Raw genomic sequence first — 1,153,433 nt, 5'->3', positions numbered from 1 at the left:
CAACAATTGGCAAGTGGTGCCGACTACTGGCAAAAAAGCATTGTTTTAATTAAACTACAAATTTATGAAATTTAATAAAAAGTTATTAAAACTTTATTTATTATTGCAAAATCTATACAAAATTTCGAATCTGAATAAATAAACTTTGTAATAATTGAAAAGTTGCACTTAGAATGGCGAGTGATTAAAAATGCGAAAATCCTAAAAGTGCCGACTACTGGTACACTTACCCTATCAATCTACTTTTTAAAATAGTCGCATAGTAAGGATAACTCCGATTTATTTATTTTTTTTAAGTTTTTGCCATGTTTTCCATTTAATTTCGTCATATGTTGACCTTTAGAGTTCTTACTAGTTAGAAACATTATTTATAAAAAATATCGATATTAGTTGGTCAATTATCCCCATTGGTTATTGTGGGAACCATGTCATATTTTCCAATTGAATTGTCTTCAAATTTGTTTATTTGTAGGGCATTTTTTAATTACCAGATTAGTTTAGTCCTATGGCTGAGGATATAAATATTAAAATGTCCACATCAGATACCTTTTTCGAGAGAGTAATATATCTGACGTACATGCCTTAATCGCCTCTACATGAAATGGATTTTATCCACGTAGACATGAGTTATAAGCGCCTTTTTTCGATAAAACTCATTTTTACCTTATCTAACTTTATATCAACGTTACCCCTCGTGCATAACAATCTACAACTTATTTTATATTTTAAAATTCCCCTAACTTGTTCGCCCATTTTAACTCGACTCGCTTATTTCAATATTTACCAGTTGTCTGCGCGGGCAGATTATTTCGTCTACCATTTCATTTTTGTGTCAATGATGATTGATAAATCAGTTTTGTGCGTATAATTTATTTACATTCAATTGCACCAGATGGACTATCATTATTTAAGTTCAAATTTCATTATGCATTCTTTGGCACACCGATGGACTAACGAATTTATATTTGATAAATAAAACAGAAAAGGTCAAAAGTGAATAAGAGGTAGCTATGACTGCAAGAAAGTGGGTGAAAACGAAATTCTCGAAAAAATGTACATTGTAGAGGTAATCAAGGATTGAGTGTACAGGCGCTTTAGTGAAAAAAATTGGTATGTAGGTTGTAGGTTTGAGGTAAGAAAGATTATTAAAAAGTAATAGATTCTGGATTTTTTTCTTTAGATGCTTAACCGATTTTCACTAAATTTGACACACTTGATGCTAAGGTAGAAAATCCAGACAGATTTTATCAGAAGGATGTTTTCGGCTGTTAATTTTGTCGCATATGCAAAAATTTATCAATTTTGACCATAAGTTGCGGATTTGATGAAAAAATATTTATTTATGTGGAAGCTATATGTACACAGGGTGAGATAAAACAACTGCAACAAAGTCAAACGCCACAATTTTTGCATTTTTATACCGTCCACCATAGTATGGATGATATATTAATTTTGTCATTCCGTTTGTAACACCTAGAAATATACATTTTAGATCCCACAAAGTATATATATTCTTGATCAGCATAAAATTCTAAATTCGATTTAGCGATGTCCGTCCGACTGCCCGTCTATCCGTCTGTGGAAATCACTCCAGATTCCGAACGAAATTAAGTAGGGTGATAAAATTTTTCTCAAATATGTATTATGTCTGCTGGACTTTTGATATTGAAAATGCTATTATAGGTCCCATATAAAAATGCCTCCTTTTTTCGGCATTTCAAATTTAGTACATTGTCTGTGCAGGTCCATGTCTTCGTATAGCCCCCATATAACGGTACCTCCCGAGATTCGGTATTTTGATGATATTATCAACATAACTTACCGGAATTCTTTCAAATTTGGCATTCAAAGTTCGTAATGGATACTACAGCCTATGACAGAAAATTGTCTGCCCATTCGGTATTTTGATGATTTTAGCGACATTATTCACCGGAATTGTTTCAAATTTGGTGTTTGAAGTTCGTAATGTATACCACAGCCTATGGCAGAAAAATTGTCTGTGAAGGTCTACGTTTTCGTATTGCCTCAGTATAACGGTACCTCCCTATATTCGGAATTTTGATGATTTTAGCTACATTATTCAACGAATTTTTATACCCTACACCACAAAGTGGTCAGGGTATTATGTCTTTGTGCATTTGTTTGTAACAGGCAGAAGGAAACGAGATAGACCCATAGTTCCTTTTGATGATCTGCATAGAATCACATTCTGAGTCGATTTATGCATGTCCGTCCGTCCGTCTGTCCGTCCGTCCGTCTGTCCGTCTGTCCATGTATTTTTGTAAACAAAGTACAGGTCGCATTTATTGCCCGATCCAGATGAAATTTTGCAAAGATCTTTTGTTTGGCCCAAGGACGAACCCTATTGAAATTGGAGATAATCGGTCAAAATTTAGATATAGCTCCCATATATATCTTCGTCCGATTTACCTTTTATTGTGCACCAAACGTGTAATATCAGCCTGAATAGTATGGAATTTTGCATATACACCCAAATTGGGCCTGAAAATATGTATGCCAAATTTGATCGAAATCGGTTCAGATATAGCTATAGCTCCCATATATATTGTTCATCCGATTTGTTATTTTTGTCCACCGCCGCCGTAATATGCACTCTGCAACAACTATATTTGGGGAAATATATCAAATACAGCTCAGAAATATATTTGCTAAATTTTATCGAGATCGGTTCAGATTTGGATATAGCTCCCATATATATCTTTATCCGATTTCAAATTAATTGTGCACCAAATGGGCAATACAATTCCGAATTTAAAAGATACAAATGCTTCGGCATATTTAGCCCTTTGAACTTTAAATTATAATTATAATCATAGCGTGTATGATTCAATTCTCCCATAAAAATTGTCATTGTTATGTGGAGCTCTACTTAATTAGCAAAATGGTGTAGGGTATCATAAAGTCGGCCCCGCCCGACTTTAAGACTTTCTTTACTGGTTTAATTCAAGTTTTGTATTTGAATATTGTAATGGTTTATGACAAAAGTTGTCTATGCAGGTCCACGTCGTCATAAAGACCCTAATATAACGGCTACATTTTAACATTTTTAAGATTTTAACAGAATTTTTAACGGATTTTATTTTTTTGAAAATTGCTAAAATTGTTCCAAATGGTGGAGGGTATTCACAGATCGGCCCGGCCGAACTTACAGCTTTTTAACTTTTTTTAATTTTATTTAATGAAAAAAAAATCCGAAATATCATTCAATTTTAGAATAAATTTAGATATGTTCGAATTGGTCACCTTTGGAACGAATTATGGCCTTCAAACCAATGAACCCGTCACTCTACGGTATTTTAGCCCATTTCTGGCGAAGCGCTTGCTGGAGGTGATTAACACTTTTGTATTTTTTTAATGCCAACTATGCTTTCCAAAATACTCGAGACACAATAGTCCAACGGATTGGTACCCGGGGATTTTGGTGGCCATTGCGCGTTGGAAATGAAGCGAGGAACCTCATTCTGTAACCATTCTTGGGTGGCGCGTGCTTAGTGCGTTGGTGTTGAGTCCTGTTGAAATGTCCAAGATCAGCGGCCAAAATGTTTGCGTGCCCATGTCTTTAATACAGAATATTTTCGCTATAATATTCGGCATTTATTCTGATGCCACGGTCGATTAATACAAGCGGAGAGCGACCATCAGCTGATATGGCGGTCCACACCATCACCATAGCCAGAAATTTTCGAAAAAACACGATCATTTTTTTGTTTATAAACTGCTGGACAACGAATGTTTTCTCATCGGAGAAAACAAAATTCGGTAGTTCACCACTTTCGACAAAGCGAAGCATCTCTTAAGCTTTTTTGAGTCTATTTTTTTTCTGTTGTGGTATAAGTTTTTGTACTTTTTTAATTTCAATGGCTTTACACGGAGCTCATTTTTTAATTTTTGCCGAATGGAATATTGCGATATGTTCAGCTTACAAGCCATTTGTCGGCCACTGCGATGCGGGTTTCGATCAAGTTGCTTCTTCATTTTTGATACCATTTCTGCTGATGTTGCTGTTTTTTTCCGTCCACTTCCTTGACCTCGGGCTATGCTACCAGTATCACGGTAACGAGCGATAGTACGAGACACAAAAGATTTATTCACATTGAAGTGCTCTAACTAAAGCCAATTGTGGTTTCCAGCCAAACATAAAGAAATCACACTATCACGCTTGAATTCAATCACAAATAACTTTGTTTCTGGAAAATTCTCACCAAAATGATTTTGTACGCTTGTAAACAATATAATGAGCTTTCACTTGAATAATTTTACCAGCTATCGGACGAGTGCCTTAGAAATGACAGCAGTCTGAATTTGGTTGCAGTTTTTTTATGTATACGTATAGCTGACAATGTCCAGGTGATAATGACAAAGTTTTCAAGAGCTCCTTCGGTGAATCAACAAGAAAACTCTTTCGTCAGGAACGAAGGAAATCTTACAAAATTGTGGTAAGGATAGTGCTTTAAGATCTTCAATATATAGAATATATTTTATTAGAATAAGACCTTTGAAATGATTTCTAACCATGGGGATTTCTTCAAGAAATAAAATATTTTTTTTTAAGATTGCTATATAAAATATTGTTTATTTTCCGGTATTCAACTTCTAGTAATATTTTAACTGCCGAGGTCCTTTTTCCTTCATTGGTAACATTTGCCCTCCACTGTAATGACATCTCACTTAAACTCGCACACACACACCCCATGAAACCATTACCGTATTCCGTCCGACACCACTAACACAAACAAATAAATAAATACCTTGGCGTATTGCATTTCTGGTCGCTTATGAGTTGAGCTGATGGCGCGCAAGAGGATATCTGTGATTTAGTATTCCTTGCAGTTGAGCATTTTGTCGATGTTGTACATTTCCATTAAGCAAATTCGATGGGTAAATTGTTGGATATTTGATGCCCGAATCGTATATTTGAGTATTTTCCTGTTATTAATGTTGAAAAACAGCGGAGGGCATTGCAGAGGGCTGGCCGGGTAACGAGTGTGGGTGTTTGTTGCCACCGCCACATAGATTTATTGATGATGATTTCTGATTGTTTATCCCAAACGAGGCGACCGGACGTGTTGTTCAAAACAGTTTTTGCTAGTGTTGTTGCCGTTGTAGGCAATAGTCCGTCATCCAGTCATTTGGCGTTTCAAAAATCATATCAAATATGCCAAATATGAGAGTGTGGAAGGGGCTTAGGGGCTGATTGTTCAATTTAAATGTCAGATTGTGAAAATATAGCGCTGTCGTTCGTACTCTCGCTACCATGGTCACTGCGATGAGTTTGTTTGTGCATATGCATCTGTATCTGTATCTGTCCGTCCGCCTGTCAGGGTTTCTGTATCCTATTTAAATTGGATATATTTGTTGATTTTTGATTGACCATTCATTAGCAGGAAGCGGATGTGTGATGATTTCGCAAATCAATTGTGGTTCATTTCGAATTTCATCGATATTTGAATACTTACTTGGAAACGAGTGTGGTCATTGGATTACACATGGATTGAGAGTCAAGTGTTCCGATTGTTGTTATCAATTGATGGTGTTTTGTTTTTTTTTTTTGTTTTTTATTTTCCATCTGTACAAAATACTTTGTACATACTTTTGAGTGCGGTTGAGGCGCTGGGAAAAACTAGCAATAAACAATAAATATTCAAAAATTACATATTTCCCAGCCGCCATAAAATACCACATGTGAACAATTCGGTGATCTTGTGCGCTGACGATAATGTGTCAGATAATAAAGGTTATGACCCACACGCACAGATATCGATGCGCTCAGTAGATGCACAAGATCACTTGAATGAAATTTGAAGCAGCCCTGCAATGTTCTCCATTCAATATTAGAATAGATAAGAACAATTGTGTGGCTGCGACTAGGTTTAGTTAGATTAGTTTCAGTAGTACGTAAGGAACAAATATTTTAAATAAAAACAGAATTGAATCAACAGCCAAACCGTTCGGTTGGTTTTCTCTTCTCATTCACCATCGAAATTCATCTATTCAAGCATGGAGTTGATTTGGTTTTTTTTTTTGTTGGGAACATATCTCAAAATATTTTGGAATTTTAATTAGGGTACATCAATGAAGTATGGAGATTAGTGTGAGAGGGGAAATACATTGATAACGTCTAGCACTATGAGAATACATTGGGATTTATTAAAGGCTTTCCCAAAATAAAGTGAGAAGTCTTTATTTGCATTCGGAGGTTTCGAATTTTTTATACCCTACACAACATTGGGGTAAGGGTATTATGTCTTTATGCATTTGTTTGTAACTTAAAGAATATAGCGAGACAGACACATAGTTACTACATAGTTATAGAAACACATTCTAATTCGATTTATGCATGTCAGTTCGCCGGACCGTCCCGTCCCACTGTCCATGCATTTTTGCATGGACAGTGGGACGGGATTGAGATGAAATTTTCCAATTGAGGTGAAATTTTCCAAACATTATTTGTTTGGTCCAAGGATGAACCTTACTGTAATTGGTGAGAATCGCTTCAAATTTAGATATAGCTCCCATGTATAACTTCAAGCGATTTCGAGTTAATTGTGCACCAAATGGACAATAACAGTCCAAATGAACTGAATTTGGCACATCCCACCGAATTCAGTCTAGAAGCAAGTAAATCAAATTTGGAGAAAATCGATTCTGATATAGCTTTAGCTCCCATATATATCTTTATCCAATATCAGGTTTATTGTGCACCAAATGTCTAATATCAGCCAAAATAAACTGAAATTTGTCAATCCCGACTAAATTAATCAAATCTGGTGAAAACCGGTTCAGATATAGCTGTAGCTCCCACATATACAAGGTGAGTTAAAAAATGCTGCAACAAAGTCAAGCACCATAATTTTAAATTTTCTTTTTTAAATTTTATTGAATGAAAGCAAAACCAGTAAGGAAAGCTCAAAAATCGGGCGGGGCCGACTATATGATACCCTACACCATGGGAGCTATAGCTACATCTGAACCGATTTTTACTAAAGGTGGTTTACTTGCTTCTAAGCTGGTTTCGGTCAGTTTTGCCAAAATTGGTGCTATTACGGCCATTTGGTGGTCAATCACCCGAAATCGGATGAAGATATATATGGGAGCTATATCCAAATCTGAACCGATTTCGATAAAATTTAAAACAGCTATTCCTGTGCTCCATCTAATACCTGGTACCAAATATCACGGTTGTGGAGTGAATATTACGAATGTAAGGGACTAAAACACTAAATCGGATGAAACATATATATGGTTGCTATATCTATATCTGAACCGATTTTCACTAAATTTGATATACTTGCTTCTAGGCTGAATTTGGTCCGATGTACTAAAATTCAGTCCATTTGGACTTATATCGGCCATTTGGTGCACAATTAACCCGAAATCGGATGAAGATATATATGGGAGCTATATCCAAATCTGAACCGATTTTTATAAAATTACAAACAGCTATTTCTGGGCTGTATCTTATATCTGGTACCAAATATCATTCTTGTGGAGTGCATATTACGAATGTGAGAGGCTTAAACACCAAATCGGATAAAACATATATATGGGAGCTATAGCTGTTTTTGAACCGATTTTCTCCAAATTTGTTGTAGTTGCTTAAAGGCTAATCTCGGTCACATGTGCCAAAATTCGGGCCATTTGGGCTGATATTGGCTATTTGGTGGTCAATTAACCCGAAATCGGATGAAGATATATATAGGAGCTATATCCAAATCTGAACCGATTTCGATAAAATTTAAAACAGCTATTTCTGTGCGCCATCTAATACCTGGTACCAAATATCACGGCTGTGGAGTGCATAGTAGGAATGTAAGGGACTTAAAGATCAAATCGGATGAAAGATATATATGGGAGCTAGTTCTATATCTGAACCGATTTTCTCCAAATTTGATATACTTGCTTCTAAGCCGAAATCGGTTGGTTGTGCCAAAATTCAGGTAATTTGGTCTGATAGTGGACATTTGGTGCACATTTAACCCGAAATCGGATGAAGATATATATGGGAGCTATATCTAAATTTGATCCGATTCTCACCAATTTCAATAGGGTTCGTCCTTGGGCCAAAAAAATATTGTTTGTCATCTCCATCGGATAATAAATGCGACCTGCATTTTGTTCACAAGAATACATGGACAGACGGACGGACGGACGGACAGACGGACTCTAAAGGTTCTCAAAAGTAACTATGGGTCTATCTCGTTTCCTTCTCCATGTTACAGACAAATGCACAAAGACATAATACCCTTACCACTATGTGGTGTAGGGTATAATTACCACTATGTGGTGTAGGGTATAAAAATGTGGGAAATAGCATCAAATTTTAGAATAAGTTTAGATTTGTTCGAATTGGTCACCTTTGGCACGAAATAAGGCCTTCAAACGGCCAATGAAACCGGCACATGCTGACGTAGTGTTGCTCTGCGGTATTTTGGCCCGTTCCAGGTATTTTTAGTGCCAAACTTGCTTTTTAAAATACTCCAGACACAATAGTCCAACGGATTGGTATCCGGAGATTTTGGTGGCCATTGCGCGCTTGAAATGAAGCGAGGAACCTCATTTGGTTCCCATACATTCTTGGGTGGCGCGTTCTGAGTGCGATGGTGCTGAGTCCTGTTCCTCCAGAATATTTTCGCGTTAATATTTGACATTTTTTTCAGATGCCACGGTCGATTAATACGAGCGGAGAGCGACCATCGACTGTTATGGGGGCCCACACCATCACCATGGCCGGCGCTTGAGTTCTGGTGGCCAAACGAAGATGCACATTTTCACCTGATCTCTTTGGCAAGTAAACACGATCATTTGGTTTGTTTACAAACTGCTGGACATCGAATTTTTTCCCATCGGAGAAAACCAAAATTCGGCAGTTCACCACTTTCGGCCAAGCGAAGCAATTCTTTAGCTCTTTTGAGTCTATTTCCTTTCAGTTGCGGTATAAGCTCTTGCAATTTTTCGAATTTCAATGGCTTTACCCCGATCTCACTTTTCAATATTTGCGGAATCGAATATTGCGATATGTTCAGCTAACGAGCCATTTTCGGCCACTGCGACGCGGGTTTCGATCAAGTCGCTTCTTTACTTTTCGAACCATTTCTTCTGATGTTGCTGTTTTCCTCCGTCCACTTCCTTGACGCCTGGCTACGCTACTAGTATCACGGTAACGAGCGATGATACGAGACACAAAATATTTAATCACATTTAAATGCTGAACTGCCCTAACGATAGCAGCTTGCGGTTTTCCAGCCAAATATAAAGAAATCACACTATCTCGCTTGAATTTCATCATGAATAACTTTTTTATACCCTCCACCATAGTATGGAGGGTATATTAAGTTTATATATATCTTGATCAGCATAAAATTCTATGTTGAATTAGCGATGTCTGTCCGTCTGTGGAAATCACTCTAGCTTCAAATGTATATTATATACGAAGGACTTTTGGTATTGAAAATTGGCCATGTAGGCCCACATTTTCGTATAGCCTCAATATAACGGTACCTCCTGATATTCGGTATTTTGATGATTTTTTGCGACAATATTTATCGGAATTGTTTCAAATTTGGTATTTGAAGTTCGTAATTGATACTTACGCCTAAGACAGAAGATTGTCTCTGCAGGTCCACGTCTTCGTATAGCCCCCATATAACGTTACCCCCCGATATTCGGTATTTTGATGATTTTAGCGACATTATTTACCGGAGTTGTTTCAAATTTGGTATTTGAAGTTCGTAATGGATACTTACGCCTAATACAGAAGATTGTCTGTGCAGGTCCACGTCTTCGTATAGCCCCCATATAACGTTACCCCCCCGATATTCGGTATTTTGATTATTTTAGCGACATTTTCACCGGAATTGTTTCAAATTTGATATTTAAAGTTCGTAATGGATGTCAAAGCCTAAGACAGAAAATTGTCTGTGCAGGTCCACGTCTTCGTATAGCCTCCAGATATTCGGTATTTCGATACCTCCAGATATTCGGTATTTCGATAATTTTATCTACATTAATCACCGAATTTTTAAGTTTCGCACTTGAATATTGTAATGGATTATGAAAAAATTTACCTATGCCGGTCCATGTCGTCGTATAGACCCTAATATAAAAGCTACATTCGTTATTTTAAAGATTTTAACAGGATTTTGAACTGATTTTATTGTTTTTGAGAATTGCCAAATTCGTTCGGCCCGGCCAAACTTACAGCTTTTTTACTTGTTTTTTTTTTTTTTTTTTTTTAAATTCTCACCAAAATGCTTTTGTATGCTTATAAACAATATAAAGAGCTGTGACTGGAATAATTTTAACAGATATCGGACGAGTGGCTTTGAAATGGCAGCAGTCTGAAGTTGGTTGCAGTTGTTTATCTCACCCTGTATATGTGATCCTCCTAAGCTTCTGCTATTTCTCCCATAAACTCCCAAGCTTCTTTAAGACCATTTTCAATTTGTTTAACTTAAGCGGTGATGATGTTTTTTACTTTCGAGACAATAGAGCTATTATTATGCCGAGGGTCGCTTCTTAAGGAGAAATATTTATAAATCTCACAATATTGTTCTAACTATGATATTCTATTTCAAAGAATTGATATACTTTCTCTCTATCAACATTTTCCGCCTGAAGAACACAGGTTTTAAAAATAACTCCTAATAAACCCATTCTATACTCTTTATCCTCCTAATGATGACTATAAAAATAGTTTCAACTTTTTCACCAACACATGTTCCTAAAACCACTGCACTTCTCCCATCCTCTCTTAAAAACCAAGAGTTGTTCTAACTTTTCCACAGATTATTTTTTTTTTTTCGTTGCCTTATGAAAAATATTTTATTATTCTGGTTAATTGCAACTTGCCATTTGCCATAGTTTATAAGTTCAACCTCTTAGCGCTCATTTTAAAGTGAACATATCCGTAGAACGGCAACAACAACGACTAATCACAAACAGGTCGTACTTAGCAGCAGCATCAGCAACAACAGCAGTGAAAACGAGAATAACACAGACACATAATTAGCAAAGTTATATAAACTCAGGTAGAAAAAGACTTTTAATGAGCTTATGTTAAAAGCAACACGAGAACTCACCCACACATACACCGACATTCTGACATATGGATACGTGCAGCAATCAACAAATGACAGGATATTTAGGTAATAGGGTGTTTCAACAAAAGGGTTGTGAGGATGTTCTTTTGCAGAAAATACAATTTTTGTGGGAGAAGTGAAGTTGATATTGCTCAGGGAGTCTTTAAGGACTTGTCGGAGTTTAGCGAGTCTTTATAGACGAACGGTAGATTACAGGGTCGTAATAGATAAACTGGTGATCAGGAAGTTTTTATAGACAATGTGGATACCAGGGCGGCAGCATAGACGAGCTGGAGGTTAGGGAGGCTTCATTAACGAGCTGGTGCTCACGGAGTCTTTATAGACGAGTTGGAGCTCAGGGAGTCTTTATAGACGAGCGGAAACTCAGGGAATCTTTATAGACGAGCGGAAGCTCAGGAAGTCATTATAGACTACCTGAAGCTCAGGGAGTCTTTATAGACGAGTTGGAGCTCAGGGAGTCTTTATAGACGACCTGAAGCTCATAGAGTCTTTATAGACAACCTGAAGATCAGAGAGTCTTTATCGACGATCTGAAGCTCAGGGAGTCTTTATAGACGAGCTGGAACTCAGGAAGTCTTCATAGACGAGCTGGAGCTTAGGGAGTCATTATAGACGAACTGGAGTTCAGGGAGTCGTTATAGACGACCTGAAGCTCAGGGAGTCTTATAGACGTGCTGGAGCTCAAGGAGTCTTTACAGACGAGATGAAGCTCATTTAGTCCTTATAGACAAGCTGGAGCTGAGGGAGTCTTGATAGACGAGCTGGAGCTCTCGGAGCTTTTATAGCTGAGGTGAAGCTTTTATAGCTGAGCTGACGAATCTCAGTTGGTCGTCAGAGACCAGCTGAAGATCAGTTGGTCGTCAGAGACCAGCTGAAGCTCAGTTGGACGTCAGAGACCAGCTGAAGCTCAGTTGGACGTCAGAGACCAGCTGAAGTTCGGTTGGTCGTCATAGATCAGCTGAAGCTCACTTGGTGGTCATAGAGCAGCTGAAGCTCAATTGGTCGTCATAGACCAGCTGTAGCTCAGTTGGTCGTCATAGACCAGCTGTAGCTCAGTTGGTCGTCATAGACCAGCTGTAGCTCAGTTGGTCGTCATAGACCAGTTGTAGCTCAGTTGGTCGTCATAGACCAGCTGTAGCTCAGTTGGTCGTCAGAGACCAGCTGAAGCTCAGTTGGTCGTCAGAGACCAGCTGAAGCTCAGTTGGTCGTCAGAGAACAGCTGAAGCTCAGTTGGTCGTCAGAGACCAGCTGAAGCTCAGTTGGTCATCAGAGACCAGCTGAAGCTCAGTTGATCGTCAGAGACCAGCTGTAGCTCAGGTGGACGTTATATACCACCTGACACTCAGCTGGACGTTATAGACCAGCTGACGCTCAGCTGATGGTTATAGACCAGCTGATACTCACCTAATGGTTATAGACCAGCTGACACTCAGCTAATGGTTATAGAGCAGCTGATACTCACCTAATGGTTATAGACCAGCTGACACTCAGCTAATGGTTATAGAGCAGCTGACACTCAGCTTGTCGTTATAGACCAGTTGATACTCAGCTGATGGTTATAGACCAGCTGATACTCAGCTGATGGTTATAGACCAGCTGATACTCAGCTAATGGTTATAGACCAGCTGACACTCAGCTGATGATTATAGACCAGCTGACACTCAGCTGATGGTTATAGACCAGCTGACATTCAGCTGATGGTTATAGACAAGCTGATGCTCAGTTTTAATAGAAGAGCAAAGTCGTCATAGTCGAGTTGAAGCTCCCAAAGTCATTATAGACGGACTAAAGCTCTCAAAGTCGTCATAGATGGACTTAAGCTAATCAAGGCTTTATAGACGAACTGAGGCTCTCAAAGTCATCATAGACGGACTGGAGCTCTCAAAGTCTCCAAGAGAGCTAAAGCTCCCAGAGTTTTCATAAATTGCGTTCAATCTCAGGAAGTTTTAAATTCAAGAAATCTATGTTGAAGAGCTTGTGATTTTAAGGGGTCCATATCGAAGAGCTATAGGCGTCTATATGGTCGAACTTAAGGTCCGGCATTCTACAAGGTCGTTACAGAAGCGACTGCAACAAGATTTGTGATTTACGGAAAAATCTTCAAATATCGAATCATGTATGGGGGCCACCATGTACGCCCAGATCTCTTTCATGGTATTATCTCTTCCCCATTATGTAACCCCCTCCACATCACTTCATTTACTTTGACACTGCACATGATTGAGTTGTGCAGTGAAACGAAGAAAAATCCTAATGAGTTGAGAAATTTTATGTAGACAAATATTCGTTCAAGTTGGTTGGTTTATTTACTTCAATTTCTTGATGTTGCAAGTGTTGCATTGGTTTATGATTTTTCTCCGTGAGTGTTGGAGAGGAAAATCAAAAGAAATTCTGAATTAAAAAAAAGAAAAAACGAAAAAATTATGATGTACATATTTGCACAGTAAAATAAAATATAATTTTTAATTAAAGTTTTACAGCAAACTTTTGATGAGAATTTATTTAATATAACACTCTTGATTAGTGAACAGCATCTTTTATTTCATATTTATATTTTCTAAGAAGTGTTGAGCTTATAAGGAGCAGATAACAAGTGACATACACAGATGTGAACACATAGTGTATTCGAATATTTCTACTTGTGTTAGAAGTGGAGGTTATCTTTAATTCAAACGAGAAAAAAATGTCTTCACTTAGAAATATATTGATTAGTGGATATGCCGCAGGCATTTTTGTTTCTTTTCAAAATCCTATTATATAACAATGTTTATTTATATACACTTAGAAATTTCTTGATTGTTTTGGAAAAAATTCAGGAAAATCGGATTGTCGTTTTGGAGTTTATAAGAAACATACAAACAAGTTCGAAAGTATCGGTCGGTTTTGCCGACATATGTTTACCCCCAGTTCGCTTATTTGCATATATTTTGACTTCTGTTATGATTATTCAAATTGTTGGCCCTCTATGGAGTAGGTTCCGAAGAAATGAACAGATAATGTCCATTTCGTATCGTTCCTAAATAAATATGATATAAATATTGCGACGTGCCAGGTTTGGACTATATCGAATGCTTTCTTCACTTTATTTGAGATTTGCGACAATTTTTAGAAAATATTAAAATGTGCGTGAGGTATTAGACCGAAGCACTCCATTTCCAGACTTCATCTAATACAGATGAAAATAGTAGTATGGGCAAAATTACAAGAAAATCTAACATTTATATACAATTTATGGAAAATCATAACCATATTCATCTCAGGTTTCAGGCAAAGAGAGATATATTTAGATATAGCAAGTTGTAAAAAAATTGCTGACTTGTTTCACAAGTTATGACAGATACAAGTATTGAAAATTGTGAGCCTTTGTGAGTGAGGTACCAGAAGGGGTTCTCAGATATATGTCATCTTCACAACAGCTGCTGTGTTAGCAAAAATGTTTCTCTGTGTGAAGTTTGAAGAGAGGTGGATACTTAATTCGCTTTCTTTGACGGTTTGGTTTTTCTAAACCAAATGTAGTCGAGGTACCAGGAGATATCTTGTATTGATGAAAGTATTGAAATATAACAAGTTAAAAAGCAGTAAGTTCGGCCGAACTTTAAATACCCTCCGCCATTTGGAACGAATTTGGAAATTTAAAAAAAAAAAAATAAAATAAAATCCTTAAAAAATTCTGGTAAATTTTAAAAATACGTGGACCTACATAGTTATTGTTTGCCATTAGCCATTACCATATTCAAATTCGAAACCTGAAACAAACGGTGAATAATGTAGCTAAAATCATCCAAATATCGCATTTAGGGAGGTACCATTATATCGGAGCTGTGCGAAGACCTGGACCAGCATAGACAATTTTCTGTCACAGGCTATAGCATCCATTAATAACGATAAATACTATATCTCAAACAATTTCGGTGGGTATTGTACCTAAACTCGCCAAAATACCAAATATAGGGTGGTACTGATATATGGGGCCTATACGAAGACCTGGACCTGCATAAACATTTTTCTGTCACAGACTGAACTCTAAATACGTAATTTGAAACAATTCCGGTGAATAATGTCGCTAAAATCATCAAAATACCAAATTTTGGGAGGTACCGTTATGTGGGGGCTATATGAAAACGTGGACCTACATGGCCCATTTACGAACTTAACCTGCCTACTGGAAAAATAAACACCTGCCTTCTATCTCAATTTGTTCGAAAGATAGCGTGATTACAACAGACAGACAGACAGACGGACATGGCTAAATCGACTTAGAATTTTACGCTGATTTAGAATATATATACTTTGTTAGGTCTGACATGAGTATTTCGAGGAGTTACAAACGGAATGACAAAGTTAATATACCCTCCATAGTATGGTGGAGGGTATAAAAAGTCTGAATGGTACCGAATGTTAATTTCGCCAGGAATGAGCTTCATGGATATTCAAAATTTGTGGTGGAGTGGTGGACCATTATATCCCATCTTCACATCAGATCTAGTGTTAGCGGAAATCGGTATTGGAATTTCGCGTTTTATGAGTTTCATGGCTTTTAAAAATTTGGAAACTTTGTGGGGGAAGTACCAGAAGAAGTGAATGGATGCATTCCATCTTCACAGCAGATCTTTAATTAGTACAATTAATGGGGTGTATGAAATATGAAGAGAACTGGATGCATATGTCGGATTTTATAATCGTTTTGGTTATTCAAAACTTTGAACCTTTTTGGGGGGAGCTACCAAAAGGATTGGACCGATATATTCCGTCTTCACACCAGAATATTGTGATTTGTGTAATGGGAGGAAATCGGACTCTTACATCACAGTTTATAAGAGTTATAATTAAAATGTTGACCCTTGATGGAGGAGGTACCAGAAACAATGGTCAAATCTCTAATATCTTCGTAACAGATCTGGTGTTGATAGGAATAATGAGATGTGCCAAGTCTGAATTTAATCAGATGCTAATTTCGCGGTTTTACGAGCTTCATGAATATTCCATTTTTGACTCCTTTTTTTAGGAGGTACCAGAAGGAGTGTGCCGATAATTCTCATCTCTAAACCCGATCTAAGTTTGATAATAATATTACGATATACCAAGTTTGAACCAAATCGGATACTTCCTTTAAGAGTTATCGTTCGCAACAACTAGCCAGACAAATAGACGGACATCGCTAGATCGTCTCCAAACGAAACCGGTTTGGTACAAACCATTATGGGGTACAAACCATTATGGGGTCTAAAACCATTATTTCGACTAGGCACAGTTTGGTCGTATCAAATAATATATATGCGCTCTGTAGACATATGGCTGAGAGCCGACTTTATGATACCCTACACCACTTTGCTAATTTAGTAGAGCTCCACATAACAATTAAAAGTTTTTATGGGAGAATTTAATCATACACGCTATGATAACAATTATACTTTAAAGTTCAAAAGACTAAATATGCCGAAGCATTTGTATCTTTTAAATTCGGACTTGTATTGTCCATTTGACATATATGGGAGCTAAATCCAAATCTGAACCGATCTTGATAAAATTTGGCAAAGATATTTTTGAGCAGTATTTCATATATTTCCCTGAATATCGTTGTTACGGAGTGCATACTACGGTTGTGGGTAACAAATCGGATGAACAATATATATGGGAGCTTTAGTTATATCTGAACCGATCTTCACCAAATTTGATATACTAGCTTCTAAACTCAATTTGGTCGTAAGTGCCAAATTTCATCCCATTTAGGAAAATATTAGACGTTTGGTGCACAATACAACGTAAATCGGACGAAGTTATATATGGGAGTTATACTAATTCGAATCCAAATCCTAATCCGAACGGATCTCGATAAATTGTACCAAAGGTATTTCTGAGCTGTATTTAATATATTTCCCCAAATATTGTTGATACAGAGTGCATATTACGGCTGTGGAGGACTAAAATAAAAAATCGGATTAACAATATATATTGGAACTATAGCTATATCTGAACCGATTTCGATCAAATTTGGCATACTTATTTTCAGGCCTAATTTGGTTGTTGTAACGCCCAAAAGTCATGCTTTCGTTTTTGGGGTACATTATTATTGTTCCCTAGTAGAAAGAAGTATACTTAAAATACAACATTGGAACCCCTGGTGGCAAATGGCGGAACTACGCAAAACTGTCAGATTGGGATCAGCTGCTGTCATGAGAAAACAACAATCGTTGTCCAGCCAAAAAGGTATAAAAGGAGACGCATTTCACCCAATCGGGATCAGTCTTCTGTTGATGGCTGGTAAGTCAAGTGTGATTGGGAGGAAGAAAAGGCGCGCAACCTCGGTTGAATTGAGTCTTAGTAAGCCAAACAATAAGCCTTGACTATTTGTGGCGACTGGACTGGACTGAACGCAGGGTCAAGTGAGGGTTGTAGCAATACTCCCTATTCTTCGGGCTGCGTTGACGGCGACTGAACGCAGGGTCAAGTGAGGGTTGTAGCAATACTCCCTATTCTTCGGGCTGCGTTGACGGCGACTGAACGCAGGGTCAAGTGAGGGTTGTAGCAATACTCCCTATTCTTCGGGCTGCGTTGACGGCGACTGAACGCAGGGTCAAGTGAGGGTTGTAGCAATACTCCCTATTCTTCGGGCTGCGTTGACGGCGACTGAACGCAGGGTCAAGTGAGGGTTGTAGCAATACTCCCTATTCTTCGGGCTGCGTTGACGGCGACTGAACGCAGGGTCAAGTGAGGGTTGTAGCAATACTCCCTATTCTTCGGGCTGCGTTGACGGCGACTGAACGCAGGGTCAAGTGAGGGTTGTAGCAATACTCCCTATTCTTCGGGCTGCGTTGACGGCGACTGAACGCAGGGTCAAGTGAGGGTTGTAGCAATACTCCCTATTCTTCGGGCTGCGTTGACGGCGACTGAACGCAGGGTCGAGTGAGGGCTGTAGCAATACTCCCTATTCTTCGGGCTGCGTTGACGGCGACTGACGTACTCATCGGGCTGCTGCTGTGCCAAAGCTGCCGCCACCCGATTCGTCGTGCGCGTATTCATCGGGCCGCCGCTGTGCCAAGCTGCCGCCACTACTACTCGCCGCTGACGTATTCATCGGGCCGCCGCTGTGCCAAAGCCGCCGCCACCCTATTCGCCGCTCGCCTATTCATCGGGCCGCCGCTGTGCCAAAGCCGCCGCCACCCTATTCGTCGCTCGCCTATTCATCGGGCCGCCGCTGTGCCAAGCTGCCGCCACTACTACTCGCCGCTGACGTATTCATCGGGCCGCCGCTGTGCCAAAGCCGCCGCCACCCTATTCGTCGCTCGCCTATTCATCGGGCCGCCGCTGTGCCAAGCTGCCGCCACTACTACTCGCCGCTGACGTATTCATCGGGCCGCCGCTGTGCCAAAGCCGCCGCCACCCTATTCGTCGCTCGCCTATTCATCGGGCCGCCGCTGTGCCAAGCTGCCGCCACTCTATTCGTCGCTCGCCTATTCATCGGGCCGTCGCTGTGCCAAGCTGCCACCACTGCTACCCGTTTATTAACATTTCGACTGAACTTTGTGATTTAGTGTTCTTCGTAAAAAGTTCTGAACGGGATTTTATTGTGTTTAGTGTAGTGTTTAGTGTTATTTAAGGAAATAAATTTATAACGTTTTAAGAAAATATTTTTGCTTCGCTCTCTCTCTCTTTATGTCCTAACAAATAAATTTTTGTGACGACTCTGGCCCCCGCTGAACCTACCCCAGCTTCAAAGTGAAAACACGTCGTCACAATGGCGCCCGAGCAGGGACCATAAAAGAGAGAAAGAATAAATAAATGAGTGAACAATAATTAGACAAATACAGATGAAAACCCAGTGAAAAAAAAACAGTTAAGAAAAAAAAAAAAAAAAATGTCAAACGAAAAGACAATGTTGAAGGTCTCCTGGGCCTATATGCTAAAGCAAGAAGACTTGGTAACATATCTTACTGAATTCAATCTTGATCCAGTTGGAAAAGTGGACGATCTCCGAAAAAGATGGGCTAAATTTCTCCACAACGACCATGAAGCCGATGTATACAGACGGCTTATAGAGTTGCAGAACAAACATGAAAGTACCAGTCCGACCAAATCGCCGACATTGCGAGCCGTCACAAAACAACCCCTTATAACCGTAACACCGTGTGGAGCAGAAGCAATAGTATTATCCCCAATAAAAACAGAGTACGCCCTTCCCCACATTTCCGCGGAAAGGTCACATGGAGAGTCAAGCACAGGGGTAACAAACGATCAAAAAGTACAGAAGATGTCGCCAACAAACCCCGAATATGGATTTCAAAAAGATTCTCCGCCCAAGCCATCCAATAATTCGTCGTTACTCGTAATTCTCGACCAAATCCGAAAATGGAATATTACTTTTGAAAATGGAATGGACCCTATTGGATTCGTAGAACGTGTAGAAGAAATGGCTGAAATGTACATCGTGGAATTGAATCAAATAATTAAAGTAATGCCAGAGTTGTTACGAGGTAAAGCTTTAATCTGGCTAAGGAACAACAACCGACACTGGACTACCTGGAACGAATTTAAGAGTGATTTTCTGAAATTCTTTTTGCCACCGAGATACTTTGAGAAATTGGAGGATGAAATTAGGAGAAGGATACAGCGTAATAAGGAGCCGTTTAAGGAATATGTACTCTCTATACAGCATCTTATGCAGCACACCAATATGACCGAAGAACAAAAATTGGAACGAATTTTTAGAAACGCGCATTCGGATTATCAATGGTACATTCGCCGTAAAGACTTTACCACACTTTCGGAATTGATCTCCTTGGCAGACGAACTCGAAAGCATACCAAATAATTCTCGGTCAGAACAGCCTCGAAATCAACAAAACTATAATCGACGTGCGGACAACTCTAGAAATAACCTGTATTGCACCAATCAAGGTGACCAAGTGCTAAACGAAAGCTCATCCAATCCAGAAACGCAGCAGGATGAACCCCCGGCAAAGAAGAGTAACCAGAATATTACATCATTGCAATGTGAAGAATATCGCCTTACTGCAACTGTCTTAATAGAGGGGAAAGCTATTAAAGCAACTGTCGACACTGGTGCCACTAGCTGTTTTATAAAAAGAAAATTTGCGGAAAAAATCAAGAAAAGGTTTACTTATTCACGGCATGAGGCAAATGTTATCCTCGCAGACGGCACCACGGTGAACATCACAAGATCAACAGTGTTACCTGTTACATTTGGAAACCAAAGCTCAGATGTTACATTTCTCATCATGCCGCAATTCAAGGAAAACATCATATTGGGATTGGAATTTCTAAAACAGTTCCACACGACCATTCACTGCGCCGGTATAAGTGTCAAATTAAGTAAGCCAACCACATCAACGGAGCATTGTACCGTGGCTATAGGAGAGGAAACCCCATCAAAAGAGGTAATAGATACAATGACAGCTACGAATAATGTATCCCCCAGACCTAAATTCTTAAACGATGAATTGAGTAAAACGCAATGTGAGATCGTTGAAAATTTTCTGGCACAGGAACTCCCTAAGTTCCAACAATTAAATGGCCTATCGTCAATAGCTGAACATAAGATTGTAATGACCGACGATCGACCCATTAAATTAAGATATGCTCCGCGAAATCCTGCAATGCAAGCCGTGATTAATGCCGAAGTGAGAAAGCTCGAAGAACGAGGATGTATAGAGCCGTCTACAAGCCCATACTGTTTCCCCATCACATTAGTCAGAAAGAAAAATGGGAATTGGAGAACTTGTATGGATTTTCGCCAATTGAATAAACGTTCTGTTCCAGATGCCTACCCTTTACCCCGCATCGACACAATACTGAATCGACTACGGGATGCCAAATACGTGAGTAGCCTGGACCTTAAAGACGGATATTGGCAAATACCGATGGCGAAGGAGAGCAGAAAATACACGGCCTTTGCGGTAGCTGGTAAAGGTCTATATCAGTGGAAAGTGATGCCTTTCGGTTTGCATTCAGCACCGGCAACCTTCCAACGGGCATTAGATAGTGTGATTGGGCCTGAAATGGACCCCCACGCTTTTGCATACCTTGACGATATCATCGTCATTGGAAAAACGTTTGAGGAACACTTGCGGAACTTGAGAGAAGTGTTCAGAAGATTGCGATCAGCTAACCTGAGAATAAACATTGAGAAATGCGAATTTTTCAGAAAAGAAACGAAGTATTTAGGCCATGTTGTGAGTAGCGAGGGAATAAAGACGGATCCAGATAAAGTTGCCGCAATAGTGGAAATGAAACCTCCAACATCGGTAAAGGAGGTACGAAGATTTCTTGGAGTAGCATCTTGGTACCGAAGATTTGTCCCACAGTTTGCAACAATTTCACAACCATTGACTAGTCTTCTTAAAAAGGGAAAACATTGGAAATGGGGTCCCGAACAACAAGAAGCATTCTCAGACCTAAAAGCAAAGTTAACTGAAGCCCCCGTTCTGGCTTGTCCGGATTTCACAAAGACGTTCATATTGCAAACTGATGCCAGCAACTATGGCCTTGGAGCAGTTCTAACACAGGAGTTAGATAACGTGGAACGTGTCATAGCCTACGCCAGCAGACATTTAAAACAGGCTGAAAAGAACTACTCAGCGACTGAAAAGGAATGTCTAGCCATACTGTGGGGCATCAGACACATGAGACCCTATTTAGAGGGTTACCAGTTTATAGTTATTACCGATCATTTGGCCCTAAAATGGTTAAATTCTATTGAAAGCCCTACAGGTCGACTCGCACGTTGGGCTCTCGAGCTACAGCAATATAATTTTTTGATCAGATACCGTAGAGGAAAACAGAACGTTGTGGCGGATGCGCTTTCGAGAACACCTTTGGAAACGTTAGACCTAGCCACAGTAAAATATGACACCAGTCCGTGCCCATGGCTAGAAAAGTTGAAGGAAACCATAACCAAGAATCCGAAGAAGTATCCAGACTATACAATCATTGAGGGAAATGTTTATCGACATTTTCCCAAGCAAATAAACGATGAAGATTGCACACCATGGAAGCTGTGTGTGCCCACCGGATCAAGGATTCAGGTCCTTAGAGAAAATCATGACAGTGTCACCGGAGGTCATTTGGGAGTGCGAAAGACTAGCAACAAGGTGGCGAACCGATATTTTTGGCCTGGTATGTTCCAGGACATCAAACGTTATGTCCAGCAGTGCGAATGTTGCCAAAAATATAAAGTCAGCCAACAGAAACCAGCAGGGGAAATGTTGATAAGAATCCCGGAGGAACCATGGGCCACTATTTGTGCGGACTTCGTAGGACCCCTACCGCGATCTAAGCACGGTAACTCAATGCTACTCGTTATTATGGATAGATTCTCAAAATGGACGGAGTTGGTTCCATTGCGGAAGGCTACGACAGAGGGATTAATAAAGGCATGCAGAGAAAGAATTATTTCTAGATATGGGGTTCCAAAAATATTGATAACCGATAACGGAACCCAATTCACTAGCAACCAATTCGAAAAATTCCTAGCAGAAATGGGTATAAAGCATCAACTTACGGCTCCTTACACCCCGCAAGAGAACCCTACTGAAAGGACAAATCGGACAGTGAAAACAATGATAGCACAAGTTTCGAAACAACATAATACATGGGACGATATGCTGCCCGAAATAATGTTAGCCATAAACACTAGTGCATCAGAATCCACTGGATATTCGCCGGCATACCTGACACAAGGAAGAGAACCGCGACTGCCCCAGGCATTATATGATCAGCTCACAACAGGAACTGGTGCTAGAATAGTCTTACCAGAAGACCGGGCCCAGGAGTTGAAAGAAATATTTAAGATAGTGCGTCGAAACTTGGCAAAAGCATCTCAAAACCAGCGGAGACAGTACAACCTTAGACGACGAGTTTGGAAACCAAAGATTGGGGAGCAAGTTCTAGTTCGTCTACATCCTCAGTCGAAGGCCGTCGAAAATTTCGCCGCCAAACTAGCGCCCAAATACGGAGGGCCGTTTGTCGTACAAAAATTCCAATCTCCAGTAATCGTTGTAGTCCGAGGAAAAGACAACATCACCCGCGTCGCGCACTTAAGTGAAATTAAGCCTTTTTATGAAGAACAAAATTAAATTGTAGACATAGAAGTAGAATGTTGATTGTAGTTCCACTTACGTTTATGTGATGCCATTTCATTATAATTTCTTACTTTATTTTTAGACATTAAATTGACAATACCCAAACTAATCAGTGTCCTAATATAAGCCCATACTTCAAAGACCATCGCAATTCTCAAAATTTCAACATCACGATGGAGCAAGATAGCCCCAACACGAAAAAAATTCAAACGGGCGAAGGAGAATAATAGCACACCAAGTACAATCAAATTGCCAGTCACTGAAATCCCAACTGAGTCAACGCCATCGTCCTCGACAGACAATCCCGTGAACAATAACACATTTCTCGAACTGCCAAATTATCCCGAAAACCTACAAAGCCGTATCGAGAAGTTTAAAAACAATTGGAAAAAGGGACACAAACTGAAGCGAATTGTTAAACAAGATGGCAAGCAGTACCGCATAATAATATCAGCAGACGGGGTAGTGAAGGTATCTCTCCGAACTTCTGCAATTGGTCTCTAACATACCTTCCTATTCGACCGAGATATAGTCGAACCAAAGTGCCCATGTCGGAGAAATAAAAGGTTACATAACACCCTAGGGCTTCCTGGCTATTGAAACCCAATAGCAATAGAGAAAGCAAATCAAGGAATCAAAAATCAGAGGGAGGAAGAGATGCCATGTAACGCCCAAAAGTCATGCTTTCGTTTTTGGGGTACATTATTATTGTTCCCTAGTAGAAAGAAGTATACTTAAAATACAACATTGGAACCCCTGGTGGCAAATGGCGGAACTACGCAAAACTGTCAGATTGGGATCAGCTGCTGTCATGAGAAAACAACAATCGTTGTCCAGCCAAAAAGGTATAAAAGGAGACGCATTTCACCCAATCGGGATCAGTCTTCTGTTGATGGCTGGTAAGTCAAGTGTGATTGGGAGGAAGAAAAGGCGCGCAACCTCGGTTGAATTGAGTCTTAGTAAGCCAAACAATAAGCCTTGACTATTTGTGGCGACTGGACTGGACTGAACGCAGGGTCAAGTGAGGGTTGTAGCAATACTCCCTATTCTTCGGGCTGCGTTGACGGCGACTGAACGCAGGGTCAAGTGAGGGTTGTAGCAATACTCCCTATTCTTCGGGCTGCGTTGACGGCGACTGAACGCAGGGTCAAGTGAGGGTTGTAGCAATACTCCCTATTCTTCGGGCTGCGTTGACGGCGACTGAACGCAGGGTCAAGTGAGGGTTGTAGCAATACTCCCTATTCTTCGGGCTGCGTTGACGGCGACTGAACGCAGGGTCAAGTGAGGGTTGTAGCAATACTCCCTATTCTTCGGGCTGCGTTGACGGCGACTGAACGCAGGGTCAAGTGAGGGTTGTAGCAATACTCCCTATTCTTCGGGCTGCGTTGACGGCGACTGAACGCAGGGTCAAGTGAGGGTTGTAGCAATACTCCCTATTCTTCGGGCTGCGTTGACGGCGACTGAACGCAGGGTCAAGTGAGGGTTGTAGCAATACTCCCTATTCTTCGGGCTGCGTTGACGGCGACTGAACGCAGGGTCGAGTGAGGGCTGTAGCAATACTCCCTATTCTTCGGGCTGCGTTGACGGCGACTGACGTACTCATCGGGCTGCTGCTGTGCCAAAGCTGCCGCCACCCGATTCGTCGTGCGCGTATTCATCGGGCCGCCGCTGTGCCAAGCTGCCGCCACTACTACTCGCCGCTGACGTATTCATCGGGCCGCCGCTGTGCCAAAGCCGCCGCCACCCTATTCGCCGCTCGCCTATTCATCGGGCCGCCGCTGTGCCAAAGCCGCCGCCACCCTATTCGTCGCTCGCCTATTCATCGGGCCGCCGCTGTGCCAAGCTGCCGCCACTACTACTCGCCGCTGACGTATTCATCGGGCCGCCGCTGTGCCAAAGCCGCCGCCACCCTATTCGTCGCTCGCCTATTCATCGGGCCGCCGCTGTGCCAAGCTGCCGCCACTACTACTCGCCGCTGACGTATTCATCGGGCCGCCGCTGTGCCAAAGCCGCCGCCACCCTATTCGTCGCTCGCCTATTCATCGGGCCGCCGCTGTGCCAAGCTGCCGCCACTCTATTCGTCGCTCGCCTATTCATCGGGCCGTCGCTGTGCCAAGCTGCCACCACTGCTACCCGTTTATTAACATTTCGACTGAACTTTGTGATTTAGTGTTCTTCGTAAAAAGTTCTGAACGGGATTTTATTGTGTTTAGTGTAGTGTTTAGTGTTATTTAAGGAAATAAATTTATAACGTTTTAAGAAAATATTTTTGCTTCGCTCTCTCTCTCTTTATGTCCTAACAAATAAATTTTTGTGACGACTCTGGCCCCCGCTGAACCTACCCCAGCTTCAAAGTGAAAACACGTCGTCACATTGTATGTATAAAAGTCCATACTATTGCGGCTGATATTACATGTTTGGTGCGCAATAAAAGGCAAATCGAACAAAGATATATATGGAAGCTATATCTAAATTTTTACCGATTATCTCCAATTTCAATAGGGTTCGTCCTTAGGCCAAACAAATGATTTGTGCAAAATTTCATCTGGATCGGGTAATAAATGCGAACTGTTCTTTGTTAACAAAAATACATGGACAGACGGGCGAACATGCATAAATCGACTCAGAATGTGATTCTATGCAGATCATCAAAAGGAACTATGGGTCTATCTCATTTCCTTTTGCCTGTTACAAACAAATGCACAAAGACATAATACCCTGGCCACCTTGTGGTGTAGGGTATAAATACGATAATTTTTTAGCTATAGATTTCTTCCACTAGAAATATGAAATTCCTTATAGGGTATTGCAGCACTACTCAATTTAAACCAGGCCTTCAAAAATAAAACCCTATAATAGGAAAAACATTGACAATTAATTTCGCCCCACCCATCCCACAGAGGATGGCCTAGATAATAGACTGACAGCTGCCTGTAGAAAATTAACATATATTTTACAAATTATTGCAATGATGCAACCCAAATCAAAGTGTCATTTGCAGAGTGAAATTTTTTTAACACCATACGAAATAACCCTTTAGGATGCCAGAGCCACCACTGCGGACGCCGCCAGGGATATGTTGGCAAATGCTGATTGTGACAGGGATATCCAAATTCATTTCGAAATATGGAACACCACAATGCCATTTCCAAAAAGTGTCCATCATTTATTTTTTCTATTCTTCTCCTTCTTCTACGTTTGGTGGCAATGATGGCGCCAATGGTCATTGATATTTTGTGAATGATGTGTTAGAGATTATGTGTGGATATATGTGGCCAGTGCCAGGAGGTGGGTTCGCTGCTATGTGGAAACGAACACCAACACATCGAAGCAATCAACCAACCAACCAACCGTTGTATATTTCATGTCTTCGAGTGATTTATTGAAAATATTTGCAAATGACAATTGGTTGTATTTCCAGTTAAAACTCAAGGGAACATCTATAATCTACTCAAACTAATCAAAGCAAATGGATTTGATATGTATCTCTTGCTGGATGGGGCAACATTGTGGAGAGGAGGATTTGTGAGATAAGCTGAGATTTCTGCTCCTTTTCGAACATTGAAATAACAAACAATGATTGACCTCTGATTGACAGCTAGAAAATAAATTATTTTCATTTTCGTTGTGATTGATACATACAACCAAAGTCGGAGAAAACCTGAGCGGACCAAAAAAAAAAAAAAAAAAACAAAAAAAAAAGAGATTGTGATTAATGGAAATTAAATACTTTAAAAGGTTTCAAATATGTGTACTACTAATGTGTGGATGACCTATTCCAATACATTTCTATTTATGTCGGACATTTTTTTCACGAGGAACAATGATTCCTTTGTGTAGCAAATACAATGACATTGTTCTTTTGTGGAATTGTTATATATATCATGAGGGTCTCAGGAGTAAAGCTTATTATTTTTTGTCACCAAATAACTAAAGCAGTAGTAATCGGAGAAAATATTAAACAAGTAAGCAAAGGCTACAGTCGAGCGGGCCCGACCGTTGAATACCCTACAACACTATAATAAACGATACAGTTTATATAGACGAGATACTCGAAAGAATTCCACAAGATATTGTGACAAATAATAAAAGAAAACCATCAGGTTTCGTTCTCTAATTTTCGAATAATAGCAACATTAACTAATTTGCTCATTTCCAATTTATTGGTAGATGTTGCACGTAAATGGTCTTCCTAGATCTGGAACCAATATTTCCCAAACACCTATAATCTCTCAGAAGTGGCAAAAGATTAACATTTATTATTGGTTTTTGACTGAAACGCATCCATATGGGATACAGACATATGACTATATTCTTAAACGAAATCAGCGTTAACGACATAGTCAGAAGTGCGTCTTTCCTATATTTGTGAATTCCCCAAAAAGTCACTGGAATGGACATTTTCGTATTTTGTCTACAAAAGTTGGCAAACTCCTTCACACATTGAATATTTCTGGATGGCCATCCAAAACTGCTTGGCTTTTGCTATGTCCGGTAACCCCCACTCAAATATGGGTGAGGACCGGGCGATAATTACGACCTGCTGACAATTTTGCAGTTTTTGGTCCATTTCAACCCCTAAATATATGGCGATCATCTCCAAAAAGAGTAGGCTTCTTTTCTGACCCTCATCTTATCCCCATGCAAAATTTCGTAAGGATCGGGCCATAAATGCGATCTGTATATGATATCCTGATATCCTAACTACTTAGTTTTGTTAGCTGTAGAAATATTACCAAATGTTAAATTCAAAATGAAAATATGCCAAAAATATGACAAAATTGAAAAAATATGAGAAAATTTTACAAAATCAATGTTTTCCTCTTTAGAGAGATATTTTTATGCGATTTTTTAGACGTTTTTTCTTTCCTGCCAAGAGGCCATTCTGAATTAATGAGAACTGTCGAAATCAGTTCAGCCGTTCTCGACATATAAGAGATCTTTCAAGCATATCTTCTTTGATAAACATATATATCGCACATATTTTGCTATATATCCGATTTGATGGATGTTAACATCAATGTAAAGATCAGAAGTAACTTAGTCATGGCTTTGTGATTTCGTCGGGATTTAAAATATTCGCGGTTTAATGAAAAATTTTGAATTTTTTCAACACAAAAGATATGGTCTATTTTACCCGCTAAATATTATCCGATGACCACCCAAATTGGTAGGCTTCTTCCCCTCCCTAAACTCTAGCCACATGCGAAGTTCCGCGTCGATTGGTCTATAATTGCGACCTGTAAAGCTACTGCAAAATCCGACATTTTTTCAGTTTTTGGTCCATTTCGACCCCTAAATATTATGCGATCATCTCCAAAAGAAATAGGGTTCTATTCTGACCCTAGCCCCACCTCCATTCTAAATTTCGTGGAGACCGGGCCATAATTGCGACCTGTAGAGTGATTACAAATTAACATGGACAGACGGACAGACGGACGGACGGACATACATAGCTAGATCGACTCAACTCGGCGAGCTAGGAAGATCCATATATACTTTCCTATGTGGGAAATCAATATTTCGAGGTGTTACATAATTTTTGGCCCAATCAAACTTATAATACCCCCGACACATAGTGTTGGGTATAAAAATTAGTTCAAAATATACAAAAATACTTGCAATTATTGGAAAAGAGACCCTGAAACAGTTTTTTTTATAAAAAAATGAAGTCGATCTTGATTAGAAAAATATAGAAACATTTCGGGGTTTTTAGCTATAATTTGTGATCAGTTTTTTAAAGAGGATAAATAACAAACTTTAAAATGGCCATAACTCCTTAAATATTGGCATTTCGGGGCTTTTAGCTATAATTTGTTATCAGTTTTTAAAGAGGGAAAATATCATAGTTTGAAAAGGATATAACGCCTTAAATATTGACATTTCGGGGTTTTCAGCTATAATTTGTGATCAGTTTTTTAAAGTGGAAAATAATCATGCTTTAAAATTGTTATAAATGGTACCATTTTGTATTATGTGAACGAATACAGCTAAAAACTAAAAATTAGGTGTGAACATCATAAGTGGGAAAGAAGTTTGAGTGATATAGGAAATGCGTACTAAGTGTGCGAATTGTACTGAATGGTACTAAATTCGGAACAGTTTGGCTTAGGCTAAACAGATGGTTCTGAAATATGAGATTTGGCATTAGGGTTGCTGTTTATATGTAGCCTGGACATATGAAGTTGATTTCGAAATGTACTGAATGGTACTATATTTGATATTGTGTTGAGAGATAAAATTCTGATTACAAATGGTATTATTCGGATTTTCATTGATTAGATGATGTCTGGGTTTGATATTTGGGTGGTGAATTGGAAACTTATAGTATATTTGCACGAAAAGTACTAAATGATACTAAATTTGGTATTAGGTAAGGGGGTAAGGGCAGGAATCCTCTAATTTGATATTGACGTCTCTGCTTGAATTGAGATATGGATGCGGATGATGTACTATTATTGTACGAAAAGTACTAAATGGTACAAATTTTGGTTTTGATTGAAGAAATAGAGCTCAAAACCCGATATTTAATACAGATGTTACTATTGGTCTCTCGGGTTAAGATATGGAGGTGGTCTTGGAAATGTGTACCATAATTGTATGAAAATACTTCTAAATAGTACACTACGAATAATACTAAATGGTTTTGGGTTAATAAATATATATTAAATCCCGAACTTTGATATAAGTGACACTGTTGGTGTTTGTAGTTAAGATGTGGAAGGTGGGGTTGGAAATGAGTACTATAATTGTTTGAAAAGTTCTAAGTGGTACTAAACTGGGTACTAAATGGGTACTACGAAAGGTGCAAAATGTCGCAAGATGTGTCGTTGAGTGTTGGGATAGAGTTCGATTGCTGAAATTTGCTATCGTGGTCACTGTTGGCGTCTGTTGGATAAGGGTTAGGTTTTAGAAATGCGTACTATAATTGTTCGAAAAGTACTGAGTGTTACTAAATTTGAGTCAATGGAAAGAGCTTGAATAGTGAAATTCGATATTGAGGTCTCTGTGTGTATTTTGTGTCGAGATCTGGTGGTAGTTTTGCAAATGCGTGCTATAACTGTTCGAAAAGTGCTAAATGGTACTAATTGTGGATCACTGTTGGTGTCTAGGGTGAAGAGAAGGAGGTGGGTTCTGAAATGCGTACTATGGTAGTTTGCAAGTTATTAAATTGAAATAAATTTGATATTGGGTGAAGGAAAAGAGCTGTGAAATTTTATAAAACGATAACGGGTGTATGGTACTGAGATTTGGAACGTTTTTTTCAAATGAGTTCTAACATTGTCGAACATTACTAAATTATCTTAATTTTGGACCACTTTTTACTAAATTTTCCCAAATTTGGCATTGTGTGAAGGGATTGAGCTGGAATCCCGAAATTTGATATTGAAATCGTAAAATTTAATTGGATGTCACTGGGATGGGATGTTCGTACTATAATTGTGCTAAATTGTACTTCATTTGGTAATGGGGAAATTAAAGAGCTGAAATCCTGTCTTTTGACATTATGGCCACTGCTGGTATCTGAGTTTGAGATACGGAGAAAGTGCAAAGTGATACAAAATGTTCCGTTGGGTGTTAGGATAGAAATGAAATTCCCAAATTTATATCGAGGTCATTATTTTTGTATAGGGTGGAGAGAAGTTTATATATATATTTATATTTAGTTCAAATTTATATCGAGGTCATTATTTTTGATGAGGTGATTTTGGATATGCGAAGTATAAGTGTAAGACAGGCATGGTAATAAATTGGGGATTGGGTCTTAAGATTTGAATTTTGATATTTGAAATGAATACCACTGTTCTGAGTAAAGGAGATGAATTTAGAAATGCGTACAATGATTGGTTGAAAAGTACTAAATGGTTCTAAATTTGCCGTTGAGTGAATTGATAGAGTTTGAAACCTGAAATTCGATATTGAGGTTACTGTTAGTCTCTGGGATTAATATATGGTGGTAGCCAATTTTTGTTATGAAAAGATGTTGAAAAAGTTTTGGCCAGATGTAGACCTTGTGCAAAACAAAAGATTTTGAAGCCTATTGGGTGCAAAGATTTATAATTTTTCGATTATCTTTTTCGATGAAGGAAAAACATGAATATGAATATAGAGTTATTGAACTGTTGTAGGTTTTGTTTGAAATATAATCCAAATATATCCAAAATTTTGAGGTGTTTGTAACAGGCAAAAAGAAACTAGATAGATGATCTGCATAGAATTCGATGATCTGCATAGAATCACATTCTGAGTCGATTTATGCATGTCTATCCGTCCGTCTGTCTGTCCATGTATTTTTGTAAACAAAGTACAGTTCGCATTTATTGTCCTATCCAGATGAAATTTTGCACAAATCATTTATTTGGCCCAAGGACGAACCCTATTGAAATTTGAGATAATATTCTGCACCAAAAATGTAATATCAGCCCGAATAATATGGAATTTTGCACATACAACTAAATTAGGCCTGAAAATAAGTATGCCAAATTTGATCGAAATCGGTTCAGATATAGCTATAGCTACCATATATATTGTTCATTCGATTTGTTATTTTTGTTATTCTGTAACAACAATATTTGGTGAAATATATCAAGCCTAGAAATATATTTGCTAAATTTTATCGAGATCGGTTCAGATTTGGATATAACTCCCATATATAACTTCGTCCGATTTACATTTGATTGTGCACCAAACGTCTAATATTTGTCCAAATGGGATGGAATTTGGCACTTACAACCGGATTGAGTCTAGAAGCCAGTATGACAAATTTGATGAAGATCGGTTCAGATATAGTTATAGCTCCCATATATATTGTTCATCCGATATATTGTATTTGCCGTACAGCCGTAATATGCATTCCGTAACAACGATATTCAGGGAAATATATCAAATACAGCTCAGAAATAGTTTTGCCAAATTTTATCGAGATCGGTTTAGATTTGGATATAGTTCCCATATATATTTTTATCCGATTTCAAATTAATTACGCACCAAATGTGCAATACAAGTCCGAATTTAAAAGATACAAATGCTTCGGCATATTTAGTCCTTTGAATTTTAAATTATAATTATAATTATAATTATAGGATGTATGATTGAATTCTCCCATAAAAACTTTTAATTGTTATGTAGAGCTCTACTGAATTAACAAAGTGGTGTAGGGTATCATAAAGACGGCCCTGCCCGACTTTACGATTTTTTTTACTGGTTTTTTATTTGCAGAGTTGATTACTTCCTTAAAAAAATATATAAACCAAATTTAGCAATGAATTTTTTTATATGAGTAGTAAGTTCTTTGTTTAATTTCATTTGAAAATTTAATTTTATTTTTTTTTTAATAAAAATGCTAATTCTGTTATTTATTTCCGTTTGATTTAATTTAATCAAAAATGATTTATAATCACCTGCCTACCATATGTTCATGTCTCATTAGTCATACACAAGTTATCAATTAAACATACATGCATTTTAATAATTTACACTTCGAAGTGGGGTGGATGAAAAATTTTGGTAAAATTGGGAATCACGTTTCATAATTGAAAAAGTCTAACTATACGCAATGTCATGTAAAGAGTTGACGTGGCGAAATCTAACTAAGGCAAGATGTAAAGATATATGAATGTCTTGGGAAAAAAGATCATTTCAAAAAATTATATTTTTGGCAAAAGGAAAAATAGCAATTTTTCGTATACATTTATTTCCCTCTAGGTGCCAAAGATTTCCTTCCATGTGTAAAAACTCTAACTCCTTTAAATTTGTCGGTAGAATATTCCATGCCCGCAGCTTCTTAATATTTCTACCCTACACAACACTGTGGTCAGGGTATTATGTCTTTGTACATTTGTTTGTAATATAGAGAAGGAAGCGAGATAGCCCCATAGTTCGATCGCAATGAAATTTTGCACAAAACATTTGTTTGGTCTAATTCCATTAAAATTGGAGATAATCGGTCAAAATTTAGATATAGCTCCCGTATATATCTTCGGCTGATTTACTTTTTATTGTGCACAAAGAGGATGGAATTAATCGTAGAAATAAGTGTGTCAAATTTGGAAATCGGTTCACATAGCTCTCATATATATTTTTATCCGATTTGTTATTTTTGTCCTCAAATCCGTAATATGAATTCCGTAATAAAGACGTTCGGGGAAACATATCAAATACAACTCAGAAACGTCTTTAAGGTCGATTCAGATTGGGATATGGCTCTCATATCACATTTACCCGATTTCAAGCTTATTGAGCACCAAATGGTTAATTTAAGCCCGAATTGAATAGATTTTGGCACATACGCCTGGAAGAAAGTGTATTGAATTTGGTGAAAATCGGTTAAGATACAGGTATAAGTCCCATATATATATATATATATATATATATATATATATATATATATTTCATCCGATTTTATAAAGCAAGTAAATACCTCTGCTAAATTATATAGAGATACCTCTGCTAAATACCTCTGCTAAATTATATACAGATCGCTTCAGATTTTGATATAGCTCCCTTATATATCTACATCCGATTTCTCGTTTATTGGACCTAAAAAGTATAATATAAGTTCAAATAGGATGGATTTTGAGGAATGTCGGTTTAGACATAAATGCCTCCCCAAATTTAGTAGAAATCAATTCCGACATTAATTCCTCTATTCTTAATAAACTCTCCATAAAAACGTTTATTTGTTATGGGCAGCTCTACTAAATATACAAAGTGGTGTAGGGTATCATAAAGTAGGTCCCGCCCGACTTTAAGCCTTTCCTTACTGGTTTTACCATACCGATTACAAACAATAATACAACTTTGTAATTTGTAATGTTCCCTACCATACAATTGTTCCACAGCTGTGTGGGCATCGGGCAACAAAGTACACATACAAGTATTTTACAATATTTATGTTTTTTAAATATTAAATGTAATATTTTATTATCTCGGCAATAATTGTATCAGGCAAATAGCCTTAAATCACAACATATGTTAAGTTAATCATAAATTTTGTTATTTTTTATGGAGATGTTAAACATTTGCATTTATATTCAATTGTTTATCACAATTGAATGTAATAAAATATTTATTAAAACTGCCTTGTTATTTATTACTTTTAATATTCTACACACATACACAGCCACGAACATTAGTTATGATTTTTTTTTATTGGCAGACACTATGCAATAGAGGCAAGGTGTACCTTAAAGTAATTACATTTTGAATAAAGTGGATTTTTCAAGCAATTTAGTAGATTAAATCAAATGTAACAGAGAAATTATTGTATTTGAAATAGATAAGAATTTGCGATTGATGAGACAAAATCCAGACAATGTTCTACAATTTTGCTGATCTAAATTACAGACTGAGCAAGAATCCATCATAATACATTTTGTATATTACTCATATAAATATATACACAAGAAAATCGTGTTAGTTACACTATTGATAACGTAAGAATGGCTTACCGATATAGCTTAAAATTGGTGCAAGGTGATCTTAGAACCAGAAGACGGACATAGTATACGAGGGCGATTCGGAATCTTCTTTGCCTATCAATAAAAGATAATAGTTAGTTTTTATACCCTACAACACTATGTGTTGGGGGTATTATAAGTTTGATTGGGCCAAAAATTATGTAACACCTCGAAATATTGGTTTCCCACATAGGAAAGTATATATGGATCTTCCTATCTCGCCGAGCTGAGTCGATCTAGCTATGTATGTCCGTCCGTCTGTCCATGTTAATTTGTAATCACTCTACAGATCGCAATTATAGCCCGATCTTCACGAAATTTAGAATGGAGGTTGGGCTAGAGCCAGAAAAGAACCCTATTTCTTTTGGAGATGATCGCATAATATGGACCAAAAACTGAACAAAATCCTGATTTTGCAGTTGCTCTACAGGTCACAATTATAGACCAATCGAAGCAGAAGTTAGCATGGGGCTAGAGCTTCAGGCTGGGCAGAAGCCTTCCAAATTTGGGTGAAATAGACCATAACATTTCTGTTAAATAAACTTCAAATTTTGCATTAAACCGCGAATATTTTTAATCCCGGAGAAATCACAAATAGACGTACAGGTCAATCCTGACCGTTACGTAGATGCCGATGGTAAATATATCGGATATATATAAAATACATATAAACAAAGGAAGGGGATGTTAGCTAGAACGCTTATATCTCAAGAATGGCTGGACCGACTTTGACAGATTTTGTCAATTCAGAATTCCCTATTGGCAGAAGTGAATAAAATCTAAAAATTGACATTTTTTTATTTTTTCACAAATTTTATCGCATGCGATTTTTTTATTTTGACTTATAATATTGAAGTGTATATTTTGTAATATTTGTTCACCTTACAACACAGGTTTTGGTTATTATATACAGTCTGCAATTATCGTCTGATCCTCACGAATATTTTCACAAGGGTATTTCCAAAGATGTCTATCATTTCAAAAGATGTTTAGGGGTTAAAATGGACCAAAAATAGAAAAAATTTCCTAATCACACAATTGAAGCCAATCGACACGCCTGAGAAGACAGTTGTGAACAGGGAATAATTCTAGCATTTTGATTGACCATTGGATTACATTTAGCTTTAAAATGGACCACAACAAATAAAAGCACGACGGAGTGCGTAAATATTGGACGAATGTCTCTGTTCAAAATGCTGAGGGTAATATCTGGGCAGTGCTCCGTGACATAATTTCAAAAGAGAAATATTCCAAAATCGATTTGGACATAAGGGGGCTTCCAACATTGTAGTGTTGTAAGGTATCACATGGTCGGCCCCGCACGACTATAGCCTTTTCTTACTTGTTTAAAAATATTTTTATTTTTCAATATAATCTCCTGAAACTTTAATACACTAAGTCCAACGCTTTTCTTGCAATTCTATCCCTTGATTAAAATAGTTTTCATCAAGATCTACAAAATAAATGTATTGTTTTTCTCTTTTGCAGACAGTCAATCAATAAAATACCTTTGAAGTCCCAAAAAATCGCTGCCATAAACTTACCAGGCGATTGAATTGTTTTTACCTTCTTTTGGGCACTTCTTCCAGCTTTAGTTCATTGTTTGGATTATTTCTTTTGTCTCTGGAGTATAGCGGTGAAGCGGTCCAAGGAAGCTTGAGAAATGTTCATTCTTATGCGTTTTTGATCGACTGATAAAAAAATGCGGCATCCATTTTGAAACCCAATTTTTATACCCTACACCGAAAAGTGGTAAGCGTATTTTGTGCATTTGTTTGATCTGCATAAAATCATTCTGAGTCGATTTATGCATGTCCTTCCGTCTGTCTAGAAACCGGTATGTCAAGTTTGGTGAAAATCGGTTAAGATATAGCTATAGCTCCCATACATATTGTTTATCCGATTTGTCGAATTTGCCCTGCATAGCGGTAATATTGACTCCGTAGTAACGATATTTGAAGATATATATCAAATTTAGATCAAAATACCTTTGCCAAATTTTATCGAGATTAGATTTGGATATATACATCTTTATCCGATTTCTAACACATTCACCATATCATTATGAATTTCTTGTCCCGATAAACTTTTTAATGTAAATATTTAATGACAGCACGCATTTCTAATTTTTTTCCATTGTAAAATAATTACGGATGCGTCTTTTTTGAACACAAGTTTCTATAAATTTAACGTCTGTTCTTAACAGGGATGGAAGTTTCCAAAACACTTAACATTTTTTCTGTTTATACAGCGTTTTCTGTGCTAGGCTAAGTATTGTTATTGGTCAATTGATCTATTGTTGGAAAGAGATGAATTATGAAATTTGGGATGAAGGACACTGATAGCGTTTAAGATAGATTCACTTAATGTTTTTTTTTTGTGAACTTCGAACTAAAAAGTTTAAAAGTATCAGTCGGTTTTACGACAGATGTACACCTTCTGTAAATGTTCGATTATTTAAATTTATTTTGACATCTGTAATGATTATTATTAAAATATTTGACCTTCTATGAAGTAAGTTCGAAGGAATTGACTAATATTGTGCATTTCGTATCGGACCTAAATAAACATGATATTCATATTGCGATGTTCTAGATTTGGACTATATTGGTTACTTCCTTTACATTATATGAGATATGTGCAATTTTTTGAAAATGTGGAAATATGCGTGAGGTACCAGATATAGTCGACCGAAGTACACAGATAAAAATATTTGTATTGAGAAAATTAAAAGAAAATCGAACATTTATATCCAATTTTATGCGAAATATAAAAAAAAATTGTAAATAAAAATATTGAAAATTGTGACACTTTGTGGGTGAGGTCCCAGAAGGGGTTCGCAGATAAATATCATCTTCACAACAACAGGTTTGTATGTCTAAAATTTGAAGAGAGTTGGATGTTTATTTTGTTTTCTTTGAGTGTTTTGTTCTTCAAAATTTTGAGCCCTATGTGGGGGAGATATTAGAAGAAATGGTCCGATCTCTATCATCTTTATAACAAGTCTCTATTCAAGATACAAACAGAGACCAAAACGTGGATTTGAAGACTTTCAGCTTTATCCCTTCACCCAATACCATTTAGAACTTTTCATACAAATATAGAACAAATTTTCAAAACAGTCTCCATATCACAACCTCAAATACCAACATTAAAATCTATCCCCAAATTTTAGTAACATTTAACATGTCTGTAGGATATACATTATCTCTTCATCCTAGACACCAATAGTGATCCAAAATTAATACTATTTAGTACTTTTCGAACGTTTATAGAACGGGATTACAGCTAAAGTACCACTTAGTACTTCTCGAACAATTATAGAACAAAATCAGCTCCATATATCAATTCCAGTTATCAACAGAGACATTATTGCCCTATCATTTCACATAAAGCCAAATTTAGTACTTTTTAGTACGTATTTCCAAAACCACCTCCAAATACGAAATTTAGTGCTTTTAGTACTTTTAGTACACTTCTAGTCTCAATTTATAGAAACTCAGACTTTTTGTTTAAGCCTACCCACCAATATTGGACCACACGCTAATTTAATTTCAACCGAATACCTTCAGATACAGGTTTCAAGAAAATGTACTTCCTTGTTCGAGTCCTTCGTGTATTTTTGACTGTTTTGAAAACAGATGGTAGTGTAATAAGGCGTGAAGAAGCCTTATTTTAAACAAGTAAGCAAGGGCTATAGCCGTGCGGGGCCGACCATGTGATACCCTACAACACTACAATTTGTTCGAAGTCCCCTTATGTCTAACTCTATTCTGGAAGATTTCGATTTTGAAATTATATCAAAAATAATGCCAATGTACCTAACTCTCTTCTGATACGAAATTCGGTGTCAGCGAATACAAAATTAAAAACATTTTATTTTGTAGTCCATTTGAACCCCTTAAATTTTAAGAACAATAGGCTTTAATTCTGACCCTAACCCTACCACCCTGCAAAATTTCGTGAGGATCGAACGATAATTGCGACATGCATATAATACCCTCAAAACGTACTGTTGCAGGGTGTAAAAATTTTAAAAAAATACAATTCAAAATTGTAAGTCAAATTGAAAAAATCGCATGCGATAAAAAATATGACAAAAATTGGAAAAATATAACAACAGATATTCACTTTTTTATTTTCATATTTGTCCGCGATTTTCTTAGATTTTATCCTTTTTGGGCAAGAGACCATTCCGAATTGATGGGAATTGTGAAAATCGGCCCAGCGATTCTTGATTTATAAGCTGAATAAATAAGATAAATTCTCTTATATGTATATTGTACCTATTTTGCTATATATCCGATTTCTTGGCTATCAGCATCACTTTAACGGTCGGAAGTGACCTTTTAATGTATTTGTGATTTGACGGAAATTAAAAATATTCGCGGTTTAGTGGAATATTTCTTATTTCCTTTAACTCCACTTAAATTTCCCCGTCGATTGGTTCATAATTGTGGCTTATAGAGCAATTGCAAAATCTGGAAATTTTTCTATTTCCTAAATTTTTCTATTTCCCATATAACGGTACGCCCCATATTCGGTATTTTGATTTTAGCCACATTTTTCAATGGAATTGCCTCTAATTCCACACAAGGAGATCAATGTTAGTACTTTACCCCCTGAAAGAGAATGGTCTATATAGGCCCACAATATTGTATATCCCCCATATAACGTTACCTCCCGATATTCGGTATTTTGATGATTTAAGCCACATTTTCCAATTTAATTGTCTGAAATTCTACACAAGGAGTTCTTTGTAAATACTTTACCTCAAGACATAGATTTGTCTATATAGGTCCACAATATCGTATATCCCCCATATATCGGCACCCATATTTCAACCCTTAAATATTGAGCAATAATCTCCAAAAACAATAGGGTTCTATTCTGGCCCGAACCCCACCTCCATTTTCAATTTCGTGAGGATCGGGCCATAATTGCGACCTGTAGAGTGATTACAAATTAACATGGACAGACGGACAGACGGACAGACGGACGGACGGACATACATAGCTAAATCGACTCAGCTCGGCGAGCTAGGAAGATCCATATATACTTTCCTATGTGGGAAACCAATATTTCGAGGAGTTACATAATTTTTGGCCCAATCTAACTTATAATACCCCCAACACATAGTGTTGTAGGGTATAATAATATAACATTTGGTGCATTGAGAGCTCAATTCGAATATAACCATGTAGAGTTTAACATGGTCGGCTCCGATTGACATTTTTTATTCAATCCACTCCTATTTACATAAAACCCACTAAAAAATGTAACAGAATTTTATACCGGCAAAAATCCGTTCCATTAGTTTTCAATTTAAATTTACTATTTAAACTCATTTGATATTAGCAACCACTACATTGTATAGATATTTACAATACATTTGATTTGGGACCACAATTTGTGATGCGGGGGTGGGGGCTGGGCTTTTGCTTTCGGTGCTTTCAAGTAATGTCTATTAATCGAAAATGCAACAATAACTTCAACAAATCTATTGTTTCCAGCATTTCAGTTGGTATAGAATCATCAATCATGTAGATGACAACAAACAATAAAATTTCCAAACAAAAGCGTAAATAAGGATAATGTATGAGCTGTAGCAGGAACGTACCCCAAAGGGGGAGGAGGGGGGATATAACACTCTAAATCATGTGGAAATTTTTTGTTTGCCATTGCCAAAAGTGATGCCATTTTACAAAATTGTAGGGGAGGTACTAACCTGGCTACATCTATAATGTGCTGAATGATATAGGGAGAGGAGGAAAAGAGTGAGAGAGAGAGTGCGGAGAAGTAGTCAACTAAAACATTCAGTTCGTCAAGTAAACGCATTGATAATAATAAATATACGGACCAACAATATTTCCAAACCGACAACAACAATGGAACCACAAAACTTAATTCGTAAACAATGCCATCAGAGCATTGAAAACACACATATGCACACATACATGAGCACTTATACCGAGTTTAATATCGCTTAGATGTGTGTGTGTGTGTGTGTGTGCAATCGTTTATAATGTTCAGCTCAAGTAAAGTAAGCAAACACAATTGCATGTCATAAGCAGATACATTATAAGTATACATTAGAGTAAATTAGGAGTGGTTCTATTTATTTTAGTTCTATTAAAGAGTAAATATATGTGAAATATTGATATGTTGTGTGTGGTGGTGTGAGTGAGCAAGTGAGTGGTATTAAATCGATATGTATATATAATTATCGAACATTGTCATTGATATGGAATAATGTGCATATTACTATTCATTTTGTTGCAATAATTGCTGTGGGAAAGGGAACATTTGTAGCAGATAGTTAAAAATTGCTTTAATAGTCCCCATCATAATACAGGGTGAGATAAAAAAATTGCAACAAAGTCAAATGCCATAATTTTTACACTTTTTATACCATACAACACTTTGTGTTGGGGGTATTATAAGTTTGATTGGGCCAAAAATTATGTAAGGAAAGTATATGTAATTATGTAAGGAAAGTATATATGGATCTTCCTATCTCGCCGAGATGAGTCGATCTAGCTGTGTATGTTCGTCCGTCCGTCTGTCCGTCTGTCCATGTTAATTTGTAATCACAATTATGGCCCGATAATATAAAATATAGGTGGGGTTACGGTCAGAATAGAACCCTATTTCTTTTGAAGATGATCTCATAATATTGAAAAATTTCCTGATTTGCAGTTGCTCTACAGGTCGCAATTATATACCCAACAAAACGGAAGTTAGTATGGGTCTAGAGCTTAGGGTTGGGTAGAAGTCTTCCAATTTTGATGGTCATGGGATAATATTTAGGCGGTGAAATAGACCATAACATTTGTGTTCAATAAAAGTCAAATTTACCATTAAACCGCGAATATTTTTAAACCCGGCGAAATCACAAATAGACGAAAAGGTCAATTCTGACCGGCACCGATGCTTATAGTAAATATATCGGATATATATAGCGAAACATATACAATGTGTATATACAAAGGAAGGGGATTTTAGTTAGAATGCTTATATCTTATCTATTTTAAACCCGGCGAAATCACAAATAGACGAAAAGGTCAATTCTGACCGGCACCGATGCTTATAGTAAATATATCGGATATATATAGCGAAACATATACAATGTGTATATACAAAGGAAGGGGATTTTAGTTAGAATGCTTATATCTCAAGAATAGCTGGACCGATTTTGACAAATGATACCCTCTTGACATAAAAGTATCAAATCTAAAAAAAATTATTTTTTCATATTTTTTATCGCATGCGATTTTTTCAATTTGACTTATAATATTTTTTAATATTTTTTTTTACCTTACAACACAGGTTGGATTTCAAAAGGGTAGGGTTGGGCTCAGAAGGGCTAGGCCTATTGTTTTCAAAGATGTCCGCAATATATTAGGGGTTGAAATGAACCAACAACTAAAAATTTTTTAGGACAGCGGGTACAATGGACCTCTAATTTTGTGTGAAAAAATACTAGCATTACTTACAGGCGATATTCGAAATACACAAAAGGCTGGCTTTTTTCTGACTTTTTTATGCTGATTTCGTTGACGAATATAGCCAAATATCGTAGACAAGCAAATAAGTCTAAATTTGGAGATACAGAGCGGCTTCTTGCTTTTAGAGATGATTGCAAAATATTTAGGGGTTCAAATTAACCAATTGGCTTCACACAATTGAAGCCAATCGACACGCCTGTGAACAGAGTTAAGGACTGGGAAGAAGTCTGGCATTTTGGATGACCATTGGATTATATTTATCTGTGAAATGGACTACAATAACTAACAGTCCGACTGAGTGCATAAATGTTTGGGCAAATGTCCCTAGTCAAAATCCCAATTTCAAAAGCGTAATCTTCCAATATGGATTTGGACATAAAGGGGCTTCTAACATATTGTAGTGTTGTAGTTTATAACATAGTCGACCCCGCACGACTATGGCCTTTTCTTACTTGTTAAAAATTGCTTTAATAGTCCCCATCATATCACAGGGTGAGATAAAAAAATTGCAACAAAAGTCAAACGCCATAATTTTGACTTTTTTTTTTTGTAAACTTTATTGAATGAAAGCAAAAAATGTCGGCAATAGCATCAAATTTTAGAATAAGTTTAGATTTGTTCGAATTGGTCGCCTTTGGCACGAGTTTTGGCCTTCAAACAACCAATGAAACCATCACACGCTGCCCGAATGTTGTTCTGCGGTGATCGACACTTTAATATTTTTTAGTGCCGACCTTGGTTTCCAAAATACTCCAGACACAATAGTCCAACGGATTGGTATCCGGAGATTTTGGTGGTCATTGTGCGCTGGAAGTGAAGGGAGGAACCTCATTTTCTACCCATTATCTGTTGTGAACATTGAATATATCGGACGCCTATTTGTGGAACCTCCACCACATAGGGTCAACATTTGAAAAACCAAAACGATCATAACATGCGAATTGATCATCTTTTTTCTTCAAATTTCTCACATCCCAATATTTCTATTTAAGCATGATGTGTTGTGAAGACCACTGCTTCTGGTACTTCCCACTCAACAGTTAAACATTTTGAATAGATATGCCTCTATTAATATATTAAATAACCATCCGATTCTTTTTAAATTTAACACATCCTAATACCTGACTTAAAAAAGTTAGATATCGGACCACTCCTTCTGGCTCCTCCCCCACAAAGGTCAAGATTTTGAATAATTCTAATTCTTATAAAATCAAATTTCGCAAATTTTAATATTCAACGAGATCTGGTATTCTTCATATAACGGAATACTTCTTCTAGTACCTCCACTACAACGGTTCAAAATTTGGAATAACCATTCAGCTAGCAAAACTCGAAAAAAGCATTCGTTTACTTTAAAATTTCGCACATCTCAATATTTCTACCAACACAAGATCTGGTGAAAAGAAGAGATGTAACGGACGATTCCTTCTGGAACCTCCTCCATAAACAGGTCAACATTTTGAATAACAAAACGTTAATAAAACGCGAAATAAGCATCCGACGTTCTTCAAATTTCACACATTTGAGAATTTCTTCCAAGACAAGATCTGGTGTGAAAATAATAAATATCGGCCCACTCCTTCAGATACCTCCCCCACATAGGGGTTAAAATTTAGAATAACACAACGCTTATAAAATGCGAAATAATCATTCGATCTTATGTAAACTTCACACATATCAATATTTCTTCCAACACAAGATCTGTTGTGAAGCTTGTGGATATCAGTTTACCCCTTTAGGTATCTCGCCCACAATGGATAACAATTTTCTATACCTATAGCTCTCACAACTAGCCCAAAAATTATTCGCATAAAATTGGAAAAATATGTTTCCACAAATTGTTGGCATTAGATTAGGTAGGTTACTTCGGCCCACTATACAGAGTGAGATGAAAAAAGTGCAACCAACTTCAGACTGCTGTCATTTCTAATTCACTCGTCCGACAGCTGTTAACATTTTTCCAGTGATAGCTCATTATATTGTTTACAAGCGTACAAAAGCATTTTGGTGAAGATTTTCCAGAAAAATAGTTATTCATGATGGAATTCAGGCGTGATAGTGTGAAGTGGGCGGAAGAACACAGCAACATCAGCAAAAATGGTTCGAAAAGTAAAGAAGCGACTTGATTGAAACCCGCGTCGCAGTGGCCGAAAAATGGCTTGTTAGGTGAACATATCGTCCAGCAGAACTCAAGCGCCGGACATGGTGATGGTATGGGCCGCCATAACAGACCATGGTCGCTCTCCGCTCGTATTTATCGACCGTGACATCAGAATAAATGCCGAATATTATCGCGAAAATATTCAAGAGGGCATGCAAACATTTTGCCTGCAGACCTTGGACATTTCAACAGGACTCAGCACTACCGCATTCAGCACGCGCCATCCAAGAATGGTTACAAAATGAGGTTCCTCGCTTCATTTCCAGCGCACAATGGCCGCCAAAATCTCCGGTTACCAATCCGTTGAACTATTGTGTCTGGAGTATTTTGGAAAGCACGGTTGCCAATAAAAAATACCAAACTGTCGATCACCTCAAGCAAGAGCTTCGCCGGGAATGGGCCAAAATACCGCAGAACAACATTCGGCCAGCGTGTAACTGTTTCATTGGCCGTTTGAAGGCCATAATTAGTGTCAAAGGTGACCAATTCGAACAAATCTAAACTTATTCTAAAATTTGATGCTATTTCCGACATTTTTTGCTTCAATAAAATTAAAAAAAAAAAAAATGTAAAAATTATGGAGTTGCAGGTTTTTATTTCGCATTCGCATAAAATGTGTTGTTGTGTAATGACTTTACCACAAAACAAATCTCCAAAATACCTGAAGAACGTATTGATATAAGATATAAAAACGTGACCTTCATGGCCAATTACGAACTTGTCTTTCCCACTACACATTCATGCAATATTTTAGCTTCCTAACTGAATTTATTAGAAGATTACTATATAAAGACGATATCTGTCATCACTAAATCGACTTCAAAGTTAAAATATCCTCAATAGTATTGTGGAGGGTATGGTAATACAGTTTTATTATTTCGAAATTTTATATTCCTCTACCCCTACATAACCTACACTACCTTTCCTCTTTCAACAGTTATCAAATTATTTTCATCGAATACCCTAACTTTCTGCAAAGTCCTTCAGATACTGCAAATATTCTAAAACTAAATTAATTATTAATAACAAATATAGTAAACATTCAATGTTCATGAATTGACATCAAGTTATGTTCAAAGTTATATTTCATTTGACATATTCATTAGACCGGACACTTTTGAAAATTTTCTATCGATATTTTGTTTGTACAAGCAATAGACTATTAATAAATTCAATCGACAGCATATTTTCGAAAACTTGCATCACAAACGAAGTGTTCGAAAGTTGTTCTGGCCCCAAGAGATTGCAATAATCCTTTGATGTTTATCGAAGACAACATTAACAAAATCAAAACGAAACGAAATAATGTAAATATTTTTACAGTTTATTAGCAGAGTGTAATTCGAGTAGAATAATGTGACTTGATGAAGTGTTTCAAAGCAAGAGTAGGGAGTGGGTGACATTTGGTGTAAAGGAGATGAATAAAACCCTGAAATCTTAAATTTGATATAAATTATGAAATTGAGCCTAGATGAGGTTAATAAATTCTTTATAGGCTACTCAAAAATTTTATTACTCTTCGAAATTCCTGACAATAATTTAAACAAATAAGAAGTAAAAAAACACCTTGGGGTAAACCAATTATGACCCACAAATACCAATCTTTGCACATATTCGTGGGAAAATGTGGCAAAACTCATCAAAATACCGATTATCGGGAGGTACCTATATATATGGCTATACAAAAACGTGGACCTATACATACTATGTTTCGCCAACGGAGCTAGGACCTATTTAACCAACAAATTCCAATTTTTAGGTAAATCCGTAAAAAAAAATGTGACAATAACCATCAAAATCGGTAGATACCGTTATATGGACCGATATATCTCATTTTCAATACCAACCATCCTAGACACAATACAAATTATTCTGCTAAATTTTGACGCTCTACGTCAAATAATTTGACCTGTATCGTGATTTCAACAGACTTAGAATTGTATGCAGCCAAGTTCAGCCAGACCGATTTTTTTTTAATTTTTCAAATTAAAAAAAATCCGTCGAAAAATACCGCTCAAATGAAAATTATACGAAGACGTTGGGCTGCGTATGTAATTTTTTGTCATAGGCCATAGTAACGATTCAGAAATTCAAATACGAAATTTGAAACAATTCCGGTGAATAATGTCGCTAATATCCGTACCGTTGTATGAGGGCCATATAAAGACGTGGATCTGCATAGAAAATTTTCCGTAATAGATTGTAGTAACCATTACGAACTTCATATACGAAATTTGAAAAAATTCCGGGAATAATGTCGCTAAAATCATGGAAATGCAGAATATCTGGGGGTAACGTTATATAGGTGCTCTACGAAGATGTGGACCTGCATACAACATTTTTTGTCATAGCCTGTAGTAAACATTACGAACTTCAAACACGAAAATCCGGGATCAATGTCGCTATAATCATGAAAATATCGAATATCTGGGGGTACCGTTATATGTGTGCTATACTAAAACGTGGACCTATACAAACAATTCTCTTCCAGGGGGTGAGGTACTCAGAGGGAACTGCATGTATGCATTTTCAGAGAATTCCATTAAACATTTAGGTTAAAATTACGAAAATACCGAGCATTGGGAGAACCGTTACATAAGGGATATACGATATCTTCGACCTATTCTTTTCCAGGGGTAAAGCACTCGGAAGGAACACCTTTTGTCAATTCTCAGACAATTCCATTGAAGAATTTGGCTACAATTATCAAAAAAAAAAGAAAAACCGAATATGGGGGTTCCGTTATATGAGGGCAATATGATATCGTGGACCGATATAGACTATCTTCGAACTTGACCTGCCTGCAAACAGGAGACAGATCGGTGCAAAATTTTTTGCTTTCTATCTTTATTCGTTTTGTCTACAGCGTGATTACAACAGACGGACAGACGGGGCTGAATCGTCTTAGAATTTTACGCTGATCAAGAATATATACAGGGTGAGATGAAAAAACTGCAACCAACTTCAGACTGCTGTCATTTCTAAGCCACTCGTCCGACAGCTGCTAAAATTTTTCCAGTTATTGTTTACAAACCAAAATGCTTTTGAACGCATTTTGGTGAGAATCTTCCAGAAAAAAGTTGTTCGTGACGGAATTCAAGCGTGATAGTGTGATTTCTTTATATTTGCCTGAAAAACAACAAGTGGCTATCGTTAGAGCACTCCAGCATTTAAATGTAAATAAATCTTTTGTGTCTCGTACTATCGCTCGTTACCGTAATACTGGTAGCGTAGTCTGACGTCAAGGAAGTGGACGAAAGAAAACAGCAACATTAGGAGAAATGGTTCGGAAAGTAAAGAAGCGACTTGATCGAAACCCGCATCGCAGTGGCCGAAAAATGGGTAGTGAGCTGAACATATCCCAATATTCCAATCGGCAAATATTGAAAAATCAGCTCGGCGTAAAGCCATTGAAATTCCAAAAAGTGCAATAACTTACACCCCAAAAACATGAAAATAGCTCAAAAGAGCTAAAGAGTTGAACTACTGAATTTGGGTTTCTCCGATGAGAAAACATTCGTTGTCCAGCAGTTTGTAACCAAACAAAATGATCGTGTTTACTTGCCAAGGAGGTCACCTGAAAATCTGCACCTTCGGTTGGCCACCAGACCATTGTGATGGTCTATTAACGCGAAAATATTCTGGAGGGTGTATTAAAGCCTTGGGCACGCAAATATTTTGGCCACAGACCTTGGACATTCCAACAGGACTCAGCACGCCGCACCCACCACCCAAAAATGGTTACAAAATGAGGTTCCTCGCTTCATTTCCATTGGCACAATGGTCACCAAAATTTCCAAATGACCAAAGTGTCGATCACCTCTAGCAAGCGCTTCGCCGGAAATGGGCCAAAATATCGCAGAGCAACATTCGGACCAATTCGAGCAAATCTAAACTTATTTTAAAATTTGATGCTATTTCCGACATTTATTTCTATCATTCAATAAATTTAAAAAAAAAGTGTAAAATTATGGCGTTTGACTTTGTTGCAGTCTTTTTATCTCACCCTGTATATACTTTGTTGCGTCTAAATTTATGTCGATGTCGATAATATACCCTTCACAGTATGTATGATGGAGGGTATAAACTTAATATCTAGTTTGCTGACATACATCAATTCTGCTCAGAAATCTGCTGATATATTGAGATTGCTGAATGCTAGGCGGCAGGATATAAAATTACCTTAATTAAAATTTAAAACAAATTTTAAGCTATATACAAATCTGAAGAAAAAATTAAGAAAAAACTGTTAACTCATTTGAACTGCATTCAAAACCAACCAAGAAAAACAAACTCTCCAGCATCATGTATTTGGATAAATACAAAAAAAAAAAAAATTAATCCGCACGATAAAGAAGAAGCTGAACTTTTACCATAAACTACATCATAGCTTTGCAGCAAAAGCGGTTTATGGTTTTTATTAAGAAAATGCCATAAAAATAGTTTCGAACACAAAAAACAAGCTATCTACGCAGTGGAAAGATAGGAAGAAGACGAAGAAGAAATCGGAGACCATGAAAGGCAAAAATTAACTTAAGTATTAAGTTTTTGTTTTTAATTAACGCTAAAACATTCATACACTAACAACAGTAACAAGAACCCGAAACCGAAAAGTGCATTGTTTGTATTGGCAATGAAAGCAAAAAAAAAGAAAGTAATTCCAGTTAGTGAAAGAGAAAATGCAGAAAATATGCTGTGCATAAGAAAAACACAATTTATGTTGTTTCCCCTAATTAGCCGCAACTTATATTGTTAAAGTTTTTTTCTCGTTTCATTACTGCAGTCAAATAGATAAATTATCTGAAAAAATAAATATATAAATAAATTTAATTGAAATAAAGCTTATAATGCAACTGATGTCACCATAATTCTGGAGAATTTAGGTCGTAGTTAATTTGTTTAATGAGCCAATGTCTCTTTTTCCTTGGCCCACTGTCTTTAAATCTTGATTTGACTTCCGACTTCAGTTTTTTAAGGATTTATAACCCTTAGCAATGTGCCACTTTTATAAGTATTTATAAAATAGTCTTTCCATCTGAAAAGACGATTCTTTTATATCCCTTTTTACTAATTTATGTTATTGTAAACTGCAATTTGACTCTTCTGGTTCTTATTATGTAAACATTCAACTAGCACAAAATGTTCGAGAACAGTTCTATTCGTTGTAACTTCTTTGTGAATATCTTTATTTTCATATTGGATATAAGCTTAATATAGGGTCCGTCGTATACTTAAAGTTTTCTATTTCAACTAGTGATTATTTCGTGAAGGGCAATTAGTAATTAGTTAAATCCTCCAGCTGAACGAATATGGTTATGCATAGGCTTGATACGTGCGATATTACTTTGAAAATTATAAAAATTGTGTAGAGATTTTGGCAGAAGAGAAGCACCGCCGATTTAAGTTACAATACAGCAGCTAAAATACAGCTGCTTTAAACCGGGCCAATCGTGGGTACTGCCAGCTAAGGTAACCATTTGAATATTTTTTTCCATTTTTGATAGGAAGGATTGCACTTTCATATTAAACAAGAAATTTGAAAAAAATATTCAGAAGTATTTTTTTTATTTTTAGGGTCCGAGCCACAATTTTCTTCACAAACTAAAACTCTTCTGTCTAGAATGGACGAGTGTTCATGGATACTGGGATACGTAATTCTACTACTTAAAATCATTCCTTTTACCAAGGTTTTTCTCAACTATTCGAAGAAAGCTACGTAAGTTACTATGACTTTAACTCAAGAACTAGATCGGAATGTTCTCCTGACAGAAAAGAATTTAAAGTAAAAAAATATCTGTGTTACATATATGTTTTTAATTTTTCGCATTCTTATACCCTACACCACAAGATCGTCAGGGTATTATGTCTTTGTGCATTGTTTGTAACAGGCAAAGGGAAACGAGATTGACCCATAGTTATTGTGATGATCTGCATAGAATCACATTCTGAGTCGATTTATGCATGTCCGTCCGTATGTATTTTTGTAAACAAAGTACAGTTCGCAGTTATTGCCCTATCCAGATGGAATTTTGCACAAATAATTTGTTTGGTCCAAGAACGAATCCTTTTGAAATTGGAGATAATCGGTCAAAATTTAGATATTGCTCCCATATATATCTTCGTCTGATTTGCTTTTTATTGTGCACCAAACGTGTAATATCAGCCCGAATAGTATGAAATTTTGCACATACAACCAAATTACGCCTGAAAATAAGTATGCCAAATTTTCGGTTCAGATTTGGATATAGCTAAAATAAAAAACTTCGACCGATTTACGTTTTATTGTGCACCAAACGTCTAGTATTTGTTTAAATTGGATGGAATTTGGCACTTACCGAATTGAGGCTAGAAGCTAGTTTGTCAAATTTGGTGAAGATCGGTTCAGATATAGCTATAGCTCCCATATATACTGTTCATCCGATTTGTTATATTTGTTACCCACAGCGGTAGTATGCACTCCGTAACAACGATATTCAGGGAAAAATATCAAATACAGCTCAGAAATAACTTTGCCAATTCTTATTGAAATCGGTTCCGATATGGATATAGCTCCTATATATATCTTTATCCGATTTCAAATGCACCAAATGTGCAATACAAGTCCGAATTTAAAAGATACAAATGCTTCGGCATATCGAGTCCTTTGAGCATTAAATTATAATTATAATAATTATAATTATATTATAATTATTATAATTATAATAAAACAAGTAAGCAAAGGCTATAGTCGTGCGGGACCGACCATGTTATACCCTACAACACTACAATATGTTTGAAGCCCCATTATGCCCAAATCCATTTTGGAAGATTTCGCTATTGAAATTATGTCACGGGGCACTGCCCAGATATTACTAGCATTTTGACCAGGGACATTTAACCAATATTTACGAACTTCGTCGTGCTGTTAGTTGTAGTGGTCCATTTTACAGCTAAATATAATCCAATGGCAATACATAATGACTAGACTTATTCCCTGTCCCTAACTTTCTTCTCAGGCGTGTCGATTGGCTTCAGATGTGTGATCAGGAAATTTTCTCTGTTTCTGAAAGCAAGAGGTCCCTCTGTACTTCTAAATTTAGACTCATCTGTATGATTTGCTTGACTAGGATACTTGGCTATATTCAACGAAATCAGCAAAAAAAAGGCTGAAATTCGCATTTTGTATATTTCGACTATCGCCTGTGAGTAATGTTGGTATTTTTCAGGCAAAAGCAGTAGTTCATTCTACCCGCTGTGCTAAACTCTAACTTCATGCGGGATTTCGTGACCCTTAGTTTCTTTTTGTGACTTTATAACGGGTGCAAAATCAGGAACATTTTAGTTGTTGGTCCATTTTAACCCCTAAATATATTGCGGGCATCTTTGAAAACAATAGGCCTAGCCCTTCTGAGCCTAACCCTACCCTTTTTCTGAGGATCGGACGATAATTGCAATCTGTATATAATATCCCAAACCTGTGTTGTAAGGTGGAAAAATATTACAAAATGTATACCTTAATATTATAAGTCAAATTGAAAAACTTGCTTGCGATAAAAAATATGAAAAAAATTAAAAAATGTCACAAAATACTACAAAATCTATATTAACATCATTTTTGACTTATTTTTATGCGATTTAATGGAAATTTGACTTTTATTTAACACAAATGTATAGTCTTTTTCACCCACTAAATATTACCCGATGACCATCAAAATTGCTTAAGCTCTAGCCACATGCTAATTTCCACGTCGATTGGTCCATTATTGCGACCTGTAGAGCAACTGCAAAATCAGGATTTTTCAGTTGTTGGTCCATTTCGACCCCTAAATATTATGCGATCATCTCCAAGAGAAATAGGGTTCTATTCTGACCTTAACCCCACCTCGATACAAAATTTCGTGAAGATCGGGCCATAACTGCGACCTGTAGTGATTACAAATTAACATGGACAGACGGACAGACGGACGGACAGACGGGCGGACAGACGGACGGACATAGCTAGATCGACTCAGCTCGGCGACATAGGAAGATCCATATATACTTTTCTATGTGGGAAACCAATATTTCGAGGTGTTACATAATTTTTGGCCCAATCAAACTTATAATACCCCCAACACATAGTGTTGTAGGGCATAAAAAGACACTTTGATAATAGTTTTTGGAAATATATTTTTAAAAATCTAGCTGTTCCTGGCGATTTTATTTGTTTTCCAGTTTCTATCACTTTTCTAAAAATATCGACGTCATTTAATACAATTTTTGGTCCCTTCAAATTCTTAAAATGCAAATCCGAACTCCCAAACTCTTGTCGGCGTTACCTTAAATCGAACAATTTAATACCAAATAATACTGTGTATTTGAATTACTAATGTTAACATTTTATGTCATCCATGAATTCAAAATGAGGCCAATTGAAGTGTATTATCATCAGTTGAAGCAGCAGAGGCATCATTGACATCGTCACACTTATTGTCGTCACTCGTCGTCAACAGCGTGCTGCTTAAATGCTCGGTCGAGCCCTTGAGTGCAACATTACAGCAGCAGCAGCAACAACAACCAAAATCACTGACTGACTGAGACCCTTAGTAAAACGAAAACGCTGATACGACTTCAGACTGCTGTTTAGTGTTGTGGTAAAACCAAAAAAAAAAAAAAACGTAAAGGGCAACAGGAGCGATATGGAGAGGATAGAGAGCATAGAAATATAAGCTTCGACGGCAAAGGCGGGTCAAGAATTACAATTAAAAAATTCCCTTTAGTAAAATAAGGCAAACACTTGACATGGACCAAAGAGGCGACAACAGCGGTCATAGCAGGCGGGTAGGCTGCAGTAGTAGTAGTAGCAGCTGAACCAGAATCAAAAACGAGCACAAGTGCAAGAAATCATAGCCCAGGAAAGGACGAAGACGAAAATAACAAACACACAAAAAAACGCACTAAACGAAGAAGGAGAAAAAAAATGATGGCAATTCTATAGTCATTATAGCATGAAATAAAAACGCCTCAAGCATTGTGCAATGAGCGGCAACTAAGCAATGCTACATTGTGTGGCACAAATTTAACCCTTAAATGGCAGGACTAGAATTTTCCCAGCAACTATTGATGTATATTTGATAAAATGTATTTCTGTAATTTATTTTTTAATTTTGCAAAGGATATGGATTTTCATTGTTTTCATGTCCGCCTGCAAAGGGTTCTTGCCATTTAAGGGTTAAATCGTACATCAACAGTAACAGCCAGTTAGTGCAACTATAAATGCCAGTCAACAATTTAAACATCGGCTTACCAAGGTGATATTATGTCAAATACAGTTGCCGGAATGTGACCAACAACAATTACAACAAATACCTGCTAATGGCGAAGTAAATTTGTCCACATTATGTCAGTGGAATAGTTGACTGTTGTAATTTTGCTCTTTGTTTCCGTAGAAATAAATTGTATACTCTAAGTTTAATTATCAAGGATTAAGGTAGATTGCCTTACAGAGATGTCAACGTTCATAGGAACTAATTAGAGAAAAAGTGAGCGTTAAAATATAATTAGGTATGTAAGAAGGATAAGAAGGAAACCTCTTTCAAAATTCACAAATTTTATGTGAACTTTTTTGTTCGGAATGAAGGATTAAGGTCAAAATTCATAATATTTCTGTGAACTTCTTTGTTTGGAAGGAAAGATCTAGTGAAGGGTGGTATAACGATATATGAAAGAGCCAAAAAATTTAAAAAGGATAACAGACAGGTCTGAGTATTGTTTATACCCATGAATATCGTCATAATAGTCCACCTCCATCCATTGGAACTGATTGCCTCCAGAAACCAATTTGGAAATACCATTTAGTGCATTTTGATATCTTCAGCAATATGGCAACAGAGGGTATGGATCATTTCATACGGCCAAAATGTAGCGCATCGAAATAACGTTTTAAGACTCTAGGTTTCTTTTTGGACCAAATCCATTTCAGGATATTTGGAGGAGTATCCGTCCGTCCATCTGCCTATCTGTCTGGTGTGCACGATAACTCTCGAAGGGAGTAATCGATTTGTTCCAAACTTGGAACATAATAATATTATTATCAAACTTAGAATGAGTTCGGAGATGGGCAATATCGGACCACTCTTTCTCGTACCTCCCCCGCAAAAGTAATAAAGGATCTGGAGGTGTCCCACCGTCTGTCTGTCTATCTGACTGGCTGTCTGATGCACACGATAACTCTGGAAGGGAGTATCCGATTTGGTCCAAACATGGCACATAGCAACACTTTTATCATACTTAGATCGAGCTCAAAAGGTCAACATTTTCATAAAAAATTATTTACCCCGTAAAACAATAGAGGGTCATACAATTTTATGCAAACTTTGCAAATCCTAATATTTAAATCAGTGTTATATCAAGTGCGAAAATGGATATCATAGGCCCACACCAGAGAGGTATATTACTCTCCCACAAAGGGCCAACATTGTCAATAATTATAACTCTTATAAAATGTGATATAAGAGTTGGAATGTCTTCAAATTTTACACATCTCATACACCAAGATCTGATGTGAAGATGGAGTATATCGGTCCACTCCTTGTGGTACCTCTTCCACGACGGTTCAACATTTTGAAAATTCATATATGTCATATAACGCGAAATGAGGAACTAAATATTTTCATATATCGGCCCACTCCATGAAGTACCTCTCCCACAAGGGGTCAAAATTTTGAATAATTATAACTATCATAAAATGCGAAATAAGAGTCCGATTCTCACCAAGTTTCACACATCCTTTTACCTCTTCTAATACAAGTATGGTGTTAAAATGGTAAATATTGATTCACTCCTTCTGGTCCCTCACCCACAAAGGGGTCAAAATTTTGAATAGCCATGGAGCTCATAAAACTCTATACGAGCAAGTGAATATTTTGAAATTCAGCAAATCTCAAGATTTTTACCAACACAAGATCTGGTGTTAATTTAGGATATATTGATCCACTCCTTCTCGTCCCTCCCTCACAAAAGGGCTAAAATTTTGAATAACTATGAAGCTCATAAACTGATATACAAGCACCCGTATATATTGAAATTTGGCACATTTAAATATTCCTACTAACACAAGATCTGATGTGAAGATACAATATATCACCCCACTCTTTGAAGTACCTCCCCCACAAAAGTTCAAAATTTTCAATAATTATAACTCTCATAAAATGCGAAATAAGGGTCCGATTCTCTTCAAGTTTCACACTTCATATTATCGGTAGTAATACAAGATATGGTGTGAAAATGGTAGATATTGATCCACTCAGTTTGGTACCCTCACCACAACGGGGTCAAAAATTTGAATAACAATGAAGTTCATAAAACGCGATACTAGCATCCGAATATTTTTAAACTCGGCACACCTCAATATTCCTATCAATACAAGATTAGGTGTGAATATGTAGGACCACTCCTTCTAGTACCTCCACCACAAAGGGTCAACATTTTGAATATTTATATCTATCATAAAATGCGAAATAAGTGTGTGATTGTCTTAAAATTTCACATCTCTCAATATATTAAGTAACCTAAGATCTGGTGTGAAGATGGTAGATGTGGGCCCACTGTTTCTGGTACCTTCCCCACAAAGGAGTGAGAATTTTGAATAACCACAGCGCTTACAAAAACTTCCAGCACTAACTCTTCACTCAAAGCCAAATTGTACGAAACATAGTACTATTTAGTACTTTTCGCCGACTTGTAGTATACATTTCAAAACTAAAACCAGGTTCATAAACCAAACTGTTATTATGAACCTACTACCAAAAGGGACCCCAATACCAAATTAAAAAATTGCAGCTTCATTCGTTCACACTTAACTAAACAGTTCCAAATTTAGTACCGCTTATTACACATTTCCAAAACCACCTTTATACATCAAACTTACTTTCCAACCTTAGTTCTCATATAAAAATTCAAAATTTAGCTTATTTCGTTAACATAACACCACATGGTACCATTTGAGAAGTTAACATTTCCTAAATTTAAAGTTTGAATTTTGAATAACCCTTTGGTACATCTATTCTGCGCTTCATCGGTGATTCTCATTCTAAATTTTAGAATTCCAGTTCCATTGGTTCATCACAATTCCAATTTCTACCAAATTTAGTACACATAAGTACGAATTTCCAAAGATTGCTACATACCCTAATCCTAAGCTCCTACAGTAATCTTAGTTCCAAAGTATACGATTGCACCCATGTTGGTTCACCCAAATACAAACTGAAGTTTATTTCGTACATTTTAGTACATATAAATTTCGAAATCTACCTATAAATCCCAATCGTACACTCCGAAAAGTAATCTCATTTCCAATTTTCAGAATACCAGCTCTATTGGTTCAATCAAATCCGAATTGTACCAAATTTAATACCGTATGGTACATTAAAGTACAAATTTCCATAACAACCTACATTAACAGTCCATTAAAAATCTTATATTCAAATTTCAGGATTCAAAATCTTCCGGTTTACCCAAAATTTAAGTGGGACCAAATTTAGTAGCATTTAGCACACATAAATACGGATATTCCATACTAGTAACTACAATGCAAAGTAATGTTACTTCCAGATTTCAGGATTCCAATTCTCCCCCAAAAAGTACGACTTCCCAAAATTACCCACATTCTTCAGTCCTTAAATGCAAAGTAATATTTTCTCCTAATTTCAGAATACCAGCTCTATCGGTACCCAAATCGAAATTTTACCAAATTTAGTACCATTTAAAACTTTTCGTGCAATTAAGTACATATGTCGAAAACTTCCTGCATATCCCAATCCTACACCCAGCCACTAATGTTAATTTCAAATTTATAGAATTCCAGCGCCATCATTTCCTCCAAATTCAAATTGTACTTAATTTAGTACCGTTTAGTACTTTTCTAATACACGAGTACACACTACCTCCATACATCGACTCTACTCATCAACCTTGATTCGCATTCCATATTCAAAGTTTTTAGCACTCCAACCGTTCATATGATACGAAATGGTACCGAATGAGTTAAATGTTGGTACTTTTCGTACATTTATGGTGCAGATTTCCAAAAACCCATCAGTACTTCTATCATATCCTCCATTAGTGACCCTTATTCCAAATTTAAGAGTTATATTTCCTCAAATACAAAGGGTACCATATTAAGTACATTTTAATACCTTTCGATTTCCCCAAATCCCAGCATTTTCTGACCCTTTCGGAGCACGTATGATCCTTACCCAATATTTAACCGTTTCGTCTGGACGTTTGACGAATCGTTAAGTCAATTACATTACTCTTTTGTTTATATAGATATTTCTTTCAACCAGAGATCTGATGTGAATATAGAATTCATCGACACGATCCTTCTCGTACCTCCTCCACAAAAAAAAATATGGTCAACAATTTGATTAATAATTATTCCTATAAAATTCCGTTCCAAAAAGTCCGATTTTTTAATTTTGCATATCCCAATATTTTAATCAGTATAAGATGTAGAAGAACACTGTGATCCACTACATCGAGTACCTCAGGCATATTTCAAAATTTTCCAAATAATAATCACATATTTCATAAAAAGAGAAGGAAATATTCGATATAGTCCACATCGGGCACGTTGTAAAATTTAGATCAGAAAGGAAGTGAATCATAAATAGACATTGGCTGAGGGTATACATCTGTCGGAAAAACCGATTGGTACTTTTTAACTTGTTAAGGAATTCAGAGGAGCCAATGACATGTTGGAGTACTCTCAGTGTTGGTGCCCCCCCAATACAATACAGGTTTACCTTGGCCTGACTGCATATCACTGAAGAAACGTTTTAAATTTTCAATACTGTCAAAATACTCTAACCAATTAAATATCCTTCCAAAGAAAATTACCAAATCTCCCACACAATCGTCTATCAAATATCACCATCAATTCATCAAAAACGCTCCATCGTCCTTTGCAACCTAAAGAAAATCTTAAATTATTTCCACAAAAAACAAATGACACATAAAATCTTTCACATTTGCCATAATTCAAATCATTTAGGAAATATAAAATAAAATTATGTTTATATTCACGTAGGTAAAATGAAAACCTACATTTAGGTACCAGAGGATGGGAGTTTAATGTTCGAATGAATGAATGAAGCAAGCGAACGAGGGAATGTATGCAGATCTAATAAAAATCTCAAATATGCATTCAGGATGCTATTCCCATTTTGTATAGTCACAAAGTTGATGCTTATTGTTATTCATATTTACTGGATCTCTCGCCAGCATCGCAGTATCTGGACGGGAGGAATTCTACTCGGGCACAACACCCCTACCCCGACAGAGATATTTTGTTATGCTTTATTATGAGAATCGCTTGCATAAGCTGTTAAAATTTCACAAACACTCGCACACACACGAATACATCAATCTACTGCACACACATTCACACCCGCATGTGTATGTAAATGGTAGGCTATATATCTGAAATATATATTGCTTAACATATGAATGCCAACGGTATCTTTTGTTTTATCTGCAGGCGTTATAATCCAGAATATATGAAAATTTTCAGTGAAATTTGGCATGATGGAATTTTTAATTTGATAATTAAATTGTGTGGCTTGTTTTTAACTTTAAACTTTAATTGGGCCACAAGGTTTGTAAAATTTCTAATTATTGATCCAAGATCCACAATACTATATAGTGGGTATATGATCAACATTTCTTCCTAGTTCCTAATTCGAGCTGAGTCAATTTAGTAATTTGTGTTCGTCCGTCTGTCCATGTTAATGTGTAATCACTTTACAGTTCCCACGTTTTTGGTGAAGTGTCAAAAAACGAGATAACCCTTGTGTATGTCTATGTGACATAATTTCAAGAATGAAAAGGGCCACAAACTGATATATGAATGATATATTTATTTTACTCAGAAAGAAGGTTTTGAATTCGATTTTTTCTATCTTTCAGCTCCAATTGCGACTCAGGAATATACTTTTTTTTTGTAAATTTTTCATATTTGGTGTGTTGGAATTGCAATTTTCGAATTTGGAAAAAAGGAATTAAGCTAGGTTTGTGCTCGATTTCTGCGAAATTTTTATTTTCATAATTCGAAAAACTGCCCGACATACTCGAAATAAAGTTTTATTTCAAAAAAATGTTGAGAAAATCGCAACTTTTGAATTATGAAAAAAATAAATTACGCTGAATTGTACTCGGTTTGTTCTTATTTGTGGCGTTAATTTTTTTTTTTCGATATCTCTTACCATATCATATAAAAATCGGGTTGAAATGACCAAAAACAGAAAAATATCCTGATTTTGCTGCTGTTCTACAGGCCACAATCGACCGATGGAGTTAAAGTGTAGGGCTGGGCAGAAGCGTCAAAAAATACGACAATTTCCATTAAACTGCTAACATTTTGAATCCCGGTCCCGATCCTCACGAAATTTTGCATGGGGTATGGTTAGGGTCAGAATTAAAGTCTATGGTTTTTAAAGATGCAGATTTGGGGGTTCAATTATACCTAAAAGTTTCCTGATCTTGCATCGCTCTAGAGGTTACAATTTAAAACCATTGGATTATATTTAGCTGTAAAATAGACCACAAATTTCGTATGAAATACCGAACAACAATACTGAGTGCGTAAATATTGGACAAATGCCCCCGGTCAAAAAGCTAAGGTTAACATCTGTGCCCTATGACATAATTTCAAAAACGAAATCTTCCAAAATGGATTTGGATACCCCTTATATCCAACTTCCAACATATTGTAGTGTTGTAGGGTATCACATGGTCGGCCTTGAACAACTATAGCTTTTGCTAAATCTCTAACCATTTTGGAGACATGCCAAATGCAAATATGACGGGAAATTTATGCTAGGCAAACACAATTCTGCACAACTTGCAAATTTCAAAAATTCCTACAAAAGTTATAAATTTCTTCATCTGAACCGATTTTGACCTTATTCGGTATAATTGCTTCAATGATATTTTCGAAGGTACGTGTCAAAATCCATCCAATTCGAAGGAATATTACACATTTATTGCACAAAAAATGTTGAATCGGTTGAAGATATATTTGTGAGATATATCTCAACCGATCTCGACAAATTTTGGAAAAAAAAACTTCTTGTCTGGTTTTGGACATTTTGAACTGAAAATCGTAGTTATGAAGGGCATATTATGGCTGTGGGGGACTTAAATAGCAGATCGGTTGGAACATATATATGGGAGCTAACCTATAACAAATTTCAAGCAAATTCGATGCATGTCCAGGCTACACATGAACAGAAATTCTATCAAATACCAAATATATTTAATACTTGCGGGGACTTGCAGTAAATATTTTCAAAACTACCGTCATGTCTTAATCCCAGATGCCAACAGAAATATCAATAACAAAATTCAGGATTCCAGCTCACTTCATCACATAGTATTCCTCGTACAATTGTAGTAATCTTTTTCAAAAATCATTTCCATCTTTTAACCACAGACGCCAACAGTGATTTCAAATTTCAGTCCGATTTTTTCACTGAATACCATATTTAGTACTATTTAGTTCTTTTCTTACAATTATAATACACATTTCCAAAACCCAATTAATATCTCCATTCCAATTACCCATAGAGACCTCAATATCAAATTTGAGGACTCTAGCTCTTACCTTTTACTCAATACCCAATTTAGTACCACTTAGTACTTTTCGAACAACTATAGTTCATATTTCAAAAACAACCTACAACACAAGAACCACCATACACCTACAATATCATCTATTTTAAATTTTTGGATTTCAGCTCTATTCCTTCACCCAACAACAAATTTAGTACTATTTAGTATTTTTAGAAAATTTATGGTACACATTTCCAAAACCACCTCCATATCTTAATTACAGAAACCACCAGAGACCTCAATATCTAATTTCAGGATTCCATCTCTATTCTCTCGCTCAGTAGCAAATTTAGTACCATTTAGTATTATTTGTACTAATATAGGACGTATTTCCAAACCTCCTCCAAATCTCAAACACGGACACCATTAGTGATCTAAATATAAAAATTCTGTATTTTATCTCTATCCATTAACAAAATACCAAATATAGTACCATTTCGTACAATTATAGCACATACTTCCGAAACCACCTCCAAATGTTTAGGTTAAAAATAAACGGCGACTCTTATATCAATTTTCAGATTTCAAGCACTTTGCACCCGCAATTGCACCAAACATATTACTATTTAGTACGTTTCGTGCACTGGAAGTACACATTTCCAAAACAAACGTCTACCTCCTACAAACAGAAACTTCAGCTTCATCCGTTGATCCTAAACCAAACTGTTCCAAATTTAGCACCTGCATATATTAAACTTACTTTCCAACCTTGATTCTCAAGGATTTCAAATCGTTCCATATTATAAGTTTGCTCTAGACCCTCTTGAAATTTTTAAGATTCTAGATTCAGCCGTTTCGTCTGGACGTAGGGCAGTCAGTCAGTTATTTCACTAATCTTTTTTGTACCCTCCACATACGAAGTATGGAGTATATTAACTTGTCATTCCATTTTTAACGCATCATAACTATAATTTATATATTCGATATTCAGAATTTTGACGGAATCATTTTAAATTTAAAATTTAGAGTTTGTAATGGGTTCAACCTCTTGTGGCACAATGTTGCCTGTATGGACCTATAGCTCCTACAAAAAGGTACCTCTCGATATTCGAAATGCGTTTTTCTATAGCCGCCATATGAAGGTGCTTCCCTATATTCGTTGTTTTGACGATTTTTGCCACATTTTGAGTATTTGGATTCCGTAATGGGATCTTCAGCTTATATAGTCATATATAAGTCAATATATAGCCCCTTCATTTTAAATTCAGACAGGGGGTGGATTTTTTATTACACCCTGCAGCTGATTCTTTTTATACCCTCCACCTTAGTATGGAGGGTATATTAAATTTATCATTCCGTTTGTAACACCTCGAAATATACATTTAAGACCCCACAAAGTATATATATTCTTGATCAGCATAAAATTCTATGTCGATTTAGCGATGTCCGTCCGTCTATCCGTCTGTGGAAATCACTCTAGCTTCCAAAGGAATTGAAGTAGATCGATAAAATGTTACTCAAATGTATATTATATCTGCAGGACTTTTGGTATTGAAAATGGGCTAAAACGTGGACCTAGTTTTAGTATAGCCCCATATAACGGTACCTCCCGATATTCAGTATTTTGATGGTTTTAGCGACATTATTCACCGGAATTCTTTCAAATTTGTTATTTTATGTCCATAATGGATGCTACAACCTAAGACAGAAAATTGTCTGTGCAGGTCCACGTCTTCGTATAGCCCCCATATAACGGTACCTCCCGATAGTCCGTACTTTGTTGATTTTAGCAACATTATTCACTAGAATTTTTTCAGATTTGGTATTTGATGTTCGTAATGGATTCTACGACAGGATATTGTTTGTGCATGTCTACGACTTCGTATAGCCCCATATAACGGTACCTCCCGATACTCGGTATTTTTATGATGTGAGCTACATTATTCACCGATTTTTATACCCTCCACCAAAAAAGGTATGGAGGGTATATTAAGTTCGTCATTCCGTTTGTAACTCATCGAAATAATCATTTTAGACCCAACAAATATATATATTCTTTATCAGCGTAAAATTCTAAGACGATTTAGCCCTGTCCGTCCGTCTGTCCGTCTGTTGTAATCACGCTACAGTCTAAACGAATTAAGATAGGAAGCTAAAATTTTGCACAGATCTCTCTTTTGTCTGCAGGCAGGACAAGTTCGAAGATGGGCTATATCGGTCCACGATATCGTATAGCCTCCATATAACGGTACCCCCCGGTATTCGGCATTTTGATGATTTTAGCCACATTTGTCAATGGAATTGTCTGAAATCCACACAAGGAATTCCTTGTGGGTACTTTATACCTCGGCAGAGAATTATCTATATATTGCTGATTTAATCACAGACCCTCAACATTACAATCCGTGCACATATTTTTCTACAGTTATAAAACTCTGCGAAACAAAACTGGTTGCAAAATATCGAAACTTATCGGACCCGATTTCTTTCCTACGACCACTTAATAAGAAATAAGAAATGCTGTTGGAGTCATCATGACCGACTGTTGTTGAAGATCTAAGACATATTGATTTCAATTTACCAATGTCGTTTACTATAACCATGTAGTATGCAGGATTAAAAGGCAAAAATCCTTGAACATTCACTATATTATGAAACACTAGATGCAGACTTCTCAGGGCCGTGGCCTAGGAACTATATACAAACCGTTTCCGGGGCATATTTATATTTCGTTTTACTAAATACGCCAATTTTCACGACCCTATGATGTGATTATATCTATGGCAAATACATGTATGTGTGTCGGTTGGAGTACTCGTCATATGGATTACACACACTCATATGAAACATACATATGTACATACACACGTTGATTCAGATGAACGTTCTTAAATTCTCATGTAAATATGTATGTGCATATTAAAGTACATACGTACATATGAATGAATGTTTGTATATACAAATATAGGTAGATATGTGTTTGCATGTGAATGTGTGTGTGTGTGTGTTTCATAAATCTGAAACATAATGAAATGTTTTTTTTTCTCATGCCGGTTTTGTTTGCTGAAATGAAATATGAAAACGAAATGTTAAAAAATATTGCCATAAGCGGAATTTTTTATTGCTTCAACACACAGGCACACACACACACACATCTACACACTCCCTCACTCACACAATTCCATTGTTTTAAATAAAATCTTTATGTCTGATTGTATGAATGTCGTTATCGTTTGGTACATGAGTTCTTCGTTCGGTCGGTCGGCCCGTCTGTCCGTCCGTCTTTCTTTTATGGGGGTTCCTAGATTTTTCCCACATTTTTTGTGTTGTTTTTGCTTTCTTTGTTCTCCGTTCCCACTCACATTCATGCGAATATAATTTCTTGTGATTGCTGGGACGTTTCTGTATCCTGCCGTCATTGGTGTTTTTTTTTGTGAGTTCTTGCTGTTGTTGTTGAAATTGCCGCGCTTTGCCAGTGTTCATGCTGTTGCGTTCGGGGCTTTGGTTCTCGTGTTGTTGTTGCTGTTGTTTTTTGCAACTGACTTTAGCTGTTGACATATTTTTATTATTGTGACACTCCACGGCTATAAAGCGTTGCGTTGCAAGCAAGAAGGATTAAGGAAAAAACAATCGCAAAAACCCCGTTCTGATGCAAAAACAAAGGCTGGCGTAACACAAGAAATCTGAACGATTTCTGTTTAGAATGTTAAAATGCAGATTTCATCCATCGCTTCTTCCATAAACGAACGTTTTAAGTGGGGAAAAATGTCAGTGGAGTAGGTCAGATAAAGAACATGCACAAATGTTAATGCTGATTTATTAAAAAGCAAAAAAGAAAAAACTGCGGCCAAAGACAATGAAGAGGAAATAAAGAAAGAAAAAAAATCAATGAGATGAGTTAAATTAATTAATTTTTGTGGAACGTTTAGTGAATATTTTTAAGGGACTTACAAAATTTATAGTATTTAAATATCGAAAAATATTTTGAAAACTTCATAGGACAATCAGATATATAAGCGCGAGAGTCGTAATCTTATGAGGGACAACCAGAAATATAAAGGAATTATTTGTAAATGTTTTGAGGAAGCTCTTCGACTTTAAGGCATGAAATTTACAGACATTTTGGGAGTGGCATTATAAGACAAAATATACTTATACGCGTGACAGATTAAGAATATTCTCTTAAAAAAAAAAACTTAAAAAATATCCACATTACAAAGTGTTGTGGGGTGCAAAATAAAACTTTACAAATTGTACAAATGTGTATGTCAAATTGAAGAAATCGCAAGCGGAAATAATATGACAAAAAATAAACAAAAACAAGTAAGTAAAGGCTATAGTCGTGCGGGTCCGACCATGTGATGCCCAACAACACTACAATATGTTAGAAGCCCTCTTATGTCCAAATCCATTTTGGAAGACTCCGCTTTTGAACTGATGTCATAGAGCACTGCCCAGATATTGACCTTAGTTTTTGACAAGGGACATTTTTCCAATATTTACGCCAATATTTATGCTTTTAGTTGTTGTGGTCTATTTTACAGCTAAATATTATCCAATGGTCATGCAAAATGCTATACTACTTCGCAGAGGTCCATATAACCCGCTGTCCTAAATTTTAACTTCACCCAATAAATATAACCGATAACCATTCAAATTGGAAGACTTCTGACCAGCTCTATGCTCCAGCCCCATGCTAACTTCCGTGTCGATTGGTCTATAATTGCAACCTGTAGAGCAACTGCAAAATCAGGATTTATGCGATCATCAAAAGCAATAGGCTTCTATGTTGACCATAACCCCACATCCATTTTGAATTTCGTGAGGATCGGGCTATAATTGCCACTTGTTGCTTGATTATAAATTAATATGGATCGACGGACGGACGGACGAACATACATAGTTAGATCGACTCAGCTCGGCGAGATAGAAAGATCAATCGATATATACTATCGTATGTGGGAAACCAATATTTCGAGGTGTTACATAATTTTTGGCCCAATCAAACTTTGGGGGTATTATAAGTTTGATTGTAATGAATCATGAATTATGAATTATGTAACACATTGTGTTGTAGTGTATAAATATTTATTGGATCAATAGATAACCGGACCGAGAATCACCAAATCGAAAAATTCGGTTGAATATCCAAGTTGGGTTGATATTACAATAACAAAAAATTGGGTGAAGATGTATATCGAAGGTATATAGAAATCTTAACCGATCTAAATACTTTCGAGATGTGTCTGATGTCCGGTATCAAATATCATTGTTGTGGAGAGCATATTATGCATGTGTGGGACTTAACACCAAATCGGATGAAGCATATACGTAGTAGCTACAGGTATATCGGAACCAATTTTCAAAAATATTTGAAGTATTTGTTTTATGGCTGAATTCCGTTGGGAGTGCAAAAACTCAGTCCATTTGGGCCGATTTTAGCCATTTGCTGCACAATAAACCTGATATCGGATAAATATATATATGGGAGCTATATCCAAATCTGACCGATCTTTAGGCACTTATTTCTGAGCTGTATCTGATATATGGTACCAAAGATTATTGTTCTGCAATGTATATTTACCAGCGAATCGTATAAAATATATGATGGGAGCTATAGTTATGTCTTGACCAATTTTCACCAAATTTGATGTACTTGCTTCCGGAGTGTGCCAAAATTCAGGTCATTTGGACTGACATTGGCCATTTGGTGTGCAATTAAACCCTAAATCGGTTGGAGATATATATGGGAGCTATATCTAAATTAGAACCGATTCTCACCAATTTCAAAAGGGTTCGTCCTTGTGCCAAACAAATATTGTTGGAAAAACTTCATCTCAATCGGATAAAAAATGCGACCTGCATTTTGTTCACAAAAAAAGACTCACGAGTGGACGAACGGACAGATAGACTGACATTAATAAATCGACTCAGGAAGTGATTCTATGAAGATCCTCAAAATTAACTATGGGTCTATCTCACTTCCTTCTCCATGTTAGAAATAAATGTACAATGACATAATACCCTTACCACCATGTGATGTAGGTAATAATGATGAGGACTGGTGTATTGGAAGTTGTTTGGTAATGAGAATTTCTGTTCGGAATGTTTTCATCTATATATATAAAAGAAAGTTGTGTTAGTTACTACGCTTATAACTCAAGAATCGCCGATCTGATTTGAACGATTCATACAAATTCGGAATTGTCTTTTTTCCGAAAAGGATAGTATTTAAAAAAATCGCGTAAAAATGTGATATATTAAAATTTTCATTTTGACTTTTGAAATGTACAATAGTAATGTTTTATTTTGCATGATTTTTTTCCATTTTGACTTACATTTTTCTAATGTATATTTGTAGTGTTTTTTATATTTTATTTTTGAATTCGAATATTAATACCAATTTATTTAATTGACTCGATTTCTTGAGAACTGAAATTGAAGCCGGGTTACTTTGAAGTGTAGTAGCGAATTATGTGGTAGCGAAATGAAATATATGTTATCGAAATAATTTAAACGTGGTCACACCAAAGTTAAGTCAAAATCGCTAAAAAATCATGAAAAAAGTGATACATTGCAAAAATTCTCAAATCGGGAAAAAATCGAAAAAAAAATTCAATGAAAATAAAATAATTGTACGTGGACTTACTTCTTTCATATGACAATAATCCGTCCAATGAGAAATCAAAATGCAATTCATTGGAACTGCAATCAGTGAAATACCGAATATAAAGGGTGCAAAATGATAGAAAGGATTGGACATTTAGGAAAAAAGAAAGAAATTCTTCCTAAACTTTCAAAATACCTTAAATCGCTTTTGCAGGTCATGATATATGACCCCCGGATAAGGGTACAACTCTATTTCAAGTATAGTTTACATTCTACCATATTTTACTCATACTCATTTTAGCAAAAGTTGGTAATTTGAGAAGAAACCATCCTCGCAAAAAACGATCACGTTTTGGTATAACCATCATATAATTTAAGCTATGTTCGGGATCTTCGACATTTTTTTTTTCATTTTTTAGGCCTTTATTTGGCATCTTTGTTTCTAAAGGCATTTATTTGAGTATAGTTCCCAGAATAGTGTACACACAAATCAATGTTTGGGCAAAAAAGAAAATTTGATATACTATTGAATTGGAAACTCCCAAAAGAATATTGGTTGTGAACGTAGATGTGGGATGTACGTCTACATGCCATAAACTCCAAAACATCAAATTGTGTCAGAAACATCAAAAAATCACGAATATTAATTTTTTTGATCGTTATTGAATAATACTATGATGAAAAATATGGACTTTATGGGTTCTCCAACGCACAATTAAAATGACAAAAGTAAATTAATTCCTATCTTACGGTGATGGGTGTAAAAGAGCCATTATCTTTTACTATTTTGAAATCATTCCGCCCTCAATTATGAAGTGGACAAAACTAAATACCACGCAGAACGGTATTCTTAACATTGGAAATACAAATTCCAAATTACAGTTAATTTGAATGGAAAATGTTGGTAAGCTCCTTACAATACCAATAATGAAGCTGATTTTTGACATGGGGCTATTATAGAAGTTCTATACCATATGGTTTTTAATATTCAATAATAGCCCAAGGCTGAAAAATAAGATCAGGCAATATCTAAAACAGACGGTAGGTGATTATCTATTATAATTTTTGCCATGAATGTTTATTTCTATTTAGAAATTACAATGGAGTTATTTAACTTAAAATAAAAATTGTGACGCTTACATCATACAGATCTGTGTTGTATAATGCTTTAAAAGGTATGCATTAAAGACTAAAAGTAGGGGCCGGCAACGCGGACCGGGCCAGCTAGTCTATATATATAAATGAAAGTTGTGTTAGTTACTACGCTTATAACTTAAGAACCGCTGGACTGATTTTAACGATCCATACAAATTCGGAATTGTCTCCTCTCCGAAAAGGATAATATCCAAAAAAAATCGCGTAAAAATGTGATATATTAACATTTTCATTTTGACTTTTGAAATGTACAATAGTAATGTTTTATTTTGCATGATTTTTTTCCATTTTGACTTACTTTTTTCTAATGTACATTTGTAGTGTTTTTTATATTTTATTTTTGAATTCGAATATTAATACCAATTTATTTAATTGACTTGATTTCTTCAGAACTGAAATTGATGGCGGGTTACATGGAAGTGTAGTACCGAATTATGTGGTGGCGAAACGGAATAGATGATATCGAAATAATTTAACGTGGTCACGCCAAAGTTAAAAGATAATTACTTTTTCATAATTGCTAAAAAATCACGAAAAAGAGATCTCATTGCAAAAATTCTCAAATCGGGAAAATATCAAAAAAATTCAATGGAATTGAATTTTAAAATAAAAGTACATTCTATTGACAAACTTTGTAAGGATCTTTAAACAGTTGCTGTAAAAAATCAGCGAACAAGTTGAAGATTTTTTCAATTTGTTTTTCTCTTTTTGTAAATTTTTTCAATTTATAATATCATATTGAATTCAGTGGATTTTTTGTGAACAAAATAAAGAATAATAAAGAATAAGAAATAAGTGGGAAATACGATGTTGACTGACATCTACCTTTCAACTCCAGGGCCGACATCGTGGTTCAGCATCTTCAGGAAGATGCGAACACATTTGAACAAACAAAAATTACGCAATAAGCTTAATGGGGCTCATTTCAAAGCGTGGAACTACTTCTTTCCTGTCACAATAATCCGTCCAATGTACAATCAGAAATATACCAAATATAAAGGGTGGAAAATAGTAGAGCGAATGGGACTCTTAGTAAGAAAAGGATTTCTATCCTTCCAGAAATTCTACCCAAACATTCAAGATACCTTAAATCGCTTTTGCAGGTCATGTTATCGATCATAACTGACGGATAAGGGTACAACCCGATTTCATATTTATATAACCATTGTATTTATGCTACCCTGGGGTAGGGAACCATCATACAGATAATTACCACAAAGGAATTTATTTAAGTAAAGTCCCCACATTGGAGTATCCCCAAGTCCACTTTCACATCTAATTGGTGGTCAGAAAAGAAAATTTTGTTTTCTATTGAATTTGTAACCCCCAAGAGAATATTGGTTGGGCCACGTTTTTGTATAACCCTTATATAAATGTATCCCTGACCGTGGTCTTGGTCACGTTTTTCAAATGAGTTGGCCATTATTTGCTATATTTAGGCTACTTTGTGAGTAGAGAACCATCTTACAGAAAAATGTCAACATACGTAAATATTTTGGTACAGTCCCCATATAGTCCCCAGGCCCGCCGATCTATAGTGATGTTTACCGATTGATGGACAACAACGCGGGTATTGTTTAATCGTCATTGAATTTTTCTATGAACAAGAACATAGACTTTTTGGGGACTCTAATGCGCAATTTGAGGTGCTATGGTAATGGGTGTAAAAGCGTAATTAACTTTGACTATTCAGAAATTATTTTGCCCTCCTTCCATAGTAATTTATTTCTATTTAGTCGAATCAATATTTATATTAAAATTTGTTCACCTTTATGAGCTAGATTTGTGAAATATTATGCTATGCAAAATTAAAGACTAAAATTACGGGCCGGCAACGCGGACTGGGCCAGCTAGTTTAAATATATATTAAAAATTTGCAATCAACTTTGTCGCTGTGGTGGTCTTAACTGAAGACCATTCTGCATTGCGGAAGGTATTTCGACTTTAATTCTTACTCCAGCTATATTTTTATATTTTGAAAGGCTTGTAAAGTAACAGAGGCCCAACTTCTGCGAACGACGACGAATTGTTATTGGATACTGTTGGTCATTAACATTGACCAATATAGCTGCGATATTTTCTTAAGTTCACACTCTACTTAAGTGTGATGTTGATTTACTGTCCAATTTGGTCATAATTGCCCGAATGTCGGCTTCAAAGGGGCACGCACCTTGATAAAAATATAAAATAATACACAAGGTTTGTTTTTTACATTTAAACGAGCCGTCGAAGGTATTTTCTATATTCTCTAAGTTTTATTTATATTTTACCTTTATATTTTACCTTAACCAAATAAAAATATCCCTTATAAAAGCAGCGGTTTTCCCCTGACCTTATACGAATTCCATTTAACTTGATTTCAATTTTGATTTGTTGTTTTTCGTTTTTTTTTTTGCTGCTATTCAATCGACATACTGGCAATTCCACAGCCATATCCTCATACATAATCAATAAATATATGACGAGCAGCGGGGCGTTTTTTTTTTTTTTTTTTTTTTGTTATTTGCACTCTATAAACCTTGTAACAGTTTGTATTTTCACCCTTTGTACGGGTGGGTGGTTTTATAGGCTCCCGGCTAGGTTGATCGGTCTGAAGCGCCAGCTTTGAAGGAGGAACGCACCAGTAAGTGCATTATGAACATAAGTGATTTTTTCCATCCGTTATTCGTCCTCGTTCTGTCGATGGGTTGGTTCGTTGCTGGGTTCTGGTTGTTGCTTGTTCAGCTCAATAAAAACCTCATTTATGCATATGCACTTGTGCTAAATTTAGTTTGATTTTTTTCGTGTTTTTTTTTTCTTCTCCTCACGAGTAGATTTCAATGTATTTGAGAGAATTCTGTTACGATTTTTTTTGTGGAATATTTATTCGAAAAATAATATTGTAGGGATGTGGAAATGAGATATAAACGTGTTGTCATTATGGTTAGGGAGTGGAAATATTTATTTGATTCAAAGTTCGGTTTTATCATCAACGCATTTATGAACTATCAAATATTTCAAGGGTAGGCCTACCTTGCTCCTAGAACATATATTCCTTGTTGTGGAAATAAGAACGAGAGCTAGGAACATCAAATTGCATTTGGTTCCCTTAGAGATTTAGGCAAAAACCTCCAAAATACCGAAGATCATAAGGAACCCTTATATTGCAGCTCTGCTTAATAGAGTTCCTGAATCGAACATATTTGTAAGCAGAAGGAATATATGATGTGAAGGTGTGGGAGAAATCTCTGAAAGAAATGCTGGACGCCTTTGCGAGGAATTTCACATTGAAAAATGTAAATCAGAACAGAGTTCGACCAAACGGAAACGTACGTCCCGAAATTCACTCCATTTGTGCTGATATTAGCCATTATTTGCCCAACAAACCTGAAATCGGATTTAAGATATACAGGGTGAGATGAAAAAACTGTAACCAACTTCAAATTGCTGCCATTTCCAAGCCACCCGTCCGACAGCTATTAAAATTATTCCAGTGACAGCTTATCATATTGTTTGCAAGCTTACAAAGGCATTTTGGTGAGAATTTTCCAGGAAAAAAGTTATTCGTTATTTAATTCAAACGTGATAGTGTGATTTTTTTATATTTGGATGGGAAACCACAAGTGACTAGCGTTGGAGCACTCCAGCATTTAAATGTGAATAAAGCTTTTGCGTCTCATACCATCGCTCGTTACCGTAATAGCCCGACGTCAAGGAAGTGGACGAAGCTCGACGTCAAAGAAGTGGACGGAAGATAACAGCAACATCAGCAGAAGTGGTTCGAAAAGTAAAAAGCATCTTGATCGAAACCCGCGTCGCAGGGGCTGAAAATGGCTCGTGAGCTGAACATATCGAATGGAAGTTCGGCAAACATTGAAAACTGAGCTCGGGGTAAAGCCATTGAAATTCCAAAAAGTGGAAAACCATACACCGCAACAAAAAGGAAATAGACTCGAAAGAGCTTTTGCTTGGCCGAATGTGGTGAACTGCCGAATTTGGTTTTCTACGATGAGAAAACATTCGTTGTCCAGCAGTTTGTAAAAAAATAAAATGATCGTGTTTACTTGCCAAAGAGAACAGCTGATATGTGCACCTTCGATTGGTCATCAGAACTCTGGAGCTGACCATGGCGATGGTGTGGGCCGCCACAACAGCCTATTAATGGACCATGGCATCAGAATAAATGCCGAATATTATCGCGAAAATATTCTGGAGGTTGTATTAAAGCCTTGGACACGCAAACATTTTGGCAGCAGACCTTGAATATACCAACAGGACTCAGCACCATAGCACTTAGCACCCGCCACCCCAGAATGGTTACAAAATGAGGTTCCTCGCTTCATTTCCAGCGCACAATGGCCACCAAAATCTGCGGATACCAATCAGTCGGACTATTGTATCTGGAGTATTTTGGCACTAAAAAATGCTAAAGTGTCGATCAACCGAGAAATGGTCGAAAATACCACAGAGCAACATTCGAGCAGCGTGTGAGGGTTTCATTGGTCGCTGGAAGGCCATTATTCGTGCCAAACAAACATTCGAACAAATCTATAATTATTCTAAAATTTGATGCTATTTCCGACATTTTTTGCTTTCTATCAATAAAATGTAAAAAATGTTTGAATTATAGCATTTGACTTGGGTCGAAATTGGGTCGAAAGAGCCACAATTCACTCTATTTGGGATGATATTAGCCATTTGGTGCTCAATAAACGTAAAATCGGAAAGAGGTATATATGGGAGATCTATCCAAATCTGAACCGATCTTTATAAAATTTTACAGAGATATTTCTGGACTGTATCTGACATCAATTATCATTTTTGTGGAGTGCATATTACGAATGTGAGGACTTAAAACTCCGAATCAGATAAAACATATGTATGGGAGCTATAGTTATATCAAAACCGCTTTTCTCCAAATTTTATGTATTTGCTTTAAGACTGAGTTCGGTCGTGCCAAAATGAAGGTCATTTGGACTGATATTGGTAATATGATGCACAATCAACCCGAAATCTGTTGAAGATATATATGGGAGCTATATCCAAATATTAACCAATCTTGACACACTTATTACAGAGCTGTATCTGATAGCTGGACCAAATATCATTGTTGTGAGCGACTTAAAAACCAAATCATATGAAACATATATATGGGAGCTATAGCTATATCTGAACCGATTTTCACCAAATTTGAAGTACTGGTTTATAGAATGAATTCAGTCATAAGTGCCAAAATACAGGGCATAATTTATTCGAAATCGGTTGAAGGTATACCAAATTTTAATAGGCTTCGTTCATTCATATCAATCGGATCTACATAAATTGACTCAGAAAGTGATTCTTTGAAGATCCTCCAAATTAAATATGGGTCTATCTCGCTTCCTTCTCCATGTTGCAAACAAATGCACAAAGACATAATACCCTTACCACTATGTGGTGTAGGGTATAAAAATACGAAAAATCGAGGTTTACCCTTACATGCCAAATATAAAAAAGAAGTACCTTCGCCCCCTAATTTCTCAAAAATTTGGCATCCCTAAAATACATATTTTTGCTTACTTCCTTGCCGTTAATGCTTGTTTGCGCACACAGACGCACACATTTTATTTGCAGATTTAACCAACCTCCTTTGCTTTTGACTTGGTCTTCATATTTTGCAATAATGTTTATAAACCGATTTTCTACAAATATTCACGCACACACATATACACTTGCGAAGAGTTACATATATTTTTGTTATGGATTCAATAGTTTGTTGCATGTTGATTTGATTATGCTGTATTCGTTTTTTTCACATTCAACAATTTATTAAATTTCGAAAATAAAATCAGTTTTATGTGTACTCTGTAATGCGTTTTCCGTTTACATCCCCGAGGGGGCTTACAACAAATGATGTATTGTGCTAATACATACCAGTATTTTATAAATTGCCAATAAAAGCCTTAAGTTATTTATTGTTACTAAGTAAAAGATTACAGAGTTTTTTTCGATACATTTAGAAGGTGGTGCAAATTCTCAAGGTGCTTAAGCAAAACATTTTTTAAAGTTATATCAGTAATCGGTATTTTATTTTATTTTGCAAATACAATATAACAAGTGTGTTTAATAAGCTAAAAAGAAAATTTCTAGATACTCATTGTTATTTTCAGTTTATTTGACGTTGGTGAAGAAGGTAACCGAAACAATCGAAATACAGGCTAAAACTAATTCCTGATATATTGTATTTTGATAATGTTGAAGAGTTCAGCGGTCGTTTATTATATTTGCGGGTAAGATGCCACATTTGATAAATATCATCTCCTGGCAACTCGAAACTATTAAAAGTACCCGGATATTTAACCCGAAAGTCCGGGTCCAAGACCCGGATTAGAATCGAATCTACTAAACTGATATATACATTATACAATACCTATCCCACACAACGGACCGGGGGATATATCAAAATTATTAATTTTTTTTAGAACCGGATTTATAAAAAAAAACCCTTAGAGTTCGAAAAAAAAACTATATTTAACACTATATCCTTTCCAAAATGCAACTTTTTTCTGCGATCCAGAGATATGGGTCATCCAAACCAGACGAGACGATTATGTTCAGTACTTTGAAATTGTGTTTTCACTATAAAAACAGGTAAGCAAAGGTTAAAGCCGTGCGGGGTCGACCATGTGATACCCTATAAAATTACAATATGTTGGAAGCCCCCTTATGTCAAAATCCACAAAGCCCTACCCAGATGTTACCCTCATTTACGCACTCCGCCATGTTGTTATGTATTCGAAATAAATTCAACGAAATTTGTGGTCCATTTTAAGGCTGAATATAATCCAATGCTCATCCAAAATTGTAGACTTCTTTCCGCTCATTAACTCTCTCCTCATGCAAAATTCTGCAACTGCAAAATCAGGAAAATATTATTTTTTTAGTCCATTTGAGCCCCTAAATATACATTCCCAATTTAATTCTGACCCTAACCCTACCCCAAGCAAAATTTCGTGAGGATCGGACAATAATTGCGGCATGTATATAATAACCTCAACAAATAGTGTTGCAAAACCTTATAAAATTTACAATTAAAATTGTAAGTCGAATTGAAATAATCACATGTGATAAAAAATATGACAAAAATGTAAAAAAAGTAACAAAAAATATTCACTTCTTTTTAGGCAGATTTTTAAGCGATGTTCTTAGGTTTTACCCTTTTCTGGCAAGGGTCCATTGCAAATTAATGAAAATCCGCCCAGCCGTTCTTGACTTATAAGCGGAATAACTAACATTAATTTCATTTACATACAGATTGTACCTACCTCGCTACATATCCGATATCTTGGCTTTCAGCATCACTGTAATGGTCAGAAGTGATCTTTTAAGGTATTTGCGATTTCGTCGGGATTAAAAATATTCGCGGTTTAACGGAAATTTTCGTATTTTTGTAATAAAAGTTGTGGTCTATTTTATCCGCTAAATATTATGACCGTCCAAATTGGTAGGCTCCATGCAAAATTCCTTGTCAATTGGTCTATAATTGTGGCCTGTAGAGCAACAGCAAAATAAAGATTTTTTTAATATTTTGCGATCATCTACAAAAACAATAGGCTTCTATTCTGACCTCCATTTTCAATTTCGTGACGATTGGGCCATAATTGCGACCAGTAGCTTGATTACAAATTAACATGGACAGACGGGCGGACGGACATACATAGCTAGATCGACACAGCTCGGCGAGATAGGATGTTCCATATATACTTTCCTATGTGGGAAACCAAGATTTCGAGGTGTTACATAATTTTTGGCCCAATCAAATATACAATACCCCTAACACAGTGTTGTAGGGTATAAAATCTTTACTTCGCCCAGCCGGTCCGGACATACTCAGAGGATCACATCTCAAGCCTCGCTCTTTAATTTTAGCGATTGAATATAGAAAAGTTAGTGCGAAAAATTAGATAAGGAGGAGTTTTTCGAATTTGGTACTGGACTAGTAAAGTGTAGTCTTTTATAGTTTTATATAAGGATCACTCATTGAACGAATAAAATATTTGTCGGAGAGCCCCTAAAGTATTTTTAAGCGATTTCAACTAATCGAATTTCAACTGCTCAGACCACGATGCGACAATTGTCGCATAGTGTTATTTACATCAAACTAGAAGGAAATATATATGGGAGATATATTCAAATCTGAATCGGTCTTGACAAAAATTTGCAAAGGTATTTTTAGAACGTACATAATATCTCATACCAAAAATCCTTCTTATGGATCGTACCAGTTTTCACATATATATTGGAGCTATAGCTAAATTTTAAACGATTTGCATCAAATACGACATACTTGATTTTAGGCTAAATTTATAGTCTCTGGCAAAATTCATGCCATTTGGGCTAATATTTTACATTTGCGAACAAAGTACTTGAAATCGAACAAAAATTCTCAAGCGTTTTTCTTGGTTGGAGGACTTTAATATGAAATCGGATTCTAGAACTCCAGCTCTATCCAATTTGTACACATTTTAGTACAATTTAGTACACACAAGTACACATTTCCATAACAACATGCATCCTTTAATCCAATAGTAATTATGTTACCCAAATCGAAATTATTCCAAATTTAGTAGTATTTAGTACACATAAGTTCAAATTTACAAAACTTCCTATCCAATCCTATACTCCCACAGTAATACACAGTTTTCAAAGTTCAGCATTCCATCCTTATCGGCTCGCCTAAATACAAAATGTACTAAATTTAGTACCATATAGTACAGATAAGTACAAAATTTCAAAACTCCTTACACAATACAATCATATACTCCATCAGTAATCTTAATTCCAAATTTCAGAATTCCAGCTCCATTTGTTCACTCAAATACAAGTTTTCGACATATAAGTACAAATTTCCAAAACTACCTATATAAGCCAATCCTACACTCCAATTCCAATTTTACGAATTCCAGCTCTATCCTTTCACCCAAATCCAAATTGATTTATATTTAGTAGTATTGAGTACATATACGTACAAATTTTCATAAAAATCTACCTCATATAGTGCTATAGAAATCTTTTTTTCAAATTTCAGAAATCCGACTCTTCCGGTTTACACAAAATTTAAATTGTATCAAATTTAATACAATTTAGTGCAAATAAGTATGAATTACTACATACATTCCTCAGTCCTACAATGCAATAGTAATCTTATTTCCAAATTTCACGATATTGGTTCTCTCAAAATTTAAGTTGTACCAAATTTAGTACCACTTAGTACAAATAAGTACGAATTTCCAAAACTACCTACATTCCTCAATACTGGAAAGCAATGGTAATCTTATCTTAAAATTAGAGAACTTCAGCTCTATCGGTACATCTTAATCGCAATTGTACCATACTAAGTACCATTTAGTACTTTTCGTCCACATAAGTACAAATTTCGAAAACTTCCTGTATATCCCAATCCTACACTCTGACAGTAATGTTATTTGAAATTTTCAGGATTCCAGCTTAACCCTTTCTTCATAATTCAATTTGTACTATATTTAGAACCGTTTAGTACAATTCGTATACATGAGTACATACTTCCAAAACTACCTCTTTACCTCAATTCTACTCCTTAACCTCCATTTTCATTTCAAAATTCAAGTTTTTAGCTCTAACCTTTCACATGGTACGAAATGCTACCAAATGTAGTACATTTCAATACTTTTCGTACACTTATAGTGCGAATTCCCAAGAACCCTTTGGTACATCTATCTATTTAAACTGTGAATTTACTGAAAACTCAGATTAAAATTGTGACTAATAATTTTCACTACTTACTTTTATTCTTTCAGAAACTATAGTGATTCCCATAGACCGTCAGATAGGCTGATGAAAAAAAAAATATTTTTGGGGTCTGAAATGTTTAGTTTCAGCTCCAGTCGTTTCATTACCCTCACTAATGTCTTACATAAATTGAATTCTATATAAATTTTGAATTTAGGGAAAATAATATTTTCGGCTCCTGGCTATGTATATAATCCAAAAGAATAGCATCATATCTTATGATAAGTTTTGCATACCCCCCTCCTCGTCCCATATTCCATTTCCATCAATTTAACTATGACTTTCCTCTAATGAAATCAAATAAATATTCTTCGGAAAATCCACACAGCTTCAGTGCAAAATCAAATATCTCATTGGGATTAAATTTAAAGAACTTATTAGAAACTTTTAATTTGCTATCACTTAAAATCTTTTCAAATAAACCCAACCATTGCTGCAAATAGACAAATTCCCAATCTACTTTCTCTGCAATTGCCTGGACGTCCTTGAGTTCACAATGTAAAAATTCAAAAGTTCAAACCACAAATCGAATTGCTTTCTCTCTTTTTAAAAGTATCCTGAAGTTTAGCAAGACCACTTCTTCGTCTGCTTCTTCTTCTCCTACCGCATTCTATACACTTTGGAATGGTCGGAATGTAGTGCAACAACAGGGCAACAACAACAACAATGACATCCCAACTGCATTTTCGAATGATAAGAAAACGAGAAGACCCCAAACTACGGAATTGAGAAAATCAATGCATCCCTTGGATGGGTTTGATGAATAATGTGCAGTTGCAAAGGGAAAATGGGAAATGAATACAAAATGCTGGACAAATAGATGATAGCACGATGGCCAACCATAGCTAGGGAGGGGCAGGGTAGGGTAGGTTATGGTAGGATTGAGCTGGTCATACCTGGTGCACGAGAGGTTTCTCCGCACAGATAATGTTGTTGATGAATTCGAAATTCTCCGAGGAGAACACTTGAATTATTTTGAATAGTTTTAATTAATTCAAGGATTTTATACAAATAGTACAAATCAACTGGCAGTCCAATAGACCAAATCACAAATGAAGTTGTTTGGAGATGAAAGTGGGCGACAGACAAACGAACCAACCCACCGACCGACAGACCGACAAAAGTGGTCAAGTTGGCAAATAAAGTTAAGAGTTGATTAAAGACAAATTTAAACAATGGCAGCAACATTGTCCTTGGGCAAAGTGAATTTAAATTTATAGTTTATGAATGTTCGGTCCTATACGCCGAACTGCAAATAATACTTTCAAATGCCAAGAAGACGTAGACGAAGCAGCGGAACAAGAAGGAGAAGCCTGTAATCTGTATTTCTGCTGAATATAATAATTTTTTATTTAGTTGCATTTTCATTGTCGTTTTATTCTTCCTTTCTTCAGTAACCAGGAATTCTATCATAAATTATTGCCACATTATTAAACAGACATTATTTGCACACCGAACATCATATGCTTTTGCTTCTGCTACTGCAAACACCAAGCAGAAGAAGGAGAAACATAAATCCTTTGTCAAGAACAGTGTTTTGATTGCATTCATGGCATATTAGAGAAATGGTATTTCAAGGAGTACAAATAACCCTTTATTTAGCTGGGCCAAATTTCCGTAACCCGGACATGAGGAGTTTCTTTCCAAAAAGGACCATCAATAAATCGACAATTCCAGCTTGAGACAGAGCTTAATAAGGAAATGTGTCACCTGAGGTACTCCACAAGGGGAATCATTTGCATCTTCATTGAGTTTTGGTGGTTGGTTGAATGCTCGAAGATTAAAGCGAAATTTCTGTAAAGTGCATCTGCAAAAATTTAATGTTAGTTGCATCTCAATGCATTGGGAGTAAACACAGTTGATGTTATTCTCCAGAAAAAAAAGAAACTACCTTAGTATTGGTAAAAAAAGGCCCCGCGCGGGCCGGCCATGTGATATCCTACTTATCTACAATATGGTAGAATCTCCTTATGTCCAAATTATGCTTTTGAAATTATATTATGGAGCACTGCCCAGATATTACCCTTAGTTTTTTGACCAGGGACATTTGCACAATATTTACGCACTCCAAAATGCTAGACTTCTTCCCTCTCCTTAACTCTCTTCTCATGCAAAATTCCGTGTCGATTGGTTTCAAATTTGTGATCAAGAAAATTTATTCTGTTTTTGGTCCATTCGATCATCTCCAAAAGCAAGAGGCGCCTCTGTACCTCCAAATTTAGACTCATCTATATAATTGGCTTATCTACGATATTTGGATATATTCGTCAACGAAATCAGCATAAAACAAGTAAGCAAAGGCTATAGTCGTGAGGGGCCGACCATGTGAAACCCAACAACACTACAACATGTTAGAAGCCCTCTTATGTCCCAATCCATTTTGGAAGATTTCGCTTTTGAAACTATATCACGCAGATATTACCCTTAGCATTTTGAACAGGGACATTTGCCCAATATTTACGAACTATGTCGTGTTGTTAGTTGTTGTGCAAAAATGCTAGAATTCTTCCCTGTCCCTATCGCTCTTCCCAGGCATGTCGAATGGTTTCAATTGTGTATCAGGATTTTTTTTGTTTTTGGTTTATTTGAACCATCTCCAAAAGCAAGAGGCCCCTCTGAATCTCCAAATTTAGACTAATCTATATGATTTTCTTATCTACGATATTTGGCTATCGTCAGATATCGCCTGTAAGTAATGCTGGTATTTTTTACACAAAGTTGTGATCCATTCTACCCAGAGTCCTTAACTCTAACTTCATGCGAGATTTTGTATCGTTTGGTTTCTATTTGTATTATAACGGCTGCAAAATCAGGAACATGTTTTGTTGGTCAATTTCAACCCCTAAATATACTGCGGACAGGCCTAGCCATTCTGAGCCTAACCCTACCCTTTTCGTGAGGATCTGACGATAATTGCAATATATATATACAATATCCCCAACCTGTGTTGTAAAGTGAAAAAAATATTACAAAATATACTCTTTAATATTATAAGTCAAATTGAAAAAATCGCATGCTATAAAAAAATATGAAAAAATAAAAAAATGTCACAAAATACTAAAAAATCTATATTAACATCATTATAGGCGTCTTTTTAGGCCTTTTTTTAGATTTTTCCTTTTATGCCATGAGGGCATTCTGGATTGACAAACTTTGTCAAAATCGGTCCAGCCATTCTTGAGATATAAGCATTTTAGCTAACATCCCCTTCCCTTGTTTATACACATTGCATATATTTCGCTATATGTATCCGAAATATTTACTATCGGCATCTACGTAACGGTCAGGACTGACCTGTTCGTCTATTTGTGATTTCGCCGGGATTACAAATATTCGCGGTTTAATGGAAATTTTGATTTTATTTAACTCAAATGTCATAGCCTTTTTCACCCGATGACCATCAAAATTGGAAGGCTTCTGCCCAGCGCTAATCTCTAGCCTTATGCTAACTTTCGCGTCGATTGTTCTATAATTGCGACCTGTAGAGGAATTTTTTTCAGTTTTTGGTCCATTTCAAATTAATATTATGCGATAATCTCCAAAAGAAATAGGGTTCTATTCTGACCCTATCCCCACCTTAATTCTGAATTTCGTGAAGATCGGACCATAATTGCGACCTGTAGAGTGATTACAAATTAACATTGACAGACGGACAAACGGACGGAAGGACATACATAGCTAGATCGACTCAGCTCGGCGAGATAGGAAGATCCATATATACTTTCCTATGTGGGAATCAATATTTCGAGGTGTTACATAATTTTTGGCCAAATCAAACTTATAATACCCCAAACACATAGTGTTGTAGGGTATAAAAACAGAAGTTCGCCTTTTGTGTATTTCGGATAACACCTGTAAGTAATGCCAGCAGTTTTTCACAAAAACAAGAAGTGGTCCATTTTACCCGCTACCCTAGACTCTAACTTTATGCGAAATTTCGTGCCCTTTGGTTTCTATTTGTGACCCTTATAACATTTTTTTGTTGGTCCATATCAACCACTAAATACATTGCGGACATTTTTGAAAACATTAGGACTATCCCTTCTGAGCCTAACCCACCCTTGTGAAAATTTGCGTGCGGATCGGACGATAATTGCTATATGAATATAACGACCTCAAACTGTGTTGTAAGGTGAAGAAATATTACAAAATATACACTTCAATATTACAGACAGACGGACGGACATAAATAGGTAAATCGGCTCAGCTCGGCGAGATAGGAAGATCCATTTATACTTTCCTATGTATCAAACCAATATTTCGAGGTGTTACATAATTTTTGGCCCAATCAGATTTATAATACCCTCAACAAATAGTGTCGTAGGGTATAAAAACCAGAAGTTTGCTATTTGGGTATTTTGGATTTCGCCTGTAAATTATTTTCAGCGTTTTGTTAGGATGGATATGTTGGTATTTTTTCATACAAAAGTGGTGGTACATTCTACTCCATATCCTAAGCTCTTCATGTGAGATTTCGTGTCCTTTGGTTTCTATTTGTGACCGTTATAACATCTGCAAAATTAGGGACATTTTTAGTTGTTGGTCCATTTTAACCCATAAATATATTGTGGCGTCTTGGAAAACAATAGGTCAAGCCCTTCTGAGCCTAACCCTACCCCAGTAAAAATTTTCGTGAGGATCGGACGATAATTTCAATCTGTAAATTATAACTCCAACCTATACTGTAAGGGGAAAACATATTACATAATATACACTTCAATATTATATATCAAATTGAAAAATTGGATCCGATAAAAAAATATGAAAAAACTAATAAAAAAGCTGTAAGTAAGCCGGGTCGAACTTTGAATACCCTCCACCATTTGGTACAAATTCGGCAATTAAAAAAAACAAATAAAATCCATTAAAAATTCTGTTAAAATCTTAAAAATATGGCATGTAGTCGTCTAATAGGATCTATACGACGACGTGCACCTACATATGCAACTTTTGTCATAAGCCTGCACAGACAATTTTCTGGTATAGCATGTAGTATCCATTACGAACTGCAAATACAAAATTTGAAATAATTCCGGTAAATAATGTCGCTAAAATTATCAAAATACCGTATATCGGGGGTACCAAAATATGGGAGTTATACGAAGACGTGGAACTGCACAGACAATTTTCTATCATAGGTTGTAGTATTAATTGCGAACTTGAAACACCAAATTTTAAAGAATTCCGTTTAGCAATGTCGCTACAATCAAAAAAGTACCGAATATTGGGAGGTACAGTCATATGGGAGCTATACGAAGAAGTGAACCTGCACAGACAATTTTCTGTCATAGGCTGTAGTATCCATTACGAACTTCAAATACTAAATATAAAACAAATTCCGGTGAATAATATCGCAAAAATCATCAAAATACATACATGGCCAATTTCAACTACCAAAAATCGTGTAGACATAATACACATTTGAGTAAATTTTTATCAACTTACATCATTTCGTTCGGAAGCTAGAGGGATTTCCACAGACGGACAGATGGGTATTGGGACGGGCATTGTTAAATTGACATAGAATATATATAATTTGCGTGCTCTAAAATGTATATTTCGAGGTGTTACAAACGGAATGACAAACTTAGTATACCCTACATACTATGGTGGAGGGTATAAAAATCTAAAAATTATGGCGTTTGGCTTTGTTGCAGTTTTGTTTTATCTCATTTACAAAAATTATCACATAGTTCATATAATATGGCAAGATATTGGCCGATATAGGCAAAATCTGGCATGTTGTAATGTATATTATACTTATGTCAGATACAAAATGGAACACTTCTTCGGAATTCCTCCATAAAGTGTTGACAATTAGAATAATCATAGCGGAAGGCTAAGGGTATACATCTATCGGCCAGAAGTACAGATTCCATTTAATTTGCTGAATTTATGCATTTCAAATTGTTGGCCATCAAGATATTCTGGAGGAAGATTAGTGCGAGATTTTGCCCTATTTCTTAGAATTTTTAATGATTCCTATTTTTTGGACACTTATATGAAAAGACCTTTTTCAGCGAACCCATTAAAAATTCATTTAAAAATCAATTTTTTCTCCTAAGAATAACTAAATTATTTTTTGAAATCACAGAGAGTAAATATTTCGGTTTATAGATTTATGTTTATATCACAATTATATTATATCACAATTTCAATATTCTTAATATCTATTCACTTTCAAGCAATTACATGATATTATTACAGAACCTGCGATGCATTTCCAAGAAAACCATAATCCTACCTCCCCCGCCCACATACAATTGCAATATTTTAACCAACATCTGCTTCAAAACACGGTGTCCCACTTCATTCATCTTTTGGTTGCCTTATTTGACTGCAAGGGCTTTGCAAAACGTTGCTATATTTGCGAATAAGTACGTCTGTGCCAGATGACTCTACAATATTCCTGAAGATTTTCAAATTGCATTTGAGACACAAGCCACAAAAAGTTAAATAATGTTTAAAATGTACGTGCGTATGTATATATCCACAGGGAAACCTCAAGAATATATATGTACATACACACGCACACATTTGCCGAGCAACAAAGTCTGTTTGTGTACAATACTCTCGAAAATGGCAACAAATACAGCAAAGCTAACGACATCGCTTATGCCGAAATTCAAATATTCGAATGTGGAATTCTTTTTTTGTTTTTTTCTGATATGTCATAGCATTTTATGTGTTCCTTGTACAGCATCTGGGTCATGTATCGGTATCACAACCAACCGACTAACCATTATCAATAACTGTTGTGTGCAATAACAGCATCGTCAGCGTGGTTACCGAGAAACACATATTGTTGGGGTTTTGTAAATCATTTATAAACTTTTGTGTTGCGAATATTGGAATGGCATGACAGACGTGCACAGGGAACATTTTGGATGTTGGACGAAAAGAGCAATGTGAATTTTAGAATTATGGTTGTAGTTAAAGAAGCTGAGTTCAAAGACAATTTCACTAATTTATTAAATAATATAAAAACTCGTAAGAACTAGAAGAAAACGGGTCGGTGGCGACTATATGATATTCTACAACACAGTGCAGCCATATGGCTGAGGTTATAATTAAAATTGCAATTGAAAACCAATCGACTGGCAATGTTGCATGAGAGAGAAAAATACAAGTAAAAAACATTAAGTTCGGCCGGGCCGAGGGTAAAGGACACATTAGGACCCATTATGACCCGCAAATACCAAATTTTGACATATTCGTGGGAAAATGTGACAAAAATCTTCAAAATATAGAATATCGGGAGGTAATGTTATATGGGAGTTATAGAAAAACGTGGACCTATATACACAATCGCCACCGCCGCCAGAACCCAAAATATCGAATATCGGTATTCGCGAAGAAGTGAGGCAAAAATCATCAAAATGCCGAATATCTGGAGGTACCGTTATATGGGAGCTAATCAAAACCAATACCTATACATACAATGTTTTGCCACCGCCAGAACCCATTTTGACCAACAAATACCAATTTTCAGACTAATCAATAAAAAATAGTGCAAAGATTATAAAAACAAGTAAGCAAAGGCTACAGTCGAGCGGGGCCGACCGTTATATACAGCACTATAATAAACCATACAGTTTATATAGGCGAGATACTCGAAAGAATTCCACAATATATTGTGACAAATAATAAAAGAAAACCATCAGGTTTCGTTCTCTAATTTTCGAATAATAGCAGCTTAAACTAATTGGCTCATTTCCAATTTATTGGTAATTAAATGGTCTTCCTAGATCTGGAACCAATATTTCCCAAAGACCTATAATCTCTCAGAAATGGCAAAAGATTGGCTGAAACGCATCTATATGAGATACAGACATTTGACTATATTCTTCAACGAAATCAGCGTTAACGAAATAGTCAGAAGTGCGTCTTTCCTATATTTGTGAATTCTCCAAAAAGTCACTGGAATGGACATTTTCGTATTTAGTCTACAAAAGTTGGCAGACTATTTCACACATTGAAAATTTTGGGATGGCCATCCGAAACTGCTTGGCTTTTGCAATGTGCGGTAACCCCCATTCAAATGTGCGTGAGGATCGGCCGATAATTACGACCTGCTGACAGTTTTGCAGTTTTTTGGTCCATTTCAACCCCTAAATATATGGCGATCATCCCCAAGAAGAGTAGGCTTCTATTCTGACCCTCATCTTATCCCCATGCAAAATTTCGTAAGGATCGGGCCATAAATGCGATCTGTATATGATATCCTGATATCTCAACTACTTAGTTTTGTTAGCTGTAGAAATATTACCAAATGAAATTCATAATGAAAATATGCCAAAAATATGACAAAATTGAAAAAATATGAGAAAATGTTACAAAATCAAAATTTTCATCTTTAGAGAGATATTTTTATGCGATTTTTTAGACGTATTTTCTGAATTAATGAGAATTGTCGAAATCAGTTCAGCCGTTCTCGACATATAAGAGATCTTTCAAGCATATCTTCTTTGATAGACATATATATCGCACATATTTTGCTATATATCCGATTTGTTGGATATTAACATCAATGTAAAAATCAGAATTAACCTTGTAATGGCTTTGTGATTTCGCCGGGATTTATAATATTCGCGGTTTAATGAAAAATTTTGAATTTTTTCAACAAAAAAGATATGGTATATTTTACCCGCTAAATATTATCGGATGACCACCCAAATTGGAAGGCTTCTTCCCCGCTCTAAACTCTAGCTACATGCGAAATTCCGCGTCGATTAGTCTATAATTGCGACCTGTATAGCTACTGCAAAATCCGACATTTTTTCAGTATTTGGTCCATTTCAACCCCTAAACATTTGGCGATCATCTCCAAAAGATATAGGCTTCTATTCTGACCCTAACCCCACCTTCGTGCAAAATTTCGTAAGGATCGGGCCATAATTGCGACCTGTAGCGTGATTACAAATTAGCGTGATTAATTAACATGGACAGACGGACGGACGGACATACATAGCTAGATCGACTCAGCTCGGCGAGCTAGGAAGATCCATATATACTTTCCTATGTGGGAAACCAATATTTCGAGGTGTTACATAAATTCTGGCCCAATCAAACTTATAATATCCCCAACACATAGTGTTGTAGGGTATAAAAACCGAATATCGGGAGGTACAATTATATGGGGACTATACCAAACGTGGGAAGAGGTAAATAATTTTAGAACTCCACGGGAAAAGGAAAAAGTTTTACAGTTTCGGTAGGTATATCCTTTTTATACCCTCCACCAACCTATGGGTGGGGAGGGCGTTTTAATTCCTTTTGTAATTCCTCGAAATACTCATGTCAGACTCAACAATGTATATATATTCTTGATCGGCGTAAAATTCTTAGTCGATTTAGCAATGCCCGTCTGTCTATCTTTTTGTCCGTCTGTCTGTCTGTATGTCTGTTGTAAACACGCTATATTTCGAAAAAAAAAATTAGATAGAAGGATACAATATTTTCCACCTGTGTATTTTACCAGAATCAGTGGTCCGATATATTCCATCTCCATCAGATCTTGCGTTGATAGAATATTGCGATGTGCTCAGTTTAAATGAAATCGGGTGTTTATTTTGCGTTGAATGAGCTTCATGGTTATTCAAAATTATGACCCGTTGCGGGGGAGGTACCAAAAAATTACTGATCCGTTATATCGGTTCTTTAAACCATATATTGTTTTAGTGGAAATATTAAGATGTGTGAAATCATCGGATCATATTTCACATTTTGTAAATGTTATAATTGTCCCCTTTTGTGGAGACAGATCTTGTGTTAGAAAAATTATCAGATTTGTGAAATTTGAAGAGAATTATATGGTTATTTCGTGTCTCATAAGAGATACAAGTATTCAAAATTTTGACTCGTTGTGGGGGAGTTACCAGAAGGAGTTGTCCGACCTTTTCCATCCACATGCCAGACCTAGACTTGTTAGAAATATTGGGATATGTGAAATTTTAAAACAATTGGACTCTTATTTCACATTTTGTGTTGACCCTTTGTGAGGCAGGTACTAAAAGGAACCGGTCTGTATTGTCCATTTTCGCACCTAACCTAGCATATATTTGGATATGCAAACTTTGAACAAAATCGGATGATCTTTCCTTGTTCTGTTAGCTAAATTATTTTCTGTTAAAAATTTGAAAATCTGTGGGGGAGGTTCCAGAAGGAGTTGACCGATATTGCTCGGAACTCGATTTAAGTTTCATAATAATATTACGATGTACCAAATTTGGACCTCCCTTCGAGAGTTATCATGCGCACCAGCCAGCCAGACAGACGGAAGAAAGGTGTCCTGAAAGGGACTTGGTTCAGAAAGACCTAGGGTCCAAAATCGTTAATTCAATTAGACACGTTTTGGCCGAATTAAATAACATATACTCTTTAAGCCATATGGCTAAGGATATAAAAGATTGATTTCAGATACCCTTTTCTATTCAGGGACTCTAAATTCGATTTCTGGACATTACAGTTAAAATAGCTATTTATGGTTTTAATAAAAATAACTGTAATAGCCAAACATTTAGTTCAAAATATATATGTGTATATATATTATATATTTCCGATTTGGTATTAAAGTCCCCACATTCGTAATGTGCACTTCACAATAATACTTTTGGTACCAGATATCACATACAGCTCATAAATACCTCTTTTCAGAATTGGATATAACTGAAAGTATATATATGTTCGTTCGATTTGTATTACATTGATTGTGAAATATGTAATATTTCCCCAAATATCAGTGACTACTAAAATTAAGCCTAGGATCAAGCCTGTTAAATGTCGGTTCCGATTAACTATTGATCCTGTAAAAATGTTAAATCCTATTTTCTATTTAAGTCACCATAATCCGTATTATTAACTCAATAACAAGCATTTCCGGAACCAGATCCAATATGTACCTTTTTCAAGTTTTGTCGAGATCGGTTCAGTTTAGATAAATCTCCCATATACAGGGTGATATAAAAAAAAACTGCAGCCAACCTCAGACTGCTGTCATTTCTAAGCAACTAGTTCGACAGCTGTTAAAATTATTCCAGTGATAGCTCATTACACTGTTTATGAGCGTACAAAAGTATTTTGGTGAGAATTTTTCAGAAAAAATTTTATTCGTGATGGAATTCAAGAGGGATAGTGTGATTTCTTTATATTTGGCTGGAAAACAAAAAGTGGCTTTCGTTAGAGCACTTCATCATTTTAATGTGAATAAATCTTTTGTGTCTCGTACCATCGCTCGTTACCGTGACACTAGTAGCGTAGTCTGACGACAATAAAGTGAAAGACGGAAGAAAACAGCAACATCAGCAGAAATGGTTCGAAAAGTAATGAAGCGACTTGATCGAAACCCGCGTCGCTGTGGCCGAAATATAACTCGTGAGCTGAACATATCACAATATTCCATTCGGGAAATATTTAAAATTGAGCTCGGGGTAAAGCCATTGAAATTCCAAAAAGTGGAAGAACTTACACGGCAACGGAAAGAAAATAGACTGAAAAGAGCTAAAGAGTTCCTCCGCTTGGCCGAAAGTGGTGAACTGCCGAATTTGGTTTTCTCCGATGAGAAAAAACATTCGTTGTCCAGCAGTTTGTAAACGAGCAAAATTGCCAAAGAGGTCAGCAGAAAATGTGCACCTTCGGTTGGCCACCAGAACTCAAGCGCTGGCCATGGTGATGCCGTGGACCGCCATAACAGCCGATGGTCGATCTCCGCTCGTATTACTCGACCGTGGCTCAGAATAAATCTGGAGGGTGTATTAAAGCCTTGGGAGCACAAACATTTTGGCCGTAGGCCTTGGACATTCCAACAGGACTCAGCACCATCGCACTCAGCACGCGCCACCCAAGAATGGTTACAAAATGAAGTTACTAGCTTCATTTCCAGCGCATAATGGCCACCAAAATCTCCAGATACCAATCCGTTAGACTATTGTGTCTGTAATATTTTGGAAAGCATGGTTGGCACTAAATAATACCAAAGTGTCGATCATCTCAAGCAAGCGCTTCGCCGGAGATGGGTCAAAAATACCACATAGCAATATTGGGGCAGGGTGTAACGGTTTCATTGGTCGTTTGATGGCCATAATTCGTGCCAAAGGTGACCAATTCGAATAAATCTAGACTTATTCTAAAATTTCCGACATTTTTTGCTTTTATTCAATAAAATTTAAAACAAATGTAAAAATTATGGCGTTTGACTTCCTTGCTTTTATTTAATTTCACCTTATATATTCACCAAATAAGAAATATCGGAAAGTATTAATAAGAGCCATTCGAAAACATATAACTTTTTTAGACAATTCAAAGTCCCTTTGAATTACACAGTTTTTGAAATGATTTATCTTAACTTTAATTACTAAATAATAGTTGCGTTACTTGTTCAAAACAAAGAAGTAAAACCCGATTATGATTACGTTTTCAAAGTATCCACAATAAACAGTAATACCTTTCTTACAAAGGATACATCATACTATTGATATGATATAACCAAAATCATAAGAAGATTATTAACTAATGGCAACATTTGCCCAATACGAAAATTACAATCCATATAAAACCTAGAATATTATTCAAAAATCCATTTCCAACAACTCATTTAGAAATTCCAAAATCTACAATGCTTAACCATTTTGCTTGTCTAGAAATTCTAATTGCAGGAATGAACTTAATTACCAATATATTTTCGAAAAAAAGAAAATAACTTCCAATTCACATGCACACCAGCCCGTCGGTTAGTCAGCCAGCCTATTTGCTGTTAATGTTTGAAGTATGGTTTCCAATCCCTTACCATCCCCCTATCCCTACAACTCATCAAATAGTTATTCTGTTTACATGCCTTTGTCAAGAATCTATATTTCATTTTTGAACTCTTATATTTAGTTGGCTTTCATATCCGTTTCCTGTTATTTCCGTTTCATATTGCTGTTGCTGGTTCTGCTGCTTTGTTGAATGACTCTTGCAGGCATGCATGCATCCATGGATCCGAACTATTGAATGTAACAGCAAATAAGGGTGAGTGTGTGTGCGTGTGCGTGTGTGTTTTGAGTATTTGCAATACAACATCAGCAACTAAACTTGAATTTGATGCCCTTTAAACATATGTTAATGTTACATGATTTATATCACAATGTAGTTTTTCGGCAGTCGGCAGTGCCTCTAATGGTCTTGTCAGTTCATCAACATTACAGAGATGTGATACGTAAAATACTGGGTGCCAATATCGGTTTTATGTAAAAACAGCCTTCAACTGAAGAAAACGTGTATTTTTGTACCCTCAGCCATATGGCTGCAGAGGGTATATAACATTTGATACGGCCAAACCGTACCTCATCGAAATAACAGTTATAGGATCTAGGTCTCTTTGGACAAAAATCCGTTTCGAGACATTTGAATTCTGTCTGTCTTGCTGGCTGGTGCGCACGATTACTCTTGAAGGGACTATCAGATTTGATCCAAACTTGGTACATCGTAACATTATTATCAAACTTAGATCGACTTCGGAGATGGGAAATATTGGTCCACTTCTTCTGATACCTTCCCTACAAAAAATCGAAATTTTCCAAAAAAAAAAAAAAAAAAAAAAAAAATGCGCGCAATGAGAAAGGATTATTCGATTTTAACTTTAACTTTGCAAATCCAAATACTCAGTGCCTAACTACCAAAATTTCCAAAAATTTTGAATAAATTTAACTCTTATAAACTATGGTATAACAGTCCGATTGTCATAAAATTGCAGACATCATCATCATAAAAAAATTGCAGACTTGGGTTAGTAAACCCAAGGTCGGTGTGAATATGAAATATATGGGTTCACTTCTTCTGGTACCGCCCCCACAAAAGAGTCAACATTTTCAATATCCATGAATCGCATGAAACGCAAAATTATCATCCGATTCCATTCAGACTTGGTACATCTCAATATTACTATCAGCAAAAATAGCAAAATATTCTTTCTGGTTTCTCCCTCACGAAGGATCACAGTTTTGAATAACCAGCATGATTATAAAATCCGAAATATGCGTCCGGTTTGATTCATATTTCACACATACCCTTTTTTATACTAACACAAAATTTCATGTGAAGTTGAGATTTATCGGTCCGTTTCATCTGGTACTTTACCAAGAAAGGGTCAATATTTTGAATATTCCTAAAGCTTATAAAACGCAAAATTAACATCCGATTCCATTCATACTCGGTATATCTCACTATTTCAATTCACACAAAATCTGTTATAAAGATGGTAGACATCGGGCCATTTCTTCTGATACCTCCCCCACAAAGGGCTTACGATTTTGAAAAACAAAACGCTCTCAGAAAGCAAAATAAGCATGCAACCCTCTTCAAATTTCACAGACACAAATATATTTGCCAACACAAGATCTGTTTTGAAGATGATATATATCTGTCAGCACAATATCTGTTATAAAGGTGGTAGGGATTCAACCATTCCTAATGGTTCCTTCCCCACAAAGGTTTAACCTTTTCAATAACCAAAACGATTATAAAATCCCAAGTAAGCATCTGCTTCTCTTCGTATTTCACTCATCCCTTTATTTCTACTAACACAAGATATTCTATAAAGATGGCAGATATCGATCCACTCCTTCTGGTAACTCCCCCTCATTGGGTCAAAATTTTAAATACCCATGCAGCTCATAAAACGCGAAATTAACATCCGATTCCTTTAAGACTTGGTGCATTATAATATCTCCACCAACACAATATGTGTTATAAAGATGGTAGAGATTGGACCATCACTTCTTGTACCTCCCGCATATAGTGTTCAAGATTTTGAAAAACCAAACCATCAAGGTAAGCGAAATAAGCATCCAACTCTCTTCAAATTTCAAACATAGAATCATTTTTGCCAACACAAGATCTATTGTGAAGATAACATAGATCTGCGAATTCCTTCGGCAACCTCATTCACAAAGGATCACAATTTTCAATATTGTTTTTGTCATAATTTGCGAAACAAATCTGCGATCCTTTAAAACTTGATATATCTAAATATTTCTCTCAACAAGAAATTTTATGATTTCGCATAAAATCTAATATAAATGTTAAATATTCTTGTCATTTTCCCATACCAAAATGTATACCCTACAACATTATGGGTTGGTTGTATTATAAGTTTGATTGGGTCAATTATTATGTAACACCCCGAAATATTAGTTTCCCACATAGGAAAGTGTGTATAGATCTTCCTATCTTGCCGAGCTGAGTCGATCTAGCTATGTATGTCCGTCCGCCCGTATGTCCGTCTATCCATGTTAATTTGATCTTCACGAGATTTAGAATGGAGGTGGAGCTAGGGCCAGAATATAAGCCTATTGCTTTTGGTGATGCTCGTATAATATTAAGGGGTTGACATGGCTGAAAAGCTGAAAAATTTCCTGATTTTGCAGTTGCTCTACAGGTCGCAACTATAGACCAATCGACGCGGAAGTTGGCATGGGGCTACAGCTTAGGACTGAGCAGAAGTCTTCCAGTTTTGACGGACATTGGGTAATACTAAGTGGGTTAAATAGACCATATAATTTTTTGTTAAATAAAAGTCAAATTTTCCATTAATCCGCGAATAATTTTAATCCCGGCGAAATCACAAACGGACGAAAAGGTCAATTCTGACCATTACGTAGATGCTAATAGTAAATATATCGGATATATATGGCGAATGTTATACAATGCATATATAAAAAGGAAGGAATTGTTAGCTAGAATACTTACATCTCAAGAACGGCTGGACCGATTCTGACAAATTTTGTCAATTCAGAATGACCCCTTCGCATAAAAGTATAACATATATGAAAATTGCATAAAAAGATGCAAATAATGATGTTAATATAGATTTTGCAGTATTTTTTTACATTTTTATATGTTCTATCGCATGCGATTTTTTCAATTTGGCATATAATATTGAGGTGTATATTTTGTAATATTTTTTTCACTTTACAACACGGGTTGGGTTAAAAATATACATATTGCAATTATCATCCCATCCTCACGAAAATTTTCACAAAGGAGGGTTAGGCTCAGAAGGGCTAGGCCTATTATTTTTAAAGATGTCCGCAATATTTTTAGGGGTTGAAATGGACCAAAAACTAAAAATGTTTCTGATTTTGCAGCCGTTATAAAGGTCAAAAATATAAACCAAAAGACACGAAGTTAGAATTTAAGACAGCGGGTAGAATGGACCACTACTTTTGTGTGAAAAAATACCAACATTACTTACATGTAATATCCGAAATACACAATAGGCGAACTTCTAGCTTTTTTATGCTGATTTCGTTGATGAATATAGCCAAATTGCTTTTGGAGATGATCGCAAAATATTTAGGGGTTCAAATGAACTAAAAACATAAAAAAATCCTGATCACAAAGTTTAGCACAGTGAAGAATTCTATCATTTTGGATGACCATTGGATTATATTTAGCCGTAAAATGGACCACAAAAACTAACAGAACGACGGAATGCATAAATATTAGGCAAATGTCCCTGGTCTAAATGCTAAAGGTAATATCTGGCAGTGCTCCGTGACATAATTTCAAAACCGAAATCCTCCAAAATGGATTTGGGAATGGGGGGCTTCTCACATATTGTAGTGTTGTAGGGTATCACATGGTCAGTCCCGTACGACAATAGCCTTTGCTTACTTGTTATTTTTATTATTCCTAGGTCTGGTGTGAAGATGGTATATATCGGTCCACTCCTTTTGGTACATCCCCAAATAGCATCAATTTTTTTGAATATCCGTGAAGCTCGCAATGCGCGAAATGTTACCATCAACACAAGATCTGTTATAAAGATGGTAGGAATCGGACCATTCCTCCTGATCCTTTCCCCACAAAGGGTCAAAATTATGAATAATAAAAACGACTATAAAATCTGAAAAGAGCTTGGGCTCTCTTCATATTTCATACACCCCATTTCTTCTACCAATGCAAGATCTGCTGTGAAGATGGAATATATCGGTCCACTCCTCCACACAGAGTCAAATTTTTGAATATCCGCGAAGCTCACAAAGCGCGAAATTAACATTCAATTCCATCTGTTATAAAGATGGTAGAGATTGGACCATTCCTTCTGGTACCTTCCCTGCAAAGGGTCAAAATTATGAATAACAAAAACATTTTTGCCAACACAAGATCTGTTATGAAGAGGATATATATCTGCGAATCCTTTCTGGTGCCTCACCCACAAAGGGCCAAAATTTTCAATTCATTTATCAGTCATCGAAACAAGTCAGCGATTCTATATCAATATTTTCATCTGTATTATATGAAGTATAAAAATGGAATACTTCGGTCGACTATATCTGGTACCTCATGCAAATGGTAACAGTTTCTAATAATTATCTATACAAAGTGAAGGAAGAAGGTCAATATAGTCCTGGCAAGGTTCGATACGACATGTACAATATTGGTCCATTCCTTTGGAACCTACTTCATAGAGGTTCAAACATTTGAATAATCATAACAGAATTCAAAATATATTTAAATAATCGAATATTGGCTGAGGGTATACATCTGTTGGCAAAACCGATTGATACCTTTTAACTAGTTTGTATTAAAAATAGCAGAAGTCGATCCATCTAACCGTGGACCCACCCATTGCGGTCCCTCATCATTTTCAGAGTTTTGAAAGGTTTTGTGGCCATTACAAACGAAGAGAGATTCAATGTTAAAGTACAGGTTCTCAGTGGAAGGGTTACATCCTATCAAAAAAAAAAAAAAAAAAAAAAAAAAGTAAAAAAGCTGAAAGTTCAGCCGGGCCGAACTTAGCATTCCCTCCACCATTTGGTACAGATTTGGCAATTTTCAAAAAAAAAAAAAAAAAAAAAAAAATCCGTTAAAAATTCTGTTAAAATCTTAAAAATATCGAATGTAGCCGTGTATTACGTACGATGACGTGGGCCTGCATAGGTAACTTTTGTCATAAGCTATTACAATATTCAAGTGTGAAACTTAAAAAAAATCTGTTCATAATGTAGCTTAAATCATCAAAATACCGAATATAGGGTGGGGTTATAAAACGTGGACCTGCACAGACAATTTTCTGCCATAGGCTGTAGTATCCATTACGAACTTCAAATACAAAATTTGTAACATTTCCTGTAAATTATGTCGCTAAAATCGTCAAAATACCGAATATCGGAAGGTATCGTTATATGGGGGCTATACGAAGACGTGACCTACATGGCCCAGTACCAAAAGTCCTGCAGATATAATACACATTTGAGTAAATTTTTATCAACTTACTTCGTTTCGTTCGAAAGCTATAGTAATTTTCACAGACGGGCGGAAATTGCTAAATCGACATAGAATGTTATGCTGATCAAGAATATATATATATACTTTGTGGGTTCTAAAATTTGTATTTCGGAATGACAATCTTAATATACCCTCCATACTATGGTGGAGGGTATAAAAAAACATTGAATAAAGGTCTACTACAATGAGGAAGCAACACTTTTCCATTTCGTGTTCTCAGTAGAGTTGTGCAAATTCTAAGTTCGAAAACTCCGCGTATGAGTTATACGAAATGTATCACATATATGAAATCGCTCATACTTTCAGGGCCTGGTGTACTGAACTATGAACTTGATTTGCACAACTCCAGTTCTCAGCTTCTAATACCGTTGAGTACTTGTTTTATTTAGTGCATTTTTTCATTCCCTATTTGAAGGTTTGACTTCCCCGTTTGCCAAAATATTGTATATTATCCTTTAGTAGTAGTCGTCGAAAAAAGTAACACACATCCAACATACTCACATGTACATGTGCATGTGTGTTTGTATGCAATTCGGTATAGACGTTGACTGTTAAAGGCATTTACCACAAAGGCATTACTAAATTTTTCCATTCAACATTATTGCAACATCACACACAAAAAGTTTGTTAAACGTCATCGCCAGTTTACTGCACATCCTCACACATGCATCTATACACATACACACACACGCTAACACTAACGCCCACAAAAACATTTGCTATTGAAATAGCAAAAGGAGAAACGGCTGCCACATTCACTCATCTCAGTTCATCGCACATACATTTTCAACATTCACCATCAGCATCAACAACATCATGATCATCATCATCGCCATCGTCTTCATCACTATCGTCATTATTTACGGCAGACCATCAAATATTTTTCAGGCAGTCATTTTTTGGATAAAACAACAACCAGAACAATAACAATAAGAGAGAAGAAAAAAAAACATGATGAATATCTTGCAGAAAGGAAACGTATGAGAAACTGTGGTTGACTTATTTCAGTTGCTTTTCAGAAAAGTGTTTATCTGAAAAAGTCGTTTCAATAAAACAAAGAAATGATTCTGATATAATCCCGTCATTACGTATTCGAGGAGCATTATTTTCTTAAGTTTTGGTTATGACTTAACTAAAAAAAGCCCCTAGAGCTTTTATTTTTGCTTGTGCTGACGTGTACCAGCTAAACAATATATACTCTCGATAGGTTGGAATTAAAGAGTCAAACACATGAAATTGTGCATAAAGTTCGGCACCTCATGAACGACCTGAATTGAGGTTGTCAAAATCGTATAAAATTGTTGCATGGTACTGAAGAAAAATTTAACTGTTAAGGACATGTGTGTGGTACTGGTATATCTTTCGCAACGAGGAGGGCATATCGTTAATAAAACTAATTGACAGATTTACTGACTGACGGGTTTATCAATGGCCAGATGAAACGGTCTGGGATTTTGGTTTATTAAGTAAGAACGTTAAAAAATTAACTAATTACACTGTGCGACAGCATATATACACACTTGCTCTAATGTTTCAATTCTTGTTTGTGGGAGCCCACAGACGACGAATGTGCCTTTGGTTTTTCTGGGTACCTTGAAAATTGATTTTATAAGGGAAAATATGGAGAACATCCGAGTTCTTTTTGGATTATCAACTTTGAACGTGCCTAACTTCTATTTTCAACTACGGATTTCTATTATTTTTTTAACTTAGTAAAAGAAAAAAAAGTTAAAATACAAAAAATATCACTCGTATCTTTTTTTACCATTAAGCTTAAAAAAGCGTTCAAAATTCTCTTAAAAATAAATAGAACATGAAGAATGTCGTTTTCCTCTTTTTAATGTGTCTTTCAAACTTAGACCACTATAACTTTGCTATTTGTTAACCGATTTCAAAAATTTTGTTTGAAAGGTAACACTCCACCCTTTCAAGGATAAAAAATAATAGACATCCGTTGTAAAAAATATAAGTTATGACGTTTACAGTTGAAAATGCAGAAAACTCTGAATATCTTTATGCAGGGAGAGATGGAAAAACTGCAACCAACTTCAGACTGCTGTCATTTCTAAGCCACTCGTCCGACAGCTATTAAAATTATTCCAGTGACTGGTCATTATATTGTTTACAAGCGTACAAAAGCATTTTGATGAGAATTTTCCAGAAAAAAAGTTATTCGTGATGGAATTCAAGCGTGATTTATTTAAATGTGAATAAATATTCTGTGTCTCGTACCATCGCTCGTTACCGTGATACTGGTAGCATAGCCCGAAGTCAAGGAAGTGAACGGAAGGATACAGCAACATGAGAAAAAATGATTCGAAAAGTAAAGAAGCGACTTGATCGAAACCCTCGTCGCAGTAGCCGAAAAAAGGCTCGTGAGTTAAATATATCGCACTATTCCTTTCGGCAAATATTGAGAAATGAGCTCAGGGCAAAGCCATTTAAATTCCAAAAAGTGCTAGAACTTACACCGCAACAGAAAGAATATAGACTCAAAAGAGCTAAAGATTTGCTTCGCTTGGCCGAAAGTGGTAAACCACCGTATTTGGTTTTCTCGAAGGGAGTAGCTGATGTGGTCCAAACTTGGTACATCTTAATATTATTGTCAAGCTTAAGTCGCGTTCATAGATGGACAATATCGGTCCACTCCTTCTGCAACCACCCCCACAAAAAGTACGAAAAGTTTTCGTAAAAAATAATATACCTCATCGAACAAGAAAATATCCTTCAATTTTGTTCAAACTTTGCAAATCCGAATTTTCGTATAAGTTCTAGGCCAGATGCGAAAATAGACAATATAGGCATACTCCACCAAGTATTTCCCCCACAAATAGTCGAAGTTTTTATAATCATATAAAATGTTAAATAATGTTCGCAAATCCTAACTTATTTGTTTATTCAAGGTGCGATGTGAAGACGGGATATATTCAACTACTCCTCCTACAACGAGTCAACGTTGCGATTAACCAAAACGATCATAGTATGCGAATTAAGAAACTAACCCTCTTAAAAATGTAACACATCTCAATTAATAGAATAAAAGAAAATAACAAAAGATCTTGTGTGTACATTGGGATATATCGGTCCACTCCTTCCAATTCCTACCCCAGAAATATTGAATAACCAGGAAGCCCAAAAACGCGAAATTATGATCCAATTAAAGAGTGATTTGTTAAGAGCTTGATAACTTTAAAAAAAAAAAACGCATAAAATTTGCAAAATCTCATCGGTTCTTTATTTGAAACGTTAGATTGGTCCATGACATTTACTTTTTGAAGATAATTTCATTTAAATGTTGACCGCAGCTGCGTCTTAGGTGGTCCATTTGGAAAGTCCAATTTTGGGCAACTTTTTCGAGCATTTCGGCCGGAATAGCCTGAATTTCTTCGGAAATGTTGTCTTCCAAAGCTGGAATAGTTGCTGGCTTATTTCTGTAGACTTTAGACTTGACCTAGCCCCACAAAAAATAGTCTAAAGGCGTCAAATCGCATGATCTTGGTGGCCAACTTACCGGTCCATTTCTTGAGATGAATTGTTCTCCGAAGTTTTCCCTCAAAATGGCCATAGAATCGCGAGCTGTGTGGCATGTAGCGCCATCTTGTTGAAACCACATGTCAACCAAGTTCAGTTCTTCCATTTTTGGCAACAAAAAGTTTGTTAGCATCGAACGATAGCGATCGCCATTCACCGTAACGTTGCGTCCAACAGCATCTTTGAAAAAATACGGTCCAATGATTCCACCAGCGTACAAACCACACCAAACCAAACATGGGCAGTTCTTGAACGGCTTCTGGTTGCTCTTCACTCCAAATGCGGCAATTTTGCTTATTTACGTAGCCATTCAACCAGAAATGAGCCTCATTGCTGAACAAAATTTGTCGATAAAAAAGCGGATTTTCTGCCAACTTTTCTAGGGCCCATTCACTGAAAATTCGACGTTGTGGCAGATCGTTCGGCTTCAGTTCTTGCACGAGCTGTATTTTATGCGGTTTTACACCAAGATCTTTGCGTAAAATCTTCCATGTGGTCGAATAACACAAACCCAATTGCTGCGAACGGCGACGAATCGACATTTCACGGTCTTCAGCAATACTCTCAGAAACAGACGCAATATTCTCTTCTGTACGCACTGTACGCATTCGTGTGGTTGGTTTAATGTCCAATAAAGTAAACTGAGTGCGAAACTTGGTCACAATCGTATTAATTGTTTGCTCACTTGGTCGATTATGTAGACCATAAATCGGACGTAAAGCGCGAAACACATTTCGAACCGAACACTGATTTTGGTAATAAAATTCAATGATTTGCAAGCGTTGCTCGTTAGTAAGTCTATTCATGATGAAATGCCAAAGCATACTGAGCATCTTTCTCTTTGACACCATGTCTGAAATCCCACGTGATCTGTCAAATACTAATGCATGAAAATCCTAACCTCAAAAAAATCACCCTTTACTTTCAAACTCGACACAAAATCTAATATGTGTGAAAAATGAACAAAATTGGCCTACTCCTTTAGGACCTTAGGATCAATATTCTTAATAATCATTAGACAGGTTAAAATATATTACAGGGTGAGATAAAAAAATGCAACAAAGTCAATCTCCATAATTTTGACATTTTGTTCAAATTTTATTAAATGAAAGCACAAAATGTCGGAGATAACATCAAATTTTAGAATAAGTTTAGATTTGTTCGAATTGGTCACCCTTGGCACGAATTATGGCCTTCAGACAGCCAATGAAACCATCATACCCTGCCCGAATGTTGCTCTGCTGTATTTTGGCCCATTCCCGGCGAAGCGCTTGCTTGAGGTGATTGACACTTTGGTATTTTTTAGTGCCAACCTTGCTTTCCAAAATACTTCAGACACAATAGTCCAACGGATTGGTATCCGGAGTATCCGCTGGAAATGAAGCGATTAACCTCACTTTGTAACCATTTTTGGGTGGCGCATGCTGAGTGCGAATGTGCTGAGTCCTGTTGAAATATCGAAATGTTTGCGTGCCCAAGGCTTTAATACACCCTCCAGAATATTTTTGCGATAATTTTCGGCAAGTAAACACGATCATTTTATTTGTTTACAAACTGCTGGACAACGAATGTTTTCCCATCGGAGAAAATCAAACTCGGCAGTTCAACTCTTTAGCTCTTTTCAGTATATTTTCTTTCTGTTGCGGTGTAAGTTCTTGCTCGTTTTGGAATTTCAATGGCGAATGGAATATTGCGATATGTTCAGCTCACGAGCCATTTCTCTGGCACTGCGACGCGGGTTTCGATCAAGTCGCTTCTTTACTTTTAGAACCATTTCTGCTGATTTTATTGTTTTCTTCCGTCCACTTCCTTGACATTGGGTTACGCTACCAGTATCACGTTAACGAGCGATGGTACAAGACTCAAAAATTTATTCACATTTAAATGCTGGAGTGCTCTAGCGATAGGCACTTGTGGTTTTCCAGCCAAATATAAAGAAATCACACTAAATTCCATCACGAATAATGTTTTTCTGGAAAATTCCCGCCAAAATGCTTTTGTACTCTTGAAAATAATATAATGAGCTGTCACTGGATTTATTTTAACAGCTGTCAAACGAGTGGCTTAGAAATGACAGCAGCCTGAATTTGGTTGCAGTTTTTTCATCTCACCCTGTATTTGGACGAATAATATACATTTGGGACACAATAAAATTGAAATCGGACGACTATATATGTGGGAGCTATATTTAAGTTTCGTTCGATTATATTCAATTTCATTAGGGTTTATCTTTGGGTCAAACAAGTGATTTATAGAAAATGTCATCCCGATCGGGCAATAGACGCGATCTGCATTTTGTTCTCAAATATACATTGAGAGACAGGCGGACTGACCCAGAAAGTAAAAGTAACTATAGGTTTACCTCGTTTCCTTCTCCATGTTACAAGTAAATGCATAAACAGATAATACCTTGACCTCAATGTGGTGTTAGGGTATAACAATAGTAAAAGTGTAGCTATGCGAAAACTTGTTTTATAGCCAAATCAGTTGTCCCTTCAAATGTGCCTATATTTACAACTTTTGGAAGATGGTAAATTGGTAAACCGTATCAAATTACAGTTTGTGTGAAATCGGTGCCAAAACTTTCAAAATAACGAAAATCGGAGATACCGAAATATGGGGACTATTTCTAGGTTGCATTACCTAACATCTTAAGAGTAATACTGCAAAACGTTCATATATTTTCAAGCTTATGATGTAGTTTATAAACATATAAGTGGTTTTTGATTTTGATATAGCTACCAAATTTACTTATTTTTCAAACCACTTTTATTTCGACTTGTCAGGACCCTATCATCATTATATTGTACTACTAGATATTCCGTATTTTATAAATTCATTGACATTCCATCTTGTTTGCATTTATAAAACGTTTTGAGAACAAAATTGAAATGTATTCATTTTTTGCAATTCTATTTGAATGAGAAGAGAAAACCAACCGAATGGTTTGGCTGTTGATTCAATTCTGTTTTTATTTAAAATATTTATTCCTTACGTACTACTGAAACTAATCTAACTTAACCTAGTCGCAGCCACACAATTGTTCTTATCTATTCAAATATTGAATGGAGAACATTGCAGGGCTGCTTTACATTTCATTCAAGTGATCTTGTGCATCTACTGAGCGCATCGATATCTGTGCGTGTGGGTCATAACCTTTATTATCTGACACATTATCGTATGCGTCAGCGCACAAGATCACCGAATTGTTCACATGTGGTATTTTATGGCGGCTGGGAAATATGTAATTTTTGAATATTTATTGTTTATTGCTAGTTTTTCCCAGCGCCTCAACCGCACTCAAAAGTATGTACAAATTATTTTGTACATTCTCCCGGGCGGCTTAAATGTGCATGTTTATAGTGGACTGTATTTTTTATAAGGTTAACAAATGGATAATCTGGAATATTTAAATATAAAGATATGAAAGATTTGAAAAGAAAATTTATGCGTAACTATCTATATATGTTGAAATAATATCAGGTAACCGCTTCCAGGAAACGACTCCAACGTTTAATCCAGCCTCTCTTGCCGATACCACCACCTTTATCTGCCGGCTTCATTTTCCATACCGCATTCATAGTCCATCGATGCAGACCGCCGTCATTCACGTCGGAAAGGATTACCATTGGCTCCATGGTACGCTCTGCTTTGTCGTGTTCTGTTTTTACGGCCATCGATGATTTGCTATTGGTTTCTCTAAGGCAATACCGTTCAAGAACCGGAACCAGAGAACTTTGCTCGGCTTTACCCATTTCTTCGTTATATTCTTTTTCATATTCGTTGGAATACTCTTCAGGAATCGGAACCAGATAATTTTGTTTGTCTTTTCCCGTTTCTTCGATTAATTCCTTCCCATATTCGTTGGAAATGATGTGACCTTCTGTGCTTATCGCCTTCATTTCTTTTTCCTTTTCTCCAATATCATTATGTTTTTCGGGTTCTTCATTGGTCAGGGCGGAATTTTCTTCTTCTTCTTTCCGTTCCTCAAAATGAGGACTTGCCGGCGGGAAAAAATTCCCAGAATTACCTTCCAAGACTGGAATCTGTTTTCGTTCAACAGAATTATGTCCCTCTCTTGCACTTGCTAGTTGTGTGGACAGGTCATCTTTCCCAGCTTCGACGACTTGCCTTTCCTTTTGTTCCTTGTCCCCTTTTTGATTGTTGCTGAATTGCTGCGATAGGAACATCTGCTCAAATTCTTCCATAATCGCCTTCATTTGCTCCTGGTGCTGCTGGATAATCACATTCTGGAACGCCCGAAACTCTCGTACCATTTTTTCCATATCGAACTCGGATATATTCAATGCGTCGCCTGACGCTGTTGTATTTTCTCGCTCCTCTTCTTGGAACTTTTGATTTTGAAACTCCTTTTCCATTTTTTGCTTTTATGTATATATATATTTTTTTTTGTATATTTTGCTTCTTCGTTTTTTTTTTTTACTGCTTTTCTTTCATTTATTTATTATTATATTTTTTTTTAATTTACTTCTTTTTTAATTGGGACTTTTGATGTCCTCTTTTCAAAATTGCATGTTTTTTTTTTCTTTTTGGGACTTTATTGTCCTCCTTTAGTTATTTTTTTTTTAAATTTGCCCCGTGGGTCTTTTTTGTTTTGTTTTTTTTTTTTTGGGACTTTGTTGTCCTCTTATCTATTTTTTTTTTTTTTAATTTGCCCCGTGGGTCTTTTTTGTTTGGTTTTGCCCCTATGGCGTATTTTATATTTTTTTTGGTAGAAGTTCTTCTCCTTTTTGAAGAACAACTACTTCTTTTTTGGCTTTTCTGAGTTTCTTACCACTGGTGGGGGATAACTCAAACCAATTTTATTTAAGGTCGTCGATTCTTTATTTTTCGAAGGACCAATGAATGAGAAGAGAAAACCAACCGAATGGTTTGGCTGTTGATTCAATTCTGTTTTTATTTAAAATATTTATTCCTTACGTACTACTGAAACTAATCTAACTTAACCTAGTCGCAGCCACACAATTGTTCTTATCTATTCAAATATTGAATGGAGAACATTGCAGGGCTGCTTTACATTTCATTCAAGTGATCTTGTGCATCTACTGAGCGCATCGATATCTGTGCGTGTGGGTCATAACCTTTATTATCTGACACATTATCGTATGCGTCAGCGCACAAGATCACCGAATTGTTCACATGTGGTATTTTATGGCGGCTGGGAAATATGTAATTTTTGAATATTTATTGTTTATTGCTAGTTTTTCCCAGCGCCTCAACCGCACTCAAAAGTATGTACAAATTATTTTGTACACTATTATTTCTCAAAAGTTCGGCATAGCCGGTTGATTTCATCTGCTCCTACAATGAGGTGTTCAACTCCGCTTAAAAAATTATTAATAAAGCACTATATACCCTCATATGGCCATGTTCTGACCACTTACAGCGACGTTTTACCACAGTGCTTCGATATTTTTGACTTTTCACAAGAAGAACTTGTGTGCGGGTGAGGGTGCAGCGTGTGTTTGTGTTAGTCCATGCTTCGTTGTATGCAAGTGTGGTAATATTGTGCTCTTTGCTCAAAGTACTCGGCACCGCCATATTGTTTTGGCATTTTGAGTAAGCAAGCGTTTTAAATTCAGTTTCAAGCATTTCAGCAACACAACCAACAACAATTCCAATTGTGTGTTGATGTTTGTGTGTGTGTTTTGTGTCTGTGTGTACATGTGCATGGCAGGGCTTCCCACAAATATTCAGACATTTATTTTTCATTTGGTTTGTTTTGTTCCGTTTGTTTATCCAGCACTTTGTTTATTCGACAACGACTAGGAGAACGGGCGAATATCCCGACGATGACGATGATGATGTTGGTGCTGCTATGCGGCTGATGCGAATCATGACGTTGATGCAGCAACTGAGACTGAAACTGACGATGGAGGACGTTGACGACCGTTGCATATCCGTTTCCTCTTTTTATGTGGCGGGATACTGCGGACTATGACTAATGTTTGTGCTGCTGTTCCGGCTGCATTTGTTGTTATCGTCATCGTCATAGAGGCTTAGCTGGAAATTCCTAATGGTGTTGCTGCTGCTGCTACTTCTGCATTTCAGTTTTGTGCCTTGTGGTGGTTTTCGGCTATATTTTGTTGTAGTTGTTTTTCAAACAATGTATTTTATTCATGCGATAATGGTTTTTTAAATTTTCGTCTGCCAATAAATGGATTTAAAGGGGATTTTTTTGGAGCTGAGAGAAGATTTCAAAGTTATTTTGTTTTTAGTTTAGATTTTTAAAGGGCTAAAGTAATATTTTATAGAGGTGATTTAGAAAATTCCATTAAAAGAAAAAAATATAATGAACTTAGCAAAAGCAAGACAAACTTAAATTTTAGAAAGAATGAAAGAAATGAATGAAGAGAACAACATTTGTTTGGCCCAAGGATGAACCCTATTAAAATTGGACAGAATCGGTTCAAATTTAGATAAAGCTTGAAACGACGAGTTTCCTCCGGTCGCTGGGATATGCTCGCGGGGGTAGGGTTCGTCACAGAAAATTTATATTGAAGTGACTGAGAGTGACAAAGGTAGTTTTTCGTTTACAAATTCGGTATGTATCGCTTTATTAGCAACAATTTAAAGGCTACAAATTTCGATACTTATATTAATGTCGGTTGTCCGGTGATACGGCTTCCTGCTCCTGTGGTCGTTTCATGCCGAGTTGTATTAAAGCTGCTTCACTGCTGGTACTTGACGAGTGTGGTCTGGTGATTCGGCTTAGGTAAGATTATTCTTCGGAGAATTCAGGTGGAGAAAATGCAATTCTTTGTTCCTTGCCTAAATTTCGGGTTTATCACTTATCACTATCCAAGGCCCACGACGTCACTTGGATTTTCACTTAAATTCCGATTTATTTTCTTTAATATCCAAGGCCCACGACGGCACTTGAATTCTCACTTAAATTGCGATTTATTCGATCTAACATTCCAAGGCCCGCGACGGCACTTGAATTTTTACTTAAAATCCGATTTATATAGCCTTTTAATATCCAAGGCCCACGACGGCACTTGAATTTCCACTCAAATTCCGATTTAGTCGATTTAATATTCCAAGGCCCACGACGGCACTTAAATTTTCACTTAAATCCCGATTTATTCGCTTCAATATTCCAAGGCCCGCGACGGCACTTGATTTTTCACTTAAATCCCGATTTATTCGATTTAATATTCCAAGGCCCGCGACGGCACTTGATATTTCACTTAAAATCCGATTGATTTTCTTAATATCCAAGGCCCACGACGGCACTTGGATTTTCACTTGAATTCCGATTTATTTTCTTAATATCCAAGGCCCACGACGGCACTTGAACTACCACGGGTTTAGTTGTTGAACACTTTCCGTGACCCACGACGGTACACTCGCCTTTCTCTACTCACACTCACCTGGTAATATATATATTTTTGTTTAATTCTCCGTTGTCTTTCACGTTCCACTTCTTTTGCCGGTTCACCACAGACTGATCTCAAGCTAGGCCTCGTCTGTCCTATATGTTCTCGACAGACAATTCTAGGCTAGTTCCAATGGCCTTCCCGACGTCGGCCCTCTGTTGCTGAGTCGACCACGTGGCTTGTGCAATAACGGGATCTTGTTTGTGTCATTGGCGTCAGGACTAACGGGACCTTATTTATGTCTTCATATAAAATATTCTAATACTACATTCTTATCTCTTCAAAACATAGCCGCATAATCAAAAAAAACTTTAGTAATTACTATTAACTTAAACTAACATAATTCATTATTAAAATTTATTATTTAAAATAACAAAAAAAAAAAAAAAAAAAAAAATACAAAAAATGGAAACATAAGAAAATTCATTGCAATTAAAAAAAATAATATTCTGTTGCGGCAAAATTGAGGCACGATTTTTGCCGTCACAAGCTTTATCCAATTTCAGGTTTTTTACATCAAATGGCGAATATCAGCCCAAATGAACTTAAACTTGGCAATTTCAACTGAATTCACTCTACAGTACTTCAAATTTGGTGCAAATCGTGAAAAAAATATTTTTAATCTGATGAAGTTTTAAGTCCCCCCATTCGTAATATGCACTCCAATACAATGATCTTTGGTACCGGATATCATATACAGCTCAAAAATATGTGATTTAATTATTTGAAGATCGGTTGAGATTTCCCTTATATTCTTCATCCGATTTCAGGTTTTTTGTGCACCAAATGGCTAATATCAGGCCAGGACTGAATTTTGGCATTTAAGACGGAATTCAGCCTAAAATCAAGTGCTTCAAATTTTTGGTGAAAATCGGTCTTGATATAGCTAAACTGCCATATATATATTTTATCGAATATGGTGTTAAAGTCCCTCATATGCACTCCACAACAATGATATTAGATACCTGGTATCAGATACCGCTCGAAAGTACCTCTGCCAAAATTTCGATATACATCTTCACCCGAATTTACGGTTATTTTTATACCCTACACCACATAGTGGTAAGGGTATTATGTATTTGTGCATTTGTTTGTAACATGGAGAAGGAAGCGAGATAGACCCATAGTTACTTTTGAGGATCTTCATAGAATCACTTTCTGAGTTGATTTATGCATGTCAGTCCGTCTGTCGGTACGTCCGTCCGTCCGTCCGTCCGCCCGTCCGTCCGCCTGTCCATGTATTCTTGTGAACAAAGTGCAGGTCGCATTGATTATCCGATTGAGATGAAATTTTCCAAACAACCTTTTTTGGCCCAAGGACGAACTCTATTGAAATTGGAGATAATCGGTAAAAATTTAGATATACCTCCCATATATATCTTCGTCCGATTTGCATTTTATTGTGCACTATTCAGCCCGAATAGTGCGGAATTTTGCACATACGACCAGGCCTGAAAATAAGTATGCCAAATTTGATCGAAATCGGTTCAGATATAGCTATAGCTCCCATATATATTGTTCATCCGATTTGTTATTTTTGTCCTCCGCAGCCGTAATATGCACACTGTAACAACAGTATTTGGGGAAATATATCAAATACAGCCCAGAAATACATGTGCCAAATTTTATCGAGATCGGTTCAGATTTGGATATAGCTCTCATATATAACTTCGTCCGATTTATATTTTATTGTGCACCAAACGTCTAATATTTGTCCAAATGGGATGAAATTTGGCACATACGACCGAATTGAGTCTAGAAGGTAGTATGCCAAATTTGGTGAAGATCGGTTCAGATATAGCTATAGCTCCCATATATATTGTTCATCCGATTTGTTGTATTTGTTACCCACAGCCGTAATACGCACTCCTTAACAACGATATTCAGGGAAATAATCAAATATAGCTCAGAAATATCTTTGCCAAATTATTTCAAATTATTTTTGCACCAAATGGGCAATACAAGTCCAATTTAAAAGATACAAATGCTTCGGCATATTTAGTTCTTTGAACTTTATGAACTTATATGAATCAGATATGTGAAGAGGATGTTTCCATTATTAGGTTAGAGCTAAAAACTTGAAATTTGCAATGGGAAGGAAGGTTGAGGAGTAAGGTCGATGTAACGATGTAGTTTTGAAAGATTGTGTACTCATTAATACGAAAAGTACTAAACGGTACTTAATTTGGTACAATTTGAATTTGGAGGAACGGATGGAGCTGGATTGGAAATTAACAATACTGGCAGAGTGCAGGATTGGGTTATGACATAATTTTCAAAACTTGTACTTCTGTACAGGAACGGTACCAAGTGGTACCAAATTTGGTACAATTTGGATTTGGGTGAACAGATAGAGCTGAAATCCTTAAATTTTGAAATAAGATTACTTTGCATTGTAGGAATGGCGTATGTATGTAGTTTTGGAAATTCGTATTTATGTGTACGAAATGGTACCAAACTTGGCACAATTTATGTTTTGGGAGAACCAATATAGTCGGAATTCTGAAACTTGGAAATAAGATTTCTTTTGCATTCTAGGACTGAGAAATGAAGGTAGTTTTGAAAATTCGTACTTATGTGTACTAAATGGTACTAAATAGCGTACAATTTAAATTTTGGGAGAACCAATAGAGTTGGAATCCTCAAAATAGGAACTAAGATTGCTTTTGCACTGTAGGGCTGTGGTATGTAGGTGGTTTTGGAAACTTGTGCTTATGTGTACTAAATGGTATTAAATTTGGTACAATTTAAATTTTGGGTAATTCGGTAGAGTTGGAAGCCTGAAATATAAAAATAAGTACTACAAGAGCATTGAAGGTAAAAAGGGTACACAATTTAGTCTTGATCGTAGGAATATATAGATTTCTGAGTTTTTGTGTTTGGGTCAGAATTGGTGTGTAGCATTGAGATACGCAGGAGATAATGGAAATATTTAATGCCACTAAATTGTTAATTTAATTGTTTTGAACATCGAGTTCGTTTGTAGGTTTAAGATATGAAGTGGCTGTGGAATTACGTACTAAAAAGTAATAAATGGTACTAAATTTGGTATTTGGGTGTGGAATTGAGTTGGAAGTCTAAAATTTGGAATCAGGATCACCTTTTGTGCGAATTGGTTGATATATGGCGGGGAACTTGGAAATACCTACTAAAAAGTACGGAAATTACTAAACAGTATTAACTTCGGTACTTGGAGAAGATATAGAGCCAGAAATCTGGAGTGAGAATCCATGATGTTGTTTATGATAAACCAACTATAGCTATATCTGAACCGATCTTCACCAAATTTGCTTCTAGACTCAATTCGGTCGTAAGTGCTAAATTCAATCCCAAATGGACAAATATTAGACGCTTGTTGCACAATAAAAGGTAAATCGGACGAAGTTATATATGACAGCTATATCCATATCTGAACCGATCTCGATAAAATTTGGCAAATGTATTTCTGAGCTGTATTTGATAAATTTTCCCAAATATTGTTGTTACAGAGTGCATATTACGGCTGCGGAGGACAAAAATAACAAATCGGATGAACAATATATATGGGAGCTATAGCTATATCTGAACCGATTTCGATAAAATTTGGCATACTTATTTTCAGGCCTAATTTGGTTGTATGTGCAAAATTCCATACTATTCGGGCTGATATTACACGTTTGGTGCACAATAAAAGGCAAATCGGACGAAGATATATATGGGAGCTATATCTAAATTTTTACCGATTATCTCCAATTTCAATAGGGTTCGTCCTTGGGCCAAACAAATGTTGTTTGCAAAATTTCATCTCAATCGGATAATAAATGCGACTTGCATTTTGTTCACAAGAATACATGGACATGGACGGACGGACGGACAGACAGACGGACTGACATGCATAAATCAACTCAGAAAGTGATTCTATGCAGATCATCAAAAGGAACTACGGGTCTATCTCGTTTCCTTTTGCCTGTTACAAACAAATGCACAAGGACATAATACCCTGACCACCTTGTGGTGTAGGGTATAAATAGTTAAAAAATTCATTAAAAAATTATTTAAGTAACTTCAACATTCCCTTTTCAATGCTTCTGGAGATTTCATAATTTCCAAATCCTAAGAATTTGCTAAACTTAGAAATAGGACAAGTATCGGTAATAGTCGATGGTAAGATTTAGGTGATCGCATTTTAATTCGTAGAGCTGATGTTGACTGGCCACCTCGGAAGTGGGATTACGGCCAGTTTTCCGGTATCAGCTTTTAATGCGAAAAATCAAGGCAGACCCTATTATTTTAGAATTCTAAGTTATTATAAAAATATCTCAACAGAATAAAATTCTGGACCTTTTATGTATATGTGATTACGACTATAAGGATTAAAAATATTCGCTGTTGAATTGTATTTTTTCGTGGATTTCAACCTAATTTTTTCCATTCGGCTCCGATACATTTTTTAATATAATATTTCTCGAAGTGATATCATACACTCTATAGCATGAGAAGATATGAGGTATGGGAAGTAATCATATTTTAATTTTGTTACGGGAGCTCTGCCAAGTATGTATAGTGGTGTAGGGTATCATATAGTCGGTAGCGCCCGACTTTTTACTTTCCTTTACTGGTTAAAAGTTATATAGGAGTTACGGTCTATTTTTCCTGCTAAATATTATTCGATGACCATCCAAATTGGTAGGCTTTCAACCATCATTACATTTTTGCCCAATGCTACATTCTGAGGTGATCAGTCTATAACTCTGAACTCTTAAGCATTTTGAATAGCTTACCCACATTTAATTTTATACGTTATTGGCATTTCCATTTCTGTCGAAATTGAAAAGTTTTAAAATGCCATATTCATTGTCACATTCTGTGCCAGTTATCTAAAAAAAGCCCTTCAATTATTGATTTAAAAGTTTTTATTTTAATTTCTCGATTTGTATCATTTACATATATTAATTTCATATGTAGATATGTGAGTGTAACATTAAATGCAGCGCATGCATTTAATATTACAATGTTTTGACGTCTAGTAATTGCCAAAATACAGCGACAATTTTACCAATATTTGCGATAACAAAAAATTCGTAAACAGTTAAACTTTAATGGGTTCTGCGTTGTAACAACTGAGCAAAAAAAAGTAAACAAATTTCAATGTAACAAAAAACTAAGGGAATGTTGTTACATCACCCCTTGCCAAACGAGGGTCTGATGGATATTTCAGGAATGAACATAATTTTTGTATTAGTATATAAAATGGTCAAAACAGTCGCAATAAGTGGTAAGTAGGGCTTTCTTTATATAAGGGCTGGGCCAAAATGAAGACCTATATTGGTAACTTTTTCCAAGTATAATTACAGAAGAGAGTTAAGGACAGGGAAATGTCAAGCATTTTGGATAACCATTGGATTATATTTAGCTGTAAAATGGACCACAACAACTAACAGCATGACGGAGTGCATAAATATTGGGCAAAAATCCATTGTCAAAATCCTAAGCCTCAGCCATATGAATAGAGAGGTTATATATCATTTGATAAGACCAAAACATAGTTCATCGATATAACGGTTTAGGACCTAGGTCTCTTTCGTGCAAATCCATTTCACGACATTTGGATTCAATCTAGCGATGTCCGTCCGTCTGTATGACTGATGGTGCGCACGATAACTTTCGAAGGGAGTATCCGATTTGATCAAAACTTGGTACATTATAATATTGTTATTAAACATAGATTGAGTTCGGAGATGGACAATATCGGTTCACTTCTTCTAGTACCTCCACACAAAATTTCGGAAATATTTGATTGCACAGAAAGAGAATGGATCATACATTTTTCACCAACTTTGCAAATCCTAATATTTGCATCAGTGATAGGTATGAAGATGTATGCTATTGGTTCACGCTATTAAGTAACTGTCACGCAAAGTGTCAATATTTTGAATAATTACAAAAAAATTTACATTGACAAGTCCAATTGTCTTCAAATTTCGAACATAGCAATATTTTTATTAACCCAAGGTCTCGTTTGAAGATGGAATATACTGGTCACCTCCTTCTGGTATCTACCCCAGAAAGGGTCAAACTTTTCAATATCCATGAAGCTCATAAAACGAAAAATTAACATTCGATTTCACATAGACTTAGCACATATTAATATTTCAATTAATACAATTCAGATATAAGGATGGTAGAAATCAGCCCACTGCTGCTGGTACCTCCCACCCCCAAACGGTCAATATTTTGAATAACCCAAACCATGATATAACTATTATTTTTATAACCCCGCCACACATAGTATGGAGGGTATATAATGTCCGTCATTCCGTTCTGTTGTAATCACGCTACAGTCAAAACGAATTAATGTAGAAAGCTAAAATTTTGCACAGATCTCTCTTTTTTCTGTAGGCAGGTCAAGCTCGAAGATGGGCTATATCGGTCTACGACATCGCATAGCCCCCGGTACCTGTACCCCCAGATATCCGGTATTTTGATCATTTTAGCCACATTTTTCAATGGAATTGTATGAAAATCCACACGAGGAGTTCTTTGTGAGCACTTAATCCCCTGAATGAGAAATGTCTATATAGGTCCACGATATCGTACCGTTCTATGGGGGATATATAACGGTACCTCCCGATATTCGGTATATTGATGATTTTAGCCACATTTTTTTTCAACGGAATTGTCTGAAATTTTAACAAGGAGTTCTTTGTGATCACTTTACCCCCTGAAAAGGAATTGTTTATATAGGTACACAATATCGTATAAACCCCAAATAACGGTAACCCCGGATATTCGGTATTTTGATGATTTTAGCCACATTTTCCAATGGAATGATCTGAATATTCGCACAACGAAGTCTTTATGATTAGTTTATTCATTGAAAGAGAATTATCTATATATGTCCACGATATCGTATATCCTCCATATTACGGTAAACAGCTTTTTTACTTGTCATATATAATTATTATTATTTTTGCTAACGCAAGAGCTGAAGATGACAGGTATCTGCGAACCCCTTCTGGTACCTCACCCACAAAGAGTCACAATTTTCAATACGTATATCTGTAATAACTAGTCGATGATTCTATATAACTTGCAATAGTTAAATATTTCTCTTAACTGAAATTGCATATTCATCAATTTATCGGAATTTATGATTTTGTATAGAATTGTATATAAATATTCGATATTTTTTTCTCTAATTGATGAAGTGGGATATTTCAGTCCGCTATATCCGTTACCTAACGCATATTTCCACATTTTCCAAAAATTTGCACATATCTGATATGGAGTGAAGAAAATAGGATATAGTTCAAATATGGCACGTTGTAATATTTATATCAGACTTAGGTCAGATACGAATTGGACAATATTTGCCAATTGCTTCGGAAACTCCCACAAAAGTTACAATAATCGTAACTCCAGGCTGGGGGTATACCTCTATCAATAATACCGACTGATGCTATTGAACTTGTTATATCCTACCCTATGTGTTGGGGGTATTATAAGTTTAATTGGGCCACCGAATCGCTGAAAATAACTTGCAGGCGAAATCCAAAATACACAAATGACGAACTTCTGGCTTTTCTATGCTGATTTCGTTGACGAATAAAGCCAAATATAGTAGACAAGCAAATCATATAGATGAGTCTAAATTTGAGGATACAGAGGGGCTCTTGCATTTGGATATGATCGCAAAATATTTAGGGGTTCAAATGAATCAAAAACAGAAAAAATTTCCTGATCACACTATTGAAACCAATCGACACGGAATTTCGCATGAGAAGAGAGTTAAGGACAGGGAAAGGTCAAGCATTTTGGATAACCATTGAATTATATTTAGCTGTAAAATGGACCACAACAACTAACAGCATGACGGAGTGCATAAATATTGCGCAAAAATCCCTTGTCAAAATCCTAAGCGTAATTTCAAAAGCAAAATCTTAATTTCAAAAGCAAAATCTTCCAAAATGGATTTGGACAGAAGGGGGCTTCTACCAAATTTTAGTGTTATAGGGTATCAGGGTATCGGGCACGCACTGCTAGAGCCTTTGCTTACTTGATTTTTACTTGTTATACCCTACAACATTATGTGTTAGGGGTATTGTTTGAATGTATCAAAAAGTTCGTAAAATTGGTCCGAGATCCGAGATGTAGTATATCAATCATCCTATCTCGCCGAGCTGAGTTGATGTAGCATCCGTCCAAGTTAATTAAGCTCATATATTTTTATGAAATTTTGCGCGAAGGAAGGGATAGGTTTAGAACTGAAGCCTATTGTTTTTAAAAATGTTCGATACATATTTTGTAAATCCTGGGAATATAGTTAGATGATTTTTCAAAGAATCGTCCTTTTTCTTCAAAGATACATACAATTATCTAATGTATCGTACCAATAGTGACATATTTGAAGATTTATACCCCAACATTGTAGAGATTAAGTTCATTTAATATCTTTTAGTACGTTCCAAATTTCTAGATTCTTGTCTAGGGATAGCCATTCTTCTGGATATTTATAAGGCAGAATATCGCTCACCTTTATGACTGTATGCCAAAAATTTGTAGTAGTACCAAAATGCATCTCAGTCCGTAAACCCTACTCTTTATAAAAAATACAATAACGATATTGATAAGATTTTTAAAAAATCGACACCCATATGACCCCTAGACTTTAGAGCGGACAGCGTATCCTTTATATTCCCCGTAAAATTTCCATATTCACACGTAGCAAGACCACCGTTTTCGTTGTTGCGAACAACGCATTAATATTCACATGGTGAGCTCACGTGACCCAAATGCTAGTAAGTGTGTGAAAAAATATAAAATTTTCGTAAAAAAACGCCACGCCAAAAAAAAATCCACAACGCGACTGGAACACATTTACACACACACACACGATTCCACATGTGTGTATTATTGCCGCTCATAGATGCCTGAAGTGCTATAAATCTATGTATGTTCGTGCTTTTGTAACATTTAAATGTGTATGCAAGTGTGTATGTGTGTGTGACTGTGTGCAAAAACAAAAGTGTGGGTGAATTTATAAGGGGACAAAATAAAAACGATACAACTGTAATTGTATGAGGTCATATGCATGTAGGGGATATGGTATGGGTGCGGGAGAATTTGTCCGTGTGTTCTCTTGGTTACGATTACATGAAATCATATGGAAGAGTAACTCTTGGTGGGCAGGTGTTTCTCTGTCTGTGCCGTTGAGTTCTTGGGCATTGTGAAAAGCAATTGCATGCAAGAATACTTATTTCGGTCATTATCAGGCCTCAGGTGCATTGGCAAAGTTTATGCCAAAAACATGGAAGAAGTGTCTGTATATGTGTGTGTGTGTGCACGGATGTGTGTGGCTGTGTGGTAAGGGCACAACATTTAAAGCTCTGTTAAAATTGTAATGGTCCCCGGTATTCGTTGTAGTAATTTACAGCTACAAGAGCAACAACAACACAAACACGAGCTGCACCTGCATCACGACAAAACTGCTATCTAACAAAGAAAATTAGCCGAGAATACACGAGGACAATGGAAAAAAATTAACTCTGCCAAGTCTCTCATACGTCGCAGCCATATGTGTGGCCAACAACATAAACATTTTTTTTTCATAATAGGTCACAGTGTCATGGTGTAATCAGTACACTTTTTTAAACAAAATATTGAAATATATTTAAAGTTCATTTCATAAGCTATTGTTATTGGAGATGGAGGGGTTGAAATGAATCAAACACCAAAAGATTTTCTGATTTTGCAGTTGCTTTACAGTTCAGAATTATAAATCAATCGAAGAATTTCGTATGGGGTAAAATGTACCAAAAACCTAAAAATGTTCTAAATTATGAGTTTCGATCCGAATGAGTTTTTATACCCTACACCACATTGTGAAGAAAGCGAGATAGACAAATAGTTCCATAGATTTGCATAGGATCACATTCTCAGTTAGGTTATGCATATCCGTCCGTCCGTCTGTCCGTCTGTTTTTGTAAACAAAGTACACGTCGCATTTATTGTCGGAACGAGATGAATTTTTATACAAATAATTTGTTTTCCACAACGACAAACTCTATTGAAATTGGAATTAATTGGTCAATATTTGTATATAGTTTCCACATATATCATCGCCCGATTTGCTTTTTTTGGGCACCAAAATAGGAATTTGGCACATAAAACCAAATTGAGCCTAGAAAAGGGTACGTCAAATTTGGTGAAAATGGGTTAAGATATAGCTATAGCTCCCATATATATTGTTCATACGATTTGTTGAATTTGTCCTCCACAACCGTACTATGCACTCTGTAGTAATGATATTCGGGGAAATATATAAAAAACAGCTAAAAAACAACTATAGCAAATTCTATCGAGATCGGTTCAGATTTGAATGTGCCTCCCACTTATATCTTTAACCGATTTTATGTTTTTTGTGCCCTAAATGGTTAATAAAAGAAATTATGCAATAGATTTTGACACATTCGGCTGAATTAATTCTAGAAATAAGCGCTTCAATTTTAGTGAATATCGGCTCAGATATAGCTATAGCTCCCATATATATGTTTCATCCGATTTGGTGTTAAAGTCCCTCACATGCGTAATATGCACTCCACAACAATGATAATTAATACCGGGTATCAGATACAGCTCGCTAATACATTTACCAAAATTTATGGAGATCTGTTTAGATTTTATTTAGCTTCGATATATCTCCGATTTTATGGTTATTGTTCACTATATATGTAATATCAGCCCAAATTGGAAGACATTTTCATATTCAACCGAATTTTTCAATATGACGAGACTCAGTCCGGTCCAATTAATATTTTTATACCCTACAACACATAGTGGTAAGGGTATTATGCCTTTTTGTATTTGTTTGTTACATGGAGAAAAAAGCGAGGTAGACCCATAATTACGTTTGATGATCTTCATAGAATCACTTTCGGAGACGATATATATATATATGTCACTCCGTCCATATGAGAATCGGTTCAAATTTATATATTGCTCACATATATATCTTTAACCGATTTCGGGTTAACTATGCACCAAATGACCAATATCAATCCATATGACCTAAATTTTGGCACGTCCGACCGATTTCGAAGCAATTATATCAAATTTGAGGAAAATCGGTTTAGATATAGTTATAGCTCCCATATATATGTTTCATTCGATTTGGTGTTTAAGTCCCTCAAATTCGTAATGTGCACTCCAGAAGAATGATAGTTGGTACCAAATTCCTTATAGAGCTCGGAAATACATTTGTAATATTAACTCGAAATCGGATCAGATTTGGATGTAGTTATTGTCAGCCTAAATGGAGTGAATTTCGGGACGTAAGTTTCCATTTGGGAGAACTCGGCTCCGGTACATATTAATTATTATTTAAAATAATCCTTCTGAAAGTGATATTATGCACTCTACAGCAATGTTATTTGGTATTGAAGACAAAAATGTCTACGTCAAATTTAGTGAAAATTTATTCAGTATTGGATATATCTGCCATATATTAGTTCCCTCTGACACAAAATTTTAACTTCTCTAAAGCAATGGTTGATAGGTGGTGTGATCTACTTCAAATAAATTTTTTTGTTATGGGACCGCCCTACGTTTGCATTTTCCTTACTAGTTTAAGATGATTCTTTTCGAAGTCATATCATGCACTATACAGCAATGTTATTTGGTACTAGAGGATAAAAGCCAATAGACCAATACGGCCTATTTTTAATTCCAAAATGTTTACGGACCCAAAATATATCTTAATAATGTTTTATCAACCTACTTCATTTCGTTCGGAAGCTAGAGTGATTTCCACAGGTGAACGTGACAAAATCGTCATAAAATTTTATGCTGTTCAAGATTGCACTATAATAGATGTTTGAGGTGTCACAAACGGATTGAATAAGTTAATATACCCTCCATACTGTCCACCATAACCTCCGCAGCGAGGTAAAAATAAAAGTATCGCAATTCAATATTCAAGCTCCTTTACAAACCAAGGGAATCGGTTCTTTAAATTTAGTGCAGAGTATGGGAATAGCGTTAAATTTGGTTTATAGAATGACTGGTTTTTGTCTTTGAAAGAGGCTACCTAATAGAGCTTAGTGGTAGATATTAGAAATTTTTGTGAAATAGATCATACCAACTATGAAGCTTTTTTGAATGCGTATTGCGGCTTTAAAGCAGTTGGAATTAAAAATCGAACAAGTAAAGAAGAAGCTAATGCCGGCCAATAGAAAATGTATATTGGGGATATATCTAAATTTAGACCAATTCTTACCAACTTTAACAGGGTTCGTCCTTGGGACAAAACAATTATTTGTTCACAAAAATGCATGGACAGACGGACGGACGAATATGCATAAATCGACCAAAAATTTGATTGTATGATAATTATCATGTAGACATGAACATTAAGTGCTATTTCTAACTCTTCGTATGTCGAGTTTCCAAAAAGCGTGCTTATATTCGTGAGATTTCTGGTCTAGGGGTTGAGTTTGCAAGAAGTGAACCAACCGGACGTACCATTTGAATGGCAGTCGCTGTCAACATTTTCGTCTTAACTCATCTTCAAATATTAAGCAAGTAAGCAAAGGCTGTAGACGTGCGGGCCGACCACAACACTACAATATTTACGAACTCCGTAGTGTTGTTAAGTACTCAAAACAATTTCACAGGAAAGTTGGGGTTTATTTTACTCAACTAAATATAATCCATTGGTCATCCCAAATGCTGAACTTCTTCCCTGTCCTTAATTCTCTTCTGATGCGAAATTCCGTGTCGATAAGTTTTCAATTGTGGCCTACAACACTATGTGTTGGGGGTATTATAAGTTTGATTGGGCCAAAAATTATGTAACACCTCGAAATATTGATTTTCCCACATAGGAAAGTATATATGGATCTTCCTATCTCGCCGAGCTGAGTCGATCTAGCTATGTATGTCCGGCCGTCCGTCTGTCCATGTTAATTTGTAATCACTCTACAGGTCGCAATTATGGCCAGATCTTCACGAAATTTAGAATGGAGGTGGGGTTAAGGTCAGAATAGAACCCTATTTCTTTTGGAGATGGTCGCATAATATTTAGGAGTCGTAATGGACCAAAAAAAGAAAAATTTCTTGATATTGCAGTTGCTCTGCAAAGACAGAAGCCTTCCAATTTTCATGGTCATCGGATAATATTTAGTGGGTGAAATAGGCCACAACATTTCTGTTAAATAAAAGTCAAATTTTTTTTTAAACCGCGAATATTTTTATTTCCGGCGAAATCACAAATAGACGAACAGGTCATTTCTGACCGTTACGTAGATGCCGATAGTAAATATATCGGTTATATATAGCGAAATATATACAATGTGTATATACAAATGAAGGGGATGTCAGTTAGAATGCTAATATCTCAAGAATGGCTGAACCGATTTTGACAAATTTTGCCAATTCAGAACGCTCTCTTGATATAAAAGTAAAAAATCTAATCTTAAGTCTAAAAAGTAGCATAAAAATAAGTCAAAAATGATGTTAATATAGATTTTGTAGTATTTTGTGACATTTTTTTTAATTTTTTCATATTTTTTATCGCATGCGATTTTTTCAATTTGACTTATAATATTAAGGTGTACATTTTGTAATATTTTTCCACCTTACAACACAGGTTTGGGATATTATATACAGATTGCAATTATCGTCCGGTCCTCACGAAAAGGGTAGGGTTAGGCTCAGAAGGGCTAGGCCTATTGTTTTCAAAGATGTCCGCAATATATTTAGGGGTTGAAATGGACCAACAACTAAAAATGTTCCTGATTTTGCAGCCGTTATAAAGGTCATAGAGAGTGTTTAGGATAGCGTGTAGAATGAACCACTATTTTTGTCTGAAAAATACCAACATTACTTACAGGCGATAGCCGAAATACACAAAATGCGAACTTCTGCTTTTTTTTTTGCTGATTTCTTTGACGAATATAGCCAAATATCGTGGACAAGCAAATCATATAGATGAGTCTAAATTTAGAAATACAGAGGGACATCTTGCTTTTGGAGATGATCGCACAATATTCAAAAACAGGGAAAATTTCCTGATCACAAAATTGAAGCCAATCGACACGCCTGAGAAGAAAGTTAGGGACAGGGAAGAAGTCTAGCATTATATATGGCCATTGGACTATATTTAGCTGTAAAATGGACCACTACAACTAACAGCCCGACGAAGTTCGTAAATATTGGTTAAATGTCCTTGGTCAAAATGCTAGTAACATCTGCGCAGTGCTCCGTGACATAATTTCAAAAGCGAAAATTTTCGAAATGGATTTGGGCATAAGGGGGCTTCTAACATATTGTAGTGTTGTAGGGTATCACATGGTCTGTCCCGCACGAATATAGCCTTTGCTTATTTGTTTTAAATTGTTTTTGTTTTAAAAATAAAATTGAATTCCCTCGTTTCCAAATTTTTTTCCTAACCACAGTAACCTAGTATCACCAGCTAATATCATTTTTTCATTCTACAAAAAACGTATTTATTTTGTTTAGAGAGGTTTCTGTGTCATTGGAGCTGGTGTCTTTTGGGCTCGTCCGCCAACATCATATCGCATCAGTCGCAAAGGATAACAACGACAACAACAGCCCCGATGAAAACGAAGTAGCAATGCACCAACGAACGAACGTAGCAACCAACCAACCAACTATCCAACCAACCATTGTTAGATTGTTTTGTTGCAGTGGAAAACTAAGTGAAATAGGGCCAACAACAGCTGCAGCAAACATAAATTTGTAGATTTTGTAGTTGCCAGCCAAATGCGTATAACTTTAAGGGGTTACAGCCTTAACCCAAAAAGGCAGCAGAGGCTGGCCAAAGCGACAGCGATGATGATACCAAAGGCTAGGCATACTTTTGCGTATCTCTTTGGCAAGGAGTTACGTTCATGAACATCCGCAGTTAAAAGTGGTTCCAGTAAGTAAAAGTCTCAAAGCGCAAATGTTGTTGTCGTTATTGTTGTTGCTGGCGACGATATTGTTTGTGTCATATTGTAGCTAGTCAGCCTGCCTGAATGCCTGCCATTGGGATGATTTCGCCTTTTTCGTTTATGTTTTTTTTTTTTTTTTGGCTCTGCGAAATAAAAATAAAAAGAGTTTTTTGTCCATTATTTCTCCAGGACAACAATAAACAGCGAGTAGGGTAAGTATTTCCATTTAACCTGTGTGATAATGTCCTTGTTAGTTTTGTGTGTGTGCGTGTGTTGTTTTTTACGATGATGCCTTTTTGGAATAGTTGTTTAGTTAGCAGCCTGTCGGCCGTTTATAATGGTTGTCTTTGTTGCTGTAGTGGTATTTTACACGTCTTTTTCTCCATCACCCAACAATGCAGCAGATGTGCCAAGTCACATGTTGTGTGCCCCACTTTATGTTTGGTGTGTATGTGTGTGTGTGCACTAGTGTTGTTTTTCACAATTTCGCATTTATCTGCTGGCATTTGTATTTTTATTGTTATTTTTACACATTTCATTATGAAACGGGTGCTTAGTATCTGTTGACTGCTTTTGTACGAGTTTTGTCAAGAGAAATTTAATTTTATGGGTATGTGTGTGTGTGGTATTGATTTGGATTTTAGGAAATTTTAAGTATTTTTCAATTTGGAATACCTTTTGAAATATTTTGGCAATATTAGACAAAACTATATTTTATGTTAGAAAACACACTTAAATTTTAGAATATTTAGAATTCGTACATCTTGATTGGGCCGAAAAGTCTGTAACACCTCGAAAAATTTGTCTAAGACCCACCATGTGTATCTCACCGAATTTAGTCGATCCAGCTATGTTTGTCCATCAGTCAATTGTAATATCTCGTTGGATTGAAATTATGGTTTGATCCTCACGAAATTTTACGTGCGATCAGGTATATGGTCAGAATAGAAGCCAATTACTTTTGGATATGATCTTGATATGAAGTGTATTGATAGAAGAGTATTACAAATGGCTTTTTATACCCTACACCACACAGTAGTGTCTTTGTGCATTTGTTTTTAACATTGAGAAGGAAGCGAGATAGATCAATACTCATTTTGAGAACCTTCATAGAATCACATTCTGAATCGATTTATTCATGTCAGTCTGCCCGTCTGTCCATGTATTTTTGTGACCAAAATGCAGGTCGCATTTATAATTTATTTGGGCCAAGGACGAACCCTATTGAAATTAGTGAGAATCGGTTCAGATATAGCTATAGCTCTCATATATGTGTTTCATCGAATTTCATCCCTCACACACACAATAGGCACTTCACAAGCATAATGTTTGGTACATATCATATACAGCCAAGCAATACCTGTTTCAATTTTTTTCTTTTCTTTCTGCACTACATGCCTAATATCAGCCCAAATGGACTGCATTCTGACACTTCCGAAGGAATTCACCTGAAAGCTACTAGTCCTATATATATGTTTCATCCGACTTGGTGCTAAAGTCCCTCACATGCGTAATATGCACTCGACAACAATGATATTTGACACCGGGCACCAGGTACTGCTCGAAATTACTAAATGTTTGTGTGGCTTCGAAATACATATTCATTCGATTTTGCGGTTATTGCTCACCATATATGTAATATCAGCCCAAATTGAATAGATATGTACATATTTAACAGAATTTTACCATTTGGCGGAACTCGGTCCGGTGTACCAATTGCCCCAATAAATATTTTCTATACTCTCAGCCATATGGCTATAGAGGGTATATATACAGGGTCAGATAAAAAACTGCTACAAATTCAAACGCCATATTTTTTATTTATTGTTTTTAAATTTTATTAAAAGAAAGCATTGTCGGAAATAGCATCAAATTTTAGAATAAGTTTAGATTTGTTCGAATTGGTCACCTTTCGCACGAGTTATGGCCTTCAAACGGCCAATGAAACCGTCACACGATGCCTGAATATTGCTCTGCGGTATTTTGGCCCATTCCCGGCGAAGCGCTTGCTTGAGGTGATCGAGACTTTGGTATTTTTTAGTGCCAACCTTTCTTTCCAAAATACTCCAGGCATAATAGTCCAATCGGCCATTGTGCACTGGAAATGAAGCGAGGAACCTCATATTCTAAACATTCTTGGTTGGCGCGTGTTGAGTACGATGGTGCCGAGTCCTGTCGGAATGTCGAAGGTCTATGACCAAAATGTTTGCGTGCCGAAGGCTTTAAAACCCCTTACAGAATATTTCGCGATTGTAGTCGGCATTTATTCTGATACCACGGTCGATTAATACAAGCGGAGAGCGGCTGTTATGGCGGCCCACACCATCACAATGGTGCTCATTTTCAGCTGACCTCTTTGGCAAGTAAACACGATCATTTTGTTTGTTTACAAAATGCTGGACAACGAATGTTTTCTCATCGGAGAAAACCAAATCCGGCAGTTCACCACTTTCGGCCAAGCGAAGCAACTCTCTAGCTCTTCTGAGTCTATTTTCTTTCTGTTGGGGTGTAAGCTCTTGCACTTTTTGAAATTTCAATGGCTTTACGACGAGCTAACTTTTCAATATTTGCAGAATGGAATATTGCGATATGTTCAGCTCACGAGCCATTTTTCGGCCACTGCCACGCGGGTTTCGATCAAGTCGCTTCTTTACTTTTCGAGCTATTTCTGCTGATGTTGCTGTTTTCTTCCGTCCACTTCCCTGACGTCAGACTACGCTACCAGTATCACGGTAACGAGCGATGGTACGAGACACGAAAGACTTATTCACGTTTAAATGCTGGAGTGCTCTAACGATAGCCACTTGTGGTTTTCCAGCCAAATATAAATAAATCACACGGTCACGCTTAAATTCCATCACGAATAACTCTTTTTTGGAAAATTCTGAACAAAATGCTTTTGTAAGCTTGTAAACAATATAATGAGCTGTCACTGGAATAATTATACCCTCAGCCCTCAAATCCGTTTCAGGACATTTGGAGTCGACTCCTTCAGGTACATCCCCCACAAAAGGCCGAAATTTAAAAAAAAAAAAGAAAAAAAAAAATATATATATATATATATATATATATATATATATATATCTATATATATATATATATATATATATATATATATATATATATATATATATATATATATATATATATATATATATATATATATATATATATATATATATATATATGTATATATATATATATATATATATATATATATATATATATATATATATATATATATATATATATATATATATACGTACAGGTCGATTTAAAGTGTTTTAAAATACCTGTACCCATTTTTAACCAGTGGGCTTCATTATTTAAACCGTGGGCTTCAACTGTGTGGATGTGCTATACAAATCTATTAAAAAGTATATATCAATCTTATCGCCATATAAGGGATCAAATTAATTTTTAATATGGTAAAAATCGTAGCAAAATCTTCCAGTCAAATGAGCAGTAATTTGGAATTTGCTGTATTTTGTATACTACATAATTGAGAGCTGAATGATTTAAGAATAGCCAAAGTTAATTACTTTTTTAAACCCATTAGCAACTTAGATTGTGCATTAGAGTCCTCATAAGTCCCCCTAACCATGTCAGTCTGTTTGTCCGCCAAAAGGTGGACTTGAGAGGGTATTATAACATGGATAAAAATTCTAAAATTTGTAGATATGTTGACATTTTAGTGTAAGATTTTCACCCCCCTAATACGCATTATTAGCCAAATTCTTTGAAATGTGGTTAAATTAGGAGGTACCTTCTTTATATGGGCACTACTCCGAAACATCGACCTACATTGAAAACTTTCTTCTACCCCTTATAATCCAAGATGACAAATAGAGGCCAAATCAAAAATATAGCAGAACAATATAGCATGTCATAGCATTTCGCGTGATTTAAATAAGTAAAAATAGTTTTATCCACCTCATAATTGAGGGCAGAATGATAAGATGGGAATTATTTTTATTTGCCATTTAAATTGTAAGTTTGAGACCCCTTAAATTCCATATTTTAAATTAAACAAATATCGGTCCCGTGCTACTTTCTTATATTTGTAATTTGTTCATGTTTCCACAATTTATTTCATATGGATGCACATCCCAAATCTACGTTCCCAACCAATATTCTCTTGGGGGTTAAAAATTCAATAGAATACAAAATTTTCTTTTCTGACCACACATTAGATGTGAAAGTGGACTTGGGGATACTCCAATGTGGGGACTTTACTTCAAATTTTATGCGAAGAGGTTATCTACCCCCTTAGAAACAAAAATGTCAAATAAGGGCCAAAAAATGAAAAAAGTGGCCGGCCAAGACCCCAAAAATAACTTAAATCATAGATGGTTATATAAATATGAAATCGGGTTGTTCCCTTATCCATGTGTTATGATCGATATAAAGACCTGCAAAAGTGATTTTAGGTATTTTGAATGTTTGGGAAGAATTTCTGGAAGGATATAAAACCTTTTCTTACTAAAAGTCCCATTCGCTCTACTATTTTTCACCTTTTATTTCAATATTGGTATATTACTTATTATTCTCCCAAAGAATTTTGCATTTTGAGCTCTCATTGGACGGATCATTGTCACGCTTTGAAATGAGCCCCATTAAGCTTTTTCGGTCATTTTTGTTTGTTTAAACGTGTTCGCATCTTCCAGCTAACCCACGATGTAGGCCCTGGAGTTGAAAGGTAGATGTCAGTTAACATCCTATTTCGCACTTATTCAATTTTTTTAGTGAAAAATTATTCTTTATTTTGTTCACAAAAAAAATTGACAAAAAAAAGAATAACAAATTGAAAAAGTCTTCAACTTTTTCGCTGATTTTTTACAGCAAATGTTTTAAGATCCTTCCTTACAAAGTTTGTCAATAGAATGTACTATTACTTTAAAATTCGATTCCATTGAAAATGTTTTTTTGATTTTTGCAATGAGATCTCTTTTTCATGATTTTTCAGCGATTTAGAAAAAGTAATTATCTTTTAACTTTGGTGTGACCGCGTTAAATTATTTCGATATCATCTATTCCGTTTCGCCACCACATAATTCGCTACTACACTTCCATGTAACCCGCCATCAATTTCAGTTCTCAATAAATCAAGTCAATTAAAGAAATTGGTATAAATATGGGTACAGGTATTTTAAAACACTTTAAATCGACCTGTACGTGAACACTTATATCAGTCATATCTGTGAATAATTATGCTTGGGAATATATGCATAATAGGCAAAAACTACGGGCCGGCAACGCGGACCGGGCCAGCTAGTAACTAACACAACTTACATTTATATATATATATATATATATATATATATATATATATATATATATATATATATATATATATATATATATATATATATATATATATATATATATATATATATATATATATATATATATATATATATATATATATATATATATATATATATATATATATATATATATATATATATGATCCGATTCTTTGCAAAACCTAATAGTTGCAACAGCGCAAGGTCAGGTGCAAAAATGGCCAAAGGTCGAAATTCGCAAAAAATATATTTGCTGCACAGAAAGAGAAAGGATGATCCGATTTTGCTCGAACTTTGTGAATCCTAATATTTTTCTAAGTGCTAGGTCAAGTGCGAAAATGGACAATACCGGTCCACTCCATCAAGTACCTCCACCAAAAGGGTTAAAATTTTCAATAAATAACTCTTATAAAATGTGATGTAAGGATCCAAACTTCTTAAAATTTCACACATCCCAAAATTTCTATAAACCCAAGATCTGGTGTTAAGATGGAATATATCGGTCCATTCCTTCTGGTACCTCCTCCACAAAACGTCGAAACTTTGAATGCCCATGTGGCTCATAAAACGTCAAATTAACATCCGATTCCATTTAGACTTGGCACATCTGAATATTTCTATCAACACAAGATCTGTTATAAAGATGGTATAGATCGAACCATTTCTTCTGGTACCTTCCCCATACATACGTGTCAAGATTTTCAAAAACAAAACGCTCAAATAAAGCGAAATAAGCATCCAACTCTCTGCAAATTTCAAACATACAAAAATGTTTGCTAACGCAAGATTTGTCGTGAAGTTTATATATATCTTCGAACCCCTTCAGGCATTTCACCCACATAGTGTCACAATTTTCAATAATTTTATCTGTCATAACTTTCGAAACAATTTAGCAATTCTTTACTAATTGCTATGTCCAAACATTTCTCTCAATAAGAAGCCTGATATGAATATGACATTTATCGGAATTTATGATTTCGCATAAAATTGGATATAAATATCCTTTCTTGTAATTTTGCCCAATATAAAAATGGAATATTTCGGTAGACTTTATCTGGCACATCACGCACATTTTAACAATTTCTACAATCATTATATTTTTTATATAAGGTGAAGGTGTAAGTCGATATAATCCATACCAGGAACGTCGCAATATTTATATCATATTGTTGGGTCCGATACGAAATGGACAATATTGACCCATTCCTTCGGAACCTGCTGCATAGAGGGTCAAATCTTTGAATAATCGTATCACTAGTCAAAATATATTTAAATAATCTAACGTAGGCTGAGGATATATATCTGTCGCACCAAATTTAGACTGCTGTCTTTTCTAAGCCAGTCGTCCGACAGCTATTAAAACAAGTTAAAAAGGATCAGTCGGTATGATACTTTTTAAATTGTTTTAATAGCTGTCGGACGAGTGGCTTAGAAATGACAGCAGCCTAAAGTTGGCTGCAGTTTTTTAATCTTACCCTGTATGTGTTATCAGGCCAAATTGAATAGATGTTTTCATGTTCAATAGATTCTTACCGAAATTTACCGGTATATCTATTGCTCTAATATATTTTGTTAATATAATCCTTATCGAAATCATATCATGCACCATATTTCACCAATGTTAGTTGGTCCATAGTTGATATGATCTATTTCACATAAATTTTCCAATATAAACTTTTTTGTTATGGGAGCTCTACCATATACACATCAAGTAGTCGGTCCCACCCGACTTTTGAACTTTCTTTGTTTTATTTTCGGCAAATGTGTATGTACTTTTTTAATCTAATTTTTTAATCTAATCTCTGAAAACGTTCTTATATAAGCTCTGGGTTTTGAAAAATTCCAATTGGATTTGATAGTACTCGGCTTGATGATCAAAGCACCTAAAAGAGAATCCCTAACAAAGGAAAACCAGTAAGGAAAGCTCAAAAGTCGGGCGGGGCCGACTATATGATACCCTACACCACTATGCATATTTAGTAGAGCTCTCGTAAAAAGGTTTATACAGGGCATTTCAGAGCTCTATGAGATATTTGGTACAAAATCAAAATCTATCTACTTCTATCGTGCATTTTACGAACTATAGCTATGTCTGAACTGGGTTTCTCCAAATTTTACGTATTAGCTTCTAGACTGGTGATTTGGGCTGATATTGACCATTTAGTGCACATTTAACCCGAAATCGGATGAAGATATATATGAGAGCTATATCCAAATCTGAACCGATTTCGATAAAATTTAAAACAGCTATTTCTGTGCTCCATCTAATACCTGGTACCAAATATCACGGTTGTGGAATGAATATTACGAATGTATGGGACTAAAACTCTAAATCGGATGAAACATATATAAGGTTGCTTTATCTATATTTGAACCGATTTTCACTAAATTTGATATACTTGCTTCCAGGCTGAATTTGGACCGATGTACTAAAATTCAGTCCATTTGGACTTATATCGGCCATTTGGTGCACAATTAACCCGAAATCGGATGAAAATATATATGGGAGCTATATCCAAATCTGAACCGATTTCGATAAAATTACAAACAGCTATTTCTGGGCTGTATCTTATATCTGGTACCAAATATCATTCTTGTGGAGTGCATATTACGAATGTGAGAGGCTTAAACACCAAATCGGATGAAAGATATATATGGGAGCTATAGCTATATCTGAACCGATTTTCTCCAAATTTGATACACTTGCTTCTAGGCCGAACTCGGTTGGGTGTGCCAAAATTCAGGTAATTTGGACTGATAGTGGACATTTGGTGGACATTTAACCCGAAATCGGATTAAGATATATATGGGAGCTATAGCTGTTTCTGAACCGATTTTCTCCAAATTTGTTGCATTAGCTTTAAGACTAATCTCGGTCACATGTGCCAAAATTCGGGCCATTTGGGCTGATATTGGCCATTTGGTGGTCAATTAACCCGAAATCGGATGAAGATATATATGGGAGCTATATCCAAATCTGAACCGATTTCGATAAAATTTAAAACAGCTATTTATGTGCTCCATCTAATACCTGGTACTAAATATCACGGTTGTGGAGTGCATAGTAGGAATGTGAGGGACTTAAAGATCAAATCGGATGAAAGATATATATGGGAGCTATAGCTATACCTGAACCGATTTTCTCCAAATTTGATATACTTGCTTCTAGGCCGAACTCGGTTGGGTGTGCCAAAATTCAGATAATTTGGACTGATAGTGGATATTTGGTGCACATTTAACCCGAAATCGGATGAAGATATATATGGGAGCTATATCTAAATTTGATCCGATTCTCACCAATTTCAATAGGGTTCGTCCTTGGGCCAAAAAAATATTGTTTGGAAAATTTCATCTCAATCGGATAATAAATGCGACCTGCATTTTGTTCACAAGAATACATGGACAGACGGATGGACGGACGGACAGACGGACTGACATGCATAAATCGACTCAGAAAGTGATTCTATGAAGGTTCTCAAAAGTAACTATGGGTCTATCTCGTTTCCTTCTCCATGTTACAAACAAATGCACAAAGACATAATACCCTTACCACTATGTGGTGTAGAGTATAATTTGGCACCGCGCCTTGGATGATTTTTTAATTTTGTATCCCAATATCTTGCGGGATTCTTTCTATCAAGTCAAAAGGGTTTCAGATCTACAGTCATCTGTAGGACTTTTGGACATCATATGATCGGGCCGATTTCAATTTTAATGTCATCTTAAAATATATTTTAAATATAAATTGCACCCCTTTCCACTTCAGATCGATTATTTTCTTTGCGAACGTTATGCCGACAAAACATATTCCATCTACCCTCTCTAATTATGTGTGTTGTAAACAGTTTCCTCTACTGCCTTTTAAAATTCCACATCAATTGTTTGGAGTAAAAAGCATATTATTGTAATCCTCTTAAAACTAATTCAATATCCCCTCTTTTTAAAAATACCGCAAAAAAGAATTATTAAGCTTGTCCCAAATTTATTCCCTCATTTAGTTGGGCAATTCGGCTTTTGTTTGTTTGCGTTTTTTTTCGTTTTTCGTCAGTAATAAAAGCGGAGTGCATTTCCCGCCTTTGACGCCAAACTGGCAAGGGCTCAATTTATCATTAGGGGAAATATTCGTGACAGTTCTTTTGTACATAAAACAAAACATTCCATTGAAATTCTGCAATTCCATGAAGCGGCGAATGAAACTTTCTGTTCAGCTCTGTTCGCTTTTTTCCTTTTTTTGTTAAACAGCAAAATGGCCATAGGCTTCTAAAGTTTAGGTTTCATTATTAGCCTTATCTCTGTCATTTGGATAGCCAGAGTAACTGTTGAAAATAAAATGAATTAAAATAAACATTTTTTCGATGATGTTGTTGTTGTTTTTGTTGTCGTCCGCGTCATTGTTGGCCATACAATGGCCCAAAAACTAACTAACATTTCCTGCAGGGAAATGTAACCACGCTCTCGATCGTTCTGTGCTGTGTACAAATCCTTTGTTTTAGCGGCATACTTTTTGTCCTTGCCGTCCACTTTTTTCGGTTAGTGCCACAGCATTTTCAGAGGAACTCAGAAGAGTTACGTGTATTAAATTATTTTGTTGCAAATTAGTGGCATGTTTCTATTTGTTATAGTTTTTATATATTTTTTTGGGTTGTTTGCTTGCTCGCTTGCAGTTACTGCCGCTGGCGCTGTAAATAGTTTTTCGTAATCCTCCTCCCACTTTTTGCGATACGGCCGAAATGTTGGGTAACAAATTATATTTGTTGCTCAAAGACATACCAAAATAGTTTTTGTTTTGTAACCAAAAAGTATCAAATATTAAATTTAACAGTGGGCTGTAGTTCGAGAGTATAGAGTGAGAGACTCGCTGAAGGCATCGATTTTATACTGATGCCTGATTACAAAAATCTAAGGGGAACTGATTTGATCCGGTTGGTAAATCAAAACTCTAGAAAAAATGTGGATTCTTGGATCAGAAAAATTTTAGGCCCTTAATACTCCGTCGGCGAAAAGTAAACCTTAAAATTTTAGATTCCACCCGTTCATTTTAGTACTCAAAATTCACAATTTGTTCATCTTTTCTTGCCCAAAATTTTCCAAAACTAGTTCCTTCTCGTAACCATCAACAGTGATATCCAAGTCAAATTCAGGGGTTAAGCCCTATTCCTTCACCCAATACCAAATTTAGTACTATTTAGTACTTATCGTACAATTATAGTACACATTTCCAAAACTACCTCCATATCTCAAATACGAATACCATCAGTAATCTTAGCATCCAATTTCAGGATTTCAGATTTCTTTGTATCCCAATATCAAATATAGTACAAAACAGTACTTTTCGTACAAATATTGGACATATTTCAAAATTACCGCCAAATCATAACCACAGACACCAACAGTGATATCATTATCAAATTTCAGGATTCCACAACTGTCCTTAACCAAATATGAAACTTAGTTTAATTTAGTACATTTCGGAAAACAATAGTACGCTTTTTCATACCTACCATACAGTACTTTTCGTACAAATATTGGACATATTTCCAAATCACCGCTAAATCATAACCACAGACACCAACAGTAACATCAGCTCTGTAATTTCCCCCATTACCCAATTTAGTACCATGTAGTACAATTCGTACAATTATAATGCGACCTTCCAAAACCACAGCGACCCTAATACAACATTTCAAACTACAAACACTATCTGTTCACCCAATACCAAATATAATACTATTTAGTACTTTTCGTGCACTTATAGGACAATTTTTAAACCACTTCTTATAACAACCTACCACACCCAGTACATATAAGTACGAATTTCCAATAATGCCTCCACATCCCAATCTCATAATCCGACAGTAATCTTACTTCCAAATTTCAGGAAAGCAACTCTATTGGGCCACCCATATTAAAATTGTACCACATTTAGTACACATAAGTATAAATATCCATAATAACCTGCATCATACAATCATAAAAATCTTATTTCCCAATTTGAGGATTTGATCTCAATCAGTTCTCCCAATTCCAAATTGTACCAAATTTAGTATCATTTATTATTAATAAGTACGGATTTCCAAAGCTTCGTATATACCCCAATATTATATTTTCACATTAACCCCAATTATAAATTGTAGGATTCCCTGCCTATCGGTTCGGTACGAATTGTACCAAATTTGGTAATGTTGTATTACCATATAGTACAGATAAGTACAAATTTTCAAAGCTTTCTATACACCCCAATCCTACAATAATCCCAATCCCAAAGATCAGTATTACATCCTTAACGGTTCGCCTAAGCATAATTTGTACAGAATTTAGTACCATATGGTGCAAATAAGTACGAATTTTCGAAATTGCCCACATAACCCAATTCTACACTTCCAAAGGAATCTTAATTCCAAATTTTTGGATACCAGCTCCATTGGTCCGTCCAAATCCAAATCGTACCAAGTTGGGAACCATTTAGTATAAATAATTAAGAATTTCCAGAGCTTCGTACATACCCCAATATAACAGTCTCAAAATAACCCCAATTCTAAAATTCAGGATTCCAAATAGTACAGGTAAGTACGAATAATTCCAATTCCATAGTTAAGCATTACGTCCTTAACGGTTCGCGTAAGTACAAATCGTACCAAATGTAGTACAAACATATAGTGCATATAATTACGAAATTCCAAAACTCCTCACTTGATACAATTCTACTCTTTGACAGTAATCTTAATTCCAAATTTCAGGATACCAACTCTATTAGTCCAACCAAATCCAAATTGTACCAAATTTAGTACCAATTGGTACCCTTAAGTACAAACATCATAAATTCCAAAGGACATCTTATTTTTAAATGTCAGGATTCCAACTCTACAGGTTCACCCAAAATTAAAAGTTGTACCAAATATAGTACCAGTTAGTACACATAATTGGAATTTCCAAAATTTCCTCAGTTTTTTACTTGTTATCCTTGGAATATAGATATGTAATTCCAAGGATAACAAGTAAAAAACCTGTATGTTCGGCCAGGCCGAACTTTGGCTATCCTCCACCATTTGGAACAAATTTGGCAATTCTCAAAAAAATAAAATCCGTTAAAAAATCTGTTAAAATCTTAAAAATACCGAATGTAGCCATTATTTTAGGGTTTATACGACGACGTGGAATTGCATAGGCAACTTTTGTCATAAGCCATTACAATATTCAACTGCGAAACTTAAAAAAATCGGTAAATAATGTAGCTCATATAGGGAGCTAGATTATAGGGAGGAACCATTATATGGGGGCTATACCAAAACGTGGACCTGCACAGAAAATTTTCTGTCATAGGCTGTAGTATCAATTACGAACTTCAAATACCAAATTTGAAACAATTCTGATGAATAATGTCGCTAAAATCATCAAAATACCGAATATCAGGAGGTACCGTTATATGAGGGTTATACAAAGGCGTTGACCTGCACAGACAATTTTCTGTCATAGGCTGTAGTATCCATTGCGAACTTCGAATACCAAATTTGAAGCATTTCCGGAGAATAATGTCGCTTAAATCACCAATATACCGAAAATAGGGAGGTACCATTATGTGGGGGCTTTACCAAAATGTGAACCTTCATGGCCCATTTTCAATACCAAAAGTCCTGCAGACATAATATACATATGACTAAAATTTTATCAACCTCATTCATTTCGTTCGGAGGCCTGAGTGATTTCACAGACGGATGGACTTCGCAAAATCAAAATAGAATTTTATACTGATCAAGAATATATATACTTTAAGGGGTCTAAAATGTATATTTCAGGTGTTACAAACGGAATAACAAACTTAATACTACTACTATGGTGGAGGGTATAAAAAGTTCAATTTGATATTCATAGAGTAATTCTACAATAATACACATATCTTAAATAGCCATTTAATTTCATTAAAAACTTCGTAAGGCTATACTTTCCAATAAAAAGGTCCCACTGTAAGCGCTGCAGTAATATTTTCAAAACACGCCACCTCCCTCCTTTTTGCAACCTTTCAGATAGCCACTGCATTTGGGAGGGTAGATGCACTCGTATGTTTGGTCTTGTGCCCAACATCAGAACTAGAAACGATAGCAACACTAACTCAACGGTAGCGGCAGCGTCAACGACAACTACAACACCAACAACAACAACAACAACAACAAATTGCGTTTGTTTACTTATTTCGCTATATTGTTTTCTTTTCTGGAAACAATCTCTGGAGTAAGTCAACAGAAATCCTTTGGTAATTATTTCTACAGCCCGTTTTGCTTGTGTGCTGCTCGCTCGGCAACGACGACAATGTGTGTCACGTGATGCTAGCAGAAAAAAGCTTAAGAGGTGGGTATGGTGGTTTATGGAAAATTGCTGAAATGAAATCTGTTCAAAACTTACTTATAAGATAACAACCGAAAGTATACTACCCTTCACCATGAGTTGAAAAACCAAAAAAAAAGTTATGAGAATTTGCGCTTAAAGTCTTACAAATATTTTAAAGTAGCGGTACCACTAAAAAAGAGCTAAAGAAAAACTTGAACTTACTCACACCATTTTCTGCTAAAGGGCTTGCTATTTAGGGTGATTTTCAAATACCAAAATTTGAAAAGATTCCGTAAAAATACAAGACTAAAATAATTAAATACCAAATATGGGAAGGTACAGTTATATGTGGGCTATTGGAAAACGGGATCGTTACAATGGTTAAAATCTATTTTGATTTTTACATCAAATGTAAATTTGTAAACGGGTTCCATGATACTGTAATTATTAAATACAAAATATCGGGAAGTATCGTTATACCAGAGCTATAGGAGATTATGGACCTAAATTAAATATTTTTTTTGTATATGTGTATATTTTCTTGTGGTACAAACCTCAAATGCCATATTTGAAACAATTACCTTGGAAAATGTGAATAAAATGATAAAAATATCGAGTATCGGGATACACCATTCACCAAATGTAGCCAAACAAAATGTGCCCGCTACTTCGTTAGCGAAAAGTCCACTCTAAAATTATAGATTCGCTTCAATAGTTCTGGTTAGACATTTTATAACCCCACCATACAATGGAGGGTATTCAAATTTGTCAATCCATTTGCAACACCTCGGAATATTCGTCGGAGACCCCAAAATTGTAAATAATCCTGATCAGAATAAAATTAGAAGGTGAATTAGCAACGTCCGTCCGTCTATTGAAATGAAAATGGGCTATATTGTTCCACTTATAGGTATTGCCCTCATACCTTCAGATTTTCGTTTTCTTACGGTTTCCGCCAAAATTTCAAACCGAATAAGTTGACACTTTACATTTGGGGTTTTCGGTAGGTCTGTTCTATCCTTGTAGAAATGTTCAATTCAGCTCCACTTATTTATATAGCCAACATATAATGGTGGCACCCATTTTCTTAAAATTTGTAAACTTTTACTGTGTTCTACAGCCGATGTCACCGGTTGTTGCAGTACTTTCCGAACAATAACAGTACGCATTGGTGAACCTACCTCCATAACTTCATTTCAGATACCAATTGAGACCTCAATATTAAATTTGACGATTTCAGCCCTATCCATTGGCATTGGCTGAAGAATGCCAAATTTCGTAGAATTTAGTGCTTTTCGTATAAATATTATACGGATTTCCAAACCATTGCCAAATCTAAAGGAAAGATACAATCAGTAATATAAATATCAAATTTTACAATTTTATCTCTACCCCTTCACCCAATACCAAATATTGCGCCATTCAGTAATTTTCGTATAATTATAGTACTCGATCGCGAAACACACTCCATATGTCCAGGCTATATATGTACAGCGATCCTAATACCAAATACTAGATTTCTAGCCATAATACCCCATTGCAGATTTAGTACCTTTCAGGCACATTCAGTACACATTTTCAAAACAACCACTTTATCAAAAACCTTCCACAAAGAGCCCAAATACAACATTTTAAAATTCCAGCTTCGCAGGTTCACCCGAAGCCCAACAGTTCTAAATTTTGGTACAATTTAGTACTATTCGCACACTTAGTACATATTTCCAAAACCACATTCTTTTATCAAATGGACTTTCCAACTTTAATTCTCATACTAAGTTTTAAGCACTATCCTTTTACATAATACCAAATGGTAACCTTTGAAACGTTTAGTACCATTTTAGAATTTTTCGAAACCTTAAGTTCAAATCAGTGAATCTCCTCTCAAAGTATTCTTTAGAATTTTTTTGTACGCTTTTAGTACGAATTTCCAAAAACTCAGCCTTATCACACGCCTATGCACCAAAAATGACCCTCGCGAAAAATTACAAGATTTTAGCATCAGCCGTTTCGTCTGATTATTGATTCGCGGGCAGTTAGGTTATACATTGCTATATAAGTTTTAAGTTATAAATTGTTTTATAGTTTGCTATGTTATATCTTGCATATCAGCGTCAACGTTCAGAAGTGACCTTTTCGTGTATGTGTTATTTTGCTGGGATTACAAATATTCGCAGTTTAGTGGTTTTTTTTTGTCCGATGATCATGCAAATTGGTAAGCCGAACCCTTAATCTTATCCCCATGCAATATATCGCGTGGGTCTATAATTGCAGCCTATAAAGCAACTGCAAAATCAAAGAAATGTTTCTGTTTTTGGTCCATTTCAACCCTTAAATATTTTGCGATCATCTCCAAAAACAATAGGCTTCTATTCAAACCCCACCTCCTTACTCAACTTCGTGGGAATCGGACCATATTTGCGACCTGTACAAGTTAACATGGACAGGACATGCATAGCAAGATCGACTCAGCTAGGCGAGACAGGAAGATCTAGGTGTTACATAATTTTTGGCCCAATCAAACTTACAATACCCCCGACAAATTGTGTTGTAGGCTATGAAAATAAGACAAATATTTACATTTTTATTGGCAGCTTTTTTGAGATTTTTCCAGATTTTAGTTTTTTTTCTGCGAAAAGGCCATTATGAATAAGTGAGAATAGTCGAATTTGTCGGTAGTAACTTACTTCCTCCATTTGGATTAATTTTGAGTTTAAACTTTCAATCCGCTGATACACGTGTCTTCAGCTAGTTGTTTCCTCTTTATATTTGTTTTGTAGCACATTTGTTGCAAATTTAGTATCTTTTTATACCCTACAACACTTTATGTTGGGGGTACTATAAGTTTGATTGGTCCAACAATTATTTAACACCACGAAATATTGATTTCCCACATAGGAAAGTATATATGGATCTTCCTATCTCGCCGAGCTGAGTCGATCTAGCTATGTATGTTCGTCCGTCCATCTGTCCGTCTGTCCATGTTATTCAATTATGGCCCGATCCTTACGAAATTTAAAATGTAGGTGCGGTTACGGTCAGAATATAACCCCATTTCTTTTGAAGATGATCGCATAATAAAAATTCTGATTTTACAGTTTCTCTACATGTCACAATTATAGACCAATCGAAGCGAAAGTTAGCATGGGGTTAGAGCTTTAGGCTGGGCAGAAGCCTTCCAATTTTGATGGTCATCGGGTAATATTTAGTGGGTGAAATAGGCCACAACATTTGGGTTAAATAAAAATGAAATTTTCCATTAAACCGCGAATGTTTTTAATCCCGGCGAAATCGCAAATAGACAAACGGGTCAATTCTGACCGTTACGTGGATGCAGACAGTAAATATATCAGTTGTATTTAGCGAAATATATACAATGTGTAAATACAAAGGAAAGGGATGTTAGCAAGAATGCTTATATCTTAACAATGGCTGGATCGATTTTGACAAATTTTGTCAATTCAGAATGCCCTTTTGGCATAAAAGTATAAAAACTAAAAATATAGCATAAAAAAATGCCAATAACGATGTTAATATTGACTTTGTAGTATTTTGTGACATTTTTTTATTTTTTCATATTTTTTGTCGCATGCGATTTTTTCAATTTGACTTATAATATTGAAGTGTATTTTTTGTAATATTTTTTCACCTTACAACACAGGTTGGCGTTATTATATACAGATTGCAATTATCGTCCGATCCTGACGAAAATTTTCACAAGGGTAGGATTAGGCTCAGAAGGGCTAGGTCTATCGTTTTCAAAGATGTCCGCAATATATTTAGAGGTTGAAATGGACCAACAATTAAAAATATTCTTGGTTTTGCAGCCGTTATAAAGGTCAAAAATAGAAACCAAAAGACACGAAATCTCGCATGAAGTTAGAGTTAGGACAGAGGATAAAATGGACCACTACTTTTGTGTGAAAAAAACCAAAATTACTTACAGGCAATATTCGAAATAAAACAAATAAAAAAGCCAGAAGTTTTTATGCTGATTTCGTGGACGAATATAGCCAACTATCGTAGACAAGAAAATCATATAGATTAGTCTAGATTTGGAGTTACAGAGGGGTCTCTTGTATTAATTTAGGGGTTTAAACGAACAAAAAACAGAAAATTGTTCCTGATCACACAATTGAAGCCAATCGACACGCCTGAGAAGAGAGTTAAGAACGGGAAAAAAGTCTAACATTTTGGATGACCATTGGATTATTTCAGCAGCTAACAGCATAATTTCAAAAACGAAATCTCCCAAAATGGATTTGGACATAAGGGGGCTTCTATCATATTGTGTTGTTGTAGGGTATCACATAGTCGGCCCCGCACGACTATATCCTTTGCTTACTTGTTTGTATTTATAAAAAAATTTAAAAGCATAATTACTACACCACCCTCGTCGCTTTCGAATTGTTGCATTATTTTTTAATTTACTCAGCAAAAGTTCATTTGTAAATAAGACAAAAAAAAAAAAGAACCTAACCGAAACATGCACTCGAAAATAATATCCCTAACTATTGTGTTGAGTTAGCTGGTACCTTATCGTATGGCTACACATCCGGACAAATATTAATACAGATGTTTATCACATTGTAGACTGGTAGTTTGGTTGAATCAACCTACAGAGCCCAACAATGGGAGTTGACTGTTCATCGCAGGGGAAAAGTGTGCATTATTATATTGTTTTATGTCGTTTTTTTGTTTTGTTTTTTGGTGCTGACTGGCTATTTGTAATGCATGTTATGATATGCCCTACAATTCGAATTAGGGTTCTTCTCATTAGCATCTCAACGATGAAATGTTAAAAAATAAATTTAAGAGCTTCTATTTTTAAAATAAGCGTTCGCTGTCGTTTATTTTTTTTATTAAATAAAGTTGATTGATGTTTTTATACCCTCCACCATAATATGGAGGGTATATTAAGCTTGTCATTTAGTTTGTAACACATCACAATATACATTTTACACCTTTCTTTATCAGCATAAAATTCTAGCGATGTCCGTTCGTCTGTGGAAATCACTCTAGCTTCCGAACGAAATAAATAAGGTTGATACAACTTTTCTCAAATATGTATTATATCTGCAGGACTTTTGGTTTTGAAAATGGGTCATGTAGGTCCACGTTTTGGTATAGCCCCCATATAATGGTACCTCCCTTTTTTCGGTATTTTGGTGATTAAAGCCACATTATTCAACGGAATTGTTTCAAATTTGGTATTTGACGTTCGTAATGGACAGAGAATTGTCTGTGCAGGCCATCGTCTTTGTATAGCTCCCATATAACGGTACCTCCCGATATTCGGTACTTTGATGATTTTAGCGACATTATTCAGCGGAATTGTTTCAAATTTTGTATTGGAAGATCTTAATGGGTACTACAAACTATGGTAAAAAATTTCGTATGCAGGTCCACGTCTTCGTGCAGCCCCCATATAACGGTAACTCCCTATATTCGGTATTTTGATGATTTTAGCCACATTATTCACCGGAATTGTTTCAAATTTGGTAGTTGAAGTTCGTACTGACAGAAAATTGTTTGTGCAGGTCCAATACTTCGTATACCCCTAATATAACGGAACCTCTCTATATTGTGTATTTTGATGATTTAACTACATTATTCACCGATTTTTTATACCCTCAGCCATATGGCTACAGAGGGTATATATCATTTGATACGGTCAAAACGTGCCTAGTCGAAATAACGGTCTTAGACCCTAGGTCTCTTTGGACCAAATCCGTTTCAGAACATTTGGAGTCGATCTAGCGATGTCCGTCCGTCCGTCTGTCTGTCTGGCTGGTGCGCACGATAACTCTCGAAGGCAGTATCCGATTTGGTCCAAACTTGGTTCATCGTTATAATTTGTCAAACTTAGATCGAGTTCGGAGATGGACAATATCGGTCCACTCCTTCTGGTACCACCCCACAAAAGGTCGAAATTTTCAAAAAAAATTTTTTTTTTGCACAGAAAGAAAAACGATAATCCGATTTTGCTGTAACTTTGCAAATCTTAATATTTGCCTCAGTGCTAGGTCAAGTGTGAAAATGGACAATATCGGTCCACTCCATCAAGTACCTCCCCCCACAAATGGTCAAAATTTCGAATAATTACAACTCTTATAAAATTTGATATAAGAGTCTGATTGTCTTCAACTTTCACACATCCCAATATTTATGTTAATCAAAGGTCTGATGTTAAGATGGAATATATCGGTCCATTCTTTCTGGTACATCCCCAAAATATATATATTTATTTTCGCAGAAAGAGAAATTATAATCCGATTTTTGTCAGGTTAGGTGCAAAAATGGATAATATCGGTCCACTCCATCAAGTACCTCCCACACAAAAGGTCGAAATTTTTAATATCCATTAAGCTCTTAAAACACTAAATTAACATCCAATTCCATTCAGACTTGGCATATCTCAGTATTTTCATAAACGCAAGATGTTTTTTAAATATTGTAGAGATCGGACCATTCGTTCTGGTACCTCCCACACAAAGGACCTAAGTTTTGAATAATTAAAACGAGCAAAGAATCCGAAATAAACATCCGATTCTCTTCATATACATATACATCTGCCAACTTATAACTGTCATAACTTACGAAACAAGTCGGCTAGTCTTTACAAATATCTAAATATTTCTCTAAACCAGTATTCTGATATGAATATGTAATTTGTCGGAATTTAAGATTTCACATAAAATCGAATACGAATGTTCGATTTCCTTCAAATTTTGCACATACCAATATATTTTATCTGTATAAGATGAAGTATGAAAATTGAATACTTCGGTCCACTATATCTGTTACCTGACGTATATTTCCATTTTCCGAAAATGTGCACATATCTCATATAAAGTACAAGAAATAGTCGATATAGTCCAAATCTGTCACGTTCATAACTCATGGCTGGGGGTATACATCTATCGGCAAAACCGACTGATATTATTTTGCTTGTTTTTTTCTAGGTTCGTATTTGAAAACTGTAATGGATAACAGGTTCACGTCATCGTATAGACCTTAAAATAACGGTACATTCGGTATTTTTAAGATTTTAACATTATTTTTAACGGATTTTATTTTTTGAAAATTGCCAAATTTCTTCCAAATAGTGGAGGGCATTCGAAGATCGGCCCGGCTGTACTTTCATCTTTTTTACATGCTTTTCTCGTTGATAAGAATATTGGATCTTATACTGGAGTATCACGTTCTTCATTTTTAAACTTTGGGCATTGCTGTAACAAAATTGAAAGCGTTTCTTCATTATTTCATTCATTAAATCCAAAATCACATTTATGATTTAGTGTTAAGTTTTTTATACCGATTTACGACTACTAAATCCCCTCGATTTCAAATGTCAATTCCATAGCGTATACGTCACGAATGGATTTCGTAAATCTTTTAGGTATTGTCAATTCGGAGTAGAAAAGTACCGAAAAGTAGCCATCTAAAAACCATAATTCACCTTCATACTTCCAATTAATTTATGCTCGAATAATTTTATAGTATTCCGCAAATATATTATATGTTAATTAAAAAAAAACTTATTTTTGTTTTTGAAGACTTGTAGCCCTTCACTGCATTCGACCACTACTCAAAATCATTACATTTTCAAATGTTCTCTATTTTCATTTGGTGTAGGTGAAGTGTTCACATTTACTGTTCCTGTTGATGTTAGTTGGCTTTTGTTTAACTTATGTCTGCTGATAATAACCGAAAACGAAACGAAACAAAATTGTAATGTAATGCATTTTTCAAGTACGTGACTTGGTTGCATTTATGAAGCTGCTTTAATTATTAGAGAAGCTAGAAGACAGAAAAACCCACAACTGTCTAAAATAATTTATATCGCTTTGAATTTAATTTAATTGTAATAATTGATTTCTTTTGTATTGGGAGTTGAAAACATTTCTTTAAAAAAATTTAAAAAAAAACTTAAAAATACAGAGGGGGCAGCCAGAAAAAAATGTAGAGTTGTCCATAGATCAGTACAGAAGTTCTAAACGTATGAGTGATTACATACATTTCCCATACTTCATATCACTCATACGCAGAGTTGTCATACAAACGACCGAAGCTTACACAACTAGTTACACTTGAATTAGATTGCTTTCCAGACCCTACGAATCTTTTGAAAATAAGTTTCTACGAGTCCACAGTGAAGTGATACGTTGGCGAGTTTCGCAAGCCATCAACGATTTTGTGTCGAAAGTGGGAGGATAACGTTAGCAGTTGGCATTAGCCCACAAAGGCGTCACAGCCAAAGAGCTTCCGACGAGGCGTGTACAGAAGAGCCCATGACCATACCATATATCCGGACAATCTTCCATCTCTGCAGACAGATTTAAATATATCCGAACTTTGTACAATAACCCCGCTTAGAGCTCTAGTTGCCCCCAGAGAGAAATACATGTTAGAACCGTACTAGTTTTCCAAGTACAGAGTAGTATGGAACAATAATCAGAATGTCTGCAAGAGAACCGTTTCCATCAGCAATAAACGATCCCCAGTGGTGGATGTGCTTCTCTTCCTAATTGATTGTTAATCAAGTACCGAAACACCCAATACTCTAAAAAAATAAAATACATTTTTGAAATAGTCCATGGTCGCCGTTGCCCTACCAAACGGAGGACTTAGTGTCGCTACAGTTGGTGTCTTTCTTGAATAGCCAACCAACGGTCGAAGTCCTGATATTTTCTTACACGAAATATTTTCAAAACCGCTCACAAGAATATATTTTTATACGCTCCACCATTCTATGCAGGGTATATTAACTATGTCATTAAGATTTGTAACTCCTCGAAATACTCATGATAGACCCTACAAAGTATATATATTCTATATCAGAGTAAAATTCTCAGTCACATATAACGGTTCCAGCCGACATTCATTTTTAGCGATGTTATTCTCTTTTTTAAATTTTTCAAATTTAACATTATTCGGTATTTTGATGATATTAGCGACATTATTCAACGAAATTGTTTTAAATTTCGTATTTGCAGGTCCTAATGTGTACTACAGCCTATAATGAAAAAGTAAAAAAAACACCTTAGTTCAGCCGGACTTAACTTTTTATACCCTCTACCATTTGGAAGAAACTTGAAAATGTAAAAAAAATCCGTCGAAAAATACCGCTCAAATAAAAACCGTTATATGGGGGCTATACGAAGACGTGGTCCTGCATAAGCAATTTTTTTGTAGTAACAGTTCCGTTGGGAATACCGTTATATAGACGTATTCAAAAAAATGGGCCAATGTAAAAAATTCTCTTCTAGGGGGTAAAGTACTCATAAGAAACCCCTTATGTGGATTTTAAGACAATTCCTTTGAAATATCGCACATTGGGAGGGACCGTTATATGGGGGCTATACGATATAGTGAACCTATATAAACAATTCTCTTCTAGAGAATAAAGTACTGAAGGTGCTCCTTGAGTGGATTTTCAGGCAATTCCATTGAAAAATGTGGCTAAAATCATCTAAATATCAAATATCGGAGGGTACCGTTATATGGGGACTATACGATATCGTGGATCGTTATAGCCCATCTTTGAACTTGACCTGCCTGCAGACAAAAGACAGATCTGTGCAAAATTGTAGCTTCCTCTCTCTATTCGTTTTGACTTTAGCGTGATTACAACAGATGTACAGACGGACGGACATGGCTAAATCGTCGTCGCTGGTCAAAGAATGGGCCAATTTTGTCCGTTTCGTATCGGATCTAAATCAATATCATATATAAATATTGCGACGTGCCAGGTTTGGACTATATTGGTTACTTCCTTCACTTTATATGCGATATATTTAGAAATAGCAAGTTGTAAAGAATCGCTGACTTGTTTCGCAAGTTATGACAGATAAAACTATTGAGAATTGTGACCCTTTTTAGGGGGAGACACCAGAAGGGGCTCGCAGATATATATCATCTTCTCCTGTTGTTGATCCTGTGTTAGCAAAAATGTTTTTATGCGTAAAATTTGAAGAGAGTTGTTTGCTTATTTCACTTTCTTTTTCAAAATCTTTAAGCCTATGTGGAGGAGGTTCCAGAAGAAATGGTTAGATCTCCACCATCTTTATAAAAGATATTTCTTTGATGGCAATAGTGAGATGTACGTTTTATGAGCTTCATAGTTATTCAAAATTTTGACCCGTTGTGAGGGGGGTGCCAGAAAGAATGGTTTGATATATTTCATCTTTACACCAAATTATGAGTTGATAGAAATACTTCGATGTGTGAAAATTGAAGAGAATCGGATGTTCATTTTGCATGTTATTCCTAACATTGACCCTTTGTGGTGGAGGTACATGTTGCAGTGGACCGATATAGTCCCATCTCTCACCTGACGTAGAACTGTTATAAACATTTCGAATTGCAAAGTTTGCACAAAATTGGATGATCCGTTCGTGACCTATGCGGTAAATTATTTTTTGTAAAAGTGTTGACATTTTCTGGTGGAGGTACCAGAAGGAGTGGACCGATTTTGCCCATCTCCGAAATCGATTTGAGTTTGACAATGACATTGCAATGTACAAAAAGTTATCGTGCGCACCAGCCAGCCACATAGACAGATGGACGGACATCTCTAGATCAACTCCAAATCTTCTGAAACGGATTTCGTCCAAAGAGACTTGGGGTCTAAATTCGTTATTTCGATGGGGCAGGTTTTGGGCGTATCAAAAAATATAAACACTCTGTGGATATACGGCTGAGGGTATAATGAAGATAGCGCGAGATTTAAAAAAAAAAACAAGTAAAAAAGATGTAAGCCGGGACGAACTTTTAATACCCTCCACCATTTGAAACGAATTTGGCAATTCCCAAAAACAATAAAATCGGTTCAAAATTCTGTTAAAACCCTAAAAATACCGAATGTAGCTGTTATATTAAGATCTATTCGACGACATGGACCTGCATAGGTAACTTTTGTCATAAGGCATTACAATATTCATATGCGAAACTTAAAAAAAAAAAAAAAAAAACAAGTAAAAAAGCTGTAAGTTCGGCCGTCCCGAACTTTGAATACCCCCCATCATTTGGTACAAATTTTGGCAATTTTTAAAAAATTTCAATCCTTTAAAAATTATGTTAAAATCTTAAAAATACATAATGTAGCCGTATATTAGGGTCAATACGACTATGTGGACCTGCATACGCAATTTTTGTCATAAGCCTGCACAAACAATTTTCTGGCATAGGCTGTAGTATCCATTACGAACTTCACATAAAAAATTTGAAATAGTTCCTGTAAATAATGTCGCTAAAATCATCAAAATACCGAATATCAGGGGTTACCGCTATATGGGGGCTATACGAAGAAAAGGACCAGCACAGACAATTTTCTGTCATAGGCTGTAGCATCCATTACGAACTTTAAATACTAAATTTGAAATAGTTCCGGTAAATATTGTCGATAAAATCATCAAAATACCGCATATCGGTTCTGTTATATAGGGGGCTATACTAAAACGTGGACCTACATGTTCCAGTTTCAATACCAAATGTCTAGAAGACATAATATACATTTGAGTAAAATTTTATCAATCTACTTTATTTGGTTCGGAAGCTAGAGTTATATCCACAGACGGACGGACTTTGTTAAATCGACATAGAATTTTATGCAGATCAGGAATATATATACTTTGTGGGGTCTAAAATGTATATTTCGAGGTGTTACAAACGGAATGACAAACTTAATATACCCTCCATACTATGGTGGAGGGTATAAATGTCAATTATAGCTTTGATTATTGTAGTCTGATTGAGTTCTTCTTTCGGCCTCTTGCAATCGAATCCTTGAATATCGTCGTAGTCTGCTTGAGTGTTTATTTAGGTCTCACGCAACCGTAGCTTTAATTATCCCTGTAGTGTGCTTGAGTAATTTTTGAAGTCTCCTGCAACCATAGAAATTTTGAAAATAGTTTCCTGTCGAAAAAACAGATATATGAAAATTGCACATCTGTAATGATTAGATGCTGATTTGGATTCATGTAAATAGTCAAATTTCGAAGATGTAAAAATATATACAGGAATCTTAAACTTTCAAATATTATTTTATTGGTGTTATTTTGTTTTGGATGTTCTGTATTAATTTTAAGGTTTATTTAAGAATATAGCATTTGCGTGCTTGTTAAAATTTTTATTTGAATTAAAGCAAATGATTTATAATTGTTTTCAGTAGGTAAGATTAATATTTGTTTTGGTTACATTTATAAAACCAGTAAGGAAAGCTCAAAAGTCGGGCGGGGCCGACTATATGATACCCTACACCACTATGCATATTTAGTAGAGCTCTCGCAAAAAGGTTTATACAGGGCATTTCAGAGCTCTATGAGATATTTGGTACAAAATCAAAATCTATCTAATTCTATCGTGCATTTTACGAACTATAGCTATCTCTGAACCGGGTTTCTCCAAATTTTACGTATTAGCTTCTAGACTGGTGATTTGGGCTGATATTGACCATTTAGTGCACATTTAACCCGAAATCGGATGAAGATATATATGAGAGCTATAACCAAATCTGAACCGATTTCGATAACATTTAAAACAGCTATTTCTGTGCTCCATCTAATACCTGGTACCAAATATCACGGTTGTGGAGTGAATATTACGAATGTAAGGGACTAAAACACTAAATCGGATGAAACATATATATGGGAGCTATATCCAAATCTGAACCGATTTCGATAAAATTTAAAACAGCTATTTCTGTGCTCCATCTAATACCTGGTACCAAATATCACGGTTGTGGAGTGCATAGTAGGAATGTGAGGGACTTAAAGATCAAATCGGATGAAAGATATATATGGGAGCTATAGCTATATCTGAACCGATTTTCACTAAATTTGATATACTTGCTTCTAGGCCGAACTCGGTCACATGTGCCAAAATTCAGGTAATTTGGACTGATAGTGGACATTTGGTGCACATTTAACCCGAAATCGGATGAAGATATATATGGGAGCTATAGCTGTTTCTGAACCGATTTTCTCCAAATTTGTTGTATTTGCTTTTAGGCTGATCTCGGTCACATGTGCCAAAATTCGGGCCATTTGGGCTGATATTGGCCATTTGGTGGTCAATTAACCCGAAATCGGATGAAGATATATATGGGAGCTATATCCAAATCTGAACCGATTTCGATAAAATTTAAAACAGCTATTTCTGTGCTCCATCTAATACCTGGTACCAAATATCACGGTTGTGGAGTGCATAGTAGGAATGTGAGGGACTTAAAGATCAAATCGGATGAAAGATATATATGGGAGCTATAGCTATATCTGAACCGATTTTCTCCAAATTTGATATACTTTCTTTTGTATTTGCTTTAAGGCTAATCTCGGTCACATGTGCCAAAATTCGGGCCATTTGGGCTGATATTGGCCATTTGGTGGTCAATTAACCGGAAATCGGATGAAGATATATATGGGAGCTATATCCAAATCTGAACCGATTTCGATAACATTTAAAACAGCTATTTCTGTGCTCCATCTAATACCTGGTACCAAATATCACGGTTGTGGAGTGAATATTACGAATGTAAGGGACTAAAACACTAAATCGGATGAAACATATATATGGGAGCTATATCCAAATCTGAACCGATTTCGATAAAATTTAAAACAGCTATTTCTGTGCTCCATCTAATACCTGGTACCAAATATCACGGTTGTGGAGTGCATATTACGAATGTGAGAAGCTTAAACACCAAATCGGATGAAAGATATATATGGGAGCTATAGCTATATCTGAACCGATTTTCTCCAAATTTGATATACTTGCTTCTAGGCCGAACTCGGTTGGGTGTGCCAAAATTCAGGTAATTTGGACTGATAGTGGACATTTGGTGCACATTTAACCCGAAATCGGATGAAGATATATATGGGAGCTATATCTAAATTTGATCCGATTCTCACCAATTTCAATAGGGTTCGTCCTTGGGCCAAAAAAATATTGTTTGCAAAATTTCATCTCAATCGGATAATAAATGCGACCTGCATTTTGTTCACAAGAATACATGGACAGACGGACGGACGGACGGACGGACGGACGGACGGACGGACAGACGGACTGACATGCGTAAATCGACTCAGAAAGTGATTCTATGAAGGTTCTCAAAAGTAACTATGGGTCTATCTCGTTTCCTTCTCCATGTTACAAACAAATGCACAAAGACATAATACCCTTACCACTATGTGGTGTAGGGTATAATCATTCCATTTGGATATTTCAATGAGGTGCTAAATATATAAAACCAGAAATTTAATTCTGGAAACGTACATGGAAATGCTAATAGAAACCCAATTTAATGTTTATACCTTACTTTTCTAGACTGTTTTCGATTACATTGCCTTGTTTTTCGTTCGGATTTTATCACGCCGCTTTCATTGTTGTTATACCCTACACCACATAGTGGTAAGGGTATTATGTCTTTGTGCATTTGTTTGTAACATGGAGAAGGAAACGAGATAGACCCATAGTTACTTTTGAGAACCTTCATAGAATCACTTTCTGAGTCGATTTATGCATGTCAGTCCGTCTGTCCGTCCGTCCGTCCGTCCGTCCGTCTGTCCATGTATTCTTGTGAACAAAATGCAGGTCGCATTTATTATCCGATTGAGATGAAATTTTCCAAACAATATTTTTTTGGCCCAAGGACGAACCCTATTGAAATTGGTGAGAATCGGATCAAATTTAGATATAGCTCCCATATATATCTTCATCCGATTTCGGGTTAAATGTGCACCAAATGTCCACTATCAGTCCAAATTACCTGAATTTTGGCACACCCAACCGAGTTCGGCCTAGAAGCAAGTATATCAAATTTGGAGAAAATCGGTTCAGATATAGCTATAGCTCCCATATATATCTTTCATCCGATTTGGTGTTTAAGCCTTTCACATTCGTATTATGCACTCCACAAGAATGATATTTGGTACCAGATATAAGATACAGCCCAGAAATAGCTGTTTGTAATTTTATCGAAATCGGTTCAGATTTGGATATAGCTCCCACATATATCTTCATCCGATTTCGGGTTAATTGTGCACCAAATGGCCAATATAAGTCCAAATGGACTGAATTTTAGTACATCGGACCAAATTCAGCCTAGAAGCAAGTATATCAAATTTAGTGAAAATCGGTTCAGATATAGATATAGCAACCATATATATGTTTCATCCGATTTAGTTTTTTAGTCCCATACATTCGTAATATTCACTCCACAACCGTGATATTTGGTACCAGTTATTAAATGGAGCACAGGAATAGCTGTTTTTAATTTTATCGAAATCGGTTCAGATTTGGATATAGCTTCCATATATATCTTCATCCGATTTCGGGTTAAATGTACACTAAATGGTCAATATCAGCCCAAATCACCTGAATTTTCGTACATAAGACCGAATTCAGTCTAGAAGCTAATACCTCAAATTTGGAGAAACCCGGTTCAGAGATAGCTATAGTTCGTAAAATGCACGATAGAATTAGATAGAATTTGATTTTGTACCAAATATCTCATAGAGCTCTGAAATGCCCTGTATAAACCTTTTTACGAGAGCTCTACTAAATATGCATAGTGGTGTAGGGTATCATATAGTCGGCCCCGCCCGACTTTTGAGCTTTCCTTACTGGTTTTTTCTGATGCAATTTCAAAGTTTTGAATTGTATTCCTGTCTTTCTATCTTTTCATCGAATGTTTTACTTCCCGAGCTGTGATTTATCATTTTAGAACTTTTCTACTTTTTCTTCTGCCACTTGTGCTGATTTCGCTTCGGATTTGTTCGTCTTTTCAGCAGTTTTTTATTAGTCATCTTTCCTACTTTTGGTTTTCATGTCGATTGTGTTGAGAGATACTTTGGTAAACTCTAAGTTCTTAAGTCGAATAAGACAAACTTCAATGCTGTTCTTTTTTATCTATGATACGCTTTGTTTTTTTTTTTTTGCGGATGCCGCAGCCAATAAATTGTCTTACGTTGTCTCGGCTGCTCGGCGATTATTGACAATAGTCGGTTGGTATTACTTTGTTGTGGTATTGTTGTGACCGTATTCAATTCATTCTTGAATCGTTGATTTGAAAGTTTGCAAGGAAATTGACAGACAAGCGGTTGTGCAATTTGTTTTTGGTTTTGTTTCGGTTAGTTGTAAATGCATAAGTCTCTAGTCTGTTCCGTTCCTTATTGTGGTTAAATGAAATACTTTTACCTTTTATTTTATATTTGCCATTTTCACAGAATTATTTAACATAAAACGTATGGCGTGGAAACGACCAAAAAACGACAACCAAATGGTGTTAGCGAGATTTTATTAATTTTAATGTACATAGATGCAAATAAACCTTAATTTGAAACCTAGAACCCATGTATAGAAATGGTTAGTGAGTACATACCCGTGAACTGGGTACAAAATACTAGAAATATTGATCCTGCACATAGGATATTATATAAGGATCTTCCTATCTCACAGCGTTGGAACGATTTACCTACGTATATCTATGTTAATTTGTAATAACGCTACAGTTCGTAACCATTGCCTGATCCTCACGAAATTGGAAATTGGATTGGATTGGAAATTGGGGGAATTATAAGATTGATGGGGCCAAAACTATGTAGCACCTCGAAATATTGATCCCCGACATAGGATCTTCCTATCTAGCCGAGCTGAGTCAATCTAGCTATGTATATCCGCCCGTCCGTCTGTCCATTTTAATTTGTAATAAAGTTACTGGTCGCAGTTATAGCCCAATCCCCACGAAATTGAAAACTGAAATGGGGTTTCGGTCAGGATAGAAACCTATTGTTTTTGGAGATGATCGCAAAATATTAAGAGGTTGAAATGGTTTCCTGATTTTGATTTTGCTCTACAGACCACAATTAAAGACCAACCGAAGTTTTTTGAGTTATCGTTTAGGGTCCACCATCGTTTAGGATGACCTACCAATTTGGAGGTCATCAGGATAGAAACCTATTGTTTTTGGAGATGATCGCAAAATATTAAGAGGTTGAAATGGTTTCCTGATTTTGATTTTGCTCTACAGACCACAATTAAAGACCAACCGAAGTTTTTTGAGTTATCGTTTAGGGTCCACCATCGTTTAGGATGACCTACCAATTTGGAGGTCATCAGACAATATTTTGCAGGTAAAATAAACCCTAACTTTTATGTAAAAAAAAATAAGAAAATTTTAACTAAATCGCGAATAGTTTTAATCTCGCCGAAATCACAAAATCCATTAAAAGGTCACGTCTGGTATAGTCAGAAGTGATATAGGATATATAGAAAAATAGTTAAAATCTATATTTTAGAGAAATTGATGTTAGTTATAAAGCTTATAAGTCGAGAACAGCTGAACTGATTATAACAATTCTCACTAATTCGAAATGGTCTCTTGCTAGAAAAGGGTAAATCTAGGAAAATCGTGCAAAAATAAAAACACCCTACAATACTATATGTTGAGGGTATAGTATACAGAGTGACATAAAAATATGAAAAAAAGTGAACCGGAATAATTTTTATATTTATTAAATATTAATTAAAAGAAAGCAGAAATGTCGAAAATAGCATCAAATTTTAGAATAAGTTCAGATTTGTTCGAATTGGTCACCTCTGGCACGAATTATGGCCTTCAAACGGCCAATGAAACCGTCTCATGCTGCCTGAATGTTGCTCTGCTGTATTTTGGCCCTTTCCCGACGAAGCGCTTGCTTGAGGCTATCGAAACTTTAGTTTTTTTAGTGCCAACCTTGCTTTAAAAAAAAAAAAAACTACAGACACAATAGTCCAACTGATTAATATCCGGAGATTTTGGGGGCTTGGTGGATGATCTTCATTTTGTAACCATGAGTGCGATGGTGCTGAGTCCTGTTTGCGTGCCTAATGTATTAATACACCCCCCAGAATAATTTCACGATAATATTCGGTATTTATTCTGATTATTATCGATTAATATGAGCGGAGTGCGACCATCAGCTGTTAACGCGACTCACACCATCACCATGGCCGGCGCTTTAGTTGTGGTGGCCAACCGAAAGTGCACATTTTCAGCTGACCTCTTTGGCAAGTAAACACGAGCATTTTGTTTATTTACAAATTGCTGGACAACGAATGTTTTCTCATCGGAGAAAAAACAAATTCGGCAGTTCACCACTTTCGGCCAAGCGAAGCAACTCTTTAGCTCTTTTGAGTCTATTTTCTCCCTGTCGCGGAATTTCAATGTCTTTACCCCGAGCTTGTTTTTTTTTTCAATTCAATATCGTGTAAAAATATGTCAATAAAAAAGTGACGCGGAATTTCGCATGAGGTCAGAGTTTAGAATAGAGTGGCAGTCTTTAATTTTGGATGACCATTGGATTATATTTAGCGGGTAAAATAGACAACAACTTTTGTGTTAAATTGTTTTGAATACTGTTTAGCACGCGAGAGGGCAAATACCCCCGGTCAAAACCAAAAAGTAACATTTGTGCGGGGCTGTAAGCCATTATTTGAAAGCAGCTTTCATAATATGGAGTTGTGGGGTATCATATGGTCGCGGGGTATCTGTAATATTATTTTTACATCTTAAAACGCTTTGTGTTGGAGGTATTATATACAAATCGCAATCATCGTCCGATCCTCACGGAATTTGTCATGAGGAATCCTATTGTTCTTGAAGGTGATTCCAAAATATTTAAGGGTTGAAATTTACCAGTAACTGAACATAATCCTGATTTTGCAGCCGATCTACAGGTCACAATTAAACACAAATCGACACAGAATTTCGCATAAGGTTAGAGTTTAGATCAGGGCAGAATCCTAGAAATTTGGATGGACATTGGAGAATATTTAGCTGATAAAATGGACCCCAACTTTAGTGATAAATTGTTTTGAATAAATTTGGCATTTTTCCAAAAAAAGACCAAAGGTATTTCAACAGAAAACCAGAACGTCTTTTCAAAAGAAGACCACAACTTCTTCTCAAAAAACGATCATAAAAAACCAGAAGGTCGTCCCAATAGAAGACTAGAAGGAGATCTTCTCGGCAAAAGACCAGAAGATCAGGCTTGTTAAGGTCTTCGCCATAGAAGACCAGAAGGTCTTCGTCATAGAAGACCAGAAGGTCTTCGTCATAGAAGACCAGAAGGTCTTTGTCATAGAAGACCAGAAGGTCTTCGTCATGGAAGACCAGAAGGTCTTCGTCATGGAAGACCAGAAGGCCTTCGACATAGAAGACCTTTGACTTAGAAGACCAGAAGACCTTCAGGTATATTTTATGGTCTTCTATAGCGACCTTCCCGTTGGTCTTTTTACCGGAAGGTCGTTCTTCTCATAGAAGACCGGATAGTCGGTTTTCTCATAGAAAACCAGAAGGTCGGTCTTCTATTAGAAGACCGGAAGATCAGTCTTGTCATGGGCTGTATGACATAATTTCAACAACGAAATTGATCAAAATGGATGGGACATAAGGGGGCTTTCCAATATATTATTGTGGTATAGAGTGCCATGGTCGGCCCCTCACGATTATAGTCTTTGCTTACTTGTTTTCTACGTATTTCCAAAAACCACATTCATTAACGATAAAAAATACAGCGAAAATCATAAAAATACCCAATGCAGGGAGTTACCGTTATATGTGGCCTATACCTAAAGTTTAACCTATATAGCCCGTTTTCAATACCAAAAGTCCTGCGGACCTAACACACATCTGAGTTCAATTTTATAAATCCACTTCATTTCATACGAATGCTAGAATGCATCTTGCAGGCGGACGGACATCGTTAAATCAACATAACATTTTTATGCAGATCATACATTGTGGCCCTTTCTGTTTATCCTCAATGTAAATGAGGATGAATAGCATTTCTTGCTCTTAGACAAAATCTGCTCATTTTCAATACAATTCATGTTTAAAATTTCATACAACTTTAAATTGTATTATTTCAAGCTTTGGAAAAAAATAAATCGAACCCAAACACAAACACGACCACAAACAGCATCATTTGACGTTTTCAAGGCGACAAATATATTAAATGTTGCAAACTACATGAACAATAGCCACAAAATACAACGAAAACATCCAATAGTATCCAAAACAAGAGTGAAAGTGTAAAATTTGTAAATTAGATTTACAAACAGGCAGCCATAATGGCAAAGGTTGTCCGAAGTGGAGGAGTGGTTGGGAAGTCTGAAAGGTATGACAAAAAAATAATTGTTTCAATTCAATTGTAAAATTTCTTGATAATTTCAAAATCAACCCAAAAGATGTGTTTTTTTATAAAATTATATTATAAACAAAATATAGCATATTGTTACTATAAGACTGACAATAAGCTAATCAGAATATGATCGCAAAACTTTTTGAGAGCAATGTCCGAAAAATGCCAAATTCCTCAGAGAATTGTTGCAGAGTTTCTAAAAAACAGAACACCCCTTTAAAAATATCACAATAAATTAAAATGCCTTTCAAAATACTTCAAATCCACCCCTCGTATATAGACACCAACAACGTATGCTCTTTTTTCCCTTATACCAGTCGTAAACTACACAAATACCCGATTACAAGGAAACACACTGAACCAGAAACACACACTCGCCGAGAATAAGAGAGAACGAAAAACTAAAACAACATCGAAAAATGGCAGTAAATGTCAGTTGGTTCAAAATATATGGTCAGTTCGTACAAAGAATTCTAAATTGTACCAGTGCCAAGTCTGTGTTTTGTTGCCTTTTTGTCCTCCGCAAAACATTCGCTTGCCATCATTCAGTTTAGTTCGACTTTATAATAAAATCTGAAGGACGAATGGTTGAGGACGAAAAACAAAACCACCCAAAATAGAAGAACGAAAAAAACAACACGATGGCATAAAATAAACGTTTGGTGTAAAATAAACGTATCCAGGCCATGGTTAGCATAATAATAAAAGCTTTCAAATATATTTTTAAAGATATCGAAGATATACATCAATAGAGTTGGGAATAACATTTTGGGAGATTTCGAAAGATTTTTGACAGCACATGCTTTGCAAATTAAGAACACAGGAAATTTACAAAGAAAATTAAGCAGAAGACACATAGGCCTTCTTCAGAGAAGACCCGAAATTTTTCTCCTCAGAAGATCGGAAGGTCTTCTCATAGAAGACCAAAGGGTCTCTTCATAAAAGACCAATAGGTCCTCTTATAAAAGACCCAAAGGTGCTCTCATAGAAGACAAAGACGAATTCTCATAGAAGACCAAGAGGTCTTCTCATAGAAGACAAAAGAGGTCTTTTCATAGAAGAGCAAAAGGTCTTCTCATAGAAGACCAATCCATGGAAATCTAGAAGGTTCTCTTCATAGAAATCCAGCAAGTTTTCCAGATAGAAGACCAGAAAATCTTCTCTTTAGAAAACCAAAAGATCTTTTCAAATGAAGGTTTTCTCCAGAGAAGACCAGAAGTTCTTCTCCACAGGAAAGCAGAAGCTCGTCTCATAGAAGACCAGAATATATGTTCATAGAAGAACAGAAGGACTTCTCAATATAAAACAAGACGAGTCAATAGGAGACAAGAAAGAAAGTATGATGCCAGAAGGTCTTATCAATAGAAGACTCCAAGGTCTTCTAAATAGAAGAGCAGAAAATTTTTTTCAATAGCAGATCAACAGTTCAACGAGCAAATCTTCTATTCGATGACAAGAAGTCATTCTCAATAGAAGACCAGCAGTTTTTCTGTTAGAAGACCAGAAGATCTTCTCCATAAAAGGCCAAAAGTCCTTCTCAATTGAAGCCCAGAATGTCCTCTTAATAGAACAGACTCAGTAGACCAGAATACCTTTTCAATTGAAAACCAGACGGTTTTCTCATAGCCGAAGTCGGTCTTCTCATAGAAAACCTGAATGTCGGTCGGTCATAGGAGACTTGAAGGTGGGCCTTCTTATAGAAGACCACAAAGCCTTCTCATAGAAGACCACAAGGTCTTCTCATAGAAGACCACAAGGACTTCTCATGGAAGACCACAAGGTATTCTTATGGAAGACCACAAGGTATTCTTATAGAAGAACACAAGGTATACCACAAGGTCTTCTAACAGAAGACCACAATGTCTTATAATAGAAGACCGAAAGTTCTTCTCTTGGAAGGCCAGAAGGGGAAGACACTCTGAATACCAGAAGGTCTAGTCTCATGGAAGACCAGAAGGTCTAGTCTCGTAGAAGACTAGAAGGCCCAGTCTCATGGAAGACCAGAAGGTTTAGTCTCATGGAAGACCAGAAGGTCAAGTCTCATGGAAGACGAGAAGGCCTAGTCTCATGGAAGACCAGAAGGTCCAGTCTCATGAAAGACAATAAGGTCTAGTGTCATGGAAGATCAGAAGGTTTAGTCTCATGGAAGACCAGAAGGTCTAGTCTCATGGAAGACCAGAAGGTCTTCTCCATAGATAACCAAAATGTCTTTTCCAATAAAGGTTTCTCCAGAGAAGACCAGAAGTTCTTCTCCACAGAAGCTCCTCACATAGAAGGCCACAATATCTTTTCATAGATGACCTGAAGGTCTTCTTAATAGAGAACCAGGCGGCCTTCTCTATAGATGACAAGAAAGTATTCTCAAGAGGAGCCAGAAGATCATAATCTCTTCTCAATAGAGGACTAGAAGGTCATGGGAATAGAAGATCAGAACCTCTTCTCAATGGGAGACCAATAGATGTTTTTGAAGCTCTTTTCATAGAGCACCAGCAAGTGTTCTATTAGAAGACAAGAAGGCATTCTCAATAGAAGATCAGCAGTTCTTCTACTACAAAACAAGAAAATGTTCTCTATAGAAGACCAGAAGATCTTCACAATAAAATACCAGTAGGTGTTCTTTAAAGGAGACCAGAAGGTCTTCTTAATAGAAGACCACAAGACTTTAACAATAGACACCAGAATGCTTTTTCCAAAATTTATTCTCAATAGAAGACAAGAAGTTCCTCTCAATAGACAATAGGATGCCTTTTCAATTGAATACCAGAAGGTTTTCTCATAGAAACCCAGAAAGTCGGCCCTCTAATAGAAGCCAGCAGGGCCTTCCCATAGAAAAGAAAAAGAGGATTTTTCATAGAAGAGCGGAAGTTCTTCTCTTTCAAGATAAGAAGTTCTCCTCTCAGAATACCAGAAGGTCTGCGCATGGAAGTCCTTCTCAGGACAAATCTTGAAGGCCTCCCATAGCCTTTTTCAACATTTGACCATTTTGATAATTTTCTTTAATATTGGTTCTTCCCTCTAATCCAAAGAAATCACTGTAGATTGTCCTTCTATGTCCTTTTTCCTTACTCATTTTCAATTAGCTTTTAAGTTTATTAAAAACATACATTTAGTTGCAAAAGGAAAACAAATTCCGCCAAAAAAATGGAACACCACTTTCAAGGCACTTTAAAAGAATGCCAGCAAAAAAAAAAAAAAAAAACGAAACCTAAAGAAAAATAACTTGGTAAACGTTTTTGAATAAAGTTAACTGTGCAACTGACAGATTAATGAGTCTACCATAAATTGTGTGCGTGTTCTTTTTTCGGACTGCCATTTTCACAGAAAAAAGCCAACGAAAAGAAAAAACCAGTAAGGAAAGCTCAAAAGTCGGGCGGGGCCGACTATATGATACCCTACACCACTATGCATATTTAGTAGAGCTCTCGTAAAAAGGTTTATACAGGGCATTTCAGAGCTCTATGAGATATTTGGTACAAAATCAAAATCTATCTAATTCTATCGTGCATTTTACGAACTATAGCTTTCTCTGAACCGTGTTTCTCCAAATTTTACGTATTAGCTTCCAGACTGAATTCGGTCTTATGTACGAAAATTCAGGTGATTTGGGCTGATATTGACCATTTAGTGCACATTTAACCCGAAATCGGATGAAGATATATATGGGAGCTATATCCTGTGCTCCATCTAATACCTGGTACCAAATATCACGGTTATGGAGTGAATATTACGAATGTATGGGACTAAAACACTAAATCGGATGAAACATATATATGGTTGCTATATCTATATCTGAACCGATTTTCACTAAATTTGATATATTTGCTTCTAGGCTGAATTTGGTCCGATGTACTAAAATTCAGTCCATTTGGACTTATATCGGCCATTTTGTGCACAATTAACCCGAAATTGGATGAAGATATATATGGGAGCTATATCCAAATCTGAACCGATTTCGATAAAATTACAAACAGCTATTTCTGGGCTGTATCTTATATCTGGTGCCAAATATCATTCTTGTGGAGTGCATATTACGAATGTGAGAGGCTTAAACACCAAATCGGATGAAAGATATATATGAGAGCTATAGCTATATCTGAACCGATTTTCTCCAAATTTGATATACTTGCTTCTAGGCCGAACTCGGTCACATGTGCCAAAATTCAGGTAATTTGGACTGATAGTGGACATTTGGTGCACATTTAACCCGAAATCGGATGAAGATATATATGGGAGCTATAGCTGTTTCTGAACCGATTTTCTCCAAATTTGTTGTATTTGCTTTAAGGCTAATCTCGGTCACATGTGCCAAAATTCGGGCCATTTGGGCTGATATTGGCCATTTGGTGGTCAATTAACCCGAAATCGGATGAAGATATATATGGGAGCTATATCCAAATCTGAACCGATTTCGATAAAATTTAAAACAGCTATTTCTGTGCTCCATCTAATACCTGGTACCAAATATCACGGTTGTGGAGTGCATAGTAGGAATGTGAGGGACTTAAAGATCAAATCGGATGAAAGATATATATGCTAGCTATAGCTATATCTGAACCGATTTTCTCCAAATTTAATATACTTGCTTCTAGGCCGAACTCGGTTGGGTGTGCCAAAATTCAGGTAATTTGGACTGATAGTGGACATTTGGTGCACATTTAACCCGAAATCGGATGAAGATATATATGGGAGCTATATCTAAATTTGATCCGATTCTCACCAATTTCAATAGGGTTCGTCCTTGGGCCAAAAAAATATTGTTTGGAAAATTTTATCTCAATCGGATAATAAATGCGACCTGCATTTTGTTCACAAGAATACATGGACAGACGGACGGACGGACGGACAGACGGACGGACATGCATAAATCGACTCAGAAAGTGATTCTATGAAGGTTCTCAAAAGTAACTATGGGTCTATCTCGTTTCCTTCTCCATGTTACAAACAAATGCATAAAGACATAATACCCTTACCACTATGTGGTGTAGGGTATAAAAATGGAAAACGCTTTACAATTCTACTCTTCAGTTAGTTTCCTCTCATCCTTAGCGGTGAGGGCCATTGGCGTCATTTGTTTTCCTTGGAAGCGCAAGAAGGCAATGCGGAGAAAATGGAAGTAATACAGCAAAGATTTACTGCATCCAAAATATATAGTAAATATGGTCGGAACTTTATTTGGCGATGAAGGGAGTTTAGCGATGAAACATTTTCTTCTCTCTTGACAAATTGAATTAGTTGTTGTATAGAAAAGCAGGGTCGAGGATGCAAGGAGAGGATGAAGACGATTCGATGTTTGGAAATGCAACGCATGCATTATGGAATACAAAAAATCTTGTTTTTTTGTCTCTGCAGTACATTTATTTTATTTTTCTGGGATGCACATGAGGTGTTGCTGGAGTTTTGAATTAAGGCAAAAAAAAAAAAAAAATAAAAAAAGTAGGAATTCAACAGTTCGGCCATCTGCATTTGCACATTTTTTTTTATTTCTTCAAGATTTGTTTTTATTAAGGCCGGTTCCGGTCTAAATGTTTATATTTAACCATGTCCTGTTTGAAGCACATACAGCGGTATTTTTGTTCAATTATTTTACAAACGAGTTTTTTTTTTGTTTTGTAAAATCAACCCCTCGCATATATATATTTGAAATACAGAATATTCTATTTTTTTCTTAAAACTACTTCAACTAAAGACATAACATACGGTTTGCCCTGTTGCAGTGCATTTTCGTAACCGAGAATTTTGAAAACTTAATAATAAAGTATTGTTGAACTATAAGGCTCTTTGAAATAAAATGTAATTTAGAGTAAATTCAATTTTCCTTTCACACTTCATGTTTCTTTGTGAGAATAGAAATCTGAGCATGAAAGCGTATATGATATTTGTGGACATCATTTGTTTCCACTTGAGTGTGCGTTTCATCCAAAATGGATGGCCACACTTTTACAAATTGATATTCGGTTTGGTTCGTTGGCTTTCTTGTTCTAATATTTTAAATTTTGTATTATATTATTAAACACATTAAATTATATCAAAAGGAGCAAGTCTATAATTATGTTTGAATACAATACTAAAAACTAAAATCATAAAATACAATGTGTAAAACTAATTATATATAAGCTCCACCTGATTTATTCTTAGGGGCACAAAAACATACCCTTCGTTAAGTGCAGGCTTAAATTATTGCCAAAAAGTTTATCTTCAAAATACCTACCAAAATGTTGCAATAGCTTTACAGGTCGATGTATTAAATACTGCATACTTTTAGTGTATATTTTCTAAATACTTTGAATAGACTCTACCATTTGGAACAAATTTGAAAATTTTCAAAAAAAAAATCCATTAAAAATTATCTTAAAAATACCGAATATAGCCGTTATATTGAGGTCTATACGATGACGTGGACCTGCAAAGGCAACTTTTGCCATTACAATATTCAAATACGAAACTTGAAAAAAATCCTGTGAATGATGTAGCTAAAATCATCATATACGAAGGCTGTAGTGCCTATTGGGAAATACAAATACGAAATTTCAAACAAGTTCGGTGAGTATTGTACCTAAAATCGTCAAAATGCCGAATATGAGGAGACCTGGACCTGCATTTACAATTTACTGTCATAAGCTGTAGTATCCGTTACGAACTTCAAATACCAAACTTGAAACAATTCCGTTGAATAATGTCGCTAAAGTCATCAAAATAATATTGGGAGGTACCGTTATATACAGGGTTGCCCATATTCGACGGACCCATCTGGCAACGCCATAACTTTTGACAGAGATGTCACATCGCTTAATGACATACCGCGTTTGAAGCGTCAGTCCAAGCAGATTTTTACCATGAACCAATACACGCCACGCGAGCGCTCTGAAATAGTTGAAATTTACATTCAACAGAAGAAGTCAATTGTGAAAACTCAACGTGCTTTTAAAACATTAAAAAATGTGAGAAGTGCGCCTTCTAAGAACACCATTAAGCGTTTATACGAAAAATTTTCGACTGGTAAGGCTCTTTCTAATCCGAAGAGGCCATATAAAAGTCGACCAAGGCGATCGGCCGAGAATATCGCTGCCGTACGAGCCAGTGTTAAGAGGTCCCCAAGAACATCCCAAAAACGTCGTTCTCAGCAGTTGGGCATGGCTTGGCCCACTTTACAACGGATTATTCGCATTGATTTGCATTTGTTCCCTGCGGACAAGCCTCGTCGATTGGAATGGGCCAAAGAGTCATCGAAGTGGCCGAAAAAAAAAAACGTGGGTCCGTCGAATATGGGCAACCCTGTAGAGACCATACGAAGACAAGGGCTTGCATACGCTATTTTTGTCAATGGTTGTAGTACCCGTTCGAATTCTAACTACAAAATTAAAAACAACTACGGTGAATAATATCCCTAAAACCGTAAAAATATCGGTTTGTACCGTTGTATATGGCCTATAGGATATCGTGGACCTCTCTTCAAGGATGTAATGTGCTTAGAAAGAACTTCTAGTATGTAATTTTAGACAATTCCTTTAAAACATGTAGCTAAAATCATCAAAATACCGAAAATAGGGAGGTACCGTTGTATGGCGATATACGATATCGAGGACTTATAAAGCCAATATTCTTCCAGGAGTTAAAGTACTTGAAACTCCTTTTGTGGATTTTCAGACAATGTCATTGGAAAATTGGCTACAATAATCGAAATACCTAAATCGGGGGGTATAGGGGCCATTAAAATATAGCTAAAACCATCAAAATACCAATAATTGGGAGATACCGTTGTATGGGGGATATACGATGTCGCGGGCCTATATAGACAATACTCTTCCAGGGGTCAAAGTACACTGAAGGAACACCTTTTGTGGATTTTCACAATTTCATTGAAAAAAATTGGCTACAATAATCGAAATACTGAAATCGGGAGGTACCGTTACGTACGATATTGTGAACCGTCTTCGAACTTGACATACCTACAGACAAAAACTGTTCGGTGCCAAATTTTTCTATTCTATTTTTTATTCGTTTCGACTCAAGCGTGATTACAACAGACGGACAGGGCTAAATAGTCTTACAATTTTACGCTGATTAAGCAGGGTGAGATAAAAGACTGCAACAAAGTCCAACACCATAATTTTTACATTTTTTTAATTTTATTGAATGAAAGCTAAAAATGTCGGAAATAGCATCAAATTTTAGAATAACTTTAGAATAGGTCAGTTTTGGCACGAATTATGCCCTTCAAGCGGTCAATGAAACCGTCACACGCTGCCCGAATGTAGCTCTGCGGTATTTTGATCCAATCCCGTCGAAGCGCTTGCTTAAGGTGATTTAGACTTTGGTATTTTTTAGTGCAAACCTTGCTTTCCGGATGGTTATCCGGAGACTTTGGTGGCCATTGTGTCCTGGAAATGAAGCCAGGAACCTCATTTTGTAACCATTCTTGGGTGGCGTGGCTAAGTGCGATTGTGCTGAGACCTATTAGAATGTCCAAGGTCTGCAACCAAAATGTTTGCGTGTCCAAGGCTTTAATGCACCCTCCACAATATTTTCTTATATTCGGCATATATTCGGATGTCACGGTCGATTAATACGAGCGGAGAGCGACCATCGGCTGTTAGGCGCTTTATTGCGATTTTTTCAGCTCGCCATTTTTTGGCCACTATGATGCTGGATTTGATTAAGTCGCCTCCTTACGTTTCGAACCATTTCTGCTGACGTCGCTGTTTTCTTCCATCCACTTCCTTGACGTTGGGCTTCGCTACCAGTATCACGGTAAAGAGCGATGGTACGAGACACAAAAGATTTATTCACATTTAAATACTGTAATGCTCTAACGATAGCCACTTGTGGTTTTCCAGCCAAATATGAAGAAATTACACTATCACGCTTGAATTCCATCACGAACAACTTTATTTCTGGAAAATTCTCACCAAAATGCTTTTGTACGCTTGTAAACAATATATACAATAAATATACTGTCACTGGAATAATTTTAACAGCTGTCGGACGAGTGGCTTCGAAATGACAGCAGTTTAACGATGGTTGCAGTTTTTTTCTCACCCTGTATAGATCGTCTTCACTCTGTCTCTGGTTTGTAATCACGCTACAGGTAGCAATTATGACCCGATGCTCAAGAAATTGAAAATGGTGGTAGGGTTATGGTCAAGATAGAAACCATTTTTTTTTTTTTTTTTTTTTTTTGGAGCTGAGCCAACTGATTTCCAGTTGCTTTACAGGCCACAATTATAGACCAATCGCATTTAGCATGAAGGTTAGGGCTGGTCTCTCGGCGGAACCAGAAACATTTGAAGAGGTCACTTCTGACCATTATATTGATGCGATTTTTCCAATTTGCTGTACAAATTTAATTGAGCATTTTGTAAAGTTTTTTTTTTACACTGTACAACACCATGTGTTGAGGGTATTATGTACAATTATCGTCTGATCCTCACGCAATTTTGCATTTGGGTAGGGTTAGGGTTGTAACTGAAGCCTATTTTTTAAAGATGTACGTTTAAAGATACGAATAGATAGAAAAATTAATATTTTAATCTTGCCGTCTCTTACAATAAAAACCAATCGACTCGGAATTTTGCATGAGGAGAGAGGCAAGAAGTCTAACATTTCGTTTTAAATGTTTAAAATTGTTTTAAATCTTTAAAATTGTTTTAAATGTCTACCAGCACCACAGACAGCTCATATATAGGGCAAGTGCCCCGGTCAAAAAACAAACGTAACTTTTGTGCGAGGCTGAATGACATCGTTTCAAAAACGAAATCTGAGAAAATGGATGTAGACCAAAGGTGGCTCACAACATATTATAGCCCATAGACTTCGCTTACTTGTTTACGTAAATTTCAAACCACCTGTAATGACGGAAGTAGTATTTATATTACCTATTAATGGTTTTAGGCTCATGCAGCTCTCAAGCTCCTAACCCTATTTTCAATTTATTTAATAATTCCGTTTGTGAATTATCGAAATAGTTATCACGAACCTACAAAGTGTATAAATGTTTAATCAACGTAAAATTCTAAGCCGATGCATTGATGAGTGTTTCTCCGTTGTAATCCTGTCTTTCGAACGAATTGAGAATTGCTTCAAATTTATTTTAAAAGTTCAAAATTGAACCAATCAATATATAGGTCAATCTTTGCCACAATTTTCAACAGAATCTGGAATCTCACAATATACCACAACCACTTTAGCACAGAATTGTCTATGTGGTTTCACATATTGGTATGACTCCCATCCAAGAGTTTAACCTTACCAAACTAAAATGTTTTGGTTTGGAGGTAACAGAAATAGTGGGCCAATTCTGAACATTATCTTTCACAGTATCTCAAAATATTGAATGAACTTTTTTCATGATCCGCCTAAAACGATGTAACCAATTAGACTTATTGCAATCCTTTCTAACAACTGGCATTTGAAACCATATTCGGATTTAAAAATATGTTCCGAAACCCAAGGGAGGATAAACGTATTTTGATTTTTATGTGACCCCAAGAGATCGATACAAATCTTTCCAAAACTCATGAGGATCTAATCTCTTGCCATTTTAAATTTTCATTTAATTAAAAAAATCTTTTCATATCAATTCTTTACTCGCTCCTTTCAAATAGGTTCAATAGAATGCAATTTCCATTTTCTTGTTACAAATTAATTTTTTTTATCGCCGATATGAAGCATGTGTACGCTGAACATTGACGCACGTAGTCCTCTGTATAGCGATTATATTGGAATTCGTAATTTTAATATATGTATGCAAAAAAGAAAAGATGAAGAGAAAAAAACTGAATGAATGAATGAAATTTCCACTGGGACATATTCTGTGTAGACTTTGTGTTATCCTTGCTCTCGTGGCACCAAATCGAATTAATCCATGCACCAGATGCTTACAGAATTCCCGAAACATATTTCATATTGTCTTTCTTTGGCAGGCGGTTGGCTGGCTGGCTGGTTGGTTGCCCCATTTGCTTGGAATGGGTGGCATGGTGGATGTGTGGATGGATTTGAATGTGATGAGGTGAGATAAAGACGGAAAGGCAGAAAAAACTGTAATAAGAAATGCTCTTCATGTACACACACACACATAGACACAAAAAATATATTCTTATATGGTGATGACAAAAACAAAATCGGTGACATGAATTGTTGACATTAATCTTTCAATAAATCAATCGAAATCTTTTGTATTTATGTAAAATGCTCACACTCAGCCACACACACATACACAGAGGTACAATGGATGAGCTGATAATATGATGAACGATGAGCGAGAATAAAAAAATTGGGATAAGTTCATTCGAAACGAATATTGGATACCCTTCGCCAAAGAAGAAACACCCATCTACACATATCTCTAAGCTAAATCGTCTTGATTATGAAAATGATATACTAGCATGTATATCATAGACAGCCATAACATGCCGGAATTTTTCAAATATGTAGCACAATAAACAATTCCAACATCTTACATACCTCAAGATGTAGGGTATGAAAAAAAACAGCCACAAAAAGTTCAAATAATGACTGATTACAGAAAATAAATGACAAAATGAAAGAAAAAAGACAATCGAAAAGAAAATTGACTTGTACGAGAAATATTGAAAAACAGAAAATATCTTCACCCACACGCTTGTCTATGCCTCCACCCTCCCATGATTGTGGTGTAACCTCTTTTGGTAAACAAAAAAAGATTTAAACGATTCATCTTTGTCAGTTTTGTGAAATAAAAGGATATTCCACGCGAGATTTCCGTCTATAGCGTTGAGTCTTTACGTACGTATGTGCTGCGCTGTTAGAGGGTGTTGGCGGGTGTTTGAGAGTCATGGTATTTATGATTGTTTCAGTTATGCGTTACCAAAATAAAACAATCTCACGTAGACACCTGCATTCGTGTATGCATTCGTTCGAATGAACGAGCGAACTAACACAATTTAACAGATTGAATGCATGCTTTTTGCGAAAGAAAAGTTTCGAATGCTTTGAACAATAGCATAGTTTACAGTGGAAGAATTTTGGCTAGAACACATGCAGAATTCTGCACGACGGGTGGTGCCGTTGAGGAAAACTCAAATAAGTTTGGGATTCTCGGAAGATATTGTATATGGATGAATATAAAAGATTGTTTGCAACACAAAAATTTAGAATAGAACCCTATTGTTTTTGGAGATGATTGCAAAATATTTAGGGCTTGAAATGGATCAAGATCAAGATAAATTTCCTGATTTTGCTATTGCAGGCCACAATTATAAAACAATCGACGCGAAATTTTGTATGAAGTTCGATCTTAGGGGAGGGCAGAACGTATCTGTGCAGCCGTCGGCAATATTTAGCGGCAAAAAATTAACCATAAATTTAATGTCAAAAAATACAAAAATTTCCACTTAACCGCGAACCTTTTTAATCCCTCCCAAATTACACACACAATAAAGTTCAGTTTTGACCATTACAGTGATGCTGATAGCCAATATATCGGATATATAGCAAAATATGTACATTATACAGGGTGAGATAAAAAAAGCGTACAAAAGCATTTTGATGAGAATTTTCCAGAAAAAAAGTTATTCGTGATGGAATTCAAGCGTGTACTGTGATTTCTTTATATTTGGCTGGAAAACCACAAGTCGCTATCGTTAGACCACTCCAGCATTTAAATGTGAATAAATATTTTGTGTGTCATACCATCGCCGTGATACGACGTCAAGGAAGTGGACGGAAGAAAACAGCAACATCAGCAGGAATGGTTCGAAAAGTTAAGAAGCGGCTTGATCTCAGGGGCCGAAAAACGGCTCATGAGCAGAACATATTGCAATATTCCATTCGGCAAATATTGAAAAATGAGCTCGGGGTAAAGCCATTGAAATTCCAAAAAATGCAAAAGTAGCTAAAAAGTTGTTTCGCGTGGCCGAAAGTAGTGGACTGCCGAATTTTGTTTTCTCCGATGAAAAAACATTTGTTGTCCAGCAGTTTGTAAACAAACAAAATGATCGTGTTTACTTGCCATAGATGTCAGCTGAAAATGTGCACCTTCGGTTGTCCACCAGAACTCAAGCGCCGGCCATGGTGATGGTGTGGGCCACCATAACGGCCGATGGTCGCTCACCGCTCGTATTAATGGACCGTTATCGCGAAAATATTTAGGAGGGTGTATTAAAGCCTTGGGCACACAAACATTTTGGCTGCAGACCTTGGACATTCCAACAGGACTCAGCACCATTGCGCGCCACCCAATAATGGTTACAAAATGAGGTTCCTCGCTTCATTTCCAGCTCATAATGGCCCCCAAAATCTCTGGATACCAATCCATTGGACTATTGTGTCTGGAGTATTTTGGAAAGCAAGGTTGGAACTACTAAAGTGTCAATCACGTCTAGCAAGCACTTTGCCGGAATACCGCAGAGCCACATTCGAGCAGAGTGTGACGGTTTCATTGGCCGTTTCATTTGTGCCAAAGGTGACCAATTCGAACAAATCTAAACTTCTCCTTGATGCTATTTCCGATATTTTTGCTTTCATTCAATAAAATTTAAAACAAAAATGTTAACATTTTGACATTTGACTTTGTTGCAGTTTTTTTTATCTCACCCCGTATATGAAAATATTGATGTCCTGTTTATTAAATCGAAAATTACAATACTTTTTTAAAAAGTCTAATAATATATTCTATATGTTAAAGTATTTTAGGGTCGGGGTCGGCCCCGCACGGCTACAGCCTTCTCTTACTCGTTTTACTTACACAGATTTGATGCAGATTTTGTGTCTTCGTCGCTATCCTTCCAAAAAAAATGTTTTGTAGGAGAAAAATATTTTAAGAAATGGACGATTTTGCTATAAGGACGATTTTTGGGAAAGGAACCCTTCGGATTTTTTTAGTCGATATGATTAGAGCCAATAATACTTTAGGAATAAATATTTATTTTCTTAATTTAAGACAAAAATACCCATAAAACAAATTGTTGAAATATTTAAGAGTTTGACACAGAAAAAGTTTAAGAAATACTTGATAAAAAAAAAAAATGAAAAAACATGACTTTCGGTTCAGAAATCTTAGTAATAATTCAAATAAATCCACGATATTCAGTTCGGACAAAATCTTTGGCAAAATTTTTTCCAAAAATTCAGTATTTGTATGCCTTGAATAAATCTATATTGTTTGTAACAAATACTCTTCAACTACTACCGCAAAATCGTGAAAGATATTAACAACCCGATTTTTGATGAAGAAGCAAGTATAAATTCAAGGATTTTGGTCTTGGTAGTCTATTAAAAATATTCTTAATAAGAACTGTAGTGAACTGTCCATATATGACCAAGATTTGAAATAGCATTCAATTCTCCACCACCTTCTCTGGCTTCTCTCAAAGGTTCACTCGGGACGATTTATTTTCTTGCTAATAACTATGTTTTACGAATTTGTACCTTTAGGTACTTTTTCTCCCTTCGCAGTGCAATGTTTAAAACAATTCTGATTTACTTCTCCCTGCACAAAGCCCGAACGATCTTCTTTCAAAATTCTTCTTTCTAACTCTAAAAATCCAAAAAAAAAAAAAAAAATAATAATAATAAAAATCCTTTAATTGTCATATATAAGGCAACTCTTAGATTAGGATTATCTAGATTTGTGAAATATGACGGTACTAGTTTTATTCAACGATGTAAACCAATGTTGCATTTTTGAAACATACAATATATCACAACGATATTAGATTTTGGCATTTTTTCGTTTGTGTCAATTTCCCGTTTACACGGTAAGTCTATGCAATGACAAATGATATTGGTTTAAAAAAATCTTTGTGATATCATTGTTTTTACTTAAACAAAAAAAAGGAACAAAGAAGTAATTGAATGGTGTGTCTATTTTCCAAAATTCACTGAACTGAAAATCTCAAAACAAATTAAAACACAGATGGAAAAAGTGTAGATTGCTTACTATTTAGGTATTTAATATTCTGAAAGCGTAGCATTTTTTATTATACAATATTGTTATAAATTTCCAATATAATTATCGATTTAGGACTTAAACAAATAAAGACCAAAAATTGGCAAATTGAATGTGTGACTTAAAGAATTGAAATTGATACGACGTCTATTGTCTTGATTTTAAAAGCTTAGACCCTAAAGCCATTGATGACCTCCATATGCAATAAACACAATTCAAAATTCAGTTTCGTTTTTAGAAATTTTCATATTTTCATAGCGAGTAGAGCTTTATTGGTACCATTTACATTTTCACTTCTACGTTTTATAGATTAAGTTGTTATACTAACGTGTGTGTGTGTTTGTTTGCCTGCTCTGTTGTCTGTATGAAAACGGCGAAGGCTATGACAACGACCGACGACATGACAATAATAACAATGACAAAAAAAAAATAAAATGGTATAGCTTCATCACTAACAATTGCTGGGGGACACAAGTGGCACAATGGGATGACGTTTTTGCTTGACTTTGATAATGTCATGATGGAGCGTTGATTTGGCTTCAAAAATAAGTTGGACCAATATTTGACGACATTTGATGCCCTCCCATTTGCATTGTCAATGCACTGTGTAGATATGAGACTAAATATATACTTGTAAGCAAGGCCCCGGCTTCTGTCAGTTTTGTTGGATCTGGCCAGGAAAAATTTGGCCAACTATTTTCCATGTGTAACATTTTAATTGTGCATTTTTTCTCAGGAATAAGATTATAAATAAGCATGGACCAAGAGACCAATATTCGTGGACTTTTTTAGGATTTTGTTGAACCGCGTTCAACAACGTAGTATTAAGTATAATGAACTCCAAGCAAATCGTTTAAATATCTTGAATTATAATTGCATTTAAAATAGCTTAAGTATAAATCACATTGAATTCAAATCTAAACGTAAGATAACCGTCAAAATATGGCAACCTTAAAACCCTTTAAGTTTTCACTCAATGGTTCAGGCTACCATTTCTTGTATTCAATACCTTTTGTTACATATTTATAAAATGTCTGATGCACAATCTGCACAGCCATTTTTCTTACTTGGATTAAAGCAGTCAAACCGTTCAGAACAAGAATAAAATTCTATTTGCTCCACCGCTTAAAAAATCAATTGCCTTTTCTTTTCTAAATATCAATTACAATCACAAGAGTTACCACCGCAAATATTTACACCGCTACAGTCCATTCTCCACGGCCAACTCCCGCGAATGTACATGGTCCTCACGAGCCTCTAAGGAATTGGAAAGTTTTTTAAATTATCCGGATTACGTCCACCGCTTTACTCGAAGATTTCCTGGAGAAGAAGTTCATTAAGACATGGATAAAGGGTATGTAAATTGTTATTAATTTGTGAGCACATAGGGTTTTGTTTCTTGTTGATGTTTGAATTCACACAAAAAAGTGAGTTTGAACTATTGTTACAATTTATAACCACAAATGTCCAAGTCGCTGAAGTCAACTTTCTTTTTGTAAAGATACAAGTTGGCCCGCAAAAAAAATACATCCGCAAATACAATTGAAAGAGCAAACCAAATAATTTCAGTTTGCTTATCCGCTTAAATTACGCAACATATATTGCATCCACTTGTATATAACAAAATACTCTTCATAATTTTATTGCTGCCCAGTGGATCATTTCACAACAGGAGTTGTTCTTGTAGTCTTTTTTTCATTTATTCATCTACGGCTTTTCGCTATTACTGTCTCTTTATCGAGCTCTGAAAACAGACTCAATAGCAGCAGCATCTAATTCCTCTAATTTGCTTTAAAATATTCGCTTCGTCATTACATTACGGATAACAGCACCTTTGCACATAAAAAGAAAAAAGTGAAAGACAATAAACAACAGCCAACAACATATTGGGTTGTTGGAGGAATTGAAACGCATTAATCTTTAATTAGGCAACTGCTCTATCTGTAGGTAAAAAAAACTCATACTCTTAATCATCAAAAATAAAAATTGGTACGGCGACTGTTAGAAGTACCAAACGACATACTCTCTTCCTTTAAGAGCAGCAAACACAAACAGAGTCGCTGAGAACTTAACAGTGTTAAGTACGCCAGACTCATTTTTGGTTGCCATTAACATCAAACGGCGCAGTCGCTGTTAAAGGAGACCGCATACATACATTTCTCTTCTGTCGACTAAACACCATACCCAACAGCGCTGTCGCTAAGTAAGCCTCAGTCATTGCTCTCCATACATTCATCAGATTGGATATCACATTGTTGTTATTCCTTAGCAGAGGAATAAAACTAAACGCATTGATCTCATATCAGTGAGCGCACATGTTATCCCATCAGCTGCAGTAACCACATGCGTACTCATTTTTTACAACAACAATTTCATATTTGTAGTATCATTAAGCTCTTGTAAAGCCAGCAGAATTTCTTCTTGAACCACATGGTCAGTGTGGGTTGCAAAAGAGGTTGAACAATAATTAAAATATTATTTGACAAGTGATAGTCGTTTAGTGTCGGCAAGAAAGAATTTATTTTATTAAATTAGAATTAATAAAGAATGCTGGTACGTCAAACAAAATTTATAAAGCTAATATGGACATAAAGAAGGAACAAATCATTATATTGGAATACACAATAATGCCGTCAAAAAAAATCTATGGAAAGAAGTGAAACCTAAGCAAAATCCCAAATACAATAATTAAAAAGGAGATTGTTGCAATCACAGAGGTGAATAAAACCAAACGGAAACAAATCTAAAGTGGAAACATTAACACTGCAACACATTGACACAAAAAGTAAGGTAATTTTGTTTTATTTTACAAAATAAAATATTAAAACACCTCAAAACAAAAGACATATCTATTTCTTCACCCAAAAAAAAAAAAAAAAAAAAAAAAAAAAAAAAACAAATATCATTTAGAACACGAATCAAGCATAAAATAAGCACAACAACAACTCAAAATTTACAACAACCAACCAGATTCCCTATTGCGAAAGAAACGGTGCAAAGTATAGCAAAAAGAAAAGAGGAAAGAGATGACAGTTGGTTAATTTGATGTTTACATTCTCATGCACTATTTATGAAGTATAACAGGTAAGGTAGGAGCATTTGAAGTTACCTTTCATTTACGTTTGACATTAACTTACAGTAACAACGACGTTACTACGTTTATTTATATGCAAACAAATATTATTACCAGTTGTCTGTTAGTAACAACGCAATACCAACATTAAAGCTCTCTGACATACTTTGCCTTTACCTTTTGAAAACGAATAAAGATTTGGTGCATTATATCTCCACACTAGTTCTAAATATTGATCGATTTGTTACATAGCTGGGTTTGTTTACCTATATAAAAAACCTTAATTTGTAAATCAAGTAAAAACGTCATCCGTATTGCAATATATTGCAAAGCTTCAACAGACAGAATCTCATAAAGTCAACATATTTCTGACTTATAGCGTTGCTCAAGGAATCTAAACAGAAATATTATAACTTAACTTCTTAAAATAGAGGTCAAAAAAAGTAAACAACAATCATAATAATTAGCACACTAGCATTGCAAGATACCAAAATATATCACTTAACCCTTCATTCTTGCCATTTTGAAAAATTTGTTTGGGTTAACGTCAATTGAATAAATATTGGAACAGTTTTGGAAAAGCTTTTTTTGATTTAGTTCGAGCGTTGTGCTAGAGTAAGTTCGATAAATCAAAGTTGTCTGCATACAAAAAAAAAAAAAAAAAAAAAAAAAAACACATCGCTTCAAACAAGCTTTCAATCCCTTCATTAAATCATTAAACCAGGAGTTATGCAAGAAAAATTATCTAAAATACAATTTGGCTTAAACATTGTTGATTGATTTAAAACGCTTTCCATTTTCAAACAATTAAAAATTTAGGCGAGAATTTATGTGTCTAAACTTATATTGAAATCATACTCGTTCCGGTTTCAAACGAAGAGCGATCACGAAGGAAGAACATATCTAAAAGAAAAATTCTTCTTGTGTGGCTGTATTACTGTTGACCACAAGAATTACTATTTTTCCAACGCATGCGCAGTTTGACCATTCTCTGAAATTGAACGATTGGGAAATAAAATTAGAAAGATATACGAATATAAACAAGGTAAACTGAAAAATAAGTTTATTTTCCATTCAGAATATTACCAATCATTTTAAATTATCGAGAATTTGTATCTCTATTTACAACTTGATACACAAATTCAGAGCAAAGTCTACATTTGTCCATAAGCAAACTTCTGGGTGCAACTAATATAGTTCGATGTTTCTCTGTAATTTTCTAGAGTTTTCTGAATCGGTGATTTTCTAATAGCAAGGATTGTTACAAGCGAACCATTATTCATTTTTCTCATTGCGTTAAACTTCGACAAAATTTTCACGATATTTGCTTAGACTGTAACTACGGCAAACATCAGTTGACGATTACGAGGTTTAAATCCCTCATTTATTTTCTCAAGCTTAACGTTGCAGATTGTTCAGTTTTAAATATTCAACAAAGAATATTTTTATATCGTTGAAAAATCTTCAATTTATTGAGTAAAATCCTTTTGAGAATTATAGTTGCCAGATTTTTTTGTTTCGAAAATCATTATGACCTCTCCCAATATGGGTAATGCGGGTGGCCTCGCTCCTCAGAAATTTATATTTTTCTCAGACCAAGTGGTCACATTCTGTGCTGATTTTGCTCAAATACCCGTTCAGGACCACACTGCCTCTAGCCTTCAGGTTGAACTTGATGACTTAGAAAGACGGTGGCGTCAACTTGTTCAGATATATGAAAATGAAATGACTTCTTCCGATCCCACCGTAACTAAAGATGCTAGAGGGGAAATACATGGTAAATTTACCGAGTGCTGCCGATCTTACAAAGAATGTAAATCCTCAATTCTAGACTTAATTCAAATCGAGAACCAAAAATTCCTGAATTCCGAACCGATATCAAAAGAAGAAAATGTTTCCCACACTGATAGAGTTTTTTCATTGAAACTACCGCCTTGTGACACTGAATTCTTCAGTGGTGGCTACGATAAGTGGCCAAGTTTCAGGGATATGTTTTCCGCCGTTTATATAAACCATACCAAATTGTCACCTGCGCAAAAATTGTTTCACTTGCGGGCAAAAACAAAAGGGGAAGCAAGTATGATTGTAAAAAGATTTTCCTTAACGGATAACAATTTCGAACTGGCATGGAATGCTTTGCGTCAACGCTTTGAAAATAAGCGTATTCTGATCAATCATCAATTGCGAAAAATATTTCAAATTGAACATGTGTCGGTAGAGAAAGAGAAATCCCTAAGAAATCTTCAGTATACAATTAATAATTGTTTATCTGTGCTGCGTACTTATAATATATCCGTGATATCTTGGGATCCAATCTTAATATATTGGGTCTCATCCAAATTACCTGAAGATACCTTAACCGCATGGGAAAGTTCTCTGTCAAACAATAAAGAAATGCCTTCATGGGACCAATTAGATGAGTTTATCACCAAACGTTTAAATATGATTGAATCGGTTTCTGATATACGAAAACCGCATTCATCCACGTCTCAGAAAGTTTCCGCATACAATACTTCTACGGAAGGTTCTCCGAAAGCATGTAAAGTATGCAAACAAAACCACCCTTTAAGAAATTGTTCAAAATTCCGATCATGGCCTCTTTCAGACAAAAGGAAATTTGTGTTCGATAATAAAATTTGTGAAAATTGTCTTTCCTATGGTCATATTGCCAAAAAATGCAAAAGTGAACATCGCTGTCAATCATGTCGGCAATCTCACCACACCTTATTACACCCTGATGAAAGCAACAAGAAGATAATTGTTTCAAATGTCTCCAATCAAAATTGGCAAAAGCCAAAATCAGCCTCCGCTTACCTTGTTGAAACATTTGAAGATGAAAAACCGACCACTTCTGAAGCTGCCTCCTCCGCTTATAATGAAATGTCCTATGTTGAATCCCATTTCTCACAATCTGGAGAAAGAACCGTTTTGCCAACTGCATTAATTGATCTAGAACACCAAGGCTTTTTGTTTACAATTCGGACATTTATTGATCAAGGGTCACAAGAAACATTCATTTCTAGTCGAATAATAAATCGGTTTGACATTCCGACTAAGAAATCATTCACAAAGATTTCAGGTCTTGGCGGAACTCTTCTTGAAAATTCGTCAAAAAGTTGTCAAGTAACTCTAAAGTCCAGAAAGTCAGACTTTAAGATAGCTACTTCCGCAATTGTTGTTTCGAATCTAAATCATTTAATGCCAGCCTCCCCTACCGTAATATCCGACTTCACAACTTTAAAGAGATTAGAGTTGGCTGATCCCAAATTTTTCAAACCAGCTCCCATCGACATGCTTATTGGTAGTGACATATTGCCGAGCATTATAAAACCAGGATTAAAGAAAAATATTTCTGGAAATCTGTTGGCACAATGTACCGAATTCGGATGGATAGTCAGTGGGAAACCAAATTGCCAGCTTATTGCTTCATTTGCCTCCTGGACGGCCACATATGATCCACTGAGTGAGGAGCTAAGAAAATTCTGGGAAATAGAAAATATTTCCAACGAAAAAACTTTGTCAGCATCTGATATCTGGTGCGAGGAATTTTATAAAAGAACTGTTCAACGAAGATCAGATGGTAGATATGTGGTAAGGTTACCATTCAAACAGGACTTACCATCGGACAAATATCTCGGTTCTTCTAGATCTGCCGCTATGGGTCAATACCTAAGGATAGAGAAGACGCTAGAAAAGAATCCAGATCTAGCAGGAGAATACAATAAAGTACTTTCTGAATATGTTACTTTGGGTCATATGGAGTTAACCACAAAATTTGAGATTTCTGAAAATCTCCATTTTCGTTCATACTACTTGCCACATCATGCTGTCGTAAAGCCCGATAGAACTTCAACGAAAGTAAGAGTCGTATTTAACGCATCTAAAAGAACAGACAACGGTGTTTCACTAAATGACATACTTTATACTGGTCCCACACTACAAAATGAACTCACTAACGTTGTTTTACGCTGGAGATTCTTCAAATATGTTTTCAATGGCGACATACAAGAAATGTACCGCCAAATATTTGTGCATGAGAAAGATCAACAATTTCAACGAATTCTGTTTCGGTCTTCTCCGTTAGAAAAAGTTGAAGACTACTGTTTAAAAACTGTTACTTTTGGGGTAAATTGTGCACCATACCTGGCGATACGAACTTTGCTCCAACTTAGCGATGACAATAAACACTCACATCCAACGGCATCGAACATTCTCAAGAGTCAGATTTACGTGGATGACATACTATCGGGAGCACATTCGTTAACTGAAGCAAAGTCCTATCTGCATGAGGTAATTGACTTGTTAAAATCCGCTGGATTTCCTTTGAAGAAAATTACGTCAAACCATCCTCAAATACTCCTGAATCTTCCCCCGGAGGATCTTCTTAGCGAAGATTTCTTACGATTAGAAGATGTCAGTGAAACAAAAACTTTGGGTATTCAATGGAATGCCAAATATGATTATTTCTTCTATAAGGTGACACATTTCGATTTACCCACTGTTGCCATAACAAAACGTAAAGTTTTGTCAATCGTTGCAAAATTGTTCGATCCTGCTGGTTGGTTAACACCCATAATTGTAGTCGCGAAAGTTTTAATGCAACAACTTTGGATTGATGGGACTAATTGGGATGAAGAAGTAACAACACATTCCTTCGAAAAGTGGAATGCCTTTATTTCCAAATTTGCGGACATCGAGAATATTAAAATTCCTCGTTGGGTACATTTTTCATCCGAGACTGAAATTCAAATTCACGGTTTTTGTGATGCCTCAGAGAAGGCATATTGTGCATGTTTGTATATACGTGTTAAATCCTCAAAAAATATTACTTATACCAATCTTCTTGTTTCCAAGAGCAAAGTAGCTCCATTAAAAACTGTGAGCCTACCGAGGTTAGAATTATGTGGAGCAGCGATGTTATCCAAACTTTTAAAATCTGTTTGTCAAAATTTGGAGCTTTCCTCTCCCGAAATATTCTTGTGGACTGACTCAACAATCACCCTATCGTGGATTAGCAAACCGCCTTTTTACTGGAAGACCTTTGTGGCCAATAAAGTGTCTGAAATTCTCGATAATGTGGGAAATGCAAACTGGAGACATGTTGCATCCGCTGATAATCCTGCGGATCTTGGCACTCGAGGCTGTACAGCTGAAGAACTTCAAGCATGTAGTCTTTGGTGGAATGGACCACATTGGTTAGCAAAGGAACCACAACACTGGCCAAAACCCGCCTCTCTCAAAGAACCAGAACTTGAAAAGAAGGTATTTGCCATGCACGCCCAAGTTGTTGAAGATGATCTCCTAGAAGATTTCTCATCACTCAACCGAGTCCTACGAGTCTTTGCTTATGCATTTCGCTTCATAAATGGGTGTCGCCGAAATAACCCATCTGGATTGCGGAAAAACATTTTACTTGCACATGAAATATCCTTCGTCAAATACTACCTCATACGATTGGCACAAAGGATACATTACCCATGGGAATATCAGGCACTCGTCTCAAACCAACCAATACCAACTAAGAGCAGACTATTAACCTTGAATCCTACTCTAGATGAAAATATGTTACTGAGAGTAAATGGTCGCTTGGCCAATTCTGATGCACGGTACAATGAACGACATCCGATTATCCTCCCGGAAAAGTCAAGATTTTGCAAGTTGCTGATTGAATTCACACACACTTTGCTACTTCATGCTGAACATCAGCTAATGATACGGGCAATTCGACAAGAGTTTTATATAATCCGATTGAAAAGTGCCGTTCGTTCATGCATTCATAATTGTCGAACATGTACCATCTACAAACATCACATTCAAAACCAAATTATGGCCGCCTTACCCCTTGAGCGTTGTACTTTTTCCCTCCCCTTTACCAATACAGGTCTTGATTTTGCCGGTCCTTTCGACCTCAAAACCTCACGCCTTCGAAATGCAAGACTGCACAAAGGCTATGCCGCAATTTTTGTCTGCCTGTCGACACGAGCAATTCATTTAGAAGTCTGCTCCGATTTGTCTGCTGAAGCCTTTTTGGCAACATTCAGTCGATTTGTTGGCCGACGAGGCCTTCCTAAACAAATATTTTCAGACAATGGAACCAACTTTGTTGGTGCCAGTCGTTCGTTAGCTAAAGACTATAAGACTTTTCTACGCTCCGCTGAAGAACATTTAGTCTCAAAATACAACATCCATGGTTTCACTTGGCACTTTATACCGCCTCACGCCCCACATATGGGTGGCTTATGGGAAGCTGCCGTTAAAAGTATGAAAGCCCATTTAAAGAAGGTAGCGGGAAAACTGAAATATACATATGAAGAGTTTTCCACATTACTAATCAGAATTGAGAGTATTCTAAATTCTCGACCATTGTCACCGTTGAATGAAGAGCCTAGCGAGTTAGTACCGCTGACTCCTGGCCACCTACTTAGAGGAGCTCCTCTTATTGCGACTCCTGAACCATCCTCTGATAATTTATCTCTGATGAATCGATGGCAACGATTAAAAACTCTCCAATCACACTTTGCCAAACGCTGGAAGAACGAGTATATAACAAATCTTCAACGTAGATACAAATGGAAACGAACGCAACGAGATCTTGCCCCAGATAATTTCGTCGTCATCAAAGAAGATAATCTTCCCCCGACGGAATGGCGACTTGGACGCGTGGTTAGAGTGTTTGCCGGAAAAGATTCAAGGGTTCGTGTAGCAGAAATTCGCACGCAAAACGGGATCATAGTACGCCCACTTGTAAAATTATGCATTCTCCCCAATTGTTAACTTTTCCCCCTTGCTCACAAATTTAATAACCTTTTACATTTCAGTAACGTTTCTAGCTTGCCCAAATGCCGTATCTGCCACGAGAGGCACTTTATAAAATCATGCCTTACTTTCCAAAATATGAGCGTTACAAAACGTCGACATGAGGCACGTCAAAAAGGTTTTTGCTTCAATTGTCTGTGTACGGCTCATACCCGCGAATGGTGCCCAAGCCGTAAAACTTGCATGGTATGTCATAAGGGTCATCATACCTTGCTACACATCGATGCTAAACCCAACAATCATTCCTCCTCCAAATCGACCCCAAAAAACCGCTCATCATCACGAAGTTGCAGCCTTGAACCTCCAACCGCCAAAAACCAACAAAGTCGTCCAGCGAAACAACAAAACCGTCCATCAGCCCACACATCAAAACGATCTACTTCAACATCAACGCAACGCCGTCACTCCAACGTTAGTGACAGACTAAGTTCTCGAACCAAATCGCATGTGTTTTTACCCACAGCTCTTGCAAAGGTGATTACTGTAGAAGGTTGCGACAAAGTCCGATTGCTGATGAACTCAGGATCAACGCAAACTGCAATTTCAACCAAATTGGTGGAGCGACTTCAGTTACCACTTACACAGAGGGCTGGAAAGACTTTTACTGCCATAAACTTGCAATCTTTCCATGACGAGTCCGTTAAAATACACATCACTGGCGAAGTCCAAAATCCATTGCACATTAGCACCCCGGAATCGACGAAAGATAAAAAGCACCTATCAATATACAACCACCTAACGGATCTGGCAGATCCACATTTCTTTAACCCTATCAATATAGAAATCATGATAGCAAACGATCAAATTCCAAAAATTCTAAGAGCCGGCCTAATTCAAACCACAACCAACATGCCAATTGCCCAAAGTTCAGCCTTCGGTTGGATCATATCCGGAAGCTGCCAAGTTTGAAGTTGCAGTCCAGCAAAAGGGGGCGGTATGTTGAACCGCGTTCAACAACGTAGTATTAAGTATAATGAACTCCAAGCAAATCGTTTAAATATCTTGAATTATAATTGCATTTAAAATAGCTTAAGTATAAATCACATTGAATTCAAATCTAAACGTAAGATAACCGTCAAAATATGGCAACCTTAAAACCCTTTAAGTTTTCACTCAATGGTTCAGGCTACCATTTCTTGTATTCAATACCTTTTGTTACATATTTATAAAATGTCTGATGCACAATCTGCACAGCCATTTTTCTTACTTGGATTAAAGCAGTCAAACCGTTCAGAACAAGAATAAAATTCTATTTGCTCCACCGCTTAAAAAATCAATTGCCTTTTCTTTTCTAAATATCAATTACAATCACAAGAGTTACCACCGCAAATATTTACACCGCTACAGTCCATTCTCCACGGCCAACTCCCGCGAATGTACAGATTTTTTAATTTTTTTCCCAACAGACCAATAATCTTGATTTTTTTAGGATTCTTTTTTTTAATGACCAACAGATTGTAAAAATATTTTTCACGGACAAAGTGACCAATAATCGTGGATATTTAAATAATATTTAATAAACACCATACCAATAATCGTAGACAAATACACACAGAAATCGCAATTTTTTCAAGAATATTTTTAAAGGACCAAAGGTCCAATTGTCGCGTTTTTTAATATTTAATGAAGGATAAACTTATTAAAAATGGTTAATTTTTTAAGAATAATTTGGCAAGAATCTTGAAAATTCAGTAGACTATGAAAGCAGAGATAAAAATAGAATTCGCGTGTTTTAGCGTTTTGAAAGTTTACGTAAACTAATTGGACGGGGCAAGTTAAGCTTAAAATTAATTGGAAACTGTTAATTTTAAGTATATAGTGTCCTGGCCAATATTGCAGATAAAAATAAAGTAAGTGCAGGTAAAAGTAATAAGTAAAAATATTTTACAAAATTATTTGTCATAATATTCTACCATAGTTCCAAGAAGACATCAAGAGTCTAGATCTTACCTAATAGTCAGAAATTAATATATATTAATATCTTATTTTAAACATAAAGAAATATTTTTTGTGATTATGTGCAAAAATTTCCAATGAAGCGATCATTTTAGAAGAATGACAGCAAACACAAAATTATCGCCTAGAAAGGAAATCTATATGGCCACTGCATGTCAAAAAATATTTGAATCAATTTTCCCAAAAAAATAAAATAAAATAAAATAAAAAATATATATCGAAAATATTTCGAAATGTTTACATACTACACCACCACATAGTGGTAAGGGTTTTATGATTTATGCATGCCAGCCCGTCTCACCGTCGGTCAATGTATTTTTGTAAACAAAATGCAGGTCGCATTTATTATCCGATTGATATTAAATTTTTCAAACTATATTTATATGGCCCCAGGACAAACCAAAATGGCAAGTATTAGTCCAAATGATCAACATATATATAAGAAATAAAAAACTAGAACAAAATCAAACGTCATAACTTTAACAAAATGTTTGCTTGCCCAAGGCTTTAATACAACCTCCAGAATATTTTCGCGACAATATTCGGCATTTATTCTGATACCACGGTCGATTAATACGAGCGGAGAGCGACCTTCGGCTGTTATGGCGGCCCACACCATCACCATGGCCGACGCTTGAGTTCTGGTAGCCAACTGAAGGTGTACATTTTCAGGTGACCTCTTTGGCAAGTTAACACGATCACTTTGTTTGTTTACAAAATGCTGGACAACAAATGTTTTCTCATCGGAGGGGAAAAAACCAAATTTTGAGTCTATTTTCTTTCTGTTGCGGTGTAAGTTCGTGCACTTTTTGGAATTTCAATGGCTTTACCCTGAGCTCATTTTTCAGTATTTGCCGAAAGGGGTATTCGGAAAGGGATATTGTGAAATGTTCAGCTCACGAGCCATTTTTCAGCCACTTCGACGCGAGTTTTCATCTAATCGATTCTCTACCTATCGAACCATTTCTGCTGATGTTACTGTTTTCTTCCGTCCACTTCTCTGATGTCGGGCTACGCTACCAGTATCACGATAACGAGTGATAGTATGAGACACAAAAGATAAATTCACATTTAAATGCGGGATATCCACTTGCGGTTTTCAGCCAAATATATAGAGAAATCACAATATCACGCTTGAATTCCATCACCAACAACATTATTTCTGGAAAATTCTCAACAAAATGCTTTTGTACGCTTGTAAGCAATATAATGAGCTTTCACTGGAATAATTTTAACAGCTGTCGGACGAGTGACTTAAAAAATGACAGCAGTCTGATAGTTGGATAAAGTTTCTTCAACTCACCCTGTATAGATATACCAATAGTTATACAATATTAATATTTATATGTATGTATATTATTATGTACTTCAATTTAATAAAAAAAAAAAAAAAAATTAATATATGAAAATGTTTATAAGTGCGGTTGTAAGATTTAGAAGATTTTTAGTTTTATTTAATCGGACTGAATTTTGATAATTACGATCGTATTAAGTCTGGAAGAAAAATCGGTTCAGATATAGCAACAGCTCCAATAAATATGTTTTATCCGATTTGGTGTTTAAAGTTCCTCACACGCGAAATATGCACTCCATAAAAGTGGTATTTGGTACTATATAACTAATGGATACCGAAAATACCTTTGTCTAATTTTTTCGAGATCAAATCCGATTTGGATGTAGCTCCCAAATATATGTTTATCCGATATGAGGTTTACTGTACACCAAATGGCTGATATCAGCCCAAATGAACTGAATCATTGCCATTCCGACTGAATTCATCCTAAAAACAAGTACTTCAAATTTGTTTAAAATCGGGTTTTTTACAGGAGCTTTACTAAATACATAGTGGTGTAGTGTATCATATGATCTTTCCTTGCTTGTTTTGATTAATTTTTTCTCGGACTTACTTCGAGTTGACACAAGGAAGATACACAAAATTTCGTTTTCGGCAGGACAAAATATTCTACACAGAATAGAAATTACATTCGAAATATGGATTCTTGAAAATATTATTTCACAATAGTTCAACAACGAGGCGTTTCCAAAAATAAAATTTCAAAAACCTATTCTCCAAATATCGTGAACGTTAAAATTTTTTTAAGAAAACAACGGATTGGAAAGCCAAAAAATGTGGCCAGGCTTAAACTACTTTCCTTTAAAATTGAGTTCTACATCGTACTTCCACATTTTTATCTTAAAAGTGATTTCCCAAAATTTGCGTCTTCTTGTCTGTGAGATAACAAAAGTTCAGACATGGATTAATAAATGTTATTGATATTTGAATTATTATAATTTTGAATATTTGCATTGCATTCATTCATGCCTTTATTGCCTTTCAAAATTCTACCCATCAAAACCATTGTGCAAATTTTCGCCCAATAGCTATAGAGGAACAGAAATAGTAGTAACATCACAATATCGGATGAAATATAAATCGTTTATTTCGCATAAAGGACATTAAAATTTATGCACGTGTAAAGTGTACACTAAACTTGATTTATAAGGATTTATCTTCGGCTACGTTTTTTTGTTTTGTATTCAAGCTCGCCCACCCTCACAATCAATGTGAGTCTGTGACTGGTGTGCCTCTACTTTGTATACAAACTATTTGTGTACGTAGGTGTTTGTGTATGTGTGTGTTCGTTCTGTTCAGTCGTTTGGGGGTGTGATGTTGCCTCTGAGTCTGTTTACAGTTGTACGACTTGCTTGTGGGCGTTACATTGGGGCCATAAAGAGTTATTAAGGTTATTCACACCGATACAGAGCGATAACATTGGAGCGCTCGAGGTGTCTTTCACAATGGCCAAGGTTATGTTGGGCAATGTGTTGTTTGGTGTGTGAAGGTGTTGGAGGGTGGGGTGGAGAGAGAGCACGCTTCTGTGAGATTGGTTAAAGATTTATTATGACATTTGGTTTCTGCAAAATGTAACAACAAAAAATAGTTTTTTGATGGTTTTCATTTCGCATCCATCGCATTTCAAAACGTTTTACCCAATTCAGATTTTGTTGGTCGTCATGTGGAATGTGTTGGGGGAGGGGGGGGATGGTCGAGACGTATGAGTAACGCTGACATTAATAAACGTGATACGTGCATGACCCCCGAGAGAATGGCAGATACGAAAGCATGTATGTTGTACATTTGTATGTATTGGTGTCAATGTATAGATGGAATTCATGGAATGTAAAATGTATTGAAAATAAAAATCGTAGAGTATTATAGATTTTGTAAAAGTTTTAGAGTTTTGTATATGGAAAATGGGAGATTTGTCAAAATCATTTTTGAGTGAGTATATATAATTTTTGGAAAATACTAAATTGAGGTACATCAATATTAATATTTTATAACCTTTGGTATATCTATACAGGTTAAGATAAAAAACTGCAAACAACTTCAGACTTCTGTCATTTCTAAGCCACTTGTCCGACGGCTGTTAAACTTATTTCATTGACAGCTCATTATATTGTTACAAGCGTACAAATGCGTTTTAGTGAGAATTTTCCAAAAAAAAAAATCCGTGGTGGAATTCAAGAGTGATAGGGTGATTTCTTTATATTTTACTGGAAAACCACAAGTGGCTGTCGTTAGAGCGCTCCAGCATTTAGCCCGTCCGTTCGTTCGTCCGTCCGTTCATATATTTTTGTGAAGAAGATGCAGGTCGCATTTATTATCAGATGAAATTTTTCAACATTCGTAATATGCACTCCACAAGAATTATATTTCGTACTAGATATCAGATAAAGTCCCTCAGTCAAATTTGATCAAGATTAGATCTGATTTGTATATAGCTCTCATGTATATCTTTATCCGATATCAGGTTTATTGTGCACCAAATGGCTAAATTCACATATAACCCCAATATAAACTTCTTTCTTATGGGTACTCTGCAAAATACGCATAATGCTGTAGGGTATCATATAGTTGCCCCTCCCAATTTTTGACCTTTCCTTATTGGTCTAAAGTATGGCTTAAATATCCATTTTTCCAAAAAGTTGATCGATATGACCCATTTTCCTTACAAATGATTTGGGTGTAATCCGAAGACAAATTTCAAAGTTCTGTCCCAAATATTGCGAAATATACAGGATGAAATGAAAATACTGCAACCATCTTCAGACTGCTGTTATTTCTAAGCCACTCGTCCGACAGCTGTTAAAATTATTCCAGTGACGGCTCATTATATTGTTTAAAAGCGTACAAAAGCATTTTGTTAAGAATTCTCCAGAAAAAAGTTATTCGTGATGGAATTCAAGGGTGATAGTGAGATTTCTATATATTTTGCTGGAAACCACAATTGGCTATCGTATAAGCACTTCAGCATTAAAATGTGAATAAATTATTTGTGACTCGTACCATCGCTTGTTACCGTGATACTGGTAGCGTAGCCCGACGTCAAGGAAATGAACGGACGACAACATCAACATCAGCAGAAATTGTTGGAAAGGTAAGAAGCGAATTGATCGAAACCCGTGTCGCAGTGGCTGAAAAATGGCTCGAGAGCTGAAGGTATCGCAATATTCTATTCGGCAAATATTGAAAAATGAGCTGGGGGTGAATCCACTGAAATTCCAAAAAGTGCAAGAACTTAGACAGCAACAGATAGAAAATAGAATCAAAAGAGCTAAAGTGGTGAACTGCCAAATTTGGTTTTCTCCACTCCGCTTTCGCTGTCCAGCAGTTTGTAAACAAACAAAATGATCGTGTTTACTTGCCAAAGAGGTCAGCTGAAAATGTGCATCTTCGGTTGGCCACCAGAACTCAAGCGCCGGCCATGGCGATGGTGTGGGCCATGATAAAAGCCGATGGTCGTTCTGCGCTAGTATTATTCGACCGTGACATCAGAATAAATGCCGAATATTATAGCGGAAATGTTCTGTAAGGTGTATTTAGGCCTTGGGCACACAAATACTTTGGCCGCAGACCTTGGACATTCCAAAAGGAATCAGCACCATCGGACTCAGCACGCGTCACTCAAGAATGGTTACAAAATGAGGATCCTCGCTTCATTTCCAGCGCACAATGGCCACCAAAATCTACGGATACCAATCCGTTGGACTATTGTGGTTGCAGTATTTTGTAAAAAAAAGCAAGGTTGGCACTACAAAATGCCAAAGTGTCGATCGCCTCAAGCAAGCGCTTCGCCGGGAATGGTCCAAAATACCGCAGAGCAACATTCGGAGAGCGTGTGACGGTTTCATTGGCCGTTTGGAAGTCATAATTCGTGCCAAAGGTGACTAACTCGAACAAATCTAAACTTATTCTAAAATTTGATTCTATTTTCTACATTTTTTGCTTTCATTCAATAAAATTAAAAAAAAAAAAAAAACATTGGGGCCGACTTTATTATACCCTACACCACCTTGCTAATTTAGTAGAGCTCCTCATAACAATTAAAAGTTTTTATGGAGAATTCAAGCATACACGCTTATAATTATATTTTAAAGTCCAAAAGACTAAATATGCCGAAGCATTTGTATCTTTCAAATTCGGACTTGTATTGCCCATTTGGTGCACAATTATTGTGAAATCAGATAAAAATATATATCGGAACCGATCTTGATAAAATTTGGTAAAGATATTTCTGAGCTGTATTTGATATATTTCCCTGAATATCGTTTGTTACGGAGTGCATATTACGGCTGTGGGTAACAAATATAACAAATCGGATGGACAGTATATATGGGAGCTATAGCTATATCTGAACCGATCTTCACCAAATTTGACATACTAGCTTCTAGACTCAATTCGGTCGTAAGTGCCAAATTTCATCCCATTTGGGCAAATATTAGACGTTTGGTGCACACTCAAAGGTAAATCGGACGAAGTTACATATGGGAGATATATGCAAATCCAAACCGTTCTCGATAAAATTTGGCAAAGGTGTTTCTGAATTGTATTTGATATATTTCCCCCAAATATTGTAGTTACAGAGTGCATATTACGGCTGCGGAGGACTAAAATAATAAATCGGATGAAGAATATATATTGGAGCTATACCTATATCAGGACCGATTTCGATCAAATTTGGCATACTAATTTTCAGGCTTACTTTGGTCGTATGTGCAAAATTCCATACTACTCGGGCTGTTATTGCACGTTTGGTGCACAATAAAAAGCAAATCGAACGAAGATATATATGGGAGCTATATCTAAATTTTGACCGAGTATCTCCAATTTCAAGAGGGTTCGTCTTTGGGCCAAACAAATGTATTGTGTAAAATTTCATCTGGATTGGGTAATAAATGCGAACTGCACTTTGTTCACAAAAAATACAAGGACAGATGGATTTACGGACGGACATGCATAAAACGACTCAGAATGTGATTCTATGCAGATCATCAAAAGGAACTATGGGTCTATCTCGTTTCGTTTTGCCTGTTACAAAAAAAAAAAAAAAAAACATGCACAAATACATAATATTCTGACCACATTGTGGTGTAGGGTATAAAAATGTAAAAAATATGCCATTGGTCTTTGTTTCAGTTTTTTATATCACCCTGTATGTTGAATTTTAATTCTCATTTATTAGAACTTTAGAAATAATCTAAAACTTTTTAACAATAATACATTAAAAAAAATATTTAAAAAGAATATTTTTTAAGCTAGAAAGCCAAAGTCGGTGTTAAATACTGCAAACACTCCCTTATCCTCCCAACAGTGTTCATACTATTATCAATACTATTTAATGCATTATGGCAACAGTAATTCTAAGAAGGATGCACCCATCAACTACGTTTATGCTGAAAACAACATTATTTTCCCAACAAAACTTGTTTGTGGCAATAAACACTGGATAAATAATAAACTACTTTGGAATCTGAGCTATTCTAGTAGCTATGGAAACCATATTTTCCTAGAAGGCAAGAGTTGTACAACGTTAAGAAATAAGTTTAAAAATATATAAAACACCAAAGGAAACTGTAAAAGTTTCAGCATCGAAAAGAACAATAAACTTATCGAAGGTAAAAAAAAATTGTTAACCAAAGAAACATTTTAAGCGGAATTAAAGTTTGTGAAATTTTGTAACAACTTTTTTTTCGCTTGTACAACACTCAAGTTGAGGAAGATGAGCAAATGAGAGAAGAACTGAATTTAACGTCATTATTATCATCACAAGAATTAAAGGGAGCAAACGCGTTGTCAATAAATTTGAAATATATTGTAGGAACACAAAGCTACTTCTGTGGTGATTTCAGGCAATTTGAATGGGAACTTGATAAGACAGATTTGAAAATTATACGCAGCTATTTCAATGAAACATGTTGACAAAATTTTGAAATTTAACAAGTAAGCAAAAGCCATATTACCCTTATCATTTTGACCAGAGACATTTGTCCAATATATACGCACTCCGTCGTGCTGTTAGTTGTTGTGGTCCATTTTACAGTTAAATATAATTCAATGGTCATCCAAAATGCTAGAATCCTTCAGGCGTGTCGATTGGCTTCAATTGTGTGATCAGGAATTCTTTTCTGTTTTTGGTTCATTTAAACTCCAAATATTTTTCGATCATCTCCAAAGTCAAGAAGCCGCTGTATCTCCAAATTTAGACTCATGTATACGGTTAGCTTGTTTACGATTTTTGGCTATATTCGTAATGAAATCAGCATAAAAATCCAGAAGTTCGAGTTTTGTGTATTTTGGATAGCGCCGGCGTAGTTATCCATTCTACCCGCTATCCTAAACTCTAACTTCATGCGAGATTCAGTGTCCTTTGGTTTCTATTTGTGACTTTATAACGGCTGTAATATCAGGAACATTTGTCGGTCCATTTCAACCCCTAAATATAATAGGGACATCTCTAAAAACGATACGCATAGCCTTTCTGAGCCTAACAATATCCTTTCGTAAGGCTCGGACGATAATTGCAATTTGCACATAACCATCCCAACCTGGGTTGTAAGGTGAAAAAATACTACAAAATGTACACTTCAATATTATAAGTCAAATTGAAAAAATCGCATGCAATAAAAAAATGTGAAAAAAATATTTTTCATAAAATACTACAAAATCGATTTTAACATCATTATTGCAATCCTCTCATTCAATCTTTTTAGATTTTATTCTTTTATTCTTTTATGAATTGAAAAAAATTGTCAAAATCAGTCAAGCCATTCTTGAGATATAAGCATTCTAGCTAACATACCTTTTCTATGTTTATACACATTAAATATATATCGCTATACAACATAATTTTTACATTATTTGTTTTAATTTTATTGAATAAAAACAAATAATGTCGGGAATAGCATCAAATTTTAGAATAAGTTTAGATTTGTTCGAATTGGTCACCTTTAGCACGAAGGTAACACACACACGCTGCCCGAATGTTTCTCTGCGGTATTTTGGCCCATTCCCGACGAAGCGCTTGCTTGAGGTGATCGACACTTTGATATTTTTAAGTGCCAACCTTGCTTTCCAAAATACTCAAGACACAATAGTCCAACGGATTGACATCCGGAGATTTTGGTGGCCATTGTGCGCTGGAAACGAAGCGAGGAACTTCATTTTGTAACAATTCTTGGGTGGCATATGCTGAGTGCGATGGTGCTGAGTCCTGTTGGAACGTCTAAGGTCTGAGTGCCCAAGGCTTTATTACACGCTCCAGAATATTTTCGCGAGAATATTCGGAATTTATTCTGATGCCACGGCCGATTAATATGAGAAGAGAGCGACCATCGGCTGTTATGTCGGCGACACCCATCAACATGGCCGGCGATTGCGTTCCGAAGGTATACATTTTCAGCTGACCTCTTTGGCAAGTAAACACGATCATTTCGTTTTTTTACAAACTGCTGGACAACGAATATTTTCTCGTCGGAGAAAACCAAATTCGGCAGTTCACCACTTTCAACCAAGCGAAGCAATTCTTTAGCTCTTTTGGGTCTAATTTCTATCTATTGCTGTGTAAGTTCGTCCACTTTTAAACCCTCCACAATAGTATGGAGGGTATATTAGGGTTGTCATTCCGTTTGTAACACCTCGAACTACACATTTTAAACCCCACAAAGTATATATATTCTTGATCTGATAAAATGTGTATTGTGTCTGCAGGGCTTTTGGCATTGAAAATGGGTCGTTTTGGTATAGCCCCCACATAATGGTATCTCCCTTCTTTCTGTATTTTGGTGACTTAAGCGACATTATTGACCGGAAATGTTTCAAATTTGGTATTTGAAGTTCGCAATGAATACTACAGCTTAAGACAGAAAATTTTCAGGTCCACGTCTTCGTATAGCCCCCATATAACGATACCTCCCTTTTTTCGGTATTTTGATAATTTTGGCAACATTATTTACCGAAATCGTTTAAAATTTGGTATTTGAAGTTCGTAATGGATGCTACAGCCTAAGACAGAAAATTATCTGTGCAGGTCCACCTCTTCGTATAGCCCCCATATTACGTCCCTCCCGATATTCGGTATTTTGATAATTTTGTCATCATTATTTACCGGCATTGTTTAAAATTTGGTATTTGAAGTTCGTGATGGATACTAAAGCCTATGGCTAACACTTCGTATGCAGGTCCACGTTTTGGTATATCCCTCATATATAGAACCTCTCGATATTCTGTATTTTGATGATTTCATCAACATTATTATTACCGGTAATATTACAAATAACGTATTATTTTTTTGAAAATTGCCAAATTCGTTTCAAATTGTGGAGGATATTCAAAGTTCGGTCCGGCCGAACTTATAGCTTTTTTACTCGCTTTATTTAGAAATAAAACCTTAAATAAGTCCTGAAATAGGATTACTGTAAGTTTATTTGAATCTCCCGTGTAAATTTAGAAAATCATATTATGAGATATATCCTCAAGTGTTTGGTGTACTGCAAATAGGTATTCTACTTATTTCCATACACAGCAGGCATCGAGAGCAGCTTGTAAGGAGACCAAAAAGTTTGTAGACGAAAAAAAAATAGCAGAAGCGTGAAATTTAAACTTAGTAAACAATAGGCACTCATAATTAAGTAAGAAATATATTATTTCGTTGTTTTACATTTATGTTGAGAATATAAAGACTTTCAAGATTCGGAGTACTTAAAGGGAATATTTATATAAATACAATTTTTGTATTTTTATAATTACACCAAATATTCCTCATCCCTTCAATTGTCTTTGGCTACAGCCCAATATATCTTTTTTTCTTCCATCTTAAAACTTGCCAATTGCGTCTTACAACGAAACATTGAAGGATGACATCGCACCATTTGTCTCAGTGCTCAAATAGGCAATGCGGAAAAAATTACAAAGATCGAGTAGAAGTTGTAGGAACTTTTGTAAAAAATAAAAAAAAAAAGATATATTGTAACTTGGGCGAAATTGAATTTTGCATGACGAAAAAGTTTTACTTTCGTCGTATTTTATATTCGCAAAAAAAAAAAAAAACGAAAACTTGCTAAGATGCTGAAAGTTATGTTCTAAGAGTGAAGAAGAAGATTTTGCGCAAATTGTAGGTTTCGTCGAGTCTTGTGGAAAAGTAATAAGTTCAAATGAGATTAGATTAAAAACAACGTTTGTGGCTTTTATTAGAGATTTTGAAAATAACATTAAAGCAATTGCATTAAGCTGTTGTCATTAGGCGGGCATCGCAATAAATTGATACACCAATTTAAGTGTCATGCAACCCATTAAGAAGTAGAAGAGTTTATGTCTGTGTGTCAAAGGATTTTCACAAGAATTGCGGTCTTTTTAAAATATCCTCCGATTTTAGTAATTCAAAGAAGAAATGAATCTGCTCTATAAATCCGAATTTATAAAGCCAGGCTAAATATTTAAATTAGTGCTTTAATAGATTATAAACCCGTTAAGCTTGTGTGAATTTTATAGGATTTCTTTGGCCTACTGCTAGTGTCCCTCGCTTAAGTAGATTAACGGGGTGAGAGAGACAGAGTGAAGTGAAAAGAAAATTGCCATTCATTATAAATAAAATGGCAATTCTGGAAAAAAGTCATCATATCTCAGACAAATATACTTAACGATAGCAGACAGCCAAATGGGTGGAGGTGGTGCCCGAGAGATACTTTACTCTCAGGACATTTTAATCCACCCAGCACACATGCTGTTTCATTGGAATCACATTTTAACTTTATAAATTTCAAATGAATATATGTATCAGGGTGGAGCCACAGGGAGAGGGAAGGGAGAATAAAATCAATTGATTTTAATCCGCTTAACTTTAATGATTGACACTGATGTCCTTGACTGGTTGACGATGACATGGAATGTTTTTTTTTATTATTTATATTATAGAAAAAATGTGTGAGAGCTGTATACAATTTCTAGCATGATTTTATTTATTTATATAATGACTACCAAGTGACAGATTATTTACGTGATTGTGCTTGTTCATCTACTGTAATGCACTCGACATTCATCCATTCAATATTGTGATGATGACGATGCGATTTTCAATGAACGGATATCCGTTTTTATTAATCATGTCATATTGAATGTTTATTCTAATGCTGTGTGATTGTTGAAAATTGTGTTATGTGCATTGAATTTTTTATGTAATATATTAGTATTGTCTGGTAGAAGGGGCGAGCGGAAGATTATGGTTGTAATATTATACAAACTTATACAAGTCAGAATGTATATTAATAAAGGATGGAAAACTATTGTTGATATAGATTTATTCTATCAGAAAGGAATCCAATCTTCGGAATGAAGGCCCGTCTGAAAATACCCATGGGACCTAAACGAAAATTTATAACAAATTTTAATTTTTATTTGAGGAGAGGAAAAGAAATACTTCTGGTATTTTTCTATGAAAAAGCTTTTCGGTCCTTTTCTATGAGAAGACTTTCTGGTCTTCCGATATGAAAAGACCTCTTGGTACTCTTCTGGTCTTCTTTTATGAGAAGAACTTCTTCTGGTCTTCTTCTATAAGTCGACCTTCTTCTGGTCTTCCATGAGAAAACCTTTTTATGGTTTTCTATTTAAAGAGCTCTTGGTCTTCTATGCGAAAACCTCTTGGTCTTCTATACGAATATCTTCTATGGTCTTCTTTGAGCAGAACCTTTTTGGTCTTCTGTGAGAAGACATCTTAGATCTGTAAGAAGACCTCTCGGTTTTCTTCTATGGGAAGACCTGTTGGTCTACTTCTATGGAAAGACCTCTAGGCCTCCTTTTATGAGAAGACCACCAGGTCTTCTGTGAGAAGACCACCAGGTCTTCTGTGAGAAGGCCTCCAGATCTTCTTAAGAAGACCTCCAGATCTTCTATGAGAAGACCTCCAGGTCTTCCATGAGAAGAGCTCCAGGTCTTCTATGAGAAGAGCTCCAGGTCTTCTATGAGAGAAGCTATGTGTCGTCTATGAGTCGACCTCAAGGTATTATATAAGAAGACCTCCAGGTCTTCTTATGGGAAGACCTCCAAGTCTTCTATGAGAAGGCCTCCAAGTCTTCTATGAGAAGGCCTCCAAGTCTTCTATGAGAAGGCCTCCAAGTCTTCTATGAGAAGGACTAAATATCTTCTATATGAAGACCTCCAGGTCTTCTAATAAGAAGACCTCAAGATTTTCTATAAGAAGACTTCTAGGTCTTCTATAAGGGGACTTCTAGGTCTTTTATAAGAAGACTTCTAGGTCTTTTATAAGAAGACTTCTAGGTCTTCTATAAGAAGTCTTTCAGGTCTTCTATGAGAAGACCTCCAGGTCTTCTATAAGAAGTCTTCCAGGTCTTCTATGAGAAGACCTCCAGGTCTTCTATGAGAAGAACTCCAGGTCTTCTGTGAGAAGACCTCCAGGTCTTCTATGAGAAGACCTCCAGGTCTTCTATGAGAAGACCTCCAGGTCTTCTATGAGAAGACCTCCAGGTCTTCTACCAGGAGACCTCCAGGTCTTCTATGAGAAAAACTTCTTGTCTTCTGTGAGAAGACTTTCTCGTCTTCTATGGCAAGACTTTCTAGTCTCATATGAGAAGGGCTTCTGGTCTCCCAAGAGAAGACCGTCTGGTATTCTGTGAAAAGACCCTTTTGTCTGCTATGAAAAGATTTCTCGGTATTCTATGAGAAGACCTCTCGGTCCTCTGTGAGAAGATCTTCTGGTCTTCTTCTATGAGAAGACCTTCCGGTCTTTTATGAGAAGACCGTCTGGTCTTCTGTGACAAGACATTCTGGTCTTCTGTGACATGACTTTCTAGTCTTCTATGAGAAGTCCTACTGGTCTTCTATGAGAAGGCTTTCTGGTCTTTTTTGAAATGTTCTTCTGCTCTTTTAGATGGAGACTTTCTGGTCTTTTATAAGAATGCCTTTTGGTCTTCTATAAGAAAACTTTCGGTTTTTTTATTACAAGACTTACTGCTATTCTATGAGAGGACCATCTGTTATTCTCTGAGAAGACCTTGTGGTTTTCCATTAGAAGACCTTTAAGAATACCTTCTTGTCTTCTAGAAGAACAAATTTTGGTCTTCCATGAGGAGACCTTCTGGTCTGTTATAACAAGACTTTCTTGTCATCTATGAGAAGACCTCCGTGTCTTCTTTGAGAAGACCTCCGTATCTTCTTTGAGAAGACCTTCGTATCTTCTGTGAGAAGACCTTTCGATCTTCTATGAGAAGACCTATCGGTCTACTATAATTAAACATTCCGGTCTTCTATAAGAAGGCATTTCGGTCTTCTGTGAAAAGAGCTTCCGGCCTTCTATAAGAAGACCTTCACTCTTCGTGGAGAAGACCTTCTGGTATTCTATGGGAAGACCATCTGGGTCCCTTGTTTTTTTACAGGAAGAGATCTTGGTCTTCGGTAAGATAACTTCTTTGAATTGTATAGAATAAAAAAAATTCTTCTTTGGATCCTCTTTGTATTCCATTGGATTGCGTTTTCCCCTTCTGCAAGAAGAATTCTTGGTCTTCTTTAAATACATATCTTAATCGTTCACTTGGATTTTCAGCTTCCATCCCATCAATATTTTAGAAATCGTTTATCTTAATATTGCCCTAACACTGTAATTATTTGCGTTGCTTTATGCACATCCATACACACAAACCACCGTCGACGGCATCCATTCGAAGTAATATTTTTCACCGGAATCCACTGAATTTTAAATGCAACGTTAATTGACTGAAAACTTTGTTAGACCCAATTAGTTGCATACCATAATTTATTCCTAAAATATCACTCATACGCCACATTTGGGGTTTACCACAAGCTCAGAGTTTACCCCCATTTGGTATTTGCACACACACGCACACACATACATAGATATGTGGGTTCCAGCTAAAATGGCGCTGCCAAATAGCAGCCTGGAAGTTTCACGCATCGAACGATATGATTTACAGCAACTACACCACCACCGCCAACAACAACAGATAATTACATATTACATAAATTATTCAATAAGCGACAGAACAAAACCAAAATGCTACAACAAAAACACCAAAGCCTGCCTCCCCGCTTCTCTGTAGCTATAAACAATTATAATTTTGTAAATTCACAGACACTCTACCGCAAAGATGGTGATGATGATGGTGATGGTGGTGATGATGACGCTGGCGATAATCACAGGAATATTAACTGACATGCAAAGCTTGTCTAATGTTGCCGGGTGGCAACAATGGTGATGATGTTGGTGTTCGTGTTTCGATGACTGCCTGTCTGCGTGATTTTGTAGGAGCATAGGAAGGGAGTAGGAGGTGGAGCAGCGGCAGCAACAGCCGCAACGTTGATTATGTGCAAGTTGCACGCTCATCGCACTTAATTGTCAATCTAAATGTGTAATAAAGTAACCCATAATTAATAATTAATTTATAATTTTCATACCCTAGCGAAAAAAACGAAAATGAAATTATACAATAAGTGATTATAAAATGTATACACGCCTACACATTTATTTTCTTCGAATTTTTATACCCTACAACACTATGTGTTGGGGGTATTATAAGTATGATTGGGCCAAAAATTATGTAACACCACGAAATATTGGTTTCCCACATAGGAAAGTATATATGGATCATCCTAGCTCGCCGAGCTGAGTCGATCTAGCTATGTATGTCCGTCCGTCCGTCCGTCCGTCTGTCCGTCTGTCAATGTTAATTTGTAATCACGCTACAGGTAGCAATTATGGCCCGATCCTTACGAAATTTTGCACGAAGGTGGGGTTAAGGTCAGAATAGAACCCTATTTCTTTTGGAGATGATCGCCAAATGTTTAGGGGTTGAAATGGACCAAATACTGAAAAAATGTCGGATTTTGCAGTAGCTATACAGGTCGCAATTATAGACCGATCGACGCGGAATTTCGCATGTAGCTAGAGTTTAGGGCGGGGAAGAAGCCTACCACTTTGGGTGGTCATCGGATAATATTTAGCGGGTAAAATAGACCATATCTTTTGTGTGGAAAAAATTCAAAATTTTTCATTAAACCGCGAATATTTTAAATCTCGGCGAAATCACAAAGCCATGACAAAGTTACTTCTGATCTTTACATTGATGTTAACATCCAACAAATCGGATATATAGCAAAATATGTTCGATATATATGTCTATCAAAGAAGATAGGCTTGAAAATCTCTTATATGTCGAGAACGGCTGAACTGATTTCGACAGTTCTCATTAATTCAGAATGGCCTCTTGGCAGGAAAGAAAAAACGTCTGAAAAAATCGCATAAAAATATCTCTCTAAAGATGAAAATATTGATTTTGTAAAATTTTCTCATATTTTTTCCATTTTGTCATATTTTTGGCATATTTTCATTTTGAATTAAACATTTGGTAATATTTCTACAGCTAACTAAACTAAGTAGTTAGGATATCAGGATTTCATATACAGATCGCATTTATGGCCCGATCCTTATGAAATTTTGCACCGGGATAAAATGAAGGTCAGAATAGGAGCCTACTCTTTTTGGAGATAATCGCCATATATTTAGGGGTTGAAATGGACCAAAAAACTGTAAAATTGTCAGGAGGTCGTAATTATCGACCGATCCTCACGCACATTTGAATGGGGGTTACCGCACATTGCAAAGGGCAAGCAGTTTCGGATGGCCATCCAAAAATATTCAATGTGTGCAATAGTTTGCCAACTTTTGTAGACTAAATACGAAAATGTCCATTCCAGTGACTTTTTGGAGAATTCACAAATACAGGAAAGACGCACATCTGACTATTTCGTTAACGTTGATTATGTTGAAGAATGTAGTCAAATGTCTGTATCTCATATAGATGCGTTTCAGTCAAAAACCAATAAATAATAAACCAATAATAAACATCTTCATAATTTTGAAATGAGCAAATTAGTTAAAGTTGCTACTATTCGAAAATTAGAGAACGAATCCTGATGGTTTTCTTTTATTATTTGTCACAATATCTTTTGAAATTCTTTCGAGTATCTCGCCTATATAAACTGTATCGTTTATTATAGTGTTGTAGGGTAATCAACGGTCGGCCCCGCTCGACTGTAGCCTTTGCTTACTTGTTTTTTTTTTTTTTTGGTAGACACTAGAAGTTTGTTGTATATTTATTTAACAACATATATTATATAAATTACTTACAATAAAAATATTTAGTCTTTAGAGTGAGATTCGAACAGTGATCGTTATACACGTGAGTAGGAGTGAGCAAAATTCGTTTGAAGTCTTTCAGATTCTACTTTTACCGAGCATTCTTTTAGATTAGGTCATACCGTTGTTGTATTTCAATGCATGTACATTCTTTCTATGCTGGATCACACCCTCTTCCATATTAACCTTTCTATTTTTCCCCTTCACTCGATACCATTCCGAAGCAAATATAGTACTATTTAGACTAGTCTTTACAACAGTTAAAAATATCAAAAACCACTTCTTCATATTAAACCTAGTTCAGAGTTTGGCTTGCTTGTTTGGGATACCATAGTATTTTGTTGTTGCAAAATCGTCAGGCGAAATCCCATTATTGTTGTTTTTATAAAAACAACGTTTGTTTATGAGTGGAGAACGATGGTAATGTTTACCAGGGGGTAAGGCAGGGAATACCTAGGTTTCGGAAAGAGCCACCAATCCTCATCAGTTCCCTTGTTTCTTGTCTGGGATATTCTCCCCAGAAGTTATTTAAAAAAAAAAAAATAACTTCTATGACAAAAAACATTTTTTTTTACCCAAGTGACGAGATCGTAAGCTCAATAGAAGAGGAACAAAAGAATTACATAAAACTAAAATTCTTTTGGAAAATCTTCTAAATCTTACAACCGCACTTATAAACATTTACATCTTTCTCCACTTTGTTATGCTTTCGTTCAACCTGAACGAAGTAACATAACCATGTAAGTTTGTTTTGTCTGTTACAACAAAAACCCCTTCGTCGACCGTGCATGTGTCTATTAATAGAACAGAGTTTGGCTTGCTTGTTTGGGATACCATAGTATTTTGTTGTTGCAAAATCGTCAGGCGAAATCCCATTATTGTTGTTTTTATAAAAACAACGTTTGTTTATGAGTGGAGAACGATGGTAATGTTTACCAGGGGGTAAGGCAGGGAATACCTAGGTTTCGGAAAGAGCCACCAATCCTTTTTTTTTAAATAACTTCTGGGGAGAATATCCCAGACAAGAAACAAGGGAACTGATGAGGATTGGTGGCTCTTTCCGAAACCTAGGTATTCCCTGCCTTACCCCCTGGTAAACATTACCATCGTTCTCCACTCATAAACAAACGTTGTTTTTATAAAAACAACAATAATGGGATTTCGCCTGACGATTTTGCAACAACATTAAACCTAGTTCTTAAAATCGATTCTCAAGCCAAAATTAATGCATTGTACATATTTGGTACACTTAATGATCGAATTAAAAAAAAAAAAAACAGCTTAGTTCGTCTATCCTTGGCAACATCAAAAACACTCATTCCATACTTTAGATTTCTAGGTCTATTCCTTCTCTATTCTATTCCTTCTTCCTTAGAACTTTTAGGTGCATATTCGCAAAGACATCACCATATCTCAACACTACCTCACAAAAAGTGGCCCTAATCATACCTTCTTATGTACTAAATATTGTATTGCCAAGTTACCGGCACCCTGTACACCTCCATTCTTATACCCTCCAGCATTCTATGGAGGGTATATTTACATTGTCATTCCGTTTGTAACTCCTCGAAATACTAATTTTAGACCCTACAAGGTATATAAAAAAACTGTAACAAAGTCAAACGCATAATTTTTATTATACCCTCCACCATACTATGGAGGGTATATTAACTTTGTCTTTCCGTTTGTAACTCCTCAAAATACCCATATCAGACCCAACAAAGTATATATATTCTTGATTAGCGTAAAATTTTAAGTCGATTTAGCGATGTCCGTCTGTCTGTCCGTCTGTCTGTCTGTCTGTTGTAATCACGCTATCTTTCGAATGAATTGAGATAGATGGCTAAAATTTTACACACATGTTTATTTTTGCAGTAAGCAGGTTAAGTTCGTAAATGGGCCATGTAGGTCCACGTTTTCATATAGCCCCCATGTAACGGTACCTCCCTATATTCGGTATTTTGATGATTTTAGCGACATTATTCACGGGAATTGTTTCAAATTTGGCGTTTGAAGTTCAAAATGGATACTACACCCTAAGACGGAAAAATGTCTGTGCAGGTCCACGTCTTCGTATAGCCCCCATGTAACGGTACCTCCCGATATTCGGTATTTTGATAATTTTAGCGTTATTATTCACGGGAATTGTTTTTGAAATTTGGTATTTGAAGTTCAAAATGGATACTACACCCTAAGACAGAAAATGGGCCATGAAGGTCCACGTCTTCATATAGCCCCCATATAACGGTATTTTGATGATTTTAGCAACATTATTCACCGGAATTGTTTCACAATTGGTATTTGAAGTTCGTTATGGGAACTACAGTCTGTGACAGAAAATTGTCTGTGCGGGTCCAGGTCTTCGTATAGGCCCCATATATCAGTACCTCCCTATATTCGGTATTTTGACGATTTTAGGTACAATGCCCACCGAAATTGTTTGAGATGTGGTATTTGAAGTTCGTAATGGATGCTACAGCCTGCGTAACGTCGGGTCTTCGCACAGCTCCGATATAACGGCACCTCCTTTTATACGATATTTTGTTTATTTCAAGTTTCGAATTTGAATATGGTAATGGCTTATGACAAACAATGCCTATGTATGTCCACGTCGTATAGACCCCAATATAACGGCTATATTCGGTATTTTTAAAATTTCGATCAAGTCGCTTCTTTACTTTTCGAGCCATTTCTGCTGATGTTGCTGTTTTCTTCCGTCCACCTTCTTAACGTCGGGCTACGCACTAGTATCACGGTAACGAGCGATGGCACGAGACACAAAAGATTTATTCACATTTAAATGCTGGAGTTCTCTAACGATAGCCAGTTGCGGTTTTCCAGCCAAATATAAAGAAATCACACTATCACGCTTGAATTCCATAAGCTGTCACTGGAATAATTTATCAGCTGTCGGTTGCAGTTTTTTCATCTCATATTTATATTCGGTATTTTGAATTGTTTGGAATTTCGTATTTGAAGTTTCTAATAGGTACTACAGCCTGTGACAGAAAATTGTCTATGCAGGTCCAGATCTGCTTATAGCCTCGATATAATGGTACCTCCCTATTTTTGGTACTTTGATAATTTTAGCCACATTTTTCACCGGATATTTTTTCAAGTTTCAGGTTTGAATATTGTAATGGCTTATGAAAAAAGTTGCCTTTGCAGGGCCACGTCTTCGTATAGATCCCTGTCTACGGGTTAAAGTACTCATGAAGAACTCTTTGTGTAAAATTTCAGATAATTCCATTGACAAATGTGGCTAAAAGCATCAAAATACCGAATATCGGGGGATACCGTTATATGGGGGAATTACGATATTGTGAACCGATGTATTTTCGGAATCATCTTTGAAATTTACCCTGATCAAGGATATATATGTTTTGTTATTATTTCGATGAGTTACAAACGAAATGACGAACTTAATATACCCTCCATACTATGTATGGGCGGAGGGTATAAAAAATCAAAAGCTAGTTCAAATTATTGACATTTTTCTTCGAGTGTAACCTCAGAAACGTTTTCTGGGAATTATTTAAAATTTATTGTAACAGATTAATACGTTTAATTTAATTTGTTTCATGAGAAACTATAAATTAAAAATGAGTTTACTAAAATGAAATTCATAAAATAAAACTAAATTTGTTAAAAATTCTCTGCTATGCCACCACATATATGAGGCAATGCACATTAATCTAAACAAGATATGCCTAAATACTTAATACTTGTGATTGACTCTATTTCATGGTTCATTGCACCAGTTCCGAAACGTATGAGTGATTTCATATCACTCATACGCTGAGTTTCCATACAAACACCCTTAGTTCACGGAATTAAGTAAGGAACTATTTCGTTCGATCGAAATAGATATGCATAACTCTATGCTATAGTCACCGCGAATGGATTTATTTTTACATCAATTTATACCAACACATATTTAATTTTTCCAAGTATTGTATTTTCCAAGGATTATATACAAATATCAAATTTTATATCTTATCATAGTTCCTGTCTTTTCATATTTTAGAGAAATGATTAAAAAAAAAACAGACTTGCTCTTCGTCTAAAATGTGCAGATATGCAATGTCTCTCATAAATATTTTTCACTGACAATCTAAAAATATCCCAAAAGCACTGGCTTGCATTATCCATAATATATTTAACTATCAAAAAGTTAATATATTATTAAAACACAGCATCATACAATTTTTGCTGCAATGTATATATAAAAAAAATTATAATTTATATTTAGTTATATTTCATGTGATATTTATGCCATTGGGACTAACACTGATATTAATTTAATATGATAATTTATTAGTTTTTTATATCTAAAAGTAGAAATACAATATTAACACGACCACACCTGACCAATGGTTAATTATTAAAGCTGGTGGTCAAATGAACGAAATATGTGACCAATAAATAATAAATATTATTAGGTTGAAATTAAAATTGAGTTGTTTCTAAGCAAAAATATGGAACATTTATTTGTTTATGTCTATAATGGAAAAATGCTTTTTTGTTAAGCAAAAAAGAAAAAAACGGATTTTCCAAAAAATAAAATCCAGTACATAATCGAAACTATCTCGAAAGCCGCTAGAGCTATGGATTTGAACATTTAAATTGTGCTAACATTTAAAGAAATGTGCTAACATTTTAAGATTATGATCCTAAACCTTGACCAAGTAAATTTTTAAAACAAGTAAACAGAGCCATGGTTAGAAGGTAAAAGTGTTTTAAAATACCTGTACCTATTTTTAAAGCCGTGGGCTTCAATATTTAAACCGTGGGTTTCAACTGCGTGGATGTGCTATAGAAATCTATTAAAAAGTATATATCAATCTTATCGACATGTAAGGGATCAAATTAATTTTTAATATGGTAAAAATCGTACCGAAATCTTCCAGTCAAATGTGCAGTAATTTGGAATTTACTGTAATTTGTATACTATATAATTGAGGGCTGAATGATTTAAGAATAGCCAAAGTTAATTACTTTTTTAAACCCATTAGCACCTTAGATAGTGCATTAGAGTCCTCATAAGTCTCCCTAACCATGTCGGTCTGTTTGTCCGCCAAAAGGTGGACTTGAGAGGGTATTATTACATGGAGAAAATTCTAAAAATTGTAGATATGTTGAAATTTTTGTGTACGATTTTCACCAATTTGGGGGTTACAATTTCAATAGAATACAACATTTTCTTTTCTGACCACACATTAGATGTGAAAGTGGACTTGGGGATACTCCAATGTGGGGACTTTATTTAAATAAAATCCTATGTGGCAATTATCTGTATGGTGGTTCCCTACCCCAGGGTGGCATAAAATTTTTAGCCAAATCAATTGGTGAATGTGGTCAAGACCAATATGGGCCCTACTTTGAAAATTTCAAATTTTATGCGAAGAGGTTCTCAACCCCCTTAGAAACAAAAATGCCAAATAAGGGCCAAAAAATGAAAAAAGTGACCAAGACCCCAAAAATAGCTTAAATCATACGATGGTTATATAAATAGGAAATCGGGTTGCACAATAATCCGTGAGTTATGACCGATATCACGACCTGCAAAAGCGATTTAAGGTATCTTGAATGTTTGGGAAGAAGGATAGAAATCCTTTTCTTACTAATAGTCCCATTCGCTCTACTATTTTGCACCTCTTAAATTTGGTATTTTACTGATTGTACTCTCAAAGAATTTTGCATTTTGAGCTCTCATTGGATTTTTCGGTAAATCACAAAAAATTCACTGAATTCAATATGATAATACAAATTGAAAAAAATTGACAAAGAAGAATAACATATTGAAAAAATCTTCAACTTGTTCGCTGATTTTTTACAGCAAATGTTTAAAGATCCTTACAAAGTTTATCAATAGAATGTGTTATTATTTTAAAATTCAATTCCATTAAATTTTTTTTCGATTTTTTTCCGATTTGACAATTTCTGCAATTAAATCTCTTTTTTCGTGATTTTTTAGCGATTTTGAAAAAGTAATTATCTTTTAACTTTGGTGTGACCGCGTTAAATTAAAATTCGATATCATCTATTCCGTTTCGCCACCACATAATTCGGTACTACACTTCCATGTAACCCGCCATCAATTTCAGTTCTCAAGAAATCAAGTCAATTAAATAAATTGGTATTAATATTCGAATTCAAAAATAAATTATAAACAAGTAAAAAAGCAGTAAGTTCGGCCGGGCCGAACTTTGAATACCCTCCACTATTTGGAACGAATTAGAAAATTTTCAAAAAAAATAAAATCCAATAAAAATTCGATATATGGGGGGAAATACGATATTGTGGACCTATAAAGACAAATCTATGTCTGCGTGTAAAGTACTCACAAGGAACTTCGTGTGTGGATTTTCAGACAATACGATTGGAAAATATGGCTAAAATCATCAAAATACCGAATATCGCGGGGTACCGTTATATGGGAGCTATACGTTATCGTTAACCTATATATAGAATTCTCTGTCGGTGGGTAAAGTGCTCACAAAGAATCCCTTGTGACCATTCCGTTGAAACATATGGCTAAAAACATCAAAATACCGAATATCGGGGGTACCGTTATATGAGGGCTATACAATATCGTGGATCTATATAGATAATTCTCTGCCGAGGTATAAAGTACCCACAAGGAACTCCTTGTGTGGATTTTCAGACAATTCCGATGAAAAATGTGGGTCAAATCATAAAATACCGAATATCGGGAGGTACCGTTATATGGGGGATATACGATATCGTGAACCTGTATAGACAATTCTCTGCCGAGGTATAAAGTACCCACAAGGAACTCTTTGTGTGGATTTTCAGACAATTCCGTTGAAAAATGTGGGTAAAATCATCAAAATACCGAATATCGGGGGGTACCGTTATATGGGGGCTATACGATATTGTGGACCTATATAGACTATTCTCTGCCGAGGTATAAAGTACCCACAAGGAACTCCTTGTGTGGATTTTCAGATAATTCCGTTGAAAAATGTGGGTAAAATCATCAAAATACCGAATATCGGGGGGTACCGTTACATGGGGGCTATACGATATCGTGGACCTATATAGATAATTTTATGCCGAGGTATAAAGTACCCACAAGGAACTCCTTGTGTGGATTTTCAGACAATTCCGTTGAAAAATGTGGCTACAATCATCAAAATACCGAATATCGGGGGGTACCGTTATATGGGGGCTATACGATATTGTGAACCTATATAAATAATTCTCTGCCGAGGTATAAAGTACCCACATGGAACTCCTTGTGTGGATTTTCAGACAATTCCGTTGAAAAATGTGGCTAAAATCATCAAAATACCGAATATCGGGGGGTACCGTTATATGGGGGCTATACGATATTGTGGACCTATATAGATAATTCTCTGCTGAGGTATAAAGTACCCACAAGGAACTCCTTGTGTGGATTTTCAGACAATTCCGTTCAAAAATGTGGGTAAAATCATCAAAATACCGAATATCGGGGGGTACCGTTATATGGGGGCTATACGATATCGTGGACCGATATAGCCTATCTTCGAACTTGACCTGCCTGCAGACAAAAGAGAGATCTGTGCAAAATTTTGGCTTCCTATCTTAATTCGTTTAGACTGTAGCGTGATTACAACAGACGGACAGACGGACGGACAGGGCTAAATCGTCTTAGAATTTTACGCTGATCAAGAATATATATACTTTGTTGGGTCTAAAATGATTATTTCGATGAGTTACAAACGGAATGACAAAGTTAATATACCCTCCATACCTTTTTTGGTGGAGGGTATAAAAACACTACAAATGTACATTAGAAAAAATTAAGTCAAAATGGAAAAAAATCATGCAAAATAAAACATTACTATTGTACATTTGGAAAGTCAAAATGAAAATGTTAATGTATTACATTTTTACGCGATTTTTTTGGGTATTATCCTTTTCGGAGAGGAGATAATTCCGAATTTGTGTGAATCGTTAAAATCAGTCCAGCGGTTCTTAAGTTATAAGCGTAGTAACTAACACAACTTACATATATATATATATATATATATATATATATATATATATATATATATATATATATATATATATATATATATATATATATATATATATATATATATATATATATATATATATATATATAGAGATTTGGTTGCAAAATAAATGCAAAATTTCGACGTAAATGGGTAACAAATTGTACAATTTTGTGATAAAACTGTATTGTCCTACTATTTTAGAATCCATCTCGTGGAACAACCCCGAACTTCCATTCTTGTTTCGCGGGTTTTCCAATATAATAATTCTGTTAAAAAAAAATAAAAATAAACAAAGCCTACTATTTAAAAGTCTATTTGATACTATAAGACTCCAACACAGAGTTGCATTTTTTAGTTTCTTTGAAGTTGAGAAAACTTTCTTATTTACCCATCTGTATTACCATATACCACTATAACACTGTGCACCACAAAAAAATATAAACGGGGGAAAAACAACAGATTATTAAAGTAGAGCTACATGGAGGAAGACACGTGTATCGGCGTTTTGAAGTTTTACATCACAAAGTAACCTTAACAAGGGGGACAAGTTGAACCGGTCAAATGTTGATAAGGCTCTTGTGTATGATATCCCTATATTTTCACATATATTTCGCAGATTCATTGGTACAAAAAATAGGTCACATCGATCCACTTTATGGAATAGTCGCTTGTAAGTTTTTGCGTTCTCGCCATTTTTGTACCATCCGTTATATATTCCGTTTGTAACTCATCGAAACAATAATTGTAGACCGAGCAAAATTAATCTTGATCAGTATAAAATTCTTAGACAATTAAGCCATGCCCGTCCTTACATCGGTCCGTCTCTCCGTCTGTTGTATTTATGCTACAGTCAAAACAAAATAAAGTAGGAAGCTAAAACCTTGCACAGATCTCTCATTTTTTTACAGGCAGGTCAAGTTCGAAGAGCTCGTATTGGGTATCAGGGAAAATTTTCTATGCAAGTTCAAATCTTCTTATAGCCCACATATAACGGACCTCCATTTATTCGGTATTTTGATAATTCTTAAAATTCGTAATTATTACTACAGCCTATGACAAAAAGTTACTTATACAGGACCAAATAATGGGTTTCCCTTCAGCGTCATTTGTGACGGATATTTTGTCTTCCCTCCCTACCTATTTTCGGTATTTTGTTGATTTAAACGACACTATTCGCCGGGAATGTTTCAAATTTGGTATTTGAAGTTCGTAATGGATACTATAGACTATGACAGAAAATTGTCTGTGCACGTTCACGTTTTGGCATAGACCAATATACTTCCCTATATACGGTATTTTAATGATTTTAGCTACATTATTAAGTGAATTTTTGTTTCAAGTTTCGTATTTGAATATGACAATGTCTTATGACAAAAGTTGTCCATGCAGGTCTACGTCGTCTTATAGACCTTAATATAAGGGCTACATTCGGTATTTTTAAGATTTTAACAGAATTTTTAACGGATTTTATTTTTTTGAAAATTGCCAAATTCATTCCTCCATATCCAAGTTCGACCTGACCGAACTTACAACTTTTTTTATTTTATTTTATTTATTTATTTTTTTTTTGAAAATTTTCTAGTTTCATCAAAATTGTGCGGGGTATTAGAAGTTCGGACCGGCCGAACCCAGCTAATTTTTTAAGTGTCTCAACTATGTTTTATCAAATTTTGGCATTTTGAGTTGTTAGTATGCAGAGTCGTACAAAAAATTATCAATGGGGGGGACCTATCTTGATATAGTAGTTATATAATGAGTTATCGTGGGGGTCAAGCCATATTGATTGTTGGCTTAGGCCCCATATGTAAGGTGAAAGCCCACATTAAAAACCCAGTAAAGAAAGTCTTAAAGTCGGGCGGGGCCCACTTTATCATACCCTACACCATTTTGCTAATTTAGTAGAGCTGCGCACAACAATTAAAAGTTTTTTTGCCGAAGCATGTGTATCTTTTAAATTCGGACTTGTATTGCCCATTTGGTGCAAACTTAATTTGAAATCAGATAAAGATATATATGGGAGCTATATCCAAATCTGAACCGATCTCGATAAAATTTGGCAAAGATACTTCTGAGCTGTATTTGATATATTTCCCTGAATATCGTTGTTACGGAATGCATATTACGGCTGTGGGTAACAAATATGACAAATCGGATGAACAATATATATGGGAGCTATAGCTATATCAGAACCGATCTTCAGCAAATTTGACATACTAGCTTCTATACTCAATTCGGTCGTAAGTGCCAAATTTCATACAATTTGGGCAAATATTAGACGTTTGGTGCACAATAAAGGTAAATCGGACGAAGTTATATATGGGAGCTATATCTAAATCTGAACCGATCTCGATAAAATTTAGCAAATGTATTTCTGAGCTGTATTTGGTAGATTTCCACAACTATTGTTGTTACAGAGTGCATATTACGGCTGCGGAGGACAAAAATAACAAATCGGATGAACAATATATATGGGAGCTATATCCAAATCTGAATTCGATCAAATTTGGCGTACCTATTTTCAGGTCCAATCTGATCGTACGTGCAAAATTCCATACTATTCGGACTGATATTACAAGTTTGGTGCACAATTATCTCCAATTTCAATAGGGTTCGTCCTTGGGCCAAACAAATGATCTGTGCAAAATTTCATCTGGATCGGGAAATAAATGCGACCTGTACTTTGTTTACAAAAATACATGGACAGACGAACGGACGGACGGACAGGCGGACGGACATGCATGCATGCATGCATGCATCGATCGATTCTATGCAGATCATCAAAACGAACTATGGGTCTATCTCGTTTCCTTTTGCCTGTTACAAACAAATGCACAAAGACATAATACCCTGACCACCTTGTGGTGTAGGGTATAAAAAATTAATTTAATGACCACTGCATACATATGCAATTAACTAGTTATTCATACAACATTTGGAATTTACATTTCACAGAGTTCGAGGAGGTATCTCTCTTTGAAATGTAATTTTCAATTTTAATATAACGTCCATATACCCAAAAGCCTCCATTTCCGTTCGCCACTATCAACGAAATTGAAATGAAATCTTAACAGCCTTTTTTATTTATTATTACTATCTGATAAAGGAACTAAAGTTCTAATAATAAAACAAGCGTATCCGCAAACTTAGCTTTCCGGTAAATATTTAACAAATAATCTCCAACTATTTCCAAGGACGATTTTCCGTTTCACAAATATTTGTAATCTCTGTGTGAGTGGAGAGGAAAAGGAAAGATTTCTTATTTTGTCGTCGTCGCAATCGTCGTCTTTGGGCAACAATTTTTAATTAATTTCTTTCGTTGGGCTTAGTTTCCTGCATTGCCTGTTAGCTTGGGTATATAGTGGAGCGTGGAGGGGCAGACCACATTTAAAGTTTATTGATTTAATTTGATAATATCTCGGTAGCAGATAGTTGGAAAATCTGAACAACAACAAAATGTTAATGCTTCTTTAAAATACCAGAGGATGGGAAAATGACTTGGAGAATTTGTATGTGTGTGTTACACATTTTATTTGTGGGTCCAAAGAATCCGCAATCCCAAATTTTGCTGCTATATTTAGTTTATAGTTTCAAAAGTAATTTTCACCAAAAATTTGCTGATAATTGGTTTTCAAAAATAAAAACAGCAGTGCCAACGCCAAGAGCCCTATCAGCGATAAGCTAAGCATCATCTAATGCCACAAACACCTACAGCACTACAGTATTCACTTAATTTTGGTTGAAAGTTTATGAATTTGTTTGTTGATTTGGTTTTTATATTTTTTAATTTGATTGCTGCGATTACTTTTTGTTCCACGTTTCAAAATAATTTTTAATTTGAAAAACTGCCACAAATACGACAGCATTTCGACGGTCATACAAATAGTTAATATTTATTGAATGTGTAATGGGTCATATTCTACGTAGATCACCAAGAGTATACCTGTTTTCATTGGCGTCCAAATCCATTTTATGGGGGTTATCCCTGACCGGGTTCAGATGTCAGACTTGTTTTGGTAATGAACTATACATGATTAAAATAATATCCACCTATCTCGCACTGCGATATAAAATCATTATATACTATGTGTTGGGGGTATTATAAGTTAGTTTGAGCCAAAAATTATGTAACACCTCGAAATGTTGGTACCCCACGCAGGAACTTCTATATGGATCTTCCTATCTCGCCGAGCTGAGTCGATTTAGCCATGTATGTCTGTCCGTCTGCCCATGTTAATTTGTAATCAAGCTACACTCGCATCACGAAATTGAAAATGGAATTGTGGGGTGTGTGCCAGACTAGAACCCTATGGTTTTTGGAGATGATTGCAAAATATTTAGGGGTTGATATGGACCAAAAAACAGAAGATTTTCCCGATTGTTGCAGTTGCTCTATAGGCCACAATTACGAACCAATCGAAGCGGAAATTTACATGTTACCTAAGGGTAACATCTGGGCAGTATTCTTTGACTTTATTTCAAAAACGAAATCTTCCAAAATGGATTTGGACATAAGAGAACTATGGTCGGCCCCGCACGACTATAGCCTTTGCTCACATGTTTCTCTTTATCAAAATTCTGAAACTTTTAACCTTTCAAAGACAATCTCATAACTGTTTATACCCTCAGACATAAAGCTATCTTAGAGCATTGTTTACGGCCATCGAAAAAACGGGAAAGAGACCCAAGGTCTCTTTTTGGACCAAATCCGTTTCAGAATATTTGGAGTCGATATAACGATGTCCGTCCGTCTGCCTGTCCGTGTGGCTGGTACGCACGATAACTCTCGAAGGGAGTATCTGATTTGGTCCAAACATGGTACATCGTCATATTATTATCAAATTTAGATAGAGTTCGGAGATGAGCAACATCGGTCCACTCCTTCTAGTACCTCCCACACAAAAGGTCAGAATTAAAAAAAAATGTTTTACTGCACAGAAAGAGAAAGGATAACCCGATTTTGCTCCAACTTTGCAAATTCTAAAATTTTCATCAATCTTATTTCAGGTTCGGAAATGGACAATATCGGTCCACTCCATTATCACTCCATCCACTCCAGTACCTCCCCCACAAAGGCTCAAAATTTTGAATATCCATGAAGCTGATAAAACGCGAAATTAACATCCGTTTCCATTTAGACTTGGCACATCTCAATATTTCCATCAAACCACGATCTATTATAAAGATGGTAGAAATCGGACACGTCGTAATATTTATATCATATTTATTAACGTCTGATACGAAATGGACAATAATGGTCCATTCCTTTGGAACCTACCCCATGGAGGATCAACAATTTTAATAATCATAACAAAAGAACATTGGCTGAGGGTATACATCTGTCGGTAAAACCGACTAGGACGTTTTGATTTGTTTGAATAAAAACTGAAGTAGTGAAAATTAAAGATTTTAACGACAACATTTTGTTTTTTATTTGGGCTATAATGAGGCCTTTTGACTGTCTGGAATGGATGAAATTTTGAGCTTGTATTTAAAATCGAAACATGTATATAACAGGTAATAGAGATGGGCTAAAACATGTACCTATATTGAAAATTTTAGACTGGGGCAAGACAATTCCATTAAAAATTGGCTAAAATCATGAAAAAAACCAGTAAGGAAAGCTCAAAAGCCGGGCGGGGCCGACTATATGATACCCTACACCACTATGCATATTTAGTAGAGTTCTCGTAAAAAGGTTTATACAGGGCATTTCAGAGCTCTATGAGATATTTGGTACAAAATCAAAATCTATCTAATTCTATCGTGCATTTTACGAACTATAGCTATCTCTGAACCGTGTTTCTTAAAATTTTACGTACTAGCTACTAGACTGGTGATTTGGGCTGATATTGACCATTTAGTGCACATTTAACCCGAAATCGGATGAAGATATATATGAGAGCTATATCCAAATCTGAACCGATTTCGATAAAATTTAAAACAGCTATTCCTGCGCTCCATCTAATACCTGGTACCAAATATCACGGTTGTGGAGTGAATATTACGAATGTATGGGACTAAAACACTAAATCGGATGAAACATATATGTGGTTGCTATATCTATATCTGAACCGATTTTCACTAAATTTGATATACTTGCTTTTAGGCTGAATTTGGTCCGATGTACTAAAATTCAGTCCATTTGGACTTATATCGGCGATTTGGTGCCCAATTAACCCGAAATCGGATGAAGATATATATGGGAGCTATATCCAAATCTGAACCGATTTCGATAAAATTACAAACAGCTATTTCTGGGCTGTATCTTATATCTGGTACCAAATATCATTCTTGTGGAGTGCATATTACGAATGTGAGAGGCTTAAACACCAAATCGGATAAAACATATATATGGGAGCTATAGCTGTTCCTGAACCGATTTTCTTCAAATTTGTTGTATTTGCTTTAAGGCTAATCTCGGTCACATGTGCCAAAATTCGGGCCATTTGGGCTGATATTGGCCATTTGGTGGTCAATTAACCCGAAATCGGATGAAGATATATATGGGAGCTATATCCAAATCTGAACCGATTTCGATAAAATTTAAAACAGCTATTTCTGTGCTCCATCTAATACCTGGTACCAAATATCACGGTTGTGGAGTGCATAGTAGGAATGTTAGGGACTTGAAGATCAAATCGGATGAAAGATATATATGGGAGCTATAGCTATATCTGAACCGATTTTCTCCAAATTTGATATACTTGCTTCTAGGCCGAACTCGGTTGGGTGTGCCAAAATTCAGGTAATTTGGACTGATAGTGGACATTTGGTGCACATTATATATATCTAAATTTGATCCGATTCTCACCAATTTCAATAGGGTTCGTCCTTGGGCCAAAAAAATATTGTTTGGAAAATTTCATCTCAATCGGATAATAAATGCGACCTGCATTTTGTTCACAAGAATACATGGACAGACGGACGGACGGACGGACGGACTGACAGACGGACAGACGGACGGACATGCATAAATCGACTCAGAAAGTGATTCTATGAAGGTTCTCAAAAGTAACTATGGGTCTAACTCTTTTCCTTCTCCATGTTACAAACAAATGCACAAAGACATAATACCCTTACCACTATGTGGTGTAGGGTATAATTAGGGGTAATTTTATATGGGGCCTATAGGAAAGAGTGGACCTATTTACACCATTGTTTTGTCAGAGTCATTTTGTCAGAGTACCTACTGAGAACGTCACACATTGAATTTTAAACAAATCCATGGAAAAATGTGGCTAAAATCAGCAAAATACCGAATTTCGAGAGGTATCGTTATATGGGAGTTGTACGATACCTAAATTTACTATATGTCCAAAACTTCAGACAATTCCATTCAAACATATAGCGTAAATCACTATAATACCAAAAGTCTGTGTCTACTGTTATATGGGGGCTTTAGGCAATAGTAGACCTATTTACATATTTTTTTTCTTTTTTTCAGATTTATAGATGCCAATTAAGAACTTCACACATCGGATTCCGGGCAAATCCATTGAAAAATATTACTAAAATCATTAAAATACCGAATATCGGGAGTCACCGTAATATAGGGACTATGCGATATCGTGAACGGATATAGCCCATCTTCGATTTTGATATGCCTGCATTCAAAAAACTGAACTGATCTGTGCAAAATTTTAGCTCACTATCTGAATTTTTTTCGGCTCTAGCGTGATTGCAACAAATTGACGAACATGGTTAAATCGTCTCAGAATTTTACGCTGATCAAGAATTTGTAGGAATGTGTCAAATCATTATTTCGATGGGTTACCAACGGAATGACAAACTTAATATACCCTCCATACCATGCATGGCGGGGGGTATAAAAACAGGTTAGCGAAGTCTGTAGTTGAAGTCACGTTTCTGCAAATCTTAGAACCCTTTGACAAGAATGAACCAACGACCCATCATACATACAGAAGTACAGCTACATAAAATTTGCAATCGATACGATCTTCTGTCCAAAAAACATACGTATCCATGTAAATTCGTATTTTTCACATATCCACTCAATTAAAGGCACATATTTGATTTGATTAGTTTTGTGGTCCATTTGAGGTTTCACCATCCCGCACAGTTATTGTGTTAACTTTGGGTTTCATTTAAATTCGTTAAATCGAATTGTAAAGTCACGAATAATTTAATAAAATATAAATATAGATTTTCTATTGATTGTCAATTTATATCCTCAACCATAGTATAGAGGGTATATAAAGTTTGTTATTACGTTTGTAACACCGCAAAATATACACTTTAGACTATCAATGTAGGCTTATTTTTTAATATAATCCCCATATAACTGTGTTTTGATGATTTGCCATATTTTTCCCACCATATAATGGTACCCTATATTCGGTAATTTAATGTGAGACAAACAGACAAAGACTCCTGCAGAGAAACAAGTGGAAGCCCCTGTGTAAGCGAATTATCTACCACTCAACAGAAGTATTTCCAGTTAGCGATTCTGTTAATCGGAGGGAAGAAAATGATTGAGAAAATCACTAATTACCATTAGGGAAGTCCGCCGCAATAAAGCGCTAGTCAAATACTACCAAGACAAAAGCATTGATTATGTAAGTTTCATAGACATGAAAATCGAGAGACTAACTCTCATTCTGTCGGTAAGAATGAGTGTGCTAAATCTTTGTGAAATTGAAAATCTTGAAATCATGAAGCTACAGAACTCCGAACAGCTTCTGACTGTCTGTAAAAGAAATTTGTTGTAAGCCAACAAGCGAGCAGATTTAGTACTGAGTTTACTGATCTATGGTGAGTTTTATACACAAAACTATGATTGTGTGGGGTGTGGTGAATTGTCCATGGGTGTTTTGTTGACGAGTGCTGCACTGTAGGAAAAGACAATAATCTAGCGCTAAAATAGTTCAAATTGGTCAATTTTCGTTTTCTAATGTCCTATCTAGATTCGCTTAGGTATAAAATTCGCGGTTTAATGAAAAATTTGAGTTTCATTTAACACATATTTTATGGTATATTTCACCCACTTAATATCACACGATGACCATCAAAATGGGAAGGCTCCCGCTCTAGCCTCATGCTAACTTCCGCTTCAATTGGTGTATAATTTCGATCTGTACAGCAACTGCAAAATCAGTTAAGTCAGTTTTTCAGTTAAATACATAGCTAGATCGACTCAACTCGGCGAGATAGAAAGATCCATATATACTTTCGTATGTGGGAAACCAATATTTCAAGGTGTTACATAATTTTTGGTCCAACCAAGCTACGGTTGTGCTGATATAACATACAGGGTTGAGTTTTCACAATTGACTTCAATTGAATATTTCAGAGCGCTCGCGTGGCGTGTATTGGTTCATGGTAAAAATCTGCTTGGACTGACGCTTCAAACGCGGTATGTCATTAAGCGATGTGACATCTCTGTCAAAAGTTATGGCGTTGCCAGATGGGTCCGTCGAATATGGGCAACCCTGTATATGGTGGACAATAACCGTGAAATCGGATGAAGATGTCTTTTGAAGGTATATAAAAATTTGAACCGATTTCGAGAAACTTTGTCAGAGGTATTTTCGAACTGTGTCTGATGTCCGGTATCAAATAACATTGTTGTGTGGTGCACATTATGAATGTGAAGGACTTATACACCAAATCTTATGAATCATATATGGGAGCTATAGCTATATCTGAACCGATTTTCATCATTTGCTTCTAGACTCAATTCAATCGGATACGGCCAAATTCGGCCCCTTTAGACTGATATTGCCTAATTGGAGCTCTATCCAAATCTGAACCGATCTTGACAAAATTAGATACACTTATTGTAGAGGTGTATCTGATGCAAAAGATCATTGTTGTGGAATGCTTGTGAGGATAAAACATACATATGAGAGCTATAGCTTTATCTGAACCTATTTACACCGAATTTGAAGCACTGGTTTCTTCGATGAATTCGGTCGGATATGCCATAATTTAGTTAATTTTGGTAGACATTAGCAATTTGGTGCACAAAATACCTGATATCGGATAAAGATATACATGGGACCCATATCATAATCTGAGCCGATCTCTATAAAATTTTATAGAGGTATTTTCGAGCAGTATCTGATGTCCAGTACCAAATATGATTCTTGTGAAGGGCAAAATTAACGTACTTGCTTCTAGACTGAATTTGGACGGATGTGCCAAAATGCAGGTCATTTGGACTGATATTGACAGTTAGTGCACTATTAACCCTAAATCGGTTGAAGGTATATGTGGGAGCTATATCTACATTTGAACCGATTCTCACCAAATTCAATAGAGTTCGTCCTTTGACCAAACAAATGTTGTTTGGAAAATTTCAGATCAATCGGATAATATACGCGACCTGCATTTTGTTCACAAGAATACATGGTCAGACGGACTTATATGCATAATGGACTCAGAAGAAAAATAATTTTCTGCGGAAATATTGACCTCTTGTGAGCGAGGTGCCAGAAGGAGCAGCTCAATGGGGTGGGTGGGGGTCATATTTTTTATACCCTACACCACAAGGTGGTCAGGGTATTATGTCTTTGTGCATTTGTTTGTAACAGGCAAAAGGAAACGAGATAGACCCATAGTTCCTTTTGATGATCTGCATAGATTCACATTCTGAGTCGATTAATGCATGTCCGTCCGTCCGTCTGTCCGCCCGTCCGTCTGTCCATGTATTTTTGTAAACAAAGTACAGGTCGCATTAATTGTCCGATACAAATAAAATTTTACACAAATCATTTGTTTGGCCCAAGGACGAACCCTATTGAAATTGGAGATAATCGGTCAAAATTTGGATATAGCTCCCATATATATCTTCGTCCGATTTGCTTTTTATTGTGCACCAAACGTGTAATATCAGCCCGAATTGCATGGAATTTTGCACATACAACTAAATTAGGACTGAAAATAAGTATGCCAAGCTTTATCGAAATCGGTTCAGATAAAGCTATAGCTCCCATATATATTGTTCATCCGATTTGTTATTTTTGTCCACCGCCGCCGTAATATGCACTCTGCAACAACAATATTTGGGGAAATATATCAAATACAGCTCAGAAATACATTTGATAAATTTTATCGAGATCGGTTCAGATTTGGATATAGCTCCCATATATAACTTGGTCCGATTTACCTTTTATTGTGGCCCAAACGTCTAACATTTGCCCAAATGGGATGAAATTAGGCACTTACGACCGAATTGAGTCTAGAAGCTACTATGTCAAATTTGGTGAATATCGGTTCAGATATAGCTATAGCTGCCATATATATTGTTCATCCGATTTGTTATATTTGTTACCCACAGCCGTAATATGCACTTCGTAACCACGATATTCAGGGAAATATATGAAATACAGCTCAGAAATATCTTTGCCATATTTTATCAAGATCGGTTCAGATTTGGATATAGCTCCTACATAAAATCTTTTAATTGTTATGTGGAGCTCTACAAAATTAGCAAAGTGGTGTAAGGTATCATAAAGTTGGCCCCGCCCGACTTTAGGACTTTCTTTACTGGTTTAAATATTGATGACAATTTATAATTTTCCTCCATTGCAAATTTACAGTTAATCTCTAGAAGAATTTTGTATCCAAAAAAATCCGACATACTTTAACAGCAATTTTATATATTTGAATTTGTGGTTTTAAAATGTGAATAAAAGTAACTAATACAGTGATATTCAAATAATTATCCAGTCACACGGATACACATATAACTAAAATGTACATATGTTTATCTTTTTCTCACAGTTACTTTGCTTCCTTCCAAATATTGAAAAACAGAGCAAAACCATCGAAGCCGAAACAAACAAAAGCAGAATTTCGTTTTAAGCTCAAAATAAAGCTTATTATGACTTCCCAGGTTTCCAAAAATAAAAAAAGACGACAACAAATTCTGCGAATGGACATTTGTACTTAGGCATTCATATCCTCTGGATTCCCACACGCGCGCGCTCTCTCTCTCTCTCTCTCTCACACACACTTTTCGAATACAATACAGTACAGCAGAGATACAGAACAATACCTATTCTAGTGAGGTTTCATTTTGAGGTTTTTTGTTACTACTATCCGAGTTTTCAGAGTCATGGGGGATTGTTTTAGAAGGATTTTACATTTAATGGTTATATGTGCGCCATTGTATTTTTAAATACCTCGGCAACAATAGCGGAAACATTAACAACAACAGCAGCACAATGATGGACCAACGAAAAATAGCTGCTGCCCACAAAATTGTCCGCTGGTATACTGAAACCTAATTAAAATCTCATTATATATTCTCATATAATTTCATATGCGCATTTGGTTCGGGCACTGGTAGCGCCAGTGGTCGCCGGCCAGTGGTTCGTGTTGTTGGTGGCCAGTTGTGTAGCAGACAATAACTTGGAATGGAAAGAGACCGAGAGAGAGGGGACTATGGGGGGAAACGAAAAATGAAACCTACAGTCAAATACATATCCTGTTACCGGCAACAATTAAACGAGTCAGCAGAAAATTTCCATTTTTATCCAGGTTACTTTCAGCTGCGTCCCCATGGTCCGTGGATTGTAAAGGTTATGCATTGTGTATGTGGATTTTGCGCGCGTGTGTGTGTGTGCGAGTGAGTGTGTGCAAACGACACACACAAGTAAGTCCATTTCGGTGGAAACGGCATTCGCTGCATGAACAGTTCACTTGGGGTCGATATCAATAATTAATTCCCTTTTTAATTTTAATCATGATTTTATTTGTGTTTGCCTTTTATTTTTGGAACAAGACCGTTTACTGTTTTATTTTAAAATTAGGTTAATTAGCTCCAAAAGCTGATGGACAGCGCACTGATTGAGCGTGCAGATATAATTGTAAAAAAGCGGAATTGTATAGGAAAATTTTGCTGACACCAATGTTAATTTTTATACAATCCACCATAGTAGTGAGGGTATATTAAGTTTGTCATTCCGTTTGTAACTCCTCGAAATATACATTTTAGATATATATTCTTGATCAGCATAAAATTCATTGTCGATTTAGCGATGTCCGTCCGTCTGTGGGAATCTCTCTAGCTTCTGAACGAAAACACTAGGTTGATAAAAATTATACTCAGATTTGGAACTTTTTGTATTAAAGGCAGGCTATATAAGTCCATGTTTCGGCACAGCCACCATAGGTGCAGGCCTCAATATATTCGGCATTTTGATGATTTGTGACACACTTTTCACCGGAAATATTTCAAATTTAAAATTTTAAGTTCCTTATGGGTGCTATAGCTTATAACAGAAAATTCCATCTGTAGGTCCAGGTCTTCATGATTTTAGCAACATATTCCACCGAAATCGAAAATTTCGTATTTAAAATTCGTAATGGGTACTACAGCCTGCCACAGAAATTTGTCCACGTCTTCGTATAAGTCCCAATATGACGAAAAATATTCGATATTTATATGGTTTTATTATTTAGTATTTTCGACGGCTTTTTATACCCACCATACTATGGAGGGTATAATTACTTTGTCATTCCGTGTGTAACTCATGTCAGACCCAACAAAGTATATATATTCTTGATAAGAGTAAGAGTCTAAGTCGTTTAGCGATGTCACACATCATGTTTATTTTTCCAGTAGGCAGGTTAAGTTCGTAAGTAGACCATATAAGTCCTCGTTTTCATATAGGCCCCATATAACGGTACCTCCCGATATTCGGAATTTTGATGATTTTAACGACATTATTTACCGGAATTGTTTCAAAATTGATATTAAGAGCTCGTAATGGATACTACAGCCTAAAACAGAAAATGAGCCATGTAGATCCACGTCTTCGTATAGCCCCCATATAACGGTACCCCCCGATATTCGGCGGTATATCCCAATATTCGATATTTTAGCGACATTATTTACCGGAATTGCTCAAAATTCGCTTTGAAGTTCGTAATGGATACTACAGCCTACGACAGAAAATTGTCAATGCAGGTCCAGGTCTTCGTATAGGCCCTATATATCAGTACCTCCCTATATTCGGTATTTTGACGATTTTAGGTACAATACTCACCGAAATTGTTTGAAATGTCCTATTTGAAGTTCGTAATGGAAGCTACAGCCTGTGACAGAAAATTGTCTATGCACTTCTTCGTATATATCCGATATAACCGTTCCTCCCTATATACGGTATTTTGATGATTTTAGCACATTAATCACCGTTTATGTTTCGAATTTGAATATGGTAATGGCTTATGACAAACAAAGCCTATGTAGGTCCACTTCGTATAGACGCCAATATAACGGTTGTATTCGATATTTTTAAGATTTAACAGCATAAAGTGCGGCCCGGACGAACTTACTGCTTTTTAACTTGTTTTAATTTCAGATCCCTTCCAAGTGGTGGAGGATATTAAAATGTGTGCTCGGCCGAACTTACAGCTTGTTCTAGTTTTCCTTGCAGATATTATTCTATTAAGAATATAAACTGTATAATAACCGATAAAAGGAATTTTTCTTTCGGTAACAGCAAGATCACAATAACAGGCTTCGGTTGCAATGAGAACAGATCAATTAGCTACAGTGTTCGTTGGCAGCGTAACTGACAATCCAGCTTTTGACCATGTATGGTTTACCATTGACTTGAAAATGCCGTTCACATATAGTGTTCGGTTTGGGTTACGATGAGACACGCTGGCTACTGCAGGGGGTTTGCCACAAGGTAGTAAGTGATTTTCTGAATAATTGTCAATCCGACTCTGTTGTTAGCTGATAACATTTTTTGAACTGGCTTAAGTTTACATTACACACCGGATTATGCTCGTTGATAGCAAAGAGGATAGCATTAATCAACCACCCCAGTATCGGGTGGCCACGTATCTGACAATTCCGCTTTCCACAACATGTCATTTACCGCATAAGGCAAATAATTCTCATGGTGTTGGAAATGTCGGTCAAATGTGGTGTCCAGTTTATGTTACAATAAGGCAGGCTGAATATCTGAGTCATTTTCAATCCTCCGACTGACAGAATCCTTTTGAAGGGCTTTAATTATGTTGAGTGGTCGGTAATTCATTTACAAAGGGGCTTCTGACTCGTTGCCCCACAGAAGCTTCGGCTCGTCGTACAGTATTGTAGCTCAAACTTTGGAAGTGAACTAGAGGTATTTATAAACCGTAATGCTAGCTAGAATAATATACTAGCTATTGTAGACGACAAAAACAGCTATATCCAAACAATTCCACAGTTAGCTGCCGAACCGGAACGAATTCTGATCCATATGAGCAGGCCTGGATATCTTCTCCCGAATGAATTCTGATACATCTTCATTGATACGAATGAATTCTGATACATCTTCATTGATATGAAGATGTATCAGAATTCATTCGGGAGAAGATATCCAGGTCTGCTCATATGTAGGTGGGATTAATGTCAGAATAGAACCCTATTTATTTTGGAGATGATCGCCAAACGTTTAGGGGTTGAAATGGAGCAAATACTGAAAAAATGTCGGATTTTGCAGTAGCTATACAGGTCGCAATTATAGACCAATCGCATGTAGCTAGAGTTTAGGGCGGGGAAGAAGCCTACCAATTTGGGTGGTCATCTGATAATATTTAGCGGGTAAAATAGACCATATCTTTTTTGTTGAAAAAAATTCAAAATTTTTCATTAGACCGCGAATATTTTAAATCCCGGCGAAATCACAAAGCCATGACGAGGTTACTTCTGACCTTTACATTGATGTTAAGATCCAACAAATCGAATATATAGCAAAATATGTGCGATATATATGTCTATCAAAGAAGATATGCTTGAAAGATCTCTTATATGTCGAGAACGGCTGAACTGATTTCGACAGTTCTCATTAATTCAGAATGGCCTCTTGGCAGGAAAGAAAAAACGTCTAAAAAAATCGCATAAAAATATCTCTCTAAAGATGAAAATATTGATTTTCTAAAATTTACTCATATTTTTTCAATTTTGTCATATTTTTGGCATATTTTCATTTTGAATTAAACATTTGTTAATATTTCTACAGCTAACAAAACTAAGTAGTTAGGATATCAGGATATCATACACAGATCGCATTTATGGTCCGATCCTTACGAAATTTTGCATGGGGATAAGATGAGGGTCAGAATAGAAGCCTACTCTTTTTGGAGATGATCGCCAATGGACCAAGAAACTGCAAAATTGTCGGCTGGTCGTAATTATAGCCCGATCCTCACGCACATTTGAATGGGGGTTACCGGGCATTGCAAAAGCCAAGCAGTTTTGGATGGCCATCCAAAAATATTCAATGTTTGCCAGCTTTTGTAGACAAAATACGAAAATGTCCATTCCAGTGACTTTTTGGAGAATTCACAAATACAGGAAAGACGCACTTCCGAATATTTCGTTAACGCTGATTTCGTTGAAGAATATAGTCAAATGTCTGTATCTCATATAGATGCGTTTCAGTCAAAAACCAATAATAAATGTTATTCTTTTGCCACTTCTGAGAGATTATAGGTCTTTGGGAAATATTGGTTCCAGATCTAGGAAGACCATTTAAGTGCAACATCTACAAATAAATTGGAAATGAGCCAATTAGTTTAAGTTGCTATTATTCGAAAATTAAGGACGAAACCTGATGGTTTTCTTTTATTATTTGTCACAATATCTTGTGGAATTCTTTCGAGTATCTCGCCTATATAAACTGTATCGTTTATTGTAGTGTTGTAGGGTATTCAACGGTCGGCCCCACTCGACTGTAGCCTTTGCTTACTTGTTTCATTTTGACTTATAATATTGAAGTGTATATTTTGTAATATATTTTCACCTTTCAACACAGGTTTTGGTTATTATGTACAGTCTGCAATTATCGTCTGATCCTCACGAATATTTTCACAAGGGTAGGGTTAGGTTCAGAAGAGCTAAGCCTATTATTTCCAAAGATGTCCGCAATATGTTAGGGGCTAAAATGGACCAAAAATAGAAAAAATTTCCTGATCACACAATTGAAGCCAATCGACACGTCTGAGAAGAGAATTATGGATAGGGAATAATTCTAGCATTTTGGTTGACCATTGGATTACATTTAGCTTTAAAATGGACCACAACAAATAAGAGCACGACGGAGTGCGTAAATATTTGGCGAATGTCTCTGTTCAAAATGCTGAGGGTAATATCTGGGCAGGGCTCCGTGACATAATTTCAAAAGCGAAATCTTCCAAAATGGATTTGGACATGAGGGGCTTCTAACATTGTAGTGTTGTAGGGTATCACATGGTCGGCCCCGCACGGCTATAGCCTTTGCTTACTTGTTTTTATTTGTATTAGATGAAGTATAAAAATGGAATATTTCGGTAGCCTCTATCTGGTACAGGGTTGCCGATATTCGACGGACCCATCTGGCAACGCCATAACTTTTGACAGAGATGTCACATCGCTTAATGACATACCGCGTTTGAAGCGTTAGTCCAAGCAGATTTTTACCATGAACCAATACACGCCACGCGAGCGCTCTGAGATAGTTGAAATTTACATTCAGAGGCCATATAAAAGTCGACCAAGGGGATCGGCCGAGAATATCGCTGCCGTACGAGCCAGTGTTGAGAGGTCCCCACGAACATCCCAAAAACGCCGTTTTAAGCAGTTGGGCATTGCTCGTTCCACTTTTCAACGGATTATTCGCATTTGTTCCCGTACAAAATTCAATTGACGCAAAGAATGTTGCCTGCGGACAAGCCTCGTCGATTGGAATGGGTCCAAAAAAAACATGTGTCCGTCGAATATGGGCAACCCTGTACATCACGCACATTTTAACAATTTCTAAAATTATTAATACGATATAATCCATACCAGGAACGTCGCAATATTTATATCATATTTTTGGTTCTGATACGAAATGGATAATATTGGCCACTCACAATCACAATCAAATCCATCCTTCATGGGTTCGAGTCTCATCGAGACTCTACCATCGAACCGATAAACTCAACTCGATTATCATCATCTTTATGGCATAACAAAACCGTAGGACGATATTACCCATATTCGCATTTCCCCTAGATCTGATATTACAATGTGTCATATTTCGTTACAGGAAAATTTATGTGTAAAGAAATTCCAACTTTTTCAAAAATTCCCACTCTTCGAGGATTTATTTGCATAGTCTCGTTTAACAATATTATAAAATTCTCAGTAACTTCATTCATTCCTTCCCTCCAGCTGCCACAACGCTTTTCAAATTTAATATAAATAATAGATATATATTAAAAGTACTCACGAAAATACACGTCCTCTTACATGTTATTCTGTTCCGTTGCGTTATTTTTTTTTTTGTTCGTTTGTTCTTTCTTCATTTTTGCCTCGAGCAGGAAATGATGCGGTTCACAGTTTCTAAGTTTTCCTTCTGTTTTTTTTTTTCTGCTCTGCTGATAATTTGGGGGCGTTCTCCACAAAAATTGTAAATAATAATAACTAATGCTGTTTTTGACATGGCATAATGAGGTTCTAAAGTGTTTTGAGGCATATTACTCTATTTGTCTACCGCACGCTGTTGCTATTATGGAGCTAATATTACGAGCAAAGTATTTAGAAAACAATTTGTTGGGTTTTTGTTGCTGCTACTGTTGGTGGTGGTGTTTTTATACCCTACACCACATAGTGGTAAGGGTATTATGTCTTTGTGCATTTGTTTGTAACATGGTGAAGGAAACGAGATAGACCCATAGTTACTTTTGAGAACCTTCATAGAATCACTTTCTGAGTCGATTTATGCATGTCAGTCCGTCTGTCCGTCCGTCCGTCCGTCTGTCCATGTATTCCCTGTGAACAAAATGCAGGTCGCATTTATTATCCGATTGAGATGAAATTTTCCAAACAATATTTTTTTGGCCCAAGGACGAACCCTATTGAAATTGGTGAGAATCGGATCAAATTTAGATATAGCTCCCATATATATCTTCATCCGATTTCGGGTTAAATGTGCACCAAATATCCACTATCAGTCCAAATTACCTGAATTTTGGCACACCCAACCGAGTTCGGCCTAGAAGCAAGTATATCAAATTTGGAGAAAATCGGTTCAGATATAGCTATAGCTCCCATATATATCTTTCATCCGATTTGATCTTTAAGTCCCTCACATTCCTACTATGCACTCCACAACCGTGATATTTGGTACCAGGTATTAGATGGAGCACAGAAATAGCTGTTTTAAATTTTATCGAAATCGGTTCAGATTTGGATATAGCTCCCATATATATCTTCATCCGATTTCGGGTTAATTGACCACCAAATGGCCAATATCAGACCAAATGGCCCGAATTTTGGCACATGTAGCTGAGATTAGCCTTAAAGCAAACACAACAAATTTGGAGAAAATCGGTTCAGAAACAGCTATAGCTCCCATATATATCTTCATCCGATTTCGGGTTAAATGTGCACCAAATGTCCACTATCAGTCCAAATTACCTGAATTTTGGCACACCCAACCGAGTTCGACCTAGATTCAAGTATATAAAATTTGGAGAAAATCGGTTCAGATATAGCTATAGCTCCCATATATATCTTTCATCCGATTTGGTGTTTAAGCCTCTCACATTCGTAATATGCACTCCACAAGAATGATATTTGGTACCAGATATAAGATACAGCCCAGAAATAGCTGTTTGTAATTTTATCGAAATCGGTTCAGATTTGGATATAGCTCCCATATATATCTTCATCCGATTTCGGGTTAATTGTGCACCAAATGGCCGATATAAGTCCAAATGGACTGAATTTTAGTACATCGGACCAAATTCAGCCTAGAAGCAAGTATATCAAATTTAGTGAAAATCGATTCAGATATAGATATAGCAACCATATATATGTTTCATCCGATTTAGAGTTTTAGTCCCATACATTCGTAATATTCACTTCACAACCGTGATATTTGGTACCAGGTATTAGATGGAGCACAGGAATAGCTGTTTTAAATTTTATCGAAATCGGTTCAGATTTGGATATAGCTCTCATATATATCTTCATCCGATTTCGGGATGCACTAAATGGTCAATATCAGCCCAAATCACCAGTCTAGAAGCTAATATGTAAAATTTGGAGAAACCCGGTTCAGAGATAGCTATAGTTCGTAAAACGCACGATAGAATTAGATAGATTTTGATTTTGTACCAAATATATCATAGAGCTCTGAAATGCCATGTATAAACCTTTTTACGAGAGTTCTACTAAATATGCATAGTGGTGTAGGGTATCATATAGTCGGCCCCGCCCGACTTTTGAGCTTTCCTTACTGGTTTTGAGTGGAAAAGATTTGGGTATGAATTTGAATTGTGTTGTTCTTTTCAACAGCACACTTCAAATTCGGTTTTGTACCAAAATACGAAGTGAAGTTTTGTGGTAATACGAAAAAAAAAAACACACGCATACATATTCATTACTTGCCATCAATTATATGAATGTATTTAGATTTGATATCCATAATTTATAATCGTTAATAATGAATTAGTACCAAATTTGACGGAGGTTTCTGTCGTTTGAATTTTTTGTATTACTAATGCCCTATTAAAATATTAAGTTTTTATAAAGTTTGCACTCATATCAACATAATCCTAATCGTATCGATTTTACACCTTACACCACCCTGTGGTCCAGGTATTATGTATTTGTGCATTTCTTTGTAATATGGAGAAGGAAGCGAGATAGAACCATAGTTCTGATGATTTACATATGATCACATTCTGAGTCGATTTATGCATTTCTGCAGGTCCGTCCGTCTGTCCATATATTTTTGTAAATAAAGTACAGGTCGCATTTATTGTCCGATCGAGATGAAATTTTGTACAAATAATTTATTTAGCTCAAGGACGAAACCTGTTAAGGATATTAGAGATAATCGGTCGAAATTTAGAAATATAGATCCCATATACTTCTCCACCCGATTTCATGCTAATTGTGCACCAAATGGCCAGTATCTGTTCAAATGGCCTGCATTTTTGGCACATCCGAACGAATACAGCCTAGAAGCAAGTATATTAAGTTTGATGAAAATGGGCTCAGATATAGTTATAACTCCCATATACATATATTTAATTCGATTTGGGGTTTTAAGTCCATCACATTCATAATATGCATTACACTAGAATGATATGTGGTACCACATCACTTATGGAACCCAACAATGTCTCTGTCAAATTTTATCGAGATAGGATCAGATTTGGATATAGCTCCCTATCCGGTATATGGTTTATTGTGCACCAAATGGCTAATATGGGCTGTTGTGTCTGGACTATTTTAGAATCAGTTTAGATTTATTCGAATTGGCCACCTTTGGCACGAATTATGGCCTTCAAACGGTCAATAAAATCGTAACACGCTGCCCGAATGTTGCTCTGCGGTATTTTGGCCCATTCCCAGCGGAGCGCTTGCTTGAGGTGATCGACACCTGGCTATTTTTTAGTGCCAACCTTGCTTTCCAAAATACTCCAGACACAATAGTCCAACGGATTTGTGTCCCGAGATTTTGCTGGCCATTGTGCGCTGGAAATGAAGCGAGGAACCTCATTTTGTAACCATTCTTGAGTGGCGCATGCTGAGTACGAATATGCTGAGTCCTGTTGGAATGTCCAAGGTCTGCGACCAAAATTTTTGCATGCCCATGGCTTTCATACACCCTCCAGAATATTTTCGAGATTATTTTCAGTATTTATTCTGATGCCCCGATCGATTAATACAAGCGGAGAGCGACCATCGGCTGTTATGGCGGCCCACACCATCACCAAGGCCGGCGCTTGAGTTCTGGTGGCCATCCGACGAACACGATCATTTTATTTGTTTACAAACTGCTGGACAACGAATGTTTTTTCATCGGAGAAAACCAAATTCTCTTTAGCTCTTTTGAGTCTATTTTCTTTCTGTTGAGGTGTAAGTCCTTACACTCTTTGGAAATTCAATGCCTTTACCCCGAGCTCATTTTTCAATATTTGCCGAATAGAATATTGCGATATGCTCAGCTCACGAGTCATTTTTCGGCCACTGCGATGCGGGTTTCGATCAAGTTGCCTCCTTACTTTTCGAAACATTTCTGCTGATGTTGCTGTTTTCTTCCGTCCACTTCCTTGACGTCGGGCTACGCTACTAACGCTTGAATTCCATCACGAATATTTTTTTCTGGAAAATTGTTACCAAAATGCTTTTTCACACTTGTAAACCATATAATGAGCTGTCACTGGAATAATTTTTACAGCAGTCGGACGAGCGGCCTAGAAATGACAAGTGTATGAAGTTGGTTGCAGTTTTTTCATCTCACCCTGTGTGTTTCATTCGATTTTGTGTTTAAGTCCCTCACATTCGTAATATGCAATCCGCAAGAATGATATTTTTTACCAGATTTCAGATACGGCCCTGAATAACTCTGTGAAATTTTATCGAGATCGGATCAGATTTGGATATGGCTCCCATATATATTTTTATCCGGTATATGGTATATGAATTTTGGCACTTAAAACGGAATTCAGCATGTACTTCAAATATTGGTGAAAATCGGTTTAGATATACTTATAGCTCCCATATCATCCCATTTGGGATTTAAAATCCCTCACATGCGTAATATGCATCCCACAACAATGATGTTTGGTACCAGATATCAGATGCAACTTGGAAATACCTCTGCCAAATTTTATGTAGACATGGTTTCAAAATTGTGACTACTCTAAAGCCATGATACACATTCAAATAAGGTTGGTAAGGTTGGCATAGTTGGAATGATCTACTTCACATAATATCCCAAAATAATCATTTTTTGGTAACGGGAGTTGTACCAAATACGCATAGTGGTGTATTATATCATATAGTAGGTACCGCCCGGCTTATGACCTTTTCTTACAGGTTAGGAATAATTTTTATTTTTGCCTTAAAATAATAAAATTTATGATTTCTTATGCCATATAGTGGATTTTTATACCCTACACCACAAAGTGATCAGGGTATAATGTCTTTGTGCATTTGTTTGTAACAGGCAAAAGAAAACGAGATAGACCTATAGTTCCTTTTGATGATCTGCATAGGATCACATTTTGAGTCGATTTATGCATGTCGTCCGTCCGTCTGTCCATGTATTTTTGTAAATAAAGTACAGTTCCCATTTATTGCCCGATTCGGATGAAGTTTTGCACAAATCATTTGTTTGGCCCAAGGACGAACCCTATTGAAATTGGAGATAATCGATCAAAATTTAGATATAGTTCCCATATATATCTTCGACCGATTTGGCTTTTATTGTGCACCAAATAATAATATCGGCCCGAATAGTAGTATAAGTATGCCAAATTTGATCGAAATCGGTTCAGATATAGCTAAAGCTCCCATACATATTGTTCATCCGATTTGTTATTTTTGTCCTCCGCAGCCGTAATATATCTGTATCCGACTTCAAATTAATTTTGCACCAAATGGGCAATACAATCCGAATTTAAAAGATACAAATGCATCGGTATATTTAGTCCTTTAAACTTTAAATTATAATTATAATCATAGCGTATATAATTGAATTCTCCCATAGAAAGTTTTAACTTTTATGTGGAGCTCTACTAAATTTGCAAAGTGGTGTAGGGTATCATAAAGTCGAAGAACTAAGGATACGAGTTATAAGTTATGCTTGAGAGAGCTAAAAGACTGCATTAGTTGTCCTTCTCAGAACTAAAGTGTGAATTTTTAAAGGCAATTTTTTATTCTGCAGAGAGCAAAATCCTCCTTCAAGAAACTAAAATGACGAGAAAGACCTATTATAAAGACTTTAAGGGACAATTTAACTTATACTTCACAGGGAAAACCGACGTAATTTTTATAGGATTAAAATGAAGATTGTTAAGACGTTGTAGATTATATTCAAATATTTCAGCAATTTGAATGTATACATATTCAACCATATTGCTACAGGGTGGACTCACATGTGCCACATAAAAAAAAAAAATATGTTTTTTTTTTTTTTGTAATTTATAGACTTAAAAACCACCAAACAGATTTTAACTGCGAATTTCCAAATATACAAAAACCATACTTACATCTCACATACAACATGTCTAATCCGATTTTGTCCAAGCTTGACATGTAGTAATATTCTAATCAGACTTAGGTCAGGAGGAAATATGGGAAAGGTTGTCCTGTTCCTGTTATTTAAAAATTTCACGGAAATAATCATTTCCTAGGGAGCTCGGGAACTTTGTTATAGCATAACTTTAAAGAATTCAATCTTTAGAAATGAAAATATTGAACCACTGTGGCAAATTTGATTTATACCCATTCACATTCCACGAAAGCAACCGCAAAGATAAGTAACCATAAATAATGCCCTTGAGAATAATAAATGAAGACACAACCCAAAAAATATATGTGTATGTTCGGTTATATATTGACAGCATTGACCACAAGCAATCATCAATAGTTTCACAGGACATAACTATGGCAACCACAATAACACGGCCAAGAAATAAAACAACAACACCAACGGAGACCTCACAAGTTTTGTGAATACAAACAAAAAACTATTAAAAGCAACCCAAATGGAGAAGACGACGATGAAGAAAAAACAACAAAATAAGGACTTTCACAGCAATGTGTGTGTGTTCTTGTGTGATGTTTTACATATGTGTGTGTGTGCACTCACACATACATACTTTCGTTTATGTTATTCTCAAGTGTCAATTCAATTGTCAATAAGAAGTTTTTTCTTCCTTCTTTTTCTTCTACGGAATTTTTGAGAAACGTTCGTCTACTATTCATATCAGCGAACGAAAAAAAAAAAACGTGAGCCACTATCCTGGTCTATGGGAGTGTGTGAACGTATATTGAATAAACATTCCTGCGTTATTGAGGTATTGATGTGGATTAATTTAATTTGATCAGAGTAGTTTATTTATGAAAGTTGAGAATAGAAATAATATACATTCTTTTATGGTATATCTATGTATGTATACGCATGAACATAGATTATTTATGAAAGGGGTTTGATTGGAGTAGCTTGGGAAATCCTTAAATTGGAAGGTCTATTGTAGTTATTTAGATTTATTGTCAGAGATGGAAATTAAATACTTATTTTGAGATATTACACACTATTTAAGGATTCGACAATATAAAATTTAATATTTTTTATTACATTTTTTTTTTTTTCAATTTTTGTCACATTTTTTATCGCATGCGATTTTTATACCCTACAACACTATGTGTTGGGGGTATTATAAGTTTGATTGGGCCAAAAATTATGTAACACCTCGAAATATTGGCTTCCCACATAGGAAAGTATATATGGATCTTCCTATCTCGTCGAGCTGAGTCGTCTGTCCATGTTAATTTGTAAACACTCTACAGGTCGCAATTATGGCCCGATCTTCACGAAATTTAGAATGGAGGTGGGGCTGGAACCAAAATAGAGATGATTGCATAATATTTAGGGGTTGTAATGGACCAAAAACTGAAATTTGCAGTTGCTCTACAGGTCGCAATTATAGACCAATCAAAGCGGAAGTTAGCATGGGACTAGAGCTTAGGGCTGGGCAGAAGCTTTCCAATTTTGATGGTCATCGGGTAATTTTTAGTGGGTGAAATAGGTCACAAAATATGTATTAAATAAAAGTCATATTTTCCATTAAACCGCAAATATTTTTAATCCCGGCGAAATCACAAATAGACGAACAGGTCAATTCTGACCGTTACGTAGAAACCGATAGTAAATATATCGGTTATATATAGCGAAATATATACAATGTGTATATACAAAGGAAGGGGATGTTAGAATGCTTATATCTCAAGAATGGCTGGACCGATTTTGACCAGTTTTGTCAATTCAGAATGCCCTCTTGGCATAAAGGAATAAAATCTAAAAAAATCGCATAAAAAGGTATCAATAAAGATGTTAATATAGATTTTGTAATATTTTGTTACACTTTTTTAATTTTTCATATAGTTTATCGCATGCGATTTTTTCAATTTGACTTATAATATTTTGTAATACTTTTTCATCTTACAACACAGGTTGGGGATATTATATAAGTATTGCAAATATCGTCCGATCCTCACGAAAATTTTCACAAGGGTAGGGTTGAGCTCAGAAGGGCTAGGCCTATTGTTTTCAAAGATATCCGCAATATATTAGGGGTTGAACTAAAAATGTTCCTGATTTTGCAGCCGTTATAAAGGTCACAATGGAAACCAAAGGACACGAAATCTCGCATAAAGTTAGAGTTTAGGACAGCGGGTACAATGGACCACTAATTTCGTGTGAAAAAAATACCAGCATTACTTACAGGCGATATCCGAAATACACGAAAGGCGAACTTCTGGCTTTTTTATGCTGATTTGGTTGATGAATATAGGCAAATATCGTAGACAAGCAAATTTTATAGATGAGTCTAAATTTGGAGGTACGGAGGAGCTTCTTGCATTTGGAGATGATTGCAAAATAGTTACGGGTTCGAATTAACCAAAAACAGAAATGTTTCTCCGATCACACAATTGAAGCCAATCGACACGCCTGTGAAGAGAGTTGAGGACAGGGAAGAATTCTAGCATTTTGGATGACCATTGGATTATATTTAGCTGTAAAATGGACTACAACAACTAACTGCCCGACGGAATCCATAAATATTGGGGAAATGTCCCTAGTCAAAATCCTAATTTCAAAAGCGGAATCTTCCAATATGGATTGGGACATAAGGGGGCTTCTAACATATTGTAGGAAGTAGGATTAGGGTAAGAATTGAAGACTATTATTTTTTATGATGTACATTCAGGGGTTCAAAATTTAAATTTCCTTGATTTTGCAGTCACCCTACAGGTCATAATTGAAAACCAATTGACACGGAATTTTGTATGAGGAGAATATTAAGGAGAGAGAAGCATTTTGGATGACCATTGGATTATACTTTGTAGTAAAATAGACCACAACTTTCGTGTGAATTTTTTTCAATACCTATCAACACGATGGATTGTGTAAATATTCTGGAAGTACCCCCAGTCAAAAAGCTAAGGGTAGCCCTCTATGACATCATATCAAAAGACATCTTCCAAAATGGATTTGGACATAAGGGACCCGTCAACATATTGTAGTGTTGTAGGGAATCACATGGTCGGACCGCACGAACAGATCCTTGTTTTAGATATAAGGTTATCCTGATATATTGTCCAGAACATATTTTTCTTTTAACACTTATTGTCTACAATGAAATTTTATGTTACTTTCATCAACTCAATAAAAATCTAAATATATATTTAAACAAGTAAGCAAAGCTTGAAATCGTGCGGGGCCGACCACGTGATACCCTACACCACTACAATATATTAGAAGCCCCTTTATGTCCAAATCCATTTTGGAAGATTTCGCTTTTGAAATTATGTCACGGAGCACTGCTCAGATATAACCCTTATCATTTTGACCAGGGACATTTAGCCGATACTTACGCACTCCATCGCACTTTTAGTTGTTGTGGTCCATTTTACAGCTAAATATAATCCAATTGTTATCTTAAATGCTAGACTTCTTCGCTGTCCGTAACTCTCTTCTCATGCGTGTCGATTGACTACAATTGTGTGATCCGGAAATGTTTTTTGTTTTAGGTTTATTTGAACCCCTAAATATTTTGCAATCATCCTCAAATGCAAAAGGCCACTCTGTATCTCCAAATTTAGATTCGTCTATAAGATATGTTTGTCTATGTTCGTCAACGAAATCAGAATGAAAAACCAGAAATTCGCCTTTTATGTATTTCAATTATCGCCTGTAAATTTTTAACATATATATATATATATATATATATATATATATATATATATATATATATATATATATATATATATATATATATATATATATATATATATATATATATATATATATATATATATATATATATATATATATATATATATATATATATATATATATATATGTTAAAAATACAAACATTATTGTTCCACACTGACGTAACTCCAAACATTATAATATCTTTGCTTATTTGCTTTATAATGTAATCGTCGTTTTTATCATAATTACCTTTTTACCAAATGATTCAATATCTTAATGGTGAGGTGTATAACAAATAGCACCAACGGCAAATGTGCATTTCCAATTAATATTTTAATTTGCTAACACCGAACGGAAACAATCAATTTACAATAATAAATAAGAAAATGCTGAGAACCTTATTCAAATTTGAAAAAAGCATAACAAGCATACAGACTAACACCTAAAAATGCCTTGCAATCAATACAATATTAAATCCATAAAGAAAAAAAAACGAATCGAACCATTTGTATACCTACGTATGTATGTACGTAGACACATACATACTACACAACAATACAATTGAATGCTAACCACCCAATCAGCGGAGTAAAATTCCAATATTGATATGAGTTGGATAAATTTTATTACTCTCACTACCAGACGGCCATTTAGACAAGCATTCGGCAAACCCACCATAAAAAAATGTTTTTGAGAGGGGAGGGCCGAGGATTGCTGCCTCGTCCAAAACGTATACCCCAAAAATTTTTTTAGGAACTAAACATAAATTGAATCGAAATGTATTGGAATAAGTTAAAAACTCCCAAATAGCTGTAATAAAGACAATACTGTAAAGTCAAGTGCAAACAGATACCGAAATACGAACCAATATTTATTCGTAAATATGCTAAGCCATAACATCGTTTCGACAACCCTCGATTGTATGCTATCGTTTGCGTTTTGTTTTTTTTTTCCTTTTTTTTCGAACGTGTACGCATAGAAAACGCCGCTGCCACTGAGCATGTTTGGTTATCATGTTCTCTTTTCCTACTCCATGGAATATTTTGAAGTAGGCATCTAAAGTACAATTTCAAATAACGAAGTAAATTGTAATGTACAAAATATGTGGATATAGAACATTTTTGCACACGCAATGCGGATTTTTAAATGGGCGATGGAGAAGCCTACCAAAAGTTTCGGAATGTATGCGTTTTTATAATATTTTTGAATGATTGATAACCAAAATAGATATTTTAAGACAAATTGACGGGATTTATATTAACAAAACAAAAACTAAGGAAAACTATATAAAAAAGCTTACAGATGACTGAGAGACTGACTAACCGAATCACCAAGACTTAGGCAAAACGGCTGAATGTAGAATCTTGAAAATTGGAATGGTGTGTAGGGCTGGGTTTCTAAATTCGATCTATATGTGTATTAAAAGTACCAAAAGGTAACAAAAATTGAAAAAAAACCATTGGAAACAAGTTAAAAAACAGTAAGTTCGGCCGGACCGAACTTTGAATACCTTCCACCATTTGGAACGAGTTTGGAAATTTTCAAAAAATAAAATCCTTAAAACATTCTGTTCAAATTTTAAAAATACCAAATATAGCCGTTATATTGGAGTCTTCACGACGTGGACCTACATAGGCATTGTTTGTCATAAGCCATTACCATATTCAAATTCGAAACTTGAAATAAACGGCGAATAATGTAGCTAAAATCATCAAAATATCGTATAAAGGGAGGTACCGTTATATCGGAGCTGTGCGAAGACCTGGACCTGCATAGACAATTTTCTGTCACAGTCTGTAGCATCCATTACGAACTTCAAATAACGCATCTCAAAAAATTTCGGTGGGTATTGTACCTAAAATCATAAAAATACCGAATATTGGGAGGTACCGTTATATGGGGGCTATACGAAGACGTGGACCGGCACACACATTTTTCTGTCTTAGGGTGTAGTATCCATTTCGAGCTTCAAATACTAAATTTGAAACAATTCCGGTGAATAATGTCGCTAAAATCATCAAAATACCAAATATAGGGAGGTATCGTTACATGGGGGCTATATGAGAGCGTGGACCTACATGGCCCATTTACGAACTTAATCTGCCCACTGAAAAAATAAATATGTGTGCAAACTTTCATTCGAAAGATAGTGTGATTACAACAGACAGACAGACGGACAGACAGAGAGACAGACAGACGGACATCGCTAAATCGACTTAGAATTGTACGCTGATCAAGAATATATATACTTTGTTGGGTCTGACATGAGTATTTCGAGGACTTACAATGACGGAATGACAAAGTTGATATACCCTCCATAGTATGGTGGAGGGTATAAAAAGGATAGATTTATAATTTGAAATGAACAACCTTGATGCGATGCAGGATATATGTACCAAGAATTAATAAATTTGGTACCACTTGGTTTTTTATGAACATTTAGAACTAAAATCTGGACATGTGTATAAAAATTAATTTATGGAAATGGGGTTGACATAACTAGCTGGTTTTTTAAATATGTACTAAGTACAAGAACTGTAATAAATGGGGTAATGGTTTTGGGTGAATGGATGAAGGCGGAATATTGAAATTTGGCATATGTAGAGGTAGTTCTAGGAATACGAACAATAAGAGTAATGAGTGTAGTGAACTAAATGTTACAATATTTTGTATAATTAATTTTCTGTGACAAGAAATACTTAATTTCACACTATTCTGTCTAAAAATGTGACATCTTGTACCATAGATAGTATGTAGTATCCATTGTGATCTGAAATAAGTCCGTTAAACAATGTCGCTAAAATGTCGTTAAAATACCCAATATATTTTACTTTATAATAGCAAGTGCCCACTACTTCGTCAGCGAAAAGTCCACCTTACAATTCTAGATTTGTTAGGCGTTTTAGAACTCAAAATGAACAATTTTGTCAGTATGACATATTCAAATCTTTCATTTTCGGAAAGAATACTAAGAAAATGTTTAACTTTTATACAAAAAATCTTCAAAATGTTTCATTTTGAAGTTTAGCGTGGAGGATATTAGCAAAACCATTGCATAATGGACCCACATCCCAATTGTCTGTCTAAAATTATTTCAACGTCTCCATACCTAAGCCCTAAAAACCAAGGTGACCTAAATATCAAATGTCAGCTCTATTCCTTTGCCCAATATCTAAAAACTAACATTTAGTACGCATATCCAAAAGAATCTTCATCTCTATATCCTTGACACAAACAGTGATCCACAATTAGTACCATTTAGTACTTTTCGAACTATAATAGCACGCCTTTGCAAAACCACCACCAGATTTCAAAATCAGTTACCAACGGACACCTCAATACTAAATTTCGGGATTTCAGCTTTATACAATCATATAATACGAAATTTAGTAACAGTTTGTATTTTCGTATTCATTTGCAAAACCATTCCATATCCAATCCTAGACACCAACAAACAAAAAATATCAAACTTTAGAATTTTATCTCTATCCCCTAAACCAATACGAATTTAGCAGCATATGTCGTTTCCTACAATTATAGTACCCATTTCCATAACCACATCCATACAGCGTGAGATAAAAAATCTGCAACAAAGTTAAACGCCATAATTTTAATTTTTTTTTAATTTTATTGAATGAAAGCAAAAAATGTGGGAAATAACATCAAATTTTAGAATACGTTTAGATTTATTTGAATTGGTCACCTTTGGCACGAATTATGGCCTTCAAACGGCCAATGAAACCGTCACACGCTGCCTGAACGTTGCTATTCGGTATTTGACTCATTCCCAGCGATGCGCTTACTTGAGGTGATCAACACTTTGGTATTTTTTAGTGCCAACCTTGCTGTCCAAAATACACCAGACACAATAGTCCAAACACAATAGTCGGACCGGTATCCGGAGATTTTGGTGGCCATTTTGAGCTGGAAATGAAGCGAGGAACCTCATTTTGTAACTATTCTTGGGTGCCGTGTGCTGAGTGCGATGGTGCTGAGTATTGATGGAATGTCTAAGGTCTGCGGCCAAAATGTTTGCATGCCCATGGCTTAATTACTCCCTCCAGAATATTTTCGGCATAATATTCGGCGTTTATTGTGACGCCACGGTCGATTAAAACGAGCAGAGCAACCGTCGGTTCTTATGGCAGGCCACACCAACACAATCGCCGGGGCTTGACTTCTAGTGGCCAACCGAAGGTTCACATTTTAAGCTGACCTCTTTGGCAAGTAAATACGATCATTTTGTTTGTTTACAAACTGCTGGACAACGAATGTTTTCTCATCGAAAAAAACCAAATTCAGCAGTTCACCACTTTCGGCCAAGCGATGCAACTCTTTAGCTCTATTGAGTCTATTTATACCCGACACCACAAGGTGGTTAGGGTATTATGTCTTTGTGCATTTGTTTGTAACAGGCAAAAGGAAACGAGATAGACCAATAGTTTCTTTTGATGATCTGCATAGAACCACATGCGTCCGTGTCCGTGTCCATGTATTTTTGTGAAAAAGGTACAGTTCGCATTTATTACCCGATCCAGATGAAATTTTGCACAAATCATTTATTTGGCCCAGGGACGAACCATGTTGAAATAGGAGATAATCGGTAAAAAAAATAGATATAGCTCCCATATATATCTTCGTCCGATTTGATTTTTATTGTACACCAAACGTGCACAGCCCGAATAGTATGGAATTTTGCACATACAATCAAAATAGGCCTGAAAACAAGTATACCAAATTTGATCGAAATCGGTTCAGATATTGCTATAGCTCCCATATATACTGTTAATCCAATTTGTTATATTTGTTACCCACAGCCGAAATATGCACTCCGTAACAACGATATTCAGGGAAATATATCAACTACAGCTCAGAAATATGTTTGCCAAATTTTATCGAGATCGGTTCCGAATTGGATATAGCTCCAATATATATCTTTATCCGATTTTTTTTGTTGTTGCAAAATGGTCAGGCTTTATCCCTTTATTGTTGTTTTTATAAAACAAAGTTTGTTTATTAGTGGAGAACGATGGTAATGTTTACCAGGGGGTAAGACATATCCGATTTCAAATAAATTTTTAAATAGGCAATACAAGTCCGAATTTAAAAGATACAAATGCCTCGGTATATTAAGTCCTTTGAACTTTAAATTATAATTATAAACATAGCGTGTATTATTGAATTCTCCCATAAAAACTTTTAATTGTTATGCGGAGCTCTACTAAATTAGCAAAGTGGTGTACGGTACCATAAAGTCGGCCCCGTCCGATTTCTTTACTGGTTTCTCTCTGTCGCGGTGTGAGCTCTTACACTTTTTGAAATTTCAATGGCTTTACCCTGAGGTCATTTTTCAATATTTGAAGAATGGAATATTGCGATATGTTCAGCTCACGAGCCATTTTTCGGCCACTGCGACGAAGGTTTCGATCAAATCGCTTCTTTACTTTTCGAACAATTTCTGCTGATTTTGCTGTTTTCTTCCGTCCACTTCTCTGACGTCGAGCTACGCTACCAGTATAACGGTAACGAGCGATGTTACGAGACACAAAAGCTTTATTTACATTTAAATGCTGGAGTGCTCTAACGATAGCCACTTGTGGTTTTCCAGCCATATATAAAGAAATAACACTATCACGTTTGAATTCTATCACGAATACCTTTTTTCTGGAAAATGCTCACCAAAATGCTTTTGTACGCTTGTAAACTATATAATGAGCTGTCACACCCTGTAGAGAATACAAACAGCAAAGTTACAGTAAATTCTGTTCAAAAATGTGACTAAGACAGCCAAAGCACCATAAATCCGGTGGTACAGTTATATGGGGGGATAAAATCAAATTGGGAACCTATATAGCCCATTTTAAATACCAAAAACTCTACGGACCTAAAATGCATTTTAACAATTCATTTGGTTCGGAAGATAGAGAGACTTCCTCAGATGTACAGAGAGCAAAAGGACAGAAGGTTAAATTGAAAAACGTTAGATGGGGCAGCCCTTTTATTTATTTGCGAGCTGTGTTGATTTAGTCATTATTTCAGTTTATGTTAAATTTGAATCACTCCACAGGTCACAATTATGGTACAAACCTCATCCTCATATTGATGAAATAAAGGCCATAATATCCATGATTTTCCCAAGGTCCGTGAAGATAGACAAGAAGACAATACAAGTGTTAGTTACTTTAGACACTAACTTTGACCCCGATTCTGATCATCAAAATGCCGATGTTGGCTCAAACTTTGTTTAATATTTCGAGGTTATATTGTGTCGAAGTCTCCTCATCGAAAATATTTTCTTAGATTGTTTGATTAGAGCTTTTATTATACCATCCACCATAGTATGGAGGGTATATTACGTTTGAAACACCTCGAATTACACATTTTAGACCCTTACAAAGTATATACATTCTTGATCAGCATAAAATTCTATGTCGATTTAGCGATGTCCGTCCATTTATCCGTCTGTGGAAATCACTCTAGCTTCCGAACGAATTGAAGTAGATTGATGCAATTTTGCTCAAATGTATGTTATGTCTGCAGGACTTTTGGCATTGAAAATGGGCCAATACCAAAATCGTATAGACCCTAATATAATAGCTATATTCGGTATTTTTAAGATTTTAATAAAAGTTTCAACGGATTTTATTGTTTCTGAGAATTGCCAAATTCGTTCCGAATGGTGGGGGGTATTCAAGTAAAAAAGGTCTTCTTCTTCGGCCGGGCCGAACTTACAGCTTTTTTACTTGTTTTATCAACCGAACTGGTCGTATCTCTATATTCTTTATTGGATGAGACCCTTCTTCAAAAAATCCTTCATTGAAGACCCATGGTATACAGAGGTTACATATATTTTAGGTGTTATAAAGAATACTTAAGAGGTTAACCTTAACATAAATGGTACCAATCGATTTAAATGTTTAAAAACTTGTTTTCGATTAAAAATAAGGTTTCTCAAAAAGTGGTTTTCTGCAGGAAAAATTCAAATCCAAAAGCCTGTGTCATATTGTCGGCAGCGAACTTTTAAAATTGTTTGTTTTTGTTCCAAAACAAAACCCAAAGTTTCTTCGTCGCCTCTGTGAAATGTCATAACAAAGTTACAACTTTGTTTCAAAATAACCTCTGTTACAAACCCCACGCTTTGCCTTGCGTTGCATGTCAACGAAACAAGGTCAATATAACCATAATATCGACAACAGAAAGTAGTACAACAGGAAATTTGTATATTTGTTTGGTTGGCTGGTTGGTTCGTTGTTCGCCAGTCGTTCGTTCGTCTGTCTGACTGCCTTTATTTCGCTGTGTGTGTGTGTGGATTTCCATAATAAAGTTATTGATTTCAATAAATTTGCATAAAAAAGTAATACTTCGATACGGAGGCAATACCAGGACGAAGGATTCACATACAACCACCAAGAGGGTGTAGCCAAAGACACACACACACACACGGAATAAAAAACGAAAATAAAGAAACACACAGCCAAGCATTGCTTAAAAAAGTGAAAACACCAAAATATCTTCAAGGATAATAATAAAATATTCTGTTGTCAAATACTGCTTTCGCAACGTAAATTCTGCACCAAAGCAGCTATAGAAGATAAGTGTCATCTTTAAGGCAATCGATTCAAGGATATTTGACTTTGGACTCCTCTTTATTTTTATTTCACTGTACTTCTCTCGTCTTCATCGCTTTGTTTTTTCAAAAGCATGAAACGATTTTCATTTTATTTCATTTCTAATACGACATTTGAACATTTAGATTATGTTGAGAAAATCGGATCGCATCGCATCACATCAGCGATGCTATGGCATTTTTTATGACATTTTTTTGGGTATCCCGGAATGTTCGTGTGTGTGTCTGTGTCGGTGTGTTTGTTTTATTTTAGCTTAATTTAAGACAAGCAGACGAGAACAGTCAAGTGCCATCATTAGAATTTTGATAAGATAAAAAAGCGGGCAATACCAATGGCATTGACGCAGGAAAGACTTAATGTCAAATTTTCAACATCATAAGGTAAATATAAAAATTTGTGAATATTCCAAGAAAATTCGTTACTGTTAGATTTGATAGGCGAGGTGGAAAGGGGTTGTAGAAGAGCCTAATAGAGTTGGGGTTTTAATGATCTCAAGAGTGAAAGGTATGAGAATTGTCTTAATTATAACCTCAGTCAGATGGCTACAGAAGGTATATATCATGTGACCCTACTCCTCTTTTGACCAAATCAATTCAGGACATTTGGAGTCGATCTAGGGGTGTCCCACCGTCTGTCTGGCTGGTGTGCACGAAAATTCTCGAAAAATGTAACTGATTTGATTCAAACTTGATACATCGTATTATTATTATCAAACTTAGATCGGGTTTGGAGATGAGCAATATCGGTCCACTCCTTCTCCCCACAAAAGGTCACATTTTCACATAAATAATTTACCTCAAAGAACAGGAAAGATCATCCAGTTTTGTTCTAACTTTGCAAATCTTAATATTTTTATCAGTGCTAGGTATGGCGCGAAAATGGACAATATCGGCTTAATCTATCAAGTACCTCCCACCATTCTCAAATTTTTAAATAATTACATCTCTAATAAAATGCGGAATAAGCATCCGATTCATTTAAAGCTTCACACATTCCAATATTTCTTTTAACACAAGGTCTGATGTGAAGATGGTAGGTATCGGCCCACTTCTCATGGTTCCCCCTCCCACAATTAGGAAAAATTTTGAATAACCAAAAAGCTCATAAAACAGGATAGAATTTCGATTCAATTCAAACTCGGCACATTCCAATATTTCTATCAACACAAGGTCTGAAGTAAATATGGAATATATTTGATCACTCCTTCAGGTACTTTTCCAAAAAAGGGAATACTTTTTTATTGTATCCCCTTGTTTTATGTGTGGAGGCATTTTGGTATTGAAATGGGATGTATAGGTCCACGCTTTGTTATAGGCTCCATAAAACAGTACCGACAGATTAAAGGTTTTTTGGGTGATTTATTCGATTAGCGTTCCCAGTATGTAGGAGAGAACTTTGCATAAAACTGTCTATATAAGTCCAAGTTTTAGTACAGGGAGAGATAAAAAAAAACAGCAACAAAGTCAAACGCAATAATTTTTACGTTGTTTTTTTAAATTTTATTGAATGAAAGCAAAAAATGTTGGAAATAGCATCAAATTTTGGAATAAGTTACCAAATGGTGAGAAGTGATTGGAAGCAAACATAATATAAATAAGCTTTGCTGCAAATCCCTGTGACAAATAGCGGTATTGACTTAGTTTTTGAGCACGGCTCGAGAGAATATCAAAACCAAGCTGTTTACGGTCGAGGTGGTCTGAAATAGACGGTGATTAATACACCTATTTCAAAATATATTAACATTATTTCAAACACGAAATCTTCCAAAATGGATTTGAACATAGGGGGGATTCCAACATATTCTAGTGTTGTGGAGTATCACATAGTCGTCGCCGCACGCACTTTGAAAATTTCTAATTTCCTATGACAAGCCTATATTAAAATGAGGGATTTGGATATTATTTTGTAAGTAGTCTCATGTGCCAATATGTACTAATTGAACACATTATTTGGTAAAGCGATTTAAGGAGTTAAATATTCTCAAAAATCAATGAATCTTCCAAAAATATTTTTGTATATGATCGGACCGTAATTTTTTTTTATGATCGGACCGTAATTGAGACACCAGTTGTGGTGTTCGTTGGAATTTCAATTTACTAATTTCGAAAAAAAGTTGTGCTACATTGTGCTAGGTTTGTGATCAATTGTGCCGATATTTTTCGAAATTCGAAAAAAATTCGGAGATATTCGAAAAAATTGTTGTGATTTTCTGCAATTTTTCGTTACAAATATATTTTTTCAATTTGAACTAGTAACGAGTGGAAATACAAATTTTCAATGTATGGACGAAAAATTGTTAGCCTAGCAAAAAACAGCACAACTTGCATATTTCAAAAATTCCACATATTACAAAACTTATAAATTTTTTTAAATTCAAAATTCGAAAATGACAATTCTGACATATTTTCGACTCAGCTCAATTTTAAAAATTTCGAAAAATTCCAAACTGCAATTCTCTCTGAGTTTTTCGAAAAAAAATTATTTTTTCGAATATTTCAGAAATTTTTTCGAATTTCGACACAAACCTAGCACAATTCAGCACAATTCCAACGGACTCCACATGAATACCAGCCTTCCGATATATGAAGAACGATATCCAGAATCATGGGTCTAGAAACCATATTTGGTAGTGGTACAATGCCCTGCAGCCAAAGTTTTGCAAATCTAGTTCGATCAAACAAACTACTTCCTTGTGTAGTTCTTTGGACTCCGATCGATTGTATTAAAACTCTGCGTATTTGTGATGAGAAATATATGCATTTTCTGAAATCACTCATACGAACCGGGGTACTGAACTATGAACTAGATCAGTGCTAGCCAACCACTACTGACTTGATTGGCGAGCGCTGAACTGGATTGACTTAAGTTTACCCTAAAAGCCTCAGAGCCAAGATTTAGAGGAAACTATAGTGGCTACAAAGGGAATATATCATTTGATTCGGCCAATACGTGCCTCATCGAAATAAAGGTTGTAGACCCCGATGTGGTCCAAACTTTGTACATCGTAATATTTTTGTCAAGCTTAGGTCGAGTTCAGATGGACAATATCGGTCCACTCCTTCTGCAACCTCCCCCACAAAAAGTCAACATTTTTGTAGAAAATTTATACCCTAGTAGTATGGAGGGTATATTAAGTTTGACATTCCGTTTGTAACACCTCAAAATATTCTTTTTATACCTCATAAAACAAGAAAGTATCCTCCAATTTTGTTCAAACTTTGCAAATCCGTATATTCGTATAAGTGCTAGGTCAGATGCGAAAATAGACAATATCGGCATACTCCATCACGTTTTTTCCCCACAAAGGGTCAAAGTTTGGAATAAATATAACTCATATAAAATGTGAAATAAGGGTCCGTTTCAATTCAAATTCCAAAAATCCCAATTTTTTATTAACTCAAGGTGTGATGTGAAAATGTCATATATTCGACAACTCCTTCATATGCCTCCCCCACAACGAGTCAAAATTGTGAATAACCAAAACGATCATAATATGCGAATTGAGAACCTAACTCTCTTAAAATATCACACATCTCAATATTTCTATTAATATAAGATCTTGTATATACATTGGGTATATTGGCCCACTCCTTCTGGTACCTCCCACACAAATGGCCAAAATCCTAACATCTAAATATGAGTGCAAAATAAAAAAAATGACCTACTCCTTTAGTACCATAGGGTCAATATTCTGAATAATCATTAGACTGGTCAAAATATATTACAGGGTGAGATAAAAAAACTGCAACAAAGTCAAACGCCATAATTTTTACATTTTTATACCCTAGTAGTATGGAGGATATATTAAGTTTGACATTCCGTTTGTAACACCTCAAAATATACATTTTGTACCCCACAAAGTATATATATTCTTGATCAGCATAAAATTCAATGTCGATTTAGCGATGTCCATCTGTCTGTCCGTCTGCGTAAATCACTCTAGCTTCCAAACGAAATTAAGTAGATTGATAAAATTTTACACAAATGTATATTATGTCTGCAGGACTTTTGGTATTGAAAATGGGCCATGTAGGTCCACGTTTTGGTATAGCCCCCATATATCGGTACCTCCCGATATTCGATATTTTGATGATTTTAGCGACATTATTCACCGGAATTGTTTAAAATTTGGTATTTAAAGTTCGTAATGGATACTACAGCCTAAGACAAAAAATTTTCTGTGCAGGTCCACGTCTTCGTATAGCTCCCATATAACGGTTGCTGTCCATATTCGGTATTTTGATGATTTTAGCGACATTATTCACCGACTTTTTTAAGTTTCGCATTTGAGTATTGTAAATATTGTAAAGTTACCTATGCAGCTCCATGTAGTCGTTAAATTCCACTTGGAACTGGAGATACAGCATCAAAATCGGAGGTACCTCCCAAAAATTATTTTGCGATTATCTATTGATCGACTAGGGATACAGTCTCTAAATTTGAAAAAATTGCCAAATTATATTAGAATCGGTTAAGATTTGAATGTAGCTCCCATATATATTTTCGGCCGATTTCATGTATTTGATGCATTAGGCATGCTGTGTACGTCACAGTTCAATGAAATTTGGAATGCGTAACGGGATTTGATCAGAAAATAAATTTGTCAACCTATATTGAAATCGGTACAGATTTTGGATGTAGCTCCCATATACATCTTCGACCGATTTCAAATATTTGAAGCACCAAACCCGATACGTATGTCTGATTCCAATGAATTTCTGCAAATTTGGTACAAAAATAGATTTGCCGAATTATATTGAAATCGGTTCAGATTTGGATATAGCTCCCAAATGTATTTTCGGCAGATTTCAAATATCTTATGCACATGTCCGATTAAAATGAAATTCGGACAGTCAAACGAAATTTGGTACCAAAAAAACTTGCCAAATTGTATTGAAATTGGTTGATATAATTGTTTATTTACGCATTAAAGTATTACAATAATTACGTTTTTTATATTTTTGAATTTGCTTATTTTTTATTATTTTATTACATTTAATAATTGATACAGACCAAATCTTTCGGTCGCATTAGGTTAGTATAAATTTAGTTATATAACTGTCCAATAGCTAAGAATATACATCTATCGACAAACTAATAAATTCATTCTAGTTCATTCAGCAAAATATCTTTAATATTAAAGACCTTCCAATATCTCCATGTTCGTGCCAACATTCGTGTGGATGTGGACGATGATGATGATGGTGATGGTTATTATGACCTTTCTTCGATTTTGTGCTGCTTATGTGAATGGCAATGGTGTCGATGCGAATAATAGCGAAGTGAAGTGATGTGAAGTAAACATGGATGAGAAAGTCGACCAGATGTTTGTTATGGTGTGAGTGGCGGCTATGCCTAACAATGTGTAAACATTGCAAAATATAAAAGCCGTTTGATTCTCGGTGATATCTATGCCTTCTACGTCTTTATGTTGGCCAGATCAAGTGCGTGTGTGCAAATATATACAACATGCAAGCGTATGTACACGCACATATATTCCTATTCAATACCACACACACACACATACACCAACACAGCAACTCAGCCATACGGCAATAGTAAACAATAACTAATTTCCAATTGGATTTTATGGACTTGGCTATGAAACGCAATTGTTCTCAATTTTTAGCCGTTAGGGGAGGAGTATAGCCTTGGGTTGCGGGACATAAATGGATACTCTGTCAAATGTGAATGCATGCTTGTATGTATGCGGCGATACATATTTCGAATTTCCATTTAAACGGACGGAACATAAGCGTATTCATATTGGGTCGAACAAGATTATAACGAACACTGGTTATTACGATCTTCTGATTAGAATGAAAGATATTTGCCATGAATATTTGTGGATTAAAGGTTGTTGGAAGATTTTCGAACAATGATGTGGGTAATGAGAATTCTCATTAGAAAATAATGGCATTTTTGAAAAATTGACCTCTGAAAATGTCTGTAAAAATATAAAATTTTGTACAATCTCAGCTGGCATTTAGAGTATAAGTCGTTTGATTTTGAATAACAAATATATTCATAATTCATAGTTATTCATTCAAAACGGTATATATTTAAAATGGCAAACTAAGAACTATTGTTAAACATAAAAATGGCTTTCGGGCATTTCCCCAACACGCCAGACTGTGCACACTGTGCATTGAGTGACTCTCTGTGTATCCGCTGTGTACGGCACGAGTGCCATCATTTGAGCAAATCTATTTGATAATACTTGACTGGACAATAAAGAATAGAACCAATGGAAACGTTGTGCGGAACCATTCATTTCGCAAGTCGTCGTGTATTTGTTATTTAATTGTCCATTTAAAATGGCAACGGACAGCAATGGAACCAACACACACACACACACATTCACAATGATAAATATTAAATTTTATTTTTTTGGTCCTATAAAAATGTCGTAGTGACATGGAAATTTCAATTTAAATAAAAAATAATGGGAAAAAAATCTAACAGATTATGAAACTAAAATAAAAATTAGAAGACACGTTTATTGACGTTGTAAACCGAGATGGCAAGTTCAACCACAATTTTTGAAAATTTCCCATAAATATTTCTATATATTTTAGGAATATTGTGACTTTGGTACTATTACTGACTAGCAATTTACCGGTACATCGCGAAAAGTCCACCTTAAAGTTTTAGATTCGTTCAAACACTTCCTGTTAGGTCCTTTTAATACTCAAAATGCACAATTTTTTGGTTTGACAAAATGTTTAAATCAAAACCTCATACATCCTACTAAATTTTCCGACCATCAAGGTTTCATATATTATTATTATTTTTTTTTTTTTCTTTTGCGGATAGAATATTAGGAAAAAGTTAACCCAGGAGAATATTCGTAAAACCATTGCGCAATGGACCCACATGCAATTTTTGTCAATTGACAATTTGTCATATTCGACCCAATTTTATCATTTGGTGAAACTCGGTCCGGTATATTTATTGCTCCAATATATATTTTTAATATAATCCTTATCGGAGTCATATCATTTATTTTGTTCATAGTTGGTATTATCTAGTTCACATGAATTCCCAATATAAAGGTTTTTGTTACGGAAGCTGTACTAAATACGCATGGTGGTTAAGTCGACCCAGCCCGACTTTTGACCTTTTCTTACTTGTTTTTGTTTAGTAATTGACTTTTAAGATTCGCTCGTAGAAACTTCGAACGAGTTAGAAAGTTGTTTACTTAAATTCTAGCCACTTTTTTAGATGCTGGATTTTATTTGAATTTTATATATTTAAAAAACAAGTAAGCCAAGGCTATGGTCGTGCGACACTACAATACGTTGAAAGGCCTCTTATGTCCAAATCCATTTTGAAATATTTCGTATATCTCTACCGTCGTTATAGCATATCCTGCGTTGATAGAAATATTCAGATGTACCTAGTCTAAATGGAATCGGATTTTAATTTCGCGTTTTATGAGCTTCAGGGTTATTCAAAATGTTTACCCTTTGTGGGGAAGGTACCAGAAGGAGTGGACCGATATATTCCATTTTAACACCAGACCTTGGGTTTATAAAAATATTGGGACGTGTGAAATTTCAATACAATCGGACTGTTATATCACATTTTATAAGAGTTGTAATTATTCAAAATTTTTACCATTTGTTGGGGAGGTACTTTATGGAGTGGACTGATATAGTCCATTTTCGCACCTGACCTAGAACTGACGGAAATTTTAGGATTTGCAAAGTTGAAGCAAAATCGGATAATCTTACCACTTTCTGTGCAAAAAAAAAAAAATATTTTTTTTTGAAAATTTCGACCCTATGTGGGGGAGTGGACCGATATTGCTCATCTCCGAACTCGATCTAAGTTTGACAAAAATATGACGATGTACTTTGTTTTTTACCAAATCGGATAGTCCCTTTGAGAGACTTTGACTTTGATCAAAAATAGTCGCGGCTTAGTAGAAAATTTCGGTTTTTTTGATTTAAAATATATATGGTTTATTTTATATGCTAGATATTGTCTGCTTCTGTCCAGCCCTGAACTCTAATTCCGTGAAAATTTCCTCGGCGATTGGTACATAATTTTGCCTTATAGAGCAACTGAAAAATCAGAAAAAAAATATTTTTGGTTCATTTCAGTCTCTAAATATTGTGCGATCATCTCCAAAAAATCGGGTTCTATTCTGACCCTAACTCCACCTAAATATTTAATTTCGTGAGGATCGGGCCACAATTGTGACCTGTACTGTGATTACAAATTAACATGGAGAGATGGACAGACGAACGGACGGACGGACATACAAAGCTAGATCGACTCACTTCGGCGAGATATGAAGATTCATATAGTTTCCTATGTTAGAAACCATTATTTCGAGGTGTTACATAATTTTTGGCCCATCAAACCCATAATATCCCCAAAATATAGCCTTTAAAAATGGATATTTTCTTGTGTACCACGATATTGGATATATTTTCGCAGTTGGTGGTACGTCAACCAGAATCTGAAAAAAAATCATAAAAGACATTTGACCTTTGTTAGGAAGCATATTCGATAATTAAAGATTTGTTATCAAATTTTAATTAGTTTCAGAATCAAATGAGTCGCTCCAGGATGAAACAAATACCCCTTTTCTTCTTTTTTAAATTTGAATTTCAAAAAACCTTTTTAAAATCTTAAATTGAAGAATAACTTTTATTTGGTGGTGTATTGATTTAATAGTCTAGAAATTTGCTGAGGGTGGTACTTTTCAACATGTTTATATGCATTTCATATGTGATTAACATTTTCCTTAATTTATGTCTTCAAAATCGAATAAATTTAGTTTAACGGTAGTCCACTGCATTTTTTTTTTTTTTTTTTTTTTTTTTTTTGTTTGTCATGTCATCTACTGTCCTGCATAGAATATTGAATAGCCTTCAAGTTGCTTGTTAAGTTATTTTTAGAATACGATTAAATTTTGCCAAGAAAGTTGTTTTTTTTAGTGTCGTTTCTTCGTCTTCAACTTGAGATTTTCGTTAGCACACATTGAACACTGATTGAAGAGGACATCTTGGTTTTGCTCTATTTTTGGCCGAATGACTAACTGAGTGAATAAAGGAATAAAGGAATGAATGAATGAACGAATGAATTGGCAAAACTGAAGTACGATTAACATAAATCAATGCAAATGAACTGAAGAAGAACTACTTCTATAAGCAGAGTACGAGAGACAGAGAGGGAGATAGTGAGAGAGATCGGGAGGGATGGAGAGAGAAAGTTCTCAAGACGACAGGACTAGGTTCCAGCACAAGATGATGACAAGTGTTTGGATACTTAATTGAATATTTAATAAAGAATAAATATTCCTTCAGAAATATTAGAATCATGAATATGAATAAGAAGGATGGAGGATGAAGGGGAAGACAATGAACGAACGAACTAAGGAAAAAATGGCATCTTGGTGAAGAACATAATAGATTTCCAAACAAGAAACATTCTATGAGTAAAATAGAAAAAAATGACACATATAAAAATATTGAATTTATGAATGAATATAATATAGACGAACTTTTTGCTTATTTTTGTGTCTACAAGGAATTCCATAATATTTCCATATATCCTTATTTCAGGTCATATGTGTTTAAAACCCATGTTGTTTTTATAAATTCAAAAAGGATTTCCACTGTATATATATGAAAGGTCATTCTACAATACTTCATCTGTTATATTTCACCAAAGAAAGTCTATTGTCCAAACAGAGTGAGATAAAAACAAGTAAAAAACATTAAGTTCGGCCGGGCCAAACAAACCTTCGGGTAAAGTAAACATTAGAAGAAATGTGGCAAAAACCATTTAAATGCCGAATATCGGCAGGTACCGTTATATTGCGGCTATACCAAATCGTGGACCTACATATACAATGTTTCGCCAAAGGAGCTAGAACCCATTATGACCTACAAAAACAAATTTTCAGACAAATCCGTGAAAAAATGTGGCAAAAGTCATCAAATTACCGAATATCGGGAGGTACCGTTATATGAGGGCTATACCAAAACGTGGACCTATAATTACAATGACTCGCCACACGAACTAGGACCCATTATGATCTACAACTACCCATTTTCAGAGAAATTCTTGAAAAAATGTGTCAAAAATCATCAAAATACCGAATGTTGGGAGTTACCGTTATATGGAGACTATTTCAAAACGTGGACCTATACATACAATGTTTCGTCACACGAACTAGGACCCATTATGACCCACAAATACCAGTTTTTAGACAAATCAGTGAAAAGATGTGGCAAAAACCATCAAAATACCGAATATGGGGAGGTACCGTTATATGGGGGGTATACCAAATCATGGACCCATACATGCAATGTTTTACCACCGGAGCTAGAACCCATTATGACCTACGAATACCAATTTATAGACAAATCCGTGAAAAAATGTGGCACAAAAAAATTAACATACCGAATATCGGGAGGTACCTTTATATGGGGGCTATACCAAAACGTGAACCCATACATACAATGTTTTGCCACACGCACAGGGACCCGTTATGACCCACAAATACCAGTTTTTAGACAAATCCGTGAAAAAATGTGGCAAAAAAAAATAACATACCGAATATCGGGAGGTACCTTTATATGTAAGCTATACCAAAACGTGAACCCATACATACAATGTTTTACCACCGGAGCTAGAACCCATTATGACCTACGAATACCAATTTATAGACAAATCCGTGAAAAAATGTGGCAAAAAAAAATTAACATACCGAATATCGGGAGGTACCGTTATATGGGGACTATACCAAAACGTGGGCCGATATATCTTATTTTCAATAAAAACCCTAATAAAAATTTCTCTGCTAAATTTTGGCGCTCTACGTCAAATAATGTGGGCTGTATCGTGATTTCAACAGACAGACAGACGGGCATCGTTAAATCGACTTAGAATTTTACGCTGATTATGAATATATATACTTTATGGGGTCTACGTCGAATATTTAAGGATGTTACAAACGGAATGACAAACTTAATATACCCTCCTTTCCAAGGTGGAGGGTATTTAAAACTGCAAAAAAGTCAAACGAAATCATTTTCATATTTATTTTTTTTTAAATTTTATCGAATGAAAGCAAAGAATGTCGGAAATATCACCAAATTCTGGAATAAGTTCAGATTTGTTCGAATTGGTCAACTTTTGCACCAATTATGGCCTTCAAACGACTTATGAAACGCTGCCCGAATGTTGCTCTGCGGTATTTTGGCCCATTACCGCCGAGGCGCTTGCTTGAGGTGATCGACACTTTGGTGTTTTTTAGCGCCAGCTTTGCTTTCCAAAATACTCCAGAAAGAATTTTGTTTTGTCATAATTCACACTTTTCTAAATTGATATTAATATTAACAAGTAAAAAAGCAGTAAGTTCAGCCGGGTCGAACTTTGAATGAACTCCACCAGCACCATTTGAAAGGAAAGAGGAAATTTTCAAAAAAATAAAATCCATTATAAATTTTTTTAATATCTTAAAAATAATGAATATCGGAAGGTGACGATTTTGTGGACCTATATAGACATTTCTATTTCTTGGAGTAGAGTACTCACAAAAAACTTCTTGTGTAGAATTTCAGGCAATTCCGTTGAAAAATGTGACTGAAATCATCAAAATACCGAATATCGGGGGGTTCCGTTATATGGGGGATATACAATATCGTGGACCTATTAGACAGTTCTCCTTCAGGGGGTAAAGTACCGTTATATGTGGGCAGAACGATATCGCGGACCAATATAGCCCATCGTCGTACTTGACCTGCCTGCAGACAAAAGACAGATCTGTGCAAAATTTTAGCTTCCTATCTTAATTCGTTTTGTCTGTAGCGTGATTACAACAGACGGGCGGACAGGGCTAAATCGTCTTAGAATTTTACGTTGATCAAGAATGTGTATACCTTGTTGGGTCCAATATTATTATTTCGATGAGTTACAAACGGAATGACCAATTTTATATACCCTCCAGACTATGTATGGTGGAGGGTATACAAAAATCTTCCTCCTTTATAAGCCGGGAATTTCTTGAAAAAATGTTTGGATATATCAACGATCAGGCTCAGCCATATGTCTACGGAGGCTATATATAATTTAATACGGCCAAAAAGTGCCTCATCGAAATAAAGGTTTTAGACCCCAGATCTCTTTGGACCAAATCCGTTTCAGTACATTGGGGTCGATTTAGAGGTGTCCATCCGTCCATCAGTTTGTCTGTCAGGCTGTTGCGCACGATAACTCTCGAACGGAGCTCGAGTTCGGAAATCCACGATCCACTTCTTCCATAAATAGTCAACATTTCCACAGAACATAATTTACCGTATAGAACAAGAAAGATTCATCCAATTTGGTGCAAATTTTGTTCGAAATTTTGACACTTTACAAAGTAATTATTAGATTCTCTTAAAATTGCATACATCTAAACGTTTTTATAAACTAACGGCAAACTTACTCAAAAAAGGTCAAAAGCATTCGATTTTTTTCGAATTTCACACGCTCCGAATTATTTTTCAACACAAGATCTGGTGTAAAGATGGGATATATGTGCCCACTTCTTCTATCACTACCCCAACAAAGGGGTCTAAATTAAATGGGAAAAAAACCGGTTCTCTTAAAATTCCGCACATTCCATTATTTTTAGTAACGCAAGCTCTGGTGTGAAGATGATAGATATCGGTCCACTCCTGGTGGTACCTCACTAACAAAGTGTCACAATTTTCATTACTATATCCCTCATAACTTGCGAAACAAGACATCGATTGAGTCGATCTAGCTATGTATGTCCGTCCGTTGAAATGGAATGGGGTTGAAATGAACCAAAGACTGAAAAATTTCCTGATTATGCAGTTGCTCTACAGGTAGCTATTATTGATCAATCGACGCGAATGTTGGCATGGGGCTAGAGCTTAGGGCTGGGCAGAAGCCTTCCAATTTTGATTATCATAGGCCATAACATTTGTGTTAAATAAAAGTCAAATTTCCCATTAAACAGCGAATATTTGTATAAACCCGGCGAAATCACAAATAGACTAACAGGTAAATTCTCACCGTTACATAGATGCCCATAGTAAATATATCGGACATATATAGCGAAATAAATACCATGTGTATATACAACGGAAGGGGATGTTAGCTAGATTGCTTATATCTCAAGAATGGCTGCACCGATTTTGACAAATTTAGTCAATTCAGAATGCCCTCTTGGCATAAAATATAAAACCTAAAAAAATCGCAAAAAAAAGATGTCAATAATGATGTTAATATAGATTTTGTAGTATTTTGCGACATTTTTTTATTTCTTCATATTTTTTATCGCATGCGATTTTTTCAATTTGACTTATGATATTGAAGTGTACTTTTTGTAATGTTTCTTTACCTTACAACACAAGTTAGGGCTATTATATACAGATTGCAAAAAAAAATTTACAAGGGTTGATTTAGGCTCACAAGGGCTAGACCTATTGTTTTCAAAAATGCCCGCAATATATTTAGGGGTTGAAATGGACCAACTAAAAATTTTCCTGATTTTGCATCCGTTATAAAGGTCACAAATAGAAACCAAAGGACACGAAATCTCGCATGAAGTTAGAGTTTAGGACGACGGGTGGAATAGACAAATATTTTTATTTATTTATTTTTTCTTTTGGGAATAGCTGTTTACTCACGATCATGGAATATAAAATTCAACTTTACTATAGGACAAATCGAAGTCTTATGCTAAGGTCAAGGAATATGTATTTAACATTTTTAATAGAAAACGTAGACAAGTATAGCCAATTATTTTATGAGAAGGCGGTGACTATTTCGAACTCCAAATATCAATTTAAATATAATTTCGAAAAAATGTGGCAAAAATCGGTAAAATACTGAATATTGATATTTACCATTATGTGGTGGATGTTCTAGGACCCGTTTAGTTAATATCAAAATATTCGAAGCCACAACTACTTGAATTATAAAGAAAATTTATGTCTGCGTGTAAAGTACTCACAAGAAACTCCTTGTGTGGATTTTCAAAATACCGAATATCCCGGGGTATCGTTATATGGGAGCTATACGTTATCGTTAACCTATATAGAGAATTCTCTGTCGGGGTGTAAAGTGCTCACAAAGAACCCCTTGTGTACAAAGAAGCCCTTGTGACCATTACGTTGAAAAATATGGCTAAAAACATCAAAATACCGAATATCGGGGGTACCGTTATATGAGGGCTATACGATATCGTGGACCTATATAGCTAATTCTCTGTCGAGGTATAAAGTACCCACAAGGAACTTCTTGTGTGGATTTTCAGACAATTCCGATGAAAAATGTGGGTAAAATCATAAAAATGCTTAATATCGGGGGGTACCGTTATATGGGGTATATACGATATCGTGGACCTGTATAGACAGTTCTCTCTCAGGGGGTGAAGTACTCACAAGGAACTACTTGTGGGGATTTAAAGACAATTCCATTGAAAAGTGTGGCTAACATCATCAAACAACCGAATATCGGGGGGGTGCAGTTGTATGGGGGATATACGATATCGTGGACATATATAGACAATTCTTTTTGAGGGGGTAAAATGCCCACAAGGGACTCCTTTTGTGGAATTTCAAACAATTCCACTGAAAAATGTGGATAAAATCACCAAAATACCAAATATCGGGGGTACCGTTATATGGGCGCTATACGATATGGTGGACCTATATAGATAATTCTCTGCCGAGGTATAAAGTACCCACAAGGAATTTCTTGTGTGGATTTTCAGACAATTCCGATGAAAAATGTGGGTAAAATCATCAAAACAGCGAATATCGGGGGTACCGTTATATGGGGGATATACGATATCGTGAACCTGTATAGACAATTCTCTCTGAGGGGGTAAATTATTCACAAGGAACTACTTGTGTGGATTTTAGGACAATTCCATTGAAAAATGTGGCTAACATCACCAAAATACCGAATATAGGGGGGTACAGTTATATGGGGGATATACGATATCCTGGACCTATATAGACAATTCTTTTTGAGGGGGTAAAATGTCCACAAGGGACTCCTTTTGTGGAATTTCAGACAATTCCATTGAAAAATGTGGCTAAAATCATCAAAATACCGAATACCGTGGGCGTACCGTTATATGGAGGCTATACGATATTGTGAACCTATATAGATAATTCTCTGCCGAGGTATAAAGTACCCATAAGGAACTACTTGTGTGAATTTTCAGACAATTCCATTGAAAAATGTGACTAATATCATCAAAATACCGAATATCGGGGGTACCGTTATATGGGGGCTATACGATATCGTGGACCGATATAGTCCATCTTCGAACTTGAGCTGCCTGCAGACAAAAGAGAGATCTGTGCAAAATTTTAGCTTTCTATTTTAATTCGTTTAGACTGTAGCGTGATTACAACAGACGGACGGACAGGGCTAAAAGTCTTAGAATTTTACGCTGATCAAGAATATATATACTTTGTTGGGTCTAAAGTGATTATTTCGATGAGTTACAAACGGAATGACGAACTTAATATACCCTCCATACCTTTTTTGGTGGAGGGTATAAAAATTTATGAGTTTTTAAAGTCTTTTATCTTTCAATAGACAAAATAGAAGAATTCTCCAAAATGTGTTAAATATTGGACATTCCAGATTTATTTGATTTATTTTTGGGTTTTTGCATTAAATGTATTAAATTGTATCTATCGTGTTTCATTTTGCCATTTCTTCTCATCCACAATCGCCTTTCATTCGAAATCACTTTGCATTTTACTGACAGTTCTTCTAAAACAAACAACAAAAACAATGGCCATAACATAGATGAGATGTTCTACGAACAATAACAACGATAGCAGCAGCAGCAGCAAAGAGAACGACAACAATGGTTTCTTTGAGGAAAAACAAAAACGAAATAAAAACACAACAAAAAGCCAAAAACATCCAAAGTGATTTCCAAAAAGGAGAAGGGCAACTCGAATAAATGAATAATAGTTTACTTTGATGTTAAACAGTCACGAAGACAAATTATTTCGATTCTAGATGTTTATCCTTTGGCTGTCATTCCCAAACGTCTGTAAGCGCTTACATGCGAAGGGAGCAGAGACACACTAATACCAACACACAGACATACACACATACTTATATACAATCACTTAAAAAGCCAAGCAAGCATAACCATCGTGACGTTGGGATTCAAATAATTTTTGGTATGTACGTAAACATTAGTGTTGGGAGAAGTGTATATTAGGATGTGTCTGGGGGCGAAAAGATATTTAGAGTTAGCTAATGACCATGATGTGTTTGAGAGCATCTTTGGGTATCCGATTTGCTATAGATGCACAATTTGGTGCCATTATAAAAATAAACTTTATTTCCAGAATTCGTTTTGAACTTACACTGGCCTTTGATTTTGAATTGGATTTATATTAAACACTAGCAAATACAAGCTACTTCCTAAGCGAAAAGTCCACTTTAAAATTTCAGATCCGTACCACAAATCCACAAGTTCTAAGATTAGTACTCAAAATGCAAAATTATTATCTCTTGGACAACATTCCCAAACAAACCTTCATACACCTTACTAACTTTCCAGCTGCACCAGCTCGATATAACTTTATTCACATTCATGTCTTTCATGTATCGAAAAGAATGATAAAATAATGACTTTTTAGACCAAAAAAAAAAAAAAAAAAAAAAAAAAAAAAAAAAAACGTTGCTGTGGAAAAAGATCTGCCAATAGAATTTGAGTCGAACCTGGAGAATTTCTAGTGCAATAAGTTCGAAATATATACTACTTTCCAGAGAACGGCCCTTGTAAGCCATCATCCACATCAAATATGCCTGATGAGCCGCTTAACCAACGGCGAAACGCGTCGCATAGTGGTGAGTGTGTGATAGTGTCTATCTGGCTTTCCTTTTCACTGCAAATTTCAGATCATTAAGCTCGTCTCGAAAGAGAAAACAAACACTTAAATCAAAAAAAATTTTTTTTCTGGCCAAAACTATTTCAACATCTTTTCCTAGTAGAAATTGGCCACAACTTATCTAAATCCTAGAAACCAATAGTGACCTCAATATAAAATGTCAATCAAGCTCTATTCATTCACTGAACGGAAAATTTAGTATAATTTAGGACTTTTCGAACAATCATAGTACTCATTCCCAAATCCAGCTCCTTATCTCAAAACTATATACCAACAGTGGCCTCCATACGAAATTTCGGAATTCCAGCTCTATCCTAAGATCAATTATCAATTTATTGTCATTCTTATCGTACAGTTTTACTACACATACTGCAAAACCACCTATTTCTTTCCACCCCAGGCACAAACCACAATATTTCAGAGTCCCACCTCCATACCAACACTCGGCGGCATATTTTTTTGAATACAACACTTTTTTAAGTTCATAGTAAGCATTTCCAAACCCTCTTTCTTCTTCCAACTACAGACACCAATAGTGACATCCATTTCATATTTCCGGATTTCAGCTCCCTTCCTTCACTCAATAGGAAATTTAGAAGCATTTACTTCTTTTCGTACACTTAAAGTGCACATTTTTAAAACAATTTCAATATCTCACTCTGATATACCAACAGTGGCCTTAACCTTTCGCCTAATACTAACTATAGTAAAATTCAGTATTTTTCGTACAATTAAGTACACATTTCCCAAAACCTCCACCATATCCCAATCCCAGAGGACTCAATATCAAATTTCGAACAATTATAGTAAACATTTCCTAAGCCACCACCATATTTTAATTCCAGACATTAACAGAGACCACAATATCAAATTAGAGGATTCCAACCCTATGCCTTCGCCCAATACCAAATTTAGTACTATTTAGAACTTTTCGAATAATTTTGAATAGTATCCAAAACCACACCAATATCTCAATCCCACATGCCAACAGAGACCTCAATATCAAATTTCGGGATTCCAGCTCTATCCTTGTATCCAGTACCCAATTTAGTACCACTTAGTACTATTCGAACCATTACAGTACACATTTCCAAAACCACTTCCATATCAACAGAGACCTAAATATCAAATATGAAGATTTCAACCCACTCCCTTAACTCAGTACCAAATTTAGTACCATATAGTACTTTTCGTATAGGACGCATTTCCAAACCACCGCCAAATCTAAAGCTCAGATACTATCAGTAATATAATTTCTAGTAATATCAGAATTCAATCACTATCCCTTTATATAGTGCCACTCAGTACTTTTCGTACAATTATAGTACACATTGCCGAAACTGCCTCCAAATCTTAACCACAGACTCCAACAGTCTATCATCTATCTATGATATACTGTTGGTGTCTGCCTGTTTCAAATTTACAAATTTCAGCTCTATTATTTCACCCAATACTAAATTTAGTACGATTAAGTACGATTTTAGTACGTATATCCAAAACCAGCGTCTTTTCTCAATTCCAGATACCAAATTTCGGAATTCCACCTCTATCCTTTCACCCAATAAACAATTTAGTACCACTTAGTACTATTTGAACAATTACAGTACACATTTCCAAAACCACTTCCATATCTCAATAACAGATACCAACAGAGACCTAAATATCAAATTTGAGGATTTCAGCCCTCTCCCTTAACTTAGTACCAAATTTAGTACCCTTTAGTACTTTTCGTATAGGACGCATTTCCAAACCACCTCCAATTCTAAAGCACAGATACTATAAGTAATCTAAATATCAAATTTCAGAATTAAATCACCACTCAGAACTTTCCGTACAATTATAGTACACATTTCCAAAAACAACCTCCACATCTTAACCACAGACACTAACAGTGACATCTATTTTAAGATTTCAGCTCAATTCTTTCACCCAATACCAAATCTAGTACTATACTACGTATATTCAAAATCAACATCTTCTCTCAATTCCAGATACCAAGAAAGACCTCAGTATCAAATTTCGGAATTCCACCTCATCCTCCAGAACTCCAGTAAGAATTTTCAAAATTTCAACTTCATCTGTACGCCCTAAACCAAACTTTCCAAATTTTATACCGCACACTTAGTAAACATATACAAAACCACCTTCGTATATCAAACGTACTTTCTGACCTTGATTCTCATACCAAATTTCAAGTTTTCAGCTCTATCCGTTCACATACTACCATACTCTATCCGTTCACTATTACTATCATTTTGCAAGATAAGTACCATTTTAGAACTTTTCATAACCTTATAGTTCGAATTTCCTAAAACGATTTGGTATATCCATCCTGGAGTCCATCAGCGACTCTCATTCCGAAGTTTAGATTTCTAACTAATTCCATTTAGTTATTTTCTCACCCTTTTAGTACGAATTTCCCGAAACCCAGCCTTATCACAGGTCTAAGCACCAAGGCTAAGCACCAATTGCAAGATTCTAGCTTGAACCGTTTCGTATACTTGAACCGTTTCGTTTGCGTATACACTACGTTTTGTATACAGGGTGAGATAAAAAAAAACTGCAACCAATTTCACACAGCTGTCATTTCTAACCCACTCGTCCAACAGCTAGTAAAGTTATTTCAGCGATAGCTCATTATACTGTTTGCGAGCGTACAAAAGAATTTTGGTGAGAATTTTCCAGAAAAAAAGTTATGGAATTCAAGCGCGATAGTGTGATTTCTTCATATTTCGCTGGAAAACCACAAGTAGAATTAAAATGTGAATAAATCTTTTGTGTCTCGTAGCATCGCTCGTTACTGTGAAACTGGTAGCGTAGCCCGACGTCAAGGAAGTAGACGAAAGAAAACAGCAACGTCAGCAAAAAAACAAAGAAGGGACTTGATCAAACCCCACGTCGCAGTGGCCGAAAAATGAATAGTGAGCTGAATATATCGCAATATTCCATTCGAAAAATATTGAAAAAGTGACCTCGGGGTAAAGCCATTGATATTCCAAAATGTGTAAGAACTTATACCGCAACAGAAAGAAAATACACTCAAAAGGAGCTAAAGAGTGTAGTTCCGAAAGTGGTTTAATTGCCAAAGAGGTCAGCTGAAAATGTGCACCTTTGGTTGGCCACCTGAACTCAAGCGCCGGCCATGGTGATGGTGTGGGCCACCATATTATTCTAAAATTTTATGCTATTTCCGACATTTTTTGCTTTCATTCAATAAAATAAAAAAAATGTCAAAATTATGGCGTTTGACTTTGTTGCAGTTTTTCTATCTCACCCTGTAGATTAGCTGTAAATGAGCTTTAGTGCTTAAAAGGATAACAATACTCTTTCAGCACCAACCTAATATACTAAATTTAGGAAATTTTCAAAAGCAGAGGAAAGTTCCGAGCAACTTTTGGTGATTGGTAACATTGTTGCTTTTAATAAATATTAGCTGAGTGAAAAGTTAAAACGGACCAGTGCTTAATCAAAGATTTCAAAACGTGGTCAAGATGGTGGTAATTTTGGTAAACACAGGAGTATGGGGATTGGTTGCGATAACCGTTGGCGGTCATGGTTGACTGATTCTAATGCCAATGATTTCTTTGTAACTTGGAAACATTTCTGCCCGGTTGCCTGCCGGCCGGCCGTCCTGCCACCATGCCTGTCTGCCTTATTGTCCGAAACAACAACAACAACAAAGCCAATAAAACTTGAAGTGTGAAGGAATATGAAAATATATTTGGAATTATTTGATGAATTCAATGAGAATCCTTTAATTTTCTCTCATTCATTGGCCATCCGCAATGGGATATTCCATATATCCCAGATCATTGTTGTTGTTGCTGTTGTTGTTTTCATTATTTTGAGAAGCTATCCATCGAGTGTTAAAGGGTAAGTTGAAAGTTATTTTTATTAGCAAAACTTTTGATTTCACTGATTCATGCTGATGGATTTCCGTTTCCGGTTTATTTAATCAGCAACAAAGAAATCGAGATTTTTCACAACCTAAAAGAATTCCCGAAAAAGAGGAGTAGAAAATGGAAATCGTGCCGATGGCAACGAAATATGTTTTTGACTATTAATGAAAGAAAACAAAATTAAAAGTATGGAGCAGGAACGAACGCAATGGGTTTCGATGAATTTTCAGTGAAAAGTGATTGGTCAAAAAACGAACACTGACTTTAAATAAGAGTTGTGCAATAATACTGTTCTTACCTAGAGATCGGCAGTACTATTACACCAAATAGAAGGCCAAATTTATCGACACTCACAATCGTCCATCGGCTTTTAAGCCGGAATATTCTAGAGAAGAGGACTCGAAACTAACTACGCGAATAGCTTTGAAATGTTACACCTCTAAATAATCTAAAAATGGGCGGTAATTTTCCACTTCTTCCAAATTTTTTGAAATTTTCGATTTTTTGTTCCTAGATTTCTATGTGCTTGAAGTATATAATATCCTCGTCTATTTATACCCTACAAAGCCATGTGTATTATGTAACACCTTAAAATATCGGTTCCCGACATAGGAAATTACATATGGACCTTCCTATCTCGCCGAGTTGAGTCGATCTACCTACGTATGTCCGTCTGTTCATGTTGATTTGTAATCAAGCTACAGGTCGCAATGGAGGAGGGGTTAAGGTCTGAATAGAAGCCTATGTTTTTTTTTAAGATGATCGCAAAATATTTAGAGATTTAGAAATGGACCAAAAACAGAAAAAGATTTCTGATTTTGCTCTACAGGCCACAATTATAAACCAATCGACAGGGAGGTTAGAGTTTAGAACTGTCCAGAAGCCTTCGAATTTCTAAGGTCATCGGCCAAAATTTAACGAGTGAAATAAACCATAAATGTCATGTCAAATAATACGAACATTTCCGGTAAACTGCGAATATTTTTAATCTCTGCCAAATCATATACAGGGTGAGATTAAAAAACTGCAACCAACCAGCAACTAGTCCGACAGCTGCTAAAATTATTCCAGTGACAGCTCATTATATTGTTTTTAAGTGTACAAAAGTATTTTGGTGAGCATTTTCCAGAAAAAAAGTTATTCGTGATGGAATCAAGCGCGATAGTGTGATTTCTTTATATTTGGCTGGAAAACCACAAGTGGCTATCGTTAGAGCACTCCAGAATTTAAATGTGAATAAATCTTTTGTGTCTCGTAGCCTGACGTCAAGGAAGTGGACGGAAGAAAACAGCAACATCAGCAAAAATGGTTCGGAAAGTAAAAAAGCGACTTGATCGAAAATGGCTCGTGAGCTGAATATATCGCAATTTTCCATTCGGCAAATACTGAAAAAATGAGTTCGGAGCAAAGCCATTGAAATTCTAAAAAGTGCAAGAACTTACACCGCAACAGACAGAAAATGGACTCATAAGAGCTAAAGAGTTCCTTCGCTTGGCTGAAAGGGGTGAACTGCCGAATTTGGTTTTCTCCGATGAGAAAACATTCGTTGTTCAGCAGTTTGTAAACAAACGAAATGATCGTGTTTACTTGACAAAGAGTTCAGCTGAAAATATGCACCTTCGGTTGGCCATTAGAACTCAAGCGATGGCCATGGTGATGGTGTGGGCCGCCATAACAGCCGATGGTCGCTCTCCGCTCGTATTAGTGGACCGTGGCATCAGAATAAATACCGAATATTATCGCGAAAATATTCTGGAGGGTGTAATGAAGCTTTGGGAGGAGAGGGAAGACGTCTAGAATTTTCGATAACCATTGGATTATATTTAAATGTAAAATGGACCACAACTTTTGTGGAATTTGTTTCGAATACATAACAACACGGCTGAAGCCATAAATATTGGACAATCCGATCAAAAAGCTAAGAGTAACATCTGGACTGGGTTCTATGACATCATTTCAAAAGCGAAATCTTCCAAAATGGATTTGGACAAAAGAGGACTTCGCACATATTGTGGTGTTGTAGGGTATCACATGGTCGACCCCGCACCACTATAGCCTTTGTTTACTTGTTTGTTATGTTTTTAAGTCGTGAATTTTTTCTAAGCAATTAATTCAAAATTGGTGAAGATCGGTTCAGATATAGCTATACATCCCATATATATTTGTTCAACCGATTTGGTGTTTAATTCCCTCGTATTCGTAATATGCACCTCACAACAATAATATTTGGGATCAGATAAATACAATTATCTCTGCTAGATTTTCTGCCCTGGGAAATTCTACCCATTGTAAAAAAAATTCTAAATTTGGCGAAAATGTGGCTAAAATCGTGAAAACCTCGAATATTAGAAGGTGTATTAATATGGGATCTATTTAAAGATTTGGACCTCTCAAAGTAATTTTCCGTCGCAGGATTTATCAAAAATTACAAATAAAAACCTTGCAACAATTCCTTGCAAAATGAGGCTAAAATCATAACAATACGGAATATCAGGGGGTACCATTATATGGGCACTTTGGAACAATTTGGAACTACAATGCTTTGCCACCGGTTCTAGACCCCGTTACGAACTTCAAATACCAAGTTTTAAACAAATCTAGAACCAATTACGAAGTAAAAATTCCAATTGTTTGCCAAATCAGTGGAAAATGTGTCTAAGACCATCAAAATACCAAATATCGGGAGGTACTGTTAAATATACGTCAATTTCAATACCAACTATCCTAGACACAATATAAATTATTGTGCCAAATTTAAAGCTCGTGATTTCAACGGACGGATCGTTGAATGACTTAAAAGTGTATGCTGATTATAGATATATACACTTTAGAGGGTCTTTGATCAATATATAAAGGTACTATAAGCGGCATGACAAGTTTTATATACTCTCTAAGGTAAAGGGTATAAAAACGAACTGACAGCCCACAAAGAGAAAGTAATTGCTAATTCGACATAGAATTTTTCCTGAGGTATACCAAATATTGGACTTAAGTAATAACTTCTATTCAGTTACCAAATTATCCCTTTCTGAGGGAAACCATCCACTGGGAATCACCTTTTTCGAACTTCAAATAATTTGACAAAAATGTAAGTTAAATATGAAAATGAGCGGGGTGATGACCGATCCATTTTTGTGATCAGCCAAATCAATAGAACTCTCTATGTTCTAATAGCCTATATTTTTGGTCCCATTTGCTTTAGGAAAAATCCAATCATTCCCAATTTCCCTCTCAAATATTTATTGCATACAAAATGTCGGTTAAATTGAACAATCTCATAAAAAATTTAATCCACAATCCGCAAATACGATAAAGCTTTCAAATTTATCTTAGACCGCATTAACAAAACCATAACATAAAAGAAACGTTAACATTAGTAAAACATTATAATCATTAAAATGTCGAAATGCACTGCACTAAGGGGAAGGTGGACAAACAAAAAGGGTTGGCATCCTTTTTTCTCTCGGTTTTGTTATTCCTCAGGCATATTTGGTGAGGGTGAGGATGTGGCTCTCACACTCTTCTTTTACCGTTTCTCGAATATATTATTTTTTTCTTTTGGTTTTCTTTATGGTATAGAAAAAATAAATATTTGTATATCATTCTTTTCGTTGCTGTTTTGGGTCGGGTTTTTCGTGTTCCATTTTTTTCGGTTCTTTCTTAATCTGAACTCGCAAGTATTTCAATTCTCACACCAAATTCCAATTTACGCTCACACACACTTTGCTGCCTTACAATCATTGCTTCTTCTGCTTATTCTTCTTTGGGTCCTTCTTACCATTGGCAAATATAAACAAACTTTAAATTTCAAGTGTATGTTTTCTATTGCTGGCAGTGTGAATGGTTGACTGACTGTTTGGCTGGTGAAATGAATGCGAATATGGTTGCGTGCGTGTGTGTCTGCTTTTCAATTCTTATGATATTTGTGGTGGTCGTTGTTGTTCTGCCAAGGCATAAGTCACAAGTTAACAAAAAACTTTAAGGTCCTAGCCGAATACACAAGGAGTTATGAAAAAAGAACGAATACAGGGTGAGATAGAAAAAAACTGCAACAAAGTCAAATTCCATAATTTTTACATTTTTTATACCCTCCACCATAGTATGGATGGTATATTAAGTTTGTCATCCCGTTTGTAATAGATCGAAATGTACATTTTAGACCCCACAAAGTGTATATATTCTTGATCAGCATAAAATTCTATGTCGATTTATCAATGTCCGTCCGTCTGTCTGTCCATCCGTCTGTCCGTCTGTGGAAATCGAACTAGTTTCCGAACGAAATGAAGTAGGTTGATAAAATTGTACTCAAATGTGTATTGTATCTGCAGGACTTTTGGTATTGAAAATGGGCCATGTAGGTCCATGTCTTCGTATAGCCCCCATATAACGGTAACTCCCAGTATTTTGATGATTTTAGCGACATTATTTACCGGAATTGTTTCAATTTTCGCATTTGAAGTTCGTAATGGATATTACAGCCTATTACAGAAAAATATTAAAATTAAATATGCAGGTCCACGTCGTCGTATAGATTCTAATATATGGCTATATTCGGTATTTTCAAGATTTCAACAGAATTTTCACGGATTTCTTTTTTTTTTTTTTTTTTTTTTTTTTTTTTGAAGAAAATTGTTAAATTTGTACCAAATGGTGGAGGGTATTCAAAGTGCGGCCCGGACGGACTTGCTGCTTTTTTGCTTGTTAATTTTATTGAATGAAAGCACAAATGTCGGAAATGGCATCAAATTTTAGAATAAGTTTAGACTTGTTCGACTCGGTCAACTTTGGTACGAATTATGACCTTCAAACGGCCAATGTAACCGTCACACGAATCCCGAATGTTGCTCTGCGATATTTTGGCCCATTCCCTGCGATTCGCTTAATTGAGGTGATCGACAATTTGGTATTTTTTAGTACCAACTTTGCTTTCCAAAATACTCCAGATACAATAGTCCAGATTGGTATCCGGAGATTTTAGTGGCCATTGGGCGCTGGAAATGAAGCGAGGAACCTCATTTTGCAACCATTCTAGGTTGGCGCGTGTGAGTGGGATGGTGCCGAGTCCTGTTGGAATATCCGAGGTCTGCGGCCAAAATGTTTGCGTGCCCAAGGCTTTAATATACCCTCCAGAATATTTTCGCGATAATATTCGGCATTTATTCTGATGCACGGTCGATTAATACGAGCAGAGAGCCACCATCGGCTGTTATGGCGGCCCACACCATTACCATGGCCGGCGCTTGAATTCAGGTGACCAACCGAAGGTGCACATTTTTAGCTGACCTCCTTGGCAAGCAAAAACGATCATTTTGTTTGTTTACAAATTGCTGGACAACGAATGTTTTCTCATCGGAGAAACCCGAATTCGGCAGTTTACCACTTTCGGCCAAGCGAAGCAATTCTTTAGCTCTTTTGAGTCTATTTTCTTTCTGTTGCGGTGTAAGTTCTTGCACTGTTTGCAATTTCAATGGCTTTACCCCGAGCTCATTTTTCAATATTTGCCGAATTGAATATAGCGATAAGTTCAGCTTATGAGCCATTTTTCGGCCACTGCGACGCGGGTTTCGATCAAGTCGCTTCTTTACTTTTTGAACAATTTCTGCGTATGTGGCTGTTTTCTTCCATCCACTTCCTTGACGTCGGGTTAGGCTACCAGAATCACGGTAACGAGCGAGCACATTTAAATGCTGGTGGGCTCTAACGATAGCCACTTGCGGTTTTTCGAGACAAATATAAAGAAATCACACTATCACGCTTGAATTCCATCACGAATAACTTTTTTCCTGGAAAATTCTCATCAAAATAATTTTGTATGCTTGTAAACAATATAATGAGCTGTCACTGGAATAATTTTAACTGCTGTCGGACAAGTGGCTTAGAAATGACAGGAGTCTGAAGTTGTTTGCGGTTTTTTTCATCTCACCCTGTACATGTATGTATTTTCGTGGCAAGTTTACACGGTTGTGCTTCTGTCACATATGTTAAAACACACCATGTTCAAGGTAATAGTTAATACTGGTCTAGCAAACCATTCATTCGTTCAAACTCTCTTTTATATATTAAAGTTACGTCAACAGGATCATAAAGTAGAAAGAGAATTTTTTTCTCTTTAACCCCACCTCCTCTCCCCACATTTTCGTTTTTTTTTTGTCTCTTCTCACATTAGACCAACCATCCCAAGAAAAAAACATCTATATGCCTTCTTTGGCAACACATGTCATCCAAAATATATGAACCATTAAATTTACCATGTCCTTTTGTTAAAATATTACAGGACACACACACACTCACACATACATATACACTCTCCAACACCCCATAATCACCCACATACAAGATGTAACCATAACATGAAATAACATCCCCAAATGGGATGAAACCGAAAAGATAACTAAAAATATTTTACCCACAAAATTTATACAAATGGAGTTAACGTGTAGTTGTGTGTCACTGTGTCGAAGGAGTAAACCAACAACTTAAAAAAGGGGACGTAGAGGGTGTTAACAATTATACAAATGTATGATTGTGGTTTTATAGTTAAATTGAAATCATTAACCCTTAAAAAATAAAAAATACATATTCATTAACTTTTTTGCGGTGAGTTAATGGAGGCGGTTTTATTTCGACTTGTTCCTTTCGACTCATTCCTTTTGAAACTGAGGAGATGATATGTGCGAAAGGCATTTTATATATTCCCCTACCTTTCGTATTCTTTAGCATATAATGAAGGGCACATATATTAGTGTTTTGGTTAGTACGAACAATACCTCGACACATTACTAATACTTCATCAGATCAAAATTAAATGTTACCCATAGCCTTCTGTGGAAATCATGATAGAGCCGAACATTTATTAAAGAAATTTTGCACTGACACCGGAAATTTTCATAGATTATTAGGTATTCAAATCGCCATTATTGAACTACGTTTATACATAACGCCCTCCTGAATTTCTGTTGTCGATAATGTTGTCCTTATTCTGCTACGTTGCATTGCGATTTAGAATTCCATTTTCCTGTCGTGCTATCACCAATTTCTAAATTATTGTGTTACTCTATAACAAAGCTAAAGTCAGTTTGAGAAAGTGCAGTCGGGACGAACTTTTAAAAAACTGCACCATTTAAATGAATCTTGCAAAAATGTTAGATATTTCCTATAAAAAATACCACAACTGTAAGTCAATTTTACCATGGCTACATGTTTCTCTCAAGCTCCGGAACCAAACGAATTAGGTCGAAAAAAATTCTCTAATACCATACACCACACTGTCGTACATGCTATTAATTTTTTTTGCATTTATTTGTAACATGGGAAACGAAGCGAGATAGGCCCAAGTTTCCTTTTGTGATCTTCATAGAATTCATACATGTATATCCATCTGTCTGTTCGTCCGTCCATGTATTTTTTGGTCTTATTGTGAACCTTATTTAATCTGTGATTATCGGACCGGATTTAGATATAGCTGCAATACATATCTCCGCCCGATTTCAGGTTTAGTGTGCACATAATGCGCAATATTTGCTAAAATATATGAATGAATTTGGCACCTACTACCAACGAAGGAAATATGTCAAATTTTGGTGAAAATCGTGTCAGATATAGTTAAACCTCCCATGTATACGTTTCATCAGATTTTATAATTAAGTCTACCACAACCGTAATGTGCACTCCATAACCAATATTAAATTTTGATTCGTTACAGGTAGCTGTCCAATACTGTTACGACCATTGAACATTTGCCGTAGACCGATTATTTCCATTATGTACTTCATCTTATACAAAAAACAAGTAGGCAAAGGCTATAGTCGTGCGTTGCCGGGCATGTGCCTACCTACAACATTACAATATGTTAGAAACCCCCTTATGTCCAAATCCATTTTGGAAGGTTTCGCTTTTGAAATCATGTCTCGGAGCACTGCGCTGCGCATTTTGACCAAGAATATTTGCCCAATATTTATGCCCTCCGTCGTGCTGTTAGTTGTTGTGGTTCATTTTACAGCTAAAAATAATCCAATGGTCATCCAAAATGCTAGGATTTTTCCCTGTCTTAACGCTCTTCTCAGGCATGGCGATTGGCTTCCATTGTGTGATCAGCATTTTTTTTGTTCATTTATACCCCTAAATATTTTGCGATCATCTCAAAAACCAAGAGGACCCTCTGTATCCCAAATGTAGACTCATATATATGATTTGCTTGTCTACGATATTTGGTCAACGAAATCAGCATAAAGGACCAGAAGTTCGCCTATTGTGTATTTCGGATATCGCCTGTAAGTAATGTTGGTATTTTTTCACACAAAAGTAGTGGTCCCTTCTACCAGCTATCCTAAACTTTAATTTTATGCAAGATTTCGTGTCTTTTGGTTTCTATTTGTGACTTTTATAACGGCTGCAAAATCAGGAAAATTTTTAGTTGTTGGTCTATTTCAATCCCCTAATATATTGAAAACAATAGGCCTAGCCCTTCTGAGCCCAACCCTACCCTTGTGAAAATTTTCGTGAGGATCGGACGATAATTGCAATCTGTATATAATAACCTATACCTGTGTTGTAAGGTGAAAAAAAATTGCAAAATTTACATTTCAATATTATAAGTCAAATTGAAAAAATCGCATGCAATAAATATTATGAAAAAATAAAAAAAATTCACAAAATACTACAAAACCTATATTAACATCATTATTGGCATATTTTTATGCGATTTATTTAGATTTTATACTTTTGTACCAAGGCGGCATTTTGAATTGACAAAATTTGTCAAAATCGGTCCAGCCATTCTTGAGATATAAGCATTCTAACTAACATCCCCTTCCTTTGTATATAGGTAATGTATATGTTGCGGAGCAGTGTAAAGAAAATAAAAAAGGAAGAAATAAAACACAAGAAATTAATGTTTTTTCAAATTAAAAAATTGGCGGTTTTATTATGTTATTATATTAGTCGAATAACTAATATAATTTTACCTTTGTTTTACAATGGTGTTGCAGCGATGTTTATTGGACGAAGATCCGTGAAACAAGAGAAGTGAAAAAAGCAACGAGAAAGCCAAGATGTCTCAAGAGACGCGCAAATTGACAGATAATACTCGTTAGAATTTGCCATCGCTAACTTTGAACGAAAGTTCAAAGTTGAATAAAATGGTATGACGGCAAATTATTAGAAATAATGACGAGTTGTATTTTAGGCTTAGATTTAATTGTAAATTAAACATTACCGCCGCCCTTGAAACATCTAGGTATGTTTAAACAATAATGCTTAGATCTAAAGATTAAAATACAAATAAATGAAAGGTATAACCGTCAATTTTTTGAGCATTTTCTTTATTCAATTATTTTTTTTTTTCATTTTTTCAAAAAACATGTGATGGTCGATGAACCATCCAGGCAATAGAAGACTGCCTTGCACAAGTTGTAGACCATGGGTCTCGATTTAGGCCGATCATCTCGGGCAACTTCACAGTGGGCAAGGACCGGATACCACCCAACCAAAGATAGTAAGTTGAGCCCAAGGGAACCCTGGGCTCGAATGTGTTTGTGATTTTATCACCTTCGGGTACACATCTGGACCAAGAATTAGTGCGATGTGAGCGGACTTATGAAACTCGGGATCTGCTAGTAGCATCCCAGCATAGTGATCTTTAATGTAGTCTGGAGCTGATTGCGCAGGAGCGACCACATGCCTCAAGGGTGTGCTAAGTGCGGATACACGAAGCAGCTGCGTCTGGTCGTGACAAGACTGTAAAGTCAGTTGGCAGAATAAATCCTGGTCAACGTTTAAGGAGCTGAGCTGGAGTTTACTAGTCAGCGTGGAGCAAATTCGACTATGTCCAGCACAAGGATCCAATAGCGCTCGAACTGGTACTTTTCGGTCCGGAAGAACAATTTGTACCACCATTGTAAGCCCCAGAGTCACAATGGGCTGTATGGACTGAACTATCGGACGGACTGCACCCGAAGGGGCGGACGACATCGGATGAGAGTGGGCAGACGGACGTTTAGCAGAGGTCTTTCTTTTAGCGGACGAAATTGAATTGGACGAGGGCGACGAATTAAATACAGGAGACGTATAGTCTCTACTACCCGAAGGGCGGACATTTCGATTGAGTATTTGGTTGGAATGGAGAAGGGTGTGGTGGTTACTGCCACACTTCTTGCATCGTCGAAGACTGAAGCAATCTCTAAGAATGTGGGAACGGGTCAGACAATTCGAACAAAACTTATTTTGTACCACAAATCGAATTTTCTTCACACAAGGTAGCTTGCGGAACTCGGGACAATCTTTCAAGAAATGCCTCTGCATGCACATTGAGCATTTCGGACCTTGTGGACGATTAGATCCTGCCACTGGTCGATTACCACAAGGAATTGTGGCCGTACTGCTTGGTTGATTTTCAGCAATGGCGTGTGCAAGCTCCCGATGGGGAGACGCCGAAGGAATAGTCCAAGTAGAAGCAGAACACGCCCGTGCAATATCCCGATGAGGAGAAGCGGGTCCTACTTCTTCATTATTGGGCAGAAATACCGGAAGGGTATTAACCGCCATTTGGGACGAAAATCCCGGATTGGACACAACAGTTGCCGTGCAAATCTCCTGATGAGGAGAGACAACCGCTGCGGTGCTGGGGAGAGCCACAGTTGCTGTGCTATTCTCCCGATGAGGAGAAGCAACCATCTTCTTGTCAGCCGATGGGCTGGTTTGGCAGGCTTGAAGACCCGGAGCAGACTCCTGATTAGGAGCTTCTATAATCTCTTTAAAAGCCGAGTCTTGTGATCCTAAAGGAGCCACATTGTTGTCTTCAAACTCTCTCTCTCTTCATCCGACATTGGGATGTTGTCATCCACAATTGGGAGGGAAGCGGCCATCGTGCTCAAGTTTTCCATATCTGCGAAAAAATGGAGATGGCGCAGTGAAGAGAGAACAACTATCTATTCTTGGTCGGTCAGAATGACAAGCTTAACTACGGGTCGTTTTACGATACCGTTTTCCGTTTTCACGTCCGCGACTCTAACATGACCGTCGATTCCCGGATAGACTTTAACGACGCGACCGAGTTTCCACGAAGTGGGAGGTAGTTGTTCATGTCGAAGAACTACTAAATCATCCGTTTGAATATCGCGTTGCGGAAATTTCCACTTATAGCGATGGTGGAGGCTCTTTAAATATTCATCTTTCCACCGAAGGCAGAATTGTTGAGAGAGCGCTTTCAGTTTTCGATACCGGTTCACGATATCCAAAGGAGATTCGTTTATGATAGGCTCTGGGGGAGCAAGGATTGGAGACCCGACAAGAAAATGTCCAGGCGTAAGCGCCACCATATCATCAAGACTATCATTCATAGGACAGAGAGGACGAGAATTTAAACAAGCTTCTATTCTCGTTAGTATTGTCGAAAACTCTTCAAATGTAAATTTAAGATTTTTAGTAATTTTTCTAAAATGAGTTTTGAAGCTTTTGACAGCAGCTTCCCAGAGTCCACCCATATGTGGAGCTCCGGCAGGGTTAAACTTCCAGGAAAGCTCCTGGTATTGAAATTTACAACGAAGTTTATTACGGATGTCATTTAATGCAAGTTTGAATTCTCGTTCTAACTCTCGAGATGCACCAACGAAATTGGTACCATTATCCGAGAAGATAGTCTTGGGACATCCACGGCGTGAAATAAACCTATAAAAGGCTGCTAAAAATGTTTCCGTGGATAAATCAGAAGATGGTTCTAAATGAATTGCTTTCGTAGAAAAGCACACAAAAACGCAAACATAACCTTTTGTAATTTGGCAATATCTACCTGTAAAGGATTTAATATCAAATGGTCCAGCGAAATCGATACCTGTAGTAGAAAAAGGTCTGGACAATATAGTTCTCTCCGAAGGAAGAGATGCCATGATTTGTGTACATGTACGTTTTTTCGCTAAAATGCATATTTTACAATGCCTTATGGTTTTTCTAATCAACGAAGTAGCACGAGGAATCCAATATTCCAGACGAAGAATGCGAAGCATTAATTGGTTTCCTCCGTGCATAGACTCTATGTGAATTTGTTCCAACAAAAGTTCTGCGAATCTACTATGGTATGGTAACAAAATTGGATGACGTTCAGAAGTGGAAAGAGTTGGACACTGTGCAAGGCGTCCATTTAAGCGCATTACCCCTGTTTCATCCAGAAATGGATTTAAGGATAAAATTGAACTCTTCGAATTGAGTGGCTTTTTGTGTAGTAACGCATAGTATTCCTCAGCATAAAATGATTTTTGAGCTAAAGCAGCCATACGGAATTTGACTGCTTGGATTTCACAATTAGTGGGGGTGGAACCTTCAAACTGATATTTGCCACGATGAGCAGAATGGGTATTATAGAAAAACCTCAGAATACATGCAATGGCGCGAAGCGCCGTATCTATGGAAGAGAATCGATTTAAGATATCTTCATAGTTTTGTATAAAAGTTACATGACTTTTAACTGGGCGAAGTTCGACAACAGTATCAAGCGAAACGTTTTGAATATTCCAATTTGAACTATCAAGACCTAGCCATTGTGGCCCATGCCACCAAATTTGTGATGAAGCCAACTCCGAAGGAGAAAGCCCCCGACTGCCTAAGTCTGCAGGATTGTCCTCAGACCGAACGTGGAACCACTTATTTTGCCCAACATTCTCCTGAATACGACAGACCCTATTTGCTACGAAAGTAGACCATGTTGATGGCGTTTTTTGAAGCCAAGAAAGCACAATTGTTGAATCTGTCCAGCAATAAATTTTGTTAAAAGAAATATCAATCTCGTTTAGAATGCCTTTTAGAAGTTCGGATGCCAGCACTGCACCGCATAATTCTAAACGGGGTAAAGAAATAGATTTGAGCGGAGCTACTTTTGTTTTGCATGAGAGCAGATTTGTGAAGATGGTGCCATTTGAATCTATAACACGAATGTAAGCTACCCCCGCGTATGCCTTTTCTGAGGCATCAGAAAAGACATGAAGTTTGACTTGGGAATTCGGAGAATATTGGACCCAACGAGGAATAGAAGTCGAATTGACGTCAAGATAGGATTCAACGAATTTCTGCCATTCACGTTCCGTCGAAGACGGAAGCGAATCATCCCACCCAATGTTGTCGAGCCAAATACGTTGCATGATTATTTTTGCGACCACTATAACTGGTCCTAGCCATCCAACTGGATCAAATAATTTAGCGATAGTTGACAAAACTTCCCGTTTAGTATATTTGGACCGATGTTCCAGCGCGTTTACACTGAAATAAAAATGGTCCAGCTGTGCATTCCAACGAATACCCTGCTAGGTTCTACGAAAGTTAGAAGCTGAGCGTCGTAAAGATGATCTGAAGGAAGTGGTTGTAAAATACTGCGATCATTGGCTGTCCATTTACGTAATTCAAATTTGGCGGAAGATAGAGCACCGATTAGTTGGTCTCTAGATTTGTGCGCTGTCTCCAAATCGTGATAGCCGGTTAAGACGTCATCTACATACATGCACTTCCGAAGGATATGTGCAGCTAATGGAAATTCATTTTCTGTGTCATCGGCCAATTGCAGTAAGGTCCGAATGGCAAGATATGGAGCACAATTTACTCCGAATGTTACGGTTTGAAGTTCAAAATCTTGAACCGGCTTGTTGGGAGAATCCCGAAAAACAATTCTTTGGAGGGGGGTGTGAACAGGATCTATTCTAATTTGTCTATACATTTGTGTTATGTCGCAGTTAAAAACAAATTTGAAAAGTCTCCATCTTAGAATAAGGAGGACTAAATCCAACTGAAGAGTTGGGCCGACATAAAGAATATCATTTAGACTATTTCCATTAGAAGTCTTGTTTGAGGCATTGAAAACCACACGCAATTTAGTTGTTTGTTTATCCGGATTAATAACCGGATGGTGAGGTAGGTAGCAAAACGTAGAGCTTGCTGACGAAGTCGAAACCAGTCTCATGTGGTCTAATTCTAAATATTCCCGGACCACCCCATCGTAAATGGTTTTAATTTGTGGTTTTCTAATGAGGGAAGCCTCATTACGGAAAAATTGACGTAAACAATTGGTCCTGGAATGACCAAGCTGACCTGAGAATTCTGGTATAATGGGAAGTTTGACAATATATCTGCCATCTGAGTCCCGACACGTTGTATTTTTGTAATTTTCCTCACAAAACTTGTCCGAAGGAGACAGAATTGCGCGCTTTGGGGGTTCTTCCAATTCCCAGAATCGAAGAAGTGTCTTGTTAAGATTATCTTCGGAATAATTAATTGTGGTACTTAATACCGTTATGTTGGAAGAGGGAATTGGACCAGTAATGATCCAGCCAAAAACAGTATTTTGAGCCATTAATGACCCTAAAATGTTGGATTGAATTCCTCGAAGAAGAATTCTAGGATATAAATCAGCGCCTAGGAGTAGATCAACTGATCTAGATTCATAGAAATTTCTATCAGCCAAACGAATATTTGGCAAACGGGAAATTAAGTCACCACCAAGTGAAAAAGATGGTAAATTGCCAGAAATAGCGGGAACCACTAATGCTGACAATTCCATGAATATTGATGTATCGATAGGAGAACCTATGCATAACGAACACAATTTGCTTGATGTAGTGGATAAGGTTTGGTTAATGCCAGAAATAGTAGCTTGTGTCGACGTAGTAGAAATACCAAGACGACGTTGTAAGTTTTCAGTAATGAAGGAAGCTTCAGAAGCTGGGTCAATTAAGGCACGAGCAGGGTATGTTATACCTTGATGAATTAAATGAACCATTGCTGTACCTAAAATAACATTTTTGTTGTGCGAAATATGATACACTTGCCTATTGGCAGAGTGCGATACACCTGACGAAGTCGAGGGAAGATTTGGATTCGCATTGCTAGATTGGGAAGAAGGTTGGTTTGAAATCGACCTCGGAGAAGTCGTTGATGGAACGGGAACTGCAGAATTAGACATCGCACGATGTAAAAGAGTGTGATGCCGCTTGTTGCATTTGCCGCAGTTATGTTTACTTACACATTTTTTGACCTCATGACCAATCGTAAGACAATTAATACAACAATTGAACCGTTTGAGTACTGAAAAGCGACCTTCTACTGATAATTTGTTGAATTCTGGACACAAACGCAGAGGATGAACAGATTTCGGACAAAGAACGCACACCCTAACTGAAGGACCACGAGAAGAATTAACAGAAGGAGCTGTCTTCGTAAAATGAGCTCGCACCTTCTTTTCAGATTTTTTAGAGGAATCTATGCCACGAATATCTCGAAGGCACGTAAGGGTTTGAATCCGTTCCGTAAGGAAATGATCCAAATCCTTCCAACATGACAATGCCGATTTGTTTTTGACCGTCTGTTCCCACAATGAGACGGTGTTTTTAGGTAATCTTTGTATGCATAAAAAGACTAATATGGGATCCCAATCGTTCGTAGAAACGTCGTAGATCGCCATAGCCGATATGCATCCATTGATTGCCCGCTGCAGATTTTTAAACCCGTAGATGACTCATTGTCAAGAACCGGAAGATCAAACAGTAATTTAAGTTGATTGTTAACCAATATGCGGACATTGTCATATGCCTCCTTCAATGCTTGCCACGCTAAATCAAAACTTCTATGCGTCAAAGGGAACTTTGAAATAACATCTTTTGCTTCACCACTAGTTTTTTTCAGCAAGTAACATAGTTTTTCAATGTTACTAAGGCGGCTGTTGTTGATATAAACCGCCGAAAAAAGATCCCTGAATGTAGGCCACGAAAGAAAATCACCATTAAAAACATCAATATCGCAAGGCGGAAGATTTAAACTATGCATAACATTGTCATTTGAAGCGAAAACTTCAATTGACCTTCCCGTTTGGTGTGAAACACCGGACAACGAGAGAATATCATCAGGATGGGTGGCATCTCTTCTAGGAGTACTAGAAAAGTTGGAATTCAAATTAGAAGGAGGATTTGTTTGGGATAATGACCAGAGTTTGAACGTAGAGATTGGATTGAAGAAGAATTGGAGGGCTTTTGCGAAGCACGAAGCTGATCCAATTTTCTATTTGTTGATGCGATGACGTTGACATATGCCTTAAATGCAGCATTATATTTACTTTGTGCTGATTCGAGGTCCGTTTCTTGGTCCTCGCCAGCAAGTTTGATAGACGTAAGGCATTTGTCATACGTATCTTTCACTTTATCCCATAGCGACTTAGCTTCAGAAGATTGAACTTCAAGAATGTAAATGTCTAGATCTTCATCTCGAAGAGCATTGAAGCTGCTTTCGAATTGAATGATAGCATCAGTTGATCTGATAAAATAATCAAGAGTAGAAAGCGACATTTTGAATAATCAAAAAAGTTTTACTGGATGAAAATCAAGTAAAATGGATACAAAATGTTTTTCAATTTTATAGAAACTTCAAAATTTCAAGTAAATGATTTTATTTGTTAGCGAATACTAACAATTGCAACACCAAAACAAAGAATATTACTTTTTAAGCGAAACTTTAAAAAGAAAACAATTGATATAAATGAGAAAAAATATAAAATACTCTTTCTCGATGTAGTGAAAATCGTATATATTTTCACTGCGTATCGAATAATACACGTTGTTTGGTTTATATGTATCGAAGAATACTGAAAATTAAGTTATGTGTATCGAATAATACACGAGAAAATTATTTCCGAAAAGAAATAATTTAAAAAACAAGAATAAATTACCCAAAAAATCGCAAAAAATCTGTAAATTTTTAATTTTTTCTTGAATTTATGACCAAATGTAGGGTGCACGGACTGTAAAATGCACGCTACAAACCAAAATCGCAATCAAGAATGAATAAAATATTATTATAAATATTTAAATATTCAAAAAAGTATATAAAAATCGTTTTATAATATATAATAACGAATATTATTATAGCAAAATACAAAACGACCGAATGTAGGGTGAATTCAATAACGAAATAGTTAATTTCCAACAGAGCCGTTAAAACTTTTAAGAAAAATTAAAATTTTTGAAAAAAAATTATTTTACAATTTTGGCCCGAACAGACCTAATAAACACTTTTCACTTTTTGCAATGAACACACCTATTACACGGTGTGGTGGTTACCGACTACCTAACACAAGTCAGTCAACCACAAGCATACAGCACTGATATGTGATCGTATTGTTTTTGTTGTATTTACCACTAGTATGTTGTTATTGTAATTTGAATTCTCTTTTGTGTTGAAAAACACAAAAGCACCAATCACAACAACAATGTAAATCACAGATCACTGCTTATTTATTTGCACCACACTTTTTATTTCGTTTTACGCGTATATCGTAAATACGAGCGAATATGTGCTAATGTATTTTGAGTGTAATATTCTTGAAGAGAATTATTACACACAATGAGAAACCGGCACTGTTGGAAATTATGAAAAAGCGAATTACCGACGGACGGACAAACAAACGAACGACCGTAGTTAAGCACTATATTTGTTTTTGTTTGAATGTAATATTTTTTTGAGAATATTTTTTTTATCAAACACTCGCGTTTATGCTCACTAAAAATGACGGTACGTACCTTTTAGTGATGAATGGATAATTTTATGGAAGTAAATAATGATGATGAGTGTTGAGATGATTGCGAGAGTTGATGTTGTTGACGATGTCAAACCTTTTTGATGAAAAAAAGAAGAACCAGGTTAGTTGTTGTTGCTGGAAAGCCCGTATCTCGGTTCGAAGTGACCAAAATGTTGCGGAGCAGTGTAAAGAAAATAAAAAAGGAAGAAATAAAACACAAGAAATTAATGTTTTTTCAAATTAAAAAATTGGCGGTTTTATTATGTTATTATATTAGTCGAATAACTAATATAATTTTACCTTTGTTTTACAATGGTGTTGCAGCGATGTTTATTGGACGAAGATCCGTGAAACAAGAGAAGTGAAAAAAGCAACGAGAAAGCCAAGATGTCTCAAGAGACGCGCAAATTGACAGATAATACTCGTTAGAATTTGCCATCGCTAACTTTGAACGAAAGTTCAAAGTTGAATAAAATGGTATGACGGCAAATTATTAGAAATAATGACGAGTTGCATTTTAGGCTTAGATTTAATTGTAAATTAAACAGTATATATTTCGCTTTATATATCCGATATATTTACTATCGGCATCTACGTAATAGTCGGATTTGACCTGTTCTTCTATTTGCGATTTCGCCGGGATTAAAAATATTCGCGGTTTAATGGAAAATTTGACTTTTGTTTAACACAAATGTTATGGTCTATTTCACCCACTAAATATTACCCGATGGCCAAATTGGAAGGCTTCGGCCTAGCCCAAAGCTCTAGCCCCATGCTAACTTCTGCGTCGATTGGCCTAAAATTGCGACCTGCAAAATCAGGAAATGTTTCAGTTTTTGGTCCATTTCAACCTTTAAATATTGCGATCATCTCCATAACAAATAAGGTTCTATTCTGACCCTATCCCCACCTCCATTCTAAATTTCGCGAAGATCGGGCCATAATTGCGACCTATAGAGTGATTACAAATTAGCAGACGAACAGATCAACTCAGCTCAGCGAGATAGGAAGGTCCAATCAAACTAATGATACCCTCAACACTTAGTGTTGTAGGGTATAAAAATTGTTCAAAGTCATAGATAATTCTCTAATGTTATTTGGAATTGAAAGCGATTTTTATTCAACAACGTTTATGTATAAAGGATATCGGTTACTGACGATGATGTGCTTATTCTGCTGCATTACAATATCAATTGCATAGAATTCACATTTTCCAACAGAATTGTTTAATTTCGATTCTTAGAGCTCGTAATGGATTCTACCTCCTGTAGCAGATTATCCATATATCAACGCCCTGACGAAACGGCGTAGGCTGCGATAAAGCTGGGATTCGTACTAGAATTAGTACGAAAAGTACTCTAATGTTCAAAAAATTTGACTCTTTGCATTGCACAATCGGAATGAGAAAAATTATGTAACACCTCGAGATATTGGTCCCCGCCAAAAGAAACTATATATGGATATTCCTATCTCGCCGAGCTGGGTCAATCTAACCACATACGTCTGTCCGTCTGTCCATGTTAATTTGTAATCAAGCCCAATCGACGCCGGTTTTGAGTTTAGGGTTCGCAATTATCGTCCGATCTTCAAAAATTTTGCATTAGGATAGGGTTAGGGTCAGAAATAGAGCCCATTGTTATGGAGATGTTAATTTAGGTGTTCAAATGAAAATTTGGAATACCAGTCACTGATGGAGTGCAAGATACTTATATCAAAGGGTTTTAGGAAATTCAAACTTTACGGTAACGAAAAGTTCAAAAATCATACTAAACCTTTAAAATGTTACCATTTGGTATTAAGTGAACGGATGGAACTAAAATTTTACATTTGGTATGAGAACCAAGGTTGTAAAGTAAGTTTGATTTAGGAAGGTTTTGGAAAAGATTACTAAGGGAGCGAAATGTACTAAATGGCACTGCATTTGGATCACTGTTGTTGCGTAGGATGGAGAGATGTAGATTGTTTTGGATATGTGTACTAAATGTTGCTAATTTTGATATTAGGTGAAGAGATTGAGCTAAGATTCTGAAATTTAATGTTTAGATCAGTGTTGGTTGTTATATGAGATAAATATATACAATAAAATGGTAACTCCCTATTTTCGGTTTTTTTGGTGACTTAAGCGATATTATGCACCGGAAATGTTTCAAATTTGGTATTTAAAGTTCGCAATGAATACTACAGCCTACGACAGAAAATTGGCCGCCTCCCTCTAACAGTCCCGATATTCAGTATATTGATGATTTTAGCGACATTATTGACCGGAATTATTTCCAATTTGGTATTTGAAGTTCGTAATGGGTACTATAGCTTATGACTAAAAATTGCCGGTGCAGGTCCACGTCTTCGAATAGCCTACATTTAACGGTAATGGATACTACAGTCTATGTCAGAAAATTGTCTGTGCAGGTCCACGTCTTCGTATAACCCCCATATAACGGTACCCCCTATAGTCGTTATTTTGACGATTTTAGCTATATTATTCACAGTATACTTTTTGAAGATTCGAATTTTAATATGGTAATGGTTTTTGATAAAATTAATATTACGGCCACCTTCGGTATTTTTAAGAGTTTAACGGATTTTATTTTTTTGAAAATAGTCAAAATGGTGGAGGGTATTCAAAGATCGGCCCAGTCGAACATACATCTTTTTTACTTGTTTTTATCATAACTCCTCCCTAACACCTTTATCTTATTTTTTAGAGGTTTCTTAATCTTTGTATTTTAATGTAAAACATTTAATTTTCTTATTTTGGCCATAATTCCTTTATTATTGAGTTTTTTCGCATTTTTAGATTGAGATTGTCTCTATGGATTTCTTTAAAAACAATCTATATAACAAGTAGCTACTAATAAAATCGAATATATACACCATTTTAGCTAATCCTTGTTAAGCTGTATAAATTTATTTTCTGGTCCCTTTTTAAAGTAAACCGCTGGGCCATTCACATTTCCACAGGACATTAACATGAAGTTATGACACCTCAGCTGGTGTTTACAAAAGTGATGACTTTCAGCTGGATACTAAATAATGATGGTAGCAGTAGCATTAACTCTCCTTCGGGTTTTGGATAAGGAGCGCAAATTGGATGTTGCTGTGGTGACCACAGCATGAAGGGTTGTTAGCTGTGTTGTTGTGTTTTTTTTTCCTTGGATATTTTAAGTCCTTGTTGTAACGGTGTAATGACTTGCTAAAAAGGGTATTAATGTTTGTCACAAATTTGTTATATCTTTGAAACGATACGCGGACTTCGGTAAAGCGGGTGGTGCAATATTTATTGATGAATAATTGTTAATATTTGAATTCTTAAGAAAGAGAATATATATTTATACCCTTAACCTGGTCGCCTTCTACCTAACAAAATTGCAAATTAAAATACTTCCTTAATATCGACGACAAGTGCAACATTTCATGACTGCTGGAGAATATCACTGTTTCAAGCCATTGCAGAATATATCTTGTTTCAGATGTTCCATAAAGACTAATCTTATATTTTCTTCATAGAAATATAGGGATTACATTTTTTTATAGATCTAGTTTTTTAAGGTATTGTTTCCGACACGCTGTGCTCACCAAAAAACCACACCATTGATACCTTTTACGAAATGCTTTTTACGAAAACTAATTCCCAATCTAGCCCATACACACACGTCACATTGGGACACGCACACTCATAAATATATATCATTATTATATCATGTCATATCATATACTTTACTTGTTTTCGTGTCTGTCTCTGTATTAGATCTTAGCATTCATTTTCCAACTATCGGTGTAACATGCTTAAACTTTCTGTCGTCCTTACTGTTTAATGAGTGCTAATGTTAGACACGTTAATTAATGTCACACAGTTAGTTCGTTCGTCGTTCGTTCATTTGTTAGTTTACTAGTTAGTTAATGCTAAACATCTTTACGGATACGATGAAGAGTGGCTATGTTCGCAGAGGGTTGCCATTTCAAATTATTAGGTGTTTACCAAATAGAAATGGATCAAAAAAACCAGAAACAAGTAAGAAAAGGCTATAGTCGTGCGGAGCCGACTATGTTATACCCTACAACACTACAATATGTTAGAAGCCCCCTTATTTTCAAATCCATATTGGAAGATTTCGCTTTTGAAATTAGGATGTTGACTAGAGACATTTGCCCAACATTTATGCACTCCTTCGGGCTGTTAGTTGATGAAGTCCATTTTACAGATAAATATAATCCAATGGCCATCCAAAATGCTAGAATTCTTCCCTGCCCTTAACTCTCTTCACAGGCATGTCGATTGGTATAATGACCGAACGGAATTTTATCATTAAGTGAAGAGAAATTCAATACTTGAAAGACCTGTCTTTAGAAGACCTGTAAGACACTTTAAATACCAAGAAGACCGTTAAAAGAACTCTTATTAATTGAAGGTGTGCAAAATAACTATAATCTAAAGAAAGCTTGTGGAATTTTGTTTTCTTTAGAAGATCTGTAAAGATCCTTTAATCAGTGATGATATTTTTCAATGGTAGAGAATACCTGGAAAGTCATCTGTTTTACGTCATCTTTTTATAAGAGAAAATTCTCTCTCTGCACATATCTATAGAAGATATGCACGAACTTTTATATCCATAGAAAAGCTATATAAGTAATTTTCTATGTAGAAAACGGAAAAAAATGTCATATTTATATAAGACCAGTAGTGTGATTATGTAACCCATTTATTGTGTTACCGACAAAATGAGAAATGAAAAATGAGTTAGAGCATCGCACTGCAGGCCTCCTAGACCAGGTAGAGGTCGTCTACTTAAAGAAGACATGTGAAAGTATATTTATCGATAAACGGGTCTGAATGTTCGTAAAATGTTCTTCCTTAATTGATGACCTTCTGCCCGCAGAAGACCTGTGGAAGGTTTTACACCTAGTTAAGACCTACAAAAGGCCTAATATCTACAAAAAAAAGATACGGTTATACTGTCTTTAAATAAGTAAGCAAAGGCTATAGACCGGCGTGCGGACCATTTGATATAGTACAACACTACAATTTGCGATAAAGTTTCTGCAGATTTGAAACACTTTTGACTAGAATAAGAAACAATTTTGAACCTAATTGCTTCTCTTTTCGAATTGTCCTGGAATCAATATTTTTGACTTTTGATCGAAACCACGAGGTAATATAAATCATCGCTACATTTCGTGTGTAAATGGGTATTCAAAACATTATTTAAAAACTTGGATTCCTCTATATGATTTCTTACATCCGATATTTGGCTATATTCGTCAACTAAATCAGCATCAATGCTTTCATTGCGCCTTTGGTGTACTTGTGATTTCGTTATTTTTGTATATTTTCACACAAAATTGTGGTCAATTTCATCAGATAAATATTATCCGATTACCATCCAAAATGCTAGGTTTCAGACCTGTCATAAACTCTGACCTCATAAAAAACGTGGAAGTTTATATCTTGTGAACATCTTCCAAAAAAATAGGCTTGTATATTGATCCTAACCCTATCCCCATGCAAAATTTCTTGAAGATCGAAAGTTATAGAGAAGCCCTTTGTTTGTTGCTCTGTTAAAATGTGCTTATACCTCTCATATAACTGCACTTACCGATATCCGGAACATTAATTTTTATCAGTTGGACTCGTAATGGATTACTTTGCCAAGCTTGAAAAAGTTATCAATAATAATCTATATAGGTCTACGTTGGCATATAGCCTTCATTTAACTGTACTGTGGAAGACCTGCCTGAAGTCTTTTAGCTCCAAAAGGTCTACAAAAGTTCTTCTATCTATTGAAGTCCCCGGGAAGAAGGTTGTATATTTGTGGAAGATCCACCCACCATCAACAGAGGTCCTAAGATTTTTGGGCACAAAAACTGTGAAATCGGATGAAGATATATAAGGGAGCTATATCCAAATCTGAAACGATTCTCACCAATTTCAATAGTCCTTGGGCCAAACAATTATTGTTTAGAAAAAGGTATTTCTGAGCTCTTCTAGATATCTAGTACTAAATACCATTGTTGTAGAGGGCATATTACGAATATGAGAGATTTAAACACCAAATCGGATGAAACCTATATATAGGAGCTATAGCCATATCTGAACCAATGTTCACCAAATTTGATGCACTTGATTCTAAGTTGAATTGGGTCGGAAGTGCCACAATTCACTCCATTTGGGATGATATTAGGCATTTGGTGCACAATAAATGTAAAATCGGAAAAAGGTATATATGGGAGCTCTATCCAAACCTGAATCGATCTTGATAAAATTTGACAGAGGTATTTCTGGGCTGTATCTGATATCTGGCATTAATTATCATTCTTGTGGAATGCATATTACGAATGAGAAACCCCAAATCAGATGAAAAAATCAGGTGGAGCTATCTGAAACGCTTTTCTCCAAATTTGATGTATTTGCTTTGAGACTGAGTTCGGTCGTGCCGAAATGCAGGTCATTTGGACTGATATTGGTAATAAGACGCACAATTAAACCGAAATCGGTTAAAGGTATATATCTAAAATTAAATCGATTCTCACCAATTTCAATGAGGTTCATCCTTGGGCCAAACAAATATTGTTTGGAAAATTTAATTTCAGTCGGATAATGGATACGACTTGCATTTTGTTCATAAGAATGCATGCACAGACAGACGGACTGACATGCATAAATCAACTCAGAAAGTGATTCTATGAAGATCCTCAAAGGTAGGTCTATCTCGCTGCCTACTCCATGTTTTGCAAACAAAGGTACAAAGACATAATATCCTTACCACTATGTGGTGTAGGGTATAATAACTCATTGGTACATCTTTCCTATATAACGTTAAATACACTCACTCTTAATTTTAGATTTCCACTTCTACTACTTTCACAAATACCGAATTTAATACCGTTCAGTACATTTTAGATTTCCAACTCTATCCTTTCCTTATATGCCAAATTTAGTACCATTAAGTCCCTTTAAGTGCGTATTTCCAAAACCAACATTAAATCTCATTTAGCATATCTCAATTCCAGCTTCATCCGTTTACCCAACCCAAAAATTAACCAGTACCATTTAATACAGTTCTAATAATTTGTTCAAATTTTCAAATCATCTATTTCAAATAAATTCCAAGATTTTTGTTCTATCCGTTCGCACAATTCACAAATGATTCAGTACTTTTAGTACAGTCATAGTTTCAGTTTTGAAAAAAATATAGTAATAATAATAATATAATAATAATAATAATAATAATAATAATAATAATAATAATAATAATAATAATATAATAATAATAATAATATAATAATAATAATAATAATAATAATAATAATAATAATAATAATAATATAATAATATAATAATAATAATAATAATAATAATATAATAATAATAATAATAATAATAATAATAATAATAATAATAATAATAATAATAATAATAATAATAATAATAATAATAATAATAATATAATATATAATAATAATAATAATAATAATAATAATAATAATAATAATAATAATAATAATAATAAATAATAATAATAATAATAATAATAATAATAATAATATAATAATATATACTAATAATAATAATAATAATAATAATAATAATAATATAATAATAATAATAATAATAATAATAATAATAATAATAATAATAATAATAATAATAATAATAATAATAATATAATAATAATAATAATAATAATAATAATAATAATAATAATAATAATAATAATATAATAATAATAATAATAATAATAATAATAATAATAATAATATAATAGATAATAATTAATAATAATAATAATAATAATAATAATAATAATAATAATAATAATAATAATAATAATAATAATAATAATAATATAATAATAATAATAATAATAATAATAATAATAATAAGAATAATAATAATAATGGCACATATATTTTATCGGACCATTCTAGATTTCAGAATTCAAGCTTTATCCGTTTGTCCGCTTAAATTTTTAGCACATTTAGTACGCTTTAAGTTCGAATTTCCAAAAACACTGCCTTAACTCAACCCAACACACATCCAAAACTTCAAGACATGCAAAATTTGAAGATTTTAGTTTCAACCATTACGTCTGGGCCTTGATGAATCACAATGGTATTTATTGACAGAAGTTCCCTAGAAGGCCTTCATTTAAAATAAATCTCTAAAGAAGACCTCCTGTGGCCTCTTGAAGCCTTTCAGAGGATAGATCTTAGCTCTAAAGTTATTAGAAGATCTTTCGAATAACTTAAAAAATCCATAAAAGGCATTCCTTAGCTGAAAGTCAATTAGGAGTGATATATAAGACCATTAAAAGATTTATACTGTCTATATAAGTGACTAATACTGAAGGTTCCTCTTTGGTCGGAAGTTGCCAAAATGACAATCAGGAACCTCCATTTGTACCCACACGACATTTCGTGTACAAATGCTATGACAATTATTGCTCTATGAAGACTTTGGCAACTGAAGTTCACATCGCAAAACATATGTATATGTGTCAGTGCTCTTTTTGCCACCTCCACTCCCGTAAGTGGCATGTCTAGCTAAGCAAGGAATAGTCCTGTATTAAAGATATCACTGTAAGGATTTCGAAAGTCTTACTGATTGCCATTTATACCTTCAGTTCATGTAATTTTCTTTGCTGCTGCTGTTCCTGTTGGTGTTGGCGCTTGGTTGCTGTTGTAGTTTTTGTTGTTGTTACACTTGTCCTTGTTATGTCATCGTACAGAGAGAATGAAGAGTTTGTGTAGATCATGACAGCACTCACTCCAATCATAGTGGTGCCACCACCATCACCACCTCCATCACCTTGCGGATACTTGCCCCAACAGTACCATCAATGTCCATGTTACCAACTCTTAATAATGTACATAAATACATACCCACACACACCCTCATATGCACGTGGATGTGTGGAATTGTCTCCATGTTACGTTGCGTGTGTGTGATTTAAAGTTTATCTCATGTCGGTTACCTACCTGGTTTTAATACCTTAGTACGTGCTTTTAATTAACATTTTGTATTAATCAAATAGACACAGGATTTAATACATTTGTTGATTTGTGTTGCTGTTGTCCCCGGTGCTGTTGTTGTCCTTGCTGCTCCTGTTGGCAGGTAGTGCCAGGATCGAGTAAAATTAAGATGCACACGTTCGTATTAATGTCATGTCGTACACTTGTTGAAATTGTTACCAATTTATTGAAAGGATATCTGTGTGTGTGTGTGAGTGTAAGTGGGTGGGGAGAGAGAGGAATGAGTGTGTGTACATGTATATGTCTGCCTTAAGTCATGTTGCAACTAATTTCAGTTTGGATTTTCATATAGAACATTACTATTCCGAGCGTTAGCTGAATTGTCTTGTGGCCAGGAAAGTGCTAACTCGGATAGGGATGGTAATATACGAGGTATATGTGAAAACGAAGAAAAAGTTCCAAATAATGATTTTTTGGTAATTACCTCTAAATGTCACCAATATTGTGGTCCTCTACGAAAATGGGGCCCACACGTTAGGGCTCTTTTATTGGATTTTTTTTTTGAAATATTTATTTGAAAAGGTAATACAGTCCATATAATCTAATGCTTGAAGATTTTTTCATGCAAATGTTGACCGCGACTGGGTCTCAAATGGTCCAACCTTGGCATACTCTTTCCACCTTTTCAGCAGGTGCCTGGTACCGAATGTGAAGTAAATACCTTCCCGTCTTTCCGTCTGTTTTTCTAAGTGAATATCATCTGGTGTTCTATGTGAAAAACTTCTGGTCTTCTATGAAAAGACCTTCTGGTCTTCTATAAGAAGACCTTCTTCTGGCCTTCTATGAGCAAAGCTTCTACTGGACTTTTATCAGAAGACCTTCATCTGGCTTATGAGAAGACGTTCTGGTCTTATATGTGATTCTGGTCTTCTATGCGAAGACCTTCTGGTCTTCTATGCGAAGACCTTCTGGTCTTCTATGCGAAGACCTTCTGGTCTTCTATGCGAAGACCTTCTGGTCTTCTATGCGAAGACCTTCTGGCCTTCTATGCGAAGACCTTCTGGTCTTCTATGCGAAGACCTTCTGGTCTTCTATGCGAAGACCTTCTGGTCTTCTATGCGAAGACCTTCTGGTCTTCTATGCGAAGACCTTCTGGTCTTCTATGCGAAGACCTTCTGGTCTTCTATGCGAAGACCTTCTGGTCTTCTATGCGAAGACCTTCTGGTCTTCTATGCGAAGACCTTCTGGTCTTCTATGCGAAGACCTTCTGGTCTTCTATGCGAAGACCTTCTGGTCTTCTATGCGAAGACCTTCTGGTCTTCTATGCGAAGACCTTCTGGTCTTCTATGAGAAGACCTTCTGGCCTTCTATGAGAACCTACCGGTCTTCTATGATAAGACCTTCTGGCCTTCTATGAGAACCTACCGGTCTTCTATGATAAGACCTTCTGGCCTTCTATGAGAAGACCTTCTGGCCTTCTATGAGCAGACCTTCTGGCCTTCTATGAGCAGACCTTCTGACCTTCGATGAGAAGACCTTCTGGCCTTCTATGAGAAGACCTTCTGGCCTTCTATGAGAAGACCTTCTGGCCTTCTATGAGAAGACCTTCTGGCCTTCTATGAGAAGACCTTCTGGCCTTCTATGAGAAGACATTCTGGCCTTCTATGAAAAGACCTTCTGGCCTTCTACGAGAAGACCTTCTGGCCTTCTACGAGAAGACCTTCTGGCCTTCTACGAGAAGACCTTCTGGTCTTCTATGAGAAGACCTTCTGGTCTTCTATGAGAAGGCCTTCTGGTCTTCTAGGAGAAGGCCTTCTGGTCTTCTAGGAGAAGGCCTTCTGGTCTTCTATGAGAAGACCTTCTGGCCTTCTATGAGAAGTCCCTCTTCTGGTCTTCTATGAGAAGATCTTCCCGTCTTCTATGAAAAGACCTTCCCATCTTCTATGAGAAGACCTTCCCGTCTTCTATGAGAAGACCTTCCCGTCTTCTATGAGAAGACCTTCTGGACTTCTAGGAGAAGACCACCTTCTGGCCTTCTGGGAGAAGATCACCTTCTGGCCTTCTGGGAGAAGACCACCTTCTGGCCTTCTGGGAGAAGACCTTCCCGTCTTCTATGAGAAGACCTACCCGTCTTCTTCTATGAGAAGAATTTCCCGTCTTGTTCTATGAGAAGACCTGGCGGTCTATGGGAAGACCTTCCGGTCTTCAATGGGAAGAACTTGCGGTCGTCTATAACAAGATCTTCCGGTCTTCTATGAGAAGACCTTCTGGTCTTTATGAGAAGAAGCTCTGGTCTTCTATGAGAAAACGTTCAGATAATTTTTTCTTCTGGGAGTAGTTGTCCCATGAGAAGACGTTCCGGCCTTTTTGAGAAGACCTTCTCGTCTTCTATGGGAAGGCCTTTTGGTCTTTATGAGAAAATCTTCTATTCTTCTATGAAAGGATTTTCTGATCTTCTATGAGAAGACTTTCTCGTTTTCTTTGAGAAGACCTTCTCGTCTTCTTTAAGAAGAGCTTTCCTATTTTTATCAGAAGGCCTTCTGAGAATATTTGTCAATCCAAATCGCATACTTATGAAAGACCAGAAAGGCTTCTTGTAGATGACCACAAGGTCTTCTAGAAGATGACCTAAAGTTATCCTGTAAGCGACCAACAAAAAAGTCTTTTTATAGAAGTCCTCTTTACAGCTGCGACAATAGTCCTGTGTTAATGCGCAACATCATCAACAGCTTTAACTGTTTAGCAATGTTTCCTTAGCGACCATTATCGAGGCAATTGGCAAAATTATGCGACTTGTCGATGTTGTCGTTGTCACTATTATTTGGCCTTGAGATTTGATGGACATTATTGTCGCCATTATTCACTTTAGCGAATGTATGGATGGGTGTCTATTGAAGTCCTTTATAATGATGCTTGAATTGTTGTTTTTTATCTGTTCGCCACGAAAAAGGTTATAAATTTAGCACAATTATGCGTATCTCTCTTTTTTCGGAGATCACCGGATCTTCAGAAAATTGCCGTGTAAAATAAACGACCTTGTGTATTAATGTTTCTTTTGACAGTATATGATAGGTGAAGGTGTATACGTGCGTGTGTGTGTGTGTAGCTTTGCTTTTGTGAGCTTTTGTTGGACACATTTATAATGACTCCGCCACCACCACCACACCACCACCACATTCAAGGCTATCCAGGGTTGTTGCTGTTGTTGTGAAATGATTTAGTGATAGTTTGGCTGAGGAATATTTACAGGAATCCATCCATATGTGAGTATGTGTGGGTGTACATGTGCATGTGTCTGAAAGAGTATTTTATGTTCCGTTACTAAACAGCTTGCTAAGGATAATGGACGGTTATATTTATGGCGTCACCTGGTAAGGACATGACATAATTTAATAGCATTATACGAAAGATAATACGAAGATAAAAGAATAATATTAATATGACCAAAGTGTTGGATAATGTTACACTCTGCGGTACGTACATATGTGGCAGAGGTTGTGGCGAATTTTATTATCCAATTTAATATGGGGCAAAATTAAAGAGGCATGGATAGATTTAAAGTAATTTTATTATTAGATTGTTTGACCCTATTAAAAACGATAAAAAAACATATTGAATGAATTCAAGGAAAGATAATTATATCCTCCACAGGAAGACCTCCTGGAATTCTATATGAAGACCTTCTGGCCTTCTATACGAAGACCTTCTGGAATTCTATATGAAGACCTTCTGGTCTTCTATACGAAGACCTTCTGGTCTTCTATACGAAGACCTTCTGGCCTTCTATACGAAGACCTTCTGGCCTTCTATACGAAGACCTTCTGGCCTTCTATACGAAGACCTTCTGGCCTTCTATACGAAGACCTTCTGGCCTTCTATACGAAGACCTTCTGGCCTTCTATACGAAGACCTTCTGGCCTTCTATACGAAGACCTTCTGGCCTTCTATACGAAGACCTTCTGGCCTTCTATACGAAGACCTTCTGGCCTTCTATACGAAGACCTTCTGGCCTTCTATACGAAGACCTTCTGGCCTTCTATACGAAGACCTTACCTTCTGGCCTTCTATACGAAGACCTTCTGGCCTTCTATACGAAGACCTTCTGGCCTTCTATACGAAGACCTTCTGGCCTTCTATACGAAGACCTTCTGGCCTCTATACGAAGACCTTCTGGCCTTCTATACGAAGACCTTCTGGCCTTCTATACGAAGACCTTCTGGCCTTCTATACGAAGACCTTCTGGCCTTCTATACGAAGACCTTCTGGCCTTCTATACGAAGACCTTCTGGCCTTCTATACGAAGACCTTCTGGTCTTCTATACGAAGACCTTCTGGTCTTCTATACGAAGACCTTCTGGCCTTCTATACGAAGACCTTCTGGCCTTCTATACGAAGACCTTCTGGCCTTCTATACGAAGACCTTTTGGCCTTCTATACGAAGACCTTCTGGCCTTCTATACGAAGACCTTCTGGTCTTCTGTACGAAGACCTTCTGGCCTTCTATACGAAGACTTTCTGGCCTTCTATACGAAGACCTTCTGATCTTCTATAGGAAGACCTTCTGGTCTTCTATAGGAAGACCTTCTGGTATTCTATACGAAGACCTTATGGTCTTCTTTACGAAGACCTTCTGGTCTTCTATACGAAGACCTTCTGGTCTTCTATATGAAGACATTCTGGTCTTCTATACGAAGACCTCTGGTCTTTTATACGAAGACCTCTGGTCTTTTATACGAAGACCTCTGGTCTTCTATACGAAGACCTCTGGTCTTCTATACGAAGGCCTCTGGTCTTCTATACGAAGACCTCTGGTTTTCTATACGAAGACCTCTGGTCTTTTATACGAAGACCTCTGGTCTTTTATACGAAGACCTCTGGTCTTCTATACGAAGACCTCTGGTCTTCTATACGAAGGCCTCTGGTCTTCTATACGAAGACCTCTGGTTTTCTATACGAAGACCTCTGGTCTTTTATACGAAGACCTCTGGACTTTTATACGAAGACCTCTGGTCTTTTATACGAAGACCTCTTGTCTTTTATACGAAGACCTTCTGGTCTTCTATACGAAGACCTTCTGGTCTTCTATACGAAGACCTTCTGGTCTTCTATACGAAGACCTTCTGGTCTTCTATACGAAGACCTTCTGGTCTTCTATACGAAGACCTTCTGGTCTTCTATAGGAAGACATTCTGGTCTTCTATAGGAAGACCTTCTGGTCTTCTATAGGGAGACCTTCTGGTCTTCTGTACGAAGACCTTCTGGTCTTCTGTAAGAAGACGTTCTGGTCTTCTAGACGAAGACCTTCTGGTCTTCTATTGGTCTCCCGTACGAAAAACTTCTGGTCTGCTGGTTGTACGAAGACCTTCTGGTCTTCTAGACGAAGACCTTCTGGTCTTCTAGACGAAGACCTTCTGGTCTTCTATACGAAGACCTTCTGGTCTTCTATACGAAGACCTTCTGGTCTTCTAGGCGAAGACCTTCTGGTCTTCTGTACGAAGACCTTCTGGTCTTCTATACGAAGACCTTCTGGCCTTCTATACGAAGACCTTCTGGTCTTCTATAGGAAGACCTTCTGGTCTTCTATACGAAGACCTTTTGGTCTTCTATAGGAAGACCTTCTGGTCTTCTGTACGAAGACCTTCTGGTCTTCTAGGCGAAGACCTTCTGGTCTTCTAGGCGAAGACCTTCTGGTCTTCTGTACGAAGACCTTCTGGTGTTCTGTAGGAAGGCCTCCCTGTTCTTCTTTAGGAAGACCCCCCTTGTCTTCAAAAGGAAGACTTCCTTGTCTCCTATAAGAAAGTCTTCAGGTCTTCTATAGGTAAACCTTCTGGTCTTCTATAGAAAGACCTTCTGGTCTCCTATAGGAAGGCATTCAAATCTCTTATAGGAGGACCTTCTGGTCTTCTTAAGGAACCCTTCTGCTATTCTTTAGGAAGACCTTCTGTTCTTCAAGAGGGAGACCTTCTGGAAGACCAAAAGGAAGACCTTTTTGCCTTAAAGAGGAAGATCTTCTAGTCCACAGGAGGAAGACATTCTGGTCTTCAAGAGGACGACCTTTTACTGTTCAATAGGAAGATTTCCTTGTCCCCTAGAGGAAGATCTTCTAGTCTTCTACAGAAAGACCTTCTGGTCTTCTATAGAAAGACCTTCTGGTCTTTTACAGAAAGAACTTCTGGTCTTCTGTAGAAAGACCTTCTGGCCTTCTATAGTAAGACCTGCAGGCCTTCTTCTATGCGAAGACCTTCTGGTCTTCTAGACGAAGACCTTATTTCTCACTTTTCTGTTTTTTTCAGAGGTTTTGTGGGTTGCTCGAATGAGATCTTCAGAGCGAAGACTTTTTGGTGTTATGACAAGGGTCTTTTGGAGAACCTTCTGGTCCTCTATGGTCTACTGAAGGTTTATAGGCCCTTAGGTGTCCCTTGCCAGCCATATTGAAGCTGTGATGACCCTTTTATTCAAATTTACTGTACTCTCTAATTATTGGTATTGACTTTAGCGACATATCAAGGCTGTTCGGAATAAGTTATTTAAATACCTATCCACAACAATTAAATGATTTTGTCATAATTTACAGGGAATTTGGTTAAACCCCTCATTTATTTCTTTAACGAGCCCACAGGATAAAGTCGACCTAGCCACAACACCATAAAACAAACTTATAAAAAACAGCAACACTTAAAAAAAATACAACAAAACATAACCAGAACTGCAAATAAACTCCAAATAATGGTTCACCAAAATACATGTTCCCAAAAGTATTTCAAATACGCATGGATCAGGTTAAATGGTTATTTTTATTCGTTTCTGGTGATTTATATTTTCACACAAACACACTATCTATCAAACGGGTGCAGGTCCAAATGAAAATGGGGGTGAATCTGTAGAAAATAGGATAAATGCTTTATGGCAACGCAAATGGACAGCCAACGCCCGCCTCCCCACAGAATTGGATGGGAGTCGCCTGACGGAGCAGCATCTGAAAAAGTCGTAACCTACATTTTATCATTAAGTTGTAAATTACTCAAGAGTTTATGTTAAATTGTGGCAGTTCTCATAAAAAAAAGGATAACAACGACACGGACAACAACTACAACGACAACAACAACCATCAAAATGTCCGCCACAAAGATACAAGGATCCATGCCAAAGCAAGCCAAGAGGACACGACATAAAATCATACAAACACTAGACGATGTCCAAATGGCTTAGTCAGCCAGCCAGCCATCCGGTCATCCAGCCAAAGAGCCAGATGTTGAGACCGATGTTTTTGGGACATTAAAATTCGTAATTTTTCATCTTAACTACCAGTCAGCCAGCCAGTCTGGTTGAAGGTAGAGCAGATAATTTAGGAATGAAAAAAATATTCACTGTAATTATGTGCCAGCAAACTTCCTCCTACCAACCGACCAACAACAAAAAAAAGCACATTAAAATATAGGCAAATGGAGATGAGTACGAAAAAACAGTTCAAGGAAAATAACCTCATTTCTCACTAAGCGGGAAGACTTCGGAATAGACAACAATTTTTGCCATTGTAAATATACGAATAGAAGTAGGAAGTTATGAATAATCTTTAATTGCGACTTATTCGCCTTTTGTGGGTAATTAGTTTTACGTTATGTAAGAAATCTTATAAAAATCCTATATTTCAAATGTTGCGTTTAATATTGAATGTTAAAAAATTTGTCACATACAGATCGGTCACAGTGAGTTAATGATGGATATGGAGTGTGGCTACATTTCCGGAATTTTTCCGAACTATGCGGCCTCGGATGTATAATGAAAAAATCTATATTAGGTGGCACAGTCTAATGAACATCCAGAGAACAAAACCAGCAAGGAAAAGTGAAAATTCGTGCGAGGCCGACTATATGATACCCTACACCATTATGTTATTTAGTAGAGCTCCCGTTACAAAGGAATTTATTTGAGGTATATCATATCACCTATCAACATTTGGCTTTAGAGCAGTGATATTTTGGTTTCCACAAAATGGAAACGTACGTCCCGAAATTCATTAAATTTGGGCTAATATTAACCATTATTTGCACAATTAAACTGAAATCGGATTAAGGATATATATGGGAGCTACATTTAAATCTTTGCAGTCCTCGATATAATTTGACAAAGGTGTTTCCGAGCTCTATAAGATATCTGGTACCAAATATCATTCTTGTCGAATGCCTATTACGAATATGAGGGACTTAAACGCCAATTCGGATGAAACATATATATGGGAGATATAGCAAAATCTGAACCGATTTTCACAATTAACCCGAAATCGGTTGAAGATATATAAGATCTAAATATATCCAAATCTGAACCTATCAAAATAAAATTTTATCTATAATATATCCGGTACCAAATATCATTGTTGTCGATTAGTTTCAATTGTGTGATCAGGAACATTTTTGTGTTTTTAGTTCATTTGAAGCTCTAAATATCTTGCGATCATCTCCAAATGCCAGAATCACATCTGTATCTCCACATTTAGACTCATTTTTATGATTTGCTTGTCTATGATATTTGGCTATATTCGTCAACGAAAAAGGCCAGAAGTTTGCCTTTTGTGTATTTTAGATTTCGCCCGTAAGTTATTCAGCATTTTGGTAGAATGGGAATGTTGTAATTTTTTTCACACAAAAGCAGTGTTCCATTCTACCAGCTGTCCTAAACTCTAACTTCAAGCGTGTCCTTTGGTTTCTATTTGTAACCTTTATGACGGCTGCAAAATCAGAAACATTTTTAGTTGTTGGTCCATTTTAACCAATAAATATTTGGCGATAATTTCAATCCGTATATAAATAGTAACCCCAACCTGTGTTGTAAGGTGAAATAATAGTACAAGAACCAGTAGAGAAAGTCCTAAAGTCGGGCGGGGCCGACTTTATGATACCCTACACCACTTTGCTAATTTAGTATAGCTCCACATAACAATTAAACGTTTTTATGGGAGAATTCAACACGCTATGGTTATAATTATAATTTAAAGTTCAAAGGACTAAATATGCCGAAGCATTTGTATCTTTTTAATTCGGAATTGTATTGCTATATCCAAATCTGAACCGATCTCGATAAAATTTGGCAAAGATATTTCTGAGCTGTATTTGATATATTTCCCTGAATATCGTTGTTACGGAGTGCATATTAAGGCTCTGGGTAACAAATATAACAAATCGGATGAACAGTATATATGGGATCTATAGCTATATCTGAACCGATCTTCACCAAATTTGCCATAGACTCAATTCGGTCGTAAGTGCCAAAATTTCATCCAATTTGGGCAAATATTAGACGTTTGGTGCACAATCAAAGGTAAATCGGACGAAGTTATATACGGAAGCTATATCCAAATCTGAACCGACCTCGATAAAATTTAGCAATTGTATTTCTGAGCTGTAGTTGATATATTTCCCCAAATATTGTTGTCACAGAGTGCATATTACGGCGGCGGAGGACAAAAATAACAAATCGGATGAACAATATACAGGGAAGCTGTAACTATATCTAATCCGATTTCGGTCAAATTTGGCATACTTAGTTTCAGGTCCAATCTGATCGTACGTGCAAAATTTCATACCATTCGGACTGATATTACACGTTTGGTGCACAATAAAAAGCAAATCGGACGAAGATATATATGGGAGATATATCTAAATTTTGACCGATTATCTCCAATTTCAATTTCGTCCTTGCGCCAAACAAATAATTTGTGCAAAATTGCATCTGCATATATATCAAAGAGAAACGATAATCCGATTTTACTCCGACTTTACAAATCCTAGTATTTCGGTCCACTCTTTCTGGTACCTCCCCAACAAAGATCAAAAATTTCAAAAAATATATATTTTCTGCACAGAAAGGGAAGCAATAATCTAATTTTGCAAATCCTAATATTTGCGTCAGTTCTTGGTCAGGTGCCAAAATGGATAATATTGGTCCACTCCATCAAGTGCCATCAAAGGGTCAAAATGTTGAATAATTATAACTCTTAAATAAATGATGAAAGAGTCCGATTGTTTTCAGATTTCAGTAAGTTGTAAGGCGGAATATATCGGTCCACTACTTCTCACAAACGCTCAAAATTTTGAATATCCATGAAGTACATAAAAAGCGAAATTAAAATCCGATTCCATTTGAAATTGGCACATCTGAATATTTCCATCAATCCAAGATCTGTTATAAAGATGGTAAAGATCGGACCATTTCTTTTGCTACCTGCTCCACATAGGGTTCAAAATTTGAAGAACATAAAGCTCAAAGAAAGCGAAATTAGTATCCAAATCTCTTCAAATTTCACACACACATTTTTGCTAATACAAGGGATCTTGTGAAGATGATATATATCTGTGAACCCCTTTTGATACCTCACCCACAAAGGGACACAATTTTCAATACTTATATCTGTCATAAATTGCGAAACAACTCAGCGATTCTTTACAACTTGCTATATCTGTTGATGAATATGGAATTTATGATTTCCCATAAATTGGATATAAATGTTAGATTTTCTTATATATTTATAATAATATTTATAGCAAAAATATTTAGGTCCGATACGAAATGGACAATATTGACCATTCTTTCAAAACCCACTGCATAGAGGGTCAAGAGTTTGAAAAATCATAACAGAAGTCAAAATATATTAAAAACAAGTAAGCAAAGGCTATATTCGTGCAGGGCCGACTATGTTACACCCTACAACACTGCAATATGTTAGAAGCCCCCTTATGTCCAAATCAATATTGGAAGATCTCGCTTTTGAAATTAGGATTTTGACTAGGGACATTTGTCCAATATTTACGCACTCCGTTCGGCGGTTAGTTGTTGTGGTCCATTTTATAGCTAAATATAATCCAATGGTCATCCAAAAAGTTAGAATTCTTCCCTGTCCTTCACTGTCTCCTCGGGCGTATCGATTGGCTTCAATTGTGTGATCGGAAAAACATTTCTGTTTTTGGTTAATTTGAACCCCTAAATATTTTACAATCAACTCCAAAAGCAAGAAGCCCCTCCGTATCTCCAAATTTAGACTCATCTATATGATTTGCTTCTATACGATATTTGGCTATATTCGTCAACGAAATCAGCATAAAAAAGCCAAAAGTTCGCCTTTTGTGTATTTCAGCTATCGCCTGTAAGTAATGTTGGTATTTTTCAGACAAAAGTTGTGGCTCATTCTACCCGCTGTCCTAAACTCTAACTTCGTGCGAGATTTCGTGTCCATTAGTTTCTATTTGTGACCTTTATAACGGCTGCAAAATCAGGAACATTTTAGTTGTTGGTCCATTTTAACCCCTAAATATATTGCGGACATCTTTGAAATCAATAGGCCTAGCCCTTCTGAGCCTAACCCTACCCTTTTCGTGAGGATCGGACGATAATTGCAATCTGTATATAATATCCCAAACCTGTGATGTAAGGTGGAAAGATATTATAAAATGTATACCTTAATATTATAAGTCAAATTAAAAAAATCGCATGCGATAAAAAATATGAAAAAATTAAAAAATGTTACAAAATACTAGAAAATCTATATTAACATCATTTTTGACTTGTTTTTATGCGATTTTATTCTTTTATGTCAAGAGCGCGTTCTGAATTGGCAAAATTTGTCAAAATCGGTCCAGCCATTCTTGAGATATAAGCATTCTATCTAACATTCCTTTCCTTTGTATATACTCATTGTATATATTTCGCTATATATATATCTGATATATTTACTATCGTCATCTACGTAACGGTCAGAATTGACTTGTTCGTCTTTTTATGATTTCGCCGGGACTAAAATTATTCGCGGTTTAATGGAAATTTGACTTTTATTTATCACAAATGTTATGGTCTATTTCATCCACTAAATATTACCCGATGACAAAATTGGAAGGCTTCTGCCCAGCCTTAAGCTCTAGCCCCATGCTAATTTCCGCGTCGATTGGTCCATAATTGCGACCTGTAGAGCAACTTCAAAATCAGGAATTTTTTCAGTTTTTGGTCCATTTCGACCCCTAAATATTATGCGATCATCTCCAAAAGAAATAGGGTTCTATTCTGACATCAACCCCACCTCCATTCTAAATTTCATGAAGATCGGGCCAAAATTGCGACCTGTAGAGTGATTACAAATTAACATGGACAGACGGGCAGACGGCCACACGGACGGACGGACATACATAGCTAGATCGTCTCAGCTCGGCGAGCTAGGAAGATCCATATATACTTTCCTATGTGGGAAATCAATATTTCGAGGTGTTACATAATTTTTAGCACAATCAAACTTATAATACCCCCAACACATAGTGTTGTAGGATGTAAACATTGAGTTCGGCCGGGCCGAACTTTTAATACCCTCCACCTTAGGGTAAAGGAAACATTAGAACCCATTATGACCCACAAATAACAATTTTCAGACAAATCCGCGTGGACCTATACATACAATGTTTCGCCACGAACTAGACCCCTTGATGACCAACAAATACCAACTTTCAGACAAATCCGTGAAAAAAATTGTCAAAAATCGCCACACGAACTAGGACCAATTATGACGTACCAATACCAATTTTCAGACAAATCCGTGAAAAAATGTGACAGACAGACGGACATCGATAAATCGACGAATATTTAGGGATGTTACAAACGGAATGACAAAGTTAATATAGCCTCCTTTCCAAGGTGGAGGGCATAAAAACACCAAACGTCCGGAAATATGGCGGCTGCATACCCAATTATTTGCCATGAAGGCGGTGCCTATTGCAAACTGCCAATATCAATTTAAAGTCAATTCCTCTGAAAATGCGGCTATGGCGATGGAGGATAAATAAAGATGCTGACTTCAATAGATACATTTCTGTCAAATAAAGTGGAGTCCAAAGCCCGTTCTCACACAACCTGCAGTCAATACGAAACCCAAATACCAAATTTGTAACAATTTCATGTAAAATAACCCAACAAATACCGAATATAGTCAGAAGTGACATGGAGAGGGAAGCGAGATAGACCCATAGTTACTTTCGAGTATCTTCATTGAATCACTTTCTGAAATCTGTTCAGATAGAGTTATAGCTCCCATATATATACTCATTCGATTTTGGGTTTTAAATCCGTAATATGCACCCCACAAGAATGATATTTGGTACCGGGCATAAGATACTGCTCGAAAATAAGTCCGTCAAATTTTATTGAGATCGGTTATGATTAGGATATAGCTCCCATATATATCTTTATGCGATATCAAATATATATTGTACACCAAATGGCTTATATCAGCCCAAATGGACTGAATATTGTCAATTACGACCGAATTTAGTCTGGAAGCAAATACAACGAATTTGAAGAAAATAGGTTCAGATATATCTCCCATATATATGTTTTATCCGATTTGGGGGTTAAAGCCCCCCACACGCGTAATATGCACTTCACAACAATAATCTTTGGCACCGAAATTGTTTGAGATGTCGTATTTGAAGTTTGTAATGGATGCTTCAGCCTGTGACAGAAAATTGTCTATGCAGGTCCAGGTCTTCGTATAGCTTCGATATAACGGTACCTCCCTATATACGGTATTTTGATGATGCTACATTATTCACCGTTTAAAATATGGTAATGGCTTATATCAATCAATGCCTATGTAAGTCACGTCGTATAGACGTAACGGCTATATGCGGCATTTTTAAGATTTTAACAAAATTTTTAAGGGATTTTATTTTTTGAAAATTTCCAAATTCGTTTCAAATGGTGGAAAGTATTCAAAGTTCGTCCCGGCCGAACTTATGTGAAAATTTGCGGCAAATCGGCATAAAGGTTATTTTTATTAGTTTCCTTTTAATGTGATTTTTTTTTTTTTTTTTTTTGTTTGGCGAAAAGTGTCATCCAACAAATTTGGGGATGAATGATAATTCTGGTGTTTATCACACAAAATTTATCCGAAATTGTTCGTATGTTCTCTCGCATAAACATTAAGGTTTTGCAAAATTCTGCATGATTGGAAAAAAGGATGCAAGTTTTGTTTTTGCTCTTTCTCAATCCACCTACATTTTATAGGATACCCTACTAACTCTAGCACCGAACCCATGCAGTATCGGGGATGTAATCGTAAGTATCGGGATATAATTACAACCTACTGAATGTGAACATGGTTTTAGAGACGGACGAACATACAAAGCCCATCGAGATATGATATACTATGTTATAATTCTGCAGCCAATGTTCTGCGGTATTACACATTTTGGCCCCACAATAAACAATAGTTTTTATTATATTTGTCGGAGGCGTGAACCAATTTTATCTAAATTTTGAAAAAACCTTTTTTTATTTATTACTTTTCAATATAATGGAATGAGGAGAAAATAATAAAACGAAAGACAGGTCATCATAAAAATATTTTTTAATAAATCCAATACTTCTGCTGATAAAATTGAATCAAGTTATGACTTCATTGGTCATCAAAAAAAAATATTGATAGGAAAAAGTTTTTGTTTTTGCTACGGCAAAACGAGGCGTTCATACAAATTCGATAGATGACAGACCATTAATCATTGGCCCACATTGGTTATGTCACAATGGTGAGAACACACTTCCGGTTAATGGGCGGTCTTTAAGGCAGACGATAGCCATCAAACTAATATTTTATCATCATCATCTTCGTTGGCGGCGGTGGCGTCGTCGTCTTTGTTGTCCTCTCTGTGGTTTCGCATTCGTGTATTATAACTTTAAGATGTTTAATTCCACTCTCCCATTCTCTGTTTTGCGTAACTCACACACACACAAACATACTCCCTTACCGAGCGCATCAAACAAAACAGCCAAGTAAACATTCTTCAAATAGTTTGTCGTCGGTGGTGATATATTACATAATGTCCAGCTTGTCATTCTATTGTAATAAATTACACGATTAAATTTTATATCAAATGGTGGACCAACCAACCAGAGCCAACCGGCAGGCCAGCCAACCATTCAGTAAGTCCGCTAGCCAGTCCCAAACCCCCCGCAACGTGGCAAAACCAAAAAAAAAAAAAAAAAGAACACAACTTGTATTAAAATGTTGTAAGCAATAAAATAATAAACATATTTGTCGCTTAAATAACAACGCCTCCCCATCCCTGGGTTGTCCTTGTTTATGTTTCGAAAAACAACGTCACTAATGGCAACAACATCACTGTGTTTTCTGCGTGTTTTTATGTGTGAGCCGGGGGAGGGAGCTTGTAATAATTATATAATGGCACATCAGCTAATAAATTTTGCCCCCCATTAAAAGATTCACAGATACAGAGAATGAATGTAAATTTGGGGATTTTAATGTTAAATGAAGTCATAGAACTGACGGTTTACAAAACTTTGGTGCGAATTTTCTAAGAGGATTTGTTTTATTGCAGTGCTGTACGGGGGTGGGAATTTTGAACTGCTTTTAATGATTTAAATGGGGAAAGGTTTCTATAACAAAAAATAATATTAACGACAAGTTCGAAAGGCAGATACTGAAGTCTCCCTAATAAAATAGACAAAACGTAAATATCGTGAATTCCATATGAGGCGAAAAAGAATCAGTGTTGATGACGACGCCCTCAGCTATAGCCATATCTATCAGGTATCTATCATTTGATACACTTTGTACCAAAGATATTTGGAGTCGTTCTAGGGGGTGTCAGTCTGTCGGTTTGACATATGATCCATTCTTGGTACATCGTAATATTATTATCAACTTAGATTGCTTTGGAAATGGAAATATGAGTTCACTTCGTCTGCTACCTCTCTCACAAAAAGTCAACATTTTCTCAAAATAAGAATAACCATGAAGCTCATAAAACGCAAAATAGGCATACGATTCCTTTCAAATTCGGTACTTTAAAATATTCTTATAAACACAGGTTGAAATTTGAAATATAATATATCGAACCACTCCTTCTGGTAGTTCCCCCACAACGATGCTGACCCGAATATTTACATCAGAATATTTATATCTCTCATAAAACGCGAAATAAGCATCCGATTCTCTTCAAATTTCACACATCCCAATATGTATATGTTAACACAAGATTTTGGTGTGAAGGTAGGATATATCGGTCTACTCCTTTTGGTACCTCCCACAGAAAACGTTCACAATTCTGAATCACAAAACGCTCATAAAATGCTTTAAATTCTTTCAAAATTTCACGAACCACAATATTTCCTAACACACAAGATCTGGTGTCAACATGAAATATATCGGCCAATCCCTTCTGGTACCTCTCCCATAGAGGCCAAATTTTCAACACCTAGTTCTCTCATAATTTGCTAAACAAATCAGCGATTCTTTTCAAACTTTGTATCAACTATCAACCAGAGATCTGATGTGAATAGGGAATATATCGGCCCACTCTTTCTGGTACCTCCCCCGCAAAAGTTTAACATTTAAATTAACAATTATTCGCATGAAATTGGACATAAAGGTTCAAAATGTTCACATTTCAAAACAGGTCAACAAATATATTAAAATAAACAAAAGTTGGTTGAGGGTATACGTCTGCCGGAAAAATCCGATTGCTACTTTCTATACCCTCCACCATAGTATGGAGGGTATATTATATTTGTCATTCCGTTTGTAACACCTCGAAATATACATTGTAGACCCCACAAAGTATATATATTCTTGATCAGCATAAAATTCTATGTCGATTTAGCCATGTCCGTCCGTCTGAGGTAATCCCTCTAGCTTCCGAACAAAATGCAGTAGGTATATACAATTTTACTCAAATGTGTATTATTTCTGCAGGACTCTTGGTATTGAAAATGGGTCACGTAGGTCCACGTTTTGGTAGTTGGTCCACGTTTGGCATTTCCACGTCTTTGTAAAGCCCTTTATAACGGTAAGTCCCAATATTCGGGTACATAAAAAAGGTTTATCGGGGCATGATATGGTGAATGCGTTAGGTAAAGTTCTCCTTCATATGCAACAGTAAAAGATTGGTTGCTGAATTTAAACTTGGTCGTACAATCATTGAAGATGAACCACGTAGTGCACGTCCAAAAACAGCAACAACAACATAAATTGTAGACAAACTGCATGATATGGTATTAAATGATCGACGAATAAAAGTGCGTTGAATTGCTTATATCATGGACATCATAAATGATGGAGTCCATTTAATTTTGCATGAAGAACTATAGATGAAAAAGCTTTCTGCAATATGGGTACCGCATTTGTTAGCTGTCGATCAAAAACGCATAAGAATGAAATTTTTTCAAGCTTGTTTGGATCATTCTTAACGAAATAAAAGGAATTCTAAGCACCGTTTCATAACTGTTGATGAGACATGGATCCACCACTATACTCCAGAGACAAAAGAACAAACCAAACAACAGACTGAAGCTGGAGGAAGTGCCCCAGAGAAGGCACTTCTGGCTGGTAAGATTATGGCAAACGTTTTTTGGGGCTTCAAATGTATTTTATTGATTGACTATCTGCCAAAGGGTAAAACAATAAATTCAGAGTACTATTGCAACCTTTTAGATCAATTAAATGTACAAATTAGTCCTGGCATACAACACAAAAAAATAATTTTTTATCAAGACAACGCACCAGCGTACAAGAGTGTTTTAACAATGGCTAATATCAACGAACTAAAGTACGAGTTGCTAGACCACGCACCTTATTCTCCTGATGTAGCTCCCAGTGACTTTTACATGTTCGCAAATCTAAATAACAAGTAAAAAAGTATCGGTCGGTTTTGCCGACAGATGTATATCCTCAGCCAATGTTCGATTATTTAAAAATATTTTGACTTCTGTTATGATTATTTAAACTCTTGACCTCAATGGAGTGGCTTTTGAAGGAATGAACCAATATTGTCCATTTCGTATGGGACATAAATGAATATGATATAAATATTGCAACGTGCCAGGTGTGGACTATATTGGTAACTTCCTTCACTTTGCATGAGATTTGTGATAATTTTTAGAATATGTTAACACGTGCGTGAGGTACCAGACATAGTCGACCGACGTATTCCATTTCCATACCTCATATAATATAGATAAAAATATTGGTATGGGCAAAATTGCAAGAAAATCGAACATTTTTTTTCCAATATATGGGAAATCATGAATTCCATATTCATCTAAGAATTCTGAGATATAGAATGAAAGAATCGCTGAGTTGTTTCGCAATTTATTACAGATAAAAGTATGGAAAATTGTGACCCTTTGTGGGTGAGATACCAGAAGGGGTTCGCAGATATATAGCATTTTCACAACAGATCTTGTGTTAGCAAAAATGTTTGTATGTCTGAAATTGGACGAGAGTGGGATGACTCTTTTTTCGCTTTCTTTGAGCGTTCTGTTTTTATACCCTACACCACATAGTGGTAAGGGTATTATGTCTTTGTGCATTTGTTTGTAACATGGAGAAGGGAACGAGATAGACCCATAGTTACTTTTGAGAACCTTCATAGAATCACTTTCTGAGTCGATTTATGCATGTCAGTCCGTATGTCCGTCCGTCCGTCCATGTATTCTTGTGAACAAAATGCAGGTCGCATTTATTATCCGATTGAGATGAAATTTTCCAAACAATATTTTTTTGGCCCAAGGACGAACCCTATTAAAATTGGAGATAATCGGTAAAAATTTAGATATAGCTCCCATATATATCTTCATCCGATTTCGGGTTAAATGTGCACTAAATGGTCAATATCAGCCCAAATCACCTGAATTTTCGTACATAAGACCGAATTCAGTCTAGAAGCTAATACGTCAAATTTGGAGAAACCCGGTTCAGAAATAGCTATAGTTCGTAAAATGCGAGATAGAATTAGATAGATTTTCATTGTGTACCAAATATCTCATAGAGCTCTGAAATGGCCTGTATAAACCTTTTTACGAGAGCTCTACTTAATATGCATAGTGGTGTAGGGTATCATATAGTCGGCCCCGCCCGACTTTTGAGCTTTCCTTACTGGTTTAAAATCTTAAACCCTGTGTGGGACAGGTGGCAAAAGAATTGGTCCGATCATTACCTTTATATTTATAACAAATCCTCTTTTGATAGAAATATTGAGATGTGCCAAGTCTAAATGAAATCGGATGTTAATTTCGCGTTTTATGAGCTTAATGGATATTCAAAATTTTGATCTTTTGTGGGAAAGTTACCAAAAGGAGTGGACCGATATATTTCGTCTTACTACCAGATTTTGGGTTCATAAAAATTGTAGGATGGATGGACCTAGCACTGGCGCAAATATTAGGATTTGCAAAGTTGGAGGAAAATCGGATTATCGTTTCACTTTATGTGCAAAAAATATATTTTTGAAAACTTCGACCTTTTGGGGGGAGGTTCCAGTAGAAGTTGATCTATATATTCCATCTTCACTCCAGACCTTGGGTTAATATAAATATTAAGATGTGTGAAATTTGAAGACAATCGGACTCCTTCATCACATTTTATGAGAGTTGTAATTATTCAAAATTTTGAACCTTTGTTAGGGGAAGGTACTAGATGGAGTGGACCGATATTGTCCATTTTCACACCTGACCTAGCACTAACGCAAATATTAGGATTTGCAAATTTGGAGTAAAATCGGATTATCCTTTCTCTATCTCTGCCCATCTCCGAACTCGATCTAAGTTTGACAAAAATATTACAATGTACCAAGTTTGAACCAAATCGGATACTCCCTTCGAGATCGGATACTCCCACCAGCAAGACAGACAGACAGACGGACGGTCGGACATCGCTAGATAGACTAGGCACGTTTTGGCAGTATCAAATGATACATACCCTCTCTAGCCATATGGCTTAGTTTATAAAAATTACCACAAATGAAGATGCAATTATAGTTGTAAGCCGCTATTTTAAAGACCTTGAGGAAAACTATTTTCATCAGGGGATAGAATTGCTAGAAAAGCGTTGGACTAAGTTTATTGAAGTTTCAGGAGATTGTATTGAAAAATAAAAATATTTTTGAAAACTAACTATTCTCTTTCCATGATAGGCTAAGAGGTTTCCGAATCGCCCTAGTACTGTGTATTCGTGATTCCGCAGTAATTAAAAAATATTCGCGGTTTAATAGATGATTTGTTTTACCGGATAAATATTATCCAATGGCCAAACAAAATGGTAAGCTTCGCACAGCCCTAAACTCCGCATGCTAAATTCCACTCCGATTGGCCTTTAATTGTGACCTCCAAGAGCAGCAGGCTTCTATTCCGACCAGAACCCAGAACAGACACACGTAGCTAGATAGACGCAGCTCGATGAAATAGGAAGATCCATATATAACATCCTATGTGAAGGACTAATGTGGACCTCTATAGCCTATTTTCCATTCTACGGCCGATGATGACAATAACCTAAACTGCATCTCAACAAAATTTCATCAACCTACTTTATTTCGTTTGCCGGACATGGCTTAATCGACATAGAATCTTATGCTGATCAAAAATGTATATACTGTGTGGGGTTCAAACAGAATGGTAAACATAATATACCCTCCATACTATGGTGGAGGGTATAAAAATCTATTATAAATAACAAAATTTTAAAAAAATATCACGGTAATGACGTATGTTTCTATATGAGGGCATTTCGGAATTTTGATCTATTCAAAAATGTTAATTCATTCATTTCAACCTTTTAAAGTCCTTTCAAATGTGCACCAATAAACCACTCGAAAGCCAAACAATTGTACATAAGTCATATTCCACCAATTCAATTTTTGCCTTGGATATTTATTTGAAGGAAGGTATGGAAAACAATTCCCGACAAATTTCCATTGTTGCTACACTTGTATCTCGCTTTATCTCGTGTACTACCTGAGCTAAAACCATAAGCCACTTATAATCTTCAAACAGGCAAATATAGAAAACAACAAACGAATACACACCCTTACGCATTGCAAACAAATACACCCCAAAATCCGCAACACCAGCCAGCAGCCAACAATAGCTGCTGCAGTGTTAGAAATGTTCCAAGTTAAACCATAAATCCGCACTAAAGTGTAATTAAAAGTAATTGAGAATGAAAAGAAGAAGAAGAAGAACATTACAAAAATAAGCGAAACCTGTGAAAACCATTTTTGCAAAACACAGAAGGAACAACCAATACTTGGTGATGTCCTTTTGGAAGCTGTAAAGAATTTGGAAGCAACATTTGTAGCAGTCATAACCACAAGCGTAAATGTCAAACTAAGGGTTTTCAAGGTGGAATTTTGTGGGAAGAAAGAAAAAAAAACATGTTTAAAACAATGGAGGGCAGCATATGCAAATCAAGGACATGGGAGGATGAGCATGTAATTCTTTGTTAGGGAGCATACTTTAAAAACGGAATTTTAAAACTCATAGATTCCTTTGGATTTCAAATGCTTCCTTCAAACAGGATTGAGTGTCTGAAACTGAATCTTAAACCTTTAATTTCTTTTCCAAAACTGCCACAATTTCCAGGAGTTTTGTTGCCTTTAAAACGCAACACGAACATGAGGTGAATTTTCATCGTCACAGACACGAAAGGAATCCACCTAAATTTTCAGGGCGAATTTGTAAAACACGACCATAACCGAGGACACCCCAAAAAGAGAGACAGAGCGAGAGAGAGAAAATTTGCTATGCGCACATTGTAGAGTAATCTCCTTGTTTCCCATATTCGCCTTGCTCCTGAATAAAATTTCAAATTAAACTCTCCCTCTCTCGCTCTCATCAGCTGTAGACTTATTTTCTCTTTTTCAAAAACCACAAATTTTCGTTAAGTTGAGAATGTATCCTTTTTGTGTTGTGATTTTTCGGGAGACGATTTTGTAGCACCTGATTTTCATTTGCACTCACTCCTTGTGCTCTGATTTAGAGCCATACAGACAACATTTGGCGCATGTCAGCCATCCCCTGTGCAGACACCTCCGAATGTTTGTATGTATGTATGGCTACGTGTGCGTTTGTTTCGTTCGTCATTTGTCTGACTTTTACACCTCAGGGCGAGTGTGTCACTTCGTTTGAACGTGAACGTACAGCAGTGTGTTAATGTAACACATTTAAAAAAGGATATGTGTTCCAGTGAGATGTGTGTGTTTATGTATGCGTGTGTGTGAGTGTTCTACACTCACTATTCCGTTCTGCATTTGCACACAGAACAAAGACCAGCAATTTTTTTTTTTTTTTTGTTTTTGCTTTACTCGCATAGAATACCCCTACATTTTTGTGAGATTTTCGTTGTTGTTGTTGTCATTCCTGGCTGCTGATGTTCCACTACTGACAAAACAATGGGAATTTTTGGCCACCAGTACCTGTCGTTGTCGACGCAATGGCACATCACATCATATTTCTTTGCTTCACCTTCTTTTGTTGTTGTTGTGTTTTTGTTGTTGTTGTATTTTTTCGTTAACACCACATCATTTTTCATAAAGGATTTTCAGCTCGTCATCGCGTGTATCATTAGCAATTTCCTCTCGTATACTGGCTTTTTCCACTTTAAGTGCTAGAATAACGATGATGACAATAACAACAACAGAGAGCAGCAGCATCACCATCAGTAGCACCAAAAACAACAACAAACATGAATATCATCTACATTATTTTGGCCTCAGCGGAGATGTGTTATTATAATGGTAGTTGTTTTATATACTGGTGGCATGGATTTATATTGGCTATATGGCTGGGAATGGGATGGGGAGTTGAAGTTAGCAGAGCAAAGCAAAGAGATTTATACCACCTTTGGTATTAATAGGAATTTTAAAGATGTGGTTTTTAATTTGAAAATTAATATGCGAATTTTACTGACTGCTTGGGAGGATTCTTAGTCAATATATTTTTCATAGAATTTTTCTTTCCCAAACAGCCAAATGGGAACGGAAATGTAAAATCTTCGATAAACCTGACATGGGATGGGGCACATTTTATTATAATGGAATGAGCACACATAACGTAACCTAATATGGCTGGATATTGTATTGAAAATGGGGTACTTCGGTTAACGTTTTCGTACAACCCCCATTCAACGGTACCTCCCGATATTCAGCTAAGTTCTGGTATAAATATATTTTTAGTGCTGAATCTGGTATTCGAGTGATAAATAAAAAATAACAAGTAAGGAAAAGCTACAGTCTAAAGGGGCCGACCGTTGAATACCCTACAACACTATAACAAACGATTCAGTTTATATAGGCAAGAAACTGGAAAGAATTCCACAAGATATTGTGACAAATAACAAAAGAAAACCATCAGGTTTCAAATAATAGCAATTTAAACTAATTTGCTCATTTCCAATTTATTGCTAGATGTTGCACGTAAATGGTCTTCCTAGATCTGAAACCAATATTTCCCAAAGACTTATAATCTCTCAGAAGTGGCAAAAGATTAACATTTATTATTGGTTTTTGACTGAAACGCATCTATATGAGATAAAGACATTTGACTATATTCTTCAACGAAATAGTCAGAAGTTTGTCTATCCTGTATTTGTGAATTCTCCAAAAACTCACTGAAATGGCCATTTTCGTATTTTGTCTACAAAAGTTGCCAAACTATTTCACACATTGACTATTTTTGGATGGCCATCCAAAACTGCCTGGCTTTTGCAATGTCCGGTAACCCCCATTAAAATGTGCGTGAGGATCGCGCGATAATTACGACCTGCTGACAATTTTGCAGTTTTTTTGGTCCATTTCAACCCCTAAATTATGGCGATCATCTCCAAAAAGAGTAGGCTTCTATTCTGACCCTCATCTTATCCCCATGCAAAATTTCGTAAGGATCGGGCCATAAATGCGATATCCTAATTTCCTAACTACTTAGTTTTGTTAGCTGTAGAAATATTACCAAATGTTTAATTCAAAATGAAAATATGCCAAAAATGTGACAAAATTGAAAAAAATATGAGAAAATTTTACAAAATCAATATTTTCATCTTTAGAGAGATATTTTTATGCGATTTTTTATACGTTTTTTCTTTCCTGCCAAGAGGCCATTCTGAATTAATGAGAACTGTGGCCAGTAAAAAAGCTGCAACAAAGTCAAACCCCATATTTTTTAAATTTTTTTATTTTATTGAATAAAATCAAAAAATGTTGGAAATAGCACCAAGTTTTAGAATAGGTTTAGATTTGTTCGAAGTGGTCACCTTTGTCATGAATTATGGCCTTCAAACGGTCAATGAAACCATCACACACTGCCCGAATGATGATCTGCGATATTTTGACCCATTCCCGGCGAAGCTCTTGCTTGAGGTGATCGACACTTTGGTAATTTTTAGTGCCAACCTTGTTTTTCAAAATACTCCAGACACAATAGTCCAACGGATTGGTATTCCGAGATTTTGGTAGTCATAGTGCGCTGGAAATGACGAGAGGAATTTCATTTTGTAACCATTCTTGGGTGGCGGGTGATGAGTGCGATGGTTCTGAGTCCTGTTGGAATGTCCATGGGTCCAGGGTGAGATGAAAAAACTGCAACCAAATTCAGACTGTTGTCATTTCTAAGCCACTCGTCCGACAGCTGTTAAAATTATTCCGGTGACAGCTCATTACATTGGACAACCACAAGTGACTATCGTTAGAGCACTCCAGCATTTAAATGTGAATAAATGTTTTGTGTCCCGTACCATCGATCTTTACCGTGATACTGGTAGCGAAACCCGACGTCAAGGAAGTGGACGGAAGAAAACAGCAACATCAGCTGAAATTGTTCGAAAATTAAGGAAGCGACTCGAAAGCCGCGTCGCAGTGACCGAAAAATGGCTCGAGAGCTAAACATACCGCAATATTCCAAATATTGAAAATGTGCTCGGGGTAAAGCATTTAAAATTCCAAAAAGTGCAAGAACTTACACCGCAACAGAAAGAAAATAGACTCAAAAGAACTAAAGATTTGCTTCGCTTGGCCGAAAGTGGTGAACTGCCGAATTCGTTTTTCTCCGATGAGAAAACATTCGTAGTCCAGCAGTTTGTAAACAAATAAAATGATCGTGTTTACTCGCCAAAGAGGTCAGCTGAAACAGCCATGGAGATGGTGTGGGCCGCCATAACAGCCGATGGTCGCTCTTCGCTCGTATTAATCGTCAGAATAAATGAAAGGTTGGTACTAAAAAATACCAAAGTTTCGATTGCCTCAAGCAAGCGTTTTGCCAGGAATGGGCCAACATACCGCAGAACAACATTCGGGCACCGTGTGATGGTTTCATTGGCCATTTGAAGTCCCTAATTCGTGCCAAAGGTGACCAATTCGAACAAATCTATACTTATTCTAAAATTTGATGCTACTTCCGACATTTTTGCTTTCATTCAATAAAACTGAAAAATAAATGTAGAAATTACGGCGTTTGACTTTGTTGTTGTTTTTTTATCTCACCCTGTATATTCCGCGATTATAACTTTAAAAACCCGTTTTACATTAGTTAAAAAATCCAGTATTAAAGCTCAAAATAGGCCTTAAAAAATATGTGGAAAAAATTCCCGATTGTAGTTCTAATGGTCCTGTAAAAAATATCTTTAAAAATCTACAACTTTAGCTGTAATAATTTTTAATTTGTTTTTTTACTTTAACTCTGATGGACCTTCAAACATAATACCTAAAATTGTGATATATATCAGACGCTGTTCCAAAAGTAGAAATTTTACCTTTAGTTAAACCTATATATTTTAAAATTCCCAAAAAATATGTGTGTGTAGAACTAAAATATGTACCTTAACAGAATTCATTGTATATTTACCTCACATTAATATTAAATGTAACATTTGTAATTTCTTCTTAATTACTTACATTTGGTGGCTACAAAATTATCCCGTCAGAATTATACCAGATTTTTTGCACGAAGTTACTTCTTTCTCCAGCTAACATCATAATCTGTTTTAATATCTATTTCAACATCCTTTTTCATTTACAATTTTAACTTTGCCTTTGCGTCATCGTTTACAAAATGTTCATTAACACTCTCAACTTACCCTCCCCCCTCCCCGCAACCTCTCTCTGCCTCCTGCCCTGGGCCTCAACATAATTCATACTTGGTGAATTCGTACAGGTACTTAGTCGTACGTGGGAATTTACGATGGTCCCAAATGACAGGGCACTATGGCACTATACAAAGATGACTCCTTTACAATTAGAGCTATGAGCCAAAGAACAGAAAAAAAAAAAAAACAAGAAAAAAATGTTGCTTATAAATTACCATGATCGTGCATGCTGCATAATGCAGTATAGTCATAATTTTTGCCAACACATTCGTCGGAACAACAAAACGCACACATTCCGGCTGTACAGCACCAGTACCCTTACTGCATGGTGGTGGTGCTGGTCACTAGCGAAACATTGCGAATTTTTGCCGCACTATAACGTGGGAATTACCAATTTTCGTTTTTGTTCTGGATTTTCTTTGTTTACTTCTTGGGCTGTTACTGCTGCTGGTGATGTTTTTGGCGTTGTTGTTATTATTGCCGGTCGCCGTTACCGGTAGATGATGGTAAAACAACAGCCTTTTGAGGCGGACCCTTATTTTGTTTGTCAGTACTCCGCCGCACTTGCATTCTTCAACAACAAAAAGCCCTAACAATAGTTTTACTAATTTCTTTTGTTTTATTGGCAAAGAAAAAGAAAATAACAACAACAACTAAAAACGGAAAGCATCATCATTGGAGGTAGGTATGACCAAGAACATAATGCATAATGACACGTTGATACCATAAATTATTTATTTGATTATTATAAAATATTTTTTGAAGAACTCCAAATAATTGCGGAGTTTTACAAATTGTTTGACTTTACATAGCGACTTTTTATACCCTACAGCACTATGTGTTGGGGGTGTTATAAGTTTGATTGAGCCAAAAATTACGTAACACCTGGATATTCGTATCTCGCCGAATTGAGTCGATTTAATGTTAATTTGTAATCAAGCTACAGGTCGAAATTATTGCCCGATCCTCACGAAATTGAAAAAAGAGGTAAGGTTAGGGTTTTTTTTGGGGATGATTGCAAAATATTTAGGATTGAAATGGACAAAAAACAGAAAATTTTCCTTATTTTGCAGTTGCTCTATAGGCAACTACGTGAAGTTAAAGGATATTATCGCAAGCTATTAAAAAATTTGCTCCAGAGGACATAATTATATACCAATCGACTCGGAATTTTACATGAGGCTATACGGCTGGACAGAAGCCAACCACTTTGGATGGTCATCGGATATTATTTAGCGGGTGAAAAAGACCACAGCTTTAATGTAAAAATTACTAAAATATCCACTAAACTGCGAATATTTTTGTCTTAGAGAAAGTGAATATTTTTTGTTATATTTTTTATATTTTCTTTCATTTTTTATATCGCATGAGGCATTTTCAATTTGACTTTCAATATTGAATTGTAATTTTTGCATAATTTTTTGTATACCTGACAACACTATGTTTGTGGTCGCAATTATCGTCGTCACAAAATTTTGCATGGGTCAGGATTGAAGCCTACTGTTTTTGGAGATAATCGCAAAATATTTTGTGGTTGAAATGGATCAAAAATTGTAGAGGTAACAACTAATGAACAAATAACACGGAATTTTGCATGACGTTAGAGATTTGGGCCTGAGAAATGTAATAATGGCAAACTTCTATTCTTTAAATCGTAAATTGATAATTTTTTTGAAAACCCCAATTATAGCATTTTTGGGAATCACATGTTGGGGAACTCAACATAATCGTGGAGTTTAAAAACCATTTTTTCGAGACTTTACATACTTTATTTGTTTATTTTCAAGAACTGATTTTTTAATGATACATTTTTAGTTTTCGGAAAAATTTATTGTACTTTTTTAGATATTTCAAATATCTTTTGAGGGACTTGCATTATTCCTGATTTTTAAAGGTATTTTTGAAAGGATTTTCATAAGTATGGACTTTTTTAATAAATATGTTTTGAAGGACATTTTAAGCAAGTAGAATATTCAATAAAATATTTCGAATAACTCTGATAGTTGTTATTTTCAATATTTTGCGAAGGTTAATCATGGAATTTCAGAAAAAAAGCCAGACCATTTTGCAACAAGAAAAAAAATATTTATAAAACTGTGGAATGCAAAAAATAAATAAAAAATCTATCATTGTATTAAAGTACGGCGAAAAATAGAAGATACGTGTATTGACATTTTAAAACTTAACATCGTAAAGTAACCTAAACAGTAAGGAAAGTTACCAATCTTCCACAATTTTTTTGAAATTTTCATATTACGATTCCTTGAAACTCGTTGATTTTATTAATATAGTGTCTTCTGTCATATTGCCGAAGACACTACATACAAAAATCAACGATTTCCAAGGTATAAAAATACGAGAAATTTTTTTACCCTCAAACAAATCTACAAAACGGTCTTTTAGCACTTTTTTTAAATATGCCTACTTTATCATCAAATTTTTTCTATAAGCCAGAGAAAAGAAACCTCTACTTCCATTGTATATCAAACAAAACCTTCCCGAATTTTTTGAAAAAAAAATCTCTGTCTTTTGTCACATTGAGGCCTGAAAGTGACATAAAAATTCATTTAAGGGGAAAGATATCAAAATAAGATATATTTAACACAAAATTTAACAATTAAACTTAGAACAAACCATATATCTCTCTAAGTACAATATTTTCAAATTAAATTACATTCGAAATTTAGGTACTTTAGGTAGGTGTCTTTTCGTTTTAGTATGTCTTATGTATTATGTCTTTATGAATTTCTTTGTAACATGGAGAAGGAAAAGAGATGGACCCATATTTACTTTGAGGATATTCATAAAATCACTTTCTGAGTAAATTTTTGCATGCCAGTCCGTCTGTGCGTCCGTCCGTCAATGTATTCTTGTGAACAAAATGCAGGTCGCATTTACTATCCGATTGAGATGAAAATTTTCAAACAATATTTGTTTGTCCCAAGGACGAACCCTATTAAAATTGGTGATAATCAGTTCAGATTTAGATATTACTCCCATATATCTTTAATCGATTTCGGGTTAATTCTGTACCAAATGCCCAATATAGGTCCAAATGACCTTTGGTACATCCCACCGCATTCAGGGTAGAAGTCAAATTTGGGGTATTGAGTCTCTCACATGCATAATATTAAAAAAATGATATTTAGTACGGGACATCAGATATTGCTCGAAAATACCTCTGTAAAATCTTATCTGGAGATTAGGATATGGCTTCTATATACAGGGTGAGATGGAAAAACTGTAACCAACTTCAGACTGCTGTCATATCTAAGCCACTCGTCCGACAGCTGTTAAAATTATTCCAGTGACAGCTCCTTACATTGTTTACAAGCGTACAAAAGCATTTTGGTGAGAATTTTCCAGACAAAAACCGTGATGGAATTCAAGCGTGATAATGTGATTTCTTTATATTTGGCTAGAAAACCCCGAGTGGTTATCGTTAGAGCACTCCAGCATTTAAATATGAATAAATAATTTGTGTCTCGTACCATCGCTCGCTGGTAGTGTAGGCCCGACGTCAAGAAAGTGGACGGGAGAAAACAGCAACATCAGCAGATACGGTTTCAAAAGTAAAGAAGCGACCTAATCAAAACCCGCGTCTCAGTGGCCGAAATAGCTCGCTGAACTTATCGCAATATTCCGTTGAGCCATTGAAATTCCAAAAAGAGCAAGAACTTACACCGCAACTGAAACAAAACTAGACTCAAAAGAGCTAAAGAGTTACTTCGCTTGGCCGGAAGTGGTGAACTGCCTTATATGGTTTTCTCTGATGAGAAAACAGTCGTTGTCCTGCTGTTTGTAAACAAACAAAATGATCGTGTTTACTTGAAGTCCGCTGAAAATGTGCACCTACGGTTGGCCACCAGAGCTCAAGCGTCGGCCATGGTGATGGTCTGGGCCCTCATAACAGCCGGTGGTCGCTCTCTGCTCGTATTAATCGACAGTGGCAGCAGAATAAATTTCGAATATTATCGCGAAAATATTCTGGAGGGTGTATTAAAGATTTGGGCAAACATTTTGGTCGCAGAACTTGGACATTCCGCGCTTCACCGGGAATGTGCCAAAATACCGGAGAAAACAAATACATTAGCGCAGCGTGAAAAACGTAAGTCCCCGAGACAGTTATTAAAAAAAAAGATCAAACAAGTTGTTTTGTTCGAAGTCAGTGCCAAATTAAGACTGAGTTATTTCTTTATTGAAAATCATATTATAACTTTACATTGTTAAATAAAGTGCTTTATTAATTTCGTTAATAAATTCCTCGAATTTATCAGGTTGGCAGGTATTTGTATATGTAACTACCCTCCCCTTTCGATTAGAATTCTCCTGAATTCGATTATTCAAATTTAGTGTGATATGACTAATTTTTGCTCGCCAAAAACAGATTATTAATATAATTGTAAATATGACGAAAATATGACATCCATATATGATTTTATTATGAAGTTTCAAGTTCGAAATATTTTGGAGGTTCTCTCTATTTTCATCATATATTTGCTCAAATGATAGCTTGTTTGTAAAATTGTATATTTCATCATATTGCAAGCTCATAATGTTTTCCTCTACTTTTTCAATTAAATTAGAAAAATAATAATCATTAATTTTTACCGAACAATTGTAAAACTGAAGTAAGTTATTTCCATTTAAAATTGTGTGATTTTTATTACATGTATTGTTTACAAATAAATTGAGGGCGTTTTTAACCAATATTTTTTTTTAATTTAATGATATAATTTCCAATTCTTTACTTGTTATTAATTTACAATTCTTTTTTAATATACAATGATTACTGTGTTTTAGTTGTCTAAAATGTTTATTTTCTTCAAATTGTATAGTTCTATTTTTATATGTGAACAATTCTTCTATTGGTGCTTCTATTTCATTTTTTAGTTTATTTGGTAATGGAACTATTTTTCTTATTTTAACTTGTATAAACATTTTTGGAATTTTAATTCCCATTATTAGATAAGTATCATTAAAGGTTGTTATACCTTGTTGTAAATATTTTAGCTTATTGAAATCAATATTATACTTGGTTATTTCATTATTGGTTAGAATATTTGGATGTACTATTCCATGTTTTGCTGAAACTACGTTATCCTGTATTTTTTCTATTTTGTTTTTTAACAACTGGATTTTTATCATTTGTTGTAGGTACATGTGTTGTTGGTGTTCTTGATTTTCAAATTTATTTATTACATTAAGATTTCTTTCAATTTCTTTTCTATCACTTTTTACAATCTTCTTTATTTGTTCTATTTCTAGATTAAAATTATTGTTTATATGTATTTGGTCATTTAGTGTTTCGTCAGTATTTAGTAAATGTTTTTGTATAATCTGTCTATCATAGTCGTCCATGGTCCCAAATGCCCACTTCGATACAGTTCCTACTGCGTTTAGAAGTCCTCTCTTTTGTCTAAGCTTTATTGGAACTAATGTTCTTAATTTATTTTTTGTTTCTAATAATTCAGATTGTAACATTTGTTTGTTACTTGCATTTGTTCGAATAAGATCTTCTGTCATTTCGTAAATAATGTTTTCTATTTCTTTAGTATCCACTATGTGTAAAATAATGTCACTATCCAGAACTATATTTTGTTCTCTCATTTGTAAATCAATAAATCCGTTTTGGTCTTTCAATTTCATTACATTCATTGCAGCTTCACTCTGTGCATATGGATACATCATCGTTAATAATGTCAGTATTAATATCTGTAAATTTTAGAGGTTTTTTAATGTTACTTGGATGAATATTTTGCAGTTTGCTTTTTCTAAACTATGGTTGCTCCTTATGTCTTACAGCTTTATAATTTTTAATAAATCCTTCTGATCTTGTTTCCTCATAATTTTCTCTGTGTTTATTTAACTTTTCAATAGTTTTATGTTTTGTCGCTTCTATGTTGTTTTTTACTACAACAGGATCTGCTTTATTGTCCTGCACTTCGTTGGGAGTAAATCTTATTGTTGAATGGAATCTGTTATTATAGTTTCTAATAGCTTTCTGGATTAATTGTTTGACTGACAATCCCTTTTCTAACTTATACAAAATTCTAAATATTTCTGCTATAGTGTTATGAAATCTTTCAATATCCGAATTACCTGTATGGCTATTAGGTTTAGTTAGATGAAGTTCGACATTTTCATTGTTCAAAAATTCTTTTATTCTAATAGTTTTGAATTCGTTGTCCGCGATTATTTTCTTGGGTATTCCTATTTTAGTAAAATGCTCTTCTAATTGTTCTATAATTGTAATATGGTTTCTGTCGTTTAATGAGTATGCTGTTCCGAATTTTGAAAATTTATCAATAATTGTTAAGAAATGGTGTCCCTTCATGACATACGTATCTATGTGTATAATTTCATTTTTTCTTGTCGGTGTTTCCGAAATATTAAATTTTGGTTTGGTTGGTCTTCTATCATATTTTACTTCCTGACAAATTTCGCACTGATTAATTACCATCTGAATTAATTCCATTAATTTTGGATAGTATATTTTATTTCGTATTTGATTGTAAGTTTCTTGAATTCCTGAATGCATACTTTCTTTGACATGATACAATGAAATTTGCTTAACGGCTTCAACTTCCGTATCTATGTCTTGAGCTCTTATTGTGCATCTAATAAATTCTATCTGCTTGTCATTAGAATACATTTCAATAAGTTTGTTCTGTACTTTATTATAATTGTGATCAGATATTTCCGAATAAATTCCAATATTTCCTTTTTTTATATATTTTCTAAATATGTTTCCCATTTCTTCAAAATCACTTTCAGCAATGAATATAATTCTTTTTCCATGTAATATTTCTAGTTCTTTTATTTTATTATTTGTTAAAATTATCTGGGTTTTATATTTATTAACTATCTCTTCTTTAATTAAAAAATGATCACCTAAGTTTTCTTCTGCTGAATGAACTGTTGCCATTGTTTCGTCTTCTACATTATTGACCAAAAAATTAAAACTTTCAGTATCCTTACCGTCCCTTTTTTCTGAAATAGTGTCCTCACTATTTTCAAGTCTACTTAGGAAATCGGCTACTTTATTCTCTTTGCCTTTCAAGTATTCTATATCAAATTGATATTCCCCTAGTAGTAATAACCATCTCTGGTGTCGCGTTGACATGTCTTTCCCTTTATATTTTGAATGGAGAAATTTAATTGGTTGATGATCAGTTAAAATTTTGAATCTCTTGCCGTAAACATATGGTCTAAAGTAATTAACACTCCACACAATAGCTAAAAATTCTTTGTCTGTTGCTGAATAGTTTTTTTCGTGATTATTTAAGGTTCTTGAAGCGTAACACACAGGGTGTCCTTCTTGAGACAAGACAGCTCCTATCGCATAATTGGATGCGTCTGTTGTAACAGTAAATGGTTTCTCAAAATCTGGGTAACGTAATATTGGATGAGTACTAATTATTATTTTCAATTTTTCGAAAGCTTCTATATAAGTTGGATCCTTTAGATTAATCCTTGCTCCTTTCTTTAAATATTTAATAATCGGCTGTGCTATTTTCGCATAGTCTTTCACGAATTTTCGATAATAACTCGTCAATCCTAAGAAACTTTTTATTTGTTTCTCGGTTTTTGGTAGTTCTAAACTTTCAATAACTTTGATTTTATTTGGATTCGGCTTCATACCGTCTTTTGTTAAGATGTGACCTAAAAATTCTGTTTCTTTCCTCATGAAGTTGCATTTATCTATTTGAATTTTTAAATTTTTTCTTTCTAGCACTTGAAATATATCCTCTATTGCTTTAATATGTTCTTTTAATGTTGTACTAAAAATAAGTATATCGTCCAAATATACTACACACGTTTTATTTATAAAGTCTCTCAGAATTTCATTAATTAGACGTTGGAAAGTTGCGGGTGCATTCTTCAATCCAAACGGCATTCGTATGAATTCATACAGACCATGAGGTGTAACAAATGCTGTTTTTTCCCGATCTTCTTCCTTTACTAAAATTTGGTGGTAACCTTTCGCTAAATCTAAAGTCGTGAAATATTGAGCTCTTCCCAGCTTATCTAGTATTGAATCGATATTCGGTAAGGGATATTTATCATCTATAGTTATTTCGTTTAATTTCCTATAGTCTATTACTATTCTGAATTTTTTTTCTCCTGAATTATCCATCTTTTTCGGTACTACTATTAATGGACTTGAATATCTCGAATAACTTTTTTGTATAATTCCTTGTTCTTCCATTTCTTTAATTTGTCTCCTTACCTCCATTTCGTGTTGAGGCGGATATCGGTACAATTTCGAATTAATCTGTTGTTGAGTTGTGGTTTTTATTTCATGTTGAATTTCTGTAGTGTTTGTTAATTGATCTCCTTCTTTATATAGCAATTTTTTAAATCTTTTTAAAAGTTTTGTTACCTCACAGTATTCTTCCTTATTTAAGTGATCCAGTTTTAATCTGTCTAAATTTAAATCTGATATTTCTAATGTATAAATTTTATTAACATCGTAATTATTTGCAAGTAGTTTACTTTCTTTTTGATTTAGAGTTATTTTCCCTTCGTCTATATTTATTTTTCCGTTTAAAAATTTTAAAATGTCCATACCAATTATAAAATCATATTTTCTTCCTATAAGTGGTGCTGATTTCCATCTCACTCTCGCGTTTTTTGGTAAATTGAATTCATCTGGTGCTTCTGTGCACACTTCATATTTTATTGAATCTTCGGTGGTGATGGTGCTAAATAGTATTGGTTTTTCTAATTTTACATTTGGGAAATCCTTTATTTCGCTGTTAATTAAGCTAAAACTTGCTCCTGTATCTATTAAAGCTTTGTAATTCATACCTTGAATTACTATTTCTATTTTAGGTAACCAGTCCGAGGCGGACTCATAAAAAAAATACAATTGTTGACTTCTTCCCGTCTTTCGTAATTCGTACGAGTGTCCTCTTGGCTTTGCCTATCCGAAATTAAGCGATTTTGGCTGATTTGGGAATTAGGGTGTCCTGCCATTTGGAGGTTGCTCAGACGTGTTTCAAGATTATCGATTTCCATAGGTTCGATCTGACCTTGCCTAAATTGATTCTGGCGAAATTGTCCTGAATTCTGTCTAGGGTTTCCTGTCTGTGATCTTTGAACCGAGTTATTGTTGTAATTATTATTATTATTTCTATTTCTATTATTTCCCGCATAATTGTTATAATTGTTTTCCCTGTAATTATTATATTTTCTATAATGTCCAGAAGTATTATTTTTATCTTCATTTTTATGTTTATGACCATAGTTATTATTCCTGAAATTTTTATTCGGTTTGTCCTGATTTCTACTGTTCCATTTGTTTTCAGTTTTAGATTTTCTGTACTCTGGTCTAATACAGCTATTCTCAAATCTTCTACTACTCATTATTTTCAAAATGTTATTTAAAATTACCTCATTATAAATTTTATCTAAGAGAACTCCTTGCGTCATTTCCTTTATGGTGTTGACTAGTATACCGTCCATATTACTTAGGTCGATGTAGTGATCGTCGTTATAGTATACAGTTAATTCGTCCGTCTTGTATTTAATGTCTTGGACTTCAATCATAAGCTCACTTACCGTATTGACTTTCAGGTTGCCCACTCTTCTATAAAGTTGATGCGGCTCCACGTCTGGTCTGTATCTTAGTTTGAGTGTTTCTTTAATCAATTGCCAGTTGTCCGGCTCTGGAATGTTAATGATCGTGTTCTTCGCCTGACCCTGAATAGTCCTATAAAAGATTGTCCGTACAGCTTCCTTTTTGGTTTCTTCATTGGTAATTGTTGATAAAAGGTATTCTATGCAGCTGAAGAAGGAGTTTATCGATACCTCTCCCGTTCCGGTAAATGTTGGTAAACTGTTTATTGTTCTCCTCAAGGCTTCTCTGTCTGCGTTGTCTGCTTTATTTTTTAATTCTATGTAGGCTTGTCTCATAGCCTCTAGCTGTTGCTCCCGCCTAGCAAGCTCTTGTACCATAGCTTCATTTTGTTGTTGTTGAGCCTGTAACTCGGCCATTCTGCTTCTATCAAAACTCTGTTGTCTTCTTTGTCTCCGAATTTTCGTATATCGTATCAGTTTAGACTCAAGATTAAGTCTGCTTGTGGTGTCTTTTTGTTTTTGTTAAAAATTCACTGCACAAAATTGGTTTTTTAGTTTTATTTTGCGGTGTTTTTTTTTTTATTAAAATTCACTGCACAAAATTTGTTTAGTAATTCTATTTTGCGGTGTTTTTTTTTTTTTCTTGTATAAAAATTCACTGCGCAAAAATTATTTTCTGTTAGGATTTTATTTCGTGGTGTCTTTCTTTTATATGTTTGTACACTTCACTGTTTATTGGTGGTGTAATCAAAGGACATATTTTAAAAATTCACTTCACCAAATTGTCCTATTCACTGAACGATATTTATTTATTTTTTTTTTTCGGTTAACGAGGATCGTATCACTGAATCCTTACTTTTTTGTTTGAGGATCCTACCGACTGCGCCAAAAACGTAAGTCCCCGAGACAGTTATTAAAAAAAAAGATCAAACAAGTTGTTTTGTTCGAAGTCAGTGCCAAATTAAGACTGAGTTATTTCTTTATTGAAAATCATATTATAACTTTACATTGTTAAATAAAGTGCTTACATGGCTAAATTGTAGTTTTACTAAGGTGAGAAAATATTATGAGCTGATTTCCTGGAATAATTTATGGTCTGATTTTAATTTGGAAATGTGCAATGTGAAAATGTTTAATACCGGAAATGGTATTTAGGTTACTGTCTGGCTTTATTAATTTCGTTAATAAATTCCTCGAATTTATCAAGTTGGCAGGTATTTGTATATGTAACTCGTGTGACGGTTTCATTGGCCGTTTGAAGGCCATAATTCGTGCCAAAGGTGACCACTTTGAACATATAAACTTATTCTTAAATTTGATAATATTTCCGACATGTTTTGCTTTCATTCAATAAAATTTAAAAAAAAAAAAATTGTACAAATTATGGCGTTTGACTTGGTTGCAGTTTTTTTTATCTCACCTTGTATATATATATATATATATATATTTTTTTTTTTCTTTGGAACAATGATGCAAATAATTGTTTGATACCTAATGAAAATTGTTATTTCTTTTCTTTGATGAATGAAAGTAGATTCTGATTTAGCATAATTTTGTCTTTGACGTTATGCTTCGGAAATTATGCTCTGATGTAGTCTCTTGCACAAGCTCACATAAAGTACGGCTCTAACCCTAAAAAGTGTACTAATATCCCCAAAATACTAAAATATTTGATAGGGAATCTTAAATCGAAAAATTTCCAAAAGTGTGGAAGGGGCGGAATTTTTACCCTCTATTTAGGTTACTTTGCGATTTGAATTTTCAATAATCCGATACACGTTCTTAAATATTTAGCTAAATGTTAATAATTATTTTTGTAACGTCATACCATAATTGTCATACCAACCTCGCTGCACAACACCTTCCCATTGTTGTTGTTCGTCCCTGCTGTTCGGCGGTATGTGCGCATTTGTATACATAGTAAGTGTGCTTCCTTCAGCATTCATTTGCTGCTATCTCTTGTATTGTCGTTCTGTCATTTAATTGTTTTCGATGCAATCCATCCATCCTTTTGTCTTCACTGATGTTGCTGTTGCTTTTGTTGGCATTATACCGCACCGCGCCGTAGAGCAGAACAGCCAACTAAATGACAATGTTCGTTGTTGGTTCGTTCCCCTCATTATCGAATGGACGAACGGATGGACGGGGCGTCAATGAGGTTCCGTTCACAATGTCCCCCCTGTGTTTTTTCTGTTATTTTAGTTTGCCATCCACCACTGTTATTATTATTATTGTTGTTGTTATTATTTTGCATGTAATTGTATGTCATTGAATTATAAGCATAATTCTTTGAATACTCCGTTCCTTTTGCGTTTTTTGTTTTGTGTCATGCATTCCCCTTTTTGTCAGGTGTTTTTCCTTTTTTTCACTGACTGCATCATCATCATCATCGTCGTCATCGTCACAGTTACCGGTTCATTGTAATTTTCATTATTTACAGCGAAAAAGGGTATCATCATCAGCAACAGTATTTTCTTTTCTATTTATCACACTAACCAGTGAGAGAGGTATAATTGCAGAATTGTTTTTGCTAATCTAAATTTTCGAATTTCCATATGGAAGTTGTGATGGTATTTACACTGTTTCTCATGGAGGTTATTGGAGTAGCTGAATTTTATTTTTGTAGATTTTAAGTGTTTTGAAGTCATATCTTGAGTTTTAATTGTAGATAGTTTTAAAACAATTTTTAAATAAATTTCAGAGCATTGGATTCTGAAGAATCTTACGAACGTAGGCTTCCTGAAATTATTTTTGAGGTACGTTTATAGCTCTAAGCGAGGAATTTTGGAAGTTTATATTAAAATATATTTCTAAGTTTTAAACCTGGCTTTTTGTTAACTATTTTTAAGGCCCTACGAGCATTTTTAAGAATTAATTTTGAAGCACTTTTTGCTTCAATTGAAATTCTTTTTAAATATTATTAAGGCATATTTACAGATTTGTAAACGTGGATTATATTTGAAATTGAATTAAGGATTAGGATATAAATATACCTGTTTTTTATTATATTAAAAGTTAATCTTAAAGGACTCTCATAATCGTGGATTTTTAAAAATATTTTCGTAGGACTTTCATGGAAGTGAGATTTAATTTTTCTTCTAAGGATTCACAGAATTGTTTTTAACTGTCTCTTAGAAAGTGGTCTCTTTTAAAAAAGTATTTGAAGGACCCTCATAATCGCGCATTGTTCTCTTAGTATTCTGAAGGGCCCTCATATTCCTTAATTTAAAAAAATACTGTTCTTTAAATCTCTATTTGAAGTACTGTTATAGCACTCTTCAACAAAATTAAGTTTTTCAACAATAACAAGAAAAAATCCGGCAGATTATGGAAGTACATCTAAAAAGAAAAGAAACGTGTATCGGCTTTTTGAAAGATAAGGGGGACACACACCCCTATTCAGTATTTTTTGCAACTTTCGGATTATAATTTACAGTGTCTTCAGAAATATTACAGATAACCGTACGATTATTTTCATCAGAAATGTTAGCCCTCAGTTAGTCAACAAAGGGGTCTTTTTGATCCATTGTTCAAAATATGGTAAAAATTCAGTCTAAACCGGGTCGTAACCTGCCAAAATTATTTACAAAAAAAATTCTACTGTAGGTCCTAAAAGACGTCAAAAGTGAAAATCTTACCTAAACGCTAGGAATTCATATATATTTAATAGCCGTTTTGGATTAAGACCATGCTTTATATTAATTTCTGCAAAAATCTCCTACAAAGCTGAATTTTTTAAGGATATGTACCAAGACAAAAATATTCCTCATCAAATCTGACTAAAAGTCTCCAAAATAAGGAAATTTATATTTCTATTGCATATCATAAAAATATTTGTGTCAATGTTCTCAAAGAAACTAAAAATATTTCCAAAGTTTTTCGATCAATTTTATTCTTGGACTTTTTTCGATTTGACACCTTAAAGTTACAAAACATTTCGTTTTAGGCCAAAAGTGTCAAAGGAAGAAATAATCAACACAAAATTTTATTATAAATCTCAAAATTCTATATCAAGGTACAGTAGTTATTACGAAAATTACATTCAAAACTTATGTAACACAAGTGGCAAGTATGTCTTTTCTAAATTGCGTTTCTCGAAATGCCAAAATTTGGCGATGTTAAACGAAAAATATGACAAAATGAGCATGGACGAACCATCTTCAATATATTCCTCTATTATATTCCAAAGCTTTATCCTAAATATTGCGAGATATATCTCAAACTATAGCGGTCCCTTTATACAGGGTGAGATAAAAAAAACTGCAACAAAGTCAAATGCCATAATTTTTACTTTTTTTAATTTTATTGAATGAAAGCAAAAAGTGTCGGAAATAGCATCAAATTTTAGAATACGTTTAGATTTGTTCGAATTGGTCACCTTTGGCACGAATTATGGCCTTCAAACGGCCAATGAAACCGTCACACGCTGCCCAAATGTTGCTCTGCGGTATTTTGGTTTATTCCCGACGAATGCTAAGTGCGATGGTGCTGAGTCCTGTTGGAATGTCCAAGGTCTGCGGCCAAAATCTTTGCGTGCCCAAGGCTTTAATACACTCTCCAGAATATTTTCGCGATAATATTCGGCAGTTTACCTCTTTCGGCCAAGCGAAACAACTCCTTGGCGTCTATTTTCTTTCTGTTGTGGTGTAAGTTCTTGAACTTCTTGGAATTTTCAATATTTGCCGAATGGAATATTGCGATATGTTCATCTTACGAGTCACTTTTCGGCCACTTTGATCTTCTTTACTTTTCGAACCATTTCTGCTGATGTTGCTGTTTTCTTCTGTCCACTTCCTTCTTCCTTTTTCATCTCACCCTTAATCTTATTTGAGTTTTATTGTGCAGATGATGGCTACTATCAGCTCAATTGAAGTGAATGAATGAAAGTACGTTCCTATTTTGAGGAACTCGGTTGCGATATATATATATTTTTTTTTTTTAAATAATCCTTCTCGAAGTGGCATCTTGCAATCTATAGCAATGTTATTTGTTATAAAAGATAAAAATGTATCATTCAAATTTAGTGAAAATCCATACAGAATTGGATATTCCTCCAATATATTAGTTCAATCTAAAACCAAACTATATCTAAATATGTATCATATAGTCGACCCCGCCTAACTTTTGACTTTTCCTCACTGGTATTCACTTGTAGTATAACTCCTTTTGACACCTTCCTACCAAAACGAAATTTTGTGATATTTTCAGGCGTCTACTAGAAAAATAGCCCAGAAAACAATTTTCAAAAAATCGGAATTATTTTCGATTTTTTTAGTTTTGATGTACATATTTATTTATACTTATACTTTTTTTGACTTATAGTAAAATTTTATGATATATAATTTTGTTTCTGAAGACATCATTCTAAAATTTTTTTTTGCATAAACTCACAGAAAGTTCTGCTTAAACCCTAGGAATATGTAAGAATCCTAAGCTTTTGGTAAGATTTCGAGTCTTGAAGTCTTCTAGGACTTATAGTAAAATTTTAGGACAAATATTTCTGTAAAATAATTGCACTTGCTACGATCCCGTAAAACGGGTGTTTTTAACCATAATTTCAAAAAAGCCCAAAAAGACCAATTTCTTGGCTTACATGAGGGCTAAGGTTTTCAAGTAAAGTAATCCTCGTGTTTTTATCTGTAATATTTCCGAAGACACATGTACCTAAAATCACCGGATTCCAAAGCGCCGTAATCCGAAATTATCAAAAAATGTTAAATATGGTGAGATTTTCCCAAAAATCGGATTTTTTTTCCTGAAGCTCCAGGCATAAATTCTCAATAAATTATTGAATATAGAAAATTGTCCAAGCTCCATTCGAATAACCTTCAAACTATAATTGTGTCTCTCTCTAAAATCTATTCTTAAGTTTTATAATAAAAACATATTTTTAAAGAATTGTCTTTCATTGTAAATTTATGAAATAAAATTCTTGACGGAAATAGTGTTTCCTCGGGGAAACAAGAAAATTGACGAAGAGCAATAACTCATCATTACATTTAAGCTAATTGTTTACATGAATTTTCTCACCCAAAGAACCGAGGGTGTCATTAGTTTTGTAGTGTAATTTGGAAAGTTCTTGTTAACAGTTTTACTTCACCCTACACCAGGCACTATATTAAATAACAAATTAAAATTCCACATACAATTAATAAATAATTTTTGAATCAGTAACCACTCACGACTTTCTGAAAGATTTTTTTACAAAAAATTAAAATAAAAAAAATCAAATATATAATTTAATTCATTGTAAAGGTCATTCATGATTCGTCTCGGCCATTTTTAACACCCTCCATCTCCTAACTTACTCCATCTCTCAGTTACTTGTGCAAAGCCAGGCGGCGTTTTACCGGCAAAAACTAAAGATACAAAGAAAGGTGTTAATTGCCCTTTTAGACTCTTTTGAGACAAAGAAGAGTTACACAAAAACAGCAACACTACGCTGTGTTTATAATCTTGGAAACTGCACTGGCGCTGGCTGCATTAGCGTTGTAACATCATTAATTGTTGGCGGGAAAATTGTGCATGCATCAATTTGCTGGCATCCCTTCTCATTTTGTTGTCGTAAAAGACAGAGGGAAATTTCGTTTGTTTATCGCTGCTGTGATGAATAATTTAAAAATTGTAGCTATTTAAAATTTGGTTTCAACCGAAATTAGTCAAAGATGGTTGTTAAAGAATCCAGTGAAACATTTTAGAAATAATTTATTCAAGAATGGAAAATTCCATTGGGTGAACCCCAACATGGTTTGTTTTTCTGAGATTCCAGAATTCTAGATATTGATGATTTTGCCTGTCCGTTGGTCAATTATAATAAATGGAGCGAAGGATCAAGACAAATTTTTATATCCTCCACAATACAATGGAAAGGGGTATTATATTTGTCATTCCGGTTGGAGAACCTCGAAATAATCGTCTGATCAGAGTAAAATTATAAAGCGATCTAGCGATCTCTTGAAATCCCAATAGATTCCACATTTTTATACCCAACAACACTATGTGTTGGGGGTATTATAAGTTTGATTGGGCCAAAAATTATGTAACACCTCGAAATATTCGTTTCCCACATAGGAAAGTATACATGTATCATCCTATCTCGCCGAGCTGAGTCGATCTAGCTATGTATGTCTGTCCGTCTGTCCATGTTAATTTGTAATCAAGCTACAGGTCGCAATTATAAACCGATCCTCACGAAATTGAAAATGGAGGTGAGGTTAGGGTAGGAATAGAACCCTATTGCTTTTGGAGATGATCTCATAATATTTAGGGGTTGAAATGGATCAAAAACTGAAAAATTTCCTGATTTTGCAGTTGCTCTACAGATCGCAATTATAGACCAATCGACGCGGAAGTTAGCATGGGGCTAGACCTTAGGGCTGGGCAGAAGCCTTCCAATTTTGATCATCAGGTAATATTTAGTGGGTGAAATAGACCATAACATTTGTGTTAAATAAAAGTCAAATTTTCCATCAAACCGCGAATATTTTTAATCCCGGCGAAATCACAAATTGACGAACAAGACAATTCTGACCGTTACGTAGATGCCAATAGTAAATATATCGGGTATATATTGCGAAATGCGAAAACCATGTATATATAAAAAGGAAGGGGGTGTTAGCTAGAATGCTAATAACTCAAGAATGGCTGGACCGATTTTGACAAATTTTGTCAAGTCAGAATGCCATCTTGGCATAAAAGTATAAAATCGATAAAAATCAAGTACAAATATGCCAATTATGTTAACATAGATTTTGTAGTATTTTGTAACATTTTTTATTTTTTTTTCATATTTTTTATCGCATGCGATTTTTTCAATTTGACTTATAATATTGAAGTGTATATTTTGTAATATTTTTTCACCTTACAACACAGGTTGGGGTTATTATATACAGATTGCGAAAATTTCGCAACGGTACTGTTAGGCTCAGAAGGGCTAGGCCAATTGTTTTCAAAGATGTCCGCAATATATTTAGGGGTTGAAATGGACCAACAACTAAAAATGCTCCTGATTTTGCAGTCACAAGTAGAAACCAATGGACACGAAATCTTGCATGAAGGTAGATTTTAGGACAGCAGGTAGAATGGACCACTACTTTTGGGTTAAAAATAACCAACATTACTTACAGGCGATATCCGAAATACACAAAAGGCAAACTTCTGGCTTTTTTATGCTGATTTCGTTGACGATTAAAGCCAAATATCGTAGACAAGCTTATCATATAGATGAGTCTAAATTTGGAGAAACAGAGGGCCCTCTTGCTTTTGGAAATGATAGCAAAATATTTAGGGGTTCAAATAAACCAAAATCAGAAAAATATTCCTCATCACGCAATTGAAGCCAATCGACACGTCAAGAGAGATAAGAACAGGGAAGAATTCTAGAATTTTGTGTGACCATTGATTATATTTAGCTGTAAAATAGAACACACGACTAAAAGCACGTCGGAGTGCGTAAATATTGTGCATATGTCCTTGGTGACATAATTTCAAAAGCGAAATCTTCAAAATGGATTTGGACATAAGGGGGCTTCTAAAATATTGTAGTGTTGTAGGGTATCACATGGTCGGCCCCGGACGACTATAGCCTTTGCTTACTTGTTTAATCTACAGCTTTAAAATTTGACATAAAGGTTCATATTATATGCAGATTGGTATTGCTATATGGGTCCACGTTTAGGTATAGCCATTATATAAATAAGGTACCGCCACATTTTCTGATCAAATAAACTGAAGCCTTATATTCCGGGTTCTCGGTAGTTCTGTTCTCTCCTTGCAAAAAATCTTGATTCAGGTAGACTATTTGGTATAGCCCCCATTTAATGATACATCTGGATTTTCGGTATTTTGAAGGTTTCTCCCACAATTTCCAACCAAATTAGATGATAATTTTGGTTATTTTTTTATTTTTTATAATACGAATTGATATTCTAGATTAACATATTCTACCCTTTTCATTATTATACCATCAGCCAAATGGCTTCAGAAGGTATATACCATTGACACAGCCAAAATATGCCTCATAAAATTTGGAGTCGATCTAGGGGTGTCCGTCTGTCTGGCTTGTGCGCATGATAACTCTTGAAGGGAGCAACAGATTTTGTCCAAAATTGGTATATCGCAATAGTATTGTAAAATGTAGATCGAGTTCGGAAATGGGTACGGTCGGTCCACTCCTTTTGATACATCCCTCAAAGAAAAGTTGAAATAAAAAAAAAATATTTTACTACTCAGAAAGAGAATGGATAATCCGATTTCGCTTCAACTTTGCAAATCCTAATATTTTCATCAGGGCTTCGTTGGGTAAGAAAATGAATAATATCGGTCCACTCCATCAAGTACCTCCCCACAAATGGTCAACATTTTGAATATATAAATTATATTATGTGATGTAAGAGTTGGATTGTCTTCAAATTGCACATCACAATATTTTTACTAACCCATGATCTGGTGTAGATGGAATATTTCGGTCCACTCCTTCTGGTACCTCCCCCACAAAGGGTTCACTTGTACTGATACCTCCACCATAATGGGTCAGAATTTGGAATAGCCATGAAGCTCGCAAAACGTTGTGGGGAAAGAACAAAAAGGGTGGACCGTTAATGTCCATCTCCGAACTCGATCTATGTTTGGTAATAATATTACGATGTACCATGTTTGGACGAAACTGGATACTCCCTTTTAGAATTCTTGTGGGCACCAGTTAGACAGATGATTGAGTCGCTAGATCGTCTCTGAACGTCCTGAAATGGATTTTGCCCCAATTGACCTAGGAATTAAAAGCGTTATTTGCATAAGGCACATTTTGGTTGTATCAAATGATCAGTCTTTTGTCTGCAGGCAGTTCAATTTCGAATATGGGCTATATCGGTCCACGGTATCGTAAAATCCACGCGTTCCTTCTGAGTACTTTGCCCCTAGAAAAGAATTGTCTATATAAGTTCCCCGTATCCTTCGATATTAGGTATTTGGATGATTTTATTAACATTATTCTTATTTGAAGCTCGTAATGGGTACTACAACCTAGGTCTTTATGTAGCCCACATATAACTGCACCTCCCTTTATACTGTATTTTGACTATATTTTTTTATTATTTTACCGAAATTATTTCAAATATCGTATTTAAGTTCGTAATGGGTACACATGCATTTTTTCAAAAATATATTGAACCAGTAAGGAAAAGTCGGGCGGGGCCGACTATACCACCATGCACATTCAGTAGAGCTCCCGTAAAAAACGAAATCAAATATCACTGTTGTCGAATGCATATTACGCTTCTGAGGTATTTTAAACCCAAAATCGGACGAAGCATGTATGTGGGGGCTATATCTATGCCTGAACCGATTTTCTTTCTTGTATTTGCTTCTAGACTAAATTCGATCGGATGTACCAAAATTCAGAATTTTTGACTATCAACCCGAAATTGTTTAAACAGGCACTTAAACACCAAATAGGATGAAGCATATATATGGGAGATATAGCCATATCTGGACCGATTTTCTCCAAATTTTATGTAATTGCTTTTAGATTAAATTCTTTCGGACATGCGAAAATTCAGGTCATCTGGAGAGATATTGGTCATTTGGTGAACCATTAATATGAAATCGGTTAAAAATATATATGGGAGCTATATCCAAATCTGTACCGATCTCGATAAAATTTGACAGAGTTATTTTCGAGCAGTATCTGATGTCCGGTTCCAAATAAATTTCTTGTGGAGTGCATATTACGCATGTGAGGGACTTAACACCCAAATCGGATGAAACATATATATGGGAGCTATAGCTATATCTGAACCTATTTCCTTGCTTCTGGATTGAGTTCGGTGGGATGTACAAAAATGCAGGTTATTTGGGCTTATATTGGCCATTTGGTGTGCAATTAACCCGAAGTCGGTTAAATATATATGGGAGCTAAATCTAAATCTGATCCGATTATCACAAATATCAGTAGGGTTCCTCCTTGGGCCAAACAAATATTGTTTAGAAAATTTCATCTCAATCGGATAATTAATGCGACCTGCATTTTGTTCACAAGAATACATGGACAGACGGACGGACGGACTGACATACATAAATCGACTCAGAAAGTGATTCTATGAAGATCTTCAAAAGTCACTATAGGTCTATCTCACTTCCTTCTCCCTGTTACAAACAAATGCACAAAGACATAATACCCTTAAAAATTAATATAAAAATATTCAAGACGTTTTATTGTTCTGGAACCAAGATTGACCGTGAAGGACTTACTTTGTTGGAAAGTAGATGTTCCGAAAGTTACAAATGATAGCATCCGGGCGTATGGCGATATGACGTTCAAATATTGTATTATTATAGGTCCGACAAAGTTTGAATGTGTTCTACACTAATTTATGAGATCTGGCGACTAAAAGGTTTGCATTTAATGAGAGTAATAATCATAAAGTCGGATCACGGGAAATTTGTACGTAATATTTCACTATTCAAAACAAAAAGTTTTATATGGCACCTCTATCTATCTATTCGAAAGATGAAAAAATAGTGTAGCATGTAGAATTTCTTTCTTAGTGCGTTTCTGGATCTGTGTCCTTGACATGTAAAGAATTTTAATTTCTCGATCTATCCACGAAATGTTTTTTTTTTTAAGAAAATACTTCTTCTTTTAGGATATACCTTCAATTTATTACTACAGACAGATTTACAAGGACGTCAAAACTGAAGAAAATTTCGCCCGAATAAACCCATTTTAAATTGATAACCTTATTCACTTTTAACCCCATTGCTGCCAGCTGGGCAAAATAAACCCCACTGTGCTTTGACCGAACCCAATTCTAAACAATATTATCGAAAACACTTGGTCCTATCACACATTTATTAACACCAGCATACAAGTATCGAATGATAATGTTTATTACCGTAAAACATGTTGTTTATCCCTGAATGGGTTTGAGTGTGTGTGTGTGTGTGTGTGCACGTGTGTGTGTGTGTTTCTGTGCTTTAAAGACATACCTATAAACAATTCATTATATTAATTGTTTACGATTAAAAAGCGATTAAACAATGTCAGTGCCACCATCGTTGTCATCAATCGCCATAAACTCGAATTGAGGACAAAAGAATGCCCGGCCAAATGTCTTTGTTGAAGTTGAATGAACAAAAAAAACCAAAAAAGTCAACAACAACAACAAATAATGCGGACACATAGTTCGTTTGTTTTTATATTTATATGTATGTCCGTCTGTCTGTTTGTCTGTCCATGTGTCCATTGGTATTGTTTGTTGTCCATTTGAAAATTCACAACTTTACTCAATTCTCTCACGCACAACAGCACAGCCCAGAACACCACACCATTTCACACCACGCCACACCGCACCACTCCCCGCCACTCCACGACTCACTTGCCACAGTCAACAGGAACGACGAAAAACAAAGTGTCCAAACATTTAAACAACAATTAATCATGCAACGGACAGAACGAGAACAATCCATTTCAACGCCGAAGAGCAGCGAGCGAGTGGTGCACACTTTATTTCGGAAATTATGACGATGAATGTTGGATGGAACCGACCTTTTGGGTTTGGGGAAGATCAATACACTGTGGTCTTTAAGACAATGATTGATTTTAAGACCGTACACCCACACGAGAAAACATTGTTCATTAGTAAAAAGAATATTACAACAAACTTCTACGAGGAATGGGTAGGTAGGTCAGGTTTTGAGAATTAAATATTCCTTGACTAATTTAAGGTGTAATGGTTTTTAAAGAAGTCAATAAAAATCGATGGTTAAATTTAGTTCATATACCCAATGAATTTTTATACCCTGCAACACTATGTGTTGGGGGTATTATAAGTTTGATTGGGCCAAAAATTATGTAACACCACGAAATATTGGTTTCCCACATAGGAAAGTATATATGGATCTTCGTATCTCACCGAGCTGAGTCGATCTAGCTATATATGTCCGTCCGTCTGTCAATGTTAATTTGTAATCACTATACAGGTCGCAATTATGGTCTGATCTTCACGAAATTTAGAATGAAGGTGGGGATAGGGTCAGAATAGAACCCTATTTCTTTTGGAGATGATTGCATAATATTTAGGGGTTGAAATGGACCAAAAACTGAAAAAATTCCTGATTTTGCAGTTGCTCTACAGGTCGCAATTATAGACCAATCGACGTGGAAGTTAGCATGGGGCTAGAGCTTAGGGCTGGGCAGAAGCCTTCCAATTTTGATGGTCATCGGGTAATATTTAGTGGATGAAGAAGGCTATGACATTTGAGTTAAATAAAATCAAATTTTCCATTAAACCGCGAATATTTTTAATCCCGGCGAAGTCACAAATAGACGAACAGGTCAATCCTGACCGTTAAGTAGATGCCGGTAGTAAATATTTCGGATATATATAGCGAAATATATACAATGTGTATATACAAAGGAAAGGGATGTTAGATTGCTTATACCTCAAAAATGGCTGGACCTACTTGACAAATTTTGTCAATCCAGAATGCCCTCGTGGCACAAAATATAAAATCTAAAAAAAATCCCATAAAAGATGCCAATAATGATGTTTATATAGATTTTGTAGTATTATGTAACATTTTTTATTTGTCCATATTTTTATCACATGCGATTTTTTCAATTTGACTTATATTATTGAAGTATACGTTTTGTAATATTTTTTCACCTGAAAACACAGGTTGAGGTTATTATATACAGATTGCAATTATCGTCCGATCTTCACGAAAATTTTCTCAAGGGTAGGGTTAGGTCTATTGTTTTTAAAAATGTCCGCAATATATTTAGAGGTTAAAATGGACCAACAACTAAAAATTTTCCTGATTTTACAGCCGGTATAAAGGTCAGAAATAGAAATCTAAGTACACAGTACATGAAATCTCGCATGAAGTTAGAGCTTAGAACAGCGGGTTGAAAAAATACCAACCAAAATACTTTTGAGTGAAAAAATACCAACATTTCCATTCTACCGAAACGCTGAAAATAATTTACAGGCGGAATCCAAAATACACAAAGGCGAACTTCTGGCTTTTTATGCTGAATTCTTTGACGAATATAGCCAAATATCGTAGAGAAGATTAGTCTGAATTTGGCAATATAGTGGAACGACTTGCATTTGGAGATGATAGCAAAATATTTATTTAACAACTGCAACAAATCGCCACGGAATTTTGCCTGAGAACAGTGTTAAGGACAAGGAAGAAGTCTAGCATTGACCATTGGATTATACTCAGCTGTAGAATTGACCACAACAACTAACAACAGATGGAGTTCGTAAATATAGCGCAAATGTCCCTGGACAAAAACTAAGGGTAATATCTGAGCAATGCTCTATGACATAATTTCAAAAGCGGAGTCTTCCAAAATGGATTTGGACACAAGGGTGCTTCTAACATATTGTAGTGTTGTAGGGTATCACATGGTCGGCCCCGCACGACTATAGCCTTTGCTTACTTGTTTTTAATGTCCTGAGTTAACAATACTTTCTAGGATACCCGTAACAAGTGTAATTTATATGTACTTAGCACGATGTGCCCCAAGGTATTTAGGGTTTTAGACCCTAGATTTCTTTGAGCAAAGTCCATCTTATGGAATTGTAAGTCAATGTAGCAATCTCCGAAAGTCCTTTCATCGGTTCTTGGGCACGATAACTCTCGAAGTTTGCAAACGATTTGGTCCATACTTGGTATAATGTAATATTTTTTCCAAACCTAGATAGAGTAACGTGATGGGTAATATTGGCACACTGTTTCTGGTATTCCCCAAAATTGAAGGATTTAATGATCCTCCAAATAACTCTTTTTTTCGAAAATGAATGAATAGAACCTATGTCGAATTAATTTGCATTCAAAACAACATTTGTGAATTTAGTCCCATCATTATGATTTCCTGTATGTCCGATACTCAACTATATTCGTCAACGAAATCAGCATCACTGTAATGGTCAGAAGAGAAGTCTTTCATGTAAAGGGTGTTTTTTTAAGCCAGATAGAACTTTAAGTTGTAAAAAGTAACACAAAAAATTAAATTTTGATTAATTTTTTTTATTTGTTGCAGTATACTCTGAAAAATCATCATGAATAGACTCACGCTTGAACAATGCTACGAAATTTTCCAAATTTACTTTGAAAATCAGGCTCTAGAGCCCTTGGCAAATGACCCGTTGTTTTATCGCAACATTGTGTTCAGCGATGAGGCGCATTTTTGGCTTAACGGGTTTGTTATTGAGCAAAATTGCCGCATATGGAGTGAGACCAATCCACAAGAGATTCTACAGACGTCCATTACTTTCAGAAAAATTCACCGTATGGTGCGGTTTTAACGCTGATGGAATCATCGGACCTTATTTCCTCAAAAATGAGTCCGGAGCTCGCGTTTGGTCAATGGAGAACGTTACCGCACCATGATCAATGATTTTTTGGTTAAAAATATGGATGACATTGATCCGGAAGAGATGTGTTTTTAACAGGATGGCGCTACGTGCCATACGGCGAACGCAACCATCGACTTATTGAAATCAAAATATGGCGATAAGTTGATTTCGAGAAGCGGATCTGTCAATTGGCCTCCAAGGTCGTGGATTATTTCCTGTGGGGCTACGTGAAGTCACTGGTTTATGCTGATAAACCAGCAACAATTGACGCCTTGGAGGCCAGCATTGTTCGTGTTATTCGTAACATATGGTGCTCGAAAAAGTGGCCAAAAAATGGACGTCAAGAACAGCCGTGGTGCCCATATGCCCGAAATCATTTTTAAATGTTAATCTCACGTATTGATCTTTCGAATAAAAAAAAAAATAATTAAAATTTAATTTTTGTGTTAATTTTTGGAATTTCAAGTTCTATCGGGCTTAAAAAAACACCCTTTATTTATGATTTTGTTAATTTTGGTCTTTTGTCACACGAAATTGTTGTCTATATTATCCGATGTCCATCTGAAATGCTAGGCTTCAGCGCAGTCGTTAGTTGGCAGGGTGTCTGACATTTTTAAGTTTTTGGTCTATTTTAACAATTAAATATTTTACGAACATCTTCCAAATTAATGGGCTTCTATTCCGATCCTTACCTAGCCCAGGCAAAATTCCGTCAAAATCGGGCAATATATAGTATTGTAAAATTACAAACTGTAAAATTCAACATAAAAACAAGTAAGCATATCTATAGTGGTGCGGGGCAGACCATGTAACACTCTACAACACTACAATACGTTAGAAGCCCCTTATGTGCAAATTCATTTTGGAAGATTTCGCTTTTGAAATTATGTCATAGAGTACTGCCCAGATATTACCCTTAGACCTTTGACCAGGTATATTTGCCCATTATTTACGCACTTCGCTGTTAGTTGTTGTTGTGCATTTAATATCTAAATATAATCCAATGGCCATTCAAAATGCTAGACCTCTTCGATGTCCTTAACTCTCTTCTCATGGAAAATTCGGTGTCGATTGTCGATCACGAAAATTTTTTTTCTGATATTGGTTCATTCCATCTCCAAATGCAAGAGGCCTCTCTGTATCTCCAAATTTAGACTAATCTATATGATTTGCTTGTATACGATATTTGGCTATATTCGTCAACGAAATCACCATAAAAAGCCAGAAGTTCGTCTGCAAGTTATTTTTAGCGTTTCGGTGGAATGGAAATGTTGGTATTTTGTTTACATAAAAATAGTGGTCCATACCAACCGCTGTCCTAAACTCTAACTTCATTTGAGATTTCGTGTCCTTTGGTTTCTATTTGTGATCTTTATAACGGCTGCAAAATCAGGAACATTTTTAGTTGTTGGTCCATTTGAACCCTTAAGTATATTGCGGACATCTTTAAAAACAATAGGGCTAGCCCTTCTGAGCATAACCTTACCCTTATGAAAATATTCATGAGGATCGGACGATAGTTACAATTTGTATTTTATAACTCCAACCTGTGTTGCAAGGTGAAAAAATATTACACAATATTATAAGTCATATTGAAAAAAGTCGCATGCGATAAAAAATATGAAAAAAAATAAAAATATGTCGCAAAATACTACAAAATCGATATTTACATCATTATTGACATCTTTTAATGCGATTTTTTATGCGATTTCGGTCCAGCCATTCTTGAGATATAAGCATTCTACCTAACATCCCCTTCCTTTGTATATACACATTGTATATATTTCGCTATATATCCGATATATTTACTATCGGCATCTACGTAACGGTCAGAATTGACACGTTCGTCTATTTGTTATTTCGCCGGCATTAAACCAGTTTAATGCGGTTTAATGGAAAATTTGACTTTTATTTGTCACAAATGCTATGGTCTATTTCACCCAAATATTATTAAATATTACCTTATGACCATCAAAATTGGAAGCCTTCTGCCCAGCCCTAAGCTTTAGCCCCACGCTAACTTCGGCGTCGATTGGTCTATGATTGCGACCTGTAGAGCAACTGCAAAATCAAGAAATTTATCAATGTTTTGACCATTTCAACCCCTAAATATTATGCGATCCTTCTATTCTGGCCCTAGCCCCACCTCCATTCCAAATTTCGGACCGACCGACGGACGGACATACATTGCTAGATCGACTCAGCTCGGCGAAATAGGAAGATCCATACATACTTTCCTATGTGGGAAACCAATATTTCGAGGTGTTACATAATTTTTGGCCCAATCAAACTTTTAATACCCCAACACATAGTCTTGTAGGGTATAACAATGAAATTGATAAAACGCAAAATAATCAAGGCTTTAATACACTATCCAGAATATTTTCGATATAATATTCGGCATATATTCTGATGCCATGGTCGATTAATACGTGCGGAGAGCGACCATCGGCTGTTATGGCGGCCCACACCATCAATATGGCCGGCGATTGAGTTCTGGTGGCGAACCGAACATTGCATATTTTCAGCTGACCCCTTTGGCAAAAAAAAAACGATCATTTTGTTTCTTTACAAACTGCTGGGCAACGAATGTTTTCTCGTCGGAGAAACCCAAATGCGGGAGTTCACCACTTTCGGCCAAGGGAAGCAACTCTTTAGCTCTTTTGAGTCTATTTTCCTTCTGTTGCGGTGTAAGTTGTTGCATTTTTTGAAATTTCATTGGCTTTACCCCGAGTTCATTTTTTAATATTTGCTGAATGGAATTTTGGGATATATTTAGCTAACGAGCCATTTTTCGGCCACGGCCACGCGGGTTTCGTATACTGTAGTGCTCAATCACGCTTGAATTCCATCGCGAATAACTTTTTTTCTGAAAAATTTTCAGCAAAATACTTTTGTACGCTTGTAAACAATATAATGAGCTGTCACTGGAATAATTTTAACAGCTGTCGGACGAGTGGCTTGGAAATGACAGCAGTGTGAATTTGTTAGCGGTTTCTTCATCTCACTCTGTTTATGTTATGGGCATTATAAGTATCGGGGTACAGAAAAAAATAAGTAAAAAATCTGCTAAGTTGCTGCTGGCAGGGCCGAACTTTTTATATCCTGTACCATTTGGAAGAAACTTGAAAACGTTCAAAAAAATTCCGTAAAAAAAAATTCCGCTTAAATGAAGTACCAGTTCGGAACTTCAAATACGAAATTTGAAACAATTTCGGTGAATAACGTCGTTAATATCATCAAAATACCGACAGAAGGAATGTACTGTTATAAGAGGTCTATACGATAACAGGGACCGACATGGTCCATTTATGACCTGCCTAGGGATAAAATACCCATGTATGCACAATCTTAGCCTTTTATCTTAATTCGTTCGTAAGATAAGCGTGATTACAACAGGCAAATGGACAGACAGATAATCAAAAGAACCTCGCTATTTTTTCTTAGAATTTTACGCTTATCAAGAATATATGGAAAAACAAGTAAGCAAAGGCTACAGTCGAGCGGGGCCGACAGTTGAATACCCTACAACACTACAATAAACGATACAGGTTATATAATAAAAGAAAACCATCAGGATTGATTCTCTAATTTTCGAATAATAGCAACATAAACAAATTTGCTCAGTTCCAATTTATTGGTAGATGTTGCACGTAAATGGTCTTCCTAGATCTGGAACCAATATTTCCCAAAGACCCATAATCTCTCAGAAGTGGCAAAATATTAACATTTATTATTGGTTTTTGACTGAAACGCATCTATATGAAATACAGACATTTGACTATATTCTTCAACGAAATCAGCGTTAACGAAATAGTCGGAAGTGCGTCTTTCCTGTATTTGTGAATTCTCCAAAAAGTCACTGGAATGGACACTTTCATATTTTGTCTACAAAAGTTGGCAAACTCCTTCACACATTGAATATTTTTGGATGGCCATCCAAAACTGCCATGGCCATCCAAAAATATTCAATGTGTGAAGGAGTTTGCCAACTTTTGTAGACAAAATATGAAAGTGTCCATTCCAGTGACATTTTGGAGAATTCACAAATACAGGAAAGACGCACTTCCGACTATTTCGTTAACGCTGTGCGGTAACCCCCATTGAAATGTGCGTGAGGATCGGACGATAATTACGACCTGCCGACAATTTTGCAGTTTTTGGTTCATTTCAACCCCTAAATGTATGGCGATCATCTCCAAAAAGAGTAGACTTCTATTCTGACCCTCATCTTATCCCCATGCAAATTTTCGTAAGGATCGGGCCATAAATGAGATCTGTATATGATATCCTAATATCCTAACTACTTAGTTTTGTTAGCTGTTGAAATATTACCAAATGTTTAATTCAAAATGAAAATATGCCAAAAATATGACAAAATTGAAAAAAATATGAGAAAATTTTACAAAATCAATATTTTCATCTTTAGAGAGATATTTTTGTGCGATTTTTAGACGTTTTTTCTTTCCTGCCAAGAGGCCATTCTGAATTAATGAAAACTGTCGAAATCAGTTCAGCCGTTCTCGACATATAAGAGATTTTTCAAGCATATCTCCTTTGATAGACATATATCTCGCACATATTTTGCTATATATCCGATTTGTTGAATAATAACATCAATGTAAAGGTCAGAAGTAACCTTTTGATGGCTTTGTGATTTCGCCGGGATTTAAAATATTCACGATTTAATGAAAAATTTTGAATTTTTTCAACACAAAAGATATGGTATATTTTACCCGCTAAATATTATCCGATGACCACCCAAATTAGTACGCTTCTTCCCCGCCCTAAACTCTATCTACATGCGACCTGTATAGCTACTGCAAAATCCGACATTTTTTCAGTATTTGGTCCATTTCAACCCCTAAACATTTGGCGATCATCTCCATAAGAAAAAGGCTTCTATTCTGAGCCTAACCCCACCTTCGTGCAAAATTTCGTAAGGATCGGGCCATAATTGCGACCTGTAGAGTGATTACAAATTAACATGGACAGACGGACAGACGGACGGACGGACATACATAGCTAGATCGACTCAGCTCGGCGAGCTAGGAAGATCCATATATACTTTCCTATGTGGGAAACCAATATTTCGAGGTGTTACATAATTTTTGGCCCAATCAAACTTATAATACCCCCAACACATAGTGTTGTAGGGTATGAATATAAGGAGTTACAAACAGAATGATAAATTCAATATATCCCCTCCAAAAATAGTTGGAGGCTATAAAAACACTAATCGATCTCCTTTTCCATTAATTACTCCACTGTACATCCCACATATATAAATACATATGTATGTATGCACACATATTAATTTTTTTTCACTGACAGCTGTAATGAAAAGTAAAAACTTGTCGATATATGCGATTAAAAAAAAATAAAACGAAAAATGCACAAGAAAAGTTCACACATTTCCACATGACTGGTTGGCTGGCTTGTTGTTCATTCGTTGGTTCGGCTGTATGTTTGAGGGTGATCTTAATAGTAGTAATCAATTGCGATGTTCTTTCCGCCGATGGGCACACACTCTAGCATCCACACGTATACATACATAGATATGTAAGTATGTTGCCAATCATTTAACAAAATTACAATTTCCAGCGAAGTGAAGTGCACACTCCAAAAGAATCAAATGAAATAGTTCTGCCCCCCCCCCCCAATCTTGGTGTTGTTGCCACTGCTGCCGCAACAGTTACTCAATAGATATTAATGTTGTTTTTGTTCTGGCGGGGGCTACATTGTTTTGATTTTTTTTTTTTGTATTTGCTGTAATCTTGGGAAAAGTTGTTGCACAAGATTTGTTGCAAGTATCCACAAACACCAAACGAACAAACAACTCACTTATACGCCAACATCTATCTACATACGTACATAGCTAACTGGTTTCGTAGAATCGACAGTTGTTGTTTTGTTTGGCGTGTGTTAACCCCTTAAGTGCCAACGCTGTTTTAGAGAAAGACAATTCTTAACAAAAAGAAAGAGTTATTTGGAAAATGTTACCATTGTCGTTTATTTATGTGGAAATAGTAAGAACATGTTTTGTTTAACCAGTGAAATATTTTCCGGTTGGAGAAAAAACAATAATATTCTAAGATAATATCTAAGGTAGAATAGTTTAACCAAGGGAATGGGAAAAATTGGTTATAGTCTGCCCAATAACAAAATAACAAGGCTTTTGGAGATAATATGTTTATGTAGATAAATTAGGGTAAAGGAGAATATTCTTTCAAATTCAAATATACCACTTAAAACCAGTAAAGAAGGGACAAAAAATCGGGCGAATTCGACTATATGATATCCTACACTACTCATTTATATTGATTCTCACTAGATTTGAATGAGGTATTTATAAACGGAAGGGTCAATCCTGCTAAATAACGATGTTTTGAAGAGGTTATTAAATCTTTAAGATTTTTTAATATTAAATCGGATGAAATGAACATAAAGGGTGAGATGAAAACAAGTAAAAAAGCTGTATGTTCCGCCGGGCGATTTTTGAATACCCTCCACCATTTGGAAAGAATTTGGAAATATTCAAAAAACAAAATCTTTTAAAAATTCTGTTGAAATCTTAAAAAATACCAAATGTAGCCGTCATAAACGACGACATGGACCATTTCAATATTCAAATGCGAAACTTGATATAACAAAATTTAGGGAGGTACCGTTATATGGGGACTATACGAAGACGTGGAACTGCATACGAAATTTTTTGTCATAGGCTGTAGTGCCCATTACGAACTTCAAAAACCAAATATGAAGCAAAACCGGTGAATAATGTCTCTAAAATCAACAAAATACCAAATATCGGAAGGTGCCGTTATATGGGGGCTATACGAAGACGTAGACTTGCACAGACAATTTTCTTTCTTTGGTTGTAGTATCCATTACGAACTTCAAATAACAAATTTGAAACAATTCCGTTAAATAATGTCGCTAAAATCACCAAAATACCGAATATCGGGAGCTACCGCTATATGGGGGCTATATGAAAACGTGGACCTACACGGCCCATTTACGAACTTAACCTGCCTGCTGGAAAAATAAACATGTGTGCAAAATTCTAGCCTTCTATCTCAATTCGTTAGAAAGATAGCGTTTACTTGCCAAAGAGGTCTGTTGAAAATGTGCACCTTCGGTTGACCACCAGAACCGACATAACAGTCGATGGTCGCTCTCTGCTCGTACAATAAATGCCGAATATTATCGCAAAAATATTCTGGAGGGTGTATTAAAGCATTGGGCACGCAAACATTTTGGCCGCAGATCTTGGACATTCCAGCAGGACTCAGCACATTCGCACTCAGCACGCGCCACCCAAGAACGGTTACAAAGTGAGGTTCCTCGCTTCATTTCCAGCGCACAATGGCCACCAAAATCTCCGGATACCAATCTGGACTGGACTACTGTGTCTGGAGAATTTTGGAAAGCAAGGTTGGCACTAAAAAATACCAAAGTGTCAATCACCTCAAGCAAGCGCTTTGCCGGCAACATTCGGGCAGCGTGTTACGGCTTCATTGGCCATTTGAAGGCCGTAATTCGTGCCCAAGGTGACCAATTCGAACACATCTATCTAATCTATTTCCGACATTTTTTGCTTTCATCCAATAAAATTTAAAACAAAAATGCAAAAATTATACCGTCTGACTTTCTTGCAGTTTTTTTTTATCTCACCCTGTCTCACAATATCTGGAAGACATTTGGATCTTGGAAGACATTGTTCTAGTTGGAAGTTCTAGCCGTATGATGCAAAAATCAACCTAATCAGACATACTTAGCACTGTTGGTGTACCATTTGTACCCAATGAGAGAGAAATGTATAAATTACGATCTATCTAAATCTGAACTAATTATAGCAAAATTTGTCAAAGATATTTCTAGGCAGTATCTCATATTATATACTGACTATCAATATGGGTCATGTGCGTCCGAAATGTGGGTCATGTGCGTCCACTTTTTGGTATAGACCCCATATAAGGGTTCACCCACATTTTAAGTATTTTTTAAATTTTGGTCATTTATTTCATAAAAAATCGGCAAATTTTGGTATTTTTATACCCTCCACCATACTATGGAGGGTATATTAACTTTGTCATTCCATTTATAACTCCTCGAAATACTCATGTCAGACCCAACAAAGTATATCAGCGTAAAATTCTAAGTCGATTTAGCCATGTCCGTCCGTCTGTCCGTCTGTCTGTTGTAATCACTCATCTTTCGTACGAATTGAGATAGAAGGGTAAAATTTTGCACACGTGTTTATTTTTCCAGTAGGCAGGTTAAGTTCGTAAATGGGCCATGTAGGTCCACGTTCATATAGCCCCCATATAACGGTACCTCCCGATATTCGGTATTTTGATGATTTTAGCGACATTATTCACCGGAATTGTTTCAACTTTGGTATTTGAAGTTCGAAATGGATACTACACCCTATGACAGAAAATTATCTGGGCAGGTCCACGTCTTCGTATAGCCCCCATATAACGGTACCTCCCGATATTCGGTATTTTGATGATTTTAGCGACATTATTTAAACAAAATTGTTTCAAATTTATTATTTGAAGTTCGTAATGGATATTACAGCCTGTGACAGAAAATTGTCCGTGCAGGTCCACGACTTCGTATATCCCCCATATAACGGTACACCCAATTTAAGATTTAAGAGAATAATGAATTTTAATTTTTTGAAAATTGCTAAATTTGTGGAGGGTATTCAAAGTTCGGCTCGGTGGAGGGCCGAACTTAAAGCTTTTTTAGTTATTTTAAGTAAATCATACGAAGTATGATGGCTGTTAATTGCGTATTACGACTTTAGAGTTAATTTTTGAAATTGGGTAGAAATTAAATATGGAAGCCATACTTTAATCTGAACCGATTTCCAGATTAGAAGAAGGAATTTTTAACAGTATCTCACATTTTGTGAGCGCACATTAAGATATTTAATAAAATAAACACCCCACCCACCAACATCATTTTCGAGTTTCTAGCTTCGCCTGGGCTTTGATGAATCAGTCATTCCACTCATTTTATACAATTTTATATATATAGATACCTAACACCATATTTCGTACCAAATGTCGTACTATTCGTTCGCGTAAAAACTAATATCCAAAACAACCACATATCTCAACACTACACACTAATTCTGACAGTAATACCAAAATTTTGAAACCTAATTCTATCCGTACAATCAATACAAAATGTTGTCCATTAATTCCCTTTTGTACCATTGTAGTACAAATTTCCAAACATAATTGATAATTTCAGGACCTCAGCTTAAATCCAATTTGTGCAAAATTTAGTACCATTTAGTGCACACTAGTAAAAATTTCCAAAGTTCCCTACGCAAAAATCCTATTTGTACCAAATTTAGTATATATAAGTACAAATTTCCAAAACTACCTAAATATCTGAATCCTAAAGTCCGTCAGTAATCTTATTTCTAATTTTCTGTTCTATTGTTTCACCGAAATCTAATTGGACCAAATTTAGTACCATTTAGTATATCCATCTATGATAATTCTGAACCAATATTTTTGGAAAACATACGATCTCCATAGAAGCATCCATATTTGGCAAAGTAAATGTTCCTGCTAAGTCAAATACCTTATTTGCTTTTTCGGTTAGAACAGAACATTCAAAAATGTTTCCCATGCATATTAAATATTTTATTTTCCTAATGTATGCATTTTATTCTCTATAATGTCATCTTGGCTTGTCACCGAAACCACAAGGTCAAACAAATCTTTATAGCAATTGCCCGATATTTACTCGCTAGCCCCATGCATTTTATGAAAATCGGACAATAATTGCAACCGGAATATAAAACCCACAACACTCAATGTTGTTGGGTGAACGAAAAATATTACATCAATTCAATTTTGAGAGTCAAATTCTAAAATCTCAAAAATATGACAAATAAAATAAAAACAAGTAAAAATGCTGACAGTTTGGCTAGGCCGAACTTCGAATACCCTCCACCACTTGGAACTAATTTGGAAATTAAATACAAATAAATAAAATCGGTTCAAAATGATAAAAAATACAGAATATAGCCGCTATATTGAGGTCTCAACGAAGACACGGACCATTACAATATTCAAATATGAATCTTAAAAAAAAAATCCGGTGGATAATGAAGCTAAAATCATCAAAATATCGAAGGTACGTTTACATCGGGGTTATGTGAATAACTGAACCTTCATCGACAATTTTCTGTCACAGGTTGTAGTACCTATTAGGAACATAAATACGAAATTTCAAATAATTTCGGAGAATATTGTACCTAAAACCGTCAAAATACTGAATATAGGAAGGTACTGATATATGGGTCCTATACAAAGACCTGGACCTGCATAGACAATTTTCTGCCATAGATTGAAATTCCCATTATGAATTCTAAATATGAAATTTGAAACAACTCCGGTGAATAAAGACGCTAAAATCATCAAAATACCGAATAGAGTTATATGGAGGCTCTACGAATACGTTGGACTGCATACGCGATTTTTTTGTCGTAGGCTTTAATACCCATTACGAACTCTAAATACGAAATTTGAAATAACTCCAAAGAATAATGTCCCTAAAATCGTGAAAATATCGAATATCGGGTGTACCATTGTATATGGGCTATACGATATCGTGGAACTATATAGACATATCTCTTAAAGGGTGTAAAGTGCTTAGAAATAACTTCTAGTACGGACACTTCCATTATACTGAAATACCGAATATAGGGAGGAACCGTTATATAGGGGATATACGATATCGTGGACCTATATAGACAATACTCTATCAGTGGGTAAAGTAGAAGGAAGGAACTCATTTTGTGGATTTTCAGACAATTTCATTGAAAAATTTGGCTACAATCATCAAAATACCGAATATCGGGGGTATCGTTATATAGGGGCTTTACGCTACCGTGAACCGATATAGCCCATCTTTGAACTGGACCTGCCTGTAGACAAACATCGGATCTGCAAATGTCTTAATCTTTAATAAGCCGCACTTCAAGAAGCAGTAATTATTGTTATAATTTCTTAACATTCGCATAGGTCAAGCGTGTGCTAAAAACACCCATTTAAAATTTTGACCTTATCCCATACCTCAGCACACCTTAACCGTAACAAGATAAAAGCTGCAATTTTCTATAATTATTTTAGAATTAAGGCGAAATTATTCACAATTATCCTATGAAGGTTAAGACAGTTTTAAGGATCCCTACCCTTAAATATATACACATAACAACAGCAATAACATAAGGGCAAACATTAAAGAAGAAGAGCAAACGCAAAAACAACAACTACAGCACAGATCAGGTAACCAAAAACAAAACCTCAAGAACCACAAGGCGTACAGGAAAAAGATATAAAACCAAACAACAACAACAAACAATGACAACGAAATAATAAATGAATGTGTTATGGAAAAAGGGTTCTTTAAAGGCTTCTTCTTCACGTCCAGAGAATAACAACAAAAATGGGATAGAGGAACACTTAAACCATACAACAAGAAACGCAATAACAACAACAGCTACAAAAGCAACAACACCAATAATGCCCAGCATCTTTAACAGGTTTCTATGGTTATAGTTTAACAGTTATGTTAAATCAAAACAAACAAGCAGATAAATAGACAATTACAAAAATATGGGAAAAGAGAGTGAGAGAGGTATTTTATGCAGGGAAAACAAACTTTGGAAGGGAGAGAGAGAGTCTAATGTTGTGACAAATCTCTGGCCCATTTGGAGTGGATTTGAGTTCGTTCAGTTTGTAGAGTTTTGTCAATGCTTGCCAGAGAGAGAGAGGGACCAACAATTGAGAGCTGCAAACTGGTGTAATTTTATGAGAATCTGTTGTAAGTCTCACACACTCTACCACCACTAAGTGTACGCTGTGTGTGGTGAAAAACTCTGTTAACCGGTTTTGAAAAAGGTTTCGCATAACTTCGTGCCAGCTCAAGCCACCCATGTGAGCGAACATCATTATTATCATCACGATGGTGGCTTTCTCGCCGCTCATTTGGTTGCTGCTGCTGCTTTTGTGGCTGCCACAAATTTGTTTGGCCCATAGCACAGGTTCCTGCCTGGAAACTCAACACTCTGCAATTTAGTTCTTAGTTGTTGTGCTCGCCAAGCGAACGTGTGCGTTTTTCGTTTTCCGACGTCGACGGTCGATTTCAAAATAAAACACTCAAACCCAAACAAAAATATTTATAAAACAAATTTGTAAATGCCTATGTTTTTCTTTTGAATAGCTCCCAACTAAAGTGAAGAAGGGGGAAGAAATAGGAAAAGAAAATTAATGAAAATAGTAAAGAAACGGTTGTAAAACTATTGGCATTTGTTGTGTTTTCTCGGTTTCCTTAATGCTCCCCTTACCAAGTGAAATTGTGGAAGTGAAATAAAATAACCACCCCAGAATCAAATTGGAATAATTGAAAGGTTAATTACATATTCAGGCTCACATTCAGTACACCAGGTCAACAAAAAAAGGAAAATGGAAAGAAAAGCAAAAAAAGAGAATGCAAATGATAAAAATACAAAAATAGGGTGGCCAAAAGTACAAAATCGGAAACAAAATTTTGTGAAAAAAAGAAATGAGTTTTAAAAAAATAATTCTAAAATATTCCATCACTGGATGTGTTGGAGATTTTTTCATTTGTTCTGTGATTTTGTTCTCCTTTCTAATAACATGGACCACACCCGCCGCGCGCCTGTGTAATTTTTTGTATGTTTTGCAATAGCTCCCATAACCAAACATTTATTCATCCAACCATCCATACATCCATCCATCCATCCATCTACACTCTTATAAGAAGCATAAACTCAGCGGGTTTGCTGGGAGGAAATTGTGAGAGAGAGGAAGAGGTGGGTGGGGTGGCAGGCAGGCGTTTAGCAAAAAGCCAAAGAAAATGACAGCCACAGCAGCATAAACAGCCATCATCAGAAGGCAAGACAGGATATAAGCAGCATAAACAGCATCGAACAGAATAAGAGCAGCCAGCCAGGCAGCCAGCAAGCCAAACAACCAGCATAACAGAACCAAACAACTGACTGACGACTACAACACAACATGCATGCACACAGCCTGACATACATACACACATACCTACCAGTGTCTACTATATATTCTTTACGTATATACAAACATTGAAATTCCAGAATTGGCATTTCATATGGTTTGAAATCAAGTTTGGAGGTTCTTTCTCCCGGTTCCAGTGGCCAGGAGTATGTGAAGGAAGAGGAAAACTTGAAAAATCCACAACACCAACACACACACGAACATTGTACACATGATAACAAAAAGGAATTGCCAAAGCATTTTCAGCATACACAGGCTAACATTAAGGAAAATCTACCCCAGCCCACCCCACCTCACCTTACCTTTCCCTGGCCAACCCCCACCATTGCTGCACACGAAACAGCCATATCATACTGCTCAAAGAACGTGTACTTGCAGCTAGCATTATTCTGCTGGTTCCGGCTCTGATGCTGTACTCAATGGACGTATTTAGAACCAGAGTTTACAGCTTGGCCATAACTGCTGGGAGCAGCAGTAAGAAGGCACCAAAGGAGCAGCAGCAGCAGTCGAACCATACAACAAATACAAATTTTTGGCCATTGAGAAAATTACGCACACACATACATACATACGAAGGCAAAACAACCGAAAAAAAAAACAACCTGACATTTTGCCATACAGACAGGCGCCTTATGTGTCAAACATGGGTATTAACTCTATTAAAGTAAGGAGGAACGAGAACAAGCAGCCCACAATAACAGGCAGAAGATGACAAAGGGGTTGAGAGATAGCGAGAGGCCATACCTTTAACAACACAAAGAGTACCCTCATTGACAGAAAATACAAAAAGAGAGAGCAAACGAGCGAGCAGAGCAAGCAAGGCCAACACACATTTGTTGTGATTTTTCCTTGCTTCAATTATCTCCCGCCAGGAATCACCACCACTTTACAGTTTTCCTTGATAATGATTTACCCTCATGGTACTTGAACAAAATTGTTCAAAAATCCAAAAGAGAGCTAGCTGTCAATTGCACAAAGAGCAAAATTATTTGGAAAATGTAACCAGTTTTCCTACTCTCTATTTCGTTAATAAATTCCACACACACACACACTGAGAGTCTGCAAAGGAAGAAGAAGCCACTATTGTATTGGCCCAAAAAACTAAATTAAATGACAGCCAGAAAATATATGTTTTTGTGTGTAGGTATGTGGGGGTAGTGTAGTCGTGTGTGTGTTTCGGTTTTAGTGGCGGCTCTTTGACTTTTGCAGAGATTTTTCCCTGGATTTTCCCTGTGTGTTGTTGTGCATTACATGTTCTAAAAGGCAAACAAACAGCTGATATCAATGACGTTTCGACACAAGGTTGCATGAAAGGGATCGAAAAGGCAAGCAAATGTAAACATGTGGGGAAGTCAAATTCCGAATTTGTATCTAGAGCTGGATATTTCGATCACAAAGTAGCACAACTTCTTTATAGGGATCAATTTCGTTTATGTAGTATTTTATTGTAATCTTCATCTAGGCGGTCATATTACCGAATTTTATAGCATATAACATTAATTATTTAGGATTGGTAAAGAAATTTTCGAACAATAAGACCAAAATTAAAAATATAAAAAACCAAATGTCCTATATACTTTCTACATTATTGATTTGGAAAAACTTTCCGACCCTTAACAATATTTACAAAATAATAAAGGTAGACTAGGTCGACCTCTAACCTCTCTTAGCGCAATAAGAGACCACAGAGTAAGTTAGGGGTGTGGAGTATAAGACACTCTTCTGTAATGGTCCGATCTCTACCATATTTATAAAAGATCTTGTGATATTGACATGTGCCAAGTTTGAATGGAATCGGATGTTAATTTCGCGTTTTATGAGCTTCATGGATTTTCAAAATGTTGACGCTTTGTGGGGAAGGTATCAGAAGGTGTGTACCGATACATTCCATCTTCACAACAGACCTTGGGCTAGTAAAAACATTTTGATGTGTGTTATGTGACAATCGGGCTCTTACAACACATTTTATAAGGGTTATAATTATTTAAAATGTTGACACTTTGATGGAGTGGACCGATATTGTCCATTTTCGCACCTGACCTAGCACTATTGCTAGTATTAGGATTTGCAAAGTTGGAGCAAAATCGGATTATCCTTTCTCTTTCTATGCAGCAAAATATTTGTTTTTAAATTTCGACCTTTTGCGGCGAGGTACCAGAAGGAGTAGACCGATATTGCCCATCTCGGATGAGATCCGAAATCGGATACTCCCTTCGAGAGTTATCGTGCTCATCAGCCAGACAGACTTACGGACATCGCTAAATCGACCCAAATGTCCTGAAACGGATTTGGTCCAAAGAGATCAAGCGTCTAAGACCATTATTTAGATGAAGTACGTTTTGGCCGGGTATAACAAGTAAGCAAGGGATAGCCGCGCATGACCGTCCAAATATACCATACCATAAAAAACTATAATGTGCGCTATAGTTTATCTAGATCTTCAATACTTTGGGCTGGATGAACGAATCACTCAAGAAATTGGGTTACATCGTGGTACTATTAAAAAGTTAATTCTGAGGGATCACAAAAAAATTCAGTAGATTCCTGTTCTAAAGCCTTTGTTGTAGCTATTACAAAACTATGTTCGAATATTGCCGGAGTAAGAAGACAATGCGAAATTTCGTGGCGATTGCCCTCTGTCGGGTTTATAAGAATTCGAAAAAAAAAACATCTAAACATTCAGATGCATGTTCATGCTTTGCTATACCTTATATTTCAGACTATATAAATCTAAGAAATCAGTATCAGTGTAATAGTCAGATGTACCACTTTTCTGTACTTGTGATTCAATTGGGAATGACTTTCATTATTAAAAAAAGATTCGTTGTTAGATGTAAATTTTGGAATTTTCCATAAAAATTATGGTCCATTTCACTTTCGTAATATTATTCGATGACTATACAAAATTGTAGGCTTCTGATTTATACTAACCCCAGTCTAACCCCAGGCTAAAATACACTACAATCGATCTATAAATATAACCCATAGTGCGAGAGCATAATATTTTGTGATTATCTCCTCCAACAATTTCAGAAAGTATGCCTTTTCCAATAGGAGTCGTTTTGGTCGAATAGTATTTTGGAATCGAGTTCAGTTATTTGTCCCAACGATGAACCCTTTTAAAACTGATCGGTTAAGACTTGAATATAGCTGCCAGATATATATTTTTGACCTATCAGCCCAAATACAACAGATTCCGCCACATATGATTGTACTCAGGTGAGAAATAAGCCTATAGACATTTGGGACGAAATCGATTAAGATATAGCTGTAGCTATCATACATAAAATTTTTTAGTATTAAAACCTTCTTAACGTCAGAATATGCTGTTACTTTCATTGATATTTTTTACTAGCGATTTGTCTACAATGATGATATATATTTTATATGATTTACTACAAACAAATTCTCAATACATACCCATTTTTGTTATGTCAAATATACACAGTGGTGTTTTTTAACATACAGTCGATTCCACCCGATGTTCGTCCTACGCTTGCATATATTACTTCTGTAATACGTATCAACAAAGAAATGTAGGTTCAAAAATATTCTGAAATCAAACATTACCCTAAGTCAAACATACAAGTAAAGTTTCTCGGACTTTACACCGAAGTTAGGGACGACTCGCCATCCAAATGCAGATATGGTATTTAATAATTCAATTTCTGCCTTAATCTAGGCATGTTCCGTTCAAAATGATTATAGAGGCTGTGCCTTTGAATCTGCATTGCGGTCAAGCATGATTTTAGATGAACTAACTCTGACAAGACATCCAAGATCTAATGGTATCTCATTGATATATGAGAAAATTGGATATTTATTGCAAAGTTATTGGCACTCGAAATATTCACTTCTTGGGGGTGAGGTGCGGTTTTGGTACGAGAAACAGTGATTCAATATTTTCCTATGAACATTACTACGGACAAAGTTTTTTTTCGGTTATAAATTCGAGATAAATTCTATATTTTTATGAAAAAATTATGTTTTATGGAAAACGTACATCAAAATCGGGAAATCATTTCCCATGGCTGGCTGATATATAGCTGGAATATTTGATATGATATGTTTTCAGAAAACCAAGAAATGAGTGTGATTCTCATTGACTTGAGATACTCAGCGAGCTTGCCTTTCACCTAAGTGATCATATCAGGCAGCTAAAAAAAAAAACAAAGTAATTATTCCGTTAGCCCGGATGAATTCGTGATATTGGTAACGATCGGCAAATATTACAAAGCTGTCTGTTTCGTTTTGAAAAACATCGCACTCTGTATTAGAGAGAAGTTAAGCTAATGGGGGAATACTCCAGACTTAAGCAATCAGTGCTAATATTATTAAGAATTTAGAGAATTTGTGGGCGAGCTATATGAATGAGTGGACTAATATTTCATTGTGCCATTTGATCGACCAAGTTTTTTTTTTTTTCAAAATTGTGACCTTTATTAGGTGGCCGCGGTTCCTATAATATCCATGCATCTTAGAAGATGAAATATTATCATGTATTATTACCTATATTACCATGTTATATTACCTAAATCTTATAGTCGCTTCAAGTGTTATTGTGCGTACAAGCTAGCCAGACCTACGGCAATAAGGATGGGCATGGCTAAATTGACTCTAAATATCCTGAAACGATTTTTGTTCAAAGAGACCTGAGCCACATTTTGGCCATATCAAATAATAAATACCCTTTTCATATAGGGAAACCATAGAGAGTCTTCTATCTGCTGGTGATCGATGGAAAGGCTGTCTTATTTATGATAGAATATCTCTTCTATTGAGGAATTTTTTTTTTTGGGTGCTTTTTTTTTTTTTTTTTAGAAACCCCATGGTTTTTTAACCATATTCATAAGAATGTCCCAAGATATAGAATGTAATGATTATATTTTATTGTGAAGGTATACTACCTTAAAGGGCCTATGGAGACGAAGACTCATTTAATATGGGTCATCTTCTGTATATTGGATACCTTTACAAGATTGTTTTGTCTTCTTCCTTTTACCTACCCAGATATTTTAACAGGAATACAGAGCACAAATTATGTATATTGTTTAAAACTGTAAAATTTGATGGGTTTTAATCATATTCAAAATAAGTCCCTAACATATAGAAAATGAAGATTTGTTGTCTATATATGATCTAGTGAAGGTATTCAACCTTAAAGAGTCAAAGGCGAAGAAACACATTAAATATGGATCATCTTCTGTCTATTGGATACCTTTACAATATTTATTTTCCCACAAGAAGACAGACAGTTTTGGATCCCTACAGTGTCTTCAAACTTCTTCTATCTACCCGGCGATTTCCACAGGAATACAGAGCACAAGTGATGTATATTGACTAAATATTTGGAAATAGAGGAGTATTGGCATGTTTGTCCGTAGTAGTTTGTTGTTGCAAAATATTCAGGATTAATCCCATTATTGTTGTTTTTATAAAAACGTTTATTTATTAGTGAACTTTTTTATCTCTTAGTTTACGACGAAAATATCTGAAAATATCTTGAAAAGATTTTTAGCCTGGCGGAATACATCTGTACTATTCTGAAAAAAAAGTCATTGAATTTTCTTGTCTGAATCAAAATAGAGCTTTCCATGAAACAAGTGATTTTTAAAGGACCATCCTTTAATGTCACATTATAATTTTAATCCTGTCTTGATACTCGAATATATTTACTTGCCTATTCTAGGTGTAACCCTATGCAAAACAGTTGCCTCTGTTTATTTTCCTTCTCAATCTAACCTCACTTAGCGATGACATTTGACAGCAGAACAAGGCAGGCAACCCGCTTTGAAATTGTCAGCATGTCAGCTGCTGCAAAATGTCAAAAGCAAAACATATGATTGTACAATTTGCAGGGCCATGAAACAGAACATAACACAGAAAATAATGATAAAGAGAATTCAGGATATGGGCCTTAGAAGAAGAAAAGACCAAAAAGTAGAGAAAAATTTGCCAAAGAGAACAATAAAGCAAAGCTAAGAGAACTGAGTAAATTGACAGGATATTTGTTACACAGACACAGAGGCACATTCAATGATGGCAATGAGGCAAGTGAATATTGAGGCTCTAGAGACATAAAATTCGCTGCAATTCTTGTTTTCCTCTACGGCGAATTGTGTTGGTTTGCTCGCCTGAAATTGGAGACATTGGAGCACAGAGCAGCAACGATGACTGGCGGTGCCCCCGAAAAGGATATGTTGTGGCAAAAGCATTTAGGCAGAGTGTAGATGACGGTGATGTAAAAACAAATAACATCGAAACGGAATGCAAACGACGACGGATGATAGCGTAAAAGAACTCAGTGTGTGAAATATATTTTCTGGTGTTTCTCAATTTTTTTGGTGGCTGGCAAAATATTTTCATTTTGTGGCAAGAAAAATAAAACAAGTGAATGGAAATTGTTTTTCGCGAATGTGAAGGAAATTTATTGATTTTGTTCAGCAGAATTTTCCCTTTTTGTTTTTTTATTTTATCTTTTTAGTTTGGCATTCTTTGCTTCTTTCAATTTTTCATACACCAAAACATGACCTCCACAGAGAAATTGAGTCACGTGCAAAAAAAAAAAAAATAATAAAAAAACAGCAGCAGCACCGAACAATGCTTAAAAGAATTCTTTGCTCCTCGGAGTATATGTTGGACCGTGAGTGAATGAGTGTGTGCGTGTGTGTATGTCTGTGCAGCAATGTCCTTTTTCTAGTGAATGTGTGTGAGTGTCTGTGTGCCCGTTTTTTGTGCAAAGAGTGTGTTTATGAAATATAACAAAAAAAAGAAGGAAAACGTCCCGAAAAAAGTGAGAATAAATTCAGTGCAAATACAAAGAGTCAAAGGGCGTGGACCATGACATCGAAATGTTCACAAAACACAACCAAATAATAATTTTCGTTTGCAAAAATTAAAATAATTAACAAAAAGCAAGTGTTTTTCTTTTAAAAAAATGTGCGGCTCAATGAAATAACTTTGAGGCCACCCTGTTGTTTATTTTTCGAATTTGCCATCATTTTCCATTGACGTGGGTACCGATAGCTGGTGTTTTATTGCTTTTGGTTTTCCTAATCCTTATCGTCCTCTTATTTTTCTTGTTTCAATTGCAGTGATACAATATCTACGTTCAAATCGAATTCATCAACTCAACCCAAAACAAACGTGAAATAAAAACCTAGAAAACATAGCCATCCCAAGTCGTCATCTTTAATGGCTAAAACAACTAATCCGAAACAGGTCGTAAAAAGTAATTGAAACATTTTAAGAAAACAACGTGGTAAAAACAAATAACAAAATAACAACCCAAAGAAAGCAAATGGAAAGAAGCTAAAGAAAAAAACCTATAAAATTTACAACAACCTCCCACGCAATAGGAAAGCAAAAAAAGAAAAGAAAAAGTAATCTTCCCTTTCCCCCCAGTCAGTGCAACTAAAACAGCAAGGAAGAAGTATGAAAACAACAGCAACAAAGTAATTCATATCCTGTAACGTTGAAAATACAAAGAAGGCGCAACAAATTTTGCTTTAATTACCCAGCCAATAAAACAAGTTGTGATGATGACCTCCTAAGTTCATGAAATTCCAATTCGATGTAAAACAACAAATTTGAAAAAAAAAATAATAATAACAGTGCTATTTGCTTTTTAAATCAAAACAAAAGAAAATTTAAATTTATTTTGAAATTGTATCATCATTAATATTTGAAATCCCAAAAATAAGTGAAAAATTAAAATCAGTGTCTGTGTGTCTGTGACAAGAGGTGTTGAAAGTGCGGAAGTTTTGATAATTGGTTCCTGATTGCTCCCCGACAAATTTTGTTGTGGGGACTTTTAGCAAAAGTTATTGATTTTCGGTCTTCGCCAGCAACACCAAAACATCATTAGTGCATGGTTTCATACATTGGATTATGATTGTTAAAAAAAGGTAAGTCCAAATATGTTCATAAAAATTGGTAGGATTTCAAATATCATCTCGATTTTATGAAATATGAAGCTAATAAATTTAATGCAGAAAAGTCAAGGAATTCAGCAGTTATGTGAAATGAGATTAATGTGGCAATTTCTGTTAAAAATAAATAGGCAAAAATTCAATGAAATGTAGGTCCAAATCATCAGCATAAGGTCTTTATTTTTGTTGTTGCAAAATGGTCAGGCTTTATCCCTTTATTGTTGTTGTTGCAAAATGGTCAGGCTTTATCCCTTTATTGTTGTTTTTATAAAAACAACGTTTGTTTATTAGTGGAGAACGATTGTAATGTTTACCAGGTTTTATTTTTATCAAATTTTTTCAAATCTACCCAAAATTTTTTTCGGGAGAAAAATAAATAATTATTTTCAATTTCAGTTTCTATGGGAATAATATCGGAATATTAAAATTTTGGACTATTAAATTAAATTTCCTAGATTTTATTTAACAAATTTTATTTGGAGTCTATGAGCCTAAAAGTTGCTGAAATTGAGAATATTGCCCCAGTTTTTATGAAAGTTGAAGGTATTTAGATTGATATTTTTGATTCGGAAACCTTAAGGAGTTTACTTGCTATATGAATATATCCTTTTAGGAAATATTCAAATTTTTCGTTAAAATTGTCGTCAGAAAAATAAGTACAATTTTCAATTAATTGAAAAAGCTGTTTCCGATTCAATATTGATAGACAGAGAGAGGTGTATTTTTCCCGTCTCAAATAAAATCATATACTTTACTTCTGGGGATATTATTTGAGGAATCTTACCTTAATTTTTATAGGAACATTTATTTATTTTTTTAAAGCATAACAAGTGGAGAAATATGTAAATGTTTATAAGTGCGGTTGTAAGATTTAGAAGATTTTCCAAAAGAATTTTAGTTTTATTTAATTCTTTGGTTCCTCTTCTATTGAGCTTACGATCTCGTCACTTGGGTAAAAACTGTTTTTTGTCATAAAAGTTATTTTTAAAATAACTTCTGGGGAGAATATCCTAGACAAAAAACAAAGGGAACTGATGGGGATTGGTGGCCCTTTCCGAAACCTAGGTATTCCCTGCCTTACCCCCTGGTAAACATTACCACCGTTCTCCACTAATAAACAAACGTTGTTTTTATAAAAACAACAATAAAGGGTTAAAGCCTGACCATTTTGCAACAACAAAATGCAAATAATATCAAAATTATAATTTTTTTTTTCGTATTGGGTTTACGTAGAAGATCTAGAAAATGTTTTAAGGATTTCAGAATTTTATGACCTTAAAATTAATTGGGTGTTTGTTTTTCCTAATTTTTTCCTTTCAAAAAGCGTTGTTTTTAAAATAAAAAATAATCATAATAATATTAAAACAAGCACAAACCGTAATTTCGGCCGGGCCGAACTTTGAATACTCTCCACTATTTGGAATGAATTTTGCAATTCTCAAAAACAATAAAATCCGTTAAGAAGTTCTGTTAAAATCTTAAAAATACCGAATGTAGCTGTTATATTAAGGTCTATACGACGACGTAGACCTGCATAGGCAACTTTTGCCATAAACCATTACAATATTCACATGCGAAACTTAAAAAAGGTGAATAATGTAGCTAAAATCATCAAAATACCGAATATCTGGAGGTACCGTTATATGGGGGCTATACGAAGACGTGCATCTGCACGGACAACTTTCTCTCTTAGGCTGTAGTATCCATTTCGACTTCAAATAGTATCCATTACGAACTTCAAATAATAAATTTCAAACAATTCCAGTGAATAATGTCGCTAAAATCATCAAAATAGAAAAGGGAGGTAACTATATATGGGGGCTATACCAAAACGTGGACCTACATGGTCCATTTTCAATACCAAAATTCCTGCAGGCATAATTAAATTTGAGTAAAATGTTATCAATCTACTTCATTTCGTTTGGAAGCTAAAGTGATTTCCACAGACGGACGGACATCGCTAAATCGACATAGAATTTAATGCTGATCAAGAATATATATAATTTGTGGGGTCTAAAATGTGTATGTCCAGGTGTTACAAACGGAATGCCAAGCTTAATATGCCATCCATGCTAAAAAAACTTTAAAATATGTCTTAAATATTTCCAAGGCCTTTCTTCCAAGTTGTTGCATTAAATTTACATGAAATGTCCTTGTAGATCGACAATCTTAAAAGAAGAAGTATTTCAAGAAAAATTTCACTATAAATCTCAGAATAAATATATCTTGATATGACAGATTTCAAGAAAGTCAGATTGTGTAAAGTGAAAATTATGTATTTTCGTTTTTACTGTTAATTTAAAACGTTTCCATTTTATGTCAAAACCTAATAAAGGAGAAAATACTTCAGAACAAATTTCAATGTGAATCTCTTAGCAAAAGAAATGTATATATTTAATCTGTATCATAGAAAAATATCATCAATTTCGGTTTATATAAATCTGCTGTTTTTTCTACGAATTTATTACTTTTTCCTACTTAGCTGTAAACAATCTTATAATTTCACTGTACAATAGCCAGTTTGGGCTTTGGAAAATGCCATGCGGATTTGATAGTACCTTTACAAATAAGAAATTTCTTCTAAGGAGGTCTTCTGATAATTGATATAAAATATACAACCTCTCGAACATTATTTTCACCATCAAGAGTTTTTACGAAATATGTCAAATTACATTCGGTAGGCAAATGTCAAATTACATTCGGTAGGCAAATTAAAGCCTTTAAAGGACAGTTTTCCCACACATTTTCTTAAAAATATGCAATATATTTTCTTTAAAAGTGATATTGAAATTTGATTAGAAAAAGTGTCCTGGATCTCTGAAAACTAAATACATTCGGTACTGTCTATTAGAAAAATAGAAATTAATATTTAAATGGATTTTATTTTTTCCGAACCAGGCTATGGTTTTTCCATCATTTACAGAAATTGCTGAAAAAAATATTTCAAATTGTCTCGAAATCTTTAAAAAATTTGGGACTTTAAGTGATGCTTCTGTATGACGATACAAATGTAAATTTGAAAGAAAAACACCATTCCAAATACATTTTTTCATATTCTAATATTGAATTCCAAAACTTGCAAATCTACATCTGGAATGGTGATTTTCGTTCGCCTCCGAAAACAGGCCCTAATTTAGATAAATTTCCAAATTTCGAGACTTTAAATTGTAGCTTAATTTAAGGGATTTTTGTAGATTTTCGTAAAATAGATATATGTATTTTCTATAAAAGTGTTATTGAAATTTGATAGGAAAAGGTGTCCTGGATCTCTGAAACCTAAATAGTCTATGAGGAATATAGAAATTAATATTTAAATGATTTTTGTTTTTTTTTCTGAACTATTTTCTTTTATATATCTGAACAAACATATACAGAAATTGCTGAAAAAAATATATATATTTCCAATTGCCACGAAATCCCCAAGAAAGGTTTGACTTTAAGGGCCTATGTCTGTATGTCGATACAAATGTGAATTCAGAAAAATTCGGAAAACACTATTCCAAATAATTTTTTTCATACTTTAATATTGAAATCCGAAATTTGTAAAGCTACATCTGGAATGGTGTTTTTCATTCGCAATCCGAAAACAAGCCCTTGAATTAGATACACTTGCAGTTCATGTTTCCAAATTTTTGAGACTTTAGCTTCGTTTATGTGCGTGAAGATAAAAACGTTTTTAATTTTCGAACACTTTCAGTTGTATAACAGTGTATAACAGTTCAAAAACGTTTTTGTATATGAACGGAAAATAAAAACGATTTTCTAGGTTATAATAAAAACGTTTTTCAACGTGTTAGACTTTTAATCTTAGTCATTTGTTTGATTTACGAAAAACAATTTTTATTATCTCCTAGTAAATGAAATACTAATACAATACAATATGTATTGATCTAAGCATTTCATTGTAGAAATTTTGAGAAAAAAATTTATCATCGAAAAATACGATTTTAAAGGACAAAATATGTTTTGGCCTATATCTCAGGATCAAAAAAGGATACGCGTGTATGGAAGGTATCGTTAGAAAGGTGATTCCCTCTACTTTCCGAATATGTATTGATGTAAGCATTTCATTGTAGAAATTTTGAGAAAAAAATTTATCATCGAAAAATACGATTTTAAAGGACAAAATATGTTTTGGCCTATATCTCAGGATCAAAAAAGGATACGCGTGTATGGAAGGTATCGTTAGAAAGGTGATTCCCTCTACTTTCCGAATATGTATTGATGTAAGCATTTCATTGTAGAAATTTTGAGAAAAAAATTTATCATCGAAAAATACGATTTTAAAGGACAAAATATGTTTTGGCCTATATCTCAGGATCAAAAAAGGATACGCGTATATGGAAGGTATCGTTAGAAAGGTGATTCCCTCTACTTTCCGAATATGTATTGATCTAAGCATTTCATTGTAGAAATTTGGAGAAAAAAATTTATCATCGAAAAATACGATTTTAAAGGACAAAATATGTTTTGGCCTATATCTCAGGATCAAAAAAGGATACGCGTGTATGGAAGGTATCGTTAGAAAGGTGATTCCCTCTACTTTCCGAATATGTATTGATCTAAGCATTTCATTGTAGAAATTTTGAGAAAAAAATTTATCATCGAAAAATACGATTTTAAAGGACAAAATATGTTTTGGCCTATATCTCAGGATCAAAAAAGGATACGCGTGTATGGAAGGTATCGTTAGAAAGGTGATTCCCTCTACTTTCCGAATATGTATTGATCTAAGCATTTCATTGTAGAAATTTTGAGAAAAAAATTTATCATCGAAAAATACGATTTTAAAGGACAAAATATGTTTTGGCCTATATCTCAGGATCAAAAAAGGATACGCGTGTATGGAAGGTATCGTTAGAAAGGTGATTCCCTCTACTTTCCGAATATGTATTGATCTAAGCATTTCATTGTAGAAATTTTGAGAAAAAAATTTATCATCGAAAAATACGATTTTAAAGGACAAAATATGTTTTGGCCTATATCTCAGGATCAAAAAAGGATACGCGTATATGGAAGGTATCGTTAGAAAGGTGATTCCCTCTACTTTCCGAATATGTATTGATCTAAGCATTTCATTGTAGAAATTTTGAGAAAAAAATTTATCATCGAAAAATAGGATTTTAAAGGACAAAATATGTTTTGGCCTATATCTCAGGATCAAAAAAGGATACGCGTATATGGAAGGTATCGTTAGAAAGGTGATTCCCTCTACTTTCCGAATATGTATTGATCTAAGCATTTCATTGTAGAAATTTTGAGAAAAAAATTTATCATCGAAAAATACGATTTTAAAGGACAAAATATGTTTTGGCCTATATCTCAGGATCAAAAAAGGATACGCGTGTATGGAAGGTATCGTTAGAAAGGTGATTCCCTCTACTTTCCGAATATGTATTGATCTAAGCATTTCATTGTAGAAATTTTGAGAAAAAAATTTATCATCGAAAAATACGATTTTAAAGGACAAAATATGTTTTGGCCTATATCTCAGGATCAAAAAAGGATACGCGTGTATGGAAGGTATCGTTAGAAAGGTGATTCCCTCTACTTTCCGAATATGTATTGATCTAAGCATTTCATTGTAGAAATTTTGAGAAAAAAATTTATCATCGAAAAATACGATTTTAAAGGACAAAATATGTTTTGGCCTATATCTCAGGATCAAAAAAGGATACGCGTGTATGGAAGGTATCGTTAGAAAGGTGATTCCCTCTACTTTCCGAATATGTATTGATCTAAGCATTTCATTGTAGACATTTTGAGAAAAAAATTTATCATCGAAAAATACGATTTTAAAGGACAAAATATGTTTTGGCCTATATCTCAGGATCAAAAAAGGATACGCGTGTATGGAAGGTATCGTTAGAAAGGTGATTCCCTCTACTTTCCGAATATGTATTGATCTAAGCATTTCATTGTAGAAATTTTGAGAAAAAAATTTATCATCGAAAAATACGATTTTAAAGGACAAAATATGTTTTGGCCTATATCTCAGGATCAAAAAAGGATACGCGTATATGGAAGGTATCGTTAGAAAGGTGATTCCCTCTACTTTCCGAACATGTGCTGATCTAAGCATTTCATTGTAGAAATTTTGAGAAAAAAATTTATCATCGAAAAATTCGATTTTAAAGGACGAAATATGTTTTGGCCTATATCTCAGGATCAAAAAAGGATACGCGTATATGGAAGGTATCGTTAGAAAGGTGATTCCCTCTACTTTCCGAATATGTATTGATCTAAGCATTTCATTGTAGAAATTTTGAGAAAAAAATTTATCATCGAAAAATACGATTTTAAAGGACAAAATATCTCAGGATCTAAAAAGGATACGCGTATATGGAAGGTATCGTTAGAAAGGTGATTCCCTCTACTTTCCGAATATGTATTGATCTAAGCATATCATTGTAGAAATTTTGAGAAAAAAATTTATGTTTTGGCCTATGTTTTGGCCTATATCTCAGGATCAAAAAAGGATACGCGTATATGGAAGGTATCGTTAGAAAGGTGATTCCCTCTACTTTCCGAATATGTATTGATCTAAGCATTTCATTGTAGAAATTTTGAGAAAAAAATTTATCATCGAAAAATACGATTTTAAAGGACAAAATATGTTTTGGCCTATATCTCAGGATCAAAAAAGGATACGCGTATATGGAAGGTATCGTTAGAAAGGTGATTCCCTCTACTTTCCGAATATGTATTGATCTAAGCATTTCATTGTAGAAATTTTGAGAAAAAAATTTATCATCGAAAAATACGATTTTAAAGGACAAAATATGTTTTGGCCTATATCTCAGGATCTAAAAAGGATACGCGTATATGGAAGGTATCGTTAGAAAGGTGATTCCCTCTACTTTCCGAATATGTATTGATCTAAGCATTTCATTGTAGAAATTTTGAGAAAAAAATTTATCATCGAAAAATACGATTTTAAAGGACAAAATATGTTTTGGCCTATATCTCAGGATCAAAAAAGGATACGCGTGTATGGAAGGTATCGTTAGAAAGGTGATTCCCTCTACTTTCCGAATATGTATTGATCTAAGCATTTCATTGTAGAAATTTTGAGAAAAAAATTTATCATCGAAAAATAGGATTTTAAAGGACAAAATATGTTTTGGCCTATATCTCAGGATCAAAAAAGGATACGCGTATATGGAAGGTATCGTTAGAAAGGTGATTCCCTCTACTTTCCGAATATGTATTGATCTAAGCATTTCATTGTAGAAATTTTGAGAAAAAAATTTATCATCGAAAAATACGATTTTAAAGGACAAAATATGTTTTGGCCTATATCTCAGGATCAAAAAAGGATACGCGTGTATGGAAGGTATCGTTAGAAAGGTGATTCCCTCTACTTTCCGAATATGTATTGATCTAAGCATTTCATTGTAGAAATTTTGAGAAAAAATTTATCATCGAAAAATACGATTTTAAAGGACAAAATATGTTTTGGCCTATATCTCAGGATCAAAAAAGGATACGCGTGTATGGAAGGTATCGTTAGAAAGGTGATTCCCTCTACTTTCCGAATATGTATTGATCTAAGCATTTCATTGTAGAAATTTTGAGAAAAAAATTTATCATCGAAAAATACGATTTTAAAGGACAAAATATGTTTTGGCCTATATCTCAGGATCAAAAAAGGATACGCGTGTATGGAAGGTATCGTTAGAAAGGTGATTCCCTCTACTTTCCGAATATGTATTGATCTAAGCATTTCATTGTAGAAATTTTGAGAAAAAAATTTATCATCGAAAAATACGATTTTAAAGGACAAAATATGTTTTGGCCTATATCTCAGGATCAAAAAAGGATACGCGTGTATGGAAGGTATCGTTAGAAAGGTGATTCCCTCTACTTTCCGAATATGTATTGATCTAAGCATTTCATTGTAGAAATTTTGAGAAAAAAATTTATCATCGAAAAATACGATTTTAAAGGACAAAATATGTTTTGGCCTATATCTCAGGATCAAAAAAGGATACGCGTGTATGGAAGGTATCGTTAGAAAGGTGATTCCCTCTACTTTCCGAATATGTATTGATCTAAGCATTTCATTGTAGAAATTTTGAGAAAAAAATTTATCATCGAAAAATACGATTCTAAAGGACAAAATATGTTTTGGCCTATATCTCAGGATCAAAAAAGGATACGCGTATATGGAAGGTATCGTTAGAAAGGTGATTCCCTCTACTTTCCGAATATGTATTGATCTAAGCATTTCATTGTAGAAATTTTGAGAAAAAAATTTATCATCGAAAAATACGATTTTAAAGGACAAAATATGTTTTGGCCTATATCTCAGGATCAAAAAAGGATACGCGTATATGGAAGGTATCGTTAGAAAGGTGATTCCCTCTACTTTCCGAATATGTATTGATCTAAGCATTTCATTGTAGAAATTTTGAGAAAAAATTTATCATCGAAAAATACGATTCTAAAGGACAAAATATGTTTTGGCCTATATCTCAGGATCAAAAAAGGATACGCGTATATGGAAGGTATCGTTAGAAAGGTGATTCCCTCTACTTTCCGAACATGTGCTGATCTAAGCATTTCATTGTAGAAATTTTGAGAAAAAAATTTATCATCGAAAAATTCGATTTTAAAGGACGAAATATGTTTTGGCCTATATCTCAGGATCAAAAAAGGATACGCGTATATGGAAGGTATCGTTAGAAAGGTGATTCCTTCTACTTTCCTAAAAAAAATAAAGCTTACTACAATTTTATAACAACGTCCATGTCGGGATTCGAACCCACGACACAGCAAATCTCAACAGAACTACTTAGGCGACTCGACCACAGCTTCGATGTGGACGGGTGGTATACTGTTGTTAATACTTCTGAACGTAGGATAATACGTAGATCTCTTTTTGCTGTTGTCAACTTTGAAAATCGACACAAAATCGGTTACGTTAATCTCATTGATTTAACCCCTTAGACAGTGTGTTACAGGTCAACGTATGTAGGCATGTTTAAGAAACTACATATTCGCAACTATTTTGGTATTTATACTAATAATTGTACTTTTATTTTTAATTTGTATATATTTAAATTCTATAAATTATCCTATAAATTTATTGATTTATGTTAATATTTGTATAATTCCGTATTTATTTATTTTTATTCCGTATTTATGAATTAAATTTTTTGTACTGATAATTATGTTTATATTTCATTTAATTATTATATACAATTTTACTGGTAATTTATTTTATTTTAATATTTTTATTTATTTTTATCATTACAGTTTTACGCTTGCATATCTATATTTTTACGTTAATTTATATTCGTGTTTTTATATTTTTATTTACGGTTTTATGTACAGTTATAATATTTTTTATATTTTTGTACTTATATTTATATTTTCATTTTATTTATTTTTATACTTAAACTAATACCTTTTTACATTTTTATTTATTTTGTTGTTAAATTTAATAATTTTTTTGTATTGTAATACCAACACCACGTTATTTTACACATGCTGGTATCACTTCATATTTTTTATCCATTTGCATTTATGCGGCATGTTCTATCTAAAAAGCAAAAATGCAAAGAATGTGTGAACCGTTACTTTTCGCACGTACCATTGTTGTTGTGTGTGTTTCAAGTTGATCGTTTGACAAACAACCCTTTTTTATGTTTCCACGAAAAAAATGTTTATTTTACTTTTACAATTCTGGTTCACCATCGCTGCGAGCTAGTGATAGCTCAGGTGGTAGAGCGGTTATGTTTTCGTGACCTGTGTCGCGGGTTCGAGCCCCAGTCAAGGTTTAGTTTTTTTAAATATAGTTTTTTTGAATATGTTTTTTATTAAAAAAATATTTTTCAAAGCAAGTACAGAATACAACTACTGTAGTACTCTTATATGTATTTATGTAAGTTCTATTATTGAAGTTTATATGTTGGTTGTATGTACTTATATGTATGACGTTTTAACGGTATGCAAGTTATTTGTAACTGTTACAGTAACCTTATGTTGTATAACTTATTCTGCAAAAAATTTTCGTTAATAAAAAAAAAATAAAAAAAATCCTATTTAAAAAAAGATGAATAAACACATCATGACCGGGGCTCGAACCCACGACACAGGTCACGAAAACATAACCGCTCTACCACCCGGGCTATCACTAGCTCGCAGCGATGGTGAACCAGAATTGTAAAAGTAAAATAAACATTTTTTTCGTGGAAACATAAACAAGGGTTGTTGCCAAACGATCAACTTGAAACACACACAACAACAATGGTGTGTGCGAAAAGTAACGGTTCACACATTCTTTGCATTTTTGCTTTTTAGATAGGGCATGCCGCATAAATGCAAATGGATAAAAAATATGAAGTGATACCAGCATGTGTAAAACAACGTGGTGTTGGTATTACAATACAAAAAAAATTATTAAATTTAACAACAAAATAAATAAAAATGTAAAAAGGTATTAGTTTAAGTATAAAAATAAATAAAATTAACATATAAATAGAAGTACAAAAATATAAAAAATATTATACTTGTACGTAAAACCGTAAATAAAAATATGAAAACACGAATATAAATTAACGTAAAAATATAGATATGCAAGCGTAAAACTGTAATGATAAAAATAAATATATTAAAATAAAATAAAATTACCAGTAAAAATGTATATAATAATTAAATGAAATATAAACATAATTATCAGTACAAAAATTTAATTCATAAATACGAAATAAAAATAAATAAATACGGAATTACACAAATATTAACATAAATCAATAAATTTATAGGATAATTTATAGAATTTAAATATATACAAATTAAAAATAAAAGTACAATTATTAGTATAAATACCAAAATAGTTGCGAATATGTAGTTTCTTAAACATGCCCTACATACGTTGACCTGTAACACACTGTCTAAGGGGTTAAATCAATGAGATTAACGTAACCGATTTTGTGTCGATTTTCAAAGTTGACAACAGCAAAAAGAGATCTACGTATTATCCTACGTTCAGAAGTATTAACAACAGTATACCACCCGTCCACATCGAAGCTGTGGTCGAGTCGCCTAAGTAGTTCTGTTGAGATTTGCTGTGTCGTGGGTTCGAATCCCGACATGGACGTTGTTATAAAATTGTAGTAAGCTTTATTTTTTTTAGGAAAGTAGAAGGAATCACCTTTCTAACGATACCTTCCATATACGCGTATCCTTTTTTGATCCTGAGATATAGGCCAAAACATATTTCGTCCTTTAAAATCGAATTTTTCGATGATAAATTTTTTTCTCAAAATTTCTACAATGAAATGCTTAGATCAGCACATGTTCGGAAAGTAGAGGGAATCACCTTTCTAACGATACCTTCCATATACGCGTATCCTTTTTTGATCCTGAGATATAGGCCAAAACATATTTTGTCCTTTAGAATCGTATTTTTCGATGATAAATTTTTTTCTCAAAATTTCTACAATGAAATGCTTAGATCAATACATATTCGGAAAGTAGAGGGAATCACCTTTCTAACGATACCTTCCATATACGCGTATCCTTTTTTGATCCTGAGATATAGGCCAAAACATATTTTGTCCTTTAAAATCGTATTTTTCGATGATAAATTTTTTTCTCAAAATTTCTACAATGAAATGCTTAGATCAATACATATTCGGAAAGTAGAGGGAATCACCTTTCTAACGATACCTTCCATATACGCGTATCCTTTTTTGATCCTGAGATATAGGCCAAAGCATATTTTGTCCTTTAAAATCGTATTTTTCGATGATAAATTTTTTTCTCAAAATTTCTACAATGAAATGCTTAGATCAATACATATTCGGAAAGTAGAGGGAATCACCTTTCTAACGATACCTTCCATATACGCGTATCCTTTTTAGATCCTGAGATATAGGCCAAAACATATTTTGTCCTTTAAAATCGTATTTTTCGATGATAAATTTTTTTCTCAAAATTTCTACAATGAAATGCTTAGATCAATACATATTCGGAAAGTAGAGGGAATCACCTTTCTAACGATACCTTCCATATACGCGTATCCTTTTTAGATCCTGAGATATAGGCCAAAACATATTTTGTCCTTTAAAATCGTATTTTTCGATGATAAATTTTTTTCTCAAAATTTCTACAATGAAATGCTTAGATCAATACATATTCGGAAAGTAGAGGGAATCACCTTTCTAACGATACCTTCCATATACGCGTATCCTTTTTTGATCCTGAGATATAGGCCAAAACATATTTTGTCCTTTAAAATCGTATTTTTCGATGATAAATTTTTTTCTCAAAATTTCTACAATGAAATGCTTAGATCAATACATATTCGGAAAGTAGAGGGAATCACCTTTCTAACGATACCTTCCATACACGCGTATCCTTTTTTGATCCTGAGATATAGGCCAAAACATATTTTGTCCTTTAAAATCGTATTTTTCGATGATAAATTTTTTTCTCAAAATTTCTACAATGAAATGCTTAGATCAATACATATTCGGAAAGTAGAGGGAATCACCTTTCTAACGATACCTTCCATACACGCGTATCCTTTTTTGATCCTGAGATATAGGCCAAAACATATTTTGTCCTTTAAAATCGTATTTTTCGATGATAAATTTTTTTCTCAAAATTTCTACAATGAAATGCTTAGATCAATACATATTCGGAAAGTAGAGGGAATCACCTTTCTAACGATACCTTCCATATACGCGTATCCTTTTTTGATCCTGAGATATAGGCCAAAACATATTTTGTCCTTTAAAATCGTATTTTTCGATGATAAATTTTTTTCTCAAAATTTCTACAATGAAATGCTTAGATCAATACATATTCGGAAAGTAGAGGGAATCACCTTTCTAACGATACCTTCCATATACGCGTATCCTTTTTAGATCCTGAGATATAGGCCAAAACATATTTTGTCCTTTAAAATCGTATTTTTCGATGATAAATTTTTTTCTCAAAATTTCTACAATGAAATGCTTAGATCAATACATATTCGGAAAGTAGAGGGAATCACCTTTCTAACGATACCTTCCATATACGCGTATCCTTTTTTGATCCTGAGATATAGGCCAAAGCATATTTTGTCCTTTAAAATCGTATTTTTCGATGATAAATTTTTTTCTCAAAATTTCTACAATGAAATGCTTAGATCAATACATATTCGGAAAGTAGAGGGAATCACCTTTCTAACGATACCTTCCATATACGCGTATCCTTTTTTGATCCTGAGATATAGGCCAAAACATATTTTGTCCTTTAAAATCGTATTTTTCGATGATAAATTTTTTTCTCAAAATTTCTACAATGAAATGCTTAGATCAATACATATTCGGAAAGTAGAGGGAATCACCTTTCTAACGATACCTTCCATATACGCGTATCCTTTTTAGATCCTGAGATATAGGCCAAAACATATTTTGTCCTTTAAAATCGTATTTTTCGATGATAAATTTTTTTCTCAAAATTTCTACAATGAAATGCTTAGATCAATACATATTCGGAAAGTAGAGGGAATCACCTTTCTAACGATACCTTCCATATACGCGTATCCTTTTTTGATCCTGAGATATAGGCCAAAACATATTTTGTCCTTTAAAATCGTATTTTTCGATGATAAATTTTTTTCTCAAAATTTCTACAATGAAATGCTTAGATCAATACATATTCGGAAAGTAGAGGGAATCACCTTTCTAACGATACCTTCCATATACGCGTATCCTTTTTTGATCCTGAGATATAGGCCAAAACATATTTCGTCCTTTAAAATCGAATTTTTCGATGATAAATTTTTTTCTCAAAATTTCTACAATGAAATGCTTAGATCAGCACATGTTCGGAAAGTAGAGGGAATCACCTTTCTAACGATACCTTCCATATACGCGTATCCTTTTTTGATCCTGAGATATAGGCCAAAACATATTTTGTCCTTTAAAATCGTATTTTTCGATGATAAATTTTTTTCTCAAAATTTCTACAATGAAATGCTTAGATCAATACATATTCGGAAAGTAGAGGGAATCACCTTTCTAACGATACCTTCCATATACGCGTATCCTTTTTTGATCCTGAGATATGGGCCAAAACATATTTTGTCCTTTAAAATCGTATTTTTCGATGATAAATTTTTTTCTCAAAATTTCTACAATGAAATGCTTAGATCAATACATATTCGGAAAGTAGAGGGAATCACCTTTCTAACGATACCTTCCATATACGCGTATCCTTTTTAGATCCTGAGATATAGGCCAAAACATATTTTGTCCTTTAAAATCGTATTTTTCGATGATAAATTTTTTTCTCAAAATTTCTACAATGAAATGCTTAGATCAATACATATTCGGAAAGTAGAGGGAATCACCTTTCTAACGATACCTTCCATATACGCGTATCCTTTTTTGATCCTGAGATATAGGCCAAAACATATTTTGTCCTTTAGAATCGTATTTTTCGATGATAAATTTTTTTCTCAAAATTTCTACAATGAAATGCTTAGATCAATACATATTCGGAAAGTAGAGGGAATCACCTTTCTAACGATACCTTCCATATACGCGTATCCTTTTTTGATCCTGAGATATAGGCCAAAACATATTTTGTCCTTTAAAATCGTATTTTTCGATGATAATTTTTTTTCTCAAAATTTCTACAATGAAATGCTTAGATCAATACATATTCGGAAAGTAGAGGGAATCACCTTTCTAACGATACCTTCCATATACGCGTATCCTTTTTTGATCCTGAGATATAGGCCAAAACATATTTTGTCCTTTAAAATCGTATTTTTCGATGATAAATTTTTTTCTCAAAATTTCTACAATGAAATGCTTAGATCAATACATATTCGGAAAATAGAGGGAATCACCTTTCTAACGATACCTTCCATATACGCGTATCCTTTTTAGATCCTGAGATATAGGCCAAAACATATTTTGTCCTTTAAAATCGTATTTTTCGATGATAAATTTTTTTCTCAAAATTTCTACAATGAAATGCTTAGATCAATACATATTCGGAAAGTAGAGGGAATCACCTTTCTAACGATACCTTCCATATACGCGTATCCTTTTTTGATCCTGAGATATAGGCCAAAACATATTTTGTCCTTTAAAATCGTATTTTTCGATGATAAATTTTTTTCTCAAAATTTCTACAATGAAATGCTTAGATCAATACATATTCGGAAAGTAGAGGGAATCACCTTTCTAACGATACCTTCCATATACGCGTATCCTTTTTAGATCCTGAGATATAGGCCAAAACATATTTTGTCCTTTAAAATCGTATTTTTCGATGATAAATTTTTTTCTCAAAATTTCTACAATGAAATGCTTAGATCAATACATATTCGGAAAGTAGAGGGAATCACCTTTCTAACGATACCTTCCATATACGCGTATCCTTTTTTGATCCTGAGATATAGGCCAAAACATATTTTGTCCTTTAAAATCGTATTTTTCGATGATAAATTTTTTTCTCAAAATTTCTACAATGAAATGCTTAGATCAATACATATTCGGAAAGTAGAGGGAATCACCTTTCTAACGATACCTTCCATATACGCGTATCCTTTTTAGATCCTGAGATATAGGCCAAAACATATTTTGTCCTTTAAAATCGTATTTTTCGATGATAAATTTTTTTCTCAAAATTTCTACAATGAAATGCTTAGATCAATACATATTCGGAAAGTAGAGGGAATCACCTTTCTAACGATACCTTCCATATACGCGTATCCTTTTTAGATCCTGAGATATAGGCCAAAACATATTTTGTCCTTTAAAATCGTATTTTTCGATGATAAATTTTTTTCTCAAAATTTCTACAATGAAATGCTTAGATCAATACATATTCGGAAAGTAGAGGGAATCACCTTTCTAACGATACCTTCCATATACGCGTATCCTTTTTTGATCCTGAGATATAGGCCAAAACATATTTCGTCCTTTAAAATCGAATTTTTCGATGATAAATTTTTTTCTCAAAATTTCTACAATGAAATGCTTAGATCAGCACATGTTCGGAAAGTAGAGGGAATCACCTTTCTAACGATACCTTCCATATACGCGTATCCTTTTTTGATCCTGAGATATAGGCCAAAACATATTTTGTCCTTTAAAATCGTATTTTTCGATGATAAATTTTTTTCTCAAAATTTCTACAATGAAATGCTTAGATCAATACATATTCGGAAAGTAGAGGGAATCACCTTTCTAACGATACCTTCCATATACGCGTATCCTTTTTTGATCCTGAGATATGGGCCAAAACATATTTTGTCCTTTAAAATCGTATTTTTCGATGATAAATTTTTTTCTCAAAATTTCTACAATGAAATGCTTAGATCAATACATATTCGGAAAGTAGAGGGAATCACCTTTCTAACGATACCTTCCATATACGCGTATCCTTTTTTGATCCTGAGATATAGGCCAAAACATATTTTGTCCTTTAGAATCGTATTTTTCGATGATAAATTTTTTTCTCAAAATTTCTACAATGAAATGCTTAGATCAATACATATTCGGAAAGTAGAGGGAATCACCTTTCTAACGATACCTTCCATATACGCGTATCCTTTTTTGATCCTGAGATATAGGCCAAAACATATTTTGTCCTTTAAAATCGTATTTTTCGATGATAAATTTTTTTCTCAAAATTTCTACAATGAAATGCTTAGATCAATACATATTCGGAAAGTAGAGGGAATCACCTTTCTAACGATACCTTCCATACACGCGTATCCTTTTTTGATCCTGAGATATAGGCCAAAACATATTTTGTCCTTTAAAATCGTATTTTTCGATGATAAATTTTTTTCTCAAAATTTCTACAATGAAATGCTTAGATCAATACATATTCGGAAAGTAGAGGGAATCACCTTTCTAACGATACCTTCCATACACGCGTATCCTTTTTTGATCCTGAGATATAGGCCAAAACATATTTTGTCCTTTAAAATCGTATTTTTCGATGATAAATTTTTTTCTCAAAATTTCTACAATGAAATGCTTACATCAAAACATATTCGGAAAGTAGAGGGAATCACCTTTCTAACGATACCTTCCATACACGCGTATCCTTTTTTGATCCTGAGATATAGGCCAAAACATATTTTGTCCTTTAAAATCGTATTTTTCGATGATAAATTTTTTTCTCAAAATTTCTACAATGAAATGCTTAGATCAATACATATTCGGAAAGTAGAGGGAATCACCTTTCTAACGATACCTTCCATATACGCGTATCCTTTTTTGATCCTGAGATATAGGCCAAAACATATTTTGTCCTTTAAAATCGTATTTTTCGATGATAAATTTTTTTCTCAAAATTTCTACAATGAAATGCTTAGATCAATACATATTCGGAAATTAGAGGGAATCACCTTTCTAACGATACCTTCCATATACGCGTATCCTTTTTTGATCCTGAGATATAGGCCAAAACATATTTTGTCCTTTAAAATCGTATTTTTCGATGATAAATTTTTTTCTCAAAATTTCTACAATGAAATGCTTAGATCAATACATATTCGGAAAGTAGAGGGAATCACCTTTCTAACGATACCTTCCATATACGCGTATCCTTTTTTGATCCTGAGATATAGGCCAAAACATATTTTGTCCTTTAAAATCGTATTTTTCGATGATAAATTTTTTTCTCAAAATTTCTACAATGAAATGCTTAGATCAATACATATTCGGAAAGTAGAGGGAATCACCTTTCTAACGATACCTTCCATACACGCGTATCCTTTTTTGATCCTGAGATATAGGCCAAAACATATTTTGTCCTTTAAAATCGTATTTTTCGATGATAAATTTTTTTCTCAAAATTTCTACAATGAAATGCTTAGATCAATACATATTCGGAAAGTAGAGGGAATCACCTTTCTAACGATACCTTCCATACACGCGTATCCTTTTTTGATCCTGAGATATAGGCCAAAACATATTTTGTCCTTTAAAATCGTATTTTTCGATGATAAATTTTTTTCTCAAAATTTCTACAATGAAATGCTTAGATCAATACATATTCGGAAAGTAGAGGGAATCACCTTTCTAACGATACCTTCCATATACGCGTATCCTTTTTTGATCCTGAGATATAGGCCAAAACATATTTTGTCCTTTAAAATCGTATTTTTCGATGATAAATTTTTTTCTCAAAATTTCTACAATGATATGCTTAGATCAATACATATTCGGAAAGTAGAGGGAATCACCTTTCTAACGATACCTTCCATATACGCGTATCCTTTTTAGATCCTGAGATATAGGCCAAAACATATTTTGTCCTTTAAAATCGTATTTTTCGATGATAAATTTTTTTCTCAAAATTTCTACAATGAAATGCTTAGATCAATACATATTCGGAAAGTAGAGGGAATCACCTTTCTAACGATACCTTCCATATACGCGTATCCTTTTTTGATCCTGAGATATAGGCCAAAACATATTTTGTCCTTTAAAATCGTATTTTTCGATGATAAATTTTTTTCTCAAAATTTCTACAATGAAATGCTTAGATCAATACATATTCGGAAAGTAGAGGGAATCACCTTTCCAACGATACCTTCCATATACGCGTATCCTTTTTAGATCCTGAGATATAGGCCAAAACATATTTTGTCCTTTAAAATCGTATTTTTCGATGATAAATTTTTTTCTCAAAATTTCTACAATGAAATGCTTAGATCAATACATATTCGGAAAGTAGAGGGAATCACCTTTCTAACGATACCTTCCATATACGCGTATCCTTTTTTGATCCTGAGATATAGGCCAAAACATATTTTGTCCTTTAAAATCGTATTTTTCGATGATAAATTTTTTTCTCAAAATTTCTACAATGAAATGCTTACATCAATACATATTCGGAAAGTAGAGGGAATCACCTTTCTAACGATACCTTCCATATACGCGTATCCTTTTTTGATCCTGAGATATAGGCCAAAACATATTTTGTCCTTTAAAATCGTATTTTTCGATGATAAATTTTTTTCTCAAAATTTCTACAATGAAATGCTTACATCAATACATATTCGGAAAGTAGAGGGAATCACCTTTCTAACGATACCTTCCATACACGCGTATCCTTTTTTGATCCTGAGATATAGGCCAAAACATATTTTGTCCTTTAAAATCGTATTTTTCGATGATAAATTTTTTTCTCAAAATTTCTACAATGAAATGCTTAGATCAATACATATTGTATTGTATTAGTATTTCATTTACTAGGAGATAATAAAAATTGTTTTTCGTAAATCAAACAAATGACTAAGATTAAAAGTCTAACACGTTGAAAAACGTTTTTATTATAACCTAGAAAATCGTTTTTATTTTCCGTTCATATACAAAAACGTTTTTGAACTGTTATACACTGTTATACAACTGAAAGTGTTCGAAAATTAAAAACGTTTTTATCTTCACGCACATGCTTCGTTTTAAGTTATCTTTGCAGATTTTCGTAAAATATATATAGTATCTTACAATTTATCCTACAGTATCCCATTCTGACACCCCAATTCTCGGTCGAGCAAAGAAATCAAAAAATATTGCCGGTCAATTTTCTTATTAATTTTCTACAAACAAAACACAAAATATTTATGATGCCCTGTTTTCAACAATTTATGAAAATTTATTTAAAGAATGTTTTTGGTATTCGACATTTCTTTTGTGTGTATGTTTTCGATTTCAAAGTATAAATATAATACGTTGCCATTGTTTTAGAAAATAATAGCAAATTTTTTGTGGCTTCAGTCAAAAGAAAAAAATACTAATAAATTTATAAATATTATCTTTGAATAACAAACACAAAAAAATGTCTCTATTCTCGATTGATGTCGTATTAATTTTCAAACAATAGGCTTGTTTTTTGTCCACTTCCATTACAATGGAGATTAAATAACTAAGAAATTAGAATAATTTATTATGTGGCTGTTGTGTTGAATAACCTAGACTAATGGTGTTATATATTTTCTTATTGAACATTAATTAAGTAGGGGGGCTTTAAACACGCACAGATGCTGTGAATTTTATTTAGATGAATAAATAAGAATTATCTGTCATAGAATAGAATATAAATTATGTGAATTTTCACACTGTGCCTGATCAGATGGTAATTAACATTTTCAATTTCAATAATAGTAGACTGATATATTTCCAAATTTCTTTGGTATTTTTTAGGTGTTTTGAAAAACACTACTCTCTGCAAGAGAAAATAATATGAAGTTTAGTCTATAAGGGAATATCCCAGTCTTAAGCAATGTTTTGAATATTCTCATCATTTCTGTATGCATAAGGAATAAGATAGACAATATTCGGAGAGGTCATAAGCCCATTGACCCGTAAATCTACAACACGGAATTTGTTTCCTAGAAGCCCTATATAGTATAGGAAACATATTTTTTGAAAAGTAGATTTTTGTGGCATTTTTTAATTTTAAAGGCTTTATAGATTCTTTTCCGAATATTTGAAAGTCGCTTCAGAGAGGTTTTGAATCTGAATTTAGTTTATAATTTTCCAAACAAGGAATACTATTTGCAGACATTATTTTTCATGCATCTAATACCTCTTTTCTGCCATTCATTCATTCATAATTCCATAATTTCACTATTATCACAATTTTGTAATCCACAGCACAAGATATTACATAATTTACCTTGAAAAAGACAAAAAAGAAAATAACTGCAAATAATTTAAATTTCAAATAGATTTCCACAAGTCGTGCGCACAAAAAAAACTTGAGCTAATTGAGGTTAAAAGTTTTCCATTATCACCCAATAAAAAAAGACCTCACACACACTCACTCCAGTCATTAAAATGTACAAAATAGCTGGCAAAAAACGCTTACAAAACATAAAAAATCCACACATGTGTACTTCATCTGCAAAGCATGGAAGAGTGGAGTTGCTGTCGGAGTTGCCGTTTTTTGTAGAAAAAAAGCGACTTCAAAAATTATAAAAAGGCCGAAAATTTGAAAGAAAAAAAACTCTGGACTACAAAATTAAATTTCTAATTATTACAGGACAAATCCATTGGATTATAAGAATAGAAGACATGTGTATCGGTGTTTTGAAAGTTTGTATTGCGAAGCTACCGAAATGAGAGGGCATGTTTCCCCCTCTTCCACAATTTTTAGACATTTTTGGATTACGATTCATTGGACACCGATAATTTTAGATATATATTGTGTTCGGAAATATTACAGATAACAATACAAGGATTAATCTGATCGTACTTTTTAACCTTCAACTATTATATACACTATTATATGGGGACTATTTCGAAGGGTATTTATTTAATTTTCAATTAATTTTTTAAAAGTTTTGTATCCTGGTTTCTTGGAAGGTAGAAAACTTTACTACAGACGGTATTTAATATAAGTATATATGAGAGCACACTTAAAGGCTATGTCAATCACTAAAGTCCGGGGTATCCTTATATAAGAGTTGTACTCTTTGCAATTTGCAGCAAATTAGTAAAAGCTGCTAAATTTGTCAAAAATTCGAAGGGTCTTTTAAATACCTAAATTGATAATATTTTCTTATGGTATATATGGATTAAAAAAATTTCTTTTGTTCAGAGTCCTAGATTGAAATTTGATCTGGAATAATTCTTCCTTTGCCACTTTCCCGAAAAATGACGTATAAAGGGAGATTTTGACTTGGATTTCAAAAGAGCTAAGAGTAAATAAATAATGGAAATAAAGCAAAGGAATAATTTTCACTTGTAGTACATGAATTTCGAATGAAATTTTCTTAAAATCTCTTTAAACCAGATATATAGTTTATTCTGAGATTTGAAGTGAAAATTTGTGTAGAATATTTTCTCTTTTGACATTTTCTGCCTAAAACGAAATTTTTTGTAATTTCATTCAAATCTAAAAATATTTTCAGATTGTTTTCATAACATTGGTGCCAATATTTTCTTGATATTTGATGAATATAAAGATTTATTTTCTTTAATGACTTATAGTAAAATTTGGTGAAGAATAATTTTGTCTTTGACGTCACTTTTCTAAAGTGATGCTTTGCAGGAGAATTTTACATAAACTCACATACGAAATATATCTCAAAATTTTGTAAATTGCTAAGAATTAAAATAGTTTGGCCTTAGAACGCGAATTTCTCCTCTTTTCATTTACAAACCCCAAATTGGCTATTGTATAGTGAAATTATAAGGAAATTTCCAGGGAATTTGAAAAAAGTGCCAAATTTGTCGAAAATTACCAAGGTTTTGTAAAGGCTAATATTGATGATATTTCCTTATGGTATATATGAAGTATTCAAATTTTTTTGGTTTAGAGACCTACATTGAAATTTGATCTAGAATAATCCCTCCATCGGCGGTTTCCCCAAAAAATTAAATGTAAAGAAAGATTTTGACTTAGATTGGAAACATGTAAAATTATCAGTAGAAAACCGTTAACACCAAATTTTCAGTTGCAAAATACACTTTTCGAATACAATTTTCTTATAAACTATCATACCCAGATGTATAGTTTATTTTGAGATGTTTATTGAAATTTTGTATAAAATATTTATTCTATTCACATTTTCTGCCTAAAATTGAAATTTCCACACAACAACTCAAAAAAAAGTCGAAAGAGAAATCTAGAAATTAGAAAAGTTTTTCGCGATTGCTTTTCTTTTGTAACTTATAGTGAAATTTTATGAATAATAACTTTGAACTTTGTTTTGATATTTAAACTTTGTGAAAATTTCCACAAAGCAGTCTGACTATTGAATATTTGTAGCGAATTTGGTGTTAAATTTGCCGAAAAATATAAAAGGTCTTTATAGACCAAAATTAATGATATCTTTGTAAGTTACGTATTGATTATACTCATTTCTTATCTTTCCCCAAACATGTAGAATTGAAGGAGATTTTGACTCCTAATGGAACGCCTTCAGTTTTCAGTAAAGAAACGTAAAAACATAATATTCACTTGCAAAATACAAATTTCGATATGAAATGTTATTAATCCTAGAAATATGGTTAATTCGGAGACTCATAGCAAAATTTTGTGCAGAAAATGTTTTCCTTTAACACATTTTGTAAAGAGAAATTTTATATTACTTTCATACATTAAATTGAAGAAATTCCAAGGAAAAATTTATAAAAAATAAGTGAATATTTTATTTTTTTTTTAACATTGATGTGGGTTTTGACTCCAATATGGGCTTTTATTAATTTCCAGCTGTTTGGGTAGGATTTCAGGTTTTTTGGTAGGGTTTTTTGTAGTTCATATCAAGAATACCAATTTCTTTTGTTCAAAGACTCCCAATGAAATTTGATGTAGAAAATTTCTTCCTTTAACACTTTCGACAAAGAATTAATTATAAATGGAGACTTTCGCATCGAATTGAAAGGCATTAAATTTGCATTAAAAACACGTAAACACATAATTTTCACTTGCCAATACAAATTTCAAATATAATTTTCTTTAAAAACTATTGAACCTAAATATATGGTTTACTCTAAGATTTATAGTAAAATTTTGTGTTGAATATTTCATCCCGTGGCAATTTCAGTCTAAACTGTAACTTTATGTTACTTTCATGCATAAATTCGAAAATGAATAAGAAATAGGAAACATTTATGGGTTATTTTGGCAAATATTTTCATATTATATAATGGAAATTGAGACTTCTTTTTTTAGTGACTTATAGCGAAATTTAATCAAAAATATCTTCCTCTTTGCCGTCATCCTTCTAAATTGATGCTTTGTTGGAGAATTTCGCATAAAGTATGGTGTAAGTTTCAAAATGGGCTTTTCATAATTGCCTGCTGTTTGGGAATGATTGTAAAATTCTTGGATAGATATTTTTCGTGGATTTTATTAAGTACGCACATTTCTTTATCTGGTAGACTCACAATCCAAAGTGATCTGGAACATTACTTTCTTTGGTACCTTTCCCATAAAGGATTGAAGGCGATTTTGGCTAAAAATAGCAATGTGTTAAATTGAAAGTAAAAAATATTTTCAATTGTAAAAAAAAAAACAAATTTCGAACGTAATTTTCTTAAGAACTAACAATCCTAGATATATAGCTTATTCTGAGATTTATAAGAAACATTTGATTTGAATGTTTCTTATTTTGACAATTCAAAAAAAGGTTGAAAAAAATATCAAAAAAAAAAAATTGAAAAATTGTCCGGTTTTGAGCAACATTGATGCAAATATGTTATGACATGTGATGGAAATAGAGACTTCCTTTTTGTGGTGACTTGTAGTAAAATTTGGTGGAGAAAAATATCGTCTTTGACATTACCCTTCTTAAATTATGCTTTGTTGAAGAATTTCGGATAAAGTCACATAAAGTACGGGTTTAACCCTAAATGTGTTAATAAAGTTTATAATTATGAATTCCTGGCGTTTAGGTAAGATATAGACTTCTGATGTCTTCTGAGACATATAGTAGAAATTTGCAAGGAATACATTTGTGGAATAATTTGACTTCCTTCGATTCCCTTTTTCTGACCATATCTTCAAAAAAAAGGACAAAAAATACCACTTTGGTGGTTCATCCTTAAGTGTATTTAGTTTTAATAAGTTCCTGAGCTTTAGGTAAGATGTAGGCTTTAGTAAAATATAGTAAAATTTTATAATTTGTAGAATATTTTAACTTGCTACGGTCCCGTTTAAATTGAGTTTCTGGCCATATTTTTAAAAAGGGCCAAAAATAAAATCTTGGGAATTCAGGCTAAAATGTGTTTTAATATTTATAAATTCCTGGCCTTTAGGTCAGATGTAGACTTTTGATATATTCTTCGATCCATAGTAAAATTATATTATAAATTATTCTGTAAAATACTTCGGTTTGCTACGATTACGTTTAAGATGAGTTTTAACCATATAACGAAAAACGATCAAAAAAATACTTATTTGGTGACTTTCCCCAAAATTTGTTTTAGTATTTCTGAAATCCTTGCGTTAAGGTTAGATAAAGACTTTTGATGTTTTCTAGAACTTATCGTTGAATTTTACGAGAAACAATTTGCATAATGCTTTGAATTGCTACAATCCCGTTTTAATGGAGTTCTTAACACTCTTTTGAAAAAGAGTCCACAAAGACTCCTTTGCTGACTTACCTTAAAATGTATTTTAAATTTATGAATTACTGTCGTTTAGGTCAGATTTGGATTTTGACATATTCTAGGCCCATCGTAGAATTTTATGACAAACAGTTTTGTAGAATATTTTGAATTGCTACAATCCCGTTTTAAGGGAGTTTTTAACAATATTTTCAAAAAAGGCCCAAATAGTCCTTTTTGGGAGAATATTTTGAGGGTTTAAAATATGTGCCAATGTAATCATCTTATTGTTATCAATAACGTTTTTGAAGACACCATATACCCAAAATGTAAGGATTCCAAAGAATCTTAATCCAAATTTTTAAAAATGTGGAAGATAGAAAATTTTACCACCCTACCCCCCCCCACACACCTATTTTGATTACTTTGTAAGAAATTAAATTTGAAAACGCCGATACACATGACTTTTTGTTTTTAGATTTTCTTTCGAAATCTGCTGAATTTTTTTGTAATTATTTTTTTTTGTGTTGCCCTGCGATTTTAAGGTTTCCTAAATCTTTTTCACCAATAAATATAGAAATGGCAACACTGCCCTACTGTGCAGCTGAATATAATCGCTGTGATGTGATAATGTCTGATGCATAGAATATATTAAACTAATAACAGCAGCAACAACACAAACAATAGACACTGTTTGATGTAGGCTTAAAGACAGTTGATATACCCCATCTAGATGTCTGTCTCTCCGTCCGTCGTGTCTGGTTGACTGAATCTGGCTGGGTTTCCCTTTGTGCCACCACAATAATTGTTCTGCATTACATTAAATGTGTGTTGTTTTTGTTTGTGTCATGGAAATCATAATAACAATGTTTAATAGGCAGACAAATGTGACAAAAATATAAAAAAATATACACTTTTTTCTCATGGCAACAACTTTTAAATGGGAAAGTAAAAGAAAAACACCTAATGTTTATTTTAATCAACTGGAAAGTGTTGAAAGCAATGACTGAGTCTTAAATTGTATTTTGGCTGCATTTCTACTTCTTTGTTTAATGGCAGAATGACACTAATTATTAACTTGCTTGGTCACTCGATTTAATTCAGTCACTTTGTTTCAGCCAAGTTAGTTGGACAGGGTTGAAAGTTGCGTTTGTTTTTATGTGTGGGCTTAATATTTTGAAAATTATACCAATTCATGTAAATTAGTGTAATAAAATTTTTAGTGATCAAAATTTTATTGGCTACCGTCAGTAGGAGGTGGGTTATTAACAGATTATTAAAATTCATAAGAGGCTGGATTAAATTCGAATAAAAAATAGGTTTTAAATTCAGATATAGTTTTTTGTATACCCTTCAATACATATTGGTAAGGGGATTATGTATTTGTGCATTTGTTTGTAACATGGAGAAGGAAGCGAGATAAACCCATAGTTACTTTTGAGGGCATTCATAGAATCACTTTCTGAGTCGATTTACGCATGTAAGTCCCTCGTCCGCCGGTCTATGTATTCTTGTGAACAAAATGCTGGTCGCATTTATTATCCGATTGTGATGAAATTTTGCAAACAATTTGTTCAACCCAATTGAAATTGGTGATAATCAGATCAGATTTCTATATAGTTCCCATATATCTTCAACCGATTTCGGGTTAATTGTGCACCAAATAGCTAATTTAAGTCCAAATGACCTGTATTTTGGTACATTCGACCGAATTCAGTCTAGAAGCAAGTAAATAAAATTTGGTGTAGATATAGCTATAGCTCCCATATATATGTTTCATCCGATTTGGGGTTTAAAGTCCCTCACAAGCGTAATATAGAATAATCTTTGGTACCAGATATCAGATACAGCTCTGAAATAAGTGTTTCAAATTTTATCAAGATCGTTTCAGATTTGGTCCCATATATATCTTCTACAGATTTCGTGTTAATTGTGCACCAAATGGCCAATATAAGTCAAAAAGTTCTGAATTTTGGTACATCCGACCGAATTTAGTCCAGAAGCAAATACATTAAATTTGGTGAAAATCGGTTCATATATAGCTATACCCTCAAAGATCGGAAATACCTTTGCCAAATTTTATTAAGATCGGTTCAGATTTGGATGTAGGTCATTTATAATTGTGCACCAGATGGCCAATATCTGTCAAAAAGTCCGGAATTTTGGTACATACGCTCGAATTTTGCTTGAATGTCGGAAATATCAACAAATTTTAGAATAAGTTTAGATTTGTTCGAATTGACCATGAATTATGACCTTCGAACGACCAATGTTATTCTGAGGTATTTTTACCCATACCCGGCGATGCGCTTGCTTGAGGTGATCAACACTTTGGTATTTTTTGGTGCCAATCTTACTTTCCAAAATACTCCAGACACAATAGTCCAACGGATTGGTATCCAGAGATTTTGGTGGCCATTGTGCTCTGGAAATAAAGCGAGGAACCTCATTTTGTAACCATGAGTCCTGTGGGAATGTCCAAGGTCTGCGGCTAAAATGTTTTCGTACCCAAGGCTTTAATACACCCCCCAGAATATTTTCGCAATAGTATTCGGCATTTATTCTAATAACACGGTCGATTAATACGAGCGGAGAGCGACCATCGGCTTTTATGGCGGCCTACACCATCACCATTGCCGGCGTTTGAGTTCTGGCGACCAACCGAAGGTGTACATTTTCAGCTGGCCTCTTTGGCAAGTAAACACGATCATTTTGTTTGTTTACAAACTGCTGGACAACGAATGTTTTCTCATCGGAGAAAACCAAATCCGGCAGTTCACCACTTTCGGCCAAGGAAAGCAACTCTTTAGCTCTTTTGAGTCAATTTTCTTTCTTTTGCTGTGTAAGTTCTTGCACTTTTTCGAATTTCAATGGCTATACCCCTAGCTCATTATTTGCCGAATGGAATATTGCGATATGTTCAGCGCAGGAGCGGGTTTCGATCAAGTCGCTTCTTTTCTTTTCGAACAATTTCTGCTGATGTTGCTATTTTCTTCCGTCCACTTCCTTGACGTCGGACTACGCTACCAGTATCGCGGTAACGAGCAATGGTACGAGACACAAAAGATTTATTCACATTTAAATGCTGGAATGCTCTAACTATATCCGAAATTTGTCGTTTCCACCCAAATATAAAGAAATCACAGTATCACGCTTGAAGTCCATAACGAATAATTTTTTTTTTCGGAAAATTCTCACCAAAATGCTTTTGCACGCTTGCAAACAATATAATGCTCTGTTACTGGAATAATTTTAACAGCTGTCGGACGAGTGGCTTAGAAATGACAGCAGTCTGAAATTGGTTGCAGTTTTTTCATCTCATCCGTAGGTATAGCTTTCATATTTATGTTTCATTCGATTTCGGATGTAAGTCCCTCAAATGATATTTGGTACCATATATCTTATAAAGTTCGGAAATACCTTTGCCAAATTTTATCGTGAACGGCTAAGATTTGGATATAGCTCCCATATATATATCCTTAATCCGACTTCAGGTTTATTGTGCAAATAATGGCTAATATCAGCCCAAATGGAGCGGATATCGGGACTAAAGTTTCCATTTTGTGCAGCTTGGTTCCGATATAAGTTTTGTTTAATATAATCCTTCTTCAAGTGATATCAAGAACTCTATAGCAAACGATAACTGCTCAAAAGCCAATTGCTGATGGGTGGTATGATCTGCTTGAAATAAATTTTTGTGTTACGGGAGCTCTACTACATATGCACAATGGTATCATATAGTATTTTCGCGATAATACGAGCGGAGAGCGACCATCGGCTGTTATGGCGTCCCACACCATCACCATGGCCGGAGCTTGAGTTCTGGTGGCCAAAGTCGGCACCGCCCGACTTTTGACTTTTCCTTAATTTTTTTTTTTTTTTTTTTTTTGTGTTTGAACTATATTTTTTAAATATACTGAAATTATTTTTGGTTTGTCAAAATTATTTGATATTTATACAGCCTACCTTACTCAGCAAATATAAATAGAAATAGTATTTAAGATCATGAAAATCAAAAATCTATCATTTGAAATGTTTCCTAAAATATGGAAATTTGATTAATTAAACCAATGCATATTTGTCTACCAGGCTCTCATTTATCTTTCCATTTTATCAAACCAGAATTATTTCCAATACAATTATAATCACATTCATATACAAATAAATACCTACCTAAATATATACTCACACACATAAATGCATTTTCAAACATAATTAAGTTTAATCGGCCATAAAGCCTTTGGCTGATATCCTAGAAAATTACAAATAACAATAGTAAATTAATTAGTTGGTCAAAGAACATTAGTTGAATGAATAAATACTCTTGTCATTAATCAAATGATCTTTGAAATCAAATTGCTCTAATGTTTCGTTTCTCGTTTTCTTTTTTTTTTTTTTTTTTTTGTGGATATTTATTTAACTAATGAATCGTAATTCGAATTGGCTCTATAATTGAGCCTATGGACATTTTGGAATGGAATATCAAAATTCCAAAAATGGAAATTTATTTCTATCATTTATTAATTTGACTATTCCCATGGCGAGAAAACACAAACGATTTCCATCATTTATCACTCCCTTGTAAGTGTGTGTACGCGCGGAATTGTAAATTTACCAAAAACAATGTAATTAGGTGTTGGATGTTTTTTTTTTTTGTTTTTTTTTTTTTTTTGAATGAAAATCATTTGTTAAGGTACGAAACACTACACTTAACGCCTTGGCACATAAACATACAAATTAAAAAGACATTAAACAGACCCATAAATTTCGTCCGCAAGGAAGCAGAACATAATTAAGTCCAAGTTCCAAAAAAAAATGCCCTACATGCGAAGGCTGATTGGAGTAAACAAAAGCTAATTACTCTCTTATTGATTTGGGCTTCCAATTTTCCAAGGAAAAAAGGCAATGCTATCCAATTGATTGGATCGTCAATATTCCACATTTTTCTTCATTTAGAAAAATTAAAGTATGCCATAACCTGGAAATAAAAAAAAAATATTCAAAATCTCATAAAAAATGGCCATGCCAAACACATGAGTTGTGCTCAAATTCCTTAAAAAATCGAAACCGCTACTAGGGTTATTGTTATATGGCGCTATACTAAAACATGTAAAAAAGCTATAAGTTCGGCCGGACCGAACTTTGAATACCCACCAACATTTGGAATGAAATTGGCAACTTTCAAATAAAAAAAATCCGTTTAAAATTCTTAAATAATCTTAAATCTACAGAATGTAGCCATTATATTAGTGTCTATACGACGAAGCCATTACAATATTCAAATGCGAAACTTGAAAGAAAATCGGTGAATAATGTAGCTATGGCAATACCAAAACGTGAACCTGCACGGACAGTTTTCTGTAATAGGCAGCAGTGTCCGTTACTAACGTCAAATACCAAATTTGAAACAATTTCGGTGAACAATGTCGCTAAAATCATCAAAGTACCGAATATCAAGAGGTACCGTTGAATGGTGGATATACGACGACGTGAACCTGCACAGACAACTTTCTGTCATAGGCTGTAGTATCCATTACGAACTTCAAATACCTGAACCTACATGGCCCATTTTCGATACGAAAAATTCTACAGACATAATATACATTTGAGTAAAATTTTATCAACCTGCTTCATTTCGTTCGGAAGCTAGAGTGATTTCTACAGACGGACGGACTTTCCAAATCGATATAGAATTTTATTCTGATCAAGAATATATGCTCTTTGTGGGGTGTAAAAGGAATATTTTGAGATATTACACAGGGAATGACAAACTTAATATACCATCCATACGTTAGCGGAAGATATAAAAATTCCAACATTAAACAGGACTTTCTGTTACCACACCACACCTCCCCACTCTTATTTATATATAAAAACTAAAAAATTAATCTGAACAGTTTTTGATAAAATTTTACAGAAACATACATGGATCTGTATGTTGTTTCATACCAGCTCATATCATTGTTACAGAAGAAATAACATGACTTTCAGGTATTCTTAGGTAACTCAAATCGACTGTAATATGCCCATATAAGAGTTATAGCTATATATGGATCCCCGGTTCAATAAATTCGATAGAATTATATCTATACTGGCTCATGAGCTAAAATGCCCCTCATTATGGCAGATATATTCACATGTCCCAAGTCTGAATGGAATCGGATGTTAATTTCATGTTTTATGAGTTTAGTGGATATTCAATTGACCTATTGTGGGGGAGGTACCAGAAGGAGTGGACCGATATAGGAGCAAAAAGGGTTATTGCTCCTTCTGTGCAGATTTTTTTGGAAATTTCTACCTTTTGTGTGGGAGGTACTAGATGGAGTGGATGTATTCCATCTTAACACTAGACCTTGGGTTAATAAAAATATTCGGATGTGTGAAATTTGTGGACAATCGGACTCTTACACCACATTTTATAAGAGTTGTAATTATTTAAAATTTTGAACTTTTGTGGGGAAGGTACATGATGAAGTGGGCCGATATTGTCCATTTTCACACCTGACCTAGCACTGACGCAAATATTTGGATTCGCAAAGTTCGAGCAAAATCGGATTATCTTTTCCTATTTCTGTGCAGAAAATATGTTTTTTGAAAATGTCGACCTTTTGTGGGGGAAGTACTACAAGGATTGGACCGGTCCAAAGAGACCAGGGGTCTAAAACGTTTTGATCGGGATTGGACCGGTCCAAAGAGACCAGGGGTCTAAAACGTTTTGATCGTATCAAATGATATGTACCCTCTATAGCCATGTGACTGAGGGTATAAAAACTGACAGTTGAGATAACATTACGGTTGCATCTCATATAGCTTTCAAAAATGCACGGTCGTAAGTGAGACAAAATTTGTGAAAAATCCACGACTGAAACAAAAAAAAAAAAAAAATTCAAACAATTCAAGATTTTAGCCGAAAATATTTTCCAAAAATTCACGATGGAAACAGAAAATATTCTGTAAAAATTCTAGATTTCGCCCAAAATATTCTTTAGAAATCCAAAATTAAATCAAAAATATTTTCTAAACAATTTTTTGCATCAAACTAAAAATATTCATTGAGAAGATACATGTAAAGATATTTTTTTTTAAATCCACGATTAAAGTCTGATGGGTTTCCAAAACATTATATAAAAATAAATTCAGAAATAAAAGTGAAAATATTATTTAAAATTTGTGTAAAAGATTAGTTCTAAAATCCACGATAATAGTGCTTATAGGGTTTTCAATAGATTATTTATAGTTTCGAGTAATTTTATTCTGAAGAAAAAATATTCTTTAAAAATCCGGGTTTATGGCCCTGATAGGCCCTTAAAATATTATTTAAAAATCCACGTATAGGGCTCTGGTCGACCTTGAAAAAATATTCTTAAAAACAATTTTAAGGCTCTGTTGAACCTTGAAAAATATTATTTTTAATATCCAAGTCTATGGCTCTGATAGCCCTTAAAAGATATATTTTTGAAGCCACTGTCGTAGCTCCAATAGTCTTTGAGAACATATTCTTTAAGAAATGTATTTTCATGAATCTGATGGTCCCTTAAAATGTTTCTTGTAAAATTGGCGTTTCAAAAATATAGTTCTGGTCGACCTTGAAAAAATATTCTTAAAAACAATTTTAAGGCTCTTTTGAACCTTAAAAAATATTATTTTTAATGTCCAAGTCTATGACTCTGATAGCCCTTAAAATATATATTTTTTTAACCCACTGTCGTAGCTCCAATAGTCTTTGAGAACATATTCTTAAAGAAATGTATTTTCATGACTCTGATGGTCCTTTAAAATGTTACTTGTAAAATTGGCGTTTCAAACATCTGGCTCTGGTCGACCTTGAAAAAATATTCCTAAAACAATTTTAAGGCTCTGTTGAACCTTAATTTTTTTTTTTAATATCCAAGTCTATGGCTCTGATAGCACTTAAAAGATATATTTTTTAACCCACTGTCGTAGCTCCAATAGTCTTTGAGAACATATTCTTTAAGAAATGTATTTTCATGAATCTGATGGTCCCTTAAAATGTTTCTTGTAAAATTGGCGTTTCAAAAATATAGTTCTGGTCGACCTTGAAAAAATATTCTTAAAAACAATTTTAAGGCTCTGTTGAACCTTGAAAAATATTATTTTTAATGTCCAGGTCTATGGCTCTGATAGCCCTTAAAAGATATATTTTTGAAGCCACTGTCGTAGCTCCAATAGTCTTTGAGAACATATTCTTTAAGAAATGTATTTTCATGAATCTGATGGTCCCTTAAAATGTTTCTTGTAAAATTGGCGTTTCAAAAATATAGTTCTGGTCGACCTTGAAAAAATATTCTTAAAAACAATTTTAAGGCTCTGTTGAACCTTGAAAAATATTATTTTTAATGTCCAGGTCTATGGCTCTGATAGCCCTTAAAAAGTATATTTTTTAACCCACTGTCGTAGCTCCAATAACCCTTGAGAACATATTCTTTAAGTAATCCACTTTCATGACTCTGATGGTCCCTTAAAATGTTTCTTGTAAAATTGGCGTTTCAAATATCTGGCTCTGGTCGACCTTGAAAAAATATTCCTAAAACAATTTTAAGGCTCTGTTGAACCTTAATTTTTTTTTTTAATATCCAAGTCTATGGCTCTGATAGCACTTAAAATATATATTTTTTAACCCACTGTCGTAGCTCCAATAGTCTTTGAGAACATATTCTTTAAGAAATGTATTTTCATGAATCTGATGGTCCCTTAAAATGTTTCTTGTAAAATTGGCGTTTCAAAAATATAGTTCTGGTCGACCTTAAAAAAATATTCTTAAAAACAATTTTAAGGCTCTGTTGAACCTTGAAAAATATTATTTTTAATGTCCAGGTCTATGGCTCTGATAGCCCTTAAAAAGTATATTTTTTAACCCACTGTCGTAGCTCCAATAGCCATTGAGAACATATTCTTTAAGTAATCCACTTTCATGACTCTGATGGTCCCTTAAAATGTTTCTTGTAAAATTGGCGTTTCAAATATCTGGCTCTGGTCGACCTTGAAAAAATATTCTTAAAAACAATTTTAACGCTCTGTTGAACCTTAAAAAATATTATTTTTAATGTCCAAGTCTATGGCTCTGACAGCCCTTAAAAGATATATTTTTTAACCCACTGTCGTAGCTCCAATAGTCCTTGAGAACATATTCTTTAAGAAATCCACTTTCATGAATCTGACGGTCCCTTAAAATGTTACTTCTAAAATTGGCGTTTCAAATAAATCATTAAAAATGTCTACAATGTAAAATTGGATCTCAAAATTCTTTAAAAAATCATACTTATACAATTCTAGCTTGGACAAGCTTTGAAGTTATTAATATTAATATTTTTTATTTACTAATTAGAGGACCTTAGCCTCTAAATCCAGTCTTCAAAAATTTGTTCGATAATAACTCCGAAAGCTTCAAAAAATTAAATTTCCTGATTGTCTTAAACGTTTTTCCCATCTTTCCCAAAGCCCCACATTAAATCTCAATTTTGTAAGCTATAATGATTACTGCTTCGCATTTGCTTTACATCAAAACATGAATTCAAAATCACCAAAAAGAAAAAAAAAAGACCACACAAAAAATTCCCACAGACCACAAGACAATGAAGCCAAACATAAAGAAAACCACACAGGCCTAAGAGCTAAATAAGTATAACGACCAAACAAAATGGACATCAATGAAAGCAAATGTCATCTTAAAGTCAGCTTAAATTAAAAATGTACTTCAATGATAAACAACAACAAAAAAATCACAAATATTTTTTTTTCACATAATAAACATTTCACATTGGAACTAAGTCTGGCAACTCTTGAAGTGTCTAGTCGTGCTATTTTTGTGTCTAACAAAGTGTTAAAATAATTTTAATATATTTTGTGTTAATTGTGATTTTTCCCGGTGAAGTTTCTAAAAATTTGTTAAATCTAATTTTGCCAGTTAAGTGGTTTGTGATAGTCTGTTGTAAAACGCGCTAGTTTTTACAGAATATTGATTTTAATTTTGTGTCTGTCTGAGTTCGCTTTCAGTGAGTATTTTGTTTTGTTCATCATTTTGACGTTTGTCATCTTATCGTTCTGTGTTTACTTGTTCTTATATTTACTAGTTTTCAGATTTCAGAGCATACTTTCAGGCGGTAACTATTTAAGCCTTACTAACTCTTTAACCCACAAAAAATTTTAACCCTTATATAACCCTTCAAAAAAATATATATATATTAAAAAAAATTATTCTTTGATAATGGAATGTTTAAATAAAGACTGCAAAATTACAAGTCTAAAAGAACGCTTGTTGACTTGTTGGTTGTGCGAGAAGCATGAACATTTGAAATGCTTAGGTTTTAATGGTAAGCATTTTGATATCATAACTGATCGCAAATATGGGCTTCGCTGGTCATGTGACAATTGTAGGTCCCTTGAAGTAGATTTTTATCGTCTATTCAAGGAATCTAAAATTGAATTAGCTGCCATGAAGAAAGAGTTTAGTGTCGTTACTTCCAAACTTGAAAATTTTGAAAAAATGTTTATAAAATTTGAATACGCAGATGGTTCACCGAAACGTAAAAAATTCTCAGCTATTGCTTCCGGTGTTAATTTAATATCCCTAAACACACCAGTTGTGGCTCCGCCACGCAATGCTGCTGAGTCTTTACCGTCGGAAAGCCATTTGGCGCCACCGGCGCTGTGTTCACCCTTGCCAATCGTTTCAAGTCAAGTTTCAAGTCTTAATGAATTCTCAACGATTGAAACTCCATCTTCTGAATCCGTACCCATAATGCCCTTAGGTCCTCTAAGTCCGACTGTACCATCAATAGTTGTTAATCCTATTTCAAATGTTGATGCTTCAGCTCCTAATTCATCCGCAAAAACTGTAATTGGTCCTTGTCAATCTGGGAGTAGTAATGAACTAGTTGTAGTTGCTCCCAGGAAAAGTATTTTTATATCTAGATTAAATTCCAATACAACTATAAATAACATATCTAATTACTTAAAATCTAAAGTGCAAAACCTGGGTGATAATGACTGTAGAATTATTAAATTTAATTCGTCATTACCACGAGATATATCATCGTTCAAAATAATCGTGCCTCATGATATGTTTGATACATTGTTAAATAGATCTTTTTGGCCAGATGGTGTTCTTGTAAAGGAATTTGTGTTTAGAGAGAGAACTAATGCTAATAAACCTGTCAAGATCACTTCAAGTGTGCCGGTCTCAAAAAACTAATCAATTCTCTATCTATTCTTTACCAAAATGTAAGGGGCCTTAATTCTAAACTGAAAAACATTTATTTAAAATCCTTTTGCTGTGATTTCAAAATTCTCGTTTTCACGGAAACTTGGCTTAAACCAGGCATACGTGACACTGAGATTTTGTCTGATCAGTACCAAATTTACCGGAAAGACAGATTGAATAAAGTTGGTGGAGGAGTATTCATTGCCGTCCACAATTCTATTGCCTCGGAGCGCATTTTGCTTACAGAATGTCCTAATATAGAATTTGTTTGTGTTAAGCTAAATTATTTAAATAATACGTTTATTCTTACGTGCTCTTATATTGCTCCAAATTCAAATGTAGATATTTATCTTAAACATTCAGACCTAATAAAAGAAGTTTCAACGTGTCGACCTTTAAATTCAGAATTGATTTGCTTCGGTGATTTTAATTTGCCCAGTTTAACTTGGGTCCCAGGTGATAACAATGTTGATTATGTACCCATTTCATCCTCAGAATTATCCTCTGATATGTTACAGTTCTGGGAAAACATTTCTGATCAATGTCTGTATCAAATAAATAACATTTATAATGCGAGAGGTAAACTCTTGGACTTAGTGTTTTCATCGACTACAAACTCTTCCGTATGTAGAATTTCTCCTTTCTCCGAGCCTGAAGACTTGTATCACCCTACTCTATCGATAAACCTTGAACTAAAAAATATTCCTATGATTAAGACATTATCGTCTTCTAAAACACGAAAGTTTAACTTTAGTAAGACAAATGTGGATCAGCTACGTACTACATTATCCAATATTAATTGGGTCTGTGAAGGTAACATTGATTCTCGAGTCTCGTGCTTCTATAATAAACTTAATGATGCATTTAAAGTCTCAGTTCCTGTCCAAATCTTGTGCTCAGATATGGGCCCACCTTGGTTTACCCCACATCTGAGACGGTTGCGAAATGTAAAAAGTAGACTATTTAAAAAATTTAAAAAATGCTGTACAACGATAAACTTTAATAATTACACTATAGCCAGAAATATCTACAACATTCAAAATACTAAATGTTATTCTAATTATCTAATAAGAGTGAGAGTTAACTTAAACCGAAATCCAAAATATTTTTACAAATTCGTGAATTCAAAGAGAAAAGTCCGGGAATATCCTAGAAACATGAAGCTCGGGAGTAAAGAATCATGTGACCCTAAAGAAATCGCAAATATGTTTGCAGAATTCTTTCAGAATACCTACTCTAAATTTACCTCAAATTTTACTACTTACCCTTATAATGTTACTAAGCTAAATCAGTTCCCTCGTATCACATTCACGGAGACTGACGTATTAAACGGTTTATTATCATTGAAATATTCTAACTCACCAGGTCCTGATGGTGTACCAACATCTATTTTAATCTCATGTGCTCATGAACTTTATAGACCATTAACGACAATTTTTAATGACTCATTGACATTAGGTTACTTTCCTCTATTTTGGCGTTCTAGTTATATTATTCCTTTACATAAATCCAATAGTAGATGTGTTATTGAAAATTATAGAGGCATAGCAAAACTAAGTGCTATTCCCAAACTTTTTGAGCTTTTGGTCACACGTAGAATAACTCATTTTGTCTCACCTGTAATATCACCTCAACAACATGGTTTTGTTAGAGCTAGATCTACTTTGACGAATTTATTAGAACTTACCTGTCAAGTGCACAATGGTTTTTCAAACAAGTGTCAAACTGATGTTATTTATACAGATTTCAGTAAAGCATTTGATACCGTTGCACATGAATTATTAATTTATAAACTTGATTCCATGGGGTTTCCTACAATACTCTTATCATGGATATCGACATATTTACAGAAACGTACCCAAAAAGTATCATTTAAAGATATTCTTTCTAATAATATAAATGTAAACTCAGGAGTTCCTCAAGGTAGTCATTTAGGTCCACTACTTTTCGTACTTTACTTAAATGACCTTCCATCTGTTATTCGTCGCTCTAAAATTTTGATGTTTGCTGATGATGTTAAATTATATTCAAATCTCGAGTCTTATAACCAATTAAATAATCTTCAATGCGATTTAAATTGTCTTGTGAATTGGTGTAGTGAAAATGGGATGTCATTAAATTTAAAAAAGTGTAAAAAGCTATCTTTCTATAGATCCCAGCCTGTTAAAAGTGACTATTTTATTGGCTCATATAAATTGGATAATGTAGACTCCTTTGTAGATCTGGGTGTAATTCTGGATAGAAAACTTAGCTTCAATTTACATATAGATTCTTGTGTTAATAAAGCCAAGTCGTTGCTTGGATTTATAAAACGTTGGTCTAAAGAATTTGATGATCCTTATGTTACTAAACGTTTATTCATTAGCCTTGTTCGACCAACTTTGGAGTATGGTTGTGTACTTTGGAGTCCCTTCTATAAATTATATTCTGACAAGATAGAATCTGTACAGATTCAATTTCTTCTGTTTGCTCTTAGAGGCTTAGGATGGAATTCGAATGAAGCTCTTCCACCTTATGAAAATCGCTTAAAACTTATAGATCTTCCGTCACTTCACAAAAGGCGTCAAATGCTAAGATGCATTTTCATAATAAAACTCTTGCGCGGGCAAATTCAATCTGAATTTCTCTTAAGCGAAATAAACTTTAATGTCCCTTCGCGTAGCACGCGAAACTACTTGCCTCTTAAATTGACAATAGCAAAATCTAATTACGAACTATGTAATCCTCTGCGGTCTTTATGTGATGAATATAACAAACTATACAATATAATGTCTTTATCTGAACCCTTGCATGTTATAAAAAAATCTATCTTGTGTTCTTAAAATGTAGAAACAGTTGCCAGAAATAATTAATTGGATTTTAGTTTTGTTGTAGTCTATATGTCTGTATTGTGTATATTAATGTACTTTATTGTTTAGCCGGCTGATAATTACTGTAGCCGGTTTCCCCTAGCCTACTAACCCCCTATATTTCGGACTATAGGGTGTACGCGCTCCCTTCGTTATGGGGAGGTGGCCCCCTCGGTCGGCAGGGGCGGGAAAGTGTGGCGATGGGAACGATCGAAAAAAAAAAAAAAAAAAAAAAAAAAAAAGTACAAAAATCCCTCAGTCCCCCATAAAGACAATAACGTTAAGAGCAACTGACCGACTGACCAATGACCATCACCACATACAGGGGAGAAAAAAAAACAATACATGGATGGATGTGGTTGGAGAAGGTTGGTTGGCATGAAATATGAGCATCTTTGTAGGCATCAAATTTTGAAGATGCCTTCGCTTTGAACCCTTCGCTAATGATACTCGCACATAATTTTTTATTGAAATTTTGTTGTTGTTTTTGTATTTATTAAAAATAACGAGCAGCATTGAATAGCTGATCGAAAGTTTGCCGTTTTGGTTTGAGAAGCAAATGAAAATATTCAAAATTAGAAAAAGCCCGCCACTTCGTATGCGGAAACATGAATTTATATTAAGTGAATTAGGAATGTGGAAAGTTTCAAATAGAGACCACTATTTCAAGTTCTAAATTGAATCACCACTTTCAATACACATCGAAAGTAGTTGCTTTGTATATCATAAATTCATACGTATATACAAAATGGTACTTTTCTGTCAAATTAATTTCTAAAAATGGGTGCGACTTTGCATTTTTCTTCATTTCCAAAAATAAATTGCATATATTTCGCAGTGATATTATTTCCGGAATTAGTTGCTCTTTTAGTACAATTTAGTACAATTTACTACAGTTGTTAAACTTTTCAATACCACCTACTAATATCAACCCTATTTCAATGAATTGGTTCTCATACTAAATTTAAAATTTTTATCACTTTTTGTTCATATAATTTCAATTAGTACCGAATGTAAATTTTAGTCCTTATGGCATACGGATTGTTCGAATTTCGAAAAATTCTTTAGTTTGTCTATTCTACATAACATCAAAAACTCACATTCCAAATTTCTCATTTCCAGCTCCATTCCTTCCCCAAACACAGAAATTGGTATTATTTTGTATCTTTTAGTACATATTTTCCCCGCCAAATATCAACCAAACCGCAGTAAAGGCTATCCTAGTGCCAAACTTTAGACTTCCAACTCACATTTCCAATCTCACATTTTAAGTTCTATTCCTTGCCCAAAAACTAAAGTTAGTAGTATTTTGTACTTGTTGCACTTTTTAGTACATATTTTCAAAGTACCCGTCATGTTAAAACTAAACCGGACTAAAGTTTATTCTAATGCCAAATTTAGACTTCCAACTCAATACCTTAGCTAAAAACCGAATTTAGTACTTTTTAGTATGTATTACCAAAATTTAACACAAAAAAATTATTTCCAATTATCGGAATACCAGCTTCACTGATTCACCCAAATCCAAATTGTACCAAATTTAGTTCACTTAAGTACAAATTTTTATAGCTACCTTCATAATAAAATCCAATGGTAATTTTATTTTCAAATTGCAAGATTTCAACTCTTCAGGTTCACCCAAAAATTTACAATGTGCCAAATGCAGTACCATTAAGTACACATAAGTACGAATTTCCAAAACTACTCACATTCCTCAATCCTAGAATGCAATAGTAATCTTATTTCTAAATTTAGTACCATTTATTACTTTTCGAGCACAAAAGTACAAATTTTGGAAACTTCCTCCTTATCCCAATCCTACACTCCAACAGCAATCTTATTCCCAAATTTCAGCATACCAGCTCAATTGGTTCACCCAAATCGAAATTGTAATAACTTTAGTACCATGTTGTACACATAAGTACGAATTCCTAAAACTAATTACATACCTCAGTACTAAAATGCGATAATTATTGTATTTTCAATTTTCAGAATACCAGCTCTTTGGTTCTTTCAAATCCAAATTGTACCAAATTTAGTACACTTAAGTACAAATTTTAATAACTACCTATATCATACAATCCAATGGAAATCTCAACTTCAAATTTCAGGATTCCAACACAACAGGTTCACCCAAAATTTAAAATATACCAAATTTAGTACCATTTAGTACACATAAGTGCGAATTTCGAAATTTTGCAAACAATATTTGTTTGGCCCAACGAAGAATAGGATCAGATTTAGATATAGCTCCCATATATATCCTCACCCGGTTTTTAGGTTAATTGTGCACCAAATAGCCAATATCAGTCCAAATGGCCTGAATTTTGCCATATCCGACCGAAATCAGTCTAGAAGCAATTACGTCAAATTTGGTGAAAATCGGTTCAGGTGTAGCTATAGCTACCATATACATACCTCAGTCCTACAATACAATAGTAGTTCCAAAATTCAGTACTCCAAGTCTATTGGCTCTGCCAAAATTTAAAATGTACCAAATTTAGTACCATTTCGAATTGCGAAAACTTCCTACATTCCTAAGTCCTAGAATGCAATAGAAATCTTATTTCAAAATTTCTGAATTTCAGCTCTATCGGTTGACCCAAATCGGAATTGTACAACATTTAGTACCACTTAGTACTTTTCGTGCACAATTTTTCGAAAACTTCCTCCATATTCCAATCCAACACGCCGTCAGTAATGTTAACCTCAAATTTCAGGATTCCAGCTTCATCCGTTCAAGTTGTACTAAATTTAGTACCGTTTAATACATTTTTTGTATATAAATATACACTTCCAAAACTCCCTCCTTCTTGACACCACAATCTTGATTCCCATTCTAAATTTCAAGTTTTTAGCTCTAACCGTTCACATGATACGAAATGGTACCAAATGTACTACATTTGGATCCATTTCTTCGAGCGTTTTGTTTTTCATATCTTGAACAATTTGTGGGGGAGGTACCGCACGAAATGTTTCGATCTTTCCCATCTTTATAACAGATCTTGAGATGTACCAAGTTTGTATGGAATCGGATGTTAATATTGCGTTCTATGAGCGCCATGAATATTCAAAATTCCCTCTTTGTGGGGGAGATACCAGAAGTAGTGGACCGATATACCCCATCTTCACAGCAGATCTTCTGTAAGTAGAAATAATGGGATGAGTGAAGCATGAAGAGAACCTGATGCTTATTGGAGATTTTATATATACATTTACCATTTGTGGAGGTACCAAAAGGAATGGTCCGATCTCTACAATCTTTATAACAGAACTTGTGTTGAGAGAAAAATATAGAGATGAGCCAAGTTCGAATAGAATCGAATGTTATTTTCGCGTTTTATGAGCTTTTGTCCCTTTGTGGGGAAGGTACCAGAAGGAGTGGACCGATATTGACCATCTCAGAACTCAAATTGATAATAATATTGCAATCCACCTAGTTTGGACCAGATCGGATACTTCCTTCGAAAGTTACCGTGCGCACCAGCCAGACAGATAGACGAATGAACTGGCATTCCCTGATCGACTCCAAATGTCCTGAAACGGATTTGATCCATAGAGACAGACTTAGGGTCTGAAAACGTTACTTCGATGAGACACTTTTTGGCCGTATCAAATGATATGAAGCCATATGGTCGAGGGTATAAAAAACCTCATACAAAAACACCCGTTATAATAGTATGATAAGAAATTTATATTGGTGTAAGTCAATGGAGTATTCTATGACTGCGGATTTAAGTGGAGATATTTTCATTTACTGAGGCCATCTGCTGGTGTAGGGTATCTAAATACAGTAAAATATAATTCTTATTCCACAAATTATTATTTCCAAAAAATTTTCTTTGAAATGGAGATCAAAGAAAATTCACACCCATTCATTCGTCACACACATCCCAATCATCTTGATTAATTAAGAGTTTATATCTTGATTAACTTCCAATGCCAACCCTCGCACATTCCCCCAGCTCTATTTGGCTCTCAGCTACGACTTTATGCCAATCAAATCTCATCTATGGTCGTGCTCTTATTACAATTATTAATTTTTTTCCTGCTTCTCGTTTTTGTTGTTTCGGTACGGGAGTGTGTGTTTGTGTCTTTTTTCATTATCATTACTTGTCCATAGCTATGTACGGATGTGCGGTTGTGTGTTTTTGTACCTTAACCATACATAATTGTGCCCAGCAGTTGAGCCTACAACGTTCGTTGTCGACATTTCTCAACTTGTTTATCCCTATCATCAGGTCTAAACAATTTCAATACAGAGAGAACGATGAGAAGGTCAAAAGCAACAACACGAAAAAAACCCAACAACAACAAAAACGAAACCAAACATAAACTGAACTGAGGACTAGAAGGAATGAGCATGAGATGAAGTAAACCAACATAACTAAGAAATTGTTTAGTTTGAAGCATAAACAACAATCAAGCAGCACAGAGGTGGGGGGAGGGGAGACGGGAGTGGAACGGAGTGCCAGCAAAGGTATGAAAGGCCTACATCACTTGGCTTTGGTGGCCTGGTGGGCAAGTGGCTTTGTTTGCGAGGCAGAGAGTGAGGTGTTTGGTTATGGATAGTGCTGGACCAGGTCAAAAAGTTGCTGTTGTTGTTGCCCTGGTGTGCCGTTTCTTGTTTTTGTTTATGTTGTGTGTGCCTGTGTATGGGTATGTGTAGTGGTATTGTTATGTTGTGAATAGTAGTTTTTTTGTGTTTTTGTTATTTATATTCATATTTTCCTCGGTTTTGTTTTGGCTTCACTCTTTTGAGTTTTTTTTTGTTTATTGTGTATCTTCTCACATCCACATCTTCATCATCATCTTCTCCAGCGTCATCATCATCTTCATTATTACGACAAACAATATAAGACTGCATCAGCCATCTCAATGGAGACAAAACAGCGCCCATACTTGTTCCGCAGTGAAGTTATGTTTTTTGTTCAGCGTGTTCTTGTTTTGTTGTGGAGTTGTGCAGAGAGTGCCACACAAAAAAAGGTGAATATGTTGTCCGGGTTCAATTGAGATCAGTTAACTGTATAAGAGTGCAGTGGTGGTGTTGTTGCCTCCATTGTTGTGGTGTAATTGCTGTGCATACAATTCTGTTATACAATTTTGTTTAACATTCTCCGGCTGGCAGGGTTGTCGTTTCGTCCTTAAAATTATTGGATCTTTTCCCGTGTGGAAATTTTGATCGGTCGTTGGATATGCCTCTAAAGGGAGACATTTTTAAGAGCAATGGAAACTTTAAAACATCGCTTTCAATATATATTGGAGACCATATAATTAAATGTTTGAAAAATATTTCATACAAATGGTGGCCGCAAATGCTCCTCAAATGGTCCTGCCTTAGACAATAAAAAGTCTAAAGGCGGAAAATCGCACGATCGGTCCCGCATGTGAAATATAACGTTCACTGAACTCTTAATAAGCCCATTTTACGCATGTCAAAATCTTTGTTTTTTGACCTGGCGCAAGCGCTCACCATTCTCAGTTACGATAGGCTTCACAGCGGTCCACCAGTCCTTTATGAACTCCAAAAAAAATTGATTATCTTTGAAGAAAGAACAAAAATTCACTAAAATATTTGTAATGTTCCTCACACACAAAAAAACACCGTTAAGTTCGCCCGGGTCGAAATTTGAAGGATCTAAAAAATCCATTGAAGGATCTAAAAAAATCTGTCGAAAATACCACTAAAATGAAAACCATTAAATGGGGGCTATACGAAGGCGTGAACCTAAATACACGAATTTGTAAAGAACTCAGAAGTAACTCCTTATGTGGATTTTGGGAATATAGGGAGGTACCGTGGTATGGTGGATATATAATATCGTGGACCTATATACACAATTTTCTTCCAGGTACAAACTACTAAGAAGGATCTCCTTGTGTGTATTTTCAGACAATTCCAATGAAAAATTTGGCTACAATCAACCAAATACCGAATATCGGAAGGCATCATTATATGGGACATATACGATATCGTGGAACTGTATAGATAATTCTCCTACAGGCGGTAAAGTGCCTACAAGGAACTCCTTGTGTAGAATTTCAGAGGGTTTCATTGAAAAATCTGGCTGAAATCATCAAAATACCGAATATCCGGGGGTATCGTTATATGGGGGATATACGATATCGTGGACCGATATAGCCCGTTTTTGAACTTGACCTGCCTGCAGACAAAAGACGGATCTGTGAAAAATTGTAGCTTCCTATCTTAATTCGCTTTGACTGTAGCGGTATTACAAGAGATGGACAGACGAACGGACAGGGTTAAATCGTCATAGAATGTTACGCTGATCAAGAATATATGCTTTGTTGGGTCTAAAATTATTATTTCGATGAGTTACAAACGGAATGACGAACTTTATATGCCCTCCATACTATGTTTGATGAAGGGTATAAAAACTGACCTGAGTTAACAAATTCGATATCCTCCACCTAGAATTTCTCATCCTCCAGGCAATATTGGTTGGGAACATGGATCTGGAAGGTTCCGTCGTATGAGGACTATGTCAAAATGTATAACATTGTGGATGGATTTTTTTAGTACGATGGTTCTCTACCCCCAAAGAAGCCTAACTATAATATGTACACAAATCGATTGGAAAATGTGATCAAGACCCTCGAATTAGGTAAAATCAAGAGGTTCATTTATATAGGCGATACTACGAAACATTGACTTACATTGAAAATTTTCGGCAAAGAGATTTTCTACCTTCTTGGAAAACAAGATGACAAATAAGGATCAAATTTATTGAAGATACCGGAAATGTTTTAAATCAGGGGACACCTTCATGAGACGGTTATACCAAAATGGAGCCTACATTGATAACACTGTGCGACAAAATGTTTTTTTCTTCAAAAATATAACAGAGCAGAGAAACATGTATTGGCATTTTGAAAATTTATATCACAAAGCAACCTAAATAATCATTTTCGGATTGAGATTCCTTGGAATCTGTTGAATTTAGGTATATATTGTACTGTCCATATTTTATTATAACCTCAGCCATATGGCTAGAGAAGGTATATATCATTTGATACGGCCAAAACGTGACTCATCGAAATAACGGTATTAGACCCTAGGTCTCTTGGGACCAAATCCTTTTCAGGACATTTGGATTCGATCTAGCGATGTCCGTTCGTCCTACCATCTGTCTGTCTGGCTGGTGCGTACGATAACTCTCACATGGAGTATCCGATTTGATCCACATTTAGAACATCGTAATATTATTATTGTCAAACTTAGATCGAGTTCGGAGATGGGCAATATCTGTTCACTCTTACTGGTACCTGTTCCACAAAATATCAGCATTAAAAAAAAAAAAGAAAAAAAATAATAAGAATTTACTGCACAGAAAGATAAAGAAAAATCCGATTCTGCTCCAACTTTGCATATCCTAATATTTGCATTAGTGCTAGGTAAGGTGTGAAAATGGACATTATTCGTCCACTCCATCAAATACCTCACCCACAAACGATACAAATTTCAAAATATATTAATTAATCCAAGTTCTGGTGTGAAGATGGAATACATCGGTCCAATCCTTCTGGTACCTCCTCCACAAACTGTCAAAATTTTGAATATTCATGAAGCTCATAAAACACGAAATAAACATCCGATTCCCTTCAAACTTGCCACGTCTCAATATTTTCATCAACACAAGATCTGTTAGATGGTAGAGATCGGATCATTCCTTTTGGTACCTCCACCGCAAAGGGTTAGGATTTTGAATAACCAAAACGATCATAAAATCCCAAATAAGCATCCGGTTATCTTCAAATTACACACATCAAAATATTTTATTAATCCAAGTTCTGGTGTGAAGATGGCATATATCGGTCCACTCCATCTGGAACCTCCTCCACAAACGGTCAAAATTTTGAATACTCATGAAGCTCATAAACACGAAATTAACATCCGATTCCCTTTAGACTTGGCACGTCTCAATATTTTCATCAACATAAAATCAGTTATAAAGATGATAGAGATCGGACCATTCCTTTTGGTGCCTGCAACACAAAGGGTCACTTTTACACTCTTAGTCAAATCCCCTTCAGGAGTTATATTTTTAAAAAATTTACTTTCTCGATTCATTGTTTGCTTTAGTCTCTATGTAAGTGTAAACCTTGATCCTTGAAGATCTTTTAGAAAATCTACGATGAATGAGATTCCGAAGAAATCCTCAATTAATGAGCGAAGGTCCTTTAAGGAACTTTCTCACAAAATCCACTGAAGGTTCCTGTAGACATACTCTTATAAAAATCATGAGAACTTCACAGAAGGTCCTTAAAACACTCGATTATTTTACTGAAGAACCTTGAAAAGTATTCTTATAAAATCCACAACTAATGTGATGAGGATCCTTGAAGAAATATTTCTAAAAGCTTTGATGCTCAGATGATCCTTGGAGATTTTTTTTTATGAAATCCACGATTTGTGCGCTGAGACACTGAATATAGTTGGCAAAAAATCTTCAATTGCAGAGGTCCCTGAAAGAATTTTCTAATAAAATCCACCAAGAAAAGGAATATTTCTGAAAAATTGTCGTTTATTCGGTAGTCTTTAGAGAAAAATTCAAAAAATCTGCAATCGTTAAAAAACTTGGTGACAAAATATAAAAATCTCTACAAACCCAAACACATTTTTTTTTTAAATATCCACCATCTAATATTTCTTGAAGAAATATCTTAAATCAAAATCCTCGATAATTGCTCTAATAGTCCTTAAAAGTGTATTCTGTGTTGAATTTCAGGGAAAAATATTCCGAATGTTTTCTGAAAGATGCTCTTAAAAAGTACAACTCTTGCTCAGTGGTCCTTGAAAGAATATGATCCAAAAATTCCGAATTATTAGTTCTTAAATAATCAGAAAAAATCAAAGTTTTTGATGTAGTTGCCTTTGAAAATTTTCGAAATAGGTCCAAAGATCCTGCTATGGGTATCCATGGGCAAATAATTTCTAAAAAAGGACAATTATTAAATTAATTGTCCTTCCAATTTTTTTAATCCTTTTTATTCTCAGATCATATTTAATAGGTTATTTCAATAATATTGACATCATACTTTGGCTTCTATGCATTCACTTTGGCTTATATACCACCACGATACGGCAACGCTCCATAGCATTAACGCAACATGCCTTCAGAGAAATTCTCTGCGTGTTAAGTGCATCCAAAAGAGTAAACCTCGTTGCGTAGGAATTTAAGAGTCTTAGCCAATTAACCTGTTTCAGATGAATAAAGAAAACGTATAAGTTCCCAGTTATATCAGAGAATAGTATTGAAATACCCACCATAAAATGAATATGGATTTCGATACCATGCCAAACATTACTACACACCACACCAGTATTCACTCACTCACCAAATAAAGTAATTTGATCTGGTATTGATTTTATGCTAAGGCAAAAAAAGAACGGACGGTTACTGTTCAAATCTGCCTACGGTTTGGCTGTTTGGTTCGGTTTGGTTGGCTTCTATTTTTCTGCCTTTAACAGGCTTTTTATGGGCTTCATCTTCTTCTTCTGTAGAACTTCATTTGACCGATTTACTGTACCGTTTTTGTATCACCGACTGACTGACTTATTTTTGTTTAATCCAATCCAAAGAGGAAGATGAATGGAGAAGCCTAACAAGCGGGTGATTGTGAGCGATGCTTAATGTAATCTATAGCTATTTGTTGTAACTTTTAATCTAATAACACAAATCAAGCATTTTTTCACATGTCAATCAGAATAGCAAAAACAGAAATTGCTAGAGAAAATTATATTAGATTTCATAATTCATCCCATAGATGATGTTAGTTCTGGGTTATTCTAAAGAATTTTTCCCATTGCAATGTGAGATGATGTCTTTTTCAGGAAGATGTTAAAAAATTAAGTAACAAGAAAATAATAAAAAAATATTTTGAAAAGAAGAATTTAAAGAAAGTTGAACATTTATTTTTCAATTTTATGGGAATAATTGATAATTTTAACCCTTTGTGGTGGAGGTACCAGAAGTAGTGGTCCGTTCTATTCGTTTTTCATGTCAGATCTTGAGTTAGTAGCAATTTTGAAATTTGAGGACAATCGAGAACTCTTTTTTTAAATTTTGTAGGATTTATAATTATTCAAAATGTTGAGGGGAGAATTGTTGGGGAGGTACTTGATGGGGTGAACCGATATTATCCATCTTGGTACCTGACCTATTACTGATAAAAATTTTTGGATTTTCAAAGTTTTCACAAAATTTGAAGATCCTTTCTTGTTCTCTGATGGGAATGACTTTCTACGAAAATGTTGACCTTTTGTGGGGAAGGAACCTGAAGAAGTGGTCCGATATTACCCATCTCTGAACTCGATCTAAGTGTGTAATAATATTACAAAGTACCAATCGGATACTCCCTTCCGAGATTTATTGAGCACACCAGCCAGACGGACACCCCTTTTCGACTCAAGGACTAGACCGTTATTTCGATGAGAATATAAACATTTTTCTTTTAAAATCTATGAATATCGATGATGATGACCTTGAAAACTATGGCTTTAGATCCACGAATATTGGTGTGGGGTTCTCGAATACATTTTGTTTAAAATCCACGGCTATTGGAATAGGCAAATGTTGCTTAAATTTCACGAATATTTCTGTGGACATCCCTAAAAATACTGTTTAAAAATTCTCCAATGTTGCTGCGACATCCTTGAAAAAAAAAATTGTTTACAACTGCATGAATATAGCTGTAAGGGTCCTTGAAAAAATTAGTTTAAAAATCCATTTTTTTTTCTGTGGAGGTCCTTGAATAAATTTGCTTAAAATCCACTATTATTGGAGTGAGGGATATTTGAAAAAAAAAAAATAGTTTGAAAATCCAAGAATACTGCTGTGGAGGTCCTTGAACAAATTTTGTTCAAAATTCCACGGATATGGATGTGGAGGTCCAGGAACAAAATATACTTGAACATCTAAACATATTGCTGTGGAGGTCCTTTAACAAATGTTGTTGAAAAGTGTACGAGTACTGAAGAGAAGTTCAATAAAAAATATTCTAACGTCCCTTAATAATATTGCCAAAAAATCCAAAATTATTGGAGTGGAGTTCATTGAAACAATATTACTTAGGAATCCACGACTACGGCTGTGAACATCCTTAAAAAAAATCTTGTTTAAAAATCAACGATTATTAAAGTGGCGGTAATAAAAAAATTTTGTTTGGAAATCTACGATTATTGAAGTGGAGATCCTTTAAGATAATTGTTAAAAAATCCTCGATTGTTGTTCTGAAAACTAGAAAGATTATTGCTAAAAAAAATCGCTGATTGTTGATGTAAAGGTCCTTGAAAAAAGAATTGTTTAAAATTCCATGATTATTGATGTAAGGTCCATGAGAAAATATTGTTTAGAAATCCACGATTATTGAAGTGGAGGTCCTTGGAAATGAATTTTAAAAAAATCTGCAATTATTGATGTAAAGATCCTAGAAAAAATCCACAATTCTCAAAGTGGAGGTACTTGGAAAAATATTGTTTAGAAGACCTTGGAAGTGTATTGTTAAAACAATCCACGATTATTAATGTGAAGGTCCTTGGACATTTTTTGTTTAGAAATCCACATTTATCGAAGTGGAGGTCCTTGAACGAATCATGTTTTGAAATCCATAATTACTATTGTGGAGGTCCTTGAAAAAATCTTGTTTAGAAATCCACGATTATTGGGATAAGGTCTTTCAAAAAATATTGTTAAAAATCCACGATAATTGAAGTGGAGGTTCTTGAACAAATCTTGTTTAGAAATCCACGATTATTGTTGTGGAGGTGCTTGAAAAAATCTTGTTAGGAAAACCACGATTATATTTGTAAGGTCTTTCAATAAATATTGTTAAAGATCCACGATTATTGACGTGGAGGTTCCTGAACAAGTCTTGTTTAGAAATCCACGATTATTGTTGTGGAGGTTTTTGAAAAATAAAATATTTAGAAACCCACGATTCTTGAAGTGGAGGTACTTAAAAAATAGTGTTTAAAAATCTACGATTATCGAAGTTGAGGTCCTTGAAAAAATATTATTTAGAAATCGAAGTTTATTGAGGCAAGGTCCTTCAAAAAATAATTTTTAGAAACCCAGGATTCTTAGAGTGGAAGTCCTTGAAAAAATATTTTTTAGGAATCCAAGATTATTGGGGTAAGAAATCCACTGAGATCGTTTGGCTTAAAAAATCGACGAACACTGACACCCACATTCTTGTCAAAACATTGTTTAGAAATCCACTAATATTGCTGTGAATACCCTTAAAAACATTTTTTTTCGGTCCTTGACCAAAGTTTTTTTATATATCTCCGAATATTGCTGTTGAGGTTCTTGAAAAAAATATTGTTTAAAAAATGTAAAAAATGGAGGTCCTTAAAACTCATGGCTTAAAAATTCACAAATATTGAAGTGGAGGTCCTTGAAAAAAGCTCACTAAAGCCAAGAAATTAAAAAAGCAATTCTTTATCCTAAAAATAGTCTCGAAAATGTACATCATTTCAGATGTGGCGGTCCTCCATAAACATTTATTAACTTATAAAACCAGTCTAGGATATTAAAAATTTCTGAAATCTCTAAGTTTATTTAAAACGGTTTGCAAAATTTTTTTGTTTATGGTTAACGTGAGCAAAGTTAATTAATGTTTATGGAGGACCACTACATCTGAAATGATGTACATTTTCGAGACTATTTTTAGGATAAAGAATTGCTTTTTTATTTTCTTGGCTTTAGTGAGATTTTTTCAAGGACCTCCTATTTAAAGGAAGCATTTTGCAATTAGGTTTCCCCCTCTACAAACTTCTTAAATTTTGTTTCTTCCCAAAAATGACCAAACACTCGTTTCCAATTTTTTTTTTTTTCAAAAAATTTGTTTTCCACAAAAACTGCCTACGCAGAACAAAATGTGTTCCATGTTATCACAAAGTTTTTTTTTTTTTTTTTTTGTACCATATTTTCTTTACAGCAATTAATTTTGAAAGAAATTCGCAAAACTAAAGCAGAATGTTCGGCGCAAATTTCACTTTGAATTTATGATACCTCCAAACAGCGCCGCAAACGGACGAAAAAAATAATAAAGGAAAACTGGACAAAAAAAAAGAGACGTAAATATTGTTGGCGGTGCCAACAAAGTTTGTAATTTGTTTTTCGATGGGTAACAAAAATATGTGAAGGAAGAAAAGCATGGAAACGCCAGCGAACTAAAAATTACTTTTTTTCTCATGCAACTATTGTTCGTTATTAGTTTTTCGCACTTAGAACTAGCTGTTCATTTTGTTGCCTTATTGTTGGGTAAGTTAGTGTTTGGGTTGTTTTTTTGGGTAGATTGTTGTTGTTTTCGTTTTTGCGTTTTGCCTTGCTATTTTGGAGGTTATTTGTCTGACATTTAATGAAGCGAAAACGCTTTATATCCGTTTCAGACAAATTACCTCATTCGACCTCAAAACATTATATGAGTGATATGTTTGTGGGGGCGCAGAAATATTGAAGGATGCAGAAACATAGGCAATGCGACAGATTTGAGCATTGAATACAGAAATTTTAGGAACATTTTCAAGGACCATTTAAAGGAATATTTCTATAAGGGCCACTAGAGCAAAAAAAATGGAGTTTTCAGAATATATTTTTCAGTGAAAAAGTCGCCTAATTTATAATTTATATATTTAAAGGATTCTAAGCAAAGAAGTCTTGTTAAGGACGTTATTGCAATAATGGTGAATTTTTCTAAAGCTTTATTTTCAATGGCCATTAGGGTAATAATTTCGAGTATTTTCAGATGGATGTGGATGTGGATGTTCTAGAAAAAAATATTGTTTAAAAATCGTCAAATGTTGCTGTGGAGATGCTTAAAAAAATATCCTCAATTATTGAAGTGGATGTCTTTGAACAATTTCTGTTTATTGATGTGAATGTCCTTGAGCAACTATAGTTAATTTAGTTGACCTTGAAAAAATATTGCGCGCAAGTCCGGGATTACTGCTGTTAAGGTCCTTAAAAAATTTAGCTTAAGACTCCACGATTTTTAATGCAGAGGTCCTTGAAATAGTGTTGCATTAAATGTCAAGGTTATTGATGTGGAGGTCCCAGAAAAAATATTGTATAATATATTGTATAATATATATTGTACTGAGGTAGGAGTCCTTATCTACATTTTGTTAATAAATCCGCGATTATAGCTATGGAGGTCTTTGTCTAAATTTTGTTAAAAAATCCGCAATTATAGCTATTGAGGTCCTCGTCTAAATTTTGTAAAAAAATCCACGATTATAGCTACGCAGTTCCTTGACACATTTGATTTAAAAATCCATGATTATTGATGTTGAGGTCCTTAAACATATTTATTTTTATTGGATGTTCCAAAAAGGAGTTTCAAGGACTTTCATTTTTTCCAAACGTGAAATGAAAAATACAATTTTAAAGCACTGTTCTAACTCCAGAATCGTTTTCTTTTAAATTCCCTCCGAGGTATCATACAAAAAATCGCGGAGGTTTAAAAATACTTTTTAAGGACTATCAGATCTCGGACAAGTATATTGTCATAGAATAATTGCCAAGCACTATTCGAGCTCGGTTACTTGGCATTTCTTACAATTATTAAAAATTTCACCAAACTCCAAATATTTAGAATTTCCAAAAATAAATCAAAAAGCAAGAGCTTCATTTGCATGGCTTGTGGTTTCTATAAGCCTACGCTACATGTCAAACAATGCGGGAAAAATGGTTTTATTGAGAGGCGAGTTCGGTAAAAATTTTATTTCACGTTTGAGATCAGTCAACTGGCCGCCTAGATCGTGCGATTTTACGCCTTTATTCACATTTTTGTGGGGCTACTTTAAAGATGATGTCTTTTGTGATGAGACTGCTTGGAATGATACATTGGAAGACAATATTGAATCATGTATTTGAGAGATATCAGCCGAAATATTGGAAAGAGTATGCTTAAATTGGACTAAGCGGATGGACCAATTAAGGTGGAGTCTCGATCAACATTTGCATGAAATAGTCTTCTTGCAAAAACAATTATGAAATTTGGAAAGGCCCTTTACACACTTTTCAACTTAATATTCTGCTTTTGTTGTATTTTGACAGATGCCTACATCTCGAGCCAACAAGAGTAACCCTAAATTATTAGAAATGTTGAGGACAATTGAACAGTTTTGCCACTTTTAATTCCGTAAAGACTATTTTTCAACCATCATCAGAGCAATGCTTGTAGATTGTTTGAAGATATCGTGGATCTGCTGGTTTACACTCAAGCATTTGTTAGTCAACTTTTGTTCCATTTCTCTTTCATAAAACCATTATCATAATTCCATTGGAAACGCCTTTTAAACAGCTGCCACTTTTTCCCTTTTTTCAACCCTTATTTCGAAGAGACGGAACAGGTTCATATATTCGTTATTGGCAAAAAATATGCAGGTCAGCAAAAGCAGTTTGCAAAATATGCATTCGTATTCGAAAACAAACATATGGCATAGCTATCGTGTATGTTTTCAAACAGATCTTGATGATGTAGCTATCATTATGGTACATAAAAGGTCTTTATATCTTGAACAAATTTACATGCTACTGGGAATAATTTGATCGATTCTTTTTTTTTTTTTGCATTTATGTGATCTCTAAAAATCCTGCATCTGAAAATATTTACTGAAGTGATAATACTCTCTGAAAGCTAAGTTTCTCGGTGAGATTATGGACCGTTGGAAAAGTACATCGAGGACTGAAAAAGGAATGACCTTGAGAATTATTTCCTAGTATAGTAGTAGCAAAATATATGCTCTGTCCCAGAAATGCAAGAATGTAAAAAAAAAAATTGCAAAAATAGTCTATTCTTGCAGATACCGGAACAGACCAAAAAAAAAATAGGAGGGCTCCCTGAGGGGAAAGTGGGGGAAATAGAGCGGTATTATTGGTCCATAAACTCCATGTATTAGATTTTTACATCACCATCTATACACTGTCTTTATAAAAATCTAATGCATGGAGCTTAGGGACCAAAAATGCCGCTCTATCCCCCCACTTTCCCCTCAAGAAACCATCCTAAATATTTTTGCTCTGTCCCGGTACCTGCAAGAATATATTAGTTTTGCGATTTTCTCCAATATCATAGAGGGAGAATCTGTAATCGTAATAAAAACTTTTACATTCCTGCAGTTCTGAAACAGAGAATATATTTTGCTGATCAAAATTCCCCTCAGGGAACCCTCCTAAATATTATACTTTGCTACTACTATTCGTCCCATATATCGCTGATATTTCTGGAATAAATTTCTACATTCCAATCCAACCCTCCCATCCAATTCACATATCTGTGGCGATCCAAATCTCCTCATGGAGCCCCTCTGCATTATATTTTTCTACTCCTTTTCCAGCCATGTATATTTGATATTTCTCGAATAAATTTCTACATTCCAATACATTCCTTTCATCTAATCCACATCTCTCAGACTATCAAAATCGCCTCCTAAGCTGCTTTGGTTTCGTTCTCTGATATAAAACTTTATTTTCGATTTACACACAAATTCCGAGCTCAAACCATCTTCCAAGCTAACAAAAGAAATTCCTTTTATAATTTATGTAAAATATATATTTTATCTGAAGTTCATGCTAAAGGTCAAGCCAGCAATGTATGTTTGTCTATATGCACAAAATGGGTTTTACTACATATTCTGATATGGTTTAAAATAGTACATCCCAGTGGTGTTATTATGTATTTGGTTAATGGATATTACTACAATTTTTCTCGCACATATACACCCACACCCATTTATAATTACTTCTTCACATACTACGGGTCTATACACCAATTTGGAATATATCTACACAAACACACACACACTTCCATACATAGTGTTAGACATTAAAACTAGTATGGAAATCGCCTTAGACTCTTTAAAAATAAAACCACAACAATACTTATATGTGGATGATGTGTATATATGTATAACATGGCTATATATAGGGATTATTGGGTCAATAGCTATAGTTTTACAAAAAAAAAAAAAAAAAAAAAAAAAAAAGAAACAGGCATTGCAGAACTGAAACAACCAGGCTAACTTTAAGTTTTTCGTTTTATTTTTTGTGTGCCGTTGTTATATGTAACCGTTCAACCCCGTCGGGTAATAATGGAGAAGTTGGTTTTTTTTTTTTTTGCAAAAAAAAATTAAACCGAAGAAAAACAAGTAACAAAAAAACCCACAGCAGACATGACCGACATAACAAAAATATCTATATATGCATGTATATTTCTTTAAATAATGGAGGAAAGGATATTTACAGTGGCTCAAGGTTTATAAAATATAAAAAAATATTGTAAAATGTAGAAATTAACCCCATTTCATGTAACCTACCTGGGACAAAGGGGGTACCAAGTTTAATATGAACCAAGTAGAAGTTTGTATATCCTCCATCGTGAGAAAAACTTAAATTATTACAAAGCAGTTTGAATACTATGGCTAGGAACTTTAAAGTACTAAAATTGTGTAGTATTGAATTTTTTATTGCCAAATTTGAGAACCACCAGAATCTGAAACTCAATTAAAATAAATTTTTCGAGAAAATATTTTACTCACTAAAATTCCAAATATTTGGCACTTTGGTAAGAAAATTTGTCTAGGATCTTAAATGGATCGAAAATCAGACGGAACCTCAATATGGGTCCCAAATGAATATATAGATTTGTAAGGACGAAACATACTCTGAATATAAAATCAAGGCTCTTAAACCTTTTACCCAACATCCTATCTTTGTGCCCTGTAGGAAGGTAATGTCGATCATATACTGGAGACCTGTTTAAACCAACTTTGTTGAAAAATCTGAAAAATCCTTTATTTATTTTACTTTTCTCATAGCTGATTGGAATGAGTCGAGTCACTAAGTCGAGTTGAAAGAAGTTTGCTTAGGAAATTGGACAATATATGCACACCAAAACTATGTGACCCTTAGTGATTTATGGAGTTCTTGTGATTTTCGAACAGCTAATTCTTTTGGAAGTTACTATTTCCATTTATATTTTGGTCATACAAAATTAGATTTTTTATTGGCCTTAATGGTGAGTATCATTTCACGTGGAAATGTAAAACTTCCAAATTAAATCTCCCTGAAAGCTGCATATTTCGATAGGAGAGGAAACGAGAACTGAAATATTCTTATGTGATATTAGTAGCTAGGTTTTGTCCTGTATCTGTACCCTGTACAAGGTGAGATAAAAAACTCCAACAAAGTCAAACGCCATAATTTTCGATTTTTATACCCTCCACCTTGGAAAGGAGGGTATATTAACTTTGTCATTCCGTTTGTAACATCCTTAAATATTCGTCTCAGACCCCATAAAGTATATATATTCATAATCAGCATAAAATTCTTAGTCGATTTAACGATGACCGTCTGCCCGTCTGTCTGTTGAAATAACGATACAGCTCACATTATTCGACGTAGAGCGCCAACATTTAGCAGAGCAATTTGCATTGCGTCTAGGATGGTTGGTATTGAAAATGAGATATATCGGTCCACGTTCTGGTATAGTCCCCATATAACGGTACCTCCCGATATTCGGTATTTTGATGATTTATGCCACATTTTTTCACGGATTTGTCTGAAAATTGGTATTTGTAGGTCATAACGGGTCCCTGAGCGTGTGGCAAAACATTGCATGTATAGTTTTACGTTGTGGTATAGCCCCCATATAACGGTACCTTCCGATATTCGGTATTATGATGGTTTTTGCCACATTTTTTCACTGATTTGTCTAAAATTTGTGATCATATTGGTCATATTGGGTCCTAGTTCGTTTGGCGAAACATTGTAATTATAGGTCCACGTTTTGGTGTAGTCCCCATATAACGGTACCTCCCGATATTTGGCATTTAAAGGGTTTTTGCCACATTTCTTCTAATGTTTCTTTTACCCCTAGGTGGAGGGTCTTAAAAGTTTGGCCCGGCCGAAGCGCTTGCTTGAGGTGATGGACACTTTGATATTTTTTAGTGCAAACCTTGCTTTCCAAAATACTCCAGACACAATAGTCCAACGGATTGGTATCCGGAGATTTTGGTAGCCATTGTGCGCTGGAAATGAGGCGAGGAACCTCATTTTGTAACCATTCTTGGGTGGCGCGTACTGAAAGGCGATGGTGCTGAGTCCTGTTAGAACGTCCAAGGTCTGCGGCCAAAATGTTTGCTTGCCCAAGACTTTAATACACCCTCCAGAATATTTTCACGATAATATTGGTCATTTATCCTGATGCGACTGCCAAAAATGTTTGCTTGCCCAAGGCTTTAATACCCCCTCCCGAATAGTATTTTCGCGATAATAGTCGGCATTTATTCTGATGCCACGGTCGATTAATACGAGCGGAGAGCGACCATCGGCTGTTATGGTGGCCCACACCATCACCATGAACGGCGCTTGAGTTCTGGTGGCCAACCGAAGGTGCACATTTTCAGCTGACCTCTTTAGCAAGTTACGATCATTTTGTTTGTTTACAAACTGCTGGACAACGAATTTTTTTCTCATCGCAGAAAATCAAATTCGGCAGTTCACCACTTTCGGCCTAGCGAAGCAACTCATTAGCTCTTTTGAGTCTATTTTCTTTCTGTTGCGTTATAAGTTCTTGCACTTTTTTGAATTTCAATGGCTTTACCCCGAGCTCATTTTTCAACATTTGCCGAATGGAGTTTTGCGATATGTTCAGCTCACGAGCCATTTTTAGGCCACTGCGACGCGGGTTTCAATCGAGTTGCTTTTTTACTTTTCGAACCATTCCTGCTGATGTTGCTGTTTTCTTTCGCCACTTCCGCTCATGTTGCTGTTTTCTTCCATCCACTTCCTCGACGTCGGGCTACGCTACCAGTATCACGGTAAAGAGCGATGGTACGAGACACAAAAAATTTATTCACATTTAAATGCTGGAGTGCTCTAACGATAGCCACTTGTTGTTTTCCAGCCAAATACAAAGAAATCGCACTATCACGCTTGAGTTCCATCACGAATAACTTTTTTTCTATAAAATTCTCACCAAAATGCTTTTGTACGCTTTTATACAATATAATGAGCTGTCATTGGAATAATTTTAACAGCTGTCGACGAGTGACTTAGAAATGACAGCAGTCTTAAGTTGGTTGCAGTTTTTTCATCTCACCCTGTATATGTTATCCAATTGCATATTTATTATCACTTAGTAGTTTTAGTATACTTGCACTTAGCGCCATCTTGATGATGCCAATTGTTGCCAATGTCCTCCTCTTCAATTTTTGTAAATAAAAATTCGTTCAGCATGGTCCGATAACGATCGCCATTGATTTTAACGGCCGCTCCTTGCTTATTTTCGGATTAAAATCAGCACAAAACAGTTACTGATTTTTTTGTGTTGGCTTTTTTATGTCCGGCTATTCTGTGCCCCAAGTGCCACAATTTAGCTTGTTGTCATACGGTTTGACGGTGTTTCTCTTTCTCCATAATCCGTACGAAATTTTCGCACACATTCACATATAAATTTTAAAGTAATGTAGCAATATTTTTCAGCATTGTTCATAATAAATAATTTTTAAAAATAAAATCAGATTGCGGACCCTATACATACAAAAAACCTTGGTATTGATGTCACGTTTCACAGAAAAAATGCAGAAGCAAAATCGGTTCTCGCTTTCCACAGAACACCAATTTCTAACAGAATGTAACATATTTTCATAACATAATTTTGTTACAATCTCCTTTTTTGCTGGTATTGAACCCTAAGATACCCCATAGTAAAAGACACCATACACTGCGCCACATTAAGGGCTGTTCCACATATTATGCTCGACATCAAGAAGTTCCGAAATAACATCCTTCCGTTAGTAAGGGCTTTTTACTCTTTGTGCCCAAATTATGGAAATGATCTCTTGCTTCAGAATTTTTAAAGAAATAACTTTTTATTTACAGTCTATTGGTAATACCGAAAAAATACTGGCCAGGTAAAAACTGCAAAAGTATTTTACTCTTTTTTCAAAACCACTTGGACCCACTGTAATTTGTATATAACTTGGTGGGATATTAGAAAAATATGCTGGCGTCTCTTAACTCTGGTTATCCTCAAAAACAAAAAAAAAAAAAGGAGGAAAGAAAAAAAATGTATGATGGCACCGAAAAAAAACAAGGATCCTTGTGTTGGTGATAGTCGATAGTTTCACCAGGCTGATGGTGGTGGTAGTGCTGCTGTTGGTGGTGGTGTTATGAAGTTCACTTTGGCTTGTTTTTATTCCATACTTGGGCGCTATACCCTGGCCCCGCTGCTTTAATGTTAGCCGGCGATAGGAGGGGTCATTGGTTTTTCGTTTTTGTTGTGGCTTAGATAACACTTATAATTTTTGCCCAACTATGTTTTTTTTTTTTTTTGCTGGCTGCTACTGTTCCTTAGTCCTTTATATTATTTGTGATGCTGCGCTCCGATATTTTCCACTAAAATATATATTACGATTTGTTTGGTTCGCTCCAGCATTCGTTTTGTATCTGTTGTTTATTTGCCTTTCTTTGCCACTTTGTGTGAGAGCGGAATTCGGCTGCCGCTGCTGGTGGTGTCTTTTGTGGCCATGCTGGCTATGTATATAGATGAACGAACAGACGGACGGCTGGACGGTTGGATGGATAGATGTTTTATTTCAAGGCTTTATTTTGGCTTAATGCCAAATAAAATATTTTACTTTATTACTTATGTTGTAATATGTTCCATATATTTTACTTCCGTTTTCCTCTCCACGATGCCACATATATTTTCCCAAAAAGATTGTTTTCTTTTTTTTCGTGTCGTGTTTTTCTATTATTGCTTTTTGGCTTTATCTATGTTTTAGTGTAATATTTCATTCCGTTTTTGTTATTGTTGTAGCTAGCTAGCATATCCTTTTTATCTTCGGCATGTGTTCACTTTGCCGTTTTTATACCGGCATTTATCAGGCCTGCAGTAATACTTGTGTTTTTGATTTTATTTCCTTCAAATTTTTTTCTCTCTTCGTCCATGTCACATAATTTCCTATGTTTTACTTTTGTGCGGGCGGAAAGGCGGTCCAGAATGGTGAAGACAGACACCGAAAAAAAGCTAATTACTATAAAAATGTCAAAAAGTCCAGCCGCTAAAGGCAATTGCTTAATGGCGTATGTGTGAATTGGTGTTAACAGTAAGTTTTCATGGCTAAAGGAATTAAATGTGGAGAGTGAGGAGAAGTTTTTTTCGGGAGAATAAAATTTGTACATATGTGATATTGGGAGATTACTTTTTTCCATTTCTTTTGAATTTTCATTGCAAAATTTCAGAAATGTTTCGCAATTACTTCTTGAAATGCCCTATTTGTAAGCTGTTCTACAAATTTTGTGTTGGTGGTTTTATAAGTTTGATTGGGCCAACAAGTATTTAACTCTTTTAAATATTGGCCTTAGACCCAAGATGCTATATATATTGACCTTAATATCTTACCGAACTGAGTCGGTGTAGCTACATGTGTCCGTCTATCCATGTTAAATTGTATTGACGCTACAGCTCGCATATGCGGTCCAATCTTCACGAAATTTCGCATGGAGAAGAGGTATGGGTAAGAATAGAAGCCTATTGGATTTAAAGATGATCGCAAAATATTTAGGGTGGAAAAAACAATCAAAAACCAATTGACACAGAATTTGTCATTGGTAAGAGCAGAGTTGGCCTGTTTGGCAGTTTTTTTTAGGTTTTCGACTGTCGAAAGGTTGTAAACGTCATATACTTGTATAAAACGTAGAAAAAGTATAAAACGTCATAAACTTCTAAAATACTGTAAAATAACACATGCCAAGTTGGTTGAAAAACTTTTAGGTCGTATTATTGAAACATCGCTATTCCTAATGAGGATAGTTTACTTGTGTAAGTCTTCCAAATCTGACAAAGTAACTTCAATGAGCTAAAACCTGAGGCTAGAGTTGTGTCCCAAAGACATACAACTGTAAAGATTGGGCAAAATCCATATTGTATCTCGATCAGGCAATAGATAGCCGACGACTTGGCAAAAATGAGAAAATTTGCAAAAATATGTAATTTTGATATCGCAAAAAATGTCGGTAAACTGCAGAGAAAAACAGCAGATATAATAGATATGGAAAGCGCATTCCAGAGTATTTGAAAATGAAATGTCCCATATTATTATTTGCCTTTGTATTCAACCACCATATTCCTGTCAAAAACTATTATTTTTTGCCTAGGTTTACAACTTTTTCGACGTATGCCTGGAAATAATTGTTTTAGACCATAGGTCTCTTTGGACCAAATCCGTTTCAGGACATTTGGAGCCGATCTAGCGATGTCCGTACGTCTGTCTGTCAGTTATATAACCCTGGAAGGGACTATCCGATTTGATCCAAACTTTTGACATCGTAATATTATTATCAAACTTAGATCGAGTTCGGAGATATACAACATCCTCCCACTCCTTCGGTTACCTTTCTCAGAAAATGTCGAAATTTAAAAAAAATATATATATATATTTGACTGCAGAAAGAAAGAAAAACGATAATGGGATGTGATTTGCTCCATCTTTGCAAATCCTATTATTTGCACCAGGAATACGTTAGGTGCGAAAATGAACAATGTCGGTCCACTCCATCAAGTACATTCCTTACAATGGTTTAAAATTTTGAATGATGATAACTCTTGTATCAAATTACACATATCACAGTTTTTTATCGGTCCACTCCTTCTGGTACCTCCCCAACAAAGGGGCAAAATGTTGAATATCCATGAAGCTCACAAAACGCGAAATTAACATCCAATTCCACTCATCACATCTCGATATTTCTCTCAACAGAGGATCTGTTTTAAAGATGGTGGAGATCGGAACATTCCTTCTGTTACCTCCCCCACAAAGGAACAAAGTTCTTAATAACGCCAACGATCACAAAATCCGAAATATGCATACGGATCTCTTCATATTTCTTACATCCCATTATTTCTAATAACTCAAGATCTGCTGTGAAGATTGAATATATCTCTCCACTCCTTCGGGTACCTCCTCCCCAAAGGGTTACAATTTTGAATAACCAAAACAATCATAAAATGCGAAATAAGCATCCGGTCCCCTTCAAATTACACAATTCATAATATTTTTCTTAACCCAAGGTATGAATGAAGATGGAATATATCGGTCCACTCCATTTTGTACCTTCCCCACAAGGTGTCAACATTATGAATATTAACGAAGCTCATAAAGCACAAAATTAACATCTGATTCTATTATGGCTTGGCAAATCTCACTATTTCCATCAACACAACATTTGCTATAAAGATAGTAGAGATCGAACAATATCTGCCACCTATCCCACAAATGGTGAAAATTTTGAATAAACAAAACGATCATAAAAACCAAAAGAAGCTTCCTGTTCTCTTCAAATTTCACACATGCCATTTTTGCCAACACAAGATCTGCTGTGAAATGGGATATATCGGCACACTCCATCTGGTACTTTTCCTACAAAGGGTTCACATTTTTGAAAAACAAAACGCTTATAAATCGCGAAATAAGCATCCAACTGTCTTCAAATTTCACACATCCAAACATTTCTGCTAACGCAAAATCGATTGTTATGATGATAGATATCTGCCAACCCGCTCTGGTACCTCAACCACAAAGGGTCACAGTTTCTAAAACTTATATCTGTCATAACTTGCGAAACAGGTCGGCGATTCTATACAACTTGCTATATCTAAATATTTCCCTTAGCCAGAAATCTGATATGAATATGTTATTAATCGGAATTTATGATTTCGTATAAAATTGGATATAAATGTTCGATTTCCTTTAAACTTGGCACTACCAATATTTTTTTCTGCATGAGATGATGTACAATATTTCGGTTTGCTATATCTGGTACCTCACGCATGTTTCCACATTTTCCAAAGATTTGCACATATCTCATATAAAGTATAGGAAGTAGACGATATAGTCCAAATATGGCACGTTCTAATATTTATAACAGTCTTAGGTCAGATTCGAATTGGACAATGTTGGCCAACTGCCCTCCCCCATAGAGGGTCAACATCGGAATAGTCACAAATTTTCTAGGGTTCTATTCTGGCTCTAGCCCCACCTATATTCTAAATTTCGTGAAGATGGGGCCATAATTGCAACTTGTAGAGTGATTACAAATTAACATAGACAGACGGACGGTTAGATCGACACAGCTCGGCGAGAGAGAAAGATCCAAATATATTTTCCTATGTGGGAAACCAATATTTCGAGGTGTTACATAATTTTTGGCCCAATCAAACTTATATACCCCCAAAACATAGTGTTGTAGGGTATTAAAATCAAAATTATATTCCAATATTCCTTTAAATATGATTTACATTTCAAAAGTTCTTCCTTGTCCATCACATTTAAATCCTTCCGTATTTTAATGAAGCAATTTCTATCACTTGTCAATTTTCCATAAAAAGTCTGCACTAAAAAGGAACATTTTTATTGAGCTTTTAACATTCTCCCTTGCTCTCACTCTCTCTCACACAGAGTCATTGACATTTGTGGTTTCCTCTCCCCCTCCCTCACCCATCTTTTCATCCACAGCGATTTGTTAAACATTCGATTATACAATTTTATGCTATTTCATAAGCTATAAATCTTTATTTTTATTTATGACTTTATTACGATTTCTTGTTTATCCTTTTCCTCTGTCGCATAAGATAAGCAAGCACAACAAAAAAAAAATTGAGTAACGAACTGAAGGAGAAAAGGGTTTTGCGAGAAAAAAAGAACAAGCGGGGAGATATCGTCATTTCATTTCTAGGATAAAAATAAATAACCATGCATTTGTTGTGCGGATGATGTTGACCCCCGTACAGACCATTCGAATGAAGATAAAGCTGCCAAGTTAAAAACCCCATTTATACAATATAGGGGTTATGTTAAATGTACGTCCTTTCAATCTTACTTACTGCTTACAAAACACGCGTATCATTGCAGTGCAAGGAGAGATGGAACGACGGAAGGGGGAAAATTATCCTTTATATATACTTGTATAATAAATCAACGCTATGCTCTGTCTATATTATATTACTGGGTCATTTCCCATACACTTGAATAAACAAAACACATCCTTTTGCATGTGGTAGCTGTAATTCAATGTAGCTTAAGTGATATTTGTAGGGAAATTATGCAGAGGCATGTAGTGGCATGCTATATTTTATGGCATGGGTAATAAACTAAAATTCTCATATTTTTAAGGGGTTTTGGGGAAGGGGAACACAAATCCTAATGTATGGTCCGGTATAAAAAAGTCAGAAAAGAATTGATGTACACAGTTTCAGGACTAATATTCAATTAAATATATTTCCAAAGCAATAATTCTTCACTAAATAGCCCCAATATAACTAGACCTAACCATATTTGGTATTTTGATGGTTTCTACGGAATCTCTAAATTGGTATTAGGAGTTCTCTGGCTATATTGGCCCACGTTTTCGTGTACCAACTGTAATACCTGATATTCGATATTTTTATTTTTTTATTCACCCTTTAATTCAAGTTTCGAATTTGAATATGGTAATGGTTTATGACAAACACACGTTATATAGACCACAATGTAACGGCTATATTCGGTATTTATACCCTACACTACAAGGTGGTCAGGGTATTATGTCTTTGTGCATTTGTTTGTAACAGGCAGAAGGAAACGAGATAGACCCATAGTTCCTTTTGATGATCTGCATAGAATCACATTCTGAGTCGATTTATGCATGTCCGTCCCTCCGTCCGTCTACCCATTCGTCTGTCCATGTATTTTTGTAAACAAAGTGCAGGACGCATTTATTGCCCGATCCAGATGAAATTTTGCACAAATCATTTGATTGGCCCAAGGACGAACCGTATTGAAATTGGAGATAATCGGTCAAAATTTAGATATAGCTCCCATATATATCTTCGTCCGACTTGCATTTTATTGTGCACCAAACGTGTAATATCCGTATGTATGGAATTTTGCATATACACCCAAATTAGGCCTGGAAATATGTATGCCAAATTTGATCGAAATCGGTTCAGATATAGTTATAGCTCCCATATATATTGTTCATCCGATTTGTTATTTTTGTCCACCGCCGCCGTAATATGCACTATGCAACAACAATATTTGGGGAAATATATCAAATACAGCTCAGAAATACATTTGCTAAATTTTATCGAGATCGGTTCAGATTTGGATATAGCTCCAAAGTTATGTATCTTTGTCCGATTTACCTTTTATTGTGCACCAAACGTCTAATAATTGTCCAAATGGGATGAAATTTGCCACTTACGACCGAATTGAGTCTAGAAGCTAGTATGTCCAATTTGGTGAAGATCGGTTCAGATATAGCTATAGCTTCCATATATATTATTCATCCGATTTGTTATATTCGTTACCCACAATCGTAATATGCACTCCGTAACAACGATATTCAGGGAAATATATAAAATACAGCTCAGAAATATCTTTGCCAAATTTTATCGAGATCGGTTCAGATTTGGATGTAGCTCCCATATATATCTTTATCCGATTTCAAATTAATTGTGCACCAAATGGGCAATACAAGTGCGAATTTAAAAGATACCAATTCTTCGGCATATTTAGTCCTTTCAATTTTTTATTATTATTGTAATCATAGCGTGTATGATTGAATTCTCCAATAAATTCTCCAATTAATTGTTATGCGCAGCTCTACTAAATTAGCAAAGTGGTGTAGGGTATCATAAAGTCGTCCCCGCCCGACTTTAAGACTTTCTTTACTGGTTTTAAAATTTTAACAGAATTTTTTAAGGATTTTATTTTTTGAAAATTTCCAAATTATTTCCAAATGGTGGAGGGTATTCAAAGTTCGGCCGGGCCGAACTGCGTTTTAACTTATATATTTTTTTTGCCAGGACGTTTGTTCAACGAATTTTCTTTTTGAAATTTTGCGAGTTCATTTTATTTGGTGAAAGGTATTGAATTTCGACCTCACTGCTTCGTTGCTTGTTTAAATTAAAGTATTCATTAAAATTTTTGTTTTAATATAAACAGAATATATATCCAAAGATTTAATTCTGGGCCAAAGACAAACAATTTAATTCTAAAAATTATTTTATTTTTTTTTAATAAAAAGTTTAATTAAATATAGATTTTTTTGGGAACTAATTGTTATATGTACAAACTCAACTTAGCGTCAATGGCATTTTATTTACGACAAATATAATTTTTCTACAGTTCGAATACATTTTATTTATTTTCAATATTTTCCACTTCTTTGCTTCTATTTACGATGTAATTGAACCATTAAATCTTTACTTTATTTATTGCAATAAAAAAAATAACAACATTGATTGTTCCGCAATGTCAAGACGGAATTTGAGGATAAGAGAATTATAAAATGTTAAATTACAGGGGTTACTTCAATGCCAATGGGATGGAATTCTCAAGCACTTCATAGTCACACAGGCTTCCGACTGAATTCAAACCCGAAATTCAAAATTATCAAATACAACCAATTAAAAAAAAAATAATGAATACCGGAAGATAAATATCGTAAAACATCTAATGTCGACTGGTGTTAAGGACGTGCTCAAGGTGTGGGGCCCTGGTCTTAAGCACCCTCCGAATGTTTCAATGTTTCCATAAGCAATATTTTGTTTTAATACCCTACCCCAAGGTTATTATGTCTTTGTGCATTTGTTTGTAACAAAAAAGTTATTTGCGATGGACTTCAAGCGTGATAGTGTGATTTCTTTATATTTGGCTATAAAACCACAAGTGGCTATCGTTAGAGCACTCCAGCATTTATATGTGAATATATCTTTTGTGTCTTGTCCCATCGCACTTTACCGTGATATTGGTATCGTAGCGCGACGTCAAGGAAATGGACTGAAGAAAACAGCAACATCAACAGAAATGGTTCGAAAAATAAAGAAGCGACTTGATCGATACCCGCGTCGCAGTAGCCGAAAAATTGCTCGTGAGCTGAAAATGCCGCAACATTCAATTCGACAAATATAAAGCTCGGGCTAAAACTTACACTGCAACAGAAATAAAATAGACTCAAAAGAGTTAAAGAGTTGCTTCGCTTGCCCGAATGTGGTATCCGATGAGAAAACATTCGTTGTCCAGCAGTTTATAAACAAGAGCAAAACCAAATGATCGTGTTTATTGCCAAAGAGGTAAACTGAAAATTTGGCCACCAGAAGTCAAGCGCTGGCCATGATGATGGTGTGAGCCGCCATATCAGCCGATTTCAATATTTCGTATTAATCGAACGTGCCATCAGAATAAATGCCGAATATTATCGCGAAAATATACTGGAGGGTGTATTAAAGGCTTAGGCACGCAATCATTTTGGCCGCAGACCTTGGACATTCCAACAGGACTCAGCACGCGCCACCCAAGAATGGTAACAAAATGAGATTTCTCGCTTCATTTCCAGCTCACAATGGCCACCAAATCTCCGGGTACCAATCCGTTGTTCTATTGTGTCTGGAATATTTTGGAAAGCAAAGTTGGCACTAAAAAAAATACCAAAATACCATCTGAAGCAAACGCTTCGCAGGGAATGGGCCAAGATATAGCAACATTCGGGCGGCGTGTGACGGTTTCATTGGCAGTTTGTTGGCCATAATTCGTGCCGAAGGTGACTAATTCGAACAAATCTATAATTACTGAAGTAAATAATTTAGACGAAGTTTTGAGGTGGACATTTTTGATATAATTCTTAGAATGTGATCATTACTTCCGGATTTCATTGTGTTAGAAGCGATACTAACACTATCGGACTCCTGCTTTAATTTCATGGCAACCTGAAGAATTGTAAAATTTGGTATTCTTTTATTTTCCTATAGCCATGTTTTAGGTAACAAGGATTTCCCAAAATAGTCGCATTGGGCGCCACTATGAAAACATGATCCCTCTTCTAAAGAAATTTTTTAAAATTCCTTCACGAGTTTGCTTTATGGATCTTTTTGTATTTTAAAAAACCGGTATCCTTTTAATTCTCCCAATTGGCCATTCCCTTTAGGAGCCGAACATTCCTCTACATGCCTCATCAATTCTTTTATGCATTGAAGAGCAACAGAAAAAAGAGAACTCCAGGCAAAGGAATGCAAACAAATTTTCAACTTTATTTGGAAAAATTAAAAACTTTTGGTCTTTCTTAAGTCCTAGTTGCATTCATCTTTTCTACTGTTTCTTTAGCTCACTCAGACGAGTGGAAAACTTTTGGGCACGAACAGAAATATTCCTAGTGTTTCTTTATTTCATATTTATTATCCTTAGCTGAAGAAAAAAAAGCAAAATCTAAAAGGGAATGGAAAAAGTTTTATTTCCTGAACCATTTCTTTTTTTCCTAATTTCTTGTGTTTCCTTTTTTGTGAGCTCCATTCACTCGCTACTTGAGAATAGCGCGGAAAAAATGTATGTTTGGATTTAGTCCTTTGGCACCTAACTTTTGTATCCAATACGCACTCTGGGAGAGGCATACTACTCAAGCGAGTTTTGCATACGGATTTGTGCTTTTCTTTGGCCAGAGGTATTTTCTGCTATAGTTTTCTTTTTTTTGTTCCACGTTCTTGTTGTTAGTTTTTCTCCACTCACGTTGTGATGCTTTCCAGTATGGGGTTCCTTGCTATTTTCCATGCATTTTTTGTGCCATTTTTTTCTTCTTCATTTTTTTTCTCCACAATATTTGCATTTGTTCTCACTGCAAATTGAAATTGAAGAAAAGTAGTTAAAAGTTAAGAAAAATGGAATGAACACCAATCTCCAAGAAATGCAAAAGAATTGTATTTTTTTCCTTTATTCCAAAAGAACTTGCCAAAGAAGGTTGAAAAAGCTAGCGAACTAACAAGAATAAGAAAAAAATAAAGAAAAGAAATCGACATTCAATAAAATTACGCCAAACATCAAAAATGGAAACAATAATGTAAAGTATGAAGTTTTACGGAGTAAAAAAAGAATCAGCGAACAGACTTTCTACACGACATGACTCCAAAAGCAAAGAAAAAAAGTTAAATCAGAAATAGAAATTGCAGTTGCATTTCTTGGAAACGTGGAAAGTCGCAAATGACGTAGAATTTGATTGTGCTCATCTCAATTGCTTTAATAAAATTGATTTGTAGTGAAAAGTCGTGCGTGGAGTTAAAATCAGTGTTCAAAATCGACAGGATCATGCGTGCTATGGAAATGCTAATTATAAGTTAATTGTAGTAACTAAGAAAACGGAAGAGGGGGTAAGTCTCCTTCTCGAATTGAGATTCTTCGAAATCCGTGCATTTTAGGTATATAATGTTCTGTGCAATGCTGCAGATAAAAATACGAGGAATATTTTGTTGAAAATTATAACCCTCGAGCAAGTCAAAATGGAGAGTCTTTTTGGTCCTTTTTATACCTTCACTTCATATGTCTTTGTGCATTTGTTTACAACATGGAGAAGGAAGCTAGATAGACCCATAGTTACTTTTGAGGATCTTCATAGAATCACTTTCTGAGTCGATTTTTTCAAGTCAGTCGGTCCATCTGTCCATGTACTTTTGTGTACAAAATGCAGGTGATATTCATTGCCCGATTGAGATGGAATTTTCCAAACACTATATGTTTGGCCCAAGGACGAACCCCCTTGGAATTAGTCAAAATCGGTTCAAATTTAGATATAGCTCCCATATGTATCTTCAACTGATTTAAAATTCATTGTGCATCAAATGGCCAATGGAAATCCAAATGACCTGCATTTTAGCACATCCGAATTCAGCGTAGAAACAAGTACTTCAAATTTGGTAAAACCGGTTCAGATATAGCTCCGAATTAGGGCCTCCCTCACATGCGTAATATTCGCTCCACAACAATGATCTTTGGTACCAAATATCAGATACAATTCAGAAATAAGTGTTAAAAATTACGTAAAGATCGGTTTAGATTTGGATACAGCTGCCTTATATATTTTTATCCGTTTTTTAGGTTTATTGTTCACCAATGGCTAATATCTACCCAAATGAACTAAATTTGGGAACCTCCGATGGAATTCAGAAGCAAGTGCATAAAATTTGGTGAAAATCGGTTCAGATATAGCTAAAGCTCTCATCCGATTTGGTGTTTACGTCTCTCACATTCGTAATATGCACTTCACAAAAGTGATATTTGGTACCAGACATCAAAAACAGACCAGAAATATCTCTGCCTATTTTTATTAAGACCGTTCCAGATTTGGATATAGCTTCCCTATACATATCTTCAACCGATTTCGGGTTAATTGGGCACCTAATGGTTAATATCAGTCCAAATGAACTGAATCTTGGCAGCTTCGGCAGAATTCTGTCAAGAAACAAGTATTTCAAATTTGATGGAAATCGGTTCAGATATAGGTATATCTCTCACATATATGTTTCATTTGATTTGGTGTTCATGGCCCTCACATGCGTAACATGCACTCTACAATATTGATATTTAATACCGTACATCAGATGCAGCTCAGAAATAAGTACTTAAAATGTTGTCAAGATCGGTTCAGATTTAGATATAGCTCCCATATATATCTTCAACCGATTTCGGGTTTATTGTCCACCGAATGGCTAATATCAGCTCAAATGGACTGAATTTTGGCAATTCCGACGGAATTGAGCCTAGAAGCAAGTACATCAAATGTTGGTGAGAATCGGCTCAGAGATATCTAGATAAAAAACTGCAGCAAAGTCAACCGCCATAATTTTTAATTTTTTTATTAATTTTATTGAATGAAAGCAAAAAATGTCGGAAATAGCATCAAATTGTAGAATAAATTTAGTTTTGTTCGAATTGACCACCTTTGGCACGAATTATGGCCTTCAAACGACCAATGAAACCGTCACACGCTGCCCGAATATTGCTCTGCGGTATTTTGGGTCATTCCCGGCGAAGCGTTTGCTTGAGGTAATCAACACTTTGATATTTTTTAGTACCAACCTTGCTTTTCAAAATACTCCAGACACAATAGTCCAACGGATTGGTATCCGGAGATTTTGGTGGTGATTGTGTGCTGGAAATGAAGCGAGGAACCTCATTTTGTAACCATTCTTGGGTCCTGTTGGAATGTCCAAGATCTGCGGCCAAAATGTTTGCTTGTCCAAGGTTTTAATACACCCTCCAGAATATTTTCGCGATAATATTCGGCATTTGTTCTGATGCCACGGTCGATTAATACGAGCGGAGGACGACCATCGGCTGTTATGGGACACCATTACCATGGTCGGCGCTTGAGTTCTGGTGGCCAACCGAAGGTGCAAATTTTCAGCTGAACTCTTTGGAAAGTAAACACGATCATTTTGTTTGTTTACAAATTTTTCTGCTAGACAACGAATGTTTTCTCATCGCAGAAATCCAAATTCGTCAGTTCACCACTTTCGGTCAAGCGAAGCAACACTTAAGCTATTTTGAGTCTATTTTCTTTCAGTTGCGTTGTAAGTTATTGCACTTTTTGGAATTTCAATGGCTTTATCCCTAGCTTATTTTTTAATATTTTCTGAACAGAATATTGCGATATGTTAGGCTCATGAGCCATTTCTCGGCCAATGCGGCACGGGTCACGATCAAGTGGCTTCTTAACTTTTCGAACCATTTCTGCTGATGTTGCTGTTTTTTTTTTCGTCCACTTCCTTGACGACGGGCTACGCTACCAGTATCACGGTAACGAGCGATGGTACTAGTCCCAAAAGATTTATTCACATTTAAATGCTGGAGTGCTCTAACCGTAGGCACTTGCGGTTTTCCAGCCAAATATAGAGAAATCACACTATCACGCTTGAATTCCATCACGAATAACTCTCGAAAATTCTCACCAAAATTCTTTTGGACGCTTGTAAACAATATAATGAGCTGTCACTGGAATAATTTTAACAGTTGTCGGACGAGTGGCTTAGAAGTTGGTCGCAGTTTTTTCATCTTACCCTGCAATATGTTTCTTCCGATTTGGTGTTTATGTCCCTTGCATTCATAATATGCACTCCACAAAAATGATATTTGATAGCTAACGTCAGATGAAACTCGAAAATACCTATACCAAATTTGATCGAGATCGGTTCAGGTTTTTGTATACCATCGGTACGCATCTTCATCCGATTTTACGGTTATTGTTCAAAATGTATGTAATATCAGCCCAATTTGGATAGATTTTTTCATATTTAACCCAATTTTTCCAATCGGTCCGGTGTATCTATTGCTCCAATAAATATTTATACCCTACACCACATAGTGGTAAGGGTATTATGTCTTTGTGCATTTGTTTGTAACATGGAGAAGGAAACGAGATAGACCTATAGTTACTTTTGAGAACCTTCATAGAATCACTTTCTGAGTCGATTTATGCATGTCCGTCCGTCTGTCCGTCCGTCCGTCCGTCCGTCCGTCCGTCCGTCTGTCCATGTATTCTTGTGAACAAAATGCAGGTCGCAATTATTATCCGATTGAGATGAAATTTTCCAAACAATATTTTTTTGGCCCAAGGACGAACCCTATTGAAATTGGTGAGAATCGGATCAAATTCAGATATAGCTCCCATATATATCTTCATCCGATTTCGGGTTAAATGTGCACCAAATATCCACTATCAGTCCAAATTACCTGAATTTTGGCACACCCAACCGAGTTCGGCCTAGAAGCAAGTATATCAAATTTGGAGAAAATCGGTTCAGATATAGCTATAGCTCCCATATATATCTTTCATCCGATTTGATCTTTAAGTTCCTCACATTCCTACTATGCACTCCACAACCGTGATATTTGGTACCAGGTATTAGATGGAGCACAGAAATAGCTGTTTTAAATTTTATTGAAATCGGTTCAGATTTGGATATAGCTCCCATATATATCTTCATCCGATTTCGGGTTAATTGACCACCAAATGACCAATATCAGCCCAAATGGCCCGAATTTTGGCACATGTGACCGAGATTAGCCTAAAAGCAAATACAACAAATTTGGAGAAAATCGGTTCAGAAACAGCTATAGCTCCCATATATATGTTTTATCCGATTTCGGGTTAAATGTGCACCAAATGTCCACTATCAGTCCAAATTACCTGAATTTTGGCACACCCAACCGAGTTCGGCCTAGAAGCAAGTATATCAAATTTGGAGAAAATCGGTTCAGATATAGCTATAGCTCCCATATATATCTTTCATCCGATTTGATCTTGAAGTCCCTCACATTCCTACTATGCACTCCACAACCGTGATATTTGGTACCAGGTATTAGATGGAGCACAGAAATAGCTGTTTTAAATGTTATCGAAATCGGTTCAGATTTGGATATAGCTCCCATATATATCTTCATCCGATTTCGGGTTAATTGACCACCAAATGGCCAATATCAGCCCAAATGGCCCGAATTTTGGCATATGTGACCGAGATTAGCCTTAAAGCAAATACAACAAATTTGGAGAAAATCGGTTCAGAGACAGCTATAGCTCCCATATATATGTTTTATCCGATTTGGTGTTTAAGCCTCTCACATTCGTAATATGCACTCCACAAGAATGATATTTGGTACCAGATATAAGATACAGCCCAGAAATAGCTGTTTGTAATTTTATCGAAATCGGTTCAGATTTGGATATAGCTCCCATATATATCTTCATCCGATTTCGGGTTAATTGTGCACCAAATGGCCGATATAAGTCCAAATGGACTGAATTTTAGTACATCGGACCAAATTCAGCCTAGAAGCAAGTATATCAAATTTAGTGAAAATCGGTTCAGATTTAGATATAGCAACCATATATGTTTCATCTGATTTAGTGTTTTAGACCTTTACATTCGTAATATTCACTCCACAACCGTGATATTTGGTACCAGGTATTAGATGGAGCACATGAATAGCTGTTTTAAATTTTATCGAAATCGGTTCAGATTTGGACATAGCTCCCATATATATCTTCATCCGATTTCGGGTTAAATGTGCACTAAATGGTCAATATCAGCCCAAATCACCTGAATTTTCGTACATAAGACCGAATTCAGTCTAGAAGCTAATACGTCAAATTTGGAGAAACCCGGTTCACAGATAGTTATAGTTCGTAAAATGCACGATAGAATTAGATAGATTTTGATTTTGTACCAAATATCTCATAGAGCTCTGAAATGCCCTGTATAAACCTTTTTACGAGAGCTCTACTAAATATGCGTAGTGGTGTAGGGTATCATATAGTCGGCCCCGCCCGACTTTTGAGCTTTCCTTACTGGTTTTTAATATGATTCTTATCGAAGTCATATCATGCACTCTACAGCAATGTTATTTGGTACGAAATGTACAAAAGACTTCGTCAAATTTGTTGAAAATCGATTCAGAGTTGAATATAGTTCCCAAATGATATTTTATCTTACTTTTAACCTTCAAGTCGAAAAAAAGTCCTTGAAAAATTTATCAAAAAATTAAGGATAATTTTTTTTTTTTTTTTTTTTGAAACATTGATGCAATTATTTTTTTTAATATCCGTTGGAAATATAGATTTATTTTCTTTGGTGACTTGTAGTAAAATTTGATGAAGAATATTTTTGTTTTTAGTGTCGTCTTCCTAAAATGATGCCCTATTGTAGATTTTTGCAGAAATTTACACATAGTACGGATTTAACCCTAAAATGTGTCTTTTATATATATTTGAATTCCTGGCGATTGAGTAAGATTGAGACTTTTGACGTCTCCCAGGACCTATAGTTGAATTTCAGTGAAATAATTTTGTGGAATATTTTGAATTGCTACGATCTCGTTTAAAGGAAGTTTTTACACATATTTCCAAAAAAAAGTACAAAAAAGACGTTGTTGACTCGCTCGAGGGTTAAACTTTTCGGCCAAAATATTCCTAATGTTTTTATCTGCAATATTGCCGAAAACACTTTATTCCTAAAACGCACAGATTTCGAGGAGTCTTAATCCGGATATTTCTAAAAATGTGGAAGGGGTGGGAATTTACCCTGCTCAATTTTCCCAGTATTTGTTGGAAAAATTGAAAAAATTTTGCACAATGTAATCGAAATAATTCATGCCATCTCCCCTTTTCAATATTTCATAACATTAGTCCTTCTTTGTGCCACTTAGACAGATTTTGTTTTCCTAAAGAAAAAAAGAAAACAAAAAGAGAATAAAAAGAAGAAAAAAAGAGACAATCTTCTTCAAAACTGACAAGGGTAATTAAAATATCCATTAAGCATTGTTGGCAAATATTTAAATACCATTAAAGCAAGCGATACACAGAAAACAGAAACATGTTACCAAGTTTTTTTACTTCTCCTCCTTCTCCCCAGTCTTTTCGATTTTTATGTGGAACAGTTTTACCCTTTTTTGCCCAACAAAAGCCATATTTTGCAGAAAAAGCAAATAAAAATCATTAAATCAACAGAAAACCCACTTCACGTGCAGTGGGGAGGGTGAAAAAATATAGAACTGCAAGGGCATGAAATCCTCTAAAATTTTCTTGTGGTACTTAATGTCATTTCAGTTTCCATTCATGCTTTATAAAATTATTCGGCTTATTTTATTGTTTGTCAGCTTTTCGGTCCCCCAACCCCTACCAGGCAAACGCAGGGAAATTACTTAACAAAAGATGGAAATAAAATCATATAATTTCCATAATTCTCTTCGTCTTTTTTTCATCTGGATTTTTCTTTCTTTTTTTTCATAACTACTTCATTTACCCTATTTATGTATACGAATTTTATTCAAAATACATAATAACCGAATTTTTTCCGATGAATCATTAAAATTTCTTCGTTTTATATGTATGAGAGTCCTTCTCCATCTCTCCCTCTCTCTCTCTCTCTCTCTCTCTCTCTGTGTATCATAGAGTGAGTGTTTTGTGGGGGCTCCCTTTTTTTTAGAAATTATAATGTTTTGCCTGGGAATGAAAGAGAAAAGGCATTTGTGAATACAACAAAAGGACATCCTTCTTCCTTTTGAATTTTGTTTCCTTCTTGTAGGATATTTGCTTTCCGTTGGTTTCATAGCACAATCTTCTGGCATATCTTCATAACAATGTAGATGTTAAAAGCTTATACCGTCGTAATATGGCAACTAAAATTCTTAAGATTTATTAATGTCACAGCATAAAATTAAGAAAAGGGAAATCATGTTATTGGATTTTATGTGGATTCCAACAAAAAGTAGAAAAAAAAAAAATTGAAATGACAAAGAAAATATCCATTGTCAGCTAATAAAATCATTTTAAAATGGTGAAGAGTATTTAAGGTGGGGTTTTGATTGGGGGGTTTTGGCAATGGAATTATATTAAATCAAGTCGAAATTATTATAAAATAATGACTTCTTGCGATTCATTTTAACTTCAAATCAAAATAATATGGCATTGTTAGCAAAAAAAAAAAAAAAAAAAAAAAAAAAAAAAAAAATTATAATAATAATAATAATATAATAATAATAATAATAATAATAATAATAATAATAATAATAATAATAATAATAATAATAATAATAATAATAATAAAACAATAATAATAATAATAATAATAATAATAATAATAATAATAATAATAATAATAATAATAATAATAATAATAATAATATAATAATAATAATATAATAATAATAATAATAATAATAATAATAATAATAATAATAATAATAATAATAATAATAATAATAATAATAATAATAATAATAATATAATAATAATAATAATAATATAATAATAATAATAATAATAATAATAATAATAATAATAATAATAATAATAATAATAATAATAATAATAATAATAATAATAATAATAATAATAATAATAATAATAATAATAATAATAATAATAATAATAATAATAATAATAATAATATAATAATAATAATAATAATAATAATAATAATAATAATAATAATAATAATAATATAATAATAATAATAATAATAATAATAATAATAATAATAATAATAATAATAATAATAATAATAATAATATAATAATAATAATAATAATAATAATAATAATAATAATAATAATAATAATAATAATAATAATAATAATAATAATAATAATAATAATAATAATAATAATAATAATAATAATAATAATAATAATAATAATAATAATAATAATAATAATAATAATAATAATAATAATAATAATAATAATAATAATAATAATAATAATAATAATAATATAATAATAATAATAATAATAATAATAATAATAATAATAATAATAATAATATAATAATAATAATAAAATAATAATAATAATAATAAGAATAATAATAATAATAATATAATAATAATAATAATAATAATAATAATATATAATAATAATAATAATAATAATAATAATAATAATAATAATAATATAATAATATAATAATAATAATAATAATAATATAATAATAATAATAATAATAATAATAATAATAATAATAATAATAATAATAATATAATAATAATAATAATAATAATAATAATAATAATAATAATAATATAATAATAATAATAATAATAATAATATAATAATAATAATAAAGGACAAATTGGTACATCTGAAATATTTCCAAAACACATTTAAGGAACCTGACAAGGAAAACTAGTAAAGGAAATCCAAAAATCGGACGAGGCATGAATGTCTAGCACAGCTTTAATTTTCAGACTATGAAGGTTAGTAAAACCGTAGCACAATGGACCCACATCCAATTTTTCGGTCCAAGACTATTTAAACATCTCCATATGTAAACCCTAGAAACAAACAGTGACCTCAATATCAAATTTCAGGATACAAGCTCAATCCATTCACCTAACGGCAAATTCTCGAGCCTTTCAAACAATTGTAGTACACATTACCAGAATTTACCTCCTTCTCTCGAAAGTACATACCAACAGTGACTTCTATACTAAATTTGAGAATTCAATCTCTGTCCCAACAAACAAAGGCAAATTTTACGGCATTTTGTATTCTTCGTACGTTCATAGTACAAATTTCCAAAACCACAGGATTTAAGGATTAGGATTTAAGCTCTGTAATTACCCCCATTTCTATGTAATTACCCCCCATTGTCAAATTTAGTGTCATTTGGTACAATTGGGTGATCACTGGTAACTAAAGCATTCCAAAAACCAGACCTTTTTGTATCAACAACAGACATTCAATTCAAATTTCCATCACCAAATTTCGAGATTCCAGCTCTATTCCTTCCCCTAATACCATATTTAGAAGCTTTCGTACAATTATATTTCCCGTTTCCAAAACCAGCTCCTTATCTCACTACAGACACCAACAACAGTGACATGCATATCAAAATTCATAATTTCAGCCCTATTCCATTACCGAATACGAAAATTATTACTATTTAGTACCTTTCGTACAATTTTAATTCACATTTCCAAAACCAACTACTTATCTAAATCGCAGATACCAACAGAGACCTCAATAACAAATTTCGCGATTCCAGCTTCATTCCATCACTCAATACCTAATTTAGTACCTTTTATACAATTATAGCACACATTTCCAAAATTTTAGATCTCAACAGAGACCTCAATGTAAAATTTAATGATTCCAAATAACCAAAATTTTAAATTTACAGGGTGAGATGAAAAAACTGCAACAAAGTTAAACTCCATTATTTTATTTATTTTTTAATTTTATTGAGTGAAAGCAAAAAATGTCGGAAAAATTATAAAATAAGTTTAGATTTGTTCGAATTGGTCACCTTTGGCACGAAGTATGGCCTTCAAACGGCCAATGAAACCGTTACACGCTGCCCGAATGTTGCTTGTTTTGGTCCATTCCCGGCGAAGCACTTGCTTAAGGTAATCGACATTTTGGTATTTTTTAAGTGCCAACCTTGCTTTCCAAAATACTCCAGACACAATAGTCCAACGGATTGGTATCCGGAGATTTTGGTGGCCATTGTGTGCTGGAAATGAAGCGAGGAACCTCGTTTTGTAACCATTTTTGGGTGGCGCGTGCTGAGTGCGATGGTGCTGAGTCCTTTTGGAATGTCCAAGGTCTGCGGCCAAAATTTTTGCTTGCCCAAGGCTTTAATACACCCTCCAGAATAGTATTTTTGCGATAATCTTCGGCATTTATTCTGATGTCCACTAATACGAGCGGAGAACGACCATCGGCTTTTATGACGGCCTACACCATCACCATAGCCGGCGCTTGAGTTCTGGTGGCCAACCGAAGGTGCACACTTTTAGCTGACCTCCTTGGCAAGTAAACACGATCATTTGTTTACAAATTGCTGAACATCGGAGTAGACTAAATTCGGAATTTCACCACTTTCGGTCATAAACCTCTTGAGCTCTTTTGAGTCTATTTTCTATCCGTTACGGTGTAAGTTCTTGAACTTTTTGGAATTTCAATGGCGGTCATTTTTCAATATATACCGAATGGATCAGCTCCAAGCAGCCGTATCGGTTCACCAAAATCGAAATTGTACCCAATCCTACAATTCTAAATTTCAAGAACCCAGCATTATCTTACACGTTCGGACCCTGACTGACCTCCCCAAAATTTATATGAATCCAGTGATAGTATTTCGGCCTATATCGGAAATCTGGTACCAAATATCATTGTTTTGAAGTATATATTGCCAGCGAGAATTTAAAGTACTTCCTTCTGGGTTTAAATCGGTCGGACATGCCAAAATACATCGTATTTGGACGAATATTCCACAGAGACATAAATGGGAGTCATATCTAATTTTGGACCGATTCTCACCAATAGAAGTGAAGACAATGGGTCAAACAAACGATTTATAAAATTTCATTTGGAATGACAATAAATGTCAACTGAGCGTTGTTTACAAAAATACATATACAAACGGACGGACATGAATTATATACTCAGAACGTAATTCTATGGAGATCATCAGAAAGAATTATGGGTCTATCGTCATCAGAAATAATTATTATGGTACCCAGTACCACAGTGTGGCGTAGGGTTAAAATGTATGAGTAAGAATGCACAAGCTGAAAGGGCGTTAAGTTCGAACGGCGAATTGAAAGCCTCGAAAAATAGGTTCAAATGCAGTTGTTCTAAATATTTAAAGAGAACCCAAATTGGTAATTTGCAAGCAATCCTACATAACAACAACTCTTAAAATATAGAATATCTGGAAAGAATTTGGCATTTGGCCATTTGGAAAGAATTTGACAATTTAAAAAAAAAAAAATAATAACAATATTCACATGCGAAACTTGAAATAAAATACTACTATCCATTAGGAACTTCAAATACCAAATATTAAACATTTCCCGTGAATAATTTCGATTAAATCACCAAAATTCCTAAAAAAGGGAAGGTACAATTATGTGGGGGCTATACGAAAACATGGAATTACATGATCCATTTTCAATACCAAAAGTCCTGCAGACTTTATAAACATTTGAGTAAAATTGTATCAACCTATTTCATTCCGTTCGGAAGCTAGAGTGATTTCCACAGACGGATAGAAGAACAGACGGACAGACATCGCTGAATCGACATAGAATTGTATGCTGATTAAGAATATATATACTTTATGAGGTCTAACATGTATATTTCGATATGTTACAAACGGAATGACAAACTTAGTATACATGGAGGGTATAAAAAGGACGAGTGATGGATTAAGTTCTGAATTGGAAATTACAAAAGCCAAAAGTTGAATAGGTTTTGAGCTTGTCCTGGCCGAAATTTCGTTATCATAACCTTAGAGGAAATGAAAACATTTAAAAATTAATTCCAATGCTGCTGTTAAATGTCGATGCGATTATAACAGGTATTTGAAACCCTCAATATATAACATATCTGAAGGTTTAATTTTTGTTAAAGGGTATGAGAAATTTATTGACTTCATCTTGTCATTTAGTTTCCGACTTTTTATTCTATCAACAAAACCATTTTCATACTTTCTCTCTTCATCCTCTCTCTAGCAAAATCCAGTTTCATCTGGACTAACACTATTCGATTTATTACTTCATTGAAATTACTTCAATGACACATTCCCTATGTTTTCCAATAACCCTTCTGGTTTTACATTGAAATACCAGCAGCTGTAAATTTCCACTTTAAAACAAGAGATAGTTGGATCCCTTCCCCCGCCCAACTATAATTTAAATGTTTACCTTCATTGGAGCATGAAATTGAAAATCGTTTTCATTTACTACTCTTTTTCCACACTTTTTTTTGCAATCTGTCTCTCTCTCGCACTCTTTGAGTCGCAGGGTTTGCTTTCATAAATCTTCTGCATAACTTTGTCTTTGATGCCATTAGTTTGCGGTGCATGGTTGAAGTTGTGGTTGCTCTGTGTGGCAAAGTTCTTTGAACTGTAGAGAACCACAGAAGAAAAAGAAAAAAACCAAAAACAACAACAAATGGTTTCACTTTTATCCAACTACTCCTAGCTGCTCATAAGGATGAGCATACATATGTATGTAGTTTGCGGGGGGTTTGTATTAAATATGTATTTTAGATTGTCATTTTGGCAGTACAATCGTGTAAAGTAAAGTCTCTTAAGTAATGGCGAAGTGACCAATTGAAGAAAACCAATTTCCAAATGAAGATAACCTCCGATATATATATATATATATATATATATATATATATATATATATATATATATATATATATATATATATTTTTTTTTTTTTTTTCTTTCTAAGAAAATTGGTGAACTTAAGTCCTCATGTGCCAAAAATGTTAGGATTTTCTTGAAAAAAAAAATTGTCCCATATTGGTCCATACGTAGTATAGTTGGAATAAAAGGAATCAGAATCCTAATGTCCATATGAGTTCCAGAAATAGTCCTAAGAGAATGTATCATTTAATTTCCCTACTTTATATAGCTGAAATATAATTACCACTTTTTTCCAAGGAATTTTACGGAAAATATTTCTTTATATCCGTTCACGTTTGGCAAAGCTGCCCTATTTGGGGTATTTTTCAGAAAACGGGTATGTATACCTCAACACTGGGTCAATAAGGTATCTTCTAGAAATCAGTTGGCAATATATGACCATATTTGATATACATATGGAACCATCCTGAGAAAATTTTTTAATATTAGTCTACGATTAGTATGGTGGCCATAATCATAGAAGTCTACCCTAGATAAATTGTCCATATGTGTCCACATTTTTTATAGTGGATCTATGAGGAAACTTCCCTCGAAAAATGATACCATATATTCTGATCAGAACGTCAGGTATGGTTGATTAAAGATAAATCTTTAAAAAAAAAATCAGATATTGGTCCACATATCGAATAGAAGATATTTATAGAATATTTTCCATATTAGGAATCTCTATGAAAACAATTGCCAACATTTGGACACGTTTGGAGAAGCTACATCTGTAGGAATCTTTTTGAGGAAATAATGATAACATAGGATTCAACTTTGGTATACATATTCTATAAAATAGTTCTGAAAAGCTTATAAGTCCTCTTTTGGTATATTTGCCTCATAAGGATTTTCCAAAAACAAAAAAATATAAAAATTGACCCACGCTTCGAATATTCGATCTATAAGATAACTCCCCTTCAAAAATCGTCTATATAAGTTCACGTTTGGTATAGATCTCTATATGGAACTTTTAGGAGAATATTTTTCAATATTGCATCACGTTTAATATAGTTGTCTCAATATAAATATTTCCTAAAAAATCTCCAAATGGATCCACATTATTTTTAGTGATCTGAAATTAATAGCTGTCCTATTAGGACATTTTTATACCCTCAGCCATTTGGTACTAAGGGTATATACCATTTGATAGGGCCAAATTGTGCCTCATAGAAATAAAGTATTCAGACCTTTGAACCAAATCCGTTTTAGATCATATGGAGTCGATCTATAGTTGTTCGTGCGTCCATCCGTATGTCTGTCTGTCTGTCTGTCTGACAGGCTTGTGCACACGATAACTCTGCTCCATCCTTGCAAATCCTCGCATATATTTGCATCAGTACTAGGATGGACAATAAAGGTCCACTCCATCTGGTACCTCGACAACAAAGGGTCAACATTTTAAAGAAAATTACTGACAATATACAACCCGAAAAGATCACCCAATTTTGTGCAAACTTTGCAAATCCTAATATTTTGATGAGTGCTATATCCCACACAAAAGGTCCAAACTTTGAATAATTATAACCCTTATAAAAAGGGAAAAAAGCGTCCGATTTCGCACATAATAATATTTATACTAACACAAGGTCTGGTGTGAAGATGAAATATATCGGTTCACTTCTTCTGCCAACCCCTTTGGAACCTCTCCCAAAAAGGGTCAAAGACATGGATAACCATAAGTCAATTCGATATATGTGTCAATAAACGGACATTAAGTGAGGTTGTACAGGGTGAGAACAAAAAAAAAAACGGGAACCAATTTCAGACTGCTGTCATTTCTAAGTCACTCGTCCGACAGCTCTTAAAATTATTCCAGTGAAAGCTGATTGATTATATTGTTTACAAGCCTACAAAAGCATTTTGGTGAGAATTTTTCAGAAAAAAAGTTATTCGTGATGGAATTCAAGCGTGATAGTGTGATTTCTTTATATTTGGCTGGAAAACCACAAGTTTCGGCTATCGTTAGAGCACTCCAGCTTTTAAATGTGAATAAATCTTTTGTGTCTCGTACCATTGCTCGTTTACGTGATACTGGTAGAGTAGACCGTCGGTAAGGAAGTGGACGGAAGAAAACAGCAACATCAGCAGAAATGGTTCAAAAAGTAAAGTAGCGACTTGATCGAAACCCGCGTCGCTGTGGCTGAAAAATGGCTCGTGAGTTTAACATATCGCAATATTACATTCGGCAAATATTGAAAAATGAGCTCGGGGTAAAACCATTGAAATTCCAACAAGAACTTACACCGCAACAGAAAGAAAACAGACTCAAAAGAGATAAAGAGTTGCTTCGAATTTGGCTTTCTCCGATGAGAAAACCTTCGTTGTCCAGCAGTTTGTAAACACACAAAGTGATCGTTTTTACTTACCAAAGAAGTCAGCTGAAAATGTGCAACTTCGGTTGGCCACCCGAACTGAAGCGCCGGCCATGGTGATGGTGTGGACCGCCATCACAGCTGATGATCGCTCTCCGCTTGAATTAATCGACCGTGGCATCAGAATAAATGCCGAATATTATCGCGAAAATATTCTGAAGGGTGTATTAAAGACTTGGCCACGCAAACATTTTGGCCGCAGACCTTGGACATTCCAACAGGACTTGGACATTCCATCGCACTCAGCACACGCCACCCAAGAATGGTTACAAAATTAGGTTCGTCGCTTCATTTCCAGCGCACAATGGCCAGAGTATTTTGGAAAGCAAGGTTGGCACTAAAAAATACCAAAGTGTCGATCACCTCAAGCAAGCGCTACGCCAGGAATGGGCCAAAATACCGCGGATCAACATTCGGGCAACGTGTGTCGGTTTCATTGGCCGCTTGAAGGCCATAATTCGTGCCAAAGTTGACCAATTCGAACAAGGCTAAACTTATTCTAAAATTTGATGGTATTTCTGAAATTTTTTACTTTCATTCAAGAAAATTTACAAAAATGTAAAAATTATGGCGTTTGACTTTGTTGCTGTTTTTTTTTTATCTCACCGTGTATTAGGAAATTTTTATAACCTCAGCCATGTGGCTGAAGTAGATATATACTATTTGATACGAATGTGTCTCATCGAAATATCGGTTTTAGACCTAAGTCCCAACCAAATCCGTTTCTGGGCGTTTGGAGTCGATCTTGGGTTGTCTGTCTGTCTGACTATCTGTCAATATAGACTGCGGGTATGCACGATAACTCTTGAAGGGAGCATCAGATTTTATGCAAACTTGGTACATCATAATCATCATCATAATATTATTACCAAACTTAAACGAGGTCGGTGATGGGCAATTTCGATCCACACCGTCAGGTACCTCCCCCACAGCGAATACTTTTTAACTTTTTTTTAAGAAAATTTAATAATAAATTTAGTGGTGGTGGTGGTCCTACAAAATATATTTCTTAGGAAATTTGTAAATATTGTTCCACATTTGACAACAATGTCCATAATGAATCTTTTTGAGATAGTTTTATAAAATTCTACCTTTGTTAAAGTCCCCCTATGAAATATATTTGTTAGAATTTTTCCGTATTAGGTCCACGTTTTTATATGGCCACCCTACAGATTATCTTCCGAAATATTGTCATTCAAACAATGTCAATATGACATTTTGTATACCTCTACAGCCATGTCTTAGTCATGGCATTACCATGGATCAATAGTTATTCTCCATTTACCCTCATCCATTAATTCTCCTCCCTTTCCCTTCCAGAAAACAATTTCCTTTCATGCAAATAAATTAATTTGAATAAATACAATTCTCCAAAGGAATTTATACTCCACTACCATGTGTGTTGTGGTGTGTATTTGTGGCACACATACATATCCTTACTACTAAAGGCACTAACGGAACAACAAGAACAGCAGCAAAACCTACTGTAATTACTGTTGTTGAAACTAATTAACAACAGATTTGGTATCCAGACAACCGCAAATTGCCTTGAAAAAAAAATCATTATTGTCTTCTTCTTCTTCGTCGTTCGACGTCGTCGCCATCGTCTCCTTTTTATTTTTGTGGCATAAGTTTCATTTGCTACTGTCACGGCTCCTTTGCTGCCGCTGTTCGTCGCCCTTCTCTGTACTGAGCTTCCTTTAATGAATGTAAATTTCTTTTGGGAATGTGAGGTTGTTTTAATGTTTTTTTTTTTTTTTTGCTCTCATTTCGTTGCGGTGGTTTTATTTTTACAATTTGAAGAAAATTTTTTGTGGTAACATCTTAAGGTTTAATGTTTTATGAAAACGTTTGTGTTTTTAATTAAATTTATTTTATAAAACCTTCATGGATATAAACAATATATGAGCGTCGTAAAATGTGCGTGTGTGAAGGAGAATTTTTATGTATGGGGATGAACAGTGGGATGAAAGTGGGGGTTTTAGAAGTAAAAAAGTAATAATTTGCATTGGGTATCCTACATTAAGTTCAATATAACTAAAATTAAATTGAAGAGATTTGAAATCAAATATCATAAACTTTGATCTCTGGGAAATCCCTTTAGAATTAGAATCGCCCAAAGAAAGTTACTAAAATTCTGAAATGACACATTTAGGAAAGTGAGAATTAATAGTCATTTAAAAAATGCAGCTGAGTTAGGTGTAATTGTTGGGAAAAAAAATCTGTAAGCTAGTAGCCTTAGTGAGCAAAGGGATCTAACTCCAAGTGGTGACAGGGCCAAGTGCAGTGCCAAGTAGAGAATAACAGCTGCAATTTTGTAGCAACTATAATTGTCTTTAGTGTTTGCATAACTTTGTAATACATACCGGGTCACCACCGTGCAAAGAAATGGCATTCCTAAGTCCAAGAGTTCGAATCGCTGAATTTTTCAACTTTCCTGATGGCATTTTTTCTTGGATTTATTTTACAACTGTGCAAAAAGTTGCATTCCTATGTAGAAAAGTTCGAAGTTGGAAAAAATAGTTTCATGGGTCCTATAATATATTACTGCTAAATTTTTCGCCTTTTCTGATAACATTTTTTCTTGTCAACTTTTTCCCGGTTTTATTTTAATATATTATATTTTCATGCGCCTACAATAGCTTAATTTTATCCATAGCTGTAATAAAAACCCGGTCTCTTTCAAGTTTTTAGTAAATGTTTGCTTTAACCTCATCGACGGAAATGTTTAAAAACATAAAAAAGTTGTCTGATTTTTATCTGTTTATCGAAGCCTTTGACAATAATCGAGAATAATCCATTGAAGAATACTGTACTGTATTGCAGAACATAATCAAAGGCCTCAGTTTTCTATATATCGTTTTGTCCAATGGAGGAAAAAATTTACTCAGGCCTTTCATTTGGTCGAATGATTGACATCGACTTAGATTAACATAAAGTTCCATGTGATTTCAAATTTGAATTCGTCAATGATCATAGGTAGAACCTTGTACCTTACAAAAATATCCAGTATAAAAGTAATTTTTTTAACAGAAAGTCGTGCTAAATATGCAGAGTGGTATAGGGTAGTCGGCCCAGCTCGATGTTTGTCTTATCCCTGCAATTTGACACTTAAAATCACCTATATTGACCCTTCTCCCCCCTTTGCGGTTTCATCTTTAGTTTGGCTTTATTTTGGAGATTTTGAGATGTTTATCAACTAAATTAGCTTTTCTTGAGGTTTTATGTGACTTTAACAAAGTCGACGTGATATAAAGAAATGCCAATTTTAGACTTTAAAAAAAAATTGCTTAAAGAAAATAGATTCTTCATGAAGGCTTCCTTCAAAAATGTTGGAAATAGCATTAAATTTTAGAATAAGTTTAGATTTGTTCGAATTGGTCACATTTGGGAAGAAATATGGCCTTTAAACTGCCAATAAAACTGTCACACGCTGCCCGAATGTTGCTCTGCGGTATTTTGGCCCATTCACCGCGAAGCCCTTGCTAGCGGTGATCGACACTTTGGTATTTTTTAGCGCCAACTTTGCATTCCAAAATACTCCAGACACAATAGTTCAACGGATTGGTATCCGGAGATTTTGGGGGCCATTGTGCGCTGGAAATGAAGCGAGGAACCTCATTTTCTAACCATTCTTGGGTGGCGTGTTCTGAGTGCGGTGGTGCTGAGTACTGTTGGAATGTCCAAGGTCTGCGGCCAAAATGTTTGCGTGCCCAACGTTTTAATACACCCTCCAGGATATTTTCGCGATAATACTCGGCATTTATTTAGATGCCACGGTCGATTAATACGACAGGAGAGCGACCATCGACAGTCATGGCGGCCCACACCATCACCATGGCCGGCGCCTGAGTTCTAGTGGCCAACCGAAGGTGCACATTTTCAGCTGACCTCTTTGCCAAGTAAACACGATCATTTTGTTTGTTTACAAACTGCTGGACAACGAACGTTTTCTCATCGGAGAAAACCAAATTCGGCAGTTCACCACTTTCGGCCAAGCGAAACAACTTTTTAGTTTTTTTGAGTCTATTTTCTTTCTGTTGCTGTATAAGTTCTTGCACTGTTTGGAATTTCAATGGGTTTACCCCGAGCTCATTTTTAAATGTTTGCCGAATGGAATATTGCGATATGTTCAGCTCACGAGCCATTTTTCGGCCACTGCGACGCGGCTTTCATTTAAGTTGCTTCTTTACTTTTCGAATCATTTCTGCTGATGTTGCTGTTTTCTACCGTCCACTTCCTTGGCGTTGGGTTACGCTATCAGTATCACGGTAACGAGCGATTATACGAGACACAAAAGATTTATTCAGGTGTAAATGGTGGAGTGCTCCAACGATAGCCGCTTGTGGTTTTCCAGCCAAATATAAATAAATCACACTATCACGCTTGAATTCCATCACGAATAAATATTTTTGTGGAAAATTCTCACCAAAATGCTTTTGTATGCTTGTATACAATATAATGAGCTGTCACTGGAATAATTTTAACAGCTGTCAGACGAGTGGCTTAGAAATGGCAGCAGTCTGAAATTGGTTGCAGTTTTTTTTATCTCACCCTGTATATACTTGATCAGCATAAAATTCTATGTCGATTTTGCTTTGTCCGTCTGTCTGTGGAAATCACTCTAGCTTCCGAACGAAATGTAGTTGGTTGTTGAAATTTTACTCAAATGTATTTTTATGATTTAAGCAACATTATTTACCGGAATTGTTTCAAATTTAGTGTTTTAAGTTCAGCCTGTGGCAGAAAATTGTCTATGCAGGTCTTCGTATAGCTTTCATACAACGGCACCTCTCGATATTTGGTATTTTGATGATTTTAGCTACATTACTCACCGTTAAGATTGTGGCCATAATTATTACGAATCAATTTCTGCTTGGTTTTTTGATACATCACAGCAATACCTATTTCAAATTATATCAAGATCGGTTCAGATTTGGGTATACCTCCCATATATATCTTCGACGTGTTTCAGGTTTTTTTTATGCACAAGATGGTTAGTATCAGTCCAAATGGAGTGATTTTTGGCACTTCTAACCGAATTCAGTCTAGAAGTCAAATTTGGCTAAATATCGGTTCAGATATAGCTATATCTCCCATATATTTAAATTTTTCAGTCCCTCAGATTCGAAATATACAATCTTCAACAAGTTATACTTGGTACCAGGTATCTCATAGAACTTAGAAATACCTTTGCCAAATTTTATCGACATCTGTTCAGATTGGAATGCTTCCTTATTATCCTTGTCTGGATATGTGCGCCAAATATGTAATATTCGTAAAAATAGAATGTATTTCGGGACCTCCGACCGAATTCAGCATAGAAACAAGTATATTTAATTTGGTGAAAATCGGTTCAGATATAGCTATAGCTCGCATATATATGTTTTATCCGATTTGGTATTTAAGTCCCTCTTATTCGTAATATGCACTCCCCAACAATGATATTTAGTACCAGATATGTAATTGTGGTCGGAAATAGCTCCGCAAAATTTTGTCGAGATCGGCTCAGATTTTAATATATCTTATATTTGAAACATTAATGTAAAGATATATATATTTTAAAATTTGAAGAAGAATATTTTTGCCTTTGACGAGCTCAATCTAAAATCAAGCTTTGGATATTTTGGCACAACTCACACATAGTACGGATTCGACCTAAAATTTGTTTTTAATACTTATGACAAATAATGTTGTGGAATAATTTTACTTCCTACGATCCTGTTTAAAGTGAGTTTTGAAGCATATTTAAAAAAATGGCCCAAAAAGTCCCCTTTGTCGGCCCGGCCCCTTATTTTTAGCTGCAATATTGGCAAAAACATGAAACACCAAATCAAAGGATTAGAACGAATCTTAAGCAAAATATTCCAATAAATGTGGAGGAGAAATTGGCCCTCTTCCACATTTAGGTTATTTTGCGACAAAAACTTTCAAAATTCAGATAGATATGTCTTTTATTTTTCGCTCTACTTTCATAATCTGCTGCATTTTCCGTTTAAATTTTGTTTTTGTATTCCACAGTGTATTTAAATGATAATAAAATTCAATTCAATTCGATTTTCGTCAAATTAAAATATAAATATTAGATCTGGTGCAATCTTGGATATATTGGTTCAATTTATGTGGTATGCCGCCCAAAAAGCGTATATTTTAATGGGAAGGTATATATCTGTCCAAACACCTGCTGCAAACTTCAAGGTCTGGAGGTTTGCTCATAGAGTACCTAGAGGTTGGTTTCCGTCAGCTCAATCTCCTTGTCAATGGAGAGCTATAGGTCTACTCAGAGAAGACCTAAATAAGCTATCTTCAATGTCACCTATAATCTCCCAAGAGCTCATGTCTCTCAATATCCCACAGTTCCATATACACGTCTTTTATATCTAAATCTACCAGTTGTAATCCATTGTAATTTTCAGCTACTTCAAAGACAAACATGTCCTTTAACTGCAATTATGAAGGTTGGTTTTCGTCAGCTCAATGTCTTTGTGTTCTCATTTTTTTCAATTTCTATTTTGGACCGCCAATGACAACCGGGCCCCATTGTGCAAAACGCTATTGTAAATTTATGTGTGCGTGTAATTAAGCTGATGGAGTGAAGATTGTGCTCTGGTTAAGTGTAGGCTGATTTTATATGTGTACACACGTGTAGGGAGATATGGACTCACATGTGTGTGTGTGTGTGTGTGTGTATTTTGATCACCCAAAAGAAGGGTGGTGAGAAGAAGGGGAGTGAAAACGAGGATGAGGAAGATGTTTTTAATGGTTTACGTACATTCGTACCAAAACAACAAGAGCTTAAGCTGCCACTGCCGATGCTGCCACGGCCGCTGCTCAGCATCACAGAAAGAGAGATAAACCTCTTTTAAATATTCCGTTTGACAATTTAAATTTTAATCATGCAACACATTTTTACTGTTGCTTATTTGCTGAGCTACCGAGTCTTCGTATTTGTTTATCCTTCAGCTCACTATGCGACTGTGTGTGTGTCTGTGAGTGCGTGACTACACAAGGCATAGTTTATATATGCAAACACATGTGCCATCATATATATGTGTGTGTGTGTGTGTGTGTGTGTAAGTGTGTATGTATGTCGCCTTAATGGCGTTTACTCAAGGGGTAAAATTTCGTTTGGAGGAAACAAACACAGCAACGCTTAAATGTCGTTTCCATTTCCTCGTTGTTTTAGCGCAATTCATGAATTAAACATACGCTTGCTGCTTGCTTGTGCAAAACAGAAATGAAAAAAGAAAACAACTACAACAACAACAACAAAATCATCAACCCTTTTTGAATTGGTTTCCTTTCCTTTGGTTTCCAGTCGTGTTGTTGCTTCTTGCGTACAAAGAGGATTTTGTTTTTTGTTTTTTACCAACGCCAACGACACCTTTTCACCAAAATCTATCCCCGCTCACTAAGTGCTGTTGGTGGTGGTGCTGGGGCGACCATCAAACACAACCATTGTCGTAGGTTTTTCGTGTTCTTTTGCTACTTTCGTGGAACTGACATTAACATACTCGGCGCTAGTAGTCTGCGAATGTTTTGGCTGGCAGTGACAGTGATGATGCTAAAGGAGATGTTGGCTAGGAAGCGGAGATAATGATGATGCGGCGCTAGTGTCGGCGTTAACAGTTTCTGGTACTTTGCTCAAAGTGTATAATTTAGCTTTGAAGTGTTGATTTAAAAAAAGGGGAATCCTACCAGCCCTCGTCCCTATACCCCTTTTCCCAACAACATCAACAAAGTCTGTCATTGCCAATGGCGTTTGTCGGTTCTGGTTGAGAGCAAAGGAAATCTCTATATGTATGTATCTGTGTGTGCATCAGTCTGTTTTATGTGTGAAAGATAAAAATCTCGGAATTTCATTTCATTTCACAAAAAACGACAAGAAATTATTGAATTAAATACAACATTAGTTTAGGACTGTGTCATGCAAATAGCTCTCAACGTCATGCCTTTGGTTGAGTGGCAAAATGTTTCACACAGTTTCCATTTTTTTGTTACCAAAATAGAAAGGGAAAGGATTATGCGAAATGAAAGCAATTACATCAAAGATTTGGAATTCGGAAAAAAAAACTGGGTTAATAAAAATATTTTGTACGGCAGGAATTTATTTATTTTAAAATTTAAAGAGAACATTTTGAGAACTTAATTCGATTCTATATTGGATAAGAACAAGGCCTTCTAATAGAAGAACAGGGGGTCTGGCACAGAAGACGTAAAGGATTTGGTTTAGAAGATCTGGAGGTCATAGAAGCCCAAAAATACCTAGAGGTCTGCTCTTAGGAAATACCTGGAGGCGTTCTCTTAGAAGATCATGCATAGTAGACCTGGATCTTATAGAATACCTAGTGTGGCCTTCTCAAAGATCTTCACGGTCTTCTTATGGAAGACGTGGAGGTCTTATGACAGAAGAAGAGGTGGAGGTCTTCTGACGGATGAAGAGATGGAGGTCTTCTGACAGAAGAAGACCTGGATGTCTTCTCATAGAAGAGGTCCCGGAGGTCTCATTATACAGATAAAATATAATATGGCCTACTCATATACCTTCGCGGTCTTCTTATAGAAAGTATGCAGGTTTCTCACAAACATGGACGAAGAGGTATTTTCATAGAAGATCTGGAGGTCTTCTCGTAGAAGACCTGGAAGTCTTCTCTTAAAAGACCTGGAAGTCTTGTTACAGAAGACCTGGAGGTCTGTAGGTCTTCTCAAAGAAGGGCAGTAGGTCTTCTCAGAGAAGAGCTGTAGGTCTTCTCAGAGAAGGGCTGTAGGTCTTCTCATCGAAGAGCTGTAGGTCTTCTCATCGAAGAGCTATAGGTCGTCTCATCGAAGAGCTATATAGGTCTTCTCATAGAAAGCTATATAGGTCTTCTCATAGCAGAGCTATATAAGTCTTCCATAGAAGAGCTATAGGTCTTCCATAGAAGAGCTATAGGTCTTCCATAGAAGAGCTATAGGTCTTCCATAGAAGAGCTATAGGTCTTCCATAGAAGAGCTATAGGTCTTCCATAGAAGAGCTATAGGTCTTCCATAGAAGAGCTATAGGTCTTCCATAGAAGAGCTATAGGTCTTCCATAGAAGAGCTATAGGTCTTCCATAGAAGAGCTATAGGTCTTCCATAGAAGAGCTATAGGTCTTCCATAGAAGAGCTATAGGTCTTCCATAGAAGAGCTATAGGTCTTCCATAGAAGAGCTAGGTCTTCCATAGGTCTTCCATAGAAGAGCTATAGGTCTTCCATAGAAGAGCTATAGGTCTTCCATAGAAGAGCTATAGATCTTCTCATAGAAGAGCAATGGGTCTTCCATAGAAGAGCTGTAGATCTTCTCATAGAAGAGCTATAGGTCTCTTCTCCTAGAAGAGCTATAGGTCTCTTCTACTAGAAGAGCTATTCGTCTCTTCTCATAGAAGAGCTATAGGTCTCTTCTCCTAGAAGAGCTAAAGGTGTCTTCTCACAGAAGAGCTATAGGTCTCTTCTCACAGAAGAGCTATAGGTCTACTCATATAATAGCTATAGGTCTACTCATAGAAGAGCTATAGGTCTCTTCTCACAGAAGATCTATAGGTCTCTTCTCATAGAAGACTTAGAGGTCTTCTCATAGAAGACCTAGAGGTCTCCTCATAGAAGACCTAGAGGTCTTCTCAAAGAAGACCTAGAGGTCTTCTCATAGGAGACCTAGAGGTCTTCTCATAGGAGACCTAGAGGTCTTCTCGGAGAAGAGTTACTGCTCTTCTCAATGTTATTGCTCTTCCCGGAGAAGAGTTATTACTCTTTTTTCCCTCTTAACTCTTCATATTTTGAAGTTGCTTTTCCTGTTGTGTCACATTTCCCTTTAGTTATTTATTTTATCTCAACTTAGGCATCACTAATTAACTATTGTTGGTAAAAACTTTCTACTCTAATAAATGTCGACTGTCAATCAAATGTTGTCAGATTGATGTCATTTGTTGTTAAGCCAAAAGGATATTAATATTGATATTTATCTTTGGCTAATTAATTGATAAACTTTTAGACTTGTAGATGAATTATTAAAAACATTTTGAAATATAAATAAATTATTTATGGAGGCTGTGACTAGATGTCAGTTTGAAGTCAATTCGAAATTAGATTGAAAGGATTTTATCTATCAGTTGTGTAGGAATGTTAATTTATTTAATGTATTTACTGTCGGATAATGAATGGTATTTGAAAAATAATAAATGAGAATTGTTATTTTCTTGATACATTGTTGAATATCATCTGTTAGAGAATTTTGCAATTTTTTAAGGACCGTAGATAACGTGATATATACTATATCTAAATAATTGTTTTCTTCTTCTATTTACAGGTAAGATGTCATAAGTGTAAATATCAAAGAACTGGTAAGAATTTACAAACCTCGAATACATACTTGTATATATTTGTACTTAAATATAATGCAATGTCTGATTACGGGGCTTTGGGTTATTTGCGTTAATAATATGCAAAATTATCAAAATTCAATGTGCTATTCAGATTGGACATCTCTGCATTCTTTGAACCAAAATCGGATTAATTACTATGTTTGAGGCTAGTGCGGTTCCAGATCCCTGACCAAACGGAAATCAGGAATTCTATACTATATGAGTGTTGTACGCCTTTATGTGGTCTCCGAAGGATATTTCTAGGTATAACAAGGGGTGTTACAATATTAAAAAAAATCTAATGTTCTATCTGATGAAACTTCGAACTGATATTCTAATTTCATGCCATAGACAATAGATTCATAAACTTCCTAACAAATATATTTAAGGAGCTTTAATAAAGATTAACATGTCCAAGTCACATATACAGCGTGAGATGAAAATACTACAACCAACATTAGACTGCTGTCACTTCTCGACACTCGTCCGGCATATTGTTTACAAGCGTACAAAAGCATTTTGGTGAGAATTTCCAGGAAAAAAAAAAGGTTTTCGTGATGGAATTCAAGCGTGATGGAGCCATTTCTTTATATTTGGCTGGAAAACCACAAGTGGATATTGTTAGAGCACTCCAGCATTTAAATGTGAAAAAATCTTTTGTGTCTCGTCACCGTGATGCTGGTAGCGTATACAGAGGTCAAGGAAGTGGACGGAAGAAAACAGCTACATCAACAGAAATGGTTCGAAAAGTAAAGAAGCGACTTGATCGAAACCCGCGTAGCAGTGACCGAAAAGTGGCTCGGGAGCTGAACCTATCGCAATATTCCATTCGGGGTAAAGCCGTTGAAATTCCAAAAAGTGCAAGAACTTACAACGCAACAGAAAGAAAATAGACTCAAAAGAGCTAATGAGTTGCTTCGCTTGGCCGAAGTTTTTCAACTGCCGGATTTGGTTTTCTCCGATGAAAATACATTCGTTGTCCAGCAGTTTGTAAACAAACAAAATTATCGTGTTTCCTTGCCAAAGAGGTCAGCTGTGCATCCTTCGGTTGGCCACCATAACAGCCGATGGTCGCTCTCCGCTCGTATTAATCGGACGTGGCATCTGAATAAATGCCGAATATTATCGTGAAAACATTCTGGAGGGTGTATTTAAGCTATGGGCACGCAAACATTTTGGCCGCAGACCTTGGACATTCCAACAGGACTCAGCACCTCGCATCATTTTCAATGCACAATGGCCACCAAAATCTTCGGATACCAATCCGGTGAACTATTGTGTCTGGAGTATTTTAAATAGCAATAGTGACACTAAAAAATACCAAAATGTCGATCACCTCAAACAAGCACTTCGCCGGGAATGGGCCAAAATACCGCAGTGTAACGTGTGACGGTTTCTTTCGCCGTTTGAAGGCCATAATTCGTGCCAAAGGTGACCAATTCGAACAAATCTAAACTTATTCTAAAATTTGATGCTCTTTCCGACATTTTTTGATTTCATTCAATTAAATTTAAAAAAAAAAAAAAAAAATATTTCATTTGACTTTGTTGCAGTCTTTTTATCTCACCCTGTATTTGATATATGGGTCTATATGAAGATGTGTATCGGTATAAATAAATTTGTACCTTGTTGCGAACCCCGAATTCCATGTTTGAAATAAAATTATCAAAATACTGAGTATAGGGAGGTAGCTTTTTATGGTGGCTATGCAAAACCATGGACAATTATTTGCCAGAGACCAATTTTTTGCCAGAGAAGGCGTCGCCTATTACGAGGGTATAGAAACTTCGAACTGAAATTCAAAAATTCAAAATTCGAACCCTCGGCGCATAAATTTCCTGACAAGCGTAAATTAGGACCTTTTATAAATATTAACATGTCAAAGTCGAAAATAAACCTTCTCGTCATAAAAATGCATAACAAACTACCTAGCCTAGATTAGTTGGTTATGTGTTTTTTAGACCTTTTCCTCCTCCCCAATGCCATATTTTTTCCTATGAAGTCTATTACGCAAAACATATGAATGTGTCATAAACAAAATGAATATTATATTTATATGGCTAACTTTTTTATGGCCAGACATAAAATTCATATACAATTTTACATTAGAAGGAACACATGGACACAGACGCTCACGCACACTCACTTGCATATGCCAAAAAGCCAAGGTATTTTTTGGTAATTTTTATGTCTGCATAAATAAATGTAAAATATTTAAAAAAAGATGTCTTCGTTTGTAGAACTTTTCCAAAGCAGACATGTGGGGGAAATAGCCCAGAGAGTTGTACCCACCCCAAACAACCGACTACACCCCTCATCCAAATAACGAAAAAAATATATAAAGAAATAAGTCAACAAGAAAAAAACATTAAAATAAACTTAAAATATGTATTTGAAGCTTTATTATCATTCCACACGCACACACTCACACACACGTACCCCCCATATGACTACAATGCCCAGACAGTAGAATGTCTATTTTTAAACGAGAAAAAAACCTTTTTTTGGGCAGTAAAAATAAAAACCCAAACGACAAAACTTGGAAACTTCCTTTCCATTTCCCTCGGTTTTTTTTACTGCCTTTATGAAAAACGTTACTTTTTCCAAGAGTCTGATAAAATTTTCTTCCATCTTCCCATTCTAGCATAAAAACTTTAACACATTTTTTTTCTCTTCTCTACATCTTAAGCCTTAAAAACATTTTTATGCAAGCACTTGTTAGGAAACGACTGAGCGAAGTGAGTGAGTGAACGAGACAAACAGACGCCCAATGGAACACATTACTTTGCAAAGCATACAATGTAATGCCCATATAATGGATTTGTTGTTACTACTGCAGTTTTATTCACCATCGTCATCATACCCTGCTTGCTTTATGACTGAGGCAGGACAATCATTTCACAAAGTTTATTTTTTGTCCCCTCCCCCGCTTCACTTTTAAAAGCCAGCCCACCCGCACCATAAAAATTGGAAATGAGCCATTGGAATAAAAACAGACCAGAACCGAAAGAAAATATTTTGAGAGCAATATAAGTTTTGGAATTTATTTTGGGAGTTTTTTTTTCGAAGAACTTGAAAAGTTTTTGTAGTATCGGCATATATGTAAAAATGTAAGAAGTTATTATTCGGTTTTGTCGGCAGCCAATGCCCGTTTTTATACCCTCAGGCATATGGCTAATTTTATACGGCCAAAAGTAGTTATTTCTGGTGCAAATCCATTTCAGGACATCTAGGGATGTACGTCCATCGGCCCGTCTGTCTGTTTGGCGGGCTGGCTGGTGTGCACGATAACACTCGAAGGAAGCATCCAATTTGGTCCAAACTTGGTACATCGTAATATTAATGTAAAATTTAGATCGGGTTGTGAAATGGGCAAAATTGGCCCATTCCTTCTGGTGGCCCCAAATTTTCAAAGAAAATAGTTGATCTCATAGCAAGGGAAAAGATTATACTATTTTGAGCAAACTTTGCAACTCCCAATATTTTTGGCAGTGCTACGTTAGGTGTGAAAATGGACAGTATATTAAAATAAGATAAGATAACTGAAATAAAATTCCTATTGTCTTCAAATTTCACACTTTCCAATATTCTTATTATCACACGATCTGGTGAGATGTTATATATCGGGCCACTACTTCTAGTACCTCTCCCAAAACGGGTCTCTACGAAATGAGATTACGATTCTCTTCAAAATTCACAGATCTTATATTTGTGCTAACACAAGATCTGGTGTGGTATATATCGGATCATTTCTTTTGGTACATCCCCCAAAAACGTATCAAAATTTTGAATAATTATGACTTTGAAAAAATGCCAAATAAGCATTAGATTATCTTCACATTTCACACATCGCAATATTTTTATTAAAACAAAATCTGAACCAGATTATACCTGTACACCCCCCACACACACGCATAAAAGGTTAAAAATATAATTAATAATAATTTCCAAAACAAGTAAAAACATAATGAGTTCGACCGGCCCGAACTTTTAACACACTCCACCTGTGGGTAAAGAAGACATTTTTAAATAAAAGTTTCTTAATGCCTTTCATGTTCTACTATTAACTACAAGTACCAGTAAAACCATAAAGTGGGTGAGGCCGTTATATGTGTGCTATACCAAAACAGGAACCTCTATTGACAATTTTATACTTCAAAAATTGCCATCTACCAAATCTTCTTAAATAACAAATTTGAAGCGATTTCGTGGGTAAATGTTATATCTCCCTCCGGAGCTAGAACCCATTATAATCTACAAATACCAATTTTTGGACAAATGGAAAAATGTGGCAAAAATCATAAAAATACCGAATATCGGGAAGTACCGTTATATGGGGGCTATACCAAAACGTGGACCTATGTGTAATATATTCCGACACCAGAGAAAGAACTCATAGCGAACTACAAATACCAATTTTTAGATAATTCCGTGAACAAATTTGCCAAAAATCATCAAAATACTGATCATCCAGTGGTACCATTATGTGGGGGCTATACGAAAACAAGGACCTATACATACAATGTTTCGCCACCGGAGCTAGAACACATTATGACCTAAAAATACCAATTTTCAACCAAATCTGTAAAAAAATGTGGCGAAAATCATCAAAATACCGAATATCGGGAGGTACCGTTATGTGGCGGCTACATCAAATCGTGGACCGATATGTCTCATTTTCAATACCACTCATCCAAGACACAATATTGAAGTATATGGACTGTATCGTGATTTCAAAAGACAGCCGGACATCGTTAAATCGACTTACAATTCTATGCTGATTATGACTACGGGGTGAGATAAAAAAACTGCAACAAAGTCAAACGCCATAATTTTTATATTTTTTCTTTTAATTTTATTGAATGTAAGCAAAAAATGTCGGAAATTGCATCAAAAAATTTATTGCCTCCAAACGGCCTCCGAACGCTGCCCGAATATTGCTCTCCGGTATTTTGGCCCATTCCCGGCGAAGCGCTTGCTTGAGGTGATCGACACTTTGGTATTTTTTAGTGCCAACCTTGCTTTCCAAAATGTTCGCGTGCCCAAGTCTTTAATACACCCCCAGAATATTTTCACGATAATATTCGGCATTTATTCTGATGCCACGGTTATGTCGGCTCACACCATCACCATGGCCGGCGCTTGAGTTCTGGTGGCCAACCGAAGGTGCATATTTTCAGCTGACCTCCTTGGAAAGTAAACACGATGATTTTGTTCGTTTAGAAACTGCTGGGTAACGAATGATTTTTCGTCTGAAAAAATCAAATTCGGCAGTTCACCACTTTCGGTCAAGCGAAGCAACTCTTTAGCTCTTTTAAGTCTATTTTCTTTATGTTGCAGTGTAAGTTATTGCATTTTCTGGAATTCCAATGGCTTTTCCACGTGCTCATTTTCCAACATTTGCCGAATGGAATATTGCGATATGTTCACATCACTAGACACTTTTCGGCCACCGCGACGCGGGTTTCGATCAAGTCGCTTCTTTACCTTTCGAACCATTTCTGTTGATGTTGCTCTTTTCTTCCGTCCACTTCCTTGACGTCGGGCTACGCTACCAGTATCAGAGTAACGAGCGATGGTACGAGACACAAAAGATTTATTCACATTTAAATGCTGGATTGCTTTAACGATAGCCACTTGTGGTTTTCCTGCCAAATATAAAGAAATCTCACTATAACCCTTAAAGTCCATCACGAATAAGTGTTTTTTTCTGGAAAATTCTCACTAAAATGTGTTTCTACCCTTATAAACAATATAATGATCTGTCACTGGAATAATATTAATAGCTGTCGGACGAGTGGCTTAGAAACGACAGCAGTCGGGAATTGGTTGCAGTTTTTTTCACCTCACCATGTACTGTCTTAGTCACTATATACCTAAAATGCAAGGATTACAAGGGGTCTTTACATGTGTCTTCTATTTTAGTATCTTCTTACAAAACCTACTGAGTTTGTCCTTAATTTGAAAAACAATTTTTTTTTAAATATTTTTTCTCAACTTGAGCCTTGAAAACTTCCTTGTCGATTTTTGCTAATAATAATTAGTAACACATATTTCGAACATAAACATACAACGTTTTTGTAAAAATCGACTTATGTTTTTAATTTTCAAATTTTAAATTAAGATCATACCCTGCTTTCTTTCACAACATCCTCATTATTTGTTTCCCCAAACAAAAACACACACACACTCATTGAAAATTGCCTTGATTATTTCGTTCAGTTTCCAATAAACAGTTTATTGTATGGAAAATGAAATGTAAACGTTAACCTTTAGCAGCAGCATTTGTTTTGTATTTCCCAGAAAAATTGGCTGATAACACTATACGTACAGAGGATAGATATATAAATTTTACAAAGGAAATTTGGATTTTTATTTTATTTTCATTTTTGCCAAACAATATACAGGAAATTACTTATTCTTGTGTTTTTTGTGTGGAACCGAAAAACAAAACATCTCTGTGATATTATATACACCTTCTATACAATTCGACTAGCTTTTGGTCCTTTGTAAGATGAACACAGCCAGGCAGTCAGACAGACGGAAAGACGGAGAGACAGACAGACAATGTCCTTTACAAGTCGCCTTTTGTTGATGTTGGCTTCCTAAAACAATTTTCTATTTTGGCATTATTTTTGCTATTTGATAATATTTTCGTTTAGCTTGGTGACACCCTACTACGCCGTCTCCTCCTTTTGCTCCACAACTTCTTTTCGTTGTTTTTTTTATTTTTCTTGTGAATTACATTTCTTGTTTTGTTTTCATAAAGTTCACATCGTCGAATGCCAGTCATTGGCCTGATATCATAAGGAACCTACACATAAATACATATAGAATTTGGGATTTTTCCCCCTCCACTCTCTTTCCAATTTCCATTGCTTCTTTGGGCAACACCATTGATGATGATGGTGTTATATTTGGTGCGAGTGTGTTCGTATGGCGGTGTGCGGTATGGTGTGGTAAGTGTGCTCGTGTATAATACAGTCACACTTAATAATATTGCCAAAAGGCGCCAGCATGACTGTCTTCAAAAATGCCTGAACAACCTGAATTTGTCTTTCGGTTGTGTCCTGTGAAGCTTAAACATGGTGTTGCCATTTTTTGGGGGAAGTTTCCAAAGAAAATTGGTGGGGTATTTTAAAAACTGTTCGGTTTGATACATCAAATAGATGTTCCGACGCTTGGGGTACGAATTTCTTCTGTTCGGAGACTCACAAGGAAATTTTATCTAGAAATTTTTCCTCTGAGACTTTCCCCAAAAAAATAAGTATTAAGGGATAATTTGAATTAGAATGGAAACGTGTTAAATTGACAGTTAAAAAAGTAATTAATTGAAAATAGTTTTTATAAAATTCGAAAGCAATTTTCTTAAAAACTATTATACCTTGAGGTATGGTTCATTCTGGGAAGAACGTAGAAAAATAAGATATTTTCGTGTTATTTTTGGCAATCTATCTATGTAATATCGATTTTTTTCCTTTGGTGACTTACAGTGAAATTTAATGAGGATTGATGCTTTGTTGGAGAATTTTGCATGAAAGGCCTTTTGGTAAGATTTCAAGATTTTTTGGGTAGATATCTTTGTGGTACATTTTACACTTTACCCAAAAATTTAAATAAATTTGCAGTAAAAACCAGAAAGGAAAAGTCAAAAGCCGGGAGGGCCGACCATATGATACCCTACATCACCATGCATATTTCGTAGAGCTCGCGTAACAAAAGAATTTATTTCAAGGAGATCATACCACCTATCAACATTTGGCTTTAGAGCAGATATAGTTTGCTATAGAGAAGGATTATATCCAAAAATATACATCGGAACCGAGTTGGACAAAATGGGCTGATATTAGCCATTATTTGCACAATAAACCTGAAATCGGATTAAGGATATATACGGGAGCTATATCCAAATCTTAGCGGTTCTCGATAAAATTTGGCAAAAAATTGTGGTCGAATGTAACATATATATGGAATTTTCTTTTGATATACTTACTACTAGAATAAATTCGATCCGAAGAACTAAAATCTCGGACTTTTTGACAGATATTGGCCATTTGGAGCACAATTAACCCGAAATCGGTTGAAGATATATATTGGACCTATAGAAATCTGAAACGATCTTTATAAAATTTGGCACAGGTATTTCTGAGTTTTATATGTGGGAGCTATATCCAAATCTAAACCGATCATGACAAAATTTCATACACTTTTTTCAGAGTTGTATCTGATATCTGGTAGCTTGTGAGGAATTTTAAACCCCAAATCGGATAAAACATATGTATGGGACCCATAGCTATATCTGAATCGATTTACACCAAATTTGAAGCACTAGTGGATAGGATGAATTTAGTTGTGACTGCCAAAATTCAGGCCACTTGTTCTGATATTAGCCATTTGGTGCACATAAAACCTTATGACATAAAACCTTATGAGGGTGAGATGAAAAAACTGCAACCAACTTCAGTCTGCTGGCATTTCTAAGCCACTCGTCCGACAGCTATTAAAATTATTTCAGTAACAGCTCATTATATTGATTACAAGCGTACAAAAGCATTTTGTTGAGAATTTCCCAGAAAAAAAGTTATTCGTGATGGAATTCAAGCGTGGTAGTGTGATTTTTTATATTTGGCTGGAAAAGTACAAGTGGCTATCGTTAGAGCACTCCAGCATTTAAATGTAAATAAATGTTTTGTGTCTCTTACCATCGCTCGTTACCGTGATACTGGTAGCGTAACCTGACGTCAAGGAAGTGGACGGAGGGAAAAAGCAACATCAGAAGAAATGGTTCGAAGAGTAGAAAAGCGACTTGATCGAAACCCGCGTCGCAGTGACGAAAAATGGCTCGTGAACTGAAAATATCGCAATATTCCATTTGGCAAATATTGAAAAATGAGCTCGGAGTAAAGCCATTGAAATTCCAAAAAGTGCAAGAACTTACACCGCAACAGGAAGAGTTGAAAACCAACGAAATGATCGTGTTTATTTGCCAAAGAGGTCAGCTGAAAATGTCCACCTTCGGTTGGCCACCAAAACTAAAGCACCAGCCATGGTGATGGTGTGAGCCACCATAACAGCATATGGTCACTCTCCACTCGTATAAATCGACCGTGGCATCAGAATAAATGCCGAATATTATCTCGAAAATATTCTGGAGGGTGTATTAAAGACTTGGGCGCGCAACCATTTTGGCCGCAGACCTTGGATTCAGGATTTAGCACTATCGCACTCAGCACGCGCCACCCAAGAACGGTTACAAAATTAAGTTCCTCGCTTTATTTCCAGCGCACAATGGCCACCAAAATCTCCGAAAACCAATCCGTTGGACTATTGTGTCTGGAGTATTTTCGAAAGCAAGATTGGCACTACAAAATGCCAAAGTGTCAATCACCTCAAGCAAGCGCTTCGCTGGGAAGGGGCTAAAATACCGCAAAGCAACATTCGGGCAGCGTTCATTGGTCGTTTGAAGGTCATAATTAATTCAAAGGTGACCTATTCGAAGAAATCTAAACTTATTCTAAAATTTGATGCTATTTCCGGCATTTTCTGCTTTCATTCATTAAAATTAAAAAAAAAAATGTAAAAATTATGGCGTTTGACTTTGTTGCAATTTCTTTTTATCTTACCCTGTATATGGGGACCATATCTTAATCGGTACCGATCGTGATAACATTTGAAACAAGTATTGTTGGGCTGTATCTGATATCTGGTACCAAATATCATACTTGTGGAGTGCATTTTACGCATGAGAGGGAGCCAAATTTGATGTACTTGCTTCTAGACTGAATTCAGTCGGAAGTGCCAAAATTCAGTTCATTTGTGCTGATATTAGCTATTTAGAGCAAATTTAAAGAGTAAGCTAAATTTGAGCCGCCTCTCATCAATTTTTAAGGCGTTCGTTGTTGAGCCAAACAAATATTATTTGGAAAATCTCATATCAATCGGATAATAAATTCGAGCTATATTTTATTCACAAAAAACATGGACAGACGGCCTGACATGCATAAATCGACTCCGAAAGTGATCCTATGAAGGTCTATTTCGCTTCCTTCTTCATGTTACACAGAAATGCACAAAGACAAAATACCCTCACCACTATGTTGTGTTGGGTGCAAAAGAGACTAAATGATTAACAATCATAGATTTCCAGTAAGAATTTTTAGGGACTTACTTTCTCGAGGACTGTAAGTCCTGTAATCGAGGGCTTCAAATTAATATTTTTTCAAGTAATATCATACTTCCAATCTTACAATACTATATTATTCATTAATCTTTTTTCAAGTAATATCCTATATTTATCCGGATTTTTATGAATATTTTTTAAAGATTTATTTTGCAAAATTTGTAAGCGCTAATATACCAAGGTTCGTGGATTTCAGTAATTTTTTAAGGACTAATTGTGGACTTAAATATTTGTAAATATTTTGTTTTGGATTAAAAGCCCAATAATTGTGAATCTTTTAAAATATATATATTCAAGTTAATAATCGTGGATTTTCGGGAGTGTTTATTAATGGACTCTTATCGCAATATTTTTTCTAGGATTTTTAGTCCAGTAATTTGGATTTTTGAAGAAACATTTTCAAGGACACTCACCTTAGTAATCGTAGGTTTTAGTGGGTATTTATTAAAGAACTATTAATTCAATTATGGTGGATTTGTTATGAATATTTTACTTAGTCTTTTGGACCTATAATCGTGATTTAAAAGAATTTTTTTAAGGACCATAAATCGAGGATTTTTTCATGGCATAACAACTATTGTCGGAAAATTTGGAAAATTTATAACACATAGTATGGATGGTATATCAAGTTCGTCATTCCGTTTGTAACTGATCGATGTAATAATTTTAGACCCAATAAAGTATATATATTCTTGATCAGCGTAAAATTCTAAGACTAATTAGCCCCGTCCATTTAATCACGCTACAGTCAAAACAAATTAAGATGGGAAGCTAAAATTTTGCACAGATCCGTCTTTTGTCTGCAGGCAGGTCAAGTTCGAAGATGGGTTATATCGGTTAACGATATCGTATAACCCCCATACAACGGTTCCTCGCGATGTTCGGGGAACCATTCCATTTCCATTTTCAATGGAATTCACTGAAATTCCACACAAGGAGTTCATTGTGAGAACCTCTGAAAGAGAATTGTCTTTATAGCTACACAACATCGTTTATCCTCTCATTTATCTTCAACTTCCTTCGTTATTTTTAATTTTTTTTTTAAATTTCCTAATTCGTTCCAATTGGTGGAGGGTATTCAATGTTCGGTCCGGCCGAGCTTAATGCGTTTTTACTTGTTCCTAGCTATTCTGGTAGAATTTCCAAATTTCCAATGGCAACACCTTTGTTAACATCCTTCTTCTTCCATTTGGCCATTTCCTCCATTCATTTTCCACGCTGATGTTATTCTGTTTATTGTGTTGTTGCTGATGTTGTGTTTTCTCCTTCCTCTTCTTCTCAATTTAACTTTACGGAAAGTCTTACAAATTGTAAAGGGAATATCAAATTCGTGAATATGTCAAACTAAAACAAAGATAACAAAGTTACAAAGTTGACTATTGTCACCGATGGGGGAATTAAAGTTCACTTTAATGTAAATGACAAAAAGAGAAAGAAAACAATTTTTAAATGAAAATTGATCCAAAAACTGGGACCCCATAAAGAAAATTAGCCACACATGTGCCACAGGATTGCTGGTGACCTATCAAAGGTATTTTGAGCAAGGACTTCATGAAAAATTTCCTTGATTTGTGGCAACAAATTACAGGTGATTTATAAAGGAATTTAAACAATTGAGGCCAGGTTGAGTTTGAGGTAAGCTGTAGAGCTGTAACCGGTTCCGGGTTTTCTCTATTTTACCTAAATCATACCAAAAATTGTTCTAACTCATTTCTGAATCGGATTTACTTCTAAGACTAGCTTCGTACAAAATGGATTTTTATGAGGCAACATGAAGGGATATTAGGAATCGTACCTGATTTCCACAAGACTTAATCGGGCAATTATTTGGATCATTCATATTCCAATAAAGATTATAATTTGAAATCGAAATATCCTTTATTCGAAATTAGATTTCAGTAATCTTTTAAATAACCATCTCCTGTTATCCACCTTTCCTGCAAATCTAAAAAATAACTATTCCCTCATCAATTTACATCCACAACTTTTCTATTGTTTTCGATTATCTTTGACGTGCAAGTTTCGAAATCATCAATTACCAAAAAAATTTGTATTTACCGGCAAAGTAATTTCCTCTATTTTGTAGAAAATTTGAACAAACATTTCCAAAACCATGACAAGTCATTTGTTAACTGAGCCACACTGCAACACGACGATGGTCATCACGGATATAACCATTGAAGCTGTGTGTATGTGGGTAATAAAGGCATTGGCGCCTGGAAGAGAACGAATTTCAATTCCTAGGAATTCGAACGGATGCATTTAGTATTCGACACTCCCCTCGCGCCGCCATCACCATTCTCAATGAGATCAATGCAGGAACTCTACATTAGAAATGATTCTATTTCTAAATCACTTCATTAGTTAGGAAATCCTGATCAAAGCTGTCACAGAAATGAATCAACCAACCAACCAGCCATCCCACAACGTATCAACCTTTCCGCTTGTCTGAGGTAGAACCCAAAGCAAAATTTGGATGGAATTGGCAAAAACAAATGCCCAGAACAAAAATCGATGCTGATGACACTAACACCTTTACACGAAAACAACTGGCAATGACATCAGGCAACCAACCAACCATCCGACCTAACCTCTGCACTCCACTCCACTCCGCCGACCCACCGTCAATTCCATTGACTGTTTGGACATCCATTACCACTGTCATGGTCTTCGACATCAGTGCAATTTTTGCAATGCCAGCAACAGGAATGGAGGTTTGATGACTCACATATGTATGCATGTCCAGCCATCAGGGCAACCTGGTGGTAGGGATATGACAAATTCAAACTAGAAATTTCGAACGGAAGCATATGTTTGGAATGGATTTTAATTCGTTGCTTGTATGTGTGTGTGACCATTGAGTACTCCTCGGAAAAAGTGCAGATTTATCAATGACTGCAAACCATGATGTGTTGGGGGTGGAATATCGAAAAAGCAATGACAAATCTTTGATGACTGTATGACTAGGAATGGGGATTAAAATATGAGCTACTATAGCAATGGGACGAAGAGGAATGCTGGGAAAAAAACGTTCTGCCAATAGAGAATATTTGTAGGTCTACAAGACACGAAGATCCTCTTCAACATATCTGCAGGATCGAGCCATTTTTAAACAGACTCCAACAACGTTTCCCGACTTCAATAACATTTCCGACTACGCAGTCGATTTTGGTCCTATATTTCCTATAAAATCTTCTGTGTAAAGTTCCTGTGAAAAAATGTCCATCTTTTCTTTATTGGTCCCTTAAAGAATTTATTTGTTGATCACTTACTCTTTAAAAAAATATATTAAAAATAATCCCCATTTGCGGGTTACTTGGTCTTTGAAAGCATTTATTAAAAAATGAAGGTCCTGTGAGAGAATTTCCATCGTTATTTTTTTTATTCCTTAAAAAAATCTTTTTAAAAAAATTTTGTTATTGGTCTGTTGGTCCTTTAAAAAATATATTTCAAACTTTCTCATCTACTAGTATGTTCGTCCTGGAAAAAATCAATTTAAAACCCTCTTAATTGGTTCCCGAAAAAAATTAAAAAAACTACGTTTATTGTATTTTTAAAAAATCCACGTCTGTTGGTCTGCCGGTCCTTTGTTGGTCCTCGAGAAAATTCCCCACGTCCATTGGCCCTTGAAAAAATCCACATTCATTGGTCCTTGAAAAAATCCAATTTTAAGGCTTTTTAATTTTTTTTTTTTTTTTTTTTTGAAAAAATTCTTGGTCCTTTATTGATCCATATTTATTGGTCCATGAAATAATCCAATTTTAAGGCTTTTTAAAATTTTTTTTGAAAAAATTCTTGGTCCTTTATTGATCCATATTTATTGGTCTATCGGTCCTTGAAAAAATTCACGCTTATTGGTCTCTTGGTCCTTTGTTGAACCTTGAAAAAAATCCACGTTTATAGGTCTGTTGGTCCTTTATTGAACCTTAAAAAAATCCACGTTTATTGGTCCGTTGGTCCTTTATTGAACCTTAAAAAAATCCACGTTTATTGGTCCGTTGGTCCTTTATTGAACCTTAAAAAATCCACGTGTATTGGTCTGTTGGTCCTTGTAAAAATCCAAGATTATTTTTCTGTTGGTCCTTGAACAAATCCACGTTTATTGATCTGTTGGTCATTTAGTGGTCCTTGAAAAAAATCCATGTTTATTGTCTGTTGGTCCTTGAAAAAAATCCACGTTTATTGGTCGGTTGCTCCTTGAAAAAAAAAACACTTTTATTTTTCAGTTTGTCCTTTATTGGTCCTTAAAAAATCCACGTTTATTGGTCTGTTGGTCCTTTATTGAACCTTAAAAAATCCACGTTTATTGGTCTGTTGGTCCTTTATTGGTCCTTGAAAAAATGCACGTTTATTGGTCTGTTGGTCCTTGTAAAAATCCAAGTTTATTTTTCTGTTGGTTCTTGAAAAAATCCACATTTATTGGTCTGCTGGTCCTTTAGTGGTCCTTGAAAATAAACCTGTTGGTCTGTTGGTCCTTGAAAAAAAATCCACGTTTATTGGTCTGCTGGTCCTTTAGTGGTCCTTGAAAAAAATCCACGTTCATTGTCAGTTTGTCCTTTATTGGTCCTTAAAAAAAATCTACCATTATTTATATGTTGGTCCTTGAAAAAATCCACGTTTATTGATCTGTTAGTCCTTTATTGGTCCTTGAAAAAAATCTACCCTTATTTATCTGTTGGTCCTTGAAAAAAAATCCACGTTTATTGATCTGTTGGTCCTTTATTGGTCCTTGAAAAAAGTCCACGTTCATTTATCTGTTGGTCCTTGAAAAAGAAATCCACGTTTATTGATCTGTTGGTCCTTGAAAAAAGTCCACGTTCATTTATCTGTTGGTCCTTGAAAAAATCCACGATGATTGGTCTGTTGGTCCTTGAAAAAAATCCACGTTTATTGATCTGTTGGTCATGTAGTGGTCCTTGAAAAAAATCCAAGTTTATTGTCTGTTGGTCCTTGAAAAAAATCCACGTTTATTGGTCGGTTGAAAAAAAAAACACGTTTATTGTTTTGCTGGTCCTTCAAAAAATCCTTTTATTGGTTTGTTGGTCCTTTATTGGTCCTTGAAAAAAATCCACGTTTATTTTTCAGTTGGTCCTTTATTGGTCCTTAAAAAATCCACATTTATTGGTATGTTGGTCCAGGTTTTTCGGTCTGTTGGTCCTTGAAAAAATCCACGTTTATTGGTCCTTGAAAAAAATCCACGTTTATTGGTCCTTTATTGGTCCTTGAAAAAAATCCACGTTTATTGGTCTTTTGGTCCTTTAGTGGCCCTTGAAAAATCCACGTTTATTGGAGTGTTGGCCCTTTTAGTGGCCCTTGAAAAAATCTTAGTTTATTGGTGTTAAAAAAATCTAAAAAAAATTGATCCTTGAAAAAAATCTTCAAAAAATCCACGTTTATTGGTTTGTTTGCCTTTTAGAAAAACTTATTTAAGAAATCCAAGTTCATTGGTCCTTGAAAAATCCATGTTTATTTCTCTTTTGGTCTTTGAACAATATTATTTAGAAAATCCACGTTTTTTGGTCCTTGAAGAAAACTATTTAAAAAAATAAGGGGTTATTGATTGGTTAACTCTTGAAAAAAAATATTTGAAAAATTAGCTTTAATCGGTCTCAAATGGTTACCACCACATGGAGGATTCTGGGAAGTCCTCTAGTGCTCGAGAAACGTCCCATATATTGGCTACCCAAAAATTCTACAAATTACTAACAACCCCCCTGCCATTCATGTGTATCTGTCTCTGTATCTCCATCCAGCTGTCCATCAAAGGGATTCCGGCATTGATGGTCGGCTATGTGGCTTTCGGCCATCTGATGAAATGTCAATGTTTTGTGATATCCCAAATGAAATACAAAACAAAAACTACATTTCTGTAAAGAGAATAACCAAAAACAACAACAACAACCATCTCTAAAAAGGTTTACCAATGTTATTGTTGTTGCTGTAACCATACCTCTGAAATGATTTCGAACAAATCAGTGTCGTTGGTTGGTAATGTGTGTGCACATGTCCATGAGTTTAGCTATGTATGTGTCGGAATCTCCCACAACATACAAATCAATAGCATCCACTTCCGGGTGCAGAATATTTATTTGTGTACGACTGTATATGTGCGAATGTCTGTGTGTGGGTGTGTGTTTTTGTGGGTCAGATGCGAACCAATTCATTTGAATATAGTGTCCACATGTAGATTAAGTTCGGAGTGAAAAAACATGTTTGTATGACGCCAAATCGTATTGGGTGTAGTATGGTATGGCAGGCAGACAGGTTGGAGGGATTTCGTTGGAGACATCACCTCATCAGCAAGTATAAAAGTCAGATTTTGAGTTAGGTTGTTGGCTACCAATGCATGATTCATTTGTCACTTGTTTTGTTGAAGAGTTTGGGGAAAATTATGTATTCGAATGAAAGGTTTTTGCTGAAGCATTTTTTGAAGTCACTTCTAAATATTAGTGTATTTTTCCTATTAGATATTCCTGTTAATGATATCGAAAATTTAAAGTATTTCGGATTTCGGATATCAAGTTTATTAGTACCGTGGGCCTCCGAAGTATACAAGCAATTTTCTTTTTCCAAGTTTTTCGTTGGTATAAACTGGAAAATCACGATTTTTATGTAGATAACCAGGCCTCTCCTCAGCTCGTCTTCTTGAGGCAGGTCTCCTGTAGTCAGAAGATCTTTTACTGATCTTCTACAAGGTGAGATAAAATAACAACAAAGTAAAACGACATAATTCTTATTTTTTTTTTTTTTAAATTTATTGAATGAAAGCAAAAAATATCGGAAATAGCATCAAATTTTAGAATTAGTTTAAATTTGTTCGAATTGGTCACCTTTGGCACGAATTATGGCCTTCAAACGGCCAATGAATGTTGCCCGAATGTTGGCCCATTCCCTGCGAAGCGCTTGCTTGAGGTGATCGACTCTTTGGTATTTTTTAGTGCAAACCTTGCTTACTAAAATACTCCAGACACAATAGTCCGACGGATTGGTATCCGGAGATTTTGGTGGCCATTTTGCGCTGGAAATGAAGCGAGGAACCTCATTTTGTAACCACGGCGCGTGCTGAGTGCGAGTCCTGTTGTCGAGGTGCTGAGTTCTGTTGGAATGTCTAAGGTCTGTGACCAAAATATTTGTGTGCCCAAGGCTTTAGTACACCCTCGGAATATTTTCGTTTACACACTGCTGGACAAAGAATGTTTTCTCATCGGAGAAAACCAAATTCGGCAGTTCACCACTTTCGACCAAGCGAAGAAACTCTTAAGCCCTTTTTTGAGTCTATTTTCTATCAGTTGCGATGTAAGTTCTTGCCCTTTATATGAGGCCTATACCAAAACACGGACTAAGAACTCGAAACATCAAAATTTGGCAAAAATAAATCGAAAACATGACAAAAATAAAAAAAATATTTGAAATCCTCGGGTCTACCCTAATATGAATACTAATTTGCCACACCTAAGCTGGACTGTTTCACAGTAAGTTTTTTAGAAAATTTGTAGCGAATCCAGAAAAAGGGGCTGATATTTTATGGAGGTTATATTAAATTGTCATTCCGCTCCTGGCACTTGATATTTACATTTTATACCCAGAAGTATACAAAGTATATATAATCGTAAGTAACATACAATTCTCTGTCGATCTAGCCATATCTGTCTATCGTCCGAACGAAAAGATGTATTTTAAGTCTGTGTGTAGAAAAAAGGGTCATGTATATCCTAATTTTGGTTTAGCCCCCATATACAAGTATCAATTGATTCGGCCAAAACGTGCCTCTTCGAAATAACGATTTTAAACCCTTTGACGGGTTTTAGACCTGTTTCACAGTAAATTTTCAAGAAAATTTGTAGTGAATCCAGAAAAAGGGCCGATATTTTATGGAGGATGTATTAAATTCTTATTCCGCTCCTGGCACTTGAAATTTACATTTTATACCTAGAAGTATACAAAGAATATAAAATCGTGATAAGCATACAATTCTCTGTCGATCTAGCCATATTCCTTCGAATTCCTTCTGGTACCTCCACCACAAATGGTAAAAGTTTAATAAAATCCGAAAAATCATGTGGTTCTCTTCATATTTCACACATCCAATCACTTCTACTAACACAAGGTCTGCTGTGAAGATGGAATATATCGGTTCACTCCTTCTGGTACCTTTCTCACAAAGGATCAGCATTTTGGATATCCATGAAACTCATAATACGCGAAATTAACATACGATTCCATTCAGATTTGGTACATCTCAATATTTCTATCAACACAAGATCTGTTAAAAAAATGCTAGTGATCAGGCCATTCCTTCTGGTACCTCCCCCACATAGGGTGTAAGATTTTGAAAAACAAAACTCTCAAAGAAAGCGAAATAAATATCCAATTCTCTTCAAATTTCACACACACAACTAACACAAGATCTGTTGTAAAGATGCTGTATATCTGCCAACCCCTTCCGGCACCTCATCCGCAAACGGTCACAATTTTCAATAACTTGCGAAACAAGTCAGCGATTTTTTACAACTTGTTATATCTAAATATTTCTTTCAACTCGAAATCTGATGTGAATATAGAATTTATCGGTCCACTCTTCTGGTACCTCCCCCACAAAAGTTTTCAATTTTGACTAACAATTATTCGCATAAAATTTCAAATAAATGTTCTATTTTTTTTTTTATTTTTGCGGATCCCAATATTATTATCATTACTCCATTAATCATGTTTATTTCCAAAAATATTGATCTCATGTAAAGTGAAGGTAATAGTCGACTTGGACTATATCTGGCACGTCTGGCATATATTAGAATTATGCCAGATACGAAATGGATGATATTAACATATTCCTTCAGAAACTTTTTCATAAAGGGCCAATAATTGACATAATAATAACGCACGTGAGAATATGTATGTTAGTAAACTGACGTAAGCTGTCGGCAGAACTGACTGATATTTTTATACCCTACACCACAAAGTGGTCAGGGTATTATGTCTTTGTGCATTTGTTTGTAACAGGCAAAAGGAAACGAGATAGACCTATAGTTCCTTTGATGATCTGCATAGAATCACATACTGAGTCGATTTTTGTATGTCCGTCCGTCCCTCTGTCTGGCTGTCCGTCTGTCCATGCATTTTTGTAAACACGGTACAGATCGCATTTATTGCCCTATCTAGTTGAAATTTCGCACAGATCATTTGTTTGACCCAAGGACGAACTTTTTTGAAATTGGAGATAATCGGTCAAAATTTAGATATAGCTCCCATACATATCTTAGTCCGATTTGCATTTTATTGTGTACCAAACGTGTAATATCAGCAATAATAGTATGGAATTTTGCACATACAACCAAATTAGGCCTGAAAATAAGTATGTCAATTTTGATCGACATCGGTTCAGATATAGCTATAGCTCCCATATATATTGTTCATCTGATTTGTTATTTTTGTCCTCCGCTGCCGTAATATGCACTCTGTAACAACAATATTTTGGGAAATATAGCAAATACAGCTCAGAAATACATTTGCTAAATTTTATCGAGATCGGTTCAGATTTGGATATAGCTCCCATATATAACTTCGTCCGATTTACCTTTTATTGTGTTCCAAACGTCTAATATTTGTCCAAATAGGATGGAATTTGGCACTTGCGACCGAATTGAATCTAGAAGCAAGTTTGTCAAATTTGGTGAAGATCGGTTCAGATATAGCTATAGCTCCCATATATATTGTTCATCCGATTTGTTATTTTTGTCCTCCGCTGCCGTAATGTGCACTCTGTAACAACGATATTCAGGGAAATATATCAAATACAGCTCAGTAATATCTTTGCCAAATTTTATCGAGATCGGTTCAGATTTGGATATAGCTCCTATATATATTTTTATCCGATTTCAAATTAATTGTGCACCAAATGGTCAATACAAGTCCGAATTTAAAAGATACAATTGCTTCCGCATGTTTAGTCCTTTGAACTTTAAATTATAATTATAATCATAGCGTGTATGTTTGAATTCTCCCATAAAAACTTTTGATTGTTATGTGGATCTCTACTAAATTAGCAAAGTGGTGTAGGGTATTATAAAGTCGGGCCCGCCCGACTTTAAAACTTTCTTTACTGGTTTTTCATGGGTTGATAACCAGATTTGAAATGAGTATTTTTGCTGGGTCTTAATTCCTATCTACAATCAATTCCCCTCCCCTTTAGAGTTCCTTGCACCAATATCTGTAATTCAATTTATCACTTTTATACAATTTTGACTCCAACACCCCAAACTAATTTTAATTAAAAGTAAAAAATAACAAAAACAAACCGAAGAAATACAAATTTACTTTGTTTTTAATTTTACTCGCCCTTATGACATTTTAATTAAAATATAACAATTTTACGTAGATGGAAATCTACAAAAGTTTATGACATGTTACAAATATCCAATAAACATTAAATTAAAAAACTGAAATTTTATCATAAAATACTTAACATTTAATCTAGGATATTACACGCACACACACACAATAGCACACCACAACGGCACATATTCGCAGACATACACACACACTCTCTCATACCCACAACATTTACAAGAAAGCTTCATAAGAAAATACTGCAGAGAGCAAAAGAGAATAAATAAGACGTTTCAAGAAACTTAATTAAAAACTTTTACCGCAAATGTGCGTACACACATACGTACATGTATGTGTGTGTGTGTGTGTGTTTGTGTGTCGACAACACGGCTATCAAAAATCCTTTTTGTTTAATTGAAATAATCCTTTAACAAAAAGCAAAAAACCAAAGGAAAAAACTGTTATCATTCACACTACATCTACATTTTTAAGCAGTTTGTTAAAAACTTGTAGCCCCACCGAACAACATACGCCAAACAGCCACACATACATTAAATTGCACACACACACATACATGCATACTCACGTACATTCATACATTAACACTAAAACGGAATTTATGTTAAAATGTTCTGGCATAGTATGCCGTAAAAACCCAAAAGAAACGGAAGACGGAAAATGTGAAAAACACATGTGAAATTAGTAAAACCGCAACCGACAATGGAAATTACACTCCTACGGCTGCTGTGGCTGAAGCTGTTGCTGCTGCCGTTTCAGTCATCATAAAACACTTTTAATGTCAACTCACACCAAAGCACACACATACCGCACGCACATAAACTAAGCTCAATCGCGGCATCTTACCACACTGCAGATTCACTTCTCTCGTCTCCCAACACTCAACCTTCCCCCACACTCTCCCCCTCTCCCCCTCTCCCCCTCTCTCCCCTCAACAAACACACAATCAAAAGTTTGGTTCCCAGAAAATAGTGTTATCTGTTCGATAGTTTTTAATACGTTTTCCTACTCAACGCACAAATCCACACGTTCGTACATACATACAGTTGCACTAAAGAGCCAGTTAAACTTTTCTAGGGCATTCATTAACGATATATGATACAAAACAAGGCTCAATTTGCTTGAGGAGGGGGTGGGGTGTGTGGGTGTTATTGGTGGCTTTGGCATGGAATAGTAATGGCATGGCATTCAAAGTTTTTCGTTGTGGCTTTTGTTTTATCGCAACGGGTTTTTGCATCGAACATAGGATTGCTGTGGCATTGAAACCACTAAACAAATTTATTCGTATTGTTTTAGACGGATTCCCATGCTATGTGAGTTATTATTTGGTTTTTTTTTTGAGGAGAGGTGGAGAGTACACTCGAGGAAAATCAGGTGTATTTTGGTAGAAACATGGGGAATGGATGAAGAAAGAGGAGGGACAATGTGTTAGGTATGTTGTGCCATAAACGGTGACCCATATGGAGTTGAATATCTTCCAAATTTCTGGGAATGTCATGTAAAGGGTGATTTTTTAGTCATTATATTGACAACACTGGTTTAAACAGCTCACGCACTTCTTTCTGTCGTTACAGCTATACATGACTGGTTTGATTTAAGGTAGTCTGCTTCTAACTCAAGAAATTCGGCTACCTAAGCAGACTGTAACCAAAGATCTTTTGGGGTGAGTGGGGAAGGTCTGACAGGGCAATTATGGAGATTAAGCGTATTGTGCGGACCTGTATCATACGCCGATCAGACTCTTTGCACATTTTCATCATGTACAAAACTGCTTTAAATGGCTGCAAGATACTAAACGTAATTACGCCAAAACTACCCTGGTTTGTGTATGCGGCCGACGTTCTTAAGCTGCAATGGAGGGGGGGTGGACTTCGAGGACGGCATTCCTTCTGTAGTTGGTTGTTGATAGCATCTGTGACTACATAGCATAGCATGCCATTCCGACCTGTCTGATAGGCTTCTTGAACTAGAAATTCTCTCTATTATAGCTTTAGGAAATATTCCTTCCTGGGGGAGTTCTATCCAACATATGATGGTTTGAATGACTCCCACGACAGCATCCAAACAACAAGATCTCCTTGTCAGCATCCCAAGTTCCTACTTTTCATTTTACGCAGATAGATGTGACTTGAGCGGACGATTTGAACACGGTTTGGATGCGATCCGTAGGATCTTGGGGTGGTTCGAGTCTAGCCGTGTTTTCATCTCATCAGAACATATGGTACAGAATGTGGCCCTTGGCCTATTGGCGTATAGAGGGTGAGATAAAAAAACTGCAACAAAGTCAAACGCCATAATTTTTACATTTTTTTTTTCAAATTTTATTGAATGAAAGCAAAAATTGTCGGAAATAGCATCAAATTTTAGAATAAGTTTTGATTTGTTCGAATTGGTCACCTTTGGCACGAACTATGCCCTTCAAACGGCCAATGAAACCGTCACACGCTGTCCGAATGTTGCTCTGCGGTATTTTGGCCCATTCCCTGCGAAGCGCTAGCTTGAGGTGATCGATACTTTGGTATTGTTTAGTGCCAACCTTGTTTTCCAAAATACTCCAGAGACAATAGTCCAACGGATTGGTATCCGGAGATTTTGGTGGCCATTGTCACACGCTGTCCGAATGTTGCTCTGCGGTACTTTGGCCCATTCCCTGCGAAGCGCTAGCTTGAGGTGATCGATACTTTGGTATTGTTTAGTGCCAACCTTGCTTTCCAAAATACTCCAGAGACAATAGTCCAACGGATTGGTATCCGGAGATTTTGGTGGCCATTGTCACATGCTGTCCGAATGTTGCTCTGCGGTACTTTGGCCCATTCCCTGCGAAGCGCTAGCTTGAGGTGATCGATACTTTGGTATTGTTTAGTGCCAACCTTGCTTTCCAAAATACTCCAGAGACAATAGTCCAACGGATTGGTATCCGGAGATTTTGGTGGCCATTGTCACACGCTGTCCGAATGTTGCTCTGCGGTACTTTGGCCCATTCCCTGCGAAGCGCTAGCTTGAGGTGATCGATACTTTGGTATTGTTTAGTGCCAACCTTGCTTTCCAAAATACTCCAGAGACAATAGTCCAAGGGATTGGTATCCGGAGATTTTGGTGGCCATTGTTCGCTGGAAATGAAGCGAGGAACCTCATATTTTGTAACATTTTTTGTTGGCGCGTTCTGAGTGCGATGGTGCTGAGTCTTGTTGGAATGTTCATGGTCTGTGGCCAAAATGTTTGCGTGCCCAAGGCTTAAATACACTCTCCAGAATATTTTCGCAATAATACGGCGGCTCACACCATTACCATGGCCGGCGCTTGAGTTCTGGTGGCCAACCGAAGGTGCACATTTTCAGCTGACCTCTTTGGCAAGTAAATACGATAATTTTGTTTGTTTTCGAAATGCTGGACAACGAATGTTTTCTCATCGGAGAAAACCAAAATTCGGCAGTTCACCACTTTCGGCCAAGCAAAGCAAAGCTCTATTGAGTCTATTTTCTTTCCTTGTACTTTTTGCACCTTCAATGGCTTTACCACGAGCTAATTTTTTAATATTTTCCGAATGGAATATTACGATATGTTCAGCTCAGGAGCCATTTTTCGGTCACTGAGACGTGGATTTCGATCAAATCGCTTCCTTACTTTTCGAACCATTTCTGCTGATGTTGGTGTTTTCTTCCGCCCACTTCCTTGAAGTCGGGCTACGCATCCAGTATCACGGTAACGAGGAATGGTATGAGGCGGATGCGTATTGGTCATTTTATGATAGATAAAACTATTCAAAATTTTGACCCGTTGTGAGAGAGGTACCTTGTATTAATGAACATTTTCGAATGTGTTAAATTTGAGGAGAATCGGGCTCTTATTTATCATTTTATAAGAGTTATAATTATTCCAAATTTTGACCATTTCTTCAGGAGGTACGAGATATAATGGGATTTGCAAAGTTTGCAAAAAATATAAAGATCCTTTCTCTATTTATTATATAACCTACAATACTATGTGTTGGGGATATTATAAGTTTGACTGGGCCAATAATTATGTGAGACCTCGAAATATTGGTTAACGACATAGGAAACTATGTATGCATCTTCCTATCTCCATTCATCTGTTAAATTCTAATCACGCAACAGGTCGCAATTATGGACCGATCCTCATGAAATTGAAAATGATGGGTTAAGGTCAGAATATAACTCTATTGTTTTTGGAGATGAACGCGAAATATTTAGGGATTGAAATGAACCAAAAACAGAAAAAATCCAGATTTTGCAGCTGCTCTACAGTTCGCAGATATAGACCAATCGACGTGAAATTTAGCATGGCGTTAGTATTTAGGGCTGGGCAGATGCCCAACATTTTGTTTGGTCATCGAACAATATTTGGCGGTTAAAATATACCATTACTTTATGTAACGAATATTTTTAATCCCAGCGAATTCAAAAATACATTAAAATGTTACTTCTGACCTTTACAGTGGTACTGATAGCCAGGATATCGGGTAGATAGAAAAATGCATTGTGGTACAATATGTTTTGTCATTCTGCAATATGAAAAATCTGAATCCATTATTTATGCCCGTCGGACTATCCATATATTTTACTAACCAAAATACATGTCGCATTTATTTTACGATTGCGACTAAAATGACCAAAAATCCTTGGTTTGGCCCAAGGACGAACTCTATTGAAATTGTGGAATCGGTTGAACTCTAGATATAGCTCTCATACATGTGTAATATTCGGATATATTACCGCACATTCGACCAAATTCAGCCTGGAGAAAAGTATTTAAAATTTCAAGAAAATCGTTTCATATAGCGACAGCTTCCACATATACGATTTGAAGCCTTAAGTCTCGCATAATATACACTCCACAACAATGATCTTTGGTACCAGACATCAGATACAGCTCAGAACTAAATCCTACAATTTTGTCCAGATCGGATCAGATTAGGATATGGCTCACAAATATACATCTTTATCCGATATCAGGTTTATTGTGCATCAAATGTCTAATATCAGCACAAATTGACTGAATTGTGGCAATTCCGACAGAATTCATCCTGGAAACAATTACATCAACTTTGGAGAAAATCGGTTCAGATATAGCTATAGCTCCCATATATTTGTTTCATCCGGTTTGGGGTCCCTCACATGCATAATATGCACTTCACAAAAATGATATTTGCTACCAGATAACTATTGGAGCTCAACAATACCTCTGTCAAATATTTTCGAGATCTTTGTCAAAATTCAGAACATTTGGGCTGATGTTAGCCATTTGTAACACAATAAAGCTGATATCGGAGGTGTATTGTGCACCAACTGATTTATATCAGCCCAAATTGACTGTCTATAACTTCATCCTCCTAAAATGAAAGAAAATTGTACGTATCAACTTAATAGTGCAACATTTTGTAGTAATAACTAGTGGCTTTGAAATTTGCATTTCCAAAAACTCTGCCTCAGTGGACTTCTTGCAAAACCGCTCAAAAGCAATGATGTTGAAAGTCTGCTAAGTTTTTTTTATTTTTATTTGAAAATCGTTTGCAGCTTTGTCGCCACCTGAAAATCTCAAGCCTACACCATACCAGTTACCCCAATGCAAAATCTCAGATTTCAAGCCATATCAGTTTACACTATACCAAATGTAGTACCATTTAGTAATTTTTTACACATTTAATACTCATTTCCAAAATAACCTCGTTATTTAAACTCTACCCACCTTACTAACATGTCCAGCTTCATCCATACACTTATAGTTCGTATTTTTTAAAAAACCCAGTCTTTAGTCATTACCAAACACTCACATTAGCCCTCACTCAAAATCTCAAATTTAGCCGTTTTACCTTTGAAGGAAGAAGGAACAAGAATGAGTGGACCAATATCGTCCACTCTAGTCGAAGTCTTACCTAAATATGAGACCCGCCAAACATTTTTTCTTTTATTCTTTTTTTAGAAAATCCACTACCCTTTTCAGTGCCCCAAAGGCAACAACTTTGTTGTTTGCATACGAAACTTCTGTTCTTTCAAAATTCGTTGGTTAACTGAGAATGCTGACCCTTTACCTTTTAGAGTTTTTCATATCCAAGGGGTACAAATTTCCAAAAAAAATTCCTCTTCAAGAAGAGTAACCTTCTTAAGAAAGTTCTCAGATCTAGATTTTGCCTGTCGCTCTATGTCAGTGCCATGACATTTTTGCCTTTGTATATTTCCATTATCGCTTAAGTACGATTTTTCCAAAATTCCGCCTTATCTCACTCCTGCAAACTAGAAGTGCCCGAATGTTGACTTGATTTTTGAAGGCGGTTTTCCCACATAATTTTGCCATACAATATATGATTTTTTTTATTCTGGCATTAAAAGTATACTGTTCGTTTTTTTTTTTTTTTTTTTTTTTTTTTGCTAATTTGGACAAGTAAATCTCTTTCTCATATTCCACATGAGCTGTAACCCACACCATAACCTGAAGACTCCAACTCAAAAATAATAGAATTTTATTACAAAAACACAATTTTTAATAATTTTCACATTTTAAAACTTAATATTCAAAAACGTCGCCGTATTTGCTGTCGCATATCAAGATTTATCTATGTGAACATTTTTCTACAAAAGTTCACAAGGAATAGAAATCATAATTTCTAGCCTTTTTAAGGTTTAGAAGGGCCGCAATTACTGTACTTTTTTGTTTTTTTTTTTCTGTTTTTTTTTTTTTTTTTTTTTTTTTTTTTTTTTTTTAGGAAAAGTGAAGCTATAACCCTACAAAACTTCACAGGTTGAACACAACTTTTTCTCTCAGTGGAAGAAATTATTGTTTGTTTTTGTTTTCCCACTCATTCCGTGCCATCTCCGATAACCGTTATCTCTCGCTATCTGTGTTATAAGCCAACATCAGTAATGTTATTTTTTGTTAAGCTATAATTGCTGTGTGTGCGTGTGTATTATTTTCCTCCATTTCTTCCTAAGAAATGGAGATTTTCTTCAAGGAACGTACGTATAACACGCACACACACAAATACATACATATTATCCCATAAAATCCTCCGCAAAACTTGTTATTGTTGTTGCTGTTGTTATTGAAATTTATCAGAAAACTTTGGCTAAGGGCTTTATTGTTCTACCTTCTTTTAGTTTCGTCGTCGTCGTTATGCACCACGGGAAATGGCGAAAACGGAAAACATATCTAGCATATACGAGTGTTTCATATACACATACATACATATGTGTACAAGTAAAGTTTTCACATATATTAAAGGTGTATTGGCTGGTAGTTATCATTATTGCCCTGGCAACGAAACTATGGAGGAAGGCAGTGAAGACGAAGAAGAAAGAAAGAAAACACGAAAACATATATAGTAGAAGGAAAATGATTAATGATTTTATGTTAAAATGGTTTTTGGCAAAGTTTTTCCTGCCGGCTTACCCCCACCCCTGCACTTACACCAACACACTTAGGCCAAACAAATACCGATATTTGTTTTTGCCGAAATTTTCTTGTTAGACAAATCGAACCTTAGTTGGAGAAACTTTTATTTCTCTTTTTTGTTTTTCTTTTGTCTTAGTTCTTGTTGCTGTTTTGCTTTTCGGATTCTAATTTAGTTTTCAACAACAACAACACCAACCAACCAACATCAATCCTTGGGGTATTTTGTGGGGATTCACAAGCCTAAGTATATTTGATAAAGGCCTGAGCCGAACTAGTAGTATTAGGTTTAGATTTATCCATGTACTGATTAGATTGATGTGACAAAGTATCCCCCAAATACTGGAGCACTTTTACGGGGTCATGATTAGTCCTTGTTGCTTTTGTGGAAATTTAATGTTTCTCTTCTCTTATTTTGTCGATTTCAAGAGATTTGCCATGATTTGTAGTTGTCAATTTCGAAATAAAAAATAAAATACGAAAAGGATACATTTTTAGACACATGGATTTGATTGCAAACATTTGTAGAGGTAGTATGGGGTTTGAAGAAGTATTAACTTGAGTACATTTTGGCTCTAAATCTAGGCCCTGTGTAAATTGGCCATACTTGTCATACCAAGGTGGCGTATGACTAATATTTACTAATTAATATAGCTCATACTCCCCATAGTACAACTGACTAAATTTTTATTCTGTTTCCTTCTCTTACAGATGACGCCGTTGCAATGAGGAAGATCCATTAGCGTCATTGGCTATGGGACCAGAGGCATGGGTATGTGTGCGGACCCTGGGTCTTACCGGCGGTGTCAGGCATTAAGCCGAACGCGATCAACGTTCGCCACAAATATAGACAACAACATTAATAGCAGCAGCAGCAGTAACCACAGCACTAGAACTACAACACCTAATAAAACGCCCAATAACAACAACAACAACAACCACAACAATATCGAACAACATTCGACACCAAACCAACAACAGCAGCAGCTGCAACATAACGACTATCAAATTCGATACAAGTCATCAGCTCAGAGAACGCGAATCTCCGCCGCTGCCGCTGTTGCTACAATAAAAGCAACAACATCACTACAAAACCGCTTAACAGATTGTTCCCTAACCACAACGATACTGGAGACGTTAAGGTATTATCGTTCCCCGGTCACAGTGACAACGTCTCGTATACGATATCAAAGGCCGCCATCACCACTACCACCACCACCACCTGCACCATCGCCATCATTACCTGCAGCGACGACCGTAGCGAAAACACTGCGACAGCGAAAGCTAGCCACAGCTGTAGCACAGGCCCAAATAGCCGACTCAATTGCAACCAGCTCATCAGCTTTCGTGACGACGACAGCGACGACGCCATTTGTGGCGGAGTTCGCAGCGACGTCGTCATATGGAAAATCAACGAATACACGGAATTCTACAATCACCTCAGCATCAACGGCATCGCCATCGCAATCATCTACGTCGTCGTCGTCACCAGCATCATTAATAACTACAACAACATCAAGAGCAGCAGCAACAGCCGTATCATCTCCATCAACACTAACTCTGCGTTGTCCACAGCTAAGAGTTGATCCACTCTGTTCGTGGCTCAAATCTTCGCTACATCTGACAATAGTATTCTTCGTAATATTGCTATTGACCAAATCAGCCCATGCCAATAACAATATACCAGGTAAGTTCAAAGGGAAATACATTTATAAAATAAGTTAAAATAACAAATGAAAAAATGAAAATAAATCTAAGAATCTGGCAACAATTAATTCGGCAATTTTTAGTTAAAAACCTACCAAATATAATTTAGATTTTCTTTAATTTTTCAAATACCTATTCTGGACTTTTCGAGAATTATTGAGGCTACCAGTAGATTTAAATTTTCTAAAAATTTTAACTGATTTTTTTAAGAGAATAGTCGTCCTGTAATCCCATGGTTTTTAGTGAAATACTCTGGAAGGCTAGTAGAGCAATGATCCTTGATATTTGACGAATATTGTTTGAGGGACAAGCAGAGCCACAATAAAGAATATTTACAGTCAAAAATTTGATTTCTCGTAAAATATAATTCTATTGAAATGATCGTCTTGCCATGACTATAAACCCTGCCTATCAGAAAATGATATTTTAAGTGTTAACGAAATTCTCACTGGGGCTAGTAGAGAAAATTCTGATGGACTAGTAGAGAAATAATATTTCATTAATATTTTTTTTAAAGTACAAATAAACAGGGTGAAATAAAAAAACTGCAACAAAGTCATAATTTTTACATTTTCTTTTTTTTTTAATTTTATTGAATGAAATCAAAAAATGTCGGAAATAGCGTTAAATTTTAGAATAAGTTTAGATTTGTTCGAATTGGTCACCTTTGGCACGAATTATGGCCTTCAAACGGCCAATGAAACCGGCACACGTTGCCCGAATATTGCTCTGTTAAAGGTATCCTGGTATAGAAGAGCTCAAAGAGTTATTCTTCAACAGAAAAGCAAAAATAAAGACCTCAGTGGGGATCGTTTTCTATATAATACGTCTTAAAACGAATACGACGTAGAAGATTTTCTTCTGTGGAAGTCTTCACTTTAAATCGTTCTATACAGATGATCTTGTAGGATCAGAAGAAGACTTCAAGGAATACCTTCCGGGAAGTCATCATCTATGGAAGATATCTGAGGAAGACTTTCAGGCTTTCTTCTCAAAAATGCTTCGACTGCAGCAGAAATCTCAGTGTAGGAGGTTTTCTGCAAAAAAAAAAAACCTAAAATAGGGATTTTTCTACAGATACCTAATGGGGGTCTGTTGCTGTAGAAGACCTAATGGGAGGTCCTCTGCTAAGGAAAACCCAAAAGAAAGCATTTTTCGACAGAGGACTTTAAAAGAGGTGTTCTTCAAGAAAACACTTAAATTCTTGTTTTATAGAAACCTCAAAATTGTCCTTATCTCTAAGGAAATTCTTAAAGTAGACTTTCTCCGAAAATGCGATTAAACCTTTATATGAGATATCATATAACGTTTTCTTCTTTAAAAGATGACCTATAAATGCCTCGCATATTGTATTCATTTATAGAAGAACTCAAAATACATAGATTTTCAGTAGAAGAACTCAGAAGGGGTGTCGGAATAAAATAACTCAAAGCATGTTTTCTTCTTTAGAAGACCCCCAATGAGGCTCTCTTCTACAAATACCTCGAAAGAGGAATTGTTCCCTAAAACATCAATAATGCATTATCTTTAAGGAGATATAAGGTAGGACTTCTGCAAAAGGAGGCCTAAAATATGGTATTATCTACATGGACCTTTTTTTCACAGGTGCACTCAAAGAACATCCCAATGAAGATTTCTCTTCAGAAGGACTTTTTTACCGGCGATTTAAACAGAGTTATTCTTTTATAAAAAAAATATACAAATTATCAAAAATCACCAAAAGATTTATTCTTTTATAGAACAGATTTATCCTTATTCTGAAGAAGATCTCCAAAGAGACCATCTTTCATGAAGAGCCTCAATAAAGATGTTTCTTCAATAGGAGACTCCAAAGAGATATTCTTTCATAAAAAACCTAAGTTTAGGGTTTTCCCAAATAATAACATAATATAAAACTCGTAAAAACCTTTAAAGAGAACTCCACAAAATTCTTGTTCTTTTATAGAACAGCTTCCTAGATGATGTTCCTCCAATTGAGACCTTAAAGGCGTTTTTTTTACACAAAACATAAATGGAAGCTTCCTTCAACTGAAGATCTCCAGTTAAGTATTCGCCAGTAGAGACCTCAAGGAGTACTTCTTCCATAAATGACCTAGATGAAAACGACCTAATATAAGATGCCTCAAAGGATATCTTTTACATGAAATTCTTCTCAGCAGTTATTCTTCTGCAGAATGCTTTAAAAAAGTCTTCTGCCATGGAAAACTTGAAAGGAGGCCTCCTTCTATACAAAACCACAATTGGGCCTTCTTCTATGGAGAAGGTCATTGGAGGTTTTCTTCTATAGAAGACTTTGAAGACGTCGAAAATACCAAAAACAAGTTTATCATAACCATAGAAGGTTTCACAGGATGTATTCTTTATCAAAAGACTTTGAAGAACGATTTGTCCCACAGAAGAATTTAAATGAGGTATTCAATTTTAGAAGACCTTGAAGGGGGTCTTTTCCAATACAGGGTTGTCCATATTCGACGGACCCATCTGGCAACGCCATAACTTTTGACAGAGATGTCACATCGCTTAATGACATACCGCGTTTGAAGCGTCAGTCCAAGCAGATTTTTACCATGAACCAATAAACACCACGCGAAATAGTTGAAATTTACATTCAACAGAAGAAGTCAATTGTGAAAGCTCAACGTGCTTTTAAAACATTAAAAACTGTGAGAAGTGCGCCTTCTTAGAACACCATTAAGCGTTTATACGACAAATTTTCGACTGGTAAGGCTCTTTCTAATCCGAAGAGGCCATAAAAAAGTCGACCAAGGTGATCGGCCGAGAATATCGCTGCCGTACGAGCCAGTGTTGAGAAGTCCCCAATAACATCCCAAAAACGCCGTTCTCAGCAGTTGGGCATGGCTCGGACCACTTTACAACGGATTATTCGCATTGATTTGCATTTCTTCCCGTACAAAATTCAATTGACGCAAAGAATGTTGCCTGCGGACAAGCCTCGTCGATTGGAATGGGCCCAAAAAAAACATGGGTCCGTCGAATATGGGTAACCCTGTAGATGCCCTTATAGGGGATATTTTATGTTGTTGCAAAATAGTTAGGCTTAATCCCATGGATGTGGTTTTTTGCAGAAGATCTCAAGAAAGGTCTTCATTTACAAACTACGTCAATAGACGTTTTTACATATGGATATCCTAAAACGATGTTTTCTCCTTTATGATGCATCAAAAATCGTCTTTTCCTATAGGTGATCTAAAAAAAGTAAACTTCTATAGCATGTGGAAAGGCCCCTTGGTATAGAATCGTAGAATCCTCAAAGGATTTTTTCTATTTTAAGTACTTCTCTTTTTTAGAATATGTTAATGGAGGTTTTCTTTTTTAGACCACCGCAAAGTAAGCTGTTTCCTAAATATGATTATGTGGATAATTTTCTTGAAAAGAGAAGTCCACATAAGAAACACCAAAGGAATTCTTCTTCTCTAGAACATTTTGTAGATTATTTTTATTCTCTAAAAAACCTCAAGTTATCTCTTCTAGAAGATCTCAGAAGAGCCCTTAGTTTAAGGGTTTCTGTTAGAAACCTCAAATAAGGTACATTCATACAAGATACCTTCAAGTACGTCTCCGGAGAAATTTGCGCATAATGTGATATACCTATTTTTCTCCCTAATTACCATTTTCTTTTCTCTCCCTTTACTGCAAATACATCATAATAAAAACTCCCATGATTCCATCCTCATGATGATCAAGGAAAAAATTCGCCATTACCATTTTCCACGTTAGAAAACACCAAAACGAGTTCGTGTAACGGGCTAATGGAAGGAGTTGACAAACACTGAAATGTTCCACTTTAAAGTGACATTTCCTAATTAAGTGATTACAGGAAAGAAGGAAACAAAAACCCCAGAGTCACCATCAGCACCACAAGTGCTGTAGCAACATAAACACACAGATACACACACACCTCCGCAGCACCATAGCACTTGACTTATGCAAAAGCTTCCCGAGTTAGCTAGAAATTCACATTAAAAGTTCGTTGTTCGTTCCTGCTACTACTTATGGTCTCGTTCATTATGTACTTCCTAGGTTCTATTATTATTTTTCCTCGTTTTTTTTCCTCAAGTGGTTACATTTCAGCTGTTGCTACCCCGTGGAGGATAGTAGCTGGTTAGGCATACGACACCCTCCCTGCCCCTCCACTTCCTTGCAGAATATTTGCCATACTTAATCCTTAATTTACTTTAATGTAGCTTTTTTAACATTTACTTAACACTCATCTATCATTGCAACAAACAAGAAGTTGATATGTAACACTTACTGCTGCGATGCTGCTGGGAGCGAGTGATGGCAGCAACAGCAACAACATCAGGGAGCAAGTACTCTAAAGCACAGCATGTTCGAAACCATACACCCTGGGTGGGTGAAACGATTTCGAAGGGAGAGTCTTTCAATGCTAAAATTAGTAGGAAAATTACTTCAAAGGAAGTTTTTCAACAGAAACGGTTTTAAAGATGCTGAACGAAAGCTTCTGGGAAACCAGAGAAGTGTATTTTTGATAACATCGAAGGCTCTGATTTTTTAAAGTAGATTTCCATTGAAGGAGATTCTCTCAGACTAAAATTTAAAAGGCCTTCTTGAAAGTTTGAATATATCCTATTAACTGTTTGCAGAAGTTCGGGATTTTTGTTTCTCCTTTAACGTGTTGCAACCTTTTTCCCATGGTACCGACTGTTTGTCCCCCTGGCACTGGGAAAAGAAAGTACTCGATTTCTCATGAAAACTCTTCTCTCCTCTCTTGTTCTCCTTTATTTAAGCACACACTATTTTGTTAAACTTCCGCAGCTCAATTTTATTTACAACGGTAAACTTCTCTGACCTTCTATGTTAGGGAATAGGACAGCTGTCCGAATAGGACTTCATATCCCGCCAGGAGGTCCATGGGAGGACAACTACCCCTTTCCTACACACCCTACGTAACACATCACCAAACTTAACCATCAAATGACCAACTTTCGCCCATTGCCTGGAAATACCCATACAACTGATAATCTCTCATATTTAAGAAACCATTTGAATACTCTCTACCCCCACCTTTGTTCCCCTTCGCGCCCTCTCTCTCCCCCTTACTCGATGTAATGCTGGCATAAGAGTACATACTTAGTGATACACAATTGTTGACAAAGCATTATCAACATTATCCTTTTACATTATCTATTCTCGTCATCTCCGTCGTAGTCGTCGTCAACGTCGTCGTTGTCTTGTTTAGACACCCAGACAATGGCATAGTTTAGATAGCGTTGCAGGATATCATAATAGTCCTTGCAACTACTTTACAACAACAACAACAAAAACAACATGGATGTCGACTTTAACAAAAAAAAAATAAAACAGAGAATCAACAATAGCTTAGCTTAAGTGCATTATATAGAACAATAAATGAAGAAGAATCAACTATGTACATCAGCATCTTCGTCGTCATCATCATTATTAATAGCAACAACATCAACAAAAAAACACCGGGTAAATCTATCACCGTTGTGAATAACAATTTTTGTATGGTTTAAAAAAATTAAGTGTTACGAAAAAACACAAGAGCAAAAACAACGATTTCAATTTTGATAATTTTGTTTAGTTTTTTTTTTTTTTTTTAATTTTCTGTTTCATTCAGTTAAACATTTTGCGAATACATTAGGGAAATGACCTGGCATAAGAGAAGGAAGGGAGGGGTGGATACCGCTCTTTTAGATTATTATTTGAATTTCTTGTGGATTGCTTTGTACATTAAATATGCCACAGCATTCGTATTTTTTAAATTCGGACTTGTATTGCCCATTTCGTGCACAATTAATTTGAGATCGGATAAAGATATATATGGGAGCTATATCCAAATCTGAACCGATCTCGATAAAATTTGGCAAAGATATTTCTGAGCTGTATTTGATATATTTCCCTGAATATTGTTGTTACAGAGTGCATATAACTGCTGCGGATGACAAAAATAACAAATCGGATGAACAATATATATGGTAGCTATAGCTATATCTGAACCGATTTCGATCATATTTGGCATACTTATTTTTAGGCCTAATTTGGTTGTATGTGCAAAATTTCATACTATTCGGGCTGATATTACACGTTTGGTGCACAATATAAAGCAAATCGAACGTCAAAACGTGACTCATTGAAATAACGGTTTTCGGACCCTAGGTCTCCTTGAACCAAGTCCGTTGTAGGACATTTGGGGTCGATATAGCGATATCCGTCCGACAATCTGTCTGTCTGGCTGGTGCGCAACAATAACTCTCGAAGGGAGTATCCGATTGGATCCGATGTACTAAGTCATCGTATATTATTGTCAAACTTAGTTCAACTTGTTCTGGCAGCCTTACACAAAATGTCTATATTTTTAAAGAAACTAATTTACTGCACAGAAAATGAAAAGATAATTTTGCTCAAACACTGTTAATCCTTAATCAATGGTAGTTCTGGTGCGAAAATAGAAAATATCGGCACACTTCATAAAGTAACTCCCACACAAAAAATATAAAGTATATCTCTTATAAATATTAATTACTATATTTTTCAATCGCAAGGTCTGGTGTGAAGATGGAACATATCGGCCCACTTGTTCTAGAACCACCACTTCCATTCATACTTGGCACATCTCAATATTTCTATCAATACAAGATCTGTTATACTGATGGTAGAGATCGAACCATTCCTTCTGGTACCTCCCCCACAATGGGTCTAAGTATTGGATAACCAAAATAATCATAAAATCCGAAATCGATCAGATCTCGTTTTCTTCCAATTACACACATCACAATATTTCCATCAACCCAATCCTTCTGGTACCTCTCCCACAAAGGTTCAACATTTTGAGTATCCATGAAGCTCATAAAACGCGAAATTAACATCCGATTCCATTCATATTTGGTACATCTCAATATTCATCATCATCATCTACACAAGATATTTTATAAAGATGGTACGGATCGGACCATTTTTTTCTGGTACCTCCCTCACATAGTGTTCAAGACTTTTGAGAAACAAAAGGTCAAGGAAAGCGAAATAAGCATCTAACTCTCTTCAAATTTTAAACATGTAAATATTTTTGCTAATTCCGTCTGGTAACTCATCATTGGATATAATTTTCAATACTTATATCTGTCATAAGTTATGAGACAAGTCGGCGATTCTTTACAACTTGCTATAACTAAATATTTCTCTTAACCAGAAATCTGATATGATATTTTTATTTTATCGAAATTTATGATTTCGCATAAAATTGGATATAAATGTTCGATTTCCTTCAAATTTTTCACATACCAATATTTGTATCTATATTAAGTGAAATGGAATACTTTGGTCCGCTTTATCTGTTGCCTCAGGCATATTTCCACATTTTCCAAAAATTTGCACATATCTCATTTAAAGTATACGAAGTAGTCGATATAGTCCAAATCTGGCTCGTTGTAATATTTGAATCAGTCTAAGGTCAGATAAGAATTGGTCAATATTGGCCAACTGCCTCGGAACCTCCCCCATAAAGGGTCAATAGTATGAATAATCATAACTCAAGGCTGGGGGTATACAACTGTCGGCAAAACCGACTGATACTATTTTACTTGTTTGAATTGTTTTTTTTTTTTTTTTTTTTTTTTTTTTTTTTAAATGACAGGACTGCTATTAGCAATTTTTATACCTCATACCACTTTATGGGGGCTTGTATTATTAATTTGATTTGGTCCAGTAATTTGTAAAACTTCAAAATATCTCGACGACATATCTCGGAGAAATTACTGATTCGATACAGAGGGCAATATTCAAATGTAGCTGAACTGTGGGATTATCACAGAAGAGTAGTTATGCCAAAAGTCTAATACTACTGTGGAGAACCTGCATCAGGGGTGTGGTGCTGTATTCCGAGGCCACTTCCATACAACAGGTCACAACCACAGAGTAGCTTTTAAGCTGACTTCCTTCTATGGGGAAACTGACCTCAAAAATTAATGCTACAGAATTTTTGGCTGGAAATCACTTCCGATAGAGCAGACGTACCACTGCCACAGAGTAACTGTCCACTGGAGTCATAAGCAAGCCAACAGACTTCGGCCACAGAATTACATTAGTACTGTAACGTGGCTAACTTTAAAGTTCAGAAATTTAGCTTTAGAGGGGCTCCCTTCTGACGTTGGTAGTTAGAGTAGTCAGAGAACTTCATAATATGATATCCGGTTTAAGACTCCAATACAAATTAGAAATTTACTTAAGACCAATATCATAACTACAAAGTATCTGACATCAGAGCCCAGAGTACTCTGCAGAAGAGAATTTGGGCACAGTTGGTTTCTGAGGCTACCGGGCCATAATTACTACTAGAATTGTTAAGATGAACTAGCGGGCTTTCTAGGAGCGATTTTTAAAAGACTACACGAAAGTTAAAAAATAATAATAAAAGTAAAAACAACGTATCATTGACAACATCATTTCATGTAAATGTTGACTGCGACTGAACCTTAAGTCATCTATCCTCAATCGTATTCCAATGTTGACATTCTCTTTCCACAAGTTTGGCTGATATCTCATAAATAAATGTATCAGTTGGGATAAGCCCCACAAAAAAAGTATAAATGCGTTAAATCGTACGATTCAGATGGCCAGTTTACCTGTCCCGATTTACAAATAAAATGTTCCCCGAATTTGCCCGTCAATAAGTCCATTGTTCCGCGTGCTGTGTGACATGTGGTACCATATCATTAAAACCATATGTTATGTCAAGTCATGCTCTTGCATTTTTGATACTCACACCATATTTCACTTTTCTACCTCTATCCATCCACATAATTTCAAATACTACCAAATTTAGTGAATTTTAGTACTTTTGTTTCATTCATTGTTCGACTTTAGAGTAACCATTTTGGTTGTCTATCCTAAACAATATCAATGACCATCATTGAAAATTTCAAATTTTCACCTCTGACCCTTCCTCAATTACTGTTTTCGAAAATCCACCTTCATATATTATCCTACGTCACCAAACTTATTATACCAAATTTAGTACCGTTTTGTACTTTTGAAGCCTTTAGTACATATGTCCATAACTACCTTCAAATCCTAACCCTACACACTGACAGTGACACCAATCTCAACACTTCAAATCCCAGTTTTTTTTTTTTTTTTTTGGAAATAATCTCATAGAGCTCTGCCCAGATGTTACCCTTTTTACGCACTCCGCCGTGTTGTTATGTATACATAATGAATTAACTAATGTTGTGATCCATTTTACAGCTTCATGTTATCCAATGGTCATCCAGGATACCCGGCTTCTTTCCTGTCCTTAACTCTCTCCTACATATTCTCCAACCCCTATATATTTTGCTATCATCTCGAAAAACAATAGGCTTCTATTCTAACCCTAACACCACCTAAATTTTGAGTTTCGGGCCATAATTGCGACCTTTATTACAAATTAACATGGACAGGCGGACAGACAAACATATCTAGATCGACTCAGCTCGTCGAGATAGGTAGATCCATATTTAGTTTCCAATGTCGGGTCCAATATTTCGAGGTGTTACATACATTGTTATAGTGTTGTAGGGTATAAAAAATTTTGCTCCCTTGGCCCATTTTTTAGAACTTTTTAGTAAATTTTTTTAATATAGATCGATTTTCCAAGAATTTCGCCTCAACTCACTCCTACACATCAACAGAAAATTATAACCCCAGAATATTCTATTATTGCCCTTTTTCATCAGGCTGTCTGTAGGAAAAATGTCCACTTAAAGTTTGAAATTAATAGCATTAGGCGAACTGTGAAAAATGTTAATCAATTTATAAATTTTCTTCTAAATTTTTCGCCACGAAATCACAAACAAATCCACCAGCCACCTTCACACAAGTCTCCGCTGTAATCAGAGTTATATGTCAGCAAAGCAAATCCATTAAAACCAATTTCATTTAATTGCCAATAATATTGTCATCCTAGACAAATACTTGTAATTCCTAAGACAATGATTGACATTTCTCGTTAACAATTGCGTTGTTCGACGCACAAACACACACACACACATACATATACCCGCGAACATTGTAATGTGCCATCAGGACATTAACAACAATAGCAGCAAAGTAGCAACAACATTATATTTCAAATTACTATCAAATTACTCGTAATATTTTTGTAAAATGGCAAAAGGAACGAAATGTGGATGAGAAGAAGAAGGAGAGAAGTAAGAAACGGAAGATATGGACACTTTTCACTTTGGCAAATGGCAATAGGACCTCTCATCATCCTCACACACACACTCTCTCTCTCCCTGGTACTCCTAAAAAATTGTAATGTTGTAATGACAAAATGTTACTTTTTTGTTATCCTTCATAACGACATTGCCGCTGCTGCTGCTGGATGCCTCTCTGGTAGAATGGTTGATTGTTTGCTTGCCTCCCTCTCTTTGGTGTTGTTGTGCCATCATCATAATGTCGATTCCGTGGCATTGTACACCACCAGAAACGTGTATTATTGATAAGATAGCTACGCTGTTTGTTGTCCAGGAAACAGAACCGAAACATCATCAGCTACATCATCAGTGTTAACTATAAAATTGAGCATAAAAATAGATACGAAGTAGAGGGAAGTGAAGAAGAAGACGAAGAAGGAGAAAACAACGAATGTCGATGCTATCTCCTCTTACAATTCCTCATTTTTTTTATCATCGCTTGGCAATTGTCTCAATGTCCTCCTCTTTCGTTATTTTTTTATCGACTTCCTTTTCTTCGATGTTGGCTCTTGGCCCTTCTACTCAATGTCCTTCTTAGTTTTTCGAACTTTTTCGTTTTAGCGAAGCGACCAGTTCGACCGCTTGTTACGTTATCAAGTGTAACATTAAATTTTGATTTATGATCTGTATTTGGCTTCACCAAAGCAATCGAGCAGCAATGTACGGAGCGGATAATTTATTATTACTCTGTCAATTACATTTTCAAAATCTGACCTTGTCGCAAAAGTTGGGGGAGAGAGGAAATGCTTGGACAAAGTGTGAGCCACTTTGTGGAAGGAATAATGTATAGCATGTTCCCCTCTTTCAAATTTGATATAACAAATTATAACATTCCATGTATAACTATTTTTCAGAACAATTCGAAAATATAGAGGAATAAATCCTATTTTGACTTTCTCGAAACGGCGTCATAAAAATTTATTTTTGCGTGACCAATTTCTAATCGTTAACATTTTTCTTATCAATATTGCTGTCATTCCGTTTTTGTGAGTGTTTCAGTACATCATTCTGTAAATTACATTTGAACACGCAAAATGTCCTTTAAATGAGAAATACATTTTTATGAGTGGCATTTTCAGATTACAAAAACATCGATTTATATCAATTGAATGATTGCCAAAAAATATCGCTTTATTTGTCATGACAATTCGGTATATTGTGCTACAGGAAAATGTTTATACACTCATATATTTATATATACAAAGGGTATATATTTTTTGATAGGGCCAAAACGTGTCTCATGGAAATAACGGGTTTAGACCCTAGGCTTCTTTGAAAAAATCCGTTTCAGGACATTTGGTGTCGATCTAGGGGTGTCCGTCCGTTTGGTGAGCAAACCAAACTTGGTAGATAATATTATAATATTGTTAAAAAACTTAGTTCGAGTTCGAAGATTGGTCCACTCCTTCTGGTACTTCCCCAACTTAAGTTCGAAAATTTCATAGCATATAATTTAATTCATAGAACATGAAACGATCATTGTATTTTGTTAAATTTTTGCATATACCAATACCACAAAGGCTCACAATTGTTAATATTAAAAGGGTGAGATAAAAAACTGCAACAAAGTCATACGCCATAATTTTTACATTTTTTAAATTTAATTGAATGAAAGCTAAACAGGTCGGAAATAGAATCAAATTTTAGAATATGTTTAGATTTGTTCGAATTGGTCACCTTTGGCACGAATTATGGCCTTCAAACTGCCAATGAAACCGTCACACGCTGCCCGAATGTTGCTCTGCGGTATTTTGACCAATTCCCGGAAAAGCGATTGCTTGAGGTAATCGACACTTTGGTATTTTTTAGTGACATCCTTGCCTTCCAAAATACTCCAGACTCAATAGTCCAACGGATTGGTATACGGAGATTTTGGTGACTATTGTGCGCTGGAAATGAAGCATGTAACACCCACTTTGTCACCATTCTTGGATGGTGGAATGTCCAATGTCTGCGGACAAAATGTTTGCGTGCCTAAGGCTTCAATGCACCCTCCAGAATATTTTCGCGATAATATTCTACATTTATTCTGATGCCACGGTCGACTAATACGATCGACCACACCATCACTATGGCCGGCGCTTGAGTTCTGGTGGCCAATCGAAGGGTCACATTTTCAGCTGACTTGTTTGGCAAGTAAACACGATAATTTAGTTTCTTCACAAGCTGCTGGACAACGAATGTTTTCTCATCGGAGAAAACCAAATTCGGCAGTTCACCACTTTCGGCCAAGCGAAGCAACTCTTCAGCTCTTTTGAGTCTATTTTCTATCTGTTACGGTGTAAGTTCTTGTTTTTTTTTTTTTTTTTGGAATTTCAATGGCTTTACTCCGACCTCATTTTTCAATATTTGCCGAATGGAATATTGCGATAATTCAGCTCACGAGCCATTTTTCTGCCACTGCGACGCGGGTTTTAATCAAGTCGCTTCTTTACTTTTCGAACCATTTCTGCTGATGTCGCTTCTTTATTTTTCGAACAATTTTTGCTGATGTTTCTGTTTTCTTCCGTCCACTTCCTTAACGTCGGGCTACACAAAATATTTATTCGCATTTAAATGCTGGAGTACTCTAACGATAGCCACTTGTGGCTTTCCAGCCAAATATAAAGAAATCACACTATCACGCTTGAATTACATCACGAATAACTCTTTTTCTGGAAAATTCTCACCAAAATGCTTTTGTGCGTTTGTAAACAATATAATGAGCTGTCACGGGAAAAATTTTAACAGCTGTCGGATGAGTGGCTTTGAAATGACAGCAGTCTGAAGTTGGTTGCAGTTTTTTCATCTCACCCTGTAGATATTTTCAGAGCTACAAAGAGTTAATCCTGTATAGAAGCTATAAAAGACACTATAGAGCTTCTATACAGGATCTTCCGAAGGTTTTTTCTTTTTGAAGTAGAGGTCACCTCGGAAGAATTCCTACATTTCTTCTATGGGAATAAAGACCCAAAAGGTTTTTTTTGGAGAAAAAGCCATTTATATACAGTTCTCTTTAAGTTAGAAAATCGTTTACAGTTCTCCTTTTCAGAGGGAAATTTACAAGGTTTTCATAATCCTAAAAGTCTATGAAAAACATTTCTTTAACATCTCTTCTATTTCCAGAGCAATAATTTAATGTACAATATTTTTAAACCCCATTTCAGAACGATTTTAACGAAAGAATGCAAGTCCACAGATAGGTGATTCTGGATAAAAGATTTTTTACAAATATTCCTACAGAGAAAAGGCCTTTAATATGTCTCCTATAGTCAGAAAATATTTGACAGTAAATTTTTCCACATAGACCTTTATGGGGATTTCTTAGGTCTGAAGATCTTTTACTAGCGTTTTACAAATAAAACTTATTTTACAGACCTTTTAATTCCTGAATTACTATTTCAGATATCCTATTGAAATAGATTTTTTGCAGCTCTTCTATTTCCAAAAGAACACTTTTAGACCTCCTATTGGTAGGGTAAATTTAACAATTCTTCCATTTCCCGAATGGCTTTAATAGACCTTTGATAAACAAAATAGGTTTTTTAAGTTTCTTGAAGGACTGAAATAGCTTCTTACTTGTTAAGAGCTTCTGTGTCCCTTTTTGCAACTTTATTGAGAGAAAACAAGAATTAAACATCCATTTGAAGCGATGAATGAAATTCATTAAACACTTTCCCAAAAAAACCTACCATGCAACTTATCCATTGAAAAGTTGTATTAGAGCCAGATATACTCCTCCCCGTAATGTAAGAATACCACCCACCACATAGACCACACAACACTCCTCACCCACAAGACCAAGGATGCAACACGCACACCAGGTGGCCTTACAAATTTCTGTGTGTGTGTGTGTCTATGTGTTGGTGTGCGTGTGTGCAACACTTTAAAAACGACATGAGAAATTTCCAGTACATAGACTTTACAAGAATAGAAATGCATTCACATGGGAGAAGAGTGTTACATTTTTAAGTCTGACCGCCAGCATGTCCAATGCAACCACTCGACAGAAGAGTGAACAAAAAAAAACACACACACACACACACAAATGCGGGAGGTAAGCATAAGAGAAGTGTTCTTCAATTTTTTTTCCTCTCTGTTAAACACTCACTGAATGAGCCTGTGTAGTGCTACGCTGATGTGTGTAGTATGGCCTTTTATAGCCTGGCCGAGGATAATCAGGATATGCCTGAATTCCTGGAGTTGAGGGTGCTGGACTGGGGCGGTGCTATTCTTTTTTTCCTTTGTGTGTTTCAAATACATATGTATGTCATACACTGGACTTGCTATGGCTGCTCTTCTGCGTATGTCATCATGGCTCAGATGCGTATAATGAAGATGACGATAATGACAATGAGTCGAACAATGATGACTAAGCCACACTCGGATGAAATGCAGCATAAAGGATAACTGAAGCATAACTGTTATATAATGCACGCATCAGGAAACCTTCAACAAAAGCAGCAGCATCAGTTGTTGTTGTGGTTTCTCATAGAGACCGGAAGGATGAATTCTGTGATAAATGCAATGGAGATATAACAGAATGACATACATCAACATATTCCGAGAATATCATACATATCTGAATAGGTTGGTTGTTATTAACGGCTATTTTTCGGAATAGGACTCTTTGGGATTTTAAGCAAGAAATAGGAGCCAATTGTTTGAGGAAATCATACCAAGGTTTTTATGGAAAATTGCTAATGTAACCTTTACTTCTGGGCACTTTTATGGGTTATGGGTATTTAGTAGGCTTCCTAACTTTCAAATACCTCAAGAAGGAGATGGTTTCGATTTGCCACCCTAAAATTCTAACAAGTCTTCTAACAACTTCAATTGCAACTAATAGAGACACCTCCCCCGCCTCTTCGAACAAAGTAACAAATTTTCTCGGAAATGTTAATATTTTCTTGTTGTCATCATCGTCGATGTTGTTGTTGTTGTTTTCTTTTCCTTAGTTCTTTTTTATATAAGCGTGTATGCATATATGCACCTCCGCTTGTTTCCTTAATATCAACATTATGCAAATTGTATTAACTTTATTTTGTAATTTAGTAAAAGTCATCTTCATTGTTATGGCATAAAGTGCACTCGGCGATGTTGTTGTTGTTGTTGTTGGCATTGTTGTCTTGAGGAGAAGCAGCCCGTTGATGATGATGATGAATGCCAACCATCATGCTCGTAAACTTGCCTTTAAAATGGTTTTAAAGTTGTTGTTTTTTTCATTCGCGTTACATAGCACACACACTCACAGACAATAGCACACTGCAACAGCTGGAACAGCATGCAGTGTTGCATGTCGCACAGTTGCTGATTATGCACAAAATACGGGTTGCTGTTTATAATCGCTGGCATTGTTGTTAGAGGGCGGTTGGGAGAAGGGTTTGATGGTGTTTAGAGTTTGTTTTTTTTTTTTTTTTTTTCAAATAATTTGCACACATCCTGCACATTTTATTATTATCTGTTTTGTAGTAGAGGAAAGAGGGTAACCATGAGGTGTCTGTGAAATACCACTATATTAAAGACACGTAAACATGAAATAATTATTATGAACAAGTTAGAAGGTATCAATCGGAGTGCTGGCTGATAACTACCCTGCATATGTTATACACCAAAATTTTTATTGCATTTCCTCTACAAAAATTTCATTTTGTTTTTTAATTTTTCCATTTTGGGGAGAGCTAAGCCATCCTGGGGTTCAGGAGTGAACCATCACCATCTAATTTCATTAAAAATGTCGTTTGGATAGTATTTAAAGGAAATCTGGGAAATTTTTAAAATATTATGGGCTTATCAAAATGGTGGAACTTTGTTGGAAAGTTTCTCGATAGTGAAGCGATATTTTCCATATTCATTGTGGATTCCGAACATTTTTCAAAAATTATTAAAGTATTGCTCTTAGCTATACAACATTTTTATACCCTTTACCATATATAGTATGGAGGATATATTAAGTTCGTCATTCCGTTTGTAACTCATTGAAATAATAATTGTAGACCCAATAAAGTATATATATTCTTGATCAGCATAAAATTTGAAGACGTTTTAGCCCTGTCCGTCCGTCTGTATCATATATCCCCCTTTTAACCGTAACCCCCCATATTCGGTATTTTGATGGTATTTGAAATTCTAAACAAGGAGTTCTTTGTAAGTACTTTACCCTCTATCTATATAGATCCACAATATGGTATATTCCCCATATATCGGCACCTTCCGATATTCGGTATTTTTAAAATTTTAACAGATTTCTTAATGGATCTTATTTTTTTGAAAATGTCCTAATTCTTTCCAAATGGTGAAAGATAATCAGAGTTGGGCCCGGCCGAACACACTCCTTTTTTACTTGTTATAATTACTCTGATCAGGATTTCGCAATCGAGTCATTTTTAATCAAACCACCATTACCACAATTTTAGATTTGTCATCTACCACCTCGAAATGTTAGCTATTTGTGTCCGTCCGCCAATTCGTCTATCCATGTTAAGTAACAACAACTCTATAGGTCCCAATACCGGGCCGGTTCTTATATAATTTAGCAAGAAATTAGTATCAGAATAGAATCCAATTTTATTTTGAAATTTTTGGAAAATATTGAAGGGATGATATGAAATACATCGAAATAGTTTTAGACCCCACGTCTCTTTGGACGAAATACGTCTCAAAACATTTAGAGTCGACATTGCTAGATCCGTTCGTCGTTACCTTTCTGGGTGTCTGCCTGGTGCACATGACAATCCTCGATGGAAGTATCCTACTTCGTTCAAACTTGATACATCAAAATATTATCGCTCCACTCCTCCTGGTACCTCAAAAGGTCTACATTTCCAAACAAACTAATTTATCTCAAATGAGTGAAGTCATCATCAATTTATGAGAGATCAGAGTATTAACTTCGATTGTGAGATTTTAGAAATCGTGGACTCTGATCGCCGTTCAACTTTGTCAAGATTTTACTGTTCGTGAGTGGGAAATATGATATTGAGCGATGCGAATTTTCTTTCTAAGCAAGGCCACGGAGTTGAGATATTTTTGACCAAATTCCAAATTTTATGCCGGTGTCATCTTATTGAACGATTCTATCTCCGGAACAGAGTCCAAATATACATCCGATATAAATATGACGATTTTCCAAATTTCTACCCAATTGGAAGCTTCCTTTACCATCTTCAAGAGACATAATATTTTAGAAAATTTGATGGTGGTACCAGAAAAATTTAAAAAGGAAATCATTGATAAAATAGATTATTATAGTCCATCGGAGATTCCGACAGCCACACGGACGGATTCATATGGCTAGATCGTCACTATTGTAATATCGTCCAAATTGACATAGGAACATTCATTTTTATATTGATGGGGCACATTTCGACCGAATCGAATGATTTATACCCTCTATTACCAAAAGGCCAAGGTTATAAAGACACACAATGTACTGAGATCAATAGTTATGACTGATTTTTCAAAAGAAAAAAACTGAAACAATAAAGACTGTGGCAAAAATACAATATACAGGGTGAGACATAAAACAAATCAAAAAAAGTCAAAAGCCATAATTTTTACATTTTTTTTTAAATTTAATTGAATGAAGGCAAAAAATGTCGGAAATAGCATCAAATTTTAGAATAAGTTTAAATTTGTTCGAATTGGTCACCTTTGGCACGAATTATGGCCTTCAAGCGTCCAATGAAATGTCACACGCTGCCCGAATATTTCTCTGCGGTATTTTGGTCCATTCCCGACGAAGCACTTCCCAACTTTACTTTCCAAAATACTCCAGACACAATAGATCAAGGAATTGGTATCCGGAGATTTTGGTGACCACTGTGCGCTGGAAATGAAGCGAGGAACCTCATTTTGTAAGCATTCTTGGGTGGCGCACGCAGAGTGGGATGGTGCTGATTTGGAATGTCCAAGGTCCGCGGCCAAAATGTGTGCGTGTCCAAGGATTTAAAACACCCTCCAGAATATTTTCGCGATAATATTCGGCATTTATTCTGATGCCACGGTCGATTAATACGAGCGGACAGCGGCCATTGGCTGTTACGGTGGCCAACCGAAGGTGCCTATTTTCAGCTGACCTCATTGGCAAGTAAACACGATAATTTTGTTTGTTTACGAACTGCTGGACAATGAATATTTTCTCATCGGAGAAAAACAAATTCGGCAGTTCACCACTTTCGGCCAAGTGAAGCAACTCTTTAGTTCTAACGATAGCCACTTGTGATTTTCCAGTCAAATATAAATAAATCACACTATCACTCTTGAATTCCATCACGAATAACTTTTTTTCTGAAAAATTCTCACAAAAATGCTTTTGTACGCTTGTAAACAATATAATGAGCTTCCACTAGAATAATTTTAACAGCTGTCGGATGAGTGGCTTAGAAATGACAGCAGTTTGAATTTGGTTACAATTTTTTCATCTCACCCTATATAGCTTGTAATCCTAAGTTTATGCTGCAGAGAGTGTTAGTAGAAACTATCTCCAGACTCTTGTTTTGTCTTAAACAAGAATTGTTTAATAATACAATAGAAGCTATTATTTCTGCAGTTCTTTTGTCCCGGTCACACTATCCCTGTACATTTTCAAGTTGTCTAATGCAGCATCTGTGTGTGTGTGTTTCCTTTTTTCTCCATACTTGTCTTTTATATAATTATATACTACAATAATATTATTTGAATTATGCGGTGCAATAAACGCATAAATTATCATAATAAAGACACTAACACTAGCACAGAATGTTGTGCGACACATTACTCGACTACAACAGATGCAGTGCAACGGGTTTTTTCCATATGACATTGCCTCTGCTGGTGTTGTTTCCTGCTGATAATTTTATTTAGATTTGGTTTTTTATTTGTCTTTTTAGTTTTTTTTCTTTTTGGTGTAATAGGGTGGAATGTGGTATGGAAAAGCTGAAAATTTTGAATTTTTATATAAAAATTTTAATAATAAATAAATTTGAATTATTTTTATAATCTTTCGTAGATTGAAGATTTGTTTTAGTACTTATACACTACTGAAATCAAGATTCTGATAATTTTAGCTCTCTCCGCATCATTTCGCCTTAATTTTTCGTCTTCAATATCAATGTTTCCATAAGCACCCATAATATGCCTTTCAAATTTCAAAACAATATTTGGAATATTGGGAATTTTATCACAGAATATTAGAATCCTATTATCTGAACTCCAACTTCAAACGTCTTAATAGATAGGTTCAGATAGGTTTTTAAAATTGTTTAACCTTTTTCAAATTGCATAAATTTTCCCAATTTTTATTAGATATTTTTGCGTCCACACTTAATGTCTCTCAACCCCTGCTGCGTTATAGCATCCACTATTTTTTATTTTTTTTTTTTTTTTTTTGTAATCACAAAAAACACAGCAGGAAAAAATACCCGCAATTTATGTCCTAATAACAATCACAAAAACAAAAAAACTGTTGCCGACAGCGAAGAAGTGAACGAAAAAAAAATTGTTAATAAATATGTTTAATTTTTAGAAAAGTTAAACATACATAAATCACAACACCAATGGAGCGTATAACAGATAACATTTAAGTTAAATAAATTATTATTAATCATACGTTATGTCGTTCTATGTAAACAGCGAACTAATTCAGCATGAATGCACTTTCATTGCAGTGCAGTTTAAATTAACGATTCCCCCATTTTTTCTTTTTTGTTTGTTTCTGTTTTAAAAAATAAAGTGTTTAATTAATTTATTTTTGTGTCATACGCTCTATTTAAATCTCAAAATAAATATAAAACTCAAAATAAAGGGGCGAAGAGATAATTAATTGATAAATGCGTATAGTTTAAACCACAATGAATATTTCTTTAGACATAGATTGGGTATCATTTGGTGTTGGTACGGATTTGGCCATGGGTAAATGCCGAAAAACTATCTATAAACCATTTTTAAGGATATTTGGAAAATAATTGCTTTGTTCTGTAATATTTCCGTCATTTAATAATTAATATTTTGGGTTGAATGCCAGAGACATATATAGATAGATCGGCTCAGCTCATCGAGATATATTGATCGGCATAAATATACAATTCCGTTCGCAATACCTCGAAATATTCATCAGAAATTCAATAAATTAAACTTTGCAACACAATAAGTGATTATATGAGAATTCCAGTAGTCTATGAAAAACGACCTAAAAATATAAATTTTCTAGATTTTGCAGTCGCTTTACAGATCACGATTAAATATCAATAGAAACGGAATCTCATATGGAGTCAGTGTTTAGGACAAGTCTGTGTGTCTATCCATCTGTTGTATTAACACTATCTTTCGAACGAATTGAGATAGAGGACTAAAATTTTGCACACATGTGTATTTTGCCAGTAGGAAGGTTAAGTTCGTAAATGGGCCATATCGCTCTTCGTTTCCTTATAGCACCCATATAACGGTACCTCTCGATATTATGTATTTTGATGATTTTAGCGAAATTATTAACCGGAATTGTTCCACATTTCGTATTTGAAGATCTCAATGGGTACGACAGCCTATAACAAAGAGTTGCTTATTATATTATCATATAGGTCCCATATAAAGGTTACCCTTTAAACTGTATTTTTCGGAATTTTTTGAAATTTTTCATGTTACTTCCAAATGCTGGGAGGTATTAAAAGTTCAACCCGGCCGAACATAGCTGATTTTTTACTTGTTAATACCTGTCAGCACTACAGGCCAAATGCCACAGGTAAAAAAAACCAAAGGTAACATTAGTTAAAAAAAATCGGCCAAAATGAGCTGGAGCCTAAAGGATTTTCCAATATAAACGGTGTTTTAAAGTATCCAGTGCTCGGCCCGTATAATTATTTATTCAAAGGGAGGAAAAAATGGTCACGTTACATGGGCAGAATATTTCACCAAAAAATTAGAAAGTTTCCTATTTAGGAGCTATTTCCCAAAGAGTGGACAGATATATTCCATTTTCACACTAAGTCCAATATGGACAAAAATATTAGAATATGAAAAATCTGACAAAAAAAAATATTTTCCATTTTCACATCTAATTAAAGCTTTTTGGAAATATTAAATATATCTGATACATCAGATACTTTCATAGCTCAATATAAGATTTGTTGAGTGAAGTACCAGACCCTGATATTAGCCATCCCCGAACTTGTTTTAAGTTTGGTAGAATGTTACAAAGTACCAGATCTGTATCTAATCAAATACCCCTTTCGAAAGTTATCTTGCCCTCAGGCAGAAAAAAATCAAAATCTTTTATTGACTTTTCCAAAATTTCTCTACATTTGCAATCAGGTCCAAATCCATTTTGGTATATTTCGTATTTAAAATAATGCCATCAGTCTTGAAAAAAAATTACTCCTGTATTTTGAACGGTGACATTTGAACTATGATAATGCTTCTGTCCTGTTGGTACCTTTTTGAAACCATTTCACAGAAAATTTATCCTCTCAAAAAAGATAATATTACCCGACGGCTATAAAAAGATAACTCTTGAAGTGAGATTTCGATTTTGTCCAAACTTTGTGCATCGTAATATTATTATCATTGCTAGATCGGGCACTGCGATGAGCAACATGGGTCCACTCCTTCTTGTATCTCCACCACAAAAGATGAAAATAATAATAATAAAAAAAAAATTGTCACCTCAATTCCAATATTTTTATCAGTGCTAGGTAAGATGCGAAAGTGGATAATATCGACCCACTCCATCAATTTTGAAACGTACCACTATTCTTGCAAAAAATCCGAAATGTGCATCGAAATCTTTTCAAGCTCTACAGATCCTTTTATTTTAATGAACACAAAATCTGGTGGGAAGATGGGATATGCCGGACCACTCCTTCAGGTACCTATCCCCAATGGGTAAACATTTTTAGTACTTATAATCCTTATAAATTGCGCAATATATCAGCTATTCTCTTTCAACTAAGTAAGTCTCAATGTTTCACTCAACCAGAGATCTGATGTGAATATCGACCCATTCCTTCTGGTGCCTCCTCTTCAAGATGTAAAATTTTTGAACATTTAAAAGTCTCAAAGAGTGCAAAATAAATACAACGAAATAGTTTTACCTTCTAATGTGAATGTGGAACTTATCAGCCCATTCGTTCTGGTATCGCCCCCACAAAGGGTCAATAAACGATACAAGGAAGAAATCGAACATGGCACATCGCAAATATTTATATCAGTCGCATAAACAGTAATAGGCTAAGGGTATACACCTGACACAGATAGATACTTTTTAATAGATTAATTTTTCTTTTTATACCCTCCACCATAGTATGGAGGGTATAATAAGTTTGTCATTCCGATTGTAACACCTCAAAATATACATTTTAGACCCCACAAAATATATATATTTTTGATCAGCATAAAATTCTATGTCGATTTAGCGACGTCCGTACGTATGTTCGTCTGTGGAAATCACCCTAGCTTCCGAACGAATTGAAGTAGATTGGTAAAACTTTACTCAAATGTACATTATGTCTGCAGGACTTTTGGTATTGGAAATGGACCATGTTGGTCCACGTTTTAGTACAGCCCCCATATAACAGTACCTCCCGATATTCGGCATTTTGATGATTTTAGCGACAACATTCACCGAAATTCTTTCAAATTTTGTATTTGAAGTTCGTAATAGATACTAAAGCCTGCGACAGGAGATTGTCTGTGCAGGTCCACGTCTTTGTATAGCCCCATATAACGGTACCTCCCGATATTCAGTATTTTGATGATTCTATCGACATTATTCACAGAAATTATTTCAAATTTTGTGTTATTCACCGATTTTTTCAAGTTTCGCATTTGAATTTCAGATCCACATCGTCGTTTAGACCCTAATATGACGGCTACATTTGGTATTTTTAAGATTTCAACACAATTTTTAAACGAATTATATTTTTTTGAAAATTGCCAAATTCGTTCCAAATGGTGGCTTTACTGCTTTTTTTACTTGTTTTTCAAATACTACCTTTGGAAAAAAAAATATTTTCTTTAGGGCTTATATTCCAATTGACGGCGATATAAATAACTAATTTTGAATTATATCGAGAATGTCTCCCAGTTATATTTCCGTATGCGATTTAGTATAAATAAAATACAATCTATTATTTTAAAATATATATTTAAAAAAAAAACATTTAATGACCCATTAACAACCTATTTAAAGTTTCTTGACGTCATTGCTTACTTTGAAACTTTTTTTATAAGTTTCTTGTAATTTCAATTCTAATGCATTTTTAATTCCCTTTTTCTTTGCAACTCCAAATTATAACATTCGAGTTAAATTATATGGAGCACTAGGAATACACACATTTAATATTCACTTTCATTAGCTATGCACTGGAAATGTCAGTTACTGCCTTCAATTATCCAATTCTCATTACATAATATACTCAAATACTGCGTGGGAAGTTAACGTTGGAGAAATGTCTATAAATATTTATGAACGAAGCTATTAGTAGACAAAAGGGGAGAATTTAAAATGACATTTTAAAAATTGGGACAAGTTTTTGATTAAAAGAAGAAATTAAATTTGACAACATTGCTTTTTAGAAGAAAATGGGCACTTGGGTTAAGTATTTCCAAGTCAGAATTTGTATGCCATTAGCCATTGGATATTTTTATAAATTAACACGATTCTAATTTTTATAAGGCGTTGATTTCAAAACACCAGAAACTTTTACTCAAATGTGTGTGGACAGGGTGTCGTATAATTAATATGTATTTTAGGTGTCTTATTAAGGACACGCCCCATGGTATTACTGCTGAATGTTCCACATTATATACATTTTTAATTTATTCACTAAAATTGATCCTCCAATTTCAAGATATCGTTCACTTTGTGTTTTTACGTTTCCAAAAACTAATAAACTTTCCCCAGGAAGATAAAAATTTCCATAAAAACACCCTCCGATTTTAATAACAAAAATAAAATAATTTCCAAGTAAAAGCATTACTCCACAACACTAAAGCCATAAATAAATCCAACTTATTTCAGTGACACTTAGCCAAAAAAGAAAATTATTTCAACGCCCGCTGTCCTTAGCCAATTTAAGGCAGCAATGACTGATGGCGCCGCTGATGGACATATTTTGCGTGTGCCAAACAAATTCCTTTTATTAATTAAGCTTATAAAATCCAAGTGACGAATGCCATTCTAAACCAGGACAACAAAAACGAAACATTACCTAACGAATTGTATTGAAGAACTCCCGGAGAAAAAAAAACAACAACACAGCAATAACAAGAAACACAATTTCTGTTTCGCAACAAAATTTTCATATTGACAAATGTCGCTAATGAAAGCTACAAAACTTTGTTTATGAACGCAACTTAAAGTTAAGGAATTTCGTTAGTGTTGGATGTTTCGAAAAGGAAAACAAGGGAGGTAGGCGGAGGGTGGTGTTTCTTAGTAAATTTGGCAACACCAGTAGCGCAGTAGTGACAGTTTGTCGGTTTCAAAAACCAGGGTTGCCGTATTGGGTGGTTTCACAATGGTAAGGTCAATACTTGACTACCTATGGAAGAGCTTTAAAAGTGCTCTATTTGTAGATGACCTTATAAAAGTTTTTTTTTCAGACAAGCTTTTAAATGCCTTCTTTTCATAGAAGAGCCTTTAAATGTGTTTTGTGTAAAGTAGATGTCTTCTATGTAAAGAAGAACTTTTAAGGGTTCCATATATCCGGAAGGACTTTAAAGGTATTTTATTCATAAAAAAGCTTTTTATATCTTTTGAGTCTTCTATTCATAGACGTGATTTAAAATTTCGCTTGTATACAGGAAAGCTTTTAATGTTATTAATTTTTTTACAGAAGAGCTTTTTATATCTTTAAAAGAACTTCTATGAGTCTTTTATTCATAGACGAGCTTTAAAATTTCGCTTGTCTACAGGAGAGTTTTTAAATGTTATTCCTTTTAATACAGAAGAGCCTTTAAATATCTTCTATCTACCGAAAAGCTCTTAACGGTAATGGTTTCATCGATGAGCTGCCAGAGGTTTTCAAACTGTACAAAGGTTTTAAATATCTCCTTTCTATAGAGACCCTTGAAAGGACGTCTACCTATGGAAAACACACTTCTTAAGGTCTTTTTAATACAGAAGAGCCTTTAAATATCTTCTATCTATCGAAAAACTCTTAACGGTATTCGTTTCTTGACGAGCTGTTAGAGGTTTTTTAACTATACAAAGGGTTTTATATATCTCCTTTCTAAAGAGACCCTTGAGAGGTCGTCTACCTACGGAAAACCCATGGGAGTTCTTCTACTTACAGAAAAACTTATAAATACATTTTATAGAATAGCTTTTAAAGGTATTTTATCCATAGAAGGCTTTTAAAGGTCTTCTATTCATAAAAGAGCCTTTAAAGTTCTTATATTTACAGAAGAGCTTTTGGAGGCCTTCTGTCTATGGGAGAGCTTTTAAAGATATCTTACGTATAGAAAAAGCTTTGAATGGTTTTCTATCTCCAAAAGAACTTTTAAAGGACTTCTATCTATGGGAAAGCTTTTAAAGGTATTCTATATATGGAAGAGATTTTAAATATGTGCTATTTATAGAATGGCTTTGAAAGGTCTGCTATTTATAGAAAATCTTTTAAAGGTCGGCTATCTTTTGGAGGCCTACTGTCTATATAACAGCTTTTAAAGATCTTTTATCTACAGAAAAGCTTTGAATGGTTTCTATCTCTAGAAGAACTTTTAAAGGTCTTCTATCTATGGAAGAGCCTTTAAAGGTCTTCTATCTATGGAAGAGACTTTATGGGTCTTCTATATATGGAAGAGATTTTAAAGGTTTTCTATCTATAGGAAAGCTTTTAAAGGACTCTTATCAACAGAATAGCTTTCTTTCTACATATATTTATATTTTATATAGCTCTTGTAGGCATTTTGCCGATGAAAAACCTCGTAAAGGTCTTCTATTTATAAAAGAGATTTTAATGTCTTACTTTTATCCTATCAAGTGAATTATGGTTACAAAATATTTTACCTATAGATGGACTCTCCAAAAGGCATTGTCTCCCATAGAACACCATAGGAAATCTACTTTTGGAAGAATCCCCTGTGAATTAAATTGTCTTCAAAGTATTGCGAAAATCACCCCAACACTGGAGAATTTATAAAAGGTTTATTCTCCATAGAATAACTTGTGTACGTCGTCTGCCTCCAAAAGACCTTTAAGAGACTTCTCTCAACGGAGGACAAGGGATTTTTCTCCACAGCCGAAAATTTAGAAGGCCTTCTTGTTGTCTTCTCACTACAGATAATGTTGCCGAAGTCCTCTTGGTATAGAAGTCTTTTCGAGATCTTCTCTAAACATAAGACCTGATAAAGGCCTTTATTGTGGAACTCGTAATGACCTTTCTCCATTGAACTAATGTAAAATGTAATCTCTTCACAGAAGACATTGCTAAGAGTTTCCCCTCTTAGATAACTTAACAGCCACTTTCCGTTTCTCTATAGAGGACATTGTAGAAACCTTTTTCCATAGAAGAACTTAGAATGGCCATATCTCCATGTCTGAAATTGTAAAGGTCTTCGTTTAACAGAAGACCTTGTATGGGCCAGTAATTCCTAGGAATCTTTAAATGGATTCAAGACCTTGAATGTGTCTTTTTACATTCGGACACCTTGAAAGGTCGTCTTTCCATAGACGGCTTTTGAATTCTCTCTTTAGAAGTCCTTGTAAAGGCTTTCTCTCAATTTACGATCCTTCTATGGAAACTTTATAGAAACCATATTAACTCTGAAGAACGCTTTTAACTGTGTCAGTCTATAGAAGGCTCTTAGAGAACCTTTTAGAGAGTTGATCTCCACAGATAATCTTGTACAGGTGACCAAAGTCATCTGTCCCTAGAAGGCTTTTTAAAGAGAACTCATTTTCCACAGAAGACCTTAAAAACCGTGTAAACCTTTAAAAGCCTTGAAAACCTTTAAGAACATGTATAGGTCGTTCTCCATAGGAGAATTTTGTAAAAGATGTCTTCCCTTTTCGAAGGACATTGTAAAGGTCTTATCTTTATACAAACCCCTATTATCTCTGTAGAAGGCATTTAAAGGTCTCGGTCGGTATAGAAAGGCTCTTAGAGAACTTTTAGTGAATTTATTTCCACAGAGAATCTTAAAAAGGTGACCAAAGTCATATATCCATAGAAGGCTTTGTCAAGGCAGGCTCTCCGTGGTAAAATACTAAAGTAAACCTTTAGAATACTTCGTCAATCTCAGAAATCCTTTAACAGAAAGACCTTGCATGTGTCCTTCATTCCTAGGAAGCCTTGAAAACCTTCAAGAACTTGTATGGGTCTTTCCTCTCTAGAAAACTTTGAAAAGTCGTCTCTCCATAGGAGACTTTTGTAAAAGACTTCTCTCTGTGGGTAAGCCTTGCAACAGCTATCTCTAAATACGCGGTCCCTCTAAAGAATTTGCCTTTTCGAAAGACATTATAAAGGTCTTATCATTATAGAAGACCCATTTTCTCCGTAGAAGGCTTGTAATGGCCTCGGTCTATAGAAAGAGAACTTTGTAGAGGTATTCAAGGTCATCTATCCATAGAAGGCTTTATAAAGGCAGTCTCTCCGTGGTAAAATACCTCGCAAGGAGCGTATCTTTCACCGAAGACCTTAAAAAAGGCCTTGTAGACCTTTAATATTCCTCATCAATCTCAGAAAACCTTTAACAAAAAAAACCTTGTATGAATTCTTTCTTCTTAGGTGACCCTGGAGACCTTAGAAAACTTGTATGGATCCTTTGAAAAGTCTCTCCATAGGAGAAGTTTGCAAAAGACTTCTCTCCTGATGGTCTGGTAAAAGCTTCTTCTCAATAGGCGAATCATTCTATCGGAAGACTTTGTAAAGGACTTATCTTTATGAAAACCCTATTATCTCTGTAAAGGATATTTAAAGGTCTTTCGTCTATAGAAAAGATCTTAGAATACGTTTAAAATAACTGCTGCCCGTAGGGAACCTTGTAGAGGTTTCCTAGGTCATATATCCTTTGAAGGCTAAAACGTTATCTCTCTATAGATGTATGACGCACATGTTATCTGCCTTAGAAGTCCATTTTCACGCATTTCAATTTTTTCTAAAACGATTTTCCATTTAGCTTGGCAACCCTACCAAAAATTTCTTAAACTTCTTACGCTAATGGCTTACAACAATTTCGTACAATATTTATTCACATTCAAAATTGGTCATTACATCGTTTCCAAACGAAATTCTTTGCTTTTGGACAAATTGAATTTCACAAAAATCCTCGGTACTGCGTTGACTTGAAATGGTAATTTTCATAATTTCATATCTTCATAACTTTGTGTGCCTGCTGGACTGGACGTTTGCATTACACTACAGCTGTAGATATAGATTTGCATTTTGTTTTGCTTATTTACTTAAAATGCTAATTAACAAATCAGCCGGATACAGTCGGAGAAGAACAACAACAAATTAATATTAGTCAACATTGTAAATAGCAAAAATGCTTTGAAATGTGATTTTAATTAGAAAATTAATTTGGAATGCTTTGGGCTAAGTGATTTGTTGGCTTAATGGATGGATAGATGTATATTTGGATGGATGCATGGTGGAGGCATAAAATCTTTTTGGGATATTAAATTTGGGGGAATTTAAAGACATGAGGATTATAATTATTTTTTAAGACACATAACTTGGGAAATTAAGATTTAAAAACAAAAAACAAGTTAGTATTAAAATATTAAAATATTGCAAAAACAAGTTAAAAAGTACCAGTCATTCAAATGGAGTAGGTTCCGAAAGAATGCGGTAAAATTTTCCATTTCGTATCGGACCTAAATAAATATGATATAAATATTGCGACTTGCCAGGTTTGGACTATTTTGGTTATTCCCTCCAATTTATATGAGATATGTGATAATTTTTAGAAAATGTTAGAAAATTTTGAAAATGTGACTGAGGACCAAGGACGGAGGTATAGTCGACCGATATATTGCATTTTCAGACTTCATCTAATACAGATAAAAATTTTGGTATGGGCATTACAAGAAAATCATATCATTACATTCCATCTTCGCATCAGATCTAGTGTTAGTAGAAATAATGGGATGTGTTAAATACAAAGAGAACCGGATGCTTTTTTGGGATTTTATAATCGTTTTGTTTTTTTTTTTTTAAATTTTTACATTTGTGGGTGAGCTACCAGAAGAAATTATCCGATCTCTACCATCTTAACAATAGATCTTGAGCTGATAGAAATATTGAGATGTTCACAGTCTGAATGGAATCGGATATTATTTTGCGGCTTATGAGCTTCATAAACCTTTAATTCAAAATTTTGACCCTTTGTGGGGGAGGTACCATAAGAAGTGGACCGATGTATCCCATCTTCACACCAGACCTTGATCTAATAAAAAAAATTGTGATGTATGTAATTTCCCTTTGGCTTTCCTCGTTTTTCATAATGTGAATGACATTTTCCTTTTGATGCCATACCTCCACCACATCTCCCCCTTCAGCCACTTGTTTGTTTTCAGTTTACAAATGTTTTCTTTGTCATATTTGTGTTCCGGGAAACCAATACATTTACTTACACGCCACACTACAGCTCTCGAGTGAGGACACAAACCAATATCCTTCAAGAGTTCTGCGTATGACCTATGTAAACAAGTGGCCGCTCTATTGAATATTTTACAGTATAATTTCAGGCCATTTTCCAAATATTTGCTAGTTCCGTTTGTTATTCTGGTTAGTTTACTTTTCTGTTGTTATTGTTGTTGTTAGTGTTTATTGCTACAAGTGGGAGAGAATATTTAATTTATCATTCGCCAGTTATACTTATTCCTTCACATGTAGTGAAGACAGGATCCAAGGCCCTTTGAAAACAACCTTATATGGCAATAGCAGATAGCCCAACTTCTTGTTCTATGAAAATTTGAAATGGAAGATATATCCTATTTAAAAGTTTTCATATGACATTTATTTCCTAAATAAGAGTTAACCTTTCACATTTTCGTAGAACAAAAATTGAGAGCAAGTTCTCCAGATTTTTTTTCGATACCCTTAGCCATATGGCTAGTGAGTGTATATATCATTTGATACGGCCAAAATGTGCCTCATTGAAATAACGTTTCAGGACATTTGGAGTCGATCTAGCAATATCCGTCCGTCCGTCTGGCTGGTGATCCAAATTTACTACATCGTAATATTATTGTCATATTTAGATCAAGTTCGAAGATGGGAAATATCGACCCACTTCTTCTGGTATCTCCCCCACAATAGATCAACAATTTGAATAATTATAACTCCTATAAAACGTCGGAATCTCTTCAAATTTCACACATCCCAATATTTTTATTAACACAAAATTTGGTGTTAAGATAGAATATATCGGTCTACCCCTTCTAGTACCTCCCCACAATAGGTCGAAATTTAAAAAAAAATATATATTTTACTGCACCGCAAGAGAAAAGATAATTCGATTTTGCTCCAACTTCGCAAATCCCAACATTTACATTAGTGCTAGGTCAGGTGCAAATACGGACTATGACGGTCCACTGCACCAAGTACCTTCCCCACAAAGAGTCAAAAATTTGAATAATTATAACTCCTATTAAACGTCACATCACAATGGAAGATGGAATGGTGAAGATGGAATATATCGGTGGACTCCTTCTGGTACCTCCCCCACAAAGGGTCAAAATTCTGAATATCCATGATGCTCATAAAACGCGAAATTAAAATTCGATTCAATTTGGACTTGGCACATCTCGATAGTTCTATCAACACAATATCTGTTATAAAGATGATAGAGATAGGCCCACTACTTCTGATACCTCCCCCACAAAGGGTCAAAGTTTTGAATAACCAAAACGATCACAAACTCCGAAATATGCATCCGATTCTCTTCATATTTCACAAATTAAATTATTTACAAGGTGAGATGAAAAAAACTGCAGCCAACTTCAGACTGCTGCCATTCACAAGCCACTTGTCCGACAGAAGTTAAAATTAATCCAGTGACAGCTCATTATATTGGCTACAAGCGTTTTGGTGAGAATTTTCTAGAAAAAAAAGTTATTCGTGATGGAATTCAAGCGTGATAGTGTGATTTCATTATATTTGGCTGGAAAACCACAAGTGGCTATCGTTAGAGCACTCCAGCATTTGAATGTGAATAAATCTTTTGTGTCTCGTACCATCGCTCGTTACCGTGATGCTAGGTAGCGTAGCCCGACGTCAAGGAAATGGACGGAAGAAAACAGCAACATCAGCAGAAATGGTTCGAAAAGTAAAGAAGCGACTTGATCGAAACTCGCGTCGCAGTGCCCGAAAAAATGGCTCGTGAGCTGAACATATCGCAATATTCCATTCGGCAAATACTCAAAAATTAGTTCAGGGTAAAGCCATTAAAATTCCAAAAAGTGCAAGAACTTACACCACAACATAAAGAAAATAGACTCAAAAGAGCTAATGAGTTGCTTCGCATGGCCGAAAGTGGTGAACTGCCGAATTTGGTTCTCTCCGATGAGAAAACATTCGTCATCCAGCAGCTTGTAAACAAACAAAATGATCGTGTTTACATGCCAAAGAGGTCAGCAGAAAATGTGCACCTTCGGTTGGCCACCAGAACTCAAGCGCCGGCCATGGTGATGGCGTGGGCCGCCATAACAGCCGATGATCGCTCTCCGCTCATATTAATCGACCGTGACACCAGAATAAATAAAGAATATTATTAAAATTAAATATTAAAAAATATTCTGGAGGGTGTATTAAAGCCTTGGGCACTCAAACATTTTGGCCGCAGACCTTGGTCATTCCAACAGGACTCAGCACCATCGCACTCATTACACGCCACAAAAGAATTGTTACAGAATGAGGTTCCTCGCTTTGAAGCGCACACTGGCCACCAAATCCGTTGGACTATTGTGTCTGGAGTATTTTGGAAAGCAAGATTGGCACTAAAAAATACCAAAGTGTCGATCAAATCAAGCAAGCGCTTCGCCGGGAATGGGCCAAAATTACGCAGAGCAACATTCGGCCAGCGTGTGGCGTTTGGCCGTTTGAAGGACATAATTCGTTTAATAATTTAATAATTTTTAATAATTTTTAATAATTTTTAATAATTTGAATAATCATAACAGAAGTCAAAATATATTTGAATAATCGAACATTGGCTGAGGGTATACATCTATTGGCAAAACCGACTGATACATTTTAAGTTTTTTTTTTTTTTTCTTTTGTTTTTTGGTATCTGCTCTGCCATGAATATTTTTTTTTATATTTAATTCTATCTTATATCGCGCCCTAAATTCCAATTTCTGTCATTCTTCAATTGCAATTGAAATGAAAAAAGTTCTCATATGACAACCTATATTCCCAATTCGCAGAACAACTTCTCATTACTGGCATGGCCTTTATTCCTGATATATAGCCCTTAATTCTATCTGTTTTATGTTTAAATATAATAAACACCATTACATTACTATTTAATGTGTCGTATATATATTTTCTATAAGTACGCATAAATCTTTGTGAAAGAGAAAAAAATTATATCTTCCTCCCACACACACACACATGCAGCTATATATGTGTGAGAGAAACAAAACCGTCATGGAATTCCGTGCTGTTCCTTCTCCTCTCCTAGACCAAAAATACAAATACAAATAAAGCGAGAGTGCAGGGCTGCCACAGCCACAATAAGTCTTTTGCAAGCACTTAAAAAAGTTCATTATGATAACTTATGTCTACTTTTAACGCATACAATTACAGCATTATGTCGAGAAATTGAATGTGAAATAAAAATTCTATGACATAAGTAAAGGTTGGAAATAGTTGGCCTAGGCGAATACGAGGTTCTCTACTAATCTGTTATTTTCTCATTGAAGAATTTTTATGCTCTAGTGCTAAACTCTATATTTAACTAGTAAAAAAGGCTTAAAGTCGGACGAGGCCGATTTTATGATGCACTTTGCTAACTTCGTAGAGCTCCACATAACAATTAACAGTTTTTATGGAAGAATTCAATCATACACGCTATGATTATAACTATAATTTAAAGTTCAAAAGACTAAATATGCCGCAGCATTTGTATCTTTTAAATTCGGACTTGTATTGCCCATTTGATATATATGGGAGCTATATCCACATCTGAACCGATCTTGATAAATTTTGGCAAATATATTTCTGAGCTGTATTTCATATATTTCCCTGAGTGCATATTATGGCTGTGGGTAACAAATGTAACAAATCGGATGAAAAATATATATGGGAGCTATAGCATTATCTGAAACGATCTTCACCAAATTTGCCATACTAGATTCAATTCGGTCGTTAGTGCCAAATTTCATCCCATTTGGACAAATATTAGACGTTTGGTGCACAATAAAAGATACATCGGACGAAGTTATATATGGGAGATATATCCAAATCCGAACCGAACTGGATAAAATTTAGCAAAGATATTTCTGAACTGTATTTGATATATTTCCCCAAATATTTTTGTTACAGAGTGCATATTACGGCTGCGGAGGACTATAATAACAAATCGGATGAACAATATATATTGGAGCTATAGGTATATCTGAACCGATTTCGATCAAATTTGGCATACTTCTTTTCAGGCCTAATTTGGTTGTATGTGCAAAATTCCATACTATTCGGACTGATATTATACGTTTGGTGCACAATAAAAGGTTGTGCATGATTTGTGCAAATTTTTTTCTGGATCGGGTAATAAATGCGAACTGTACTTTGTTCACAAAAATACATGGACAGACGGACGGACATGGATAAATGGACTCAGAATGTGATTCTATGCAGATCATCAAAAGGAACTACGGATCTATCTCGTTTCCTTTTGCCTGTTACAAACAAATGCACAAAGACATAATACCCTGACCAACTTGTGGAGTAGAGTATAAATAGGCGAAATATAGTCAAATAGTAGAGTTCCTTTGTAGCATACCCAAAGGCGATATCAAGGTCCTAAAAAGATTGGGCTGCGGTTCCATAATACACTTGGAACTTTCACCCCCCGATAGACTATTGGTCATTAAAATTATAAGATTTCGAAAAAGTGCTAACTTTGTTAACAATTGATTATTTATAGTACATTTTAAGTTTAAACATTTCTCTTGTTTAGAAACTCAAAATGAAATCTGATCTTAAATATTTTTCCTTTGACGTTTATCCTGAAAATTTAAGTATTATAGGAGATTTTGACCCAGAATTAAAGCCAGGACATTCTTGAAGTTTTTTTCCCAAAAAAATTGGAAAGGCAGTCTCTCCATCTGTAAAATACTTACCAAGAAACTTATCTTTCATATAAGTCCTTAAAAAGCCCATGCAAACCTTTAAAATACCTTGTCAATCTCAGAAAATCTTTTAACAAAAATATCTTGTATGGGCCTTTCCTTTCTAGAAAACATTGAATACCTCCAAGAACTTGTATGCACCTAGGAAACCTTGAAAGAACGTCTTTTCATAGACGACTTTTCAAAGACTTTTCTCTTTAGAAGACCTTGAGGAGGCTTCCTCTCAATATGCGATACTTCTATAGAACTTTCCTTTTCGGAAAACATTGTAAAAGTCATATATTTATAGAAACCATGTTATATCTGTATTTAAATGTCTCGGTCTATAAAAAGATTCTAAGAAGATTTTTAAGAACTGATCTACCTAGAGAACCTTCTAAAAGTGTTTAAAGGTACTTTCCATAGAAGACTTTTTTCCCAAAAAAGATTTGAAGTATTATCCCAAAGAATATATTGTAAAAACAGTGTCTCCATCTTTAAAATACTTAGCAAAGAACTTCTCTTGCATACAAGACCATAAAAAGGCCATGTAAACCTTTAAAATACCTCGTCAATCTCAGAAAATCGTTTAACAAAAATACCTTTTATGGGCCTTTCCTTTCTAGAAAACATTGAAGACCTTCTAGAACTTGTATGCGACTTTCCAGTCTAGAAAACCTTTCCACAGACAAAGATTTGTCAAAGACTTTTCTCTTTAGAAGACCTTGAGGAGGCTTCCTATCAATAGGCGATACTCCTATAAAAATTTCCTTTTCGGAAGACATTGTAAAAGTCATATATTTATAGAAACCATGTTTTCTCTTAGAAGACTTTTTAAGAAATGATTTCCATAGATAACCTTGCAAAGGTGTTTAAAGGCATACATAGCAGACTTTTTTTCCCAAAAAAGATTTTGACCCATCCACATTTATCTAAAAGACTTTTATTTACAGAAGAGCTTTTCCAGGAATTATATCTTAAGGAAACTTTGCAAGGCTTTATTTTTCAAAATATATCTTTTAATGGAATTCTGGATACCTTTCTGTCAATAGATGAGACCTTTAAATGCCAGGTAAATAGATATCTACCAAAAATACCTTGCAAGAGTCTCATTTACCTAATATATTTAATAAAGGCGTTATCTCCATAGAATACCTTTCAAAATTTTTCTGTCTCCAGAAGACCTTCTCTTCACAGACGACAAAATCAGGGATTTTTAGCTAAATTTTGGAAAAAAAAACAATAATTTTAAATAAATAATGGAAATAGAGATTTTCTTTCTTTGGTTACTTAAAATCAAAAATCAAATTCATAATTCATATGAACCGATCATCCAAATTGATCGGTTTCTTCAAAATTGCAAATAGATTTCTTAATAATTTTGATCTGGAAAAATCAGGAAAAATATCTGTGTTTGGTCAGTTTCAACATCTTCGAATATGTGTATATTCCGCCCTTAACTCTAACTTCATCCAATATTTCGTGAAACCCACGGACACACATATCTAGATCTATTCAACTCTGTCAGTTTAATATACTAGTTGATAGGTCTAGGATTAATATTTCAAGATGTTACAAACGTTTTGACCCATTAAACCCATAACACCCCAACACATATTGAAGGGTATAAGTAATATTAATTCAGTTGTAGTCACGTAGAACGAGGAACATATAGTAGCATCCATATTTTATTGTAGGGCATCCGAAAAAACATATTCCCACGCACACACTAGCTTACCTTCCACACCATTCAAATATGAATGGATAACGAGTTTGCAGCGAATGTATTAAAGCAAAATAAGGCGCACACACACACCTCTGCACAGCAATGCTTAAAAGTGAACTTTTTTCCTGCAAACCCTAAAAGTATGCAATAAGAAGATATGAGAAATAAATGAAATGGAATGAAAAAAATCGACCGCATACAAACCACGCAGCTACTGAGAGACACACACACACACCCACACATTAAAGCATTTACAACACATTCACTTCGCGATAGACAAAACGGAGTGTTGACGACGACCAACAGATACGAGGCCATAGAGACGTCGTCGTCGTTTGTTTAAAATAAAAACAAATTTTCGTTGAATTTCAGTGACGATGTGTACTTGCATTTGTGTGAGTGTGTGTTTGTTTTGGTTTGACTGCAATAGTAATGTGCATTTGAATGGAAATTCAATGCATAGCCTCTCGTGCAATAGAGAATCGTGTACATATACATGGTGATGTTTTAAAAAAATATGACTGTTTATAGAATAGACGAGCTTTTGTAGGCGTCTTTAATGCTCGTAACTGGCACAAGGGTTATTAAACGCTTTAGCTCTGTGCACGCCTCTGCACTTCTTAAACAGCAGTAATAGTGGCTACTTGAAATTTTTGCATTTTTAAAGCGTTAAATAAAATAAAATGTTGAGTTTAAAAGAAAATGTTGAAAAAACGTATGATTTAATGTTGATGATTAGAATTAAAAAAATAAAATAAAATAAAAATAAAAACATTATCTTAAATCTAGGAATTCATGGATGAAATTCGGCTTGGGTCTATGAGGTTTGAACGATCAGTATACATTGTAGTGTTCCTATCCAGATCAATTTAGGCCCATTGATTGGTGAAATGTCATACAAATGTCCAATTTAGTGATATACCATACAAGTTTTAAAAAGAACATCTCACTTCTGGTCTTCAATTACTGACCCTTAGTCTTTCTCTGAGGTACTGAGACTTGCCACTCTTTCTGGTACCTCTCAGACAAAAGGTCAACATTTTCACAGAAAATAATTTACCTTGTAAAACATGAAATGATCATTCTATTTCTATTTCAAACTTTGAAAATCAGAATATTTACATTAGCGCTAGGTCAGATAAATAACAGCGGCCACTCCATCAAGTACCTCCATCACAAAGGGTCAAATTTTTTATTAATTACAACTGTTATAATATGTGAAACAAAAGTCTGATTTTCCTCAAATCTCACATATCCAATATTCGTATTGGCAGAAGATATTGTGTGAAATTTGGATACATCCGTCCACTTCTTCTGGAACCTCCCTCAAAATTTTAAATAGGCATGAAGTTCGTAAAACGCGAAATTAGAATCCGATTCTTTCAAACTCGACACATCTCTATATTTCTATGAATACAAGATTTGTTGAGAATATGGTAGTTATCGGTCCACTCCATCTTGTACCTCCCGCACAAAGGGTCTCAATTTTGAATAACCAAAACGACCACAAAATGTGATTTAAGCATAGAATTCTCCCAAAGTTTCACACATCCCAATAGTTCTTCTAAAACAATATCTGGTATGGATATGGAATATATGTCCTTTAAATATCCTTCAGGCACATCTCCCCCACAAAGGGAGAAAATTCTCAATATTTATATACCTCGCATAACTTGCAACACATGTCAGCGATTCTTTTCAAAACTGTATTTTTCTCAACCAGAAATCTAATCTGAATATGGAATTAATTGGACAACTCCCTCTGTTACCTTCCCCACAAAAGTTTAACATTTTGGAATAATTCGGTTCGCTTCCTATGGTATCTTTCCCATATTTCAATATTTTATAAAAATGAGAACATATCCTATAAAATCAAATCTGGCATGTTGTAACATTTAAGTCAGATTTAGGTCAGATAAGAAATGGTCAATATTGGCCACACGAAAATTGCTACAAAGTTCTGGATGACTTGCCAAGGGAGGTTCCACGTAGTCGCCTATAGATGTTTCTTGTAGTCGCCTATGCAGGCTCCCTCAAGTCGCCTATGGAGGCTCCTTCAAGTCGCCTATGGAGGCTCCTTTAAGTCGCCTATGGAGGCTCCTTCAAGTCGCCTATGGAGGCTCCTTCATGTCGCCAATGGAGGCTCCTGGTAGTCGCCAATGGAGGCTCCTTCATGTCTCCAATGGAGGCTCCTTCATGTCGCCAATGGAGGCTCCTGGTAATCGCCAATGGAGGCTCCTTACAGACAAATTGCTTGATTGAAACGAAAACTTGAATCAAGGACATACTCTATGGAATTTGAGAATAATCGTTTCCAATTGGATATAACTTGGCCGATTTCATCTTTATTGTGCACTAAATTAATAATATCTGATCAAGTAAAATAGATTTTGGCGCATGTGGCTGAAATCAGCCTAGAAACATTTTTTTTTTTTTTGGTTTTGGAATTAAATATAAGTATATCCAAGAAATATATTTGTAAAATTCTGTATGAATCGCACTGATTTCAAACCTATGAAATACAAATTATATGACAAATCGTGCAACGTTTGTCGATTTGGGTTGAATTTGTGACAATATGATCATGTTCCTACTTGACAGTCAAATTTGGACCAAATCAATTCAGATATATCTATACCTCTCATAACTTTTTTATACGATTTTATATTTTACTGTCTCAAAGTCATAATATACACTAAATTAGTAAACATCGATTCAGATATATACATAAGTATATTTGCCAGTCTAGAAGAATGTAATTTATAATACTGGACAAGTAACCAGCATTTATTATTCTTACAGATTTTGAAAAAAGTTTGGACCTGCACAGAAAATTTTATGTCTTAGACTGTAGTATCCATTTCGAACTTCTAATACCAAATTTGAAAAATTGAATAGTGTCGCTAAAATCATCAAAATATTGAATATCGGAAGGTACCGTTATATAGGGGCTATACAAAGCTGTGGACCTACACAGACAAATATCTGCTTCAATTCGTTCGGAAGCTAGAGTGATTTTCATAAAGGGACAGGGTCGCTAAATCGACAAAGAATTTTATGCTGATCAAGAATATATATATACTTTGTGGGGTATAAAATGTATATTTCGAGGTGTTACAAACGGAACGGAACGGAACTTATGATAGCCATACAAAGACCTCCATAGCCATACAAAGACCTCCAACTAAAAATCCACTACATTATCCATTCAATTACAAGTGTAATGTGTTATATTCGTGATTAAACTAATTACTGGACGAAAAACAGAGAACCCATTATGGCAACAGTGACAGGAACGACAACGACAACAACATCAACAAAAATAGCTAAAGTTAACTTTAATTGACATTTTTACAATTAACAATATGTTGTCCAGTTGTCAACACTCATTGACCCATTAGTTATGGAGGAGTGGTAGCAACAACAACGACACCAACGACGAAAAATCCTCCAACTTATACAATATGGATGATGTCATCCAAACACTTTTTTCATCCAAGCAACCATCCATCCATCCATCCATTCGTCCAGCCATTCAACCACTCATCGATCTATCTGTCTGTCTACTATCCTTTCGGTGAGGTGTGGGTGGGTGGACGACAACATATGACCATCGTGTTGTAACAAACCAAGCAACGAAACGATGTGCTCAGTGCTCAGTCAATGCTAATGAAACGAAATGCTTTAACTAAGTTTCGAGTTGTTAACACTTCAAGCACACAACAACAACAACAGCAAAAACAACAACAAGTAGTAACGTGGATGAAGAGAGAGAGAGAGAGTGAAAAAAAAATACCAACGCTACGGGAATACCAGGACACGAGGCTAACAGGACAACTGCAAGTACAGAAAAAAATCAGAAAAAACAAACGAAAGACCAAACGAACGAACGAAAAATAGACAACATGTCATGTAAATGCCTCAACAGTTAAATTGATGCACCAATACAGGGGAATGCTTGACTTTCTAACTAACACCTACACGCACACACACACACACAACATTCAAACCTAATTCTCTCACATACAACCATTGCCTGTGTCACCACCCCCCTTGTGAAATACGTTAAGAAAGGAAAAGCAACCAATAATTGAAGTGGGAAATGAAACTAAGATTCCTTACAACAGAGTTTTATCACTGCACTGTTGGAGCAACGGATATCCAACACAACAACATGGCTAACGACAATGACAATGACATCAACAACGTCGTACTTGTCGTCGTCGTCGTCCATGATTTGTACAGTTTACTGCTGCCGTTGCTGTTGTTGTTTTTTTTTTTTTTTTTTTTTTTGCCATTTGTGTACTGTACTGTTGTGGTGTGTTGTCGCTGTTCACTTGAGCTTGTTGTTAATTCTAACTTTGGATAACTAACTTATGAGCAAGTACTCACTCACTCACTACACTCACGTTTGTCGTTGACTGTCACTTGTTTTTGTTTCTTTGTTTTTATTTTTTACAGTGGTTATCGTTGATGGAAATTGATATGGAGGGATTTTTATTAGGGAAGGTTAATTGAAATTAAGAATATAAAATATAAAAGGAAATACTCTTTAGACGTCTTTCAAATAATGAAGACCTTTAAGAGACTTTCTAAAATTTTTTGCGACGTTCTATATAAATGGCATGGCTTTCATAAGTCATATTTTCCCAAAATCTTGTATGAAAAGGAGACATTCAAAGGGTCATCTCTGCACAAATGACCTTCGAGAGCTTGTGTCTTTCCTCCAAAAATTAACTTAAATTTAAATAAAACTCATTTGAGAAGTAATGTAAAAATAGAAGGCATTTTTAAGTCTTCCAGAGAAGGGAGGTGGGAGGTTTTAGGTTTTCTACATATTTATATCCTATATATAACAAGTTAAAAATATCAGTCGGTTTGCCGACAGATGTATGCCCTCAGCCTATGTTCGATTATTTAAAAATATTTTGACTTCTGTTATGATTTTTCAAACTCTAGACCGTCTATGTAGTGGGTTTTGAAAGAATGGGCCAATGCAGACAATTTCGTATCGGATCTAAATAAATATGATATACATATTGTGACGTGCCAGGTTTGGACTATATTGATAACTTCCCTCACTTTACATGAGATATGTGATAATTTTTAGAAAATGTTAATATATGCGTGAGGTACCGGACAAAGTCTATTTCGGTCGACTTTGTCCGGTACCGTTTTCATGCCTCATCTAATACAGATAAAAATATTGGTATGGCCAAAATTATAAGAAAATCGAATATTTATCTCAGGATTCTGGATGAGAGACATATATTTAGATATAGCAAGTTGTAAAGAATCGTTGAGTTGTTTCGCAATTTATGACAGATAAAAGTATTGAAAATTTTAACCTGGAGGCACAGGAATGGGTTCGCACATATATAGCATCTTCACTATAGATTTGTGTTGTTTGTATGTGTTAAATTTGAAGAGACTTTGGCGTTTTCTTTGAGCGTTTTGTTTTTCAAAATCTTGAACCCTATGTGGGGCAGGTAGCAAAAGAAATGGTCCGATCTCTACCATATTTATAACAGATCTTGTGTTGATGGAAATATTGAGATGTCCCAAGTCTGGAACGTCATCGGATGTTGATTTCTCTTCTTATGAGCTTCATGGATATTCAAAATATTAAGCCATGGTGGGGGTGGTACCAGAAGTAGAGGGTCAATATATCCCATCTTCACAACAGATCTTGTATTAGTAAAAATCTTCGTTTGTATGAAATATAAAGAGAACTTAATGCTTACCAGAAGGAGTGGACCGATATATTCCATCTTAGTAGCAGATCTTGGGTTCATAAAAATATCAGGATGTGCGAAGTTTGAAGACAATCGGACTCTTACTTCACATTATATAAGAATTCTAATTATTCAAAATGTTGACCCTTTGTGGATGAGGTACTTGATGGAGTGGACCGATATTGTCCATTTTCCCACCAAACCTAGCACTTACGCAAATATTAGGATTAGCAAAGTTGGAGCAAAATCGGATTATCGTTTCTCTTTCTATGCAAAAAATATATATTTTTTCGAAAATTTCGACCATTTGTGAGGGAGGCACCAGAAGGAGTGGACCGATACATTCCATCTTAACACCAGACCTTGGGTTAATGTAAATATTGGGATGTGTGAAATTTGAAGACAATCGGATTCTTATAGCACATTTTATGAGAGATGTAATTATTCAAAATTTTCACCATTTATGGGGGAGGTACTTGATGGAGTGGACCGATATTGTCCATTTTCACACCTGACCTAGCACTGACTCAAATATTAAGATTTGCAAAATTGGAGCAAAATCGGATTATCGTTTCTCTTTCTGTGCAAAAAATAAATTTTTTGAAAATTTCGACCTTTTGTGGGGGATGTACCAGAAGGAGTGGACCGATATTGCCCATCGCCGAACTCGATCTAAGTTTGACAAAAATATTGCGATGTACCAAGTTTGGACCAAATCAAATACTCCCTTTGAGAGTAATCGTGGGCACCAGCCAGCCAGACAGGCGGACGGACGGACGGACATCGCTAGATCGACTCCAAATGTTCTGAAACGGATTTGGTCCAAAGAGACCTAGGGTCTAAAACCGTTATTTCGACTAGGCACGTTTTGACACTCTGTAGCCATATGGCTGAGGGTATAATAAACCTTGAGTGTTTTTCTAAAGATCTCTCAAATATTCCATTTGGTAAATATTTAAAAATGAGCTCGGGGTAAAGCCATTGAAATTCCACAAAGTCCAAGAACTTACACCTCAACAGAAAGAAAATAGACTCAAAAGAGCTAAAGAGTTGCTTCGCTTGGCCGAAAGTGGTGAACTGCCGAAGTTGGTTTTCTCCGATGAGAAAACATTTGTTGTCCAGCAGTTTGTAAACAAACAAAATGATCGTGCTTACTTGCCAAAGAGGTCAGCTGAAAATGTGCATCTTCGGTTGGCCACCAGAACTCAAGCGCCACCCATGGTGATGGTGTGGGCCGCCATAACAGCCGGTGGTCACTCTCCGCTCGTATTAATCGGAATAAATGCCGAATATTATAGCGAAAATATTCTGGAGAGTGTATTAAAGCCTTGGACACGCAAACATTTTGGCCGCAGATCTTGGAAATTCCAACAGCGCGTGCCACCAAAGAATGGTTACAAAATGAGATTCGTCGCTTCGTTTCCAGCGCACAATGGCCACCAAAATCTCCGGATACCAATCCGTTGGACTATTATGCCCAGAGTATTTTGGAATTCCAGGTTGGCACTAAGGAATACCAAAGTGTTCATCACCCCAAGCAAGAACCTCGCCGGGAATGGGCCAAAATACCACAGAGCAAAATTCGGGCAGCGTGTGACGGTGTCATTGGCCGTTTGAAAGCCATAATTCGTGCCAAAGGTGACCAATTCGAACAAATCTAAACATATTTTTAAATTTGATGCTATTTCCGACATTTTTTGCTTTCATTCAATAACATATAAAAAATATTGCGTTTGACTTTGATGCAGTTTTTTTTTATCTCGCCTTTATTTTGACATTGACTTCTGTTATGATTATTCAAATTGTTGACCCTCTCTGGAGTAGGTTCCGAAGAAATTAACCAATATTGTCCATTGGGCCATAATTGTCAGACCTAAATAAATATTGCGACGTGTCAGGTTTGGTTATTTCCCTCACTGTATATGAGATCATTTTTAGAAAATATTAAAATGTGCGGGAGGTACCAGATATAGTCCACCGAAGTATTCCATTTTCATACTTCATCTAATACAGATAAAAATATTTATATGGACCAAATTACAAGAAAATCGAACATTTATATCCAATTTTATGTGAAATTATAAATTCCATATTCATCTCAGATATCTGGTTGAGGAAAATATTTAGATATAGCAAGTTATAAGGAACCGCTGATACGTTTTAAAAATTATGAAAGACAAAATTATTGAAAATTGTGACCCTTTGTGGATGAGGCACGAGAAGGAATGATCCGATCTCTACTATCTTTACAGCAGATCTTGTGTTGATGGGATTATTGAAATGTGCCAAGTCTGAATGGAACCGGATGTTAATTTCGTGTTTTATGAGCTTCATGGATATTCAAAAATTTGACCCTTTGTGGGGGGATGTACCAGAAACAGTGGACCAATATCTTCACACCAGAACTTGAGCTGATTAAAATATTACGATGTGTGTAATTTGAAAACAATTCGATTCTTATTTCACATTTTATAGGAGTTATATTTATAACTTTTTAAAAATGTTGAGCCTTAGTGAGGATGTATTTGATTGATTGGGCCGATGTTGTCGAATTTCGCATCTGACCCATGAAAATATTAGGATTTGCAGAGGTGGAGCAAAATCGAATGATGATTTCTCTTTCTATGAATAAAATATATTTTTCTGAAATTTCGACCTTTGGGTATAGGAGGTAGCAGAAGGGATGGTCCAATATTGTCCATCTCAGAACTCAAATTAAAATTTATAATAATATTACGATGTACTAAGTTAGGACCAAATCGGATACTCCCTTCGAAGATTATCGTGCGCACCAGCCAATCAGTCAGACGGACGGACGGGCATCCCAGATCGACTCCAAATATCCTCAAACGGATTTGATCCATAGATACCTAGGGTCTGAAAACATTACTTCGATGAGACACTTTGTGGCCGTATCAAATACTGCGATGTGTGAAATTTGACGACAATCGGACTAGTACATCATATTTTATAAGAGTTGTAATTATTCAAAATTTTGACCCTCTGAGGTATTTGATGGACAGGACCGAAATTGTCCATTTTCGTACTTGACCTACCACTGATGCAAATATTAGGATTTGCAAAGTTGGAGCAAAATCACATTATAGTTTTTCTTTCTGTGCAGAAAATAAATTTTTTGAAAATATCGACCTTTTGTGGGGAGTTACCCGAAGAAGTGGACCGATATTGCCCATCTCGGATGCTCCCTTCGAGCTCGTTTTTTATTAAATTTACAATTGTAACAATATATAATAAAGGTCGAATTAAATATCTAAAAATCAAATAATAAATGTATTTTGTTTTTATACCCTACACCACAAGGTGGTCAGGGTATTATGTCTTTGTGCATTTGTTTGTAACAGGCAGAAGGAAACAAGATAGACCCATAGTTCCTTTTGATGATCTGCATAGAATCACATTCTGAGTCGATTTATGCATGTCCGTCCCTCCGTCCGTCTGTCCATCCGTCTGTCCATGTGTTTTTGTAAACAAAGTACAGGTCGCATATATTGACCGATCCAGATGAAATTTTGCAAAGATCTTTTGTTTGGCCCAAGGACGAACCCTATTGAAATTGGATATAATCGGTCAAAAATTAGATATAGCTCCCATATATATCTTCGTCCGATTTGCCTTTTATTGTGCACCAAACGTGTAATATCAGCCCGAATTTTATGGAATTTTGCATATACACCCAAATTAGGCCTGAAAATATGGATCCCAAATTTGATAGAAATCGGTTCAGATATAGCTATAGCTCCCATATATATTGTTCTTCCGATTTGTTATTTTTGTCCACCGCCGCCGTAATATGCACTCTGCAACAACAATATTTGGGGAAGTATATCAAATACAGCTCAGAAATACATTTGCTAAATTTTATCGAGATCGGTTCAGATGTGGATATAGCTCCCATATATAACTTCGTCCGATTTACTTTTATTGTACACCAAACGTCTAATATTTGTCCAAATGGAATGGAATTTGGCACTTACGACCGAATTGAGTGTAGAAGCTAGTGTGACAAATTTGGTGAAGATCGGTTCAGATATAGCTATAGCTTCCATATATATTATTCATCCGATTTGTTATATTTGTTACCCACAACCGTAATATGCACTCCGTAACAACGATATTCAGGGAAATATATCAAATACAGCTCAGAAATATCTTTGCCAAATTTTATCGAGATCGGTTCAGATTTGGATATAGCTCCCATATATATCTTTATCTATTATTTGAAATCTTTAAATATGCTTCGGCATATTTAGTCCTTTTAACTTTAATTTATAATTATCATAGCGTGTATGATTGAATTCTCCCATAAAAACGTTTAATTGTTGTGTGGAGCTCTACTAAATTAGCAAAGTGGTGTAGGGTATCATAAAGTCGGCCCCGCCTGACTTTAAGACTTTCTTTACTGTTTTTTTTTTTTTTTCAAAATGTTGGAGCTCTTGAATTTTGTAACAAAAAAATGTGTACGATATGATACTAAGATAATCTGCCTGACAATTTTTGTCCGTGCTTCCGCATGTCAAATAAAATGATTTCCACTGATAAAACATAAACATAATTCCATATAGGCCCAAGTTGAGGTTCATATACAATATATAGATACCTACCGATACTGACGATTAAGTGAAGGTGGAGCGTTTTTATGTGGAGAAAAATTGTTTTACTGCAATATTTCTAAAATCGGCTTATTTCCCTCAGTTTAAGTCTTGCCCATCTTATAACTTAAACTTCAATTAAAATTAAATTATCCATTTCTTTTAATACCATCCATTGCGGAAGTAAAATTCTACACAGACTTCTTAATGCCAATACCCGACAAAGTTGAACGTAACAACACTAAAAATATTCCCCACAACGAACCACAACTGTCAAATGTGACATTTAATACATCAGGATAAAATGCAAACAGGACTTGTATCAAAAACTGCAAATGCGTTAGAAGATTTCAACGACACGGTGACGTGACGTGACGTGACATGTAACATACGATAATTTCTTGCTTCTTTCTTTTTTACGATTTTCGAAAAGTTTACAAAGAAGTTTACACTTAACCGGAATGGGGGATGACACATTTCTTTGCCGGGGGTTGTGTTGATGACACTCGACCATCATTGGCATATAGCACATACCCACACACACACCAATATACGTGATGGCATTACTTATGCAGTTGATGGCGGCGACAAAGTTTTACACCGCCTAACACCTCAAAACATGAAATGTAGCTGTACAAGACTGTTTGTGTACTTTTATCCTTATTTGCTCTTAAAGAACTTGTGAAGTTTCCACTTCAGTTGTTGTTTGTGTTTTTGATGCTTGAAGTGGACTATGTCTCGTCTCGTCTTAAATGACCGACCATATTCCTGTTGATTTTTGTGTATAGCTTCTATTTCAGTTCATGTCCTGTCATTCTATCTATCCGTGTTGTTATCACTTCCGTTTTCACGTACAGCCATGTTCTTTCATTGGCAGACAACAATTACTACTTAGCTGCCAAGACATGTCATCGCCAATGCAACATAAGTGTGCTGCTCCCAAGGATTAAAGTGGCCATAAGGAGACACAACAAAAAAAAAATTGTTCAGCGAACTAACAAAAAGTCGAAACTTATATTAAGCAGGAGAACACAGTTTACAAGGATAGGTGTTTCGAAGGATTTCTTCAGAGTCAATTGCAATTAAAGAAAAAAAATAGTGAAATGAAAAGGCAACTCATCTTCTTTATTGAGAAAAGCATTTTCTGGAATATCCAGGGAGAGATGAAAAAACTGTGACTAACTTCAGACTGCTGTCATTTCCAAGCCACTCGACCGACATCTGTTTAAAATATTCCAGTGACAGCTCATTATATTGTTTATAAGCGTACAAATGCATATTGTTGAGAATTTTCCAGAAAAAAAGTTATTCGTAATTGGAATTCAAGTGAGATAGTGCGGTTTCTTTATATTTGGCTGGAAAACCACAAGTGGCTATCGTTAGAGCACTCCAGCATTTAACTGAGAATAAATCTCTTGTGTCTCGTACCATCGCTCGTTACCGTGATACTGGTAGCGTAGCCCGACGTCAAAGAAGAACAGCAACATCAGCAGAAATGGTTCGAAAAGTAAAGAAGCAACTTGATCGTCTGATCATGACCTGCGTCGCAGTGTCCGAAAAAAGGCTCGTGAGATAAATATGGAATATTGTGATATGTTTATCTCACGACTATCTCATTCGGCAAGTATTGTAAAATGAGCCGAAAGTGATTAACTGTCGAATTTGGCTTTCTCAGATGAGAAAACATTCGTTGGCCAAAGAGGTCAGCTGAAAATGTGCACCTTCGATTGGCCACCAGAACTCAAGCGCCGGCCAAGGCGATGGTGTGGGCCGCCATAACAGCCGATAGTCGCTCTCCGCTCGTATTAATCGACCATGGCATCAGAATAAATGCCGAATATTATTGCGAAGATATTCTGGAGGGTGTTTTAAAGCCTTGAGCACGCAAACATTTTGGCCGCAGGCCTTGGACATTCCAACAGGATTCAGCACCATCGCACTCAGCACGCGCCAACCAAGAATGGTTATAAAATGAGGTTCCTCGCTTCATTTCCAGCTCTCAATGGCCACCAAAATCTCCGAATACCAATCCGTTGGACTATTGTGTCTGGAGTATTTTGGAAAGCAAGGTTGGCACTAAAAAAATCCAAAGTGTCGATCACCTCATGCAAGCGCTTCGCCGGGAATGGGCCAAAATATCGCAGAGCAACATTCGGGCAGCGTGTGACGGTTTCATTGGCCGTTTTAAGGCTATAATTCGTGCCAAAGGTGACCAAATCGAACAAATGGAAACTTATTTTAAAATTTGATGCTATTTCCGACATTTTTTGCTTTCATTCAATTCAATTTAAAAAAAAAAAATGTAAAAATTATGGCTTTTGATTTTGTTGCAGTTTTTTTTATCTTACTCTGTATATAGAAGCTATATAAAAATCTGAACAGATATCAATAAAATTTGGCATAGGTATTTTCGAGCAGTGTCTGATGTCGGGTATTAAATATCTTTCTTGTGGAGTGCATATTACGCATGTGTGGGAATTTAACTCCAAATCGGGTGAAACATATATATGGGAGCTATAGCTATATCTGAACCGATGTTTACTAAAATTTGAACTGATTTTCTTCAAATTTGATTTTCGTTCTTCTAAACTGAATCCGTTCAGATGTGCCAAAACCCAGGTCATTTGAAATGATATTGGCCATTTGGTGCACAATTAAATTCGAACCGATTTTCACCAATTTCAATAGGCTTCGTCTTTGGGCCAAAACAAATATTGTTTGGAAATTTTCATCTCAATCGGACAATAAATGACCTTCATTTTGGTTACAAAAATACAGACGGACTGAGATGCATAAATCGACTCAGAATATGATTCTCTGCAGATCATCAAAAGGAACTATGCGTCTATCTCGCTTTCTTATCCATGTTACAAACAGATGCACAAAGTCATAATACCTATACAACTATGTGGTGTAGGGTATAAAAACCAATGGATATGAACGTTTTTTTTTTCTTCAATAGCTTTAAGGTAAAAATACCAGATCAGATAGGTACGACCTGATATTCTGGAAAATAATTAAATATATAAAAATTGTTAAGCTAGTAAACAATGAACTACAAAAGAGGTATATGTTTTTTTTCTGGTTGATATATATATTTTAATAATTGTTTTCCAAATATTGCTGGTTAAAGGTGTATGCCACATTATTTATATATGTATATAACTTATATTAAAAATGTTAAAAATTCTTTATCACTTCTCTTATATGTTCATTATATATCAATTCTCCAACATTTTATAACAATTTTTTCTTCCAACCTTTTTCCTCTTGCAGAAGATGCTGTCCATATCACAGCCATACTCGGTGAAGGTGTCATCTTCAATTGTCACGTTGAGTTCCCCAATGATCATCCAGTCCCGTACGTCCTACAGTGGGACAAGAAGGTGAGCGAAACGGTACGATATCACAAGATAATATTTCTTCTCTAAACTCTCTTTTTTAGTATTGTTAAAGCGTCAGTACAAGAAAACATAAACAGAACTATATATTAAAAAAAAAAAAAAAACGAAACAAAACAATAGTTTTGAAACATACAAAGCAAAATAAAAAAAAAATAAGATAACACCCCAACTTCCAAAACTCGCGTTCCCCCCATCACCTACCACGAAAGAAGTGTAACCAGGATTTAAAAAAAAAAGATAAAAAGAAAACGTTTGTGTTCCAAGGATTTTCAGGTGGAAATTTTCGAGAGATTTTCATAATTAATTGAGACATGTGTGTTACTAGTTAATTACAATAGTTAATATTAAGGGTATATTTTTATGTGACGATACGGAAGTGACTGCAAATGAAAAACACTATTTTAAATAAGTTTTTCATATTATTAATTTTTTTAAGTGATATCCAAAAATTGACAAAAAAAAAACGTTTTGGGATGAATATTTGGAGATTATTTCATGAAAATATCCATCGGGACTGTTTCTTAATTGATCACTAATATATTCGTCAATTTTGTCCTCTAATGTATTAATTGAGGCGGGCTCGTTGCAGAGACCTAAGCTTTAAGCATTAAATCGCACGATATAGACGGCCAATTGGCCGGTACCGAACATGAAATAAAAAGCACCAAACTCGCCTCGATAACGATAACGCTCACTATTAACAGTTACGATTCCCAGTATTTTTGAAGAAGTACGGTCCAATTATGCCACCTGCACATGAACCGCGCCAATCTGTGATTTTTATACCCTACACCACATAGTGGTATGGATATTATGTCTTTGTGCACTTGTTTGTAACATGGAGAAGGAAGCGAGATAGACCTATATTTACTGTTGAGATTCTTCATAGAATCACTTTCTGAGTCGATTTATGCATGTCAGTCCGTCCGTTCGACGGTCCATGTATTTTTTTTTTTTTTGAACAAAATGCAGGTAACGTTTATTATCTGATTAAAATGAATCTTTCCATTCAACATTTGTTTCGCCCAAGGACGAACCCTATTGAAATTGGTGAGAATCGGTGAAACTTTAAATATAGCTCCCATAGCTCCCATCTTCAGTCGATTATGGGTTAACTGTGCACCAAATGGCCAATATCTGTCCAAATGACCTGCATTTTAGTACATCCGACCGAATTTAGTCTGGAAGCAAGTACATCAATTTTTGAGAAAATCGTTTCAGATATAGCTATAGCTATCATATATATGTTTCCTCCGATTTGGGGTTTAAGTCCCTTACGAATGATATTTGATACCAGATAATTTATAGAGCTAATAAATGCCTCTTTCAAATTTTATCGAGATCGGATCAGATTTGGATATAGCTCCCACATATATCTTTATCCGATATCAGGTTTATTGTGCACCAAATGGCAAATATCGGCCTAAATGGACTGAATTTTGGCGGTTTCGACTGAATTCATTATAGAAACAAGTATTAAAAATTTGGAAAAAAAATCGGTTCAGATATATATATTAGTCCTCACATTCGTAATATGCACTTCACACGAATTATATTTGATACCAGACTACTTATGGAGCTCAAAAATGCCTCTGTCAAATTTTATGGAGATCGGATTACATTTGGATATAGCTCCCATACTTAAAATTTGGTGAAAACCAGTTCAGATATAGCTATGACTCCCATATACATTTTTTTCCGATTTGGTGTTAAAGTAATATGCGCTCCACAACAATGATATTTGATACCGGGCATCAGATACTTCTCCAGAAAACCCTTGTCAAATTTTATCGAGATCGGTTCAGATTTTTATGTAGCTTCGATATAAATCTTCATCCGATTTTACGGTGATTGCTCACCATACAGGGTTGCCCATATTCGACGGACCCATCTGGCAACGCCATAACTTTTGACAGAGATGTCACATCGCTTAATGACATACCGCGTTTGAAGCGTCAGTCATGGCTCGGTCCACTTTTTTTCGCATTGATTTGCAGTTGTTCCCGTACAAAATTCAATTGACGCAAAGTATGTTGCCTGCGGACAAGCCTCGTCGATTGGAATGGGCCCAAAGGTCCGTCGAATATGGGCAACCATGTAGAGCCTCTGTCAAATTTTATCGCGATCGGATCCGATTTGGATATAGCTCCCACATATATCTTTATCCGATATCAGGTTTATTGTGCACCAAATGGCAAATATCGGCCTAAATGGACTTGGCGGTTTCGACTGAATTCATAATAGAAACAAGTACTTAAAATTTGGAAAAAAATCTGTTCAGATATATATTTGGGGTTTATTCCTCACATTCGTAATATGCACTCCACACGAATTATATTTGATACCAGACTACTTATGGAGCTCAAAAATGCCTCTTTGGAGATCGGATCAGATTTGGATATAGCTCCGACATATATCCTTATCCGATATCAGGTTTATTGTACTCCAAATGGCTAATATCAGCTCAAATGGACTTAATTTTGGCATTTTCGATTGAATTCATCGTTGAAACAAGTACCATATACATGTTTTTTTCCCGATTTGGTGTTAAAGTCTCTCACATGCGTAATATGCACTCCACACGAATGATATTTGATACCAGATAATTTATGGACCTCAAAAATGCTTCTGTCAACTTTTATCGAGATCGGATCAGATTTGTATATAGCTCCCACATATCTCTTTATCCGATATCAGATTTATTGTGCACCAAATGGCAAATATCGGCCTAAATGGACTGAATTTTGGCTGTTTCGACTGAATTCATAATAGAAACAAGTACTTAAAATTTGGAAAAAAAATCGGTTCAGATATATATTTGGGGTTTAGTCCTCACATTCGTAATATGCACTCCACACGAATTATATTTGATACCAGACTACTTATGGGGCTCAAAAATGCCTCTGTCAAATTTTATCGAGATCGGATCAGGTTTGGATATAGCTCCCACATATCTCTTTATCCGATATCAGATTTATTGTGCACCAAATGGCAAATATCAGCTCAAATGGACTGAATTTTGGCACTTTCGATTTAATTCATCGTTGAAACAAGTACTTAAAATTTGGTGAAAACCAGTTCAGATATAGCTATAGCTCCCATATATATGTTTCATCCAGTGTGGGGTTTAGTCCCTCACATTCGTAATATGCACTCCACCCGAATAATATTTGATACTAGACAACTTATGGAGCTAAAAATGCCTCTGTCACATTTTCTCGAGATCGGATCAGATTTGGATATAACTCCCACATATATCTTTATCCGATATCAGGTTTATTGTGCACCAAATGGATGGACTACATTTTCGCGGTTTCGACTGAATTCATAATAGAAACAAGTACTTAAAATTTTGGAAAATATCGGTTCAGATATAGCTATAGCTCCCATATATATGTTTTATCCAATTTGGGGTTTAGTCCCTCACATTCGTAATATGCACTCCACACGAATGATATTTGATACCAAAAAAATTTTGTCAAATTTTATCGAGATGGGATCAGATTTAGATATAGCTCCCAAATATTTATCCGATATCAGGTTTATTGTGCACCAAATGGCAAATATTGGCCCAAATGGACCGAATTTTGGCAGTTTAGAATAGTTATACCTATAGCTTATATGTTTTATCCGATTTGGTGTTAAAGTCCCTCACATGCGTAATATGCACTCCACAACAATGATATTTGATACCGGGCATCAGATACTGCTCCAAAATACCCTTGTCAAATTTTATCGAGATCGGTTCAGATTTTTATGTAGCTTCGATATACATCTTTATACGATTTTACGGTGACTGTTCACCATATGTGTCCCTAAATTAAATAGATTTTTTCATATTCAAACTAATTTTACCTTTTGGTGAATTTCGGTCCTGTATATCTGTAGCATATGCAGCAATATTATTTGGTTCATAGTTGGTATGATCTACTTTACATAAATTCTCAATATAAACTGTCTTTGTTACGGGAGCTCGACTAAATAGGCATGGGGTTGTAGGGTATCATATTGTCGGCCAGCCTGACTTTTGACTTTTCCTTACTGGTTTAATTTTAGGAAGTCTTCTGCAAGTCATGTTTTCAAAAGATATACAATAGCTGTTAGAGTCACCCATTTGCCTAACCTCTGAGAGATAACGAAGCGTATTTTGTACCATCTAAAGTTCAGAAGCCTTCCACTACTTCAGCATCCCTCTACTACTTGTTCCGCCAAGAACCTACATAACAAGGTGGGCTGAGACCAATTAGAGACTTCATAAGAATGTCTACTACTTCTTAGCAAATATCGTCGATACATTCCCATCTTTTCCAATGTACTGCTAATTGAAATATCTACTGCGTATTACAGTAACTCCAGTTTTTATGTCTCCTTAAATTAGTTAAATATTAACAATCTTTTCCAAAGACGCCTACGGACTAGTAACACCCACTGCAAAATTAAGAAGAAGAAAAAGTTTTCCCACAAAAATAAGGGTCGTTTTTCTTTGGAACTCACCCACATGAAAACAAATCCATCTTGGTAACACAACGGAACACAAACGTTTATGATGCACTTGTATCGCAAAAAGAAAAACTCCTACATTTAATTTTCATTTCAAAACCCAGATACTGCCGTGAGTATTTGAGAAAAAACAACAAAAAACTATTTACTACTGAAAACAAGTTAAGAAATTATTATTTGTTTTTCAAAAAAAAAAAAAAAAAAAAAAAAATCACGTTTGCCTTGAATTGGTTGTAGAGTAATTTTGAAATATTTAAAACAAAAATAACAAAACGTTTTTTTTATGTTGCTTTTTCAATTGGTTGTAGTTGTGAAAAAAAAAAAATGTTTTAAATTATTAGATGCCTTGAATTTGCGAAAAAAAATAAAACAATAAGTAAATATTGGCTGTGTAAAAATTTGTTGTTATACAAAAAAAATACGATTTTTTATTTTTTATAATTTCCCCCCAAAAAAGAAACTAATGCCAAAATAACACTTTATTTTAGTTGATTATAAAACAATAAAACGAAAAAAAAAAACAAAACAGACAAAATATTTTCTTTTTCAAACTCCCCTCGTTTGGGAGAGTTTTAATACCGCCTGCCTTTTAAATTATTTTTAGGTTGAACTTTCTCTTTCATTATTTTTCAAAAGGCTTTGTTTATGTTTTCTATAATAATTTCTTTATTTTTTCTTTTACGAAAAATAAAATGAAATAAAAAATAATTTGCAACACTTTACAAAATATCCTAGATAGCTTAAATTAAGAAGAAACATTTAGGCTTTTGAATAGCATACATGAAAGCTTTCCAACACTCAAACAAACAAAGAACTAAATGAAATATTTTTCAAAACAACATCAACAACACAAGAAACACACTTGCAAATGCTTTAGCCAAAGGTTCGGAGAAGTTGATGCAAAGAGAAACAATTTAATTTATTTTCATTGTTTTGAGATTTTTTTTTTTTAATTTTTATTTCAAAGTAATAATATATTTAGGTGTTTGTGCTGGGAAACGGATTTGTTTTAATTGAAAAAATAAGTGGGCTTTTGAAATATTTTTAAAAAAGTAAGATTTCTGATGTCCTATTGGTCTTCCTTATACTACAAAGTTCTTTATATAATATATGTTCCCAAAAAAATCAATGATGGCCCAGGTTTTGGAAAAACTCCCTTGTCATACAGAACCCCATTTATTGCTATGTTGAAAAGCCCTGCCTCATGTTTCAGCCATAGCGGCAGTTATTTCATACCTTTTAAAATTTTTCATAAAAAAACTAAAACTACACAAGGTGAGGTTATGTTGAAAAAAGAGCCAAAACCGATCGACACATGTCCTGGTCAACATAAACCTAAGCCAGTATAGGCTTGTTGTGCGCTCTAGACTAAGATGTTTTTAGAAGAAGGCGGACAGTTTACAGTCTATTATAATTGAAATTAATTTGCCTTATTAAATTCTTTAACTGTTTTATTATCTATCTTGTGCAAATGAGCTTGTAGGCCCAGGTGACCCATACGGATCCTCGTTAACACACTAACCTCTTTCTTGCTTAAAAATAGAAGGTTCTTCTTTTTATCCCCAATGGGGACGGCACCATAAGATTTTTGTGATTTTCCTTTGCCTTCATTGTTCCATAGGGATATACAGGTTGAGATGAAAAAACTGTAACCAACTTCAGACTACTGTCATTTCATAGCCACTTTTCCGACAGTTGATAAAATTATTCCAGTGACAGCTCACTACTTTGTTTACACGCGTACAAAAGCATTTTGGTGAGAATTTTCCAGAAAAAAAGTTATTCGTAATGGAATTTAAGCGTGATGGTGTGATTTCTTTATATTTGGCTGGAGAACCACAAGCGGTTATTGTTGAGCACTCCAGCACTCAGAATACATGTCGAATATAATCGCGAAAATGTTCTGCAGGTTGTATTAAAGCCTTGGGCACGCAAACATTTTGGCCGTAGACCTTGGACATTTCAACAGGACACAGCACGCGCCTCCCAAGAATGGTTACAAAATGAGGTTCCTCACTTCATTTCCAGCGCACAGCGCACAATGGCCACCAAAATCTCCGGATACCAATCCTTTGGAGTGTGTCTGGAGTATTTTGGAATACAAGGTTGGCACTAAAAAATACCAAAGTGTCAATCATCTCAAGCTAGCGCTTCGCCAGGAATGGCGAAGTACATGCTTCTTGGCTGAATTCGATCGGAAGTGCACAATTCACTCCATTTGGACTGATATTATCAATTTGGTGCACAATAAACCAGAAATCCGATGAAGATATATATGAGAGCTATATCCAAATCTGAACTGATCTTGATAAAATTTGGCAGATGTATTTCTGAGCTGTACCAAATTTCTTTCTTGTGGAGTGCATTCACCTTCGTAGTGAGCGCATAGTACAAATGTGAGGGACTTAAAACCTCAAATCGGATGAAACATATATATGGGAGATATAGCTGTATCTGACCCGGTTTTTTTTACCAAATTGGAAGAACTTGTTTCTGGGATGAATTGAACCGGAATTGCAAACATTCAGTCAATTTGGGCTGATATTGGCCATTTGGTGCTCAATTAAGCCATGGGAGCTATAGCTACATATGAACCGATATTCACCAAATTTGATTTGATTTCTAGATTGACTTCGGTCGAATGTGACAAACTATTTGGTGCACAATAAACCTGATATCGGATGAAGATTTATATGGGAGCTATATCTGAACCGATTTTCTCAAAATTTCATGTACATGCTTCCAGACTGAATTCGGTCTAGACTGAAATTCAGGTCATTTGGAATGATATTGGCCATTTGGTGCACAATTAACCCGAAGTCGGTTGAAGATATATATGGGAGCTATATCCTTTGGCCAAATCAATATTGTTTGGAAAATTTCATCTGAATTGGATAAAAATGCGACCTTCATTTTGTTCCTGCAAAAACACATGGACAGACGGATGGACGGACGGACGGACGGAGAGACGGACTGACATATATTGATCAGAAAGTGATTCTATGAAGAACCTCCTCCTCTATTTCGAGAGCAAATGCACAAAGACATAATACCTATTCCACTATGTGGTGTAGGGTATAAACAATGACCTAAAATGGTAAAGACTATACTAAAAGCATTTTGAGCAAATGGTTTGTGTCTACAATAAATAGATCAACAGCTCATGACAAAGGCATGAGGTATTTTCACATGATTCCCATATTTTCTTTAAACTTCTATGTTTTTGGTATAAATATTAAAACTGCACAAACATCCAAACATTATTATTGCTATTATATATATTTTTATTTTTTTATTCCACACTTAAAATTAAAAAAAAACCTATCAAAGTACTTTCCAAAAAACAACGCTTAAACTTGAAAAAATATACAAAAATTACAAAATTTCTTCAAATTTTCTAATAAAAAGAAACGAAAGTAAGAAATTTACCTATATTTATTATAGAGAGAGAGAGAGAGAGAGTGAGAGAAGAAAAATTTCCATTGAAAATTCCACCACCACCCACCCACTGAACCAACTAACCATTCACAATTTAGAACTCAATTCGTCTTGTCCATTGCAACTAATCATAGAACGAACAATTTTGCAAAGCAAAACCATTGTCAATCAGCAACAGCAAAAACACATATTAAAATATTCATTATTTTTGTGTTGTAGTCATGTTTTGTCTTTTAAATAAAAAAAAAAAACCAAAAAAAAATATTTTAAACAAAATATTAACAATTTCTGTACAGCAGTAATCAAATGAAATCATCTACACGAAATGCACATAATATCACGTACTAAAATAGCAAAAATTGTACTTTTTTACCTTTTTCCTAAACAACACCCGACTATTTTTATAAACTATCCTTCCTTCTTAGCTAAACAAATTGCGAAAAGGTTCTAAATTCATTTTTTAAACAACAACTGAACTCAACTACAATTAAATTAAAATTTTTCTATTTCATTGCCAATGCGATGTGTGCGTGTTCATTTGCTATTTTTCAGTAATTTTTAAAACAAATCACCTCCACCTCCTCCAAAAAAATATGAGAAATGAACAATGTTTATTTAAATTTAATTAAAAACAATCAACAGTGAATAAATCACAACAACTTCAGAGAAAAAAGCAATGAAAATTATTTATGCAAAATTTGTTTATATACAGAGCAAAATTCAATTTCGTTTAACTCCTCTAATGAATCTTCTCACTCAGTTTTTATTTGAAATATCACTCCCGTAAAACCACCCCATTTTTCTGCACTGGACTTTATTCTACCCTTCAAAATGTTGCTGCCATCAGCAAATAATTTTTTTCATCATCAATTTTTATAACTAAAAATTAATTTAATATTCCACAAAGGCAGTTTTAGAAAATTTCACCGTCTATTAAAAACGAAAAATAACAACAATAAAAATAATAAAAATAAAACACAAACAAACTTCTATGGCACATGGCAACACATATAAATTAATAATTATAAATTTTTGGTTACACGTTTAAATATTTATAGCATTTTTGTTGCTCCATTCTGGTAGTTTGTTGGATATATATATTTTTTTCAATCAATTTTTTCTTTGTCTTTTGTAAACTTTATTTATTGTTTATGCATGTGAAAAAGTTGCCGCACAGCAAACTAATTAGGTAAAAAAATTAAAATTTAATAATTAATCTAATATGTAAACCAATTCATTTGAAAATAATGCATTTTATTTTTAATATTTATAAAACATTAATATTTAAATTAGTTTTATATTTTACATTTAATTTTAATAATAAATTTGTAAGTAAGTTAATTGTCTTATCAAAAATGAAACCAATATTTTCCAAAAATTATGTAAATATATTAAATATTGAAATTGGATGCATCGGTGCTAGAAAATTCTATTTATTGATATATGCTTTATCTATTTAATTTTCCAGCATAATATGCTCACTAAGTTCTTCTAGGAGAGTAACAACGAAAATCAAGAGAAAAATAATAAAGACAACATTAGGTAAACTCTGGTAGAGAAGGGATAAGAGAACTAACTGCAAATCAAACGTGTTTAAAATTTTAAAGGACATTATACTCCAATTACTTTCAATAATTTTCCATCCCACAACCTTAAAAAGTTCTGTCTTAATTTGATCTCTCTTTTTTTTTTTTTTGGATCGTTGTGTAAAAACAGTTGTTACAAAATATGAATTTAAAATACCCATAATAAGCAACTCAACCGTAGGATACCCATTAAAGTTTCTGCTGATTTAACACCCTTTAGATAAGAAGGAACAAATCTTTCATGACATTGAGATAAAACAAGTAAAAATGCTGCAGGTTCGGCCAGGTAAATTTTGACCCTCCACCATTTGGAACGAATTTGGCAATTCTCAAAAACAATAAAATCCGTTAAAATATTAGAAAAACAGTTATATTAGGGTCAATACGACGACATGAACCTGCATTTTTTCATAAACCCTTACAATATTCAAATGTGAAAAATAGAAAAAACAAGTTAAAAAGCGCTAAGTGCGGCCGGGCCGAACTTTGAATACCCTCCACCATTTGGAACGAATTTGGAAATTTTGGAAAAATAAAATCCTTAAAAAATTCTGTTTAAATTTTAAAAATACCGTTTTGTTGGGGTCTATACGACGTGGACCTACATAGGCATTATTTGTCATAAGCCATTACCATATTCAAATTAAGTAAGTTCGGCTGGGCCGAACTTTGAATACCCTCCACCATTTGGAACGAATTTGGAAATTTTCATAAAATAGAGTCCTTAAAAAATTATGTTTAAATTTTTAAAATACCGTCTATACGACGTGGACCTGCAGAGGCATTGTTTGTCATAAGCCACTACCAATTTTCTGTCATAGGCTGTAGCATCCATTACGAAGTTCAAATACGAAATCTCAAACAATTTCGGTGGGTATTGTACCTAAATACGAAAAAATACCGAATTTAAGGAGGTAGTGATATATAGGGCCTAAACTAAGACCTGGACCTGCATAGACACTTTTCTGTCACAGACTGTAGCTTCCATTACGAATTCTAAATACGTAATTTGAAACAATTCCGGTGAACAATGACGATAAAATCATCAAAATACCGAATATTGGGAGGTACCGTCATATGGGGGCTGTACGAAGACGAGGACCAGCATCCAAAAATTTTTGTCATAGGCTGTAGTACCCATTTCGAACTTCAAATACCAAATTTTTTACAATTCCGGTGAATATTGTCGCTAAAATCATCAAAATACCAAATATCGGGAGGTACCGTTATATGGGGACTATACGAAAACGTGAACCGACATTTACGAACTTAACCTGCCAACTGGTAACTATGCATGTATACAAAATTTTAGCCTTCTATCTCAATTCGTTCGAAAGATAGCGTGATTACAACAGACAGACAGCGAAAACAGCACACCATATAGTGTCTTTTTAGAGGGCTAAGATGGATCATTTGTGATTTTGAGAGGGCTAAGATCACTCATGATTATTTTGATGAAAAATCATCTTCTTCTTGGTGGTGATTAAGGATGGCTTGAACGTATTTTAGACGCGATTGGCGGTCAGCTAACAGCTGATGCACCATCAGGGCTTTGTACGGTAACATCTTGTACTAAAATTCGCTGTAAAGACCGTCGACTGATACACATGGCACACCGTCTGGTCGGTGCCGTCGGCGCTTCCATGACGTTATCGGTTACAGCATTTTTGATACATTGAATGTTTGATCGAGTCCAAATATCTGAATTATATTCACGGCACTTTTGTTTAATATTGCCTAAACCACCTTCCAACAATTCATGTTTTATTAAAGTATTTACAAATATTATATGTAATATTGTAAGTTAATTACCCGCTGAGGCTCTGTATGGTGCACATCATTATATGAAACGCAAAAAAAAGCGATGTGCCTATAAATTTCCATACATTAAGCCCTTTTCTGCCAAATAACCACATACAACTTCTCGGCCGCCTTTTTTAATTAATGTCATTAATTTCTACATAAGATAAACGCATAAATTACAAACTCCAACAAAAACCACATGACACACGTTGTTGTATTCAAAATAAAAACAGAAAAAAATTATATATTTTAAATGAAATGAATAAACAACTTTGTGCAAAACAAGTATAACAAACAGCAGAAAGGGATAACCTGGACAAAGTACGAAGTTGTGTGTGTGTGGCAAACAAACAAAGCGTCTAATGAATTAAGTCTTTTTGCTGGTGAAAGGGAAAACTTTTTTAATTTTATTTTTAATCAGCAAAAAAGAAAATGAATGCTCACACCTTGCTAAGCCGCAAAATGGAAAAGGGGAGAAGAGAGGGAGAGAGAGAGAGAGTTTCAGAGATTTGGATTTAGTTAACTTTTTATGGCCAACTAAACAAACACACACACATGTGTGGACATAACTCACACCGACTTACATATCTAATAAATACATATGTTGACTTTTTTATGCCAGATTCGAGAAGTTATGTGGAAGCGTAGTAGTGTGTGCATGTGTGTGTGTGTGTGTTGGGATATAATTGTGTGTGTTTATCAACGATAAGAGCTTTAACTCAAACAAACGCAATTACAGAATTTTTTACACACTCACACACACAAGAGTCATGGTAACTCTTACATGCTCGTATACGCCCACATTTATGAGTTGGTTTTGTGCCGAGTCCACCAACACCAAGACAAACAATGACAAAAGCCAGCCAACTATTATAAATACAATTTAATATCCCAACCAAAATTAAAAGGATTATGTTGCATTATCCTCTAATTTATTTATTTGATAAAGTTTGCTTTTTTGTGGCATTATTTTTTTTTTGCGCTATGTTTGCCATACTTAACTTTCACACATGTCTAAGTTGCCATATGTGTTTGTGGTAGTGTGTGTGAATTTTTGTGTTGCTATGGCATTTATGGTTTGGTTTTTCATTTCCTCCTACTTTCAACCCCCCCAGGCAACCATTATTCTGCTATTTTTTCGTAATACCTTATCTCAACCTATAATCTGGTAATCTGTGGGTTTTTTGTTTTTGTATTTTTCGCACTTGGTTTCTTTTCTTGTTTTTGTATTCCATTTAAATGCACATGTGGTTGTGGATTCCAAACAAAAAAAACAAGCGTCGAAACTTTTCCATTTGGCTTAGAACTATTTTGAGATTTTCTCAAACAGTAGGATACTGATTTTTAATGGGTGTCTTATCTTGAGTTTGGGCGTGTAAGTGTGGCGTAAAAAAGGTGGAGAAGGGATTGATATTTTTCAAATGGTAAAAAAAGTGTTACAAAAAACAAGTAAAAAAGCGGTAAGTTCGGCCGGGCCGTACTTTGAATACCCTCCACCATTTGGAACAAATTTGGCAATTCTCAAAAACAATTAAATCCGTTAAAAATCTGTTAAAATCTTAAAAATGCCGAATGAAGCTGTCATATTAGGGTCTATACGACGACATGGACCTGCAAAGGTTGCATTTGTCTGTCCATTGTGAACTTCAAATACCAAATTTGAAACAATTCCGGTGAAAAATGTCGCTAAAATCATCAAAATACCGAATATCGAGAGGTACTGTTATATGGGGGCTATATGAAGACGTGGACCTGCACAGACAATTTTCTGTCTTAGGGTGTAGTATCAATTACGAACTTCAAATACAAAATGTGAAATAATTCCGGTAAATAACGTCGCTAAAATCATTAAAATGCCGAATATCGGGATGTACCGTTATATGGGGGCTATACGAAGACATGGACCTGCATTGACAATTTTCTGTCTTAGACTGTAATATCCATTAAGAATTTCAAATTCCAAATTTGAAACAATTCCGGTGAATAATGTCGCTAAAATCATTAAAATACCGAATATCGGGAGGTACCATTATATGGGGGCTATACGAAGACGTGGACCTGCACAGACAATTTTTTGTCATATGCTGTCGAATCCATTACGAACTTCAAATGTCAAATTTAAAACAATTCGGGTGAAAAATGTCGCTAAAATAATTAAAATGCCGAATATCGGGAGGTACCATTATATGGGGGCTATACGAAGACGTGGACCTGCATAGACAATTTTTTGTCATATGCTGTCGAATCCATTACGAACTTCAAATGTCAAATTTAAAACAATTCGGGTAAAAAATGTCGCTAAAATAATTAAAATGCCGAATATTGGGAGGTACCGTTATATGGGGGCTACACCAAAACGTGGACCTACGTGGCCCAATTTCAATACCAAAAGTCCCACAGACATAATATACATTTGAATAAAATTTTACCAATCTACTTCAATTCGTTCGGAAGCTAGAGTGATATCCACAGACGCACAGACGGACAGACGGGCACCCATCGCTAAATCGACTTAGAATTTTATGCTGATCAAGAATATATATATTTTGTGGGATCTTAAATGTGTATTTTGAGGTGTTACAAACGGAATGACAAACTTACTATAACCTCCATACTGTGGTGGAGGGTTATAAAGAAATAATTTATTAAAGAGGAAGAAGAACTCTTCTATACGAAATAGAAGACCTCCAGGTCTTCTAAATCGAATAGAAGACCTTCAGAAGACCTATAGAAGACCTGGAGGTCTTCTATTGGCTATAGAAGACCTTGAGGTCTTCTATTGTTGTCTATAGAAGAGCTTGAGGTCTTTTATTGTCTGTAAAAGACCTTGAGAAATGCTATTGTCTATAGAAGACCTTAAAGTCTTTTATTCTGGATTCTGGTCTTCTATTGTCTATAGAAGACTTTGAGGTCTTCTATTGTCTCTAGACAATATCTTCTATTGTCTCTAGAAGACTTTGGGGTCTTCTATTGTCTCTAGAAGACCTTGAGGTCTTCTATTGTCTATAGAAGACCTTGAGGTCTTCTGTCGTCTCTAGAAGACCTTGAGGTCTTCTACAGCAAATAGAAGACCTCCAGGTCTTCTAAAGCAAATAGATGATCTCCAGGTCTTCTACAGCAAATAGAAGACCTCCAGGTCTTCTATAGCAAATAGAAGACCGCAAGGTCTTCTAGAGGCGACGGAAGACCTCAAGGTCTTCTAGAGACGACAGAATCCATTACGAACTTCAAATGTCAAATTTAAAACAATTCGGGTAAAAAATGTCGCTAAAATAATTAAAATGCCGAATATTGGGAGGTACCGTTATATGGGGGCTACACCAAAACGTGGACCTACGTGGCCCAATTTCAATACCAAAAGTCCCACTGACATAATATACATTTGAATAAAATTTTACCAATCTACTTCAATTCGTTCGGAAGCTAGAGTGATATCCACAGACGCACAGACGGACAGACGGGCACCCATCGCTAAATCGACTTAGAATTTTATGCTGATCAAGAATATATATATTTTGTGGGATCTTAAATGTGTATTTTGAGGTGTTACAAACGGAATGACAAACTTACTATAACCTCCATACTGTGGTGGAGGGTTATAAAGAAATAATTTAATAAAGAGGAAGAAGAACTCTTCTATACGAAATAGAAGACCTCCAGGTCTTCTAAATCGAATAGAAGACCTTCAGAAGACCTATAGAAGACCTGGAGGTCTTCTATTGGCTATAGAAGACCTTGAGGTCTTCTATTGTTGTCTATAGAAGAGCTTGAGGTCTTTTATTGTCTGTAAAAGACCTTGAGAAATGCTATTGTCTATAGAAGACCTTAAAGTCTTTTATTCTGGATTCTGGTCTTCTATTGTCTATAGAAGACTTTGAGGTCTTCTATTGTCTCTAGACAATATCTTCTATTGTCTCTAGAAGACTTTGGGGTCTTCTATTGTCTCTAGAAGACCTTGAGGTCTTCTATTGTCTATAGAAGACCTTGAGGTCTTCTGTCGTCTCTAGAAGACCTTGAGGTCTTCTATAGCAAATAGAAGACCTCCAGGTCTTCTAAAGCAAATAGATGATCTCCAGGTCTTCTACAGCAAATAGAAGACCTCCAGGTCTTCTATAGCAAATAGAAGACCGCAAGGTCTTCTAGAGGCGACGGAAGACCTCAAGGTCTTCTAGAGACGACAGAAGACCTCAAGGTCTTCTATAGACAATAGAAGACCTCAAGGTCTTCTAGAGACAATAGAAGACCCCAAAGTCTTCTAGAGACAATAGAAGATATTGTCTAGAGACAATAGAAGACCTCAAAGTCTTCTATAGACAATAGAAGACCAGAATCCAGAATAAAAGACTTTAAGGTCTTCTATAGACAATAGCATTTCTCAAGGTCTTTTACAGACAATAAAAGACCTCAAGCTCTTCTATAGACAAAAGGAGACCTCAAGCTCTTCTATAGAAAGTAGAAGGCCTCAAGCTCTTCTAAAGCAAATAGAAGGCTCTTCAATAGCAAATAGAAGGACTCAAGCTCTTCTATAGCAAATACAAGACCTCAAGCTGTTCTACAGCAAATAGAGGCCCTGATGCTCTTCTATGGCTAGTAGAAGACCTAAACCTCTTGTATAACAATAGAATACCTCAAGGTCTTTTATAGCATTACGAAGACCTCAAGGTCTTCTATAGCAAAAGAAGACCTTATATAAGTCTGTAGCAAACAGAAGACCTCAGGGTCCCCCAGGATAAGGCCTCAGGGTCCTTAGGGTAAATAGAAGACTTCAGGTCTTCTCTAGGGAGTAGAAATCTCCAAGGTCTTCTCTAGAGTATAGAAGACCTCAAGATCGCCTCCAGCGAATAGAAAACCTCAAAGTCTTCTCTAGGGAAATAGAAGAGATCAAGATCTTATTTACCGGATGGAGGAATGGAGGTCATACTTATGCTCTTCCAATCTATAAATATAAAAATTCATTAGTTTCCCTTTCAAACTAACTAACTCCTAATTAGATTTGAAACTTAATTAATTGACCGCAAAAACAATAACAAAATCCACAATGACCACAATACTGCGGAGCACAAAAAAAAACTAAATTTAAATCTAATCAACTTCGATTTTTTTTGCATTCGCTCTAAATTAACAACTATGTTTTGGGTCAATTTATTTGGAGAAAGTTGTTGAAATTAACTTTTCATTGACCATTTTTTGTCATCCTCTCTTTTCGCCTGTCAGAGTTATCTACGTCAATAAATAATTGAAAAAGTTTTCGGTTAAAAAATGTAGATAACCGCAGGGTGGGATTAAACTGAAATTAAATAATACATTTGAAATGTTTAATAGATTATTTTTGGAGGGTGGGGCAAGGGGAAAGACAATTTAAAAATAGGTATTTAAATTAATCGTAAAAATATACAAGTATATGTTATATTAGGTTGTCGAAGTAAGTTGGGATGTGTAAAGATGACGAAAAAAATGATAACCTGAAATATAATTAAGAAGATACAAATATCGAGCAGGAGATACCGAGATTGAGACGTGCCTTTACTTATTGCTTTGTTTTTTTCTAAAGGAATAACCCATTATTTTCAAGCTACTGGAAATGCAAAAGTTAGTTGTTTACATTACCTTTTAATGGTTATATTCGGTTCATACAACTCCCAAGATTTTGCTTGGCATATTTATCACATTTATGAAAGAGCTCAATTGACCAATAAAAATATGGTATTCAATGATTTATTGCAATTTCACCCGATTAGCATGTCCATATTACCGATAGAGCAAAAACATTTGCTAATTATTCTTTTATTAATGATGGCAATTTTCTTTTAAGTCATATTCTTAGCTAACTTCCTTGCCAACCAACTATTAAGACGGTGACACACCGCGACGCACATTATCAATTGTTTTCCTGCGTACGCCCCTTTTTTTGCTGGCAAAATGATGCACTTTTTCCACGATACTTCGCTGCGTAGCACCGACATGGCATGGAAAAAGTTTACATAATGACAATTTAATTGCCCTTGTGTTTTTAATGACTTATGGAAAAGTTGTAGTAATGAAACGACTGCCTAGGCAAAAAAGTTAAGACAGAGTATGTGTGTAGAGTGTCTTTAAATAATATGAGATATAGGTTATTGTAATTTTATTAAATAAAATACATACACTTTTCTGGAAATATAGTAATAAATACAAGGAGGATTTACCCCAACTGTTGGTAATACCAATTCGAAGTCGATCCATCCAATTTGGTAAAAACGTTGGTGGGATATACACTTTTTGAATTCTGCCCCAAAAATAATTAAAGTAAAAAAATAAGTTACATCGGCCGGGCCATACATAAGCAAACTAAAAAAATCGGTTAAAAAATACCATTCTGGTCAAACTTACCCTCCACCATTTGGAAGGAACTTGAAAAATTTCATAAAACTTCCGTACACTACCACATAAATGCAAACAGTTATATGGAGACTATACTAAGATGTGGACCAGCTTACGAAATTTTTGGTCATAGGCTATAGTACCCATTACGAACTTCAAATACCAAATTTCAAACAATTCCGATGAATAATGTCGCACAAATCATCAAAATACCGAATATCGGGATATACCGTTATATGGGGGATATACGAAAACGTTAGCCTACATACGATTTTTTTGTCATAGGCTATAGCTCCCATTACGAACTTCAAATACGAAATTTGAAACAATTCCGGTAAATAATGTCGGTAAAATCATCAAAATACCGAATATCGGGAGGTACCGTTATATGGGGGCTATATGAAGATGTGGACCTGCACATACAATGTTCTCTCTTAAGCTGTAGTATCCATTACGAACTTCAAATGCCAAATTTGAAACAATTCCGGTAAATACTGTCGCTAAAATCATGAAAATACCGATTATTGGGAGCTGTACGAAGTTGTGGACCTACATGGTCCATTTTCAATACCAAAAGTCCTGCAGACATTTGAGTACATTTTATCAACTTACTTCATTTCGTTCGGAAGCTAGAGTGATTTCCAGAGGCGGACAGACGGACGGACATTGTTAAATCGACATAGAATTTTATGCTGATCAAAAATATATACACTCTTTGGGGTCTAAAATGTATATTTCGAGGTGTTAAAAACGGAATGACAAACATAATATACCTACCATACTATGGTGGAGGGTATAAAAACTAAAGTACCAGGATTCTGTATTCCAACGAGTTCCTTTTTAAACTGCAAGTGCTACTGAAATCGATTTGAGAATGCATCAAAATCAATCGTCATAATGCCATAAAGCGGGTGGTACTGTTAAGTGGTCTACATAGACATTTTAATAGGAAGGTGTCATTATTTGGAGGCTATAGGATAATATGGAGCTATATATAATTTTTTTCTACCAGAGTAAATAGACGTTACCAGGAATGCCAATTACCAAATTTTAAATAAATTTTAAATAAAAAAGTTTATATTAGAAATATATGTGAAGTAGATCATACCTTATTTGAATGTTTAACAGGGCTTTAGAGTAGTCACAATTTGGGAACTATATCTAGCACTGAATCGATTTTCAACAAATTTGACGGAGGCTTTTGTACCTCTAGTACCAAATTACATTTCTGTATAGTGCATGATATGACTTCGATAAGAAATATTTATTGGAGCAATATGTATTACACAAAAGGTGTGCAATAACCGTAATATCGGATGAAGATGTATACTGAAGGTATACACAAATCTTAACCAATCTCGATGAAATTTGACAGAGGTATTACCGGGCTGTATCTGATGTCTGGTACCAAATATCCTTGTTGTGGAATGAATATTATGCATGTGAGGGACTTAAATACCAAATCGGACGAAACATATATATACGGGAGATATAGCTATATCTGAACCAATTTTCAACATGCTTCTGGGCTGAATTCGGTCGAATGTGCCAAAATTCAGGTCATTTGGTATGGAAATCGGTTGAAGATATATATAGTAGCTATATCTAAATTTTAACCGATTCTCACCAAATCCAAAAGGTTTCGTCCTTGGAAAATTTCATCATAATCGGATAATAAATGCGACCTGCATTTTGTTCACAAAAATATATGGAGAGACAGATGGACTGATATGCATAAATCGACTCAGAAAGTGATTCTATGAAAATCCACAAAAGTAACTATTTGTCTATCTCGCTTCCTTCTCCTTGTTACAAACAAATGCACAAAGACATAATACCCTTACCACTATGTGGTGTAGAATATATTAAGGTTCACAATATAAATAAGGCCCAATATTGGGAGGCTTTACGATTAAGTGGACCTGCATTGATAATTTTTTGCCTGAGAGTTTGGTATCTGTTTAGAACATCAATAGGGGGCTATACGCAAAAGATAAACGATATACCCTATTTGCAATCCTACAAAAATAGGATGACCAAATTTTAACCAGCTACATCTTTTGTTGATGACCACAGAGGTGTACGTTTAAATAGTCTTAGAACCGTTACGCCGATGAGTTACAAACGGAGAAACAAACCCTTCTGTGGCGGAGGGTGCATAAATGGGTAATACCCACATACTATTTCCGGTACCACTGAAAAGTGTCAACATTTTGAATAATTACTACTTTCATAAAATGAGAGATACTTTTTTAATTCTGAATTGACACATTGCTTCCTGTACCACCCACCAGAAATAACCTTTATAAATTCCAATAACAATCCCAGAATGTGAAATATGTGTCCGATTTTTGAAAATTCGATACATATCACCCTAAAATGGTATACATTAATAAGTGACCAAATTCATATACAGTAAAACAAGTAGAAAAACATTAAGTTCGGCCGGGCCAAACTTTTAATACCCTCCACCTTAGGGTAAAAGAAACATTAGAAGAAATGTGGCAAAAACCATTAAAATGCCAACTATGGGGAGGTACCGTTATATGGGGGCTACACCAAAACGTAGACCTATAATTATAATGTTTCGCCACACGAACTAGGACCCATTATGACCCACAAATACCAATTTTTAGACAAATCAGTGAAAAAATGTGGCAAAAACCATCAAAATACCGAATATCGGAAGGTACCTTTATATGGGGGCTATACCACAACGTGGACCTATACATGCAATGTTCTGCCACACGCTCAGGGACCCGTTATGACCTACAAATACCAATTTTCAGACAAATCCATGAAAAAATGTGGCATAAATCATCAAAATACCGAATATCGGGATCATTTTCAATACCAACCATCCCAGATACAATACAAATAGCTCTGCTAAATTTTGGCGCTCTACGTCAAATAATGTGGGCTGTATCGTGATTTCAACAGACAGACGGACAGACAGACGGACAGACAGACGGACATCGTTAAATCGACTTAGAATTTTATGCTGATTATGAATATACATACTTTATGGGTCTAAGACGAATATTTAAGGATGTTACAAACGGAATGACAAAGTTAATATACCCTCCTTTCCAAGGTGGAGGGTATAATAAGGTCCATTTTTTATTGAGTGTATCTTCGGCTGTATTACACCTTACGCCGTCCAATCAAATGTTTCATATATCCTCCTTCTAAACTTTTTTGAGGCAAAATTCATTCAGTATATAAGATTTGCACTCCTTGCTCTCTTTTAAAGAAAAATAGCCGAACTCTTGACCAGAATCCGTAAATTACAGTAACTTGCTTTGGGTTCATCAGATTTTCAATGTATGCATTCTGATTTTCTATGTCCCAAATGCGACAATTTAGCTTGTTTAAATACGGAGCTTATGGTGCTCATATTCTGCCCAAAAATTAGTTCTCTTTTAATTCATCTTGATTGAATTTTAATACAGAACAATTATAAGATGCCGATTTTCTAAAACATGGAATTCCTAATTTTTTTAAGATTTTTGATAAGAACACGGTTCGATTTTGCATTGGAAGTAATTTCCAAAGTTTTTTTGATTTTTTGAATTTTAATTGTTATTTACATTATTTTTTTTTAATAAATTCCCAAATTTTACTACCATTTTGGAAATTCTATCTAACTGCCGATTTTTATTCATTATTAGCAACAAATTATATTTGTAGCGTTCAATTCATTATTTATTATTTGAATGAACATATAAGTGTATATATGTATATATTTTCATTATGCATGCATTCGTGTTTTGTGTTTATTTTCTAAATTCAATTAATATTTTTCCAGCTTTAAAATTCAAATATTTATAGTGCAATTGAACAGAATATTTGTAGTGAAAGACTAAAAGCAAATTTATTTTGTTTTGATATTTGAAAATAATATCCACTAAGAATTTTATGGTTTGGCTGTTAGTTATTTTATTCCATTTCAAATACTTTATTATTATTTTTTTTTCCAAACAGCAATATATATACTATGCTACAAATAAATTAAAGAGACAAATTTATATTGGTAACAATTTTGTAAAAATATTGGAGAGGGTTTTTTCAAAGGACAATTTCTCTAGCTTATATATTCTAAGCCAAAAATCCCAACTCGTCAAAGCGATCATAAGAAGATTTTTTCACTCTATGGGGGTTAATTTTCAAGCTCATATATTTTAAGCCGAAAATAATACATTGTAAATATGATCACTATTGGAAAATTCTTTATGTGTCCAATCCATATTATATATCAATGCCAAAGTCACACCATAAGACCGATCAAAGACAAGGCTTAAATGTAAAATATAGCCCATTTATCGAAAATACCTCTCTTTTTTTACATCCTAATGGAGCAATTATCTCTCTTGTAAACCATAAATGATACTCTGTAAAGATGACCACTTTTGAAAAGGTCTTGAAACAAAGCTTTAATGGGAAATAATGTTTATTTTTTACAATTGCATCGGGTGGGCTTAGAAAGGTACCTTACTGTGGTTACATTTTCACCTTATACCTTCCAAAGCACCCCCTAGTGACGACCACCATTTAAATAATATTTAACATTTAAAATTACTGGAATTTCAATTAAATTTGTCAAAATTCCTAAAATATATATTGGGTTAAATTAAAGTATTATATTTTGTACGAGCTATATTAAAGAAATCCTTTTGGATAGATAATCATAGTAAAAACAAGCTTAGTACATGAAAAAACTATCAGAAAATTTTCAAAAAAAAAATCGTAAAAAATATCCTTGTATTAACAAAGTTCTCAATCGTTGCCATATCGACTTATGATACTCTCAAAATGTAGCCATTTTGGAGCGAATGTAAAATAACTGTAAAAACAACCAGAAAACTATATCGGAAAGTATATGAGGGCTTTTAAAAAGCTTAACCTATGAAGACAATTTGCAACCAGAGGGGGTGGTAGCCATTACAATTTTCAAATGCCCTACTCAAAAATTCTATAATCGAAGTACCGAATATAAGGAGGGTCAGTTAGGACTTTACGAGTATGGACAATTTTCTGTCGTGGAAGGTATAAATATTAAATTTGAAATAATCCATGACAAATGTGACTCAATAGGGATAGGGAGGTATATCCCGATTATGTAGCAGCTCTATGATGTATACTTCTATACACAGCTATCTGCCAGAAAAGGTGCTACCTATAGTAAATTTCAAATAAAAACTTTAAGAAAATTCCGCTGAAAAATTTGGCAAAATTCATCCAACGACCCAACATCGGGAGGTACCGATCTCTGTATAGGAGCTATAAAAAATTTCGAATATAGAATTATCCGTTAGAGAAGGCTATCACCTTCTTATTAAGTCCAAATACCAATATTCAGAGAATTCGGTTGAAAAATTCGGCTTCAAACATCAAGTACCGAATGTAGGGAGGTGCCGTTATATAACGGGTATACATATAACGTAATTTTTGATCTTTGATGTTTACTGTCCACTAATTCAGTAGATAAATTTGTCTTAAGGCCCAAAAAATCCCTTAAATCCCTTCACCTCGACGGGTCGACCTCCTGAGCTCGTCTATAGAGTCGACCTCCTGAGCTCGTCTATAGAGTCGACCTCCTGAGCTCGTCTATAGAGTCGACCTCCTGAGCTCGTCTATAGAATCGACCTCCTGAGCTCGTCTATAGAGTCGACCTCCTGAGCTCGTCTATAGAGTCGACCTCCTGAGCTCGTCTATAGAGTCGACCTCCTGAGCTCGTCTATAGAGTCGACCTCCTGAGCTCGTCTATAGAGTCGACCTCCTGAGCTCGTCTATAGAGTCGACCTCCTGAGCTCGTCTATAGAGTCGACCTCCTGAGCTCGTCTATAGAGTCGACCTCCTGAGCTCGTCTATAGAGTCGACCTCCTGAGCTCGTCTATAGAGTCGACCTCCTGAGCTCGTCTATAGAGTCGACCTCCTGAGCTCGTCTATAGAGTCGACCTCCTGAGCTCGTCTATAGAGTCGACCTCCTGAGCTCGTCTATAGAGTCGACCTCCTGAGCTCGTCTATAGAGTCGACCTCCTGAGCTCGTCTATAGAGTCGACCTCCTGAGCTCGTCTATAGAGTCGACCTCCTGAGCTCGTCTATAGAGTCGACCTCCTGAGCTCGTCTATAGAGTCGACCTCCTGAGCTCGTCTATAGAGTCGACCTCCTGAGCTCGTTTATAGAGTGGACCTCCTGAGCTCGTCTATAGAGTCGACCTCCTGAGCTCGTCTATAGAGTCGATCTCCTTTAGCTCGTCTATAGAGTCGCACTTCAGCCTGTCTGTAGAGTCCACCTCCGACTCGTTAGAGTCGTCCTTTAGCTCGTCTATAGAGTTGTACTTTAGCTCATCTATAGAGTCGCCCTTCGATTCGTTTATAAAATCACCCGTCAGCTCGTCTATAGATTCTTCCTCAGATGTATATCAAATCGTGGACCTTGTGTGCTTATTTCGAGTTTGTGCTTATTTCGAGGAGTAACGAAAGAAATGAAAAACTTCATATACCCTCTATACAATGATGGAGGACGCTAAAAAATAATAATAGTAATAATAATAAAAACAAAAGATATTTATACTTCAAATTTTGTCCCTAAAACACATGGTGTAGAAAAAGCAGAGTACAGAGTTTTCGTAGCACAGTGTTTTATTTCTAAATAATTAATGTATTATTATGCACGCATACACTCTCAGACAACCACGCAACTTAACCAATCACCAATATTAGTCAGTGTAAAAATTAATTGCATATATATTATTTTCATTTTTATAAATAACAATAATTTAACAAGATTTTCTCAATATTAAACTAACCTTTTGAACTAATATTCACAGCGACAACAAACCTAGAAAAAACAAAAAATACTATTTTCACCTTTACGATATTCATAAAAATACAACAAACATCATTAATTTTTTCAGTTTTCGTTTCGTCTCTGTCTCCATCACATTTCCAAACAAAACAAAAATCCATCATAGTCCCAAATTAAAAAATCATTTAAATAATTATGTTATTATTAAGTTTTTCGCATTTGTTGTTGTCATTTAACAAATCATTTTTAAATTAACATAACAACAACAAAAAATCCAACAATTGATACATATTCAGAAAAACACACAATTATGGTATTGATTATTTTATTTTAAATATTGTTTTTTGTTTTCGAATCATACAACTGTTTTGTAATTTAAACCATCTGACATTTACAATTAACTAATTATGTAATGTTGTGTTTTTGTTTCATTTTACCTTCCACCTCTCACGGCACACAATTTGTATTTTTATCCCTATATATGTGCGTGTGTGTGCGTAAATATATATATAGGGTTCCGATCTACCCATATACATATGGTATGAAAGCTATCCCGAACACATTGAAGACGGCTACAAGGGACGTGTCTCACGCGTGGCACCGGACTCACCGTTCGGTTCGGCTTCGCTCAATTTGACCAACATCAAAGAATCGGATCAGGGATGGTACGAGTGTAAAGTTGTATTTTTAAATCGTGATCCGAAGCAGCATAAGAACGGTACATGGTTCCATTTAGATGTACATGCACCGCCCCGTTTTAGTGTAACACCCGACGATATAATATATGTTAATTTAGGTAAGTGCAAAAGAATTTAATAATAATATTTAATTGAGAAATTAAAAAAAAATAATATTTAATTAAACAAAAAAATATTGACAAGCAAGACGGTGACGATGAAAAAATGTTGTAGATTTTAACAAAAGAACTCTACTACATACAATTAGATTATCTAATATTACAAAAATTTAACAAAAACATATATATAATCCAAATTGAGTCTTAAAACATAACAATGGAGAAAATCTATTTTCTCTTATTTCTCTATAATTCAATGTGGCGTATTAGTGTTGCCGTAAAGTATACTCCATATGGGTGGCAATAAACTTAATGTTTATCAAAAGTGCTATAAGATTTAAGTAAATCGATTGCAATGAATGGGAAATGTAGGGCTCCTCAAAAAATACTGATTAATAGCTCACCGAACATTGTTTGAAAGACGCATATCCAAATGCTGCATATATGGGCTTGACTACAATTTGCGAAAAAATAATAATTTTCCCTTACATAATTATGGTAAAAACCAGGTAGATTATGGAAGTAGAGAAAAAAAGAGAACACCTCTAGCGGGGGTTTGAAAGTTTACAAAGAAATATAATCTGAAAAGGGGGACTTCTTGCACTTTTTTAAATATGGTTCAAAACTCCATTAACACAGAGTCACGATTCTCTACAAAGTTATTTATGGTAATCAAAAATCTTAAAGTAAAACAATTAAACTTACTTCTGACCATCCTATCGTATACATGTTGTCAAGAAGTATACACACTATAATCCCGCTCTATAAGAGTTCAAACGGTACAGAACAAAGAACCAAGAATCATTTTTATTTTGGGACAACACAATTGAATTGCTGTGAAATCCTCTCTTCTGAGACTCGATTCTGCTCCTCCATAAAAATTGAATGTTTGCTCCATATAGAAAAAAAATCTCCGCTGAGTCTCTTCCCCAAATTGCGTCGCAGAGACAAAATTTCATTTCAATCGAAAGCAAAATAATTTAAGCTTTCCCACATTAATGGTGCCAACGGATATAAAAGGTATCCTTCATAGCACAAAGACTTCCTTCTGGCATAATTTGCGATGAACATGGATTAGAAGTTCTAACTTTTTTTGAAAAAAAAAAAGATGTCAATTACGGCTCGTTTTAGATAAATATTTCAGAAATCAACAAATTCATCGTAAGGGCGCGTCAACCATAGATTCTCCTTTTAGATTTCTTCCTTTGGAGGTAGTCTAAAGATTACATTCAGGTCACAACCAAAGACTCCTTTTACTTCTCTATTTCGATATGATATTTTTAACTCTGGTCATCTTTTCTACAAAAGCTACACTTACGATTCGGCAACCAATAATCACTTTATCTCCGCCAACATTTCCATTTTAGCTCATTATAGAAGTATCGAAGTATGTATATAAAGTTCTTCATACCTCCTTCCGTGAAAACCTCTTTTTCTGGCTCGCCTTAGAACTTTTCAACTTCTATAAAATGTCTCTATTCATCTTGTTTGTAAAGAGTCGTAAACAATCCTTCTGCTCGCCTATGAAGAGCCCTCTCAACTTGATTTTTCAGATTCCAAACCAAATGCCTATAAATGGCTCCCAGTCTAAAGGAACCTTCAGCATTATATTGGAACAGCCTTCTCCTGATCTATAAAAAATCGCCGTTGTGGTCCATCTATACTCATCACTTCATATCTTCATTTAGGACTATCTTCTGTACGATAGAGATTCTTCCTTTAAATCGCTTGTTTATTCTCCCTTTAGTTCGTCTTATGAGCTGTTTTTACATTTCTCTGGCTCGTCTATGAAGGCTCCCTATCCTTACTTTTAGGTCGCCCTTTGGCTTGTCTGAATGAACTGTTTTCAACCTGTCTACATCGACTTTCTTTCTCTCTTTTATAACTACCCTTTTCGACTTGTCGATATACTTCCTTCAGTTAGTTTATTAAAACTTCCTTTAGAGCTCGTTTATACAAGCCGCCTTCAGATCGCCTGAAAATATCACGTTCAGAGGATACTCGAAAAGACTCACTTCAGTCTTATCTATAAATACCCTCTTTAACTCATTTATAAATTGTCCCTTTAGAGGGCCAATATATACTAAATTCAGTTCGTCTTCAAATATTCAGTTAACATCTTTTGGGTAGAGCCTCAGCCTTCAGCTCGTCTATAGAGCCTCAGCCTTCAGCTTGTCTATAGAGCCTCAGCATTCAGCTCGTCTATAGAGCCTCAGCCTTCAGCTCGTCTATAGAGCCTCAGCCTTCAGCACGTCTATAGAGCCTCAGCCTTCAGCTCGGCTATAGAGCCTCACACTTCAGCTCGTCTACAGAGCCTCAGACTTCAGCTCGTCTATAGAGCCTCAGACTTCAGCTCGTCTATAGAGCCTCAGACTTCAGCTCGTCTATAGAGCCTCAGACTTCAGCTCGTCTATAGAGCCTCAGACTTCAGCTCGTCTATAGAGCCTCAGACTTCAGCTCGTCTATAGAGCCTCAGACTTCAGCTCGTCTATAGAGCCTCCCTTCTGCTTGTCTACGAAGCCTACCTTCTGCTCGGCTATGGAACACCCAACAACAGACTTAGTTTACCTCGCCTACACGGTTTCTCTTCGGGGCATATATACGCTTTCAGTGCTCATATATTGACATTCAATTCAGAGCCAGTATATATAAAGCGGTTTTTTAAAGTTCTTCTATAAAAACGCCCATCATAGAAAAGCTCTTCAGCTCACCTATTACAATCCCCTTTATGTATCTATTAATATAGATATATGGAAAATTCCTTCCATTCAACTCGCTTTTAAAGCCTCCCTTTGGGTAGTCTATTAAACCTCACATTAGGTCATCTGTAGTCCCTCGATTTAGCTCATATATAGACCTAACTTCAACCAATAAAGATTGGCCTAAGCTAGTATATTATGACTACTTACGGAGCTATTATGATGTAGGCTGAACCATCTAAGAATCTCTTTCTCATCATCCTTTTAAATTCCTCTGATTTTCTAAACAAAAAAAAACAATATTTTTCTCTACAATGACATGTACAAAATTGCATACAGTTTCCACGTAACTTGATTGAAATATTTTCTTTCCTGTTATTTGAAATAAAGGTCCCTTGTCAAGTAATATAACGCTCATACCTCCTTCATCTCGAGAAGAAACAGATTCCAACACCTTATTTTATCTCTCTCTCTCTCTCTCTCTCTCTCTCTTATTTATAGAATCATTACTCATTTTGATTTCATTAATATCCTCTAGTATTACGATTTCCTTAGCATTCATTCATTCGTTCGCCTTTTTTGCTCCTCGAAATAGTTAATAAAGATTTTTTTTTGTATATTTTCAATTTATTATTTTCTCACACACACATACAGCGTTCGAAGGACTTTATTTTGATTAATAGGAAAATTGCGTTTGATAGAAAGAGGAAAATCTTTAGCGTTTTGTTTTTCATAATTCAAGAAAATATGAGACGAAAAACTTTGCCTTCCCCAACCATCCGCTCCAGTTCAGATTACTACTTAGCCATTACTGCCACTTGAATTTGAGTTGAAACCAATTTTCCATGAAAAAGCAATCACATAAGGATGAAGGTTGAAACAGAAGAGGCAGGGTAGGAGGTTATTTCTTCTTCACACACACACCAACACAAAAAAAATCTCGTGGGTGCAAAAACTGGCAAAAACGAGGAAAATGTCACGTTCAATTACTTGGGAAAACTAATGTTTTCATATTCATCATAATGACACTTTTTTTCACACGTTTTGCTCATAAATATTTATGGAATTGTGAGCTGAATATATTCAGGCATGTATACATACATACATATATACATGCATACATGCTTACATACTTACACAATATAGCTGTAGGTGTCTATTCTTTATACAAAACAGGTAGGCTAATGACCGTGGGTGAGAGCGAGAGAGAGAAGGAGGGAAGAGGGAAACGGTAGGATGGTCATAAAATATCTTTTTACGGTGTAAGGGAGAACAAGAAAAGGCCAGGAAAAAATATGAATGATGACGAGCGCATCACTGCCAGGATGACAATCTTTTGCTTACATTCAATAACTTCCTTTGCTTGTTTTCTTCTTTGTGCACAGGTTGAAGTAAATTTACACATACATGTGTAAGTACGTATTTTGTATGGGACGTTTCAGAAGGAATTGACTTGAAAATGTAACAAACCTCATCCATATTTAAAGAAATCCGCTTCTTCCCGGTTAAACTTTTCTATAGCAATCATTTAAAAGGTTCGTCTTTAAATCATAGAGCATTTCTTTAAAGTTTTCTAATTTCAGCTCGTCTATAAATACCCCCTCCAGTTTGCTCAATGAGACTCCATCCAGCTCACCTATTGGGACTCCATTCCGCACATCAGGAGAGAACCCCATTCAGTTCGCCTATAATGACTCCTTTTAGAAAGTACTTGAGGACTGACTTCAGTTGGTCTATGAAGACTCCCTTCAGCTCGTCTATGAGAACTATTTCTGCTAGTCTAGAAAGACCCCCTGAGCTCGTCTAAAAGTAATATTTAGAGCCCGTATGTGGAGACTTCCTTTCGCTCGTCGATAAGCATACCCTTCATCTATAAGGATTCTCTTCAACTGCACTTTAAGGATTTTCTTTACTCGCTTATAAAAATTATCTTAAGCTCTTCTATGGAGTCTCCCCTAAGCTCGTCTACTGAGAATACCTTCATGTCGTCAGGAGCAGAATACCTTCAGGTTCAGGAGGCTCCTATCAGCCTTCAGCCCGTCTAGCAACATCAGGCTTCAACTCGTTATGGAGACTTCAGATCGTTATGGAGATTAACCTTCATATGCTCGTTTATGGGGACTCGGCCTTCAGCTCGTCTATAGGGACTCGACCTTCAGCCCGTCTATTGAGACTCCCTGGCCTTCAGCTCGTCTATTGAGACTCCCTGGCCTTCAGCTCGTCTATTGAGACTCCCTGGCCTTCAGCTCGTCTATTGAGACTCCCTGGCCTTCAGCTCGTCTATTGAGATTCCCTGGCCTTCAGCTCGTCTATTGAGACTCCCTGGCCTTCAGCTCGTCTATTGAGACTCCCTGGCCTTCAGCTCGTCTATTGAGACTCCCTGGCCTTCAGCTCGTCTAATGAGACTCCCTGGCCTTCAGCTCGTCTATTGAGACTCCCTGGCCTTCAGCTCGTCTATTGAGACTCCCTGGCCTTCAGCTCGTCTATTGAGACTCCCTGGTCGTCAGCTCGTCTATTGACACTCCCTGGCCTTCAGCTCGTTTATATAGCCTCGCTGTCTTCAGTTTTTCTATAGAGACTCCCTTCAGCTAGTCTGTGAAGACTGCCTTCCTTTCGCATCTATGGAGATTATCTCCATTATTGTTGTCTCGAAACTGCTCATATGGCGCATTTTTTCTTTCCCATTTCTCTTCAAAGTCCGGGTTGCCATTTTTTTCGTTTTCTTGAGTGATTGATTTTTTGTAAGGAAGAATAAAAATAGAAGAAGAAGATGAACGTCAAGGGAACGACATGAATGGAGCTTATGGGGAAAATGTCAATTTTTGGGTTTCCTTCTTTTTGATTATTTTTGTGCCACCTTTTGTGGCCATCAACAACAGCAGCAGCAACAACAATCTTTCACACTCTGTGTCTTCTTGTGTAGGTGAGAAAGGTATTCTTCTTTGGTATGTTGAATCGAGGGGCTGGTATGGGTGCAACACTTATGATGTGCTATATATTTGTCATACATTTCCAAATGGTCGTTTTTCGTATTTGTCCAATTGATCCCCAAGCCAATGCCCTCACCCCGGTTGAAGGCATTTCCTCTTAGTTCTCATGTACTTTGTTGCAGAAATAATAAATGTTTTGCCATAAATTTTATTTATAAATCTTGATAAATGTTGTCTTGTATTTCTTCGTTTTTTTTTTTCTTGTCGGTTCAAGACACTTCTCTACATTTCCGACTATTCTAGTTATGAAATATATTACCCTGGCAGTTTATTTATTTGCCAAAAATTTTGTGTAAAGGTGTACGTTTGAGGTAATAGAAGTGGCAGTCGTAGTCGTATTTACAAATATTTTGTAATATATTTTCCAAGTCCTTGGCAGAATATTACAATCTTTTTTTTTTTTTGTTTTGTTATATATTCTATTAACAATTTCTCACAAAGGGTGCTGTAGTAAATGAATATTTTTCATTTTTGATGAAGAACTAAGAAATGCAAAAAATTTACTACTGCCAGTTGGCAATAAAAAATTGACTAGGAAAATAGAGAGTCCTAGGAAATTGTTTTATTTCTAAATTATAAAAAATTGTAGGTGTGTATATATGTTGAATCCTTATGGGTAGTTTGTATTCTAGAACGACCTCATATGTAATTAAGTTGGTATTGAATAAGTTGGAAGACCTTATTATCCTTTTAAAAATTCACATAGATTATCACAACCACAGTGATGTAGTATTTTTGTCTTGTATTTTCATAAAATCCTGCGGCTTTTGAACCAGTAAGAAGTCCTTCGCAATAGACTCAGACTCCTTGGACTGCTTTTATCAGGGTAAAATTACAGGTTTACGCATATGTTTCTTCTATAAGAATTTTCAAGTTCTGTAACAAATTTGCTTTTATTTCTAGATTTAGTACCTTCGTCATCTGGCCAATAGAGACCTCCCTCAGCTCGTCGTGTAGAGACTTCCCTCTCATCGTCTATGAGGACTCTTTTTAGCACGTCTATAGAAAAAAAACTTTAGCTCGTCTATGGAGACTCACCTTAGCTCGTTTAAGAGAACTCTCCTCAGCTCGTCCATGGAGAATCGCTTTAGCTCGTTAATGAGAACTCTCTTCAGCTCTTCTCCGGCAATCCCCTTAATCTAATCTATGGGAACTACTCGAGTTTGTCATAGATACTCCAATTAGGGACATTTTTATTAGCTTTTCTGTGGGCACTACATTACATCAATGAGGGTGTAGGGAAACAATCAGGGTGTAGGGAAAACCACAAAAATCTTATGAGGCGATCCCGATGAGATAAAAACGAAAAACCTTTTAATACTAGGTAAAAAAGAGATTAGTAAGGTAACATGCATCCTTAGGGGACACCTAGGAATACAAGGTCATCTGTACACGATAGGATGTGCAGAAAACAGCATATGCAGGGCATGTGGGGAAGATAACGAAACATTGGAACATTCTCTCTGCCAATGCCCAGCGTTTGCATATTTCAGATTCCAATTCATAGGAAACGACTCCATAATCAGACCATGGTAAATGATATAAGACAGTTAAGAAATTTCAAAAAGGCAACTGAATCTCAAATATAACAGACTGTAAACTGACCGCCTTCTTCAACAGTGCTTCGCCCCTCTTTTCAACCTAACCTAACATTACAGCTCGACCATACCGATAATCTTCAACTCGTAATGGGGAATTTTTATAAATATCTTAAAAATGATCTATTTAACCCTCTACCGCGGATTCGATACAGGGTGAGATAAAAAAACTGCAACAAAGTCAGACGTCATAAGTTTTACATTTTCTTTTTTAAACTTTATTGAATGAAAGCAACAATTTTCGAAATAGCATCAAATTTTAGAATAAGTTTAGATTTGTTCGAATTGGTCAGCTTTGGCACGAATTATGGTCTTTAAACGGCTAATGAAACCGTCAAACGCTACCTGAATGTTGCTTTGCGGTATTTTGGCCATTTCCGGCGAAGAGCTTGCTTGAGGTGATCAACACTTTGGTATTTTTTAGTGCCAACTTGCTTTCCAAAATACTCTAGATACAATAGTCCAACGGATTGGAATCCGAAGATTTTTGTGGCCATTGTGCGCTGGAAGTGAAACGAGGAATCTCATTTTGAAGCAATTCTCTGGGTGGCGCATGCTGAGTGCGATGGTACTGATTCCTGTTGGAATGTCCAAGTTCTGCGGCCAAAATGTTTGCATGCCCAAGGCATTAGTACACCCTTCAGAATATTTTCGCGATAATATTCGTCATTTATTCTGATTCCACGGTCGATTAATACGAGCGAAGAGCGACCATCGGCTGTTATGGCGGCCCACACCATCACCAAGCCGGCGCTTGAGTTCTGGTGGCTGGTGGCCAACCGAAGGTGCACATTTTCAGCTGACCTCTTGGGCATGTAAACACGATCATTTTGTTTGTTTACAAACTGCTGCACAACGATTTCCTCATCGGAGAAAACCAAATACGGCAGTTCACCACTTTCGGCCAAGTGAAGCAACTCTTTAGCTCTTTTGAGTCTATTTTCTTTCGGTTGCGGTGTTCTTTCACTTTTTGGAATTTCAATGGTCTTACTCCGAGCTCATTTTTTAATATTTGCGAATGAAATATTTCGATATGTTCAGCTCACGAGCCATTTATCAGCTACTACGACGCGAGTTTCGATCAAGTCGCTTCTTTACTTTTCGAACCATTTCTGCTGATGTTGGAGTTTTCTTCGGTCCACTTCTTTAACATCGGGCTCATTACCAGTATCTCGGTAACAAGCAATGGTGCGAGACACCAAAGATTTATTCAAATTAAAATGTTGGAGTGCTCTAACGATAGCCACTTGTGGTTTTCCAGCTAAATATAAAGAAATCACACCATCACCCTTGAATTCCATCACGAATAACTTTTCTTCTGGAAAATTCTCAACAAAATGCTTTTGTACGCTTGTAAACAATATAATGAGCTGTCAGTGGAATAATTTTAACAGCTGTCGGGCGAGTGGCTTAGAAATGAGAGCAATCTGAATTTGGTTGCAGTTTTGTCATCTCACCCTGTATATATGAGAGCTATAGGTATATCTGAGCCTATTTTCACCCGAATACTTGTTTCTAGAATGAATTCTGTCAGAATTGTAAAATGCCATCCATTTGGGCTCCTATTAGCCATTTGGTGAACAATAAACCTGATATTTGATAGGAGCTATATTCTCTTCTGAACTGATCTCGATACATTTTGACAGAGGTATTTTCGAGTAGCATCTGATGTCCGTTACCAAATATTATTGCTGTGGAGGAATGTATGTTACGTATGTGAGGGACTTAAAACCTCAAATCGGATGAAACATATGTATGGGAGCTATAGCTATAACTGAACCGATTTTCTCCAAATTTTATTTACTTGCTTCTAGAATGGATTCTGGCGGGATGTTCCAAAATTCGGGTCACTTGGATTTATATTAGCCATTTGCTGCACAATTAACACGGAATGGTATAAGGGAGCTATATCTTAATCTTATCCGATTATCACCAATTTCAATAGGGTTCGTCTTTGGGCCAAACAAATTTTGTATGAAAAATTTCTTCTAAATCGAATAATAAATGAGACCTGCATTTTTTTCACAAGAATACATGGGCTCACTGACGGACTGACGGACTGACATGCATAAATCGACTCAGAAAGTGATTCTATGAAGATCCTCAAAAGTAACTTTGGGTGTATCTCCTTCCTTCTCCATGTTATAAACAAATGCAACAAATTATTCATATTTTCCAAATCCGCTGCAATCCGCCTATAAATTCGTAGTCTAATATCCAGTATGGGTTGTAAAAAATTCCAGGTGGGTTTGGTAGTACTCGCTTTGTGAAATAAAATCCCAAAAGATTTCGGATTCCGATACTTTCACTGTTGTTCCTCTTACTTCTCACCTGACACTGTGAGACGAAAATCGCATCTGCTTACAGTCTATCATGTCTAATGAATATCACCTGCTTTCTTGAATAGTTTTCGCAATGAATTTTGAAACTTACGCAATAGAACAATGACTATAAAAATTTCCATTACTAAGTTATTCATGCTCGATGTTATGGTCATTTGTGGTAGGGTGTTTTTTGAAACTATGCAAACGTCTTTTAAACTTCTGGCCATTGTGTTTGAAGAAATGGACAAAGGTAGTGCGGCTGTCATTCTTTTGCGCTGAAATTACCTTTTTGTGGTTATGTCAAAGTGTTCAACATTTCAGGGATTTTTTTCTTTCTTACTTTTATATTACTTCAACAACTTCTACGTTTCAACGGCACCACAAAGAGTGGGAGAGAAATTTTTTTTTTCTGATGTCCTTTTCTAAGGCCCTCCTGCCCTTTTGTGTGGGAGCTACGTATGTTCGTGTGTTGTCTACGAGCATTGGTGTAATCTCTGAAAGATAAATGGTCAAATAGACATTTTAAATAGACAGTTTCTTGACAGGTTCCAACCAATGGACCAACTCTGTTGGTAAATGGAGAATCCCGAGCTCAGCAACGCACACTCATACACACTTTGGCATCACACTAAAAAAAAGCCATTGCAAAGAAAACAAAGATTACTTGTCTGTCAGGGCCGAAATGGAAGAGAATGAAAAAAAGCCAATTTAGTTGAAAAAAAAATAGAACTGGAACCTAAAAACAAACTAAATAAAATTAAAAGCAAAGGAAGATTAAAAGGAATTTAATTTTCTCACAAAAAAGAGAAAAAATAGAAATCCTTTAGAAGTGAAGATGAAAAACGAAACGCAAAAAGAACACACCAAACATTGAACACTGAACGGAAGAACAATATGTTCTTCGAACTTCGAACAGATAAGAGTATTTAAAAGAAATTAAAAAATCGTAATAATAAAGTAAAAGCGGAAGGTTCAAAGGGATCACAAGCTAGAATGTGTGTCTTGCCAAAAAAAGGAAAAGGAGGAGAAAATGAAAGGAAAACGACATCCTTTTATTTGTCAAGGATTTTTGTGAGTTGTACTTTTTCTACTCATAATGATGTCTACAAGGAAGATAGGATACTTTTAAAATAGATATTAATTAATTATCACATAACAAGAGAGCTAAAGCATGTAGTCTACATAACTATATGAAGAGGTTATTGGTAGCATTTCTTGGCCTAGATCTATCATTTAGTCGGGTCAAATTACAAATATTTCTATTACGAAATTTTAACTATGAAGTGGCTTCAAACCAGGAAAGCCACTTAAATATTGTGGTGGTTGATGGAGAGATGGGCTAATACTGATCAAAAAATGTATGCCGGATGGGGATAAAGTGATAAGCCAATGACTTCGACGAACTTGGTATAGAAGTTATTCCATAAGCAGATTTCGTTTCAGATTTTTGGAAAAATCTTTTGGTTAATTATCGATATACAGCATTATTATCGATACTGCAACCAACTTCAGACTACTGTAATTTCTAAGTTACGCATCCGACAGCTGCTAAAATTATTCCAGTGATAGCTCATCGTATTGTTTACAACCGTGCAAAATCATTTTGGTGAACATTTTCCACAAAAAAAGTTATTCGTGATGGAATTCAAGCGCGGTAGTATGATTTCTTTATATGTGGCTGGAAAACCACAAGTGGCTATCGTTAGAGCACTCCAGCATTTAAATGTGAATAAATCTTTTGTGTCTCGTACCATCGCTCGTTACCGTGATACTGGTAGCGTAGCCCGAAGTCAAGGATGTGGACGGAAGAAAACAGCAACATCAGCAGAAATGGTTCGAAAAATAAAGAAGCGACTTGATCATGTGATCGTGACCCACGTCGCAGTGGCCGAAAAATGGCTCGTGAGCTGAACATATCGCAATGTTCCATTCGCCAAATATTGAAAAATGAGCTTGGGGTAAAGCCATTGGGATTCCAAAAGGTGCAAGAACTTACACCGCAACAGAAAGAAAGTAGACTCAAAAGAGCTAAAGAGTTGCTTCGCTTGGCCGAAAGTGGTGAACTGCCGAGTTTGGTTTTCTTTTCGTTGTTTGTAATCAAACAAAATGATGGTATTTACTTGCCAAAGAGGTCAGCTGAAAATGTGCACCTTCGGTTGGCCACCAGAACTCAAGCGGCGGCCATGGTGATGTTGCGGGCCGCCACAACAGCCGATGATCGCTCTCCGCTCAAATTAATCGATCGTGGCATCAGAATAAATTTTCGAATATTATCGCGAAAATATTCTGAAGGGCAGCGTGTGAATTAAAGCTGTGGGCACGCAAACATTTTGACCTCAACCTTGGACATTCCAACAGGACTCAGCACCATCGCACTCAGCACGCGCCACCCAAGAATGGTTATAATATGAGGTTCCTCGCTTCATTTCCAGTGCACAATGGCCATCAAAATTTCGGATAGCAATCCGTTGGTCTATTGTGTTTGGAATATTTTGAAAACAAGGTTGGCACTACAAAATACCAAAGTGTCGATGATCTTAAGCAAGCGCTTCTCCGGGAATGGACCAAAATACCGCAGTGCAACATTTGGGCAGCGTGTGACGGTTTCATCATAATTCGTGCCAAAGGTGACTAATTCGAACAAATCCAAATATATTCTAAAATTTGATGCTATTTCCGGCATTTTTTGCTTTCATTCAATTAAATTTAAAAAAAAAAAATGTAGAAAATATGGAGTTTGACTTTGTTGCAGTTTTTATCTCATCCTGTTTAACTAAAAAAGAACTGAGTGTTATTCAAAGGAAATTGAAATGGCTCTCTGCTACCAGTGATCTAGAGATTTCCTATAAAGCCAAGACCCCAAAAATAAGTCTACATAAAGCCTTAAGCAAATATCAAAAAAAGAAAATGTGAGGAAATCTCCTACTCACAAAAATGTCTTTTTCAGTTTGAAGCTAAAACGGTTAATTACACTGTTCAACAAAAAAAAAACTGTCTCCAGTTGGAAGATTTTCTCCCGCGCATAACAACCATGTTTGGTACTTTTCAAATAATTAGTACAAAATTTGCTAGATCACCACCAGATGCCACAAAGACCTCAATATCAAACTAAAGTTTTTCCGCTCTACCTCTTGACACAATATCCAATTTAGTATAACTTTCTACTTTTTAGCCAATTATAGAACGAACACCTTTCCAAAACCACCTCCATATCTTAAACACACATACCATCAGTGACATCAATATCAGATTTCAGGATTTCAGCTCTATCCCTTAACCCAATACCCAATTTAAGTACCATTTTGTACTTTTCGTACAAAAAATAGGACACATTTCCAAACCACCGCCAAAATTCAAACACAGATACATTCAATAATCTTAATATGGAATTTCAGAATTTTATCCCTTCATCTAATATCAAATATAGTACCATTCAGTACTTTTCATACAATTATAGTATATATTTTCGAAACCATCTCCATATGTCCATGGAATGGATGCTGCGTGCCTACAGCATATGTAATGAACCGCGACCCTAATCCCTAATATCTGTTTACCCGATACTAAATTATATTATTATATTATAGCACTATTTCGTACTTTTCGTTCACTTGTTGTACACATTTCCAAAACCACATATTTTTCACAAACCTACCAACAACAGGAACCTTGATACAGAATTTAAAAATTCATCGCCTCTGTACAGCAACGTTTGTATTTTTTGATATTTCCAAATTAAAAAGAACGGCGTCAATACTTCATTGATAACTTAGTTTTAGTAACTAAATTCTAGCTCATTTCGTTTGTCCAATCATTCAACTTTTAGTACCCTTTTAGTACGTATTTCCAAAAGGCTCCCCCTAATCACATACCTACGCACCAAGATTGACCCTCCTCCTAAATTTCAAGATTCTAGCCTCAGCCGTTTCGCCTGGGCGTTGATTCTCAGTCAGTTAGTTATTTTACTACTCTTTGCAGGACAAGTTTCAAGTGGACAAATTGTTTCAAGGATTTGGGTCTTGTAAAGGTTTCTTTTTTAATATTTTTACATTTTTCTTTCGTTTTTACTCCAATGAAAATTCATAAAAACTCTAATGGAATTTTTCCATTCCCGAAAATTAAAAATAAATCCTAAATACATGTCGAACCGAAATACGTTCCCTACATTATGCCTGCTTTCATTGTCATTCAAGTTGGAAATATTATTCAAATCCTGGGGTAAGATCATAAAAGGAACACTCTGAAGTTAATTGTGGTTAAGTATTAAATGAAACCAACAACAAAGACCATAGTTTGCAACGACAAGTACAACAACAGCAGCAAATAACATTTTCCATTAAGTAAAATATTCCATAGCCAAAACAAAAACAAAAAAAAAAACAATAACCAAAAAGCCATGGTTAAAGTAAAACTTTTATATTCAGGTAAGGGAGATACACACAAAACGCTCAACGTTTCGTACAGTGGGGGAAATTTCGGAAAAAAATTGAAAAAATATAAAAAAACATAGATTCGACATTTTCTTAAAATAAGAAAGATATTTAATTGAATACAAAAATCGAGAATAAAAAGGCTCACCAACCAACGACGGAGGAATAATTTTATAAAAATTGTGGTTTAAAAATATTATAAACGAGTAAGCAAAGGCTATAGTCGTGCGGGGCCGAACATGTGATACCCTACAACAATATGTTAGAAGCCCATTGATGTTCAAATCCATTTTAGAAGATTTCGCTTTTGAAATTATGTCCCGCAGCACTGCCCAAATATTTCCCTTAGCATTTTGAACAGGGACATTTGCCCTATATTTACGCACTCCGTCGTGCTTTTAGTTGTTGTGGTCCATTTTACAGCTAAATATAATCCAATGGTCATCCAAAATGCTAGAACTCTTCCCTGTCCTTAACTCTCTTCTCAGGGGTGTCGATTGGCTTCAATAGTGTGAACAGGAAATTTTTTCTGTTTTTGGTCCATTTCAACCCTATATATATTTCGGACATCTTTGAAAACAATAGGCCTAGCCCTTCTGAGCCTAGCCCTACACTTGTGAAAATATTCGTGAGGATTGGACGATAATTGCAATCAGTATAGAATACCCCCAAACTGTGTTGTAAGGTGAAAAATATTACAAAATGTACATTTCAATATTAAGTCAAATTAAAAAAATCGCATGCGATAAAAAATATGAAAAAATAAAAAAATGTCACAAAATACTACAAAATCTATATTAACAGCATTAGTGACATCTTTTTATGCGATTTTTTTAGATTTTATTCTTTTATGCCCAGGGGGCATTCTGAATTGACAAAATTTGTGAAAATCGGTCCAGCCATTCTTGAAATATAAGCATTCCAGCTACCATCCCTTTCTTTTCTATATACACATTGTATATATTTTGCTATAAATATCCGATATATTTACTATCGGCATCTACGTAAGGGTCACAATTGACCTTTCCGTCTATTTGTGATTTCGCCGGAACTAAAAATATTCGCGATTAATGGAAAATTTGAATTTTATTTAACGCAAATGTTATGGTCTATTTCAACGACTAAATATTACCCGATGACCAGCAAAATTGGAAAACTTCTGCCCAGCACTAAGCTCTAGCCCACTGCCAAATTCCGCGTCGATTGGTCTATAATTGCGACCTATAGAGCAACTGCAAAATCAGGAAATTTTTCAGTTGTTGGTTCATTTCAACCCCTAAATATTATATGATCATCTCCAAAAGCAATAGGCTTTTATTCTGACCCTCCTCCCACCTCCATTCTAAATTTCGCGAAGATCGGGCCATAATTGCGACCTGTAGAGTGATTATAAATTAACATGGACAGACGGACAGACATACATAGCTAGATCGAATCAGCTCGGCGAGATAGGATGATCCATATATACTTTCCTATGTGGGAAACCAATATTCCGAGGTGTTACATAATTTTTGGCCCAATCAAACTTATAAAACCCCCAACACATAGTGTTGTAGGGTATAAATATAGATTTATTTTCGTTGGCATTTTCTGAGACATACTGCTTCCAGATTATGGTATTTTTTTCAAACGATGATGTAGCATATAACTCAATCTTCCTCCCACTGTGCCTTATATTCATTATGTTGATATGGAGATGTTGTACAGCAAAACAATCAACTCTAAGGTCCTTATTAAAGATGCAAAACAACAGCAGCAGCAGCAACAACAAAAAAAAAACTTAACCACACTTAATGTCTAACAATAACAATAACGCAACAATGCCAGCCAGCCAGCCAACTAGCCAGGATTTTTAAGCTTCTGTTATTCACCCTGTTGGGTATCAAGGAAATGTATTTGTTTTAACCCACAGTAGGGATAAGACCATGGTACCCCGGAGAACATAGTTTTATAATAACACACACAGAGTGGGAGAGAGGGACAGAGATGGAGAGTAAGTGTGAGTGCGAGTGCGAGAGAGTTGATGTTGTTTTAGGTGCTATCATTTGTTTACCCATGGCAATTCTTTTAAAAGCTTGCTAAAGTGTTTTTTGCTTTTGGATGGAGGAGGTACGAAGAACATGTTGCTTTGCATAAAATGGATAAAAGGAAAGTTTCACAAAGTTTTTTTCAAATAGTGTGGGGAGAAGATTAACAACAATATAGTGCATTAGAGAGAGGTAAAGGGGCAATGGAAAGGGATGGAAAGGCATTTAGAGGCCCTCTATTAACTATTCTTATTATAGGTCTTCTGTAAACAGATTCTTGATATATAATGCCTGTTCCCAGAAAAGCATTTAAAGATCATCTTTATGTATAAATCTATTCACTCGTAGAATGCGCCACAACAGTATGTAGAATTTTTAAAAATTTTCCATTCATAAAAATAGGTATTTTATAAAAAGAAGTATTCTTAAAACAGTAGACCTTCTCCATTCCTTTAATATATAAGAAGTCATTTTAAAGCAATCATACTAATCCCTCCTGAGGCCTGAAACAATTCCTCATTGGCAAATATGGGAGGTATTTCCAGCTCTGAATCGATTTCAACCAATTTAGACGGATGCATTTGCATTCTTGCAGAGTGCATAATGACTTCGAACAGGATTAAATTAAAACCAGTAAAGAAAGTATTAAAGTCGGGTGGGGCCGACTTTATGATACCCCACACCACTTTGCTAATTTCGTAGAGCTCCACATAACAATTAAAAGTTTTTATGGGAGAATTTAATCATACACGCTATGATTATAATTTAAAGTTTAAAGGACTAAATATGCCTTTTAAATTCGGACTAGCATTGCCCATTTGGTGCAAAATTAATTGGAAATCAGATAAAGATATATATGGGAGCTATATCCAAATCTGAACCGATCTCGATAAAATTTAGCAAAAATATTTATGTTCTGTAGTTGATATATTTCACTGAATATCGTTGTTACGGAGTGCATATTACGGCTGTGGGTAACAAATACAACAAATCGGATGAACAATATATATAGGAGCTATAGCTATATCTGAACCGATCTTCACCAAATTTGACATACTATCTTCTAGACTCGCGTCGGTCGCGTGTGCCAAATTCCATCCCATTTGGTGTACAATAAAAGGTAAATCGGACGAAGTTATATATGGAAGCTATATCCAAATCAGAACCGATCTCGATAAAATTTAGCAAAGGTATTTCTGAGCTGCATTTGATATATTTCTCCAAATATTGTTGTTACAGAGTGCATATTACGGCTGCGGAGGACAATAATAACAGATCGGGTGAACAATATATATGGGAGCTATAGCTATATCTGAACCGATTTCGATCAAATTTGGCATACTTATTTTTAGGCCTAATTTGGTTGCATGTGCAAAATTCCATACTATTCGGGCTGATATTACACGTTTGGTGCACAATGTAAAGCAAATCGGACGAAGATTTATATGGGAGCTATATCTAAATTTTTACCGATTATCTCCAATTTCAATAGGGTACGTCCTTGGGCCAAACAAATGTTGTTTGGAAAATTTCAGCTCAATCGGATAATAAATGCGACCTGCATTTTGTTCACAAGAATACGTGGACAGACGGACGGATGGACAGACGGACTGACATGCATAAATCAACTCAGAAAGTGATTCTATGAAGGTTCTCAAAAGTAACTATGGGTCTATCTCGTTTCCTTCTCCATGTTACAAACAAATGCACAAAGACATAATACCCTGACCACCTTGTGGTATAGGGTATAAAAATATATCGGAGCAATATATATATAATAAGCGTATTGAAAAAATTAGGTTAAATGTGTAAACATCCATCCAATTAGAATCCATGAGATCGGATAAAGATATATATGGAAGCTATATCCAGATCTGATCCAATCTCGATAAAATTGGGCAGAGGTATTTCTGAAGAACTTAAATATCAAATCGGATGAAACATAAATATGCGAGCTAGCCATATCTTTACCGACTTTAACCTATTTTTTAAAGGAGTCCACTCCATTCGGCGGATGAAGATATGCATTGAACACCATCCAAATCTGAACCCATCTGTATAAAATCTGAGGGAATAATTTCCAAACTGCGTCTGATATCTAGGATATCCTTTGTAGATGAAATTTATATATGGGAAGTAGGGCTGTATCTGAATCCATTTTCAACAAATTTTAAGTACTTCAAGGTTGAATTCGATCGTATATACCTATTTGGACGAATATTACACGTATGGCGCACAATGAGATTGAAATCGGACTAAAGATATACAAGGTAGATACATCTAAATTTAGACTGATTCTCACCGATTTCAATAGGGTTGGTGGTGGGACCAAACAAATAATTTATTATGCATGTTCGAAACAAATGCACAAAGACATAATACCCTACACCACAGAGTAGCACAGGATAGAAATAGCAGAATCCCTGAACACGTATTCTATTCTTTATAAAAACAACCCTTATTCCCTCGCAAAAAACCTTAGAACTCAAGGACTGATTTTTTTAAAGAATTGTTCAGGGACAGATTTTTATTTAATGACAAAAAAAAAAAACTTAGCTAAAAAAAAACTTCAGTAACGGAGAACTAATTTTTTCTAAAGAAAAAAATATATTGGTTTCCAGAGACTTTCCTTTTAACTGAGATATTTTTTCTTCAGATTTTTTCTATACGAAAAAGACGTCATTCCTGGTCCTCAGAGAATAATTTTTAAAAAGTATACTCCTATCCCTGAGAACAAATTTAAAAAAGGAAAAAAATATTTTAGTCTCTTATTTCTGTCTTTTTTCTCCAGAAAAAAATCTTCAGTCCCTGAAAACAGTAGACAGGTTTTCTATGGACAGAAAACCTCCTACAAATCTTCTCTAGATAGAAGACTTGATACAAGTTTTCCAAGATAGTTCTCAGGTCTTTGGAGAGATTTTACATATCTTCAATAGATAAAATGCATTTCAATGTCTCCTTTAGGTAGAAATCCCAGTTTCTGTATATAAAATTACTTTAATGTCCATGGGTATACATATGCGCATAGAAGACCTGCAAATAAGAGCCTCTTATGGGTATTCTATAGATAAAAAAAAATTACATATCTTTCGGGGGAGTTCTTTGGATAGAAGACCTTAAAAAGTATTATTTGAAAGAATGACCTTGGAAAACTAGGTGTTTAGAAATAATAAAAAAGTTCCTTCGACAGCCTTTCTAGGAAGAGGGAAGGTCTTTCACATGCCTTTATAGCGCTTGTTTGGATAGAACTTTCTTGGGAAGGAAGACCAGGTCTTTTTTAATAGAGAAGTTTTTGGAGGTTATTTGGAAATAGTACAATTTATAGGGTCTGTCTCCAGCTCTTATTCGAAAAAAATGATCTTTCACATGTCTTCGACAGGAACAAGATTTTTCTGAGTTGTAAAAAATTCCATCCACAAATTGTATTTCAAAGATACTCTTTAATTACAAGTACTTTTACAGATCTCCTATGAATAAATAGATTCTCTTAAGATAAAAGGCTTCTTTAAAGCCTGTCTAAGCTAGAAAACCCTTACAAAGACAACTTTAAATTGAAGGCCGCTGGGAGGTACTTGAAAAAGTACAGGATATATAGGTCTTCCCCATCAACAACAGTTTCAAGAGCTTCAGAGAATAAAATACCTGTAGAAGATCTGTTTTATCTAAAAGCCGTTCGTTATATTGCTAATGTTTTCTGCAGTGAGGACTCTTGACTGACCCATCAATGTCCAGACGAAACGGTTAAAGCTTGGAGCTCGAAATTTGGCATAAGTGTGGCTGATAATATTAAAGTGTGGAAGAAGTCGGAAATTTTGAAATTGCTTACTATAGGAGTACCAAAATACTAAAACGTACCAAATTGTATTACACCGTTACAGAGCGATCTGTAAAAGTTATGTATTATAGAAATCGGATATTATTAGTTTCATGGGGCCAAAAAGTTGTAAGAACTCGAAATGTTGGTCCTAGACCCACGAAGTTATATATGGATCTTCGTCATGTTCAGTCGATCTAGGTATGCATATGTGTTAACTTGCAATCACGCTACAGGTCGTGATGGTCTGATCCTCACGAAATGATAGTCTGGAGATGAAGTTAGGGTAGGGGGAGATGATCGCAATGTATTGGTTTTGATTTTGGAGTTTCTCCACAGGTCACAACTATAGATCGAACGAAGCGGAATTTTGCATTGGGTGAGAGTACGGGCCAAGGGTGCAATGGACCATAACTTTGTGTGAAATTGTTCCGAATACCTTTTAGCACCACAAAGGGTTACCCCTTTTTATTTAGGGTAAACTTCATCGGTCAAAAATCAAAGGTAAAAGTATTTCAAAAACGCAGTCGTCCGAAATGGATGGATGGACCTATGTAGGCTTTTTAGGGTATTACTTGGTAGGCCCCGCACGATTGCAGCCATTACTTACTTGTTTTTATAAATCTACAAAGGTTGCCTATTGGGGAAAAATAGGTATGAAGGCCCCACAGTTACTAATAGGCAAAAATGGGGTAGTTCATTGAAAATAGAACAAGTAAAAATGCAGTAAGTTCGGCCGGGCCGAACTTTGAATACCCTCCACCATTTGGAACGAATTAGAAAATATTCAAAAACATAAAATCTATTGAAAATTCTATTAAAATCTTTAAAATACCTAATATTGGAAGGTGCCGATATATGGGGGGATATACGCTATTGTGGACCTATATAGACAAATCTATGTCTGGGGGTAAAGTACTCACAAGGAAATCCTTGTGTGGATTTTCAGATAATTCCATTGGGAAATGTGGCTAAAATCATCAAAATCCCGAATATCGGGGGTACCGTTATATGGGGGATATACGATATTGTGGACCTATATAGACAATTCCGTTTCAGGGGTAAAGTGCTCACAAAGAACTCCGTGTGTGGATTTTCAGACAATACGATTGGAAGATGTGGCTAAAATCATCAAAATACCGAATATCGTGGGGTACCGTTATATGGGGGCTATACGTTATCGTTAACCTATATAGAGAATTCTCTGTCGGGCGGTAAAGTGCTCACAAAGAACCCCTTGTGTACAAAGAACCCCTTGTGACCATTCCGTTGAAAAATATGGCTAAAAACATCAGAGGCTACCGTTATATAAGGGCTATACGATACCGTGGACCTATATAGATAATTCTCTGTCGAGGTATAAAGTACCCACAAGGAACTCCTTGTGTGGATTTTCAGACAATTCCGATAAAAAAAATGTGGGTAAAATCATAAAAATACCGAATATCGGGGGGTACCGTTATATGGGGGATAAACGATATCGTGGACCTGTATAGACAATTCTTTTTCAGGGGGTAAAATGCCCACTAGGGACTCCTTTTGTGGATTTTCAGACAATTCCATTGAAAAATGTGGATAAAATCATCAAAAAACCAAATATCCGGGGTACCGTTATATGGGGGCTATACGATATCGTGGACCTGTATAGACAATTTTCTCTCAGGGGGTAAAGTACTCACAAGGAACTACTTGTGTGGAATTTCAGACAATTCCGTTTAAAAATGTGGCTAAAATCATCAAAATGCCGAATACCGGGGGGTACCGTTATATGGAGGCTATACGATATTGTAGACCTATATATATATATAATTCTCTGCCGAGGTATAAAGTACCCAAAAGGAATTACTTGTGTGGATTTTCAGACAATTCCATTGAAAAATGTGGCTAACATCATCAAAATACCGAATATCGGGGGTATCGTTATATGGGGGCTATACGATATCGTGGACCCATGTACCCCATCTTCGAACTTGGCCTGCCTGCAGACAAAAGAGAGATCTGTGCAAAATTTTAGCTTCCTATCTTAATTTGTTTAGACTGTAGCGTGATTACAACAGACGGACAGACGGACGGACAGGGCTAAATTGTCTTAGAATTTTACCCTGATCAAGAATATATATACTTTGTTGGGTCTAAAATGATTATTTAGATGAGTTACAAACGGAATGACGAACTTAATATACGCTCCATACTTTTTTTGGTGGAGGGTATAAAAAATGCAGGACGAAGAGTTACTAAATGTGATTTTAAGCTAATAGGACTATATTAAATTATGCAAAAATTTATAAACATGATCAGATTGAAGTATTATTTCAATTCATTATTTTAAAATCGATGAATTCTTAGCCTTAAGATGGAACTGCCTTCTTTTATTTTATTTTATTTTATTTTTTTTGTGACTACAAATTAATTTCTACTTCTTAGCATAAAATAAAACATCTCGTCTCCCTCTTAGACCTTAACAAGAAATTTTCAACTTTTTTATTTAAATAGGATTTACTTAAAGCCAAACTGTTTAACTTAAATGACAGGGCGCCATTGCTCTTCATTTGTTTTATTTTTGCTATTATTTTTCCAACAATAGTTGGATTACGATAAATATACCTCAAATGGTCGAAGAAAATGAGTTTATAAAAACGTTGAGCCACCAATGATACCACACTCACACTCATACAAGCGTATCTTTAGTTTAAGATCCTGACATTTGTCCATTGTCTTATGGCAAACGGACATGGCCGGGACAAGAAAGATTAAATCGTTAAATCTACATTTAATGTTAATGCTAATGTTCCCGGGCTCATTGTTGTTCTTCATCGTCGTCGTCGTCCTCATCGTCATCGTCTGCTTGTTTACTTATCTACTTATTCTTTAAGTTTTATTGTTCTTGTTCTTGTTATTATTGTTATTGTTGTTCCAAAAGCTAACATTTTCCTTTTCTCTCTTTTTTTCGTTTCGTTTCGTGCCATTTCTTCTCTTGTTTATTTCAGGTGATTCAATTATATTAAATTGCCAGGCAGATGGCACACCCACACCCGAAATTCTATGGTACAAAGATGCTAATCCCGTTGATCCCTCGCCTACTGTTGGCATCTTTAATGATGGCACCGAATTACGGATCTCCACCATACGGCACGAGGATATTGGAGAATATACTTGCATTGCACGCAATGGTGAGGGACAAGTCTCCCATACGGCCCGTGTTATAATAGCGGGCGGCGCTGTAATCATGGTAAAATTTTTGTTTTTGAACATGACTAACCCATTACTCATCAGAACCTCAAATAACCAAGAAATCCCACCCCCCCCCCCAAACCGAAATAACCCACAATCCCCCCCTTCCCCACCTATACTTTTTGCAAAGAAAAAAAGAAATAACATAACCACAAAATAAGTAAATCTCCCCCCGTTTATGTGTTAAGACATTAGAAATCCGCTAAGGAATTTTAAATGCAAAGCAACAACAAGAAAGAAAAGTTATGAATTTTTAGTTAAAATGTCTTCTCTAGACCAGCAACCCCTTGTTGTCGGTTTTCGTCAATTGTTTGTTTGCCATGTAATCTGGTTTGTTTAGTCCATTGTAAATGGCTGTGGTAATAAAGACATGTAAAAAAGAAGATGCGGGTCCTAGAACCAACCAACGACAAGGTCAACATTGCAGCAAGTGGTTGTTGGTGTTGGGGGTTATTTGAATTTTAATGTTTGAATTTAAATACCCACCTCAAATGGTGGCAAACGAATATAAACACAAAATTCCGAAAGGGTGTAAAATATGAAAATGTCAGAAATAATGCTAATATAAAGCAGAATATGGATCGTTTTTCTTTAAAAAAAAGTCTCAGCTCCTAGAGACTGATGTTTTTAAGGAAAAAATATCGAAATTAACAAAGACTGCTATTTTCAAGGGAATAAAATGTCTCAACCCCTAAGGACTATTTTTTCCATAGTTCATGACCTGAGGACCGATTTTTTCTGTAGAAGAAATTTCTTCCGTCCCTGGGGTCTAAATGTTTTCCATAAGTTTGGCCAAAGGACGAACTCAATTAAAATTGGTATGGATTTGTCCAAATTTACATGTAGCTCCCCTATATTTCTTCGTCCGATTTCAATTTTATTGTGCGCCATATGTGTAAATTCCTACAAATAGAATGTATTTCGGCACATGAGACCGAATTCAGCCTGGAAGGAAGTACTCTCATTTTGGCGAAAATAGGTTCATATGTAGCTATAGCTCTCATATAAGTAACACCCATCGTAAATAACTGACTGCCGAATTGTCCGAGAATAAACGCCCAACAGAGGAAACGGCAGAAATTAGAATCTTGAAATTTTGTAAGGGCATTCGTACTAAAAGGATACGAAAAGTACTAAAATGTACTAAATATTGAATATTTTGTATTGGACAACCAGACCTCAAGGCCTGACGATTTTTCTATAGAAAAAAATAAGACCTCAAGACCTAACGTTTTTTTTTTTCTATAAAAAAATCAGACCTCAAGGCCTGACGTTTTTTGTTTCTATAGAAGAAAATCAGACCTCAAGGCCTGACAATTTTGTTCTATAGAATTTTTTTTCTCTGACACTAAGGAATATAGAATGTTTTTGATAGAAACAGTCTTTAGGGCCTGTCGTTTTTTTTCTATTTAAAAAAATAGTCCTTAAGGCCTTACAAATTATTTCTATAGAAAAAAATTGTTAGGCCTTATGGACTAATATTTTTTTAAAAAATCAGTCCTCAAGGCCTGGTGATGCTTTCTGTAGAAAAAATCTGACCTCAAAGTCTGAACAATTATTTTCCATAGAAAAAAAATTCGTCACGTATTGAGGTCCTATTTTTGCTATAGGAAAAAATTCGTCAGACATTGAGGCCTGATTTTTTTCTATAAAAAAAATCGTCAGATCTGATATTTTCTATTGGAAAAAATTGTCAGGTCTGATTTTTTTCTATATGAGAAAAAATTCGGCAGGTCTGATTTTTTTTTTCATAGGAAAGAAATCGTCAGTTCTGATTTTTACTGTAGGAAAAAATTCGTCAGGTCTGATCCTTTCCTATAGAAAAAAATTCGTCAGGCTTTGAGGACTGATTTTTTTCTACAAAAAAAATTCGACAGGCCTTGAGGACTGATTTTTAATAAAATATTAGTCCTCAAGGCCTAACAACTTTTTTTCTATGGAAATAATTCGTAAGGCCTTATGGACTATTTTTTTAAAGACTGTTTCTTCCAAAAAATAAAAAAAAAAGTTCTGTAGTCCTTAGTGCCAGAAAAAAAGATCATTGGAAAAATTTCCTGGGTCCATAAAGGCTGGTTTTTTTTTTTTTTTTTCTAAAAAAAATAATCTCAGTCCATGTGATTATTGAGTATGAGAATAAAATACTTCATTTCTTAAAGATTGATTTCTTTCTATTTAAATTTATTTTCTATAGAAAAAACTCCTCAGATCCAGCCACTGGGAGGACTTTTCCTCAAGTTTTTTCCATGGACAATTTATTGCTTTATTGCTTTGTCTCTGTGGACTAGTTAATTGATTTTGCAGTTTCGGAAGTTTTTTTCGAAGATCTGTTCTCTAATGAAAAAGTTTTCCATTTTTCAGTTCCCGGGGTTTTTTTACAGAAATATGTCTCGGTCTCTAAAAAGAGATTTTTTATAGAAAAATATCTATGAAAATAGATTCCAAAATCTCTTTAATTGCCAATTTTTCTCTTAATTTCAATTTGTGTCAAATTTTTATATTTTATAATTGCATAATATGGCTAGTGTATCTACTCAAATGAAATTATAACATTTTCCAAATGCACAGACATTTGCATTGCCTTTTTGGGTGAGTGCTCTCTATTTTCCTGTGGCAAATATCTTGCATGGCATACAAAACGTGTTTGCATTAATTTAAACATTGTACAAGAGAAGTTTAAATAATACAAAATAAAATATTGCATTGCACTAATTAAGCCTTTTGGGTATTCAGGTACATACATTAGGGTGGATCATAAAACGATCCAAAATTCTCGCATTGGATATTGAACAATTTGAATAAATTGAAATGTGTGAATTTATATTGATAAAATAAAAACACTGGTTAGCAAAGGCAAAATACGTACGGGTTCAATCATGGGTTCGAAAAAATGGAAAACCCTTAAAATAAATGAAATAATGCCATATAGTCCTGCAAAAAATTTAACCTTTGTTTTTTATGCATAGTATTGTAGTATGGTATTGTGGGATCTACAGGGTGAGATAAAAAACTGCAACAAAGTCAAACCCCATAATGTTTAAATTTTTTTTAATATATTGAATTAAAGCAAAAAATGTCGGAAATAGCATAAAATTTTAGAATAAGTTTAGATTTTTTCGAATTGGTAACCTTTGCCCGAATGTTGCTCTGAGGTATTTTGGCCCATTTCCAGCGAAGCTCTTGCTTGAGGTGATCGACACTTTGGTATTTTTAGTGCCAACCTTGCTTTCCAAAATACTTCAGACACAATTGTCCAACGGATTGGTATCGGGAGATTTTGGTGGCCATTGTGCGCTGGAAATAAAGTAAGGAACCTTATTTTGTAGCAATTCTTGGGTGGCGCGTGCTGAGTGCGATGGTGCTGAGTCCTGTTGGAATGTCCAAGGTCTACGGCCAAAATATTTGCGAGCCCAAGACTTTAATATACTCTCCAGAATATTTTCGCGATAATATTCGGCATTTATTCTGATGCCACGGTCGATTTATACAGGCGGAGAGCGACCATCTTCTTTTATTGCGGCACATACCATCCCCATTGCCGGCGCCTGATATCATTTTGTTGGACAACGAATGTTTTCTCATCAGGGAAAACCAAATTCGACAGTTCACCCCTTTCGGCCTAGCGAATCAACTCTTTAGCTCTTTTGAGTCTATTTTCCTTCTGTTGCGGTGTAAGTTCTTGCACTTTTTGAAATTTCAATGGCTTTACCCCGAGCTCATTTTTCAATATTTGCCGAATTGAATATTGCGATATGTTCAGCTCACGCCATTTTTCGGCCACTTTTCGAACCATTTCTGCTGATGTTGCTAGTTTCTTCCGTCCACTCCCTTGACGTCGGTCTACGCTACCAGTATCACGGTAACGAGCGATGGTACGAGACACAAAAGATTTATTCACATTTAAATGCTGGATTGCTCTAACCATAGCCAGCTGTCGTCGAATGTCTTAGAGATGACAGCAGTCTGAAGTTGGTTGCAGTTTTTTCGTCTCACCCTGTAGTATTGTATTGTGAGATATACGTCTTCATGCTTTTCTCGTAAAACTTCATTCGCAGTATTCTGAAAAGCGCACTCAGAACAATTTCATTCGGTCGAATTTTTTTGAATAGCGGATAAAAGAATTTGGCCCATATTATTATTTATTAATATAGTTCTAGTTCCAAAAATTATATAATATTTGTGGGATTGTTGTTTTCTTCTCTTTTTATCTATTCAGGATAATTGGCGTGAATAATAGGCAATTGATTGGCCACATATTAAACAATATTCCATTTTTTTTTCACAAAAATTACCCTTTTCAATTCCACCTAAATTTCCCCCACCCATTCTAAATCAATTATTATATCAATGTTATTAGCAAAGCAAACCTTGTGCTCTCCACTTTGAAAATCCACAACAAAAAAGGTTCTAAATGAAAATTCAATACCGTCAAACGAAAAACTTCCATTGCAAAGTAATCCTTATACCAAAAACAAAGACCCAACCAATATCAGGGGGTCATGTAAATTTAGTCCCTCAGTGTATTCTACTCCGCCACCACAGTTTTGTGCACCAACACAATTTGCCAAAGGCTTTCTGATGTTTGGCGTAAATGTTCCATGAAAGAAAAAAAAAAAACAAAAACCAAATAACGCTTGTGTTATAAATCAAAATAAGAAGGAAAAAAAGCACAGAACAACAAAAACAGCAATAATAAAAAAGTATTCTAACAATATCAAGTACAGAACTATAACCTTAAAAGAGAAATATTGTTTTTGAAGCAGGAGGAGAGGGGGATGAAGAACTTCAATGCTGTTTGTGCAAAACTTAAGTTAGTATTCCTAATGTATGTGCTCGCATATACACACACACGTACGTATGTATTTGAGGGTAAAATACAAAATGTCTTAATCTACAAAATATGGTTAAATCCCTGACAGGGATATCTCCAGCGATTTTTAAATAAATGACATGATCAGGTACCTTGAGCACTAATGGAATCCCAGACTGACTTTTTGAAAACTTGATACTTGAACTTTTTATTAAGGTTACAAAAAATTCTAAACTTTACACTACAATTGATATTGAGGTCAGTGTCGGTTTCTAAGGCTTAAGACGTTGAAATAGCTTTCTATAAATTCAAAAGGTATGCTTGAACTTTTGTATGCCCCCAGCCGTATATATCTTTTGAAACAGGCAAAGACCGTTCTGGCTGGTTAGCACAATAACTTTCGAAATGAAGTATTGAATTTGATCCAAACATTGGATATCCTAATATTTTTTTTTCAAATCTAGAGAAAATTCTAAAGTGGATAATATCTTTCCAGTGCATCCTCTTCTGGCACCTCTACAATTGTTTTTTTTTTTTTTCAAATTAAGTGTTTTAGAGAAAGCAAATTAAGTATCCGATTTCGTTCAAACCTTTCACATTGTAATACCTACTAGGTTTACTGAACTATTGAAAGTTCGCATTCCAATGTAACCTATATAGAAGAGGAAAATATCCCCTCTTACTCATTTGTTGACATTTTCGAATTTTTATTCCTTGGAATCCTTACATTTAATGTACATAGTGTCTTCGCAATACGAACATTATTTTTCTCGAACATTCTAGCACTCAAGCGAGCCATAAAAGCCATTTTAAGGTTCTTTTTCAATAAATGGGGAAACCTTTTAGTTATTGGGTATTGAATATATTTTCCTATCCATTTGGCTTTAACTTGATTTCTGCAGGCATCTAATAGGAGATAAGTTTGCTCCATTCTGAGAACGGAAACACTACTTTCAATTTCAATATGTTGACGTCTAAGATTCCAAATTTCTAAGGTGCTAAAAATGTGGAGAGATTTTGGAATAATGTTATTTATACCAACTTATATGGAAGAATGCTGAATATTAAACACCTACAACTACCTTCAATATCTTTTAATTTGGGACCTTTCTCCCAGTAAACGATCTGAATGAGATCACGACCTATAAATAGATCTTTCCGATGGGATAACGGCAACAACACTCTCGAGACAATGACTTAAACTTATCTTGAAGGCCAAGAGGGCTCTGAGGCAAGCTACTTTACTACCATCGGGCAGATAAAGGCGACCTTAAAAACTCACTTCTGACCACACGGAGACCCAGTCCATAAAAAACGTCCAGAAAAAGAATGTACCCCAAAAGTTGGACCTTTGTATGACCCTGAGGACAGCAAAATTAAATGTCGGGACTCATAAACTTAGATCTCTTTACCACTTACCATCTTGGAAAGAGGAAGTTCATTTGGGAAATCATGCAATGTGGATAAGAAGTCCAATACGAAGTTCATACGAATAAGTCATCCCCTTCCCATACCCTCAATCAGAAAAAGCGACCTCAACCCTATTTTTGGTATTCAAAGACTTTAAATCTCAATTCAAAATTAAATCCAGTAAAAGACGGAAGTGTTTTTGGAATAAGAGTATCTGGAGACACTTTCTTGGAGTTTCTCGAGAAAACTGAGGGTAGATGGCTTCTAGTCGGGGTCGTCGAAGGGATATTGCATTTTCTGATAGGAAATTCAGAGTTTGATTGCGACACACTTTACTAAGACATGAAAATAAGCTGATTCGAAATTGAGGCTTCCAAGAACAGGGCCCAAGAAAAAACTTAATTTACATGAATTTCTTAGATATTTAAATTTCTAATTTTTATAACCTCATCCTTTGGGCAAAAACGATATATAGGGGTTTTGGATTTAGGTCTGAAATCAGTTTCAGGGAGTTTAAAGTCGATCCATCGTATGCTGGCTGATGCGCATGAAAACTCTCAAAGGAGGTATACAATTTCGTCACTATTTGGGACATCGGAAAATTTCTGTTAAATTTAGATGAAGGCCAGAGATGGATGTAATCGACCCACTTCTTCTCGTACCTCCCACACAAAAGGTCAATATTGTCATATGAAATAATTTACCAAATATGAAGCAAAGAAGGCATTTGCTCGTTATATGTAAGCTCTATGTACCTTCGGGAAACGCACGAAGGTTCAAAAATTTCAATAACACTGTGCAACATAAAAATTATTTACAGCAAAAATTTAGCAGATTATGAAAAGGGAGCTAAGAATAAATGAAACATGCATCGGCCTTTGCAAATTTAAATCGTGAAGTAACCTAACTTAAGGGGTAAAGTTCCCCCCAGTGAGATTGAGGTTCGAATATTTCTTCTTTTGACACTTTCTCCTTAAAACTCGAAAAAAGTCCAAAGAAAATTTATAAAAAATTAATAAAATATTTTCGCGTTTTTTCCTTTTTTGGAACAATGTTTCCAAATATTTTCCTGAATAAGTCTGTGGAGACTTGTAGTAGATTTTGGCGTAGAGTATTTTTGTCTTTGACGTGATCCTTCTAACATTATGCTTTCTTTAAGAATTTTACATAAACTTACATGAAGTACGGTTTTATCGCTAAAATATATTTTTAATATATTAGAATTCCTGGCGTTTATGTAAGATTTCGAATTTCGGCGTCTTCTAACATCTTTAGTAGAATTTTATGGCAAATAGTTTTAAAGAATATTTTGCCTTGTTATGATGCCGTTTAAAAGGAATTTATTTTTAAATATTTTAAAAAAGACCTAGAAGATCCATTTGTTAACTCGCTCGTTGTTAAGATTTTCGACAAAAGTAATCCTCCTGTTTTAATTTGAAATATTGCCGAAGAAACTATATACGTAAAATGCTAGGATTCTAAGGAGTCTTAACTCGAAAATTAGAAAGAATGTGGAAAAGAGGCGAACTTTCCCCTTCTATTTGCGGTGTTAACTTTCAAAACGGCGATACACGTATTGTTCCTTTTTTAGCTTTACTTTAATAATCCGCTGGATCTTCCCAGCAATTACTTTTGAGGTCGCACAACCGAACAGACAACTTTGCTTAATCGCTTGAGGGTTTGAATTTTTGGCTGGAATTTGGATCCGAAATTTTCACAAAAATGTGGTAGATGATGGACTTTACCCTTTAGAGTACTTGAAAAGCTAAACTTTCAAGACGTCGTTACACTTGTCTTCTATTTTAAGCTCTACTTTCATGATATTTTGAGTTTTCCTATAAAGATCTCTTCACACTTGATCTCCCTACACAATTTATATAAAGCTCGAAATCCATCGATTTTCAGCACGATTTTTTATTACAAAGAAGTATGCATGAAATTTAATTTTAAGTGACAAATAATAAGGTAGCCCCGCGTTGGGCGCCATATAGAAATATAAATTATCTATGTTCATTTTGGGCGCCACGCTAAATGCGAAGTTGTAGTCAAATTTGGTATCCATACCAAAGTCAAGACGTAAGTGAAACGTTGGGCGCCACACACGTCTTTATGTTCGATATCGGTAAATTGGCCCCCTAGATCGTTCGATCTAATGCTTTTAAACTATTTTTGGTGAGGCTATATTAAATCTAATGTCTATACAGACATTCCTGCTTAAATTGAGGCATTTTAAGACAGCATTAAAGCATTTAATCGTAAAATACTGGCCGAAAGATTATTTTTAAAATGGGACTACTTCGATGGACCATTTGATCAACTTTATTAGCATGAAATAATCTTCAGACATTAAATTATATGGACCCTACTTTCAGTTCAAATAAATATTTCAAGCATTTTTCTGAATTTTATTTTTTTGTGTCAGTGCCAAAGCTTTCATTGGCCAACCAAAATATTAGTTAAGCCCCTTCACATTCTAACCAGATTATTTACATTGCCATGCTAACAGCCTTAAATTGTGAATATTAATACTTATCCCAGGCAAAACACATACATATACACATGCCCCAACACATACAACAAGATTTATATTTTTATTCAGTTGGATGGGTGTGTGTGTGTGTGTGTGTAAGCGTGTTTGCGTTTGTTTGTAATTTGTGGAGACTTCCAACAAACATGAGGAGTTAAGCTTAATTTTCTTTGTGGTTGTAAACAAACTTTGTTTTAAATATAACCCTGCCGTACCACACTAGAGGGCGGCGGGAGCTCAGGGGCTACGGTTGAGGCCAATGTTACAAGTCACTTAGTTTATGTGAGTTTGTGGGTTTGGCTACATAATCCCTGGCATACATACATCCATAATGTAGCCCTTTCTCTGTGCCGTTTGGGGCGCGTTATAAAAGTCATTCGCTGCTTCGAATAGCAGAAAACCCCCCTCCCAACTAATACTAATGCATTATACAAACAAAATTAGTTAAGCGCAAAATATGCACGTAACGAGCAAACGAACGAATGAACGACCGAACGGAAGTTACATGAATTTTGATGGGCAATCTGCGCAAAGCATATCAAACACATTTACCATCGATGGTGTGAGTGTATGTCAGTTTGTGTGTGTGTTTGCGACAAACATTCAAATATAAATAAGACTATTAGTTGTGGCGGCTTTATGCAAAGCAATGACATTAAGCGCATTTCTATTTGTTGTTTTTTGTATGTTTGTATTTGTGTATGGATGTATGTGTGTGTCTATCACACAATATATTAGGATAACCTTTGGATAATATTTCACACATGAAAAAGCTAAATTCGCTTTCCAACAATAGGAAATCCTCCTAATAATAAAATTCACAAAAAAAAACGGAATCCCAACACATAAACCTATTTATAATTTAAACCGTTTTGACAGAAAATTGTATGCCGTTATGGCTTTTGCTTTCTGCTTTTATTTATTTTTGGTTATGGAACACTGTGTGTGTTAGAGAGGGAGAGAGAGAGGATGTCATATTGTCTTATGGTAGGGGGATAATGATTCTGCAATGGTAGAATGGGCATGACATCTGCCGCTAATGCCGGAAACGGAAGTATACATTATATATACAACAAAATATAACTGTCAAAATATTAGAAGAGCCGCATGTAAGCAACAGCCTGAAGCAGGTTATTCGGAAAGGAAAAAAAATATTTTAATATTTCCTGCTTTAAAATTTAATCTTCAGAACTCAAAATTCAGTAGGAGATCGTAGAGGATGTTTTAATGCAAATATATACATAGTTGTAATTTAGATATCGTATGAGAGGTCAGATTAATACGAAGAACATTTTTAGTCTCTAAAAGCAATGTGAAACATATGTATCCATAAATCCTGACCATGTTAGAAACTTTTGGTCGCCGTTCCGAGAGATGTATACCCTCAGTATTTTGAAACTTTAAATTTTGTATATCCTTAAAGACACCTACATCTTCACCCTATATCTATTCGGAAAGGAAAATGGATATTCGGAGAGGAAAGACATTTTTTTTTTAATATTTCCTGCTTTAAAATTTAATGTGCTGTACTCAAAATTCAGTAGGAGATCGTAGAGGATGTTTAAAGCATAAAGCATATATAGAGGGGAGAATGTCGTTATAATTTAAATATGGTGCGAGAGATCAGATTAATACGAATAGCATTTTCAGTCTCTAAAAGCAATCTCAAATACATGTGTCCATAAATCCTGGCAATACCGATAACATGTTAGAAACTTTGGTCACCGTTCCGAGAGATATTTACCCTCAGTATTTGAAACTTTAAATTTTATATATCCTTAAAAGGGACTACGTCTTTACACTAGATCTAACAAAGAGTGATTTTTTAAGAGTTATAGGTATATTAAAAAAAAAACAAAATTTAGAAGAAGGTATAAAATATTTATTTGAATTGATAAAACGGTCTATATAATTTTATGATTGAAGATTATTGCATGCAAATTTTGACCGCGACTGAGCCTTCGATGGCCCGTTTTAGGGGAACGTTGATCGGTTTTCTCAAAGTGTGACATACTCTTTCCAACATTCCTAATGCTTCAATTCAAGCGGGCTCGTCGGTATAGACAGGAGCTTTGCTTTTTCCATGCCTTATGCATGAACTGCCTTTCAAGAAATTCAATATCCCTTAGACGACCGCGACTAGAAGCCAGGTAAAGCTTTCCAAATGAACTCTAACTCTATTTAATTTTTTTTTTCTGGATGATGTAATAAGAAGTGGATGACCTTGACTTTTTACCAACCGGGCATTATGTCCCAAATGCACTTTCTCTTCTAACGAAAAATGTCGGAAATAGCATCAAATTTTTGAAAAAGTTCAGATTTGTTCGAATTGGTCACCTTTGGCACGAATTATGGCCTTCAAACGGCCAATGAAACCGTCACACGCTGCCCTAATGTTGCTCTACGGTATTTTGGCCCAATTTTTTAGTGCCAACCTTGGGTTTTCAAAATACTCAAGACACAATAGTCCAACGAATTGGAATCCGGAGATTTTGGGGGCTGGAAATGAAGCGAGGAACCTCATTTCCTAACCATTCTTGTGTGGCGCGTGCTGAGTGCTATGGTGCTGAGTCCCCTTGGAATGTCCAAGGTCTGCGGCCAAGATGTTTGCGTGCTCAAGGCTTTAATACATTTTCGCGATAATATTCGGCATTTATTCTGATGCCACCGTCGATTAATACCAACGGAGAGCGAGACCGCCGGCTATGGTGATGGTGTGGGCTGCCATAACAGCCGACGAGTTCTGGTGGACAACCGAAGTGCACCATCACCATAGCCAGCGCTTGAGTTCTGGTGGCCAACCGAAGGTGCACATTATCAGCTGACGTCTTTGGCAAGTAAACACGATCATTTTGTTTGTTAACAAACTGCTGGACAACGAATTTTTTCTCATCGGAGAAAATCAAATTTGGCAATTCACCACTTTCGGCCAAGCGAAGCAACACTTTAGCTCTTTTGAGTCTATTTCTTTCCGTTGCGGTGTAAGTTCTTGCACTTTTTGGAATTTCAATGGCTTTACCCCGAGTTCATTTTTCATTATTCGCCGAATTGAATATTGCGATATGTTCAGCTCACGAGCCATTTTTTGGCCACTGCTAAGCGGTTTTCAATCAAGTCACTTCTTTACTTTTCGAACCATTTCTTCTGATGTTGATGTTGCTGTTTTCTTCCGTCCATTTCCTTGACGTCGGGCTACGCTACCAGTATCACCGTAACGAGCGATGATACGAGACACAAAAAAATTTATTTGAATTTAAATGCTGGAGTGCTCTAACTATAGCCACTTGTGGTTTTCCAGCCGAATATAAAAAAAAATCACGCTATTACGCTTGAATTCTTAGAAATGACAGCAGTCTGAAGTTTGTTGCAGTTTTTCATCTCATCCTGTACGCCTTTTTGGCTTTTAGGAAGGATAAAGACTTTTTATGTGTTCTGGGAACTATTAAAGAATTTTATAGCAAATAACTTTGTAGAATAATTTAAGTTGGGATCGTATTCCGTTTAAAGGGAGTTTTTGACCATATTTTGATACAAGGACCAAAAAGTCTACTTGAACGACTCGTTTAGAGGTTGAAACTGTCGGCCAAATATTCCACGTATTTCTATCAGTAATATGGCCGAAGACACTTTATGTAAAACATGCTAGGATTTTAATGACGTTCATAGATTTCCAAAAAATGTTAACAAGTTGTCCTCAGTGTTAAGGAGTGTTCAAGATGCAAACTTTCAAGACGCTGCTTATATTTTAAGCTCTACTTTCAAAATGTACTCAGTTTTTCCTATTTTTTCCTAATTTTTCCTAATTTTTACCGGGAAATTACTATTTTTTTCTACAAATATTAACAGAAATTGCTATTCTCCGAAATTAGGTGCACCCATATTTTCCGGATTTCTTAGTTTTAGTATATTTGTTATCAAATACCGTTCTGAATTTAGAAATCAGTGACGATAAAAATTTATATTTTCTTTAGGAAAATAAAATTCTGAACAAATGTTTGTGGCCCTTAAAATTCGGTATTTGGCAAATGTTCCCTAGGATATTGAGTGTTTTTTACCCAATTCTTCCTCGACTTATATGATTTCTAATCATTGAAGTATGGATTGCCATTACACTTAGAAGCCTCTGCTTAACAATTAATCGTTACCAACATCCTTTGGGGACATCCCAATCTGTTTAAACCTATATTCCTTCTCTTCACCCATTAAAAATTAAAGAAAACCTCCATTACCACAAAATCACAAACAAGCAAGAATTTCCTCTTTCAATTTGATATTAGTCAGTTTGCCTTATGGAAAATTGCAGTATTTTTGTTCTAGTTTTTCATAGATTTTCCTTTGTCTATCTCTCTCTTTACAAATATTATATAAATTACTGCAACATATGTTGTTTTGGAGAATCCATTTTTTGTGCTTCCCATACAACTGGTGCTAGGACGACACAAAGCAGCCGACAAACAAACACACACACAAAGAGGAAATCAAATGGGATTATCTCTTTATGTAGTAGTTTGGCAAACAGAACAAAAAAACACAGAACATATCAAATGATGATGCATAATGGCTCAACAATTTATGACAAAAAACGTCAACTTTAACAACAGCAGTGGCAGCAGCAGTGGCAACGGCAATAGCAACTATGTTTTTTAGTTTCAACAAATACGAGTAGCAACAAAAACAATACTACTCTCCAACATTGTTGTGTCATTGTTGTTATGCGGAAATTTTTATCAAATTTTCCTCTTGTTTTGTTGTTGTTGTTGTCGCTGTTGCTGCTATTTAAGAGCGATTACCCCCCTTTAACTTTGCGTTTAACTCAGCTGCAAAATTTATATAATGAAACAAAAGGAAAACTTTCCATTTATGTTTTTTTTCTGTTTCTTCTTGTTCTTGTTTTTGTCATTTGGATTGTGTCTTTTGTTTCTTTTACAGAGACAGAGACAGTATTGCCAACGAAACACAATGTATCACAACAATGTGATGCGAATGTGTGTAGCACTTACACCTACATACTTTCACTTCTTACGAACGCAAGTGAGAGATCCTTGTTGTTGATAGAAAACACATACCCCACACACACCCACACGAAATAAGTGGCTGAGCCAAGTTGTCTCCATTGTGTGACGAAGAGGAAACATGTGTTTCATTCGTTTTTTTTTTTTTTGCTTCTTCACTTTCTTGTCCTGCTTGTAGTCATAAAATTATCCTTACATAGTTGAACGTTAATTTAATGTGATAACTTTGTGTATAGGTGTTTTACGTGTGAGTGTGTGTTTGCTTTTGTATGTGTTCTGTTCAATGGAATTATTTAATGACTGCATTGTATTTTTTTTGTGTGTGTCTTCCAGGTAATGTGATTATCAAACAGAAGTTTGTTTTCTATCAAATCCTTAACTTTTTTCTTGGCACATAATTAACTTGCTTGAAGAGTGTTTTTTATAAAATTTAGGGTGTGGGGGTGAATTGGGGAACGAAGGCAAAAGTTGTCAGTATTATGTTTTATACTCTACAACACCATATGTTGGTGGTATTACATGTTTAATCGGGGCAAATTATGCGAAGCATGGTCTTCAAATGGCGAATGAAACGCAATGACACGCTGCCCGAATGTTGCTGTGCGGTATTTTGGCCCATTCCCGGCGAAGCACTTGCTTGAGGTGATCGATACTTTGGTATTTTTTAGTGCCAACCTTACTTTTCAAAATACTCCACACACAATAGTGCAACAGATTGGAATCCGGAAGTTTCGGGGGACCATTGTGCGCTGGAAATGAAGCGAGGAACCTCATTTTGTAACTATTTTTGGGTGGGTCTGCGGCCAAAATATTTGCGTGCCCAAGGTATTAATACACCCTCCAGAATATTTTCGCTATAATATTCGGCATTTATTCTAATACGAGCGGAGAGCGAGAGTGCCGGCGATGTTGATGGTGTGGGCCGCCATTCATCGGCTGTTATGGCAGTCCACACCATCACCATGGCCGGCACTTGAGTTCTGGTGGCCAACCGGAGGTGCACATTTTCAGCTGACCTCGCTTGGGTTCTGGTGCACATTTTCGCCTGACCTCTTTTGTTTGTTAACAAACTGCTGGACAAGGAAAGTTTTCTCATCGGAGATAACCAAATTCGACAGTTCGCCACTTTCGGCCAAGCGAAGGAACTATTTATCTCTTTTGAGTCTATTTTCTTTCCGTTGCGGTGTAAGTTCTTGCACTTTTTTGAATTTGAATGGCTGTACCCCGAGCTTATTTTTCAATATTTGCTGAATGGAATATTGCTGATGTTGCAGTGTGAAGTAGGTTGCAGTTTTTTCATCTAGAGATCCATTTTCAATATCAATCAACCTTCATATAATATAAACGTTTGTGCTAAATTTCAAAGCTCCAGATTAAGTATTGTGGACTATATCGTGATTTGGACGGACAGACAGACGCTTCATAACCTTATAATTGTGTTCTGATTAGGAATATGTATGCTTTTTGGGCTCTCCGGCGAATATGTCGAGATGTTAAAAACGGAATAACAAATTTAACATATTCTCCATTGTATGGTGAAGAGTATAAAAATGTTGAATATTCAGCAACTATTTCCAATATCTATTTATTTTGACTCTTTCTCCCCGTAACTGATCGGAATGAAAACACGACAATTAAATCAAAAGATGTCTCTCATGGGATCAAGAATACCCCTGGAGGTGGTGCAATTTTCTTAACAGCTACAACACTCTCGAGATCATACTTTGAAGTAACTGAGAAGTCCATTAATCAAGGACAACAATTTTTAGTCACCTACTTCCTCTGCCATTTGGGCAGAAATAGGCTGCCGTAAAATCTCACCTCTGGCTATGCGGAGAACGCTAAATCCCTACCCAAATATTAAATAGTCTTGCAAGAGGACTTAAACCAAAAAAGTGTTCCTTCGAATGGCGGTCAATGACCATGAGGGGAGCAAAATAAAATGTCGGGGCGGGGGACTTCTTAATCTAAATCTCTTCCGTACCATCTTGGAAAGATGAAATTAATTTCGAAAATTGTGTCCAGTGGATAGGAAGTCTTCTCTTAGATACGAATTTAAGTCATCCATCTTCTCATGTCATCAACCAGAAAGAAATGAATTTCAAACCCAAGTATTCGGAGGCATTAAAGACATGTATCTAGCAGAAAGGAGAAGTATTTCCAAAAAAAGTGAACCTAGACCACCTTTGTAGGAGTTCGTTGAGAAAGCTGACCCTAGAAGCTATCTACTTTTCTTTTCATCAGCCAGAGAAAAAGACTTCGGGAGTTGGTAACCTCACTGCAACTTTTGCAAAGGCTTTTATATGGAGCCTTGACCATATACAAAGGCAGATATATTTCGCAACATTTAATATCGAGTTTGGAAAATTTGTAGAGATGTTTAGGTCAGTACTATAAAATAATAAATCGAGATTTTAAGTGTATTTTAAGCTTTTGTCATATTTTCCATTTAATTTTGCCATATTTTTGGATTTTGTAGTGTCGCTACTAGTAGAAAAGTATTATTATAGATCCGCTCTTCGATATGGACCATATAAGTTTTAAATAGCCTCTTCTATTCTGGTCAAAGTTTTACCGACCAAAGAAAACCCAACTCGAAACAAAATTTTACTCAAAACTTTATTGTGGCTGAAAGTAGCTAAAATATAATGTCTCCAGAAATTTTGCACTTTTTCAAAACAAAAAAAATAATAATAATAATAAATTAAATAAATAAATACCTGTTGTTTTATGGCCATACAAAAGTGAATGCAAAAGAAAAACAATATTCCAAATTAGTTTTTCATATTTTTGAAGTTAAATTCAAAATTTGAATAACCTATTTTCGTTTCTTCATATAAAAACAGGGCCTAACTCTTCGATTTTATCGTCCAAAAATCATAACCCAACTAATTTGAGATGTAAAAATATTTTTTATTCCAACATTTTATCTAGAGTCCATCAAAGTAATACCTCTTTCTGGGGAATTTGATTTTGAACTGATATTTCTTTATCTATGGGGTTTGGGATTGCAGTTGGTAGTAGGTGTGAAGAAAAATACCTTTAATATTGCCTTAAAAAAATACGATTTCACTACAAACCCTATTAAAAATTTAAATTTTTTATCAAAATTAAAAAAAAAATAAAAAATTGTGTGCTAATTGGTTTTTGGTTATAACTTCATTTTGGCCTTTCATGCCACTCAAATTGGTTTCATTGAGGTCGTATTCGTAATCACCGTTATTGAATAATTGAATTGGAAAAAAAATATGTGTATTTCCCTTAACTCCTTCAACATCATTGAATTTTATTTGAATTCTCATTTCAATATCAGACAAAATGCAATTAAGCGAATTTATTTTGCCATTTCATTTATTGCGAAACAAAAAAACCAAAACGATAAACAGCTAAAGTTCGAAACGAAATTCTAATTCAATTTTCTCTTATATTTTTGTTCTTCTATTTCTTTTTGATATTTTCCCTACCCCCCAACAATAAATAATAACAAAAAAATATTATCCCTTTACCCAATAACGATCGACCGAACGACCAACCAACAACCAATCAACTAACCTAACAACCAATAAACGCTTCAAATTTGAACGAAACGAAACAATTTTCAATTATATAACAATGGTGAAATAAAAACCAATAAACTAAAATTGTAATTCTTGCGAAATACACGCTGAAAACGAAACAAAACCAACAACAACTGAAACTGCAAAAATAACCAACTTCAACTGGCAAAAAAAACCGAAAATAAATAAAATTTACAACAACACCTTGACATATTCAACCAACCAAAAAAAAAAAAAAAACAACTTTACCTGGCAACAATGCTTAAATCTTTTGGAAAAAATTGTTTTTTCTTCCACTCTTTTTTTTGGAAACAAAAATCACCTTTACATCCTTGGGAAAAACACGATGGGTTGTTGCAAATATTGGCGCATTGCTTGGGCACAATCAAACCGCTTGATGCCAACCAAACAACTACAACTTCATGCTGCGGGTGGGGAAATAATTTTTCTTTTTTTTCAATGGAAAACCAATAAACTCTGTTTTTGCAACAACGATGGGTTAACAATGCTGGTGGCGGCTTAAAAAAAAACCCTCAACCAACCGTCAACAACCCCAACTCACACACACACACCTTTACATTTCATCGTTCTAACAATGTAATGAAATGTTCGTTACACATTTTTGTAACAAATTTTCTGTTTTGGGGCTCTTGTGTATTTCCCGAAAAAAAAACTCAACAACAAATATCCACAACATTGGGCATGAAAAAAAATCTAAACGTTGAACGTTTATAAAACTATAAACTGGCAGCCGGATAACGGAAATGCTAAAAACATAAAAACCACCAGCAACAACAACCAACAGCAAGAACAACAACAGCATCAACTAGAACACCAAAAATCCAACAAGAGTGGTGGCTCAAATGTTAGGTCCACCGCCATCTCAACGACTGCTGCGAGCATCAATCCCCCAGCAACTGCTCCGAATAGCAAAAACAATAACATCAAGAAAACCAAAACCAACACGGCCCGGAAACTTCTAAAAGCCAATGATAAGAAAAGTAGAATATTTATAAAAGTAAGTTCTTTTTTTTTACTTTGGGTTTTGTTTTCTTGTTTTTGTTTTTTTTTCTACTCTCATTTCTTGTTCTACATTTTGTTGTTGTTTTATGCTCTGGCGCCTAACTCCCTCTTGGGGGGAGGGGTTATTGCGTAGGTTAACGTTTAAAGTTTAACATTTCGTTAATGCTCGCACGTTCGTATACCATCCACGCTCAAAATCATTGTGCCAACGATTTTCATTCGTTTCCATACAAAACACACATCCACCAACCCACTCTCAAACTCAGTTGTGGGTTCGGATATAAAGAGTATTTTTCCAAATTTAAATTTTGAAATAAACAAGAAATTGTTTTCGAATTGGTTTTCAACTGAAAGTAAACATGTTTTCCTCTTTTCGCTTTACATTTATTTGTGAGACATTTTGGGCCCATGTGAGACATTTTCACGACATTCTCATCAAATCGTTATCAGTGCATTTTTTTAAATAAAAACCATGATAAATTTGACGTTGCTGAATCACAGGCATCCTTCACAGTGGACAATAAATTGTGGGACAAATATCAACCTCATTAACTCCAATAACTTTGATCTCGTCCTAGACAAATTTTAGGATTAAAATTTGAAAAAATATATTTTTTTAATGTATCATTAAATGTGAAATATAAGTATTTGGACGGTATTATTGGAAAATGTGGATACATGTGAAATTTTTCTACAAAATTTCGGACATATGGTTCTAAAGGCTCTATAGGTCCATAATTTTTTATAACCTTCACTAGAAAGTCCTAATAAAAATTCCAAATAATTCCATTGAAAAATATGGCTAAAATCAACAGGAAATCTTTTTCTATGAAATCATACCCAAACGTGGACCCGTACACCCAATTTTATATCCCATAAAAATTTCAGAAATAACATCTAAATGGACATTATGGTGGAGGGAAAAAATGTCGAACTCTTGAACATTCTAGGAGGAAGAATTCCTTGTTGTCGAGACTTGATTTATTGTATATAGGCCAAAACGGCCAAAAAGTTCCAAAACTCTATCAATTTAAAATCCCCAATTTAGAATACATATATATATTTAAATACAAATAAACCGTAATATTAATCTGGAGAAGTACGGGATTAGGTCGGCCATTATTTCGAACCATTGCAAACAATTCAATTAAAATAGTAACAGTCAGTTTTGCGAACAGATGTATACCCACAGCCTTGATGTAAACCGGGATCAATTAAAAGACACAAAGTCTTTTCCATTTGAGCGTTTGTAAGACACTAAATTTATTTATTAAAAACATTCTTAAGAACTAGTTGTGATAATATCATAGACAAATTAAAGTATAGACTAAAAAGTTGTCTCATCTGTTATCTTCGAAAAAAGTGCTTCAATAGATGTCGTTCATGCTGTAAGAGAGGTTCAGTAGACTCACTCAATTCTCTCACTATACAAAATATTGAATATTTTTATGATACTTTAATATTTATCAATTAAAAACGAAACCGTGACTTTGTTTACATTGACATTACCCAACTATGTCGTGAAATAAAAAAATATAGAACTTAAATAGCAGAAAAATTAATAAATTGTTTTCGAAGTCGAGTGACTTCACTATCCCTGAGTGACTTAACTGTCCCAAGATCAACCATAGTGACATCTGGCGGAAGGGGTAAATTTTAAAACTTTTTAGTCTATACCTTAATTTGTCTATGATAATATGACTTAATCTAAATTATAATTAAGTGTAATTGAGAGAGAGAGATAGATACCAACCGTACACATGCATATGCACCATGTACCATAAACCTAAGGGGGAGGTCATACGCACGCATAGCTATCTCACATGTGGCAAGCAAACATGCTGCACTTGCTTATCAGTCTGAGTAAAGATTACATCCCATAATCTAACTCCTCCATAACACATGCAGCAATTGAAAATTCTGTATTATTTATTTCTAACTCGAAGGTCTGCTCACCAAATTTTCTGATCTTATTTCATGTGGACTGTATTAAGAAGATCCCAGTTTAACAAATCCCTCTCATCTACACTAGGTAGCCCCGATATTCTCTTTTATTATAAAAATGTGTTCACTTATCCGTGAACACTTGAGTTATGATTATTCAAACTGTTAACCCAATGTTTACCAATTCGTATATGACCTAAGACTTATATAAATATTACCACGTGCAGGCTTTGGACTATATCCACTACTTCCTTTGCTTTATATGAGATATAGAGAGCCGAAGAATTCCATTTTCTTTACGGATATTCTAAATGTTGACCCTATATTACATTTTAACCTTGGATTAATAAAAATATTGTGATGTGTGAAATTTGAAGACAATCGGTCTCTTACTTCATATTTTATAAGAGTTATAATTATTTAAAATGTTCATCCTTTGTGAGGAAGGTACTTGATGGAGTGGACCGATATTTTCCATTTACGCTCCTAACCTAACACAGATGCAAATATAAGGATTTGCAAAGTTGCAGCAAAATCGGATTAATGTTTCTCTTTCTGAGCAGAAAATATTTTTTGAAAATTTCAACATTTTGTGGGGGTAGTACCAGAATGATTGCAGCGATATATTCCATTTTAACGCCAGACCTTGTGTTAAAGAAAATATTGGGATGTGTGAAATTTGAAGACAATCAGACTACACACCTCAGATTTCATACGAGTTATAATTATTCAAAATTTTAACTCTTTGTGGGGGAGGTACTTGATGGAATGAAACGATGTTGTCCATTTTCGTACCTGACCTAGCACTAATGCAAATCTTGTTATTTGCAAAGTTGGAGCAAAGTCGGATTATCCTTTCTCTTTCTGTGCAGTAAAATATATTTTTTTGAAATTTTCGACCTTTTTTGGGGGAGGACCCAGAAGAAGTGAACCGATGTTGTTAATTTTCGAACCTGACCTAACACTAATGCAAGTGTTGTTATTTGCAAAGTTGCAGCAAAATCGGTTTATCCTTTCTCTTTCTGTGCAGTTAAATATATATTTTTGAAAATTTCGACTTTTTTGGGGGAGGACCCAGAAGAAGTGGATCGATATTGTCCATCTGCGGTCTCAATCTAAGTTTGAAAATAATATTACGATGTACCAAGTTCAAAATAAATCGGATACACCCTTCGAAAGTAATCGTCGATTTAGCCCGTGGTAAAGGTTGCAAAATCGAATTATTGTCATCGATTTTCAATATATGTTATTCTTTTAATAAAACCCCAAAAAATTAAAAAAATGGTCTTATCACCTACGGAAAAAGGTAATAAAAATTGATTTGGTTTGAAACATCAACATCAAAAATAAAATAAAAAAATCGAAAAAGAATATTTACTCGAATATCAAATTCAGTGACTTGCTTTTGAATTGTTTAGTGGTACAAAAACACCGAAATTATAGCAAAATACTCATGAATATTGGCAAAATCACAATTTGTATCCAAAATTTTAAATTTTCGGTAAATTATTCTCCTCCATATTTTTTAACAATGATTCTGTTATACACTCCACCTTAAAAAGGCGTATATATTAACTTTGTCATTCCGTTTCTAACATCCTTGAATATTCGTCGTAGACCCCATAAAGTATACATATTCATGATCAGCATAAAGTTCTAAGTCGATATAATGATGTCCGATACCTCCCGAAATTCGATATTTGTAGGTATTTTTAGTTCATTTCTAGCCTGATGTCATGTAAAAAATCCAACACAGTGTTAATTGATGCATTTTGGAATATAGCCTAAAAACGAGCTTTATTGCTGATTTTATCCATTGTCAATTCCCTGTAGCCTAAATATATACTACATTTCAACTCATCAATTAAGAACGGATCGAACATAAAAAATGCATATTAAGACCAATTTCAAACGCCATTTCATTAATATTGATATCATTGCTTTTGTTGTTGTTATGGTTGTTGTTTTTAATGTTGGTATTTCTAAAAGCTGACATATCGAGTTTAATGAATCTAACTTCTTTCTATTAAATGACATTGTTATTGCATGATAATTGCTCAATGCGATCATCTTTTCATGCCATGAATTCACAGCATGCACTTTTATTATATGAAGTTATTTTTATTGAATTATGTACAATATACATGAAGATTTGAAATATTCTATACAATTTTAAAAATGTTGACTCCAAATTAAGATGAGATGGAGTATTGTACATATTTTGAAAATTCACTTGGAATTCATATAAAGAATTGATGGTTACATTATTTTTTAATGGAAAATAAATGTGAAAATTTATTATGCCAAATGGAAATTAACATTTATATAAAGGCTGTAATTAAATCTTAGCCATAAAGAAATAAAAACAAGGAAGAAACAGTTAAATTCGGCGAGACCGAGCTTTTTAGACCTTCCACCATTAAAAAAATTTACACTTGAAAACTATTACGTTTCACACTGGAGGTACAATTATTTATTGGATATAGAACGAGTAAAAAAGCTGTAACTTCGGCCGGGCCGAACTTTGAATACCCTCCACCATTTGGAACGAATTTGGGAATTTTCAAAAAAATAAAATCCGTTAAAAATTCTGTTATAAACGACGACATGGACCTGCATAGGCAACTTTTGTCATGAGCTATTACAATATTCAAATGCGAAACTTGAAAAAAAAAAAGATCGGTGAATAATTTAGCTAAAATCATCAAAATACCGAATATATGGAGGCACCATTATATGGGGGTAATACCAAAAAGTGGATCTGCACAGACAATTTTTTGTCATACGCTGTAGTATCCATTACGAACTTCAAATACGGAATTTGAAACAATTCCGTTGAATAATGTCGCTAAAATCATCAAAGTATCGAACTTCGAGAGATACCATTATATAGGGGCTATACCAAAACGTGGACCTGCACAGACAATCTACTGTCATAGGCTGTGCTATCCATTACGAACTTCAAATACCAAATTTAACACAATTGCCGAGAATAATGTCGCTAAAATCATCAAAATACCGAATATCGGGAGGTACCGTTACATGGGGACTATACGATGACGTGGCCCTGCACAGACAATTTTCTGTCATAGGCTGTAGTATTCATTACGAACTTTGAATACAAAATTTGTAACAATTCCGCTGAAGTACGGAAGTACGGACAGACATCGCTAAATCGACAAAGAATTGTATGCTGATCAAGAATATACATACTTTGTGGGCTCTAAAATATATATTTCGAGCTGTTACAAACGGAATGACAAACTTAATATACTCTTCATACTATGGTGGAGGGTATAAAAACATTGACCGATATAGCTGACCTTCGAACTTTATCAGCCTGCGGACAAAACACAACTCAAAATATTAGTTTCCTGTCATATGTCCTTTGGACTCTGTTATGATTACAGTTCATCCAGATGGATGGACTTTTAATTTTACGCTGACCAGGAATATAGATTTATTTTTGAAATAAAACCATATTTCATTTGATGTTGTTCAGAATTATTATTGTTGTTGGCTTTTTTTTTCTTCCGTTCAATATGCATGCAATACGGCATACATGTGCATGTGATAATATGCATATTGGGGTGTATTATTTTAAATTTATAGATAACCTTAGGATATCTTATAAAATTTAGTTATCGAAATAAAGAGCATTAACATTTCCTTCCAAAAAATAATTTTGTATTGTTCAAGAACAATTGCTATAATATTTCATATTTACTATTTGATAACGAAAAATCTTGCAAAAATAATAGATTCTGTAACATAATACAAGTGATTTAGAAGTGATTCAGAATTAGACAAAACAAAATTACTCGAAATTGTGGCTAACTTCTTAAGACAAATATGTTTTTTAACCTATGAAGAAAGAAATTTAGCTAAGAAAGAAATTTTAATTTTTCGGTAACTGTCTAATTGTAGAAAATTGCGAAATTTATTGATATATTGTTCAAACGGTAAATTCAAATTTTGGCGGAACAAAAACTTTAGTGGGCCAGAAGACCCTACAATCATCGTAAATTTTAACAATGCGTGTATGTAGGTACATCACATTGCAATTCTCCATTTAAAATACAACTCCAATGAAAATTTTAAATGTGGTTGCAACATGCTTAATTTCAAGGTATTATATTTTGGTGGTCGCTCAAACTTACCCTATTTTCTATTTCGTTACAATGTACCCTATTTCCACCCACTACACCAAGAATTACTCCCATAAAGGACTTCAGAGTACTATGTCGCAGATCACTCAGTAACCATCCTATTTTTTCTTTGAGAGCCAATAGTACCTTTTAAGTTCGCTTTTTAAAACAATTCCTCCCCATGTCTCAACCTTCATGAACTATTTCAGAATTCTAGACCCCTAAAGTAGACTAGTAGTAAACTGGATCCATTGTTTCTTTTGGTGATCTCCATAGAACCACATTCTGAGTCATTTTATGCATGTCCCTACGTCCACTCGTCTGTTCATGTTTTTTTTTTTGTAAACAAAGTAGAGTTTGCATTTATTGTCCGATTAAGATGAAATTTTCCACAAATCATGTGTTTGGCCCAAGGACATACCATATTGAAATTGATGAAAATCTATCCAAATTCAGATAAATTTTCCACAAAATAAGTAATTTAAGCCAAAATAGAATGCATTTCGTCATATTCGAACAAATTCAGCGTAGAAGCAAATACGTCCAAATTGATGAAAACAACAATATTTGGTACCAGACATCTCATACACATCAGAGATACCAAAATTTTATCGAGATCGGTTCAGATTTGGGTATGGATCTCACATGTACCATTATCTAATTTAATAAAATAATAGCTCAGATTGAATAGATTTTTACCCAACACCACATAGTGGTCAGGGTATTATGTCTTTGTAACATGGAGAATGAAACGAGATACACCCATAGTTACGTTTGAGGATCTTCATAGAAACATTTTCTGAGTCGTTTTAAGCATGTCACTCGGTCTACCTATCCGTTCATCTTTCCAGGTATTTTTGTGAACAAAATGCAGGTCACATTTATTTTCCGATTGAGATGAAATTTTCAAAACAGCATTTGTTTGTCCAAGGTCGAACCCTATTGAAATTGGTGAGAATCGGTCCAAATTTAAATATAGCATCCATAAATATCTTCATCCGATTACACGTTTATTGTGCACCAGAGAGTTAATATCAATCTAAATAGAGTGAGTTTTGTCACTTCCGACCAAAATTCAGCCTAGAAGCATGAACTTCAAATTTATAAATCGGTTCCGATATAGCTATATCTCCCATATATATATTTCATCCGATTTGGTGTTTAAGTCCCTCACATTTATAATATGCACTCCACAAGAATAATATTTGGTACCAGATATCAGATACAGTCCATCAATACCTGTTTCAAATTTTATCAAGATCTATTCAGATTTGGATATAGCTCCCATATATATCTTCGACCGATTTCACGTTTATTGTGATATTTGGCACTTCCAATCGAATTCAGTCTAGAAGCAAGTACTTCAAATTTGGTGAAAATCGGTTCAAATATAGCTTTCATACATATGTTTCATCCGATTTGATGTTTTAATGCCTCACATTCGAAATATTCAATCTAAAACAATGATATTTGGTACCAGAGCTCAGAAACACCTTTGCTAAATTTTATCGAGATCGGGAGATAGCTTCCATATATATATTCGTCCAATTTCAATTTTATTGTGTACCAAAAATGTAATGTTCGTCCAAATAGGATGTATTTCGACACATCCGACCTAATTTAGCTTTGAACCATATATATATATAATTTAGTGAAAATCGGTTCAGATATAACCATAGCTCACATATATATGTTATATTCCATTTGGTCTTAAACTCTCTCACATTCGTAATATGCACTCCTCAACAATGACATTTGGTAGCAGATAACTTATAGTAGTCAGAAATACCTCTGCCAAATTTTATAGATATCGGGTCAGATTTGGATATAGGACCCGTATATATCTTCATCCGATTTCACGACATATATCCATCCGATAGGATATATGTTGGTGGAAATCGGCTCAGTCGTAAACGCCTCCGTCTAATTTAGCGGAAACCGATTTACAGTTGGATATACGTTCCATTCTAAGCTACTCTAAAGTCATAATATGCATTCGAAAACGATCATAGATGGTATGATCCACTTCTCATAAATTCCCTATACAAACGTTTATTTATATTGCGGATAGCTCTAATCAGTATAGTGGTGTAGGGCATCATAAAGTCGGCCCCGCCCGAATTTTAACATTTCTTTACTGGCTTTGATAAAAATCGATTCCAATATATCCCATATTTCTTAATGTAATCCTTCTGGAAGTGGAAGTGGTACGAGAGGTGCTTCTATCAACTTTGATGGAAATCGATTACCTCCCATAATTTGTTATTTTCGACTTCAAATTATAACTGCTGTGAACCCAAAAGACGTATTCAAAAACGATAATGGTTGGATCATACATAATACTTTAAATTCCCAAAATAAAAACCTTTCTTTGTTACGGGTAGCTGTGCTAAATATACATATTTGTGTAGGGTATCGTATAGTCCGCCCCGCCTGTCCTAATGTGTGCTTAATTTCTCAATTCTAATTATTTTGTTTGTTTATCCGATGGAGGGGGGTGTGTTTTACCAGCATCCCAACAATAATGACAATTACTTTACCTCTGTATTACCAGTAGCCCCAAAAAATATTCAAAATTGGTGTTAATCACCACACCACCCTAATAAACATATATCATAATGTGAAGAAAACATATTTGTGCCACTGCATTTGTGTTTTTTTTTTATTTTTTTTTTTTGTTTCATTCAAATCAAATATGATTTATAATAAATTCCGATAGCATCTTTGAAAATTTATGTTTTTGCAGTTCGTAGATTTGTAGCCTGTCCATGGCAAAATAACATTTGTGGACCGGCCTTTTGTGTTCCAAATATAAAAGATAGCATATAATTTATAATTGTATATTATGTTGAATCAGTTTTAGAAAATGTATTTTCAAATTATAAAAAATTTTCAAATAAAAATTATTTGGATTTAATTTATGGATAAAGACAATTTTCCCTCCTAAAATATGAAAAATATTTTGATATCAAAAACGCGACATTAAAAATATTGAAATTATAAACTGTAAAGAAAAAACTATTCCCCATGAGGTTATGTGTGTGCACACATGCAGCACATGGCTGCACATGAAGTGGAATCAAAGGAAATGTGAATATAAAATGAAAAGAAACAATTGTTGTTTCTATTGTTTTTTTTTTTTTTTTTTTTTTTTTTTTTTGATGCTTTGCTTCAACCACAAAGATGTTTGATCCTGGCTCCTTTTAAACCAAACACTCTATGCGGGGATCGCCAGCTTTTGTTTTTGGACTTGGCATTTTCAAACGACTACAATTGCATGTGTGGACATGTGATTGCATACAAATGTGATGTTTATTGGATATGGCATAAAATTGTGTAAATTCTACACCCACAGCAGATATGCTGTATCTCCGAGTGTGTGTGTGTCTGGTGGAATGTTTAATAGTATTTGCCAAATATGACAAACTTTGTGTAACAAAAATGCCGAGATTTTGTTTTCTCTCGTTCGCCCTGTCTCTTTGTTTTAAGAGGTTACAAAATACCAAATGTTTGCCTTTTATAAAAATATGTGCATATTTTTTTTTTTTTTTTTTTTGCTTACTTTTATTTTTTGTGTAATCTGTTTGGTTGTGTGTAATAGATACCAAAATTCTTATAAATGTAAATATGGGAAAACTATTTGAATGTGTGCTGAAGTATTTTATCGAAATTGTTCAAGTAATGCAGTGGTGTTGGTGGTCAAAAGTGGTGTTGATGTAAAAAGCAATGCGGAGGAGGGGCGTCTTCTAGAGCCGTGAAGATACAAACTAGGTATAGTCGGGTGTATGCACACATAACGATTATTACCAATATCATGCTGGTAGTTGTTATTTGACCAATTTAAATGAGTATTTTTCAAGCAAAATGTCAAATTTGATGTATCTATGGCAGCCTCATAGCTAGAGAGAGTCTATATAATTTAACTTTGCTTACAAGTACCTAGCCAAAATGCCTGGTTTTGTAAACTAGTTTTTTTATTGAACAAACCCCAGTTTCAGGACATGTAAAGTCTATCTACTTCTATTCTTATGTACGTCCGTCTCTCTGGCCGGCTTGTACGCACAATAAAAAAATGTTCAAAGGAGTATCCACTTTGGTCTATGCTTGATACGTCGTAATATATTTACCAAACTTAAATCGAATTCGGAAATGGGTAATATCGGTCCACTCTTTATGGTAACTCCTCAAAAATTGCGAAAAAAAATCAAGTCTCTTTTTAGGTAATGGGAGAAACAAATATAGTTCAAACTTTGTATAGTTTCAATAAGATTTCGATCAGGTACCGTAGCGAACAATAGTGGCTTACTCTCCCTTGTATCTCCCTTACAAAACTTCAAAATATTGAATGATAATAACTCTTTTACCGAGTGACATCAATGTCCGATTTTCCTCAAAGCTTAATAATTCTTATACCTAAAAAAAAAGGGAATTCCTGATATAGTCCAATGATTGATGATCACTGCATCAATAACTCATTTTATGTGCTATCGGTGTTCTATTTATCCGCTTATCGCCACTCAGACTTTCTAACTATTTTTATTTGAACTTGGATTTAAGTCTTTTAAAATAAGTTGAATGGAACAAAATGGACACCATGCTTGTCTAATGAAGCCCATATTTTATACATTAAGCACGGTATCTGGAAACTATATATTCTACGTTATTGCTTCTTCATATTAGAGGCCCTTGGAGCCCTTCTACAGTAAAGCCTTTATGACAACTTCTCTACATTAGCGGCCTCCGAGACCCACTATTCTAAAGTAAAGGTCTTTCAGGCCAGCTTCTTAACATTCGAGGCACCTGAGTCCAGCTACTCTACCGCAGAGGCCTTTGAGGTCGATATGCTATAGTAGAGGCATCTTAGGCCCTGTATTCTACAACAGAGGACTCTGAGACACGCTGTTCTACACTAAAAACCTTTAAGGATGCCTTCGAGACCAACATCTATATCAGAGCCCTGCTATTTTACAGTAAATGTCTCTGAGGCTAGCTATTCTATGATAGAGACCTCTGGGGTGGAGGTTTAGGGACTAGCTAGTGAATGGCAGAGGCATCTGGGCCCAACTGCTCTGTATCTGAGCAGCTACTCTATAATAAAGGCATCTGAGACCAGCTTGTGTAGAGCAGGCTCTCTGGCCTCTGAGGCCATGTTGTATATAGCAGGCTCTCTGGCTTTGTCTACAGTAATCTACAGTAGAGGCCTCTGTGGCCAACTACTGTACAGTGTAGGCCTCTGAGGCCAACTACTCTATAGTAAAGGTTAATAAGGCCAGCTTTTATACAATAGCGACATAACTACATTATATTAGCTGCACCTGTACACCAAGTACCGTACCATACATCTGATGTCTCTGAGGTTCCACTGCAAGAGAATCTGAGAGCAGCTACTCTTCAGTAGCGGCCATTGGAGGTCAGCTATTTTGTAGTAGTCTCCTTTGAGGCAAGTTGTTCTACAAGAGAGGCCTTTAAGACAGCTGCTCTACTGTTGAGCACTCTGAGGCAAGCTACTCTAATGCTGCTGTACATTGGCGACTCCTCTACAGGGGAGGCCTTAGAGGCCAACTACTCTACAGTAAAGGCTTATGAGACCAACTTATATACAATAGCGACATCTGGAGGACTACTACATTATATTAGTAACATACCATAAACTAGATGTTCCTGAGGTTCCACAGCAGCGACACCTGGAGGTCAACTGTGTACATTATATTAGCTGCACCGGCACACCAAGTACCATACCATAAACTAGATGCGTCTGAGGTTCCACGACAGGAGAATCTGAGGGCAGCTACTCTTCAGTAGCGGCCATTGGAGGTCATCTGTACATTGGCGACCCCTTTACTGGACAGGTCTCTGAGGCCAACTACTTTACAATAAAGGCTTATGAGACCAACTTATATACAATAGCGACATCTGGAGGACAACTACATTATATTAGTAACGTACCATAAACTAGATGTTCCTGAGGTTCCACAGCAGGAAAATCTGAGAGCAGCTAACCTTCAGTTGCGGCCATTGAAGGGCAGATATTTTGTAGTAGTGGCCTTTGAGGCAAGTTACTCTACAGTAGAGGCATTTAAGCCCGTTGCTTTGCTGTAGAGCAATCTGAGGCAAGCTAGAGTTAGAAAATTAATCTGTAGTAGCAGGCTCTGTAATCATATGCTCGGCAGACGATATATTCTGTAGAAGCAACCTGTACAGGCCAGATTCTCTAAAGCTGTTGTCCTTAAAGGCCACCTACTCCAACTCTGGAAAAGAAATACTCTCCAGTGGTTACCGGTAGTGGCCACTGGGTATTATGCAGAACTTTGAAAATTGACAATGCAATTTTATTTTGTTTAAGATAATTGGTAATGAAAATGTGCTGTGTCGATCCCCAATCCAAATTTTAGATAATTTTGAGGGTTCTTTAACAACCAAAAGAGCTGTAATTTGCAAATCAGGTTTTCAGAGGATATAAACTCTTACTGCAGATAATTTTGAATATATTTCCACTATTTGTTACAAGGGATCACATAAAGCTAAAAATACTGACTCCTTCGACTGACTCCTTATGTAGTTCTTCTTTGGATATTTAATTTAAGAATTGCGTACAGTAAGTTATATCTATAAAATTAATCTACAGCTCCCCCGAAAATATGTAACAGATAGAATACATACATATCTTAAAGTAGAAAAAAAGTTTTGTCTTCTGTTGAAAAGATTTTTTACAGGTCTTCAATTAATTTAATATCATATCTGTAGCATTTCCAATGACCGAAATCCTTCTATAAACCTGAATCATATTTTCGAATCGATTCGATTATAATTGAATCGTTCTCCACTAATAAAAAACGTTGTTTTTATAATTACAACAATAAAGGGATTAAGCCTGCAACTAAAAAAAAAATTAATATTTTCCTATAAAAACGATTCCGTGCGATCGTGTAAAGAAATTTTCATTTCACTTTCTATCATGGGTAAATGATTTAATTTTGCATGTTTCCAATGTTTGGGTTGAAGACGTATTTTTTGGATTTTTAAAACATTGCTTAAAACCGTGCTCTATTTTCTGTTGGTTCTAAAGGTTGATCTATAGATTACATTCCAACCAATTTGTAGTTACTTGTAGAATAATGCATTTATATGTAAAGATTTTCTCAAAGGGTTCAGAAAAGTCCCTTGGTTGAAATATTCGATATACATAGCCTTTAAGTGCTCTCAATTCTATAGCACCTACCCCAAATTATGTGCATACGAAAAGTCATAAATCATTTTTTTTTTTATTTAATTTATTTATATAATCGATTTGACGTCAGTCAATTCAAAGTAATATTTCTTTTTTTTTTTTGTATAAAATGACCCACTTTAGGCGTTACTATGGCAACAATTGCAGGACATATATAGTCATACATATGTGTAGACTACACATACATATGTATAAAAACTACTTGAATAAATGCACAACATGAAAAATTTATTAACAGCAAAGCGAAAAAGAAACAAAACAAGTAATAATCGACAGGTTAGCTTGCATATGTCAAAATTAATAACTCCTTTAAAATTTTCGAAATTTCTACTTAAAAATTTCCAATCAATCGTAAGGACATGCATACATATGTATGTATGTTCTTATAGGTATAATATAAATATTTTTCCTCCATTATTTCTTATATGTAAATGTTGTATAACATTATTTACATGTGTATGCGTGTGTGTTAATGTTGCTTTGCAACTGCAACTATTGTTGTCGTTGTCGAAACTGCTACTACGGTTCCTTGTTACTACCATTGTCCCCGATGTCTTTGCTGCTTCTGCTGTTGTTGTTGCTGCCTGGTATGAGCAGTCATTTAATATTTGACATTTGAATGACAGCTTGTCGAGTGCAGGATTTGCTTTCGGAAAATGTCATGTCATTTATTCAGTCAGTCAGTCAGGCAACCAAACTTTAAACGAATAACAGCCATATGTATCAGTCATGCATGTACACCCTCTATTACACACACACACACAATTACACATACATATGTCTGCATGCACTGACTTATAGAAATAATGTAAATGTTGCATTATTACAATGAACTGCATATCAAAAGAAAAACCAAAATACAACAAAAAGAAAAGGAAAGCAAAGCAAAAGAAAAACCGACATCCTTACACGCACACACACACACACATCATTTGAATTGAAATGCATGTGTATTGAGTATATGTTGTATTGTGTTTGATGTAAATTGAACACGAACATCAGGTGTGCCATCCGTTTATTGTAAGATGAGTAGATGTTTCGCATAAAGCGTAAGCATGTAAAGTTCGCCAAAAGTAGGGTTGACGATTGGCGATTTTTTAGGGTTCAGCAGAAAAAAAAATACAAATAGGTATGTTTTACAAAAAATCGGGACCTTATCTTACCTTACACATATATTCTATTAAATTCTTGACTGATTCAGTCCATGTTGCCTGCTTTATAATAAAATAAGTAAAAGACTGTTAGGTTTGGTCGGGCCTAACTTCTAATACTCTCCACCTTTGAATAAGTAACGATTTTTATATAAAAGTATCTGAATTCAAGCATGTTCCACTTAAGATATATATTAACCAGTAAGATTGTTTGGATAACGCAGTTACACTTATCAAAAAACCATAAAGTGACTGGGTTCGTTATATGGAGGCCATACCAAAACGGGTACCTACATACATGGACAACTTTATATTACAACGATTGTAATCTATTGCTAGTCTTAAATACCGAATTTGAAAAAAAATGTGTGCGTACATGCTAAACGATTATCCAAATTCCGAATATCAATGCCGTTATATGTGAGCTATAGGAAAAATGGACCTAGATATTCAATGATCTGCCACCGGAGCGAGAACCCATTAAGAACTACAAAAACCAATTTTTAGACAAATCAGTAGAAAAATGTGGCAAACATGATCAAAATATTGGAAATCGAGCGGTACCGTTGTATGGGGGCTATACGAAAACGTGGACTTATACATTATATGTTCCGCAACCGGAGCTAGAACCCACTATGACCAACAAATACCAATTTATAAACAAAATCGTGGAAAAATGTGGCAAAAATCTTCAAAATACCGAATATAAGAAGGTACCGTTATACGAAAACGTAAACCTATACATACAATGTTCTGCCACAGGAGGAACCCATTATGACCTATAAATACCTATAAAGATCCGTGGAAAAATGTGGCAAAAATCGTTATGAAGGGGCTATACGAAGACGTGGTCGTGCATTACTGCAGGAACCATTACGAAATTTGAAACATTTCCGGTAAAAAAGTAGCTAATATTATCAAACTTGGAAACATTCCGGTGAATAAATCAAATCAAAATACAGAATAGAGGGGGGGTGCCATATAAAAACGTAGAGCTATATAGATAATTTTCCGTGCCATGATGTAGTACCCATTACGAGCTTCAACTACGAAATTTAAAACAATTCTGGTGAATAGTGTCCCTAAAATCATCAAAATACGGAATATCGGGAGGTATCGTTATACGGAGGCTATAAGAACAGGTGGACCTGCATACGAAATTTTGAATAATGACGCTATAAGCATCAAAATACCGAATATTGGGAGGAACCGTTATGTGGAGGCTATACGAAGACGTGGACCTGCACAAATAATTTTCTGTCAATAGCTGTAGTACCCATTACGAACTTCAAATACCAAACTGGGAACGATTCCGGTGAATAATGTCGCTATAATCATCAAAATACCGAATATCGGGAGGTACAATTATATGGGGGCTATTTGAAGACGTGGACCTGCACAGACAATTTTCTGTCATAGACTGTAGCATCCGTTACGAACTTCAAATACCAACTTGGAAACATTTCCGGTGAATAATGTTAAGCGACATCACCAAAATACCGAAAATAGGAAAGTACCATGGGGGCTATACCAAAACGTGGCCTTACATTACCCATTTTCAAATCCAATAGTCCCGCAGACATAAAACACATTTAAGTAAAATTTTATCAAATTACTTTATTTCGTTCGGAAACTACATTGACTTCCACAGACGGATAGACGGACGGACATAGTTAAATCAACATAAAATTTTATGCTGATCAAGCATAAAATGTATATTTCGAGGTGTTACAAACGGAATGACAAACTTAATATACCATCCATACTATGATGCAATTCTCGTGCAGAGGCTAAAGTATCCAAAAGGAACTTCTTGTGTGGATTTTCAGACAATTCCATTGGAAAATGTGGCTAAAATCATCAAAATACCGAATATCGGGGGGAACCTGGTATGGGGGCTATACGATATGGTGGACCGATATAGCCCATCTTCGATCTTGACCTGCCTGTAGACAAAAAACCTATTTGTGCAAAATGTTAGCTTCCTATCTTAATCCGTTTTGACTCTAGCGTGATTATAAAAGACGGGCGGACGAACGGGCTAAATCGTCAAGAATATATATACATTGTGATGCCTAAAATTATTATTTCCATAAATTACATACTGTCTATACGGGAGGGTATAAAAATAGGTGTATGGCGAATAAAGTCGTCTGTTTTACTCATTCTATTCCATTAATGAATCTCATACTCAGTACTAATTTTTATGACCCATTTTGAGCCCTATTGGCATCCCTATGTTTTTCCAAGCTAAGTACTCCTAAATGTATGCAATGGCCTCATGTGCCGCATATCCTTTTGATGTCAAACATCACATGCACTTACTACTCATTCTTTTGTTGTTGTCCATGCCAAACGTAAACGAATGATGGATAGGTAGATGGATGGATTGATGCATAAAATGAAATACTTACATGTTAATGTATGTGGGGGTGTGAGAGAGTGTAGGCAAAGAAGTTATACGGCTATCTTAGACATTGTTGTAACACAAGTTACATGTGTGTGCTGGAGCAGTTCAAAAGTGTCAAACTAATATAATGAAATTTAAAGGTTCACTGGGCAAGCAAGTTGTTAATATCGTGTTAAAGTTAAGAGTTTTCTTTTTTCTAAGATTAGATTTTCAATAGAAGAGCCATGTTGATATCCTGTAAAATAAATTATTTCATGTATTGCATGAAACAGAAGAAGTCGATCTTTAGAAAATATTAATATCGATCTTTATCATCAATATATATTGCCAGGAATAAAGTAAACCGTTTTCATTATAAGAAATTTGCTAACCTAATATGTATCAAAATCATAATAAAATCCATTTTGGTTAAAAAAAAACTCTATTTATTTTTGGAGAATTTACCACTTTTTCCGAATTTGCTGCAATTTTTCTTATAATTTTCCTGTCCGAAAGGCAGTCTGAGCTATGGAAAATTCCAAGTTGATTTGATAGCGCACGGTTTATAAACCAAAATCCTAAAAGTGTTTTAGGTTGTTAGGCCAAAGTTTTTATAGCCTTTTTATAACCTACGCCTGAAACAATATAGAGCTTTGAATATTTATGTTTGCTTTAATATTTATTGGTTTCAAGAACGGGTCATGTCGGTTCACTTTTGGTATAGTCTTTATAAAAGATTAAACACCAATTCTAAGTTCTTTTTACTTTTACAAACTTGGCATTTTGAGTTCTAATAGGTTCAAACGTCAGCAGTAAAAAAATATCAATAAGAAAAAAAATATCAATAAGTCGGCGTTTTGATACAGTCCTTGTATAAAGATACCCAATTTGTGAAATATATCTCCAAATCTATTGAGGCATACCTTATTAATGGCTAAGGCTATATAAAGGTCGTGAAATACTTTGTTCTATGAAGCTCAACCTCTTTTAGGATTTTGACTTACAAACCCAGTACTACAAAAACCAAATGGAATTTTATTAAGCCCAGACTGGCCATTAGACGGCGAAGCGCAGAGAATTCTGAACAGTGGTATTTTTTAAAGGGTTGTAAAACCCTTTAACAAGATTGATATTTTTCTGATATGACAATGAAATTAGATCTAGATCATTTCGGCCTCTGACACTTTTCCCAAAATATGAAATATTAAGGCATATTTTGAATCAGAATGGAATCATGTTAAAATAGCAGCATAAAAAACTTAAAAACTGTTACAACTACACACAGGGTGAGATAAAAAAAAAACTGCAACAAAATCAAACACCATACTTTTTACATTTGTTTTTTTAAATTTTATTGAATGAAAGCAAAAAATGTCGGAAATAGCATCAAATTTAAGAAACACACGCTGCCCGAATGTTGCTCTGTGGTATTAGGGCCCATTCCCTGCGAAGCGCTTGCTTGAGGTGATCGACGGTTTGGTATTTTTTAGTGCCAATCTTGCTTTCCAAAATATTCCAGACACAATAGTCCAACGGATTGGTATCTGGAGATTTTGGTGGTCATTGTGCTCTGAAAATGAAACGAGGAACCTTATTTGGAAACCATTCTTGGGTGGCACGTGCTGAGTACGATGGTGGTGAGTCCTGTTACAATGTCCAAGACCTGAAGCCAAAATGTTTCCGTGCCCAAGGCTTTAATACACCCTCCAGATGATTTTCGCCATAATATTCGGCATTTATTCTGATGCCACGGTCGATTAATACGAGCGTACAGCTATCAACGGCTGTTATGGCGGCCCACATTATCACCATGGCCGGCGCTTGAGTTCTGGTGGCCAACCGAAGGTGCACATATTGTTCATCCGATTTGAAATATTTGTCCTCTGCAGCCGTAATATGCACTCTGTAACAAAGACATTTGGGGAGATATATCAAAAACAGCACAGAAATACATCTCCCAAAATTTTATCGAAATCGGTTCAGATTAGGATATAGCTCCCATATGTATATTCGTCCGATTTGCCTTTTATTGTACACCAAACGTATAATATTTGCCCAAATGGGATGGAATTTTGCACTTACGACTGAATTGAGCCTAGAAACAAGTATGTAAAATGTTGGTGAAAATCGGTTCAGATAATGCTATAGCCCCCATATATATTGTTCATCCGATTTGTTATATTTTTTATTTGTTAGGTGAAGCTCTATTAAATATCCAATGGGTGTAGGGAACCATAAAGTCGGTCCCGCACGATATTTAGACTTTTTTTACTCTGCAAACGTTGTTCGTTTGTAAAACGATTCAAACTGAAGATGTTTGAAAGCGAAACAAAACACAAAACCCTCGTGGGCTGTTTATACCAATGTTGCCAAAAAGGTAATAGCTAAACATCTCCCTTATATAAGACATACATTCAATCTATTAAAACCCTATGTAAAAATCTTCCATTCGTACATTGAACTTCTATGTTTAGAAGACTCTTAAAAAGGTTATTTTTCCATGGAAGACCTGTATAGGGTTCTTCAAAACTTTGAGGACCTTAAAGAATCATTAAATCTTTAAAAAACCGGTACAAGCAAGTTCCATCGAAAATCGTTTAAATGCCTTATTCTGGCACACCCTTTAATGTAAATACTTCCTATAACCCCTATATTGACAGCGCCTCCAAAAACCTAAATTTTCAATTGCGATATTTTCATCGCCACATAACAAAAAATTGAAATTGCTTTAGTCGCGACACTTCATCCTCCCCTTCGCACCATGCCATTCCCTAACCCCTTGGCGCTAATTTAATGGTGATGAAAATTTTATTTAATTAAAAATCACCAATATACCAAGCCACTTAGACACATCAGACTAGTGCTGAACGAAGCGAATGGAACCCAACCAACCAATGCAGGGCAACAAAGTCGATGATAGATGTTGGCCGGATGTTTGGGGGGGCAAGGGTTTGACAAAATGAACTGTAAACGCGATAGAATGTTGCGGACAACGAACCAAATACAATTACGTTTATGGTATTTGTAACAAAATTCAATATTGATCATGTTGGGGAGAGAAAAAATCCTCGATGTTAGTGTGTGTGGATGTTTGTATTAGTAACTGTGCGTTGATGCTTGTGGTAATATTTGCAGGATATCACACACAAACATACATGCATGTACTACAACTCCGGCAAAAGGACTTGTTTGTGTGAACAGTCATTATAAGTCTAGTATAGAGCCAATGTACATGTGTGTTTGTGGGTATGTGTGTGATGAGTACGTAAAGTTTAAATAAAATCAAATTTGAACATCAGCTCCGCCACCGCCAATCGCATTCAAATAAAAGCAATTGCCACAACTTTTCATTGTATAATATATGTATATACCCATATATGTAGGTCCATCCTGTCAAATATACTACTCGTCGTGAAATTCATTTTAAAAATGAGCAAACACACACACATACACTTACGTACATCCACACATTTTTATTGTCTACCCGCAAGGCTGATAGACAATAAGTAAATAATGGCTACACGATTTTGTTTGGCCAAAAATGAATGTGAATATTTGTGTGCAGGCGTATGAGTGTGTGTGTGTGTCGGTCGTTTTATTATCAAATATTTACATTTTTGGAAATATCTAATGGCTAGAAAAATTTAATTGAGTTTGGTGTTACTTTGATTTTTTTTCGTATCTTTTGTTAACATGTATTTGAGGCATTTTGATATATTAATATATGAGTATATGAACAACGTTTTCGGCTAATTGCATTGTTGAGGTTATATATTTGAATAATTTTGAACAAAAGTCTTTTATTAAATATTTATTAATAATGTGCTGCTGCCTTTATTTACAACGCCTGGTAACAACGTATGCTTTAATTTGAATTCAGACGTCAAGATGGGAGTGTATTCCTTTTGGGGAAAAATAAATTATTTATGTTTGTGAAAAAAGAATTGTTATTGGAAAAAAATGTGAGCGTAAAATAATTCTCCTTAGATTGAAAAATGCTTCCAAGCAATGTAATGTTTGTCAGGTATGGATGAATACCTCGTACAAAAATAATTGTTCTTAGAACTATCAAAAATGTTATCTGAATCAAAAAATCTTAGAGATCAGATTTATGAAAGCCTTAAAGGGTTAAACTGGAAGATAAATGAGACAAGGATTTTTAATACTGAACAGAAAATGCAATTTTTATACCCTCCGTCATAGTATGTAGGGCATAATAAGTTTGTCAATCCGGTTGTAACACCTCGATTTTAGACCCCACAAAGTGTATATATTCTTGATCAGCATAAAATTCTATGTCGATTTAACAATGTCCGTCCGTCTATCCGTCTCTGGAAATCACTCTAGCTTCCGAACAAAATGAAGTAAGTTGATAAAAATTTACTCAAATGTGTGTTGTGTCTGCAGGACTTATGGTATTGAAAATGGGCCGTGTAGGTCCACATCTTCGTATAGCCCCTAGATAACGGTACCTCTAGATATTCGGTATTTTGATGATTTTTGCGACATTATTTACCGGAATTGTTTCAAATTCGGTATTTGAAGTTCGTAATGGATACTACAGCCTATGCCAGAAAATTGTCTGTGCAGGCTTATGACAAAAGTTGCGTATGCAGGTCGTCGTGTAGACCCTAATAAACGGCTTTATTCGGTATTTTTAAGATTTTAACAGAATTTTTTAATTTAAAGAAATTTATGATAAATTTAGGATTTTGTGATAAATTTTTCAGTCTGTAAAATTAAAATGGGTATCTTTCTAAGGTCAGAATAGAAGCCTATAATTTCTGTAGATTAAAGTTTCATTTCTGCACCAAAAATGGATTTTTTCTATTTGTTGGGAGATAGGAGTAATATAAGTCTGTGTTTTTCGAAGTTCGGACTTAAAGTACATTAAAATTACGAAAAATCTTAAAAAAGTTGGTACCAATTGGAATTATGTATGGGTAAAATTTTAAAATCTTATGTGAGAATAAATTATTAATAAAATACAAAATATTACTAATCTGATACAATTTGGCATTGAGTGAACAGATAATGCTTGAAATCTGAAATTTAGTTCAGGGTTGGTGCACATAGGGAGGTAGTTTCAGAAATGTGTATTATAATTGTAAAGAAAGTACTGAATGGTAATATATTTGGTATTGAGTGAGGGGATAGAGATAACATTCTGAAATTTGATGTAGTTGTCATTATTGGTAAATGTGGTTAAGATATGGAGCTGGTTTTGAAATTGTGTACTAATTTTTTTTTGAAAAGTTCTAAGTGGTACTAAATTGGATATTGGGTGAAGGAATATACCTGGACTTCCGAAATTTGATATTGAGGTCTCTGTTGGTATCTGGAATTAAGATATGTAAGTGATTTTGCCAATGGCTGTGAAGGAGAGGTGTAGACTGTTTAGATATGAGCACTAAATGCTAATAAATTTGGTTTTGAGTGAAGGAATAGAGCTGAAATTTGATATTGAGGTTGGTTTCTAGAGTTTAAATATGGGGACATGGAAATTGTTTTGAACTGTTTGGGCTTATTATGCTAAGGTATTACTAATATCCTCGTTGCTAGACTTTTTGGCGCAACTGCTGGGATTCCTCCCTGAGAAGTAGTTTTTATTCTCTCTGGTAAAATGATAAAAATAGGGTTTTAAGAAGGCAGTGACTTCAAGGTAGGTTTACTGCGAGCCCATCCCTGCCAACTCAAAGCCGGAGAGTAGTCTGCAGATTCTCCAGAGCAGTTCTACACCTTAAGACTAAATCGGAATTGATTGTAGAAGATTCAATAGCTTTAAGAGCCGCATTATCCACATAAATCCGCCGCACGGGTATTGAAAATGGAATATATCGGTCCCCGTCAACGGTTCCTTTTGATTCTCAGTATTTTTTTATACCCTTCACTATACATAGTATGGAGGGTATATTTAGTTCGTCATTCCATTTGCAACTAATCGAAATATTAATTTTAGACCTAATATCAGTCTTTTATCTGCAGGCAGTTCAAGTTAGAAGGGTACTACAGCCTATGCCTACAGCCTACGATTGCGTATGCAGGTTCATGCCTTCGTATAGACCCCATATAACGATACTTTCCGATATTCCGAATGTTGATGATTTTAGGGAAATTATTCACCGGAATCGTTTCAAATTTCGTATTTGAAGCTCGTAATGGGATCATGGAAAATTGTATAAGTATGTTCACTTCCTCACATCGCTAACATATAACGACACATCCCTTTATTCGTTATTTTAATGATATTAGCGTCATTATTCACAGACATTTTTTTCCAGTTTGATGATACTAGAGACAATTTTTACCGGAATTCTTTCAACTTTCGTATTTAAAGCTCGTATAAGGGTACTACAGCCTATGACAAAAAAAGCAGGGCCACGTCTCCGTTTATCCCCCAATATAACAGGTTTCCTTTCAGTGGTATTTTTCGGCGGACTTTTTTTTAGTTCTTTATATGGGTAGTTTAACTTCACCAAAAAGGTCTTCAAAATATGTGTAGCCGTTAATGGTGATTTTGAGGATTACCACTACGTTAAAATTTTAGAACATTTTTAGATTTTTTTGAGGTATTCGTTACATAACACTATGCCATCGCAAGATATCAAATTGTCACTACGTTGCCCGATAACATCAATTTCGCAATAATACCGTCTTTTGCCAATTTTTATTACCACCCATCAGTCAAAAGATATTAATTTAGTTTTGCAGTGATTTGTTAAGTTAATAAATAATTGTAATGACCCCATTCGTAATTGTCTACAGTTAATACAAGATTTAATGGCCTAAATAAATCCAATGAATTATTAAAGGCAATTTATTTTGTTATTACATTTTATGATAGCTTTAGGTTGGTTTGAAATTTTGTTTACACAAAGGAACAATAAAGCTTAACCCGTTAACAACTACAAGCTCAACCGAAAAGTTATTGGCGAGCTTGGCGTTAGATTCATGGATTTGTTCCCCAAAGAATGAAGCAAATATTTCACTTTATTAGAGGCAAAAATACCACTGAAACCCAAGAAACTCCTTCCCTCCACCTGTCTCCTTAGCCCCATCCCTAATCATAATCACCATCATCATCCATTAATATCCTTGCATTTATACAAATTTTTTTACATCATCTACCATCTCTTACGCTTTTAATGTTCTCCTCTAGATTTTTCGGTTAAATGTTACTTTTAATCACCTTTTTTGTGATTAGCCCCCCACCCCCGCTTTATTTTATGTGTGTCTCCTTTTTCTTTCCCCCCTTAAAAAAAGAAGAAGAAAATAATAAACAATGTTATTTGTTTTATGGCTGGGAATTTGTTAATGTTTTTTTTTGTTTGTTTCGATTCTCGTTCGTTTTGCAGGTGCCGCCCACGAATCAAACTAGAAAAGAGGGCGAAAAGGTGATATTTTCATGTGAAGCTAAGGCTATGCCTGGTAATGTCACCGTACGATGGTTTCGTGAGGGCTCACCCGTTAGAGAGGTGGCCTCATTGGAGACACGCATTACAATACGCAAGGATGGTTCGCTAATAATAAATCCGGTCGGTGCCGACGATTCGGGCCAGTATTTGTGCGAAGTAACGAATGGTATTGGTGATCCCCAGAGTGCATCGGCATATTTGAATGTTCTGTGTAAGTATACAATGGAAATAAATATCTATACAAATATATAAATATGTATAACTTCGGGGAAGGGCCGGATACCTAGATATTTAACATGTAGTATCAAAATGATCTATTTTTGGACCCGAATTTCAAAAAAAAAAAAAAATAGCCCAAAAGTCGGAAAAGGCCCCATTTTAGGAGTTATTATCTTCCTTAGATCCCGAGATATTTGGGTCTTTGAACCTGGGGCAACCGATTATGTTCAGTACATTGAATAATGGCTTCAGTTTAAAAAGTTTCGCAAAGCCTCCTCTGGGTATGTCCAACACCCAGAGTGGAAAATCTTAATCCCCGGCCCAAGGAAAACTTTTGTTCGCGAAGCCGGTGTTGGTCATATCCAGAGGAGAAAATCTCATGCCTTAGCGTAAAAGCTGGGTCCAAAACCCGGATCTACTACACCGATATGGTTCGGCAGTTGTTTTAAAATGATTTGCTTTTTGGACAATTATTTAGAAATAAAAAACCTTAAAAGTCAAAAGACCCCATTTTGGAAGTTATTATCTTCCTTAGATCCAGAGATATGGGTCTTTGAACCCCGACTTATGTTCAATACATTGAGAAATGAATTCAGTATAAATATTTTTAATTCCCCAGCCTCTTCTGGGCATGTCCAACACCCAGAGTAGAAAATTTTAATCCTCGAATCAAGGCCGACGATCTAAAATAGCATAAAATCTAGAAAGACTTTAATTCGCAAAGCAGATGGCCGTAAATCTAGGCCCAAGACCCGGATTTAGACCATAGGCCGGCTACCAGCTTAAAACCTAGAAAAACTTTTTCCGCAAAGCAGGTGTTGGACATACCCCGAGAAGAAAATCTCAACCCATAGCCGAAAATCTGGGTCCATACCCGGATCTACTAAAACCAATGATAAATGTTTGGACCCGAATTTAAAAAAAACGCAAAAGTCGAATTTTAGGAACTATTGTCTTCCTTAGATCCAGAGATATGGGTCTTTGAACCCGGTCTACCTGATTATGATCAGTACATTGTATAATGATTTCATTAAAAAAATCTTTAATTCGCCCAGCTTCCTCTGGGTATGACCAACAACCAGAGGTGAAAATCTCGATACCCAACCCAAGGCCGGCTACCTAAACAGCATGAAGTCTAGAAAAGCTTTGATTCGCGAAGCCAGTGTGCCCAGAGAAGAAAATCTCAAACCATAGCCGAAAAATCCCAAGTGTTGGACCCCTAGCCGAGCCGGGCTTCAAGACCCGACTCAGTAAACAAATCTTTAATTCGCCAGCCTCATGTCCAACAACCAGAGGGGAAATCTCAATCCCCAACTCAAGGTCGGCCACCTAAAATAGCATCAAATTTAGAAAAACTTTGGTTCACGAAGACTGCGTTGGACATGTCAAGAGGAGAAAATCCCAAGGTCTAGCCGAAGGTCGGCTACCTAAAACAGCATCAAGAAAAGCTTTGGTATGATAAACCGAACATCATTTAGGAAAGCTTTGGTATGATAAACCGAACACAATCGGTTTGTCTGGGTTCTAAAACCATTTTGGAATGGTTAGAGTCTTTGCTATAATTTGGTATATAGTTATGTATGGCCATAAGAGACCCTTTTTCGACACTTTGGGGTTTTAATAAAAAAATCGGGTCCGATAATTTAGACATTAATCACGGATCGTTTTAAATAACCCCATATTGATGACCATTTGTTGGATAGGCTTTTAAATGAAACTCATATTGTCCGGATCTAATCCGGGTCTTGGACCCAGACTTTTGGGTCATAATCCGGGTATCCGCGTCCGATCTCCAAGAAATAAATACATTTTCGGAATTAGGGTATAAATATCAACCACTGGAAAATTAAAAAAAAATCCGAGCGTTTTTGCTGAAATAGAGTTGTTCCGTATTTGGATATGAATAAACGATACGTTTTGAAATATTTTTGAGATTTTGAAAAATTTTGACAGAAAAAATTTCGCCAACTGAAAAAAACGCTCATAACTTTTGGGTCGTATATCCGGCTATCCCATATTTTAACTTTTGGGTCGTATGTCCGTCCCCCAAGAAATAAATACTTTCCCGGAATTAGGGTACAAATGCCAAACTCATGAAAATTAAAAAAAAAAAACGAGTATTTTTACTAAACTAGAGTTGTTCCGTATTTGGATATGAATAAACGATATTTTTTGAAATATTTTTGAGAATTTGAGAATTTTAATAGGAAAAACATCGGCAATTGAAAAACTGCCGATATCACTCATTACTTGGTAATAAGAAAAATGTAATTTTCTTGATCTGTAAATTCTTATGGTAGCTATTTTACATTACCTTTTAATGGGTCATACAACTGCTAAACTTTTGCTGGTTAGATAGCGGAATTTTAATAGGAATTTCCTTCTATAGAAGTCCTTCCTTCTCGATGTCGATTTTTGCAAACCACGGTTCTCTTCTTCATTCAATAATCTTAATATAAATCCTACGTGTTTTGATCATTTAAAAAAATTTGATAGAAAATATGTTCGGTATTTGAAAACCCATGGATATTACCCATTACTTGGTAATGAGAAAAATATATTTGTTTTGACCTGTAAATTCTTATGGAATAATCCATAATTTTTAATCTTCCGACAATAAAAATGGTAGATATTTTACAACTACCAAGAAGACCTTAAAAGGTCATCCTTTCATAGAATTCCTTCTATACAAAACCACCCTGCACTAGATCGATTTTTGTATACCCCTTCTTTTAATTGTCTTTCTTAACTCATATCCAATTTCTTCATTTAAAATTAAATAATTCCAATATCCTCGTTTCAGATTCTGCCAAAGTGACCTTTACACCCACTGTACAATACCTACCGTTCGGTTTGGCCGGTGTTGTGCAGTGCTACATTAAATCGAATCCTCAGCTGCAATATGTCACTTGGACCAAAGACAATCGTCTGCTGGAACCGTATCAGGTGAAAGATGTCGTTGTCATGGCCAACGGATCGCTGCTATTTACCCATGTCAGTGAGAAACATCAGGGTCGCTACACCTGTCAACCGTACAATTCGGAGGGTTCTCAAGGCGCATCGGGAACAATGGAAGTGCTGGTGCGTAAACCGCCCACATTTACGGTTGAACCAGAATCGCTGTATCAGCGTAAAGTTGGCGACAGTGTCGAAATGCACTGTGACGCCGTCGAGGCTGAGGGCACCCAGAAGCCCACCATCAAATGGCAGCGTCAGGGTGGCGAACAACTATCCGACACACAGCGTAGTCGGGTACGCATCTCTGGGGGTAACATTACCATTGAAAACTTGCGTCGTGAGGATTTCGGCTATTATCAATGCGTTGTCTCTAATGAAGTAGCAACTCTAATGTCCCAAACTCAACTAGTTATCGAAGGCACCCAACCGCATGCACCCTACAATATAACCGGCAAGGCCACAGAATCATCAATCACCCTACAATGGATGCCGGGCTACAGTGGCGGTTCGGAGTACAAGCAAGACTACACCATTTGGTATCGTGAGGCGGGTGCCACCGATTGGCAAACAATCTCGGTCACACCATCCGGTAGTACAGAAGTAACGATCAATGGCTTAGCATCGGGTACTACCTACGAATTTCAGGTTGTCGGTCGCAATGTGCTTGGCGACGGTATGATGAGCAAAGTGATGACCGTGCGTACAGTGGGTAAGTTGGATGTTGAACAGTTCTTTGTTTGATTGTTTGTTTTTCCTACTTTCTTTCGAATCTCTCTTTAACTTCTTTTTTAGTTTGTATTTTGAGTTTTCAGTCTGTTACTACTATTTTTTTGTCAACTATCTATTCTATCTATCGTCTGTCTATCTTTATTGAAATTTCTATATATTTTCAATTTCAATTAAAAGTTAACAAAAATGCTTTATATGCACCATATCATTAATTATTATAACCATTAATTTTGGGTCGTGTTTAAGTGGAGTTTGAAAAACGAATGTGGGGATTGAATTAAATGAGAGTAAAATATGCTAAACATTTTAAATTACAAAAATGTGTTTTGCTGTTTTGAACTCTTAAGACGTTGTGGTATTGATTTGAAAATTCCTTAGTTGAAATTGGGTTTTATATAATACTCAAATTTTTTTATTTACATCCTCGAAGAATTTTCAGAAATTTTGAAAAAAAATTGTAATAAAAAAATTCTTTTTACTGTAGAATTCTTTCAAAATATTCTTTTATGTTACGAACATTTTATAAATAATTATTGAACGATTTTTTTTTTTTTTTTTTTTTTTGATTCAATATTGAATATCTAATTGCTTCGATCTTCAGTTTGTTGAAGGTCATACTTCAACGTTAACCTACTCAGAGAATGTGATATATAAACGTGGATTTTTATTACAGATGGTATGATTGTAAATCATACTTGGACCTTGGAGATCATACAAAACTTGGAACTTTTATGACAGGCTATTAGGTTGAACTTGAACGCGAACCAATATTAAATTTAATATTGAACGAGAACCACATTTATTAAATGTCAGTCATCCAAAAAGGCTGGTTGTCCTTGATTTGAATGTTTGAGAGATTCGATCTCCACTTTGTTGTAGGACATGCTTCAATGTGAAAGTCTAATCGGTTTGGAATTTTTTGATTCAAAAAGCATGGATCAAATTTTTGAAACAAGAATCTAGAGACCTCCTAAGTTTTATTTTAGGTTTTGGAAACTCGGTCTAAATTGTTAGTTTCAAATTAGTTGGCATAAAAAAACATTAAAGGGTGAGATAAAATAACTGCAACAAAATCAAAATGCAAAAAATATCGGAAATAGCATCAAATTATAAAATAAGTTTAGATTTGTTCGAATTAGTCACCTTTGGCACGAATTATGGCCTTCAAACGGCCAATGAAATCGTCACACGCTGTCCGAATGTTAATCTGCGGTATTTTTGGGCCATTCCCGGCGAAGCGCTTGCTTGATGTAATCGACATTTTGGTATTTTTTAGTGCCAACCTTGCTTTTCAAAATACTCCAGACACATTAGTCCAACGGATTGGTATCCGGAGATTTTGGTGGGCATTGTGCGTTGGAAATGAAGCGAGGAACCTCATTTTGTAACCATTCTTGTAACCTAGTAACCGTTCTGAGTGCGATAATGCTGAGTTCTGTTGGAATGTCCAAGGTTTGCGGCCAAAATGTTTGCGTGCCCAAGGCTTTAATACATCCTCCACAATATTTTCGCGATAATATTCGGCATTTATTCTGATGCCACGGTCGATTAATACAAGCGGAGAGCGACCATCGGCTGATATGGCGGCCCACACCATCACCATGGGCGGCGCATGAGTTCTGGTGGCCAACCGAAGGTGCACATTTTCAGCTGATCTCTTTGGCAAGTAAACACGATCATTTTGTTTTTTAACAAACAGCTGGACAACGAATGTTTTCTCATTGAAGAAAACCAAATCCGGCAGTTCACCACTTTCGGCCAAGCGAAGCGACTCTTTAGCTGTTCTGAATCTATTTTTTTCTGTTGCGGTGTAAGTTCTTGCACCTTTTGGAATTTCAATGGCTTTACGCCGAGCTCATTTTTTAATATTTGCCGAATGGAATTTTGCGATATGTTTAGCTCACGAGCTATTTTTCGGCCACTGCGCGGGTTTCGATGAAGTCGCTTCTTTACTTTTCGAACCATTTCTGCCGATGTTGCTATATTCTTCCGTCCTCTTCCTCGACGTCGGTCTGCGCTACCAGTATCACGGTAACGAGCGATGGTTCGAGACACAAAAGATTTATTCACATTTAAATGCTGGAGTGCTCTAACGATAGCCACTTGTGGTTTTCCAGCCAAATATAAAGAAATCACACTATCACGCTTGAATTCCACCACGAATAAATTTTTTCTGAAAAATTCTCACTAAAATGCTCTTGTACACTTGTAAGCAATATAATGTGCTGACACTAGCATCATATTAACAGCTTTCGGACGAGTGGCTTAGAAATGACAGCAGTCTGAAGTTAGTTGCAGTTTTTTCATCTCGCCCTGTATGGTTTCCAATTTTAGTTAAAATAATAATAATATGTGGTTCGATTTAAGGTACTAAATTTGAATTTATCCAAATTTCAAATAAGGTTTTACAACAGAAACTATATGAAACGAGCTTTCTGAAGAAATGTTTATTTTTAAAACGACCTTCTCATTCCTTTACGCCGAAAAGTATGCAACGACAAACGCGTTTGATCATAGATTTGACCTTATTCTCTCTTCAACGCACACCTAAAATTTTTTGAAATTTAACACGGCCATCTGTTCAAATATTATAAAATCAATAGTTCCCGTCTATTTTTTTTTTTTAAGAAAAATACTAGAAACCGACGCTGGTTTCGTGTGGGCATAACTCTAGGAGGGACTCATGTTGACTCAAGCCTTATGCTGCTAATCACATATATTTACATAAAAAGGATTTTTTTACCAAGATAATAAAAAGTGCAAGATGTGGGAAACCTTAATGGATATTGAAACCAAGAAATTTTTAAAAAACGATTTCTGAAAATGGCTCTTGTTTCAGATTTTTAAAAAATGTTTTATTTGAAATACAATTTTATTCAAACTTGAGGTGATAGACAATTTTTGTTGGTCCAAAAAAATAAATAGAAAAATGTATAGAAATTTTGTATCACAAAAGTTCACTAGAGTTTGGAAATTAATATATTTTGTTAATTAAATATATATAATTCAGTATTTTTTTTCTAAATTCTAATAAGTTCACGCAACGTCCTTAAGAGTTCAAAGTAAAGCGTTATTTTATAAAGATTTAAATTTTTGAAAGAAAAAAATAGCAAAAACTCCTTCAACTTAACCCAACTTCGTTTCTTCAAACTCCACTTAAACCCGCCTATATGTATCAATAAATTAGTCAACAAATACCAATCAAACAAAAAATAAAAAAAAAGAAGATGAACTACTAATGGAATTGGCCTTTAACCATTTTACTAAATCAATATATCTATGTTTTTTTCTTCTCTTGTATTTTCTTTTTATCTTTACTTTTCTTGTTTCATCTCAACTCAACTCTTACATTTTGGTTTCGAAACCACCACCACCACCACCGTCACCACCGAAAAAAAAACCAACCACCACCGTTTCGTTTCGTTGTCGACCATAAAACTCGAATCAAAATCAATCAAATCAAATTAAAAAAAAAAAAAATCGCTCTGTACCAATCAATCTCTATATATATATAACTATCTATCTATCTCTCTCTTTATCTGCTCATATCAAATCACATTGCAACAACCAACCAACCAATCAATCGACAAATATCAAAACCAAAAAAAAAATATCGCCCAAAAAATAAAAATCGAAAAAATTGTGAAAATGTGATAAATGAAAATAAACGTAAACGTACGACATACGAAATAACGAATCCCTAATGAAACGAAAATGTTGAAATTTGAATTTTTATTTGACTCACAACCTCCCCAAACACGAAACAAAAAACAAAAACAAACAAATTGTTGTCGTTGTTGTATTTGCAAACGAAACGTACGAACGAAAATTCAAATTCAACAGAAGCTCCCCCGGCACGTAATGTCAAGGCTGCAACACAACCGCCCGATCATGTATTCCAACTAATGCCAGACGAAGCTGGTAAGAAAATTCAAAACCAATAACCAAAATTAAAAAAAGCTAAAAAAATAGTTAAATAAAAAAAAAATATTTTTATAGTTTAGAATTGTAGAGAAAAAAAAAACATTTAAACCTGATGTATATTTAAAAGCTCTTTTTCCCAAAAAGTGTTGAAAAACTCATACAAAGACAAAGGAGATTTTTTTTAAATTAAGTAATTTTCTTTTTGAAGATTTGGATTTCAAAAATAGAAAAGAATAAAAAAGGCTTTGAACTTCGTAAAAAAACTCTATTTCCAAGTTTTCATACCCAAACACATGGAAATTTTTATATCGTTCAATTTTTTTTTTGTTTGTTTAATTTTTTATATTTAAATCCAATCAACTCAATTAATTCAAAATTTGAATTTAAAAAAAAAAAAAATAAATAAAAATATATGTTTTAAGAACTACCAAAAGAAACCTAAAATCAATACCTTCAAAAAAACTCTTATTTCCAAGCTTTTATACCAAGACTAAGGGAATGTTTTTTCTATTTTTAGTCAAAGTTCATTACATATTTTATGTTTGAATATTGACTTCAAGATTCCGAGTTCCAAAAAATTATATAAAAAATATTTGAAGTTTAGAACGACCAAAAATATGCAACCTATACAAGAGCTTTTTTGTCAAAGCTGACATGGGGGATTTTTAAATATGTTTTATATATTATATTTGAATACTGGATCCACAATGTTAATTTTCAAAAAATAATATAAAAAATATGTATTAAGCTTGGAACTGCCAAAAAAATATGAGACAAGTACATAAAAAATACCTTTTTTTCCAAACTTTCATATAAACAAAAGGGAGATGGTTTCTATTTTTAAGTCAAGTTTTTTTTAATTTTTTAATTGAATACTGACTTAATGACTTGAATTTAAAAAAAATGAAAAAAGTTAGGTCTGGACTAATCAAAAAATAAAAGGAAGACCTACAAAAAGCTTTTTTCTACTAACTTTTATCCAAAGGTATTTGCCTATAAAGCTTTTTCAAGCTTTTATACCAGGACAAACAAGATATTGTTCTGTTTCTAGCCAAAGTTTGTCATATATTTTAATATTGACTTCAAGATTTAAAGTTTCAAATAATAAAAAAATAATTGAAGCCTATAACTACCAAAATGTATAGCTTTTTTCCCAAAACCTCCATGACATGACAAAGGGTACTTTTGGGGAATTATTTTTTTTTTGGTATATATTGGATTCAAAATTCGAATTTCCAAAAATTAATACCAACAAGTTTAAAGGCAGTAAGTTCGGCCGGGCCGAACTTTGAATACCCTCCACCATCTGGAAATTTTTCAAAAATAAAATCTCTTAAAAATTCTGTTAAAATCTTAAAAACATATTTGGGGTCTATACGACGTGGACCTACATAGACATGGTTTGTCATAAGCCATTATCAAATTCAAATTCTAAACTTGCAATAAACGGTGAATAATGTGGCTAAAATCATCAAAATACCGAATATTGGGAGGTACCGTTATTTCGGAGCTATACGAAGATGTTGACCTGTAGAGACAATTTTCTGTCACAGGCTGTAGTATCCATTAAAAACATCTCAAACAATTTCGGTGAGGATTGTACCTGAAATCGTCAAAATGTCGAATATGGGGAGGTACTGATATATGGGACCTATACGAAGACCTGCACCTGCATAGACAATTTTCTGTCACAGACTGTAGTTCCCCTTACGAACTCTAAGTACGTAATTTGAAACTACTCCTGGGAATAATGAAGCTATAAGCATCAAAGTACAAAATATGGGGCTATACGAAGACCTGGACCTGCACAGACAATTTTCTGTCATAGGCTATATCCATATCCATTACGAACTTCAAATACCAAATATGAAACAATTCCGGTGAATAGTGTCGCTAAAATCATCAAAATACCGGATATCGGGATATACTGTTATATGGGGGCTATATGAAGACGTGGACCTGCACAGACAATTTTCTGGCATAGGCTGTAGTATCCATTACGAACTTCAAATACCAAATATGAAGCAATTCCGGTGAATAGAGTCTCTATAATCATCAAAGTACCGAATATCGGGATGTATCGTTATTTGGGGGTTATACGAAGACGTGGACCTGCACAGACAATTTTCTGTCTTAGGGTGTGGTATCTATTTCGAATTTCAAATACCAAATTGGACACATTTCCGGTGAATAATGTCGCTTAAATCACCAAAATACCGAGAAAAAGGAGGTACCATTATATGGGGGCTATACCAAAACGTGGACCTACATCACCCAATTTCAATACCAAAAGTCCTGCAGACATAATATACTTTTTAACAACCTACTTCATTTCGTTCGGAAGCAAGAGTGATTACCACAAACGGACAGACGGACCGAAAAAAAATGATCAAAAATGTATATTTCGAGGTGTTATAATCGGAATGACAAACTTAATATACCCTCCATAGTGGAGGTGGAGGATATAAAAAAGACCTATATAAAGCTTTTTTCCCAAACCTTTATCCAAAGGTATTTTTAATGTCAATAAAAATCGATTATTCAAGCTTTTGTACCAAGAAAGGGGATATTGTTCTGCTTTTAGCAAAAATTTGTTAAATATTTTGTATCTTAATACTGACTTCAAGATTCGAAGCTTTTTTCCCCAAACTTTCATACCTTGAAAGGGAAGACTAAAAAAAAATAAATATGTTATTATGTTTGAATGCTGAATTCCAAAATTGAATTTGCAAAAAAATAGCTTAGAACTACTAAGATTTGAAGTTCCAAAAATAATATAAAATAATTTGAAAGCTTAGAACTACCTTTTTCAACTTTTCCCAGAAATTTCATGGTGTTTCTTTAGTGATTGTTTTTCATGTATATTGTATTTTAATTCTGAATTCAACATTTGAATTTCCAAAAAAAATAGGCTTAGAACTACCGAGAAATTTAAAAGAAATATATAAACGGCTCTTTTCAAACATTCTTGCAGAAACAAAGGGGATTTTTTTCTATTTTTAAGTCAAGTGTTTTTTTTTTTTAATTTTAATGTTTGAATATCGAGTTTATGATTTAAATTTCGAAAATCAAGTTATAAGGGAAATTTAAATATAGCCTACTAATTAAACATAAAATTTAATTTAAAAACCATAAAAAACAACTCAACAAAATATTTTAAAATATTTTTTAATTGTTTCTATCTTTTGAGAAAATTTCAAAATGGATAAAGACAAATCTTTTTTTTTAATTTTTTATTTTCGCTTTAAGGGCAAGTTTTGTATTGTTTAAGAAGAAAAGCTACTACCGACCACCAAAATAAATTAATTAAACAAATTTTGTTCTGATTTTGACCCCCTTTATTTTGAATTTGAGTCTCTGTGTGTGTGTGTGTGACTTTAAGCAAAAACCAAAAAACTACCAAACAAAAAAACCGTTATTTTGTTGTTCTTGCTATGATTGTTCTATTGTTGCATGTCCTAACTAACATTTGGAAGCATGATTCTTCCACCGCCACCTCAACTTACCTCCACCGCCACCACCAAAAAACCATTTTAGCAACCACTACCTTTTCTTCTTGTTTCTACTCTACTGCCACATAAACTACTACTACAACTACAACTGCTACTAAAACTACAAAAACGCTTTCTATGCTACATCTTAAACTAAAAGGATTTAATTAAAACAACAACGAAGAACACGAAAAGTGAAAAAAGCAAAGAGAAAACAAAGAGCTGGTAAATGATATTTACCTTTCTTCTTTTTTGTAGGCCATATCACAGAACATGGCCTCCACTGTTTTTGAACCAATTCGGATGTCCTTCATCCAAGTGGTTTAACTCAAAACCTCAAATGCTGTTTCGTGGTCTTGACCACCGGCAACAGCACCAAACACCATCTGCCACTCCACCCTCAAGTAGGTCAAAATATGATGTACTGACCTGGTAACGATGGGTTATTGCAATCGCCAGCCATTTTAGCTTCATTAAGAAGCGAAGTTAGCATTTTGGTCATATATAGATCAGTAAAACGTATGTATACAAATTAAAAGTATCCAAAATCTTGTTTGTGTTGCAAGTGGAAGAGGAGTACAAATAACGTCACCTTTTGCGGTTTAAGAGGACGAAATTCGTTAAAAGCAATTTTGTTTTTTTTTTTTATCTATGTTTCCTAGACAAACATTGTAATTTATGTTGTCTCTTTCGTATAACAATATTGGAATTCTTCAGCCAATCCTTCAAAGAGGATAACAAGTAGTTTTGTTGAAAAAAAAAATGTTTAATATCCTGAAATGATAGTAATATCGTTTTTTTACGAGCTTGTCAGTTTAAGATCTAAAGGAATAGGTCTGGGACTACCTTTACCAGCCAATACCTGAAAATAGTAAATCAGGCAGAGAAGGAAAAAAATATTATAAAATATTTAAAAATCTATTTAAAAGAAATTAAAAAAAAAAATTATGGTCATTCCTCGTTCAGGATTCAAAGATCGAGAACAAAATACTAATTTCAGTCCATTTTTGGGCTCAATATGCATTTACAAACAGATTGGGATTTATGTCTTGTTTTAAAATTTTCTATATAGATTATAAGTCTGATTGGGCCAAAAATATAATATAATATAGATTGTAGATCCATCGTCATATCTCGACGATCTGTGTCGCTCTAGCTATACGTTGTCGTCCATATTAATTTGTAATCCCTCATGAAATTTTGCTCGGACTCAAAATAAGGGTCACAATAGAAGTCTAAAATTTCTGGAGATGATGATGATGATTGGGCCTGATCACTTTACATGTCAAGATTTTAGAACCAGAAGTTTTCAAGGGGTGGAGTCTTAAATATTCGTGGTAGACCCCATAAAGTTTTCATGAGAAGCATCAAATTTTGAGTCGATTTAACGATGCCGGTATATTGAAATCAGATTATTCGACGTATATCTTTGAAATTTGGCACAATACATAGTGTGTATTTTGTTTAGGATGCGTGGTATTGAAAATGAGGTACATAGGTTTGGTATAGGTCCAATATAACGATATTTCCCTATATCCTGTATTTTGATAATTTTAGACACTTTTTTCAACGGAATTGTTCCAAAGTTGATATTAAGAATTCCTAATAGATTATAGCTCTGGTGGCAGAACATCGGCTCGACGTTTTACTATGGCCTTCACATAACGGCCCTTTCCGGTAGTCGGTATTTTTCTTCGGATTTGTGTAAAAATGGACAATTGTAGTTCGTAATAAGTTCTAGCCCCCCGGGAGGGGGGGGGTCGAACATTGTGTACGCTATTCCATACTCGGTATTTTGATGACCCTAGTCACATTTGCTCACTGAATTTTTTCAAATTCGTCAAAATAGGTTCCCGGCTACAATATAACGGCTCCAATCACTTTATTGTTATTTGAAAACTTTAACTGCACTCTCCCACCCATCTCACTGGAATTTGAAGTTTAGAGTGGAGCACGTTTATATAAAAATGGTGTCTTTGGCTTATTGTGCAGGGTATTTAAATTTTCGTCCTGGTCGAACTTAATGTTTTTTCTTGTTACAGCTTAAGATACATGTGATTTTTAAGGTTTTTCAGTGAGTTATTTCCGAACTTTGATCAGTTTTCCGATATTAACTCAAATTTTTTGGATTTTCAAGTAAAATCGCTAAATTTACAAAGATTTACAGATTTTATTTAATTAGTTTGTATAGTTTAATATAAAAAAAATATTATTCATATTACTCTCTATTAAGGAGAGACATATTTTTCAAAATCAAACTGACGGCTTTACAGTATTTGCTGATGGCTAGCAATATCATGACTTTATGCCGGCAAAGCCAGTGGTCACTTGGCTTTTCAGCTTTGTGACATGACCAATTTTGATTAAAAGCAAGCTCTATAAGTTTAGAACATTCACAAGAGAAAGAGAAACACACTTACTTCTAGCCTTTCTCAACTTTTATTTCGGTTACACCCTCATGTATTTTGAACCCTTATGTATTTTTGAAATTTTGAGCACGAACTCTCGAAGGGAATGTTCGATTTGGTCCAAAGTTTACATATCATAATATCCTTGTAAAATTAAGATCGACCTTGACTTTGCCTCATATCGGCCCACTTTAAGCTTAAAAAAAAATAATTAAAAAAGGTGTAAGTTCGGCAGGGCCGATCTTTGAATATCCTTCACCATTTCGAACGATATTGGCCATTAAAAAAATAAATAAATAAATAAAATCCCTTAAAAATTCTGTTAAAATTTAAAAAAAAACTGAATGTAGTCGTTATATTGGGGTCTATACGACGAGGTGGAACTGTAGCTAAAATCATCAAAATTCGGAATATAGGGAGGTACTGTTATATTTGGGCTGTGCGAAGACGTGGATCTGCACAGACAATTTTCTGTCAGAGGCTGTATTATCCATTACGAAGTTCAAATACAAAATTTGAAACAATTCCGTTGAATAATGTCACTAAAATCATCAAAGTACAAAATATCGGGAGGTATCGTTATATGGGGGCTATATGAAAATGTAGACTTGCACATACAATTTTCTGTCATAGGCTGTAGTATCAATTACGAACTTTAAATACGAAATTATAAATAATTCCGGTAAATAATGTAGCTAATGTCATGAAACTACCGTATATCGGGAGGTACCGTTATATGCTGGCTATACGAAGATCTGAACCTGCATAAAATTTTTTTGCCATAGGTTGTAGTACCCATTTGGATTTTCCAGTACGAAATTTGAAACGATTCCGGGGAATAATGTTGCTGAAATCATCAAAATACCGAACATGGGGAGGCAACGTTATATGGGGCTATACGAAGACTTGGACCTGCATACAAAAATGGTTGTCATAGTCTGTAGTACCTATTACGAACTTTACATACCAAATTATAAATAATTCCGGTAAATAATGTCGCCAAAAATCATGAAAATACCCAATATCGGGAGGTACCGTTTTATGGGGGCTATACGAGAACGTGAACCGACATGGCCCATTTACGAACTTAACCTGCCTACTGGTAAAATATGCATGTATGCAAAATTTTAGCCTTATATCTCAATTCGATCGAAAGATAGCGTGATTACAACAGACAGACAGATGATCAGACCGACAGATGGACATTGCTAGATCGTCTTAGAATTTTACGCTGATCCAGAATATATATATTTGTAGGGTATATTGTGAATATTTCGAGGAGTTACAAACGGAATAACAAAGTTAATATACCCTCCATAGAATGGTGGAGCGTATAAAAACATAAAAACCACCAGACCTGATAATTCTTCGAATCCTTCCTTTCCTTTACTAACATAATGTAACTTTTTACCCTTTTAGAACCTTCACAGTATACCTTCACAGTATACGTTGGGCGCCATTCTTTGTTTAAGACCTTAGTTTTGATATTGTTGATGACCTAATTCTAACAGTTACGGGCATCACTGTACAAATATTAATTTCTTGGGGGGAAAGTGAAAACAAGTAGTAGTACCTTGCGATAGCTTGTACTATGTACCAAATTCGATAATTATTTTATAAGGACGAAACTTATTTCCGTAATTTAAAAACATAATTACAATTAATTCTTTTTTTTTGAGCATAATACTTACCTGAAGATATATAAATACGAACATAGTGTAAACATATAGTCCTCAATAGAACTTAGAAAAACTTAATTAACACCTGAATACCAAAAATGTGTTCAAAACACCCCCCGAAGAGAACAACAAAACCCAACTTCCCCTTCTCTTACTCTCCTATTCTAATGTAATATTTTTGTTTTTCATTTAAATTGATTATTATCATTTTTTTCTATAACTTTGTGTTAGTTGTGTATGTTGTTGTTGTGTAATGCAACCCTGGATTTCGTGAACCTCTGGCGCTTACGTTTTTCAACACAATTTCAATTTAATATGTTCATATAATGATAATCTGATTTCAAATTTGTTCAGTTTGTTCACCGAAATTCTCGTTGTCATTTATTAATTTTCATTTTCGTCAAACGCAAAAAACCAAGCAAAACAGTGAAAATGAACTTCAATTAAGTTTTTTTTTTCTTTTCATCCATGTCAGACATTTCCACACTCACTAATACATGTACATTGAAAATGGAAAATAAAACAACATAGGCTCACATGCGTTCACCTATGCGTTGCGTTTGTGTATTTGTTTTGATACGTTCGTTTTTGTTTCCTTTTTTAGTTTTTTCCTTTCTCTTCCTTTTTGCGTTCTTGTTGTTTGTTGTTGTTTCTGTTGATTTTTTATTATTTCAATTGTGCATAAAAACGTAAACGTTTTAAGCATTTGTTTATAAGCATTTGTCTCACTGCAGCAATCAAAAGACAAAAAAAAAACAGAAAAACAAACAACAAGGAAAAAAAAAACAACAATTTAAAACGCCATTGAGGAAAACCCCATGTTTGCAGGGGATTTAAAGGACAGGACAGACATGGGAAAAATACCCTACAGTGCCACGCTTCTTCCAATGTACAATAATATATGAAAAGTTTTAAGAAGAGCACAAGGGTACATTTTAAAGCGGTACGAAACTTCCATAGAACTTTCAGATAAAAAACACATTTTGCAAGTAGGGTATTCGGGTCTTCGAGCGGCAGCAGACCTCCTACGGGTTTTAAACAACAATCACCTTTACAAGAAATCTAGAGGGTTAACCCCTTCTACAGGTCTTTTTAAGGTAGGTGGTATTCGAGAAATTGAAGACAGGGATTAGACTATCTACGAATCTTCTACAGATAAAAGATCTTTTACAGACTTACGGTTCTTCTAGAAATGGAATATTTCTCACAATTCTTTTGGAATTACAGATCTTCTTTAGGCCTTCTAGAGATATGAAACCCTCTCTAGATTTTGTGCAATTGGAAAACCATTTACAAACCTTCTACAAAGAGAAGACTGATCTACTGGATATAAAAACCTTCTAGGGGTCTTCCAAAGATTGAATCTACTAGTGATAAAAGACCTTTAGAAAAGTTTTCATGAATTAAAAGAGCTTTTAAAACTTGTATAGACAACTCTTCTGGTAATAAAACTCCTTGCAAATATCTTCTAGAGGTCTCCAGAAGGATAGTACGAAATATTCTATCTCCAACAGAGCTGTAAATGATCTCCGGTCTTTGAAAGTACTGTAAAAGCTGTTATATCTTTGGGAGAATTGTAGATAGACTTACAACGTTTAAGAGTTGTAAGAGCTTTTAAAGGTACTCTAGAGAAGGAAACCTTTTCGACATGGAGGATCTCTTACACCTTTATAAGATATAACTAGAGAATACTATTCGTAATTCACAAACCTTCAATTATAATTCGGAAATTGAAATTTTTACCTCCAGAAGTCTTGTAGAAAATCTTCAGTCTTTGAAATACCTGTAGAAGTTGTTCTCTGTCTGCTGGAATTGTAGAAGCCTTCTTTCTCTAGAAAGCTTGTAAAAGCTTACACAATTCAGATTTAAAAGAGCTTTTCAAGGCACTAGAGTGAAAAAAGCTTTTTTAGATAGAAGACCTTTTACACTCAGACATACCGTGAATGGTACTCAATCGTAATTCACTACCCTTCAATTATAATTCGAGAGTAATAATTTCTATCTCCAGAAGTCCAGTAAAAGATTTCCGGTATTTTCCTTTGGAAGTTATTCTATCTCTGAGGAAAGTGTGGAGGTCTTATATCTCTAGAAAGCTTGTAAAAGCTTACAAAATTCTAGGAATAAAATAGTTTTTTGAGGCACTCAAGAGAAGGAAAGTTTTTTTACGTGGAAGATCTTCTACACTTGTATATTACATAAATTGAGAGTACCATTCGTAATTCGCCACATTTCAATTATAATCCAAGAGTTCCATTTGTAATTTTAATCTCCAGAAGACCTGTAAAAAATCTTCGGTCTTTAAAAGATCTGTAGAAGGAATTCCATCTCTAAGAGAATAGTAGAGGTGCCCTATCTCTGGATGACCAGTGGAAGTTATTCTATCCCCTGTGAACTTGTAAAATGTCTTCAATCTCCAAAGTTCTGGAGAAAGAAGAGCTTTAACAGTCACTCTAAAGAAATAATATATATTTTTTTAAGGAAGACCTTCTGTTGTTTTCTTTAGATATAATTTAAGAATACTATTCGTCATTCGCAACATTTCAATAATAATTCGAGATTTTTCAATTTGAAATTCGAATTATTTCATTTGTAATTCAAAGTTTTCAATTTGGTTTTGGAGTGATCTCATTTATAATTTGCAATTTCTATCTCTGAAAGTCCTGTGAAAGATCTTCAGTCTTTGATAGTTCTGTAGAAGGTGTTCTATCTCTGAGAAAATTAAAGAGGCATTTTATTTCTAAGAAGCTTGTTAAAATTTACAACATCCTAGAGTTAAAAAAGGCTTTAGAGGCACTTTTATAAGATATGATTTGAGAGTACCGTTCATAATTCACCAAATGTCAATTGTAATCCGAGAGGTCCGATTGTAATTTTTATCTCCAGATGATCTGTAAAAGGTTTTCGGTCTTTGAAAGTTGTGTAGAGAGTATTCTATCTCCGACAGAATTGTAGAGGTCTCCCATCTCTAGTAGACCAGTGGAGGTTATCCTATATCTCCAAAATTATGGAGTAAGAAGAGCTTTAACGGTCACTCTAGAGAAAGAATATTTTTTATAAAGAGGACCTTCTGTTATCTTTTCAACATTTCAATTATAATTCAAGATTTTCGCAAAATTTAATTTTAAATTAAAATTATCTCATTTGTAATTCAAAAAAATTCATTTTTACCAAATAGAGAAATTAAATTTAAAAATAATTAAACAGTTCAAATTTCAAATGAAATTTAGCCAATTACAAATGAAATTATGGATTTATAATTAAAATGATTTGAATTATGAATGGAATTGAACTCTTGAATTGCAATTGAAAATTTTTGAATTACAAACATAATTTTTGAATTACAAATGAAATATTACGAATTACAACTAAATTTTTTTGAATTACATCGGAAAGTGTGGATATAGTGAATGGAATTCAAGAATTACTACTGAAGTGTATTGAATTTTAAATGAAATTCTCGAATTACAATAGAAATGTTTGAATTACTAAAAGAAATACTAAGAATTACAAATAAATGTTTCGAATTACATCGGAAAGAAAGATAGTGGCTACATACGTCTTTAATAGGCAGAGGTTCCTTTCCTGACTGCCATCAGGCGGTACTACTTTCTTTGTGTACCACTCCTGTGGCGTAGGGTATGACAAACGTGGCAAAATGACAGTGACATCAAAAAGATGTAACAACGAAAGGGAAATTACAAATAGAAAAACAAAACACAAACACAACGAGAAATGAAAAACACCGACGACATGTCTATGGAAATAACATTTTAAGTGTTTTTTTTTTTTTTTTGTATGTGCGTTCATTCATCTGTACATATACATATGTATACGAAACGCTTTGTATGTATGCTGCTTGTGACGAAATAAATGTCAGCCAGTCAGTCAAGTCAGTCAGTCTATTTGTACATTGTTATTTTTGTTGTTCATTGCCATAACCACTAACACTCTCTCTCCCTCTTTCTCCCATACATAAATATATCCATACACACACCACTACATGTCGTGTATGCACATTGTTCATTACAATATCAGTAGCAGTAATAAAAAGGAACAAAGCTCAAAAAACGCCGACATTGCAAACGGAAGCTTTACAAGTTCTCATTTTTAAATAGTTTTACACCATAACTTAAAACTATGTTCTAATGTTTGTTTAAGAGTTACAGTGATATGCGAATCTAAACATCGCTACTTACACACATACATCCATGTACATGTGCAATATACTTGGATCATTGCAACTGCCAGCAGCTTTTAATGTTCAATTTTATTATTTGAATTTTGTTTCTTAGATATTTCTTTAGTACTTTTTGTAAACTTTTTTGAAAATATTTCTTATTATCAATTAAATTTTTGAATTTTTGTAAATATATAATTTTGATATTTAAACCCCTTTAGAAAGCAGCCGAGATCTACAATACTGGGTTAAATACATAGGATGTTATTACACTTAACAAAGAAAATTCCACTGCATAAAAATCGTATTGAGCTATGAGATTTTACATTTCTCATGGTTACTTAGATATATGGTTGATAGATGTATTGAGATACACGAAGCACTTATAAACCGAGTAACGAAAGGCCAACAATCGGGCGGGCCGACTTTATGATACCCTACACCACTGGGCATATTCATTAGAGCTACCCCTAACAAATATGGGGAATATATGGGAACTAAATCATAGCAACTATGACCGTTTTTATACCCTACACCACAAGGTGGTTAGGGTATTACGTCTTTGTGCATTTGTTTGTAACAGGCAAAAGGAAACGATATAGACCCATAGTTCCTTTTGATGATCTGCATAGAATCGCATTCTGAGTCGATTTATGCATGTCTGTCCGTCCGTCCGTCCATGTATTTTTGTGAACAAAGTACAGTTCGCATTTTTTATCCAATCCAGATGAAATTTTGCACAAATCATTTGTTTGGCCCAAGGACGAACCATATTGAAGTTGGAGAAATTAGATATATCTCCCATATATATCTTCGTCTGATTTGCCTTTTATTGTGCACCAAACGTGTAATATCAGCCCGAATAGTATGGAATTTTACACATACAACCAAATTAGGTCTGAAAATAGGTTTGGCAAATTTGATCGAAATCGGCTCAGATATAGCTATAGCTCCAATATATATTGTTCAACCGATTTGTTATTTAAGTCCTCCACCGCCGTAATATGCACTCTGTAACAACGAAATTTGGGAAAATATATCAAATACAGCTCAGAAATACCTTTGCTAAATTTTATTGAAATCGGTTCAGATTTGGATATATCTCCCACATATAACTTCGTCCGATTTACTTTTTATTGTCAACCAAATGTCTAATATTTGACCAAATGGGATGAAATTTGGCACTTACGACCGAATTGAGTCTAAAAGCTAGTATGTCAAATTTGCTGAAGATCGATTCAGATATAGCTATAGCTCCCATATATATGGTTCATCCGATTTGTTATATTTGTCCTCCGCAGCCGTAATATGCACTCTGTAACAACAAAATTTGGGAAAATATATCAAATACAGCTCAGAAATACCTTTGCTAAATTTTATCGAGATCGATTCAGATTTGGATATAGCTCCCATATATAACTTCGTCCGATTGACTTTTGATTGTGCACCAAACGTCTAATATTTGCCCCGATTGGATGAAATTTGGCAATTACGACCAAATTGAGTCTAGAAGCTAGTATGTCAAATTTGGTAAAGATCGGTTCAGATATAGCTTTAGCTCCCATATATACTGTTGCTTCTGAACAGATTTGGATATAGCTCCATATATATCTAATGGGCAATCCAAGTCCGAATTTGAAAGATACAAATGCTTCGGCATATTTAGTCTTTTGAAATTATGGTTATAATCATAACGTGCATGATTGAATTCTCCCATAAAAAGTGGTGTAGGGTATCATAAAGTCGACCCCGCTCGACTTTAAGGCTTTCTTTACTGGTTTTAATGTGAATTATGGCTTTGAAGCAGTTAAAATTTAAAGCAGAAAAAAAATAATATATGGTAGGTATATTCTCCTCTGAATCGATTTCTACTAAATCTAACGGATCCATTTTTGTCTACACCGATATTCATCAAAATCCATCCTATTTGAGATGATGTTCTATTTTTAGGTACAATAAACGTAAAATCATAAAAAGATATATATGGGATCTATATTCAAATCTGATCTCTATAAAATTTAGCAGAGGTGTTCTAAAGCTGTTTCTGACATCTGGCACCAAATATCGTTGTTGTGCACAGAATTTTGCGGGCGTGAGGGACATAAATAAAAAATCGGATGAAACATATGTACCGGACCTATAGCTATACCTTAACCAATTTTCACCAAATTTGATACACGTTCTTCCAGGCGGAATTTGTTCCTGTGTGCTAAAAACTTTTTAATTCGGGTTTATATTAACCATTTGGTGCACAATAATCTTGAAATCTAGTAAATATATAGGGTGAGATAAAGAAACTGCAACCAATTTCAGACTGCTGTCATTTCCAAGCCACCCGTCCGACAGCTGTTAAAATTATTCCAGTGACAGCTCATTATATTGTTTGCAAGCGTACAAAAGCATTTTGGTGAGAATTTTCCAGAACAAAAGTTATTCGAGATGGAATTCAAGCGTGATAGTGTGATTTCTTTATATTTGGCTGGGAAACCACAAGTAGTTATCGTTAGAGCACTCCAGCATTTAAATGTGGATAAATCCATTGTGCCTCGTACCACTGCTCGTGAACGTGATACTGGTAGCGTAGCCCGACGTCAAGAAAGTGGACGGAAGAAAACAACAACATCACCAGAAATTGTTCTAAAAGTAAAGAAGCGACTTGATCGAACATGCGTCGCAGTGGCCGAAAAATGGCTCGTGAACACATATCGCAATTTTCCATTCAGCAAATATTGAAAAATCAGATCGGGGAAAGAAAATAGACTCAAGAAAACTGAAGAGTTGCTTCGCTTGACCGAAAGTGGTTAACTGCCGAATTTGGTTTTCGCCGTCCCCAATTAGAAAACATTCGTTGTCCAGCAGTTTGTAAACAAAAAAAATGATCGTGTTTACTTGCCAATGAGGTCAGCTGAAAATGTGCACCTTCGGTTGGCCGCCAGAACTCTAGCGCCGGTCATGGTGTGGGCCGGCATAACAGTCGATGGTCGCTCTCCGCTCGTATTAATCGACCGTGGCATCAGAATAATTGCGAATATTTTCGCGAAAATATTCTGGAGGGTGTATTAAAGCCTTGGGCACGCAAACATTTTGGCCGCAGACCTTGGACATTCCAACAGGAATGGCCGCACCATTGCACTCAGCACGCGCCACCCAATAATGGTTACAAAATGGAGTTCCTCGCTTCATTTCCAGCGCTAATGGCCACCAAAATCTCCGGATAGCAATCCGTTGGACTATTATGTCTGGAGTATTTTGGGAAGCAAGGTTAGCACTAAAAAATACCAAAGTGTCGATCACCTCAAGCAAGCGTTTCGCCGGGAATGGTCCAGAATACCGCAGAACAACATTGGGGCATCGTGTTACGGTTTCGTTGGCCATTTGAAGACCATAATTCGTGCCAAAGGTGACCAATTCAAACAAATCTAAACTTATTCTCATTCATTCAATAAAATTTAAAAAAATATGGCGTTTGATTTTGTTGCCGTTTTTTTTATCCCACCCTGTATATAGCGACCATCTCCAAAAACGCAGATACGCTTCTATTCTGACCTTAACCCTACCTCTATTCTAAATTTAGTGAGGTGTGATTACTAATTAACATGGACTAACAGACAGACAGACGAACGGACGGACACACATACCTAGATCGACTACGCTCGGCGAGATAAGAAGATCCATACAAAGTATACTATGTGCAGGACCAATATTTGGAGGTGTTCAACAATTTTTTACCCTCAACGCTTGCTGTTGTAGGGTATAAATATAGTTCAAATATAAAAAATACTTGAAATCAGTGCATACTCTTATATGTGTCTGTAAAAATAATTCTACATGTAAGCAATATGAAATTTAAACGCTCCATTTTAAATTTTGCGAAATTGAGGAAAATATTTGAGGACGATTTTTGGCAAACCTATAGACCACACTGAAGATTTTTGACAGTGAAACGTAGTTGAGGTGGTTTAAACCGGCATTGAAAAAAGACGATTTCCCCTTTATTACAATATCAATTTTTGAAATGTGACCACTGATTTGTCATTGTTTAAGAATGGCTTTCTCGAAGTTAGTAGAATATTTTAAAGACTTTCGAAAAAGGGGTTGGATTCTTGTTCTATGAAAATATGAAACAATTCCTTTATTAAATTTTTCATTCGACATTTCTTTTCTTTTGAAAATATGAAACATTTCACATTTTAAAGGATTGAGGACCAGCAGGTTTACTTATTGTTTACGACAAGTGTTACTCTAGAAGGTATTTTCAATTACCCAATATTGAAATTTGGAATCAATTTGCCCACCTCTACAATTTTTAATATTCACATAATAACCACTTTAATTTGCTCTTTATTTAAAAACAAAAAAGAAACTAAAACTCAACATTTAAGTAAGTCTACACTCAAATCAAACAGAGTGATTTACTCATTTAGCTAAAAATATACATTGTACCTACTAACACACATACATACATACATATGTATTTATGACGACTATACAAATATATACACGTACATATGCAAAATTTGTGTCAAGGCTGATAATTTCCTCTCATATTGCGTATAAAACTTAACGTTTACCCACACAGACAAAGAGAACATGATAGTCTGTTGAGAATGTGGGTGACGATTGTGTGGGCCATGTGTACAACACACACATATGATATACAGGGTGAGATGAAAAATGCATAAAGTCAAACGCCAAAGTTTTTAAATTTTTTTTAATTTTATTGAATGGAAGCAGAAAATGTCGGAAATAGCATCACATTTTAGAATAAGTTTATATTTGTTCCAATTGGTCACCTTTTGCACGAATTAGGGCTTTCAAACGGTCACATGGTGCCTGAATGTTTCTCTGCGCTATTTTGGTCCATTCCCGGCGAAGCGCTTGCTTGAGGTGATCGACACTTTTGTATTTTTTAGTGCCAACCTTGTTTTTTTAGTGCCAACCTTGCAGACACAATAGTCCAACGAATTGGTATCCGGAGATTTTGGTGGACATTGTGCTCTGGAAATGAAGCGAGGAACCTCATTTTGTAACCATTCTTGGGTGGCACGTGCTGAGTGCGATGGTACTGAGCCCTGTTGGAATATCCAAGGTAAGCGGACAAATTGTTTGCGTGCCTAAGGATTTAAAACACCTTGCAGAATATTTTCGCGATATTATTCGGCATTTATTCTGATGCCACGGTCGATTAATACGAGCGGAGAGCGACCATCGGCTGTTATGGCGGCCCACACCATCACCATGGCAGGCGCCTGAGTTCCGGTGGCCAACCGAAGGTTCACATTTTCAGCTGACCTCTTTGGCAAGTAAACACGATCAATTTGTTTGTTTACAAACTGCTGGACAACGAATGTTTTCTCATCGGAGAAAACCAAATTCGGCAGTTCCCCACTTTCAGCCAAGGGAAGCAACTCTTTAGCTCTTTTGAGTCTATTTTCTTTCTGTTGCGATAAAAGTTCTTGCACTTTTTGGAATTTCAATGGCCTTACCCCAAGTTTTTTTTTTTCAATTTTTGTCGAATGGAATATTACGAGATGTTCAGCTCACGAGCTATTTTTCGGCCACTACGACGCAGGTTTCGATCAAGTCGCTTCTTTACTTTTCGTACCATTTCTGCTAATGTTGCTTTTTTCTTCCGTCCACTTTCTTGACGTCGGGCTACACTACCAGTATCACGGTAACGAGCTATGGTACGATGGACACAAAAGATTTATTCACATTAAAATGCTGGAGTACTCTAGCGATAGCCACTTGTGGCTTTCCAACCAAATATAAAGAAATCACAATATCACGCTTGAATTCCATCACGAATAACTTATTTTCTGAAAAATTCTCACCAAAATGCTTTTGTGCGCTTGTAAACAATATAATGAGCTGTAACTGGAATAAATTTAACAGCTGTCGTACGAGTGGCGTAGAATTGACAGCAGTCTAAAGTTGGTTGCAATTTTTTCATCTCACCCTGTATGTATGTGAATATTAAAGGTTTTATTGTCTGGTTGGATTTGCAACATTCTTCATAGCTGGTGTAGTAGTAATATTAGGCACAAGGCATAATTGTGAACATTTTTGTTTTTTTTTTTTGGGTTTTTCTACAAGTTAGATTTCCATAAGCCCCGAGAACGACCTGTCTGTTCTCGCCCTTCCGACAAATACTTTTTGATTCGTGTGCAGCTCTCCTTAGACTAGCCAGTATTTATACCCTCAGCCATTTGGCTACAGAGGGTATATATCATTTGATACGGCCAAAACGTGCCTAGTCGAAATAACGGTTTTAGACCCTAGGTCTCTTTGGACCAAATCCGTTTCAGAACATTTGGAGTCGATCTAGCGATGTCCGTCCGTCCGTCAGTCTGTCTGTCTGGCTGGTGTATCCAATTTGGTCCTAATTGGGTACATCGTAATATTTTTGTCAAACTTAGATTTGAGTTCGGAGATGGGCAAATCGGTCCACTCCTTCTGGTACCTCCCCCACAAAAGGTCGAAATGTTCAAATAATATATTTTTTGCACAGAAAGAGAAAGGATGATCCGATTCTGCTCCTACTTTGCATATCCTAAAATTTTCATTAGTACTAGGTCAGGTCTGAAAATGGACAATATCGGTCCACTCCATCAAGTACCTCCCCCACAAATGGTGAAAATTTTTAATAATTACAACTCTCATAAAATGTGATGTAAGAGTCCGATTGTCTTCAAATTTCACACATCCCAATATTTATATTAACCCAAGGTCTGGTGTTAAGATGAACAATATCGGTCCACTCCTTCTGGTACCTCCCCCACAAAAGGTCGAAATGTTCAAAAAATATATTTTTTGCACAGAAAGAGAAAGGATGATCCGATTCTGCTCCAACTTTGCATATCCTAAAATTTGCATTAGTACTAGGTCAGGTGTGAAAATGGACAATATCGGTCTACTCCATCAAGTACCTCCCCCACAAATGGTCAACAATTTTAATAATTACAATCTCATTAAATGTGATGTAAGAGTCCGATTGTCTTCAAATTTCACACATCCCAATATTTATATTAACCCAAGGTCTGGTGTTAAGATGAACAATATCGGTCCACTCCTTCTGGTACCTCCCCCACAAAAGGTCGAAATGTTCAAAAAATATATTTTTTGCACAGAAAGAGAAAGGATGATCCGTTTCTGCTCCAACTTTGCATATCCTAAAATTTGCATTAGTACTAGGTCAGGTGTGAAAATGGACAATATCGGTCTACTCCATCAAGTACCTCCCCCACAAATTTCACACATCCTAATATTTGTATTAACCCATGGTCTGGTGTGAAGGGGGAATACATCGGTCCACTCCATCTGGTACCTCCCCCACAAAATATTAAAATTTTGAGTACCCATGAAGCTCATAAAACGCCAAATTAACATCCGCTTCCATTTAGACTTGGCGCATCTGTTGCAATATTTATATCATATTTTTGGGTCTGATACGAAATGGACAATATTGGCCCATTCCTTCGGGATCTGCTCCATAGAGGGTCAAATGTTTGAATAATCTTAACACTAGTCAAAATATATTTAAATAATCGAACATAGGCTGACGGTATATATCTGGCGGCAATACCGACTCATACTTTTTAACTTGTTTTTGATCAATTTTAAAGACCTCTGAGCTCTCCCGTTTCATTTTTAAATGTTTGCCACTTGTAAATGACGTGAATTTTAAAAGAATTCCATCCAAAATAAATATGACCTCAAAAATCCATAAAGCAATTTGTTAATGGCATGACAAGTGCAATACTCAACCTTTTGTGACTGCTGTAAATTTTGTATTGCTAACACAGTTGTTGTCGTTGTTGTTGCAGTTGCTGCTGCTCTTCTTGTTTATTTTCATTTCAAACAATCATTTGTCAAATGTCCCAGTCCTTCGTGTATACAGTGTAAATTTAACATTTCCTTCTGTCCAAAAGACGTAAAGAAACGAACGAACGAACGAACGCCAAAACGTTGCTGCAAAACACCAAAACGTAGCTACAAAACAAAATTGAGGCAAACAGAGAATACTAACCAATTAAGGACAACCGAAAAACAAACACACTCACACTACAACATTTTTTGTTTGTTTCGTTTTTGTCCTGCTACAAAACCCAAGCTAAATTAGCATACTTCAGCATACAGACAGACAGACAGCCAGCCAGCCAGCAACGACAACAACATCTGTACGCATAAATAAACACAGCGTCGCACACAAATGTCAGCCAGTGGACCCCATGTTCTCCGTAGTTGCCCCCAACCACCTAGGAGTGGGGTGGAGTGATACACTGGAGTAATGTAACATTTTCATACACTGGCAGGCATATAAACTAACACGCACACCAAAACGTTCAAAAAAACAGAGAAATGTCAAGCAAATAACTGCAGTGCAGTAAAAATGAATAGAGTCACGGCAACAATTGAAAATCAACAACAAGAACAACGGCAACAACGTCGTATTCAAACAAATGTCAAGTAGAGCACAATCTGAATGTGAATTTTTATTGCCATTAAATTTTGAAATGAGAGGTTAAGAAGCTTAAATTGGGTAGCGCTAGCACCTTTATGGCCAAAGCTTTCAACTTATGACAGGTGTTGTGGCGGTCAATGAACGCTTGGATGGGGTAATTTTTATTGGAGTCAAAATTATAATAAGTTTTGAAGGACCAACAATTTTTTGATGGAACTGCGGGACTAAAAGGGATAATTTTAGAAAAGGGATATAACGTAAAAATTGTTAAGAGAGTTTAAAAAGGTCTATCAGAGGTGTCATATTGATGAGCACTATATCTGAAGTCGATTAAGCGATTTTCGTCCTTTCCATCTGTTGAATTCACAAAAATTTTCCCACCTAGCACTAACGAAAAACATGAGGATTTTCAAAGCATGAAAAAAATTGGATGATCCTTTCTCTTTTACGTAAATTAAATTATTTTCTTTGTAAATTTTGCTCCTTTTTTCGGGAGGTACCGGAAGGTGTGGCCATCTAAATCTCTTTCAAACACCAAGTCTTGTAGTGGTAGACGCATTGGGATATGCCGCGCTTGAAGATAATTGGATATAAATTCCTCATCTTATGAGCGTTATGGGTATTTAATATTTTATCTCGTTTTGAGGGAGGTAACAGAAGCCTTGGGAAAATATTATTCATTATCTGACCTAACATATGAGTATTTGCTTGAAGCTTGAAAAAAAATATGATCTCTTCTCCGCCAGACACCGCCAGATTTAATTGGAAATGAATTTCGTCCAAGGATCTAAGCCTGTTATTTCGATGAGGTTCTTTTTAGCCGTATCAATTGGTATATAAATTGATCCACAGTTTGGCATAATCCAACTACAGCGATAGATATTTGAGGTTATTATTAGCATCGGACTTTGTGATTAAACATTTGTTTTGTAAAAATTTTCGAGTCCACGTTCTGAAATATATATCCTTAATCTGACATATTTGGACCTATAGCCACTATCTATGACGAGACCGACTCGCCTTTGTCAACACTTATGTATAAATTCCTTTTTGCTGTGGGGACAGGGTATACTTTCGTTCAGTATTTTTCTAATCTTTGGATTCTTAATATAGTCACATTCAGCATTTTTAAAAGGCAATTTAATTTCAGAAAAACAAACAGAGACTTGCAGTTAGCAAACTTGCTCAAAGTAAATTGGAACTTATTATAACGTCCTAGCCAATGTTGTGATCTTTACTGAGCTGGATAATATTTAGGTCAGTCTGTCCTGTGTAGCCCAGTATGGCAGGTTTCAACGATAATGCTCGAAACTACGCCAAGTCACATGTATTGGGATCCTTGAATTTTAGTATATAATGTCTTTGCCAATATTATTGACAACAATACGAGGATTATTTCGTTTGAAAAATTGAACCCTCAAGAGAGTCACCAACCAAGTCTTGACGCAAAAAATAAATTAAAACAAGTAAAAAAGCAATAACTTCGACCGGGCCGAACTTTGAATACCCTTTCGGGGTCTATATGAAGACTTGGACCTGCATAGGCAATTTTCTGTCACAGGTTGTAGTACCTATTACTAAGTGCAAATCCGAAATTTGAAAGAATTCCGGAGAATAATGTAGCTAAAATCATCAAAATTCCGAATATCGGGAGGTGCCGATATTTAAGGGCTATACGAAGCACATGCAATTTTCTGCCCTAGGCTTGAGTACTAACCCATTATGAACTTCAAATAAGAAATTTGAAACAGATCCGGTGAAAAATGTCGCTCAAATCATAAAAGTGCTGAATATCGGGAGGTAACGTTATATGGGGGCTTTACAAAAATGTCGACGAAATTTCTCCAATTTTTGCTATTTTGAGTTCTTACCAAAGATAAAAGTTATTTCGACATTTCGGATCTTGGACTGCTTTTTCTTTATTGGCCAGGAATATTAGTTAAAAAAACTGATGTCCCCTTTGGAGTCGACCCATTTATATTCGATGTATGAAAGTTTGTCTGTCCATGTTTTCATACCCTACACCACAAGGTGGTCAGGGTATTATGTCTTCGTGCATTTGTTTGTAACTGGCATAAGGAAACGAGATAGACCCATAGTTCCTTTTGACGATCTGCATAGAATCACATTCTGAGTTGATTTATGCATGTCCGTCCGTCTGTCTGTCAATGTATTTTTGTAAACAGGTCGCATTTATTGTCCGATTCAGACGAAATTTTGCACAACTAATTTGTTTGACTCAAGGACGGACCCTATTGAAATTAGAGATAATCGGTCAAAATTTAGGTATAGCTCCCATATATATTTTCGTCCGATTTACCTTTTATTGTGCACCAAACTTGTAATATCATCCCAAATAGTTTGGAATTTTGCACGTACGGCCAAATTAAGCCTGGAAATAAGTGCGCCAAATTTGATCAAAATCTGTTCAGATATAGCTATAGCTCCCATACATATTGTTCATCCGATTTGTTGAATTTGCCCTGCATAGCCGTAATATGGACTTCGTAGTAACGATATTCGGGAAAATATATGGAATACAGCTCAGAAATACCTTTGCCAAATTTTATCGAGATCGGAAAAAATTTAGATATAGCTCTCTTATATATCTCTCCGATTTCATGTTAATTGTACACCAAATGGATAATACAAGACGAAATTGAAAATTTATTAGAAATCGATTCTGGTAAATAAAATTTTAATTTTATATGTGAAGCTCTACTAAATATGAAAAGTGGTGTAGGGTATCATAAAGTCGGCCCCGCCCGACTTTAAGATATTCTTTACTGTTTTTTTTTTTGTAATTGAAGTACACCTCGCATTATTTGTCCAATTAACATGATGTTTTTTTTTCACAAATATTAATGGACCTCCATATGTCCTGTCAAAAAAAAAAAAAAGAAAATCATGATTGTAACAGCCATAGTCCCTAAAAATCCTTTAAAACATCTAAAGTAAAGAAATATCAATATCATTTAACCTGTTTTCAATAAAATAGAGAAAAATTCTAAAACTAGAAGATACCATATAGGGCCTGTAGTGTCTTCAAAAGTAAGTAAGCTTTTAAAAAAGATTTTCGACAAAAGTCATGATGTATATTACATTATATCCCCTTCATCGACGTTCAAATAAATTATAGATCAGTTTTTTTTTTCTACAAAAATCACAGAATCACGATAATAATATACTATTTTATTATTTAGGAGAATATAATAATTACCAATAAAATTGGTAACATAATGCGGTGGTCATTTAATATTCAAACATTTTTTTTTAACTTCCGGATCATGGAAATATAAATTGTAATATTTTGTTGTAATAACTCTTCAATTTACAATAATAGGAAGCACTGAATATTAATTATATGAATAGCTTTAAACTCTTGCTCTCTCTCTCCCCTCTATTAGCCTCTCTTTCACCAATTGGTATATAGTATCATATATATCCCCTTCACCACCTTCCTTACGAATTTGCACACAATGCCTTCTTCTACTCTGTATTTACATACTTAATTTCCCTCAGTTATTTAATTTCCTTACTTTTCTTTTGAAAATGGAATTCTCGAAACTTTCGGGGTTTCCTAAAATTATTTTTTTTTTGTGTTATTATTCTGTTTTTTGTTTATGTTTCTCCATTTTTTTATTTATTTACAGACCTTTTAGCCTATTTTGATATTTATTTTCATACCGATTCAAAAGGATCGCTTGTTTATTCGCCACCGAAATTGAAATTAAAAGGTATTGTGCATTTTTTGTTGTTTTAAATCTTTTTTGTTTTTTTTTTTTTTTTTCTTTATTTCCTATTTTATTATACTTATATTTCGTTAATTGCAAAAGGAAAATGGAAGGGATGGGGATGAAAAGTAAACAGATTGATATGAAAAAAAATACGATGACCATAAGAAAGGAAACAGTAAAATATAAAAAAATATATATTTGCATACTGTAAGGATTTCCGTTATACATACTATCCTTAAATGAACGTCATAATCTCAGATATGTAGTTGTGGATATGCAGTAAATATTGAAAATATTCTCTAAGAAAACATATTTTCTTCCATTTAATATAAAATTTCATGTAATGGAAGGAACTTGCAATATCTTCCTCAGATTCTTTATTGATCAGGATACCAAATTCCTTAACATAGATCTCATTTGCTTCCTAAAAGTAGACTTCAATTTTTGTATAAATATTCTACAAGATTCAGTCACATATATCTGTGTGACGAACTCTCCAAATACCAATGTGGGAAATGTTTATTTTTTTATGAAAGCTCATCAACTAAGTCATATATAAAGTTTGTGCTGCGCACACACACCCACACATTCTCTCTGTCATATACAACTGAAAATTGTATAGCGTAGCTTGTGATGCCTATTTAGCTACCTAGTTTCCATTTCGTATACAAAAATATACAGACACACACACACTCACATACTTTCCGTGTTTATATAGCGTTTAAATGCCAGTATATAATGTGAAAAAAATTAACATCAAGTACTTTTGCTGATGCCATTGCTGTTGCTGTTTCAGCTACTGCTGCTGCTATTCAAAAATGCTATAAATTTTAAAGGTCATTTGCAAAGCAATCTAAAAAATGTTACCTTGACATGCAAGCCAAGCTATTGTTTTAATTACATTCAGGAATGTCAAATCGTTGGCGGTGGATATTTAAATTTTAAAGATGGAAGGAAATTTGAGAAGTCGTTTTTGGTAAGGATGAGTCATGAGAGAGAGAGAGAGTTGTAAATATTCTTCTATATTAAAGAAGTGTCCATGTAAGGATTTTTTGTGAGGTCCTCGACTTAAAGAAGAATTTATTGCATTGGATTTTGGACATTTGGTACAAATAGACTCCTAAAATGAGGTAACAACTATAGTAGATATTCAAAGATTCTTAGAAAAGTTCACAAGTGTAACTGTATTTTCATTAATATTAAAAATTCTCGATATTGATATCTTCAAGAGAAATCCAAAAAGCCCTTAAAAGTGGTTTAAAACTCTACAACTTGATGTTCTTAAAAAAATAATAATAAGTAAAAGAAATGAAAATGTTTACAACTAAAGCAGTAATATTCGTTCCACAATCCCTCAAAATTATAGCTTTGAAATAACAAAAAAAGTTCCATAGGGAATCTTAGTAAAGGTCTTAAAAAGGTCTACGTAATATCCATTAACCTCAGATTATTTTTAACTGTTTTTTTTTTTTTAAGAAAAAGTTCATTACCTTATGAGTAATACATTCTTAAAGGTCCCTTAAAAAATTCAATAAATCGACACTTTTATTCGGTGAAAGGTCTCAAGAGTTACTAATAATTTAGAAAAATTATTGATTATATTTGTATATAATTCATAAAAGTCCTTTGAAACCTATATTAAATGCCTATGTTAAATTTCTGGGTTGTTAACCACATTTCATAGTGAAATTTTTAAAGGGAAAGCTTCAAACGTTATTTTCTACGATAACACAAATCCTGAAAATCATAAAACGTTTACAATAAAGATAGGAAAGTCCACTAAAAGACCAAAGGAAATTCTAAGAAACTATTCCTATTTTAGTGCGTAACATAATCGAAAACCTTTAAAAAAAGCATAGAAATCTCAATATTGTAATGCTATATTGGCTAAAATATTTATTTTATAATTTATTTTTAAAAATCCCACTATTATATATCTGTGATCCTTAGCAATTCGTAACTATTGTTGTAGAAGAAACTTTAAAGTTCTCTGAACAATTTTAAGAGAATTCCATTATAACAACATGTGGAACTCATCTAAAATCCTTTATCGTCAAAAGTCTTTTAAAAATCGTAAAAAACATACAATTATTTTTTGAGCTAACATTCACGCTAAAAAAAAAAAACATCAAAATAAAAATTATGGAAGTCCATCATCGAATGGAAATTGAGAATTTCGAAACAAAAATATATAACCCCGATCATAGCTGTGAAAGATTCCAAAATTCCTTTAAGTTCTCAATTACAAAGAGTTCTTTAAAATACTTTCAGAAAAGTCCGCGTTATAGTTTCGTGACAACTTCAATTATCCTTCAATCTGTTTTTTAAGTTCATTATTACAGCAGTAATAGATCAACGCCTCTCAAACTCTCAGACTTTCAACGATTCTCAAAAACATCGACGGTTCTACCTCTAGGAGGCCCTTGATATATTCCATAAAAAGTCTATTGACAATTCTTAGAAAAATACACGATAATGAATTAATATCCTTTAAAAAAGTGATTACAGTACAGCAGTGATTTGCTCACAAAAATCGCTTAAATTGTATTTATCTTTAAATATCCTGTTAAAATCTTACAAAAGGCTGTCGTCGACTCTCACAAAGTCGATGGAGGGAATCAGATAGTCCCCCATAAGCTTTTCGAAAAAAAAAAATCAGAAAAATCATTTCCGTAACAGACGTAGTAAACTCTTAAGAACCTTCAAAAATTCTGATGAAAATTATGGATAAAAAATTGTTGTCAAGACCACAGATTAAAAAGGAGAACTACCCCCCTTAGGTTTTTCAAACTTTGACCAGGTGCTGCGATTTTCTAAGTATAGAAATAAAGTTATATTTATGGTTAAGCATTTTTTACATTTGAATTTTATAACAGGGTCTTTCAGGACCAAATCTCAGTTTTTTTAGGATATTCATGTGTCATAGGGTTGTTCATCTGTCCCGCTAAAAGGGTCGCACGATAACTTTCCAAGGGAATATCCGATTTGATCTACACCTAGTGCATCGTAATATTATTATCAAACTTGGATTGAGTTCTGGGGTGGGCCCACACAAAAGTTCAACATTTTTAAAGAAAATATTTTACATTATGTAACAGGTAGGATTATTCAATTGTGTGAACACTTGCAAATCCTAATATTGTTATCAGTGCTAAGTCTTGCCCGAAAATTGACAATATCGGTCCACTTCTTATGGAACCTCCACCAACGGGCCAAAGTTTTGAATAACCAAGAAGCTCTTTAAACGCGAAATGAGCATCCGATTCCTTTTCATCCCGACAGAATCCTCTATATCTGTCAACACAAGATCTGGAGTGAAGTCTGCAGGTATCGGCCCATTGCTTCTGGTACCACCCCTTAAACGGGTTAAAATTGTAAGTAATTATTACTTTCTAAAAGCATCTAAGTATTCCATTCTCTTCCCATCTCACACATCCCAATTTTTCTACTAACACAAGGTTTAGCGTGAAGATGGAATATATCGGCCCACTCCTTCTCGTAACTCCCCCACAAAAGAATCAACATATGGTATCTCCTCCAGAAAAGGTTAAAACTTTGATATAAAATTATTTGCATAAAATTCAATTTTTTAAATGTTCGATTTTCTATTTATGTCAGTATTATATGAAGTGGAGTACTTCGGTCCACACCACCACAACCACTTCACGCATATTTCAACATTTTCCAAAAATGATGACATATTTCACATAAGGTAAAGGAAGTAGTCAATATAGTTCAAATCTCTCTAATTGTAATATTTATATCAGACTTATGTCGGATACGAAATGGACAATATATTCAAAACCTCCCCAATATAGGATCAAAAGTTGGAATCCTCATAACGAAATATATTAATATATTAAAATTAACTGACATTGGCTGAGGATACACATCTGTCGGAAAACCGACTGATAGTTTTTAATTGTTGACTTGTTAACATTTTTTTTTAACATGGTTTTCGATGACATTTTAAGACCAAAATATTATAACTAAAATTCGAGGTATTTTAAGATTGTTACAATTGGCCATTCTGTATTTGAATCGTAGTTTTTTTTAAAAAAGATAGCAATTTCTTCTCGATTTTTTTATAAATTTATAAACAAGGCAGATGTGGAAATTATTATATTTTTCTAGTTTCAGTGTTTTTTTCTACTCTATATATATTTTTATACCCTACAACACTATCTGTTGAGGGTATTATAAGTTTGATTGGGCCAAAATTATGTAACAACTCGAAATATTGGTTTCCCACATAGGAAAGTATATATGGATTTTTCTATTGGGGGGCTAGGGCTAGAATAGAACCTTATTGCTTTTGAAGATGATCGCATAATATTTAGGGGTTGAAATGGGCCAAAAACTGAAAAATTTCTTGATTTTGCTGTGGCTCTACAGGTCGTAATTATAGACCGATCGACGTGGAAGTTAGTACGGAGCTATGGCTTAGGGATGGGTAGAAGCCTTCCAATTTTGATGGTCATCGGGTAATATTTAGTGGGTAAAACAGACCATAAAATTTGTGTTAAATAAAAGTCGAAATTTCCATTAAACCGCGAATATTTTTAATCCCGGCGAAATCACAAATATACGAACAGGTCAATTCTGACCGTTATGTAGATTCCGATAGTAAATATATCGGATATATATTGCGAAATATATACAATGTATATATACAAAGGAAGGGGATGTTAGCTAGAATGTTTATATTTCAAGATTGGCTGGGCCGATTTTGACAATTTTTGCCAATTCAGAATGCCCTCTTGCCATAAAAGTAAAATGTCTAAAAAATCGCATAAAAAGGCGCCTATAATGATGTTAATATAAATTTTGCAGAATTCTGTGAAATATTTTTTATTTTTTCATTATTTTTTTGTCGCATGCGAAAAAAAAGATTTCGTAATCTTTAAGATAAAAGGTAATGAATTCTTTTAGAATAAATATCCAAAGATCTCCTGCCAGTATTTCGTGTATTTTAGAGATATCTTTCAGAAATTTATAGTCAAAGCCTGGTTCTAAACTATTTTAAGGATGTTTTAATTTTAGCAAGATTATGAAAAGTTTGTTCCTCTACTTAATTTTACTGGTCCCATCGTCAAATATGGGCCGTACCAGTTATTCCTGTCCCTTTGTCTATCGAAATTATATACAGATCGATAAAATACAAATCCATTGGTTATAAATGGTCGGAATATAGAAGGAGAATTTAATTGAATTATGTAAGACCTTCATTAGCTCCTTCTTTTACGAAGAATCTTCTTATTGTCTTATATAAAATATTTAAATTAATTTAATGTAAAGTACCGGCTATATAATAATCCACCCATTTATAGCATTTCTGACCATGTTCTAAAGCAAGTCAATATTCGTACAACCATAAACCCAATAACTAAAAACTAATTTCATTTCAGTGAAATGGAAATATTACATTGTTGCAAATTAAAAGGACCTCGATTGTTTCACCTTCAATTCTTGTAGTTTTCGAAACCACGTTTGTCCTTCTCAGTTTAAAATTGCTTCAACAATTTTTTTCTTTTGCCATGGCAATTTTCGCCTGCATTGTGGTGTGTTCAACGATAATAAAAAAACACAACTTTCGAAAATAAAATACTTCAACAACAAAGAACAACAGCAACAACAACAACAACAAAAAAAAAGAAAACTAAATGGCACAGAAGGAAAAAAATAAAAAAATCCAAGTACTCGTAAAATGCACAACAATTAAATTTAAATTTGCATATTTTTCATGCAAAACAGTCAGCCAGTCCTTCAGCGAGGCAGGCAGGCTGGTTGGCAGTCAGTCATGGCAATATGAAAAAATAACACACACACATACACAGCCAGCTTTGTTTTTATTCAAACGTTTTTTACTCAGGTAGTGGAGAAAAATAAGGACAACTCAAAAGAAACGCACGACTGCAACTTATAAAACAACATGCGAAATCAACAATCAGGGTGAAAGTGATGGTTTTAGCAGAGTAGGAGGGGGAGGAAGCGGGGAGGAGAAGAAACAACAACTCTAAACATTTCCTAGTAAAAATCCTTAAACATGGCCTTTGAAATGTCTGCATGCGTTTCATGCTTTGTTCTTTTTTTTAGAAGAAAGGAATTTTTGTGAGGTTTGCAGGTTTTTAGTTTATTTAAGCGTTTGTTTTTTGCTGCTTTGTAAAATGTGTTGGTGTGCGTTTTCCAAGAATTTCTTCGTCCACACTCGCACACACATACACAATCGCCTTACATGTGTAACTGTAATGTGTTTCCGTTGTGGCCCTTAATGCGCTTAAGTTATGTTTTATTTCAGTTTTTTTGTATTTCTAATTTCCATAAATAAATTAAATGAAAATATCCAAAGCTGAATTTCCATATGAACAGTTTTTTTGTTTGTAATCAACACGCAGAGGGTATGGGAAGTGTCATGTTGTTCCAAAAGCTTAAAGTGTTCTGAAAATCGATCCAGAATATATAAACTGAACTCGAATGTCATTTTGGTGAAATTGCCTGTTTTTTTTTTTTTGATAAATATTGTAGCTTTGTTTTAATTATTTTAAAAAGATCATCCTGACCCGAAACTCTGTATTTTTTAAGGATATGTTAACAAGGACTTTTTGGAAAATTTTGTGGTTTTTTTAAAGAATATAGATTTTTAAGATTTTTTTAGCAAAACAAAATCGTTAATGTTTTTAGAATATTTCTATATTATTTCTTCATGTTGGTCCAACAGACACAATTATAGCTACTTCGCCTTAAATATTTACACCAGACCCATATGAGTCGAAGGCGGATAATTTTGCATGAATGGAGTCTGAGACCAAAATTAAGAACTTCTTTGGCTTTAGTTAGTTATTCCGTCTGTACCTCATTTAAGCAGTCATAGAGTATAAATATTTTTTTAGCGTAAAATTCCAAGTCACATGCTAATATTTTCATCACCTAAAGTTGAGGAACCTATTGTCCTCTTACTTCTCGTACAACATTAACATTTTGTATAATAACACTCAAACTTCAGGGTACTCCTACAGGATACTCGGCATTGTGTCCTACAGGATTGTCGAAATACATAACAGACTACGAAACGATCTCCTGTGAGTAAAACACCTTTAAACGGTCCTCTAAGCATAGAAAATATCTAAGCAGTTGTTTTCATTAACACAACACTTCTAAAGGATATTCGGTAAATAGAAAAACTCTGGAACAACTCTAAACGGGTTTCTAGGTCCCAATTACCTATAATCGAAAATTGCTCCAAAAGGTCGTCAGTCCAAAAAAGAGATCTAAGGATTTTTTTCATTTGATACAACCTCTCCAACGGTATTAAGAAGACCTCTCAAGGGTCTGGAAGATCTCTAAATGGTTTTTTAGGTTGAGAACATCTATAATCGATCATCTAGTGTTCCTTTGTATATAAAAGATCTCTAATAGACCTTCTATGAACATAAGTCTTCTGAAAAGTACTATATATTTACGAGAATTCCAAATGATCTACCATTTCAAGAAAACCTATCAAAGGTCTTCAATTCATAAAAGCTCTGTAAACGGTCTTCTACGCTGGAGAAAACTCCAAACATTTGTAGGAGATGTCTAAAAGGCATATATACAATCCCTAAAAGACCTCTAGAAGATCATCTATACGAAGAAGAGCTTTAATCGAACCTCATGGTATGTTAAATGTAAAGTTAACCCGTTGTAGGGGAGGTACCAGAAGGAGTGGTCGGTTCTATCAGTTATTCATATCAGATCTTACGTTAGTAGAAATACAAAAATTTTCGAAACTGGAGGACAACCGGACTCTTATTTCATAATTTTTGGGAGTTATAACTGTTCAAAATGTTGAATCTTTTTTGGGGATGTACTTGATGAAGCGGGCCGATAATTTGCACCTAACCTAGCACTGATAAAAAATATTCGAGTTTGCAGTTTTTCGCAAACTCAGACGATCCATTCTTGTTCTACGACATAAATTAATTTCTGGAAAATGTTTTACCTTTTGTGGAGGGGGTACCAGAAGGAGGTTAGCGATGTTAACGATATTTTTTGGACGAAATCAAATTAGCCATTGAGAATTGGAAATGTAACGTACTCAGCTGAATTGTTTGGAAAATGGGATGAAAAATTGAAAATCTGGAGGATACGCGGACTATGACAAAAATTGAACTTACATTGAATACATTTTGGAGGAAAAATTAAATTATCCAATGAGAAAGCCGGTAGGGAAAAAATAAGAAGTCGGGCGACGGCTACTATATGATACCCTACACCACTATGCATATTTAGTAGAGCTCCCATATCAAACGAATTTAATTGAAGTAGATCATACCTCCTATCAACCTTCGGCTTTGGTCTCAGAGGGAACGAATACATGGGAGGCATATCAAATTCTGAATCGATTTTCACAAAATTTGACGGCGAAATTTTAATTGTTTATACCAAATAACATTGGTATAAAGTATCATGCACCCATCGAGAAGGATTATATTTAAAAAATATGTATCGGAGCCGAGTTCCAAAAAAATGGAAACATACGTGCCGAAATGCACTCCATTTGAAGTGATATAAGCCAAGTAATGATAAAATAAACCTTAAATCGTATTAGGTTATATATGGGAGCTATATCCAAATCTGAAACGATCTTTATAAAATTTTATATAGGTATTTCGGGGCTTTACCTGATATCTGGTACCAAATATCATTGTTGTTGTATGCATATTACGCATATGGGGAATTTAAGCACCAAATAGGATGAAACATATATATGGGAGCTCTAACTATATCTAAACCGATTTTTACCGAATATCTTCTAGACTGAATTCGGTTGGATGTGTTAAAATTCAGGTCATTTGGACTTATATCGGCCATTTGGTGCACAATTAACCCGAAATCGGTTGAATATATATGGGAGCTATATCTAAATCTGATCCGATTATCACCAATTTCATTTGGGTCCGTCCTTGAGCCAAACAAATATTGTTTGGAAAACTTTATCTCTCCTTAAAAGTAAATATGGGTCTATCTGACTTCCTTCTCCATGGTGTAGGGTATAAAAATGATTATCATATTACCGCCGGAATACCGAATATCAGCGGGTACCATTATATGAGGGTTAATTAAAAAATGGGCCAAATTAAATAAAATGTTGTTCCCACTCGGTGGTAAATTTCAAAATTGAACCTATTTGGTTGGATACATCTCAATTTTGAAAAAATTTACCCATTTTCAGCACCAAAAATGTAAGGATATCAAGGTTAATATATCCTTCGTCTTATGGTTTAGGGTATACTATCAGTACATCAATGAATATCCATTTCAATAGCTAGATATTACCCGATTACCATCTAAAATAATAGGCTATGACCTGAAAAACAAATGCAAAATCATAAAATAATAATGTGGTAGGGTATAGAAACTGTAGCATATTTTATTGAAACTGGACACTTATTTGACAGAGATGAGACAATTGCAATGCATTTATAAAAATAAGTTGAATCATCGAGAGAAATCCTCTCTAATTTTACAGACAGCCACGATATTTCCTCATGTTTGTGCGTAGAAGATCATTTTAGGGATCCAGAGTACGCTTCGAATTCGCCTTCGTCATATTTTAAAGATATTTACATAACATTTCTTGAAACTACTTTTTTTGTAATAAAATTATAGACATTATTTGGTCCCTTAAAATCTAATTTTCTTCAATTTGATTTTTGGCTATGTTTATGTTTCACTTAGAAACTAACAATTTTTAAAATTATATTTGAAAATAAAGTGTGTCTTTCAAAAAAGTATATATAAGAAACCAATCCGTTAAACTGGTTAACCTTTTAATATTTTTTCTCTGGCATTCCGAGAAAACCCAATAGCAACATATGTCCATTTGCACGCTGAAATTTCAAGTAATAAATTCCTCAAACTTAATGGAAAATGCTATTTGGAAAGCGTAAAAGAGCAATCAACAAAAAAGTAATATCAACAGGACGACAAAGAAAGGCAAAGCAAAAGAGAAAAAAACGAACAGCAAACAAACAAAGATGAAGTGAATGCGCGCGAATAAAAAACTCAACAACAAAATGTTGATTTGTAGTGACAACTGGCAAAGGTGTTGGACATGACAACGACCAAGTTTCAGTCGTGTAAGCGCCACTTACACACCCAAAAGGAGAGTGACAGAGATATCAACGGAACAACAATGATTCCAAATGGCCAAGAAGCAATGCAAGGCAACAGAGCAAAAAAAAAAAAACTGGAGAAAAGAATGGAATATTAAATGTAAACCATCAGAACACACTCTCCACAGGGCATTGAGGCACGAACAAAAAAATAGAGGACCAGACACACGCAACGACGACATTGGACTAGGAACCAGAGAAGAAAAAACGCCCAGCAACATGGAAAAATATCAAAAGTACAATTGTTATTTATGACAACGGTGGAGGCTATGGCGATAAAGGGACACCTTCCCACCTGATGAAGTGCTATGGCCAACGTTCCATTAAATGCAAGGGGGATAAAAAACGCTAGAGATGTAAACCCACTGGCGGCTCGAAAAAAAAAAACAGTTTACTTTTCAAAGTGCAGAAAAAAAACGCATGAAATATAGCTTACAAATACTGTGGGAAAAACACCTATACAGACACAAGAAATGTTATAATTTCACAAATGGAGGAAATTGCAGTGAACAGTTGACACTTTATGCGTGTATGTGTGTAGAAAGTATTTGAAGGAGAGTGATTTTTTTTTTTTTTTGGTTGTTAAATTTGTGCAGTATAGGACACTTTTTTTCTAGGAACATAACACCTATAATCGATCATCTATGTAAAGAACATTTAAAAATAGTCATCTGCATATAAACAAGTAAAAAAGCTATAAGTTCGCCGGGCAGAACTTTGCTCCACCATTTGGTCGTTCCAATGGCAATTCTCAAAAACAATAAAATTCGTTAAAAATTCTTTTAAAATCCTAAAAATACTTAATGTAGCTGCACCAGCATAGGCAACTTTTGTCATAAGTCATCTCAATATTCAAATGCGAAAATTAAAAAAAAAATCGGTGAGTAATGTAGGTAAATTCATCAAAATACCTAATATGAAAGGTATTTTGTAGTAGTAGTAGTAGTATGCATTACGAACTTCAAATACCAAGTTTGAAACAATTCCGGTGAATAATGTCGCTAAAATCATCAATATTGAATGAATAAATATTATCGCTCAAATCATCAAAATACCGAATATCGGGAGGTACCGTTATATGGGGATATATTTGTGGGGTCTGAAAGGTATATTTCGAGGTGTTACAAACGAAATGACAAACTTAATATACCCTCAATACTATGGTGGAGGGTATAAAAATCTGCGAAAGACCTTCTGTGAACTTAAGTCCTCTGAAAGGTATTCTATTTATACGAGAATTCTGGATGATCTACTATTTGAAGAAGACATTCCAACGGTCTCCGATTCGGAAAATACCTCTAAATGGTCTTCTGTGTAGAGGAAAAGTTTAAACACTTTATTCTTTAATGCATTCTTCAAAACGATCGAATACACATTAAAGATATCTGTAAGATCATCTATACGTAGAAGACTTTCGAACCATTCTCTATGCATGTAAATACAAGTTTTTAAGGATCTATTTCTATTGAGGACCTCCTAAAATTGTATTTAAACGGAAACATTAAAGTAGTGCTCTTTTTCGTGAAAAGGTCTAAGTGAAGCTCCAATAAAAAAAATCTATATAAGGTACGTTTTGAAGGACCTATTAATATTAAAGACCTCTTCATGGTTTTCTATAGAGAAGAGCTGTAAATAAAGTTGGGAAGATCTGTGCAAAGCCTCCATTCTATAGAAAATACAGATAATGTACTTTTTGAAGGATCTCATTCCTCAATGAGGAAAATTTATGAAGAAAGTCCTTCTTTCGGGAAGATCGTTAAAAAGCCTCTTACCTAAATCTAGATAATCCAGATAAAGTTTCATGTTTCCTTAATTTTTGGCTGATAAACGCCTCTATTTCTTTAAAAACATGACACAAAGAAAAATTGAAGGACATATTTATATTAAGGTCCTTCTAAAGGTTTTCTATAGAAAATCCAGATGAAGAAAGACCCAGATGGAGTTTTTGCCAAATACATTTTTCTAAGGATATAATGAAGTTTATTTTCAGGACCCCCTGAAAAATTTCTTCCTATGAACATCTATTGAAAATCTTCTGAAGATGGACTTCTTCAAATCGATAAAAGGTGTACAGCTATCCAAAATCCCTTGTAGTACTTTGTTCTGTAGAAGACCTATTAAAAATATTCTTCAATAAATGACTGAAGATCTTCTATCAATAACATATATCCTGATGGTGTTTTTATACAAATCTTTCGGTTTCTGAAGTTATAGACCTCCGGAAGAATTTCTATATATAGAAGATTTCCAAAACATATTGTATCAATAGAAGGATTTTTATCTACCGAAGCCTGCTAAAAGGCCTTCCGTCCAATAAAGATATTTCATGCTTAAAAAAGCTTACGGAAGGCCTTCCAGACATAACAGACCTCCTGAAGAATTTTTATATATAGAAGACCTGCAAAAGATAGTTTATTAATAAAAGAACTTCTATGTACAGAAGTCAGCTAAAAGGTCTTCCATCTACAGAAAACCCCTCTAAGGTTTGATTTTACCACCTTAAGGCATTCCAATTTCAAACAACCTCCGGGACACCTATATAAAATACGTTTTTAATGAAAAACTTTGTAAAAGTTCTCCGTGTGTAAAAGGCCTTCAGAAGGACTTCTCGCTGAGGAACCAATTTTTTGCGAATTTATTCGATGTAGTCTGTCTATCTACAAATGGAAGAGAATAGTTCATACCTTGACCTCCTGAAGAATCTCTATCTATAGAAAGCCTTTTAGAGAAATTTTATCAGAAGAAGGGCTTGAAAGCAAAATACCATCTAAACGGCTAGACAACCTGCGAAATAAGACATTGAAATATGTTATCAGTAAAAGATTTTTAGAAGGTCTTCTTCTTGGCATTAGGCATTAATCTCTAGATGGTATTAAGAAGCCTCACATCTACCAAATTTTTGCGAATTTATAAAAGAGAATTAATTATACCTAGACCTCCTGAAGAATGTCTATCTATAGAAGGCTTCTTAAAAAAAATTTATCAATGAAAGTGCATCTATCTATAAAAATCCGCTAAAATGTCTTCGGTCTACAGAATCCCCTTGAAGGTCAATCAATACCACCCTAAGGGTTTCATGTTCAAACAACCTAGGCAATATCTTTTAAAAATGTATGCAAGGCTTTTAGAAGGTCTTCTTAATGGAGAAGACCTCCTTCATTCTTGGTCAAGTACCAAGTCAGCAATCAAAGGAATTTTACGTCCAGATCAACGTATATACAGAGGATCGCTTTTGAATGAAGAAGTATTATGGTAAAAACCCTCTCCATCTATTAAGGGCCTCTCAAAGTATATCATTAGAAATTTTCCTGAAAGAGTTTTTTTTTTTCAATTTTTTCGTAGCTTTCTATGAAAACAAAAATTTATGTTTGAAAAAAATCATAAAAATACCGAATTTCGGAATATATCTCGTAAGGGAGCTGTCAGAAAACGTAGACACATATAGGTAATTTTCCTGTAAGAGAAAAAAGTATCTATAGTGATGATCGAAAATTAATTTTGAAATAACTTCGTAAATAATGTGGCTAAAATCTTCAAAATACCGAATATCTGAGGTTCCGTTATATGGGGAATATATCAGAATTAGGACATATATGGGAAATTCTGTCCAATTATGTTGCTTACATAATAGGAACTCAAAGCGCAAATTTACAAATTAGACTAGAACTCCCAAAACCCCTTAATATTGGCCTTTATATGGGGTTTATTCCTAATCGTGGCCTGATATTGCCCATTTTCCATGCCAAAAATTCTACGGACATAAAATACATTCGAGTAAAATTTGATCAATCGAATAGATACCGATATAGAATTTTGATGCTGAATAGATATGTATATACATTTTGGGTTCTAAAATAACTATTTCAAAAATTTTCAAATGGCAAATTTAATATGCCCTGCATACTATCTTGGAGGGTATGACAGTACGATCTATATCCATTGTTTTAGGCTACAGTTTCATCTGAAGAAGATAGACCTGTAATCTGTTTATATGTGGTAAGGATACCACTTCTCTTATAATTTTAATTTAATAAGTATTAAATTTGCATCATTATTTAAATATAAATATTTATTTTATCTGATATCTGAAATTACCGAATACACCCACGAGAAATAAACTATCATTAAGTCGTCCATGCACTGGTGATACCCATATGGAATTTGTTCTCTGTATGTATGTCAAGTCATAAAAGAACATAAACAAATGCAGTAATAATACAATTTGCAATAATATCATATTATTTTCTGAATAATATTCACAATCATAACAATAATAATAATAATAATGACACAGTTACAAATACATACATGCAAAAATTCGCACAAATACACGCACACAGACATATGCCAAAACAAAATATTATTCGAAGCATTCGACATTAAAACTGATAGGTATTTGTGATGGTTGGTTTCTACGATTGGGGTTGCCATAACTTGAAATCATCTGCTTCAAGTGATTATTTCCAATCAGTCATAGTTGACCATTTGTCATAATAACAGGTTCAGTGTGGTGTAGGGTATAATGTATTTGTGCATTTGTTTGCAACATAGAGCAGGACCGAATTAGACCCACAGTTTCGTTTGAAGATCTGCATAGAATCACATTCAGAGTCGATTTATGTATGTCCGTCCGTCTGTCTGTCCGGCCGTCTGTCCATGTATTTTGTAAACAAAGTACAGGTCGCAATTGCCCAATCAAGATAAAATTTTGCAGAAGACATTTGTTTGGTGTAAGGATAAAACCAATTGAAATTGGAGATTATCGGTCAAAATTTTGATATAGCTCTCAAATATATCATCGCCCGATTTGCCTTGTTTTGTGCACAAAAAGTTTAATATTAGTTCAAATGGGATGGAATTTGGCACATATAACCAAATTGGGCTTAGAGACAAGTGTGTCAAACTTAATGTTAATCGGTTCAGATATAGCTATAGCTCCCATATAAATTCTTTATCCGATTTGTTACATTTCTTCTCCACAGCCGTAATATGCACTCCTTAACGACGATATTCGGGAAAATATATAAAATACATCTTAGAAACATCTCTGCTAAATTTTATGGATATCGGTTCAGATTTGGGTATAGCTCCCATATATATCTTTACTTGATTTCAAGTTTATTGCGTACCAAATGCTTAATCAAATACGGATATATCTTCCCTATATATCTTCATCCGATTTTATGTTTATTGTGTCTAAGAAGTTTAATATTAGCTCAAATTGGATGGTTTTTGATGAATATCGGTTCAGACACAAATGGCTCCTTAGTTCCTTTCAGCTTAAATTATAACTGCTTTAAAGCCATAATACACATTCAGAAACGATCATATTTGGTATGTTTTAATTCTCATAAATATCCCAGAAATTATGAAAGTTTAAACGAAACAAGTAAAAAAGAAGAAAAGTTCGGGCCGAATTTTTAATACCCTCCACCATTTCGAAGGAAATTGAAAACCAGTAAGGAAAGCTCAAAAGTCGGGCGGGGCCGACTATATGATACCCTACACCACTATGCATATTTAGTAGAGCCCTCGTAAAAAGGTTTATACAGAGCATTTCAGAGCTCTATGAGCTATTTGGTACAAAATAAAATCTATCAAATTCTATCGTGCATTTTACGAACTATAGCTATATCTGAACCGATTTTCACCAAGTTTGATGTATTTGATACTAGGCTGAATTCGGTCAGATTTGCCAAAACCCAGGACATTTGGTGCGCAATCAACACGAAATTGGATGAAGATATATATAGAAGGTATATCCAAATCTGAACCGATATTTGTAAAACTGAAAAATAAGATATTTCTTGGCTGCATCTGATACCAAATATTATTCTTGTATCGTACATTTTTCGAATTTGAGGGACTTAAAGTACAAATCGGATGAAAGGCTGTATCCGACCGATTTTCACTAAATTTGATGTAGCAATATTAGCCATTTCCTGCACATTTAATCCGAAATCGGATGAAGATATATTTGGGAGCTATAGCTATATCTGAAACGACTTTTACTAAAATTGGTGTCCTTGCCTCTAGGCTGAATTAAGCCAGATATGCCAAAATTCATGCCATTTCGGTTGATATTGGCCATTTGTTGCACAATTAACTCGAAATCGAATGAAGATACATATGGGTGCTATATCCAAATTTGAACAGATTTTGAGAAAATTAAAATCGACTACTTTTGGGCTTTATCTGATATCTGGTACCAAATATCATTCCTGTGAAGAGTATGCTATGCTATACTACATCCAAATCTGAACAGATTTTTATAAAATCAAAATCAACTATTTTTGGGCTTTATCTGATATCTGGTACCAAATATCATTCCTGTGAAGAGTATATTACGAATGTAAGGGACTTAAAGAGCAAATCGGATGAAACATATATATGGAGCTAGAGCTATATCTGAACCGATTTTTACTAAAATGTGTGTACTTGCTTATAGGCTGGTTTCGGTCGGATTTGCCAAAATTCATGCCATTCGGGCTGATATTGGCCATTTGTTGCACAATTAACACGAAATCGGATGAAGATATATATGGGAGGCATATCCAAATCGGAACAGATTTTAATAAAATTAAAATCAACTATTTTTGGGCTTTATCTGATAACTGGTACCAAATATCATTTCTGTGGAGTGCATATTACGAATGTGAGGGATTTAAAGACGAAATCGGATGAAACATATATATGGGAGCTATAGCTATATCTGAACCGATTTTTACTAAAATTGGTGTACTTGCTTCTATGCTGGTTTCGGTCGGATTTGCCAAAATTGATGCTATTACGGCCATTTGGTGGTCAATAACCCGAAATCGGATGAAGATATATATGGGAGCTATATCCAAATCTGAACCGATTTCGATAAAATTTAAAACTGCTATTCCTGTGCTCCATCTAATACCTGGTACCAAATATCACGGTTGTGGAGTGAACATTACGAATGTAAGGGACTAAAACACTAAATCGGATGAAACATATATATGGTTGCTATATCTATATCTGAACCGATTTTCACTAAATTTCTAGGCTGAATTTGGTCCGATGTACTAAAATTCAGTCCATTTGGACTTATATCGGCCATTTGGAGGACAATTAACCCGAAATCGGATGAAGATATATATGGGAGCTATATCCAAATCTGAACCGATTTCGATAAAATTTGAAACATCTATTTCTGTGCTCCATCTAATACCTGGTACCAAATATCACGATTGTGGAGTGCATAGTAGGAATGTGAGGGACTTAAAGATCAAATCGGATGAAAGATATATATGGGAGCTATAGCTATATCTGAACCGATTTTCTCCAAATTTGATATACTTGCTTCTAGGCCGAACCCGGTTGGGTGTGCCAAAATTCAGGTAATTCGGACTGATAGTGGACATTTGGTGCTCATTTAACCCGAAATCGGATGAAGATATATATGGGAGCTATATTTAAATTTGATCCGATTCTCACCAATTTCAATAGGGTTCGTCCTTGGGCCAAAAAAATATTGTTTGGAAAATTTCATCTCAATCGGATAATAAATGCGACCTGCATTTTGTTCACAAGAATACATGGACAGACGGACGGACGGACGGACGGACGGACAGACGGACGGACATGCATAAATCGACTCAGAAAGTGATTCTATGAAGGTTCTCAAAAGTAACTATGGGTCTATCTCGTTTCCTTCTCCATGTTACAAACAAATGCACAAAGACATAATACCCTTACCACTATGTGGTGTAGGGTATAAAAATCCGAAAACTACCACTTAAATGAAAACTGTTATATGAGGACTATACGAAGACGTGGACCTGTATACGAAATTATTTTTCAAAATATCAAATATCGAAGACTTGGACCTGCATACAAAAATTTTTTGTCATAGGTTGTAGTACCCATTAGGAACTTCCAGTACGAGATCTGATTCCGAATGATTGAATGATTCCGGTAAATAATGTTCCTGAAATCGTCAAAATACTGGCTATCGGGAGGTACCGTTATATGGAGGCTATACGAAGAAGTGGACCTGCATATAAAAAGTTTTGTCATAGGTTGTAGTACACATAAAAAAACTTCAAATACCAAATTTGAAACAATTCCGGTAAATAATGTCGCTAAAATCGTCAAAATACCGAATATTGGGAGGTACGTTATATGGGGCCTATACAAAGACGTGCACTTGCACAGATTTCTCTTTCTAAGGATATAGTACCCATTAGGCTCTTCCAGTACGAAATTTGAAACGATTCCGGTTAATAATGTTGCTGAAGTCATCAAAATACGGAATATTGGGAGGTACAGTTTTATGGGGGCTATACGAAAACGTGGACCGACTTGGCCCATTTACCTGCCTACTGGTAAACTATGCGTGTATGCAAAATTTTAGCCTTCTATCTCAATTCGTTCGATAGATAGCGTGATTACAACAGACAGACGGACATCGTTGGATCGCCTTAGAATTTTACGCTGCTCCAGAATATATATACTTTGTAGGGTCTATTATGAATATTTCGAAGAGTTACAAACAGAATGACAAAGTTAATATACTCTCCATAGAATGGAAAAGTATATCATTCATATATTTTATCTTTATTGGCAAAATAACTTGTGCAGGCTTTCTTAGCGAAAAATATGCCTTTAGTCCCGATTCCAACCTCTAGTGAGCATATTTAGTATTTGTTTGCTGGGCTTAGATTTTTACGTTTATTCAAAATTTTTAATATTTGAAATATAACTATATAACATCTAGTCCATTTGGTTGAATGACTACTACCAATACCATGGCAACACTGTTCATACCATTGCCCTCGCTATTTTTCACTCATTGCAATATAATATTCTTTTAAATGCGATCATTTGTGTAAAAATGTGCAAATGCACACAATATGCAATGAAATGATGACGTTAATTATAACATCAAACCAAAATATACATTCGAAGATACCACCTTCATGTATAGACATTAAATATGTATGTGCATTCATACATACATACATACACTACACTTCAAATTTTGTGCGTGGAACCTATCAACGTCGTCGTTGTCGAACACAACTGCACATAAAATGTATTTGTGCAGAAAGTAGGAAATTGCTTTAAATGTAACAACACATTAAAGGATGCCTCCAGGATATACGCTGTGCTCATTAAAATACAGTGATAATGGCAATGGCATCAAATAGTACGTTCGTGTGTGTGTGTGTGTGGAGACACATTTATCTCCGAAGTGGCGAAAGTGTGCGTTAATGATATAAAGTGGGTGACTGCAGTTGGGGGAGGAAGTAAAGTGACTAATTAGGCAGAGCGTAGATAAACGGTAATTTTTGGGACGTCAGGATTGGATGTAAGTATGTCATACGACAAATAGATAGAGTTTTGATATTTGATAAATTTGGATCCAGAATCATTGGGACAGAAATGGGGGTCATATTGGTCCATTTTTTGGAAAAGGCGTCTTGTAAGGATAATTTCGATATCAAATATTTTATTAAGTGTTGGCCATGTTTTCCATTTTAATTTGCCAGATGTTGCTATTTTCAATTCTAAAAAACTATATTTAATAATAATAATAATAATAATAATAATAATAATAATAATAATAATAATAATAATAATAATAATAATAATAATAATAATATTAATATTAATAATAATAATAATAATAATAATAATAATAATAATAATAATAATAATAATAATAATAATAATAATAATAATAATAATAATAATAATAATTATAATAATAATAATAATAATAATAATAATAATAATAATAATAATAATAATAATAATAATAATAATAATAATAATAATAATAATAATAATAATAATAATAATAATAATAATAATAATAATAATAATAATAATAATAATAATAATAATAATAATAATAATAATAATAATAAAATAATAATAATAATAATAATAATAATAATAATAATAATAATAATAATAATAATAATAATGATAATAATAATAATAATAATAATAATAATAATAATAAATAATAATAATAATAATAATAATAATAATAATAATAATAATAATAATAATAATAATAATAATAATAATAATAATAATAATAATAATAATAATAATAATAATAATAATAATAATAATAATATAGGCCCAACTCTCTCCTAAATATTGCCACGAATTATGGTTTTCAAACGGCCAATGAAACCGTCAAACTGCGGTATTTTGGCCCATTTCCGGCGAAGCGCTTGCTTGAGGTGATCGACACTTTGGTAGTTTTTAGTGCCAACCTTGCTTTCCAAAATACTCCAGACACCTCTTCCACAAGAAAATAGACGATCATTTTGTTTATTTACAAACTACTGCACAACGAATGTTTTCTCATCGGAGAAAACCAAATTCGGCAGTTCACCACTTTCGGCCAAGCGAAGCAACTCTTAACTCTTTTTGAGTCTATTTTCTTTATGTTGCGGTGTAAGTTCTTGCACTTTTTGGAATTTCAATGGCTTTATCCCGAGCTCACTTTTTTGAATATTTGCCGAATGAAATATTGCGATATGTTCGGCCACTGCGACGCGTGTCTCGATCAAGTCGCTTCTTTACTTTTCGAACCAATTCTGCTGATGTTGTTGTTTTCTTTCGTCCACTTCAGGCTACGCTACCAGCATCACGGTAACGAGCGATGGTACGGTACACAAATTTTTTATTCACATTTAAATGCTGGAGTGCTCTAACGATAGCCACTTGTGGTTTTCCAGCCAAATATAAGGAAATCACACTATCATGCTTAAATTCCATCACGAATTACTTTTTTCTGGAAAATGCTCACCAAAATGCTATTCTACGCTTCTAAACCATATAATGAGCTGTCACTGGAATAATTTCAACAGCTGTTGGACGAGTGGGTTAGAAATGACAGCAGTCTGTAGTTGGTTGCAGTTTTTTATCTCACCATTGACTAGGCATGAACTGCTACCCTTATAGCAAATTTTATATTTCAAGCTCGATATGTTCACCCAATACGAAATTTGAACAAATATGATACTATTTGGTACTTTTCGTACAATTATAGTACACATTTCCGAAACCATCTCCATATGTCCAGGCTATACGTGACTCTAATGTTAAATTTCAGACTTCAAGCATTCACCCTATGCATATGTTCATCCCATACCAAATTGTACTAAATATAGTACAATTTAGTCATTTTCGTGCAATTGTAGTATAAGTTTCCAAAGCGACTTATTTCTCGCAAAGTACCACAAACACGGACCTCAATAAAAAAAGAAACAAAATTCCAGCTCCATCCATTTACCAAAAATCAAAGAATTCCAATTTTGGTACCATTTACTATAGTTCGCATACTTAGTAAACATTTCTGAAACCACCTTCATTTATCAAACTTACTTTTCAACCTCGGCTTAAGTTTTTGACCCTATCCGTTCACATAATTCCAAATGGTACCAATGCTATTCTACGCTTCTAAACCATATAATGAGCTGTCACTGGAATAATTTCAACAGCTGTTGGACGAGTGGGTTAGAAATGACAGCAGTCTGTAGTTGGTTGCAGTTTTTTATCTCACCATTGACTAGGCATGAACTGCTACCCTTATAGCAAATTTTATATTTCAAGCTCGATATGTTCACCCAATACGAAATTTGAACAAATATGATACTATTTGGTACTTTTCGTACAATTATAGTACACATTTCCGAAACCATCTCCATATGTCCAGGCTATACGTGACTCTAATGTTAAATTTCAGACTTCAAGCATTCACCCTATGCATATGTTCATCCCATACCAAATTGTACTAAATATAGTACAATTTAGTCATTTTCGTGCAATTGTAGTATAAGTTTCCAAAGCGACTTATTTCTCGCAAAGTACCACAAACACGGACCTCAATAAAAAAAGAAACAAAATTCCAGCTCCATCCATTTACCAAAAATCAAAGAATTCCAATTTTGGTACCATTTACTATAGTTCGCATACTTAGTAAACATTTCTGAAACCACCTTCATTTATCAAACTTACTTTTCAACCTCGGCTTAAGTTTTTGACCCTATCCGTTCACATAATTCCAAATGGTACCATTTTAGAAGTTTATTACAATTTTATGAAGTACATCAATTCAGCCCTCCATCAGTGGCTCTCATTTCAAATTTCCGAATTTTGGGTCAGTTTGTTTTCTCAAATACAAAGTGCTCAATTTCTTGTACATCTTATTAGTTTTAATATGATATTCCACAAACCTGGCGTTATTTTACGCCTACACACCAAGACTGATCCTTTTGCAAAATTTCATGATATTAGCCTCAGCCGCAGGTCTGGGCGTTGATTTTCGGTCAGTTAATTCACTACCCTTTAATATACAGGGTTGCCCATATTCGAGGGACCCATCTGGCAACGCCATAACTTTTGACAGAGATGTCACATCGCTTAATGACATACCGCGATTGAAGCGTCAGTCCAAGCAGATTTTTACCATGAACCAATACACGCCACGCGAGCGCTCTGAAATTTACATTCAATAGAAGAAGTCAATTGTGAAAACTCAACGTGCTTTTAAAACATTAAAAAATGTGAGAAGTGCGCCTTCTAAGAACACCATTAAGCGTTTATACGAAAAATTTTCGACTGGTAAGGCTCTTTCTAATCCGAAGAGGCCATATAAAAGTCGACCAAGGCGATCGGCCGAGAATATTGTGCCGTACGAGCCAGTGTTGAGAGGTCCCCAAGAACATCCCAAAAACGCCGTTCTCAGCAGTTGGGCATGGCTCGGTCCACTTTACAACGGATTATTCGCATTGATTTGCACTTGTTCCCGTACAAAATTCAATTGACGCAAAGAATGTTGCCTGCGGACAAGCCTCATCGATTGGAATGGGTCCAAAGCGCCCAAAGGTCCATTGAATATGGGCAACCCTATATATATAGAAAGGTATCGTCAATGTAAAATATTTGTTTTTCTTGGTCATTACACAGTTTTTATTTATTTTTCAATTTTTTATTTATTTTTTTTTTAATTTATTTTTTTAATTTATTTATTTTTTTGTCTACAAAAAAGTCGCAAATTCTCAGCATGTTTTAATAGTGAATTTTTAAAATATATTTTAGCTTTCTCTTTAGTAATTGAAATTTTTTGTTTTTCATGGATACACTGTATCCCGACATTGATTCATCTTACATACATACCCCTCTCATACCACCCACAACTGCAACTCATACCCCCACACAACTAATAATGCTTAAGTCTAATTGAAAATCAGTGCAGCTATTAAATTTCATGGCATAATTGGCCATTTACATTTCATAGTCAGCTAAATCGCATACATATTATTATATTTTAAGTAGCTACAATGTTTTAGTGGAAGCCAGACAAAGTAAGCTAAGAGGATTTCAGCAGGCAGGTAATATGGAAAGCCTATAAAATCGAATTGGGAAAAAGAGCTTTAAATGGATCAAAAGAAAATTTAAAATATTTAACAATTTTTACAACACCAAAATCGAAATAACAAAATAAACTAATATATTTATTTTTCTTGTTTTGCTTTCTCTCCCTCTTTTGCATTTAGGCCCCAAACCTGGACCACCACGTAACCTAACCGTTACCGAAGTCTCCAATGGTTTTCTCATCTCATGGCAGGCACCGCTGGAACGTGCCCACATTGTCAAATTCTACACGATCAAATATCGCACCGATGCCCAGTGGAAGACGCTGAATCGGGGCCAAATACGCCCGGAAGAGACCCAATATTTAGTTAAGAATTTAGTTGGCGGTCGTACGTATTATTTTCGTGTTCTAGCCAATTCGGAAAAATCTTATGAATCCAGTGACGAGGTGAAATTTCCGGTACCGGCCCGTGTCAAACATAAAGCAATAACAGCCGGTGTCGTTGGGGGCATCCTGTTTTTTATAGTTGCGATCATTTTATCGGTTTGTGCCGTAAAAATTTGCAATAAACGTAAACGACGAAAACAGGAAAAAGGTAAACCCAAACAATGACAATTTTGCAACAAATGAAAAAGCATTGAAATGGTTTTCTCTTAAAAATTAAAAAAAACATTTGTTTTTAATTTCAATTTTTTCAAAATTTAAAATGGAAACATTTTTTTGGAAATGCCAAAAAAGTATTTAATTGGCATTTTTTTGTTTGTTTCGAAATACAATAATTCAAAAGTAATTACAAATTTTAAAATTTTTGGTTAAATTAACAAATTTAAATGAAAGAAAGTTGTTTATGTAAAGTTAATAAAATTATTTAAATGTGGCTTATTTAAAAGGCTGTAAATTGAAAAATAAAAAGAGATTAAAAATTGAACACATGGGCTGGAAAAATCAGGTCTAGGATTCTTCAACTTTTTTTGTGGAAGAATAGAAGACCTTCAATAGATCTTCTCTCTATAGAAAACCTTCAAAAGATCTTCTGTTAATAGATGACCTTCAAAAGGTCTTCGTCTATGGAAGACCTTTAAAAGGTCTTCTGTCTATAAAAGACCTTCAAGAGATCTTCTGTGTATAAAAGACCTTCAAGTGATCTTTTGTCTATGGAAGACCTTCAAAAGGTTCTCTGTCCACAGAAAACTTTCAAAAGGTCTTCTGTGTGCCGAAGACCTTTAAAAGATCTTCTGTCTATAGAGGACCTTCAAAAGGTTTTTCCTGTTGAAGACTTTCAAAAGATCGTCTGTCTATAGAAGGCCTTCAAAGGTCTGCAGTCTATTGAAGACCTTTAAAAGATCTTCTGTCTATAGAAGACCTTTATAGAAGGTCTTCTGTCTATAGAAGACCTTTACAGAAGGTCTTCTGTCTGCCGTCTATAGAAGACCTTTGAAAGGTCTGCTGTCTATAGACCTTTAAAAGGTCTGCTGTCTATAGAAGAATTTCAAAAGGTCATCTTTCTATAGAAGACCTTCATAAGGTCTTTGTCCATAGAAGTCTGCTGTCTGCTGTCTATTGAAGGCCTTTAAAAGGTCTTCTGTTTACAGAAGACCGTTATAGAAGGTCTTCTGTCTATAGAAGACCTTTAAAAGGTCTGCTGTCTATATAAGAACTTCAAAAGGTCCTCTGTCTATAGACGACCTTCAAAAGGTCTTTGTCCATAGAAGATCTTCAAAAGAACTTCTGAATATAGAGGACCATTAATAGGTCTTCTGTGAGTTGAAGTCCTTCAAAAGGACTTCTGTCCATAGAAGACCTTTAAAGGGTCTTCTGTTTATAGAAGACCTCTAAAGATCGTCTGTCTATAGAAGACCTTCAAAGGCCTTCTGGCTATAGAAGTCCTTCTAAAGGTCTTGTATCGATAGAAGATCTTCTAAAGGTTTGTATCGATAGAACCCCTTCTAAAGGTCATCTGTCTACAAAAGTCCTTTTGAAGGACTTCTGTCTATAGAAGACCCTAAAAAGGTCTCCTCTGTCTATAGAAGACCCTCAAAAGCTCTTCTGTCTACAGAAGACCTTCAAAAGGTCTTCTGCCTATAGAAGACCTTCAAAAGGTCTTCTGTCTATAGAAGTTCCTCAAAAGTCTTCTGCTATAGAAATCCTCCTGACCAGACCCCTTTACCAGCCCACGTGTGTCACCCAAATTAAATATTATTACAATGCTTTAAGTTTTTTTCTTTCCCTTTTAATATATATACAATAATATTTATTAAATTATATACCTGTGTTTAATTATTTAATTTATTGTTTTCCTTTTATTATTACTATAATATTATTTTTGTTATTATTGTTGTTGGTTTTTCTTTTCAATTTTGTTTATTTATGCCTATCGTCAGTAGAGTGTCCTTTCGAAATGAGGAATACATTTAAACAAATAACTACAAACCATCATAACGTTAAGGTTGCATGATATCATAAATTTACATTTTGAAAAAAAAAAGAAACACAGAAATCTCACTAATCATTCATTATTATTCATTCATGCATTTTATTTACAATTTGAGATTTTTTTATTAACCTGCAAATATTTGCATGTTACATTTGTCTAAAATTCAATAATAATTATGATGAGTGTAAGGAATTGTAAATTTATTGATCCTTTCTTGTGTGGAAGTATATATTTAACAAGAGTGTATTCGATAATTTTGAATTTTCAAATTTTATCCAAAACTACTAAACACAAAATTTCTGAACTCCAAGATGATATATTTTTCTTTCAAAATAATAATCTTGGATTTTATATACAGGCTAGTCATATATTATTATAAGACAAATTGTTGAAGACATGCTGGGGTGAACATTTTTTCGTTTCGGATAACCACAGATTTTTAGAAGCAAACGGATAATAATGAAATATATAAACAATATTCGGATGACTTTAAGAATGATTATCTTGGGCTTTTTGAAACATCAAGTGAATTTCAAGAAAATACTTTTTGAAGACATTCCGGGTCGCAAAAGAGGATTTCCAGAAACATTTTGGTGGGATTGGCAGATGGTTTAAGATGACTACACCTTTACACATGCAATTCGAAACAATTTAATTGTAATTTAAGAATTATATTAGTAATTCAAATAAAATTACAATTATAAAAATTCGGATTATAATTGGAATAATTCAAATTACAGATGAAACAATTCGAATTAGATTTGGAATTACTCGAATTACATCTGAAAAGGGTGATGTCTATATCCAAATCAGAATTTTATGAGGATCGAACCATATCCGCAATAGGCTGATGGATACACATATCTAGGTTGACAAAGGTCTTCAAATAAACGATGATTGATATCAATTGAAAAAAAGTAACAAAGCTGTAAGTTCGGTCAAGCCGAACTTTGAATGTCCTCCACCATTTCGAACGAATTTGGCAATTTTCAAAAAAAATAAAATCCGTTAACAATTCTGTTTTATATCAGGGTCTATACGACGCAACATTCTTCACAAGCCATTACAATATTCAAATGCGAAATTTGAAAAAAAATTGTTGAATAATGTAGCTAAAATCATAAAATATCACAACGCGGAACTGCACAGAAACTTTTCTGTTATAGACTGTAGTATTCATTACGAACTTCAAATACCAAATTTGAAACAATCCTGGTGAATAATGTCGATGAAATCATCAAAATACTTAATATCGGGAGGTACCGTTATATGAGGGCTATACGAAGACGTGGACCTACATGACCCATTTTCAATACCAAAGGTCCTGCAGACATAATATACATTTGAGTAAAATGTTATCAACCTTCTTCATTTCGTTCGGAAGCTAACTTTCTGTTGAAAGTTGTTGCTGAAACCTTCCGAATGCAAACAAGTAAAAAACATTAAGTTCGGCCGGGCCAAACTTTAATACCCTCCACCGTAGGGTAAAGGAAACATTAGAAGAAATGTGGCAAAAACCATTAAAATGCCTAATATCGGGAGGTACCGTTATATGGGGGCTATACCAAATGGTGGACCTACACATGCAATTTTTCGCCAAAGGAGCTAGAACCCATTATGACCTACAAATACCAATTTTCAGACAAATCCGTGAAAAAATGTATCAAAAATCATCAAAATACCGAATATCGGGAGGTACCTTTATATGGGGACTATACCAAAACGTGGAACTATACAAACATTGTTTCGCCATACGAACAAGGACCTATTATGACCCACAAATACCTATTTTTAGACAAATCAGTGAAAAAATGTGGCAAAAACCATCAAAATACCGAATATTGGGAGGTACCGTTATATGGGGCCTATACCAAATCGTGGGCCCATACATGCAATGTTTCGCCACCGGAGCTGAAACCCATTATTACCAACAAATACCAATTTTTGTACAAATCCGTGAAAAAATTTGAATATCGGGAGGTACTATTATGTGGGGGCTACACGAAAACGTGGACCTATACATACAATGTTCCGTCACCGGAGCTAGAACCTATAATGACCTACAAATACTAATTCATGGACAAATCCGTGAAAAAATGTGGCATAAATCATCAAAATACCGAATGTCGGGAGGTACCGTTATATGGGGACATACCAGAACGTGGACCGATATATCTCATTTTCAATACCAACCATCCTAGACACAATACGACGCTCTACGTCAAATAATGTGGGCTGTATCGTGATTTCAACAGACAGACAGAGAGACGGACAGACAAACGGACATCGTTAAATCGACTTAGAATTTTATGCTGATTATGAATATATATACTTTATGGGGTCTACGACGAATATTTAAGGATGTTACAAACGGAATGTAAAAGTTAATATACCCTCCTTTCCAAGGTGGAGGATATAAAAATGAGAAATTAACCAAATCGGGGACCTATCCTCTGAGAACATGATTAATTTTTCGCGAGGAGCCCTATAGTCGAAGCTATCATCTATTAAGTACCCACATTGCCAATTTTGTATAACCTCAGCATAATGGCTACAGAGGATTTCATCCAAACTTAGATCAAATTGTGGCATGGAGATATTGATACCCTACATTTAAGACCTCCTCCACAAAAAAAAAATAAATAAATAAAAAATTGTCAACATTTTAATTCTCATATTGAGGAAAGGAAGCGCCCGATACAGTTTAAATTTTGAACGTAATTTTGACATAGGTTAATAATAGCGCCTACCCCTTGTATAAATTTTCACAATTTTAAAAAAATAATAATTCTCGTGAAAAGTTAAAATCACTGTCATATATTCTTCAAATTTAAGGCATCCGAATTTTTAAGTCCTACCCTGTACGGGAATTATGTCTTTTTGCATTTGTTTTTAACAGGCAATTGGAAGCGAGATAGACCTATACCTTTTGATGATCTTTATAGAATAGCATTCTTAGTCGATTTGTGCACGTCTGTCCGTCTAGTCGTCCACATTCGTAATATGCAACCCACAACAATGATGTTTGGTACCAGATATCATATATAGATCAGAAATGCCTCTGCCAAATTTTATCGAGACTAGTTCAGGTTTGGGTTTAGATATCTTCGTCTGATTTCACGGTTTTTTGTGATCAAATAAATAATATCAGATCATATTGGATATATCTATATCTTTTCAAAATCATATCATGCTCTCAATAGGAATGATATTTTGTACGAGAGGTACAACTACCTCCGTCAAATTAACTCTAATATCGGTCCGACCAACTTTACTGGTTTTGCTCAAATTTCCTAAAATGGAAATCAATGACCCATTTTTCTTCGAGTTTTGCACAATTCAGTATTTATACCCTACACCACATAGTGGTAAGGGTATAATGACTTTGTGCATTTGTTTGTAACATGGAGAAGGAAGCGAGATAGTCCCATAGACACTTTTGAGGATCTTCAAAGAATCACTTTCTTAGTCGATTTATGCATGTCAGTCCGTCTGTCGGTCCGCCCATGTATTCTTGTCAACAAAATTCAGGTTACATTTATTATCCGATTGATATGAAATTTTGCAAACATTTGTTTAGTCCAAGGACGAACCCTATTGAAATTGGTAATAATCGGATAAGATTTAGATATAGCTCCCATATATCTTCAATCGATTTTGGGTTAATTGTGCACCAAATGGCTAATATAAGTCCATATGACGTCCATTTTGGTACATTCCACCGAATTTAGTTTAGAAACAAGTCAATCGAACTCGGAGAAAACGGTTCAGATATAGCTATAGCTCCCATATATATGTTTCATCCGATTTGGGGTTGTAAGTAATGTGCACTCCAGAAGAATGATATTTGGTACAGGACATCAGAAAATTTATCGAGAACGGTTAATATTTGGTTATAGCTTCCATATATATCCTTAATTCGATTTCAGGTTTATTGTGCAAAAATGGCTAATATCAGCCCAAATAGAGTGAATTTTGGGACGTACGTTTCCATTTTGTGCAACTCGGCTCCGATACATATTTTTTTAATATAATCCTTCTCCAAGTCATATCATGCACTTTATAGCAAACTATAACTGTTCTTAAGCTAACTGGTATGATCTACTTGAAATAAATTCTTTTGTTACGGGAGCTCTACTAAATATGCATAGCGGTGTGCTCCTTCTATTGATACAGTTCCTGCAAAGGATCAATGTTTTTAATAATCAGAGTTTTCATAAAATTCGAAATTATTGCAAAGTTATTTTCAAGTTTTCTCATTGCAATATTTGACTTCTATAGGATCTAATGCACAGTAGTAGCTCCAATTTATATGGTATATAACCGTCGAAATATGGACTAAAATTTTATAACTTATTTCAGTAGAAATTCCACCCAGTGAAAACTTCAAAAAAAAAAAAAACGACAAATTGCACCTGATTCGGTTGAGATGTTTTGGTGGAACCTTTAAAATAATGAAAATCTGATGGTAACGATAACTGGTATATGCCACATTTCTGGGACTATTTCCAATAGCCATCCTCTATAAAATATTGTTTTACTGTTTAGGATAGTCGAAAATAGGCAAATCGGCTTAAAAATATAGTAAAATATTCTGAGGGGTTGCAAAACGGAATATATTGGTATACAAATCTGTAACAATACGACAGTTCTTGGCAAGATCGCGAAGTTGCAAATATGGCTAATAATTCCGATAAGTGTGTGATAACCTAATTTAAACAAAAAAATCCGTTTATTTGTTCTAATTGCCAATTATTGGCAGTAGGGGTGGGTACATTCGAAAATACCTTCCATTTTTATATGAGTGCTATGTCACAACGTCCCGATTTGGCTCGAAAGAGAATACCCGTAAACACTTTTCCATTGAAACACAAACACACATATTTCCATTGAAAAATGTTGTGAAATCCGCGAAATGTTGGGAATTTCATGCTACCACAATGTGGGTCTATAAAAAAACGTAGGCCCATATGATCCAGTTTTTATTCTACGAACTCGAAATACATTTGAGCAACAGCTTAAATTTCTATTTCATTCGGATTTTATAGCGGTTTTAACAGACGAAAATACAAACGGGTATTATCAGTCATCGGGTACATCTACGCCCATTCAACTATATTTTACAGCAACTAATCAGACCAGTAAGCAAACAAGGCTTCAAAATAGCTACAAACACGTACCGAAATCCATAACAATGTTCCGACAGCCTCCAACCTAACCCCCTTCAAGCAGTTCTAAAATAATGTTATTTCCCCCTAAGAAGTTATTCTGAACTAACGAATTTGCAATTTAGCTTTGCACTCATCATAATTTTCCAAAAATAACTCCTATATTGAAAATTCCTCATTTTTATTGTTCATCAACTACAGTAACATTCAAAATTTGTGTTATTCATTTCTTTACTTTTCTATTATTAATTAAACATTTATGTTGTGTTCGTTTCACGCTACATATTGATATATTTTTTCAATCATATTCAACAACAACCAACATTTTATAAAATACATTTATAAAATTGCATGCCATATAAACCATATATTTCTCATACTAAACATCATCTATATACATTTATATATATACATAACTGCGTACATACATACATCATCATTATCATCAACATCATATTTATATACATATATATGTGTATATTTGTTTTAAAAATTTATTTAAATATTCTATAGAGCTATACATCATGCATAACATAATAAATATTTTAGTTCCTCCATTCATTCAATCATATTCATATATATATATATATATATATATATATATAAAACATATAACATATTTCCGATATGCAATTTCATAAAATTCTATCCAGAAAATATAACAGCAAAAGCGGATATATCCACTGCAAAGAAAAAAATATCAACAATAGAATATTTTCCTGTGAAACAAAAGAAAATTCATATTCATATTCATGTGTGATAAATGTTTCCCCAATTCAGCTTGAGTTGAAAAAAAGTTCAGTACAAAATAACAACGCCTGTGTACATCAATATAAATTCCCTAAATGTTCAGCCTTAGAATAGAAAATACAAAAACAATTCCAACATGCTGCCATTTCATATCATAAATCTGCTTTGACAAACAAATGCCATGGGGAATTATAACTCTTTTTTTATTTGGGGGGATGTTTTATGAGAATATTATTTAAATACCCTACGCCACTTAGTAATGGAATTTAGTTAAAGGCGAATTTTTGTTGTTCAAAGGGTAATCTATGTTTTTAAGAGCTCTAAGTTAACAAAAAGTGTACAAAACTAGTTTGCAATTGGGAGGGCTTTTTTTATATAAGGGCTGCATCAAGAGTAGACCTATATTGATAATTTTTGAATTTTAAAGATTTAAAATGCCAAAATGTGGCGAAATTATATGGACAACATATCCAAAACAAAAAAAATATTTGAAATCAGATATATCCTTACAAGAGGGCTATACCAAACAGTAGACCGATATCATCCAATTTTTGTACCAATGATTCTGTATGTAATTTAAATATTTCTATCAGATTTCAAAGCTCTATTCTGAATGCTACGAAATGTATCTCTAACTATAGGGGTCCCTATGTATGTGGTCAAAACTAATTAAAGGCCTTAACAAAGTTTGGCCTAACAACCCGAAACATCATTGGGGCTTTGATCTACAAACCGAGTACTATTAAATACTCTTGGAATTTTCCCCAACCCATGCTGGATATTTGTGGTTTTACTAGACTTTGCACATAAATTTCAAATTTTACCTAAACGGTGCTATTTTAAGAGCTATAGGAAAGTTTTTCAAAAAAAAAAAAAAAAATAAATAAATAAATAAATAAATCTTAAAAAATGCAAAACATCAATTTTGTCTTCCAATGCGTCAATCGAAGTGGGCTCGTCCACATAGACATGAGCTTCAGCATAGCCCCACAAAAGTAGTTTTAAAGCTTTAAGCTTACTCTCGATGCGGGCAAAATTTGAATGTCATATCACTGAAGGCTCGCCATTTACAGTTAGAACTCCCACAATCTTTGAAAAAGTTCGGTCTCATGATGCCACCTGCTCATAATCCGCACCAAACTTTAACTTTTTTGGATGCATTGGCTTCTCTGCTTGATCTTCACTCCAAAATCGACCATTCCGCTTATTTGCGTACCCATTGAGCCAAAAATAAGACTCGACACTGAACACATTTTTTTTTTATAAAAAAGGTGGTCATCATTAACACTGGCCGATAAAGCTGTGATATTTTCTTCGCACTCTACATGAGCATGTTTACTGATTTAATGTCCAAAAATGTCAATTTGGTGCAGAATTTAGTCACAATAGCCCGAATGGTAGCTTTTTAGACAATTATACTAACCAGAAAATGGAAGTAGCGCGATGCATTTTCTTAATAGATCACACATTTCATTATAAAACACCCCGAAGGTGTCTGCTAGCTTTATAATCCTATTGAAAAGATTTATAATTTTACCAAGGATTATTGGGATCTGCTACTCGGGTATAACCTCTCATGGATAATTAACCAAAAATGGAGCCCTGAACGCCTCATTTTAACTATGAAAGGAACTTTTTATACTCTCAGCCTTATACCTATTGGCCTAAACGTATAACAAAATAACGGTTTTAGACCCTAGGTCTCTCGGACCAAATCCTTTTCAGGACATTCGGAGTCTGTCTAGTTGGTGCCCACTATAACTCTCGAAAGGAGTATCTGATTTGATTCAAACATTATGTAGCTCCCATACAAAGGGTCAACATTTTGAATAATCATAACTCTACTAAAATACGAATTAAACATCCGATTTTCTTCAAATTTCGCACAGTACAATATTTGTACTAACACAAGACCTGATAATGATGAGTACATCAGCCTCCTCCTTCTGGTAACCCCCCCCCCCCCCCACATTTAAAAAGGGGTCAAAACTTGAATAACAAAACAAAAATGCCATAACAAAAATGCAAATCCCAATGTTTGTACCAACTCAAGATTAGGTGTGAAACTGGAATATTTCGGACCAGCCTTTCTGGTACCTCCCGACATACGGGTTAACATTTTGAATAGCAAAACGCTCTTAAAAATGCAAAATAAACATCCAATTCTCTTCAAATTTCACACACATACCCAATATTTCTTTTAACACAAAGATGATATATACCGGCCTACCCCTTCTGGTACCCCCCCAAAGAATCGCAATTTTTAACATTTATATTTCTCATAAAAAGAAGTGTAATACGTTGGTCCACTATATAATTTCCAAAAAATTATCACATATTTTATATAGAGCAAAGAAAGTCATCGATATAGTCCAAATCTGTCACGTTATAACATTTATTAGACAACTCCATCGAAACCTCTTCCATAAAGCTTATCATTTTGAATTTTTATATCGGATGTCAAAGAATATTTAAATAAATGGACAATAGCTGAGGGTATACATCTGCCGGCAAAAGCGAGTGGAATAGGAGGAGCTTTTTATAAATAGTAGAGCTTTCTAAGGTCTTCTAAAAGGACCTTTTTATAAATATTACAGCTTTCTAAGGTCTTCTAAATGTAAAAATTCTCATTGCATATAAGTTAATAGGTACTTATTTATCAGTTTTTTAGTATGTCCTTTTATGTCTGTATATTTGTAAATGATCATAGGATCTATATCTGAGAAGAACTTTAGAGTTTCGATTTCTCATCTGCCAAATAGCCTATGTCTCTTTTGGATAACATGGGGCATATTAGGCGTTCAAGTGTTTCTACCTCTGTTCGTCTCCAAGCGTTTACCAGCCAGATGGCCTTATATACCCTGCAACACGTTTCCAAGTATCATCTTCTTACAGCTTCTTTGGTGGGAGATTTTTTGAAGCAAGCCCAAAAAAAATCGGTAGATCATTCACTTCATTAAATTTTCGTCATGAAACCAAACAAAATTTAATAAATTCAGGTATATCAAAGAAGGCTTTCAAGCAGTCAAGAATGACACCCGATTTAGTAGCATTTGACCTGATCTTTCAGGTTTCTGTTATCTTTATAGAAAATCCTAGTTGCATCCTGCCAATGTGGAATACCTCTTCAATTCTTCAAAGGAAGACCGTTTTCTACAGGTATTTTATAGACGAATCATTTTTATACATTTATACATAAAATACCGTCTGTAGATATTGTTCGACATCACTATTTAAAGCTTCATCCAATTTCATATGCGTCCATACATTGACAACATTAGAGATTTTTCTTAAAAAAAAGTATGACATGCTTAGAGCGTTCAGGGACGTCTACTATATATGTAAAATATTTCAGATTTTTTTAGATTTAAATATTTTATAAAAATGTTTAGCTGAGGTTCACTTGGAGTTATTTTACGGGGTAATCCTTGGTCTCAAAAAAGAAAGTGTCCAGAAAAAGTTTTGAAAAACATTTTTTAAGAATGTTTTGTCCGGGGTTTTTTGTTAATATTCCATTGATCTTTAGTGGTGTAGGGTATTTGTTTGTCGGCACAAGCGACATTAAAGCCTTTCGTCTTTTCAACCATTGTTTTAATATTCCTTTGGTTTCCCTTTTGGCTTTTATTTTAAGTTTTGTGATTATTGTGTGTTGCCGTTTTATTTCGTTTTTTTTTATAATTTCTTTGTTTAATTTCCATTTTTTGTAACTGAAACAAAAGAAAAAACATTTAAAAACCCCAATACAGAACATTGAAAAACTCCACAAATTTATGGTTTTCGGTTTAATTGAGTTTAACTTTTTTCCAAACCAAAAAACAAGAAAAAACAGAAATACAATAAAACAATGTGAATTCATATGCAATTCACAATTTGTATTTTTTTTACAAAATCTAAAACACTATACTATGGAAACAAATACTTTATTTTTTTAATTAAATTAATATTGCAATAACAAAATATATACATAAATTTTGCTATTATTCTTTGTTAACAATTTGGCATATCACAAGTTGTCTTGTGGCCAGCCCTCTTGCCCCCCAACTCGCCTCACTGGCTGAATGGGGGCCCAAATGAGAGCAAGTTCTTAGTACAGAAACATGAAAGACGTCGTTGCTTCTGCCCAGAGCTAAGTTCTTGCAGAGGGCTAGGGTTGCTATGCAAAAGAAAAAATAAAAACACTAAATTGAAATAAATACTGGGCAGACGTTTTTTGTAAACAATTCACGCACAAAGATGGTAAAATCAAGAAAAAAAAAAACAAAAAAAAATCTATTTGAAATTCAGGAACCTGAATTCAATTTTCAAATAGTGATCTACCAACCATAGAGAACACAAAAATGATGAAAAAGCATAAAATGATCGCGTCAATTTTTATAAAAAGTATCAAGACAACCAACGAAGCAAACAGTTGAGAATTTTTTGAAAATGATTAATTTCATTAATCAATTGTAAAAGCAAAGCGGCCAAAAGAGGCGAGAAATCTCTCGGCATTCTTTTGGCATTAAATTCGGATAAAGATAATTTCTTTGCCTTTTTAATTGAATAATGTTAAATTGTCATTAACTGTTTGTTGGCTCTGCGTTCAAATGAGACTAATTTACGTTAAAGCCCCACCTTCGTCCAATGAAAGAAAACAAGAAATTCCCGCTTCCCAACTTGAATTTCCACATGAAAAAACACACAAACAAACAGGCAAGCAACAACTAACAAAAAAAAATCAGCTAAGCCAACCCCCATCCCCCACAAAGAATACGACGCCAAACAGGTATCAAATAAATAAAAACTAATTACAAATAATTTCAACAAATGGGGTAAGTTTGTCTTGTTTTGTAAGTTAATTTTTCCATAATTTTTCTTCTTCTACCAAAAAAAAAGAAAAAAAAATCAAGAAATCCAACCAGAAAAATTTACCAAAAAAAAAAACACCTACTAAGTGTTTAGATATGTGTGTTTTCTTTTTCCATTTCCAATTGTGAATGAATCGAATCAAATCACCTCAACTCACCAAAAAAAAACAAAAACTATTTTCTTTTTATAGAAATCATAAATATTTGTTTCGTTTTCTCTTTACTTCATCCACTGAAATCAAAAGGAAGCCTGTGACTAACTTCTTTTTTGCTCATTTTCCTTATTGAATCACTTGAATATACATGGAAATAATGCTCTCATTGGAGAGCTTTAATTTTTTTATGAAAAAATTGGCAAAACGGAAACAAGGATTGACTTGTCTTTACAAAAATTTGCTTAAAAAATAAAGAAATGTCATTTTTGTCACTGTTCAAAGATTATGAAAATTCTGGCGCCCAAATGATTTACATTGGGTTATTGCAGAAAAACACACAATGTAAAATAACTTATTGTACTCATTACGAAATATTAAGTAATTTCGACAGTATGCCAAGTATGCCCCTGCAACTTCTAAACTGAAGTTTGCTAGTTTGAGACTTCGCGATGTTCCCAAATAATAAATGCCTATATCTTTTTCTTGGTGAAAATAATAGGTTAGCAGGTTAATTTTTAAGTAGAGATTCCAGAGATTGATGTGGAAAGTCATTATTTGCTGAGGAAATCTATTGATTGGTGATATTTAATAACCCGCGTCATTGTTTTGACATATTGATCTGTGTCATCATAATATGTTTTATTGAGTCTGGAATCTAATTTGATCCGAATCGTCTTAAGTACAACTTCTGAATAAAGTCCTTATAACGATCTTTGGCTACAATAATTCACATACGATAAGCTTTCCAAATACTCGCAAAAATTCGAGTAGAGAATGAAACTCGCTCAAATCGGATCGGTAGTAATCCTGCGAGTACAAATAAATAAAAAAGGAACAACAACTTCTTCTAAAAAAGTTCCCTTAAACTATTAAAATAGCCTATATACCCAATTATTTGCAAGAGAAGGCGGTATCCCAATTTCGAATACCATTTTTTAGATAATTTTGTAGAAAAGATGCACAAATTCGGCAAATAATGAAAAGGTATATATAGGAGATCAACGAAATTTTAAAGAATGTCGGTGAATACAAATAAATCATGTAAATACCAACTATAGTGAAGTATCAATTTAAAGGGGTTACACAAACACGTGAACCCATACATTGGAAGTAGTATCCAATATGAACTTCAAATTCGAAAAGTGGTGAAAAGTGCGAATATTGATAGGTATATGAGGGTTGTACGAAGACGTGCATCTGTGGCAATTTTCTGCTATCCATTGCCAAGTCCAATTTTAAAATAATTCTGGTGAATACACCAAAATGGTGATAGATGAATTACATGTCCGACTGGAGGTTTTGAGGGTTTTAAGGAAACTTTAATCAAAAATGGGAATGGTCTCCTGTTGATTGCCTTTAAGATGTATTTTCTTTAAAGCCTTAATAATTCTTTATTCTATAGATGAACTTTAACGTCTTCTATATAAGTAAAGCCATTGAGGCATATAGGTATGTAATCCTCCTTTAATGCCTAGGAAAAATAAATACTTTTTTATACCCTACATCACATAGTGGCAAGGGTATTATGTCTTTGTGCATCTGTGTATAGACCCACAATTACTTTTGTGGATCTTCATTTTCTGAGTCGATTTGTGCATGTCCGTCTGCCGTCAATGAATTCTCTGAACAAAAATTACCCGATTGAGATAAAATTTTGCAAACAATATTTGTTTGGCCCAAGGACGAACCCTACAGCTAGATACAGCTTCCATATATCTTCAACCGATTTCGGGTTAATTGTGCACCATATGGCTAATATAAGTTCACATGACCTATATTTTGGTACATCCCACCGAATTCAATCTGGCAAATCAAATTTGAAGAAAATCGGTTCAGATATAGCTAGAGGTCCCATATATATGTTTCATCGGATTTGGGGTTTCAAGTCCCTCATATGCGTAATATGCACTTCCGAAGAATAATATTTGGTACCAGCTATCAGATACATCTCTGGAATAAGTGTATCAAATTTTGTCAAGATCTGTTCAGATTTGAATATAGTGTGATGAGAGACACTCTATAGAAAAATCTGCCTGCTGTTTTTTTAGCCGGCGCTTAAAAACGCCACTGGCCAATAGTGGATTTATCTGTTTTTGCTGGCACTTAACAGTGCCAAAGCAATTTCCTTTTAGAGCACTTTAGAGTGCTCAAATAAAAGATTTGAAGTTTTCTTTGTGTCGACAGATCGGCAGATAAAACTTGATTAATTTTTATTACAAAAATAAATAACGGGATTTTACTTATTTTCTATTATCTTATAAACTATTGTCCTTAATTGTAAACAACAAAACAAATGCTAAATTACAGCTGATTTAATATATGGTTCAACAGCTGATGTATCATGTGATATTTTGGGATCTCTAGGTGCGCGTATCGATAACAGTCGATTACACTACAATAGCTCCCATATATATCTTTAACCGATTTCGGGTAAATTGTGCACCAAATAGCCTATATCAGTCCAAATGACCTGAATTTTGGCATATCCGACCGTATTCAGCATAGAACCAAGTACATTAAATTTGATGCAAATCGGTTCAGATATAGCTATAGCTTCCATATGTATGTTTCACTTGATTTGGTGTTAATCAACCGATTTCGGGTTAATTGTGAACCAAATGGCTAATATCGGACCAAAAATCCTGAATTTTGGTACATTCCACAGAATTCAGTCTAAAAGAAAGTATATCGAATTCGGAGAAAATCTGTTCAGTTATAGCTATAGTTCCTATGTATATGTTTTATCCGATTTAAACACCAGATACCAAAAGTCCCTCAAATTCGTTATATGTATTTAACAACAATTATATTTGGTCCCTGATATCTTATAAAGCTCGGAAATACTTTTGCTTCTTGAAATAAATTCTTTTCTTACTGGAGCAGTACTACATATGCATAGTGACTTTTCCTTACTGGTTTTCACTGACGAAGTTAATTAAATGATTATGTCCACCTCACTCTTTGTCAACACATTGATTGAGTTCTTCAAAAAAAAAAAAAATTAAAGCAACTTGGGATGGACACATATGGATGTATTTTTTATTCCTCAGGAGATTTGTGTATCATTATCTACAAGAAACCAGTAAAGAAAGTCCTAAAGTCGGGCGGGGCCGATTTTATGATACCCTACACCACTTTGCTAATTTAGTTGAGCTCCACTTAATAATTAAAAGTTTTTATGGAAGAATTCAATCATACACGCTATGATTATAATTATAATTTAAAATTCAAAGGACTAAATATGCCGAAGCATTTGTATCTTTTAAATTCGGACTTGTATTGCTCATTTGGTGCGAAATTAATTTGAAATCGGATAAAAATATATATGGGACCTATATCCAAATCTGAACCGATCTCGATAAAATTTGGCAAAGATATTTCTGAGCTGTATTTGATATATTTCCCTGAATATCGTTGTTACGGAGTGCATATTACGGCTGTGGGTAACAAATACAATAAATCGGATGAACAATATATATGGGAGCTATAACTATATCTGAACCGATCTTCACCAAATTTGGCATACTACCTTCTATACTAAATTCGGTCGTATGTGCCAAATTCCATTCTATTTGGACAAATATTAGACTTTTGGTGCACAATAAATGGTAAATCGGACGAAGTTATATATGGGAGCTATGTCCAAATCTGAACCGATCTTGATAAAATTTGATAAAATGATCTTGATAAATGATAAAATTCCATACTTATAAAAGGCAAATCGGACGAAGATATATATGGGAGCTATATCTAAATTTTTACCGATTATCTCCAATTTCAATAGGGTTCGTCCTTGGGCCAAACAAATATTGTTTGCAAAATTTCATCTCAATCGGATAATAAATGCGACCTGTATTTTGTTCACAAGAATACATGGACAGACGGACGGACGGACAGACGGACTGACATGCATAAATCAACTCAGAATGTGATTCTATGCAGATCATCAAAAGGAACTAAGGGTCTATCTCGTTTCCTTATGCCTGTTACAAACAAATGCACAAAGACATAATACCCTGACCACCTTGTGGTGTAGGGTATAAAGAGTTAATTGAAATTATCCAACATTTCATCTCCTCTTTACATGATGATATTTTTATCAGCCTAAAAGTATGCCAATAATTTCTATAAAATTGCAATTTTCATTTTCTCTGTATATTCAAGTGTTTCATGTGATGATGTCGTTTTTATGACTTCCATAGAAATCTATGTTCACAAATGTCATTACCTTTGATTTCACATTTCTACTATGTACTACCACCACCACTACAACTACTAATACTACTGCAAATGCTACTTTTAATGGTGTACATGATAAAGTGTATCATTATCGATAATTTTCTTTATAATTGAATAACTAATATAAATGCAATGCTATCAAAAAAAAAAACGAACAAACATACAAATTGAATCATTTTTTCCATAGACACTTAGTGCACCGAAAATAAAAAACACTCATACACACCAAAAACACAAAGTGGCACTGCACGTAAACCAGTCATACATACATCAATCAATCAATCTATTCACCTAAAAAGCCAAAAACATTAACAAAAAAAAAGGAAAGGCAAAGCCAACGAGCTAACGAAGCCAAATGCCATCATAACTATCACACACACACTCACGAACATACATACCATACATATACAACGTTTTATTTTATTTTTGTTTTTTTTTTCTGGTATTTTTTTCGAATCATGTTTTGAATTACATCAAAATGTAGGGAAGATCGAAAAAAAGCAAACAACAACTTCAAATCTACTACTCATTTTTAGTTTTGTTTCTGTTGTAATTTGTTGGAAATCAATGGCTTTGCTTTGATGATGACTTCATTGCTGATACCCAAAAAAGGATTTTCAATATTTATTTGTTGTTGGTTATTTTTTCCAATTTGAAGTGTTATTATTTTTTATTGGATTTTGTTAGAAGCCATAAGAGTGGGTGTGTGTGTGTGCTCTAAACACACACACACACACATACACTCTTGCCATCTAATAAGTAGACTCCATCAAATGATGCCATTGCATTTGAGTCGAGTACGAGGCCATATTGGCAATCAACTACTACCAGCACCACGCACTCACTCAAAAGCCATATCGAAATATATTCTAGATCTAGCTCGACTTCAATTTCATTTCGTTTTTGAAATTGACTGACATTTGATGGACTATTTGTTGTTGTTTTCGTTTGTGTTTTTTTCGTTCCATATTTATTCATTTCATTTCGTTATGTCTATTTCGTTTTTGTGTGGACGAATTTTATTGCTTTTGAGTTTTGCATTGAAAACCATTTCATGCTTTAATTTTTTTTAATCACTTTGTAAAGCCTGATCCTAATGAACGTATAAACCATATATATATAAATAGTATACAATTCATAACATATCGTTATATAATATCAACAAAAACCAAAGCAAATAACAACAACAAAAAATCAACAAAAAAGAACCAAAAAAAATTAAAGCCAAAAATAAAATTAAACAAAAGAATTCAATATTCCTCTACATATTCATGATATCATAAGCCTTTTGTATATCAAATGCATTCGATGTATATTTGTATGTGTATGTGTGTAAATATTTCCCCATAAATACTTCCTCGAAAACAAAATACGATTTTAGAATTCTAGGCACAATAGGTGTGTGTGTGTGTACAATTACAGAGATGCTTTGTGATTTATTTATTTACGAACTGAATGATTTAAAAAAAAATAAAAAAAAAATAATGGAAAAATATTTATATTTTTGGAAACTTTATAAAATGACGGCTGAAAGTCCAACGATAACAGTGTCCACCTATTATTATTATTATTGTTATTATTATTATTATATTATTATTATTATTATTATTATTATTATTATTATTATTATTATTATTATTATTATTATTATTATTATTATTATTATTATTATTATTATTATTATTATTATTATTATTATTATTATTATTATTATTATTATTATTATTATTATTTAGAATTTAAATTGGAATTAAAATTATTTTATTATTAATTATTATTAATTATTATTTATTCTAAAATTATTAATTATTCTAAAATTCTTCTAAAACTAAGCCGATTTTCCGATTTTTTTTAACCCCATAAACACATTTCTGTGTGTCGAATATATGAAGACACTCGTAAAAATCCATAAAAAATATACAAAACGTAGAATCTCTCAGGATTTTTTTTTCGAATTCTGAGCGAGTTCATCTGAAAATTCCTTAAAAAAACTTTCCGATTTCAATGACGGCGTCTATACAAATTTTGCACCGAGTTCGGAATCAGAATCATAAATTTCACAAGAAATGCGGACAGAATTCGGAAAAATGCCATTGTAAAATGTTAGTTGATTGTGCAACACAAAACGGAAAAAAATCCATTAAGTTATGAAAGTGGCACTAAACATAGAAGACACGTGTATCGGCATCTTGAAAGTTAACGCCACAAAGTAAGCCAAGTAGAGGGACAAGATATATCCCCTTTAAATTTTTGGATTAAGATTCCATGGAATTTGTGTATAGTGCGTTTGGCAATATTTCAGATTACAAGTCGGAGATTATTGATAGAAAATCTTTACCTCCAAGCGAGCCGCCAAAGGTGTCTTTTTGGTTCATTTGGCAAAGATTGGTCAAAAACTCCTTTTAAACGGCATATTCCACAAAATTATTTGTCAAAAAATTCTACTTCTATTAATCCTAGAACTGATTTCTATTAATCCTAGAAGTGATCAAAAGTCTAAATCTTATCGGAATGCCATGAAATCATATACAGGGTGAGATAAAAAAAATTTAACAAAGTTAAATGCCATAATTTTTACACTTCTTTCTTAAATTTTATTGAATGAAAGCAAAACATGTCGGAAATAGCATCAAATTTTAGAATAAGTTTAGATTTGTTCGAAGTAGTCACCTATGACACGAATTATGGTCTTCAAACGGCCAATGAAATCGTCACACGCTGCCCGAATGTTGCGGTATTTTGGTCCATTCCTTTCGAAGCGCTTGCTTGAGATGATCGACACTTTCGTATTTTTTAGTGCCAACCTTGCTTTCCAAAATACTCCAGACACAATAGTTCAACGTATTGGTATCCGGAGATTTTGGGGGCCATTGTGCACTGGAAATGAAGCGAGGAACCTCATTTTGTAGCCATTCTTGGGTGCTGAGTGCGATGGTGCTGAGTCCTGTTGGAATGTCCAAGGTCTGCGGCCAAAATGTATCCGTGCCCGAGGCTTTAATACACCCTCTAGAATATTTTCGCGATAATATTCAGCATTTATTCTGATGCCACGGTCGATTAACAAGAGCGGAGAGTGACCATCGGCTGCTATGGCGTCCCATACCCTCAACCTTGCTGGCGCTGGAGTTCTGGTGGCTAACCGAAGATGCACATTTTCAGCTGACCTCTTTTCAAGTAAACACGATCATTTTGTTTGTTTACAAACTGCTGGACAAGAAATGTTTTCTCATCGGAGAAAACCAAATTCGGCTGTTCACCACTTTCGGAAAAGCGAAGCAACTCCTTACCTATTTTGAATCTATTTTCTTTCTGTGGCGGTGTAAGTTCTTGCACTTTTTAGATTTTCAATGGCTTTACTCCGAGCTCATTTCTCAATATTTGTCAATTGCTCACGAGCCATTTTTTCGGCTACAGCGAAACGGGTTTCGATCAAGTCGCTTCTTTACTTTTCGAACCATTTCTGCTGATGTTGCTGTTTTTTCCCCATCACTTCCTTGACGTCGAACTTCACTACCAGTAGCACGGTTACGAGCGATGGTATGAGACACAAAAGATTTATTCACATTTAAATGCTGGGGTGCTCTAACTAGAGCCACTTGTGGTTTTCCAGCCAAATATAAAAAAATCACCCCATCACGCTTGATTCCATCACGAATAATTTTTTTTCTCGAAAATTCTCACCAAAATGCTTTTATATGTTTGTAAACAATATAATGAGCTGTCACTGGAATAATTTTAACAGTTGTCGGACGAGTGTCTTAGAAATGATAGCAGTCTGAAGTTGGTTGCAGTTTTTTCATCTCTCGCTGTGTGTATGATAATCTATATAAGACTAAATATTTTTTTTAAATAAATTTGAAAAAAAAAAGAATTATTCAAAAAAAAAAGTCGGTAATGGTATACCCTACAACACTATAATTTTCGGTAAAGTTTCTATAGATCTGAAACTCTTTGGAATGAAATTGATTAAAGGAAAAACCTTCTAAATATAAATAACAAATATATATAATACTTTGAATCATGAGGTTTGTCATTATTATATTACAATGGGGTGACCCTTGCTCTGCATTTGTGCCACCTGTTGCGGGAATTCGAAAAAAAAAAATTACAATTAAAATTCAGTTTCAGATTCATATATATATTTAGCTATACTTCGATTTCAGACTGTATAAGTCTGCCTAATCAGCTTCAATGTAAAAGCCAGATGTGCCCCTTTTATGATCCTGGTGAAGGTGACTTTATTAATACAAATTACACCCCCTTCGTATTTTGCGACGGCCGTCCAAATTTGTATGTTTCTGTCCTCTCTTAAACTCTGAACCCATGAAAAGCAGAAAGAAATATATAATTTTTTGCAACATTTTAATCACTAAATATTTTGCGATAATCCCCCCTAACAAAAGGCTTCTATTTTGACCCTAACCTTCAATCCATACAAAATGTCGTAGGGCCGAACCATAATTGCGAGATTACAAAATAACATGGACAAACGGGCACACATACCTAGATTGACTCATATAATATCATGACTCTAGGACCAACATTTTGAGGTGTTACAAACTTTTTGGACCAATCGAACTTATATTCCCCAACACATGGTGTAATAGGGTATAGCAAAAAAAAATTGTACATGTCCTAGTTAGTAGGTTCCATGTTTTTCAATTAATTAAGAAAAAAATTATTTGACTTCTATTAGGTTACAATCTTCAAAATACGAGAAGATCGATTTATGCTATAAATGATAAATGCAGATATCTTCACCTTCATCCTTTTTATATTCAGATTATTTTTCACATTGCAAATATGTTTTCCAACTTCGATGGAAATTATGTATCCCCTCAAATTACCTACTTAATTAAATTACTACGGAAAGTTACTTATATTACAAGCGAAATTACACAGCTACTGCAATGCGAACCCCTGTATCGAGCTGAACCCTAATTCTCCACGCTATCAATTCCCCTTTACATTTTTGGAAATATTATCTCTCTATATGTCCATGTATATGTACGCATAATGTAAACTAGTTTTAGTTAATAAAAGTGTACTACTTCAACTACATATTACTCGAATGAAAGAAAAATGAAAGTTTGTTGGTAATGAAAGTGTGCGTGTGTGTGTGTATGTGTATGTATATATTTGTAGGACCAATGAATTGTAGCAATAATAACAATAACTAATATAATTAGCAAAACACAGATGTATGTATGTACGTACGTATAATGTATATTTAAGTAACATTTTCCATATGAATACATAAATATTAGGGTAAAACTTTGAACAAAAAGTTAAGGTGAAAAAGGAGAACATGCTCAGTGAGAACAAGTCAAAGAAGCCGAATGATGAAATAACGCAAATACATGAATCATGTATCCATAAGAATACGCAATTTAACATAAAAACAAAAATATTAATAATAATAGATATTTGATATATCAAAAATATTACGAAACCTATATAAGTGTTAAAATTTTCCTAAGTGAACAAATAAACCATAAAGTGATAAACACTGAAGGAAGGACCCATAGACTTTACAGAAGGTCCCACCAAGAAAGCATATATATAGACATGTGGAATGAATTAGGACATTTCGAAAATGTTCCATTAAAAATTAACCTTTTTCTATACCTTATCACCGTGCGACACTTAAACATGAGATCAGTTAAGAATTTTGGACATTTTGTTACAATCGACCAAAACAAAGCCCTCTTAAGTCAAAATTCATTGTCGATTTCGTTTTTGAAATATGTTACCTTTGGTTTTGACCGGTGATATTTGACTAAGTGCTAGGATCTGTCCTGTCCAAAACTCTAATTATCATGCAAAGTTCCGTTGTATTTAATTGTGACCTGTAGAGCGACTTTAAAATCAGATAAATTTACAGTTATTGGTCCATTTCAACCTGTCATTTCAAAATGTAATAAAAAAAATACTCAGTTTTTTGCTGGCATATTTTTATGCGATTTTTTAGATTTTATCCTTTTCTGCCAAGAGTCCATTCTGAATTTGTGATAATTATGAAAATCTCTCCAGCTTTTCTTGAGTTATAAGCGGTCTACATATAATTTATATAGTTTACTATATATGAGATATCTCGTATATTAGCATCAATGTAAAGGCTTTCCTAATTTTCGGAATATTCAATGACAATTCTCGTATTTTGTACATAAATGTTATAGTCAATTTTAGCCGCTAACTATTATTCGATGACCATTTGATTTGGTAGGGTTCTGCCCAGACCTGCCGAATTTCCGGCCGATTGGTCTATAATTGCGACGTGTGTCGCAACTGCAAAATCGGGAAATATGTCTGTTGTGGTTCATTTGAACCTTAAATATTATGAGACCATGTCCAAAAGCAATCGGTTTCTATTCTGACCGAAAACCCACTTCCATTTCATGAGGATCGTGTCATAATTGCGTCCTGTAGCGTGATTACAAGTTAAAAAGGAAAGATAGATGGAAGCACATAGCTAAATCGACCCAGCTCAGCTAGATAGGAAGATCAACATGCTACTTGGTGAGTTAAAATTTTTGGGTCAATTAAATCTTATAATATCTCCAACACCTAGTGTTTCAGGATATAATTAAGTATCTCAGAGAAGGCACAGGCCTAAATTATTAAACATATTCCAACCCGTTATATCCGCAGGTGTTTTTATGCAAAATATTATTGAAAACTTTTTTTAAATCGTAATTATTGACCTCATATGCCACAAGGTATATGATACCGATATGCAATCCATATGATAACTATAATTTAGCAAATCTATCAAAGGTAAATAATTAAAATACATAAATTACGCAAAATTATCATGTTAACAATTTTAAGACCTCGGTGTCTCCAATTTTAATTTTAATATCAAGTCATTAATGGCAATATCATTCAAGATTGGAGTTTCCCTTTCGTTTGTGGCCAAGGAATTAGAAAAACCATTTTTGCCACCTTTCAAGATCACATCTCCTTGTCGTATGATATTTTTCAGGATCTCCGTAGACTAAGACCTATCTGAGATCAACTACATTTTTTCGATCCAAGTATTCCTCTGTTATATGGTGAAATAAAAAGTGTCCAGGTTGGGCGCCTTCACCATACTTTTATCAAAAATTATAGGGAATTTAAAATTCTAAAAATGCCAAAATAGCATTAATTTGAACTATTTAAAGGATCTGACATCTTCATACCTATTTTTATTCACCAATTACTATTATACTTTCGTTCTTCTTGTACCCCCTCACTCTACCCAATACCATTGAGATTTTGGTCTTTTATTTTTTTATCGGCCCCTATGGGATCCAGTGATATGATAAGCTGAAAAGAAATAATTGAACGGGTTAAGAAAGTAATTCCACCGAACAGAAAAACAAATTTCCTGAGGCCCTTGACATGACATTTATCTACAAAAATCTCCTCAGGACTCCAAGCCTTAAATTTTAGGGGATATGTTATGAAAATTTTTTCCAAAGTAAAAATCATTCATTATTTTTTCCAATGAAAAAAATCGTCCTCAGAAGTCCCTGGAGATTTTTTAATCAATATAGAACTTCTTCGATATTCGCTCCATAAATGAACTTATACTTAGGATCTACTTGAAATCAATGTTAAATAATCTAGAAAAAATGATTCGTAGGTCAACTTTTGATTATTGGATTAATTAATAATTAAATTAATTTTAATGCAGAAAAGTCTAAAAATCGACTCTTGGCTACAGCAAAAAAAGTGAATAATGGAGCTACATAATCGACTATCAACTTTTATTAAAAAAATTGGTAAGCAAAGGCTATAGTCGTGCGCGGCAGACCATGTGATACCCAACAACACTACAATATGTTAGAAGCCCAAATATGTCCAAAAACATTTTGGAAGATTTCGTTTTGAAATTATGTCATAAAACCTTGCCGAGATTTCACTTTAACCTTTACCTTTAACATTTCCCCATTTTTACACACTTCGTCGTGTTGTTAGTTGTTGTGGTCCATTTGGCAGCTAATTCGCTGTCCTTAACTCTCTTCTCAGGCAAAATTCCGTGTCGATTGGTCTAAATTGTGTGATAAGGAAAATGTTTCTGTTTTTGGTTAATTTGAGCCCCTAAATATTTTTCAATGATCTCCAAATGCAAGAGGCCAGTCTGTATCTCCAAATTTAGACTCATGTATATGATTTGCTTGTTTGCGATATTTGGCTATATATGCCAACGAAATCGACATAAAAGTTCGTCTTATGTACATTTTGAACTTCGCCTGTTAGTTATTTTCAGCATTTCGGTAGATTGGAAATGTTGGTATTTATTTCACACAAAAGTAGTGGTCCATTCTACACGCTGTCCTAAACTCTAACTTCATGCGAGATTTCGTGTCCTTTTGTGACCTTTATAAAGGCTGCAAAATCAAGAACATTTTTAGTTGTTGGTCCATTTCAACCCCTAAATATATTGCGGATTCTTTGAAAACAATAGGCCTAGTCCTTCTGAGCCTAACCCTACCCTTGTGAAAATTTTCGTGAGGATCGGACGATAATTGCAATCTGTATATAATAACCCCAACCTGTGTTGTAAGGTGAAAAAGTATTACAAAATATACACTTCAATATTATAAGTCAAATTGAAAAAATAGCATGCGATAAAAAATATGAAAAAATAATAAAGAAATGTCACAAAATACTACAAAATCTATATTAACATCATTATTGGCATCTTTTTATGCGTTTTTATATATAGTTTTTTTTTTACTTATTTGGTTAATTGCTTGGCTTAAGGTCATTAAAAAACTATGTTTTTATTTTTGAATTTTTCCTTTTTTTTTATTCATCCAATATTTCGATTTCCTCCGGAAATCATCTTCAGGGATATTTTAAAAGTAAAAAGCTCGTCTATTGCGTGTCACTATCAAACTCAATAGACGAGCTTTTTACTTTAAAAATATCCCTGAAGATGATTTCCGGAGGAAATCGAAATATTGGATGAATAAAAAAAAAAAAGGAAAAATTCAAAAATAAAAACATAGTTTTTTAATGACCTTAAGCCAAGCAATTAACCAAATAAGTAAAATACATATAACAGGTCAACAATATACAACAACAAAGTTTTTTTATATTTAAAACTTTTATGCCAAGGGCATTCTGAATTGACAAAACTTGTCAAAATCTGTGCAGCCATTTTGAGATATAAACATTCTAGCTAACATCGACTTCCTTTGTATATATATACATTGTATATATTTCGATATATATCCGATATATTTACTAACGGCATCTACCTAACGGTCAGAACTGACCTGTTCGTCTATTCATAATTTCGCCGGGATTAAAAATATTCGCCGTTTAATGGAAAATTTGACTTTTGTTTAACACAAATGTTATGGTCTATATCACCCACTAAATATTACCCGATGGCCATCAAAGTTAGAAGGCTTCTGCCCAGCCCTAAGCCCCATTCTAACTTCTGCTTCGATTGGACTATAATTGCGTTCTGTAGAGCAACTGCAAAATCATGAAATTTTTCAGTTATTGGTCCATTTCAATTCCTAAATATTATGCGATCATCTCCAAAAGCAATAGGGTTCTTTCGTGAAGATCGGGCCATAATTGCGACCTGTAGAGTAATTACAAATTAACATAGACAGACGGACGGGCAGACATAGCTAGATCGACTCAGCTCGGCGAGATATGAAAATCCATATATACCTTCCTATGTGGGAAATCAATATTTCGAGGCGTTACATAATTTTTGGCCCAATCAAACTTATGATACCCGTAACATTTAGTGTTGTAGGGTATAAAAATTTAAAAATCTGAAGGTGAAAATTAAGGATCCAAAAATCTTTCTTTTTTTGGCTTCCAGATTAATGCGTAAGCTGTTTATACATGTGTTGCCAAAAAAGATAACAACTAAAAAGTCACTCTTTACGAGAGTAGATCAGCTAAATAAAACTACCTATCCATGAGGATAAGAGTCAAGACCTCTCTACATGATCTGAATATGCTACAGTGAATAAGAATACGAATCCTAAAGCTCATAAAATAGATGGAGAATAAGTTAATTGAGTTCCGTATAATGTAGCTAATCAACTAAAAATCATAATTCCATTTGGTACAGCAATAATTATTGTAGCTGGAGTAAAATAAGCTCCAGGTATCAACGTCTACCCCTACAGTAAATATATGATGAGCTCATGCAATAAATCCTAAAAGTCTAATTGCTAATATAGAATAAATTATTCCTAAATAGTCGAATGTTTCCATCTTTCCTGATTATTCTGATATGAAAATTGAAGATATGAATCTGCGAATGATGAATATATATACAATATTACTAACCCTGTTTCTCTTCGCAACATTCGCTTTTATGAACGTGCCTATGGCCGAATCTTTAAAAATAAATATAGATAATTTTTCTAAAATGTTCGTTTTGCTTCCATGAAATTTATGTTCTTCTATCCATACAATTTAATAGTTCGGGTATCCAATTCAAAATCAGAATCAGAATTCTCAAATATATAAAAATAATCTTTCTTAACTCCACAAATAAAATACAAATATACAAAAATAACTCATACACATATGAATAAACATCCAGAATGCATTTAACTTATAGCTTATAAGTGTAATTAGCTGAACAGAATAACTTAGAAAAACAACAACAAATACTTAAATTATTTCTCATTCCATATTTGCTATCTATCGCTGTCTAATATACCAAAAAAAAAAATCAACGTTAAGCTATAATGCCAGTCTATCTGTTCATAATCCCGCATATATTTACAATTTATATACATATGTATTTGTGTGTGAGTGAGTATGTATGTACCATACCAATCTAGCTACTCTTACCCGACCCCTCCGCTCCCACGATATTTATATAGACGATAATGTTAATGTGATTGTTATACATACATGTATATATATATATATATGCTGTATTTATATGTTTAGCATAAGGATGGCTAAATACTCCACCAAAATTAATTGTAGAAATAATTCGTTTACAGAGTTCAACATGGTAGCTTGCAGGATAACGGATGCCCGTAATATAGCAGCAAATAATCACCATCATCATCCGCAGCAGCAGCATCATCATCATCAACAACAGCAACAACAATCTCTATCACAGCAACAACAACAACATTCACAACATCCGCAACACCACCAACAACAACAACAGCAGCAGCATCATCATCTACAACAACAAATGCATAATCGTAATACGGGCTCGATTTCCGCTAGTCAAGTGCCTTTAAAAAAGTAAGTATATTTTTCCTCTTCCTCATTTGAATTGTCTTTCTCGCTTTATTTATATATCGCGCTCTCTTTCTTTCGTTGTGTGATGAATTCATTAATTTAATTTGTTTTTTTTTTTTTGTTAACCTCTTTTTTGTGTTGGTATTTGGTTTTAATTATTTTTGTTAAATATTTATTTAACTTTAAGTTTAATTATAGCATTTAAAGTTTTTGGGTTGAAACATTTTTTTCTGGAAAGAAAACATATTTTTTAAAAGCTTCGGGAGAGCTTTAAGAAAGGGGCTTTAGCTTTCTGTCCCAGTTGGTTTAAAAGCTTAGCTATTTAAAACAAATTTCTCCTTTTTTGAGGATAAAAATAGAAGAGTAGTAGAGGGTCGTTCGTAAACCAAATAATTTCAGTCCACCTTTAAAAAAAAATTCATTATATTTTACCTCTATCCCTTCAGGAGATCTTCTCTTTTGGGCGACCATAACAAAATCTTCCAGTAGGAAATATTTCTCCTAAAAAAAAAAAACAGCAAAAATGTTATGGAGCTCAATACTGTTAAAGTTCCTGTCGTTGGAAAACCTGAAAGTCTTCCATCATCAACTAAGGCCTTCTTTAGAGAAGACTCGCAGGAGCAATTCTTTTTATGGAACAGCAACAGAAAGTCATTTTCTTAGCAACAGATCAACAGTTGGCTTTATATCTATAGAATATCTGCAGGAGTTATTTTCCTATAGAAGGCCTCAGGGAATCTTCTTTCTTTGGAAAATGTATATAGGTATTCTTCTAAAGGAATACAAGCAGAGGTCTTCCACAGAAGTTCCGAGACGGTCTTTTTTATATTAGACCTGAAGAGAACTTCTTTTTTAGAAAACCTATATAGACCTCTCATCAAAAGAAGGCCTGCAGAGGTCATCTCTCTAGGTAATACCCACAGAATTCTTTTTAGAAAGGAGACCTGCTACAGATTTTCTCTAGAAGGAAGACCTAGAAGTAAAAAACGTCTACTGCCGGATTTCTTTAGAAAGAAGACCCCCTGCAATTTTTCTATGGAAAGAGGACCACCAGGAGAAAGAAATCATCCAGCTGGTCTTCTATGAATTAGAAGACCTCTTGCAGATCTTTCCTAGAAAATGACCTACTGCAAAATTTTCAATAGATAGAAGACTTCCAACAAATCTTCTATGTAACGAAAACTTCTTGCCGTTCTTCTATGAAAGAAAACTCCTGCAGGTCTTCTTTGGGAAGAAGTCCTCTTGGGGGTTTTCTCTAGAAAAATACCTCCTGCAGATTTTCTCTATGAAGAAGACCTCTTGCAGTTCCTATATAGAAAGAAGACTATGGAAAGAAGACCTCCGACAGGTCTTCTATGGAAAAAAGACCCTATTCAAGTTTTGTATAAAAAGGAGACCTTGTGCAAGTCTTCTATAGAAAGAAGACCTCCTCGTGCAGGTATTCTATGGAAAGAAGACATACAGCAAGTCTTCTATAGAAAGAAGACATGCAGCAGGACTTCTATGGAAAGAAGACATTCTGCAGTTCATCCATATGAAAAGAAGATTTTTTGCCGGTCTTTAAAAGGAAAAATCTAAGTCGGTCTTCTATAGAAAGAAGACCTCTCATTGCTCTTCTATAGTAAGAAGATCTCTTGAAGATATTTTATAGAATACCTCCTGCTGGTCTTTTATAGAAGAACACTCCTCGGGTCTTTTATGGAAAGAAGATCTCATGCAGGTCTTCTATAGAAAGAAGATCTTCTCTAAGTTTTCTCTAGAAAACAGACGTCCCGCAGGTCTTCGCTTGAAGAAAGTCCTCCTACAAGCTTTCTGTTTTAATATTCTACACCGGGAGGATTTTTTTTCTTCTCTAGGAAGACGACCCCTTGGAAGTAGGTCTTTTATGGTGAAAATACCTCTTGTCAGTCTTCTATACAAAAACCTTCTGTAAAAAAACCAATTTCATGTCTTATATCGAAAGAACTCCTTCAGATCTTCTATTGAAAGAAGACCCCTTGTAGGTCTTCTCTTACAGGACGTGCTTCACCAGGTTTTTCGACCTAAGATGAAGTCATGCTTGTCTTCTAAGGATAAGACAACATTCATATCTTCTCTCGAAAAAAGCCTCTCATGCCTCCTATCGGAAAAAAACTCCCGATAGATTGAAACCGATATCGAAGAACGACCTCCTTAATATCTAATACCGAAAAAGGCATGTTGCAGACCTTATGTAAAGAAGACCCCATGCAGATCTTCTATGAAAAAAAGACCTCGAAGTCTTCTATAACGAAAAGACCTCTTGGTCTTCTATGGACCTCCTGCAGTTTATCTGTATAAGGGAGATCTTCTGTAGAATTTCCACATTAAAATCGACCTTTCGAAATATATATCCTGCAGTTATTCTACGGCTTCCTGGAGTACTTTTTGTATTTTTTTTTTTTTTTTTTTTTGGAAGACATGCTGTAAGCCTTTTGGTAATAGTCGACTTTTAGGCTGTCTTTCAGATATAAAAAAGACCTGCTGTACGTCTTCTATTTTCAGGGACCTTTGGAAGATCTTTCAAAGTTATGAGTTGAGTCAAAAAACTTTACTGGATGTATTTTTGGCATATCTACTTCTAAAATGCCACGTTCGTCTGCTTGTCTCTGGAATACCTGTTTGATGTTTTTTTCTATGGAGAAAGGTACTTCTATCTAGAAACATTTTACTCGAGGTTTTTTGAAGAATCCATAAAAATAAATTTTCAAATTGCTGTTTATCCTTCGGAGCTCCTGGACCAATCTTCCCCCAAATATGCCCTACTTCCATAAAATTTTTCCTCAATTACCACCATTTCCTTCCTTCGGGGTATTTTCTCAATAACTTCCATCTCCATGTAATCAATGCAGAAAAAGTTACATTTCAACTCCGAAACTTTACTAATGAACATATTTTCGCAAAACATGCTTAACAATACAACCATAAAAAATTCTATTCTATAACTCAAGTATTGATTTCCATGCGCAACATAAAAATAAACTTTGACTAATCAATCGAGAAAGAAAGAAAAAACTTCAACAATAATCCAAATGATTAAATCCACTTCTACGACTTTTGTTTCTAATTAGACTTTATTCTCTGGCTAGAAATGACTGCATTTGAAGATGGAGAAGTGGTCATGGGAAGAAAGGGCAAAGCAGAATGCCAGAAATACTTTTGGCACGTGTATAAAAGTTTGAATTTTAGTTAGTCTCATATTCTGGATTCAGTTTTCTTTCTCGTTGCGATGCGTTTCGTTCCATTCCATTTTTTTATTACAAAGTCTATTAAATTATTTTAATGATGATATTATTTCTTTGGTTCCTATGCCCATTCGTTGGCATTCTCTATTTTGTTTTAATTGCATCATTAATATTATTTTATTTCTGTACTTTTGATGAGGGGAGGGGTGAGGGGCGAGACCATTTTTACAAGGAAGAAAATAGTTATAGTTCATGGAGAATGTATGACACTTGGCAATTTTTCATGAAAAGAAGATACTGGGACCAGGAACATTTTTCCTTTTTCCAGAAAAAATTGGTTTCCTTCTGCGGGACACTTGACGATTCTATTTTCTTCCAAAACTTGAAAATGGTGTAGCCCCTGAAGAGAAATGTCTAACAACCTTATCTTATGTTCACTTTTTAAATTTATATGCAAATTGAGACCCACCTCCCACCGATTTTAATTTTATTTATTTTCTTGGCCTTTTTTAATTTTTTTTTTTTTTTGAACCTCATGAAAAAAAATCCCCATATTTTAAATACAATTTACCATCTCTTCTTTACATCTGTTATCTACTTTCTTTTCCCCACTATATCGTACATTCGCGCATTTAGCAATACTGATCATTATCGTGATTATGAAACCGTTTTCATAGTTCCAGGTCCATCATGTCATAATCAAAATCGTAAGATCCAATAAAAAAAAATTATGAAAAATCATAGAAACAAATTACAATGTGTGTTGTAGCAAAAAAAAAATAAATTACAAAATAAATAGCTGTTTTTTTTAATATAGAAATCATAATTGTATTATTTATAGATGTATACCGATATTTTGCATCATAATTTTCAATGTCGTTCTTGAGAATGATTGTATTATTTTATAGATGAAAAACAAAATTGTTTCCATTATTGTCATATTAGCCGTTTTTTTTTTTCTTTTGTAGCTTGATTTTCTGTTTAGATGTAATAATTTTACTCATATTCATTCACATTGTTATGTTTGGTAAACATTTGATATTTTAATTTTGATTTGTTTCACGTCGTATAAGCGATGCGGAAATTAAACAACTTTCATACGCCCCATATGCTGCTACAAAATATGGCATAAAATATAATCCACCGTCACATTAATAAACAATTTAAAAATTATCTGTCGGTTTTGACGACAATCTGATATAAATATAACGACGTACCAGATTTGGAGTATATCGAAAACTTACCCACTTTATATGGATACGTGGGTTTTTACCCTCCATAAACTTGTACGGAGGCTTTTGTAATTCCATTTGTAACTCATCGCAACATTTCTTACAGACCATACAAAATGTATACATTCCTGATCAGAGTACAATTCTTAGACTATTTAGCCATGTCCATCCGTTCGCTTGTTGTAATCACGCTATCTTCCGAAGAAATTGAGATCGACTGCTGAATGTGATTTCGGTCAGAACTAATCTAAAGTTCCTACAGCCGCCCATATAACGGTATCCCGTTATTCAATGGAATTGTCTTGAATTTGGTACCCCTTTATTCAACGGTATTTTCTGGAATTTGCTATTTAAGGTTGAAACGTGTTTCTAACCCCCTTTGCAAAATTCGGTTAATATAGGTCCATATTGTGGCATAGCCCCTAAACAACGGCACATCCTTATTTTAAGCATTTCGACGATTTTCGGCACATTTTTCAATGGAATTGTCTGAGATTCCATAAATGAAGCTCTTTATGAGTATTAAAATCCCAGGAAGATAATTGTCTATATAGTCTAATTGTCTATATGATAGTCTTCATATAACGGTACATACGGTTATTACTATTTTGGTGTTTTATCCAAAATGTTCAATGAAATTGGTTGAATTTCGACTATTCCTTATAAATAGTTACCAGTTCGACTAAAAATCGTGTACGATTGCCCCCGTTTAAGGGGACCCTCTGTTATTCTGTTCTTTGTGGATACATCCTTCCCTAGCCGAAAATTAGCTTCACCTTTGTTGTTAAAAACAGCCGATACTTTGACTGATACCTTTTGACACATTTTACGGTAGTATTTATAAACAATAATTATTTTGCATCTATTTTTTATGTAAGGAAAAAATGTATAGAAAATATATAACAACTTGGTTTTTCTCTCTAATGGCGGAGGATATCCAAAGTTCAATCTCGCTGAACTTAACCCGATATTTTGTTTTTAAAAAATGTTGAAATTTTGTTGTGGACAAAAGAGATTGGACCGATGTATCACAATTTACTACACCATATAATTTTGTTCTTACTTATTTTATGCAAACAAAATAGTTACATTTTAAAGGGGAGGTACCTGAAGGTGTGATGGGTTAATACATTTGATGTAAGGTTAATAGAATCATCAAGATGCACTAAACTTAAAGAAAGTCACTGACTTGTTTTACATGTTACGAGAGTTATTTTTATTCGAAATGTTCAACCTTGGTGGAGAAGGTAACGGAAAGAATGGTAAAAATAGTGCGTTGCGCGAATTAGAAATGAATATGGAATAATTATTTTGCATTTTATGAGACTTGTAATCATTTAAAATGTTTTCCCTTCGTTTCAAAAGGAATGAGTCGAAAAATCACTTATCCTCATCAGATCTCGAACTAAGCAAAATATGTAGATATACTTAGTTTAAAGAGAATCAATGTCTTGTTATAAGTACTCAAAATTTTGACACTCCTTTGGGGAGGAACTTGAAGGAGAGGTCCGTTATATACCATCTTCCCACCAGATCTTGTGTTAACAAAAGTATCGGGATATGTGAAAATTTAAAACAATCGATCTTTATTTTCACATTTCATAAGAGTTATAAATATTCAAATTTTTTACCATTTGTGGGGGGTACTTGAACGAGAGGCCAATACTGTCCATTTTTGCGCCTGAGCATGCACTATTACAAATGTTAGGATTTGAAAAGTTTGAATAAAATAGGATGTCCATTTTTGAAACCTGAGGTAAATTACTTTCTGACCTTTTGTGGAGAAAGTAGCGGTCCGATATTGCCCATCTCCGAACTCGATCTAAGTTTGACAATAATATTACTATGTACCACGTTTGAACCAAATCAGATACTCTCTTCGAGAGTTATCGTGCGCACCAGCTAGACAGACAGACGGGCGGACAGCGCTAGATCGATTCCAAAAGTCCTGAAACGGATTTGTCCAAAGAGACCTAGGGTCTGACACCTTTATTTCGATAAAGGCACATTTTCGCCGTATCAAATGATATATACCCTCTCTAGCCATATGTCTGAGGGCATAATTCATATTTTTTTTGTAACATTGAAGCAAATATTTTTTGATATACCCTAAAAATAATGGCTTCTTTGCTTTGGTGGCCTAGAGTGGAATTTATTGAAGACAATTTTTGTCTATGACGTCATCCTTCTAAAATGTTGCTTTGCAGGAGAAAATGCTTTAACTCTTAAATATCTCTTTAATAGATATGAGTTCCTGACGTCTAGGTAAGATTTAGGCTTTTAATGACTTCTAGGACCTATAGAAGAATTTGATGTCAAATAATTTTGTAGAATACTTTGATTAGCTGCGATCTCGTTTAAAGTCAGTTTTTAATCATAATTTAAAAAAGTCCTATTGGAATGTGGACAAAATGTTTGCATGCCCAAGGCTTTAATACACCGTCCAGAATATTTTCGCGATAATATTCAGCATTTATTCTGACGCCACGGTCGATTAATATAAGCGGAGAGCGACCATCGGCTGTTATGGCGGTCCACATCATTACCATGGCCGACGCTTGTGTTCTGGTGGCCAACCGAAGGTGCACATTTTCAGCTGACCTCTGTGGCAAGTAAACACGATCATTTTCTTTGTTTACAAACTGCTGGACAACGAATGTTTTCCCACTTTCGGTCAAGCGAAGCAACTCTTTAGCTCTTTTGAGTCTATTTTCTTTCTGTTGCGGTCTAAGTTCTTGAACTTTTTGGAATTTCAATGGATTTACACCGAGCTCATTTTTCAATATTTACCGAATGGAATATTGCGATATGTTCAGCTCATGAGCCATTTTTCAAGTCGCTTCTTTACTTTTCGAACCATTTCCGCTGATGTTGCTGTTTTCTTCCGTCGACTTCCTTGACATCGGGCTACGCTACCAATATCACGGTAACGAGACCCAAAAGTACGAGTCACAAAATATTTATTCATTTTGAATGCTGGAATGCTCTAACTATAGCCACTTGTGGTCTTCCAGCCAAATATAGAGAAATCACACTATCACGCTTAAGTTCCAACACGAAAAACTTTTTTTCTAGAAAATTCTTACCAAAATCCTTTTGTATGCTTGTAAACAATATAATGAGCTGTCATTAGAATAATTTTAGCAGCTGTCGGACGAGTGGCTTAGAAATGACAGCACTCTGAAGTTGCTTGCAGTTTTTTCATCTCACCCTGTATTATATATGTATTGTATATTATACAATGTGTTTTATTGCGTAATAGGTGTTAACAACATTTATACATACATTTTACAAAATAATTATTTCAAAAAAAACATAACACCTCACTATTGCATTTCCACATATTTTCACCTTTTTTATTTTTTATAAATTGTAAATGTATCATCCAAACATCCTCGCATATTTTTCGTACATATTTTTAGATACATAGATATGTAAATTAATGTATGTATATTTTTTGACTAACCCTGTGTAAATATGTGTCTCTCTTTTTTGTGTATTTCCCATTAATGCTTATTGCTGTGTATTTATAACAATGACTGGATGCTCTCGATGTAGATCAAAAGGTTGGCATACTAATATAAACTAACAAATAATACATATTTAGCATGCCCTCTATGTGTTTTACTTTTAATGGCTTACAACTAATTTTCAAAAATATTTTTCCTCCTCTCCCCAAAAAAAACAATGATTCCACTTCCCCTCACAGATATAAACAAACCCGAATATCAAGTCTAACAACAATACTTATTGCAATCTTACACTGGATATGGCCACCGGATCGCTGTAACAATTGCCACTCGATTTACAGTTCGCCGACATTGGACGAGGCCGATGGACGTCGTAAATCGCTTAGCGAAATACAACGCTCACGCGATGGACGTTTTGTGCTGGCCAACAAAACGGGGTCAACAAATGCTCTGACAAATGGCGATGGCGGCATTGTCGGACTTGAAAATGGATCATTCGATGAGGTGGATAATGTAGATGTACGACGTAATAGCAGTGCCTCACAGAAGTCCTCATCGGATGATGGTGGCTTTTTGTCAAGGCGTAATTTTATTACGGCCCGAGCCTCTTGGCGTCGTCCCTTGGTGGCCTCACCCAGCCAGCTAAGTTTGCAATCGGTGGCAGCTGGCTCAGCCAGAGGTCTGTTGCAAGGTTTGGGGGGTTTGTTAAAAATTGGCGGTGGTTCCTCCGGCTGTCGAGAGGGTGAGAATCTATTGTCGGGTGCTCGCTATCAAAATGTCTATGGCGGCAATAGCATTTATCGTAATTTACATGGTCATCAGCACACGGATCAATTGGCCATGGGTCAGCAGCAGGCCCAGCCGGCCAGCAGACCCCTACACATCAACACCATTAGCGGGGGCCTGCAAAGTCATCACATGCATCAGGTGTTCTCACCATCCAAAGTGTCGAGAATATTTTCCAGTTCTCCGGCCAGCAGTCCCACTGGGGTTATTACACAAACGGATGAGGGTCTGTTGACATCACCCTGGGCCATGACCACACCCAATCAATCAGCTGGCCATTTCGCCTATAATCCTTTCAGTGATTTGAGTACTGTATATCCGGGTTCCGCTGAAAGATCTGTGCCCACCTTAACGCCCACTGCCAGTGGTAATTTAAGTCGTCATCGTTACTATAACCATGAACTGCCCTCGTTGCGGACCATACAGGAGGAGACAAGGCGTTTGAATTATGAACAGCAACAACAACAGCAGCAGCACCACCAGCAGCAGCAACAACAACACCAACAACATTTGGATTTCCTACCCTTGCAAATGGACTCACCACCCTCTTGGCGTAGCTATTATCAACACAGCTCGGCCCCGTATTATCACAGCTATCGGCCCAGGACCCGTTGGTATCCCCGCCATTACTCGCGTCTCTTTGGAAGATCTCAGGGAGATTTAATGTCTCCATTGCCTCATTTAAATCTTACATTAAGATCTAATAATCACCATCATCTGCATCATCATCACCATCCACATGCCTTGGGTTTGGATGCCTCGCCGGAGTCTCGATCCAGTTCGAGTGGTTTTGGTTCGAAAAATACTTCCAATCATCCACAGGGATCACATCATTCGGGTAGTACAAGTGAGTGGCGTCTACTGCCGCCATATAGGCCACCACCACCGCCGCCAAGTGCAGTGGGAGGGGTAGTGGGAGCGGGAACAGCAGCGCCGCCAGCGGCAACAACAAATAGTGCCTATTTTGGAATGCAGCAAACGGCCATGCAGCAACAGGCTACGGCCCAACCACAGCAGGCCCAGGCCCAGGTGCCAATAGCATCTCAACAACAGCAATACTCGCAACTTACACCCCAACAACCAGGGCAACAACAATTACATTGTAATCCCTACAACACCCTGCCATTTTCATCCACCTATCAACATTATTCACCCTCGAACTATTTCAGTTCCAGCACCCAACGTACCTTAACACCGCCCTACACCATGGAACATTGGCTGGATATGATAACACGCCTAAATGCAGCCACCGACAATGTGAATCTCTCCAAGGCCGTGGATGTGGGTAGTGTGGATGGCCATTATGAATTTGATCCATCCACACCCACACCGAGTGCCTCCACGCCCACTGGGGGTTTACTGAGAGAAGATCTCAATTTACACATCGACACCACGGGTCATTTGCATCCGACCAGCCAACATCATACACATATGGGTCATGGCCACACCATGGGACCGCTGAGTTCTTCGAGTAGCCTGTTTGGTAGTGGCATGGGTCGGAAGTCAAGACTCCCTGGACGTTATGATAATATAGAGGCACGTCTCCAGGCCATGCGTGAGGAGTTCTATGAATATCGCAAACGGCAGGCCATGCAAAGGGCCGGTGTTGCAGAGTTGGAAAGTGTTTGCTGACAAAGGCCCCTGAGGCGCTATCGTTGGCCCAGGCAATGGTGGGATTTTTGAGAGGCGAGAAAAGAGAGAAATAGAGAGAGAGAGAGAGAGAGAGAAAGGAATGCTAGATAATGTAACATAAACAAATAAGGTTTCAGTTTCTATTGATGGATGGGTGCCCCAAAAACCCCATACCCTCCCCTCTCCGTTAGGTTGCGGAACAGGTGTGGCTTGACTTTTGCATATAGGTTACAGAGAGTGAGATTTCTCCCAACTTTCCCAGGAATGCCATTAAGAAAAATTTCTCATTTGTAGGCCATGGAGAAAAGGACCTATCATTCACACCCACACACATGCATACATACACTCAAGGCATATAAACAATCAAAAAAAACAAAAACTAAATTCTCAACATCAACAACAACAACAAATGGAAAACCTCACCTCAATATAAAAATGAGAAAAAAAAAAAACAAAACTTTAAAGAGCACTGATTTTTCAATTATTACAACTCAAAAAACCAAAAAAAGAAGAAAGAAAAACTACAACTACAAAATCTTAACAAAAAAAGAAAATAGCATGCAAGACACACTCAAAAAAATAATAATTAGATCTAGTGTATAAAAATAACAACAACTACAATAACAAAATGCAAGGAAATTCAACAAATCAATTCCCTGGCGCCCAACACAAACAAAAGCGGATATTTAGGAGAAAATACAAACAACTCTTCCACGAATTATTTCTTTAGTAAAGAACAACAACTACAACAACCCAAAAGCAACAACAATTCAACATTTCTTAAAGAAAGTGGAAAACAACTTAGCAATTTCAAATTTCAAAGGAAGATGAAGATGAGAAGAAAAAACAAAAACAAAAATTTACAAGAAAATTTAGGTGAATGAATTACAAAAAAAAAAAAACAAAATTTAAATAAATAAAAAAAAACAACACAATTAGTAGTTATACCACAATTTAGTAAGGTAAAGAAAAAGAAGAAAAAAAATTAAAACAAAACTTAAAAAACTGAAGAAATTTAACCAAAAAAACCCAACAACAACAAAACTTTGTAAAATATTCTAATTTATATCCCCAATATATAAAACAAAAATTATAAATTAAAAAATAAAAAATAATAAAAAAATCCCCACACAAAATCCAACCACAACAACAAAGAGAAGACATGCAGTTTTTTAGTTAACACAAAGTATGAGAGGAAATCTTAAAAATTATATTAAAAACAAAAAACAACAACAAAAACAATTTAATAAAAATTAAATAATTTGAAAATAAATTTAAATGGAAAAAAACTACCAGCTCTTAGTTAAACAAAATTATTAAATATTAATAATATTTAAGTTAGTTTTAGGTTATAAAATATTAAAAAAAAACTCAAAACACAAACACACACTCTTTTACACAGGCCTACAGCAACGAAGGGAAGTCGGGAAACTAACAAAGAAAACGAAAGCAAAACGTTATTTGTGAGTTTAGTTTCCCGGGTTTCCGGTTGATGTATAAAAAATGCCCCCAACTTGCCCCTCACACTTTCTTCATCCCCATCTCCCCCCAACCCAGTTTTTAATCCTTGCCCACATATATAATATGCTCCTCCTTAATATTACAAAATAAAAAAAAAACAACAAACAATTGTAAATATTATTTATAATGAAAACGAAATAAAAAACAAAACCCTAAAAAATAACTGAATATATATATACATTAATTAAATATTATGATTATTATTATTATTAATTAATTAAAATAAAACCACTGCAAACAATAGCAATTACTGAACATATTGAAATAAAACGAAAAGTAAAAAAACAAAAAAACAAAAAATACAAAAACAAATTATATTATAACAAGAAGTTAATAATAAACAACAAATTATTACGAGAAAAACAAATTGATTACAATTAAAAATATAAACCACCATCATACTAGACTCCGGTTGTCCCCCCCCACCCCCTTAACTCATCCTTGGTCCTTGCTACCCTAGTATTTTCAACAAAACAAAAAAACAGAACACAACAATAAATATGTATTAATTTATAAAACCACACCTCACACACACACACACATCCAGACATACACAGAAATGAAACCCAATTATAGTAAAAATGCTACCACAATACATATATATATATATAGCAAAAAGAAACAAACAAAATACTATTAAATTATTTAATAATTTTAAACAAAAAAACATTTGAAAAATTATTTTTTTTTTTATTTTTATTTCATTATTTTAAGGATGTTAAGGTAAGTCATTAGCGCAAATATCTTGAGTGTAGAACTTCAAAATTAGGGTCCTCCTGGGTATAGCAGACACTGATGTAAACATTTTAATTTTATGTTTTCTATGAAGCACAGTTTCCCATGTAACGTTAGGTTAGATTGAAAACAGATGTAACCCATGCAACTTAAAATTAGGCATGTTGAATGCTTCACTGCGGAGAAAGGGTGTCACTATTTTAACAGAAAAAAAATTGAATTCTCTATTCTCAACAAAGGTAAGGTATATTTACCTGATGTATCCCAGATCTGTGAGCACATCTCTCTAAAGAACTGATCCCTAATATAAGTGAAAGCTAGGCAGAGACAAAGGAAATATTGTAACGATTCATATTGATCTGACCGAACATCGTATTCTGTGTAGATGTGCTTGTTCTAGTTCTGGACGCCCCGTGATGAACACCGTTAATCTGCCAATCTCGGCTTTACTTTATAATAGTAAAGTATATGATTGGATCTTATTTGGACTCCCTTAAAGGATCTTGGAGGATTTTCTTACCTCCATATCCCTAAGGCCTTTGCACTTTCTCAATTTATGCCTCCGTAAATACTGTTCATACCCACCGCCATAAAATGTAGGGTATATTAAATGTGTCATTCAGTTTGCAACAACTCGAAGTAGAAGTATTCCTGATGAGCATTAAAATATAAGCCGATTAAGCGATATCCGTCTTTCAGTCCTCCCGCCTCTCCATTGAAATCACGATAAAATCAACATTATTTAATCTAGAGCTGAAATTCTGCACAAAAGTTTATATTATATGCAGACTGATTGGTATTGAAAATGGGTTATATTGGTCCACATTCACGTTGAGTCCCAATAGAGCTGCACCTCCCGATTTTCTGTACTTTTAAGGTTTCTGACACAGTCGAAACTTTACATTTGGGATACCTGGAAGGACTGTTCTCTCCCTCCAAAAAGTATTTGCTATAGGTTCACTAACTAGTATAGAACCCATATAACGGTATCTCCTGATTTTCGGTATTTTGACGATTTAAGCCACATTTTCTAACGGATTCGACTACAACTTTGTATTTGTGGTTCTTCATAAATTTTACATGGGGTGGAAGAACGTATTATGTATATAGGTTCAAGTTTTCACAAAAACGCCCATATAACGGTACCTCCCCATATTCGATATTTTGAGGATGTTAGCTCTTCAGCCCGGACGCACTTAATATTATGTAATTGTTTACCACTGATTTTGCCCATTCGTTGCATCTTAAACCTGGGTCACCTAGTACGTATATGATGCGCATTAATCCATTCAGAGAGTGGTTTTGAGCATCATTTCACCACCGTTCGTGATTTTACGGAGTTGGCCAGTTCAGATCCGCAGAGACTTCCGACTGGAGCACCAGATTTTTGTTTCCAGGTTAAAGAGGTCTAAGCCTGTTATTTCCCCTTCTTTTAAGCCGTCCTTGAAAATGTAGCATTAGGATTTCATGCTCGTGAGGATTCCATTTTCCACGACTTTGTATCTCTATGCAGTTTCCTTTACAGTTGAAAGCACAACTCAGCAATACGCACCCACTACCAGAACTCAACACTAAAGATGTCTCGTTCTGGAATGAACTAGTTTAAAGACGAATACAGCTCTTTCATGTACTTATATCCTTTTGTTCATCATATTTTTTTCCAATTTCCTGGTTTTGGGTTCAGTTTCAAATCAGAACTACTAAACCTAATCATTACCTAACCTAATCGCCGCATACAATACTTCTTATCATTTAACATATGTAATATACGACATCGTCCTCTTATTAGAGTAGCCCCCAATGAACTCATCGATAGTCGTGTGTGGGGATTACGATGACGATCCTCGGTTTGTAAACGATTGAAAGATAATTGAGAACTCTGGAGAACAGTCTTGGGGATCACGGTGTTCGGATTATAGACAATCTAAAGATAATCGGAAATTCTGGTAAAGAGTCATGGGGGACCACGATTTGTAGACAATTTCGCTGTCCGGGTTATAATCGGGAACTCTGGTGAAACGACATTCGACTGTCTGATGTTCGGATCATGTAAAAGGAGTAGATGATCTGGAACTCGTATAGGTGCTCGGAGTTTAGTTAGTTGTGTTATACTACGGTCTACAATTACCTAGTTGTGGGATATTGAGCCCTAAGCTCTTGTGTCAATTTTTACCGGACTCTCAAGTTGATGATTGATGATGATAATGAGAGACGGGTAAAAAAGACATTCCCAGCCAATGATTTCTGATAGTCGGAGGATAATAAATAATTTTAGAATATCTCTACGTACCTCTTAAGCAAGCCCCATCCTGTAGCGAGCCTGTCCAATCGGGACAGTGCTCGGATTTCAGTTAGTCGGGTTATCCTACGGTCTACAATTACCTAATTGTGACTTCTAGATTTCGGTTGGGATAGTGAGCCCGAAGCTCTTGTGTCAATTTTTTACAGGACTCTCAAGTTGATTAGACACGGGTCAAAAATATATACCAAGCCAACGATTTCTGTAGGTCGGAGGACAGTAAATGATTTTAGAGAATACTACTTACCCTTAAGGCGAGCCCCTAGCAGTTGTAAACCTGTCCCATTGTAACCCAAACCGAACACTATACATTACCAAGTGAATGAGAATTATTTACCTTATATGATAACCGGCATATTGCCGAAAGCTGAATTGTCCGTTACATGGCAAACGAATATTGGAGTGGTTGGTTGCTGCTGTTCTCACTGATATCGTTGTATGTTCTTTTGGCCTTGCCGTTGCATTTATGTTTTGACTTTTGTACGTCCTTTATGATATTCACCCAAATTTTTTATGGAACTTTTTTAAAAGTGGTAATATCCAAATTCAGATAGAAGTTCGGCCGGTCTAAACTTAATTCCTTTTTTAGTTGGTTTAATTCGTGCTTTTGACCAATACTTATTTTATATAAAGTCGTCTCATCACAGTAGTCTGAGTTTTGAAAAAAGAAGATCAGACTTTGATAGATATTAATATTGGAAATTACATTTGATAACTACAGCGGTCTAAAGAATAAGCCTATAAGTATAAATCACATTCCGATGCTCTCTTATCTTTTCCTCTTGATGTTATATCAATACCACATTTTCAACATAGGGTACTAAAAATCTATGCCAGTAAGGAATTTGCATTATTCCTACCCTATGTATTCTGGTATTATATTCGATACAAAATTTCTGATTTCGCATACAGTTATCCATTCAAACCTTTAAAAATTCTCACTAAATTGTGTCCACTTTTTTCTATAAGATTGAAATATTAGACCCCTTATAAATTTCACTCCAATGTTTTGTGCCAATTACTTACCTTAACATGCCGCCATAACGAAATCCCCAATAAAGAAGGAAAAAAACCCACACACACACACACAAATAGATTACCAAAACAATGTGAGATATATAAAAAGTAATTAATTTAAACAAAGAAACAAAAAACAAACCTTATAAATAATTAACAATTTTTATGATTAAAAAAAAATACTATTAAGATTGTTAAATAGTTAAATGAAAACTACAATGAACAATGAGATAAATTAAAAAAAAAATAAACAACAACTTATAAATTTTAAGTATTTTTCCCAAAAGCAAATAAAAAAGTGAATAAAAATTTAACGAATATTAATAAAAGAAGAAAAATTGAAAAATAAAACAAAGACTTATTATGATCACTAAATTAAATTACTTTCAATCGATTAGAAATACGAACCAAAAAAAAAGATGAGAAAAAGAAAACAATTTCAATACCAACCACACCGCAAGCCCCTACCATCTCTCATACAGAACAACCAACAAGTTTCATTATATTTAAGTCGAAAAAGCAAACAACAACAAAAAAAAACGTGATTGTCAAAAGAAGAAGAAACAATGAACACCTTCATAACACCCTATATCCTTTCACAGATGATAATTTCATAAAATATTCTACATTGTTTTCAAAGCCGTAAAAACCTAAATCTTATTTCTCATTTAAACAATATTGGAAACAAATTCAATGCAAATTTTTAAAATATTTGCGTGTTTCGAAAAATGATTTCTAACTTGACATAACTTTAGTAGCCATCTGAACTTGAAGAGTCAGAGGACCCATTACAGAGTAATGGAAGTAAGTTACTTTTTTTCCATTATCTGTAAGTTGAAAAAAGTTTTTACTTCTTAAAATCTTTATTTTTTTTGCATTGTGAGTGAGTGAGTAAATTCCGAATATTAAGATCGTCTATTCCAACAGCTAAAAGTACAGAGTTTTCAAAGACCAACCCATCCAGAAAAAATTGATACACATTATTCCCATTACAAACTGATGTGTACCAGCTACTCTGCAGGGAGATGTAGTCAAAAAAAAGTGGCCTTTTTCAACACCGCAAGAAGTTGACTTCGACTTCGCTTTTGACTTCAACAGATCGTTTAATCGAAATTCGACTTACGTATCCCTCCTGCACACCCAGTCAGAGTGTTTCCGTAGACCAAAACTGTCTACTGGTGTAAATCAGTTGAACTAGTTCAGTAAAGAGTCGATCCATTTTGAATTCATAGGAAGAGCAAATAAACTACCATCTGACAATTAAAAGAGCATATATACTAACAACTAACTGATGACCAAATGTGACGACCTACAAAGTGAACTAAAACGCTGAATTATAGAATTCCATCTAGCACACAACTACATCCACAGGTTGATTGGTTTTTGTAGTAGTTTTAATACCTTTATCATCTTAATAAATATGTTCAAAAACCCTGCAAGCATTCGGAATTGATATTTTCATTCCTCCCTAAGACGCCACTAGTTCGAATGAACTATTCCACGAAAGGAACGATCGGAACTAGACCCAGCTCGTTAGTTCATCTAGTTCCTTTTACTATCTAATCCCCGGAACATAAATTTTAGTTAGAAATAACAAAAACTACGAAGAAGAGAAAATGAACGATGAAAAAGAAAGGTTCTAATGAAGTATATTTAATCGGAACTGTTTGGAACAAAGGAACTACATTTAGGAAGCAGCTCCTTATGAGAAAAGGAACGAGAAAGCTCGATTCGCTTCGCAAACTAAATTTCATAAGGAAGTATCTTCCGCAATGAGAAAGCAATATCATCCACGATGATTTCGCTAAGGCGGGATAGGTTCTCCTTGCCGGGGTCACCTTGAAATTGAATTGCTTGAACGAGATAGTTACCTAAATTTTTCAGTATGATGATGATGATGAATATTATTAAGTAGGTTCAGTAATTTAGCTGGAGGACATAGCTTATAGGACTATGTATGTGGAGTATTATGGAGGAGGCCTTCCGTGAACCTGGGAATTGAGTTGTGAAGAAGAAGTGACGTTATTCGACTTATTTGACTAGGCAATTGACATAAGACTTTTTTCATATGCTCCACAATAGAGCTTTGTCGCTCCGCAATGAAATAGTTCAAATTAACTAACTGTTGAAAAGGCCACAAGACAACACCTGAATGAAGGCGCGCATATTTTTTTCCGCGATTTTTCTAGATTTTATCCTTTTCTGCAAGAGATTATTCGGAATTGATGGGAATTGTGAAAAACGGCCCAGCGGTTCTGACTTACAATCAGAAAAAATATCTAGTTCTCTTTCATATATATTGCACCTATTTTCCGATATCTTGGCTATCAGAATCACCTTAATGGTCAGAAGTGACCCTTAAATGTATTTGCGATTTGACCGGGATTAAATATATTCGAGGCTTAGTGGAAATTTTAGTAGCGGGTATTTTATACCCGCTAAATATTGTCCGAAAATAATTTGTTTTTGGTCCATTTCAACATCTAAATTTTTGGCCCATTCAAACTTATAATACCCCCAACACATAGTGTTGTAGGGTATAAAAAGGGATACATTAAAAAAATGATAGATGAATAACTTGGAGAAAATTAAAGCAGAAGATAGCAAGAAATGTAAGTTTTGATATAATAGGATGGGGTTCTTCCTTCAGTCATTCTAAGTGAAAAATGTAAATTAAATTTACTTAGGACATTTGAAATTCCTTGTATATTACTTTTAATTAATTATTCTATTAATTCTTGTTACATAATAACAATAACCCGAAAAAGAAAAAAAAAAACACTGCGACATATTTTTTAAGATATCGCTTCAACCTTATTTCTTAAGGTGGGGATAAATGAAACCCTTTTTCGACTGGCTTTTTCGTAGATGAACACTGGAATTTTAGGTTGACTTGCTTTGATTTTGGGCCTATGCTCCTTTGTTCTTTACCGTAGAAGACAGCCGATGACTTAAGCCAGTCTAAAAAGCGTCTTATGTATCCTCACCCTTAGAGAGCATTCTCTCTCCCTCTCTTCACATACTTTCATTTGAGTTTTGTAGAGCATTGCTTCACTCCTTCTGGTTCCTTTAGTTTATCTCGTTGTTATTTTGTATTTTTTTTTTAATTATTTCGTTTTTCTTTTAACTTTATTCACCTTTGTGATTTTCAGGACTTTTTGCTTCGAGTCATGATAGAATTAAGAAGGTAAACTCTTTTCAAAAAAGGATATCCAAAATACGATTGAAAAAAATTAAGGAAACATTTAAAGGAACGGTTTAGTTAAATGTAACGACAGACCTAAAAGGAACTAGATGAACAACCTAGTTGCTGTTCAGAAAAAGGAACGAGAGAGATTGAAACGCTCAGTGAACTAGGTTGACCTATTTTACTCTAAAACGTACATGCCTGAGGTTTTAATTGATAGAAGATAATAGGAAATCTGATGAGATTATTTTTCAGAATGGAATTTTCCTGGGTACCCTATAGAGTTTTATAGGTGTAAGACATTATTGAGATATTTTAAAAAATTAAAATTGTTCAAGATTTAATTTTCAAAAATATAAGACCTTTGATTACCTAGTTTATTTCAAGGAAGATGTGGAGAGACTTAACAGAGTAATTTAATCGGGATCCATTCTCTCTCACCCTTTTCACATAATTCGGTGGCGTCTGGCTGGACTTTTGTTAAAACATTCCGGGATTTGTTCTCTGGAGAAAAATTAATTTCCAAGATTCAATTTTTCCAAATAATTTTTAAAATTATTCGAAAAATGTTTCCAATATTGTTTTTTCAAAACAAAACCTTTGAATCCCCTAAATAACTTCAAATACAACTCAATGTATATAAATATATATTTTTGGTCTTTTTAAAAACATTTTTTTTTTCTTTTTTAAGTTTTCATGTATAGAAGTTATATTTTTTCTTTTAAAACTCTTATTTAAATATTTTCCTAAAAAATTCTGATAGAATTTCTATATTAAAGATGATGGAGAAGAACTAGATGTAATGTAAGCGAACAGAACAAGAAAAAAAAACGATGATCATGATAATGACGATGATAATGAAAATAGTGAAAAATGTTACGAAAGAAATTCAAAAATAGCAACAGCAACAAAAATAGAACACATTGAGGAAAATAAACAAGAACAACAACAAGAACAACAAAATTGCTTGCAAAGACAAAGAAATTATGAAATAGGATTTAATTTTTAATTTTACTTAAAAATTAAGCACTTAAGAAGTTACATTACAACAACAACAAAAAATTGTAAATTGAACGGTTAAAGGTTTGACACAACTTGACGCCAAAACACTGCCACAGCGAAGAAGAAAAAAATAAAAAGAAGAAATATTTAATTACTAAAATTAAAACAACAAATGAACAGAAGAAGAGGTGAGAGGCCGACGACGAAAATCGAAAACTAAATATAAAAAAATTTAACAAAAAGTAATAAATATAATAATAATGGAATACAAAAACAAAGAAATGGATAAGGTTTAAAGAATAATAAGAAAATGAGAAAAACAAAAATAACCTAAGCTAAGAATTTGAAATAACAACAGCAACCAATATGAAGAGGATAATGAGTATAGGAGATACTTAAAAGACAAAAAAGAAACAAAAAAACAAAAGGTTAATATAATTTTGTATAAATAGAGATAAAATAAAAACTAAAGTAAAGCAAACGAAGGAAAGGAAGCAGAAGACGAAGACGAAGAAGAAGACATTGTAAACACAAAAGAAAACAGCAAAAGAGGCAAATGATTTGTTTCGTTTTTAATGACAAAAGAAAATTAATTTTTATTTTTTTTTTCAAAACACACAGGAGGTTCCAAAAAGGAAGAATTCCATTTTTGTATTAAAAAGTGGATTCCCGGAATTTTGGAATACGCTGTAACTTACGATTCTATTTTTTTAACAAAGGACAAGATCTCAATTTCAGTTGTATTTAATTTTAATTTAATAAAAACTTTATTTTTAATAATTCTAGAAACTGTTGTTTAGTCGCTTAATTAAGAATTTTGTGAGCCCAACTTTGCAAAATTTTCAATTAACAAGGAAAACAACAACAATTTTCCCATGACACAAGAGATTACTTGAAATTGTGTTTTTGTGACTTTCAATAAAAATAAATAAATATAATTTCGACTAAGCTCTTAATTTATTTTTCCAAAAAAGTTCTTAAAAATCTTTTCAATATTTTTATAAAACAAAAAATTTTAATTTTATATTAATTTTTTATTTCAATAATTTTCTTATCACCAACAGAAAAAATCTCTAAATTCAATTTCTTCACAAGTTACCTTCTCTCTCTAAAGATTTACACATGAAATTAAGAAAACAGTAAAAAACAAATAAACTACACCTGAAATTATTTATTTATAATACCGCATTACCCCCAAAAAAAAGGAAACTCGATTAACGGTTGGTTCGAACATCATCCAAACAAAAAGCTGCGCCATCTACCACACAACCACACCAACAACCATAAACCGTTAAATTACCACAAAAAAAAAACGAAGTTAATACAAATTAAACAAAAAAGGAAAAAACCATTAAATAAGTGAAAACGAGGAAATTCTAAATCGTCATAGCATTTTTATTGTTTTGTAATTTAGCCATAATTTGATCAAATATTATTAGTAATAAATTTTAAAATTAAAATTATTAATTATATTATGGATAAGAATAAAATGTTATAAACAATAAATAAAAATTAATAAAAACTATGAAAAAAATAACTAAAACTCGATGCACGTGTTTTTATTTGAAGACGGATGACGACACAATGGGAAGCTACAGGGAAAAATTATCTTCGAAAAAAAAATAATATTTTCAGAAAATTATATGCCGGACCCGATAAAGGGCAACGATCTGAATTTTTATATGAATAAAAGACGAGGGCATGTAGGAAAGGACAAAAATACGGGCTGGATCGACTAAATGCCATTTATACATATTTAGCAGTTGTACACGTTACAAACATGTGTGTCTACAGGGTGAGATGAAAAAACTGCAACAAAGTCAAACGCCATAATTTTATTTTTTTAATTTTTTTTCTTTTTTTGAATGAAAGCAAAAAATATCGGAAATAGCATCAAATTTTACAATAAGTTTAGATTTGTTCGAATTGGTCACCTTTGGCACGAATTATGGCCTGCAAACGGCCAATGACATCCTCACACGCTGCCCGAATGTTGCTCTGCGGTATTTTGGCCCATTCCCGGTGAAGCGCTTGCTTGAGGTGATCGACACTTTGGTATTTTTTAGTGCCAACCTTGCTTTCCAAAATACGCCAGACACAGTAGTCCAACGTATTGGTATCCGGAGATTTTGGTGATCATTGCACGCTCGAAATGAAGCGAGGAACCTCACTTTTTAACCATTCTTGGAATGTCCAAGGTCTGTGGTCAAAATGTTTGAGTGTCCAACCCTTTAACACACCCTCCAGAATATTTTCGCTATAATATTCGCCATTTATTCTGATGTCACGGTCGATTAATACGACCGCAAAGCGACAATCGGCTGTTATGGCGGCACACACCATCACCAGGGCGGGCGCTTGAGCTCTGGTGGCCAACCGAAGGTGCACATTTTCAGCTGATCTAGGCAAGTAAACACTATAATTTTGTTTGTTTACAATCTGCTGGACAACGAATGTTTTCTCATCGGAGGAAACCAAATTCGACAGTTCAAAACTTTCGGCCAAGCGAAGCAACTTTTTAGCTCTTAAGAGTCTATTGTCTTGCTCTTGCGGTGTAAGTTCTTGCACTTTCAGGAATTTCAATGGCTTTACCCCGAGCTCATTTTTTAAAATATTTGCCGAATGGAATATTGCAATAATTTCAGCTCATGAGACATTTTTCAGCCACTTCTTTACTTTTCGAACCATTTCTGCTGATGTTGCTGTTTTCTTCTGTCCACTTCCCTGACGTCGGGCTACGCTACCAGTATCACGGTAACGAGCGATGGTATGAGACACAAAATATTTATTCATTTAGTCACTGGAATAATTTTATCCGCTGTCGGACGAGTGGCTTAGAAATGTCAACTGTCTGAAGTTGGTTGCAGTTTTTTCTTTTCACCCTATACATTATGTAGCAATTTGAAAGAATTGAAACTGAAAGAGTTTCATGACAAACCCTCGACCCTCAACTCGATATTGAATATTAAAGGGGTTTGGAGACTTATTGACATTATCTAGCAATTGAATTATTGCGAAATGAATACGAAAATTGGCGGGAAGCATAGTTGCAGAGTTTCATGACAAATTCTGCATCAAACATAAAATTCCGAAATTTTAATTTGTTTACTAAATATGGTCAATAATATATTGAACGAATTGGAAGAGAGATCAGTACTCAACAAGTCGCAGAACAGTAATGGCCATAACTCCTTAAATATTGACATTTCGGGGTTTTTAGCTATAATTTGTGATCAGTTTTGGCCACAACTCCTTAAATATTGACATTTCAGGGTTTGTAGCTATAATCTGTGATCAGTGTTTTAAAGAGGAAAAATAGCATACTTTAAAATGGCCATAACTCCTTAAATATTGACATTTCGGGGTTTAAGCTATAATTTGTGATCAGTTTCTCAAGGAGGAAAAATAGCATACTTTAAAATGGCCATAACTCCTCAAATACTTACATTTCGGGGTTTTTAGCTATAATTTGTGATCAGTTTTTAATAGCAAACTTAAAAATGGCCATAACTCCTTAAATACTTACATTTCGGGGTTTTTAGCTATCATTTGTGATCAGTTTTTAAAATAGAAAAACTAGCAAACTATAAAATAGCCATAACTCCTTAAATATTGACATTTCGGGGTTTTTAGCTATAATTTGTGATCAGTTTTTCAAGGAGGAAAAATAGCATATTTTAAAATGGCCATAACTCCTTAAATATTGACATTTCGGGGTATTTAGCTATAATTTGTGATCAGTTTTTCAAGGAGGAAAAATAGAATATTTTAAAATGGCCATAACCCCTTAAATATTGACATTTCGGGGTTTTTAGCTATAATTTGTAATCAGTTTGTTAAAGAGGAAAAAATAGCAAACTTTAAAATGGCCATAACTCCTTAAATATTGACATTTCGGGGTTTTTAGCTATAATTTGTGATCAGTTTGTTAAAGAGGAAAAAATAGCAAACTTTAAAATGACCATAACTCCTTAAATATTGACATTTCGGGGTTTTTAGCCATAATTTGTGATCAGTTTTTCAAGGAGGAAAAATAGCATATTTTAAAATGGCCATAACCCCTTAAATATTGACATTTCGGGGTTTTTAGCTATAATTTGTGATCAGTTTGTTAAAGAGGAAAAAAGCAAACTTTAAAATGGCAATAACTCCTTAAATATTGACATTTCGGGGTTTTTAGCTATAATTTGTGATCAGTTTGTTAAAGAGGAAAAATAGCAAACTTTAAAATAGCCATAACTCCTTAAATATTGACATTTCGGGGTTTTTAGCTATAATTTGTGATCAGTTTTTTAAAGAGGAAAAATAGCAAACTTTAAAATGGCCATAACTCCTTAAATATTGACATTTCGGGGGTTTTAGCTATAATTTTTTTAAAGAGGAAAAAAAGCAAACTTTAAAATGGCCATCTCCTTAAATATTGACATTTCGGGGTTTTTAGCTATAATTTGTGATCAGTTTTTCATAGAGGAAAAATAGCATATTTTAAAATGGCCATAACCCCTTAAATATTGACATTTCGGGGTTTTTAGCTATAATTTGTGATCAGTTTGTTAAAGAGGAAAAAAGCAAACTTTAAAATGGCAATAACTCCTTAAATATTGACATTTCGGGGTTTTTAGCTATAATTTGTGATCAGTTTGTTAAAGAGGAAAAATAGCAAACTTTAAAATAGCCATAACTCCTTAAATATTGACATTTCGGGGTTTTTAGCTATAATTTGTGATCAGTTTTTTAAAGAGGAAAAATAGCAAACTTTAGAATGGCCATAACTCCTTAAATATTGACATTTCGGGGGTTTTAGCTATAATTTTTTTAAAGAGGAAAAAAAGCAAACTTTAAAATGGCCATCTCCTTAAATATTGACATTTCGGGGTTTTTAGCTATAATTTGTGATCAGTTTTTCATAGAGGAAAAATAGCATATTTTAAAATGGCCATAACTGCTTAAATATTGACATTTCGGGGTTTTTAGCTATAATTTGTGATCAGTTTTTCAAGGAGGAAAAATAGCATACTTTAAAATGACCATAACTCCTTAAATATTGACATTTCGGGGTTTTTAGCCATAATTTGTGATCAGTTTTTCAAGGAGGAAAAATAGCATATTTCAAAATGGCCATAACTCCTTAAATATTGACATTTCGGGGTTTTTAGCTATAATTTGTGACCAGTTTGTTAAAGAGGAAAAATGCAAACATTAAAATGGCAATAACTCCTTAAATATTGACATTTCGGGGTTTTTAGCTATAATTTGTGATCAGTTTTTTAAAGAGGAAAAATAACAAACTTAAAAATGGCCATAACTCCTTAAATATTGACATTTCGGGGTTTTTAGCTATAATTTGTGATCAGTTTTTTAAAGAGGAAAAATAGCAAACTTTAAAATGGCCATAACTCCTTAAATATTGACATTTCGGGGTTTTTAGCTATAATTTGTGATTAGTTTTTTAAAGAGGAAAAATAGCAAACTTTAAAATGGCCATAACTCCTTAAATATTGACATTTCGGGATTTTTAGCTATAATTTGTGATCAGTTTTTTTAAAGAGGAAAAAATAGCAAATTTTAAAATGGCCATAACTCCTTAAATATTGACTTTTCGGGGTTTTTAGCTATAATTTGTGATCAGTTTTTTAAAGGGGAAAAATAACAAACTTTAAAATGGCCATAACTCCTTAAATATTGACATTTCGGGGTTTTTAGCTATAATTCGTGATCAGTTTTTTAAAGAGGAATAATAGCAAACTTTAAAATGGCCATAACTACTTAAATATTGACATTTCGGGGTTTTTAGCTATAATTTGTGATCAGTTTTTTAAAGAGGAAAAATAGCAAACTTTAAAATGGCCATAACTCCTTAAATATTGACATTTCGGGGTTTTTAGCTATAATTTGTGATCAGTTTTTTAAAGAGGAAAAATAGCAAACTTTAAAATGGCCATAACTCCTTAAATATTGACATTTCGGGGTTTTTAGCTATAATTTGTGATTTTTTAAAGAGGAAAAATAGCAAACCTTAAAATGGCCATAACTCCTTAAGTATTGACATTTTGGGGTTTTTAGCTATAATTTGTGATTAGTTTTTTAAAGAGGACAAATAGCAAACTTTAAAATGGCCATAACTCCTTAAATATTGACATTTCGGGGTTTTTAGCTATAATTTGTGATCAGTTTTTCCGGGAGGAAAAATAGCATACTTTAAAATGGCCATAACTCCTGAAATATTGAAATTCCGGGGTTTTTAGCTATAATTTGTTGTCAGTTTTTCAAGGAGGAAAAATAGCATACTCTAAAATGGCCATAACTCCTTAAATATTAACACTTCGGGGTTTTTAGCTATAATTTGTGATCAGTTTTTCAAGGAGGAAAAATATAATACTTTAAAATGGCCATAATTCCTTAAATATTGACATTTCGGGGTTTTTAGCTATAATTTGTGATCAGGTTTTTAAAGGGGAACAATAGCACACTTTAAAATGGCCATAACTCCTTAAATATTAACATTTCGGGGTTTTTAGCTATAATTTGTGATCAGTTTTTCAAGGAGGAAAAATAGAATACTCTAAAATGGCCATAACTCCTTAAACATTGACATTTCGGGGTTTTTAGCTATAATTTTGTGATCAGCATATTATAATTTGTGGAGATCATATTACTCATGTTAGGGACTTTAATACAAAATCGGATAAAAATATGTAGTTGTACATTGTGAAGTACATGTTTTGAAAAAATGATATTCTGTACTACCCTTAACAATTCAAATGCCTAAAATTATGCTTTATAGACGTAAGCTACAAGTTATCCGTAACAGTAGCGTAACGTTCATATTTACGTTAATATAGAACATTGTACGAAAATGTTTCAGAGTTTTTTACCGTTGTTACAGCACGAATCAATCGAAAATATTAGCAGATAATAAAAATAATGAAAGTTAAAGGTCTTGATTAATGCAAATACAAAGTTGAAAAAATGCATCTAAAACCGCACTTACAACGAAAACTATAATTGTAAAGTAAAATAATTCTTTCTCCAAATAAACTGTATCAACGCCATTTTAGAAAAAAAAAACAGTTCTGAATCAATTTCATTGGAAAACAAGTAAGCAAAGACTTTAGTCGTGCGGGGCCGACAATGAGATACCATACAACACTACAATATGGTGGAAGCCCCCTCATGTCCAAGTCCAATTTGGAATATTTCGCTTTTAAAGTTATGGCACGGAGCACTGCCCAGATATTAACCTTAGCATTTTGACCAGGGGCATTTGTCCAATACAGGGTGAGATAAAAAACTGCAACAATTTTTATATTCTTACTTTTTTTTATACCCTACACCACAAGGTGGTCAGGGTATTATGTCTTTGTGCATTTGTTTGTAACAGGCAAAAGGAAACGAGATAGACCCATAGTTCCTTTTGATGATCTGCATAGAATCACATTCTGAGACGATTTATGCACGCCCGTCCGACCATCTGTCCATGTGTAAACAAAGTACAGTTCGCATTTATTTCCCTATCCAGATGAAATTTTCACAAATCATTTGTATGGTCCAAGGACGAACCCTATTGAAAATGGAGATAATCGGTCAAAATTTAGATATAGCTCTCGTATATATCTTCGTCCGATTTGCCTTTTATTGTGCACCAAACGTATAACATCAGTCCGAATAGTATGGAATTTTGCACGTACAATCAGATTGGACCTGAAAATAAGTATGCCAAATTTGATCGAAATCGGTTCAGATATAGCTATAGCTCCCATATATATTGTTCATCCGATTTCTTATTTTTGCCCTCCGCAGCCGTAATATGCACTCTGTAACAACAATATTTGTGGAAATATATCAAATATAGCTCAGAAATACATTTGCTAAATTTCGCCGAGATCCGTTCAGATTTGGATATAGCTCCCATATATAACTTCGTCCGATTTACCTTTTATTGTACACCAAACGTCTAATATTTGCCCAAATTGGATGAAATTTGGCACTTACGACCGAATTGAGTCTAGAAGCTAGTATGTCAAATTTGTAATATGCACTCCGTAACAACGATATTCAGGAAAATATATCATATACAGCTCAGAAATATCTTTGCCAAATTTTATCGAGATCGGTTCCGATTTGGATATAGCTCCCATATATATTTTTATCCGATTTCAAATTAATTGTGCACCAAATGGGCAATACAAGTCCGAATTTGAAAGATACAAATGCTTCCGCATATTTAGTCCTTTGAACTTTAAATTATAATTATAATCATAGGGTGTATGATTGAATGGATGAAATCGAAAAATGTCGGAAATACCATCAAATTTTAGAACAAGTTTGGATTTGATTGAATCTGTCATCTTTGACACGAATTAGTGCCTTCAAACGGCCAATGAAACCGTCACACGCACTGCGAAGAGCTTGCATGAGGTGATCGACACTTTGGTATTTTTTAGTGCCAACCTTGCTTTCCAAAATACTTCAGACACAATGGTCCAACGGATTGGAATCTGGAGATTTTGGTGGCCATTGTGCGCTGGAAATGAAGCGAGGAACCTCATTCTGTAACCATTCTTGGGTGGAGCGTGCTGAGTGCTCTTTTTGGAATTTCAATGGCTCATTTTTCAATATTTGCCTAATGGTATATTGGGATATGTTCAGCTCACGAGCCATTTTTCGGCCACAGCGACGCGGGTTTAGATCAAGCCTTGAAGTTTTCCACCCAAATATAAAGAAATCACACTATCACTCTTGAATTCCATCACGAATAACTTTTTTTCTGGAAAACTCTCACCAAAATGCTTTTGTACGCTTGTAAACAATATAATGAGCTGCCCTGGAATAATTTTAACAGCTGTCGGACGAGTGGCTTAGAAACTACAGCAGTCTGAAGTTGGTTGCAGTTTATTCATATCACCCTGTATTCTGATGCCACTTTCGATTAATACGAGCCGAGATCTACGATCGGCTGTTAAAGCGGCCCATACCATCACCATGGCCGTCGCTTGAGTTCTGGTGGCCAACCAAAGGTGCACATTTTCAGCTGACCTCTTTTGCAACAGCAAGTAAACACGATAATTTTGCTTGTTTACAAACTGCTAGACAACGAATATCTTCTCATCGGAGAAAACCAAATTCGGCAGTTCACCACTTTCGGCCAAGCGAAGTAACTCTTTAGATCTTTTGAGTCTATTTTTTTCTGTCGCGGTGTAAGTTCTTGCACTTTTTGGAATTTCAATGGCTCATTTCGATCAAGTCGCTTCTTTACCCTTCGAACCATTTCTGCCGATGTTGCAGTTTTCTTCCGTCCACTTCTTTGACGTCGGGCTACGCTACCAGTATCACGATAATGATGGTACGAGACACAAAAGATTTGCTCATATTTATATGCTGAAGTGCTCTAACGAGAGCCTCTTGTGGTTTTACAGCCGAATATAGAGAAATCACACTATCACGTTTAATTCCATCACGAATTACTTTTTTCTGGAAAATTCTCACCAAAATGCTTTTGTACGCTTGTAAACAATATAATGAGCTGCCACTGCAATAATTTTAACAGCTGTCGGACGAGTGGCTTAGAAACGACAGCAGTCTGAAGTTGGTTGCAGTTTCTTCATCTCACCCTGTATTTATGGGATCTGAATTGATTTTCTCCAAATATGATGTACTTGGTTCTAGAATGAATTCAGATCAGTTGGACTGATATTGACCATTTAATGCACAATTAACCCGAAGATATATATAGGAGCTATATCAAAATTTGAACCGATTCTCACAAATTTCAATGAGGTGCATTTTGTTCACAAAAATACATGGACTGACGTACGGGCGGGCAACCGGACTGAAATGCATAAATCGACTCAGAAAGTTATTCTATAAAGATTCTCAAAAGTAACTATGGGTCTATCTCGCTTCCTTATCCTTCTTACAAACAAATGCACAATGATATGACACCCTTACCATTATGTGGTGTAGGGTATAAATACAAATTTATCTGAGATAAAAGGAAGTAAGTACTCAATATAGTCAAAAACTGGTACGTCGTTATATTCATATCAGAATTAGGTCAGGTGGGAATTTCCAAACACATCACCGCATCAGATTTCTTGTATCAAAAAATTTAACAAAATTTTAAGATTGAGTCAGAGCCAGAAAATATATTTTCTAGTACTTTCTGTAATAAATTCCACAAATCCCACGTATCGCCCCACTTCCTACAAAAAGCAATGTGCGTGTCAAATTTCTAGATTCTACTCCCAGCCTGTTCTTTTGATCAAAGAAGAGGATATCGGTCACTAATCTTTTAAAATTTTGTGCATAGATACATATTTGAGCTCAAGACTTTTCCACACATCCATCGTAGCTGGGTAGCCATAAAACATCAGATATCTTCTCCTCCATCCCAGCTATGTGGAGAGACTTTAAGTACTTGAACATAATTTGTGTAGTGCATTCGAATTGTGGGTTATTTGCGTTAAGTGTGTTAAATATGACACAATTCTGTTAAGCATTAGAGAACATTCAGCAACTCCATTCGATAAACCGCATAGACATTGGACTCTAAGCATAAAGCGGAAAAAAATGTAAGAAAATCTAAATTAGAAGCGATGTGGATGCTGCTCATTCACATTAAGGCAAATTCACCATGACGTTCCAGTACTTGAAACAGTAGTGGTTAGTAAATTAAATTAATTGAATTGAAGTGAAATGTCTATCATCACTCCTTCGCATTGATCAATTAACGGCCAAGGCACGCACTCACTTACTCACTCGATCGCTTGGCCAGTCAGTCATTCGTTCACTCCTTCATTCATGGGAAGAAGATAGATGGTGTTGTGTTTTACTTGGCTCTTTAACATTTTTAAATGAAGGCAAACATAATGTCGAGCATTTGCTCGCCACCTCCGGATATTGCGGTGTTGACACATGTCGATGATCTTGGGCGCGCAATAATTTGTTGTGGCATCAAAAGTTCTATGTTTTTTGCAATTATTCCGATATAGTTGCCATTTTTGTTTTTGTTGTTGCCTTTCGAAAATGTATTCCATGATCGAGTTCTATCCACACATTCTATTTTCATTCCATTTGATTGAAGTAAATGTCACCCTTGAGCTTTTTGTTTAGACTCGCTGTGGGTGTTTCTGTTTTCCGAGCTGGCTCTGAATTTCTGCTCGTCTGCCATGGATGACGGTTTTGCATATTTCCTACTACTACTACAAAAACAACAACAATGCTACAAAAATCAAATTAAATTCATTTTATTTAAATACTTAAGTGCATAAACAACAAATTATTAAATTATGAAACAATGGCAAGACCCGTAGACAATGTGCGGTGTAACATTGACATGTGTAGATGACGTATTTCGTCATCAAGCGACTGGCAACAGAGATGGCCTGTACCTAGGTACACAGAAAAAAAATTGAGATGATACTAACAAATAGAATCGAATTCAAGTGAAATGTTAATTTATAGAATATATGTGGCAATATGGATGAGAAGATAGGGCGATGATAGGGTATTATATTTAAATTTCCTAATAATAGTTGATATAAAGTAGTAAAAGTTAAACATAGCAGATGGAATGGTTAGGACTTTAATATTGAATATTGGTATGTAGATAACTATTGCATTTAAATTTGTAATAAATTATATTAAAAACAGCAGTTCTATATTTTTGTGCTTAGATCTTCAAATTTCGCATGTGGATCAGCACTGATACGAAATGTCAGATAAGGTGTTATTTTTGGAAATTTGTGCTATAAAAGGTACAAAAACTAACAAAGTCTGATTTTTCAAACTAATATTTTTTATATTCAGAGCTAAAATGTTCGAGTTAAATTTTTATATGCTCTACCATACTATGGAGGGTATATTAACGCTGTCATTCCGTTTGAAACTCTTTGAAATAATATGTCAGGCCCAACGAAGTACATATATTCTTGATCAGCGTAAAATTATAAGTAGAGTTAGCGTTGTAATAACGCCATCTTTCGAATGAATTGATATATAAGGCTAAAATTTTGGGCACATGTGTATTTTGCCAGTGGGCAGATTAAGTTCGTAAATGGTTATGCAGGTCCACGTCTTTGTATAGCTCCTATATAACAGTACCTCCCAACATTCGGTATTTTAATGATATTAGTGACATTATTCAATGGAATTGTTTTAAATTTCGTATCTACAGCCTATGACGAAAAATATGCAGTCCTCGTCGTCGTATATCAACATATAGCGCTTTTCATTTAAATGGTATTTTTCCACGAATTTTTTCAGTTCTTTCCATATGTCAGTCTAAAGTCGTTAAAAAAAAGTCTACCGGTGGCTCCTTATCAATTTTCACTCGCCACGCAACTTTTTTTCGCCGGCAGATTTTCTCTCTTGAGGATTCAGTGAAATATATTGGAAATAGCATCAAATTTTAGAATAAGTTCAGATTTCTTCGAATTGGTCACCATTCCGACAAACGATGGCCTTCAAACGGCCAATGAAACCGTCACACGCTGCCCGAATGTTGCTCTGCGGTATTTTGACTCATTCCCGGCGCAGCGCTTGCTTGAGGTGATCGACACTTTGGTGCTTTTTAGTGCCATCCTTGCTTTCCAAAATACTCCAGACACAATAGTCCATAGTAGTTTTCATACAAATAAGAACCATTTCCAAAACTACCTCCATATTTTAACTGCTGACAACATCCGAGAGCGAAATAAAAAATATCAGAATTCCAGCCTTATTTCTTCACCCAATACCAAATTTAGTATTATTAAGTAGTTTTTGTACAGATAGTAGTTTTTGTACCGGACGCATTTCCAAAACTACCTCCACATCTTAACCACAAATACAAAACAAATACGTTAATAAAAAATTTCGGGATTCCATCCTAACTCCGTGATGCCACGGTCGATTAATACGAACAGATAGCGCCCATTGGCTGTTATGGCGGCCCACACCATCACCAAGGCCGTCGCTTGAGTTCTGGCGGCCAACCGAAGGTGCACATTTTCAGCTGGCACCTTCGGAAAGTAAACACGATCATTTTGTTTGTTTACAAACTGTAGGACAACGAATGTTTTTCGGACGAATGGCTTAGAAATGACAGCAGTCTGAAGTTGTTTGCAGTTTTTTCATCTCACCCTGTAAGTAGAAATGGTCCAAACGCTTAGTACAATGCAATTATTTAAGGAGGCTCGTCTGTACAGACATGAGCTTTACCATAGCCCCCTTACCTTTACGGTTTAAATCGAACGATCTAGGCGGCCAACTGACAGGTACCGAAAGTAAAATAAAATCTTCACCGAACTCGCCGCATTTAAATAAGTTCATTGTTAAGCATGCTCTGTGGCACCGTCCTGTTGAAATCACATTTCATATAAGTCAAGATCCTGCAATGTGTCAAAAAAATGGATATCATCTCACGGTTAGTGCTTATCATTCACAGTATCCTTACGATTCGCCGCATATTTCAAGAAGTATGGTCGTATAATGCCAATAGCCATAAACTTCATAAACTGTAACTTTTTTCTGGATACTTAGGTAGGTTTTTAAATGTGTGATCTTCACTTCAAAATCAACAAATATTCTTGTTTACGTACCGATTGATCAAAAGTGAGTTTCGTCGCTGAACACATTTTTTCAATAAAAAAGTAGATCTTCGACTAACTTTCCACGGGTATATTCCGTTTGAAAGAATTTCAACTTATTTTGAAACAAGTAAGCAAAGGCTGTAGTCGTGCGGGGTCGCCCATGTGATACCCTACGATGTGTTAGAAGCCCTCTTATGTCCATATTTATTTTGGAAGATTTCGCTTTTGAATTATTGTCATAGAGCATTGCCCAGATACTACCCTTAGAATTTTGAGCAGGAATATTTGCCCAATATTTACGCACTCTGTCGTGCTGTTAGTTTTTGCGACCTGAAGAGCAACTGCAAAATCAGGAAATTGTTCAGTTATTGATCCATATATATTATGCGATTATCTCCGAAAGCAATAGGCTTCTACTCTAGCCCTAGCCCCACCTCCATTCTAAATTTCTAAATTAGAAGACCGGGCCATAATTGCGACCTCTAGAGTGATTACAAATAAACATGGACAGACGGACGGACGGACATACATAGCTAGATCGACTCAGCTCGGCGAGATAGGAAGATCCATATATCCTTTCCTATATGGGAAACCAATATTTCGATGTGTTACATACTTTTTGGCCCAATCAAACATATAATACACCCAACACATAGTGTTGTAGGGTATAAAAATTGGTATGTGCAAAATTTGAAGGAAATCGAAAATTTATATTCACTTTTATGCGAAATCACAAATTCTGATAGATTAAGAGAAATATTTAGATTTAGCAAGTTGTCAAGAATCAACGACTTCGCAAGTTATGATGGATATAAGTATTGGAAATAGCGACCCTTTGTGCGTAAGGTACCAGAAGGGGTTGGGGTTGCTTCTTCGGTTTCTGGATGCTTATTTCGGTTTCTTTGAGCGTTTTTTTTTCAAAATCTGCAACCCTATAAGGGGGAGGTACCAAATGGAATGATCCAATATCTACCATCTTTATAACAGATCTTGTGTTGATGGAAATATTGAGATGGATCAAGTAAATGGAATCTGACGTTTTTTTCGCGTTTTATAAGTTTCATGGATACTCAAAATTTTGAACCTTTGTAGTGGAGGTAACAGAAGGAGTGAACCGATTCACACTAGACCTTTGGCTAATAAAAATATTGTGATGTGTGTAATTTGAAGAGAACCCGATGCTTATATCGGATTTTATGATCGTTTTGGTTATTCAAAATTTTAACCCTTTGTGGGGGAGGTAACAAAAAGAATGTACCGATCTTTATAAAAGATCATATGTTTATGGAAATATTGAGAGGTGCCAAGTCTAAATGGAATCGGATGTTAATTTCGCGTTTCGTCATGAAAATTCAAAATTTTGAAAGGCCAACTGCTTCGGAACCTCACCCACAAAGAGTCAAGAGTTTAAATTATCATAAAACAATGCTGGGGGTATACATCTGTCGGCAAAACCGACTGATACTATTTGACTTGTTAAGCTTTACGTTCAGCTTTACTACTTGATTTTTCTTGTAATTGGTTTAAAATAATGGCATTTTGTAGCACAGTGTAATTGGAAACTCTTGCAAATTTATCGACTTTAACCGGTTGTAAATGAAAACTCTTGAGAATTTATCGACTTTACACGGACGTCTTGAGTAGATATCGAAAATCTGACCAAAATTAACCTATATCTCTAAGAGTCAACAAGTAAAAAAGCTGGGCCTAACTTTGAATACCCTCCACCATTTGGAAAAAATTTGGCAATTTTCAAAAAAAATAAAATCTTAAAAATACCGAATGTAGCCATATATTAGGGTCTAAACGACAACGTGGACCTGCCTAGGCCATTAAAATACTCAAATGCGAAACTTGAAAAAATATCTGTTTATAATGTAGCTAAAATCATCAAAATACCGAATATAGGGATGTACCATGGGGTTATAAAACGTGAACCTGCACAGACAATTTACTGTCACAGGCTGTAGTATCCCTTACGAACTTCAAATGCAAAATTTGAAACAATTCCGGTAAATAATGTCGCTAAAATTATCAAAATACCGAATATCGGGGGGTGCCGTTATATGGGTCATATACGAAGACATGGACCTGCACAGACAATTTTCTGTCATAGGCTGTAGTATTCATTACGATCTTCAAATACTCAATTTGAAATAGTACCGATAAATAATGTCTCTAAAATCAGCAAAATTCCCAATATCGGGAGGTACCTTTATATGGAGGCTATACGAAGACGAGGACCTACATGGCTCATTATCTGTTTTATCCTGCAGTTTCTATTACGAATTTTAAATACCAATTTTGAAACAATTTCGGTAAATAATGTCGCTAAAATCATCAAAATACCCAATATCAGGAGGTGCCGTTATATGGGGGCTTTATGAAGACGTGAACCTACATGGTCCATTTTCAATACAAAGAGTCCTGCAGATATAACACACATTTGAGTAAAATTGTATCAACCTACTTCATTTCGTTCGGAAGCTAGAGTGATTTCCACAGACCACTTAAGTACGACACCGACCCTAGATGATTACAAAAGTTCGATGATCGCAAAATATTGCTGCATTTCCTTTAAAAAATCCACTTTTTATTATTTCCCAAAAAACAATTACATTTTCCAGAAACCCATAAACATAATCATTACAACACTCATTATTTTAAAATTCATTTTAATGATCATCATCTTTATATGATAGCTATGATCATGATCATGATCATCATCATCACCATAATCATTACAAACAAACGAAACGAATACTGGCTGATTGGATGGCTGACTGGCTGGCTGGTTGACTGTTTGGCTTGCTGGACTACAATGGTGGATGGTTTAAAGTTAGATTTTAGTTTAGTTGCGGTTTAGTTATCAAAGCGATCGGTACGTTCTGAAGAGAAAAAACGCCAAGCACGGAGAAAATTCAAGTGGAAATTTTGAAAAAAAGCAAAAATTTCTCACTTTGCCAAAAAAGCAAAAAAAAAAAATACAAACAAAAGTGACAAAAGCTTTTTCTTGAAAAATCAGAAAAAAAAACAAGCCCATTATCCCCAAGCGAGTGCAAAAGTCTAGCTTAACTCAACGAGATTTGAGAAAGTCAAACGCATGCCATTAAGCAAACGACAAACAAACGAATAGCTTGCAATTGACCTGATTATCTCGGGCATTTCTTTTTAGTCTGTGTCCGGTCTTTGAACGAATTCTTGGCGTGATTAAAAGTAATCTATCAAAAACAAAAAAAAGGAATTTTGTGGAAAAATAATTTAATTCATTAACAACAAAGAAAAAATATAACAAAAAAATCCCGAAAATCCCAAAGATACAAAATACCCATTTAATAGCTTTGCATATTTCAGAGCTGACCACCAACCACCATCTTTTTTCGGTTTAACGAGCACAAGAATTTTTTTGTTAATTAATCAAGCGTTCTTTATCATAATTACACAAAACAGCTTTTAGCAACATTATTAATTTAAGCGTTATTAAATTAATTTAATTTTCCCCCCAAAAAATAAATCCAAATCATTTCTACAAATACCCAGCAAATTCCTCGGGCCCAGATAGCAGCTATTAAACGGAATTTCATTCAATAGTGGAGAAACGCTGTGAAATAAACGAAAACAAACATCCGAATTGAAAACTGACAAAAATAACAACAACAACAAAACATTTAATTTAATTGAAGTTAAGGCAGAGCTGAGTTTCATATTAAAAAAAACAAACACACACACAAACTTTAAGTAAAGGAAAACGCAAAGGAAATCTAGTGGAAAACATCCCTCCAAGAAAAAAAGACAAAAAGAAAAAACTCAAAAGAAAAATCATCGCTGGCAGAAAAAAAAGAACATTGAAATCGTTGCAATTATCATTATCATCAACGTCGTTAAAATAAACCGCAAGTAAACTAAGCTAGCAAAGGTCGTCGTGGCAACAGTAGCTTCTTCACCACCTCCGTCGCCCACCCAAACCCATACCCACCACCTCCTAGCCCAAGAACAACAACAACGACAGTCGCAGTATTGTCTCGTCATCATGAAACAAGAGCAACGACAACAACAACAACAACAGCAACAAAACCTGCTACAACTACAACCACAGCGCCGTAAACCGATATTATACCATAATGCTTTTGGATTTCTAGCAGCTTTTTTCTCATCAACATTTGTGCTTTTAATGAGCGTATCCTGTGTGGCCGTATGCACGGGTGCACGCCACGATCGCCAGAAAACAACACATCTGGAGGCCAAGGTCGGCTCGTATGTGGTCTTCAATTGTTACATAGATTTTCCCTATGATCTGCCCATACCCTATGTGGTCCATTGGAGTAAAGATGTAAGTGTGTGATTTGCTACTATTTTCTTATTCAAATTAGCAAAGCTTTCATTGAGTTAGCCGTGACTCATGTTCGTGGGGGATATGCAAATTAGATAATAAATAAAATCACAAGAAAATACAAAAACAAGTGACTTTTTTATACCCTACACCACAAGGTGGTCAGGATATTATGTCTTTGTGCATTTGTTTGTAACAGGCAAAAGCAAACGAGATATACCCATAGTTCCTTTTGATGATCTGCATAAAATCACATTCTGAGTCGGACATGAATAAATGTCCGTCCGTCCGTTTGTCCATGTATTTTTGTGAACAAATTACAGTTCGCATTTATTACGCAATCCAGATGAAAGTTTGCACAAATCATTTGCTTGGCCCAAGGACGAACCCTATTGAAATTGGAGATAATCGGTAAAGATTTAGATAAAGCTTCAATATACATCTTCGTCCGATTTGCCTTTTATTGTGTACCAAACGTGTAATATCAGCCCGAATAGTATTGAATTTTGCACATACAACCAAATATAAGTATGTCAAATTTGAAATCGGTTCTGATATAGCTATAGCTCCAATATATATTGTTCATCCGATTTGTTATTTTAGTCCTTCACTCTGTAACAACAATATATGGGGAAATATATCAAATGCAGCTCAGAAATACATTTGCTAAATTTTATTGAGATCGGTTCGGATTTGGATATATCTCCCATATATAACTTCGTCCGATTTACCTTTTATTGTGCACTAAACGTCTAATATTTGCCCAGATGGAATGAAATTTGGCATTTACGACCGAATTGAGTTTAGAAATACTAGCTTCTAAAATTTGGTGAAGATCGGTTCAGATATAGTTATAGCTCTAATATATATTGTTCATCCGATTTGCTGTATTTGTTACCCACAGTAATATGCACTCCGTAACAACGATATTCACAAAATATATCAAATACAGCTCAGAAATATTTTTGCCAAATTTTATCAAGATCGGTTCAGATTTGGATATAGCTACCATATATATCAAATGGGTAATACAAGTCCGAATTTAAAAGATACAAATGCTCCGGCATATTTAGTCTTTTGAACTTTAAATTATATTTATAATCGTTTTAAGATTGAATTCTCCCATAAAAAACTTTTATTTGTTATTGGAGCTATACGTAATTAGCAAAGTGGTGTAGGGTATCATAAAGTCGGCCCCGCCCGACCTTAAGACTTCTTTTACTGTTTTTTTTTTTATGAAAACAAACAAAAATATAGAAAAACAAGTAAGCAAAGGCTACAGTCGAGCGGGGCCGACCGTTGAAAACCCTACAACACTATAATAAACGATACTGTTTATATAGACGAGATACTCGAAAGAATTCCACAAGATATTGTGACAAATTATAAAAGAAAACCATCAGGTTTCGTTCTCTAATTTTCGAATAATAGCAACTTAAACGAATTTGCTCATTTCCAATTTATTGGTAGATGTTGCACGAAATGGTCTTCCTAGATATGGAACCAATATTTCCCAAAGACCTATAATCTCTCAGAAGTGGCAAAGATTAACATTTATTATTGGATTTTGACTGAAACGCATCTATATGAGATACAGACATTTGACTATATTCTTCAACGAAACCAGCGTTAACGAAATAGTCAGAAGTGCGTCTTTCCTGTATTTGTGAATTCTCCAAAAAGTCACTGGAATGGACATTTTCGTATTTTGTCTACAAAAGTTGGCAAACTATTTCACACATTGAATATTTTTGGATGGCCATCCAAAACTGCTTGGCTTTTGCAATGTCCGTAACCCCCATTCAAATGTGCGTGAGGATCGGGCGGTAACTAAGACCTGCTGATAATTTTGCAGTTTTTTGGTCCATTTCAACCCCTAAATATATGGCGATCATCTCCAAAAAGAGTAGGCTTCTATTCTGACCCTCATCTTATCCCCATGCAAAATTTCGTAAGAATCGGGCCATAAATGCAATCTGTATAAGATATCCTGATATCTCAACTACTTAGTTTTGTTAGCTGTAGAAATATTACCAATTGTTTAATTCAAAATGAAAATATGCCAAAAATATGACAAAATTGAAAAAATATGAGAAAATGTTACAAAATCAATATTTTCAGCTTTAGAGAGATATTTTTATGCAATTTTTTTAGTCGTTTTTTCTTTCCTGCCAAGAGGCCATTCTGAATTAATGAGAACTGTCGAAATCAGTTCAGCCGTTCTCGACATACAAGAGATCTTTTAAGCATATCTTCTTTGATAGACATATATATCGCACATATTTTGCTATATATCCGATTTGTTGGATGTTAACATCAAAGTAAAGATCAGAAGTAACCTTGACATGGCTTTGTGATTTCGCCAGGATTTAAAATATTCGCGGTTTAATGAAGAATTTTGAATTTTTTCAACAAAAAAGATATGGTTTATTTTAGCCGCTATATATTATCCGATGACCACCCAAATTGGTAGGCTTCTTCCCCGCCCTAAACTCTAGCTACATGCGAAATTCCGCGTCGATTGATCTATAATTGCGACCTGTATAGCTACTGCAAAATCCGACATTTTTTCAGTATTTGGTCCATTTCAACCCCTAAACATTTGGCTATCATCCCTAAAAGAAATAGGGTTCTATTCTGACTCTATCCCCACCTCCATTCTAAATTTCGTGAAGATCGGGCCATAATTGCGACCTGTAGAGTGATTACAAATTAACATGGACAGACGGACAGACGGACGGACGGACATACATAGCTAGATCGACTCAGCTCGGCGAGCTAGGAAGATCCATATATACTTTCCTATGTGGGAAACCAATATTTCGAGGTGTTACATAATTTTTGAGCCAATCAAACTTATAATACCCCCAACACATAGTGTTGTAGGGTATAAATATAGAACTAAAATAACAAAATTAATTGAAAAACTCAAACTCAACCAAAATCTATCCAATTTACACTACAGAGCTTAGAGCATTCTAAGATTCAATAACGATGATCAATTTTTTAATAATAGGTGGTCAAATGTCAAGGGCCGAAGTTAATTTAAAATTATGCAAGTTAAAAAGTGTTAGTCGGTTTAGGCGACAAAAGTATAATCTCAGCCTTTTATATATATTTTGATTTTTGACTATGAACAAGTAAAACAGCAGCTTTTTATACCCTCAACCTTTTGGAAGGAACATGAAAAATTAAAAAAAAAAAATCCGTCGAAAAATACGAAGGCTGTAGTACCGATCCCTAGTTCCGATTCTTCATATACGATATTTGAAACAACTCCGGGGTATAACGTCATTAGAACCATATTTGAATACCGAATATCTGAGGGTACCGTTATATGGGTGCTATACTAAAACGTGGTCCGATGTAAACAATTCTCTTCTGGAGGGTCAGAAGGAAATCCTTGGGTAGACAATTCCATTGAAGAATTTGGCTACAATCATCAATATACGGAATATTGGCGGTACCGTTATATGGGGGCTATACGATATCGTTGGCCGATATAGCCCAATTTCGAACTTGACCTACGTGCAGTCAAAAGACAAATCTGTACAATACTTTGGCTCCCTATCTTAATTAATTTTGACTCAAGCTTGATTACAACAGAAAGACAGAAGGAAGGACGGACACAAAGGAATAAATCGTTCTTAGAATTTTACTCTGATCACAAAATGTAAATTATTATATATACTCCCGTAGTATGGTGAAGGGTATACAAATGTTATGGACTGAATGGCCACTCATTATATGAGATAAGTATTTATACACTAAGCTACACTATGGTACAGGATATTACATCTTTGTGCATTTATTTGTAAAATGCAGATAGGAATGTGACAGACCCATTGCCCCTTCTGGTCATCTACATAGAATCACATTCCGAATCGGTTAAGCATGTTAGTCCGTCCATATGCCCAGGTACATTTGTTAACAAAGCACAAGTCATATTTTTTTTTTTTTTATTTTGTTTAATTGAGGTAAACTATTGCACAGATGATTTTCTGACCCAAGGATGAACCCTATTGAAATTGATGATAATCCAACCTGATTCTGCAATAGGCCCCTTACATTGTACAGCAAATGAGATGTATTTTAGCAGAAACAACCCAGTTTAGCCTACAAACAAATATTGAAAATTCTATGAAAATCGGAGATAAAAAACTGCAACAAAGTCAAACGCCATAATTGTTACTCTTTTCTTAATTCTATTGAATTAAAGCAAAATATGTCGGAAATAGCATCAAATTTTAGAATAAGTTTAGATTTGTTCGAATTGGTCGCCTTTGGCACTGAATGTTGCTCTGCGGTATTTTGGCCCATTCCCGGCGAAGCGCTTGCTTGAGGCGATCGACACTTTGGTATATTTTAGTGACAACCTTGCTTCCAAAATACTCCAGACACAATAGTCCAACGGTTTGGTATCCGGAGATTTTGGTGGTGAAGCGAGGAACCTCATTTTGTAACCATTCTTAGTTGGCGCGTGCTGAGTGTGATGGTGCTGAGTCCCGTTGGAATGTCAAAGGTTTGCGGCCAAAATGTTTGTGTGCCCAAGGCTTTGATACACCCACCAGAATATTTTCGCGATAATATTCGGCATTTATTCTGATGTCACGGTTGATTAATACGAGCGGAGAGCGACCGTCAGCTTTTATGTCGGCCAACAACATCACCATTGCCGGCGCTTGAGTTCAGGTGGCCAACCGAAGGTGCACATTTTTAGCTGACCTCTTTAGCAAATAAACATGATAATTTTGTTTGTTTACAAACTGCTGGACAATGAATGTTTTTCCATCGGAGAAAACCAAATTCGGCAGTTCACCACTTTCGACACTATTTTCTTTCCGAACCTTGAATACCCTCCACCATTTGAACGATTTTGGCAAATTTCAAAAAATAAAAAACCGTTAAAAATACGACGACGTGGACCTGCATAGGCAACTTTTATAATAATATACAAATGCGAAACTTGAAAAAATCGGTAGAAATGAATCTAAAATCATCAAAATACCGGATATAGGGAGGTACCATTATATGGGGCCATACCAAAACGTGGCCTGTATCGTGTCTGTCTGAACAGACAGACAGACGAACAGACAGACGGACGGACATAGTTAAATCGACTTAGAATTTTATGCTGATCATGAATATAAGTTAACGGCTCACCCTAATAAACATCAAACTAAATATGCAAACCAACTAGTAAACATTCCCATCATTATGCTGCGCAAGCAGTCCGACAAATCAACAGGAATATGACACCAGGGCAGTCATCCGCCACAAACACGCGCACTAATACCAGCGCACCGCAAGTGATGACTCAGCGTAATAACGAGCACGACCAGGCTGCAGTATAATATTAGTTTTAAGTTGAAGCAATTCATAATTGTAAATCCAACAAGAGAGGTGCATAGCACCGCAACATAAATGTTAGTAACAAAATAAAGAAACACCATAGCAGTGTGAAATAAACTTTAACTTCTAACATTAACTGGCGCCCAACAACTACAAGGATCAACACATCCTAGAACCCAACAACCACAAGGATTAAAACATCCCAACAGCCGGTACGAGAACCGTTCCTGAGTAGGAGTACGAAAAGGATGTTACGTAAGAACTAGCGGACTACCGGGATATAAGGAAAATGATCAAATTATTATTAGTAAGTTATTATAAATTTAACAAAAGTAAAAAAGAAGAAATGTTAAAATAAAATTAAACAAAATAAGGAATAACACAGAAAGTGAAAGTGTGAAATCTAATTTACAAAAAATCATATTTGTGCTAGAATACGTTTAACAAAAATAACAAAGTAAGAAGAAAGAAATGTTAGAGTAAGGTAAAACAAAAAATAAAGTGTGACATCTAAATTTACAAAAAAAATCATATTTGTGCGAAATTAACAAATGTAAGAAATATGAAATGTTAGATTAAGTTAAACAAAAAAATAGAGTGTGGCATCCAAATTTAAAGAGTCATATCCGTGCTGAAATAAGTTTAAAGAAATTTTGATAATAGATTTGTGACGAGAACTAGGATTTGGTGTTTCTTTTTCTCCCTTTTTTCGAGCGGCCAATGCCGGAAGATTTAAACAACTTAATAACAAGGGTCGAAGCTATGAGTGTTTCAGGACAGACATCTTCGCCTTCTGGGGCAGCTCCCGTAAGGTTTAATCCCTTTACAGAAAGTCAGACTAATGAGGTGAAACGAATAATAAGTGAGACGGTGGCAAACCTTCTCAAACAGGGGGAGGATGTTACCGCCACTAAAGATGTCGACATAGAAGGATCTGGGGATATCTCAGAAGGAGAGAGAATACCAGACATAGTGAAGACGTTAAGGGAATTCTCGGGCAAGCCAGGAGAATTTAGTTCGTGGAGGAAAGCTGTTGATAGGATCATGAACATTTATGAGTCACAAAGGGGAACAACCAAATACTTCACAATTCTACACACTGTTAGGCATAAAATTGTTGGTGAGGCCGACACGGCTTTGGAGTCTTATCGGACCCCATTAAATTGGAAAGCGATAAGAAAGTGTTTAGTGCTTCATTTTTCAGATAAGAGAGATATTTCGACCTTAGAGTATCAAATGACCGTCCTATCTCAGGGTGGGCAAACCATAACAGATTTTTACCAGAAGGTTTACCACCATTTGTCTTTGATTCTGGACAAGATTGATTGTCTGGATATAGGGAACGAGGCTTTGGATGTATTGACCCAAACATATAGGGACAAGGCTTTGGACACCTTTATTCGAGGACTTAATGGTAATCTTCCAAGCTTAATGAGTGTTACAAACCCGACAAGTTTGCCTCAGGCTCTAAATGCCTGTTTAAAATTAGGTAATCTAGGTGTGCGTATTCAACACGCTACCGAGAAAGGATCTAGACCAAACAGGATCCCCCAAACTAACCCTCCTAGACATTTTTACCCACAGCTGACGATTGGTGATAGGAATTTTCAAGGTGACCAAAGGTACAGAGGCCCTACTCAATATCGTTATCGGAATTTCCGAAGTGGAGAACAACAATACGGAGGGCCGGCGAACTTTTCGAATCGACCTCCAGTAGTGAATAATTTTGGACACCCCCAATACGGAGGATACAGACCCCCACTTCCTCCTAAACCTGCTGTACCAATGGACGTGGATCAATCAATACAGACTAGGCAGGTAAACTATCAGAATAGGCCACAGTTGAGTAATGCTTTTAACAATGTTCAGCCTAACTTTAAGAGAAATAATTCAGGAAATATTCATCAGCCGCAAAAGCAGCAGAGAATGTTTAATGTTGAGGCCCAAATACGTGAGGATGCAGAGCCGGATGAAATGAATGGTTCTGATGAACAGGAATATGAGGTTTCCTATGACGAAGCGTACGAGGAGGATCTAGACGATCAGTTGGCAATTGTAGATGACGTTAATTTTTTAGACTAGCTTCAACGTTGCCATACCTCCCTTTCAGAATGAAAAATGGCAACGAACTTAAATTTCTTATAGACACCGGTTCGAACAAAAATTATATTAATGGCAAATTTATTAGAAACCCTCTAAAGAACCAGAAACCTTTTCATGTTAAGTCCGTAGGCGGCATAGTTAGTATAGAGACCCATAGTTTTATTGACATTTTTAATTGCGGGATCGGAAAGTTAGAATTTTACATCCTTCCTGGTCTAGAGACCTTTGATGGGATAATAGGGAATGATACCCTGAAATCTTTGAATGCAGTGATTTACACTTGGAGATCCTATCTCACAATTCTGGATGGAAAGAAATTTCCTTTGAAAGAGCTGCAAATTGATGAGATTAATAACATGAATCTACGTTTAAATCATCTAAATCCCGAAGATGAAAAAGAAGTCAGGAATATTTTGGATGACCATCCAAACCTTTTTGCAGATCCCAATAAAAAACTCACTTATTCAACAATCGTACAAGCTGAAATTAATACGAGTAGTGATAGTCCAGTTTATTCAAAATCCTATCCGTATCCAATGGCACTGAAATCCGAAATTGACAAACAGATAGAAGAACTATTAAGGGACGGGATAATTCGCCCTTCCAGGTCCGCATATAATGCTCCAGTTTGGATAGTACCAAAAAAACCAGATGCTTCAGGTGTGAAAAAATACCGCATGGTTATTGACTATAGGAAACTTAATGAGATAACTAGACCTGACAGATACCCCATACCTGAAATTACAGAAATCTTGGCTAACTTAGGCGAACAGAAATACTTTTCCACCATAGATTTAAAGAGCGGATTCCATCAGATTCCACTTAGGGAATCCGATATTGAGAAAACAGCTTTTTCCGTCAAGAATGGAAAGTTCGAGTTCACAAGACTACCATTTGGACTACGTAACGCGTCTGCAATATTCCAAAGAGCTCTAGATGATATTCTTAGAGAGCATATAGGGAAACGGTGCTACGTCTACATTGATGACATTTTGATATTTGGTAGGACTAAAAAGGAACACATTGAAAATTTGAGGATAATATTCCGCACTTTGGAAGACTCTAATCTGAAAGTTCATTTGGACAAGAGTGAATTCTTAAAGGAAGAAATTGACTTCTTAGGGTTCAATGTAAAGGAAGGAGGTTTTTCTGCAAACCCAGACAGACTTAAGGCCATAGTTAATTTCCCTCAACCTAGAACAGTTCATGACTTGCGATCGTTCCTGGGTTTGACCGGACATTATCGGAGATTCATAAGGGGCTATGCTCAAATAGCACAACCATTAACTTCCATGATGAGAGGCGATATAGGGAAAACCCCGAGAAACCAGTCAAAAAAAATCAGTGTCAATTTGAATTCCGAACAGATTGAAAGTTTCAAACAGCTCAAGAACTGTTTGGTATCGGAGGAAGTCGTTTTGAACTATCCCGACTTTGATAAGCCCTTTGAACTCACTACTGACGCCTCGAAATACGCTTTAGGAGCAGTTTTATCTCAAGGCAATAGACCTATCACATACCTTTCTAGAACTCTCAGTAGGGCAGAAGAGGAATATGCGACAAATGAGAAAGAAATGCTGGCGATAATTTGGGCTTTAAAGGAATTGAATTGTTACTTGTATGGAGCAAGAAGCATAAAGATATTTACCGACCATCAACCTTTGACATTTGCGCTAAGCAACAAGAACACAAATGTGAAGATGAAGAAGTGGAAGGCACAGTTAGAAGAATATAATTACGAGTTAATTTATAAACCAGGTAGCACGAACGTAGTCGCGGACGCGCTATCGAGACCACCGGTGACAGATGTTAACTCCCTAACGCCCACGGTTCACAGTGCCGAGGACTCATCGGAAGACCTAATTCCTTCCGCTGAGGTGCCAATAAATACCTTCAAAAATCAGATCATTATTGAGGAATCATCAGCTTCCTCATATGAATTTAACATTGTATTTCCCTCCTACCATAGACATATCATTAAAGAAACCAGTCTAGCGGAATCAGATCTGAAAGTCATATTAAAGAGATACTTAAATCCTACAGTAGTCAACGGCATCAAGACCTCAGAGCCAGTTATGCTTATGATTCAAGCACTGTACCCTCATCACTTCAGAAACATTAAAGTACGATTCGCTCGAACAATGGTTGAAGATGTTACTGATGAGGAGAGACAAAAACAAATCATTATTGAGACTCACAACAGAGCACATAGGAATAATGCCGAGAATAGGAGACAAATTTTAGAGAGCTATTACTTCCCTTCCATGACTAGGAAAATAAAGAATGTGATCAATATCTGTAAAGTATGTAAAGAAAATAAGTATGAGCGACATCCGAACGCTCCCAAACTTAATAAGACACCTATGCCAACTTATCCTGGGCATACAATCCACATAGATATCTTCTCTACAGACAAGTTTCGAGTTTTAACCGCAATAGACAAATTTACAAAATTCGCAGTAACCAGAATGATAAATGGCAAAGGCATTGAAGACATTAGGAAACCATTGAGAGAAATAATTTTCTACTTTGGGGTCCCGAAGTCAATTGTATTTGATAACGAGCGATCTTTCAATTCTCAGACCATTCGGTTTATGTTGGAAGACGAACTTGGCATGGAAATTTTTACGGCACCGCCTTATAAGAGCGAGGTTAATGGGCAAATAGAGAGATTCCATTCGACCTTATCGGAAATTATGCGTTGCAGTAAGTGTGAGCGACCCGATTACTCTTTTGAGGAGCTATTGCAAGATAGCGTTAACAAGTACAATCACACAATACATTCGTCAATTGGAAAGAAACCCGTAGATCTATTTTTTGGACGACCGACGACCTTTGGACCAGAGGACTACGAAAGGACTCGCCTTAACAACTACGAAAGACTCTTGAGGAAACAGGAAAATGATTTGGCAAATCATAATCGTATTAGGGAAGAACCAAAAGAATATCAAGAAGGTCAGAAAATATTTGTCAAACAGAACAAGAGATTAGGAACCAAATTATCTAAACGTTTCAAAGAAGAAGTTGTAAAGGAGAATAGGCACTCAACTGTCCTGACTCAATCAGGGAGAATAGTCCATAAGAGTCATATCAGAAACTGACTTACTTATTTACCGGGTTTCCAGTTCTTAATTACAGGTTGCCTAGGGGTCACAGAAATATTGGACTACTCTCAATCAGAAGTGGTTCTTATAGAGAGTGGAATAGGAAAAATACAAACAGGGACATTCAAAATTTTGCATGTTATTAACATCAAGGAATATCATGACACTCTAGAGAGGATCAAGGACGACTTGGCCAAAGGAATTCCAGACAACCACCCACTACTCCCCTTCCTACATAATGACATCACTACCCTATCTCACCTTATAAATCGGCTAATGCCTGAAGAGAGATCTAAAAGATCTCTTGATGAGATTGGAACGGCGTGGAAATGGCTGGCAGGTAGTCCAGACCATGATGACCTTATGCTTTTGAAAAACAAAATCAATGAGTTAACAGACAACAGCAATAACCAGTTAATAATCAACAGAGATCTAATAGAAAGAATGCAGGAGATAACGAATGCGACAAATAGTATTTCAAAAATTTTAAAGACTAGTGAGGACTTCCGTAATACCCTCATATTGCAGGCAAAGTACAAAGTTGAAATTTTAAAGGAGGAAATAACGAATATTAATTCGGCCATTCATTTAACAAAATCCAACATTGTAAACACATTTATTTTATCGGAAATAGAAATTAGAAAAATAGAAGAAATATTTAATCAAGATGAAATCCCGTTTCAAAACATTGAACAAACTTTAAATTTCGCACGAATAAAAATTGTAAACAATAGTACTAATATAATTTACATTATAAGCATTCCCAAAACTGTAAAAGAAATTTGTAATGTCATAACCATAAGACCTGTAAAAAATCAAAATACTGTTTTAAATCTTGATTATAAGAAAATTGTAAAATGTGAAAGAGCAACATTTGGAATTAAAAGTCCTTGTCAAAAAATAAATGGTATTGAATTATGTCTAGAATCTAATGTAGCCAATATAACAAACAATACATGTATTCCTAAATTAGTAACTAATAGCCCACATAATTGTTCAATAGTAAATGCAGATCACATTAATAATTTAGAGGAAATAGAACCTGGATTAATTTTGATAAATAACATAAAAGAAAATATTGTCATAAATGGAAACGAAAAAAATGTAACAGGAACTTATTTAATAAGATTTAGTAATTCTACAATTAGGATAGGCAACAAAAATTTCACCGTCGAAGAAGCTGCTTACTCCAAACCGTTGCCTGCGCTACTAAAACACTCAGCTAGAAACAACTACACCGAAGAAATACTATCTCTACAACTACTAAAAACGTTGCACGTGAAAAGTAATAAAAGAATCGAGCGTCTAAATACTGAATTCAAGACCAGTTTATGTTTTAACATCAGTCTCATATTAGCATTGGTCATCCTCCTGATGGCAGTAAAAATGAGGCAAAGGCGCAAAACTAGTATGAAAATTATAAAAATGACCCCACATGAAGGAATGTCTAGACCTCGAATAGAAATGACTGTGTCAGAAAGCCAATTGGCAGCCGGCACAACAGAATCTGTTATCAAAACAAAACAACTAGCAAACCACAATATTAACTTGAATCAACGCGGCAGTCTTTATAATCTGCCATATTTCTAAACACATCAATCGAGACGCTTGATAATTCGAGAGGGAGGAGTTAACGGCTCACCCTAATAAACATCAAACTAAATATGCAAACCAACTAGTAAACATTCCCATCATTATGCTGCGCAAGCAGTCCGACAAATCAACAGGAATATGACACCAGGGCAGTCATCCGCCACAAACACGCGCACTAATACCAGCGCACCGCAAGTGATGACTCAGCGTAATAACGAGCACGACCAGGCTGCAGTATAATATTAGTTTTAAGTTGAAGCAATTCATAATTGTAAATCCAACAAGAGAGGTGCATAGCACCGCAACATAAATGTTAGTAACAAAATAAAGAAACACCATAGCAGTGTGAAATAAACTTTAACTTCTAACATTAACTTATATATACTTTATGGGGTCTAGACGAATATTTATGGGTGTTACAAACGGAATGACAAAGTTAAAATACACTCCTTTTTATGGTGGAGGCTATAAAAAGGAATCGAGTACCCGATATAGTACAAATTATGGTGGTAATACTTATATGAAGCCTAGGTCAGAAGGGATCATGGAAAATAGTCACCCACTGCTTATGGTATCTCTCCCAAAAAAGTTAAAAATTATTAATAATAAGAGCCGTATTTTCGACATTTTTTAAAATTTCACATGAGCTAATTAGGCAGCAATATGTTTAAAATCCTAAGCCAAATCTATCTCACTTTGTTGCTAAAGTGTCAGACAAAAGGTGCAACGAGTTAGAAAATTGACGATTTAAAATATTGTTCTAAAATTGCAAATATCTTTAGGTAATCCTACGTGTGGAATATATCCACATACTACTGTAATCAAAGCTACATGAGGACTTTGTCAAGAATCTTATTTAGAACTAAAAATTCAATAAATTTGTAAAATTTAAATGCAGCCAACAATTAATTTCCTTATGTTCCATTTACTTTCGAAATTACTTGACAGTTAGATGGATGGATTTATATTCTCTGTTAAATGATTGACAGTGGCGAGTAATTTCTCCCTAATGGTCACATGCTTACGTAAATGTTCATGCGAGCGTTATTCCGCATTGTCTTTCATTACAGGTTCAAAATTAAAACTTCTTCTTATGACGGTGATTAAGCGCTAATACCGCACGAATGCCCTAATGAGATTACTGCCGCACAAACACACACACACACACAAACACATGCGGACACATATAGCCGCTTAAAAACGCATTAGCATAGCGCAGTACTCTTATGGCAAGTAATTACATTTGCATCCATCTCAGGTCGAAGAGATCAATCAAATTCGTCACAATTTTGTGAAGATGAATACAACGTAATTATTTGGCGAACAATGTAGGAGACAAATATGGAGTATTACTTGGGGAAATTTATTTTCCCCCTACGTAGATTTTATTTTGTAGGAAATCAGTATTCCCTCCGAGGAGTTTTAATTTGTTTAGTAACTGATTTTTAAAGGCTTTTGTGACACATTCGTATATAAGATATTCGGTATGTATATATGGGTGTGGAAAATTCCGTTTGTTAATAAAATCAAATTTTTGAGCTTTGGCGTGATGATTTCTTTAGGTGTCACTATGGAGGGTATATTAACTATGTCATTCCGCTTGTAACTTCTCGAAATACTCATGTCAGACCCAACAAATTATATATATTCTTGATCAGCGTAGAATTCTAAGTCGACATATGATGTCCGGCTGTCTGTGTGTCAGTATGTTGTAATCAAGCTTTCTTTCGAACGAATTGAGATATAAGCCTAACATTTTTCAGACATGTGTATATTGTCAGTAGGCATGTTATGTTTGAAAATGGGTCATGTTGGTCTACGTTTTCGTACAGCCCCCATATAATGTTGCCTCCAAAGGTATTTTAATGATTTTAGCGACATTTCAGACCGGCATTTTTTTCAATTTTGTATTGGACGATCTCAATCGGTACTATAACTATGACAAAAAATTACTTATCAGGTCCACGCCTTCGTATGTTACCTGCAAATTTTCAGTATTTTTATGGTATTGGAGACATCATAGACCAGAATTGTTTCAATTTTATATTTATAATTCGCAATATGTACTATACTCTATGACAAAAAAATGCGTATGCAGGTCAGCGCCTTCATATAGCCACCATATAACGATACCTCCCGATATTCAGTATTTTGATGATTTTAGATAGATTATTCACCGGAATTGTTTAAAATTTCGTATTTGATGGTCGTAATAGATACTTCAAATTATGACATAATATTGTATATGCAGGTCCACGTCTTCGTATACCTCATATATAACGGGCATTATCGATTATTATTAAATTATTATTCAATGAAAATGATTTACATGTTAAGGTCCAATTGGGTACTACAGCCTATAAAAAATGCGTATGCACGTCCTTACCTTCCTATAGCCCCCATATAACGGTTTTCAAACAGTATTTTTTGGCGAAATTTTCTTAACATTTTGCAAGTTCCTTTCAAATGTTGGAGAGTAGTAAAACTTCGTTCCGGCCGAACTTAGCTGCTTTTTATACCCTACACCACAAGGTGGTCAGGGTATTATGTCTTTGTGCATTTGTTTGTAACAGGCAAAAGGAAACGAGATAGACCCATAGTTCCTTTTGATGATCTGCATAGAATCACATTCTGAGTCGATTTATGCATGTCCGTCCGTCCGTCCGTCCGTCTGTCCGTCCGTCCGTCCGTCTGTCCGTCCGTCCGTCTGTCCATGTATTTTTGTAAACAAAGTACAGGTCGCATTTATTGCCCGATCCAGATAAAATTTTTCACAGATCATTTGTTCGGCCCAAGGACGAACACTATTGAAATTGGAGATAATCGGTCAAAATTTAGAAATAGCTCCCATATATATCTTCGTCCGATTTGCCTTTTATTGTGCACCAAACGTGTAATATCAGTCCGAATAGTATGGAATTTTGCACAAATCATTTGTTTGGCCCAAGGACGAACCCTATTGAAATTGGAGATAATCGGTCAAAATTTAGATATAGCTCCCATATATATATTCGTCCGATTTTCTTTTATTGTGCACCAAACGTGTAATATCAGTCCGAATAGTATGGAATTTTGCACAAATCATTTGTTTGGCCCAAGGACGAACCCTATTGAAATTGGAGATAATCGGTCAAAATTTAGATACAGCTCCCATATATATCTTCGTCCGATTTGCCTTTTATTGTGCACCAAACGTGTAATATCAGACTGAATAGTATGGAATTTCGCGTGTATGATCAGATTGGACCTCAAAATAAGTATGCCAAATTTCATCGAAATCGGTTCAGATATAGCTATAGCTCCCATATATATTGTTTGTCCGATTTGTTATTTTTGTCCTCCGCAGCCGTAATATGCACTCTGTAACAACAATATTTGGTGAAATGTATCAAATACTGCTCAGAAATACATTTGCTAAATTTTATCGGGATCGGTTCAGATTTGGATATAGCTCCCACATATAACTTCGTCCGATTTACATTGGATTGTGCACCAAACGTCTAATATTTGCCCAAATTGGATGAAATTTGGCACATACGAGTCTAGAACCTAGTATGTCAAATTTAGTGAAGATCGGTTCAGATATAGCTATAGCTCCCATATATACTGTTCATCCGATTTCTCATATTTGTTACCCACAGCCATAATATGCACTCCGTAACAACGATATTCAGGGAAATATATCAAATAGAGCTCAGAAATATCTTTGCCAAATTTTATCGAGATCGGTTTCGATTTGGATATAGCTCCCATATATATTTTTATCCGATTTCAGATTAATTGTGCACCAAATGGGCAATACAACTCAGAATTTAAAAGATACAAATGCTTCGGCATATTTAGTTCTTTGAACTTTAAATTATAATTATAATCATAGCGTGTATGATTGAATTCTCCCATAAAAACTTTTAATTGTTATGCGCAGCTCAACTAAATTAGCAAAGTGGTGTAGGGTATCATAAAATCGGCCCCGCCCGACTTTAAGACTTTCTTTACTGGTTTTATTGTATTGTAGGCTAAAATGTTTCATGAAAATACCCCACATTCGATTTGACGATTAAGAAAATAATTTAAAGAAATATTACTTCGTATGATCACTGGATACCAAAAAAATTTAATTATTCATACGCCACCATTACGGGATGCAGCTTAAAAATTGATCAGAAAACATATTTATACCCCCAGCCATATGGACAGAGAGGGTTTTTGATCCTAGGTCTCTTTGGACCAAATCCTTTTCAAGATATATGTAGTCGATATAGCGTTTTCCGTCCGTCTGTCTGGCTGACTGTTGCACACGATAACTTTCGAAGGGAGTATCCGATTTGGCCCAAACTTGGTATTATTTTTGTCAAACGTAGATGGGCAATCAGTCCACTCCTTATGGTACCTCCCTACAAAAGATTGAAATTTTCAAAAAATATATTTTTTTTTTACTGAAAGAGAAACGACAATCCTATTTTGTTCCAACTTTGCAACTCCTAATATTTGCCTCAGTTCTAAGTCAGGTGCGAAAATGAACAATATTGGTACACTACATTAAGTACCTCCCCCACAAAGGGTCAAAATTTTGAATAATTACAACTCTTATAAAATGTGATGTAAGAGTCCGATTGTTTTCAAATTTCACACATCCTAATATTGTTATGAACCCAAGATCTGTTGTAAAGATGGAATATATCGGTTCACTCATTCTGGTATCTCCCTCATAAATGGTCGAAATTTTCAAAAAAAATTGATAGAGAAACGATAATCCGTTTTTTCTTCAACTTTGCAAATCCTAATTTTTTCGCCAGTGCTAAGTCAGGTGTGAAAATGGACAATATCGGTCCACTCCATTTGGTACGTCCCCCACAAAGTGTCAAAATTTTAAATACAACTCACATAAAATGTGATGTAAGAATCCGATTGTCTTCACGTTTCACACATCCCAATATTTATATTAACCCAAGGTATTGTGATAAGATGGGCAAAATTGGTCCACGCCTTCTGGTACCTCCCTTACAAATGGTCGAAATTTGGAAAAAAAATCTGCACAGAAAGGGAAGCAATAATCTAATTTTGCTGTAATTTCGCAAATCCCAATATTTGCGTCAGTTATAGGACTCGTGCCAAAATGGATAGTCAAAATTTTGAATAATTATAAAATAATTATCAAAAAAAAAAACTTGAATAATGTAAGAGGCCGGTTGTCTGCAAATTTCACACATCCTACTATTTTTATGATGGTATTAAGACGGAATATATCGGTCTACTCCTTCTGGTACCTCCCCCACAAATGCTCAAATTTTTAATATCCATGAAGTTCATGTTAAGATCGGACCATTCCTTCTAGTACCTCCTCCACAAAAGGGTTAAAGGTATGAATAACCAAAACGGTAAAAAAAAAATCCGAAATAGGCATCAAACTCTCTTCAAATTTCACACATACAGAAATTTTTCTGTTGCGAAGATGATATAGGAACCCCTTCTGGTACTTCACCCACAAAGAATCACAACTTTCGAAACAAGTCAGCCATTTTTTATACCCTACAACACTATTATAAGTTTGATTGGACCAAAAATTATGTAACACCTCGAAATATTGGTTTCCCATATAGGAAAGTATATATGGATCTTCCTATCTAGCCGAGCTGAGTCGATCTAGCTTTGTATGTCCGTACGTCCGTCTGTCCATGTTAATTTGTAATCACGCTACAGGTCGCAATTATGACCCGATCATCACGAAAATGAAAATGGAGGTGTGGTTATGGTCAGAGGAGAAGCCTATTGCTTTGGATATCGCATAATATTCAGGGGTTAAAATGAAAAAAAAAAAAGCTGAAAAAATTGAATCCAATCGACACGCCTGAGAAGAGAGTTATGGACAGGGAAGAGTTCCAGCATTTTTAATGACTATTGGATTATATTTAGGTAAAAAATGGACCACAACAACTAACAGCACGACGGAGTGCGTAAATATTGGGCAAATGTCCCTCGTCAAAATTGCTAAGGGTAATATCTTGGCAGTGCTCAGTGACATACTTTAAAAAAAGGAATCTTCTAAAATAGATTTGGACATGAAGAGGCTTCTAACATATTCTAGTGTTGTAGGGTATCACATGGTCGGCCCCGCACAGCTATAGCCTTTGCTTACTTTTTATAAATTGCGTATTAAAAAAATGGTTACATTTTAAAAAGGTAAAAAATCAGAGCTGGATATTTATATTTCAAATGAGATTATTTTGAAATATTCCAAATTATTCTAACCTCTAAGCCCCCATTAAAGATTTCCGAGTTCTAGTCCTATTACAATATTTTGTTATATTGTACATTTCATGTTGCCGAATTTCCGAAAATTCCAATGTTTCTCGACAAATTCCCACTGAAGTACAAATTCCTAAAAACTCAAACTTATCTGAGATTTCGCTCCCAATAGCAACCCTCATGAAAAATATTAATAATAATCCGAAATTGTTACTTATCGTAAACCCTATACTAATGTCCGAAATTTTGGGCTTCGTGCTTTTCGGACATTTGAAATGCGAAATTTAAAAAATGACACTTTATCTTGTGAACTGGGAATGAGTTACACGAAAAAGAGTAAATCCTTTGGCAAATTTCGAATTTATCGATCTTATCGTTGAATAGAATTATTGTACCATTTAGGGATTTTGGAACCATTGAAACTCGAACTAGTAAAAAAGCAGTAAGTTCGGCCGTGCCGAACTTTGAATACCCTCCACCATTTAGGACGAATTTGAAAAATTTCGAAAAAGCTAACATTTGTCATAAATTCTGTTAACATTTTAAAAATACCGAATATAACCGTTATATTAGGGCCTGTACGAAGTGCGCCTACATAGGCATTGTTTGTCACAAGCAATTACCATATTCAAATTCGAAACTTGAAATAAACGGTGAATAATGTAGCCAAAATCATCAAAATACCGTACATAGGGAGGTACCGTTATATAGGAGCTATACGAAGACCTGGACCTGCATAGACATTTTTTGTCACAGGCTGCAGCTTCCATTACGAACTTCAAATACGACATCTCGAACAATTTCGGTGAGTATTGTACCTAAAATCGTAAAAATACCGAATATAAGGAGGTACTGATATATGGGGCCTATACGAAGACATGGACCAGCATAGGCAATTTTCTGTCACAGACTGTAGTTCCCATTACGAACTCTAAATACGTAATTTGAAACTACTACTACTACTACTACTGTCGCTAAAATCATCAAAATATCGAATATCGGGAGGTACCGTTATATAGGGGGCTATATGAAAACGTGGACCTACATGGCCCATTTACGAACTTAGCCTGCCTACTGGCCAAATAAACATGTGTGCAAATTTTAGCCTTCTATCTCAATTCCTTCGAAAGATTACAACAGACCTTCCTTCGTGATTACAACAGACAGACGGACATGGCTATATCGTCTTAGAATTTTACGCTGATCAAGAATATATATACTTTGTTGGGTCTAAGATCATTATTTCGATGAGTTACAAACGGAATGACAAAATGAATATACCCTCCATAGTATGGTGGAGGGTATAAAAATGCAACCTTATCTTAAACAATTAAACCAGAAGTGACATCATGGGAAATATCAAAAATTTTACCTTTAATCAATTGCTCAATAATAATGTTCTAAAATTTTGAAATTTTTGAACCCCTAATGTGCGAATTTCAAAAATGTTCTAGTTTTCGTACCCCTAAGCACCAAAGGTAATCATTATTATAATTTTTATACCCTCCACCATACTATGGAGGGTATATTAATTTTGTCATTCCGTTTGTAACTCCTAGAAATACTCATGTCAGAACCAACAAAGTATATATATATTATTTATCAGCGTAAAATTCTAAGCCGATTTAGCCATGTCCATCTGTCTGTCTGTCCGTCCGTCTGTCTGTCTGTCTGTTGTAATCACGCTATCTTTCGAACAAATTGAGATAGAAGGCAAAATTTTTGCAGACGTCTATATTTCGCCAGTAGGCAGGTTAAGTTCGTAAATGGGCCTTGTAGGTCCAAGTTATCACATAGCCCCCATATAACGTACCTCCCGATATTCGGTATTTAGATGATTTTAGCGACATTATTTAACGGAATCGTTTGAAATTTGGCATTTGAAGTTCGTAATGGATACTACCGCCTATGACAGAAAATTGTCTGTGCAGGTCAACGTCTTCGTATAGCCCCCATATCACGTTACCCCCCGATATTCGGTATTTTGATGATTTTAGCGTCATTATTCACAGGAATTGTTTCAAATTACGTATTTAGAGTTCGTAATGGGGACTACAGCCTGTGACAGAAAATTGTCTATGTAGGTCCAGGTCTTCGTATAGGCCCCATATATCAGTACCTCCCTATATTCGGTATCTTGACGATTTTAGGTAAAATACTCAGCGAAATTGTTTGAGATGTCTTATTTGAAGTTCATAATGGATGCTACAGCCTGTGACAGAAAATTGTCGATGCTGGTCTTCACACAGCTCCGATATAACGGTACCTCCCTATATACGATATTTTGATGATTTTAGCCCCATTATTCGCCATTTATAACAAGCTTCGAATTTGAATAAGGTAATGGCTTCTGACAAACAATGACCTTGTAGGTCCATGTCGTATAAACCCCAATATAACGGCTATATTTGGTATTTTTAAAATTTTAACAGAATTTTTTCAGGATTTTATTTTTTGAAAATTTCCAAATTGGTTCCAAATGGTGGAGGGTATTCACAGTTCGGCCCGGCCGAACTTACTGCTTTTTAACTTGTTCACACTAAAACTTAATCAGTCCAGTTAGTGGCCAATACCGGCCCACTCATTCTTGTACCTCTCCCACAAAGGGTCAATATTTTAAATAATCAAAGCTATTATATAATGTCAATGAAGCATCGATTCCTACACAAGTTTCAGTGTATATTTTTATATTGAGAAATTCATATCACTGAACAGGGTTTTCACTGGAACAACGCATATGTATTGTCTTTAATATGAATTAATGTGTGCTGATTTTCATTTTTTTAAATTCTCATTAAAAACCCATAAACTCTGCCCCTCATTAATGTCAATCATCTATTATTTTTATTACAAAGTATTTAGGTTTGTGGATTTTTATGCACAACAATTGTTTCAGAACAAATACCGCATTAACCATATGGCGGCATATCATTCTGGTCAATTGTGAGTGTGTGTGTGTGTGTGTGTTTGTTCTTTTTTATGGTTGGATATGTAATTAATCCCCATTCGCCAAATTATTCTCGATAATTAATGCAACTTTCGAACAGCAACTGAAAATGGGGAGCTCGATTTCATGCGATGCCAGGCGAGGCGATGCAATGAAAATTCAAAGAAATGAGTCATATTTGGTCACAATGGACGGCTGTCAACGGCAGAAGTCGCTGCAACATTTTGTACTGCCATGGATCAATGGGTGCGCGCATTCACTCGCCGACTGACTGGCTGGCTGACTAATTGTGACACATATATGTGTGACACATGTTATTGTCGAACAACTATTAAGTTACATATGCAAGCACACACATACATACATTCGTACTTATGTATGTGTGTCATTACATAAAATAATATTTGCTTTTTTGTGTGTTGTTGTTACTTTTTTTCTGTATTCAAACAATGCACAAAAAATTAATTGTTTTGTGTATTTGTTTTTGAATTAATCCATCAACATTTAAATTAACTGACCAGAAACGAGACACATTTTGCGTTTTAATTGCAAACTTGTAACGTATTTTTGCGACGCGTTGTCAAATGTCAGAAGACTGATTCGAACCACTGACTTATGTGCACATTTGCTTTAAAATTCCAAAAACAAAACATCTTAGAATGTTTATTAGTCGGACAGGTCATACAAAATCACGAGTTCGATAGGTTCTTAAAAAATTAAAAACACACGAGTTTGATGGGTCCTAAACATTTTTATACCCTCCACCTTCTAAAGGAGGGTATATTAACTTTGTCATTCCGTTTGTAACATCCCTAAATATTTGTCGTAGACCCCATAAAGTATATAAAGTAAAGTATATTCATAATCAGCATAAAATTCTAAGTCGATAAAAGGATGTCCGTCTGTCTGTTGAAATCACGATACAGACCATATTATTTAACGTAGAGCGTCAAAATTTAGCAGAAAAATTTGTATTGTGTCTAGGATGGTCGGTATTGAAAATGATATATATTGGTCCACGTTTTGCTATAGACCCCATATAACGGTACCTCCCGATATTCGGTATTTTGATGATTTTTGCCACATTTTTTCACGGATTTGTCTAAAAATTGGTAATTGTTAGTCATAATGGGTTCCAGTTCCGGTGGGGAAACATTGCATATATAGATCCACGATTTGGTATAGCCCCATGTAATGGACCTCCCGATATTCGGTATTTTAATGGTTTTTGTCACATTTTTTCACGGATTTGTCTAAAAATTGGCATTTCTTGGTTATAATGGGTTCTGGCTGCGTTGGCGAAACATTGTATGTACGGGTCTATGGTTTGGTGTAGCTCCTTTATAACGGTACCTCCAGATATTCGGTATTTTTATGATTTTTGCAATAGGTTCTAGCTCCGTTGGCGAAACATTGTATGAATAGGTTCCTGTTTTTGTATAGCCCCATATAGCGGTACCTCCCGATATTCGATATTTTGATGATTTTTGCCACATTTTCCCACGAATATGTCTAAAAATTGGTATTGGTTGGTCATAAAGGGTTCTAATGTATCCTTTACCTATGGTGGAGAGTATTTAAAGTTGGTGAACAGATAGTGCTTGAAATCGTATATTAGGTTCATATATACAGGGTGAGATAAAAAAACGGCAACAAAGTCAAACGCCATAATCTTTACATTTTCTTTAAATTTTATTGACGGAAAGCAAAAAATGTCGGAAATAGCAACAAATTTTGCAATAAATTTATATTTGTTCGAATTGGTCACCTTTGGCACGAATTAAGTTTAAATTTTATCGAAATCGGTTCAGATTTGGATATAGCTCCCATATATATCTTCATCCGATTTCGGGTTAATTGACCACCAAATGGCCAATATCAGCCCAAATAGCCCGAGTTTTGGCACATGTGACCGAGATTAGCCTTAAAGCAAATACAACAAATTTGGACAAAATCGGTTCAGGAACAGCTATAGCTCCCATATATATGTTTTATCCGATTTGGTGTTTAAGCCTCTCACATTCGTAAAATGCACTCCACAAAAATGATATTTGGTACCAAATATAATATACAGCCCAGAAATAGCTGTTTGTAATTTTATCGAACTCGGTTCAGATTTGGATATAGCTTCCATATATATCTTCATCCGATTTCGGGTTAATTATGCACCAAATGACCGATATAAGTCCAAATGGACCGAATTTTAGTACATCGGACTAAATTCAGCCTAGTAGCAAGTATATCAAATTTAGTGAAAATCGGTTCAGATATAGATATAGCAACCATATATATGTTTCATCCGATTTAGTGTTTTAGTCCCTTACATTCGTAATATTCACTCCACAACCGTGATATTTGGTACCAGGTATTAGATGGAGCACAGGAATAGCTGTTTTAAATTTTATCGAAATCGGTTCAGATTTGGATATAGCTCCCATATATATCTTCATCCGATTTCGGGTGATTGACCACCAAATGGCCGTAATAGCATCAATTTTGGCAAATCCGACCGAAACCAGCTTAGAAGCAAGTACACCAATTTTAGTAAAAATCGGTTCAAATATAGCTATAGCTCCCATATATATCTTTCATCCGATTTGGTCTTTAAGTCCCTCACATTCGTAATATGCACTCCACAGGAATGATATTTGTTACCAGATATCAGATAAAGCCCAAAAATAGTTGATTTTAATTTTATTAAAATGTGTTCCGATTTGGATATGCCTCTTATATATATCTTCATCCGATTTCGTGTTAATTGTGCATCAAATGGCCAATATCAGCCCAAATAATCTGAATTTTCGTACATAAGACCGAATTCAGTCTAGAAGCTAATACGTCAAATTTGGAGAAACCCGGTTCAGAGATAGCTATAGTTCGTAAAATGCACGATAGAATTAGATAGATTTTGATTTTGTACCAAATATCTCATAGAGCTCTGAAATGCCCTGCATAAACCTTTTTACGAGAGCTCTACTAAATATGCATAGTGGTAGGGTATCATATAGTCGGCCCCGCCCGACTTTTGAGCCTTCCTTACTGGTTTCGGAATGTAAAATGTTTACCTTTTACACCAAAAAGTCTTCAAAATTGTTTATTTTGAAGTTTAACGTATTAGTAAAGCAAATGCACAATAGAACGACATCCACTCTTTCAGTCCAAAACTATTTCAAAAATGTTCCTAATGTAAACTCCAGAAATCAACAGTAATAGCAGTACATAATTTCAGTTCTATCCTTTCACCTAATACAAATTTAGTAGCATTTAATACGTCTATCCAAAACAATCTGCATCTATCCATCCTAGCCTCCAACAGTGATTCAAAATACAATACGTACAATTATAGTATATACTTCTAAAAACACCCATACTTCTAAAAACACCTGCCAGATACCAAGATAGCCCTTAATATGAAATTTGGGGATTCCTCCATTTCTTCATCCAATGCCAAACTGTGTCATAATATTGCATCATTTAGTACTTTTCGTACAAATATAGAAAATATTTCCAAACCACCGCCAAATTTCGAACACCGGTACCAGTAATCTAAATATCAATTTTAGAATTTCCATCCATCCATCCTCCTCCTTCCTTTCAACCAATACCAATTTAGTACCATTAAGTACTTTTCGTACAATTGAAGCTACCGCCATATGTCAAGGCTATATATGAACAGCGCTATAATACCAAATTCCAGATTTCAAGCACTTTTGTTCACCCAATGCAAATTGCGCCAAATATAATATCATTTAGTACTTTTCATGCACTTTTCCGAAACCAACATAATATCTCAATTCTAGACCAAGATAGACCTCAATATCAAATTTGAGGATTCCAATCCTATCCCTTCACCCAGTACCAAGTATGATACTATTTAGTACTTTTCGACCACCTGTAGTACACACTTCCAAAAACATCTCCATATCTCAATTCTAAATAAAGTAGACCTTAATATCAAATTTGAGATTACCAGACCCATTCCTTTACCCATTACCAAATTTAGTACCATTTAGTACATTTCGTGCACTTGTAGCACACATTTTCGAAACCAACTCTTTATCACAAACCTACCACTAGCCGGGACCCCAATATAAAATTTCAAAATTCCAGCTTCATCTGGTCACCCTAAAGTAATCAGTTCCAAATTTAGTGCCACTGAGTATATTTCGCACACTTAGTACACATTTCCACAAACACCTTCATATATCAAACTTTCTTTTTAAAATTTGATTCAAATGCCATATTTCAAGTTTGACGTCTATCCGTTCACATAACATCAGAAGTTGAGGACTTTCCGTAACCTTAAAGTTGGAATTTTCAAAAAGCCTTTCCTGCACTACATCAACGACTCTAATTCCAATTTAAGAATGCTAGCTCTATTCGTTTGTCAAATGCAATGGATTAAATTTTCCAAACCTAAGCCGAATTTCGAAAAATCTGGCTTTATCTCACCCCTACACACCAACATTGAACGGCATGCAATGACCATTTCGACTGGACGTTGAAGAATCAGTCAGTCTGTAAGTCGGTATAAATTAATATTTATTGTTGTTGTTTCATCGAGTGTATGAACCCGGATATGTAGTTGCTGGGTTGACCGCCCTTAGTCGAAAAATTGCTTTCCCTAAGTTAATCCGGCATAACCGGCCGAACTTATTTTTATACCCTACACCACATAGTGGTAAGGGTATTATGTCTCTGTGCATTGGTTTGTAATATGGAAAAAGAAACGAGATAGACCCTAGTTCCTTTTGATGATCTGCATAGAATCACTTTCTGAGTTGATTTATGCATGTCAGTCCGTCTGTCCGTCCGTCTGTCCATGTATTCTTGTGAACAAAATGCAGGTCGCATTTATAATCCGATTGAGATGAAACTTTGCACAAAACATTTGTTTGGCCCAAGGACGAACCCTATTGAAATTGGAGATAATCGGTAAAAATTTATATATAGCTCCCATATATATCCGCATTTAAAAGATACAAATGCTCCGGCATATTTATTCTTTTGAATTCTAAACTATAATTATAATCATAGCTTGTATGATTGAATTCTCCCATAAAAACTTCTAATTGTTATGTGGAGCTCTACTAAATTAGTAAAGTGGTGTAGGGTTCATAAAGTAGGCCCCGTCCGACTTTAAGACTTCCTTTACTGTTTTTTTTTTTTTTTGTTTATTGTTTTTATTTATTAATATTTATTGTTTATTTATGTATTAATTATTATTTTTATTTAATTTTTATAAATTTAAGTTTTTTTTTATAAAACCATTTCCTTTAAGTTCAAAACTCATGTAAATTTCGCTTCGTTAGACCACCGTAACCAGAATTTAATTATAAATAGCGAAATAATTGCAAAAAAAAAACTATTTAAATTCAAATTTTTGTGACACACTTTCACACAAGCAACAACAAACAAAGTAAATTACGCAATTGTTCCGCTTTAATTATAAAAATTTGCACTCCATATCTATAGTCTTCCTATATATGTGTATGTGTGTCTCTGTGCTTGTATGTGTATATGTATGTATATGTAATAAAATAAAATTGATTTTTCATTTAATTATGAGCTCTAGTTGTAAAGTGTTTTCCATTGAGAGAAGAAAGAAAAACAAAAACAACAACAACAACAACGATTCGGACAGACAGTGAGCGTTTGACTAATTGTGCAAAAGCGTTTGGTTCAATTGAAATGTCACTTTATTTTCTGTACGATTTCGACAACAACGCCAATAACAATACAACGCAAAGGGGGTTCAAAATAAACAAAAACTGATGCTGATGATGGCGATGACGATGATAAAGTGACATCATGACACTCAACCACTGAAAATGTTCGTTGAAACGTAAATCATTCAAACATAATGTAAAATTAAAAACAACAAAAAAATATATAGGAAACAAACAAACAACAGGGCGGCAGCAGCAACCAACAACACAACATCATCAAATAGATCATTTAATCCAAGTGCCGGCGTTATAAAGTCGTGACCAGACATACACACAGAGAGAGATCATTGTAAATCATCAATTATCGAAATACTAAAAAGAGTGCTTGGGGAGGATGGGGTGGCATGCTGTTTTGGAAGATGTGTGTTTTGGAATGGGGTTGAAGTTATGTGGAATTTCTAAAATTATGAGAATCTAGACGAAATTGTACAAATTCAATGCAATGACCAAACATAACAGCAACAATTTTGAGGTTTCTATAGATTTTTGTCCTTACTGAGGTCATTTTTAAAGATTTTCTATGCTTTAAAGAATTTGTGTGGAAAAAAATTCATTTGAAGATTTTTGTGAATTAAAAAACCTTTCATTGTATACTACAGGTAAAAGACCTTTAATAGGTCTTTTTTAGAAGGAGGTTTTGAGTAACTCACGGTTTATTACCTCTGTAGAAATTCTGAATTATTGTATAAATAGAAGACAACTAGGAAAGCTTTTATTGATAGAAAAACTTCCAATTCAGAAGATTTTCTTCATATGGAATAATTTTGGTTAAGTCGGGGAGACGTATATTCATAGAAGAATTAAAGGAGAACTTTCATGCGTAATTTTTATACCCTCCACCATACATGGTATGAAGGGTATATTAAGTTCATCATTCCGTTTGTAACTCATCGAAATAATTTTGCACAGGTCTGTCCTTGTTTGCAGGCAAATCAAGTTCGAAGATAATCATTATCGGTCGATGATATCGTATAGCCCCCATTTCTAGCCACATTTTTTAATGGAATTGTCTGTAATTCTACATATAGAGTTCATTGTACTTTACCCCCTGAAAGAGAATTGTCTATATAGGTCCGCGTTATCGCATAGCCCCCATATAAAGGTACCCACGATTTTCGGCATTTTGATAATTTTAGCCACATTTTTCAATGGATTTGTCTGAAATTTTACACAAGGAGCTCTTTGTGAGAACTTTACCCCCTGAAAGAGAATTATCTATATATGTCCGCGATATCGTATTACCATATAACGGTAACTCCATATATTCGGTATATCGATGATTTTAGCCACATTTTCAAAGGAATTTTCTGAAAATCCTCACAAGGAGTTTTCGGAACGAGCCACTAATCCTCATCAGTTCCCTTGTTTTTTTTTTTGGCATTCTCCCTAGGAGTTATTTAAAATAGAAAACGTTAGATGGCGGACCATGTACATAATATCTATTACAAGTATTCTTAAGATAGCCTCCCACCACATTGAGGTCTACTATATAAAGAAGACCAACTTGAGGACTATCACTCATATGAGACCATCTGAAATACTTCCATACAAAGATGACCTTCTTCAGGCTTTCTATACATAAAAGAATTTCTGTAGGCCTTCTATATATAGATAACCTAATGGAGGTCTTGTATACATAAATCACAATTTGAGTGATTTCTGGAGACTTTCTATATAGGATCTGTAGGTACTCTATTTCTAAAAAAAATACCGTTGTCTAGGATCTGTAGGTATTATATATCTAAAAAATACATTTATTTCCTATACAAAAACGGTCTTAGGTCATTTTTACATACCAGATCTGGAAGTCATCTATACATAGAACACCTGGAGGAAAACCTGGAGGTATTCTATACATTGGAGGTATTTCTACTAAGAAGGTTTTCTATTCTTAGTATTAAAAGATACAAAATTGCTGACAAAGGGCAAGATAGGACTGAAGTGTAGGAAATCCTCACTTTTATGGGTACGAAAAGTACTAGAAGATTCACAATGCTACAACATGACTATTGACCTATCTGCAAGACCTATAACTTTGAAATTTCGACTCGCGAAAGAGGGTTTCCTGACCTTTTTTAAAATACGGCCAGTCAGTCATACGTATATTCGGTAACATTATATTTAGAGCGCGAATTAATGCGATTGCAACAATAAAGTACCCCCTTTTAGTCATATTTTTATTCATTGAAGTAATCCGCACGATAACATTTATGGGTGTAAACCCATATATAAAAAATGTTTTTAAACCCTCTTTAAATGGGATCCTAACAAAATATTCTTCCGAATTATTTGCCATAAAATGCTACAATGGTTACCAGAATACCTCAATAGAGTAAATATTCCCTAATGCTTTCCAAAAATTGTATATTAGTAAAAATGATGTGTTTACGTTTTTATATCCTACACCACAAAGTGGTCAGGGTATTATGTCTCTGTGCATTTTTTGTAACAGGCAAAAGGAAACGAGATAGACCCATAGTTCCTTTTGATGATCTGCATAGAATCACATTCGGGGTCGATTTATGCGTGCATGTCCATCCATCTGCCCATTTTCTTTTTAAAAAATAAAGTACAGGTTGCATTTATTACCCGATCCAAAATTTCGATATAGCTCCCATATATATCTTCGTCCTATTTGCCTTTTATTGTGCACCAAACGTGTAATATCAGCCCAAATAATATGGAATTTCGCACATACCTCCAGAAAATAAGTATTCCAAATGTTTTCGAAATCGGTTCAAATATAGCTATAGCTCGCATATATAGTGCCCATCCGATTTGTTATTTTTGCCCTCTGCAGCCATCATATGCACTCTATAACAACCATATTTGGGGAAATATATCAAATACAACTCAGAAATACCTTTGCGAAATTTTATAGAAATCGGTTCATATTTTGATATAGCTCCCATATATATCTTCGTCCGATCCATCTTTTTTGCACCAAACTTGCAATATTAGTCCTAATGGGATGGAATTTAGCACTTACGACCGAATTTAGTCTAGAAATTAGTTTGTCAAATTTGATGAAGATGGGTTCAGATATAGCTATAGCTCCCATATATATTGTTCATCCGATTTGTTGAGTTTGTCCTGCACAGCTGCAATATGCCCTCTGTAGCAACGATATTCGGGGAAATATATCAAATACAGCTCAGAAATACCATTGCCAAAATTTATGGAGATCGGTTCAGATTGGGATATAGCTCCCATATGTATATCTTTATCCAATTTAAAGATTATTGTGCACCAAATGGGTAATACAAGCCCGAATTGAAAAGGCACAAATGTCTCGACAAGTTTAGTAGAAATAGATTCAAAGGAGGATATTCCTCTCACATATTAGTTCCATCGGACTTAATTTTGATTTAATTCTCATTCCCCATAAAAACATTTATTTGTTATGTGAAGCTCCACTAAATATGTAAAGTGGTGTAGGGTACCATCGAGTCGGCCCCGCCCGACTTTAAGATTTTCTTTACTGGTTTACAGTTCATTTAACACGTTTCTATTCCAAATGGGATCTATACCAAAAAATGAACCGATATGACCCATATTTACGACCAAAGATTCCTAAAGTAATCAATCCTTTCTATAAATTAAATCAAATTTTGAGAAATTTATCTCAAAATCCTGAAGTCCCTTTGTAGCTGGTCAAGACTACATAAAGGCTTTCAAAAGTTTGCCCTAGAAACCGGAAACTATTTTGGGGTTATGTTCTACAAACCTTGTAACATCAAGTCCACTAGAATTTTCTACAAGCAAGAGTGACTATTGGACAGTAATTTACAATCGTTAAAAAGGTTGAATTTCTCGGAAATAAAAAGGGGTTTTTTTAAACCAAAGATACGTGCCTTATCGAAGTAAGTGTTTTGTGCACTGGGTCTCTTTGGACCAAATACGTTTCAAGAGATTCGGTGTCGTTCTAGGGGTTCTGTCCGTCGTTCGTCTGTCTGAATGGTAGGTGAGCACGATAAGTCTCGAAGAGATAATCCAATTTGGTCCAAACTTATTTTTATCAATCTTAGATCGAGTTCGGAGATGAGCAATTTCAGTCCACTTCTTCTAGTACTTCCGCCACAAAACGTTAACATTTTCACAGAAACTAAATTAGAACAAGAAAGTATCATCGAATTTTGTGCAAATTTTTCAAATCTAAAAATTGAAAAAATTTACAAAAAATATCCAATTTTTTATTGCCATATTTTAACATGATTTTCCTAGATGTCATCCTTTCCTGGCAAGAGACCGTTTTGAATTGCTGAGAATTGTAAAAATCAGTCCAGCGGTTCTTGCCTTATAAGCAGAATAACTAAGATAAATATTGTCCGATGACCAAATTAGTAAGCTTCTGCCCAGCCTTAAACTCGAACTTCATGAAAAATTCCGCGTCGATTGGTTTATAATTGTGGCCTCTAGAGCAACAGCAAGATCAGGAAATTTTTCTGTATTTGGTTCATTTGATCCCCTAAATATTTTGCGATAATCTCTAAAAATATTGGGCTTCTATTCTGACCCCACCGCCATTTTTAATTTCGTGAGGAGGGCCATAACTGTGACATGTAGTGTGATTACAAATTAAAATGTACAGACGGACAGACGGACGGACGGATATGCATAGCTAGGTCGACTCAGTTCGGCGACAAAGGAAGATGCATATATGGTTTCCTTTGTCGGGGACCAATATTTCGAGGTGTTACATAATTTTTGGCGCAATCTAACTTATAATACCCCCAACGCATAGTGTTGTAGGTTATAAATATCTGATGTGAAGATGGAATATTTCGGACCACTCCTTTCACCCGTTGGGGTCACAACATATCAAAGTTTTGAATAGCAATCAAGCTCATAAAACGCGAAATGAGAATCCGATTCCTTTCAAATTCGGCTCATTACAGTACTTTGAAGTGTAATATTTCCGTCATATTATATCAGGTCCCACATTTCAACATCTTCCAACAAAAAAATACATATTTTTTATAAAGTGAATGAATTAGTAGATATAGTCCGAATTTAACACCAAAACTCTCCCATAAAGGGTCAGAAGTTTCAAAAATCATAACACAAGTCAATAATTTCAATTTACGAACAGTGGTTGAGGGTATACTTCTGTCGGCAAAACTGACTCATACTTTTTAACTTGATTTGTCTACAATAGAGCAAGTGTGGCCATAGATAGGCTATCAATGGTATTTTTATATTGGTTGGCTTAAAAAATCAAATCTCCCATAAATATGTTATGCATCGGTTCACACCTTCACTCTCAAACAAAGGTTCAAAATATTTAGTATTCAAAACTCCCATAACTGCTAAATTCTTCCACAGTTCTACAGTACTAAAATTGGATATTGTTTAAAAATGGAATTCGCAGATAGAATCTTTATGGTATGTTCCTCAGAGAAGAGTATTAAGAAATATTGGCGAAATACTGAGGATTTATATCTGTTGCAACACTGACTGAAACTTTCTAACTTGTTGGTTGAAAATACTCGTTTGAAAATGCCTTAGCACATTCGCAAATAGCCTGTTTGTGTTTCCATATATTCATTTGAGTAAAACTTCCAAATTGAATATATCTAAAAATTCCAAGACAAAAATATAATTTTTGAAGTAGTCTTGCAGAGCTCAAATTCTGGGCCAGAAGTAAACAACCATATAAATTTGCTTTTAAATTTTTCCTTCCACACTGCCTCATATTTTTCCACATAACAAAACTATTTCAACTATGCCATGTTGAAATCAATACCTCGTTAGATTACATGCCTTTCGTATTTTATAATCAAAATATTTTGAATTTTTTTCTTCTAAATTCAACCCCTAAGTTTTATTGTCAACTGCAAAATTTCATTTCACTTCGATGTAAGCCAGTTGGCTTTCATTGCATTGCCTAATGCGATCATCTTCGTGTGTTTTAGTTATTCCTATCGACAAAAATGTATACCAACCGCAATCTGATATTAGTTTGCCATTGCATGTTATGTTGTTGTACACAATAAAAAGCGATATCCAAAAGACAACAACAGAAACGCCACAACAACCACAACGGTGTGTACAATTCCGTTTAGTAGTTCAGTAATGATAAACAAAATATCGTTGTGGTTATTGATTATTATGGGATGATAGACAATCTTGAAGATTTGAAGGCCACAGTAGGTCAATGGTGAAAAAGCCAGTAATGAAAGTCTAAAAATTGGACGGGGACGACTTTCACGTAACAAATAAAAAAATAAACAATAAAAAAATCGTATGAACAATATATATGGGAGCTATAGCTATATCTGAACCGATTTTCACCAAATTTGACAAACTTGATCCTAAGCCCAATTTGGTCGTAAATAGCAAATTCCATTCCATTTGGAAAAATATAAAGCAAATCGGACGAAGCTATATAAAGGAGCTATATCCAAATCTTAAAATTTAGAAAGGGTATTTCTGTGCTGTATTTGATATATTTCCCCAAATATCGTTGTTACAGAGTGCATATTGCGTCTGCGGAGGATAAAATATCAAATCGGATGAGAAATATATATGGGAACTATAGCTATATCTGAAACGATTTCGATCAAATTTTGAATACTTACTTCCAGTCTTAATTTGACCATATGATTTGAGCTGATATTACACGTTGGGTGCAAAATAAAGCAAATCGGACTAAGATATTCAGGTTGAGATGAAAAAACTTCAACCAACTTCAGACTTCTGTAATTTCTAAGCCACTCGTCCGACAGCTGTTAAAATTATTCCAGTGACAGCTCATTATATTGTTTACAAGCGTACAAAAACATTCTCGTGTGAATTTTCCAGGAAAAATGTTAGTCGTGATGGAATTCAAGCGTGATAGTGTGATATCTTTGTATTTGGCTGGAAAACCACAAGTGGCGATCGTTAGAGCACTCCAGCAATTAAATGCGAATAAAGCTTTTGTGTCTCGTACCATCGCTCGTTACCGTGATACTGGTAGCGTAGCCCGACGTCAAGGCAGTGAAGGGAAGAAAATAGCAACATCAGCAGAAATAGTTCGAAAAGTAAAGAAGCGACTTGATCGAAACCCGAGTCGCAGTGGCCGAAAAATGGCTCGTGAGCTGAACATATCGCAATATTCCATTCGGCAAATATTGAAAAATGATCTCGGGGTAAAGCCATTGAAATTCCAAAAAGTGCAACAGGAAAAAAATAGTCTTAAAAGACCTAAAGAGTTGCCTCGCTTGGCCGAAAGTGGTGATCTGCCGAATATGGTTTTCTCCGATGAGAAAACATTCGTTGTCCAGCTGTTTGTAAACACACAAAATGATCAAAAATGGGCATCTTCGGTTGGCCACCAGAACTCAAGCGCGGGCCATGGTGTTGGTGTGGGCCGCCATAACAGCCGATGGTCGTTCTCCGCCCGTATTTATCTACCGTGGCAAATGCCGAATATTATTGCGAAAATGTTCTGGAGGGTGTATTAAAGCCTTGGGCACGCAAACAGGACTCAGCACCATCGCACTCAGCACGCGCCACCCAAGAATGGTTACAAAAGGTTCCTCGCTTCATTTCCAGGGCACAATGGCCACCAAAATCTCCGGATACCAATCCGTTGGACTATTGTGTCTGGATTACTTTGGAAAGCTAGGTTGGTACTAAAATATACCAAAGTGTCGATCACCTCAAGCAAGCGCTTCTCCGGGAACGGGCCAAAATACCGCAGAACAACATTCGGACAGCAGCCGTGCCAAAGGTGACCAATTCGAAAAAATCTAAACTTATTCTAAAATTTTATGCTATTTCCGACATTTTTTGCTTTTATTCAATAAAAATTAAAACAAGTAAAAAACATTGAGTTCGGCCGGGCCGAACTTTTAATACCCTCCACCTTAGGGTAATGGACAAATTGGAACCAATTATGACCCACAAATACCAATTTTTAGACGTATTCGTGGAAAATGTGGCTAAAATCATCAAAATACCGAATATCTGGAGGTACCGCTATATAGGGCTATAAAAAACGTGGACCTATACATACAATGTTTCGCAAACGGAGCTAGAGCCTATTAAGACCTACAAATACCAATTCTAAGACAAATCCGTTAAAAAATGTGGCAAGAATCATCAAAATACCGAATATCGGGAGATACCGTCAAGTGGGGCTATACCAAACCCTGGACCTATACATGCAAAGTTTCGCCACCGGAGCTAGAACCCATTATTACCAACAAATACCAGTTTTTAGACAAATCCATGAAAAATGTGGCAAAAATCATCAAAATACCGAATATCGGGAGGTACCGTTATATAGGAGCCATACCAAAGCGGGGAGCTATACATACAATGATTCGCCACACGATTTAAGACCTATTATGACCTACAAATACCAATTTTTAGACAAATCCGTAAAAAAGTCTGGCAAAAACCATCGAAATACCAAATATCGGGAGGTACCGTTCTATGGGGACTATTCCAGAACGTGGACCGATATATCTCATTTTCAATACCAACCATCCTAGACACAATACAAATTATTCTGCTAAATTTTTACGCTCTACGTCAAATAATGTGGCCTGTATCGTGACAGACGGGCAGACAGACGGACATCGTTAAATCGACTTAGAATTTTATGCTGATTATGAATATATATACATTATGGGGCCTACGACGAATATTTAGGGATAATACAAACGGAATGACAAAGGTGGAGGGTATAAAAAGTTTTTATCTCACCCTGCACATACCCTGACCACATTGTAGTGTAGGGTACAATAAGTTTTCATTGAAAAAGGAAAAATTATAGCTTCCTTTTTCGTTATATTTGTTTTGGAACATTAAACTTGATAAAATCCCAACATTTTTTTGGCCAGGAAAGCCATAACCCCTGCCGGTCACTTCCACGATTTTTGAACTAACCTATATTTGTCACCAATTAAAAGCCTTGGCATAATTATGTTTAATAATCTCCAATTTTGTCCCAAAACTATGAGACACCATTGATGATTCTCCCTACTTGCTTCTCTCAACCTAACCTCCTGACCCACATATACGTGCCCACACATACATACACACACACATTCAACACCGTTAAAAAAATGCCATTAAAATACTCATTACATTTCACACAGCAGTAGTCATCGAATTCCACAATCAATCAACAGTCAACGTGGTTGTTGTAATCCAACAAATTTGTCTACAAATTACGAAATTAATTTGCCACACTTTCGTTCTTTTTTTAACGGAATTAACGGAAGTCATTGTTCTCACGCCAATAGATATGTCTGTCTCTATGAGTAGGTGTGTCTGTGTGTGTGTGTGAGTGAGTGAGTATGTGTTAGTGTGTGTAATGCCAGGAGTCAAACAAAATTAATTAAACTTGAATTTTAAATAAAATTGCTATATTCGTGTAATGAAATTACAAAAACAAAAAAAAAATAAAATGAAGCGAAGTGAAATTAAAAAAAAAAAAAGAAAACTGTCAAACGAAATGCCTTTCAATTCATTTTGATTGGATTCTAGCGTAATTAATTTCTTCAACAAAAATAAAAAATATATATTTATGTACGTATGGGCTATGTAATATTCTGTATCAGCACAATTACAGTTTTTAAATTTCTTAAAGAAATAGAAAGCCCTACAAGGCTCTGTGACGAAAGAGGCTACTTGTAACAATTTCGGTTCCGAAATCAAAATATACATTTCTTTCTCATTAAGCATTACACAAAATTTAAACTAATAAGACCAATGCCAAAGCATGTTGATTCGAACATATTTCGAAATTGGACATTTTTTGGAGTAATAAAAATACTGTATAACAAGAAAACTACAAATTTTGAAGTGAATATCGATATGGATATGGTGCTCTTTGGATTTTCAATTGTTTGATATGCGAAAAAATAAAAATTGTGTTGAATCGTGCAGGTTTAAATTCAACTATGGTGATTTTTGTTTTCAAAATTTTAATAAAATGCAGAGGAAAGGAAAGAAGTTTTTTTTTTTCGAAATAATCCTTATTTTGTAATTTCCGGGAAATAGGCAGTTTGTGTTTCTTTGGAATGTAAACATTATTGCTTTCCTGTAGACAAAAGATGGTGTCAGGCGAGCATAACCTCATCGAAATTAACACTTTAGACCCAACATATTCCTGATCAGCGTACGATTCTAAGTTGATTTAGATATTGCACATAGTTGCCTTCCGTTTGCAGGGAGGTCATGTTCGAAGTTAAGCTAAGAAGATAAGCTATTTCGGTTAATGTTTTTATATAGGCCCCCTTTAATTGTTTTTATGGAGATAGTTTAAAATCTGGTATTCAGATTTTGGGTTATATGCCCTCTAACAGAATATTGTCCTGTGGCAAAATATTGTCTAAATAAGTCCATGTTATACTATAGCCCCTATATAACGGTGCTCACGACATTCGGTACTGGCGTTTTTTTTTTTTCATAATGTTAAAATACGAAATTTCGAAACAATTAAGGTGAATAATGTAGCTAATATCAACAAAATACCCAATAAAGGGTGCTACCGTTATATGGAGGTTGTGTGAGCCCGCATATTTATTTTTATGTCATAGGCTGTAATGCCTATTAAGATATTCCAATACGAAATTTAAAACAATTCCAGTCTATAATGTCGCTAAAATCATCAAAATACCGAATATTGACAGGTTCCGTCTCGGTCCTTTTTTAGTTGATGAATAAAAGTTACATAAAAATTCGGCTAAGGCAAAAGAAGTCAAAAGAAGAAATATTCTACACAAAATTTAACAATAAATCTCAACATAAACCATACATCTGGGTGAAACGGTTTTAAAGAAAATTACATTACCTTTTTACTGAGCAATTAGCAAGTGTCTATTCTAGGAAAAAAATCTCCCTTAATAGCTCATTTTTGGGGAAAAGAGTCAAACGAAAAAATATTCAATATCAGATTTTATCTGAGTACTATAATATCATCATTTTTGGTTTATAAAAAAAAAAAAACTATTTTATTATGTTGTTGCAATCGACAAACTTTGCTACTTTTCGAATTCGCTGCAAAATTTCCCTGCAAAATCTCTGTTCAATAGCCAGTCTAGGTTGTAAAAAATGCATGGTGAATTTAATAGTAATCGGTTTGTATAATAATCCCCCTAAAGATTTTCGGGTTTTTAGGTCATAATTGTTGAAGGCCTTTATATAGCCTTGACCATATACAAAGTGAGTCCAATATCTTTCGATATTATTCGTCGCATTTATTGAAGAGCTTTGACAATTTAAAAACAGCATTCAATAACTCCAGGAATCATTGATTAAAAAAATGGACGAAGTCGGCCCACCTTTTCGTTTAATTCCCATACCTCGGCTTACATTTTTGGAAATATATACAATTTAATTAATTTAATTTTGACATTTTATGTTCTCATTATGCAGAAAATGTTCTAGCAAAATAATATGAACATAGGTCCACGTTTTGAGAGAGCCCTTATTTAAAGATATACCTTGATTTTATTTTTTGCGAGTGTTTCTTCTAATAGATTTGTCTGAATAAAGTGGTGATTATGTCCGCTTCCAAAGTGGACATAATATCTATGGGGAGTATGACTGTTTGCTGTGGGGAAAGAAAAAAGGCTTATAATGAGTTTACAGGGTATGCTCGGATTGACATGAAATTAAAAAGGTATAAAGTTCAGAAAAACTATCGCGTAGCCATTGTTGTACATACTCCAGAAGAGAAAATCTGAAGCCCTGACCGAAAAACTGCTACTTAAAAAAAGCTATAAAGGTTAGACACATATTAGTGAGAAAATATATAATATATATACTAACTTTATCATTCCTCAAAACGCTCATGTCAGGCTCATGTGTGTGTGTGTGCCTGTTGTAGTCACACTATGGAACGAATTAAGATAGAAGGCTAACATTTGGCACACATGCGTATTTTCCCAGTACGCAGGTCCATGACTGAAAATCGCCTATAGAGGTCCTCGACTTCCCGCAAATAACGATATCTCCCGATATTACGTATTTTGATGATTTTAGCGACATTTTTCACCGGAATTGTTACCAATTTCGTATTTGAAGTTTATACTGGGTCCTACAGGCTAAGTCAAAAAATTCTTATGAAGAACCACGTCTTCCTTTAGCCCCCACATATAAAGAGTTTCACTTGATAGGTACGGATTTTGTTTTAAAATTTTCAAGTTCCTTCAAAATGATGGAGGATATTAAAAGTTCGCCCCATCTAAACTTATCTGCTTTTTTTATTTGTTAGCACAAATATCTTCGAAACTACAAGATACATCAGCACATTGGGCACCATTTTGGAAAAACAAGAGAGTAGACTTTTTAAGGGGTTTCAAAATGTTCCAGTACAAAAATAACAAATTAAATAAGCTTTCAAATGACCGCCATTTTACTTATACATTTTTTTGTGATCCACTTTTTCTGGTTCTTTCCCGACCAATGATCAAAAGTTGGAAACATCATAATTTACATAAAAACTGATCGAAGTCTTCTTTTAAAATTTGACACAAGTAAAGTACAATCCATGGGCAGAATATATACAGGGTGCGATTAACAAACTGCAACCAACTTCAGACTGCTGTCATTTCTAAGCCACTCGTCCGACAGCTGTTAAAATTATTCCAGTGACAGCTCATTATATTGTTTACAAGCGTACAAAAGCATTTTAGTGAGAATTTTCCAAGAAGTAAAGTTATTCGTGATGGAATTCAAACGTGATAGTGTGATTTCTTTATATTTGGCTGGAAAACCACAAGTGGCTATCGTTAGAGCACTCCAGCATTTAAATGTGAATAAATCTTTTGTATCTCGTACCATAACTCGTTACCGTGATACTTGTAGCGTCAAGGAAGTGGACGGAAGAAAATGGTTCGAAAAGTAAAGAAGCGACTTGATCGAAGCCCCCGTCGGAGTGGCCGAAAAAAGGCTTGTGAGCTAAATACATCGCAATATTCCATTCGGCAAATATGTGTGCAAGTGCAAGAACTTACCGCAACAAAAAGAAAATAGACTCAAAAGAGCTTTCGCTTGGCCGAAAGTAGTGAACTGTCGAATTTGGGTTTTTCCGATGAGAAAACATTCGCTGTCCAGCAGTTTGCAAACAAACAAAATGATCGTGTCATCACATGCCAAAAAAGTCAGCTGAAAATGTGCACCTTCGGTTGGCCACCAGAACTAAAGCACTGGCCATGGTGATGGTGTGGGCCACCATAACAGCCGATGGTCACTCTTCGCTCGTATTAATCGACCGTGGTATCAGAATAAATGCCGAATATTATCGCGAAAATATTTTGGAGGGTATTAAAGCCTTGGGCACGCAAACCTAGGACATTGCTAGCCGCAGACCTCGGACATTCCAACAAGACTCAGCACCATCGCACTCAGCACGCGTCACCCAATAATGGTTACAAAATGAGGTTCCTAGCTTCAATGCGCACAATGATATCCAAAGTCTCCGGATACCAGTCCGTTGGACTATTGTGTCTTGAGTATTTTGGAAATCAAGGTTGGCACTAAAAAATACCAAAGTGTCGATCACCTCAAGCAAGCGCTTCGCCGGGAATGGGCCAAAATACCGCAGAGCAACATTCTGGCAGCGTGTGACTGTTTCATTGGCCGTTTGAAGGTCATAATTCGTGCCAAAGGTGACCAATTCAAACAAATCCAAACTTATTCTAAAATTTGATGCTATTTCCGACATATTTTTGCTTTCATTAAATAAAATTAAAAAAAAAAATGTATTGGTGCACATCTTCAATTATAAATATTATTTAATATCTATTTTTCTCTCTATTGCAATGTGATTATTTGTTGCATAAGAACTTTAATATACTTAATTTTAAAGAACTGTTATGTTCGGCTTTAAATAATTTATCCAAATTGGAATATGAACGAATGTGTTATATCTGTTAACGTTAATGCTCATATTTGCAGAGAAGACACTCTATATAGACTCAGATGTAACAATAGCTGACATTTATGTAAAAACACATGGTAAACTAAAATGCATTTCCATATAAACACACACATGCACACACGAACACACATGTAAAATCACAAATTACATACACATGCATGGCTAAATAGTAAACAATCATAATTTACTAATAAGATCAAAATTACAATTAAAATCGCAACAATAATACTGACATCTACAAACGAGAGTTTGTGAACAACAACAATGTCCAACTGACCGACCGAGCGACCACCATCCCAAATGGTGCAACGGCCAAAGTAGATGTCCACAACATCTGTGTGTGTTTGAGTGTTTGTTCTCCTATCACAGCATGAGTTGTGGCAATGCAGTTTAGTAGTGAGGTGGATTATATATCTATGCAGCTTGCCTATGTGCAATATATTTTAACACAAAATCCAAATGAGGCAGGCAACTAACACGCACACTGAACCAACTCGACCCGAACGAACGAACAAACGTCCGACCGACCGACCGACCGGCCATAACTACAACATCAGCAAAAAAATTCAAACGATTGTGTATGGAAAACAAATAATAAATCAAATCTCAGACACAAAACGCCAACGAAAAATTTTACTTAAATTTACATACATACATATATGCATGCGTATATACACACATACATTGTTGGCATTGGTTTTTCGATGTCAGTGACGACAACCCAGTTAAATGTCGCAGACAATACGACTGGTCGCTCAACAAAAGTCTAGAAATTAGAACATCCTTCTCGGTTTTTGGTGTGTGTGGACTTTGTATTGCGGTCAAAGTTCACTTTTCACATTTAATTTTTACAAATTTCGACATGAAGGAAATTCTAATATTACAATGCATGTCCAGGATTTGATATTCAAAAGAATTAAGAAAATCGCTGTATCAAATTGTTTACCAAAATTGTTTGATTATTCTAAAATATAAAAAATATACGATAACCATTCACCCTATGAATATGTTGCGATGTTCACCCTTAGATGGATTTAACTAAACTACTACTTTTCACACTTACTGCTGGGTAAGAAGTAAATGCAGTAAATTATCTGCTGGCACACATATGGACAAACATGTATCCCTTTTTGGTCAAGTTTAGACGATATTGCTTATATGTATGTGTATTACGTCAAATGTAAATTTAAAGAGATTTACAAACGCACACAGCTTAAGCTACTTTAAAGAGAATTATAACATCATATTTAGTACCATAATGCATTATAGAGGGAGGAAGAAGCCTCCTTGGCACAAATGGTGCTGTAAAAATTAAGATCTTTAGAAATTGTTGAGGGAATGGGCAATAATCAAAAATGCATGAATTTTTGATATTGGACTTTGGAAGACATATCTGTGAGAACTTCAGCTTAAGGAATTGAGGATTTTCACAGCTGTTCATCTATAAATCTCATTTCCTGTGAAGACTCCCCATTGGTTACGATGAGAAGACTTTTTCAAATAGTGTGTAAAGACCTTCTCCAATTAGTCTATAAAGCCTGTTTCCACCTTTTACAAAGACCACCTCCTGTTCATCAATGAACACCAGTTCCTGATATATTATAAAGACCGCTTTCTGTTCCTCTTTAGATACCATATCCCGATTTTTGTACAGACTCCCTGCCTTCAGGTTGTCTAGGACAGAATCCCTGCCTCCAGCTCGTCTAGTCTCTGGTTATAGTCTCTAAGAGACTTCTTGACTTCAGCTTGCCTCTAAGAGACTCCCTGACTTCTCCTGGTCTATAAGAGACTGCCTGACTTCAGCTCGTCTATGAAGAGACTCCCCGACTTCAGCTCGTCTATGAAGAGACTCCCCGACTTCAGCTCGTCTATGAAGAGACTCCCCGACTTCAGCTCGTCTATAAAGAGACTCCCCGACTTCAGCTCGTCTATGAAGAGACTCCCCGACTTCAACTCGTCTATGAAGAGACTCCCCGACTTCAACTCGTCTATGAAGAGACTCCCCGACTTCAGCTCGTCTATGAAGAGACTCCCCGACTTCAGCTCGTCTATGAAGAGACTCCCCGACTTCAGCTCGTCTATGAAGAGACTCCCCGACTTCAGCTCGTCTATAAAGAGACTCCCCGACTTCAGCTCGTCTATGAAGAGACTCCCCGACTTCAACTCGTCTATGAAGAGACTCCCCGACTTCAGCTCGTCTATGAAGAGACTCCCCGACTTCAGCTCGTCTAAGAAGAGACTCCCCGACTTCAGCTCGTCTATGAAGAGACTCCCCGACTTCAGCTCGTCTATGAAGAGACTCCCGGACTTCAGCTCGTCTATGGAGAGACTCCCCGACTTCAGCTCGTCTATGAAGAGACTCCCCGACTTCAGCTCGTCTATGAAGAGACTCCCCGACTTCAGCTCGTTTATGAAGAGACTCCCCGACTTCAGCTCGTCTATGAAGAGACTCCCGGACTTCAGCTCGTCTATGAAGAGACTCCCTGACTTCAGCTCGTCTATGAAGAGACTCCCTGCATCAGCTCATCACTAAGAGACTCCCTGCCTTCACCCTGTCTAGAATAAACTTCCTGCATTCACCTCGTCTAGAATAGACTTCCTGCATTCACCTCGTCTATAATAGCTCCCTGCATTCAACTCGTCAATGACACACTCCCAGCTTTCAACTCGTTTATGACAGACTCCCTGGCTATAAAGACGACCTCCTAATGAGCTCGACGTCTATAAAGAAGACCTTCTCCTGAGCTCGTCTATAAAGACGACCTCCTCCTGAGCTCGACGTCTATAAAGACGACCTCCTGAGTTTTCTACCTGAGCTCGTCTATAAAGACGATGTCCTAAGCGTTGCTATAAAGACGACCTCCAGAGCGCTAATGTAAAGACGACCCCCAGCTCATTGAAGCCCATTGCCTCTGCTCATCTGTGACTCCTTTGAAATTCATAAAATCTCGAAAAGTTTATTACACTTGGGTATACATGCTGCTGATAAGAACTTATTTGTGCTTGTATTCTTACAAAATATTCCCAACCACCTGCTAAGTTTGACATTCAATTCAGATTTTCGTTCAGATAAAATATTAAATTTGCCTTTCTTTATTTACTCGTTGCTTTTGTTGTTGTTGTTGGCACGAGAACACATGTAATTGCAATGGCATTGGGGTCTAACATCGGCAGCAACCACATCGTCATTATCGTCGTCATCATCATCAACATGAAATTTTAGCACATGTGGATGGGATGAACGTACATCTGTAGGTATGGACAAAATTTAAATAGTTTTTCGACTATGTATTCAACAATCAACTAACACACACATACACACTTATTCATCAGAGTCACACACACATACGCATTAAAATTTCTAAATTAAATCATGTGGTGCAATAGTTTTCTACGTGGACACATTTAGATTTATTTTTTTGGGAAAAGCAAAAAAAAAGGGTTATTGGAATGGCTTGGGAGATTCTTATCTAACATTTTCATGGATGCTTATGTGAACGTGTGAGATCCTTTGTGTGATGCTCAAAAGGTTTCCATTAAAAGAAGAGGGAGTTGGAGGAGTGAAATATTGAAAACATTGAAAAATCTTGTCTCCCACTTCAAGACCCAATAAATTTTGGCTGGAGAACGGTTGAATTATTTTCTTACAGGGTGAGATAAAAAAAATGCAATGAAGTCAAACGCAATATTTTTTAAATTTTTTTAAATTTTATTGAGTGAAAGCAAGTAATGTCGGAAATACCATCAAATTTTTGAATAAGTTTAGATTTGTTCGAATTGGTTACGTTTGCCACGAATTATGGCCTTCAAACAGCCAATGAAACCGTACCACGCTGCCCGAATGTTGCTCTGTGGTATTTTGGCCCATTCCCTGCGAAGCGCTTGCTTGAGGTGATCGTGTCGATTCTTTTTTTTTTTTTTGTTATTTTTAGTGTCAGCCTTGCTTTCCGAAATACTCCAGGCAAAATAGTCGAACGGATGGGTATCTGGTGATTTTGGTGAGGAAATGAAGCGAGGAACCTCATTTTGAAACCATTCTTGGGTGGGGGTGCTGAGTCCTGTTGGAATGTCCGAGGTCTGCGGCCAAATTGTTTGCGTGCCCAAGGCTTTAATACAACCTCCATGTAATGATTGTTCCACATTTATTCTGATGCCACGGTCGATTAATACGAGCGGAGAGCGACCATCAGCTGTTGTGGCGGCCCACACCATCACCATGGCCGGCGCTTGAGTTCTGGTGGCCAACCGAATGTGTACATTTTCAGCTGACCTCTTGAGTAAAGTAAACACGATCATTTTGTTTGCTTACAAACTGCGGGACAACGAATGTTTTCTCATCGGAGAAAACCAAATTCGGCAGTTCATCAATTTCGGCCAAGCGAAGCAACTATTTAGCTCTTTTGAGTCTATTTTCTTCCTGTTGAGGTATAAGTTCTTGCACTTTTTGGAATTTCAATGGCTATACCCCGAGCTCATTTTTCAATATTTGCCGAATGGTATATTGCGATATGTTCAGCTCACGAGCCATTTTTCGGCCACTGCGACCCCACAAAGTATATATATTCTTGATCAGCATAAAATTCGATGTCGATTTAGCGATGTCCATCCGTCGGTCCGTCTGTGGAAATCACTCTAGCTTCCGACCGAAATGAAGTAGATTGATAAAATTTTACTCAAATGTATACTATGTCTGCAGGATTTTTGGTGTTGAAAATGGGCCATGTAGGTTCACGTTTTGGTATAGCTCCCATATAACGGTACCTCCAGATATTCGGTGTTTTGATGATTTTAGAGATATTATTCACCGGAACTGTTTAAAATTTGGTATTTGAAGTTCGTAATGGATGCTACAGCCTAAGACAGAAAATTGTCCGTGCAGGTCTTCGTATAGCCCCCATATAAAGCCTCCTCCCGATATTCGGTATTTTGATGATTTTCATTATACACCGGAATAGTTTCAAATTTCGTATTTGAAGTTCGTAATAGATACTACAGCCTAAGACAGAAAATTGTCTGTGCAGGTCCACGTTTTATAACCCCCATGGTACCTCCCTATATTCTATATTCTGATGATTTTAGCTACATTATAAACAGTTCCAGTTTCGCATTTGAATATTGCAAAAGCTTATGACGAAAGTTGCCTATGCAGGTCCACGTCGTCGTATAGACCCTAATATACGGCTACATTCGGTATTTTTAAGATTTTAACAGAATTTTTAACGGATTTTATTTTATTTATTTATTTATTTATTTATTTATTTTTTTTTTTTTTTTGGAAAAGTGCCAAATTTGTACCAAATGGTGGAGGGTATTCAAAGTTCGGCCAGGCCGAGCTTACACCTTTTTTACTTCTTATTTTTTTATTTATTAATTTTTCTTTCGTCATATTCGATCTTGTCCAAGTTGTTTTCTTCCATTTTTGACCTTATAATTTCCTTAAAAAAAAACTTTTCCAATTTGATAATTTAAGGACACATTTTTTTCGATCTCTTCTTTGGTTCCCCTTCCCATACTCCACCCCTACCATATCGAATTTAATTACATCAAAAAGCTCCCATAGGTTTTCCATTACCCACCCTTTTTTTCACAAACAAACAAACAAATTCCATCAATCTGATAAAGAGTTTGAACAATCATTGGACAACTGGTCGGCCACACAGTAAACATGTCGCTGTAGCTACTGCTGCTGCCGATGATGGTGGTGATGGCGGTGGTTACTGCCATTTGAAATGCAGACCACAACAATCATTACAATAATGAAAATAATGACGTTGTTATTGTTTGTTGCTGATGATGATGAGACGAGACTAGACCCTGTTAAAGTGTCATTGACAGTGGTTTTTAATTGTACCCAAATATCTCGTCCATGCACCACACCCCATCCTCCCCGGCCGAAACCACCATTGTCCAAATTCATGTAATCATCACCAACCATGGGAGTAATCGTGTAATGCCCGTAATGAATCAAAACAATTTTTAGACAAATGATTTAAATTTAATACATCACACCCACTCACTCACCCACCCACCCACCAGCCAGCCAGGCGACCACACAGGCGGCTGCTATGAAAATGCGTAGATTTTGTAGATTCACATCGAAATGTGGAAAAAAACAGATGAATTCAACCAAAACGGTAATCAAGAGTACCGCGTGGTAAGCAATATAGGGGAAAAGAGGAAAAACGCACACGGCATCAAATCTGTCTTTGTTTACTTAAAATTAGAAATGGGAGGGGAGTAGCTCCACCATGAAATTCCCTCTTTTTTTAATTATATTGACCACACATTAGCAATTTCTGCTTTTCAAAAAAGTCCAGTAGCCAGACAGTTTTACAACAATTAGTCTATGTATAGTTAGTGTCATTTCAATGGAGAATCCTAGTAACGCATTATCGAATTTAAATGCCACAACAACTGCAATACCTTTTGCGAAACTACAGCAGATGTTAAGAAACTTTGGATGGGTGTTAATATTAACGAGAATGGAACTTTCTGTTAAAGATTGTGACGTCAGGAGATTATTTTCAATGTTAGACGGGTGAGAGAAAATCCATCTATATATTTATAAGAAATTGTCTTGTAGCGACCAGTAGTTCGATTTTCTACCTAATTAACGACCAAAACACGATTAGACAAAATTCCACACATTTTTAGAATTAAATCGAAATTTCAGCAAATTAGAAAAGTAAGCAAATTATAAAAGAAGTAAGTTCGGCCGGGCCGAACTTTGAATACCCTCCACCATTTGAAAATAATTTGGAAATTTTCCAAAAAATTACATTCGCCAGAAATTCTGTCAAAATCTTAAAAATACCGAATATTGTCATTATATTGGGGTCTATACAAAGGCATAGGCAACTTTTGTCATAAGCGATTACAATATTCAACTACGAAACTTGAGAAAAAATCAGGTGAATAATGTAGCTAAAATCACAAAAATACCGAATATAGGGAGCTACTGATATATGGGGCTGGTACTACCCACTTCGAACTCCAAATACGAAATTTGAAACAACTAAAACTCATCAAAATTCCAAATATTGGGATGTAAAATTATATGGAGTCTACACGAAGACGTGGTCCTGCATAAGCAATTTTTTGTCAGAGAATTCGTACGCATTACGAATTCTAGGTACGCAATTTGAAACAACTCATCAAAATACCAAATATCGGGAGGTATCGTTATATTGAGGATAAACCGTTGTATGGGTGCTATACGCTATATTGTGGATCTATATAAAAAATTCTCTTCCAGAGGGTAGAGTACTCAAAAAGAAGTCCTTGTGTAGATTTTCAGACAATTCCATTGGAAAATGTGGTGAAAATCATAAAAATACCGAATATCAGGGAGTTCCGTTGTATGGGGGCTATACGATATCACGGACCGATATAGGTCATCTTCGAACTACCTGCAGACAAAAGACTAGTCTGTGTAAAATTTTATATTCCTATCTTTATTCGTTCGACACTAGCGTGATTACAACAGACAGACGGACGGACGGACAGGGCTAAATCGTCTTAGAATTTTACGCTGATCAAGAATATATATACTTTGTTATGTATAAAAGGGTTATTTCGATGAGTTACAAACGGAATGACGAACTCAATATACCCTCAATACTATGTATGGTGGAGGGTATAAAAAGGACGTTTGGCCGGGTCGAACCCTCCACCCCTATGTATAAAATAAAAGTTAAATAATGTAGTAGAACATGTTAACTTAGAATATCAATCTAATTAGCGAACCCCATCTAATTTCGTTGGAAATCGTGGCAGAATCCTTTAAAATGTCGAAAATAGGGAGGTATCGTTATATGGGGGTTATTCCAATTAGTGGACTTGTAGCGAATATTTTTTTAAGGGAGAACAGAACAAATGTAAAGTTCCAGCTAATTTGGTTTGCAATTTTGGCAGAAAACTTAAAAATACTAAAAATCGGAAGGTACCGTTATATGTGGGCAATTAGTGGTAGCGATTTTTTTTCGCTGTAGCAATGAGATCTTTTAAGAACCCCAAATGTCAAGTTTCAGCCAATTTGATTTAAATTGTGGCAGAAACCTTCAAAATTCATAAAATCTGGAGGTAGCGTGGTAGACCTGTAATTAATATTTTTGATGGAAGAAACAGAAATTGTGGCAGAAATCTTTGAAATATTGATAATCGGGAGGTACCGGGGGCTATACCAATTGGTGGACCTGTAGCGAGAACAGACCTCTCAAGAACGCCAAATGACAAGTTTCAGAAAATTTGGTTTGAATTTGTCGCAGAAACCTTTAAAATACCGATCCTGGTATTTCAGAGTTGCAATATATTGGGAGAATACCTAAACGTGGATCAGTGTAGCCCATTTTCAATAGCAATCAGCCTGCAAAGAATATAAACCATTGTACCAAGCTTAATAGCTCTAGACTAATTAATGCGGAATATATCAACAGACAGATGGGCGAACGGACAGACAAACATCGATAATTCGTCTCATAATATTATTCCGATCATGAATATACATACATTTTCGGGTCTCCAACAGAATATTTCGAGGAGTTGCAAACGGAATGTCAAATTTAATATACCCGCCAAATAGAAGGCACGTGAATCGGCGTTTTGAGAGTTTAGATCACAAAGTAACATAAATATGGAGGAAAGTTCCAATCCAGTTTTTCCATTTTTTTGTTTTTTTTTTTTTTGGTTTTTGAAATTTTCGGATCTAAATTTCTTGAAATATATTGCAGACAAAAACACGAATATAATTATGGTCCAAGCATTCAACCCTCAATCGATCCTTTTTTTAAAAAAAATCGCATTTGTAGAAGTCGTCCAAAATCTAAATCTGATCTTTAGCAAAAATTTTCTACAAAGCATCATTTTAGATGAATGATGCCAAAGAAAACCAGTAAGGAAAAGTCAAAAGTCGGGCGGGGCCGACACTATGATAACATGTAACAAAATAATGCATTTGAAGTAGATCATATCACCTATCAACATTTGCTTTTAGAGCACTTATAATTTGGTTTCAGACAGAACTAATATAGTGAAAACATACCCAACTCTGAATCAATTTTCACAACATTTGAGGGAGACATTTTAATGTTTTATACCAAATAACATTGCTATATAGTGCATTATATCACTTCGGGAAGAATTATATTAGAACAAGTAAGCAAAGGCTATAGGCGTGCGGGGCCGACCATGTGATACGCTACAACACTAAAATATGATAGAAGCAGCCCTACGCCCAACTCCATTTTGGAAGATTTCGATTTTGAAATTATGTCATAGAGCACTGCCCAGATATTACCATTAGTTGTTTGACCAGGGCCATTTGCCCAATATTTACGCACTCCGTCGTGCTGTTAGTTGCTGTGGTCCATTTTACGGCTAAATATAATCCAATGGTCATAAAAAGTGCTTAACTTCTTCTCTGTCCTTAACTCTCTTCTCATGCAAATTTCTGTGTCGATTGATTTCAATTGTGTGATCAGGAATTTTTTCTATTATTTATTGAATACTTCCTTGCAAATGACTTTTTAAACTTATTGTTTAAGAACTATATAAGTTGAACATTTTATTTTATTTTATTTATTTATTTATTTATTTATTTATTTATTTTTTTTTTTTGAAACACATTTCATTTTTAATTTTAGTAATTCTTGCCCAAAAAGATTTTTTAATATTTTCCAAGGACTTCCTGTCCAAAAATCGTTTTGTTTTTAATAATACTTGTCAAAAACTTCAAACTGAAAATAGAGGATGGATTAAAGCAAGTACGCAACGCCTATAAACGTGTGGTACCCTACAACACCATGCTGATCACTTTTTTAAACAATGCTATACAGACCTATTGGTGAATTGGCCCAATATTTAGGCATTCTGATAGATGTTCAAAATATTTCACACAATAGCTGTGGTCCATTTTACTCGCATCTGATATTCTAGGCTTCTGTCCTGTCCTAAATTCTAATCTCATGAGAAATTCCGTGTCGGTTGGTCTTTAATTATGACCTGTAGAGCAACTGGTTTCTGTTTTTGTTCCATTTCATCATCAAAATATGTTGCGATCGTCTTTAAAAACAGAAGACCTCTTTCGGACCATAAACCTGAGTTCGTGTAAAAAAGATATAAGATATGAATGAATCTTCCTATAATATCGTACAATAATAGTATAAATATACAGTATAAATATACAGTATAAATATACAGTATAAATATACAGTATAAATATATGGGTAAAAAAAAAACTCATATCGAAGTGGGAAGGGTCTGGAACATCAAATTTTTATACCCTACAACACTATGTGTTGGGGGTATTATAAGTTTGATTGGGCCAGAATTTATGTAACACCACGAAATATTGGTTTCCCACATAGGAAAGTATATATGGATCTTCCTAGCTCGCCGAGCTGAGTCGATCTAGCTATGTATGTCCGTCCGTCCGTCTGTCCGTCTGTCCATGTTAATTTGTAATCACTCTACAGGTCGCAATTATGGCCCGATCTTCACGAAATTTAGAATGTAGGTGGGGCTTGGACCAGAATAGAACCCTATTTCTTTTGGAGATGATCGCCAAATGTTTAGGGGTTGAAATGGACCAAATACTGAAAAAATGTCGGATTTTGCAGTAGCTATACAGGTCGCAATTATAGATCAATCGACGCGGAATTTCGCATGTAGCTAGAGTTTAGGGCGGGGAAGAAGCCTACCAATTTGGGTGGTCATCGGATAATATTTAGCGGGTAAAATAGACCATAACTTTTGTGTTGAAAAAATTCAAAATTATTATTGAATCGTGAATATTTTAAATCCCTGCGAAATCACAAAGCCATGACAAGGTTACTTCTGACCTTTACAATGATGTTAACATCCAACAAATCGGATATATAGCAAAATATGTGCGATATATATGTTTATCAAAGAAGATATGCTTGAAAGATCTCTTGTATGTCGAGAACGGCTGAACTGATTTCGACAGTTCTCATTAATTCAGAATGGCCTCTTGGCAGGAAAGAAAAAACGTCAAAAAATCGCATAAAAATATCTCTCTAAAGATGAAAATATTGATTTTGTAAAATTTTCTCATATTTTTTCAATTTTGTTATATTTTTGGCATATTTTCATTTTGAATTAAACATTTGGTAATATTTCTACAGCTAACAAAACTAAGTAGTTAGGATATCAGGATATCATATACAGATCGCATTTATGGCCCGATCCTTACGAAATTTTGCATGGGGATAAGATGAGGGTCAGAATAGAAGCCTACTCTTTTTGGAGATGATCGCCATATATTTTGGGGTTGAAATGGACCAAAAAACGACAAAATTGTCAGCAGGTCGTAATTATCGCCCGATCCTCATGCACTTTTGAATGGGGGTTACCGGACATTGCAAAAGCCAAGCAGTTTTGGATGACCATCCAAAAAAATTCAATGTGTGAAATAGTTTGCCAACTTTTGTAGACAAAATACGAAAATGTCCATTCCAGTGACTTTTTGGAGAATTCACAAATACAGGAAAGATGTACTTCTGACTATTTCGTTAACGCTGATTTCGATGAAGAATATAGTCAAATGTCTGTATCTCATATAGATGCGTTTCAGTCAAAAACCAGTAATAAATGTTAATCTTTTGCCACTTCTGAGAGATTATAGGTCTTTGGGAAATATTGGTTCCAGATCTAGGAAGACCATTTACGTGCAACATCTACCAATAAATTGGAAATGAGCAAATTAGTTTAAGTTGCTATTATTTGAAAATTAGAAAATTAGAGTATGTCGCCTATATAAACTGTATCGTTTATTATCGTGTTGTAGGGTATTCAACGGTCGGCCCCGCTCGACTTTAGCCTTTGCTTACTTGTTTCGTATTCATTTAATTATTTTCTCCAAACTGTCCTTTCCTTCTCAAAAAAAAAAAAAAAAAAAAAAAAAAAGCAGAAAGAGTAAAAACAAGTAAAAAAGCAGTAAGTTCGGCCGGGCCGAACTTTGAATACCCTCCACCATTTGGAACAAATTAGAAAATTTTCAAAAAAATAAAATCAATTAAAAATTCTGTTAAAATCTTTAAAATACCTAATATCGGAAGGTGCCGATATATGGGGGGATATACGATATTGTGGGCCTATAAAGACAAATATATGTCTGCGTGTAAAGTACTCACAAGGAACTCCTTGTGTGGATTTTCAGATAATTCCATTGGAAAAAGTGGCTAAAATCATCGAAATACCGAATATAGGGGAGTACCGTTATATGGGGGATATACGATATTGTGGAACTATATAGACAATTCCGTTTCAGGGGTAAAATGCTCACAAAGAACTCCGTGTGTGGATTTTCAGACAATACGATTGGAAAATGTGGCTAAAAACATCAAAATACCGAATATCGGCGGTACCGTTATATCGTGGACTTATATAGATAATTCTCTGCCGAGGTATAAAGTACCCACAAGGAACTCCTTGTGTGGATTTTCAGACAATTCCATTGAAAAATGTGGATAAAATCATCAAAATACCGGATATCGGGGGTTCCGTTATATGGGGGCTATACGATATCGTGGACCGATATAGCCCATCTTCGAACTTGACCTGCCTGCAGACAAAAGAGCGATCTGTGCAAAATTTTAGCTTTCTATCTTAATTCGTTTAGACTGTAGCGTGATTACAACAGACGGACAGACGGACGGACAGGGCTAAATCGTCTTAGAATTTTACGCTGATCAAGAATATATATACTTTGTTGGGTCTAAAATGATTATTTCGATGAGTTACAAACGGAATGACGAACTTAATATACCCTCCATACTTTTTTGGTGGAGGGTATAAAAAACTACACAACTACGTAATTATAAGGTATTTTATAATTAACCTCCCACTACATAACCTTTATAACCGTGTGCGTGTGTGTGTGCCACATAAGATGACCCAAATAAATTATATTCTTATGACCTCACATCTCTCGATGTGGAATTTCACAAGAAGCAGCCTTCCCCCGTTCGGTACAAAGAAAAAATAAGCAATCTATCTAATTAAAAGATAACATAAAATTATACGAATCCAGTACTGGTCAGTGCCTATGTGTGGCTGTGAACCAAAGCAATCAACCCATCCGCCATAACGGGTGGGTGTGAAATATATATCTATCAAATAAATTATTGTCCAAAACAGAATTCACGGTCAAATCTTAAATAACAGCAGCAACAAATTATGTGCAAAATTGAACCTAGTCATGGTCAGCGTTCAGTATCCGCATATTCAGAGAATTAGTTTTCCGACTGTCTATGCAACTATGACGTTTTTTTTTTTTGTTTTTCAAATACTTTGTAAATAAAATTAAATTATAATTTGCAAAACAACAAAACACACTCACACTCAATCCACCTAGGGAAGTACTAAAAACCTACCACCTACCTATCTATCCCCACAAAATGGCAACATAAAAATTACCGGATAAATCAAGTTATGTTCGTGTAATTTGTTTTATTATGTTGATAAATGTGTTTTTTATTGCTGCCACATGGGGTGGCCGACGGTGGTAAGGGGGGCATAGGGAACCCACAGCCCACACATGATGCTGCAACATACCTGTGGTGATGAATGACACAAGGTAACCACGAAATTTGCGCCATCAGGGTGTCTGTCACATGTTGCAGTTTTATGAGATAGTTGATATTATGATTTTGGGCGAGCAAAAAAAAAACACTTAAGCGATACTTTTCGCAGCGAAGGATAAGTGCATTTACCGAGACATAAATCATAATGGCAATGATTGAAAAAATTCTTAACTAGAGTCCAAAGTAAGTAACACATTTTAAGTGCATGGTGGATATTTTATTATAATTGCGGGATAGTAAAAAAGGGGAAAGCAATATAACTGGTAGGGTATTTTTAAAATATCGGTGGTACGATGGTGATATGATGAAGCAAAAAAAAAAAAAAAAAAACAAGTAAAAAAGCTGTAAGGTCTGAATTTTGAATGAAATTTGGAATTTGGCAATTTTCAAAAAAAAAAAATCCATTAAAAATTCTGATAAAATCTTAAAAATACCGAATGTCGCCGTTATATTAGGGTCTATACGACGACGCGGACCTGCAATGGCAACTTTTGTCATGAGCCACTATAAATGCGAAACTTGACAAAAATCGGTGAATAATGTAGCTAAAATCATCGAAATACCGAATATAGGGAGGTACCATGGGGGTTATAAAACGTGGATCTGCACAGATAATTTTTTGGCATAGCCTGTAGTATACATTACGAATTTCAAATACCAAATTTGAAACAATTTCGGTAAATAATGTCGCTAAAATCATCAAAATACCGAAAATAGGGAGGTACCATTATATGGGGCTATACGAAGACGTGGACCTGCACAGACAATTTTCTGTCATAGGCTGTAGCATCCCTTACGAACATCAAATACCAAATTTGCAACAATTCTGGTGAATAATGTCCTTAAAATCCTCAAAATACCGAATATCGGGAGAGACCATTATAAAAGGGCTATACGAAAACGTGGATCTGCCCAGACAATTTTCTGTCTTAGGCTGTAGTATCCATTACGAACTTCGAATAACAAATTTGAAACAATTTCGGTGAATAATCTCTCTAAAATCCTCAAAATACCGAATATTGAAGGGTATCGTTATATGGGGGCTATACGAAGACGTGGACCTGCACAAACAATTTTCTGTCTTAGGCTGTAGTATTCATATCAAACTTCAAATACCAAATTTGAAACAATTCCGGTAAATAATGTCGCTAAAATCATTAAAATACCGAATATCGGGAGGTACCGTTATATGGGGGCAATACGAAGTAGTAAACTTGCACAGACAATTTTCTGCCATAGGTTGTAGTATCTATTACGAACTTCAAATACCAAATTTAAAACAATTCCGGTAAATAATGTCGCTAAAATCAACAAAGAACCGAATATCGGGAGGTACAGTTATATGGGGGCTTTGCGAAGGCGTGAACCTGCACAGACAATTTTCTGTCTTAGGCTGTAGTAACCATTGCGAACTTCAAATACCAAATTTGAAACAATTCCGGTGAATAATGCCGATAAAATCATAAAAACATGGAATATCGGGAGGTGGTACAATATGGGGGCTGTACGAAGACGTGAACCTGCACGGACCGTTTTCTGTCGTAGGCTGTAGAATCCATTGCGAACTTCAAATACCAAATTTAAAACATCTCCGCTTAATAATGTCGCTTAAATCACCAAAATACCGAAAATAGGGAGGTACTATTATATGGGGGCTATACGAAGACGTAAACCTTCACAGGCAATTTTCTGTCATAGGCTGTAGTAACCATTACGAACTCCAAATACCAAATTTTAAATAATTCCGTTGAATAATGTCGATAAAACTCGTGAAAACATCGAATATCGGAAGGTGGTACTATATGGGGGCAATACGGAGGCATGGACCACAGACAATTTTCTGTCATAGGCTGAAGTATCCATTACGAACTTCAAATACCAAATTTGAAACCATTTCGGTGAATAATGTCGCTAAAATCATCATCATCATACCGAATATCGGGAGGTACCATTATATGGGGGCTTTACCAAAACGTGGACCTACATGGCCCATTTGCAATACCAAAAGTCCTGCAGACATAATATATATTTAAGTAAAATTTTATCAACCTACTTCATTTCGTTCAGATGCAAGAGTGATGTCCACAGACGGATAGACGGACAGACAGACGGACCTCGCTAAATCGACATAGAATTTTATACTGATCAAGAATGTGTATACTTTGTGGGATCTAAAATGTATATTTCGAGTTGTTACAAACGGAATGACAAACTTAATATACCCTCCATACTATGGTGGAGGGTATGAAAAGAACAAACAAATGTACCGGCGTCTTGAAAGTTGACATCGAAAAATTATCTGACCATTTTCTGGTCATTTTTGAATAAGGCCAAAGACTCTCTCAATAAATGGTAATTAAAAGTATATTTATATAGGACCTGTACCGAATCGGGAACCTATATCGATATTTTTTTGGAGACTGATAGGTTTCCCCCTTTATCTAGGTTATGTAACGATGTAAATTTTTTAAAACGCCAATACACATGTCCTCTATTTTTATCCCTTCTTTCAAATTCTTCCATTAACCTTAAAAATTTCCTTCATTTGTTCCAGGATAAACGAATCTTTACATGGTTCGAAGGAGAAACCTCATCGAATGACCTCTACAGTGGACGATTGCATCTGATAACCAATAATGAGGAATACGGCAAGGCCAGTGCAAATTTGACATCCATTCGGGAATCGGATCAGGGTTGGTATCACTGCCAAATTGTATTTCCCAATCGTACGCCGAGTATACGGAACAATGGAACCTGGTATCACCTGTCAGTGCAAGGTATACGAATTTCGAACGCATTTATATATTTGCAAAAAGCACACGCCTGGAAAAATGTCATGGAAATATAAGAAAGAAAAAGAACATGGTATTAAATCTCTCATATCCAATCCTCCAGGAAAATCCTCTTTATCGATTGCCTGTTTCTAATAAACGCCATAAGCTACAATTCTTGTCACATGAGTTCATTACAATCGGCAGAATCTGTATTATGTCACTTCTTATGTTTCCATGACTGCGAGTGTGAGTCTGCATATAAGAGTATGTGTAGGAGTGCAATTGTCGCCATAGACCATCCTACAACAATAAGTGTCCTAATGAACTTTGTTTTCTTCGCATGTTTGCCCCGTACACAATGAATGACCAATGATTTGACCGCCCTTCTGCCAATCGCACCGATACCAACCAACGTCCAGGTGGTTCCCTAATAAAAATACCCCCAGTGAATCAAACAATTATGGAAGGACAAACAGCGTTCTTCCATTGTGTCATGAAATATCCCAACTCATCGGAGACTTCATGGTACAAAGATGGCGTTATCTTGCAAGAGATACCTGACCTTATGCGCCGCTCCCGCCTAAGTCCCCAGGGTAGCCTGAGCATTGATCCGACAATGATGAGTGATAATGGCGAATATGAATGTTCGGTACGCAGCAGTGAGGATGAGATACAAACGGCGAAAGCCTATCTTAACATACAATGTAAGTACATAGAAGATGTAGTTTGGTGTTGGAGGCATGATTCATTCGTCTGAAATGGGCGTGATTTTTATAGAGGTGTGAGGAGGAAAGGAGAAGGAACTTAGGCAATGAAATAGAGAAAATCTTAAAAAAACATAAGGGACTGAGCTGAAACTGCGTTATGAAAACCACATAGGAGCTCATGCAAACCTCATTGAACCCTGTTCACTATTTGGAGCCAATACGGTGAAAATGAACCACATTGGACTGGGGGAACTAAAGTGGGAAAGTGAAACTATTGTGAATCAGATGAATTTTAAAGAGCCAGAAAACTCGTGCGAGTCCGGAAAACGATAATGAGATAGATTAAATAACTTAAATCACATAGTAGCTCATGTAGTCTCTATTGAACCCAGTTCACTAAAGTGAACTAGGAAAACACTTGAGGAATTACATTGAGAATGGAGAACTATAAAGATCCAATGAACTCAAGAGGATCAGGAAAACTACAATGAGGCTAGGTTTTCCAGAAGAACTATTTTGAGCCAAATATAGTGAAAAGGAACTACAATGAACTAGGGGAACTAAAAATGAACATTGGAACTACTGTGAGTTAAATGAAATGTAATAAGCCAGAGGAATCGTGCGAGCTCCGAGAACTAAAGTGAGATACATAATAGCTCTTATAATCTATATTGAACCCGTACACTATAGTGAATTAGAAAATGATATAATTAATTATAGTGAGCAAGGAGAACTATAATGAACCAAGGGAACTTATGAAGAACTGGAAAACTACAATGAGCCTAGGAAACTACTTTGAGTCAGGGGAAATAATTTGAATTGTGCAACTCCAACAATTCCAGCTTATGGAACAAAAGTAACCCTATAGAACTCATGTGAGTGAGAGAAATTTAAGTGAACCATTTGAACTATAGTGAAACAGTGACATTTTTGTGAATCAGGAGGACTGCCATGAATATGGGGAAAATAGTAAACCTTCGATACGTTTGTGAGTCAATGTGCAGCAGGCAAACTATTGTAAACTAGAGGAACTATTTGGAATGAGAACCTATATTGAACAATATCAACTATTCTGACCCAGAAACACTAGAGTGAACGTGAGGCACAACAGTTGACCAGATCAACTAAAGGAAAATCATAGGGAGCCCTACAAAACAAAATTAAACCATTGGGATTATACTGAACAAAGTGTGAACGAGAGGAACAAAAGTGAGCCAGGTGATCTTGAGAAGATCAGAGAAACCACAATGAGCCTAGGAAACCATATAATAAACCATGCCAACAATTCTAGCAAAGGAAACAAAAGTAATCCAAGTGAACTGCTGTGCATGAGGGAAATTTAAGTGAACCAGTTGAGCTATGGTAACCCAGTGATTATGGGAATATAAGTGAACCCTGGAGAATTTTGTGAGTCTAATGAACCAATGTGAACCTGGTGAACTATTGTTAGCTAGAGGAACTATTTTGCTACAAGGGCACTAGAAAACAATAGCTGACTAGATGAACTAAAGGAAAATCACAGTGAACTCTGGAAGCTAAACTAAACCATTAGGAATATAGTGATCCAAATGTGAACCAGGGGAACTAAAATGAGCCAGTTGAGCTATATTGCGCTAAGGGAAATATAAACTAGCCAGAAGAATTTTATGGGCCATATTAGTAGTAAACCAGGGGGAATGTAATGAATCTGGCAAACAGGAGTGTGTCTTGGAAATTATTGTGAATCAAGAGAACTAATTTGAACAAGAGGAACTAAGAAACACCAGAGGAACTAGAGTCTGATCCAAGGAAACTATGGTGAAACTGAGAATAAACCAGAACGACTTTAATGAGTCAGGGGAAGAATACTGAGTCTGAGAAACTATTGTGAGTCAGGTGTGCCATGAAAATAATTGTGAGTCAAGTGAACTAATTTGAATAATGGGAACTAAAGTACATCAGAGGAACACTAATGAACACTAATGAACCAGAGGAACTAAAGCTTGACCCAGGAATACTATGATAAACATGAGAATAAACCAGGACGACTATAATGAGTCAGTAGAAGAATAATAAGACTGGGAGATTATTGTTAGTCATGTGAACAAATGTTAACCAGGGGAAATATAGTTAACAAAAAAAGCTATAGGAAATATTGTAAACCAAAGTAACCATATTGAACCAGGCAAACTATTCTAACCAAGGTATTAAAGTGAACCTTAGGGACAATAGGCAATTATATAAATTGAAATTTGTCAGGAAGCAGAGGAACTACAGCAAGCGAGAAAAATTTAATTGAACTTAATTTGAGCAAGGGGAACTAAGGTACGCCAGAGGAACTATGGTGAAACAGAGGAACTTGTGTTTTATCCAGAAATACTATGGTGAACCTGAGAATAAACCAGGACGACTCGAATGGGTCATTCTGGAAAACTTTTAGGAGTGAGGCAAACTAATGTGAACCAGGTGAACTATAGTAAACTAGAGAAGACATAGGAAATATAGTGAGCCATAGAAAATATGGTGAAACAGTGGAACTGTAGTAAACCCAGGGCTATGTAATAAGCCTGGTGACCTAATATGAACCTATGGAAACTAGTAAACTAAGGGATAAATAGTGCCAGAGACATATTATGAGTCAGATGATAAAAAGTAAAATGAAGTAAGACTATGTATACATTGTAAGCACATTGAACTAATGTGAAGCAGGAGAAACATAATGAACCAGCAGGTACTGAACCTGGCAAATTACAAAAAAGGAGGAGTCAAGTGAATAGGAGTGCGCATAAAAATTATTTTGAGTCAAGTGAACTAAAAATTCGCCAGAGAAACTAAATTAAATCAGAAGAACTATAGTCTGATCCAGCATTATTATGGTGAGCCTCAGAACGAACCGGCACGACCTTAAGACTCTCCCAAATTTTCGAACTAATTTGGACCATGGGTAACTAGATGAACTATAGTAAACTACAGCAAATTTAGAGATTCAAAGGAACTGCAATGAAACCGACAATCTTTTCTGACCCAGGGTTCTCAAAGAACAATAGTAGACTAGATGAAATAAAGTCAAGAAGGCAATAAAGTCAGGAACATTATTTAACCATTCGAAGCCGATTTAAACCAGTAAAGGTGAAGCACACCAGAAGACCCTTACTAAGCCATTTACCACAGGGGAACTATAGTAAGCCACAAGAACTATAGCTACAGGACCCTCAATATGCCAGCAGATTTTTATTGGGTAAAGTGAAATATAATGAGTAAGGGAATCTAGCTAAACAGTGGAACTGTACCAGAAAAACTTTTTTGACCCACGACTGAAGCTAGAATCTTGAAAGATTGGGTGAGGATCACTCTTGGTCCAAAGGTGTCGAATAACGCAAGATGTTGGGAATTCATACTAGAACGGCACAAAAGGTACTAAATATGGCACCCTTTGTATATGTCGAACCACCTAAAGCTCTTATTTTGGAAAAGGTTTTTTGGAAATTCGCACTATAAGTGTGCGAAAAGTACTAAAATGTACTACATTTGGTACCATGCCGTATCATGTAAACGGCTAAAGCTAAAAACTGGAATAAGAATCAAGGTTGAGGAGTAGGGTCGATATAAGGAGGTAGTTTTGAATGTTATTAAATTTGCAAAAATTCGAATTTGGAGGATGGAGCTGGAATCCTGAAACTTGAAATTAACATTTCTGGTTGAGTGTGAGATTGGGGTATGGTACTAGTACTAAACACTAAGTACTAAACTTGGTACAATTTCGATTTGGGTGAATCGATATAGCTGGAATGCTGAAATTTGGAAATAAGATTGCTATTGCATTGTAGAATTGCGGTATGTTGGTAATTTTTAAAATTCGTACTAATGTGTACTAAAAGGTACTGAATTCGGTACAATTTAAATTCTGGGAGAACCGATAGAGTGGGAAATTTGGAAATAAGATTTCGATTGTATTGTATGACGTAGGTAGTTAAAGAAATTTGCAGTTATATGTACTAAGTAGTACTAAATTTGATACAATATAAATTTAGGGAGAACCGATACAGTTGGAATCCTGCAATCTGGAAAAAAGATTTCTAGTGGATTGTATGATATAGGTAGTTAAAAAAATTTTTTTGTGTGTACAATTGGTCCTAAACCAATAAAGCTGATATCCTGAAATTAGGAAATAGAATTATTGTCGAAGTGTAAGATTGGGGTATGGATGTAGTTTGGTAAATGATTACTTATATGTACTTAATTTGGTACAATTTGGATTTGTGTGAACCGATGGGGATGGAATTCTGAAATTTGGAATTAAGATTAGTAGGTAGTTTTGGAAATCTGAACTTATACATATGTACTAAATTTGGTACAGATTGGATTTGGGAGAACCTATTAAAATGGTATTCTGAAATTCGGAAATAAGATTACTGTCGGAGTGTAGGATTGGGATATGGAGGTAGTTTTCGAAATTTGTACTTACAGGGTGAGATGAAAAATCTGGAACCAACTTCAGACTTCTGTCATTTCTAAGCCACTCGTCCGACAGATTATTATTATTCCAGTTACAGGTCATTATATTGTTTATAAGCGTACAAAAGCATTTTGGTGAGAATTTTCCAGAAAAAAAGTTATTCGTGATGGAATTCAAGCGTCGTAGTGTGATTTCTTTATATTTGGCTGGAAAACCGCATGTAGCTATAGTAGGATCTCTCTAACATTTAAATGTTAATAAATCTTTTGTGTCTCGTACAATCGCTCGTTACCGAGATACTGGTAGCGTAGCCCGACGTCAAGAAAGTGAACGGAAGAAAACAGCAACATCAGCAGAAATAGTTCGAAAAGTAAAGAAGCGACTTGATCGAAACCCGCGTCGCAGTGGCCGAAAAATGGCTCGTGAGTTGAACATATCGCAATATTCCATTCGACAAATATTGAAAAATGAGCTCGGGGTAAAGCCACTGGAATTCAAAAAGTGCAAGAACTTACACCGCAACAGAAAGAAAATAGACTCAACAGATCTAAAGAGTTGCTTCGCTTGGCCGCAAGTGATGGACTGCCGAATTTGGTTTTCTCCGATGAGAAAACATTCATTGTCCAGCAGTTTGTAAACAAACCAAATTATCGTGTTTACTTGTCAAATAGGTCTGCTGAAAATGTGCACCTTCGGTTGGCCACCGAACACAAGTGCCAGCCATGGCGATGGTATGGGCCGCCATAACAGCCGATGGTAATCGACCGTGGCATTAGAATAAATGCCAAATATTAGAGCGAAAATTAAATTGGTTACAAAATGAGATTCCTCGCTTCATTTCCAGCGCACAATGGCCACCAAAATCTCCGGATACAAATCCCTTGGACTATTGTGTCTGGAGTATTTTGGAAAGCAAGGATGGCACTAAAAAATACCAAAGTGTCGGTCACCTCAAGCAAGCGTTTCGCCGGGAATGGTCCAGAATACCGCAGAGCAACTTTCGGGCAGCGTGTGACAGTTTCATTGGCCGTTTTTCCATAATTCGTGCCAAAGGTGACCAATTCGAACAAATCTAAAATTATTCTAAAATTTGATGCTATTTCTGACATTCAATAAAATTTTTGAAAAAATGTACAAATTATGGAGTATGAATTTGTTTCAGTTTTTTTATCTCACCCTGTATGTGCACGAAAAGTACAAAATTGCATAAAAGGTTGGTATTGCGCGAAGGGATGCTGCTAGAAATCTGAAATTTGGCATTAGAATCACTGTTACTGTGTAGGGTTAAGATTGAAGGAGGTGATTTTGGAAATAAGTACTAAGTGGATAATTTTTTGTTGTTGGTTAAGGCATTGAGTTGTAAGTCTAAAATTTGGCATTAGGATCACCTTTTCGCGATTTGGTTGATACTAGGCGGAGATTTAAAAATACCTACCAAGTAGTACGAAAAGTACTAAATATTATGTACTTGGGTATTTGGAGAAGAAATACTACTGGAAATCTGAAATTTAGAGTAAGAGTCTTTAATGTTGTGAGGGATATATAAACTAAAGGGTTTTTCCAAAATTCGAACAATACGTGTACCAAAAGTACTAAAATGCACTAAATTTGGTACCATTTCAGGGGGGAATACTCCATTCAATTTCTTCTATCCTTTACTTTCCAAAATTCCACCTAACGCCCATTTGCAAATGAATGTTTCTGCCACACACACATCTATACATCACCGCATGTGATGAGGTTTTGCTGATGATGCCTCTACTCATCTGTGGCATGATATGCTGCTGCTGTTTTTGTTGTTCTGTTTTTTTCTTTCCAGATAAGGCTAAAGTGATTTATGCACCACCTGAGGTTTATTTGCCGTATGGTCAACCGGCTGTACTTGATTGTCATTTTCGCGCTAATCCACCGCTAAAAAATCTGAGATGGGAAAAAGATGGCCTACTCTTCGATTCGTATAATGTACCTGTAAGCGAGCCCGTTGCCATGAAGCGTTTCGCCCATCATGCGTAGCATAATCATAACTCTGTCACCGCTCCTAACCAGCATATACAAGCACCTCCAAATGTTCATACGGACAATTACGACTCCTTTGTGGACGAGCTGAAGGATGTCATTTCCTTCATCTCGTTCGTTTGTTGTTGTTTTTTTTTTTTTCTATTTGGTCCATACATTGTTTTGAGGTTATATGTTGTTGCCTCATGATGAGTCGACAGAGCTGATGATGAGCCGGAGCAGGATGATGATGATGATGATTGTGCTGCTATGGGCCATGGTTTTAATGTTTTGTTGTGGATATTATTGATGCCATTGTTGTACTTGTTGTTGTTATTGTCGTTTGCTTTCAGGGAGTCTTCTATAAAATGAACGGCAGTTTGTTCTTTTCCAAAGTAGATGAATCACATGCTGGCAGTTATACGTGCACGCCATACAACGATCTGGGCACGGACGGTCCATCTCCTGTCATTAATGTAATTGTTTTGCGACCACCAATATTCACAATAACACCGAAAGCAATTTACATACAAAAATTAGGCGAATCGGTCCACATGACATGTCAGGCGATCGATCGAGATGGCAGTAATCATCCATCAATTGAATGGAAGCGGGTGAGTACCGTCGGAATAACAATTGTTCGGAGTGGGCCGCAGTGTGTCCATGTGTAAAAATATATATGATTTTTGAGGGGTTTATCATGTTTGTGCATGAAAACACATACATTTGTGTGTATGTGTGAGTATGAAATAATGATATGGGCTATTTCTCACGGAAAAAGAAGTGGAAAATGAAAATAGAGGAGTTCGGAGAGGGTTCTTTCTTAAGAGTTCTTCTACCAATGGAAGACCTGTAAAAAGTCTTCAATGTATGGAAAACCCTTGAGGGGTCTTCTATCTATAGAAGACCAGTAAGAGGTTTTTAAGTATGGAAGATCCGTAAGAGGTCTTCTACCTATAGAAGACCCTTGGGAGGTATTCTTTATAAGGAAAACCCTTGAGGGGTCTTCTAGTTAAGAAGGCCCTTGAGATGTCCTCTAGCTATAGAAGACCCCGGAGAGGTCTCCTAAATATTGAAGACCCTTGAGAGATCCTCCAGCTATAGAAGATGCTTGAGATGTCTTCTATGTATAGAAGGCCCTTGAGAGGTCATCTTGCTATAGAAGACACTTGAGAAAACCTACAGTTATGCAAAATCCTTCAGATGTCTTCTATGTATAAAAGCCCCTTGAGAGGTCTGCGATATAGAGAAGATACTTGAGATGTCTTATAGCTATAGAAGACAATTGATAGATCGTTTAGCTTTAGAAGACCATTGAAAGGTCTTCTAGATTTAGAAGACCATTGAGAGGTCTTCTAACTATAGACGACCCTTGAGAGGTCTTCTAGCTATAGACGACCTTTGAGAGGTCTTCTAGCTATAGAGGACCCTTCTTCCACCTACAGAAGGCCCTTGAGAGGAGACCATTGAGTGGTCATCTAGATATAGAAGACCATTGAGAGGTCTTCTGGCTATAAAATACCCTTGAGAGGTCTTCTAGCTATAGACGACCCTTCTTCCACTTACAGAAGGCCCTTGAGAGGTCCTATAGCTATAGAAGACACTTGAGAGATCGTTGAGCTTTAGAAGACCCTTGAGAGGTCTTATAGTTATTGAAGGCCCTGGAGAGGAATTTTAGCTATAGACGACCCTTGAGAGGTCTTCTAGCTATGGAAGACCCTTAAGAGGTCTTCTAGCTATGGAAGACCCTTAAGAGGTCTTCTAGATATGGAAGACCTTTAAGAGAACTTCTAACTATAGAAGACATTGAGATGTCTTCTGGCTTTAGTAGACCATTGAGAGGTCTTCTTGATATAAAATTCCCTGGAGAGGTCTTCTGGCTATAGAGGACCCTTCTTCCACCTACAGAAGGCCCTTGAGAGGTCCTATAGCTTTAGAAGTGACTTGAGAGATCGTTGAGCTTTAGAAGACCCTTGAGAGGTCTTATAGTTATTGAAGGCCCTGGAGATGTATTCTAGCTTTAGAAGACCCTTGAGGGGTCTTCTAGCTATGGAAGATCCTTAAGAGATCTTCTAACTATAGAAGACATTGAGATGTCTTCTGGCTTTAGTAGACAATTGAGAAGTCTTCTAGATATAAAATACCCTGGAGAGGTCTTCTAGCTATAGAGGACCCTTGAAAGGTCAATCTATAGAAGAGCCTTGAGGGGCCTTCTAGCTTTAGAAGACCCTTGAGAGGCCTTCTAGCTTTAGAAGACCCTTGAGAGGCCTTCTAGCTTTAGAAGACCCTGAGGGGTCTTCTAGCTATTGAAGACCCTTGAGAGGTCCTCAAGCTATATACGATCCTTGAGAGGGAATCTAGATATACTAGAACCTTGAGAGATTTTCTAACTATATAAGCCCCTTCAGAGGTCTTCTAGCTATGAAATACCCTTCAAAGGTCTTATAGCTATAAAAGACCCTTGTCCTCTATATAAAAACTATTAACTATAAAGGACCCTTGGAAAGTCTTCTGACTATAGAAGACTCTTGAGAGGTAGAAGACCCTTGAGAGGTACTTTATCTATAGAAGACCCTTGAGAAGTCTTCTAGCAATAGAATACCCTTGCGAGGTATTCTTGCTATGGAAGAACCTTGGGAGGTCTTCTATCCATAGAAAACCCCTGAGAGGTCATCTAGTCATAGAAGGCTCCTGAAAGGTCTTCTATCTATAGGAGAACTATAGGACAAAAAAAAAAAAACCCTTGAGAGGTCTTCAATGCATTGACGTCCCTTGAGACTTGTGAGAGATCTATCTATCTATCTATCTATGACCCTGAAAAGGTCTTCTATCTATAGAACACCCTTTAGAAGTCTTCTTTATATAGCAGACCCTTTAGAGGTTTTTTTTTAGAATCGGGAGTTCTTCTAGCTATAGAAAACCCTTGAGAGGTCTAAGTGTGCATTGATTCTCAGAGTCAATCCTGCCTGACTTTTGTCTTTTCCTTACAGATTTTTTCTTAGCGATTGGCAAAATCAACCACATTTACTCATACAAGATTGTCATTTTATTTAATATTTAATTCCTTTCCGAGAGTGTGTGTGTGCCCGCATATTTCCTCCATACACATGTACATACACTCACACATGTGTACATATTTTCTCATTCGAGATTATTGTACTTTTGTTGATTCCGCTCCATACGCAGTGTGTTGATTTTATGTATTTTCAAACGTAAAATTTTACTTCTACTAAAGAAGATGATACACACGCACACATACACTCACTCACACACACACGCCATAAGTGGCTACAATAATAGGGCTCCGAAAATTGGCAGGTGTGTTTGCCAGAATATTAATGCAGACGCATTCAACGAACGAAGGCAACAATATTTTTGAGATAAGTGCAACTTTATATCGGTCATGTGGCCCAGTGTCCATTGAGTCATAAACCAATACTTTGTTATTCATGTTCCTCACATGTATGGCCACACACACATAAATTCACACATGTATGCTTGTATGTATATCATTTATATTGCACATTTGTCCCCCGAGAGCGGGAGAGAGAAGGGGCATTTTTCATGTTCCATTCATTTTTGGGCCCCTTTTTTAAAGCGTTAACTCCTACCGGAGTAATTTTTCAAATGCATGACATGCTCTCAGGATTCCTTACAATACTTGGAATTAACTAAATTTTGATGTTCCATCATACATGCAATGTTAATCCGATGAATCTGAGAAAGGATGGGAAAAGCCCAAAAGAGGAAACAATGGGTAGAGAAAGAGAAGGACGAAGATACTTTTCAAAAGCTCATTAAAATCAATGCATAAACTAGCCATAATTGGATGGTTTATCAGATGACATCAGAAATCTTTGTTAACATTTTGTTAATATTCCGTAAGAACCATAACTAAGGATCTGCCAGAGAGGAGGTCATCTTCTGAGGGTAGAATTTTAATCGAAGTAATAAACCATAATGGGGTTTTGGTCAATGACGATAACGACGAGGAGTGTTATTATGTGTCATGTATTGAACTGCAGCTGGAAGTTGTGAAATCATGTGATAGTATAACTCTTTGCAGATTTTAATGCAAAAAAAATATTGAAGGGTTCGTATATACATAATTAGGTAAGCTGAAGCTATTATTTGAAATTAAATAAATAGACAGCCGAACTTTCAATACTTCCCATCATAAAAAATGTGCCTCTAAAATTATCCTATCTATAGAACCTCCTTGAGATGGTCTTAAGAAGACCTTGAGAGGTATTCTATCTTAAGAGGACCCTTGAGAGATCTTCCATCTGTAGAAGACCTTTGAGAGAGACATATAAAGGGTGTCCCAATTAGAACATAATTTTGATATTTTAACAATTGCTGCATCAGTCATTAAAAAATGTAGTTGTAGTTGGGAAACCTCTTACAAAGATGAAAACCCTCATAGGCAATTTTTTGCCATGGGAAGTGGTACCCATTACGAACTCCAAATTCTAAACACATGAGGGTATACCAAAACGGCTCATGTTAATTCCATTTTTCTACCCTTCACCATAGTATGGAGGGTATATTAAGTTTGTCATTCCGTTTGTAACACCTCGAAATATACAATTTAGACGCGACAAAGTATATATTCTTGATCAGCATAGAATTCTATGTCGATTTAGCGATATCCGTCCATCTGTTCGTCTATCCGTCTCTCAATCTGTGGAAAAAATTAAGTAGGTTGATAAAATTTTACTCTGCAGGACTTTTGGTATTGAAAATGGGCCATGTAGGTCTAAGTTTTGGTATAGCCCCCATATAACGGCACCTCCCTATTTTCGGTATTTTGGTTATTTCAGCGACATTATTCACCGGAATAGTTTCACATTTGGAATTTGAAGTTCGCAATGGATAATACAGCCTAAGACAGAAAATTGTCTGTGCAGGTCTACGTCTTCGTATAGCCCCCATATAACGGCACATCCCTATTTTCGGTATTTTAGTGATTTAAGCGACATTATTCACCGGAATAGTTTCAAATTTGGTATTTGAAGTTCGCAATGAATAATACAGCCTAAGATAGAAAATTGTCTGTGCAGGTCTACGTCTTCGTATAGCCCCCATATTACGGTACCGATATTCGGTATTTTGGTGATTTAAGCGACCTTATTCACCGGAAATGTTTCAAATTTGGTATTTGAAGTTCGTAATGGATACTACAGCCTAAGAAAGAAAATTGTCTGTGCAGGTCCAAGTCTTCATATTGCACCCATATAATGGTATCTCCCGATATTCGTTTTTTTTTTTTTTTGATGATTTTAGCGCTTTTTTTTACCAGAATTATTTCAAAATTTTCATTTGAAGTTCGTAATGGGTACTACAGCCTGAAACAGAAAATGGTCTGTGCAGGTCCGGTTCTTCGTATGGCCCCTATATAATTTATATGACTTTAGCTACATTATTGACCGATTTTTTTTCAAGTTTCGCAGTTGAATATTGCCTTATGATAAAATTTGGCTATGCAGGTCCATGTCGTCATATAGACCCTAATATATCGGTTACATTAGGTAGCTTTAAGGTTTTCATAAAATTTTTAACGGATTTTTTTTTTTTTTTTTTTTTTTGAAAATTGCCAAATTCGTTTCAAATGGTGTAGGATGTTCAAAGTTCGACCCGGCCGAACTTACCGCTTTTTTACTTCTTTTTAATTCATTTTGGTCGGAAGCTAGACAAAATGAAATACAAACTCAATATATTCCTGGTGGAGGAAAAAATAAAAACTTGATTTTTTAAGGAAGAGCATAAAAATATCCATTTTAAGCTTTCGCTTGCAAAAATTCCTTATACCGAGTGAGTTCATCTAAGGACCAACTAGCCTTGAGTTATGGGGATTATTCGTGCTGGGTCTTATTGTGGCTATATAGGACCATGATAGAAGCTGAACAACTTAATCGTCAGACACCGTAAAGTGAACGAGAATTATTTCTTCATAGCAAATACTACTCGCATGGAAACGTAGGCAATATAAGAAATTTATTTGAACCATAGCGTACTTATTATTCGAGACTTGCAAAAAAATTTGAGTGGAATATGTGGCGGGAGTTTCCGAACCCTGGCATGTTAAAACCCTTGATTTTCAAATGTCAACTCTCAGTGGAAATGTGACAATTTATTTCAACAATGGATGAAACGGGGGTTTTTAAGAAAGGATTTTTTAAAGACTCTCTGGTAATGAATGGAATATTATTTATAGGCTGCACAGCTCAAAAAGGGTTATGTAAGAAAATCTCTGCAGGGGCTATCTGACATATTTTCTAAAATGTGGAATTAATGCAAATTTTTCAAGGACCAACAGAGCTTTTAATGTGGATTTTTAAAAGTATTTTTAGAGGTACTATCAGATCTATCAACGAGGAGTTTTATTAATATTCTTTTCTGGAACCATCAGAGGTCTGAAAGGAAATATTCTAAATATTTCTTTGATAATTTTTAGAAATATTTTTTTCTGAAACTTTGACTATTTAAGAATATATTTTTCAAGGAATATCAAGCCTCTTATCTATCAGAGTTGTGAAACTTGGATTTTTAGGAATATTTTTTTCAAGGACAGTCGAGCTTTGAAACCTGATTTTTGTGAACAATGTGAGCTAGAAAGAGTGGACTGTTAAGAATAGAACTATTAGAACTTTGAAACGTGGATTTTCAAAAATATTTCTTCTAGGACTAATATAGCAAAGAGGATTTTTAAGAATATTTTTTTCATATACTATCAGAGCTCTGAAATCTGATTTTATGTGAGTATTATTGCAAGGACTATTAGTGCTCTGGAATGTCGTTTTTTAGGGATCATTCGACCTCTCAAACTTGGATTTTTTTAAAATATTTTTTTAAAAACTATAAAAGCTTGGAAATGTGCAATTTCAAAAATATTTGTTAAAGGATATTCAGGGCTTTTAGTTATGGATTTTTAGGAAGACTTTTTTCTAAACCTATTAGAGGTAAGAAACGTAGACTTTTAAAAACATTTTTAAAGGACTATCAGAACCCTTAATATGGGAATTTTTATAAATAATATTCCGAAGACTATCAGAGCTCTGAAACGTGGATCCTGTGCAATATTTTTCAAGGAATATTAGGCCTCTAAATTGTCGATTTTGTATACCCTAACACCTAACCCCTCGAAATATTCCTTTCTGGCCGAGAGAAGTCATTCTAGGTATGTTTGTCCGTCTATCCATGTTAAGTTATAATCTTCACGAAATTGCACGGAGTTGGAGTTAGGGTCAGACAGAAGCCTATTGTTTTTGAAGATGTTCAAAGATATTAAGTCGTTCAAATAGACAAAAAAAAAATTGTCTTTGCATTTGCTTTAAACGTATATGTATATGGGAGCTGTATCTGTATCAGAACCGATTTTCTCTAAATTTGATGTACTTACTTCCAGACTGAATTCGGTCGGATGTGCCAAAATTCAAGTCATTTGGAATAATATTGGCCATTTGGTGCACAATTAACCCGAAATCGGTTGAAAATATATATTGGAAGTATAACCGCAAATCGGATGAAACATATATATATGGGAGCTATAGCTATATCTGAACCAAATTTGAAGCACTAGCTCCTAAACTCATTTGGACCGAAATTGAACATTTGGTGCACAATTAACCCGAAATCGGTTGAATATATATGGGAGCTATATCTAAACCTGATCCGATTCTCACCAATTTCAATAGGGTGCGTCCTTGGGCCGAAGAAATATTGTTTGCAAAATTTCATCTCATCTTCATCTCTCTAAATGAGACCTGCATATTCTTCACAAAAATACATTGAAAGACAGACGGATGGACAGGCAAAGAGACTGACTTGCATAAATCGACTCAGAAAGTGATTCTACGAGGATTCTCAAAAGTAACTATGGGTCTATCTCGTTTCTATCTCCATTTTACAAGCAAATGCACAAAGACAACACCACGATGTGGTGTAGGGTATAAAAATCTGATAACAATTGTTTTAAAATCTTAAAAATACCGAATATAGGGAATTTCCGTTATATCGGCGTCTACACCTGCATAGGCAAATTTTGTCATGGGCCATTGTAATATTAAAATACGAAACTTGAAACAATTCCGGTGAATAATGTCGCAATAACATGAAAATACCGAAGATATTGAGGTACCGTTATATGGGGATATACGAAGACCTGGACCTTTATAGGCATTTTTCTGTCACACAGTGTACAGGGTTGCCCATATTCGACTGACCCATGACTATTTGGACCCATTCCAATCGACGAGGCTTGTCCGCAGGCAACATTCTTTGCGTCAATTGAATTTTGTACGGGAACAAATGCAAATCAATGCGAATAATCCCTTGTAAAGTGGACCGAGCCATGCCCAACTGCTGAGAACGGCGTTTTTGGGATGTTCTTGGGGACCTCTCAACACTGGCTCGTACGGCAGCGATATTCTCGGCCGATCACCTTTGTCAGCTTTAAAATGGCCTCTTCGGATTAGAAAGAGCCTTACCAGTCGAAAATTTTTCGTATAAACGCTGAATGGTGTTCTTAGAAGGCGCACTTCTCACATTTTTTAATGTTTTAAAAGCACGTTGAGTTTTCACAATTGACTTCTTCTGTTGAATGTAAATTTCAACTATTTCGCGTGGCATGTATTGGTTCATGACGCTTCAAACGCGGTATGTCATTAAGCGATGTGACATCTCTGTCAAAAGTTATGGCGTTGCCAAATGGGTCCGTCGAATATGGACAACCCTGTAGTACCTATTATGTACTTCATATAGGAAACTTGAAACATTCCTGCGAATAATGGTTATATGGGGGCCATACCTAAACGTGGACCTACATAATATATTTTCAATACCAAAAGTCCTGCAGACCAAACACACATTTGAGTCAAATTTTATCAACCTACTTCAATTCGTTCGGAAGCTAAAGTGATTTCCACAGACGGACATAAAAACGGATGACTATCGCAAAATCGACATAAAATTTATACTGATCAAAAATATATATACTTTGTGTATATTTCGTGGAATGACAAACTTAATATACCCTCCATACTATGGTGGAGGGTATAAAAAATTATGGATTTAATTTTTTTCTGATTGTGATTCTAACATTTGTAATCTATATTGGAATATTTCAAATAATAATAATAACATTTCCATTACAGAAAGATGGCATGCCCCTACCGGCCGATCGAGCCATTGTCGAGGATGGAAATCTAACATTAACCGGTCTAACTGAACAGGATCGTGGCATTTACGAATGTGTGGCCACAAATGAAGCTGCCACAATAACCGCCGAAACAGAGTTGATGATAGAAAACATTGCACCTAGGCCACCATACAATTTGACAGCTAACAGCACGGAGACATCCATAACCATAAGATGGCAACCAGGTAAGGTGTTCCACACTCAAAATAAATCCTTTGCATTAACAACCTTCCAGCCGAAATAGCATTAATTTGTCTCTCTCTCTCTCTAAAAAAAATCAACAAGGCTAATATTGCATAACATTATTATTTGAATAACAACTGATATGTATGTGTGTAGTTGTAAATGTGTGCCTGTGTGTGTGCAACTTCACAAAATGTATAAAATATGCATAATTTAAGGGCTTGATGACCACCATCAGCCGCACCACCTTCACTTCATGAAAAGAATGCAGACGCAACGTACATCTGGCATAGTTGCTACCTTTATTGTCAGCTTCATAAAAAAATGGGAGTCCTCAGAAAAAACATCCTCCATGACGACATTTTGTTTTTCGTATTTTTGTTTTTGTTTTTCGGTGGTTGAATCAAAAAATAACAGGTGGCTGCAATGTAAAGGAGTGATGTAAGTGGCCGGAATTTTGCAAAAATGCTGATGTGTCACAAAATGAATTGTTCATATTTTTCCATATTGGAATATGCATTTCCTTTTTTTGTGGGTTCCTGGTTTGTTTTTTTTTTTTTTTGTGGCTTTTTGCTTATTTGGCATGAAAAGACCTGTTTACGAAGTAAATATGATGCTGTCGTGTTTGTTTATTCAACAATGGTAGTAGAATGTAAAAAATGTTCACTTGGAAAATATTTTTTTTTTTTTGTTATCAAAAATATACGTAGATGCATGTTCAGGTATATTTTAAAGGAAAGGGTTCGGAGATTTTTTTGGTGAAATTTAAAAAAAAATTACCCAAAATGTAAATATTGTTACTTTTAATAACGTATTGAAAATTGACCTGATGGAATAAGGAAAAAATTAAGTTTTTTAATCAATTGGATAAAATAAGTTATATCGATCCTTGACAAGTTAAGGTTATGACAATAGATAATAATTCATCCTTTGACGAATAAACATATGTAGGAGACAATGTGTTTTTTTACTCTCAATGTCAAGTACTCGCTACTTTTTGAGCGAAAAGTCCACCTTATATTCCTTCCAAAAGTTCGCGTTAGGCCTTTTTTACCCTCCACCATGCATAGTATGAAGAGTATATTAAGTTCGTCATTCCATCTCTAACACATCGAAATAATAATTTGATACCTAACAAAGTATATATTGTCTTGATCAACGTAAAATTCTAAGACGATTTAGACCTGTCCGTCCGTCCGTCTGTCCATCTGCCAAAACGAATCTCAGTCTTTTGTCTGCAGGCAGGTCAAGTTCGGTCAAGATGGGCTACATCGGTCCACGATATCATATAGCCCCCATATAACAGTACACCCTGATATTTGGTATTTTGATAACTGTAGCCAAATTGTTCAATAAAATTGTCTGAAAATCCACAAAAGGAGTTCCTTCTGAGTACTTTACCCCCTGAAAGGGTATTGTCTATAGCCCTCATAGAGCGGTACCTCTCTATATTCGGTATTTTGATGATTTAACCACATTTTTTTTTCAATGGAATTTTTTGAAATTCTACACAAGGACTTCTTTGTGAGTACAATAACCCCTGGAAGAGAATTCCGCGATATCGTACATCCCCTATATAAGGGTGCCTCCCGATAATCGACATTTTAATAATTGTAGCCAAACTTGTTAATGGAATGGTCTGAAATCCACTCAAGGAGTTCCTTCTGAATTCTTAACCCCCTAGAAGGGAATTGTCTATATGGTCCTACGTTTAGTATAGCATCCCAATAACGTTACATCCAGATATTCGGTATTTTCATGATTTTAGCGACATTATTCAGCGAAATTGTTTCAAATTTCGTATTTGAGGTTCGGAATTTTTACTACAGGCTATGACAAAAAATTATTTAAACAGGACTACGTCTTCGTATAGCCACCATATAAAGCTTTTAATTTGAGAGGTATTCTTCGACGGGATTTTATTGACATTTTTTTAGTTTCTTCAAAATGGTGGAGTGTATAAAAAAGTTCGGCCGAACCTAGCTGTTATTTTTTTACTTGCTAGTACTTAATTTACATATTACACAAGTTTTCCCTTTTTTTCGGGAAAAAATAATAGGAAAATGTTTACCTCTTACACCAAAAAATCTCTAAAACAATCCTAACCTCGCCATCCTAGACACCAACCGTGATCCAAAATTAGTTCAGTTTATTCTTTTTCCAAGAACTATAACGCATATTTCCAAACCCACCTCCAAATCTGAACCACAGGCCCCAATAGTGACAACGATATATCAAATTACAAATATATATCAAATGTCAGAATTTCAGATATAATCCTTCACCCAATATAATTTAAGTACGATTTTGTACTTTTCGTACAATTATAGTACATATTTCCAAAACCATTACCATATCTCAATTCCAGACACCAACATAGACCTCAATATAAAATTTGTGGATTCCACCCCAATATTCACCCAATATTGTACCATTTAGTACTTCTCAACAATTATAGAACCCATTTCCACAACCACCTGCATATCTCAATCTCAAATCTCAATCCCAAATACCCATTTGAAAACCACATCTTTATCACAAACCAACCACAAATAGAGACCCCAATAAGAAATTTCAAAATTTCATCTTCATTCGTTCACCCTAAACAAACTTTTTCAAATTGGGCAGAATTTAGCATAATTCGAATAATTTGTACGCATTTTCAAAGCTACCTTTACTTTCCAACTTTAATTTTCATACAAAATTTCAAGTTTTTAGCTTTATCCGTTCCCACTGTACCAAATGGTATCATTTCAGAAGTTTAGTATCATTTTAAAACATTTCCTAATTTTGAATTTCCAATAACCCTATGGTGCACCTCTCCTGCACTCAATCAGTGACTATCATTCCAAATTACAGAATTCCAGCTCTCCTAAAATTTAAATTGTACTAAATGTAGTACCATTTAGTACACATAAGTCCAATTTTCTATAACTATCTACACCATAAAGTGCAATAGAAATCTTATTTTCGAATTTTAGGATTCCAACTCTATTGGTTCACCCAAAATTTAAATTGTACCAAATTTAGTACAATTTAGTACACAGTAAATTTTAAAACTATCCACATTTCTCAGTCCTAGAATGCAATAGTAATCTTATTTCCAAAATTCAGGATACCAGCTCTATTGGTTCGCTCAAATCCAAATTGTGCCAAATTTAGTACCATTAAGTACTCTTAAGTACGAATTTTCATAACTACCTACAACATACAGCCCAACAGAAATCTTATTTTCAAATTTTACCGGTTCAGCCAAAATTTAAATTGTACCAAATTTAGTAGCTCTTATTACCCATAAGTACGAATTTCAAAACTGCCTAAATTCCTCAGTCCTAGATTAAAATAGTAATCTTTTTTCTAAATTGCTGAATTTCAGCTCTATCGGTTCACTTAAATCGTAATTGTAATAAATTTAGTACCATTTAGTACTTTTACATGCACATAAATATAAATTTCGAAAAACCCCTCCATATCCCAATTTTATATTCGGCCAGTAAAATTAATTTCAAATTTCAGCTCCATCCGTTCCTCCACATTCAAATTGTATATTCAGGATACCAACTCTATTGGTTCACCCAAATCCAAATTGTTCCAAATTAAGTACTATTCAGTACACTTCAGTAGAAATTTTCATAACTACTACAGCATACAGCCCAATAAAAATCTTATTTACAAATGTCAGGATTCAAAAGCTACTGGTTCACTCAAAATTTAAATTGTACCAAATTTGGTACCATTTAGTACACATAAGTATGAATTTCCTAAATTTGATTATATTCTTCAACGAAATAGTCAAAAGTGCGTCTTTCCTGTATTTGTGAACTCTACAAAAAGTCACTAAAATGGACATTTTCGTATTTTGTCTATAAAAGTTGGAAACTCCTTCACACATTGAATATTTTTGGATGGCCATCCAACTGCTTGGCTTTTGCAATGTCCGATAACCCCCATAATTACGACCTGCTGACAATTTTGCAGTTTTTTGGTCCATTTCAACCCCTAAATATATGGCGATCATCTCCAAAAAGAGTAGGCTTCTATTCTGACCCTCATCTTATCCCCATGCAAAATTTCGTAAGGATCGGGCCATAAATGCGATCTGTATATGATATCCTGATATCCTAACTACTTAGTTTAGTTAGCTGTAGAAATATTACCAAATGTTTAATTCAAAATGAAAATATGCCAAAAATATGACAAAATTGAAAAAATATGAGAAAATATTACAAAATCAATATTTTCATCTTTAGAAAGATATTTTTATGAGATTTTTTAGACGTTTTTCCTTTCCTGTCAAGAGGCCATTCTGAATTAATGAGAACTGTCGAAATCAGTTCAGCCGTTCCCGACATATATGAGATCTTTCAAGCATATCTTCTTTGATAGACATATATATCGCATATATTTGCTATATATTCGATTTTTTGGATTTTAACGTCAATGTAAAGATCAGAAGTAACCTTGTCATGGCTTTGTGATTTCGCCGGGATTTAAAATATTCGTGGTTTTATGAAAAATTTTGAATTTTTTCAACAAAAAAGATATGGCCTATTTTACCCGCTAAATATTATCCGATGACCACCCAATTTGGTAGGGTTCTTCCCCGCCCTAAACTCTAGCTACATGCGAAATTCCGCGTCGATTGGTCTATAATTGCGACCTGTATAGCTACTGCAAAATCCGAAATTTTTTCAGTATTTGGTCCATTTCAACCCCTAAACATTTGGCGATCATCTCCAAAAGAAATAGGGTTCTATTCTGACCCTAGTCCCACCTCCATTCTAAATTTCGTGAAGATCGGACCATAATTGCGACCTGTAGAGTGATTACAAATTAACATGGACAGACGGACAGACGGACAGACGGACGGACGGACATACATAGCTAGATCGACTCAGCTCGGCGAGCTAGGAAGATCTATATATACTTTCCTATGTGGGAAATCAATATTTCGTGGTGTTACATAATTTTTGGCCCAATCAAACTTATAATACCCCCAACACATAGTGTTGTAGGGTATAAAAATCGGTGAATAATGTAGCTAAAATCATCAAAATTCCGAATATAGGTGGCGTTATATTGGGGCTATACGTAGACGTGGACCTGTACAAACAATTTTCTGTCATAGGCTGAAGTATCCCTTACGAAATTCAAACACCAATTTTGAAGCAATTCCGGTCAATAATATCGCTAAAATCATCAAATCACCGAATATCGGAGGGTACCGTTATATGGGAGCTATATGAAGACGTGAACCTGCACAGAAAATTTTCTGACTTAGGCTGTAGCATCCATTTCGAACTTCAAATACAAAATTTGAAACAATTCCGGTAAATTATGTCGCTTAAATCATCAGAATACCGAATATCGGGGGGTACCGTTATATGGGGGCTATACAAAGAGGACAGACAATTTTCTGACATAGGCTGTAGTACTCATTGGGAACTTCAAATACCAAATTTGAAACAATTCCGGTGAATAATACCGAAAAAAGGGAGGTACCATTATATGGGGGCTATGCCAAAACGTGGACCTACATTACCAATTTTCAATACCAAAGGTCCTGCAGACATAATACACATTTGAGTAAAATTTTATCAACCTACTTCATATTGTTCGGAAGCTAGAACGATTTTCACAGACGAACAGACGGATATATGGACGGACAGAGCTAAATCGACATAAAATTTTACGCTGATGAAAAATATATACTTTGTGGGGTCTAAAATGTATATTTCGAGGTATGGTATTACGGAATGACAAACTTAATACAGGGTTGCCCATACTCGACGGACCTTTGGGCCCATTGGGCCCATTCCAATCGACGAGTCTTGTCCGCAGGCAACATTCTTTGCGTCAATTGAATTTTGTATGGGAACAAATGCAATTCAATGCGAATAATCCGTTGTAAAGTCGGCCGAGCCATGCCCAACTGCTGAGAACGGCGTTTTTGGGATGTTCTTGGGGACATCTCAACACTGGCTCGTACGGCAGCGATATTCTCGGCCGATCGCCTTGGTCGACTTTTATATGGCCTCTTCGGATTAGAAAGAGCCTTACCAGTCGAAAATTTTTCGTATAAACGCTTAATGGTGTTCTTAGAAGGCGCACTTCTCACATTTTTTAATGTTTTAAAAGCACGTTGAGTTTTCACAATTGACTTCTTCTGTTGAATGTAAATTTCAACTATTTCGCGTGGCGTTTATTGGTTCATGGTAAAAATCTGCTTGGACTGACGCTTCAAACGTGATATGTCATTAAGCGATGTGACATCTCTGTCAAAAGTTATGGCGTTGCCAGATGGGTCCGTCGAATATGGGCAACCCAGTATACCCTCCATACTATGGTGGAGGGTATAAAACAAAACAGCGTTATCTGACCCCTTCGGACCAAGAGTGACCCTTACCCAAAATTTGAAGATTTAGCTTCAGCCGTTTCGTCAGGTCGTTGACGAATCTTAAGTTATGTCAGTCAGTCAATTACTTTACTCCTCATTAATATATATCACCCTATTCTCCATATTTATATATCTGTCGGAACACCGTCCGATACTTTTCAAAATGTTTATTTTAGATTCATTAAAATCTTTTATATTCAGTCATTTAACTATTCGTGCCAATTCAGTTTCTTTTAATTTTAACATTTAAATTGATTTCTTTAAAATAACCTCCCTCTCTCTCTCTCATTCTCTCACCTGTTCCATATGCACATCTCCTCTCTTTATCTATAAATCTATAAATTTTAATCCAAAACTAAAATATGCCATAAGTCCACAACACAATGCCACACGGTAAAGTTAGTTCATAACCTTTTGTAAATAAATTCAAGTGATTAGGAAAATACTTTTATGCCATTGTCATCATCATTATTAGATATTTGTGTCCGTTGGCCGTCCGTCCGGCCATTCGACGCGTCTGTCTTTCATTTCAAAATAAGGGATTAAATTTAATTGCTTAATCATCTGAAAATCGAAACATAATTCTTTCTTTTTTTGTTGTTCAATAATCTCTGTGGAAGTTTGCGTTAAATGCTTCACCGATACTAAGAGATAAAATAAGATTTGTTTTCTCTGTGTGTGTGTGTGTGTTGGTGTGGTTGTGTGTGTCAAAGGATTTCCTGGTTTGGTTTTCTTTTATTCATTCATTCATTCAACTTCATTGAAATTGAATTGCATTGATAGACTTTATAACAACAACGACAACAATCTTAATGTGATTAATGCATTGGAATGAACTGCATTTATGCTTTCGGGGCTCTTCTTCGAGGAAAGAAAGGACGACATATTAGGACAAATATAAACGACCATAAGGTGGTTTTTATTTGAATTTAGTCAATTATTTCCACATTGAATGGAGAGATAATATCTTGTCAGGGTGGTAGGTGGAGAGAAGTTTTAAGGTTCCCAAATCAAAATAATAAGTCCGAATTTTTTATGAAAAAAAATCAAATTTTAAGTTTCTTTAAAGGGTCCCAGGTATCGGGTTTTTGCCACGTCCATGTGCAGAGATATTTATGTACATATTTATTTCTTTAAACATATGTCTTTTCTTCGAATGGCATTAAAGAAATGAAGTAAATCCAATGCAAATATATGTTTATTTCAATTTAATTGTCAAAATAAATATGTTCGAAGGCCGAGAATACAAATAAAGTATTAAATTTATTAAAACGTAAGCATTTTTAAAAAGATTGATGGGCTATTGGTTGCATAATTTTGTTTGTGCCAAATGATATCATTGACTTGAGCGGAGAGTAATGGAGTTACTTAATTTTTCAAAGTCAGCGAAACATTAAAATGTTTAAATACAACTAAAAATACCCTCAGCCATTGTTCGACTATTTAAAAATATTTGTCCTTCTGTTATGATTATTAAAATATTTAACCCCTTATGCAATAGGTTCCGAAGAAATGGGAGAATATAGGCCATTTCGTACCGGACCGAAATAAATATGATATAAATATTACGACGTGCTAGGTTTGGACTGTGTTGTGTTGATGGAAATATAGGGATGTACCAAGTCTTGAATGTTAGTGGAAATAATGGGATGTGTGAAATATAAAGAGAACCTGATGTTTATTGCGGATTTTATAAACGTTTTGGTTATTCAAAACATGGACCCTTTGTGGGGGAGGTACCAGAAGGAATTGTCCGATCTCTACCGTTTTTATAACAGATCTTGTGTTGATAGAAATATTCGGATGAGCCAAGTCTAAATGGAATCGGATGTTAACTTCGCGTCTTTGAGCTTAAAGGTTATTCAAAATTTTGAGCTTTTGTTGTAGAGGTACCAGGAGGAATATACCGATGTATTCCGTCTTAACATCGGATCCTGGGTTTATAAAAAACCTTGGGTTAATAAAATTATTGGGATGTGCGAAATTCGAAGACAATCGGACTTTTACATCACATTTTATAAGAGTTTTAATTATTCAAAATGTTGACTCTTTGTGGGGGAGGTACCTGTTGGAGTGGACCGATACTTTCCATTTTCGCACCTGACCTAGAACTGATGCAAATATTAGGATTTGCAAAGTTGTAGCAAAATCAGATTATCGTTTCTTTTTCTGTGCAAAAAATATTTTTTGAAAATTTCGAACTTTTATGGGTGAGGTACCAGGAGGAGTGGACAGGTATATTCCATTTTTTCACCAGACCTTGGGTTAATGAAATTATTGGGATGTGTGAAACTTGAAGACAATCAAGAGTTCACATCACATTTTATAAAAGCTGTAATTATTTAAAATGTTGACCCTTTGTGGGGGAGGTACCTGATGGAGTAAACCGATATTGTCCATTATCGCACCTGACCTAGCACTGATGAAAATATTAGGATTCGCAAAGGTGAAGCAAAATCGGATTACCCTTTTCTTTTTGCGCAATAATTTATTTTCTTTGAAAGTGTTAACATTTTGTGTGGCAGGTGGACCGATAGTGCCCATCTCCGAACTCGATCTAAGTTTGATAATAATATTTGATATAATATTACCAACTTTTGATCAAATCGGATACTCCCTTCGAGAGATATCGTGCGCACCAGCGAGCCAGACAGACAGACTTGAAGCAACTTGATTGAAACCCGCGTCGCAGTGTTCGAAAAATGCCTCGTGAGCTGAACATGTCGCAATATTCCATTCGGCAGATATTGAAAAATGAGCTCGGGGTAAAGCCAATGAAATTCCAACAAGTGCAAGAACTTACACCGCAACAGAAAGAAAATAGACTCAAAAGAGCTAAAGAGTTGCTTAGCTTGGCCGAAAGTGGTGAACTGCCGAATTTGGTTTTCTCCGATGAGAAAACATTCGTTGTCCAGCAGAGCAGTTTTTAAACAAACAAAATGATCGTGTTTACTTGCCAAAGATATCAGCTGAAAATTTGCACCTTCGGTTTGCCACCAGGACTCAAGCGCCGGCCATTGTGATGGTGTGGGCCGCCATAACAGCCGATGGTCACTCTCCGCTCGTATTAAACGACCGTGACATCAAGATAAATGCCGAATATTGTCACGAAAATATTCTGGAGGGCGTATTGAAGCCTTGGGTTTGCAAATATTTTGGCCGCAGACCTTAGATATTTGGTACCAGATATTTTATCGAACTCGGAAATACCTTTGCCAAATTTTATCTAGATCGGCTAAGATTTGGATATAGCTCCTATGTATATATCCTTAATCCGAGGTTTACTGTGCATATAATGTTTAATATCACCCCAAATGTAGTAAAATTTGGGTCGTACGTTTTTATTTGGTGGAACTCGGCTCCGATATATACTTTTTATATCCTCGATCCACTCCATCCAAGTACCTCCCCCAAAAATAATCAAAATTTTGAATAATTACAACTCTTGTAAAATGTGATGTAAAAGTCCGATTGTCTTCAAATTCACACATCCCAATATTTATATTAACCCAAGGTCTGGTGTTGAAATGGGCAAAATCGGTCCACTCCTTCTGTTAACGACCCCACAAATGGTCGAAATTATAATAAAAAAAATATTTTTTCTGCACAGAAAGGAAGCAATAGTCCAATTTTGCTCTAATTTTGCAAATCCTAATATTTGCGTCAGTTCTAGGACTAGTGCCAAAATGGAAAGTATTGGTCCACTCCATCAAGTGCCTCTCCCACAAAGCGTCAACATTTTGAATAATTATAACTCTTAAAAAATGTGATGTAATAGATCGATTGTCTTCAAATTTCACACATCCTACTATTTTTATGACCCCAAGATCTTCTAGTAAGACGGAATATATCGGTCCACTCTTTCTGGTACCTCCCCTACAAATGCTCAAAATTTTGAATATCCATGAAGTTCATAAAAAGCGAAGTCAACATGCGATTCCATTCCAGACATGGTACATCTCAATATTTCTCTTATTAAGATGGTAGAGATCGGAAAATTTCTTCTGCTACCTGTCCCACATAGGGTTCAAAATTTTGAAAAACATAACGCTCAAAGAAAACGAAATAAGCATTTCACACATACAAACATTTTTGCTAGCACAAGATCTATTGTGAAGATGATATATAGCATCTGCGAACCCCTTCTGGTGCCTCACCCACAAAGGGACAAACATTTCAATACTTTTATCTGTCATAAATTGCAAAACAACTCAGGGATTCTTTAAAACTTGCTATATCTAAATATATGTCTCTCATCCAGAATCCTGAGAGGAATATGGAATTTATGATTTCCCCTAAATTGGATATAAATGTTCGATTTACGTGTATATATATATATATATATATACTTTTTTACTTGTTTTTTCTCATGAAATTTTATGAGGACTGTAATGAATTTTCCATTGAATTTTGAGGGGGACTTTTTAGGTTATTGGATCATATTGATTTTTTTTTTTTTGTGGAAAATTCATCGTTTATGTTTAAATTAAACCAGTTAAAAAGTCTTAAAGTCGGGCGGGGCCGACTTTATGATACCCTACACCACTTTGCTAATTTAGTAGAGTTCCGCATAACAATTAAAAGTTTTTTATGGAAGAATTCACGCTATGATTATAATTATTATTTAAAGTTCAAAGGACTAAATATGCCGAAGCATTTGTATCTTTTAAATTCGGACTTGTGTTGCCAATTTGGTGCACAATTATTTTGAAATCGAATAAAAGTATATATGGGAGCTATATCCAAATCGGAACCGATTTCGATAAAATTTCGCAAAGATATTTCTGAGCTGTATTTGATATTTTTTTCGTGAATATCGTTGCTCCGGAGTGCATATTACGGTTGTGGGTAACAAATATAACAAATAGGATGAATATTATATATGGAAGCTATAGCTATATCTGAACCGATCTTCACCAAATTTGAGATACTAGCTAGACTCAATTCGGTCGTAAGTGCCAAATTCCATCCCATTTGAACAAATATTAGACATTTGGTGCACAATAAAAGGTAAATCGGACGAAGTTATATATGGGAGCTATATCCAAATCTGAACCGATCTCGATAAAATTTAGCAAATGTATTCTTTCAATATTTCCCAAATATTGTTGTTGCATAGTGCATATTACTGCGGCGGTGGACAAAAATAACAAATCGGATGAACAATATATCTAGGAGCTATAGCTATATCTGAACCGATTTCGATCAAATTTGGCATACATATTACACCACAAGGTGGTCAGGGTATTATGTCTTTGTGCATTTGTTTGTAACAGGCAGAAGGAAGCGAGATAGACCCATAGTTCATTTTGATGATCTGCATAGAATCACATTCTGAGTCGATTTATGCATGTCCGTCCGTCCGTCTGCCTGTCCGTCCGTCTGTCCGTCTGTCCATGTATTTTTGTAAACAAAGTACAGGTCGCATTTATTGCCCGATATAGATGAAATTTTGCACAGACCATTTGTTTGGCCCAAGGACGAACCCTATTGAAATTGGAGATAATCGGTCAAAATTTAGATATAGCTCCCATATATATCTTCGTCCGATTTGCCTTTTATTGTGCACCAAACGTGTAATATCCGCCCGAATTGTATGAAATTTTGCATATACACCCAAATTAGGCCTGAAAATATGTATGCCAAATTTGATCGAAATCGGTTCAGATATAGCTATAGCTCCTAGATATATTGTTCCTCCGATTTGTTATTTTTGTCCACCGCCGCAGTAATATGCACTATGCAACAACAATATTTGGGGAAATATATCAAATACAGCTCAGAAATACATTTGCTAAATTTTATCGAGATCGGTTCTGATTTGGATATAGCTCCCATATATAACTTCGTCCGATTTACCTTTTATTGTGCACCAAATGTCTAATGTTTGTCCAAATGGGATGGAATTTGGCACTTACGACCGAATTGAGTCTAAAAGCTAGTATCTCAAATTTGGTGAAGATCGGTTCAGATATAGCTATAGCTTCCATATATAATATTCATCCTATTTGTTATATTTGTTACCCACAACCGTAATATGCACTCCGGAGCAACGATATTCACGAAAAAAATATCAAATACAGCTCAGAAATATCTTTGCCAAATTTTATCGAAATCGGTTCCGATTTGGATATAGCTCCCATATATACTTTTATTCGATTTCAAAATAATTGTGCACCAAATTGGCAACACAAGTCCGAATTTAAAAGATACAAATGCTTCGGCATATTTAGTCCTTTGAACTTTAAATTATAATTATAATCATAGCGTGAATTCTTCCATAAAAACTTTTAATTGTTATGCGGAACTCTACTAAATTAGCAAAGTGGTGTAGGGTATCATAAAGTCGGTCCCGCCCGACTTTAAGACTTTTTTACTGGTTTTAGTATAAATTTTTAGGGATATTGTGGAAACCTTTATAACCATCATGATTTCTTAATATTTTTTATGGGTATTTATTTATTATAGTTTTTGCTGATAGCCAATAATCAATCGCGTACAATAATCTCAAATTTAATTCATTCATTCATTGTTTTCATGAATTTCCTGTGAAAATAATAATCATTTATTAATAAATTGAACTTTCAAAAGACTATCCCAATGATAGTATCACCAGGCCATTATCAAGTTTTTTAATGAAATGCATTTTTTGGTAATGTGGACTTTGCATTATTAAAGGTGTAAATTATAATCTACAAAGTAGTGGGCATAAACAAAAAAAAAAAAACAACTCAGCAACAAGAAGATAATTGTGTTAAAAAATGTCATTTGAACAATTTGCAGCAACACAGATTTCTTTAGACCCTACACCATGGTGTGATAAAAAAACCTTAGATGGGGCTCTTCTTATTCTGAGAATGCTTTTCAACAAATACTTCAAATGCTTCCCTATGAAGATCCTGTCCAAAATAATAACCAGTAAGGAAAGCTCAAAAGTCGGGCGGGGCCGACTATATGATACCCTACACCACTATGCATATTTAGTAGAGCTCTCGTAAAAAGGTTTATACAGGGCATTTCAGAGCTCTATGAGATATTTGGTACAAAATCAAAATCTATCTAATTCTATCGTGCATTTTACGAACTGTAGCTATCTATGAACCGGGTTTCTCCAAATTTTACGTATTAGCTTCTAGACTGGTGATTTGGGCTGATATTGACCATTTAGTGCACATTTAACCCGAAATCGGATGAAGATATATATGAGAGCTATATCCAAATCTGAACCGATTTCGATGAAATTTAAAACAGCTATTCCTGTGCTCCATCTAATACCTGGTACCAAATATCACGGTTGTGGAGTGAATATTACGAATGTATGGGACTAAAACTCTAAATCGGATGAAACATATATATGGTTGCTATATCTATATCTGAACCGATTTTCACTAAATTTGATATACTTGCTTCTAGGCTGAATTTGGTCCGATGTACTAAAATTCAGTCCATTTGGACTTATATCAGCCATTTGGTGCACAATTAACCCGAAATCGGATGAAGATATATATGGGAGTTATATCCAAATCTGAACCGATTTCGATAAAATTACAAACAGCTATTTCTGGGCTGTATCTTATATCTGGTACCAAATATCATTCTTGTGGAGTGCATATTACGAATGTGAGAGGCTTAAACACCAAATCGGATGAAAGATATATATGGGAGCTATAGCTATATCTGAACCGATTTTCTCCAAATTTGATATACTTGCTTCTAGGCCGAACTCGGTTGGGTGTGCCAAAATTCAGGTAATTTGGACTGATAGTGGACATTTGGTGCACATTTAACCCGAAATCGGATGAAGATATATATGGGAGCTATATCTAAATTTGATCCGATTCTTACCAATTTCAATAGGGTTCGTCCTTGGGCCAAAATAATATTGTTTGGAAAATTTCATCTTAATCGGATAATAAATGCGACCTGCATTTTGTTCACAAGAATACATGGACAGACGGACGGACGGACGGACAGACGGACTGACATGCATAAATCGACTCAGAAAGTGATTCTATGAAGGTTCTCAAAAGTAACTATGGGTCTATCTCGTTTCCTTCTCCATGTTACAAACAAATGCACAAAGACATAATACCCTTACCACTATGTGGTGTAGGGTATAAAAACAGAATTTTATTTACTCTGATTCCTCTGTATGCAATCCTAGTAAGTCTCCGTCCAAAATGAGGCAAGAGGGTGTTAGGAGGCTTAGCCAGTAGGTTGAAGTGATGAAACGAGTCTGTGGTCTCAACCTCTTAAATTCTATATTCACAGTAAGAATTCGAAAGCTTTGTATTTAGACCTGTCTAACGATGCTAAACAGGAATGCACACGTCCATATAATATAACTAGAATACCGTAATTTGACCTGAGGATCACTCCTAGTGTCTGGGGATAAAAAAAGCAAACAATACCGAATTTCATTTCAAACAAGTAAAAAAGTTGTAAGTTAGGCCGGGGCGTACTTTGAATACCCTCCAGCATTTGGTACAAATTTGGCAATTTTCAAAAAAATAAAATCCATTAAAAATACTGTTAAAATCTTAAAAATACCGAATGTAGCTGACCTGCATAGGTAATTTTGTCATGAGCCATTACAATATTCAAATGCGAAATTTAAAGACAGGTGAATAATGCAGGTAAAATCATCAAAATACCGAATATCGGGTGGTACCGTTATATGGGGGCTATACGAAGACGCGGACCTGCATAGACAATTTTCTGTCATAGGCTGTGGTATTCATTTTAAACTTCAAATACTAAATTTGAAAGAATTCCGGTGAATAATGTCGCTAAAATCAACAAAGAATCGAATATCCGGAGGTACCGTTATATGGGGCTATACGAAGACGTGGACCTGCATAGACAATTTTCTGTCATAGGTGGTAGTATCCATTACGAACTTCAAATACAAAATTTGAAACAATTCCGGTGAATAATGTCGCTAAAATCATTAAAATACCGAATATCGGGAGGTACCGTTATATGGGGGCTATACCAAAAACGTGGACCTGGATGGCCCATTTTCAATACCAAAAGTCCTGCAGACATAATATACATTTGAGAAAAGTTTTATCAATCTACTTCAATTCGTTCGGAGGCTAAAGTGATTTCCACAGACGGACATACGGACGGACATCTCTAAATCGACATAGAATTTTATGCTGATGAAGAAAATATGTACTTTGTGGGGTCTAAAATGTATATTTCGAGGTGATACAAACCGAATGACAAACTTAATATACCCTCCATACTATAATGAAGAGTATAAAAAAACTTTGCTATACACGTACGCACACATCCATGAGAAGGACTTGCAGGCAGTCAATACCGAATTTAGACCCAGAAAGCAATTCATCATTGACCATATAATCGCGATTGTAGATTTGCTACCTGCCTAATAATCGTTGAAACTCCACCAATCACTCCAAGCTGTTTCAAATCTCATGACATACTGAGTATATTCTCCACCCAAAGATCGTAAGCACAAAAATTGAAAATAAAAATTTTCCCAAACAAATGTGAAATTAAGAAAAAAATATTAAACAAGCGTTATGCAATAATTACAATTTACTTATATTTATTAAAAAACACATAACTGAGATTCCATTGATGCAACACCCACTTCCCCTCGAACCCCACCGTCAGCAATATTCACACTTCATCGTCGATGGCAATAACATCACAGAACAATTACGGCTACACCTCCGCACGGCATGCATTTCATTTTCATTTCATAAACAACAATTATTGCAACAACAACTACAGCAAAAAAAAAGGAAAACAAATATGTATGGAGAGGAAAACATTTTCACTTTATTTACACCACACGCACACACACACACCCATACACAATGCCAGACACATAGAAGAAAAAGTATTGGATTTTGTTGCACTTCGGCATGTGTGCAGAGGAGTTAGGACCTGGTTGTATCCCCTCTTTATTGTCACATTTTGTTTGAGTTTTTACCTCATCTCCCCTCTCTCTCTAACTCCCTCTCTTTATTACATTTACAGGATATTTGCGTCCCAATCTCGAATACACGGTCTGGTATCGTCTAACGGATGCCCAGGAATGGCGTACAATGCGTATCGTCCAAAAGCATGTCATGGAGGCCACCATTCCGCATTTGTTGCCCGGTCGCGAATATGAATTTATGGTATTGAGCCAGGATAAATATGGCGACGGCATGTTCAGCAAACCCTTTCGATATCCAACACAACGTAAGTTTGTAGCAAAGATAAAAGCATAAATGGGGATTTTAGGCACTTAGAAGGCCAACGATCTTCTTTACATAGAGAAGACCATTAGTCTTCTTCCTATAGAAGAACATTGGTCCTCTTACTATAGACCACTGGTCTTCTCTATGCGGAAGACCACTGGTCTTTTCTATGCGGAAGACCACTGGTCTTTTCTATGCGGAAGACCACTGGTCTTTTCTATACGGAAGACCACTGGCCTTCTCTATACGGAAGACCACTCGTCTTCTCTATCGGGAAGACCACTGGTCTTCTCTATACGGAAGACCACTGGTCTTCTCTATACGGAAGACCACTGGTCTTCTCTATACTGAAGACCACTGGTCTTCTCTATACTGAAGACCACTGGTCTTCTCTATACTGAAGACCACTGGTCTTCTCTATACTGAAGACTGCTGGTCTTCTCTATACTGAAGACCACTGGTCTTCTCTATACTGAAGACTGCTGGTCTTCTCTATGTGGAAGACCACTGAGCTTCCCCATACAGAAGACCATTGGTCTTCCCTATACTGAAGACCACTGGTCTTCCCTATACTGAAGACCATTGGTCTTCTCTATACGGAAGACGGCTGGTCTTCTCTATACGGAAGACCACTGGTCTTCTCTATACGGAAGACCACTGGTCTTCTCTATACGGAAGACCACTGGTCTTCTCTATTCGGAAGACCACTGGTCTTCTCTATCGGGAAGACCACTGGTCTTATCTATCAGGAAGACCCCTGGTCTTATCTATCAGGAAGACCACTGATCTTCTCTATGCGGAAGACCACTGGTCTTTTCTATGCGGAAGACCACTGGTCTTTTCTATGCGGAAGACCACTGGTCTTTTCTATACGGAAGACCACTGGCCTTCTCTATACGGAAGACCACTGGCATTCTCTATACGGAGGACCACTCGTCTTCTCTATCGGGAAGACCACTGGTCTTCTCTATACGGAAGACCACTGGTCTTCTCTATACGGAAGACCACTGGTCTTCTCTATATGGAAGACCACTGGTCTTCTCTATACTGAAGACCACTGGTCTTCTCTATACTGAAGACCATTGGTCTTCTCTATACTGAAGACTGCTGATCTTCTCTGTGTGGAAGACTACTGAGCTTCCCCATACAGAAGACCATTGGTCTTCCCTATACTGAAGACCACTGGTCTTCCCTATACTGAAGACCATTGGTCTTCTCTATACGGAAGACGGCTGGTCTTCTCTATACGGAAGACGGCTGGTCTTCTCTATACGGAAGACGGCTGGTCTTCTCTATACGGAAGACGGCTGGTCTTCTCTATACGGAAGACCACTGGTCTTCTCTATACGGAAGACCACTGGTCTTCTCTATACGGAAGACCACTGGTCTTCTCTATACGGAAGACCACTGGTCTTCTCTATTCGGAAGACCACTGGTCTTCTCTATCGGGAAGACCACTGGTCTTATCTATCAGGAAGACCCCTGGTCTTATCTATCAGGAAGACCACTGATCTTCTCTATGCGGAAGACCACTGGTCTTTTCTATGCGGAAGACCACTGGTCTTTTCTATACGGAAGACCACTGGCCTTCTCTATACGGAAGACCACTGGCCTTCTCTATACGGAAGACCACTCGTCTTCTCTATCGGGAAGACCACTGGTCTTCTCTATACGGAAGACCACTGGTCTTCTCTATACGGAAGACCACTGGTCTTCTCTATACGGAAGACCACTGGTCTTCTCTATACGGAAGACCACTGGTCTTCTCTATACTGAAGACCACTGGTCTTCTCTATACTGAAGACCACTGGTCTTCTCTATACTGAAGACTGCTGATCTTCTCTGTGTGGAAGACTACTGAGCTTCCCCATACAGAAGACCATTGGTCTTCCCTATACTGAAGACCACTGGTCTTCCCTATACTGAAGACCACTGGTCTTCCCTATACTGAAGACCATTGGTCTTCTCTATACGGAAGACGGCTGGTCTTCTCTATACGGAAGACCACTGGTCTTCTCTATACGGAAGACCACTGGTCTTCTCTATACGGAAGACCACTGGTCTTCTCTATACGGAAGACCACTGGTCTTCTCTATACGGAAGACCACTGGTCTTCTCTATACGGAAGACCACTGGTCTTCTCTATACGGAAGACCACTGGTCTTCTCTATACGGAAGACCACTGGTCTTCTCTATACGGAAGACCACTGGTCTTCTCTATACGGAAGACCACTGGTCTTCTCTATCGGAAGACCACTGGTCTTCTCTATCGGGAAGACCACTGGTCTTATCTATCAGGAAGACCCCTGGTCTTATCTATCAGGAAGACCACTGATCTTCTCTATCGGGAAGACCACTGGTCTTCTCTATCGGGAAGACCACTGGTCTTCTCTATGCGGAAGACCACTGGTCTTCTCTATGCGGAAGACCACTAGTCCTCTCTATACGGAAGACCACTGGTCTTCTATATCGGGAAGACCACTGGTCTTCTCTATCGGGAAGACCACTGGTCTTCTCTATCGGGAAGACCACTGGTCTTCTCTATGCGGAAGACCACTGGTCTTCTCTATGCGGAAGACCACTGGTCTTCTCTATGCGGAAGACCACTGGTCTTCTCTATGCGGAAGACCACTGGTCTTCTCTATGCGGAAGACCACTGGTCTTCTCTATGCGGAAGACCACTGGTCTTCTCTATGCGGAAGACCACTGGTCTTCTCTATGCGGAAGACCACTGGTCTTCTCTATGCGGAAGACCACTGGTCTTCTCTATACGGAAGACCACTGGTCTTCTCTATACGGAAGACCACTGGTCTTCTCTATACGGAAGACCACTGGTCTTCTCTATACGGAAGACCACTGGTCTTCTCTATTCGGAAGACCACTGGTCTTCTCTATCGGGAAGACCACTGGTCTTATCTATCAGGAAGACCCCTGGTCTTATCTATCAGGAAGACCACTGATCTTCTCTATCGGGAAGACCACTGGTCTTCTCTATACTGAAGACTGCTGATCTTCTCTGTGTGGAAGACTACCTATACTGAAGACCACTGGTCTTCCCTATACTGAAGACCATTGGTCTTCTCTATACGGAAGACGGCTGGTCTTCTCTATACGGAAGACGGCTGGTCTTCTCTATACGGAAGACGGCTGGTCTTCTCTATACGGAAGACCACTGGTCTTCTCTATACGGAAGACCACTGGTCTTCTCTATACGGAAGACCACTAGTCCTCTCTATACGGAAGACCACTGGTCTTCTCTATCGGGAAGATAACTGGTCTTCTCTATCGGGAAGACCACTGGTCTTCTCTATCGGGAAGACCACTGGTCTTCTCTATCGGGAAGACCACTGGTCTTCTCTATCGGGAAGACCACTGGTCTTCTCTATCGGGAAGACCACTGGTCTTCTCTATGCGGAAGACCACTGGTCTTCTCTATGCGGAAGACCACTGGTCTTCTCTATGCGGAAGACCACTGGTCTTCTCTATGCGGAAGACCACTGGTCTTCTCTATGCGGAAGACCACTGGTCTTCTCTATGCGGAAGACCGCTGGTCTTCTCTCTACGGAAGACCGCTGGTCTTCTCTATACGGAAGACCGCTGGTCTTCTCTATACGGAAGACCGCTGGTCTTCTCTATACGGAAGGCCGCTGGTCTTCTCTATGCGGAAGACCACTGGTCTTCTCTATACGGAAGACCACTGGTCTTCTCTATGCGGAAGACCACTGGTCTTCTCTATGCGGAAGACCACTGGTCTTCTCTATGCGGAAGACCACTGGTCTTCTCTATGCGGAAGACCACTGGTCTTCTCTATGCGGAAGACCACTGGTCTTCTCTATGCGGAAGACCACTGGTCTTCTCTATCGGGAAGACCACTGGTCTTCTCTATGCGGAAGACCGCTGGTCTTCTCTATACGGAAGACCGCTGGTCTTCTCTATACGGAAGACCGCTGGTCTTCTCTATACGGAAGACCGCTGGTCTTCTCTATACAAAGGACCATTGGTCTTCCCCATATAGAACACCAGTGGTATTCCCTATACAGAAGACTGTTGGTCTTCCCTATGCAGGAGACGATTTGTCTTTTTCATGTGGAAGTCCTTTCGAATTTTTAATAGAAAATGCCATTGGTCTTCTTCCGTACACCGAAGTCCTTTTGTCTCTCTCCTTGGCCACTGAGTATATCCCTGAGCGCCAGATCAATAAATAACCTGGTCGTTCATTCTCCTCCCAGTTCGAAAATTAAAATTAAGATATTTAATCCGCCGCTGGCAGCAGATATTAATTAAATATTGCGGAACTCAAGCTGGCCAGAGGCACTCAGAAGTAGCTTTGTTGGGTTTAAGTGTTCCACACTCTTTGTGTGTGGCTGTGCGAGTGTTTCCTTTCTTTTTTTTTTGCCAGGACAATATGTATTATCCTTTTGTTTAATTTATTTCGTTTATATCCTGTCCATTGGTTCATTTGTGCGTTTGTTTGTTTGTCTGTCTCTATCCTTTGCAGCCTCATCGAAAGTTGCCGAATCGGACGATGACAATGTCGAAGGCGACTTGTCGTCTGTGCAACAATCCCAGCAACGTGTTAACTACCAATCGCCAAGTGGTGGTGGCGGTGGCGGTGTTGGCAGCAGCGCCGGCAGCAGTAGCTTCCTAAGTGCTCCATGGAATTTAAGTGCCATTAATAACCAACAAGGATGGCTCTTACACTGGGAACATCCACTTCATGGGCTCGATGCGTTACGCCTGTACACGGTACGCTGGTGGAAGGAGCCCGAACATCATCTGGTCGGCACGGTCGAAACTTTTGACAACTTCTATCAGCTGCGTCACTTGAAGGAGGACTCCACATTCACCATCCAAGTGTTGGCCATTTCGAACGATGGCGCCCAAGTGCCCGGCTCGGAGTTGATCATTGAAGTGCCATCACATCGTAAAATGCGAGCCCTCCTAATTGGCAGCACCATTGGCATTGCGTTCCTGGTGTGTGCCCTGATCGCCTTCCTCTATGTGAAGCGCAATTGCCTGCGTCATTTGTTCAGCGGCAATGTGGTCGACGATGGCGATGATGGCGGCAGCACCATTGAGGATGGCGGTGACAGCGATTGCAATGGCCATGACATAGAGAAGATACATAATACCTGAGTGTACGAGATAACGTGGCGGTTTCGAAATTAATACATACCCGAACAGAAAATCAATTAATTGTGAAAACGACGGCTCATGTTTTTTGTTTTCGAATATTCCCAGTCCATTTCAGCAGCAGCAGCATCAACATCATAAATCCATTTCCATCAGTTTATGTTTTTCTGTTTTTTTTTTTCGAATCCATACAAAAATACAGATATCCACACATACATACACACTGAAAAAGAAATATGCCATCAACCTCAATTGATTTTGTCAGCCAGCCATCCAGTCAGCCAGTCAATTGTGTCCTTGAAGCCATTTTCATATTTGATTATCAATCGTCGGTAGGCTGGACCATCGAACCACTCACTTACTCACATCGCTCCTTTGTATTATTCCACGGATGCCACGTTAACGTTGTTCACTATTCAATACGATTCGAATCGATTCGCTGCGATTGCCTTTTGTTCCACCTTTCGTTTTCAGTAAGTTTGCCATTTTTTTAAAAACAGAAGAGAGATTTTAAGTCCAACTTCACTTGGGCCGTTAATGCCAATAATACCAAATAGCTAGCCAGCCAAACAGCATCAAACCGGCCGACCAACCAACCAACAACCGACCGACCAAACCCCAACAAATATTCTGCTTTGTTTTTGTATTTATTATTTTTTTTAATTATTATTGTATTCTGTAGCAGTTTTAAAAATTAAGATTGATTTCATTAATGGATTCGTGTGTAGCAAATAAGCCCAGAAAATTATTAATTATTTAAGGTTATTCCGTAATGAATTCGAAACTAATTTGAGTCAAATAAAAATGAGAAATTTTAACACAAGAAGAGGAGTTTTTTTAAGAGGATAGCAAGGATAATGGTAAGTAACTTGGGAGGAGGAAAGATTCATCACAGAATTATATTTGTAGCAGGACTGGAAATATCAATGTGAGACGCAGACTATAATTACAGGAAAAAACTTGTAGATTATGAAAGCCGAGCTAAAAATAGAAGACACGTTTATGGGCTTTTTAAAAGTTTACATCACAATGTAACCTCAATAGAGGGGGGAAAATGTGTCCCGCCCTCTTCCTCAATTTTTATACATTACACCACATAGTGGTAAGGGTATTATGTCTTTGCGCATTTCCTTGTAACATGGAGAAGGAAGCGAGATAGACCCATAGTTACTTTTGTGGACCTAAATGGAATCTCTTTCTGAGTGGAGTTATGCATGTCAGTCCGTCCCTCCGTCTGTCCATGTATTCTTGTGAACAAAATGCAGGTCGCATCTATTATCCGATTGAGATGAAATTTTCCAAACAATATTTATTTGGCCCAATGACGAACCCTATTGAAATTGGCGATAACAGGATCAGATTTCGATTTCGGGTTAATTGTGTACCAAATGGTTAATATAAGTCCAAGTGACCTGGTGGTACATCCCATCGAATTCAGTCTAGAAGCAAGTACTTCAAGTTTGCTGAAAATCGGTTCAAATATAGCTTTAGCTCCCATATATATGTTTCATCCAATTTGGGGTTTTAAGTCCCTCGCATGCGTAATATGCACTCCACAAGAATGATATTTGGTACCGGACATCAGATACTGCTTGAAAATACCTCTGTCTAATTTTATCTGGATCGGTTCAGACTAGGATATAGCTCTCATATACATCTTTATCCGATATCAGGTTTATTGCACATCAAATGGCTAATATTAGCCCAAACGGACTAAGTTTTGGCCATTATGACTGAATTCATCCTAGAAGCCAGTACTTCAAATTTGGTGTAAATCGGATCAGATATAGCTATGGCTCACATATATATGTTTCATCTGATTTGGTGTTTAGGTCCCTCACATTCTTAATATGCATTCGACAGCAATATTTGGTACCAGATATCAGATACAGCCCACAAATACCTATGCCAAATTTTATCAAGATCGGTTCAGATTCGGAGCTGAAATCCTGAATTTTAATAGAGATATAAAGGTTCATGTCTGTGGTTACGATATGAAGTTGGTGGATGGAGGTACGAAAAGTACTAAATGGTACTACTATTTGATAGGGATATGGCTAGAATCCTTAAATTTGATATTGCTGTTACTTTTGGTCTCTAAGATTTAGATATGGAGGTGGCCAATTTTTATAATCTCAGCCATATGGCTATGTGCCTCATCGAAATACTTTGGACCAAATCCGTTTCAGGACCGTCCGTCTGTCTATCTGGCTGGTGCGCACGATACCTCTGGACTTGGTACATCGTAATATTATTATCAAACTTAGATCGTGTTCGGAGATGGGCAATATCGGTCCACACCACACCCACAAAAGGTCAGAATTTTCAAAAGCAAAATTATTTTACTGGACAGAAAGTGAAAGATAATTCGATTTTGCTCCAAATCCTAATATTTGAATCAGTGCTAGGTAAGGTGCGAAAATGGGCAATATCGGTCCACTCCATCCAGTACTTCCCCCAAAAAGGGTCAACATTTTTAATAATTACAACTCTTATAAAGTGTGATGTAATATCCGTTTCTCTTCAAATGACCCACATTACAATATTTTTATCTGCCCAATGTCTGGTGTGAAGATGTAATATATCGGTTCACTCCTTTTGGTATCTCCTCCACAAAGGGTCAACATTTTGAATATTCATGAAGCTCATAAAATACGAAATTAACATCCGATTCCATTCAGACTTGGCACATCTCAATATTTCCATTAACACAAGATCTGTTATAAAAATGGTAGAGATCGGACAATTTCTTTTGGTATCTCCCCCACATGGAGTTTAAAATTTTAAAAAACAAAACGCTCAATGAAAGCGAGATAAGCATCTTACCCCCTTTAAATTTCACACATACAACCCTTTTTCTAGCACAAGATCTGTTGTGAAGATGATATATATCTGCGAACCTCTTCTGGTACCTCACCCACAGAGGGTCACAATTTCCAATACTTACAGGGTGAGATAAAAAACTGCAACCAAGTCAAACGCCATAATTTTTACATTTTTTTTTTAATTTTTATTGATATTTAAATATTTTCGCGATAATATTCGACATTTTTATCTGATGCCACGGTCGATTAATACGAGCGGAGAGCGACCATCGACTGTTATGGCGGCCCACACCATCACGGCACATTTTCAGCTGATTTTTCGTCCACTGCGACGCGGGTTTCGACCAAGTCGCTTCATTACTTTTCGAACCACTTCTGCTGATGTTTTTATACCCTACACCACAAGGTGGTCAGGGTATTATGTCTTTGTGCATTTGTTTGTAACAGGCAAAAGGAAACGAGATAGACCCATAGTTCCTTTTGATGATCTGCATAGAATCACATTCTGAGTCGATTTATGCATGTCCGTCTATCCATGTTGTAAACAAAGTACAGTTCGCATTTATTGCCCTATCCAGATGAAATTTTGCACGAATCATTTATTTGGCCCAAGGACGAACACCACTGAAATTGGAGATAATCGGTCAAAATTTAGACATAGCTCCCATATATATCTTCGTCCGATTTGCCTTTTATTGTGCACCAAACGTGTAATATCAGCCTGAATAGTATGGATTGGACCTGAAAAGAAGTATGCCAAATTTGATCGAAATCGGTTCAGATATAGCTATAGGTCCCATATATATTGTTCATCCGATTTGTTATTTTTGTCCTCCGCAGCGGTAATACGCACTCTGTAACAACAATATTTGGGGAAATATATCAAATACAGCTCAGAAATAATTTTGCTAAATTTTATCGAGATCGGTTCAGATTTGGATATGGCTCCCATACATAACTTCGTCCGATTTACTTTTGATTGTGCACCAAACGTGTAATATTTGCCCAAATTGGATGAAATTTTTCACTTACGACCGAATTGGGTCTAGAAGCTAGTACGTCAAATTTTGTGAAGATCGGTTCAGATATAGCTATAGCTCCCACATATACTGTTCATCCGATTTGTCATATTTGTTACCAACAGCCGTTACGGAGTGCATATCCGTAACAACGATATTCAGGGAAATATATCAAATACAGCTCAGAAATATCTTTGCCAAATTTTATCGAGATCGGTTCCGATTTGGATATAGCTCCCATATATATTTTTATTTAAGGATTTACGACTTATTCGCTCACCCAATACCACATTTAGTACCATTTAGTACAAATATAGGACGCATTTACCAACCACCACCAAATCTCAAACACAGATCAATCAGTACTTTCCATACAACTATATTACAAATTTGCGAAACCACCTCTATAAGTCCAGACTACACATGAACTTCAGTCATAATACCAAATTTCAGATTTCAAGCACTATCTGTTTACCCAATACCAAATATAGTACTATTTAGTACTTTTTATACACTTGTAGTAACCATTTCCCAAACCACCTCTTTCTCACAAACCATCCAGCCTTAACCAAACTGATCAAAATTATACGAATTTCCAGAAACCCAGCACTTTGTCATGCCTACGCACAAAGACTGGCCCTCATTTTATATATTTTGAAGATTGGTACCACAAATTTCATGTATTTTGAAGTGTTGATCAACAATAGCTATATTTTAGTATTTCATAGTCCATATAGTCCTCATATTACTATTCCTCCTAAAATTCGGAATTTTGAGAATTTTATTAAAGATTTTACATTAGTATTTGTATTTTTAATATTATCGTGTAGGAACAAGTAATGACGACATTAAGTTCGATCGGGTTGAGCTTTTTGGTCTAATCGACCTCTCCACAAATACCCCAAAAAAAAATATCAAATAACAACTAATTTCGTTGGAAATTGATGCCGAAACCTTCAAAATTCTGAAATCCAGGAGGTACCAAAATTCAACTTATATTTGATATTTTTCAGGGAATTAAAATAGCAATAGAAAACCGATAAGTCAAATTACAGCTGATTTGGTTGATAAATTGAGCAGAAACCTCAAAAATAACAGACGTCAAGAGATATCACATATGTGGGCTATACCAAAATCATGAATGTATTGACTTTACGATTATTTCGAACTGTGAAGGAAATGACAAATTTATAATATCCTCCAAATTATGATGGGGTTTATTATTACACTAGCTGAACCCGGTGCGCTTCGCTACCCCTTTTGATTTTATATGCATTCAAATTTTTATTTACGAATATATGTTGGATAAAGAAAAACAAATTTAAAAATTAAAAAAAAATATTGCACTAATTGAATGCGTTAATAAACAAAATCATTACAAAAGCAGTAACATGACATGCATACACGAAGGGTTTGTCCTTTGGATTTATTTATTTCATAGCAAATAGCAAGCGTGCAGGAAACTGCAATTTTTTTAAGTAGGGTGGCATTTCTATTGCAATTAGTGAATTCGAGATAGCAACATACTTCGCCGTAATAAGCGTATTTCAAATAAATTGTTGTGTTGTTTTTTACTGTTAGCCTAAGGCGTTGTGGGTCAATGGTTCTTATTAAAATCATATCCCAATCTGATCCGATTTAAATATAATTTTAAAAAAATTACTTTTACACCAAACTCCGCCACACCTTTCATATCTAATTGAAATTGGTGCGTCAAATATGTGAAATCGGCCGAGAATATATATATGGGAGCTATATCCAAATCTTAACTAATTTCAAATTAATTTGCCACATTTATTATTATAACCAAATTCCGCCACACATTCTGAATTTCATTGGAATCGGTCATATATATCGTGTTTGGTGCATAATATGTATGAAATCGGCCGAAATGTATATGCTAGCTATATCCAAACCTCAACTGATTTCAATATAATTTGGCAATTTTTGCTGGTGAAAGATTTTGTCTCTCTCGCTTTGGGTGCATCAAATATGTGAAATCGGCTGAGTATATATATGGGAGCTATAATCACATCTGAGCGTATTTGAATATAATTTGTCAAATTTATTTTTGTACCAAATTTAGCCACTCATGCCGAATTTCGTTGGAATCGGAAATACGTATCGTCTTTTGTGCATCAAATATGTGAAATCGGCGGAAAATATATATGGGAGCTATATCCAAATCTGAACCGATTTTAATATAATTTGACTAATTTATTTTCTAATCAAAATCCCGTTACATATTCCAAATTTCTTTGGAATCGAACATACATATCGTGTATGGTGCATAAAATACATGAAATCGGTCGAAAATATATATGAGAGCTATATCCAAATCTGAACCGATTTTAATATAATTTGACAAATGTATATTTGTTTTAATTTCCGCTACACATTCCAAATTTCATTGAAATTAGAGATACATAGCGTGTTTGGTGCATCAAATACATGAAATCGGTCGAAAATATATATGGGAGCTATATCCAAATCTGAACCGATTTCAATTTAATTTGACAAATTCATTTTGGCTCCCAATTCCGTTACTTATTTTAAATTTCATTACAATTGAAAATACATGTCGTGTTTGGTCCACCAAATACATGAAATCGGCCGAAAATATATATGGGAGCTATATCCAAATCTGAACCGATTTCAATATAATTTGGGAAATCAATTTTTTAGATAAAATTTATCACACGCTTCAAATTTCATTGAAATTGGGGATACATAGCGTGTTTGGTGCATCAAATGCTTGAAATCGGCCGAAAATATATATGGGAGCTATATCCAAATCTGAACCGATTTCAATATAATTTGACAAATTTATTTTCGGATTAAATCCCGTCACACATTCCAAATTTCATTGGAATCGAACATTCATATTGTGTTTGAGGCATCAAATGAACGAAATCGGTCGAAAATATATATGGGAGCTATATCCAAATCTGAACCGATTACAATATAATTTGGCAAACTTATTTTTGTTCAAAATTCCGTTACGTATTCCAAATTTGGAGACTGTATCTTCAACCAATCAATCGATATGTGCATATAAAATCTAAATTTTTGGGAGGTACCTCCGATTCTGATGCTATATCTCCAGTTACAAGTGGAAATTCAAATATATAGCCCATGTTACTTTCAGGCAATGTTGCAGTATATATGGAAATTTTCAGGAAATTCTATTCAGCGGTTTTCGAGTCCATAAATTACAAACAAACAAACAAACAAACAAACAAACAAACAAACAAACATACATACAAACATTTTCCTCTTTTATAGATATAGAAGATGTGATTTGTCAACCATATACTTGTCGTTTTATCTTCTGGTGTGTCGTATGTTGAGTCATTGATACCTTGGCGACATCTGTGGACTTTTTATAAAACAATAACGATTTATTTGTACAGTATACGGTTTGTGGCTTTACTACAGAATCACCGTATAAAATAAAAAATATTTATATTTTCAGCTAACAGGGTTGTATCTTATCATAACGTAAGGAGAATTACGAAATTCAATCATTATATAGTCGGGACAATATACGATACATATTTGTACAGTAGTGAATTGTTTGTTTCAACTTTTCGTTAGATGGAGCAAATTACGAAAGTGAAGAAAACCCTTTGATATTGCAAATATTACTCCCATGTTTTTATACCCTCCACCACAGTATGGAGGGTATATTAAGTTTGTCATTCCAATTGTAAGGTTGATAAAATTTTACTAACATGTGTCTTAGGTCTGCAGGAATTATGGTATTGAAAATGCGCTGTACAGGTCCATATTTTTGTATAGCCCCCATATAACTGTATCGAGAGAATTTGCTGTAAATTGGCACCATGTGTTGCCATTATGTAGGAACATCCTTGCATAGAACTTTCAATATAGGTCCAAGTTTTGGTATAGTCCCCACATCACTTTAGGTTACCCCCCCGCCTACCCCCCTACATTCGATATTTTAATGATTTTAGCGACATTATTCTCTGGAATTGTATCAAATTTGTTTTTATACCCTCCACCATACTATGGGGGTATATTCATTTTGTCATTCGGTTTGTAACTCATCGAAATAATGATCTTAGACCCAACAAAGTATATATATTCTTGATCAGCGTAAAATTCTAAGACGATTTAGCCAAGTCCGTCTCTCTGCCTGTCCGTACGTCTGTCTGTTGTAATCACGCTATCTTTCGAACGAATTGAGATAGAAGGCTAAAATTTTGCACACATGTTTATTTTTTCAGTAGACAGGTTAAGTTCGTAAATGGGCCATATAGGTCTACGTCTTCATATAGCCCCCATATAACAGTACCTCCCGATATTCGGTATTTTGATAATTTTAGGGACATTATTCATTGGAATTGTTTCAAATTTGGTGTTTGAAGTTCGAAATGGATACTACAGCCTAAGGCAGAAAATTGTCTGTGCAAGTCCATGTCTTCGTATAGCCTCCACATAACGGTACCTACCTATATTCGGTATTTTGATGATTTTAGCGACATTATTAACCGGAATTGTTTCAAATTTGGTATTTGAAGTTCGCAATAGATACTACAGTCTGTGACAGAAAATTATCTATGCAGGTCTAGGTCTTTGTATAGCCCCCATATATCGGTACCTCCCTATATTCGGTATTTTGACGAGTTTAGGTACAATATTCACCGAAATTGTTTGAGATGTCGTATTTGAAGTTCGTAATGGATGCTAAAGCCTATGACAGAAAATTGTCTATGCTGGTCCAGGTCTTCGCACAGCTCCGATATAACGGTACCTCCCTATATACGATATTTTAATGATTATAGCTACATTTATTTTATACACCGTTTATTTCAAGTTCCGAATTTGAATTTGGTACTGACTTATGACAAACAATGCCTATGTAGCTTCACGTCGTATAGACACCAATATAACGGCTATATTCGGTATTTTTAAAATTTTACCAAAATTTTTTTAAGGATTTTATTTCCAAATTCGTGCCAAATGGTGGAGGGTATTCAAAGTTCGGCCCGGCCGAACTTTCTGCTTTTTTTATACCCTACACCACAAGGTGGTCAGGGTATTATGTCTTTGTGCATTTGTTTGTAACAGGCAAAAGGAAACGAGATAGACCCATAGTTCCTTTTGATGATCTGCATAGAATCACATTCTGAGTCGATTTATGCATGTCCGTCCGTCCGTCCGTCCGTCTGTCCGTCCGTCCGTCCGTCTGTCCGTCCGTCCGTCTGTCCATGTATTTTTGTAAACAAAGTACAGGTCGCATTTATTGCCCGATCCAGATAAAATTTTTCACAGATCATTTGTTCGGCCCAAGGACGAACACTATTGAAATTGGAGATAATCGGTCAAAATTTAGAAATAGCTCCCATATATATCTTCGTCCGATTTGCCTTTTATTGTGCACCAAACGTGTAATATCAGTCCGAATAGTATGGAATTTTGCACAAATCATTTGTTTGGCCCAAGGACGAACCCTATTGAAATTGGAGATAATCGGTCAAAATTTAGATATAGCTCCCATATATATATTCGTCCGATTTTCTTTTATTGTGCACCAAACGTGTAATATCAGTCCGAATAGTATGGAATTTTGCACAAATCATTTGTTTGGCCCAAGGACGAACCCTATTGAAATTGGAGATAATCGGTCAAAATTTAGATACAGCTCCCATATATATCTTCGTCCGATTTGCCTTTTATTGTGCACCAAACGTGTAATATCAGACTGAATAGTATGGAATTTCGCGTGTATGATCAGATTGGACCTCAAAATAAGTATGCCAAATTTCATCGAAATCGGTTCAGATATAGCTATAGCTCCCATATATATTGTTTGTCCGATTTGTTATTTTTGTCCTCCGCAGCCGTAATATGCACTCTGTAACAACAATATTTGGTGAAATGTATCAAATACTGCTCAGAAATACATTTGCTAAATTTTATCGGGATCGGTTCAGATTTGGATATAGCTCCCACATATAACTTCGTCCGATTTACATTGGATTGTGCACCAAACGTCTAATATTTGCCCAAATTGGATGAAATTTGGCACATACGAGTCTAGAACCTAGTATGTCAAATTTAGTGAAGATCGGTTCAGATATAGCTATAGCTCCCATATATACTGTTCATCCGATTTCTCATATTTGTTACCCACAGCCATAATATGCACTCCGTAACAACGATATTCAGGGAAATATATCAAATAGAGCTCAGAAATATCTTTGCCAAATTTTATCGAGATCGGTTTCGATTTGGATATAGCTCCCATATATATTTTTATCCGATTTCAGATTAATTGTGCACCAAATGGGCAATACAACTCAGAATTTAAAAGATACAAATGCTTCGGCATATTTAGTTCTTTGAACTTTAAATTATAATTATAATCATAGCGTGTATGATTGAATTCTCCCATAAAAACTTTTAATTGTTATGCGCAGCTCAACTAAATTAGCAAAGTGGTGTAGGGTATCATAAAATCGGCCCCGCCCGACTTTAAGACTTTCTTTACTGGTTTTTTTTTGAAAATGTTTGTGGTGTGGGTACATTTGCGAGTAGATTGATATTTTCAATTGTATATTCCTTATCTAAATTCTATGGCGTGCCAAGATTGAATTATATCGAATACTCTCTCGCTCGCTTAATTAGAGATATGAATTTGTTTGCAAAATCTTGAAGGTACAAGAAAGAGTAGACCGGAGATGGGTAACAATCTCCGAACTTAATCTAAGTTCAGTTATAATACAAGATAACTAAACTATTTTCATATCGAAGCCATATTGTCAAAGCAGCAGTTTGGGCTAAACTGGCAATCTAATGTCAATCCTTCTTCATTTCTCCTATTTAATTGTATTTTTTTTACAAAAATATTTTCTTTTCATTAACGCCTGACTACCGCAATTCCTGCTTATTTCTCCAAAAAAACATTGCGTGTGCTACAACGACTGACTTCACACTTCTTCGTCTCGGCTGGGGTTTTTAATTCGAAACCAAACAACTCTGTCTCTTTGGGGTATTGCGTCATTACATAAACAATGAGCGGATGGATGGATGGATGGATATAATGTTTACTGGCAGTTTTATTTTTATTTGCAAAAAAATAATAAACAATTCATTTGTGGGCAGAATGAAAATGAGAATGCGACAAACGGAATAGCTACCTATATTTGAGCCATATACGCAGTTGGAAAATGGAAGAAACAATGAATTATAGATTTGAAGTAATTTTCAGCCTAAACCTTCACATGTGTACAAGTATGTGGGGTTGGCATAACTCGTGGGTTCCTGGTACTGAAGAGGTAAAATTTTTGATTTATGAAATTGACAATAAAATATTGGCATGGTAACCCACCATCCGCGGGATTTTCACTTAACCTCAAACCTGTTAATTTTTACATCTGTATTTCCCCAATTCAAAGTTTCTTATTTTTCTTAATTTCAAATATAGTAGCCGTCCATGAGAACCACCTTCAAATGGATAGGAGAGCACCTTCGTACAAGTTTCTCCCAATTTTTCTTATTGACCCTTCTGACCTGGCAATTTTACATCCGTATTTTCCAAATTCATTTTTTCCTTTTCTTAATTTCATTTATAATTCTTAATTTGTTCTGCTTTGTTGGTAATTCCCCTAAACGTCTTAGCGATGTATTGGCCTTCATAATTCCTCGAATTGTTACCAATTAAAGACAGCCAGCCAGCCACCCAGTTAGACCTTAATATTGGGGAAGGTTTCTAGTCTCATGTTATTCCATGTTGTTTGTTTTGTCTGCGGCTCACACATGGGACAAAAGTATCGAATTCGTCGTTGGTTTTCGTTTCTTATGTCTGAGGATGCAATTTGAACATGTTGGCCCACAATGTTTTTTTCCACAAATTCTTAGTTAGCGATGTTGGTATTGGCGTTTGTCATGTTTGTGACAAACAAAAATAAAAAAAAAAAACAAAAACATATTGGGGTTTCATATTCGAATGCTGTGGATTTTTTACATAGGTCCGGATGAAGAATAAAAATATTTCGCGAAAGATGTCAGAGTCATAAACGTAAATTTGTGAACCATATTTATTGTGGGACTATCAAGACAGGTCAAGTGCGAAGATGGGCTATATCAGTCCACGATATCGTATAGCCCGCATATAACGGTACCCTCGATTTTCGAAATTTTCTTGATTTTAGCCACATTTTTCGATGGAATTGTCTAAAATTGTACACAAGGAGTTTTTTATGAGTGCCTTACCCCCTGAAAGAGAATTGTCTATATAGGTCCACGATATCGTATATCCCCCATACAATTTTTTATTTATTTATTTATTATTATTATTATTTTTTTTAAACTTCCTAATTCGTCCCAAATAGTGGAGGGTTCGGTCTGGCGGAACCTACTGTTTTTTTACTTATTTTTGTAAATCCAAATTTATTGCTCCGATGTCTCCTTAAAAAATGATACTCCTTGAAAAAATGTATGGCTCTGATACCCCTTTGAAAAAATATTTAAAAAATCCACGTTTATGGCTCTGATACCCCTTTGAAACAAATATTTAAAAATACCACGTTTATGGCTCTGATACCCCTTTGAAAAAATATATATATAAAAAATCCACGTTTATGGCTCTGATACCCCTTTGAAAAAATATATATATAAAAAATCCACATTTATGGCTCTGATACCCCTTTGAAAAATATATATATAAAAAATCCACGTTTATGGCTCTGATACCCCTTTGAAAAAATATATATATATAAAAAATCCACGTTTATGGCTCTAATACCCCTTTGAAAAAATATATTTAAAAAATCCACGTTTATGGCTCTGATACCCCTTTGAAACAAATATTTAAAAATACCACGTTTATGGCTCTGATACCCCTTTGAAAAAATATATATATAAAAAATCCACGTTTATGGCTCTGATACCCCTTTGAAAAAATATATTTAAAAAATCCACGTTTATGGCTCTGATACCCCTTTGAAAAAATATATTTAAAAAAATCCACGTTTATGGCTCTGATACCCCTTTGAAAAAATATATTTAAAAAATCCACGTTTATGGCTCTGATACCCCTTTGAAAAAATATATTAAAAAAATATCCACGTTTATGGCTCTGATACCCCTATGAAAAAATATATTAAAAAAACCCACGTTTATGGCTGTGATACCGCTTTTAAAAAATATATTTAAAAAATCCACGTTTATGGTTCTGATACTCCTTAAAAAAATATTTTTCAAAAATACATGTGTATGGCTCTGATACTCCTTAAAAAATATATTTAAAAAATCCACGTTAATGGCTCTGACAACCCTTTGAAAAAATATATTTAAAGAATCCACGTTTATGGCTCTAATAACCCTTTGAAAAAAATGTTTTTAAAAAATCCACGTTTATGGCTCTGATACCCCTTTGAAAAAATATATTTAAAAAATCCACATTTATGGCTCTGATACCCCTTTGAAAAAATATATTTAAAAATCCACGTTTATGGCTCTGATACCCCTTTGAAAAAATATATTCGAAAAATCCACGTTTATGTCTCTGATACCACTTTGAAAAAATATATTTAAAAAATCCACGTTTATGGCTCTGATACCGCTTTGAAAAAATATATTTAAAAAATCCACGTTTATGGTCTGATACCGCTTTGAAAAAATATATTTAAAAAATCCACGTTTATGGCTCTGATACCCTTTTGAAAAAATATATTTAAAAAATCCACGTTTATGGCTCTGATACCCCTTTAAAAAATATATTTAAAAAATCCACGTTTATGGCTCTGAAACGCCTTTGAAAAAATATATTTAAAAAATCCACGTTTATGGCTCTGATACCCTTTTGAAAAAATATATTTAGAAAAATTCACGTTTATGGCTCTGATACCCCTTTGAAAAAATATATTTAGAAAAATCCACGTTTATGGCTCTGATACCCTTTTGAAAAAATATATTTAAAAAATCCACGTTTATGGCTCTGATACCCCTTTAAAAAATATATTTAAAAAATCCACGTTTATGGCTCTGAAACGCCTTTGAAAAAATATATTTAAAAAATCCACGTTTATGGCTCTGATACCCTTTTGAAAAAATATATTTAGAAAAATTCACGTTTATGGCTCTGATACCCTTTGAAAAAATATATTTAGAAAAATCCACGTTTAAGGCTCTGATACCCCTTTGAAAAAATATATTTAAAAAATCCACGTTTTAGGCCCTGATACCCCTTTGAAAAAATATATTTAAAAAATCCACGTTTATGGCTCTGATACCCCTTTGAAAAAAATATATTTAAAAAATCCACGTTTATGGCTCTGATACCCCTTTGAAAAAATATATTTAAAAAATCCTCGTTTATGGCTCTGATACCCCTTTGAAAAAATATATTTAAAAAATCCACGTTTATGGCTCTGATACCCCTTTGAAAAAATATATTTAAAAAATCCACGTTTATGGCTCTGATACCCCTTTGAAAAAATATATTTAAAAAATCCACGTTTATGGCTCTGATACCCCTTTGAAAAAATATATTTAAAAAATCCACGTTTTTGGCTCTGATACCCCTTTTGAAAAAATATATTTAAAAAATCCACGTTTATGGCTCTGATACCCCTTTGAAAAAATATATTTAAAAAATCCACGTTTATGGCTCTGATACCCCTTTTGAAAAAATATATTTAAAAATCCACGTTTATGGCTCTGATACCCCTTTTGAAAAAATATATTTAAAAAATCCACGTTTATGGCTCTGATACCCCTTTGAAAAGTTTGTTTTTTTTTAAATCCACGTTTATTGCTCTCATACCCCTTTAAAAAAATATATTTAAAAAATCCACGTTTATGGCTCTGATACCCCTTTGAAAAAATATATTTAAAAAATCCACGTTTATGGCTCTGATACCCCTTTGACAAAATATATTTAAAAAATCCACGTTTATGTCTCTGATACCACTTTGAAAAAATATATTTAAAAAATCCACGTTTATGGCTCTGATACCGCTTTGAAAAAATATATTTAAAAAATCCACGTTTATGGTCTGATACCGCTTTGAAAAAATATATTTAAAAAATCCACGTTTATGGCTGTGATACCCTTTTGAAAAAATATATTTAAAAAATCCACGTTTATGGCTCTGATACCCCTTTAAAAAATATATTTAAAAAATCCACGTTTATGGCTCTGAAACGCCTTTGAAAAAATATATTTAAAAAATCCACGTTTTAGGCCCTGATACCCCTTTGAAAAAATATATTGAAAAAATCCACGTTTAAGGCTCTAATACCCCTTTGAAAAAATATATTGAAAAAATCCACGTTTAAGGCTCTGATACCCCTTTGAAAAAATATATTTAAAAAATCCACGTTTTAGGCCCTGATACCCCTTTGAAAAAATATATTGAAAAAATCCACGTTTAAGGCTCTAATACCCCTTTGAAAAAATATATTGAAAAAATCCACGTTTAAGGCTCTGATACCCCTTTGAAAAAATATATTTAAAAAATCCACGTTTTAGGCCCTGATACCCCTTTGAAAAAATATATTGAAAAAATCCACGTTTAAGGCTCTAATACCCCTTTGAAAAAATATATTGAAAAAATCCACGTTTAAGGCTCTGATACCCCTTTGAAAAAAATATATTTAAAAAATCCACGTTTATGGCTCTGATACCCCTTTGAAAAAATATATTTAAAAAATCCACGTTTATGGTCTGATACCGCTTTGAAAAAATATATTTAAAAAATCCACGTTTATGGCTCTGATACCCTTTTGAAAAAATATATTTAAAAAATCCACGTTTATGGCTCTGATACCCCTTTAAAAAATATATTTAAAAAATCCACGTTTATGGCTCTGAAACGCCTTTGAAAAAATATATTTAAAAAATCCACGTTTATGGCTCTGATACCCTTTTGAAAAAATATATTTAGAAAAATTCACGTTTATGGCTCTGATACCCCTTTGAAAAAATATATTTAGAAAAATCCACGTTTATGGCTCTGATACCCTTTTGAAAAAATATATTTAAAAAATCCACGTTTATGGCTCTGATACCCCTTTAAAAAATATATTTAAAAAATCCACGTTTATGGCTCTGAAACGCCTTTGAAAAAATATATTTAAAAAATCCACGTTTATGGCTCTGATACCCTTTTGAAAAAATATATTTAGAAAAATTCACGTTTATGGCTCTGATACCCTTTGAAAAAATATATTTAGAAAAATCCACGTTTAAGGCTCTGATACCCCTTTGAAAAAATATATTTAAAAAATCCACGTTTATGGCTCTGATACCCCTTTGAAAAAATATATTTAAAAAATCCTCGTTTATGGCTCTGATACCCCTTTGAAAAAATATATTTAAAAAATCCACGTTTATGGCTCTGATACCCCTTTGAAAAAATATATTTAAAAAATCCACGTTTATGGCTCTGATACCCCTTTGAAAAAATATATTTAAAAAATCCACGTTTATGGCTCTGATACCCCTTTGAAAAAATATATTTAAAAAATCCACGTTTTTGGCTCTGATACCCCTTTTGAAAAAATATATTTAAAAAATCCACGTTTATGGCTCTGATACCCCTTTGAAAAAATATATTTAAAAAATCCACGTTTATGGCTCTGATACCCCTTTTGAAAAAATATATTTAAAAATCCACGTTTATGGCTCTGATACCCCTTTTGAAAAAATATATTTAAAAAATCCACGTTTATGGCTCTGATACCCCTTTGAAAAGTTTGTTTTTTTTTTAAATCCACGTTTATTGCTCTCATACCCCTTTAAAAAAATATATTTAAAAAATCCACGTTTATGGCTCTGATACCCCTTTGAAAAAATATATTTAAAAAATCCACGTTTATGGCTCTGATACCCCTTTGACAAAATATATTTAAAAAATCCACGTTTATGTCTCTGATACCACTTTGAAAAAATATATTTAAAAAATCCACGTTTATGGCTCTGATACCGCTTTGAAAAAATATATTTAAAAAATCCACGTTTATGGTCTGATACCGCTTTGAAAAAATATATTTAAAAAATCCACGTTTATGGCTGTGATACCCTTTTGAAAAAATATATTTAAAAAATCCACGTTTATGGCTCTGATACCCCTTTAAAAAATATATTTAAAAAATCCACGTTTATGGCTCTGAAACGCCTTTGAAAAAATATATTTAAAAAATCCACGTTTTAGGCCCTGATACCCCTTTGAAAAAATATATTGAAAAAATCCACGTTTAAGGCTCTAATACCCCTTTGAAAAAATATATTGAAAAAATCCACGTTTAAGGCTCTAATACCCCTTTGAAAAAATATATTGAAAAAATCCACGTTTAAGGCTCTGATACCCCTTTGAAAAAATATATTTAAAAAATCCACGTTTTAGGCCCTGATACCCCTTTGAAAAAATATATTGAAAAAATCCACGTTTAAGGCTCTAATACCCCTTTGAAAAAATATATTGAAAAAATCCACGTTTAAGGCTCTGATACCCCTTTGAAAAAATATATTTAAAAAATCCACGTTTTAGGCCCTGATACCCCTTTGAAAAAATATATTGAAAAAATCCACGTTTAAGGCTCTAATACCCCTTTGAAAAAATATATTGAAAAAATCCACGTTTAAGGCTCTGATACCCCTTTGAAAAAATATATTTAAAAAATCCACGTTTTAGGCCCTGATACCCCTTTGAAAAAATATATTGAAAAAATCCACGTTTAAGGCTCTAATACCCCTTTGAAAAAATATATTGAAAAAATCCACGTTTAAGGCTCTGATACCCCTTTGAAAAAAATATATTTAAAAAATCCACGTTTATGGCTCTGATACCCCTTTGAAAAAATATATTTAAAAAATCCACGTTTATGGCTCAGAAAAAATATATTTTTAAAAAATCCACGTTTATGGCTCTGATACCCCTTTGAAAAAATATATTTAAAAAATCCACGTTTATGGCTCAGAAAAAATATATTTTTAAAAAATCCACGTTTATGGCTCTGATACCCCTTTGAAAAAATATATTTAAAAAATCCACGTTTATGGCTCTGATACCCCTTTGATAAATATTTTTTAAAAATCCAAGTTTAAGACTCTGGTAGTCTATGAAAAAATATATTTAAAAAATCCACGTTTATGGCTCTGATACCCCTTTGAAAAAAATATATTTAAAAAATCCACGTTTATGGCTCTGATACCCCTTTGAAAAAAATATATTTAAAAAATCCACGTTTATGGCTCTGATACCCCTTTGAAAAAATATATTTAAAAAATCCACGTTTATGGCTCTGATACCCCTTTGAAAAAAATATATTTAAAAAATCCACGTTTATGGCTCTGATACCCCTTTGAAAAAATATATTTAAAAAATCCACGTTTATGGCTCTGATACCCCTTTGAAAAAAATATATTAAAAAAATCCACGTTTATGGCTCTGATACCCCTTTGAAAAAATATATTTAAAAAATCCTCGTTTATGGCTCTGATACCCCTTTGAAAAAATCCACGTTTATGGCTCTGATACCCCTTTGAAAAAATATATTTAAAAAATCCACGTTTATGGCTCTGATACCCCTTTGAAAAAATGTATTTAAAAAATCCACGTTTATGGCTCTGATACCCCTTTTGAAAAAATATATTTAAAAAATCCACGTTTTTGGCTCTGATACCCCTTTTGAAAAAATATATTTAAAAAATCCACGTTTATGGCTCTGATACCCCTTTGAAAAAATATATTTAAAAAATCCACGTTTATGGCTCTGATACCCCTTTTGAAAAAATATATTTAAAAATCCACGTTTATGGCTCTGATACCCCTTTTGAAAAAATATATTTAAAAAATCCACGTTTATGGCTCTGATACCCCTTTGAAAAGTTTGTTTTTTTTAAATCCACGTTTATTGCTCTCATACCCCTTTAAAAAAATATATTTAAAAAATCCACGTTTATGGCTCTGATACCCCTTTGAAAAAATATATTTAAAAAATCCACGTTTATGGCTCTGATACCCCTTTGACAAAATATATTTAAAAAATCCATGTTTATGGCTCTGATACCCCTTTGAAAAAATATATTTAAAAAATCCACGTTTGTGGCTCTGATACCCCTTTGAAAAAATATATTTAAAAAATCCACGTTTAAGGCTCTGATACCCCTTTGAAAAAATATATTTAAAAAATCCACGTTTATGGCTCTGATAGTCCTTGAAAAAATATATTTAAAAAATCCACGTTTATGGCTCTGATACCCCTTTGAAAAAATATATTTAAAAAAAACCACGATTATGATTCTGATATTCCTTGAAAAAATATTTTAAAAAAATCACTTTTTTTGGCTTTGGTTTCATTTTCTATAAATAAAATCCACGTTGTACCTATTTAAATTTTGTATACTGTGAATATTCGAGTTATTCTATGTAGTTATTTTTAAACACAGACATCTGAGCGGGTTTGTCATAGCATTGCGGCGCTGTGTTCAATTCATTGCTAGTCTCCATTGTTTTCTCACTCAGCCAGTTCATATTGCACTGAGCCAGGGGGTCATTTGCACTGAAAATGTACCTGAAATGTACTCAGTTGTACTTAATTAGAATGCACTTGAGTGCATTGTGCTCTGGCAACAACCAAATCAACTTATTTTCAGTTTCGATGTCATTTCGAATGCATATCCAAATCATATTCCCCAATCGCATAATGGCATCGATGAGAGTTCAATTAATGTTTGAACCCCCCGTTTTTTGCCGTTGACTTGGATGGTTGGCTTGGCAAGACAAGAAATCGAAAATGTTACTACAACGAACATCAAATTTTTTTTCGGTCAGAACATGGAGAGACAGAGTCGGAATCTTACCGTTCGCCTGTCTGTTTTGAGATGGGAAGACAGACAGACAACAAGGGTGTCATTTTGTGGGTTGCATAGAAATTGAAGTTAAATTGAGCCAAATTGACCCCATGATGTGCTTCGATGGGTTTCTGTTTTCTTTTTGCTTAGATTTTTAGTTTCAGGTTTTGTTTAGTTGTTGTTTATCGGCAGCTGCAATTTGCAGCTAATATTATTGGGTCAAATTGTAATTGCATTTTGAACTTTTTTGGCTTGGTTTGTTGTTATTTGTTTATTTTGTTATTTGGTAGTTGATTATAAAAATTGGAAAATAAATTATTTAAATTGAAAAAAAAAAAAAATAATTAAAGAGAGACATAAGCGTTGTATTGATCTGTGGGTACAAAGGATTTAAACGAAATATCGGCCAGGGTCTTAAGGGAATGAACATATGGTAAGGACATGGATAATATACAGAGTAAGATGATAGCTCAGCCCAGTGATAGCTCATTATATTGTTTACAAGCGTACAAAAGGATTTTGGTGAGAATTTTCCAGAAAGAAAGTTATCGTGATGGAATTCATGCGTGATAGTGTGATTTCTTTATATTTGGCTGGAAAACCACAAGTAGCTTTAGCTGGAGCACCCCAGCATTTAAATGTGAATAAATCTTTTGGGTCTCATACCATCGCTCGTTACTGTGATACTGGTGGCGTAGCCCGACGTCAAGGAAGTGGACAAAAGAAAATATCAGCAGAAATGTTTCGAAAAGAAGAGAAGCAACATGATCGAAACCCGCGACGCAGTGGCCGAAAAATGGCTCGTGAGCTGAACATATTGCAATATTCCATTCGGCAAATATTGAAAAATGAGCTTGGGGTAACGCCATTGAAACTCCAACAAGTGCAAGAACTTACACCGCAAGAGAAAGAAAATAGACTCAGACTCAAAGCTAAAGAGCGGAGAGCTGCTTCGCTTGGCCGAAAGGTTTCCGAATTTGATTTTCTCCGATGAGGAACGTGGATTTTTTAAATATATTTTTTCAAAGGGGTATCAGAGCCATAAACGTGGATTTTTTAAATATATTTTTTCAAAGGGGTATCAGAGCCATAAACGTGGATTTTTTAAATATATTTTTTTAAAGGGGTATCAAAGCCATAAACGTGGATTTTTTAAATATATTTTTTAAAGGGGTATCAGAGCCGTAAATGTCGATTTTTTAAATATATTTTTTAAAGGGGTATTAGAGCCGTAAAAGTGGATTTTTTAAATATATTTTTTAAAGGGGTATCAGAGCCGTAAATGTGGATTTTTTAAATATATTTTTTAAAGGGGTATCAGAGCCGTAAATGTGGATTTTTTAAATATATTTTTTAAAGGGGTATCAGAGCCGAAAATGTGGATTTTTTAAATATATTTTTTAAAGGGGTATCAGAGCCGTAAATGTGGATTTTTTAAATATATTTTTTAAAGGGGTATCAGAGCCGTAAATGTGGATTTTTTAAATATATTTTTTAAAGGGGTATCAGAGCCGTAAATGTGGATTTTTTAAATATATTTTTTAAAGGGGTATCAGAGCCGTAAATGTGGATTTTTTAAATATATTTTTTTAAAGGGGTATCAGAGCCGTAAATGTGGATTTTTTAAATATATTTTTTAAAGGGGTATCAGAGCCGTAAATGTGGATTTTTTAAATATATTTTTTAAAGGGGTATCAGAGCCGTAAATGTGGATTTTTAAAATATATTTTTTAAAGGCGCATCAGAGCCGTAAATGTGGATTTTTTAAATATATTTTTTAAAGGGGTATCAGAGCCGTAAATGTGGATTTTTTAAATATATTTTTTAAAGGCGCCGGCCATGGTGAATGTGCGATGCGGGCCGCCATAACAGCCGATGGTAGCTCTCCGCTCGTATTAATCGACCGTGGCATCAGAATAAATGCCGAATATTATCGCGAAAATATTATGGAGGGAGTATTAAAGCCTTTGGGTACGCAAACATTTTGGCCACAGACCTTGGACATTCCTCAGCAACATCGCACTCAGCACGCGCCAGAGTGGTTATAAAATTAGGTTTCTCGCTTCATTTCCAGCTCACAAAATCTCCGGATACCAATCCGTTGGACTATTGTGTCTGGAGTATTTTGGAAAGCAAGGTTAGCACTAAAAAATACCAAAGTGTCGATCACCTCAAACAAGCGCTTCGCCGGGAATGGGCCAAAATACCACAGAGCAACATTCGGGCAGCGTGTGATGGTTTGATTGGCCTTTTGGAGGCCATAATTCGTGCCAAAGGTGACCAATTCGAACAAATCGAAACTTATTCTAAAATTGGATGCTTTTTCCGACATTTCTTGCTTTTTTTCAATAAAATTTAAAAAAATGTAAAAATTATGGCGTTTGACTTTGTTGCAGTTTTTTCATCTCATCCTGTATATATACTCGGCAAGGACATGCAGAATATATATATTTTTGGAAAGAGTATAAAATTGGAAAGCATATTCATATTTCAAAATTTATCGCAATTCAGCTTTCCTGAAATTTCACTCCAGCACGTAATTGTTCGGCCCTATCTCATGAGTCTTGACCTCTGAAAATTTCCATTGTCTAACATTACAAAATGTAAACTTGCCAAAGTCCAAACTTCAAACAATTCATTCATTCATTCATTTATTTATCTGCGCACTTTTAACAAAGTAAAGTACACATGAACCCTCCCATTACAAGCTCAATTAACTGTCTGTATCTGTCTGTCTGACAGTCAATCCCCCCAACTCTGTAATTATTTTCAACTGTCGTAGATCGAATGGGTTTCGATGCTGTTAAAAAAAAAACTACAAAGCAATATTTTATTGAAATGAAAAAAAAACATCCACTATCGCTTTCAAAGTCCACAATGACATGGCAAGATTGCTGTTGCCGTTTTCAATTTTATTTCAATAAAATGCCATTGGAATTCTAAATTGAATTACAACAAAATCAAAAATGTTGTTTTTTTAAATATTTTCATTGAGAATTAAAGCTATAAACTTGAATTTTTTAAATATATTTTTTCGAAAGAGTATTAGAGCCATAAACCTGAATTTTTAAAAATATTTTTTCAAAGGGGTATCAGAGCCATAAACGTGATTTTTTTATTTTAAAAATATTTTTGTCAAAGGGGTATTAGAGCCATAAATGTGGATTTTTTAAAACTATTTTTCCAAAGAGTATCAGAGCCATAAACTTGGATTTTTTTTAAAGATATTTCTTCAAGGCGTATCAGAGCCATAAAAGTGGATTTTTTTAAAATATTTTTCAAAATATTATCAGAGCCATAAACGTGGATTTTTTTTAAATATTTTTCCAAATATTATCAGAGCCATAAACGTGGATTTTTTTTTAATATTTTTCCAAATATCAGAGCCATAAACGTGGATTTTTGTTTTTAAATATTTTTCCAAATATTATCAGAGCCATAAACGTGGATTTTTTTAAATATTTTTCCAAATATTATCAGAGCCATAAACGTGGATTTTTTTTAAATATTTTTCCAAATATCAGAGCCATAAACGTGGATTTTTGTTTTTAAATATTTTTCCAAATATCAGAGCCATAAACGTGGATTTTTGTTTTTAAATATTTTTCCAAATATTATCAGAGCCATAAACGTGGATTTTTTAAATATATTTTTTCAAAGGGGTATCAGAGCCATAAACGTGGATTTTTTAAATATATTTTTTCAAAGGGGTATCAGAGCCATAAACGTGGATTTTTTAAATATATTTTTTCAAAGGGGTATCAGAGCCATAAACGTGGATTTTTTAAATATATTTTTTCAAAGGGGTATCAGAGCCATAAACGTGGACTTTTCAAATATATTTTTTTCAAAGGGAAATCAGAGCCATAAATGTGGATTTTTTAAAAATATTTTTTCAAAATGGTATCAGAGCCATAAACGCGGATTTTTTAAAAATATTTTTTCAAAAGGGTATCAGAGCCATAAACGTGAATTTTTTTAAAATATTTTTTTAAAGAGTATCAGAGCCATAAACGTGGATTTTTTTAAAATATTTTTTTAAAGAGTATCAGAGCCATAAACGTGGATTTTTTTAAAATATTTTTTTAAAGAGTATCAGAGCCATAAACGTGGATTTTTTTAAAATATTTTTTTAAAGAGTATCAGAGCCATAAACGTGGATTTTTTTAAAATATTTTTTAAAGAGTATCAGAGCCATAAACGTGGATTTTTTTAAAATATTTTTTTAAAGAGTATCAGAGCCATAAACGTGGATTTTTTTAAAATATTTTTTTAAAGAGTATCAGAGCCATAAACGTGGATTTTTTTAAAATATTTTTTTAAAGAGTATCAGAGCCATAAACATGGATTTTTTTAAAATATTTTTTTAAAGAGTATCAGAGCCATAAACGTGGATTTTTTTAAAATATTTTTTTAAAGAGTATCAGAGCCATAAACGTGGATTTTTTTAAAATATTTTTTTAAAGAGTATCAGAGCCATAAACGTGGATTTTTTTAAAATATTTTTTTAAAGAGTATCAGAGCCATAAACGTGGATTTTTTTAAAATATTTTTCAAAACAGTATCAGTATCACGATTTTTGCATATTTTTTTAAGGATTTATTACAGCAACTACCTAAGTGCTTAAGTCATATATTTGTTACAGCCTGTGTTTTTTCAGCTTATGTGATGCATATTTAATATTCCACTCAAATCAATTCATTTGAAATTCACATCAATTACTTTACTTACATATGTTTAGTTGCAAAAAAAAAGCAATGTGAATCACCATGTGACTCACATTTTTTTGGTTTTGGTTGTATTCGCTTTTAATTCATAGAAATATTGACAATTTGATTTCCAAAGAAATGCAAAGCTTAGCATTTCTTACTATTAATTATGATGCCAGCTGTTGTTGCGGGGTTCGAATGCACCAGACAGCTGCAATTAAAATTTGTAATCTTTCAGATCGATATAGGATTTTGATCAGAAAATGAGCTTCGGAATTTTCATGAATAATTGAATAAAACATATTTTATAAAAAATCCACGTTTATAACTCAGATGTAGTTTGAAAAAAAATCACATTTGTGAGTTTTTTTTTCTATTTTTAAGATATCCACAAAATTTGATAAAATTTTATGTTACTTCCAAACGTCAACTCGACAGTATTCGATATCCTTGGCAGTTATTGGAGCATCTTTCGTTTGAAAAAAAAGTTAAGAAAAGATATAGATGAATGGTAAAAGGTCTTTCTCCTGGATTCCAGGGTGAAAAAAACCTAGATAATACCTTGCATTTAGCGGAATACTTCAGCAAGACTTTTTAATAAAAGAGCTATGGAAGGTCTATAAAGTTTGCAAAGTGGAAATTAACTTGACATGCTGATGGGTTTTTTTTTACAGAAGATCTCTAGAAGATATTCTGGCTAGAAAATAACTCGCAAAAGATTTCCTGAGATACTAGAACACCACCAGGTCTTTTATCTACAGAAGCTATACAATAGGCCAGATATGTATAGATGTCTTTCCGAAGATATTCTGTGTAAAGAAGGCCTTCTATGTATAAAATGCCTAGAGAAAATCGATTACAAAATGGCTCCAGTGCATTAAAGACCTCCCCAAAAGATCTCCATGCATAAAATAGCTCCAGAATGTCTTCTAGAAAAAGAAGACACAAAATGTGTTCTATGTAAAAATAACTCTTGGATTTTCTTCAATAGAATACATTCATATCTTTTATAGGCCTTCTTTCTATGGAAGACCTATAAAAGGCCTTCCCCTACAGAAGGTCTTGTTTCTATAGAAGACTTTTTAAATGCATTTTTTTCTTATTAGAACTTATATCTATGGAAGATTTCATCCTTCTGTTGAAGATTTTAAGAATATATTGTTGATATAGAAGGCTCCTGGAACGTTTTATTTATAAAAAAAAGCAATAGGATCGGCCGGGCAGAATTTTGGTACCCTCCACCATTTGGAACGAATTTGGAAGTTTTCAAAAAATAAAATCCGTTAAAAATTCTGTTAAAATCTTAAAATACCAAATATTGCCGTTATATTGGGGTCTATACGACGTGGACCTACATAGACATTGTTGGTTATAAGCCATTACCATATTATAAACGGGTATAATGTAGCATCTCCAAAATACCGTATATAGGGAGGTACCGGAGCTATACAAAGACCTGAACCTGTATAGACAATTTTCTCTCACAGGCTGTGGCATCCATTACGAACTTCAAATACGACATCTCAAACAATTTCGGCGAGTATTGTACCTAAAATCGGCAAAATACCGAATATAGGGAGGTACTGATGTATGGGGCCTATACGAAAACCTGGACCTGCATAAAAAATGTTGTGTCACAGAATGTAGTTCCCATTACGAACTCTAAATACGTAAGGAAACTACTCCGGCGAATAATGACGCTAAAATCATCAAAATTCCGAATATCGGGAGGTACCGTTATATGGGGGCTATATGAAAACGTGGACCTACATGACACATTTACGAACTTAATCTACCTTCTGGCAAAATAAACATGCGTGCAAAGTTTTAGCTTTCTTTCTCAATTCGTTCGAAAGATAGCGTGATTACAACAGACAGACGGACAGAGAGACAGACAGACAGACGGACGGACTTAGACTTAGAATTTTACACTGATCAAGAATATATATACTTTGGTGGGTCTGACATGAGTATTTCGAGGAGTTACAAACGGAATGACAAAGTTAATATAACCTCCATAGAATGGTGGAGGGTATAACAATCCCTTGTCCCGATATGACTCATTTACTGTACCAATGTAATCCAAAGATCTCTATCAAATTTCAAAGCTCTACCCTAAATTATATCTCAAACTCATCTCAACATTTCCATATCTCAATTCCAGATACTAACAGAGACCACAAAATCAAATTTGAAGATTCCAGCCCTATCCCTTCAGCCGATATCGAATTTAGTGCTACTTAGTACTTTTCGAACATTTATAGAACACTTTTCCAAAATCACCTTCATATCTTTGCCACAGACTCCAACTCTAATTTCAGGATTTCAACTCTATTCCTTTACCCAATACCAAATTAAGTACAATTTTACTGCTTTTCGTACATATATATAGTATATAGTATAGTTATAGTACACATTAGTTATAGTACACATTTCCAAAACCACCTCCATATCTCAATCCCAGATAGCAACATAGACCTCAATACGAAATTTGAGGATTCCAGCCGTATCTCTTAACCCAGTTACCATATTTAGTCAAAGCTAGTACTTTTGGTACAAATATAGTACATATTACCAAACCACCGCTAAATCTCAAACATAGATGCCATCAGTAATCTACGTGTTAAATTTCAGAACATTATCTCTATCCCTTCACCTAATACCAAATATCGTACCACTTAGTACTTTTAGACAATTATGGTACACATTTACGAAACCACCTCCATATGTCTAGTCTACACATGAACAGCGACTCTAATGCAAATTTCAAGCACTATCTCTTCACCCAATACCAATAGTACTATTTCGTACTTTTCGTGCACATTTCTAAAACCACCTCTTTATCACAAACCTTCAACCAACAGGGTCCACACTACAAAATTCCAACTTCATCCGTTCACTCTTAACTAACCTGCTCCAACTTTAGTACTATTTTGTACAGTTCCCAAATTTAGTACACATTTTCAAAACAACCTTTATGCTTACTTTCCAAACATAATTCCCATACGGAATTTTAAGTTTTAAGCTCTTTCTATTCACATAATACCAAATGGTACAATCTTAGAAGTTTAATACCATTTTGGAATTTTTCGTAATTTTACATTTCCAAAACCTCTGTGGCACATTTATCCTGCACTCCATCAGTGACTCTCATTCCAAATCTCAGAATTCTTGCTATTTCTAATTCAAAGCATTAACATTTTCGACGCTTTGGCATTTTTCGTAACCTTTTGGATTCATACTAAAAAAAACCAGGCTTATCAACCGCCTAAATAATGTATTTTCAATATTGCTGGTCCATTATAAATCTTAAAAAAGATCAAAACACAGATAATTTCAAAAAAAGTTTAAAAAAAATATATTGAAATGTTTGTCCTCCAAATTTTCTCTTAAAAATACCAAAAGTCTGAATTTCTCCAGAACATGATTATATTGCATGTAAAAACTTCCATTAAAAGCACCGAAAATACTTCCAACAATATCTTTTTTTCTCAAAAAAAATCACAAAATTGCCAATTGTTATGTTCACATCCTCATAAAGTATATATACGTGTGTGCATGCAATTGCAATAGTTCGTCCAACGCCCCCATTTTGGATACATTTCAAACACATATATCTCTTCATGCCACACTTATTGCGACTTCTGGTTGGTTGTACGATAACAGAGTCTAATCGAATAAAAAAAGTGTAATAAAATCCCACCAAAGCGTGATGTGATAATGAAATTAACAATAACAAACAATTTACAATCAAACGCATATCTATCTAGCTCCCTTTCTTTTTGTCCAAAAATAGATGATTAAACAAACAAAAGAATGCAACCAAATGAGCAATGAACTTCCCAAAAGCGGAGTAGCATTTCCAGCGACACAAAAGAAGGTAAAACACCTCTTGGCTGAAGGAAACACATAAAAAAATTCAAGACAATTTATGATTTTCCAAAAGAGAATTTTCATCACAATGTCCCTTAGAAGTTCTCTAACGATTATTAAGAAATGTGTGAATTTTAAGAGCAAAAGTTAGCAGAGAAATTGCAAAAACCTAAACAGCACTAGCATCTGTTAGATACAAATATGTATTCCTTCGAGAATGTGTGTCTCTCTCCCTCTCTATCTGTATCTCTCATTGTTGCAGTGTTCATTTGTTTTGTCCATCCTCACAAACAATGGCGACAGCAACCAACCCAACCAGACCGCTTTTTTTTTGTTCGTTAAGGTCGTTGTAAGTGCAAGTGCACTCAAATGTTGGGAAACATCAAAAATGGGGCCAATGAAAAACAAGTTTTTGCGGTAGAAAATGTTTCATACTCATGTATGCAACAGAACAGAGATGGGAGTAATCAATTAGCAGGGAAAATGATGTTGCAATTGTTATATTTTTTTTAATATTGGTCTTTATCTATATTTCTCCTTGCTCGCATAAATAAATCTATGCATAAACGAAACGACTGAAACTAGAATCTTGAGACTAGAATCTTGAGAGGTTGGGTTATTAAAAAATTGTACAAATATGATATGAAAAGTACACAAATGTACTAAAATTTTAAAGGATTCTGAAATTTCTAGAATTCTGAAATTGATGGAATGATAGTCACTGATGGAGTGCAGGATAGATGTACGAAAAGTTCTAAAATGGTACTATACTGGCATTTTATGAACGGATAAGGTTGGAATTTTCAAATTTTGTATTGGAGTCCCTGTAGGTGAATGGTTTGGGATAAGGAGGTGGTTTTTGAAACGGGCACTACAAGTACACGGAAAGCATTAAATAGTACTATATTTATTTGGTATGGGTTAAACAAATAATGCTTGAAATCTAAAATTTGGTATTAGGGTCGCTGTTCATGTGGTTTCGGACATTTGTTCTGTTATTGTACGAAAAGAACTGAATGGTGCTAGGGATAGAGATTAAATTCTGAAAATTGATATTAAAATTGCTTATGGTATGTGTGTTTGAGAATTGGCTGTGGTGTGGAAATGCATCCTATATTTTTACAAAAAGTACTAACTGGTACTAAATTTGGTACTCGGTAAAGGGATAGGGCTGGAATCCTCAATTTCGATATTAAGGTCTCTCTTAGTATCGGGAATTAAGATATGAAGATAGTTTTAGAAATGTGTACTATATTAGCACCAAAAATTACTAAATGGAACGAAAAGTACTGCACTGTACTAAATTTGGTGTTGGGGAAGGAATAGAGCTGATGTACTGAAATTGTATATAGATGACACTATTAGCGTCTGTGATAAAGATATGGTGGTTTTGCAAAGCCGTCCTTTATTAATACGAAAAGTACTAAATGGTACTAAATTTCGTATTGAGTGAAGGGATAGGACTGGAATCCTCAAATTTGAACTTAAGGCCTTAGTTGGTATCCGGAATTGAGATATGGAGGTAGTTTTGGAAATGCGTCGAATACAGGGTTGCCCATATTCGACGGACCTCCAATCGACGAGGCTTGTCCGCAGGCAACATTCTTTGCGTTAATTGAATTTTGTACGGGAACAAATGCAAAAAAATGCGAATAATCCGTTGTAAAGTGGACCGAGCCATGCCCAACTGCTGCGACATTATTCACCGGAATTGTTTTAAATTTGTTATTTGAAGTACGTAATAGATACTACAGCCTATGACAGAAAATTGTCTCTGCAGGTCCTCGTTTTGGTATAGCCCCATATAATAATAGTACGTCCCTATATTCAGTATTTTGATGATTTTTATGTCGTAAAGACCCTAATATAACGGCTACATTCGGTATTTTAAAGATTTTAACAGCATTTTTAACGGATTTTATTTTTTTTTTGAAAGTTGCCAAATTCGTTCCAAATAGTGGAGGAACTTTGAATAGTTCGGCCAGACCGAATTTACAGCTTTTTTACTTTTTAAATTTCAGGATTCCAATTGGTACATATATCATGCATTCCATCAGTGAACCTCATTCCAAATTTAAAACTTATAGCTCTACTGCTTCCTCAAATCAAGGCTACCTTATTAAGTACCATTTAATACTTTTCGTACCCTTCTTATCGAATTTCCAAAAAACCTAGCCTTATCTAACCCCTTGCGTCCTCGAGTGACTCTCACCCAAAATTTCAAGATTCTAGAGGCAGTTGTTTCCTGTGGGTCGGTCAGTCAGTCAATTACTTTACTCTTTTATTAATATAGATTGCTAGCCATATATTACTTTAATATCATGCAAAAGTGTCTGCAATTTTTTCCGGAGAGTTCGCAATTTTTTCCAAAAAGTCCTTTAAAATTTAGTCCAATAAAATCCAAGTTTTTTTTTTTTTTCACAGATGTGTTTTTAGCTTTGATAGCCCTTCAAATTGTATTCACAAAAAGATCCCGTTTAAATCTTCTTAGAAATTTAATGGCCAACGTTCTACGACGCCCTACCACAGCACTTCATTTATATCAAATTTCCGCAAGTCGTGATTTTTTTCACACCGTCTATCGGTTTTGTTATGAGTCACAATGGAATTGTACAGATACAAAGATTTGAAAGGAAGTGAATATTGCAAATATACGTTTCATTCACACATATACATACATACAAACCGACAAATGTATATGTATCTACAACAAATCATAATTTTTCTTTGTTCAGTTACTTTACACGACATATAATGTTTAGATACTGAATCCATTAGATACATTTATTTCCAACACAACATTGTGTTGCTGGCAACATGTTGCAATGGATTTTTTTCTTTGTTTTCAAATGTTGCATTCATCTACGCGTTGTTGTTATTGTTATTATATATTTCAAACATAGAAAAAGAGCAACATTATGCACATTTTTACTCGGCCCAGTCATATGCACAGCTGATGGGATTTCATCTCATCTTGTTCTACATTTCGAAAATTGTTTGTGGTTAAGAGAGAGCGAGAGAGAAAGGAGAGTGGATACAACAACTCACAAACGGGGATGGTAATCTGAGGGCATGTGCACTTAAGCAGTACATTTTTACGAATATGGGTACAAAAGTGATGGTTTTCGCGGATTCTTTCTGATACATAATTTAGTACCACCTCTTTGTTGGTCATGAATGCAAATTACACTTCACCTCTCAAGATATTTACACAACATAGAATAATGGATCTGACCAGATTTAGATAACCTTTATATAGGTTGTCTAGTGCCAAATCTCATTGTCTTCATATCGAAAGCATATTACAGCATCTAATCCATTCGCGAAATAGGATGAAGATATGAAGATTGGTGCTGCGGTTTGGAATTCTCAGACCTAACAAAGTACATATGTTCTCGATCAGCGTAAAATTCTAAGACCATGAAGCCCTGTCCATCCCCATGTTGTAATCAGGCTAGAGTCAAAACGAATTAAGATAGGAAGCTACACAGACCACTGCAGGCATGTCAAGTTCCAAGATGGGCTATATCAGTCCACGATATCGTATACCCCAATATAACAGTACCTCCTATATTCGGTATTTTGATGATTTTAGCCACAATTTCTGTGAAATTGTCTGAAATTCTACACAAGGACTTTTTTGTGAGTACTTTAACCCCTGAAAGAGCATTGGCTATATAGGTCTACAACATCGTATATCTCCCTATATAACGGTACCTCCTGATATTCGGTATTTTTATAATTGTGGACAAATTTGTCTATGGAATTGTGTGAAAATCGACAAAAGGAATTCCTTCTGAAGAGAAAAGTCAATGTAGATCCCATTAAACGATTCCTCTTCATTTTCGGTATTTTGATAATTTTACCGTATCATTCACCAGAGTTGTTTCAAATTTCGTATTTGAAGTTCGTAATGGGTACTACAGCCTATGACAAAAAAAATACGTATAAGGATTTTAGCAACATCATAGCCCAGAATTGTTTTTAATTTCGTATTTGAAGTTCGAAATCGTTACGCAGGTCCTGGTCTTCGTATAGCCCCCATATAACGATACCTCCTGATATTCGGTATTTTAATGATTTAAGGGAAATTATTAAATGGAATTGTTTCAAATTTCATATTCGAAGCTCGTAAAGAGTACTACAACCTATGACTGAAAATTTTCTATGTAGGTCCACGACTTCCTACAGCCCACATACAATGGCAATTATTTCAATGTTATTAGCGACATTTTTTACGGGAAATGCTTAAAATGCTCTTTTTAAATTTCGCTCTTTCTAAATTTCGTAATAGAAAATACTTATGCAGGTACCCTACTTTATATAGCTAGTTATAAAGGTTTACATTTAAACGGTATTCTACACGATTTTTACAATTCTTCAAGTTCCTTCCAAGTGGTGTTCGGCACGGCGGAACTTAGGTTCGTTTTTATTTGTTCCTTTATCGAAAATGATAAGCGAAAATTGAATATTTTTTGCACCAAAAGGTCTTTAAAAACTTTTGTTTTGAACTTTACCGAGGGGGATATCATTTAAATCGTTGCAATCGTTGCCAACGGTGACCTTAATATCCAATTTAAGATTAAAACTCTTTACTTTCCTTCATTACCAAATTTAGTACCCTTTCGTCCAATTACAGTACTCATATCTAAAACCAGCCCCTTCTCTCATCCACATACACAAACAATGACATCCATATCAAATATCAGCTCTATTCCTTCACCTAATAGCACATTAAGTACTTTTGGTACTTTTCGTACAATTATAGTACCCATTTCCAAAACCACATCTCAGCTCAATATCAAATCTGAGGATTCATGCATTTAAATTTCACCCATTACCAAATTTAGTACAATTATAGTAAGCATATCCAAAACCTGCTCCTTCTCTCAACCACAGACAACAACAGTGACGTCTAGATAAAATTTCAAAATCTCGGCTCGTATCACTTTACTCAATACCAAATTTAGTACATTTCCTACAATTATAGTACACATTTCCAAAACCATCTCCATATCTCAGTCCCAGATACCAACAGAGACCTCGATACGAATCAATTCCCGTTACCAACAGAGTCCTCTGTATCAAGGATTAGAGGATTCCAATCCATACCTTTACCAAATATCAAATTTAGTACCGTTTAGTACTTTTCGTCGAATGTGGGATACAATCCAAACCACCGCCAAATCTCAAGCACAAATGTCATCAATAACCAAATTTCAGAATTTCATCTATATCTTCTTTCTCATCAGAATTTCTTCACTTATTACCAAATATAGAACCATTCAGTGACAACGGTGACACATATATTAAATTTCCGAATTTCAGCTTTATTCCGTCACCCATTTCCATATTTATTACCATTTAGTATTTTTCGTACAATTATAGTACACATTACCGAAACCACCTCCATATGCCCAGGATGCACATGAACAGCGTCATTAATACCAAATTTCAGTTTTTAAAACACTATTTATTGACCCCATATCAAATTGTACCAAATATATAACTATTTAAAATTTTTCGCGCACTTGTAGTACCCGTTTCCAAAACCACCTCTTTATCACAAACTAACCACCAACAGGGACCCCAATGTAAAATTTCAAAATTCCAGTTTCATTAGTTCACCCTAAACAACCCTGTTCCAAATTTAGTACCATTTAGTACAGTTCGCACATTTAGTACACATTTCCAAAAAATTCACATATTAAACTTACTTTCCAACTTTGGTTCTCTTTCCGAATTTCAATCCGTTCAGATAATACCAAATGGTTTAGTTTACCAACTTAGAACTTTTCGTAACCATAAAGTTCGAATTTCCCAAAAAAAAACTCTCATTCAAAATGATAGTTCTTTACATTTGTCCTATACAAAGTATACAATTTTTAGTATATTTTACTACTTTGCGTACCCTTTTAGTACGAATTTCCAAAAAATTTTAAAATTTTCAAGATTCTAGCTTCAGCCGTTTCGTCTGGATGTTCATTCTCTGTCAGTCGGTAAATTTTAGTACTCTTCGTACCCTTTTAGTACGAGTTTCCACAGTATTATCTTATCATATGCCTACGCATCAAGACTGACCCTCGTGCAAAAATTCAAATCTAGCTTCAGTTGTTTCGTCTGGGCGATGATTCTCAGTCAGTCAGTTATTTCATGTATCTTTTAAATAAGTATCCCATTCAAAGTAACGTACTGCTACTTTTGTTGTACTTTTCTGAGTTTTCCGTCCCCGTCAAGAGTTTTTTCTTTTATTAGCCAATGTATTTATAAGATATCAATGGTGGTGGTAATGGCACGAGAGGGAATGTGTATCTGTGTGTTTGTGTTTTTGTTGTGTGTACATTCGAGTATTTTACGAATGAAGTTGTTTGCCATCCAAAACATTTGTAGTTCGCATTCTCAGCCAGAAAACAGAAGAGAAAAACAAAGGCAGACATCCCCCAAATGATTTGTCTCGAATAGGGTTGCCCTGCCACCGCAATAAAGGGAGTGAGAAAATCCAGCACTAATTTATGTTATTGCCCAATTATAGCTACAAGACTAACTAAATAAATGTAGTCATTAAACAGAGAGTAGCTGATGGATAATGAGATTAGATATGGTTTAAAAATGTTAATTCACCTTAGCTGAAATTTTAGTTGTCATTTCGATTATCGCGATTAAACATTTATGGAAATCAGCGAAGTGAGGCTAAAGTATTTTAAACTGATATGATATGTAACGTGTTGTTATATTAAAACATATTTGATAAGAAAATCCAGCACATGTTCAATACACCTAATCATTCATAAAAAATTTATCTTCAAAGGCACAGGTGGCAGCTTAAATCGCCTGGTAATCATGTTGCTGTTATAAAAATGACCAATAAAAGTTGTGTAATCTGGGATCGTTGAGAGACAGATCGTTAGAACTAATATTATGTTCTATATAGATTTTAAGTGTTCGTAATATCGCTGTATTATTAACATGTCATTTTTGATTTCCGCAATACGCTCAACCCAGCATACAACTTGATGATAATCTGCATAAAATCACATTCTGAGTCGATTTATGCATGTCCGTCCGTCTGTCCATGTATTTTTGAGAAAGTACAGTACGCATTTATTACCCGATCTAGATGAAATTTTGCACAAATCATTTGTTTGGCCCAAGGACGAACCCTATTGAAATTGGAGATAATCGGTAAAAATTTAGATATAGCTCCCAATATCTGCCCGAATAGTATGCAATTTTCCACATACAACCAAATTAGGCCTGGGAATAAGTATGCCAAATTTGATCGAAATCAGTTCAGATATAGCTATAGCTCCCATATATATTGTTAATCCGATTTGTTATTTTAGTCCTCCGCAGCCGTAATATGCACTCTGTAACAACAATATTTGGGGAAATATATCAAATACAGCTTAGAAATACCTTTGCTAAATTTTATCGATATTGGTTCGGATTTGGATATATCTCCCATATATAACATCGTCCGATTTACCTTTTATTGTGCACCAAACGTAAAATATTTGCCAAAATGGGATGAAATTTGGCACTCACGATCAAATTGAGTCAAGAAACTAGTATCTCAAATTTGGTGAAGATCGGTTCAGATATAGCTATAGCTCCTATATATATTGTTCATCCGATTTTTTATATTTGTTACCCACAGCCGTAATATGCACTCCGTAACAACAATATTCAGGGAAATAAATCAAATACTGCTCAGAATATCTTTGCCAAATTTTATCGAGATCGGTTCAGATTTGGATATAGCTCCCATATATATTATTATCCGATTTCAAATTAATTGTGCACCAAATTGGCAATGCAAGTCCGAATTAAAAAGATACAAATGCTTCGGCACATTTATTACTTTGAACTTTAAATTATAATTATAACCATAGCGTGCATGATTGAATTCTCCCATAAAAACTTTTAAATGTTATGTGGAGCTCTACTAAATTAGCAAAGTAGTGTAGGGTATCATAAAGTCGACCCGCCCGACTTTGAGACTTTCTTTGCTGGTTTTATTTTATATATCCCAAAATATAAGAAAAAGGGTTTTGTTCGTATTACGAACTTTATTCGTCTTCAGCTCTATCAAAAAGAAAGATGCAACATAATGTTATGTATTACAACAACAAATTGAAGATATATTGATTTGCAATATATCTTCTTTTGAGCGCAAAAGAGTAGCATAATGGGCCTAACTATTTTGTCTGACTACAGTTAGTCAAAGATACATGCATGAGGATTACATCCAATCAAAGAAGTTGGCGGATGGTCTTTTACATAAAGAATGTCAGCAGGAAGTTTTCCTTCAATAGAAGATCTGAGGAGAGCATTCTGTCTGTTGAATACTTTCAAAACATGTTCTATCTTAAGAAGTCGTCTTTTATGTTAATCAGCAAGTTCTACCTACCCTGTATCGACCTACAGCACTTCAATTGTAGAAGAGTGTTGATTTGAATCGCTAGTACGGTCCATATAATTTAATGTTGAGGTCTGTTTCATGGAAATGTCAAATTAATGTTTCAATTTTGTCTTACAATTGTAGCGGTGTTTGCTTTAAATGCGTTAAACCGTCCAATTGGCCGGTTCCGAACGTAAAATAAAATGTCCACTGAACTAGCCTCTCAATAAGTCTATTGTTACGTGAGATATTTGGTTGAAATCATGCAAGTTAAGCTTTTGCATTTTGGGCAAAAAAATTGGATATCATCTCACGGTAGCGCTCACCATTTCCAGTTGCGTACATCTTTGAAGAAGTACGGTCCAATTATGCCGTACAAAAGTGTGACTTTTTTTGCTTGCATTTATAGCGTTTGCAATAATTCTGGCTCAAATCGAAAATTTTGAGCCAAAAATGAGCTGATCAAGCTTGCGATGAACTTTCCTAGCAAAGCAAGCATTTTTATAATTAAATTCAATGATTTGCTAGCTTAGTTCGTTTATAAGACGATTCATGGTTCAATTATAGACCAAACTTGAAGATGCTTTACAGTGAAACAAAACACAAAACGTGCTTGAAATGTGGCCAACATTTTCTATCGGATTTATTTAAAATTCGCTATTTACAGTTCGGAGTTGGTTCTACCTCCAGTGGCATAGGGTGGTTTATATAGGTTCAATTATTCTCATATATACTCCATAAAACGATACCTTCGGATGTATTTAACACAACCGGTGTCAGATCATTGTCGATAATGGTCCATATTTTTCACGACGTTAGGGTTATTGTAAACCGTGCGCATGAATGGAAAATACTCTTCTAACTTTAGTACACCTCCAGCAATTCTTCTACAGGGTGAGATAGAAAAACCGCAACAAAGTAAAACGCCATAATTTTTACATTTTTTTAAATTTTATTGGATGAAAACAAAAATGTCGGAAATAGCATCCATTTTAAGAATAAGTTTAAATTTGTTCGAATTGGTCATCTTTGGCACGAATCATGGCCTTCAAACGGCCAATGAAACCGTTACACGCTGCCCGAATGTTGTTCTGCGGTATTTTGGCCCATTACCGGTGAAGCGCTTGCTTGAGGTGATTGACACTTTAGTATTTTTTAGTGCTAACCTTGCTTTCCAAAATATTCCACACACAATAGTCCAACGGATTGGTATCCGGAGATTTTGGTAGCCATTGAGCGCTGGAATGAAGCGAGGAACCTCATTTTGTAACCATTCTTGGGTAGCGCGTGCTGAGCGCGATGGTGCTGAGTCCTGCTGAAATATCCAAGGTCTGCGGCAAAAATGTTTGCGTACCCAAGGCTTTAATACACCCTCCAGAATATTTTCGCGACGCTTGAGTTCTGGTGGCCAACCGAAGGTGATCATTTTCAGCTGACCTCTTTCACAAGTAAACACGATCATTTTGTTTGTTTGCAAACTGCTGGACAACCAAATTCGGCAGTTCACCACTTTCGGCGAAGTAACTCTTTAGCTCTTTTGAGTCTATTTTCTTTCTGTTGCGGTGTAAGTTCTTGGACTTTTTGCAATTTCAATGGCTTTACCCCGAACTCATTTTTCAATATTTGCCAAATGGAATATTGCGATATTTTCAGCTCACGAGCCATTTTTCGGCCACTGCGACGCGGGTTTCGATCAAGTCGCTTCTTTACTTTTCGAACCATTTCTGCTGATGTTGCTGTGTCCACTTCCTTGACTTCGGGCTACGCTTCCAGTATCACGGAAACGAGCGATGGTACGAGACACAAAAGATTTATTCACATTTAAATGCTGGAGTGCTCTAACGATAGCCACTTGTGGTTTTCCAGCCGAATATAAAGAAATCACACTATCATGCTCGAATTCCATCACGAGTATTTTTTTTTTTTTTTGAAAATTCTCACGAGAATGCTTTCGCACGCTTGTAAACAATATAATGAGCTGTCACTGGAATAATTTTAACAGCTGTCGGACGAGTGGCTAAGAAATGACATCAGTCTGAAGTTGGTTGCAGTTTCTTCATCTCACCCTGTAAATTGCCTGACTACAGTCTTTTACCTTGAAGACAGTTCCCGGATAGTCTTCTACATGTGTACAGGAGGAATGAAGACATAGAAGATCTGAGGAGGGGTTTCTTTCTTCGACCTCCGGCAAATGTTCTATCTCAAGGAGATTTCAGATCATCTTCTATGTTAATATTAATGCGACATGTGAAATCTTCTAAATTGTGTACACCTTCATCAGTTGTTCTATTTGTAAAAGGGCTTACATCCATTGAAAACGTCCTGATGTTCTTCCTTTTGTGGAATAACATTTAAAATTCATTTAACTGGCCAAGGAATCCACTAGGTTTTCTATGTAGGCCTAGAATATGTTTATAATGTCAGCTATCTATAGAAGCCTTCCGAAGTCCTGCAAAAATCTGCTGTCTATTGTAGACTCGCTACTGTATAGATTTCCTTCTGACAGTCCCTTGGATATGCCATCAGTTGGTCCTGTTATATATTCTACACCACATAGTGGTAAGGATATTATGTCTTTGCGCATTTGTTTGTAACGAGATAGACCCATAGTTACTTTTTAGGATCTTCATAGAATCACGTTCTGAGTCGATTTATGCATGTCAGTCATTCTATGTATCCTTGTGAAAAAATGCAGGTCGCATTTATTATCCGATTGAGATTTTGCAAACATTATTTGTTTGACCCAAGGACGAACCCTTTTGAAATTGGTGATAATCGGATCGGATTTAACCGATCTCGGGTTAATTCTCCACCAAATGGCAAATATCAGCCCAAATGACCTGAATTTTGGAACATCTGGCCGAACTTCAGTCTAGAAGCAAATACTTCGAAGTCGGAGAAAATCGGTTCAAATATAGTTATACCTTCCATATATATGTTTAATCCGATTTGGGGTTTTAAGTCCCTCAAATGCGTAATGTGCACTACACAAGAATGATATTTGGAACCGGTTATCAGATACTGTTCGAAAATACCTCTGTCAAATTTTATAGAGATCGGTTCAGATTAGGAGATAGATCCCATATGTATCTACAACAAATGGCCAATATCAGTCCAAAAATTCTGCATTTTGGTACATCCGACCGAACTCCCTGAACTCTGAGACCAAATTATAACTGCTCTAAAGCCAAATGTTGATAGGTGTTGTGATATACTTCAAATAAACTCCTTTGTTACGGGAGCTCTACTAAATATGCATAGTGGTGTAGGGTATCATATAGTCGGCCCCATCCGACATTTGGTCTACTGGTCATAGATGGGTCTCGTCTTTTTTGTTTTTATTTACCTCGAAGCATGGTAACCCTGAAATGATGCTCCAACGACTGCGACGTTGTTCTCAAATGTATCGTTTGCTTTGCTATTGTTGTTTTTGTTTGTATTGTACCCGACGTCGTTGTTGTCGTCGCCGTCGTCTTCGTCATTTTGTATCTAACCAACCAACCAACTAACAAAACACGGGCTTTGCACCCAACAGTCTCGTTGGTGCTCATTCAGTTCTTATTTGTAAGCGTAACGTTCAAGTCGTCGTTCTCCAAACGAGTAGCACCGTTAACATTTGTCGTGTGCGTGCGTTCGTTTGTTCGTGTGTGTTTGTTTGTGTTGCATTCTCATTTGTATTTTGGTTATTATTACTACATTGGTGTCGTCGTCGTTCTCTCTCTCTGTGTGAATTTTATATAGAAAGAATTTCTAATGGTGTTGTTGTTGTTGTTTTTGGTGCTACTACACAACAAATAAACAACAAACAAAGAAGAAAAAAAAAAGAAACAAAGATGTGGAGGAAATAGAATTTTGTTCTCCCACAAAAATAAAATTTGAAGCAAAAAAAAAGAATTTTGAAAAAAAAAAACACAAATTTTTGGAAACCAATTTTTGTGAAAGAAAACGGAAAGGCTTTGCCATTTTGGTGATATGAATGTGATTTTTGTGCGGAATATCCTGTAGGTTTTTGATGACTGTGTGACGGATATAGTCTCCCCAGCAGATACAGAATCCATTACCCAAGAGAAAAAAAAACAGAGGCAGGATTTGAGAGTAAATAAATGGAACGTAACACAAACAACGAATTGCATGACGTTTCAATGGAATAAGAAATGTCAAAATTTTGCTGGCATTACTAAAATAGAAGATGAAATAAAAAGTAATTTTGTTTTAAAAGTGCAAAAGAAATCTGTAATTTTGTAGTGAAACAAAAATTATTAGCTATTGAAAAATAGTCTTTATTGCTGTTGTCGGTCTTAACGTTGGGCGCTACCGTTGCCACAATAACATAAATTTCATTCACTCTGCTCTGCTCTTTGCCAATCAGAGATAGAGAGAAACTAGAATTTTAATATAAACAAATTTTGTTCGAAAACAAATCTAGTGGAACCAAAATAAATTACCAATAAATGAAATAAAAAAAATAATGCATACATAATTGTTAAAATCGATATATAGTGAATATATATTTATGTAGCTGGTTTTTTAAAGTTAATATCAAAATAGAAAAAAAGATAAATTACAAAATAAATTTGAAATTCTTTGTGCTTCAAATACGCATATCGACCATAAAATAATATTAAATAAGTGATTTAATAACAAATAAAATAACAACAAAAAAGGTACCCAAAGTTACACATTTTGTACAGAGGCCAGTTAACAAACACTCCTCCAACTCCCCCTCTCCATTTGGATGCTCTGAATTTCTTTCAACCCAGCAGTCGGAAGCAGAAAAAGGTAAGCCCACAGAAAAAAAAAACGGTAGAAACAGATGCATTAACCCGAATAAGGTCAATACTTCTTCCTAACCACCACCACCACCATCATCACTGCAATCAACATGAATGAGGTGCGCCGAAAATCCACCCACCATCCATAGCATTGCCAGTAGCTGGCATTTCGGTTTGACCCAACTCCAATACCCCTTTTACAGCTGTTTTCTCAGCTGAATTCTCTTCATTTGTTTAACATTTCTGGTTGCCAGCGAAGTCTGTCATCTGTCAAAATTGAATTGTGTGTGCTTGTTTTTCAAATCAACAGAACCAGTATTTGTTGAATTTTCAATTTTGAATAAAAGCGGAAACCATGAAAAAAAGTTATATAATTTTTGCAAAAACATTTAGGAGAATATAATTCAAAGGCCCCGTTAAAAAAATATTAGAAACCATATAAATATAAACAAGTGAAAAAGGCAATTAAATCCGACCGAAAAAATCATTCTCCATTCGGAAAGTAACAATCAAGTGTATATATTTGCAATACCAAATTTCAAAAATCCGTTATTTCGGTCTATACTCCAAATTCAAGTTTTTAAGCCAGTTCGTTAAGAAACAAGTGAAAAGCTATAAGTTCGGCCGGGCCGATCATTGAATATCCTCCACCATTTGGAATGATTTTTGTAATTTTTTTTTTAAAAATAAAATCTTTTAAAAATTTTGTTAAAATCTTAAAAATACCGAATGTAGCCGTTATATAAAGGTCTATACGACGACATGGACCTGCATAGGCAACTTTTGTCATAAACCATTACAATATTCAAATGCCAACTTGAGTAAAAAAGTTCGGTGAATAATGTAGCTAAAATTATCAAAATTCCGAATATAGGGAGGTACCGTTATATGTATCAAAACGTGGACCTACATCTTCCTTTTTCAATAACAAAAGTCCTGCAGATATAATATACATTTTACTTAATTTCGTTTGGAAGCTAGAGTGATTTCCGCAGACGGATAGACGGGATATACGAAGCCTTGGACCTCTTAGATTAATTTTCTGAAATAGGAAGTGGTATCCATTACGAACTCCAAATAATAAATTACAAACAATTCCAATAAAAAATTGGCATAAATCATCAAATTAACGAATGTCGGGAGGTACATATGGGGGACAATACCTGAACTTGAAACTATATTTTCAATACTTTGAAATTGATATATCCTACACATAACCTGTAAATATACAACAAAATTTGTTCAAAAATATTACAAAAGATATATACCTAAATACCTTAAATACGGTACAGCTTTATGGGGGCTATTTCAAAATGCGGACCCATATTTGCCTTTTTGTCATACCAACAATTCTACGGACGTTAAATACATCTGAGCCAAATTTTATCAACCTACTTCATTTCATATGGTAGCTAGATTCGAAGGGCCGACAGACAGACAGACATAGCTATTATTTGATGATTTTAGGCTGAAGAATAAATGCTCTTTATGGGGTCGAGTAGTCACTAACAGAATGAAAAACTTAAAATATTCTCCATACTTGAGGAGAATAAAAAAAAAACAGAAATCCGACCAACTCATTAAATGTTCATTTTGGAATCTCACGGTCGAGCACTAAAATCCAAAATAAAAGTAAAAAGCAGTAAGTTTGGTCCAGTCGAACTTTGAATACCCTCCACTATATGGAACGGATTTGGAACTTTAAAAAAAAAAATAAATAAATAAAATCCGTTAAAAATTTTGTTAAAATATATACGAAGACGTGGACCTGCATAGGCAACTTTCTTCATAAGATATTACAATCTTCAAATACGAAACTTGTAAGAAAATCGGGCGAATAATGTAGCTAAAATCATCAAAATACCAAATATTGGGAGGTACCGTTATACGTGGACTATATGAAGACGTGGGCTGCATAGACAATTTTCTGTCACAAGCTATAGTACCTATTAAAAACTAACCATACGAAATTTGAAACAAATCCTGTGGATAATGTCGCTGAAACTTCTTCAAAATACCGAATATAGTGAGGTAGAGTTAGTTAATTTACAGGAAATTCGGATTAAAATTCTGACGAAAATACTCAACAAATTTAAATCTGTCGGTACAGTCATATGGGGGTAATATATAACATATGACCCATTTTCAATACCAAAAGTCCTGCTGACCTAACACACATCTAAGTAAAATTTTATCAACCTAATACCTTCGGAGGCTAGAGTGATTTCCATAGACGGCCAGAAATTTGTCGGGTTCAAAATTTATATTTCTAGGTGTTACAAACGGAATGAGAAATTTATATACCCTCCATACCATGGTGGAGGATATGAAAATTATAAATAAGATTAATTAATCTTAAATTACAGATAGCTCCCTGCCAAGAGACTTCGGGGGTAAGCGCATAGCAGAGTTGTGGAAGCGATCAAGCACCTATGAAAAATTTCTCCTATATATTTAGGGTAGACGGTTCAACTGCAGAGAATATTGGCAGAGATGCAGGGAATGCAATTAAGTTGAAACGAGTTGTGGGTAGAAATACCGAACATAGGCAGGATGTATGCTGGTATCAAACAGGTCGCCTTTTTTTCTGATATAATACCTGTCATGACAATACCTCGACCTTTCTTTCAGAGGGTCAAATAAAGAATAAAAGGACTTTTGAAATGGATAGTGATGTTGTGTCGAAGACTAATGAGTCCCAACAAAAATAATGGTTGATAATACCTATTTTTTACCAACATTTACAAGGACAAGTATTTATTCTTTGGTCAGTAAAAATCGACAAATAAGTAGAATACATACATTTTTGCCTTTATGCTGAATTTATATATCATTAAACCCTCAGTCATATGGCTACAGAGGGTATATATCATTTGATACGGTCAAAACGTGCCTAGTCGAAGTAACGGTTTTAGACCCTAGGTCTCTTTGGACCAAATCCATTTCAGAACATTTGGAGTCAATCTAGCGATGTCCGACCGTCCGTCTGTCTGTCTGGCTGGTGCGCACTATAACTCTCGAAGGGAGTATCCGATTTGGTCCAAACTTGGTACATCGTAATATTTTTTTTTTCCAAACTTAGATCGAGCTTGGAAATGGGCAATATCGTTCCACTCCTTCTATCACCTCCCCCACAAAAGGTAGAAATTTCCAAAAAATATATTTTTTTCACAGAAAGAGTGCTAGGACAGGTGTGACAATATGGGTCCACTCCATCAAGTACCTCCCCCACAAATGATAAAAATTTTGAATAATTATAACTCTCATAAAATTTGATACAAGAGTCCGATTGTCTTCAAATTTTACAAAGCCCAATATGTATATGAACCCAAGCTCTGGTGTTGAGATGGAATATATCGGTCCACTCCTTCTGGTACCTCCCCACAAAGGGTCAAAATTTTTAATAATTACAACTCTGATAAAATGTGATGTAAGAGTCCGATTGTCTTCAAATTTCACAGAAAGAGAAAGGATAATCCAATTTTGCTCCAACTTTGCAAATTTGCGCCAGTGCTAGCTCAGATGTGAAAATGGACAATATCGATCGACTTAATCAAGGACCTTCCCCATAAATGGTCAAAATTTTGAATAATTACAACTCTCATAAAATGTGATGTAAGAATCCAATTGTCTTCAAATTTCACACATTGCAATATTTTTATCAACTCTTTCTTGCACCCCCCCCCCCCCCCCCCCCACAAAAATAGAAATTAAAAAAAAAAAAATCTGCATAGAAATAGAAACGATAATCCGATTTTGCTCCAACTTTGCAAGTATTAATATTTGCGGTAGTGCTAGGTCAATTGCGAAAATGGAAAATATCGGTCCCCCCATGAAGTACCTCCCCCACAAACGGTAAAAAATTTAAATAATTATAAATCTAATAAGATGTGAAGTAAGAGCCCGATTGTCTTCAAAATTTTCACATACCAATTTTTTTATTAACCCAAGGTCAGGATATATCGGCCCACTCCTTCTGGTATCTCCCACACAATGGGTCAAAAAATTGAATGTCCATGGAGATCATAAAACGCGAAATTTACATCTGTTTCTATTCACACTTGGTACATCTGAATATTTTCATCAAGACAAGATCTATTATGAAGATGGTATAGATCGGACCATTCCTTCTGGTACCTCCCCCACAAAAGGCCGAAATTTTGAGTATCCATGAAGCTCATAAAAAGCGAAATTACATTTCAATATTTCCATCAGCACAACATCTATATATATAAATGTAAGTTGTGTTAGTTACTACGCTTATAACTCAAGATCCGCTGATCTGATTTTAACGATTCATACAAATTTGGAATTGTCTGTTTTCCGAAAAGGATAATATTCAAAAAAATCGCGTAAAAATGTGATATATTAACATTTTCATTTTGACTTTTCAAATGTACAATAGTAATGTTTTATTTTGCATGATTTTTTTCCATTTTGACTTACTTTTTTCTAATGTACATTTGTAGTGTTTTTTTATATTTTTTTTAATTCGAATATTAAAAACAATTTATTTAATTGACTTGATTTCTTGAGAACTGAAATTGATGGCGGGTTGCATGGAATTCAGTCAGATGATATCGAAATAACTTAACGCAGTTAGACCAAAGTTAAAAGATAATTACTTTTTCAAAATCGCTAAAAAAATACGAAAAAAGAGATCTCATGGCAAAAATTCTCAAATCGGGAAAAATCGAAAAAAATTCAATGGAAATTGACTAGATATGGAAATGAGAACTTAAAATGCAAAATTCATTGGGACTGCAACCAGTGAAATACCGAATATGAAGAGCACTGTTATATGCGAACTATACAAAATAGTGGAGCAAATTGAAAATTTAGAAAGAAAAGGATTCATATCCTCGGGAAATTCTTCCGATACCTTAAAAGTAACCTTAACTCCCATGTAACGTTATACGGTGATTATGCGCTATAATCAGTAATTACACTGCGGGAAATTACACTTGGAAAATTGTTTGGTTGGTACATAAAAATCCCAAAAAGGGGTTTCGGATCAAACGTTTTTAGGGTCCATTTTATATAGCTTAACCAAACACAAAGGGTCGGCCTAAATTGATGTAGTCCCTCAAGTGATGTAGCCCCTTTCAATTTCCTCAAATGTTGGTAATTTGAGATTTTAGGAAGAACAACACATTTTTTCAAATAATTATAAGAATAGGACAATGCTTTGGTATAACCCTTATATGTGGACCTATTTCTTTCATATTACAATAATCCGCCCAATGAGAACTCAAAATGCAATTCATTGGAACGGCAATCAGTGAAATACCGAATATAAAGGGTTCAAAATGGTAGAGCGAATTGGACATTTAGGAAAAAAAGAAAAAAAACTTCCTAAACTTTCAAGATATCTTAAATCGCTTTTGCAGGTCATGATATATGACCCCCGGATAAGGGTACAATCCTTTTTCAAGTATAGTTTACATTTTAACCATATTTTACTCATACGCATTTTAGCAAAAGTTGGTAATTTGAGAAGAAACCATCCTCGCAAAAAATTATCACGTTTTGGCATAACCATCATATAATTTAAGCTATATTCGGGGTTTTGGACATTTTTTTCATTTTTCAGGCCTTTATTTGGCATCTTTGTTTCTACGGGTGTAAAAAACCTCTTCTCATAATATTTTGACTTTTGGAGTGGAGCCCATCTTGCTCTTGATCACATTCATCAATTGATTTGGCTAAAAAATTGTATTTAGGCTACTCTGGGTTGGAGAATCGTCTTACAGATAATTGTCCACATAGGCATTTATTTGAGTATAGTTCCCACATTAGTGTACCCGCAAATCCACTTTCCTAACCAACGTTTGGTCAGAAAAGAAAATTTGGTATACTATTGAATTTTTAACTAGAATATTGGTTTGGAACGTAGATGTGGGATGTACGTCTACATGCCATAAACTCCGAAATATCAAATTGTGGCAGAAACATGAAAAAATTACGAATATTATTTTTTTGGATCGTTATTGAATTATACTATGAAGAAAAATATGGACTTTATGGGTTCTCCAACGCACAATTTTAATGACAAAAATAAATTAATTCCTATATTACGGTAATGAGTGTAAAAGACCAATTATCTTTGACTACTTTGAAATCATTCAGATCAGTGTTCTATAATGCTTTAAAAAATATGCATTAAAAACTAAAAGTAGGGGCCGGCAACGCGGACCGGGCCAGCTAGTCTGTTATAAATATGGTAGAGATCGGACTATTCCTTCTGGTACCTCCTCCAGGAAGGGTCGAAGAATAACCAAAACATTTATAAAATCCGAAATAAGCATCAGGTTCACATCCCATTATTTCTACTAACACAAGGTCTGTTGTGAAGATGGAATATATTGGTCCAGTCCTTCTGGTTCCTCCCCCACAGGGTTCAAAATTTTGAATATCCATGAAAAGCGAAATTAACATCCGATTCCATTTCGGACTTGGTACATCTCAATATTTCCATCAACACAAAATCTGTTATAATGTTGGTAGAGATCGAACCATTTCTTTTGCTACCTGCCCCACATAGGGTTTAAGATTTTGCCTGCCTCACATAGGGTTTTACGCTCAAAGAAACCGAAATAAGCATCCCACTCTCTTCAAATTTTACACATACAAGCATTTTTGCTAATACAAGATCTGTTGTGAAGATTTCCTTTCCTATGCGGCGATTCTTTACAACTTGCTTTATCTTAATATTTGTTTTAACCAGAAAACTGATATGAATATGTAGAAGACAGAACACCATTGGCTTCTAATAAAATTATTTCATTCCGACTCGAGGTCTTATATAGATATATATACCTTCAGCCAATGTCCGTTTCTTTACATTTTGACTTGCGTTATGATTATTGAAATTGTTGACCATTTATGCCGGAGGCTCCGAAAGAGTGGGCCAATATTGTCCATTTCACATCTCATCTAAGTCTTATAATTATTATTACAACTTGCCACATATGGATAGAAAGTACTCTGAACAGTACAGAACGAATATGTAATTTATTTTTGCGCAATTATGGTAAATTATTATTTTTTGGAATATTTTTTGCATATGCAAGAAGATATCCGCGATTTCCTTAAGTGCAAATAATTGTCACCACTTAATTACATTTACATCTCCAGTGTTCTCTTCTATTTTGGCATTGTTAAACCTTGACCAACCTAAATGACAGTGTAACACTTTCTTTTCCAATCTCTAACTCTCCCTCTCTTTGGTTTTGTATTCTGTCCTCGGGCATCTTTCTTAAGAGATGTTCGCAAATGCCTTCCACTCTCTGCAGAGTCTGCGCTCTCAGTCAACATTCGCCTAGCATCTTTTATTTTTTTGCGATATTTCAACCCAAATTCTAGGCGGCAGTCCGTACAGCAAAATGGGTAGTCGTCCTTTTTATCAATGGATGGCTAGCTGTTATTATTTCGGGTGTTTGTGTTGTTGTTGTTGTTGGTACTGCTGACAATGCCTTTTTGTTGTAGTTTTTGGTTACCTCCGATACATGGGCGTATATTGTAATGTTTATTGTTATTTTACTATTTCACCAGAGATGGCAAATTTGTTGCTGTTGTTGCCTGTGGTATCTTATGTGTCCTTGTTGTTGCTGCTGCTGCTGAGGATGGTGTCGTCCTGCTAAAGGTGATTTCTTGGTGTCATGACCGGTAAACGTAAATTAATTTTCTTAGATTCCTACAGCAGCAGCAGCAGTTTTTGTAATTTGTCCTTCTTGTGCTGTACTTCGAAATCGTCTTCCATTTTTGGTTGTGACAGTTTCGACCCTTTTTTTGGCCGAGGGGCAGAGAGAGAGAGAGAGAGAGGAAATGAGTTGGGCTACGGAATATTGGGCCAGATGTTCGAAGAAAGTTGGTTGGTTGCGGTTTTTTGCTTACCTTAATTAAAATGATACACTTTTATTGGCCCAAAATAAATTATGATTAATTAAGGTTTGAAATAAATTTGTATTATTGCCGAAAGTTTGGCATTTTTGCTGGGGAGAATAAGGCATTAGACGGATTATATTTGGTGATATTTTTGGAAACAGTTGCAGTTATGTGGGAGTGTGTACTTAAATTGTTAATATTTCGGGATGATTTATTGCATTTCGGTTGGAAGAAAATTTTTTGAAGGATCGTTTTTTATGCAAGGGCTACCAAACGTGCGTGGTGTGATCAGATTTTGATTTTCTGGGATTATTTTTAAAAGACTCTCAGACTTGTAATCGTGAATGTTTTAAGAATATTTTTGAAGGACTTTCAGAGCTCTGAAACTTGTTTTTTCGGGCAATGTAGAATTTTAAGGAACAGTTTTGGAAGTACTATTCGAGCTATAATTGTTATACCCTCCACCATACTATGGAGAGTATATTAACTTTGTCATTCCGTTTGTAACTCCTCGAAATACTCATGTCAGACCCAACAAAGTATTTATATTCTTGATCAGCGTAAAATTCTATGTCGATTTAGCGATGTCCGTCTGTGTGTCTGTCTGTCTGTCTGTTGTAATCACGCTATCCTTCGAGTTAATTGAGATAGAAGGCTAAAATTTTGCCAGTAGGCAGTTTAAGTTCGTAAATGGACCATGTAGATCCACGTTTTCATATAGTCCCCATATAACGGTACCTGCCGATAATCGGTATTTTGATGATTTTAGCGACATTATTCAAATCGTGAACCCTATATTTGGAACGTATCAGAACAAATGGTCCGATCCCTCCCATATTTACACCAGACCTTGGGTTAATAAATATATTTAGATATACCCAGTCGGAATGGAATCGGATTTTATTTTACGTTTTGAAAACTCCATGGATATCCAACATTTTGACGCTTTGTGTGGGAGGTACCAGAAATAGTGGACCGATATATCCCATATTCACGCAGATCTTGAGTTAGTAGAAATAATGTGATGTGTGAAAAATGAGGAGAATCGGATGTTTATTTTGGATTTTATGATCGTTTTGGTTATTCAAAACATTGACCCTTTGTGGGGGAGGTACAAGAAGGAATTTTCCGATCTCTACCATCTTTATAACAGATCTTGTGTTGATGAAAATATTGAGATGTATCAAGTCTGAATGGAATCGGATGTTAATTTCGCATTTTATGAGCTTCATGGATATCTGAAATTTTGAACCCTATGTGGGGGAGGTACCAGAAGGAGGGGGTCGATATATCCTATCTTCACAGCAGATCTTATGTAAGTAGAGTATTTTTTCCACAAACTTAGATCAAAACAAGTAAGCAAAGGCTACAGTCGAGCGGGGCCGACCGTTGAATACCCTACAACACTATAATAAACCATACAGTTGATATAGGCGAGATACTCGAAAGAATTCCACAAGATATTGTGACAAATAATAAAAGAAAACCATCAGGTTCCGTTCTCTAATTTTCGAATAATAGCAACTTAAACTAATTTGCTCATTTACAATTTATTGGTAGATGTTGCACGTAAATGGTCTTCCTAGATCTGGAACCAATATTTCCCAAAAAAATGAGAAACAGACATTTGACTATATTCTTCAACAAAATCAGCGTTAACGAAATAGTCAGAAGTGCGTCTTTCCTGTATTTGTGAATTCTCCAAAAAGTCACTGGAATCGACATTTTCGTATTTTGTTTAAAAAATTTGGCAAACTATTTCACACATTGAATATTTTTGGATGGCCATCCAAAACTGCTTGGCTTTTGTAATGTCCGGTAACCCCCATTCAAATGTGCGTGAGGATCGGGCGACAATTTTGCAGTTTTTTTGTCCATTTCAACCCCTAAATATATGGCGATCATCTCAAAAACGAGTAGGCTTCTGTTCTGACCCTCATCTTATCTCCATGCAAAATTTCGTAAGGATCGGGCCATAAATGCGATCTGCATATGATATCCTAACTACTTAGTTTTGTTAGCTGTAGAAATATTACCAAATGTTTAATTCAAAATGAAAATATGCCAAAAATATGACAAAATTGAAAAAATATGAGAAAATTTTACAAAATCAATATTTTCATCTTTAGAGAGATATTTTTATGAGATTTTTTTAGACGCCTTTTCTTTCCTGCCAAGAGGCCATTCTAAACTAATGAGAACTTTCGAAATCAGTTCAGCCGTTCTCGACATAAAAGAGATTTTTCAAGCATATCTTCTTTGATAAGCATATATATCGCACATATTTTGCTATATATCCGTTTTGTTGGATATTAACATCAGTGTAAAGATCAGAAGTAACCTTGTCATGGCTTTGTGATTTCGCCGGGATTTAAAATATTCGCGGTTTAATGAAAAATTTTGAATTTTTTCAACACAAAAGATATGGTCTATTTTACCCGCTAAATGTTATCCGATGACCACCCAAATTGGTAGGCTTCTTGCCAGCCCTAAACTCTAGCTACATGCGAAATTCCGCGTCGATTGGTCTATAATTGCGACCTGTATAGCTACTGCAAAATCCGACATTTTTCAGTATTTGGTCCATTTCTACCCCTAAACATTTGACGATCATCTCCAAAAGAAATAGGGTTCTATTCTGACCCCAGTCCCACCTCCATTCTAAATTTCGTGAAGATCGGGCCATAATTGCGACCTGTAGAGTGATTACAAATTAACATGGACAGACGGACAGACGGACGGACGGACATACATAGCTAGATCGACTCAGCTCGGCGAGCTAGGAAGATCCATATATACTTTCCTATGTGGGAAACCAATATTTCGAGGTGTTACATAATTTTTGGGCCAATCAAACTTATAATACCCCCAACACATAGTGTTGTAGGGTATAAACATCGATTTGAAAATATTTTTTTTTTTCGAGCATTGAACATCGATTTAGAAACGAGTATATTTTTTTAAAGGTCCAAAAATATGGACTTCGTATTAATCTCTATTACAGATGAAATGAAACTACCAACGTCAAGGATTTAATTTTTTCGTGAAAGTATCAATGCAAGATCCTAATTTTTTTTAATTATTTCTCCAAGGACTAGCGGGAAAACGTGAAGTTTTTTAAAATGTTTTTTTCCGATAACAATCAAAGCAAAACCCTGGATTTTTCAAAATTTTTACAAAAACTTTCAGAGCAAAGATTAGGAGTTCTGAAACTAAATTCTGTAGCAATAATGTGGATTTCATTTAACATTTTTATCAAGGACAATCTGAGCAAGAACGAGAATCATATTTTTGGATGGAATATTTAGGTTTATGATATCAAATGTTCTAAAAATATTTTCAAAAGGATAATCATCAGAGTTAAAATTACGACCTTTTTTGGAACATTTTTCAAAGGTCCTTTGTAAGGACATTCAGGGCTAAAATCGTAGATTTTTGAAGGATATATTTGATAGACAATCGGAGACATGATCGCTGTGTTTTTTATATAATTTTTTGCAAACCATGTTTTTAAGACATATTAAAAATATCAGAGTTATGATCCTGAAAAATGTGGGTAAATCATCAAAATACCGAATATCGGGGGGTACCGTTATATGGGGGATAAACGATACCGTGGACCTATATAGACAATTCTCTTTCAGGGGGTGAAATACTCATAAGAGACTCCTTGTGTGGAATTTCAGAAAATTCAATTGAAAAATGTGGCTAAAATCATCAAAATACCGAATATGGAATTTTGGGGGGTACCGTTGTGTGGGGGCTATTCGATATCGTGGACCTATATAGATAATTCTCTTTCAAGGGACGAATTAATGACAAATAACTCCTTGTGTGGATTTTCAGACCATTCCATTAGAAAATGTGGCTATAATCATCAAAATACCGAATATCGGGGGTACCGTTATATGTGGGCTGTACAATATCGTCGACCTATATAGATAATTCTATTTCAAGGTATAAAGTACCCATAAGGAACTCCTTATGTGGATTTTCAGACAATTCCGTTGAAAATGTGGGTAAAATCATCAAAATACCGAATATTGGGGGTATACGATATCGTGGACCGATATAGCCCATCTTCTAAATTAACCTGCCTGCAGACGAAAGAGAGATCTGTGCAAAATTTTAGCTTCCTATCTTAATTCGTTTAGACTGTAGCGTGATTACAACAGAAGGACAGACGGACGAAAATGGCTAAATCGTCTTAGAATTTTATGCTGATCAAGAATATATATACTTTGTTGGGTCTAAAATGATTATATTTCGAAAGTCCTGCAATCAAGGATTTTTAATATGTTTTTTGGAGGTCCAGCACCATGGATTTTTAGAAAATACTTTTGAAATGAATTATATTTCCGTGATGGATTTTTAAGAATGTTTAAGGACAATTTGAGCTAAGTTCGTTAGTTTTTTAGGAATATTTTTGAAGGGAAAATCAGTGCCTTGCCTGGTTGTCCAAGAAATGAATTATTTAATATTTCACTATACCGCCCACGGCTCGGCTTTTTATAAACGAAATATTACTAAGATAAATAATTTTAAAGCCATTAACAGAGGTTACATTTGGTGTAAATTCTTCAATATAATTTTGTCCCAAATTCCACAAAATTATTAACAGAAAAAATTTAAACTCCATGTGATTCCAAATTCCTTCTGAACAAAAGTGTGCTAAATGAAGCATAAAATTGAATTTCCTCTACCCACGCTAAAAAATAAATGAAAAACTCTCTGCCTCCTTTTATTACTATTTTTCCATCATAAAATTAGGGAAAAAAGAGAAAAAACCCTCAAAACACAAGAGAATTTATGTAGGACATACATAAAAGAGAGCAGAACGAAGAGAAATTGAGAAAAATGTGCAAATGTAATAGGAAGAAATTGTGGTTTGATGAGGGTTGGAAAACTCGAAGTATCCTTACAAAAAAAGGAATTAGGGTAGGACCAAACGATGTAAAGAGAAATTACAATGAATCCTCTCTTTGAGATTTGAATGGGTCTTGTTTTTACTGGTATTTATATGTTCTAAAATTTAGAGCCTATATAAAGAGTCTAAATTCACGGAACACATTTTTTGTTTAAAAATGACAAGAATTTTTAAAATACAAAAATCTATAAAAATTAAATTTTTACACGAAGACGAAAATTTATGTTACTTTCATGCTTTGTAGGGAAATTTTGCAGAAACTGAAGTACGACTTTTACTTTAAAATGTGTTTTCAATATTTATACCCTCAGTCATATGGCTAGAGAGGGTATATATCATTTGATACGGCCAATACTTGCCTCATTGAAATAACGGGTTTGAACCCAGGTCTCTTTGGATTAAATCCGTTTCAGCACATTTGGAGTCGATCTGGCGATGCCCGTCTGTCTGGCTAGCTGGCGCGCACGAAAACTTTCGAAGGGAGTATCAGATTTGTTCCAAACTTGGAACATCATAATATTATTATCAAACTTAGATCGACTTTGGAGATGGACAATATCGGTCCACTCCTCCCCCACAAAAGGTCGAAATTAAAAAAAAAAAACAATTAAAAAAGCTGTAAATTCGGCCAAGGCGATCTTTGAATAGCCTCCACCATTTGGAACGTTTTTAGCAATTTCCAAAAAAAAAGTAAAATCCGGAAAATATTCTGTTAAAATCTTACAAATACCTAATGTAGCCGTTATATTAGGGTCTATACGAGGACGTGGACCTGCATAGGGAACTTTTGTCATAAACTATTGAAACTTGAATGATCGGTGACTTGAAAATGATCGGTAAAGAATGTAGCTAAAATGATCAAAATACCGAATATAGGGAGGTACCGTTATATTGAGGCTAAACGAAGACGTAGACCTGCACAGACAATTTTCTGTCATAGGCTGTAGTATCAATTACGACCTTCAAACACCAAATTTTAAACAATTCCGGTGAATAATATCGCTAAAATAAATATCGGAATTTGGGGGATATACGAAGACGTGGACCTGCACAGACAATTTTCTGTCATAGCTGTAGTATCCGTAAAGAACTTCAAATACCAAATTTAAAACATTTTCGATGAATAATGGTAAATGGTACCATTATGTGGGGGCTACACCAAAACGTGGACCTACATGACCCATTTTTAATACCAAAAGTCCTGCAGACATAATACACATTTGAGTAAAATTTTATCAACCTACTCCATTTCGTGCGGAAGCTAGAGTGATTTCCACAGACGTATAGACGCCCGGACGGATCGCTAAATCGACATAGAACTTTATGCTGAACAATAATATATATATTTTGTGGAGTCTAAAATGTATATTTCGAAGTGTTACAAACGGAACACCTCCACCATACAATGCTGGAGGGTATAAAAATGTTCTGCACAGAAAAAGAAGCGATAATCCGATTTTGCTCCAACCATGCAAATCCTAATATTTGCGTCAGTTCTAGGTCTGGTGCAAAAATGAATGATATCGGTTCACTGTATCAAGTACCTCCCCTACGAAGGGTCAACATTTTGAATAATTATAATCCTTATAAAATGTGATATGAGAGTCCGATTGTCTTCGAATTTAACACATTCCAATATTTTCATAAACCCAAGATATGGTGTTAAGATGGAATACATATATCGGTCCACTGCTTCTGGTACCTCCCCCACAAATGGTCAACGTTTCGAATATTCATAAAGCTCATAAAACGTGAAATTAACACCCGATTCCTTTCAGACTTGGCACATCACCATATTTCTATCAACACAAGTACTGTTATAATAATTGTAGAGATCGGACCATTTCTTCTGGTACCTCCCCCACAAAGGGTCAAAGTTTGGAATAATCGAAACCATCATAAAATCCGAAACAAGCAAAAACAAAATCTGTAATAAAGATGGTAAATATCGGACCATTCCTTTTGGTACCTCTCCTACAAAGGGTCAACGTTTGGAATAACCGAAATCATCATAAAATCCGAAATAAGCATCCGGTTCTCTTTATATTTCACACATCCTATTATTTCTACTAATTCCAGATCTGCTGTGAAGATGGGATATTTCGGTCCAGTCCTTCTGGTACCTTCCCCACAAAGGGTCACAATTTTGAATATTCACGATACTCATAGAACGCGAAATTTACATCCGATTCCATTCAGACCTGGTACATCTCAATATTTCTATCAATACAAGATCTGTTATAAAGATGGTAGAGATCAGACCATTTCTTCTGGTAACTCCCCCAAATAGGGTTCAATATTTTGAAGAACATAACGTTCAGAGAAAGCGAAATAAGCATTCAACTCTCTTCAAATTTCACAAATACAAACATTTTTGTTAAGACAAGATATCTTGTGAAGATGATATATATTTGCGAACCTCTTCTGGTACCTCAACCACAAAAGTAATTCTTCTGTCACAACTTGCAAACAAGTCAGCGATTCTTTACAATATTTTTATCATATTTATTTATTTATTTTTATCATATTTATTCAACAATGTGGATAATCATAACAGAAGCTAAAATATATTTAATCGAACATTGGCTGAGGGTATACAGGACGAGATAAAAAAAAACAGCAACAAAGTCAAACGCCATAATTTTTACATTTTGTTGAGTGAAAGCAAAAAATGTCGGAAATAGCATCAAATTTTGGAATACGTTTAGATTTGCTCGAATTGGTTACCTTTGGCACAAATTATGACGTTCAAACGGTCAATGAAACCGTCACACGCTACCGGAATGTTGCTCTGTGGTATTTTAGTCCATTCCCGGCGACGCGCTTTCTTGAGTTGATCGACACTTTGGTATTTTTTTTTTGTGCCGGCCCTCTTTCCAAAATACTCCAGACATTCTGATGCCACGGTCGATTAATACGAGCGGAGAGCGACCATCGGCTGTTATGGCCGCCCACACCATCACCATGGCCGGCGCTTGAGTTCTGGTGGCCAACCGAAGGTGGACATTTTCAGCTAACCTCTTTGGCAAGCAAACACCATCATTTTGTTTGTTTAAAAACTGCTCTGCTGGACAACGAATGTTTTCTTATCGGAGAAAACCAAATTTGGCAGTTCACCACTTTCGACCAAGCGAAGCTACTTTTTAACTCTTTTGAGTCTATTTTCTTTCTGTTGCGGTGTAAGTTCTTGCACTTTGCTGGCGTTAAGGGTAAGGTTAGGTTTAGACTTTTGATATATTCTGGGACCATAGTAGAATTTCAAGGCAAATAAGATTTATAAAATATTTCGACTTTTCACGAGCCTTTTTAAATGGAGTTTCCCAACATATTTTGTAAAAAAGGATCAAAAATAACCTTTTGTTGACTGGCTATAAACCGAAAAATAACGAACGGATTCCAGGGAATCATTATCCGAAAATTTCCAAAAGGAAAGGAAGAGGAGGAACTTAACCCCTTGTTTTAAGTTACCTTGCGATGAAACTTTTAACACGCGTCGTTTGCTGTTAGCTCTGCTTTCATAATCTGCTAGATTTTCCAATTTGTTCAGCAGTTTTGGAAAAAAAAATTGTACGGCAGTTTTTTTCAACAATAATATATTTTTTTAAAAGAGGAGGTTTCTATTGTCATATTTCTGTGTCCCAATCGATATCTAAATTATCTTAACACTGAAGACATTGAATTTCCATCAATGACAATGTCTTAGCTTCTATTAACTTAATCCAAAAAAATGAAACTATTCGATTAACTTGTCTGCAAAATCAAACCTCTAATCTGAAATGTAAACAGCAGCAAATCTACCAATCATATGTTAATATATAGTTTTTTTTATTTTGTATACTTATATATAAACAAAAACTATTTGTCGACAAGTTGATATGTACTCGCTCGCTGGCTCGGCCGGTCGCTCACTCAATTATAATGGTGATAGGGGGCCAACACCGCGCTAACCAACCAACCAACCAGCCAGGCAGCCAGACAATGAAGGCGACGTCACAATGTCTACGGAACGGTCATTCAGACGAACTAGAGCAACAACAACAACAACAACAGTAAACGTGACGCAAACACACAAATGCCTGCATTGGCAGACAGATGGTTGGGGAGGTAGGCGGGTAGGTGACAGGCACTGAGAAGAGGGTGGTGCTAGTCGCAGCACTTGAGTGAGAATTTCTTCGTAATGTCATTAGCATACAATGTCAGGACCAAAAAAAAAAAAAAAAAAAAATAAATAACAGCAGGGGAGGCAAGACATCACGAAATGAAAAATACCACATTTTTGTTTGTTAATAAAAAAAAATTATTTATAAACAAAATTTGCTTTGTTTATAAAACATTGCAAACCGGAAAAAAGTCGTTTTGGAAAATAAAAAAGTGAAATAATAATTGAAAAATGCAAAATCGGCTGGTTTGGCCACTTTTTACTCAATACCATAATATATTCGAATTTTTACAAAATATTACGAGGAAGCGTTGCACTGCTCGAGAACCTGAAATGTGGGACTTTTTATCTGGAAAAATAAACACTCCTTTCTTTTGATTATACTAAGTTTAAGTTGAAGGGGTCGCCTCCACTATACTATGCCATTTGCGTAGTCGATTTAGCGCTTTACTTCAAATAAATTAGGATAGAAGGCTCAAATTTTGCACACATGTGTATTTCGTTATTAGCTGGGTTAAGTTTGCCATTTCGGGTTTCGTACAGCCCCCATATAACTGTACCTTCCAATATTCTGTATTTTGATGATTTAAGCCGCATTTCCCAATGGGTTCTACCTCTTGTGGCTGAACACTGTCTGGATAGGAGCACTTTTCCTTATATTAGTACCTTCCAAATCAAATATCCTCAAACTTTCCAAAATGTCCAACTACATACATCATCCATATCAAATTAGTAGCTTTTATTTCTTTTCGTACAATTAAAGTAAGCTCTATTAAAACAGTGTCCATATCTCAAACTCAGATACCAATAGTGACCTTAATAACTAATTTTAAAACCGCTTCTTATCTCAACCACAGGCGTCAACAGTCACATTTATATTAAATTTCATGATTCCTGCTCTATGCCTTCAGCCAATACCAAATTTATTACCATTCAGTACTTTTCATGTACTTGTACCATATCTCAATTTCAGTTACCTAAATATCAAATTGTGGGATTCCAGCTCTATACATTCACCCTATACTATATTTAGTACCATTTAGTCATTTTCGTATTAACCATTTCATATCTCAATCCTAGACAGCAATAGTTGTCGCAATATAAAATTTCACTGTTTCAGCTCTATCCCTTCATCCAATTCCAAATTTAGTTCAATGCAGTACTTTTCGTACAACTATAGTACGTGTTTCTAAACCCATCTCTAAATCTCTGGCTCAAAAACCAAGAGATATCTAAATATCAAAATTGAGAGTTTCATCTCTATCCCTTCAGCCGAGTTCCAACTTCCATATCTTAATTCCAGATACCAACAGACACCTTAATATTAAATTTCAGAATTTTATCTCTATCCCTTCACCCAATACCAAATATAATAACATGCAGTACTTTTCGTACAATTATAGTACACATTTCCGAAAACCCCTCCATATGTACAGGCAACACACGAACAACGACCCTAATACCAAATTTCAGATATCAAGCACCATCTAGTACGATTTAGTACTTTTCGTGTACCTGTTGATCCCATTTTCAAAATCTCCACTTTATCACAAAACACATCACCAAAAGGGTCGCCAATAAAAAATTTTAAAAATTCCAGCTTCATCCGTTCACCCTTAAGCAAAGTCTTCCAAATGTGGTACCATTTAGTACATTTGGCACATTTACCGTACATTTCGAAAACCACCATTATATATTGAACTTTCTTTACAAACATGATTTTCATACCAAATTTCAAGTTTGTAAGCTCTACCCATTCACATAATACCAAATGGTAGCATTTTAGAAGTTTAGTAACATTTTAGGACATTTCCTAAATTTTATATTAGAATTTCCAATAACCCTTTGGTGCATCTGTCTTGCACTCCATCAGTGATTCTCATTCTAAATTTCAGAATTCCAGGTCCATGGGTTCATCACAATTCCAATTTGTGCCAAATTTAGTACACATAAGTACGAGTTTCCAAAGCTTCCTACACACCCGATCCTACACTCCCACAGTAATCCCAATTCAAAATTTTAAGATTCCACCCCTGTTTGTTCGCCCAAATAATGTACTTTATTTAGTACATATAGTACAAATTTCCAAAACTACCTATATATCCCAATTTTATCCTCCGACAGTAATTAAAATTGTACTAAATTGAGATTTATTTAGTACACATATGTATGAATTTCCAAAACTACCTGCATACCTCAGTCATACAATGCAATAGTTAGCTTATTTCCAAAATTTCAGGGTTCCAACTCTATGTACCAAAATTTTAAATTGTACCAAATTTAGAACCATTTTGTACACATAAGTACGAATTTCCAAAACTACCTATATTTCCTAGTCCTAGAATGCAGTAGTAACGTTATTTTTAAATTTTAAAATTTCAAAGTCTATCGGATCACCCAAATCGAAATTACAACAAATTTAATACCATTTAGTACGTTTCGTGCACAATCCTACACTCCGCCAGTAATATTATTTTCAAATGTCAGGATTACAGCTCCATCCGTTCTTCCAAATGTAAATTATACTAAATTTAGTACCGTTTAGTACATTTAATATTCGTGAGTACACATTTCCAAAACTACCTCCTTAGATCGACTCTATTCCTCAACCTTGTTTCCCATTCAAAATTTCAGTTTTCTACCTCTAACCGTTCACATGATACGAAATGGTGCCAAATATAGCACATTTAAGTACTTTTCGTGCACTTAAGCGAATTTCCAAAAACCTTTTAGTACATCTATCATACATTCCATCAGTGACCCTCATCCCAAAATCTAGCTCTACTGCTTCCTCAAATGCAAAGGGTACCATATTTAGTAACTTTTAATACAGTTCTAATAAGAATATCGTAAAAACCCTGCCTTATCAGACCCCTTCGGACCAATAATGACCCTCGTCCAAAATTTCATGATTCTAGCTTCAGCGATTTCGTATGGGCGTTTATGAATTGTTAAGTCAGTCAATCACTTTACTTTTTTTAATATAGGTATCCTCCACCATGTTAAAATTGATAGCCATAATCAGTTGTAAAATTTAGCCATAATTTTGAGGAGACCTTTATATGGGACCAAATCGAGCAATTTTTGAGGATATTAGTTAAAGCTCATTAATATGTAAAATATAAAATTATAGGCACATAGGCAAGAAAGTGCGTTTTTATACCCTCCACCATACATGGTATGGAGGGGAGGGTTGTAACTCATCGAAATGATAATGTTAGACATAACAATGTATATATATTTTTGACCAGCGTAATTTATCCCTGTCCGTCTTTTAAAATAAAACTACTCAAAACGAATAAAGATTGGAAGCTAAAATTTCGCACAGGTGATGGTAATGAGAGGGGCTATATCGGTATATAACTGTACCTCCAAACCTTGGGTATTTTGATGATTTTAGCTAAATTTTTCAACGGAGTTGTCTAAAAATCCATACTAGAAGTTCTTTCTAAGCAATTTACCCCTGGACGAGATATGTCTATATAGGTCCACAATATCGTATAGGACACATACAACGGTACCCCCATATATTCAATATTTTGACGATTTTAAGGACATTATTCACCAGAGTTGTGTCAAATTTCGTATTTAGAGTTCGTAATGGGAACTAAAGTCTATGACAAAATATTGTGTATGGTTCCAACTCTTCGTATGGGCCAGATATAACGGTACCTCCCTACATTCGGTATTTTGATGATTTTAGATACATTATTCAACGGATTTTTTTCAAGTTTCGTATTTGAATATCGTAATGGCAAAAAAAAAAAAACAAAAGTTGCCTATGCAGGTCTACGTCTTTGTATAAATATTAACGGACTTTTTAGGGGATTTTATTTTTTTTTTTTGAAAATTTCCAAATTCGTTCCAAATGGTGGAGGGTATTCAAAGTATGTCTCGCCAAACTTACTGCTAAGGTCCCAATTGTACTTAGAAACAACCGGTGCCATTATTCATTCAGAAATGTACAATGTGCCGAAAATCTGAAATGTTTTTGCGAGGAGAAATTCTACCTGAACCGAAATGTCAAATTGTTGTCAATGCACTCTGAAATTGTGATTAAAGACTTCAAAATATCGAAACCAGTAAAGAAAGTCCTAAAGTCGGGCGGGGCCGATTTTATGATACCCTACACCACTTTGCTAATTTAGTTGAGCTCCACATAACAAGTAAAAGTTTTTATGGGAGAATTCAATCATACACCCTATGAAGGGGTCGCCTCCACTATACTATGCCATTTGCGTAGTCGATTTAGCGCTTTACTTCAAATAAATTAGAATAGAAGGCTCAAATTTTGCACACATGTGTATTTCGTTATTAGCTGGGTTAAGTTTTTCTAAAAATTAATTCTATGGGAGCTAAATCCAAATCTGAACCGATCTCGATAAAATTTGGCAAATATATTTCTGAGCTGTATTTGATATATTTCCCTGAATATCGTTGTTACGGAGTGCATATTACGGCTGTGGGTAACAAATACAACAAATCGGATGAACAATATATATGGGAGCTATAACTATATCTGAACCGATCTTCACCAAATTTTGCATACTACCTTCTAGACTCAATTCGGTCGTATGTGCCAAATTCCATCCCATTTGGGCAAATATTAGACGTTTGGTGCACAATAAAAGGTAAATCGGACGAAGTTATATATGGGAGCTATATCCAAATCTGAACCGATCTCGATAAAATTTAGCAAAGGTATTTCTGAGCTGCATTTGATATATTTCCCCAAATATTGTTGTTACAGAGTGCATATTACGTCTGCGGAGGACAAAAATAACAAATCGGATGAACAATATATATGGGGGCTATAGCTATATCTGAACCGATTTCCATCAAATTTGGCATGCTTATTTTTAGGCCTAATTTGGTTGCATGTGCAAAATTCCATACTATTCGGGTTGATATTACACGTTTGGTGCACAATAAAAGGCAAATCGGACGAAGATATATATGGGAGCTATATCTAAATTTTTACCGATTATCTCCAATTTCAATAGGGTTCGTCCTTGGGCCAAACAAATGTTGTTTGGAAAATTTCATCTCAATCGGATAATAAATGCGACCTGCATTTTGTTCACAAAAATACATGGACAGACGGACGGACGGATGCAGATCATCAAAAGGAACTATGGGTCTATCTCGTTTCCTTTTGCCTGTTACAAACAAATGCACAAAGACATAATACCCTGACCAGTTCTCAGGGAAGCCAAGACCAATCGTGGACCAATAAAATCTGTTTTCAACACAAATGACAATACGCAGTATAATGTGGAGTCTTTTAGATTTGGATACGTTAAACATTTTACTTCCGCAAAAATTCTCCAGATTGCCTAAATTTTTATTAAATCATAATTTCCGTATTGAATTCATGTTTGACAGCAATTGTATGTTCTTTTTTGATATCGCAATGCTTTCTCTTTTTTTGTTCTAAAACATCTATTTATATAAAAAAAAAAATATATATATATATATATATATATATATATATATATATATATATATATATATATATATATATATATATATATATATATATATATATATATATATATATATATATATATATATATATTCTATTGTTTTATTATTTATATCAAACAATTAAGTTTATTTTCTTTTGATTTCCCCACCCTTAGTTTTATTTGCAAACAGTTGTTATTTTATTTATTTTAAAATTTGTCACATCCACGGTCAGGGACGTGGCGGGAAATCAATTTGGAAGGAAATTTCGAGAAGAGAAGTAATTAGGAAAACGACATTTTAAAGAAAGAGCGAACACCTATTTCCAAGTGTTAAGAACTACAGAAAAGTGTAGTTTGGAATGTTGAGTGACTCCATTAATGACCACGTCCCTGTCCGAAACCATGTTTCTCCCTATCGATCTATATCATCTCCGTGAGTACTCATGACAAAAATAAAGAAATTCTGAGTGCATTTTTGTTTTTGCTGATGATTGTTTGTTTCATTTGGTCGTTTCGTCTTAATTGCTCTGGGCCATCATGTGCAGCAAGAAGTGAAATTATTTGCGCGAATGTTTGTCTATTTGGTCGTGTCGAAATATTTGTAGCAGTTTTTAAGCCAAAGAGCTCATGTCGTACATACATACATATATATATGTAGGAGGGGTGTTATGGATAGTAGGCAAATTTTTTCAATTTTATGGTCCTTTATAAATATAAGTTTGTATTGGAGGCCTATACTAATAAAAGAGACTCATCAACGCCCAGACGAAACGGCGGAAGCTAGAATCTTGATATTTTGAGTGTAGGTCACTCTTGGTCCGAAGGGGTCAAATACGGCTGGGTTTTTGGAAATTCGTACTAGAACGGTAAGAAAAGTACTAAAAGGTACGAAAAATGGTACTGTTTATATTTGACAATCCAGTAGAGCAATAGCGATTAAATTTGGAATGAGGGTCACTGATGGAGTGTATGATAGATGTATGAGAGGGTTTTTGGAAATTCATACATTAAATGTACGAGAAGTACTAAAATGTACTACATTTGGTACCATTTCGTATCATGTGAACGGTTAGAGATAGAAATTTGAAATTTTGCATGGGAATCAAGGTTGAGGAGTAGAGTCGATGTAAGGATGTAGTTTTGGAAGAGTGTACGCATGTATACGCAAAGTACTAAACGGTACTAAATTTAGTACAATTTGAATTTCGAAGAACGGATGAAAGTGGAATCCTGAAATTTGAAGGATTGGGACATAAAGGAAGTTTTCGAAAATTGTAATTATGGGCACAAAAAGTACTAAATTGTACTAAATTTGGCGCAATTTCGATTTGGGTGAACCGATAGAGCTGGAATTCTCAAATGTGGAAAAAAGATTGCTTTTAAATTTTAGGACTGAGGAATGTAGGTAGTTTTGAGAATTCGTACTTATGTGTACTTAATTTAGTTCAATTTATATTTTGGGTGAACCAGTAAATTGGAATCCTGAAATTTGAAAATAAGATTTATATTGCACTGTATGATGTGAGTAGTTTAGTATTTTTTGTTAATTAAGTGTACTAAATGGTACTAAATTTGATACAATTAGTATTTTAAATGAACCAATAGTGCTGATATCCTAAAAATTAGAAATAAGATTACTGCTGGAGTATAGGATCGGGATTTGTAAGTAGTTTTGGAAATTCGTACTTATGTGTAGTAAATGGTACTAAATTTGGTGCAATTTAAATTTTGGGGAGTTTAGTATTTTTTTACTTAAGTCTACCAATAAATCTGGTATCCTGAAAACTGGAATTAAGATTACTAGCGGAGTGTAGGATAGGGATATGTGGGTAGTTTTAGAAATTTTACTAAGTAAAGTACAAATTGAATTTGGGGCGAAAAAACGGGGTGGAATCCTAAAATTTTAAATTTGGATTATTGTGAAAGTGTAGGATTAGCGTATGTAGGAAATTTTGGAACAAATTGGAATTGTGATGAACCGATGGAGCTGGAATTCTGAGGTTCAAAGGTCTGCCAGGCCGAACTTACGGCTTTTTTATTTTATTTTATTTTATTTTATTTTATTTTAATTTTGTTGAATGAACGAAAAAATGTCGGAAATAGCATCAAATTTTAGAATTAGTTTAGATTTGCTCGAAAGTGTTGAAGGTGGTTTTGGAGATATGTACAGGGTGAGATGAAAAAACTGCAGTCAACTTCAGACTGCGGTCATTTCCAAGTCACTTGTCCGACAGCTGTTAAAATTATTCCAGTGACAGTTCATTCTACTGTTTTCAAGCGTACAAACGAATCGGTGAGAATTTTCCAGAAAAAAAAAATATTCGTGATGGAATTCAAGCGTGATAGTGTGATTTCTTTATATTTGACTGGAAAACCACAAGTGGCTATCGTTAGAGCACTCCAGCATTTAAATGTGAATAAATCTTTTGTGTCTCGTAACATTGCTTGTTACCGTGATACTGGCAGCGTAGCCCGATGTCAAGGAAGTGGACGGAAGAAAACAGCAACATCAGCACAAATGGTTCGAAAAGTAAAGAAGCGACTTGATCGAAACCCGCGTCACAGTGGCCGGAAAGTGGCTCGTGCATCGTAACATTCCATTCGGCAAATATTAAAAAATGAAGTCTGGGTAAAGCCATTGAAATTCCAAAAAGCGCAAGAACTTACACCGCAACCGAAAGAAAATAGTCTCAAAAGAGCTAAAGAATTGCTTCGCTTGGCCGAAAGTGGTGAACTGCCGAATTTGGTTTTTTCCGATGAGGAAACATTCGTTGTCCAGCAATTTGTAAACAAACAAAAAAAAAATAAGAGGTCAGCAGATGGTCAAATGTGCACCTTCGGTTGGCCACCAGAACTCAAGCGTCGGCCATGGTGATTGTGTGGGCCGCCATAACAGCCGATGGTCGCTCTCAGCTCGTATTAATCGACCGTGGCATCAGAATAAATGCCAAATATTATCGGGAAAATATTCTGGAGGGTGTATTAAAGCCTTGGGCACGCAAACAATTTGGCCGCAGACCTTGAGCATTCCAACAGGACTCAGCACCATCGCACTCAGCAAGTGCCACAAAAAGAATGGTTACAAAATGAGGTTCCTCGCTTCATTTCCAGCACACAATGGCCACCAAAATCTCCGGATACCAATCCGTTGGACTATCGTGTCTGGTGTATTTTGGAAAGCAAGGCACTAAAAAATGCTAAAGTGTTGATCACCTCAAGCAAGCACTTCGCCGGGAATGGACCAAAATACCGCAGAGCAACATTCCGGCAGAATGTGACGGTTTCATTGGCCATTTGAAGGCCATAATTCGTGCCAAAGCTGACCAATTCGAACAAATCTAAACTAATTCTAAAATTTGATGCTATTCCCGACATTTTTAGCTTTTATTCAATAAAATTAAAAAATGTTGGGTATAATTTGGTATTGGATGACCAGTGCTTGCAGTTTGGTATTTTGTATTAAGATCACTAATTATATGTATCCTTAATTTGGAGGTGGTTTGGGAAGTGTGTACTATAATTGTAGAAATGGTACGGAATGGTACTTAATTTAGTATTGAGTGAAGGTTGAAGGTGATTGATTAGGGCCGGAATCCTTAAATTTGATATAGAGGTGGCAGTTGGTATCTGCAAATGATATATGGAGGTGTGTCCAATTGTTGTACGAATTCTGCCTTTTAAGGTACCTACTAAGAACAAGTAAAAAAAGTGTCTAAGATCGGCTGGGCCGAACTTTTAACACCCTACACCATCAGAGAGGAACTTGAAAAAATTTATAAAAATGTCGTACAAAGATAACGTTAAAATGAAAAGCGTTATATGGGGACCATACGAAGATGAGGGCCTGCATAAGTAATTTTTTGTTACAGGTTGTAGTACCGATTCCGAACTTCAAATACGAAATTTAAAACAATTCCTGTAAATAATGTATCTAATATCATAAAAATACAGAATAAAGGTGTTAGCGTTATATATGGGGTGTGTAAGGTCGTGAACCTGCATAGACAATTTTCCGTCTTAGGCTGAAGTACCCATTACGAACTTTAAATACCGAATTTGAAACAATTCCGGTCTATAATGTCTCTAAAATCATCGAAATACCGAATATCGGGAGGTATCGTTATATGGGGGCAATACGATATCGTGGACCTATTTAGACAATTATTTTCCAGAGGGTAAAGTACTCACATAGAACTCTTTGTGTAGTGTTTCAGATGGCTACAATCATCAAATACCAAATATTGGGGGGAACCGTTATATGGGTGCTATACAATATCTTGGACCGATGCCTGCAGACATAAGACTGATCTGTGCAAACTTTTAGCTTCCTATCTTAATTCGCTTTGACGAATTGTGATTACAACAGAAGGACGGACGGACAGGGCTAAATTTTTTTTTAGAATTTTACGCTGATCAAAAATATATATTTTGTTAGGTCTAAAATTTTATTTCGATGAGTTACAAACGGAATGACGGACTTAATATGACCTCCATACTGTGTTTAGTGGAGGGTATAAAAAAATATAAGGGATTGCTATGCTTTTTTGTAAGCAGTTACTGTCGTCATAATATACTTAACAGATTCGTTATTTGATTTTTGAAATGTTTGGGTCTTGAAGACTGAGGGTATACGATATCCTAGGTAGAACATAGGGAATTCAACAAATAAATAAATTCAACAAAAATTAAAAAAAAATTCAAACCCCACCTTAAAATCTACACTTTGGAATTGACTTTCAACACCCACCCTCCTATATTTGTCAAATGTGAAGAGGTCACGAAACACTTCATCGTCATCGTGTTGGATGTATTTGGATATATAATCACGAACACCTCTGAATACCAACGAAGAACAAGAAGAAGAACATTTTGCTGCATTAGACTGGCAACCAGAGCAGACGGACTAAATTGAAAAGAAAAGAAAAAGTGAACTTGCCACGAGCATTTTGTTTAAAATGCATGCAACTTTGTTGTTGTTGTGTGCAGTCTTTACTTGGCTCTTGTTGTTGTTGCAGTATTGCAGAAAATAAAATATTCAGACCATGAAACAACAGCTGTGTCTTTTGCCATTATGACTGACGTACAGAGGACGGACGGACGGACAGACGAACGCACTGACAAAAGCCTAAGTATGTCCAATATTTTGTAGTCTCTTTTTTCAGGTGCACTTGCACTCGCTTTTTCAATGCTACTCTTGCCACCGGGCTAGGTAGTGTGCAACGTGTGGTTGGGATACCTCATGTTTGTTGGCAGCCCATAAGCACGTTGTAGAACCATCAAAAACAAATAAGCGGCAGTTCGCTTTGCTTCGCTTGAGGAAAATATTATTGGTGGCGGTGGTGGTGGGAATATTATTTGAGGCCATTTGTACTTAAGACGTTGCACTTCTATGTGATCGGTCGGTTCTGCGTGCTCTAAGATAATAAGTGGCATTTTGTGCGTATATTTTATGTGGATGTAAGCAAGAATGTAAGCTAAGCATTATAATTTAATTATGAACCTGAAAACTATCAGAGTACAGGTGCACTAAACTACAGGTAGCCTCCCTTCTTTTTATACCTTCAGTTATGTGGCTAGAGAGGGTAAATATCGTTAGATACGGCCAAAATGTCCCTCATTGAAATAACGGGAAATATCCGTTTCAAGACATTTGGAATCGATCTAGCGATGTCCGTCCGTCTGTTTTGCTGGTGCGCACGATAACTCTTGAAGGGAGTACCCGATTTGGTCCCAACTTATTAATATTATTATCAAACTTTGATCGAGTTCGGAGATGGGCATTATACTCCCCACTCCTTCTTGTACCTCCTCTACAAAAGGACGAAATCAAAAACACATAAAATAGCATCAGTCGGGTTTGCCGACAGATTTATACCCCCAGCCTTGAGTTATGCTTTCTTAAACTGTTGACTATGTATGGGGGAGGTTCCGAAGCAGTTGTTCAATATTGTCCCATCCGTATCTGATCTAAGACTGATAAAAATATTACAACATGCCAAATTTGGACTATACTTCCTATACTTTATATGATATATGACCAAAATTTTGGAAAATGTGGAAATATGCGTGAGGTACCAGATATAGCGGACCGAAATATTCCACTTCATCTAATACAGATAAAAATATTGGTATGTGCAAAATTTAAAGGAAATCGAACATTTATATCTAATTTTATTCGAAATCATAAATTGCGATATATTACGTATTCGTACCAGATTTCTGGTTAGGAGAAATATTTAGATGATAGATATAACTATTGGAAATTGTGATTCTTTGTGGATTAGGTACTAGAAGGGGTTGGTAAATATCTTTCATCTTCACAACAAATTTCACGCTTCCATGTGTGAAATTTGAAGACAGTTGGATGCTTATTTCGGATTTTATAATCATTTTGGTTATTCAAAATTTTAACCTTTTGTGGGGGAGCTACCAGATGGAATGGTCCGATCTCTAGCATCTTTATAACAGATTTTCTGCTGATAGAAATATTGAGATGTGCCAAGTCTGAATGGAATCGGATGTCTGTTTCGCGTTTTGTGAGCTTGATGGATCTTTAAAATTTTGACCCTTTGTGGGGAAGGTACCAGAAGGAGTTGATCGATATATTCCATCTTCACAGCTGATCTTGTATTAGTGGAAATAATGGGATGTGTAAAATATGAAGAGAATTGGATGCTTAATTCGGACCATTGTGGGGGAGGTACCAGTTGGAGTGGACATATATATTCCATCTTTACACGAGATCTTGCGGTAGTAAAAATATTGCGATGTGTGCAGTTTGAAGATAATAGGACAATTATCTTATGAGGTTAATTATTTTCTTTGAAATTTTTGATCTTTTTTGGGAGAGGTGCCAGATGTTGTGGACGATCTCCGAACCCGATCTAAGTTTGATAATAATAATAATACGATATACCAAGTTTGGATCAAATCGGAAACTCCCTGGCTCCCACCAGCCAGACAGACGATCCTTTAGATCAAATGTCCTAAAACGGATTGGGTCCAAAGAGACATGGGGTCCAAAAATCGTTATTCGATGTGGCTGAGGATATAATAATTTTGGTCAAGCATTTTAACCCTCAAGGAGTCTTTGTGGTCCTTTTTGCAGAATATGCTTAAGAACTCCATTGAAACGGAATCGTAGAAGATCAAAATTTTTCACAAATTTATTTGTCATAGAATTTTAATTTTGGACCCAGACGACATCAAAATTCTAAATCTTACCTAAATGCCAGAAATGCATTTCGCACTTTATGTGAGTTTATGTAAGATTCACCTATAAGCATGGTTTCAGAAGAATGACATCGGAAACAAAAATATTCTTTATTCAATTTCGCAATATAAATAAATTTCAAAAGCCTTTTTTTACAAAAATTCTTTTCAGGGCCGAACTTTAAATACCTTCCGCCATTTGAAAGAAACTGGAAAAACTTTAAAAAAATTCGTTGAAAAATTCCATTTAAATTAAAACCGTTATATAGGGGCTATGTGAGGAGCTGCATACGAAAAAAACGTAGTACCCATTTGGACCTTTCAATAAGAAATTTAATACAATTCCGTTGAATAATGTCGCTAATATAATCAAAATACCGAAAAATGGGGGTACATTACATGTGGGATATACGAAGAAGTGGACCTGCATGGACAATGTTTTGTTGCAGTTTGAAGTATCTATTACGATTTTCAAATACGAAATGTGAAACAATTCCGATTAATAACGTCGCTAAAATCAGCAAAGTACCGAATATAGGGAGGTACCATTATATGGGGGCTATATCAAAATGTGGACCTACATGGTCCATTTTCAATAGCAAAAGTCCTGCAGATATAATATACATTTGAGTAAAATTCTATCAACCGACTTCATTTCGTTCGGAAAGTAGAGTGGTTTCCACAGACGGATAGACGGAAGGACATCGCTAGATCGTCTTAAAATTTTACGCTGATCTAGAATATATATACTTTATAGGGTATATTATGAGTATTTCGAGGAGTTACAAACGGAATGACAAGGCTAATATACCCTACATGGAAAGGTGGAGGGTATAAAAATATATTTTATTAAAAATAATAAAACTTTATTCATTTTTTTATTATTTTCGCCAAAAAATTCAGTATTAAGTTATTCGATAAATGCCTGTATCATTATTCGTGTTGGCTTTGTTATATGCTTATTGATCCTTTAATTATAATTCTGCCGGGACAACATGGGCACCATTGGAAAGCTTATCGAGAGTGCTCTTCCTAGCAATAATAAAAAGTTTAAAAAATATTGTCCAATGCCGCCGAATCCACCCATTTCCGAAATTAAACTGGGGTAAGGATAATTCTTGTGAGCAATACCCCTACAAGGATAAATTCTGCCGGGACAACATGGGTACCATTGGAAATCTTATCGAGAGTACTCTATACATACAATGTTTCGCCAACGGAGCTAGAACCGATTTTGACCTATAAATACCAATTTTCATACAAATCCGTGAAAAAATGTGGCAAAAATCATCAAATTACGGAATATGGGGAAATACCGTTATATAGGGGCTATACCAAAACGTGGATCATAATTACAATAGCTCGCCACACGAACTGGGACCCATTATGATCTATAACTACCAACTTTCAGAGAAATTCATGAAAAAATCTGTCAAAATACCGAATATTGGGAGGTACCGTTATATGGGGACTATACCAAAACGAGGACCTATACATACAATGTCACACACAATGTAGAACCCTTTATGACCCACAAATACCAATTTTTAGACAAATCAGTGAAAAAATGTCAAAATACCGAATGTCGGGAGGTACCGTTATATGGGGGCTATACCAACTCATACATGCAATGTTTCGCCACCGGAGCTGGAACCCATTATGACCAACAAGTACCAATTTTTAAACAAATCCGTGAAAAATGTAGCAAAAAATTGAAAAACCGAATATCGGGAGTTACCGTTATATGGGGGCTATACCAAAACGTGGACCTATACGTGCAATGTTTTGCCACACACACAGGGACCCGTTATGACCTACAAATACCAATTTTCAGACAAATCCGTGAAAAATGTAGCAAAAAAATTAAAATACCTAATATCGAGAGGTATATTTATATGGGGACTATACCAGAACGTGGACCAATATATCTCATTTTCAATACCAACCATCCTAGACACAATACAAATCGCTCTGCTACGTCAAATAATGTGGGCTGTATCGTGATTTCAACAGACCGACATCGTTAAAGCGACTTAGAATTTTATGCTGATTATGAATAAATATACTTTGAAACGGAATGACAAAGTTAATATACCCTCCTTTCCAAGGTGGAGGTATAAAAATCCATTTGGCGACTCTTTTGGGGGTTAACATTTTCGACCTAAATAATTCTCATATTGTTACCAGTAATATCGTCGAAGGCACCATGTACCTAAAATACAAGAACTCCAAGGAATCCTGATCCGAAAATTTAAAAAAAAAAATGTGTGCGAGGTGGATTGAACTTTCTCTTCTACTTAGCTTAATTTGTGATGTAAACTTTGAAATCGCTGATAGATTTTGCTAAAAAAATTGAGTTTTGTCGCACAGTATTATGTTTTGCAGCCTCCTGTGGAGAGTTACCGTATTTTCTCAAAAATAAAGTTAACTTCCGTTTATCAACCATTTTTCAATACCAGTAAAATGGAATCTGATGCTGGTTCATTCCACAAAATTAAGTATTTAAATTATTTCACTATTTAACACCATTTGCGTATCGATAATTTCCGTATGGTGTTACAATTATTACGAAATTAATCCGGCCAATACGTGTACGTCCTTAATTCGATTGTTATGTAATGGAATGTGTTACAGCACCAGCAGCAGCAGAAACATCAGTCATTAAATGTTTTTAATTTCATTTAAATACTTTAAGTGATTAAATGATTATTTTGTTTTTTAATAATAATTGTGGTTGTGTCTGTGTGTGTGTGTTGATCATTATATAATCATATCATGCACACATTTGTATATTGTTCAACAGGATGTGAAAAGTGTATTACATACAGGGATGAACAATGTGTATTTTTTGGAATTGTTACAGATTAAATGTTGGTGGGAGAGGTGAGAGGGAATATCAGGGATTGTCTATTTGAAAACTAGAACGGGTATTTAAATGAAATGCATTGAAAATATCTTATATTTGCAATAGGAAGCGATTCTACCAAACATAAGTCACTTTATTTTTACAACCCCACCATACAGGGCGAGATGAAAACACTGCAAACAACTTCAGACTGCTGTAATTTCTAAGCCACTCGTCCGACAGCTGTTAAAATTATTCCAGCTCATTATATTGTTTACAAGCGTACAAAAGCATTTTGGTGAGCATTTTCCAGAAAAAAAGTTATTCGTGATGGAATTCAAGCATGATAGTGTAATTTTTTTGTATTTGGGTGGAAAACCACAAGAGGCTATGGTTAGAGCACTCCAGCATTTAAATGTGATTGAATCTTTTGTGTCACGTACCATCCCTCGTTACCGTGATACTGGTAACGTAGCCCGGCGTCAAGGAAGTGGGCGGAAAAAAACATCAACATCAGCAGAAATAGTTTGAAAAGTAAAGAAGCGAATTGATCGAAACCCGCGTCGTAGTGGCCGAAAAATGGCTTGTGAGCTATGTTCGCAATATTCCATTCGGCAAATATTAAAAAATGAGCTCGGCGTAAAGCCCTTGAAATTCCAAAAAGTACGAGAACCTACATCGCAACAGAAGGAATATAGACTTAAAAGAGCTAAAGAGTTGCTTCTGCTGAATTTGGTTTTCTCCGATGAATGTTTGTCCAGCAGTTTGTAAACAAACAAAATGATCGTGTTTAGTTGCCAAAGAAGTCTGCTGAAAATGTGCACCATCGGTTGCCCACCAGAACTCAAGCACTGGCCATGGTGATGGTGTGGGCCGCCATAAGAGCCAATGGTCGCTCTCCGCTCGTATTAATCGTCAGAATAAATGTCAAAACTTATCAGAAATAAATGCCGAATATTATCGCGAAAATATTCTGGAGGGTGTATTAAAGCCTTGTGCACGCAAACATTTTGTCCGCAGACCTTGGACATTCCAACCGGACTCAGCATCAACTCAACTCGCCACCGCTACCCAAGAATGGTTACAAAATGAGGTTCCTAGCCTCAGCCAGCGAACAATGACCACCAAAATCTCCGGATACCAATTCGTTGGACTATTTTGTCTAGAGTATTTTTGAAAGCAAGGTTGGCACTAAAAAATACCAAAGTGTCGGTTACCTCAAACAAGCGCTTCGCCGGGAATGGGCTAAAATATACGCAGAGCAACATTTGGGCAGCGTGTGACGGTTTCATTGGCTGTTTGAAGACCATAATTCGTGCCAAAGGTGACCAATTCGAACAAATTTAAGCTTAATCTAAAATTTGAGGCTATTTCCGACATTTTGTTCTTTTATTCAATAAAATTAAAAAAAATAATAAATAAAAATTACGGAGTTTGACTTTGTTGCAGTTTTTTTATCTCACCCTGCAAATCATTTTATTTCTACACCCCCACCATAAATATATATTTTCTAACTTCAATCCCATTTCTTGCAGAAACTTTCATTAAAAACTAGTTATCTAATGATTCTCCAATTAATGTTTAATATTTCAATTCTTTATTTCAGACTGGCTGCTGACGGAAAATTAGTGTGGGCATTAATGTAAGTACTCCAACAATTCCGTATCATGTCATCAATATTAACGCCTAATTGTTTAGAAAAATATAGCTGCCTATTTGTTTTTAGCTATCAACTGGTGTAAAAAAAAGCGACCCATTTCCTATTCTACAACAGTTGCTCGCATACATTTCGTTGACATTTGGCAATTAAGCGCTACAAAATGGTTTTCAAACAAACCGACAGTGACACTTTAACCTTTTGACTACTTTTCCAGTCCACCACACATGCAATAGTAATTATTTCAAAACAATTATGACTGTTTTTTGTGTAGATCGACAATTTTTACACCAGGCGTGCCGCTTTTGTTTGTTGTTGTTGGATTACGATATGAAAATAGATTCCAATAGAATATTTCTCATTGAATGACATGATATGACAGAATCAAAAATATAACTAGAAGCCATTAAAAATGTATGTGTGTTTATGTATGGGTTGGTGTTTTCATTGAAAAAATTTTGTATGAATAATTGTGAATTATGTATTAGGGAGGATTGAATAAATTTATATATTCTTTTTTGTAAAGAAAAATATCATAAAAATCCTTCAAAATAATTGCGATGATCTTTAGAATAATATTCGCACAAATTCCTTAAATATATATATATATATATATATATATATATATATATATATATATATATATATATATATATATATATATATATATATATATATATATATATTACACACTCATGATGATGGATCTAACAAAAAATCAAAAAAAAAAAAAGAAAACAGAAGGTCCCTAAAAAATAAAAAAAAAAAAACTTTCCAAAATATTCATAAAAAGTCAAATTTGTAAACTTTAACAAGTAAGCAATAGCTATAGACGTGCTGGGCCGACTATGTGATAAGCTACAACAATATAATATCTTGAAAGCCCCCTGAGGTCCAAATCCATTATGGCTTTCTGTCGTACTGATAGGCAATCAAAACAATTTCACACTAATTTCATAGATTGTACCTAATTTTCTATATATCGGATATTTTGGATGTCAGTATCAATATAATGGTCAGAAGTGTCCTCTTCTTGTGTTTCTGGTTCCGCCGGGTTCGAAATTTAAATAATCTTAAAAAAAATATTCTAAAAAAAATCTTTTTTTCATTGGTTTGATAGTCCTTTCAAAAGTATTCTTAAAAATACTCTTATTGCTCTATTGGTTCTTAAAAAATGTTTTTAAAAATCCACCTCTCAAAGGACAGATAGTCCTAAAAACGCTCTAAAAATATTCATAGGACAGATAGCTGTAAAGTCCTCAGAAAATATTCCTAGAAACCAAGTGTCACAGCTTTGATTGCCCTCTTAAAAAATTCACAATCAATAGAGTATATGGCTCCGGTAGTCCATAGAGAACATTTTTTCAATCCACGATTCTAAAGTCCTTGAAAATATTCTTAAAAAAAAGTCCTTAAAAAATAAACTTTACTAATCCACGTTTCTACTACAACTACTATTACTTTTAAAAAAAAATATTTACAATCGCACGTTTTAAAGCTATAGACTATCCTTGCAAATTATTATAAATAAATCCCGATTCAGGGTTTCCTTGAGAAAATATTCTAAAAAATCCATGTGTTTTGGCCCTGAAGCCCTTAAAAAGTATTCTTATAATTCAGGAAAAAAATTTAGTTCTTTAAAAAAGGTTAATGTTCTAAAGGCTCTTGAAAAACGTATTCTACGATTCAAGTCTCAAATATTTTTCAAAAACCCGAGTTCCAGAACTCTAATAGTCCTTAACATGTACAAAAGCAGCAGGCCGGGCCGAACTTTTAATATCCTCCAACATTTTCCAGGAACTCGAAAGTGTCCGAAAAATTCCGTGGAAAAATACCGCTCAAAGGAAAACCGTTATATGAGGGCTATACGAGGATGTGAACCTGTATATGCAAATTTTTATCAAAGACTGCAGTATCTATAGCGAACTTTAAATACAAAATTTGAAAAATTACACAGTGAATAATGTCGCTAAAATCATTAAAGTATTGATTATAGGGGGGTACCGCTATATGGAGGCTATCCGAAGACGTGGGCCTGCATACAAAAATTTTTGTCATTGGCTGCAGTGCCCATTACGAGCTCTAACTTTGAAACGATTCCGGCGAATAATGTTCTCAAAAGCATAAAAATACCGGATATTGAGAATTATCGTTGTATGGGGGATATAAGAAGATGTGGATCTGCATATGCAAATTTTTGTCGTAGACTGCAGTACCAAACTTGCGAACTTTAAATATGAAATTTGAAACAATTCCTGTGAATATTGCAGCTAAAATCGTACAAATACCTAATATAGGGGGTGCCTATATATGAGCTATACGAAGACCTGAACCAGCTTAGATCATTTTCTGTTACAGTGAATAATGTCGCTAAAATCATCAAAATATCGAATATAGGGGAGGTACCGTTATATGGGGGCTATACAAAGACGTGGGCCTGCATACGCAATTTTTTGTCATAGGCTGTAGTACACATTAAAAAATGGATCTAAAATCATCCAAATAGCGAATATCGGGGGATCCGTTGTATGAGGGCTACACGATATCGTGGACCACTTTGCCATCCATTTTGCCCATTTGTGCAAAATTATAGCTGCCTATCTTAATTTGTTTTGACTCTAGCGTGATTATAACAGCTGGACATGCAGTCAGACAGACAGACGAAAATCGTCTTAGAATTTTACACTGATCAAGAATATATATCTTTGTTACGTCTAAAGGTATACAAAAAATACTTTCAATATTTTTTTTAAAAAATTAACATTTAAGCAAAATATATATTTTTAAAAATACTAAAATTTAGTACTCTTATAACCTAGAATAATCATTTTTTAGACAAGGATATTTTGCAAATCTACGCTTCACTGTAAATGTTTCTGTACATCCCATTATATACATCTCATACACATTTTACAGCCATCAGCAATTTGCACTTTTTCCTGTATGTGTATGTGAATTATGCAAGTGTGTGAGTGTGTGTTTTTTTCTTCATTTTTTCACTGTAAACATAAAACAAAGCTTCCGTTTCCTCTGATGATGATTAAAAGCAATGTAATCACAATCTACAATGTGTAGATTCTACAAAGTAATGTTATTCTTGACATCGGCTTTCCATTTCTCTCTAGGCTAGTAGGAAATGCTTTAAAGGTTGTAGGTAACAGAATATAAAAACACGCAAGCATGCATGTATGTATGTATGTACTTAATATGTACATAATCACAATGTGTACTACGACGGTACAAGTACACTTTGTCATTTGCCACTTTTTTTTGTTTTGCTAAAAGATCGCTTAAAGAATAATGACGTTTAATGCGTTAAGAAACGGCGATTTCAAAACATTCTTCCGCCCAGATAAACATTGGCAAATTGTGAAACGGAAAACATTGAGAAAAGGGCAAAGTGATTGTGGGAAGTGGGAAGGAAATAAAATTGAAATATTTCAATCACATAAGGTCACGTGGGGTAGTCAAGGAGGGAATTAGAAGAGAGTCATATATAGGAAGAGAAACATTAGCAAATAATTAAAATTAAAGAATGTGGCTTAATTTCCAGATTCCAGGAAATTTAGAATTTGTACTAGGAAATGATAATAGGAGTTCTATATAGGAATTCCATAGTAATGCAGGTATAAAGTCTGTAAGGAAATATTTTTAGGAACAACTTAAACTTAGAAACAAGAAAAAAAAAACATTAAGTACGGCCGGGCCAAACTTTTAATACCCTCCACCTTAGGGTAAAGGAAACATTAGAAGAACTGTGACAACAACCATTGAAATACCGAATATTGGGAGGTATCGTTATATGGGGGCTATACCAAATCGTGGACCTACACATGCAATGTTTTGCCAACGTAGCTAGAACTCATTATGACCTACAAATACCGATTTTTAGACCAATCCGCGAAAATATATGGCAAAAATTATCAAAATACCGAATATCAGGAGGTACGTTTATATGGGGGCTATACCAAAACGTGGACCTATAATTACAATGACTCGCCACACGAACTGGAACCCATTATGATCTACAACTACCAATTTTCAGAGAAATTCGTGAAAAAATGTGTCAAAAATCATCAAAATACCGAATGTTGGGAGGTACCGTTATATGGGGACTATACCAAAACGTGAACCTATACATACAATGTTTCGCCACACGAACTAGGACCCATTATGACCCACAAATACCAATTTTTAGACAAATCAGTGCAAAAATGTGGCAAAAACCATCAAAATACCGAATATCGGGAGGTACCGTTATATGGGGGCTATACCAAATCGTGGACCCATACATGCAATCTTTCGCCACCGGAGCTGGAACTCATTATGAGCAACAAATACTATTTTTTAGACAAATCCGTGAAAAAAATGTGGCAAAATCAAAATACCGAATCAAAATACCGAATATCGGGAGGTACCTTTATATGGGGGCTATACCAAAACGTGGACCTATACATGCAATGTTTTTCCACACGTACAGGGACCCGTTATGACCTACAAATACCAATTTTCAGACAAATCCGTTAAAAAATGTGGCATAAATCATCAATATACCGAATATCGGGAGGTACCGTTATATGGGGACTATACCAGAACGTGGACCGATATATCTCATTTTCAATACCAACCATCCTAGACACAATATAAATTGCTCTGCTAAATTTTCAAATAATGTGGGCTGTATCGTGATTTCAACAGACAGACGGACAGACAGACAGACGGACATGGTTAAATCGACTTAGAATTTTATGCTGATTATGAATATATATACTTTATGGGGTCTACGATGAATATTTAAGGATGTTACAAACGGAATAACAAAGTTAATATACCCTCCTTTCCAAGGTGGAGGGTATAAAAATACGAATGCATTTTAATCAAGAGGCCCTTGACCTATGTTAAATATTATAACTATTTTTTGGACCAGTTTTGAGTTTCTTTGCTACTTTGAATTTTTCGAAAAGAATATATCAGCGAAAACATTTTGCTAACTTTAACAACAATTTTTCATGTTAAATATCCCAAAACTGCAGCTTTTTTTAAATTTTGTGTTTTATTTTTCTCCTCTTTAATAACCCCAATGCATTTTAAATCTATGATTATTATTATTTCCCTTCTAAATATAGCCTCGTTTTCATTTTCTATTGTTTTTCCAAATTGTTTTGTGTTTAGCTATTTACAGCTCAGATGTAGATAAATCCTGACATTAAACGCCATAAGTAGTGGCAAATATGCGTGTCAATAGATAAGAATGATATGAACCGAAGAAGCGGAAGAAGAGCCACAAACAACAATAAAACAAATTTACTGTTGTCACCAAAGGCAGGACGATAAGAACTTGGTCACACACCACCCAAACAATAATCGAAGCAAGTCGTCAAAAATTTGCTCTAAATCAACCTTAGGGAGTGACATAGTAGTATGAGGCCAGGGTTTTAAGAAATGATTTTCTTGGATTATAAAAGCTAAAATATGTGGTTTTAAAGAATTTTTATAGGATTTTCTGGGCTTGAAAAAGTGCATTATTCAAAGCATTTAATCCAGGACTGTCAGAGCTATTAAACACAGATTTCAAAGGCCATCAAAGCTTAGAAATTTGGACTTTGTAAAGACATTTCCATTTCCTTGCAATTATTATCTGACCTCTGAAATGTGGATTATTTAAGGATCTTTTTTTAAGAATATTTTTCAAGGAATATCAGACATATGATACCAATTTCTTAAGTATATCTTTTAAAGTACTAAATTTTTTATCGACCCTCTAAGCTATAATCTATTTTTTTAATTTTTCAAGGACTTTGTGAGCTCTGAAAAGTGGATTTTTATAGCATTTTTTCAACAACTATCAGAGCTGTTCAACTTAGATTTTAAAGAGTATTTCCTGAAGGACCATCAAAAATCGGAAATGTTGATTTTAAAAGGCTTACAGGGTGAGATAAGAATACTGCAACAAAGTCAAGCGCCATAATTTTAACATTTTTTTTTAATTTTATTGAATTTAAGCAAAAACTGTCTGTAATAGCATCAAATTTTAGAATAACTTCAGGTTTGGTCACCTTTGGTACGAATTATGGCATTCAAACGGCAAATGAAACCGTAACACGCTGGCCGAATATTGCTCTGCAGTATTTTGGTCCATTCCCGATAAAGCGCTTGCTTGACGTGATCGACACCTTGGTCAGTTTTAGTGCCAACCTCGCTTTCCAAAATACTCCAGACACAATAGTCCAACGGATTGGTATCCGGAGATTTTGGAGCCCATTATGCGCTGGAAATGAAGCGAGAAACCTCATTTTGTAACCATTCTTGGGTGGCGCGTGCTGAGTGCGATGGTGCTGAGTACTGTTGGAATGTACAAGGTCTACGGCCAAAATGTTTGCGTGCCCAAGGCTTTAATACACCCTCCAAAATATTTTCGCGATAATATTCGGCATTCTATTCTGATTCTGATGCCACGGTCGATTAATACGAACGGAGAACGACCATCGGCTGTTACGGCGGCCTACACCATCGCCATGGTCCGCGCTTGAGTTCTGGTGGCCAACCGAAGGTGCTCTTTTTAGCTGACCTCTTTGGCAAGTAAACACGATCATTTTGTTTAATTACAAACTGCTGAACAACGAATGTTTTCTCATCGAAAAAAAAAAAAACAAATTCGGCAGTTCACCACTTCCGGCTAAGCGAAACAACTCCTTAGCTCTGTTGCGTCTATTTTCTTTCTGTAGTGGTGTAAGCTCTTGCACTTTTTGAAATTTCAATGGCTTTACCCCGAGTTCATTTTTCTATATTTGCGGAATGGAACATTGCGATATGTTCAGCTCACGAGCCATTTTTCGGCAACTGCGATGCGGGTTTCGATCAAGACGCTTCTTTATTTTCCACGAACCATTTCTGCTGATGTTGTTATTTTCTTCCGTCCACTTCCTTGATCCACTTCCAACTCAATATACTGACCACGCCACGGTAGAGTGTAGAAAAATCAATTTCCAATTGTATACATATGCGAAATTTGGATGAAAATTGTTTATGTCGGCATTATGGTGGCAACAACAAATAAACAACAGTAGCTAACATAATTTCTGTAGTTGCAAAACTTATTGATTTATTACATTATGTATATTGAACATACAAATTTATTTGTTACCAAACATCGTTTACCAATGTCATTTCAATTTTCATCCTTACTGTTATTGCTCTCTTTTAATGTGTCAAATGCATACGTACATCCATTTGCAATTTATGAACCCCCGGTGCCACAAAACTATTATGTTCTCGGCATGAAATAAATGTGAGTTTAAGAAACAATAGTCAAATAAACATACAGTAAATTCCGCTTAAATGAAATGGGGTTTATTTTCCATATTGATTATGTTCACTCTTTTTTTCTTTTGGTCGAGTAACATTAACTAATAACTTTTCTATTCTCCTCAAATTCTAAACTAATTTTTTAACGTTTCAAGACAAAATATTATTTTCAGAATAACAATCAATAAAGGATTTGTCGTGAATATGGGGCATGAAATCAGGAATTGATATATTTTATTGAAGGGCTCTTCTAAAAAGTTAAACAGCAACAGTTCACATTTTTAAGTCCGAAAGTTCTGGAATAGCATTAAGTGTAAGACTTTTCAAAGAATTCCTTAAAAATTAGTTTTTGCAAAATCCACGATTTTCGGCAAAAAGTCCTTGATAAAAAAAAATGATTTTAAACATTTCAATAATTTTAGCAACAGAAAATCTTTAAAAAAATAATAATAATACGGTTTGTTTAGGAAGTTCCGTAAAAAATACATTACGAACTTCAAATACGAAATTTGAAACCGTTCCAGTGAATAATGTCGCTAAAATCATTAAAATATCGAATATCTGGAGGTACCGTCATATGGGGGCTATACAAAAAGTGGACCCGCATAAAAAATGTTTGTCATAGGCTGTAGTATCCATTGCGAACTTTTGAAATAACTCCCGTAAATAATGTCCCTGAAACCTTGAAAGTACCGAATATCGGGAGGTACCGTTATATATGGGCTATAAAAAAACGTAGACCGATATGACCCATTTAAATTAAGTTATTTAAATGCCTACTGGTAAACTATGAGCTATTAAACGATATATTTTTTTTTCAAGGACAATCAGAGCCTGGAAAACTGATTTTTATAATGGCCTTTCTTTGCAAGGATTATCTGAGCTATGTTTCCTGAAAACTGAAAGATGGATTGTTAGACTTTCAGGGACTTTCAAAGTTATCAAACATGGATTTTTAAGCGTATTATTTTAAGAATATTCCCAGCTTAAAAAGAGGATTTTTAAGGATATTTAAGTAGTTCTAATAAATGGTTTTCATAAGGAAAGTGCCATGGCTAAGCTCTTAAATGTGAGTTCTTTAAGGATACGATACGATAAGAATAGAGTCTAACTGAAAAATCTGAAATTTTTTAATTTTTAAGAATATATTTCAAGGAATATCAGAGCTGTGAAACCTGGATTTGAAATGGCGATTCTTAGGCACAATTTTCACGGACTACATGGTCTATCAAATGTGCTTGCTTTCTGAAACTTGTCTAAGGAATTCAGAAATATAGGAGTTTTTAAAAAATATTCTTTAAAGAATCTCAAGTATGAGCTGCGCTATGAAATTATGTTTTTAGAAAGAATATTTTTTTATAAGTTTTTATTTTCGGGGACAGTCAGTCAGGCTCGGAAAATACGAATTTTATAAGGACATGTAATAATACATATTTTAAATATTTTTTTCAGGGATTTTTAGAGCCATGAATCGTGAATATTGTAAGCGTATTATATAAAGATAATCCGAGCTTAAAAATATTGATTTTTTTAAAATTTATACTTGAAGGACTCTCTTAAGGATTATCTGAGTTTTAAAAATTACAGTTTTTAAGCATATTTTCGGTACAAGGGCTATTTGGGCCGAAAATGAGGATTCTTTAAGGATATTTTTTTTTTAAATCTACCTGAAATCTGAAAAGTGGATTTTTTTTAGAATATTTTTTCTAAGATGTTTTTAAAGAACCCTCGAAAGAGTGAAGCTTGGATATAAAACAAGGGTTTTTAAGAATAATATTTACGGACTATTAAGGACTACGCAGCTGGGAAATACGGATTCATTATGATTTGTATACCCTACACCACATAGTGGTAAGGGTATTATGTCTTTGTGCATTTGTTTGTAACATGGAGAAGGAAACGAGATAGACCCATAGTTACTTTTGAGAACCTTCATAGAATCACTTTCTGAGTCGATTTATGCATGTCAGTCCGTCTGTCCGTCTGTCCGTCCGTCCGTCCGTCTGTCCATGTATTCTTGTGAACAAAATGCAGGTCGCATTTATTATCCGATTGAGATTAAATTTTCCAAACAATTTTTTTTTTGGCCCAAGGACGAACCCTATTGAAATTGGTGAGAATCGGATCAAATTTAGATATAGCTCCCATATATATCTTCATCCGATTTCGGGTTAAATGTGCACCAAATGTTTACTATCAGTCCAAATTACCTGAATTTTGGCACACCCAACCGAGTTCGGCCTAGAAGCAAGTATATCAAATTTGGAGAAAGTCGGTTCAGATATAGCTATAGCTCCCATATATATCTTTCATCCGATTTGATCTTTAAGTCCCTCACATTCCTACTATGCACTCCACAACCGTGATATTTGGTACCAGGTATTAGATGGAGCGCAGAAATAGCTGTTTTAAATTTTATCGAAATCGGTTCAGATTTGGATATAGCTCCCATATATATCTTCATCCGATTTCGGGTTAATTGACCACCAAATGGCAAATATCAGCCCAAATGGCCCGAATTTTGGCACATGTGACCGAGATTAGCCTTAAAGCAAATACAACAAATTTGGAGAAAATCGGTTCAGAAACAGCTATAGCTCCCATATATATGTTTTATCCGATTTGGTGTTTAAGCCTCTCACATTCGTAATATGCACTCCACAAGAATGATATTTGGTACCAGATATAAGATACAGCCCAGAAATAGCTGTTTGTAAATTTATCGAAATCGGTTCAGATTTGGATATAGCTCCCATATATATCTTCATACGATTTCGGGTTAATTGTGCACCAAATGGCCGATATAAGTCCAAATGGACTGAATTTTAGTACATCGGACCAAATTCAGCCTAGAAGCAAGTATATCAAATTTAGTGAAAATCGGTTCAGATATAGATATAGCAACCATATATATGTTTCATCCGATTTAGTGTTTTAGTCCCTTACATTCGTAATATTCACTCCACAACCGTGATATTTGGTACCAGGTATTAGATGGAGCACAGAAATAGCTGTTTTAAATTTTATCGAAATCGGTTCAGATTTGGATATAGCTCCCATATATATCTTCATCCGATTTCGGGTGATTGACCACCAAATGGCCGTAATAGCATCAATTTTGGCAAATCCGACCGAAACCAGCTTAGAAGCAAGTACACCAATTTTAGTAAAAATCGGTTCAGATATAGCTATAGCTCCCATATATATCGTTCAACCGATTTGCTCTTTAAGTCCCTCACATTCGTAATATGCACTCCACAGGAATGATATTTGGTACCAGATATCAGATAAAGCCCAAAAATAGTTGATTTTAATTTTATTAAAATCTATTCCGATTTAGGTATGTCTCCCATATATATCTTCATCCGATTTCGTGTTAATTGTGCATCAAATGGCCAATATCATCCCAAATGGCATGAATTTTGGCAAATCCGACCGAAACCAGCCTATAAGCAAGTACACAAATTTTAGTAAAAATCGGTTCAGATATAGCTCTAGCTCCCATATATATGTTTTATCCGATTTGCTCTTTAAGTCCCTTACATTCGTAATATACTCTTCACAGGAATGATATAAAGCCCAAAAATAGTCGATTTTAATTTTATCAAAATCTGTTCAGATTTGGATATAGCACCCATATGTATCTTCATCCGATTTCGTGTTAATTGTGCAACAAATGGCCAATATCAGCCCAAATCACCTGAATTTTCGTACATAAGACCGAATTCAGTCTAGAAGCTAATACGTCAAATTTGGAGAAACCCGGTTCAGAGTTCGTAAAATGCACGATAGAATTAGATAGATTTTGATTTTGTACCAAATATCTTATAGAGCTCTGAAATGCCCTGTATAAACCTTTTTACGAGAGCTCTACTAAATGTGCATAGTGGTGTAGGGTATCATTTAGTCGGCCCCGCCCGACTTTTGAGCTTTCCTTACTGGTTTTTTTTTTGAATCCGCATTGGTATCTTTAATATTACAGAACACACTATATACCGAAAATGCACCGATTCTGAAATTTTTCAAAAAGCGTGGTAGAGGGTAGAAAATAATATTTTTTGTAAGAAATGCAAATCTAGGGTTTAAACTATTAAAGAAAAAAATTGTATCTCACCCACTAAAGCAAACATTTTCCATTTCCAATCAATTTTCAATAATCAAGAATCCACTGTTGTCTCAACAACGGTTCTTTTATCTGTAACAACAAAAATATCAATACCAATTTATGTTCATATGTATGTGTATACATGCTCCCTCCACCAATATTTAGTTGTTATTATATCTTTCATTGTTGTTGTATATTGTTGTATTTATTGTTTTAGTGTATATGTCGCTCAAATTACCAGATAACGACCATGACCTATCCAAACGCCACCAGTATTCTTATATAGTTCAACGACAAATGAACTGCACTGAACTGAATGGAATGGAATTGCTTCGGGCAGATTAAAGATGTCCAGTGTGGAGACCCCCTGTTCACCGTTTTTGTGGATTGACATGGCCTTCTATTGTTCCATTGACACAGATATTGTCATTATGAACATTTTATCAAAATGAAATTTATTTATTGTTTTATTTTTTTACGATTTTTTGTGTTTTTTTTTTTTTTTTTTTTTTTTTTTGGTTTACAGAGAGACAATGCATTGATGCTGGATTTGGGGACATTAGGACACTAAGTGGAGAAGGAATTACTTGTAAGCTACGAGGGAAAATGGTTATGTATATCTTGTGGTTAAGAATCAGTCTACGTTATAAATTAATTGGAGTATTTATCGAGGACTTTTAGGATATATAAATCGTGGATTCGGCGAAAAATTGCCTATGTAGGTCCACGTCTTTATATAGTCCACATATAACGAAGCCTCGCTTTTTTTCTGTATTTTGATGATATTACCGATTTTTTTAGCGGGATCGTTTCAAGCTTCGCACTTACAGTTCGTAATGAGAACTACAGCCTATGACAATTAATTATAAAGAACCACGTTTTCGTAAAGCCCCTTAGTCGGGTTTCCTTTGAGCGGTATTTTCGACAGATTCGACCACAAGGTGGTCAGGGTATTATGTCTTTGTGCATTTGTTTGTAACAGGCAAAAGGAAACGAAATAGACCCATAGTTCCTTTTGATGTTCTGCATAGAATCACTTTCTGAGCTGATTTATGCATGTCAGCCCGTCTGTCCGTCTGTCCATGTATTTTTGTGAACAAAATGCAGGTCGCATTTATTATCCGATTGAGATGAAATTTTCCAAACAACATTTGTTTGGCCCAAGGACGAACCCTATAGAAATTGGAGATAATCGGTAAAAATTTAGATATAGCTCCCATATATATCTTCGTCCGATATGCCTTTTATTGTGCACCAAACGTGTAATATCAGCCCGAATAGTATGGAATTTTGCACATGCAACCAAATTAGGCCTAAAAATAAGCATGCCAAATTTGATGGAAATCGGTTCAGATATAGCTATAGCTCCCATATATATTGTTCATCCGATTTGTTATTTTTGTCCTCCGCAGCCGTAATATGCACTCTGTAACAACAATATTTAGGGAAATATATCAAATGCAGCTCAGAAATACCTTCGCTAAATTTTATCGAGATCGGTTCAGATTTGGATAAAGCTCCCATATATAACGTCAAACGTCTAATATTTGCCCAAATGGGATGGAATTTGCACATACGACCGAATTGAGTCTAGAAGGTAGTATGCAAAATTTGGTGAAGATCGGTTCAGATATAGCTATAGCTCCCATATATATTGTTCATCCGATTTGTTGTATTTGTTACCCACAGCCGTAATATGCACTCCGTAACAACGATATTCAGGGAAATATATCAAATACAGCTCAGACATATCTTTGCCAAATTTTATCGAGATCGGTTCCAATTTGGATTTAGCTCCCATATATATCTTTATCTGATTTAGAATTAATTTTGCACCAAATGGGCAATACAAGTCCGAATTTAAAAGATACAAATGCTTCGGCATATTTAGTCCTTTAAATTTTAAATTATAATTATAATCATAGCGTGTATGATTGAATTCTCCCATTAAAACTTTTACTTGTTATGTGGAGCTCAACTAAATTAGCAAAGTGGTGTAGGGTGTCATAAAATCGGCCCCGCCCGACTTTAGGACTTTCTTTACTGTTTTTATTTTCTTCAAATTCCTTCACAATGGTGCAGAGTATTAAAACCTCTGCCCGGCCGAACTTTGCTGCATTTTTACTTGTTAGTACTCTTTGAAAATTTTTTCTAATCATAATCTCATACCACGTACTTAATTTTCAGATTTTCACATTTTGGAAAGAATAATAGGAAAATTTTGTATTTTTCTTTAAGTCTTCAAAATCTTTCATTTTGAAGTTGTCCGAGTGGGACAATTGCAGAATAAACCCACATCCATTTTTTGTGTTCAAAACTATTTTAACGTCTCCATATGTAAATCCAAGAAACAAACGGTTTCAGATTTTTTTTTTAATTTCCCCTCTATCTCAGTAATAAATTAAGTAAAATTTAGACACCAACAGTGATCCAAAATTGGAACCACTTAGTACTTTTCCAACAATTATTCTACACAGTTCCAAACTACCCCCATATCTTAACAATAGAGACTCCAATATTGAATTTAGTAACATTTAATATTTTTCTTATAATATATTGAGGAATAGAGATGGTTGTGTCCTAAAACCATCTCTATTCCTCAATTCCTCGGAACCACATACATTAGCACTGATATCCATTTTAAACTTAAGAATTTCAGCTTTTTAATTTCCCCCATTACCAAAATTAGTTAAATGTAGTAACTTTCGAAAAACTATAGTACGCATTTCCAAACCATCCACCTTCATATTTGAACCACATACCCCAATAGGGACATCTATATTAAATGTCAGAATTTCAGCTATAAAATTTGAGAATTCCAACCCTATCCCTTCACCCAAACCAATTTTTTTACTTTTCGAACAATTATAGTAAGCATTTTTAAAATAATCTCCATGTCTCAACCTCAGATACCAACGGTGGCCTTAATATCAAATATTCAAGATTTCAGCTCTGTAATTTGCCCCGTTGCAAAATTTAGTAACACTTAGTACATATTTCCAAAACCACTCCTATACCTCAAAACTAGATATAAAGAGTGATACCTCTTTTTACCGTCTACTACGAATTTCCAAAAACTCAGTCTTACCTGACCCCTTCGGGTCAGAACCTCACCCAAAATTTCAAGATTCTAGCTTCAGCCGTTTCGTCTGAGCGTACACTCAGCCATATGGCTACAGAGGGCATGTACCATTTGATACGGCCAAAACGTGCCTTATCGAAATAACAATTTTAGATTCTATATCTCTTTGGACCAAATCCGGCTCAGGACATTTGGAGTCGATCTAGCGATGTCCGTCCGTTCGTATGTCTGCTGGCTGGTACGCACGATAACTCTCCAAGGGAGTATCCGATTTGGTCCAAACTTAGTACATGGTTATATAAACTTCGGTCGAGTTCGGAGATGGACAATATCGTTTCACTCCTTGTGGCAACTCGCTCACAAAAGGTCGAAATTAAAAAAAATACTGCAGAGATAGTGAAGGGATAATCCAATTTTGCTTCAACTTTGCAAATCCTAGTATTTTCATTAGTGCTACATCAGGTGCAAAAATGGACAATATCGGTCTACTCCATCAAGTACTTCCACCACAAATGGATTATAACTCTTATAAAATCTGATGTAGCAGTCCAATTTCTTTCAAATTACACACATCAAATTATTTTTAACCCAAGGTATGGTGTTAAGATGGAATATATCGGTCCACTCTTTCTGGTACCTCCCCCACAAAAATAAATATAAAATCCGAAATAAGCATCCGGTTCTCTTTATATTTCACACATCACATTACATCTACTAACACAAAATGTGCTGTAAAGATGGGATATATCGATGCTCTTCCTCTGGCGACTCCCCTACGAAGTGTCAGATTTTGAAATAGCCATGAAGCTCATAAAACTTTGAATAAACATTCGATTGTCTTGCAATTACACACATCACAATATTTTACTAACCCAAGGTTTGGTGTGAAGATGGAATATATCTCTTCACACCTCCCCCCGAAGAGGGTCAAAATTTTAAATATCCATAAAGTTCATAAAATGCGAAATTAACATATGATTACATTCAGACTTGGCATATCTCAATATTTCTATAAGCACAAGATCTATTATAAAGATTGTAGAGATCGGACTATTTTTTGGGACCTCCCCCACAAAGGGTCAACGTTTTAAATAACCAAATCGCTCAAAGAAAGCCAAATAAGCACCCGGTTCTTTTCATATTTCACACATCTCATTATTTCTACTAACACAAGGTCTGCTGTGAAGATGGGACATATCAGTTCACTCCTTCTGGTACCTCTTCCACAAAGGGTCAAAACTTCGAATAACAATGAAGCTCATATAACGCGAAATTGATATCCAATTCTATGGAGACTTGGTACATCTCAATATTTCCATCAACATAAGATCTGTTATAAAGATGGTAGAGATCGGACCATTTCTTCCTCCCCCACAAAAGGTCAAAATTTTGAATAACATAAACGATCATAAAATCCGAAAATTCATTCAGACTCGGCACATCTCAATGTTTCCATCAACACAAAATCTGTTATAAATATGGTTGAGATCGGTCTATTTCTTTTAGTACCTCCCCCACAAAGGGTCACAAATTTTGAACATCCAAATCGGTTTCAAGATTTTGAAAAACAAAACGATCAAAGAAAGCGAAGTACTCTCTCCGACTCTTCAAATTTGGCACATGCGAACATTTTTTGCTAACACAAGATCTGTTGTGAAGATGATATATATCTGAGACCCCTTCTAGGTACCAAAAAGGGTTACAATTTTCAATGCAAAAAATCGGAGACTGATTACAAAGTGTTATATCAACCAGAAACCTGAGATGAAAATGGGATTTATGATTTGGCATAAAATTGGATATAAATGTTCGATTTTTTTTTTTTGTAATTCTGCTCATTCCAATATTTTTATCTGCATTAGATAAAGTATTAAAAAGGAATACTTCGGTCGACCATATCTGGTACCTCAGGCACATTTGAAAATTTTCTAGAAATTACCACATATCTCATATGAAGTGAAGGAAACAGTCGATTTAGTCCAAACCTGGCTCGTCGCAATATTTATATCATATTTATTTAGGTCCGAAACGATATGGAAAATACAGGGTTGCCCATATTCGACGGACGCAGGCAACATTCTTTGCGTCAATTGAATTTTGTACGGGAACAAATGCAAATCAATGCGAATAATCCGTTGTAAAGTGGATCGAGCCATGCCCAACTGCTGAGAACGGCGTTTTTGGGATGTTCTTGGGGACCTCTCAACACTGTTCTTGGGGACCTCTCACAATTGACTTCTTCTGTTGAATGTAAATTTCAACTATTTCAGAGCGCTCGCGTGGCGTGTATTGGTTCATGGTAAAAATCTGCTTGGACTGACGCTTCAAACGCGGTATGTCATTAAGCGATGTGACATCTCTGTCAAAAGTTATGGCGTTGCCAGATGGGTCCGTCGAATATGGGCAACCCTGTATTAGCCCAATCCTTCGTAACATACCATATAGATGAGCAAAAATTTGAATAATCATAACAGAAGTCAAGATTTATTTAAATAATCGAACATTGGCTGAGGGTATACAACTGTCGGCAAAACCGACTGATACTCTTTAACTTGTAAAAATACAATTATTGTTTTGACATATTTTTCGTCAGATTGTTAAAAAAAACGAGCAAGGTATTTAAATTTATATGCATTTCTAATAATATTTTTGTGTGTGTCTATTTGAAATCAACATAAATTTGAACTCATATTTTTTTCAATTACTTTGTACTCTTTTTGTTTTCGCTTCAGCTTTGCTAACTTGTTAACAATCCTCTTGTTAATGAAAGCTATCATTATTATATTTTTGTGGTAATTACCTACAGATGGATAACTATCACGCAATCCGGTGACAGTGGAACAAAAAGACTTTAAATCGAAAATAATTTAATTAAAATTTGGAAAGTGTTTAATTTTCAGGCATTCCATTCATTTTTATATCATTCAACTCCCTATTTATTTCATTAAACTGCTTAAATTTTAAATTCTTTAAAACCTTGGTCGAAACTCCCTTTCCACTCCAAGAATGCAGTTTCGTTATATTATTCCACTGTGTGGAATAATAATAACAATAAAAAACGCCGTACTATGTAATTTTCATTTTTAAGGCTTGGCATTTTCCATTGCCCCCATCCCGCCATAAAAAAGACAAAATTGTTTAACAATCAGCAAAGGAAAATGGAAGGCAAATGCCATCCTTTACCACTACAACAAGAAGCACTCATCCTAAAAAAAAAAAAGAAAAACGGCATTTGCTTGCATATTTATGTAATATTTTTTATCACTTTTCTTTTTGGCAAAGAATAAAAATAAAACAACCAAACACAAACAAATGTAATATTAAAACGCCAGGAAATGAGTGAAGAGTCGAAAAGGAATTGCGTTTTGTTTTTTTGGACAGGAAGAAGGAACTTGTTTCAACTTTATTACTTTTATTCTTTCGTTACTTCTTTTGGGGAAAACGAAATGCTACCAAAAGTTGTAATTTTTAAAATGAATATTCCATAAAGAATTTATTTAAATAAATAAATGATTTTTTTAATTACATAAGCAGTATAACAGTCAAATGGAAATGAAGCACAATTTCAGTACAATTACTCTAATATGGAATTTATTCTTTAATTTGAAAATTGAAAATTTTTTGCGATAGAGGAGACTATAAGTGTTAATTTAAAACGTCAGAACTCATTATACCCTACAACACTATGTGTTGGGGGTATTATAACTTTGATTGGGCCAAACATTATGTAACACCTTGAAATATTGGTTTCCCACATAGGAAAGTATATATTGATCTTCCTAGTTCGCCGAGCTGAGTCGATATAGCTATGTATGTCCGTCCGTCCGTCTGTCCATGTTAATTTGTAATCAATAATATGCAGCGATAAATCGCAATTATGAAGCGATCCTCACGAAATTGCAAATGGAGGTGGGGTTATGGTCAGAATAGAACCCTATTATTTTTGGAGATGATCGCATGATATTTAGGGGTTGAAATTGACCAAAAACAGAAAAATTTCCTGATTTTGCAGTTGCTCTATAGGTCACAATTATGAACCAATCGACGCGGAGTTACATTTTGGGAGTGGGCAGAAACCTACCAATTTGAGCGGCCATCGGACAATAATTAGCGGGTAAAATAGACCCTAACTTTTATGTTAGAAAATAGGAATATTTCCACTAAACCGCGAATATTTTCAATCCCAGCCAAATCACAAATACATTAAAAGATCACTTTTAACCATTACAGTGACGCTAATAGCCAAGAAATCGGATATATAGCAAAATATATGTAAAAGAAATGATCTTATTTATTCTCCTTATAAATCAAGAACCGCTGGGCCGATTTTCACAATTCCCATCAATTCGGAATGGTCTCTTGGCGGACGACGATAAAATCTAATCGTTTGTCGATTTTTTTTTTTAAATTTTTCTCATATTTTTTATCGCATGCGATTTTTTCAATTTGACTTACAATTTTGAATTGTAAATTTTCGAAATTTTTGCATCCCTTAACACTGCGTTTTGAGGGTATTATATGCATATCGCAACTATCGTCCGAACCTCACGAAATTTTGAGTGAGGGTAGGGTTAGGGTCAGAATTAAAGCCTATTGTTTTTAAGATGTACATTTGGAGGTGCAAATGGATTAAAAAAATTAATTTTTTCTAATTTTGGCCACATTGAAAACTAATCGACACGGAATTTCGCATCGGAAGAGAGTTAAGGACAGGGAAGAAGTCTAGCATTTGGGATGACCATTGGATTACATTTAGTGTAAAATGGACAACAACATGCACAACTTTTGCCAAATTCTCCGGGGCAAAAAACTAAGGGTAACCTCTGGGCGGAGCTCTTTGGCATTATTTCAAAAACGAAATCTTCCAAAATGGATTTTTATATAAGGGGACTTCGAAAATATTGTAGTGTAGTAGGGTATCGCATGGTCGGCCCCGCACGACTATAGCCTTTGCTTACTTGTTTTGGGAATAAATTTGATTTTTTTAAAGATCTAATTTGGCATAATTTTGTGATACCAATATGTTCCGATCTGATTGTGACTCAAATGCTTTCGTCAGAAGAAATGTCTAAGAATAGATTCTATAAATGTACCAAATTCCAGACAATTCCGTTAAAAATTCGGCCAATAATCGTCGAAATGCTTAAAATGAATAGGTACCGTTATATGGGGGCTATATATACGTCTAATACAAAAATGTTCTCCATTAACTTTCAATGTAAGTCACTAAGGAAAATAATTCTTTGTTTCCATAATATAAAAAATATACAGATATATATATATATATATATATATATATATATATATATATATATATATATATATATATATATATATATATATATATATATATATATATATATATATATAGCGTTCGTCCTTGTGCCTTTACAAAAATACATAATGTGATTCCATGAAGATCATCATAAAAATAAATAAGTGTATATTTCGTTTCCTACTACCTGTACCACAGTGTGGTATCGGGTATATATATGGTTTTCCAGAATTTGTAATCCGAAATTTTCGAATATGGTATACATAGGTCAACTTTTGCCCCCATATAATAGTAGTCACTGTTTTAATGATTTTTGCTAGGACAAAGTTTTTGTACAGCCCCCATATATCGGTATCTGCCTATAGACGGCATTTTGATGATTTTCACCAAAATTTTTCACGGATTTGTATAAAAATTGGTATTTGTAGTTCAAAATGGGTTCTAGATTCGGTATCGAAACATGGTGTATATAGGTTCATGTTTTGGTATAGCCCCAATATGCCATATTTTTTCCACCGATTTGTCTAAAAATTTGTATTTGTTTTCAATAATGGCTTCTAGCTTCGACGGCAGAACATTGAAAATTAGGTCCACGTTTTCCTATAGCGATAGCGATGCCCAACGGTACTCGATATTTTGTTAGTCCTAGTCACATTTACCCACGAAATGGTTTAAAATTTGATATTTAAGAAGGTTTAGTAGCTGACATTCCTTGGAGTATAAAATTGTCTATGGAGGTTGCCGTTTTGGATGGCCCTATACAACGGCCTCACCCATTTGTATGGTTGTTTGAAATGTTTAATAGCATTAACCAAAAGGTCTTACTGACGTTTGTAGTTTAAAGAGGAACACCTTTCAATTCAGATACTTTTATATAAAAATGCATGGTCGAATTCTGCATGGCCGAACTTAAATTTTTTTACTTGTTAGTTTTTTTTTTTTACAAATTTTCCTGAGTTTTTCCAGGAGTTATGGAAAAAATTGAATTTTATCGCACAACCCAATTTTTTGTCAATATGTTGTGAATATGGGACATATCGGTCCATCCCTTCTTGCACCTCTCCCAAAAACGGTCACAAAGTGAAAAAAATTTGTATATCATATAAGACGTAATATTTGTATCAAACTAAATTCAAGTGTTTGAAAGTACGAAAAAAACCAGTTAAGAAGCGTCAGCCGGTTTTGCCGACAGATGTATACCCTCAGCCAATGTTCGATAATCTAAATATATCATAACTTTTGTTATGATTATTTAAATTGTTGACCCTCTATGGAGTAGTTTCCAATATAGTTTTGGGAGTGGGTCTACATCTACCATCTTTATAACAGATCTTGTGTTGATGGAAATATTGAGATGTAACAAGTCTAAATGGAACCGGATGTTAATTTCGAGTTTTATGAGCTTCATGGTTATTCAAAATGTTGACCCTTTGTGGGATCATTACATTTTATAAGAGTTATAATTATTCAAAATTTTGACCCCTTGTGGGGTACGCACTTGATGGAGTGGGCAAATATTGCCTATTTCCCTACCTAACATGGTACAAATATTGGGATTTGAAAAATTGGAGCAAAATTGAATTAACCGTTTCTCTTTATGTGCAGTAATGTATTTTCTTTGAAAATGTCGACCTTTTGTGGGGGCGGTACCAGAAGAATTGGAGCGATATTGCCCATCTCCGAACTCGATCTAAGCTTGATAATTACATTACGATGTAGCAAGTTTGGACCAAAACGGATACTCCCTTCGAGAGTTATCGTGCGCACCAGCCAGCCAGACAAACAGACTGACGGACAGACATCGCTAGATCGACTCCAAATGTTCTGAAATAGATTTAGTCCAAAGAAACCAAGTGTTTAAAACCATTATTGCGATGAGTCACGTTTTGTTCTATATGATCACCCTATTTAATTGAGTACTTTTTGTAGTTTTTTTTTCCTCTCTATCCGAATTTTCTTCTCCTATTATATTTCAGATTTTATAAACAAACCACACACAGGAAATTGTCTTAAATATTAATCCATTTTTAATCCCTCTAAATCGGCTTCCATTTGCGTTTCTATGGAAAGTATTTTTTACCATTCCAACCAAAAATGAAATGTATTATAAAAAGTTTCCGTTTTTATCATTTACCAAATATTAACTTCAAATAAACCTCCACATGTTACAATTTTTCTCCAAAGTGGCTTCTCATTGAGTCGAACGAAAAAAGGATTTTTAATCCTTTTGAACAATTTCCATCCTCCCGCAAAACAATTTTAAATCAAAAGTTTAAATGAACTTTAACATACAGTTACAACAACAATTCATACCAATTTCCAATATCATTTCTAAACCCAATCCCCCTCCACACTCGCATAGAAATGTTCAAATCTCGCAAACTTTTACAAAAGTAAAATTGACTATGACATTTGTTTAATATTGCAAAAGCGTAATCTCAATAAGAGCTGGGAGAAAAATAGGAAAAACGGATTATTAAATGGATTATGATGTAAGGCAGTGGTAAATGGTACATGGCTGGTGAACATTTAACCTTTTCTGATTGTGCACTAAAAATTTTTAATTGTTGTAACTTAAAATCTCTTATCTCTGATGTTACACATTTTTAATGGAAATTTTGTTGGTTTATGGAAGAGAGTGATTTTCAAATGAACCTGGACAGATAACGTGGAATTTTTGAGGAAGGGTGATAAGGACAGAATTTGTGGAAGAATATTTCATATTTTTCAGACGAAGGGAGTTCCTATAGACGGGCTGAAGGACGAGGGAGCTTCTTCAGACGAGATGAAGGACGAGGGAGTATCTTCATAGACGAGCTGAAGGCAGGGAGTCTCTTCATAGACGAGCTGAAGGCAGAGAGTCAGTTCTAGACGAGCTGAAGGCAGGGAGTCTCTTCATAGACGTGCTGAAGGCAGGGAATCTCTTCATAGACGAGCTGAAGGCAGGGAGTCTCTTCATAGACGAGCTGAAGGCAGGGAGTCTCTTCATAGACGAGCTGAAGGCAGGGAGTCTCTTAATAGACGAGCTGAAGGCAGGGAGTCTCTTCATAGACGAGCTGAAGGCAGGGAGTCTCTTAATAGACGAGCTGAAGGCAGTGAGTCTCTTCATAGACGAGCTGAAGGCAGAGAGTCTCTTCATAGACGAACTTCAGAGGGAGTCTCTTATGGACGAACTCTGGAGGGAGGCTCTGTAGACGAACTCTGGAGGGAGTCTCTGTAGACGAGCTCTGGAGGGAGTCTCTGGAGACGATCTCTATATGTAAGCCGGATACAATCTCAATGGTATCGATAGGCGAGCCGGAGACAGTCTCAATAGGCGTGCCCGAGACAGCTAATAGGGAAGCAGTCTCCATAGGAGACAGTCTCCGAAGGACACACTCTCAATACGAGACAGTCTCAATAAGAGACAGTCAATAATAGAAAGTCTCTGGCTCTCCAGCCTCAAAATGAGACAGACTCCATAGGAGACAGCCTTTATAGGAGACATACTCCATAGGGGACAATCTACTTACGAGACAGCCTCCAAAGGAGACAGTCTCCATAAGAGACAGCCTCCAAAGGAGACAGCCTCCAAAGTCGACAGTCTTAATAGGGGACAGCCTCCAAAGTCGACAGTCTTAATAGGGGACAGCCTCCAAAGGCGACAGTCTCCATAGTAGACAGCCTCCAAAGGAGACAGACTTCATAGGAGACAGAATCCATAGGAGACAGAATCCATAGGAGGCAGTCTCCATAGGAGGCAGTCTCCATAGGAGGCAGTCTCCATAGGAGACAGACTCCATAGGAGACAGACTTCATAGGAGACAGACTCCATAGGAGACAGTCTCCATAGGAGACAGTCTCCATAGGAGACAGTCTTCATAGGAGACAGTCTCCATAGGAGACAGTCTCCATAGGAGACAGTCTCCATAGGAGACAGTCTCCATAGGAGACAGTCTCCATAGGAGACAGTCTCCATAGGAGACAGTCTCCATAGGAGACAGTCTCCATAGGAGACAGTCTCCATAGGAGACAGTCTCCATAGGAGACAGTCTCCATAGGAGACAGTCTCCATAGGAGACAGTCTCCATAGGAGACAGTCTCCATAGGAGACAGTCTCCATAGGAGTCAGTCTCCATAGGAGACAGACTCCATAGGAGACAGACTCCATAGGAGACAGTCTCTATAGGAGACAGTCTCGAGCCAGTCTTGAGCCGGAGATAGTATCAATAGGCGAGCTGGAAACAGTATAAATATGCCAGCCCGATCCAGTAAATGTGGGGCGTCTATACAGCCTTATCCGATTATTTGAGAGCTTCCCTTTTGGTTTCAGATTTAATTCCCATACATCGAAAATATGAATATGAGGCCGTAAGCTGATAGGTTCCAGCCTTCTAGTTGTTGTCCAACGAAGAAAGTGACATATTTTTTTGTATCCTGAATTAGGATTGTTTTTTTCTGGTGGTGGGTGAAAACATTTTTCTTTGCCCGTTCCTTTTTTACATTTTGCAACCTCATTCCGGGGGTTAAAATTAATGAACTTCTCCATATTTTTTCTGTATTTTACCCCAATTGTTTTTGAACTTATTCTCTCAATCATCATTCCTAGATTTATTATGGATTATTTTGTCCTCCAAAAAAAAAGCAAAAAACCACAACAAAGTAATACAATTCTATTAAGACATGTGTCTAGGCCAGGCATTTTTGCTGTTGTTGTTGTTGCTATTTTCTGAAATTGAAGTTTCAAACTTTCTTTGACACATGAAATAACTTTGTTGCCTATCATATTGAAAATTATGAAGCCTTTCATGCGAATTATCCTTTCAACCGATGGCATGTGTCTTGTGGCTCTACTTGTTTTTTTGGTTTGCGTTTCTTTTTTTCGAGAATTTGTGTCAAAGACAATTTTGTGTCAAAGACCGAGTGTTTTTATTGTTTATTCTTGGAGTAGACTATTGCTTTCTTTGGAACATTTTAATACTCAATTCCTAGAAATTGTCATGGGTTATGACCGCAAATCTATGATGAGATTTTAATGCATTTAGAAAAAAAATGTCATAAAAATGCTGGTGGCTTTGGTGGCGGCATGCTCGTGTTGTAAAAGTAAATTGAGTTAAATTGTTGCAGAAAGAAAATATATTACACAGTGCAAGATGAAAGAAGTTGTTGTTTTAAAAGTTTGCTTCAAAAGGTAACCCCCACCCATTTTATATACCCTCAGGCATATGGCTACAGAGAATATATATCATTTGATACGCCAAAACGTGCTCCATCGAAATAACGGTTTTATACCTTAGGTCTCTTTGGCCAAAATCCTTTTCAGGACATTTGAAATCTGTCTGTTTGGTGTTTCAAGAGAGTATCCGATTTGGTGCCTCATAATATTATTATCAAACTTAGGTCAGGTTCGGAGATGGCAATATCGGTCCACTCCTTCTGGTACAAACCACCACACAAGCAAAAATTTTCAAAAAATATATATATTTGTATTTTTTGGCTAAAGCGTTCCTTCTTTTGAATTCTTCATCAGATTGCATTCTTGTCATGAAGGGTAGAATGAAAATATATGTATGTGTAATATAACTAGCAGGTGCCCGATACTTCGTCAGCGACAAGTTCACCTGTGTGTTAAGACTTTGTAGTACTCAGAATATACAATTTATTTAATTTCACAAAATTTGTTAATCAAAACTTTATGCGTCGTACTATTTTAATTTTCCAGAAAGAATACTAGGAAAATGTTTACCGTTAAAACCAAAAAGTCTTCAAACTCTTTCATTTTGTAGTATATCGAGGAGGATATCAGTAAAATCATTTCAACGTCTCCATATATAAATCCTAGAAATCAACAGTGACCACCTCAATACCATAATTCTGACTTTCACAGTACCAAATTTATTAAATTTAGTTTACATATCCAAAGCAAGCTACTCTACCCCAATCTAATCCCTCCATCCTAGATACCAACAGTTTGCACCCAAACACATTTCACATATGCACATTTCTTAACCACAGACACTAACAGTGCCATCTATATCAAATTTCAGTTCTATTTCTTTATCCTATAGCAAATTTAGTACTATGTAGTACTTTTCGTACAATTATGGCATACATTTCAAAAAACCATCTTCATGCCTCAGTTTCAGATAACAACAGAGACCACAGTATTAAAATTCAGCTCTTCTTCTTCACCTAATATCAAGTATAGTACTATTTAGTACTTATCGTACAATTATAGCATACATTTCAAAAATCACCTTCACATCTCAATTCCATATACCAACAGAGACCTTAGTATTAAATTTGAGGATTACAGCCCTATCTCTTCACTCAGTACCAAATTTAGTACCAGTTCGTACTCTTCGTACGCATTTCCCAACCAAATCTCAAACTCAGATACCATAAATTATCTAAATACCAAATTTCAGAATTGTATCTCTATTCCTTTACCCCACACCAAATATAGTACCATTCAGTACTTTTCGAACAATTATAGTACATATTTCTAAAACCTCAATATCTTAACCACATACACCAAAGTTGACATCTATATCAAATTTCAGGATTTAGCTCTATTTCGTCATCTACTACTAACTACTAGTACTATTTATTACTTTTGGTACAATTATAGTACATATTTCCAAAAACCAACTTCACATCTCAAATCCAGATACCAAAAGAGTCCTCAATTCAAAAAAAAAAAAAAATATTTAAATATTAGTACCTTCACCCAATACCAAATTTAGTATTAGTACTTTACATTTAGTATTTTAGTACACATTTCCAAAACCACCTCTTTATCAAAACCGAACCCCGAAAAAGGACCCCAATACAATATTTCAAAATTCAAGCCACATCCATTTATCCTAAGCCAATCTGTTTATAATTTAGTACCATTTAGTCCATTTCGCACACTTAGTATAGATTTCCAAAATCGCCTCCATATCTTAATTTCAGATATCAATAAGGACTTTAATATTAAATTTCGGAATACCACTTCTATCCCTTCACCCATACAACTATTTTCGCACAATTAAAGTACACCTTTCCGAAATAATCTCCATATTTCCAGGGTACTCATAAACAGCGACCCTAATACAAAATTCCAAACTGCAAACTCTATCTGCTCACAAAATAACAAATCGTACCAAATATAGTACTATTTAGAAATTTTCGTGTACTTGTAGTATCCATTTCCATCACCACCTATTTATTAAAAACGAACCACCAAAAGGGACCCCAATACAGACTTTCAAAATGTCAACTTCATCTGTTCACCCTAAACCAATCTGTTTTAAATGTAGTACCTCTGTACTAACGTAGTACACATTTCCAAGACCATTTTCATACATCAAACTTACTTTCCAACCTTGATTCTCAAGTTTTTAGCTCGATCGGTTCTTATAATACCAAATGCTACGATTTTAGAACTTTTCATTACTTTAAAGTTGGCATTTCCAAACACCCTTTGGTACATCTATCCTGTACTCCATCAGTGGCTCTCGATCCAAATTTCAGAATTGTAGCTCATTTCGTTTGTCCAATACAAAACATTCAATTTTAGTACGTTTTTTACGCCCCAGTTTTTTCAGTTTTTTCGTGATTTTTTTTAAATAATTTTATAGAATTTGTGGATCTTTTAAAAATATTATTTTTCATTCTTTTATTTTTAAAGTAGAGCATTTTTTAAGAATATTGTTACAGGGCGTATCGGGATGAAAATCCCGGTATTTCGTGGCCAGAATCAGAATTTTTTAAGTCCTCTTTGTAAAAACTTATGAGCTTTTAGAATTATTATAAGTACATCCTGGCTAAGAATTGTGATTTTTTTTTTTCAAGAATTTCCTTCAAGGACATCATGTCTAAAATCATTGGTTTTGTAAAAAATTAAAGGACTTCATATTCATAAATTACGAACCAAAAATAGTACAGTTCTTCCTGATTAAAAAAGTATCGTTTTTCCAGGACAACCTTGTAAAAAGTCATACATTTTTTATAAACACGTAAATTTTTCAATGTCTATTTCAAGGACTACATGTCCAAAACTCATTGGCGTTGAAGAGGAAAATGTCTTCTGTATATAATGACACTTTTTTGTCGCACGTGACTAGTATATTAGCCTCGTAAAAGGATGTGGAAACCATTTGGCGACAGACCGACCGATAATTTTTAGATTGCCTTCATTCTACTTCATTAACTTTTGCGTAATCCAAACATTATTTATTTAAGAAATGCTATCTCAATTGCAATATTATTTTCTTCAGCTTAAAAACATATTCATATTTAATTAACATTTTGCCCTTTTCCAGCTCTATTATCCTTCGACTACTTAAAGCCAAATTAGCCTCTAAAATAATGCAACGTTTACTTTAAAGTGTTTACTTTGGTTCCGCTATTTTCCTTCTTAGTGCCTGTCATTACACATTTCTAAGTTTACACACATACACACGCAAACACTAACTTATCACAGTTGTCTAATGGCCGGCTCTAACGTCAAACACACATGTCGTGGGGTGATTGTGGTTTTGTCACAGTCGTTATTAAAACTATCATAGCTGCGCTAACCAGAACTAAGAATGAAATATGAATAGAAACAATATGATATGGGTAATTCCATAAGGATATTGGAAACCGTTAAGGAAGAGACTAAAAATTGCCGGTGCCGAATACATTATACCCTAGTCAGTGGGCGCCTTAAAGGTACGGGTCCCTTCCAAATGGTAGATTTTTTGATACTCTCAGAGTATTTTATTCAAAAATGCAATTTTTTTAGGAAGGCCCCACTCCTATCCGAAATGGGTTCGAAAGATATTTGTGGCTACATTGATACCCAACATCAAAACATAACACGAAACGTACGTGAGTTGTTTAAACCAATGTTGCCAAAAATATAATGGCCTAAAAATCACCCGTTAAGTTGTATACAGGGTGAGATAAAAAACTGCAACAAAGCGAAACGCCATAATTTTTACATTTTTTTTTAAAATTTTATTGAATAAAATCAAAAAATGTCGGAAATAGCATCAAATTTCTGAATAAGTTTAGATTTGTTCGAATTGGTCACCTATTGAACGAATCATGGCCTTCAAACGGCCAATGAAACCGTCACAAGCTGCCCGAATGTTGCTCTGCGGCATTTTGGCCCATTCCCGGCGAAGCGCATGTTTGAGGTGATCGACACTTTGGTATTTTTAGTGCCAACCTTGCTTTCCAAAATGCTCCAGATACAATAGTCGAACGGATTGGTATTCGGAGATTTTGGTGGCCATCGTGCGCTAGAAATGAAGCGAGGAACCTCATTTTTTAACCATTTTTGGGTGGCGCGTGCTGAGTCCGATGGTTGGAATGTCAAGGGTCTGCGGCCTAAATATTTGCGTGTCCAAGGCTTTAATATACCCTCCAGAATATTTTCGCGATAATATTCGGCATTTATTTTGATGCCATGGTCGATTAATACAAGCGAAGGGCGACCATCGGCTGTTATGGCGGCGCACACAATCACCATGGCCGGCGCTGGAGTTCTGGTGGCCAACCGAAGGTGCACTTTTTCTGCTGACCTCTTTGGCAAGTAAACACGATCATTTTGTTTGTTTACAAACTGCTGGAACGAATGTTTTCTCATCGGAGAAAACCAAATTCGGCATTCGGCACCACTATCGGCCAAGGGAAGCAACTCTTTAGCTCCTTTGAGTCCATTTTTTTCTTTTTGGAATTTCAATGGCTTACCCCGAACCCATTTTTCAATATTTGCCGAATGGAATATTGCGATATGTTCAGCCCACGAGCCATTTTTCGGCCACGGGTTTCGATCAAGTCGCTTCTTTACTTTTCGTACCATCTCTAACGATAACCACTTGTGGTTTTCCAGCCAAATATAAAGAAATCACACTATCACGCTTGAATTCCAGCGAAATATTTTTTTTTTCTGGAAAATTCTCACCCAAATGCTTTTGTACGCTTTTAAACAATATAATGAGCTATCACTGGAATAATTTTAACAGCTGTCGAATGAGTGGCATAGAAATGACAGCAATCTGAAGTTGGTTGCAGTTTTTTCATCTCACCCGCTATATATCCAAACCTGCACCGATTCCCACCAAATTGTGTAGAGTTTTGTCTCAAAAAAGTGAATTTTTGTTGCATCAAAAATAATTTCAGACTCATATCAGACATTTGTGGGTACTGTCTGACTGAATTCAGGTAATATGGAAATCATGTCATTTTCACCGATATGATCATCTTATGGAATATCCCATATTTTGTTATCATTTGTGTGTGTGAGTGTGTGCACACCACATAATAACCCTTAAATGTGTTTTTGTATTTTGTGGCATGATTTTGGTGTTCCCATTCTGTCTTCGACTACAAAAATTTGTCCGTGTGTATGTATGAGTGTGATTATAGTTTATGGTTTGTTCTTTTTTCCTTCTCTCTTGACTTGGTTGTGTTGTGTTGCTGCATTAACGTTTCACTTTTGAGGACATTCCGTTCTTTGATTGGTGCTTTTGCTGCTACGTTTACATTTTGCCAATTGCAAAATTACTAGCAGTCGGCCGAATAATTGATATATTCGGTTGAAGGATAATTCTCATTCAAAGCACTATGCGAAAATTAAAGTCGTACTTCATGTGAGTTTGTGCAAAATTCTTCTAATACAAAAATCTCTAGCTTCTGAACGAAATGAAGGTGGTTGATAAAATTTTACTCAAATCTATTGGTATTGAAAATGGGCCATGTAGGTCCACATGTTGGTATAGCCCCCATATAATGGTACCTCTCTCTTTTCGGTATTTTGGTGACTTAAGCGACATTATTCACCGAAAATGTTTTGAAGTTCCTAATACATACTATAGCCTAAGACGGAAGATTGTCAATGAAGGTCCACGCTTTCGTAGAGCGCCCATAAAAGGCACCTCCCTATATTCGGTATTTTGATGATTTTAGTGACATTATTCACCGGAACTGTTTAAAAGTTGATATTTGAAGTTCGTAATAGATAGTACCGCCTTTAACAGAAAATTGTCTACGCAGGTCCACGTCTTCGTATAGCCCTCAAATAACGGTACTTCCCAATATTCGGTATTTTGATGATTTTAGCGAAAATTTTCCCCAGAATTGTTTCAAATTTGGTGTTTGAAGTTCGCAATAGATACAACAGCCTATGACAGAAAATTCTCAATGCAGGTCCACGTCCACTTCCTCCCTATATTCGGTATTTTGATGATTTTTTCAAGTTTTGCATTTGAATATTTTATTGGCATATGACAAAAGTTGCCTATGCAGGTCCACGTCGTCGTATAGACCCGAATATAATGGCTACAATAGGTATTTTTAAGATTTTAAGAGAATTGGTAACGAATTTTATTTTTTTGAAAATTTCGAAATGGTGGCTGGTATTTGGCCGGACCGAACTTACAGCTTTTTTACTTGTTATATCTTCCAACGTATTCTTGAAAATCCACCTAAGTAGATCCTTTATAAAACATCTCCTGAGAAATCCACGGTGATTGTCTTTTGTAGATCCTTTAAAAGATATTCATGAAATCCACGTAGAGGGTCCTTTATAGATCCCTTAAAATATATTTTAAATATATACGTTTAGTGTTTTTTATACATCCTCCACAATATCCTTGAAAAAAACACGTTGAGTGTCATTTATAGATCCTCTGAAATATATTTGAAAATTCTACGTTCATTGTCCTCTATAGAACCTCCAAAATATCTCTAAGAAACCCACGTTCATTGTACTTTGAAAAATCCAAAATGATTGTCTTTTTAGGTCATTTAAAAATATCATTACGAACTCCCCTTTGAGAGCCCTTTATAGATCCTCCAAGAAATCGCTATGAAACCAATGTTGATTGTCTTTTTAGATCCTCAAAAAGTGTTCTTTATAAATCTTTTAAAAAATCGTTGAAAAGTCCACGTTAGTTGTCAAAATATCGTTGAAATATTCACGTTGAGTATCCTTTTCGAGTCCTCCAATATATCGTTAAAAAATCCACTTTGATTGTCCTTTATAGACCCTCCAAAATATCGTTAAGAAATCCAAGTGGAGTGTCCTTTATAGATCTTTCAAAATATCTTTAAGAAATACACATTGAATATTCTTTATAGATCCTCCAAAAATATTTTTGAGTGAGTGTCCTTTATAGATCTTCCAAAATATCTTTAAGAAATCCACGTCGAGTGTTATTTAAAAATCCACGTAAATATCTTTTAAAAACCCATGTTCATTGTCCTGTATAGACCATCCTATCTCTAAGATCAATCTATAAGATCTATCTCTAAGAAATCGACGTTGGTTATCCTTTATATATCTTTCACAATATATTTGAAAAATCCATGTTATGTGTTCTTTAGACATTCTAGATTCTCTAAAATATATTTGAAAAAATCACGTTCATTGTTCTTTTTAGATCCTCCAAAATATCCTTGAAAATCCACGTTGAGGGTCCTTTATATATCCTTCAAAATATCTTTGAAAATATTTCTTATTTCTTATAGATCCTTTAAAATATCTTTGAAAAATCCACGTTGATTGTCTTTAATAGTTTATAGTATTTTATAGATCTGAATAAATAAGGTTGATTTTAATTTCTAGATTCTTTGAAAAATCTGTCTTTAAAGATGGTTGACATATCCACATAGATTGTACTTTAAGATCGTCCAAATATTTTGGAAAAATCCATACTGATTGTCCTTCAAAGACATTAAAAAATTCTTGAAAATTCCACGTTGATATTGTTTTATAGATCTTCGCAAAAACGTCTAAAATCAACGTTGATTGTCCCTTATAGACCCTCCAAAACATCCTAGAAAAATTCACGTAAACCGTCCTTTGTAGATACTCTAAAATATTTTTGAAAAATCTAAATTGAGTGTCCTTTTTGTATTCTCTAAAATATTTTTTAAAATCCTCTATCCTTTAGAGATCCTTTGAAATATCTTCGATAGATCCATAAAAATCGTTGAGAAATCCAGATTGATTTCCTCTTACAGATCTTGAAAAAACCCTTTGCAGCCCTACTTTGATTGTCCACTTTAATTGTTGTTTATAGAAATTCTTTGAGAAATCCACATGGATTGTCCTGTATATACGTCAGAATTTCCGACAGAGCATCTATGATATAGATTCTCGAAAATCGTTGCAGAATCCAAGTCGATTATCCTTAGTAAATCGTTAAAAAATCTGAAAAACCAATATCGTCCTATAAAGGTTCTCCAAAAATTGTAAAAAGTCCACTTTGGTGGTCCTTAAGATTCTCCAAAAATCCTTTAAGAATCCGCGCCAATTGTTCTTTTATAGATCCTCCAAAAAAACGTTTACATATCCTCTAAAATTTTTTTAAAATATACAAATAAAGATTCTGAAAGATTGTATATCCAGGTATTTTGTCCTTTTTGAATCCTTAAAAACCTTTACAAAATCAATTTGTTTCCGTCAATGTGCCCTTAAAAACAAATTTATTGTCCTTAACCGGTCTTTTTAAAATCGTTTCAAAGTTATCTATAGATACCAACCGAACATTTGTATAATGTGTTCCTCAGCTTCGAATTCGGTTGTTTATTCGGTGTGCCACTGGATATCACACTTGGCATGCCTAAAAGGAAACTAAAAAAATATTTCCACGCTAACAACCGCTAGATATGTGAGGATGTATGTGTATATCCTTATTGTTGCATGTTACATTTACTTTGACAAATAGTTGCTTTAAAGCTAAAGAACAAAAAAAAAACAGAAGCTCGTGAATTGTTATTTTTTGGCATGAAAATACATTTCGGCGATTTAAAATTTTATTTTCGCCCTAGAATTTATTTTTTAGGACATTTTTCTTCCCTCTACAATTGTTCTGGTTGAGATTCTTAGGTTTTAAAATTTTTCTATCTTAATATGAACTGAACGCCTTATTTTTGGATTTTAAATCAATCATGAAATATTGGTAGCAGATCATAGATTTCTATAAAAAATAATTCCACTTTACATACTTAAATTATTCTATTCAATTTTCTGTTGTTGCTGTTTTCTTCGACTTAACCTTTTGCCACTGCCACAATTGCAGCAAAGTCCACAGTAGAATGTCAGAAGTGAAAGTAAACTTGGCCAGACTTCATGCAAATGTAGATTTCTGTGTGATTATCGTTTTCTGTTTAATTTGCATTAATTTATGAATATTCTATGAAAGTACTAATTTCATACTTGAAAGCGCAACGAATGGCCAACTTTTTTTCTTCCATACTAAGCAAAATTGAAGAGAACAAAAAAAAAAACGGAACGCAAACCTGAATATATATTTTTATTAAGAACTCGTCGAAAAATGCTGGCAATAATGACCAAAATTATATAATTAAAAAAAAATAATAATAAAACGAAATGAGTGCCATGAACGCGATGAGTTGGCCAGCTGTAAAGGTAATGTTGGGAAAGGTAAGGGTGCTTTAAAAAAAAAATGCTGATGCTATAAATAAATACAAAAATAAGCTTCGACTACGAATATTGTGCCAAAAATATCTTGAAACAAGTTAAAAAGTATCAGTCGGTTTTGCCGACAGATGAGTACACTCAGCAAATGTTCGATTATTTAAATATATTTTAGTTTCTGTTTTGATTATTCAAATTATTAACCCTCTATAGTGTAGGTTCCGAAGGAGTGGGCCAATATTGTCTATTTCGTATCGGACCAAAATAAAAATGATATAAGTATTCCTTCACTTTATATGAGATATGTGATCAATTTTTGAAAATGTTAGAATGTGCGTGAGCTACCATATATACAGGGTTGCCCATATTCGACGGACCTTTAGGCCTATTCCATTCGACGAGGCTTGTCCGCAGGCAACATTCTTTGCGTCAATTGAATTTTGTACGGGAACAAATGCAAATCAATGCGAATAATCCGTTGTAAAGTGGACCGAGCCATGCCCAACTGCTGAGAACAGCGTTTTTGGGATGTTCTTGGGGACCTCTCAACACTGGCTCGTACGGCAGCGATATTCTCGGTCGATCGCCTTGGTCGACTTTTATATGGCCTCTTCGGATTAGAAAGAGCCTTACCAGTCGAAAATTGTTCGTGTAAACGCTTATGGTGTTCTTAGAAGGCGCACTTCTCACATTTTTTTAATGTTTTAAAAGCACGTTGAGTTTTCACAATTGACTTCTTCTGTTGAATGTAAATTTCAACTATTTCAGAGCGCTCGCGTGGCGTGTGTTGGTTCATGGTAAAAATCTGCTTGGACTGACGCTTCAAACGCGGCATGTCATTAAGCGATGTGACATCTCTGTCAAAAGTTATGGCGTTGCCAGATGGGTCCGTCGAATATGGGCAACCCTGTAGTCGACTGAAGTATTTCATTTTAATACTTCCTTCATGTAATACAGATAGAAATATTGGTATGGGTATCGGTACAGGAAAATCGAACATTTATATCCACTTTTATGCGAAATCATAAATTCCATATTCATCTCAGGTTTCCGGTTAAGAGAAATATTTAAATATACCACGCTGTAAGGAATCACTGACTTATTTTGCTAGTTGTGACAGATAAAAGCATTGAAAATTGGGACCCTTTGTGGGTGAGGTACCAGAAGGTGTTCGGAGATATATATCATCTTCACAACACATATTGTGTTCGAAAACATGTTTGTATGTGTGAAATTTGAAGAGAGTCGGAGAGAGTATTTCGCTTTCTTTGATCGTTTTGTTTTTCACAATCTTGAACTCTATGTGTGGGAGGTACCAGAAGGAATGGACCGATCTCTACCATAATTATATTATCCTGTGTTGATGGAAGTACTGAGATATGCCAAGTCTGAATGGAACCGATGGAAGGGGTCAAAATGTTCACCCTTTGTGGGAGAGGTATCTGAAGGAGTAGACTGATATATCTCATCTTCACAACAGTTTTTTTGTGAGTGGAAATAATGGGATGTGTGAAATATAAAAGTAATCTGATGCTTATTTCGGATTTTATAAACGTTTTGTTTATTCAAAACTTTGACCTTTTGAGGGGAAGGTACCAGAAGAAATGGTCCGATCTCTACCGTTTTTATAACAGATCCTTTGTTTATAGAAATATTCAAATGGAATGGAATCGCGTTTTATGAGCTCAATGGATATTCAAATTTTCGACCTTTTGTGGGGGAGGTACCAGAAAGAGTGGACCGAAATATTACATCTTAACACCAGATCTTGGGTTTATAAAAATATTGGGACGTGTGAAATTTTAAAACAATCGGACTCGTCCATCACATTTTATAAGAGTTATAATTATTAAAAATTTTGAGAATTTGGAGAGAATCTAGATGGAGTGGACCGATATTATCCATTTTTGCACCTAACCCAGCAATGATGCAAATATTGGCATTTGCAAAGTTGCAATAAAATCGAATTGTACTTTCTCGACATTTTGACATTTTGTGGGGCAGGTACCGGAAGGAGTGCACCGATATTGCCCGCCTCCGAACTCGACATAATATTCCGCTGTACCTAGTTTGAACCAATTCGGATTCTCCCTTTGAGAGTTATCGTGCACAGCAGCCAACTAGACAGACAGACGGACGAACATCGCTAGATCGACTCCAAATGTCCTGAAATGGATTTGGTCCAAAGAGACCTAGCGTCTAAAACCGTTATTTCGATGCGGCACATTTTGGCCATATCAAGTGCTATATACCCTCTCTAGCCATATAGCTAATGGTATAAAAAATGTTTGAAAGGGGGAACTCTCCCCTCCATTTACAGTGCTTGGTGATGAAAATGTTCGAAATATCGATACACGTGCCTTCTATTTGTATGCCCTACACCCTACAATGGAGGGAATATTAAATTTGTTATTCCGTTTGCAGCACCTCGAAACATTCGTCAGATATCCCAATATATCCGTCCTTCTGTCCATCCTTCTGTCTGTTGACATCTCGATTGAGTCCACATTATTTAATGTAGCGATTTGAAATTGGGCACAAAGGCTTATATTATATGCAGGCGGATTCGTATTGAAAATGACCTATATTGGTCCAAGTTTAGCCCCCATATAATGGTGCCTCTCGAATTTCGAAATTTTGAAGATTTCTGCCACAATTTCCAATCAAATCAGCTAAAACTTGACAATAAAGGTTCTAGTTTGGTCGGTCTCTCCTTGCAAAAGATGTTCCACTCAGGTCTACTAATTGGTATATCCCCCATATAATGGTACCTTTTCGCTATTTTGAATGTTCTGCCATGATTTCCAACCAAATCAGTTGAAATTTTCCATTAGGTGTTCGTGAAAGTTCTGTTCTCTCCTTGTGAAAAATGTTCGATTAAGGTTCGATTAAGGTCGATTATGGTTCGATTAAGGTTCGATTAAGTTCGATTCGATTCGATTAAAATTCGATTAAGGTCGAAAATGTTCGATTAATGTTCGATTAAGTTGCTATAGCACCCATCCACCCACTTCCACCCACTTTATTATACCCTCCACCATACTATATTAACTACGTCAGTCCGTTTGTAACTCCTCGAAGTTGTTATGATAGACCCTACAAAGTATATATATTCTAGAGCAGATTAAAATTCAATGTCCTTCTGTCTGTCTCTCTGTTGTAATCACGCTATCATTCGAACAAATTGAGAAAGAAGACCAAAATTTTGCACACATGTGTATTTTGTCAGTAGGGAGGTTAAATTCGTCAATGGATCATGTCGGTCCACGTTTTCATATAGCCCCCATTTAATGGTACCTCTCTTTATTCAGTATTTGTATGATGCTAGTTACATTGTAGACCGGAATCGTTTCAAATTTTGTGTTTGAAGTTCGGAATTGGTACTACAGCCTGTAAAAAATAAATATTATGCAGGTCCTCGTCTCCGTATATCCTATGACAAAAATATTACTTTTGCAGGTCCACGCTTTCGTATAGCCCCTATATAACGGTACCTCCCTATATTCGCTATTTTAATGGTATTAGAGACATTATAGACCGGAATTCTTTCAAATGTCGTATTTAGAGTTCGTAATGGGTATTACAGCCTATGAGAAAAAAATGTGTGTATGCAGATCCTCGCCTATCCACCATATCCCAATATTCGGTATTTTGATGATCTTAGAGACTTTATTCACCGGAATTGTTTAAAATTTCGTATTTGTCGTAATGGGTATTGCAGCCTATGACAAAAAATTGCCTATACAGGTCCAGGTATTAGTATAGACCCCATATATCGGTCCCTCCCCGTATTTGGTTTTTTGATGATCTTAGAGGCTTTATTCACCAGAATCGTTTCAAAATACGTATTTGAAGTTCATTATGGGTATTACGACCTATGACAAAAAATTGCCTATGAAGGTCCAGGTCTTCGTATAGCTCCCATATAACGGTACCTCACTATATTCGGAATTTTGATGATCTTAAAGACTTTATTCACCGGAATTGTTTCAAATTTCGTATTTGAGATTCGTAATGAATACTACGACCTATGACAAAAAATTTGGTATGCAGGTCCACGTCTTCGTATCTCCACCATATATAGATACCTCACTGTATTCTGTATTTTGGTGATCTTAGAGGCTTTATTCACCGGAATTGTTTCAAATTTCGTATATGAAGTTCGTAGTGAATACTACGACCTACGACAAAAGATTTCGCATGCAGGTCCACGTCTTCGTGTAGGCCCCATATAACAGTTTTTTCTGCTAAACTGAAAAGTCGAACAATGAATTTTTATTTTTATTTAAGTCATCTAAGTAGTCGACATTTATCGGCATTCTGTTTATAGTTTATTTTACTTTCCTTAAAACCAACAACATTTCATTTTCATCTCACATTTATTTTTAGATAAAAAAGCCGATTTGAAATCGCCATAAAAACCCAACACAAAATAGACAAATATTTACACTTCAAATAACCACAATAATGTATCTCTTTTTTTCTTCATTATTTTTATCTTTGCAGATATCACAAACATTGATTGTTCTCAAAAATAAACTTCAACAAGAGCTGCTCTTAAATAATAAAAATAAAACGAAGGAAAAATAGACAAGCAACAAAAAATAATCGCCAACAAAACAAAAAAGTAATAAAAGTCACAAACACAACGCCAGTGAAAGCCATTCTCACCAGCATCATTGTCGAATGTTAATAACAATTGGATGAGAGGACGAAACGGAGATACTGTCAAAGAAGAAAAAGTCGAAGAAAAAAATCCTTGTGACCGACCACTAGACCAGACCGTCACTTGAAATGACAATGAATTAAATTTTGTGTGTGCTTTGGCTTTTATTGACAACAAGAAGTCAGGATATTCCATAGAAACTTAATTCAACAAAGGAGAGAAGTAAATCCTTTTGAAAAATCCGTAATTAATAATCTGGAGCTGAAGAAAAAGAAAAATTTGCAAAGAATGTTGTCCTGATGACATAAATACCAGGAATAACCATTAGTATTGAGGAACATTATTGACAAACACAACAAAAATAATAACAATAAAAGGATAACAGGAACTTCATTAGTGGAGAAAAATCCAGAATAGAGCGCAAGAGAGAGACAGAGAGAGATAGTAAAAGATTGGGGAAATAAATACCACTATACCACGAAGCAAACACTAAGCTCAATTTTTGCCCCTCCACCCTTAGGTTCTAAGCTATATACAAGCTACCCCCCAGACACATAAAAGGAAACAATTCCTTTCAAGGATTCTCCAAAGCAAAAAAATGCATTAAATTCCCAAAATTTACATAATCAAGTTATAGAATCCAATTTAGCCACATTGTTGTTGTTGATGTCCTCAGCATCATCATCATCATCGTCCACGTCGTCATCATTATAAAATATTTAGCGATAAAATTTTTATTTTTCTAATAAAACCCAGACCTGGTAACGGTCTAATTTTGGTGCCGTTGCCAAAGCTACACCATCATGGATGACTCCACCATTAGCATGCCCCTGGTGGCCAAGGAGGATTGCATGAAAGCTCTCATCAAGCCAACCAATGATAATTCGACGTCGGTGGTCAGTTTTCAAAAGAATCCAATTATTACGACCACCAATTCCACGCCAACCAATGTCAATTCAAATGCGAATATCGCCAACGCCACCGCCGCCACCGTCGCCACCAATGCCGCCAACACCGCTGCCAATGTGCAACAGCATCTTCACCAGCAACAACAGCACTTGCTGTTGTCATCACAACACAACAATCAGTTACCATTACAGCCAACAAATTTCGTGGGGAACAATCTGAAGAATGGCTCATTGAGTTATGGGTAAGTGTCTTGAGAAAAAAATAGATTTTTTATTGAAAAATTTTATTTTTGGGAGAATTTTTATAGAATATAATAAAAATAGGATTTAAAGTAATATAATTCAAAACATTTTGGCCAATTTAGATAATTGGCTTGTTGTCTGATTAAAATGCTCCATAGTTTTATTGATTCTCCACTTGTATTGGGCGGTAAAAGATCAATAAAAGAGACATATTTTGAGGAGTGGAAAAAAATAATTCTCAGACCTTAATTTTGAAACTTATAGCGCATTATATACCTAAGTTTTTCCAGGGTTAATAGACAAATCACAAAAAACGTATCATATGTTTTCCAAGGTCAAATTTATTGTCAATTAAACTGTGCAACAAAATTTAATTTTTTCATAGTAACAGGAAAACTCTAGCAGATTATGAAAATGGAGCTAAAAATAATCTTTTATAGGGGTTTTCCAAGTTTTCATCACATGGTAAGCCAAATAGAGGGGGCTTGTTCCGCATTTCCACATTTTTGGAAATTTTGGAATTAAGATTAATTCAAATCCATAAAATTTAGGTACATATTGTCTTCGGCAATATTGCAGATAAAAATGCGAAGAATATTTGAGATGAACATTTTAACCCTTAAGCGAATCAAAGAAGGGGTCTTTTTGGTCACTTTCTAACTATGGTTAAAAACTCACTTTAAACGGGGTCGTAGTTAGACAAAATATTCGTCAAAATTATTTGTCGTAAAATTGTACTATAAATTCTTGAAGAGGTCTAGAGTCTAAATCGCCAGGTTAAAGACGTATTTCATATAAGTTTATACAAAAATCCCCTGTAAACTTAAAAAATTTCAAAAAAAATCTGAAATCTATCACTTAAATGAAAACCATTATATAGGGACTATGCGAAGACGTGGACCTGCACGGACAATTTTCTGTCTTAAGTTGTAGTATCCATTACGAACCTCAAATACCAAATTTGAAACAATTCCGGTGCATAATGTCGCTAAAATCATCAAAATACCGAGTATCGGGAGGTACCGTTGTATGGGGGCTATACCAAAACGTGGACCTACATGGCCCATTTTCAATACCAAAAGTCCTCCAGACATAATATACATTTGAGTAAAATTATATCAACCTACTATATTTCGTTCGGAAGCCAGAGTGGAAAACGGATGGACATCGCTAAGTCGATATAGAATTTAGGGCTTTGTGGGGTCTAAAATGTATATTTCGAGGTGTTACAAACGGAATGACAAACTTAATATACCCTGCGTAATATGATGGAGGGTATAAAAAATCAGTAAAGTCGGGAGGGCCGACTTTATGATACCCTGCACCCGTTTGCATATTTGGTAGGGCTTCATATAACAAATAATACTTTTTTTATGGGGAATTTGTGAGAATTAAATCATAGCAACTATGATTATAGTTATAATTTCAAGTTTAAAGGGACTAATATATGAGAAGAATATCCTCCCCTGAATCGATTTCTACTAAATTTTCCGAGGCATTGGCTGTGCAGGACACATACAACAAATCGGATGAACAAAATATATGGGAGCTATAGCTATATCTGAACCGATTTTCACCAAACTTGACAGATTTGTTTCTAGACCCAATATGGTCGTAAGTGCCAAATTGGGTTAATATTACTCGTTTAGTGCACAATAAGAGGCAAATCGGACGACGATATGCGGGCGAGATAAAAAACTGCAAGAAAGTCAAACGCCATAATTTTTATATATATATTTTTTTTTTAATTTATTGAATGAAAGCAAAAATTGTCGGAAATAGCATCAAATTTCAAAATAAATTTAGATTTGTTCGAATTGATCACCTTTGCCACGAATTATGGCCTTTAAACGACCAATGAAACCATCATACGTTGCACGTATGTTGCTCTGCGGTATTTTGGCCCATTCCCAAGCGCTTGCTTCAGGTTATCGAAACCTTGGTATTTTTTAGTGCCAGCCTTGCTTTCCAAAATACTCCAGACACAATAGCCCAACAGATTGGTATCCGGAGATTTTTGTGGCCACTGTTCGCTATAAATGAAGCGAGGAACCCCATTTTGTAACCATTTTTGGTTGGCGCGTGATGAGTGCAATAGTGTAGCCATTCCTGTTGGAATGTCCAAGGTCTGCGGCTAAAATGTTTGCGTGCCCAAAGATTTTATACACCCTCCAGAATATTCTCGCGATAATAATTGAAATTTATTCTGATGCCACGGTCGATTAATACGAGCTTATCTGTTACAGCGGCCCACACCATCCCGGCGCTCGAGTTCTGGTGGCCAACCGAAGGTGCACATTTTCTACTGACTTCTTCGGCAAGTAAACACGATCATTTTGTTTGTTTACAAACTGCTGGACAACGACTGTTTTCTCACCGGAGAAATCCAAATTCGGCAGTTCACCACTTTTGGCCAAGCGAAGCAACTCTTTAGCTCTTTTGAGTCTATTTTCTTTCTGTTGCGGTGTAAGTTCTTGCACTTTTTGGAATTTCAATGGCTTTACCTCGATCTATTTTTTCTATATTTCTCGAATGGAATGTTGCGATATGTTCAGCTCACGAGCCATTTTTGGCCACTGCGACGCGGGTTTTGATAAAGTCGTTTCTTTACTTTTCCAACAATTTCTGCTGATGTTGCTGTTCTCTTCCCTCCACTTCATTGTAGTCGGGCTACGCTACCAGTATCACGGTAACGAGCGATGGTACGAGACACAAGAGATTTATTCATTAAATGCTGGAGTGCTCTAACGTGGTTTTCCAGCCAAATATGAAGAAATCACACTATCACGCTTGAACTCCATCACGAATAACTTTTTTTCTTGAAAATTCTCACCAAAATGCTTTTGTACGCTTGTAAACAATATAATGAGCTGTCACTGGAATAATTTTAACAGCTGTGGGACTAGTGGCTTAGAAATGATGGTAATTTGAAGTTGGTTGCAGTTTTTTCACCTGACCCTGTATATACGAAATTATTAGCCTCAATGTTGCCAAAAAAAACGAGAAAATATTTCCATATTTTTTGAAAAAAATTTCCTCGCCCTCTTTTCGATTCAATACCCGAAAGTAACATAAAACATCGTTTCAGACCCAAAGCGTCAAAAGAAGAAATTTTCTGCACAAAAATTTCACTATAAATTAATATAAACATTTATGTAGTCTAATAGTTTATAAAGAAATGTAAAGACTTTTTAAGGTTTGAATCATATTTTTTTCTATTTAATTTTGCCAAAATTTTAGTTTTTTAGTTTTTATTGTAGAGAAACGTAGTGTCAAAAATTATAAATTTAGGTCCACGTTTTGGTACAAACCCTATATTTATAAATATATATAGTTATTGTGAGAGTTTTTACCATATTTTCCAACCGATTTGTTCGAAAATTTGTATTTTGGTTTTTTTGAGGTTAAAAACTCTTCCGACAGGAGTATTTCTTAAAGGTAAATATTTCTAAATAACCCCCATGTAACTGTACCCCCTTAGTTCTCCACTCCGATTTGGTATGGTGTATTATAAATTCTAAGTGAGGTTGATGGTACTACGTCATAAAAGCAAAGATTATCAATTGCCAAATTCATATTTAATTTTGTGGCCCTTTATAAATATGAGATTATATTAGGGCCCCCTTATATATAAAATAAAGAATGAATGAAGAAACCAAATTACAATTTTGAGGTAAATCCATTGAAAAATGTGAAAGATGGTGCAAATTTCCTCCTCCAGTTGGGTAACTTTATGATCTAAACTTTTAAAATATCGAAACACGTGTTTCTATTGTTAGCTGTACTTTCACAATTTTCTAGATTTGTTTTCCTGTAATTATTTTTTTTTTCTTGTTGGACAGTGTTATTAACATTCAGAAAAAGAAGTCCATATCGATAGATGGCGCCCAATTACAAATTCATACCATAATTTTCCCTCCACCTAGATCCATTAAAGATTTATTTTTGTTTGATTTATATGCCGTGCTTTTAGATGTAAATGCCATTAAAAGAAGACATGTGATTTGTCTTTGGACTCTCTTCAATTAATCATTTTGCCTAATCCTCTGACATGGTATGTCCAAATTCTATTAAATCTTTTTTATTATTTGATAAATGGAATATCTGCCCCAAGAGTGTAGAATATGGCTGTGGCTCAGTTTTCCACAGACATTAACTTGTATTTTTTTACCAATTAATTACACCCCTGTAAATACTGTCAAGAAACCAGCTCAAGTTAAAATAATTAATATAAATAAACGCTTGTAATTTTTACAATTAAAGAAGGTTGTTTTCATTTAGGCACAAGCAATACGTAATATATCCTTCTTTAAGACAAAGACGCCTAAAAGTATGCTTCAATGTTCTTCTTTCTTTTAAATACTAAACATATGCAAGAAAATCTCATTTGATAGAAGTGTTACATTTTCATCACAAAAGTATGCAATGCAAATACCCAAAGAGCATTATTAAGTGCCCTTGCCTTTGTGTGTGTGTGAATTTTAACACTTGTGAACCTTAGCTTTGCGGTGACCCAAATATGATTAAAAGTAATCTACGTGTTTCTTTTTTTACTTTGCAAATTTAGATTTCCACTTGAATGTTTAATTCAGTCTTTCATTTCGAACAAAGAAAATTCTTGCGGTGCTACTAACTTCGTCTTGGCAATCGTGCTGACCTTGTCGGGGAGTCGTAACAGTTGCTGATATTAGATTTAAATCCATCAATTGAATGTCCTTCGATGGAAACAAGTAAATATTTTTGTTTACAAAATAAATATATTTTGAAGAGATGTTTCAAAACAAAAAATGTGTCATATTTCTATGAGAAAGTGATGAAGTCATGTGCATATTCGTTGATATAAGAATGATGCCGAAACGAACAGAAGTTCTACGAGGTTTCACATTATTCATGTTTCATCGAGAGGTTTAGGCCTTGTTTAATAGAAAGTGTTAATACAATGTGCCTATAACTTTTTAGAGCTTTCGTTGGCTTTAAAAATATCGATATAATGGTGGACTCTGTTCGTAGATCAAAATCCCGAAAGACTTTCGAGTTCATTGGTCAAGCTTTTTAAAGCTTTAATATTGGCATAACCATGAACAAAGAGATTTCAATATTTTGAGATATATTTCCAAACATGTAATATTGAACTTCTAAAATTTATAGAGCTTTGGATACTTCAAGAATCCTTGGTTTCAAAAAAGGTCGTGTTGGTCTGCTGTTTGGTAATATCCCTAAAAAATATTCAAACCCTATCATGAGAATTTTATTTTACATTTTAATCAAATTTTTGGCTACCCGAAGCATTGACCCATATTCAAATCTATTGCAAATGACCTGAAAATTAAGTTAACCCCAAATCGTAGGGAAAATATGGCCACAGCCAATATCTGACATCCGGAGGTATCTTTATATAAGGGCTGTACCAAAAGAGGGAGTAATACTGATAATTATTCTGGTGGCAAAATTAAATGAAAAATAAGCAAAACGTAAAAATTATTTAAAATCGATGTTAACCCTTATATAGGTACTATAATAAAAAGTGAACCGGATTTACACATTTTTAACCTGATGAATCTTGAAGTAATCGAAAGTTCTCCATAATTTTTCAAAGGTCTATATGAAATGATGTAATATATATTTCAAAATTTTGAGGTCCTCGTGAATTAAATTAAAGCTACATAATGGAGTTTAGCCTAAGGACCCTTAACTTTTTTGAAGTTGTGGTCTACAAATCAACAACAATCAAATTCATTGGGAATTTTCCTAAATCAATAAATTTGGAAAATAGCTGGTAGAAAATTTCGGTACAATCATAAAAATGCCGAATAAAGGGAGGTGCCGTTATATGGAGGCTACACGAAGACCTGGAACAGACAATTTTCATTTAATAGGTACAATACTATTAGGAACTACAAATATAAAATTTGAATCGAGTCCGGTGAACAATGTCGCTAAAATCATCAAAATTCAAATATAGAGAGGGTGAGATAAAAAATCTGCAACAAAGTCAAACGCCATAATTTATATACATTTTTTTTTTTTAATTTTATTGAATGGCAGCAAAAATGTCGGAAACAGCATTAAATTTTAGAATAAGTTTAGATTTATTCGAATTGGTCACCTTTGGCACGAATTATGGCCCTCAAACGGCAATTGAAACCGTCAAACGCTGCCTGAATGTTGCTCTGCGGTATTTTGGTCCATTCCCGGCGAAGCGCTTGCTTGAGATGATCGACAAAATACTCCAAACACAATAGTCCAACGGATTGGTATCCGAAGATTTTGGTGCGCTTTGGTGGTGCATTGTGCGCTGGAAATTAAGCGAGGAACCTCATTTTGCAACCATTCTTGGGTGGCGCGTGCTGAGTGCAATGCTGCTGAGTCCTTTTGAAATGTCCAAGGTCTGTGGTCAAAATGTTTGCGTGCCCAAGGCTTTAATACACACTCCAGATAATATTCGGCATTTATTCTGATGCCACAGTCGATCAATACGATCGGAGAGCGAGCATAGGCTGTTATGGCGGTCTACACCATCACCATGGCCGGCGCTTAAGTTCTGGTGGCCAACGGAAGGTACACGTTTTCAGCTGACCTCTTTGGCAAGTAAACACGATCATTTTCTTTCTTTAGAAACTGCTGGATAACGAATGTTTCCTCATCGGAGAAAACCAAATTTGACAGTTCACCACTTTCGGCCAAGCAACTCTTTAGCCGCAACCGAAGCAACTCTTTAGGCGCTTTGAGTCGATTTTCTTCCTGTTGCGGTGTAAGTTCTTGCACATTTTGGAATTTCAATGGCTCTATTCCGAGCTCATTTTTCAATATTTTCCGAATGGAATATCCATTTTCGGCCACTGCGACGCGGGTTTCGATCAAGTCGCTTCTTTACTTTTCGAACCATTTCTGCTGATGTTGATGTTTTCTTCCGCCCACTTTCTTGACGTCGAGCTACGCTACCAGTATCGCGGCAACGGGCGATGGTATGAGACACAAAAGTTTTATTCACATTTATATGCTGGAGTTCTCTAACCATAGCCACTTGTGGTTTTCCAGCCGAATAAAAAGAAATCACACTATCACGCTTGAATTCCATCACGAATAACTTTTTTTCTGGAAAATTCTCACCAAATGCTTTTGTACGCTTGTAATCAATATAATGAGCTGTCACTGAAATAATTTTAACAGCTGTCGGACGAGTTGCTTAGAAATGACAGAAGTCTGAAGTTGGTTGCAGAATTTTTAAACTCACACTGTATGGGGACTATAACTAAACGTGGACCTTTTTTCAATACCAATAGTCCTGCAGACGAAACAAACGTTTGAGTAAGATTTTTTGAGCCTACTTCAACTCGTTCAGAAGCTAGGGTGATTTTTACAGACGGAAGGTCATCACCAAATCGACATAGAATTTTGTGCTGATCGAGAATATATATACCTTCTGTGGTTTAAAATGTATATTTCGAGATGTTACATATTCAATGATAAACTCTATATACCCTCCATACTATTGACTAAAATATAAAAGAAAGGAAAGTTCGACTTCCCAAAATCTCGATCAGTGTCTCATGAATAAATCCTTCAATAAATCCAATGCATCAATTGAAGTGGGCTCATCTATATAGACATGAGCTTTAGCATAGCCCCACAAAAAATAGTCTAAAGACGTTAAAACGCACGATCTAGGCTGTCAATTGTCGGTTCACTGATGCCACCAGCATGTATAACCGCACCATACAATGACTTTTTCCCGATGAATTGATAGTTATTGTTTCTTGCTGATCTTTACTCCAAAATCAAGAATTCTCCTTATTTACGTACGCATTGAATCAAAAATAAGCTTCGTCGCTGGACACAGTTCTTCGGTAAAACAAAGTGGATGTTCGGCCAACATTCCAAGAGCCCATTCACCAAAAATTCTCTGTAGGGGCAGGTAGTTCGCCTTCAATTCTTGCACAAACTGTATTTTGAAAGACTTCACAACTAAATCCTTCCGCCAAATGTTCTCTTTACACCAATACAGCTAAGATATTTTCTTCAACAAACCATATTTTGAAAAACAAGTAAGCAAAGACTACAGTCGAGCGGGGCCGACCGTTGAATACCCTACAACACTATAATAAACGATACAGTTTATATAGGCGAGATACTCGAAAAAATTCCACAAGATATTGTGACAAATAATAAAAGAAAACCATCAGGTTTCGTTCTCTAATTTTCAAATAATAGCAACTTAAACTAATTTGCTCATTTCCAATTTATTGGTAGATGTTGCACGTAAATGGTCTTCCTAGATCTGGAACCAATATTTCCCAAAGACCTATAATCTCTCAGAAGTGGCAAAAGATTAACATTTATTATTGGTTTTTGACTGAAACGCATCTATATGAGATACAGACATTTGACTATATTCTTCAACGAAATCATCGTTAACGAAATAGTCAGAAGTACGTCTTTCCTGTATTTGTGAATTCTCCAAAAAGTCACTGGAATGGACATTTTCGTATTTTGTCTACAAAAGTTGGCAAACTATTTCACACATTGAATATTTTTGGAAACTGCTTGGCTTTTGCAATGCCCGTAACCCCCATTCAAATGTGCGTGAAAATCGGGCAATAATTACGACCTGCTGACAATTTTGCAGTTTTTTGGTCCATTTCAACCCCTAAATATATGGCGATTATCTCCAAAAAGAGTATGCTTCTATTCTGACCCTCATCTTATCCCCATGCAAAATTTCGTAAGGATAGGGCCATTAATGCGATCTGTTTATGATATCCTGATATCCTAACTACTTAGTTTTGTTAGCTGTAGAAATATTACCAAATGTTTAATTCAAAATGAAAATATGCCAAAAATGTGACAAAATTGAAAAAAATATAAGAAAATGTTACAAAATCAATATTTTCATCTTTAGAGAGATATTTTTATTCGAATTTTTAGACGTTGTTTCTTTCCTGCCAAGAGCCCATTCTGAATTAATGAGAACTGTCGAAATCAGTTCAGCAGTTCTCGACATATAAGAGATCTTTCAAGCATATCTTCTTTGATAGACATATATATCGCACATATTTTGCTATATATCCGATTTGTTGGATGTTAACATCAATGTAAAGTTTCGTGATGTCATGGCTTCGTGATTTCGCCGGGATTTAAAATATTCGCGGTTTAATGAAAAATCTTGAATTTTTTCAACACAAAAGATATGGTCTATTTTACCCGCTAAATCTTATCCGATGACCACCCAAATTGGTAGGCTTCTTCCCTAAACTCTAGCTACATGCGAAATTCGGCGTCGATTGGTTTATAACTGCGACCTGTATAGCTACTGCAAAATCCGATATTTTTTCAGTATTTGGTCCATTTTAAACCCTAAACATTTGGCGATCATCTCCAAAAGAAATAGGCTTCTATTCTGCCCCTAACCCCACCTCCATTTTAAATTTCGTGAAGATCGGACCATAATTGCGACCTGTAGAGTGATTACAAATTAACATGTACAGACGGACAGACGGACGGACGGACATACATAGCTAGATCGACTCAGCACGGCGAGTTGGAAGATCTATATATACTTTCATATATGGGAAACCAATATTTCGAGGTGTTACATAAATTCTGGCCCAATCAAACTTATAATACCCCCAACACATAGTGTTGTAGGGTATAAAAACCAAAAAAGATACCTTTGGTGTTTTGACAGAAACTATATCCCTATCATGCAAAAATTCCAAGAAATCTTAATCCTCCATCCTCTCCTTCAAATCAGGTTACTTTGCGTTGGAAACTTTCAAAATGCCGATACAGCTATCTTATATTTTTTAGCTCTAATTTCACAAGCTATTGGATTTTCCTAGTAATTACTGTAAAGTTTAATTTTGTCGCACAGTGTAATATCTGGCAACCACACTTGTCACAGAATCAACATTTACTGATTTTCTTGTTTTCCCTTCTCAAATTTAGCACAATTTTAGGCCCCTATGCACTTCCTTTCACTTTTAAAGCCCACTTAAGGGTTCACACAATTAGCCAGGTGTTTGTTAGTCCCCTTTTTACAAAAAAAAAAAGGTATTAAAATGTCTTCCATTCAATTCGAGTGGGATGAAATCAACAGTCGATTGTGACCTTGGCGCCGTGTTACGCACATAAACCTACCCCTAGATCTGTGTTTTTATTCGTCGTCGTCGTCATGGATGAGTAGCGTGTTATTGCTGTGTTTGCTTTTAATAGATATCCGCTTGAACTTGAAATTTTTTGTTGTTTTTTTTAGAAAATTCCCCCTTGTCCAACGATGTGGGAAAAAATGAAAATAGTTGAAAATAACAAAACTATAACTGCTTACACAGGACCTTTGTTGGTGTTGTTGTTTGTGTGCCCACACACTCCCACAAAACCACACAACTTGAACACTAATCCCACACACACATATAGCACACCATAGAGACGACCTTGGCTACAACATTTAGTTACATTCAGGAGGATTCTCAGTACAACTTTTAATTCTCCTGCGACACTTTCATTGAGATTCATCAGCTGGCTTGTGTTTTTCAGTATTTTTTTTTGCCAACCCACAAGGGAGGTTGGCTCACACAAAATATTTACGTGGAATTGCTTTGGATTATCTAGCGTAAAATGAGCATCAAACATTAATTACAAATTCAGGGTAATTGTTCATTGCGATTATCTGCTTTTTGAAAACCAGACGACTAATCATTTTTGGGGTTTTACGAGAAATGTGGCGAAGGAGACGGTTTTATGGAAACATGTTCTCTCAAACGTTACTGCTTAACGAAAGGCTAGTTTACACATCATCTTAATTTCATCTCATCTTTTGCAAATTAATTTTTAGTATGTTTAAAGCATATTTTTAGGCGCTCCCATGTAAACGCTTATAGAAGAGTTTAAGATGTTCTTTTGGAAGAGCAGAAAATATTCTCTAGAAGGGCCGAAAATATTCATGGGAAATAACAGAAATTCCTTTAGAAGGGCTAAAGGTATTTTGGAAGGTTGAAAGGCCAATTTTTCGCTGTCCAGAATATCCGTAGGTCTCAGTCCAGAATACCGGTGGTACTTCGTCCAAAATCTTCTATATAAGGGCCGGAAGTCTTTTTGGGGAATAGCAGATATTATTCCTGCAGAAGGGTTTGTGTTCAAAAGTCCAGTTGGGTTTCAGTAGGTATCTGTCCAGAAAACCGGTTGTACTTCGTTCAGAAGACCCCTTCTTCTTTCAGAAGGTCAGCTAGTCGTCCTCCAGAAGATTAGTAGATCTTTTCCAGAAGACCAGTTAGTCCTTATCTAGAAGACTGGTTGACCTTCCTTTAAAAGAGTCTGAAAGGTCTTTGTTCAGAAGTCTAGTTCGTTTTCGTCTGAAAGGATCAGTTGGTCTCTTTTGAGAAGGCCGGTTGATCTTTGCCCGGAATTCTAGTCAATTCTCGTCTAGAAGACTTGTTTGTATTCGTCCAAATGACCTACTACTTTCCTTTTAAAATACCGGTTGGTTTTCGTTTAGAAACACTGGTGGTCTTCGTCCAGAGGACCAGTATGTCTCTTTCTAAAAGGTCGGCTGTTTTCCGTCCAAAAGGCCAGTTTGCCTTCATCCAGAAAACCAGTTGGTCTTTATACGAAGCTCAGTTGATCTTCGTGTAGAAGACCTGTTTGTGTCATCTAGAATATCGTTGCTCTTCTTTTACAAGGTCAGTAGGCCGGCCTCCAGAAGATTATTAGGTCTTTGTCCAGAAAGGCCTTTGGTCTTTTTCCAGAAAACGGGTTGGCCTCACTTTAGAACAACTGAAGGTCTCCTTATGAAAGTCTGAAGGCCTTTGTCCAAAAGACCAGTTGATTTTCGTCCAAAAGACCACTAGATCTTCGTCCCGAAACCCAGTTTATCCTCGTCCAGGTGCCCGTTGATCCTATTTCAGACGGTCGCCCAGAAGTCCAGTAGGTCTCCGTTTAGAAGACAGGTCGTACTTTGTCCAAAAAGCAGTTGGTCTTCGTCCAAAAAGCCAATTAGTCCTCATCCAGACGGACGGTTGTTTTTCGTCGAGAATTTAAGCTGATTCTTGTCCAGACGGCTAGTTGGCTGAGGTCCTCCTCCAGCCGTAGACTCTTTTCGTCCAGAATTAAGTTTATCTTCGACCAGATGTCCAGTTGGTTATCTTTAGGTGGTCGTTAACCAGAAATCAGTTAGTCTTACTCCTGAGGCGCAGTTGGTCTTCGTTCTGAAGCCAAGTGGATCTTCGTCCAGGAGAACGGTTCTTTTTCGTCCAGAAGTTAAGCTGTTCTTTGTCCAGACGGCCAGTTGGTCATCTTCCAGCTGGTAGTCAACCAGATGCCAGTTGGTCTTTGTCCTTAAACTCAGTTGGTCTACATCCTGAGGCCCAGTTGATCTACATCCAGAGGCCCAGTTTGTATTCGTCAAGCCAGAGGTTGGTTTCCTTCCAGAAGTCAAGTTGATCCTTGTCTAAACGGCCAGTTGGTCATCTCCAGCTGGTCGTCACCCAGAAGTCAGATCGTCTTCGTTCTGAAGACCAGTTGGTTTTCGACCTCAAACCCAGTTGATCTTCGACCTTAAATCTAATTGTTCTACGTTCAGCCGGACGGTTGTTATTCGTCCAGAAGTTAAGTTGATCCTTGTCCAGACGGCCAATTGGTCATCGTCTACCTGGTCGTCACCCAGATGCCACTTGGTCTTCGTCCTTACACCCAGTTGGTCTACGTCCTGAGGCCCAGGTCTCAGGTTTATGGTCTTCTTCCTTAAACCCATTTAGTCTTCGTTCTTGAGCACAGTTGGTCTATGTTCGGAAGCCCAGTTGGTCTTCATCCAGACGGACTGTTGTTTTTCGACCAGAAGTTAAGTTAAACCTTGTCTAGATCTTCCGCCAGTTGATCATCGTCCAGGTGGTAGTCATCCAGAAACCAGTTGGTCTTCGTTCAGAAGGTCAGATGGTCTTCGTCCTTAAGCCCAGTTGGTCTATGTTCTGAGGCCCACTTGGTCTTCGTCCTTAAGCCCAGTTGGTCTTCGTCCAGACGGACTGTTGTTTTTCGATCAGAAGTTAAGTTAAACCTTGTCTAGATCTTCCGCCAGTTGATCATCATTCAGCTGGTAGTCATACAGAAACCTGTTGGTCTTCCTCCAAAATATCAGTTGGTCTTCGTTCTTGAACCCAGTTGGTCTACGTTATGAGGCCCAGAAGTTAAGTTGATCATTGTCCAAAAGGCCAGTTGGTATTCGTCCAGATGATTTGTGGTCTTCGGCCAGAAGGCAGGTTGTACTTCTTCCAAAATACGAGTCTTCATGTCATCTTTTAATCTGACCTAAACAAGAACATTTGAAATTCGTCCAGAAGACCAGATGGTTTTCATCCCAATCTTAGCCAAAAATTACCTGGTCCATCTATTCTATGAAAAGCTATTCCTTCACCTTCCACCACCATCTCAAGAACGCCTTCTATGCTAGACAAAATAGTTAAAAAATTAAACACATTTTTTAAAATCATAAATCACTCCTGTTTCAGAATTGTAAAAAATTTCGACACATTTGTTTTTTGCAAACAAAAAAAAAAAAAAAATACGAATTTCATGAAACTTTCTATAACATACTTAGAATATAATAAATCTACATTATCATACATTCATATGTACGTATATGTAAATATTCTACAGCATACTTTGTTGGGCATTGTTATTAAAATAACGAGTTTTGTTGTTGCTGTTTTTTTATATTTTTGTGTGAAATAATACAAAAGCACCAAACAATCTAAATGGTCTGCAGTTTTAAAATGTTTTAAGGTAAACTTATAATTAATTTTGAAGAGGAGAAACATTCTCGTTTAGCAGTAAAATAAAATATGAAAATTAAACTTTCGGAAAAAGTTAACATTTCCGAATAAGTTTTAGTTTTGGGGAAGGGGAAGGAGATGTGTGAAAATATTTGTAATTATATTTTTGTTTGTAATTTGTTTAAACAGGAAGACAAAATCCGTTTCAAAGTAGAAGATTTTGTGGTCTTCTAAACGAAGACCCCTGATGTCTTCTATGAGAAGACTCTGAGGACTTCTATGAGAAGTCATTGCGGTTTTTCAAAAGAAGATCTTGTGGTATTTTATTGGAGAACTGGTGATCTTTTATAAAAACCTTATCTATAAATAGAAGACCATTAGGTCTACTATAAGAAGAAGACCTATTAGTATTCTATAAGTAGACCTAATGGTCTTCTATTGGAAGACTTTGTTGTTTTCTATAAGAAGATTAATGGTCTTCTATAAGAAGGTATTATGGTCTTCTATAGGAAGGCCTCACGGTCTTCTATAGGCCTTATGGTCTTCTATAAGAAAATCTAGTGGTCTTCATAAGAATTCTTAGTGGTCTTCATAAGAATACCTAGTGATATTCATAAGAATATAATAGTATTCGTTAGAATACCTAGTGGTCCTCTATAGGAAGACTTTGTGGTCTTCTATAAGAAAACTTTATGGTCTTCTATGAGAAGATCTTATGCTCTTCTATAAGAAGACCTTGTAGTCCTCTATTAGACCTTGTAGTCCTCTATGAGAAGACCTTATGGTCTTCTATGAGAAGACCTTATGGTCTTCTATTAGAAGACTTTATGGTCTTCTATGAGAAGATTTTTTGATCCTCTATGAGAAGACCTTATTATCCTCTATGAGAAGACCTTTTAGTCTCTATAAAGAGACCTTATGGTCTTTTATGAGAAGACCTTATGGTCTTCTATGGGAAGACCTTACGGTCTTCTATGAGAAGCTATTATGGCCTTCTATTAGAATAACTTATGGTCTTCTATGAGAAGACCTTATGGTCTTCTATGAGAGGACCTTATGGTCTTCTATGAGAAGACCTTATGGTCTTCTATGAGAATACCTTATGGTCTTCTATGAGAATACCTTATGGTCTTCTATGAGAAGACCTTATGGTCTTCTATGAGAAGACCTTATGGTCTTCTATGAGAAGACCTTATGGTCTTCTATGAGAAGGCCTTATGGTCTTCTATTAGAAGACATTATGGTCTTCTATGAGAAGATTTTTTGATCCTCTATGAGAAGACCTTATTATCCTCTACGAGAAGACCTTTTAGTCTCTATAAAGAGACCTTATGGTCTTCTATGAGAAGACCTTATGGTCTTCTATGGGAAGACCTTACGGTCTTCTATGAGAAGCTATTATGGCCTTCTATGGGAAGACCTTACGGTCTTCTATGAGAAGCTATTATGGCCTTCTATTAGAATAACTTATGGTCTTCTATGAGAAGACCTTATGGTCTTCTATGAGAGGACCTTATGGTCTTGTATGAGAGGACCTTATGGTCTTCTATGAGAAGACCTTATGGTTACCTGGCAGGATTATGCTCTATGCCTTCATCGAATACCAATTTTAGTAGCATTTAGTTTTGGTTCGTTTAAAGTACGCGCTTTAAAAACAATTTCCATATTTCTATTTCTATACCCATTTCCAAATTTAGTACTTTTCGTACAAATATATTTTCACATTTTCAAAACCACCTCCCTATCTCAATGCCAGATATCAACACAGACATCAATATCAAATAACGGCATTCAGGATATATCTCTTTACTTGCCTAATTTTGTATAATTTAGTACTTTTACGCACAAATATAGTACACACTTCCTGTACTACTTCCATATTTCAGTCCCAGATATCAACAGAGACCTCAATATCAACTTTCGAGATTGCAGCGCAATCTCTTCACGCAATACCAAATTTAGAACCACTTAGTACTTTTCGAACAATTATAGTACATATTTCCAAAACCACATCTATATCTTAACCACACAAACCAACAGTGACATCTGTATCGATTTTGAGGATTTCACCGAAAATCAAATATTGTACCATTCAGTACTTTTCGCAAAATTATAGTACGCATATACAAAGCCAGCTCCTTCTCTCAATCCCAAGTACCTACAGGGACCTCAATATTAAATTTCAGAATTCTGTTATATCCCTTCATCCAATACCCAATTTAATATCATTTAGTAGTTTTCAAATAATTATAGTACACATTTCCAAAATCTTCCTCATATCTTATCCAAAGGCACGAATGGTGACATCCATATCAAATTTCAGGACTTCAGCTTTATTTCTTTACCCACTTCCCAGTTATAATTCGCATATCCAATACTCGCTCTTTCTCTAAATCCCAGACACAACAACAGAGACCTCAATATAAAATTCCAATTTAATACCATTTAGTAGTTTTCAAACTATTATGGTACACACTTCCAAAATCACCTCCATATTTTAACCACAGACACGAACAGGGACATCTATATCAAAGTTTAGAATTTTAGATCTATTCCTTAAGCCAATATCAAATTGAGTACCATTTCGTTCTTTAAAAACAATTTCCAAAACCATCTCTATATGTCAATTTCGGATACCAGAGAACTTAATACCAAATTTAGTACCATTTAGTACTTTTCATGCAAATATAGGACGTATTTCTAAACCACCTCCATATATTAACCACCGATATCAACAGTGACATACATTTTACAGGATTTCAGCATTTTTCCAAAACCACATCTGTATTACAATGCCAGATACCAACAGAGATCTCAATATCAAATTTGAGTATTACAGTATTTTTTAATTTTCGTACCAATATAGTACGCATTTCAAACCACCGCCAAATCTCAAACGCCGACCTCTTCAGTAATCTAAGTATCAAATATCAGAATTTTATCTCTATTCCTTTACCCGATATACAATTACAGTACACATATCCGAAACCACCTACATATGTCCAAGCTACACAAGAGCTGCGACCATAAAACGAAATTTCAGATTTCAAGCTATATCTGTTCACCCAATTCCAAAATGTACCATTTAGTACTTTTCGTGCTCTTGTAGTACCCATTTCCAGAAACCACCACTTTATCAAAAACAACAACATTCTTCTTCATCCGTTTAACCCATACTAAACTTTTCCATATTAAGTTCCATTCTGTGTATGCGAACTGATACATAGTAGACATTTCCAAAACCACCTTCATATATCAAACTTACCTTCGACCTTGATTCTAATACCATATTTCAAGTTTTTGGCCCTGTCCGTTCACATAATATCAAATGGTATTATTTTAGAAGTTAGGTTAGGTTAAAGGATGCGTGGTTATGCAAACAACCACTCCACTCGGTGACCTATTAGTCCATGGTGTTCATCCTAATTTGGAGAAGAAGAAAAATAAAATAATAAAAGGGAAGGAAACGAATAGTGAAGAAGAAGAGGTGTGAATTTGACGACAGGAATAGAGAAGATAGTAGGTTTGTACCCACGGTGTAACCAGCTATTTTAGTCTTCTGGCCAATTGAAGAATGACCGCTGGTTCGGTTTCGGAGAGGGAAGACTAGTTGGGCAGAATTTGCTTACCCAGTGGCATCTGTCTCACTCCCCCACACACACACACTTGGAAGTCATGGCCCTTATATTGTCCTGTAAATAGTCCCACCACTAGCTTCAAGTCTGACTTCGTTATGGACAAGAGTGACCTTGATCTACTTTCGGAGTTCACCGGCCAAATCTTTTTGGAGACATTACATCCCCTCCCAGTTAGCAAGTTCTTTTGAAATCTCCCAAGATAATGTTTATGCAGTATTTAGAATAAGTGGCAAAAATGTGGTTTCACTGAGCTCTCAATCTGTAGATCTACTGACTCAGATCCGCGACCAATTCAACAGCCGATTCATTGGCAGATATGTTACAGTGTCCAGGGACCCAACAGAGTTTTACAAACGACGTAACCTTTTCCAGAGCATTCCTGAAATTCAGAACTGCCATAGATCTGATTGTAAAAGAATTTTAGAAGTTAAGTACTCTTTTAGATGTTTTCGTAAACTTAAAGTTCAAATTTCCATAAACACTTTGGTACATCTAGCCTGCACTCCATCAGTGACTTTCAATCCAAACTTCTAGAATACTAGCTCATCCAATGAAAATTATTCAATTCATAGTACATTTTAGCTTTGGCCGTTACGTCTGGGTATTGCTTCTCGGTCAATCTGACAATCGGTTATTTCGCTACTCTTATTTACATAGATATATGTTTTTGAATCTCCACAAAATATTCCGAGATGATGCAAACAGAATGACAAAGATAATATGTTGGAAAATATAAAAAGGATACGAAATATAGATAAAGTCATTTCCCGTTTATATCTGTTTCGGAGTTGCCTTTTTCTTCTATTAAGCCCCGACTTATAGATCTGTAATGGCAGACACATCTGTATTATACCTACATCTGTATTAGACCTTATAATTTTCGATTTTTGTCTTTTGCTTTGAATATTTGTTTGGTTGTGTTAAATTCTTTGCCACATTGTCGTTTATTATCGGACATATTTTAAATTCTTTCTATTTCGGTTAGCAAATATTTAAAGAGCAAACAAATAGAAAAAAATCAATATTGTCGGTCTTTTTTATATTTATCAAAGGCTTTTTGTTGTATGTTTTCTTTTGCTTTTTTTATATGTTTGGCGAAATCGCGTGACTGCCTATTATGTCGTGCTGTGAGGATGAGTTGAAAAGAAATTGGTAGACTATAAGGTACCCTGTAGAAGAAATAGGTTCAGATAAACATATGGTATCAGGTTGAATATTTTTACCCCCTTTATATGAAGTTCAAATAAACCTATAATAACCTCTCCACAGAAGTTTTCCTCTCTGCTCTGAAGTAAATGAAATATTGGTTAAGCCCTCTCGATATTAAGGCAAAGCTTGTAGTTTCTCATGATCTCACCTTCCTACATCAATCTATATTCCAATTTTCAGTGTAAAAAATATACATCAATTTCTTATTAACCACATCCCGCCAAACTAGAATTTTTACAATTTTATGGTGTTCTTTTCAATTTCTATTCTTCTTTAGGTTGTAGGAAATATTTCCACTCTCACTGGAAATTTTCATGACTGACCAACACCCTGCACCCATCACATTCGAAATTTTTTCTTGGCCTTTGAAAAAAAATTGTAATCAATTTTCATATATGTATATGTTTCCCAGTTATTAAAAAGGCTGTCACTTGCACCAACCACCAAGTTGATACATGTTATTTCGTTTCTCAGAATTTAGTCCTTTAAATAAAACAACATCAACTGTCATTCAACCCAACACAGCAGTCCACACTTGAGAATGACAACCTATTTTCGCCTTATTTCAAAAGCCTAGTGGGGAGGGTTGGGAGAGTATGAAATGCAAACAAATAAACGTCATTTGATTGATGGTTATCTGGAATTACAAGTCAATTAGACGTCATCAGTTTACATATTGTTGAGGAATGACGGAAGTCCCGCTCTCTCTTCTCACTACCCACGCATAATCAAATTTATTAAGAAGGAAGAGGAGAGTTAGGCAAAAATTATAGGTTATAGCACACAAAACAAAATTGGGGAAACATTTAGCAGATTATGAAAGAAGAGCTAAAAATAGAAGACACATATTCCGGCTTTTTGAAAGATTAGATCTCAAAGCTACCTAAATAGAAGAGAAGAGTTTCCCCCTCTTCTACATTTTTTTAAAAATTTCCGTTTAAGATTCTTTGGAATCCTTGAATTTTTGGCCGAAACTTTAACCCTCAGTGGGGTCTTTTTTATCCTTTCCAAAAATATGAGTTTCCCTCACTTAAACATTTTTTAAAATTTTCAATTTAAGATTCCTTGGAATCCTTGCATCTTTGACATATTGTGTCTTCGCAATATTACTGATAACAATGTTGGGATTATTTTCGTCGGAAATGTTAGCCCTTAAGCCACCAGTGGGGTCTTTTTTGTATGACATGAACCTCCCTATGATCGGCATCGTAGCTAGTTAAAGTCTTCCACAAAATGATTTTTCTTAAATTATACTATATATCAGCGAATACATCAAAACCCTTTATCTCACCGAAATTCGAGGAATTTATAAAAGTTCAAAACACATTTTAGTATTAAATTTTTCTAAGATAATATCTCTGTACAAGGATCCAAGGATATAACCCACATTTCACACAATTTTTTGGGAGCTCCTTGAAGTATGTCACAAAATTGTTCAATATAAAATATGAAAAAATTTACTTTGGATAACCTCGAGAATGTTTTCTGTGTTTCAAATAAATCTAGAAGTTCGAATTCCTTTTGATAACATTTAGCGGCCTTTTTTGTCTTCAGGATACATCCAGAAGCTCTTCTATATTTCAAAGACCCCAGCAAGTCATCTTCCTTAAAAAAAGAAATGCAGAGGCTTTTCTATCGTTGAAGTCTAAAGTTTTCTATACACAAATTTTCTCCAGAAGGTTGTCTTATATATTCAGAGGACGAATTCATCTTCAGAAGATCACCATAAGGACTTTTCTATTTTGAATAATTTCAGAAGGCTTCCTATTCCCAAACTCTCTAAGATCTGCCATTTTCAGAAGACCTCCAGAAGTTATTCTGTATTTAGCAGGCCAACAAAGATCTCCTGTCAAAAAAAAAAAAAAAAAAAAAAAAAAAAAAACATAGGCTTTTCCATAACTAGAAGACGTCCATGCACTATTTTGCCTTAAGAGGACCAGCAGTAGGTTTTCTACAAAAAATACATGCCGAGGGTTTCCTATCTATTCTTGAACTCTCTAAGGTTTTAGAGATTAGACGACCATATAAGGTCTCCTGTCTTTTCTTTTCTAGTAGATGCCCATGCACAATTTTGCCGTTAGGGGGCCTCTAGTAGGTTTTCTACAAAAAATACATGCAGAGGGTTATATATTTTTAAAAGATCTCCATTAGGTCTCCCCCTAGAACATCATATATTTTCAGAAGGCCAACAGAATCTCTTCTAACTTCTGAAGACCACAAGTGGGTATTCTATATCTTAATAATTCCAGAAGGCCTTCTAATCTTAGAAAAACTTCCACTAGATACCCTAGACCAAAGACCTTCATAAAGTCGCTATATACGAACTACCTCCAGAATATATTCAGAGGATAATATATCTTCAGAAGACCCCCAGAATGTCTTCTATATTTTGAATAGTTTCAAAAAATCGCGTAATCTCAGAAAACTTTGAAACCTCTGCTATTTTCATAAAACCTCCAAAAGTTCTTTTCTCTTTACGTGGCCTTCAAAGGTCATAGTATGGAGGATATATTGAGTTCGTCATTCCATAACTCATCTCTAGACCTAACGAAGTATATATATATATTCTTGATCGGCGTAAAATTCTAAGACAATATACCCCTCCGGCTGTCTGTTGTAATCAAGCTAGAGTAAAAACGAATTAAGATAGGAAGCTAAAATTTTGTACAGATCAGTCTTTTGTCAGCAGGCAGGTCAACTTCGAAGATAGGCTATATCGGTCCGCAATATCGTATAGCCACCATACAACGGTACACCCCCCCCCCTCCCCTCCCCACCGATATTTTGCTGATTTTAGCCACATTTTTCGTTAGAGTATTTCTTTGTAGTTATTTTACCCTCTGGAAGAGATTTGTCTACATAGGTCCACGATATCGCATAGCCACCACTACGGTACCCCCCGATATTTGGTATTTTGATGACTTTAGCAACTGTATTCACCGGAATTTTTCCAAATTTCCTATTTGAAGTTCGTAATGGGTACTTCAACCTATGACGGAAAACTTTTATATGCAGGTCCACGTCTTCGTATAGCCCCCATGTAACGACACCTCCCGATATTCGGTATTTTGATGATTTTAGCGACATTTTTAATCAAAATTGTTTCAAATTTCGTATTTGAAGTTCCTAATAGGTACTAACATGGTTGACTCAAAGTTGCTCATGCAGTTCCATGCCTTCTTATAGCCCCCATATAACGAACGGTACCTTCCGATGTTCGGAATTTTGATAACCCAAATTTTTCAATGGAATTCTCTTAAAATCCACACAAGGGGTTCCTTCTGAGTACTTTAACCCTGGAATTGAATTGTCTTTATAGGTCCACGCTATCGTATATCCCCCATATAACGGTACATCTCGATATTCAGTATTTTGACGATTTTAGCGACATATTTGATCGGAATTGTTTCAAATTTCTTATTTTAAGTTTCTATTGGGTACTACAGCCTATGCAGGTACAGGTCTTCGTATAGCCACCATATAACGATACACCCCGATATTCGGTATTTGATTATTTTATCACCGGAATTTTTTTTTTCAAATTTCATATTTGAAGTTCGTAATGGGTATTCAATCTATGACGGGAAATTTTCTATGTAAATCCACGTCTTTTTATAGCCCACATATCACGGTCTTCATTTGAGTGTATTTGTCGAATCGACCAGACCGAACTTAGCTGCTTTTTCTCTTGCTTTTGTGTGTAAAATATAATAGGAATTTCTTCCACTGCAGAAGTCCTTCAAGTACAGTAGAACTTTAAAACGCCCTTCTAAATGCCTTCTAAAGATACATTTTAAGGACCTTCCATGCACGGAAGGCTTGTTAGAGATCCAGCGCACGTAGAAGACATTCTGGATCCAATCCTAACCTACATTTTTCTATCACCCACCATTCACATGAGTTACAAATGAAACAACAAAACCCATAGTGTCCTCCATTTCCTGCCAAAGAGTCCCGCCAGTTAACCCGATTAAGGAAACGGAAAACAAGGACTCCTCTATGTCTAGTTTGGAAATAATTTATTTTTTTAGATTTCTGGCAAAGATTACCGCCCAGGCAATAAGAATAATAACAGCAACAACCAGAACACCACGCATGCAACATGCTAACGATGAGCCCTTGCAGTGACGGCGATGGTAATGGTGCTCGTGTTGGCTGCCATTGCTGTTGATGATGGCGTTGATATTTGTCGTCGATGACCTAAAACATTTCATGTGGACAAGAAAATCACAGTCACACCAGCAACCCACAACAAATATTCGTTACTTGTTGGCCGACATGGTTGAACGGGCGACGAACCGAACGACGGCTATTTAGCTTGTCACTTAATCATCTGCCTGCATTTCCTTCCCTTTATCCACATGGATTTTGGCCATTTATCGATAGTGTACAGAGCCCAAAAGATAAACGACAAAAATGAGGTCGGCAAAAAGAACAAGCCACCAACACCATCAGAACCATCACCACCACTTCTGCCTACAAAATATCAGTAGGTTTTAAACGAATGCAGCAGAATGCAGCCGAGAAGCTCCCCGATTTGTGGCTGCCATGACTTTTGAATGAATAAGAATTCCCAAACAGCATGAATGTAGTTTTGCTTCCGCCCGCCACACACTCACACACACACTGCGCTCCTCCACCACTCAGAAAAGATATTAGCAGTGCAAAAATAAGTGCACATGTTTGCCACATGGCTTCCATTGCGCAGCTACTCATTTAACAGCAAAAACAATAATAACAACAAGATCTATGGCCAAAACAGCCGAGTAAAGAGGTTTGAGGATAATATGTGTGTGCCATCGGCAGCTCAACACTTGGAAAATGCATAACTAAATACCAATACATAGGCATAGCATAGCGCAATATGTAGTGGTATTTGTAATTTCCCTCACACACACACGAAGGGTTTAACATGACATCAAAAGTTTTTATAAACACGAAAACTATAACTGATGGGTCATAGACGACTCTGGGTGTACACTACTTCCTATAGAAATGTTAGATACGGAAGACCTCCAAAAGGTCTTCGGATATTTGTTATAACCCCTATAATAATGTAAGGATTATGTTCGCTTTCGAAACAGACATGGGAAGTATGAGAGCTTGCTGTGGGGATTATGCCCGAAATTTTTTCGAACATAATCTCCAGATTGAAAACAAGGCTTTAATTAGGCTTTCAAAATATATGAAGTATACAAAAACTATGGATCACGTATCCGGTGTTGGATATACCTCAGAGGAGAAAATCACAAGCCCCGGCCAAAGACCTCGAATACTTAAAATATTCATAAAGTTTACAAAAACTATGAATCGCATAAATAACCTCCAGAAGGTCTCCAAAAACTCTAATATCGTCAGCAGAACATTTTTGTGTTTTGAGAAGTCCTTCATATGGTATACTAACTTACGAGAACCTCAAGAATGTATTTTATGCTCAAAAGACCTCCAGATGATCTGCTATGGACAGAAATCTCCAAAAATAACCTTTTCAGAAAACCTACAAAAGGTCTTCCTTCAGAAGGCATCTGCGGTGTACATATATCTGTAGAGAGACTTTCTTTTACAAGACTTACAAAGAGTTTTGCTTCAATTAATGACCTCCAGAAGGTGTTTTATTCACAAAATAGCTCGAAGAAACCTAATATCTTCAGAAGACCTACAGAACAAATTTTAAGGAGTCCTCCAGATGATCTACTAACTTTAGAGAGCCTCGAAATGTTCAAAAGAACTTCAGAAGTTCACATGCCTTCTAATGCAATTTGGAAAATCTTTTGTCTTAGGAATGGTATCAGAAGCTTTTCTATCTACAGAAGACCCCAGAAAGTCAAAAGAGATCTTTGCAGATAAAGTTCAAAATAGGTATTTAAGAAAACAAAAAAAAAAACATTCTCGAGGTCCTCTGAATCATCTGGAGGACTCTTCAAAACAAAAAATACATGCAGAGGCTTTTCCATCATCTAGAGACCTCCATAAAATCTTCCATGAAGTACCTCCAGAAAATCCCTTCATTATGAAGTTGTCCTCAAAAATGCTTCTATAGAAATACAAACTTTTAAGACACCTCAAAAGTGCAAAAGTGTGTTTAACAGAAAGAAAACGGTGCTAAACGTCTTATCATAGAAGCCCAGAAGGTCTTATCATAGAAGACCAGAAGGTCTTCTGATAGAAGACAAGAAGGTCATCTCATAGAACACCAGAAGATCTTCTCAAGAAAAACAGAAGGTCTTCTCATAGATGACCAGAAGGAAGTTATTCTTATAGAAGACCAGAGGATCTTCTCATAGAAGACCTGGAGGTTTTCTCATAGAAGACCAGAAGGTCTTTCAAAGAAGACCTGGAGGTCCTCTCATAGAAGACCAGAAGGTATTTCAAAGAAGACCTGGAGGTTGTCTCATAGAATACCTGGAGGTCTTCCCATAGAAAACCTGGAGGTCTTCTCATAGATGACCTGAAGGTCTTCTCATAGATGACCTGAAGGTCTTCTCATAGATGACCTGAAGGTCTTCTCATAGATGACCTGAAGGTCTTCTCATAGATGACCTGAAGGTCTTCTCATAGATGACCTGAAGGTCTTCTCATAGATGACCTGAAGGTCTTCTCATAGATGACCTGAAGGTCTTCTCATAGATGACCTGAAGGTCTTCTCATAGAAGTCCGGAAAGTCGTTTGTTCCTAACGAAGGTATTCCAAATTCTGAAAGGGATATACAAAATTTGGAATGTTCCATTAAGTAATAAGGCCAACTATAGGGTGACCCCTTGCAAAATTAACATGCAAACTTAGTTAATAGCAACATGACCTGCAGAATTTTTTTTCGCCCAGAAGAACCCCATCTCTCACATGAACACATGTTTCCAAAACTAAACAAATTTCAAATGAAACAAAAAATAGAGAACCCGGTTCAAAATGGAAGAAAATGTGAAGAACTCAGGCAAACCATGAAATGGCTGAAAATGAATAGAGGTAATCAACCTTAATGCAATGTAGGAGAACGGACCACCCACCTACCATTGTATCAATGGAGGTGGGGAGGAGGAGGGGGAAAGAGAACAAAATAAATAAAATAAACTAAACTAAGGCTACAAGGATTGCGACGAAGAAAAGAAAAATGAAAATATGTTTTAATGCGTTGATGAGTGGCTATGGAGGTGTGTGTGTGTGTGTGCGTGCGTTTGCATCGAGATGGGGGACATAATGTCTGCCCAGTAATCAGTGTGTGGCACACTTATACATTAAAAACATTCAATTTTACTCAACTACATTGAAAGCTATCTTAATGAAATATGGGGCAGGCAGGGTGGGTGAGGAGGGGGTAAGGGTAAGGGGGAACATAATAATAACAACGATTATCACATGTACAACTCACACCAACACACTTGAATATAGATAAATATAATCACACGCAAACACACACACACAGTGATACTTGGCCAAGTATTCGATGGCATGCCAGCCTGGAATATAGGCAACACAAAAACCTTCCTGCCTTCCTTCCGTTCCAATGCATAGTTGTAGTGGCCAAAACCTGTGCAACAAACCAAGCAGCCAACCAACTACAACGAATACCACCAGTCCCCCCTCTTCTCCCCATCTGCCAACCATCGACAACCTACCATGTTGTTGACGTAGCACCAGAGGAAAAAGGAACAAACAACATTTTCAGAGAACATTTGTCAGTCTTCGTTCATACGGACAACCTTAAACAACATCGAACCGAAAAGAAGAAGTATAGAATTCATAGAACACAACAAAAAAATGCCGAAAAAATAGACGAGGAAGACGAGAAAAAAAGTAAAATAAAATAAAAGTGGAAAAAGAAAAACAAAAATAATGCCACAACACACGCAATCTCGAATTGGGGAAAATTCGGAATTCGGAAATAAGTGAATGAGTGAACGAGTTTCAACATTTCGGTTTCATTTTTGCAAAACACCGGTCGATATTTTTGTAATTATCACGGCAAAAGTTTAGAAGGCCTCAACAACGAAAAGGGGAAGCACAAACAAAAGAAAATTGCCAAAGAAACCCCACCAGAGTTGTGTTTTTTTGTTCGTTTTTTTTCTTCTTGGCTTTCGCCGCAATACGAATTAAATACCAGAAATGGCCTTAATTTTGTGATGGAATTTTATTTTCAAAATAAAAGTGAAAAAGAAATTTAAAAAAAAAAATAAAAAATATGAAAATGTAATAATTTTTTCATTTTCCAAAATAAGTTACAACGAAGTGAAGCTATATTATATAATAAAAATCCAACAGCCAAGTGGTATAAAGTAAATAATTATATACCTGTGTGTATGTGTGTTAATAATATACATTATAAATAATAAATAAATATGTACATGGGTTTCGGCGCTTGTTCTTTTTTTAATTCGTTACCAAAAAAGTGACCAACTTGATTTACCTTTCCGCCTCACCGTTCGTAACGAAATGTGTGTGCTCTGCTCAATTATTTACACACACATATTAATATATTATGGACATACATGTGTGTGTGTGGGTAAACAAAAATAATACACTTTTCCGGTTCCTTTAACCAAATTTAAAGTCAATTGGTATTGTGTCAGTGTGTGTGCGTACGTGTTACCAATTACATTTCAATTGGTTAAAAAATCAAGCGTGGAAACCAATTTTTAATGGGTCAACAAATCTAAAAAAAATCAAGATTACACCTGAATAATTGCTAATTTAGTAATGACAAAAATAGAAATACATTTTCTGTAATTGAGACAATATTTTATGAAAATTTATATATTTGTATATAAAACAAGATATATTAACGATAAATTAAAAAAAAAACAAAGAATAACAGAAATACGAGATATTTCAGAGGCGCGAAGAAACTCGCCGATCATCCATTTCCTATAGTTTTTGGAACTTTTAAAGATCTGTAGATAAAATGACTATTAGGGCTAGTTTACACATCATGTGGAATTTGCGCTTTACTACTCTTTTTATACCCTCCACCAAAAAAAGTATGGAGGGTATATTAAGTTCGTCATTCCGTTTGTAACTCATCGAAATAATCATTTTAGACCCAACAAAGTATATATATTCTTGATCAGCGAAAAAATTCCAAGACGATTTAGCCCTGTCCGTCTGTTGTAATCACGCTACAGTCTAAACGAATTAAGATAGGAAGCTAAAATTTTGCACAGATCTCTCTTTTGTCTGCAGGCAGGTCAAGTTCGAAGATGGGCTATATCGGTCCACGATATCATATTGCCCCCATATCACGGTACACCCGATATTCGGTATTTTGATGATGTTAGCCACATTTTTCAATGGAATTGTCTGAAAATCCACTCAAGTAGTTCCTTGTGGTTACTTAATACCTCGGCAGAGAATTATCTATATAGGTCCACAATATCGTATAGCCCCCATATAACAGTACCCCCACGGTATTCGGTATTTTGATGATGTTAGCCACATTTTTCAATGGAATTGTCTTAAAATCCACACAAGTAGTTCCTTATGAGTACTTTACCCCCTGAGAGAGAATTGTCTATACAGGTCCACGATATCGTATAGCCCTCATATAACGGTACCCCCGATATTCGGTATTTTGATGATTTTATCCACATTTTTCGATGGAATTGTCTGAAATTCCACAAAAGGAGTCCCTTGTGGGCATTTTACCCCCTCAAAAAGAATTGTCTATATAGTTTCACGATATCGTATATCCCCCATATATCTGTACCCCCCGATATTCGGTATTTTGATGATGTTAGCCACACTTTTCAATGGAATTGTCTTAAAATCCACACAAGTAGTTCCATGTGAGTACTTCCACCCAGAGAGAGAATTATCTATATAGGTCCACGATATCGTATAGCCCTCATATAACGGTACCCCCGATATTCGGTATTTTGATGTTTTTAGCCATATTTTTCCTCCAGAGAATTCTCTATATAGGTTAACGATAACGTATAGCTCCTATATAACGGTACCCCGCCATATTCGGTATTTTGATGATTTTAACCCAATTTTCCAATCGTATTGTCTGAAAATGCACACACAAAGTTCTTTGTGAGCACTTTACCCCTGAAACGGAATTGTCTATATAGGTCCACAATATCGTATATCCCCCATATATCGGCACCTTCCTATATTAAATATTTTAAAAGAATTTTTTATGGATTTTATTTTTTTGAAAATTTTCTAATTCGATCTAAATGGTGAAGGGTATTCAAAGTTCGGCCCGGCCGAACTTACTGCTTTTTTACTTGTTTAATTTTATATGCATTCAAAATTGTATATACGAATGTTTCGTGGTTTTTAAATAAAAACAAAACAAATTAACATGACAGGTACAGGTACAGGTGACCATGAGAAAAGCAGGAACATACCAAATTTACTCCTCATACACGAAGAGTTTGCCAAGCGTATATGAAACTGATTTTTTTTAAATTAAACTGCATTTCTGTTGCTATTAGAGGGATACGAGGTAGCAAAACAACTAAACCTACATACTACCCCGTTAAAATCGTAGCCTCAATTAAATTGTTGGGTATTTTTTTCACTATTAGCCACCGTTGCAAATGTGTGGTGGGTCTATGTTTCCTAATCAAATCAAAACCAAATCTGAACCTATTTCAATATAATTTGACAAAAATATTTTCAGACTATATTCCGTCACACATTCCATACTTATTGATATTTGACATACATAGCGTGTTTGGTGCATCAAATATATGAAAAAATATATGGGGATATTTATATGGGAGCTTTATCCAAATCTGAACCGATTTCTATATAATTTGGCAAATTCATTTTGGTTTCAAAATCCATCACTCATTCCGAATTTCATTGAAGTTGGACATACTTATCGTATTTGGTCCATCAAATAAACGAAATCGTCTGAAATCGGCTCTGCCACACGAGGCATAACCCATGACGTTCTCCAAATACCGAATTTAAAAACCTTTGCTTTAAAAAACATAACTCAAATCGTCTAAATACTAAATATAGGGAGGTATGGGAGGTACGATTTTCGGTCTAATTTTTCCCATAAATGTTTTGTGATCATCTCCAAAAGCAATAGGTTCATTTTTCGACCCTTACCATGGCTTAGCGCAAAACTTCGTGAGGATCGGGAGGACATGGGCTGAGCGCCACGCATTTGTTTGCAATACAGAAGTAGGTATTTGTAACCTGATACCGGGAAAGTATTTTTTCTTTAGGGCCCCGGATATACTAACCCCTATGGACCCTATAGGTGTCATGAAAATGAAATGAGATTTGTTGGACACGATTTTTTTATAAAACGCCAAGTGGAAAATGGAGGCATCATGGAAGTCCATAAAATATATACCAAAATATAGTTGACAATCTAGACTTTCCAATATGCTGCAAAATCTGGATGCGAAGATATGGGTCTTTGAACCCGGGCAACCCGATTCGGTTTAGTTCTTCGAATCAAAGTTTTCTAAATTTAATAATGTTTAAGTAGCCTGCCTTCAGGCGGGGTCTTGATATTGATGTGCCCATATTTTTGGATCCATGAAAGATAACACTGTGAGACAATTCCTTTTTTTTTTTTTTTTTCAATAATAACGGGTAAAATCAGCAGTTAATGAAAGTAGAGCTAAGCAACCTAAATAGAGGGGAAAGTTCCCCAACATTCACACTTTTAGAATTTTTCAGATTAAGATTCCTTGAAATCCGTGCGTTTTAGGAATATATTGTCTTCGGTAATATTGCAAATAAAATACGAGCATTTTGATCGACAATTTTAAGTCAAAATATTCCACAAAATTATTTGTCATAAAATTCTACTATAGGTACTAGAATACATTAAGGGTCTAGTTCCTACCCCAATTTCATATATATTAACAAGCCGAACTTTGAATACCCTCCACCATTTGGAACGAATTTGGAAATTTTCAAAAAATAAAATCCTTAAAACATTCTGTAAAAATTTTAAAAATACCAAATATAGCCGTTATATTGGCGTCTATACGACGTGGGCCTACATAGGCATTGTTTGTCGTAGGCCACTACCATATTCAAATTCGAAACATGAAATAAAGGTCAATAATGTGGCAATGTAGCTAAAGTACCTGGACTAATATTGACAATTTTCTGTCTTAGGCTGTAACATCCATTATGAACTTCAGATACCACATCTCAAACAATTTCGGTGGGTATTGTACCTAAAATCGTTAAAATACCGAATATAGAGAGGTACTGATATATGGGGCCTATACGAAGACCTGGACCCGCATAGACAATTTTCTGTCACAGACTGTAGTTCCCATAACGAACTCTAAATACGTAATTTGAAACAATTCTGGTGAATAATGCCGCCAAAAACAATCAAAATACCGAATATTGGGAGGTATCGTTATATGGGGGCTACCTCCACAGAGAATTTTCTTTTTTATGTCAAAATGAATGAGAATTTGTCAAAATGCTTAGTAGTTTTTTAGAAAATTGCATTAGAAATTTACATATGATTCAAACCCATTTGGGTCGTTTTTGAAATAAAGGAAAAAAGGTCCTGCAAAAATTTTACCTTTGGTTTTTGACCTGTGGCAAATGTCCCATGCCCTATATTATTAAATTCACACAAAAGTTGTTAAATTTTGTGTCTATTGGTATTTTATTGTGACCTGTAGAGTGACTACAAAATCCGGAACTATTTTTTTCATTTTTGGTTTGTCCATTTCAGCTTCCAATTATTTTGTGAATATCTTCATTTTTTATTCTAACCACACTTTCTAATGAACCACGATTTTCTCTGACATAAAAGATATTGTATATGACCAGTTTTCTTATAGTCCACATGTAACGGAACCTCCTCATATTCGATATATTGATAATTTTAGGAACATTTTTCCACGAAATTGTTTAAAATTTGGTGTTTAGAGTTTGGTGTATAGGTCCTCTATAATCGCCTTATGGGATTTAGATTGGCATTTGCGTTCAGTAAGACGCTAATTTAAATATTCAATCACCATACTGTTATTTTAATAGGTTTTCTTTGTTCTCCTATTGGGATTAAAAAATATGGTCCGGCCGGACTAACGCTTTTTTACTGTTTTAGGCCTGTTTGGAAATTTGAGTTTTTTTCAGCGTGGTTTCACTTCTTAATACAGCCCGAAATGAAAATTTGTAAGATTTAAGATTTTGTTTTAATTTTAATATTTTAAAATTTTATTTTAATTAACCCTTTTTATTAAAGACTTTTATCAAAATCTGCAAACAGGCATGCCATTTTCCCAATGTATGGGGGATCCCCCTCTTCAAAGGATAGGAATTTTACAGTTTCCCGACAAAGTCGATTGTTTGTGTTTTTTAATGGCTAGAAATTTTTTCCTTATTGCTTTGCTGGTTACATTGCGCAAAAATCTGATTTTGGATCTTTATATAAGATTTTGTCCGGTTTTTATGTATCGGGAAACGTATCTACAAAAATTTACATTTTCGTTATTTGACGTATTTGAAAAAGAATTATATGGTATCTGGTTTTCTCAGTGTTAATTCCGCTTAACACAAATTTTCCAGTAACCATCCATATATGTTTTGGTATACATAACCATACCATTTAGCCCATGAGTAAATATAAATCTCTCTTGAAAACATTGAATTTATATCAACACTCTCCCCCTTAACACTCTCCCGCCTTTGAAGTGAATAAAAACATGATGATTTTCCGTTGGAAAACACACACAAAACTCACCGGAAATCAGTTCGGAAATTATTTATATTTAAATTATTTATATTTAACCACATGATTGGAGTGGTAATTCTGGTATTTCTCTTATATCTGTTCTGTTTTTTTTATTCCAATTCCAAATAGCAACAAATTGTAGCCAACGAACTATGAAAGAAATGTTAAAAATAACTTTTCTCGAGTGACGTAAAACGTAAAATTGCCAGTTATTTATTTATGTAACAACAATCAGACGGCGTATGACGGGATTACGACACCCAGTATTGATAAAACAAATTCTGGCTGCAAAGTAAATGTGAGGTGGGTGAAGGAAAGTAATTACAGGTTGTGGGTAGCAAGTCGTGAAAAGTTGGCTACTTATAAGTAATGGTGCTGGTAAATGGTGATTGACTTAAAAAGAGATGCAGTTCTTATACTCGAATATATTCTAGGCACTCTAATAGTGCTACTCTTAATACGAGATATCAAAGCATTATTGGTGTTTTGGGATATTCGTACTAAAAAAGGTACTAAAAACTATTTTATATCCTCCACCATTCGATGGAGGATATATTAAATTTGTCATCCCGTCTGCAATCTTGTTAGACCCTAAGTTGATTTAGCGAGGACGACAGAGGGTCTGTGTGTCTGTTGTAATCTTGCTATCTTTCGAACGAATTGGGATAAAAGGCTAAAATTTTGCCAGTAGGCAGGTTAAGTTCGTCATAACGGTCGACATTTTCGTAAGCCTACGGTAACCCCCGATATTCGTTTTTTTTTTATGATTTAAGCGACATTATAGGTGAGATAAAAAACTGCAACAAAGTCAAACCCCATAATTTTTATATTTTTTTTAAATATTATTGAATGAAAGCAAAAAATGTCGGAAACAGCATCAAAGCTTAGTTGGTCATCTTTGGCACGAATTATAACATTCAAATAGCCAACCGTCACACGCTGCCCGAATGTTGCTCTGCGGTATTTTTTCCCCATTCCCGTCAAAGCGCTTGCTTGAGGTGAGCGGCCCTTTGGTATTTTTTAGTGCCAACCTTGCTTTCCAAAATACTCCAGACACAATAGTCCAACGGATCGATATCCGGAGATTTTGGTGGCCATTGTACGCTGGAAATGAAGCGAAGAACCTTATTTTGTAACCATTCTTGGGTGGCGCATGCTGAGTGCGATGATGCAGAGTCTTGTTGGAATGTCCAAGATCTGCGGCCAAAATGTTTGCGTGCCCAAGGCTTAAATGCACCCTCTAGAATATTTTCGCGATAATATTCGGCATTTATTCTGATGCCACGGTTGATTAATACGAGCGGAGAGCGACCATCGGTTGTTATGGCGGCCCACACCATCATCATGGCCCGCGCTTGAGTTCCGGTGGCCAACCGAAGGTGCACATTTTCAGCTGACCTCTTTGGCAAGTAAACACTATAATTTTGTTTGTTTACACACTTGTAGACAACGAATGTTTTCTCATCGGAGAAAACCAAATTCGGCAGTTCAGCACTTTCAGCCAAGCGAAGCAACTCTTTAGTTCTTTTCAGTCTATTTTCTTTCTGCTGGGGTGTAAGGTTTTGCACTTTTTGGAATTTCAATGGCTTTACCCCGAGATCATTTTTCAATATATGCCGAATGGAATATTGCGATATGTTCAGCTCACGAGCCATTTTTCGGCCACAGCGACGCGGGTTTCGATCAAGTCGCTTCCTTACTTTTCGAACCATTTCTGCCGATGTTGACGTCGGCCTACTTCGGGATACCACTTCCTTGACGTCGGGCTACGCTACCAGCATCACGTTAACGAGATTTATTCACATTTAAATGCTGGAGTGCTCTAACGATAGCCACTTGTGGTTTTCCAGCCAAATATAAAGAAATCACACTATCACGCTTGAATTCAATCACGAATAACTTTTTTTCTGGAAAATTCTCACCAAAATGCCTTTGTACACTTGTAAACAATATAATGAGCTGTCACTGGAATAATTTTAACAGCTGTCGTACGATTGGCTTAGTAATGACAGCAGTCTGAAGTTGGTTGCAGTTTTTTCATTTCACCCTGTATATGATATATATTTCGCAACATTTAATATTGAATTTTAAAATTTTATTAGGAGATTTAGATTACTTCAAGAATACTTGGTTCAAGAAGTGGGTTAAATGGGTCCAGTTTTTGGCATAGCCTCTATGTTTGCGTTCACCACGAGTCAAGTTATTTTGTGGGTCTTCGTAAGAGTTGTGTCAATCTAGTTCATAGTTCAGTACACCAGTTCCTAAAAGTATGAGTGATTTCATGTCACCCATACGACCGTTGTCCCGAAAAGAGACAAGATTGTCACATAGAACTAGATTTTCACAATTCTAGTCTTGATCATATCTTTTTTTGATGAATTGCATTTTATCGTTGACATTATCCATCTAAATTGTTATATTGTAGAAGAATTTTGCCTACACTCACATGAAGTACGACTTTATATGTTTTTAATATTTTTTAATTCATGGTGTTTGGGTAAGATTTCGAGCTTTGTTGTATTCTGGTACCTATAGAATTAACGATGCCATTTAAATGGATTTTTTTAAATCATTTTTTGGACTTTCTACGATCCCATTTAAATTAATTTGTTGGAAAAGGACTACAAAGAGCCAATGGGGTACTCGCTTGAGGGTTAACATTTTCGACCAAAATATTTCTCATACTAGTATCATCAATTTTTCCGAAGTCACTATAAACCTGATATGCTCGGATTCCGAGAAATCTCAATCCAAAAAAGGCCCAAAAGTGTTTTTTGTTCGATGCAAACTTTCAAAAACGTCGTTTTTATCCCTACCTTCATAATCTGCTGGATTTTCGTCGAAATTATTAAAAAAATTCATGTTTCGCACAGTGTAATTTTTCTTATTATTATACCCTTCACTATAGTATGGAGGATATATTAAGTTTGTCGTTCCGTTTGTAACACCTCGAAATGTACATTTTAGACCCCACAAAGTATATATATTCTTGATCAGCATAAAATTATATATCGATTTAGCAATGTCCGTTCGTCTGTCCGCCTATCCGTGCGTCCGTCTGTGGAAATCACTGTAGCTGCCGAACGAAATTAAATAGGTTGATAAAATTTTAGCCAAATGTGTATTATGTCTGCATGACTTTTGGTATTGAAAATGGGTCATGTAGGTCCACGTTTTCGTATAGCCCCCATATAACGGTACCTCCCGATATGCGGTATTTTGATGATTTTAACGACATTATTTACCGGAAATGTTTCAAATTTGGAATTTGAATTTCGTAATAGATACTACAGCATAAAACAGGAAATGGATCATTACTCACCGGAGCAGTTTCAAATTACATCTTTAGAGTTCGTAATGGACTGTGACAAAATTGTCTATGCAGGTCCAGGTCTTCGTATAGCCCCTATATGTCAGTACCTCCCTATATTCAGTATTTTGACTATTTTAACTACATTATTCTCCTTTTTTTTTCAAGTTTTGAATTTGAATACAATAATGGCTTATGACAAACAAAGCCTATGTAGGTCCATGTCGTATAGACCCCAATATAACGGCTGTATTCGATATTTTTAAGATTTTAACAGAATTTTTAACGGATTTTATTTTTTTTTAAATATCCAAATTCGTTCCAAATGGTGGAGGGTATTCACACTTCGGCCCGACCGAACTTACTGCTTTTTTACTTGTTTACCCCTACTTTTATAACCTGCAGGATTTTCCCTGTAATTATTGCAAAAATTAATTTTGTCGCACAGCGTAATTTTTCCTATTATTTTTAACTTCCGCTGGTAAAGTCGAAATCGCTAATAAAAATTAAGAACTTTTTTCTTCACAAAATTTCATTGAGTCGTAGTAACTTAAAAGTTAGCCAACACTTTCCACACACTTCAGGCGGAAAATTCCTTGCCATTGAATACGATGATGAACTTGTGTACACGTGCAGGCCAATGGATATGAAATAAATTTTCCCAACAAAGAAAGGAAGTAAACAAAAGTTATAAAAATGGACAACATCAACAACAACAGCTCAACATCAATGGACTCTACATAACAAAGTCTAACAAAAGAAAATCTATTGAAAACTATAACAAAAAAAACGATACGAAACATAAATTATAATACACACACAAAAACAATATTTCCGATAAAGAAAGGAAATTCTCACCGAAAACTAAGCCAAAAAAATGAAAACCTAAAGTCAGAGGGAAAAAAGTTCATGGTCATGCTACCGCTCTACTTCCATCTAAGCTTTGGGGTTCCTCAGTATTTTTTTTCCTCTTTTTTGGCACCCACCAGTAGTCCAATCTTCCTGTGTACCCCGGAAAGCCAGTTGTGGGTATGTGTTTGGAAAAAAGTGTGGCCCAATAAAAATGTCATGTTTACTAACAAATTTGCTAATATTCAGTTTTTTGTTTTCTCTTTTTTATATATTCGTCTTTTTTTCGGTGGATAAGGAAGTCATGGATGTCGTCAATGGTCCCGCAATGTTCTCTTCATTGTGTCTCTGTGTGTGTTTTTTCTCTTTTTCATTTATGCCAGAACATGTTACTTTGACGTGGGTGTCACTCTAATCGAAAATCTAAGCTATTAATAAACGTATCATAAATAACTTTGACCTGACATAAAGGTTAACAAGTTGGAAAAGTTCATCATACGTATGGAAAATTTGTTTGAGGAGAACAGAAACTACTTTAAATTGGCAGATTTTATAGTTACAGGCATTGTAGAATTTTCAAGAGAGTTTTTATAAAAATGTTGACGAAATGAGTTACATTGTTTTGTATATTTAGTACATGATGGGGAATGCATGTGAACACCGTGATGTATTATGTATGACAACACGTATACGCTCCCTAGTCTGTTTAAAAGGAATATACATTCCAATGATGGTTTTTCATAAAGCTAATTAAACAACATCGGCCGGGACGAACTTTGAATACCCTCCACCATTCGAAGCGAATTTGGCAATTCTCAAAAACAATAAAATCCGTTAAAAATTCTGTTAAAATCTTAAAAATACCGAATGAAGCTGTTATATCAGGGTCTATACGACGACAAAGACCTGCATAGGTAACTTTTGCCATAAGCCATTACAATATTCAAATGCGAAACTTTAAAAAAATCGGTGAATAATGTAGCTAAATTCATCAAAATACCGAATATCGGGAGGTACCGTTATATGGGGGCTATACCAAAACGCTACATGGCCAATTTTCAATACCAAAAGTCTTGCAGACATAGAGTGATTTTCACAATCGGACAGACGGACATCGCTGAATCGACATAGAATTTTATGCTGATCAAGAATATATATACTTTGTGGGGTCTAAAATGTATATTTCGAGGTGTTACAAACGGAATGACAAACTTAATATACCCTCCATACTATGGTGAAGGGTATAAAAAGGAGGAAAAATCCATCCCCCCCTGAGACATTTTTTTTTGTTTTGTTAATATTCGGATTAAGATTCCTTATGATTCGTACATTTTAGGTATATAGTGTATTCGCAAATATTACTGGGCAAGTCTTTAAAGGGGTCTTTTGTTACTTTTTTTTATACCCTTCACCATACTACGCTAGGGTATATTAACTTTGTCATTCCGGTTGTAACTCTTCGAAATACTTATGTCAGACTCAAAGTATGTATATTCTTGATCAGCATAAAATTCCGGTTTAGCGAAGTTCGTCTGTGTATTGTAATCCCGCTATCTTTAGAACGAATTGAGATAGAAGGCTAAAATTTGGCCAACATGTGCATTTTGCCAGCAGGCAGGTTAAGTTCATAAATGGACAATGTCGGTCCACGTTTTCGTATAGCCCACAAATGACAATATCTCCCAATATTCGGTATTTTGATGACTTCAGCAATATTATTTACCGCAGTTTTTTCAAATTTTGCATGTGAAGATTTTAATAGGTACTACAACCTATAACAAAACTTATTTATGCAGGTCCACCTCTTCGTATAACCCATATCTATCCAATCCAACCCAATATTCGGTATTTTTAGACAAAGATTGCTTCAAATTTCGTATTTAAAGATCATATTTGTTACTACAACCTATGACAAAGAATTACATATGCAGGTCCTCGTCTTCGGTTAAATCAGTTTTCACTTAAACAATATTTCTTACGATTTTTGTACATTCAGCCATACAGCTAAAGACGGTGAAGAACTGTTTTAGACCCTAGGTCATCCAAGTAACGGTTTTAGACCCTATGTCTCTTCGAACTCAATCAGTTTCAGCACAGGATCTAGCGATATACGTCCGTCTGTCTGTCTGACTGACTGCTGCACACGATAACTCTAGAACGAAGTATCCGATTTGACCCAAACATAGGACCTCGTAATGATATTGTCAAAGATACATCGAGTTCGAAAATGGGTAATATCGCTCCAATCCTTTTGGTACCTCCACCAAAAAAAAGATCGAAATTTAAAAAAAAAACAAGTAAAAAAGCAGTAAGTTCGGCCGGGCCGAATTTTGAATACCCTCCACCATTTTGAACGAATTAGAAAATTTTCAAAAAAAAAAAAATCCAATAAAAATTCTTTTAAAATCTTTAAAATATCTAATATAGGAAGGTGCCGATATATGGGGGATATACGATATTGTGGACCTATAAAGACAAATCTATGTCTGCGTGTAAAGTACTCACAAGGAACTCCGTGTGTGGATTTTCAGACAATACGATTGGAAAATGTGGCTAAAATCATCAAAATACCGAATATCGCGGGGTACCGTTATATGGGAGCTATACGTTATCGTTAACCTATATAGAGAATTCTCTGTCGGTGGGTAAAGTGCTCACAAAGAACCCCTTGTGTACAAAGAACCCCTTGTGACCATTCCGTTGAAAAATATGGCTAAAAACATCAAAATACCGAATATCGGGGGTACCGTTATATGAGGGCTATACAATATCGTGGATCTATATAGATAATTCTCAGCCGAGGTATAAAGTACCCACAAGGAACTCCTTGTGTGGATTTTCAGACAATTCCGAAGAAAAATGTGGGTCAAATCATAAAATACCGAAGGGAGGTACCGTTATATGGGGGATATACGATATCGTGGACCTGTATAGACAATTCTCTCTCAGGGGGTGAAGTACTCACAAGGAACTACTTGTGGGGATTTAAAGACAATTCCATTGAAAAGTGTGGCTAACATCATCAAAATACCGAATATCGGGGGTACAATTATATGGGGGATATACGATATCGTGGACATATATAGACAATTCTTTTTGATGGGGTAAAATGCCCACAGGGGACTCCTTTTGTGGAATTTCAGACAATTCCGTTGAAAAATGTGGATAAAATCATCAAAATACCAAATATCGGGGGTACCGTTATATGAGCGCTATACGATATGGTGGACTTATACACAATTCTCTCTCAGGGGGTAAAGTACTCACAAGGAACTACTTGTGTGGATTTTAAGACAATTCCATTGAAAAATTTGGCTAAAATCAACAAAATACCGAATATCGGGGGTACCATTATATGGGGGCTATACGATATCGTAGACCGATATAGCCCATCTTCGAACTGGAACTGCCTGCAGACAAAAGAGAGATCTGTGCAAAATTTTAGCTTCCTATCTTAATTCGTTTAGACTGTAGCGTGATTACAACAGACGGATAGACGGACGGACGGACAGACGGACGGATGGACAGACGGACGGACGAACAGACTGACGGACAGGACTAAATCGTCTTAGAATTTTACTCTGATCAAGATTATATATACTTTGTTGGGTCTAAAATTATTATTTCGATGAGTTACAAACGGAATGACGAACTTTATATACCCTCCATACTTTTTTTGGTGGAGGGTATAAAAAATGAATTTTGTCTTAAAGTGTAATTGCCTAGGTAGTTCTATTCCGTGTAATAATATTTTTCAAATTGGGAAGTCAAATATCGAGCGATAACTTAAAATGCGCTCTTTTTTCTAGAAACTGATTTCGGTTTGGCATATCATCAAACTTATATAAGTTCATATAAATTTGTTTTTATTACTTGTTGACTTTCCAATCATTAAGTATTGCAAACTAACCATCTGCGTCATAGCTCTCCATTTTTTACAAACAAGCAACAACAATTTTCCAATAACTTGTGCTACACGTACTATATCTTTTTTATTTTCCAATTTTTTTTCTCTATTCCTTTTACTTATTTAAACAAAGTTTCCTCTTTTGAATATTTATTTAGTTTTTTTCTCATAAATTATTTACATGAAATAACTTACTATTCAAAGAAAGGACAGAGAATGTCCATGGACACAAAAAACTAACTTTGAAATTCTCAAAGAAATAAATAAAGAGAAAGATTGTAGTGTGTGTCGTCATTGATATACACTCAACCACACAAGAATATTAGATGGAAAAAATTATAGACAGACATAAGGATACTTAGTAATAGTTGGACTATATCAAAGTGTGTTACCATTTTTTCCTTTTCCTTTTTTCTACAAAGTCATTAATTGACCATAGAACTATTGCTGTGTGTGAGTGTGGGAAAGAAAAAAAAAAACAAGAACGGGGTAGACGAAGGTCTAGCATGGCTGATATTTTACAAATTACCCTACTCACCCCCTCACACACACACCTACTTGTGCGTGTCTTTTGAACCTAAATCAAGAAAATGAATGGTTAGTTTTCTCCCTTTTAACTTTACTTGTTCTTTCTCTTTGCATTTGATTTTCTTGTTAGTTGTCATTGATGTTTATTTTATTTAGTTTTTCGTTGCTGGCACAGTGGGGTGAAGGGAGGGATAGAATTATATGCAATATTAAGGGTATATTCGGCTACCGCTAGACAAAGTATCGGATTGTTGATTTATCAGCTTCAAAGATTGTGGAAATGTAGGACAGACACATAGAATTAGAAACTGAAAGAGGAAGGACAGAAACCCCGTTTTACCCGTTTTTATGATCTATATACTGCGACGTGCCAGGTTTGGACTATAATGGTTATTTCCTTCACTTTATATGAGATTTGTGATAATTTTTAGATAATGATGAAATGCGAGTGATCTACCAGATAAGAATTCCATTTCCATACTTCATCTAATACAGACAAAACAAGTAAGCAAAGGCTACAGTCGAGCGGGGCCGACCATTGAATACCCTACAACACTATAATAAACGATACAGTTTATATAGGCGAGATACTCGAAAGAATTCCGCAAGATATTGTGACAAATAATAAAAGAAAACCATCAGGTTTCGTTCTCTAATTTTCGAATAATAGCAACTTAAACTAATTTGCTCATTTCCAATTTATTAGTAGATGTTGCACTTAAATGGTCTTCTTAGATCTGGAACCAATATTTCCCAAAGACCTATAATCTCTCAGAATTGGCAAAAGATTAACATTTTTTATTGGTTTTTGACTATATTCTTCAACGAAATCAGCGATAACGAAATAGTCAGAATTGCGTCTTTCCTGTATTTGTGACTCCTCCAAAAAGTCTCTGGAATGGACATTTTCGTATTTTGTCTCATAAGTTGGCAAACTATTTCACACATTGAATATTTTTGGATGGTCATCCAAAACTGCTTGGTTTTTGCAATGTCCGGTAACCTTCATTCAAATGTGCGTGAGGATCGGGCGATAATTACGACCTGCTGACAATTTTGCAGTTTTTTGGTCCATTTCAAATATATGGCGATCATCTCCAAAAAGAGTAGACTTCTATTCTGACCCTCATCTTATCCCCATGCAAAATTTCGTAAGGATCGAGCCATAAATGAGATCTGTATATGATATCCTCATATCCTAACTACTTAGTTTTGTTAGCTGTAGAAATATTACCAAATGTTTAATTCAAAATGAAAATATGCCAAAAATATGACAAAATTGAAAAAAATATGAGAAAATTTTACAAAATCAATATTTTCATCTTTAGAGAGATATTTTTTATGTGATTTTTTTAGACGTTTTTTCTTTCCTGCCAAGAGGCCATTCTGAATTAATGAGAACTGTCGAAATTAGTTCAGCCGTTCTCAACATATAAGAGATCTTTCAAGCATATCTTCTTTGATAGACATATATATCGCACATATTTTGCTATATATCCCATTTGTTGGATGTTAACATCAATGTAAAGATCAGAAGTAACCTTGTCATGGCTTTGTGATTTCGCCGGGATTTAAAATATTCGCGGTTTAATGAAAAATTTTGAATTTTTTCAACACAAAAGATATGGTCTATTTTACCCGCTAAATATTATCCGATGACCACCCAAATTGGTAGGGTTCTTCCCCGCTCTAAACTTTAGCTACATGCGAAATTCCGTGTCGATTGGTCTATAATTGCGACCTGTATAGCTACTGCAAAATCCGACATTTTTTCAGTATTTGGTCCATTTCAACACCTAAACATTTGGCGATCATCTCCAAAAGAAATAGGCTTCTATTCTGACCCTAACCCCACCTTCGTGCAAAATTTCGTTAGGATCGGACCATAATTGCGACCTGTAGCGTGATTACAAATTAACATGGACAGACGGACGGACGGACATACATAGCTAGATCGACTCAGCTCGGCGAGATAGGAAGATCCATATATACTTTCCTATATGGGAAACCAATATTTCGAGGTGTTACATAAATTCTGGCCCAATCAAACTTATAATACCCCCAACACATAGTGTTGTAGGGTATAATTATTGGTATGGCCAAAAAACAAAAAAATCGATTTTTATTCCCTCCACCATACATAGTATGGAGGGTATATTAAGTTCGTCATTCCGTTTGTAACTCATCGTAATAATAATTGCAGACCCAGGTTAAATTCTAAGACGATTTAGCCCTGTCCGCCTGTTATTTTCACGCTAGAGTCAAAACAAGTTAAGATAGGAAGCTAACATTTTGCATAGATCTGTCTTTTGTCTGCAGGCAGGTCAAGTTCGAGGGTGGGATATATCGGTCCATGATATCGTATAGCCCCCATATAACGGCACCTCCCGATATTCGGTTGTATGATGACTTTAGCCACATTTTCAACGGAATTGTCTTTAAATCTACAAAAGGAGTTCCTTGTTAGTACATTACCACCTGGAAGAGAATTGTCTATATAGGTCCTCGATATCATATATCCCCTAGATAACGGTTCCTCCCGATATTCGGTATTTTGATGATTTCTTCCAAATTTTTCAATGGAATTGTCTTTAAATCTACAAAAGGTGTTCCTTGTTAGTATGTTACCCCCTGGAAGAGAATTGTCTATATAGGTTCTCGATATCACACATATATCCCCTAGTTAACGGTTCCTCCCTATATTAGGTATTTTGATGATTTTTGCCGCGTTATTCGCGTTAGTCTATGACACAAATTACCTAAGTCTTCGTATAGACCCCATATAACGGTTTTCATTTTAGCAGTATTTTACGACGGATTTTTATTTTAATTTTTCGAGTTTCTTCCAAATGGTGGGGGGTATAAAAATTTCGGCCTGGCTGAACTTAGCTGCTTTTCTACTTGTTATATCCAATTTCATGCGAATTCATAAATTCCTTATTCACCTCAGGTTCCTGGTTGAGAATATTTACATACAGCAAATTGTAAATAATCGGTGACTTGTTTCGCAATTTATGACAGATACAAATATAGAAAATCTTTAACGCTATGTGGGGGAGGTGCCAGAAGGGGTTCGCAGATATATATCATCTTCACATAAGATCTTGCCTTAGTAAAAATGTTTGGATGTGTGGAATTTGAAGAGAGTTAGATGCTCATTTCGTTTTCTTTGACCGTTTTGTTTATCAAAATCTTGAATCTAAAGTGGGCGAAGTACCAGAAAAAATGGTCCAATCTCTACCATCTTTATAACAAATCGTGTGTCGATGAAAATTTAGAGATGTGCCAAGTCTGAATGGGATCAGATTTTAATATAATTTATGAGCTTCATAGATATGAAAAATGTTGACCCTATGTGGGGGAGGTACCAGAAGGAGTCAACCGATATATCACAGCAGATCTTATGTTAGTATAAATAATGGGATATATGAAATATAGAGAGAACCGGATGCTTACTTCGGATTTTACAATCGTTTTGGTTATTCAAAACTTTGACCCTTTGTGGGGGCGGTACAAGAAGGAGTGATCCGATCTCTACCATTTTTATAACATACATTGCGTTGAGAGGAATAGTGAGATGTGTGAAATTTGAAGAGAATTATATGCTGATTTCGCAGATTACAGGATCTTGTGGTGATAGAAATATTGAGACGTGTGAAATTTGGAAGAATCAGCGTTTTACAAGTTTCATGGCTATTCCAAATGTTGATCCTTTGTGGGGGAGGTACCAGAAGGAGTGGACTGGTACATTCCATCTTAATACCAGATTTGAGAACAATCGGTCTCTTACATTACATTTTATAAGAGTTATAATTATTCCCTTTGTGGGAAAAGTACACGATGGAGTGAGCTGATATCGTCCATTTTTCCATCTAACCTAGCACTAATGCAAATTTTAGTATGCGCAAAGTAGGGGCAAAATCGGATTATCCTTCCTCTTTTTGTGCAGTAAAATATTTTTCAGAAAATTTCTACCTTTCCTTTCTCTTTCTGTGCAGTAAAATATTTTTTTTTTTTTTGAAAATTTCGACCTTTCGTGGGTGAGGTACCAGAAGGAGTGGAGCGATATTGCCCATCTCCGACCTAAGTTCGGTAATAATATTAATATGTGCCAAGTTTGGAGCAAATCGGATACTCCCTTCGAGAGTTAACGTGCGCACCAGCCAGCTAGCCAGACGGACGGACATTGCTAAACCGACTTCAAATGTCCTGAAACGGATTTGGTCCAAAGGCACCTAGGGTCTAAAACGGTTATTTTGATGAGGCACGTTTTTGCCCTATCAAACAATATATAACCTCTGTAGCCATATGGCTGAGGGTATAAAGAAATATACACGTGTATTGGCGCTTTGAAACTTTACATCGCAAAGTAACCTAAATAAAGCTGGGGCAAATTCTGCCCTATTCGACACTGTTAGAAATTTTGCGTATTTAGGTTCCTTAAAATCCGAGCGTTATAACCATTCAAAATTAAAATGATGGAAAATTTTAAACTTCGAGGGGGTCAACAAAGAGGGCTGTAGTCCTTTTTTAAATAAGGCTAAAAACTTCCTTTAAACGGGATCGTAGCAAGTTATGATATTCCACAAAAGTATTTGTCATAAAATTCCACTATAGGTCCTAGAAGACGTCAAGGGTCTAAATAAAAAATATATATTCTTTAAAGTACGCGTTTCAGAGCTCTGGTTGTCCATAAATATTTCTGAAAATTCCACGTTTCTGAGGCCGGATAGGCAGTACTTAAATAAATATTTCTTAAATATCAAAAATTTTGAGCTCTGATAGTCATTGAACATTTTTCTTTTAAAGGACCTCGTTTCAACTTGCGTTATTTCCATAAATCCTTGTTTTAAAGCTTTGGAATTTCTTGCTGATTCCAGATGGTGTTTGAAGATTTTTTTTTTTAATTCCAGCATAATGACACCAAGTAGTAAGACCATGGCGGTCTTTGAACATTTTTAAAAGGCCTCGTTACGACTTGCGATATTTCCATAAATCCTTGTTTTATTGCTTTGGTATTTCTTGCTGATCCTGGATGGTATTTGAAGATTTTTTTTTAATTCCAGCGTGATGATGCCAAGTAGTAAGGATATGGCGGTCTTTGAAAATTTGAGCTCTAATAGTCCTGTAATTTTATTTTTATTATTTTTTTGAAATCTACGCATTTCTTAAAAATCCAAATTTCAGTGCTCAGACGTTCCCTGAAATTGTTTAAAATTAATTCATGTCAGTTATAGTTCTTCAAAAATAATACGATCCTTAGAAAATCCTTTAGCATCCACTTTTCAGACTTCTAATTTTTTCCAAAAAATAATAATAATTCCAGCGTGATGATGCCAAGTAGTAAGGATATGGCGGTCTTTGAAAATTTGAGCTCTAATAGTCCTGTAATTTTATTTTTATTATTTTTTTGAAATCTACGCATTTCTTAAAAATCCAAATTTCAGTGCTCAGACGTTCCCTGAAATTGTTTAAAATTAATTCATGTCAGTTATAGTTCTTCAAAAATAATACGATCCTTAGAAAATCCTTTAGCATCCACTTTTCAGACTTCTAATTTTTTCCAAAAAATATTCCTAAAAATTTAGGCAATTCTTCCATAAATATTCTCTTACGAAAAGTTCATCCTCTACACCATTTCGAAATTCCTCACACCAAATTATTTGATTAGAAAGAGTAATGCTTAAGAGAAACATTTCCATATAAGCGCTTATATATTAGTCAGCCCCTCCAAACAAGTTAAAGTTTCAAAGATATGTTTCTGGTTGCTATTTTTCTGCCTCATCATCACCGCAGCGCAACCACAACCAGCCAACACACCAACCAACCAACCACTTGAGCAATGTGCAATGCGGATGAATACATTCTCGGTGAAAAGTTGTTTTAAGTCACTAGCGTGTTACCACTACCAACAGAAAGCAAGCAGACTAATCATACGCTGCCGCTTTTGCTGTTCTTCAAGTTTTATTTCATTTGATTCTGGGTACATCTGCACCTAGAGCGCAAAATCTTTCCAAAAGAACAGAGGCAAACAATAACTAACTGGTCGGTTGGGTACACATGCACCGAGAGCAGCGAAATAAAACGAAAGTCATAACAATAAATGGCAAGACAAGCCGAAAGCAGCAAAAACGGCGATGACTACGGCGAACGAAGTCAAACGACCTCCTCCCAAAGAGTAACAACAACAGCAAGAATATTAAAACAATAATGGCTAAAACACAAACGCACACACACATGTACCCATAGCTATTCGAACGCGAACTGAGTGAACGAACTTAAAGGAAAATAATGTTGCAAAAGACAGCTGTTTTGGCTGCTAGCCGGCACACTGTTTTATTGTTCGGATTCGTCGCCAACGACGACGACATCGCCGTTGACGTCTGCGTTGTTGTCATCACATTGGCCAAGTTAGTACGTCAGCAGTATCAGTTGCAGTCTCGGTTAGTGAATCAAACATCTAATCGGCCTGTGTGGAGTAATGGATGATTGGCATCAGATTTTTGTTGTTATTGTGTGTTTTTGGAGGAATGCTGGTTTCTTCTGAATCATTCGCTGCACACTTCGAATGTATTGGCTGATAATCGCTCGGTATTACTGGATTGGGATTTTACGACCAAATTTCACAGTATTCTTAAAGATTTCAGGATTTCGATAATAAATAAATAAATAAAGAACACCTTAAGACCAGTGCAAGCTAGGTAAAGATAGTGATATCTATAGAATAGCTTTAAAAGGGCTTATTTAATGAGATACCATAAGGTTTTTTATTGCATGAAATTCAATTCAGAAGACTGGGAATCGCTAGAGGCGTGTTGTTAAACTATAAAGTTTTGGTCCAAAATTAGGTTAAACAAATTGTAGAAAGTCTGAAAACAATTTTCAAAAAAAAAAAAAAAAAAAAAAAAAATCAGGGAATGCTTTGGATTCTTATAACCTACACTACATTGTGGAGAGGGTATTATGTCTTTGTGCATTTATTTGTAACATGAAGAAGGAAGCGATATAGACTTATAGTTACTTTAGATCACCTTCATAGAATCGCTTTCTGAGCAGGACGCATTTATTATCAGATTGAGATGAAGTTTTCCAACCAATATTTTTTTGGCCCAAGGAAAAATTCTATAGAAATTGGTGATAATCGGATCAGATTTAGATATAGTTCACATGTATCTTCAACCGATTTCGGGTTAATTTTTCACCAAATTACGAATATTAGTCCAATTGGCCTGAATTTTGGCACATCCAACCGAATTCAGTCTATAAGCAAGTACATCAATTTTGGTGAAAATCGGTTCAGATGTAGCTATAGCTCCCATATGTATACAGGTTGAAATAAAAAACTGCAACAAAGTCAAACGCCATAAATTTTACATTTTTATACCTTCAGCAATATGGCTATATACCCTCTATATACCATTCGATAGGCCAAAACGTACCTAGTCGAAATAACGGTTTCAGACCCTAGGTCTCTTTGGATCAAATCAGTTTCAAGACATTTGGAGTCGATCTAGCGATGTCCGTCCGTCCGTCTGTCTGGCTGGTGCGCACGATAACTCTCGAAGGGAGTATCCGATTTGATTCAAACTTGGTACATCGTAATATTATTGTCAAACATAGATCGAGTTCGGAGATGGGCAATATCGGTCCACTGTTTCTGGTACCTCCCACACAAAATGTCAAGATTTTCAAAGAAAAGAATTAATTACACAGGAAGAGAAAGGATAATCCGATATTGCTCCAACTTTGCGAATCCTAATATTTTCATCAGTGCTAGATCAGGCGCGAAAATGGACAATATCGGTGCACTCCATCATGTACCTCCCCCACAAAAGGTCAAAATTTTGAAAAATTACAACTCATATGGAATATGAAGTAAGAGTCCGATTGCCTTTAAATTTTACACATCCTAAAAATTTTATAAACCCAATACTTTTTAACTTGTTTTTTTTTTTTTTAATTTTATCGAACGAATGCAAAAAATGTCGGAAAAAGCATCAATTTTTAGAAAAAGTTTAGATTTGTTCGAATTGGTCACCTTTGACACGAAATATTGCCTTTAAACGCTCAATGAAACCATCACACGCTGCCCGAATGTTGCTCTGCGATATTTTGGCCCATTCCCGGCGAAGCGCTTGCTTGAGGTGATCGACACTATGGTATTTTTTAGTGCCAACCTTGCTTTTCAAAATACTCCAGACACAATAGTCCAACGGATTGGTATCCGGAGATTTTGGTGGGCATTGTGCACTGGAAATGAAGCGATGAACTTCATTTTATAACCGTTTTTGGGTGGCGTGTGCTGAGTGCGATGGTGGTCCTGTTGGAATGTCCAAGGTCTGCGGATAAAATATTTGGGTGCCCAAGGCTTTAATACACCCTCCAGAATATTTTCGCAATAATATTCGGCATTTATTCTGATGCCACGATCGATTAAGACGAGCGAAGAGCGACCATCGGCTGTTATGGCGGCCTATACCATCACCATGGCTGGCGCTTGAGTTCTGGTGGCCAAACGAAGGTGCACATTTTCAGCTGACCTTTTTGGCAAGTAAACACGATCATTTTGTTTGTTTACAAACTGCTGGACAACGAATGTTTTCTCATCGGAGAAAGCCAAATTCGGCAGTTCACCACTTTCGGCCAATGAAGCAACTTTTTAGCTGTTTTGAGTCTATTTTCTTTCTGTTGCGGTGTAAGTTCTTGTATTTTTTGGAATTTCAATGGCTTTAACCCGAGCTCAGTTTTCAATATTTCCCGAATGGAATATTGCGATATGTATAGCTCACGAGCCATTTTTTGGCCACTGCGACGCGGATTTCTATCAAGTCGCTTCTTTACCTTTCGAACCATTACTGCTGATGTTGCTGTTTTCTACCAATTCCTTCCACGTCCAATTCCTTGACGTCGGGCTACGCTACCAGTATCACGGTAACGAGCGATGGTACGAGACACAAAAGATTTACTCACATTTAAATGCTGGAGTGCTCTAACGATTGCCACTTGTGGGTTTCCAGTCAAATATAAAGAAATCACACTATCACGCTTGAAATCCATCACGAATAATTTTTTTTTGTGGAAAATTCTCACCAAAATGCTTTTGTACGCTTGTAAACAATATAATGAGCTGTCATTGGAATAATTTTAACAGCTGTCGGACGAGTGGCTTAGAAATGACAGCAGTCTGAAGATGGTTGCAGTTCTTTCACCTCACCCTGTATATGCCTAAAATGCAAGTATTCCGAGAAATCTTAATCTGCGAAATTACAAAATTTTGGGACCGGATTAAATGATTAAAATCAAATATGTTTTAAATTGCAAATTTGGTAACAAATATAAATTCGCAATGGCAACACTGACAATGACTTGTTTATTACCTGCCTGTTTCTGACTAAGACAAAAGGCTTGCTTCTGTTTTCTTTGTTTCGCCTGACTGCTACACTAAAGAGGAAGTTCGTTCGTACCATAAACATAACCAAACACATGAAACGTGATGTAATTTTCGGTATTGCTCCGCTCTCCCTTCCTTTGCCAATTTGACGAACAGACGTATGTTTCAAAGTGCAAATAATCAAAACGAAAACGTGGAAAATACAAATAACCCATATTGGTTTATAGCAGAATTGGAATATATAAATTTCAATTCGAGTGCGCATTGAAATTTATTTGCTTAACAATCATAACAATAATGGTCTTCGAAATTCGAGATGATATTAGGTTAGTAGAACAAAAACAGCAAAATGGGAGTATGTTCTCAAAACCGAACTTTTCATGCATATTTATGTATGACTTGTTCTGTAGACGATGGTCCCCCAATATTTTGCACTGGAAGTCACAATATTTAGGATATAAATTGGAAAGGTTATGAAGACATTATAATTACTTCTAGAATAATCGGTACAAACACACACAGTTTTACATGTTCCTACATTTTCCAACTTGAAATGGAAATGCTTCGGAAATTTTACCTTTGATTCGAAGTGGAATTTTCACCTTCTAAAACCAAATTAACTCGAAAATGGTTTGATAACAATCTAAATAGAGCTATAATCGTTACATGAAAAATCTGATGAATTGTATAAAAAGAAAATGATCTGAAAAGGATTTTATCCACACAGGCGTATGGCATCAGTGGTATAGGGTGATTTTTAGGACCTAAAGATGATCAGAAAATGCATGAAATCTTTATTGCTAATGGATACACATAATTTATTGTCTGAATACAATTTGATTTTTTCATGCAAATATTGGCCGCGGTTGATCCTCAAATCCAATTTTGGCATACTCTTCACAACATTTCGGCTGGTAACTCATGAATAAATGCTTCAATGTTGTCTTCCAATGCATCAATTGAGGCGGCCTCGTCAGTTCAGACATATTCTTTAACATAGCCCCACAAAAAATAGTGGATATTCGGTATTTGAATTTTTTCCAAAATCTGGTGTAATTTCATTTTTTATGGTCCTCATTGCGTAAGGAAACATCTCAAAAAATGTTCCAATTTTTGGTATAACCCTTATACAATGGTACCTCTTGATTTTCAACATTTTGAAAGTTTCGACCTTTCAATTCTCTACAAAATCAGCTGTAATCCGGTATTTCGGATTCTCAATCAGACATTTTGACTCCTCGCAAAAAAAATATTTCGTTTTTTGTTTAGCCCCTAAATAATGATATTTCCTGATTTTCGATATTCTCAAGTTTTCGGCCACAAAATCCAACCAAATTAGTTGTCTTCCGATTTTTCGACCAGCGAATTTTCGAAATTCCAAGTATTTTGGTCTAAAATTAAGTTCTCAGCGGATAGTTTAACTTCCAGCAAATAAAGTTCAATGTAGGTCTACATAGTTGTAAAACATAGGTACCTCTAGATTTGCGATATTTCACAGGTTTTTGTCTCAAAATCTGGTGTAATTTAATGTTTCGGTTTCTCATTGTGCAGGCTAACGTCTTTAGACCCTAGGTCTCTTTGGATCAAACACGTTTCAGAACATTTGGAGTCGATCTAACGATGTCCGTCTGTCTGTTTGCTGGCTGGTGTGCACGATAACTCTAGGAGGCAGTATCCGATTTGGTCCAAACATGGTGCATCGTAATATTATTATCAAACTCAGATCGAGTTTGGAGATGGGCAATATTGGACCACTCTTTCTGGTACCATCCCAAGAAAGGGTCGAAAATTTCAAAAAATAGTTTACTGCACAGAAGATAAATCCTATCTTGCTCCAACTTTGCAAGTCCTAATATTTGCATCAGTATTATATCAGGTGCGAAAACGGACAATATACCACTCCATAAAGTATACCCCACAAAGGTTCAAATTTTTGAATAATTTCAACTCTCATAAACTTTGAAGTAAGAGCCCGATTGTCTTTAAATTTCACACATCAAAATAGTTTTTTTAACCCAAGATCTGGTGTGAAGATGGAATATATTGGTCCACTCCGTCTGGTACCTTACCCACAAAGGGTCAACATTTTGAATACTCCTGAAGCTCACAAAAAGTGCGAAATTAACATCCGATTCCATGCAGACTTGGTACATCTCAATATTTCCATCAACACAAGACCTGTTATAAGTATGGTAGAGATTGGCCTACACCTTCTGGTACCTCTCCCACAACGGGTCAGCATTTTAAATAATTATGTTTCGCATAAAAAGTGAAATAAGCATGCGACCCTCTTAATATTTTACATATCCCAATAATTTTATTAACACAAGATCTGACGTGAAGATGAGATATATCGATCTACACCTTCTGGTACCTCCTCCACAGAGGTATCAAACGCCCAAAAATGAGAAATAAGCATCCGATTCTTTTCAAACTTTACACATCTCAATATTTTAACTAATACAAGATATGGCATGAAGATGATAGATATCGGTCTACCCCTTTTGTACCTCCCCCACAAACGATCACAATTTTAAATACTTAAATCTATTAAAACTTACGAAACAAGTCAGTTATTCCATTCAAACCTAGTATATAATATATAATATTTCCCTCAACAAGAGATCTGATGTGAATGAATGTGAATTTTTCTGCCCACTCCCTCCGATACCTCCTCTTCCTCGCATAAAATTCAAAATAAATGTCCGATTTTCTTTACATTCGATTAAGCGAAATGCTTCGAACCACTATACCTGGCACCTCACGCACTTTTCAACATTCTCTAAAAATTATCACATATCTCATATTAAGTGATATTGGCCAAATATGGTACGTTGTAATATTCATATCAGACATATACCAAAGAGGGGTTGGATAATATTGGCAACCGCTATCGGAACCTTCCCATAAAAGGCTCTACATGACAGATGCCAAAATATGTTTAAAATTTACGGACAATAGCTGAGAGTTTGCATACGTCGGCAAAAATCGACTTATACTTTTTAGCTTGTTTAAGTAGAATTTTATACCAAACTAGCAAATGCTTGCTACTTCTTATGCTGAGGAAGGATTTTATGTTCAGTGAAATTATACGTGATTTTTAACAACAAATAGAATGTATGAAATGAAAGATCTCGTTTTTCTTAATTTCAAGTTATAAATTAAAGGGACAATGTCAGCACTCCTCAAAATACCTATTTCACATGCGATAAATTCAAACTTATATACGAAATCGTACTATCTGTAAAATACATTTTCGAAAAATGGGTACATAAGTATATGTAGCTTTATATTGTCCTACATACCAAAATCCTAATTCAAATCATAATTTTAATTCAAAATTTCAGGATTCTAACTCTATTGGTTCACCCAAATCCAAATTGTACCAAATTTAGTACATATAAGTACGCTTTTCCAAAACAACCTCAATGTCCCAATCTTACACTCCGACAGTAATCTTATTTCCCAATTTCAGAAAACGAGCTTTATTGGTTCACCTAAATAATAATTGTACGAAACTTAGTACCATTTAGTGCACATACTTACCTACATCATATAATCCAATATCAATCTTTTTTCAAATTTCACGTTTTCAACTCTAGCGGTTCTCTAAAAATTTAAATTGTACTAAAATTAGTACAATTTAATACACATAATTACTAATTTCCGAAACTTCCTACATATCCCATTCCTACAGTGCAATAGTAATGATATTTCCAAATTTCAGAATTCCAGTTACCGGTTCACCCAATTCGAAATTGTACCAAATTTAGTACCATTTAGTGCTTTTCGTGCACATAAGTACAAATTTCGAAAACTACCACCATATCCCAATACTACCCTCCGCCAGTAATGTTTATTTCAAAATTCAGTATTTCAGCTCCATCCGTTCCCCCAAATTAGAATAGTACAAAAATTTAGTACCGTTCTGCACCTTTCGTATACATGACCACACGCGTCTAAAACTAACTATTTACATCGACCCTACGCCTAAACCTTGATTCCCATTCCAAATTCCAAGTTTTTAGTTCTTACCGTTCTCATAATACAATATGTTACCAAATATAGTACATTTTAGTACTTTTCGCGTACTTATAGCGCAAAAAACCCGTTGGTACATTCATTATGCACTTTATCAGTGACCCTCTATTACATATCGATCCACTCCTCTTGGTACCTCCCCCACAAAGGGTAAAAATTTTGAATATCCATGAAGCTCATAAAATACGAAATTAACATCCGATTCCATTCAGACTTGCCACATTTCAGTGTTTGCATCAACACAAAATCTGTTATAAAGATGCTAGAGATCGGACCATTCCTTCTGGTACCTCCCACACAATGGGTTACAATTTTGAAAACTAAAAAGATTTTAAAATTCGAAATAAGTATCCGTCTCTCCTCAAATTACACACATTATAATATTTTTATTAATCCAAGGTCTGGTGTGAAGATGGAATATATAATTCCACTACTTTCGCCCAAAAAGGCTCAAAAATTTTAATATTCATGATGCTCATAAAACACGAAATTAACATCCGATTCCATTCAGACTTGTCACATTTCAGTGTTTGCACCAACACAAAATCTGTTATAAAGATGCTAGAGATCGGACCATTCCTTCTGGTACCTCCCACACAATGGGTTACAATTTTGAAAACTAAAACGATTTTAAAATTCGAAATAAGTATCCGTCTCTCCTCAAATTACACACATTACAATATTTTTATTAATCCAAGGTCTGGTGTGAAGATGGAATATATAATTCCACTACTTTCGCCCAAAAAGGCTCAAAAATTTTAATATTCATGAAGCTCATAAAACACGAAATTAACATCCGATTCCATTCAGACTTGTCACATTTCAGTGTTTGCACCAACACAAAATCTGTTATAAAGATGGTAAAGATCGGAACATTCCTTCTGGTACCTCCCACACATAGAGTCAAGATTTTGAAAAACAAAACGCTCAAAGAAGAAATCGAAATAGGCATTCAAATCCATCCATCCATCGATCTCCACAAATTTCCCACAGAGAAATATTTTTGCTAACATAAGATCTGTTGTGGTACCTCACCCACAAAGGGTCACAATTTTCAATACTAATATCAATCATAACTTGCGAAACAAGTCGGTTATTCTTTACAACTTGATATGTCTATCTAAATATTTTTCTAAACCACAAACCGGATATGAATATGTAGTTTATCGAAATTTATGATTTCGGATTAAATTGGATATAAATCTTTCATTTCCCTCAAATCTTGCATATTCTCCAAACATTTACACATGCCTCATATAAAGTATGGGAAGTAGATCTTGCAGGTTTAAATATTTTTATCAGTCTTAGGTCCAAATTTAAGAGTTTTAGCTCCACTGATTCCTTAAATACAAAGGGTACCATATTTAGTACCTTTTAGTACTTTTCGTACCGTTCTAGTACGAATTTCCAGAAACCCAGCCTTATCTGAAACCTTCGGATCAAGTGTTACCTTTACTTACAATTTCAAGATTCAGTCGCTTCGTCTGTGCCTTGATGAATCGTTAAGTCAGCCAGTCAGTCAATCAGTCCGTCAAATACTTTACTCTTTTAGTTATATAGATAGCGGAATTCACTGGCGATAGATGGATATTATACCTTTTAAAACTGCATCCATCTTAATATCTCTCTAAAATTGCTTCCTTTAATTCCTATTCATTCATATTCTAGACGTTCTCATCTAAATTCCCCACTGGCCAATGACTGTTTCCACTTTCGAAATTCTTGAAAAGAAAACACTTCACAAACATTCAAATATCTGCAATATATACCGAACTTCTTTTGTTTTAGTTTTATCAAATCTTTATTCATTCTCTGATTTTTTTGTGTCTGAAACATGACGTTTGAGTTGGATGTGTGTGAGAGTGTGTGCGTGTTGAATGCGTCATAGCAACCAACTTCAGTTACAGACTTATTTCTCAATTGGCTAGGCAGCAAATGCTAATGGCCGACACAAGCCAAAGAAAAGTAGAGAAAAACAGTCGCAATTGCACTGCAGGGGCAGAGTCCAAAGCTGTAGTCAGTTTAGTTGGTTTTTTTGGAAGACATGAAACTATAAACTAAGCGATTAAAAACTTCTTTGGAAGTTGTCTGTTGTTGGAACTTGGCTGATGATCTGTTGTGGTGGCAGTCGCAGTGATTTCTGCCACCAACCATTTTCGGTTCGTTGTCTTTGTTTCTTTTGTCCAGAGGCGTTGTTGGATGGCTGGCTGGCGGACTGGCTGACTAGCTTCATTTGAAAACCAAATGACAAATGGGGTCAGCACCCCACAGTAACATCATCGCCATCACCGCCCTCTTTTTCCCCCTTCAGATAAATGTAAATAACGGGGGCAATGCCATATTTTAATGTCGGCTTTATTTTTGATTGCGTTTTAAAGTTGTGAAGCTTCTGTTTTTTGTATTTCGCCGTTGTTGCTGCTGATAAGTGGTAATATATTCTGTTCTGCCATTTTAGTTTGAAGATCAAAGAGCAAAAAACTGTTAAAAATATTTTTTGCAGACATCATCATCATCGGATGGATTTTTTTCATTATCTGTGTTTTTTTCGGAGAGGAGGTGGCACATGTCATGACTTCGAGTTGAAATTGATGGTCTTTGTCTCAATTGCTTTTAATTAACACCATTGGCCATTTGGTGATGTTGACTTGATAATATCATTTGCAAGTAAATGCGAAATAATTGTTGTTGTTTTTTATACCCTCAGCCTTATGGCTACAGATGGTGTTTATCATTTGAGACGTACAAATTATGCCTCGTCGAAAAAACATTTTTTTGGATAAAATCCGTTGTAGGACATTTGGAGTCGACCTAGACATCTCCATGTTGCTGATACACATTTCAACACTATGGCCTATTTTAAAGCAAGTATAAAAATGCAATATTCCGGTCTACTCTTTCATGTACCTCCTTACCAAAATTCATTATATCTCATAAAAAACTAATCGTATACCCGATACCCTGTCTGTGGCAATATTTATGTCAGACTTAGGTCAAGAAAGGATATATATGTTGAACAACTACTTCTCGTAAAAACTTACATACGCATCTTCTGCAAGGTTATAGATATCACTGCAACCATTTCTTTAATTGAAAATTTTACCAATATTTTTTTAAATTACTGTTAACAAATCCCTTTAAACAGGATCGTACACAGCGTGTAAGGTGCATCAAATACATGAAATCGGCCGAAAATATATATGAGAGCTATATTCAAATCAGAACCGATTTCGATAGAATTCGACAAATTTATGTTTGTTCAAAATTACGAATTAAAAATTTGGAGACTGCATCTGTTATCGATCGATACATACGGGGTGAGATGAAAAAACTTCAACAAACTTCAGACTGCTGTCATTTCTAAGCCACTCGTCCGACAGCTGTTAAAATTATTCCAGTGTTTAAAAGCCTACAAAAGCATTTTGGTGAGAATTTTCCAGAAAAAAATTTATTAGTGATGGAATTAAAGTGCGATTTCCTTATATTTGGCTGAAAAACTACAAGTGACTATCGTTAGAGCACTTCAGCATTTAAATGCGAATAAAAAGTTTGTGTCTCCTTCCATCGCTCGTTACCGTGATACTGGTAGCGTAGCCCGAAGTCAAGGAAGTGGACACAAGAAAACAGCAATATCAGCAGAAATGGTTAGAAAAGTAAATAAGCGACTTTATCGGAACCCGCGTCGCAGTGGCCGAAAAATGCCTCGTGAGCTTAACATATCGCAATATTTCATTCGGCAAATATTTAAAAATGAGCTCCGGGTAAAGCCATTGCACAAAAAGTGCAAGAACTTACACCGCAACAGAAAGAAAATATACTCAAAAGAGCTAAAAAGTTGCTTCGCTTGGCCGAAAGTGGTGAACTGCTGAATTTGATTTTCTCCGATGAGAAAACATTCGTTGTCCAGCAGTTTATAAACAAACAAAATGACGTGTTTACTTGCCAAAGAGGTCAACTGAAAATGTGCACCTTCGGTTGGCCACCAGAACTCAAGCACCGGCCATGGTGATGGTGTGGGCCGCCATAACAGTCGATGGTCCCTCTCCGCTCATATTAATCGACCGTGGCATTAGAACAAATGCCGTATATTGTTGCGAAAATATTCTGGAGGGTGTATTAAAGCCTTGGGCACGCAAACATCTTGGCCGCAGACCTTGGACATTCCAACAGAACTCAACACAATCGCACTCAGCACGCGCCACCCAAGAATAGTTACAAAATTAGGTTCCTCGCTTCATTTCCAGCGCATAATGCCCACCAAAATCTCCGGATACTAATCCTTCGCTCTATTGTGTCTGGAATATTTTGAAAAGCACTAAAAAATACCAAACTGTCGATCACCTTAAGCAAGCGCTTCGCCGGGAATGGGCCAAAATACCCAAATTCCGCTCCACCCAAGAATGGTTACAAAATTAGGTTCTTCGCTTCATTTCCAGCGCACAATGGCCACCTAAATCTAAGGACTATTGTGTCTGGAGTATTTTGGAAAGTAAGGTTGGCACTAAAAAAATACCAAAGTGTCGATCACCTCAAGTAAATGCTTCCACGGGAATGGGCCAATTCGGGCAGCGTGTGACGGCTTCATTGGCCGTGTGAAGGCCATAATTCGTGCCAATTGTGACCAATTCAAAAAAAATTTAAACATAAAATTGGATAATTTTTCCTACATTTTTTGCTTTCATTCAATAAAATTTAAAAAATGTAAAAATTATGGCGTTTGATTTTGTTGCGATTTTTTTACCTCATCCTGTATTTACGAGTATTTTGGGAACATTGATGTAAATCCTTTTCTGGATGGATAAATACATTTTTTTTCTTTGGTGACTCATAATAAAATTCGATCTAGGACATTTCTTCCTTTGTCACTTTCCCCAAAAATGAAGTATTAAGGGAGATTTTAGCCTACAATTGAAACGTGTTAAATTAGAAGCATAAAACGTAAAACGTTTTTACGTTTAAAATTTTCTTTAAAACAATTTTCTTAAAAACTATTGGTTTATTTTGAGAATTATAGTGACATTATGTGCAGAATATTTTTTCTATTGACACTTACTGCCTAATATGTAATTTTATGTTACTCTCCTACATTAAGTCGAAAAAAGTCCAAGGAAAATTTTATCAATAAATTAAATTAATTAAGAAATATTTTCTATTTTGGGCAACATTGGTGCAAATATTTTTCTAATAGAGAGATTTATTTTCCTTGATGACTTGTAGTGAAATTTGATGAAGAATATTTTTCCTTTTGACGCCACCTATCTAAAATGATCCTTTGTAGGAAAATTTTACATCAACTCACATGAAGCACGGCTTTAGCACTCAAATGAGTTCTTATATTTATGAATTCCTGGCGTTAAGGTAACATCTAGACTTTTGATGTATTCTGGGACCTATATTAGAATTTTATGAAAAATTATTTTGTAGAATATTTTGTCTTATTACGACCTCTTTTAAAAGGAGATTTTAGTCATATTAAAAAAAAGATAAAAATTACCCCCATAATTGTCTCCACATTTTCGAACAAAATAATCCCTCTATTATTTTCCTTTTTCCTAATAATTATTTAAGGAAGAAACCCATTATTTTTAGCCTGGTAATTGTAATGCCCAGGGTAGTTTACGTTAACTTTTCTTGGATTATTCGACTCATACACCTCCCAATTTGTTGCTATTTTTTATTAACATGTGGATTTCAATTTCCAATGAACAATTATTTTATAATTACATATATATTTGTATTTTGTTTAGTCATGGCTTATTGCATTTTTGTTTTTTTTTTTTTTTTTTTTCTCGGCATTTGTCGTCAATTAGAGATGAATGCGGCTGTTTGTGAATACTAAATGTGTGATATGACTAAATACTACTGTTGAATTGATTACATCTACAATAATTATTATGAATATCATATTTTATTTTGGTATTATTGTTAAGGAAGTATTGCGTCAGAGATGTACTTTTATATAGACATTAAGTCATAAAAATGACACTCAATTAGAAAAAGGGAAATTGTTTGATAAAGTACATATCTTGGACAATTATAAAAATATTTTTTTCTATTGCTTGAACTTTAACGGATAGATCGATACTTTACCCATGCAGCAGACATGTATGAAACGAAATATCTTCAGTTGTTCTTAACCTACATGAGCGGAGTTTGGACTTTATATCCACCTTGTTCTTAAGGAATTTTATTAATTTCATTGCCATAACTATAATTACCATCTGTCTTTGAAAAATCTATAGAATAATCTACCTAAAAAGTATCAATCAAGGGTTTTTTTTTTGTTTTTAAAGATCTACAAGTCCACTGCTAATTGAGAGTCTTTTATAAGCCATATACCGATTTTGGGTCTCAGTTTTGTCTGTCCTCAAATCATTTTAACTTTACTTAATATAAGTCTTTAAACGCCAGTGCTTCTCCGTGGTCCTACAGCATATTCTCCATAAATCAAACTCATCACTTTTGCTCCATGTCATTGTTGTATCATAAAACAGCAAAATTCTATATTTTTCAGGAAAACAGCAACAGATTACAGAGGCAGAGCTAAAAAAAGAAGACTTTCGCAATGGAGCTTTAAAAATTTACCTCACAAAGTAACCTAAATAGAGATGACAAGTTCACTCCTCTTCCACACTCATGAAAAATATTCGTTTTAATATTCTTTGGAATACATTGATCGGCAATATCGCAGATTAAAAATACGAAGGATATTTTGGATCTCAGTTTTGTCTGTCCTCAAATCATTTTAACTTTAATTAATATAAGCCTTTAAAACGCCAATGCTTCTCCATGGTCCAAAAGCATATTCTCCATAAATCAGACTCATCACTTTTGCTCCATGTCATTGTTGTATCATAAAACAACAAAATTCAATATTTTTCAGGAAAACAGCAACAGATTATAAAGGCAGAGCTAAAAACATAAGACTTTCGCAATGGCGCTTTAAAAATTTACCTCACAAAGTAGCCTAAATAGAGATGACAAGTTCACTCCTCTTCCACACTCATGAAAAAATATTCGTTTTAATATTCTTTGGAATACGTTGATCGGCAATATCGCAGATTAAAAATACGAAGGATATCTTGACCGAAATTTTGAACCCTGGAGGTGTTTTTTCAGTCCTTTTTTAAATATGTTTAAAGACTCCGCTTAAAACTGGTCGTAGAAAGTCAAAATATTCCACAAAATTATTTGTCTTAAAATTCTACTATAGGTTCTAGAAGAAAATAATTTTTTCAAATACCTCCCTCTACATAGGTTACCTCTCGTATTTCAAGAAATCCTAATGCGAAATTAAAACAAGTAAGCAAAGGCTATAGTCGTGCGGGGCCGACCATCTGATACCCTACAACACTACAATATGTTAGAAGCCCCCTTATGTCCAAATCCATTTTGGAAGATTTCGCTTTTGAAATTATGTCGCGGAGCACTGCCCAGATATTACCCTTAACATTTTGACCAGGGACATTTGACCAATATTTAAGCACTCCGTCGTGCTATTAGTTTTTGTGATCCATTTTACAGCTAAATATAATCCAACGGTCATCCAAAATGCTACAATTCTTCCCTGTTCTTAACTCTCTTCTCAGGAGTGTCGATTGGCTTCAACTGTATGATCAAGATATTTTTTCTGTTTTTAGTAAATATTTTGCGATCATATCAAAATGCAAGAGGTCCCTCTGTATCTCCAAATTTAGACTCATCTATAAAATTGTTTTTGTCTCCGATATTGGGCTATATATTCAACGAAATCAGAATAAAAAGCCAGAAGTTCGCCTTTTGTGTATTTCGGTTATCGCCTATAAGTAATGCTGGTGTTTTTCACACAGAAGTTGTGGTCCATTCTACCCACTGTCCTAAATTCGAACTTCATGCGAGTTTTCGTGTCCTTTGATTTCTATTTGTGACCTTTATAACGGCTGCAAAATCAGGAAAATTTTTGGTTGTTGGTCTTTGAAAACTATAGCCCTACCCCTTCTTGGCTAACCCTACCCTTTTCGTGAGGATCGGACGATAATTGCAATCTGTATATAATAACCCCAACCTGTGTTGTAAGGTGAAAAAAATATTTCAAAATATACACTTCACATTATAAGTCAAATTGAAAAAATCGCTTGCGATAAAAAATATGAAAAATTAAAAAAATGTCACAGAATACTACATAATCTATGTTAACATCATTATTGACATCTTTTATGCGATTTTTTTAGATTTTATTTTTTTATGCCAAGAGAGCATTCTGAATTTACGAAATTTGTCAAAATCGATCCAGCCATCCTTGAGATATAAGCATTTTAACTAACATCCCCTTCCATTGTATATATACATTGTATATATTTCGCTGTATGTATCCGATATATTTACTATCGACATCTACGTAACGGTCAGAATTGACCTGTTCTATTCGCGGTTTAATGGAAAATTTGACTTTTATTTAACAGAAATTTTTTGGTCTATTTCACACACTAAATATTAACCGATGACCACCAAAATTGGAAGGTTTGTGCCCAGCCCGATGTTCTAGCCCCATGCTAACTTCCGCTTCGATTTGTTCATAATTGCGTCCTGTAGAGCAACTGCAAAATCAGGAAATTTTTCAGTTTTTGGTCCATCTCAACCCCTAAATAGGATGCAATCATCTCCAAAAGAAATAGGGTTCTATTCTGGCTCTAGCCCGACCTCCATTCTAAATTTCGTGAAGATCGGGCCATAATTGCGACCTGTAGAGTGATTACAAATTAACATGGACAGACGGACGGACGGACATACATAGCTAGATCGACTCAGCTCGGCGAGATAGGAAAATCCATATATACTTTCCTATGTGGGAAATCAATATTTCGAGGTGTTACATAATTTTTGGCCCAATCAAACTTATAATACCCCCAACACATAGTGTTGTAGGGTATAAAAACAAGTAAAAAAGAAGCGGCCCGGCCGAACCTCTTATGAACTCCACCATTTGAAAGAAATTTGACAATTTTCTAAAAAATTTCTTCGGAAAATACCGCTCAAATAAAAATCGTTATGTGGGGGCTATACCTGGTCCTGCTCAAGTAGTTTATGTTATAGGCTGTAGTAACTGTTCCGAACATTATATACGAAATTTGAAACAATTGCGGTGAATAACGTCGCAAAAATTACCAAAATACCGGGAGTAACCGTTATACTGGAGATATGTGATATCGTGGACCTATAGACAATTCTCTTTCAGGGGGTAAAGTACTCACAAAGAACTTCTTGTGTAGAATTTCAGACAATTCCATTCAAAAATGTGGTTAAAATCTTCAAAATTCTGAATATCGGGGGTGCCGTTATATGGGGGCTATACGATATCGTGGACCGTTATAGATAATGCTCTTCTACGGGATAAAGTACTCACAAGGAACTCCTTGTGTAGATTTTCAGAAAAATGTGGCTAAAATCATCAAAATACCGAATATCGGGTGGTGCCGTTATATGGGGGAAATAGATATCGGAAATAGATATAGATACCCTCTTGGCAAACTTTACGTCATTCTTACTGGGTTTTTAAATCAGAATAAATTCAGAAATCCATTAGGCCTTCCCCATATCACAATAATAAAAACCACACACACTCACACCTAATCTGCATAAAACATATGTTTTTCCTTTTTTTGATATTGTTTTCTTTCCGCACAAGTACATGTGGCCGTGATTTCTAATCACTTTGGACTTTGAACGCTTAAAGAATATATAATTATAAATCGCATTTTTAAAATTTAATTATTACATATTATACATATACGTATGTACATATGTAAATGTGTACATTTATAGTTCTATGCTTGGGGGCATTTGTTTCAATTATGAAATTCTGCGTATTTCGGATTTATACGATTATAATGTGGGTTAATGGGGTGCAATGGCATGTACAGAGAGAGAGAGCATTCATTCATTATGGAGCCGCAGCAAATTAGGTTTCCGTTTAGGGTTAGTTTGCCACACATACAGATATATACATAATAATAAAACAACGCACTCATGGGTGCGAATGACCAGTACTTGTTTACTCTCGAATCAAAGCATTGTCCAAATGTTACTGACCTAGTCTGATATGAACCGAAACGATGTATGAGTTTGTCAAGCATTGGCTTGGGTACAAATGCACTGAGGAAATAAGTTTGAATAATTTGCGAGACAACAACAGCAACATGTTGCAAAGGTGATAATCTTGATTTATAAAGATAATATGCTGCAGGAGTACGCAGTGAAATATAGCTTTTTTGGATAATCATTGCATTACAGGAAAGCCCCAGGAGATTATAAAAATGCAGCTAACAATTGAAGACACATTAATCGGCATTTTGAAAGTTTACATGGAAAAATAATATAAACACAGTCTACATCAAAAAGTAACTTAAATAGGGAGAAAAAAGGTAGAACCCTTCTCCATTTTTTTTTTAATTTCGGGTTTAGTCTTCTTAAAAATTTCTTGATCGGATATCAAAAGTCTTAGCCTTACTTACACGCCAGGAATTAAAAAGACATTTTAAGGTTAAAGCCGTACTTGATCAATATATGCAGAAATTCTCCTACACAGCATTCTTCACCAAATTTCACTCTAAGTCCCCCAAAAAAAGAAATCTGCACATATATCAAGAAAATATTGATGCAAAAATTTTTTTTGATACATAATGGAAAATGAAAATCATTTTTTTTTTTTTTTTTTTTTTGCAGTGAAGACTAGTTGGCGAAAATTTTGTCCTTGACGTCATACTTCTTCAATGAGTATTTGTAGGAGAAATGTTCATAAACTCACATAAAATACGGATTCAACCATAAAATGTGTTTTTAATATTCATGATTGGCCTTTAGATACCACCAGCCTTGAGTTATGATTGTTCTAATTGTTGACCCGACTTGTTTCGCAATTGTGATAGATATAAGTATTGTGAACCTTTTGTGGTTGATGTACCAAAACGGGTTGACAGATACCTATCATCTTTACAACAACATTTTGTGTTAGATGTGTGAAATTTGAAGAGAGTTTGATGCTTATTTCGAGCGTTTTGCATTTCAAAATCGTGAACCCTATGTGGGAAAAGTATCAGAAAGAGTGCGCCGATACATCCCATTTCTCAGCTGATGTCCTGTGTTAGGAAAATTAATGGCATGTATGTAATGCCACTCAATCCAAGAACCGGATGCTTATTTCGAATTTTATGATCGTTTTGATGTTGAGATTTGCCATGTCTGAATATAATCGGATGTTAATTTCGCGTTTTAGGAACTTCATGAATATTCAAAATTGTGACCCTCAGTGTGGGAGGTACCGAAAGGAGTGGACCGATATATCCCATCTTCACAGCAGATCTTGTGTTAGTAGAAATAATGGGATGTGTGAAATATGAACCGGATGCCTATTTCGGATTTAATAATCGTTTTGGTTATTCGAAACTTTGACCCTTTGTGGGAGAGATACCACAACGTATAGACGAATCTCTTCCATCTCTATAACAGATCTTGTGTTGATAAAAATATTGCGATTTGCCAAGTCTGAATGGAATCGGATGTTAATTTTGCGTCTTATGAGCTTCATAGATATTCCAAATTTTGACCCTCTGTGGGGGAGGTAACACCAGTCCTTGGGTTAATAAAAGTATTGTAATGTGTGTAATTTGAAAATTATCCGACCCTCATTCCACATTTTATAAGAGTAATGACTATAACAAATATTGACGGTTTGTGGGGGAGGTACTTGATGCATTTTCGCACCCGACCTAGAACTGATGCAAATTTTAGGATTTTCAGCAAAATATTTTTTTGAAAATTTCGACCTTTTGTGGGGGAGGTACCAGAAGTTGTGGATCGATATTGCCCATTTCCGAACTTCATCTAATATCTAATATTACGATGAACCAAGTTTGGACCAAATCTGATACTCCCTTCGAGAGTTATTGTGCGTATTAGCCAGACAGACGGACATCGCTAGATCGACTCCAAATGTCCTGAAACGGATCTGGTCCAAAGAGACACGTTTTGGCCGTATCAAATGATATATACCCTCTCTAGCCATATGGCTGAGGGTATAAAAGGACCAAAAATACCCCTTTTTTGATTGATGATTAAAATTTTCGACCATAATAATTCTAATATTATTTTTATTAATATTGAAATGGACTGAAACCTATGGCTCGAACACCTGTCTTAAAGACCATCTACAGATATTTATAGACAAAAGAATTTCTAGAGGTCTTCTATGGCTAAAAGACCATCTACAGGTATTCTATGGCAAGAAGATCTTATACAGATCTTCCATGGCCGGAAGACCTAATACAGGCCTTCTATGGCAAGAAGACTTGATATTGTCTTCTATGGCTATCTACAGATATTTATAGTCAAAGGGATTTATAAAGGGGATCTAAAGACCTTATACAGGTCTTCTATGGCAAGAAGACTAAGGTCTTCTATGGCTTTCTGTAGATATTTATAGCCAGAAGGGCTTCTAGATGTCTTCTATAGCTAAAAGACTTTCTACAGGTCTTCTGTGGCAAAAATACCTTATACAGGTCTTCTATGGCAGTAAGATCTTATACATGGCTTCTATGGCAAGAAGACCTTATGCAGGTCTTCTATGGTTAAATGACCTTTTACATGACTTTTATGGATAGAGGACCTTCTGCAGGCCTTATATGTCTTGAATACCTTCTACAGATATTTATAGCCAGAGGGATTCTAGAGGTCTCCTTTGGCTAAAACACCTTCTAGATGTCTTTTATCGACAGAAGACCTGGTTGTAAACTTCTGTAAGTTCTCAAACTCTACTTTCAAAATCTACTGCATTTTTTCTGTAAATATTGACAAATTTGATTTTGTCGCACAGTGTAACAAACACCATACATCTTACTACGAGGTGCCATTGACATGTCCACACTGTTTGAGCATTCACGTGTCATTTTTTACGATATCTGTCTATATGTATGTATGTATTGTACATACATGTTCATGTTGTAAATCTTCTTCATTGACTTGCATTATTTGTGTGTGCGAACGAGCGAGCTTGTTTTATGTTGTTTCTTCTTCTTTTCGTAATAATCTTCTTTGTTGTATTCTTTATCGTTTTTATTGTCGTAGTGTTGTCGTAGCGCCGGGCTGTGTGCGGGAGGGAGGAAGACAGTAGTTAACGTTTGTTTTTTTACATACATACATACATGTACTTATGTACTTGGTACGATGTTACATGTTAAACCACTTAGCAATGACCATGAAAATCCAAAGAAGACTCAAAGTTTTTTTGTTGTTGTTTTTTTTTTTCATTCATTGTAAAGCTGTTTCTAAGATATGAGCATTTGACTTTGTTTGTTATTGTCATTGGTTTTTTTTTATTATTTTCATGTCGTAAATTGAAATGTATCGGATTTGGTTGTCTGCGCTGAACTAAGTTTTGATGTCTTTGTTTTTGGTTGTTGTTTTTTTTTTTTTCAGGGTCTTTAAATGTTATTCGAAAATAAAATGACCAGTGTTCTAACATTGATGGCAATTTGGATTTTGTTTGTAGTTCTCACAAAGACATTGAAAGGGCGATTTCATAGGGAGAGACATCACTTTCACTTTAATAAAATAAGTTCCTTTTCTATGTCAACGTTTAAATGTAAAATTGCATTTTCGAAAAAAAACTTGTCCTACAAATACATAATTTAAATATTTTTTTTTTTACATTTTCAACCTGGCAACATAATTGCTCCTACCTCTGGTATAAATTTCATTCACTCAAACCTGCAAAAAAAGCAATTCCTTAATGGTTTTCTATTTTAAAGTGAACGACACGGCGGAAAAAAATGTTTCCCACGCAAAACCCCATGTGAAATAAAAGGATACAATGTTTCTCTTACAAGTTCCCACACTTAATTTCCCCATAGATATTTGGGTTCTCTTCCTACCTCCCTCTCTCCCTCCCTCCCTCCCTCCCTCCCTCCCTATCACTTACTTGTTATTGTAATTCGCAATAGCCAAAATGTAACAAAAAAAAAAACGTATCCTATATCATCTGATTTACAAAACGCTACTGCACATGCGCCATTTTTCTCTATGAATGACGAAAGTCCTGAAAATGGTTACATTGTATGGGTGTATACTACGCAATACATACATACGAACATACGTATGTTTATTATATTTAACTAAAAAAACATACACTCGTGTATTTTAATTAATATAAAAAGTACTTTTTAATTGAATAATAATTATTATGAATGACTGGGGGATGTTGCGAGGGGTAGGGGGTTTGAAATGAGCACACCTTTACAATTGTACATTGCATTGCAAGCACGTCCTCTGCTGTAATTTGCATTCCAAGAATTGTAGTATTAATTTTATGCACTTGGTGAAAGTGAAATGGGACTTGCGATAGAAAAACCGATGAAATCGAGAGTCTTCTGAACAAGAAGACTTTCTAATGGTATGTTATGCATGGGAGACCATCTGAATTTTTTTATGGTTTAGAGAAATTCTGTTGGTCTTCTGTGGCTAGAAGAGCTTCTACATGTCTTTTATAGACAGACCTTCTATGGCTGGGAAAACTACTGCAGGTCATAAATGGCTTGAAGACTTCTACAAGTCTTCTATGGCTTGAACACCTTTTGCTAGTTTTCTGTGGATAGAAGACCATCTAAAGCTTTTATGTGGCAAGAAGACCTTCTATAGGTCTCTATGGTTAGAAAACTTTTTAGAGGTCCTCTACGGATAGCAGTCTTTCTATAGGTCGTTTATGGATAGAAGACTTTCTGGAGGTCTTCTACGACCATTTGGATATCTTATATGGCTAAAAGACATTCTCCAGGTATTCTACAGGCCGGAGACCTTCTACAGCCCGGAGACCTTCTACAGCCCGGAGTCTTCCATGGCTAAAAAACCTTTTAATGGTCTTCTATGACAAAAATCCCTCCCAAAGGTTTTGAATACCTTCTAGAGGTCTTATATAGCTTGAAGACCTTTTACAGGTCTTCTGTGGCGTTGGGACCTTCTACAAATCCTCTATGGCTAGAAGTCCTTCTAATGGTCCTCTATGGCTAGAATACCTTCTAGAGATCTACTATGGCTTAAAGAACTTCTAGAGGACTTCTATGGATTGAAGGTCCGTAATGGCTTGAAAACCTCTTACAGGTCTTTTATGGCAAAATAAATTCTACATGTCTTCTTTGGCTAGAAGACATTTTAGAAGTCTTCCAGGGATGGAAGACCTTCTATGGCTAGGACACTTTCTACAAGTCTTATAAGGCTAGAATAACTTCTACAGCCCTTCTATGACAAGAAAACATTTTACAGGTCTTTAATGGCTGGAAGACTTTCTGCAAGCCTTTTATGGCTTGAAGACCTTCTACCGCTCTTCTATGGCAGAAGAACTTTAACAGGACTTCTATGGCTAGAAGCCCTTCTACTGGTCTTTTATCGATTGTTATACCCTCCACCATACTATGGAGGGTATATTGAGTTTGTCATTGCCAGAAGATTTCCACATTTCTTCTATGACTAGAGGACTTTTTACAGGTCTCCTATGGCTAGAAGAACTTCTACCTTCCATGGCTGAAAGGCCATCCACTGGTCTTCTATGACTAGAAAACCTTCTACAGTACTTGAGGACCTTCTACCGGTCTTCTATGGCAGAAGAACATCAACAGGTCATCTATGGCTAGAAGACTTTCTACTGGTCTTTTATCGATTGTTATACCCTCCACCATACTATGGAGGGTATATTAAGTTTGTCATTGCTAGAAGATTTCCTCATGTCTTCTATGGCTAGAGGACTTTTTACAGGTCTTCTATGGCTAGAAGACCTTCTACCTTCCATTTCTGAAAAGCCATCCACAGGTCTTCCATGACTAGAAAACCTTCCACAGATCTTCAATGGCTTGAAGACATTTCAGAAGTCTTTTATCAGTTGAAGACCTTCTACAGGTTTTCTATGACTTGAAGACCTTCTACAGTCTTCTATGGCTAAAACACCTTTTTCAGGTCTTCTATAGCAGAATATCATATACTGTTTTTCTAATGCATGAAAACCTTCTAAAGGATTTCTGTGGTTTGAAAACTTCCCACAGGTCTTTTATGGCTTGGATACCTTCTACAGGACTTCTAGGGCTTGAAGACCTTCTACAGGTCTTTTACAGTTTAAAGACCTTTTACAGGTTTTCTGTGACTAGAAGATATTTGAGAAGTCTTCCAGGGATGGAAGAACTCTTCTATGGCTAAGACAGCTTCTACAGGTCTTCTTCTTTTATGATTTGAAGATCCTTTATAGGTCTCATATGGCTTGAGTACCTTATACAGGACTTATATGTATACACTTCCTTCCATGGATAGAAAACCTATTACTGGTCTGCAATGAACCTTCTACAGACCTGAGCTCCAAGAAAACATGTTTATGAGTTCTGCACATCACATAGTGCTCAGGGTATTATGTCTTTGTGCACACATGGAGAAGGAAACGAGATAGAGACATAGTTACTTTTGAGGATTTTCATAGAAACACTTTCTACGTCGATTTATGCAGGTCAGTCCGTCCGCCATCTGTCCATATATTTTTGTGAACAGAATGCAGGTCGCATTTATTATCCGATTGTGATGAAGTTTTCCAAAATATATTTATTTGACCCAAGGACGAACCCCTTTTGAAGTTGGCGAAAATCAGTTCAAATTTAGACATAGCTCCCATATGTATCTTCAACCGATTCGGGTTAATTGTGCACCAAATGGCTAATATCAGTCCAAATGGAGTGACAAAAATACATCAAATTTGGTGAAAATCGGTGCAGATATGGCTATAGATCCGATACATATGTTTGGCGATTTGGTGTCTAAGTTTCTCACATTCATGATATGCATTCCTCAACAACGATATTTGATACCAGATACTTTATAGAGGTCAGAAATACATCTGCTAAATTTAGTCGCGATCGGCTCAAATTTGGATATAGCTCCGTTATATATTCTTCATCCGATTTCACGTTTATAGTGCACTAGATGGATAATATAAGTCCAAAATGGAGTGAATTTTGGCACTTCCAATCGAATTCAGTCTAGAAACAAGTATGTCTAATTTGGTGAAAATCGGTATCGGAAAATCGGTGAAGATATGGCTAGAGCTCCCAAATATATGTTTTATGCGATTTGGTGTTTAAGTCCCTCACATTCGTTATATGCACTCCTCAACAATGATATTTGGTACCAGATATCTCATAGAGGTCAGTAATATGTCTGCCTAATTTAATCGAGATCGGCTCAGATTTGGACATATTTCCCGTATATAGTGGTATAGGGTATCATAAAGTCGGTCCCACTCGAATTTTACCCCTTCGTCAATAAAAATGGAAAAATTAGTAAAAATGTATTGTTTGGGAGCTTTTGGCGATTTCCGAAAAAATCACTAAAAATCAAAAAAAAAAAAAAAAAAAACAGCTGTTAGCTGTATAAGAGCTGTAGAAGTTCCCTTCCTTCATCCATTCTTAATTCTTCAGATTAATTCCTTACAATAAGTTTTCCAATAATGTTTTTCCATAACCGATTACCAGAATTTGCAAATAAATGTTAACATTTCTAACCCCCTCAACACGTGTCATCCTAATTAGTTCTGCAGACAAATTGCCAGTTAAAATTCAAAAATTACAACTATGAAACTAATTACTATATGATACTAACGAACGAAGCAATAACACTTCGTGGAACTTCTAATCAGAGCAAAATTTCCCCAGAAAATGTTCAATACAATTACCCACACAATTACCTTTGTGAGAATTGTGAGAATTAGAAACAGAAACACGAGAAGTCATCTTCATATCATAATATCCTGGAAATTCTCATCCCAAACACATGATGCCACATTCATAGAGAGAATCACATCTATGGCAGTGATTTGATGCAACTAAATGCGTAGTAGACAAAATACGTTTTAAATGGGAGGGGTGATTGATAGGTCTTTCTTTCGCAAATGAACTTCATGCGTTACGTTCATGTGTACTTCGGTATTAGCAAAATAAATGATACTTCTTACTGAGGATGTACGAATTTTGCCATAGAAAAATAATATCCTTTAAAAGAGTGGGTGATTGCTACGATGCCGCCGCCGGGTGATATATTACGTTTCACATTATCAACAAGCGAAAAAGCATTCATCCCTTCTAAAGATAAAATAGGACGCAATTTATTTCGAAAAATCCTAGCGGGGTTTGTATAATGGCATAGATTGCCATGGTAGTTGTAATGAATGCCCTTTATTTTTTGGCATATTTATTTAAAACAACTCCATCCAACACTCCATATATTTTTTCTCATCATATCAGGTCAAACATACAATGTCCTTGACAAATGTGTCTTTGTAGAGCATTCTCTTCAGATAGTAACAAAGAGAGAGATGAACTGTTGAAAGGAGTTTGATTATCGTCAAAGTTCCAGCTGGCCTTTGCTCTTAGAGCATAGATCTTTTTAATGGCCTTTTATTGGGTCTGATTTTTTATTGGACCTGATAGGCTTATCTAGCCAAACCTTTAATTTTTATAAGCCCAGTTTAAGCAGTTTAGAGTTTTAATAATAACCTAATTCAAATTATGTAGATAAATGGTATCATTTCCATGTGAAGAACTAAACACATATTTCATGGTTCTTCCAGTTGGGCGCCACAACAGCGACGTGCCTGAAAATGCATTTTGATGCGATTTCGAAGTGGGTCAACTAACAAAAATTGAGGTTTCCATATAAACAAAGTCCATATAAATAGAGAAGTCAACTTTTACGGCTTAGAACTACAAAACTAACACACTCTTTATTTTTTATTCTTAATAAGTCTTCAAATCTTGGGTTTCAAATCTCTGGGTTCAAAGGGAAATGGGTCGTATTTTTTATTTCCCTGTGACATTTTTAAATCGTAATATTTGCTATAAAAACAACTGCTTTTGTGACCTAACATACCACTCTAAAATAAACATTTTCTCTACGCATAAGATTCTCAAAAGTCCTTATGGAGCATGGAACTAACAATGGATTTCTACAATGGAAATCTAAATTTTTTTCTGCTATGTTCAAACCTATGAGGGTATACAGGTCTTTGGCTTAGAATTTATGAAGACTATCAAATGGGCAGACTACTAAAATATAAGAAAGCAGTTTGTACGGGGTGAGATGAAAAAACTGCAACTAACTTCAGGCTGCTGTCATTTCTAAGCCACTCTTCCGACAGCTGTTCAAATTATTCCAGTGACAGCTCATTATATTGTTTACAAGCGTCCAAAGTATTTTGGTGAGAATTTTCCAGAAAAAAAAGTTATGCGTGATGGAATTCAAGCGTGATAGTATGATTTCTTTATATTTGGCTGAAAAACCATAAGTGGCTATCGTTAGAGCACTCCAGCATTTAAATGCAAATAAATCTTATGTGTCTCGTACCATCGCTCGTTACCATGATACTGGAAGCGCAGCTCAACGTCAAGGAAGAAAACAGCAACACCGGCAGAAATGGTTCGAAAAGTAAAGAAGCGACTTGATCGAAACCCGAGTAGCAGTGGCCGAAAAATGGCTCGTGAGCTGAATATATCGCAATATTCTATTCGGCAGATATTGAAAAATGAGCTCGGGGTAAAGCCTCCACCATTTGGTACAAATTTGGCAATTTTCAAAAAATTAAAGTCCATTAAAAATTCTGTTAAAATCTTAAAAATACCGAATGTAGCCGTATATTAGAGTTTATACGACGACGTGGACCTGCATACGCAACTTTTGTCATAAGCCTGCACAGACAATTTTCTGGCATAGGCTGTAGTATCGATTACGAACTTCAAATACAAAAATTGAAATAATTCCGTTAAATAATTTCTCTAAAATCATTGAAATACCGAACATCGGGGGGTACCGTTTTATGGGGGCTATACGAAGACGTGGACCTACATGGCCCATTTTCTATCTTAGACTGTAATATTCATTACGAACTTCAAATACCGATTTCGAAACAATTCCGGTAAATAATGTCGCTAAAATCATCAAAATAGCGAAAATCGGCGGGTACCCTTATATGGGGGCTATACGAAGATGTGGACCTACATCGCTTATTTTCAATACCAAAAGTCCTGCAGACATAATACAAATTTAAGAAAATTTTTATCAACTTACTTCATTTCGTCCGGAAGCTAGAATGATTTCCACAGACGGATAGACGGACGGACATTGTTAAATCGACATAGAATTTTATGCTGATCAAGAATATATCTTCTTTGTAGGGTCTAAAATGTATATTTCGAGGTGCTACAAATTGAATGACAAACTTAATATACCCTCCATATTATGGTGAAGGGTTTAATAGACCCCAAAAAGCTAAAGAGTTGCTTCACTTGGCCGTAAGGGGTGAACTGCCAAATTTGGTTTTCTCCGATCTCCGATGAGAAAACATTCGCTGTCCAGCAGAGCATTTTGTAAACAAACAAGATGATCGGGTTTTAATGGCCCAAGAAGTCAGCTGAAAATGTGCACCTTCCGTTGGCCACCAAAACTCAAGCGCCGGCCATGGTGATGGTGTGGGCCACCATAACAGCCGAAGGTCGTTCTCCGCTCGTATATATCGACCGTGTCATCAGAATAAATGTCGAATATTATCCCGAAAATATTCTGGAGGGTATATTAAAGCCTTGAGCACGTAAATATTTTGGCCGCAGACCTTGGACATTCCATCAGAACTGAGCACCATTGCACTCAGCATGCGCCACCCAAGAATGGTTAAAAAATGAGGTTCCTCACTTCATTTCCAACGCACAATAGCGACCAAAATCTCCGGATACCAATTCGTTGGACTATTGCGTCTGGAGTATTTTTGAAAGCAAGGTTGGCACTAGAAAATACCAAAGTGTCGATAACCTCAATCAAGCGCTTTCCTGGGAGCAGAGCAACATTCGGGCAGTGTGTAACGGTTTCATTGGACGTTTGAAGGCCATAATTCATGCCAAAGGTGACCAATTCGAACAAATCTAAACTTGTTCTAAAATCTGATGCTATTTCCGACATTTTTTGGTTTCATTCAATAACATTACAAAAATGAAAAAATTATGGCGTTTGACTTTGTTGCGGTTTTTTATCTCACCCTGTATTATTGTAAGATTCGATACTTTTTATACCTTAGAGATCAGAATAAAATTCTAAACCGATTTAACTACAAGTGTTAAAATCAGGATAGAGGTTAAGGTAAATGAGTGAAATTTGTCATACATGTTTGTAGTACTCCCAAGAAGGTAACACTTCCAAGTATCGATACCTACTGATTTTCGGTATTTTAAGTTGTTGTTATTTATCATTTCAGATTCTCAATGAGTAGTTTATCTCTTATCAAAAATATTTAATGTAGGTCCACTTTTTGTTATAGACCTTATCGAATTCTCCGAAATGGTAACCATTCTGACACCATTTAAAAATTACTTCTGATTTTCAGCCCCAATTGGCTAATTAGGGTTCAAATTCACGTTTTAAATTGCTATATCCATTCTCCCTTGATTTCCACCAAAAACATACAACATAGATATAGCTTCCCCATTTTAGGAATTGAGAATAGCCGCTTGGGTAGGCAAAATATGATGTCCATATTTTCCAGATTCTATCTATTCCTCGAACGAATGCTGATGTAAATTAAAAAAAAAATATAGAATAACATTCAAGCCCTTCGAGAAGACTTTTATCATCATCCATATGAAGCCCTTTGAATTCGTTTTTAGGGTACTCAAAAATAAGTCGTTCGAAGTCTTCTTATTTGATAAGAAAGATATGAACGTTTCGGGAGTTTTCTATTGTGGGTTGTTCTATAAAAGTCATCGATGTTTTCTTTGCAAGATCGTCAGATAGAATTCATTCGAGGTATCCCATAATAATACTTTTGAAACCCTTTATTAGAAAGATTCTGAGTTTTTGTATTCAAAATCTGGCCGGCGTTCCCAAAGGACACAATTGAGTATTACATAAGAAGGCAATTGGGGTGCTCTAAAAGAAGACTGCCAGATATCTTCAAAAGAAGAAGTTTGAGGACCTTTGATATTTTTTGTATGACGACCCTCATTTCGACCTGGAGTTCTTCATTGAACCTTCGAATTTGCTTCCCTTAGGGTTTTCTACGTAAATTCCTATAGACTCTTTTATATAGAAAATTTTGAGGATGTTTATAAAAATATTTAAAGGTATTCTTTGGGAATATTTTAGGAATCTTTTACACGAAGACCGCTGAGGCTTCTCTAAGAAGAACTTTGATGTTTTCCCTTACATGACTTTTGATGTGTCCCTTAAAAAATCCCTTTAATTCTCCTTTTTTTATAGCTTCAAAAAAAATCACAATTTATCATCACCATGGTACCAAGCAGCTTCCAAACTGGCTAGTAAGATGGAGGCCGTTGTCACTTTCCTTTCAAATTGGTAGAGGAACATAACAACTTTTCACTGATTCACCCAATGATTTCATTTACATTCACAACAACATATCTACAATTTTTGTTGTTGTTGTTGTGTAAAACAATTCCAGCCAACAAGGCTATCACCCCTCCCACTACCATATGTGTTCACATCCTTGTCTACATTAAAAAAAAATGCTTTGCCCGGCCAGGGCAACAGGCTCACTCAGTTTGGTAATTCGGCACGGATAATAGCTTTTTATGTGTGAAAGGTTATGGACAACAATAGTTAAGAAGTCAAAGCCAAAGAGAGGAAGAGGCAGATAGCAAAAAACCTCTTCACAATTGGCCATATGTGGTAGATTTTCATTGGCAACATTTGAATGTCATAGTTATTGCCGTACGGCCGGCCTTACCTTTGACAATTGCCTAGAATAATGGAGAGAGACCGAGAGCGGCAGAGAGAAAGGACATTGCAATCATATGAATACATTGACCTTACATATCTGGACCTCTTAAATATGGCAAAGAATTTTATGGGCTATTTTTTTTTTTTTTTTGCATTGTTCTAATTTGTTTCTTCTTTTGGCAATGTCAATTGTTGTCTGGTGAAAATATGTCTTCGAGACCTAGAGAGAGAGAGAAAATTTGCTATTTGAGGCAAGGTTAAAGTTCTGTTTGTTGGGTAAAAATTTAATTACAGGAAAATTAAATATTAAATGTGACAAAAAGTACTAAAAAAGGGCAAATGGGAAGGAAACTATAAAAAAGACGTAAAGAGAAAATAAAAAATTAAATTAGTAAAAATTAAAAAATACAGGGTGAGATAAAAAAAACTACAATAAAGTCAAACTCCATAATTTTTACATTTTTTTTTAATTTTTTTAATTGAAAACAAAAAATGTCGGAAATAGCATCAAATTTTAGAATAAGTTTAGATTTGTTCGAATTGGTCACCTTTGTCACGAATTATGGCCTTCAAACGGCCAATGAAAGTGTCACACGCTGCCCGAATATTGCTCTGCGGTATTTTGGCCCATTCCCGGCGAAGCGCTTGCTTGAGGTGATCGTCACTTTGGTATTTTTTAGTGCTAACCTTGCTTTCCAAAATAATTCAAAAACAATAGTCCAATGGATTGGTATCCGGAGATTTTGGTGACCATTATGTGCTGGAAATGAAGCGAGGAACCTCATTTTGTAAACATTCTTGGGTAGCGTGACTGATTGCGATGGTGCTGGGTCCTGTTGGAATGTCCAAGGTCTGCGACCAACATGTTTGCGTGCCCAAGGCTTTAATACACCCTCCAGAATACTTTCGCGATAATATTCGGCATTCATTCTGATGCCACGTTCGAATAATACTAGCGGAGAGCGACCATCGGCTGTTATGGTGGCCCACACCATCACCATGGCCGGCGCTTGAGTTCTGGTGGCCAACCGAAAGTGCACATTTTCAGCTGACTTTTTTGGCTGGACTGCAGGACAACGAATGTTTTCTCATCGGAGAAAACCAAATTCGGCAGTTCACCACGTTCGGCCAAGCGAAGCAACTCTTTAGCTCTTTTGAGTCTATTTTCTTTCTGTTGCGGTGTAAGTTCTTTCACTTTTTGGAATTTCAATGGCTTTGCCATGAGCTCATTTTTCAATATTTGCCGAATGGAATATTGCGATACGTTCAGCTCACGAGCCATTTTTCGGCCACTGCGACGCGGGTTCCGATCAAGTCGATTCTTTACTTTTCCAACCATTTCTGCTGATGTTGCTGTTTTCTCCGTCCACTTCCTTGACGTCGGGCTACGCCTCCAAGATCACCGTAACGAGCGATGGTACAAGACACAAAAGATTTATTCACATTTAAATGCTGGAGTGCTCTAACGACAGCCACTTGTAGTTTTCCAGCCAAATATAAAGAAATCACACTATCACACTTGAATTCCATCACGAATCAATTTTTTTTTGGAAAATTCTCACCAAAATGCTTTCGTACGCTTGTAAACAATATAATGAGAATAATCTTAACAGCTGTCGGACGAGTGGCTTAGAGATGAGAGCAGTCTGAAGTTGGTTGCAGGTTTTTCATCTCACCCTGTATGTATTAGGTTTCCGACGAATATTTCAAGTTGTTGCCAAAGGAATGACAAATTTATGATATCCTTCATTTGGTGGTGAAAATAATTTTAACAATTCGACCATAAGTAGGGGATCCAATTGGATTTTTTAGAAAAAATTAGTTTTTAGCAGAACTCCATGCAACCGACGTAGTCAATAATGACTTTCGAAACCTTTTCGGGGGCCCAACCGATATAAAATGAGATTTTCAAGTAAAATGCTCAAAAAATATACAAAAAACAAGTAAGCAAAGGCTATAGCCGTGCGGGGCCGACCATGTGATACCCTACAACACTACAATATGTTAGAAGCCCCCTTATGTCCAAATCCATGTTAGATTTCGCTTTTGAAATTATGTCACGTAAAAAAGCCAGAAGTTCGCTTTTGTGTATTTCGGATATCGCCTGTAAGTAATGTTGGTATTTATTCACACAAAAGTAGTGGTCCATTCTACCCGCCGGCCTAAACTCTAACTTCATGCGAGATTTCGTGTCCTTTGGTTTCTGTTTGTGACCTTTATAACGGCTGCAAAATCAAGAACATTTTTAGTTGTTGGTCCATTTAATCCCCTAAATATATTGCGGACATATTCGAAAACAATAGGCCTAGCTCTTCTGAGCAAAACCCTACCCTAATGCCTAGCCTTAAGCTTTAGCCCCATGCTAACTTCCGCTTCGATTGGTCTATAATTGCGACCTGTAGAGAAACTGCAAAATCAGGATATTTTTCAGTTTTTGGTCCATTTCAACCCCTAAATATTATGCGATCATCTCCAAAAGCAATAGGCTTCTATTCTGGCATTAGCCCCACCTCCATTCTAAATTTCCTGAAGACGGACGAATATACATAGCTAGATCGACTCAGTTCGCCGAGATAGGAAGATCCATATATACTTTCCTATGTGTGAAACCAATATTTCGAGGTGCTACAGAATTTTTGGGCCAATCAAACTTATAATACCCCCAACACATATTGTTGTAAGGTATAATTATTATTTCACAGGTGGCCACTGGCCACGTCGTTGATACATGCAAAAACTTTTCGAGATCAGTAATATTTTTACCATGGAAGTAGGTCTTTTTCAAAATATTCTCTCTTCTAAAAATCACAACACCCTATTACTAGCCTTTTTTCAATTTCTAAGATAATCTACACACATCCATACACATTCATATGAATCTTCAACATTTATTACACTCTCTCTTTCACACATCCAATAGAATATGTAATTTGAAATTTATTCAATTGCTGATAAATAATTTAAATGTTCAATTTATTGCTGCTGGAATTGCTTCTCAGCTCAGCTTTTGGTCCGAGTGACACTTTGGAAAACATTGCTGCATTGCTAAATTAGATAAACTTTGTGTAAATCAATGCTGCAATCTTCAAGCCCCTCCTCCCCCCACACACCCATATACAATTGTCTTAATAAACTTGTCGTCGTAATTTAATTTTGCCAGCAAAGTGTCCTTCCAATAGCAAACAGCAACAACAATAACAACCACAACCACAACAACATCAAAAATAAGCCAATGTCCTCCGTATGGAATTATTGAACATGCAATCGATTTAGAAATTTATTTTAATTGAAATTTTAATTTATTCGCAATTTGTAAAACAATGAGGTTAAGCAAGTAGTTAATGCGCGAGGTATTTACACAACGCTTCGGTACGTTTATGAATGAAAAGGTAGTTGTCTAGAGCAAAAAGTGTTCAAAAAATGGCAACCGGTTTTGTCAAAAAAAAAAATTATCATTTATATTTGACATTTAATTTCCAATCTAAGATCGACTAAAGTCTAATCGATTGTATACCGGTCTCTTGTAGACGGAATATGTTTCAGAAAATTTAGTGTTGACCTAGGCTTGGTTAAAACTTTGCAAATCCCAATATTTCTATCACTGCTAGGTCAGATGCACGAAGGTTGAACATTTTTAAAAATCATAATTCTTATACAAAATACTTCTGATACCTCTCCCACAATAGGTCAACATGTTGAATGGCTATAGCACTCATAAAAAATAAGCACTCGATTCTTTTCAAAGTTAGCACATCCCAATATTTTTTTTCATAAACGATGCTGGGTGAAAATGGGCTACAGCGGACTACTCTTTTTGGTATCTTCATACAAAGAGTCAAAATATTAAACAATTATAAGCCTCATAAAAATTTTTCTTAAAACTTCGTATGTCATGATATTTTTACTAACTATAGATAAATTGAAGGGGTACTTTTAAATGTCCATATGGTCATCTAAGACGAGATGGTCAAGAAGACGAAAAGATCTTCCTTAAGAAGAAGCGAAAGTGTTCCCACAAAAGACCTGAAAGTCTTTCCCCAAGAAGACCAGAATTTCTCCCCACAGAATATCGTAACGTTTTTTCAAAAAAGTTCTGAAGGTATTTAAAAAAAAGATCAGAAGGTCTTCTTATAGAAGATCAAAAGGTCTGCTCACAGAAGATCGGAAAATTTTCCCACTGAATACCAGAAGGTCTTCTCACAGAAGAGCAGAAGGTCTTCTCATAGAAAAGTAGGTCTTCTCACAGAAGAGCAGAAGGTCTTTTTCACAGAAGTGCAGACGGTCTCTTCTCATAGAAGAGCAGATGGTCTTCTCATAGAAGAGCAGATGGTCTTCTCATAGAAGAGCAGATGGTCTTCTCATAGAAGAGCAGATGGTCTTCTCAAAAAAGACTCGATGGTCTTCTCATAGAAGACCCGAAGGTCTTCTCATAGAAGACCCGAAGGTCTTCTCATAGAAGACCCGAAGGTCTTCTCATAGAAGACCCGAAGGTGTTCTCATAGAAGACCCGAAGGTGTTCTCATAGAAGACCCGAAGGTCTTCTCTTAGAAGACCCGAAGTTCTTCTCATAGAAGACCCGAAGGTCTTCTCATAGAAGACCCGAAGGTCTTCTCATAGAAGACCCGAAGGTCTTCTCATAGAAGACCCGAAGGTCTTTTTATAGAAGACCTTAGAAGGTCTTCTTAAACAAGACCAGAAGGTCTAGAATCTTGAAATTTTGCACTAGGGTCAGTCTTAGTGCGTAGGCTAGTGATAAGGCTGGGGCTTTAGAAATTCCAACTAAAAAGGTATGAAAAGTACTAAAGTGTGCTAAAAATTTAATATTTTGCATAGGACAAACGAAATAAGCTAGAATCTGATATTTGAAATGAGACTCACTGATGACGTGCAGGATAGATATATCAAAGGGTTTTTGGAAATTCTAACTTTAATGTCACCTAAAGTTCTAAAGTTGTACTAAACTTCTTAAATTGTACCTTTGGTACCTTTGGTAAAAACTTGAAACTTGGTATGATAATAAAGGTTGAAAAATAAGTTTGATATAAAAAGGTGTTTTCGGAAACGTGTACTAAGTGTGCAAACTGTACTAAATAGTACTAAATTTGGTAATTTTTGGTTTTAGGTCGAATCGATGAAGCTATACTTTTGAAATTTTATATGGGGGTCCCTCTTGGTGGTAGGTTTGTGATAAGGAGGTGGTTTTGCAAATATGTACTACAAGTGCACGCAAAAGTACTAAAGTAGTACTGGTACAATTTGGTATTGGGTAAACATATAGTGCTTGAAATATGAAATTTACTATTAGGGTCGCTGCGTATGTGTAGCCTGGACATATAAAGGTGATTTCAGAAATGTGTATAATATTGTACGAAAAGTACTAAATGGTACTAAATCGGCTATTTGGTAAAGGGATAGAGCTGAAATACCGAAATTCGATATAAAGGTCTCTTTTGATATCTGAAATTGTGACATGGAGGTGTTTTTGGAAAATAGTACTATAATTGTACAAAAGTTACTAAAAAGTACTAAATTTGTCATTGGGTTGAGGAATAGAGTTGATATCATAAAATATGATATAGATGTCATGTATAGGTGTCTGTGGCTATGTTATGGAGGTGGTTTTTGGGGAGGTGTACTATAATTGTTCGAAATGTACCAATTAGTACAAAATTTGGCAATGGATTAACGCATAGAGCTTCAATCCCTAAATTTGATATTAAACTCACTGTTGGTATCTGGAATTGGGATATGGAGTGGGTTTTGTACGTGAAATACTAAATAGTATCAATTTTGGACCACTGTTGGTGTTAAAGATGGTTAGACGTAGATTGTTGTGGATGTACTAAATTTTACTAAATTTGGTATTGGGTGAAGGTTTAGAGCTGGAATTCCGATGTTTATACAATCCACCATTCTAAGGAGGGTATATTAACTTTATCATTCCGTTTGTAGCTCCTCGAAATACTCATGTCAGACCCAACAAAGTATATATATTCTTGATTAGCGTAAAACTCTAAGTCAATTTAGAGATGTCCGTCTGTCTGTTGTAATAACGTTATCTTTCGAACGAAGATAGTAGGCAAGTTAGGTTCGTAAATAGGTCATGTAGCTCCACGTTTTCATATAGCCCCCATATAACGGTACCTCCCTATATTCGGTATCTTGATGATTTTAGCGACATTATTCACCGGAATTGCTTCAGATTTTGCATTTGAAGTTCATAATAGATACTACAGCCTATGACAGAAATTTGTCGGTGCAAGCCCACGTCTTCGTATAGTCCCCTCATAACGGTACCTCCCGATATTCGGTTTTTTGATGATTTTAGCGTCATTATTCACCGGAGTAGTTTCAAATTACGTATTGGAACTACAGTCTGTGACACTAAATTTTCTATGCAGGTCCAGGTCTTCGTATAGGCCCCATATATCAGTACCTCCCTATATTCGGTATTTTAACGATTTTAGGTACAATACTCACCGAAATTGTTTCAAATTTTGCATTTGAAGTTCGTAATGGATGCTCCAGCCTGTGACAGAAAATTGTCTACGCAGGTCCAGGTCTTCGTATAGCTCCGATATAACGGTACCTTCCTATATACTGTATTTTGATGATGCTACATTATTCAACGTTTATAATGTGGTAATGGCTAAATAAAAATAATGCCTATGTAGGTCCACGTCGTATAAACCCTAAAATAACGGCTATATTCGGTATTTTTAAGATTTTAAAAGAATTTTTAACGGATTTTATTTTTTGAAAATTTCTAAATTCGTTCCAAATAGTGAGTATTCAAAGTTCGGCCCGGCCGAACTTACTGCTTTTTAACTTGTTTATATTGAGGTTTACATATGGAGACCTTGAAATAGTTTTGGACACAAAAGCTGGATGTGGGTCCATTGTACAAAAGACCACACACAGCTACAACTTTTATTTCAAGTCCCGATTTAAATATACTACGCATACACACACGTGTCCAATACATAAAAATATTAATCGCAAAAAGATCTGAAAAATAAAATTAAAAAAAAAACTAACTAGACATCTGTGAAATTAAATAATAAAAATAGGCAACAAATTCATGGGGGATATAAAAAACCCCAAAGTAATTAAAAACGAGCTAATAATAAAGCTTCCAACAGAGACAACGACAGAACTGAATACCGCTTTGGAAACCCAGACATCTGAGATTGATTCGAAAAAAATCTAATTCTGATGATGCTAACGACCATCTAGAACTTCAACGCCGAATTCATCAGTTTTCGAACAGAGAACGAAAAAACAAAACAAAATTACAAAAACAACTGGTCATAAAACCAAGTACAACAACTACATTCGCAAGTATGGCAAATGGTACTGAAAGCCATTAGGTACACAAACAAAAACAAAATTAATTTGAAAATCCAAAAAGTGACGTTAAACGTTTTGCCATAAGTAATGCTCGAACTGATAAGAACCAACCCGACAACCACAACAACGGCAACGACGGCGACAGCGCCAATGAAGCTCAGCCCAACCACGTCTGCCGCCTGCAAATTACTCCTCCTGGCTTTCTGAAACAAAACAATAGCCAAGATTCTGAAATTAGTTTAACAATAGCGCGGCCTTTGATGGAAAACAAAATTGTCACAATTCCCATTCAGAAAATTAAGCTCGAGGTGAGAACAAGTAGATCAGAACACACACAGAAAAAAAAAAAAAACAAAGAAAAAAATAAATGAAAATTTTCAAAATCTCCAAACGCAGTGAAGTGTTGCGAAAACCCCAATATGTAAATTGTGAAAAAATAATTTAAAAAAAATTAAAAAAAAATAAATAAAAATTGATAAAAAAAATCAAGACTATGGCCTCTATACAAAAAAACTCCTCCGAAGAGTCGCAAGAGTCCAGCAGCTGTAATCAGGATAAATCCGATCCCAATTCCCTGTCGCGCTGCAACAGTGCCGACAGTAATGCCTATTTGGTGGTGAATGCCTGCAAAACGGCTCAGGTTAAATATAGTGCAGTACCTGCCTCCCGGATCCAAAGTACGAGTAGCCCTAGTACCACAAATTCACGGGCGGGCAGCGGCAGTACCCACACAACAACGGCAACTGCGGCGACCAATAATCATCAACCTCATCATCATCCTCAACACCACACAGCTGTTTTGCGTATCCATTTGGATTGTGAAGGTGGTATTTTGAATACAGCCTTCATTGACAATCCAGCTGTGGGGGTAAATGACGATATCACCAGCTCTTCGGCCAGTGACCACTTGTCGTCGCACAGTAATGGCAAGGCCGGCGATGTGGTAAGGCCACAAAGAAAGCACAGCAAAGATAGTAGTCTGGATAAGCATCATCGGATTGCATCAGAATCTTATACTTCTCCACCTGCCTTCAATGCAAATATCAACTATCAGCAGCAACAGCAACAACAACCCCCCAGCAGCGAAGTTAAATTAAGACGCCATTCTGCCTATGCCCAGATCTACAGAGATTTGGTTAACGATAATAGTAAATGTAATTTAAATCAGTACAATGCACCGCCAACAACAGCAGTAGAATCAGCAACAGCACCAACACCACTACCACAAACACGTCCTGCATCCTACATACAAACGATTGTAACCAAGAATGGTGATTACGTGACCACCTCAGTGCCGCATGAGTCAGTAGCATCGACGGTAGCCTACATTGACCATTGCCAAACTCAGTTGGGCACGCAAAAGGACACTCAACATGGACCACAGAAACGTGCCTGGTTCAAGGCACAAAAGTAAGTTCAGGGTTTTTTTCTGTTTTGTTTTTGGTGTAGTTTTCATTAAATAACATGGCATGAGCTGTGAGCGATATATCCTTCGGAGAACTAACTTCTTGACAAGCACTTCAAGCCATGGGAAAAATAAGAAAATATGTTTAAATTAAGGTTACTTGAGTCGAAATGAAGAGAAGGGTTGTATTATTCTTAGAATATAATACTGAATTATTATCTTATTAAGGATAATATATCCTGGAAAGGATCAATTTCAATTCCATGGCGAGAGACGTTTTTTAAGGATTGAATATTTTTTTTATCCCACAAAAATTTCACTGGATTATGAAAGTAGAGCCAAAAATATAAGACACCTGTATCGCCGTTTTGAATGACCTAAGTAGAGGTGAAAAGTTACTCCCTTATTCATCCTTTTTTCCAAATTTTCGTATTAAGATTCCTTGGAATATAGTGTGTCTTTGGGGTACTTTTTTTTTTTTTTTTTTTGTGGGGCGGAGCAGTTTATCATTTAAGCGAGTTACCATAGGGGTCCCATTGGTCCTTTTTATATCCTCAGCCATATGGCAGCAGAGCGTATATTTAATTTTATCCGGTCAAAACGTGCCTCATCGAAATAAGGGTTTCAGACCCTAGGTCTCCTTGGACGAAATCCATTTCAGGACTTTTGGAGTCGATCTAGGAATAGCTGTCCAAATGTCTGATACTTGGATTTGGTCCAAACTTAGTAGATCGTAATATTATCATTAAACTTAGATCGAGTTGGGAGATGGGCCATATTGGACCACTAAAGGTCAACATTTTCATTGAAAACAATTTATCTCATTGAAGAAACAAGGATCATCCGATTTTTATACCCTCAGCCATATGGCTAGAGAGGGTATATATCATTTGATAGAGCCAAAAACGTACCTCTTCGAAATAACGGTTTTAGACCTAGGTCTCTTTGGACCAAATTCATTTCAGAACATTTGGAGTCGATCTACCAATGCCAATGCGTCCTTCCGCCTGTCACTCTGCTGGTTGGTGCACTCAATAACTCTAAAAGGGAGTATCCGATTTGGTCCAAACTTGGTACATCGTAATATTATTATCAAAATTAGATGGAATTCGGAGATGGACAATATTGGCCCACTTCTTCTGGTACCTCGCCTACAAAAGGTAGAAATTTTAAAAGAAAATATTTTGCTTCAGAAAGAGTGGAAGAGAGAGCAACATGCTAATCCAATTTTGCACCAACTTTGCAAATCCTAATATTTGCATCAGTTCTAGGTCAGGTGCAAAAATGGACAATATCGGTCCACTCCATCAAGTGCTTCCCCCACAAAGGGTCAAAATTTTGAATAATTATAACTCTTATAAAATGTGATGTAAGAATCCATTTGTTTTAAAACTTCACATATTCCAATATTTTTATAAACTCAAGATCTGGTGCTAAGATGAAATATATCGGTCCACTCCTTCTGGGACCTGCCCCACAAAGGGTCAAAATTTTAAATACCCATGAGGCTCATAAAACGCGAAATTAAAATCCGTTTCAATTCAGACTTGGCACATCTCCATATTTCTATCAACACAAGATCTGTTATAAAAGTGGTAGAGATCAGATCATTCCTTCTGGTACCTCCCCCACAAATGGTCAAAGTTTTGAATAGCCAAAACGATTATAAAATACGAAATAAGCATCCTGTTCTCTTCATATTTAACACGTCCCATTATTTCTACAAGATATGCACTGAAGATGGAACCACTTCATAGAAACATTTTCTGAGTCAATTTTTGCATGTCAGTCCGTCCGTCCATGCATTCTTGTGAACAAAATGCAGGTCGCATTTACAATCCGATTGAGTTGAAAATTTCCAAACAATATTTGCTCGGCCCAAGGACGAGACCTATTGAAATTGGTGATGCGGACCAGATTTACATATAGCTCCCACATATATTTTCAACCGATTTCAGGTGAATTGTGCATTAAATGGCTAATGTAAGTCCAAATGACCTGTATTTTGGTAGATCCCAACGAATTCAGTCTAGAAGCAAGTAAATCAAATTTGAAAATAGGTTCAGATATAGCTATAGCTCCCATGTATATGTTTCATCCGATTTGGGGTTTTAAGTCGCCCACATGCGTAATATGCACTCCAGTAGAATGATATTTGGTAGCAGATATCAGATACAGCTCTGAAATAAGTGTATCAAAATTTCTCAAGATCAGTTCAGATTTGGATATGGCTCCCATTTATATCTTCAACCGATTTCGGCTTAATTGGGCATCAAATGGCCAATAGAATTGCAAGTGACCTGAATTTTGGTACATCCTACGTCTATAAGCAAGTACATTAAATTTAATGAAAATCGGTTCAGATATAGCTATAGCTCCCATATATATGTTTCATCGGATTTGGGGTTTTAAGTCGCTCACTTGCGTAGTATGCACTCCAAAAGAATGATATTTGGTACCGGACATCAGTTACTGTTTAAAAATATATCCGTTAAAATTTATACAGATCGGTTGAGATGTGGATATGGCTCCCATATATACCTTCAAACGATTTCGGGTTAAATGTGCACCAAATGGCTAATGTCATCCCAAATGGACTGAATTATTGCACATCCGACGGAATTCAGTCTAGATGCAAGTACATTGAATTCGGAGAAAATCGGTTCCGATATAGCTATAGCTCATATACATATGTGTCATCCGATTTGTTGCTTAAGCCCTCCACATTCGTTATATGCATTCGACTACATGATACCTTTGCCAAATTTTATCGAGATCGGCTAAGATTTGGATATAGCTCCGATATTCCAATTTTAAGTTTATTGTGCAAATAATGGCTAATATCAAACCAAATGGAGTGAATTTCGGGACGTTCTTATTCATTTTGTGGAACTCGGTTCCGATATATATTTTTATATTTATACCCTACACCACAAGGTGGTCAGGGTATTATGTCTTTGTGCATTTGTTTGTAACAGGCAAAAGGAAACGAGATAGACCCATAGTTCCTTTTGATGATCTGCATAGAATCACATTCTGAGTCGATTTATGCATGTCTGTCCGTCCGTCCTTCTGTCCATGTATTTTTGTAAACAAAGTGCAGTTCGCATTTATTGCCCTATCCAGATGAAATTTTGCACAAATCAATTATTTGGCCCAAGGAGAAACCCTATTGAAATTGGAGATAATCGGTCAAAATTTAGATATAGCTCCCATATATATCTTCGTCCGATTTGCTTTTTATTGTGCACCAAACGTGTAATATCAGTCCGAATAGTATGGAATTTTGTATGCCAAAATAAGTATGCCAAATTTGATCGAAATCGGTTCAGATATAGCTATAGCTCCCATATATATTGTTCATCCGATTTGTTATTTTTGTTCTCCGCAGCCGTAATATGCACTCTGTAGCGACAATATTTGGGGAAATATATCAAATACAGCTCAGAAATACATTTGCTAAATTTTATCGAGATCGGTTCAGATTTGGATATAGCTCCCATATATAATATCGTCCGATTTACCTTTGATTGTACACCAAACGTCTAATATTTGCCCAAATTGGATGAAATTTGGCACTTACGACCGAATTGAGTCTAGAAGCTAGTATGTCAAATTTGGTGAAGATCGGTTCAGATATAGCTATAGCTCCCATATATACTGTTCATCCGATTTGTCATATTTGTTACCCACAGCCGTAACATGCACTCCGTAACAACGATATTCAGGGAAATATATCAAATACAGCTCAGAAATATCTTTTCCAAATTTTATCGAGATCGGTTCCGATTTGGATGTAGCTCCCATATATATTTTTATATCCGATTTCAAATTATTTGTGCACCAAATGTGCAATACAAGTCCGAATTTAAAAGATACAAATGCTTCGGCATATTTAGTTCTTTGAACTTTAAATTATAATCATAGCGTGTATGATTGAATTCTCCCATAAAAAACTTTTAATTGTTATGCGCAGCTCTACTAAATTAGCAAATTGGTGTAAGGTATCATAAAGTCGGCCCCGCCTGACTTTAAGACTTTCTTTACTGGTTGTTAATATAATTCCTTCTCGAAGTGATATCATGCACTCTATAGCAATGTTAGTTGGTATAAAAGATTAAAATGTCTCCGTCAAATTTAATAAAAATCGATTCAGAATTGGATTGCCCCCTAATATATGGATGGCCTCCCATATATTAGTTCCCTCTGAAAACAAACTATAACTGCTCTAATAGGTGGTTTGAGGTACTTCAAATAAATTCTTGTGTTACGGGAGATCTACTAAATATGAATAGTGGTGTGGGATATCATATAGTCTGCCCCGTCCGACTTTTGGCTTTTTCTTACTGGTTGCAAGTAAAAACGAATTTAAATTGATGGGAAGCATTTTAACCCAGACGAGCTTCTTATAAGTGCCACTATTAAAGAGACATAAGTTATAATCAAATCTATTGGAAAATAGTTTAAGTAAATTGTGGCTACGACTTTAAAAATACTTTGTAATCGATGGTACGGATATTCCAAACCTCTTGCATACACCAGAGGTCTTCACAAATCCCGTGGTGCCAATTTTGTTGAAAAATGCGGGCAAAGTTATAAAGTTGAACTTTGTTAGATTTTTTATAAGAAAGTCTTCCACCCAGGCTGACGGACAAAGAGCCATAGAAAAATAGACTAAAAATTTTCCTCAGCTACAAAAATTGAGAATAATTGGAATACTCAAATATATCCTTTATCCGATGGTGAAGGAATAACTTTTAAACTCATCATAAACTATTAATGTATTTTTATACCCTCCACCATATTATGGAGGGGGGTATAACTTTGTCATTCCGTTTGTAACTCTTCGAAATACTCATATCAGACCCAACAAAGAATAAATATTCTTGATCAGCGTAGAATTCTACGGCGATTTAGCGATGCCCGTCTGTCTGTCCGTTGTAATCAGGCTACCTTTCGAACGAATTGGGATAGAAGGCTAAAATTTTGCACACATGTTTATTTTTCCAGTAGGCAGGCTAAGTTCGTAGGTCCACGTTTTCATATAGCCCCCATATAGCGGTAACTCCCGATATTCGGTATTTTAATGATTTTAGCGACATTATTTACCAGAATTGTTTCAAATTACGTATTTAGAGTTTGTAGTGGGAACTGCAGTCTGTGACAGAAAATTGCCTATGCAGGTCCAGGTCTTCGTATAGGCCCCACATATCAGTACCTTCCTATATTCGGTATTTTGACGAGTTTAGGCACAATACCCCCGAAATTGTTTGAGATGTCGTATTTGAAGTCCGTAATGGATGTTACAGCCAGTAACAGGAAATTATCTACGCTTGTCCAGGTCTTCGAACAGCTCCGGTATAACGGTACATCCCTATATACGATATTTTGATGATTTTAGCTGCATTTATTTCCGTTTAGCCGTTTATTTCAAGTTTCGAATTCGAATATGGCCTATGTAGGTCCACGTCGTATAGACCCCAATATAACGGCTATATTCGGTATTTTTAAAATTTTAACAGATTTTTTTAAGGATTTTATTTTCTGAAACCAAATTCGTTCCAAATGGTTGAAGGTATTCAAAGTTCGGCCCGGCCGAAATTACTGCTTTTTTAACTTGTTTAATATCATAACCTAACTCTATGTTAATTATGTCGAGGTCAGCAAATGTAATTTTTTTTTTAATAAAAATCCATAAAATTCTGAGACAACTAGACTAAGCATCAAAGTCGAAAGTAATTTGGAGTATTTGAGAAAAAAAAATAATAGTTTATTACCTACAGCTCAGAACTTTCAGGCATGACACTTTGTGCTGTGTAAAAACGTGAAATATTGTACCCAGGGAAGAATATTCCAAGCGTCACATGAAGTTATATAGACGACTTCGAATAAGGTTCTACAGATGGAAAACCATTTATAAGAAATTCTATAGAACGAAACTCTATAGATAGAAGTCATATTTATAAAAAACATATTTAAAGGCATTTTATTTAAAAAATACTCTTTACCAGCCCCCTAATCAACCTTAAACCTATTTTTAATAACATTTCATATAAAAGGGATAAATATTTACATTTTACTTATTTTTATGCCATTATCCATCCTTACAATTCCTCTCTTTCTCCCCATGAAAATCATACCCAATATTAAAAAAAAAACAAATAATCTTTTAGTATTTATTTTCATATTATACATACATTAGCTCCCCCCCTCCCCCTTGTTTCATCACAATTTGCTGCTATGACTACTTTATTAACATTTTTGTTTTTTTCTTCTCTTCCCTTATTTTCTTGCAGCTCACAAAATAATCTCTGCAATGGCGTTATATCCGGCAATCATATATTGGCGCCAAAAATTCAAAACAGCTGCAGCCCCAATGGCCAGAAAAAGGGCACCGTCTCCCTAACCCATCTGCCCCAGAGGCCACCGGTCGATATTGAATTCACAGAAATCTCATATTCTGTATCGGAGGGACGACGGCGCGGCTTTAAGACAATATTAAAAGGTGTTTCGGGCAAATTTCGCAATGGTGAGCTGACGGCAATAATGGGACCTTCGGGTGCTGGCAAAAGTACGCTGATGAATATTTTAGCAGGATATAAGTAAGTGGCAATATATATATATATATATATATATATAACTACAAATATAATGAATGAATGAAAGAGCGAATGAAAGCAGGCAAGAAAGGGAGCAAAAAAAGAAGGACAAGTGTCCTTCCATAGTAGGAGAGAAATTCGAATAACACACACACACGTACAAACTTAGTTAGATGGATAATCTGACAATGTTAATTAAAAGTGGGGGGACGAATAATTGGAGACAATGTCGTTGAATGTGACATTTCTGTTAATCTTTCTTTTTTTGGACTTGAAGTTTCTATTTTGTGTTCGTGACAGGAGGAGAGGGGGATTTTAAGTGGTTCCTACTTAAACTTTTTGGGAAAATTTAAGTTTATCAGTTCCCTTAATATTAAATGCCTTATTAATCAAGGATTCAAGGATATCATTTTAGAGAAGTTTTTTTAATGATAACAAATCTCAATATTTTTCAATAATCACAAGGAAAATCCAGCAGATTATAAAAGTAGTGCTAAAAAAAGGAGACACGTGTATCGTCGGTTTAAAAATGTACATTACAAAGTAGCCTAAATAGTGTGGGAAAAGGGATCTTCCTCCTCCATATTTTTTGAAATTTTCGGAAGAAATGTCCTTTGAATGCATTGATTTTTTGGATATAGTATTTTGATTGAAGCTGTAATCCAAAGTCATCTGTCATATTTCAAAGCTTGTCGTGAAATATACAGGGCGAGATGAAAAAACTACAACCAAGTGACAGCTCATTATACTGTTTAGAAGAATACAAAAGCATTTTGGTGAGAATTTTCCAGAAAAAAGTTATTCGTAATGGAATTCAAGCCTAATAGTGAGATTTCTTTATATTTGGCTGGAAAACCACAAGTTGCTATCGTTAGAGCACTCCAGCATTTAAATGTGAATAAATCTTTTGTGTCTCGTGCCATCGCTCGTTACCGTGATACTAGTAGCATAGCCCGACGTCAAGGAAGTGGACGGAAGAAACAGCAACATCAGCAGAAATGGTTCGAAAAGTAAAGAAGCGACTTGATCGAAACCCTCGTCGCAGTGACCGAAAAATGGCTCGTGAGCTGAACATATCGCAATATTCCATTCGGCAAATATTGAAATATGAGCTCCGGGTAAAGGTATTGAAATTCCAAAAAGTGCAAGAACTTACACCGCAACAGAAAGAAAATTGACTCAAAAGAGCTAATCAGTTGCTTCGCTTGGCCGAAAGTGGTGAACTGCCGAATTTGGTTTTCTCCGATAAGAAAACATTCGTTGTCCAGCAGTTTGTAAACAAACTAAATGATCGTGTTTACTTGCCAAAGAGGTCAGGTGAAAATGTGCACCTTCGGTTGGCCACCAGAACTCAAGCGCCGGCCATGGTGATGATGTGTGCCGCCATAACAGCCGATGGTCGGTCTCCGCTCATATTAATCAACGGTGGCATCAGAATAAATTCCGAATATTATCGCGAAAATATTCTGAAGGGTGTATTAAAGCCTTGGGCACGCAAACATTTTGGACGCAGGTCTTGGACATTCCAACAGGACTCAACACCATCGCACTCAGCACGCGCTACCCAAGAATGGTTATAAAATGAGGTTCCTCGCTTCATTTCAGCGCACAATGGCCACCAAAATCTCCGGATACCAATCCGTTGGAGTATTGTGTCTGGAGTATTTTGGAAAGCAAGGTTGGCACTTAAAAAATATCAAAGTGTCGATCACTTCAAGCAAGCGCTTCGCCGGGGATGGGCCAAAATACCGAAGACGGTTTCATTGGCCGTTTGAGGGGCATAATTCGTGCCAAAGGTGACCAATTCGAACAAATCTATACTTATTCTAAAATTTGATGATATTTCCGACATTTTTTGCTTTCATTCAATAAAATTTAAAAAAAATATTAAAAATTATGGCGTTTGACATTGCTGCCGTTTTTTTATCTCACCCTGTATTAGTCAAGTTTTTCCTCTCTTTTTTTTGGATAGATTAATAGGAAAATGTTTACTTTCTAACCCAAAAATGTCTACAAAATATTACATTTTGAAATTTACCGAGGAGGATATTAGTAAAACCATTGCAAAATGGATCCACATCATATTTTTTTGACCAAAAGTATTTCAACGTGTCTATATGTAAACCCAAGAAACCAACAGTGACGTCGATACCTAATTTCAGAATAACATATCTTACCCAACAGCACGATTTGTGGCATTTTGCATTTTTCGTATTTTTTCCATTTCGTCATTTCCAAAACACATCCTTCTCTCAATACAAACAGTAACAGTGACATATCAAATATAGGATTTCAGCTCCACCCTTTCAGCCAATATCAAATTAAGTAACATTTAGTACGCCTCTCCAAAACTATCTACATCCCTCCATCCCGGGCACCAAAATTAGTACCATTTAGTACATTTCGAACAATTTTAGTACGCAATATCTGAATCCTAGATACAAACGGAGACCTCAATATCAATTTTCAGGATTCCAGCTCCTGACATTTACTTAATATGAAATTTAGTAACGTTTTCTACTTTTCATATAATTTTAGTACTCCTTTGTAAAACCGTTCGATACCTTAATAAAAGACACCAAACCAACTTTTACGTTTTCAGCTCTATCACTTCGCCAAATACCAAATTTAGTACTTTTCGTAGGACGCATTTCTAAACCACCACCAAATCAAATTAAACGAAGATACCATCGGTAATTTAAATATCACATTTCAGAATTGTATCTCTATCCCTTCATCCAATACCAAATATAGTACCATTCAGTACTTTCCATACAATTATAGTACGCATTTGCAAAAGGACCTCCATATCTCAATTCCAGAGAACAGCAGACACCTCAATATCTATTTTAAGGATTCCAGCACTATCCCTTAACCCAATTCCAAATTTAGTACCATTTAGTACTTTTCGTACAAATATAGGACACATTTTCAAACCACAACTAATGTCAAACCACCACTAAGTATCAAATTTCAGAATTGTATTTATATGCCCTCACCCAAACCAAATATAGAACCATTTAATATTTTTGGTACAGATTTTCGATACCACCTCCACATGTCCAGACTACACCTGAACAGCGATCCCAATATTAAATTTTGGATTTCAAGCACTATTTTTTCACCCTAAACCAAATTATACTAAATATAGTACAATTTAGTACTTTTTGTGAACTTATAGTACACATTTAAAAAACCACCTGTTTATCATAAACCTACCACCCCAATACAAAATTTAAAAATTTCAGCTTTATCTGTTTACCCTGTTCCAAAGTTAGTACCTTTTCGTACAGTTTGCACACTTAGTACACATTTCCAAAACCACCTTCAGCCTTGATTCTCATACCAAATTTCAAGCTTTTAGCTCTCTCCATTTACATAAAAGCAAATGGTACAATTTTAGATGTTTAGTACCATTTTAGTACTTTTTGTAACCTTAAAGTTCAAATGTTCAAACCCCCTTTGGAACATATATCCTGCACTCCATATCATTCAAAACTTACGATTTCTAGCTCATTACATCTGTCTAATAAAAAGTATTCAATTTATAGTACGTTTTAGTACTTTTCATACCCTTTTAGTACGAATTTCCAGAAACCCAGCCTTACGCCTACGCACCAAGACTGACCCTTGTGCCAAAATTTCAAGATTCTAGCTTCAGGCGTTTCTTCAGGTCCTTGATCATCGTTCAGACAGTCATTTATATCTCTATTCTTTTATATATAGCTAACTGACCAGGACCCTTTTCAATATATTCCAATTTCCATTATGATCATTTCCATTACAATAATCCCTATAACATGAAATCCATAAGACCTTCCCATATGTTACTTATATAAAATCAATATTTTTCATTTGACTTCGGACGACCCATTTTCAATAAATAATTCCTCCAACATATGCATACATGTATGTATGTATACATGTACATATGTATGTCTGTATGGGTTCAAACGCCAAAATGCTTTTCATTTTTATCTTTGAAATTTCCGTTTTGTCTGAATTATAGATTTCGTACATTCGGGTACAAACACACACACTCACATGCACTCTCCTGTCACTTCCCGTATTGAACGAAAGGCATTTCGGCAGATTTTCCTCTTAACAGGATAATAACAAAAAATGTATATATGTATATACATACGTATATATATGAATGCTGCGAGGGTTTTCCAGAGAGAATGTATGGACGAATGACAGCAAAAATTGTTTTTGTTGCCACTTTGGGTTGGATTGTTGTTGGTGGCATTTCCTTATTCATTAAGGCTCTTTTGGCATGGATTTGCGATTGCGATTCGTTGCTCTGCTTTTGCTCTTTTTTTTTTTGGAGGGGATAAATTTCGTATATAACTGACAGCGATGTTGGATGAATATCCGAAACATATGTTATTTAATGGGAGAGGGAAAGAAATTCCGTTTTGTGTTTTTTTTTTCTCCGGATGCTTTAAATTTATGTCAAGGAAGACATTTTGAATAAGAGTTCACTGAATTAGGAAGGAAAACAAAACATGGCTAAAGAAGGTCGATTAAAGCACTTAAGAGAGTCACTTTTTTATAAAAAAACCTGAGCTCAAGATGTCATTGGAACAAGTTAAAGAGTATCAAACGATTTTGCGAATAAATGTATACCCTCAGCCAAATATATTTTGACTTCTGTGAAGATTATTCGAATTGTTGACACTCTATGGAGTAGGTTCCGAAGGAATGTACTGTGGTACTAGAAATAATGGGATGTGTGCACTAAAAATAATATTAAGGTTTCCAAAGTTTGTACGAAGTTAGATAATCCCGATAGTCTTTGGGAAAATAGCCCTAAATATTCACGCTTCAGAGATCCTATTTTTTAAATTCTTCCTTAAAAAATTGTCTACAAATCCACGTTCGAGAGGTCTGGTGGTCCTTGAAAAAAAATTGAAAAACAGAATTCAGCGCTTTGTCCTTGAAAAAATATTCTTTAAAAAATCCACGTTTCCGATGAAAAAATATTCTTTAAAAAATCCACGTTTCCGATGAAAAAATATTCTTTAAAAAATCCACGTTTCCGATGAAAAAATATTCTTTAAAAAATCCACGTTTCCGATGAAAAAATATTCTATAAAAAATCCACGTTTCCGATGAAAAAATATTCTTTAAAAAATCCACGTTTCCGATGAAAAAATATTCTTTAAAAAATCCACGTTTCCGATGAAAAAATATTCTTTAAAAATCCACGTTTCCAAAATCTGATAGTCCTTGAAAAAATATTATTTAGAAAATATTATTTAGATTTTCTTAAAAATCTACGCAATAGAGCTCAGAAGTCCTTGGAAAAATAGTCTCAAAATTCACGTTTCAGAGCTCTAATTGTTCTTAGAAAATATGGTTAAAAAACTAAATTTCGAAGCTATGATATTCCTTGAAAAATATTTTTAAAAATCAATTTTCAGAGCTCTAATAATCCTTGAAAAATATTTTTTAAAAAATCCACGTTTCCGATGACTGATAGTCCTTAAAAAAATATTCTTTAAAAATTCGATTTCCGATGTCTGATAGTCCTTAAAAAAATATTCTTTAAAAATTCGATTTCCGATGTCTGATAGTCCTTGAAAAAATATTCTTTAAAAATCCTCGTTTCCGATGTCTGATAGTCCTTGAAAAAATGTTCTTTAAAAAATCCACGTTTCCGAGATGATAGTCTTTTAAAAATATATTCTTTAAAAATCCACGTTTCCGATGTCTGATAGTCCTTGAAAAAATATTCTTTAAAAATCCACGATTCCGTTGTCTGATAGTCCATGAAAAAATATTCTTTAAAAATCCACGATTCCGATGTCTGATAGTCCTTGAAAAAATGTTCTTTAAAAAATCCACGTTTCCGAGATGATAGTCTTTTAAAAAAATATTCTTTAAAAATCCACGTTTCCGATGTCTGATAGTCCTTGAAAAAATATTCTTTAAAAATCCACGATTCCGAAGTCTGATAGTCCTTGAAAAAATATTCTTTAAAAATCCATGTTTCCGAGATGTGATAGTCCTTGAAAAAATATTCTTTAAAAAATCGACATTTCAGAGCTCTAATAGTCCTTGAAAAAATATTCTTTAAATATCCACGATTCCGAGATCTGATATTGCTTCAAAAAATATTTAACACTCCACGTTTCAGGGGCCTTATAGTCCTTAAAAATTCTTTAAATGGAAGTTTCAGAGCTCTGATAGTCCCTAAAAATATTCTTAAAAATCCACATCTCAGAGCTCAAGTCCTTAAAAAACATTCGTAAAAATTTACCTTTCGGAATTTTTCAGAAAGTTGTCTAAATTTTATAGATCACAGCTCTCAATATTTTCCTGTATCAACACCTCTCTCCTATTTTGCTCTATTCTAATCACAACTTCTCTCTGTCTTTCTTTTTCTCTTTCCAGAACATCCCAGCTGAGCGGCTCGGTGCTTATCAACGGCAAGGAGCGTAACCTGCGACGTTTCCGCAAGCTCTCCTGCTACATTATGCAGGATGATGTTCTCATTGCCAATTTGTCGGTGCGCGAGGCCATGATGGTCTCGGCCAATCTGAAGTTGGGCAAAAACATGAATTTGGCTGCCAAAAAAGTCGTAGTCGATGAAATTCTCGAAACCATCGGTCTAATCGAATCAAGCAATACCAAGACTTGTAATCTCTCCGGAGGACAACGAAAACGACTCTCGATTGCCTTGGAGTTGGTGAATAATCCACCCGTTATGTTTTTCGACGAACCCACATCGGGTCTGGACAGTTCGACGTGCTTCCAATTGATATCGCTGTTGAAGTCGCTGGCACGCGGTGGCCGTACCATTGTTTGTACAATACATCAACCGTCCGCCAGGCTGTTTGAGAAATTCGATCATTTGTATATGCTGGCCGAGGGTCAGTGTATGTACGAGGGACGGGTGAGGGCTTTGGTGCCATTTTTATCCTCTCTGGGCTATGATTGTCCATCGTATCACAATCCGGCCGATTATGTGCTCGAGGTGGCCAGCGGTGAATATGGTGAGTGTGTACCGAAACTGGTGGCAGCGGTCAAGAGTGGTGTCTGCAAGAAGTATAGCCAAAAGAACTATGGCCTCGATATAAGCAAGGACATTACCAATGACATTGCCAAGGGCAATGGCTCGGCGGCCAATGTCGGCAATTCGGGCGTTGTTGCAAATACCACCACTGTAGTGTTGGCCGATGAAAAATCCAAACTGGATGAACCATCATCAGCGGCCGAATTGGAACTGAACTCATCGAGCATCCTGAAACCACCGAAACTAGAAACCCAAGAGAGTCAGCAATCCGATTGTTCGGTCAACAATATGCCAACACGCAATAGTGGCGATCACACGGGTGAAGATAGTTGTAGCTACAGTTCCAAGGGTGGCCAGAGTACCAATGCCACCACCAATGTGACTGGCTCGAATGGCAATGGTGCTGGGGGAGGCGGTAGTGGTGGTGGTGGCGGCAATGGTAACTCCGGTGCCGGCTGTACCACCTCACTGCTGGACTCACACGAAAGTGTTATTGCTATGCCGAACAAATCCGGCTTTCCCACCAGTGGTTGGGCCCAATTTTGGATATTGCTCAAACGTTCCTTTGTCACAATTATGCGCGATCGCATGCTGACCCATATGCGGCTGGCGTCGCACATTATTGTTGGTGCCATTATTGGCATGATCTATTACGATGTCGGCAACGAGGCCTCCAAGGTGATGAGTAATGCTGGTTGTATATTTTTTACCACACTATTTACCATGTTTACAGCAATGATGCCCACAATATTGACATGTAAGTGAAGAGGGAAGAGAGAGGAGGGTGTGTTATTTGAATTGGAAATTGTATTAATTTTACATGTTTTTCTTGCAGTCCCCACAGAAATGTCGGTGTTTGTACGAGAGCATTTAAATTATTGGTATTCACTTAAGGCTTTTTATTTTGCTAAAACAATGGCTGATCTACCATTTCAGGTAAGAAAAGAAATTATGAAAATGACCTTAAAATAGTTTCAGAATACTCGGATCAACTTGAGTTATGATACCATTTAAAATATTTTTTTAAAATCCAAAAAATACATATCTCAAAAATAAATGAAATAAAAATTTAAAAATAATTAAAAAAAATTTGATCGACAAAAATTCAGAATTGTAGATGTTTGATTAGAAATATCCTCTTAAAATTCCTGTAGGCCTTAAGATAGGCCTTAAGGATTGTGTCGTAGATAGCCCTTAAAAATCCGAAAATAGGGATTTCGTTATACATTCCACATTATTTCAATACCCCTGAGATTGAGGCTCAATTATACTCCAAAAATTTCAGTACTGCAGCTCAGATAGGTTACTAAAAAGCCTTAATATTAAAAGTTTTTAACTCAGTTAGGACTTCAATGTCTGTAAAAAAATTAAGACTGAAGCTCCAATATGCCTTCAAAACTAATCTTTAAATTTTTGGATTATACCTCCGATTAGTTTTAAAAATGTTTAGGGTTGTAACTCACATAGGTCTCCAGAAACACATTTTATAAAAAATTCCGAATAAAGACTCACATATGTCTTCACAAAAAAAAATCTTAAAAATTCTGATATATGTTCTGTAGCTCAGATATGCTCTTAAAAATTCCAGAATTATAACGTACGTAGTTCTAAACAAATGATTAAAAAAAAATAGTTTTGGCCTCAAATATTCACTAGGAGTTTTGGAAAATATAGACTTTCATAAGAAATCATAAGAAATGTATGATAAAGAACATGTAAATATGCCCCAGACAAAAAACAAGGGAACTGATAAAGACTGGTGCCTCTTTCTGAAACCTAGGTATCCCCTGCCTTAACCCTGATAAAAATTACAATCGTTCTCCACTAATAAACAAACGTTGTTTTTTTAAGAACAACAATAATGGAATTATGCCTAAACACTTTGCAAAAACAAAATACCATTGAAAAATTAAAATTCAGAGCTCTGAGCAACGTAAAAATCCCAGTTTCAGATATTTTATAGCCTCTTGAATATTTTTTAAAACTCAGATAATATTTTTTCTGAAGAAATCCATTCTTAAACAAACCCTTTTTTTATTTAAAAAACAACAATAATGGGATTAAGCCTGACCACCACAATAACAAAATACCATTGAAAAATTAAAATTCAGAGCTCAGAGCAACATAAAAATCTCAGTTTCAGAGATTTTATAGCCTCTTGAATATTCTTTAAAACTCAGATAATCTTTTGTCTGAAGAAATCCATTCTTAAATTCTTCCTTGAAAATATTAAAAAAAATCAGAGCTCAGCTCCTTAATAATATTCTGAAAAACCACACTTCATAGCTCATATAGTCTTTGACGACTGTACTTAAAATAATCACTTATTTTAATATTTCTGGCCCTCAAAAAATATTTTCAATATCAATCCCAAGCTGTGAAAGTCCTTGAAAAATGATAAAAAAAAAACGTGGGTTTCAAAACTTTTATAGGCTTTGAAAAATTATTAAAATGTTTTCGAGCTCTTAAATCTTTCACAACTATTCTTAAGAAATACACGCATCATTGCTCTGATTGTCCTTGAAAAATATTCTTCAAAGCCCGAGTTTTAGTACTCAGTTAGTCCCCAAAAATATTCCTAGAAAATATTCTAAAAATAGTCTTAAAAATTCACTATTCAATAGTCGGATAGACCTAGAATTATTCTTTTTGAGGCTATGTTGTTTCTGAAAAAAATATTTTAAAAAGTCCAAGTTTTAACTCTGATAATCCCTAAAAAATCTTAAAAAATAACATTTCAGAACTCTGATACTTCTAGAAAAATCTTTTTTAAAATCCACGATTTACCTCAAATGTCTATAAATAATAAAATTACAGAGCTCTGATAGTTCTTAAAAAATATTTCTCAAAGTTGACGTTTCAAAATGTGTTAAAAAGTTCACGTTTTAGAGTTCTGATAGTCTTAAAAATCCATGTATATAAATATTTTCAAAAATGCTGATTTCAGATAATGCTTAAAAAATATTTGAAAAAAATCTATGTTTCAGAGTTCTAAAACTTGTTAAAAAATCACGTTCAGGGTTGTGGAAAATCTGCATTTCATAGCTCGGATAGCCATTGAAAAATATTCTTATAAGTTCCACTTTTCAGACTCTAATAGTAATTAAACTTTTTTAAGAAAATCCACGTTTGCAGCAACGCTTCAGATTTCAGACAGTCCTTCAAAATATTTTTAAAAATCCACGTTGTCCCAGAAAAAGAGCCCACATTTCGGACAGTTCTAAAAATGTTATTCATTAGAAATCCTTCTCTGATAGTCGTTAAAAAATAAATTTCAAAATCCATGTTTCAGGGTTCTGAAAGTACACAAAGATATATTCAAGAAAAAAAAAAAACTACAATTTATAGCTCGTACAGTCCTTGAAAAATTGACTTAAAAAGTCCACTTCCAGACCTACAGTAGCCATTAAAAATAAGTTAAAATACTCACTTTTTAGATAGTCCTGTCTACATTCAAATTTTCTTTAAAATAAAATACTTTTAAAAAATTCCAACTCAGACTAGAAAAATATTTTTAAAATCCACGCGTCATATAAAAGATAGTCCTTAAAAAATATTTTGAAAAATCCACAATTCATACTTCAGATAGACCTTTTTAAGTCCAGGTCCAGTCTAGTCTGTGGAAATTATTCCTAAAAATAAAAATCCAAGTTTATAGGTTAAAAAGGATTTTAAAAAATTGAATTTGTAGGTCTGCTGATTTTTGAAATAATATTTTTTAAAATATAAATGTTTGTAGTTCTTAAGCATGGTCCTAAAATCCACGTCCTAGGTTTTCTTATAAAAAATCCACATTTCAAAATATTTCTAAAGCTTCACTCTTTAAAGCTAAAATAGTTATTGAAATAATATTCCTAAAGAAATCCTCGAAGTATGGAAGCTCCCAAAGTGCTCAAACCATTATTCTTAAAATCTTCACATTTTAGAAACTAATTAAAAAATCAATTGTCCTTGAAAAATCTTCTCAAAAATCCAAAAATTGTGACAATCTGTAAAAAAATCCAAAAATTTTGAAACATTTTGTTATTTTAACAAGTATTCCTAATATATCCGTCGTTAAAAAGTCCGTCCTATAGTCCTTTACAAATATTCTTGAAACTTCCAAAACTTTACACCTCCAATAGCCTTTATTCAGATATGTATTATTTTTATACCCTTCACCATAGTATATAGGCCTCATATAACGGTTCCTCCCGATATTCGGTATTTTGATGATTTTAGCGACATTATTCACCGGAATTGTTTGAAAATTCGTATATGAAGTTCGTAATGGATACTACAGCCTAAGACAGAAAATTGTCTGAACCTTCTATAGCCGCCATAAAATCGTAGCTCCTTTTATTCTGTATTTTGATGATATTAGCGACATTATTTACCAGAACTGTTTCAAATTTCGTATTTCAAGTTCGGAACCAATGACAAAAAAAAACCAGTAAAGAAAGTCCTAAAGTCAGGCGGGGCCGATTTTATAATACCCTACACCACTTTGCTAATTTAGTTGAGCTCCACTTAATAATTAAAAGTTTTTATGGGAGAATTCAATCATACACGCTATGATTATAATTCTAATTTAAAGTTCAAAGGACTAAATATGCCGAAGCATTTGTATCTTTTAAATTCGGAATTGTATTGCCCATTTGATGCGAAATTAATTTGAAATCGGATAAAAATATATATGGGAACTATATCCAAATCTGAACCGATCTTGATAAAATTTGGCAAAGATATTTCTGAGTTGTATTTGATATATTTCCCTGAATATCGTTGTTACGGAGTGCATATTACGGCTGTGGGTAACAAATACAATAAATCGGATGAACAATATATATGGGAGCTATAACTATATCTGAACCGATCTTCACCAAATTTGGCATACTACCTTCTAGACTAAATTCGGTCGTATGTGCCAAATTCCATTCCATTTGGACAAATATTAGACGTTTGGTGCACAATAAATGGTAAATCGGACGAAGTTATATATGGGAGCTATATCCAAATCTGAACCGATCTCGATAAAATTTAGCAAAATTATTTCTGAGCTGCATTTGATATATTTCCCCAAATATTGTTGTTACAGAGTGCATATTACGGCTGCGGAGGACAAAAATAACAAATCGGATGAACAATATATATGGGAACTATAGCTATATCTGAACCGATTTCGATAAAATTTGGCATACTTATTTTCAGGCCTAATTTGGTTGTATGTGCAAAATTCCATACTATTCGGGCTGATATTACACGTTTGGTGCACAATAAAAGGCAAATCGGACGAAGATATATATGGGAGCTATATCTAATTTTTTACCGATTATCTCCAATTTCAATAGGGTTCGTCCTTGGGCCAAACAAATGTTGTTTGCAAAATTTCATCTCAATCGGATAATAAATGCGACCTGTATTTTGTTCACAAACGGACGGACGGACTGACATGCATAAATCAACTCAGAAAGTGATTCTATGCAGATCATCAAAAGGAAATATGGGTCTATCTCGTTTCCTTTTGCCTGTTACAAACAAATGCACAAAGACATAATACCCTGACCACCTTATGATGTAAGGTATAAAAATAATGTAGAACTACGTCTTTGTATAGCTTCCATATAAAGGTTTTCATTTGAGCGGTATTTTTCGGCGTATTTTTTTTTTTTTTTTTTTTTTTTTTTGAAAATTTTCAAATTCCCTCAGAATGGTGTAGAGTATAAAAATTTCGGCCCGGCCGAACTTAACTGTTTTTTTACTTGCCTTAATTAATTCTCTTTTTTTTCATTCCTTTATCTTGCAGATTATCTTCTCTAGCGTTTATGTCATCGTAGTGTATTATCTAACATCCCAGCCCATGGAACCGCAGCGGGTGACAATGTTTGTGGTAATATGTGTGCTGACATCGCTGGTGGCCCAATCGTTGGGTTTGCTCATTGGTGCTGGCATGAATATAGAAGCTGGTGTTTTTCTGGGGCCTGTTACCACTATACCGACCATATTGTTTTCGGGTTTCTTTGTGAACTTTGATACAATACCGGGCTATTTGCAGTGGGTGACCTATGTCAGTTATGTGCGCTATGGATTTGAGGGTAAGTATCTACTAGATATTATTTTCGAGGAAATTTAATTAAAACCCCTCTTTTTAGGAGCCATGGTATCGATTTATGGCATGGATCGGGCCAAACTGCAGTGTGATGCCATGTACTGTCACTTCCGTAGTCCGAAGAAATTCTTGGAGGAGATGTCCATGGACAAAGCAGAGTATTGGATTGATGCTGTGGCGTTGATTGGCATATTTATTGCTTTGAGAATTATAGCCTATTTTGTGCTGCGTTGGAAGTTACACATGATACGTTAAACGTAGACGTAACGTAGTGCATGCATGCGATCGAGCGAGCTGGCGAGCAGATCAACCAACTATATAATCCCGGATAAAAATCAAGCAAAAAACATTAAGAAAATAGCAGAAGTTAGAAGTTAGTTGAACACCACATGATATAGTATTAGGTTTAGGATTTTTTCAGTGTGTGTGTGTACGAACGCGCGTAGAATTTCATAGAGCCAGTCGGGCAGTCAGTCAGTCAGTCAGTCATACTGAGAAAAAGAAATGTTACTTACATATATTTCTTCTGTAAACGACTTCTGTAGGCCTATACTACATACAGACAGACAGACAAACCAACATGCATACATACATACATACCTACATATATTTAGTATTAGCAATGAGACAGACAAACAAAACAAACAAACATTTTTATTCTCAATATGGTGTGATATGTAATGTGTTTTTTTATATAAATATATATATGATGAAAAATATTGAAAACATATTTATATATATAAAACAACAACAACAAAAAATAGTTTATTCTATTTTCGATATTATATATACGTTTTTTTGTATTTTCTATTCTTAACTCTTTTTTTTTTTGTAATTTTTATTCCGCAATATTCTTGAAATTACCATACTCGTATGCTATTATATATAAACTAGAATTAATATTATTGTATTATATTTATTGTGATGTTTATATACATATTTCTTTTTTTGCATAAATTGAATTTTCAATTTAAGTTTTTTTTTCTCTGTTCAATGGAAGCTGTGGCATTATTTTAAAAAACAAAGTTTACATGTTTATGTGTTTAATTTTTTTTTATTATTTTCAATTGTATTAGAAAAATATTCTTTTTTTTATGAACTCTGTGTGAATTTTGATACATTATACATATTCTTTGTGTGTAAGTAGTTTATAATTTTAGGTAAATTTTTCGGAGAAATAGAAAACAAACAAACAAAATGTCTACTGGTCTTGAGTGATACAGTTTTAATATATATATTGATATTTAAAATAATAAATACAACATTGAAAATGAAGAGATTATTTTGTTAATGACAGATGAAATTATTGTTTTCACATTAAAGTTGATGAAAATTGTAAAGAAGCTACTTGAAATGCCACTCTAGTAGAAATATGTGGCTTTATTTGGGTTTTGTACAAATGTGATTGAAAAAAGATGTGAAGGAAAGAATTGTTAAATGAGATATGTTCTAAAGAAAATATTTTCATATCATGTGTTTATGGAAAAAGAATCTAGCATCTGGGGTCCCAGAATATTATGTGAATGAGTCATATAGATCTAAGAACTTCTTTCATTAAGTTTTCCACTGTGTGTTATAGTTCCCAGAGCACTATCGTTAAAAATGTGATTCTTCATGAATTAAAATTTAAAAATTTCCCAAATTTATCAGTGTTTTGATATCATGTATTTTCCGTAATTTTGAAAACAAAGTACCAATGTGGTTGTAATACATATGAAGTCGTAGACCCTTATTATTCCTATGTGTATACATAGTTCCAATAGAATGTCTAATTTTTAAAGTATGCCCACTTTTTAAAGTAGTTTCAATAAATATTAAAATTTGAAAAAAATATTTTGGAATCAATACGCCCTTTTTCGCAATTCAGGTTCTTGAATATAAAACTAATTTTATTTTTTTTTTTTTTTTTGAGTACCTATAGGTGCTAACATTTAGGGTTTTAAAATGTTCACTCAAAATTTGTAATTTTCTCCAGTTTGTTTAATGAAAAGGTGGTCTTTTCAGACCAGAGGATTTCTTTACGCATTCTATTGAGGGTATCTTAAATTTGTCATTGCATTTTTAAATCCTCGAAACAAATATTTAAGACTCCACAAAGTATATATTGTGGACAAGCATAAAATTCTATTCAATGTCGGCCCGTGTCGTATGTGGCGATTAAATGTTACTTAAATGTGGTATAGACCTCATAAAATGGTACTTACCGATATCCAGAATTTTGTTGATAAAAGTTATATAAAATGATCCTCCAAAGATTCATTAGTTTAATGATTGAAGAAAATTTTTCTATAAAAGTGTTTCAAACTTGGGATTTGAAGTTTGCAATGGCTCTCTGCTAGAAAATTGTCTATACAAGTAAGTCCACGTTTTCATATTGACCTCTTGATATTTGGTATTTCGATGATCCTAGCTACATTTTTTAAGAGAATTTTTCAAAATTTGTTTTTAAAAATAACATACCGCACAAATGTAGGACCAATTCATTTTTAGAAATATATTTTAAAAATGCTACTTTCCAAATGGAGGGGCGAAATAAAAGTTCAGATCAAAGTTACTTGTTGAAACTTTAAAATAAGGGTTCCTCGTGAAGAAAGAATTACATATCGAATTGTGTATTGAGATCTAAGGGACATTTAAAACCATTCCAACTGGCTCCACATTTTAAAGTATCCACCCATTCATATGGTACGGCGCCTTTTAAACTTTAAAAGTTGTTAATATTTTTTGCATTTCCATTTGAAACACCACAACGTTTTTCCAGTCCAATTTTCTATTCGCTCCAAATGTAATTAGACATTTTGGATTCTTAATCTGAGTCCTTGTAAAAAATGTTGAATATAGGTCCATGATTTTGTGAGCCTCTGTATAACTGCATCTATTGTTTTCGGCATTTTGAATTTCTCAGCATGAAATTCCAACAGCATAAACTAAAAATATTATATGTTTTAAGGTCCTGGACAAAACCTCAAATGAGTAGAAAATCACAGGGCAAAAATGTTTAATATTTGAATATTCCTCTGGAAGTAGAAGTTTGAGACCTCAGAAGTTCTCAAATATTCCTGCTGAAAATTATCTACACTGGCACAGCATATACTTCGTATACAATTAGCCACATTGTGCTACAGGCTTTGTTAATTTCTTTGTAACTGGCAAAATGATACAAAATAGATAAATCCTTTCGCTGATCTGTGTAAAATCGTATTTCTTGGACTAGGCGAACGTTATCTATATCTTCATCCGACTCCACATGTATTGTGCAGTGAATGTATTATATTAGCCCAAGTAGGATGGATTTTGCTCATACGACTGAATTCAGCCTAGAAGCAAGTCTACCAAATTTGGTAAAAATAGGTTCAAATATTGCTATAGCTCTGATATATGTGTATAATCCGACTTGATTTAAAAGCTCCTCAAAGTTGAAATATGTTTTCTATAACAATGATATTTGACACAAAATATCATATGCAGCATAGAAATGCCTTTGTAAAATGTTGTCGAAGACAGTACAGATTTAGGTATAGCTCCGAGACACACACGCACTACGTTCGACCAATTGGGTTTAATTTTGTTTCATACGATCAAGTTCCGACTAGAATAAACTCTTTCAACAAACGTTTATATGTCTCAAACGATTTTATATTTAATCCATCTGAATGTTATAATATTCACTCTATAGCACTCATAATTGTTACGAGAGGTCACCTGCATCAGAAAAAAATGCATTCGTCAAATTTCATGGAAATCGATTCAGATAAAGATATAGCTTTATATATTAGTCTGTAATGCGTATTTAATGATGATCGTAGTTGGAATGAATTGGCAATATAAAAGTATATTTTTTACGGATTTCTAGTCGACTTCGCTGGTGTAAAAAAATTTCAAAAAGTTTTTTTGAGAATCTCTCTAGAATTCGATTTGTTATCAATTTTTACTAGTTTTGAAGTGCTAGCCAACAATAGGCCGAAGTATTACTTTTCAAAATTTTTCACATTGGCACAACATCACGGAAATCCTTTTGGTTCCGAACCATAGACAAATGGATTTCAGCATTTGTATCTTAAAATTTGAATATTCGCGTTCTAATATTTTTCAGTTATGTAAAAATGTGTTAGGATAAATTTAAATAACTGTGATTGAACACCATAATCTTTTGACCCAAAACCACAATCTTTTATTCACTACTCAGACTTTTATTTTACAACTTGTAGCGACTATAGGTCAAGAAAATCATGCTGATTTGTCGAAAAATTTGGATGAAGTCTGAGTCGAGAAAAATAAGTCGACTCAATCTCTGAGTAGTAATATTCTATTTATTATTTTTTATACCCTCAGCCATATGGCTAGAGATGGTATATATCCTTTAATACGCCCAAAGCGTGTCTAGTCGAAATAACGGTTTTAGACCCTAGCTCTCTTTGGTCCAATTCCGTTTCGGGACATTTGGAGTCGATCTAGCAATGTCCGTCTCTCTTTCTGGGTGGCTGATTTGGTCCAATCTTAGTACATCGTAATATTTTTGTCAAACTTAGATCGAGTCCCCCCCCCCCCCCCCCCCCCCTCCGCAAAAGGACAAAATTTTCATAGAAAATAATTCACCGTATTTTTAGCAAATCGTGATATTTGCGTTACAGCAAGTTTGGGTGCGAGAATGAACAAGATCTGACTACTTCTTCTAGTACCTCCCCCACAAAGGGTCCAAATTTGGAATATCTAAAATGCGAAATATACTGCAGATTCTCTTCAAATTTCGCACATGCCAATATTTTTACAATTACAAAATCTGGTGCAAAGATGGAGCATAGCCGACCCCACAAAGGGTCAACATTTGGAATAACCAAATGCGAAATAAGCATTCGATTGTTTTCAAACATCGCACATCCAAATATTTCTACCAAAGCAAGATCTGATGTGTAAATGGGATATATCGGACCAGTCCTTTGAATACCTCCCCACAAAGGGTCAACATTCGGAATATCTAAAACGCTCATAATATGTGAAACATGCATCAGATTCTCTTTAAATTTCACACATCCCAATATTTTAACCATTACAAGATAGGGTGTGAAAATGGGATATAACGGCTCACACCTTTTAGTACCTCCTCCTCAAAGGTCAACACTTTTAATAAGATTGAATATATCGAATATATAAAACGAACTTTCTACGACAATCCGAGAGGCTTTCAAATCACCTTAGAAACATTCTCAAAACGTATGTCTTCTATAGCCGATGTCCAAAACTACTGCTAATGCTGAATTGGGGCACAATTTTACACCCTCACAAAATCTTGAAATTTGAAACATTACCCAAAAGGGTACCTTTGATTAGAAACCCTAGTAACACCTTTTAACCGATTTAGCCGTTATTTTATGTCATGGGGCCACAGTGTGAGAAAGAAATTCTTATACCGAAATTAATAATATTTTATTTTCGTAGTTGGAGTCGGAGTGGTGTGGAAAATGGATCTTGTGGTGGCTATAAGATTTAAAATTTATTCATGATTTTAACATTTTGCTTTCCTATCAAGGAAAATCCCTCAGTACCAAGCATAGATTGGAAATTTAGATTGCAAAATTTAGCCGACACAAAGTTCGGAAAGAGAGTCAAGATTGTCAGGTTTTCCCAAGAGTGGCAGGGAATGTTAATGAGAAAAAAGGAAAATTTAAAATGTTTTATTTAATCTAAGAAAGTTATTAGAGACAGCATTACAAGATGCAATAACCCATGTAGAATTTGTTGGGTAAAGTGGCTTCTTTTTAACAAACACACATTCTCTAACATCTGCAAGCCCATTGACTTGAAATGCTTGAAAAATAAATAATTTCAATATACTCCGTATCATTTAAAATATATTAAAGTGTTTCACTCAATCCCACCAGATTTCTTAATTTAATTATACAATTTTTGAAATTTAAACAATATTACCATCTTTGATAGAAAATTCGAAATTGATATTAAACAAAATACATTTTCAGTTTGTGTTCTTAATAAAAAATATACTTTTTTCGGTGTGAGTTAGTTCAATTTTTTACAACTATTTTTTAATTCTTTTTTTATTCTGTGAAATAAAGATTTTTTTAAAAACTATTCTTAATATAATATTCATTATAATAGTTATACATATACAACAACAACATATATATAAAAATGCAGAAACACATTTACACAAAAAAAGAAAAACAAACAATAGTATATATAAATTTAAATCGAAATATAGATTTCACAAATCCATTTATTAATTTAAGTATTTATTATAAGTTATTTAGCTTTTAAATAAAACAAAAAAAGGAACATGAAATGAAAAACCAACAATTATAAACCAAAACAAAAAACAAAAGAAAATATTAAAACAATATTCTAAAACTCAAACATCACAACCAATAACAATTCATAAATAAATAAAACAAATCAAACAAAAAAAAAGTTATATAAAACATTTTGTGCGGAATCTTGATTTGATGAAGTGGGGAAATATGAGGAGAAGGTAAGTAAAGGTAGTATAATGAACTGAATCGATCTACCCTAGGGTGTACATCCGTTTGCCTGTTGCTGCTATATTGTTTCTAAATGTTGATGGTCCAAAACATAGCTTCCAAAAAATATTTAAAATAGATCAGCTAATTTCCTATTCTCAGTGCCTGTTTTTATACCCTACAACACTATGTGTTGGGAGTATTATAAGTTTGATTGGGCCAGAAATTATGTAACACCTCGAAATATTGGTTTCCCACATAGGAAAGTATATATGGATCTTCCTAGCTCGCCGAGCTGAGTCGATCTAGCTATGTATGTCCGTCCGTCCGTCTGTCCGTCTGTCCATGTTAATTTGTAATCACTCTACAGGTCGCAATTATGGCCCGATCTTCACGAAATTTAGAATGCAGGTGGGGTTTAGTAGGGTTGAGGCTAAATCACAAGGCCATGACAAGGTTACTTCTGATCTTTACATTGATGTTAACATCCATCAAATCGGATATATAGCAAAATATGTGCGATATATATGTCTATCAAAGAGGATATGCTTGAAAGATCTCATATGTCGAGAACGGCTGAACTGATTTCGACAGTTCTCATTAATTCAGAATGGCCTCTTGGCAGGAAAGAAGAAACGTTTAAAAAATCGCATAAAAATATCTCTCTAAAGATGAAAATATTGGTTTTGTAAAATTTTCTCATATTTTTTCAATTTTGTCATATTTTTTGGTATATTTTCATTTTGAATTAAACATTTGGTAATATTTCTACAGCTAACAAAACTAAGTAGTTAGGATATCAGGATATCATATACATATCGCATTTATGGCCAGATCCTAACGAAATTTTGCATGGGGATAAGATGAGGGTCAGAATAGAAGCCTACTCTTTTTGGAGATGATCGCCATATATTTAGGGGTTGAAATGGACCAAAAAACTGCAAAATTTGTCAACAGGTTGTAATTATTGCCCGATACTCACGCACATTTGGATGGGGGTTACCAGACATTGCAAAAGCCAAGCAGTTTTGGATGGACATCCCAAAAATATTCAATGTGTGAAATAGTTTGCCAACTTTTGTAGACAAAATACGAAAATGTCCATTCCGGTGACTTTTTGGAGAATACAGGAAAGACGCACTTCTGACTATTTCGTTAACGCTGATTTCGTTGCGTTTCAGGCAAAAACCAATAATAAATGTTAATCTTTTGCCACGTCTGAGGGATTATAGGTCTTTGGAAAATATTGGTTCCAGATCTAGGAAGACCATTTACGTGCAACATCTACAAATAAATTGGAAATGAGCAAATTATTTTAAGTTGCTATTATTCGAAAATTAGAGAACGAAACCTGATGGTTTTCTTTTATTATTTGTCACAATATCTTGTGGAATTCTTTCGAGTATCTCGCATATATAAACTGTATCGTTTATTATAGTGTTGTAGGGTATTCAACGGTCGGCCCCGCTCGACTGTAGCCTTTGCTTACTTGTTTACAATTCATTTAAATTTGAATTTAAATATAAAAATTTCGGAATTTTAGCTCTATAAATTCACTTAATACCAAATTTTGTAACATTTAGTACTCATATCGAAAACAATCTACGTCTCTTCATCCTTGACACCAACAGTGATCCAAAGTTAGTAGCATTAAATAATTTTCGAACAACAAATTTGCCAAACCATCTCCATATCTCAATTCCAGATACCAACAGAGACCTAAATATCAAATTTCGGGATTCCAGCCTTATCCCTTCATATAATGCCAAATTTAGTACCATTTAGTACATTTATAGTACACATTTCCAAAACCATGTCTATATCTCAATTTAGTACTTTTTCAACAATTATAGTAGACTTTTTGAACAACAGAGACCTCAATATCAAATTCCGGGATTCCAGTTCTATCCTTTCACCGAATACCCAAGTTTGTTCCACTTAGTATTTTTCGTACAATTATTGTATGCATTTCCAAAACCAATTCCATATTTCAATCCCAGATACCAACAGACGCCTTAGAATGCAAAAAGAGGATTTCAGCTCTGTAATTTCCCACGTTGCCAAAATTTAGTACCATTTAGTACAACTATAATATATATTTCCAAAACCACCTCCATATCTCAACATCAGATACCAAGAGATATACCTCAATATAAAATTTCGGTATTCGAGCTCTATAAATTCACTCAGTTAATAATATAGCACCTTTCAGTACTTTTCGTATAATTATAGTACACATTTTCAAAACTACTTCCATATCTCAATTCCAGAAACCAACAGAGACCTCAATATTATATTTGAGTAGTACCATTTAGTATTTTTCGTACAAATACAGGACCGTGGACTGTGACGTCCATATCAAATTGAGGATTTCAGCTCTATTCCTTCATCCAATGCCAAATTTAGTACTTTTCGTAAATATATAAAGCACATTTCCAAAACCACCATCATATCTCAATCCCAGGTACCAACTCGGACCTCAATATAAATTTCGAGTTCCCAGTTCTATTTTTTCACCGAATACCAAATTTAGGACGAATTTCCAAGCCACAGGTAAATCTCAAATACATAATCTCATATTTCCAAGACCAGCTCCATGTCTTAATTTTAGTTGCAAAAAAAAAAGCCTCAATATCAATCCCTTTACACAATGCCCACAATGAGTATCATTCCTTATTTTTCGAACAATTATTGTACACATTTCGAAAACCACCTCCATATCTTAATCATTGACGTCAACATTGACGTCAACATAAAATTTCAGCTCTATCCCTTCACCTAATTCCGGAAGTAGTACCACTTAGTACCTTTAAAAAATTGTAGTACACATTTCCGAAACCAACTCCATATGCCAAGGCTTCACATAAACAGCGACCCTAATACCAAGTTTTAAATTTCAAGCATTATCCATTCACGAAATACCTAATTGTACCAAATATAGCACTATTTAGTACTCTTCGTGCACAAGCTTATCACCAACAACGACCCCAATACTATATTTCAAAATTCCACCTTCATCATTTCAGAATTTTTCCTAACCTTAACATTTCCAAAAAAATTTCAAAATTTTTATTCTAGTTCATTCCGTTTGTCCATGCAATGCAATTTTTAGTACTTTTCGTACCTTTTTAGAACGAATTTCCAAAAACCCAGCAGTATTACACGAATCAAAACTGACCCTGGTACAAAATTTCAAGATTCTCATTTATTTTGGTAAATTTAGAACCATGCAGTACAATTAAGTACTCACTTCCATAATTTCCCACATACCCCTCTCCTACACTACAACAATAATCTTAAGTCCAAAATTCAGGATTCCACCCCCATCGGTTCGGTAAAATTATACCAAATTTAATACATTTTAGTGCACATATATACGAATTTCCGGAACTTTCAACATACCCCAGAACTACACTCCGTTCGCCCAAATTCAAATTGTGCCAAATTTAGTACCAGTTAGTACTCATATGAACAAAGTCCCACAACTACCTACATCACTCTATTCAATAGAAATCGTAATTCTAAATTTCAGAATACCAGGCCTAACGGTTCCCTCAAAATTAAAAATGAACCAAATTCAGTAGCATGTTGTACACATAAGTACGAATTTGCAATACTACCTGCATTCCTCAGTACTAGAATGCAATAGTAATCTTATTACCAAACTTCAGAATTCCAGCTCTAACGGTTCGCCCAAATCGATTTTTTTAAAATATAGTACTATTTAGTACTTTTCGTGCACATAAGAACAAATTTCGAAAACTTCCCCCATATCCCAATTCTACAATTCGTCAATAATGTTAAGTTCAAATTTTAGGATTCCAGCTCCTTCCATTCCTCCAAATTCAAATTGTACTAAATTTAGTACGGTTTAGTACTTTTCGTATACATGAGTACAAACTGTCAAACCTACAACCTTACATCGACTCTACTCCTCAATCTTGATTACCATTCCAAATTTCAAATTTTTAGTTCTAACCCTTCACATGATACGAAATGGTACCACATGTAGTACTTTTCATACTCTTGTGCGAAATTTCATAAACGTTTTGGTATATTCATCGTACACTCCATTAGTGACTCTCATTCGAAATTTAAGAAACTTGAAGTGCTAGCTCTACTAGTCCGTCATATACAAAGGATACCATATTTAGTACCTTTTAGCACTTTCCGTACTTTTTTAGTATGATTTTCAATATGCAAAGGGGTGTAGGGTATCATAAAGTCGACCCCGCCCGACTTTAAGACTTTCTTTACTGATTTTATTTGCTATATGTTGCTTATTTATAATTTATAAACACTTTTGCAACGATTGTAATTGACAACACTTCCATTGTTACATTCATTGGCATTTAAAGCATACCTTAAGGCTGACCTAGTTTTATGCACTAACAACTGTTATTGTGAATTGTTGCAGCTGTTATTCCACAGCAAATACTACAATCACACATACTGCGTGTGTTAAGTGGGTAAAGAACACATTTAGTCGATGGTCACATGTGAAATGTTTCCTAACACTGATAGCTATGGGAATATATGTAGGGAAAATGAGCATACAAATTTTCAAGAACAGGAAAATATGTCTGGCACCTGTATTTATCGGGACTATATCAAGTGAAATAATCGGGCAGACAGTGTAGGGATTTGTTAATGGAACTCTATTGTCGCCTAGAATATCAATTTCGAAACGTTTATTGATAGTGAAGTTTTGGGCTAAGACAAGTTCCTTATAAACCGTCTACTAAGAATTAAAGCTTGTTTCTTCGTGATAACTTAAATCTGAAAATTTACCAAATCTTGAAAATTAAATATTTTTTTGTGGAGCAATATTATCATAAGATGGGTCCTGCTTCTTCGTATCACAAAAATTGTTACCACTACATGAACAGGGTGGGATTAAAAAAATGCAACCAACTTCAGACTGCTGTCATTTCTAAGCCACTCTTCTGACAGCTGTTAAAATTATTCCAGTGACAGCCCATTATATTGTTTACAAGCGTACAAAAGCATTTTGGTAAGAATTTTCCAGAAAAAAGTTTTTTGCGATGGAATTCAAGCGTGATAGTGTGATTTCTTTATATTTGGCTGGAAAACCACAAGTGGCTATCGTTAGAGCACTTCAGCATTTAAATGTGAATAAATCGTTTATGTCTCGTTACCGTGATGCTGGTAGCGTAGCCCGACGTCAAGGAAGTGGACGGAAAAAAACAGCAACATCAGCAGAAATGGGTTCGAAAAGTAAAGAAGCGACTTGATCGAAACCCGCGTCGCAGTGGCCGAAAAATGCCTCGTGAGCTGAACATATCGCAATATTCCATTCGAAAAATATTGAAAAATGAGCTCGAGGTAAAACTATTGAAATTCCAAAAAGTGCAAGAACTTACACCGCAACCGAAAGAAAATAGACTCAAAAGAGCTAAAGAGTTGTTTCGCTTGACCGAAAGTGGTGAACTGTCGAAATTGGTTTTCTTTGATCTCCGATGAGAAAACATTCGTTGTCCAGCAGTTTGTAAACAAACAAAATTTTCGTGTTTACTTGCCAAAGGGGTCAGCTGAAAATGTGCACCTTCGGTTGGTCACCAGAACTCAAGCGCCGGCCATAGTGATGGTGTGAGCCGCCATAACAGCCGATTGTCGCTCTCAGCTCGTGGCATCAGAATAAATGCCGAATATTATCGCGGAAATATTCTGAAGGGTGTATTAAAGCCTTGGGCACGCAAGGTTCCTCGCTTTATTTCCAGCGCACGATGACCACCAAAATCTCCGGATACCAATCCGTTGGACTATTGTGTCTGGAGTATTTTGGAAAGCAAGGTTGACACTAAAAAATACCAAAGTGTCGATCACCTCAAGCAAGCGCTTCGCCGGGAATGGGTCAAAATACCGCAGAACAACATTCGGGCAGCGTGAGACTTTCAGACAGTCATTCATCGAACCCATCCCGTAACACAATGGCCTCTAATACCTATTCCTGTCGAATTCTTTTGTATGGTTTTGAGGCAAGGCATTACATATTCCACCTCAGGAAAATAACAAGGCGCGCAAATTAATGACTTATGTATAAACAACAACAAATAAACAGCGGAATTGTATATATGTAGAAAATATCTGTAAATATGTTTGCACATCTGCAAAGCGTATAATCCTCCGGATTGTGGGGGGAAATATGTTTCTTTCACGCTAAGGTCAGTGTGAAAATAGTTCAAATTTCAATGCGTTTTCAATCGTTGGTGGCGTAATTTCTAAGGAAAGCTTAGTTTGTATGTTTAGTTTGTGATACCACCAACAACATACAATGTTGCTCATTAAAACAACAACAATAGCATACATTTGTGGAATAAAGTCAACTTTGGCGTAATATTGAGAAACAAAGTCCAACTGAAATTTACCGGCATTGGATAACAAGTGGACATGCGCAAAAAGGAGAGAAGGAAGAGAAAATGGAATGTAAACAAAAATCCCCCCACCAGCCAATCAACCACAATATCATGACCCAAGTAGAAATATGTTGTATGGGTCACTTATCGAGAAGTGCTGCATTCGGAAATGCACGGTGTTAAGTATACCCTAAAACGCTAACCATAAATGTGAGAAGATGGAAAATGTCAGTTAATTTGCGAGAGAGAGAGATATATACCCACAACATATGAGCGTTTACGCCATTAGTCAATTCACAACCAATTTCAGACTTCTTTTGAAATTAAAAATTAAAAAAAAAATCTTTTTGAAAAGTGGAACTGATATAACCGACTGACTGACTTAATGCTTCATCAACCCCTAGACGAAAAGGTTGAAGCTAGAATCTTGAAATTTCAATTCATCAACGCCCACATGAAACTGATGAGGCTAGAATCTTAAAATTTTTCGTGAGGGTCACTCTTGGTCCGAAGATACCAAATAAGGTTGGGGTTTTCGGAAATTCATACAATAACAGTGCGAAAAGGTACAAAATATGGTACCCTTTGTATTTGACGAGCCAGTAGAGCTAGAGATCTTAAATTTGGAATGAGGGTCACTGATGAAGTGTTTGACGGATGTACCAAAGGGTTTTTGAAAAGTGTTCTCATTATCAGTGTACGAAAAGTACTGAAATGTTCTATATTTGGTACCATTTCTATATTAACAAAAGAGCAAAGTAATTCACTGACTGACTTAAGGATTCATCAAAGTCCAGGCAAAACGTCTGAAGCTAGAATCTTGAAATTTTGGGTGAGAGTTACCCTTGGTTCAAAGGTGTCTTGGTCTTGGAAAATACATACTAGAACTGTACGAAAAGTACTAAATATGGTACTCTTTGTATTTAACGAACTAGTAGAGATCACTTAAATTAGGAATGAGGGTCACTGACCTAGGGCATGATAGACATACCAAGGAGTTATTCGATATTCACACTATAAGAGTACGAAGAGTACTACATTTGGCACCATTTCGTATCATGTGAACGGTTAGAGCTAAAAACTTGAAATTTGGAATGGGAATCAAGGTTGAGGAGTAGAGTCGATGTAAGGAGGTAGTTTTGAAAGTGTATACTCATGTATACGAAAAGTACTAAAAGGTACTAACTTTAGTACAGTTTGAGTTGGAAGGAACAGATGCAGCTGGAATCCTGAAATTTGAAATTAACTTACTGGTGGAGTATAGAGAAGGGATATGGAGGAAGTTTTCGAAATTTCTACTTATGAGCAAGAAAAGTACTAAATGTTACTAAAGTTGGTACATTTCAAAATTTAGAAGAACCAATGGAGTTTGAAGCCTTTAATTTGAAAAGAAGATTTCTATTGGACTGTGTCCTAATCCTAAAATTTGGAATTGGATTACTGTGAGAGTGTAGGATTGGATTATATAGAAAGATTTTACAATTCGTATTAATATGTACTAAATGTTACTAAATTCGGTACAAATTGGAATTGTGATGAACCGATGGAGCTGTAGTTCTGATGGTGAATGATAGTGGATAGATGCACTAACGGGTTATTGGAAATTCGAACTTTCGTTATTGGAAATGGTCTAAATGTTACTAAACTTCTAAAAACGGTACCATTTGGTATTATGTCAACGAATATAGCTTAAAACTTGAAATTTTTTGTATGAATTAAGGGTTGGAAAGAAAGTTTGATATATGAAGGTGGTTTTGAAAATGTGTACTAAGTTAGGGAACTGATCTAAATCGTACTAAATTTGAAAAAGTTTGGTTTAGGGTAAACGGATAAAGGTGAAATTTTGAAATGTTGTATTAAGGTAGGTTTGTGATAAAGTGATAGCTTTGGAAATGTGTACTATATTTGGTATAATTCCGTACTGGTACTAAGTGGTATTAAATTTGATATTGGGAGTGGAGATTGAGTTGAAATCGTCAAATTTGATTTACTGGTATCTGGAATTGAGATATGGAGGTGGTTTTAGAAATGAGTTCTATAATTGTACGAAATTTACTAAATAGTACTAAATTTCTTATTGGGTTAAAAAATAGAGTTGATATCCTGAAATTTAATATAAATGTTACTGTTGGCGTCTGTGGTTAAGTTATAGAGGTGGTTTTGGTAATGCGTATCATAAATGATCGAAAAGTACTAATTTTGGTATTGGGAGAAGGGAAAGGGCCGGGATCCTCAAACTTGATATTGAGGTCTCTGTTGGTATCGGGCATTGAGATATGGAGGTGTTTTTGTGTCCAAAATTTGCAACCTGTACTAAATGGTACTAAATTTGGTATTTGGTGAAGGGATTCAGAAATTTGATATTTAGATTACAAATGGTATATGGATGTGGTTTTGGAAATGTGTACTATAATTGATCAAGAAGTAATAAATAATACTAATTTTGGTGTTGGGTGAAAAGAGAGCTGAAATCCGTAAATTTGATGTAGATGTCACTGTTGGTATATGGAATTGAAATATGGAGACGTTTTTGGAAATGAGTACTATAATTGTTTGAAAATTACTAAATAGTACTAAATTTGTTATTGGATTAGAGAATATAGCTGAAATTCTCTAATTTGTTATAAATGTCACTGAGTACTAAGTGGTACTAATTAGGATATTTGGTGAAGGAATAGAGCTGGAATCCTCAAATTTGATCTGGAATTGAGATATGGAGGTGGTTTCGGAAATGTGTTTACAATTGTACAAAAAGTACTAATTGTTCAAAAAGTAATAAATAGTACTTATTTTGGTGTTATGTGAAGGAATAGAGCAGAAATCCTCTAATTTGATATTGAAGTCTCTGTTGATATCTGGAATTAAGATATGAAGGTAGTTTCGGAAATTATTGTACACATTTCCGAAACATGTACAAATAATACTAAATGTTACTAAATTTGGTGTTGGGTGAAGGAAGAGAGTTTAGATCTTGAAATTTGATATTGAGGTAACTTTTGGTTTACATATGGAGACGTTGAAATACTTTTGGACAGAAAAATGGATGTGGGTCCATTATACAAAGGATTTACTAATATCTTCCTTAGTACATTTCAAAATGAAAGATTTTGAAGACTTTTTGCTTTTATATATTGAAATTGGTATAACGTGTAAGCGATAGGCACCGCCAACTCTGACAAGTAGCCCCTACACAACTTTGCCGCCCGATATTCGGTATTTTAATAATAATAAATGCTTTAAGAGGCATTTTTCTGTGGATTTTTATACCCTGTTTGAGAGACCCATACTTACTTTTGAGGATCGTCATATAATTACTTTCTGAGTCGATTTATGCATGTCACTGAACAGGTATTTTTGTGAACAAAATTCTGGTCGCATTTATTATCCGATTAAGATGAAAGGACGAAATCTATTCACGGTTAGATATAGCACCTATCCGACCGAATTTAGTCTAAAAGCAAGTACATAAAAGTTGTTTGATATGCACTCCACAAGAATGATGTTTGGTATCAGGTATCAAATACAGTCCTGAAATACTAATGTCAAATTTTATCGAGATCGGATCCGATTTGGATATTGGATATATCTTGGTAATTCTGTCCTAGAAACAAGTAATTATATACTTCTTTTTCCGATTTCAGGTTTACTGTGCACCAAATGGCTAATGTCAGCCCTAATTGACTGAATTTTGGTGACTGAATTTATCCTAGAAACACGTACATCAAATTTGGTAAAAATCGGTTTAGATATAACAATAGCTCCAGTATATATGTTTTGTCCGATTTAGAGTTAAAGTCCCTCACATGCGTAATATGTACTCCTCAACAATAGTAGTTGATACCGGGCATCAGATCTTTTTTTTTCATATTCAACCGAATCCGATATATCTATTGTTCCAATAAATATTTTTTAGGTACATAAGCCTTCGACAAATTTGTTGAAAATCAATTCAGAGTTGGATATAGTTCCCAAATTGTGAAAACTCTAAGGCCATGATACGCACTCAAATAAGGTTCATAGTTGGCATTATCTATTTCACATAAATTCCCAATGTGGTATAAAAATTTTTGTTACGGGAGCTCTCGGCCCGCCCGACTTTTGACCTTTCCTTACTGGTTTTATTTATTATTATTATATATTGTTATATATTACTTGGTAATGAGAGAACAGTCCATTATTTTTAACCTACTGATAATTTGGGATAAACGACTTTTAACTTTTTACTGGGAACTTATGTTCACTTAATATCTGTAGAGATTCTTTTGCCTATGGAAACTTCGAAGAAGATTATTTCCATGGAACCTCTATAAAATATTATTTCTACAGGAAATCTGTATATTACAGATAATCTCCCCGTTTCCATTGGTCCAAAAATTATGTTTTTCCCTCGAATATCCCATACTCACCTAACTCTCTTCGTATTAGACATTTATTTGAGAGTGATGTTGTACAACTTATCCATAAACGTAGCAGCAGACAAGTTTCAAGTTACCTTCTACGAATTTGCAACGTGTGGAGTGGTGTTTAACTGTTGCTTATTTCTCCGCTTGCCAGTTGTGCCACAAAATTGTTTCTAGACGTTTTCTTACTGGCCTGCTTCTGGGTAACATGTTTGTGGTGCGGGGAGGGACTGGGGCACAAACTTGCATTTGATTTTCCGAACATTGTCGCCATCAACCCAACCACCACCATCGCAACAACTATAAAACTTGGCCAAGAGCGCAATTGAAAGAGAGCGGTCACAGGCAAACAAACAGACGCAACGCAACAACACCATTGGATTTTTGTTTTGGCCATGTTGTTTTTGCTGTTTCTGTTGCTGTCGTTTCATTTGTTTGTTATGGTGGTCTCCGACTTGCCACTCATGTCAGTGGATTTTTAGTTTTTATACGGATTTTGTATAGTTTAGTAAGGAAAAAAGAAAATCGACAACGAGTCTAAGGTTTTTGTTTTGGATTTCGCAAAAAAAAAAAAAAAAAAACAATAAAATTATTAGAAATTTTTTGATTACATGAAATTATTAAAAATTAATTAAGAGTGCCTTTTTTTCAAAAATCGACAAAAAACATATATGTGCAATTAAACTTCTATACACTTAATGTTTAACAAAAATTGCCTAATTAAAAGTAGAAAAACAAAGAAAAAAAACGTCTAACTTGTTGCTGCTGCAGCTGTTGCTTTTCGCCTGACTCTCAAAGTCCAATGTCCAGTGCGAACGAACAAACATCGCTGCATATCGTAATGTACAATTAACCTTACCGCTTGAACCCGCTTTTGCTCATTTAATGGGATTTTCATAATCTTAATAGCGCGGTCATTTGCACGTCTATTGAGTGATTTAAAGGCTTCCATATATCACAGAGTTTTAGCCGGTGATTACAATGATGCGTAAGGACTTCAAGGATAATTATAATGAAAATTTATTGCTGACATGCGGCCAGGAAGAGAACGAGTAAGTTGATATCTTTGAATTTTGTTGGGGACTTTTTTATTTTATTTTACTCAAAATCAAATCACAGTGGTTTTTGTGCTGAAAAGACTATCTCGAATAATAAGCATAAATAACCGGTGGCCATCACAACAAAATAATGGAGTCAAAATATACCAAAAAATTAAGTGACGGTCAAATTCTGATGTCTCAAATTTCTTATCTCTCAGTAGATATCTATATTAATAAATGAGTTAAGTAATTGACTGACTGATTGACTGACATAACGATCCATCAACGCAAAGACGAAACGGCTGAAGCTAGAATCTTGAAATTTTGTGTGAGGGACACTCATGGACCGAAGGGGTCAGATAAGGCTGGGGTTTTGGAAATTCGTACTAGAAAGGTACGAAGAGTACTAAAAGACTCTTTGTATTTGAGGAAGCTGTAGAGCTTATATTTCAAATGAGGGGCACTGATGGAGTGTATGACAGACGTTCCAAAGGGTTTTTGGAAATTCACACAATAAGTGTACGAATAGAACTAAAATGTACTACATTTCTACGATTTCGTATTATGTGGACGGCTAGAGCTAATCACTTGAAATTTAGAATGCGAATCTAAATTGAGGACTTGGGTCGATCTAAGGAGGTAATTTTGGAAGTGTGTACTCATGTAAACGAAGAGTACTAAACGGTACAAAATTTGGTACAAATGGAATTTGGAGAAAAGGATAGAGCTGGAATCCTCATAAATTTAAAATAAACATTTCAGGTGGAATGTAGGACGTGCATATGGAGAAAGTTTTCGAAACTTGTGCTTATACAGCGTAAGATAAAAAACTGCAACAAAGTCAAACGTCATAATTTTTACATTTTTTTTTTTTAATTTTATTGAATGAAAGCAAAAAATGTCGGCAATAGCATAAATTTTTAGAATATGTTTAGATTTGTTCGAATTGGTCACCTTTGGCACAAATTATGGCCTTCAAACGGACAATGAAACCGTCTCACGCTGCCCGTATGTTGCTCTGAGGTATTTTGGCACATTCCCGGCGAAGCGCTTGATTGAGGTGATAGACACTTTGGTATTTTTTAGTGCCAACCGTTCTGATGGCCAACCGAAGGTGCAAAATTTTTTCAGCTGACCTCTTTGGCAAGTAAACCCGATCATATTGTTTGTTTACAAACTGCTAGACAAGGAATGTTTTCTCATCGGAGAAAACCAAATTCGGCAGTTCACCACTTTCGACCAAGCAAAGCAACTCTTCAGCTTCTTTTAGTCTATTTAATTTCTGTTGTGGTGTAAGTTCTTGCACTTTTTGGAATTTCAATGGCTTTACCCCGAGCAGACAGCAGTCTAAAGTCGCCCTGTATGCACGAGAAGTGCTAAATGGTACTAAATTTTGTACAATTTCGATTTTGGTGAACCGAAAAACCTGGAAGCTGAAGATTACAATTGCATTGTAGGACAGAGGTACGCAGGTAGTTTTGTAAATTTATACTTATCGGTACTAAATTTGGTACAATTTAAATTTTGGGAGAACCGGTAGAGATGGAATCCTGACATTGGGAATTAAGATTTCTATTGGATTATTGAAATTTATATGTTTACCAAATGTGATTTTTTGTGAACCAATAGGACTGGAATCCTGAAATTTGGGATGAAATATCATTGTTGTGGAGTACATATTACGCATTTGAGGGACTTTAACACCAAATCGAATGAAGCATATATATGTGAGCTATAGTTATATCTGAACCGACTTTCTTCAAAATTTGAAACATTAACCTTTAGTTTTCCGTCCGAAGTGCCAACATTCAGTCTTTTTGGGCAGATATTAGCCATTTGGTGCACAAAACTGAAATCAGATAAATATAAACAAAATTTATTGTCAATTTCACCTTATAAATATTATTTGATCATCAGAACTGTTATAAACTCTAACCCCCACCTGTAGATCAATAGCAAAAATATGATTTTGATCCATTTCATCCCTTAAATATGCTGTGGACTTTTCCTAATGCAAAATTTGTCTTATTGTGTCCGTAACCCTGACTACATGCACATATCATGAAGATCGGACCATAACTGCTACCTAGAGAGTGATTCCAAATTAACATGGGCAGACGGACGAATGTATACATATTGCTAGATCGACTCAATAGTTATCTCAATATAGATCTTTATGGTTTCAGCTCTATACCTTCACTCAATACTCAACTGAGTTTAGTTCTTTTCTTTCAATATCAATTTAGAGAATTCCAGCCCTGTTCCTTCACCCAATACGAGACATAGTACACTTTAGTACTTTTCGTACAAATTTAGGACGCATTTATAAACCATAGCCAAATCTCATACACAGATACCATCAGTAATCTAAATATGACATTTCGGAATTTTATCCCTATTCCTATTACCATTTCCAAACATAGTACCATTCAGTACTTTTCGTACAAATATAGTACACATTTCCGAACCTACATCTATATCCGAACCTACATCCAGGCTACACATGAACAGCGACCCTAATATCAAATTTCAGATTTCAAGCACTATTTATTCATCTAATACCAAATTGTACCGAATTTAGTACCATTTAGTAATTTCCATGCACTTGGAGTATACGTTTTCAAAATAACTTTTTTATCACAAACCAACCACAAGCAAGGACCTCAACACATAACTTCAAAATAACTACTTCATTCGTTTACCCTAAACCAAACTGCTCCAATACTAAGTACCATTTAGTACAGTTAGCACTCTTTGTGCACCTTTCCAAAGCCTTTTCAGCCATGATTCTCCTTTCAAGTTTTTAGCTTTATTTGTTCAAATAATACCAAATGGTACCATTTTAGATCATTTCCTAAATTTAAAATTCGAATTTCGCTTTGGTGCATCTATCCTGCACATCATTGACCCTCATAAAAAATTCAGAATTCCAGCTCTAACCGTTCACCACAATACCAATTTTTATCAAATTTTGTACCACATAAATACGAATTTCCTAAGCTTCTTACATACCCCAATCCTACACTCCAAATACCAAATTTTAGGATTTCGCCCCAGTTGGTTCGCCTAAATACAAATTTTACTTTATTTTGTACATTTTAGTACATATAAGTACAAATTTTCAAAACCAACTACATATCCCAATCCTTCCCTCCGACAGCAATCTTATTACAAATTTTCAGGATACCAGCTCTATTGGTTCACCCAAATCCAAATTGTACTAAATCTAGTACCATTTAGTACTTCTAAGTAAAATTTTTTATGACTACCTACATCATACAGTCCAATACAAATAGAAATTCAAATTTCAGGATCCCAACTCTAACGGGTCACCCAAAATTTAAATTGTACCAAATTTAGTACCATATTTAGTACTTATGTGTACTAAATAAGTACGAATTTCCAAATATATCTAGTACCTCAGTCATACAATGCAATAGTAATCTTATTTCCAAATTTCTGGATTCCAGCTCTATCGGTTCATCCAAATAAAATTTGTACCAAATTTAGTACCAATTAGCACTTTTCGTGCACACAAGTAAACATTTCGAAAATTTCCTCCATATCCCCATCCTACACTCTGCCAGTAAAGTTAATTTCAAATTCCGGGTTTCCTTATCCAAATTCGAATTGTACCAAATTTTGGTACCGCTTAATACTTTCCGTATACATGAGTACATATTTCCAAAACTACCTCCTTACATCGACTCTATTCCTCTACCTTGAGTCCCATTCCAAAATGTTAGTTCTAAACATTCACTTGATATGAATTGGTACCAACGATGGTACTTTTCAGTTATGTCATATCGAAGAAATTCCCTATCCTGACCAGATATTTTTATTAAATCTGTCAAACCATTTTCGAAACCGATCTACTTTTTCAATTATATCCCAGAAGTTGGATCACTGCTTGATCAATTTTCAACGTAGACAGTTTATATTTTTTGTTTCCTAAAAGTCCCAGACATGAACACATAAAAACTGATTCTATTGAGATACTTGGAGGATTTTATTGATATTAAGGAGACAATATATATGTTCATGATTATTAAAATTTGCAATACTTCTTGAACAAACCTCGTAGAACATTCTCTTTGTTGTTGCTGTTGCATGAAAATATTTAAAGTATTCGAAAAGTCAATATTTGATTGTTGATTTTTTTGCAAACGCAGAAAACATTGCAAAGTTTATTTGCAAAACTTGTTAAGCACTTTGCGGTTTTTGTTGTTGATTCAGTTGTGGCAGTGTGAAAAACTTTTGAGGCCGTCTCACCAGTTTTGAGCTGTAATGCCTTTTAACAAATGTTACAAATTTTGCAATATTTTAAAAGAAACAAAGTCAGAAAAACTTGTAATTGAAATTTGATTTTTATTTGAAATACACAAGAGGAAGAAATAAGTCGTTAGAAAGGAGGGAAGGAAGAAATAAGGCACTTTCTGCCCGTTTCTAAAATAAGTCGAGCGGAACTCGTTCAAGATATTAAGTTTATAGTACAAAGCGTCCCATCTTCATCCCATCATCCCATATTCGATTTAGACCCTACAAAGTATATATATTCTTTATCAGCAAAAAAATTTAAAATTCGAATGTTCTTTTCTTAAAAACTATTATACCTAGACACATGGTTTATTTTGGGAATTATAGTTAAATACGAAATATTTTTACGTTTTTTGACATCATCCTTCAAAAATGAAGCATTGTAGGAGAATTTTGCCAAGACTCACAGGTAAGGTAAGATTTAAACTTCCGATGTATTTTAGGACTTATAGTAGAATTGGATGATAAATAATTTTGTGGAATATTGGGACTTGAAACTATTTCGTTTAAATTGAGTTTTAACCATTTTGTGAAAGAACGGCCAAATGACCCTAACTCTTACACCACATAGTGGTAAGGGTATTATGTCTTTTATGTATTTATTTGTAACATGTAGGAGGAAGCGAGATAGGCCAATATTTACTTTTGAGGATATTCATATAATCACTTTCTGAGTCTATTTATGCATGCCAGTCCGTCTTTCAATCTATTTTTGTGGACAGAATGTAGGTAGAATTTATTATCCGATTGTGATACAATTTTCCAAACACTATTTGTTTGGCCCCAGGAAATTGGTAAAAATCAGTTTTAATTTAGATAAAGCTCCGATATATATCTTTATCCGATTTCGGATCAATTGTGCACCAAATGGCCATTATCAGTCCAATCGACCTGAATTTTGGCACATCCGATCGAATGCAGTCTAGAAGCAAGTACATCAAATTTGGTGAAAATCGGTTCAGATATAGCTATAGCTCCTATATTTCGTCCAATTTGGGGTTTTAAGTCCCTCACATGCGTAAAAAAGCCCTTCACAAGATATTTGATACCAGATATCAGATACAGCCCAGAAATACCTCTGCCAAATTTTATCGAGATCGGTTCAGATTAGTATAAAGCTACCATATATATCATTATCCGATATCATGTTTATTGTGCACCAAATGGCTAATATCAGCCCAAATGGATTGAATTTTAGCAATTCCGACTGAATTTATCCTAGAAACCAGTACTTCAAATTTTGTGTATATCGGTTCAGATATAGCTTCCTTATATATGTTTTATCTGATATGGGGTTTAAAATTCCTCATTCGTGTAATAAGCACTCCTTATATCATATATAGCTCAGAAATAAGTTTTTAAAATTTTGTCGAGATTGGTTCAGATTTGAATATAGCTCCCATATATATATATATTTTTCCGATTTTAGTTTATTTGTGCAGCAAATGGCCAAATGGACTGAATTTTAGCGAAAAGCGGTTCAGATATAGCTATATCTCACATAAGTTTCATCCGAATTGGTGTTAAAATCCCTCACATGCGTAATATGAACTCCTCAACAATTTTATTGCTCGAAAATACCTCTGCCAAATTTTATCGAGATCGGTTCCAATTTTTATACAGCTTCGATACAAATCTTCCTCCGATTTTACAGTTATTGCTCACCATACCTGTAATATCAGACCAAATTGAATAGATTTTTTCATATTCAAATGAATTTTATCATTTGGTGAAACTAAAATACCTACACTGAACTGTGTATCCCGATTTTCATTAATTTTTCCAAACGATTTTAGAAAATTTGTCCAAGTTACATAAATTTCTAATAATATTTATTCAAGTTGAATAAATTATTCTATATTCTATATACCTCCACTAATGTGGCATAACAACCCTAATGTAAGATTATCCTCTCCCTCCCCCTCTCTCTCTCTGCCATGACTTGGCTACTTTGCACTTTATTTATTCATTCAAATTGCATGTTTCATATAAATTAATCAGAATATAACACTTTTTAAGCGCCAACTCATATCCGAGTCATAGAATATGACTGGGAATATGAAAAGACTGTCTGTCAGTGGCGGACAAAGACGTTTGTGACGTTTAAATTGAATATGTCGACAGTGATGTGAATGAAGGTGCACATTGTGCTCGGGTAGTTTATAGGTCGTTACGGAATACACACTACTGTTGCATGTGGAAGTGCACACATACATATATACATTGAAATGATATTGATTATCGTAAAATAGTTTATTGTTTGAAGGCACAATTATTTTATGATCTAAATTTTAAAAATGTCTGATTGATTGCAACTAAGGTGTCTCCGATCAAGATTTTTTGGTGTAGGGTAAAAAAACATTTGTCATCACAACATTGTGCCGTCTCAAATTTTAAAATTTTAATGATACATGTCCAGTCGTATTTTCCTTTGATTGTATTGTGACTTGTCGGACCTATGGCCGCCATTTCCAATTTTTACCAACTTTTTGCAACGATAAACTACAACCTTCTTAAAGTCCTGTATGGTATAATGATATTCAAATGTCCTTTTTATTAGTTTCATAATTGCCATTGTTAGTTTGCAATTTGGCAAAGTTCTTTGGTTTGTAATACCAACAAACACACACACAATCAAAACTGCATCTTGTCTGTGGTCCTCACTTGACTTCTTGCCGTATAAAACAAATGCCACATTAAATTCATGGAGTATCTAAAGAATCGAGCTCTTGCATATTTACATACTTCGATGTGGGATATTGCATTGAGCACAACAACAGAAGAAGAAGTAGACGCCAACATAAATGGAACGTCAAAGGAAATGGCAAAGAAGTTAACCATCAGATTCAAAAATAACTTCCAGAGAAATATTATAGGATGATTTTAGAAACTTTTCAAGGGCAATTTGCCAGTTTTGGAAAATACGATTCTATGGAATTCTTACATTTTAGGTATATCATGTCTTCAGCAATATTACAAATAATATTACGAGGATTATTTTGGTAGAAACAATAACCCTTAAACGAGTCACCCAAGGGATGTTTTAGGTCTTTTTTTAAAAATGGTTAAAAATTCCCTTTAAATGGGATCGTGGCAAGTCCGCATATTCTATAAATGTACAGGGCGAGATGAAAAAACTGCAAACCACTTCAGACTGCTGTCGTTCCTAAGCCACTCGTCCGACAGCTGTTAAAATTATTCCAGTGACAGCTCATTATATTGTTTACAAGCGAACAAAAGCATTTCGGTGAGAATTTGCCAGAAAAAAAGTTATTCGTGATGGAATTCAAGCGTGATAGTGTGATTTCTTTATATTTGACTGGAAAACCACAAGTGGCTATCGTTAGAGTACTCCTGCATTTAAATGTGAATAAATCTAAATCTCTAAATCTGGTAACGTAGCCCGACGTCAAGGAAGTGGACGGTAGAAAACAGAAATGGTTCGAAAAGTAAAGAAGCGACTTGATCAAAACCCGCGTCGCAGTGGCCGAAAAATGAATCGTGATCTGAACATATCGCAATATTCCATTCGGCAAATATTGAAAAATGATCTCGGGGTAAAGCCATTGAAATTCCAAAAAGTGCAAGAACTTACACCGCAACAGAAAGAAAATAGACTCAACTGAAAATGTGCACCTTCGACTGGCCACCAAAACTCAAGCGCAGGCCATGGTGATGGTGTGGGCCGCCATAACAGCCAATGGTCGTTCTGCGTTTGTTTTAATCAACCGTGGTATCAGAATAAATGCCGAATATTATCGAAAATGTTCTGGATAGTGTATTATAGCCTTGGGAACGCAAACACTATGGCCGCAGACCTTGAACATTCCAACAGGACTCAGCAACATCGCACTCAGCTCGCGCCACCCAAGAACGGTTGCAAAATGTGGTTCCTCGCTTTATTTCCAGTGCACAATAGCCACCAAAATCACCGGATACCAATCCGTTGGACTATTTTGTCTGAGTTTTTTGGAAAGCAAGGTTGGCACTAAAAAATTCCTAAGTGTCGATCACCTCAAGCAATCGCTTCGCCGAGAATGGACCAAAATTACATTTTTTGCTTTCATTCAATAAAAATTAAAAAAAAAATGTAAAAACTATGGCGATTGACTTTGTTGCAGTTTTTTTATCTCACCCTATATTAGTTTACCCAAATTTTCTTGCACATAAGTAGAAATTTCGAAAACTTCCTCTATATCGCAATCCAGCCATGCTAATCCGTTCCTCCCACTTCAAATTGTACCAAACTTAGTACCATTTAGTACTTTTCGTATGCATGAGTACGCACTTCCAAAACTCCCTCCTTACATCGACATCGATTCTACCCCTCAATCTAGATTCCAATTTTAAAATTTCAAGTTTCTAGATCTAACCGTTCACATAATACGAATTGTACCAAATACAGTGCATTTTAATATTTTTCTCACACTCATAGTGCAAATTTCCAAGAACCCTTTCGTACACCTATAAAACACCTTATCAGTGACCCTCATTCCAAAGAGTTATCTACTGGTCTCCACTCTTTCGTTTAATACAAAGAGTATCATATTTAGTACTTTTCGTACCGTTCTAGTACGTATTTTCCAAGACCAAAATACCTTTGGACCAAGAGTGATCATCACTCAAATTGTCAAGACTCTAGTTTTAGCCGTTCCGTCTGGGCATTGATGAATCGTCAATTACATCACTCTTTTATTAAAATAGATTATGACTTTTTACGAAATATTGGAACCATTGTTCCATTGACGATCGGATCACACCTACTCCCTGTAGGTTTCCTCTCTTTACTTTCTTGACAATATTTTGTTACTCAAAGTAGAGTTAATCATTCTGAGTAATTTTTCAAACAATGAACTTTGTCACTTAAGTTAGATTGGCTTTTGAGCATAGCCGCTGTTGATTCAAACCCTACAACTGCTTGACACAATTCAATTGCTAATGAAGACATTTATCGCTGGAAGATTGTGTGCGATATTATTGGCAACAAAACAAAACAGTGGAACCAACTAAAAAAGAATTTCAATTATTTGAAAATTTTGGAACAAGAAACCCAAATCGATGGCGGTGATTGAATCCCTACGTTGCAGTAAATAATTTTATAGATCACATGCATGTCGAAATATGGCAGACTTTACTGTTCCAACATAACAGAGAAAACTTTAAGATGAGGTCAAGTATTGCCATTCCAGAATCTGCAACAATACCATTGACATTTTTTTTCTCCGTTTGGCATTTTATAATATTTGAATGCGTCATTTGGGTTCACATGGAACGAAAACTGGGGTGGCTAACTTATGTTCATGTCAAGTGAACTATTTTTAAGAATTTAATTGAAAAAGGGAAATTGCAATAACATGTAATTTACATACATTTGTATGTATGTTAATGATTTTTTTTATAATAGGAAAGAAAATGGCAAGAGGTTACCATAAGTTCTATTCTTCTTCATTATATAAAGGTCGTGCAATGTACGTCTATGACAGGTTGGAGAACTATTTAGATTGTCTATCACTCTAGTATGCAAAGAAATTAATAAATGGACAAACTCACCAGGAAAAAAATCTAAAAATAAATTTCTAATTAAATTAAAGTAGACCGCTGGAAACAAACATATCCCCTATGTATGGCAACAAAATATTTTCTCCTATCACTAAAACGTCCACATAATGACATAATTGACCTTTATATAAGTTTTTGTTTTTTTAAACACATTCCCCCCAAAACAAACAAAATTCAATCCAAAATTGTTGCTCATGTGCTCATGAGCTTCAAACATAAGTATTAAGTGATATTTTTAGTTGTTGTTGCCAAATTAATTAACTTTTATCGTAGAACAAGTCATAAACTGATAATATAAAATTTTCATTCGGAACATAAACAGCTTTTATTATTGGCTAACATATTTTGTTATTTTTTTAAGAAATTCGGACTTTGAGTTACCGCTTAGGCGGTCTATGGAATAATGTCAAATGGACGTCAATTATAAAACGTCGATGGGGGAGAACAGAAATCGATAAAAACAAATGAAAATAGAACAAGTCAAACTTGTTGGAAACGAATATACAAAATTTTGGATGTTCTACATTTTAAAAAAAATATTTATAAAGGGTGTTATTTAAAGAGCTAGAGAAAAAAAGTTTAGATCGCAACCAAACCAAAATACCCTCAATTCAATACTTATAGGAATTTTCGTAGTAAGATACTTTGAAGACGTAGGTCAAAGGGGTCTTTTTGGTCCTTTTTTGAAAATATGGCTAAAATTCCCTTTAAATTGGATCGTAGCAACAAAACATATTCTACAAAATTATTTGTCATAAAAATCTACTATAGGTCTTAGAAGGTGTCAAGGTTTTTAATTTTACCCAAGATCTGGGTTTAAAGCAGTACTCTTTTGAGTTTGCTCAAAAATCTCCTAAAAAGCATTATTTTAGAAGAATAATATCAAAGACAAAAATATTCTTCATGAAATTTCACTTAAGATCACCGAAAAAAGGAAATCCTTATTTCCACTGTAAAACCAAAAAAAAAAAAACAATGTTCCCAAAAACAGAAAATATTTCCTATTTTTTCGATATATTTTTCCTTGGACTTTTTTTGAGTTGACGCTTCTAAATAAGTTCCGCTTTAGGCAGAAGATGTCAAGAGAAGAAATATTCTACACAAACATGTCTTCTTTTGACACCTTCTGTCTAACGGAGTTTATGTCAACGCATGTTTAACACCAAATCGGATGAGACATATATACAGGAGCTATAGCTATATCTAAACCGATTTTCACCAATAGTTGAAGTATTTGCTTTAAGGTTAAAATTCGTCGGAAGTTCCCAAAATTCAGTCCATTTGGGTACACAATTAACCTGGGAGTTAAATCCTAATCTGACCCGATCTTGAAACAATTTTAAACACTTATTTCTGAGCTGCATCTGATATTTGATACCAAAAATTATTTTTGTGGAGTGCATATTTGATGTATTTGCTTCTAGACTGAATTCGGTCGGATGTAGCTAATATTAGTCATTTGGTGCACAATAAACCTGATATCGTATAAAGTTATATATGGGAGCTACATCCTAATCTGATCCGATCTTGATAAAATTTTACGGAGGTATTTCATTTGATATCTGGTACCAAATACCGGGTGAGATAAAAAACGCCATAATTTTTAATTTTTTTTTTTATTGAATGAAAGCGAAAAAATGTCGCAAATAGCATCACATTTTAGAATATGTTTACATTTGTTCGAATTGGTCACCTTTGGCACGAATTATGGCCTTCTAACGGCCAATGAAACCGTCACACGCTGCTCGAATGTTGCTTTGCGGTAATTTGGCCCATTCCGGGCGAAGCGCTTGTTTGAGGTGATCGACATTTTGGTATTTTTAGTACCAACCTTGCTTTCCAAAATACTCGAGACACAATAGTCCAACGGATTGGAAATTTTTTGGGAAACTCATTTTTTAACCATTCTTGGGTGGCATGCCCAAGACATTAATATACCCTCCAGATTTTTTTCGGGATAACATTCGGCATTTATTCTGATGCCACGGTCGATTAATACGAGCAACTGTTATGGCGGTCCACACCATCGCCATGGCCGGCGCTTGAGTTCTGGTGGCCAACCGAAGGTGCACATTTTCAGCTGACCTCTTTGGCAAGTAAACACGATCATTTTGTTTGTTTACAAACTGCTGCACAACGAATGTTTCCCCTTCGGAGAAAACCAAATTCGGCAGTTCACCACTTTCGGCCAAGCGAAACAACTCTTTAGCTCTTTTTCTATTTTCTTTCTGTTGCGGTGTAAGTTCTTGCACTTTTTGGAATTTCAACGGTTTTACCCCGAGCTCATTTTTAATATTTGCCGAATGGAATATTGCGATATATTCAGCTCACGAGCCATTTTTCGGCCCCTGCTACGCGTGTTTCGATCAAGTCGCTTATTTACTATCACGCTTGAATTCCATCACGAATCACTTTTTTCAGGAAAATTCTCACCAAAATGCTTTTGTTCGCTTGTAAACAATATGATGAGCTGTGACTGGAATAATTTTAACAGCTGTCGGACGAGTGGCTTAGAAAAAACAGCAGTCTGAAGTTGATTGCAGTTTTTTCATCTCACCCTGTATATGGGTATATGTCTGAACCGATTTTCACCAAATTTCATGAACTTGTTTCTACACTAAATTCGGTCGGATGTGACAGAATGCAGTCATTTGTTGCACAATCAACCCGAAATCGGTTTAAGATATATATCGCAGCTATATCTAAATATGATCCGAGTATCACCAATTTCAATAGGGTTCGTCCTTGGCCCAAACATATGTATATTGTTTGGAAAAGTTTATCGCAATCGGATAAAAATTGCGACCTGAATTTTGTTCACAAAAATATATGGACAGACGGACGGACGGAGGGATGGACGGATAGACAGACGGACTGACATGCATAAATCAACTCAGAAAGTGATTCTATGAAGATCCTCAAAAGTTGCTATGGGTCTATCTTGCCACCTTCTCCATGTTACAAATAAATGCATAAAGAAATAGTATATTTTAAAACTATGTGGTGCAGGTTATGAATACAGTTCGGTTTGTCCTTGAAAAAATTTTTTCAGTGATATACGATTCTAGATCTGTTGGCCCTTCAAAAGTATTCGTTCGCAGATCGGTAGGTTATTTAAAAAATATTCATAAAAACCCCACGACTATAGATTAATAGTTTCTTCTAAAAAATTGTTAACAAATCCAGGATTTTGGTTCAATTTGTCCTATCCTTATCCTTAAAAAAACCTCGTATATTGTCCAATCATATTCTTAAAAGAACTCGTACATTGCTCTTATGTTCCTTAAACAAATTCTTAAAAAATCTATGACTATAGTTTGTTTGACCCTTCGAAAATATTTGTAAAAAATGCACGATTATAGTTCGGTTGGTCCTTGAAGAAATATTCTTCAATCATACACGATTTTAATTCGGTTGGTCCCAGAAGGAAAAAACCGAATATATTTCGGTAGATTTTATAAAAATATTCTTAGATATTCTTATATTCTTCATATATTCTTAAAAACCCTGTATATTGATCTTATGTTACCTGAAAAAATATTCATAAAAAATTCAAGATTTTAGTTCTGTTGGTCTTTCAAAAAATATTCTTAAAACTAGCGATTTTAGCTCATATAGTCCTTAAAAAATATTGTAAAAAAATAAACGATTTCAGTCGGTCTTCTAAGAAATATTCTTAAAATCAGAGGTTATGACAAATGAGAAAATACATAGCTATTATTGTCCAAAACAAATTATAAAAATCCATATTTGTAGAATTCATGGTCCTCAAGAAAATATTCTGAAAAAATCGAGGATAATAATTCGGTTAGTCCTTCAAAAAAAAAAAAAAATAGAAAATCTTAAAAAACCAAAGTTTAATTGTCTTATGGTCCTTAAAAATGTTCTTAAAATTTTTAAATTTTATTAAACCTCATGGCCCTCAAGAAAATATTCTAAAAACCCCTCAATTAAAACACTATTTGTCCATCAAAAAAACCTCCAGCTTTATCACCATAATTCTTTCAAAAAATTATTTTTAAAATTTCCATGGCGATTCATATAGGCGATTCCTCACCTCCAAGAATACCCACCCCATAGGCCTGATTATCGTTGTTTACAAAAATAACTGAAATATTGTCGTCGTTGTTGTTTGTTTCTAGCCACCGCCACCACCACCATGGAGTACAATCTATTTCAAGTGACAACAAACCATTTAAAAGCTCACAGCATTATCTTGACACAGGTGATTAATTCGATTGGTAACAACCGAACCGAAAAGAACAACAACAAGATATCTGGTGTTTTACCATCCAAAGGCAACTTTTGAACTTCAAATATTCTTAACAACATTCTGATAAAAGAAAATAAAACAAAACCGGACCCATTATGACATAACAAAAAATTATTCGGCACTCGATATCGTCTTAATTGCTCTGGTCATTGAGGAATTCTGTTTATTTTTTTACAATCATTAGTGGGTATCGTGAAATTATGTCCAACCACGTGTTTTTGTTGGTGGCCGTTTGAAGTAAATGTGAGCCGCTAATTTTTTTTTTTTTTTTTTATCGAATTCCATATAATTTGTTGTAGGAATAGCCGACATGAAGTAAAGATATGAAGAATTTGTAATCGTAACATTATTACTTTGAACATTTTTTTTTCTTGGATATTTGATTATAATATTGAGCTGAAATTTGTGAACTTAAATAAGAGTGGATCACTAGGCTAATTGAAATCAAAAAACAAGATTTTCACTAGCATATGGGAAATGCTGATGTCTTTTAAAGTTAAGTCAGAACAATTCAGTCGATTTTGCCGAAAGTGTTTGTATGTTTGCTTGTTTGTAATTTATAGACTCGAAAACCGCTGCACAGATTTTCCTGAAAATTTCCAAGTATACCAAAACATCGCCTGTAAGTAACATAGGCTATATACAGTTTTGAAATTCCACTTGGAATTGAATATACAGGAGGTACTTCCCAAAAATTTAGATTTTATATGAAAAAACTGCAACAAACTTCAGATTGCTGTCATTTCGTAGCCACTCGTCCGACAGCTGTTAAAATTATTCCAGTGAAAGCTCATTGTATTGCTTACAAGCGTACAAAAGCATTTTGGTCAGATTTTTTCAGAAAAAAAAAAAAATATTGGTGATGGAATTCAAGCGTGATAGTGTGATTTCTTTATATTTGGCTGGAAAACCACAAGTGGCTATCGTTAGAGCAATCCATCATTTAAATGTGAATAAATCTTTTGCGTCTTGTACCATCGCTCGTTACTGTGATACTGGTAGCGTAGCCCGACGTCAAGGAAGTGGACGGAAGAAAGCAGCAACATCAGCAGAAATGGTTCGAAAAGTGGAAAAGCGTCTTGATCGAAACCCTCGTCGCAGTGACAGAAAAATGACTCGTGGGCTGAACATATAGCAATATTCCATTCGGCAAAAATTAAAAAATGAGCTCGGCGTAAAGCCATTGAAATTCAAAAAAGTACAAGAAGTTACACCGCAACAGAAAGAAAATAAACTCAAAAGAGCTAAAGAGTTGCTTTGCTTGGCCGAAAGTGGTGAACTGCAGAATTTGGTTTTCTCCGATGAGAAAACAGTCGTTGTCCAGCAGTTTGTAAATAAACAAAATGATCGTGTTTACTTGCCAAAGAGGTCAGCTGAAAATGTGGACCTTCGGTTGGCCACCAAAAGTCAAGCGCGGGCCATGGTGTTGGTGTGTGTCGCCATAACAGCCGATGGTCGCTCTCCGCTCGTAGTAATCGACCGTGGCATCAGAACAAATTCCGAATGTTATCGCGAAAATATTCTAGAGGGTGTATTAAAGCCTTGGGCACGCAAACATTTTGGACTCAGGACTCAACACCATCGCGCTCAGCACGCGCCACCCAAGAAGGGTTGCAAAATGAGGTTCCTCGATACATTTCCAGCCACCAAAATCTCCTGATAACAATCGGTTGGGCGCTTCGCCGGGAATGGGCCAAAATACCGGAGAGCAACATTCGGGCAGCGTGTAATGGTTTCATTGGCCGTTTGAAGGCCATAATTCGTGCCAAAGATGACCAATTCGAACAAATCTAAACTTATTCTAAAATTTGATGCTATTTCCGAATTTTTTGCTTTCATTCAATAAAATTTAAAAAAATAAAATTAAAAATTATGGCGTTTGACTTGGCTGCAGTTTTTTTTTATCTCACCCTGTAGATGCGATACAAATAGCTTGCCAAATTTTAAAGCTCTACGTCAAATAATGTCTGCTGTATCGTGATTTCAACAGGCAGACGAATATACTTAGAATTTTTTGCTGATCCTAAGGATATATACTTTATAGGGTCTACGACGAATATTTAGGGATGACAAACTGAATGACAAAGTTCATATACCCTCCTTTTCAAGGTCGAGGGTATACAAATCACTACGTTTAAGTAAAATTTAGAGTTTTGATGCTTTCTGGGACCTACAATGTTTGGAAAAATAAATCTATAAAATTTTTCGACTCGTTATGGACCCACTATAAAGGGGGTTTTAACAATATTTTGAAAAACAAAAATACATCACAATGACTTTTGTGGACGTCGCTTGAGATTTGAACAATTAAAAAAAGCTGCTAAGAGCGGCCAGGCAGAACTTTTAATATCCTCCACCAATTGAATGGAACTTGAAGTATTTAAAAAAAAAGAAAGTCGAAAAATGTCACTCAAATGAAACCTGTTAAATGGGGGCTATACGAAGAAGGTATTGCATAAATAACTTGTCATAGGCTGAGGCAGATTCCGAACAAATACGAAATTTCAAACAATTCCGGTGTTTAAGTTTGTAAATGGGCCATGTAGGTCCACGTTTTCATATAGCCCCCATATTCACAAATTTGGTATTTGAAGTTCGAAATGTGCGGGTCCACGTCTCTTCATAGCCTCCATATAACGGTACCTCCCGATATTCGGTATTTGAATGATTTTAGCGACATTATTCACCGGAATTGTTTCAAATTTGGTATTTGAAATTCGTAATGGCTACTACAGCCTATGACAGACAATTGTATGTTCAGGTCCACGTCTTCGTATAGCGCCCATATAACGGTACCTCCCAATATTCGGTATTTTGATGATTTTGGCGTCATTATTCGGCGGAGTAGTTTCAAACTACGTATTTGGAGTTCGAAACGGGAACTACAATCTGTGACAGAAAATTGCCTATACAGGTCCAGGTCTTCGTATAGGCTCCATATATCAGTACCTCTCCATATTCGGAATTTTGGCGATTTTAGGTGCAATACTCACCGAAATTGTTTGAGATGTCGTATTTGAAGTTCTTAATGAATGCTACAGCCTATGACAGAGAATTGCCTATGCAGGTCCAGGTCTTTGTATAGCTCCGATATAACGGTACCTCCCTATATACGGTATTTTGATGATTTTAGCTACATTATTCACCGTTCATTTCACGCTTCGAATTTATATATGGTAATGGCTTATAACAAACAATGCTTATGTAGGTCCACGTCGTATAAACCCTAAACGGCTATATTCGGTATTTTTAAGATTTTAACAGAATTTTCAACGGCTTTTATTTTTTGAAAATTTCCAAATTCGTTTCAAATGGTGAAGGGAATTCAAAGTTCGGCCCGGCCGAGTTTGTCATTCTCGAAATTCTGCCTCGATATATATGAATTTTAGTAGAAATCGATCCATATATTCCATGCGATTTTAAGGTTTCCGAGCTAAGCAGAAATATTATATCCATGTTGTCCATTTTCACCCAAAACCTAAATTTTAACTACCACTAACACTTAACTACACTTTAGAGGACTATCTAAGCTAGCTTACCTAAAAAAATGTCACTCGTTACCAAATTCTTGAAATAGCATTTTCGACTAATATTGCCTAAATTTCGACTAAATAATTTCTATCATCAAATGCGAAATTGAGTTTTCCCTTTTATAGTCACCTGCTAAATTTTGATAAACCAAAGAAATAAAATTACTTGGAATTTATTAACATTTAATGGTGGTTACTTTGTGTTATCGTGCCGCTGATTAGAATAGACCCACCAAATACACCCCAAATATCAAAACTCACTACTAAATTATTCATTTAATGTCCGTCCTTATCATCATCGATATGTTCTCCTACTACCACCAACATATAATTAGTCTGTTTTATTTTTTTTATTATTTTTCGTTTTCTTTGTTGTTAAATTTCTTAAGTTATTGTATTTTTTTTTTCTGTCGTCGTATACTTTTACGACAAGCCCTTTACTGACCAAAATAAAAACCTGAAATCCCCCAAAGCGTTTCATTTCACCTGAACTGAACACAAGTTCAGATATGAATTTAATTTAACGGTTACAGGTTCATTGTCATGGCCAAAACAAAAAAAGAAGAGCGTAGGACTGGTATTGAGCGGCCACAGACTCCGTGCTAGGTAAAAATGTTCATCACCAAAAAAATAAATTAACTGAAATTTAATAAAAAAATGAATTCAAGGAAGGAACAGGTATTGATCGATTCACCTGTGCGTCTATTTAAATTTGCAATTGTTTATCGTCTCCAAATTTCAATTTTGATTTGCAAGACAGGAAAACTGGTTTAGTTGGATTTTGGCTTGTGTTTAGTTATAGTTGTTTTTTTTCCAAATTTGAATTAATTAATAAATGACTTCGTTTCATTTATTAAAACTGTTTATGCTGTAAGAGGAGTCTTTGTTGTTGATATAATTGAATTGAATACGTCAATTGCACTGAGTTCGTTACAAATGGTCATTGACAATGCTAATATTAATAATTCAAAACTTAATGAATCATGTTCGTAATTCTTAATCGCATTCTTAATCGGTAACTTCAATTTGATATGGGAACAGTTGTGTTTGTAACTTAAGCCCCCATTCCTACAGAGTCCAAATCAGTGGAATTTTTTATATGCTTTAGATCCATATGAAGTATTCTCTACTTCACCTCCATATCAAAAGAGTACAATTCTCACAAGTCTCTCTCATTTCCAACACTCTACAGTGTGAGATAAAAAACTGCAACCATCTTCAGACTGCTGTCACTTCTAAGCCACTCGTCCGACAGCTGTTTAAATTATACGCGCCACCCAAGAATGGTTACAAAATGAGGTTCCTCGCTCCATTTCCAGCGCACAATGGCCACCAAAATCTCCGGACACCAATCCGTTGGACTATTGTGTCTGGAGTATTTTGGAAAGCAAGGTTGGCTATAAACAAGTAAAAAAACATTAAGTTCGGCCGGGCCAAACTTTTAATACCCTCCACCTTAGGGTAAAGGAAACATTAGAAGAAATGTGACAACAACCATTAAAATGTCGAATATTGGGAGGTATCGTTATATGGGGGCTATACCATATCGTGGACCTACACATGCAATGTTTCGCCAACGGAGCTAGAACCCATTATAACCTACAAATACCAATTTTTAGACCAATCCGCGAAAATATGTGGCAAAAATTATCAAAATACCGAATATCGGCAGGTACCGTTATATGGGGGCTATACCAAAAACATGGACCTATAATTACAATGACTCGCCAAACGAACTGGGACCCATTATGATCTACAACTACCAATTTTCAGAGAAACTCGTGCAAAAATGTGGCAGAAACCACCAAAATACCAAATATCGGGAGATACCGTTATATGGGGACTATACCAAAACGTGGACCTATACATACAATGTTTCGCCACACGAACTAGGACCCATTACGACCTACAAATACCAATTTTTAGATAAATCAGTGCAAAAATGTGGCCAAAACCATCAAAATACCGAATATCGGGAGGTACCGTTATATGGGGGCTATACCAAATCGTGGACCCATACATGCAATGTTTCGCTACCGGAGCTGGAACCCATTATTACCAACAAATACCAATTTTCAGACAAATCCGTGAAAAAATGTGGCATAAATCATCAAAATATCGGGAGGTACCGTTATATGGGGACTATACCAGAACGTGGACCGATGTATCTCATTTTCAATACCAATCATCCTAGACACAATACGGCGCTCTACGTCAAATAATGTGGGCTGTATCGTGATTTCAACAGACAGACAGACGGACAGACAGACGGCCATCGTTAAGTCGACTTAGAATTTTATGCTGATTATGAATATATATACTTTATGGGGTCTACGACGAATATTTAAGGATGTTACAAACGGAATGACAAAGTTAATATACCCTCCTTTCCAAGGTGGAGGGTATAAAAATACCAAAATGTCGATCACCTCAAGCGCAAGCGTTTCGCCGGGAACGGGCCAAAATATCGTAGAGCAACATTCGGGCAGCGTGTGACGGTTTCACGGGTCGTTTGGAGACCATAATTCGTGCCAAAGGTGACCAATTCGAACAAGTCTAAACTTATTCTAAGATTTGATGCTATTTCCGACATTATTTGCTTTCATTCAAAAAAATTAAAAAAAATTTTTTTATCTTTATATATCATTTGATACGGCCAAAAAGTGTCTTATCGAAATAACTGTTTTCGACCCTAGATCACTTTGGACCATATCCTTTTCAGGACATTTGGAATTGATCTAGCGATGTCCATCCGTCTGTCTGTCTGACTGCATAGATCGCACGATAACTCTCGAATGAAGTATCCGATTTCATCCAAACTTACGTACATCGTAATATTATTATCAAATTTAGATCGATTTCGGAGACGGGCTATATCGGTCAACTCCTTCTGGTACATCCCCCACAAAAGGTTGAAATTTTCAAACAAATATTTTACTGTATTGAAAGAGAAATGATAATTTGATTTTGCTCCAACTTTGAAATCCTAATATTTGCATCAGTGCTATGTTAGGTGCGATCATGGACAATATCGGTCCACTCCAACATGTACCTTCCTCACAAAGGGTTAAAATTTAGAATAATTATATCTCTTATAAAATTAGAAATAAGCATCCAATTCTCTCCAATCTTCTCACATCACATTATTTCTACTGACAAAAGATATGCTGTGAAGATGGGGTATATCGGTTAACTTTTTTGGAACCTCCCCCAAAAAGGGTCAAAATATAAAATAATTATAAATAATTTGTAGAATAAGCATCAACATAAGAAATGGCACATCTCAACATTTCTACCAACACAAGAGCTGTTATACAGATGGTAAAGATCGGCCCAATTCTCCTGGTACCTCCCCCACAAAGAGTTTAAGATTTTGAAAAACAAAACGCCCAAATAGAGCGAAATAAGCATCCAACTCCCTTCAAATTTCGCACACACACACACTTTTACTAACATGAGATCTGTTGTGAAGATGATATATATCTGCGAACCTCTTCTGGTACCTCCCCCACAAAGGGTCACAATTTTCCATAATTTTTCTATCTGTTATTAATTGCGAAACAAGTCAGCGATTTTTTACAACTTGGTATATCTAAATATTTCTCTCGACCAGAAACCTGAGGTGAATATGGAATTTATGATTTCGCATAAAATTGGATATAAATGTTCGATTTTCTTGTAATTTTGCCCATACCAACATTTTTTTATCTGTATTGGATGAAGTCTGAAAATGGAATACTTCGGCCCACTATATCTGGTGCCTCACCCAGATTTTAAAATTTTCTGAAAATTATCGCATATCTCGCATAAAGTGAAGGAAATAATCAATATAGTCCAAAACAATTAAAAAACCCTGTAAGTGCGGCCGGGCCGAACTTTGAATATCCTCCACCATTTGGAACGAATTTGGCAATTTTACAAAATAAAAACTCCGTTGAAAATTCTGTTAAAATCTTAAAAATACCGAATGTAGCTGTTATATTAGGCTATCATAAGCCATTACAATATTCAAATACGAAACTTGAAAAAAATCGCTTAATAATGTAGATAAAAATAATTTTCTGTCATAGGCTATAGTATCCATTACGAACTTCAAATATTATGTTATAGGCTGTAATATCCATTAGGAACTTCAAATACCAAATTTGAAACAATTCCGGTGAATAATGTCGCTAAAATCCTTAAAATACCGAATATCGGGAGGTACCATTATATGGGGACTCTACCAAAACGTGGACCTTCATAGCTCATTTTCAATACCAAAAGTCCTCAACTTCGGCTCTAAATAGCAAATTTCAGTTAATTCGTTTCAGTTTCAGTTTAATTCGTTGCACTCAAACCTTAACATTTATTTATTTTAGATGAGGACATAAAACGTTGCAGTAGACACGGTTATTAGCTCTGATTCGGCTTGATTAAACTGTTGAATATTGGCAAATAACCAGTTATTAAGATACTTGATCTGAAATATTGAATAAAAAATCAGGAATCTCATAAGAATGCTAATACATCTCAGTTTGCTAATTATACACATCGTTTCGACAAAGGTGAAAATATTCTCAGAAAAAATTGAGGCTGGAGCAAAATAAGCAATGAAGGTGAAAACGGTTTGCGGCTCATTTTATTTAGGTTTAAAAAGGTCTCAATTCCCCATAATTTCATTATTTCATCACTGGAATTAAAAAGTTATTCGCCTCCATTTGCAATCATTTTTTGTTTTTCAATTGTTTTATGAAAAATACACAACAATTAAAAGTTATATTTCTTAACAACAACAACAACATCAACTGAAACAATGCTTATTTCAAGATCGCAAAAAAATGTGTTTTTTATTATCGGACATAACGTTCAGTAAGGGTTCGAAGTTCACAATTTGCCCATTACTAATGCAAACCGCACTTATTAGAAAAATTACCAAACAAAAACAACGAAACAAGTAATAATTAAAACAACAACAAGATTAAAATTAAATTGCACCAACAACAACAACAATAGTCTCACAATTCGAAGCGATATTCCTTATCACATCCTACATGAGAGGCAGCAAACGATGTCGACTTTCGTGAACCCCAAAGAGAGAGAGAGAGAGAGAAAGAGAAATAATGTAAGGAAAGTATGAGAGGAGTTTCAGGAACATTAGTGTTGTCAATATTTGTCGAAAATATTATGATTTTGACTTAAAGCTGCGCAATATCTTACTGTAATGGGTCCTGCTAAAATATATAACAAGTAAAAAAGCAGCTAGGTTTTGTCGGACCGAACTTTTAATGCCCTCCACCATTTGGAAGAAACATGCAAAATGTTAAACAAATTTCGTAAAAAATACTATTTTAATGAAAACCATTATATGGGGGCTATACGAACGCGAGGACCTGTGTACGCATTTTTTATACCCTCCACCATAGTATGGAGGGTACATTAAGTTTATCATTCCGTTTATAACACCTCGAAATATACATTTTAGACCCCACAAAGTATATATATTCTTGATCAGCATAAAATTCTATGTCGATTGAGCGATGTCCGTCCGTCTGTGGAAATCACTCTAGCTTCCGAACAAATTAAAGTAGATTGATAAAATTCTACTCAAGTGTATATTATGTCTGCAGGACTTTTGGTATTGAAAATGGGCCATGTTTTGGTATAGACCCCATTTAACGGTACCTCCCGATATTTGGTATTTTGATGATTTAAGCGACATTTTTCACCGGAATTGTTTAAAATTTGATATTTGAAGTTCGTAATGAATACTACAGCGTAAGACAGAAAATTTTCTGTGCAGGTCACGTCTTCGTATAGCCCCCCATGTAACGGTACTTCCCGATATTCGGTATTTTGATGATTTTAGCGACATTATTCACTGGAATTGTTAAAAAAATTTGGTATTTGAAGTTCGTAATGGATACTACAGCCAAAGACAGAAAATTGTCTGTGCAGGTCCACGTCTTCGTAGCCCCCATATAACGGTACCTCCCGATATTCGGTATTTTGATGATTTTAGCTACATTATTCGCCGATTTTTCTTTTTTTTGTTAAGTTTTGCATATGGATATTGTAATGGCTTATGAAAAAAGTTACCTATGCAGGTCCATGTCGTCGTATAGACCCCAATGAAACAGCTACATTCGGTATTATTAATATTTTAACAGCATTTTTATAGGATTTTATTGTTTTTGAGAATTGCCAAATTCGTTCCATATGGTGTAGGGTATTCAAAGTTTGGCCCGGCCGAATTTACAGCTTTTTTACTTGTTAATCATAAGCTGTAGTAGGACTTAGTACCTTCAATTACGAAATGTAAAACTATTCCGTTGAATAATGTCGATAATATCATCAAAATCCCGAAAAATTAGGGTACCTACATATGCAATTTTCTGTCATAGGTTGAAACCTTTACAAACTTCAAATACGAAATTTAAAACCATTCCGATGAATTTTGTCTTTAAAATCATAAAAATACCAAATATCGTGCAACTGCATAAGTCAATTTTTTGTCTTACCAATACCAGTTTCAAATTGCACCAAGATAGGCTCAGATTTGGATATATCTCCCATATACATCTCTATCCAATTTGAGGTTTATTGTGTACCAATTGGTTAATATCATTTGGTGTTTAAATCTTTTAATGTTGGTAAAATGTAACTTACAGCAATGGTATTTGGTACCAGCTATCTCATAGAGCACAAAAACACTTTTGCCAAATCTCATCAAGATCGGTTCAGATTTGAATATAGCTTCCATAAAATCTTTATCCGATTTGACATTTATTGTATACAAATTGGTTAATATCAGCCCAAATTAAGTGGATTTTCGCACATATAATCAAATACATCATAGAAGCAAGAAGCAAAAACCGGTTAAGATATAGCTATAGCTCCATCTGCCAAATGTTATCGGTATCGGTTCAGATTTGGATAAAGATCCGATTCCACGTTTATTGTGTACCAAATTGTAAATATCAGTCCACACGACCAAATTCAGCCTAGAAGTAAATACTTCAAATTTGGTGAAAATCGATCAAGATAAAGCTATAGCTTTCGTTATATATTTCATCGGGTTATTTCATCCGTCACGTTCGTAATATGTAACTCACAACATAAACAACATTTATTTAAAATTTTAATTCATTTATAGTAAATAAATAAATATTAAAAGAGTTGATATTTCAATGCCAAAGCTAAACTCGTACACTAGGTTCAATTTTTTGCATTCTTCCAACAAAGCTTTCTTCAAATCTTCTTTCCTTAAATGCTCGCGGATTTTCCTTCGAAAAAGCTCCATAAATTCTTTATGGACCATGACCGCACTTTATAAGCCTTCCTTCCTTCTTCCATTGTAATTCGCCTTATGAAGTATATTTCTTATTGTCTGAAGGCAACATACTTTTCCCAAATCCTCTTCAGGAATTGTTGCGATCTTCGGTGCACTTAAAAATGGAGTCTTTTTGATCTGCCGTAAAATATACTGCTCATTACTCAAGTTAAATATTATTTGCCGTTTATGACTTATTTTCTACACATCCATCTGTTTTAAACCGTTTTATGATGTACTGAATTGCAGATCGGCACAGTACAGTAAACTTTTTTTCTACTGCTAGTTCTAGATTCGGCCGAGCCGATCTTTGAATACCCTCCACCATTTGGAACGATTTTGCCAGTTTTCAAAAAAATAAAATCCGATAAAAATTATTTTAAAGTTTTAAAAATGCTGAATGTAGCCGTTATATTAGGGTCTATACGACGATGTGGACCTGCATAGGCAACTTTTGTCATAATCCATCACAATGTTCAAATGCGAAACTTGAATAAAAATATCGGTGAATAATAGAGTTAAAATCATCAAAATTCCGAATATAGGAGGTAGCGTTATACGAAGACGTGGACCTGCACAGACAATTTCCTGACATAAACTGTAGTATCCATTACGAACTTCAAACACCAAATTTGAAAAAAATTCCGGTGAATAATGTGGCTAAAATCATCAAAGTACGGAATATCGAGAGGTACCGTTATGTTGGAGATATACGAAGACGTGGATCTTCATAGACAGTTTTCTGTCTTAGGCTGCAGTATCCATTGCGAAGTTCAAATACCAAATTTGAAACAATTCTGGTGAATAATGTTGCCAAAATCATCAAAATACCGAATATCGGGAGGTACCGTTTTATGGGGGCTATACCAAAACGTGGACCTACACGGCCCTTTTTCAATACCAAAAGTCGTGCAGACATTATATAATTTTAAAATTTTATTAATTTTATTTATTATATTTATTTCGTTCGGAAGCTAGAGTGAATTCCACAGACCAACATCGATAAATCGATATAGAATTTTATGATGATCAAGAATATATATATACTTTGTGGGTTCTAAAATGTATATTTCGAGTTGTTAGAAACGGAATGACAAACTTAATACATCCTCCATACTATGGTGGAGGGTATAAAAATGCAGTGCTGGAGGTGTTTTTTTAATGAGTTTAGCTTGTACCATGAAAATCAAATCAACATTTAAACCGTGTGGTTCTCTTTTTTCCTTAATTTTTTTCCTCCCTGTATTTTCTCGTGCGTTATTTGTTATAGGATTCCTCTTGACTGCATTTGCCACAACACCCATACATATCTGCATGGGGTTACTTGCGATGATTGGAGAAATCTGATAACTTCCTGGAAATTTTTATAGTTTTCTACAAAAACAACTGCTATCGATCACTTCATATCAGAGTTCGTCCCTATACGGTTTCTTGCCTACTTAGCATAAGATCGTCGTTTCTTCCACACTTAACGCGATTTTAATTTGATTAATATTTTTATGTGATTATGGAGCTTAAAAAAACGCTGCATTGATATTACTGATATTCTCTAGATATTTGGAGAGCATTTCATATGTGCTCTCACTAGCTCTCTCGCATTACTTTTGTAATACCAATTCTAAACAAAGAAAATGTTTGATACATTTTTGTGTAGAGTTGCCAAGCCGCTATCTTTGAAAGAGAGGCAGAGCCATAACTAATGGGATTCTTATAAGAGTTGTCCACATCAATTTAGTAGCGACATAGTGGGATTCCATTCAGTGAGAAAGAGAATCAATTCAGTTGCTGGTGGTGGTGAGAAACCTCAGCTGATAATAAAATGCTGTTGATGTCGTTGTTTATTCGTTCGATATTTCTGTTCTAGTGACAGTAGTCATCAGAACGATTAAAACGAACGTACAGTGGACTGAGGACTGGTTAATCAATATAGCAACAACAACAAAGGCAATACCACCACCGCCACTATCATCATCACCTTTATAGACGGCTGTTACTACCTCCAGCGCGCACATACAGCGAAACAACAACGCCACTCCATCCATATCAGCTGAAAAGCCAAGCTGAGGCAAAAACACAAAAAAAATTAAATGGGCAAAGAAAAACGCCAAAGTACCAAGTACCCGAACCACAGCCGCATTCAATAGAAATTAGTTGCGATCACACCGTGTATACGAGCGGTTGGGGTTTTCCTCGCCAGATTCATTCAGTTATTCGTTCGTTCGTTGTTCTTTGTTTGAAAATATCTCGGGTGTAAAGGGGGCCAAAGTGTAGTGCATGGGAACGGTGAAAACTTAAATATTGAACTGTAAACCAAAAAAGAAAAAAATAAGTTCGAGATACAAAAAACCACCACCAGCAACAATACCAACGAAAGGCCCTTTGATTTTGAAAAACAAGTATCGGTGTTCTTCGTTGTGTTACGTTTCTTGTATCTTCGTTTCGGAAAGAACACAAAGAAAACGCGTCGTAGTTTTTGTTCACCACAACAACAAACTCTTGGCAGTGGAGTTTGAAAAATCCTATACAAAAACAACAACAAATGGGAAAAACAAGACGTAATTTGTAAAAACAAAAGATAATCCGCCCCCAAAACTAAAAAATATTTATTAAAAAATCTGTGTTACTGTGATTTGATTTTGAATGAAATCAAAATAGAAAAAGTTCTAAGAAAAAAAATTGTAGCAAAATGGTGGAAAGCGATTTATTAAATAAAAATCTTTTAAGTGACAGCCGACAGGGCAACAAGGCCCAAATTGTGCCCGTCCAAACAAAAACGCTGCAACATCTGCCCAAGCGGCCGGCCGTGGATTTGGCTTTTCACAATTTGACATATCGCGTCAAGGAAGGAAATCGTAGCAGTAAGTATTACTACCACTTAAATTTTGGAATAAAAATAATGATCCGACCCAATTAGAATTGCAAGTAATAAATTTCCGTAAATATGTTATTTTTCCTCGAACTCTTGGTCCCTGTGAACTTTGAAGTCCCTCTCTCTCTCTTTCTCTTACGTACACAAATTTACATTCTATGTAAATTTCCATTGTCTCGATTTCACCGTAACTTTTCTTTCCCATTTTTTATTTTTTTTTCTTAATTTTTAATTGCCTGCATTTAATTTCATTTCTGATTCACGGGTTTCTGTTATTCTTCTCGTTTTCGTAATATTCTTTGTCTTTTATTTGCTGCCTTGCCTGGTTCGACTGGCGTTCATCCGCTACGTTTCACAATTGTCTGTAATTTTATTCTTGTCTAGAGAAGATCTCTCTCTCTCTTCCTCACTCTCTCTTCCTCACTCTCTCTCCCAAATATTCTCTTTTGCTTTTTTTAATTCAATATTCTGATTAAAATATTTGATTATTTGGTATCTGTGTTTGACTTACCCACTACTGTTCTTTAGAATTGGAATCTATGAATCCATGGAATTTATTCTAACAAGAATGACACTTCTCCGATCTCTCTTTTGGTGTTTATTTATATTTCTTTTGTCGCAAGAGTTGCCATCACACTGGAATTGATTAGAATTGAGGGATTGCTAGTTGGTTATTTCAAAAATTCTACATCTGTAGTGGAATTCTCCAACTCATTTTTTAGTTACCTACAAAAGTCGGTAAAATTCGAATGCTTACAATTTCGGTAATTAACGAAAAAAAGTACTCGTTAAGACCTACCGATGGATACCAATTTTGTCAAAAATGTGTTAAGGAATTACACTACGGAACTTTTTAATATTTTTGTTCTTGAAACCCCAAGTCGTGTCTAAAACAGAATTATCTGCTTCCCTTGGCATTTATTTCTGGAGGAACATAACATCCTTTTTTTGTTGTACGCCCGAGGAAAAATTGTGTAATTGCGTCTTCCGAGGGCATCATCAATTTTTAACCAGTAAGGAAAGGTCAAAAGTCGGGCGGGTCCGACTATATGATACCCTACACCACTATGCGTATTTAGTAGAGCTCCTGTAACAAAATTTTTTATATTGGGAATCATACCAACTATGAACATTATGGGAATGCGTATCAGCTTCAGAGTAGTCACAATTTGGGAACTATATCCAACTCTGAATCGATTTTCAACAAATTTGATAGAGGCCCTTGTACCTCTAGTACCAAATATAGTGCATAATATGACATCGACGAGAATTACATTAAAAATATTTATTGTATACCGCACCGAGTTGAATATGAAAAAATCTATCCAATTCGGGCTGATATTACATATATGGTGGACAATAACCGTAAAGTCGGATGAAGATGTATATCGAAGTTATACAAAAATCTGAAGCAATCTTGATTAAATTCGACAGAAGTATTTTCGAGGTGAATCTGATGTCCGGTACCAACTGTCATTCTTGTTGAGTGCATATTACGCATGTGAAGGACTTAAAATCGCAAATCCGATGAAACATATATATGGAAGCTATAGCTATATCGGAACCGATTTACAAAATTCAGTCTATTTGAGCTGATATTAGACATTTGCTGCAAAGTTAACCCAAAATCGGTTGAAGATATATATGAGAGCATATCTAAATCTTGACCGATCTTAACAAAATTTTAGGCACTTATTTCTGAGCTGTATCTGATATCTGGTACCAAAGATCACTGCTGTCGAGGGCATATTACGCATGTGAGGGACTTAAAACCCCAACTCGGATAAACCATATATATGGGAGCTATAGCTGTATCTGAACCAATTTTCTCCAAATTTGGTGTACTAGCTTCTAAACTGAATTCTGAATTCGGATGTGCAAAAATTCAAGTCATTTGGACTAATATTGGCCATTTGGTGCACAATAAACCTGATATTGGATAAAGATATATATGTGAGCTATATCCAAATTTGATCCAATCTCGATAAAATTTGACAGGGGCATTCTTGAGCTCAATAAGTTATATGTTACCAAATATCATTCTTTTGGAGCGCATGTGAAGGACCTAAAACCCCAAATCGGATAAAAAAATATATTTGATGTACTTGCATCTGGACTGCAATTGATCGCATGTTCCGAAATTCAGGTCGTTTGGACCTGATTCTATGAAGATCCTCAAAAGTAGACCCATAGTTACGCTTCCTTCTGCATTTTTCAAACAAATGCACAAAGACGTAATACGCTAACCACTATGTGATGTAGGGTATAATTAAACCTAAACCCATAAGGTGGTAGCGGAGATCTGTAAATATGAAAGGGTGATTTGATTAAAGGGCTATAGGAGAGGTTAAGAAAACACATAAAATTCAGAAAAATATATAAAATACGTGGGACAATAAGGAGGTAGAAAAACTTCGTAAAACTGCAGAAATCAAATGCAACGAGTTGTTTTGATTAATTCATATCTAGATTTGCTTTCAAAAATCTGATCTATTCAATCTTCCAATTCGAAGGTAAAACTGGTTAATATTTTTAATACGTATTCCTGTCATTGATTTTAAAAAAAACAATTCGTTTTTATACCCTCCCTAGTCTCCCTATACTCGTACCTCCCCGTATTCAGTATTTTGACGATTTTAGCCCCATTTTGACACGTAATAGTTTAAAAATCGCTATTTAGTGCTTATATTGAGGTATGCCTCCTGTGACAGAACTTTGCCTTTTCACTTTTTCGTATAGTCCCCATATAATTGTACATTACCTTTTTCAGAAGATTTCCATGGAAACATCCGACATTCAAAATTAAATATTTAAATCTTCTACTTCACTACCACCACATATTCAACAATATGATTTGAGAAGAAAAATATCCCGATTATTCGAAGATCCAATGTCTAAAAAAGCCAACTCGCTTGGAGAAAAAGGAAGTTCTAGCCTACAACTGCTGTTAAAGGCTTATAGCCAATGTAACGACAACCCATATTTTATAATTGAAAACCAAATCGGATTGTTTTACATTTATTAGTATTTCCCCTCCTTCGTTGTCGTCGTTTTTTTTTTCCTTTGTATAAATTCTTAATTTTAAAACTTTCATTTAAAAAGCATATCTGTCAAAACACATATTTATTATTAAAATCTGTCATTGTATATTGATTATTGCTCGAGGCTTTAGATATTTAATCTCCCACTGTCTGTCTGGCATTTTTTCAACATTATTTGTTTGTAGAGAATTTCAATATTTGTGGAATGTGTTAATCATAAATTCAAACGAGGAAATATTTTTTTTTTACTGGACAAGCTATAGATGTGAGTTGTGATATGTTAATTGGATAATAATTGTTTAGAAAATATGGAGAATATGAGAAAAAGTGAAAATTTTTAACACCAAAAGTTGCATGCAGTCGAATTCTTATACCCTCCACTATGCATAGTATGGAGGGTATAATAAGTTTCTCGAAATAAGCCGTGTCCGGTCTATCCGTCTGTGGAAATCACTCCAGCTTTCGATCGAAATGAAGTAGGTTGATAACATTTTTCAGATGCATTTTAGGTTCTGGAACTGAACATGGGTCAGATTTGTCCACATTTTAATATAGCCCCCAAAATACCTGTACCGCCAAATTTAAGATGTTTTGGCTTTTGTAGTCATATTTATATCCTCAGCCATATGGCTAGATAGGGTATATATTTATTATTTGATACGTCCAAAACGTGCCTCATCGAAATAACGGTTTCCGTTTCAGGATATTTGGAGTCGATGTAGCGATGTCCGTCCGTTTTACAAATATTAGAGCATGGATCATTCCTTCTGGCACCTTCCCCAGAAAGGGTCAACGTTTTGAATAACCAAAACGGTTATAAAATCCGAAATAAGCATCCGGTTCTCATCATATTTCACACGTCACACAAGATCTGCTATGAAGATAGAATGTATCAGTTTTCTCCTTCTGGTACCTCCCATACAAAGTGTCAAAGTTTTGAATAACCATGAAGCACATAAAACACGAAATTAACATCTGATTCCATTCGAACTTGGTGCATCTCAATATTTCCATTACACAGGATCTGTTATAAAAACGGTAGAGATCGGACCATTTCTTCTGGTACCTCCCCCACAGAGGGTTTAATATTTTGAAAAGCAAAACGCTCAAAGGAAACGAAATACGCATCCAATTCTCTTCAAATTTCACACAAACAAATATTTTTCCTAACATGAGATCTGTTGTGAAGATGATATATATCGGCTTACTCCTTCTGGTGCCTCACCCATAAATTTTCAATATATTTTTTTTAAGTTGCGAAACAAGTCAGCGATTCTTTACCACTTGGTATATCTAAATATTCCTTTCAACTATAATCCTGAGATGAATATGGAATTTATGATTTCGCAAAATTGTCATATGATTCATCTCGCCGGGAAGAAATCATGGTATCGCTGGCAAATATTTGAAAGAGGTCAATTGTAATATACAGTAATATTTTTTCTTACTCTTTATAATTGTTACCTACAAATAATTTTCTCAGAACCTCCATTTTGTTTTCAATAGAATTCTTTTGTTTAATTAGAATTTTTTTTAATTTCAAAATTTTATATGACGTTTGTTCACAACAAAGCACGCCTATTTAATTGTGTCCTCAATAGCTTTCATTTACACTGGATTGATATCTGATGATAATGAGTTTTACATACATTACACACATATGGGCTTTGAAGGGAACAAAGTGCAAAATACCAACGACTTAAATGGTATATAAATAATATTTAATTGAAGAATAGAGAGAGAAAGAGAGGGAAGTGAGGGAAATGATATAGGAATCCAAGTTGGTGTTTAGAAAATTGTTCATTGTTAATTATTTAAATAATAAAATCTCTTTACATAAACTTCGCATACATTAACATTCGATTATAATTTTATTATTGAAATAAACAATATAAAATGACAATAATGCAATTAATCACATTATTGTGAAAGCTTGAATGTAGTAGTATAGAAACGAGATTATTATTTAAAATCTAACGCAAAATATAATGTTAGAATCTTAGCACATGTTTTTATAAGACAAAAACGGATTAAGTATGTATATTTAAAAAAATTATATAATACAACCAGTTTGGTTAGGATGAATGATCTTCAAGAGCGTTGCAAGAAACGTGCAAAAAATTTTACGCAAATCGCATTATTTCCTTTTTTTGTAATTTTTATCTGAATTTTGAATTTTTTCTCATTCCCCGTTGAATAATTTGATTACTAATAAATTTATAAATTTTTAGTCAACTATTGTACAAAAAAATTCAAATGCAGTACACATCCCAGTGACTCACTAAATTCACTGGCTTTGTTAGTGAATAATGCAATAAATATATGAATTTTATTATATATTTTATTTAATTAATATTTCAAATGCATTTTGCGAACTATTTCTAAGAATCACTTGGATTTGTATTCAGCACTGGTCCGAGAATAAAACCCTTATTTCTGACAAATCATGGTGATAAATCATTATATTGAAAAGTCCAAATTCCAAAATACACAATTAAATGATTCGCAGGAAATAAGGGAATTTGTCATTTAATTAATTGAAAGACCTTGAAAATAATTAGAAAATCAGTATCTAACATTAGTATGCAGCAGTTATGAAGAGGCTAAAATCTTCTTAAGGGCTAAAGAATCAATAATATGTTTATCTAGACTAATCACGATATTGAGCTGAGGTATAGATACTAGATTCACTGGGCTCAAAATTTTCAAGAAATGCATTAAAAATTGTGTCCACATTTTTAATTTTGTAGGGGTCCCTTCTTCTGAATATGTCCCAGAACTCTAGCTCCTGTTGTATGAAGAAAATAAAATTTAAACTTTTGTTGTTGGAAAGAAATGCTATTAACTTTACATTAAATAGCAGTGAAATGATCGACTGACTGACCCAGAATTTACGCCAAGGTAACACGTCTTGAAATTTTGCAAAAGGGCCAGTCTTGGCGTGTAGGCATGTACGGTTTTGGAAATTCGTGCTAAACTATACTAAAAATTTAATATTTTGTGTTGGACAAAGGGAATGAGATAGAATTGAAATTTGAAATGAGAGTCACTGATGGAGTGTAGGATAGATGTACCAAAGAATTTTTGGAAATTCGAACTTTAAGTTTACGAAAAGTTTTAAAATTATACTAAACTTGCTAAATAGTACCATTTGGAATTATGTGAACGAGAAAAAACTAAAAACTTGAAAATGAGAATCAAAGCAAGTTTATTATGTGAAGGTTTTTTTTTTTTTGAAATTTGTACTGAGTATGCGAATTGTACAATTGGGGTGAAGCTGAAATTTCGAAATTTTGTATTGGGGTCCTTGTTGGAAGTAGGTTTGTAATAAAGTAGTATATTTGGTACAATTTGGTAATGAGTGCTTAAAATCTGAAATGTGGTATTAGAGTCTCTGTTCATGTGAAGCCTGGTCATATGGAGGTGATTTCGGAAATGTGTACCATAATTGTAAGAAAAGTACTTAATGGCATTGTATTTAGTATTGGGTGACGGATAGAGATACAACTCTGAAATTTGACATTTCGATCTCCGATGGCATGTGTGTTTGAGATTGGGCGCTCGTTTGGAAAAGCATCCTATATTTATACGAAAAGTACTTAATTTTGGTATTGGATGAAGGAATATGTCTGGAATCCTCAAATTTGATATTGAGTGATCTCTTTGTATCTGGAATTGAGATATGGAGGTGATTTAGATATGTGTACTACAAGTTCACGAAGAGTACTAAATTGTACTATTTGTGGTACCATTCGGTATTGAGTGAACATATAGTGTTTGAAATCTGAAATTTGATATTAGGGTCGGTGTTCATGTACAGCCTAGGCATATGGAGCTGGTTTCGTAACTTAATTGTTTGAAACGTACTGAACTGTACTATGTATGGTATTGTGTAATAGATAGAGATAAAACTCTAAAATTTGATATCGGGATATCTGTCGGTAAGTGGGATTCAGATTTGGAAGTGTTTCGGAAATACTTCCTATATTTGTCAAAAATTACCAAATGGTACTAAATTTGGTATTGAGTGAAGGGATATAGCTAAAACTTTATATTGCGATAACTTTTGGTGTCCAGGATTGAGATATGGAACGGTTTTGCAAATGAGTACTAACATTACACGAAAAGTACTACAGCTGTCAATTGAGACGGCTGCACCAACCGCATCATAATTATGGCAAAACTACTCGTGTTAGTTGTTGCAGTTCTTGCTCTTCAGCTGCGATGGGAGGGAGATGGTCTTTGAGAACAGTATTTACTCTATTATCCTTTATGACTTCTTTAACCGCATCAAGGTGTATACCATTCACTCCAACTTGAAAGACCTTTTGATGTAGAGGCTCTCTATCTCTTATACTTCTGTGCCTCTCTCTCTCTGGATCATGAAGGTCGTTCCTTATTTGCATGGGCGGAGGTTGTCCATCCGACAGATGTCACGAGGAGGCACCCTGTTGCGGTTCTAAGGACGACGTTCTGGCAGCACTAAATATTTTTGGCTGACCACGCCGGGACCCCATAGTTTCCCAAGGATCGACCTATCGCGCTGTAAGAGATCTACAAGGTTTCATTATCAGAACCCCAGCTGCTGACGGTAAGAGACATGAGAACCTTGATTCTACTATTAATCCTATCGCAGGTAGAATTTCATCGGTATTGAATTGGAGGACTTGAAAAGGCTATCAGACTTTAAGGTAATTGGCGCTTAAAATTGAAACACCACCGACCTACACATTCAGTGATATTCTAATCTCCGCTGTCCATGTGGTGAAAAGTATGGCCGTTGAGTTCGTGATGAATATTTACACCCTCAGCCATATGGCCACAGGGGGTATATATCATTTGATACAGCCGAAAGGAGCCTTATCAAAATAATGGTTTTAGACCCTAGGTCTCTTTGGATCAAATCCGTTTCAGGACATTTGGAGTCGATCTAGGGGTGTATTCGACTTCGTCCAAACTTGAAAAATCTTAATGTTTTTATACCCTACAACACTATGTGTTGGGGGTATTATAAGTTTGATTGGGCCAAAAATTATGTAACACCTCGAAATATTGATTTCCCACATAGGAAAGTATATATGGATCTTCCTAGCTCGCCGAGCTGAGTCGATCTAGCTATGTATGTCCGTCCGTCCGTCTGTCCGTCTGTCCGTCTGTCCATGTTAATTTGTAATCACTCTACAGGTCGCAATTATGGCCCGATCCTTACGAAATTTTGCACGAAGGTGGGGTTAGGGTCAGAATAGAACCCTATTTCTTTTGGAGATGATCGCCAAATGTTTAGGGGTTGAAATGGACCAAATACTGAAAAAATGTCGGATTTTGCAGTAGCTATACAGTTCGCAATTATAGACCAATCGACGGAATTTCGCATGTAGCTAGAGTTTAGGGCGGGGAAGAAGCCTACCAATTTGGGTGGTCATCGGATAATATTTAGCGGCTAAAATAGAGCATATATTTGTGTTGAAAAAATTCAACATTTTTCATTAAACCGCGAATATTTTAAATCCCGGCGAAATCACAAAGCCATGACAAGGTTACTTCTGATCTTTACATTGATGTTAACATCCAAGAAATCAGATATATAGCAAAATATGTGCGATATATATGTTTATCAAAGAAGATATGCTTGAAAAATCTCTTATATGTCGAGAACGGCTGAACTGATTTCGACAGTTCTCATTAATTCAGAATGGCCTCTTGGCAGGAAAGAAAAAACGTCTAAAAAATCGCATAAAAATATCTCTCTAAAGATGAAAATATTGATTTTTTAAAATTTTCTCATATTTTTTCAATTTTTGTCATATTTTTGGCATATTTTCATTTTGAATTAAACATTTGGTAATATTTCTACAGCTAACAAAACTAAGTAGTTAGGATATCAGGATATCATATACAGATCACATTTATGGCCCGATCCTAACGAAATTTTGCGTGGGGATCAGATGAGGGTCAGAATAGAAGCCTACTTTTTTAGAGATGATCGCCATATATTTAGGGGTTGAAATGGACCAAAAAAATGCAAAATTGTCAGCAGGTCGTAATTATTGTCCGATCCACATTTGAATGGGGGTTACCGGGCATTGCAAAAGCCAAGCAGTTTTGGATGGCCATCCAAAAATATTCGATGTGCGAAATAGTTTGCCAATTTTTGTAGACAAAATACGAAAATGTCCATTCCAGTGACTCTTTGGAGAATTCACAAATACAGGAAAGACGCACTTCTGACTATTTCGTTAACGCTGATTTCGTTGCAGAATATAGTTAAATGTCTGTATCTCATATAGATGCGTTTCAGTCAAAAACCAATAAAATGTTAATCTTTTGCCACTTCTCAGAGATTATAGGTCTTTGGGAAATATTGGTTCCAGATCTAGGAAGACCGTTTACGTGCAACATCTACCAATAAATTGGAAATGAGCAAATTAGTTTAAGTTGCTATTATCCGAAAATTAGAGAACGAAACCTGATGATTTTCTTTTATTATTTGTCACAATATCTTGTGGAATTCTTTCGAGTATCTCGCCTATATAAACTGTATCGTTTATTATAGTGTTGTAGGGTATTCAACGGTCGGCCCCGCTCGACTGTAGCCTTTGCTTACTTGTTTTTATCAAATTTAGATCGTTTTCGGAGATATGCAATATCGGTCCACTCCTTCTGATACCTCCCCCACAAAAGGTCTACATTTTTACATAAAGTAGTTTAGCTTATATTTTCACTAATATTTGTATTAAAACTTGGTCAGGTGCCAAAATTAACAATATCAGCCTACTCCATGAAGAACTTCCCCTGCAAGGGGTCAAAATTTTGAATAATAAATAAAATGAGAAACAAGAGTCCGCTTGTCTCCAAATTTCACGCATTTCAATATTGGTAATAACACAATATCTGGTATGTAGTATGGATGGAATGGACCATTCCTCCTGGTACCTCCCATACAAAGGCTCAACATTTCGAATAACCATGGAGCTCACAAAATGCAAAATGAGCATCCGTTTTCTTTTAAAACTCGGTACATCCCAATATATCTTCCAAGATCTAGTGGGAATATAAAATATATCGGAGAACTCCATGTAGTAGCTCCCCCACGAAGGGTTTTAAATAATTATAACCCTATAAAATGCGATGGTCTTCAAATTTTGCACATTTTAATAATTCTTCCAACGCAAGATCTGCTGTGAAAATGGGATATATACTTGTGAAAATTTCAAATAACCAATTCCAATTTCCCCACAAAGGCTCAACATTTCCGGTACCTCCCCCAATTAGTTAAAATTTTGTTTAACAATTAAGGGCATAAAATGGGAAAAAATGTTCAAAATGGACAATATTGGCCCACTTTTTCGTAACCTCCTCCATAAAGCGTCAACAGTTTGAATAATCATATCGTAAGTCAAAATATGTTTAAATAAACGTCGCCCATACCGACTGATACTTTTTCATACTAATATATTTCTTCCAATATTTAAATGATTCCAACATCTGCCGTTTTTTTTTTTTTTTTTTGTTACTTGAAATTTATTTTCTCTACAAATTTTCCCCTTGAAATGGCGTTAATCTGTGGAACAGTTATAAGTAAATATTTGTTCTAAGTGCGCTTACATAGCTTATACTTAGCGCAAACTAACAAATGACATACACTTATAGACAAGCGTTAAATAAACACTTAAGACAATTGTTTACGGATGCAAAAATACACAAACTTATGGGTTGGGAATGGGCTGTTAACAAATAACTTCAATGGATTTAATTAAAATGACAATTAATGTAGGTCGTCATGACAGGCAATATCAGGAGAATGTGTCAGTATCAAATATGAAAATATTGAGGTATACAGGGTGAGATAAAAAAAAAACTGCAACAAAGTCAAACGCCACAATTTTTAAGTTTTTTTTATTTTATTGAAGGAAAACAAAAAGTGTCGGAAATAGCATCAAATTTTAGAATACGTTTAGATTTGTTCGAGTTGGTCACCTTTTGCACGAATTATGGCCTTCAAATGTCCAATGAAACCGTCACACGCTGTCCGAATATTGCTCGCGGTATTTCGGCCCTTTCCTGGCGAAGCGCTTGCACTTTCGTATTTTTTAGTGCCAACCTTGTTTTCCCAAATACTCCAGACACAATAGTCCAACCCAAGGCTTTAATACACCCTCCAGAATATTTTCGCGATAATATTCGGAATTTATTCTGATGCCACGGTCGATTAATACGAGCGGAGTGCGACCATCGGCTGTTATGGCGGACCACACCATCACCATGGCCGGCGCTTGAGTTCTGGTGGCCCACCCAAGGAGCACACTTGACCATCAGCGAATCAACTCTTTAGCTCTTTTGAGTCTATTTTCTTTCTATTGCGGTGTAAGTTCTAGCTACTCGTTCGACAGCTGTTAAAATTATTCCAGTGACAGCTCACGCAGACCTTGAACTTTCCAACAGGATACAGCACCATCGCAGTCTGGAGTATTTTGGAAAGCAAGGTTGTCACTAAAAAACACACAAGTGTCGATCATCTCAAGAAAGCGCTTTGCCAGGAATGGGCCAAAATATCGCAGATCAACATTCGGGCAGCGTGTGACGATTTCATTGGCTGTTTGCCAAAGGTGACAAATTTGAACAAATCTAAACTTATTCTAAAATTTGATGCTATTTCCGACATTTGTTGCTTTCATTCAACAAAATTAAAAATAAAGTTGTAAAAATTATGGGGTTTGACTTTGTTGCTTTTTTGTTTATTCTCACCCTGTACATTGGGTTTGTAAGCTCCAAGTCAAAACTATCCTCTCCTGCTAAGAATCTCATATGTCAATATGATCCTAATGATCTCTATACAAAATGAAATCCAATGCTAAATCGGTTAATTACATTTGTTAATTGAAAACACACTTCTTTCCGGTTCAATCTGGTGCGTATTTTTAACATTTTCTTTTTAAAAAATTACTTCAAATACAACAGAACACTTCATTTACATATTTATGTGAATCGTTTTCAATACGAGTACGTGTGCTTCCCAGCACGTACTTGCTGCCTGAGAACAAAATATGACTACGGTGCGTAATATTTTAATATCGAATATTACAAATATCAGGTAGGCTAATAACAAAAAAATTGTGAAAAAAGTAATATTTATATTTCGTATGTGATTCACATACGCAATTATTTATTTATTACGATTTATAACACGTAAAAGAGTTCAAATTTGAAAACAAAAAAGTGAATAATATATTGTTTTAAGTATCTTGAACTTTAAAGAGATCTTTATATTTCAAATAAATACTTTCCATTTCCCGATACATATAACATTTTACTTTGTAATCCCATCTCACATTCAATAAGATTTAATTAATTTTTTTTTTTCAAAATTTTGTATAAAGACAATAATATTAATGCAAATATTTTTGACCACCAAGTTTAGTGACCTTTTGTTTAAAATACACATTTTGTGTACATGTACGTGACTCCGTACCATAATGGAGTCAATAAACTGTAATATTATTAACAATATTAATTAAACAAATCAATCGCATGGCTATTGGTTATTGCCCTCTAGTGATGTCAAATTTCAGTTGGAGCTAAGGTTTTAAATGGGTAAATGGTAAATCAATACGAAGTTTCTTGGCTCTGTAAAAAGGGGCTAATGCTAGAATCCTGACAATTTTTAGTCAGGGGCTATTTCTGTGAAGATTATAAATACCGTGAGCTTCTTTTGCAAATTCGCCCCAGAGGTGGATTAAACTATTTGTGAATATTATAAATAAGTAAGCTTCGTTTGCAAATTCGCCCTAGCAGGATATGAAACTTGTTAAAAGAGTCAAGAACTATCAACGACATCTGTATTTGACATGGAGATATTCATAAGTACAATTTTTGTGTGTGAAATGTATACTTTTAGGGGCTTATCATGTCTGTTGGTTATTGCCCCTATGTCAAATTTCATGAAAATACTATGTCTAATATTGTAATACGTCTCTGAAAAAGGGCCAAAAAAATTTGCATGTCAGTCCAAAATTTTGTCAATGAAGTGATATTCTTCTGGCAACTATAAAAAAATGTAAAGGATTAAGTAATTAAAAACAACGCCATCTGTATTTAAATTAATGTCGTTCTCTAGCAGCGGTAGTAGTGCATATTTTTAGGGGTTTTAATGGATTTAAATCAGCTATGGGCAGCCTCAAGTATCACAAAATCACACGTATTCTCTATAGATTTTCATTTGTCAATGATTTGACAGAGAGAGAGGGAGAGAGAGAGAGAGTATCTTAGCACCAATAATGCATATATTGTGGACGAGACTTGTTAAAATGTCTGAAGGAAAAGAACCAACATTGCAGGTGGCTCTGAGCAACTTTCTCTCCGACTTTTAAGACCTTGGATAAAACAAGTAAAAACAACCAAATTCCAAATTTTTATACCCCTCACCATGTGCAATCTTAACTAATGACAAGTCGGATATTATCAAAATCCTCAATATTTTGAAGTTCCGTTATATGGGGGACTATATATACATATATATTGAATACTTTGTGTGTTTATTTTACCCCACCAAAAAAGCAAAATATAAAATTACCCCTGGTTTGGTTGGAAATTATGAATTATTATTATAAAATACTTCAAAATACAAAAAAATTTTGAAATACCACTATGCTTACATCAAAAAAACAAAAAAAAAAAAAAGAAAAAAAACAAAAAAAGAAAAAATGTCGGAAATAGCATCAAATTTTAGAATATGTTTAGATTTGTTCGAATCGGTCATCTTTGGCACGAATTATGGCCTTCAAACGGCCAATGAAACCGTCACACGCTGTCCGAATGCTGCTCTGCGGTATTTTGGCCCATTACCGTCGAAGCGCTTACTTGAGGTGATCGACACTTTGGTATTTTTTAGTGCCAACCTTGCTTTCCAAAATACTCCAGACACAATAGTCCAACGGATTGGTATCCGGAGATTTTGGTGGTCATTGTGAGTTGGAAATGAAGCGAGGAACCTCTTTTTGTAACCATTCTTGGGTTGTCCAAGGTCTGCGACCAAAGAGTTTGCTTGTTCAAGGCTTTAATACACCCTCAAGAATATTTCGCGATAATATTCGGCATTCTATTCTGATTCTGATGCCACGGTAGATTAATACGAGCGGAGAGCGACCATCGGCTGTGGTGGCCAACCGAAGGTACACATTTTCAGCTGATCTCTTTGGCAAGTAAACACGATCATTTTCTTTGTTTACAAACTGCTGAACAACGAAGGTTTTCTCATCGGAGAAAACCAAATTCAACAGTTCACCATTTTCGGCCAAGCGAAGTCATTCTTTAGCGCTTTTGTGTCTATTTTCTTTCTGTTGCGTTGTAAGTTCTTGCAGTTTTTGAAAATTCAATGGCTTTACTCCGATCTCATTTTTCAATAATTACCGAATGGAATATTACGATATGTTCAGCTCACTAGCCATTTTTCGGCCACTGCGATGCGGGTTTCGATCATGTCGCTTCTTTACTTTTCGAACCATTTCTGCTGATGTTGCAATGAGATGTCACTGGAATAATTTTAACAGCTTTAGGACGAGTGGCTTTAAAATTACAATAGTCTGAAGTTGGTTACAGTTTTTTCATCTCCCTCTGTATTTCCCTCTAACATGATGTAAATGATACACAAACCGTTTCACATTAGACTTATAAAATACATGATAAAACATTTCGTACTTTCGAAATTCTGAACGAAATCAGTAAGATTTTTTTTTAAGAATAAGTTATGCCATGTTCATACAAGGTTAATGACATTTAGCTCTGTTAGTGTAGACATTCGAAGTTCTAACATTGTTGTTTCCTTTCTTTTGTCTGTCACAATCTCGTATCCCAAAACATTTTTCATTTATTATTTTCTTAAGAAATTTTTACATTATGATATTAGGTCTGATATCAAAACACTACTTCGATTTACATTCACATTCAGCTTAAATAAAGTTCACACAGCCGGTTCGATTGACCATATGATTTCCAAAATCCAAAAAAAGGGAAATCTATTTTGTATGCCCCTCACATATTCTGTGTTTTTGGTGTGATGATTTGTAGTTTGGTTGGTTGATCGGCCAGTAGGTGTTGTATTCGGTCACTGTGGATTCGTTGGAACCTTTGGCACAATTTGCATGTCTTGGCGAAATTAGCATATCACCATCATCAAGAAAACAACGACAACACAAACAACAGCAACAAAAACCAAACTCATCATCATAGCCCATCATGTCATTATAAAGTCAAAACCCGCCATCGGCAGTCAGCGTTTTATAAATTGGCGCTGGCTATTCACCATTTACTTCCGCATAATGCTAATCGGAGTATTCCGCTCTACACACAACATTCGAAATACCATCCGTCGTCGTCTGACGTATTGGGAAGGCATCGAAGTATTTTTTTCGATATTTTGTTCTTCTTCTTCTGCTTTACGCTTTCATGTTTGGTTTGCTAAACTATTTATGGTGATATTGTTTTGTTTTCATATTTTGTTCGTCAAATTATTATTTGTTTGTTGTTCCTGGTTTAACTTTGTCCGTGCTTTAATAATTATTATTTTTGTGCTCTCGATGTTTACAAATGAATTTTTTGTTGTAATTTCGAACAATGTTTGGGGGTATTGATTTTTTTTTTTGAGTATTTTAACTAGCAGTCAAAACAAAGAGGCCATTCAACTATGTTTTTTTTTTGCTTTGGGGAAGTCTAGGAACTCTTTTGTTTTGTTGTCATCGATGACGATAATGGCGTTGATGTTGATGATAATGACTATGGGGTTTCTTTTGTCTCTTTTATTTGTTTTTTTTTTTTATGTTTAACACCTGAACAACGTTGGCAAGGGGAAGAGAGCACAACGGGAGTGAAATGGGCGAAGTGGGGTGTTTTACGAAGAAAAATATAGCCCAGATGGAAGTGAAAGTATGTTGAAATAAATCAATGCCAGTTAGCATGACAGTGACAGTAAGGGAAGAGTGCATTTTTCCAGAATAATTGAAAACAGTGAAATTTCCGGGCCAAACTTTTTATACCCTCCACCATCTGAATATTTAAATTATTGTGAAATAGTTGTGCTAAGATTCCAAACAAGACTTTGGTCATAAATCACAACTTGAAAAAATATTGCACTCCAAAAGGTGGCCCAACTTCGAAGGAGATATGGGAAATGCAACTCTGAGAAGAGTCTTATTGTGCCAAATAGACTCTGAAAATATGCAAGAAATGACTTTTATTATTTCACAATTTTTTTTTTTTTACAAAACTTCTGAAATTCGGACCAACATTTTTGAAGATTTACATTAACAGTAAGGAAGAAAATATTGTTGAAAATATTGTAAACTCTCTAAGAGAGTATACGATTTGGTGCAAGCCTTATCAAACTAAGTTCAAGTTCTGCAACTCCCCCAACCAGAGTCAAAAATTTCACAGAAAATAATTTACCTCATAGAAAGAAAAATAATCATCCAATTTTCTGCAAACTACGCAAACGCCAATATTTTTGTTATGCTAGGTCAGGTGCAAAATGAACTATATCATCCCATTCCATCAAGTAACTCCCCCACAAATGGGTCAACATTTTGAATAATCATAATTATAAAATGTGAAATAATAGCCCGATTGTCTTCATTTTTCACACAGACCAATATTTTCACTAACACAATATCTGGCCTGAAGATGGGATATATCGGTCCACTTATTCTGGCACATCCCTCACAACGGATCCAAATTTTTGAATAATTGATACTCTTATAACATGGGAAATAACCATTTGATTCTCTTCAAATTTCACAAATCCTAATATTTCTATTGACACAAAATCTGGGGTGAATATGAGAGATATCGGTCCCCTCTTTCTAGTACCTCCCCCATAAAGGCGTCAACATTTTGAATAACAAAATGCTCATAAAATGCGAAATAAGACTCTTTAAATTTCGCACATCTCAATATGTCTACAAACACAGGATCTGGTGTGTAAATAGAATAAATCGGTCCACTCCTTCTATTACCTTCCCCACAAACAATACTTTTACCTACTATTTTATATCAAACTTACGTTCCAACCTAGATTATCATAACAAATTTAGCTCTATCCGTTTATATAATACCAAATGGTACTATTTTAGAAATAAGGTAACCATAAATTTCGAAGTTCCAAAAACCCGTTAGTACATCTATCCTGCACTCCATTTGTGACTGATTCCAAATTTCAGAATTCTAGTTCATTCCGTTTGTTCAATATAAAGTATTCAATTTTTAATACATTTTAAAACTTTTCGCACCATTTGGTACGAATTTCCAAATACCCAGCATTATCTAATACCTACGCCTCAAGACGGACCTTTCTTGCAAAATTTCCACAATTTTGCTTCACCAGTTTTGACTGGAAAACTATTCTCAAACAGTCAGCCAGTTATTTTACTACTCTAACAAGTAAAAAAGCAACAAGTTCGGATGAGTCGAACTTTGAATACCCTCCATCATTTGGAAGGAATTTTGGAATTAAAAAAAAATCATTAAAAAAATCTTTGAGAATCATAAAATATATGGAGTTACAGTTATTTCGGGGTCTATATGAAGACGAAGTTTTGTCGTAGGCTAATTCAATATTCAAATACGAAAGTTGAAAAAAAAAAAATCCGGGGAATAATGCCACTAAAACATAAAAATACCAAATATAGGAAGGTACCGTCATATGAGGGCTATATGAACACCTGAACCTACATAGGTCTGTTTCTGTCACAGGTTGTAGAACCAGTTATGAACTGGAAATGCGAAATTTGAAACAATTCCGATGAATAATGCCGCTAAAATCATCAATATACCGAATATTGGGAGGTATTGTTATATGGGGCCATACCAAAACGTGGGCTTTTATAGTCCATTTTCAATGCCAAACACACATTTGAGTAAAATTTTACCAACTTACTTAATTTCGTTCGGAACCTAGAGTGATTTGACTAGAGTGACAGACAGACATCGCTAAAACAACATAGAATCTTATGCTTATCAAAAATATATACACTTTGTGGGGTCTGAAAAGAATATTTCGAGGCGTTACAAACGGCATGACAAATTATATATACCTCCATACGATGGCGGAGGGTATAAAAATAAACTTTATTTTTTATTTAGCATTTTAAAATAATTTTAAACAATCTTAATGTGTACCCATGTATATCATGTAAAATTATTTACATATTCTGTTTGTAGATACCAAAAGTAAAACTTTTATCACAAAAAATAATGGAAAGTTTTCAAGAATTAGAGAAACGCTTCACTATTCGGACTTTATATCTCATTCCTCTATAATTTATTTAAATTATTATAAAATATACCAAAAAAAACAACTATATATTTTATTTTCATGCCAAATACTGTTTACGCACCAAATAACAATGATACATAAGAGAATCATGAGAATGGAAAAATAGGCAAGTTCTTGAAGATTCTTTTTTTTCGAACGTGAATGAAGGTTAATCTATTTTCAGTTCTTGTCATTCCATCAGTGTTGACCTTTTTGCAAGAATGATGGTGTATGAGTGTGATATTTACTGTTTATAGTTATATTATGAAACCTCAAGTTGGCCCCATAAAAATATTAATATTTTTTGAAACTGAAATTTATGTTGTTTTGAAAGAGTCTCTTTTTAGCTTTGTTTACTGGTTTTCAAACCATGCGTAATATTTTAATTACCACTTTTAGTTATGACTTGTTGTTTAGTTGTGGCAAAAAACATGTACTAAAGGTTTTAATGGCTACTAGTATTTTAAATACTCCTATTATTATAATTTTTATGCCTTGAAAAACTAAAATATTGCAACTGTTTGTTTATGTGTGACTTACATAAAGGTAATATTTTTTTCTCTAGAAACATCTTTTGCTTAGGTCATTAATAGCTCACCGCGACAGGAAATTATATTTTGTAATTTTGTACTTTGCCAAAACTGAACTATATTCGCTTGTTTCACATATTTCCCTGACAAACATGTTCAGTTTGTAACAAAAATAATCACGGGGAAAATCCAGCATATTATGAAAGTAGAGCTAAGAATAGAAGACACAAATATCGGCGCTTTTAAAGTTTACATCACAAAGTAAGCTAAATAGAGGGGACAAGTTCCCGCTCTTCCGCACTATGAGAAATTTTCGTATGAAGACTCCTCGAAATCCGTGCATTTTAGTTATACAGTGTCTTCCGCAATTTTGCAAATAAAAACACGAGGAATATTTTGAAAAAAAAATTAACCCTCCAGCGAGACAATAAAGAAGTCAAGTCGGCCCTTTTTCTCAAATATGGTTAAAAACTCCCTTTAAACGGGATCGCAGCAAGTCAAAATATTCCATTAAATTATTTGTCATTATTTTTCAAAATTCTACTATAGGTCCCAGAAGATGGCAAGGGTCTAAATCTTACCTAAACGCCAGGAATTCATGTACAGGGTTGCCCATATTCGACCGACCCATCTGGCAACGCCATAACTTTTGACAGAGATGTCACATCGCTTAATGACATACCGCGTTTGACGCGTCAGTCCAAGCAGGTTTTTACCATGAACCAATACACGCCACGCGAGCGCTCTGAAATAGTTGAAATTAACAAGAAGTCAATTGTGAAAACTCAACGTGCTTTTAAAACATTAAAAAATGTGAGAAGTGCGCCTTCTAAGAACACCATTAAGCGTTTATACGAAAAATTTTCGACTGGTAAGGCTCTTTCTAATCCGAAGAGGTCATATAAAAGTCGACCATGGCGATTGGCCGAGAATATCGCTGCCGTACGAGCCAGTGTTGAGAGGTCCCCAAGAACATCCCAAAAACGCCGTTCTCAGCAGTTGGACATGGCTCGGCCCACTTTACAACGGATTATTCGCATTGATTTGCATTTGTTCCCATACAAAATTCAATTAACGCAAAGAATGTTGCCTGCGGACAAGCCTCGTCGATTGGAATGGGTCCAAAGGGCCCAAAGGTCCGTCGAATATTGGCAACCCTGTATATTAAAAAATAACATTTTAGCGTTTAATCCGTACATTGTGTGGGTTTGTGCAAAAATCTCCAACAAATCATTAATTTAGAAGGAGACGTCAAAGACAAAACTATTCTTAATCAAATTTTACTATAAGTCACCAAAGAAGAGAAATCGGTGAAAGAATATCTAAAAAATATTTGTTTGAATTTTGTTAAAAAAAAAATTATCTAAAAAATTTCCATATTTTTTGATGCATTTTTCTTCGACCTCTCTTCAACACTGCATATACAGGGTGAGATAAAAAACTGCTACAAAGTCAAAAGTCATAATTTTTTACATTTTTTTAAATATTATTAAATAAAAGCAAAAATGTCGGAAATAGCATCAAATTTTAGAATAAGTTTAGATTTGTTTCGAATTGATCACCTTTGACACGAATTATGGCCTTCAAACAGCCAATGAAACCGTCACACGCTGCCCGAATGTTGCTCTGCGGTATTTTGACCCATTCCCGGCAAATAGCTTGCTTGAGGTGATCGACACTTTGCTATTTTTTAGTGCCAACCTTGCTTTCCCCAAACACTCCAGACACAATAGATAGATTGGAGATTTTGGTGCCCATTGTGCGCTGGAAATGAAGCGAGGAACCTCATTTTGTAACCATTCTTGGATGGCGCGTGCTGAGTGCGATGGTGCTGAGTCCTTTTGGAATGGCTTTAATATACCCTCCAGAATATTTTCGCGATAATATTCGGCATTCATTCTGATGCCACGATCGATTAATACGAGCGGAGAGCGACCATCGGCTGTTATGGCGGCTCACACCATCACCATGGCCGGCGCTTGAGTTCTGGTGGCCAACCGAAGGTGCACATTTTCAGCTGACCTCTTTGGCAAGTAAACGCGATCATTCTGCTCATCAAAATTGCTTTTGTAGGCTTGTAAACAATATAATGAGCTGTCACTGGAATAATTTTAACAGCTCTCGGACGAGTGGCTTAGAAATGACAGCAGTCTGAAGTTGGTTGCTGTTTTTTCATCTCACCCTGTATAAGGAGTATCGTTTGAGAAGAATTTTTGCCACTTTTTTTTTTTTAATTTTTCAAGTTCTTTCAAAATGGTGGAGGGCATTAAAAATTCGGCCCGGCCGAACTTAGCTGCTTTTTTACTTGTTTGCTTACTTTTTATATTTTTGTTTTCGCTGATTGTCACAAGGCCAATAGTAGTTTTCCATGTGCTTTACTTACGCTATTTCGTTGTGACTGAACTCTACTTGTTGTCAAATTTCCACAGCAAAATTGCGTAAATTGTTCAACGTAGCTTTCGAAGTCTTGACTTGAGTAACATTTTTCGTCATAGCTGTTGCTGCGTTTGCTGTTAATTGTATTTCCTAAATGTACGTTAATTAAAACATTTTGCAATGCTCTGTATGAGAAAATTAAAATTTTTAAGAGTATGACTCAAGAGAATTGGAAAATGTGAAAATTTGGAAATCATAAAGATTTCATAGATTTTCATGTTTTCATACATCACAATACTGTGTGTTCAGGGTATTATAAATTTGATGGGGCCAAAATGTTTTGCAACACTTTCAAATATTGGGCCTAGACCCAGGATGTAGTATATTGATCTTCCCATTCTTCTACCGGCCGCAATTATGGCCGGATCCCTACATAAAGTTGCATGGAGAAAGGGCTAGGGTCAAAATAAAATCCTAATGTAGTTGAAGAAGATCGCAAAATGTTTGAGGGATGAAATGGACCAAAAAAGAGTTATTTTCATAATTTAGCAGCCACTCTACTGGTCACAGTTACAGACAATCGAGTAATATTTAAGTGATACGATGAGCAGCTTCATTGAAGGAGTACGGTCCAATGATGGCACCGAACATTTTTCTGGAAGCATTGGTAGCTTTTGTAATGCTTCTAGGCGATCTTCACACCAAAATCGAAAGTTCTGATTATTTACGTAGCCATTGAGCCAAACATTAGTTTCGTTGCTGAATACATAAAATTCAAACAAAGTGAATGCCTTCCGAAAACTTGCAATGGGTTTTCAATGGAGTTTTTTTCTCCCACCTGCCGATCAACCTATGTCTCTTGTATCTACCTCTTCTTCATCTTCAAATAGTCTACAGTAGTCAGGAACTCTGTTGTCCCATCTTGAGGTCATATATCTGACACTGCAGTGCTCACGATAAGAATCGTCAGACCTACTAAGTGATAGAAGGGATGTTGTTCTTCTCCTCGGATTACTAGCCAGTTGGTCTTAGATACCCTGCAACCGGTTACCTAGCTCCATAACCTTCCAGCTTCTTCTATGAGAGATTTTTTGAAGCATCTAGCGTAAAAGTTTATTCGTGATTTAACAGTCTCATCAATCGTTATATCAATCGACTGGCATTCGCCTTGAGCTTATTTATCAGCCACTTTATTCCCTACTACATTGCTATGTCGGAAACTTAATGAGTCCATGTGGTTCAAGCAGGGCTTTCTTGAAGTCACGAGTGATTCTCGATTTTCTGGCACTTGACTTAACTGGTCTTGTTAAGCTATTCCAGAGTTCTTTTGCCATTGCGACTGCTCTCTTGATTGACAGGACTTCCGCTGAGTTTGTCATACTTCGTACTGGACATACTCCAAGTCCAGTGTTTGTACAGCCTCCATTATCTTTTCATTTTCATTATTTTATAGGTTTCCGCCACCATTTAAAAAATGGAATTGTCTGTAATTTCCATTTTTTTTTTTTTTTGGTTCTTGTTGAATGAGAATTCGTCCCTGGAAAAACATTCGATTTCGTGTCAAGTAAGAATTCCGTTCGATTGTATGGTGTTTCTAGATGTCAGTTGTAGTTTTTAGACGGAATGCCTGCTATTTTTTTTAATCTTAATAGTTAGAAACCATTTTCGTGAAAATATCCAGTTTCTGGCTTTGGTGTGTCATCCTCTCCATATTTTCATTCTCAGTAATATTACAGGTTTTGATATATAACCATTAGATATTGGTAACTCTAACTGGGAGGAATTTTGCCAAACGATTTATTCAAGTCGTCTCATGATTTGACACAGTTTTAAATAGATTTTTTATAATATTCCAATTCTCATCACTAATTTTCATAATTTTTCTTTTATTTCCAGATGCCAAAACAATTCTCAAGGGAGTTAGCGGACGCTTGCGTTCGGGTGAACTCACCGCCATTATGGGACCATCTGGTGCTGGTAAAAGTACCCTGCTCAATATCTTATCAGGATACAAGTGAGTATTACAAGAAATTATATTTTATAAAGAATATATTAGGATTTTCAATAAATAGAAAATCATGACTAAGGCTGCTCTAGCCAGATTATCTTCGATTCTAAAAAAGATTTTAATATAGTTCTCATATATATCTGCATCCGTTAATGTCTGTGAAGATAAATTTAAATTTTATCCTGGAAAGACACACACCAAGCGAATTGTTCTCGAGTTCAGAAAGGGTTAATAAAGAAAGTGGTAGAGAGTATGAGAGAGAAATTGTGAGTATAAAGAGGAGGAAAATGTATGGCATTTAAAATCAAATTTATTATAAAGAGAAACACAAAGAAATAAGAGAAGAAGTCGAAAAACACAGAGGAATAAATTAATATAAAATTAATAAATAAAGGCATCACTTTAAAAAAAATACAAAATGAATATAAAAAAATCCGACTGTACACAAATTAAGAATGATGCGGGATTGAGGTGGGACTCAAACGAAAGGTTTCCGGGAAGGACTCTCCGACTCTTTCTCTTCCTTACTCTTTATAAACTCCCATATATTTGTTGTTTCCAATTTGATACATGAATTTTTATTTTTTTTTTTTTTTTTATATTTATTTAATATATTTAACAAAAATTCTAGAAATACCCCTGCAAAATTTTGTCAAAATTTGTTCAAATTTGGATTTAGTTCCCATATAATATTTTTCGTTTTCATGTTTACTATCCGCCAAGTTTGTAAAATCAACCCAAATATATGATGGGTTTTGGTATTTACGACCGAATTGAGCTTAGAACCATGTTTATGAAACATGGTGAAGATCGGTGCAGTCGAATTTGCAATTTGCTCTTGGCCAAATTTTGTCGAGATATAGCTTCCATATATTTATTTTAAAAATTTGGATCATACGGCGAAGTTCCGACTATAACAAAGGCATCTAAAAACCTTGGAACAAATAGATTTATATACCAATATATACATATGTTTCATTCAATTTTATATTTAGACCTTCTCAAATTCATAATATGCTCTCTACACAACGATACAGACAGGGCTCAGATTTGCTCATTTTTACTCGCGGCTGAAACATACTGACGAGCAGGAGTACTCAAAGTTTACTCTTCTTATTCTGTTTGAAAATGAGAAGTAAGGTCTCAACATTTTTGAAATAGAGTAAGAGTTTACTCATGAAGTTCTCCTGCTTGAATTTGAGCAGAGAGTAAAACTCGCATTTCAATTCGGATTAAGATATAACTCCTTAACCTATGTTTGTAGGGTAGTTTTGCTAAATATAAATATTTGGCCTTTCACTTTTCAGATCTTCTATAGAGAAAGATATACCATATTTTCTTTAGAAAAAATCATTTTATTCGTCTTCTGGGATTGAGTGTATTTCAGAGGTATTCAAGGGTTACCCAGTCAAAATTTTCTAATCAAATTTTGACTATCATAAAAACTTACCAATCAACCGGCCAGCACGTTAAAATCACAAGGACATATCGCCCAAAATAAGTAGAAATACTTTGGCCACTAAATCTCGACAAATATGTAAAAAAAAATTTTATACCCTTCACCATAGTATATATACCCTCCCCCATAGACGGTACCTCCCCATATTCGGTATTTTGATGATTTTAGCGATGTTATTCACTGGAATTGTTTCAAATTTGGTATTTGAAGTTCGTGATGGATACTGCAGCATAAGACAGAAAATTATGGACCTGTAGTCGAACGTAAACACTCCGTACTGTCGTAACTCATTACTTGGTAATGACAAAAATAAGCCCTTTGTCATTGTAATTTTTAATGAATCACTTATTATATTTAGACTACTTTTAATGAAGTATTCGGCTCATCAAAAATTCTTGCGGGGCAGAACCCCTTTTACAGGATTTCTATGGACAGAAGATCAACCACTGGTCCTCCAGAGATATAATGCCTTTGCAAGTCACAAATGAATAGAAGGCCTTTTACATGAATATATTTTACAGTTCTTCTATTGATATCTTTTGCTGGTGCTTAAATAATGGAAATTCTATTAAATTATTTTCTGTTATTTTGAAAACTCCACGTTGTGTTGTTCCCATGTAATTTTTCATTTCTTACATTCACATTATTAAGAAAAAGAAAACCAAAAATGCCAATTGTGAATTATCGATGACTTCGTATCAGCAATTTCGGTTATCAACCTTTTTATTTTTTTGTATCGCTGCCGGGCGCATAAGTCCAATAAAGTCAATTAACTTTTATGATGACCTTGTGCGAATCATAAATGAACTGAAGCAGCTATCAGAATGCTTCCATGAAAGAAAATTGACCATTGTAAAAAATAAAGGCATAATAAAATAAAAATGCCAATCGAAGGCAACCCGATGGTCATTAGGTGTTTTTTCCTTTAGAACGTCAAGGAAAACAATTAAATGGCCAGCTGTGGTAACTATTACACATAAATGTCATTGATTAGGGTATTGCAATCATAGATATGTTTAGAGTGGGTTAGAAGTAAAGGTATTATGTGAACTACGTACAAACTTAATTGCAGACATTATAAAAAATATATGAAATTGTAATAACATTTAATTAGGTGTTGTGCTACTCTATAATTTATATGGGAACCCATTGAAATATTCCGCCTAATTGACTTTGTTCTAGGACATATTAGATACGATTGGTTCCGTTATAAATTTACCATCCATATACATATACCTTAAGCAAACTATCGATCCAATTCGTATTTATGCTTATTATTCGAGAAACCTCTCCGATATATCCAAACTGTAACGGTGAAGAGTAGCATGAAGTCGGTTAGAGTCACAACGTCAATAGTTTTTATTTTAAGTTCAGATCAAGTTATCATTGCAGACGTCTGGCGCTTTGTTTGCTTAACAAACACTAATCGCCTGTCTAATTATGTGAATTAAATTAAAAAAAAAAATCGTGAGACTAGAAACAGTTTGATTGCATTTCAATGTTTATAAAGCCATACATACACACATATATATGTATGTGTGCGTATTTATAGAAAACGGAAGCTGGTTTTCATTAACAGGTATACAATTTATATTTAGCAAGTTTTGTGTCCAAAAATTAACTTCAAGTAAATCAACTAGAAATAAATTTGCAAAAATAGATGCACTGTTGTAGAATTGCAATAATACGTAAAAAATTTGGCCAATCCCGTCCACTGGAAAAGCTTTATATGCTGTGAGGGCCAAACTTCACTGCAGGTGGAAAATTTTATTTTTGTTTAAGGCGCGTTCTAATAGAATTGGTACTGAACAACTTAAGAATCAAGTTAAAAGGTACCAGTCGGTTTTTTCGACAGACGTGTGGCCCCAGGCAATGCCCGTTTCTTTAGTATGTTTTGACTTACGTCCCTGGGAAAGGTTTAGAAGGAGTGGACAAATAATACCCATGTATTGTTTAAATAAATCTTTGTAGAGGTGTGTGAAATTTCAAGAGAAACCGGATGCTTATTTCGCATTTAAAAGCGTTTGTTATTCAAAATGTTAACACCTTATGGGGGAGGTGCCAGAAGGAGTGGACCGATAGCATCTAGTATCTTCTCAATAGATCATGAGATATTGAGATGTGCCGAGTTTAAAAAGAATCGGATGCTCACTTTGCGCTCTACCAGCTTCATAGCTATTCCAAATGTTGATCCATTATTTATAAGAGTTATAATTATTCAAAATTTCTAAACTTTTTGGTGTAGGTGCATGATGGAGTGGACCAATATTGTCAATTTTCGCACCTGATGTAGCATTGATGCAAATATTAGGATTAGCAATGTTTGAATGAAATCGAATGATTCTTTCTCTTTCTGTGAGGTAAATTATTTTCTTTAAAAATCTTACCTTTTGTGGAGAGGTACCTAAGGAGTGGGCCGATATTGCCCATTTCTGAACTTGATCTTAGTTTGATAATAATATTACGATGTACCAAGATGAGACTAAATCGGATACTCCCATCGATAGTTATCGTGCGCACTCTCAGTGATACCCATATTCACACTTCCAGCTCTTCTTCCACATTCTATATCTAATTTAGTACTATTTATAGTTTTTTTCGTACACTATATACTAAGAATTTCCGAAATTACGTCCTTATCTAAATGCTTCATAATCACAGAATCATAATCCCAGCTCTTTTTCTACATTCTATAAAAAATTTAGTACTTTTCCAAAAACCATAATTTCACTTCTATTCATATGCCTAATTTAGTATCATGTCGTACTTTATAGTACGTCTTCCCAAAAAACACCTCCAAATATCAACCCTACCTCACAAAAGTGACCATTATGTCAAATTTCTGTTTGGCCAATACCAAATTTAGTAGCTTTCGTATGCTTGTTGTACGCATTATAAAAACCATCTTTAATATAAACCCAACCCACCAGTAGTTACCTCAATACCAACGTTTCAAATTTCCAGCTCCATCTGTTCACCCAAAACAGAATTGTACGAAATTTAATACAATTTAGTACAATTCTTATACACTAAGCACACATTGTCACACACACACCTCTTTATATTAAAATTACTTCCCAAACCTGCCAAAATTTCAAGAGTATATTTCAATTCGTTCACATGATTCTAAATTGTATCAAATTTAGTGAATTTTAATGCAATTAGAGTTTGAATTTTCATACGCCCTTTCGTTCGTCTATTTTACACATCATCAAAGATCCTCATTCCAAATTTCAGATTTTCAATTCTATACCTTTTTCTATACCATATAGTACTTTTTGCACATTTTTAGTACCTATTTCCAAAGCCACATCCTTTTCTCAATCCAGCCGCACAGAAAGTGATTCCAATACCGAATTTCAGATTTCTAACTCTATTCCTTTCTCATATACAAAATTTAGTACTACTTAGTACATATATCCAAAACCACCTTGAAATATCAACCCTACATACTAAACGCGACCTCATTGCTCGAATCAATATTTCAAAATGCAAGTTCCATCCGTTTAACCAAACCCAAATTTTACCAAATTTAGTACGGTTCTTATACTTAGAACACATTTCGAAAACCGCCTCCTTCTAAACGGTGGCGCAAAAGTAATCCTCCTATCAGAAAATGTTATACATTTTACGATTGGTGCCTAATGTCTTAATTATAGCCAATAAACATCGGAATGTCTTTCAAGTACGTATGCATGTACAAGGTGGCGCAAGAGTAAACTGCCGATGTATATCAACCTTACTTCGTCAACTTAATTTTTCTACCAAATGTAAATATTATTCCGTACATATAATATACGCATATACGCAATGATACCAAATTTAGTGCTTTTTAGTACTTTGAGAACACCTATAGTTCGCATTTCCAAAAAAAATTGTACATCTAGCCTACACTCCATTAGCAATCCTCGTTCCATTTTCAAATTCGGAATTCTAGCTCTAGCCAATAAAATGGGTTAAATTTTTAGTACCTTTTAGTACTTTAAGTGCAATTTTGATTCGAATTTCCGAAAACCTTTAAATTAAATAGAAGGTAAAAAATAAATTGTTTATAGTGACGATAAAGTAGTTGGTTCGTTTTGTACCCTCGGTCATATGATACGACCAAAACGTGCCCCATTGGAGTAACAGTCTTAGTCCGTAGTTACAGGACAATTGGAGTCGATCTAGCGATGTCCGTCCTCAAGGTCTGGGATGCGAAGATGGAATATATCGGTCCACTCCCTTGTGGTTCCTTCCCAACAATTGAATATCCATGAAGCTCATAAAACGCGAAATTAACATCCGATTCCATTCAGACTTGGTACATCTCAATATATCCATCAACACAAGATCTGTTATAAAGAAGGTAGAAATCGGACTATTTATTCTGGTACCTCCCTCATATAGGGTCCAAGTTTTGAAAAACAAATGATCAATTTTTGCTAACACAAGATCTGGTTCTTTGCCCACAGATTGTGAGATCTTTTGTAATTTTGCCCACACCAATATTTTTATCTGTATGAGATGAAATATAAAAATGGTATAATTCGGTCGACTATATCCGGTACCTCACGTACATTTTAACATTTCCTAAAAATTATCACATATCTCATATAATTGGAAGGAAGTTACAAATATAGCAAAAACCTGGAACGCAATATTTATATCATATTTACTTATCTTCGATACGAAATGGACAATATTGGTCCATTCGTTCGGAACCTACTCTATAGACAGTCAACAATTTCAATAATCATACCAAAAGTCAAAATATATTTAAATAATCGAACATTAGCTGAGGGTATGCATCTGTCGGCAAAACCGACTGATACTTTTTAACTTGTTTAGATTTAAAGTTAGGCATATATCATTTTTACCTTCAATTTGAGTTTTCACAATTTTTCCTACTAATTTGTTTTGAAGACCTTTAGAATGTTATTCTCTTAGCAGTATAACCCTTTTTTATCGTGTGCATGCTATTGTAATTAAAAATTAAAAGCTTCCATTAATTTTTTAATGGAATGAAATCAGATATTAATATCAGTTACAGTGTCAACGTTAAGTCATAATTAGACACGAGATGATAATTGTTTCGAAATGACAACTTTTAAGGGAGAAAGATTGACAAGTAAATAATAAAAATGATATTAGATAAGGTTAGCTAGAAAAAGTTTCCCTTTGCCTGAGAAGATTTAATTATGACACAAATGAACTCAATTCTTCTGGAAAAGTTCTCATTCTTATATATTCTTCCTATTTTATATAAATAACTTAAAAATATATTTTTTATTATCCTATATTATATTTATTATTATTTATCTTTTATTATTATTTATTTATTTATTAAAATTATTATTTTTTCCTTAACCGTCGGTATATCAAAAGTTTTTTATTGGACTTTGTCCACCTGTCATAATTGTGATGGCTATAAATCGTGCAAAAGTACACATACGATATACACGTCAAAGTGCGATAATTAGCACTGCTGTTATTCTTATAATTAAGTCAAATTTTGATATAAAAAAAAAACAATTTTAAAACAAAAACAACAACTTACAAGTCAGAAGTTATGACAGACTGTTGTATACGATCCGAAGTCCACAATGGATACATCTTTCGATGAAGTTTGCGATTTTGAAAACAAAATGACAAGAATAATTTCATGTTTTTTTTTTTTTTTTTTTTTTTTTTTTTTTTCAGCTTAAATAAGTTTAGATAACAAATATCGTATGTTTTATTAATGGCCATTTGGGTGGTTTTCGATATTCTTAATTATAATAATTGTATATTGCTTATATACAATATTCATTAAACTATGGATGTTTTTTCAGGAATAACTGGTTGAAAAAATTCTTTAAAACCAGTGGGAAAATGCAAATACATATTTAGCAGCTATACCCGCAAAAAATATACGTTTCTTGTGGGAATTTCTGTGTAGAAAATCTTACAAACTATGATAGTTATAGAATACGTTTAGCATGGCTTAAATATCAAATCGGATGGAACTGGGAACTATAGCTTAGTCTGAATCGATTTCCACTAAATTTGACAAAGTTATTTTTTTCTGCTGTAAGTGACCTCTCGTAACAAATTACATAGCTATAAAGTGCATATTTAGACCTTGAGAACTCTTAAATAAAATAACACAAATTGTTAAGAAACTTTGCAAAGGTATAGATGACCATACATTTCTGCGTAATATATAATTTTAAGCTGTTATGTTCATACCTTGTAAAGGTTTTCTGTAGACTTTTAAAAAAATCTTTATGCAATTTCTAGCCAAGTTTTCGTATATATGGAAGGTCTTTAGAGGTGTTATCTCTATATATAAACATTTTATCCATATTGGACCTATAGAAGGGAAGAATACTTACAATTACCCATAGTAGTTCTTTTTCTGGAGGAGGTCCGCTACCTAGAGGGGACATTCAAATCTTCTTTTTATAAAAGTCCTTTAGTAGATCTTCATATAGAAGACCTTCAGGAGATCTTCTGTCCACAGAAGACCTTCAGGTTGTCTTTTGTTCATAGAAGACCTTCACGAGGTTTTTTGTCCATAGAAGACCCTCAGGAGGTCTTCTGTCCATAGAACACCTTCAGGTTGTCTTTTGTTCATAGAAGACCTTCAAGAGATCTTTTGTCCATAGAAGACCTTCAGGAGGTCTTCTGGGTTAACGTAGGACCTGGAATTTTGAAATTTTGACATTGAGGTCACTGTATGTGTTAAAGGTTGACATTTGAAAGTGGTTTTGGAAATATGTACAAAATGTACTAAAATTTAATACTACATTATTAGCTATTGGGAAAAGGAATAAGTTAGAAATCAAAAATTTGGAATGAGCATCATTTTCTGCGAGGTGGTTGAAATCTGAGTTTTGAAATGAGGGTTTCTGCTGTGATTTAGAATAGGCAAACCAAAGGGATTTTGGGGTGTGTGTAAGTACCAAAAGTACAAAAATTTACATGAACGGATAGAGCTAGATTTTGTACAAAATTAAGTTAGCGATGTAAGGTTGATATAAGCAGGTTTTTTTTTTTTGCAATATGTAAGTCTACGAACTGTACAAACTGTGGTACAATTTGAGTTCGGTCACTGTTAGTGTTAAGGGTTGAGCTTTGAAAGTGGTTTCGGAAATATTTACAAACAAAAGTACCAAAACTACTAATTTGTACTAAATTTGATTTTTGGGGAAGAAATACTGGGTGAAATAAAAAACTGCAACAAAGCCATACGCCATTATTTTTTATATTTTTGTTTTTTTTAAATTTTATTGAATGAAAGCAAAAAATGTCGGAAATAACATCAAATTTTAGAATAAGTTTAGACTTGTTCGAATTGGTCACCTTTGGCACGAATTATGGCCTTCAAACGGTCAATGAAACCGTTACACGCTGCCCGAATGTTGCTCTGCGGTATTTTGGCCCATTCCCGGCGAAGCGCTTGCTTGGGGTGATCGACACGTATTTTTTAGTGCCAACCTTGCTTCCCAAAATACTCCAGACACAATAGTCCAATGAAATTTTATCCAGAGATTTTGGTGGTCATTGTGCACTGGAAATGAAGCGAAGAACCTCATTTTGTAACCATTCTTGGGTGGCGCGTGGTGAGTGCGATGGTGCTGAGTCCTGTTGGAATGTCCAAGGTCTGCGGCCAAAATGTTTGTGTGCCCAAGGCTTTCATACACCCTCCAGAATATTTTCGCGGTCTATCAATACGAGCGGAGAGCGATCATCGGTTGTTATGGCGGCCCACACCATCACCATGGCCGGCGCTTGAGTTCTGGTGTTCAACCGAAGGTGCACATTTTGAGCTGACCTCTTTGGCAAGTAAATACGACCATTTTGTTTGTCTACAAACTGCTGGACAACGAATATTCTCTCATCGGAGAAACCCAATTCGGATGTTCACCACTTTCGGCCAAGCGAAGCTCTTTTAAGTTTATTTTCTTTCTGTTGCGGAATAAGTTATTTTACTTTTTGGAATTTCAATGGCTTTATCCCGAGCTCATTTTTCAATATTTGCCGAATGGAATATTGCGATATGTTCATCTCACGAACCATTTTCCATTTTCGGCCACTGCGACACGGGTTTCGATCAAGTCGCTTCTTTACTTTTCGGACCATTTCTGCTGATGTTGCTGGTTTCTTCCGTCTACTTGACGTCGGGCTACGCTACCAGTGTCACGGTAACGAGCGATTGTACGAGACACAAAAGATTTATTCACATTTAAATACTGGAGTGCTCTAACGAAAACCACTTGTGGTTTTCGAGCCAAATATAAAGAAATCACACTATCACGCTTGAATTCCATCACGAATAACTTTTTTTCTGCAAAATTCTCACCAAAATGCTTTTGAACGTTTTTAAGCAATATAATGAGCTGTCACTGGAATAATTTTAACAGCTGTCGGGCGAGTGGCTTAGAAATGACAGTAGTCTGAAGTTGGTTGCAGTTTTTTCATCTCACCCTGTATAAGCCAATTTCATCGGTCAAAAGCAAAGGTAAACTTCTTTGCAGGACTGTATGGCATTATTTCCAGAAAAATCGAATAAATTTGGTTTGGATCTAAGGGGTTTTTAATATGTTATAGCGTTGTGGGGTATCACATTGTCGGCCTCGCACGGCTATAGTCTTTACTTACTTGTTAAAAATTTACTATAGAGAAAAGTTAGATTTGGTATAAAAATGTGTAAAATAAAACCATTTTTTTATATGTATTGAAATTATTAATTCGTTGTGAAAAATATAGGTAAATGCATTCTATCTAAAGAGAAGGTCTTTTATAATCTGTAGTTTAAGTCCGTTTCAATAACATGTTCTAATGTAAATCTTCCTTTATTTATTTCCAGAGCCACCAACATCGAGGGTAGTGTAACAATGAATGGTCATGAGCGTAACATCAGTGCCTTCCGTAAATTATCGGCCTACATTATGCAGGACAATCAATTGCACGGCAATTTGACCGTCCAGGAGGCCATGACTGTTGCTACCAATCTGAAGTTGAGCAAAAAATTCACCAAAGCCGAAAAACAATCGATGGTGAGTTTTTTTTTTATTAATTTATTTATTTATTATTATTATTATTTTTTTTTTTTGAGCAACAAAGATAGGTCTAGACCTTTATTTGATATTTTTTAAGTTATTATATTTCCATTTATTTTTAAACTTTCTGCCTTACAATGGATTTACTATCTTTGAATAACAAAAAAATCGAGGGGTTTCTTTAAGAATTTCTTAAGCTATTGTTTAGTTTTTTCTCAAAATTGTCTGCCTTACAACTAGTATTTTGTTGGCTGCAATTTGTCTCTGTCAAACTCACAACTTATGCTGACTTGTTTTTCATACCTCCAAACATCGTAGTCGTGTAGAAGACACGTTCGTTCGCTTTGTTTTAGTTTCAAGCACAAATTTGTTTTTGTATTTCCGTAGAAAAGAAAAAAAAAAAAAAAACAACTCGTTAGACAAATGTGCGGAAATATTAATGCTCCATTTCGTACATTTAATAATTGTAGGATGCTTTTTTCTACGTTTTGTCTAGCTATGAGCTTGGATACATTCAATTTGAAATAAATTATCTGCACGAAACATCTTGAAATTTATGACAGATTCGTCTTTAAGTTACATTCTTTGTTTAATGACTTTGTTTAGACACACATTATGGAATATTTTAGAAAAAAATCACGAATTTTGGCATGACATTTATGGGGATTTGAGTTAAATTTCACCAAGTCGAAATTTGATACTTTGTTAGAATGTATTGAAAAAAATGTGTCATTGTGCGAAGTCTTGAAATAATTGGGTAATAATTCAATGTACCATTGAAAAAGTGGTTAGAAGTGATTTGGAAAGCTTCCATAACTTCAATATTTCATTTTGGAAATTTTGAAAAAAAACCTATTTTTATTATATATTTTTCTTATTCCACTGTAGCTGTAGCTGGTTAGAATTATTTGCAAAAATATTATAAAGGCAAAAAATCTGTTGAAAATTTAAAAAAATGTTTCATTTTATTAACGCATACCTGTGCCAAATCTAGGAGAGATAGGTCCATATGGAAAATATCATTGAAAATCTGGGGGAAAGTACTTCCAAAAATATCCAGAGCCCAATTCCCTTCCAAAATGTTGAAAAAATAATTTTGTGATTTTCCAAAAATGTTATCAGCACATTCTACTGTGCCAAATCTAAAGGGGGAAATATCTTTATGCTGTTGGAAGCCGATTATTTGTAATTTTAGAAACATAAAAAATACACAAATTCATTTTGGCATCTTGGACAAATATACAGGGTGAAATGAAAAAAACTGCAATCAAATTCAGACTGCTGCCATTTCTAAGCCACTTGTCTGACAGCTGTTAAAATTATTCCAGTGACAGCTCATTATATTGCTTACAAGCGTACAAAAGCATTTTGGTGAGAACTTTCCAGAAAAAAAAGTTATTCGTGATGGAATTCAAGTGTGATAATTTGATATCTTTATATTTGGCTGGAAAACCACAAGTGGCTATCATTAGAGCCCTTCAGCATTTAAATGTGAATAACTCTTTTGAGTCTCGTACCATCGCTCGTTACCGTAATACTGGTAGCGTAGTTCGACGTGAAGGAAGTGGACAGAAGAAAACAGCAACTTCAGCAGAAATGGTTCAAAAAGTAAAGAAGCGACTTGATCGAAACCCGCGTCGCAGTGGCCGAAGAATGGCATGTGAGCTGAACATATCGCAATATTCCATTCGGCAAATATTGTAAAATGAGCTCGGGGTAAAGCCATTGAAATTCCAAAAAGTGCAAGAACTCACACCGCAACAGAGAGAAAATAGACTCAAAAGAGCTAAAGAGTTGCTTCGCTTCGCCGAAAGTGGTGAACTTCTGAATTTGGTTTTCTTCGATGAGCAAACATTCGTTGTCCCGCAGTTTGTAAACAAACAAAATGATCGTGTTTACTTGCCAAAGAGGTCCGCTGAAAATGTGCACCTTCGTTTGGCCACCAGAACTCAAGCGGCGGCCAAGGTGATGGTGTGGCCCGCCAAAACAGCCGATGGTCGCTCTCCACTCGTATTAATCAGATGCTCCGGTCAAAATGTTTCCGTGCCCAAGGCTTTAATACTCCCTCCAGAATATTTTCGAGATAATATTCGGCAATTTATTCTGATGCCACGGTCTGATGCCGCGCCACCCAAAAATGGTTACAAAATGAGGTTCCTCGCTTCATTTCCAGGGCACAATGGCCACCAATCCGTTTGACTATTGTGTCTTGAGTATTTTGAAAAGCAATCAAGCACTTCGCCGGAAATGGGACAAAATACCGCAGAGCAACATGCGGGCAGCGTCTGACGGTTTCATTGGCCGTTTGAAGGCCATAATTCGTGCCAAAGGTGACCAATTTGAACAAATCTAAACTTATTTTAAAATTTGATGCTATTTCCGACATTTTTTGCTTTCATTCAATAAAATAAAAAAAAATGTAAAAATCAGGGAGTTTGACTTTGTTGCAGTTTTTTTATCTCACCCTGGATATTTAATTTTTTCCAGAAATTGTCAACAAAGCCTACTGGGCCAAATCTAAAGGGAGTTGGAATATATGTTTGTGTCTTTTACAATCTTCAATAACTGGAACATTTTATTTCGGAGTTTTATTATTTTTTTTAATTATTTTCTTAAAAATTGTGCCAAAACTAGGGACCCCATTGCTTTTAAAAGTTTAGTAGGACTTCTAGCTTTAGTTGGTCCAAGAGAGTTGCTCTGCCTATAAAATGATTATCGATGATCTGGTAACTAAAGTATAACTCCAAAATGTCTTAAAACTCCCTTTTCGATGTAAGATATTCCCCCTTTTTATTTTAAATCTAATAGGGTTCACCCGTTTCTATATTTAATTTTAGATTTCCCCCTATTTAAAATTAAAAATTAATCCCCATTCTCTTCTATCCATTTCAGATCGATGATATTCTTTTGACCCTGAGCTTGAGCGAACATCGTAACACATTGACACGCAATCTATCGGGTGGTCAAAAGAAACGTCTCTCCATTGCCTTGGAATTGGTGAATAATCCCCCGATTATGTTCTTCGATGAGCCCACATCGGGTCTGGACAGTTCGACATGTTTCCAATGTATTAATTTGCTGAAAATGTTGGCCGAGGGTGGTCGTACCATTATCTGTACCATTCATCAGCCTTCGGCTCGTCTTTTCGAAATGTTCGATCAACTGTACACGTTGTCAGATGGTCAGTGTGTCTATCAGGGTAGCACTAAGCAATTGGTTCCCTTCTTGTCCACCTTGAATTTGGAATGTCCCAGTTATCACAATCCGGCCAGTTACATCATTGAAGTGGCATGCGGTGAACATGGTGACCATACACGTCGTCTGGTCGATGCCATTGGCAATGGTAGTAAAGATATTCGTTCGGCGGCCGATTATGCTGAACTAAAGGCCCGCAACGATTTGATGAAGATGCAAAATCTAAAGGCCATTTTGGATAAAAATGATGCTGCCAATTCTACGGGTGGCAAATTTGAGGATAATCTAAAGTTGAACAATGGTATTTTGAAATCGAATTTAGTCAATGATATTGCCAAAGAATCCAGCGGACCGGTTGTGAGCACCAATGAAAAGGGCGATGCCATGATTGAGCTGGAGAAAACAGATAATTGCACAACGGCTTTGTTGTCATCGGAAATCACATCACCGGAACGTTATCCCACATCACAGTTCCATCAGTTCTGGATTGTCTTGAAGCGTACTCTGCTGTTCAGTTTCCGCGATTGGGTAAGTTTGTTTTTTGTATTCCGTGTGATAAAGTAATGCTAATGTTGCGTTTTTTATTTGTATTTTTAGACTCTCATGTACTTGCGTTTGTTTGCCCATTTATTGGTCGGTTTCTTGATCGGTGCCCTGTACTATGACATTGGTAATGATGGCGCCAAGGTCTTGAGTAATTTGGGTTTCCTCTTCTTCAATATGTTGTTCTTGATGTACACCTCCATGACAATTACGATTTTATCATGTAAGTATGGAATATTCTTGGGGAATACTACGAGGTTTTAAATAAGGTGGTAAACCCCTCAAACCACTTGTGGATTTGCGTTGGTTCGGTTCACACTTCCTTTGAACCATTTTTCGGTTTTTGAAATGGGTTTTCAGTCGGCCCGGTTTTGTTATTTTTATACCCTACAACACTATGTGTTGGGGATATTATAAGTTTGATTGGGCCAAAAATTATGTAACACCTCGAAATATTGGTTTCCCATATAGGAAAGTATATATGGATCTTCCTATCTCGCCGAGCTGAGTCGATCTATGTATGTATGTCCGTCTGTCCATGTTAATTTGTAATCACTCTACACGTCGCAATTATGGCCCGATCTTCACGAAATTTAGAATGGAGGTGGGGTTTGGGCCAGAATAGAACGCTATTGCTTTTGGAGATGATCGCACAATATTTAGGGGTTGAAATGGACCAAATACTGAAAATTTTCCTCATTTTGCAGTTGCTCTACAGGTCGCAATTATAGACCAATCGACGCGGAAGTTAACATTGGGCTAGAACTTAGGGCTGGACAGAAGCCTTCCAATTGTGATGGTCATCGGGTAATATTTAGTGGGTGAATTAGACCATAGCATTTGTGTTAAATAAAACTCAAATTTTTCATTGAACCGCGAATATTTTTAATCCCGGCGAAATCAGAAATAGATGCAGAGGTCAATTCTGACCGTTACGTAGATGTCGATAGTAAATATATCTGATATATATCGTGAAATATATACAATGTAAATATACAATGAAAGGGGATGTTAGCTAGAATGCATATATCTTAAGAATGGCTGGACCGAATTTGACAAATCGTTGATGAATATAGCCAAATATCGTAGTCAAGCAAATCAAGGTCTAAATTTGTAGATGCAGAGCGGCTTCTTGCTTTTGGAGATGATCGCAAAATGTTGAGGGGTTCAAATGAACCAAAAACAGAAAAAAAATCCTAATCACACAATTGAAGCCAATCGACATGCCTGAGAAGAGAGTTAGGGATAGGGAAGAATTCTAGCTTTTTGGATGACCATTGATTATATTTAGCTGTAAAATGGACCACAACAACTAACAGCACGACGGAGTGCGCAAATGTCTCTGGTCAAATGCTAAGGACAATATCTGTGCAGTGCTCCATGACAAAATTTCAAAAGCGAAATCTTCCAAAATGGACTTGGACATAAGGGTGCTTCTAACATATTGTAGTGTTGTAGGGTATCACATGGTCGGCCCCGCACGACTATAGCCTTTGCTTACTTGTTTTTTTCCAATGGTTACCAAAAAGGTAATCGACTGAGAAGCCTTTGCCTCCTTGGGAGAGGGCTGTGCTTCCCATATAATTAAGGACTTTTCGTACTTTTTTAAGTACGTATATCCAAGTCCTCACAAAAAGTCATACCATTACAAAATGTGAGATTTTCAACTATATTCCTTTCCCAACCACCATATTTAGTACTTTTTAGCTCATATTTCCAAAATCACAGTGATCCCAATATTAACATTTCAAAATTCCAACTCCATACCTTCACCCAAACCCAGATTTAGTACAGTTCTACACTTTATCCCGTTTGACAAATATTAAAAAAATAGATTAAAAACAAAACATAAGAACAACCCACTGTGCATGAGGTAAAGGTCCACAAGAATGTACAGGGCGAGATAAAAAACCTGCAACAAAGTCAAACGCCATAATTTTTACAATTTATTTTTAAATTTTATTGAATGAAAGCAAAAATGTCGGAAATAGCATTAAATTTTAGAATAAGTCTAAATTGGTTCGAATTTGTCACATTTGGCACGAATTATGACCTTCAAACGCTCTGCGGCAATTTGGTCAATTCCTGGGAAGCACTTGTTTGAGGTGATCGACACTTTGGTATTTTTTAGTGCCAACCTTGCTTTTCAAAATACTCCAGACACAATAGTCCAACGGATTGGTATCCGGAGATTTTGGTGGCCATTGTGCGCTGGAAATAAAGCGAGGAACCTCATTTTGAAACCATTCTGAGTGCGATGGTGCTTCTCCAAAGTCCTGTTGGAATGTCAAAGGTCAAAAATGTTGGCGTGTCCAAGGCTTTAATACATCCTCCAGAACATTTTCGCGAGAATATTCAGAATTTATTCTGATGTAACGGTCGATTAGTACGGCCGGAGAGCGACCATCGGCTGTTATAGCGGCCCACACCATCACCATGGCCGGCGCTTGAGTTCTGGTGGCCAACCGAAGGTGCACATTTTCAGCTGACCTCTTTGGCACCAACAAGCAAAAACGATCATTTTGTTTGTTTACAAACTGCCGGACAACGAATGTTTTCTCATCGTAGAAAACCAAATTCGGCAGTTCACCACTTTCGGCCCAGCGGAGCAACTCTTTAGCTCTTTTGAGTCTATTTTCTTTCTGTTGCGGTGTAAGTTCTTGTACTTTTCGGAATTTCAATGGCTTTACCCCCGGCCTCGTTTTTCA

At 35.3% G+C, this 1,153,433-nt stretch overlaps 5 protein-coding genes across 10 annotated transcripts in view; all 5 read left to right on the top strand.

Moving 5' to 3' along the window:
• The first annotated feature begins 172,138 nt into the window (after positions 1-172,138).
• Positions 172,139-182,593, top strand: LOC131803429 (uncharacterized). Its single transcript, XM_059124723.1, has 2 exons — positions 172,139-172,686; positions 181,224-182,593. Exons 1-2 carry the CDS (start codon positions 172,676-172,678, stop codon positions 182,128-182,130), a joined length of 918 nt encoding a protein of 305 aa, XP_058980706.1. The 5' UTR covers positions 172,139-172,675; the 3' UTR covers positions 182,131-182,593.
• Positions 182,594-353,373: 170,780 nt separating this feature from the next.
• On the top strand, positions 353,374-732,907 carry LOC101901176 (protein turtle). Of its 3 annotated transcripts, XM_059124790.1 has the most exons (13): positions 353,374-353,690; positions 361,425-362,237; positions 486,299-487,274; positions 537,112-537,233; positions 562,250-562,532; positions 585,402-585,643; positions 628,197-628,467; positions 631,279-632,142; positions 636,006-636,083; positions 683,750-684,163; positions 712,147-712,399; positions 716,236-716,306; positions 720,541-720,709. In XM_059124790.1, the coding sequence occupies exons 3-13, from the start codon at positions 486,356-486,358 to the stop codon at positions 720,567-720,569; spliced, it is 3,546 nt and encodes a 1,181-aa protein (XP_058980773.1). In that variant the 5' UTR covers positions 353,374-353,690; positions 361,425-362,237; positions 486,299-486,355; the 3' UTR covers positions 720,570-720,709. The 3 variants fall into 3 exon arrangements, with proteins under 3 accessions (XP_058980773.1, XP_058980771.1, XP_058980772.1); XM_059124788.1 differs by lacking the exons at positions 353,374-353,690; positions 636,006-636,083; positions 716,236-716,306 and adding exons at positions 603,710-603,976; positions 659,959-660,042 and having other exon boundaries at positions 361,988-362,237; positions 720,541-732,907; XM_059124789.1 differs by lacking the exons at positions 353,374-353,690; positions 716,236-716,306 and having other exon boundaries at positions 361,988-362,237; positions 720,541-732,907.
• Positions 732,908-748,899: 15,992 nt separating this feature from the next.
• On the top strand, positions 748,900-846,807 carry LOC101900777 (protein borderless). 2 transcript variants are annotated; one of them, XM_005178222.4, is made up of 9 exons: positions 748,900-749,267; positions 749,643-750,381; positions 807,499-807,721; positions 808,138-808,422; positions 814,680-814,828; positions 815,209-815,469; positions 824,011-824,239; positions 840,649-840,855; positions 845,353-846,807. In XM_005178222.4, exons 2-9 carry the CDS (start codon positions 750,082-750,084, stop codon positions 845,988-845,990), a joined length of 2,292 nt encoding a protein of 763 aa, XP_005178279.1. In that variant the 5' UTR covers positions 748,900-749,267; positions 749,643-750,081; the 3' UTR covers positions 845,991-846,807. The 2 variants fall into 2 exon arrangements, with proteins under 2 accessions (XP_005178279.1, XP_005178277.1); XM_005178220.4 differs by having other exon boundaries at positions 749,592-750,381.
• A 39,396-nt stretch (positions 846,808-886,203) lies between these two features.
• LOC101897386 (ATP-binding cassette sub-family G member 1) lies at positions 886,204-1,067,566 on the top strand. 3 transcript variants are annotated; one of them, XM_005176165.2, is made up of 8 exons: positions 886,204-887,422; positions 921,520-921,555; positions 960,245-961,554; positions 1,053,685-1,053,990; positions 1,060,387-1,061,765; positions 1,061,844-1,061,944; positions 1,066,794-1,067,082; positions 1,067,140-1,067,566. In XM_005176165.2, exons 3-8 carry the CDS (start codon positions 961,208-961,210, stop codon positions 1,067,349-1,067,351), a joined length of 2,634 nt encoding a protein of 877 aa, XP_005176222.1. In that variant the 5' UTR covers positions 886,204-887,422; positions 921,520-921,555; positions 960,245-961,207; the 3' UTR covers positions 1,067,352-1,067,566. The 3 variants fall into 3 exon arrangements, with proteins under 3 accessions (XP_005176222.1, XP_019894970.1, XP_011295336.1); XM_020039411.2 differs by lacking the exon at positions 921,520-921,555; XM_011297034.3 differs by lacking the exons at positions 886,204-887,422; positions 921,520-921,555; positions 960,245-961,554 and adding an exon at positions 1,045,633-1,047,393.
• Positions 1,067,567-1,112,235: 44,669 nt separating this feature from the next.
• The window catches only part of LOC101897551 (ATP-binding cassette sub-family G member 1), a 43,361-nt gene continuing 2,163 nt past the window's right edge, over positions 1,112,236-1,153,433 (top strand). Inside the window, exons 1-5 of the mRNA XM_005176166.4 lie at positions 1,112,236-1,113,235; positions 1,136,391-1,136,508; positions 1,146,795-1,146,984; positions 1,149,880-1,150,710; positions 1,150,780-1,150,948. Of these exons, the coding sequence (XP_005176223.1) occupies positions 1,113,064-1,113,235; positions 1,136,391-1,136,508; positions 1,146,795-1,146,984; positions 1,149,880-1,150,710; positions 1,150,780-1,150,948 (1,480 nt within the window). The 5' untranslated portion in view covers positions 1,112,236-1,113,063. The remainder of the gene's footprint in view (positions 1,113,236-1,136,390; positions 1,136,509-1,146,794; positions 1,146,985-1,149,879; positions 1,150,711-1,150,779; positions 1,150,949-1,153,433) is intronic.

The sequence above is a fragment of the Musca domestica genome, unplaced genomic scaffold (assembly GCF_030504385.1).
Source record: "Musca domestica strain aabys unplaced genomic scaffold, Musca_domestica.polishedcontigs.V.1.1 3, whole genome shotgun sequence".
NCBI classification, from domain to species: Eukaryota; Metazoa; Arthropoda; class Insecta; order Diptera; family Muscidae; genus Musca; species Musca domestica.
This window is presented reverse-complemented; position numbering and strand designations above follow the sequence as displayed.

Bases quoted from the DNA above. Each gene is read 5' to 3' on its own strand.
- LOC101901176 (XM_059124788.1), top strand. From the start codon at position 486,356: ATGGGTATGTGTGCGGACCCTGGGTCTTACCGGCGGTGTCAGGCATTA. The intron at 537,234-562,249 runs GTACGATATCAC...ATATATATATAG, and splicing joins ACAAGAAGGTGAGCGAAACG to GGTTCCGATCTACCCATATA. The intron at 585,644-603,709 runs GTAAAATTTTTG...ATAAACTGGCAG, and splicing joins CGGGCGGCGCTGTAATCATG to CCGGATAACGGAAATGCTAA.
- LOC101897386 (XM_011297034.3), top strand. From the start codon at position 1,046,477: ATGGCCTCTATACAAAAAAACTCCTCCGAAGAGTCGCAAGAGTCCAGC. The intron at 1,053,991-1,060,386 runs GTAAGTGGCAAT...TTCTCTTTCCAG, and splicing joins AATATTTTAGCAGGATATAA to AACATCCCAGCTGAGCGGCT. The intron at 1,061,766-1,061,843 runs GTAAGTGAAGAG...TTTTTCTTGCAG, and splicing joins GATGCCCACAATATTGACAT to TCCCCACAGAAATGTCGGTG.
- LOC101900777 (XM_005178222.4), top strand. From the start codon at position 750,082: ATGAAACAAGAGCAACGACAACAACAACAACAACAGCAACAAAACCTG. The intron at 750,382-807,498 runs GTAAGTGTGTGA...CATTTGTTCCAG, and splicing joins TGGTCCATTGGAGTAAAGAT to GATAAACGAATCTTTACATG. The intron at 840,856-845,352 runs GTAAGTTTGTAG...TATCCTTTGCAG, and splicing joins CTTTCGATATCCAACACAAC to CCTCATCGAAAGTTGCCGAA.